Source organism: Anolis sagrei, chromosome 8 (genome assembly GCF_037176765.1).
Source record: "Anolis sagrei isolate rAnoSag1 chromosome 8, rAnoSag1.mat, whole genome shotgun sequence".
NCBI classification, from domain to species: domain Eukaryota; kingdom Metazoa; phylum Chordata; class Lepidosauria; order Squamata; family Dactyloidae; genus Anolis; species Anolis sagrei.
This window is the reverse complement of record NC_090028.1, coordinates 33,961,327-34,913,826: the sequence shown is the minus strand read 5'-3', so window position 1 is coordinate 34,913,826 and position 952,500 is coordinate 33,961,327. Positions and strand designations below refer to the sequence as shown.

The following is a 952,500-nucleotide window of genomic DNA, read 5'->3' as shown; positions in this document are numbered from 1 at the left end:
CCAGGAGGTGAAAAGATGACCACTTTAGCGAGATTTCTCTCAGAGAGCATCTAAACTAGCAGAAAATTAATGTTCAATGCTATGAGCTCAATGCTATATATATGGGATCCTATGGGAGCTGTAGTTTGGCAAGGCCTCAGCCCTCTTGAGCAGATGAGGCTCAAGATCTTGTCACTCTTTAACTTTCATGATTCCATAGCATTGAGAGGTGACAAACCGAATAGTGTGAAAGAAAGCAAGAATGAAAAAAAGGAAGGAAGGAAGGAAAGAGAGGAAGAAAGAAGGGAGAACAGAGAGAGAATGAAAGAGAAAGAAAGAAGATTAGTGAGAGAGGAGAGAGAAAGAGAAAAGGAAAGGAAAATCAGACAGAAAATTAAGGAAGAAAGGAGAGAGAGAAAAGAAATAAAAGAGAGCTGGAGGGAGAAGGAAAGAAAGAAAGAAAAAGAAAAAAGGAAATATGGAAAAGAAAGGAGGGGGGAAAGGAAAGAGAGAGGAAGGAAGGAAGGAAGGGAGGAAGGAAGGAAGGAAGAACAAGAGAGAGAAGAAAAGGAGAGAAAGGGAAAGGAAAAGGTAAAAAAGATAGAGAAGAAAGGAAGGGAGGAAGGAAGGAAGGAATGACGGAAAGGGAGAAGGAAAGAGTAAGGAACAACAAAGAGCAAGAGAGAGGAGAGGGAGATTGAGAGAGAAGGAAAAGAGGTAAGGAAGAGAAAGAAAAAGGAAAGACAGCCGGAAGGAGAGAGAGAAAAGACAGCTAGAGAGAAAAAAGGGAGAGAGGAGGAGAGAAAAAGAAAGAAAAGTCAGAAAAGGAAGGAAAAAGAAAGAAAGAAAAAAGAAAGAAAAGCTAGAGAGAAGGAAAGGAGGAGAGGAGGAGAGGAAGAGAAAGAAAAAAGGAAAGACGAGGAAGGGAGGAGAGAGATAAGCTAGGGGGAGAGAGAAGGAAAGGAGGAGAGAAAAGAAAAAGGAAAGATCGAAAGAAGGAAAGAGAGAGAAAGAAAAGACAGCTGGAGAGAGGGGGAAAGGAGGAGGGGGAGAGAAAGAAATGAAAGTCAGAAGGAAGGAAAAGAAAGAAAAGCTTGAGAGAGATAGAAGGAAAGGTGGAGAGAGAAAGGAAAAAGGAAAGACGAGGAAGGAAAGAGAGGGAGAGAAGGAAAGAAGGAGAGAAAGGGAAATGGAAAGGCGGAGAAGGAAGGAAGGAAAGAAAGAAAGGCTAGAGGAGAGAGAAGGAAAGGAGGAGAGAAAGAGAAAGGGAAAGGGAAAAAGGGGAAAGGCACAGAAGGAAGGAAGGAGAGAGAGAGAGAGAGAACAGCTAGAGAAAGAAGAAAAGAAGGAAAGGAGGAAAGAGAAGGAAAAAGGGAAAGACGGGGAAGAAAGAAAAGAGAGAGAGAGAAGAAAAGCTAGACGAGAGAGAAGGAAAGGAGGAAAGAGAAAGGAAAAAGGAAAGACGGGGAAGAAAGGAAAGAGAGAGAGAAAAGCCAGACAGAGAGAAGGAAAGAAGGAAAAGAGGAAAGAGGAAGAAAAAAAAAAGGAAAGACGGGGAAGGAGGGAAAGAGAGAGAGAGAGAAACTAGAAAGAGAGAAGGAATGGAGGAGAGAAAGGGAAAGGGAAAGACAGAGAAGGAAGGAAAGAGAGAGAAAAGCTAGAAGAGAGAGAGAGAGAGAAGGAAAAAGGAAAGGAGAGAAAGAGAAAGGAAAAAGGAAAGACGGGAAAGGAAAGGAAGAAAGAGAGAGAGAGAAGCTAGAGAGAGAAGGAAAGGAGGAAAGAGAAAGGAAAAAGAAAAGACGGGGAAAGAAGGAAAGCGAGAGAGAGAGAAGGAAAGGAGGAAAGGAGGAGAGAAAGGGAAAGGTAGAGAAGGAGGGAAAGAAAGAGAGGGAGAGAAAAGCTAGAGAGAGAAGGAGGAAAGGAGGAAAGAGAAAGGAAAAACTGAAAGACAGGAAAGGAAGGGAAGAAAGAGAGAGAAAAGCTAGAGAGAGAGAAGGAAAGGAGGAAAGAGAAGGGGGAAAAGGAAAGACGGGGAGGGAAGGAAAGCGAGAGAGAGAAGGAAAGAAGGAAAGGAGGAAAGAGAAAGGAAAAAAGGAAAGACGGGGAAGGAAGGAGAGAGAGAGAGGAGAGAGAAGCTAGAGAGAGAAGGAAAGGAGGAAAGGAGGAAAGAGAAAGGGGGGGAAAAAGGAAAGACAGGGAAGGAAAGAGAGAGGATAGAGAGAGAAGGAAAGGAGGAAAGGAGAAGAGAAAGGGAAAGGGAATGCCAGAGAAGGAGGGAAAGAACAAGAGTGTGCCCTGCCTGCCTTGGTCTGGGCCCGGCCTGTCTTTCTTCCTTTCGTTCCCTTTTGACGGCGCGCTCCTTCTTCTTCTTGTCTCTTGTCCCGTCTGGCAGGGCGCTCCGTACGAGCTGAAGGAGAGTCCCGGGGTGCCTTCGGCGTCCTTCTCGCACGCGGGGGCGGCGGGGGCGGCCTTCTTCCCTTACGGGCAGTTCCAGTTCGGGGACCCGTCTCGTCCCAAGAACGCCACCCGGGAGAGCACGGCCACGCTGAAGGCCTGGCTGGGCGAGCACCGCAAGAACCCTTACCCGACCAAGGGCGAGAAGATCATGCTGGCCATCATCACCAAGATGACCCTCACCCAGGTCTCCACGTGGTTCGCCAACGCCCGGAGGAGGCTCAAGAAGGAGAACAAGATGACCTGGGCCCCGAGGAGCCGCACCGACGAGGAGGAAGAGGAGGAGGAAGAAGAGGAGGAGGAAGAGGAGGAAATCGACTTGGAGAACATCGACGGGGAGAGCGCCAAAGCGGGGCCTTTGCTTTTGGGAGAGGAGGAGGAGGAAGAGGAGGAGGAGGAAGTCAGGCTCCACTTGGGGTCCAGCAAAAGCCCCGGGTCGGAGGTCTCCTCTTCGTTGTCCTCTTCCGACGGGGAGGACTTGCAGAACCACAACGGGGAGAGCTTCCTCCTCAAAGCTATGGAAGCAACCCAACCGGGGTCTTCTTCTTCTTCCTCCTCATCTTCTTCTCCTTCATCGCCTTCGGGGGTTTCTCAGCTTTCTCCTCCCCCGACAGCAGCTCCTCCGAAGCCGAAGATCTGGTCCTTAGCCGAGACAGCGACCAGTCCGGACAACCCTCGGAAATCTCCCCAAATTAACGGAGGAGGAGGAGGAAGGAGCGCTTCCCCGACAGCCTTGCAACTCGGGCACAGACTGGTCTCCTCTTCCTCTTCCTCCTCTTCTTCTTCTTCGTGCCCTTTGGGGAAGTTCGCCAACGCCGCGGCTTGGTGCGGGAGGCCCTTCTCTGCCCAGCACCACCACCATCATCCCCATCATCACTCCCACTCCCATCATCCCCATCCGCTGGCTTTGCTGAACGCGCCGCAGCTGCTAGGACTGGCCGCCCTGGGGAGGAGCGCCGAGCAGCAAGCCACAGCAGCACAGCAGCAGGACTCCGGAGGAGGAGGAGGAGAACGAGGAGAACGAGGGCAGGCAGGTAAAGAACCAACCCCCGAAGAGAAGAGGAAAGGAATAGGGAACTTTCCTCTTCACAAAAGGCTCAGACCGGAGGATAGGGCATTCTGACTGGACAGAGACAGAGATATGACATATGTATACTATATACATATAAACATACTCACATGCTACTCCTTCTTTGGATACATAGAATTCATAGAATTCTATTCACAGAACACACTCCACCATAGATACATACATATACAAGGCAGTCCTCACCTAATCTGTAGTTCTGTACGTAAATCGGAACTTGTACGTAAGTCGGAACTTATACTATACATATAAACATACTCACATGCTACTCCTTCTTTGGATACATAGAATTCATAGAATTCTATTCACAGAACACACTCCACCATAGATACATACATATACAGGCAGTCTTCACCTAATCTGTAGGTTTGTACGTAAGTCGGAACAGGAACCTATCTTAAGTGTAACCAGATGTGTGTGTGTCTTAAGGTACACTTAAATGTGTTCTTGACTTAAGAACAAACCCACTGAATATATCTCTATCTATCTATCTATCTATATCTGGAGTTACACTTATCTTTCTATCTATCTATATGGAGTAACACTTAAGAAATGTCCCTGTTGTGACTTCTTATCTATGCATTGGGTACATTTCTTAAGTGTAACTCCATAGATATATATAGATAGATATATAAAAATATAACTCCAGATATATATCTATATATCTGGAGTTATACTTATATGTAACTCCATATATATATATATATTCTGTGGGTTTGTTCTTAAGTCGAATTTGTAGGTAAGTCCAAAGAGGGACATTTCCTAAATGTAACTCCAGATATATATATATATATATATATAGATAGATAGAGAGAGAGAGAGAGAGAGAGAGAGAGAGAGATTCTGTAGGTTTGTTCTTAAGTCAAATTTGTAGGTAAGTACAAACAGGGATATTTCTTAAGTGTAACTCCAGATATGTATGTGTGTATGTAACTCCATATATATGGAGTTACACTTCAGAAATGTCTCTGTTCCGACTTCCATACTAATTCCAACTTCTGTACAAATATCTGGAGTTACACTATCGCTGTTCGGAGTTACATACATATTCGACTTAAGAACAAACCTACAGTATGTGTATATATATATATATATAGGGAGGGAGGGAGAGAGAGAGAGTTATACTTAAGAAATGTCCCTGTTCGGACTTACCTATGCATTCAGGTACATTTAAGTGTAACTCCAGCCATATCTCTACCTCTACCTCTACCTCTACCACCTCTACCCCACTTCTCTCTCTATACACACACACACACACACACACACACATATACATATATATATAGAGAGAGAGAGAGAGAGCTTTGGATCACACAGGGAAGAATGAACACCCCTGTGGTGTTTCTTTCACTGCCTGTGTCCCTCTTCAGAAAATTCCACCTCACTTCATGTCCCAGTGAGAATTAGATTTTGGAAAGTTTTGCTTGTTGTGGAAACAAAGATTGGAGAGAAAGCTTCAGTGGAGACCCCCTTTCCCCCTGATAATAACTCTTTCTGAAGTGGGTTTCCCTTCCAAGGAAAGATTTCTCTCACTTCCTGTTGTCCCAGCATGTTTCACTGGGCATCTGTTTGTAACTTGGGGACTGCCTGTGCATACACACACACACACACACACACACACATATATATACACACACATACACATCGATGATTTTGCTTCTCTAGTCTCATGTGCAACTTTCAAAGTAGAGTCTCAGATTAAGGGAATATATTCTATGTGCAATGTTTATATTTATTTATTTATTTATTTACTTTATTTGTATACCGCTCTTCTCAGCCCTTAGGCGACTCAGAGCGGTTTACAACAGTTTAGATATATTTGTGTTTGTGTATTTGAAAGAAGTCAAAGGACTAGGAAGACAAAATCATAGATGGGGGAGTGGCTATATGAATACATAGACACACATATACATACACACACATCAATATACTTGTGTGTGTACCCTGTTTCCCCCAAAATAAGACCTACCCTGAAAATAAGCCCTAGCTTGATTTTTCAGGATTTTTGAGGATGCTGAAAATATAACCCCTACTACAAATAATAAGCCCTAGGCCATAATTAATCTTTTTGGAAGAAAAAATATTATAAGACCCTGTCTTATTTTCAGGGATCTTGTATCCTGTGTGTGTGTGTGTGTGTGTGTGTGTGTGTACACACACACACACACATATATATATACATATATATATATATATATACATATATATACATACATACACATCCATACACATCCATACATGTGTACTCTCAAAAATTCATTATAAATGGCAGTTCCTAATTGGTTCTATCATAAAAAAATCACCAAAAATGAAATACTAATTAAATTTTGAAAGTTTTGTTAGAGTTCTGAAATTTTCACCACCAGAACTTTAGTTTTGTAAGTACTTACTTTAGAACCATTTAGAACCATGGATTGACCAGGCCTAATATACATATATATATATATATATATATATATATATATATTGTAATGTTCATTAACATAACTCAAAACCCACTGGACGAATTGATACCAAATTTGGACACAAGACACCTCTCAGGCCAACAAGTGACCATCACTCATAAAAACACTGAAAAACACAGCAGAAAAGACTTAAAAAGCAAAAAAACCCCACATGCACAAAACCACATATATACACACAAACACATATATTAATATATATACACACATATACACACATAAAACACATATGCACAGACTGAGCTACAGCAATGCTTGGCTTGGGACGGCTAGTCACTCATAAAAACACTGAAAAAGACAGCAGAAGAGACTTTAAAAATAAGAATACATTACAATGCATGTGCAAAATCACATATATACATGCAAACACACATATATACACATATACACAAATTTATGCACACACATATACACGTATACACACTCACAAAACACATATACACGTATACCCACTCACAAAACACATATACACAGGCTGGGCCACAGCAATGCGTGGCAGGGGACGGCTAGTATGTGTGTATGTATATTCCTATAGACATTCCCAAATTTATGATTTTGTCTTCCTAGCCCTTTGACTTCTTTCAAATAGGTATTTAAATTGGGAGAATGTCATCTGTTATCTATATATGATACACACACACAAGTATATGATTTTGTCTCATGCTCACATTTAAAGAGGGAGAGACTGAAAACATATGTATATCACATGTGCACATATGTATGGATATACATTACAAATACAAGTACAAATAAAAGTGTCTCCCCATTACCCCAAAGTCAATATATTTGTATCAGGGAAATGATGTTCCAATCATGATTTAACCAGAATTGACACTATAGAGTTTTAGGTCAAGGGTTTCAGAGGTGCTCTTTACTATAGGAATAATTAAGTCTGCTAATAATACATGGAGATATTTTGGAAAATAAAATTGAAATAATAATAATAATAATAATAATAATACCCCAGAATTATAAAGTGTTCAGGGTGTATGCATTTTGAATATCCACACAAGACATTTGGAGGCAGTGTATGTTAATACATATGTACATTGCATTTACATATATACATGGATAGATGATAGAAATGCACATGTGGTATCCCACATGTATATTGGTGTATATATACCTATGTAGCATCTCTCTCTGTTTGATGGGTTTGTGTACTACAGGTGTGTGCTTTTGCACATTTCCGAACATGGACTATGTGTGTGCGCGTGCAGTTATATGAAGGGAATATATCTATATGTATATCTATATCATCCATCTGTATGCACATATAGATGTGTCCCTTTGGAGAGAGAGGGCGGGTTATAAATAAAGTATTATTATAATATTATATTATATTATATTATTATATTATACTATACTATATTATATTATATTATATTATATTATATTATATGGAATTTAATGTACATATACAAGCACATACAAGTGCTTGTGTGTCTTTTCGACTACACATACATTTCTGTACATAGACTATGTGCATGTGCATGCAATTATATGGGTTGTGCACACATGCATACAAGTAGAGGGAATATATCTATATGTATATCTATATCATCCATCTGTATGCACATATAGATGTGTCCCTTTGGGGAGAGAGGGCAGGTTATAAATAAAGTTTTATTATTATTGTATTATATACTTATGGAATTTAATGTACATATACAGGCACATACAAGTGCTTGTGTGTCTTTTTGACTACACATACAGGTATATATTTATATGCACACACACACATTCAGATATATGCAGACATATATATTGTCACATTGTGTAGACATGCATGTGGTGTATGTGTGTATGCATTTTATATATGTATGTGTTTGTAGAGGTCAAATATGGCATCCACACTGTAGAATTAATGCAGTTTGGTACTGCTTTAACCGCCCAGTGCTATGGAATCCTGGGAGCTGCAGTTTGCACCCACAATATTTTGACAGTAAGGGCTAATAGTGTTGTAAAACTACAAATCCCAGAATTCCATCACATTGAGCTGTTGGCATTTCAAGCGGTGTCAAACTGCATTAATTATATGATGTAGATGCATCCCAAAATATGACTTGTGGAATTTTTAAAAAGACGTAAGAAAAAAAGGACAGATTGGGACAAATAAAAGGGAGAGAAAGGAAAGTTACAATTCCAGGGAGACACAGGTTGCAAGTTTTCTTGCTGTCAGTCCTTTGTGCCTATCTATCTGCAAAACTGTAGATAGGTAAGTATAGACTCTCAGTTAACCGGCACCCAGATAAATGCAGTTTCTGGTTGCTTGAGATTATCAGAAATAGACCTGATATTTTTGCCGGTTGCTTGAGAATTCTGGTTTCCCAAGTTCCGGTTGACTGAGAGTCTTGTCGAAGGCTTTCATGGCCGGAATCACTGGGTTGTTGTAGGTTTTTTCGGGCTATATGGCCATGTTCTAGAGGCATTCTCTCCTGACCTTTCGCCTGCATCTATGGCAAGCATCTTCAGAGGTACTGAGGATGCTTGCCATAGGTGCAGGCGAAAGGTCAGGAGAGAATGCTTCTAGACCATGGCCATATAGCCCGAAAAAACCTACAACCCAACTGCGAGTCTGCTGTACATTCGATCCCAACCCTCATCTAGCAAAAAACACATTTAATCCAATCTGTTCAGAATGATGAATTTTATGTTTGTTATGAGTTGATTTTACCACTATTTTGACACATTTCTCGATCCAAAAATTCTATAATTTTGTAATGCATGTTGGCTCAGAAGCAAGTCACAGTGGGTCTTACTCTTAGGTTGACTAGATCCCAAAATGGGATCTAGTAGATCCCACTCATAGCTAAGTTTTCTAGCTTGGCCCTTCTAGTTTGTTTATTTCCCTTTTCATACACTTAGCTGACGTTCTTATACCTTAAGAAGCAAACCCAAGGTGAGCGCTTGGTATAAAAAAAGGACTTTATTTTTATTTTGATTCTTTTGTTGCCTTTGTTTCGTTTTTTAGATCCACCTAGTGTCTTGGAAGTAGAGAAAAAGTTAATAAAGACAGCTTTCCAACCAGTTCAGAGGCGGTAAGAGCTTATCTATATCCTAAAAAATAGACAAAAGTGGGGGGAAAGGCACTCTTAGGATGAACCTAACCTTAAGTAGAGTAGACCCATTGATATCTATGTGACTCGCATGCATTGCTTTCCATGGGTCTGCTTTAGATAGGACTTGTCTTTGGCCCTAAAGTCATTGGGATTTATTATTGTTACTAGCATGTCGACTGCAAACCCCATAAGACTTATTTGGGAGCAAATGCCAAGGAAAGCCACTGGAATTGATTTCCAAGCAAATCTTGAAAGCATTGGATCGTGTGTATATTATTTTGCTCTGGAAGGGAGTTAAAAAAAGCCTAATGGTGTTACTTTGTGCTTTTCATTTAATATGAGCAGAAATCTTTTATTTTTTTTGATGTGGAATGGAAATGTCTTTATCTGTGTCCCTGACAATCTTACCCATTTTAATATTTCCAAAATAGACCATATTTGAAGGCTGGTGGCTTGTAGCCTATGTATCTATTGGAATGAGAGAGAAATATAGGATGGAGAGGCCAATGTAAACACCACCTGGTTTGCATACCTGTGACATATATTCATTATAATGTTTATTTTCACACACCTATATGAAAAGTCATACCATCTATAAGCCATGCATTTGTTAATTTTTTGTGTATATGCACACGTTTACATATACAATATATACATTATATGCACACCCATAGGACGCCTGGATGTTTTACCATCCTGTTGGAGGCTTTATTTGTGTGTATACATATACACAAACTTACATATCCAATATATACATTATGTGCACGCACATGTTATTGCTTTGATTTTTTTTCATGCCAGGAGCGACTTGGGAAACTGCAAGTTGCTTCTGGTGTGATAAAATTGGCCTTCTGCAAGGACGTTGCCCATAGGAAGCCCAGATGTTTTACCATCCTGTGGGAGGCTTTATGTGTGTGCGCGCACATGCACACACTTACATATCCAATATATAAATTATATGCACACAGATGTTATTGCTTCGATTTTTTTTCATGTCAGGAGCAACTTGAGAAACTGCAAGTTGCTTCTGGTGTGAGAGAATCGACTGTCTGCAAGGATGTTGCCCAGCGGACTCTCAGATATTTTTCCATCCTGTGCACACATTTATGCACACATTTACATATCCAACATATACATCATATACAAACACATGTTATTGCTTCGACATTTTGTTTCATGTCGGGAGTGACTTGGAAAACTGCAAGTTGCTACTGGGGTGAGAGAATTGGCCGTTTGCAAGGATGTTGCCCAGAGGACGCCTGGATGTTTTACCATCCTGTGGGAGGCTTCTCTCATGTCCCTGCAAGGGAAGCTGGAGCTGACACATGGGAGCTCACTCCACTCCCTGGATTAGAACTGCAGACCTTTCGGTCAGCAGTTCAGCCTAATGCGCTGCGTCACCGGGGGCTCCATTGCTTCGATACAACACATGATTAAGTATGTATACACTCAATGGGCTGTATGAATAGAAAGACTATGCTATGAATATATTGCTTATAGTCAAGCACACAAAGATCACATTTGACACAGTTTGAAACTGCATTATATGGTCAGTGTAGACCATAATGCAGTCTAACAGCCCAAAGGTATGGCCTTTATTTATCTATCTATTTACACATATAATTATCTAAATATAATATAATATAATATAAATCTATATAGATAAAAATGTAATGTTAATTTGTGGAATTAACATAACTCAAAAACCGCTGGATGGATTGACACCAAATTTGGGCACAATACACCTACCAGTCCAACAAGTGTTCTTCACCCATAAACACACACGTACACACACACACAAAACCCCAGCGGAGCAGACTTAAAACCCCCAAAATACACCATATACATACACTTATATACATATGCACATGCACACATTCATACACACACACACACACATACACACACATATGGAGCCCCCAGTGGCACAGTGGGTTAAACCCCTGTGCCGGCAGGACTGAAGACCGACAGGTCGCAGGTTCGAATCCGGGGAGAGGTGGATGAGCTCCCTCTATCAGCTCCAGCTCCTCATGCGGGGACATGAGAGAAGCCTCCCACAAGGATGATAAAAACATCAAATCATCCGGGCGTCCCCTGGGCAACGTCCTTGCAGACGGCCAATTCTCTCACACCAGAAGCGACTTGCAGTTTCTCAAGTCGCTCCTGACACGACAAAAAAACAAATACATATATATGCGCAAACACACAAATATACACATATACACTCATACATATACATACACACATATATACATATACACATGCACGCACATATACATATCCACATACATACAAATATACAGACAAGTATGCATATAGACATGAACACACATATACACAATATGCATGTACACATATAAACACACAAATACACACACACACATATATATATATATATATACACATATATATACACACACTGTGGGAGACATATGCACACATTTACATATCCAACATATACAAACACATGTTATTGCTTCGACATTTTGTTTCGTGTCGGGAGTGACTTGGAAAACTGCAAGTTGCTACTGGGGTGAGAGAATTGGCCGTTTGCAAGGATGTTGCCCAGAGGACGCCTGGATGTTTTACCATCCTGTGGGAGGCTTCTCTCATGTCCCTGCAAGGGAAGCTGGAGCTGACAGATGGGAGCTCAGCCCACTCCCTGGATTATATATATATACACTAGGGCTGGGTAACCACGGAAAAATTTGTTTCTAAACTCGATTCGTTTTTAGGGGGTTTTTGTGTTTCGTTTTTTAAAAGAACTCCAAAATTTTTCTTTAAAAAAGTTCGATATTTACAAAATTTCGTAAAATTACGAAACAATTACGAAACAATAACGAATCGTTTCGTTAATGGCGGACGCGATTGCGCAATATGCTAAAAAAACCCTCCAAATGGGACAGGGGGAACTTCTGAAGCTTCCCTCTCCCTCTGTTGTTGACTGTTGGTGTGATAATTTATTTTTTATCACTGATAAAACAAACAACAACCCTACAGACATACGGAAACAATTTCGAAACAATTTCAAAACAATTACAAAACAATTACGAAATAAATTGAAAAATTTGTTGCGATTTTTAATTGCTCCTGCATGGCTCAATATCGGATCGTAAGCTAATTTAAATATGAATTAATAACCAATTACGAAATTAACGAACGAAACCACCCAGCCCTAATATACACACATATATATGTGTATATATATGTGTGTGTATATATATATGGATTATTTATATATACACACACACAAAACAATATACTCAGACTGGGCCACAGCAACGTGTGGCAGGGGATGGCTAGTATAATATAAATGTTTCTATTTACACATATGGATTGTGTCCATAAGTGTTTGACCATCTGTAAAACTGCAGAGGAGAAAGCCCTATGTGTCTGCTGCAGCAAAAATCCCAAAGACGACTCTGACCCTTCCCAGGCAATTCTATTTACGGTGTCAGCCATTTTTCATGTAAACTCTCAGCTAGCGCTGACCCTTAAATCCACAAAAAACTTATGCCCCAATCCATATGTTAGCCTTTAAAGTTCCATAAAAACGTAATTGTGGCTGGTAACTATTAGGAATATTTTCAAAGGGTTTTGTTCCAAGTCCTCTTTGAAAAAAATATGAAACAAACCATAGTTCAATGCATATTTATTTATACGTTTTCCCTCCTGTCTTGTTTTTTCTCTCCTTCTTTTTCCAGGCCTCAGAACCAACTTGATGCAGCTATGGTTCTTTCTGCGTTGTCATCATCATAGTTGATTTTTAAATATATATATATATATATAAAGGGAAAAAACACTGTTCTAATGATTGTAAAATAAAATCCTCTGTATAGTTACAACTTGTACGCATGTCCGTGTATTAAAAAAGGGAAAAAAATGGCAAAAAGACAAGAAAAAAAATCCTGCTTCCGTACGATCATCTGGATTAGCTGAATTCGTGAGGTATTCTTTTTTGGAAGTCCAGTGAGAAATAGGTGTCTTCGGTTTTCTTTTTTTCTTTTTTTTGTATATATAGTAAAAACAAAAACAAAATGTACATATGTGTGAACCAAATTGTACAAGAAAGTATATATTTTTGGCTAATAAACTGTTGCCCCTTTTTGACTACAATTTTTCTGAGACCTGCTGGAATCATGGCGCTGTTCGTACATCAAAGTCGTGCAAAGAAAAACCTAGTTTGCAAAGTTTTCCAATGCTTTTGGAGGTTGCCAGTTCTAGATGTCTTAATTTTCTGTATTTTTTGAGAATGGAAATCAATATTGGCTCAGAGTAAAGAACAGAGCTGTGGGAAGGTAATTGCAGTTTGTATGAAAGACAGAGAAACCATCAGGAATAGGAGAGCAATTAAATAATAATAATAATAATATTATTAATAATAATAATAATAATAATAATAATAATAATAGGGAAGTGTCCAACGTGTGATCCAATACAACAGCCAGCGGAGTCATCTTGTTTGCTGTGGACTCATCTTGTTGTGTTTCTAATAATAATAATAATAATAATAATAATACTTGGGAAGTGTCCAATGTGTGATCCAATACAACAGCCAGCAGAGGCATCTTGTTTGCTGTGGATTCATCTTGTTGTGTTTCAAATAATAATAATAATTAATAATAATAATAGATTGAACTGCAAAGACTCTGGCACAAGCCAGTCAAGGAGGTCCCAGTGGTGATCGGCACACTGGGTGCAGTGCCTAAAGACCTTGGCCTGCACTTAAACACAATCGGCACTGACAAAATTACCATCTGCCAACTGCAAAAGGCCACCTTACTGGGATCTGCACACATTATTCGCCGATACATCACAGAGTCCTAGACGCTTGGGAAGTGTCTGATGTGTGATCCAATTCAACAGCCAGCAGAGTGTCTGCTGTGGAGTCATCTTCATGTGTTTCTAACAATAATAATAATAATAATAATAATAATAATAATAATAATAATAATCACAGACCTAGACTCTTCCAACATACCAAGATATGATATGTTGGATCATATGTTCCAACATATGATCCAATACAACAGCCAGCAGAGTGTTGTTTTGGATCAAATAATAATAATTGTGTTTCAAATAATAATAATAATAATAATAATAATTATTATTATTATTATTATTATTATTATTTGATGTGCATCTAATATATGGACAAAAGCTCAGCTCAGAATGCCTTCCTCGGTTCTGTTCAAAGATGTTTGACTTCAAATCCAAAGTCTTGCTGATATAAATCCCAATTTGCAAGTGCTTTCTTATTTTTCTTTACCATTTTTGTTTGCTTTCAGTTTATTTTGTGTTTCGTGGTTACAATAGCAACAGTGTGCAATTCCTTTTACATAAAAGAAAAAAAGTTATAGGTAAAGGTAAAGGCTTTCCCCTGACATTAAGTCTAGTCGTGTCCGACTCTGGGGGTTGGTGCTCATCTCCATTTCTAAGCAGAAGAGCCGGCGTTGTCCCTAGACACCTCCAAGGTCATGTGGCCAGCATGACTGCACCTTTGCACCAGATCGGTACCTATTGATCTGCTCACACTTGCATGTTTTCAAACTGCTTGGTTGGCAGAAACTGGGGCTAACAGGGGGAGCTCATCGCACTCCCCGGATTCAAACCACCGACCTTTCGGTCAGCAAGTTCAGCAGCTAAGCTGCTCCTGCATATGGATGTTTAGAACTGAGATTGCAAAGCAATGAGCTTTGGGTTTTCCTATTTTATTTCATTTTTCCAGGAAAGCTCAGGCTTGGAATGGCTGATTTGAGGCCGCTTTTGATAGATCCATGCATGCCATTTCCCCTCCTCCTCCTTTTTTTTCCCAAATCTTTGAGAGAGAAAAGGAGGAAAGAAGAAAGAAAGAAAGAAAGAAAGAAAGAAAGAAAGAAAGAAAGAAAGAAAGATAACAAAATGAACACATTCTCCACTTCTTTCTTCAGCTTTTTTTGAAAGGCAGACCAAAGTTTGGCTGGAAGTTGGCAGCTAACAGGAGGGATTTAGGGGATAGAGGGAAAACCAAGATCTACTTTGATTATGTTATATATTTCTGGTTTAAAAAGGAGAAAGGAGAGAGAAAAGAAGGAAAATCCAGCAGGTAGTTTGGTTTGAAGAGTTCAAGCCAATGCTGAGTCTTGAGCGCCCTCTACAGATGGAAAAGGCAGGCTCTCTTTCACTTTTTGGGAACTTTGCTTTTCAAACTCATTGGGAGTTTCAGTCTAAAAGCTCCTGGTGTTTTAAACCTGTAAGGACTTAATTCCAAAATGTAAGAAAGCGTATTTTCCTGTGTTTTTGTATGTGTCTCCAACTCCTCGGCCAACGTATGACCACTCCATGAACTTCAGAGGAATAAGAAGTGCTAATTCTTTCCTATGAAATATTGTATTCCTAGGCAGTCTCCCATCCTAGTACTAACCAAAGCTGTTCCTGTTGCATTCCCAAGATCCAGACAGGATCTGATCCTTTTGGTGGACTGATATTCCACAAATCCTGAGAATGAGGATCCAAAACAGCCTATTTCCCAAGTTTTGGCCTCTTTTCAGTAAGGATAGCCACTTTGGATGATCTCCATCTTTCTTGTCTTCATGCTTAATTGTAAACAATCTCATGCCGTGCACCATGAAGTCATTATTATGCCATTTTATAACTATGTGTTTTTGGTCCATTATAAGTGAAGGTTTGTGGCTGGAGTGTAGCTAAAAAGTGGGCATTGCCTCTTTCTTTATGTATGTGTCTGTGTCAGGATTGACTTGAGAAACTGCAAGTCGCTTCTGGTGTGAGAGAATTGGCCATCTGCAAGGACGTTGTCCAGGGGACACCTGGATGTTTTGATGTTTTACCATCCATGTGAGAGGCTTCTATTATGTCCCCACATGGAGAGCTGGAGCTGACAGAGGGAGCTCATCCATGCTTTCCCTGGATTTGAACCTCCTGTTGGTCTTCAGTCCTGACAGCACAGGAGTTTAATGTATTGCATCACTGGGTGCTCCCGGCATTATATTGTCGAAGGCTTTCATGACTGGAATCGCTGGGCTGTTGTAAGTTTTTTGGGCTATACGACCATTTTCTAGAAGCATTCTCTCCTGATATTTTGCCTGCATCTATGGCAAGCATCCTCAGAGGTTATGAGGTCCTCACAACCTCTGAGGATACTTGCCATAGATGCAGGAGAAATGTCAGGAGAGAATGCTTCTAGAACATGGTCATATAGCTTGAAAGAAACTACAACCCAGCTCCTGGCATTACCTCTGAAATAATAACACTATATAACAAAATCTGAAAACAATCTGTTCCTGATTTGAAAGTGTTATTTCCTGTTTAATTGTGCAATTGTTGTTATATTCCAGAAACTTTGTTTGTGTGGCTGCCACAAACTATGTTGAATTGGTTGGGACTGAATGGTACATTCATTGAAAAACTATAGCAAAATTTGCTGCAGGAGGCTTCGCAACAAAGTTTTGGCTGTTTAATAAACATTTTCCATGTTTTCATAATAGAACCAATTAGGAAATGACATTTATAACCCAGGAACAAAAAAACGGGTTACATAATGTAATCGTCCTCTCCATCTCCAATGAACTTTTCCTTCAGTTCCCCAATTTTCTAGCACTGCGGAGAGGGAGACATTGAAAGTGAACTCTTCTCTTTGCTGTGTTTGAATTTCCCGGGTCACTTTGCCTGCTGTTTTGCTTTGGATGCCTATGTTGTGTTTCTAAATATTCAAGTGCATTGTTAAGTTATGCTAGACTTTTAGAAAGTGACAGAAACATCCATACGGATGCACCATTCTTATTTGGAAAGGACAAGGCTCTTATTTTGTCATCTCCAAAGCTTCCCTGTTTTGTGGGTGAGTTGTCTGCCTGAATTTGGGGAGAAAAATGAAAATATTGGGTGCCTCAAGTTATAAATACAATATTTCAGTGTGTTGGGTCAGATGTAAGGACATGGAAGTGTTTCTGGACTTTGGTCACGAATGGGAGATGCCACTATTACATTGACCACTAGGATGATTGATACCCCAAGGACCTCATTACTTGGTGTTTTCAGCTATTGATTTTCCTTCTTTTTTTTCTTTACCTTCTCTCCCCTTCCCAGTGGCTTAATTGTCTAGCTGGGTAAAGAAATTAGGAAGAAAATGTATTTTTTAATAACTTTGGAAGAGACTGTCGGGTTGCAATAACATCCCTGTTTCCCTCCAAGAGGGAAAAATGTTGTTTACAAAGATATAAGATAGCAAGGCAACCATCGTCTGGAGTTTTGTTGGTGTCCGATGGGCAACATGAGTATTCTCTTCAAAGGTGCATTGCATGTGTGCATTGAGCAATGCGTATGGACATTGCACGTGGTACATTGGGTTGCACACTTGGTTGGGCAATGTCACCGTTCAGTAGTGCCCTTTGTAACTGTTTCATCGCTCTGAGAGTATAAATATAGATTTCCAAATGCGGTGTTTTTTGGCAATGTCTCATTCGGATGGAGAGCTATATAATCCTTTTTTATGAGATGATGCATTGAAAGAGATAAGGAGGCTGATCACACTACAGAGTTAAAGCACTACTGTTGGGATATAGAATCATAGAATCATGGAGTTGGAAGAGATCTCATGGGCCATCCAGTCCAACCCCATTCTGCCAAGAAGCAGGAAAATTGCATTCAAAGCACCTCCGACAGATGGTCATCCAGCCTCTGTTTAAAAGCTTCCAAAGACGAAGCCTCTACCACACTCCGGGGCAGAGAGTTCCACTGCTGAACAGCTCTCACAGTCAGGAAGTTCTTTCTAATGTTCAGACGGGATCTCCTTTCTTGTAGTTTGAAGCCATTGTTCTGTGTCCTAGTCTCCAGGGCAGCAGAAAACAAGCTTGCTTCCTCCTCCCTGTGACTTCCTCTCACATATTTAGCTATCATGTCTCCTCTCAGTCTTCTCTTCTGCAGGCTAAACATGCCTGGCTCTTTAAGCCGCTCCTCATAGGGCTTGTTCTCTAGACCCTTGATCATTTTAGTCGCCCGCCTCTGGACACATTCCAGCTTGTCAATATCTCTCTTCAATTGTAGTGCCCAGAATTGGACACAATATTCCAGATATGAATATGTCGTCTGGGGAAGTACTGCATTGCTCCCTGAACTACAAATCCCAGGATTTGATGGCATGTTGTCATGAATGTTAAAGTGTGTCATGTGAATTGGCCCAGTGATACATTTAATACAAGGAAACATGGTGTCTTTGGTTGGATTGCAGTTCCCATCATCCCTCTTCATTTGCTGGTGGCTCAGGAAAGTTGCTGTCAAACAACTTGTAGGGAGGCATTTCCAGCCAATGATTTAGTGTCATTTGTGAAGAGTTCTCCAATGAGTGTGTAATAAGTGTTTTTGTTGAAAGGGTTTGCAAATAACAGCACTATGTAACAAAATATGGAAAAAAATTCTATTCCTGCTTTGAAAGTGTTATTTCCTGCTTAATTGTGTGGTCCTTCTGGAGTAGTTGTTGTATTCCAGAAACTTCATCTTTGTGGGTGCCACAAATTATATTAAATTGGTTCACACTCTATGAGAGATTCACAGAAAAACTAAAGGAAAATGTGCTGCAGGATATTCTTCCCACAAAAACAGTTTAAAAAAAAAAACCCTTTCCCATGTTTTTATGAAAGAACCAATTTGGACATGACATGCATAACCCTGGAAGTATTATTGCACTGCAACTCCCAGCAGTCCTCCTGATCTATCTATCTATCTATCTATCTATCTATCTATCTATCTATCTCTATCTAATCTATCTATCTGAAGGATCGCTGGGAGTTGCAGTCCAGGAATAGGAAATTGGAAATATGCAGGGATTGGGATGCTCTCAAAGAAAACCAAGGAGAAGAAAGCTTGCAGTTTGGAAGCAGTGCATTTGGATCATCCTCATCTCCTAAAGGGCCTGGTCTAGGGGATGCTGGGAGCTGTAGTCTGAAAGAGACTGTGGATATGATATTGTATGTTTTGTTTGCTTGGGGAGTTATTTTTGGGCATGCGCTGAAGCAACTTTTTGTATTTTGGGGTTTTTAAGTCGCCTCCATTGTGTTTTCAGTGTTTTTATGAGTGATGGCCTGATAAGTGTATTGTGTCCAAATTTCATGTCAATTCATCCAGTGGTTTTTGAGTTGTGTTAATCCCACAAATGAACTTTATATTTTTATTTAGATAGACTAGCCTTCCCCTGTTATGCGTTGCTGTGGCCCACATGGGGGTTCTGTATGGGAGGTTTGGCCCAATTCTGTGATTGGTGGGTTTCAGAATGCTCTGTGATTGTAGGTGAACTATAAATGCCAGCAACTACAATTCCCAAATGTCAAGATTCTATTTTCCCCAAACTCCACCAGTGTTCACATTTGGGCATATTGAGTATTCGTGTAGAGTTTGGTCCAGATCATAGAATCATAGAATCAAAGAGTTGGAAGAGACGTCATGGGCCATCCAGTCCAACCCCCTGCCAAGAAGCAGGAATATTGCATTCAAATCACCCCTGACAGATGGCCATCCAGCCTCTGTTTAAAAGCTTCCATCATTGTTTGAGTCCACAGTGATCTCTGGATGTAGGTGAACTACAACTCCAATACCAAAGGACACTGCCACAAAACCCTTCCAGTATTTTCTGTTGGTCATGGGAGAACTGTGTGCCAAGTTTGGTTCAATTCCATCATTGGTGGAGTTCAGAATGGTCTTTGATTGTAGGTGAACTATAAATCACAGCAACCACAACTCCCGAATGACAAAATCATTTTTTTTTGAGTGAAGGACATACATTGGGTTGTTAGATGTCTTGTGTCCAAATTTGGTGTCAATTCGTCCAGTGGTTTTTGAGTTCTGTTAATCCCACAGACGAACATTACATTTTTAGTTATATAGATTAGTCTTCTTAAGAAAGTTTCAGATGAGATTTAAGGAGTGTTCCAGTCATGGGCATAATCAACACTGCAGGATGATGGGAGTTGTAGTCCAGCAACAACTGGAGTGACACCATTTGCCCACCGCTGCTTTAAGAAAGAAAGCACCCTGAGCTGTAATTTAATCTCCTTTCAGTCCCTCAGATCCTGGAGAATTGAGTTAAACTTCCAACATAGAGACTTAGAGAGAAAATTCCATTTGTTGAACACTGTGGACTAAAAGGTTAAGATAACACTGAATTTCCATTCACAAATGAACCCTATCACCTCCAGCGGCTTCCGTTTTGCTGGCTCAGGGGTTGGCTGTGTGTGTTTTAATTTGGGGAAAGTAATCTAGAATATTGCTCATAAATTGTATCTGAGAAGTTGGCTGTATTTATGGCAAAACGGCTATAGATTTATGCCCAGGGAATCTTTATTAGGGGTGCGAGTTTGCATTTCAGGAACTCCTTATGGAGGATGTTGGGAAGCAGTGGCATATAACCAATTCCAGTGGATAGTTATTCCAAAGTAATTCCCACTCTGAGACATACTAGGAGGGTTGAATGAAAAGTAATGCCTCCACCTTCATAACTCCTGAACAGATGGCAGTACTGGTATGCAACAGGTACTGGCCTTTTCAGTAGACTCTCCTCTACAGTTCCATTTTGGTGGGAAGCCTTAGCATTGAATGGTTGTGTTGTTAAAGTGCGAAATATAGAACCCTGCACAGACGGTCAGTCAATGCGACTTAAGCAACATGCAGCCATTGAATTCTTGACAGCAGAAGGTGTCACCCCAAAGGAGATTCATCAGAGAATCAAGCTGTTTATGCTGATTGTGTTGATGTGAGTACTTTGTGTCACTGGGCAAGAAAGTTTAAAGATGTTGAGGTGGGAACATCTGACTTGCATGACAAAGAGTTGGACGTCCTGTGACAGCAACCACTGAGTTTCACAAGCAAAAGGTTGACAGATTGATTCAGGATGATCGTCGTATCACTCGGAGAGAAATTTCAAGCATAATTGGCATTTCACAAGAACGTGTGGGTCACATTATTGCTTCGCTTGGCTATCGGAAGATCTGTGCGTGTCACTCAGTTTCCGCACGATAGGTTGTGGAAACAGTGTGTCGACTTCTTCCGTGATGGCTTCAGAAAACTTGTTGATCGTTGGCAAAAATGTATCCAATTGTCTGGTGATTATGTGGAAAAGTGAATAGTGGTAGTTAAAGAGCACATTCTAAGGATTATTTCTGCGTTTGATTTATTAAAATATTCCCATCCAAATCCAAGTAATGAAGGTGGAGGCATTACTTTTCATTCAACCCTCGTGGAGGTGGTGCAGATAGAAATATAGATCTAAATGGGGAATGCACATTCATTGGGATCTCGCTTGTTCTAAAAATTGGAATAATCAGCAGTTTGCTTATGAGCTTGGAGCCCAGGCAGCCCCCAAAACGTAAGAAACCAAATCAGCTCCATTTCCTTGGCAAAGTGTTGAAAACTGGCCGGCTTTGTCAGAGGTCAAACTACTTAGAGTCACTTCAGTTCTACTTGCCAGTTTGAGATGTCTGAAGAAGGAAAGAGAGAGATATTTTCTCTCTCCTAAACCTGAAAAGAATCATGGATTTAGACCAGGAAGCAGGGGAAGGGAGCAAAAATAATATTGTTTTAAGTTTGAAGGAGCTTTTTTTCTATTTCTCCTGGAGGCGTGTTTGCTCATTAAGAAAATTAAAACAGACACTTTACAGCTAAGCCTCGGATTCCTTCTAGGATGTTTTGCTCAGTTAAATGAAAACCATACCAGATTCCCTCCTCATTCCTTTTGGACTTTTCTGGCATTTCCGTGCCCTCTTCACCTTCCCATTTTTCCTACATCTTTGGTAGGTAACTTCAAGGGTCAGGAAAACAAGCCCTATGAGGAGCGGCTTAAAGAGCTGGGCATGTTTAGCCTGCAGAAGATAAGACTGAAATGAGGCATGATGAGGGCCAAGGATAAATATGTTAGGGAAAGTCATAGGAGGGAGCAAGCTTGTTTTCTGCTGCCCTGGAGACTAGGGCGTGGAGCAATAGCTTCAAATGACAGGAAAGGAGATTCCATCTGAACATTAGGAAGAACCTCCTGACTGTGAGAGCTGTTCAACAGTGGAACACTCTACCTCAAAGTGTGGTGGAGGCTCCTTCTATGGAGGCTAGATGGCCATCTGTTGGGGGTGCTTTGAACTATCTGTATATTGGAAGACGGCCACCATCATTTAATACTGGACTTGTCCAGTCCCATTACACCAGTGTTTCTCAACCTGGGGGTCGGGACCCCTGAGGGGGTCATGAGAGGGGTGTCAGAGGGGTCGCCAAAGACCATCAGAAAACAGAGGATTTTCTGTTGATCATAGGGGTGCGGGAAGTTTGTCCCAATTCTATCATTGGTGGGGTTCAGAATGCTCTTTGATTGTAGGTGAACTATAAATCCGAGCAACTACAACGTCCAAATGTCAAGGTCTATTTTCCCAAAACTTCACCAGTGTTCATATTTGGGCATATTGAGTATTTGTGCCACATTTGGTCTAGATCCATCATTGTTTGAGTCCACAGTGCTCTCTGGATGTAGTTGAACTACAACTCCCAAACTCAAGGTCAATGCCCACCAAACCCATCCTGTATTTTCTGTTGGGGGATCCTGTGTGGGAAATTTGGTTCAATTCCATCATTGTTGGAGTTCAGAATGCTCTTTGATTGTAGATGAACTATCAATCCCAGTAACTACCACTCCCAAATGACAAAATCAATTCCCTCTCCAACTCCACCCGTATTCAAATTTGGGTGTATTGGGTATTTGTGCCAATTTGGTCCAGTGAATGAAAATGCATCCTGTATATCAGATATTTACATTATGATCCAGTAGCAAAATTACAGTTATGAAGTAGCAACAAAAATAATTTTTTGGTTGGGGGTCACCACAACATGAGGAGATTTATTCAGGGGTTGTAGCATTAGGAAGGTTGAGAACCACTGCTTTACACTATGCAACACAATTTTTGTTCCTGGGTTATAAATGTCATTTCCGAAATTGGTTCTATCATAAAAGCATGAAAAAGGTTTATTAAACTGCAGAAATTTTGATGTTGCAGGAGGGACACCCTGCAGCACATTTTGCTATAATTTTTCCCATAGAGTCTCAACCAATTCAACTTAGTTTGTGGCAGCCACAAAAACAAAGTTTTGAGTGTATGACAACTACTTTCAAAGTAAGTGAAACACAGTTAAATAGCAAATAATGCTTCCAAACCAGGAACAGATTTCTTTTCGAATGTTGGGATTTCCATATTGCAAGGAGTTCAAGGATGCCTCTGAATATGGTATTCCCAGGCAGAACTGTACTCTTCTGTAAGGAGTATAAAATGAATTTGTGTCAAGAACAGTGTGGTAGAATACTTAAGAGTTTATTGTTTCCATGTACAGTCTTCAATTATATTGAGAAGAGGTCAGAGAAGTACAGTGTGCATTTGGAGAAGAAGATCTTTTCCTAATGCAGCGTTCCTCAACCTGGGGGTCGGGACCCCTGGAGGGATCGCGAGGGGGTGTCAGAGGGGTCACCAAATGCTATCAGAAAACACAGTATTTTCTGTTGGTCATAGGGGTTCTCTTTGGGAAGTTTGGCCCAATTCTATTATGCCGTCGCACTTGGGGCTATTAGTCTTAATGAAGAAGGGATGGACGTAGCACCTTTCCCCCAATAGATTGCTTCTTGCCCTCCTATAGGAAACTGGAACTCCCAAAAACCCAAAACACTGTAAATAGCTCAAGATAAGTTTTATTTATCACAAAGTCATTTCTTCAAAGCAATGAGCTGGAAAACTTTAGAGAGGTGAAGGAAAACATACGTTACAGTCTCAATTAGCCCTGGGTTCAAGGGGTTTGAAGCTGAGAAGCCTCATCAAGTTTCCTCTTTCCTCAATGGCTGTGAATGCCGGAGCAAACCACAACCCCAGTTCAGATGGCCTATGTTTTGAAGACTCAGGATCTTCCTCTGGTGCCAAAAGAATCAGCTTGAAGGTGCTTGGGAACTCCTCAATGTTATCCAGGACAATCTGGACAGAAAGCATGAGTCCCAAGGGTAAAAAACCTCAGAACTGGTGCTAAGAGGTAACTTAAATCAGGGTCCTTTAGAATCAAGTCTTTTACTCACATCCATATGGTAGGAACTCTGATGGCAGAATGAAAAGAAAAAGGAAGCTCTCCCCTCTTGCAGGAAGAGGTGGAGCCAAACAGTCCTGATTGACAGCTACAAGCAACCAATCCATACAACTATACATAAGTAGGTTAAAAAGGGGCAGGATTAAGCATGATACAACAGTTTAAATCTTACAACTAACAGTTCTATACATAGGTGGCGCCACCCGCACCATCACATCTATCATTGGTGGGGTTCAGAATGTTCTTTGATTGTAGATGAACTATAAATCCCAGCAACTACAACTCGCAAATGTCAAAGTCTTTTTTTTCCCCAAACCCGACCAGGGTTCACATTTGGGCATATTGAGTATTCGTGCCAAGTTTGGTCCAGATCCATCATTGTTTGAGTCCACAGTGCTCTCTGGAAGTAGGCAAACTACAAATCCAAAATTCAAGATCATTGCCCACCAAACCCTTGTAGTATTTTCTGTTAGTCATGGAAGTTCTGTGTGCCAGGACCAGTTCAGTTCCATTGTTGGTGGAATTCAGAATGCTCTTTGATTGTAGGTGAACTATAAATCCCAGCAACTACAACTCCAAAATGACTAAATCAATCCCCTCCCCCAACCCCACTTGTATTCAAATGTGGGAGTATTGGGTATTTGTGCCAAATTTGGTCCAGGGAATGAAAATGCATTCTGCATATCAAATATTTCACATTACGATTTGTAACAATAGGAAAACTACAGTTATGAAGTAGCATCTAAAATAATGTTATGGTTGGGGGTCACCACAACATGAGGAACTGTATTAAGGGGTCGCGGCATTAGGAAGGCTGAGAAATACTGTCCTAATGCATTTCTTACTCTCAGTTGCAGCAAAGTGGGAAACTATGGTCAGGCGGACCTGACATGTAACTCCTAACCTACCAAAACAATTACTCGTTCTTACCCAAAATTTGTGAAATCTTACATCCCTGTATGGGAGTTGTAGTCCATCCCATATATGAGGAATAGGACTGGGAGTTACGTTCTTTGGAGACGTGCCGAGGAACATTATTGGAAGAGCGCATGCATACAGAGACACCTTCGCACAGGGGTGCCGTTGCTTTCCTCCCGGAACGGTGAAGGCTGTCGAGTGCAAGGAGTTAACGCTGAGTTAAAAGTACCAAACACAGAGGAGCACCCAGGGTGACATGCTTCAAGTTTAGACAGTACAAGTTATGCAAATGCAGAAGGGTGTGCGGTATTGACATTTTGAGGTCATGGTGATAGGAATGTATTATTTATAGGCTCGGGTTGCAGGAGGCCGATAAACCACATTTGAAATCCTCAAGCTTTGCAAAGCTAGAAGGGCTTCCCTCCTCCCTTCTGTTTTCCTCTCCTTTAAAAAAAATGCACATTTGTGAGTGGGAAGTGAACATACCTGAAGATCTGTGTTTATGCAGAGACGTGGTCCCCTGCACCGATGAAGAATAGGCGATGATGATGTTGATGTATTTGGAGGGAAATAAGTAAGAGGATGCTTGTTGCACTTCTAGCCAGGTTCTTGTAAAAATTACTTTTGGAGAGCATTTTTATCCCTTTGCCCAAAATTAAATCCAGGGAGTCCAACATGAGCCAAATCAGTGTGATCTAGAGAATGCTAAATGTTAACCCCTAAAGTGGAAAACCCCAAATACCATATGATGTAGTCATAATAATAATAATAATAGTAATAATAATAATAATAATAATAATAATAATGTATTGTCGAAGGCTTTGAAATCCACAAGTTCTAAAATTACAACAGCAAAACAACAGAGAGGAAACAATCTCGGACATCTAATCACCTCTCAACAAAAGATTGCTCCAGGCACTGCCAGGCCATCAAATGCTAATCAAGGTGGTCAGCTGAAACATTCACACCTAGCTCCAGCAGACAAGTGTCCTTTGTCCCACTCTGGTCGTTCCACAGATATTAGACTTGGGCAATCCATGGTTCTAAATGGTTCTAAAGTACTTACAAAACTAAAGTTCTGGTGGTGAAAATTTCAGAACTCTAACAAAACTTTCAAAATTTTATTATTATTTCATTATTGGTGATTTTAATGACAGAACCAATTAGGAACTGCCATTTATTATGAAATTTTGAGAGTTTTGTTAGAGTTCTGAAATTTTCACCACCAGAACTTTAGTTTTGTAAGTACTTTAGAACCATTTAGAACCATGGATTGCCTGAGCCTAACAGATATATAAACTCTTTTTCCTAGTTCCAACAGACCTACCTCTGAGGATGCTTGCCATAGATGCAGGCGAAACGTCAGGAGAGAATGCCTCTAGAACATGGCCATATAGCCTGAAAAAACCTACAACAACCCAATAATAATAATAATAATAATAATAATAATAATAATAGCAGCAACAACAACAACAATAATCACACAGTCCTAGACACTTGGGAAGTGTTCGGCTTGTGATTTTGTGATACGAAATCCAGCATATATATCTCATTTGCTGTGACATGCTGTGTTTTTGTGTCAGAATAATAATAATAATAATAATAATAATAGAAGAAGAAGAAGAAGAAGAAGAAGAAGAAGAAGAAGAGGAAGAGGAAGAGGAAGAAGAGAACAACCTCAAAATCGAACTGCAAAGACTCTGGCATAAACCAGTACAGGTGGTCCGAAGGATCATCGGCACACTGGGTGCCATGCCAAAAGACTTCGGCCGACATTTGGAAACAATAAACATCAACAAAATCATGATCTGTCAACTGCAACAGGCCACCCTACTTGGATCTGCATGCATCATTTGAAAATACATCACCCAGTCCTAGATGCTTGGGAAATGTTTGATTTGTGATTTTGTGATACGAAATCCAGCATAGAAATCTCCTTTGCTGTGACATACTGTGGTTTTGTGTGTATTGTTATTTAATAATAATTAAATAAGAATTATTATTATTATTATTATTATTATTATTTAATAATAATTAAATTATTAAGACTGGCACAAGCCAGTCAAGGTGGTCCCAGTGGTGATTGGCACATTGGGTGCAGTGATTAAAGACCTTGGCCTGCACTTAAATACAATCGGCGCTGACAAAATTACCATCTGCCAGCTGCAAAAGGCCACCTTACTGGGATCTGCACGTATTATTCGCCGATACATCACACAGTCCTAGACACTTGGGAAGTGTCCGACTTGGGAAGTGTCCGACGTGTGATCCAATACAGTAGCCAGCAGAATGATCTTGTTTGCTGTGGACCCATCTTGCTGCGTTTCAAATAATAATCATCATCAGCAGCAGCACCAGCACACTGGGTGCAGTGCCTAAAGACCTTGGCCTGCACTTAAACACAATCGATGCTGACAAGATTACCATCTGCCAGCTGCAAAAGGCCACCCTACTCAGATCAGCCGATAAATCCCACAGTCCTAGACACTTGGGAAGTGTCCGACGTGTGATCCAATACAACAGCCAGCAGAGTGATCTTGTTTGGTCTAACCAAGGCAGAATAAAGCATGGGGAGCAGGTACAAGCTGAATTTGTCTGCATGAATATCTCCCTGCTTTCCAGGTACATGGAAGTAGCAGCTGCTAAAAATGTAGGTTGGGACTTGCCTTGCAATGTAAAAGTGGCAGACTTGTGACATCACACTCAACAGGATGCCAAACCAGACATTGCTTCCTTCCTTCATGCAACTGCAAGTCATATTGCTCAATCAGACTGCCAACTTAACGACTTTGAGTAGGGTTTAGGCTTTTGATGGTTTGGGTAGATGTGTGTTGGCCAAAGCTACACAATACTTCAGACGATACTTCAGCATGCTTCGTTCATGGATCATGGCCAATATTTGTCCTTAGCAAACAACATTGAGACTTATTCTGCATCTTGATTGGCTTTCCCACAACCCCACCCCCTCCACCCCATTTCTGTATTTGTGCCTTTTTATTATTATTGTCATATTATATCTGAGCTTAAGAAAAGGAGGAGTCTGAATCTGAGCTTTATTTCACCATTGCTTCTGGATTTCCTGGCTGGTCAGCTGAGCAACTGGAAGCTTGTAACTAAATAAGAGAGGAATCACATCCACAGGAAAATGACTCAACACCATTGATAGTAATCGTGTTGTTTACATTGTTGGAAATATTGTTTTGAAGTTGGTTTCAAAATCCTGCTACCAGAAGTGACTAGGCATGTGCATTCAGCCAAAGGGCATGCCGTTTTGGGGTCCCTTTTATCCAACCCCTCATTTCCTTTACTAGAAAGTTACCCAAAAGGGGAGGGGTGTTTTCTCTTTCATTTTGGCAGAGATTTGGGCCATTGGCTACAATGGGAAACTTAAAGGTTGAATCCTCAGTGATTTAAAGGCCTATCTGCATGAAATCTACCTCAAGTTATAGACTCCATTTGCAACTGCAGACCTGCCAAGTTTCAAAACAATTCAGAAATCTACTGATTTTTTAGTAGTAGTAGTAGTAGTAGTAGTGAAGTCGAACATGGTTCCCCCCCCCCCCCATAAGAGATAGTAATTTATAGTTTTGCTAAGGGCAAGGACGCCAGGCTGGATAATAAGGCTTATGCTCTATTTTCATATGTTTACAGCAGAAAGTAGCCAACTTATTACTGAAAATTATGCCACAAAAGTATTTGAAATTTTTCCATCTGAGGCACACCTGGGCTCCTGGTGGTCCCCCATCTCACAAACAAGGGACTCTCTTTCCCCCTCATGGATAAATTTCCCTTTATGGACCTTCCTATGAATAATATGAACTATGGACACTGGGGGAAGGTAGTTGGGTTTACTCTCTGTATTATGATTTCTATATTTTCATATTTTCTCCTGTATTTCCATATTTCCCTTCATGTATTTGACCTTGCCCTGACCCTTTTGCCCCTTCCCCTCTCCTTGGGGGAAATCTACAAGGAAGCTGCCCTGCCTCTGGAAAAGCAATCAGAAATCATGAAAAGACCCTTATCTTTGGACATTCCTTGCATGGAAAATAGCAAAGAAAATCTTTTTTGACTTCGGAGTTGGGCCATCAAAAGGGATTTTCACTTGGCAGACTTTTTAATCATATAACAATGGGGAGAATATGGCCTTAGGAAAGTCCTCTTTTCCTCCAAGCCATTTTTCTTTCAAATCTTTCCACTAAGGACATTCACAAAAGTTTCCCCTTTGTGCCCTATCTGATTGTAAGAGGAAAAGCCCTGTGATTGGCCCTGATGCATGGGAGATGGCCAAGCCTCCTCCCAGCTGTTTGTGCGTCAGCCAATCCCCTTCGAGCTGGGCGGGAGGGGGGGGGAGCGCGAATTTTGAAACTCACAACTCTGTATAAAAATGACCTTTATTTCTGTAACCACATGCTCTGCTTGGCGAATGATTGCCGCTCTGCATCTTTTTCAGCTGAATCGCTAATAAACCTCGGTGGCACTTCCTTCAACCTGGTGAGATCTTTTATTGGGAAAAATCAGGGATTGGGTGCTTCTCTCTGTCTCACCAGGGTAACAAACTCTTTAAAGAGTCTGATTGGTCTCTGCCTCCTGGCAAAGACCCCTAAATTCATGCTTTATAACAGTAGTAGTCGTAGTAATTTTATTGATTAGCCCTTAGGCCATATCAAACAAAACAACAAGGGTTGTTGTAGTTTTTTTCGGGCTATATGGTCATGTTCTAGAGCAGTGTTTCTCAACCTGGGGGTCGGGACCCCTAGAGGGGTCGCAAGGGGGTGTCAGAGGGGTCACCAAAGACCATCAGGAAAAACAGTAATTTTTGTTGGTCATGGGGTTTATGTGTGGGAAGTTTGGCCCAATTCTATTATTGGTAGGGTTCAGAATACTCTTTGATTGTAGGTGAACTATAAATCCCAGCAACTACAACTCCCAAATATCTATTTCCCCAAAACTTCACCAGTGTTCACTTTTGGGCATATTGAGTATTAAGTGCAAAGTTTTGTCCTGATCCATCATGGTTTGAGTCCACAGTGCTCTCTGGATTTGGTGAACTACAACTCCAAAACTCAAGGTCAATGCCCATCAAACCCTTCCAGTATTTTCTATTGGTCATGGGAGCAGGGGCAGCTCAACCCATTACGCAAAGTAAGCATTTGCAGTATAGTTGATTTTGCCCAGGGGCGCTCTTGAGGCGCTCTTGGGGGAAAATAGATCTTGACATATGCGAGTTGTAGTTACTGGGATGTATAGTTCACCTACAATCAAAGAGCATTTTGAACTCCACCAATGATGGAATTGAACCAAATATGGCACACAGAACTCCCCACGACGAACAGAAAATATATATCAGTGATTGGTTGGGGAGCGCACCAAAATACTGTTTGCTTACCGTTAAAAATTACCTAGGGTCGCCTCTGCATAGTTCTGTGTGCCAAGTTTGCTTCGATTCCATCATTGGTGGAGTTCAGAATGCTCCTTGATTGTAGGTGAACTATAAATCCCAGCAACTACAACTCCCAAATGACAAAATCACCCCCCCCCCAACCCCACCAGTATCCAAATTTGTGTCTATTTGATATTTGTGCCAAATTTGGTCCAGTGAATACATCAAATCTTTACATTACAATTGATAACAGTAGCAAAATTACTGTTATGAAGTAGCAATGAAAATGATTTTATGGTTGGGGGTCACCACAACATGAGGAACTGTATTAAGGGGTCATGCCATTAGGAAGGTTGAGAAACACTGTTCTAGAGGTATTCTCTCCTGACGTTTCGCCTGTATCTATGGCAAGCACCTCACAACCTCTGAGGATGCTTGCCATAGATGCAGGCGAAACGACAGGAGAGAATGCCTCTAGAACATGGCCATATAGCCCTAAAAAACCTACAACAACCCAGTGATTCCGGCCATGAAAGCCTTTGACAATACATAAAACAACAAGGCTTGATAAGACTTGATTACACTCTATGTAGTAAGTTAAAACAAGACATAACAATAAAGTAAATAAATATGATGATATGCTAAAACTGGTTATATACATCGTATTTCCTTATCACCCCTACAATTTACTCCAATTTTTAAAGAATTATTTTAAGTTTTAACCATAACATTTGGGAAATGTAGTCAGAGCATGGACATCACCAGGCTTTTTATTGGCTGAGAGACACACACAGAGAGAAACCTCACTGTGCTGTCGCACGCTGGGCCTGTGCATAAGACTGTAGACAGGACATAAATTCTGTGTGCCCAACGGGATGCCGGGGCTGCCTCAGATTAAAGGCCTCTGGATTTCCTTGAAACAGAGTCTTTAGATTGCTTAAAGGTTCAACAAAGTTCTTTATTAATGAAAACAAACAGGTACTTTAAGGCTTTCTTAACAGTCTATTGGTTCTCTCTCAATCTTGTCCACAGGGAACAGGCACTATCTTCATAACTGTAACTAATGGGAAAATCCTTAACTTCTAATCTGGGCAGTCTGTCTTTGCCTCTGTTGGCGTGGAGCCCCTGCACCCGGTACCAACTGCTTCTGGCTTCCGCGAGTGACCCTTACCAAGCAGAGCTTTGTAGACTTCAGAACTCAGGTTTCCGTAATGGCTGACTGAAGTCCTTCAGCGAAAGCTGTATAATCCTCGGCCAAGCTATGGGACCTTTCTCCCTGGCCAAGCTGTAGAAGACGAAGCTTTCTACAGGAGCTCTTGGTATTATGTCTTGCATGAAAGGCTTCTCTGTGTGGACTGAACTCAAAATGGCTCCTATTTCCTCTAAAACCCAAAAAAGGGGCAGGACCAGGGAACCTAACTATAATTGACAGGTGGCTTGCCCTATGATTGCAGCCAAAAGAAGCCACCTATCTGCAGAGTCCCTGAAACTTAGGACTATAACAAACATTAAATGCAAAGCAAACAAAATTGGAGCTCCTGGTGCAGTTGTACCTGCACACTCACCTCCCATCATGCTAAGACAGGAACTTTCAGTGGCCACCTTTCCCTGCTTACTGTGGTACCCAAGAACAAAAGTGATTGTCAACATAGATTGCCATGACACCTCCTTTTGGTAAAGCAAGGAATGGAGACCAGTTGGTATCCTTGATGTAAATCCCATGGCACTTCCGCGTGTGAATAAACCCTTGTGATTTATGCCTCCATTTCCCATGTGCAGCTCGCCCTTTGGACATTTTTCTTCTTCAGACGAGAGCTGGTTTCCCGATGCCCTAACTAGCCAGGGAAAGCTTTTAGCCTAACCCTCCCCGCGACCCCCTCCCCCTGCCGTTTTCTCGGCTGCTCTTTCCCTGTCTAATCAATTATCTTCCTGGCTAGTCCTTCTCAAAGGTGAGAACTCATTATGCATATTCATAAATCACAGCAGCCATGCCTGACACTGATTGATGTAATCATCTGCCTTCCTTCCCAAGGCTAGAAATTTAGGGAAGGTGGGGGGGTGCATAATGGGAAGACACTGGGTTCCGATGATGCATCTTTCTAGGTTCTTCATCAGGTATCTCTTCTCCTTCTCATCAATGGTAGAGTTTAGGTATCCTTTACAAGCTGATTGAAAAAGCAGAAGAAACAAAGAATTGGTTGGTTGGTTTTGGCTATTCCTTCATTCATTTGCCTTGGCAGCCACCTCTCCACAAAAGTCAACATTGACACTGAAATACAACACCACCCGGGCTCTACGAGTGCAACTTCTTTCCGAATGAAGCAGAGTGTTTGAGGACCGGGACATCCATAGGGATACCAAGGTGCTTGTTTATAAAGCTATTGTCTCCCCAACCCTGTTATACGCCCACGAAACATGGACTGTCTACAGATGTCACATGCAACTCCTGGAACGATTATATGAGCGCTGCCTCCGGAAAATTCTGCAAATCTCTTGGAAAGACAAGCGGACAAATGTCAGTGTGCTGGAAGAAGCAAAGACCACCAACATTGAAGCGATGGTCCTCTGCCATCAACTCCGCTGGACCAGCCATGTTATCTGGATGCCCGACCACTGTCTCCCAAAGCAGTTGCTCTACTCCAAACTCAAGAATGGAAAATGCAAAGTTGGTGGGCAGGAAAAGAGATTTAAAGATGGGCTCAAAGCCAACCTTAAAAACTCTGGCATAGACACTGAGAACTGGGAAGCCCTGGCCCTTGAGCACTCCAGTTGGAGGTCAGCTGTGACCAGCAGTGCTGCAGAATTTGAAGAGGCATGAATCGAGAGAAACGTGCCAAGAGGAAAGCACATCAAGGCAACTCCGACCGGGACTGCCTTCCACCTGGAAACCGATGCACTCACTGTAGGGGAAGATGCAGGTCAAGAATAGGGCTCCACAGTCACCTACGGACCCACTGCCAGAATAGTACAGTTGGAGGACCATCATCCTTGGACCATGAGGGATCACCTAAGTAAGTAAGTAAGTACGATTCTAAATATAATTTGGTTCTAAAATATAAGTATGGGTTGCTTACCTGTAACCATTTTTCTCCTAGTGGTCACCTGTGAATTCGCACACAAGGCAATCCTGTGCATGTGTAGACAGCCCTGGAATCCTCCGGAATATACTCCAGACCCTCCTAGGTGGCAGCCCCTAGTGATGGTGAATATTATTTTTGTTTCCTGTGCTTGTTGTTGTTGTTTATTGATTCAGTCACTTCTGACTCTTCGTGACCTCATGGATCAGCCCACGCTAAGGCTCCTTGTTGACCGTGGCCACCTCCAGCTCCTTCAAGGTCAAGCCAGTCAGGCGCTGAACAGACTGCGCTCTGGCACCATGAGATGCAGAGCCAGCCTTCAGAAATGGGGCCAAAAAGTGGAATCCACGGCATACAAGTGTGTAGGAGAGCAAACCACTGACCACCTGCTGCAATGCACCCTGAGCCCTGCCACATGCACAATGGAGGACCTTCTTACAGCAACACCAGAAGCACTCCAAGTGGGCAGATACTGGTCAAAGGACATTTAATCAATTACCAAACTTGCAAATTTTATGTTTTGTCTGTCTGTTTGTTTGTTTTGTTCTGTTAGAAATGTAATACAATTGACTGGTTGCCCTGACACGATAAATAAAATATTTATTTATTTATTTGCAGCATTTATATTCCGCCCTTCTCACCCCGCAGGGGACTCAGGGCGGATTACAGTGTACACATATATGGCAAACATTCAATGCCAATTTTGACATACAACATATACAGACATACACAGAGGCTATTTGGACTCCTGGACTGTTTCTGGCCGCCAGGGGAGCTGCTGCTTTCATCGTCCATCTGCGACACTGATGAAGTACTTCCGCATTCCCCGCATGCTTTTTTTGCTGGGGTGCTTTGCTGGAGTCTTTTTTATGGCCTCATAAATTAGTTAATTTAGCCTCCCCACACTTTAAGGTGGTACCTAATTTTCCTACTTGACAGATGCAACTGTCTTTTGGGTTGCAAAGGTCGACAGCAGGCTACACAATTGGTTGGAAACCCACTCCAACCCAGGCTGGCTTCGAACTCATGACATTTTGGTCAGAGTGATCTTAATGCAGTTGACACTCAGCCAGCTGCGCCACAATCCCGGTATTATTATTATTATTATTATTATTATTATTATTATTATTATTATATACTAGTGTGATGTCTCTACTCTTCACTATTTTCTCGAGATTGGTCATTGCTCTCCTCCCAAGAAGTAAACGTCTTCTGATTTCCTGTACAGATTTGGGTTAAATCATGTACATTCTGTACAAAATGTATTTGTTTTATTTCAGTGGAGGGTTTCTTTAGAAAGGAAAAAAAAGAAATCCGCTCTGATTTGGATCAGGGGTGTTATAGATGTTACAAAGGAACAATAATAAATCTAATAAAAGAACGCATGTACCTCCAACCGTACCGAGGATATGACTGAGGACGTAATGGGTAATCAAGCGGTTTTGAAAGCCTTATCTCCCCTGTTAACAAACAGCTATAAGAAAATTAAGGCTTATAGCCTGATTGCTTTTTAATCTAAGAAAAACCAATAAAGATATCAAAGGAGTTTTTTTTTTCTGGCATGCCAAATGCGATGCGTGCAAAGCAGAATAACAAGCCCCTTCCATCGTTTCAATCAGATTCGACACCCTTTAACTTACGGAGACGTTAACCCTTGAAAAATAAATTCCAGAAGTCACATTCCTGTGTGGGATGGAAGAAACATATTCAATATATTCATTTTTTTCCTTTTATTTTACGCTGAGCGGGCAACGGTGCGTACCATGGATTTCCAACAGGCCTCTTTAACTATGCAGCAATTGAAGGATATTAAACAACATTTTGCTTAAAGGTACGCGGAGGCCATTCCCATTAGGACACGGTGCTGTTCATTTATTCACATGTTAAGTGAATGTCCTTGTGGCTAATGACTTATAATCAACACTGTCTCTACTTCGTTCCTTTGCTCCCAGCAATGCTAAATACCCTGACACAGCTTGCCTTTGCTGGTGCGCATGCACTCGCATACACAAGAGAATATAGTTTCAGTACAGTGCTAAAGGACATTTATAGCAGCCGGGAAAGGAGGGGGAGAGAGGCGGCAAGGCACCTGGGCACCTCGAGAGGAAATAGCCTTTTATTACCACTTGCCCTTTCTGGTTGGTCTCAACGCCGAGGAATAAATCTTCCCTGTTCGGTTTCTGCCTTTTAACCATCAATGAACCCAAAGCTGTATCACATCATCTTCATTGTCATTCACAAGTCATGACAGAATGCTATTTTGGTACTGTACCTGAGCCTGAAATACAGAATGTTAGTGGGCAGGAAAAGAAATTTAAAGATGGGATCAAAGCCAACCTTAAAAACTCTGGCATAGACACTGTTCCATCTTAGAATCATAGAATCAAAGAGTTGGAAGAGACCTCATGGGCCATCCAGTCCAACCCCATTCTGCCAAGAAGCAGGAATATTGCATTCAAATCACCTCTGACAGATGGCCATCCAGCCTCTGTTTAAAAGCTTCCAAATAAGGAGCCCCCACCACACTCTGGGGCAGAGAGTTCCACTGCTGAATGGCTCTCACAGTCAGGAAGTTCTTCCTCATGTTCAGATGGAATCTCCTCTCTTGTAGATTGAAGCCTTTGTTTCGCGTCCTAGTCTCCAGGGAAGCAGAAAACAAGCTTGCTCCCTCCTCCCTGTGGCTTCCTCTCACATATTTATACATGGCTATCATACTCCTCTCAGCCTTCTCTTCTTCAGGCTAAACATGTCCAGCTCCTTAAGCCGCTCCTCATAGGGCTTGTTCTCCAGACCCTTGATCATTTTAGCCGCCCTCCTCTGGACACATTCCAGCTTGTCAATATCTCTCTTGAATTGTGGTGCCCAGAATTGGACACAATATTCCAGGTGTGGTCTAACCAAAGCAGTATAGAGGGGTAGCATTACACTATGCTCCTATTGATGCAGGCCAAAATCCCATTGGCTTTTTTTGCCGCCACATCACATTGTTGGCTCATGTTTAACTTGTTGTCCACAAGGACTCCAAGATCTTTTTCACACGTACTGCTCTCGAGCCAGGCATTGTCCCCCATTCTGTATCTTTGCATTTTGTTTTTTCTTGCCTAAGTGGAGTCTCTTGCATTTGTCCCTGTTGAACTTCATTTTGTTAGTTTTGGCCCATCATCTCTCTAATCTGTCAAGATCGTTTTGAATCCTGCTCCTGTCCTCTGGAGTATTGGCTATCCCTCCCAATTTGGTGTCGTCTGCAAACTTGATGATCCTGCCTTCTAACCCTTCGTCTAAGTCATTAATAAAGATGTTGAACAGGACCGGGCCCAGGACAGAACCCTGCGGCACTCCGCTCGTCACTTCTTTCCAGGATGAAGAGGAAGCATTAGTGAGCACTCTCTGTGTTCGTCCACTTAACCAATTACAGATCCACCTCACCGTAGTTCTGCCTAGCCCACATTGGACTAGTTTCCTTGCCAGAAGGTCATGGGGGACCTTGTCGAAGGCCTTACTGAAATCCAGGTACGCTACATCCACGGCATTCCACACATCTACCCAGCTTGTAACTCTATCGAAGAAAGAGATCAGATTAGTCTGGCATGACTTGTTTTTGATAAATCCATGTTGACTATTAGCGATGACCACATTTATTTCTAAGTGTTTGCAGACCACTTCCTTAACAATCTTTTCCAGAATCTTGCCTGGTATCGATGTGAGGCTGACCAGACGGTAATTGTATGGGTCATCCTTTTTTCCCTTCTTGAAGATTGGGACCACATTGGCCCTCCTCCAATCTGCTGGAACTTCTCCCATTCTCCAAGAACTCTAAAAGATGGTTGCCAATGGTTCCGAAATGACTTCCGCTAGTTCCTTCAATACTCTTGGGTGTAGTTGAACTGGCCCTGGGGACTTGAACTCATTTAGAGCGGCCAGGTATTCCTGTACAACTTGTTTCCCAATTTGGAGTTGGATGTCCTCAAATCCCTCATCCACTCCATCTTGCTGCCATTCACTGGTTGAATGCTTGGTCCCATAGCCAAGTGTTGAGTTTCCTTCTAAAGGACAGAAGGGAGGTTGTCAGTCTGATGTCCCTGGGAAGAGCTGTTGGAGAATAGGATTCAGTTGTGGTCTGAGTACAAGCATTGAGCTGGAGGACCTAGAGATATCTAGAAGGAACACCTCTCTAAAAATATCTAGATCTTCCAGAACAACTCTAAGATCAACTTCTTTCAGTCTTAGGGGAAGCCAAGACACACATTGTGTGAATTGTATTGTCGAAAGCTTTCATGGCTGGAATCATTGCGTTGTTGTAGATTTTTCAGGCTATGTGGCCATGTTCTAGAAGCATTCTCTCCTGACGTTTCACCTGCATCTCTTGCAAGCATCCTCGCAACCTCTGAGGATGCTTGCCATAGATGCAGGCAAAATGTCAGGAGAGAATGCTTCTAGAACATGGCCATATAGCCCAAAAAACCTATAACAACCCAGTTGTGTGAATTGTTTCCTTACTTTTCCAAAGACCCCCTGCATATACTACAATTTTGCATAAACTATAGCAAAGTGAGGTGATCAGAGCCATAGGACAACTCTTTGTTCCGTGTAAATCTGAGATGTTGAATAATCGATGTCTTTATTTTCCACTGTAAAATAATCCTTCAAGAAGGGTTGACATCACATCCTTTAGAACTGAGAATAACTTCCATGGCCACTTAATGAATCTCTTTTATTACATCCTCCCCAGTCTTTTCAGCAGGTCCATAAACTAAGTTAATATTATATATAATATATCCACATCCAGTTTTGCTCTGACAAGCGTTGCGTTGCTTAGTCAAGGAGCTCGCGGTTCCCGGTTGCCTTCCGTGTCAAGTTCCCACCGTCTGGAAGGTGTAAATGAATCATTTCTTTGCCACGATTAAGCTTAAAGTTAGAAATAAAAAATGTCAATCAATCGGGTGGGAAATGTTCCTGCTGTCTAAACTGGTTATGCAAAGCACTCGGAGGCACATCGCTACAATCAATTAGGTCAAGGAAAGTGATGGTACTTGGAGCCATCAAGGGGTGTCACTTGAATTCCTCATTATTTTTAGCACCGGTTGGAAATGCATGTCAGTAGGCCAGCTTGCTAAAATGGGAACACAATTACTTACCCCTGATGTACTCAGCCCAAGCTTCCGATGCATTAACATCTTGAAATTAAATTTTATTTCCAAGCAAAACAGTGAAGGTGTAGAGTGTTTTAACAGGAAAGGATTACAGGGGGAAGAAATCAGTTCCTTGCCAGATGGATGCTCCATTACTCGATGGGCAGAATTTGGGGATAATGATGAAGGCAGCCATTCCCAAACAGTGCAATAATTGCCATGCTTAATCTATGACTGCCTGCATAAATAATCCAAGCCACCTCCAAATGCTGCTGGAAAAGAAGACAAGGAAAGACACATGATGCCCAAACATACACCAAAAAAAAAAAAAAAAGGATACACAATAGGAGAGTAACCTCAAACAGGAGAGATGCGCGGACATTCATTTCTTCGTCACTTGTCTAATATTCGGACTCACCTTTTCTTTACCATGGACTCCTTTTCAATATCTTGAAAGACTTAACTCAAGATTGAAAACAGTTTGAGATATTGTAATGAACATTTGTACAAATGAGGTCTCTGTGCTGGTACGGCTGTACCAAGAGCTTCAACTTCCCTTTCTTTCTTTGAATATTTGCATGTATTCCAAAGTTCCATGCATTTTGCAATAAGGTGGCTTCCCTTGGTTTGTAGCCACCTGCCTATCATCGTTGGGTTTTTCAGTTCCGCCCCTTTCCCCAGGGTTCAGGAAGGAAAGGGAGCTATTTTGGCTCAGTCTTACAGTTGAAAGCTTAGCTATGGGACATGAATTAGCTCCACCTGTAGAGAAGCTTCATTTCTTATGAAGTTCCAGGGGAAAACAGTTCCAAAGGACACCAGCTGGAGACTCTACAAAGCCTTGACTGGTAGTTCTACTCAGGATCCAAGAAGCAGTTTGGAGCCGGGGGTAGAGCCCACACCAGCAAAGTTTAGAAAGTAGATTGCCCAAGGAGGGGTTAAAAAGGGTTTTCCTCTTAAAGAAAAGAAACAGTTCACGAAGCCAGTTGCCTGTCCCTTGTGGACAAGATTAAGAAAGCCACCAGTTGATTCAAAGCCTTGAAGTATTTGTTTGGCCTGTTGAAGATCTGAGAAGTATTTTATTGTTTTGTTGAAGACCTAAGCAATAATAAAGGACTTTGTTAAACTTTTCAAGCTTCTAAAGATGCTGTATAGGAAAACCCTTAGGGCCTCTCACTCGAGGCACCCCGGCATCCCGCTGGGCGCAAAGAGCACGTCCTGTTCAAAATCCAATTGCTATAGGCCCAGTGCACGACAGCACAGTCTCTCATCAAAGACTCCTTCTCTGTGAGATCATTGTAAGCACACAACTTCTCTGTTGCATCAACTCCACTGGCTGCCAGTCTACTACCGGGCTCAATTCAAAGTGCTGGCTTTAGCCTATAAATCCCTAAACCAGGGTTTCTCGACCTTCCTAATGCAGCGACCCCTTAATACAGTTACTCATGTTGTGCTGACCCCCAACCATAACATGATTTTCATTGCTACGTCATCACTGTAATTTTGCTACTATTATGAATCGTAATGTAAATACCTGATATGCAGGATGTATTTTCATTCATTGGACCAAATTTGACAGAAATATACAATATGTCCAAATTTGAATACTGGTGTGGTTGGAAAGGGGGATTAATTTTGTCATTTGGGGTTGAGGAAGATTGATTTTGGAGTTTGGGAGTTGTCATTGCTGGGATTTCTACATCACCTACAATCAAAGAGCATTCTGAACTCCACCAATGATGGAATTGAACCAAACTTGGCACACGGATCTCCCATGACCAACAGTAAATACTGGAAGGGTTTGGTGGGCATTGGCCTTGAGTTTTGAAGTTGTAGTTCACCAACATCCAGAGAGCACTGTGGACTCAAACAATGATGATTTATTGATTTTGTTGTGGTTTTATATAATATATTAATGTTTTTAAATTGTATTTCTGGTATTGTGAGCATTGAATTGTTGCCCTGTAAACCGCTTTGAGTCACCTGCAGGCTGAGAAAGGTGATATACAAATAGTGTAAATAAACAAACAAACAAACAATATTACACTTCTGACAATTTCATAGCTGTTAGTGGCATCAAACTGCATTAATTCTACAGTGTAGATCAGTGGTTTCCAACTTGTGATCCATGGACCACCAGTGGTCTAAAAGAACTAAAATATGATCCATGGCCTTACTGTTACTACACTGTTGCAACGAGAGGGACTGGTCTTGCAAAACCCTCTTATAGTGCTGAGGCTTATTAAATATGGTTTCTGTGGGTGAGCAGATGACTACTGGATGGCATATTTCTATATCAAAAACTAGAGCTGATGTGGTCTATCCAATGCAATTTTCTGAATCAGCACCACAAATAACCAAATCGAATCTAAAGTTGACCAAATGGATTCATAACCCTTTTGGTACTAATGTTGGAGAGTGGTCCCTGGTCAAGGTGGTCCCTGGTCTAATAAAAGTTGGTAATCACTGGTGTAATGCACTCTCTGCCAATGCATTCACACCAGAGCTTAAAAAGTGTAATTTTTTTGTACAATAGTTTCCAAACTTCCCAGCTACCAATACCAATCATTGAAACTATCATCTTAAAAAAGTTTTCAAGTTCTGCAGAAAATATATATTTCTCTGGCTGCCAAAGCTTTGCTGCGCTGATGGAATTAGCAAATGTAGCAAGATAAAGTACTTTGCTCTTTTGTACCTTGCACCTCAATAAAAAGTCAACAAAGTGGACCTTTCACATCTCCGTCCATTATTTAGCACCACCATTCAGAATCTCAGAGTTTCTGCTATGCAAAGAAGACATTCATTCTTTCTCTTTCTTTCTACATTAATGTTAAGGAAGGGACTTTGAATAGCCCAAAGGTAGAAAGTATGGAACAAGGCTTATTTTCATGTGGACTTTCAAAGCAATTATTCTGCAATTTGGGAGGGTGAGTGGGTGAACCACATTATTATTATTATTATTATTATTATTATTATTATTATTTGTTTTACTGACACAAAAACACAGTATGTTACAGAAAATGAGATCTATATGCTGGATTTCATATCACAAAATCACAAGTCGAACACTTCCCAAGCGTCTAGGACTGTGTGATGCATTTTCGAATGATGCGTGCAGATCCAAGTAAGATGGTCTTTTGCAGTTGACAGGTCATGATTTTGTCGATGTTTATTGTATCCAAATGCCGGTCAAAGTCTTTTGGCATGGCACCCAGTGTGCTGATGATCACTGGAACCACATGTACTGGTTTATGCCAGAGCCTTTGCAGTTCGATTTTGAGGTCTTCCTCCTCCTCCTCCTCCTCCTCCTCCTCCTCCTCTTCTATTATTATTATTATTATTATTATTATTATTATTATTATTATTATTATTTTTCTGACACAAAAACACAGCATGTCACAGCAAATGAGATATATATGCTGGATTTCGTATCACAAAATCACAAGCCGAACACTTCCCAAGTGTCTAGGACTGTGTGATTGTTGTTGTTGTTGTTGTTGTTGTTGTTATACACGTGAAAACTGTGGTCAACAAATAATACATTCAAAGGGACAGAAAAATTCTCAAAAGCAAGCTCAATGGAGGCAATACCATCAAGGCCATAAACTCCTGGGCCATACCTGTCCTAAGATATGCTGCTGTCATCATAAGCTGGATGCAGGCAGAACTGGACAATTTGGACAGAAAAACATTGGGCATATTTATGCCCTCACTTTCAATGATTTTTCCCTTCTTCAGTGCCACTGTCGAACATTTGTCCAAACCAAACTCCATGTTGATATCAGTGCTAAAGATTCAGACAGTGTATTCAGAGACTGGATTTCAGTTTCGGTTTTCCCGTACAGCTTCAGGTCATCCATGTACAGCAGATGTGAAATTTTGTGAGATTTCTTAGATGTTTGATAACCCAGGTTTGTTTTTTGTAAAGTTGTTGACAGAGGGATCATGGCAATGATGAAAACCAGTGGGGACAATGAGTGTCCTTGAAAGATTCCTCTCCTGATGTTGAAAAATCAGTCGTTTTCATTTCCAAAAAACAGTTCAGTTTCCAGTGCTTCATCATATTTTCAATAAAAGTGTCAACGTTTTTACAAATGCCGATGATGTCTAGGCACTTGATGATCGAACTGTGTGGGAGTGAATCTATTATTATTATTATTATTATTATTATTATTTACTTGTATCTTAGAAAGGTACTTAGAAAGAACCTAGAAAGGTACATGAAGTATTACTATTTCTTATCTGCCTCTCCTCAGGCTTGAGGTGGTACAACACAGTCAAAATACATAGATAAAAACATAGATATAAACATGAGTTGAAAACACATTAAATTATCCATACTAGTAAAATGGTGATTAAAAATTCATGGTATAAAGTTGACTCCCACAGAGCCATATAACCCAGAATATCAAGGCAGATAATCTACAATATCTGCTTTGAATTGGTTTATGACATTGAACCATGGCAGTTAAAGTAGAATCAAATTGCATTCATTCTACAGTTTGGATGCACCCTGACATGGTTGTTTGTTTTCAAGCAGACAATGGCCTGGAGATAATGATAATTACAAACACGGAGGGACTTTTGAAAGACATGTTCCAGGCTTTGTGCACTTCTAGTAGTATTTTCAAATCATCCAAAGGCCTCGAGAATTGTCTTGCTCCTGTTGTTCAAAGGGGAGCTCTTGCAGGTGGAAACCCCTGAGGACGGACTTTGCTTTTGCCTCTTTCCTCCTCCACCTCTCCCCAGTTGCAGGTGCCATCCCAAGACAAAACATTACAATAATCCAGCCCCCCAGGCCCAGGAAGATGGAGTTCTCTCTCGATAAGATCTATGCCTAGAAGTAAAGGTCTCACATGTTTGAATTCTTTGGAGAGACTTTAAAAGGGAGGGAGCAGGGAAGGGAAGGGAAGGAGCAAACAATCTTTTGATGGAGGCAAATGGTTACTGCCAGAAGGCTGGGTTTACATGCTTAGCTTTCTTAGGGCTACTGACTCCATCTCTGCCTCTTAGTAGGCATCAATTCCATCTGCAGCAGATAAGATAAATCAGGAAGGAAATGAGAGAGCCCTCTCCCTTAAGGAATTCTTTCATCTCCTTTTAGAGTTGACCAACTTTTCCATTCCATCCAAGAGGAAAAGATAACAGAGGAACTTTGGTCTCAAAGTGGTCCTCAACCTGTGGGTCCTTAGGTGTTTTGGCCTACAACTTCCAGAAATCCCAGCCAGTTTACCAGCTGTTAGGATTTCTGGGAATTGAAGACCCAAAAGTTGTGAGCCACTGATCTAAGAGCATAACCACACTGGAGAATGAATGTGGTTTCATGCTACATGACCTGTCGTGACTGAATGCTATAGAATCATTGGTGTTTTGTAGTTTAGTGAGACACTAGAGATCTTTGTCTTCATTTGCCGCCAAGTTGACATTGGTGACCCTATGAATGAGAGACCTTCAAGAGACTCAATGTAGCAAAATATGAAAAATGTTCTGTTCCTGGTTTGAAAGAGTTATTCCTGTTTAATTGTATGGTACTTACTTTGAAAGTAATTGTTATATTCCAGAAAAATCATATTTGTGGCTGCCACAAGTGATTTGAGTTGGTTGAGACTCCAAAGCCCCTTCTACACTGTCCTTATATCCCAGGATCTGATCCCAGGTTATCTTATTTGACTTGGATTATTTGAGTCCCAAATACCTGGGAGTCACTCTGAACCATGCTCTTACCTACAAGAAGCACTGCCTGAATATCAAGCAAAAAGTGGGTGCTAGAAACAATATCAAACGAAAGATGACTGGCACAACCTGGGGATCACAACCAGAAACAGTGAAGACATCTGCCCTTGCACTATGCTACTCTGCTGCTGAGTATGCATGCCCAGTGTGGAACACATCTCACCACACTAAAACAGTAGATGTGGCTCTTAATGAGACATGACGCATTATCACGGGGTGTCTGCGCCCTACACCACTGGAGAAATTACATTGTTTAGTCGGTATTGCACCACCTGACATCCGCCGGGAAGTAGCAGCCAATAGCGAAAGGACCAAGGCAGAGACATCTCCAGCTCATCCCCTGTTTGGGTATCAGCCAGCACGTCAACGACTTAAATCAAGAAATAGTTTTCTAAGAACTACAGAGACACTCGCTGGAACACCTCAGCAAGCGAGAGTCGAAAGTGGCAGGCTCAAACCCAGAACATCAACCAATGGCTGATATCAAATGAGAGACTCCCCCCTGGGCACACAGAAAACTGGGCAACATGGAAGGTGCTGAACAGACTGCGCTCCGGCACCACGAGATGCAGAGCCAACCTTAAGAAATGGGGCTACAAAGTGGAATCTATGACATGTGAGTGCGGAGAAGAGCAAACTACTGACCACCTGCTGCAATGCAACCTGAGCCCTGCCACATGCACAATGGAGGACCTCCTTGCGGCAACACCAGAGGCACTCCAAGTGGCCAGATACTGGTCAAAGGACATTTAACTCGCAAATTTTGTATTTTGTCTGTTTGTTTGTTTTGTTCTGTTAGAAATATAATACAATTGACTGGTTGCCCTGACACGACAAATAAAATAAATAAATTTGAGTCCCCACTTTCATGTAATCTGGAATAAGCAGAAAATCTGGGACTAGATCCTGGGATATAGGGCAGTGTAGAAGAAGTCTCAGATATTCACTGAAAAACTATAGCAAAATGTTTTGCAGGATGTCCTGCCAAAACAACGTTTTTGCAGTTTAATAAACTTCAGGATAGGCAAATATACCTCTGGGTATTAAGAAACAGTGTCAAAAGCAAAGTTTAAACCCAGTATTGAATAAGATAGCTAAAACGGTATTAAACATTTAGATGCTAAAATGACTATGGTAAAAACTGAAATAATTATTAAAACTTTCTAACATTGTAACAGCATCCTGTGATTATTTACCCTATTTATACCTTGCCTTTCTCCACCTCGAAGGGGACTCAAGGCGACTTACATATAGGCAATTATTCAATACCTTTAAACACATACAATTCCAATAACATTAAGATAGAATAAAATTCCATTAAAATTAATACATATTAAGCATTGGAGACTCAAGGCGGTTTACAACAAGTCAGTACACATAACAACAAAATACAAATTAAACATTAAAATAGTATAATAGAAGCAATAAAAACAATAAAACCCAACATCATTATCACCAGCGTCTCCTAGTTAAATAACATTGCCCAACTTCCATTGTCGAGTGATTCCATTTCCTATGTCAGTTACTCTGCATTTGTGAACGCTTGCTCATATAACCATGTCTTAACTTGTCTCTGAAAGGTTAAGAGTGAAGGAGCCGATCTAATCTCCTTAGGGAGGGCGTTCCATAGTCGAGGGGCCACCACAGAGAAGGCTCTGTCTCTTGTCCGTGCCAAATGTACTTGTGATGAGGGCGGGATTGAGAGCAGGGCCTCCCCAGATGTTCTTAAAGTCCTAGATAGTTCATAAGGGGAGATGCGTTCGGACAGGTTTAGAACCGTTTAGGGCTTTATAGGCTAAAGCCAGCACTTTGAATTGTGCCTGGTAGCAGACTGGCAGCCAGTGGAGCTGGCGCAGCAGAGGAGTTGTGTGCTCCCTGAGCACCGTTCCTGTTAACAATCTGGCTGCTGTCTGTTGGACCATTTGAAGCTTCCGGACAGTCTTCAAAGGCAACCCCATGTAGAGCGCGTTGCAGTAGTCTATACAGGATCTATAATAATAATAATAATAATAATAATAATAATAATAATACTTTATTTGTACCCCACTACCATCTCCCCAAGGGACTCGGTGCAGCTTACATGAGGCCGAGCCCACAATACATCAACAAGAAACAACAACAGTAATACAAAACAATAAAATAAAACTCATAAACAGGGAATAAGCAGTAAACATCAACAATAACACAACAACGTTTAAAAAACCTATGGCTCGGCCAAATGTAATAGTTAAAATTTTAAAAATAATGCTGAGCATGACCAGGTGAAATATAATTAGGATAGAATTTTGGGAGAAAAATGGGGCATGCAAACAATCCTAGATCACTAATAAAGTGCATTTAGGGACCTATTGCTGGGAGTTTCCTTATCTTCTACTGCAATGAGGGCATCGGTTTCCAGATGGAGGGCGGTCCCGGTCAGAGTTGGCTTGATGCGCCTTCCTCTTGGCACATTTCTCTCTTTTGCCCTCCATTCGTGCCTCTTCAAATTCTACAGCACTGCTGGTCACAGCTGACCTCCAGCTCAAGTGCATTTAGGGACATATTGCTGGGAGTTTCCTTATTCTGGGAAGGCACACTGGAACAACCACGTTTTCAGGCTCCTCCTAAACATTGCCAGAGTTGGGGCATGCCTGATGTCCTTGGGGAGTGAGTTCCAGAGTCGAGGGGCCACCACCGAGTCGAGGGGCCACCTTTCCCTCGTCCCCACCAATCGCGCTGCGATGGAGGTGGGAGCGTGAGCAGGGCCTCTCCAGATGATGGAAGAGATCGTGTGGGTTCATACACAGAAATGCAGTCCCGCAGGTAGGCGGGTCCCAAACCGTTTAGGGCTTTGTAGGTAAGAACCTGCACCTTGAATTGGGACCGGAAAATGAACAGAAACCAGTGGAGCTGCTTAATCAGGAGGGTTCACTGCTCTCTGTAAGGAGCCCCAGTTAACAACCTGGCTGTTGCTCGTTGGACCTTTTGAAATTTCCGGGCCGTTTTCAAGGGCAGCCCCACGTAGAGTGCATTACAGTAGTCCAATCTGGAGGTGACTAAGGCATGGACCACCCTGGCCAGATCCGTCTTCATGGGGTATGCATGCAGTTGGCACATGAGTCTTAATTGTGCAAAGGCCCTGCCGGCCACCGCTGACGCCTGAGCTTCAAGCGTAAGTGATGAGTCCAGGAGGACACCCAGGCTAGGACCTGTGACTTCAGGAGGAGTGCAACCCCATCCAACACAGGTTGCCACCCTATACCCTGATCCGGTTTATGATCAACCAGGAGGACCTCTGTCTTGGAGCTAAATGCTGGTCTAGTTGATCTTTGGATATGGAATGAGAGATGGTTTTCATTTTGGGCTATCTTGGGCCAGCCCTAAGGAAGCTTTACAAAACAGAAGTCTCTGCAGCCATTTTCTAATGGTCTTCCCTGTAATTCACATTCCATGCCATGCCTGGGAAAATCTTTTATTTCCAGTGAAAGAACTAACCAAGCAAGTTAATTTAGACAGCATTTCTTTTCAAAAACTTTGGCAAAGTCAAAAGCACTCGAAGGAGGGGTAAAGAAGAGCTCAAACGCACCTCTTTCTCAATTTACCTTTCTTCTGTCAAGGAATTATGTGCAGTAACCTTATCATTAGCCAGTTATGTTTGCAATATTAGCTACATATGATGGCAATTAGAGGCTGAACCTCGAAGGATCCCTCCAGAATATTCAAACATTGCAACGGTTATTTTTCAGTAGGTTTCTACTTAGCGGCATAAAAGGCAGCCAGGGGCGGGACAGGGAGACAGATGAAAATATGGGAACTGTTGCTTTAAATTATAGCTATCATTACTTCAAAGGAGATTCAATCAGGAACCATAGCAGGCTCAAACAATTTACTTTTGATTCTGAAAGGGGAGTCGACAGTTTCACCCAGTCATCTCTTTTATTTTATTTCTTGATAGAAGAAGAAGAAAGAAAGAACCATTTGGTCTGCAAGGAGAGGAAGAAAAGGAGATGTAGGAGGTGGAGAAAATGCACCAAAGTCTGTTTATAAGGGTTAGCCATTTCCTCAGCTCTAATCCTTGGTTGTGATGCACACGTTTCTTTATTTATTTACCATATTTATATACCGCCTCTCTCAGCCCGAAGGTGACTCGAGGCGGTTTACAACCGGCAATCAATGCCACCAACAACATAAAATATAATTAAAAACATTAACATATACTATAGACCATATAAAAGCAGTAGAAACAATAAAAGCCATAAAACCCAAGTCCTCAGCGTCTCACTACTAAAATCATTTCCCCGTCGTGTAGGAACTCAGAGCCAGACTCAGGAGTATGTCCAAAAGAACAGTTTATTAAAGCAAAGTAAACAAGACTCAGAGACACTTGCTTCAGTGCCTCTGGTCAAAACTCACAAGTTGTAGCAATTTCTAGCTTGAAAAACAAACTTGGTTAATAATCCGGATTATCCTGGCAAAAAACCCGGATTAAACAGGAGTTCTTCCAAAACACCCCCAAAATCACACAGTAAAAGGAAAACAATCAAACAAAGAGCCGTGAAGAAGAGCCGTCGTCCAAATGGAGTCCAAAGTCGAAGAAATCCAAGTCCAGAGTTGAAAGGTTCAAAACTCCACAAGGCAGCGTCGTCGTCAAAAGCAGTCCAAAGTCAAGGAGAGGGGAAATCCACACTTACGAAAATCCAAGCTGGTCGGTACACGAAGCAAAACAGCAACCTGCAGATCCAGGACCCAAGTCCAATAGGAAAGCGGCAGTGACAAGACCCAAGGCACAAAACCAACACTTTGCCTACTGCAAAGTTCTAACAATTCAGTGCCTACTTTTATCTTACAACTCATCATCCGATGATGAGCTGCCCTCCACTCCTTCATCATCACTCTCAGCTGGTTTAGCTTCCACAGATGAGCATCAACGCTCATCCCTCCAACTCTTCCATCTCTTGTCAAGACTTAGGTCTCCCCATGATTCTACAGTATCGCCCAATTACCAATCCCCACCACCAGAAACCTCCGCAAATGTGTCACTGGATGTTGGTTGAGTACACACATTCTGGACCTCTTGTACCTTGGTCCAATCTAGTGCTTCCTCCTTTTCCTCGTCACTCTCAGACCCATAATTCCCAGAAAAACCCATGAAATCTTCTTCCTCCGTGGGAGCAGTAAGCATGTCCAGGATCTTCTTTCTCTGATGCACTTTCGGAGAACCCCTCAAAGGACTCTTCATTACTGGGTGACATAAGTATCTCCCAGATCCTTTTCCTCTGCTGTTCATCATCAAGCTCTTGAATACCTCGTTTTCCTCCTCTGAAGCTCCTACAACCAGTTGCAGAATTGCCAACAGACTACAACACGTCGCATCGTCCAATCATTCCGTAGATCTAGATTAGTCTGTTACCCTGCATTTGCAAATGCTTGCCCAAAGAGCCGGGTTTTAACTCTTTTTTGAAATGTTAGGAGGGAGAGGGCTGATCTAGGGAGGGCATTCCATAGCTGAGGGGCCACCGCTGAGAAGGCCCTTTCTCGCGTTCCCGCCAATCATATCTCAGAAGGAGGTGGGACAGAGAGCAGGGCCTCCCCAGACGATCTTAAGCTCCTAGCTGGTTCATAGGGAGAGATATGTTCGGACAGGTAAGCTGGGCCGGAACCGTTTGGAGCTTTAAAGGCTAAAGCCAGCACTTTGAATTGTGCTCGGTAGCGAACTGGCAGCCAGCGGAGTTGGCACAACAGAGGAGTTGTGTGCTCCCTGAGCACCGCTCCTGTTAATAACCTGGCTGCCGCCCATGGGACCATTTGAAGCTTCTGAACAATCTTCAAAGGCAGCCCCACGTAGAGTGCATTGCAGTAGTCTATACGGGATGTTACTAGAGCCAGGCCAGACTTCCCAAGGTATGGCCGCAGTTGGCTCACAAGTTTTAACTGTGCAAATGCTCCCCTGGTCACATGTGAAACAAAGAATAAAATCTATAGCAAACCTACCTATAAATCGGGCATGGGAAAACTTCAGACCTCCAGGTGTTTTGGACTTCAACTCCCACAATTCCTAACAGTTGGTTGGCCATTAGGAATTGTGGGAGTTGAAGTCCAAAACAGCTGGAGGGCTGAAGTTTGCCCATGCATGTTATAGATCCAGATCAGGTTAGCAAAATCCAATGTGAGAGCCAGCTGGATGATTCTGGAGACCAGGTTATGATCCTCCGTGCAGCTATGGAGACCTATTGATGAATCTTAGGTCATCCCCACTCTCTCAGCCACAAAGTGATGTCAAACCTTTCCTGGAAAAAAATCCCGCTATCAAAACTGTTCTAGGATTTAGTCTGCGGTTTAGATAAACTGTCCAAAGAGCTGGACCTAATTTTGAGAGAAGGTTCAGGACTTTGGACAGCTCTTTTATAGCTGGATCAAAACCTGAAGTAGATTTACCATCCTGTTGGCATGAATTTCCAGCGACAGCTAGCTAGCTAGTTATTAGTTTACAGATAAAGCCACTTAATAACAAGCCCGCATTTTTATCAATACCTGTCTGGGACAAGACTCCACCGGCACACTCCAATATTTATATATATATTTTCCAATGCAGAGACTGCTTGTCCATTGCAATCGGCAAAACCAGTGACTGATTCCCAAGCTGGGCTGAGAGGTATTGATAACCAATCCATAATGTTCTACCGAAAGGGAATGGAAGACTTGAGCAAAACTTAATGTGGGGGGGGGGGGGGGGGGAGGAAGAAGTCATTAACAACAGAAATAAGATTTTTTTAAAAAGAATATCAGAATTAAATCTAAGGAAACACTTAGACCACAGTAAAAGGGGAAGGGATTGAAGAGAGGCGAGCAGGTGGGCTAAAATGGCCTTCCCTGGGGGAATAATGTACTCTGTACATCTCATAAACCAGCTCTTTTATGAGAAGATCAGTGCCAATTGGTCACAAAGACGCATCCAGAGTGTCGGTACTTTATCCGCCCGAGTCCTGAGACAATAAGTCATGCGGAATCGAAGACGGCTGCTGGCCATTTTTTTCCCTTTCAGTTATGTGTCTTTTCATTAAAGGTAACCGCCACTTTAAGCAAATTGTTTCAGGGATCGGAATGTTGCAATCGCTGATCTAATTAGTGTAGGCTGTAATTTAGGAGGGTTCGTTATGTCAGAGACATTATGACTCCAGGGTATTACTAAAGGACTCATTTGTAGTACTTGGAATGAATTTTCTCTTGAATGCCTGTGATGTCAAATGTGTACCTAGGATGCAGATTTAAGATGACTCGACATGTTTGAAAACCTCTCGGGTTTTTAGCGGGGATTAAATTTCCAGGCCATCGTAAACAGCTCTTCAAGCAGCATGGATTTATGTTTTGGGAAATATAATATATATTAAAGATGTCCGTACTGTATTCCTCACTTACCGAATACAAGGGAACTAAAGTTCACCTTCAGTAGTAAATGATCATATGCATAAAAGGGCTGGAAGTCTCTAAAGCCCAAATCCCCTTTCTTCTAGGACAGTGTTTCTCAACCTTCCTAATGCCGTGACCCCTTAATACAGTTGTTCATGTTGTGTTGACCCCAGCCATAAAATTATTTTTGTTGCTACTTCACAACTGTAATTTTGCTACTGTTATGAATCATCATATAAATATCTGATATGCAGGATGTATTTGATAGAAATACGCAATATGCCCAAATTTGAAAAACGGTGGGGTTGAGGGGGGGATAATTGATATTGTCATTTGGGTATTGTAGTTGCTGGGATTTGTAGTTAACCTAAAATCAAGGAGCATTCTGAACTCCACCAATGATGCAACTGAACCAAACTTGGCACACAGGACTCCCATGGCCAAGAGAAAATCCTGGAAGGGTTTGTTGGGCATTGACCTTGAGTTTTGGAGTTGTAGTTCACCTACATCCAGAGAGCACTGTGGACTCAAACAATGATGGATCTGGAGCAAACTTGGCACAGACACTCAATGTACCCAAATGTGAACACTGGTGGAGTTGGGGGGGGGGGATAGACCTGGACATTCAGGAGTTGTAGTTGCTGGGAGTTGTAGTTCACCAACATCCAGAGAGCACTGTAGATCCAAACAATGATGGATCTGGACCAAACTTGGTACAAATACTCAATATGCCCAATTGTGAACACTGGTGGAGTTGGGGAAAATAGACCTTGACATTCCGGAGTTGTAGTTGCTGGGATTTGGAGTTGACCTACAATCAAAGAGCATTCTGAACCCCGCCAATGATAGAATTGGGCCTTTTCAGCTGCTTTTAAAATGTCCCAACTACTCTCTCTTTCTCCTTCCTCCTTTGTCTTCAGCTTAACTCAATTGCAGCAAACAACGTTCAACGTGCAATGATTTCAGCCTTGGCAACGATAGTTGAATCTTCATGTTTCTGAAAGTGGTACTCTGTATGTAAAGTGCATATAGAAAAAAATAATATCTTCAAAATTTAGTGAATACATTGCGAGGTGTTTTGTTTCTTCTTAAAGTTGTCCTGTTAAATTCACATCATCCTGGTGTTAAATAATACCCAGCTCCACCTTCTTCTTGACTTAAAACGGTCACAGTGGGATGGGAAAATCCATTGTTAACTAGAATGAGAGATTATGCATGAACTCTTTGTAATGGGAGAAGCCTACCCTAAACACGGAGATGAATCAATAGCTGGACACAGCTTTGACATCTGGGGTCATTATTGATCCCTATGTTGTTTGACTGGCTTCCCCATAAGCTTTGTTACACATACAAAAGAAGCAATTAGATAAGCTGTTTTCATTTCATGTTATTTTTAATTAATGTCCTGGCAAGCGTTTGTCTGATCAGAACATCTGCTGAAGTTCCCTCTTCTATATATCTATTCAAGAGCCAAGAGGCCCACATCTCATTTTACTTGGTAACCTCTCCTCCACCAGTGTTACATGGCTGGTTAATTTGAGCAATAAAATCAATCCATGAACTAATACAACAAAGTAATGGAGGCCTTTTTACATTACACATGTCAACCTGATAGGTGATCCCTCATGTCTTCCAAGTGTAGGGTCTTGGTGATGGGTCTGTAGGTGACTGTAGAGACCTATTCTAGATCCACATGTAAGGACATTGGTTTCCAGATGGAAGGTGAGCTGGCTTGATGCATCTTCCTCTTGACATGTTTCTCTTTTTCACCCTCCAATCATGCCTCTTTCAATTCTACAGCACTGTTGGTTACAGCTGACCTCCAGTTAGAATGCCCAAGGTCCAAAGCTTATCATTTCTTGGTGTCTATGCCACAGTTTTTAAGATTATCTTTAAGCCCATATTTAAATCTCTTTTGTTGGCCCCGAACATTCTGTTTTCCATTCCTGAGTTGATAGTATAGTAACTGCTTTGGCTGATGGTAATCGGGCATTCAGACAATATGACCAGTGCAGCAAAGTTGATAGTGAAGGATCATCACGTCAATGTTGGTGATCTACTCCAATATGCTGATGACAACGTTGTCTGTGTGTATTCAGAAGAAGACCTACAAGCCACTCTAAACCCTTTGCAGTAGCATACGAGAAACTAGGCCTGTCATTCAACATAGAGAAAACCAAAGTGCTCTTCCAGCAGCCAATCCCTCTCCAATGCCAGAAATACAGCTTAATGGTGCAACATTAGAACTTGTTGACCATTTCCGCTACCTTGGCAGCCCCCTCTACACAAAAGTCAACATTGACACTGAAATACAACACTGCCTGAGCTCTGCGAGCGCAGCATTTATCCGAATGAAGCAGAGAGTGTTTGAGGACCAGGACATCTGTAGGGAGACCAAAGCACTTGTTTATAAAGCTTCTGTCCTCCCAACCCTGCTATACGCCTGTGAAACGTGGTCTACAGACATCACATGCAACTCTTAGAACTATTCCATCAGTGTTGCCTCCGAAAAATCCTGCAAATCTCTTGGGAAGACAAGCGGACAAATGTCAGCATGCTGGAAGAAGCAAAGACCACCAGCATTGAAGCGATGGTCCTCCGCCATCAATTCCACTTGACCAGCCATGTTGTCCGGATGCCCGACCACCGTCTCCCAAAGCAGTTGCTCTACTCCAAACTCATTAATGGAAACTGGAATGTTAATGGACAGGAAAAGAGATTTAAAGATGGGCTCAACCTCAACCTTAACTACTCTGGCATAGATACTGAGAAATGGGAAACCCTGGCCCTTGAGTGCTCCAGCTGGAGGTCAGCTGTGACCAGCAGTGCTGTGGAATATGAAGAGACACAAATTGAGGGCGAAAGAGAGAAACGTGCCAAGAGGAAGGCGCGTCAAGCCAACCCTGACTGGGACTCCCTTCCATTTGGAAACCAATGCCCTCAATGCAGGAGAACATGCAGATCAAGAATAGGGCTCCACAGTCACCTACGGACCCACCGCCAGTACACTGCTCTTGGAAGACAATCCTATCCGGACAACTAGGGATCGTCGAAGTAAAGTGGTCTTTGCTTCTTCTAGCACACTAACATTACACTGATATAGTGTCATGTTTCCACTGTAATGATCATGACGCCATCCACTTCAATGCTGGGGTTTGTAGTCTTGTAACACCTGAAAGCTGTCTAGTTCTCTGGCAGAAGTTGACCATAACATTGTGTTGGAGGACATAGGAAAAACACCTCTCTAAGAATCTCTAGTTTCCTGCAACACAATTCTGATGGAAGTTGACCATAGGCTACCTAGAGGCTCCTACTGAGATGTTCGCTCAGGTTAAAAAGCAGGGTTTTTATTTGTATTTTGTCTACTTTCCCAGGTGTTCTTGCACCTCTAACACCTGCAAAAATTGATGCCCTGCAACATAACTTTGTATGACCCTGGGGCATAGCACAATATGTAAAAGGCACTATGACTTATTCAGTTAATTCAGTTGATCAGCCAGCTAACAGGTATCTGTACAGACTTCAGTACTCAGTACGGAGTTGCTTTTCAAACAAAGTAAGCCATGTCATGGATTCCCATTCGTTAATTCCCTTTCCTTGAAGTGACTCCTTTGGGGCCCTGACCATGTTGACCTTGGCTGTCCACCTCCCTCTGGCCCCTTTGATCTTCCTTCACTGCTTTGAACTTTGATGTCTAGTTGACCTAGACTATGTATGCCAGACCTCACGCTCACATTACCCTTCCTAAATCCACTGATATTTAGACAAGAGGAGCTTGTGTGCTAAGGAACCATTGCATAGTCGAAGTTCCTTCTTTCTCCAAGACGAAAATCCCTCCCTTGTGCAAAGGGCTGTCCTAGATACCTGGCTACACTTGTACATCAGGAAGGTCAATCCTGGATTCCGTTAATTTTATTAAAAACCCTATTTGGGCTCCAATGGCAAGTCAAAACCTTACTCGGTATGCATGGAACGTAAACCAATCAATTGTCCATGGGATGTGGCCGATTTGCGAAAGTCCATTAAACTGATTAATAATTGGTTTGCTGACAAGTTAAGTGTCTCGTTGCCGTTAAAACTAAGTATATTTTTAACATATCTGACTGCCTCCTATTATCTGTCATCTCCTTTGGAAAGATGGTCAACTTAAAAAGGCTGATAATTGGAACCGTGTCAAAGCTTCTGTATCATTAACATACTCAAGTTATTACATTAGACTGGGTCTCCTCCACTTAAGAGTAATTTCACGTGGCCAAAATCTCAGTCCTTGACTATTGACATCTACATCTAGGAGAACAACTTCTTCTCCCCCTTTCTCCGTCTCTTCCTCCTCCTCTTTTGCAAAAAGGACAACTTTATAATTCATCCATGAGCCTTTTTTTTCTTTTAAGAGTCAAAAACTGTTGGAAAGATATGAAAAAATTAACTTTTGTTAAGAGTTTTAATCCTTACTTTTCAGCTGTAATTCTTTCCATTTGCAAGTATTTTGGACAGAAAAGTTAACCATTCTGTGCGACCATTTGTTGTTGCCAAAACAACAACAATAACAATAGTCCCTGTACCTTAGGAAGTCTAACCTGGCCACAGTAGTCCATGCTCTGGTTACATCCCGTATAGGTACTGCAATGCTCTCTATGTGGGGCTGCCTTTGAAGACTGTTTGGAAGCTTCAAATGGTCCAAATGGTCCATTCTTACAAATTTGTAACTAGGGCTACATCTACACTGTAGAATCAGTGCAGTTTGACATCATTTTAACAGCCATCACTCAATGCTATGGAATCATGGGAGTTGTATTTATTTATTATTTATTTACTGTATTTATATTCCGCTCTTCTCACCCCGCAGGGGACTCAGGGTAGATTACAATGTACATATACATGGCAAACATTCAATGCCATAGAAACACAACATATATAGACAGACACACAGAGGCTATTTAACATTCCAGCTTTTTCATGAGGGTATTCTGGCCACCAGGGGAGCTGTCGCTTCACCGTGCATTAGTGACACTGATGAAGTTCTTCCTCATTCTTTGCATGCTTGCTGGAGATTTTTAAGGCATCGTAAATTAGCCTCCCTGCCTCCCTAAATTTCCTACTTGACAGGTGCAACTGTCTTTCAGGCTGCAAAGGTTGACAGCAAGCTATACAAATTGGTCGGAAGCTCACTCCAACCTGGGCTGGCTTCAAACTCATGACCTTTTGGTCAGTAGTGATCTTAAGGCAGCTGATTCCCAGCCAGCTGCACCACAGTCCCAGTGTATTTTTGCTTTCTTTGTCTAAGAGTGCTGGTGCTTCACCAAACTACAACTCCCAGGATTCCATAACATTGAGCTGTGGCAGTAATGCAATAATTCTACTATATAGATGCACCTTAAGTCATTGTATATTTGCCCTACCCTAGGATCTGAGTCAATATGTTTTACTCAACAGTATGAACATAAAATGTATTGACTGTGCTTTAAGGGATGAGCTGATACACCGTAGATCAAACTTGTCGGATCATAGTTGGTGCCAATCTTCATTCAGATGTTTATCCTGAGTCAGGACTTTGAGACCAAAATGGTAACAATCACATCTGCAAAAGGCTGCAGGTCTAAAGACAAATCCGAAGGGAGAGAAGAGGGGAAAATCCATAAGCATTAAGTCAGTCATATAAAGAGACTAAGTTAAAAAGACAGTTGCCTTGTAATATCCAGCTGTTTCGTCTAAATATTTCCAAAGAACCCACATATGTACCGTTTCAGAAATAGACCAAAAGGGAATATCAATACTTATGTTTGAAAGAAAGTAAGAAAACTCCCCTCAGATTAGCTCATGTTCTTTGTCGGTTTTTTCCTTCCTCTCCTTTTTCTTCTTCCACACCTCATTGTACCGAGATCTGTCAGGATCGGACAGGTGTTATTTCAACACCGTCCTAAATAGCTTCCCTACTGCCTGGCTGAATTGATCCGTTTTCACCCTTCTTTGCTTTTTTCTGGAGTCCAACACAGATGTGAAAGAGATTAAAGCAGGATATGGAGAGAAGGGGAAGAAATATTCAAGGTTTTGCAGCGCCGTTCTACCATAAAACTCAGGGAAGGGGGAAGAAAAACCCACCAGAGACTGAAACAAAACGACTAATAGCTTCAAGGGATGACAGCTCAGCAAGTTTTGGTGTGTCATTGTGTGTTGTTCTTCTTTAACATCTACGGCATCCAACATCTCACATCTATTCGCAAGGCAAAAGGTATGTACTGTCAAGAAAAGCCACTGGCATGTTTATTGAAGCTCCCCTTCTTTCTTTGGACCACTTGAGGAAAGAGTCTTACCAGAACTTCTTAGAAAGGAACATTAGAAGGAAAAGGCAAAAAGGGTCATGCAACATCCATCTATATCAGCGTTTCTCAACCTGGGGGTCGGGACCCCTGGAGGGGTCACAAGGGGGTGTCAGAGGGGTCACCAAAGACCATCAGAAAAAACAGTGTTTTTTGTTTGTCATGGGGTTTCTGTGTGGGAAGTTTGGCCCAATTCTATCATTGATAGGGTTCAGAATGCTCTTTGATTGTAGGTGAACTATAGATCCCAGCAACTACAACTCCCAAGTATCTATTTCCCCCAAACTCCACCAGTGTTCACTTTTGGGCATATTGAGTATTAGTGCCAAGTGTGGTCCTGATCCATCATGGCTTGAGTCCATAGTGCTCTCTGGATGTAGGTGAACTACAACTCCAAAACTCAAGGTCAATGCCCACCAAACCCTTCCAGTATTTTCTATTGGTCATGGGAGTTCTGTGTGCCAAGTTTGCTTCAATTCCATCACTGGTGGAGTTCAGAATGCTCCTTGATTGTAGGTGAACTATAAATCCCAGCAACTACAACTCCCAAATGACAAAATCAACACACACCCCCCCCCCCCCCAAACCCCACCAGTATCCAAATTTGTGTCTATTGGATATTTGTGCCAAATTTGGTCCAGTGAATACATCAAATCTTTGCATTACAATTGATAACAGCAAAATTACAGTTATGAAGTAGCAACGAAAATGATTTTATGGTTGGGGGGTCACCACAACATGAGGAACTGTATTAAGGGGTCGTGGCATTAGGAAGGGTGAGAAACACTGATCTATATAAATAAAAATATAATGTTCATTTGTGGGATCAACATAACACAAAAACCACTTGACGAATTGCCACCAAATTTGGACACAAGCCACCTATTAACCCAAGGAGTGACCATCACTCAAAAAATATTTTTGTCATTTGGGAGTTGTAGTTGCTGGGATATATAGTTCACCTACAATCAAAGAGCACTCTGAACTCCACCAGTGAAGGAATTGAACCAAACGTGGCACACAGGACTCCCAACAGAAAACACTAGAAGGGTTTGGTGGGCATTGACCTTGAGTTTGGGAGCTGTAGTCCACCTATAATCCAGAGAGCACTTTGGACTCAAACTATGATGGATCTGGACCACCAATATTCCAATTTCCCAATATGAACACAGATAGAGTTTGGGGAAAATAAACCTTGACATTTGGGAGTTGTAGTTACTGGGATTTACAGGTCACCTACAATCAAGGAGAATTCTGAACCCCACGAATGACAGAATTGGGGCAAACTTCCCACACAGAACCCCCATGACCAACAGAAAATATGTAAGGCCATCCAGTCCAACTCCCTTCACCAGGGCAAGAAAACGTAATCAAAGCCCCCCTAACAAAAAGCCATCCAGCCATATAGATGGATATATATGATTCACACACACATAGTATTATAGATTTGAAAGGGACCCCTAAAGAAGGACAGTTATATGTTGCATGTTCCAGAGTAGGCAAATCAGACAATCTCCGCATCACCACTGACAAAGAAACATCAAGAAATACTGTTTACCCACAAGCATAAATAAATTACATATATTAAAAACCAACACTTTCTCATTACTTTATTTTCCAGATCACCAGACTGGGCCACAGCAATGCGTGTCAGGGGATGGCTAGTTGTGTTGATCATTTTATGAAACTAAATGCTAACATTGGGTCTGGATATTTTAAATTAAGGAAATTTGAGCCTAGGGTGGAAGGAAGAACACACCCTTTTGAAAAATAAGTTGTGTGCTGTATCAGAAGCTCCAACTTCATTTTCTTTCTATTGAGTGTTTGCATATATTGCAAGGTTCCATGCATTTGCAAAAGGTGACTTCCCTTGGTTTGCAGTCATAGGGCTAGCCACCTGTCTATCATTGTTAAGTTTTGGTTCCGCCCCTTTTTCCAGGGCTCTGGGAGGAAAAGGGAACCATTTTAGTCAGTCTTATAGTGAAAAGTTTAGCTATAGGACGTGGATCAGCTCCATCTGTAGACAAGCTTCGTTTCTCACAGCATCCAGGGGAAACAGCTCCACTTCTTTCATGGAAAAGAGCCAAAAGAACTCCAACTGGAGAATCTAAAAAGCCTTGGCTGGTAGGTCTACTCGGGTAACCAGAAGCAATTGGAGCCGGGAGTAGAGCCCACACCAGCAAGCATAGAAAGTAGATTGTCAGAGAGGAGTTAAAAAGAGGAGTTTTAAAGAAAAGAAACAGTTCACGAAGCCAGTCACCTGTCCATTTGGCCAAGTTAAGAAGCATTTGTTTGACTTGTTGAAGACCTGAGAAGTGTTTGTTTAAATTGTTGAAGACTTAAGCAATAATAAAGGACTTTGTTAAACTTTTCAAGCATCTAAAGACTTTTGTATAGGAAAATCCTTAGGCCTCTCACTCGAGGCACCCTGGCTTCCCGCTGGGCACAAAGAGCATGTCCTGTTCAAAAGACAATTATTATAGGCCCAGCGCATGACAGCACAAGTTGTATGAGCTTAATGCTCTCTAGGAACTGTTCAGGATATTTCTGTTTTTACCATATCTTCATTTCAGCAGATTAGCACACTGTATGCTTTTTTTTTTTTTGGATATGATGTCTCCATGAAATAATAATTACAAATGGCACCTTTCCATTTTCTAGGGATGGGAGGGATTATTGTACAAAACCTCAATATTTATTTATTTTAAGCTATTTTCACTAGAAAAATAAATAAATCCCATCTCTAATAACTCCCGAGGTAGTTAACAGGAGTCAAACAAACACAAACGCCAATAAAAATAACCTTCCGTGCCATTTTGTGTATGTGTCTTTTGGGTCAAATTTTTCAAATTGGTTTGCTTGTTTGAAAGTCTGCAATGTGGTTGCCGTTTTAACTGCCGACTTGGTGGAAGCGATTTTCATTCGCTTGAAGTATTATGACAAACGGCTTGGCTTAGCGTTGTAACCGAATTTGAACCTGAGATCTTCTGCACGCAACCTACCACTGAGCTGAATCCAGATGGTTGTGGGAACATGCCCAGATTCAATTCCAGGTCCACATATCACCAGAGGAGGAAAAGAAAAACCCAAGACATCCCTGCCAACTTAGTTGACAGGAAGTCAAAGGGAAAGGTTTACAATAGCCGACAGCTCGACTTAAACAGGATATTAATACCCTCTACTTAAGGAAATAATATTTTCATTCAATTCCCTTTTTATTAGCATCTTAGCACTGCAGGGAGAGAAAAACACCAGAGTATAATTCCAGGGGTCCATAAGGCTCTCTAAAATGTGAATCGCACTCCATCTAAGCAGCAACATTTTTTAAAAAGCAATATTTTCCAGCTGTTTCACAACCGAGAGCAGCTCACTCACTCCTTCCCTGTTCCATGCAACTCAGCTGGTTCCTGAAATGTGGAATATTAGCGGATTGGAGACTGGTTAGCATAATTCAAAGGATCTGCAGATATTAGCAGCTTCTTAAGCACACTGGGAAAATGTTTTATTTCTTTATTCTGGTTTGATCCTTCTTCCACTTGATGGGCATACAGATTTATTCATTCTCTCTCTCGCTCTCTCTGCTGCAAAGCAGAGACTTAAGAACTTCGTTCCCATTAGCATTAGCGGGAATTACCTGTGTAAATCCTTAATACATTGAATGAGGGGAAAATCAGGCTCCAGTGTTTTTTGTCCACAAACTCTCTCTTTTCCACTGGGGAGCAATGTTAATGCAACTGAGCCTCTTTTAGAGGAACAACTTACTGATAAGTTCTTTCAAAGTTCTTCCCGTAAATCTTCTCTAGTCTGCAAACAGACTTTTTCAAAGTTCTGCCTTTTTTTCCACATAAGAAACTTTTGAACTCTATTTCAGAGAACTGGGCAAGAAAGTAATACAAAGCAATATCTTTTTTTTTGTATAAATGTTTATTATGCACACAAGAAAAAAGGAAAAAGAAACATTTTATCTATATAAATAAAAATGTAATGTTCGTTTGTAGGATTAACATAACGCAAAAACCACTGGACGAATTGACACCAAATTTGGACACAAGACACCTATCAGACCAATGAGTGACCATCACTCATAAAAAACATTGAAACACACAGCAGAAGAGAACAAAAAACCCCATTACAATGCATGTGCAAAACCACATATATACACACACATACACACACACACACATATATATACACACACACACATACATATATGCATATATACACACATAAAACACATATACACAAAAAGGGGGAAGGAAGGAATGAAGGAAGGAAGGCAGGAAGGAAGGAAAGAAGGAAGGAGAGAAGGAGGGATAGAGAGATGGAAAGAAGGAGGGAAGGAGAGAAGGAAAGAAAGGTAATAAATGAAGGAAGGAGAGAAGGAAATAAAAAGTGAAGGAAGGAAATAGAGAGGGAGGAAAGGAGTGAAAGAACAAAAGAGAGAAAGAGGGAGGGAAGGAAGGAAGGATGCAACCAAAGAGCAAAAGAAGGGAGGAAAGTAACAGGTAGAGAAGGAAGAAAGAAAAGGGAAAAGAAGGAAAAGAAAAAGAGGGAAGGAAGGAGAGAAAGAAAGGAAAGAGAGAGAGGGAAGGTTTGGCCACAGTCACTCATAAAAGCACTGAAAAACACAGTGGAAGAGACTTTAAAAGCAAAAAAAAAAACATTACACATATACACAAATATATAAATGCACACATATACACATATATATACACACACAAAACATATACACAGACTAGGCCACAGCAACATGGGGCAGGGGACAACTGGTGTATACATAAAAAGTGGGAGAACCCTAAATTTTCAGGAAAAGAGATAGAAGAAGAAGAGGTCAAACTTAAAAATCATAAAAACTGGAAAAAGTCCAGGCATAGAAATAACTTTGAAAAAAAAGGAAAAACACCAAAAAAAAGCCCTCTTGACTTCCATTCTGTGCTTTCACTGTTGTCATTTATCGAGATATTTGTACTTATGTTTGAAATTATACTGGTGGAGTTTGGGGAAAATAGACCTTGACATTTGTGAGTTGTAGTTGCTGGGATTTATAGTTCACCTACAATCAAAGAGCATTCTGAACCCCACCAATGATAGAATTGGACCAAACTTCCCAGATATGACCAACAAAAAATACTGTGTTTTCTAATGGTCTTTGGCGACCCCTCTGACACCTGCTCACGACCCCTCCAGGGGTCCCGACCCCCAGGTTGAGAAACACTGCTCTAGGATATGCTTGACATAACTATGATTTGAGAGATGTTGCAGAAATAGAGATTCAACACCACCTTTTACAAAGGGCCTCCCCACAGTAAGCAGATTATGGTATCGGAACTTGACCCAATAGACCAGTGGTTCTCAACCTGGGGGTCGGGACCCCTGGAGGGGTCGCCAAGATGTGTCAAAGGGGTCATCAAAAACCATCAGAAAACACAATATTTTCTGTTGGCCATGAAGGTTCTGTGTGGGAAGTTTGGCCCAATTCAGCCGTTGGTGGGGTTCAGAATACTCTTTCATTGTAGGTGAACTATACATCCTAGCAAATACGACTCCCAAATGTCAAGTCTATTTTCCCCAAACTCCATCAGTGTTCACATTTGGGCATATTGAATGTTCGTGCCAAGTTTGGTCCAGCTCCAACATTCTTTGAGTCCACAGTGCTCTCTGGATGTAGGTGAACTACAACTCCAAAACTCAAGGTCAATGCCCACCAAACCCTTCCAGTATTTTCTGTTGGGCATGAGAGTTCTATGTGCCAAGTTTGGTTTAATTCCATCATTGATGGAGTTCAGAATGCTCTCTGATTGTCGGTGAACTATAAATCCCAGCAACTACAACTCTCAAATGACAAGTCTATTTCCCCAAACTCTACCAGTGTTCACAGTTGGGCACATTGAGTATTTGCGCCAAGTTTGGTCAACCTCCATCATTGTTTGAGTCCACAGTGCTCTCTGGATGTAGGGGAACTACAACTCCAAAACTTAAGGACAATACCCACCAAACCCTTCCAGTATTTTCTGGTAGTCATGGGAGTTCTGTGTGCCAACTTTGGTTCAATTCCATTGTTGGTGGATTTCAGAATGCTCTTTGATTGTAGGTTAACTATAAATTCCAGCAACTACAACTCCCAAATGACAAAATCCACCCACCAGTATTGAAATTTGGGTGTATCAGATACTTGTGCCAAATTTGGTCCAGTGAATGAAAATACATCCTGCATATCAAATATTTACATTACGATTCATAACAGTAGCAAAATGACAGTTATGGAGTAGCAACAAAAATAATGTTATGGTTGGGGGTCACCACAACATGAGGAACTGTATTAAGGGGTCACTGAATTAGGAAGGTTGAGAACCACTGCCATAGACATTTAGTATCTAGGAGAGGATTTGAGGCAAAATATATTTAGTTGGTCTCCCTTTCAGATGAAATTTAAGGATTTGATCTATAGCACATTCCTTTTGCATTTTTGCATCTGCTCATGTCTTTGAAGCGAAAAATCTGCCTGATTAGACAGGTGTGTGTGTGTGTGTTTTGCACATATTGCAACAATATGGGTAACAATTTAAAAACCAAAAGGAGAAACAATAATGGATGAAACTACAGCTCATTCAGTCCAAAATATGAAGAAGAGGAGGGAGGGAACATGATTACAAACACTTGTGGAAATCTAATGTCACAGAGCTCAAAAGATATATAAATACAAACATTTGCAAATGTCCAGCGCTCTGGCACTCAAAAGGCACATAAATATATCAATCTCTATTTTGTGTGTGTTTTACATCATTTTTTTGGACTCAATATAAATCACTCAGCTACATGGCAAAACCACACTCCACTGACAGTACACATGTAAAACCCCAGTTAGTGGTTGATGTGAAAATGAGAACATGCTGTTGGCATAACATCAGAATGCCAGCTTGTTAACCATAAGAACTGGCTTGCTGTTGCAAAGCCTCCGCTCTTCCCTCAAATTTCGTGTTTTGTTTTCGTGTTTTTGAGGCCTGAGATTCCATGGCCAAATTCTTCTGCAGCCAGGCATCACTCCTTGAGAAATAGAGATGTTGAGAACATGGTGTTCCATCTTTATGAAGAGATTATATTGTAGGCCAGTGAACGTTTTACTGGCATTTCTACCATAAACCCCAGCTTTGCCATTTACGACTTTGGCTTTTGGGGGGAAATCTACAAGAGCATATTTATGGAAATTCTGATTTTAAGGTGAAATGTAGGGCTTGGTTGTTCTTTCCTTTTCGCTCTCCTTTCTGTTCTTTGTCAACTTCACATGTTGTTTCAATAATTGCATTTTTATACACTTCCAGCCACGATAGTATCAATAGTTACAGAGGTTACACCCAACTGCGTATCCAGTTCCAAGCATCTTTAAGATGTGAGACTCAGTTGGTTTCTCCCTCAAATGCTCCACAAATCCATCAAGTTGACTCAAACTTCTCAAGATATCAGATCTGTAGCCAGATTTCTTCTTTTCTACTGTGTTGAGACCTATATTACTAGGTTGTGTATTAGGTATTATATTTCTATATAGTTTTTTCCCATTTTGTGTAACCGATTTTATTATTATTATGAGTGATAACCCAACACATTTAGAAAAACGTGTGCGCTAAAACTCTGCCCCAGAGTTGTTTAATGTGTCCATTTTCCGTAACTTTTTCAGACTTGTGATCCCACCAGTCCTTGGTCACAGGCAGATGGTATCTGTAGCACAAGTTCCAGTGGATCATCTGAGCAACTGTGTTGTGCCTCTGCTTGTAGTCCCTCTGCACAATCTTCTTGCAGCTGCTGAGTATGTGATCCATTTATTATTAATTATTGTTATTATTACTGACACAAAAGCACAGTATGTCACAGCAAACGAGATCTCTATGCTGGATTTCATATCACAAAATCACAAGTCAAACACTTCCCAAGCGTCTAGGACTGCGTGATGCATTTTTGAATGTTGCACCCAGATCCAAGTCAGGTGGCCTTTTGCAGTTGACAGATCGTGATTTTGTCGATGTTTATTGTTTCCAAATGCCAGCTGAGATCTTTTGGCACAGCACCCAGTGTGCCAATGACCACTTGGACCACCTGGACTGGTTTATGCCAGAGCCTTTGCAGTTCGATTATGAGGTCTTGATAGCGGCTGAGGTTTTCCTGTTGTTTTTCCTTAATGCGGCTGTGACCTGGTATGGTGACATCAATAATCAAGACTTTTCCGCAATCCTGATGTCTGCCGTGTTGTGTTCCAAAACTTTGTCAGTCTGGATTCAAAAGTCCCACAGTATTTTTGCATGTTCATTTTCCACAACCTTTACAGAATTATTATTATTATTATTATTATTATTATTATTATTATTATTATGTTTACAAAGCCTAGAAATGTTGTTGAGGTGGGATCCCAAGAACCCTTCCTTGAAAAGGAGAAACATGATTAAGAGGGTTTCTACATGACTTCCAGTTCTCAAAAAACGGTAGTCGCAATAGCACACTGTGTCTGCTGCAAAGAAGGCTACTATCCTGCCATTCTGCTTGCCACACTCAGGAACATTCACTATTCTGGGTTAAGCTCAGTGAAAAAGCCACATTGAATGGCATATGCTTAAGAGATGAGACACCAATAGCACTTACATTTATCCATTTCTAGTCCCTCTAGTTGGAGGATACAACTATGCTATACTCCAAGAGTTTCATCTTTACTGGAACAATACGTTGCTATCACACTTTGAAAGGGTCCTCATTTTTCTCTCCTCCTGTTTTTGTTCACAGCTTACTCATGTTGCTGCAAACTGAGTTAAAAATGCAATTGTCACTCAATTCACTCAATAGGGAGAGAAGATATGAGGGATGAAATTGTACTCTTCCCATTAGTCTCAGGCAAATGCAAACTGCTCCAGCTTTTCCTAGCTTTTCCATTCTCCTCAATAACTTGGGTCATCTGGACCAATGTATGATGTTCTTTGGGTATGTATCCCAGGTTTGTTGACATGTATCCCAGGTTTGTTGACCAAACCATTGCAGGTAAAGTGGGATTATAATGCTATAATTTTATTTATCGTGTCAGAAGCGAATTGAGAATACAGTTATAATGTATTTTTAAAACCACAAACAAAGTTAAAAACTTAGCACATTCTTTGACCAGAAACCGACCACTTGGAATGTCTCTGGTGTTGCTGTGAGAAGGTCCTCCATTGGGCATGTGGCATGGCTCAAGCTGCATTGTAGTAGGTGGTCTGTGGTTTGATCTCTTCCACTTTGTAGCCCCATTTCTTAAGGTTAGCTCTGCATCTCATGGTACCAAAGCGTAGACTGGTAAATGCCTTCCAAGTCACCCAGTCTCCTGTGTGCCATGGAGAGAGTTTCTCATCTAGTATCATCCACCGATTGAGGTTCCACTATAATGATAGCTAAGGATAGCAAAGCCTGTTGGTTTATTTGAAAATGAAGCACTGTTTCTGTTGGAAGAGAAATTGCTGACAGTTGATAATATCCAGGAAACATTTGCTGAGTTCACTTGAAAATGGGTTATGGCCAATACCCACTTAATGGCGGAGGCATTTATTAGCACAAGATTCCTTAAATGCGTTGCATTCCTCTTTTATCAGAGATTGGAGTAGCTCTTGACTGCCAACAATTGTGATGAGGTAGCTGGTGCTTAAACCAGCGAGCCCATGCATTCCTTCAGATGTTGTTAAACTGCACACCTTGACAGCCCAAGCTAGCACATTGTTGTTGCTGTGTGCCTTCAAGTCATTTCAGATGATGACCCTAAGGCAAACCTATCAAAAGGTTTTCCTGGCAAGATTTGTTCAGAGCAGATTCATCTGCCTTCCTCTGTGACTGAGAGAACTTGCCAAAGGTCATCCAGTGGGGTTCCATGGCCAAGTGAAAATTCAAAATCTGGCTCCCAGAGTCATAGCACTTGTGTACATTGACAATGAGTAAGAAGTCTCTCCTGGATGTCTACATATCTGAGGACTTCTAGTCCTTTTTGTGTAGGGAAAACCTGGTCAAGGAAAGTCATGGATACAAAAAAATCATGTTACATCCCTTTCAAACCAGAGATATTCCTACTAGGGATAATAGATCAAAACCTATTATTATTATTATTATTATTATTATTATTATTAAACAACTTTATTTGTACCCCGCTACCATCTCCCCAAGGGACTCGGTGCGGCTTACATGAGGCCGAGCCCACAATACAACAATAAAACATAGCAACAGTAATACAACAATAAATAAACTCATAAACAGAAAATAGCAATAAACATTAACAATAACACAACAACGTTTACAAACCTATGGTAGGGCCAGATGTACTAATTTTTTTTTTTAAATGCTGGGTGTGACCAGGTGACATGTAAACAGGATAGAAATTTTCGAGAGGGATGGGGCATGCAGACAATCCTAAATCACTACTAAAGTGCATTAAGGGACATATTGCTGGGAGTTTCCTTATTCTGGGAAGGCACACTGGAACAACCACGTTTTCAGGCTCCTCCTAAAGGCTGCCAACGTTGGAGCATGTCTGATGTCCTTGGGGAGTGAGCTCCAGAGTCGAGGGGCCACCACTGAGAAGGCCCTGTTCCTCGTCCCCGCCAATCATGCTTGCGATGGAGGTGGGAGCGCGAGCAGGGCCTCTCCAGATGATCGAAGAGATCGCATGGGGTTCATATACAGTGATGCGGTAGACAAAAACACCAATATACTCTTATTTTTACTGAATACAGCGGCAAGAATTTGCTATGCTAAAGTTTGGAAAAAGGAAGAGATCCCAGAAGAAGATGATTGGATAGGGAAAATTGCAGATATCAGAATTTTATTTATCATGTAAGAAGCAAATTGAGAATATAGTTATAATGTATTTTTTAAAACTACAAAGTTAAAAACTTAGCATTTCCTTTGACCAGAAGCTGACCATTTGGAATGTCTCTGGTGTTACTGTGAAAAGGTCCGCCATTGTGCATGTGGCATGGCTCAGACTGCATTGTAGTAGGTGGTCTGTGGTTTGATCTCTTCCACACTCACATGACACAGACTCCACTTTCAAGGACTTTAAGATCATCCAGGGAGGCTCTGCTCTCGATCCTGCCCTCATCACAAGTACGTTTGGCGGGGACGGGAGACAGGGCCTTCTCTGTGGTGGCCCCTCAGCTATGGAATGCCCTCCCTAAGGAGATTAGATTGGCTTCCTCACTCTTCATGTTTCTGAGACAAGTTAAGACATGATTATATGAGTAAGCATTTACAAATGCAGAGTAACTGACATAGGAAATGGAATCACTTGACAATGGAACTTGGACAACATCATTTAACTAGGAGACGCTGATGATAATGATATTGGTTTTTATTGTTTTTATTGCTTTCATTGTGGTTTTATACTGTTGTAATGTTTAATTTGTATCTTTTTGTTATGTGTACTGACTTCTAGTAAACCGCCTTGAGTCATCGATAAGGCTGCGAAAGGCGGTATAGTAAATAAATAGAGTGCTGCTCAACCTTGACTGCCCCCCTCGTTTTTGTGAATTCGGCATCCTAGTAGATGGGGTCTGACTCTACTAGCACATATACTCCAAGCTTGCACAAATATAAGCCAACTTTAACTCCCACGGTTGTGTGCAATAGAGTCATGGGATTTGTAGTTTGGGGTGGCACTAGAGTAGAGTTTCTCAACCCAGGGGTTGGGACCCCTGGGGGGGTCGCGAGGGGGTGTCAGAGGGGTTGCCAAAGACCATCAGAAAACTCTGTATTTTCTGTTGGTCATGGGAGCATTGTGTGGGAAGTTTAACCCAATTATATCGTTTGTGGGGAATTCTCTTTGATTGTAGGTGAACTATAAATCCCAGCAACTACAACTCCCAAATGTCAAGGTCTATTTTCCCCAAACGCCAGCATTGTTCACATTTGGGCATATTGCGTATTCATGCCAACTTTGGTCCAGATCCATCATTGTTTGAGTCCACGGTTCTCTCTGGTTGTAGGTGAACTACAACTCCAAAACTCAAGGCCAATGCCCACCAAACCCGTCTAGTGTTTTTTGTTGGTCAGGGGAGTCCTGTGTGCCAAGTTTGGTTCAATTCCATCATTGGTGGAGTTCAGAATGCTCTTTGATTGTAGGTGAACAATAAATCCCAGCAACTACAACTCCCAAATGACAAAATCATAATTTTTTGAGTGATGGCCACTCCTTGTGTTGTGAGACGTTTTGTTGCCAAATTTGGTGCGATTTCGTTCATTGGTTCTTTTGTTTTTAAGGTACTTATTATACACAGAACATTTTTATATATATAGATAACTCAGTTTCTCAATAGTATTTTCTATCTATAATATCTCAGTCTTCAATTTCTCAATCAGCTATAACTCAATCACTCAATCAAGCTTAGCTATCTATAGTATCTTAATAGTCTTAATAGTCTTAATAGTACTTACAATGATTTTCCCAGAGCTACCCTGACTAACCACCAGCACATCTGAAGTTCCTTCTCTAAACTAAAAAGGCAGGGGAGATTCCAAAATGGAGATCTCTTCCCTGGGAAAAAGGGCGGTCTCTAAACCCAGCTATTCGCTATTCTAAGCCAATAGCTGCAAAAGGCCTGCAGACTGGCTTTCCAGCCTCTGAAACTGTTAACTTTCAGGGCTCTGCAGAGCTGCAGCATTCCTGGGAAAAATGCAAGGGGAAGCAACTGTAAGGAATAGCAAACCAGGCTCCGGCGAGACGGAACACATGGTTGTGTGCAATAGGGTCATGGGATTTGTAGTTTGGGGTAGCACTACAGTCATCTGACTGGGGATTCAAGGCACTCATTCATAAAGTGCAAATGCCAAGATTCTCCAGTTGTAGCAGAACCAATCCTTCTTTTCCTAGTCCTCATTCACCACTGACTGAAAATCTGTTCTTTTTCTCTGACTCCCTCCTAAAGCCCGCATGCCCACTTAGTCCCGGAGAAAATGCGGTCCTCAGAGAGTTAATAGTTTGAATGCCATTTCTAATAAAAGCCACTTCCCTTTTAAAAGAAGCCTTTTGTGCAAGTTTAATAAAAAATAAATTTTGAATATCAATAAAGTACATTCTATTTTTCTTGGCATACCTTTGCCGCACTCTATCCTTCTGTTGCAGAAGTCATGCCATCGGCGGATGATTCCACCGCAGTCCATTGAAGTCCTGCCATAAAAGCTGGAGATGGTTTGCTAAAACGTTCCAAAGGTATTCAAATTTCTTTCAAGATGAAATTCAATTTATTGCATTTATATTACAATGGCTGTCAGGAAGAAAGGTTATAATCGCCAGCATATTTGCAATTTACATTTCCTTCTGTACATGAGGCAATGGTATTAGAAGTCAACTCTGAGATTTAAAGCTGAATTGGATGCATGGTCCTTTTCTCTCTCTCTCTCATTGCCATTGAAAGACTTGTCTGAAGTTCTCAAAGCAAAGCATGGGTTTCTACATGAGTTTCTACATGTTAAAAGAAATGCCAAGAGCAAAATTGAAGCCTTAAAGGGCCTGAGTCCTGAGTTTTGACAGCCTGTGTGCATCCTGTGCAAAGTTCCTCTTCAGAAGGCCTAGTTATCATCTCAGCATCAAGATCTCTTCAGTTCTTAGTTTAGATGTGATGTAAGCTGCCAGGAGAATATGGGATGTAAATGCAAACTATGAGTTGATTAATATGGGTTGGGCGATGGTGCATGGCAGCATGGTGCACACGTGTGGGTGAGGGAGTGTGTGTGAGGCTGGAGGGAGGCTCGCACCAGCAAGTCCCTTCAAAGCATGGGCGTTCTGTGTGGAAAATTTGACCCAATTCAATCGCTGGTGGAGTTCAGAATGCTCTTTGATTGCAGCTGAACTCCACCAAACCCTTCCTGTATTTTCTATTAGTCATGGGAGTTCTGTGTGCCAAGTTTGGTCCAATTCCATTATTGGTGGAGTTCAGAATGCTCTTTGATAGTAGGTGAACTAGAAATCCCAGGACTACAACTCCCAAATGTCAAGATTCTATTTTCCCCAAACTCCACCAGTGTTCACATTTGGGCACATTGAGTATTTGTGCCAAGTTTGGTCCAGATCTATCATTGTTTGAGTCCACAGTGATCTCTGGATGTAGGTGAACTACAACTCCAAAACTCAAAGTCAATGCCCATCAAATCCTTCCAGTATTTTCTGTTAGTCATGGAAGTTCTGTGTGCCAAATTCCATCATTGGTAGAGTTCAGAATGCTCTTTGATTGTAGGTAAACTAGAAATCCCAGCAACTACGACTCTCAAATGACAAAATCAATCCCCGCAACCCCGCCAGTATTCAAATTTGGGTGTATCGGGTATTTGTGCCAAATTTGGTCGAATGAATGAAAATACATCCTGCATATCAGATATTTACATTAAGATTAATAGTAGTAAATTACAGTTATGGAGTAACAACAAAAATAATTTTATGGTTGGGGGGTGACCACATGAGGAACTATATTAAGGGGTCATGGCATTAGGAAGGTTGAGAAACACTGCAATATGGGCAAGCTGGAATGTGTCCAGAGAAGAGTGACCAAAATGGGGAAAGATCTGGGAGCCATACATCACTATGAGGAGCTGACTATGTTTAGTCTGAAGACAAGAAGGTCAACCAGGGCCATAATAACTATGTTTAAATATTTGAAAGGTTGTCACCTTGAGGAGAGGGCCAACTTGTTTTCTGCTGCTCTGTAGACTTGAACATGGAGCATTGGGATCAAATTATAGAGAAAGAGATTTCTCTTGAAAATCAGGAAACATTTGATGGCTAGAGTGGTCTGACCATGACATATAGTGTCTTGGAATGATGGTTTCAGTGTCTTGGAGTGACTGGATGACTATCTGTCAGGAATGTGTTGATTCCTGCATGGCAGAATGAGGTTGGACTGGATGGACTCCATTGTCTCTTCCAGCTCTATGATTTCACAATCAACATAAGAAGCAATGAAAAGGGAGGTGAGACAGAATGTGTGCTTTTCCAATGCTCCTACCTGCTGGAATCAGCAGGATTCCTCCAGTTGCAGCAGGTGGTGGCACCGTCTGAACACTACATGAGTATTTTGGCCATTTTGAAATTAAGAACAACAGTGGCCTCCCTCCCATAAAGCAGACTTGAAAGGTAGCATTTCTAAATTATTGATCCCGTCTGCAGCATTTGACAATCTCGAAGCTGGCAGATGCTATGAATTTTCTAACAGCACATCCAAACAAACGGAAAGATTTTTTTGTTGAAGCTGACTTGGTACATAAGTAACACAGTTGGGATTCAAGATGTTACTGGGATTCTTGCTCAGGAAGTTGTCAAAGAGAAAAACAGCATGCCAGCCTGAAAGGAAAACCCTGTGGATGAGCACTACCAACACTTGCCCAGCTATGTACATGTGTACTATTGCGATCCAACATACGGCGTGCAGCTAAACAAGGCAGGAAAGTTTCCATAGCTTTTCCATGAAGAACCATTTGACTAGCATTTCTTTCTAACTGTGAACAGTTTTAGGGCAGATTCATTTAGAGAGATTAATCACAACTTGTGAGAATTAAAAAAATAGAACAAAAATAAGAAGGATGAAATCCTTTAATAAATAATAACAATAATAAACTTTATATCCCGTCACCACAATAATAATAATAATAATAATAATAATAATAATAATAATAATAGCAGCAGCAAAGAATTGGTGGGATCATAAACCTGCAAAGGTCGTGGAAAATGAACATGCAAAAATACTGTGTGACTTTCAAATCCAGACTGACAAAGTTTTGGAACACAACACGCCAGACATCACAATTGTGGAAAAGAAAAAAGTCTGGATTATTGATGTCGCCATTCCAGGTGACAATCGCATTGAGGAAAAACAGCAGGAAAAACCCAGCCATTATCAAGACCTCAAAATCGAACTGCAAAGGCTCTGGCATAAACCAGTACAGGTGGTCCCAGTGGTAATAATCGGCACACTGGGTGCCGTGCCAAAAGATCTCAGCTGGCATTTGGAAACAATAAACATCGACAAAATCACAATCTGTCAACTGCAAAAGGCCACCTGACTTGGATCTGCACACATTATTCGAAAATACATCACACAGTCCTAGACGCTTGAGAAGTGTTCGATTTGTGATTTTGTGATACGAAATCCAGCATAGAGATCTCATTTTCTGTGACATACTGTGCTTTTGTGTCAATAATAATAATAATAATAATAATAATAATAATAAATGCCATCAAAGCCAGAAGTGAAAAGTCGGTGACAGATCCCAAATGTATACTCTGCAAGGAAGCAGATGAAACAATAGATCCCATCCTCAGCTGCTGCAAGAAGATTGTGCAGACAGACTACAAGCAGAGGCATAACACCATTGCTCAGATGATTAATTGGAACTTGTGCTACAAATACTATCTGCCTGTGACAATGAACTGGTGAGATCACAAGCCGGAAAAAGTTACATAGAATGAACACGTCAAGCTACTCTGGGACTTCCGAATTCAGACAGACAGAGTTTTGGAGCACAAGACTCCTGACCTCACAATCGTGTTAAAAAACAAAGTATGGATCGTTGATGTCGCAATCCCAGGTGACAGCAGGATTGCAGAGATACAACTGGAAAAGCTGACATGATATGAGGATTTAAAGATTGAACTGCAAAAATTCTGGCACAAGCCAGTCAAGGTGGTCCCAGTGGTGATCAGCGCACTGGGTGCAGTGCCTAAAGACCTTGGCCTGCACTTAAGCACAATCAGTGCTGACAATCAGCCTGCACAATCACTGTTAAGAGCTTAGGTGTCATCCTGGATTTGCAGCTGACAATGGAAGCTCAGGTCACTGCTGCCAGCAAACAGGCCTTTTTCCATCTATGACAAGCGAGGCAACTGGCACCCTACCTATCTGACGAGGCTCTGGCAACAGTCATCCATGCCATGGTTATGTCTGGGCTGGACTATTGCAACGCCTTGTATGTTGGCCTTCTGATGTCTACAACCCAAAAGCTCCGTATTGTTCAGAATGTGGCAGCCAGGTAACTCACAAGAACGCCCATGAAATGCCATATAACACCAGCGCTGCAACATTTACATTATCTTCCAACTGAGTACCGTGGCCTGTATAAGATGTGAGTTCTGACCTTTAAAATTCTTTATGGCCAGGGTCCATCATTCCTTAGGGACCGCCTCTCCTTCTCCCACCATCGGAGGTCGCAACGACCAGCTCAAGGCAACTTACTCTATATACCGGGTCCTAGAGAAGTGCACTTGGAAAGGACCAGACGCAGGGCTTTTTCTATTTCTGCCCCTGCCTTATGGAATTCCTTGCCGCCCTACATGAGAGCCATGTGTGACTTAGGGCCTTTTACTCTAGCACTTAAGACCTGGCTTTTCACTAGAGCATTCGATCTCTGTTAATTTTTAAATTCTATATGTATGTATTTTATCTTTTACAATTTAGCTGTAAATCTCCTAGAGCATTCTCGGACGGAGGGCAATTAATAAGTAATTAAATATGATGATGATGGTGGTGGTGATCATAGAATCATAGAATCAAAGAGTTGGAAGAGACCTCATGGGCCATCCAGTCCGACCCCCTGCCAAGAAGCAGGAATATTGCATTCAAATCACCCCTGACAGATGGCCATCCAGCCTCTGTTTAAAAGCTTCCAAAAAAGGAGCCTCCACCACACTCCGGGCCAGAGAGTTCCACTGCTGAACGGCTCTCACAGTCAGGAAGTTCTTCCTCATGTTCAGATGGAATCTCCTCTCTTGTAGTTTGAAGCCATTGTTCCACGTCCTAGTCTCCAGGGAAGCAGAGAACAAGCTTGCTCCCTCCTCCCTGTGGCTTCCTCTCACATATTTATACATGGCCATCATATCTCCTCTCAGCCTTCTCTTCTTCAGGCTAAATATGCCCAGCTCCTTAAGCCGCTCCTCATAGGGCTTGTTCTCCAGACCCTTTATCATTTTAGTTGCTCTCCTCTGGACACATTCCAACTTGTCAATATCTCTCTTGAATTGTGGTGCCCAGAATTGGACACAATATTCCAGGTGTGATCTAACCAAAGCAGAATAGAGGGGTAGCATTACTTCCCTAGATCTAGACACTATGCTCCTATTGATGATGATGATGATGATGATGATGATGATGATGATAATGATGATTCATTCTATGTAGAGGCACCTTCAGCCGTCAACTGCCCTTCAAAATCAAGTCAACATTTTATGGAGTCAAAACATTTAAAATATCAAAAGACTACATGCAACCAAAACCACACAGCGGGAAAAGACTAACTTTAATCAGTTGTAAAAGCCCATTATTGGAACAAAGCATTTCAACAACCAACGACAGAACCATCCTGGCCTCTTTTAAGGAAGAAGTCTCAAACCCTGAGCACAACCACCAAGAAGGATGTTTTCCTTGTTCCCACCAAAAAAGCATGAGAACGTGACAGGTCTGAGAGAACCTTTCCAGATGATCTTAAGGTTCTGCTGCCTTCTGCTAAAGCAGCGGTTCTCAACCTGGGGGTTGCAACCCCTAGGGGGGTCGTTTGGCCATTTCGGAGGGGTCACGAGGCCGCCTCCTTAGACCCGGCCCCTAATGTCGCACCCAGCTGAGGGCTCTCCTCGTGAGAAGACTTCCTCGGCTGGGCCGCGGTCCTGCCTTCCGGCAAGGCCGCAACCCAGCCGAGGGCTCTCGTGAGGAGTTAGTCATGGGAGTTCTATGTGCCAAGGTTTGTTCCAATCCATCGTTGGTGGAGTTCAGAATGCTCTTTGATTTTAGCAACTACGACTCTCAAATATCTAGGTCTAATTTCCCCAAACTCCACCACATTTGGGTATATTATTTGTGCTAATTCTGGTCCAGATCTATCATTGTTTGAGTCCACCCTGCTCTCTGGATGTAGGTGAACTACAAATCCAAAACTCAAGGTCAGTGCTCACCAAACCCGTCCAGTATTTTCTATTGGTCATGGGAATTCTGTGTATTTTCTGTTGGTCATGGAAGTTTGGTCCAATTCCATCATTGGTGGAGTTCAGAATGCTCTTTGATTGTAGATGAACTATAAATCCCAGCAACTACAACCCTCAAATGACAAAATAAATCCTCCCCAACCCCACCAGTATTTAAATACGGGCATATTGGATATTCGTGTCAAGTTTAGTCCAGTGAATGAAAATACATCCTGCATATCAGATATTTACATTATGATTCATAACAGTAGAAAAACGACAGTTATGAAGTAGCAACGAAAATAATTTTATGGTTGAGGGTCACCACATGAGGAACTGGATTAAGGGGTCACAGCATTAGGAAGGTTGAGAACCACTGTGCTAAAGCATTATCATCTGTTGCACTGAGTTGTGTCCTCTTCCTTTGGATCCATCAATTAGAACATGCCACTCCTCTAACATCAAAAGCAAAGGGCAAACTTCAGAGTTTATTTTTAACATTGATCACTTACAAGCTTCCTGATGAGGCCTACCATCCAACACCTGGAATATCTCACTTTCCATCTAGTTTCCCCTGTAGGGATGGATTGTCGGTTACATATACGCATGATTTATGCAGTAAGGAATCTATTTCTGCAGATATTGATCAACACATCACAGTCTTTTTTAAAAAAAAATGCATGTTGTGTACAAGCTCGGAGCCCAGGGACAATCACAGCGAGCAATTATGACATATTTAAATTGAATCATAATGAAAAGGCTCCCTACTATGTGCTGTTCTATTTTCAAATAGTAGCCTCAAGATCTTTCCAATTTGTCTTGGATGTACTGCTTTCAATGGTAATCTTTGGCCTCACCGTTGTTTCTACAGAGCTATACATATTGCTAAGGAATAGGGTTGGGAGTCAGCTGCATTAAGATCATGAGTTTGAAGCAAGCCCGGGTCATGAGTTCGAAGCCAGTCCGGGTCGGAGTGAGCTTCAAACCAATTTTGTGTAGTTTGCTGTTGACCTTTGCAGCCTGAAAGACAGTTTCATCTGTCAAGAAAATTTAGATACCGCTTATGTGGGGAGGCAAATTTAACTAATTTATGAGGCCATTAAAATATCCAGCAAGCATACAAAGAATGAGGAAGTACTGAGTTGTTGTAGGTTTTTTTGGGCTATATGGCCGTGTTCTAGAGGCATTTTTTCCTGACGTTTCGCCTGCATCTGTGGCAAGCATCCTCAGAGGTAGTGAGGTCTGTTGGAACTAGGAAAATGGGTTTATATATCTGTGGAATGACCAGGGTGGGGCAAAGAACTCTTGTCTGTTGGACTTAGGTGTGAATGTTTCAACTGACCACCTTGATTAGCATTTGATGGCCTGGCAGTGCCTGGAGCAATCTTTTGTTGAGAGGTGATTAGCTGTCCCTGTTTGTTTCCTCTCTGTTGTTGTGCTGTTCTAAAGCCTTCGACAATACAATGAGGAAGTACTTCATCATTTTCACTAATGCATGGTGATGTGACAGCTCCCCTGGTGGCCAGAATACCCTCAAGAAAAGCTGGAATGTTAAATTGCCTCTGTTGTGTTGGGTGTCTATGGCATTGAATGTTTGCCATGTATATGTACATTGTAATCCACCCTGAGTCCCCTGCGCCCCCTGGGGTGAGAAGGGCAGAATATAAATAGTGTAAATAAATAAGTTCTGGCACTGAGTGACCAGTCCTTCGAAAAGGGCCTTGGAGGGTTGCTTTGAGTAATTCACCATCGGCTCATAGCCAAACATCTATTAGGTACGTTTACACTGTTGTGGGAGGGGGACAGAATGCAACAGGAACAGCTCCATTGTGCTGGTATGGCTGTACCAGGAACTCCAATTTTATTTGTTTTGTATTAAATGTTTGTTTGCAGTCCAAGATTTCAGGAACTCTACAGAAAGGTGGCTTCTTTTGGTTGCAGTCATAGGGCAGGCTTCCTGTCCATCATCATTAAGTTTTGGTTCCACCCCTTGCTCAGGGCAATTGGGAAGGGAAGGGAAAGGAGCCATTTTTTAGTTAGTCTCAGCAAGGAAAGCTAATGCACAGGACGTGTGCAAGCTTCCCCTGTACAAAAGCTTCAACCCTTAAGACTTTCCGAGGGAGAACAGTCTTAAGAGCACCCAAAGATTTCCATGGAAGCAGTCCTAAAGCTTTGAGGAATTTTGGAGTGTGAACAGTTTGAAAGACCAAAGAACTCCAGCTGGAGAATATCTAAGCCTTTACTGGTAGGTCCACTTGGTGCTTCGAGACGCAGTTCGACCTGGTAGCGGAGCCCACATCAGTAAGGGTTAGATTACAGTCAGCCTCGGAGAAGTTAAAAAGGGGATTTTCCTTTAAAGCAAAGAATTATTTATTGAAGACAATTGCCTGTCCTTTGTGGGCAAGTTTAGGAAGCCACGAGTTGCATAAAAGCCTGGAATAATTTGTTTAACTTTCTGAAGACAAGAGAAGTTTTTGTTTGATTGTTCATTAATAAAGGACTTTGTTATACTTCACAAGCCATCTAAAGAGTATTTGTGGTGGAAGATCCCTGAGAGCTTCTCCTTGGGCCCCTGGCTTCCTGCTGGGCAAAGGTTGAATGTTCTGTTCTAAAGGAAATTCTTTACAGACCCAGCACGTGACAGAACATCCATCTCTAAATCTTCAAAGGGCTATGGGAAGCTCTTTGATGTGGCTATATTGTTATTAATAATATAGCCCCACCCCCATAATGGTCTGATAGAAAATGGATCTTTCGGCACGCCAGAGCAATAGATATCTGCCCTCCCAATTTCAGGAGGCTCCCAAAAGATGGATAGAGCCCTCCACCAAAAGCCGGGACATGAAACGGGTCAAGGTTTACCCCAAATGCACAACCCTAACACATGCACACACACACATCACACCAGAGGGAAATAGGAATTCTTGTCTGCATAAAATATGTGTCACATATTCTCCTTTACAAATCTATTTTTCTATCAAAGAAGACAAAAAAGGAAAGAAAAATGGATGAACCTGTTCTAAAGGGATTTGCTTTCTAATGTTTTTTTTAAATACCCTGAACAACTACTCCAAATTTAGTCACCTAAACAAACAAATAACCTGTATATTATTTTTTCATAAAGGTTTTCTAACATCCTTCAGCACTTGTTCATTTTTTATTCTGTCTGGTTACTGAACAGTGAACTCACTGGGGACTTTTATTAAAATTCACTTCAGCTCCTCTTTCGAATCATTTTAATGCTGAATTTATGCTTCCACGGAGCGTCGTGGATAAAGAGGGTAATGATACTTGTTTAGCACTTCATCCACGTATGAAACTGTTGCCTCTTAAAATTCAAGAAGTCGGAGTGGGGGGGAAATGATTGAGTCATTTAAAAGAGAAGCATAAAGGGCGAGAGATTCATTGCACTTGGGGGAATTGTATATTTCATTGTTCGTTGTTCTTACCTTTGTTTAATTTGGGTTGTTTGCTTTGTCTTTTGGCTTAGAAGGTACTCAAGGCCACCAGGCTAGAAATGAGAGATTATGTAGATTTTTAGAAAGTGTTACATGTCAATTTGAGGGTGCTTGTAGATGTGATCTTTTTGAGCTCTTGGCCCCGTTCAGGAATTCGATAATGATGTGAAAATCATTTTTGAGAATATTGCATTTCTCCAAATTGTCCTTGCAGTTTCTTCCTGTTGTTGTTTGGTGAGACTCCTCATGGGGTTTTTACACAATAATTCATGAGCATTTTGAACACAATTTTCGAAAACATGCATTGATTTATGCATTTCACCTAAAGTATGGACCTCCCCTGTTTCCTGAAGACTCTCTGGTGTACTTCAAATGTATAACTTTAGTCCTCCATATTTTAAAATAGATGTGTTGCTTTAGGAACAGGTTATGGCTAGCATTGAATCAATGGCTTACACAAAGGTAAATCTTGTCCAAAGTCAACCAGTGTATTTCCTCAATCAAATACAGAATTGAACCCTGGTTCCCATAGTCGTAGCTCAGTGTTCAAACCACTACACCATGCCACAGAGGCGGCCCTAGGTAATTTTCAACGGCAAGCAAACAGTATTTTGCCCCCCCCCCCTGTCCTCCAACCAATCACTGATATATATTTTCTGTTCGTCGTGGGAGTTCTGTGTGCCATATTTGGTTCAATTCCATCATTGGTGGAGTTCAGAATGCTCTTTGATTGTAGGTGAACTATACATCCCAGTCGCATATGTCAAGGTCTATTTTCCCCAAATTTATTTATTTATTTATTTATTTATTTACAGCTTTTATATTTTGCCCTTCTCCTCACCCCGCAAGGGACTCATGGCGGATTACAGTGTACACATATGTGGCAAACATTCAATGCCAATTATGATATACAACATATACAGACATAGACAGAGGCTATTTAACTTTTTCTGGTCGCCAGGGGAGCTGTTGCTTTCATCGTCCATCTGCGATGCTGATGAAGTACTTCCGCATTCCCCGCATGCTTTTTGTTGGAGTGCTTGCTGGAGTCTTTTTTTATGGCCTCAAGAGCGGTGCCCCTGGGCAAAATCAACTATACTGCAAATGCTTACTTTGCGTAATGGGTTGAGCCACCCCTGCCATGCCATGACAACTTCTTTGAAAGGCCATTCTGTGGCTAGGGTAATTGACCATTAGGGATGTGCAATTCAGCAAAATCCCGTGCTGTTTATGGACCCATTTTTTATTTGGCGCATTGGTGCCAATGGGGAAACTTTAAAGCAGTGGTTCTCAACATGGGGTCCCCAGATGTTTTGGGCTTACAACTCCCAGAAATCCTAACAGCTGGTAAACTGGCTGGGATTTCTGGGAGTTGTAGGCCAAAAACATCTGGGGACCCCAGGTTGAGAACCACTGCTTTAGAGGCTCAATTCCCCATAATTTGTATCCCTAGCAGCAAGAAACCCACCTCACTTGAAGGCCAGATTTATGACTGCAAGCCTGCCAAGTTTCAGAATGTTTCACCAATTCACTAATATTTGGAAATCTTCTAAAGTTTTTACCATAACATTTTTTAAAAACCACAAGAGGGGGTTTTGGGAACAGAAGCCCCAAGCGCACACCACAAGAGAGGTGGAAACTGGACAAAGTCAACCAGGCCTCTGATTGGCTGAGAAAAAAAAAGAGAAACACACAGAGAGATAAACTGAAATTTCCATTATGCCCTGGGAGGGAGCACAGAAGCTCCTTCAATGCTTGCACCATGCAAAGTCTTGCTGGGAAAGTCAGTTTCCAGTAGGATTCTCTCTGTAGGAAAGTGAGCCTGCCAAGTTTCAGAATGTTTCAACAATTCACTAATATTTGGGAAATTTTTAAAGTTTTTACCATAACATTTAAAAAAAAACACAAGAGGGGGTTCTGGCAACTGAAGTCCCAAGTGAACACCACAAGAGGGGTGGAAATTGGACAAAGTCAACCAGGCCTCTGATTGGCTGAGAAAGAAAGTGAGAAATACACACAGAGAGGAACTGAAATTCCCATTATGCCCTGGGAGAGAGCACAGAGACTCCTTCAATGCTTGAGCCATGCAAAGTTTAACAGGGAAAGTGAGTTCCCAGTGGGACTCTCTCTGGAGGAAAGTGAGTTTCCATTTTCCTCAAGTGGGCATGGGGCTGTGGCTTTGGGAAGGGATGAAGGAAGCAGTCAGGGAAGAAAGTAAAGCTGGAGCCACAGCTTACCTGATTTATGAGGCTGCCCAGCCCACATGCCACCATCTCTATCTCAGGTAGAGTGCTGCTCAGCCCCATTTGCCCCCATGAGTGAAAAAGATCCAACTGTTGTGATCTGTATTAGCAAAGGCTGAGGCTGCCCACCACTAGGCACATTTCCAGTAATTTGATAGTCGAATCACCCAAATCACCCAAATCTGAAACATTAAAACAATATTGTTCAGACTCCTATTGACCACAGTGTCATCCCAGAGGAATTATAAATTCCCATTAATTAATTACTATATTAGAATATTTGTACCCTGCCTTTCTCTGCATGTGGACTCAAGGTGGCTTATAACATAAAAGCATACAAATTCCAAGAGTTAAAATTTGTAAACAACAATAAAAAAAACATGGGGAAAACATACATCAGTCAGAACAAAATAATTATAATCCATCTCTACCTAATCCACAAAAGTTAAACCTACAAATGTGGAAAGCTGACCGTAGGATTCTTGTTGCTTTAAAAATTCATAAATTGTTTGCAATGGCATCTCGTCTCCAAGCCATTCCTTCTGAGGACATTTAACTTTCTTGGGAGCCACGGATAATCCTTAATTCAACCTGCCTGCCTTTAGTGGTGGAAGTTATAATCCTGTTAAAAAGAAATCAGTTCTCATTGACCTACCTTTCCTTAAATATCTATAGCACTATTCCTCCTTTTTCAATGCCATGGAGGCATCCTAGGAATTCTGGAGTCTGTCCTTTGGTGAAGCACTAGATCCCTCAGGCTGGGATTTCTAAATGCCCTCCTGCTACTTCCAGGATCCCATGGTTAATATCAAGTCTTATTACCATACCCTCCAACATCTGGCATCTCTCCTGCAATGGAATGAAACTGAAATCATAAGAATCAGGAAGCCATCACAAGTCTTTGTGTCATTCTTATTTGTTGGTGGGAAGGGGTGGAAATGTCATCCATCTTGAACCCACTCAGAAGGTGAATGGATGTCTTTTGCCTCATCTGGTGGCTGGGGGAGATCCAAAAGACATTCATTACTTACATAGACTTGGTTATGTAGGCACACTAAGTTATGGAGACAGGAGAGTTGTGTAGATATAACTAAGGAGCCCATCTAAGGTTCTGACATACATCCCTAGTCCTGTTGTTGTTCATTCATTCAGTCATTTCCAACTCTTTATGGCCTCATGAACCAGCCCACGCCAGAGCTCCCTGTCGGCCGTCACCACCCCCAGCTCCTTCAAGGTCAAGCCAGTCATTACAAGGATACCATCCATCCATCTTGCCCTTGGTCAGCCCCTCTTCCTTTTTCCTTCCTTTCCCCCCAGCATCATTGTCTTCTCTAAGCTTTCCTGTCTTCTCACTATGCGGCCAAAATACTTCATCTTGGCCTCTAATATCCTTCCTTTCAATGAGCAGTCGGGCTTTATTTCCTGAAGTATGGACTGGTTGGATCTTCTTGCGGTCCAAGGCACTCTCAGAACTTTCCTCCAACACCCAATCCTAACCGGTATTTATCAGTCCAAAAGTCAATCTCCATCCTGCCTACTTTGACTTCAAGCTGGTCACTTCAACAAACAGGTCCTGTGAAATAGTTTCAGCCATCCCAAGATCAACAGGAAGTTGTGGACGTGGAGTGGAGGCATACAGGAAGAAACAAACTCTTATTTTCCTCTTACTTTTTTTGCATTAGAAACCTTGTTGTTCCATGGCTGGAAGCCTGTGGAGCAAATGACTCCTTCTCGCAACTCACATAACTGACATTTCCCTTTGAAATTAATATAGTGGGCTTGGAATGTACCATATCATTAAGAAGGGATTACATAGCTCTGAGACAGCATAATGTAACACTGGCTGAGGAGCCTCTAGTCGTTAAGCTAATTGGACAGCCAGTGCTCTGATAACTGGGAGCTGCCATAAATAAGCAAAGAGAGAAGCTTTGGGAGGCGCTCCTTGAGAGTCAGCCCCTCAGGGAAGTCATTAAAATTTCCATCGCCACCTCCCACCTTGGAAACAAACAAACAAAATTGACTGGACATCCCTAATACGGTTGGGATCTGAAAGACCTCGGCTCCAAATTTCCCACCGACACCTCACTAAGGCATCCTGAAAACATGGCTGGTTCGTACTAATGGCCCCAACTTTTCTCAAGAAGTGGATTCTTCTCTTTAAATAATTGCTGTGACTCCATGGTTCCACAGTCACAAAGTTTAAGAAGACAACGCCAGTCTCCTGACCTCCTCCTCGCATAAGACAAACATCTTGAAGGGTTGCTTTGGCATCTCTGCCCTAGGGAGCAACCTGAGCTCACTGGTTACATGCTCTGCATACACAAGTTTCCATGTCAGGTCTCCAGAATCTCCAGTAAAAGATCTCAGGTAACAAACTTGGGAAGAACTTCTACCAGAGTGGCTGCCAATCAGAGCAGAGAAAACTAGGTTACATGGACCAACAGCTCTGATTCAAGTATAAACCTCTTCAGGCGTCCAATGCAGGAATCTCAAAGATAATCAAGAGATGGAAGTTTTGACCACTGAATTTTAGAAACATTGGCAAAAGAAGAAGCAGGTATTAACATACTTATTGATGGCTGTAGATTAGTCTTCCAATGGGATTTCTTAGAATATCTTTCTCTGGCTACTATTACTCAATGGAAACGTGTACGTTTTAATATCATAGCAGCTACTAAGTAATATAGACACATTATTGATGTGCCTTCATGTTGCTTCTTGAGGCAAACCTATTGCAGGGGTTTTCTGGGGCTGAGAGTAGCAGGGAATCAAACTCTGATCTCTAGAGTCATACTTCAATATTCAAACCACTACACCAATGGTTCTCAAAGTGTGCTCCGGGGAGCCCTTGGTGCTCCACAAAGCATACTGAGGGGCTCTACGGTTTCCTCCTTCTACTTCCTCCTCCCCTTCAAAAGTTCCCTCCTCTTTCCTGCTCCTGCTCCTCCTCTGTCTCCCTTGCAACCAAAAGAAATTTTTCCTCACCTTCCTCACCACCCAGATATTTCCCCTCTCTCCTTCCTTGCTCCCAAAACCCTATTTCCCTCCCACCACTCAGGGAGAGCTTTCATTGTGCTTTTCCTGCATGGCAGAAGTGAGTTGGTCTAGATGGCCCCTGAAGTCTTCCACTGAAATACTGTGAAGGCTATGTTGGTCTAAAGGTTTGCTCATGTCTGATATATATATATATCTTGTTTGATCAAAAAAAATGGTTCAAAACCCATTTCTTATGTAGGGGGCGCTGGTGGTTCAATTCAGAAGTCAATTCCGATTTTCCCAGAAAAAAAATGTTCAAAACTTTTTAAAACTTCAGAGACTTCCGAATCCTTTCTTAAAGGTTTGAAAGTGTTATTTCCTGTTTCATTGGGTGGTCTTTACTTTGAAAGTAGTTGTTTTACTCCAGAAAGGAGGGGAGCAAAGGGAGGAAATTCATCCAATCTGGTTTAACACACTTCCCAGGCTCGAGACCAGAAGCAAGAGGAGAGGAACGGCAGGAAATTCATCCAGTTTGTTTTAAAACCCTTCCCAGGCTCCGCCCCATAAGCAAGAGGAGAGGAAAGGCAGGAAATTCATCCAGTTTGTTTTAAAATGCTTCCCAGGCTCGAGACCAGAAGTGAGGGAAAAGGTAGAAAATCCATCCAGTCTGGTTTAAAACGCTTTCCAGTCTTAAGACAAGAAGTGGGGAAAAGCTGAATAATTTCTGACTCACTTACTGCTTCATAACAGAAATGGTGGAAAAGGCTTCGGAAGGGCAAAGAGACTTCTGGTTTCCTTAAAAACTTCAAAATCGCTTCAAAAAGCAAATCTTTCCAAATTTATTCCAAATTACGAAGATTCTGACCTAACCTAACCATGCCCCATATATATATATATATATAATTTCTTGGGATTTCATGAGAAACTTTTGCTTGAAAAAGGGCTCAGTGGCTGGAAATGTTTGCTAGTTCTCTAGGTAATATAATAACACCACACCACACATACCTTTTCCATGGGATATATGTTCCAAGTCCCCAAGGATGTCTAAAACCTTATACTAATTATATTTTCAGACTGTGATAAACCCATGGAAAATTTATTTATTTATTAGGAGCATTTCCATCCTGTCCTTCTCACAGTCTTCAGAGGCAACCCCACGTAGAGTGCGTTGCAGTACTCTATATGGTATGTAACCAGAGCATGGACCACCGTGGTAAAAAAAAAAATGAGGGAAAAGGAGGGATAACATACTATTTTGGGACCACAGTTAATTGAAACCATAGAAAGCAAACTTCCAAAAAATTGGGAACCTATAATATTTTCAGAACACATTAATCAAGGGCAAGCAAACATGTGGATAAAGGACTACTGTACAGACATTAGAAAACTATTCAATTTATTTTCTGCGCAGTTAAGTCTATTTACATAAGTCCAATGCTGATATCTAGCCATTTTTTTGTCTCATTGTTTTAAAAATGAATTCAGAAGGTACAAATAAGGTAGGATAGAAAGAAGATTCCTCAGTCTTTGACATAGCTTGAATGCAGTCATGATTGACAGTGTGGAATAGGACAACCAACCATCAGTGTCGAAAGATGAACTGCCACCATCTTTCTGCAAAAGATTCTTGCTACACTGAGGGAACTCTCTGGATCTGACGTTTCATCTCATTGTGGAATAAATATACTTTTAAATAAACAGCACCAGAAGAACAGCGTGGGTTCATTTAAATTACATCCATCGAACACAATGACAAAAGGAGTTCCACTTGGGAGATCATGGCCTTTTGTCCAAACCAAGGTACTCCAACCAAAAAGAGAGAGGAAAAAGAAAAGAAGACAGCCTTCTCCATTAACTGGTTAGTTACGCAGCTTGCTGGTTGGCATTCCTCTATATGCGCATTATCATAAACCATTTCCAATCTGCGAAAAGGTAGCTCATAGTCAAAAGGCAAGCTATTGCAATGTCTTGCATATCAAATAGAAAATTGGGAGGGAGAGCTGATTTATTTGTTTGCAATATTAATCGAGGGAGAAAGGCATACACCAGCACTGCTTGTCCAGAACGTGAATGTTCATGAAATGCTGTTTAATGTTTTACAAATAAAATGGTCGCAATGAACGTTCAAAAGGTAGTTCTCACCCCACTCTCTCCATTACACACAGTATACAAAACAAGAGTGTAAACACATATTTTTCTTTCTCTTTTTCTCAAGTCAGCAGCCTGTAAAATGATCGCTAAGTCATTTTGATGGGGAAAACAATAATACAAAGATATCAGTGTGTATTGGTTTTGTCTGTTGGTGGATGAACAACATTGATTACTTGGAGATCAATTGGATCAAGAACACTTTATTTGCAATCTTTTACACTGTCATTTATTCATTGGGTTCACATTAAATGGAGGCTTCTGTTTAACTCGTTCGTTGTGGAGAATCTTCCAGTAGATATTCCCGCATACAAAGATAACACGTAACTGTCCTATCCCAAAGTGCATCTGCACCATCTCGTTATATTTATTTATTTATATTTATATTATTTATTTATTTATTTACTATTTTTTAAATAATTTTTATTAGGAAAAAATTTCAAAATACAGCAGTAGGGGGTTTTATTAGTTATACAAAATAGCTAAAAACAGTGTAGGGAGGGGTGGGGAAAGTGAGGTAAATAAGGGGAGGGGTTCCCTATCAGGTGTTTAACTAGGTTTTAGGGGATAGATGGGATCTGGAAAGGGAGGGGGGGAAAGGGGGAGGGGGGATGGGGGGGATGGGATCTTGGGGGATTGACTTCCAACTCTATCTTCTCCACGTTCACGGTTTCATTTCTTCTGTTCAGCTTTGATTTATGGCTTATCCCTTGTAGTTTTATTCTGACTCTTGTTTCTTGATCCACTCTTATTTTCCTGGAGTTGCATTTCTCTCCATGTATTCCTTCAATGGGTTCCAGTCTGTTCTTCTGAGTGGGCGTCCATATGTGTCTTTTAGTGCGTAGGTTAGCATATCCATTTCTTTTATTTCTAGGACTTTCTGTAACCATTCTTCTTCTGTTGGTGTTTCTTTTGTTTTCCATTTCCTCGCATACACTACTCTTGCTGCCGTCGTGAGATAGGTGAACAGTATATCGTCGTTTGTGCTTAAATCCCATTCTTCTTAGAATATTCCCAGTAGGTAGTATTCGGCTTTTTCTTGTATTTTATGTTTTAGGATTTTCCCACATATTTCATTCACTTTTTTCCAATATTTCTGAGCAGCGGGGCAGGGCCACCATTGATGGAAAAAGGTTCCGGTCTGGTTGTTGCTTTTTGAGCATTTAGTGTAGTTGTTTTTGTACATTTGTTACTGTTTCTGTGGCGTCATGTACCATCGGTACAGCATTTTGTACTAATTCTCTTTTAGTGCTGAGGAATATGTGTATTTGATCTTTCTTGACCATCCTTGCTCCCACTCTCTGAGCATTATAGTTCTACCAATGTTCTTTGCGCATTTTGTCATACAGTCTTAATTAGTTCTGATTCGGTTGCCCATTTTAATGTTGTGTTATATATTGATGTTATATTTTTCTTATCTTTTCTTATCTTTATCTTTATTTACTATATTTATATACCGCCCCTCTCAGCCCAGAGGCGACTCGGAGTGGTTCACGAATTGGCAACAATTCGATGCCTCAACAATTATGACAAGTAAAAACAATCAAGAAATTCTGTTAAAAACAACTGCATATCCAAATACACAATCTGATTCTAAAATTTGCATTGGAGTCATCTAAGCAAATAAAAGTGCCCAAATAATGTCCGTAACCACATAAACTCACCTGTGAGTCCATCATTAGAACTTTTGACAGGCAAGGGGAGAAAACTTAATTAAAGTCGAGAGAGGGGTGAGGATAAGAAGCAATTAAAGGCTATTTGGGGACATGAAACGTAAATAACTCCAGTCATAAAATATTCATTTTCTGATAGATAGCGAGGGGTGGGTTTTGAATATTTTATGGCTTTTCCTCGGTCCCTTGCGCCTTTTTGGAGAGAGCAACTCAACTTCAAAGGGTGTGAGGTCCTTCCTGGCGCATTGGACCAGAGGGTCTTGGGGTTTTCTGTGCATGTCTGTCAATGACTCATTCGATGTTAGCCTTTGATACTTGCCCTGTGAAACTCTGAACGGTGATTGGTTCAGGAGGGATTCACTCCCTTCTCAGAGTCTGCTGATTCTTCAGTGCTTCGCTGATCCAAACCACAAGCATCTTGAAAGTTTTGCTTAACTAGCAGGTTTGCTACAAGATTTAGAGATGATACAGATACAAATTCACCAAGTATCCAAAAGACGTTGGAAATGGGGTAGCAAATGCAGTGGACTTAGTCATAGTCATTCTTCTGTATCATAGTTTTACAGGTTATGTAGATTGGATTTCTCATTTGGGCCTGATTGCCCAGAATCCAATATTTGGACTGAATTCCTGATTGGTTGGATCCAATTGCCCAGCATCCACTATGTAGGTTGGATTCTTGGTTGGTTGGGCCTCATTGCCCAGCATCCATTATGTAGGTTGGATTCCATATTGGCTGGACCCAATTGTTCGGCATTCACTATGTAAGTTGGATTCCTGATTGGTTGGGCCTCATTGCACAGTATCCACTATCTCAGTGGTTCTCAACCTTCCTAATGCCGCAACCCCTTAATACACTTCCTCATGTTGTGGTGACCCCCAACCATAACATTATTTTAGTTGCTACTTCATAACTCTAATTTTCCTACTATTCTCAATCGTCATGTAAATATCTGGTATGCAGGATTTATTTTCGTTCACTGGTCCAAATTTGGCACAAATGCCCGATACACCCTAATTTGAATACTGCTGGGGTTTGGGGGGGGGGGATTGATTTTGTCATTTGGGAGTCATAGTTGCTGGGATTTATAGTTCACCTACAAGCAAAGAGCATTCTGAACTCCACCAAAAATGGAATTGAACCAGACTTGGCACACAGAACTCCCATGACCAAGAGGAAATATTGGAAGGGTTTAGTGGGCATTGACCTTGAGTTTGGGAGTTGTAGTTCACCTACATCCAGAGAGCATTGTGGACTCAAACAATGATGGATCTGGACCAAACTTGACATGAATACTCAATATACCCAAATGTGGACACTGGTGGAGTTTGGGGGAAATCGACCTTGACATTTGGGAGTTGGAGTTGCTGAGATTTATAGTTCACCTACAGTCAAAGAGAATTCTGAACCCCACCAATGATAGAATTGGGCCAAACTTCCCACACAGAACCCCATGACCAACAGAAACTACTGTGTTTTCTGATGGTCTTTGGCGACCCCTCTGACACTCCCATGTGACCCCCCCCAGGGGTCCCGACCCCCAGGTTGAGAAACACTGCACTATGTAGATTGGATTCCTGATTAGTTGGGCCTCATTGCCCAGCCTCCACTATTGGGCAAGGTTGCATACTTCCCATTAACTTCATGAGAACTTTGACATAGCTTCATTTTACAGTTCTCAAATATATCCACCATGTACAGATCCATAAAAAAGCAACTCATCTGCAAATGAGATGTTTGATAGTTTCTACACATTTTCTATTAGAATTCTGAATCAAAAGATTCAGATGAGAACTGATTTTGAAACTTATAGGCCAACCTCACAAGCTGTGAGGAACGAAGGAACTTGGGCTGTTTTAAGATTTTGCAGGATCTGGAAATCTCATCAGAAGTGATTTTGACACTGTTCCCATCTCCGGGTAACCTTGGAGCACCTCTTTAAAATTCCATAAAGCAAGGCTCAGGTTTTCTGTGTCTCTTTTATTCCCCTTATGATGAAAGTGGGGGAAAAATAAAGAGAAGGAGAAACGTATAATAGTGTGTTTTGTATCCCCTTTGTTCATTATGTGTCAACGGCTTAGAATGCAGCCGCAGGAAAACACATGCTTGGCGGATATTTCAAATACACATAGCTCTAGAGGGAGTTTGAAAAGTATCAAATTAGGAAGTGTCTGATAGGTTTTCTAGAATAAGGCAGATGTATAATCCATAAACGGGGTCGTCTTTTCAGCAATAATATGTCTTGCTGAAAAACAAAATTGGGTAGCAATTAATCAGGATCAAAGCTTTTTCTGAGCATCTCTTGGTATCATTGTGGGAAGAGAAAGACCCCAGGACTGGAAATCCACAATGGAAATGTAAGTCTTTCCTTCACCATGAAAACCGTGTCAAATGACCACCATGTTATGTCACTTTTTGTATCAAACTATGGTTAGTGTGAGATACAAGTCTCCAAATAACAGTTAGGGACACAGGACTGTGAATAAAGAAATTGCTATTATTTTACCAGAGAGAACACCTCTTTAGTAGGCTTGGGCGGTTTCGTTTGTTAATTTCGTAATTCGTTATTAATTCGTATTTAAATTAGCTTACGATCCAATATTGAGCCATGCAGGAATAGTGTGAGGAGTAAATTAGATTCGAAACAATTTTTTTCAATTTATTTCGTAATTATTTTGTAATTATTTCATAATTATTTCATAATTATTTTGTAATTATTTTGGCATGTCTGGTGCAAGTTTTACAGTTGTTGTTTCTTTTATCACACCAACAGTCAACAACAGAGGGAGAGGGCAGCTTCATTAGTTCCCCCTGTCCCATTTGGAGTTTTTTTTTTAGCATATTGCGCAATCGCGTCCGCCATTAATGAATCGATTCGTAATTATACGAAATTTCGTATATTTCGAAATTTTTAAAAGGATAATTTTGGAATTATTAAAAAAAACAAAACGCAAGGGCCCCTAAAAACAAAACGAGTTTAGAACCAAATTTTTCCGTGGTTACCCAAGCCTACTCTTTAGGAATTTCTTGGTCCTCCATTATGACACCATCTACTGGGATATAGAGCTATGTGGAAGGGCTCTTAGACTTCTCAGCTACAGAGCTCTATTGTCTCACCAATAGATTCCGTGAGATGTTGCCATGGTAGTTAAAGTGGAATCATTGTGTTATAATTGTGTCACATGAAGGGGTTCTCAACCTTCTCTTCCCGCCCTCATTAATTTGACTTTTTAGAATATATTGGCTCGACTTATTTCAAAAATCAGAAGAGCAACCAACAAACATACCACAAACATAATAATGGGACAATGTATGAGATCAAAGGTTACAAGAAGGTCCCATGTTTTCACAAAAGGAAGCATAGTTTGACATTAGGAGCAGGGATCAGCGTTGTCAAACTACCCAATGATCCACACCTGGAAAATTGTGTCCAATTCTGGGCAGCACAATTGAAGAGAGATATTGTCAAGCTGGAATGTGTCCAGAGGAGGGCGACTAAAATGATCAAGGGTCTGGAGAACAAGCCCTGTGAGGAGAAGCTTAAAGAGCTGGGTATGTTTAGCCTGAAGAAGAGAAGGCTGAGAGGAGACATGATAGCCATGTATACATATGTGAGAGGAAGTCATAGGGAGGAGGGAGCAAGCTTGTTTTCTGCTGCCCTGGAGACTAGGATGCGGAACAATGTCTTCAAACTACAAGAAAGGAGATTCCATCTGAACATGAGGAAGAACTTCTTGACTGGGAGAGCTGTTCAGCAGTGGAACTCTCTGCCCTGGAGTGTGGTGGAGGCTCCTTCTTTGAAAGCTTTTAAACAGAGGCCCGAATGGCCATCTGTTGGGGGTGCTTTGAATGCAATAGTCCTGCTTCTTGGCAGAATGGGGTCGGCCTGGATGCCCATGAGATCTCTTCCAACTCTATGATTCTATGAGTCTACTAGCTGTCCCCTGCCACACATAGCTGTGGCCCAGTCTGTGTATATGTGTTTTGTGTGTGTATATATTTGTGTAGGGTAAAGGTAAAGGTTTTCCCCTGACATTAAGTCCAGTCATGTCTGACCCTGAGAGTCTGGTGCTCATCTCCATTTCTAAGCCGAAGAGCCACCGTTGTCAATAGACACCTCCAAGGTCATGTGGCCGGTGTGACTGCATGGAGAGCCATTACCTTCCCATTGATCTACTCACATTTGCCTGTTCTCAAACTGCTAGTTTGGCAGAAGCTGGGGCTAATAGCGGGAGCTCACGCTGCTCCCCGGATTAAAACCTGTGACATATGTTTGTTTACGTAGATATATACGTGGTTTTGTGCATGTGTTGTAATGTAGTTTCTGTTTCTTGGCTTTTAAAGTATCTTCTACTGTGTGTTTCAGTGTTTTTATGAGTGATGGTAGCTAATTGGCCTGAGAGGTGTCTTGTGTCCAAATTTAGTGTCAATTCGTCCAGTGGTTTTTGAGTTATGTTAATCCCACAAACGAACATTACATTTTTATTTATATAGATGTGATTAAAGGTTACAAGAAGGTCCCATGTTTTCACAAAGAGAAGCCTAGTTTGACACTAGGAGCAAGGATCAGCGTTGTCAAACAACCCAACTGCTATCCTGCTGGATCACATTAGAAAGAAACAACTCAATCATGACATATTTGCCGATCTCCTTCCTTTAATTATAGCTTTAAAGAACTACCAGTTCAGTCCCAAAGTCATAAACGTTTGCATGTATCTGGAAATGTTTACGCGGGGGAATGTTGCTATCACTAAGACATCTCTTCATGTTCTCACAAAGATCTGGAATGTGTTTCAAAGAGCCTTTCCCAAATGTTACAGGCTTACATGACAAAGGTGGGAGGAACACAAGGCGGTGAAAAATTCAGGTTACAATCCTGCACGCACTTACCTCCGCATGGTAGCTTGATACTCTATGAAGGATTTTTGATAAGCTGTTAGCTTAAACCATCGCTTGTCATTTACACAGTGGTTCGTTTTATTTTAGATGGGGATTTTCCCCCCCTAAATGTCTACAATGACTGACAGTGAAGCCTTGCTTAAAATCATGACCAAGTTGTAACAGTTCATTTTCTTGAGAGAGAGAGAAAACCTTCTTCATTAAACTATAATGCGCTGCTTTTTCGAGCAAATCCAACTGTGTTTGCTTTCCTTTCAGTTCGGCTGTACTCACAGCAGGGCGGGCTCTCCCTCCCCGTCTCTTCTATTTTACTATTAAAGAAGTTCCCTTGATACAGCGTTCTGTCACAGATCTTAACTCAAAATCATTTATTTAACATCTGCTCCGCAATCATTTTCTTCAAGATTTACTTCCTTGAAAACACAACTGGGACACTTGATCCTCCCTTGTTTTCAATCTGCGATAGCCTTAAAAAAAATAATAGTAAAAGACATTATGAGCAGGGAGGGAGGAGGCGGGAGAGAAAGAGAGTCAAGCTGACACCAATAAATTGTAATGACTCATTTCTTTTGCATTATTCCTCTTTGAGTAATTTCTGGGAGGAGGCGAACTACAGAGACGCTCAGAGGCAGTCTGGTAGAATTACAGAGAACGGCATTGAATATTCACAGCAAAACCTCTTTCTCTGTGTGCCCGCCTATGTTACAATAATTCCAATAATGGAAATAATAGACATGTTGGCTGAAATCCGACCTTGGGGGTGTGCAGCATGGATCTCCACATTAATTGCGCTATGCAGTTCTCGTGAGAAGAGCTGGACAACTCTGCTATGATACCAAATGGATGCACTAACATAGGCATGGATACAGCTCCCTGGGCGATTATTTCAGGCCCTCCTCATTTTCCTTGTCCTCTTGGCAAAAGGACATGATGGCCAAAACCTTATGCCAGAAAGACAAGGGAGGAAGGCACATAAAAGCCGAGAGCCTCTTGAGTCTCATCCTCCTCCTGGCATGCAAATGTGAGTAAAACAATAGGTACTACTTCTGCGGGAAAAAACAGCACTCCATGCAGTCATGCTGGCCACTTGACCTTGTAGACGTCTACAAAAAACTCCAGTTCTTAGGCTTAGAAATGTAGATGAGCACCACCCCCCAGAATTGGACACAACTAAACTTTATGTCAGGGGAAAACTTTTCTATAATTCTAGAAATGCACTATAACTTGAAGTTGGAAATAATAGACATGTTGGCTGAAATCCAACCTTGGAGGTGTGCAGCATGGATCTCTGCATTAATTGCGCTATGCAGTTCTCATAAGAAGAGCTGGACAACTCTGCCGTGATACCAAATTGCTTCACTAACACAGGAATGGACAAACTGAGGTGGGGGGGGGGGTCATGCAGCCCCCTGGGCAATTATTTCCGGCCCTCCTCATTTTCCTTGTGCTCTTGGCAAAAGGACATGATGGCCAAAACCTTATGCCAAAAAGACAAGGGAGGAAGGCACATAAAAGCTGAGAGCCTCTTGAGCACTCTCAGCCACCACAAGTCTCATCCTCCTCCCAGCATGCAAATGTGAGTAAAACAATAGGTACTGTTTCTGCGGGAAGGTAACGACACTCCATGCAGTCATGCTGGCCACTTGACCTTGTAGGCGTCTACAAACAACTCCGGTTCTTAGGCTTAGAAATGTAGATGAGCACCACCCCCCAGAATCGGACACAACTAGACTTTATGTCAGAGGAAAACTTTACTATAAGTCTAGAAATGCACTCTAACTTGCAGATGGAAATAATAGATATGTTGGCTGAAATCCAACCTTGAGGGTGTGCAGCATGGATCTCCTCATTAATTGCGTTATGCAGTTCTCGTGAGAAGAGCTGGACAACTCTGCCATGATACCAAATGGATGCACTAACACAGGCATGGACAAACTGAGGCCGAGGGCGGGGGGATACAGCCCCCCTGGGCACTTATTTCAGGCCCTCCTCATTTTCCTTGCCCTCTTGGCAAAAGGACATGATGGCCAAAACCTTATGCCAAAAGGACAAGGGAGGAAGGCACATAAAAGCTGAGAGCCTCTTGAGCACTCTCAGCCATTGCATGTCTCATCCTCCTCCCAGCATGCAAATGTGAGTAAAACAATAGGTAACACTTCGGCGGGAAAAAAAACAGCACTCCATACAGTTATGCTGGCCACTTGACCTTGTAGACGTCTACAAAAAACTCCAGTTCTTAGGCTTAGAAATGTAGATGAGCACCACCCCCCAGAATTGGACACAACTAAACTTTATGTCAGGGGAAAACTTGTCTATAATTCTAGAAATGCACTATAACTTGAAGTTGGAAATAATAGATATGTTGGCTGAAATCCAACCTTGGAGGTGTGTAGCATGGATCTCCGCATTAATTGCGCTATGCAGTTCTCGTACAAATTACTGGACAACTCAGCCATGATACCAAATGGATGCACTAACACAGGCATGGACAAACTGAGGGCGGGGAGGGGGGTGGATGCAGCCCCTTGGCCGATTATTTCAGGCCCTCCTCATTTTCCTTGTCCTCTTGGCATGATGGCCAAAACCTTATGCCAAAAAGACAAGGGAGGAAGGCGCATAGCAGCTGAGAGCCCTCCTGAGCACTCTCAACCACCGCACGTCTCGTCCTCCTCCCAGCATAAGGATGATGTGAGTGGCTCAAGAATGGTTCGAGGAAGGTGCGCTGTGGCTGGGAGCTTTCTGGAGCACTCTCAGCCACCACCTGTCTCGCCCTCCTCCCAGCATATAGATGAGGGCAGTCGTCGCATGTCTTGCCTTTCTCCCACCATAACGATGAGGTGAGCAGCCCCGTCCTTATGCTAGAAGGACAACCTGAGAGTGACCCAGGCCCTTCCCGGCCCTGACTCTTCCAGACCATCCCTGTCCTGGACCCACCCCACCCAGCATGTTTCCAGCTCCCCACTCCTGGCGAGTGGCCCTATCCTTGTGCCAGGAGAATGGCTCGAAGAAGGTGCACTGTGGCTGAGAGCACTCTGGAGCACTCTCAGCCACCACCTGTCTTGCCATCCTCCCGGAATAAAGATCGGAGAGGTCGTTGCATGTTTTACCTTTCTCCCACCATAACGATGGGGTGAGCAGCCCTGTCCTTATGCCAGGAGAACAATCTGAGAGTGACCCAGGCCCTGCCCTGGCCCTACCAGGCCCTCCCTGTCCAGGACCCACCCCGCCCAGCATGTGTCCGGCCCCCCTCCCTCCTGACCCAGCCCTCCTGGACCGGCCTGCAATGTGACCCCAAAGCAAAAAGGTTTGCCCAAACCTGCACTAACAGATGGTCACACAAATCCGTGTGCAATGGTTCATGCACTTTGGTGCACAATGTTCAATGTTGCACCCACATGCAGTGGTACTGTCTATGCAATACTCTTTCTGCAACTGAATTACCTCTATATGTCTGTATGATTTGTATGTCTAAAAATGGCACTGAATGTTTGCCATGTATGCATGCATTGTGATCCTCCCTGAGTCCCTTTTGGGGTGAAATGGGCAGGATATAAATATTGTAAATAAATAAATGATAAATAAATAAATACGCTATATACTCATCTATAAGTCTGGTGATGCAGTGGGCTAAACCATTGAGCTGCTGAACTTGCTGATTGAAAGGTTGACAGTTCGAGTCGGGAAGTGGAGTGAGCTCCTGCTGTTAGCCTTAGCTTCTGCTAACCTAGTAGTTTAAAAACATGCAAATGTGAGTAAATCAATAGGTATTGCTTCTGCGGGAAGGTAATGGCACTCCATGCAGTCATGCTGGCCACTTGACCTTGTAGGCGTCTACAAACAACTCCGGTTCTTAGGCTTAGAAATGTAAATGAGCATCACCCCCCAGAATTGGACACAACTAGACTTTATGTCAGGGGAAACCTTTACCTTTACTATAAGTCTAGAAGTGCGCCCTAACTTGCAATTGGCAGTTATATGTGAGAAGGAACCTTGTGAGTAATAGTACCTGAGCAATGGAACTTCCTCGTGTGGTTTATATGGGCCTGGCACCTGCCATGTATACTTCTAATTTGCACAATAGCTAATTTCATGAATGGGGTCGCATTTAATTTTGACAAAATTATGAAAGTCCATAAAGGAAGTCATATATTCTGGTGGCCTTACAGTGCATGCAAATGATGAGGAGGAGGATTCTATTTACAGCCGATTCCTGCATTGTGTTTCCTTGCCTTTCCAGAACCTGCTGTCATCTAAAAGATGAGTCTGTTTGTCTCCTCCTGCTAAAAGAGAAGAATGGGTAACAAATAAAAATGCAACAACAATATAATTGACAATCAGTTCACTTGGCTTGAACATTTCCCCATAACAAGATGTGATAAATATTCATAGTGCAGTCCATTTCCTGGCGCGCAGGAGTATATTTTACAATTGCACGTAACTTAGGTTGGCTGGCTGGAACAGATCATAGCATGGTAATAAAGGCTTAGCAATCCTCTTGTACATTACGCTGGTATAATATTTTCGATAATGGGCTGCCATAATTTGGATAACGGATCTAATAAAGTATGGGAGATATACCTTACCTGATTGAGCAGCCTGTTTCATGCACAGGGGTTTGATGTGTTGGTAAAACCATTGTCTGCACAGTGCGCAATAGTATCACCATTTAATTTTAAAGCAGGAATTTAGGATACATTTGCATTGTGCAGTCCATTCATGGACACGGGCATAAGGGACCCATAGGGATGTGTGAGGATTCAGTAATTTCTGAATGATCTTCTTTTTTGTGCACCAGGACTGTGGCACAGCTGGCCGGGAGTCAGCTGCATTAAGATCACTACTGACCAAAAGGTCATGAGTTCGAAGCCAGCCCAGGTCAGAGTGAGCTTCCAACCAATTTGTGTAGCTTGTTGTCGACCTTTGCAAACCGAAAGACAGTTGCATTTGTCAAGTAAGAAATTTAGGTACCACTTACGCAGGGAGGCTAATTTACAATGCCATAAAAATCTCCAGCAAACATGCAAAGAATGAGGAAATACTTCATCAGTGTCATAAATGGACGATGAAGCAACAGCTCCCCTGGTGGTCAGAATACCCTCATGAAAAAGCTGAAATGTTAAATAGCCTCTGAGTGTCTATCTATATATGTTGTGTGTCTATGGCATTGAATGTTTGACATCAGGCATGTAGCCGGGGGGGGGGGGGCTTGAGGGGCTTCAGCTTCCCCCCCCCCCCCTGAAATTCTCATGGTGGTTCGCGAAAAGGCCTTACTGGTGCATTATTTAAACTGTTATGTTTATTCATATCATGATCTGATCACCATACTCAATATATTCCATATGCATGGGGGTATTGGGGTAATGATACAAAAGGTTTGCTAGGCTAGACCCTCTTTCACACAGACTCAGCCACCCCCCCAAAACTCAGCCCCCCGAAACTCAGCCCCCCAAAAACTCACCCCCCCCAACTCAGCCCCCCCTGAACCTCCCCCCCCTTTGAAAAAATTCAGGCCACCCCACCCGAAACGAAATCCTGGCTACGGGCCTGTTTGACATGTATATGTACATTGCAATCCACCCTGAGTTCCCTGCGGGGTGAGAATTCAGAATGCTCTTTGATTGTAGGTGAACTATAAATTCCATCAACTACACCTCCCAAATGACAAAATCAATTTTTTAGAGTGATGGTCACTCCTTGGGTTAGTAGGTGTCTTGTGGCCAAATTTGGCAGCAATTCGTCCATTGGTTTTGGAGTTCTGTTAATCCCACAAACGAACATTACATTTTTATTTATATAGATTTATGAAATGGGCATCTGTTCCAACCTAGATTTATTTCAGCTGGCAACATTTCCTGGCATACAATCAAGGGTCAGGGTTGTGTCATGTCAGAAGTGACCCCCTCAACCTCTGAAGTTGAGGATCTGCTCATCATCGCTCTGGCATGGACAGAAGTGAGAGGTCTAGATCATTTCCAGGTCTCCTCTGGAATTTGTAGGATCATGCTTGGGTGCTCCTAGGCCAGAAACCCAACTCCAGTTCCCATCTTTTGAGATGCTTTCAACAGTCAGATCTGGGGGAGATAAATATCTATCTTCTCCCCTCTCCTCCCATACATTTTCTTCCTCCTTCTGACTCATCTTGGCAGCTTTGGGCCATGGTCCAATAAATGCCAATGGATTTTAAAAGAGAGTATGAGAAAAAAGAGAGGAAAAGGGGAAGGGGGAAGGGGTTGAGAAAAGCCCAACGCAAGGCAGAAACTCCCCTCGAGCCAAAGTGGCTCTGCCAAGTTCAAAAGGTGAAATAAATGAATCTTTGCACATTATAAGAACAAAATCAACATTCTTCAGTGGCATAAAGTGCCTGGAAAAAGCAGCAAGTAAAAGCAGGTGTGAGGTGCTCCCTGTCAGCTAAGGACTGCTGATAAACTCCCCTCGCCTGGTTCTGCTTCATTTCAAACAGAAAAGAAAGGGAGGGAGCTCAAGGAAGGTGGAGGGGGGCAAGAAAGAGAAAAAGGGAAGGAGGAGAAGGCTGAGCAGAAATAATTGCTGGAGCTCCGAGTTAGCTGAGAAAGCCTGCGGGCTAAGATCGGCGCGCGAGATTTCATCCTCTTCCTTTTATTTCTATAACCTTAAACGTTCTGCTATTATAAAAGTCATCCTGTCAGCTTTCCCTCCAGCCACGGCAGCAGCCCCGTTTTTTAAATTGTATCATTTGGTAAAGTGCTGGGCTGAACTATTTTCATCTTGATGTTAAGGGTGGAAGCTTTCAAGATGAAGAGAGAGAAAAGAGAAAGAGAGGGAAACGGAGAGAGTCTCTAGTTCTGGTGAACCGATCTATCCAAATATGGCTCCACTGTGGCTTTCCCCAGATACGTATTTGAACAAAAGAAAGGTCTTGTGGAATCACCCCAAAGACCTGGCAGGTCTACCATTCTCTGGAGAAGTGAAGTATCCAAATAAGGATCCACTGTGGGCTGCCCCGGATGTCTGTTTCTATGAACATCTGAACATAATAGAGGTCTACATGAATCACACCCAACTAGCAGGTCCAACATTGCCTGGTGTCTGGATCTATCAAAATCAGAGGCGGCCCTAGGTAATTTTCAAATACGGTAAGCAAACAGTATTTTGGTGCCCCCCCCCCCCCCAACCAATCATTGATATATATTTTCTGTTTGTCGTGGGAGTTCTGTGTGCTATATTTGGTTCAATTCCATCATTGGAGGAGTTCAGAATGCTCTTTGATTGTAGGTGAACTATACATCCCAGTAACTACACTTGCCGCACTTGCTCCCTTGCCTGGCCCGCTTTGGGTCCGGAGGCGTGTCTGAAGACCCCGGTGTGTGCACCAAAAGTCACCTCTTCTCCTGACTTTCTCCTCAGCCATTGGGACCAAGAGAGAGAGAGAGAGAGAGAGAGAGAGAAGTGGAGATGCCCACCTTTCCTGAAGGTAGGCGCAAAAACAAAGGAGGGAGCAGAGGTGGGAGATACCTCCAGCCAGAGGGGCTCTCCCTCTCTCTCTCTCTCTCTCTTGGTCCCAATGGCTGAAGACAAAGTCAGGAGAAGAGGCGACTTTTGGTGCACATGCTGGTGTCTTCAGACACGCCTCCGGACCTGAAGTGGGCCAGGCGCAGCAGCTCTGCCCCTTGGCCCACTTGCGGATTGGGAAGAGGAGAGGAAGCGGGTGGAGCGCCGAGGGATCGGGAAAGGGAGCCGGTCATGGGGAAGGGATCGAACACAGATGACGATTGAGCGCCGGCTCTGCTCGCGCAGCCGGTGGCCGGGTGGAGCAGGAACGAGAGGGACGAGGCGAGGCTCAAGGGCCCAGCCCCTTTGGGAAGAGGATCGCCCAGCAGTGAGGCAAGAAAGCCAAGGCTCCCCCCGGACTGCTAGGGCTGTTGTGAACTGAGGGGGCGCTCCTCAAGTGGCGGTCGAGGGGCATTTACAGAGGCGCCTCTGCGCCCCTGGCAAAGAAAAAGTGTTCTGCAACCGCTTACTTCGCGTAATGGACGAGCCGCCCCTGATCAAAATATAGATCCATAGTGGCCTACCCCAGATGTATGTACTATAAGAACATCTGAAACTAAAGTTTTGCTGAATTGCACCAGAGATCTAACTATTTATTTATTTGTTTGTTTGTTTAGAGCTTTTATAACCCGATCTTCTCGACCTCCGAAGAGGGACTCAGGCCGGTTAACAGCAGAAAATTCAACACAAATATAGTAAACATCATAGCATCATAATACATTAATACAAAACACATTAAAATACAGATCATACAATATCATACAATTTCAAAAGCCAGGTCGTCAGAATAAAATCTCAAATTCATCACCATCCGCCGGTATGGTCAGCCGTTATTGACTCGATCATCATTCTACAAATGCTATATTCCAAAGCCAGGTTTTTACCAGCTTTCTGAAAGTCAGGAGGGAAGAGGCAGATCTAATCTCCAATGGGAGAGAGTTCCAGAGCCAAGGGCCCACCACCGAGAAGGCCCTGTCCCTTGTCCTCACCAGACGCGATTGCGAAGGTGGTGAGACCAAGAGCAGGGCCCCTCCAGAAGATCTTAATAACCTTGATGGTTCATCAACAACCTTGACTAGTACAGTATTCTACTCTTTCCAAAGGAATTACAATTTAGAAGACTGTTGGACGGATCTTCCTGTTTCCCAGGAAATGATATGGAGAGGCATACCAAATCTGATTTTGAACACGTGGCCAAGTTGTTGCATGGTGGATATGGAACGTAATGCAGCTGCCCATCTCTTGGGGCATTGTAACATATGATATAACTATACAGTTCCGGCCCAGCTTACCTGCCCGAACGTATCTCCCTCTACATCTTACCTTGGTGTTTAAGATTTTCTGGGGAGGCCCTGTTCTAGGCCCCATCTCTGAAGGAGAGGAGGGACGTAGTTGACCTGATTTTGCTGGGGAGCAAGTTCCACAAGTGGGGGACCACCACCAAGAAGGCTCTGTCCCTCATCCCCACCAAGTGTGCCATGCAGGGACATGAGAGAAGCCTCCCACAGGATGGTAAAACATCTGGGCATCCCTTGGGCAATGTCCTTGTAGACAGCCAATTCTCTCACACCAGAAGCAACTTGAAGTTTCTCAAGTTGCTCCTGACATTTAAAAAAAAATGAGAAAGCTGGCTTAGACAAGAATAGGTGAATTTTTTTCAAGCCAGCTCACCCAAAGTGGCTTGGCTCCATGGACTCTTGGATGCCAGTCGTTCAAGAAACCAACAACAACAACAACAACAACAACAATAATAATAATACTTTATTTGTACCCCGCTACCATCTCCCCAAGGGATCGGTGTGGCTTACATGAGGCCGAACCCGAACACAACAATACAAGCAATAATCACAACAATACAAGCAATTAAAATAAGAACATAGACAATAAAGATATAACATTATCAATAAGACAACACACAATTAAAAACAGTGGGAAGGCCAAATGTAGAGTTAAAATTGGAAATAATGCTGGGACATGGACGAAAGGTGATACTGGTGTTTGTGGAAGGGCATAGGAGCAGACCTAAAGAAATGTAAAGTGCTTTGGAGGACAAAGTGCTATGGGATCATTATTCCAGGAAGGCACACTAGAACAGCCACGTCTTCAAGCAAGTGCATGGAGCTGCCATCCTTCTAGTCCTATCACTGCTGGCACTACTCTGTGTGAGAAACAAGATGTGAATTTTGTATAAAATAATTCCCGAATTGTGAATATTCTCATCAATATAGAATGGCACTCACTAGGGTTTCTTGAGGTCCTGCAAAATATATTTTTCTATCATTTTTGAATATTCATCATGAATATGTACTTTTACAGTTGACTTATGGCAAACCCATGAATCTCATATGGTTTTATTGGACAAGGAATACCCATCGACCTAGTAAGATGTCAACCTCTGGAGCCAGTAGTATGTAGTGCAGTGTTTCTCACCCTGTGAGTCGGGACCCTTGGGTGGGTTGCAAGGGGGTGTTAGAGGGGTCACCAAAGACCATCAGAAAGCACAGTATTTTCTGTTGGTCATGAGGGTTATGTGTGGGAAGTTTGGCCCTATTCTATTTTTGGTGGGGTTCAGAATGCTCTTTGACTGTAAGTGAACTATAAATCCCAGCAACTACAACACCCAAATGCCAAGATCTGTTTTCCCCAAACTCCCCCAGTGTTCATATTTGGGCATATTGAGTAATCATGCCAAGTTTGATCCAGATCAATCATTGTTTGCGTCCACAGTGCTCTCTGGATGTAGGTGAATTACAACTCCAAAACTCCACCAGTTTTGAGGATTTGTGCCAAGTTTGGTGCAGATCCATCATTGTTTGAGTCCATAGTGCCCACCAAACACTTCCATTATTTTCTGTTGGTCCAAGTTTAGTTCAATTCCATCATTGGTGGAGTTAAGAATGCTCTTTTATTGTACGTGAACTATAAATCCCAGCAACTACAACTCCCAAATGTCAAGGTCTATTTTCCCCAAACTCCACCACGGTTCACATTTGGTCATATTGAGTATTTGTGCCGAATTTGATCCAGTGGATGAAAATACATCCTCCATATCAGATATTTACATTGTGATTCATAAAAGTAAGATTACAGTTATGAAGTAGCAACAAAAGTAATTTTATGGTTGGGGGTCACCACAACATGAGGAACTGTATTAAGGGGTCACAGCATTAGGAGGGTTGAGAACCACTGGTGTAGTGGTTCAAAGTTGGACCAAAATTCTAGAGAACAGGGTTTGAATCTTTATTTAGCCTATTGGGTGATCTTAAGTGAGTCACACCCTTTTAGCCTCAAAAAACCATATAGGTCTTAGATTCACCGTAAGTTTGAAACAACTTGAAGACACACAAGGCAATTAATTGGGTTGTTGTAGGTTTTTCGGGATATATGGCCATGTTCTAGAGGCATTTTCTCCTGACGTTTCGCCTGCATCTATGGCAAGCATCCTCAGAGGTAGTTAGTCACCTCTCTACCTCTGAGGATGCTTGCCATAGATGCAGGTGAAATGTCAGGAGAAAATGCCTCTAGAACAGTGGTTCTCAACCTTCCTATTGCCGCGACCCCTTAATACAGTTCCTCATGTTGTGGTGACCCCCAACCATAGCATTATTTTTGTTGCTACTTTAATTTTGCTACTTTATGGATCATAATGTAAATATCTGAAATGCAGGATGCATTTTCATTCACTGGACCAAATTTGGCACAAATACCCGATTCACCCAAATTTGAATACTGGTGCGGTTGCGGGATTGATTTTGTCATTTGGGAGTTGTAGTTGCTGGGATTTATAGTTCACCTACAATCAAAGAGCATTCTGAACTCCACCAATGATAGAATTGAACCAAACTTAGCACACAGAACTCCCATGACCAACAGAAAATACTGGAAGGGTTAGGTGGGCATTGACCTTGATCATGGGAGTTGTAGTTCACCTACATCTAGAGAGCACTGTGGACTCAAACAATGGAGGATCTGGACCAAACTTGGCATGGATACTCAATGTGCCAAAATGTGAACAGTGGTGGAGTTTGGGGAAAACAGACCTTGAGATTTGGGTAGTTGCTGGGATTTATAGTTCACCGACAATCAAAGAGCACTCTGAACCCCACCAACGATATAACTGGGCCAAACTTCCCACACAGAACCCCCATGACTAACAGAAAGTACTATGTTTCCTGATGGTCTTTGGTGACCCCTCCAACACCTCCTCACGACCCCCCTAGGGGTCCCCACCCCCAGGTTGAGAAACACTGCTCTAGAACATAGGCATATAGCCCGAAAAAACCTACAACAACCCAGTGATTCCAGCCATGAAAGCCTTCGACAATACAGACAATTAATTGTCCTTCTTGAGTTCTTTGGTGATGGACAAAGGCCTAAATGAGCACATTAGTGGTGGATGAGAGCCTAAATGTGGCGAAGACATTACAACAAAACGCGATACCACATAAGCTAACAATGGTACAAACTTAAACATGAATTCAAAACAGTGCGTTGGGAGAAAAATTGCCACATATGAGTGTGTTTCTGCTGTTCCGTCAAAGGCATAACTGCAACCTTGTTTTTTGGTGGGGAGAGGAGAGAAAAGGAAAAGGAGAGGGAAGGGTTGTGTTGCGAATGTCGACAGATTTGACAGAAACTGTCTTCATTGACACACCGCGTTTTGAAGTGCCTTTGGAAATAAATGGACTGAAGGAATAGGCCCAGCATTGACAGGAAGCATGGATTCGGGACTTCAAATGCAAACATTATGGCAAAAAATGAGAACGAAAGCAGGGGGAAAGAAACAAGCAACATCTGCAAACAGTAAGTACTTATTTATATTTTATGGAGTGTGTGCTTGGGAATTTTGACAGGTTTGGTTTCTTAAAAAGAGAAAGAGAGGGAGGGAGAGAAAGGCAGGAAAGGAAGGATGGAGGGAGAGAGAGGAGTGCTTACACTGGGCTCAGACAAAGGGGCAAATGTCCCTTTTTAAAAATGCATTATGCCACTGAAAAGCAGCTGAAGGCGGCCGACCGAGCCTCAGGTGAGACGGGTGACCCCCTCCTAACCTGGTCTAACAAAACACATATGCAGCGTTTGCAAGGGAACAGTTTACTGCCACTTTCTCAAGGTCAGGACAAGGCAGACACTGGAGGGTTAGCATTCAAAAAGCCCTTTTTTCCTCTCTCCTCCATCCTCAGCTGCCAGAAGCGCCTTTGAACTTTTCCCTTTTGAACAAATAGGAAACGAAAACGGCGAGGAAACAAGTGCTTGGAATCACATAGAGGAAGAACGGGCACAGAGAGGAGGAGAGGAATCGGGGAGGGGAGAAGAGAGAGGGAAAAACATCTAACCCAGCTTTAATTTGAAGCTTTAAAATGACTTCTTGTGTAGTTTGAAATGTGGCAAGCGGTCGCCTCCCCTTTCCATAGGCTTGCCTCTTATTTCTATTTTTTAATTCTATTTTTAAAAAAGGAATCTATCTATCTAACGAACGAGACAGACCAGTTGGCAGGTACGGAGCCCGGTGTGCTATGAAATATTTAGTGAGCCTATGGTGACTCCCCGGGTAGCCAAAGAAAAGCACAATTATAGTTGGAAAGAAAGCCGGGAACAAACAGAGGAGGTGCGTGTCTGTATATATACGTGTGTGTTGGCAGAAGGGGAGAATACAAAGAGAGATAAAGGCAGGCCTTTCATCGGATCTTCCTGTCCAATAATACAGTCAAGCTTGATCCATATGTTTGGTGAGAGGGAAAGGGGAGGGGGGAAAAAATCAAAGCGTCATGGCTACCTAAATGTCAATAGCTCCAGCAAGGAATATTGTCTAACATTTTCTGTTATGGTATTTCTCATACAGCATCATTCGGAAGACAAACATGATTCTGAAACAAGTCTTGTTTCCAGGCAAACCTGAAAAGTTTTGGTTTTGGTCCAACGGTTTCGGTCCAACGTACCTATCCGAACGTATCTCTCCTTATGAACCATCTAGGACAGGGGCCCTCAAACTAAGGCCTGGGGGCTGAATACGGCCCTCCAAGGTCATTTACCCGGCCCTCGCTCAGGGTCAACCTAAGTCTGAAATGACTTGAAAGAACACAACAACAACAACAACAACAACAACGTTCATCAGCCAAAAGCAGGCCCACACAACCCATTGAAATATTAAGAATTTCATATTTGTTAAAATTGTTCTTCATTTTAATTATGGTATTTTAAGTGTTTTTGCACTACAAATAAGATATGTGCAGTGTGCATAGGAATTCATTCATTTTTTTTCAAATTATAATCCGACCCTCCAACAGTTTTAGGGACTGTGACCTGGCCCTCTGATTAAAATGTTTGTGGACCCCTGATCTAGGACATTAAGATCTTCTGGGGAGACCCTGCTCTCAGTCCCACCTTCCTTGCAGATGCGTTTGGTGGGGACGAGAGACAGGGCCTTCTCAGCGGTGGCCCCTCAACTGTGGAATGCCCTTCTTAGAGATATAAGATTGGCTCCCTCCCTCCTGACTTTTCGAAAAAAAGGTGAAAACCTGGCTTTTTGAGCAGGCCTTCCCAAATATGGCATAGCTAAATGGAATTATGGAACTACTCGATAATACAATGGAATAATGATTTGACATGGAGATGTTCACAATAATGTTTTAAGGCTTTGTATGGTTTTTATATTTTTTTTATATCATATGCTATTGTTTTTAACAGAATTTCTTGATTGTTATAATTGTTGAGGCATCGAATTGTTGCCAATTTGTGAACCGCTCCGAGTTGCCTCTGGGGTGAGAGGAGTGGTATATAAATATAGTAAATGAATAATAAATAAATAAAAGTTTTGACAAAGACTTACCTGGGGCAGTTCAGCTTTCCCATCTTATTTTTATGGCTAATGAAAATGAGGAATCCTTAGTTAATATTCGGTACGTATGCTTAATGTGCAGATAATCAAATCCACAAAAGTAGAACCCACAAATGTTCGAGTAAGGCAATGGTAAGCCACCTGAACATTTCCGGTACCTTGGCAGCCGCCTCTCCACAAAAGTCAACATTGACACTGAAATACAACACTGCCTGAGCTCTACGAGTGCAGCTGTTTTTCTAATGATGCAGAGCGTGTTTGAGGACCAGAATATCTGTAAGGAGATCAGGGTGCTTGTTGATAAAGCTTTTGTCCTCCCAATCCTGCTATACGCCTGCAAAACATGGACTGTCTACACACTTGACTCCTGCAACAATTCCATTAGCATTGCCTCTGAAAAATCCTGCAAATCTCTTGGGAAGACAGGCAGACAAGTGTCTGCATGCTGGAAGAAACAAAGACCACTAGCATTGAAGCGATGCTCCTACACCATCAACTCCGTTGGACTGGACATGTTGTTCGAATGCCATTACACTACTTCCAACTCAAGAACAGAAAACATAATGTTGGTGGACAGGAAAAGATTTAAAGATGGGCTCAAAGCCAACCTTAAAAACTGTGGCATAGACACTGAGAACAGGGAAGCCCTGGCCCTTGAGCGCTCTAACTGGAGGGCAGCTGTGACCAGCAGTGCTACAGAATTTGAAGAGGCACGAATGGAGGGCGAAAGGACAAAACGTGCCAAGAGGAAGGCGTGTCAAGCCAAACCGTGACCTTCCACCTGGAAACTGATGTCCTCACTGTGGGAGAACATGCGAACCAAGAATAGGGCTCCACAGCCACCTACAGAACCACCACCAAGACAATACACTTGGAGGGCCATCATCCTCGGGCTACAAGGGATCGCCTAACAACATAACAACAAAACAATCCATCTGAGTATTCCTTGTGTAAGAGAACCCTATGTAATTAATATAGTCATCATAACAAGCAATTCGAATGCATAGGATGAATCAGGACAATCCTGACCAAGTCGGAACAGTTGGAGAGTATGGCACATGCATTATGGTTTGAAATAGTTGTAAACCGTTTTTGTTGATTTCAATTGAAGCCTTTTAACTTGTCCTATTGGCTTCTAGTCATTTTAACATATTTGCTCCTGTTTTATCTTGCTGGTTAAATTGATTCTGTTGTATGCTGCCCTGATGTCGGCAGGCAGAAGATAAGTATTGTATTAAAAGAATGTAATAACTATAAAACATGCACGCACCAAAGAACAAGAGATTCTTGTGCAGAGTCTGTAATATAGTAAGGCTGTGGTTCCCCTCTACTATCATGGAAGGAAATGGATACTTTGATGAAAACGAGTCCATCGCCATACTTCTCACATTTCCTTTTTCTACAGATAGTGCCATGAGCAACTTCCTGGTCAACTTGATATAAAGGCGCATTTGCCACCAAGGGCAGAAACCAGAGATGTCTTAGTTTATCATCACTGATTCCCCACCAATGAGGCCAGGATTGTCTCACAATTAAAAATGAAACAGATTAGGCTTGTGCATGGATTCGGTTTGGTTGGCTCCTCCTGTCCTATTCATCATCATGTGGCACGTGAAGAAGCTGCTGCGTATACACACAGGGTTTCCTTGTGAACTTTGCCTGGTGGACCAAACAGAATAGAAGAACTCCATGACGTGTCTTAGACAAGCTGTGTCTATTTAATGGGGTGAGTGCCTCCATTGCTCTTAGTGTCAACCTGACTCGAGACAGGTGTTTCGGTCCAATTGCAGTGCCGCTCGCTCTCAGCTTTATTTTTTGGCTTGGCTTGGCTTCTCTCTAGTAGGGTTGGATAGGTTCATTCGGAAGAGCCTGAAAGTCATAAAAAACTTCAAAATTTTGACTTTCAAAGCAGTTTTGAACCATGCAGGAAAGGTGGGGGGTGGGATCCGAATTTGAACTACTTACCTTTTTTTTTCCAGAAATATATCCTAATGTTCGGATGTCTCCAAAAGTTATTTTAATTTTCACAACCATTAAACAACTTTGGTAAAGCCTTAAAAAGTTTGAAAATCTCATGCTTTCCCTCCCCTGGTAATGCAAGGGAGGGATGAGGTGGGCGTGGCTAAGCACAGCCTGTGTATGAACCTGAACCTGATTCTCTGATTGTATTTCCTGATGCCAATGAAGATGTTGATTCTGAGGGCAATGTAGAAGATGACGGTTTGTGTAGTGAAACTCCTGCAGCCTTAACTCCTGGAGCCTTGGAAAGTGAAAGTCCAAATTCCCATGAGAATGTTTCAGAGCCAAGCGGTGAACTTTCACTCCCTTTTCCTCCCAGTCTTAGCTCTCCAGAGAATCTGACACCTGGTCTCTCTAATGAGGATAGGAGAGGGCAGATTTGGCAGAGCAGGGGAGAATCTCAAAGTTTACGAAGGTCAGCTAGACTGAGAGAAATGCAAACAAAGCCTGCAGGCGTGTCATGTAATAGATTTCTTGGCCTTAAGTACCTCGCGCCTGGATGTATCTTCAGACCAGGCATCGTTCCAGATTCAAGTATCATCCTTGGCAGGTCTCCTGATTCCAGTGGCCTTATTCCTAAGAGGCTACCTAGTTGCTTCAAGTACGGTTAGTAGATTGCTAACAGGTTCCAGGATTTAGCAGTGTTACTGTGGGTTTTTTATCTTGTTCATGGACATTTCTTGTTGCTGATTTTTACTGTGGCTTTTTACCTTGCATATTTCCTCTATTTTTGTTCGCATCTTTCTTCAATAAAAAAGGATTGTTTTTCCTGAAGTCAAGTGTGGTGAATTGTTGTCTGAGGGTCCAGTTTCCTGTTCTGGGGTGCAACACAGCCACTGTTGTAGTTTGTGAAGGCCAGGCCCTCAATGGTAGAGATTGCAAAAGGCCCTGCTGTTAAACTACATTTCCCACACTGGCTTGCTGCTCATTAGCCAAAATGGCTGAAGGACCCCTAAAGCTGTCTGTAGCATCTTCGTCTAAATGGCTGAAGGACTTCTAAAGCTGTCTGTAGCAATCTTCTGTATAAAATAAACTGATTGAATCTACAAAAGTGTCTAAAGAAGGCAGCAAAAAACTAAGCAATTTTTGCAAAGCCAAGAGAACATAAACTGCTTAAAAACCAATCATTTCACTTTGGCCTGATTGCTATGAACAAGGCACTGGGGTAGCCAGCTACAGCCAGCCCTTTATGTCAGTAATTAATGATAAAATAAAATGATTGATTGCATCTGCAAATAGGAAGAAATGGATGGATGTGTCTTGAGGATCCCCTCCAACTCAGTAGAGGAAGCAAATGTATGTCAGGAGAGTTTGAATGGTGCCTTTCTCATTAAGAGCCACATCCACTGTTTTAGCATGGTGAGATGTGTTCCACACTGGGCATGCATACTTAGCAGCAGAGTAGCACAGCGCAAGTGCAGATGTCTTCACTGTGTCTGGTTGTGATCCCCAGGTTGTGCCAGACAGCTTTCGTATGATATTGTTTCTAGCGCCCACTTTTTGCTTGATGTTCAGGCAGTGCTTCTTGTAGGTCAGAGCACTGTCGAGAGTGACTCCCAGGTATTTGGGTGTGCTGCAATGCTCAAGTGGGATTCCTTCCCAGGTCATCCTCAGAGCTCGGGATGCTTGTCTGTTCTTAAGGTGAAAGGCACATGTCTGTGTTTTAGATGGATTAGTGTGCTGCCGCACGCTGGGCCTGTGCATAAGACTGTAGACAAGACATAAATTCCGTGTGCCCAATGTGATGCCAGGGCTGCCTCAGATTAAAGGCCCTTGGAGTTCCTTGAAATAGAGTCTTTAGATTGCTTAAAGGTTCAACAAAGTTCTTTATTATTGATGAAAACAAACAGGTACTTTAAAGCTTTTTTAACAGTCTATTGGCTCTCTCTCAATCTTGTCCACAGGGAACAGGCACTATCTTCATAACTGTAACTAATGGGGAAATCCTTAACTTCTAACCTGGGCAGTCTGTCTTTGCCTCTGTTGGCGTGGAGCCCCTACACCCGGAACCAGCTGCTTCTGGCTTCCGCGAGTGACCCTTACCAAGCAGGGAAAAGGAGTTCAGGTTTCGGTGATGGCTGGCTGAAGTCCCTCGGCAAAGGAGCTGTAAGGCCGGTCAAGCTGTAGGCTGTATATCTCCCCAGCCAAGCCGTGGGGCTGTATCTCCCCGGCCAAGCCATAGAAGACTAAGCTTTCTACAAGAGCTCTTGGTATTATGTCCTGCATGGAAAGCTTCTCTGTGTGGTCTGAACCCAAAAAGGCTCCTATTCCCTCCAAAAACCCAAAAGGGGGTGGAACCAGGGAGCCTAACTATAATTGACAGGTGGCTTGCCCTATGATTGCAGCCAAAAGAAGCCACCTATCTGCAGAGTCCCTGAAACTTAGGACTACAACAAACAATAAATGCAAAGCAAACAAAATTGGAGCTCCTGGTGCAGTTGTACCTGCACAATTAGGGATCAGCTGGTTCTGTTGGGGTAAATTGCAGCAGTTGAAGGTTATATAATAAGATGCCCACTTTCCTTTTCTAGACAGAAAATACTTCCTATTGAATGACTACAATTTGCCTCCCACTTTTTAAAAAGGAAAAGACCAGACAACTAAAGAGCTCATGTGGAATGTTTAATGGAAAAAAATTGGCACCACTTCCCCTATAAAAGGGAGAATATGGTTCCCGAATGACCAAGAGCCCCGTTGAGTCACTAACAGTAAACAGCAACAAAAATCTGAAAGCCACAAGGCAGCAGTCATTAGTATGCAAATTTTTAAAAGCTCCGTCCAAACTATCAATATTTCCCACTTAATTTATTACTCTATGAAGACGGATGATAGGAAAGTGAAACATTGATTGTCAATGCTCTTTCTCTCTTTTTTTTCTGGAAAAAATGAAGATGAAGAAAATACTCAAGGACGGCCACCTCAAAATGCACCGTCTCAAAATTAATTATTGTATTTCAGTTCTTTCTCTGTATCTGTTTTTTTTTTTTACAAGTACAGCTGCTTGTTCAGTTCAATCCAATCTGATTGCTTTTTTCCCCCTTTTAATGAAGAAAGGGGATAGACCATTTATGTAAAGAGCCATTTTAACATTGATTAGATGTAAAGGCAGGTTAGCATTTTTACAGTATTGACAGAAAGCCATTAACAGAGCTGCCTCTGGACATGGTCACTGAAAGTTAATCGAAGGGAATAGTAATTCAGCAGTGCTTTGCATGACAATCATATTCACTGAATACATCTCCGTCGCGGGGCTAGACTAGTAAGTGATCCCCAGCACCCATGGAGCTCTCTCCTCTGAATGCATTGCATAATTCCATTTATGTTATCTCTATTAGGTGTAAGCAATTCAAATGCAGTGCTTGCAAAGTTGTCTCTGCTTGAAATTATAACACTAGGGACGATGGAAATCTTTGTTCACTGTCTTGTCAAAGGCTTCCATGGCTGGAATCACTGGGTTGCTGTGAGGTTTCCTGGCTGTATGGGCATGTTCCAGAAGCATTATCTCCTGACATTTCACCTGCATCTATGGCAGGCATCCTCAGAGGTTAGAATCATAGAGTTGGAAGAGACTTCATGGGCCATCCAGTCCAACCCCATTCTGCCAAGAAGCAGGAAAATTGCATTCAAAGCACCCTTGACAGATGGCCATCCTGTTAATGTAAGATTAGTGTAATGTGAATGTTTAAATGTAATGTTGTGCAATGCCTGTGAATGTAACCTGATTGCATTAGCAAAGAGTGTATGGACACTGAAAGGGTTAAACAGTCAAGCCTCTAATGAACTGTGAAGATGTGACTGTGCAGGTACAGCTGTACCAGGAGCTCCAATTTTGTTTGCTTTGCATTGAATGTTTGTTGTAGTCCTAAGGTTCAGGGACTCTGCAGATAGGTGGCTTCTTTTGGCTGCAATCATAGGGCAAGCCACCTGTTAATTATAGTTAGGTTCCCTGGTCCCGCCCCCTTTTTGTGTTTTGGAGGGAATAGGAGCCAGTTTGGGTTCAGTCCACATAGAGAAGCCTTTCGTGCAGGACATAATACCAAGAGCTCCTGTAGAAAGCTTCGTCTTCTACGGCTTGGCCGAGGGTCATACAGCCTTACAGCTCCTTTGCGGAGGGACTTCAGTCAGCCATCACTGAAACCTGAACTCCTTTTCCCCTGGAAGTCCACAAAGCTCTGCTTGGTAAGGGTCACTTGCGGAAGCCAGAAGCAGTTGGTACCGGGTGCAGGGGCTCCATGCCAACAGAGGCAAAGACAGACTGCCCAGATTAGAAGTTAAGGATTTCCCTATTAGTTACAGTTGTGAAGGTAGTGCCTGTTCCCTGTGGACAAGATTGAGAGAGAGCCAATAGACTGTTAAGAAAGCTTTAAAGTACCTGTTTGTTTTCATTAATAAAGAACATTGTTGAACTTTTAAGCAATCTAAAGACTCTGTTTTAAGGAAATCCAAGGGCCTTTAATCTGAGGCAGCCCCGGCGTCCCGTTGGGCACATGGAATTTATGTCCTGTCTACAGTCTTATGCACAGGCCCAGCGTGCGACAGCACAGTGACCCTGAGTGTGTCTGGAACACATAGGGAGGATCCAGAGCTAAGATTTCATTCGTCCTTCCTACTTCGGTATGTCTTTTGTCTTGTTCCCGTCTGTTTGGTTGGATGTAAATGCAAATGTGTGCTGTATATTTGCTCTACTCAGTAAAGCTAAATGTTTGCTTTTACTGAAGTCTCAAAGTGTCCATTCTTCTAAACTTCAAAGCTTCTGTTGCATTCTGACACATCCAACCTCTGTTTAAAAGCTTTCAAAGAAGGAGCCTCCACTACAATCCAGGGCAGAGAGTTCCAGTGCTGAACGGCTCTCACAGTCAGGAAGTTCTTCCTCATCTTCAGATGGAATCTCCTCTCTTGTGGTTTGAAGCCATTGTTCCATTGCATCCTAGTCTCCAGGGCAGCAGAAAACAAGCTTGCTCCCTCCTCCCTATGACTTCCTCTCATATATTTATACATGGCCTCATCATGTCTCCTCTCAGCCTTCAGGCTAAACATACCCAGCTCTTTAAGCCGCTCCTCATAGGGCTTGTTCTCCAGACCCTTGATCATTTTAGTTGCCCTCCTCTGGAGAAATTCCAGCTTGTCAACATCTCCCTTCCAAGTGTGATCTGACCAAGTCAGAATAGAGTGGTAGCATGACTTCCCTGGATCTAGACACTATGCTCCTATTGATGCAGGTCAAAATCCCATTGGCTTTTTTTTGCCACCACATCACATTGTTGCCTCATGTTTAACTTTTTCACACGTATTGATCTCGAGCCACGCGTCCCCCATTCTGTAACTTTAGCTTGTGAGTAGGTTGTAAGGTCTGTTGGAAACTAGGCAAGTGGGGTTTATATATCTGTGGAATGTCCAGGGTGGGAGAAAGAACTCTTGCTCTAGCCTTTAAAGCCCCAAATAGTTCTGGCCCAGCTTACCTGTCTGAACGTATCTCTCCCTATGAACCAGCTAGGAGCTTAAGATTGTCTGGGGAGGTCCTGCTCTTGGTGAGAACGAGAGACAAGGCCTTCTCAGTGGTGACCCCTCGGCTATGGACTGCCCTCTCTAAGGATATCAGATCGGCCCTCTCCCTCCTAACATTTTGAAAAAGAGATTTAAAACCTGGCTTTTTGAGCAAGCATTTGCAACAGACTAATTTAGATCCACAGAACGATTGCATGATGTGATGGGGAAATGATTTTAGTAATGAGATGCTGAGGAGTTGTGTTTTATTTTTTATTGTTTTTATATGGTCTATATTATATGTTAATGTTTTTAAATTATATTTTATGTTGTTGGGAGTATTGATTGCCAACTGTAAACCGCCTTGAGTCACCTTCAGGCTGAAAAAGGCGGTATATAAATATGGTAAACAAACAAACAAACAAATAAATAAATAAATCTTGTCTGTTTGAGGCATGCATGAATGTTGCAATTGGCCACCTTGATTGGCATTTAATAACCTTACAGCTTCAAGGTCTGGCTGCTTACTGCCTGGACAAGACAAGAGTTCTTTCTCCCACCCTGGACATTCCACAGATATATAAACCTCACTTGCCTAGTATGGAATGTCCCGGGTGGGAGAAAGAACTCTTGTCTGTTTGAGGTTGGTATGAATGTTGCAATTGGCTACCTTGATTTGCATTGAATGACCTTGCAGATTCAATGTCTGGCTGCTTACTGCCTGGACAAGACAAAAGTTCTTTCTTCCACCCTGGTCATTCCACAGATATATAAACCTCACTTGCCTAGTTTTCAACAGACCTCACAACCTCTGAGGATGCCTGCCTTGATGCAGGCAAAACATCAGGAGAGAATGCTTCTGGAACACACTACCTGGAAAACTCACAGCAACTCTTTTTTTAGTTTTTCCTATTTTTCATTCCATGTTTCTTCCACTTCATTTGTGAACAAAACCAATGGGATGTATCAACAACAGAGAATCAATGCAGTTTAGTACAGTTTGAAGTGTCATTAGCTATTGTTGGTTTATGGAAGGGCTCTCCCTCACCCCCTACTCATGGTTCTTAGGGGCCAGTCCTACATACCTACTTCTGCTTGCAAACAGTACTGTCAGCCTTCCAGATTTGTTTCTGATACCAATGCAGAACACGTCGACTGGCACATTTGCCTTGGTCCAGTATGATGAGCTTTTGCATTGTTTACGAGAAGAGTCAATTGCTCTGCTCTCTCGATGCAATTTCAACCATGAATGCTTTTCTTCTGAAAGCAAAGTGAAGAGGGAGAGGGAGAGAAGTGGCCTGGCAAACATCTCCATTGTGGAAGTGAGAAACCGTTCAATCTGAACTTTGAATATGGGATGCCTGCTAAAAGCCGGGTGTGAAGAAGGAAAAACAGTAACAGCCCTCCAATCCTCTTCTATTTAAAGGAAATCGAGACAAAAACAGCAAAGATGCTAAAAGCAGTTGAAAACAAGCCTGGAGATGCTTATCAAAGGTCAACCTAACCTGTGGATGCTCAATGAAACAAACTCTGAAGCAGTAGAATCCTGCAGGGAAAGTATTGGCTGGTTGGTTAAATCTGTACAAGGAATCCAGATTCTCCCCTGTTTAGTTTCTTAGTAGCTCTGTCTTGGGGTGCATCTACACTGTAGCATTAATGCAGTTTGACACCACTTAAGCAATAGTTCAATGCTATGGAATCTTGGGAATGGTAATTTGGTGAGGCACCAGCACCCTTGAGCATGGAAAACAAAAGACTGGCTACACATACAACTCTCATGATTCCATCACACTGAGCCATGGCAGTGGTGCCAAACTGCATCAATTCTATAATGTAGATTATATAACCCTAAGATACAGATGTTTTAGATGTTTTCACTTGCAATCGTGTATGTACAGTTTCCCTGACATTCCATTTTTCCTAACACACACACAAATCCTTTTGGCTTTGGCTACTTTTGGATATGGATACAAACACACAGAGAGTACAACACTCATATTTGTAGGGGATTAGTTCCCAGACTTTGTGTGGATGAGAGAAACCATAGATACAGGTTCCAAGGATACCAGAGTTTACTGTCTATGTGTGTAAATTGAGATATAGCAATAGAGCTACAGCTGGAGCTGGAGCTGGGGCTAGAGCTGAAGCTAGAGCTAGAGCTAAATCTAGAACTAGAGCTAGCTAGAGCTAAAGCTAGGGCTAGGGCGAGAGCGAGAGAGAGAGAGAGAGAGAGAGACAGAGAGAGACAGAGATAGAACTGGAGATGGAGCTGGAGATAGAGTTGGAGTTAGAGCTAAATCTAGAGCTAGCTAGAGCAAGGGCTAGGGTTAGAGATCGAGATGAGATAGATAATTCAGATATACTGTTGCACTCCAGGTCAGGAAGAAACTCTCTGACTTTAAAACACACAAAACGATGAGCAAAGAAACAAATCCTCTTTTATTGAAGCTTAGTAGAATAGCCAGTAGAAATAAATGCTTATAAGGAAAATAAGAAGGTTCCAAAAAGTAATAAGTCAATAAAATGCATCAACACAAAGCAATGTCCACACAAGATATAAAAGCTATCCAAGACAGTGCTTATCCAGACAGAAATCAACAGGATGCAAAGACAATCCAAAAGGCTAGAAATCTTCACAGGAACAAGACCCCTTGAACAGAATTTCCTTGGTACAAGAACTTGATTTCCAAACAATGCCTGATCTAACAGGTTTTCCCTTGAAGCAAACCTTATATCCCAAATCCCAGAAACTGGTTTTGCTTTCCCCCACACTTGCCCCTTATCAGATGAAGCCTTTCAGTATGATGTAAACAGTGATTTTGCTGTCAATCCTGGCTGATCTCCAGCTGCCTATTCTTCAACTCCCTATCTGGCTGCTCATTAAAATTTCCAGGTGTCAGATTGTTTTCCAAACCCAAATCTTAAGAGCTCACAGAAAGAGTGAGTAAACCATCATCCCTAGGCCCAGCAGGAATATTCTCATGAGAATCTGCCCTTTGCACTGGGGCCTCTCTGTCATTATCTGTATGAAATAGGGCTGGGCGGTTTCGTTCATTAATTTCGTAATTCGTTATTAATTCGTTATTTTTTTTGATAACGAAGCGATATTGAAACATTCAGGAGCAACTAAAAAACGAAACGAATTTTTCCAATTCGTTTTGTAATTGTTTCGAAATTGTTTCGTAATTGTTTCGAAATTGTTTCGTTATTATTTCGTTATTATTTCCGTATGTCTGGTGCAAGTTTTATAGTCGTTGTTTGTTTTATCAGTGATAAAAAAAATTATCACACCAACAGTCAACAACAGAGGGAGAGGGAAGCTTCAGAAGTTCCCCCTGTCCCATTTGGAGGGTTTTTTAGCGTATTGCGCAATTGCGTCCGCCATTAACGAATCGATTCGTTATTGTTTCAAAATTGTTTCATAATTTCTGAAATTTCGTAAATATCGAACTTTTTAAAAGAAAAATTTCGGCATTCTTTTAAATAACGAAACGCAAACACCCCCTAAAAACGAATCGAGTTTAGAAACAAATTTTTCTGTGGTTGGACAGCCCTAGTATGAAAATAATTGACCAAACCGTCTCCATCTTGCTCGGCCCCATCATTTCCCACATCAGAAGCAGCATGATCTTGGAACACAAACATAGGCTGATTCCCAACATATACCTTCCCACTTCTCTTTTATCTCATTTTTTCTGGATCTTGTTTTTCAATTAGGGATGTGCACAATGCCCAGAAATGGTACCAATTTCAGTTCCGTTTTTGGCTTCTCCCCCCAAATCTGTTTTCTGGGAAATTCCCAAAATCGGGAGAGGGTACCATTTTTGTTCCAGTAAGATTTAGTCCATTGGTGCCAACGAGAGCCAATTGACCTAATTTCAGAGGCTCATTTCTCTGTCATTTTTAGACCTATCTGAATTAAACTTGCCTTGCTTGTAGGCCATATTTATGACTGTAAGCCTGCAATATTTCAGAACATTTTACCAATTCACTGATTTCTGGGAAATTTTAATGTTTTACCATAACATTTTTTTAAAAAACCCACAAGAGTGGGTTCTGGGAATTGAAGTCCCAACTGGCACTGCAAGAGGGGGAAAGAATGGACACTATCAACTAGGCCTCTGATTGGCTGAGAAAGAAAATGAGAAACCCAAATCACCAAACAAAATTCTGCATACCCTTATTCTCAATTGATTAGTTATATTCCTCCATAGAGTCACTATCAATACATTCCAGGACTCAATGCCTGTCATCCCACAAAGGGGCACTTCCCTAGTAAACGTATATGTCATGCTTTGATTCCCATTCAAACTGGCAACTTGCCTGTCGTCCATTCTTTGTTGTCTCTCAGTAGATGCCATCTTCTATATATTCAACCCAACCCAACTTAACACCATAGAGTTGACTGCATGATCCAGTTTAGATCTTCTCTAATAAGCCTGTTTTTCCAGGAAAAAAAAGAAATTAATCTTTCCTTCTTCTGATCTGTATCTACACACACACACACACACACACACACACACACACACCTCTACACTTTTCCAAATATTCAAAAATATTTATTCAGCGTCCCTTATGGAATCAATGAGCCAGGCTTGAAGTTATTTGACATCTCAATTACTCTCAGGCCAATATAGAAAGCTATTTGGGGAATGTCAATCAAAAGATTGCCGGCGTTTCTGACACCCCGGTGGAGAATCACTTCAGGGGGGACTCAAGGGCCGTCACATCCTAATGTGAAATATCGCCGATTATGAAAACCATTTCCACGAAGCACCCCTTCCCTCCCGCACCTGTAAAAGCATTTCAAAGTTTATTAAAAATGATAACCATAAAGAGAAGGAACATGGTGTCAAAGCTCGCCTCTCTGCTAATTTAGGAGCATTGATTAAGTTATTTAGTGATGCTTCTAAATTGGATTGTCAGGTCTGGGCTCCAGGGTGCGAGTATTGAAATTGCAAGCTCCTGTTGACTGGGTTAGGCAGGTGAGCAATATTAGAAACCTCTCACTCATCCTTCGTTGGGGCTCCGTATTAATCCCCAAGAGTAAAAGAGAGGGAGAGAGAAAGAGAGAAGCCCTTGTAAAAAGATATTTCCCTAACGCTGTAGAACAACACGGATGATTATTATTTATTGATTAACCTGCAAAGATACACAGGCCTGAAGCTTGGAAGAGTTAGGATTTGGACTACAACTCCTAGCAATCTCCAAAAATATTGGGAACATTTCACAGAAGTAGAATATGTCGGATAGAGTTACACATTTGTAATTGGTTTCTATTAGGCTTGGTTGATCAAAAAAATGGTTCAAAACTTGTTTCGGATGTAGGGGGCACTGGTGGTTAGATTCAGAATTAAATTCCAAATTTTTCCAAAAAAACACAGAACTTTCCGAAATTTCCGAAATTTCCGAATCGCTTTGTTAATGGTGGACGCGATTGCGCAATACGTGAAAAACAGGAAATAAACTATGGGATTTCTAGTGTCTTCTTAGGCAACTCACAGCAAAGAAACAAAGAAAAAAAGAAACAGGCAGGCAGCCAAGCACGCCTGGCAACAGCCCTTCTTCCCAGCCCTTTTTCCTTTCTGCTTGCTTGTTTGCATTGCCCGCCATGCTCTTCTTCCAACCTCCCTTCCCTTGGTCTTTGTTTTTCTCTCTCTCTCTTTCTCTTTTTCTTTCTACATCTGCCTTGGAGTTTAAGATCTTCTGGGGAGGCCCTGTTCTCGGCCCCACCTCTATCACAAGTGAGAATGGCGGGGACGAGGAGCAGGGCCTTCTCAGTGGTGGCCCCTCACCTGTGGAATTCACTCCCTGGGGAAATTAGGTCATCGACATCCCTCCTTTCCTTTAGAAGGAAATTAAAAACATGGATTTGTGACCAGGCGTTTGGGTAACCTGGCAGACAGATAAAGGACAATGACGACTAGAACTGATAGGAATTGACAATGTGGAATGAATTTATGGATTCTGAGCTGGTGAACATTGAGCATGAGATTGGCTTTATTGATTGTGATATATAACTGATTGTTTTAACTGTTTATAACTGTTTTAATTGCTGTTTATATATGTTTATTTGTACCATTGTGTAGGCATTGAATTGTGCCTTTTGTAAGCCGCCCTGAGTCCCCCCCCCCCCTCGGGGGTGGAGAAGGGCGGGGTAGAAATACGCAAAATAAATAAATAAATTTCTCTTTCTCTTTCTCTTTCCCTTTCCCTTTCTCCTTTCCCCTTTCCCCCTTCTTCCTTCTCCTTTCCCTTCCTGGCTGCGAATGACCCTCTGAGCCATGTGCTCCCCTTTATATACAGCAATGGTGGCCAAAACTCTCCCCTCCTCAATACTTCTCCCCTGATTAGCTGCGAGGAGAGGCAAGGAACCTCCCAGCCTCCCAGCAGGCTAGAGGGCTGAAAATATGCTGAATCGTTTCCGACTCACTTCCTGAGTCGGAACAAAAATGGCGGAGAAAGCTTTGGAAGGGCAAAGGGACTTCTGGGTTTTTTAAATGCATCAAAATTGCTTCAAAAAGGTAACTTTAATGAAATTATTACGAGTAACAAGTAATCCAACATGGCTCTACCCATGCCTAGTTTTTATTAAGAATTTTTCCATACTATGGAATATGTAGGAACTGTGAAGGAACTATTTTGGCTTTTTAAGTCTCTTCTGCTGTGTTTTTCAGTGTTTTTATGAGTGATGGTTTTCTCTTCTGCTGTGTTTTTCAGTGTTTTTATGAGTGATTGTCACTTTTTGGCCTGATAGGTGTATTGTGTCCAAATTTGGTGTCCATTCGTCCAGTGGTTTTTGAGTTATATTAATCCTACAAACTAACATTACATTTTTAATTATGTAGATTTATATTCTGCCCTTCTTACCCTGAAGGGGACTCAGAGCAGATCACAGAACACATATACAGCAAACATTCAGTGCCATTATACAATGACAAGACAGGCAACTGTCCACAGATAGAGATATATAGGCTTTTCTCCCATCTTTGGCATCTTGGAGGCTGTGCTTGGATCTGGCCATGGTGCTGTTGCTCCATCTTCCCTGCCAAAGAGCTTTGTGTTGCACTCCAGAACAGAAACGATACCCTCTGACTTTAAAACACACCACACATTGAGTGAAAAACCAATCCTTTTTATTGAAGTTGAGTAAAATAGCCAGTAGAAAGAAATGTTTGTAAAAATAGAACAATTTCAAAATGAAAAAGATCAGTAAAACGCAGTAATTCAAAGCAATGTCCACAAAAAATATAAAAACAATACAAGGCAGTATTTATCCAGACAGGAATCAACAAATATATTGCAAATATAATCCAGAAGGTGATAGATCACAGCAAAATGCTAAAAATCTCTATAAGAACAAGACCCCTTGAACAGAATTTCCAAGGCACATGAACATGATTTCCAAATGATGCCTGATCTAACAGGCTTTCTCTTGAAGCAAACCTTATATCCCAAAGCCCAAAAATTGGTTTCGTTTCCCCCCACTCTTGCCTCTTATCTGACAAAGCCTTTCAGAGCGACGTAAACATTGAGTTTGTTGTCGATCCTGGCTGAACTATAGTAGCCTATTTTTCAACTCCCTTTCTGGCTGCTCATTAAAATTTCCAAGTGTCAGATTGTTTTCCAAACTCAAATCTTGAGAGCTCACAGAAAGAGGGAGTAAACCATCGTCCTTAAGCCCAGCAGGAATATTCTCATGAGAAACTGCCCTTTGCACTGGGGCCTCTCTGTCATTGTCTGCATGAAAATCATTGATCAAACCATCTCCATCTTGTACCTCGGCCTCAGCACCATCATATTCCTCATCATGTCCCACATCAAGAGCATCATGATCCTGATCATCATGAAACACAAACACAGGCTGATTCCCAACACTTTGTTCATAAGCTTCCTCCTTGATTGAATTGCCCAGCATTTTCTGGCATTTCCTTATGGAAACCTTAAATACCTCCCCGCTGTAAAATGGTACCTATTTATCTACTCACATTGCTGTTTTTGAACTGCTAGGTAGGCAGAAGCTGGGCTGAAGGCCAGGAGCTAAGGCTTTGAACTGTCAACCTTTCAGTTGGCAAGGTTTAATTAAGTTGGCGGTTAACCTGCTGTGCTAAAGCCCGGCCCTCAATGGACCCATCCTTTGTTTCATGTACCAAATTATTGTTATAATCCAGGACACTTCTGGTTTCAAGCATTCTAGATATCCTAAAGCAAGTTTGGCTACTGGGGTGAAAGAAACAGTATGAACTTCATAATGTTTTGGGATCCTGATGGGATGATCTCAACCCTCTTTCTGTCTTTTTGCTCTTAATTTAAGGACAGAGGAACTTCGTGCCTGTGCTACTGAAAACATTGATAAAGACCCAACATCAGAACTATTGCTGCTTGTTGGGAGCTGTCATTTTTCAATCTTCAGTTACAGAAATCCTAGAGTTCCTGGGGGCGTACAGAATCTCTCCTTTGTCACCAGCTCAGTCTCATCTTCTAGTCTTAAACATGCCTCCCAAGTCCTAAAGAAAAGGAGGGGGATTTGTCTATGAAGGAGCTTGCTCTTATTGACTCCATTTTTAATATTAAACAGGTGGGACTTGGTGGTCCCCATATTGACAATGCTAAGTCCATTAATGACCCCTCGTGACACGGCTTCAATTTACATCTTGAAAGGAAACCAGCTGCTTTATGAGTCAGGGGGCTGGAGAGAATATTGCTTATATTAAAGAGCCGTATTTAAAAAAAAGAACATCGTCCCTGACCCGCTGTGGCAAAGTTGATCGCTCCAAACAATATTTCCAACTCTTGCAGTAGAGAAGAAATAATATTTTGAAATGTCTGGGCTTTCTTCCAGCTGGAAAGGTTGCAAGATCCCTGTGTTTGTATAGGTAAGGCTAAGAAGTCCTTAATATTTAGCTAGGAGCCAACGGGACCAGAGTCCAATTCCAGACTAAGCTTTGGAGAAAGAAAGCATAGCATTACAATAGTCCCAGGCTACTTCTGGCACCTTAATGTGTTGTCAAACATTGGCTCACAGCTGGCTGCTCAGCAGTTGACTTGTCAGCAAGACAGGTCTTTAGATAGGAGAAGATTACTGCTCTGGCCTGCCATAGGTAATATTAATTGCATTCCGTCCAATTGTCCTGATTTTGCAGGGACAGTTCCTATTAGTTCTGTGCATTTGTATAGAATCATTATCCATTCCTGTTTGTTTCATTTGTAAGGTTCCGTTTTCATTTTTGAGCGCCTCTCCTGAAAACAGACGCCTGTCCGAATGAGAATTTTTTGAGATATTTTTGAGATTAGTGAAAAGAGACCATCTATAACGAAAGCAGGAATTTCTCTTATAATCTAACACCAAATATCAATGTATATCGCGCCGCTGGACATCAATATAAAGGATCAAGCGATATACTATAATATATCCCACAGCTGAACACCACTGTGAAGGATTATATGTGATAACACACTACTGGACAATAGTATGGAGGAATCAAGCCCCAGCTGATCTATATTATGGTAACGATATGGTGTTATATATTATATGTAATGGTAAGGTGAACACTGCTTCAGTCTTCTTTTGGTTTAATGCTGCCACCAACCCAAGATGTCTTAGGATTTTTAAAATGAGTTTCTGAGGTAAACTTTTCTCTTTTCTTCCAACACAGCTCTCCCCTTAGCTCCCAAAATGACTGTTTGGATAAGTGACCTTTCTGTGGTATTAGGATGTTAAAGAGGCTAGAATTATCACTAAGGATTACTGATAGATTGAGTAACGATAGAGACTTCTTAAAAGTCAAACAGATAAAAGGTTTATTAATATAAACAGACAACTGACTTCTTCTTTTGAGAGGCACAAATGCTTCACAATATCTTAATGGTTGCTTAGAAAAGAGTTTCTTGACTTGGTTACAAACAGAGCTAATCTCACAGATATAACTACTGGTTACAAACAAAATCCCTCACTCTACTTCAGCAAAATAGCAATGAGATCTTGACTAACCTATCCCAGGCTGTCTTCTGAGTAATTAGACAACTCTCCCCAGAGTCCTTACAGCTAACTTACTCAAACTAAAGAGCAAATCCCTTGTGTTATCTCACACAAGTAATCAGGAGGCTGCCTGACCTTTCTTGTCAACTAATCAGCCCTGCCTGACATACACACTCTCTTTCTCAGAAATACCCAGTCTCAAAACCCACTTCTTCTACCTCCAGTTCCCAAATCTCTTCTCTCCCTCAGAAGCTGAAATCTTTTCCCTCCCAAGACTTGGCTCCTCCTCCTCAGCTCTAGCCAATCCAAGGAGTCCTCCAATTCCTCCCATCTTCTATCTATTTTCCCTCAAGATGGCTGCTTTACTGGCAGACCCTCTCAAAATGGAGGTTTGCCCTACTGTCTTCCAAGGCTTCTATTCTGGCCTATTAGGTAAGAATCATGACACCATTCAACTACAGGACAGATATGGTGCCATGTGATAAGTCCAAGTCAATGCACTCTTATCCTGCCTGAATAATAATAATAATACTCCTGACCTCATGATCGTGTTAAAAACAAAGTATGGATTGTTGATGTTGCAATCTCAGGTGACAGCAAGATTGAAGAGAAACAACTGGAAAAGCTGACACAATATGAGGATTTAAAAATCGAACTGCAAAGACTCTGGCACAAACCAGTCAAGGTGGTCCCAGTGGTGATCGGCACACTGGGTGCAGTGCCTAAAGACCTTGGCCTGCACTTAAACTCAATTGGCGATGACAAAATTACTCTACTGGGATCTGCACGCATTATTTACCAATACATAACACAGTCCTAGACACTTGGGAAATGTCCGACGTGTGATCCAATACAACAGCCAGCCAAGCCGAGTGATCTTGTTTGCTGTGGACTCACCTTGTTGTGTTTCTAATAATAATAATAATAATAATAATAATAATAATAATACTTTATTTGTATTCTGCCCTATCTCCCCAAGGGGACTCGGGGCGGATTCCAACATAAAACGACAAACATTCAATGCTTACATAAAATCTCCGAAAAACCCCACATATGAAAATAACATTAAAACTTAACAAACAAATTAGCAAGAGGAAGGAGCATCAAGCCAACCCCGACTGTCACCGCCTTCCACCTGGAAACCCCTATGCCGGCAGGACTGAAGACCGGCAGGCCACAGGTTAAAATCCGGGGAGAGCGCGGATGAGCTCCCTCTATCAGCTCCAGCTCTTCATGCAGGGACATGAGAGAAGCCTCCCACAAGGATGATAAAAACATGAAAACATCCTGGCATCCCCTGGGCAACGTCTTTGCAGACGGCCAATTCTCTCACACCAAATGCGACTTGCAGTTTCTCAAGTCGCTCCTAACACAACAAAAAACAAACAAACTTGGAAACCAATGCCTTCACTGCATGAGAACATACAGATCAAGAATAGGGCTCCACAGTCACCTACGAACTCACCACCAGTACACCGATCTTGGAAGACGATCCTACTCGGACAACGAGGGATCACCTAAGTAAGTAAGTAAGTAAGTAGCTAACCATCTAAGAAACGGGGCAGCTAACTAATATGGAGGGACAACCATCCCCTCGCAATATGCCAGAGACCAGTGTCCTATTCATGCCCATTGGTTATAATTGATTCTTTCTTCTTGTACACTCCCCAGGGATTGGTAGCAGATGGCTTGAGGACAACAATAGTCCACAGACCCCCACTTTGGGCAACACTGGTCTAGACAACTTTTGAAAAAGTACAAATGTCCAGTCCTTCTTTGCATCTTTGATCACTTCCTACTCCGTGCAGCTGAAAACACATTTGATTTGGATCCACACATACACATACACCCCGCAAGGCATTAGCCTAGCCTGTTTGAGTAGCAGCTCCCGAACACACAGTGCAATTTAAAGATATTGGCAGTTGGCTTTCAATAATTCCCTGTTAGATTACTGTCTGCGGAAGAGCATATAACACAACAGCTACAAATGCTCGGAGCAACATTTTCAATAACAACTCCATACTTATGATAACTTTCCCAATTTCCGGCATCGACACCACCCCTCTCTCTTTGCTCCGTTCTGTAGCAGCTTGTTTCTATATTGAACATCTGCCTTGGGAACGTCTGTCACAAAAAGTAATAAACACATCAATCCAAGAGAAGGGGATATTGTGCTGCTCCCCTTCCTCCCTCCTTTCCGAACCCTCTTTCTGTCCTTTCCTGCAACCCCACAATGCCTCTGCCCACAACTCTTTAACCAATCACATTGGCAGCTGGCAGCATGAAAACTCAAGAGATAAAACACAGAGGTGTATTTTACTCCGGACGGTCCTAATGACCCTTCACACCTGCCAGCATCATCCTAAGAAGTTAATTACCATTCAAAGCACCAATTACAAATTTCAACCTTTGTTTGCCAGCATCAAGCAATGGGATTAATTTGTAAAGCTGTTGTCTAGCCAATATTTTGACAGCTCTTCCTTTGATTTCATGGAAAGCAAAGAGGAACCATCTTGGAGAAAAGGGGATGGGGGAGAGACCACCCTCTTTAGCAAAATATAATAGGAAAGAGCACTAAGCAAAGCCTTCTTAAACGGTTCTCGCCCAGATTATCTATCCAAATGCATCTATGAACCCTCTAGGAGGCTGAGATCATCTGAGGAGGTCCTGCTCTCGATCCCACCTGCCTCACAGGCACATCTGGCAGGGATGAGAGACAGGGCCTTCTCTGTGGTGGCCCCTCAGCTGTGGAACTCCCTGCCTAGGGATATTAGATCGGCCCCCTCACTTCTGACCTTTAAGAGAAGAGTGAAGACCTGGCTCTTGAGCAAGCGTTTGGAATTTCAGCATGACCAGATAAACTCAAATTGGAATATGAACAAGGAACGGCTAAGATGATGGAAACGGTTGAGGTATTGAACAGGAAGACATAGTTTTATAGTTTTTGTTTTTATAGCTTTTATGGCTTTTAAATGTATTATTGATAGGACAATAATTATGAAACTAGAGAAATTAAAGTAAAAAATGTACCCCCTCTGTATTTAGAAATGAGCTTCCACTTAGGGTCCGTCTTGTCTGGAACATTTGTGGTTAGCACCTAAGAAACATGTGCAATCAACAACTTTCACAAGACGGTTCGTGCAGAAGGCAAAAAGCTGACAAAGTGTCTATTGCCACATATGGGGGAAAGAGCTAAGTGGGTCTTGTACTTTTCATTGTCAAGAAATGATGTGATTTACAAGAAGGACTTAAGCCTAGGGGGTAGTTTGTAATTGTCTGAGAGACATTGGGCGCGGCAGCCTCTTGAAAGTACCAACCTGCGTGCTTGGTACGGCTGGCCCATCTGATCGTAATTATGACGAAATAAACCTTGCTTTTGTTTTTACTCCTGAGACTGGCTGTCATCTGTTTGCCTCCAGCGACCAGACATTAGGCTGGGACCAAGTTTGGGGGTCCCTAACATTATGATGTGATTTTTGTTTGCTTTTACCAATGTATGTATTTTTATATGGCATCAGCCTTCGGGCTGAAATGGGTGGTGTTCTGGTACGGTTGTACCAGGAGCTCCAGCTTCTTTTTCTTTCTTTGAGTGTTTGCATGTATTTCAAGGTTCCATGCATTTTGCAATAAGGTGGCTTCCCTTGGTTTGCAATTATAGTGCCAATGACCCATCAATCATCATTAGGTTCTTTAGTTCCGCCCCTTTTTCTGGGTTTAGGAGGGGAAAAGGGGACCTCCAGTTCTCACAGAGAAGCCTTTCGTACAGGGCGTGAGTCAGTTCCACCTGTAGAAAGCTTTGTCTTTTACAGCTTTTGCTGGGGGAATTTAGTCACACAGCTCTACAGAGAACTACAGCTTTTGCTGGGGGAATCCAGTCCTACAGCTCTAAAGAGAAGCATAGCTTTTGCTGGGGGCATCCAGTCCTACAGCTTTACAGCCAGCCTTCGCTGGGAATTGAAGATCTTCTTTCCTCTTGGAAATTTACAAAAGGACTCTGTTTGGTAAGGACCACTCGCGGCAGCCATAATGCAATTTGGACCAGGTGTAGGGGCCCATGCCAGCAGAGCCTAAGACAGATTGCCCAGGTAGAGGTCAAGGATTTCCCTGATAGAGAAGAAACAGTTCATGAAGATAGTTGCCTGTCCCTTGTGGACAAGATTAAGAAAGCCACCAGTTGATTCAAAGCCTTGAAGTATTTGTTTGATTTATTGAAGACCTAAGCACTAATAAAGAACTTTGTTAAACTTTCCAAGTTTCTAAAGACTTTGTTTAGGGAAATCTGTGGGGCTTCTAATCCGAGGCATCCCTGGCGTCCCATTGGGCATACAGAGCGCGTCCTGTATACGGACCTTTTCACAAGCCCAGTGCGTGACAGCACAGGTGGGATAAAAGTGATGTAAATAAATAAATAAATAAATTCTTCTTTATTACCAACAGACTCATGATATGTATAAGTGACAGTAATTACTCATTCTTCTCTGGGTTTTTCCTACTTGGACTTTCGCAAACATGGTGATGACTTCTGAAAGGAACAACAAAAGCAATTTACCCATTGCCACTTACCCTAAAATAAATATCCATAGATTACCTGTACACAGCAGAGATCAAATCTAATCTTGTCACGCTGCTTCTTGTAAGGTACAGATTACGTTTTCCTCTGGTGTACACCATTTGACAATCAACAAAAAAAATGGTGGCGCCTTAAATGAAATTGAAACTTGTTTTATTGGCTGATGTGTGAAACAAATCCAAAAGCAAAATGACCTGCTGGCATCTTTGAATGCAAACAAGCAACCATTTCCACTCCGCCTTGTTAGTCTATTAAGCAATTCAGAAATCTTTACACCTTTACAAGTATGGCCACAATCCTTTGGGTGACATGTACATATATAAATTGACTCTCATAGGCTAACTTTCCCCCGTTTTTACACATTTTAAAATCATTTTAAATACACAGAGACCACCAAATGACGAAAGAGTACTTTTGCTGGTTGCCCATGAGACTCCGTCTTCAAAATGTCTTTAAAGTGTGTAGAAACTGAAGTTTTTGGAGTCAGGGAGCAATCAACTCCAGAGGTCCCCTTTGCATGGAAATGGCTAAGGTGCTAATTTTAAGGTGGGGTGGGAACTGTCAGATTTCTCTATTTTAATTTTAGTGATGCAAAAGTGTGGCCATTCATGTGGGCACTTTACTGTGCTTATATTTTTCCCTTTTTTTGACCTAGAATGGTGGTTCTCAACCTTCCTAATGCTGCGACATATGCTCCAAAGACACCAGATTCCAACCAATCTTGGAGGATAAGAAGGGAAAACCCTGGTTAGTACTTGGATACGACACCACCAACCAAGTATTATAGGCTATATTTCAGACGAAGGAAATGGCAAAACCACCTCTGAGTATTCCTTGCATTAGGAAATCCATGGGGTCACCATAAGTCTAGCCCTAGCAAAAAATAGAGAGCCGGATGTACTTAGAGCTGGTGTGATTCTGACTTGCAAAACCCCAAATTTTAGATCCCAGCTCCCCACAATAAATTATTCTCTCAAAATCTGAAATTTGAAAATGACTGTTTACAGCTCAGTTCCTGTTTTGAACATGCCACTAGATCAAGGTTGAGGGATTTGCCACTTTCCACAACCAAGCTGCCAACGTCGCAGACATCAAAAGCAAAATTGCCTGCAAAATAAGTGTCTTCCTCGCAAGAGTGACACATAAGACATTCAGGCTGGAGACTTGGGAGACTATTTTCCCCTCCAAGTAGGAAGATATTTATGGGCTCCTTTAAAATATATATATACAAAAGCATGCCTTTTTCCCTGAGCAGGCATGGAATGAAAGAAGTGTGAGCTTCTGCAATGGCGATAGCAACAATAGCCAGAGGGCACTGGTGGGTCTGAGACTCACCTCCCCAATCGGAGCCGAAACGGCTACAATCCAGAGATGAATGAAAAATAAATAAAGTGCCAATTTCACCTGGAGCTTTTCCATATATTGCAAAGATTCTACTCCTGCCTGAATTGGATTCTGTCATGAAACATCAATTGAGTGAGACAACTAAATATTAATAGAAGGCTAGTCCCTGTTTTGGACTTTCCGCTTATGTTAAACCTTCAGGAGCAAGCTAAGGGGAAAGGGAAGAAGTAATGACCTTGCCAAGCTGTTGTGGACCCGTATTGGATAGAGACAAGGCATCGCATTGCAAGGAGTGGACAGACTGGTATTTTAAAGGCCAATGCGATTCTAGGCGGCACCAATAGAAGTATTTATCTATTTATTTATTTATTTAAAAGTTTTGTATACCGACCTTCTCACCTCTCTTGAGGGACTCAGACCGGTTTCCAACCATAATATCACATACAATCAATAAAACATCATAATACATATTACAGTAAAACATTAAAACAGCAATTAAAATCAATAACTATAATGGTCAGTCGTCACACTAAAATCGTTGCTCATCATCCTCCATCCATATTTCAGGGTGTTGGCTCACTCGTCGAATGCCTGTCTCCATAACCAAGTCTTCACCTGTTTCCTAAATGTCAGGATAGACGGGGTGGTTCTGATCGCCAGTGGGAGAGAGTCCCAGAGTTGAGGGGGCCACCACCGAGAAGGCCCTATCCCTCGTCCCCACCAGACGCGCTTGTGGGGCCGGTGGGACCGAGAGCAGGGCATCTCCAGACGATCTTAATAATCTTGATGGTTCATAGGGGAGAATACATTCGGAGAGGTAAACAGGGCCGGAGTCGTTTAGGGCTTTATATGTTAAGACCAGCACTTTGAATTGTGCTCGGAAGCTAATTGGCAGCCAGTGGAGCTGGTGTAACAGCGGAGTGGTGTGCTGCCTGTACCCAGCACCTGCTAGTAGTCTGGCTGCCGAGCGTTGGACTAGCTGCAGCTTCCGGGCAGGCTTCAGAGGCAACCCCACGTAGAGAGCGTTGCAGTAGTCTAAACGGTATGTAACCAGAGCGTGGACCACCATGGCCAAGTCAGACTTCCCAAGGTACGGGCACAGCTGGCGCACAAGTTTTAATTGTGCGAAAGTTCCCCTGACCACTGCCGAAACCTGGGGCTCAGGGCTCAGCGATGAATCTAGGAGAACTCCCAAACTGCGAACCTGCGCCTTCAGGGGGAGTGTGACCCTGTCCAGCACAGGCTGTAACCCTATGCCCTGTTCGGCCTTTCGACTGACCAGGAGTACCTCTGTCTTGTCTGGATTTAGTTTCAATCTGTTATCCCTCATCCAATCCGTCACAGCGGCCAAGCACCAGTTCAGGACTTGGACAGCCTCCTTAGTAGCAGGTGGAAAGGAGTGACAGAGTTGGACATCATCTGCGTACAGATGACACCATACCCCGAAACTCCGGATGATCTCTCCCAAGGGCTTCATGTATATGTTAAACAACATAGGGGACAGTACTGAGGTATAGTATCTAGATCAGTGGTTTTCAACCTTTCTAATTCCGTAATCCCTTAATATTTATTTATTTATTTAGAAGCAAACAGTTTATTGCAAAACCACACACAAAAGATATATAGTGGAGGGGAAAATAGGAATAATAAAATAAGGTGTAGAATCCAAAACGTCAGCAATCAATTGCCTCTTATAAATCCAAAAGCAATACAGTCCAAAGATAATTTAGACTTGTGTTTTATTGTTCTTATTGTTCCTATTGTTTTTATATGGTTTATATTATATGTTAATGTTTTTAATTATATTTTATGTTGTTGGAGGCATTGAATTATGCCGATTGCAAACCGTCTTGAGGCGCCTTCGGGCTGAGATAGGCGGTATATAAATATGGTAAATAATAATAATAATAATAATAATAATAATAATAATAATGATTCCAAAATACAAAAGCAGTTTACGTCCATAATCAAAACTTGAACAAGAATACAAGACATGGAGAACTCCAGAAAAACTAAATACAAAACCAAGTATTGAAATAAGAACTAGAGAAAACAGGCCTAGCTGTACTTCAAAGCCATGTTGCCTGAACTGAAAGCTGAGTGCCCGTTAGCTCCTAAATAACTGACAAGAAAACATTACGTCTGCCCTGGAATTTCTGCTTCCCACAAAGTTGTGTTGATCTATGAAGCTGACTATCTGCTCTAATCTGCAAGCGTGCCTCCTTGCTTAGGTCAGTATTGCTAGGTCAGAGTTTGCCATCAATTTAAACCATGTTGTCCATGTCTAAGTCCGAGTTCTACAATCAACAACTTACTCCGAAGCCTGTCCATAGTCCATTTTCCACAGCATTGATGTCATTTTTATTGTCAGCTTGCTATCCGAATGCCTGGTCCCATAGCCACGTCATCAACTTTTTCCTGAAGGAAAGGAGGGAAGCTGCTGACCTAATTTCTCTGGGGAGTGAGTTCCATAGGCGGGGGGCCGAGAAGGCTCTGTCTCTTGTCCCCACCAAGCACATTTGCGATGAAGGAGAGATCAAGAGCAAGGCCTCCCCTGATGATCGTAAGTTTCAAGGTGGGACGTAAGGTGAGATATGTTTGGACAAGTAAGCTGGGCCAGAACCATATAGTTTATGTTACAGTTTCTCATGCTGTGGTGACCCCTAACAATAACATTATTTTCGTGGCTACTTCATAACTGTAATGTTGGTACTATTATGCATCGCAATGTAAATATCTGATATGCAGGATGTATTTTCATTCACTGGACCAAATTTTGCACAGATACCCAAATTTGTATACTGGTGAAGTTGGGAAGGGGGATTGATTTTGGCATTTGGGAGTTGCAGTTGCTGGGATTTATAATTCACCTTCAGTCAAAGAGCATTCTGAACTCCACCAATGATGGAATTGAATCAATCTAGGCACACAGAACTCCCATGACCAACAGAAAACTTTGGAGTTTGAGAGTTGCAGTTCACCTACATCCAGAGAGCACTGTGGACTCAAACAATGATGGATTTGGACCAAACTAGGACCAAACTTGGCATAAATACTCAATATGCCCAAATGTGAACACTGGTGGAGTTTAGGGGAAACAAACCTTGCCATTTGGGAGTTGTAGTTGTTGGGATTTATAGTTCACCTACAATCAAAAAGCATACTGAACTTCACCAAGATAGAATAGGGCCAAACTTCCTACACAGAACTCCCATGAGCAACAGAAAATAATGTGTTTTCTGATGGTTTTTAGTAATTCCTCTGACACTCCCTCACAACTCCGCCAGGGATCCTGACCCCCAGGCTGAGAAACGCTGCAATAGGAAAAACATCATGACATTAAGAGCTGTTTGATAGTGAAATATGTTGCCTTGGAGTGTGGTGGAGTCTCCTTTTTGGAGGGTTTCAAAATAGAGGCTGTATGGCCATCTGTTGGGAGTGCTTGTATATTCCTAAATGGCAAACTTCCCCTTCTTTGCCTTTCCTTGCTATTCTCCTGTGTTCAGGGTCAGAGGTATGACTCTCGAGAGCAGTACTTAATTTCAGAGCACATTATCCCTGATTGGCAGCAAAAGTGACTTCACTGAGTGTTTCTATGGCCTCCTAATGCAGATGAGATCTAATATCTTCCCCCCATCTGCCTCTGATGCTTAAGTACATGAGATCCTGGTGCCAACGGCCGGCTTAGGCTTGAGTGCTATCGGCACAGCCAGGAAGATTTATGCTGCTCCACATGACCATCCCATCCATCCATCACTATTAGCTTCAATAAAATCTTTCTCCTTGTTTTTAAAAGCCCTTTGAGTTAGATTCCATTATGGAGTTAACATATCACAGATGGTCAAGTTGTCATTTGGGGCTTTAAAAATCAGGTGGTGGGAGGGAGAGAAGGGAAGGCAGAGCAACGCAGTGACTCTACTGCAGTCTTGAGGTGCAAAATAACCAGAAAGTGGGATGGCCAACTCACTCTCTGTGCCTTTTGATATAGCAGAACCCAAGCAGAACTCACTCCCAGGGGACATTAGGTCATCTTCATCCCTCTTCACCTTTAGAAAAAGGTTAAAATTGTGGATGTGGGACCAGGCCTTTGGGTAATTAAGCGGACAATGACAATAACAATAATGGAGAAAGGCAGGGAGTTTCAGAAAAAAACATCTATTCCTGGTTTATTGACTATTCTAAAGCCTTTGACTGTGTGGATCATAATAAATTGTGGCAAGCTCTTCTTGGTGTGGGCATCCCAAGCCACCTTGTCTCTCTCCTGAGGAATCTGTATAAGGACCAAGTAGAAACAGTAAGAACAGTCCATGGAACAACAGACTGGTTCAAGATTGGGGAAGGCATACGGCAGGGTTGTATACTCTCACCCAACCTATTCGACTTGTATGCAGAACACATCATGCGATGTGCAGGGCTTGACAAATGCAAGGCTGGGGTGAAAATTGCTGGAAGAAACATTAACAACCTTAGATATGCAGATGACACCACTTTGATGACCGAAAGTGAGAAGGAGCTGAGGAGCCTTCTAATCAAGGTGAAAGAAGAAAGCACAAAAGCTGGGTTGCAGTTAAACATAAAAAAAACAAGATTATGGCAACAAGAATTATTGACAACTGGAAAATAGAGGGAGAAAATGTGGAGGCAGTGACAGTCTTTGTATTTCTAGGAGTAAAGATGACTGCAGACGCAGACTGCAGCCAGGAAATCAGAAGACGTTTCCTTCTTGGGAGGAGAGCAAAGTCCAATCTCGATAAAATAGTGAAGAGTAGAGACATCACACTGGCAACAAAGATCCACATCGTCAAAGCAATGGGCAAACTTCAGACCTCCAGGTGTTTTGGACATCAACTCCCACAATTTGAAAACACCTGGAGGGTTGAAGTTTGCCCATGCCTGATCTAAACTATATGTATATTCACATACATTCAAGAGATAAGGAAGGGATTTCTGGAAGAAACATTAACAACCTTAGATATGCAGATGACACCACTTTGATGACCGAAGGTGAGAAGGAGCTGAGGAGCCTTCTAATCAAGGTGAAAGAAGAAAGCACAAAAGCTGGGTTGCAGTTAAACATAAAAAAACCAAGATTATGGCAACAAGAATGATTGACAACTGGGAAATAGAGGGAGAAAACGTGGAGGCTGTGACAGACTTTGTATTTCTAGGAGCAAAGATTAGTGCAGACGCAGACTGCAGCCAGGAAATCAGAAGACATTTCCTTCTTGGGAGGAGAGCAATGACCAATCTCGATAAAATAGTGAAGAGTAGAGACATCACACTGGCAATGAAGATCCACATCGTCAAAGCAGTGGTATTCCCCGTAGTCACCACCGAATGTGAGAGCTGGACCTTAGGGAAGGCTGAGTGAGGGAAGAGAGATGCTTTTGAACTGTGGTGTTGGAGGAAAGTTCTGAGAGTGCCTTGGACTGCGAGAAGATCCAACCAGTCCATAATTAAGGAAAGAAAGCCCGAGTGCTCATTGGAGGGAAGGATATTAGAGGCAAAGATGAAGTACTTTGGCCACATCATGAGAAGACTGGAAATCTTAAAGAAGACAATTATGCTGGGGGAAATGGAAAGAAAAAGGAAGAGGGGCCAATCAAGGGCAAGATGAATGGATGGCATCCTTGAAGTGACTGGCTTGACGCTGAAGGAGCTGGGGGTGGCCACGGCTGATAGGGAGTTCTGGCGTGGGCTGGTCCATGAGGTCACGAAGAATTGGAAATGACCGAATGAATGAACAACAACGACGACAGTAACAATGTTGACAATGTATTGTTGAAGGCTTTCATGGCCACAGTCACTGGGTTGTTGTAGGTTTTTTGGGGCTATATGGCCTCACTACCTCTGAGGATGCTTGCCATAGATGCAGGCAAAACGTCATTGGAAAATGCCTTTAGAGCATGGCCATATAGCTTGGAAATGGATTATGGATAAGTTTGATGGAGCATCCAGCCACAGTTTTTGGCTAATAATGGTAACCAGAGTGGTAATTCTTAGTAGATTTAAATTGTATTGTTTTTAATAGCAAAATATTGGGGAAAAATAATAAATTGTATTGTTTTAATGTTTTTAACTATTTATAATTATTGACTGTTTGTTTTTATTATATATACATTGAGGCATCAAATTGCTGCCGATTGGAAGCTGCCCTGAGTCGTCCCCCCCCCCCCAGGGGGTCGAGAAGGGCAGGGTACAAATATTTGAAATAAATAATAAATAAATATATTCAAGCAGGTACATATTCCCATACTGTATTTGAACTTGGCACCTCCTGCATGCAAAGCATGCGCTCTGCCACCGAGCTACAGCCCTTCCCCTAAATTGTTCGGCATCAGTGGGCTAATAGTCAAAGAAAACAATTGCCTTTTATGTCCACGAAAGCCAGGCCTACCACACAGGTGCCATGTTTTACAACCCTGCTCTATCTTGTCATTCAGGAGAGCTCCCTGAACAAATTGCCTGTCATATTTGAAGATAAAACCTGACAGTGGCAGAGCTGACAAGCTGTCCTCAACCCTGACATACAACACAGAAACTTGAATCTCGCTCTACTTGCAGAGGATGGATTTGTCTTCAGAGATTCGCAGCAGAGCTGGCAGAGAAAAATATATAGAGACACTGTTACCGAGTGTCAGCTTTTATTAAAAAGATAGCTTCTAAAGGGGTTCTAAACACAGGTTTAACCATTTTCCCCTTATTTATTTTTTCTCCCAAAGATGGTTTGGTTTCCTAAAAAGAAAATATATAGGACTTTATCACACCAGGCTGTTGTATCATTGCATCGCATTGTTTAAGCAAATGGAAACATATTGTTACACTGTTACCGGGTGTCAGCTTTTATTAAAAAGATAGCTTCTAAAGGGGTTCTAAACACAGGTTTAGCCATCTTAATAATAATAATAAATCTTTATTTATACCCCGCTACCATCTCCCGAAGGACTCGGTGCGGCTTACAAGAGGCCGAGCCCAAATACATCAGTAAAAACAACAACAACAATACAAACAATAAATAAAATCACAAACAAAGCAGTAAACATTAACAATAACACCACGGTGCATTAAAAACCTGTGGCAGGGCCAAATGTAGTAATTAAAAATTTAAAAATAATGCTGGGCATGACCAGGTGACTAGGTAACTAGGATAGGTATTTGGAGAGGGATGGAGCGAGCAGACAATCCTAGATCACTAGTAAAGTGCATTTAGGGACATATTGCTTAGGGTTTCCTTATTCTGGGAAGGCACACTGGAACAATCATGTTTTCAGGCTCCTCCTAAAGACTGCCAGAGTTGGGGCATGCCTGATGTCCTTGGAGAGTGAGTTCCAGAGTCGAGGGGCCACCACCGAGAAGGCCCTGTCCCTCATCCCCACCAATTGTGCTTGCGATGAAGGTGGGATCGTGAGCAGGGCCTCACCAGATGATCAAAGGGATCTTCCCCTTATTTATTCCCCCCCCCCCCCACAGCCAAAGATGGTTTGATTTTCAAAAATGAAAATGTATAGGACTTTATCACATCAGTCTATTGTATCATTCATTGCACTCAGTAAATGGAAACATATCGTTATTGAAATTTCGCACATCTACAATTGCGCTATGCTGGCATTGCATTGATGTGAATTTGCATAATCAGCCTTGCTTTTCACCCATATTTGCCTTGTGCAACATGTGTGCTAGGGTTTTTTTTTTTTACCATTTTGTCCCAACTGCACAGTCATACAATTTCAGCATTCTTGAGACACATTCCTCTGCTTTGCAATATCGAGATGGAAATTGTTGCACATGAAAAAATGGTAGAACAACAGCAGTGTTGGAGTCATGTGTGGGTTTTTTCTGTCAATAAAGAGACAATCCTATCATGGATCAAGCACAATGCAAATTGTGATGTAATGTAAAATAAATCACATGTATTTCATGTTTGATCAGCCCACACACTGCCTTACCAGAGAAAGAAAATATGCCACGCAAGTAAACAGAAAAGAAAAATTAGTTTACTCTTTTTAGTTCAGAACAACATATGTACGTTCCGCCTCATAATTTAAGATCCACCAGAGAGGCCCTGCTCTCAGTCCCACCAGTCTCACAAACACATCTTGTGGGGATGAGGGACAGGGCCTTCTTGGAGGTGACCCCCCCCCCTCAGCTTGTGGAACTTGCTCCCCAGCGAGATTAGATCAGCGTCCTCTCTCCTTTCCTTTAGGAAAGAACTGAAATCGTGGTTGTGGAACCAGGCTTTTGGCTAGCAGGCATAACAGCACTTTGGACATTGAACTGGACCATATGATTGTTATCATAATGGAAACGGTGTTGCAACTCAGAGTAAGCTTCACCTTGCTGCCAAACACCATCACACAAGAGCTGTAGTTTTATAGTTCATTGAGGAAAAAATCCAAGTCAAAATAAAGAATAAGCATTGCAAAATCCCAAAGATTAATGTTAAAAGAAGAATATAGTTCCAAAGATCTTCAGGTAAAAACAGGAGTCATAATCCTATTGGCAAAGTTCAAACCAGAGTCCCAGGTACAAGCAATGAAACATTTGCCCCAAGAATCACAATGCAAGAAATCCCAAGCGTAGTGCTTTCCAGGCTAAGGTTATTCCATGAAGCTTTCAGGCTAGTAAGCTACGTTGAACTGACGCTTTCACAGAGTTTGCAAGAGGCCTAAATACCTTTCCAACATGAAAACATTAGGCTCTCATCATCATAAAAGCATTGCGATGACCTTTCACCAAGCTGGCTTCTCGTCTGCTCACCAGACGAGAATTCCGCCTGACCCAGAGATCAAGGTGAGCCTGCCGGGTCAAGTCACTATCTACACTTTCAGTATCAGCATGGGAAGGCACCTGCTCGCTATCTCCTTCATTAAAATTCCTTTCTGGTGGAAACGGCTGTGTTGGCACTGCACTGTCTGTGGGAGCCTCAGAAGCAGGCTCGGAGATTTGAGGCACAGATAAAGAGCCAGGAAACTGAATCCCAGCAGGAATTTGAATCCCATCATCCTCATAATCAGAAAATAGCTCAGCCACAACAAATGACTATATGATTGTATAACTAATATTATTGTTTTTAATCTATTGTGTATTTATGGTTTTATATTGTTGTTATAATGTGATATTGTGGCATCAAATTGTTGCCAGTGTTAGCCATTCTGAGTCCCCCCTCAGGATAGAAGGACGGGATAGAAATGTTGTAAATAAATGTACAATGTGATCAGTTGCATCAACTCACATAATGAGAGGTTTAAAATGGTCTTTCTTTCTCCATTTGAATAAACTCCTTCAGCAGCTCATGAAGCAAGAGTATGCTCCAAACTCTATCTCTCTCTGCTTCTCTCTCCAAACTGTCTCTCTCTGTACCTGCGCAGCTCAAGCCTGAACAACAATGTAACCGTATCCAAAAGTCCCAGGCTCAGCCATCTGCTGGGCATTGCCAGACCAATCAGCTTCATGCATCTTACATTAGAGTTGACACACACACTCACTGATTCCTTGCATGCTCCAACACAAACAAGGGAGAAAGACAATGTCATGCAACAAGCCGACATCCAAAGGTGCTTTTATCCTTCCGTAATTTCACTTTATCACAAACGTGCAATAAAGTCAATAGTGTCACACGTCTATGTTAAAATAATGAAACAAGAGTCTTTTAAGCAACAACATTACTAAACCAGACCGTGAGAGATCTATTTTCATTACTCTTTCCTAGAGAAATGTATTTTCTTTTATAGGCCATTAAAGCCCTTAGGAATATATGCTGTAAATAAGCCCTAAACAGCAATTACCTAGCAGTTTCAGCAATTATAGATATCATGCTACTCCAGTGGCTCGTCTTAAGAAGTTATTGGATTCTGCCTTCGAATTACCATAAAGATTCTTCCTTAGATAAATAGATAAGGTTACATCTATTTGCGGTAGTCCTTCTAATTACTGCAGAGGATAACCGGGGAATGCTCACTTAATGATATTTAGCTATTGCACTTGATTGGCAAGCGGGAACTGCTGGAGAGTCGGCGTGCTGATTGATTCTGAAGTGGAGCTTTTGATTTTTTGAAAGGTCCTATATTCACCCTCTGCTGTCAATTTAAATTCTGTCCTGGAAGTGACCCTTTCTGGCCATTTAAGCTGTATTTAAGCTTCAGTCAGACTGTAAGGGTGCAAATAAACACTGCTACAGAGAGGGCAGGGTGTACCTCCTGGCATTTTATCTTCCCCAGCCCCAATGACCAAATGAATATGAGCATTGAAGCAGTGGTTCTCGACCTTCCTAATGCCACGACCCCTTAATACACTTCCTCATATTGTGGTGACCCCCAACCATAACATTATTTGTGTTGCTACTTCATAATTGTAATTTTGCTACTGTTATGAATCGTAATGTTCAGATTCCATCTGAACATTAGGAAGAACTTCCTGTGAGAGCTGTTCAGCAGTGGAACTCTCTGTCCCGGATTGTGGTGGAGGCTCCTTCTTTGGAAACTTTTAAACAGAGGCTGGATGGTCATCTGTCGAGGGTGCTTTGAATGCAATTTTCCTGCTTCTTGGCAGGGGTTGGACTGGACAGCCCATGAGGACTCTTCCAAATCTATGATTCTATGATTCTGATTCTAATATAAATATGTGGTATTTTCACTTACTGGATCAAATGACTGGCACAACCTGGGGATCACAACCAGACACAGTGAAGACATCTGCCCTTGCGCTATGCTTCTCTGCTGCTGAGTATACATGCCCAGTGTGGAACACATCTCACCACGCTAAAACAGTGGATGTGACTCTTAATGAGATATGCTGCATTATCACGGGGTGTCTGCGCCCTACACCACTGGAGAAATTATACTATCTAGCCAGTATCGCACCACCTGACATCCGCCGGGAAGTGGCAGCCAATAGTGAAAGAACCAAGGCAGTGACATCTCTAGCCCATCCCTTGTTTGTCTATCAGCCAGCTCGTCAACGACTTAAATCAAGAAATAGTTTTCTAAGATCTACAGAGACACTAGCTGGAACACCCCAGCAAGCGAGAGTCCAAAAGTGGCAGGCTCAAACCCAGAACCTAAATCAATGGCTGATACCAAATGAGAGACTCCCCCCTGGGCACACAGAAGAGTGGGCATCTTGGAAGGCGCTGAACAGACTGCGCTCTGGCACCACGAGATGCAGAGCCAACCTCAAGAAATGGGGCTACAAAGTGGAATCCACGACATGCGAGTGTGGAGAAGAGCAAGCCACTGACCACCTGCTGCAATGCAACCTGAGCCCTGCTACATGCACAATGGAGGACCTTCTTATAGTAACACCAGAGGCACTCCAAGTGGCCAGATACTGGTCAAAGGACATCTAATCAACGATCAAGCTTGCAAATTCAATGTTTTGTCTGTCTGTCTGTCTGTTTGTTTGTTTTGGTAAAAATGTAATACAAATGTCTGGTTGCTGATGACATGATAAAAAAAACTAGATCAAATTTGGCACAAATATCTGATACGCCCAAATTGGAATACTGGTGGGGTTGTAGGGTGGGGATGGATCTTGTCATTTGGGAGTTGTAGTTGCTGGGATTTATCAAATCAAATCCTTTATTTCGGTCATAGACCAGCACAGGAAATAAAAGTCACATTTTCATACAAACTTGGTACATTTAGTACATTTAAAATGTAAATATAAATGCTGGGATTTATAGTTCACCTATGATCAAAGAGGATTCTGAACTCCACCAATGATGAAATTGAACCAAACTTGGCACATGCAGAACTCCCATGACTAACAGAAAATACTGGAGGGGTTTGGTAGGCATTGACCTTGAGTTTCGGAGTTGTCCTTCACCTACATTCAGAGAGCCCTGTGAACTCAAACAACGATAGATCTGGACCAAACTTCGCATGGATACTTAATATGCTGAAATGTGAACACTGGTGGAGTTTGGGGGAAAATAGACTTTGAGATTTGGGAGTTGGAGTTCACCTACATCCAGAGAGCGCTTTGGACTCAAACAATGATGGATCTGGACAAAACTTGGCACGAATATTCCATATGCCCAAATATGAACACAGATGGAGTTTGGGGGAAATAGACCTTGACATTTGGGAATTGTAGTTACTGGGATTTATAGTTCACCTACAATTAAAGAGCATTCTGAAGCCCACCAATGATAGAATTGGGCCAACCTTCCCACACATAATCCCCATGACCAACAAAAAATACTATGTTTTCTGATGGCTTTTATACTATGTTTTCTGATGGTCTTTGGGGATCCCTCTGGCACCCACTTGTGACCCCCTCCCCCCAGGCGTTCCAACCCCTAGATTGAGAAACGTTACATTAAAGGATAATTCAATTGAAGAGTTTTTGAAAGATTGGGACCCATTAATGGGCTTTTGGGGCAATAAGAAATCAAATGATGCACTCAACAGTGGCTATGGAGCCAGTGTGGTGCAGTGGTTTGAGCATTGGACTGTGACTCCAAAGACTAGGGTTTGGATTCTCGCTTGACTATGGAAACCCATTGAATGACCTTAGTTGAAGCACATACTTTCAGCCCCAGAAAACCCCAATGATACGGCTGCCTTAGGTTTGACATAAGTCAGAAACAGCTTGAAGGTACACAACACTAATGGCTATCAGAAATATTTTGATCTGTAATGGTAGAATTTGTTCCTTCTAAAATTTTCTTTCTTTCAATAGAAATTAGATGATAGGTGGGAACCCATTTGTGTTTAGACCAGTGTTTTATTTTTTGTGCTCATATGTGTGTATTTCTTTCTTCTTGTTCCTTTGCTCTGATTTCTTGTGATCTGAATGTTTATTACTTTGTGAAATGTATTGTTTATATTGAAAATAAATCGTCATCAACATCGTCATCATCATCCCATTTCAAAGACTCTTGAGTCTTTGTTTACTTTTCATCCATGCAGATCTTATTAATCAATAAAGGCCTGACCAATGTTAGAAACCATGCTTGGAATTCCCCATGAGACTTGCATCTTTGTAAATGGACTTATGCATGAACGAAATAGGATTGAGTCATTTCTCAACCTCCATATTCCCCAGGGGCTGACATTACAGCATGCACCATGGCTCTTGATGAACAATGGGCATCAATGTGCATCAAAATGGTCTTGATGTGCATTTGGACACTCCTAATACCAGCCTGGACCTGGACTAGGAAATGTTGGAGTCCAAAAGGACTGTTCCATGGAAATGTTCAATGCACATCAGAAGTGCCCAATATGCACCAGAATGGTCCAATGGTTCTAAAACAGTTCTGGCCCAGCTTATCTATCTGAACGCATCTCCCCTTATGAACCCTCCAGGACTTTAAAATCATCTGAGGAGGCCTGCTCTCGATCCCGCCTGCCTCACAGGTGCATTTGGCGGGGATGAGAGATGGGGTCTTCTCAGTGGTGGCCCCTCGGCTGTGGAACTCCTTGCCCAAGGATATTAGATCAGCCCCCTCCCTCCTGACTTTTTGAGAAAGATTGAAGACCTGGCTTTTTGAGCAAGTGTTTAGAACTTCAGTGTGACCAGATAAACTCAAATAAGTATATCGACATGGAACAGCGAAGATGATGTAAACATATGAGGAATTTGAACCAGAATACATTGGTTTTATAGATTTATATAGTTTCTATGGTTTTTATATGTATTCTGGTGTAATTTAACTGAGGTATGTATGTATTTATATACAGCATCTAATTGTGCTGGTTCTGTACACTGGCCTGAGTCGCCTCCAGGCTGAAATGGGCAGGATAGACATGACATAAATAAATGAACGAATGAATGAATAAATAGGCATAGGAACTACCAAGTGCACAATCACTGGGGTTAGGGGCACAGGACTCTGCAAAAGTAAAAACAAAAGGAATTGCTGTATTTTTAGTTGGGAGAACACATATCTAGGAATTGCTAGGTCTTCCATGGTCCATGGTCAACTTTCACTGGAAGCAGATCACCAAATTACATTGAAGGACCTAGAGATTCTTAGAGAGGTGTTCTTTCTATAAATCCCTCAATCTTCCAACGTGACAGGAGGAAATTGACCCTAAAGTCATACTGGAGGACTTAAAAGAACATTTTAATCAAATCTGTGGGTAATCATATCTACAAAAGTGAAAACCTCAAATAGCTTTGTCTGATGGCATCAGAAATGTTGCGCAGCAAGCGGATCTTAGCCACGTCCCATGCACAAGACACACAGACAAGAGTAAACGTGTATAGAAAAATCTTTACTCTTAATAGCAGAGAAGGAACACAAACTTGCAATGTTGCATACAAAAAAACAAACAGTGCAAGAAACTTAGATAGTGTTTGTAAGTAACACAAAAAAGGCATCTTCATCTTAAGTTAAATGAAAAAACAAAACATAAACCATGAGTAAACAGCTATTCCACCATAGCCTCTTTTTGAGCAGCATAATGGCTTCTCTCCAACCTGCTCCTCAGAGCAAAGCCCTTGAGTATAGATCTCCTCACAGAAAAAGTTTTCCAGAACTGTATTCTAAAAACATACAGTTATACCCTATCGGGTGTGATCCAAGATTGCTGGTTGACCTACATTACCAGCTGCATGTAATAATTACCAGCTGCATGTAGCAAGGGGGGGGGGGTTAGGGGTTCAATAGCCCCCCCGAAATGTTTCAGATTTTTTTAAAAACCTGGTTTACTCATGAATTTTAACTGGTTAACCAAATCTCCATGCTAAGTCTATGAGATGCAAAACATTAAGAGCCCCTCCAGAACTGCAAGCACTATCTCAGGCAAATATTGACAATTTATTCACTGTTTGGGACCCACCTACCTGCGTGACCGCATCTCTGTGTACGAACCCACACGATCTCTTCGTTCATCTGGAGAGGCCCTACTCACGATCCCAACTGAATTGCAAGTACAATTGGCGGGGACGAGGGATAGGGCTTTCTCGGTGGTGGCCCCTCGACTCTGGAACTCTCTCCCTAAGGACATCAGGCAAGCCCCAGCCAGGATAACTGCATGCCCATCCCCCTCCAAACACCTACCCTTTTCACCTGGTCATGCCCAGCACTTTTTAATTTTAATTATTACATTTGGCCCTGCCACAGATTTTAATTGTGTCATGGTGTGTTATTGTTATTGCCTTGTTTTTGAGTTATTTTGCTGTATTGCTGTTGTTGTTTTTACTGTTATATTAGGGCTTGGCCTCTTGTAAGCCTCACCAAGTCCTCCGGGAGATGATAGCGGGGTACAAATAAAGGTTTATTATTATTATTATTATTATTATTATTATTATTATTATTACTGTCATTGTGGGGTGTGTGTGTTGAATGTTCTCATTAAGGAGGCCAGACTTGGTGGAGGTGGTTGATGGGCGGAGCTGCAGACTATTGAAGGTTGCTCTGCCCCCTGCTGTGCTCTTTGCTTCAGCGTGAGCTAGGAGGCAAGTTTCAACCCCCCTCCCCCTGCGAAATTTTTAACCCCCCCCCCCCCAAATTTCAACCCCTCCCGAATTTTTTTTCTGGCTATGGTCCTGATTACCATCATAAGGTTTTTCTTCAACACACACACACACACGGTCCTGCTACAACTTATTGTAACAATAAATGCCTGACATGCATTAAAAATGCCCAACATGCATCAGAAATGCCTGGTGCTCATCAGAATCACCCAATTGTGAACAATGAGGAAAAGGTCTATCCAGATGATAACATCAGAAGCAGAGTCAAAAACACATTGAGAGTATTGTGTGAATCCATATTGTGCCCAGCACACTGACTGTATGTTTTCTGCATTGTTCAGTAAGCTGATAGTCAAGTGCATTGAGTGATTCCTAAACTTTGCACCATGATGATATAGGAATAGAACAGGAACTGTGTAGCATAAATCTGTGTGGGTATCACCACTGAAATGATATAGGATCTTGGTCATATAAAAAGAGGCTCTTAATGTTGGAAATATTGCTCATCTTCTGTGTAAGTCTGGTGATGGGATGGTTCAAATTGAATAAAACTATGTCATGACAAAGGAAAAGGGCAGAATAAGATCTATACTCTGGTTGACAGTTCCCATCTCAGCACTGAAATGTACTCTATATATGTTGAGTTCTCAAATACAGTTTGACATATTTTCCTAGAAAAAGACAAAGAGAGCAAATACTCAATGATGGGATAGTTAACCAAGGAGACAGAGACTTATAAAGACATAAGTTGTTGCGAGAGAGAGAAAATTGTTGTGGGACTCGCCAGAGTAGAGGGTCATGATTGGTAAAGCAATATAGTCATCACCTTCTGGCACAACATTTCTCTTATCTGTTGAAATCTATCTACAGGTCAAAATATCTATCTTTGTAAGTGCTCACATTCAAACTGAGTTGTAGACAGAGAGGATGGAGAGAAGAAAATTTAGGGTCTGGAATTTTGTTAGTATTCAGAAGCACCAGCTATGGCAGAGAAGGCTAAAGACCTTGTAAAACTACAGCTCCCATGATTCCATAGCATTGTGTCATGGCATTTCAAATGGCATCAAACTCCATCATCAACTCCACTGGACCAGCCATGTTGTCCAGAACCAAAGAACCGAAAACAGAATGTTGGTGAGCAGGAAAAGAGATTGAAAGATGGGCTCAAAACCAACCTTAAAAACTCTGGCATAGACGCTGAGAACTGGGAAGCCCTGGCCCTTGAGCACTCCAGCTGGAGGTCAGCTGTGACCAGCAGTGCTGTAGAATTTGAAGAGGCACGAATGGAGGGTGAAAGAGAGAAATATGCCAAGAGGAAGGAGTGTCAAGCCAACCCCGACCAGGACCGCCTTCCACCTAGAAACCAATGCCCTCACTGCGGGAGAACATGCAGATCAGGAATAGGGCTCCATATTCACCTATGGACCCACCGACAGGACACTACACTTGGAGGACCATCATCCTTGGACTACGAGGGATTGCCTAAGTAAATAAGTAAGTAAGTAAGTAAGTAAGCTGAGAGTAAGCCTGACCTTGCTTCTCCTTGAAGCAATAGTGAGTTTGGCATCCATGAGCAGGACCTTATGATGCAGCATAGTGTAATTATTTTATTTATTTACAACATTCCTAGCCCGTCCTTCTCAACCCCCAAAGGGGGACTCAGGACAACTTATACTTGGCAATAGTTCAATGTCACTACAAATAACAAATGCAATAATAATAATATAACAATTTAAACAATAAATAGAACATTAATTAAAAATAATAACACAGTATTGTTAGCCGTATTACCAATCCAGTTGAATTCCACATCAAAGTGCTATTATGCCTGCTGTCCAAAAGCCTGGTCCCAGAACCACGATTTAATTTTCTTCCTAAAAGACAGGAGGGATGAAGCCGATCTTATCTCATTGGGAAGCAAGTTCCACAGTGGGGGGGGGGGGGGCACAGTCGAGAAGGCCCTGTCTCTCGTCCCCGCCAGATGCATTTGCGACGCTGGCAGGAATGAGACCAGGGCCTTCCTGGATGATCTTAAACTGCGAGGCGGGATGTAGGAGGAGATGCATTTGGACAAGTAAGCTGGGCCAGAACCGTATAGGGCTTTATAGGTCAATACCAGCACTTTGAATTGAGTTGTTGTAAGTTTTTTCAGGCTATATGGCCATGTTCTAGAAGCATTCAATCCTGACCTTTTGCCTGTATCTATGGCAAGCATCCTCAGAGTAGCCATCACCTCACTACCTCTGAGGATGCTTGCCATAGATGCAGGCAAAACGTCAGGAGAGAATACCTCTAGAACATGGCCATATAGCCTGAAAAAACCTACAACAACCCAGTGATTCCGGCCATGAAAGCCTTCGACAATACTTTGAATTGAGTTTGGAATTGGTGTAACTCATAAGGATTAAATTGTCTCCTGCTATTTTGGCCCCTCCTAAACATTAGGAAGGATTTCCTGATGGTAAGATCTGTCCTGCAGTGGATTACGCTGCCTTGGAGTGTGTTGGGGTCTCCTTCTCTAGAGGTATTTACCTGGAAGGCCCCCAATGCTTTAATTGTCTCTTCCTGCATAGCATAATAGGGTTGGACTAGATGGCCCTCAGAGTCTCTTCCAATGGTATGACTCTTTGATTCAATTCTATGAAAGCTTTTGTAACACAACCTTCCGGGTCTGGTCTTGGTTTATTGACTGAATCCTCCATCTGCTTAAGGTGGATCAGGGTCAGGTGGAGGAGACCGATGCTTTTGTTGAGTTACTCTCATTAGATTGCAAGAGGTTCCTTTGCAAAATGAAGTTCACGACTTTGCTCGCATTTACTTTTCATCATCGCTGAAAGAATTGCAGTGAAATTGGTCCCCTGCACATGTGTGTCAGGCTAAATGGATTACGGAAGATACAGATCTGTTTGCCTGTCTGCACTTGCCTTTAGACAATATTCATCAATTTTACAAAAAGCTCTCGACTAAACATGGAGCCAATACAAATGCGAATGCTCAAGGCGAGGGGGCTCTTCCCTCCCCCTCTGCCCCCGCCACCTTCTTCTATATAGAACAACACAAAAATCAGATCTAAAGTTGATTTTTACATTAGCGGAAGGAAATTGTTGGCAGAAAATGAAATCCTTTTATCATCTCCCTAGTTTGAAGATGGGAGTAGTAAAAGGGCATTCTTTAAAGTTTGCAGTAGAAAGCTTCTAGCTTTGAGCCATGTATTTTCTGTATTCGCGATTCCTATCTACGTTCCAAAAGCCAACGTTGGCCCCTAATCCATTGTTGGTGAAATGTAACAAAGCCTTCGTTCAGTTTCACGGGTTTTTGTGGGAGAATACTGTTTTGTTTGTTTTAGTGTAGCACCTCTGAACCAAAAAGTGTTCAGGACACCTTTCTACCATTCATATCTGACCTCTCTACCCATTATTGATTTGTATTTAAAAGTATAGTTGTTACTGGGGTGCTCAGAGCAGTTCAGGGAGATCAGAAATAAGCATCTCTGAAGATTGTCTTGCCTCATTATTTATTAGCTGACAATTTGGTAGATAAGGTGACTACTAGTCAAAATGGCTGCATATTTCTCCCAATATTAGAGGTGTTATACTACTCACTACAGCTCTTGAGAAACCTTAAGACAGTGTTTCACAACCTGGGGGTCGGGACCCCTGCAAGAATTGCAAGAGGGTTTCAGAGGGGTCGCCAAAGACCATTAGATACATATATTTCTGATGGACTTAAGCACTCCTTTGACAGAGAAAGCTGAAGTGTGAGGGATTCCTCATCTTCAGAGGAGGAACAGGAGCAGGGAAGTGCTCAAGAATTGGAGGGAGAAGAAGAATCAGACGATGAGGAAAGTGCCCACATTTCTAGAGAGACGAAAACAGACAGAGCACAGACACCGATCAGCCAGAATCGCTGCTAAAAACGCTGAGCTAATTGGGAGATGCCCTAGCACCTACTACGTGGGGAATTTAGGGCTATAAATGAGTAGCAGGAGGAGTCAGCTTTCGCTGGTAACAATGACCCTGATACTGCTGTTTTCACTCCTATGGAATCTGCTTTGTGTCTGCTGCTAAGAACTTCGTTCATCGTCCGTTGTCTGATGGAAGACTGGCGTTTCTTTTGGGACTTCATAAGAAACTTAAACTTGTGTCTGGATTAAGAGTTCCTTGTTTTCTTTTGCACTTTTCAATTGTATTTGCTTACATTTTGTGTTTGTTGGAGTAAAGCATTTTTCTTTTACTTTCAAAATTGCCTAAAGGCTGTTTTTTTGAAGGTGAACTCAGAACATGGATATATCTCCACCTGTCCTTCCCTTCCTTTTTGGAAACAGACAATGAATCATCCCACCAAAAGCCCTCCTATGCTGTGATTGGCCAGCCTCTCAACCAAGGGGGGGGGGGGGCTGTTACTGAGACTCTAAGTGGGGAGGGGAGAGCAGGCATGCTCAGCGCATGGCAGTGTGGTGCGCATGCATGGGTGAGGGAGAGTGTGCAAGGTTGGAGGGAGGCTTGAGCCAGCAAATCCCTTCAAGTCATGGAGGTTCCGTGTTGGAAGTTTGGCTCAATTGTATCATAGGTGGGGTTCAGAATGCTCTTTGATTATAGGTGAACTATAAATCGCAGCAACTACAACTCCCAAATGTCAAACTCTATTTTCCACAAGCTCCAATATGCCCTAAAATTTGGGCATATTGAGTATTTGTGTCAAGTTTGGTCCACATCTATCATTGTTTGAGTCAACAGTGACTCTCTGGATGTAGATGAACTACAACTCCAAAACTCAAGGTCAATGCCCACCAAACCCTTCCAGTATTTTCTGCTGGTCATGGGAGTTCGGTGTGCCAAGTTTGGTTCAGTTCCATTGTTGGTGGAGTTCAGAATGCTCTTTGATTATATGTGAACTGTAAATGACAGCAACTACAACTCCCAAATGACAAATTCAGTCCCCCCACAATCCCATCAGTATTCAGATTTGGGCATATTGAGTATTTGTGCCAAATTAAAATACATCCTGCTTATCAGCTATTTACATTATGATTCATAGCAGTAGCAAAATTACAGTTATGAAGTAGCAACGAGAATGATGTTATGGTTGAGGGTCCCCACAACACGAGGAACTGTATTAAGGGGTTGTGGCATTAGGAAAGTTGAGAAACACTGCCTTTAGAGAATGTATCTCTTACCTTCAAGTTCTACTGTTGGAATTTCCATGCAAGAAGACAATGCTAGATTACATAGGCTTTGAGTTTGACCAATCACAGTCCTTCTTGGGTTCTTAATTTAATAATTAGCATATTGTGAATTAGCCTTCACAATTGTAGGTAGGAATGGACTTACTCTAGTTGAGCCTCACAGTGAAATTTAGGCTTCTGTATTTGAGAGGGATACATCATAATCATTAGATAAGGGGGAGTTAAGATTTACATTCTGATTACAGTTAATTTATTCATGATTTTCAGTCTGTATCTTTGCTTCCATACATGATTTTGTATGGTTCATGCTAGGCTTCGGCTTCACCATAACATTTTTGTGGATTGTTCAAAGCTTGCTACCCAATCGGAGATATTGATCTGATTATTTCACTGAATAGGACAATGCTGCAAAGTTTTTTAAAATGCAAATAATCAGGATTCATTTACCTACTTATTTACTTAGGCAATCCCTCATTCAACGAGTAGGATTGCCTTCCAAGTTCGATGTACTGGCGGTGGGACGTAGGTGACTGTGGAGCCCTATTTTTGACCGACATGTTCTCCCGCAGTGAGGGCACCGGTTTCTGGGTGGAAGGCAGTCCTGGTTAGAGTAGGCATGATGCGCCTTCCTCTTGGCACGTTTCTCTCTTTTGCCCTCCATTCGTGCCTCTTCAAATTCTACAGCACTGCTGGTCACAGCTGAACTCCAGCTAGATGCTCAAGAGCTAGGGCTTCCCAATTCTCGGTGTCTATGCCACAGTTTTTAAGGTTAGCTTTGAGCCAAGTTTGGTTCAGTTCCATTGTTGGTGGAGTTCAGAATGCTCTTTGATTATAGGTGAACTGTAAATGACAGCAACTACAACTCCCAAATGACAAATTCAGTCCCCCCACAATCCCATCAGTATTCAGATTTGGGCATATTGAGTATTTGTGCCAAATTAAAATACATCCTGCTTATCAGCTATTTACATTATGATTCATAGCAGTAGCAAAATTACAGTTATGAAGTAGCAACGAAAATGATGTTATGGTTGAGGGTCCCCACAACACGAGGAACTGTATTAAGGGGTTGTGGCATTAGGAAAGTTGAGAAACACTGCCTTTAGAGAATGTGTCTCTTACCTTCAAGTTCTACTGTTGGAATTTCCATGCAAGAAGACAATGCTAGATTACATAGGCTTTGAGTTTGACCAATCACAGTCCTTCTTGGGTTCTTAATTTAATAATTAGCACATTGTGAATTAGCCTTCACAATTGTAGGTAGGAATCTCTTTTCCTGTCCTCTTTTCCTGTCCTCCAACATTTTGTTTTCTGTTCTTACTATTTATTTATTTAAAACATTTATATTCTGCCCTTCTCACCCCGAAGGGGACTCAGGGCAGAGCTCAGCATATATACAGCAAACATTCAATGCTGAGGCACAAATTCATACACACACACATACTATGCATCCTCCACTATGTTTTCTTCAATATCAGACCACAACTCAGTGCATGATGCCTTGCTCAATTGAACTTTTGCAAGAAGGAAGGAAGGAAGGAAGGAAGGAAGGAAGGAAGGAAGGAAGGAAGGAAGGAAGGAAGGAAGGAAGGAAGGAAAGCTCCATTAAACCTGAGTGAATTTGCAGCTTAAACTATCCTGGTACTTTAACGGCTGCAGTGATTGGCTTAATATATTGGCCCATTGATTTCTGTCTGCAAGTAATAACACAACTTTGAAACTAAGTGTGTCTGATGACTTGGGCTCCATTAACTCTCGTCAAAATGCCCAAAGGATATTTGATTGTGTTGAGCAGCATTTATGACAAATTAAAGATTGGCCTTTGTGTGGTGCTTCTCAGAAACATACTCATTTTGTTGTTCTGGATTTGTAGCAATAGCATTAATATGAATGTCTGACTTGGTTAAACATACTCAACTGGCTTGTATGAGATGAGTAAATTGATATAATTCACCAAATTTGTTGCTGTTGTTTTTGGACTGTTGAACTCTCTTTGATGAGAGGCCCAATTGGGCTGCTCTTTGTTCTCCATCTGTCTGCAGGACTCTGGAGAATCCTCCTAAAAAATGGTGCAGTTTTCAAGGATGTCCTCACAGGACAAAGAAAAATGGGGAAATTGTTCATTCTTACCTATGAGAACAACGTGGATGAAGATTTACATCCTTAAGACAAAAATTACAGGAGCACAGAAATGTTTTTGGAGGTAGCTCTGTCCCCAGAAGTATTCAACAGGTTTCATATCCTCCATGCAACCTGGTGACACTACTGTAATAATAATAATAATAATAATAATAATAATAATAATAATAATAATCTGGCACAAGCCAGTAAAGGTGGTCCCAGTGGTGACCGGCACACTGGGTGCAGTACCTAAAGACCTTGGCCTGCACTTAAACACAATCAGCTCTGACAAAATTACTGTCTGCCAGTTGCACGCATAATTCACAGATACATCACACAGTCCTAGACACTTGGGAAGTGTCCGACGTGTGATCCAATTCAACAGCCAGCAGAGTGTCTGCTGTGGACTCATCTTGTTGTGTTTCAAATAAATAAATAAATAAATAAATAATTTATTTATATCCCATTTTATAATAATAATAATATTTGTGCTAGTACGGCTGTACCAGGAGCTCCAACTTCCTTTTCTTTCTTTGAGTGTTTGCATGTATTCCAAAGTTCCATGCATTTTGCAATAAGGTGGCTTCCCTTGGTTTGCAGCCACCTGCCTATCATCGTTGGGTTTTTCAGTTCCGCCGCTTTCCACAGGGTTCAGGAAGGAAAAGGGAGCCATTTTGGCTCGGTCTTACAGATGAAAGCTTAGCTACAGGTCATGAATCAGCTCCACCTGTAGAGAAGCTTCATTTCTTACGAAATTCCGGGGGAAAACAGTTCCAAAGGACTCCAGCTGGAGAATCTACAAAGCCTTGACTGGTAGGTCTACTCGGGACCCAAGAAGCAGTTTTGAGCCGGGAGTAGAGCCCACACCAGCAAAGTTTAGAAAGTAGATTTCCCAAGGAGGGGTTAAAAAGGGTTTTTCTCTTAAAGAAAAGAAACAGTTCACGAAGCCAGTTGCCTGTCCCTTGTGGACAAGATTAAGAAAGCCACCAGTTGATTCAAAGCCTTGAAGTATTTGTTTGACCTGTTGAAGATCTGAGAAGTATATGATTGTTTGTAGAAGACTTAAGCAATAATAAAGGACTTTGTTAAACTTTTCAAGCTTTTAAAGACTCTGTATAGGAAAATCCTTAGGGCCTCTCACTTGAGACACCCCGGCTTCCCGCCGGGCACAAAGAGCAAGTCCTGTTCAAAAGCCAATTGCTATAGGCCCAGCGCATGACAGCAAAATATTACATATACAAAATTACGTATTACTACTACTACTACTACTACTACTACTACTACTTTTTTCTACTCTTAAAGGGATGGTCACCCATGCTTTCCCCTCTCAATGTGCTGAGGTAAATCTCATTTCCACATACTAACGGCTGGATGCAGTGTTTCTGGTGAGAATCCAACCATTCAACATGTTAACTACCTACAGTTGTAAGGTGAGTCTGTTTTATTTCGTCTGTGTAAGCTATTGGTCTATCCAACGTGCTTCTTTTTATTCTGGATGCAGCACCTGGGTTATTACGAGCATTTTACTTTCTCATGGCATTTATTTGACAGCACTAGTGGGGACTTTGGGCTGATCCAGCAAGGTTCTTCATAACTTTGTAAGCCCTAAGCCTCAACCCCATATCTTATCTTTACCTAGAGCAATTTATAAAGTATGTAACACCTGAGCTCAAAATTGGCTTTCCATTATTTAAGGGTTGCCTAATGTCAACGCCCTTCCCTTGGATGTCCCTGGTGGGTGAGGAGTTGCAAGCAGTTCTCTCCTGCCGCAGTGTCTGTAGTTCAAAGTTACTTCTGCCTCTCCGGCTAATGGGGTCAGAAAAGTTCCTTTTATAATAGATGGCCTGTCCCTTGGGTGAAGAGACTTTTGAGAGACATGCCACAATGAGAGGGCTGGCTGTTAAATAACATTTGATGTGGCCCCGGGGAATGATAATTACAGCATTTAGTTACTATGATTCACGGAGGTAAGGACCGCATTCCAGAAGACACGGCTCTTCCATGACCTTTTAAAGCACATAGGTCAAAACTCATCGATTGTCTGTGGAGTAGGTGTATCGGGTCGCATCTGTGTCGAGGGGAAAGGGGATTGGGAAGGGATGGAGGAGTCCTTTTCAGCCCATGAACCAGACTTAAACAATAGTGCCACAGAGAATCATAGACTGGTGAGTGACATCTGTCAGATAAGGGTACAAGACGTACTGCTGCCATCCGGTTCTGGCAAAATGAAAGGACTGCCAGGGGATCAATAATCCCAACAAGAAGCCTTTTTTTTTTTTTTACACTAAGAAGATGGAGTAAGTCAGGCGGTCGGCTGACTCCATCTTTTCTAGCTCAGACTTACTCAATGTTCTCAGCAACTAGGAGATGCAAACAATTCCTGGCTATGGATTTCGTTATCTTGCTACATATATTGTTGCTGCTGCTCTTGTTGTGTGGCTTCACTTACTTAGGTGATCCTTTCTTGTCAAAGTAGGATTGTCTTCCAAGATCGGTGTACTAGTGGTGGGTACGTAGGTGACTGTTGAGCTCTATTCTTGATGTGCATCTTCTCTTGCAGTGAGGCCATTGGTTTCCAGGTGGAAGGTGGTCCCGGTCGGGGATGGCTTGATGTGCCTTCCTCTTGGCACATTTCTCTCTTTCACCCTCCATTTGTGCCTCTTCAAATTCTACAGCACTGCTGGTCACAGCTGACCTCCAGCTGGAGTGCTCAAGGGCCAGGGCTTCCCAGTTCTCAGTGTCTATGCCAGAGTTTTTAAGGTTGGCTTTGAGCCCATCTTTCAATCTCTTTTCCTGCCCACCAACATTCCATTTTCAGTTCTTGAGTTCGGAGTAGAGCAACTACTTTGGGAGACGGTGGTCAGGCATCCGGACAACATGGCGAGTCCAGCAGAGTTGATGGCAGAGGACCATCGCTTCAATGCTGGTGGTCTTTGCTTCTTCCAGCACACTGACATTTAAGGAGAAGGAAGGTAAGGCTTACTCCCTGCATCTATGGCAAGCATCCTCAGAGGTTGTGAGGTCACAACCTCACAACCTCTGAGGATGCTTGCCATAGATGCAGGTGAAACGTCAAGAGAGAATGCTTCTAGAACATGGCCATATAGCCCAAAAAAACCTACAACAACCCACCAAGGATCTTCGTTTCAGTAAAAAGACCAATATACAGCCAAACAAAAAGTATCTTGGTTTTTAGGCCCGTTGTTGGGGTCCATTGGAGCACTGATTCAGAAAATTGCGTTGGAGACAAAAGAGACTAGAACACAGAGCAATGGCTTCAAACTACAGGAAAGGATATTCCCCCAGAACATTAGGAAGAACTTCCTAACAGTGAGAGCTGTTCAGCAGTGGAACTCTCTGCCCCAGAGTGTGGTGGAGGCTCCTTCTTTGGAGACTTTTAAGTAGAGGCTGGATGGCCATCTGTCTGGGGTGCTTTGAATGTGATTTTCCTGCTTCTTGGCAGAATGGAGTTGGACTGGATGGCCCATGAGGTCTCTTCCAACTCTATGATTCTATAGACTCTATCAGCTCTAGTTTCTTAGACATGGTTATCATGATTTTCTATGGGCAAGCAGATGGTGACTGCTAGATGGCATATGTTGTCTATCTCAAAATTTAGAAATGTTAAGGGGAAACTGGAACCAGCAGGTCAAATATACCCAGAAAGAGGTCTAATATTTGAGGCACGAAAAGTACTTTGGCCACATGATGAGAAGACGGGAAAGCTTGGAGAAGAGAATGATGCTGAGGGAAATGGAAGGAAAAAGGAAGAGAGGCCGACCAAGGGCAAGATGGATGGATAATATCCTTGAAGGGACTGGATTGACTTTGAAGGAGCTGGGAGTGGTGATGGCCAACAGGGAGCTCTGGCGTGGTCTAGTCCAGGAGGTCACGAAGAGTCAGAAGCGACTGAAAAAATGAACAACAACAACATTCCAACACAAAACAATGTGTGTTGGCCAGTGAATCAAATCCACAAATGTTAAAGCCCAACTCTAATGTTAACAAGGGATGTCTTTGTTTTGACAAAAACTCTATTATAATCCATGGCTGGTTTCCTAATGCAAGTGGATTCAAGTACTGTAGGGAAATAATAATCAATAGTGAGACCATTTTCCTTTCTTCCTTAGAGAAGGCTTTCTATTTTCATACACATGTCACTGATGTTGCGCTGGTCTCTTCCCTTTAAGGGTGACAAGTGGATTTTGCCACTGAGAAAACTGAACAGCTTCCAACAATGCCTAATTAAAACAGAAATTAATCATATATCAACAGTTAAAACAAAGACACAGAGCTGCTTTGTTCTTCATGTTGCCACTTCAGTTTCTTTCAAGTTGTAATGTTTTGTTTGAGTGGCAGTTGTTTTGTAAAGATTCTGCTTGCCATTGCAGGAGCTCTCTCATCCTTCTTGTGGGTTCTTCTTATGATCTCCAAAATGTAACCACAATATACTGCAAAATGATTTAAAGGCAAGCAGTAGCAACTGTGTTTTGAAAAATTATAGCCTCAAAAAACTGCTAAAGGATTAACAGTATGGAGATGCAGCAAGCCAGAGTCGTGCCGTGGTTTGAGTATTGTACCGGGACTTTGGAGACCGGGATTCCAATCCTTGCTTATCAGTTGAAATCCACTGAGTGACCTTGGTCAACACACCCTTTCTCAGGACCATTCCACACAGCCCTATATCCCAGAATATCAAGGCAGGAAATCCCACATTATCTGAGTGTGGACTCAGATAATCCGGTTCAAAGCAGCTATTGTGGAATTTTCTGCCTTGATATTCTGGGATGTAGGGCTGTGTGGAAGGGCCCTCACTTACTTACCTACTTAGGCAATCCCTCGTAGTCCAAAGATGATTGTCCTCCAAGTGTAGTGTCCTGTTGGTGGGTCCGTAGGTGGCTGTGGAGCCCTATTCTTGATCTGCATGTCCTCCCACAGTGAGGGCATTGCTTTCCAGGTAGTAGGTGGTCCTGGTCGGGGTTGGCTTGATGCACCTTACTCTTGGCACATTTCTCTTTTTTGCCCTCTGTTTGTGCCTCTTCAAATTCTACAGCACTGCTGGTCACAGCTGACCTCCAGCTGGAGCGCTCAAGGGCCAGGGCTTCCCAGTTCTCAGTGTCTATGCCAGAGTTTTTAAGGTTGGCTTTGAGCCCATTTTTCAATCTCTTTTCTTGCCCACCAACATTCCTTTCTTCATTCTTGAGTTCAGAGTAGAGCATCTGCTTTGGGCATCTGGACAACGTGGCCGGTCCAGCGGAGTTGATGGTGGAGGATTATCACTTCAATGCTGGTGGTCTTTGCTTCTTCCAACACGCTGACATTTGTCTGCTTGTCTTCCCAAAAGATTTGCAGGATTTTTCGGCAGCAGCGCTGATGTAATCGTTCCAGGAGTTGCATGTGACGTCTGTACATAGTCCACATCTCGCAGGCGTATATCAGGGTTGGGAGGACAATGGCTTTATAAACAAGCACCTTGGTATCCTGACGGATGTCCCGGTCCTGAAACACTATGTGCTTCATTTGGAAAAACGCTGCACTTGCAGAGCTCAGGCAGTGTTGTATTTCAGTGACAATGTTGACTTTCGTGGAGAGGGCCCTCAGCCTCATTTGAAGGCAAGGGCAAACCTCTATCAAACACATCTTTCCAAGAAACACTTGTGATAGGTTCACCTTAAGTTGAAGGCACACAATAACATAAGGGTTCAAAGGCTCCAGTCTCCAAAACCTTAAGTGCAACCTGACATATTAAATCCAACATCTTAAGCTTTCTGTTGGAATTTCCTAATGGGGTCCAGACAGCAAGCAAATTCCCCCATTGCTACTGTCCTGTTGGTTGTTTTCCCCCTGCTGCTAGTAGAGTGTTGAAATAATGACCTCTATAAGGATCCAATGGGAGAAGAGAAGGTAATGCCCACCCAAAGAGGACCTCCCCTCCATGACATTTGCCTTCACTTCCCACATTTCTTGCATTGTAGAGAGTAAGATATTGAAAATATCCATACTGAGAAATATTTGTTGTTGTTTTTGAGGGAGAGAAGAAACATTATGTATAGCTCTGTCATGCTTAGCAGGTAATGAAAGGCCCTTACTCCATTCCAACTGCAATTGACTTGACTTTGGAGGGACAAAAGAACAGGCAAGCATAGCTCTAAAATAACTTGGCCCAGGTAGCTGATAAGGGGCCTTTTCCCCTTTCTGACTGCCACTGCCTTGGCCTCGGAAGGAGAAAGGAACAGGCAACCATAGCTCTGTCACATTTTTGCTCCAACAGCTGAAGATGAGCCCTTTCTCCATCCCAACTGCCACTGTTCTGGGCTTGGAAGACGAATGCCGGATCAATGTATTGTCGAAGGCTTCCATGGCCGGAATCACTGGGTTGTTGTAGGTTTTTTCGGGCTATATGGCCATGGTCTAGAGGCATTCTCTCCTGACGTTTTGCCTGCATCTATGGCAAGCATCCTCAGAGGTAGTGAGGTCTGTTGGAAATAGGAAATTGGGTTTATATATCTGTGGAATGGCTGGGGTGGGGCACAGAGCTCTTCTCTGCTGAAGCTAGGTGTGAATGTTTCAGCTGACCACCTTCATTAGCATTTGAAGGCCTGGCTGAGCCTGGCAAAATGTCAGGAGAGAATGCCTCTAGACCATGGCCATACAGCCCAAAAAAAACCTACAACTAGCCAGAATGCTGGATCACCGTCTCCCAAAGCATTACTCTACGCAGAACTCAATTTATTTATTTTTTATTTCTCGCACTTCCACCCCGCCCTTCCCAACTCCCGAGGGGGGGGGGGGGGGACTCAGGGCAGCTTACAAAAGGCACAATTCGATGCCAGCACAACAAGATAAAAATAAAACATATATAAACAGTAATTAAAACAATTAAAACAACCCATTATACATCATAATCCATAAAATCAATCTAGTGCTCAACGTTTGCCAGCTCAGAGTCCGTAAATTCAGTTCCACATTGTCAAATCCATCAATTCTAGTCATCGCTTGTCCTTTGTCTATCTGCCAGATTACCCAAAAGCCTGGTCCCAAATCCATGTTTTTAATTTCCTTCTAAAAGAGAGGAGGGATGTCAATGACCTAATTTCCCCGGGGAGAGAATTTCATAGGTGAGGGGCCACCACCGAGAAGGCCCTGCTCCTTGTCCCCACCAACCTCACTTGTGATAGAGGTGGGGCCGAGAGCAGGGCCTCCCCAGAAGATCTTAAACTCCGAGGCGGGACATAGAAGGAGATGTGTTCGGACAGATACGCATCTCCTTTTCAAGAATGGAAAATGGAATGTTGGTGAACAGGAAGAGAGATTTAAACATGGGCTTAAAGCCAACCTCAAAAATTGTGGCATAGACACTAAAAAAGAACTGGGAAGCCCTGGCCCTAGAGCACTCTAACTGGTGGTCAGCTGTGACCAGCAGTGCTGCAGAACGAATGGAAGGTGAAAGGGAGAAACATGCTAAGAGCAAGGCACCTCAAGCCAACCCTGACCAAGACCACCTTCCATCTGGAAACTGGTGTCCTCACTGCGGGAGAACATGTGGATCAAAAATAGGGCTCCATAGCCACCAAGGACTCACCACCAAGACACCACATCTAGAAGACAATCATTGTTCTGGTATGGCCGTACCAGGAGCTCCAGCTTATCTTGCTATTTGTTGATTGTTACATATGTTTTAAAGTTCTATGCATTTGCAGTTAGATGGCTTTCCTTACTTTGCAGTTATTGGGTCAATGACCTGTCGATTATCATTAGGTTCCCTAGTTCTGCCCCCTTTTTGGGTTTTGGAAGGAATAGAAGCCATTCCTTACAGGACTTAAACCAGGGCCTCCTGTAAAAGGCTTCATCATTTACAGCTTGGCCGGGGAGAAATAGCCCCATAGCTTGGCCAGGGATATACAGATACAGCCTCACAGCTCTCTTGCTAGGGATCCAGTGCACAGCGCTTCAGCCAGCACTGGGAAGTGAACATCTTCCTCCTCCTGGAAGTTCTGCAAAGGTCTCTGTTCGGTAAGGGCCCTTCGCGGCAACCATAAAGCAGATTGGACCGGGTGTAGGGGTCCCACGCCAAAAGAAGAGAAGACAGATTGCCCAGGTAGAGGTCGGGGATTTTCCCAAGAGTGAAGGAACAGTTGCCTGCCTTTCGGGGCAAGATTGAGAAAGCCAATAGTTTATTAAGAAAACTTTGAAGCTAATCGTTGAAGATTTGTTATTTGTTCAGTAATAAAGATTTTGTTGCATCTTTAAAGACTTTGGAGCCCATCTTTTCAGGAAAATCCCAAAAAACCCTCTCTCTGAGGCAACCCCAGTGTCCCGTTGGGCTAACAGAATTTAAGTCCTGTTTACAGTCTTTTATAGGAGCCCAGCGTGCGACAGCATAATCATCCTTGAGCTACAAGGGATTGTCTAAATAAATAAGTAAGTAAACTCTGGGCTTGAAGAGAGAGAAGAACAGACAAGCACATCTTCATTGTGTCTTGGCCACAGCAGTTGATGAAAGACCCTTCCTCCATCCCGACTGTCACTGCTCTGGCCTTGGAGGGAGAGAAGAGCAGCCAGCAACTATTGAGCTTAATTCTCTTCCCAACTTCCACCCCATTGAGTGTGGTATTATTGAGATTGTAAGCTTCAAGGCAGGGAACTGTCAAAACAGCAATTTGTAAGCCATGTTGGGAGCCTTTTTGGCTGAAGACAAGCTTATAAATACTCTAAATAAATAAATATTGACTTCTGCGCGTCTGTGCCTTCAACTCACCTTTCAACTTATGGCAACCTCGTGAATTTCATGGGGTTTTCTCAGGCAAGGAATACTCAGAGGTAGTTTTGCCACTTCCTTCCTCTGAAATGTAGCCAGCAGCACCTGGTATTCATTGGTGGTCTCCCAGCTACATACTAATTATTTAATAATTTGATTCAGTGGTTTCTTTTTGAGTTGAGACCAACCAACAGGATCCCAGCCAAAGGCAACTTTGCTGCTTGCCCCGAGTAATACATAGCATTCTTCTGAAATTCAGGGCTCCTTTGTTCATTGTTAGGAAAAAAGTGAAAACATTCACAGTAGAACAGTTTGTACACGATCCTTTATTTTGCACAGACCATCTGAAACAGCGTGGCATTGTCTGCTTTCCCAACTTCAAAACAAACCACAAATAATGTTGCTTTCATGTTCTTTTACCTATGATGTGATTTTCTGGTTACATCCTTAATTATACCACCACAAATAGTTTATCGTGTCAGGAGCGAACCAAACAGTTGTTTTGTATTTTTTTAAAAACACAAAGTTTGCAAACTTGGCATTCTACCACAAATAGTTAATCTAACACTTTTGCTTTTGTAAAAAAGAAAAGAAAAGACAATGAAGCTGGCACTTTTCATAACACTAGAGTAGTAACTCCTCTCCAGATCTATGCTGTGATATCTGTACTGAATTCTAGTTCTCATATAGGTTTATCTTCTTTAATATTCAGACCAAAACTTAGAACAAATTCACGACTCCACTGGCTTGACTAGAGAGATCTACATTTGAGAAAACAATACAAGGGTTAAATGAAAAGTAATGCCTCCACCTTTGTAACTCCTCAACAGATGGCAGTACTGGTATTTGGCAGGTACTGGCTTATTCAGTAGACTCTCCTCTACAGTTCCATTTGAAATATCCGCCAAGCATGTGTTTTCCTGTGGCTGCATTCTAAGCCGTTGACACATAATGAACAAAGGGGGTACAAAACACACTATTATACATTTCTCCTTCTCTTTATCCCCCCCCCCCCCGCCCCACTTTCATCATAAGGGGAATAAAAGAGACACAGAAAACCTGAGCTTTGCTTTATGGAATTTTAAAGAAGTGCTCCAAGGTTACCCGGAGATGGGAATAGTGTCAAAATCACTTCTGATGAGATTTCCAGATCCTGCAAAATCTTAAAACAGCCCAAGTTCCTTCGTTCCTCACAGCTTGTGAGGTTGGCCTATAAGTTTCAAAATCAGTTCTCATCTGAATATTTTGGTTTAGAATTCTAATAGAAAATATGTAGAAACTATAAAACATCTCATTTGCAGATGAGATTTTTTTTTATGGATTTGTACATGGTTGATATATTTGAGAACTGTACCGGAAAATGAAGATATGTCAAAGTTCTCATGAAGTTAATGGGAAGAATGCATATTTGACTGGGCAACCTTGCCCAATAGTGGATGCTGGGCAATGAGGCCCAGCCAATCAGGAATCCAATCTACGAGGGTTGAATGACAAGTAATGCCTCCACCTTTGTAACTCCTCAACAGATGGCAGTACTGGTATGCAGCAGGTACTGGATTATTCAGTAGACTCTCCTCTACAGTTCCTTTTTGGCAGGAAGTCTTAGCATTGAACGATTGTATTGTTAAAGTCCGAAGTATGGAACGCTGCGCAGACGGTTGGTCAATGCGACTTAAGCAAAGTGAGGTGGGAACATCTGACTTGCATGACAAACAAAGAGTTGGACGTCCTGTGACAGCAACCACTGAGTTTCACAAACTACTAAAAAAATTGCTGGAGAGAATGCCAAGAATCAGGAACATATATACATATGTGGTGGCAATGTAAATATGTAAATAATTTTTGGGGGAAAGTATTTAGAGAAATAGAGGATACAATGAACATTAAAATAGAAAGAAGTTCTAGTATAACTGTATTATCATTATATAATAATAAACAATTGAAAAAAGAGGATAAAGATGCAATAACAAACTTATTCACAAGCCAAAGGTTGTCAGATTGATTCATGACGATCGTCGTATCACTCAGAGAGAAATTTCAAACATAATCGGCATTTCACAAGAACATGTAGGTCACATTATTGCTTTGTATGGCTATTGGAAGATCTGCGCACAATGGGTACCCAGGATGTTGATGCCTGAAATGAACGTGCACAGACATGAAATTTGCCAGGAACTCCTTTTGCGTTACGAGAATGAAGGTGGCGCCTTTCCCCATTCAATTCTGACAGGAGACGAAATGTGTGTACACCATTACGATCCGTAGACGAAGCGTCAGTCTATGGAATATCAACACAAAGACTCATCCCTGAAAAAGAAATTCAAGACACAACCTTCAGCTGGAAAAATCATGGTAACAGTGTTCTGGGATGCAGGTGGTATTATTCATGTTGATTTCCTTGAATGTGGAACAACAATACATTCAGAGCATTACATCACAACGCTGCAAACTTTGAAACAATAGCTAACAAGGGTCCAAAAAGAAAAGGAAAAAAAAATCCTGCAGCATAACAATGCCAGATCACACAGTTCACATGCCACCACAGCAGAACTTCAGAGACTGATCTCATCACCATACAGCATCCTCCATACAGTTCAGATTTAGCACTGTCTGTTCCCGACAATGAAAGAAGATCTGCGGGGACATCATTATGCTTCTGATGAAGACGTTGAGAGAACTGGGAGAAGCTAGTTGCAGAAACAGAGTGTCGACTTCTTCTTTGACGTCTTCAGAAAACTTGTTCATTGTTGGCAGAAATGTATCCAATTGTCTGGTGATTATGTGGGAAAGTGAATAGTGGTAGTTAAAGAGTACATTTTAAGGATTATTTCTGCGTTTGATTTATTAAAATATTCCCATCCAAACCCAAGTAACAAAGGTGGAGGCATTACTTTTCATTCAACCATCATACAAAAATCTGCCATTGAAAATTTGGCTAGTTTATGATGGAGGGAACGATATTAGAGGCAAAGATGAAGTACTTTGGCCACATAATGAGAAGTCTGGAAAGCTTGGAGAAGAGAATGATGCTGGGGAAAATGGAAGGAAAAAAGGAAGAGAGGCCAACCAAGGGCAAGATGGCTGGATGGTATCCTTGAAGTGACTGGCTTGACCTTGAAGGAGCTGGGGTGGACATGGCCAACAGGGAGCTTTGGCATGGGCTGGTCCATGCGGTCATGAAGAGTCGGAAGCACTGAACAAATAAACAACAACATGATGAACACAATTCTAGCTTTCCAACAGATTCTGGAGCTCAGCAATTATAACCTCTAAGTTGAATGGTAGCGGCATGCTAGCGTCATCGTCTTCCCAGTAGGGATGGCATTCTGGCTTCTCACCTTCTGGTAAACTGTCTGCAAGTTGTGAATGGCACCTGAAACAAGTAAGATTAGATATGTGTTACACAGGAAGCATTCATCAATCTAATGTCTCAGTAGCAATATGATTAGACTAATAAAAATAAAGATGCAGAAGTAAATCATTTTGGTATAACAATTTGAGCAATAACAGCAGTCACAATAAGAAGAATGAGCTAAGGTTTGCTCTCGTGCCAAGTTTGCTCTTGCTCAGTCATTGGTGTGGGTTGCAATGATCTCAGGAAGTGAGTGAAAGTACTGCAAGCCCCATCATCCATGGTCCACCCTCCTTCAAACAGTACCAGGATGTAGAGTGGGTCATGGGGGCTCGGTCATTGGATGAGGGTCGCAGTGGTCTCAGGATGTGAGTGAAGGTACTGGAAGTCCCCACATCCATGGTTTGTCCTCCTTCAAATTTCACCAAGAGTGAAGTGAGCCCTGTGGGATCTGTGTGCCAAGTTTAGTCTTGATCTGTCATTGGTGGGTGCCACAGTGGTCTGTGGGAACCAAAGCATTTGAAAGTACTGCAAATCCCATTATCCATTGTCCATCCTCCCTCAAACCGCATCAGGACGTACACATGACCTTGGAGGTGTCTACGGACAATGCAGGCTTTTCGGCACCAACCCCAAACCCGGACATGTCTGGACTTAATGTCATGTGAAAACCTTTACCTTTAACCTTCCTACTTTGATTTGTTTTTTAAAAAAATCTGTTAATCCTGTTCTTTAATTGTACATACACTGTTGAATTATAAGTTGTCTTGAAGTCTACTCAAGGAAGTAATGCAGGACATAAATGAAATTGATAGAAGGACGAAGGACCGCATCTCCATATATGAACCCACATGATTCCTTCGATCATCTGGAGAGGCCCTGCTCACAATCCCACCTGCATCGCAAACGCGTTTGGTGGGGACGAGGGACAGGGCCTTCTCTGTGGTGGCCCCCCGACTCTGGAACTCTCTCCCCAAGGACATCAGACAAGCCCCAACGTTGGCAGTCTTTAGGAAGAACCTGAAGACTTGGCTGTTCCGGTGCGCCTTTCCAGAATAGGAAACTCCTAGCATCATGTCCCAAATGCACTTTGTTAAGAGATTTAGGATTGTCTGCACATTGCACCTACCTCCAAAAACCTCTACATTTCACCTATCATGTCCAGCACATTTTAAATTTTGTCCATTACATTTGACCCAGCCTTAGGTTTTAAATGCATCATGGTGTCATTGTTTTTAGTGTTTTATTGTTTTGCTTGATGTTTTATTATTTGCTTTATGAGTTTTACTGTTGTATTTGTAGGCTGTTGTTGGTGGTGGCCTTGGCCTTTGTAAGCCGCATCGAGTCTTTCGGGAGATTTTAGCGGGGTATAAATAAAGATAATAATAATAATAATAATAATAATAATAATAATAATACCACCGAATTCAAAGGGTCTACTCTCAGCAAGATGACTTCTGGATCTAACCCACTGAGGATGCATTTAGTATGACGTCCTCGACATTTCCATCCTCTTTGGATGCTTCTGTTTCCTGGAAGAGTCTTTGAGAAAACCCATAGTAAAGCAAATTCCATCAGCACACCTTATGATGGTGACTTATTTTTTCATTACCGTAAGTCTTATTTGAAGTAGGCACTTTATGCCATTGTTAGCGAGGTTTTTGTGACATTACTAGATTATGGAAGGAGATTAAACCGAATTTCCTACATTAAGGTCACTGGGTAGATTAAACAATTTCTCAGGACGTGGTTTGTAAATCTGAGAGATTTACAAGTCCGTTGGCTTTGGAAAAAGTAACGCGAAGTAGGGGCACTGTTGAAAGACAGATGCAAATGAAGGTTAATAACAATTTCTGCTGATGAATAGATGGGCAAAACTTCAACAAAATTAAATTAAGAGGTTAGCATTTGCTAAGTCCCCAGGGAAACCCTTTGAATTACAGTGTTTCTTATTAAATGGATTCTTCATCAATAGTAGTGAAGTCTAATTATAATAAGCAGCGAAAACTGCCGTCCTGCACAGGAAGATTTTATGAGCAGTAAAGCAACACATCTCACAAGATTACTTTTCAATAAAGAATGCCATTTATCCGTCCTGCATTAAAAAATTTGTACCGATTTAGTGTTTTTTGCGTTTTGTCCACCTATGTGTTTTTTTTGAAAACAAATGCCAGCTGTTGGTTAATTAGCTAATGCTTATAAAGGAGCGTAATGCTGAAGACAGCTAAGTATTATTGTACTATGTTCAGCCAAACAAAAAAGTTGAAAGAAAATCAAGCGTTGGGAATGAATTATTTTTAATAGCCCATTTATGTTGGTTTAAAACAAAACGGTGGTTATGCAGTACTTTAATATGCATGTGCTTGGCACATATGAACAGATATGTTATGGTCTAGAGAGCTTTGACTGATTTGCATAGCTTAGCATAAGCAATCAACACATTATTAGATACATAAACCTTGCTATGACCAATGTAACCTATGCAAATACTTGCCATTGAAAATAACATTCCAATAGGAAGGCAACAATAGCCAAAAAGTTTTAGAATTTTCCTACTTCCACATAAAGGAGTGCCATGTATTCAGTTAGGACCTTTCCACACAGCCCTATATCCCAGAATATCAAGGCAGAAAATCGTGCCATTACTGCTCAAGCAGGGAGCTTTGAGACTGTAGAACAGAAGCTCTCCGAAGCTCTAGGTGCTCTTACTGCCTATTACAGGGAAAACCAGCTGATCCCTAATCCATCTAAAACACAGACATGTGCCTTTCACCTTAAGAACAGACAAGCATCCTGAGCTCTGAGGATTACCTGGGAAGGAATCCCACTGGAGCATTGCAACACACCCAAATACCTGGGAGTCACTTTGGACCGTGCTCTGACCTACAAGAAGCACTGCCTGAACATCAAGCAAAAAGTGGGCACTAGAAATAACATCATACAAAAGCTGACTGGCACAACCTGGGGATCACAACCAGACACAGTGAAGACATCTGCTTTGCACTATGCTACTCTGCTGCTGAGTATGCATGCCAAGTGTGGAACACATCTCACCACACTAAAACAGTGGATGTGGCTCTTAATGAGACATGCTGCATTATCACGGGGTGTCTGTGCCCCACACCACTGGAGAAATTACACTGCTTAGCCGGTATTGCACCACCTGACATCCGCCGGGAAGTAGCAGCCAAGAGTGAAAGCACCAAGGCAGAGACATCTCCAGCTCATCCCCTGTTTGGGTATCAGCCAGCACGTCAATGACTTAAATCAAGACATAGTTTTCTTAGATCTACAGAGACACTCACTGGAACACCTCAGCAAGCGAGAGTCCAAAAGTGGAAGGCCCAAACCCAGCACCTCAATCCATGGGTGATACCAGATGAGAAGTCCCCCCTGGGCACACAGAAGACTGGGCGACTTGGAAGGCGCTGAACAGACTGCTCTGGCACCACAAGATGCAGAGCCAATCTTAAGAAATGGGGCTACAGGGTGGAATCCTCGGCATGCGAGTGCGGAGAAGAGCAAACCACTGACCACCTGCTGCAATGCACCCTGAGCCCTGCCACATGCACAATGGAGGACCTTCTTGCGGCAACCCCAGAGGCACTTCAAGTGGCCAGATACTGGTCAAAGGACATTTAACCAACTACCAAGTTTGCAAAATCTGTGTGTTTCTTTTTCTTTTTAATCTGTGAGTTTGTTTTGTTCTGTTAGAATTGAAATAAAATGGTATGGTTGCTGATGACATGATAAATAAATAAATAAATAAATAAATAAATAAATAAATAAGGGAGAAAATTCCACAATATCCACATTGAACTGGGTTGTCTGAGTCCACACTCAGATGACACCCAACTCTACTACTGTATGCAGATGACACCTGTCGCACCTCAGAGAAGATTCACCTTGCTGAAAAACACCAAACTGCACACAGCCGGAAGTCTTTATAGTTTATTAAAAATAAAAGGTAAAACGTTTTTAAAAGCAAAGGTAATGTTTTAAAAGATCAATATAAAAAAACACTTTGAAGATTAATCCAAAAAGGCACCAGCAAAACAAAAATCCAAGAGAACATGACAAATTCCTAAAAACATGAACACAAGGACTGCAAGATAATCCATATAAGCAAAGGCAAGTTTCTTGGTAAAACGCAAAGTTGCTTTAACAATGATTTGGTCTCAAACACTCTGCTTAATACCCTTTGCAAAACATGAAGGCGTTTCTCTGGCCTCCTTCCTGTTAGCTATTCTCACACTCCTTCGAACTCAGAATTCCAAACGGTCAGCCCGATCTAAGGTTTCCATTTCATCAAGGTCAGTCTGTTTGTTAGTGTCAGCCTGTTTCCCTGCTTGGTCATTATCATTATCAGCCAGGCTGTGAACCTGAGTCCCATCATCCTCATCAGAGACACTCTGTGGTTCCAGCTGAGTCACAACAACACCCAACTCTACTCCTCATTTCCACCGAATTCCAAGGAAGCCTCCCAGACCTTGAACCAGTATCTGACAGCTGTAATGGACTGGATGAGGGCGATCAGGTTGAAGCTTAATCCAGACAAGACAGAGGTCCTCCTGGTCAGTCGCAGGGCTGACAGGTGTATTGGGTGCAGCCTGTGCTTGATGGGGTTACACTCCCCCTGAGGGCGCAGGTTCATAGCTTGGGGGTCCTCCTGGACTCAATGCTGTCGCTTGATGCTCAGGTGTCAGCAGTGGCTGGGAGGGCCTTTGCACAACTCAGACTTGTGCACCAGCTGTGACCATACCTTGTGAAGTCTGACTTGGCCACACCTTAGTTACATCCAGACTGGACTATTGCAATGCACTGTATGTGGGGCTGCCCTTGAAGACAGACTGGAAGTTTCAATTGGTAAAATGGGCAGCAGTCAGGCTCCTTACTGGAGCAAACTATAGGGAGCATACAACGCTTCATTGGCCGCCAATAAGTTGCAGAGCCAAATTCAAGGTGCAGGTTATGAACTATAAAGTCCTAAATGGTTCAGGCCCCACCTATCTTCACAATCGCATCTTGTTGTAGTTCAGCGTGTTGGTCGAGTTGCTACTCCTGGTAGCAGGGAGAACGGGTCTACTTTGGAGTCGGAGGGAGAACAGCAGCGTCAGCGCACTAGGGAAATCATTATGGCTCCAAGTGATACTGACACGTTTCCAGGCTTCTCTGATTGTGAGATGGGGGATGGGGAAGTAAGCAGAGGTGTAAAAAGGGCTGCTCGTGAGCCAGAGTCTGAGGGGGAATTACAAAGGAAGCGTATTCGGGAAATACTTTGTGCACCAACAGAGGATGAAGATTTCCTTGGGTTTGAAAGGAGTTCTGGGTCTGGGAGTGATATGGAAGAAGAGGAGGAATTAGATTGGACCCGTGTGCAACACATAAGGGACATCTGTAACCAACCCATCTCTAGTGAGGAGTTTGAGGGGTTCACTGGGGATTGGCAGCCAGGTGATTCTTGGCAGGATCTGAACCCTGACAATCGTTGGCAGAGGTGGAGGGATGGGCACTCAGCTGCAGGTTTGGGGGCAGCTGCCAACTGCAAAAGGCCACCCTACGCATTCTTTGTCAATATATCACACAGTCCTAGACACTTGGGAAGTGTCCGACATGTGATCAAATACAAAAGCTACCATAGTAATCCTGTTTGCTGCGCACTTATCTTGTTATGTATCAAATAATACACATTAAATTGCTATTTTTCAGCTTAAAAGATCATCTCTCTAGCAATCTTTTGATCTTCCAGCATGACTCCTTGGTTGACTTCCACTGACCACAGCTTCCACTGGAAGCTGACCACAGAATCGTAACTGGGTTCATTGTGAGAATTAACCCATGAATGCTTTCATTTCAGAAGATGAATACACCCAACTGTCTGCCGGCCACTTTCTTCACTCAACCCCTTTGAGGAGGAAAAAGTGAAACAAAAGCCAAGCTAAAGGAAGAGTCTTCCTCATGGGAATTATTGATGGGGGTGGAATACCCAGGAGAACACATACTTCAACTTTACACCCATGTCACTATGCGGCTAATTGCGGCTCCAGCCTCCCCGTGCACTCAATCCATCGTACATTACGGCAGTGGGACAGTATTAACACGTAACATTCCTATATATCTTCAGCTCCCCACATCAGGCTGTGATAATAGCATCTGTTAACATGCACTAAGCACTATTATGTAGCACATCACTTCATAAATAATAAGATTAACTGACCCTGGGCTCTCCGAGAAGAGTAATGTGTTCAAATGTTCTCATTATTTATTTAAAACAAGAACTGAAGGGATGCACGGCACTTTTGGACAACCCTCTGGGCATAAACTGTTTACATTGATCACAGAAGATTTTTTTAATTGTGTGATCCACCTCCAAATAGATTCTGAGCAAACACAGTCAAGCTTCAGAAATGTTCTTGGTGCTTAACTGACTATAGCAGTGGTTCTCAACCTTCCTAATGGTGCAACCTTTTAATACAGATCCTCATGTTGTGGTGATCTCCAACCATGAAATTATTTTCATTGCTACTTCATACTGTAATTTTGCTACAGTTATGAATCATCATGTAAACATCTGATATGCAGGAGGATGTATTTTCATTCACTGGACCAAATTTGGCACAAATACCCGATACACCCAAATTTGAATATGGTAGAGTTGGGGGAGTGATTGATTTTGTCATTTGGGAGTTGTAATTGCTGGGATTTATAGTTAACCTACAATCAAAGAGCATTCTGAACTCCATCAATGGTGGAATTGAACCAAACCCATGACCAAAAGAAAATACTGGAAGGGTTTGGTGGGCACTGACCTTGAGTTTTGGACTTGTAGTTCACCTACATCCATACAGCTTTAGCTGCTCTTACTGCCTACTACAGGGAAAACCAGCTGATTCCTAATCCAACTAAAACACAGATGTATGCTTTTCACCTTAAGAACAGACAAACATCTCAAACTCTAAGGATTACCTGGGAAGGAATCCCACTGGCGCACTGCAGCACACCCAAATACCTGGGAGTTACCCTGGACCGTGCTCTGATCTACAAGAAGCACCGTCTGAATATCATGAAAAAAGTGGGTGCTAGAAACAATATCATACGAAAACTGACTGGCACAACCTGGGGATCACAACCAGGTACAATGAAGACATCTGCTCCTGCGCTTTGCCACTCTGCTGCTGAGTATGCATGTCCAGTGTGGAACACATCTCACCATGCTAAAACAGTGGATGTGGCTCTTAATGAAACATGCCGCATTATCACAGCCTGTCTGCGCTTTACACCACTGGAGAGAAATTATATTGCACCACCTGACATCCTCTGGGAAGTATCAGCCAATAATGAAAGGACCAAGGCAGTGACATTACTAGCCCATCCCCTGTTCGGATATTAGCCAGTGCCTTAAATCAAGAAACAGTTTTCTAAGATCTACAGAGATACTTGCAGGAACACCCCAGCAAGCGAGAGTCCAAATGAGGCAGGCTAAAACTCAGCACCTCAATCCATGGCTGATACCAAATGAGAGACTCCCTCCTAGGCACACAGAAGAGTGGGTAATTTGGAAGGTGCTTAACAGACTGCGTTCTGGCACCACGAGATGCAGAGCCAACTTTTAGAAATGGGGTCACAAAGTAGAGTCCACGACATGCGCATGTGGAGAAGAGCAAACCACAGACCACGTACTACAATGCAGCCTGAGCCCTGCCACATGCACAATGGAGGACCTTGGTATAACAACAAAATAAACATTATTATTATTATTATTATTATTATTATTATTATTATTTACAGTTCTTATATTCCGCCCTTCTCACTCCGCAGGGGACTCAGGGCGGATTACAGTCAACACATATATGGCAAACATTCAATGCCAGTTTGACAAACAACGTTTAACACACAAATACACCGAGGCTATTTAACTTTTTTCTGGCCGCCAGGGGAGCTGCTGCTTTCCATCGTCCATCAGCGACACCGATGAAGTTCTTCCGCATTCCACATTCCCCGAGTCTTTTTTCTTTATGGCCTCATAAATTAGTTAAATTTAGCCTCCCACACAAGGTGGTACCTTATTTTCCTACTTGACAGATGCAACTGTCTTTCGGGTTGCAAAGGTCGACAACGGGCTACACAATGGCTGGACACCCACTCCAGCCCGGGCTGGCTTCGAACTCATGACCTTTTGGTCAGAGTGATCTTAATGCAGCTGACACTCAGCCAGCTGCGCCACAATCCCGGTTTTCCAGTTGAGTGAATCTTCTTCACTCAACTGGAAAAGTGCGGTCCCACATAGTTAGATTCTGGAGATATCCTTTGATGCCCTGGAGATGGGAGTTGGATTCCCTGCTTGGCCATGGAAACCTCATAGGTGACCTTGGGCAAGTCACATACGCTCCTCCCCTGAAAACTCCATGATACCATCACCGTAGGGTTTGGAAATGACTTGAGACAACAAGAAGCCTAGAAGAACCAAATGACCAAAGGGACAAGTCCTGGTTGGTTGCTGCTTATGATTCCCAGACCATGTCCACTATAATAATAATAATAATAATAATAATAATAATAATAATTATTTATTTGTACCCCGCTACCATCTCCCCAAGGGACTCGGTGTGGCTTACATGAGGCCGAGCCCACAATACATCAGCAAAAACAACAACAGTAATACAAAACAATGAAACAATCATAGGAAGACGGTAAATGGAACATAGGAATGGCACAAGGATTATGAGAACGGATCTGATTTCAACTGAGGCGTTATGTTATGTCTGTTTTGTTGATCTGTGTTGTTGATTGTTAACTGTTGTGGATTGATGCTGTTGATCCTGTTTGTTGCATTGTTATGTTTTAATTGCACTGACACTGTTTGATAATTGTACCATGTAAACCGCATTGAGTCGCTTGTTAAGGGCTGAAAAATGCGGTATAGAAATAAAGCAAATAAATAAATAAATAAATAAACAAAACTCATAAACAAAAATAGGAAGTAAACATCAACAATAACACAATAACATTTAAAAATATGGCTGGGCCAAATGTAATGATTAAAATTTTAAAAATAATGCTGAGCAAGACCAGGTGAAATATAACTAGGTTAGAATTTCGGAAAAGAATGGGGCGAGCAGACATTCCTAGATCACTAATAAAGTGCATTGAGGGACATATTGCTGGGAGTTTCCTTATTCTGGGAAGGCACACTGGAACAACCATGTTTTCAGGCTCCTCCTAAAGACTGCCAGAGTTGGGGCATGCCTGATGTCCTTGAGGAGTGAGTTCCAGAGTCGAGGGGCCACCACCAAGAAGGCCCTCTCCCTCGTCTCCACCAATCGCGCCTGCAATGGAGTTGGGAGCGTGAGCCTCTCCAGATGATTGAAGAGATTGTATGGGTTCGTACACAGAAATGTGGTCACGCAGGATCCACAGCGGGATATACATGGTTAACCTTAACCTTAATTGCCAGCCCAAATAGTCCCACTTCACAACATCAGGGTTCTACCATTTCCTTTCACTTTCCTGGGTTGACCTGGCATAAGATGGTTCCCCCTCTCGAATCTGGAAGCGACGAGTGCCTATTCCCCTCATGGTTTTACTTACATTTAGATGATTGGAGTGTCAACGGCATTAGGAGACACTGGTCACCATGCTAAAATTAACCACTTTAGCTAAAGTGTGTGTTAATTATGGGTATGCAAGCAGTCAATAAAAGGTTAATGCAAGAGTCAAAGGGATAAATTTATTTCAGGATTGCATCACTCAAGAGACTAAAAGACTAACATTACACTTGGTGTTTTTAATCAATAGGTTTTATACTAATGCGCTAACCATTTATTTTAAAACACGATTCTCCCTCCCCCCTGCACCTTCCCATTCTCTCGTTCTCTATGATTTCCTTTGGATAATGTCGAGAAGCATTTCGGGGGTATTTTTCCCCTTCCCATATTGACAAATAGTTCTCACAGTAGGTTTTGGATCACTGTCTCATCCCATACAGATGTGCTTAGTTAGCTTAGGTTTCCAACTAAATGACCCACAAAGAGCAGGGCAACTTTCCTATCCAGAAAAGTTGGCGAGGATTAGGGAATGAGGGGAACATGACAGATTTAGAAAATTTTGTAAAAATGAGGAGACAGAGGGGAAGAGACCTTTCTTCACCACGCTGGAAGTACAGGTCAGTCAAGAAAACTAAAAGGGTTTTGGTGAGACAGACTCTGATATCTATATAAATAAAAATGTAATGTTTGTTTGTGGAATTGACATAACTCAAAAACCACTGGATGTACTGACACCAAATTTGGACACAAGACACTTACTAACCCAAGGAGTGACCATCACTCAAAAAAATAATTTTTCATTTGGGAGTTGTAGTTGCTGGGATTTATAGTTAACCTACAATCAAAGAGCCTTCTGAACCCCACCAATGATGGAATTGAACCAAACGTGGCACACAGGACTCCCATGACCAACAGAAAACACTGGAAGGGTTTGGTGGGCAGTGACCTTGAGTTTTGGAAGTTGTAGTTCACTTACATCCGGAGAGCACTGTGGACTCAAACAATGATGGATCTGGACCAAAGTTGGCACAAATATTCCATATGCCCAAATATGAACACAGGTGGAGTTTGGGGAAAATAGAACTTGACATTGGGGAGTTGTAGTTACAGGGATTAATAGTTCACCTACAATCAAAGAGCCTTGTGAACCCCACCAACGACAGAACTGGGGCAAACCTTCCACACAGAACCCCCATGACCAAGAGAAAATACTTAAGGCCATCCAGTCCAACTCCCTTCACCAGGGCACGAAGACATAAACAAAGCCCTCCTGACAAAGAGCCATCCAGTCATAGATATAGATAGATAGATATGATTCACACACACACAGGTATAGTATCATAGATTTGAAAGGGACCCCTAAACAAGGACAATAATATGTTCCATGTTCCAGAGTAGGCAAAAAAATGTCTGCCTGAAATATACTTTGACCATTTTTATGGGATATGAAGAACTAAAATATATATAAAATGATGCTTCTGGAAGGAAGGCAGAAAGAAAAGGAAACTATTTTATAAAAGGAAAATTTGCCATTCAACTGGCAGGCTTTCACTTATTATAAAATCCAAAATCTACACAAAGTGTGACCTTTATTGTCCAACCAAAATGCACCAAACAGTATACAAGTGTTTTCAACCTGGGGGTCGGGACTCTTGGGGAGGGTCACGAGGGGGTGTCAGAGGGATCGCCAAAGACCATCAGAAAACTCAATATTTTCTGTTGGCCATACAGTACTTTCTGGATGTAGGTGAACTACAACTCCCAAATTCTAGGTAAATGCCCACCAAACCTTTCCAGTATCTTCTGTTGGACATGGGAGTTCTGTGTGTCAATTCCATCCTTGGTGGGGCTCAGAATGCTCTTTGATTGTAGGTGAACTATGAATCCCAGCAACTACAACTCCCAAAAGACAAAATCAACTCCCCACCCCTCACCCCACTAGTATTTAAATTTTGACATATTGGGTATTTGTGCCAAATTTGGTCCAGTTCATGAAAATACATCTTGCACATCGGATATTTACATTACAATTCATAACAGTAGCAAAATTCCAGTTATGAAGTAGCAATGAAAATGATGTTATGGTTGCGGGTCATCACAACATGAGGAACTGTGTTAAGGTGTTGCGGCATTAGGAATGTTGAGAAACACTGCAGTATAGCTTTAAAAGTTTGTCTTTTGTGCATTTGAGTTGGCCAATAAAAGTACCTGTCTCTCTTATGAGAATGATGGATTTTGTTGCATTGTGCTGAAAGGCCAGTACAGCGACCCCTGAATATTTTTCTTTCTGTCATCTATTATGATACTTACAATTTAAGAAATGATTAGGGGTCTAATTTTGATTCTTCCCTTTCTAACAGTCAGTTGTTTGGGCACACCAACCATTGACATGCACCAATTTCTGGCAACTAATTAAGGTCGAGAGCCTATAAAGCAGCAGACAGAGAAGTGTTTCATATCCCAGATCTATTTGTCCCCATGTCACCTACATAACCGTGGTGATGAATGAGCTACCTTGACAACCCAACAGTTAGGGACTTTCTGACCTTTGATCTCGGTCACATGATAGGGTCACCTGAAACTCACTTTGCTCTTACCTGACCGCAGGTAACAATATAGAGGTCAAACGGCTCAGGTGATTATATGTATCATGTCTGAGGTCGCCTAGTTATAAGCTGGAGGGTATGGCCGTGTTGAATTCCACAGCTCCATTGCACAAAAGCTGTAGAACAACTTCAGAAATGCACTCCACAAAAGGGATTCCATTTCAAAGGAGGATAAAGTAACTTTCCTCGCAGCTCGCTAGAATGGAGGCAGTGTTCTTTCCCGGGAACAATGAAAACAAAACGCACTGGCGTTTTGTGGCGACTCTACCGTGGAGATTTCATTTATGCCTCCCCTCTCATGCAATAAGAATTCTAATAAGGGACAAAGGGATCCAACGAGGTCTCTTCCAAGCTTCTCCCAAGGAGCTTGTATAAACCAGCTAAGGTTGGAGCTGCAGAGGGAACGTTTCCACACTTCATTCAGTTCCGTTCGGCCCACAGCTTGAAAAACGTTACATTTTTATAGCTCTCAGAGTCCCCCAATGAGTATTCTGCGAGTTGTAGTTCAGAAAGGGAACCTTTCCAAGCTCTGCTCTAGCTATGTTTGGAAAAATATACCAAACTAAACAATTGAGGGAAATTGTTCCTGGCTAGTGAAAGAGGCTTGCTATGGAATCAAACAATTGCAGAGCGTTGTTTAGGACAGTGGTTCTCAACCTTCCTAATGCCGCGACCCCTTAGTACAGGTCCTCATGTTGTGGTGACCCCCAACTATAACGTTATTTTCGTTGCTACTTCATAACTGTAATTTTGCTACTGTTATGAACTGTAATGTAAATATCTGATATGCAGGATATATTTTCAGTCCCTGGACCAAATTTGGCACAAATACCAGATACGCCCAAAATTTGAATACTGGTGGGGTTGGGGGTGATTGATTTTGTCATTTGGTAATGCTGGAGTTGCTGGGATTTATAGTTCACCTTAAATTAAAGAGCCTTCTGAACTCCATCAATGATGGAATTGAATCAAACATGGCATACAGAATTCCCATGACCAAGAGAAAATACTGGGAAGGTCTGGTGGACAATGACCTTGAGTTTTTGGAGTTGTAGTTCACCTACATCCAGAGAACACTGTGGACTCAAGCAATGATGGATTTGGGTCAAACTTGGCACACATACTCAATATGCCCAAATGTGAACACTGGTAGAGTTTGAAGAAAATAGACCTTGCCATTTGGGAGTTGTAGTTGTTGGGATTTATAGCTCACCCACAATGAAATAGTATTCTCAACCCCACCAACGATAGAATTGGACCAAACTTTCCACACAGAACTCCCATGACCAACAGGAAATACTAAGTTATCTGATGGTCTTTGGCGACCCCTCTGACACCCCCTCGCGACCCCCACAGGGGTCCCAACCCCCAGGTTGAGAAACACTGGTTTAGGAGAACCTGTTGTCCACTTCTTCTTTGTATTCTCATACTTATCCACCCGAGGAAGACCTGATATTGTGGAGAACTTGATGTCCACTTCATTGTACTCTTCATATTCTTTCACCTTGGTTAGAAGGCCATCAAAGTGGTATCATCTGCATGCCCAGCATTTTTAGAATTTTAACCATTACATTTGGCCCTGCCACAGGTTTTTTTAACAGTGTCGTGTTTTTGTTATTGTTCTATTGCTTTGTTATGAGTTATTTATTGTTGCATTGTATTGTTGTTGTTGTGTTTTTGCTAATGATGTACTTTGGGCTCGGCCTCTTGTAAGCCGCACCAAGTTCCATGGGAGATGGTAGCGGGGTACAAATAAATGATGATGATGATGATGATGATTATTATTATTATCTAAGGTTGTTAATGTTTCTACCAGCAATTTTAACTCCAGCCTTGGATTTGTCAAAATCCGCATGTCGAATGATGTATTCTGCATACAAGTTGAATAGGTAGAGTGAGAGTATGCAGCCCTGCCATACTCCTTGCCCAATCTTGAACCAGTCTGTTGTTCTGTTGGGGTAAATTGTACCAGTTGTACCACATCACATGATGTTTTCTGCATACAAGTTAAATCGGTTAGGTGAGAGTATACAGCCTTGTCATACTCCTTTCCCAATATTGAACCAGTTGGTTGTTCCGTGGTCTGTTCTTAGTGTCGCTACTTGATTGTTATACAGATTCCTCAGGAGACAGACAAGGTGACTTGGGATCCCCATACCACCAAGAAATTGCCATAATGTACTATGACCCACACAGTCAAAGGCCTGGCTTTGGGATCTGGCCTTTGATAACTGAGTCAGTGTGGGTTTAATGTGGAAGGAGCACGACTAACTGTGAACTACGACTAATGTTCTGACGACCTGGCTTATATGTATCTGTGATGTTGATGATGTATATTGTATATTGTTCATTGAAATATGTTTTTAATGTTTTTTGATAATGCACTGTGTGTTGTAAAATTGTATTTGACACATGTTGTGAACCGAATCTGAGTCCCTCTCGAGGTGAGAAGATCGGTATAAAAAACCCCTAAATAAATAAATAAATAAATATTCAACTTATGGTCAGCCTTAATTTCGTTATACTGGTGGCAGCGGTGGGATTCGTTGTTCCCCCCTGCCCAGATATCTTTAATTTCATTATAACTGCAACCCAGATTTTGTGCTTTCTTCTTCCACCTTGATTAGAAGGCTCCTCAGCTCTTCCTCGCTTTTGGCCATCAAAGTGGTGTCATCTGCATATCTAAGGTTGTTAATGTTTCTTCCAGAAATTCCTTCCTTACCTCTTGAATGTATGTGAATATACATATAGTTTAGATCAGGCATGGGCAAACTTCGACCCTCCAGGTGTTTTGGAGATCAACTCCCACAATTTGAATTCCAAAAGTCCAAAACACCTGGAGGTCTGAAGTTTGCCCGTGCCTGGTTTAGACTGTAGGCCACTATTTGAATAAGCAATAATCATCACCATCTTTCTTTCATCAAAACATTACAAAAGTCAAATATATTTTAATGGTGTGGTAAAGAAAGAGTTACGAGACCGAGATGCATGAAGGTATGAGTTCCCAATGATTTGCTCTGAGTAAAAACTTTCATAGCTCAAGAATCCCTTCATGACCTTGGCTTTCAGAGTTGCTTGCTTTTTCTCTCTCTGAATGTTGCAAAACACAAGAGAACAAAGACTAGGCCTGAGCTTTTGTAGGGCAGGAAGGTGGAATCCCCGTCAATGAACATTGCTAAATGCCACGGCATTTGCAGAAACATGAAGTTCCATTTGGTTGAAATTGCCAACTTTCTCCTGTAGACCACTGCAGGTCTTTGAGCTGTTTCTATTCACAGAGGTTTACAATTATTCCTGTCAAAAAACTAAGTTGAGAATGTATGAGGGAAGTGTGATACATATGCATGCACACACATCTCTCCGAACACAAATATACACTGGTATCATCTCTGCAAATCATTCCTCTGTTGTTGTATTCATCAAAAAAGTTGTGGATTTCCACAAAGAAGTTCTTGTGTCGAAAAAAGAGGACAGGTGACACATTCTTTTTCCACTCAGAAGAAATAAAGACATTAATTTCATACCAAATGTCCAAATATTCTTTAGTTCAGTGTGTTTATCCTCTCCATCCTTCCAGCCCTGAAGAAGCATTTTGTAGGCATGGACAGAGTTGCGTCGGATAACTCGTTGCTTGTAATAATTTCATTAAAATTACCTTTTTGAAATGATATCAAAGCTTTTTAAAAAAATCAGAAATTCCTTTGCCCTTCGAAAGCTTTTTCCACCATTTTTGTTACGACTCAGAAAGTAAGTCGGAATTGAGTCAGCTTTTTGATGCTTCTGGTCCCTGGCTTCAGCTCAAGCCAGAGAAGCCAGTTTTAAACCAGAGAAGGAAGGAATTTCCTCCGCTTGCTTTTCCCCGCTGCTGGTCCCTGGCCCTTGAGCACTACAGTTGGAGATCAGCTATGACCAGCAGTGCTGTATAATTTGAAGAGGCACAAATGGAGGGTGTAGAGAGAAACATGCCAAGAGGAAGGCACATCAAGCCAACCCCAACTGGGAACCAATGCCCTCACTGCAGGAGACGATGCAGATCAAGACTAGGGCTCCACAGTCACCTACGGACCCACCCTGGAGGATTATCCTACTAGGACAACGAGGGATCACCTAACTATTCCAAAATCCAAAGAAATCTGAAGTTCAAAACATTTCTGATCCCTGATAAGGTATATTCAGTCTGTACTGGTTTCGTGTGTTTGAGAAACAAGACTGTCCCTTCTTCTCATACAATTAACCTGGATTCTTCTTCCAGAGATGCAGATTAAATCAGGGTGGAAGGGGATGAGAGACTCCAGCCTCCAGGATGCATGTGCTTTGATATCACTACCAACATTGCTCTTCCTGCAGGTCATGGAGATAGCCTGGACAATGTTAAGATTTCTATTCTGAAGGCAGCAGCCAAAAGCACTGACGCAATAGCAGCAAGGGAGTGATGAACTTCCCCAAGTTATTTTACTAGGCTTGTATTTACATTGGTTCAGAGACCTTCCTTTGATGCACAATCTATTATGGGAAACTCAGGAGAAGAAAGAGAAATGGAAATGAAAACAGAGGAGAGGAAGCTGGAGAAGGTCATAGAAGCTGCCTTATATGGACTCTAACCATTGATCCATCTACTCTAGTATTCTTCAGGGTATTAATCAGCTATTTAACTGGAAATACTTGTAGTTGAATTTGGGATGTTCTATAGGCTGGAAATGTGATGCTCCAGAATAGTTTTGGAGATACTATTCTAGTCCTGCGTGAAGGTTTCAGATACAAGTACATCTGGTGGGGATGAGAGACAGGGCCTTCTCAGCGGTGGCCCCTCGGCTATGGAATGCCCTCCCTAGGGACATCAGATCAGCCCTCTCCCTTTCAACATTTCAGAAAAAAAGTCAAGACATGGCTTTTTGAGTAAGCGTTTGCAAACGCAGAGTAACTGACATCGGAATATGGAATGACTTGACAATGGGACTGGACAATGCTTTTAATAAGGAGACACTAATGACTTATGCTTTTATTGATGTTGTTATGGTTTTTATTATATGTTAATGTTTTTAATTGTATTTATGGTATTGTGGGCATTGAATTTTGCCCTGAAAACTGGCCTGAGTCGCCTGTGGGCTGAGAAAGGTGATATACAATAAATAAATAAATAAATAAATAAATACTTCCTGGTAGTCTTTCATCCAACTATTAACTGGTTTCATCACTGCTTAGCTTCTGAAACTAGCTGTGTTGTGGATGGCACGGTGACACCACCATATTGGTCTCATTCCTTTTATGGTGAACTTGGCTAATCTGGAGCAAACCTGCATTTTCATACCATACCATATAGCAGTGGTTGTTAACCTTCCTAATGTTGTGACCTCTTAATACAGTTCCTCATGTTGTGGTGACCCCCAACCATAAAATTATTTTCATTGCTGCTTCATAACTGTAATTTTGCTCCTGTTATGAATCGTAATGTAAATATTTGATATGCACGAAGTATTTTGCTGTGGCACAGCTGGCTGGGAGTCAGCTGCATTAAGATCACTACTGACCAAAAGGTCATGAGTTCGAAGCCAGCCCAGGTCGGAGTGAGCTTCTGACCAACTTGTGTTGCTTGCTGTCGACCTTTGCAGCCCAGAAGACAGTTGCAACTGACAAATAGGAAATTTAGGTACTGCTTATGCGGGGAGGCTAATTTACAACGCCATAAAAATCTCCAGCAAGCATGCAAAGAATGAGGAAGTACTTCATCAGTGTCACAAATGGACAGTAAAGCGACAGCTCCCCTGGTGGACAGAATACCCTCATGAAAAAGCTGGAATGTTAAATAGCCTCTGTGTGTTTGTATATCTATGCTGTGTGTCTATGGCAGTGGTTCTCAACCTGTGGGTCCCCAGATGTTTTTGGCCTTCAACTCCCAGAAATCCTAACAGCTGGTAAACTGGCTGGGATTTCTGGGAGTTGTAGGCCAAAAACATCTGGGGACCCCAGGTTGAGAACCACTGGTCTATGGCATTGAATGTTTGATATGCATATGTACATTGTAATCCACCCTGAGTCCCTGCGGGGTGAGAAGGGCGGAATATAAATACTGTAAATAAATAAATAAATAAATAAGTAAATAAATGTTTTCATTCACTAGACTAAATTTGGCACAAATACCCGATACACCAAAATTTGAATACTGATGGGCTTGGGGGGAGGGGGGATTGATTTTGTCATTTGGAAGTTGCAGTTGCTGGGATTTATAGTTCACCTACAATCAAAGAGCATTCTGAACTCCACCACTGATGGAATTGAACTAAACTTGGCACACAGAACTCCCATGACCAAGAGAAAATATGAGAATGTTTTGGTGGGCATTGAACTTGAGTTGTAGTTCACCTACTTCCAGAGAGCACTGTGGACTCGAACAAAGATGGATTTGGGCTAAACTTGGCACAAATACTCAATTTGCCCAAATGTGAATAGCAGTGAAGTTTGTGGAAAATAAACCTTGACATTTTGGTGTTACAGTTCACCTACAATCAAAGAGCATTCTGAACTCCACCACTGATGGAACTGAACCAAACTTGGCACACAGAACTCCCATGACCAAGAGAAAATACGGGAAAGTTTTGGTGGGCATTGACTTTGAGTTATGGAGTTATAGTTCACCTACTTCCAGAGAGCATGGTGGATTTGAACAATGATGGATTTGGACCAAACTTGGCACGAATACTCAATATGCCCAAATGTGAATACCGGTGAAGTTTGTGGAAAATAAACCTTGACATTTGGGAGTTGTAGTTGCTGAGATTTAGAGTTCACCTACAATCAAAGAGCATTCTGAATTCCACCAATGATAGAATTGAGCCAAACATCTCACACAGAACCCCCACAACCAACAGAAAATACTGTGTTTTCTAATGGTCTTTGGCAACCCGTCTGACACCGCCATGCAACCCCCAAGGTGTCCAACCCCCAGGTTGAGAAACACCGCCATATAGCCTCTCTGTGACTTCAAAAATGATCTCAGAATGCTCCTTGTCACTTCTATGTCAAAGCATCTGGGCATTTAAAAGCACACAGGGAAGCATGTGTTCCTGCAGAAGAAGAAGATGATGACTTGAACAAAAGCACTCTCCTTGCCTTTTCCAAAACAGCTTTGATCGAAAGGGTAGGAAAGAGGAAAGTTTTATATTGGTTGAACTTTTTACACCAATCAAATGCTGAAACAAAAAAAGTCAAGGGAATTTTAAATCCCACAAAATGTCCAGACCAACACTGTAAACGAATGTCCCTAACTACTTATCATCATACCTGAGATCTGAGGGAGTTGATGCCTGGTCATAAAACAGACCATGAATGAAATGAAAAAAAAAAAGATGAATGCTTACAAATATCCATCCCCTAGGAAGAGGGTAGTGAGGATAGGAGCTTTGGTGCAAAAGGACAAGGTTTGTATACAGAACATTTCAGGTTCCTTCTGCAACATTCGCAATGAGTGCATCTGACATTCTGTTGGCAGAGCATAAAGTTCGAGAAGTGTACTCACACAAAGGCTAAGAGGAGACAACCTCCAGATGGGCAGCAGATACAGAGAAAGATTTCCTAGCATCTCCTCATGAGAAATCAGGGGCCATTTGGGATGAGGAGAAGTGGGACCCGAGAGTTGCACAAGGAGGAATTTCACTCCTCCTTGAGCAATGTCATTAAAACAGTTTTCAGTAGGAGTGAGTCACCAAGAAGACTGTTCTGTTTCTGGCTTCACAGAGTCTCCACTCTTCACTAATTTATCAAGATTGGTCATTGCTCTCATCCCAAGAAGTGAACATCTTCTGATTTCCTGGCTGCAATCTGTGTCTGCAATAATCTTTGAGCCTAGGAATACAAAGTCTATCACAGCCTCCACGTTTCTCCTTCTATTTGCCAGTTATCAGTCAGTCTGGTTGCCATCATCTTGGTTTTTTTGATGTTTCACTGCAACCCAGCTTTTGCCCTTTCTTCTTTCAAATTGGTTAGAAGGCTCCTCAGCTCCTCCTCACTTTCAGCCATCAAAGTGGTATCATCTGCATGCCTAAGGTTGTAAATGTTTCTTCTAGCGATTTTAACTTCAGCCTTGGATTCATCAAGCCCTACACATCGCATGGTGTGTTCTGCATACAAGTTGAATAGCTAGAGTGAGAGTATACAGCCCTGTTGTTCTCCTTTCCCAATCTTGAACCAGTCTGTTGTTCTGTGGTCTGTTCTTACTGTTGCAACTTAGTTGTGATACAGATTCCTCAGGAGACAAAGTGACGGTATCTACTCCATGTTTTAGTCTATTCTGTAAAGCCAGGGGTGTCAAACTTATTTTCATCAAGGGCTACATCTGCCTTATGGTTGCATTCAAAGGGTTGTTGAATCTGTGAATACAGAGGATCAACTATATATATTTTTTATATCATGTTTGGTGCTTTTTAGTTTTTCCCATGGGCCTTGAGTTTGATAATTGTGCTTAAAACATCTCCAGAGGTTTCCCTCTCCTGCTTTAAAGGCAGGGCGTTGTTGTTGTTGTTCATTCATTCGCTTCCAACTCTTTGTGACCTCGTGGACCAGCCCACACCAGAGCTCCCTGTCGGCCGTCACCTTCCCCAGCTCCTTCAGAATCAAGCCAGTCACTTCCAGGATGCCCATCCACCCATCTTGCCCTTGGTCAGCCCCTCTTCCTTTTTCCTTCCATTTTCACCAGCAGCATGTCTTCTCTAGGCTTTCCTGTTTTCTCATGATGTGGCCAAAGTACTTCATCTTTGCCTCTAATATCCTTCCTTCCAATGAGAAGCTGGACATTATTTCCTGGAGTATGGACTGCTTTGATCTTCTTGCGGTCCAAGGCACTCTTAGAATTTTCCTCCATTCAAAAGCATCTATCTTCCTTCACTCAGTCTTCCTTATGGTCCAGCTCTCACATCCGTAGGTTACTACGGGGAATACCATTGCTTTGACTATGCAGATCTTTGTTTCCAGTGTGGCAACAAAGACGGTGTAACGCTCTAAACTCCAAATAACTTTAGCACTTTGGATTGTTCTTTTGAAGCTCAACCTGAAACCAAGAGTAGATGCACAGACTCACTGACATGGGAGCAACTATTCTTAAGATCTTTGAGGAAATGGCATTCTCTTGTTTCCACCACCATCACAAGTCCATCTGGTGAGGATTTAGTATTATTATTATTATTATTATTATTATTATTATACTTTATTTGTACCCCGCTAGCATCTCCCAGAGGATTCAATGCGGCTTACAACAGGCCGAGGCCACAACAATATAACATAACAATACAATCAAGCAAATCAAACAATTAAAACAAATTAAAGCAAAATAAACAACAAGCACAGTACATTAAAACACAATAAAACTGGGCCGGGCCAAAAGGTGAGTACAAGGATTAAAAGTGCTGATTTGACAGGAGGTGTATAGAGGGTTACTAGGGCAAGTGCGATGTGCGATGTGCAGCAATCATTGGTTCTGGTAAAGTGCTTGTGGGACTCGGTAGTGGAGATTTCCTAATTTGGGAAGGCGCATTGGAAAAGCCAGGTTTTTAAGTTCTTTCTGAAGATAGCCAATGAAGGGGCCTGTCTAAGGTCTTTGGGGAAGGTGTTCCAGAGTTGGGGGGCCACTATGGAGAAGGCCCTGTCCCGCATCCCCACCAAGCGTGCCTGTGACGCTGGTGGGATCACGAGCAGGGCCTCTCCAGATGACCGAAGAGAACGTGTGGGTTCGTAGATGGAAATGCGGTCACGCAGGTAGGCTGGTCCCAGACCGTTCAGGGCTTTGTAGGTAAGCACCTGCACCTTAAATTGGGCTCGGAATATAAACTGCAGCCAGTGGAGTTCCTTAAACAGGAGGGTTGACCTCTCTCTGTAAGGGCCCCCCGTTAGCATCCTGGCTGCTGATCGTTGGACCAGTTGGAGCTTCCGAGCCGTCTTCAAGGGCAGCCCCACGTAGAGCGCATTGCAGTAATCCAATATGGAGGTGACCAAGGCATGGACCACTCCGGCCAGTAAACAGCTTTTCAGTAGCTCTCTCTGCAGTAGGACTCTCTTCAGAGGAAGGCTCAGTTGACCTCACTCTGCTCTCTCTCTCTATTTTCTTTGACAGGAATAAACCTTCATATTTCACGGTTTTATATCTATACCATTTTCCTAGCATACACACCTGGGCAAAAACCTCACCTCCTCCATCTGGCACAAAGCTGCTTTTGTGGCTTTACATACAATAATATTTCATAAATCCTACTTAACATGGGTTCCGATACAACCAGCCTATTCAGCGAAACACAAAAGGATTCGACTTAACTTCCTTAGATGCCAGGACTGCTTTGGCAGAGGTTTAAAGCTAATCGCATGAAGGGAGGTGTTTTTCTAATTAGAAAAGGTTTTCACTATACTCTGAGTGGATAGGCTGGAAGGGGATCAATATTTTCTTCACATCTGTGTTCAAATCAACTCTTGCCACAGACTCCCATACTGGAGGATAAGGGATAAATGCATAGGTTACATTTTCCAGAAACAAGGATATATCACCAAGGCAAAGTTGTGTTTGCAAGTTTATCCGCTGAACTATTGGTTCCCAAGGGATCCTGCAAATAAAGAGATTGAGGATTAAATCTGCTTTAATTCTGCACTGGAAAGTAGAGAGAGGAATCCTGCTCTCTATTATTCATTTTCCACTTGAAAAAGGGGGTTTCCAGACAGTTGGGAAACCCTTTGGGAAGAATACTATAACAGCAAGTTTTTAATGCAGTTTTATCCCAGAATTTTGACTTTGGCAAATGGTAGATTTGCGTGAAGCCCAAAGGAGTTGTGCTATCATGCGCTGGGCCTATAGCAATTGGCTTTTGAACAGGACATGCTCTTTGTGCCCAGCGGGAAGCCAAGGTGACTCAGCTGAGAGGCCCTAAAGATTTTCCTATACAGAGTCTTTAGAAGCTTGAAAAGTTTAACAAAGTCCTTTATTATTGCTTAGGTCTTCAACAAAATAACCAAATACTTCTCAGATCTTCAACAGGTCAAACAAATACTTTAAGGCTTTGAATCAACTGGTGGCTTTCTTAATCTTGTCCACAAGGGACAGGCAACTGGCTTCATGAACTGTTTCTTTTCTTTAAGAGGAAAACTCTTTTTAACCCCTCCTTGGGCAATCTATTTTCTAAACTTTGCTGGTGTGGGCTCTACTCCCGTTTCCAAACTGCTTCTCGGGTCTCGAGTAGACCTACCAGTCAAGGCTTTGAAGATTCTCCAGCTGGAGTCCTTTTGAACTGCTTCCTCCCGGAATTTCGTAAGAAACGAAGCTTCTCTACAGGTGAAGCTGATTCACGTCCTGTAGCTAAGTTTTCAACTGTAAGACTGAGCTAAAATGGCTCCCTTTCCTTGTTCAACCCTGGGGAAAGGGGCAGAACTAAAAAACCCAACGATGATAGGCAGGTGGCAGGCCCCATAACTGCAGCCTAAAAGGAACCACCCAGCTGCAAAAGACATGGCCAAATCAAACACAAGCAATTGACCATACAAAGAAAGGAAATTTGAGCTTCTGGTACAGCCGTACCAGCACAGGAGTGGATTGATGACAAATTATAGGATAGGATAGGATTTATCCTAATATTTTCAAGTAAACCATGGATGCTCAAGTCCCATTTTATATAGGGCAGTATTTCTCAACAGTTCCTCATGTTGTGGTGACCCCCAACCATAAAATTATTTTCATTGCTACTTCATAACTGTAATTTCACTACTGTTATGAATTGTAATGTAAATAGCTGATAGGCAGGATGTATTTACATTCCCTGGACCAAATTTGGCACAAATACTCAAATTTGAATACTGGTGTGGGTGAAGAGGATTGGTTTTGTCATTTGGGACTTGTAGTTGCTGGGATTTATACTTCATTTACAATCAAAGAGCATTCTGAACTGCACCAACAATGGAATTGGGCCAAACTTCCCACACAAAACCCCCATGCCTTGAAGGGACTCACTGGTGTGAGCTTCACTCCAGCCTCACATGCACCCCTGCTCTCCCTTCCCTGCTTGGAATTTCAGAAACAGCCCTCCCCTTGGCTGAGAGGCCAGCCAATCACAGCAAGAGGAGGGCTTTTAGCTGAGAGGCCAGCCAATCACAGCAGAAAAGGCTCTTTTGGTGGGAGGATTCGCCCAGGAATAGAAGGACAGGCAGAGAGATCTTCAGCCTTCTGTGCCAAATCGGATTCCTAAGACAATCAGAAATATGTGTTTTCTGATGGTCTTTGGTGACCCCTCAATCAGTGTTTTTCAGGGGGTCAGGAACCCTTGTGACCCCCCCCCCCCCAGGGTTCCTGACCCCCTGGTTGAGAAACGCTGATTGATATAGGGCATAGGAAAAACGCTAATTGATATAGGGCATAGGAAAATGACACCCCTCATATATATATTATGATGAAGAACTCAAACAAGTGCTGGAGTTTGTTTTCTAAGTCTGACTTGGCCACTGTGGAAGTCTGATTTGGCCACAGTAGTCCATGCTCTGGTTACATCCCATATGGACTACTGCAATGCGCTCTACGTGGGGCTGCCTTTGAAGACTGTTCGGAAGCTTCAAGTGGTTCAATGGATAGCAACCAGGTTGTTAACAGGAACAGCGCTCAGGTAGCACACAATTCCTTTGTTGTGCCAAATCCACTGGCTGCCAGTTTGCTTCCGGGCACAATACAAAGTGCTGGCTTTAGCCTTTAAAGCCCTAAATGGTTACATCCCAGTTTACCTGTCTGAATGCATCTCTCCCTATAAACCAGTAGTTCTCAACCTGGGGTCCCCAGATGTTTTTGGCCTTCAACTCCCAGAAATCCTAACAGCTGGTAAACTGGCTGGGATTTCTGGGAGTTGTAGGCCAAAAACATCTGGGGACCCCAGGTTGAGAACCACTGCATAAACCATAGGTGCTTAAGATAGTTTGGATAGGCCCTGCTCTCGGTTCCACCCCCTTCACAGATGCGATTGGCAGGAACGAGAGACAGGGCCTTCTCAGCAGTGGCCCCTCGGCTATGGAATGCCCTCCCTAGGGATATTAGATCAGCCCCCTCCCTCTTAACATTTCGAAAGAGAGTTAAAACCTGGCTGTTTGGGCAGGCATTTGCAGACACAGTGTAACAGACTAACTGAGATCCACGGAACAATTGGACAATGCGACGGAAAAATGATTTTAGTGATGAGACGCTGAGGACGCTGTGTTTTATGGTTTTTATTGTTTTATTGCTTTTATATGGTTTATATTATAGGTAATGTTTTAAAGTGTATTTTATGTTGTTTGGTGGCATGGACTGCCAACTATAAACCGCCTCGAGTTGCCTCCGGGTTGAGAGGGGCGGTATACAAATATAGTAAATAAATAAATAACATATTTTTCAGTTGATGCACAATCCATGGATGCGGGATGGATATGGAGGGCCGACTAACCCTATATATACATTTGTGTATATGTGTGTGTGTGTGTGTGTGTGTGTGTGTATATATATATATATATATATATATATATATATATATATATATGCATGCTCTGTCTCTTTCTCCTTTGCCAAGTAGCTTTCTCAATTGCCTCTTAGGCTGCCTTGGAATAGTGTAAACGGAGAAGGTCATAGTAAATCAAAGGACATCATCTGCCTGTTCAAAACACTATTAACGGGGAAAGCAGTCTGAACAGTGCATTACGGCCCCAAGGTCACCTGGGAAACCACCGGGCCTCACTGGTTACCCCCGTAACAGCTTGCAAACAACTTGATTAGCTGCAATAACCCTTGTGCCCTTGCGACTGGACTTGATGGAAAGTCAGGTGTCTCAGTAGACTGCTAAGTTGAAACTTGCCCCTCCGTCTGCATGCGTATGTCTCTGTGTGTGTATTACTCCTTTCTTTCTCTTCATGAAACAAACAGCGTGGCAGCATAAAAAATACCAGGGAATTCAGATGTAATATCCAGAGCTAAATAGAGCTAGCAGGCAGGAAGGCTGAGCCGTGAACCCACAAAATGCCAGTTCAAACAATGCTTCTGTCCTGGACTTAGTCAAAAGCCCTAGGAATGCTGCAGTTCTCTGACATAAGATATTCCTAATGAAGACTACTGGATTCAAAAGTGCTTTCAATGAGGAAAATCTCATGATTAGGTTTCAAAAATTGTGAGCTGCACAGAAGACAGGTTTCAGCAGATACTGCTTGCTATGAAACCTATAACAGACAATGCTTACTTAAAGGTAAATGCAAACAGTAACAGGAAAGGCTTTCTTATAAGTACAAGAGTTCGCTTAAAAGTACACGCAGATATCTTGTTGACGGGAAACTTTCCATCATCTATCGGACAGATGTGTGTGTGTTCCACCTCAGCAGACTGAAAGCCAAAACCAAGGTTACAACAACATCTGTTATAGAACTCCAATATGCTGACGACAACGTTGTCTGTGCACATTCAGAAGAAGACCTACAAGCCACTCTAAACACCTTCGCAGAAGCATACAAGAACCTCGGCCTGTCATTGAACATTGAGAAAACCAAAGTGCTGTTCCAGCAGTCACCAGCCAATCCCTCTCCAATGCCAGAAATACAGCTTAATAGTGTAACATTAGAACATGTTGATCATTTCCGCTATCTTGGCAGCCACCTCTCCATTAAAGGCAACATTGACCCTGAAATACAATACCGCCTGAGCTCTGTGAGTGCAGCATTTTTCCGAATGAAGCAGAGAGTGTTTGAGGACCGGGACATCCGTAAGGAGGCCAAGGTGCTTGTTTATAAAGCTATTGTCCTCCCAACCCTGCTATATACCTGCAAGACGTGGACTGTCTACAGATGTCAAATGCAACTCCTAGAATGATTCCATTAGCGCTGCCTTCGGAAAATCCTGCAAATTTCTTAGGTAGACAAGCGGACAAATGTCAGCGTGCTGGAAGACGCAAAGACCACCAGCACTGAAGAGATGGTCCTCCGCCATCAACTACAAGAGCTAGTTTAAATGTACATGCAGCCAATAATAGGCCACACTTGCTCAAAGGTATATGGGCTTGCTTAAGGGTACATGCAGCCAATAACAGGAAACACTCTCTTAAAGGTACAAGAGCTAGTTTAAATCCGCATGCAGTCAATAATAGGCCACACTTGCTGAAAGGTATAAGGGCTTGCTTAAGGGTACATGCAGCCAATAACAGGAAACACTCTCTTAAAGGTACAAGAGCTAGTTTAAATCCGCATGCAGTCAATAATAGGCCACACTTACTCAAAGGTATAAGGGCTTGCTTATACCTTTGAGCAAGTAACAGGAAACACTCTCATAAAGGTACAGTAGCTTGCTTAAAGGTGCATGCAGCCAGTAACAGGAAACACTCCCTTAAAGGTACAAAAACTTGCTTAAAGGTATATGCACCAATAACAGGAGATACTTTCTTAAAGGTACAAGATCTAGTTTAAATGTACATGCAGCCAATAATAGGCCACACTTGCTCAAAGGTATAAGGGCTTGCTTAAAGGTACATGCAGCAAGTAACAGGAAACACTTTCTTAAAGGTACAGTAGCTTGCTTAAAGGTACATAGAGCCAATAACAGGAAATACTTTCTTAAAGGTACAAGATCTAGTTTAAATGTACATGCAGCCAATAATAGGTTACACTTGCTCAAAGGTGTAAGGGCTTGCTTAAAGGTGCATGCAGCCAGTAACAGGAAACACTCCCTTAAAGGTGCAAAAACTTGCTTAAAGGTATATGCACCAATAACAGGAAATACTTTCTTAAAGGTACAAGATCTAGTTTAAATGTACATGCAGCCAATAATAGGCCACACTTGCTCAAAGGTATAAGGGCTTGCTTAAAGGTGCATGCAGCCAGTAACAGGAAACACTCCCTTAAAGGTGCAAAAACTTGCTTAAAGGTATATGCACCAATAACAGGAAATACTTTCTTAAAGGTACAAGATCTAGTTTAAATGTACATGCAGCCAATAATAGGCCACACTTGCTCAAAGGTATAAGGGCTTGCTTAAAGGTACATGCAGCCAGTAACAGGAAACACTTTCTTAAAGATACAGTTGCTTGCTTAAAGGTACATACAGCCAATAATAGGAAATACTTTCTTAAAGGCACAAGATCTAGTTTAAATGTACATGCAGCCAATAATAGGCCACACTTGCTCAAAGGTATAAGGGCTTGCTTAAAGGTGCATGCAGCCAGTAACAGGAAACACTCCCTTAAAGGTGCAAAAACTTGCTTAAAGGTATATGCACCAATAACAGGAAATACTTTCTTAAAGGTACAAGATCTAGTTTAAATGTACATGCAGCCAATAATAGGCCACACTTGCTCAAAGGTATAAGGGCTTGCTTAAAGGTGCATGCAGCCAGTAACAGGAAACACTTTCTTAAAGATACAGTTGCTTGCTTAAAGGTACATACAGCCAATAATAGGAAATACTTTCTTAAAGGCACAAGAGCTAGTTTAAATGTATTTGCAGCCAATAATAGGCCACGCTTGCTCAAAGGTATAAGGGCTTGCTTAAAGGTAGATGCAGCCAGTAACAGGAAACACTTCCTTAAAGGTGCAAAAACTTGCTTAAAGGTATATGCACCAATAACAGGAAATACTTTCTTAAAGGTACAGTAGCTTGCCAATAACAGGAAATACTTTCTAAAAGTTACAAGAGCTGTCTTAAAGGTACATGCAGCCAATAACAGCTCACACTTGCTAAAGGGTACAAAGCTAGAGTGACAAGTTTTACCCAGTTTCTCAATCCCTGCCATATGTGGTCTTGACCACACATCCCTTTAATTGGGTGAGACCCATAAATGGTTTTTATTGTTGCAACCTCACATCATCTCAAAATGCTTTAAAAAGGCAAGGGCCAAATGCTTTGATGCACTTGAATGAAAGGCACTTGGTCCATGCGGGTCAGAAAACAGCTTGGATTATAATGCATACCAAGCGCAACCAGCTTCTTTCTTTCTTTCTTTCTTTCTTTCTTTCTTTCTTTCTCCTTCGCTCCCTCTCTGTCTCCTTCTCTTTGCCTTTAGGTATCTCCACCCCAAAAGAAATGTAACTTTAATTCCATTTGACTTCAATTGTGTTCAAATTACAGCAAAAAGGAAGCAGACAACAAGCTGTAAATATTTAAAGAGACAGAAAATCATTGGGAATCGCACCTTTATGAATATTTGATGAAGAAAGGTTAGATCTACTGCTGGCAAATTACAAGAAATTATGTCCATCATGTGACTCTGTCAGCAAAGGTTAATACAAATAGGTTTGGATTTAGTCGAGATGACAACAGGGATTAAAAAAGATTTGTCCTGTCTTCGCCGCAATTAGTTCCCTCCCTGCAATTCCTTCTATTATTAGTGTAACTGAGTTTATCGTTAGGATTATGGCAGCGGAGCTATACTTCTCAAAGAAATCGCTTTCCTTCTCATAATACGGTGGTAATTTTTTCCATCTCTCCTCTTGCTGTTAATTGTGCATTTCCGGAGCGAAGCCATTAACCCAATGAACACCACCAATTCTCAACAGGTATTTATTTATTCAAACATTGACATTCCATCCTTCCAAGCCAGAAAAAAGAGACCTTCAAGGCAATAATAATTCTCAATGAACACATGACCAATCAAACAACAAAAGACCAAAGAAAGAGAGAGAGAGAGAACAGTTAAAAACCACCATGGGATTATCTACTGCAATGCATGTCTAAAAATAATGCATTTATCGGAGGAATAAACTCACGCAGGGACGAGATCAATCGGCATACCTAGGACAGAGAATTTATTAATTTGGATGTTGCCAACCAAAAAGTCTGGAGGCTAATTCACCAGTTTTGGTGAATTGATGAGAATTTGCTAACCAAAACAAAGGCAATTTTCACTGACTGTGTGGATTTATTCTAGTTTGAGACTAACGTCTTTAGGCCCTAATCTCCTATTTTTGAGGTCTGGGGCTTCATCTACACCAGTGGTTCCCAACCTTTTTTTGAACAGGGACCATTTGACCAGGGACCACTTTGACCAGGGATCACTTGACCATGGACCACACTGACCAGGGATCACTTGGCCATGGACCACTCTGACCAGGGACCACTTGACCATAGAGCACTTTGACCAGGGATCACTTGACCACTGACAACTTTGACCAGGGATCACTTGACCACAGACTACTTTGACCAGGGACCACTTGACCATAGAGCACTTTGACCAGGGATCACTTGACCACAGACTACTTTGACCAGGAATCACTTGACCACTGACCACTTTGACCAGGGATCATGTGACCATGGACCACTTTGACTAGGGACCACTTGACCATAGAGCACCTTGACCAGGGATCACTTGACCACAGAGCATTTTGACTAGGGATCACTTGACCACAGACCACTTTGACCAGGGACCACTCAACCACGGGCCACTTTGACCAGGGATCACTTCATCAGGGACCACTCTCCAACATTAGTACCAAAATGGTTACGAATCAGTTCTTGGTCAACTTTAAATTCGGTTTGGTTATTTGGGATGCTGATTCAGAAAATTGCATTGGACAGACCACATCAACTCTAGTTGCTGATATAGAACATATGCCATCCAGTAGTTGCCATCTGCTCACCCACAGGAAACCATATTTAATAAGCCTTGGCACTATAAGAGGGTTTTGTGAGACCAGTCACTCCAGTTGCAACGGTGTAGTAATGGTGAGGCCATGGACCATAATTTATTCTTGCAGACCACTGGTGGTCCACGGACCACAGGTTGGGAACCACTTATCTACACTGCAGAATTAATGCAGTTTGACATCATTTTAACTGTTATCACTGAATATTATGGCTTCATGAGAGCTGTATAATGTCTTTAGTCTTCTCTGCCAAAAAGTGATGGTGCCTTACCAAACTACAACACCCAGGATTCCATCGTTTGGTAGGGTTCCACTACTATTTGGTAAAAACTAGACCTTGTGAAACTCCCAGAATTCCACAGCATTGAGCCATGATGATTCAAGTGATGTCAAACTGCATTAATTCAACATTGTGGATGCAGCCTGCAGCAATGATTCCCAAAACGTCTGTTAGAAGCGAAGTACTATGCCATTAGAGATAGTGATGGAAACCTCTCCTCACCTCCTTTCTCTTCTTGAATTACATAAACAATGACATCGCAACATAACAAATGGAAATGAGGGGAATTATGTATGTGTGTGTGTTTAAGTGCCTTCACTTGTCAACTTATGGCAACCTCATCGATTTTCTAGTGTTTTCTTAGACAAGGAATCCTTTGAGGTGGTTTGGCCACCTCTGAGTAATATGATTTACATGTTTTACTTGTACAGTACCTAACAGTTTTTCCAGATAGAACAGAACAAAGACTCCTTAATAAATTCAATGTTTTCCATCAAAGTAAGAAACAATTAACTTAGTATGGGACAAGGACAGCTGGATACCAAGATGAATTACTTTTCTGTTGCTAACAGGGTTGAAACTTTAATGCATCTCTTTATTATTATTATTATTATTATTATTATTATTATTATTTTATTTCTTACTTGCCTCTCCACAAAGCGGGTTACAACACTGCTAAAAACACACAATAATCTAAAAACATCCTACAAATACACATATTAAAACATAGTAAAACACACTAAAACAAATGGGTTGTTGTAGGGTTTTTGGGCTATATGGCATGTTCTAGAAGCATTCTCTTCTGACGTTTCACCTGCATCTATAGCAAGCATCCTCAGAAGTTATGAGGTCACAACTTCAGACCTCACAACCTCTGAGGATGCTTGCCATAGATGCAGGCAAAACGTCAGGAGAGAATGCTTCTGGAACATGGACATATAGCCTGACAAATCTACAACAACCTAGTGATTCCAGCCATGAAAGCCTTCAACAATACACTGAAACAAAGTTTAAATATAAAATGCAAGTTTAAAATTTGTGATTAAAACATTGGTCTTCCATCTTTGCCCTCACATGACCACGCTCTGGTTACATCCCGTTTAGACTACTGCAACGCTCTCTACGTGGGGTTGCCTTTGAAGACGGCTCGGAAGCTCCAATTAGTCCAACACTCGGCAGCCATGATGTTAACAGGAGCGGAGCGCAGGGAGCATACAACCCCCCTGTTGCGCCAACTCCACCGGCTACCGATTTGCTACCGGGCTCAATTCAAAGTGCTGGCGTTGGTCTTTAAAGCCCTAAACGGTTCCGGCCCAAGCTACCTATCCGACCGCATCTCTGCCTATGAACCCACCAGGACTTTGAGATCTTCCAGGGAGACCCTGCTCTCAATCCTGCCTGCTTCTCAAGCACGTCTGGCGGGGACGAGATATAGGGCCTTCTCGGTGGTGGCTCCTCGGCTGTGGAACGCCCTTCCTACTGACATTAGACTAGCACCATCTCTAATGGCATTCTGCAAAAAAGTGAAGACCTGGCTGTTTGAGCAGGCGTTCGAATAATGAGTGCAATGCCTGGTTAACGAACACTGGAATGGATCAATGGATGATGATTTTGGATCATGTTTTTGATGATGAGACGATGGTGAATGGTAGTAATTGTTAATTGTTTATTGTCATTAATTAACAATTAATGTGTTAAGTTGATAACTGTTTTTATATTGTAACATTGAATTCTGCTGCCTCTTATTATTGTGAACCGCTGTGAGTCACCTTCGGGCTGAGAACAGCGGTATATAAGTAAGGTAAATAAATAAATAAATAAATAAATAAATAAATAAATAAACACCATTTAAATGAAAACAGAGTAACTTCTGAGACAAAATGGGAGTGTACAAATCTAACATTGGCACCTTTTTCTCTCTCTCAAATCTCAACCTGATGAAGAAGTCAGAGAAGCATTGAAATCTTGTAAAATGTGTTCTGTGCTTTGGAGTAGGCCCAATATTGCTGCTTGTAGATTTTGGATTTTTGTTGCATTCCAACCCATGGAATGACACACAACCTGTTTTAACAGTTCGCCACACACTTTTTCAATTCTCACTGTTGGACATAAATCCCAATGAACATTTGAATGGCAAAAGCCTATAAAACCAAGTTGTCTTGGGTTGGGGAGCAGGGAAGCAAAAAAGGAAGAGGCGACTACAGACAAAAGGGGTTAATGTAGGGGCCAGCGAACGAATGTAAATAAATAAATAAGCTAACGCAGATGACGGATTGGAATTGGCATGCGTGGCACAGTCTGATTGCAAGCCGTGGTACTTTGGGGATCCCACTGAGATTTGTTCCTCCAGCCGCAGACCCCTTCCTTCCACACTTACAGCCACGCGGAGAGAGGACATTTAACACTTCGCAGAGCCTTGCCGGATGATCAGATCAACTGATCAATACCATTGACAATTCTTCTGCCTAAAAGCACCAAGGCCTTGCTGTCTGAAATGTACACAATCACGGACCTCTGCCAATACATTACCTTTGACCCACTACTTCCATGGCGGACCCAAGGGGCAACTGGCTTTTCCTTCCTGCGTTCTTCCACCTAACTGGTTTCCAGCTGCCTGCTTGAATCAAATGCACCTCTTCGTATCCAACTGTGACCCAGAGGATGGAGGAAGGGGGAGAAAGGAGGAAAACCTCAGACTCTCTGAAGCATTAAAGGGAAAAAATATATATACAGGAGATTCGGGTCATCCCATTGCCACTCAGAGGCAGCCATCTCGTCCTCTGCTTCCATCGGGGTTGTGTAAATCTCGACAACGCACTCAGCATTACAGGACTCAGTGGGATACAAATGGCTTCTCCATGTACTCTTCTTGCTCGCAGAGATTCGCGTTACCTGCAGAGTAACTTTCCCGCTCGGTGACATACACCTGGCGCTCCTGAATAGACATCATGACAAATTTCAACTTGCCGGATTTAACGCTCTAAAAAGCAACCCAGATTTTCATTACTCCCGTTGAAGTTAACTCTGAAAGACAGAAGGACAGGGCCTGGTAGAGCTGGGGCTGGGGGAAAGGAAAGCTTCACAATGCATTAGGGAGACAAAAACGAGGAGGGGAGGAAGAAGAATACATCCATTATATTCCGAGCATTCCATGCGATGTTATCCGGTTTGACCGTTGTCTCCATGCGTTGTTCTTATTGGCATCTCTCCGTCGGAAGGAGGACGGGAGCAACCTGCTCCACGAGGAAACATCACTCAGATCAAGTGTAGAACACGGGAAACATGAGTTAGGGAGGAAAGTTTTAAAACGGGGGCCTGGGTAGGAAAATCCCAAAGAACGGCAGCAACAAGCGTGACAACCGCTGTAGCTGTTCCTTCAAGTGTGCCAACAATCCTATGGAATATCAAAATTACCACAAAGCAGATGCAATGGGTGAATTGATTCACAACTAGGTTCTCAATGCACTTGAGGCATCAGAAGACAGTGGTGTGCTTTATGTGCAGAAAGCTTAGCATTGCACATAACTTACACTATGCTCAAAGTATGCATTTCAAAAAAAATGTTGTTGTTTATTCGTTCAGTCGCTTCCGACTCTTCCTGACCTCATGGACCAGCCCACACCAGACCTCCCTGTTGGCTGTCACCACCCCCATCTCCTTCAGGGTCAAGCCACTGACTTCAAGGATACCATCCATCCATCTTGCCCTTGGTCAGCCTCTCTTCCTTTTTCCTTCCATTTTCCCCAGCATCATTCTCTTCTCCAAGCTTTCCTGTCTTCTCATGATGTGGCCAAATCCTCTAATATCCTTCCTTCCAATGAGCAGTCGGTCATTATTCCTGAAGTATGGACTGTTTGGATCTTCTGTTTGAATTTTCCTCCAACACCACAGTTCAAAAGGGTATATCTTCCTTTGCTCAGCCTTCCTTATGATCCAACTCTCACATTCATAGGTTACTATAGGGAATACCATTGCTTTGACTATGTGGATCTTGGTTGCCAGTGTGATGTCTCTACTCTTCACTATTTTATCGAGATTGGTCATTGCTCTCCTCCCAAGAAGTAGACGTCTTCTGACTTCCTGGCTGAAGTCTGCGTCTGCAGTCATCTTTGCGTCTAGAAATACAAAGTCTGTCACGGCCTTCACGTTTTCTCCCTCTATTTGTCAGTTATCAATCAGTCTGGTTGCCATAATCTTGGTTTTTTTATGTTTAGTACAACCCAGCTTTTGCACTTTCTTCCTTGACCTTGGTTAGAAGGCTCCTCAGCTCCTTCTTGCTTTCAGCCATCAAAGTGGTATCATCTGTATATCTAAGGTGGTTAATGTTTTTTCTAGCAATTTTAACCTCAGCCTTGGATTTGTCAAGCCCCGCACATCACACAATGTGTTCTGAATACAAGTTGAATAGGTTAGGTGAGAGTATACAGCCCTGCAATACGCCTTTCCCAATCTTGAACCAGTCTGTTGTTCCATGGTCAGTTCTTACTGTTGCTACTTGGTCCTTATATAGATTCCTCAGGAGAGAGACAAGGTGGCTTGGGATGCCCATACCACCAAGAACTTGGCACAATTTATTATGATCCACATAATAAACTGTTGAAACAAATGCTCAGGATGCTATCAAACAAAGGAACTCCATCATGTTGCTAGTTTGACTCTCCTCTTCATACATCTTCCACACTTTGAACTGGGGTCTACTCTGTCGATTTATTTAATGCAGTTTGATATCTCTTTAACTGCCAACGAGTTGTAGTTTTACATAGTCTTCTATGTGATAGGATATTCTCATGGAAGATACCCGATTCCTTCCTACCTATTCATTACTTTTCTTGTTTACGGACAATAGGCCTGTTGCTTTAGGCTACTTTTTCATTACTTCAGCATGAGATAATTTTGCCTCAACTAAAAGAAGGAAAATGAAAAGAAAAAAGAAAAAGTGAAGGCCAGGCACCAGAGCTATGGCAGAAAAGGTAAAAGATCTTGTAAGACTACAAGTCATGTATTGAGTCATGGCCGTTCAAGTGGTGCCAAACTGCATTCATTCTACAGTGTAGATTCATCCTCAGATGTCTCAAACTAGGAGGATGGGCAGGGTCCCACTTCAAGGCAAATAGAAATAAAATCAATACATTGGATGTGCTTTCTCTGTTTGCATTTCTCTTTTTAGTATGTTTATCTGGTTCAACTCCAGAAAAGAAAAAGAGTAACATTCTGGTGGCTTCACTAAAACTGTTTTCTGAAGTGCATAACAGTTTGTCAGGGTAAGCGCCACGTGGTCTAAATTCAATTTTTATTACAGGTTTATTAAAGAACAGTTGTTTCACCAACAGTTAATTAAATCTGCTATCTAAATTGAACAGAAAATTACAGGGCGGGCAATTCTTGTAAAAGACTGTATTACAGATAAGGCCATATTTGGCCATCGGAAGAATTTGACATCGGCGTTGAAAGCGGCATTGTTCCCAAACTCCTTGGCAGAATTTTGGGAAGGTGAGGTGGGAGGGATATTCTCTTGGAAGATGCGCTATTCTTTCCTAACCATTGATTACCTTGTCTTGTTTGTGGGCAATGGGCCTGTTGTTTGAGGTGAGTTTTTCATTAATTAGGCATGAGGTAATTTCACCACAAAGGAAAGAAGAAAAAAGAAAGAAGGAAAAATAGAAAAGGGGACAAAAAAGGTTGATGTCATTATTTTCTCCCTCAAGCTGAACATTCTCAAGAAAAATTTGGTTTTGCTTTGATGGCAGCAATAGAACACATCATTTTTTAAATTTTTTTCCCAATAATGTTAATTTATTTCACGTTTTGGTGGTGCTCTGAAGCTTTAGTGGTTCAAGGCTATGGGATCACAACAGTTGAAGTTTTAAAACTGTCATGTATCATGTTCTGCAGTTGATGGTGGTTGGTGGTGGTAGGCCTTTCAGTTGGTGATGGAGGGGTTAATGTAAGTCTTAGTTCTAAAGGGTTTAGTAATCTGTAAGTAAGAGTTCATGGGTGAAAGCAATTAAGGGTGGAGGTTTGCAAGAGATGGGTTGCAGCTGAGTGTTTCTGGATATAAGGAGCTAGCCTTGGGACGGATCTTCAGGGGAAAAGTATATATCTTAATTTGGTGGTAGATGCTGCTGGTTTTCCCCCAGGTTTGTGGATTTTCAGTATCCTGGCCTGTCTCCTGTACTCTTGAAACCCTGGAACCTTGAATCTCTAGACTGGCTTTTGACTACGGAATAGACTTTTGATCCCTGGACTTTGCTCATTGAACTCTCGGCGTTTGACCATTGGACTGGACCTTTTGACTACGGTGTTATCTTGAACCTGCAACTCTGTTTGCTGACAGTTTTGTTTTATATTCTGTGGCTGAGTTTTATCTTTGTGTTTTATGTTTTGGACTATTAAAACAGCCAGAAAGTGAGTGCTGTTTTAATTAAATTGTTTAACACAAATTGGGAGTTTGGTTCATCTCTGCCTAAGTATCGGGCAGAGCCCTGGTAACGTGACAAAAACATCTTTAGCCATTTCATGCCTCTCCAAACTATAACTCCCAGGATGCCATGGCATTGAGCTATGGCAGTTAAAGGGGTGTCAAACTGCATTCATTCTACAGTGGAAATCTACTCTTGGTGAAAGCATCTCAAGTTTTATTCCACACTTTCAAAGAGCTTTCCAAGGTTCTGAAAGGAATTTCCACATAGGCTTGTCATCTTGGAGAACTCCCTTAAATTTCAGTCTAGAACTCAGGGCAGATTTCTTCTACTATTACTATTACTACTACTACTACTACTACTACTTTATACCCTACTTTTTCCCTCCGCAAAGGAGACTCAGTCATCAAAGCTTCCGCAGGAACACATTTTTGGAAAGCATCGTAACAGGTAACCATAAGGCAGGGAGAGCCAAGCATGTTGTACTGATTTGAATGCTGAACTAGCAGTGCATCTACAAAGTCAAATTAATGCAGTTTGATACCAGTTGAACTCCCATTGTTCAATGTTATAGAATCATGGGAGTTGTGGTTTTACAATGTCTTTAGGCCCTTCTGCTCAATTGTGCTGGAGCATCACCAAATTAAAGCTCCAATGCGGCTATTATCGTTGACCCGACCAGGTGTCAAGTTATCTTGCAAGCTCGGGCCAGGAGGAGAAGGGAGTGAATTCTCTTCTCTCGGTCTGACAGAAACGTTCTCATGAGAGCTTGACTTTTCCCTTGAAGCCTCTAAATCAGTGGTTCTCAACCTGGGGTCCCCAGATGTTTTTGGCCTTCAACTCCCAGAAATCCTAACAGCTGGTAAACTGGGTGGGATTTCTGGGAGTTGTAGGCCAGAAACATCTGGAGACCCCAGGTTGAGAACCACTGCTCTAAATCAAAGCCTGTAGGATTTTTACTGCCCAAAGTGTCTCCATCTTGAGCCTCATCCTCATTGATCATTTCAGCCTCACTATCCAAATTAGGCCCATCAACATTTGCATCAACATTAACATCAACAGGTTGTTGTAGGTTTTTTGGCTATATGGCCATGGTCTAGAGCAGTGGTTCTCAACCTTCCTAATGCCATGACCCCTTAATGCAGTTACTTATGTTGTGGTGACCCCCAACCATAACATTATTTTCATTGCTACTTCACAACTATAATTTTGCTCCTGTTATGAATCATCTTGTAAATATCCAATGTGCAGGATATATTTTCATTCATTTGGCACAAATACTCGATACGCCCAAATTTGAATACTGGTGGGGTTGAGGGGAGGATTAATTTTGTCATTTGGGAGTTGTAGTTGCTGGAATTTATAGTTCACCTACAATATCAAAGAGCATTCTGAACTCCACCAATGAGGCAATTGAACCAAACTTGGGACAAAGAGCTGCCATGACCAACAACAAATTCTGGAAGAGTGTGGTGGGCATTGACCTTGGGTTTTGGAATTATAGTTTACCTACATCCAGAGAGCACTGATGCATCTGGACCAAACTTGGCATGAATACTCATTGTGATGAAATGTGGACACTGGTGCAGTTTGGGGAAGATTTGGGAGTTGTAGTGGCTGGGATTTATAGTTCACCTATAATCAAAGAGCATCCTGAACTCCACCGATGATAGAATTGGGCCAAACTTCCCACATGGAACCTCCGCGACCAACAGAAAATACTGTGTTTTCTAATTGTCTTTGGTGACCCCTCTGACACCCCCTCGCGACACCCCTAGGGGTCCCGACCCCCCAGGTTGAGAAACACTGGTCTAGAGGCATTCTCTCACTACCTCACTACCTCTGAGGATGCTTGCCATAGATGCAGGTGAAACGTCAGGAGAGAATGCCTCTAGACCATGGCCGTATAGCCTGAAAAAACCTACAACTCAGTGATTCTGGCCATGAAAGCCTTCGACATTAACATCAACTTTGGCATCAACATTAGGCAATATAATCAGAGATTTAGGCTCAGGTTCACACACAGGCTAAGTCCCAACAAAAATTAATACAATTTGATGCTATTTGAACTGCAATGGATTCCTAAGGTTTGCAGTTGCATGCATCGCCAATACTCTTCGGCAGCGAAGGCCTTGTAAAACTACAGCTCTCTTGATTCCATAGCATCGAGCCATGGAAATTCAGGTAGTGTCAGACTCCATTCACTCTCAAGTAAGATGCACTAAAACTAACACAGCCATTCTTCTAAAATGACTCCACCTGTCCTAAAATGAAAAGGTTTTTTTTTAAAAAGTCATTGCCACATTAAGATGTCACGGCTTGTTAAACGGCTGAGAGAATATTTCTGTTTATTCTAATTAGTGAAACCATTTGCTGGTGGGAGACGTTTCAGATAAAAAAAGATCCGCTTTCAAAACAAACCTTTCCCCGCTGGGAAACTCATCCTTTGTCTGACAATCCAGGCAGTGTTATTTAGAGATTTTAATTGCTCAGTTGATCTGTGGGCAAATCTCAATAATCAAAACAATATAAAGCCAAGTCGGTGTGGGACTGTCTTCTCTTTTTTTTGTAATAATTGTAATAAAATGCTGGTAATACCTGGGGAAGGTTAACTTGGGTGAGATTGACAGTGTCAGGATTTATTTCCCAAACCCTTTGTATGTGTGTCTGCACAGAGAGAGAGAGAGAGAGAGAGAGAGAGAGATGGAGAAAGTATTTTAAACATTCTTGGTAGTTCCCAGAAAGAAAAATATGCCAAATGAAGGTTCATTAAGACAACTTTGGTTTGCTTAATTATAAATTAGCAGAGAAAACAGAATGCAATCAGTAGTAATATGCAATCAGTAATAATATGATATTATAATTATATATTTTATATTACATGTAATACTACTAATAATATTACAATATAATGGTATAATACAATATAGTAATATATAATACTGATATTGTACTATACTAATAATATTATTTGTGCCGTCACACCCAGACACTATAAAGTTAAAACTAAGATGTGCTTCTCTCTTTATCTGGGCGAACAGCGGGTGCCTTTCTTAGAAGCTCCAGATTCTCAGCAACTGAGGCCAGTCCAGATTTGAACATCAACAGAACATTTTTTTTCAAAGTCCTTGACAGACTTGGCACAGCTTGATGAAGTTACAAACACAGTCAATTTGGGAAACCATGAAGATGTTCTTTCTTTCCATTTTCCTTCAGTTACAGAGTTAACTTTTCCCCAACGGTAGAAAAATCCTGGGATCTTTTACCCTAACCCAGAGCTGTTATCTTTCAGAAAGAGCAGGTCTTCCCCTATCTAAACTCAAGATTAGTTTTGGAGATGAAGCAACGGAGCCTTTCTCAATGACAGAGAAATTCGGAGATATTCCCTGTCCCAGCACTGAGTTACTGTCCTTTAGAAAGAGCAGGTCTTTCTCTATCTGAGCTCAACACCTGTTTCTAAGGCAAGAGGGTAACTTTAACCTTAACCTCAACCCCCAATCTCAATCATACTCACAATGGCTTGTCCGAGCTGCCTAGCTTGGCCACCAGCATATCTGAGGCTTTTTCTATACTAAAGAAAACAGGAGAGCCTTTTCAAAATGGAGATCTCATCCCCAGGAAAAAGGGCGGTCTCTAGACCAAAAGGATACCTTTTTAAGCCAATAGATGCAAAAGGCTTGCAGGCTGGCTTCCAGCCTCTGTTAATAATTAATTTTAAGGGTGCTGCTAAAACTGCAGCAACCCTGGGGAAAAAGCAAAGAGGTGCTATCTCAAGCAACTAAAGGGCAAGGCAAAGCAAGCTCCTGGAAGCGGAATATTATTGTATGTATATATATTTTGTAAGCCGCTCTGAGTCCCCTTCGGGGCGAGAAGGGCAGCATATAAATGTCGTGCATAAATAAATAAATAAATATTTAAATTTTGTAAATTTTGCTTCTGAAAATATTTTAAAATATATCCCATTCTAAAGGTGCATCTACACTGTAGAACAGTGTTTCTCAACCTGCAGGTCGGGACCCCTGGGGGTGTCACGAGGGGGTGTCAGAAAAGTCACCAAAGATAGTCAGAAAACACAATATTTTCTGTTGGTCATGTGGGTTCTGTGTTGCCTAATTCTATCATTGGTGGGGTTCAGAAGGCACGTCAATTGTAGGTGAACTACTGTATAAATCCCAGCAACTACAATACCCAAATGTCAGGTTTCATGGGCCATCCAGTCTAACCCCCTGCCAAGACGCAGGAAAACTGCATTCAAAGCACCCCTGACAGATGGCCATCCAGCCTCTGTTTAAAAGCTTCCAAAGAAGGAGCCTCTACCACACTCCAGGGCAGAGAGTTCCACTGCTGAACAACTCTCACAGTCAGGAAGCTCTACTTAGTGTTCAAATGGAAACTCCTTTCTTTTGTTTGCATTTGCTTTTAATGACTATATTTCGATATTAACATCCAGTCAATACAGAGCTTAGATTATGGTAAAGAGCATAGTATGAGCATAGTATGAATTAGACCTATTTGTAATAGTAACTCTCAAGTAACTAGAAATGACATGTACCTGACATTAACCAATCCCATGGCTGATGGTTAACAGGGAGTCTACTGTAATAATAATAATAGTGGGTTGACGCTGTTGCCCAAAGCATGCAGCTTACGGCTTATTCAAGCAACACATGTATCAGCCTCTGATCAAAGCCCTTCTTAATGTGTACACACAAAAACCCTTTTAAAAATAGCAGGCTAATCTTATCTCGCAGAATGCAAAAATCACAAGACCATGTCCTACACCAAGAGGCTTTTCAAATGCGACACTCCAAAGCAGGTGTTTTTCTCTTCATGACCTCATTCTGGCATTGGCGCAACAAGAGGGAACAACTCCGGCGTTGCCACTGTAAACCCTTATGACTCATTCTCACCACGGAGCCTGGATCGTTCACAGTAAAGAGACACACATATCTTTCAGAGATCCTTGAAGTCTTCAACTCCCGCAAATCTAGTAAAGTCGATTTCTGTGCCAAAGTGGAGGTGACGGTTTGGGATTATAGCCGACAAGACGGAGCAACAGAAACATGAAACTTAACCAAACAAACCAGCCTGGGAGTAAGCTAGAATCACAATACTCCAAATGGCAATGTGTTCAATGTTAAAGCCTGATGAAAAGTCCTTGTGTTTGTTTTAGGGATGGGCCGTCCAGTATTCAACGAGAATGCTGTCAAGAACAATCACTACAGTTTGTAAATATTAGAGTTGAATGAAGAGTAATGTCTCCACCTTCGTAACTCCTCAACAGATGGCAGTACTGGTATGCGGCAGGTACTGGCTTGTTCAGTAGACTCTCCTCTACAGTTCCATTTTGGCACAACACCTTCGCATTGAATAGTTGTTTTGTTAAACTGCGCAGAAGGTCAGTCAATGCAACTTAAGCAACATGCAGTCATTGAATTCTTGACATCAGAAGGTGTCACCGCAAAGGAGATTCATCAGAGAATGCAAGCTGTTTATGGTGATTGTGTTGATGTGAGTACTGTGCGTTGTTGGGTGAGTAAGTTTAAAGATGTTCAGGTGGGAACATCAGACTTGGGTTTTTTATTTTTGTCATTTCAGGAGCGACTTGAGAAACTGCAAGTCGCTTCTGGTGAGAGAGAATTGGCCGTCTGGAAGGACGTTGCCAGGGGACACCTGGATGATTTGATGTTTTTTTTCATCATCCTTGTGGGAGGCTTCTCTCATGTCCCCACATGAGGAGCTGGAGCTGATAGAAGAAGCTCATCCGCCTCTTCCCAGATTCGAACCTGCAACCTGTTGGTCTTCAGTCCTGCCGGCACAGGAGTTTAACTCACTGCGCCACCGGGGGCTCTATCTGACTTGCATGACAAACAAAGAGTTCGACGTCCTGTTCAGCAACCACCAAGTTTCACAAGAAAAAGTTTGACAGATTGATTCAGGATGATCGTCATATCACTCAAAGAGAAATTTCAAGCATAACTGGCATTTCACAAGAACGCGTGGGTCACATTATTGCTTTGCTTGGCTATCAGAACATCTGTGCATGATGGGTACCCAGGATGAGAAAACTGTGAGACGCTGGTTGCGGAAACAGAGTGTTGACTTCTTCCGTGGTGGCTTTAGAAAATGTGTTCATCATTGGCAGAAATGTATCCAATTGTCTGGTGATTATGTGGAAAGGTAAATAGTGGTAGTTAAAGAGCACATTCTAAGGATTATTTCTGCTTTTGATTTATGAAAATATTCCCATCCAAACCCAAGTAACGACGACGGTGGAGGCATTACTTTTCATTCAACCCTCATAATAGTATGTAATTTGGCCCAATGTAAACTATTACTTCCCTCTGAAGAAATGTCTGCCATCTCCTTTTCCATCAGTCAATGGATGCGGTTAGTGTCCAGTGATTATTTTTCATGTCGAGGAGAATCTGCTCTAGCCATTAGTCTGAATGTTAAAAGAGCCAACCAAGATGTTGAATCAAAGCTTGAGGTAAAGGTTCAGTATCTTGGATAGCTAAAGGACTAAAGCCTAGAGGTGGTTCATTATGTTAAACATGAGCCAACAATGTGATGTGGCGGCAAAAAAAGCCAATGGGATTTTGGCTTGCATCAATAGGAGCATAGTGTCTAGATCTAGGGAAGTAATGCTACCCCTCTATTCCGCTTTGGTTAGACCACACCTGGAATATTGTGTCCAATTCTGGGAACCACAATTCAATAGAGATATTGACAAGCTGGAATGTGTCCAGAGGAGGGCGACTAAAATGATCAAGGGTCTGGAGAACAAGCTCTATGAGGAGCGGCTTAAGGAGCTGGGCATGTTTAGCCTGAAGAAGAGAAGGCTGAGAGGAGATATGATAACAATGTATAAATGGTAATGATGATGTTTTTATTGTACTGTATTGTACTATTTTAATATGTAATGATTTGCACTTGTTGTTCTTTTATATGATTGTACTTTATATATGCTGTAAACCGACCTGAGTCCCTCGTTGAGGTTGAGAAGGCCGGTATAGAAAACTTCTAAATAAATAAATAAAATAAAATAAATATGTGAGAGGAAGCCACAGGGAGGAGGGAGCAAGCTTGTTTACTGCTTCCATGGAGATTAGGACAAGGAACAATGGCTTCAAACTACAACAAAGGAGATTCCATCTGAACATGAGGAAGAACTTCCTGACTGTGAGAGCAGTTCAGCAGTGGAACTCTCTGCCCCGGAGTGTGGTGGAGGCTCCTTCTTTGGAAGCTTTTAAGCAGAGGTTGGATGGCCATCTGTCAGGGGTGATTTGAATGCGATATTCCTGCTTCTTGGCAAGGGGTTGGACTGGATGGCCCATGAGGTCAATTCCAACTCTTTGATTCTATGATTCTATGTCAACAACATGGTAGTCTGCCATTCATCTCATCAATATGGACTGAATTTTACCGTAGCAAAGGAAAAGGATAGTATCTTTGGTAAGTAGGGCTTTATGAATGACTGGAAACACTTTATGCTTGGTCATTCCATGGGCAGTTGGCAACTGGCTTCTCTTGCATAATGCCAAAGATGGCAACCCAGGCTTCCTTAAAACCAAACTGTTTTGGCAAGCATGGCTGCTGAGCACTGCTTACAGTTTGCATCTGCTGGTAATGACAGCAAGCTGCCTGATTCTCCCCACTAAAGACCAAGTACACGACCCAGTGCAGTTAATCAATAAGATAATGGAATGAATCAATAGCAAAGATTTTTAAAAGGTCTTAATTAAAGAAACACTTGCAGTTACAAACGACGTCTTCAATCTATTGATGGTACTAGGGTGAGGGGTTAAACACAAACAAAAAATACCCGCACCAACTCTATGTATTTTGCTGAACATCCCAATTACTTATTTTTTTGGTAAAAGCTGCTCAAGTTATCCAGTTGATTAATGTCATCGCCAGCAAACTGCCCTGCAAAAATCTACCCAAATGTGTTGATTTTAAAGGAAGATGGCATACCATCAGAGAGTAAAGACAACATCCATACATTATGTTGTGCCGTTCACTTGGACAGATTGCTCGATTATTTGGGTACTGGATAAAATGAGCAAACAGGGCCTTTTTGGCACTGCGATTGGAGATTTAGAACATCTAAATTGATGGGTCCTATTAATGCAACGGACGCCTCTAGTGAGTTCCCCAAGCAAATGTTATGCCAATATTTTTTTTATTGTCCCAGTGGTTATACTCTGGACACTGTCTTAAAGAGACATTCATCTGTGGTGTCAGCATTTATCTAATGAACCTTCACAAATCAATACCCCAAATGGCCCATTACATGAAAACACCCTATGTGTACATTTACCAAGAGTAGCCAAGCAATGCTGGAAGTTAACCTCATCATTACAAAAACAGGATGGGTAGGCGATAAAGGACTACTTGGTCTAGGACAATGGTTCTCAAACTATGGGTCCCCAGAGGCTTTGGCCTGCAACTCCCAGAAATCCTAACAGGTGGTAAACTGGCTGGGATTTCTGGGAGTTGTAGGCCAAAACACCTGGGGACCCACAAGTTGAGAACCATTGGTCCAGGACAGTGGTTCTCAACCTGGGGGTCGGGACCACTGGAGGGGTCATACGGAGTGTCAGAAGGGTCACAAAGGACCATCAGAAAACACAGTACAAAAGACCATCAGAAAACACAACCCTGTTTTCCTGTTATTCCCCCACCCATGTCCCCATTGTGGAAACAACCCTCGTTTATGATAAGAAAAATGGGGAGGGGAGTAACCAGCAGAAACGGGGGAAACAGTTTTCCTCCTTTAACTCCCCACTCCCATAAAATGGACTATTTTTCTCTATTTGGTGCCCCCTAGTAACTTCCACCTGGATAATTGAACAGTACCCAAAATAACATTGTAGATACACGGAACCCCTGGGATCTCTGCTTTATTGTTTGTTTATTTATTGAATTAGACATACATTTATGTTTGTTGTGTGCAGTGCAATATTTTCCAGCTATCGATGTTCCATAGTCATTTTTCAGGTAATACCTTTTCTTCAAGGGGTCCCAGTATTCTATTTGAATAGTGCATATAAAGGCATCATAGACTCTAAATTAGTATCCACTTCCTCCTCATCTACTGTTTTATAGGATCCCCTATGTACATTTTTAATTTAATTTTACATTGAGATGCTGTATCACTGGTTGCCATTCATTAACAATGTTCTCTAATAGTTCTCCTCTCAAGAGTACAGTTATTTTGTCCATGATTGGCAAATCTGTAATGTATTTTTCCCATTCTTCCTCCCATTCTGAGGTTTTCCAACATTTAGTATATATTTATGCTAGATTAATAATATTATTTTGTTGTTGTTCATTCCTTCAGTCGCTTCCCAATCTTCGTGACCTCATGGACTGGCCCACGGCAGAGCTCCCTGCCAGCTCTCACCACCCCCAGCTCCTTCAAGGTCAATCCAGTCACTTCAAGGATGCCATCCATCCATCTTGCCTTTGGTCAGCCCCTCTTCCTTTGTCCTTCCATTTTCCCAAGCATCATTGTCTTCTCCAAGCTTTCCTGTCTTCTCATGATGTGGCCAAAATACTTCATCTTTGCCTCCAATATCCTTCCCTCCAATGAGCAGTCAGGCTTTATTTCCTGAAGTATGGAGTGCTTGGACCTTCTCGTGGTCCAAGGCACTCTCAGAATTTTCCTCCAACACCGCAGTTCAAAAGCATCTCTCGTCCTTCGCTCAGCCTTCCGAATGGTCCAACTTACACATCTATAGGTTACTACACTGGAATGACATTGCTTTGACTATGCGGATCTTCGTTGCCAGTGTGATGTCTCTACTCTTCACTATTTTATCAAGATTGGACACTGCTCTCCTTCCAAGAAGTGTCTCCTGATTTCCTGGCTGCAGTCTGCATCTGCAGTGATCTTTGCACCTAGAAATACAAAGTCTGTCACGGCCTCCACGTTTTCTCCCTCTATTTCCCAGTTATCAATCATTCTGGTTGCCATAATCTTGGGGTTTTTTATGTTTAGCTGCAACCCAGCATTTGCTCTTTCTTCTTTCACCTTGATTAGAAGGCTTCTCAGCTCCTCCTCGCTTTTGGCCATCAAAGTGGCATCATCTGCATATCTGAGGTTGTGAATGTTTCTTCCAGCAATTTTAACTCCAGCCTTGCATTCGTCAAGCCCCGCACATCGCATGATGTGTTCTACATATAAGTTGAATATGTTGGGTGAGAGTATACAACCCTGCCGTACGCCTTTCCCAATTTTGAACCAGTCTGTTGTTCCATGGTCAGTTCTTACTGTTGCTACTTGGTTCTTATACAGATTCCTCAGGAGAGAGATAAGGTGATTATAATAATAATATTTCCGGTATTTCTACCCCGTTCCTTCTCAACCCCCAAAGGGAATTAATGAGACATGCCTCATTATCATGAGACATGCCGCATTATCATGGGGTGTCTGTGCCCTACACCACTGGAGAAATTACACTGTTTAGTCAGTATTGCACCACCTGACATCCTCTGGGAAGTAGCAGCCAATAGTGAAAGGACCAAGGCAGAGACATCTCCAGCTCATCCCTTGTTTTGGTATCAGCCAGTACGTCAACGACTTAAATCTAGAAATAGTTTTCTAAGATCTACAGAGACACTCGCTGGAACACCTCAGCAAGCAAGAGTCCAAAAGTGGCAGGCTCAAACCCAGAACCACAATCAGTGGCTGATACCAAATGAGAGATTCCCCCCTGGGCACACAGAAGACTGGGTGACTTGGAAGGCACTGAACAGATTGCACTCTGGCACCACGAGATGCAGAGCCAACTTCAAGAAATGGGGCTACAAAGTGGAATCCTCGACACGCGAGTGTGGAGAAGAGCAAACCACTGACCACCTGCTGCAATGCACCCTGAGCCCTGCCACATGCACAATGAAGGACCTTCTTATAGTAACACCAGAGGCACTCCAAGTGGCCAGATACTGCTCAAAGGACATTTAATCAACTACCAAGCTTGCAAACTCCGTTTTGTCTGTTTGTTAAAAATTCTTTAAAAATGTAATACAATTGTCTGGTTGCTCCTGGCACGTTAAATAAATAAATAAATCAGTAGAGAAGATTACAAATCGTTTAAATTTTTGCATTACAATTTGGCATTTCAAAATGTTTTCCCAATTTTGTAAACATTGTTCTGGCACACAAATGCACTGTATTTTGCTTTGTAACACTTTCACAAATAAGTTTGAAATATCTCTCAGTGGTTGGCATTTAAGAAAACAAAGCGCTTCAGCATATCAAGGCAGCCTTTCTTTTCAAGGACAAGAAAATGTGTGAATATATAATTTTTTACATCTCTAGTGTGCACTGCAGCATGAATGAGGCCACCACCTATATTTCGGACATTGAATTTCTCAAAATACTAGCTCACTACCACTGCAAATGAAAGATTAACAATTGCAGGAAACTAAGAGTTCCCCAATTATTTTATGGTGGTTTTTTTCCTCATCACGCTGGTAGACACACCAAGCCTGTTTCTTGACAGTGTTTCAGGAATACACTTGCCATTTGTATTCTCTCTTTTTTACCCTGGCTATTCATCAGGGAAGCCCATTTAGTTTCTCCAGACTTATGGAGACTTCTGAGTCCTCCGCCTCCTTCTCTTCTATTTCTTGTTAGCGCTTCCACTTGGCTCAGCCTCACTCTTCTGTCCACAAGACTCCTTGAAAATGATGTTTTTGACATCGTGTCAGACTAGAGGAAAAGGGTTGAGTTTGCTTCCTTTCCACTTTGGTAATAAACCGCCCTGTATGATTGTCATAAAGCCGGGATTCTCCCCGTTTCATAACTAGAGGTGACAGGTATTCCATTCAAAGCTTGAGCAGATGGGCTGTCTTGTAATCTGTCTTTATTCCCAATGACTTTCTCCCTCTCCGACTCCCTCTCGCCTCTTTTCTTCTGTCCAGAGTGTTTATAGTAGTTGCTAGCAAGCAGCGGACAGGCATACCTTAGACAGTTTTATTTTATTTTTAATATAAAGGTGACAGGTTGTTGAATTAGTTGGAGGCTTACTGGCTTGATTGGGGCAGCGACTTCCAAGCCGACCAATTGCCAGACATCTGTCCAATTAAATAAGGCTGCCTCAGTTTCTTGATAACTAGTGAACACCCCCTCCGTAACACACAATTATAATCAGTACAGTACTTTAGTCTTACACTCAAAAATTTATTTATTTACTTACTGTATTTGGATACTGCCTTTCTCACCTGCAAGCGACTCAAGGAGATTTACAAGGTAAAATTCAATGCTTACAATATCATAAATACAATATCAAAAATAACTATTTATTTATTTATTTATTTATTCACAGCTTTTATATTCCGCCCTTCTTACCCCACAGGGGACTCAGGGCGGATTACAGTGTACACATATATGGCCAATTTTTGACATACAAACATATACAGACATACACAGAGGCTATTTAACTTTTTCTGGCCACCAGGGGAGCTGTCGCTTTCATCATCCATCTGTGACGCTGATGAAGCACTTCCGCATTCCCCGCATGCTTCCCCACTGGAATACTTTGCTGGAGTCTTCTTTATGGCCTCATAAATCAGTTAACTTAGCCTCCCCACACTTTTAAGGTGGTACCTAATTTTCCTACTTGACAGATGCAACTGTCTTTCGGGTTGCAAAGGTTGACAACAGGCTACACACAATTGGTTGGAAACCCACTCCAACCTGGGCTGGCTTCAAACTCATGACCTTTTGGTCAGAGTGATCTCAATGCAGCTGACACTCAGCCAACTGCGCCACAATCCCGGTGCTAGTGAACACCCTCTCCATAACACACAATTATAATCAGTACAGTACTTTAGTCTTACACTCAAAAAATTATTTATTTACTTACTGTATTTGGATACTGCCTTTCTCAGCCCGCAGGTGACACAAGGAGATTTACAGGGTAAAATCCAGTACTTACAATATCATAAATACAATTAAAACATTATATATAATAAAAACTAAACAGACTCAATAAAATACAAATCCATAGTGTCTCCTTGTTAAAAGCGTTGTCTGGTCTCATTGTCTAGTCATTTTGTTGTCCTATGTCAATTACTCTGCATTTGCAAATGCTTGCTCAAAAAGCCACGTCTTGACTTTTTTTCAAAATGTTAAAAGGGAGGGGGCCGATCTAATATCTATAAGGGAGGGCATTCCATAGCCGAGGGGCCATCATCGCGAAGGCCCTATCACTTGTCTCCGCCAAACATACTTGTGACGAAGGTGGTAACGAGAGCAGCCCCCCCCCGACAATCTTAAGATCCTAGATGGTTCATAAGGGGAGATGTGTTCGGATAGGTAAGTTGGGCCAGAACCGTTTAGGGCTTTATAGGCTAAAGCCAGCACTTTGAATTGTGCCCGGTAGAAAACTGGCAACCAGTGAATTCTGGGAACCACAATTCAAGAGAGATACTGACAAGCTGGAATGTGTCCAGACGAGGGCAACTAAAATGATGAAGGGTCTGGAGAACAAGCCCTCGCTCAGGGTCAACCTAAGTCTGAAATGACTTGAAAGCACACAACAACAACAACAACAACAACAACAACAACAATCCTATCTCATCAGCCAAAAGCAGGCCCACGCTTCCCATTGAAATACTAATAAGTTTATATTTGTTAAAATTGTTCTTCATTCTAATTATTGTATTGTTTTAAAGTGTTTTTTGCACTACAAATAAGATATGTGCAGTGTGTATAGGAATTCATTCATTTTTTTCCAGCTTATAATCAGTTATAAACAGTTTGAGGGACTGTGGCCTGGCCCTCTGTTTAAAAAGTTTGAGGACCCCCGTTCTAAACAGTCATAAAAAGACGCAAAAGTAGGTTTTCAGGTGGACATGAATAACCACAGCTAACTTAAAATATGATGATGGAGACATTGAAATAGTTCCAGATTTTCTATACATTGGCTCACTGATTAATTTTAATGAAGCTTGCAGTCAGAAGAAGGCTAGGTCTTCAAAGGGAAGCTGTAAAGGAGTGAGACCAAGTCATGGAATGTAAAGATCTATCATTAAACACTAAAGCCATGACTGTTCGTGACATCACATTTCCAGTTTCTGTGTATGATTGTGAAAGTGGGACAGTGAAACAGTGACCAGAAAGTTGAGCTGAACAGAACAACTTGATGGCTTGGAGCTATCCAAGGTCCTGCAATTCCTATGATTACATGTTTTATCCGCTCTTGGGTATCTCTTGTGCTCCATGGCTCTGCCTCAGTGTTTCTAAACCTGGGGGTCGGGACCCTTGGGGGGGTCGTGAGAGGGTTTCAGAGGCGTCGCCAAAGACCATCATATTTCTGATGGTCTTAGGAAACCTTTTGGCAGAGAAGGCTGAAGATCTCTCTGCCTGTCCTCATCTTTGTTGGTGTTGGTGAATGACAACTCCCAGAATTCAAAAACAGCCCCTCCAACCCCACCAGTAGTTAATGTTGGCCATGTTGGTAGTGTGCCAAGTTTGGCGCAGATCCATTTTGGGCTGGGTTCAGAGTGCTATTTTATTATAGGATAACTATAAATCCCAGCAATTACAACTCCCAAATGTCAAGGCCTATTTTTCCCAAACTCCACCAGTGTTCACATTTGGGCATATTGAGTATTCATGCCAAGTTTGGTCCAGATCCATCACTGTTTGAGTCCACAGTGCTCTCTGGATGTAGGTGAACTACAACTCCCAAACTCAAGGTCAATGCCCAACAAACCCTTCCAGTACTTTCTCTTGGTCTTGGGAGTTCTATGTGCCAAATTTGGCTTCATTATTTTGTTGGTGGAGTTCAGAATGCTCTTTGATTATAGGTTAACTATAAATCCCAGCAACTACAACTCCCAAGTGACAAAATGAATCCCCCCTCCCCAACCCAACCAGTTTTCAAATTTGGGCATATTAGCTATTTGTGTCAAATTTGGTCCAGTGAATGAGAATACATCCTGCATATCAGACATTTACATTACGATTCTTAACAGTAGCAAAATTACAGTTACGAAGTACCAATGGAAATAATGTTATGGTTGGGGGTCACCAACCCATGAGGAACTGCATTAAGGGGTCACGGCATTAGGAAGGTTGAGAACCACTGCTCTGCCTGTTCCTGCTTATTTTAGGATACCTTTATGTCAAGGAGCTCACCCCTGCTCTTTATTTGTATCAGCCATGATACCAACAGGCGCGGGATGTAGGGAGCATACAACCCCCCTGCTGAACCAGCTCCACTGGCTGCCGATCTGCTACTGGGCTCAATTCAAGGTGCTGGCATTGGCCTATAAAGCCCTAAACAGTTCCAGCCCTAAATACCTAACTGACCGCCTCTCGGCCTATGAGCCCACAAAGACTTTGAGATCTTCCGGGGAGGCCCTGCTCTCGATCCCGCCCGCCTCACAGGCATGGCTGGTGGGGACGAGAGAAAGGTCCTTCTCGGTGGTGGCTCCTCGGCTGTGGAACACCCTTCCCGTGGACATCAGGCTAGCCCCCTCCCTGCTAATATTCCGCAGGAAGTTAAAGACCTGGCTATTTAAGAAGGCATTTGACCAAGAAGTGCAATGACTGGCAATTGACCATAGGAATGGAACAACGGAAATGATATCAGATTGGTGGCTTGACGATGAGACGATTCGGAATGTAGTAGTAATTTTGTAGTAATGTTGTTGTTTTGATAAGATGTTTTTTATGATTATGATGAATTGTAGACTGTTTTGCACTATGCTTTGTAGATTGCGCTTGTTTTTTCATGTTGTACACCGCAATGAGTCGCCCCTGGGCTGAGAATTGCGGTATATAAGTGCAGTAAATAAATAAATAAATAAATAAATTTATTTTCCTGCATGAGTTACTGGTGGGCTCATTCTTGAGCTGAGATGTAAGCAACATAGAGTTCTGACCCACCACAAAAAAACCAATGCGCTAGCCAGATTCAATTCATGAGCAGGGAAGTGTGCAATGAATACAATCCAAAATCAATAGCGGGAAACATGAGCGGCATCTGAATAATATTTGTTTGAAAGAGGCTGACAGCAGAGATAGCAAGAAAGAGACATACATCGATAGCTGTAACTGAGTTGTCTACAGCTTTTGTACAATAAGAATTTGAGTATATATCAATAGAGCAATTCTAAGGGTGAGCAATAATAATGATGAAAATCGATGTTATAAAACAAAAAGGTGGCATCGCAGACAGACTATTTCTACCATCTTGGCTGTTCTGTATTCTGAAGGAGAAGCAGACATTATAGCTTGCGGGGATTTTTGTTGTTATTTTTGGCAAAAATCAAAGAGCAGATATGGAGGTGTCAACAGAGCTGAAGGAAGAATGGGTTCAGCCTAACCAAAGATTATTATGTTGGGTTCTCTATGCCTCACCTTCGACTTGGAAGAGTTTGCATAAATTTATTTTATTTATTTATTTCAGTTACTTTTACCCCGCCCTTCTCAACCCCCAAGGGGGGACTCAGGGCGGCTTACAAAAAAGGCACAATTCGATGCCTACATAGAGTACATGTACATATAAGAAAAGCAATCAACATTTATCACAATTAAACAATCAATATATAACACGATCACTAAAAACTAATCACGAGCTCAGCATACGTCTTTCAGAGTTCCATAATTCCATTCCATTTGTCAATTCCAGTCTATCGCCACGTCCTTTTTCATCTGCCAGGTTGTCCAAATGCCTGATCCCAAATCCATGTTTTCAATTTTTTTCTGAAGGAAAGGAGGGATGTCGCCGATCTAATTTCCCCCGGGAATGAATTCCACAGGTGAGGGGCCACCACCGAGAAGGCCCTGCTTCTCGTCCCCACCAGTCTCACTTGTGATAGAGGCGGGGTCGAGAGCAAGGCATCCCCAGAAAATCTTAGATTCCGAGATGCGACGTAGAAGGAGATCCATTTGGACAGATACATTGGGCTGGAACCATATAAGGTTTTGTAGGTCAAAACCAGCACTTTGAATTGTGCTCAGAATTGGATTGGCAGCCAGTGGAGCTGACATAACAGGGGGGTGGTGTGCTCCCTGTATTTATTTATTTATTTATTTGGTACACTTGTATACCGCTAATATCTCAGCCTATACGGCGACTCATTGCGGTTTACAACATATTTAAAACTACAATATTCCAATTTAAAAATATAAAATAAAATATAAAATACATACATATACATACACAGTATTGGGCCACCAATACAGACCGGAAACATCTCATAATTAAAATCATAATCCAATTCGTTGTCCGTGATTGCTAGTCCATGATCAAAACATCATCACATCGGATTAGCCGAAAGTTTGCTCAAACATCCAAGTTTTCAGTTTTTTCCGAAATACCATTAGCGAGGTGGCTGATCTTATTTCAGTAGGGAGGGCATTCCAAAGCCGCGGAGCCACCACAGAAAAGGCCCTATCTCTCATTCCCGCGAGCCGCACCTGTGAAGCAGGCGGGATGGAGAGAAGGGCTCCTGTTAGTACTCTGGCTGCCTCCCGCTGGACTAGCTGGAGTTTCCGAACAGTCTTCAAAGGTAACCCCACATAGAGTGCGTTGCAGTAATCCAATCGCGATGTAACAAGAGCATGGACCACCGTGGCCAGATCTGACCTCCCAAGGTACGGGCGCAGCTGGCGCACAGGTACTAAACTAATAGAAATAAGTATAAATCTTACATTTTAGGGTATTTTTAATTTCCATCAAATCAGTACACACACACAGATCATTGTGAAGACATCTGGTGGGGAACATCAGCAGCACTCAACACACTATCTCCCTATCCATACCAGATCGTGTCCAAACAACAACCAGGCTATAGTAACCAAAATGCTCAGTCTTGATTAAGAAGGTAATTGTTGTTTCTAGAAGTTTCTAGGATAGTAAGCCCTCCTATTTTGAAGGGGAGAAGGAGATAAATTAATTTTATTTATTTACCATAATTGTATACCGTCCTTCTCAGCCCGAAGGCGACTCGGGGCGGTTCACAATTGGAAACATTTGATGCCTCAACAAATAAAACAATCATAAAATACTGTTAAAAACAATTGTATAAAATATAAAAATACTAGCTGTCCCTTGTCACATGTTGCTGTGGCCCACATGGGGGTTCCGTGTGGAAGGTTTGGCCCAATTTCTATCATTGGTGGTGTTCAAAATGCTCTGTGATTGTAGGTGAACTATAAATCCCAGCAACTACAACTCCCAAATGTCAAGGACTATTTTCCCCAAACTCCACCAGTGTTCACATTTGGGCATATTGAGAATTCGTGTAGAGTTTGGTGCAGATCCATCACTGTTTGAGTCCACAGTGATCTCTGAATGTAGGTGAACTACAACTCCAAAACCAAAGGACACTGCCAATTAAACCCTTCCAGTATTTTCTGTTGGTCATGGGAGAACTGTGTGCCAAGTTTGGTCCAATTTTATTGTCGGTGGGGTTCAGAATACTCTTTGATTGTAGGTGAACTATAAATCCCAGCAACTACAACTCCCAAATGTCAAGGTCTATTTCCCCCAAACTCCATCTGTGTTCATATTTAGGTGCATTGAGTGCTTGTGCCAAGTTTGGTCCAGCTCCATCATTGTTTGAGTCCACAGTGATCTCTGGATGTAGGTGAACTACAACTCCCAAACTCAAAGTCAATGTCCACCAAACCCTTCCAGTATTTTCTGTTGGTCATGGGAGTTCTGTGTGCCAAGTTTGGCTCAATTCTATCATTGGTGGGGTTCAGAATGCTCTTTGATTATAGGTGAACTATAAATCTCAGCAACTACACCTCCCAAATGACAAAATCATAATTTTTTGAGTGATAGTCACCCCCTTTTGTAGTGAGATGTTTTGTTGCCAAATTTGGTCTGATTTTGTCCATTGGTTCTTTTGTTTTTAAGGTACTCATTATGCACAGAGCATTTATATATATATAGATTAACCGTACACAACCATAAAAACTTTATCGTGAGCATCTCCTTGTTAAAATAGTTATTCAATTGCTTTGTCAGGTCATTCCATGATTTCGTATAATTATGCCGGATAAAAGCATCCTTGTGGAATGGAGGTTGGTGGCCACAAAACATAGGTGTCACGTGGACTGTATGTTATGACACCTAGTACAGACTGAAGACAACTCCAGAGTGGTCCCAATTTTTCATCCTTGAGATCCACACATGCTTTATGTGCCTTAGGATACCCATCCAAGGAATCACAAGATGATTGTGGCCATTGGTGACTTCCTCCTTGAGCGGAGATGGAAGCAACTTGGGTTCTGACTCACCACGAAACCTGCCCCATTTGTTCCATTCACCTCATGGTCTGCACCTTTAATGCTGATTGATATCCTATAAGGATGCACAGTTTTGACAAAAGATATTTAATACAGTTCCTCATGTTGTGGTGACCCCCAACCATAAAATTATTTTCGTGGCTACTTCATAATTGTAATTTTGTCATCTGGGAGTTGTACACGATCCCTTCAATCTTTTGGAGAGGCCCTTCTCTCGCTCTTGTCCCCATCGCAAGTGCGACTTGCGGGGACGAGAGAGAGGGCCTTCTCCGTGGTGGCCCCTCAGCTCTGGAACTCACTCCCTAGAGAAATTAGGCAAGCCCCCACCCTGGCAGTCTGTAGGAAGAGTCTGAAAACTTGGCTATTCCAGTGTGCCTTCAATGAATGAACAATAATCCCTGATCTTGACCAAACCCTGCATAAAACATCCTTGGAAGCACTTCACCCTGAGATATGGATGGAGAATGATGAGCAACTATTTTAGTGTGACGACTGACCATTGTAGTTATTGATTGTAATTGCTGTTTTAATGTTTTACTGTAATATGTATTATGATGTTTTATTGATTGTATGTGATATTATGGTTGGAAACCGGTCTGAGTCCCTCAAGAGAGGTGAGAAGGCCAGTATACAAAACTTTTAAATAAATAAATAAATAAATAAATAAATAAATTTATCTTCTAGTGCATTTAAACCTTACTTTTGTCCCTCTGATCCTCTGTTTTGATACACTACATGGCCTGCTTACCCAGTGTTTTAAACCTTTAATCCTTGCCATTCATCCTACCCCATTACTGTGATTTTATATTGTTTTGGTGTGTTCATTTATATTGTTTTTGTATTTATTTTCATTTTCATTTATTTTACTGTTTGTATTTTATGTTGTATATTTGCTGTACTGTTGGGCTTGGCCTCGTGTAAGCCGCCCTGAGTCCCCTTGGGGAGATGGTGGCAGGGTATAAAATGTTCTTGCCATACATCAAGGGAACCACTGACTGCAAAGGGAAGCTGATGAGGAAACACAACATACAAACTATCTACAGACCCACCAAGAGAAATCCAACAAATGCTATGTTCAGCAAAGGACAAGAGGGATCCTCTCATTTCTGCAGGAGTCTACCTTATACCATGCAGCTGTGGACAAGTCTACAGAGGGACCACCAAACACCCAAACACCAATCAAGGAACATGAAAGGCACTGCAGACGACTTCAACCAGAGAAGTCAGCCATAGAAGAGCACCTGATGAACCAACCTGGACACAGCACATTATTTGAGAACACAGAAATGCTGGAGCACTCTCACAACCACCATGTCAGACTACACAGAGAAGCCATTGAAATCCACAAGCATGTGGACAATTTCAACAGAAAGGAGGAAACCATGAAAATGAACCATATCTGGCTACCAGTATTAAAAAAACTCTAAAATTAAAACAGCAAAACAGCAGAGAGGAAACAATCAGGGACATCTAATCACTTCTCAACAAAATATTGCTCTAGGCACTTCCAGGCCATCAAATGCTAATCAAGGTGGTCAGTTGAAACATTCACACCTAGCTCCAGCAGACAAGAGTCCTTTGTCCCACCCTGGTCCTTCCACAGATATATAAACCCTTTTTCCTAGTTCCAACAGACCTCACTACCTCTGAGGATGCTTGCCATAGATGTAGGCGAAACGTCAGGAGGGAATGCCTCTAGAACATGGCCATATAGCCTGAAAAAACCTACAACAACCCAGTGATTCCGGCCATGAAAGCCTTCGACAATACAAAGTTTATTATTATCATAGAATCAAAGAGTTGGAAGAGACCTCATGGGTCATCCAGTCCAACCCCATTCTGCCAAGAAGCGGGAATATTGCATTCAAATCACCCCTGACAGATGGCCATCCAGCATCTGTTTAAAAGCTTCCAAAGAAAGAGCCTCCACCACACTCCAGGGCAGAGAGTTTCACTGCTGAATGGCTCTCACAGTCAAGAAGTTCTTCCTCATGTTCAGATGGAATCTCCTTTCAACTTTGTATTGTCGAAGGCTTTCATGGCCGGAATCACTGGGTTGTTGTAGGTTTTTTCGGGCTGTATGGCCATGTTCTAGAGGCTTTCTCTCCTGACGTTTTGCCTGCATCTATGGCAAGCATCCTCAGAGGTAGTGAGGTCTGTTGGAACTAGGACAATTATTATTATTATTATTATTATTATTATTATTATTATTGGGTTGTTTCCTCCTTCTTGTGCCATTTTGTATATAAGGATGTGAACCGATTCACTGTTAGTATATCAAACAAATAAATGAAGTTCTCCAAGTCTGGAGTTTGGGAATGACTCGGCTTAACTGGTAGAGTTATTGTGAAGAGAAATAGAATCATAGAATCATAGAATCAAAGAGTTGGAAGAGACCTCATGGGCCATCCAGTCCAACCCCTGCCAAGAAGCAGGAATATTGCATTCAAATCACCCCTGACAGATGGCCATCCAACCTCTGTTTAAAAGCTTCCAAAGAAGGAGCCTCCACCACACTCCAGGACAAAAAGTTCCACTGCTGAACGGCTCTCACAGTCAGGAAGTTCTTCCTCATGTTCAGATGAAATGTCCTTTCTTGTAGTTTGAAGCCATTGTTTCGTGTCCTAGTCTCCAGGGAAGCAGTAAACAAGCTTGCTCCCTCCTCCTCCCTGTGGCTTCCTCTCACATATTTATCCATGGCTATCATATCTCCTCTCAGCCTTCTCTTCTTCAGGCTAAACATGCCCAGCTCCTTAAGCCGCTCCTCATGGGGCTTGTTCTCCAGACCCTTGATCATTTTAGTCGCTCTCCTCTGGACACATTCCAGCTTGTCAATATCTCTCTTGAATTGTGGTGCCCAGAATTGGACACAATATTCCAGGTGTGGTCTAACCAAAGCAGAATAGAGCATGGGGAGCATGACTTCCCTGGATCTAGACACTATGCTCCTATTAATGCAGGCCAAAATCCCATTGGCTTTTTTTGCCGCCACATCACATTGTTGGCTCATGTTTAACTTGTTGTCCACGGACTCCAAGATCTTTTTGATTATCCATAGCAATGTGTGAGTGGGACACTCAAAAGAGCTGCAGAAGTTGAATAAATAATCATAGAAAGGTAAGTGGTGTTTTGTCTGTGGGATTCCATTTGGGTTGCTCTGACCTGCATTTAAAAGTACGGGTCGGGAGAGAGCTGCTTAGCCTTTTGAACACCTGAAGTTGTCTCCCTTGTTTGCATTTCACTGAAAGTACTATTGAAAGTAAACAAGGAGCTTTGGTGAATTATTTAGCATACAAATAAAGCAGGCTAAGTAGGCCACCATGAGCGAACTTGGATTGAAATATTCATCTGTAAATAACTCTTCAATCTGCTGCGTTCTCGTACAAATACTACATGGAACATTAGCCACAACTAGCTTCCAGGGATATTCAGGCTCGCTGGAGAGCAATTTTTATGTCTACTGGCATCTGTGGGTAGTGATATGGACTGAGTCTTAATATAACCAACATAAAATTTATGGGAACACTCAGAGCAATAGCAACACACCGTCAGACAGCTGGTGGCTGATGCGTAGCACATGCGGGTTTTATATGCGCTGTGTAAACTAACCTTTGCAATAAAGATTTAGCAGGTTTATTAGTTTAGGAAATCGCTATAATTAAGGATAATTCATAATGGGCGCTTATCCACTCTATAGCAATTGCGAGCTTAATTTGGGCTCCATTTCTTGGAGTCATAAATAAGTGCGCGACTATCTTCGGCACAGATGTGGCATTCAACCTGTTCGAGTCGGGTGGTTTTTGCTTGTGTTTTAATCAAAAGAATTAGGAGATAAGCCAATAAAATGCAGCGTGCTTGAAATGAATTAGCCAGAAAATGCAGAGTGGAAGTTTAGAAAACTCTACTAAAAAGAGAGAGAGAAAAAAAGAAAGAAAGAAACACATTTCGGAGATAGACTGCAAAACCGCATGGAAAAGGATCCTTTCTGTACACCTTCCAGTCTGGAGACTAAAGGCATATAAGGCTGGCCCAATGTAAGTAACAAAGGGAAAGAGATACGATGTGACCTTTGCATGCGATTTCTGTTCCACAGAGCTGGTAATTGGAGGTTTGACCTTTATGAGTACATGGCGACTCGGTTATATTCTTTTGCCTCCCAAATTCTCTGTGCACAATGAGCAGGCCCAGAAAGAATTCATGTGAGGGGCAAAGGAGGTGGAATTCGGAGCTCGCCTTCTTCTGAAATTCAAAGAATACTCAAAGCTTCTTCAAACAGGAACAAAACTGGGCAAGTTCAAAATGACCTTTGTAGCATCAGAAGCTCTGTGAACTGTGTGTCAGCACAACGCGAGTAAAAGTTGAGCATCCCTTCTCTGGAATTCTGACATTCTAAATGCCCCCAAGTCCAAAATTATCCACTGAGATAGTGACACCCTTGCTTTCTGATGAGTCGAAGTACAAAGACTTTGTTTCATCTATATATATATAAATACTCATGTCATAATGAGTGGCTTAAAAACAAAAGAACCAATGAACGAAATCACACCAAATTTGGCAACAAAACATCTCACAACACAAGGAGTGACCATCACTCAAAAAATTTGGGAGTTGTAGTTGCTGGGATTTATAGTTCACCTATAATCAAAAAGCATTCTGAACTCCACCAACAATGGAATTGAACCTAACTTGGCACACAGGACTCCCATGACCAACAGAAAATACTACCAGCGTTTGGTGGGCACTGACCTTGAGTTCTGGAGCTGTAGTTCACCTACATCCAGAGAGCACTGTGGACTCAAACAAGGATGGATCTGGACCAAACTTGGCATGAATATTCCATATGACCACCAAATGCAGCGCCCAGACACGCATCAAGGAACATGAAAGGCACTGCAGACTACTTCAACCAGAGAAGTCAGCAATAGCAGAGCACCTGATGAACCAGCCTGGACACAGCATATTATTTGAGAACACAGAAATGCTGGACCACACTAGCAACCACCATGTCAGACTATACAGAGAAGCCTTTGAAATACACAAGCATGTGGACAATTTCAACAGAAAGGAAGAGACCATGAAAATGAACAAAATCTGGCTGCCAGTATTAAAAAACTCTAAAATTACAACAGCAAAACAGCAGAGAGGAAACAACCGGGCACATCTTAACACCTCTCAACAAAAGATTTTCCCAGGCTCAGCCAGGCCTTCAAATGCTAATGAAGGTGATCAGTTGAAACATTCACACCTAGCTCCAGCAGAGAAGAGCTCTTTGCCCCACCCCAGCCATTCCACAGATATATAAACCCATTGTCCTAGTTCCAACAGACCTCACTACCTCTGAGGATGCTTGCCATAGATGCAGGCGAAACGTCAGGAGAAATGCCTCTAGAACATGGCCCTATAGCCCGAAAAAACCCACAAGAACCTAGTGAACCGGGATAAGTTCCTACACTTGTTAAACACCAGAACAGTTCAACTTGCTTCAGCAACCTTTTTATTGAAAACTAGCCATGTGGACATGTGGAATGAAACAAGTACATCTGATGAAGTAGCATTAAGTCTAACAAAGCTTATGCTACTGTCTTCTTTATCTCAGTACCAAAGATGCTATAAGATTCCTTTACATCAGTGGTTCTCAGCCTGTGGGTCCTCAGGTGTTTTGGCCTACAACTCCAGGAAATCCCAGCCAGTTTGCCATCTGTTATAATTTCTGGGAATTGAAGGCCAACACATCTGAAGACCCACAGGTTGAGAACCACTTCTTTACACAATGATCCAAGTGAACAAGGCTATGTCTTTGAATTCTGCAAGCGAGTCAGGTAAGTCATGCTGAAGTAGACAACATTTTGAAACTTCTAGAGACCATTTCAAAGCTCCTTCTAACTACATCCAGGTGTAGGTTCTTGCTTTCATCCAGGTGTAGGTTCTTGCTTTTCACCACTGCTTGTCCAAGTGAGTTAGTTGAGATGGAATGAGCTGCAGAAGCAAAACGCTATCAATGCCAGCCCATACTCTATTTGGACCATATGGCATCTTTGATGGGCACATCGACATGTGGTCCATGCCATTTTTGCAGGGGATCATTCAGATTTATCCTATTTGCATACTACTGTGCCCTTTTCAAAATATCTGCAAACATAATCATATTTAAATTGGCATTTTATAATATTATCTCCCTCTGGAAACACGCATTTCTAAATGTATTCCTCTCATCTATCCATGAGTATGTGTTTGTGCATGCATATATTTGATGGGCTGTAATACTCATTCAATTTTACATCCTTTTTAGTTAACAATGATCATCTGCTCTCATTAGATTTGCAGATGGGGACCTCTATTGGTCTAAATAAAATGGCTCAATTTTAAAAAATACAGTAAAACATTTGGAGAGGTATTTTTAGTTCAGAAAGGAAAACAGTGCATTTGGTGATATAAAATTGTGAATGATACAGAAAAGGGTAAAGTCATATTAGCTGGTGACAGACGAACCAATGAAGTGTAGTAGTTTGAATGTTGCATTATGACTTTGGAGACTTCGGGTTCAATTCGCGACTCACTGGGTGACTTTGGGTGAGTCACACACTCTCAGCCCCAGAAACCCCTGTGATAGTTTCATCTTAGGGTTACCATAAGATGATGGAGCTCCCAGTGGCACAATGGGTTAAACCCTTGTGCCAGCAGGACTGATGACTGACAGGCCAGTGGTTCTAATCTGGGGAAAGCACGGATGAGCTCCCTCTGTTAGCTCCATCTCCCCATGCAGGGTGTGAGAGAAGCCTCCCACAAGGATGGTAAAACATCAAAAACATTCAGGCATCCACTGGGCAACGTCCTTGCAGACAGCCAATTCTCTCACACCAGAAGCAACTTGCAGTTTCTCAAGTCGCTCCAGACATGAAAAAAAAACCAAAACCAAAAACTATAAATGAACTATGAATCCCAGCAACTACAACTCCCAAATGTCAAGATTCTATTTTCCCCAAATTCTACCAGTGTTCACATTTGGACATATTGCGTATTTGTGTAGAGTTTGGTCCAGATCCATCCTTGTTTGAGTCCACAGTGATCTCTGGTTGTAGGTGAACTACAACTCCAAAACCATAGGACAGTGCCCACCAAACCCTTCCAGTATTTTCTGATGGTCATGGGAGAACTGTGTGCCAAGTTTGGTTCAATTTCATCGTTGGTGAGGTTCAGAATGTTCTTTGATTGTAGGTGAACTATAAATCCCAGCAACTACAACTCCCAAATAACAAAATCCTTTTTTTTTTTTGAATGAAGGACATACATTGGGTTGTTAGGTGTGTTGTGTCCAAATTTGGTGCCAATTCGACCAATGGTTTTTGAGTTCTGTTAATCCCACAAACAAACATTACATTTTTATTTATATAGACTAGCTTAAGTACACGGTGACACCCGGGTTATTTGAAAAAGGCAATGTTTGTTTTGAGGTGTTAGGTAATAAATAGTGTTAATTAGTAACACTATTTATTAGGAAAAAGCCAGCATGTGATTTCCTTTTTTTATGAAGACTCACATTAGAAAATACATAATGCTGTGGGTGAACTACAATTCCCAGAATCGTTGGTCAATCCTCCCCAAACCAGGCCTGTGTGCACAGTTGGCCATGTTGAGTGTGTGTGCCAAATTTGGTCGAGATCTATCATCAGCTGGATTCAGTGCTCTCTGGATAAGGGTGAACTACAACTTCCATCACCCCCAAATCCTGCCAGTATTTATAGTTGACTTCAGTCCCCCAAAGCCCTCCAATCTGTTCAATTGCTGATCAATTCCTCTGTGTTTGCTGTGTGCCGTAGGAAAGGATAAGAAAGGGTTCAGGGAGAGGCAGTGCAAATTACACACAAGGAACCCTGGGATGCCTGCCTGAGGTGGAGGAAACACATCAAATCTAGAATGAAATTGTCCTGGAATGAAAGCATTCCTTGGGTGATGGGCTGTAGTGTTTGGGGAAGACATTGGAAGCGTTTGGGCTACATGTTCATGGCACTCTCTGTAACCTGCAACGTCAGTGGAGAGAGTGCCTTTGGAGGCTTCTCAGCACTTGGAACTATAGCCTGTCGGTGGGTGAGGGAGACTGTGTAAATGGATACCTCCACCACATACACACATACACATTTTCACTTTGATTATGTGTATAGATATTTAATATATCTTTTAATCATGCAATTCTCTTGCGTTCGAGAAGACTTCACAACAGTATCCTATCAGCACTGCTAAATAAAGGTGTATTGACTCATCAACTTGACTTGTGGAGTTGGAATACAGACAGAAGGTGTCTTTTTTTATTTGCTCTGATGTTTGCCATGATAGCTAGACAGAGCCCTTGTGTTCCAGCACAATATGTTCTTGTGTAACCAGAGGCTGAAAGCAACAAACATAAATAGTATAGAGACGGTTGATATCATGACTTGCTTTGGAACTTTATTAAAGTCCATCATCCAATGGAAAGGAATGGATTGCTGAACTTTCTCAGCACTTGTTGCAATCCTGCCAACTCCTTTTTACATGTTACACATGGATTCATTGGGTCAACTTCCACAGTCTCTAGTTACTGGGGATGATGGCAATTGAACTCCCCAAAAGCTGAAAGACACCAAGTTGGAAGGCAACAAGTATAAACAATAGGCTTGGTTGATAAAAAAATGTTCAAAACTCATTTCGGATGTAGGAGCGCTGGTGGTTTGATTCTAAAATCAATTCCGATTTTCACAGAAAAAAAATTCAAAACTTTTTGAAACTTCAGAGATTTCCAAATCCTTTCGTTAATGGTTTGAAAGTGTTATTTCCTGTTTCATTGGGTGGTCTTTACTTTGAAAGTAGTTGTTTTGCTCTAGAAGCGGGGAAAAGCAAGCGGAGGAAATTCCTTCCTTCTCTGGTTTAAAATGAGCTTCTCTGGCTTTAAAACTGGCTTCTCTGGCTTGAGCTGAGACCAGGAAATTCCTCCCTTCTCTGGTTTAAAATGGGCTTCTCTGGCTTTAAATCTGGCTTCTCTGGCTTGAGCTGAGGCCAGGAAAATTCCTTCCTTCTCTGTTTTAAAACTGGCTTCTCTGGCTTGAGCCGAGGCCAGGAAATTCCTCCCTTCTCTGGTTTAAAACTGGCTTCTCTGGCTTGAGCCGAGGCCAGGAAATTCCTCCCTTCTCTGGTTTAAAACTGGCTTCTCTGGCTTTAAATCTGGCTTCTCTGGCTTGAGCTGAGGCCAGGAAATTCCTCCCTTCTCTGGTTTAAAACTGGCTTCTCTGGCTTGAGCCGAGGCCAGGAAATTCCTCCCTTCTCTGGTTTAAAACTGGCTTCTCTGGCTTTAAATCTGGCTTCTCTGGCTTGAGCTGAGGCCAGGAAATTCCTCCCTTCTCTGGTTTAAAACTGGCTTCTCTGGCTTGAGCCGAGGCCAGTAAATTCCTCCCTTCTCTGGTTTAAAACGGGCTTCTCTGGCTTTAAATCTGGCTTCTCTGGCTTGAGCTGAGGCCAGGAAAATTCCTTCCTTCTCTGTTTTAAAACTGGCTTCTCTGGCTTGAGCAGAGGCCAGGGACCAGAAGTGGGGAAAACCTGAATCATTTCTGACTCACTTCCTGAGTCGTAACAAAAATGGCGGAAAAAGCTTTGGAAGGACAAAGGGACTTCTGGTTTCAATATCACTTCAAAAAGGTAATTTTAATGAAATTATTACGAGCAACGAGTTATCCGACGTGACTCTATCCATGCTTAGTAAACAACATTGTAAACCTGAACTCTCTTAATTTGGCTCAACTTCTACTTTAGTCTTTAGGCTTTGAAATTAAGAATGGCCTTGCCTAGAACTTAAAAGGTAACTTTCTTTGGACTAAAACTCCTTGAATATCCCAGCATGGCTAAACTTTGGGAGCTGGAACCCAGAAAATTATTTTTTCATTCTATGTTCTGCTGTTTTTTTCATTGTGTTTCAAGTACCAGAGCCTTCCAGCTGTGTTGAAAGCATGGATGATTTGTAATATAGATATATAGATATACATGTGCACCCCATAAATATATATAGCTAGCAAAAGAGAGCATGGGGAAGAGAGAGAGCAAGAGCAATAGTATACATTGAAGTTAACCTTTTCCCGCAGTCGCCTGGGGCCTCGTGCTCCAGCCTTCATGTAGCCACACCGTATTTTAGCTCCGGACTGACACATCTCTGTGTTGCTCGAGATTTTCAATCCTGCATGACTATCTATTTGTCACTTGCAGGTGAATGGTAGCACTCAGGTTGATCCCTAGCCACTTTCACAGTTACTTATCTGTCTTTATGGATTCATCCGCTGTGTCAACTTAGTGCATAACAGCATTACTGTCAGGGTGACAAAATTGTCCCCGGAGTGTCACAAACGATTCCCTCTCCAGATGGATGCAAGCAGGTAGGAGCTACACACAGGCTCAGTCTGGATGCTTTTCTCCCCCCGTCCCCCCTCTCCCCTCTGCATTTCTGTCTCTGGTCCTAATCGTTGCCTACAAGCAGGTCTGAATGGATCTAATTCAACTTAAACAGAGACCTCTCCGTTTAAGAGAGGGAAACAAAACATGGTCTCACAGATCAGTTTGCGGTTCCACTGAGGAGTTCCTATTCACATTATTATAATATAATTGCATGCAAACTTTTCAAGAGCAGTGTGTTGTGGTGGTTTCAGTGGTGGACTTCATTTCTGGGAAACTTGGCCACATAATCTAATGGGGTGACCTTAGACAGACCTCATTCTCTCAGCCTCTGAAGAAGGCAATGTCAAACCTGCTCTCCTACCTTGTGATCAGGTTTTCTTGGGTCATCATGAGCAGGATATGGTTGCATACAATGGAATAGTGAAATGGTGTCTCTTATGCAAAATAGCAAAATCAAGGTTGGCTTTTGGGATGTTCTTTTGGATGGGGAGAGATATTTTTAACCAAATGTTGGCTGAGCCTGTGGATGTAGAGAGTATAGTCTCACTTATCCAACATGGAGATGGTGGGCTGATTTTAACGATATATACATATATATATATATATATATATATATATATATATATATATATATATATTGTTTTTAATGTTTATGCATACTCATATGAATTCTTGTCCTGGCATTGAATGTTTGCCGTATATATGCTGTGCTCCGTCCTGAGTCCCCTTCGGGTTGAGAAGGGCTAAATATAAATGTTTTAAATAAATATTATATATATATATATATATATATATAGAGAGAGAGAGAGAGAGAGAGAGAGAGAGAGAGAGGAGCCCTTGGTGATGCAGTGGGCCAAACGGTTGACCTGCTGAACTTGCTGACCACAAAGCTGGCAGTTCAAATCCGGGGACCGTTGTGAGGTCACACTGTTAGCTCCAGCTTCTACTAACCAATCAGTTTGAAAACATGCAAATGTGAGGAGATCAATAGGTAACACTTAGGCGGGAAGGTAATGTTGGGGTGTCTATGGACAATGCCTGCTCTTCGGCTTAGAAATGGAGATGAGCACCATCACTCCCCTCCCCCAGAGTTGGACACGACTAGACTTAATGTCTGGGAAAACCTTTACCTTTACATATACATATACATATACATATACATACACACACACACACACACACACACACACACACACATATAGTAGAGTCTCACTTATCCAACATAAATGGGCCGGCGGAACATTGGATAAGTGAAAATGTTGGATAATAAGGAGGGATGAAGGAGAAGCCTATTAAACGTCAAATTACATTATGATTTTACAAATTAAGCACCAAAATATCATGTTTTACAACAAATTGACAGAAAAAGCAGTTCAATACACGGTAACGTTATGTAGTAATTATTGTATTTATGAATTTAGCACCAAAACATTGCAATGTATTGAAACAGCTGTGGATCCAGGCAGGACGCAGACTGTGTTGGTTAATACGCAGGATTGGATGAGCAAAGATTGGATAAGCAAGACTCTACTGTATATATATATATATATATATATATATATATATATATATATATAATCTTTTGGTGAGGTTTTGCTGTTTATTTTCCCACAAAAGGGAATATTTTCTTTTTATAAAGCAACGAAGAAAAGGGATGGGGATGGGGGGAAAACCCAAAGCACACGCCAAATAAAGCTCAAAGCAATTTAGAACAACACCTGCCCGTGAAGTCAAAAAGGCAAAAATATCTAAAGCTACTCATGAAATCTCTGACCTCAGAAGTTGACACGGTTTGATAGGAAATTCAGTGTAATAGCTGGAGAAAGCCAAAGGGTCTATTGTCAGCAATGAAGTCTGAAAGTTAGCGGAATTAATATAAGGATACAACAGAAGTGCCCTCCAGAGACGCGGCGGCAGAAAGAGGGCAGGCGTTCAGGGGAGGAATGACTCTAGGAGTCATTTTCACCACGACATCCTGTCATTGCTGCTAAACGGAAATAATAATCATGATAAAAGGAAAAATATATCCACCATATGCTTCTGTGTGCATTCTTTCCTTATCTAATATAAACTAATAACACTGCCCCACCAAAGCTGGGGAGAGATTCTCCGGGGGAACAGGGAGGGCTTCATTCAGAACAGCGAAATGCAATAAGAGCAAATGCAATGGATGGGGGGAGTCGGCTTGGTGGAGAAGGATGATTGGGCTCCAACCCCTAAAAACTCAATACTTTTCAATATTTCGAGAAAGAGATGAAAACCATTTCCTCATCATTATCATGCCAAGGCAGGGATCATCTCTAAAACAGCATCCTTATTTTTCCTTTTAGTGCATTTGATTCCCCTCCCCTTTCTTCCCCTCCTTCACAGATTAAATTTAGAGACTAACCAGAATTAGAAATTAATGTGTTGCAAGTAACCTATAATAAGTTACTTTTTTGGCAGCAAGGAAGAGCTGTTCTTAGCCATGCCCACCTCGTCCCTCTTTGCATCGCCAGGCGTGCAAAGCCACATCCGAAAATAATTCCGAATAATGGGGAAGTTGTTCCAGTTCGGAATCGCTCCTCCCACGATTCCTGCATGGCTCGAAATTGTATCAAAAGGTAATTTAATCCAAATTAATTACGATTTTAGAAACTAACGAACAAACTTACCCAAGCCTAATAGTTACTTTTAGAAGTTACTTTTAAAACTTGTCAGAATCAGGACTACTTTTTTGGGTATGGCTAAGCCACCCTGTACGTTAAACTGTGCAGCTGCTTAGACTGTTTGGGCAACAGATTTTTCAAATGGAATTCAAGTGCTTTGGGATTACAGACATAGAAAACACGACAAGGCACACAATCTGAATGCCCTGCAAGCCCTTTGAATCTATGCTATTATATTTAAGAGTGTGGCCTACAAGTCAGATTAATGACACTAGCTTTGTAATGTTTGCTTTCATCTTCCTCTTTTCCCACATTTCCTTGTTCTTTTGTGTTGCATTTTTTAAAGTTTGTAATCCTAAAAACAGGGTTACTTTTGGTCAAGTTTAAGCTGCTTGGGGAGTCCTTATATCTCGGGAGTGGGATTTAAAAATTCTCCAAATAAATAATTTTAAAACATTATGAATAAAGTTGTGTGTGTATGTGTGTGTAACTCTCTGCCTTAGCTCCATAAAAGCCACCAAACTTGGCTTGCATACTAAGGAGATGTTGGGATGTATATCCTCATATCTCTTTGTTTCAATGTAAATCTATCCATAGCTTCCAGTCCTAACTTCAGCCACTAGGTGGCATACACCCCAAACCACATACTTGAAAGCCACAAGAAGTGAACAAGACTATGTTAAAACCATTCACTGGGTCAGTGGTTCACAACCTGTAGGTCCCCAGGTGTTTCAGCCTACAACTCCCAGAAATCTCAGTCAGTTGACCAGCTGTTAGGATTTCTGGGAGTTGAAGGCCAAAACATCTGGGGACCCACAAGTTGAGATTGTTTGATAAAAAAAATAGTTCAAAGCTCATTTCAGATGTTGGGGGCGCTGGTGGTTCGGATCTAAAGTCAATTCCGATTTTCACAGAAAAAAAATGTTCAAAACTTTCTGAAACTTCAAATCCTTCATTGATGGTTTCAAAGTGTTATTTCCTGTTTCACTGGGTGGTCTTTACTTTGAAAGTAGTTGTTTTACTCCAGAAGGGGGGAAGCAAAGGGAAGAAATCTATCCACTCTGGTTAAAACCACTTCTCTCACTTAAGACTGAAGCGGGAGGGAAAGGAAAGGAAGGGAATCCATCCATACTGGTTTAAACTGACGCGGGGGAGAAAGGAAAAAAAGGGAATCCATCCACACTGGTTTAGAATGCTTCTCTGGCTTGGGAACAGAAGTGGGGGAAAAGCTGAATCATTTCCAATTCACTCACTGATTCGTAAGAGAAATGGCGGAAAAAGCTTCGGAAGGGCAAAGGACTTCCGGTTTCCTTGAAAACTTCAAAATCGCTTCAAAAATGAAATATTTCCGAATTTATTCCAAATTATGAAAATTCTGACCAAACCTAACCATGCCTATTGAGAACCACTGCATTAGGTGATGGGGGGAAAGAGCATTTGAACGTATAGGGGGAAAGAGTGACAAAATGGGAGTGCATCCATGGTTTTCTAATCCATTCAAAGCTGGATGCTTCGATTAATACAAAATAGATTCTGACTTATTTGGATCAATCAGTTTCTAAGTCTTATAGCCCAAGAGGTAGTGATAGCGGGGTAGAGCAGTCATCAAGGTGGTGTACCTTGTGTGGCTTAATCTTCCCCCCAAAGAGGGGAAAACTGCACAACACATGTGTAGTTACAATACCAATCAGTCACATGATAAATGCTAAAATTAGAGGTGCCACCATGTTCACTATTGCTCATTTCTAGGTAAGTGTACACAGGATTGCAACCCAAATTATGCTAAATAAATATACACCAGGATCCAAATAATTAAAAAAGCATTCTATGTGTAGGCTGAGACTGCAGACACCTATGTCCCTCCTCAAAAGCTAACTAAAATGAAATAACAAACAAAACAAACAATCTTCAGGCAGAGGGGCCTTTTATTTCATCATCCCACCGCTTGCCACCATATGAAACGAAAGCACAGAGGGATCTCTAACCGAGAAATTGAGAGAGCGAGGCTTTATTTATGATGAAACAGTAACTCAGTTTATTTGTAGCATGCTTGTGGTATAAGCGTAGTGGTTACATAAGATCAAATGCTTGCTGCTTGTGGTATAAGCGTAATGGTTACATAGGATCAAATGCTTGAACAACGTTTCAATATGAGTTTCACTCAATCTATTCCTGTTTCCCCAAAAGGACTTTTCTACTAATAATAAAAACAAACTTCACACTATCTTTATCCTAACTCACTGACCCAATCTCATAGACTGCCTCCAGCTGACTCACTAACTGACAGAGAATGTTCCGTTGGGCTTCTCCAACTATCATCCTTGCCTCTGCCCCTCTTTCAAATCTTGGCACCCGCTCATTTGCATACGGCCAATCAGGTCGTTCTCATGCAAATAGCTCTCCACTGGTTCTCTGGGCACCACAAAATGGCTGCTCATTAGGCTTGGGCAATCCATGGTTGTAAATGGTTCTAAAGTACTTACAAAACCAAAGTTCTGGTGGTGAAAATGTCAGAACTCTAACAAAACTTTCAAAATTTAATTATTATTTCAAAATTGGTGATTTTAATGACAGAACCAATTAGGAACTGCCATTTATTATGAAATTTTGAGAGTTTTGTTAGAGTTCTGAAATTTTAACCACCAGAACTTTAGTTTTGTAAGTACTTTAGAACCATGGATTGCCCAAGCCTACTGCTCATACATCATCCCTTTAAGGTAGGTCACTTCCTAACTTTCTAAGGCAAGCCAAATTCACTACACTAATCTTGAAATGAAAGAGGACCATCTGAAATAGCATCTCATGAGAAAACAGGCAGATTCACCTGCCACAAACGTAATGATATTTTGGTTCCTGACTATTTCCTCCTAATATATACATACCTAGCTTTTTCTGGGCAAAATGTAGGTGAAGTTAGTCCTGTGCATATTAATCACAGCCATCAAAAATATTTCATGCCTGCAGTGAGTTTGTGGATGGCAACGGGGAGGGCAATCTTTCTATTTTCCTCCAGATTAGGAAGACGGATGTAACTGAGTTCAAAATAAACAAGTGAGTGTTTGAATAAAAGATAAGATAATGGGGGGAAAACCAGCATCTGGATTCAAGCTGTCCTTATGTCTGAAAATGGGTTGAGACGGGGGGACACTTCCCCTATTTTTTGTTGATTACTCTGGCAGAGATTGTGTGAAGCCGACTTGTCCATATTTAATCCCACCAGACAAAATGAGGCTTACTCCTGAGTAAACATGTGCTGGAGCAGGTTCGTTCCTATTTTTCCCGGCTGTTGCTATGCATCATGACAGTGGAGGAAAGGAAGGAGGGGGCGGGATGGGGAAGCAGAATCTAATTATCGTTTTAAATGCCCAAAATACCATGTCCACCAAAAGCCCGCTGCTCATTAGTAGTAGTAATTAACTTTACAACTGTCAACACAGACATCGTGCAAGCTGACAGATAGATAGTAGCTCTGAGGGTGCTAATAAATCCGGAAATAACAACTTGACACGCAGATGCACAAAAGGATGCAGGTGATAAAGAAATGTTGACATCAAATCTAATTATCTTCGAAATGGCCAACTACGACTGAATCCCCCCAGTAATTCACTGTTATTGCTCGCGAACAGCCCCTCCGGAACGGCTCTTAACTGCGGCACACAGTCGAGCTTTTACAGCTCCTTGTCACATCAAGTGAGGACAATATCAAAAAAAAGGAAATTATGAGTGTCGTGACCTCTCCCGGAGTGGAATAAAATAAAATCACACACATATATATATATATTTGAAAGAAGGAGAAAAGGGAATCCAACGACGAGTACGGTCTCACAGCACGGCCTGGCAGATTACCCCCTTACGAGTTTTTAAAGCTGGGATGATATATGACATTTTCATCAGGCACTTCTGGAATGTCACCGAGAGGAGAAAATAAAGGGCCGGGAGAAGAGACGATGAGGTGAATTATGCAACTATAATTGCCGATCATAGCTTGATATGAGCCGACAATTGCTCTGTTTTCATATTGAGATTGCCGAAAATTGTCAGGAAATGCAATGGCTCCTTAATGCGGCCTAGATCAGGCTAATATTTTGATCATTTTTCACTTGGCTGCTAGGTAAATCTGCCTTCCTAAACGCTCCCCGCACTGGCCCAGGGCAATCGAGGGGCCCAATTTGACTCGGAAAGGAAGAAAATATGTGTAAGCTCCGATTTTTCATATTTCCCTGCATGCATAAGAAGATGAAACATCTTTATCATGTGTATTGTCTGGCTCAGCTGATACAAAATATTAGTTTATCTCCCTGACTTGGGTTGATTCCATAAGCAAAAGACATAGATCTAAGGGACAAGCAATATGCGATATACAAAACAGAGCCATCTTTTATGCAACCTTATTTCCAGCATTCTTATGGGACATTTTGAAAACTCTGCACCAATTATTTTTCCCTACCCACTCAGCACACCATATTCGTGGAAATATCTACAGAAATCAAGCTGAAGCTAATCACATGAAGGTGAATATATATGAGCTGAAAGAGCCTCAGAGTTCTTAAAAATCATCTAGGGAAGGAGAAGAATTATTTTTGTATAGCAAAAATAAATCCCCATTTGTGATGGTGGATATTGGTTTAGGGCAGGCATTTGCTTAAATCTGGCCAATGCAAATCATGCAAGTACACATTCACACACACACATACACACACACACAACTAAAATAATGGAATCGAAAGCTTGGTACGGCTAACCATGTGGCGATAATCATCAGCAATAATACCTGGGGCAAAAAGGTCAAACCCCATCCAATCCCGAAGACGAGTAATTCATTGTACATGTCTGTCTATGAGAATTAGTTTGATCAAGTAATTATCTAGACACTTCGGTGTTGTCTATCAATTTGACCTTCCTCCAAATATGAATCAGAAAACTTCCGCACGGACCAAAGATGACTTGATTACAGATTCAGTTTATTTAAGCATCCCTACGAAGCTTACAAACCTTTGAAGATGAAATAAGAGCAGAAGACTGTACACATTGTGCATGGAGTATAAAAACTACACTGGCTCATTGCTTAAATTTTACAGGAGAAGGAAAAGCAGAAGCAGAAACAGAAGGAGGAGAAGGAGAGGAAAAGGAAGAGAAAGAGAAAGAGGAAGAGAAAGAGGAGGAGGAGGAGGAGGAGGAGGAGGAAGAAGAAGAAGAAGAAGAAGAAGAAGAAGAAGAAGCAACAGCAACAACAACAACAACAGGCTCATTGCTTAAATTTTGCAGGAAAAGCAGAATGGAAAATCAGAAGGAGGAGAAATAGAAGGAGAGGAAGAGGAAGAGGAAGAGGAAGAAGAAGAAGAAGAAGAAGAAGAACAACAACAACAACAACTGACTCATTGCTTAAATTTTGCAGGAGAAGGAGAAGCAGAAGCAGAAGGAAGACTAGAAGGAGAAGGAGAGGAAGAGGAAGAGGAAGAGGAAGAAGAAGAACCACAACAACAACAACAACAACAACAACAACAGGCTCATTGCTTAAATTTTGCAGGAGAGGGAGAAGCAGACGCAGAAGGAAGACCAGAAGGAGAAGGAGAGGAAGAGGAAGAAGAAGAAGAAGAAGAACAACAACAACAACAACAACAACAACTGACTCATTGCTTAAATTTTGCAGGAGAAGGAGAAGCAGAAGCAGAAGGAAGACTAGAAGGAGAAGGAGAGGAAGAGGAAGAGGAAGAAGAAGAACCACAACAACAACAACAACAACAACAACAGGCTCATTGCTTAAATTTTGCAGGAGAGGGAGAAGCAGACGCAGAAGGAAGACCAGAAGGAGAAGGAGAGGGAGAGGGAGAGGAAGAGGAACAACAACAACAACAACAACAATAACAACAAGCTCATTGCTTAAATTTTGCAGGAGAGGGAGAAGCAGAAGCAGAAGGAAGACCAGAAGGAGAAGGAGAGGAAGAGGAAGAAGAAGAAGAAGAACAACAACAACAACAACAACTGGCTCATTGCTTAAATTTTGCAGGAGAGGGAGAAGCAGAAGCAGAAGGAAGACCAGAAGGAGAAGGAGAGGAAGAGGAAGAAGAAGAAGAAGAAGAAGAAGAAGAAGAAGAACAACAACAACAACAACAACAACAACAACAAATGTTTCCAGAGGAGGGTGATTAAAATGATCAAGGGTCTGGAGAACAAGCCCTATGAGGAGCGGCTTAAGGAGCTGGGCATGTTTAGCCTGAAGAAGAGAAGGCTGAAAGGAGATATGATAGCCATGTATAAATATGTAAGAGGAAGTCACAGGGAGGAGGGAGCAAGCTTGTTTTCTGCTTCCCTGGAGACTAGGACGTGAAACAATGGCTTCAAACTACGAGAAAGGAGATTCCATCTGAACATGAGGAAGATCTTCCTGACTGTGAGAGCCGTTCAGCAGTGGAACTCTCTGCCCCGGAGTGTGGTGGAGGCTCCTTCTTTGGAAGTTTTAAAACAGAGGCTGGATGGCCATCTGTCAGGGGTGATTTAAATGTAATATTCCTGCTTCTTGGCAGGGGGTTGGACTTGATGGCCCATGAGGTCTCTTCCAACTCTTTGATTCTATGATTCTATGATATAACTGGCTCATTGCTTAAATTTTGCAGGAGAGAGAGAAGCAGAAGCAGAAGGAAGACCAGAAGGAGAAGGAGAGGAAGAGGAAGAGGAAGAAGATGAAGAAGAAGAAGAAGAAGAAGAAGAAGAAGAAGAAGAAGAAGAAGAAGAACAACAACAACAACATCATCATCAACAACAACAACATGAACTGGCGTTAAATATTGATTGAAATGCACCCCGCTCACCTCTTTGTTTTAAATGTCAGGATTCAGATTGGAAGTAAACAAGAGAAGGGAAACTAACAAAGTCAAAGGGATTAGGTTTCTTTGTTAGCATTTACATTATCTGTGTTTAATTCCTTATATATTCCCACCTTATCTCAGGGCTTCACCGCTAATTGCTAAGCACCATCGCTGAGGGGTAATGATGATCCTACGCACTTTAGAAAAACCCAGCATATTGCTGGCTGCTGGCGATAAGAGCTCCCTTTGCTGAAGTTGAACATATATCGCGATCAACTTCTTTCAGGCTTCATTTTACATGCCTGGCTTCTCAGAGACGGAGATTTTTGCAACGAATTGTGTAATGCGGGGTGATACTTTGCTCTGCTGAAAAAGACTCTTAACCCAGCTGGTTTTCAAAGGTTTGGGAACCAGGGATATGCGATGTTATACAAAATAGGAGCTCTCTCTGAGGTCGCTAACATGAAACTGCTATAGTGATAGGAGGATTGCAGAATGAAAAGAAAATATTCTTAGAGCATGGGGAGTGGTATTGAACATTGTGATATTAAACACTGTGATCCCAATGCCATGAACTAAGATCCTGGATGCACACTTGATGTACGAGGGTTGAATGAAAAGTAATGCCTCCACCTTCAGATAGCAGTACTGAAATGAGGCAAGTACTGACTTGTTCAGTAGACTCTCCTCTACAGTTCCATTTTGGCAGGAAGTCTTAGCATTGAATGGTTGCGTTGTTGAAGTGCAAAGTATGGAACCCTGTGCAGGTGGGCGGTCAATGTGACTTAAGCAACGTGCAGTCATTGAATTCTTGACAGCAGAAGGTGTCACCTCAAAGGAGATTCATCAGGGAATGCAAGCTGTTTATGGTGATTGTGTTGATGTGAGTACTGTGCGTCATTGGGCAAGTAAGTTTAAAGATGTTGAGGTGACACCTTCTGCTGTGTAAGTTTATACCTTCTCCTCTACAGTTCCAAAATGAGAGTCTACTGAACAAGCCAGAACCTGCCACATACCAGTACTGCCATCTGTTGAGGAGTTACGAAGATGTAGGCATTACTTTTTATTCAACCCTTGTAATAGCAGATCAGTGAAAATACCTGGTGGTTTCTATAGGTCATGCACTTCCCTAGATACTGTACCTGTAGGTCCTCCACCATGATTATTCTATGGTCAACTTCCATTGGATGTAGACCACAAAGTCATGCTACCAGTCAAAATGAATGCCTATTGTAACAATCATGTTGCTGCATGAACAAGATGATGAGGGAAAAGAGATAAGGCACACAATACGAACTGAACATGGGACATTCCCTGAAATGCAATGAAGCCATTGGTTCATTTAGTACAGGGGTCCTCAAACTTTTTCAGCTGCAGAGCAGTTTTTGAAGCAAAAGTTTCGCATGGAGCCTCAATAAATGTTTATGTATTGTATTATATATTATACAATGTATTTATTTATTTATTTATTTGCGGCATTTATACACTGCCCTTCTCACCTCGAGTGGGGACTCAGAGCGGCTTAGAAGATATATATACATACAATATATTATATTACTAGCCTAGTACAATATCAGTATTATATATTACTATATTGCACAAAGATCCGCCTAGTCAAAGCCATGGTATTCCCTGTAGTAACCTACGGATGTGAGAGCTGGACCTTAGGGAAGGCTGAGTGAAGGAAGATCGATGCTTTTGAGCTGTGGTGTTGGAGGAAAGTTCTGAGAGTGCCTTGGACTGCGAGAAGATCCAACCAGTCCATCCTCCAGGAAATGAAGACTGACTGCTCATTGGAGGGAAGGATACTAGAGACAAAGTTGAAGTACTTTGGCCACATCATGAGGAGACAGCAAAGCCTAGAGAAGACAATTATGCTGGGGAAAGTGGAAGGCAAAAGGAAGAGGGGCCGACCAAGGGCAAGATGGATGGATGGCATCCTTGAAGTGACTGGACTGACCTTGAAGGAGCTGGGGGTGGTGACGGCCGACAGGGAGCTCTGGCGTGGGCTGGTCCATGAGGTCACAAAGAGTCGGAGACGAATGAACGAATGAACAACAACAACATATTGCACTATATCATTATATTTTAATATTATTAGTAATATTACATGTAATATAAAAATTAGGCCTGGGCGGTTTCGTTTCGTTAATTCGTAATTCGTTAATAATTCGTTAATTTTTCCAATTACAAAACAATAACGAACCATTCTGGAGCAATTATTTTAAAAAACGAATTTTTAAATACGTTTTGTAAATGCTTCGTATTTCGTTATTGTGTTCGTTTCATTATTGTTTTGAGGTCGTTTCGTTATTATTTCCGCATGTCTGGGCCAGTTTTATGGTTTAATTAGTGAAAAAAAATTATAATATCACACCAACAGTCAACAACAGAGGGAGAGGGAAGCTTCAGAAGTTTTTGAAGGTTTTTTAGCGTATTTCGCGGTCACGTCCGCCATTAACGAATCGATTCATTATTGTTTCGGAAATCGATTCGTTAATTTTTTACCATTTACGAAATTTCGTAAATATCGAACTTTTTAAAAGGAAAATTTTGTAATTATTTTAAATATCGAAACAAAAAAAACTCCCAAATACAAATCGATTTTAGAAACAAATTTTTGCGTTGTTACCCAGGCCTAATAAAAATATATAATTATAATATCATACTATTAGTAGTAGTAGTATTATATTGTATTACATTATAATATTATAAATATTATATGTATATTATATTATTAGCATAGCACAGAAGACAAGATGGAACTGTCCCCTGGCATACACACACACACACACACACACACAGAGAGAGAGAGAGAGAGAGAGATAAACCCCCTGATATATATATCAGGAATGGGCAAACTAGTTTAGTCCTCTCCGGAGTGAGAAAGCCAGGCTAGAAATGACATAAATAAATAAATGATAAACTTTTGGACACAGAAGCCATATTGCATTTTAAAATTTGACAGATGAGGAGCACAATGAGGGAAAGGAGAAGAAATACTGGTGCCAGTTCTCCATGTTCTCAATCACCTGACTGAAGGCCACCATGATCCCCCAGCCATGGAAGGCTACCTGGGGATGCGTCTCCAGGTCCCCCTCTGTGGGGACCATCTTGAAGTACTGTTTGCTGATGGGGTAGTTGGTGAAAAACCTTATGATCACCAGCTGTCCATTCTCTGGATGATCATAGGCTGCGGTCCAGACCTCTCAAACTCTTGAGGAGGAGCTTCACCCCAGAGAAGAGGATCTCCTGGGAGAAGTTCTTCCAGGTCCTCCAGGAGAAAGTGGAGGCAGCCTACGCCCAATAGAGAGCCTCCCCTCTCTTGACGAAGCAGGGAAAAAGGGGCTCTCCCAAAACATACCCTTCCCATTGTGTTTATATTAAATACTATGGCGTGATTGGAATGAAGTCCCTTATTTTCACTCACAAAAAAAGACAACCTGGCAAAATGGCACTACCTAAAAGAATCCCACACCTTGTGTGACTGTGGAGCAGAACAGACAACTCTGCATCTATATGCTTGTCCACTGTGCTCTGTCTCATGTACAGAGGAAGAATTGTTGGAGGCTACAGACAATGCTGTTGCTGTTGCCCGTTTTTGGTCAAAAGATATTTAGCTTTACCATGTACATCAGTTTTATACTAATTTATGCAATGCTTTTGATATGAAATTAACAATAACAATAATAATAATAATAATAATAATAATAATAATAATAATAATAATAATGGCATTTAGTCACATCCACAGTTTCAGGTAACCAAAGTCCAGGTGGGAACACATCCCTTCTTACTGTATAATATAAATTTGAGCTCACACACTTCAGAAGTTCATGTATTTCCATTCATGTATATGCACTGCTCCTTCTTATAACTAAAGAATGCCATGTGCTTTTTCTCCATCAAGCTTTAAGGATGCTTTCAGTGCTTATCATTTCCTAATCAAGTCAGATGCAAAGGAAGTGGGTTAATTTCATCTCCTGTCTCTGTATCCCCCTTCTGGAGACTTGGTGAAGAGGCTTATGGTGCTGATGCAGTTGCCCGGCAACTCTGGAGTAACTGCGCATTGTCAATTACTTTTTATTCCCAGAGTTTTCTGTGTGACAAATCAAGAGGTTGACAGGATAAATTGGAAGCAGCTGGGATGCCCAAGAGCATGAGCCACAGACTGAAAAGCTGGCAGAGTAGGGACCCAAGCAGGAAAAGCAACCCCTGGAAGACGACAACAGGGACAAGAATAACACTATAAGCAGATGCTGTCTTCCAGAAACTAGAATTATATCTACATTATCATGGTATTTTTGTTGTCCGACTCTGCCTGACCTCATGAACCAGTACACGCCAGAGCTCCCTGTTGGCCATTGCCACCCCCAGCTCCTTCAAGGTCAAGCCAGTCACTTCAAGGATAACATCGTGTTTGCACCTTTGAGAGCTTTGTGAGGTGCCCCGTGTTCCTTTGGGAGATGGTTGTGGGGTATATTGTTGTTTGTTGGTTCAGTTCTTTCTGATTCTTTGTGACCTCGTGGACCAGCCCATGCCAGAGCTCCCTGTCAACCATCACCACACCCAGCTCCTTGAAGGTCAAACCAGTCACTTCAAGCATAACACTTTGAAAGCTTTGTGAGCCAACCTGTGTCCTTCTGGGAGATGGTGGTGGGATATGTTGTTGTTTGTTGGTTCAGTCAGTTCTCATTCTTTGTGACCTCACAGACCAGCCCACGCCAGAGCTCCCTGTCAGCCATCACCACCCCCAGCTCCTTCAAGGTCAAGCCAGTCACTTCAAGAATAACACTTTGAAAGCTTTGTGAGCTGCCCCATGTCCTCCTGGGAGATGGTGGTGGGGTATGTTGTTGTTTGTTGGTTCAGTCATTTCTCATTCTTCGTGATCTCATGGACCAGCCCACGCCAGAGCTCCCTGTTGGCCATCACCACCCCCAGCTCCTTCAAGGTCAAGCCAGTCACTTCAAGGATAACACTAACACTTTGAAAGCTTTGTGAGCCGTCCCGTGTCCCTCTGGGAGATGATGGTGGGGTATGTTGTTGTTTGTTAGTTCAGTCATTTCTCATTCTTCATGAACTCACAGACCAGCCCACGACAGAGCTCCCTGTCGGCCATCACCACCCCCAGCTCCTTCAAGGTCAAGCCAGTCACTTCAAGGATAACACTTTGGGACATGGTGGTGGGGTATGTTGTTGTTCATTTGTTCAGTAATTTCTGATTCTTCGTGACCTCACGGACCAGCCCATGCCAGAGCTCCCTGTCAGTGGTTGCCACCCCCTACTCCTTCAAGGTCAAGCCAGTCACTTCAAGGATAACCTCCACCCATCTTGCCCTTGACTGGCCCCTCTTCCTTTTTCCTTCCATTTTTCCCGGCATCATTCTCTTCTCCAAGCTTTCCTGCCTTCTCATTATGTGGCCAAAGTACTTCATCTGTCTCTAATATTCTTCCCTCCAGTAAGCAGTCAGGCATTATTTCTTGGAGTATGGGCTGGTTTGATTTGCTCGTGGTCCAAGGCACTCTCAGAATTTTCCTCCAACACCACATTCAAAAGCATCTATCTTCCTTTGCTCAAACTTCCTTATGCTCCAGATCCATAGTTTACTATGGCAAATAGCATTGCTTTAACTACGCGGCTCTTTGTTGCCAGTGTGATGTCTCTACTCTTCACTATTTTATCAAGATTGGTCATTGGATGGAACTGAACCAAACTTGGCACGCAGAACTCCCATGACCAACAAAAAATACTGGATGGATTTGGTGGGCATTGACCTTGAGTTTTGGAGTTGTAGTTCACCTACATCCAGAGAGCACTGGGGACTCAAACAATGATGGATCTGGACAAAACTTGACACAAATACACAGTATGTGGAAATGTGAACATTGGTGGAGTATGGGGAAAATAGACATTTGGGAGTTATAGGTGCTGGGATTTATATTTCACCTACAAACAAAGCACATTCTGAACCCCACCAATGATGGAATTGGACCAAATTTCCCACACAGAACCCCCATGACCAAAAGAAAATATTGTGTTCTGATGGTCTTTGGTGGTCCCTCTAACACACCCTCACACACACACACACACACACACACACACACACCCCGCCCAGGGGTCCTAACCCCCAGGTTGAGAAATGCTAAGGTAGAGGAAATCTAACCAAACTCTGCCATTAAAATGCACATTGTATTCTCCTCTCCTTCTCCTTCCTCTAGAAAAGATGTTTTCTTTCCACTATTTTAGAAGTATTTTCTTCCCAGCAAAACTGTAAATCTTTGTTTATTACATTATTGCAAATGTTGGGGGGGGGGGGGGGGTCACGTCGGGTGAAGTTGCAAGTGTTCTGTACATTAAGTTATTTGGCACTTTGGGACATTTTGGTGCAATTTTCACAAAAGAGTATTCTGGCATGAAATATTGTACTTTGTGCAAAATGCTGTTTGTGGCACAATATCATTTTTCACAAGAAATCATTGTCTTAGTGGGGGGGGGGGTTCATGAAATTTTCATAACAAATTCTCAAAAGTAGAGAGACAGAGACAGACAGAGAGACAGAGACAGAGAGATTGCAGCAGCTGTCAGTCACAGAGGAGGAAATTTATGAATATTCTGTGAAACCACTGGTAGAAAGACAAGCTGCATCTGTATGCAGGTTGTTACTACTCAAGAAGTTTATTTCTATCTCACAGTGAGTTGAATAACATCTCAAAACTCAAACAAACAAAACCATAAATAAAATCATGATTAAAAACCATGTATTAATACTGGTGAGCTTTCATGTAGGTCATGTCTGGTGATGTGTATTGTATTTGCTATAATTGCAATGGCCACTGGCATGATGCAAAGAAGATTTGATTTAAGATCAATAACAAAAACATCAAGATTCTAGCCCTAAATCCCCTCTGTTCAATCTTAAACACAACACCGTATTACTCAAACAGTTTTATAAAAGGAAATGGCTACAGATATTGTATAAGTTTGGTTCTTAGTCCAAATCGTAGTCCAGGCTATTCCAAATATCACAACTATTGCACATCATTCTCAATCCTTTCTTGTACTGATTACTGCCCTTGGTCTCATAGCCAAGTTTTTACTTTACTTCTGAATGCCAAGAGTGAGGGTGCTGATCTAATTTTGTTGGGGAGGGAGTTCCATAGCTGAGGAGCCACCACTGAGAAGACCCTGTCTCTAGTCCCCACCAGTCACGCTTGCGAAGGAGGTGGGACCGAAAGAGGGGCCTCCCCAGATGTTCTTAATCTCTGAGATGATTCATAGAGGGAGATAAGTTCAGACAGGTAATTTTATTATTTATTTATTTACAGTATTTATATACCACCTTTCTCACCCCTGGGGAGACTCAAAGCGGTAAGCTGTATATGAAACATATACCGTATATACTCAAGTATAAGCCGACCCAAATATAAGCCGAGACACCTAATTTCACCATTAAAAAACTGGGAAAACATATAGATCCGAGTATAACCCGAGGGTGGGAAATGCAGCAGCTACTGGTAAATTTCAAAATAAAAATGGATAGCAATAAAATTACATTAATTGAGGCATCAGTAGCTTAAATGTTTTTGAATATTTACATAAAACTGTAGTTTAAGATAAGACTGCCCAACTCTGATTCAACCATTATTCTAACCTTCTTCAATGTAAATGTGCTTCCAATAATAAAAAAGAGTCTAAAATAATAGTAATAATAAGAAGAAGAACAGTAATAATAAAGTTAAATTATAAATGTAATAATAATAGAGTAAAATAATACATGTAACAACAACAACAACAACAACAACAGAGTAAATAATAAATTAACCTTGACTCGAGTATAAGCCAAGGGGGGCTTTCTCCGCCTAAACAAGGGCTGAAAAACTAGGCTTATACTTGAGTATATACAGTAAATAAAACTGTATATACACTGCTTAGCTGGTATTGCACCACCTGACATCCGTCGGGAAGTAGCAGCCAATAGTGAAAGGACCAAGGCAGAGACATCTCCAGCTCATCGTCTGTTTGGGTATCAACCAGCACATCAATGACTTAAATCTAGAAATAGTTTTCTTAGATCTACAGAGACACTCGTTGGAACACCTCAGCAAGCGAGAGTCCAAAAGTGGCAGGCTCAAACCCAGAACCTCAACCAATGGCTGATACCAAATGAAAGACTCCGCCCTGGGCACACAGAAGACTGGGCGACTTGGAAGGCGCTGAACAGACTGCGTTCTGGCACCACGAGATGTAGAGCCAACCTTAAGAAATGGGGCCACAAAGTGGAATCCTCGACATGCGAGTATGGAGAAGAGCAAACCACTGACCACCTGCTGCAATGCAACCTGAGCCCTGCCACATGCACAATGGAGGACCTTCTTGCAGCAACACCAGAAGCACTCCAAGTGGCCAGATACTGGTCAAAGGACATTTAATCAATTACCAAACTCACAAATGTTGTATTTTGTCTGTTTGTTTGCTTTGTTCTGTTAGAAATGTAATATAATTGACTGGTTGATCTGACACGACAAATAAATAGTAAATAAAACATAAATGAATTTTGTGTTAAGATTTGAGTTCCATCTCCAAGATATCTCATTATGTATAGACAAGTATTCCAAAACTTGAAATAAACCAAAATACAGGACACTTCTGGTCCCAAGAATTTGTACTCCACTAATCTAGGAACCCTAAGATTCTTCCGAACCGAATCAAGACAGTTAAATTGGTTTTTCAAATCCTAGAATAATATAGTGCCTTATGTATAGAAGACAGAATGGGGCCAGTTACTAAAACTCTTTGCAGTGTTGATACGGTCAAGACCTCTATTCTTCTGTTTAACATTCAGTCTTGACTTCAACAGAGATATTTGTTCCTTTCATCCTTTCCTTTGTTTCTTTGGATCTTCAGGGATGTTTCTCATTCAAACACAGACCAGAAGTCTTTTGAGCTGTTCAAAAGTTAATGCAAGATTCTACTCTTAATCAAATTTCATCCTGGATTTTCTGGTTGGTCTAACAGAGCTAATTCCCCTAATGTTCACGATTCACGGAAGATGTCTCTAGCGACCATTCCAACCTGGGATTCGGAGCAGCTGTCAGAAGGTACTCTGAGGGATTCCATATTAGCTGGGATGCATCCAGGCAGAAAACCCATTACATAGTGCTAAATATACTTAATCACATCTATTACAGACCAAAATGAACTAGATAATTACAACAAACAACCAAACTGTGGGGGTGGAGGGAGAGCCCATGGGGTGGGGAGAAAGGCAGACTGGGATGCATCATAAAAGAGGGTTTTGCAATGTGGAATTCGTGTCAACGGAATGTCTCAATAGGTGTAGCTACACTGTGGAATTAATGCAGTTTGGCACCACTTTAAACTGCCATAGCTCAATACTGTGGATTTGTGGAATTTGTCATTTGATGTGGCACCAGTATCCTTCGGCACAGATACCTTGAGAAACCACACCAGTAATGGACTGGATGGGGGCTAACAAGCTGAAAGTAAATCCAGACAAAACGGATATACTCCTGGTCAGTCGGAAAGCAGATCAGGATGTGGGGTTACAACCTGAGTTGGATGGGGTTACACTCCCTCTGAAGAAAAGGTTCACAGTCTGGGGCGATCCTGGGCTCATTATTGACCCTGGAACCCCAGGTGTCAGTGGTGTCCAGGACTGCCTTTGCACAATTAAAACTAGTGTGCCAGTTGCACCCATACCTTGAAATGCCATATCTTAACATGGTAGACATCCTGCCTTAGTTACATTCTGTCTGGACTATTGCGATGCTCTCTACGTGGGGCTGCCTTTGAAGATAGTTCAGAAGTTAAAACTGGTTCAGAGATCAGCAACCAGACTACTAACTAGAGTACCGTACAGGGAGCATACAACTCCTACGTTACGGCAGCTCCACTGGCTGTCGGCCTGCTTCTGGGCTAAATACAGAGAGCTAGTTATCTATATAAATAAAAATGTAATGTCCGTTTGTGGGATTCACATGACTCAAAAACCACTGGACAAATTGACACCAAATTTGGACACACGACACCTATCAGGCCAACAAGTGACCATCACTCCAAAAATTGATTTTACCATTTGGAGTTGTAGTTGCTGGGATTTATAGTTAACCTACAATCAAAAAGCATTCTGAACTCCACCAATGATGGAATTGAACCAAACATGGGACACAAAAATCCCATGACCAACAGAAAACACTAGAAGGGTTTGGTGAGCATTGAGCTTGAGTTTGGGAATTGTACTTCACCTACATCCAGAGAGCACTGTGGACTCAAACTATGATGGATCTGGACCAAACTTGTAATTTTCAAGAGTTTTAAGAGCTTGTCATGTTGTATATGGGGGCCAGGAGAGAGTTCCATCTTGTCTCCTGACATGTCATCGGCTGGGGACCCTTCCCCCAGCACCAACTGCTGCTCTGGGTCAGAGTGAAGGGTGGGGGCAGGGGACAGTTCCATCTTGTCTCCTGCGTATGTCATTGGTTGGGGACCCCTCCCCCAGCATCAACTGCCGCTCTGGGCCAGAGTGAAAAGAGGGGGGGCAGGGGACAGTTCCATCTTGACTCCTGCATATGTCATCAGTTGGGGACCCCGCCACTAGCACCAACTGCTGCTCTGGGTCAGAGCGAAGGGGGGGGGGGCAGGGGACAGTTCCATCTTGTCTCCTGCATATGTCATCAGTTGGGGACCCCTCCCCCAGTACCAACTGCTGCTCTGGGTCTGAGCGAAGGGGGCGCAGGGGACAGTTTCATCTTGTCTCCTGCATATGTAATCGGTTGGGGACCCCTCCCCCCAGCATCAACTGCCGCTCTAGGCCTGAGTGAAAAGAGGGGGCCAGGGGACAGTTCCATCTTGTCTGATGCATATGTCATCAGTTGGGGACCCCTCTCCCAGCACCAACTGCTGCTCTGGGTCAGAGCAAAGGGGGGGGCAGGGGACAGTTCCATCTTGTCTCCTGCATATGTCATCAGTTGGGGACTCCTCCCCCAGCACCAACTCCCGTTCTGAGCCAGAGTGAAGGGGGGGCAGGGGACAGTTCCATCTTGTCTCCTGCATATGTCATCAGTTGAGGACCCCTCCCCCAGCACCAACTCCCGTTCTGGGCCAGAGTGAAGGGGGGGCAGGGGACAGTTCCACCTTGTCTCCTGCATATGTCATCAGTTGAGGACCCCTCCCCCAGCACCAACTCCCGTTCTGGGCCAGAGTGAAGGGGGGGCAGGGGACAGTTCCACCTTGTCTCCTGCATATGTCATCAGTTGAGGACCCCTCTCCCAGCACCAACTGCTGCTCTGGGTCAGAGCGAAGGGGGGGCAGGGGACAGTTCCACCTTGTCTCCTGCATATGACATCAGTTGGGGACCCCTCCCCTAGCACCAACTCCCGTTCTGGGTCAGAGTGAAGGGGGGGGGGGAAGGGGACAGTTCCATCTTGGCTCCTGCATATGTCATCAGGTGGGGACTGCCCTGAGTTCCTTCAGAGAGATAAGGCAGGTTATAAAGGAAGTATTAATATTATCTCTCATGATTCCACATCATAGAACCATAGCACTAGAAGTGGTATCAAACTGCATTAATTTTGTAGTGCAGATCAAAGCAAAAACCAAGAACTTGTCATCAAAAAGCCATACCGGTGCAACCTGGTATCCATTCAAGTAAATGGAAAAAAATCATGACTCAAGACGTCCTTCCATATCTGTTTCCCCAAACCCATAAATAGAAGGAAACTTTTCATATTTGTTTCAAGAACATGTGTCCTGCATAACCTACCTCCTCTAGGCTTTCTAATCATAGGACTCTGGTCTGTAACCCGTTTTTTATTTGAAAATATATAATAGAGTGGAGACATGGATCCCGCATATATAAATGCCCATTAAAAAGGCTGCATTTTCTCCCTCCAGTCGTAAAACACCTCTTAAAAAGAATGTAATCCCTTTGTTTCCATGCCAAACAGATATAAATAAGACAGCCTGCCTCCTTTTAAGTAAATAAAAAAATGATTTGTATTGAATACAATGAAATATTGCATGTACGGTGTAATTTAACAATAAAGCACATCAAAGCGCATGTTCACTTGTGGGCTAACCCTTGCCTTTGAGGTGTCAAAAGTCAAATGTTTTCAATGATTCAGAAACTGCATAGTAATCAAGCCGGGAGGGGGGCAAAAACCCACGATATGGCACAAACTATTGGTCAGTTAGAATAGAAATCCAAGGCCCTTGACTATTGGAGATCGTTAAGGAATTCTGCCATGTTTGTGGAACAAAAACCAAGGAGAGTTGACTGAAACACAACCAAATTTGGCAAATTGTTTCCTATCTAATAAGAATCCAGTTTAACTTTTAAAAATGATAATTGGGATAATTCAGACAAAAACCCCACCTAAACATAGAGATGTCCAAAGTTTTTAAAAAGCATTTTTGTGTGGCCCTGTTGAGATTTGGGAATAGAAAAGTAAATAACGCATATAATAAAACAGTGGTAGCATAGCGGGTTAAACCGCTAGATGCAGAAAAACTTGCTGACTGGAAGGTTGGCACTTCGAAGTCGCGGGTCAGGGTGAGCTTCCGCTGTTAGACTTGCTTCTGCCAACCTAGCAGTTCGAAAACATGCAATATGTTTTCAAATTGGGACTGTGGTGCAGCTGGCTGGGAGTCCTTCCTACAGACATTAGGCTGGCACCATCTCTCATGGCATTCCGCAAAAAGGTGAAGACCTGGATGTTTGTGCAGGCGTTTGAGTAATTTAGTGCAATCTGGTAATTGAACATAGGAATGGAACAATGGACAACGAACTTGGATCATGCATGGATGATGAGGCGATTGGGGATGGGGTTTTTGTAATAACTGTGTATTGGGATTGCTTATTAGTTATTAATGGAAAATGTGTAAATTAATTGTCATTGTTGTATTGAACCATTGCTGTTTTTATTGTCTTTACTGTTTGTGAACCGCTGTGAGTCGCCCTTGGGCTTGAGATACAGCGGTATATAAGCATAGTAAATAAAATAAATAAATAAATAAATACTGACCAAAAGGTTATGAGTTCGAAGCCAGCACAGGTCGGAGTGAGCTTCTGACCAATTTTGTGTAGCTTGCTGTCAACCATTGCAGCCCGAAATACAGCTGCATCTGTCAAGTAGGAAATTTAGGTACCTTCTGAACCTACCAATGATGGAATTGAATCAAACTTGGCACACAGAATTCCCATGACCAAGAGAAAATACTGCGAAGGTCTGGTGGACCTTGACTTTGAGTTTTTGGAGTTGTAGTGCACCTACATTCAGAGAACACTGTGGACTCAAGCAATGATGGATCTGGATCAAACTTGGAAAAATACTCAATATGCTCAAATGTGAATACTGGTTTGGAGAAAATAGACCTTGCCATTTGGGAGTTGTAATTGTTGGGATTTATAGTTCACCCACAATGAAATGGCATTCTGAACCCCACCAACGATAGAATTGGACCAAACTTTCCACACAGAACCCCCATGATCAACAGAAAATACTATGTTTTCTGACGGTCTTTGGTGACCCCTCTGACACCCCCTCGTGACCCCCACAGGGGTCCCCATCCCCAGGTTGAGAAACACTGCTCTAGAGCCCCTTCTACACTGCCATATAAAATACAGCTTATTTGCTTTGAACTGGATTATGTGGCAGTGTAGACACATTTAGTCCAGTTCAAAGCAGATAATGTGGATTATCTGCTTTGATAATCTGGATTATATAGCTGCGTAGAAGGGGCCTAGGACTTTTCTAGATCTACCAGGCCATTCAATAGTAAGAAGAGAAATAAGGTTATCATGTACAATAGTGTCTCGATTATCCAACATAAATGGGCTGGCAGAACGTTGGCTAACAGGGAGGGATTAAGGAAATGCCTATTAAATGTCAAATTATGTTATGATTTTACAAATTAAGCTCCAAAACATCATGTTTTACAACAAATCGTCAGAAAAGCAGTTCAATACATGGTAACATTATGTAGTAATTACTGTATTTATGAATTTAGCACCAAAACAGACAAGAGTCCTTTCTTTCTACCACCCTGGACTGTGTTGGATAATACAGAACGTTGGATGAGCGAAGGTTGGATGAGCGAGACTCTACTGTGTATATATGTATATATGTACATACATATACATATGTGTTCTAAAGGTCCGATTTTATATTGTCTGATGCGTTTATTTATATTGGTTCTTGTGTTTTATTTTTATTTTCTTTATTTTCTGCTGTGTTCTTGTGTTATATTGTTTTAGGACCTTAAGATCATCCGGGGAAGCCCTGCTCTCGGCCCCGCCTTCGTCACAGGTACGTTTGGCGGGGACGAGAGACAGGGCCTTCTCAGTAGTGGCCCCCCGACTATGGAACGCCCTCCCTAGAGAGATTAGATCTGCTCCCTCTCTCTTAACATTTCGGAAACAAGTCAAAATGTGGCTATTTGAGCAAGCGTTCACAAATACAGAGTAACGGATACAGGCAAATGATATAGGAAAGTGACGATTGACAATGGAATTGGACAATGCTTGACAATATGGAGACGCCAATTATGTTGTTTTTATTGCTGTTGTGGTTTAGGTAATTTTAATGTTTTATACTGTATTATGATATCATGTATACTGTTTTGTTGGAAACCACCTTGAGTCGCCGATAGGCTGAGAAACGCGGTATACAAATACAGTAAATAAATAAACAAATTTTACTGTATTCCTGGGCTTGGCCTCATGTAAGCCACCCCGAGTTTCCTTGGGGAGATGATGGCGGGATATAAATAAAGATTATTATTATTATTATTATTATATATCCCATTATTATATAACCCATAATATATCTTCCAAATAGACCAGCACTTGTTGGGTGGGTGGGTGGAAGAGCAACCTCGCTGACAGATTTGCTAAATTACATGAGTAATTAAGTATGCAGAGCTACATCTGTTGAACAATGGCCGCTTCCAACAAAACGATACCCCCAAAAAGGGGGGAAAAAATAACTCGGCATCTGGTTTCTCTATCGAAATATCTTTCTTAGGGTCTGGATCTTAATTTTTTACAGTTGACAGCAGTATTATTTGCGCCAGTCGGTGGCATCTGGTTGCTAGATAAACACACACACACACACACAAAGCAACAACTCTAGGCACTTTAATTAATTGTGGGGAGATTACATGGTCTTCCAACCATGTAGTCTGTCATCAGCAGGCATTACAGATTTATATTAGATGTTTCTCTACGGTGTCAAGAATAATTAAAAGGGGGATGGAAATGATGCCAGCCAGTAATACTTTACATCGCTGGCAATTCGGAGAAGAAGGGGAAGCGGGGACGGGCCACTGCCAAACAATTTAAAAAAGAAGATGTCAATTTTGGTAGCCTGGCTGTGCGAGGAATAAATATGAGGATGGCAAAGGCAAGCCAAAATATTTAACCACCTTGAATAATGAGAGGCTCATGTTTAATCTGTCAGACCTACCAGGACTGGAGTGACATGTCAGAGTTATTAACGAAGCAGCCACCAAAATACAATAACCAACATATGTTTCCCTTTTTTTTCCCTTTATTTTTTCCCTGAAAGCATTTGTGGTCCAACTACTCCTTTTGAACCATTGGAAAAAAAACGCAAGTGACAAAAACACGCATGCACATAACTATTTTGAGTAGCTAACTTCAAATCCAGAAACATTTAAAAAAGTATACTACAAGAAACCAGGTCCAGTTGCATTCCCACCAAATGTTCCTATTTGGCAGAAATTGGCTCAAATCATTCTTTGTTGTCACACTTTTAATGCCCTGGTTTCTTTCTCCTTCTCCCATTGTCCTCAGCTTTTTTCGGTTGCTGCAAACTGAATTCAAAGTGCATTTTCTGGACCACAGAAAGCTTCTCAAGTTGCCACCAAATTTAGACAACAGCAACATGACTTCGGCCTTCTCTGCCAAAGATTGCTGGTGCTTTGATAAACTACAAATCCCATAATTAAATAGCATTGAGTCATGGCAGTGAAGGGTTCTGTGTGGGAAGTGTGGCCCAATTCTTTCTCCTTCTCCCATTGCCCTCAGCTTATTTCAGTTGCTGCAAACCGAGTTCAAAGTGCATTTTCTGGACCACAGAAATCTTCTCAAGTTGCCACCAAATTTAGGCAACAGCAACATTACTTCGGCCTTCTCGGCCAAAAACTGCTGGTACTTTGTTAAGCTACAAATCCCATAATTACGTAGCATTGAGTCATGGCAGTTAAGGGTTCTGTGTGGGAAGTGTGGCCCAATTCTTTCTCCTTCTCCCATTGTCTTCAGCTTTTTTCGGTTGCTGCAAACTGAATTCAAAGTGCATTTTCTGAACCACAGAAAGCTTCTTGAGTTGCCACCAAATTTAGGCAACAGCAACATGACTTCGGCCTTCTCTGCCAAAGATTGCTGGTGCTTTGATAAGCTACAAATCCCATAATTACATAGCATTGAGTCATGGCAGTTAAGGGTTCTGTGTGGGAAGTGTGGCCCAATTCTTTCTCCTTCTCCCATTGTCCTCAGCTTATTTCAGTTGCTGCAAACCGAGTTCAAAGTACATTTTCTGGACCACAGAAAGCTTCACGAGTTGCCTCCAAATTTAGGCAACAATCTTAGTTGAGAGCAACAGCAACCCTAAGAAAACCCCACGAAATTCCTAAGTCAACAGGGAAGCATTTATCTACACACATACATGCAAACACTAACCAATTGTTATATTTGTTGGGTTGGGACCCCGGGGGGGGGGGGGAGGGGCTTGCGAAGGGATGTCAATGGGGTCACCAAAGACCATCGGAAAAAACAGTATTTTCTGTTGGTCATGGGGATTCTGTGTGGGAAGTGTGGCCCAATTCTATCATTGGTGGGGTTCAAGGGGCTCTTTGATTGTAAGTGAACTATAAATCCCAGCAACTGCAACTCCCAAATGTCAAGGTCTATTTTCCTCAAAGTCCACCAGTTTGGGCATATTAAGTATTTGTGCCAAGTTTGGTCCATGTCTATCATTGTTTGAGTCCACAGTGCTCTTTGGATGGAGGTGAACTACAATTCCAAAACTCAAGGCCAATGCCCACCAAACCCTTCCAGTATTTTTTTGTTAGTCACGGGGGTTCTGTGTGCCAAGTTTGGTTCTATTCCATTGTTTTTGGAGTTCAGAATGCTCTTTGATTGCAAGTGAACTACAAATCCCAGCAACTACAACTCCCAGATCACAAAATCAATTCCCACCCAACCCCACCAGTATTCAAACTTGGGCATATCGGGTATTTGTGCCAAATTTTGTCCAGTGAATGAAAATACATCCTGCATATCAGATATTTACATTATGATTCATAACAGTAGCAAAATTACACTTATAAAGTAGCAACGAAAATAATGTTATGGTTGGGGGTCACCACTATATGAGGAACTGTATTAAGGGGTCACAGCATTAGGAAGGTTGAGGAACACTGTTCTAGGAGAAGGCAAAGGACACATTGTGGAGTCCTTGGTGGTGCAGTGGATTAAACCCTTGTGCCGACAGGACTGAAGACCAACAAGTTGCAGGTTCGAATCCGGGGAGAGCACGGATGAGCTCCTCTATCAGCTCCAGCTCCTCATGTCGACTTGATGGTTGAACGTTCCTTGTGCTCCCTTCAGGATGTATTGCACTCATTGAGCCTGAACCTCAGCTATGTTCCTTTTAACAGCCATATTGTTTTGATGTTGTTTACATTTGTGATTGTTTTTATATTTTATCTGATGTTTCTAATTGCTTGTGTTTTATTGTAACTTTTTGGGCTTGCCCCTTGTAAGCCGCTCCGAGTCCCCTTAGGGAGATGGTTGGCGGGGTATAAAAATAAAATTATTATTATTATTATTATTATTATTATTATTATTATTATTATGCGGGGACATAAGAGAAGCCTCCCACAAGGATGGTAACACATCAAAACATCTGTGTGTCCCCTGGGCAACGTCCTTGCAGATGGCCAATTCTCTCACACCAGAAGCGACTTGCAGTTTCTCAACACGACCAAAAAAAAAAGGACGAATTGTGATTAGAAGAATGGAAACAGCCCCCAAACTTTCTTCACTGTTTCTAGAACTGTGTACATTTTTTTAAAACCCACACACATTAGCCTATGGTATGAGGAATGACCTGGAAACTCAGATATCACGATTGTGCCTGGGAAAATGTCCTTTGGATCCAGTTACCTTGTTCCTTTTCTTCTACGGTGCAATGACAAGTAGAGCCATTAACAAAGCCGGGCGGCAGCAACTGAACCCACCCTGCTTTGATGATGGCTTTGATCGAAAGCGATGGATCATATTCATCCGTGCTACAGAACACCTTCGCCTCTCCCCATTCTCCGTCCAGGAAGGGAGTGGCTACCTGTCAGAGGTCTCGTCTCCGATTATCATTTCTGCGCCGAAGAACTTCTCCCGTGCAATGTAACTTTCGGGCCCGACATTGCCACGAAGTGAGCCACAATGGGACCTCTGTTCATGCTTCGTTTGTACAGAGGGACAAATGTGTCATGGTTCAAACAGCATACCAATTAGTCCTCTTCTTATCATCGAGTGGAAATGAAGCTGGGATGAGAAATATCCTGTCGCATGTCATTTGGTTCTACCTCTTTGTCTGACAAACGAATAGTTACGCTCAATATATTCAGATATTATGAGAGTAGGCTGCTGATTACCTTGCTGGGTAAGCCTGTCCCTAATTCAAGTACAGTAGAGTCTTGCTTATCCAACCTTCATTCATCTAACGTTCTGTATTATCCAATGCAGTCTGCCTCCCGCCCGGATCCACAGTTGTTTCAATACATTGCGATATTTTGGTGATATATTAGTAAATATAGTAATTACTACATAATGTTACCATGTATTGAGCTGCTTTTTTCTCTTGATTTGTTGTAAAACATGGTGTTTTGGTGCTTAATTTATAAAACCGTGGGCTAACAGTCAGGGGCGGCTCGTACATTATGCAAAGTAAGCGGTCGCAGTACACTTTTTTTGCCAGGGGCGCAGAGGCGCCTCTGTAAATGCCCCTCGACCGCCACTTGAGGAGCGCCCCCTCGGCTCACAACAGCCCTAGCAGTCCGGGGGAAGCCTCGGCAACCCATTACGCAAAGTAAGCATTTGCAGTATAGTTGATTTTGCCCAGGGGTGCTCTTGAGGCGCTCTTGGGGGAAAGTAGACCTTGACATATGCGAGTTGTAGTTACTGGGATGTATAGTTCACCTACAATCAAAGAGCATTCTGAACTCCACCAATGATGGAATTGAACCAAATATGGCACACAGAACTCCCATGACAAACAGAAAATATATATCAATGATTGGTTGGGGAAGGGTGCCAAAATACTGTTTGCTTACCGTTGAAAATTACATAGGGCCGCCTCTGCTAACAGTGGTAAAGATGTTCTATAATGGTAGCAAGTTTCAAGCCAATAGCAATAACAATGAGGGAGAAAGGTACAATTTCTCCACTGCTACGATTACTTAACAAAAAGTAACGAAAAAGTAGTTCACTCATTATATTTACTGAAGGGGATATATGGACTCTGTCCAATTTTGGAAACACTTTAGAAACTATTTCCCCCTCCCATCCTCTAATTTCATAATGAATATTGAAATATTTTTTCACTGATCGCACTGACCTACTGTTTATCTATATTAGTATCCATTGTCAAAGCAATGGATATCTTTTTCTTCCTACATATGCAAAAGACAAAATAATAATGGTGTGTGAACCAAAGATAAAACTGGTTGCAAGGTTAACTGAATGTTGTAATACAAGCAGAGGCGTCCCTAGGTAATTTTCAACGGTAAACAAACAGTATTTTGCCCCCCCCCCCCCAAACCAATCACTGAATTATATTTTCTGTTTGTTGTGGGAGTTCTGTGTGCCACATCTGGTTCAGTTCCATCGTTGGTGGAGTTCAGAATGTTCTTTGATTGTAGGTGAACTATAAATCCCAGTTACTACAACTCGCATATGTCAAGGTCTATTTTCCCCCAAGAGCGCCTCAAGAGTGCCCCTGGGCAAAATCAACTATACTGCAAATGCTTACTTTGCGTAATGGGTTGAGCCGCCCCTGAATACAAGAGCAGGACTGAAGACCAACAGGTTCAAATCCAAGGACAGCGTGAATGAGCTCCCTTTGTCAGCTCCAGCTCCCCTTTGGGGGACATGAGAGAGGCCTCCCACAAGGATTTTTTTTCTGTGTCAGGACTGCATTGTACATGTTTCACCTTTATGCAACAAGAGTGTATTGTTTAAACTTGCTTTTTCTTTATGTCAGGACTGACTTGAGAAACTGCAAGCAGCTTCTGGTGTGAGAGAATTGGCCGTCTGCAAGGACGTTGCCCAGGGGATGCCAGGATGTTTTGATGTTTTACCATCCTTTGTGGGAGGCTTCTCTCATGTCCCCGCATGGGGAGCCGGAGCTGACAGAGGGAGCTCATCCGCATTCTTCCCGGATTCATACCTGCAACCTGTCAGTCTTCAGTCCTGCCGGCACAAGGGTTTAACCCACTGCACCATCGAGGGCTACATCAAAACATCTGGGCGACCCCTGGGCAACTTCCTTGCAGACAGTCAAATTCTCTCACCAGAAGCAACTTGCAGTTTCTCAAGTTGCTCCTGACATGAAAAAAATACAAGGGCTGTGTTGAAGAAACACCAAACAATTAGCACATTAGCTAATCTGGTTAGTTCTGTTCTTCCTAATGTTTTTATTCCATTTCCACCCCACCCTGCAAAGACACTTCAAGTACAACAATAAATCACAGGAAGGGATCAAGAAGCTCGCAGTCTTTTCATATTTCAAAAGGGGAGAGGTTGGGGCAGGGTGTTTGAAAAGAAAAAAATGGAAGAAGACAGCCCAACCAAATGCTTTCATTGCAAAAGAGATTGGATGATAATGCAAACAAGATTTTCCAGACTGTAGTATATTGTCCATCAGCAATATTTTGTGTCACACACATACACCTTTTGCAGCACCCCCAGGTCATGAGAGAGTCACCTCTTCCATCTGGTAACCAAGCCCTATGGGGAACAATTTTGGGAGTTGGTTATGGGTAGATTGGAGAAGAGTGAGGCTAGATCTACACTGTCATATAATCTGGGTTATCAAACCTGATAATCCACATTATCTGCTTTGAACTGGATTATATGAAGCCCCTTCTACACTGCCATATAAAATCCAGGTTATCTGCTTTGAACTGGATTATATGGCAGGATGAGAATGTATCCTCCATGGGAAATTATTCAATACACAATACTAATATTGTGCTGTGCTAATAATATAATATATTTATATACATATAATATTGATAATAATATTATAATGAAATACAATATAATACTAATAAAAATAAAAATATAATAATTGTATATTATACATTACATGTACTATTACTAATAATATTGCAGTATAGTGGCATTGTACAATATAGTTATATATAATACTAATATTGTGCTATGCTAATAATTATATATATTGTATGTATATTATTATTATTATTATTATTAAACTTTATTTGTACCCCGCTAGCATCTCCCGAAGGACTCAATGTGGCTTACAAAGGCCAAGGCCTCAACACAACAACAGCAAACAATAACAATACAATACAAAGCAAAAATTAAAACATAAGCAATGACAAAAACATTACACATTATATGTAATATTGATCATAATAATGTAATACAATATGATACTATTAATACGATATAATAATATAATAATTATATATTTTATATTACATGTACTATTACTAATAATATTGCAGTATAGTGGCATTGTACAATATAGTTATATATACTAATATTGTGCTATGCTAATAATTATATATATTGTATGTATATGTAATATTGATCGAAATAATGTAATACAATATAATAGTAATAATAATATGATATAATAATATAATAATTATATATTTTATATTGCATGTAATATTACTAATAACATTACAGAATAGTGGTATAGTACAATATAGTTATATATAATACTAATATTGTGCTATGCTAGTAATTATATATATTGTATGTATACGTAATATTGATCATAATAATGTAATACAATATAATACTAATAATAATACGATATAATAATATAATAATTATATATTTTATATTACATGTAATATTACTAACTAGCTGTCCCCTGCCACACATTGCTGTGGCCCATATGGGGGTTCTGTGTGGGAGGTTTGGCCCACTTCTATCGTTGGTGAGGTTCAGAATGCTCTCTGATTGTAGGTGAAGTATAAATCCCAGCAACTACAACTCCCAAATGTCAAGATTCTATTTTCCCCAAACTCCACCAGTGTTCACATTTGGGCATCTTGAGTATTCGTGTAGAGTTTGGTCCAGATCCATCATTGTTTGAGTCCACAGTGATCTCTGGATGTAGGTGAACTACAACTCCAAAACCAAAGGACACTGCCCACCAAACTGTTCCAGTATTATCTGTTGGTCATGGGAGAACTGTGTGCCAAGTTTGGTCCAATTTGGTGGGGTTCAGAATGCTCTTTGATTGTAGGTGAACTATAAATCCCAGCAACTACAACTCCCAAATGACAAAATCAATGTTTTTGAGTGAAGGACATACATTGGATTGTTAGGTGTCATGTGTCCAACTTTGGTGGCAATTCACCCAATGGTTTTTGAGTTCGGTTAATCCCACAAACATTACATTTTTATTTATATAGATAACATTGCAGTATAGTGGTACAATACTATATAGTTATATATAATACTAATATTGTGGGATGCTAATAATTATAATATGTTGTTTGTATATGTAATATTGATCATAATATTGTAATATTATTGTAAATTATTATTATTTTTATTTTATATCGAGCGTATTAGAAGACTCACGACTTTTCATAAGTATTTCCATGGTTAAAAAGTCATCTAATACGCTGGAAAATACGGCAATAATATAATAATTACATGATGATAAACAACAATTTACCTTTTTGGGTTGTTGTAGGTTTTTTCGGGCTATATGGCCATGGTCTAGAGGCATTCTCTCCTGATGTTTCGCCTGCATCTATGGCAAGCATCCTCAGAGGTAGTGACCTCACTACCTCTGAGGATGCTTGCCATACATGCAGGCGAAACATCAGGAGAGAATGCCTCTAGACCATGGCCATATAGCCCGAAAAAACCTACAACAACCCAGTGATTCCGGCCAGGAAAGCCTTCGACAATTTACTTTTTTTTTTCTTTTTTACAAAAAATAATATTAAAATGTGTGAGCATTCATAGGAAACATTTGAAATTTGGAAAGTCGTGGAGACTTGCATGGATTGAAAATACACTGTTATCTAATCAGGTCTTGAATAGGTAATAAAACTTTATTGTGACTCTCCCTTCTCAATGAAACCCATCACTAACCAATTTTAGGAAACTTCTTGACCCATTTCAAAAACAAAACGTATGCCTTAAGAAAACTCTGCTTTGGATTCAGATGACAGAACATCGAAATCCATGGCCCTTGAAGAATTTATTGGTCAGATCTGTTCATCCTCAGGAAAGCAAATCTGTACAAAATCGTTTGGATTTCCTGCATTCTTGCAGCAACTAAATCCCTAACCTGCAAATGGTTTCATCACTGAGCTGAAGGGAAAAAATACCAGCTGTCTAGAAGTGTAAGAGAGAATCGACTCTTATAGTTGCGTCTTACAAAATGATTGAGATCGAGCCAATCCCGTCCAATTGATGCATGGTAAAATGAATACCACCACCATCCCTCAAGCCACGCATATCTCTTTCGCTTAGGCACCAGGACATGGGATGAGTGTAACATTATCCAGGATGAAAGAATGAATGGTTCACTAACCCTGAGCAACAATTTTAAGGCGGGTATTGTGTGACTCTCCCTAGGTTGTTGATCGGCAACTCTCCATGTATTTCACTATTGACTATGATGAGTCGAGGTGCTGGAAGCTCTATCCCTAGTGGAACCACGCGACTTTCACCTCTGCTTGAAGGAAATGTGTCATACTGTGACACATACAACTCTATCCCCTAAAAAAAGGAGTGTCTTGGAAGAAAGGAGAAGAAGAAAACTTTATTTATACCCCGCCACCATCTCCCTGAGGGGACTCGGAGTAGCTTACATGAGGCCAAGCCCAACAACACATCAACAGAACAAAAAACAATAAGCAAAAACAATACAATTAATATAACTCACATGTAAACAGTAACACACAAGGATTTAAAAAAAACTATGGTTGGGCCAAATGTAATAATTTAAAAATTTTAAAAATAAACTCTGGGCATGAACAGAGAAGGATGTATCTGATAGGAGAGTTTTGAAAGAAATGTTCTCAGGAAGAACAGTTAAAATTCATGTTGCTTGGTGCCTTCAAGACAAATCCAAATTATAGTGACCCTAAAGCAGTGTTTCTCAACCTAGGGGTTGGGATCCTTGGTGGGGTTGCAAGGGGACTTCAGAGGGGTCGGCAAAGACCATCAGAAAATATATATTTCTGATAGTCTTAGGAACCCCTTTGGCAGAAGAAGAAGGCTGAAGATCTCTCCGCCTGTCCTTCTCTTCCCTCCTACACCAAAGGCCCTCCTACACTGTGATTGGCTGCATTTCAGCCAAGGGAGGGGAGAGCAGGTGTGCTGGGCACATCGCAGTATGGTGAGCATGTGCAGGTGAGGGAGAGCATGTGAGGCTGGAGGGAGGGTCACACCAGCGAGTGACTTAAAGGTATGGGGGTTTTGAATAGGAAGTTTGTCCCAATTCTATCATTGGAGGCATTCAGAATGTGATTTGATTGCAGGTGAACTATAAATCACAGCAACTACAACCCTCAAATGTCAAGGCCTATTTTCCCCAAACTCCACCAGTGTTCACGTTTGGCCATATTGAGTATTCATGCCTAATTTGGCCCAGTGAATGAAAATGCATCCTGCATATCCGATATTTACATTATGATTCATAACAGTAGCAAAATTATAGTTATGAGGTAGCAACAAAAATAATGTCATGGTCAGGGGTCACCACAACATGAGGAACTGTATTAAGGGGTTGCGGCATTAGGAAGGTTGAGAACTACTGCCCTACAATGATCCTATCACATGGATTTCTGGGGCTCTAATAGTATCATTTGCCCAAGGTCAACCAGTTGGTTTCCATGGATGAGCATGAAATTGAACCCTGGTCTCCAACATTGCAGTTCAGTGCTTAAACCACAACACCACGTTAACTCTCGCTAGATGGTTACCCATCAACGGGTGGCGGCCACGTTGTTAACTGGGGCTCCTTACAGGGAGCGGTCAACCCTCCTGTTCAAGGTACTCCACTGGTTGCCATTCATTTTCCGGACCCAGTTCAAGGTGCAGGTTCTTACCTACAAAGCCCTGAACGGTTTGGGACCCACCTACCTGTGTGACTGCGTGACCGCATCTCTATATACGAACCCACACGATCTCTTTGATCATCTGGAGAGGCCCTGCTCATGATCCCACCTGCATCGCAGGCGCGATTGGTGGAGACGAGAGAGGGGGCCTTTTTGGTGGTGGCCCCTCGACTTTGGAACTCACTCGCTAAGGACAAAGCACTTTACATATTAGGTCTGCTTCCACAAATGCCACTTTCACCTTTTCGCCCATGTCCCGGCATTATTTCCAATTTTTAACTTTACATTTGGCCTTCCCACAGTTTTTAATTGTGTGTTGTCTTACTGTTAATTGTTGCATATTTTGTTGTCTATGTTTTTTTTATTTTAATTGCTTGTATTGTTGTTATTATTGCTTGTATTGTTGTATTTGGGCTTGGCCTCATGTAAGCCGCACCGAGTCTCTTGGGGAGATGGTAGCGGGGTACAAATAAAGTATTATTATTATTATTATTATTATTATTATTATTATCCATCCTGACCAGTACAAAATGTGATATATGTGTGTTCTTTTATTAATGTAGTATATTGAGCCATGACAGAGTGGTGTCAAACCACAATACACAGTGTTCACAATACACAATACCCTAAGGTCACTTTCCATTACTGTGGCTATCAGTGATTGGGAGATGACCCTTGGAAGAGCTGCTCCTATCAATTGTAAGCATACAGTCAAATAAACAAGGACTTGCTATCTTTTTAATACTCCCGTAATGATCAGCCTGACCTATGAAATGAGAGGCCCTGATCCGGTGAAGGAAGGGGAAAGAGAACAACCCTTGTGCTGTTATAAATTCATCAACCTGTGTGGGAAGGGAGGTCTCTCTCTCTCTAAATACACACACCCACCCATTTATGGATTCACAAATTAATTCCGATCCAGGTTTAAAATGGAAAATTTGACCGCCCGAGCCCTATCTCAACTTTCTGCATGCAATTTAGCATTTATTAACACTCAGAGGCAGGTAAAAGTTGGTTACAGAACCTCTTTAGAGGCCTAAGTGTATGCTGGAATAAAACCGCATAGTATAAAAATTGCATTTAGCAGTTAGGAAATAAACACCTTGACTTTTATTCGCTCGTTTAAAGCAGCCCCCAAACTTTCGCCTTGATGTGCTTTTATGCCCGAGGCCCTCGCGACACACCTTTTAACCTTTCAGCACTCAGAAGTACAGCCGGGAGAGCTAAAATGTGGGTGCACATACGTGGGGAGGGAGGAGAAAGGTCATAAAACGCAGGACACGTAATAAATTGACTTGCAGATTGGTGGCAATAAGAAGACTGAGCTACGCTTCTATGGAAAAGGGGCAGCAGTGTTTCTCCCTCATATAACATCGCTGCTATTTTTTAATACCCAAGCGGAGCGAGGAATGGCACCAAGTTGTTAAAAGCAGGGAGTAGCATTCCTCGAAAGAATATTAAAATGTTTTCATTTTAATCCCTTAGTGAATTAGGGAGCCAAGTACAAATATCCGCGTAGGCCTGGGAGGTCAGATGCCATTCACTATAGTCTTGAGTTCCCTGATTTACTTGAACTGCAGCAAGTCAAAACAGCAAGTGCGCCAGCTGCGCCCGTACCTTGGGAAGTCTGACTTGGCCACAGTAGTCCACGCTCTGGTCACATCCCGCCTAGACTACTCCAATGCTCTCTACGTGGGGTTGCCCTTGAAGACAGCCCGGAAGCTTCAATTAGTCCAACGTGCGGCAGCCATGATTCTAACAGGAGCAGAGCGCAGGGAGCATACGACCCCCCTGTTACGCCAGCTCCATTGACTGCCGATCTGCTACCGGGCTCAATTCAAGGTGTTGGCGCTGGCCTATAAATTTATTTATTTATTACTGCGCTTATATACCGCAATTCTCAGCCCCAAGGGCGGCTCATTGCGGTGTACAACATGAAGAAAAACAAGTACAATCTACAAAGCATAGTGCAAAACAGTGTACAATTCGTCATAATCATAAAAACTTCTTATCAAACAACAACATTACTACAAAATTACTACTACATTCCGAAACGTCTCATCGTCAAGCCACAATCCGATATCATTTCCGCTGTTCCATTCCTATGGTCAATTGCCAGTCATTGCACTATTGATCAAATGCCTTCTTGAATAGCCAGGTCTTTAACTTCCTGCAGAATATTAGCAGGAAGCCCTAAACGGTTCCAGCCCAAGATACCTATCTGACCGCATCTCTGCCTATGAACCCACCAGGACTTTGAGATCTTCCGGGGAGGCCGGCTTCTCAAGCACGGTTGGCGGGGGCGAGAGATAGGGCCTTCTCTATGGTGGCTCCTTGGCTGTGGAACGCCCTTCCTACGGACATTAGGCTGGCACCATCTCTCATGGCATTCCGAAAAAAGTTGAAGACCTGGATGTTTGTGCAGGCATTCGAGTAATCTAGTGCAATATTGGTAATTGAACATAGGAATGGAACAATGGATGACGAACCTGGACTACGCTTTGATGATGAGACGATTGGGTTGGTTATTGTAATAATTGTTTAGTGTAATTGCCTGTTGTTTATTAAGTGGATAATGTGTTAAGTGGTCAATTGTTATATGTGCATTGAATTATTGCTGTTTTTGTTGGGTGTAAACCGCTGTGAGTCGCCTTCGAGCTGAGAACAGCGGTATATAAGCAAAGTAAGTAAGTAAATAAATAAATAAATAAATAAAAACAGGTATCTGTCCTCCCGATTTCGTGAGGTTCCCAAAAAATGGATTGGAACCCCCACCAAAAGCTAGGACATGAAACAGGTCAGGGTTTACCCCAAATGCACAACCCTAATAGAAACCCACTGCATGATCTTGGGTAAGTCCCACGTTCTCGACCTCAGAATGGCGCATGCTGCAATTCAAGCACCCTGTCTGGCCAACGGTCAGAAGGAAGGAAAGGATGGGAAAAGGCAGGGTCAATGTTAGGGATATTCTTTTACAAATTCGAGTGCATTCTCGGACTTCACATGGATACATGAAATTGCAGATAATCATGAATCCTATTGAAACAAAGGATTTTTGACACCCCCAAATAACAATTCTGTCTCCTGACATTTTTCTCCAGTTCCAAAGGGTCTAACATAGCAAAGAGTGAAACACCGAAAGACATTCACAACTATTTGCTGTGTCCCCATTCTCTTGGTCATTTGTCAGCTCTATTTTCTTTGAAAGAACCGTCTTTCTGAGTGCTCCGTCAAATATTGGGGAATGAAGGAAAACTTCATGGGGGGGGGGGGGACGACAAAGAAATGTAATTGGGGACAATACTCTAGAGTTGTGTGTGAAATTAGTTTCTCCTGTTTCCTTTGTTTTTTCAGTACTTTGGGAGCATATAACAGGAAGGCTCCTCCCTGTACGAAAATCAGCTCGACATCAAAGCAATTGGGAGCCAATCCTGGCTCCTCGTCTGCTTTTTGTGAGCAGCCTCCTTGTTTTGGAAAGAGTGCGTGTGCAGGCCCAGAAAGTGCACGCGTCTGCCTGCAGCCAAGCCCTCCTGTGCTGGCACGGCTGTACCAGGAGCTCCAACTTCTTTTCCTTTCTATTGAGTGTTTGCATGTATTCCAAAGTTCCATGCATTTTGCAATAAGGTGGCTTCCCTTGGTTTGCAAGAATAGGGCCAATGACCCATCAATTATCATTATGTTCTTTAGTTCCGCCCCTTTTTCTGGGTTAAGGAGGGAAAAAGGGGACCTCTAGTTCAGTTTACACAGAGAAGTCTTTTGTACAGGACGTGAATCAGTTCCATCTGTAGAAAGCTTAGTCTTTTACAGCTTTGCTGGGGGGATCCAGTCCCACAGCTCTACAGAAAACTACAGCATAGCCTTTGTTGGGGAATTCAGTTCCACAACTCTACAGCCAGCCTTCGCTGGGAATTGAAAGCCTTCTTTCCTCTTGGAAATCTACTAAAGGACTCTGTTTGGTAAGGACCACTCGAGGCAGCCATAACGCAATTTGGACCGGGTGTAGGGGCCCACGCCAGCAGAGCTTAAGTTAGATTGCCCAAGGAGGGGTCAAGGATTTCCCTTGTAGAAGGAAGAAACAGTTTATGAAGAAAGTTGCCATCCCTTGTGGACAAGATTTAAGCAAGCCACCAGTTGATTCAAAGCCTTGAAGTATTTGTTTAGATTACTGCAACGCTCTCTACGTGGGGTTGCCTCTGAAGACTGCCCGGAAGCTGCAGCAAGTACAACGCGCGGCAGCCAGATTACTAACGGGTGCGGGATACAGGGAGCACACCACTCCGCTGTTACTCGAACTCCACTGGCTGCCGATTAGCTTCCGAGCACAATTCAAAGTGCTGGTGTTAACCTATAAAGCCCTAAACGACTCCGGCCCTGTTTACCTCTCCGAACGTATTCTCCCCTACGAACCATCAAGACCACTAAGATCGTCTGGAGGGGCCCTGCTCTCGGTCCCTCCGCCTGCACAAGCACGGCTGGTGGGGACGAGGGACAGGGCCTTCTCGATGGTGGCCCCTCGACTTTGGAACTCCCTGCCATTAGAGATTAGAACTGCCCCCTCCCTCATGACGTTCAGGAAACTAACAAAGACCTGGTTGTGGAACGTGGCATTTGACAACTGATTTAATTCTTTGCCCACATGAAAGGAGGATGATGAATGTGATTGTGATGGTGTTGGACGATTTGGCTCTTTTAACTAGGATGTTAATATTTTAATGTGTATGGTGCTGATATTTTAATCGTGTAATGAAGTGGCATTGTGTTGTTATTGTATATTTTTTGTATGTTAACACATGTTGTGAACCGGTCCGAATCCCTCTTTGAAGGTGAGAGGGTCGGTATATAAAACCTCGAAATAAATAAATAAATAATAAATAAATAAATAATTGTTTGACTTATTGAAGATTTAAGCAACAATAAAAACTTTGTTGAATTTTCTAAGTATTTAAAAGAACTTTGTGTGGGGAAATCCGAAAGGTCTCTCAGCCAAGGCACCCCCAGCGTCCCGTTGGGCATTCAGAAGACACGTCCTGTCTACAGACTCTTTCACAGGGCCAGCGTGTGACAGCACACCTCCTCTGGAGTAATCTTGCCTCCTTGCCTTGAAAAGTGTGTGTGGCATGCAGGCCCACAGATGTGCCTGCCAGTGCCTGCAACAAAGTGCCTCTTCTGAAGTAAACTTGTCTACTTGCCTAGAAACTGACGTGTAGGCCCAGAAAGCGTGTGCGCCCCTGCAGCCGTGCACCTCCTCTAGAATAAGAAGCAGGTAAGTACCCTCTTTAAAAGGCACACCTGCCTGCATCTGAGCACCGCTCCTCTAGAGTAGAGATTAAATGCCTAAAATGACAGGAAGTGGAGCCTGAAAGCCCCCCCCCCCCTTTAATGGTCCAATAGAAAATGGATCTTTCAGCACCCCAGAGTGAAAACAGGTATCTTTCCTTCCGATTTCAGGAGATTGCCGGGAAAAAAACCAGATTGGGACCTCCACCGAAAGCCAGAACATGAAACGGGTCAAGGTTTACCCCGAATGCACAACCCTAATGGAAACTGACTGCATGATCTTGGGTAAGTCCCACTTTCTCAACCTCTGAATAAGACAAAGGAAAACCATTTATGACAAATTTTGCCAAGAATTTTGCCTATGACAAGTTTGGCATCAGTTTAGAATAGCTTGAATCCAGAACTTGCTATGACCTGGGGAGCTTACTGGGGGTACCATAGGTGAACTGAACTTGAAGTCCCCAAAGCTGCATGCAATATGTATGACCCCCACTCCTGAATCAGACACTACAAGTTACAAACAAGAAAGGTTCGTAGGTTTGTTCTTAAGTTGAAATTATATGTAAGTTGGAACAGGTACATTTTATTTTCAACGGTAAGCAAACAGTATTTTGCCCCCCCCCCCCCCAACAAATCACTGATATATATTTTCTGTTCGTCGTGGGAGTTCTGTGTGCCATATTTGGTTCAATTCCATCATTGGTGGAGTTCAGAATGCTCTTTGATTGTAGGTGAACTATACATCCCAGTAACTACAACTTGCATATGTCAAGGTCAATTTTCCCCCAAGAGCACCTCAAGAGCGGCCCTGGGCAAAATCAACTATACTGCAAATGCTTACTTTGCGTAATGGGTTGAGCCACCCCTGTATGTATGTGTGTTTGTGTGTGTGTGTGTGTGTGTATGCTGTGGATTGCATAGTTAACTACTCTATGGAGTCGTAGCCCCCGGTGGCACAGTGGGTTAAACCCCTGTGCCGGCAGGACTGAAGACCAACAGGTCGCAGGTTCGAATCCGGGGAGAGGCGGGTGAGCTCCCTCTATCAGCTCCAGCTCCTCATACAGGGACATGAGAGAAGCCTCCCACAAGGATGATAAAAACATCAAATCATCCGGGCGTCCCCTGGGCAATGTCCTTGCAGACGGCCAATTCTCTCACACCAGAAGCGACTTGCAGTTTCTCAAGTCACTCCTGACACGACAAAAAAAAAAAACTCTATGGAGTTTGTGGCCTGTTGTGGAAACAAGGATTGGTGAGAAAGCTTCAGTGGAAACCCCTTTTCCCTGTGATAATAACTCTTTCAGGCGTGAATTTCCCTTCTAAGGGGTATCTCTCACTTCCTGTTGTCTCACCCTTGTTCTTACCTACCAGTCATTTGTAAGTCAGATGTTTGTAACTCGGGGACTACCTGTATTGAGTTAGATGGACCAAAGGCCTGAATCCATGGACAGTTGCTCGATGATTTTAATCTGAATAGCCTTTGGCCATGATGTTCTCTATTTCATCTTTGGTTGCTTCATCACATTTTCTTATTTTTCCCCTCCACGCGAGAGACCAGCCAGACCCTTGCAGTCTAAGTCCTTTAAATTAAATCAGAAAGACTGCTCCTTTGCAGTACATTGCCCATATGATCGCGTTTCCACAACTCCGGGGCCGCCTTGCTCCAGGGCAAAAGCCACTGCTTACACGCAATGTCAGATAAAATGCCTTATCTGTCGGCAGCACTCTGGCAAATTAATCATAATTCAATAGGGTTTGCTAATCAAGATTGGAGATGAATGTTCTGATAAAGCAATCAGATTGGTCTCATCTGTCATTAGTTGACAGCCACTTTCGGGCGGCGGGCTCACTTGGCATCCCTCTCCTGGTTCGGGTTGTGGCGGTACGGTCCAACGAACTGGCAAGTAACGCTTGCGATTGTAGCCATACGAGCCTCTGGGCAAATTCTAATTAATTCTTTTTCCCCCTCATCTCCCCTCACCCTTCCTCCTAAGTACACACCGAGCTGTGTGGGCAGAGTACAGTAATGCCCTGTCGTGGATCCCAACCAAATTTCCGAACAAGGAGTTCACTTAGTAATTTTCCTGAAATAACAAGAGATAGCTGGAACCTGTTGAGCAAACCCAGCCTTGATTTATGGGAAAGGTAGGCGAGACTTGCCTCGGAGCAAGAAGAGTATAGTCTTGGGGAGGAACGAGGTTGCGGAGGGGGTCACCGGGACAGAAAAGAGGCAGAACTTAATATATTGTTAAATGTGACTAATTACGAAGCCAGTCACGTCCCCGATGTCACTAAAATTGTTCTCTCTTTTTGCCCGCTTCTGCATTCTTTGGGGGTAATTTACAGCCCCGCTCCGAGCGGTTTGCTCAAGTTGAAAGCATAAAAATGAAAGCCTTCATTGTCTATTGACATATTTTTCTTGTTAAGCAACATTTAAAGTATCCAGACAAGATGCCGTAATGGTGGGTTAGACTACCAGTGCAAGTTCAGCCTGTCACAGTCAATAATACATTAGCGTGAGAAAAAAAGGAACACGAGCAGGAAGCATCGAGAAGGGTATATGTTCATTGTTCATAGGAGTGCAATTGTTCATAAAAGGGTTCCAAATCTGGGTATCTAGAAATGCCATCTCTGACCTATTTTTCAAACATTATCTATTTATTAAATTTATATACTTCCTTTCTCACAATCCTTACACCAAACACATTATTCCGAGCCAGCAATGCTTTTATATTGCAAGTCATGAGCATGGGAAGGGTATTTTTTTGTAGCAGTACCATGACTTTTTCTGCCAACCTAGCAGTTCGAAAACATGCAAATGTGAGTAGATCAATAGATACCGCTCCGGCGGGAAGGTAACGGCGCTCCATGCAGTCATGCCGGCCACATGACCTTGGAGGTGTCTATGGACAACGCTGGCTCTTTGGCTTAGAAATGGAGATGAGAACCCCACCCCAGAGTCAGACATGACTGGATTTAATGTCAGAGGACTACCTTTACCTTTACCATGACTTTGTAATATTATCATTTTTCTTTATTTACTATGTTTATATACCTCACCTCTCAGCCCAAAGCAACAATTCGATGCCTCAAAAATTATAACAAGTAAAAACAATCAAGATTTTCTGACTTTGTCATCTATATAAATAAAAATGTAATGTTCGTTTGTGGGATGAACCTAACTCAAAAACCACTGGACAAATTGACACCAAATTTGGACACAAGACACCTAACTACCCAATGTATGTCCTTCACTCATAAAAACACTGAAAAACACAGCAGAAGGGACTGAAAAAGCCCCAAAAAGCTAAATGATAATACAGAAAAAAGGAAGAAAGAAGGAGGGAAGGGGAGAAAAAAAAGGAAGGAAGGAAGGAAGGAAGGAAGGAAGGAAGGAAGGAAGGAAGGAAGGAAGAAGAAAGGAAAGGAAAGGAAGCATGGAAGCTAAGAGAGAAGGAAGGAAAGAGCTAGAGAAGGAAGGAGAGAAAGAGGGAGGGAAAGAAAAAGGGGGAAGGAAGGAAAGTTAGGGAAGGAAGGAAGGAGAGAAGGAAAGAAAAAAGGGAAAGAACGAAGGGGGAAGATGAATAGAAAGAGGGAGGGAAGGAAAGAAGGAAACAGACAGCAGAAGAGAAAGAAAAAGGGGGAAGGAAGGAAATAGATAGAGAAGGAAGGAAGAAGAGAAGGAAAGATGGGAAGGAAGGAGGGAAAGAAGGAGAGAAAGAGGGAAGGTTGGCCACAGCAACGCGTGGCGGGTACAGCTAGTCTTCTATATAATTAAAAATGTAATGTTCGTTTGTGGCATTAACATAACTCAAAAACCGCTGGATGAACTGCCACCAAATTTGGCCAGAAGACACCTACTAACCCAAGGAGTGACCAACACTCAAAAATTGATTTTGTCATTGGGAGTTGTAGTAACTGGGGTTTATAGTTCACCTACAATCAAAGAGCATTCTGAACTCCACCAATGATGAAATTGAACCAAACGTGGCACACAGGACTCAGAAAACACAAAACAGAAAACACTAAAAGGCTTTGATGGGCATTGACCTTGTGTTTGGGAGTTGTAGTTCACCTACATCCAGAGAGCACTGTGGGCTCAAACAATGATGGATCTGGACCAAACTTGGCACAAATATTCCATATGCCTAAACATGAACACAGATGGAGTTTGGGGAAAATAGACATTCACATTTGGGAGTTGTAGTTACTGGGATTTATAGTTCACCTACAATCAAAGAGCATTCTGAACCACACGAATGTTTATTAAGGGATTCTAAACATGGCCAAAGGCTTGTCAAAATAGCTATGTCTTCAATTGTATAAAGATGGTGTGGAGAATGGGGGTTAGCCTAATCTCCCTCAGGAGGTCATTCCAAAGTCGGGGGGCCACCACCAAGAAGGCCTTCTCTCTTGTCCCCATCAACCACAATTGAGATGGAGGTGGGACTGAGAGGAGGGCCTCCCCAGTAGATCTTAGTGCCCATGCCAGTTCATAAAAGGAGATGCAGTCTCGAAGATAGGTTGGATCATATAGAGCTTTATAGGTAATAACCTCCACTTTGAATTGGGTCCGGAAATGTATCGGCAGTCAGTGGAGCTGCTTTAATAGGGGCATGACATGCTTCCTGTAACCAGCTCCAGTTAGTAATCTACTGGTTTGAGGGTTTTAAAGTTGTTGTCGAAGAAAATTAACAACATAACATTCAATTTTTTAAGAAACAAAATCCCAGGAGAAAGGTGAGCTCCAAATTCAGTAAGTAAGTAGATTAAATAAAGCTTCCCAAGATCTTCAGTTACATATTTATTTTCAGTCTATGGGTGCCTCTGCACTGTAGAATTAATGCAATTCGACACCACTTCAATAGCCATAGCTGAATGCTATGGATCCTGGGAGTTGTCATTTTTGTAAGGTTTAAGTTGTCGACCAAAAAGTGTTGGTGCTTCACCAAACTTCAAATCCCAGATTCCATAGCATTAGAGCCATGGCAATTAAAGTTGTGTCACTGCATATATTCTACAGTGTAGATGATATGTGATCTTAGGCAGAGATGAGAAACTTAATAGAAAAACATTCAATTGACTGAGCTCAGCATCTGTTTCAGGGGTTTTACGGAACCAAAAAATCAAGCCAAATACTTATACAGTGATCTCAATCTGGGGGGGATTGCGAGGGGGTGTAACAGGGGTTGCCAAAGACTATCAGAAAACACAATATTTTCTGTATTGTTGAACCTCACTACCTCTGAGGATGCTTGCCATAGATACAGGCGAAACGTCAGGAGAGAATGCCTCTAGACCATGGCCATACAGCCCGAAAAAAACCTACAACAACTCACAGTATTTTCTGTTGGTCATGGGAGTTCTATATGCCAAGTTTGGTTCAATTCCATGGTTGGTGGGATTCAGAATGCTCTTTGATTGTAGGTAAACTATAAATCTGAGCAACTACAACTCCAAAATGTCAAGGTCTATTTTCCCCAAACTCAACCAGTGTCCACATTTCGGCATATTAAGTATCCGTGCCAGGTTTGGTCCAGATCCATCATTTGAGTCCACAGTGCTCTCTGGATGAAGGTGAACTACAACTCTCAAACTCAAGGTCAATGTCAACTACACCCTTCCCGTATTTTCTGTTGGTTATGGGAGTTCTGTGTGCCATGTTTGGTTCAATACCATCATTGGTGGGGTTCAGAATGCTCTTTGATTGTAGGTGAACAATAAATCCCAGCAACTACAACTCCCAAATGACAAAATCAATCCCCCCAAACTCCACCAGTATTCAAATTTGGGAATATTGAATATTCATGCCAAGTTTGGTCCAAATTCTGTTTGAATACACAGTGCTCTCTGGATGTAGGTGAACTAAAACTTCAAAACTCAAAGTCAATGCCCACCAAACCCTTCCCGTATTTTCTGTTGGTCATGGGAGTTCTGTGTGCCAAGTTTGGTGGAGTTCTGAAGGCTCTTTGATGGTAGGTGAACTATAAATCCCAGCAACTATAACTCCCAAATGACAAAATCAATCCCCTGAACCCACCAATATCCAGATTTCAGTGTATTGGGTATTTGTGCCAAATTTGGTCCAGCGAATGAAAATACATCCTACATATTGGATATTTACATGACAATTCGTAACAGGAGCAATATTACAATTATTAATTTGCTATGAAAATAATGTTATGGTTGGGGGTCACCACAACATGAGGAACTGGATTAAGGGGTTGAGAAACACTACACTAATATGACACCAGCATGATGTTAACCTTTCTGTGACTCTATTTTTTTATCCTTTTCCTCCTATTATCCTCTTCCTCCTTTTCTCCTCTTTCCTTCTTCATTTCCAAAACACTGTTTTTCTTAATCAATTGTGAGCCACACACGGGGTCACGAGAACCAACTTCCTTACCAATAACCTCCTGTGCTCCCACTCCTGGGGATAAAAATGTTTTAAATGGACTTCTATTCGAGGAAAATCAATAAGTGATTACTGCAAAGATTTGTATTGATTCGCCTATTGCATTGCAAAAAAAAAAAGCCCAAAAAGCTCAAATAAAATAAAAAGAAAGATATATATATATATACACACATACATACATGGCCTCCTTTCCTTCCATTTTCTACTTCACAGAACTTATGGCAAATAGAGGGATGAGCTGGAAAAGGAGCTGATTTAATAAGCTATGCTGTTGTTTATTCATTCAGTCATTTCCGACTCTTCGTGACCTCATGGACCAGCCCACGCCACAGCTCCCTGTCAGCCATGGCCACCCCCAGCTCCTTCAAGGTCAATCCAGTCACTTCAAGGATCCCATCCATCCATCTTGCCCTTGGTTGGCCCCTCTTCCTTTTTCCTTCTGTTTTCCCCAGCATCATTCTCTTCTCCAAGCTTTCCTTTCTTCTCATGATGTGACCAAAGTACTTCATCTTGGCCTCTTAATATCCTTCCCTCCAGTTAGCAGTTGGGCTTTATTTCCTGAAGTATGGACTAGTTGGATCTTCTGGTGGTCCAAGTCACTCTCAGCACTTTCCTCCAACACCACAATTCAAAAGCATCTCTCTTCCTTCGCTCAGCCTTCCCTAAGGTCCAGCTCTCACATCCTTATGTTACTACAGGGAATACCATTGCTTTAACTATGCGGATCTTCAATGCCAGTGTGATGTCTCTACTCTTTACTATTTTATCAAGATTGGTCATTGCTCTTCTTCCAAGAAATAAACATCTTCTGATTTCCTGGCTGCAGTCTGCATCTGCAGTGATCTTTGCACCTAGAAATACAAAGTCTATCTCTGCCTCCATGTTTTCTCCCTCTATTTGTCAGTTATCAATCTGGTTGCAATAATCTTGATATTTTTATGCTTAACTGCAACCCAGCTTTTGCCCTTTCTTCTTTCACCCTGGTCATAAGGCTCCTCAGCTCTTCCTCGCTTTTGGCCATCAAAGTGGTATCATCTGCATATCTGAGGTTGTTAATGTTTCTTCCAGTAATTTTAACTCCAGCTTTGGATTCGTCAAGCCCTGCACATCGCATGATGTGTTCTGCACACAAGTTGAATAGGTTGGGTGAGAGGATACAACCTTGCCGTACTCCTTTCCCAATCTTGAAATCCTTACCCAACATGTCCTCAAATGCACTTTAATATTGACTTAGGATTGTCTGCGTGCCCTCATCTTTTTTTGCAAATCCTATCCTAATTTGCCTTACCTTGTTCATGCCCAGCATTTTTAATTTTAAACTTGAATTATTACATTTGGCCCGGCCATAGGTTTTTAAACGCTGTATGTTTTGATATTGTTATTGCTTATTGTATATTTTCTGTTCTGAGTTTATTTTAATTGTTTTGTATTGATTATTGTTATTGCTTTTGTTTATTGATGTGTTGTGGCTTGGCCTCATGTAAGCCGCACCGAGTCCCTTGGGGACATGGTAGCGGGGTACAAATAAATTATTATTATTATTATTATTATTATTATTATTATTATTATTGAACCAGTCCGTTGTTCCATGGTCAGTTCTTACTGTTGCTACTTGATGTCCTGAGACGGTTTATAAGCAACTTTTAATGTGGATATAAGTAATTTTAATGTTTGTATATATTTATGGTTTTATGCCCCGGGAGCAACGTCAATTCCAGACAATTTCACCCTATGTTTGGAAGCTCTGTCGAACTGGCTACGTGCTAGCAGCCTGAAGGTGAACCCGGCGAAGACTGAGATTCTCTGGCATGGCCGCCCGGCAGGTCTGACACGTCCATTACCCACCTTCGATGGTGCCGCCCTATCTCCATCGACCACTGTTAAGAGCTTAGGTGTCATCCTGGATTCGCAGCTGACAATGGAAGCTCAGGTCGCTGCTGCCAGCAAACAGGCCTTTTTCCATCTATGACAAGCGAGGCAACTGGCACCCTACCTATCTGACGAGGCTCTGGCAACGGTCATCCATGCCACGGTCACGTCTAGGCTGGACTATTGCAACGCCCTGTATGTGGGTCTTCCGATGTCTACGACCTGAAAGCTCTGTATTGTTCAGAATGGGAAGTCTGACTTGGCCACGGTAGTCCACGCTCTGGTTACATCCCGCCTAGACTACTGCAACGCTCTCTACGTGGGGTTGCCCTTGAAGACGGCCCGGAAGCTTCAACTAGTCCAACGTGCGGCAGTCATGATTCTAACAGGAGCGGAACGCAGGGAGCATACAACCCCCCTGTTGCGCCAACTCCACTGGCTGCCGATCTGCTACCGGGCTCAATTCAAGGTGCTGGCGTTGGCCTATAAAGCCTTAAATGGTTCCGGCCCAAGATACCTATCTGATCGCATCTCTGCCTATGAACCCACCAGGACTTTGAGATCTTCCGGGGAGGCCCTGCTCTCAATCCCGCCTGCTTCTCAGGCACAGCTGGCGGGGACGAGAGATAGGGCCTTCTCGGTGGTGGCTCCTCGGCTGTGGAATGCCCTTCCCGCAGACATTAGGCTAGCACCATCTTTAATGGTATTCCTCAAAAAACTGAAGACCTGGCTGTTTGTGCAGGCGTTCGAATAACTAGTGCAATGATTGGCAATGAACATAGGAATGGAACAATGGATGATGAATTCAGTGCTCCAACATTTACATTGGCTTCCAACTGAGTACTGTGGCCCGTATAAGATGCGAGTTCTGACCTTTCAAATTCTTTACGGCTAGGGTCCTTTGTACCTTAGGGACCGCCTCTCCTTCTCCCATCATCGGAGGCCGCAACGACCAGCCCAATGCAACTTACTCTCTATACCGGGTCCTAGAGAAGTGCACTTGGAAAGGACCAGACGCAGGGCTTTTTCTATTTCTGCCCCTGCCTTGTGGAATTCCTTGCCACCCTATATGAGAGCCATGCGTGACTGAGGGCCTTTTACTCTCACACTTAAGACCTGGCTTTTCACTAGGCATTCGATCTCTGTTAATTTTTAATTTCTGTATGTATGTATTTTATCTTTTACAATTTAGCTGTAAATCGCCTAGAGCATTCTTGGATGGAGGGCGATTAATAAGTAATTAAATATGATATGATATGATGATATGATTGAATGTTTGCTGTATATATGTTGTGATCCGCCCTGAGTCCTCGGCGGTGTGAGAAGGGTGAAATAGAAATGTTTTAAATAAATAAACATATTTTGGCACATCTTTTATTCCGACTATGGCAATAGTGTTTTGCACCAGAAAGAAAGCCCTCCTCTTTCTGTTCCAATCTCATCAGATTATTTTGAAATGCAATTTTAAATGTCAGGAATTCCAATCAAAGCTGCATCCACCCTGTTTTCACATTCCGTTCATCAAAAAAAAAAAGCCGATACCATTACATTAGGCACATAATACAGAAGCAATAAGTCGTAATCTCATTTTTACACGGGAGGCATTAGAGCCGTCTGTGTCTGATCTGTGAATCAAAAGAGGCCATCATTCCATTCCCATTCAGGGACACTGCATTCCTCGACGTGCAAAGTGTATATATTTTATTAAATAAACACAAACTAGGATATAATGGCATGCATTTGTTTTCATTACAAGTCGTAATGCAATATTTCTCCAAGGCTTACTGCATTAGCATGTCTCTCCATGTTCCCGGTGCCTTTGAACTTCCTGAAAAGCTACATCTGTTCGCTCCCTTGTATACAACAGAAAGTTACCCAGTGAATTAAGTTTTAATACAAATTGCTTTGTTCCCTATTAAGATTGATGTCGGACACTGTGTACTGTAAGTTGCAAAACTTGCAATTACAGTTCACTGCAATTATCTCCGGTTGTTAATAGCACAAGATAGCATGTCACTTTCCACCCAGTGTATAATTTATCATTTGCTTTTCTTTTTTCTTTCTTCCAGCCCGCCCCCCCCCCTCCTCGTCGTTCACCCCTCCCTCCTTTTCCCCATGAACTCTTGTGGTATTTCCAAATGTATAATCTTGTTGTATTTATTTCCCAACGGCCCAACAAAATGAACACAAGTGCTGACTAGAACAAACTAAAAAGCAGTGCTATTGACAAGACGTCAGCCGGGTAGTAATGAACACCCTGCCTCGACTTTCACCTCGCCGAGCTAGCAGCTTTAATTTATGAATAAAGCAAACGAGAGACAACCTCCAGTTTTATTATACCCTCAGTGCTGTTTCAAATAAAGTAATTAGAAGGTCAAGATACAGGGCCAGGGAGCCAAATATAAATGCAACCTTTCTGCACAGGCTCCCCTTTACACACTCTCCAAGAATAAAACAAAAATAAAACCTTGAGCGTCCAAGAGAACATTTTCTCCATCGTTCGTCTTCTGAGAAATGTGCCAGCGCTCCTTATCCTACTGTGTCCAATCCAAAACAGCGACATTTCAATTGCTTTGTTTACTAATGGGCTTCATGAGGAATATAGCTAGGGATTTTAACACAACATAGTGTTTCTCTGCCCGTGGTGTGATATATACGAAGGCATACTGTGCGTCTGTCTCTTCAAGTCACTTGTCAACTTAGGATGACCCCATAATTTCAAGGAGTTTTCTTAAGCAAGGAATACTCCAAAGTGGTTTTGCCAGTTCATTTCTCCAAAATTTAGGCTACAGAACCTTAATGAACATTAATGTACACATCTGGTTATACTGTGGGCACTTGGCATCTATTTTTTAGACCATGTGTGGATACCAAAATCCATGGATGCTCAAGTTCTACTATATATAATCTATATAAATAAAAATGTAATGTTCGTTTGTGGGATTAACAGAACTCAAAAACCACTGGGGGAATTGACACCAAATTTGGACAGCATACACCTAACAACCCAATGTATGCCCTTCACTCATAAAAACACTGAAAAACACAGCAGAAGGGACTTCAAAAGCCCCCAAAAGCTAAATGAAAATACAGAAAAAAGGGAAGAAAGAGGGAGTGAAGGGGAGAAAAGAAAGAAAAGAAAAGAAAAGAAAAGAAAAGAAAAGAAAGAGGGAGGGAAAGAAAGAAAGAAAGAAAGAAAGAAAGAAAGAAAGAAAGAAAGAGGAAAGGGAGAAGGAAGCATGGAAGCAAAGAGAGAAGGAAGGAAGGAAGGAAGGAAGGAAGGAAGGAAAGAGGTAGAGAAGGAAGGAGAGAAAGAAGGAGGGAAAGAAAAAGGGGAAGGAAGGAAAGTTAGAGAAGGAAAGAAAAAGGGAAAGTAGGAAGGAAAGAGGGAGTGAAGGAAGGGGGAAGATGTAGAGAAAGAGGGAAGGAAGGAAAAAAGGAAAGAAAGGGAAGAAAAGAGACAGCAGAAGAGAAAGAAAAGGGGAAGGAAGGAAAGAGATAGAGAAGGAAGGAAGAAGAGAATGAAAGACGGGAAGGAAGGAATGAGGGAGGGAAAGAAGGAGAGAAAGAGGGAAGGTTGACCACAGCAAAGCGTGGCAGGTACAGCTAGTGGCAAAATAAAATAATGTCCCTGGTACAAAATGGTAAAATCAAAATTGGTTTTTTGAAAATAAATATTTTCAAGCCATGGATGATTTTGTGTGCCAGGAGTGACTTGAGAAACTGCAAGTCGCTTCTGGTGTGAGATAATTGCAAGGACGTTGCCCAGGGTATGCCCAGATGTTTTGATGTTTTATCATTCTTGTGGGAGGCTTCTCTCATGTCGCTGCATGGGGAGCTGGAGCTGACCAAGGGAGCTCATCCGTGCTGTCCTCAGATTTGAACCTCTGACCTGTTGGTCTTCAGTTCTGCTGGCACAAGGGTTTAACCCGTTGCACCACCGATCCATAGAATCTGTGTATATGGGGGACGGGCTGTATTTTCCTTGTTTGGCTGTTATGAAATGGGAGTAGTCAGTTCACTGGTTGGACAAGCTGAGTTCCACAAGTACGACTTCTTCACAAGTTTGTATGAAACTGTGACTTTTATTTCCTGTGCTGGTCTATGACCGAAATAAATGATTTGATTTGACTTCATCACATGGGTAAAAATCCTATTTCAGTCTTGACCAAGGATTATTTTTTTGTGTGTGTCAGGAGTGACTTGAGAAACTGCAAGTTGCTTCTGGTGTGAGGGAATTGGTCATCTGCAAGGATGTTGCCCAGGGGATGCCAGGATGTTTTGATGTTTCACCATCCTTGTGGGAGGCTTCTCTCATGTCCCTGCATGGGGAGCTGGAGCTGACAAAGGGAGCTCATTTGTGCTGTCCCCAGATTCGACCCTCCGACCTGTCGGTCTTCAATTCTGCCGGCACAAATGTTTAACCCATTGCGGCACAGATCCATAAAATCTGTGTATATGGGGGACTGGCTGTATTTTTCTTGTTTTGTTGTTATGAAATGGGAGTAGTCAGTTCACTGGCTGGACAAGCTGAGTTCCACAAGTACGACTTCTTCAAATGGGTAAAAATCCTATTTCAGTTTTGACCAAGGATTATTTTTGTGTGTGTCAGGAGCGACTTGAGAAACAGCAAGTGGCTTCTGGTGTGACCATGTACAAGGACGTTGTCCAGGGGACGCCCAGATATTTTGATGTTTTACCATCCTTGTGGGAGGCTTCTCTCATGTCCCCACATGGGGAGCTGGAGCTGACAGAGGGAGCTCATCTGCACTGTCCCCAGATTTGACCCTCCAATCTGTCGATCCTCAGTTCTGCCGGCACAAGGGTTTAACCCCCTACACCATTGGGGGCTCCAAGGATGACCAAGGACGTAAACATTGAATTTTGTGGAACTACCTAAATGCATTGCCTATAGGTTGACTCAACAATTTATTCAATGCTCCTACTTGGGTTGAGCAATGGCTCCTCCAAGATTTTGGAACTCCCTTCCTAACCATGATAGTCTGATGCTCTTCTTTTTAAAATATGAAGAAAATGGTGCTGGTTCAAAACTCTCTAATTTGTAGACTGCTAAAGGAAATATATTCTGAGTAATGCAACTTGACTCATATCACAACGGGAAATGTTGGTGGTGAATCTTCTCAAAACTATCATGAATAATTGAAAGAGGAAACTTTTCAAAAGTGTCTCAAAAACTTTCCAAACTATGTACAGGACCTACTTTCTCCGAGAAAGGGTTAAAGCTATGCTTGCAAGGACACTTAGTTGAAGAGTGGTTGAATATGATTTCTAGAGTGGGGTTTGAATTAGGAAATTCCAATTATAGAGAAGCCACTTCCTTCTTCCTTGGCTTCCTAGGCTCCACTTCATATTTTCTGTAATTTCAAGATTCAAACCCTCTTCTTTCCTTATTTTGACAGACATTCCGAGGGTGGCAGTCTGATGTCAAAACTTAGCCAAACCCTTCATCCGCTTTATTTTTTTAGTTCTGAAAACCTAAGTTAGAATTCTGTTTCTGAGAATAAACGGATGTGGATCAGAAAGATTTTTCTACCAGCTAGCCTCCCTTTCTGGATGTGAGTTCACAAGCAATGCCTTTAATCATATTTTTGTTGATTATTTATTAGTTTCTGAGGGAAATCAAAGGATGGACAACCTAAAATATGTCTTCCATAAAATATTTCCTGAATCACAAGCTGTAGTAAAGAATTTATAGGAAGTGTCTTTCATGTGCCGATATGACCTGATTGAGGGATAAAATATATGTCTTTGGCATGCAGGCAACATGCAAATGAAGAATGGTCCCAAAATGGAACACTATATCATGAATATCTGACTGGGTAGATGTTAGCCTAACACTACCTGAGTAGGGAAATCTATTGGGGTTAGCTAGCAAGTCTCGGCAGAAAGCATTTCCATCTTTCCAGAGGAAGTCGGGACACAGAATACTAATGTTGAGTCAAAAAGAAAAGGGAGGCAGAGAGAAAGAAGGAGTGGTCCTCCAATACATAAAGAAGAAACAATTGAGAATATGGATATTTCTCATGATCTATACTTCCAGAAGAAGGCTTCATTCATTACACACTGACTTTACCAGTGGTTCTCAACCTGGGGGTCGGGACCACTGGAGGGGTCACAAGGAAGTGTCAAAGGGGTCACTAAAGACCATCCGAAAACACAGAATTTTCTGTTGGGTATGGGGGTTCTATGTGGGAAGTTTGGCCCAATTCTATCCTTGGAGGGGTTCAGAATGTTCTTTGATTGTAGGTGAACTATAAATTCCGGCAACTACAACTCCCAAAATGTCAAGGACCATTTTCCCCAAACTCCACCAGTGTTCACATTTGGGCATATTTATTTATTTATTTATTTACTATACTTGTATATTGCCCCCCTCAGCCTGGAGGTGACTCGAGGCGGTATTCATGCCAAGTTTAGTCCAGATCCATCATTGTTTGAGTCTGCAGTGGTCTCTGGATGTAGGTGAACTACAACTCTAAAACTCAAGGTCAATGCCCACCAAATCCCTCCAGTATTTTCTGTTGGTCATGGGAGTTCTGTGTGCCAAGCTTGGCCCAATTCTATCCTTGGTGGGGTTCAGAATGCTCTTTGATTGTAGGTGAACTATAAATCCCAGCAACTACAACTCCCAAAATGTCAAGGACTATTTCCCCCAAACTCCACCAGTGTTCACATTTGAGAATAAACGGATGTGGATCAGAAAGTTTTTTTCTGTGCCAAGTATTTGTGCCAAGTTTAGTCCAGATCCATCATTGTTTGAGTCCACAGTACTCTCTGGGTGTAGGCCAACTACAACTCCAAAACTCAAAGTCAATGCCCACCAAACCCCTCTAGTATTTTCTGTTGGTCATGGGAGTTCTGTGTGCCAAGTTTGGCCCAATTCTATTGTTGGTGGAGTTCGGAATGCTCTTTGATTATAGGTGAACTATAAACCCCAGCAACTCCAACTCCCTAATGACAAAATCACTCCCCTGCAACCCACCAGTATTCAAATTTGGGCGTATCAGGTATTTGTGCCAAATGTGGTCCAGTGAATGAAAATACATCCTGCAAATCAGATATTTACATTACAATTCATAACAGTAGCAAAATGACAGTTATGAAGTAGCAACAAAAATAATTTTATGGTTGGGGGTCAGCCACAACATGAGGAACTGTATTAAGGGGTCGCAGCATGAGGAAGGTAGGACTATGCCAATAAAATCACTAATAACTAGCTCCATTTCCTGGTAAAACATTGATAACTGGACAAAACATTGCAACTACAACTTTCAGGAGCCACCAACCAGCACCTTTTTGGACTACAGTGCTCAGAACCTCCCAGCCAGCATCGCACTCCAAAGACTCAATTTAAGCTCTGGAGAAAATCCATGCCTTGTTCCAAGACACTTTGTGATAGTTTAGTTTCATAAAATTGCCTTTGTCATATAGAAACTGGCAGGTGAAGATGGAGAGAACCTGACCTATCATGTATGGTAGAACATACATGATGCGTGAAGGTCCAACCACCACCAACTGGATGAATTGGCACCAAATTTGGACACTACCCCCCCCCCCCCCCCCCAAAATGCAGCTAAATGATAATACAGATGTAGATGCACATCTTACTAATCATGGAGCCCTTGCTCTGCAGAAAGCAGGGACTAACTTCTCTCAAGCACTGCTTTTGAGCTCAACTCTTTTCTGGCCTGTGTCTAGAGGGAAGGAAGGAAAATGAAGAAAGGGGAGAAGGAAGGAAGGAGAGAAGGAGAGAGGGAAAGAAGGAAGGAGGGAAGAAACAAAGGAATGAAGGGAAAAAGCAGAGAAGGAAGGAAGGAGGTAGAAAAGGAAGGAGAGAATGAAGGAGGGAAAGAAAAGGGGGGTATGCAGGAAAGAGGTAAAGAAGGAAGGAGAGAAGGAAAGAAAAAAGAGAAGGAAGGAAGAAAGGAGGGAGGGAGGTAGAGTAGGAAGGAATGAGAGAATGTGGGAGGGAAAGAAAAAGGGGAGTATGTAGGAAGGAGGTAGAGAAGGAAGGAAGGAAGGAAGGAAGGGAGGAAGGAAGGAAGGAAGGAAGGAAGGAAGGAGAAAAGGAAAGAAAAAAAGAGAAGGAAGGAAAAAGAGAGGGAAGGAAGAAGGAGTGAAAGAGGAAGGGAAGAAAGGAGAGGAAGAGAGAAGTAAAGATGGAATCAGAGAGAAAGGAAGGAAAGAAGAAGGAAAAGGAAGGAAAAAAGGAAGGAGGTAGAAAAGGAAGGGAGAGAATGAGGGAGGGAAAGAAAAGGGGATGTGCAGGAAAGAGGTAGATAAGGAAGGAAGGAGAGAAGGAAAGAAAAAAGAAGAAAGGAAGGAAAAAGAGAGGAAAGGAAGGAGAGAAGGAGGGAAGGAGGGAGGGAGGGAGGGAGGGAAGGAAGGAAGGAAGGAAGGAAGGAAAGAAGGAAGGAAGGAAAGAAGGAAGGAAAGGAAAGGAAAGGAAAGGAAAGGAAAGGAAAGGAAAAGAAGAGAGAAGGAAGGATGTAATCAAAGAGAAAGGAAGGAAGGAAGGAAGGAAGGAAGGAAGGAAGGAAGGAAGGAAGGAAGGAAGGAGAGAAGGAAAGAAAAAAGGAAGGAAGGAAAAAAGAGTGGGAAGGAAGAAGAGAAGGCAAGAAGGAGAGAAAGAGGGGGGAAGGAAGGAAAGAAAGAGAAGGAAGGATGGATGGAAGGAAGGAAGGAAAGAGCTAGAGAAGGAAAAAAGGAGAGAAAGGAGAAGAGAAAGAGAAGGGAAAGAAAAAGAGGTGAAGGAAGAAAAGAGGGAGGGAAAGAAAGAAAGAAAGAGAGAAGGTTGGCCACAGCAATGCGTTGCGGGTACAGCTAGCCTAACAGTAAATACCTCTCTTCCCACAAAAAAAAAAAAAAAATCCAGAAAGCAAACCTTGCTTTAGCCGATTTATGCAAGTGCACCATTTTATTATGCCATCATATATGGGACTTGAGCACCCACAGATTTTGGTATTCATTGAAGGAAATGGAATCACAACCTGGTAGGACACCAAGGAGACATCACTTTCCTGCCATGGAAAACCCATTGCCGCCTGCTGCTGCGCCAAGCTCTCTTGCCACTTTTCAAAGACACATATACAAAAAATGCTGAACTTCAGTAGCTGGGAATGCACACACATACATACATTAGGAGAGGCAATAACAATTCTTATAAAATAACTTATGGAAGAGTGAATGATTTACAGCTTTGAGTCACACCATTATGAGGTTTGGGTTGGGTTTCCTCCCCCCTTCTGTACATTTTTTTTTTAGAAAAGGGCTGGTTATTACTTAATTCCTAGGTGTGTTTGGGAAGGAAACAAAGATAAATTTGTTCATGAATGAATCGGCGCCTCAGGTAAAAGCCCAGGTGTTCTTTCAACTGCGCAGTGAGACTAATTTCTTCCTGGGCCTCCAGGAACCAGCTGAAGATGGATATCAGCTGGCCTATCTTCAAATCTCACATACCAACGTCTTTCCCTCATTTGCCGATTTCCTTCTGTCCCCAAAAGTTCCATCAATACTTTAAAATCCTTTGAAGACAATGGCTATTTAAGAAGTCTCCCATTCGAGGTAGCAGCAAGGAGGGAGGATAAGAGAGATGTCTCCTTAAAACTAGATGAAAAAACAATAACAACATGGTCTTGGTTTCCTTTCTTTTGTTGCTTACTTCCAAAATGAATTGGATTAACAGCAATGCTGTTTCCCGAGGAAATCTTGAAAAAGGAAGTGGAATCTCCAAGAGTGCATCTACACTATAGAATTAATGCAGTTTGACAATGCTTTAATTGCCAGTGCTTAGTTCTATGGCGTCATAGGAGTGTGTAGTTTAGAAGGTCTTGAGCCATCACTGTCAAAGAGTGTTGGTGCCTCACCAAACAATAATGCCATATTTTCGTTGCATTTAGCCAACTATTTCTCCAGTCAAATGGAAATGTAATTGTAGTTGGCATCGCATTTAGCCACTGCAATTAACCAGTACCAAACTGCATTAATTCTACAGTCTAGCTGCAATACAATAGAATACTACTGTAATCTAAATATATAAAAATGCTCTGTGCATAATGAGTACATTAAAACAAAAGAACCAATGAACGAAATCACACCAAATTTGGAAACAAAACATCTCACTACACAAGGAGTGACCATCACTCAAAACATTATGATTTTGTCATTTGAGAGTTGTAGTTGCTGGTATTTATAGTTCACCTACAACCAAAGAGCATTCTGAACTCCACCAATGATGGAATTGAACCAAACTTGGCACACAGAACTCCCATGACCAACAGAAAATACTAGAAGGGTTTGGTGGGCATTGACCTTGAGTTTGGGAGTTGTAGTTCACCTACATCCAGAGAGCACTGTGGACTCAAACAATGATGGATCTGGACCACACTTGGCAAAAGAACTCAATACACCCAAATATGAACACAGATGGAGTTTGGGGGAAATAGACCTTGACATTTGAGAGTTGTAGTCACTGGGATTCACAGTTCACCTACAATCAAAGAGCATTCTGAACTCCACTAATGACAGAATCGGGGCAAGCTTCCCACACAGAACCCCCCATGACCACCAGAGTCGGCCACCAACACGTGGCAGGGGACGGCTAGTACAATATAATCTATATAAATAAAAATGTAATGTTCGTTTGTGGGATTAACATAACTCAACAACCATTGGACGAATTGTCGCCAAATTTGGCCACAAGACACCTACTAATCCAAGGAGTGACCATCACTAAAAAAATTGATTTTGTCATTTGGGAGTTGTAGTTGCTGGGATTTATAGTTCACCTACAATCAAAGAGCATTCTGAACTCCACCAATTATGAATTTGAACCAAGGGTGACACAGGACTCCCATGACCAACAGAAAACACCTGAAAGGTTTGGTGGGCATTGGCTTTGAGTTTGGGAGTTGTAGTTCATGTACAGCCAGAGAGCACTGTGGACTCAAACTATGATGGATCTGGACCAAACTTGGCATGTATATCCCATCTGCCCAAATATGCACACAAATGAAGTTTGGAGAAAATAGACCGTGACACTTGGGATTTGTAGTTACTGGGATTTATAGTTCACCTACAATCAAAGAGCATTCTGAACTCCACCAACAACAGAATTGGGCCAAACTTCCCACACAGAAGACCGCCATGACCAACAGAAAATACTTAAGGCCATCCAGTCCAACTCCCTTCACCAGGGCAAGAAAACATAATGAAAGCCTTCCTGACAAAGAGTCATCCAGCCATACATATAGATAGATAGATATGATTCACACAAACACAGATATAATATCATAGATTTGAAAGGGACCCCTAAAGAAGGGCAATTCTATGTTGCATGCTCCAGAGTAGGCAAACCAGACAATCTCTACATTAACACTGACAAAGAAATACTGTTTACCCATAAGCATAAAGAAATTACATATATTAGAAACCAACACTTTCTCATTACTTTATTTTCCAGATCAGCAGACTGGGCCACAGCAATACGTGGCAGGGGAAAGCTAGTTATTATTATTTTACTGACACAAAACACAGTGAGACGCAGAAAAAAAGAGATATATGCTGGATTTCTTATCCCAAAATCATAAGACACTTCCCAAGCATTTAGAACTGTGTGATCTATTTTCGAATGATACATGCAGACAGATCGATGCCAACTACAGATGCAGGCAAAATGTTAGGAGAGAATGCTACTGGAACATGGCCATACAGACTGAAAAACTCACAGCAACCCAATAATAATAATAATAATAATAATAATAATAATAATAATAATGTGCTACCCGCCTCTCCTTATAGCTTGAGGCAGAGCACACCACAGTCAAAACTCATCATCATAAAAGACATATATTAAAACACATTACTATAATATACATAAATTAAAATACATGGTATCAAGATTAAATTACAGCAGTAATAAGTTTGCAGTCTAGTTCTGGCTGGCTTGCGGTCCGAAGATTGAGAACTCCTTTTGCAGAGATATATTGGATCCAAGCCTTGTAAGGCATTGTTAGTCATATCAGCAGCACCTTCCATTTTGCTTGGGAGAGAAAACGAAACCAGTGCAGATGTTGGAGGGCTGATGTCATTTTTTTACCATCTTGCAAAAGGGGAAAGGGATTAAGAGGGCTACGAAGCCCTGGACCCATGGGCCCGAGCAAAGTAGATTTGAATACTAAAAATTTAATTGAATAGCTGGTTCTTTCCTGTGCAGCCATATGGGCTTAAGTCTTTGCAAACATACCGGGTGGAAATTATCTCACTCCACAAATGTCTAAAAGAAAGGAAAATCTAAGAAATTAGATAGAGGCAGTTCCCCCCCCCCCCCCCCTGGAAACCAAGGTCCAAAGTTTGAAGCACAATGGTATTCCAGGACAAAAGTGAAATAGCTCAATGATATGGAATCACGGGGTTTGTAGTTTGGAGAGACACCAGCCCTCTTTGGCAGAGAAGGCTAAATACCTTGTAAGACTACAACTCATTGTTTCCATAGCATTGAGCCACGGCAGTTCGAATGGTGCCAAACTGCATTAATCCCACAGTGTAGATCAGGTATGGAGAAACCCAGGTCCAAGGGCCAGATGCAGCCCCTTTGGCTCTTTTTTCAGGCCCTCCTCTCTCATACCATGCTATCCTTCCTTCTCTCTTTCCTTCCTTCCCTCCCTCTTTCTTCCTCCCTTCTTCTGTTCCTCTCATCCACCTTCCTTCCCTCTTTCCTCCCTCTTTCCCCCCTCTTACTCCTTCATTCCTTCCTTTCCTTACCTCCTTCCCTTTTGCCTTTCCTTCCTTCTCTCTTTTCTCCGTCCTTCCCTCTCTTTCTCCTTCTTTCCTTCCCTTTTGTCTTTCCTTCCTTTTCTCTTTCCTCCCTCTTTTCCCTCCCTCCATTCCCTTTCATCCTCCCTTTTTCCACCCTTCTCTTCCTCCATCTCTTCCTTACCTCCTTCCTTCCTTCCCTTCCACCCTTTCATCCTTCTTTCCAATGAATCATCTGAGCAACGGTGTTGTGCCTCTGCTTGTAGTCTGTCTGCATGATTGTCTTGCAGCAGCTGAGGATGTGATCTATTGTTTCATCTGCTTCCTTGCAGAGTCGACATTTGGGATCTGTCGTCGACTTTTCAATTCTGGCTTTGATGGCATTGGTTCTAATAGCTTGTTCTTGGGCTGCCAGAATCAGGCCCTCCTTTGTCTCCTTTTTCAGAGTTCCATTTGTGAACCACAGCCATGTATTTTCTTTGTCAATTTGACTCTCAATTTTTCCCAGGAACTGTCCAAAAGGAGAGCCTTCTTTTGCCAGTTTTCTCTTCTGCTCTGGATTGTGTTTTTACCGTATTCCCTCTTTGTCTTTTGCACTTTAAGCAGTTTACTTCTATTGACTTCCCTCAATGTTGGTTCTTGACTGCCTTTCACATAATCTGCCAGGTCATGTTTCTCTTCTTCTGCCATTTGTTTCCCTTGCAGAAGCCCTCTCTCTGCCTCCTGATTTTCTGGGCAGGTCAAGTCTGTCGACATCACTACACGGGTGTAATGCATAGTGGATTGTCATCAGTTTTCTTGTTTTTCTGTCCAGATCATCCAGCTCTGCTTGTGTCCAGTTCACAATCCCACCAGTGTATCTAATGACAGGGATGGCCCAGGTGTTGAGAGCCTTGATCGTATTTCCACCATTTAATTCCACCATCTGACCCTTTGGATATATTCTTTGCTGACCTTATTATTATTATTATTATTATTATTATTATTATTATTACTTATTAATGTATTTTTATTTTTATTTTATTTAAATTATTATTTATTATTTTTCAAAGATAATAACAAAATAATAATAACACTTTATTTGTACCCAGCTACCATCTCCCCAAGGGACTCGGTGCAGCTTACATGAGGCCGAGCCCACAACACAGCAATAACAAAGCAAAACAACAACAATACAAGCAGTAGATAAAACTCATAACAGCAAACAAACAATAAACATTAACAATAGCACGACGACATTTAAAAACTTATGGCTGGGCCAAATGTAATAATTAAAATTTTAAAATATGCTGGACATGGCAGGTTAAATATGATTAGGGTCGATTTCCGGGAAGTGATGAGCGTGCAAAAACAATCCTAGGTCATTAATAAAGTGTATTTAGGGACAGATTGCTAGGAGTTCCTTATTCTGGGAAGGCACATTGGAATAACCACGTTTTCAGACTCCTCCTAAAGACTGCCAAGGTTGGGGCATGCCTAATGTCCTTAGGGAGTGAATTCCAGAGACGAGGGGCCACCACCGAGAAGGCCCTTTTATTATTATTATTATTATTATTATTATTATTATTATTATTATTTATATCCCCCTTTATCTCTCCTGAAGGAGACTCATACAAATATGCGAATATTAAAACAGAATTAAATAAAAACAGTTTTTTTAAAATTTCCCATTTAAAGACCATTAAAACATACTCATAGTTAATGGTTGGTGTCTTTACATTTCTGAACAGCTTCCGCTTTTAAAACCAATATTCTGCCCCCATTCAAAATGGAATTTGCATGCACAAAAAGAAAACCACACATATAAAATGATATATCAAGCAATGTGCATGCACGCGCAGACATATTTTCACCCCTCGCAGCTATGAAATGTACCACTTTGGAAGGTGTGTCTGCCGTATTTAATAGACTTCCAATTAAAGTGTTAGTATATAATTTTGCATGCGTTTACCATGGTGTTTTAGCCTAGTAAGAGTAATTGTGTGTAATGACATAAGTAATATGAATCCATGTAATCACATAATTGGAACACAGACCTGTGTGTTTTCTCACTTATGTAAAACAAAAAAAGTTTTCTGGAAGTAGAAACAGTGGCGCATATATTGGAAAGAAATATACCTAGCTTTACTAACAGCGGATGAGATGCTACCACTTCAAAGTACAGGTAAGCATTCTCATGATTTAGCTTTTTATAAGTTTGGAAAGTTTAACTCTAGCCCTAAACCTCAATAACATGGGATTTTTTGTGTGTGGGAATTCCCACACCTCAATGCAAGTTTAGAGGAGCTCCCAGTAGCGCAATGGGTTAAACCTCTGCGCTGGCAGGACTGCTGACTGACAGGTTAGCAGTTCAAATCCGGGAAGACCGGGTTGAGCTCCTTCTGTCAGTGTGCTGTCGCATGCTGGGCCTGTGCATAAGACTGTAGACAGGACATAACTTCTGTATACCCAACGGGACGCCGGGGCTGCCTCAGATTAAAGGCCTTTGGATTTCCTTAAAACAGAGTCTTTAGATTGCTTAAAGGTTCAACAAAGTTCTTTATTAATGAAAACAAACAGGTACTTTAAGGATTTCTTAACAGTCTATTGGCTCTCTCTCAATCTTGTCCACAGGGAACAGGCACTATCTTCATAACTGTAACTAAGGGGGAAATCCTTAACTTCTAATCAGGGCAGTCTGTCTTTGCCTTTGCTGGCGTGGAGACCCTGCACCCGGTACCAACTGCTTCTGGCTTCCGCGAGTGACCCTTACCAAGCAGAGCTTTGTAGACTTCCAGGGGGGAAAGAACTCAGGTTTCCGTGATGGCTGACTGAAGTCCTTCAGCAAAGGAACTGTAGGGCTGTATAACCCCGGCCAAGCTGTGGGCTGTATATCTCCCCAGCCAAGCCGTAGAAGATGAAGCTTTCTACAGGAGCTCTTGGTATTATGTCCTGCATGAAAGGCTTCTCTGTGTGGACTGAACTCAAAATGGCCCCTATTCCCTCTAAAACCCAAAAAGGGGGCGGGACCAGGGAACCTAACTATAATTGACAGGTGGCTTGCCCTATGATTGCAGGCAAAAGAAGCCACCTATCTGCAGAGTCCCTGAAACTTAGGACTACAGAAAACATTAAATGCAAAGCAAACAAAATTGGAGCTCCTGGTGCAGTTGTACCTGCACAGTCAGCTCTAGCCTCCCACCAGGATGGTAAAATATCAAACATCTGGGCATCCCCTGGGCAACATCCAATTTTCTCACACCAGAAGCGACTTGCAGTTTCTCAAGTTGCTCCTGACATGCAGAAGAAGCAAGTTTAAACAAACATAATAGACACGTGTGACACAAACAGTCAAGCAACTCAAGGACTCCTTGTATCCATCTAATCTGCTTTTTTATAGCCTCCATTCCACTATCAGTTCTTATAATTTATTACACTTTCATTAAACATCCTTAGCTGATTGAGGTTCAGAGGTGAGAATCTGTTTTAGGGCAATAATAATAATAACTTAATGGAGACCCTTGTTAATGAGATATTAACAAGGAGGCCTCCAATACTTATATCTACTGGTTTTAATTCAACCCCTTGCTACTGTTATTGGCCTGTCAAACTGAGTCCATGTGCGGAGGGGGGAAAGGATGCTTTTCGACCATATTTTATTAGAGTTATCCAAAGATTTATTGAGACAACTTATTAAAATAATCAATTAATGCAACCGTAATGCCAAGAAGTAGGCTAACCTTGCAGGTCAATGTCTAGTCAATAGGTGGTTAGCTGATCTCAATAGGAAAAATAACGTCTGGCACAGAAAGGGGTGTCAGAGCAGTCGTTCGCAATCTTCTTAATGCTGTGACCCCTTAACATAGTTTCTCATGTTGTGGTGACCCCCAACCACACAATTTTTTCATTGCTACTTCATAACTGTATTTTTGTTACTGTTACGAATGTATGTCATGTAAATATCTGTTATGAAGGATGTATTTTTGTTAACAGGACCAAATTTTGCACAAATACCCGATATGTCCAAATCTGAATACTGGTGCAGTTGGGGAGGGGGGGTGATTTTGTCATTTGGGAGTTATAGTCAGGGGCGGCTCAACCCATTACGCAAAATAAGCATTTGCAGAATAGTTGATTTTGCCCAAGGGCACTCTCGAGGCGCTCTTGGGAGAAAATAGTCCTTGATATATGCGAGTTATAGTTACAGGGATGTGTAGTTCACCTACCATCAAAGAGCATTCTGAACTCCACCAATGATGGAATTGAACCAAATATGGCACACAGAACTCCCATGACCAACAGAAAATATATATCAGTGATTGGTTGGGGGGGGGGGGGGGGGGGCGCCAAAATACTGTTTGCTTACAATTGAAAATGACCTAGGGCCGCCTCTGGTTATAGTTGCTGGGATTTATAGTTAATCTACAATCAAAGAGCATTCTGAACTCCACCAATGATGGAATTGAACCAAATATGGCACACAGAACTCCCACGATGAACAGAAAATATACATCAGTGATTGGTTGGGGGGGGGGGCAAAATACTGTTTGCTTACCATTGAAAATTACCTAGGGCCGCCTCTGATAGTTGCTGGGTTTTATAGTTAACCTACAATCAAAGAGCATTCTGAACTCCACCAATGATTGAATTGAACCAAACTTGGCACACAGAATTCCCATGACCAACAGAAAATACTGGAAGGGTTTGGTGGGCATTGACCTTGAGTTTTGGGTTTGTAGATAATAATAATAATAATAATAATAATAATAATACTTTATTTATACCCCGCTACCATCTCCCAAGGGACTCGAGGCAGCTTACATGAGGCCAGGCCACAATACATCAATACAAGCAATAACGATTACAATACAAAGCAAAATACAAATACTAATACGAAGCAATTCCATGAATTACAAAGTGAGGAAAATCACAGTCCCATTTCTGGGCCCTTTAGAAAAGACTCATTAAACTAGAGTAGACTCATTAACCTTAGTTTACTTTATGGTCAAATCTCTTCTGATTTCAGAGGATCTGTTCTAAGTATGACTATTCTGATCCAAAACTCAAAGTTTTCCTTCTTCTAATCCCACTTTTTAAAAAAACACATAAAGCAATCCTACAGCTTCTGGCAACAAACCGTATGCCAACATTTGGTAGCCCATCTGAACTGTGCTTTGGAATTAAAAACTTTCTCCGTCTCCGCGCCTGAATCGCTGGAGCTAAATCGGAGGATTTACCTATTGAACGCTCAAGCGGGCTCCCTTTCAACTCTGAAAGAAGGAAGAATTATGAGACTGGAGTTATTCATTGAGAGCTATCTGTCCTGGCACTTAATCAAAGGGATTTGGACTTGGAAAGAAAAAAAGAGCCCACAGGTGAACCTCCAGGAAGAATACCAAGCAGTTATCAAAAACATACAAGTTCAAAGCAGCTCAATTTTCATATGTTAAAAGTATGTGGATGATGCCCGGGGCTTGTTTCTAGGTAAAGAGCCGCGTTAAAGCTGTTTGTACTTGCATATTTAACAGACAAGGGGAGTGAAAGCAGCAAGCCGGTAGAACGGTATTTAGGGTCTACCTCGCCCTTCTTGTATCGCAATAAATCAAACTCCTTCTGTTGGTGAAACATGAACTGTTGCCGCATCCAAGTTTCGCATGCCCTCTCCCCGACTTTGGCAGTCACAACAGATATTCATTTACTCCATCAACGATGAGAGCTGTCATAACACATGCAGGCAAAGATGTTATGTGTTGGAAAGGAGGGAAGGAGGAGGGAAAGAACCCACCGCTTTCCATAATTGTTATTAATCGTGTCGCGGGGGCTGGGTTTGTTTTGAAAACGCTATCTTTTATTTGCAGATGTGTCTAACAGCTTTATTTAAATTCCCAAAGTAAAAGGAAGCACGCAAGACAACTGCGAATCGATAGATAAATTAGGATGGTAATGGTGAATGGGCCTAGTTGTGTTGAGGTTCCATCTAAGCCTGGACTGATGAGGGGTTTAGTCCCCCAATGATATGTTGCCAAAGCCAGGGCTCAGTTTTGAACATATAATCACAGAATCATAGAATCAAAGAGTTGGAAGAGACCTCATGGGCCATCCAGTCCAACCCCCTGCCAAGAAGCAGGAATATTGCATTCAAATCACCCCTGACAGATGGCCATCCAGCCTCTGTTTAAAAGCTTCACCACACTCCAGGGCAGAGAGTTCCACTGCCGAACGGCTCTCACAGTCAGGAAGTTCTTCCTCCTGTTCAGATGGAATCTCCTCTCTTGTAGTTTGAAGCTATTGTTCCGTGTTCTAGTCTCCAAGGAAGCAGAAAACAAGCTTGCTCCCTCCTCCCTATGGCTTCCTCTCACATATTTATACATGGCTATCATATCTCCTCTCAGCCTTATCTTCTTCAATGTTCAACCTCAGGAATTATTTGGCTGAAATTCTAGTTTGCCCAGTTTTCTCTAGCTGGACCTTCCCAAATTGGGATTTTGGAATTGGATGGAGAACCTCTTCCAAAATATGTATATGTACTTTACTTACTTAGGCGATCCCTCGTTGTCCAAATTGGATAGTCTTCCAAGGTCAATGTGCTGGTGGGTCCGTAGGTGACTGTGGAGCCCTATTCTTGATCTGCATCTTCTTCCGCAGTGAGGGCGTTGGTTTCCAGACGCAAGATGGTCTCGGTCGGGGATGGCTTGACACACCTTCCTCTTCGCACCGTCCATTCATCCCTCTTCTAATTCTACAGCACTGCTGGTCACAGCTGACCTCCAGCTGGAGCACTCAAGGGCCAGGGCTTCCATCCTTCCTTCTCTTTCCTTCCCTTCCTCTTTCTCTCCTTCTTTCCTTCCTTCTCCAGGCATGTAGCCAGAGGGGGGGGGGGGCTTGAGGGGCTTCAGCCCCCCCCCCCAAAATTCGCATGGTGGTTTGCGAAAAGGCCTTACTGGTGCATTATTTAAACTGTTATGTTTATTCATATCATGATCTGATCACCATACTCAATATATCCCATATGCATGGGGCTATTGGGGTAATGATACAAAAGGTTTGCTAAGCTAGACCCTCTTTCACTCAGACTCAGCTTCTCCCCTCCCCCCCCCGAAATTCCCCCCTGAAAATTTTTTACCCCCCCCCCCCCCGAAACTAAATCCTGGCTACGGGCTTGTCCTTCTCTATCTCTTTCCTTTCTTCCCCCCTTTTTCTTTATCTTCCTCTTTCTCTCCTTTCTTCCTTCTCTACCTCTTTTCTTCCTTCCTTCGCTCTTTGCTTCCATGCTTCTTTCTTTACTTCTTTCTTTCCTTCCCTCCATCTTGCTCACTCTTTCTTTCTTTCTTTCTTTCTTTTTTTCCTTTTCTTTCTTTCTTTCTTTCTTTCTTTCTTTCTTTTTTTCCCTTTCTTTCTTTCTTTCTTTCTCCCCTTCCTCTTCATTCCCCTTTTTCTGTATTGTCATTTAGCTTTTTTGGGTTTTAAGTCCTTTCTGCTGTTTTTGTGGGGGGTTTTATGAGTGATGGTCTCTTCTTGGTCTGTTAGGGGTATTGTGTCCAAATTTCATGTCAATTCGTCCAGTGGCTTTTGAGTTATGTTAATCCCACAAACAAACCTTACATTCAGTTCTTGTGGGTTTTTTCGGGCTATATGGCCATGTTCTAGAGGCATTTCTCCTCTAGAGAAATGCCTCTAGAACATGGCCATATAGCCCGAAAAAACCCACAAGAACTGAGTGATTCCGGCCATGAAAGCCTTCGACAATACATTAAACCTTACATTTTTATTTATACAGATTTCTTCCCTTCCGCATTTCTTCCTTGAACATTTCTCTTTCCAAATCTTTCATCCTTTAATTCCTACGACATGTGTTTGAGTAGGAAGGAGGGGCAGTGCTTCTTTTCTTTCTTGTTGTGTCATTTCTTGTTCATTTTGTTTCCTTCCTTGCTTTCAAAGGGTTTGGGCCCATGTTATATTTTTAGCTTTTTGGTTTTACAGTTGCGCTTTTAGATCTCCGGACCATATTAGTGTTTTATTCTTCAAACTGTAGTGAGCCCCGAAGACCTGTTTTACAGGTGTCTTATAAATTCAAATGATAAAATACATGACGAATCAAGCCTCCAAAGTTCTGCTTGGAATGCAAAAGAGGAATGTGCGAAATTCTCATGCAAGCAAGCACAGTTGGTGTTCGGCACACCAGGTGGCCAGAGCTGGCTGCTTTGTTTGCACATGCACAAAAGTTCTTTAACGTTAAACCCACTTGATTAAACAAGATGTATATACACATGAAAAGTTTTGAGTAGCTTCAACATGTTTCTACCCTAAGGTCTTCCTCAGCAGGGGAAATATAGAGCCCATTCGGGGAGAAAACAAACTCAATCAGAAACTCCAAAAGGATAAGCAAAAAATCCCGTTTTTCTGGAAGGTACCTGAAAACAACAGCAACAGCAACAACTGGAGAATGTTGTTTGTCTCCAACTATAAAACACATCCAAAGCTTGAAAAAGTTCCTTTTTTTTGGATCCCAGTTAACAGAGGTCCATAGCTAGCATGGCTGGGGAACTGCGTAAATCAGGAGCCTCCAGTGGCGCAGTGGGTTAAACCCCTGTGCTGGCAGGAGTGAAGACCGACAGGTCGCAGGTTCAAATCCGGGGGAGATGGATGAGCTCCCTCTGTCATCTCCAGCTCCTCATGCGGGGACATGAGAGAAGCCTCCCACAAGGATGTTAAAACATCACAACATCCGGGTGTCCTCTGGGCAACGTCCTTCCAGGCGGCCAATTCTCTCACACCAGAAGTGGCTTGCAGTTTCTCAAGTCGCTCCTGACACAACCAAAAAAAAAGTGGTTCCCAACCTCTTTTTGACCAGGGACCACTTGACCAGGGACCACTTTGACCAGGGATCACTTGATCCCTGGTCAAAGTTAAGTGGTCCCTAGTTAAGTGGACCCTGGTCAAGTGGTCGCTGGTCAAAGTGGTCCCTGGTCAAAGTGGACCCTGGTCAAAGTGGACCCTGGTCAAAGTGGACCCTGGTCAAAGTGGTCCCTGGTCAAAGTGGACCCTAGTCAAAGTGGTCCCTGGTCAAGTGGACCCTAGTCAAAGTGGTCCCTGGTCAAAGTGGTCCCTGGTCAAAGTGGACCCAGGTCAAAGTGGTCCCTGGTCAAAGTGGACCCTGGTCAAAGTGGTCCCTGGTCAAAGTGGACCCTGGTCAAAGTGGTCCCTGGTCAAAGTGGTCCCTGGCCAAAGTGGATCCTAGTCAAAGTGGTCCCCAATCAAGTGGTCCATGGTTAAGCGTTCCCTGGTCAAAGTGGTCTCTGGTCAAAGAGGACCCTGGTTAAGTGGACCCTGGGTCAAAGTGGTCCCCAATCAAGTGGTCCCTGTTAAAGTGTTCCTTGGTCAAAGTGATCCCTGGTTAAGTGGACCCTAGTCAAAGTGGTCCTGGTCAAAATGGTCCCTGGTCAAAGTGGACCCTGGTTTTTTTAAAAAAAGGTTGGGAACCACTGCATTACGCAGAAAAAGAGGAATATAAACCCAAAACCAATCAGCTGACTTACGGTGCATGTACACTGTTGAATTAATGCAGTTTGATACAACTTTAACTGCCATGGTTCAACGCTATGCAGTCATAGGAATTGCAGCTTTACAAGGTCTAGCCTTCTCTACCAAAGAGTAATGGTGCCTCATCAAACTATAATTCTCTTCATTCTATAGCATTGAGCCATGGCAATTAAAGTGGTGCCAAACTCTAACTGACCTACTGTCAAGCCAAACTCAACCCAAGGAGCGTCTAGTCTGTCTTTTAATTCAGAATATTCTCACTCTAAAACCAATAATCCACCCATTGGTTTTTTAATTTCCAGTTTTTCCCTCTTGCTCCTTTGCCTCTTAACTTCACATGCCATTTAAATGAATTAACATATGAAAATAAAGATTGACAGGACTTTCCTCTCCCAGTCCCCCCATAAGAGAAAAAGGGGAAAAAGTAGGCATGCTCCTTAATTACTCAAAAACTGTGTCTTCCATTTGATGCTATGCTCATAAATAAAAGAATTAGCATATCATTTATTTTGTCATATCTGCTCTCTACGAGGAATACATAGCTTTGTTTCCTTCAGATTTAAATAAGTTGTGTGTATATATTACAGCTTTCTTTTTTTTTTTTCTAAAAGAAGAAATATTTGTTTCTTGATTGGGAAAATTTGGGGAGAGGAGGGAGAGGGCAAAAAGAAAAGGGAGGGGGTAAGTTTGCCTGAAAGGAAATATGGCTTTAATAGAAGTTTACATCTGCGTGGCATTACGTGCATGTAAAACAGATGTAACCTAATTACATTTTCATTTAAATTGCTAAATAGCTACTTCAGATTTTTCTTCTTTTTTGAAAAAAAAAGAAGAAGAAGAAGCTAAAATAACATACAAACAACAGTTACTATAATAACAAGTGTACTTAGAACTAAATGGAATGGATCAAAGAGACAGCAGACAAAATTTGAGCTGGTCTTTGAAAAAGATACAGTGACATAACAATGCCGTATTGATTTACTCAGTAATTTAATGTCTCTACAGCTCAGCCAGAAGACACGGCTCCGTTTAGGAGAGACACATGGAGGTAAATCCGCCGAGTTTATATAAAGACTTTGGGTTGCACATGAAGATTAGATGTACTCGGCTGGAGATTATGTTAGCAAAACCCCAAATTGGAAATTAGAATGCTAATGCAGTACAATCAACATGATTACAGTTTGAGTAATGTTACAAATCGGACAGCAGCTACGGTCTTCCTATTTCACGTTGTTGTTTTTTTTGCTTTCCTCCCATGCGTCTCCAGCAAACGCTAAGCACATTCTCCTGGCGCAGGTTAAAGGAGGTCATCGGTTTGACTCCGTTGACCATAATGGAGCTCCCACTGCCAAGAACGTTTATCTCTTTCGGCTAAAGAGCGGTAAGAAAAGTCTCCGCTGGATCAGACAAAAAATAATAATAAATAATAAAACTTTATTTGTACCCCGCTACCATCTCCCCAAGAAACTTGGTGCGGCTTATAGGGCTGGGCAACCACGGAAAAATTTGTTTCTAAACTCGATTCGTTTTTAGGGGGTTTTTGCGTTTCGTTTTTTAAAAGAATTCCGAAATTTTTCTTTAAAAAAGTTCGATATTTACGAAATTTCAGAAATTACTAAACAATTTCGAAACAATAACAAATCGATTCGTTAACGGCAGACGCGATTGCGCAATACGCTAAAAAAACCTCCAAATGGGACAGGGGGAACTTCTGAAGCTTCCCTCTCCCTCTGTTGTTGACTGTTGGTGTGATAATTTATTTTTTTATCACTGATAAAACAAACAACAACCATAAAACTAGCACCAGACATACGGAAATAATAACGAAACACTTACGAAACAATTACGAAATAAATTTTAAAAATTCGTTTCTAATTTTAGTTGCTCCTGAATGGTTCAATATCACTTCATTATCAAAAAAAATAACGAATTAATAACGAATTACGAAATTAACGAACGAAACCGCCCAGCCCTAGCGGCTTATATGAGGCCGAGCCCACAATACATTAGCAAACAACAACAACAACAACCACAATACAAACAATAAATAAACTCATAAAATAGCAAATAGGTAAAATACATTTACCTCTCCGAACGTATTCTCCCCTATGAACCATCAAGATTATTAATATCGTCTGGAGAGGTCCTGCTCTCGGTCCCACCAGCCTCGCAAGCGCGTCTGGTGGGGACGAGGGACAGGGCCTTCTCGGTGGTGGCCCCTCGACTCTGGAACTCTCTCCCACTGGAGATCAGAACCGCCCCTTCTATCCTGACATTTAGGAAACAGGTGAAGACTTGGTTATGGAGACAGGCATTCGACGAGTGAGCCAACACCCTGAGATATGGACGGAGGATGATGAGCAACTATTTTAGTGTGACGACTGACCATTATAGTTATTGATTGTAATTGCTGTTTTAATGTTTTACTGTAATATGTATTATGATGTTTTATTGATTGTATCTGATATTATGGTTGGAAACCGGTCTGAGTCCCTCAAGAGAGGTGAGAAGGTTGGTATACAAAACTTTCAAATAAATAAATAAATAAATAAATAAATAAACATTAATAATAACACAACCGTGTTTAAAAACCTATGGCAGGGCCAAATGTAATTATTAATATTTAAAAAAAATAATGCTGGGCGTGACCAGGTGACATATAAACAGGATAGAAATTTTGGAGAGGGATAGAGCATGTAGACAATCCTAGACCACTAAAAAGTGCATTTAGGGACATATTGCTGGGAGTTTCCTTATTCTAGGAAGACACACTGGAACAACCATGTTTTCAGGCTCCTCCTAAAGACTGCCAGCGTTGGGGCATGTCTGATGTCCCTGGGGAGTGAGTTCCAGAGTCGAGGGGCCACCACCGAGAAGGCCCTGTCCCTTGTCCCCACCAATCGCGCTTGCGATGGAGGCGGGAGTGTGAGCAGGGCCTCTCCAGATGATCAAAGAGATCGTGTGGGTTTATACACAGTGATGCAGTCACGCAGGTAGGTGGGTCCCAAACTGTTTAGGGCTTTGTAGGTAAGCACCTGCATCTTGAATTGGGACCGGAAAATGAACCGCAGCCAACGGAGCTCCTTAAACAGGAGGGTTGACTGCTCCCTCTAAGGAGCACCAGTTAACAACCTGGCCGCTGCTCATTGAACCAATTGAAATTTCCAGGCTGTTTTCAAGGGTAGCCCCACGTAGAGTGCATTACAGTAATCCAATCTGGAGGTGACTAAGGCAGAGGTTGGGAGGAACAAGTTGCAAGTAATGCTGCAACCTGTAACGTATTATTGCTGGATATATTTCTTTTTCGGCAACAAGGGCAGGATGGAGTGGCATTCCAGAAGAAACAGGAGTCAGAACAAAGTCACCTTATCGGTGAAATGGGTGACTTGAATCAAAGCCACCTTTCAAAAGGAAATTTTAGCAAAGTATTAATTGGATAGTCTAGGTTTTTAAGACAGTCTCGTATCGAGCCTAAAAGTACACAGACCATTAAGAGAAAATAACAAGCAATACAAGAGCTTCAACACCTTGTCGTTTTACTTCTCAGCATTGCAACAGATCATGTTTTGAACAAATGAATAACAGGCATGGATCATTTCGAAAAAGTAACTTTCCAGGCTCCGACTCTGATTCAGAGCGTGTTCTCTAACATGGTCAACCAGATCCCACTGTTGAGCTCACAAAATTGAACTTGAAGGTAACACACTCTCTGGATGTTGCCTCAATGTTATTGTATTCAGTGATAGGTAAAGTTTTTTCCCTGACATTAAGTTCAGTCATGTCCGCTGCAGCTGCATTGGTTGCCAATTGAGCACCGGATCACTTTCAAAGTGATGGTAGTCACCTTTAAGGCCTTGCATGGTCTGAGGCCGATGTACCTGAGGGACTGCCTCTCCCCCTACCAACCCCAGAGATCCCTCCGTTCTGAGGACCAAGATTTGTTGGAAATTCCCAGTGTCAAGACCTTGCGTCTAACAGCAACCAGATGCAGAGCCTTTACAGCAGTGGCACCATCACTCTGGAATACTCTGCCACCTGAAGTCCGTGCCTTGCCGGGACTTATCAGCTTTCTGCAGGGCATGTAAGACATATCTGTTTTGACAGGCCTTTGACTTTTAATATTGCAGTTTTTAAATTATTTTAAATTGTTTTTAAATTGTGTTAGATTTTAGCCTGTTCTTGTAAGCCGCTCCGAGCCCCAGGGGAGTGGCGGCATATAAGTTCGAATAATAAATAAATAAATAAATAAATAAATAAATAAATTTGATTGTCACTGCTCCATTCTAAAGAATCCTGGGATTTGTGTGGCATATTGAAGAGGACTATGCACAATTGCATATGTCTCTAAACTACAGTCTCCAAAGTACATATGAAAGGGAAAAACTGGTAATTAAATCAGGGGATTTTGGAAATTATATTTTGGCGAAGATCTTTAGATTAGTGCTACTCAAATTGGTACTTTGTATACAAATGCTGATTGGCACACTATGGGCAGCAGTCCGTGGCAAGCTTCCAGTTGCCATCAATAAGCACAAATATGGTCCATTAGGATAATAACCCCGATGGTCTCCTACAGAAAGCTAGGGACTAGTCACCTCCACGTAAGAAGCACTGCGCTACAGCACTATAGTTAGAGGATCTTAAGTACTTCTGTAAACTACAAATCCGAATGTTTCTTATGAGGAGTCCTGACAATTAGAACAGTTTCAAGCTGATGTAACATTTTGTGCTGATATAGTAAAGAGTCAGTGTGGTGCAGTAATTCATGTGTTAGACTAGCAACTTCATCACATGGGTCGCCATGAGCGGCCAACCATCAGCCCTGCTCACTGTTTACCTAAGCAGTTCGAAAACAGCTTTAGCTGCAATTAGAGAAATTAGGGGCCGCTAATTAAGAAAAAGAAGATCAGAAAATGCTGGAATGAGGAAGTGCTGACGGCTCTTCGTCATAGAGGATGGAGCAACAGCACCCCCTGTGGCCCAACCGTCCATGGCATCGAAACAACACCTCCTTCTGTGCTGTCTGTCTGTGTACTATCTATACAAATGGCATTGAATGTCTGCCGTGTATGTGTACTTGTGATCCGCTTGAGTCCCCTTCGGGGTGAGAAGGGCAGAATATAAATAAATTTATTATTATTATTATTATTATTATTATTATTATTATTATTATCTAAGCCACTTCAGATAGTTCTCACCTCTTGCTCCTAGGCCAGTGATGGCTCAGGATTACCAAATTAGGGAGATCATAGAATCATAGAATCATAGAATCCTAGAGTTGGAAGAGACCTTATGGACCATCCAGTCCAACCCCCTGCCAAGAAGCAGGAATATTGCATTCAAATCACCCCTGACAGATGGCCATCTAGCCTCTGTTTAAAAGCTTCCAAAGAAGGAGCCTCCACCACACTCCGGGGCAGAGAGTTCCACTGCTGAACGGCTCTCACAGTCAGGAAGTTCTTCCTCATGTTCAGATAGAATATCCTTTCTTGTAGTTTGAAGCCATTGTTCCGCGTCCTAGTCTCCAGGGAAGCAAAAAACAAGCTTGCTCCCTCCTCCCTGTGACTTCCTCTCACATAAGGCTCTCATATCTCCTCTCAGCCTTCTCTTCTTCAGGCTAAACATGCCCAGCTCTTTAAGCGGCTCCTCATAGGGCTTGTTCTCCAGATCCTTGATCATTTTAGTCGCCCTCCTCTGGACACATTCCAGCTTGTCAATATCTCTCTTCAATTGTGGTGCCCAGAATTGGACACAATATTCCAGTTGTGGTCTAACCAAAGCAGAATAGAGGGGTAGCATTACTTCCCTAGATCTAGACACTAGGCTCCTATTGATTTACTCCTATACCCCAATTTTCAAAATCTATCTCCCCCTTTTTTTAGTATCCATCCAGCCAAGGCCCAAGGAAGTTCTGCTGCTATTTTGGCCATGCATTGTGACTGAAAGCATCTCCTTGTCTTTGCTCATCTCAATGAAATTATCTTTATTAAAAGGAGCAGAAGTTAACTTGTCTGGGAGCGGCTTTTCCGGTGGTCTTTCCCATGTGGTTCCAGATAGAATAACCCGTCTTTTCTTTAAGAACTTCCATCTTCGTTTTGAAGAAGTCTCCTAGACCGCTATTTATAGACCCAGAAATCTTGTGATCTTTTGAAACAAAAAGGAACTCAGTGTGTGGAAGAGGGAATGTGCCTGTGTGTGTTTTCCCAAATTGGCAAAAGCAACAGAGCTGTTACTTTATCATGAAAGGCTCACTGTTTGCCGTGATATACATTAAAACACCAACACTTCTGAAAGACGAACAAATCCTCTGACCCTGTTTTGAAGTGCCAACACACTCCAGTGTTTGCATCTTAAAATATTTATTTCCCTTCATGAAATATCTATGCATGGATCTTAGTCCCTTGACAGTAAATATTCTCTACACACACACACACACACTAACAGAAGCCTGCAACCGAAATGTCTTTTTTAAAATATATATATAATTAAAAAATAAGAAATATATTTCTCCTCTATCTTTTTTAAAGTTTGTTGGTTTCTAGTTAGTACCTTTGGCATTGAAAAGCCTACTCTATGTTCAAAGGATGCAAGGTGTGCCATTCAGTTAGATTACAGGTTATCTGTTCAGTTGCTTCCAGTCACAAAGAGTCGGAAGCGACTGAACAAGTAAACAATGAAACATAGGTTGCAAAGCTGTAGATGTTATTACACTTCATCTCCCACAATCCCTTGGCCGTATTGAGTAAATCAGGTGTCAAACAGGGATGTGTTATTGCCCTAACTTTATTCTCCATCTTCATCGCTATGATACTTCACCTTGTTGATGGGAAGCTTCCCACCTGAGTGGAAATCATCTATCGGACAGATGGCAAGCTGTTTAACCTCAGCAGACTGAAAGCCAAAATCAAGCTTACAACGACATCTGTTCTAGAACTCCAGTGTGCTGATGACAACGTCGTGTGTGCACATTCAGAAGAAGATCTACAAGCCACTCTAAGCACCTTCGCAGAAGCATGCGAGAAGCTCGGCCTGTCATTGAACATTGAGAAAACCAAAGTGCTCTTCCAGCAGTCACCAGCCAATCCCTATCCAATGCCAGAAATACAGCTTAATGGTGTAACATTAGAAAATGTGGACCATTCTTGGCAGCCACCTTTCCACCAAAGTCAACATCGATACCAAAATACAACACCACCTGGGCTCTGCGAGTGCAGCATTTTTCCGAATGAAGCAGAGAGTGTTTGAGGGCCAGGACATCCGTAGGGAGACCAAGGTGCTTGTCTATAAAACTATTGTCTTCCCAACCCTGCTATATGCCTGCAAAACGTGGACTGTCTACAGACGTCACATGCAACTCCTGGAACGATTTCATCAGCGCTGCCTCCAGAAAATCCTGCAAATCTCTTGGGAAGACAAGCGGACAAACGTCAGCGTGCTGAAAGAAGCAAAGACCACCAGCATTGAAGCGATGGTCCTCTGCCATCAACTCCGCTTGCCCAGTCACATTGTCCGAATGCCCGATCAACATCTCTCAAAGCAGTTGCTCTACTCCAAACTCAAGAACAGAAAACGGAATGTTGGGGGACAGGAAAAGAGATTTAAAGATGGGCTCAAAGCCAACCTTAAAAACTCTGGCATAGACACTGAGAACTGGGAAGCCCTGGCCCTTGAGCACTCCAGCTGGAAGTCAGCTGTGACCAGCAGTGCTGCAGAATTTGAAGAGGCATGAATGGAGGGTGAAAGAGAGAAATGTGCCAGGAGGAAGGGATGTTAAGCCAACCCCAACCAAGACCGCCTTCCACCTGGGAACCAATGCCTTCACTGTGGGAGAAGATGCAGGTCAAGAATAGGTCTCCACAGCCTCCTACGGATCCACAAGAATACTGATCATGGAAGACTATCCTACTCGTCCAACGAGGGATCGCCTAAGTAAGTAAGTAAGTAATTGGGTGATGCTTCTGGAACAGAAATCCAGACCATCTGAAAAGTTGAAGCTTCCCTACAGTTGCAAGAGTTCAGAAGCCAAAGCACAAAATCTCCAGTAACAAATACACAGAAGTCAAAAACCACAAATCAGAGCAACGTCCAAGTAGAATAGTAAGTTAGGAGTTAGAAGGTTGTAACTCCTGGGAGAGGTCATCCGGTGTTTTGGAGTTTGGTGCCATGAGTCTCCTTGGGGAGATGGTAACGGGGTATTAAAAAAGTATTTATTATTATTATTATTATTATTATTACAGCCAGTGCCGTAGCCAGGATTTTGATTTGGGGGGGGGGGGGGGCTGAGTTTGATTGGTGGTGGGGGGGGGGGCTGAGTCTGACTGAAAGAGGGTCTACCCTAGCAAACCTTTTGTATCGTTATCCCAATACCCCTATACATATGGGATATATTGAGCATGGTGATCAGGTCATGATATGAATAAACATAACAGTTTAAATAATGTATCAGTAAGGCCTTCTCATGGACCACCCTGGGAATTTCGGGGGGGGGGGGCTGAAGCTCCTCAACCCCCCCCCCCCCCCCAGCTACGGGCCTGATTACAGCGGTAGGGATCAATGGTCATGAGGTGGTCTGAAATTGCTTTCAGTAGCCAGTCAGGAGACATCAGTCTACCTTTAAGAAGACTTGTCTCAGCCCATGTCTAGATACCCAGCAGTATTGAGAGAGTGCACCTCACAGTTCTGGGCATGTAGACTTTCATTAAATTGAGGTTTATTTGTCTTCACCTACTAGGACTTGAACGTCTTTCCTCCAACTTCCCTTCTTGCTGAACAGGAGAAGGACTAAGTTCCATTTTGGTGGGAAGCCTTAGCATTGAACAGTTGTGTTGTTAAAGTACGAAGTATGGAACCCTGCACAGTTGGTCAATGCGACTTAAGCAACGTGCAGTTATTGAATTCTTGAGAGCAGAAGGTGTCACCCCAAAGAAGATTCAGCAGAGAATGCAAGCTGTTTATGGTGATTGTGTTGATGTGAATACTGTGCGTCGTTGGGCGAGTAATTTTAAAGATGTTGAGGTGGGAACATCTGACCTATGTGACAAGCAAAGAGTTGGACGTCCTGTGACAGCAACCACCGAGTTTCACAAGCAAAAAGTTGACAGATTGATTCAGGACGATTGTCGTATCACTCAGAGAGAAATTTCAAGCATAATCGGGATTTCACAAGAACATGTGGGTTACATTATTGCTTTGCTTGGCTATTGGAAAATCTGTGCACGATGGGTTGTGGAAACAGAGTGTCGACTTCTTCTGTGACGGCTTCAGAAAACTTGTTCACTGTTGGCAGAAATGTATCCAATTGTTTGGTGATTATGTGGAAAAGTGAATAGTGGTAGTTAAAGAGCACATTCTAAAGATTGTATTGTCGAAGGCTTTCATGGCTGGAATCACTAGGTTCTTGTGGGTTTTTTCGGGCTATATGGCCATGTTCTAGAGGCATTTTTCCTGACGTTTCGCCTGCATCTATGGCAAGCATCCTCAGAGGTAGTGAGGTCTGTTGGAAATAGGAAAATGGGTTTATATATCTGTGGAATGACTGGGGTGGGGCACAGAGCTCTTCTCTGCTGAAGCTAGGTGTGAATGTTTCAGCTAACCACCTTCATTAGCATTTGAAGGCCTGGCTGAGCCTGGGAAAATGTTTTGTTGAGAGGTGTTAAGATGTGCCTGGTTGTTTCCTCTCTGCTGTTTTGCTGTTGTAATTTTAGAGTTTCTAAAGATTATGTACTCTACTCTATGTACTCTAAAAAACTCTAATAATTCTAAAGATTATTTCTGCATTTGGTTTATTAAAATATTCCCATCCAAACCCAAGTAATGAAGGCGGTTGAGAAGAGCGGGGTACAAATATTCAAAATAAATAAATAAATAAAAATAAGGTGGAGGCATTACTTTTCATTCAACCCTCAAACATTAATTCTAAGGCCTGCTTTTAAGTATAGACCGTTCTGACACAATGGCCTACCTCTGTTTAGTCCAACTAAAATAAACCTACTGAATCACTAGGTCTTAATTTTCCCAACTTGCCATTTCTCCATCAATTCATTTCATGGCACTACTCTCAAACTGGATTTAGGTCTCCATGTGACACTTCCACCTATAGTATTGCCTTTCCAGGAAAGCAAGATTCGAGTGAAGAAAGAATGTGGACACTCATTATCCACACTAGACTTGGGGATCCTGAAGGCTACAGAACAGCCTCAGGGTAAACAACTGAGCTTCCATTAAGCCTGGACTGTACCTCCGGCAAATTTCCTCTAGCAGTATAACCAGGGTCGCGCGTGCCAAGCATTGTGAGCAGCAAGAGGTTGGAGGGGGAGTCACCTGATGGAACACAGCACTGGAGTTTTTCATCATTCTTAGAGGTGACATTTTGGAAACGTCTGTCTCTCCAGCCAGCTGATCAATGAGCTAACAAACGTTTCCCTCCTACAAGCTTTACTTGCCAGGGCTGGCGGCCGAAAGGACATCAGGGCATGACTACCTTGTTCAAACTTCCTCGGTGCTCAATTCCAATTTTGTCTCTCAGCAGCTCAATCTGAGATATAGATGTATGTGTGTGACTAGTTAGGCAGACAGCCTGTGATGACTTCACAGGTTTTTTGGAACATAACCAAGGAAAACCAGGAAAACCAGGTCAAAGTGGTTCCAGTGGTGATGGCACACAGTGCAGTGCCTCAATGAATATTATTATTATTATTATTATTATTATTATTATTATTATTATTATTAGAAACACAACAAGATGAGTCCAGAGCAGACAAGATCACTCTGTTGGCTGTTGTATTGGATCACACCTCGGGCACTTACCAAGTATGTAGAACTGTATGATGTATTGGCGAATAAAGCCTGCAGATCCCAGTTCGGTGGCCTTTTGCAGCTGGTAGATGGAAATTTTGTCATCACTAATTGTGTTCAAGTGCAGGCCAAGGTCTTTAGGCACTACACCCAGTGTGCTGATCACCACCGGGACCACCTTGACTGGTTTGTGCCAGAGTCTTTGCAGTTCAATCTTTAAATCCTCATATCATGTCAGCTTCTCCAATTGTTTCTCTTCAATCCTGCTGTCACCTGGGATTGCAACATCAACAATCCATACTTTGTTTTTTAACACGATCGTGAGGTCAGGAGTATTGTCAGCACTGACAAAATTACTATCTGTCCGCTGCAAAAGGCCACCCTTCTGGGATCTGCAAGCATTATATATCACACAGTCCTAGACACTTGGGAAGTGTCCGACGTGTGATCCAATACAACAACCAGTGATCTTGTTTGCAGTGTACTAATCTTGTTGTGTTTCAAATAATAATAATAATAATAATAATAATAATAATAATAATAAGAAGAAGAAGAAGAAGAAGAAGAAGAAGTCCTAGACACTTGGGAAGTGTCCGACGTGTGATCCAATACAACAGCCAGCAGATTGATCTTGTTTGCTATGGACTCATTTTGTTGTGTTTCAAATAATAACAATAACAACTTCATTTCTGTATTCCGCCACCATCTCCCAAAGGAACCCGGGGCAGCTTACATGGGGACAAGCCCAGTCAAACATAGGTTATTTATTTACTTTATTTGTATACCGCACTATCTCAGCCCGTAGGCGATTCAGTGCGGTTTAAACATAGTACAATAAAATTTATAATGCATCATAAAATAACATCAACAAACAACCAGTGGCCTGACATAGTAGCCAAATACTAAGCTCAGGCGGGCAGTGCCTGTGCAATACAGTTTCAAGGACAGGGCTAATGGAAAAAGTGCAAGAGCCAGATGATAAGTTAGGGCTAGAAGGGCAATGTCAATTAGGACACTATATCTATTAGGCTTGTTTGATCAAGAAAAAATTTGGTTCTAAACTTGCTTCATTTCCAGGGGGCACCAGCGTTTCGAATTTCAGAGAACTTCCGAAATTTAAGATTTCAAAATTTTGAAATTTCCGAAATTTCGTTAATTACGAATCGATTCGTTAATGGCGGACGCGATTGCGCAATGCGCAAAAAACACCTCCAAACGGGACAGGGGGAACTTCTGAAGCATCCCTCTCCCTCTGTTGCTGACTGTTGGTGATAAAACTTACAACTAACAGAAACAAAATTAAAATAAATTCAGGATGAAATTAAAATACATTAAGTTAGTAAAAATACAAATTAAAATCACTTAAAATTAATAAAATAATAAAATAATAAAATAAAATAAATAATAAAATAAAATAAAATAAATAATAAGATAATAAGATAATAAAATATCTCCAGGAGGAGGAGGAGGAGGAGGATGGGGAGGAAAGGCAACGCTGGCACCTTTTCTCTCCTTCTTTCCCGTCTTAATGATTATGAAATAATTACGAAATAATTACGAAAATTTGGAAAAATTGTTTCGATTCTTAATTACTCTTCACACTATTCCTGCATGGCTCGATATTAGATCGTAAGCTAATTTAAATACGAATTAATAACGACTTTAGAAACTAACGAACACGATCAAACAAGCCTAATATCTATAGGAGGAGCCAGATATAGAGTTGTGGCTGGTGGTAGCAAAATTATATCCTCAGAAGATCTTAGAGCTCGCAAAGGTTCATAGGGGAAGATGAACTAACTAAAGTGGATGCACACTAGAATGCTCAAAAAGTATATTCGCAGAAAGTTTTAGTCTTATAGATATACTAGCCATCTCCTGCCACATGTTGCTGTGGCCCAGTCTATGTATATGTGTTTTGTGTGTGTGTGTATGTGTAAATGTGTATATAAATGTGTATATATGTGGTTTTGCACATGCATTTTAATGTACTTCTTTAATATTTTGGCTTTTTAAGTCTCTTCTTTTCAGTAGTTTTATGAATGATAGTCACTTGTTGGCCTGATATGTGTATTGTGTACAAATTTGGTGTCAATTCGTCCAGTGGTTTTTGACTTATTTTAATCCCATAAACGAGCATTACATTTTTATTTTTCTAGATACCTACAAAAGTTGCTTACAAAAATGTTTTTGTAGTTCTAAGTATGAGGATATTTTAATTAAAAATACAAAAAAACTTCTGCTTGATCGACACTCAGTGTGATTTTTGCACACACACATCCCACTCACACAACTCTCTAGTGACACCACAGTGCTGGAAACAACAGATCTTATTTAATTTGTTGGTTTGTTAAAACTGTATTCTGCCTTCATACCATATGGTGCTCAAGGGCAACTAGTAGCAAGCTGACTCAAATCCAGTAAAATTATTAAGCAGCAATAAAATAATTTTATATATAAAAAAAGGAATAAACCCTCAATCGCAATGTAAAAATAAGACAAGAAAATTCATAATGAAAGGATTATTAAAATTAATTGCATCTTCTTTTTACAGTAGGAAGCCGGCTAAATGATTTGTGGTAGGCTCCAAAGGATATAGTATTTTCAAAAACTCTTATTTTCTCCCATTGTTCCCACACCGGCAGGACAAATTCCTTGAACCTGTTTTGGAGTCCGACATTCCAGAAGAAGCTTGTTTTGCCCGAGAGTCTGCACAAATCGTTTCGACTTATGAAACGCATTATGTTATTTCCCACAACGGCAGATGCCAGCTCAGCATCCTACTTATTTGTACCATCTATGATTACCGGGACTGGGAGAAACAGCCTCGAGCAATGAACTCATCTTCCCAAAAAGGCTTATTGTCCCATTTCTACTCAGTACATGCAACATGTCATTGGGACAGGGTTGAGCTGCCCCTGTTTCTTGCATGGGTTCCAAACGATACAAAATTCTGCTGTTTACATGCATTCCTCTCTAATTACAGTAAATTATCCCCCCCAAACACACACACAAATGTAAACAATCAGTCTAACAACAGCAGCATTGGGATCTGAAATGGCCCCTTATGAAGTTGAATTTCGTTTGAATTCTGAGAACCAAACAAAAAAATATACACATTCTTCCTGCAGACACATTTCAAGAACACGTCTTAAGCAACAAATGCATGTGATCTCTGTGTTGCTGAGAACATTGAAGACTTAGATATTTAAGATTTCATAGCAAGTTACTAAATGCAGAACCTAGGAGGCAAATAGAGGGAGAAAACATGAAGGCAGTGACCAGGCGAAATTCCCCCCGAAATTCTCATGGTGGTTCACAAAAAGGCCTTACTGGTGCATTATTTAAACTGTTATGTTTATTCATATCATGATCTGATCACCATACTCAATATATCCCATATGCATGGGGGTATTGGGGTAATGATACAAAAAGTTTGCTAGGGTAGACCCTCTTTCTCTCAGACTCAGCCCCCCCCCAAACTCAGCCCCCCCGAAACCCCCCCTGAAAAAAACTCAGCCCCCCCCCCCCCAAATCGAAATCCTGGCTACGGGGCTGGCAATGACAGACTTTGTATTTCTAGGTGCAAAGATCACTGCAAATGCAGTCTGCAGCCAGGAAATCAGGAGACACTTACTTCTTGGGAGAAGAGCAATGACCAATCTCGATAAGATAGTGAAGAGTAGAGACATCACACTGACAACAAAGATCCACATAGGTTTTTGTTTTTGTTTTGGTCGTGTCAGGAGCGACTTGAGAAACTGCAAGTCGCTTCTGGTGTGAGAGAATTGGCCGTCTGCAAGGACGACGCCCGGATGAATTGATGTTTTTATCATCCTTGTGGGAGGCTTCTCTCATGTCCCCACATATGGAGCTGGAGCTGATAGAGGGAGCTCATCCGTCTCTCCCCGGATTCGAACCTGCAACCTGTCGGTCTTCAGTCCTGCCGGCACAGGGGTTTAACCCCCTGCGCCACCGGGGGCTCATCCACATAGGTAAAGCAATGATATTCCCGTAGTCACCTACGGATGTGAGAACTGGTCCATAAGGAAGACTGAGCAAAGGAAGAGAGATGCTTTTGAACTGTGGTGCTGGAAGAAAGTTCTGAGAGTGCCTTGGACCGTGAGAAGATCCAACCAGTCCATACTTCAGAAAATAAAGCCCGACTGCTCACTGGAGGGAAGGATATCAGAGGCAAAGATGAAATACTTTGGCCACATCATGAGAAGACAGGAAAGCTTAGAGAAGACAATGATGCTGGGGAAAATAGAAGAAAACAGGAAGAGGGGCCGACCAAGGGCAAGATGGATGGATGGTATCCTTGAAGTGACTGGCTTGACTCTGAAGGAGCTGGGGGTGGTGACGGTCGACAGGGAGCTCTGGCGTGGGTTAGTCCAGGAGGCCACAAAGAGTTGGAAATGACTGAACGAAAAAACAACAACAGGAGGGGAACATGTGGCCTTCGAAGTGGACTCCAACAATTATCTGTCCCAGGAAATACAGCTGACGGAGGTGGTAACTCCACTCCACATTTTTTGTTGTTATGTGCCTTCAAGTTGTTTCTGACTTATGGTAACTTTATGGCAAGCCTATCACTGAGTTTTCTTAGACATGTTTTTTCAGAAGGGGATTGCTTTCCCTTCTTGTGCAATCGAAAGAGTGTGATTTGCCAAAGGTAACCCAATGGATTTCATGGCTGAGTGGGGATTCAAAAACCCTGGTCTCCAGAACTGTAGTCCATGATGGTCATTACACCATGATGGTCGCTATCCCCACACATATACATTAAGAGCTATAAAATTCATTCCATGGAAATGTCACCTTTAATGTACCAATGGAGAATTATAGCCCAACGGCCAAAGCACATCATGCTGACTCTCCACCCCACCTTATGTTAACCCAAAACTTCAAATCATTTTAAACTATCTATATCTGTATATATAATAAAAGTGAATGTTTGTATGTATGTATGTGTCAGCTTTCTGATTGGTTGCCACTTTCACAGGCCACTGTGACCAGCACGGGTGACGGACCTGGACCAAACTTGGCACACATAACCCCCATGGCCCCCTTTACATCCTGATGAGGTTTGGTGAACAACGGACAATGGATGATAGGATTTGTAGTACTTTCAAACGCTTTGGTTCCCACAGACCACTGTGGCCCCCAACAATGACAGAACAAGACCAAACTTGGCACACAGACCCCCCCCCCCTATGACCCAATCTACATCCTGGTGTTGTTTGGAGGAGGATGGTCCATGGATGATGGGACTTGCAGTACCTTCACTCACTTCATGAGACCACGTCAACCCTCATCCAATGACTGATCAAGACCAAACTTGGCGCAGAGAGCCACCCTGCGCTCATTCGTAGAAGGAGATGTGGTCTGGAAGATAGGCTTGGACCCTTAGGGCTTTATAGGTAATCACCTGCACTTCGAATTGGGCCTGGAAACTTATCAAGAGACAGTGGAGCTGCTTTAAAAGGAGGGTGGTATGCTCCCTAAAGCTCACCCCAGTTAATAATCTGGTTTATTTACCATATTTATATATTTATTTACCATATTTATATACCACCCCTCTCAGCCATTTGCACAATCTGCAGTTTCCGAGATGTCTTCAAAGGCAGCCCCTTGTAGAGTGCATTGCAGTAATCCAATATGGATGTAACTAAGGCGTGGACCACCGTGGCCAAGTCAGAAATTATCCCCTGCACCTTTTCCTCAAGCTTGCTTCTAAAGACACGTGCAATGTGCTAACGCTTCTCCCAACTTAACTTAATGGGATCTAGAATAATATATCTCTGAGAATGTATCCGAGAGTATATTCTGTGTTGAACTAGGTTTTCAAAAAGAAAAAAAAAGCCATTGGATTAGAAACCGAGTAACTCTCCACATCCTTTGGTATTTAACTCACATTCACATCCTTTCCCTTCACCTATTGCCAGCGTAGTTTAAAGTCAGCAAACTAAGGAAATTTGTTTTGCATGAAGTACAAACCCTGAATAATTAAATCGAACATCCCCTTCCCTAAGTTTATACACACACAAACACATATGCTACGAAGGCAGAGGCGCACGCCGCTCAGCCATCCAAACACGGCTCGCCCCTTGCCCAAATTAATCCAATTATTCAAATGTCAGTTAACACTGTCAGAAAGTGGTTCCTTGGGCCGGACCAAAACTGTTAAAAATTAAAACTGTTTTACTTCGTTTAGTCTCTCTGCCTTTTTAATGTAAAACCCATAGTCCTGACAAAAAGATGTGGGATTTTTCCACCCAGCGCAAGGCAACCCTGCCTCTGTCATACATGCATAATTCACTTTGGAAATCCACGCTCGCTTTTAAAATATTACTAAAATATACATGTAACATATGCTAATCCGGCCTCGTTGGCCCGCCAGCCAGAGCCAATAGGTTAGATGTAAACTTTGCCAAGTGCATCCGCTGTACATAAAGGGATTATAAATGAAAGGGAAGCAAGTCCACTTGTCCCTGGCTCTCGGTCTTCAGCGTTGGCCAAACTGACAGCCCCAAATCCCTGAAACATCTAACATGCCCTTCCTGTGGTGAAGACAGGCTGTTCTCCGAGTCTTAATTACATCCCAGCTGACTGGCCGGCCTTGCCAGAACCACGCAACAAACGATGTACCTTCCCTGGCAATATGGTCGGCTAAACAGGCTTCCCAGTCACATGGAAATAAACTTTCCGCAGCAAGAGGAGGGGATGCGGCAAAGAGCGAAGACTAAGGCAGGAGGGTCTCAAGGGGATGGGAGTGGAATATATATATATATATAGGAGGGTGCAAAAGACGATGGAGCAGAAGAAAAGACGTTCCCTCCCGTGATCCTCCGGGGTTGGCAAGGGCCGGCCGAGTGCGAGCGAAAGAGGCAATCCCTCGCTCGCCGAGGAGGCCTCTTGCGCCAAAGACCGCTGTTCTCCAAGATGGGCCGCTGTTACGAGGACTCGGTAGATTAATGATTGTTAAGGAAGGCTAACCAACCCCTCGCTGCTTAGGCCATTATAATTACAGAAGAACAGCAGGCCACATTCTGCAATGGCAAATGGTATCATATGTTTCCCTGGCTGGTTTGCAAAAGAAGCCTCCGGTTGGGTCAGGCACTTCGAGGTTTAAGCTGGAAACAAAGCAGGGAAATAAAAGCAAGGGAGGCGTCAAAGAGAATCGTAGAAGGAAGATTCTTCGCTTCCATAAGGTGCCTTCAGGTCGAGATTTTGCATTCTGGTTATTATTTATTTTTTATTTATTAACAGTATTTATATTCCGTGCTCCTCACTCCACAGGGGACTCAGGGCGGATTACAATGTACATATACATGGCAAACATTCAATGCCATCGACACACAACATATATATTTTCCCCTATGAACCATCAAGATTATTAAGATCGTCTAGAGAGGCCCTGCTCTTGGTCCCACCGGCCTCGCAAGCGCGTCTGGTGGGGACGAGGGACAGAGCCTTCTTGGTGGTGGCCCCGCGACTCTGGAACTCTCTCCTACTGGAGATCAGAACTGCCCCTTCTACCCTGACATTCAGGAAACAGGTGAAGACGTGGTTATGGAGACAGGCATTCGATGAGTGAGCCAACACCCTGAGATATGGATGGAGGATGATGAACAATGCTTTTAGTAGGACGACTTACCATTGCAGTTATTGAATGTAATTGCTGTTTTAATGTTTTATTGTAATATGAATTATGATGTTTTATTGACTGTATGTGATTTTATGGTTGGAAACCGGTCTGAGTCCCTCAAGAGAGGTGAGAAGGTCGGTATACAAAACTTTTAAATAAATAAATAAATAAAACATATAGACAGACACACAGAGGCAATTTAACATTCCAGCTTTTTCATGAGGGTATTCTGGCCACCAGGGGAGCTGTCGCTTCACCGTCCATTTGTGACACTGATGAAGTACTTCCTCATTCTTTGCATGCTTGCTGGAGATTTTTATGGTGTCGTAAATTAGACTCCCCACATCAGCGGTACCTAAATTTCCTACTTGACACATGCAACTGTCTTTCAGGATGCAAAGGTCGACAGCAACCTACACAAATTGGTCAGAAGCTCACTCTGACCTGGGCTGGCTTCGAACTCATGACCTTTTGGTCAGTAGTAATCTTAATGCAGCTGACTCCCAGCCAGCTGTGCCATAGTCACAGTTACTTGAGCCCCCGGTGGCGCAGTGGGTTAAACCCCTGTGCCGGCAGGACTGAAGACCGACAGGTCACACGTTCAAATCTGGGGAGAGGCGGATGAGCTTCCTCTATCAACTCCAGCTCCTCATGCAGGGACATGAGAGAAGCCTCCCACAAGGATGATAAAAACATCAAATCATCTGGGCGTCCCCTGGGCAACGTCCTTGCAGACGGCCAATTCTCTCACACCAGAAGCGACTTGCAGTTTCTCAAGTTGCTCCTGACACGACCAAAAAAGAGTTACTTGAGCGCTTTGGTTCATTTAACCATCCCAACAGCTGTACGTCTAAAAGTATTTACAATTTAAGATAATGCACATTTCTTCATTTCTATATCACCATACTGGGGGGAACAGAGCATGAAAGACTTCTATTTGTTATCACATCAGTTTGTTTAAGGAACTATGCCAGGGATCCTCAAACTTTTTAAACCGAGGGCCAGGTCGCAGCCCCCCAAACTGTTGGAGGGTCGGATTATAATTTGAAAAAAAATATGAATTAATTCTTATGCACACTGCACATATCTTATTTGTAATGCAAAAAAAAAAAAAACCACTTTAAAACAATACAATAATTAAAATGAAGAACAATTTTATTTATTTATTTATTTATTTATATAGCTCCAATATTTCTATCTCGCCCTTCTCAACCCCTGGGGGGAGACTCAGGGTGGCTTAGAAACCGGCCACAATTTGAAGCCGCAATATAATACAATATGCACAAATATAGCAAGAGTTTAAAACAGTAAATAAAGCATTAAGTTAAAACATGTTAAAAACATTGTCATCAACCATATAGCTAATTTCAGTCCGGTTTAACATCCAAGGTGCCGTCATGCTTGCTATCCAAAAGCCTGGTTCCAGAGCCATGTTTTAAAAGAAAGGAGGGAAGAAGCCGACCTGATCTTCCTGGGGTGAGAATTCCACAGGCATAGGGCCACTGCCAAGAAGGCCCTGTCCCTCGTCCCCACCAAGTGCACTTGCGAGGCTGGTGGGACTGAGAGCAGGGCCTCCCCGGACGATCTTAAGCTATGAGGCAGGACGAAGAGGGAGATTCATTCGGACAGGTAAGCTGGGCTGGAACCGTACAGGGCTTTATAGGCCAAGACCAGCGCTCGGAAATGGGCTGGCAGCCAGTGGAGTTGGCACAACAGGGTGTGGTGTGCTCCCTGTATGTTGCTTCAGTTAGTAACCTGGCCACTGCCTGTTGGACTACTTAAAACCCCACATAGAGTGCATTGCAGTAGTCTATTCGGGATGTAACCAGAGTGTGGACCACTGTGGCCAGATCAGGCTTTCCAAGCTACGGGCCAGTATTATTAGTATTTCAATGGGAAGTGTTGGCCTGCTTTTGGCTGATGAGATAGGATTGTTGTTGTTGTTGTGTGCTTTCAAGTCGTTTCAGACTTAGATTGACCCTGAGTGAGGGCCGGGTAAATGACCTTGGAGGGCCGTATCCGGCCCCTTGGTCTTCGTTTGGTGACCCCTGAACTATGCAATTAATTATTTTAATAATATTTCTAAAACTTAGGTGAATTCCTATTTGCAGGAGCACAGGAACTATTCAAATTTCATGCAGTCTGCAGAGTTGGAAATAAACAAATGCACACAACCCCCTCCATCTATTCATTCCGCACACAAAGCAGGCCATGTAAGGAATATCAATCTTACTTTATTCTTGCAAACAAGAATACATTTTAAACATTTCCTTCTGGCGTTGCACCTTTTATTAATGGTTTTCACATTTCTGGCCTTTTTTCATGAAATTTTCATTTTTGCACAAAATTATGAAAATTTCCAACCAAAAGTTACTAGGATTAAAGATTAGTTATGGATTGCTTTTTCCAATAGGCTTTCCTAATGTGCCGAGACACTTTTTCTCAACACATGAGAAAATTTGTGAATATTCATCACATCCATAACCTATGCACAGTACCAACAGGCATAGTTTTTCAAGCTAACTTTCCTATCAGTTTTTTTTTCCCAAGATAACAAAAGAGGAGTTGTGAATACATATGGCTTTCAGCTCTTCAGAGTAAAGGTTAGATAAAGAGGGACTTTTTGCTCTTTGTTGCTGCTAAAGGGAGCGAGGAAGAAGAAAAAATTGTAAGGTGACAAAAAAGAAGGGAAGGTGTAACAAATACTGATTCATTCCCTCCAGCTATCTTAGGGACAGATTTGGCAGAGACAATGCCAATGCATTCTCTGTCATCCCACCTTTTTCAACTGCTTTGTGTCCATTTTTTTCTCTCCTCCTCCTCCTATTTTCTCACAGCTCCCTCCAATTCCTGTAAATTGAGTTTGAAGTACAAAATTAGTTTGAGCTTCTTTCTTTCGTGTCAAGAGCTACTTGAGAAACTGCAAGTTGTTTCTGGTGTGAGAGAACTGGCCATCTGCGGGGATGCCCAGATATTTTGATGTTTTACCATCCTTGTAGGAGGCTTCTCTCATGTCACCACATGGGGAGCTGGAGCTGACAGAGGGAGCTCATTTGTGCTCACCCCCTACCAACCCCTGAGATCACTCCGTTCAGATGATCAAAATCTCCTTGAAGTTCCCAATGTTAGGACCTTTCACCTGATGTCTACTAGGCGTAGAGCATTCACGGTGGTGGCTCCTTACCTGTGGAATGCCTTGCCAGCGGAAACACGAGCTCTCCGAGATTTACTATCTTTTCGTAGAGCTTGTAAAACTTATTCATTTAGGCTGGCATTTGAATCTGGTTGATTGAAATTTTTCTTTGTTTTTAAATGTAATGTATTGCATATGTATGTTGTAAACCGCTCCGAGTCTTCGGGGAGTGGCGATATATAAATTTGATTAATAAATAAATTTGAATCTCCAACCTGTCGGTCTTCAGTCTTGCCAGCACAAGGGTTCAACCCATTGCTCCACCGTAGGCCGCTAACTTTTAACTCAGTAGAGGAGAGGTGGGAGCAGGCTTTAGTCATTTTCAGTAGATTCAAGCAAAAACAAAGTGCTGCAGCCTCTCATATATTATGATGTTGGGTTGTTGTTGTTTTTTGTCATGTCAGGAGCGACTTGAGAAACTGCAACTCGCTTCTGGTGTGAGAGAATTGGCTGTCTGCAAGGACGTTGCTCAGGGGACGCCCGGATGTTTTTTGAATTTTTATCATCCTCATGGGAGGCTTTTCTCATGTCCCCGGAGTTGGAGCTGATAGAGGGAGCTCATCCACGCTCTCCCCGGATTTGAACCCCGGATTTGAACCTGCAACCTGTCGGTCTTCAGTCCTGCTGGCACAGGGGTTTAACCCACTGCGCCACCGCGGCGTCCTATATATTATATGACTTTTCTCTTTGCATTGGCCAACATACATTTAGCTTTGTTTATGGGTATAGTTCACCTGCTGATTCCAAAACATGGCACCGGTTTCCCCCGATCAACTCTAGTTTTTGAGATACAGAACATAGACCATATTCCTGCCTTCATTTGCTCACCCATAGAAAATCATGATAACCATAGCCGTGTGATCTATCCAATGCAATTTTCTGAATCAGCACCCCAAACAACCCCAAGAAGAGGCCTAAAAACAAGTCTGCAAAGTTGGAAATATCGAATTCAGAATGCTTTTTGATTGTAGGTGAACTATACATCCCAGTAACTACAACTTGCATATGTCAAGGTCTATTCCCCCCCAAGAGTGCCTCAAGAGCGCCCCTGGGCAATATCAACTATACTGCAAATGCTTACTTTGCGTAATGGGTTGAGCCTAGGCCTGGGTAACAACGGAAAAATTTGTTTCTAAACTCGTTTTGTTTTTAGGGGTCTATCGCGTTTCGTTTTTTTAAAGAATTCTGAAATTTTCCTTTTAAAATTTTCGAAATTTTCGAAATTTTGTATAATTACGAATCGATTCATTAATGGCGGACGCGATTGCGCAATATGCTAAAAAAGCCTCCAAATGGGAAAGGGGGAACTTCTGAAATTTCCCTCTCCCTCTGTTGTTGACTGTTGGTGTGATAAAACAAACAACAACTATAAAACTTGCACCAGACATGCGAAAATAATTACGAAATAATTACGAAATAATTTTGAAAAAATTTCAAAATAATAACAAAATAATTACGAAATAAATTGAAAAAAATGTTTCGAATTTAATTTACTCCTCACACTATTCCTGCATGGCTCAATATTGGATCGTAAGCTAATTTAAATACGAATTAATAACGAATTACGAAATTAACGAACGAAACCGCCCAAGCCTAGTTGAGCAGCCCCTGAAAACAAAGATACCAAGACTTATTTTTGTCGAGTTGTGTAATCTTTGCCATTTTCCATTGCTTGGCCACATGAATACTGTTTTTGTTTTGTTTTTATCAGTGCAATGTTGGAGGATATGTTGCCGTTACCTGGAGCACCAAAAGAACACTAAGAACAATTGAGAAGCATACCGTAAGTTGGAGTAATTTCATCAACACAGACAATGCCATATTTGAGAGAGATTAAAAATCACACTTGTTTTACTATTTGTATTCTCTGAAGAAGTCCAGGTTTCTTGGATGCTGGGACGGCGGAATACAGTGCAGGAAGTTAACTCTCTATTTAGTTTGAAAGTGTTATTCTTGGAGCCAACACACAGGAAAATGAACTATTTCCCCTGTGGATTTTGGCAGGATATTGTTCCTCATTGCATTGGCAAGGAAGTGTTTCCTCCTGGGCTGGCCATCAGATGTGGCACTCTTAGCAGAGCTGCTGCTTCGCCTTTATGTGCCTCGCCAGGAAGCGAGGTACTGTGCGGAGGAAGAAAAATAGAAGAAAACCCCAATCCATACCTATGGATTCCGACATGGAGGGGAGCCTGTGGGTTCCTTCATTTTATTCTCGGATTCAAGGGTGACTGCCCATGGTTAGGCAAGCCACAGGCACCATGTAAATCAGGGACACACCTGTTGCACATGACCAAATGTAACCCTGTACTGGTTTTCAAATTATTACACTTGGTTTAGGTCTGATAAATGACATTTTCTTTGGAACAGCTTTTTAAAGTATCAGAACTTGTCATCGTCGACTAAAACAGACTGGCACACAGCCTAAGATAAAGAAAAAGAGGTATTTCTTCCCACGGTGCCGAGTTAACTGGTGAAATTCAGTATTGCTGGATACTGTGATAATGGCAGGAGCGCGCCAGGTCTACGACAGGGCGCCTGCAGCTTTGTGTACAATTGTGCAGTGTCGCCAGCATTGCTGGTGGAAACAATTTCCTATGGTGTCTTCTGGATTCCTGAAACTACAACTACATTAACCTCCAACTTGCATGGAAAACAGTCAGAAGTGATAAGAATCGTAGTAAAAAAAAAAAACAGGGAGATACAAGGCTTTCTGCCTATAGCTAGTGGTGTGACTCAGACCCTCCAAGCAGGTCATGGGTCTCCTCCTAAAGAAGACTAATTCTAGAGGTTGAGATGTTACCCAAATAACAGTGGCCTTCATGGCTGTTGGCGCCTTCTCCCCTACTTCAGCTTGGCTAATTTAGCTCTGGCGGAATAGAAATCAACACTTTAGCATAGACAATGTCCAGGGGAGGTTCAACCCATTACGCAAAGTAAGCATTTGCAGTATAGTTGATTTTGCCCTGGGGCGCTCTTGAGGCGCTCTTGGGGGAAAATAGACCTTGACATATGCGAGTTGTAGTTACTGGGATGTATAGTTCACCTACAACCAAAGAGCATTCTGAACTCCACCAATGATGGAATTGAACCAAATATGGCACACAGAACGCCCACGACGAACAGAATATATATATCAGTGATTGGTTGGGGGGGGGGGGGGCAAAATACTGTTTGTTTACCATTGAAAATTATCTAGGGCCGCCTCTGACAATGTCTGACAAAGGTTTTCGAAAAAGATTCAACAAAGAATAAGCCTCCCAGCCCTCCAGAACTCTGTGCATTCAGAAACAATGAAATATATGAATTGCTTCGGCCCACAGTCCCCCCACTTTGGAGGTGGATGGCCATATTTCTGTCTCTCTTATAGTCAACTTGGTGCCACCTAGCACATTTGCAAGCCAAATAAATAAATCCTGGCTACCACTTTTCAACCAATTTCATTTTCTATTTATTTATTTGTTTGTTTGTTTGTTTACGATATTTTTATTTCACCTTTCTCAAATCCAAATGTGACTCAAGGTGGCTTACAACAATTCAATGCCATAGCAATCCATAATATACAATTAAAAATATTTAAAACAAAAATTATCAAATCCATACAAACATCTCCCAGACCCCCCCCCCCTCTTTCTCTCTCTCTCTCTATATATATATATACTAGCTGTGCCCTGCCACGCGTTGCTGTGGCTTTTAGTAAGAGTTTTGAAGTCTGTGCCTGGCCTCTCTTCCTTCCTTCACTCGCCCTCTTTCCCTCTTTCTCTCTCTCACACTCCTTCCTTTCCCCTCTTTCTCTCTCTCTCTCTCTCTCTCTCCCTCTCTCTCTCTCTCTGGCATCCCTCCGTCCTCCCCCTTCTTTATGCTTCTGTGTAAACTTGAGTATCTTCTGTTGGTCATGGGGGTTCAGTGTGGCATGTTTGCCCCAATTCTGTCGTTGGTGGGGTTCAGGATGCTCTTTGAGTCTTGGTAAACTCTGAATCCCAGTTACTACAACTCCCAAATGTCAAGGTCTATTTCCCTCAAACTCCATCTGTGTGGATATTAGGGCGTATTGAATGCTTTGGTCCGGATCCATCATTGTTGTCTTCCAAGTCGCCCCCTCCCTTCTCCCCACCCCTTCCCTCCCTGAGTCACTCCTTCCCTCCTCCCACCCCCTCCGGAAAGACACGCCCCCTCCCTTCGCCCCACCTCTTCTCTTCCTGATTGACTCCTGGAAGGAAAGGGGTGGGGCGAAGGGAGGGGGCGTGTCTTTCCGGAGGGCGTCGTACGGAGCCGTATAACTCCACAACCCCCCAACGAAACTGAACCAGAATTGCCATGCCCCTAGGACAACCCACTCGGTACAAACTAATGTACTCCAAATTAAAAAAAAAACACCACAACAACGACAAAAACACCGCAAAACAACTGAACATGCGCACTGGCGCAAACTCCCCGGCACGCGCGCACGCACGGCCCCTCCCCCCCTCCCCCCGCGCGGCACACACACACGTGCGCGGTGCAAACTCCCCGCCACGCGCGCACGCGCCGCCCCTCACCCCCCCCCGCGTGGCACACACAAAGGGGTGGGGTGAAGGGAGGGGGCGTGTCTAACCGGAGAGGGAGGGAGGAGGGAAGGAGTGAGTCACGGAGGAAAGGGGTGGGGCGAAGGGAGGAGGCGTGTCTTCAAATTCGCCCCCTCCCTTCTCCCCACCCCTTCCCTCCCTGAGTCACTCCTTCCCTCCTCCCCCCCTCCGGAAAGACACGCCCCCTCCCTTCGCCCCACCCCTTCCCTCCCTGATTGACTCCTGGAAGGAAAGGGGTGGGGCGAAGGGAGGGGGCGTGTCTTTCCGGAGGGGGTGGGAGGAGGGAAGGAGTGACTCAGGGAGGGAAGGGGTGGGGCGAAGGGAGGGGGCGAATTTGAAGACACGCCTCCTCCCTTCTCCCCACCCCTTCCCTCCTCCCACCCCCTCCGGAAAGACACGCCCCCTCCCTTCGCCCCACCCCTTCCGCGTGGCGCGCGTGGCGGGGAGTTTGCACCGCGCACGTGTGTGTGTGCCGCGCGGGGGGAGGGGGGGAGGGGCCGTGCGTGCGCGCGTGCCGGGGAGTTTGCGCCAGTGCGCATGTTCAGTTGTTTTGCGGTGTTTTTGTCGTTGTTGTGGTGTTTTTTTTTTAATTTGGAGTACATTAGTTTGTACCGAGTGGGTTGTCCTAGGGGCATGGCAATTCTGGTTCAGTTTCGTTGGGGGGTTGTGGAGTTATACGGCTCCGTACGACGCCCCTTACAGATTTATATTATAGATATTCTAGCATAGGTCCAGTCCCTAACCCTGTACAGATATTCATTAATATATACAGGATTCCTTCTGACAATAACCAAATGCAGAATCGCCTGGCTTTGTATGTGTCTGTGTTCACAACATTGTCCCAACACTTAACAATAAATTCTATTTAAAACTAAGAACTCTGAAAGAACTGGATTCCATTTAAAGAGGGCACTGTATGTTTTGAGTCAGAAATGGATCTCAGAAAATTGGTAAGAGAGATGGCACATACAATACAGATGCAAATCCATCCAAGAATGTCTGGAATTGGCCAACGTTTTGGAGGAAATGCATTCACTGAAAAATTAAGTTTGAGATCAGGAAGAAGTACTAAGAACATCAACACTAGAAGTGTAAAGAATTTGGGATATGAAAAGCAACTTGTCCAAGGGTGTTTGGGTCAACTAATACAAGGGTTATCCGTAAAGTAAGGTTACAACATTGTTTTGAAATACAAAGAACGAATATATTTTAATAAAATGTACATAGATTGTTGCATAGGTATTCCATTATTTTTCCACATAATGACCATTCAGTTCAGTACATTTTGTCATCCATGGGATGAGTTTTTGATGCTTGTGTCATAGAAGTTTCCCTCCACCTATTCAGCCAGTTCGTCACTTTGATTTATAACTCGTTGCTGTAAGAAAAGTGTTTTCCACCAAGGTATTTCTTCAATTTAGTGAATAGATGATAATCACTGGGTGTGAGATCAAGGTTATGAAAGGGGTGACTTAAAACTTCCCAACCAAATGAAGTCAACAACTCTTGTGTTGCATAAATGGTGTGCGGACGCGCATTGTCATGAAGGAGCCAGACTCCTGCCGTCAGCATCCCATGATGTTTGTTTTGGATGACTCTGCAAAGTTTCTTCATGGTCTCACAAAATATTCCGTACTCATTTTGTCACATGCTGTCTTGACACTATGTCCTCTCCATAAACTGAAATGATTTCAGCAAAGTTCATGAACTTAGCAGTTAGTACAGCATAAACTTCACACTTGGAGGGAAACGGAATGAGGATGCTCACCTCTAACCTTCACCACAATGCCAGTTGATGAACTACTGACGACTGGCACTGCTCGTTCGCTTTCGCTGGCTTCCCACTACACAGCAGTGATACCAACTTCCCCTGTGAAAACTTGTCACGAGAGTTACATGCCTTGTAACTTTGCTTTCCGGATAACCCCTGGATATCACTTTTAGCACTAAAGCATCCTTAGACACACTGTTTTCTTTAGGAAATGATTTAGATTTCCATTTTAAGAAGTGAGTTAGAAGAAATGGGAGAGAGGAACTCCATGAAACTGGGTGCAGTGAGTTGCAATAAGTTGCAATGAGTAGTTTTTAATGGTAATATGCCAAGGCTGCTTCGCTTCTCGAAAAATAACAGCCTTTGGTAATATGGCATGGCCAAAAAAACCCTTTCTTTACATGCATGGAGTCTCTATGTCCACCCTTGCTCAAGTCACGTCTAAACACTTCTATTACACAAATTATATAGTACTCTTTCTTCCACTGGAAATGTATTTATTTATTTTTGGTTTCTCACTCTGTTTTATTTAAAGCCTTGGTTTCAGCATCTTGAATAGATTCTTTCATTGCAAATACAGATTTGGGGATTGGACCTGACTCTGATATAATGGAAGTATGGTTATTTTTATAACATCTTCCCTTTTCATTGCTTGCAATGTAAACATTTTTCTTTTTGGAGGATGGCAAAATGTGACTCCCAGCTAACCATGGAAAAAGGATGTGATGAAAAAAGAGGAAGAGGTGATAGACAGGAAAAGCTAAAAACAAGGTAAGAAAAACATCTACTATAAGATGACTCTTATAAGATGACCCTATAAGATGTGTAGACTAGTGTTTCTCAACCTAGGATCAGGACCCCTGGGGGGGTCACTAGGGGATGTCAAGGGGTTGCCAGAGATAATGAGAAAACATATATTACTGATGGTCTTAGCAACCCCTTTGGCAGAGAAGGTTGAAGATTTCTCCCCGTCCTTCTCTTCCTTTTCGGAAATAGATGGCAAATCCTCCCACCAAAACCCCTCCTCTGCTATGATTGACAGGCCTCTCAGTTCATCTCTCAGCCAAGAAGAGGGCTACTTCTGAAACTTCAAGCGGGGAGGGGAGAGCAGGCGTGTTTGGCACATGGCAGCATGCTGCACATATGTGGGTGTGGGAGAGCGTGCAAAGGTGGAGGGAAGCTTGCGTCAGTGAGTCCCTTCAAGGGATAGGGGTTCTGCAAGGGAAGTTTGGCCCAATTCTATTGTTGGTGGGGTTCAGAATGCTCTTTGGTTGTAGGTGAACTATAAATCCCAGCAACAACAACTCCCAAATGTCAAGGTCTATTTTCCCTAGACTCCAGCAGTGTTCACATTTGGGCATATTGAGTATTTGTGCCGAGTTTGGTAAAGATATATCAATGTTTGAGTCAACAGTGCTCCCTGGTGTGGGTGAACTAAAACTCCAAAATTCAAGGTCAATGCCCACCAAACCCTTCCAGTACTTTTTCTTGGTCATGGGAGTTCTGTGTGCCAAGTTTGGTTCAATTCTATCATTGGTGGAGTTCAGAATGCTCTTTGATTGTAGGTAAACTATAAATCTCAGCAACTACAACTACCAAATGACAAAATCAACCCCCCCCCCCCAACCCCACCAGTATTAAAATGTGGGCGTATCAGGTATTTGTGCCAAATTTGGTCCAGTGAATGAAAATACATCCTGCATATCAGATATTTACATTACGATTTATAACTAGCAAAATTACAGTGACGAAGTAGCAACGAAAATGATGTTATGGTTGGTGGTCAGCACAACATGAGGAACTGTGTTAAGAGGCTGCAGCATTAGGAAGGTTGAGAAACACTGGTGTAGAGTGACCCATACGTGCAGCAAACATACATTCACATACATTATTTATTTATTTATTTACCATATTTATATACCGCTTTTCTCAGCCCGAAGGGGACTCAAGGTGGTTACACACATGGCTAGATGTTATTGTCACTTAACACGTGACAATAAGATCCAGTTGGAGGATACAGTTCTTAAGTTGTGTAAACCCACCAAAAATATCTTGGAAAACAGACATTAACTAGGACTATGAAGCCAAAGCAACACCACTTTTCAAAGCTGGTTCTTTCAAGGAAAGGAGATCACTTATACAATGAGGATTCAGCTTTTCGAGAAAATGTTATGCTCAGCAACCCGTGCTTCTTTGGACATAGTATTTAAATATCTATTACATTTAAATTCAAAGCTGTCACATTTAAAATCAGTATATGCTGACAAGGACCAGAGTGTTGTTGACGACAAAGGTTTGCATTTTTTTTTAAACTGATAAAGAACCAAAGGAAAGGGAGGGAAAGATGAAGGAGAAGTGAAGTTATTATTCCTATATGAAAGAAACGCAGCCTGCAGTTATTGCATATTTGGTCTCATAAACAAATAACAATCCCATATTGAGGTCCCAATCTATATCGAGGTTCTTGAAGGAGGCGCAAGATGAATAATGCAACTTGCTGGGCACTCATAAATCGCAATGAAGAATGCAATCCCTGTTGCGCTTTTCTCCAGTTGGTGAATGGAAATAACTAAACACAGGAAGCAATTATGATGGTGCCAATGAGATAGAGGAACAACAGTGGTCCATGCCTTAGTTACCTCTAGACTGGACTACTGCAATGCACTCTATGTGGGGCTACCATTGAAGACGGCCTGAAAACTTCAATTGGTCCAACGCTCACCAGCCAAATTAATAACAGGGGTGAATTACAGGGAGTGGTCAACCCCCGTTTAAGGAGCTCCATTGGCTGCCGTTTATTTTTCGGTTCCAATTCAAGGTGCTCTGGATTGTGTTTTTACAGTATTCCCTCTTTGTCTTTTCCACTTTACGCAGTTTTCTGCTATTGACTTCCCTCAATGTTGATTCTTGACTGCCTTTCACATAATCTGCCAGTGCGCGTTTCTCTTCTTCTACCATTTGTTTCACTTGCAGATGCCCTTTCTCTGCCTCCTGATTTTCTGGGCAGGTAAAGTCTGTTGACATCACTACACGGGTGTAATGCACAGTGGATTGTCATCTGTGTTCTTGTTTTTCTATCCAGATTATCCAGCTCTGCTTGTGTCCAGTTCACAATCCCAGCAGTGTATCTAATGACGGGTATGGCCCAGGTGTTGATCGCCTTGATCATATTTCCACCATTTAATTTGCTCTTCAAAACCTTTCTGATTCTTTGGATATATTCTTTGCTGACCACATTTTTCACTTGCCCATGCTTGGTATTGTCCAATTCACAGAATCATAGAATCAAAGAGTTGGAAGAGACCTCATGGGCCATCCAGTCCAACCCCATTCTGCCAAGAAGCAGGAATGCTGCATTCAAATCACCCCTGACAGATGGCCATCCAGCCTCTGTTTAAAAGCTTCCAAAGAAGGAGCCTCCACCACACTCCGGGGCAGAGAGTTCCACTGCTGAACAGCTCTCACAGTCAGGAAGTTCTTCCTCATGTTCAGATGGAATCTCCTTTCTTGTAGTTTGAAGCCATTGTTCCGTGTCCTAGTCTCCAAGGAAGCAGAAAACAACCTTGCTCCTTCCTCCCTGTGGCTTCCTCTCACATATTTATACATGGCTATCATATCTCCTCTCAGCCTTCTCTTCTTCAGGCTAAACATGCCCAGCTCCTTAAGCCACTCCTCATAGGGCTTGTTCTCCAGACCCTTGATCATTTTAGTCGCCCTCCTCTGGACACATTCCAGCTTGTCAATATCTCTCTTGAATTGTAGTATGCCCAGATATTTATAGGCTTCAGGCTGATTGCACTTTATGGTTTGTCTGTTTGGCATCTCTATGCCCACGCTGTGTGTAATTTTCCCTTCCTTTAATGCCACTGTGGCACATTTGTCTAGGCCAAACTCCATACTGATGTCAGTGCTGAAGATTCTGACTGTGGCAGTGACTCAATTTCAGTTTCCAATTTTCCATTATTATTATTATTATTATTATTATTATTAGGTTTTGGGTTTGTTTGTTTTTGTCGTGTCAGGAGCAACTTGAGAAACTGCAAGTCGCTTCTGGTGTGAGAGAATTGGCCGTCTGCAAGGACGTTGCCCAGGGGACGCCTGGATGATTTTGATGTTTTTACCATCCTTGTGGGAGGCTTCTCTCATGTCCCCGCATGAGGAGCTGGAGCTGATAGAGGGAGCTCATCCGCCTCTCCCGGATTAGGTGTTAATGGCATTAGCTCAAGAACTGGGATTAAGTGTCGTGAAATGTTCACAAATTTGATTTGTTTTTATCGTCGGCAACGGACACACATCACAACCTGCTTTAAGAGTGAGGAATGCCAGTTAGTGAAATGAGTTTGTAAAAGCAGTCAAGAGAAGGCAGACAGCGACAGTTTAATTAGGGCATTTGCTAAAACCCTATCTGGGAGCTGGAAGGCAGCAGTCTTCAGAACAAGCGCAAAACCCCCTCTCTGTCCCAAGTAAGAAAAAAAGAAGAAGAGAGAAGATACTTTTGATGGCAGGTCTTTTCATTCCCTCTGGCGTCAGGTTGGCTACAGGTGAACCGGAGCAATGTAACCACTACACGAAGAAGAAAGGTGAGGTTAAAAGACCAATCACTTATCTTGTATTGATTTCGGGACACTATGTTCCAGATATTTTTACGAGATAGAATAACAGCTCTTGGGCTCGACTTCGTGTCGGGACGAGAGAGAGAGAGAAAAATACTCCCAGTTTCACGTGGAAGTCATTTTATAGCTGTGTTTCTTTGAAGAAATATTTGGCAAAAAATTAGGAAAGCAAAACACACTTGCCACAGTATAGAGTTGGAAAGCACCGTTAATCCACTCTCTTTGTCTTTGCTCGTGAGTTGAAAGGTCAAAAATCAAGTGCAATTGGTCCTTTTTGTCTACCTTTCTTTCTTTCTTTTTTAATCTCAGGTAACCCCACATTTCGGGTAATTGAACCCACTCTACCCAGTCAGAGGTCCTGTCAACTCATATTCAGTGTCGGTCATTACCGAGAAATGTTTCATGACATGTTACACTGAGGGAAGCAACGCGGCACTGCTAGAAAGATTCCCCTTGGCACCAGCGTCAGAAGACAATGGAAGCTCTTTTCAAGACCAGTGATGTCTAACATTTTTATTTGCCATCACCGTGACTATCCATCAAAATACCTAGATCTCCCTGAATGGCAGAATAATATACCTATACATAAATGCACATATATCCACCATACACACAACTTAACTGTATTAGCTCTGTTTTGAGAAAGCGCTAGACCAAATCAGGGATAATAAAGGCAAAGCTTTATAGGCACCAGTTTAAAACCCAATCAAGTTTAGCAACTTCATTTATTTTTTTAAGTGTTCATTATATTTTCATCCTACCTTTCTATCAAAAAGGGGAGAAAAAATTAAATTGAATTAATAAGGTGACACCGGAAGAGGGCGAATATATATGACACTTTTTTCTCTTTATTTATTAAAATGGATATATTAAAAAATGGCCCAGATTGGGTTGTTGTAGGTTTTTACGGGCTATATGGCCATGGTCTAGAAGCATTCTCTCCTGACGTTTCGCTTGCATCTATGGCAAGCATCCTCAGAGGTAGTGAGGTCTGTTGGAACTAGAAAAGTGGGTTTATATATCTGTGGAATGACCAGGGTGGGACAAAGGGCTCCTGTATGCTGGAGCTAGGTGTGAATGTTTCAACTGACTACCTTGATTAGCATATAATGGTCTGACAGAGCCTGGGGCAAACTTTTTTTTTGCCTTCGACAATATGGCCCAGATTACCTGTCTGAACATAGCTCCTGTTACGAACTATCATGAAGTTTAAGATCTTCAAGAGAGGCCCTGCTCTCGATCCCACCACCATCGCAAATGTGGTTGGTGGAGATGAGAGACAGGGCCTTCTCGGCAGTGGCCCCTGTCTGTGGAACTCACTTCTCAGGGACATTAGGCTGGCCACTTCCCTCCTGTTCTTCAGAAGAAGATTGAAGACAGCTTTGGGACCAGGTGTTCGATTAGTGGACAATGGCAACTGGAAAGAAGATAGGATATCAGCAACATTGATTTAACCCAGACTTGGATTTGGTTTTAACTGGCGTGTTTAATCTATTGTTTTATTGAATTATTTTAATGTATTTTTTGACTGTTTATATGGTGATAGCATTGCATGGTGCTTATGTGAGTCCCCCCCTTGGGGGGGAGAAGGGCAGGGTATTAGCATTTGAAATAAATATATTTTATTTGTTTGTTATAAATAGGGAGATGCAATTCACTGTGAAAGAGCAGAGTCAAAAATGTAAGCTCAAAAAGGCTCAGAAGAGGCCTTCTTGTTTTTACAACAAAAAGCTGGGTCATCAGTGTGAAACTTGCCACAGAGACTTCATCTTTCACGGTTGTGAAGAAGCAGTCAGGCAACAAGTAATAGCTGCAAAACCTGCTTTTACACAACTATTAGAGGTACAAGATCCTACTTCTTGTTCATTTCTTCTACTTTAAAGCCATTCTCTTTAAAATGACTATGAAATCTCCCAAATAGAAGGCATTTGAGTCTATCCTTTGAACTCTGGGGAATCCTGTAGTTCATAAAATGGCCCTAGACATTGCATGAAGCTTCTTTAGGGGTCCCTTTCAAATCTATGATACTATATCTGTCATATACATATGTGTGTGTGTTTGTCAATCACATATATCATTATCTATCCATATGGCTGGATGGCTCTTTGTCAGGAGGGCTTTGATTATGTTTTCTTGTCCTGGTGAAGGGAGTTGGACTCGATGACCTTAAGGAAGCATTTCTCAACCTGGGAGTTGGGACTCCTGGGGGGAGGTCACAAGGGAGGTGTCAGAAGGGTCGCCAAAGACCACCAGAAAACACAGTATTTTCTGTTGGTCATGTGGGTTCCGTGTGGGAAGCCTGGCCCAATTCTATCATTGGTCAGAATGCTCTTTTTATTGTAGGTGAACTATAAATCTCAATAACTACAACTCCCAAATGTCAAGGTCTATTTCCCCCAAACTCCATCTGTGTTCATATCTCGGCATATAGAGTATTCATGCCAAGTTTGGTCTAGATCCTTCATTGTTTGAGTCCACAGTGCTCTCTGGATGTAGATGAACTACAACTCCAGAACTCAAGGTCAGTACCCACCAAACCCTTCTAGTGTTTTCTGTTAGTGATGGGAGTTCTGCATGCCAAGTATGATTCAATTCTGTCATTGGTGGAGTTCAGAATGCTCTGATTGTAGGTGAACTATAAATCCCAGTAACTACAACTCCCAAATGACAAAATCAATTTTTTTAGTGATGGTCACTCCTTGGGTTAGTAGGTGTCTTGTAGCCAAATTTGAAGGCAATTCGTCCAGTGGTTTTTGAGTTATGTTAATCCCACAAACGAACATTACATTTTTATTTAAATAGATATAAGTTTGGCTTCTGTCAAAGAGGAAGAAAAAAAGACTTCAACAAGAACCATCATTCATGGTATTCAAGCCTTATAGCCTAGCAGGGGGGAAAATGTGTTGCAACAATTTTTCTAATGCTGAAATACCACATCGCCAAATGTTCCTGTCAGAGAGCTGGTTTAATTACTTTGGCACCCGCACCACTTATAATCACCTGTCATTAGCAACAACGCTTGCATCTGTTTACACGTCTGTCAGAGACGATGGCCCAGCTGAAGACAAGGGATGTAAAACAACACTTGCGAGGACACAGCCCCAGATGTGCAAAGGTCACCTTAAGGTTATCCATCCTCAACATGGAACACGGAGAACTTCCAAGGAGTCAAAGCACAGAGCAGATAGTTTGTCTGACATCCATCAATATGAGCAAAGAAACCTATTCTTATATTCCAACTTACCACTTGTGCAATTATTTAATATGGGCAAGGAGTGGGGAGGAGAGGATATGTCTTAAAGAGACATTTCTTCACTGGAGGTATGCAACTCACATGCTACCTTATCTGGAACGTGAAAGTAAACACAGTTGACCCTCCACATTTGTGGATTTGGCTTTTGATGAGTCAGGGATTTGATTAAAATGGAAACTCCTAGTCCTCCAGTGTGACTGTATGTTCAACGTAAATAAAAGGGATTTATCTATGTGTTGACGCACCATTTAAGAATTGATTCAATATGTCAACTCATGTTGGGACTAATCAGTAGGATGTAGGACATTGTTATGGTAAAAATAAATATTCAAGCAACAATGGAATCTTGTAGCACCTGAAAGACGTATAGTTTTAACCTGGCAAAGACTCAGCTTTTGAGATAAGTGATTCACCAACAATGTTCTTGAGAAGTGGCCACAAAATGTATGTCCCCTTAGGGTCCACTTCTCAAGAACATTGTTGGTGAATCACATATCTCAAAAGCTGAGTCCTTTTTTTTTTTTTTTTTGATAAATGAGTAAGTAGTATGTCTGTACTTAGGCGATCCCTCGCTTTCTGAGGATGATTGTCTTCCAGTGTTTTTGTGGGTCCGTATGTGGATAGTCTTCCAAGATCAGTGTACTGGTGGGTCCGTATGTGGCTGTGGAGCCCTATTATTGCTCTGCATCTTCTTCCGCAGTGAGGGCATTGGTTTCCAGGTGGAAGGCGGTCTCGGTCGGGGTTGGCTTGACGCGTCTTCCTCTTGGCACGCTTCTCCCTTTCACCCTCCATTCGTACCTCTTCAAATTCTGCAGCACTGCTGGTCACAGCTTACCTCCAGCAGGAGCGGTCAAGGGCCAGAGCTTCCCAGTTCTCAGTGTCTATGCCAGAGTTTTTAAGGTTGGCTTTGAGGCCATCTTTAAATTTCTTTTCCTGTCCACCAACATCCCGTTTTCCATTCTTGAGTTCGGAGTAGAGCAACTGCTTTGGGAGACAGTGGTCGGGCATCCGGACATTGTGGCCGGTCCAGTGGAGTTGATGGTGGAGGACCATCACTTCAATGCTGGTGGTCTTTGCTTCTTCCAGCACGCTGACGTTTGTCTGCCTGTCTTCCCAAGAGATTTGCAGGATTTTCTGGAGGCAGCGCTGATGGAATCGTTCCAGGAGTTGCATGTGATGTCTGTAGACAGTCCACGTCTCACAGGCATATAGAAGGGTTGGGAGGGCAATAGCTCTATAAACAAGCACCTTGGTATCCCTACGGATGTACCGGTCCTCAAACACTCTCTGCTTCATTCTGCTTCATATATATGTCTGTATATATATTTACAAACTTGATGTCACGAGTTATTCAGCTGTATTTGTGTATTAATGATAGATGTTATTTGTAGACCCAACCACCTGATGAAGGCTCTTGTGAGTCGAAACCGGTTGCAGGTTGGAGTCAACTCGTGTGTAACGAAGAGAATAGAACACCCACTGTGACTGCTGGAGTCTACTCTTACACAATAAAAATAGGACATTTACTGACATTCAAGGACTATTCTTACTTACAAGAAGATTTTGTTTCATTCTTCAAGAGAAGAACCAACTGCTTCTGCTTAATGTGAATGTGGCAGCCTTCACATTGTGTTTTGTTGATATATGTATTAATTTAGATACATTTGCACATATTAGTGGATTTTGGTCTGCCCAGATGTTTTGGCCTTCAACTCACAGAAAGCCTAACATCTGGTAAACTGACTGAGATTTCTGGGAGTTGTAGGCCAAAACACCTGGGGACCTACAGGTTGAGAACCATTGCTCTAAGTCAGTGTTTCTCAACCTTCCTAATGCCGCGACCCCTTAATACAGTTCCTGATGTTGTGGTGACCCCCAACCATAAAATTATTTTTGTTGCTTCTGCATAACTAATGTTTCTACTGTTATGAATTGTCACATAAATATCTGATATGCAGGATGTATTTTCATACACTGGACCAAATTTGACACAAATACTCAATACACCCAAATTTGAATACTGATGGGGTTGCGGGGAGGATTGATTTTGTCATTTGGGAATTGCAGTTTTTGGAATTTATAGTTTACCTACAATGAAAGAGCATCTGAACTCCACCAACAATGGAATCGAACCAATCTTGGCACACATAACTCCCATGATCAACAGAAAATACCGGAAGGGTTTGGTGGCCATTGACCTTGAGTTTGGGAGTTGTAGTTCACCTACATCCACAGAGCACTGTGAACTCAAATAATGATGGATCTGGACCACACTTGACACAAATCCTCAATATGCCCAAATGTAAACACTAGTGGTGTTTGGGGAAAATAGACCTTGACATTTGGAAACTATAGTTGCTGGGATTTATAGTTCACATACAATCAAAGAGTACTCTGAACCTCACCAATGATAGAATTGGGCCAGACTTCCCACACAGGAGCCCCATGATCAATAGAAAATACTGTGTTTTGTGATGGTCTTTGGTGACCCCTCTTACACTCCCTCATGACCCCTCCAGGGGTCCCGACCCCCAGGTTGAGAAACACTGCTCTAAGTGGACACTCAGGAATGTCCCCAAAGACATCAAGACTTGTCACCAACATGGATACAAAGTGGTAGAGGTTGACCATGATAGTCAATGATCATTCTCATTGTCCTTACTTACATTCCATACTAAGATTTTTGGGGCTCTTTATACAGTGGGAGATATGATCAAACACAGACAAAAGAAGGTTGACACTCTGGTTAATCCTCACAGTTCTTTCCAACACAGTTCCCACCATGAAATGCCTGAGGAGATACATCTCTGGATTTCATTTGGGGGGATTATGTGTCATTATCAAGGGCCAACATGTTTGCACCCTCACAGTCAGCCTAAGCTCCCTGCTACTTGCTTTGAATTTGTCTAGAGCTGTGGTTGTTCTCGGAGTTAAGGATAAATCGCCTTCTTAATCGGTTGCGATATTTCCTCTAAGCTGCCTCTTTATTTGGGTAAATTAACCGCTCGCTGGGAATCCCCTAATGATGGGCCCGGACCTTCAAGGAGGGGAGACGCTGGCACACCGACATGAAAGCCTGCATTCTAGATATGTCTGTAATAGTTAAAAGAACATGTGGCAACATTTGATGCTAAATTTGAAATGCATTTTCTGCCCCGGCTACACACCTGAAACCGAGCCAAGATATCTCTTTGCTTTGCATTATAGTGAAATCCAAACTAGTCTGGATGACTATAAATGGTTACTGTTTGTCTTGGCTCCTACCTGTATCAGATTCAGACGAAGGAATCTTAGCAAAGAAATTACATGGGATAAAATGGATATTTCTAAATTACAAGGCTGCAATTCCAGGGGCTCGGGATATCGGTTTTCTGTTTCATCTAATCCCGCTGGAGAGAAAATTGTGTGGATCTGACAACAAAGGATCGAAAAGCATTTGCTTTCACGGGCCAAATGCTTCTTGTTTTGATTATATTGGAGATTCAGAAACAAAATAAAGATCAAGATCAGTTACAGCTTGCTAACAAATCAAACGGTTGTAGGCTGGAAACAGTGGAAAACTTGGGGAAATCTTAGGCACTGTGGCTTTCTATTTCTCAGAAGCCAAATGGGAAATTATAAGGGAGTTCAGTTCCCCACTCACTCCACTACATGGGACAATTAGACTTGCACCCCAACTGTATTACCATTGAACATCTCCATGTCTCTGCCTGCAGCTACTAATGCTACAGAGGAGAAGACAGTTTATTATTATTATTATTATTATTATTATTATTATTTATTTCGAGGTTTTATATACCGACCCTCTCACCTTCAACGAGGGATTTGGACCCTCTTAACACAACATGTGTTAACATACAAAGAATATACAATAACAACACAATGCCACTTCATATCAGCACTATACACATTAAAACATTATCATCACAGTTAAAAGAGCCAAATCGTCCGACACCATCACAATCCCATTCATCATCCTCCTTTCATGTGAGCAAAGAATTAAATCAGTTGTCAAATGCCGCATTCCACAACCAGGTCTTTGTTAGTTTCCTGAATGTCATGAGGGAGGAGGCAGTTCTGATCTCTAATGGCAGGGAGTTCCAAACTCGAGGGGCCACCATCGAGAAGGCCCTGTCCCTCGTCCCCACCAGCCGTGCTTGTGCAGGCGGTGGGACCGAGAGCAGGGCCCCTCCAGACGATCTTAGTGGTCTTGATGGTTCGTAGGGGAGAATATGTTCGGAGAGGTAAACAGGGCCGGAGTCGTTTAGGGCTTTATAGGTTAAGGCAGAACAATTTTTAATACTTCCATAGGATCCACTGAGGTTTGGCCCAATAGATACTAAAATCCATGATGCTAAAGTCCTGTCATATACAATGATGTAGTAAAATGATGACATGCCCCTTATATTTTGGCCACATAATGAGAAGAGAGGAAAGCTTAGAGAAGACAATTATGCTGGGGAAAATGGAAGGAAAAAGGAAGAGGGGCCGACCAAGGGCAAGATGGATGGATGGCATCCTTGAAGTGACTGGATTGACCTTGAAGGAGCTGGGGGTGGTGATGGCTGACAGGGAGCTCTGGCGTGGGCTGGTTCATGAGGTCATGAAGAGTTGGAAGTGACTGAACGAATGAACAACAACAAAGCCCCTTATATCAAATTGCAAAATCAAGGTTAGCACTTTAAATGGTTAAACTCAATTTGTTACACCATTGTATGGATTTTGGTATCCATAAGTGGTCCTAGGACAGTGGTTCTCAACCTGGGGTCCCCAGATGTTTTTGGCCTACAACTCCCAGAAATCCCAGCCAGTTTACCAGCTGTTAGGATTTCTGGGAGTTGAAGGCCAAAAACATCTGGGGACCCCAGGTTGAGAACCACTGTCCTAGGGCCAAACCCCAAAAGATCTTTTCCAATGTGATTCTATGTTCAGCTTCCAGTGGCTGTGGACTATAGAGCAGGCATGGGCAAACTTTCTATCTTGGAGGCCACATGGAGGGCTGCCTTGAAGTGGGTGGGCCAGGAGGGAGAGGGTTTCCCCCCAAGTCCCCTCCCTGTCCTTTCGTCCCCTTCCTCTTCACTTTTGGAGTCAAAAAGTGAAGGAAAGATGGGAAACATTTGGATCCCAAAAGGATTGGCCTTGGTCAAGATGAGATGGTGGACGGGAGTGAAAACAAATGTATCCATGAGACCCCATATTGCCTACTCCTGATAAAGAATCCTAGAATCCCACAGCTGGAAGAGACTCCCAAGGGCCACCCAGTCCCACCCCTACCATGCAGAAAGACACAACCAAAGCACTCCTGATAGATAGCTTCTGCGGAAACGCCTCCAGAGAAGGAGACTCCACCACACTCCAAGGCAGCCTAGGCCACTCTCTAACAGTTCTTACACTCAGGAAGTTCTTCTGAATCTTTTCAGTTGAATCCCTTTCCCTGCCATTTGAACCCATTGCTCCCTTGTGCCCTGGTCTCTAGAGCAGCAGAAAGTCAGTCCCCACCCCTCCTCAATGAGACAGAGTTTTAAATCTTGAAACATGGTTCTAATGTTCCCTCTCAATCTTCTCTTCTCCCAGCTAAACCTCCTCCAGGAAGAAAAGAGGAAGGAAAAAGAGAAGAAAGGAAGTGAAGGGAGGGAAGGAGGGAAGGGAAGAGAGAAGGAAGGAAAGACAAAAGGGAAGGAAAGAAGGAAGGAAGGAAGGAAGAAGGAGAAGGAGAGAGGGAAGGAGGAAAATCTTTTTTAAAAACTGGTGCTTTAACCCAAATTATATTGAATGTCATTGTTATAAAAAATTCTACTTTTTGAGATTTTTTGCATCTGTGTAGTCCTGTATTTTTTTTACTATTGTGTCAATTCATTGGTAAAAATTCAGTGTATTCAGGGAAGGAGGGAAGAGGAAGGGAAGGAAGGACAAAAAGGTGGAAGGAGGGAGGGAGAAAGGGAGGGAGGGAATGGATGGAAGGAATGGAGGGGAGGGGAAGGAAGGCAAGACAAAAGGGAATGAAGGAAGAAAGGAGAAAGAGAGAGGGAAGGTTGGAGGAAAGAGGAAGGAAAGGAAGGACAAAAGGGTGGAAGGAAGGAAGGAGGGAGAAAGAGGGAGGTAAGGGAGGGAGGAAGGGTGGAAGGGAATGGAGGGAAGGAGGGAAGGAACGGAGGGAAGGGAGAAGGAAGGAAAGACAAAAGGGAATGAAGGAAGAAAGGAGAAAGAGAGAGGGAAGGAGGAAGGAAAGACGGAGGGAAGGAAGGACAAAAGGGCGGAAGGAAGGAGGGAGGGAGGGAGAAAGAGGGAGGGAGGGAGGAAACATAGGATGATGAGAAAGAGAAATGGGCCTGAGAAAAGAGCCCAAGGGGCCGCATCTGGCCCCAGCGCCTGGGTTTGCCCATACCTGCTATAGAGTCATATTAGAAGATCTAGAAATTCTTTGATTTTTTTAAAAAAGTGATTTCTTTAGTCATGGTTTCTCACTTTCATGGTGGTCCTGTGTCCCTAATCCTGACTATAAAATCAAATATTTATCAGATAAACAAATAAAGCATGTATACGGATGCTCAATTACTTGGATGACATTTGGTGTTGGATTGGCACTGATGCCATACACTCGATCAAGAATAAAAGACGAAACTTAGAAATATTAGAAAACGCAATCAGAAAACCAACCCTCCCTTATTCCACTGTGATATTGTTTACCAACTTAATTAAAACATTTTTAGGAGAGCAAGAAAAGGCACAGGATGATTTAAATGAGCTGTGATTAAAATAATGAACCCTGCAGTCAAAGCGTTTTAGGGAAAAGATACATTTGGCGCTGGGAGAGATAAATTGCTTATGGAAGCTAAGTGAACGTGTCTACAGCAAATATATCACCGCATCCGGGTGCCGGGGTTGGGGGGGGGGTGGACACACAACGTACAAGTTTCCCCTTGCATCATTAGCTTCCTCTATAATAAACGAGATGCTGCGTGTGATGTATTGTACAGCAAAGAAAACACAGCTGTTTTCCTTCGGCAGGGAAAAGTGCATAGGTGTGCTGCACCTGAGTCTCCCCGCATTTAATAAGCCCTCCATCGCGATGCTGGCGATCTTGTAGCAGCTACTGCTGAAAACCATTATCTATGGATAATTAACTATGGCAGGACACTGAGGTCCTAACATGAGGCCCTCATAATTCCCCACGATGGGAAAGACAGGGTAACATTACTGTAATATATGGCTAATTCTGAACAATAAGGACCCCGCCGTTGTGGTCTTCTTCTGCGGAATGCTCCAAAAATTGCCACTCAAGTTTATTTTTTTTCCTCCATTTATAATTTGCCAGATTTCCCATTTGTGGCTGCTCATTTATTAATTAATTGCAATACTTTTCATTGTATACTTCAAATAACAACAGGCTAAACGTACAGTAGACTCTCCGTTAACTGGAACTTTAGCAATCAGAACCCTCAAGGAACCGATACAAAAATTAAATAAATACTTTAAATAAAAATTACATTAAAATCAATTTTATTCCAGAAATGTTGCATTAAGTTATGATTGTTTTCATTTGCTTTTATTTCCTGTATTTTGACATTAATATCAAGTCAATACAGAGTTTATGTTATGGTTTGTATGTAGTATAATATGATAAATGAAATTTTGTATGTAGTATAATATGATAAATGAAATTTCTGGTTGCTTGAGAGATACTATTTTTAATACAAGGGTTATCCCGAAAGTAAGGTTACAAGGCACATATGTTGGGACACAGATGCCTTAAAGGGCCAGACTCGGAATTAGTTCCAAAATAGAGTTTATTAAACAAAAGAAAAGGACTCAGAAATACTTAACTCAGTGTCTCTGGTCAAAACATAAAGGCAGAAACCAGTCCTGGTTCAAAAAGGGAACTGAAGCAATATTCCGGATTATCCGGAGAAAAGAAACGGATTAAAACAAAGCGCTCCGAAAGTCCCCCAAAATAGCACAGCAAGTAACCAGTTAACAAACGAAAGAGCCGCAGGGAAGAAAGCACAGTCAAATGAAGTCCGAGGTCATAGCAAGCCAAATCCAAGGTAGCGAAGTTCCAAAGTCCACGTAGGCAACGTCACAGTCAAACTGGTCCAAAGTCAAGGAAAGGGGAAATCAGCACTCACGAGAATCCAAGCCTAGTCGAATGCACACATGAACGGAAGCAGTAACCTTTAGATCCAGAACCCAATGTCAACACAAAACAGGCAGCAACAAAGACCCAATGCACGAACATAAACCAACACTTTGCCTTCTGCAAAGATTCCTGATTTCAGAGCCTACTTTTATCTTACATATCATCATCAGAAGATGAGCTGACCTCCGCCCCGTCGTTATCCCTTGCAGCTGTCCTTGATTCCACACAAGAACTCCTACTCCCATCCCTCCAACTTCTCCATCTTCTGTCAAGACTTAGGTTCCCCCAAGACTCAGCCGTATCACTGGACGTTGGCTCCGCACATACAGCCTGTACCTCTTTTACCTTAGTCCTGTCCAATGTGTCCTCTTCATCTTTATCACTCTCTCAACCTCAGAGAAACCCAAGAATGATTCCTCATCTGTGGGAGCATTGAGTATATCCCGGATCTTCTTCCTCTGTTGCTCCTCATCAGACTCCTGCTCCCGAGTAGCCCTTTTCCTTCCCTTAGACCAATCTTCACTTGTTGACCCATCATCCCCAGAGAAACCCAAGAATGATTCCTCATCTGTGGGAGTAGTAAGTATATCCCAGATCCTCATCAGACACCTGCTCCTGAGTAACCCATTTTCCCCTTCTAGTACCCAAGCTACTGTTAGCATTGCAACTCACAGGCTCTACTACAACAACATGGCTCTTGTGGGGAATATTTGCAGCAGAAGTTGGTATCACTGCCATGTAGTGGGAAATCAGCGGAAGCAAACGAGCAGTGCTAGTCGTTAGTAGCTCATCAACAGGCATTGTGGTGAAGGTTAGAGATGAGCATCCTCATTCCGTTTCCCTTCTGTCTGTCTCCTTGATGATAATGCACATCTGCACACCACTCATGCAGCACAAAAGTTGTTGACTTCATTTGGTTGGGATGTTTTAAGCCACCTCTCTCACAGCCCTGATCTCTCAGCCAGTGACTATCATCTGTTCACTAAATTGAAGGAACACCTGGGTGGAAAACACTTTTCCGATGACAACGAGGTGAAAATCGAAGTGATGAACTGGCTGAAAAAGGCGGCGGGAGACTTCTATGACACAAGCATCAAAAACCTCATCACAAGGATGACAAAATGTATTGAATGGTGATTATGTTGAAAAATAATGTAATACCTATGCTATAATCCATGTTTTATTAAAATATATTCATTTTTGTATTTTTTTTAAAAAATCTTTTAATCTTACTTTCTGGATAACTCTCATAGTAACTCTCAAGCAACCAGAAACTTCATTTATCTGGCATTTACCAATCCCCATGGATACTGGTTAACCAGTTACAAACATACAATAGCCTCTCAGTTAACCAGTATCTGTAAAAGAAATACACACAATGCAAAATGATTCAATTACGGCGACTTTTCCATAATTGTTTTACTTAATCAAACATTTTAAAAATCCTCTACAAAGTTAATTGTTCAATTTCTCATAATTCACATTGAATTCTCCTTGGTAAGGCTCCAAGTGGAGTATAAGATGAAAGAATAATAAGGTATAGCAACTTGCAGCCTTATTATTCCCAAAGCGTTATGAAGATATAGCGCATCTCGGGAAATTGATTATCTGCCTGCCTGCCTTCTTTTAATTTTGATAATGTTTGTTAATTTAATTATATATACCATGTCCCAAATTCTTAACAACCCATCTGCTTGCTTTTCCCCCCATTCATGCCTCTCTGGGCTTGCCTTGGATTACTGGTAACATCCAAAAAGAAAAGAAAAGAAACAGAAAAGGAAATCACCAATCTATCAAATTATGTGCGTTCTGATTCCATACTTTACAATGATACTTTGATATTTTTTAAAGTATCTTTACATAGATAATTAGTTTTAATTACTATATTTTTTTCTTGTTTACAAAGAGGTGAGATCTTTCCATCGATTCCAAAATCCTACTGAATTAATTCCAAAATTTCATTTTCCCTCCATATCAGAAACAATAACTATCATTTCACATTGACGGATCGTGACTTTTTAACCCACTTTAGCTTCTCAAAGCTTCGAGTGATTTTTTTTTCCTGAGGAGGAGGAAAAAGAAGAGGGAAGAAAACTAATAAAAGGGCGAAATGTTTTAATTACTCAATCAAAAAAAGGCCTTTCTGAGACAAAAGCTTGAGGATGCTTATTAAGGGGACTGCCTATGGTGTTGGGCTTTGCGCGACTTCATAATTAAAATTGCACCTGAGCAGAGCCATCTGTGAGTGCGGATGGAGTTTCTGATATGCCACGAAACCTTTTTTTCCCATTCTACAAAGAAATGAACATTTATGCACAACGTTCAGAGGACGTTTCAAAAACAAATAGAAGACAATTTACACAAATCATAAACATCCTTTTTTTTAAGCACGTTGCAAACAACGACAAAGATTGTCCCTCCCAACTAAAAATAACAGAGAGTTATATCTTGGAGTTCAGCCTATTTCCCCAAGTTGCACAGATGGACTCTGTCAAAGGCTGCTTTGCACATGGTATTCCCCAAAGACAGAATAGGAAAAATGGGCAGCTCTGTTATTAAGTAAAGATCACCTATGTAAAACAATAATAAGAGTAACCAAAAACACATCCCAACACTTGGGGGGAGAGCATCTGCACTGTAGAATTAATGCAGTTTGGTAGCACCTGAACTGCCAAAGCTCAATGTTATGGAATCCTGGGATTTGTAGACACACACACAATTTATTGTCGAAGGCTTTCATGGCTGGAATCACTGGGTTGTTGTAGGTTTTTTGGGCTATATGGCCATGTTCTAGAAGCATTCTCTCCTTTTTTTAATTAATTTTTTTATTAACCACAAAAGAAATGCTATATACATAAAAAGAGGTGGAACAATATAGTGAAAGAAAAGTAGGAAATAAAGATGTATAAGTCTTAACAAAAACTACTTCATTCTTTTCTTTCAGGCAGATTCTTTACAGCAATTCAACTTGTTCTCCTCTTTTTTTTCTAAACACCTAATAATTTTATTACATTTATATTCTCTTCATTACAAAAACAATCTCTATAATTCACATAATTACTTTTTTCCCTTTCCCCAGTTGTGCTACCCTTTGTGCTCCCCATCTCCGAAGTTCTTCTTTTCTTTATACTCCCACCAGAACCTCATTTCTTCTGATGGGGGTTGGTTCCTGTCTTCTTTCCTTAATGTTTCCTCAATAAATATTTTCCATATATTTTCAAAATCATTATCCTTCCTTAGGCCTTTTTTAACCTTTAAATTGCATGTTAATTTGTCATTTATTGCTAATTTCCAAATTTCCTTGTACCATTCTTCTATCCTAATTTCCACCTCTCCTTTCCAATATTTTGCTATTAGTAGCCTTGCAGACGTTAACAACATTGTTATCAGATTCTTTCCATTTTCCTTCATTCATCTATATTGTAAATAGATAACGTTTCCCCTGCATCTATGGCAAGCATCCTCAGAGGTTGTGAGGTCCTCATAACCTTTGAGGATGTATTGTCGAAGGCTTTCATGGCAGGAATCACTGGGTTGTTTTAGGTATTTTCGGGCTATATGGCCATGTTCTAGAGGCATTCTCTCCTGACGTTTCGCCTGTATCTATGGCAAGCATCCTCAGAGGTTGCGAGTTTGCCATGTGGCATACAGGCCCAGAGAATTCTATTGAATGGAGGAGAAACTAATTTTCTCAGGACCTAAATGAACCCAAACTGGACCAAAGCCAAAATATTCTAAAACAATTGTTTTTCCATTGTCGTTTTTGTTTAATTTCCTTTTCTTACACACGATGACCTTGTTCAACCAAAACAGGTTTGTAGATCAAAAGGCAAAATAAATTAATACACCCTACCAAATAATATACAGTAATGGAATGGATCATTTGAACAACATTTGAACAGCAGATGTTTATATCAGGGGGAATCCACTGGAGAAATATTCTTAGCTGTGTGCATTTATTTAGCAATGGTGGGGTTTAGGAATTTGCTTTATTTGGCCATGTTGTAAATAACCCCCCTTCTTCTTCTTTTGCTAACAGGAGTAGAGATGGGAAAGGGATGAAGCAAATGTCAAGAAAGATCTCCATTTCACAATCTGCAAATTCATTAATAAGATCCTATAAAAGAAAACCTAGATGGTAGTGAAATCAATGGAAGTCCTCTCAGGGCCAGGGTTTCTCTCGATAAAGGCAATTTCCCAAATGTATTTTTGACCTGATACTGACCTTTCCTTGAAAATGCAGTTTTCTTTCTGGATTGTTGATGCAACAGAATACAACAGGGCTTTGGCAACTATTCCCTTTCTGGGCTATAATTTCTTTCCACTACATTTACTCCCTTCCTCCTTCTCCTCCACTTCCTGCTTTGTCTTACTTGTATATAAATTACAATATTTCACAAAAAGGAGGCTCCAATTAGCCATTAAAAATTAAAAATTCAGTATTTCCCTCTCCTTCCTGAGATAGTATTGCAGGAGGACAAGAAATTGATGGGTTCTTCTTTAGGACACAATTCCAAGAAGGTGTAAAATGGGCAGAAATGGTTAAGATGTTACTTTTAAGATCCAAAGTGGTATAGTGTTTCGGCTTTGGGTGATGACTCTGGAAACCAAGATTCAAATTGTTGCTCGGCCATGGAAACCCACTGGGTGACCTTGGCCAAGTCACCATCTCTTATCTTCAAAGGCAAACCCTCTCTAAACACATCTTGCCAAGAAAACTCCATGATGGTGTCAACGTAATTCAGAAAAGACTTGGAAGTCACACAATGTAATTTTCATTTGTGTTGCCTTTTGATGAATCCTGTTTTCAAACTCACAGATGAAAAATCATATATTGATGTTAGAAAGTCTTCCTAACAAAGTAAACATTTGGTAGATATAGCTGAGATCAAAGTAACAAAGAACAACAACAGAGAAATAAGATATATGGTGGCGGAGGCTCCTTCTTTGGAAGCTTTTAAACAGAGGCTGGATGGCCATCTGTCAGGGGTGCTTTGAATGCAATATTCCTGCTTTTTGGCAGGGGATTGGACTGGATGGCCCATGAGGTCTCTTACAACTCTATGATACTATGATTCTATATACTCAACACAGTTTCAACAAGCACTGGTGTAGGATGGGGTAGAAACATGTCCTCTCCAGTAGTTGAACTGCAGTTCCTAGCATTCTTTGGCTATGCTGGCTGGGAATGTTGGAATGTGCAGTCAAAAACACATTTGAAGAGTCACTCAACTATATGGAAATATGTTATTGAAGGCTTTAATGTCCAGAATCACTGGGTTGCTGTGAGTTTTTTGGGCTGTATACCCATGTTCCAGTAGCATTCTCTCTGAGTCAGGAGAAAATGCAACTGGAACATGTCCATACAGCCTGAAAAACTCACAGCAACCTATGGGGAAATATGGTAAGTTTTAGATTTCACAGAACTTTGAAATGCAGTCATTGACCAGTGACCACACTTTAAATCAATCTAGCAGCAATCTACTTTGGCATAACATACACTGTAACAGATCATCTATCTATCTGTTTAGATATCTATCTAGAAATCTATCTATTTAGCTATATGATCTGTTATGGTGAAATGGGAGCTCACAGTGGCGCGGTGGGTTAAAGTGCTGAGCTGCTGAACTTGCTGACCAAAAGGTCGCAGGTTTTAATCCGGAGAGCGGCATGAGCTCCCACTGTTAGCCCCAGCTTCTGTCAACCTAGCAGTTCGAAAACATGCAAATGTGAGTGGATCAATAAGTACCGCTCCAGCGGGAAGGTAACAGCGCTCCATGCAGTCATGCCGGCCACATGACCTTGGAGATGTCTATGGACAACACCGGCTCTTCAGCTTAGAAATGTAGATGAACGACAACCCTTAGTCCAACACGACTGGACTTAATGTCAGGGGGAAACCTTTACCTATGATGAAATGTGTGTGTGTGCGTGTATATATTTCATTTCCTTAAAAATGGGTCAATTTGCACTTCCCGACTTAGACAAATAAAGGCACCAGGAAGACAAATCTTGTTGAGGTCCGTGATATAATAATAATTATAATAATTATAATAATTATAATAATAATAACAACAACAACAACAACAACAACAACAACTTTATTTATACCCCGCCACGATCTCCCCAAGGAGACTAGGGTGGCTTACAAGAGGCCGAGGCCAACATTACAAAACAACAGCCAAGCTCAACAATACAAAACAACAGCATAACCAAAGTAAAACAAAAAATAAAATATAATACAAAAACCATTCTAAAACATATCAGCAATAAAACAACATTTAAAAACACAAAAACTCAAAACCAAAATTGGGTAAAACTTTTGGCATGAAGTTCCTTTGCTCTAATAAGTGACTTGAATAAGTGATTTTTGAGAATCAAAAAGTGGAAAATAAATAAAAAGGTTAATGCCTCATAGTAATTGATTCATGTTTTAACGAATTTCATGTTATACATCCATCTTTTTATTCTGATACACATTCTGAGACGCAACTTCTGAAGTTAGCTTTATATGCAAATACCTGGAATATTAAAAAAGGAAGACTGAGAAAATGAAGAGGAACAAAAGAAATCTTTTCCACCTGGGAAGACAGGCTTTAATTTCTTCCAACATGCAACGGAGGGATGTTGAGCGATACATAACCAAGGAATGTATAAAATGTCATTTAAGGAATATTTACTTTTGGAATAATGTATACTGAAATAAGTCCTGTATGGCAAAATTTTGTTGATAGTTGGGATGTATCAAATAAAATAATAATAATAATAATAATAATAATAATAATAATATGCAACGGAGGGGGTGGAAAGCCTTTCCTTGACCAGCTAAACCCATGGTAAATTTATTTAACACAAAATGTTTACTTCAAACTACCTTGCATTGAAATCTCACCTCCTGTCCAATGGTGTACATGAAAATAAAGGCAAACAGATGTGTGTGTCCTCCACATATACCCCTATACTGACACCTCCCCCCCCCCCAATTAAACCAACAATGATTTTACAGACCAATGACTGTGTGCACATCTGTGTTTGTGTTTAGGGGCTAATCATTCGTGTCTTCAAACCCCCCCCCCCTTCCAATTCTGATTCTCTCTCCGAACACAACCACAGCCATCCGACAACCCTCGAGTTAATTTTCTCCTCTCCTCCACTTTGCAGATGATGCCTCGAACCATTATGACAACGCTGAAGAGGAACGGGGGAAAAGGTCTCCGTACCTGCCTACCTAAAACAAGTTTCTGTAAAGTAATGAATAGAGACAGCTTGGGGACTCTCCACCTGCACCGGGCTGCCTTTTACTGCTCGAAAAGCCAAACCACAAGGGATTGGCAGAAGGTAGTTGTCTGACAGGGCCAGGACAGGTTTCCTCCTCGGTGACAGCCCGGGCCTTGCCTCTTAAACCTGACCCGCCATAATTCCTTCACAATGCAACAGCAAGGCAGCTGACAGTAGCAGCTGCATCTCCTAAGCGAGATGGATGGAATTTTCATAACTAGTTCCCCAAGTTGCATTTTACCTTCAAGATAATTTATGAGCCGCTCCGAAGCCTTGAAGAGACAATATGCTTGCCATAAAATTAACTGTAACCGTCTTGTAGGTTATAATTAACACTGGGAGGGTAGCACCAACTGGGTGAAACACATGGCATAATTGATAGCAAAACTGGAAATTGGAGAGGGGGTGGAGAGTGCAAGAGAAAGGCCGCTAACAATATCACTACCTGTTCAGGTTGGTGGAGCAAAATAAACCAGTGCTTTCTGGGGGGTCATTACTATTCCTCTTCCAATGTCCACTACAAATTTTGGAGAGGGACCAGGTGCAGGTTCCGGGATGGGGGTTCATGTGTTTCCGCAGAAGAGGCACATGTATCAAACATGGCAGCATGGAAACATGCTGGGAAGAGGCACATGTATCAAATATGGCAGCATGGGAACATCTGGTGGCAAGGACAACACTGATGAATGGCACAACCCCCTAAATCTCTCTGTCTCTACAAATGGGGATTGGGAGTGACTCTCTTTAAAGGGTTATTCTCTCATTGTTGCAGAACATTGTTTACCACGACCCACACCTTGAAGTGGTAGGTCAGAACTTGACTACGGGTGCAGCTAGACTGTAGAATAGTAGAATAGAAAGTAGTTTGATACAACTTTAACTGCCATGGCTCCATGTTATGGAATCAGGGGTGTTGCAGTTGCAGTTTAGCCTTCTCTGCCAGATATTGCCACTGTGTCACCATATTACAGTCATTGTGGTCTTCTTCGAGGATGTCAAAGAAGAGGACCGAGGAAGAGCTTTCTTCTTCGCTGGTGGTTGGGCTGGAACTGGCCAGGAGACTTCCCAGGAGTCGGCGGGACTGGAGATGATGTAGACGCTCTCTTTGCTTGGTGAGATTCCTCATGCACCCTCTTAAAAGCAATCCGCATCACCGTAAAAAATGGCGGCATGGAGTGAGTGGAGTGAGCCGACGCTACTGAACTCCAAGTCGAAGACTGTTGAGGCTGCATCGTCTTTGTCATCAGAGTGCACAGCTGCTCCGATTGCCCTGTCTGCCTCGAGGATTTCGATATTCCCAAAGTCATTGACCAAGGCTTTTCTGGCACCGAGGTCAAAGGCTCAGAGGACGAAGGCCCCGCCGAAGTCGAAGGAGCCAAAGTCTGTTGGTAGAGAAGATATTTAAGGCAAGCAGCCCTATTCTTCCAGGTTTGAGCCATCAACGATTGATAATGATGTCAGAAAAATGTGATGTGGGCTTCGCTGAGACAAAGAAGGCACTTTGAGTGCTTGTCAGAGTCAGGAATCTTCTGGGAACACTGCGTTCAGTGTTTAAACCATGTTGTCGACATAGCAAGGAAGTTCCGAAGCAAGCTTTGTGGCGGAAAAAGAGGAACTGCGGAGCATGCGTGTGGGGTGCCTTTTATGCCTGCAAGGGGACTGGGTGGGGTTCCCGCCAAAACTTGCAGTTTTAAACTTGAGAAGTTTCCATTGGGGCCTGCGCAGTGCAGACACTCCACATGTGTGCATTCACAGAGTCCACAAAGAAAAAAGATTGGGCAGGTGACAGCAGGAGATCACATGAATTCCCGCTCCCCAACTGAGGTTTTTATAGTCAGTAGCCCTATGAGCCTACTCACCCTGATGAGCCAGACCCTTCCACATCAGTGGTGCCAAATAGACATCTAAGAAGACTCAGATCCTTAGTTCACTCAGTCTGTAATGCCAACTCTGATTAATTATAACTTTTCAAGCATGACACCTTGGTAGTCCTACCTGGACAGCAACTTATGATTGTTTCATGGTTTTCTACTACCCACCATATCTAGTTTGCAAAATCAGATCCAACTGGACATTATGGTGGCACACATTCCAGAGCTTGGATCCCACCTCCTAGAGTCTCCTAACAACCATGGCAACTGATTATGCTGGCTAGGAGAGCCAGGAAATTACTTTTAAATAGCATCCTAAAGTTTAACTTTTCCAAGTTCTGGCATGTCCTTATTCCAATCTCTATGTTCTTCTGCCTTCCTATCAAGACTAAAAACTAACAAAGAGGAAACAATCAGAGAATAGAGGAGTGCTAGGTTCTAGACCTGGGGACTGTACTTAGAAGACCGTCTGATTCATGGAGGGAAAAAAACCCAGAATTTGGGTTTATTAAGATAGGAGACCTGAATTAAGCCTCAATATAGGAAGTGGCTCAGTAGAAACTCTCCAAGGTTCTGAAACTTTGGCCTACTCTGATACTACAAACTTCTACTTGAGATCATTACTTGACAGCAGCAATCTATTGATCATCAAGGTATCCAAAGGAATTCTGGGTTTTAGTCTGAAATGTTGTGACTGGATTCCTGTTGGCTAATTCCAAATAGAATTGAACCATTCACTTAATTGTTCAATGATGAGTCAACAGTTAGGCAAATTCAATTAACTGAATGGGTTTACTCTAGAATCATAGAATCCTTGAGTTGGAAGAGACCTCATGGGCCATCCAGTCCAACCCCCTGCCAAGAAGCACAAAAATCGCATTCAGAGCACCCCCGACAGATGGCCATCCGGCTTCTGTTTAAAAACCTCCAAAGAAGGAGCCTCCACCACACTCCAAAGCAGAGAGTTCCACTGTTGAACAGCTCTCATAATCAGGACATTCTTCCTAATGTTCAGGTGGAATCTCCTTTCTTGTAGTTTGAACCCATTGTTCCGCGTTCTAGTTTCCAGGGCAGCAGAAAACAAGCTTGCTCCCTCCTCCCTATGACTTCCCCTCACATATTTATACATGACCAAAGACTCTAGTCAAAGACTCTACCTTTTCAATGGTTTAGGTTAAAAGAGAAGCAACTGAATCCACAAATCTAAGGAACACAACATCTGGAAGTGAATAAGCATGCTTTTAAATGGCACACAAGACTATGTATGGAGCCATTGATAAGATATGCAACTGTGATATTCCCTCCATCTTTTCAACAGTTGCCTTAAGAAATACTGAAGAGGGATTTTGTTAATATCTAATTAATCAAAGGAGGAAATATTGTGACTCCATAAGTGATGATCAGAAATAGTTTTAAGAAAATGGCATCTAAAAGACAATCTAACTCATTCTTCATTCCCTCATCAAAGACCAGAAGGTGAAGGCATTTATTTGGATCTTTCAAAATCCTTCCCTTCCCACATACCAATATTTTTTTGTCCCCAGACAAGATATTGGAAAACAATTTGATAAATGATGGAACAGTGTCACCTACAGGCAAGATAAGCAGTTAATAAACCACCTCCGCCCTCAGCCGCTTCCCCAGCTGACAGCTGAATTTAGACTTTATCTATAATGTGGAAAATACATGGCAAAGGAAATGACCAAGATACACCGGGGACACCCCTAGTATAAAATAAAATTACTACTCTTCATGTGTGGTAAATTGTCTTCTTAAGATAAACACACTGTACAGCTAGCGATTAATCCATTATGGGGAGGACAAATTGCTAACCTTTCCTCTCTAGGGTATTTCTTCAAATCAACCTTGACCATGATGGTCAAAAATCATTCTGATTAAAGGACTAACACGGCAGCGAAAGACAAATTTGGGGGCGTTGGAAGTACACTTATCTCTCCTTAACATCCAGCAGGATGCTCACATAACTCAAATGCTTTGTGAAAATGTTCTCTGCGAATCTACCAGGCTAGGAATTAAATATATATATATGAATATATATGTACATGTTTACAGCCCAGGCTTATTTTAAGTGGAAAATCAAGTTTTTGAAATGATACAAAACCAGCATCAAAACATTCAGCTAGGTAATATTTGACCACTGTTAATATTAATTAATATTAATGGAGGTCTTCACAGAATGAATATAAGTATAAGAGTAAATAGAGGGAGAAAACGTGGAGGCAGTGACAGACTTTGTATATCTAAGAGTGAAGATTACTGCAGATATAGACTGCAGCCAGGAAATCAGAAGACGTTTCCTTCTTGGGAGGAGAGGAATGACCAATCTTGATAAAATAGTGAAGAGTAAAGACATCACACTAGCCATGAAGATCTGCATCGTTAAAACAATTGTATACCCCATAGTGACCTATTGATGCGAGAGCTGGACCATAAGGAAGGATGACCAAAGGAAGACAGACACTTTTGAACTGTGGTCCTGGAGGAAAATTCTGAGAGTGCCTTGGACTACAAGAAGATCCAACTAGTCCATACTCCAGGAAATAATGCCCAACTTTTCACTGGAAGGAAGGATATTAGAGGCAAAGATTAAGTCCTTTGGCCACATAATGAGAAGACAGGAAAGCTTGGAGAAGATAATGACGCTTGGGAAAATGAAAGGAAAAAGGAAGAGGGGCCAACCAAGAGCAAGATGGATGGATGGTATCCTTGAAGTGACTGGATTGACCTTGAAGGAGCTGGAGGTGGCCATGGCCAACAGGGAGCTCTGGCGTGGGCTGGTCTATGAGGTCATGAAGAGTCAGAAGTGACTGAACGAATAAACAACTTAACAGTAAACACAGCCAGTGTTGTGTATACTAGTTTGAGTGTTGGACTAAGACTATGGAGACCACAGTTTGTTTCTCCACTGGACCATGGAAATCCACTGGCCAACCTTGGGTGAGTCTGAGCCCCCAAAACCCTGTGATAGGGTCACATTACAGTTTCCATAAGATGAAAATATCTTGAAGGTGCTCAAGAACAATGAGACCTACCTTCAGACTAACTGAAATTTTTAGAACCCTTCTGATGCATGCACAGCTTTCAATGTATACTTTTAATTATCTTGAGATGCTGGAAAAGTCTGCAGCAATAATAGGCAGGTTTCAGTAATGGCCAGTGGCTTCCATGGCAGTTGGAAGGTGAACTTAGTGCAATCTTTAAACCAAACCTAGATGTTTCTAGAGAGGTGTTAAGTTTTTTTTAAAAAAAATGCAGTTATTTCCACTTTACTGAAGTACTTTGGCGACATAATCAGAAGACAGGAAAGCTTGGAAAAGATAATGATACTGGGGAAAATGGAAGGAAAAAGGAAGAGGGGCCGACCAAGAGAATGAAGGATGGATGGTATCCTTGAAGTGACTGGCTTGACCTTGAAGGAACTGGGGGTGGCAATGGCCAACAGGGAGTTCTGGTGTGGGCTGGTCCATAGGTCATGAAGACTTAGAAGTGACTGAACGAATAAACAACTTAAGAGTAAACACAGCCAGTGTTGTGTATACTAGTTTGAGTGTTGGACTAAGACTATGGAGACCACAGTTTGTTTCTCCACTGGACCATGGAAATCCACTGGCCAACCTTGGGTGAGTCTGAGCCCACAAAACCCTGTGATAGGGTCACATTACAGTTTCCATAAGATGAAAATATCTTGAAGGTGCTCAAGAACAATGAGACCTACCTTCAGACTAACTGAAATTTCTAGAACCCTTCTGATGCATGCACAGCTTTCAATGTATACTTTTAATTATCTTGAGATGCTGGAAAAGTCTGCAGCAATAATAGGCAGGTTTCAGTAATGGCCAGTGGCTTCCACGGCAGTTGGAAGGTGAACTTAGTGCAATCTTTAAACCAAACCTAGATGTTTCTGGAGAGGTGTTATGTTAAGTTTTTTTAAAAAAAATGCAGTTATTTCCACTTTACTGAAGTACTTTGGCGACATAATCAGAAGACAGGAAAGCTTGGAAAAGATAATGATACTGGGGAAAATGGAAGGAAAAAGGAAGAGGGGCCGACCAAGAGAATGATGGATGGATGGTATCCTTGAAGTGACTGGCTTGACCTTGAAGGAACTGGGGGTGGCAATGGCCAACAGGGAGCTCTGGTGTGGGCTGGTCCATAGGTCATGAAGAGTCAGAAGTGACTGAACAAATAAACAACAACATAAGAGTAAACACAGCCAGTGTTGTATACTAGTTTGAGTGTTGGACTAAGACTTTGGAGACCACGGTTTGTTTCTCCAATGGACCATGGTAATCCACTGGCCAACCTTGGGTGAGTCTGAGCCCCCAAAACCCTGTGGTAGGGTCACATTACAGTTCATAAGATGAAAACATCTTGAAGGCGCTTAAGAACAATGAGGCCTACCTTCAGACTAGCTGAAATTTCTAGAACCCTTCTGATGCATACACTTTTACTAATCCCAGGGGCAATATCCATTCTCCCCCTCTATTTCCAACTACATTGCTATCTTTTTCTTCTACCATTTCTGAATATCACTGCATAAATTCATTAAAGATTTTTCTCCCCAATTTTTCATACTATCCTAATTGTCTTCAAGAATGTGAAATTCTTTGGAGGAGGAAAACATTAAACACTTTAACTATTACTGCTGAACGTCCTCCTTAGTCCTCATCATTGGCCTAGACATCTTCTATCATACTTAATAAAGCCATATTTGAAACGAAAGTCAAATCAAAAGAACCGGAGCAATATGGGGACGCTAAGTCTCATTAGTACTATTAAAGGAAAGTGTCATTTCTTTAAAAGGTCCTTTCTCTCTAGTCATGGCTCTCCAGAAATTCCAGCGGGTTATAAAAATGCTCACCTTCCAATGTCACCTTCTGTCTCCTCCTCCACCTCCCTCCCACAGTTCTCATCTGTTGCTATAAATAATTTTTCAGGGGTCATTGAGATCGTTGCTGTAAAAGTATCATCTTAACAGAAAGAAGAACCATTACTCCTTACCAGCATATCCTGTCAACTGGGTCTACACCAGAGATTTCTTGGTCAATGCTTCCCCTCTCTCTTTTTTGTCACAACAAAGATGCCTCTTTCTCCTTCTTTATCTATAGGGAATAAGCTGTATGGAACTTCAGAGAGGGAACTATGCTACAGGCCAAAATGCATTGCAATTTTAAAAGGTCTTACTATAGAAAAAATAGTACAATGATAAGCAACGTCTTGTCCTCCAGATGTTGTTCAATAGCAACTTTCATGATTCTTCAGCACTGGTTGCCATAGCTAGGGCTGATAGAGTTGCATGAGAGCAACATCTGAAAAGCCTCAAGTTGCTCTTGAGCTAAAACAGTGGTTCTCAACTTGGGGGTCTCCAGATGTTTTTGGCCTACAACTCTCAGAAATCCCAGCCAGTTTACCAGCTGTTAGGATTTCTGGGAATTGAAGGCCAAATATCTGGGGACCCACAGGTTGAGAACCACAGGTTGAGCTAAAATAAGGTTTGGCAACTGTGGAGGAAGTGGGAGGAACTACTTTGTTTGGGCTTATTGGAATTGATATACCATATATACTTGAGTATAAGCTGACCCGAATATAAGCCGAGGCACCTAATTTTATCACCAAAAAGTGGGAAAGCGTATTGACTCGAGTATAAGCCGAGGGTGGGAAATGCATCCACTATGGGTCAATTTCAAAATAAAAATAGATACCAATAAAATTACATTAATTGAGCCATCAATAGGCTAAATGTTTCTGAATATTTACATAAAACTGTATTTTAAGATAAGACTGTCCAACTCTTATTAAACCTTTATTCTAACTTCCTTCAATGTAAATGTACTTATTATTAAAATAATAAAAATAATAGAGTAAAATAATGAAAATGCAATAAAACAGTAATAATAGAGTAAAATAATAAATGCAGTAATAATAGGGTAAAATACTGTAAATGTAATAATAATAATATCAACAATAATTATAATTATAATTATTATTATTAGATTAAATTAATAAATGCAATAGATGTAATAATAATAACAAATGTAAATAATAAATGTAATAAATGTAATAATAATAATAGGGTAAAATACTGTAAATGTAATAATAATAATAGAGCAAAATAATAAATAGAATAATAATAGAGCAAAATAATGTAAATATAATAATAGAGTAAAATAATAAATGTAATACAATAATGCTAATAACAGAGTAAAAGAATAAATAACCTTGACTCGAGTATAAGCCGAGGGGAGCTTTTTCAGTCTAAAAAAGGGGCTGAAAAACTAGGCTTATACTCGAGTATATACAGTAATTTGATATGAGCAACAGTTGATGAAGTTCTGTAAGGTAAGAGTCTAAATGTCAGGAAGAACTATGGTAAGAAATGTTTGATTGTGGTGGACTCCCATCTGTTAGATGTTCTCAAACAGATGTTGGATGGCCAACACTTGAATGAATTTGGACTAGAGGGACTAGAGTCCTTGTTTAATGTGTTATTGGATTTCACTTGCCAATTTAATTTGTTTTAACCATTTTCACATTTTATAATGGTTTAATTGCCTTTTAATGTACGCATGCTGTTAATATTTAAGCATTTATTTTAACTGTTGTAAGAGTCTTGCAATTCGAAAACAGCAGGACATAAATAAATATAATAATTACAGGATGGGTTGAGTATTTATTATCCAGAATTCCTAAATACTCTAAAATCCAAAATTATCAGCATGGGTTGCCAAGATAATGACACTGAAAAACCTTTGTTTTCTAGTGGTTCAATGTACACACATTTTGTTTTGTGCACACAATTATTAAATATATATTTTTATTTATTTACCTTATTTATATACCGCCTTTCTCAGCCTGAAAGCGACTCAGGGTGGTTAAAAACATTGCATATAAAATGACCTTAATTTTATGTGTATAATATGTATATATAAGATAAACAAGTGTTATGTTTAAACTTGGGTCCCATCTCCAAGATATCTCATTTTAATTTTTTAATTTTTTTTATTTGAGACATGTATATGCCACCCTTCTCACCATGAAGGGGACTCATATGTAAAGATGGGCATTCCAAAATCCAAAAAACATACTTATCAGCATGGGTTGCTGAGATAAAGATACTGAAAAACCTTTTTTTTAGTGGTTCAATGTACACACGTTTTGCTTTGTGCACACAATTATTAAATATTTTATTTATTTATTTATTTATTTATTTACCTTATTTATATACCACCTTTCTCAGCCCAAAGGCGACTCAGGGCAGTTAAAAACATTGCCTATAAAATGACCTTAATTTTATGTGTTATATATATATATATATATATATATATGACAAATGAATGTTATGTTTAGATTTGGGTCCCATCTCCAAGATATCTAATTTTATTTATTTTTTTATTTTTTTATTTTTTTATTTATGACATGTATATGCCGCCCTTCTCATCCCAGAGAAGGGGACTCATATGTAATAGGCTTGGGCGGTTTCGTTCGTTAATTTTGTAATTCGTTATTAATTCGTATTTAAATTAGCTTACGATCCAATATTGAGCCATGCAGGAATAGTGTGAGGAATAATTAAAAATCGAAACAATTTTTCCAATTTATTTCGTAATTATTTCATAATTATTTCGTAATTATTTTCACAAGTTTTATAGTTGTTGTTTGTTTTATCACACCAACAGTCAACAACAGAGGGAGAGGGAAGATTGAAGTTCCCCCTGTCCCATTTGGAGGTTTTTTTAGCATATTGTGCAATCGCGTCCGCCATTAACTAATCGATTCGTAATTTTACGAAATTTCGTATATTTCAAAATTTTTAAAAGGAAAATTTCGGAATTCTTTTAAAAAATGAAACGCAAGGGCCCCCTAAAAACAAAACGAGTTTAGAACCAAATTTTTCCGTGGTTACCCAAGCCTAATATGTAAATATGAGCATTCCAAAATCCAAAAACATAATTCAAAATACTCCTGGTCCCAATATTCCTGATGTTACAAGATCTCTTGGACAAGATGAGAAATTTCGAGAAAAACGTGGCCATTGTAGCCCACTTAGTCCACTCTGGTTGTTAATGACAGCAAATCAAAGGCAAATTCAGCTCTGAACTTCATCAAAATAATGGGACCATTTCTTGGGAAGGAATGAGGTTCATTTATTCTCAAGGGCTGTATTCATGCTCAATGACCATTTCTGTGTAAAGTTGCACTCTTTAGCAATATGTTTGTGATCAGATTTTATGGAGATATCAGGTTATGAGCCACAATGGATGCTCTTCTAAGGGACAGAAGAAAGCACAGATTGATGTCATAGAAACAAGTATCCTCAAAAATGGATTAAAAGTAAATCTAAGGTATTTCGTCAGTCCCCAGGCAGCCGTTCCTTGTTTCCAGTTGCAACACCGATTCAGTCATTGAAAACAGAGAGGAACCAAGCAATAAACAAACTGCCTGCATTGCTTCCAGCTCCTTCTCCTACTGCCCTGTTGCTTCTGGCAGACACCATTGTTCTTAACAGGCCCGATGACAGCTGATACTAATACCACTTTGTGGTTCAGCTGTCAGATGATGGAACTAACGCTGTGTCTCCACAGATTATAAATTTGTCAGCCCTGTGATGTACTGGGTTTCCGCCATCCTACGCTGCTGGGAAGCTCAATAATTTCAGTTCCTTGCACTTGGAAGTTCCCAGTGGTGGAGGGGGAAAGCGCCATCAAGATACAAGGAAGCCAATCCCTCTGTAAACATTTTTCATGAACTACAACAACCTAAGGGGGAAAAAAACTAAATTCACAGGAGGAACAATACAGGACTTAGCATGACAGAATTTGGGAAGTACAAGATGCATTCTGGAAAAAAAAAGATCTTCTATCCAATGAGAAGCAAAGAAGATCATCCTAACTGCAGTGCATTTGAATGTAATTGCTGGATTGTCATTTATTTATTGCTTGGTAGGGAGTGGCATAAGAATTGCATACTAGAAACCCAAAGCCAAATCTGAAGTTCTGGGACACCCCGGTTGTCTCTCAATTTTGAGCAGTGGTTCTCAACCTGTGGGTCTCCAGATGTTTTGACCTTCAACTCCCAGAATTCTTAACAGCTGGTAAACTGAATGGGATTTCTTTGAGTTGTATTCCAAAACATCTGAGGACCCACAGGTTGAGAACCACTGATTTAGAGAAATGAGTGGTGAAAGAAGTATCTGTAGCAATGATGTTTCCTTTTGAAGAAGATAGATTAACAGGAGATGGGATCTCTGAAAGACTGAAGGAGATGGAAAATAGATAAGCAGGAACAAATTAGTCCATAAAAGCAAAGTCCACACCTCTCCAATACAATCCAAAAAATCAGGAATACATTGATCCAATGTATTCCTGTTCTCTATCATTCCAGAGGGCAAACCTACAACCCAGTGGAAGAAATTGTAGGGAAACAGATGGGTGTTGGAGTTCTGCCTGTGATTGTGTTTCAGGATCAGGGTGCTTTGGATGTGGGGAATGATGTTAATGAGGTTCAAGATGAGATTCAAGATGGCAATGATTTGGTCAGTGATATTGACACAGAGAATGACCAGGAGATCCCTGTAGTTTCCCATGAGAATGTCCCTGATGACGAGCCAAGAGAACAAATAAATAACGAGCCAAGAGATAGACGAGAAGAGTTCGGTCAAAACAGGAGGGCTGTGCAAAGGCTTAGGTGATCTGCCAGACTTCGGCAGAAAACAATAACAAAGCCTCAACTTAAGAGAAACCAATTTTGGACCACTAGTGACGTAGCTAACGAGGGGATAAAAGTCTCAAGTTTGGGATGTGTAGTCAGATGAAGCATTGTTTAGAATCACGCCAAGTTCTCATCCTTGTTTTATGGAAACTTTGCTTTTATGAACTTTGCTGAACTCTACCTTGGACTAATTTGTCCCTGCTTATCTTCTTACCTAATTGGATTTACCTATTTCTTTAAAGTGCTTTTTACTTTGCTGCTTTTTACTTATCTTCAATAAAAGGATTGTTTTTTCCTATTCAACGTGTGGTGTTTACTGTCAGAGGGTTATTTCTGTTCTGAAGTGCAGCAATGTTGGCCAATTGCTAGGAGAAGCTTCCTAATGGTCACAGCTGTTTGGGTATGGACACAGTTTCCAGCTGAGGGGTTGGGTTGTTCATTATTGGAGATATTTCAGCAGAGGACGCATAGTGCTGGTATGGAATGCTGTAATTGCATATAGTATTGTAGAACCTGCATTAAGTAGGGAGTGGACTACGCTATTTCCAATGTAGGGATATAAAGAATATTCACAAATATTGTATATCAATACACAAAAGAGTATGTTGATACACAAGAGAGATCCTGTGGGAGAAAATGATTGACCCTCTGAAATATTTTAAACTTTTGCACACACACACACACACACACACACTTATATATACAAAATATTGTTTGTACAGAAAACACATTTATACAAAATGGGCTGTTTCTGTATAGAATGTTGTTTTATGCCTGTTCTGTTGCGCGCTGGGCCTTTAAAGAATTTCCTTTGGAACAGGACGTGCAACCTTTGCCCAGCGGGAAGCCAGGGGGCCCAAGGAGAAGTTCTCAGAGGTTTTCCACCACAAATGACCTTTAGATGGCTTGTGAAGTATAACAAAGTATTTTTTGAATGAACAATCAAACAGAAACTTCTCCTATATTCAGTAAAGTTAAGCAAACGAATCCAAGCCTTTAGGCAACTGGTGAATTCCTAATCTTGCCCACGAAGGACAGGCAATTGTCTTCAATAACTAATTCTTTGCTTTAAAGGAAAATCCCCTTTTTAACTTCTCCCAGGCTGACTGTAATCTAACCCTTACTGATGTGGACTCCGCTATCGGGTTAAACTGCATCTCGAACACCGAGTGGACCTACCAGTAAGGCAGTAGACTCTCCAGCTGGAGTTCTTTGGTCTTTAGGACTGTTTTCCTGGAAATTCTTAAGGGTTGAAGCTTTTGTACAGGGGAAGCTTGCACACGTCCTATACATTAGTTTTCCTTGCTGAGAGTAAGTAAAAAATGGTTCCCTTCCCTTCCCAATTGCCCTGAGCAAGGGGTGGAACCAAAACTTAACGATGATGGACAGGTGACTTTCCCTATGAGTGCAACCAAAGGAAGCCACCTATCTGCAGAGTCCCTGAAACCCAGGGCTGCAAGCAAACATTCAATGAAAAGCAAACAAAATTGGAGCTCCTGGTACAGCTGTAACATCACAATGCCAAACCAAAGAGGGTTTTTGTGTGCGCAAACATTTTATTTTTCACAAAGAATCTCAAAATGTGAGAATTCCTCAAAAAATCAAAATATGTTTGTTTTTACCAGTTGTATTTTGGAATAACCACTCCCCCCAACATTAACATACATCAACCAGATCCTCTATGCCAGTGTTTCTCAACCTTCCTAGTGCTGTGACCCCTTAATCCAGTTCCTCATGTTGTGGTGACCCCGAACCATAACATTATTTTCATTGCTACTTTATACCTGTAATTTGGCTACTGTTATGTATTGTAATGTAAATATCCGACACGCAGAATGTTTTTTCATTCACTGGACCAAACTGGGCACAAATACTCGATACGTGGGGTTCGGGAGATTGATTTTGTCACTTGGGAGTTGTAGTTGCTGGGATTTATAGTTTGCCTACAATCAAAGAGCATTCTGAACTCCACCAATGATGGAATTGAACCACACATGACCTACAGAAAATACTGGAAGGGTTCAGTGGGTATTGACCTTGAGTTTGGGAGTTATAGTTCACCAATCTCCAGAGAGCACTGGGCTCAAACAATTGTGGATCTGGAGCAAATATTGGCACAAATACTCAATATGACCAAATGTGGACAGTGGTGGAATTTGAGGAAAATAGAGCTTGATATTTGGGAGTTGTAGTTGCTGGGATTTATAGTTCACCTACAATCACAGAGCATTCTGAACCCCACCAATGATAAAATTGGGCCAAGCTTCCCACGCAGAACCCCCATAAACAACAGATAAATACTGTGTTTTCTGATGGTCTTTGGTGACCCCTCTGACACCCCCTCGCGACCCCCCCAGGGGTCCCGACCCCCAGGTTGAGAAACACTGCTCTATGCTAAAGCATATGGTGAAACTATTTTCAACCATTTCAATAAACAACAACCACTTGCAACACGATGGTTGTACTCCCGACAATACCATCCTGGAACTGAATCCTATGGAAATCATGGGACCTGCTTTTCAGTAACCTAACCAAGCACAGTAAAATAAATACATTTCACAATTTATTTATTTTTCACCACCCAATAAACATTACTTTGCCATCCTCTCTTTTGTCTTCTTTGCCATGTGATCATTTCTTCCACGTTTACCATTAAATCTTAATCTATTCCAGCTCTCTTTCTGGGTCGCCGATTCTATATGTACCGTGGTTATTTTTAAAGGCTTCTCTTTGGTCAAAGGGGAAAAGAAAGAGCGAGAGAGAGCGAGAGAGAGAGAGCTGTCCTTAGCCAGATGGGCTGCTTCACACTTCATTTATCAAACCCAATAGACGAGGCCCAGCCTTCCAGTACTTGCTTATTGCAGTTCAACGTCCATACAATTTGGTAATAATTTTCATTATCAGACAGTGACCCTAAAAGCCAACAACCTAACAAGTGATCCCTCCCTCCGCTGTCTTTTTCCCCTTTGCATGACTAGTTTGAAATTCACAACCACACTCTTTAGCTTTTGACTCTACAGTACAATCTACGATGGTTGCTTTTACTTTATTAAGAGAAAGATGACCCTTGGCAAGCGAAGGTTAAGAAGAGGTCAACTTGAAGGGCTCGAGAACCTCTTTAACAGCTATAACAATCTGTCCATCAGACCCTATCTGGCAAAATAAACAAACGGCAACCTTTAAGAAGCTTTCGGCTGATTTTGTTACACTAAGAGCATATTCACATACTTCTTCCCTATCGTCCCATCATTTTTCATATAGCGTTTCTCTCTCTACTTACCAGGACACTAAGACACTATGATGGCTCCAGTGTTTCTCAACCTTCCCAATGCCGCAACCCCTTAATACAGTTCCTCATATTGTGGTGACCCCCAACCATAACATTTTTTTCGTTCCTACATCCTAACTGTAATATTGCAACTATTATGAATCATAATGTAAATATCTGGTATGCAAGATGCATTTTCATTCACTGGACCAAATTTGGCACAAATACCCAATATGCCCAAATTTGAATACTTGTGGGGTTGGGAGGCGGTTTGTTGATTTTGCCATTTGGGAGTTGTCTTTGTTGGGATTTAAAGTTAACCTAGAATTAAAGAGCATTCTGAACTCCACCAATGATGGAATTGAACCAAACTTGGCACACAGAACTCCCATGACCAACAGAAAATACTGGAAGGTTTTGGTGAGCATTGACCTTAAGTTTTGGAGTTGTAGGTCACCTACATCAAGAGAGCACTGTGGACTCAAGGAATGATGGATCTGGACCAAACTTGGCATGACTATTCAATATGCCCAAATGTTTGAGGAAAATAGTATTGACATTTGGGAGTTGTAGTTGCTGGGATTTATAGTTCACCTCCAATCAAAGAGAATTCTGAACTCCACCAATGATGGAATTGAACCAAACTTGGCACACAGAACTCCCATGACCAACAAAAAATACTGGAAGGTTTTGGTGGGTATTGACCTTGAGTTTTGGAGTTGTAGTTCACCTACATCCAGAGAGCACTATGAACTCAAACAACAGTAGATCTTAGCCAAGCTTGGCATGGATACTCAATATCAGGGGTCCTCAAACTTTTTAAACAGAGGGTCAGGTTAAAGTCCCTCAAACTGTTGGAGGGCCAGATTGTAATTTGAAAAAAAAAACTTGAATGAATTCCTATGCACATTGCACATATATTATCTGTTGTGCAAAAACACTTTAAAAGAATATAGTAATTAAAATGAAGAACAATTTTAACAAATATAAACTTACCAGTATTTCAATGAGAAGTGTGAGCCTGTTTTTGGCTGATGAGAATTGTTGTTGTTGTGTGCTTTCAAGTTGTTTCAGACTTAGGTTGACCCTGAGTGAGGGCCGGGTAAATGACCTTGGAGGGCCGTATCCGGCCCCTGGCCCTTAGTTTGAGGACCCCTGCTCAATATGCTCAAATATGAACATTAGAGTTTGGGGAAAATATACCTTGACATTTGGGAGTTGTTGCTGCTGGGATTTATAGTTCACCTACAATCAAAGGGCATTCTGAAACCCACCAACAATAGAATTAGGCCAAACTTCCCACACAGAACTCCCATGACCAACAGAAAATACTGGAAGGTTTTGGTGGGCATTGACCTTGAGTTTGGAGTTGTAGTTCACCTACATCCAGAGAGCATTATGGACTCAAACAACAGTGGATCTTAGCCAAACTTGGCATGGATACTCAATATGAGGAGTCCTCAAACTTTTTAAACAGAGGGCCAGGTCACAGTCCCTCAAACTGGGGAAAATATACCTTGACATTTGGGAGTTGTTGCTGCTGGGATTTATAGTTCACCTACATTCAAAGGGCATTCTGAACCCCACCAACAATAGAATTAGGCCAAACTTCCCACACAGAACTCCCATGACCAACAGAAAATACTGTGTTTTCTGATTGTCTTTGATGACCCCTCTGACACCCCCTCGTAACCCCCCGCCCAAGAGGTCCCAACCCCCAAGTTAAGAAACACTGCTCTATACACTTTCCAGACTGATTTCATCCGGTGTCTTAAAAGACAAGTCCTTGGAATAGTTCTTATTCCCATTTCCCCAGATACTCTCCACTGTTGATGAAAAAAATAAGAACTGGATGAGCCTCTGGATCAGGAAAAACCTTTTGGATTCAACACCTGTGGCTGTAACTTGCAAGACTACAAAAAACAAGATGGTCTTTCTACTTGTTTAAATGTAACACACACACGATTCGAACTTATCAGGAATCAAAATGATAAAAGACATTGCAGTTTAGCAAATCAAGACCACATTGCGTTCAAGCCTACGGGAGTTGAGAAACTAGCTTTGATCTCGTGAAGACGTCACATTCAGTCAGGTCACTGACCAATCCAGCCTAGTGTTGCCAGCTCAAACTAACAGGGGCTCAAAGGCAGAAGTTATTATCAGTCTTTTTTTGTTGGAGATCTTTTAAGTTGAAATGCCAGGAATTGAACTGGGGACCTTCCGTATGTAAAACATGCCTTCTATCAGGAAGCTATGGTAGGCTAAATGAGCAACAGACAGGGAGTTGCCCGGATCCGGGACTGTTCCATCATTGCTATGGAATCATCGCAAAAAATATCATGTATCCACAAAAAGTCGGATGTCTTCAATCGATATCCTTAGCTCTTAAAACAGTGAATATCTCTCTGGTCTGGGACATAATTTGCTCAGCCACACCAAAAAAAAGCTACTTTTGGTTTACTCTGTTTTAAACATTAAATTTCCATCACATTCCCTATGATTACCAGTATGTTTCTACTAGTGGTAGCATAAATCACCCAGATCAAAGGGTGATTTATTGAGGTTCCAATTGTTCCTTCTGAGGTTCTCCACATGGACACAATTCCATTAGGCCATCATTTGGTGGATCTACAGTATTTGTTTAGACATGAAAATGTCTCAACTAATGCTTAGCAAGACTCTAAGATACAATACACTGGTATTTTAGGCCTACTTCTTTGTTTGTAGCCTTGCTTGTCAAAGGATTGTGTTCTTTCCGAAAACCCCAATTTAATTTGGCAATTAGGCTGAAAGGGATTCTTTGTCCTGGACTCTATCTGGAGCTCCGCCAGGTGCTGTTTGGACCAAAACTAGTTATTCTTACTAACTCTTTGCAGAAATCACCATTTGGGTCAGATATACCATCTTGCTGCTGCCACTGGAACAAAACAGCCATTCAAACGCTAAAACCATTGTTGGGACAAAAAGATAGGAGAATACAAAGAGATTCTGATTTATGCGGGTCTACATCCCAAATACAGCTTAACAGTGTAACATTAGAAAATGTTGACCATTTCCGCTATCTTGGCAGTCATCTCTCCACAAAAGTCAACATTGACACTGAAATACAACACCGCCTGAGCTCTGCGAGTGTAGCCTTTTTCGAATGAAGCAGAGAGTGTTTGAGGACCGGGACATCTGTAGGGAGACCAAGGTGCTTGTTTATAAAGCTATTGTCCTCCCAACCCTGCTATACACCTGCGAGATGAGGACTGTCTATAGATGTAACATGCAACTCCTGAAACGATTCCATCAGCGCTGCCTCCAAAAAAATCTGCAAATCTCTTGGGAAGACAAGCAGACAAATGTCAGCATGCTCGAAGAAGCAAAGACCACCAAAATTAAGTTACTGTGGAGCCCTATTCTTGATCTGCATATTTTCCCGCAGTGAGATGGTCCTTCACCATCAACTCCGCTGGACCGGCCACGTTGTCCGGATGCCCGACCACCGTCTCCCAAAGCAGTTGCTCTACTCCGAACTCAAGAATGGAAAACGTATTAGCACAGGAGATGAAGAAATTTGTCAGTATTGTTTTGTTGCTGAGAGACTAATAATAGCTAAATCGTGGAAGGGGAAAAAAAGAGTTAATTATTAAGGATTGGAGAGATAAATTAGTAGACTATATCCAAATGGCCAAACTGACAAATAGCAGCAGAGGTGGAAATAATGAAGAATTTGTTTAAAAATGCCGGTTGGCAATTGGATATCTTGAAAAGAAGACAAAAGTAGATTTGAAGATCGCCATAAAGGGGATTCAGTGAAAGAAGACACGTGGGTAATTGTGGGTTAGTTATGTGATCCATACAGAGTGGTGTCGGAGGTCACAGGGGTTGGGTTCACGGGTGTGGGGTTAGAGGGACAATAAATGTTAATGTATTATAACTGTACAGTCAAAGTTGTTTTTTTATATTTTTAAAGAGCGCTGACTGTATACCATTCTGTAAACTTGCATACTCTTTTGTTTATATTTTTTTCTTTTTTCTGTTTTTTTTCTCTTTCTTTTTTGTTTTTTACTTATTTCGGTTTTCCTTTGGTGTCGGTTTTGTTTATTTTTTTAAAAAAGAATGGAAAACGGAATGTTGGTGGGCAGGAAAAGAGATTTAAAGATGGACTCAAACCCAACCTTAAAAACTGTGGCATACACTCTAAGAACTGGGAAGCCCTAGCCCTTGAGCACTCCAGCTGGAGGTCAGCTGTGACCAGCAGTGCTGTAGAATTTGAAGAGGCACGAATGGAGGGCGAAAGAGAGAAATGTGCCAAGAGGAAGGCGCGTCAAGCCAACCCCAACTGGGACCGCCTCTCACCTGGAAACCAACGCCCTCACTGTGGGAAAATATGCAGATCAAGAATAGGGCTCCACAGTAACTTACGGACTCACCACCAGGACACCGATCTTGGAAGACAATCCTACCCGGACTATGAGGGATCACCTAAATAAGGAAGTATACCCCAAATTTCTGTTTTAAAATAAGGTTTAAAACTGTAGGACCTGCGTATAGTAGGGATGGGAAGAATATTTGAAACTATTCAAAAATGGGGGAAACACATGTTTCTTGAATGTCAGAAATCCCTGATGAGGAAAGACCTGGACTTCTGAGAATTTTTGCAAGTTAAGGACTAAATCTGTGCAAAATTCACACCTGGTTGTTTTTAGGGGGTTTAAAAAATCTTTTTAGTGTTTTGCATAGAAAGGTTACATGTGTCTACACACATCCAATTCCCAACTACTGCTTTGGGAGCAAAAAAACCGCACTTTCCCATGTCCTGTACACAAAATACAATTTTCTGTTGCGAAAACCTAGATGCGAATTTTGTGCAGAATGGGGACTGAACAGAGAACAGTCTTTGAACGCTACAAACATTTGAAGGTTTGCTTGCTGCAGAAAGAAAATGGCCATAATTTCTCATTGCTCACATCCAAAATGAAATCAGTGAAGAATTATGTCCCTCGTATTCAGCCCTTAAATGCGCATAAAGCCTTACATAAGCTATCCCCACTCCACCAAAGCGATGGCTGCAACTCTCTCTCTCTCTCATCTACTTGACCTAAATTTCTCAAAATTGCATTGTTCATAATATATATCTCTCCAATGTGCAGTGTTAAGGTAATTAGAGTCATCTGTATTTAACTTCCAGAGAAGGGGAGCGGGAGGGGGAAAATCTATTATCTAATCTAGCTGATCCCCTGATAGCTTGCTGAAAGTAAAATACTATAACCTATTGCCTGGCCTTTGACAAGCGCTAATTATTTCCTGTCGAAGCACATTTTTCTCGTGTAATTCCAAAGTACACAATAGGCTGATCTCTAAAACACAGGGCTGCTTTGCCAAAGCTGCGCCGGGTGTTTTATAACTTTCACCACACTATGTGCCACTCAGCGGCTACTATCGCAAAGCCTTCATTCCAGACATCTCTCCAAACCTTTGATGAGGTTTTTTAAAAAATTGGTATATGGCAACAGTCTGTTTTCGTGGATCACATGGATGAGGCTCTTTAAGACAGGTCAACATGATGGGAAACATCAAATAAAGTTGGGGGGCAAAAGGGGAGAGAGAAGGGGTGATTACAGTTATTTAATACTCTGGAGGCACAGTCTTTCTCAGGCTTTCAAGACCCAGGGCTCTTGACATTCTCTTTCAGGTGTTTAGCTTTAATGAGGCCTGCATTTTGTCCACTCCTATGTCCCCCTCCATTCACCCCCCCTCCCAATTCCTCCCCTTCTCTCCCCTTCTCTCCCTTGACTCCCATGCCTGCAAAGTACTTAAAATTTTTGTTCTACAGGCTAAATTATGTCTACTGGCTCCAGCTCCTGAGTAAATTGGTAGTTGTTAAAAGAAAAGACCAGAAAACGGTGTAACTAGAGTCTTTCATTTTCCCCTTGTCCTCCTCCTCCTCCGTGTTCATTATTTGTTCTACTAAACTGGCCAACTCACAGTTACACTTTTTATACTCTCCTCCCTCCCGCTTTTTTCTTCTTTTCCCTAAACAGGGACACAGATACATCTATATAAATAAAAATGTAATGTTCGTTTGAGGGATTAACAGAACTGTTGCACCTCAGAGAAGATTCACCTAGCTGAAGAACACCAAGGTTAATGTTCCCAAAGATCAATATGACATAACACTTGAAGCTTAATCCAAAAAGACATCAGCAAAGCAAAACCCAAGAGAACATGACAGAGTCCTGGAACCATGAACAACAAAAACTGCAAGGTAATCCAGCCTAGCTTAGGCAAGCTCCTTAGGTAAATGCGAAGTTGCTTTGACAAAGCTCTGGTCTCAAACACACCGTTTAATACCCTTTGCAAAACATGAAGGCATTTCTCTGGCCTCTGGCCTCCCTCTTGTTAGCTATTCTCTCACTCCTTCGAATTCGGAATTCCAACCAGTCAGCCCGATCTAAAGTTCCCATATCGCCAAGGTCAGTCTGTTCGTTAGTGTTAGCCTGTTTCCCTACTTGCGCTTTATCAGGCTGAGAGCCAGGCTGAGAGCTGTCCTCCTTCTCTGAGTCAAACTGCACCTGCCTATTTTCAGTATCAACACTCTCATGCCTTACTGTGGGAAACTGCATTTTTTCAATGTCTATAACAGGCATTTCTTCACTGTCTATAACAGGAACATTTTGAACCAAACCTGAGTCCCATCATCCTCATCAGAAACACTCTCAGATTCCAGCTGAGTCACAACAATAACTCAAACACCACTGGATGAATTGCCACCAAATTTGGACACAAGACACCTACCACGCCAAGGAGTGACCATCAATGAAAAAAAATTATTTTGTCATTTGGGAGTTGTAGTTGCTGGGATTTATAGTTAACCTAAAATCAAAGAGCATTCTGAACTCCACCAACAATGGAATTGAACCAAACATGGCACACAAGACTCCCATGACCAATAGAAAACACTAGAAGGGTTTGGTGAGCATTGACCTTGAGTTTGGGAGATGCAGTTCACCTACATCTAGAGATCGCTGTGGACTCAAACAGTGATGGATCTGGACCAAACCTGGCATGAATATTCCATATGCCAAAATGTGAACACAGATGGAGTATGGGGAAAATAGACCTTGACATTTGGGAGTTGAAGTTACTGAGATTTATAGTTCACCTACAATCAAAGAGCATTCTGAACCCCACCAACGACAGAATTGGGCCAAACTTCCCACACAGAACCCACATGACTAACAAAAAATATGTAAGGCCATCCAGTCCAACTCCCTTCACTAGGGCAAGAAAATATAATCAAAGCCCTCCTGACAAAGAGCCATCAAGCCATAGATATAGATAGATATATATGATTCACACACACAGAGATATAGTATCATAGATTTGAAAGGGACCCCTAAAGAAGGACAATGATATGTTGCCTGTTCCAGAGTAGGCCAACCAGACAATCTCTATATCAAGACTGACAAAGAAATAGCAAGAAATACTGTTTATCCACAAGCATAAAGACATTTCATATATTAGAAACCAACACTTTCTCATTACTTTAGTTTTGAGATCACCAGACTGGGCCACAGCAACGCATGGCAGGGGATGGCTAGTAGACTCATAAATAGACTCAAAACCCTCCACTAAGCTATTTATATTATTTACTCTACCCACTCAATTCCCCAATTGCAAGACTTACAGGGGACCCATGATGGCTCATGGGGATGGGAATGCCTGGATACGAAAGTTTCCTACATGATGTACTGAACAAAAAAACAAACAAACATCAGAGACAAGCTTTTGAGTTTCTGATAACGTCACATCAAGGTACATGGTATAAAAATAGACAGAGTTGGTATTGGCAGAGTTATCGGAAAGTTTCAAAATTTACCCAGATATAGCATTCCATTGATTTCAGACTGAGAAGTGGTAAATGACTACAGCAGCTACCTGTATCTTTAATGGCAATGTAATGAAATTGACTTGACCTGTCTTGAGACACAGCCTTTCATGACAAAAACATTGTTTTTATAAGTACTCTCCCTTGTTGTATGTGTCAAATGGGTCTTCTTCATGGTGTTATGGAAATCTGTGCAGCCCCATTACACTGAGATGTTGTGTCACCTTTGATAGCTGTGACGGCTATTTGAAAGAACCAGGGACAATTGTGTATCATGGCTGCTTGAAGGGCTAAATCAGACATGGCACACCTGGTATATCCCCACACAAGCCAAGTCAGGCTCATAGGAATCCAACCATTGGGCTAAATGATGCTAGCTGTATGACTCACGTTAATTTTTATCAGCATCTGCTTTCATATATCCAAATCTGGAACTGGGCCAGCCAAGCAGCTGATACTTACCACTGTTTATACAGAAGGCAAACCCTTTGAGAACCTTCAAAATAGTAGTGATGCTGATCATACATGTTTTACGAAGGGGAGTGATGAAAGGCAAAGCCTAAAACAATGCTATTTCTTTCCTAACCACTAAAGTAAAAGAGGAGTAGCGAGAATCAAGCTGTGTTGTACGTCCTACATCCAAGGGAATGCATGGTCATATATGGCATTAGTAGGAAATAAATATTCTGCGGAACCCATCCAGGAGAAAGACAGGACATTAAATAAATAACTAAATAATACTTCCAATATCTATGCATCATTGTAATAGCTGGACAGTAAAGAAGTTGACCGAAAGAAGCAGGATTCATTCATTTGAAATATGGTGCCATAGAAGAGTTATATGAATACAATGGACTTCCAAAAACAAATATATTCTAGAATAAATCAAAACCGATCTCTCATTTGAAGTGAAAATAACTATACTTCAGCCATACCATGTTCTACTCCATGTGAACAACCAGTTCTAGCAGTCTTCATCTCTTCCAGAAGCAAGTCTGTTGTGAATCTAATGGATCTTGATGGCTCTTCCAAGACCAAGTTTCCATAAAATAATTTACATCACAACAGTGACAGATTACAAAAACATATAGGCAAATCTTTCCTACACCTGGAAGTATGATGATTATGATGATTCCAGGTTGTCTTAAAGGATCCAGAGAGGATAGCAATGAAGAGTAACATTTTCCTACCAAAACATCTCCAGCACTTTGGCCCTGGTTCCAATATATTATTGGTGAGCTTACAATTTCAATTTGAAGTGGACTAAATGTTAGCAAACCATATCTGTAGCTCTGCAGAAATGTAATTGAAGCTGTTTGCAGTCATGTTCTATTTCCTTTTCTACATAACATGTTTGCATGGTTTAGAAAAGTTACTACAGTAGAGTCTCACTTATCCAACATAAACGAGCCGGCAGAAAGTTGGGAAAGGGAAAATGTTGTATAATAGGGAGGAATTAAGGAAAAGCCTATTAAATGTCAAATTACGTAATGATTTTACATATTAAGCACCCAAAATATCATGTATTGTCGAAGGCTTTCATGGTTGGAATCACTGAGTTGTAGGTTTTTCGGGCGATATGGCCATGTTCTAGAAGCACTCTCTCCTGAAGTTTCACCTGCATCTATGGGAAGCATCCTCAGAGGTTGTGAGGACCACACAAACTCTGAGGATGCTTGCCATAGATGCAGGCGAAACGTCAGGAGAGAATGTTTCTAGAATATGGCCTTATAGCCTGAAAAATCTAAAGGTAAAGGTTTTCTCCTGACATTAAGTCCAGTCATGTCTGACTCTGGGGTTGGTGCTCATCTTCATGTCTAAGCCGAAGAGCTAGCGTTGTCCATAGACACCTCCAAGGTCATGTGGCTAAGATGACTGCATGGAGCACCATTATCTTCCTGCCGGAGCGGTACCTATTGATCTACTCACATTTGCATGTTTTCAAACTGCTACGTTGGCAGAAGCTAGGGCTGACAGTGGATGCTCACGCCGCTTCCTGGGATCGAACTGTGACCTTTTGGTCAACAAGCTCAGCAGCTCAACGCTTTAACCCACTGCGCCACCGCAGGCCAAGTAAGAAATGTAAATCTTACTTTATTCTTACAAACCAGAAGAACACATTTGAAACATTTCTTCCTGGTGTTGTACCTTTTAATTGATGATTTTCACATTTCTGGCCTTTTTCCATGAAATTTTCATTTTTGCACAAAATTATGAAGATTTCCAACCAAACATGTCCATATAGCCTGCATGGAGCACCATTATCTTCCCGTCGGAGCAGTACCAATTGATCTACTCACATTTGCATGTAAAGGTTTTCCCCTGACATTAAGTCCAGTCATGTTGGTCTAGGGGTTGGTGCTCATATCCATTTCTAAGCTGAATAGCCAGTGTTGTTCATAGACCCCTCTAAGGTCATGTGGCCAGCATGAATGCATGGAGCGCTGTTACCTTCCCACTGGAGCGGCACCTATTGATCCACTCACATTTGCATGTTTTCGAACTACTAGGTTGACAGAAGCTGGGGCTGACAGCGGAAGCTCACACCACTCCCCACATTCAAACCTGCAACCTTTTGGTCAACAAGCTCAGCAAGTCAGTGCTTTAACCCACTGTGCCACTGGGGACTCCTGAAAAACCTACAACAACCCAAAATATCATGTTTTACAAAAGATTGACGGAGAAAGCAATTCAATACACAGTGACGTTATGTAGTAATTACTGTATTTACGAATTTAGCACCAAAACATTGCAATGTATTGAAACAGATGTGGATCCAGGTGGGAGGCAGACTGCGTTGGATAATACAGAACATTGGATGAGTGAAGGTTGGATAAGCGAGACTCTACTGTATATAGAACTAGGATTCTCAGAATCTTCCAGCCAAGCTAGTAGGGAATTTGGAGAGTCATAATCAAACATTAACGCTTTCAAGATCTTTATAAAAAATATGGAAAGATGGAACTTTTAAATGTTTTGTTTTCATCACATTCTCACCTTGTGAGCCATTCCTGGCGCAGCTCCTGACGTTCTATAAGGAGGGGCAAGAGGCAACCGATTTGTTCCTTTCTTTGTTCTTCCATCTGTTCTTCCTTTCGAAATTCACAGAGCAGGAGACTTGTCTTGGGAGGAGGGCAGGAAGGTAGACGGGAGAGGGGAGGGGTAGAACAGAAAAGACCATAAACATAATAAAACAAAAAGAGGAAACAAAGCATAAAATTAATTAAAAAGCCCCTAAGCAAATAGGGACAGCAAATCAATGGCCCTTTTTATTACAGTTCTACTGCTTTCCAGATCAATACAGTAAATGATGGTCAAAAATGGCCACCATCTATTTGGTATTTAATCAAAGAACATGGAGTGTAAGTAATACCTTAAAGCTTCATTGCCCTAAGTAACATGACAGACTGGCCATTCCAGCTCTCATTTTCACAGTACTGTTTTTCTTTTGCCCGATTGGCCGGACTATTATTAGAAATTATAGAAATTATGTATATAATTTGCTTATTTCTACAACTACCTTCCACAAACCTTTGTAAATAATGCATTTTGGTATTTTTATTTTTTGGGGGGAGGCTCTTTTCATGAGTTGCTTCTGAGACAGGTTGGGATTATCTATAATATAGAAGGTTGGGATTATTTTGAAGTTTCTTGTCCTTTCTTGTTTTGAAGTTTCTTATTTTCCCATCACACACCAGGTTTTTAAAAAACACGAATTGTTCAACAGCATTAACATTGAGAAATATCTGTTCTAAATTACAGCTCTCTCATCTTGCAGTGATAATCTGTGAAATCTTTTGTTGTTCATTCGTTCAGTCGTCTCCGACTCTTCATGACCTCATGGACCAGCCCACGCCAGAGCTCCCTGATGGCCGTCACCACCCCCAGCTCCTTCAAGGTCAGTCCAGTCACTTCAAGGATGCCATCCATCCATCTTGCCCTTGGTCGGCCCCTCTTCCTTTTGCCTTCCACATTCCCCAGCATAATTGTCTTCTCTAGGCTTTGCTGTCTCCTCATAATGTGGCCAAAGTACTTCAACTTTGTCTCTAGTATCCTTCCCTCCAATGAGCAGTCGGGCTTTATTTCCTGGAGAATGGACTGGTTGGATCTTCTCGCAGTCCAAAGCACTCTCAGAACTTTCCTCCAACACCACAGCTCAAAAGCATCGATCTTCCTTTGCTCCGCCTTCCTTATGGTCCAGCTCTCACATCCGTAGGTTACTACAGGGAATACCATGGCTTTGACTAGGTGGATCTTTGTTGCCAGTGTGGTGTCTACTCTTCACTATTTTATCGAGATTGGACATTGCTCTCCTCCCAAGAAGGAAGCGTCTTCTGATTTCCTGGCCACAGTCTGCATCTGCAGTGATCTTTGCACCTAGAAATACAAAGTCTGTCACGGCCTCCACATTTTCTCCCTCTATTTCCCAATTGTCAATCATTCTTGTTGCCATAATCTTGGGTTTTTTTGATGTTTAGCTGCAACCCAGCTTCTGCGCTTTCTTCTTTCACCTTGATTAGAAGGCTCCTCAGCTCCTCCTCGCTTTCGGCCATCAGCGTGGTGTCATCCGCATATCTGAGGTTGTTGATATTTCTTCCAGTGAAGTCTTAGCTCTGCCTTTTTCTCTACTCAGCTTCCGTTCCCCCTGTTTATAGGTTTCCCCAATAGTGTAGATCAGGGGTCCTCAAACTAAGGCCCTGGGGCCAGATGTGGCCCTCCAAGGTCATTTACCCGGCCCTCACACAGGGTCAACCTAAGTCTGAAACGACTTGAAAGCACACAACAACAATCCTATCTCATCAGCCAAAAGCAGGTCCACACTTCCCACTGAAATACTAATAACTTTATAATTGTTAAAATTGTTCTTCATTTTAATTATTGTATTGTTTAAAGTATTTTTGCACTACAGATAAGTTATGTGCAGTGTGCATAGGAATTCATGGCTTTTTCAAATTATAATCAGGCCCTCCAACAGTTTGAAAGACTGTGACATGGCCCTCTGTTTAAAAAGTTTGAGAACCACTGGTGTAGATTATACCTTCCTTTATATTAGTTTTGGGTGGTGCATAACACTCCCCAGAGGCCAGCCTTAGTTGGTCTGGTTACATCCCGTATAGACTACTGCAACGCTCTCTACGTGGGGTTGCCTCTGAAGACTGCCCGGAAACTGCAATTAGTCCAACGAGCGGCAGCCAGATTACTAACAGGAGCAGGGTACAGGGAGCATACTACTCCTCTGTTGCGCCAGCTCCACTGGCTGCGAATTAGCTTCCGAGCACAATTCAAAGTGCTGGAGTTGACCTATAAATCCCTAAACAACTCCAGCCCAGTTTACCTGTCCTAACGGATTCTCCCCTATGAACCATCAAGGTTGTTAAGATCTTCTGGAGGGGCCCTGCTCTCAGTCCAACCATCCTCGCAATCGTGTCTGGTGGGGACGAGGGACAGGGCCTTCTGTGTGGTGGCCCCTCGGCTCTGGAACTCTCTCCCATTGGAGATTAGAACTGCCCCTTCCCTCCTGACCTTTAGAAAGTTGGAGGAAACCTGGCTTTGGAATCTGGCATTTGATGAATGAGGCAATGACTTTTGACCACACGGACGGATGGGGATGAATAGTGATTTTTATGCTAACGACTTGCTTTATATAATTATATGATAGTACTTTAATGTGTTTATATTAGTGTATTATTAATGTGATGTTTTTAAACTATTGTGTATGAACTCCCTTGTTGTAAAACAGCCTGAGTCCCTTGTTGGAGGTGAGAAGACCGGTATATAAAAGTTCTAAATAAATAAATAAATAAATATTCCATTTGCCTGTATAGAGCTCTCTTGCTGGACTCCTCCCTTTTTTCTACAGTCACTAGAGGCTTGGGGCATTATCTGGTATCCTAGGCCCAAGCAATCCAAAAACAGGTATCCTTAGCACCTGCATTCAGCAGTATTTTTATCCCAGCAGTCCAAAGGACAACGGAAGCTTATGACCAGCTTATGCTTCACAAGACAAAAGATTGAGACAGTTTATAATCATCGCTTTGCATCAGAGGAAGAAGACTCCAGAGAGATGACTGCAGCCAGTAAAGCCTCCTTTTGTAATGTATTGTTTTAAGTTATCTTATGATAGTCCCAGGTGGAGTTAACCCTTTATTCATCTTGTTTGCAGTAAACTCATTTTGGTTATCTTTTCACCTTGCCCAAAATGCCTCTGTTTGCTAAGGGTCTTAACAGAAGGTATACAAATAGCCCCTAAGTAAAACCAGACACTATCATTTTCCCAAAGGCTCGGGTGTGCCATCACACAATCCAAGACGTTTTGTGTCCTGGGATACCCCATACTTTCATGGACAGAGGTAGAATGGGCTACCAGTTCCATTTTAGCTCAACAATCACAGTTTCTCCTCCAAACATTTCCTAGCTTCTACTGGCTGAGGATGCTGCTTTGCCCAGTCCTACCCAATGATTTTAAAGTGCAAAGATATATCACTGAAAACTAAAGTTAGCACGGTCCATACTATCATATACCCTATTTCTATGTAAACTATAACTTCCAAACTCAAGGTCAATGCCCAACAAACCCTTCCAGTATTTTCTGTTGGTCATGCGGGTCCTGTGTGCCAAGTTTGGTTCAATTCCATCATTGGTGGAGTTCAGAATGTTCTTTGATTGTAGGTGAACTATAAATCCCAAAAACTACAACTCCCAAATGACAAAATCACACACACACACTCCCAAACCCACCAGTATTCAAATTTGGGTGAATCGGGTATTTGTGCCAAATTTGGTCCAGTGAAGGAAAATACATCCTGCATATATTTACATTACAATTCATAATGGTAGAAAAGTTACAATTATGAAGTAGCAACGAAAATAATTTTATGGTTGGGGGTCACCACAACATGTGGAATTGTGCTAAGGGGTCGCGGCATTAGGAAGGTTGAGAAACACTGAACTAAGTTAAGAAATTGCATCATGAAAGGGTTTCTGGTGTTTGCCCCATTTGAATAACCCAAGTTAAAAATATATGTTAGAAGGAGAAAAGAGGTGTTCTGATTGTCAGAGGTTAAGAGTTCAAAAAATTCAACCTAAGATGTTATCAAATGGGAAGGCCATTTCCTCAAATCAACACCGATTTCAAAAAATCAGTCAAAAACCTCCTGAAAAGATGGAAGAGATCTTCTTTTGAAAGCTGTGTGTCCTATCACGTAAGGTCAACTTGGAGCTCTTCATTCATCTAATGAACTTTAATGACAGATAATTGTCTACAGAGGCCCTATTTTACTCAACGGTGAGTGATGTCTTCAAGCTTTGGATTCAACTTTGGTTTGAGCATTCTTGCTTCCTGCTTGGGACCCAAGGTCGGCAGAATAAACAAACAAGGCCTGCAAGTCTCCCTTATCTTCCCGGCCTCTCAGCATAGAATTTTTGGAGAGTGGGAATGTTTAAGATCTGTTGAAGTTATCTTTCTTCTGGCCCCTGTGTTGGCAAGAGCACATCCTGAACAGGCCCTGGAAAGAGATAACACACCAGGGCTTGGAAGATACTGGAAAGACAAGAGTTGGTCTTCCTGGGTTAATTATTGCCATCAATAACCCTCAAAGACGCTTTGGGCATTTGCAAAAACCACTCCATCACCTTTTCTTTCCCTTGGAGACCCTTTTATTTTCTCCATAGACACATTTTACACAAATAGTTGCCATCCCCGGAATGAAACAGGCCAATGTTTGCAGAGTCCTGTTTTATTTTGTCAACAAATTAGGGTTTGTTTTGTTTTTTGCCAGGAGATCTAATGTACTCGTTAGTCTTTCCAAAGAGATTAGGAGGATAAATCTCTGAGCTTTTGCTAAGCTGTTCCCACTTCAAGGTAAGTAGTCTTAACAGCTAATAATCTATAGCAAACAAAAGTGGCGTGGGAGGGAAGGAACTTGTGTTGGCAAGCCGTGAGGTCCTCATAATCCATTCCCTCTAATTATCCAGACTGTGACAGCAGCAGCATTCATAATAACACACACATTGTTGTGAAGATTAGATGGGGTAAAGGAGATCCATGGACTCTCCTACAATCCTGTTGGTAGAAAGATAACATGTGTGTCACATTTATTAGTTATACTGATGTGTTATCTTTCCACTAGGCTTGGGCGGTTTCGTTCGTTAATTTTGTAATTCGTTATTAATTCGTATTTAAATTAGCTTACGATCCGATATTGAGCCATTTTGGAATAGTGTGAGGAGTAATTAAGAATCGAAACAATTTTTCCAATTTTCGTAATTATTTCGTAATTATTTTCGTAATATAATATAATAATATATAATATATAATACAATATATTATAATAATATTATAATATAATATAATAATATATAATATAATAATATTATAATATAATAATATTATAATATAATAATATTATAATAATATAATATTATAATAATATAATATAATATATAATATAATAATATATAATATAATATAATATAATAATATATAATATAATATATATAATATAATATATTATAATAATATAATATACAATAATATAATATAATAATATATATAATATAATATAATAATATATAATATAATAATATTATAATATAATATATAATAATATAATATAGTTGTTGTTTGTTTTATCACACCAACAGTCAACAACAGAGGGAGAGGGAAGCTTCAGAAGTTCCCCCTGTCCCATTTGGAGGTTTTTTTAGCATACTGCGCAATCGCGTCCGCCATTAACGAATCAATTCAAAATTTATGAAATTTCGTAAATTTCGAACTTTTTTAAAGAAAAAATTCGGAATTCGTTAAAAAAACGAAACACAATGGACCCCCTAAAAACGAAACAAGTTTAGAAACAAATTTTTCCGTTGTTACCCAAGCCTACTTTCCACCAACAGGATTGTAGGAGAGTCCATGGATCTCCTTTACCCCATCTAATATTCACAACAATCCTTTGAGGAACATCAAGAGTTTAAGATCCTCTGGGGAGGCCCTGCTCTTGGCCCCACCTCTATCACAAGTGAGATTGGTGGGGATGAGGAGCAGGGCCTTCTCGGTGGTGGCCCCTCGCCTGTGGAATTCACTTCCTGGGGAAATTAGGTCATCGACATCCCTCCTCTCTTTTAGAAGGAAATTAAAAACATGGATATGGGACCAGACCTTTGGGTAATCTGGCAGACAGACAAAGGACATTGACGACTAGAATTGGATAGGATTATGACAATGCAGAATGAACTTACGGACTTTGAGCTTGGCAAACGTTGATCATTAGATTGCTTTTTATTAGTTATGGTGTATAACTGGATTGTTTTAAATTGTTTTTAATTGTTGCTGATATATATTTTATCTTATTATCTGTATTGTTGGCATCGAATTGTGCCTTTTGTAAGCCGCCCTAGGGTTGAGAAGGGCGGGGTAGAAATGCGTGAAATAAATAAATAAATAAATAAATAAGATGAAATACAATCACTGGCTATTTAGTTATTTATTTGCTACATTTGTATACCGCCCCTCTCAGCCTGCAGAAGATTCAGGGCAGTTTAAAGTCAATATCAAAACATAAGAATACAATAAAAACAATTAAGATAATATAAAATCATGATAAAATCCATAAAATATGTGCCATTCAAGTCTCCTTATTGAAACATTATCCAATTACATTCGTCCAGTCAGTCCATTTTCCTATGTCCATTATGCTGTGTTTGCAAACGCTTGCTCGAAAAGCCATGTCTTAACTTTCTTCTGAAATGTTAAAAGGGAGGGGGCCAATCTAATATCCCTAAGGAGGTGATTCCATAGCTGAGGGGCCACCACTGAGAAGGTCCTGTCTCTCGTCCCTGCCAGCCATGCTTGCGACAAAAGCGAGATCGAGAGCAGGTCCCACACAGATGATCTTAAAATCCTAGAAGGTTCATAAGGGGAAATGCATTCGGACAGATAAGTTGGGCCAGAACCATTTAGGTCAGGGGTCCTCAAACGTTTTAAACAGAGGGCCAGGTCATAGTCCCTCAAACTGCTGGAGGGCCGGATTATAATTTGAAAAAAAAAACATGAATGAATTCCTATGCACACTGCACATATCTTAGTTGTAGTGCAAAGAACATTTAAAAGCAATACAATAAGTAAAATGAAGAATAATTTTAACAAATGTAAGTTTATTAGTATCTCAATGGGAAGTGTGGTGCCTGCTTTTGGCTGATGAGATAGCATTGTTGTTGTTGTTGTTGTTGTTGTTATTGCTGTGTGTTTTCAAGTTGTTTCAGGCTTAGGTTGACCCTGAGCAAGGGCCGGGTAAATGACCTTGGAGGGCCGTATTCAGCCCCCAGGCCTTAGTTTGAGGACCCCTGGTTTAGGTCTTTATAGGCTAAAGCCAGCACTTAGAATTGTGCCCAGTAGCAAACTGGCAGCCAGTGGAGCTGGCGCAACAAAGGGGTTGTGTGCTCCCTGAGTGCCACTCCTGTTAGCAATCTGGCTGCTGTCCATTGGACCAATTGAAGCTTCTGGACAGTCTTCAAAGGCAACCCCACATAGAGAGCGTTGCAGTAGTCTATATGGGATGTAACCAGAGCGTGGACTACCGTGGCCAAGTCAGACTTCCCAAGGTACGGGTGCAGCTGGTGCACAAGTTTTAACTGTACAAATGCTCCCCTGGTCACCACTGAAACCTGAGGTTCCAGGCTCAGCAATGAATCCAAGATCACACCCAAGCTGCGAAACTGTGTTTTCAGGGGGAGTGTAACCCCATCCAACACAGGCTGTAAGCCTATGTCCTGTTCGGCCTTGCGACTGACCAGAAGGACCTCTGTCTTGTCTGGATTCAGTATAAAAGTTTAGAAAACAAATCAACCAGACAATCTATATAAATAAAAATGTAATGTTCGTTACATTTTGCCATCATCCAGACCGTCACAGTGGCCAAGCACCGGTTCAACCAAAAGTCAACCACTGGGATTCATGGCATAATGAGGATCTGATTTCAGACCTCTCTAGAAGGGATGTGCGAAATGGCACAGAATCCATTCTGTTTCCGTTCTGTTTTTGGGAAAATTCTTCCCACCAAACCCTTTCAGTATTTTCTGTTGGTCATGGAAGAACTGTGGGACAAGTTTGGTTCAATTGCATCGTTGGTGGGGTTCAGAATGCTCTTTGATTGTAGGTGAAATATAAATCAAAGCAACTACAACTCCCAAATGACAAAATCAATTTTTTTATTGAAGGACATAGATTGGGTTGTTAGGTGTCTTGTGTCCAAATGTGGTGTCAATTCGTCCAGTGGTTTTTGACTTCTGTTAATCCCACAAACGAACATTACATTTTTATTTATATAGATTGTCTGGTTGATTGGTTTTCTAAACTTTTATACTTTCCTTTCTTCCAACTTAGCTTTGTTTTAACTCACATTGGGTCCCATATCAGGACAAAAGTGGGATATAAATTCAATTAATGAAGTAAATAAACAAAACATTGACTAAGACTGGCCCGTCGTGCTACAATTTAGCTTGAATGGTTCGTCCATTCAGATCATATGTTTCCCATCCTACCTCCCAATGCACTTACTTGGCGCAAACTCATTGGTAACACTCTGGTGCAAATCTTGGGTATGTTTTCAGTTATCACCTACCAATTGCGACACATTACTCTCAAACGTTGGACTATTTTTGTTTATTAGCATGCCATGCTTGATATCAGGGTTTCACTCAACAACTTCTGCAGGAGGGGTTTGATTTGGGGGGGGGGGTAATGATTTCTTCTCTTTTTTTTTCCTCCCAATGAAAAATGGCCCCATGTTTCTGGAAGAAAAGCAAAGGGAGGGACGAGGGGAACGAAGTGACGAGGAAAAGGGGGAGGTTGTTTATAGAAGCCAGCTGTTCAGGCATTGGCGCCAGCAACTTCTCATCCTGCTATTTTACGCCTGCGACCCCCTCTTCCCCCCCCCCCCCTTAGTCTTTCTTAGCCCAGCCCAGGTATAACTAAAACCCTGGACTTCAATGCTTCGGAGAGCGAGCGCTCAACTGATTCTGTAGCATGATTAATTGCCAAAGACATGGCCGGCCATATGGAACAGAGAAAGCATCAAGTAATTCATACTTCTGTATATGATCATTTTGGCCCCTGTTGTTTTAATGTACAGGAAAGAGCGAGCCGAGCACAGACCTGGTGTCTTGCCCTTGACAGCCCATTAAGAAATCTCAAAGCACCTAGTTGAAGTTGTGCTGTTGGCTTTTCAATAGCAGCCCAATAAAACAGGAGCAAAGCTTTTCCAGTGAGTCTTAAATCTTTCACATACAGTACATTAACCGCTGCTGCTAAAAACAACTGGTTTCTTATGATAGGAAATGGGATTTGATTTCTGGCCTCTGCATACGTACCAAAAAAGCCTTTTTCTGACCTTTGCAAGGTTTACAAAAAACGTTGCTTTCTCTGTCTCTTCCCATGCAACTGCCCCCCACTTCCACCCCTTCATTTCGGCTTTCCTCCCCACGATTTTCTAAGTTTGTTGCTGCGGTAGCTCCTAATAGACTTGTTTAAGGCTCAATATATGCTGTGCTTACTAGGTAGAGAAAGACAGACTTGGGGAAGCGGAGGGGAAAAGATATTATTATTAAGTGCTCTCTGCTTACAAAAATCACAGCCGCTTACAACATGCACTGTCTTTAAATAACCCACGCAACATACAAAAAGTAGCAGTGGAGTGCAAAACTGGGGTGAGAAACACCATAAATGTGTTTGCTTTTATTAGAGAAGGAGACAAATCATTAGGGTTCATAGAATCATAGAGTTGGAAGAGACCTCATGGGCCATCCAGTCCAACCCCCTGCCAAGAAGCAGGAAAATTGCATTCAAAGAACTCCTGACAGATGACCATCCGGCCTCTATTTAAAAGCTTCCAAAGAAGGAGCCTCCATCACACTCTAGGGCAGAGAGTTCCACTGGTGAACGGCTCTCACAGTCAGGAAGTTCTTCCTAATGTTCAGATGGAATCTCCTTTCTTGTAGTTTGAAGCCATTGTTCCATTGCGTCCTAGTCTCCAGGGAAGCAGAAGACAAGCTTGCTCCCTCCTCCCTGTGACTTCCTCTCACATATTAATACATGGCTCTCATCATGTCTCCTCTCAGCCTTCTCTTCTTCAGGCTAAACATGCCCAGCTCTTTAAGCTGCTCCTAGAATCATAGAATCATAGAATCAAAGAGTTGGAAGAGACCTCATGGGCCATCCAGTCCAACCCCATTCTGCCAAGAAGCAGGAATATTGCATTCAAATCACCCCTGACAGATGGCCATCCAGCCTCTGTTTAAAAGCTTCCAAAGAAGGAGCCTCCACCATACTCCGGGGCAGAGAGTTCCACTGATGAACAGCTCTCACAGTCAGGAAGTTCTTCCTAATGTTCAGATGGAATCTCCTTTCTTGTAGTTTGAAGCCATTGTTCCATTGCATGCTAGACTCCAGGGCAGCAGAAAACAAGCTTGCTCCCTTCATCCCTGTGACTTCTTCTCACATCTTTATACATGGCTATCATATCTCCTCTCAGCCTTCTCTTCTTCAGGCAAAACACGCCCAGCTCTTTAAGCCGCTCCTCATAGGGCTTGTTCTCCAGACCCTTTTTTGTTTTGTTAAACAAAAAAGAGAGCTTGGCTTGTTTTTAAGGTAGTCTCCTTTGGAATTATCCTGAATTGCCCTTGGGTGGAAAATACTCTTCTGATGTGACACTGGGGTCAAATAGAACCCAGCTGTCATCCTTTTTAAAGAGAAACCAAACATGTCTATTTGATATCTCAATTTTTTCCTCAAAAAAATAAAAATATTTAACGGTTTTTCCATTTTTTAATATATTTCGTAGGCAACATTCAAGATGACAGTTGTCTCATGGTACTGTTGTCTTCTGGGAACCTATAGTTTGGAGAGGCACTACAACTCTCACCACACTGTAGAATTAATGCAATTTGTTTGTTGATGATGATAATGGTTCAGTCGCTTCCGACTCTTCGTGACCTCATGGACCAGCCCACGCCAGAACTCCCTATCAGCCGTGGCCACCCCCAGCTCCTTCAAGGTCAAGTCAGTCACTTCAAGGCTACCATCCATCCATCTTGCCCTTGGTCAGCCCCTCTTCCTTTTTCCTTCCATTTTCCCCAGCATCATTCTCTTCTCCAAGCTTTCATGCTTTCTCATTATGTCGCCAAAGTACTTCATCTTTGCTTCTAAGATCCTTCCCTCCAGTGAGTAGCCGTGCATTATTTCATGGAGTATGGATTGGTTTGATCTTCTCGCGGTCCAAGGCACTCTCAGAATTTTCTTTCAACACATCAGTTCAAAAGTATGGACTATTTTGATCTTCTTGTGGTACAAAGGCACTCAAGCTTATTTCCTGGAGGATGGACTGGTTTGCTCTTCTCATGGTCCAAGGCACTCTCAGCACTTTCCTCCAGCACCAAAGTTCAAAAGCATCTATCTTCCTTTGCTCAGCCTTCCTTGTGGTCCAGCTCTCACATCCATAGGTTACCATAGGGAATACCATTGCTTTAACTATGTGGATCATCGTTGCCAATGTGATGTCGCTACTCTTCACTATCTTATTGAGATTGGTCATTGCTCTCCTCCCAAGAAGTAAACATCTTCTGATTTCCTGGCTGCAGTCTGCATCTGCAGTCATCTTCACACCTAGAAATATAAAGTCTGTCACTGTCTCCATGCTTTCTCCCTCTATTTGCCAGTTATCAAACTGTCTTGCCATCATCTTGGTTTCTTTTATGTTTAAGTGCAACTCAGCTTTTGCACTTTCGTCTTTCACAATGGTTATAAGGCTCCTCAGCTCTTCTTCACTTTCATCCATCAAAGTGGTATCATCTGCATATCTAAGGTTTTTAATGTTTCATCCAGCAATGCAGTTTGACGTCACTTCAATTGCTGTGGCTCAGTGCTATGGGACTGTGGGATATAAGGGCTTTGGCCTTTTCTGCCAAAGAGTGCTGATGCCCCACTGAACTACACATCCCAGGATTCCATAGAATTGAGATAGGGTAGTTAAAGTGGTGTCAAACTGCATCAATTCTACAATCTGGCTGAAGCTTGACTGAGATTCTGGTATCCACAGGGACTCCTGGAACTAAACCACTGCAGATATACCCACAGTACTACCAAAAAATGTCATATTGTGGAATGAAAAGACTCGCTTAAAAAGTTAAAATATCTTCAAATATCTTGTACAGTTAAAAACCAGTACAGAAAAAAATCCACTCCTTCCTTTTCAAGGCTCTTAAAATCAGTGTTAAAAAGTTTTATGTCTGCTGCAAGGTTCTTCTGACAGCGTTTGACATATGTTAGCAGAAACATTATTGCTGGCACTTTCCTTTACTCAAAATATTTACTTAGGAAGGCTTTTGTAGAAGCTTCCTTCTTCTTTTTGTGAAAAAAAATTGATGTTCATATTACTCCTGTTCCCTATGGAAGTCTTTGGTGGGGAATCTCAGCCTCTGGAAGTAGGAGTTCCTTATGCCAAAGAAAATGACCCAACCATTATAGTCATCCAGGCAAATGGGAAAATGCATAAATATTCTCTTCTCTAACTACCTCATTGGAAAACTTGGCCCACATTTTTGAGAAGGTGGGGAAGATCTGCAGAGAGGCTGTGCTGCTTAGAAAAACACCTGATTTAATTCTGTTGCTCAACTCTTTAAAAACAGAGGTCTGCAAAAGGCACTCTATGAAAGCAATGGCTACCCATTGGAGGATGTTATGACGGAACTCCCCAGTATACATACATACATACATACATACATACATACATACATACGAGTGACCATTTTCACTGAAGGGACACAGTTATACCTCCTGGGAAGAAAGTGTTGGACAAGTAGGCACTGGATAGCTTCTTTTGCACTGGCCAAAGAAGCATTCATAGGTTTCTATTATGTTTGCATAAGTTTATTTATTTATTGTGTCAAGAGCAACCAGACATTTGTATTACATTTTTAACAAAACAAACAAACAGACAGACAAAACACAGAGTTTGCAAGCTTGGTAATTGATTAAATGTCCTTTGACCAGTATCTGGCAACTTGGAGTGCTTCCAGTGTTGCTGCAAGAAGGTCCTCCATTGTGCATGTGGCAGGGCTCAGGTTGCATTGCAGAAGGTGGTCAGTGGTTTACTCTTCTCCACACTCGCATGTCATGGATTCCACTTTGTGGCACCATTTCTGAAGGTTGGCTCTGCATCTCGTGGTGCCAGAGCGCAGTCTGTTCAGCGCCTTCCAAGTCGCCCAGTCTTCTGTGTGCCCAGGGGGGAGTCTCTCATTTGGTATCAGCCATTGATTGAGGTTCTGGGTTTGAGCCTGCCACTTTTGGACTCTCGCTTGCTGGGGGGTTCCAGCCAGTGTCACTGTAGATCTTAGAAAACTATTTCTTGATTTAAGTCGTTGACATGCTGGCTGACATCCAAACAGGGGAAGAGTTGGAGATGTCTCTGCCTTGATCCTTTCACTATTGGCTGCTACTTCCCGGCGGATGTCAGGTGGTGTGATACTGGCTAGACAGTATAATTTCTCCAGTGGTGAATAAGTCATAAGTCATCAAGGGGATTCCAGACATGAAAGCAAGTAAACAAGGACTTCCTAAACATAATACAAGGTTTACTTCCATTGGGCACTGTTTGAAATGGCACTTAAAACTATGGGCACCTTTTGGGGATGTTCTGGGGCTGCTAGCAGACAGATCGGCAATTGGAATGTCAATGTGAACTCCATTAGAATCCTCTTCCCATAGGTCCAATGTCTCCTTTTTGGTTAGAAAAAAACAATCAAACATGTACATAGGATTTCTGTTACTCTTATTTTCAGAGATGTATACCTGGGTTCTCTCTGTTTAGAAATAGGTAAACAAAGACGAGTAACAGGAAAAAGAGATTTAGTTTTGTTTTCAACCTGATTAATGCACTTTGGAGGGTGGATGGTGGAGAAAAAACTCAGAAACTATTATTGCTTCTGGCATGAATCTTTACTGAAGTATAACTTGCAGTTTTTCTGAGCCGTGTTCTGCTTTGATAAGCATATATTATTGGCTCATCTTCTAGAGATAATAGCTTCCTTTGCCTTCCTCGGTATATTTATACGTTCCATTTACACAGAGGAACAAGTGCAAAATGAAGCTTTCATATAAATACAGAGGGCATATTCCTCAGCTGGGTTTGCTAAGGATGAGCGGGTATGAGCTTTAGAAAAACACACTTGAAACACATCAAGGAGTACGATGGTTCTAAAAGAAAAGCCCCAAACTCCTCAATTCATATTTATACCGTTCACATAAGCAACTTGAAGAGAAGGAGGGGGAAAAGAAAACCAACAGGGGGGAAATATGATGATGACCTCGGAAGAGGGCTTAGAAAAGTCAGGTTTCAGACTATGGTTCTCCAAATTTATTTATTTATTATTTATTTACAGTATTTATATTCTGCCCTCCTCACCCCGCAGAGGACTCAGGGTGGATTACAATGTACATATACATGGCAAACATTCAATGCTATAGACACACAACATATATAGACAGACACACAGAGGTTATTTAAAATCCCAGCTTTTTCATGAGGGTATTCTGGCCACCAGGGGAGCTGTCGCTTCACCGTCCATTTGTGACACGGATGAAGTACTTCCTCATTCTTTGCATGCTTGCTGGAGATTTTTATGGCATTGTAAATTAGCCTCCCCACATAAGTAGTACCTAAATTTTCTACTTGACAGATGCAACTGTCTTTCGGGCTTCAAAGGCCGACAGCAAGCTACACAATTTGGTTGGAAGCTCACTCTGACCTGGGCTGGCTTTGAACTCATGACCTTTTGGTCAGTAGTGATCTTAATGCAGCTGACTCCCAGCCAGCTGTGCCACAGTCCCATATGATCACAATGTATGTCACCTGATCCTACAACCCTTATATGAAACTATGGAAAGGAGAGAATAGCATTGGATGGCCTAATGTAGTGGCTCAACTTAAAACAAAGTCATACCACTTTTGCTAAGCATCAGACTAAATGAGTAATCCATGTTTTGTTTGCTTGTTTTGGTTGGCATCTAGATTTGGCCAGATACAGTATAGTACTTGCATTGTTATAGAAGAAAAAGAGATCACATAGACCAATTATTTGTGTCAGTTTCATAGTTAGTCGTCCAATGCCATCTATATAAATCAAAATATAATGTCCTTTTGTGGGATTAACATAACTCAAAAACCACTGGACTAATTGACATGAAATTTGGACACAATACACCTATCATGACATCGATAGGTTGTCCTGATAGGTTGGGAAACACTAAAGATTCTAAGGCCCATGTTTTTAATCTGCAGACTGCATCCATTTCTAACCAGACAGTAAGTGTCCATTTCACATAGGAGACATGCTTTAGTTTCTTCTGAGTTTATAAGTGAAGTATTCTAACTGAGACCTCACATGAGTTGGAGAGCTGATGCCAATAAAGCAACACCCAAAGCAATTGGAGATCCGTGACCATGTGAAAACATTTATTCCACCAACAACATCCTCTTAACACTCCCAGGGACAAGGATAGGGTTTCTTTGGTGAACCCATTCCCCTTCTGCATGTCTCCAGGGCAAACTTTAACACCTGATGAATCATCAAATAAAATGATGGTAAGAGGATAGAAGGAAGGGAAAGTGTGTTGCTGAAAGTCAGCCAACTAGCTAGCCTTTCTGATTTGTAAAATAAAAGACAGAAGGAGAGAAGAAAGAAAGAAAGAAAGAAAGAAAGAAAGAAAGAAAGAATCTGTAAGGTCACTAAAATATATTCCAGGTCAAGAGATCAACATGACACACAAAAACCCTCCGCCACTGGAAAATCAATCAACTCGCTTGTGGTCAGACACATAGAACGCTAACCAACAAAAGGATGGATACAAAAATATGCTCTCCTTTGTGGCTTTAAAAAAAACCCACCACAACAAGAAGTTATTTAAACCTTGCAAACGCTCTTCACTCTCATCTTGCCCGTACAATACTACTTTGGATAGAAATAAAAGGGGGCCCACTGATATTGTCGCCATGCCATGGGGTTAAGCATGTGACCTCCGAGGATGGTGAACTCGCATTGGGAAAACAGGAGACAGCGCTTGACAATATATACAAGAATTACTGCTGTTGGGGAAAAGGGAAGACAATTAAAAACACTCCAGAATGTTTGTCAGACAGCTGTTCCAGTTTCAGCCCCATCTGACCTCTAAAGATGGTACGTGTTTCAGCCCGACCACTTCAACATTTTAAGTGTTTATTAAAGTGGGGGGAGAGACAAAACAAAGGAAACAGGGAGGAGCAGATTGCTCGATTTATGCCCGGCGGTTTTCTTGTAAAAATATGCTTCGCCACATTACTGGGTATCACCATCTGGGCATCCACTCCTCCCCAGCTTCTGCACAATGACTGTTAAAGATCTGGGAGGAAAGATGAAGGACAGAAACAAAAGAGTAATACAGAGGACAGGGAGCATGCTTGAAAAGAAAAGAAAAATGTGTTTCTTCAGGTTAGGATAGTAAACAAGAAGCAGGGCTGGATGAACGGATTTTCATTTCTTTTCCTACAACACAACTCCAAGAATTCCATCATCTATCTATATAAATAAAAATGTAATGTTAGTTTGTGGGATTAACAGAACTCAAAAACCACTGGATGAATTGACACCAAATTTGGACACAAGACACCTAACAACCCAAATGTATGTCCTTCACTCAAAAAAATGATTTTGTCATTTGGGAGTTGTAGTTGCTGGGATTTATAGTTAACTACAATCGAAGAACTCCAAAACTCTGAACTCCACCAACGAGGGAATTGAACCAAACTTGGCACAGTTTTCCCATATTTATTTATCGTGTCATCCGCAACCAGAACATTGTATTACATTTCTACCAGAACAAAACAAACAAACAGATAAAACAAAAAAACAAAAAACAAAAAACCCACAAATTTTGCAAACTTGGTAGCTGATTAAATGTCCTTTGATCAGTATCTGGCCACTTGGAGTGCCTCTGGTGTTGCCGCAAGAAGGTCCTCCATCGTGCATGTTGCAGGGCTCAGGTTGCATTGCAGCATGTGGTCTGTGGTTTGCTCTTCTCCGCACTCGCATGTCGTGGATTCAACTTTGTAGCCCTATTTCTTAAGATTGGCTCTGCATCTCGTGGTGCCAGAGCGCAGACTGTTCAGTGCCTTCCAAGTTTTCCCGTGACCAACAGAAAAAACTGGAAGGGTTCAGTGGGCAGTGCCCTTTGGTTTTGGAGTTGTAGTTCACCTACATCCAGAGATCACTGTGGACTCAAACAATGATGGATCTGGACCAAACTCTACACGGATACTCAATATGCCCAAATGTGAACAATGGTAGAGTTTGGGGAAAATAGAATCTTGACATTTGGGAGTTGTAGTTGCTGGGATTTATAGTTCACCTACAATCCAAGAGCATTCTGAATCCAACCAACAATAGAATTGGGCCAAACCTCCCACACACAACCCCCATGTGGCCCACAGCAACGCGTGGCAGGGGATGGCTATTCTATATAAATAAAAATGTAATGTTGGTTTGTGGGATTAACATAACTCAAAAACCACTGGACAAATTGACACCAAATTTGGACACAAGACACCTCTCAGGCCAACAAGTGACCACCACTCATAAAAACATTGAAAATAAAAAATACATTTCATCGCGTACACAAAACCACCGGAATTGTGGCATAGCTGGCTGAGTGTCAGCTGCATTAAGATCACTCTGACCAAAAGGTCATGAGTTCGAAGCCAGCCCAGGTTGGAGTGGGTTTCCAACCAATTGTGTAGCCTGTTATCAACCACTGCAACCCGAAAGACAGTTGCATCTGTCAAGTAGGAAAATTAGGTACCACATTAAAGTGTGGGGAGGCTAAATTAACTAATTTATGGGGCCATAAAAAAATACTTCAGCAAGCACTCCAGCAAAAAGCATGCGGGGAATGCGGAAGTACTTCATCAGTGTCGCAGATGGACGATGAAAGCGACAGCTCCCCTAGCGGCCGGGAAAAGTTAAATAGCCTCTGTCTATGTCTGTATATGTTGTATGTCAAAATTGGCATTGAATGTCTGCCATATATGTGTACACTGCAATCCGCCCTGAGTCCCCTGCGGGGTGAGAAGGGCGGAATATAAAAGCTGTAAATAAATAAATAAATAAATAAGTATATACACACATATACACATACATACACATACAAAACACATATACACAGACTGGGCCACAGCAACGTGTGGCAGGGGATGTCTAGTAAATAAATAAATACATGCAAAAGGTAGAGGAGCACCATCTTGTCCATATTTTGTCCACATCACAAAATATCTCGGACAGATTGTGCTATTTAAGAAGAAAATGTATCGGTGGATCATGCCAGTACATCCAAGCTTAACAGAAAAGGCAACATCACACAGGTGGTGTGACGCGAATCACAAAGACGATGCAACACAACCCAAGACCCATTGCTTCTCTTCCTCTCGGTCTCCTGTGCCAAAGCCCCTGAGGAAAATCATACAAGACTAAGCAGAGGTTCTAAGGAAACAACACAAGACACTGGCGACGTGTCTCAAGCCCCACCATTCCCTTGCCTGTTTGATCCTCCCACAGCCAGCTGAACCCACAGATACGCCTCCATAAATGAGAAGCATTCATGGGAAGCCACTGGAAAGCAAGCGTTTCCCTTGGGGAGGGAGCACAATAAAAGGAAAGTTTGTCTCTGCCACGTGGACCTACAATTGGGCTTAAAAAACGAACAAACCGCCATGCTATCTTTTGGCTTTGTGAAAGTGATACTTCCTTCGTCTCTTCTGCAGGAAGAAAGGAAGCCGTGTATAAACAGAACAAAGGCAAAGAAGCAACACAATGAAGCCACTCATAATAAATATTGCAGTGAAAGTTTTGCTCATCAAACTAAGATTAGAAACATATTCTAATCTCCCGGGCCACCTCACTTTGATGTATGCTGAAACAGAAAACGTATGTATTTTGTAAGATTTACAGCCTCCCCAGTGGGAATTGTCTCACATTTCATTTTTCTTCCTAGTTGAGATTAAGAATATATTAGGTGAATTCGACCTCCTGAAGTTTATTGTGTCAGATTGAGAATTTGCTTACAGAAGAGGATTCTGGACTTCTTTGCACTCAACCACGCCAGCGGTCTTATAACCAAACTGATAAAAGTCTTTCAATATTACAGACAAGCCTCAACCCAATGTTCATTCCCACTCCTCAGGTCAACAAAAATTTGAAAAACACTAACATAATTTATAATGGGAATAACCAAGATTATTGTGATACTTGAAAAAGCTAATCAAGTTAAGGCTTAATGTGCTGGTACGGCTGTACCAGGAGCTCCAACTTTATTTTCTTTCTGTTACCTTTTTGCAGTCATAGGGCAGGCCTCCTGTCCATCATAATTAAGCTTTGGTTCCGCCCCTTGTTCTGGGCTCTGGGAGGGAAAGGAGCCATTTTTTGGGCAATCTCACATAAGGAAGCTAAACTATAGGACGTAGACCACCTCGTCCCGTAAAAAAGCTTCTTTTCTCAAGAACATCCGGGGAAACAGAAACAGAAATTCCAGGGAAAAGGTCCCAAGGCTCTGACTGAGAGCTCACAGCCTCTCAGCCTCACAGCAATCAGAGGAAAACAGCCCTAAAGTTTTCAAAGAATTCTCCGAGGGAGGACAGCACTACAGATCAACGGAACTCCATCTAAAATATCTACAAGCCTCGGCTGGTAGGTCTACTCAATACCCAGACGCATTTGGAATCGGTAGTAGGACCCACACTAATGAGGCACCAATGAACCTGGGAGAGGTTAAAAGGGGGGTTTTGCTACAGAGAAAGTACAGTTAATTGAAGTCAGATACCAGTCCATTGAGGACTAGACTAAAAAAGTCTTGAAGTGTTGTTTGAACCATTGAAGATTTGTTGTTTGTTCCATAATAAAGACTTTGTTGTATCATTAAAGACTCTAAAGACCATCACTTCAGAAAAATCCCTGAGAACCTCTCTTTGAGGCGCCCCGGCTTCCCGCTGGGCTTAAAGTATACGTCCTATAGAAAATACAGCTATTACAAGCCCAGCACACGACAGAACACTTAAACTTTCATGGATGATGATAATAATAATAATAATAATAATAAAAGTCCTAGACTCTTGAGAAGTGTCCGACGTGTGATCTAATACAACAGCCAGAAGAGTTTCTGCTGTGAACTCATCTGGTTGTGTTTCAAATAATAATAATAATAATAATAATAATAACCGGAAAACATTACAGAGAATGAACATGTCAAGCTACTCAGAGACCTGATTCTGGCAGTCCAAGAACAAGCCATTAGAACAAATGCCATCAAAGCCAGAATTGAAAAGTCGACAACAGATCCCAAATGTAGACTCTGCAAGGAAGCAGATGAAGCAATGGATCACATCCCCAGCTGCTGCAAGAAGATCGCGCAGACAGATTACAAGCAGAGGCACAACACCATTGCTCAGATGATTCACTGGAACTTGTGCCACAAATACCATCTGCCTGCAACAAAGAACTGGTGGGATCACAAGCCGGAAAAAGTTACAGAGAATGAACACGTCAAACTACTCTGGGACTTCCGAATTCAGACAGACAGAGTTTTGGAGCACAATACTCCTGACTTCATAATCGTGTTAAAAAAACAAAGTATGGATTGTCGATGTTGCAATCCCAGATGACAGCAAGATTGAAGAGAAACAACTGGAAAAGCTGACACGATATGAGGATTTAAAGATCAAACCGCAAAGACTCTGGCACACTAAAGGTGGTCCCAGTGGTGATCGGCACACTGGGTGCAGTGCCTAAAGACCTTGGCCTGCACTTAAACACAATTGCCGCTGACAAGATTACCATCTGCCAGCTGCAACAGGACACCTTACTGGGATCTGCATGCATTATTCGCCGATACATCACACAGTCCTAGACACTTGGAAAGTGTCCGATGTGTGATGCAATACAACAGCCAGAAGAGAGATCTTGTCTGTTGTGGACGCATCTTGTTGTGTTTCAAATAATAACAACAACAATAATAACACTTTATTTATATTCTGCCCTATCTCCCCAAGGTGACTCAGGGCAGATCACAGTACACATATATGGCAAATATTCAATGCTGTTTGGGCAGATAGGACAGAGACAGACAGAAAGGTGGTATGTTGTGTCAATGTCCAGCTTTTTGGCGCCTTGGAAGTTGTGCTCAAATCCAGCCACGGGGATGCTGTCACTCCATCCTCTATGACTGTGATTCTCAACCTGGGGTCCCCAGATGTTTTTGTCCTTCAACTCCCAGAAAGCCTAACAGCTGGTAAACTGGCTGGGATTTCTGGGAGTTGTAGGCCAAAAACATCTGGGGACCCCAGGTTGAGAACCACTGCTCTGTGATGAAGAGTCATCAGGACTTCCTTCTTCCTTTTGGTTGCCAGGCATTTTCTGATCTTTTTCTCTTTTTTATGGTGTCGCAAAATACCTCCCCCACTTTTCAGTGGTACCCAATTTCTCTGCTTACAGCTCTAAGCTGTTTTTGAACTGCTTAGGTAAACAGTGAGCTGGGCTGACAGTCGGGTGCTCACACTGACCCAGGGCTTCGACCTGGCAACCTTTCGGTTGGTAGATCTTACCACTGTTGGTGATTTACCAGCTGTGCTCAAGCCCGGCTCATCAAATGAATGAGTGGAAGCATATGACAAGAATTTCGGTTTAGTCCAGAAAAATACATGTCATACAAAGTCATAAGCCTTCAAGGCATCTTGGGGATCTGCTCTTTTTAATGCAACTGACTATCCAAAGCTAACACTCTTATGAGGATATGTAGTACATGAAATTCATGGCCACAACATATAGCAATGGCTGCCAATCTAGAATTTAACAGAGGTAAGGGCCATCAGTGGCTACTAGTCAAAGTGGTGATGTATCAATAGCTCAAGCATGTGACTAAATTAGATGTTGTGCTTATGTTCTCTGTGGTTTGAGGGAAATCATCTTCTCCCTCTTTCTCTTTTCCCTGACTTATTGGGAAAACAATAGAGGCATAGATCACTTTTTTATGACTATGAGCGCAACTAATGAAATCTGACTGAAAGTTAAAGGGAAAGGAGGAAGGGAAGGGGGAACAAAAACCCAGAAAGAATGTCTCGTATTTGTACAAGAAAAATACAACTAACCACAAGCCAACGGCTGACTGGCAGGCAGCAGTAAAATATCCTTAAGCAGAAAGTCATGCTCAAAGCCACAGTCCCATATGCAAGTGCAGCGAGGTAAAAAAAGCAAGGCAAACCCAACCCCAAATATGTCAGCATTTCTGCGTTTTGTCCTCCAAAGTGGAGCTAATTGCCTAAAGTGTCTGAACACTTTATTTGAAGCCTGCTAGATGTGGAATGGACCACTTCCCCTTTCTTTGCAGATCCAAACACTTGAAAGAGTGGTGGAAAAGTGGAAGCAAAGACATAACAATTGGGAAATGTTCTGGTGATGCTATGGGTGGCTCAGAGATTTCCCATAATTCCTAGAAGAAGGGGGCATTGCAACATTTTCCCAAGCCAACTAAAAGCATTGGGTGGGGTGTATCACATTAAGGAAAGTGTGGGTGCATTTGGGACTAATGATACGTTTCTGGCTTGGGAGGAAAATCGGGGATTTTTCTCTGGTTTGGACTAAAATTAAGATCCATATCAAAGAAAAAAATAGGAATTTGTGGAGTTGCCCTCTCATTTCAAGTCATCTTTAAAAACCCATTACATTTGTTTCAGATCCTGACTTGGAAAAGCATTGCAAGCATTATAATATAGATCAAGGGTCTTCAAACTTTAAATGGAGGGCCAGGTCACAGTCCCTCAAACTGTTGGAGGGTTGGATTATAATTTGAAAAAAGCATGAATGAATCCCTATGCACACTGCACATATTTTATTTTTTGTACAAAAAACAATTAAAAACAATACAATAATTAAAAGGGAGAACAATTTTAACAAATATAAACTTATTAGTATTTCAATGGGAAGTGTGGGCCTGCTTTTGACTGAAGAGATAGGATTGTTGCTGTTGTTGTTGTTGTTGTGTGCTTTCAAGTCATTTCAGACTTAGTTTGATCCTGAGTAAGGGCTGGATAAATGACCTTGAAGGGGATTGGGGATTCTTCATCTTCAGAGGAAGAAAGGGACCAGGGAAGTGCCCAGGATTTGGAGGGAGAAGAAGAATCAGACGATGAGGGTTTAAAAGCGCCCACATTTCTAGAGAGACAAAAAGAGACAGAGCACAGACACTGTTCAGCCAGAATAGCTGCTTAAAACGCTGAGCTAATTGGGAGACTCCCTAGCACCTCCTATGTGGGGAATTCAGTCGGTTTTCACAGGTAACAACAACGCTGATACTGCTGTTTTCACTCCAATGGAACCTGCTTTGTGTCTGCTGCTAAGAACTTAGTTCATCGTCTGTTGTCTGATGGAAGACTAATGTTTCTTTTGAGGACCTTGTAAGAGACTTGAATTTGTGTCTGGATTAAGACTTCCTTGCTTTATTTTGCACTTTTCAATTGCATTCGGTTATCCTCTGTGTTTGCTGAATTAAAACATTTTTCTTTTACTTTCAATATTGTCTAAAGGCTGTATTTGAAGGTCAATTCAGGACAGAGGGCCATATCTGGGCCCCGGGGCCTTAGTTTGAGGACCCTTGATATGGATAGTTCGATTGTGTTTTAACAACAACCTGGAATGGAAGACTATTTTGCAATTTCACAGTTTGAAAAATGGGGATGAGACAAGAAAATGAATGATGACTTGGAAACTCAGTTTCAGCAAAGAGAGAATAGTGCTTGCATTCCCAATGCTATGCAACTTTTTTTTTTACCAAACCAACTATTTTCATTTTGCTTTGTAAAATATGCCTGCTTGCTTTAAAGCTTTAGTTCTGCCTACGAAAAATTCCGCCTAGACTTGGTTACAAACACACATGCATACACACATACACACACACTGGGCAAGTGAATCACCTATATATGGCTGTTCAGCACATTAGAAATGGACATTAATCATAACTTGAAGGGCAATTGGATGGTTCCAGGTTTGTGCCAACAGCTGGCAAGATCAGAGTTTCAAGAGGAGGCTATTTGGAACAGTTGGTGGCAAATGAGCCATTTTTTGAGTTCTTCACATCCTTTAACTTGGGAGAAATATTTGCAGGCGGAGTCTCCAGTTACTCCTGAACTATGTTGTAAATCTGGAACTGATTTGCTGCCATGCCAAGCTTCCTAGCCCTGGGAGCAGTCTTGGTTTCATCTCTAAGGTGTTCTGTTTCCTTAACTAGGTTAATTAACCTAAATAAATCATTCATATGATTTTACTCAAATAAATACCAGCTTCACTAATGATGAACTGAAAGGTGGTAACTAAAGAAAACGGAATCCTCATGTGTTCAGATGACTTAAAATAACTGTAAATTGTCGGACGGTGAGTTCAGGATGGCTGGAATGAGCAGCCACATTTTTTGAGATCTCCTGTACACTTTTAGCCCTGTTCAGCATAATTTATTGGACTGGGATCAATATACAAAAACAGGAATCCATAGTCTTGCCCCTTCTTTCTCCTTTCCTCATGTGGAAAGCAACCTTACAGATTAGAGAGATGGTTGGCCAAAACAGTGACAAATGGAAGATACTAAGGGCAAGATGGATGGATGGTATCCTTGGAGTGACTGGCTTGACCTTGAAGGAGCTGGGGGTGGTGACAACCAACAGGGAGCTCTGGCGTGGATTGGTCCATGAGATCATGAAGAGTCGGAAACGACTGAACGAATAAACAACAACAACAACAATAACCTATGGATGTGAGAGCTGGACCATAAGGAAGGCTGTGTGAAGGAAGATAGATGCTTTTGAACTGTGGTGCTGGAGGAAAATCCTGAGAGTGCCTTGGACCGTGAGAAGATCTAACCAGTCCATACTCCAGGAAATAAAGCCCGACTGCTCATTGGAGGGAAGGATATTAGAGGCAAAGATGAAGTACCTTGGCCACATAATGAGAAGACCAGAAAGCTTGGAGAAGACAATGATGCTGGGGAAAATGGAAGGAAAAAGGAAGAGTGGCCGACCAAGGGCAAGATGGCGGTGGTGATGGCCGAGAGGGAGCTCTTTCGTTGGCTGGTCCATTAGGTCACAAAAAGTCGGAAGCAACTGAATGAATAAACAGCACCAAAAAGGCATAATTGTGTCCAATATCCCCGAAACATTTTTGTTTTGTTGAGCCTAATAAAATTTTATATTGAAAAAAATGTCTTGGGTTTCTCTTCAAATAGTTAGTATAAGTCTTACACCATTTACTACTGTAGTCTTTACTGCCAAATAAGTTACTCAAAAGAAAACATCATTATAAGCAGTTGGTTGAGGACGCAACCCTTTCCCCCAATAATAAGATAATAATAAGTTAACAGCATTTTGCAAATCAAGAGTTAACTGCTAAGCTTGAGAAAGAAGAAGGGCAAACATGAGCCAAGAAGGAATACAATCCAACACAAAACCCCCCCAAAAAAAGAAGGAAGGGAAATCTTTGACCATCACCACCACACCGTTGAGTCAAATTGGGTGTTAATTGCTGCAGGATTAGCACCCTTTGGATCATAAATAATATAGCCAGTCATCAGGAAATTGTAACACCTCATATAAGCAAGGCTCCAGCTTTGCTTAATGGCACAAACAGTGGGAGACACCAGGAAAGGAGACTCTTGAACATGCCGCACCACTTGGAGGGGACTTGGACCTTTCACATCATTACAAAGGACAGCTTGATTTTTAAATCCATGCACATTTATTTCTAGCTGCCTCACTTCTCCCCCAAGCATATGCCTTATTTGAATGTACTCAATCCCATTGCAAGAAAGACAGCTACAGAAATTACCCAGCAATATCTAGATTGCATTTAAATCTATTATATTTCACTGCCCCTTAAAATCAAATGTCCTTCATCTCCTGGGCTAAAATAGTAAAGGTTATGGCATTTAGAGTAATGTTACCTCCTTTGTTTAGTCCTATTCCGTCTTCCAGGAGCATGGTTTACGTTGCCTTTTAGCTGCATGGGATAGCATTCCTTTGCATTTCCCCAGGGTTGCTACAGACCCAGCAGCACCCTGGAAGTTAAATAGTATCAGAGCCTGGAAAGCCAGACTGCAGGCCCTCTGCAGCTATTGGTTTAGAAAGTATCTCTTTGGGTTTGGAGTCCGCCCTTTTTCCTGGGGTTGAGATCTCCATTTGGAATCTCCCCTGCCTCCTTCAGTAGAGAAAAGAACCTCAGATGTGCTGTTGGTCAGGCAGGGAGCTCTGAAAAACCCATTGTGAGTACTATTGAGTAATGGAACAATTGAGATATTGAGATAGATAGATAGAATAGTTATTGAGTTATAGAGAGAGATATATTAAGATATTGAGATAGTAATTGAGTAATTGAGAAATAGAGAGAAATAGTTATTGAGTACTATTGAGCAATACTTCATCTCCAAAGCTAACCTTGAGCTTAGATAGGGAAAGGCCTGTTCTTTCTAACCATAGCAGCTCAGGGTTAGGGTGAAAGATCCCAGGATTTTTTCTACCTTTTGGAGAAAGGTTACCTCAGTAATTGAAGAAAGGGGAAAGAAAGAACATCTCTATGGTTTCCCAAACTGACTGTTTGTGTTGCAACTTTATCAAGCTGTGCCAAGTCTGCCAAGGACTTTGGAAATAAATATTTTGTTGATGTTCATATCTTGACTGGCATCAGTTGCTGAAAGTATTGAGTTATTGCTTCAAAGAAAGACCCCCAGCAGTTTGCCCAGATAAAGAGAGAAGCACATCTTAGTTTTAACGTTATAGCATCTGGGTGTGACGGCACAAGTCCCATCTAGGCACAAAGGTGTGATCCACAAATTAATGAAACAAAAGTATTTGAACTTGGACTAGTTTTGACCTGCTAGAATCCAGGTCTCAGCAGAATTGGGAAACTTTACAAAAGGTCTACAAAGCATGAAGCTTCCAAGTGATTGTAGTAGCTCGAGGTCTTTCCAACTTCTAGCAACATCCACACTATGAATTTCCTCACAATTTGAGAAGTTAAAGGAGTCCCTGCTGGCACAGTGGGTTAAACCACTGAGCTGTTGAACTTAACTGACTGAAATGTTGCAGGTTCAAATCCGGGGAGCGGCGTGAGCTACCGCTGTTAGTCCCAACTTCTGCCAACCTAGCAGTTCGAAAATATGTAAATGTGAGATCAATAGGCACAGCTTTGGTGGGAAGGTAATGGTGCTCCATGCAGTCATGCTGGCCACATGACCTTGGAGGTGTCTATGGACAATGCCGGCTCTTCAGTTTAGAAAAAGAGATGAGCACCAAGCCCCACCAAGCCCGAGAGTCAGACACGACTGGACTTAATGTCATGGGAAAACCTTTACCTTCAGATGTTAATAGACCTCAATTACCATTATTTCCTCAACCTGATCCAACCAAGAAGGTCCACACTTGGAAGGCTGAAAAAAATGGTCTCTGAAGCTGGTTTATCCCTGTTATGGACAACTGGAGGCTTGAATAATTTTTGCCAGGGTTACTTTCACACTTTATTTATTTATTTATTTATTTATTATTTACAGCTTTTATATTCCGCCCTTCTCACCCCGCAGGGGACTCAGGCCGGATTACAATGTACACATATATGGCAAACATTCAATGCCAATGTGACATACAATGTATACAGACATACACAGAGGCTATTTAACTTTTTCTGCCACCAGGGGAGCTGTCGCTTTCATCGTCCATCTGCGACACTGATGAAGTACTTCCGCATTCCCCGCATGCTTTTTGCTGGAGTGCTTTTGCTGGAGTCTTTTATTTATGGCCTCATAAATTAGTTAATTTAGCCTCCCCACACAAAGTGGTACCTAATTTTCCTACTTGACAGATGCAACTGTCTTTCGGGTTGCAAAGGTCGACAACAGGCTACACAATTGGTTGGAAGCCCACTCCAACCCGGGTTGGCTTTGAACTCATGACCTTTTGGTCAGAGTGATCTTAATGCAGCTGACACTCAGCCAGCTGCGCCACAATCCCGGTGCATGATTTCCTCAGCGCAGTGGGTTAAACCACTGAGCTGTTGAACTTAACTGACTGAAATGTTGCAGGTTCAAATCCGGGGAGCGGCGTAAGCTACCGCTGTTAGTCCCAACTTCTGCCAACCTAGCAGTTCGAAAATATGTAAATGTGAGTAGATCAATAGGCACAGCTTAGGTGGGAAAGTAATGGTGCTCCATGCAGTCATGCTGGCCACATGACCTTGGAGGTGTCTATGGACAATGCCGGCTCTTCAGGTTAGAAAAAGAGATGAGCACCAAGTCCCACCAAGCCCAAGAGTCAGACACGACTGGACTTAATGTCAGGGGAAAACCTTTACCTTCAGATGTTAATAGACCCCAGTTACCATTATTTCCTCAACCTGATTCAACCAAGGAGGTCCACACTTGGAAGGCTGAAAAAATGGTCTTTGGAGCTGGATTATCCCTGTTATGGACAACTGGAGGCCTGAATCATTTTTGCCAGGGTTACTTTCACACTTTATGCAGTTAGAACTTGTAAATGTAGACAGCCCAGCAATTGTACTTCTATGACAAAGATGTTTTGTTACAATTTTGGGTCAAAAATTGTGTATATCCTCAATATACACAAGCAGTGCTTAACAATGAAAGAGGGAAGAGCATCGATCAAGTGAATATGCACATACCCAAGAACCAATATATTTAGAGCAGATCTTTTGCCTCATCTGGCAACTATTTTTATCTTTGCGTCGTTCTTTGACACAACATTTCTAGATGAACAAGGATCATTTGGTTTATTTATTTTTAATTACCTTTTCAAGCCATTGAATCACAAGATTGACCAGGAAAGGGGCAAAATTTTGTTTCTTTTACTCCACTTTTCAAAGTAACACGGAGAGGAAGTGAAAAGTATACGCAGAGACAAAAAAAAAATGAAGTGTGCGAATGTATAATCCCAATGGAATAAACTGCCTCTTGCTAGACAAGCTGAAAGCTGATTAAAATATTTCTCATCCTTTGGGTATGCAACAGCTTTTGATGATGGAGAGTGTATTAATATTCAGGCGAGCCGCTTGTCAACACTTCAGACAGGTCCCAAGAAAGAATCTGAAATTGACCAGGTTTTCTCACTGTGCCAGAAATCTTTATGAGACACAGAGCAGCACCCTTTGCACCGGCAGAAGCAAAGATAACATTTGGACTTGGCTTTTAGACCTTTCTATAAAGAAAGTACCAAAAGGAGAGAGAGAGAGAGGAAGGGAGGGACCCACAGCCACTCCGGCTTCTTTCTCCCTCATTGGATGCGGCGCATTTAACGAACAGTTTTAAAAGCCATGTTTACGTGTGGAAAAGAAAGGAGCGCATAAAGTCATCTTGATTTTGGCTGACATCAATGATGCTGTTATTGCCGATTCGATTTAAGCTCAGCTCCTTGAGCCGCTTGCAGACACTGAGACTCCAAAGTTAATATCACAGAGAGAAATCTCTAACAATAATTGCTCGGAGCTGAGATGGCAAGGTTTGGTTCTTCTCTTTGTTTAACCATTTCCTCAACTGTGTCTTTCCTTGGTGCAAGGAAGGAGAAAAGTCTGCAGATCAACTCGTTTCCTTCCAATGGGTTCTGTATTCACCAATCCTCCCCCTGCCTCCCCGGCACCACTTTATCCAAAATGTCTTAGTAATTGGAAACACAACAGAGAACTATCAGCCTTTAAGGACGATTCCTGGACTAATTTCTCTTACAAATATAGTAGAGTCTCACTTATTTGGAATCCCAGGTTGCAGCGGTGGCCGCACAATTAAAACTTGTGCGCCAGCTGCGCACGTACCTTGAGAAGTCAGAATTGGCCATGGTGGTCCATGCTCTATTTACATCTAGGATAGACTACTACAATGCACTCTACGTGGGGTTGCCTTTGAAGACTGCTCGGAAGCTTCAAATAGTCCAACGAGAGGCAGCCAGGTTAATAACTGGGGCGGCATCAGAGAGCATACAACTCCCATGTTACGCCAGCTCCACTGGCTGCCAGTTTGCTACTGGGCACAATTTAGAAGTGCTGGCTTTGGCCTATAAAGCCCTAAACAGTCCCGGCCCAAATTACCTGTCCGAACGCATCTCTCCCTATGAACCATCGCTGAGATTAAGATCCTCCGGGGAGGCCCTGCTTTCCGTCCCTTCATTGTCACAGGCACAACTGGTGGGGACAAGAGACAGGGCCTTCTCAGTGATTGCTCCCTGGCTATGGAACTCCCTTCCTGGTGAGATCAGATCAGCTTTCTCCCTCCTGTCCTTCAGAAGGATGGTAAAAACCTGGCTGTGGGACCAAGCTTTCAGGACAGGGCAATAAAGCAGCAATAGGAAACATTACCAGTCCAATTAGATTTGACATGGATGACTAGGACTGTTTTAAATGGTGAATTTTAATATTTTGAGAAATGTTTATAATGTTTATAAGAATTTGTGTCCCGGCATTGAATGTTTGCCGTATATATGCTGTGCTCCGCCCTGAGTCCCCTTCAGGGTGAGAAGGGTGGAATATAAATGTTTTAAATAAATAAATAAATAAATAATGTTCATTTGTGGGATTAACATAACTCAAAAACCACTGGTCGAATTGACACCAAATTTGGACAAAAGACACCTATCAGGCCAGTGTATGACCATCACTCATAAAAACACTGAAAAACATAGCAGAAGGGACTTAAAAAGCCAAAAAAGCAAAAAGATGCTACAGCGCATGCGCAAAAATTACTCCCTGGCCAAAAAAACCCATACAATAGCATATCCACACTCTTCTGGACTATAGCTCGCACCATCCCCTAGACCAGGCCCTTTAGGAGAGGAGGATGATCCAAATGCACTGCTTCCAAGCTGCAAGCTTTCTTCTCCTTGGATTTCTTTGAGAGCATCCCAATCCCTGCAGATTTCCAATATCCTATTCCGGAACTGCAACTCCCAGCAATCATCCAGATAGATAGATTAGATCAGTGTTTCTCAACCTGGGGGTCAGGACCCCTGAGGGGGTCGTGAGGGTGTGTCGCCAAAGACTATCAGAAAACAGGATTTTCTATTGGTCATAGGGGTTCTGTGTGGGAAGTTTGGTCCAATCCTATCATTGTGGGGTTCAAAATGTTCTTGATTGTAGGTGAACTATAAATCCCAGCAACTACAACTCCCAAATGTCAAGGTCTATTTTCCCCAAACTCTACCAGTGTTCACATTTGGGCATATTGAGGATTCATGCCAAGTTTGGTCCAGATCCATCATTGTTTGAGTCCACAGTGCTCTCCGGATATAGGTGAACTACAACTCCAAAACTCAAGGTCAATGCCCACCAAACCTTTCCAGTATTTTCTGTTGGTCACAGGAGTTCTGTGTGCCATGTTTAGTTCAATTCCATCATTGCTAGAGTTCAGAATGCTCTTTGATTGTAGGTGAACTATAAATCCCAGCAACTACAACTCCCAAATGAGAAAATCAATTCCTCCCCCCCTCCCCAACCCCACCAGTATTAAAATTGGATATTTGTGTTGGATATTTGTGCCAAATTTGATCCAGTGAATGAAAATACATCCTGCATATCAAATATTTACATTACGATTCATAACAGTAGCAAAATTGCAGATATGAAGTAGCAATGGAAATAACTTTATGGCTGGAGGTCACCACACCATGAGGAACTGTGTTAAGAGGTCACGGCATTCGGAAGGTTGAGAAACACTGGATTGGATAGAGATAGAGGTAAAAGGACTGCTCAGAGTTGCAGTCCAAGAATAGGTAGAGAAGGAAGAAAGGGGAGAAAGAAGAAGGGAAAGAAAAGGTGGGGGGAAGGAAGGGAAGAGGAAGAGAAGGAAGGAGAGAATGAAAGAAAAAAGGGGAAGGAAGGAAGGAAGGAAGGAGAGAAAGAAAGGAGGAGTGAAAGAGGGAGGGAAGGTTGGCTACAGCGATGCGTGGCGGGTACAGCTAGTAAATAATAAATATGTGAAAAAGAAGTCAAATTGAGTAGTACCTAGATTGGAGAGGAAATGCTTTTGTGCTCTCTACTCCAATGAATGAAAGAAAGAGAGAGAGAAAGGCCTGCAAAGGCCTCCCCTTCCATCTCTTTCGTGACTTCGAAATTGAATAAATAGCACAACTTTAACACCGTCTGAACACATTTAATTACAAGTTAATTCAGAAGACTGGCATATAACTTTGATATATAAGACTAGCTGTCCCCTGCCAGGTGTTGCTGTGGCCCAGTCTGGTGATCTGGAAAATAAAGTAACAAGAAAGTGTTGATTTCTAATATATGCAATGTCTTTCTGCTTGTGGGTAAACAGTATTTCTTGCTGTTTCTTTGCCAGTGTTGTGGAGATTGTCTGGTTTGCCTACTCTGGAATATGCAACATATCATTGTCCTTCTTTAGGGATCCCTTTCAAATCTATGATACTGCATCTGTCATATACATATGTGTGTGTGTGTGTGAATGGCTGGATGGCCCTTTGTCAGGAAGGCTTTGATTATGTTTTCTTGCTCTGGTGAAGGTATTGGACTGGATGGCCTTAAGGCAGCCTTTCTCAACCTGGGGTTTGGGACCCCTGGGGAGGTTGTGAGGGGTTGTCAGAAGGGTCATCAAAGACCACAAGAAAACACAGTAGTTTCTGTTGGTCATGTGGGTTCTGTGTGGGAAGTTTGCCCGATTCCGTTGTTTGTGGGGTTCAGAATGCTCTTTGATTGTAGGTGAATTATAAATCCCAGTAACTACAACTCCCAAATGTCAAGGTCTATTTCCTCCAAACTCCATCTGTGTTTATATTTGGGCATATTGAGTATTTGTGCCAAGTTTGGTCCAGATCCATCATTGTTTGAGTCCACAGTGCTCTCTAGATGTAGGTGAACTACAACTCCCAAACTCAAGGTCAATGCCCACCAAACTCTTCCAGTATTTTCAGTTGGTCATGGGAGTTCTGTGTGCCAAGTTTGGTTCAATTCCATCATTGGTGGAGTTCAGAATGCTCTTTGATTGTAGGTGAACTATAAATACCAGCAACTATAACTCCCAAATGACAAACTCATAATTTTTGAGTGATGGTCACTCCTTGGGTTGTGAGACATTTTGTTGCCAAATTTGGTGTGATTTTGTTCATTGGTTCTTTGGTTTTTAAGGTACTCATTATGCACAGAGCATTTATATATATATATATATAGATTAGAAGAGCCAGCAAAATGCAATGTCCAGGAATTCATGAAATGAAAAGAACCAAAGTTTGAACTCGAGTCGCAGCGTTTTATCTTCTGCTTTTCCTCTTTGGCAGCCCGACGCAAAACACATTATATACAAGGAACAAGCCCAGCTGATTCCAGCCGATTTCCTAATAAATATGTTTTTTAAGGACCGAGGCGAGTGACGTTGCCCGATCTCCATAAACAGGGAAGGAAATTCGGCGCTCTCCCCGGTTGCTGAGCGTCTATCACATCTCCCTCGTATAGATATATTTACAATTCTGAGCGATTTCAAAGCTAAGCTTCCAAAACAAAATGTGTGCTCAAAGCACAAAGGGCTGTGTTTACGATTCTCTTTGAAGTGGTTTCTACCCCCCTTCTTCTCCAGACCCCCCCCCCCCCTTCTTCTTCTTCTTTTTTTTGCAATAGGATAAGGAAAATTTTAGAAACTGTCTGATAGTGTTCAGGGTAAATACTTAAACCCCTTTAGAGAATTTCACACACAGATACTGTGCAGTAAAAAAAGGATACTTATGTTTCCTAAAGCTGCTACAGCCTACAGCTTTGTACTTAAAGACAGAGGTGTTGAATAGAATTCTTCCGAGGATACATCCAGTGACAATATCTACAGGAACATCAGAGCAAACCAATGGATAGCACTTACTTTCTTTTTTTCTCTCCTCTTTCTGTTTTTTTTTTCTCCCCTTCTTTTTTTTAACCCTTTTGTGAACTACTGGAGATTGGCATGTCGGCAGGAAAGATTATTATTTTTTTGGTGTTCTTTTTCTCAAGCTGGAATTGATCAAGAAAAGACCTTCCCCCATCCCCTTGTATTGAAATGAATGGGAACAGAACATCATATATATAGGTAATATCGGGTGCACACAAAAACATAAGGGTCCATCTATTCTCTCACTGTAGAATTAATGCAATTTGGCGCTAATTGAACTGCTATGACTCAATGTTATGGAATTGTTTACCTCTCCGAACGTATTCTCCCCTATGAAGCATCAAGATTATTAAGATCGTCTGGAGAGGCCCTGCTCTCGGTCCCACCGGCCTCACAAGCACGTCTGGTGGGGACGAGGGACAGGGCCTTCTCGGTGGTGGCCCCGCGACTCTCGAACTCTCTCCCACCAGAGATCAGAACTGCCCCTTCTATCCTGACTTTTAGGAAACAGGTGAAGACATGGTTATGGAGACAGGCTTTTGATGAGTGAGACAACACCCTAAGACAGTGTTTCTCAACCTGGGGGTCGGGACTCCTGGAGAGGTCGCGAGGGGGTGTCAGAGGGGTTGCCAAAGACCATCAGAAAACACAGTATTTTCTGTTGGTCATGGGGTTTCTGTGTGGGAAGTTTGGCCCAGTTCTGTCACTGGTGGGGTTCAGAATGCTCTTTGATTGTAGGTGAACTAGAAATCCCAGTAACTACAACTCACAAGTGTCAATGTCTATCTTCCCCAAACTCCACCACTGTTCACATTTGGGCATGTTGAGTATCCATGCCAAGTTTGGTTCAGATCCATTATTGTTTAAGTTCACAGTGGTCTACTTGGATGTAGGTGAACTACAACTCCCAAACTCAAGGTCCCACCAAAGTGTTTTCTGTTGGTCATGGGAGTTCTGTGTGCCAAGTTTGGTTCAATTCCATCATTGGTGGAGTTCAGAAGGCTCTTTGATTGTAGGTGAACTATAAATCCCAGCTACTACAACTCCCCAATGATAAAATCAACCCCCCCCCCAAACCCCACAAGCATTAAAACTTGGGTGTATTGAGTATTTGTGCCAAATTTGGTCCAGTAAATGAAAATACATCAGATATTTACATTACAATTGATATCAGTAGCAAAATGACAGTTATGAAGTAGTAATAAAAATGATTTTATGTTTGGGGGGTCACCACAACAGGAGGAACTCTATTAAGGGGTCGTGGCAATAGGAAGGTTGAGAACCACTGCCCTAAGACATGGATGGAAGATGATGTATAATTGTTTTTTTAGTATGACGACTAACCACTGTAGTTTTGGATATATTTGTTGTTTTAATGTGTTATTGTAATATGAACTATGATGTTTTTACCGATTGTATGTGTTTTTATGGTCTGAGTCCCTCAAAAGAGGTGAGAAGGTCGATATATAAAACTCTGAAATAAATAAATAAATAATAATTATGGAAGTAGGAGCTCCCGGTGGCGCAGTGTGCTAGCAGGACTGCTGACTGACAGGTCAGGGGTTCGAATTCAGGGAGATGTCGCACCTCAGAGTAGAATCTCCTTACGAACCCTCTAGGAATTTAAGATCTTCTGGGGAGGCCCTGCTCTTGGCCGTGCCATCTTCACAGGCTCGATTGGCGGGGACGAAGGATAGGGCCTTCTTGGCGGTGGCCCCTTGGTTGTGGAATGCCCTCCCCAGGGACATTAGATCAGTCCCCACCCTCTTAATGTTTCGCAAAAAAGCTAAAACCTGGCTATATGAGCAGGCCTTCCCAAATGCAGTGTAGCTATGAAACTCTGATCTCGGAACAGTTGGACAACGTGACTGGATAATGACTGGTAATGAAATGCGGAGGACTTATGGTTTTTATTGTGTTACTGATGTTAATTGTAATGAATTTTTACCTGTGTTAAATGTTTTTAATGTTTAAATTATTTTTGTACTGTTGTGGGCATCAAATTGTGCCATTTTGTAAACCGCCATGAGTCGCCCTTGGGCTGAGAATGGCGGTATAGAAGGGGACTCAGAGAAAGGCAAACATTCAATGTTGACATGAATGCAAATACATCAAAGCAATACAACATAATACAGAATAATAATACTATTGCTTGTTACTTCGTTACATGACAAGTATCTGAACGACCAGTGGCACAGTGGGTTAAACTCTTGTGCCAGCAGGACTGAAGACCGACAGGTTGTAGGTTCGAATCTGGGGAGAGCACGGATGAGCTCCCTCTGTCAGCTCCAGCTCGCCTGCAGGGACATGAGAGAAGCCTCTCACAAGGAGGCCCCGGTGGCACAGTGGGTTAAACTATTGTACCAGCAGGACTGATGACTGACAGGTTGTAGGTTTGAATCTGGGGAGAGAGTGGATGAGCTCCCTCTGTCAGCTCCAGCTCCCCTGCAGGGACATGAGAGAAGCCTCCCACAAGGAGGCCCCGGTGGCACAGTGGGTTAAACTATTGTACCAGCAGGACTGAAGATTGACAGGTCGTAGGTTCGAATCTGGGGAGAGCATGGATGAGCTCCCCCTGTCAGCTCCAGTTCCCCTACAGGAACATGAGAGAAGCCTCCCACAAGGAGGCCCCGGTGGTGCAGTGGGTTAAACTCTTGTGCCAGCAGGACTGAAGACCGACAAGTTGTAGGTTCGAATCTGGGGAGAGCGTGGATGAGCTCCCTCTGTCAGCTCCAGCTTCCCATGTGGGGGCATCAGAGAAGCCACCCACAAGGATGGTAAAACATAAAACATCCGGGCGTCCCCATGGTAATGTCCTTGCAGATGACCAATTCTCTCACAACAGAAGCGAATTGCAGTTTCTCAAGTCGCTTCTGACACCAAAAAAATGACAAGTAACACATGCCGAATGCCCTTCTTCTGTACCATAACTAAAGTATAACCTAGAAAGAACTCCTATACTTTTAAGAACGGTAAACGAGGGGATTTGAGTGTGTTGTTTATGACTCATTTGTATGAGAAGCAACACCTGCTGAAACTCCTTCTTCACTACAACTAAAAGTACAGAAGTCCCCTCCAGTTTTCAACATGACAATCCTATCCTTATCCCATATGAGGAATGGAAGTATACTCTCTGCTTTAGCACATCCTTCATGATATACCCATTATCTTCACAAGTTAACTGGGGAGGCTTAAAATTGGCAAGCAACTCTATATATGACGACTCCCTAAACAATTTAGGACCCTGAGCAATTGTCCTCCCAACCCAATCCGTAAATTGGGATGAAGAAAGAAGATATAAGAAATTAGAACTTGTAAGAGGTTTCCTCTCAAAAATCCATCCTAAGTTATTCCAGTCTCCCGCCTCCTTGCAATGTGAACCATCACTTTTCGGAACTAGTTTACTATGGAGGATGAGGGTTTTTCACTAGTGCTGCAAAACCTTGACATAAATCTCCTATTGAAAAGTTGGAAAAACAAATTTCGAACTGCCTAAAAGCACACGTACACATGAATAGGTCGCCTGCTACCACCACCAATGTGATCCATTCTTCTTCCACACCATCTGGGACAACAGGAGCGATGTAGTTTGCACAATGATTGTGCCGGAAGTTTGAATGAATGACCCTAACCCATGGCCTGAATCAGGGGAATGTTTTGAGGGTGGCCATTGACAAGTTTGGAAGCGCACATGTCATTTCGGCCTCGAACAGATGGCATAAAAGGAAGCGACAGTCTTAATAAGAAAGGACTAAGGGTCTCCGCTTGCTTCTTGCTCTCTGATTATTGCAATATTTATTTCCCCAAAGGTTACCATTCAGTCAAACATCCTGGCGGGTTGTTTTATCAGCACCACGAACCGCACAGTAAATTCCTCTACATATGGTCTTAATTGGACCTTTTGGCAATAATAATAATAATAATAATAATAATAATAATAATAATAATATAGTGCTCGACTTGTGATTTTGTGATATGAAATCCAGCATATATATCTGGAATATATATCGTGCATATATATCGTGTGAATGTTTCAACTGACCATCTTCATTAGCATTTGAAGGCCTGGCTGAGCCTGGGGGAAATCTTTTGTTGAGAGGTGTGAATGCTAATGAAGGTGGTCAGTTGAAGCATTCACACCCAGCTCCAGCAGACAAGAGCTCTTTGCCCCACCCCAGTCATTCCACAGATATATAAACCCATTTTCCTAATTCCAACAGACCTCACTACCTCTGAGGATGCTTGCCATAGATGCAGGTGAAACGTCAGGAGAAAATGCCTCTAGAACATGGCCATATAGCCCGGAAAAACCCACAAGAACCTAAAGAATGGATCATCGATGTTCCAATCCCAGGTGACAGCAGGACTGAAGAGAAACAACTGAAAAAGCAGACATATGAGGATTTAAAAATTGAACTGCAAAAGACTATGACACAAGTCAGTCAAGGGGGTCCCAGTGGTGATCAGCACACTGGGTGCAGTGCCTAAAGACCTTGGCCTGCACTTAAACACAATCGGTGCTGACAAGATTACCACCTGCCAGATGCAGAAGGCCACCTTACTGGGATCTGCATGTATTATTCGCTGATCCAATACAACAGCCAGCAGAGTGATCTTGTCTGCTGTGGACTCATCTTGTTGTGTTTCAAATAATAATAATAATAATAATAATAATAATAATAATAATAATAATAATAAAAACAGCCAACAGAGTGATCTTGTCTGCTGTGGACTCATCTTGTTGTGTTTAGTAGTAGTAGTAGTAGTAGTGATAATACAACAGCCAGCAGAATGATCTTGTCTGCTGTGGACTCATCTTGTTGTGTTTCAAATAATAATAATAATAATAATAATAATAATAATAATAATAATAATGCCAACAGAGTGATCTTGTCTGCTGTGGACTCATCTTGTTGTGTTTCTAATAATAATAATAATAATAATAATAATAATAATAGTATTCAACTTGTGATTTTGTGATACAAAATCCAGCATATATATCTTGTTTGCTCTGTCATACTCTGTTTTTGTGTCAGTAAAATAATAATCATAGCAACGATATTGAGGTTTTAAGATATTACAAGGAAATTGGTATGCTTTACTACTAATTGGTGATGCTCTGCTGTGCATAAAGGGCAAATATGCTCCAAGTATACAACTAAATCTATATAAATAAAAATATAATATTCATTTGTGAGATTAACAAAACTCAAAAACCACTGAACGAATTGACACCAAATTTGGACACAACACACCTATCAGGGCAAAGAGTGACCATCACTCATAAAAACATGGAAAAACACAACAGAAGAGACTTAAAAAGCCAAAAAACAAAAATCACATTACAATGCATGCACAAAACCACACACATATATGCAAAAACACATAGACACATATACGCAAATATAAACAAACACACAAACCCCAAAAATCACATTGCAACGCATGCGCAAAACCACACACATATATATGCAAACACACATAGACACATATATGCAAATATATATACACACATATATATACACACAAAGCACATATATTTATATTTATATCCTGCCCTTCTCACCTCCGGTGTCATCATCATAAAACAATCAACAGTACATTAAAATATATATAAAAATACTACCTGTCCCCTGCCACGGGTTGCTGTGGCCCAGTCTGTGTATATATGCTTTGTGTGTGTATATGTGTGTATACATGTATATATGTGTGGTTTTGTGCATGCATTGTAATGTATGTTTTATTTTTTTGCTTTTTAAGTCCCTTCCATTGTGTTTTTCAGTGCTTTTATAAGTGAAGGACACTCATTGGCCTGCTAGGTGTATTGTGTCCAAATTTGGTGTCAATTCATCCAGTGGTTTTTGAGTTATGTTAATCCCACAAATGAACATTACATTTTTATTTATATAGATTTTAAAAAACAATAGTTAAAACAATTAACTATTAAAAATCAGAATCCAAAATCTAGTCTGGGTCAAATCATTGCCATAAGTGTTAAAATCTTCTTTTACTTGCTGCTCACTAATCGAACGCTCGGTCCCATAGCCAGGTCTTGATTTTCCTTCTAAGATACATAACTAAATCTGTTCTAAATACATAACTTGGTCATTAAATGGATTATCAAATAAGGTGATATCTCATACCATACAAAATTATTTGCATTTTCAAAGAATGCATTTAAGGGACTGTGTTAAATAGGAATCAGTAGTAATGTGTCATTCACTGACCACTTGAGATATGTATCATTTGCAAATAAAACAGTGTATTGTCGAAGGCTTTCATGGCTGGAATCACTAGGCTCTTGTGGGTTTTTTTGGGCTATAGGACCATGTTCTAGAGGCATTTCTCCTGACGTTTCGCCTGCATCTATGGCAAGCAACCTCTGAGGATGCTTGCCATAGATGCAGGCGAAACGTCAGGAGAAATGCCTCTAGAACATGGCCCTATAGCCCGAAAAAACCCACAAGAACCTAAATAAAACAGTGTCATTATTCTGTGCATTAAGACAAAATAATAATGGTGATGGTGGTGATGCATGATAGAGATGCTTCTCAGATTTTCTCTCTCCTTCGCTGTTTTATTTTCCTCCTTCCCTTCTTTCAAAAGCATCTTTCCTCGCACCCCCTCGGCCAATCTTTCGCACGACGTTAAACATTTTTATAGGTAAAATAAATGTCAATTTTGCAAGGTTTTGCATGAGACTAGACCCTGGGAGACAAATTGTCTCTGTGCAGAATCTCAGAACAGCTTCGGCGGAGTCTCTTTGGCATCACATGAGATTTGAGCCTTTCAAAACAGATTCTACCCAGAAAGCAAAGCTTCCGCGACCCCTTTCAAATGGTAACTCTGCCTTTGAATTCGCCCGGAACTTTATCTTGATGTGGAGCACGATAACGTACTTATCTCGGGTGACTAAAATTAAAAAAAAAATTTATGTACAAATATTTGAATTACTTTCGTTATTATTATTGCAACAAAAAAAAAAGGATGCAGGAAGAAGGAGGGAAAAATGGAGTATAGCCAAAGTTTAAACCGCTTTGGCTTTAGCTGTTCATAAATTCATGAAGTAATAATGGAGAGGAGGAGGAGGAGGGAGAAAGAGAGAGAGAGAGAGAGAGCAGAAGAGAATGTGGTTTTATCAGAATGTCATTCAAATGAAAGGTTTAACATTTACATCACAAGAGTGAGGCTTTGAGCGGGGAAAAAAAACATCCTTTGGGAAAGAAATGCCAAGAATAAACATATTTTTTTAAAAAAAATCATCTGCACACTTACTGTAATATGCAAAAAAAAAAATCTAGTTTTAAACAAAACCATGCTATAAAAGCAGGGAGGGGTAACCTGAAATATTATCTTAATTTTTGAGGTATTTGAAATGATACGGAAAATAAGTCTGGCTTCGTTTTGGACTCTGTACAGGAAAGGTATGCCTAATAATAATAATAATAATAATAATAATAATAATAATAATAATAATAATGGATTAACGAGAAACAACTGGAAAGGCTGACACGATATGAGGATTTAAAGATCGAACTGCAAAGAAATTAAGTTTATTATTAAAAATATTTTGGATGAGGATGCATTCCAAGAGCGTCTGTGAAACCTGAATCCATGGATCATAGGAAACTATCTGACTAATTGGACTAGAAACACACCATAGAATTGCACTGGAGGACCTAATAATAATAATAATAATAATAATAATAATAATAACAATAATAACAATAACAATAATAATATATTATTATATTATAATATATATAACAATATAATATAATATAATAATTAATAATATAATATGTTAATATGTTATTAAGACACAATATGAGGATTTAAAGATTGAATTGCAAAGACTGGCACAAGCCAGTCAAGGTGGTCCCAGTGGTGATCGGCACACTGGGTGCAGTGCCTAAAGACCTTGGCCTGGACTTAAACACAATCAGCACTGACAAATTACCATCTGCCAGCTACAAAAGGCCACCTTACTGGGATCTGCACACATTATTCGCTGATACATCACACTGTCCTAGACACTTGGGAAGTGTCCGACATGTGATCCAATACAACAGCCAGCAGAGTGTCTGCTGTGGAGTCATCTTGTTGTGTTTCAAATAATAATAATAATAATAATAATAATAATAATAATAATAATGGATTAACGAGAAAGAACTAGAAAGGCTGACACGATATGAGGATTTAAAGATCGAACTTCAAAGACTATGACACAAGTCAGTCAAGGGGGTCCCAGTGGTGATAGGCACACTGGGTGCAGTGCCTAAAGACCTTGGCCTGGACTTAAACACAATCGGCTCTGACAAAATTACCACCTGCCAGCTGCAAAAGGCCACCTTACTGGGATCTGCATGCATTATTCACCGATACATCGCACAGTCCTAGACACTTGGGAAGTGCCCGACATGTGATCCCATACAACAGCCAGCAGAGTGATCTTGTTTGCTGTAGAGTGTCTGTTGTGGAGTCATCTTGTTGTGTTTCTAATAATAATAATAATAATAATAATAATAATAATAATAATAATGGATTAACGAGAAACAACTGGAAAGGCTGACACGATATGAGGATTTAAAGATCGAACTGCAAAGACTCTGGCACAAGCCAGTCAAGGTGGTCCCAGTGGTGATGGGCACACTGGGTGCAGTGCCTAAAGCCCTTGGTCTGCACTTAAACACAATCAGCTCTGACAAGATTGCCATCTGCCAGCTGCAGAAGGCCACCTTACTGGGATCTGCACGCATTATTCGCCGATACAGCACACAGTCCTAAACGCTTGGGAAGTGTCTGACGTGTGATCAAACACAACAGCCAGCAGAGTGATCTTGTTTGCTGTGGACTCATCTTGTTGTGTTTCAAATCATCATCATCATCATCATCATCTTTATTTATATCCTGCCACCATCTTCCCGAAGAAACTTGGGGCGACTCATTAGGCACTCCGGGGTGCACATATAACATACAACAGTTAAAATTGGTACAAAAGTATAAAACAATCCAATACAACAGCCATCAGAGTGTCTGCTGTGGACTCATCTTGTTGTGTTTCAAATAATAATAATAATAATAATAATAATAATAATAATTTATTTATACCCCCTCCACCATCTCCCCAAGGGGACTCGGGGCAGCTTACATTAGTCCAATTATTATTATTATTATTATTATTATTATTATTATTATTATTATTTGAAACACAACAAGATGAGTCCACAGCATACACTCTGCTGTGTAATAATAATAATAATAATAATAATAATTTATTTATACCCTACCACCATCTCCCCAAGGGGACTCCGGGCGGCTTACATGAGTCCAATTATTATTATTATCATTATTATTATTATTATTATTATTATTATTTATTTACACCATGTCTATCCTGCCCTTCTCACCCCCGAGGAGGGACTCTGGGCGGCTAACACAGGCAACAATTCAATGCCAACGGTATCAATAACAACAATATAAACCAACAATATAAAATCCTATTACATAACAATTAAACAGTGATATTAATTAAAATTACATAATCACATAGAACACATTTTATTTATTTATTTATTTAGCAGTTTTGTATACCGGTCTTCTCACCTCCATCAAGGGACTCAGGCCAGTTTCTAACAACAATATTACAAACAATCATTACAACATCATAATCCAAATTGCACTAAAACATTAAAATAGCAAAGTACAGTCATAATTACAGTTGTCAGTCGTCATCCTAAAATCATTGTTCGTCGTCATCCATCCATATCACAGGATCTTGACTCACATAATCACAAGCACAACAATACAGCAATGCAAAATTATATAGGATTGGTGTTATGATGTTACTGTTTTTTACTGTGTACTGTATTTTGCTGTTTGTTGTTAACCGCTGTGAGTTGCCTACGGGCTGAGAACAGCGGTATACAAATAAAGTAAACAAACAAATAAATAAATAAATAAATAAACAACATACGATGACAATAAAATATAAAAATAAAATATAATTTATTTATTTATCATGTCAGGAGCGAACCAAAACAGTTGTATTGCATTAAAAAGAAAGAAAGAAAGAAAACAAACCAAAACAAATAAAATACAAATAAATATAAAATAATAAATAAATATAATAATGTAATAAATATAAAATAATAAATAAATAAATAAATATAAAATATAAAATAATAAATAAATATATAAATAAATATAAAATACATATAAAATAATAAATAAATATAATAATATAATAAATATAAAATAATAAATAAATAAATAAATAAAAATAAAATACAAGAAACAATATAAATAAGAACATCAAAATATAAAATAATAAATTAATAAATTAATAAAAATAAAATACAAGAAACAATATAAATAAGAACATCAAAATATAAAATAATAAATTAATAAAAATAAAATACAAGAAACAATATAAATAAGCACATCAAACAATATCAAATTGCAATAATTTAAACACAGAAAATAAATCACAGTGGGCAGTGAGCCTAGAACAAAGTCTGCTTCCAAATATGTGTAAAGACACAACAACAATTGTTTGCTTCAGACCCACATCACAATCTCAATGGTTTTGCTTTCCATAGTTTTAACTAAAGAGTTTGCTTTGCTTCCAAGCGGGATTAAAATTTTGGAGAGAAGTAGGCAAAGCCACGATGTGTATGTCTGAATATACATATATATTTTTGAAAAAGAACAGCTCAGCTTTTATAATTTAAACATTATCTTTATGCGGAGCACAGGTTTATTTATTTTTTAATCACTTAATTCCATAGAAACGAGATCTGTTCCAACACACTGCACTTTTTTATGTTAAATTGCTGTTGAATTTGTTAGCCCACAATTGATTTCCTGTATTACGGCATCTTAGAGATTATGGTTAACTTGAAGAAACAGGGCTAAATTTTTTGATACTTATACCAACATGTCGAGGCAGGATTTTTCCTTTTTCTTTCCTTTCAAATGAGGCTCTGCAAAAGCGCTACTTGAATAGAGTAGCTCAACAGTGCCCCCTGCTGACCAAAGGTGCAAGAGTTTGAAATTTTTCACAAACGGGAAAGGAACACATGAAAAATTGTATCACTGGGTTGGAGTAACACCTTCCAAATGCTGCAACCCTTTAGTAAAGTTCCTCATGTTGTAGTGACCCCCCAACCATAAAATTATTTTCGTTGCTACTTCATAACATAACTTTGCTACTGTTATGAACTCTAATGTAAATATATGATATGCAGGATGTATTTTCATTCCCTGGACTAAATTTGGCACAAATACCCGATATGCTCAAATTTGAATACTGGTGGGGTTGCGGGGATTGCTTTTGTCATTTAGGAGTTGTAGTTGCTGGGATTTATAGTTCACCTACCATCAAAGAACATTCTGAACTCCAGCAACGATGGAATTGAACCAAACTTGGCATACAGAAATCCCATGACCAACAGAAAATACTGGAAGAGTTTGGTAGGCATTGACCTTGAGTTTTGGAGTTGTAGTTCACCTACATCCAGAGTCTAAACCATGGTAGATCTGGACCAAACTTGGCATGAATACTCAATATGCCCAAGTTTTGGAGTTGTAGTTCACCTACAGTTGACCTGCCCAAGTTTTGGAGTTGTACATCACCTACATCCAGAGTCCAAACAATGGTATATCTGGACCAAACGTGGCACTAATACTCAATATGCCCAAATGTGAACACTGGTGGAGTTTGGGGAAAACAGACCTCGACATTTGGGAGTTGTAGTTGCTGGGATTTATAGTTCACCTACAATCAAAGAGCATTCTGAACTCCAACAATGATGGAATTGAACCAAACTTGGTATACAGAACTCCCATGACCAACAGAAAATATGGGAAGGGTTTGGTGGGCATTGACCTTGAGTTTGGGAGTTGTAGTTCACCTACATCCAGAGTCCAAACAATGGTAGATCTGGACCAAACTTGGCACGAATCCTCAATATGCCCAAATGTGAACACTGGTGGAATTTGGGGAAAATAGACCTTGGGGAAAATAGAATTTGGGAATTGCAGTTGCTGGGATTTATAGTTCACCTACAATCAAAGAGCATTCTGAACTCCACCAAAGATGGAATTGAGCCAAACTTCCCACACAGAACCTCCATGACCAACAGAAAATACTGTGTTTTCTCATGGTCTTTGGTGACCCCTCTGACACCCCCCCCCCTCGTGACCCACCCAGGGATCCTGACCCCCAGGTTTTGAAACGCTGATCTATATTTATTTTAATTGCCTTGTATTGTGTCTGTTATTGCTTGTATTGATGTATTGTGGGCTCGGTCTCATGTAAGCCGCTCCGAGTCCCATGGGGAGATGGTAGCGTGGTATAAATAAAGTATTATTATTATTATTATTATTGTTATTATTAGATCAAACTACAGCTGGTTCTATAATGCCATATAATGCAGATTGAACAACATTATTATTTATTTATTTATTTATTTCAAAGTTTTCTATACCGACCTTCTCACCTCTTTGAGGGACTCAGCCCGGTTTCCAACCATAAAAACACATACAATCAGTAAAAATATCATAGTTCACAATTACAGTAACACATTAAAATAGCAAATATATTTAAAACTACGGTGGTCAGTCGTCATAATAAAATCGAATATACATCATCTTCCATCCAAATCTTAGGGTGTTATCTCATTCATCGAAAGCCTGTCCCCATAACCATGTCTTCACCTGTTTCCTGAATGTCAGGATAGACGGGGCGGTTCTGACCTCTGGTGGGAGAGAGTTCCAGAGTAGCGGGGCCACCACCGAGAAGGCCCTGTCCCTCATCCCCACCAGACGCATTTGTGAAGCCGGTGGGACCGAGAGCAGGGCCTCTCCAGACGATCTTAATAATCTTGATGGTTCATAGGGGAGAATACGTTCGGAGAGGTAAACAGGGCCGGAGTCGTTTAGGGCTTTATAGGTTAACACTTGCACTTTGAATTGTGCTCGGAAGCTAATTGGCAGCCAGTGGTGAATTAGTAGAATCAAATAATGGAGTTCAAACTACATTATATAGCACTAGAGTTCAAGATGTGATGAGACAACATTCCAAGGAAATTCACAAACAATTATTAATGGATAGGATGAAGAAGGCAATGCAGGTGCTCTGTATGTCCCAATGGAGCTGCCCTAAATCCTGAACCCACCAACAATAGAATTGGACCAAACTTCCCACACAGAACCCCCAATGCCTTGAAGGGAATTGCTGGTGTGACCCTCCTTCCAGCCTCGCATGCTCTCTCTCACCCACACGTGCGCTCCACACTGCTGTGCACCAAGCACGCCTGCTCTCCCCTCTATACTTCTATCACAACAGAGGAGGGCTTTTGGTGGCAGGATTCGCTGTCTGTTTCCAAAAAAGAAGAGAAGGATGGGCAGAGAGATCTTCAGCCTTCTCTGTCAAAGGGGTTCCTAGGACCATCAGAAATATATGTTTTCTGATGGTCTTTGGTGACTCCACTGAAACTCCCTTACTACCCTCCCCCCAGGGGTCCCAACCCCCAGGTTGAGAAATGCAAGAGTAAAGGGATAAGGAAATGACTTATCCTCTACTAGAACACTACTAGAACAAGCTGTCAAATGTACTCACAGACTCAACAAAAACAACAGACATTCCCAATTAACATTCCCTTCTGTCTCCCTCAATCGGGCAAATTAATGGAGATTAATGTGTTAGAAGTCATAAACTTTTAAAGTTGTCCTTTTAAGATTTTAAATTGGAAGCAGCTCCTGTCTTGGCTCCTCCCCCCCCCCCCCAAAAAAAAGCACACTGATAAATATCATCCCAAGTCCCGTTGAAAAGAGATACACTTGACAGCGCCATGTTTCTAATTAGGGGCACATGGAAACCTCACACCAGTCACGGACAACTCAACCCTTGAGATTTCTCCGGGTATGGAAGATTTCCCTCCTCCCACCCATAGTCTCAGTGCAAGTAACAACCAAACAACTTTTGGGGTTGCTGAGCACCATGGTTACAAAATTAGAGGGGGTCATGATTGCCCAACAAAGAAAGGTTTTGTGGTGGGATTGTGGCGCAGCTGGCTGAGTGTCAGTTGCATTAAGATCACTCTGACCAAAAGGTCATGAGTTTGAAGCCAGCCCGGGTTGGCGTGGGTTTCCAACCAATTGTGTAGCCTGTTGTCGACCTTTGCAACCCGAAAGACAGTTGCATCTGTCAAGTAGGAAAATTAGGTACCACCTCAAAGTGTGTGTGTGGGGGGGGCTAAATTAACTGATTTATGAGGCCATAAAGAAGACTCCAGCAAAGCATTCCAGCGGGGAAGCATGCGGGGAATGCGGAAAGTACTTCATCAGCGTCACAGATGGACGATGAAAGTGACAGTTCCCCTGGCGGCCAGAAAAAGTTAAATAGCCTCTATGTTTGTCTGTATATGTTTGTATGTCAAAAATTGGCATTGAATGTTTGCCATATATGTGTACACTGTAATCTGCCCTGAGTCCCCTGCGGGGTGAGAAGGGCGGAATATAAAAGCTGCAAATAAATAAATAAATAAATAAATTAATTAATTTTCCAAATTATGTGCGATAAGAAGAATTGGCATTTTCCCAATTCCTGAATAGATGCAACATTCCCACCCTTGTAATCACATTCTAATTAAACCTGCAATTTGTACTTATCTCTAGAGTATTCACCACTTTCACAAGAAGTATGAACTGATAAAAAAATTGCAACCCAGAAGATAGTTTCCCTCAAGGTTCTTGTCAAGAGCCCGTCACACTACACAACAATGCTAAGATTCACTTTAAATTCCAACTGGATTACAGTAGAAACACAATTTTACTATACCATTATACGAGGGTTGAATGAAAAGTAATGCCTCCACCTTCGTTACTTGGGTTTGGATGGGAATATTTTAATGACAGGTAATTAAACAGGCAATGTGCTCTTTAATTACCACTATTCACTTTTCTACATAATCACCAGACAATTGGATACATTTCTGCCAATGATGAACAAGTTTTCTGAAGCAGTCATGAAAGAAGTTTGTGCACTTTCATTTCAGGTGTCAGCATCCTGGGTACCAATCATGCACAGATCTTCTGATAGCCAAGCAAAGCAATAATGTGACCCACACGTTCTTGTGAAATGCTGATTATGTTTGAAATTTCTCTCTGAGTGATACGACGATCATCCTGAATCAATCAGTCAACCTTTTGCTTGTGAAACTTGGTGGTTGCTGTCACTGGACGTCCAACTCTTTGTTTGTCACACAAGTCAGATGTTCCCACCTCAACATCTTTAAACTTACTCACCCAACAACACACAGCACTCACATCCACACAATCACCATAAACAGCTTGCATTCTCTGATTAATCTCCTTTGGGGTGACACCTTCTGCTGTCAAGAATTCAATGACTGTACGTTGCTTAAGTCGCATTGACCGACCATCTGCGCAGGGTTCCATTCTTTGCACTTTCAAAACACAGCCATTCAATGCTAAGGCTTTCCGCCAAAGTGGAACTGTAGGGGAGAGTCTACTGAACAAGCCAGTACCTATCACATAACAGTACTGCCATTTGTTGAGGAGTTACGAAGGTGGAGGCATTACTTTTCATTCAACCCTCGTATATAATGGAATTTGAGCACCAAGGATTTTGGAACTCCTAGAACTAAACGTAGGGATACTGAAAGTCCACCATACATCCCAAGGAATCCTGGGATTTGTAGTTTAGGGAGGGACATTTCAAATTCTTAGCCACTATCACCTCCTCAAACACGATTTCCTAAGAATGCAACCATGGCAGTTGAAATAGCATTATGGTACTCTTAAATATGTAGGGTCAAAGGGACCCTTCCGAGAAGATCATTGATGAAACATTACACATTAAAATAAAGGTAGAGATATCTGATGTTTTATTTCAATGAGTTCCTTAGGCCCCAAAAATATGAGATTTTGGGACTTGTGCCAAGAGTATCGGTTGCATTATGAAGCTGGAGAAAGCAATGCAAAGAGGAAAGAGGAGAGATATTATATGATCCATGGGGAATATATTGCTAGATCCCTTGTGGATAATAGTGTGTGTGTGTGTGTGTGTGTATTCACTATACTTGGGCCTACCACAGAATTGCACTAGAGGACCTAGAGAAGACCACAAATAGTTCCTGGAGAGAGGGGTTATTTTGTAGCATGGGAATCATGGATATCAAATCCATGGAAAACAAGGTTGTACCATTTCTTTTTTGTACAATTACACTCTTTCCCTACCACGCTTTCACCCATCTATTAGTATCTAAAATAGTGTTCCTCTGAGCAGGAACCACATGGACCAGGAACCACAACTTGCTGGTTATAGGTTAGACATTTGATGTAGCAATTATTTAGTTTCCTGATGCAGTGATTCCCAAACTTTGGTTCCCCCAGGTGTTTTGGATTTCAACCTCCCAAAGTCCCAACCACCTTAGACAACTGTCAGGACTTCTGGAAAATGAGGTCCAGAACATCTGTAGGACCAAAGTTTGGGAACCATTGTTCTAATTGTTACATTTCACTAACAAACTCTATCAACTCAGCAAAATGAACAATGGGAAGTTGCACGAAGTGTTGAGACACCATAAGGTCAGAAGATGCTAAGATACTTACCTTTAACTCCATCTTCCTCCATCTTTCTTCCAGAGCTGCCATCGGCTCATCCCACCAGTCGGTGCACTTTCGGTAACGTTTACCCTGGAACCAAAATTGCCGTAGCCATTCGAACTCAACCTGCAAAAACACAAAAATAATCTTTTCTAAATGTCTGGTGAGTCAAACCCTGTATACACATTCTGACAAATGATGCCAATTTTATTGTATGAGATCAATATTTGTGATATGGTGGTATTGCAACATTTGCAAGAGATGAATTCTTGAGAGTTACTAGCTACTAGTTACTCTCAAGAAAAGTCTTCACCTCTCAAACTCCATTCGTAATTTTTTGAATTTATTTCTCTTCTCTACAAAAAAAAATTAGATCTCAGGCTCATTCAACAGCAAGTTCAATGCGAGAACATGGAGGAAATGCATAATTAAACAGCAGAATGGATGATTTAAGATTAGCCATATTAATATCATTTTATAATAAGATTTATATCCCACTTCTTAGTCGCATGATCCTGAAAAGCCACTTGGAACAGATTGTAATTATATACTCGTATGCACACCTTCAAGACTCCTGTTGATGTATGACAACACTATGAATTTCAGAGATGGTTTGTCATTGCCTTCCAATAAAATATAGCCTCCTTTGCCTGGTATTTCTTGGTGGTTCCCAATCCAACTATTAATTAGACCGATTCTGTTTAGTTTCCAAGAACATGTGGAATTCAGTACCTTCAAGGTCCTTAGATCTATGCATACATAGAACCAGAACTTGGGACAACCATGGTCTCCAGGGGTCCTATCCAATGCTAAAACGTCTACAATACATTGTTGAAGGCTTTTTGCCTGCATCTATGGCACGCATCCTCAGAGATTGTGAGGTATCCTTGCCATAGATGTAGGTGAAAGGTCAGGAGAGAATGCTTCTAGAACAGTGGTTCTCAACCTGGGATCCCAAGATGTTTTTGGCCTACAACTCCCAGAAATCCCAGCTAGTTTACCAGCTGTTAGGATTTCTGGGAGTTGGAGGCCAAAAACATCTGGGGACCCCTGGTTGAGAACCACTGTTCTAGAACATGGCCATATAGCCTGAAAAACCTACAACAACCCAGTGATTCCAGCCATGAAAGCCTTCAACAATGTATTGTAGAAGTTTGAGCATTGGATAGGATCCCTGGAAACCAAGGTTGTCCCAAGTTCTGGTTCTGGGTCTGTGTATGCAACCCAGTCTACAATACACTTTTCTAGACATTTGTAGGTCCTCTGGTGTGACAATGGTCATTTTCTGCCAGAAGTTGACTATAGAGTAGATCTGGAGGACCAAGGGAGTCCTCTCAGGTGAACTACTAGTTCTCTTATCTACTCAGCTGTATGGAGAACCGATACACAAAACCCTTATTCAACGTCGCATTTTGCCACTACTGTTGTTGGGAAGGAACAACAAAGCTTAAGACAGTTGACTTCTTAAATCACCAAGTTCAATTCTATTTCTTTGACATAACTTCTTCCCACGCCTTTTTCTTCCTATATATATATATATATATATATATATATATATGCAATGATTTGCAGTTCTGGTCAATTAGAACTGTGTATTTATCTTTGTTTTGGTCATTGTGTTTCTCCTACACATGGGCTCAAATCTCTTCTCAGTCTTCACCTGCAACTACAAAGGCATGTCTTCTGTTTACTCTTGTATAAACTGTGATGGACAAAACAAAGAGAAACTTGTGGGTAGACCAAGCTTGACCAAAAAGGGAAAAAAACCCAAAGCCTAAATTCTCACCTGAGAATATTCTCTCTGCCTCCGCTCCCCACCACTTCCTCCTCCCCCAGGCAAAACAGAACAGATACAACAGTCTGAAAGTGATTTTAGTTGACAGTGGCTAAATGGTTGTTTGATGTGTGTAACTGCTTTCAATAGAAGCTCTTTAAACAAAAGAGCTATAGATACCAAAAAAAGAAAAACCCACATCAAAATAAAATAAAAACGACAACTATGTTGACAAAACAGATTGGCAGGATTAGTGGACACCATCTAACAGAGCTAGAACTTTGATGCTTTGAAAGAAAGGTTACACAAACAGTTTTAACTTCTCTTGGTACACAGGCTTAATAATATATGTCCTTTCCTAGTGGAGTTCATCTAAAGCCTATCAATTGTCTACTATTAGTCTAATACGAGAGCCAGTGGAGTGATTTGTGTTTTGGACCAATGCTCCGGAGACCAGGGTTGGAATCAGTGTCCACTAGCTGATCTTGGGAAAGTCAAATTGGGTTGTTGTAGGGTTTTTTCGGGCTATATGGCCATGTTCTAGAGGCATTCTCTAGAAAAAACCTACAACAACCCAGTGATTCCGGCCATGAAAGCCTTCGACAATATAAAGTCTCATTCTCTAAGCTTCAGAGAATGGTAATGGCAAACGTCTCCTAACAAATCATGCCAAGGAAAGACTGCGACAAAGTTGACAATGTAATTGCAACTAGAAGACTTAGAGGTTCCTAAAAAGATGTTGTCTCTAGAAAACTCTAGGTTCTCAAGTATGACCCTAGATCTAGGGAAGTAATGCTACCCCTCTATTCCGTTTTGGTTAGACCACACCTGGAATATTGTGTCCAATTCTGGGCACCACAATTCAAGAGAGATATTGACAAGCTGGAATGTGTCCAGAGGAGGGCGACTAAAATGATCAAGGGTCTGGAGAACAAGCCCTATGATGAGCAGCTTAAGGAGCTGGGCATGTTTAGCCTGAAGAAGAGAAGGCTGAGAGGAGATATGATGATAGCCATGTATAAATATGTGAGAGGAAGCCACAGGGAGGAGGGAGCAAGCTTGTTTTCTGCTTCCTTGGAGACTAGGATGCGGAACAATGGCTTCAACTACAAGAGAGGAGATTCCATCTGAACATGAGGAAGAACTTCCTGACTGTGAGAGCCGTTCAGCAGTGGAACTCTCTGCCCTGGAGTGTGGTGGAGGCTCCTTCTTTGGAAGCTTTTAAACAGAGGCTGGATGGCCATCTGTCAGGGGTGATTTGAATGCAATACAACTGCTGCTTGGCAGGGGGTTGGACTGGATGGCCCATGAGGTCTCTTCCAACTCTTTGGTTCTATGATTCTATGACCCTATGGTCAACCTCTGGAGGACGTTTACCATTGAACTGCACTAAAGGATCTAGAGATTCCTAAATCAAATCTGTACATAATCAGATGTAGAGAAGTCAATCCTACAAATACAGAGGGCCAACTGTACATATAGTTGTCCATCTCCATTTCAGTCATGTATTTGATTGTCGATGGATTTCTGCATTTGCTGTCACTTTTGCTGCTGCCCAACAGATGGCCATCCAGCCTCTGTTTAAAAGCTTCCAAAGAAGGAGTCTTCACCACACTCTGGGGCAGAGAGTTCCACTGCCAAACAGCTATCACAGTCAAGAAGTTTTTCCTAATGTTCAGATGGAATTTCCTTTCTTGTAGTTTGAAGCCATTGTTCTGTGTCCTAGTCTCCAAGGCAGCAGAAAACAAGTTCGCTCCCTCCTCCCTGTGGCTTCCTCTCACATATTTATACATGGCTATCATATCTCCTCTCATCCTTCTCTTCTTCAGGCTAAACATCCCCAGCTCTTTACGCCACTCCTCATAGGGCTTGTTCTCCAGACCCTTGATTATTTCAGTCGCCCTCCTCTGGACACATTCCAGCTTGTCAATATCTCTCTTCAATTGTGGTGCCCAGAATTGGACACAATATTCCAGGTGTGGTCTAACCAAGGCAGAATAGAGCATGGGGAACATGACTTCCCTGGATCTAGACGCTAAACTCCTATTGATGCAGGCCAAAATCTCATTGGCTTTTTTTTTGCCACCACATCACATTGTTGGCTCATGTTTAACTTGTTGTCCATGGCTTCTCCTGAGGGAAAGCTTTCTCTTCTCGCCTAGAATGATAGTTCCGTAACAGTGATGACAAGAACAGCATTAACATGAGGAGATGGGCAAGCAGGACCATAGGGAGAGGAACGTAACTTCTGAACAGTGCCAAATTTTGAATGTTCATTTATTATTTCCTCATTCTAAACAAAAGGTATTTTTATTTCTTTGTTCCTAAAAAAGGAGTACGTGTGTCTGTTTGTTTACCAGTGTTCCTTGCACACACAGAGGAATATCATATTTTTTAACCAAAGCACAAGACGTACAAGCCTTCCTCAGCCTGATGAACCAGATCAAGACACAGCGGTCAGCTGAATGGCACTACCCCAGAGTGCATTGTAAAAGCAAGCGAATGCTGCACACTTTTTTTTTTTGTCTTGATCTTCTTCTGTTTGTCGCACTGATTTGCCCTGGCATCACAGCAACCCCTTTCCCCTCACCCTTTAAGCTATTATTAAAGGCACACTTTGGAGAGGAACAGTCAATAAGGCACGGGAGGGGGGAAAGGCCAACGCCCGCGCCGACTGACATTTGGCAAGCCAAGGGTGGCGGTAGTCCTCCGTCAATTATTGAAAGGCACTGGGCTGCTGAAATGCCACCTAGGCAGGGGAGCTCTATTTCGTCTCTTCAGTGCCAGCTGGGCCACTAACCGGGCTGCCATTTCAGCACGATGCGCTAAACCAGTGTTTCTCAACCTTCCTAATGCCACCACCCCTTAATACAGTTACTCATGTGGTGGTGACCCCCAACCATAACATTATTTTAGTTGCGACTTCCTAACTGTCATTTTGCTACTGTTATGAATTCTAATGTAAATATCTGATCTGCAGGATGTATTTTCATGCATTGGACCAAATTTGGCACAAATACCCAATACACATATAACTGAATCCAGACAAGACAGAGGTCCTACTGGTCAGTCGGAAGGCCGAACAGGGTATAGGGTTACAGCCTGTGTTAGACGGGGTTACACTCCCCCTGAAGACGCAGGTTCGCAGCTTGGGAGTGATCCTGGACTCACCGCTGAGCCTGGAACCTCAGGTCTCGGCGGTGGCCGGGAGAGCTTTCGCACAATTAAAACTTGTGCGCCAGCTGCGCCCGTACCTTGGGAAGTCGGATCTGGCCACGGTGGTCCACGCTCTTGTCACATCCCGGCTGGATTACTGCAACGCACTCTACGTGGGGTTGCCATTAAAGACTGCTCGGAAACTACAACTAGTCCAGCGAGAAGCAGCCAGATTGCTCACCGGAGCGACGTACAGGGAGCACACCACCCCCCTGTTGCGTCAGCTCCACTGGCTGCCGATCCAATTCCGAGCGGAATTTAAAGTGCTGGTCTTGACCTATAAAACCCTATACGGTTCCGGCCCAGTGTATTTGTCCGAACGGATCTCCCTCTACATCCCACCTCGAAGTTTAAGATCTTCTGGGGAGGCCCTGCTCTCGACCCCGCCGGTCTCACAAGTGAGGCTGACGGGGACGAGGAGCAGGGCCTTCTCAGTGGCGGCCCCCCGCCTGTGGAATTCACTCCCCGGGGAGATTAGATTGGCTTCTTCCCTCCTAGCATTTAGGAAAAAACTAAAGACCTGGATGTGGGACCAAGCTTTTGGTCACTCTGATAATTAACTCAAGGACCTGGCGATAGACAAAGATAATTGGAATAGAACGGATGTACGGCTCTGATATATGGACTCTGACATGAGATGGTTTTAGGTATTATGTTTTTATGATGTATTGATGTTTTAATCTGATTGTTGAATTGTGATAGTGTTTGGATTACTTGTTGTGTTTTGGGCATCTAATTGTGCCCTCCCTGTGAGCCGCCCTGAGTCCCCCTCGGGGTGAGAAGGGCGGGGTATAAGTGAATGAAATAAATAAATAATAAATACACCCAAATGTGAATACTGTGATTGATTTTATCATTTAGGGGTTGTAGTTGCTGGGATATATTAGGGTTCACCTACAATCAAAGAGCATTCTGAACTCCGCCAATGATGGAATTGAACCCAACATGGCACACAGAACTCCCATGACCAACAAAAAAATACTGGAAGGGTTTGGTGGGCATTGACCTTGAGTTTTGGAGTTGTAGTTCACCCACCTACATATATATATATATATTGTCGTGTCAGGAGAAAATCACTTCTGGTGTGAGAGAATTGGCCGTCTGCAAAGACGTTGCCCAGGGGATGCCCGGATGATTTGATGTTTTTATCATCCTTGTAGGAGGCTTCTCTCATGTCCCCGCATGAGGAGCTGGAGCTGATAGAAGGAGCTCATCCACCTCTTCCCAGATTCGAACCTGCAACCTGTCGGTCTTCAGTCCTGACGGCACAGGGGTTTAACCCACTGCGCCACCTCCAGATAATGTGGACTCAAACGATGGATCTGGACTAAACTTAGCATGAGTACTCAGTATGCCCAGATGTGAACACTGGTGGAGATTGGGGGAAATAGACCTTGACATTTGGGAGTTGTATTGTTGGAATTTATAGTTCACCTACAATCATAGAGCCACCAACGATATAACTGGTCAAACTTTCCACACAGAACCCCCCTGACCAACAGAAAATACTGTGTTTTCTGATGGTCTTTGGCGACCCCTCTGACACCCACTCGCAACCCCCCCCCCAGGGGTCCCGACCCCCAGGTTGAGAACCACTGTGCTAAACGGTTACCTGAGTTTTGTCTCAATGGTGGCCTAGCCATGCCATCAACAAAGTACTTTTCAGTACATGTTGACAATCCAGATTGCCATGGATGATTCAAACTCTCCTAGTAGGAGAAACCTCCAGTATTCCCCTTTCCAAACAACCACCATTGCAGTAAGAGTTGCTGGTGTTTAGCAAGAGCTGGGAAGATTCATCCACATCCAAAGAATCGCTTATTTATTTATTTATTTATTTATTTAGAACACTTTTGCCCCACCCTTGTCAACCCCTGGGAAGGGGGGGGACTCAGTGCGGCTTCCAATTGGCAACAATTTGACGCCGCATCTATATAAATAAAAATGTAATGTTCGTTTGTGGGATTAACATAACTCAAAAAATACTGGACAGATTGCCACCAAATTTGGCCACAAGACACCTACTAACACAATGAGTGACCATCACTCAAAAAAAATATTTTGTCACTTGGGAGGTGTCGTTGCTGGGATTTATAGTACACCTACAATCAAAGAGCATTCTGAACTCCACCAATGATGGAATTGAACCAAATGTGGCACACAGGACTTCCATGACTAACAGAAACCACTAGAAGGGTTTGGTGGGAATTGCCCTTGTGTTTGGGTGTTGTAGTTCATCAACATCCAGAGAGCACTGTGGACTCAAACAATGAAGGATATAGACCAAACTTGGCACATATACTCCATATGCCCAAATATGGAAACAGATGGAGTTTGGGGAAAATAGACCTTGACATCTGGGAGTTGTAGTTAACCTACAATCAAAGAGCATTCTGGCCCCCACCAATGATAGAACTGGGCCTAACTTCCCACACAGAACCTCCATGACCAACAGAAAATACTAAAGGCCATCCAGTCCAACTCGCTTCACTGGGGCAAGAAAACATAATCAAAGCCCTCCTGACAAAGAACCATTCAGCCATAGATATAGATAGATATATATGATTCACACACAGAGAGATATAGTATCATAGATTTGAAAAGGACTCCTAAAGAAGGACAATTATATGTTTCATGTTCCAGAGTGGGCAAACCAGACAATCTCTACATCAACACTGACAAAGAAATAGCAAGAAATACTGTTTACCCACAAGCATCAAGACATTACATATATTAGAAATCAACCACCTTCTCATTATTTTCCACATCACCAGACTGGGCCACAGCAACGCGTGGCCGGGATGGCTAGTAATAAAATACAAACACCAATAATATAGTAGTAAAAGCATAAAAACATTAAAATATTAAACATTAAACCAATATACTTACAGTACACTGAGCTATTACCAGTTCGGTGGTCATTTATCTAGCCATACACCATGATTGAATACTCCATTTAACTTATCCATAATCCATTTCCAAGCCATTGTCAACATTGTAAAATGTGATTTTATCTTGTCGATTTGGCTTTATGTATTTATTCTGTTTGTATTTTACTGTATTATGATGTTATGATGTTATTAGTTTACTTGTGTATGCATTTTCTGTTGTTAGTTGGCCTGAGTCCCTCTGCGGAGGTTGAGAAGAACGGGATATAAAAGTTCTGAATAAATAAATCAATAATAAATAAATTGTCAATTGTCATTGCCGTCTAATTACCCGAAGGCCTGGTCCCACATCCACGTTTTTACCTTATTTCTAAAGGTGAGGAGGGATGATGATGACCTAATTTCCCTGAGGAGTGAGTTCTACAGGTGGGGGGCCACCACCAAGAAGGCCCTGCCCCTCGTCCCCGCCAAATGTCTTTGAGACAGAGGTGGGGCTGAGAGAAAGGGTCCCCCAAAAAAGATCTTAAACTCCGAGGTAAGATGTAGAAGAACATACCTTCGGACAGTTACGCTGGACCGGAGCTGTATAGGGTTTTATAGGTCAAAACCAGTAGATTACCACTATGGCAAATGCTATCAATCATTGGTCTGAGCCCAGCAATCCCAAAACACTGTTTCTCTAAAGTGACCATTGATAGCTGATCCTGATGCTGGAGAACATCAAACAATAGCTGCTCACTTCAAAGTCACTGGGGTAGCAAACCTGTTCCAGTTTAACTCTGGACTGTAAAAGAGTTATGCAAAGATTAGGATACTGGCTATCTAATGTTCCAGTCAGCAAGTGACCCAGGAACCAGGAGATTGGAGTACAAAAACTCTTGAGGAGTTAATGCAATTCAGGCCAGTCACATTAAAACCAGCAGAATGAAGGAAGAAGCAATAGAGTGGTTGTCAGACAGTCCAGAAGTCATTCCGCAAGTCAGTAGTCCAGATAAACAAAGCCAGTAAAATAGAGTCGTAAATCATAGTCAGTCCAAGGTCAGAATAGCTAGTCGCCAAGAAGCAGGGTTAAAAGCAACAAAGCTGCCAAGCAGTGGTTAGGAAATTTATGGGCAACTGTTTCAAGACACCAGGGTTGTTATTGCAGAGAATGAGAGACCTGTACACTACTGGAAGTAAAGCAGGACACACACACACACACACACACACACACATCCATAATGGTTTAAAAATCAAAATTATTAGTAAGTGCCAGCCATTCTGCTACCCATCTCATTCAGAAAGCATTTTGTTGCTATGTGCCTTCAAGTTTGGTTGTTATAGGTTTTTTTGGGGGTATATGGCCATGTTCTAGAGGCATTCTCTCCTGACGTTTCACCTGCATCTATGGCAAGCATCCTCAGAGGTTGTGAGGTCTCAAGCATCCTCAGAGGTGTCACAACCTCTGAGGATGCTTGCCATAGATGCAGGTGGAACATCAGGAGAGAATGCCTCTACAACATGGCCATATACCCCCCAAAAAACCTATAACAACCCAGTGATTCCAGCCATGAAAGCCTTCAACAATGCCTTCAAGTTGTTTCTGATTTATGGTGAACTTAATGTGAATGTATCATGTGGTCTCCTTGGCAAGATTTGTGGGAGGAGAGTTGTATTTGCCTCCTGGTGACTTGCTGAGGGCCATTAAATGGGTTTCCATGGAAGAGCATGGATTCAAACTCTGGTTTCTGGAGTCATAGGCCAGTGCCCAGACTACTGCACCATACTTAGTCACAGAAAGCAGACCCACATTCAATATTGCTTCTTCCATAGGATGGATGCAAAGAAGGCAGCAGCATCAGTTGACTGTGGTTTGGACGATGTGCTCTGCTTTCACTTCACCAGCACACTATTCCCAACAACTTCAGCTGAAGACAGTGGCATTCCCTTCAAATGGATTGGGACAGAGTGGAATGCCAAAAAGAAGCAATCGATGACACATGCCAAAACATTTCCTCAAAGACAGAACTTGGGCCTTGAGCTTAATGGAAGACAGAAAGGATAGGATTGTAACCACAGCAATCAATAACGAACACAATGCTCAAGTTTGCTTCTGTGCCAAAAAGATTTTTGTATTCTCCTTGACCTACCCATCTAGCTTGGCAGATGTGTTTTCTTTTCCCCATTTCAAGGCATTCACCCATGAGTGCTTTTTCTCCAACTGTCTAGGAGAACCATTCTAGACAAATTCCATCAGCTGAATAAATCTGCTTCAAGTATTTGGCCACATCAACCACTCAGCCTTTATTCTGCAGTGCCAGATCACATATTTCAAGGTGAATTACCAGTGACCACACAATCCCCCGATTGCTTGAAGGGGTAAACTTAATTCATTCTGTAACCACAGTGTGGGCTATTGCTTCTTCTTCTTGGTTGTTGCATAGAACGCACTAACTCAACCAAGTCACCCGGCGGTTACAAGAATAACCTTATTCCGCTCTTTGATGACAACACATAATGTCGACCAAATATTTCAAGCAGCTTTTTCAACCCTAGAACAGGAGTAGGAGACAGGTCTGCTCATCTATGATTTTTTTGATTATGTTCTCCATGAAACAGTCCACCCATATATGATCTTTCCCCTCTACAGTTCAATCAAGTTCAAATCAAGAGTATATTATTGTGTTCGAGTCAAAGGGTATCAAGTAGCAGGATCCAAGTACAGCCAAATGCAATTTGCAGATGGACTGGCCAATCCTTCAGTGTCAATGGAAAGTTGGGAGGGGGGACGTGGAAACAAGGACTGACATGCTAGGCACAAAGATGCATGCACAGAAGAGTAGCAATTTCTATTATATGGGTCCAATTTCTGCAAGGAAGACTGTACACAGAGTTCTGTGCTTCATAGACACCCATACAGAGAGAGTTAGAAATACTTCACTTTTCTGCTAACAGCAATAGCCTGAATCTGGCAAATCTATTATTCAATATTTATTTGTAGGAAGGGGTACACACTTTGGGGAAGAGCACTCATTTCATGTCATTGTTTTCTCATAGACCAGTGGTTGTTGTCACATTGCCAAGGCTCTGGCTTATTCAGGTAGAGATGAATCAAACAATCACTCTGTTTGTATAAAACAACTTAATTAAAACAGCACTTACTTTCTGGCTGTTTTAATAGTCCAAAATATAAAACATAAAGACTTCACTCAGCCACAGAATATAAAAACAAAAACAGCAAACACTGATACAGGTTCAAGATAACTCCGTAGTCAAAAGGTCCATTCCCGTTGTCAAACGCCGAGAGTTCAATAAAAAAAATCCAGAGATCAGAAATCTATACCCCAGTCAAAAGCCAGTCCAAGATTCAAGGTTCTAGGATTCCAAAGGTTCAGGAGACAAGTCAGGACACTGAAAATCCAGAAACCTGGGGGGAAACCAGCAGCATCTACCACCAAGATAAAACAAACACTTTTCTCCCAAAGATCAGTCCCAAGACTAGCTCCTTATATCCAGAAGCACCCAGCTGCAACCTATCTCTTGCATACCTCCACCCTTAATTGCTTTCACCCATGAACTCTTACTTACAGATTACTCAACCCTTTAGAACTAAGACTTACATTAACCCTTCCATCACCAACTGCTAGGCCTACCACCACCAACCACCATCAACTGCAGAACATGATACATGATAGTTCTCTACCTGTGAGTCCCCACGTGTTTTGGCCTACAACTCCCTGAAATCCTAGTCAGTTTACCAGCTGTTAGGATTTTCTGAAAGTTGAAGGCCAAAACATCTGAGGACACACAGGTTGAGAACCACTATCATAGACGACACCTATGGTGGTTGGCAGCTCAAGAGTCAGCAGGACACTGAATCTATTTTGAAAGCTATATCCAAGGTGCTGAGCTTATTTTGTGAATTGGGTTGAGAAGGGCGAGGTACAAATATTTGAAAATAATAATAATAATAATAATAATAATAATAACTTAGATTTCCAGATAAGGCCAGACTGGTTGTGTTTGGGATGGCATTCAGAGGTTGGACCTGTACAACTGTATAACAAGACTGGAGAAGAAAACAAAGACTCATTTTATTTCTAAGTATGTCTATGTGTATGAGACAGAGACAAACAGCTTACTTTTACATTATTTCTTTTGTTCTTAGCTGCAAAATTTCCCATACCCTTGAAAATCTTGTTAAAGCACTGCAATATCTCTAGGATTCGGGATGTAAAACTGAGATTTTCTTCAAACATATGCCTTGCAGATTAACAACATACCAGTCGTATTAGGCCATGAACCTTCCAAACGTTACCCTATAATTAGTGTACAAAAGGCATGCGGTCTTTTTCTTTTCTTCTTTTCTTTTCCTTTTTTTTTAAAGGAAGAATCAAAGATCTGTATTAACACTGCAGATGTCTAGGCTTCCCGTTTACACCCATCACTGAGAAAGGAAACGTGTCTCTGCAGCAACGTAAACCACAGAGAAGTGGGCCACATGTGTGGCAAAGATGAGATTTATCATGGGGAGGGGCATCTCATATCAAATGGAATTAACCCTCATACTGACAAAACCTTAGAATAGATAGAGAGGGTGACTGAAAGTCCCTAAATGGACAAGTTGCTGTCCATGTGCAGAAGAGAGCCAATTGTTTTGATTCAGAGGTACAAATGGAAGGCCATAAAAATAATGCACAAAGATGGAGTAGGAAAGAGTTGGGATGAGCTTCTTACTGACTCTATAAATGCTATGAAGGAACTTGAGACATTTAGCATTCAATGTAGCATCCTCTACTGCAGTGGTTCCCAACCTTTTTTTTTTTCTACCAAGGACCACCTGACCAGGGACAACTTTGACCAGGGACCACTTGATTAGGAACCACTTTGACCAGGGACCACTTGACCAGTGACTACTTTGACCAGGGACTACTTTGAACAGGGAACACTTTGACCAGGGACCACTTTGACCGGGGCCATTTGACCAGGGATCACTTGACCAGGGTCCACATTGATCAAGGACTACTTTGACCAGGGACCACTTTGAGCAGGTACCACTTTGACCGGGACCACTTGACCAGGGACCACTTTGTTCAGGGACCATTGACCAGGGACTACTTTGACCAGGGACTACTTTGACCAGGGACCACTTGACCAGGAACCACTTTGTCCAGGGACCACTTTGACCAGGGACCACTTGACCAGGGACCACTTTGACCAGGGACCACTTTGACCAGGAACCACTTACCAGGAACCACTTTGACCGGGGCCATTTGACCAGGGATCACTTGACCAGGGTCCACTTTGACCAGGGACCACTTTGACCAGGGACTACTTTGACCAGGGACCACTTGACCAGGAACCACTTTGTCCAGGGACCACTTGACCAGGGACCACTTACCAGGAACCACTTTGACCAGGGTTCACTTGATTAGGGACCACTTTGACCAGGGCCAACTTTGACCAGGGACTACTTTGACCAGGGACCACTTTGACCAGGGACCACTCTCCAACATTAGTACCAAAAGGGTTTTTGGTCAACTTTAGATTTAGTTTGGTTATTTGGGGTGCTGATTCAGAAAACTGCATTGGATAGACCACATCAGCTCTAGTTTCTGATACAGAACATATAACATCAAGTAGTCACCATCTGCTTTCCTACAGAAAACCATATTTAGAAAGCCTCGGCACTAAAAGAGGGTTTCATGAGACCAGTTGCTCTCGTTGCAAGAGAGTAGTAACAGTGAGGCCGAAGATCATAATTTAGTTCTTGCCGACCACTGGTGGTCCACAGACCACAGGTTGGGAACCACTGTTCTATTGAGTTATGGTTGTCCTATGTTTTAGCTACAACCTTCTCCAAGTGAATGAAGCACCACAAATGCAAGCTCCTCTTACCTCATTATGTGTTTCTCCCGTTCTCTTTATATCTCTGACATCCAGCGATTTCAAAGATGGGCATCTCGACTCAGCATCAGTATGCAAGTTCTCAAGTGCTGCATTGCATCGTTCCATAATATATGTCAGAGTCCCTTGAGAGCACTGCCACAATTTGTGGAGACAGAAAGAAGAGGTAACTTAAAACAAAATTGAATGGGCATGTGAAACCAACCCAAAGCCCTTTGACCCTAGTTAGGTAGAATTAATATGGTTATATTAATTGTATATCACATATAATATTACTAATAATATTAAATATAATGGTATAGTACAATATAGTAATATATAATACTGATATTGTACAATGCTAATAATATAAAACATTGTATGTATATCTTGTAAGCCGCTCTGAGAAGGGTGAGAAGGGCGGCATTTAAATGTCGTAAATAAATACATAAATAAATAAATAATACTGAGTGTTTGTGTCTACTGTATAGGGTACATAAATAGAGATATCTATGTATGGGGGGCCCTTGATGGCACAGCGGGTTAAACCACTGAGTTGCTGAACTTGCTGACCAAAAGGTTGTTGGTTTGAATCCGGGGAGTGGGGTGAGCTCCCACTGTTAGCCCCAGCTTCTGCCAAACTATCAGTTCGAAAACATGCAAATATGAGTAGATCAATAGGTACTAATTCTGCAGGAAAGTAACGGTGCTCCATGCAGTCATGCTGGCCACATGGCTTTGGAGGTGTCTACAAACAACGCCAGCTCTTTGGCTTAGAAATGGAGATGAGCACAAACCTCCAGAGTCAGACACGACGAGACTTAATGTCAGTGGAAACCATTACCTTTACCTTATGTATGGTGATATATATTTGTATATGTCTGCATGTATTCGATATGGATGGATGAATATTCATTCCTCCATAAAGCAACTCTTATCCCCACACTGGACTGACCACTGTTCTTGAAGGCTATATCAACAGACCAAGGATGCCTCTACAATGTACAGTTAATGGAGTTTGACACCACTTTAACTGCCATGGAATCAACTTCAATATATACCTTTGGATTTTGCTTTACATTTATTTATTTGTTCAATTTATACCCTGCCTTTCTACCACCAAGAGACTCAATGTGGCTTAGAAAGCATTTTTTAATTTATTGTCGAAGGCTTTCATGGCTGGAATCACTGGGTTGTGGTAGGTTTTTTCGGGCTATATGGCCATGGTCTAGAGGCATTCTCTCCTGATGTTTCGCCTGCATCTATGGCAAGCATTCTCAGAAGTAGTGAGGTCTGTTGAAACTGGGAAAAAAGGTTTATATATCTGTGGAATGACCAGGGTGAGACAAAGGACTCTTGTCTGCTGGAGCTAGGTGTGAATGTTCCAACTGACCACCTTGACTAGCATATAGTCTACCCTGTGCCATGCAGCTGTGGACAAGTCTACAGAACATGAAAGGCACTGCAGATTACTTCAACCAGAGAAGTCGGCCATAGCAGAGCACCTGATGAACCAACCTGGACACAACATATTATTTGAGAACACAGAAATGCTGGAACACTCTCACAACCACCATGTCAGACTACACAGAGAAGCCATTGAAATACACAAGCATGTGGACAATTTCAACAGAAAGGAGGAAACCATGAAAATGAACAAAATCTGGCTACCAGTATTAAAAAACTCTAAAATTACAACAGCACAACAACAGAGAGGAAACAAACAAGGACATCTAATCACCTCTCAACAAAAGTCTGCTCAGGCCATTATATGCTAATCAAGGTGGTCAGTTGAAACATTCACACCTAGCTCCAGCAGACAAGAGTCCTTTGTCCCACCCTGGTCATTCCACAGATATATAAACCCCTTTTCCCAGTTCCAACAGACCACACTACCTCTGAGGATGCTTGCCATAGATGCAGGCAAAACGTCAGGAGAGAATGCCTCTAGACCATGGCCATATAGCCTGAAAAAACCTACAACAACCCATTTTTTAATTGAAGAGTTAAAATTTGGAAACATTAGTCTATTGAAGTATAATTGGTTTCAATGTGAGGACTGTGGATTAAAATGTCTTGTTCATCTTTATTCATTACGGCGTGTTAGAATATTCTGCCTAATGAAGTGGGGTCAAGATATATCACTCGGGGGTGGAAGATGTAGAAAAATGCTCAAAACAAAAAAAAAAATGTGTCGCAGGCTGTAATTACTGGACAGCCGATCCTCCCCTTACACACAACTTCCTTCTGTATCAGAAGAACACACACAACATAAAATCAGACTTTCCTTTCAAGAAGCACAAGGAAGAGCCTGTATCAAAACGTTTCAGTTTAAATATTTATAAGGGCAGCCAAATCTCCAGGAATAACCTTGAGAAAAGGACCCCTTGGTGTTCTAATTCTTTGTATTTAACATTTCCATACTATATTATGTGAGGTCACAAAGGTTTATAAAAACAAAGGAAGAGCTTCTAAAAAGGAAGAACTTTTCTTTTCCTTTCCTTTTTTCTCGTCTGCATAAGTACATGTGCATTTTAATATCAGGATAACACACTGGCAAAAGGTCAGAGAGTCCCGTCTTCACGGCAAAGTACAAATAACGTGCCTTTTAAGAGACATTTAAACCGCTCTTAAGCTAATATAAGCATGAGGATATTCTAATTATACTATTACTATTATTACAGCGTGCTGGAAGAAGCAAAGACCGCCAGCACTGAAGTGATGATCCTATGCCATCAACTCTGCTGAACTGGCCATGTTGTCCGAATGTCCAGTCACCACCTCCCAAAGCAGTTACTTTGGGAGTAACTACTTTGGGAGTTACTCCCAACTCAAGAACAGGAAACGTAATGCTGGTAGACAGGAAATGAGATTTAAAGATGGGCTTAAAGCCAGCATTAAAAACTGTGGCATAGATATCGAGAACTGGTAGCCCTGGCACACTAAGTGGAGGTCAGCTGTGACCAACAGTGCTGCAGAATTCGAAGAAGCTAATATAAGCATGAGAATATTCTAATTATACTATTACTATTATTACAGCGTGCTGGAAGAAGCAAAGACCACCAGCACTGAAGCGATGCTCCTACAACATCAACTCCGCTGAACTGGCCACGTTGTCCGAATGCCCAATCACCGCCTCCCAAACCAGTTACTATACTCCCAACTTAAGAACAGGAAATGTAATGTTGGTAGACAGGAAAAGAGATTTAAAGATAGACTTAAAGCCAATCTTAAAAACTGTGGCATAGATATTGAGAACTGGCAGCCCTGGCACGCTAAGTGGAGGTCAGCTGTGACCAACAGTGCTGCAGAATTCGAAGAGGCACAAAAGGAGAAATGTGCAAAAAGGAAGGTACATCAATCCAAACCTGACTGGGACCACCTTCCACCTGGAAACCAATGTCCTCACTGCAGGGAACATGTGGATCAAGAATAGGGCTCCATGGCCACCTATGACACTACACTTGGAGGACCATCATCCTCTGGCTATGAGGGATCGCCTAAGTAAGTACACTAACATAAGTACACTAACTTTAAGACCGTCCAGGAGGCCCTGCTCTCGATCCTGCCTTCATCAAAAGCACGTTTGGCGGGGACGAGAGACAGGACCTTCTCTGTGGTGCCCCCTTGGCTATGGAACGCCCTCCCTAAGTAGATTAGATCGGCTCCTTCACTCCTAATATTTCAGAGACAAGTCAAGATATGGTTATATGAGCAAGCATTCACAAATTCAGAGCAACAGAAATAGGAAATGGAATCACTTGACAATGCTATTTAACTAGAAGACGCTGATGATAATGATGTTGTTTTTTATTGCCCTAAAAGAAGGACAACCGTTATGCAGATTGGGTGGGTTGGACTACCTTTGAAAGTAGAGCAGAAAAGTAGGTGGAGAAAAGGGAAGAGAAGGATGATGGTGGTGACAATCACAATCATTGCAATGGCAACCCAACCCTCTCATACTCACCTCTGCCACTCTATGGGTAGAGCTGAATCGGGGCTGCTGGCCAGCCAGGACACAGTGCTGGTGGGTCATATTCAAATCATCTGGGAATACACAATGAGGAATTATGGTCAATCATGGAGAAGGGCAAAAAGTGGCAAAAAGTGGAGATGCAGTTTCTCAATCAGGACATCTAAGTTCAATCTTTATTCGTCTGTTTTTATCTCAACTTTTCCCCAATACAGTGACTCTAGGACATTAACAACATACATGTGCCATAAGCTTTATTAGGTTTCCCTGTTCCATTCCCTATCGCTTATCCTAAGCTAACTGAAGGTCATTTCTGGCTTCACAGGTGCGGTTGGCGGGAACGAGAGATAGGGCCTTTTCTGTGGTGGCCCCTCGGCTTTGGAATGCCCTCCCTATAGAGATAAGATCAGCCTCTTCACTGATGGTATTTCGTAAAAAACTGAAAACATGGATGTTTGAGCAAGCATTCGGTTAACCCGATGCAAGGAATTTTCGACCTAGGACCGGCAATTACTGACAACGAAATAGGATCATGATTAAATTAAGAGATGCATTGGTCTGTATTGGTGGCCCAATACTGTGGAATGTATATGTTTGTGTTTTATTTTTAATTGGAATATTGTTGTTTTAATGTTGTTGTAAACCGCAATGAGTCGCCGTTAGGCTGAGATATTGGCGGTATACAAGCGTACTAAATAAATAAATAAATAAATAAATAAACACAATGAGGGCACATCACACAACCACAGAAATGTATGAGATAGACATTCACCTGTGACACTGTACATGTTCTCCATGTTCTCCATGCAGATGTTTATGCCTACAACTCTCATAATCCATGAACATTGATCATGCTAGGTGTGGCCAATGAGCTCTGTAAGCAAAAGCATCTGGAAGGCCAAAGCTTTCAGATTTGTCTTATGCTATATGAGCTAAATCAGTGTTTCTCAACCTGGGGGTCAGGACCCTTGAGGGGCTCGCGAGAGGGTTTCAGAGGGGTCACCAAAGACCATCAGAACATAAATATTTCTGATGGTCTTAGGAACCCTTTTGGCAGAGAACGCTGGATATGTCTCTGCCTGTCCTTCTCTTTCTTTTTGGTGTTGGTTAACTACAACTCCCAAAATTCAAAAACAGCCCCCCCGCCAACCCCACTAGTAATCAGTTGGCCATGTAGGTAGCATGTTGAGTTTGGTGCAGATCCCTTATGGGCTGGGTTCAGAGTGCTCTTTGATTTTAGATTAATTATAAATTCCAGCAACTTCAACTCCAAATGTCAAGGTCTATTTTCCCCCAAACTCCACAGTGTTCACATTTGGGCATATGGAGTATTTGTGCCAAGTTTGGTCCAGAACCATTATTATTTGAGTCCACAGTGCTCTCTGGAGGTAGGTGAACTACAACTCCAAAACTGAACATCAGTGCCCACCAATTGTTGTTTATTTGTTCAGTTTCTCTTGGTCACAGGAGTTCTGTTCCATAGTTGGTGGAGTTGAGAATGCTCTTTGATTGTAGGTTAACTATAAATCCCAGCAACTACAACTCCCAAATGAGAAAATCAATCCTCCCCGCCCCCACCGGTATTCAAATTTGGGTGTCTCGGGTATTTGTGCCAAATGTGGTCCAGTGAATGAAAAAACATTCTGCATATCAGATATTTACATACCGATTCATAACAGTAGCAAAATTACAGTTCTGAAGTAGCAACGAAAATGTTATCGTTGGGGGTCACCACAACATGAGGAACTGTATTAAGGGGTTGTGGCATTAGGAAGGTTGAGAAACACTACACTAGATAGTAATGCATCTCCAAAGAGCAGATTCTGCAAAAGAAGAATCATAGGGTACTATTGCCTTCGTGGTCTTTCTCTAAATCAGGCTTGAGGAACCTCTCATGCTCCAGATGTTTGGGTATAATTTACAGATATTTTGGCCAGTACAGTCAATTGTATGAGGCTGTAGAAACTTCTTGATGGCCAAAAATAATGTTATTTTTGCTTAAATCTCTTCCTGCTAGCAATCAAATTTTAGAAGAGGCCAGTCAACTTTTCAATATGGCTAAAATTCAGTTAAAAGTCTGAGAAACCACCAAAACAAGACTGTAATGGAACCACCTCCAAAATCCACAAAGCATTGGTATCTTTATTGGACCAATGAAAAAATACACACAAAATCATAGATAGAATCATCGAATCAAAGAATTGGAAGAGACCTCATGGGCCATCCAGTCCAACCCCCTGCCAAGAAGCAGGAATATTGCATTCAGATCAGCCCTGACAGATGGCCATCCAGCCTCTGTTTAAAAGCTTCCAAAGAAGGAGCCTCCACCACACTCTGGGGCAGAGAGTTCCACTGCTAAACGGCTCTCACAGTCAGGAAGTTCTTCCTCATGTTCAGATTGAATCTCCTTTCTTGTAGTTTGAAGCCACTGTTTCGTGTCCTAGTCTCCAGGGAAGCAGAAAACAAGCTTGCTCCCTCCTCCCTGTGGCTTCCTCTCACATATTTATACATCGCTATCATATCTCCTCTTAACCTTCTCTTCTTCAGGCTAAACATGCCCAGCTCCTTAAGCCGCTCCTCATTAAAGCTTTGAAGGTTCCACACTGTAATGAGGAAGGGAATGTGGGACTCTGGAGGACCCCAAAAGGACACATTGGTATATTTGGCCCCAGCACTTGAGGTTCTCCAGGCTTTCAACAAGACATCTGGTTTGCCACTGTTGGAAACAGAAAGCAGGGGTTGGGCAAACTTTCCTCTCACTTGGCAGATGTAAAACAAAAATATGAGCCACCGTAGAGTGCGAATAAGCATAATAAGGCATCATTCTGTAAGAACCAGAAGAAGAATGCACAAAGCAGGGAGAGAAAGGAGGAGGAGAGAAGCCCCTTATGATTAATTAGCAGACAATTGAACAAGATGTAGCAGATTTACCAAACTTCACATGATCAAAGTTTGGCAACAACAAATAATTTTCAGAGGCTCAGGGTCTTAGCAAATAAAGATACAGCAAGTACAGAGATCAAATGGAGGGGTCAAATTTCAGAGGGAAATGAACTGGAAGGAAATAGGAATGAACCAGACTATACATATGGAAGGTTTTTATTTATTTATTTAATGTTACCGTTCCCTCAACCATAGCCCATCCATACTAAATGTGTGCTCCCAATTTCTGGTTAATAAAAAAAAGTCCCGATGCTCCTTGAACTATAATTTGTTCAATCCCTTGCCCAAGCCGACCTCCCTTCCCTGCCTGTAAAAAAAAGGGCTGCTGAAGTCATCTCCAAACCAAGTGTAAACCCCCTAACCTTTCAAGCAACTTTTGATGTATAGGAAACAGCTGTGGTGAACTTCAGACTTCTCTCTTTGAACAGCCCCAGAGTGTGTTTTGCTTCATTGTGTTCTGAAGTCACGGTCAGAAAAATTAGTGATCATTGTAAATCTGTTAGCAAAACCTAGTCATGGCTACTTCTAGAAGAGTGGGAGGATGGAGGGTCTATGGGAGGAGAAAGGAGAGGATTTCAATTTAGTGCCAAGACCATGACAACTTGACTTAGCCATGCTGCGAAAGTACAACAGGCGGGATCAACTAAGACATGTCCACGTGCTTCAGATATATTGCATCCTACTCCTCTGTCATTTTTGCAGCAGAAGTTCCATAATATAGTATAGCATGGTGGATGGGGCTCCTGGGCAAGACATCCAAATCAGCCTGATAAGCCTGATCACTGTCATGCCAAGAATCAGGGGAAACTAGGTTTCAGAAGGAGGTACTCAATGGCCAAAGGACAGTGTCTTCCTGTTCCAATAAAGTTCTTACTTATTTATTTATTTACTATAGTTATATACCGTCCTTCTCAGCCCCTGGGAGACTCTGGGCGGTTTACAATTGGTGCCAAGACCATAAAATACAATTTCAATACAATAAAAACAATCGGATAATAAAACCATAACAAAATCAATAGAAACATGAACATTAAGGTCTCCTATCAAAACCATTGTCTAATCACATCGTCCAACCATTCCATTTTCCTATGTCTATTACACTGTATTTGGAAATATTTTATTTATTTATTTATTTGGAGTGCTTCTACCCCGCCCTTCTCAACCCCCGAGGGGGGGACTCAGGGCGGCTTACAAAAGGCACAATTCGATGCCCAACAGTTCACTTAATACAATATACAAAATACAATATAACATCAACAGTTATAACTACTTAAAACAATCAAATTAATACAATAGCAGCAATAAAATCATCTTGTGGTCAAGGTTCGCCAATTCATAAATCCATAATCCATCCAGCATTGTCATTGTCCTTTCCTACTCTGGTCGTCATTGTCTTTTATCCATCCGCCAGCTTACCCAAAGGCCTGGTCCCATATCCAGGTTTTTAACTTCCTTCTGAAAGAGAGGAGGGATGTTGATGACCTAATTTCCCCGGGGAGTGCATTCCACAGGTGAGGGGCCACCACCAAGAAGGCCCTGTCCCTCATCCCCACCAGTCTCACTTGTGATAAAGGTGGGACCGAGAGCAGGGCCTCCCCAGAAGATCTTAAACTCCGAGGTGGGACGTAGAAGGAGATACGTTCAGACAGGTACGCTGGACCGGAGCCATATAGGGTTTTGTAGGTCAAAACCAGCACTTTGAATTGCACTCGAAACTGGATCGGCAGCTAGTGGAGCTGACATAACAGGGGGGTAGTATGCTCCCTGTATGATGCCTGCTCAAAGAGCCAAGTCTTGACTCTCTTCCGAAATGTTAGAAGGGAGGGGGCCGATCTGATATCTTTAGGGAAGGCGTTCCATAGCCAAGGGGTCACCACTGAGAAGGCCCTGTCTCTCGTCCCCGCCAGCCATAATTGTGATGAAGACAGGACCAAGAGCAAGGCCTTTCCAGACGATCTGGAGGGTTCTTAGCATCTCAGGGCTAGTCCTTTCTTTTCCAGTCAACAGCAAATGAAAGAATCTCAGTTTGAGAGGACTGCATTGAAAATGTGCATTTATGTGTGTGTATATATAAACACACACACACAGAGATATAAACACACAGAGATATATATATATTCGGTTTCCCTTATTCAAAATGCTTGGGACCAGAAGTTTTGCAGATCTCAGATTTTTCCACTTTTTGGATAACTTGTATTTGCTTACACATAATGAATGATAGAAAGGGGAAGGGGGCTAGTCACACATCCATCATCCAAAGAGTTTTTCCTCAAATGTTCCTGATAGTGGGAAAAGAAGATGGGAAAGATGATAAGACTTTGCTCACACAAAACTCCTGTTAAAAAAAAAGATGTCTCAAATGCTTCTCGGCTGATAACAAACTTTCTGTCCTTTTAACGAAGTAACCAGGACTCTGCTAAAATCGCTCCTTGGAAAGGTAAAAAGGGACATAAAACAATTCCTGGTGTCTCATTTTTATAAGAATGTTGTGTAAGTAGAGTCCTCTCCACTTTCTCATTATTCTATTTTCCCCATCAGAGCTCCCTAAGGAAAAACTCAGCATTGGATGTGTGACTAGTCCCCCTTCCCCAAAATGGGCAGGTGGTAAATAAAACTTCTCAAGTCTCTCAGATGTTAGATTTCAAGATAAGGGAGACTTAAACCTGTATTCTTCTCATGTGTATGTGCATGCCGTTTTTAGTTTGAATTATGTATTTTAAAGGACGAATGCTCATTCTTGTTAGAGTTCGGCCTGTGATTGTGTTTCAGGATCAGAGTGCTTTGGATGTGGGGAATTATGTAAATGAGATTCAAGATGGCAATGGTTTGGTCAGTGATATCGATGCAGAGAATGACAGAGAGACACCTGTTCCAAGTGTAGTTTCCCATGAGAATGTTCCTACAGGGTATAGGGATGATGGTTTACTCCCTGAATTGCTTCCAGAGAGTTCCCAGGATTTGGGGCTTGAAAACAACTCGGCACCTGTGGAGACTAATGAGCATATAGATAGGTGGGCAGAAATTAGTCAAAACAGACAGGCCGAGCAAGGCGTTCGGCATTCTGCCAGCTTCAAAACAAAAAGATAAGGGCCGCTAAAGGAAAGCAAAACCAGTTTCTGAGTGCTTGGAAAGGTTTAAAGTTCCAAGCATGGAAAATATTACCAGATGAAGCATCATTTAGAATGCTGCTAAGTCCTTGTCCTTGTCTCATAGAAGCCTTGTTTGGAAGAGTCACGCTTAAAGATTTCTTGTTTCCTGTTTGGTTTCCTGTCTCTTGTGATTACCTACTCAGGCCTTGGATCAATGTTTTCTGGTTCTTTGGATTTTGTTAGAGACTTGTGGGCTTTGCTTTTGGACATTGCTGAACTCTACCTTGGCTAATTTGTTCCTGCTTATCTTCGTACCTAATTGGATTTACCTATTCCTTTACAGTGCTTTTTTACTTTGCTGTTTTTACTTATCTTCAATAAAAGGATTGTTTTCCCTACTCAACAGAGGGTTATTCCTGTTCTGTTGTTGTTCATTCGTTCAGTCGTCTCCGACTCTTCGTGACCTCATGGACCAGCCCACGCCAGAGCTCCCTGTCGGCTGTCACCACCCCCAGCTCCCCCAGCTCCTTCAAGGTCAGTCCAGTCACTTCAAGGATGCCATCCATCCATCTTGCTCTTGCTCTTGGTCGGCCCCTCTTCCTTTTACTTTCCACTTTCCCCAGCATAATTGTCTTCTCTAGGCTTTGCTGTCTCCCGTTCTGGAGTGCAACAATTCTGAGGCTTACTGTATTCTTCTTAATGATAGTATCAGGCACCTCTTTATGCAACATCACACTCATAGCATCACCAAGGTCCATCTAGTATGATATTACAAATCCCTACGTTCCAAGTTTTGGCATAGAAATCTCAGCACATAATCAGACCAGACCTGGCAATCCTATTATACTTCAGTGGTAGCTATGCCATTGCTTTTGGTGAAATACTGAAAATCAGTGTTGAAGCTAAGTTACCTATTCATACAAGTATATTTTCATAAATCAGACTAAAGTGTTTCTCTTTCACCTAAGCTGTAAAGATCAGGTTTCACACATGGAGAAAAAGCTTCTGTACAAATACAAGGAAAGGAACAAGATCTCTTCCAATTAACCCTTTGGAAAAACAAATAGAGAGAAGTGATTATCCATTCTCACCATAAACTGAACAATTCCAGGTGTTGTTTGATATTCACCAGGAAAAAAAACTCTTAAAGGAAGAAGCTTAAAAGCAGGTGTTTGAACTAACTGTTACAATTTCATCTTTAACACCTCTTCACATCCACCCTTTCCCCCTGCAACAAAAGGTCTGATTATATTCTCTAGCACTTGAGCTCAAAAGATTTTGGGAATTCTTTGAGGGGCAAAAGAGCAAAAAAAAAATTAATACTAAAAGCACACTCATTCTTCTGAGTTTTTTTTTTGAAATATATAGATTTCAAAAAAGGGCAGTATCCTCTCCCCCTTATCCACAGATTCAATATCCATGGGCTCACTTGCCTGCACTCCAAAAAACATTCCCTTCCCCAGAAAAGTTTGTGGGCCTCTCTAGGTTTGTGGCCCTATACGCTTTGGGTCCAACCTATCTTCAAGGCTAAATCTCTTTGAACCAGCACAGGCTCTGAGATTGACAGGGGAGGCCCTTCTCTCGGTCCCACCACCATCTCAAGCATGGCTGGTGGGGACGAGGGAGAGGGCCTTCTCTGTGGTGGTCCCCGGCTCTAGAATACCCTCCCAAAAAGATCTCTAATCTCTTTTTGGGAAGGTATTCTAGAGCCAGTGGCCACCACAGAGAAGGCCTTCTCTCTCATCCCCACCAACCATGTTTGAGACGGTGATGGCACCACGAGAAGGGCCTTCTCTGTGATGGCCCCCGGCTCTAGAATACCCTACCAAAAAGAGATTAGATTAGCCCCCTTCCTTCAATCCTTCCATTCCTACCCGAAAACACGGATGTTCAGACAGGCCTTTGCCTTGAGTAGGCTGAATGGGCCCATATGAAACTGACACTTGGTACCTTGTGAATAGTTAGTTTTCTCTTCTGTTGTTTTAAAATTGTATTGTTTTGATTTTATGCTACATACGTTGACCGGAGGGGGGCCGCGGTTGTTGTTATAATTTTATGTTAATTGTTTTATACTTTTGTACCATTTTTACCTGTTGTATGTTATATGTTCACCCTGGGGTGCCTTATGAGTCGTCCCAAGTCCCTTCGAGGAGATGGTGGCAGGATATAAATAATGATGGTGATGATGATGATGATGATGATGATGATGATGATGATGATTTGAAACACCACAAGATGAGTCCACAACAGACAAGATCACTCTTCTGGCCGTTGCATTTGATCACACGTCAGACACTTCCCAAGTGTCTAGGACTGTGTGATGTATCGATGAATAATGCGTGCAGATCTCAGTACAGTGGCCTTCTACACCTGGCAGATGGTAATTTTGTCAGCACCAATTGTGTTTAAGTGCAGGCCAAGATCTTTAGGCACTGCACCCAGTGTGCCGATCACCACTGGGACCACTTTGACTGGCTTGTGCCAGTCTTTGCAATTCAATCTTTAAATCCTCATATTGTGTCTTAATTATATATATATATATATATATATATATATATGGTCCTCCAGTGCAATTCTATGGTGTGTCTCTAGCCCAATTAGTCAGATAGTTTCCTATGATCCATGGTTTCAGGTTCCACAGAGGGTCTTGGAATATATCCTCATCCAAAATATTTTCAATAATAAACTTCATTTCACACAACCTTGAGATGTGTCTCTTTATTTGTAGGTATAATTGGAAGTTTTCTGGTTTTCTGATCTATTCCCAGAATGCCACCTACCTTTTCTAAAGCCAATTGCTTGAAGAACTTTGCTTATTACTGAATCCAGGTTTCTAGATCCTCATTCCTAAGCTAGAACCTATTCCTTGTCTATCTTCACAGTACATAGTACTTTGACTATGCCTATGTACCACAGTCACAACTACTCTCCTTCATTAGTTTTGGATTATACTTGCTTTTATAGCCTCTTCCCAGTAACTTTCGGGGTACCGTAGGAGTGAGGAGGGTTGAATGGAAGGAAGAGAATGGATGGCGTTTCTGGATCTGAATCTTACCGAGCATAAAGTAGCAGTCTCCCTGGCGAAGCGGCATTGCCAATCCTGGAGTCTTTATATCCCAAGCAACTTTCAAGGCAACGTGCCAGATGGCTGGGTCTCTGCCATTTGAAGCTTCTTTCTCGAGATTATGAGCTGTGGATTCTGACAAGGGAAAAAAAAGAGACAAAATATAGTCTAGCTTTTGGAAGTCTATAAAGCTTTGCATATGTCCTAGTATCAGGGTGGGCACAATCAAGAATATTACTAACAGTCGTAATTTAGAAAGTCCAAATTCTGGTTTTGTTCCAGGAAACATTCCCTGCGGCCATGTTCTGTGGTTATTCGCTGTGATTATGTTCTTTAGATAAACTAAAGGTCAGAAATGCATTCAGATCAGATTCTGAAAATATATAATGGAGCCACACCGATGAAGCTAAGCCAGTTGGTGCCTGTGAAATTTATTTATTTATTAGCTGTCCCCTGCCACGCGTTGCTGTGGCCCAGTCTGGAAAATAAAGTAATGAGAAAGTGTTGGTTTCTAATATATGTAGTTTCTTTCTGCTTGTGGGTAAACAGTATTTCTTGCTGTTTCTTTGTCAGTGTTGATGTGGAGAGTGTCTGGTCTGCCCACCCTGGAACATGCAACATATCATTGTCCTTCTTTAAGGGTCCATTTCAAATCTATGTCTGTCTGAATCATATCTCTATCTATCTATCTATCTATCTCTATGGCTGGATGGCTCTTTATCAGGAGGACTTTATGTTTTCTTGCCCTGATGAGGGGAGTTGGATTGGATGGCCTTGAGTATTTTCTGTTGGTCATTTGGGTTCTGTGGGAAGTTTGCCTCGATTCTGTCGTTCGTGGAGTTCAGAATGCTCTTTGATTGTAGGTGAACCGTGAATCCCAGTGACTACAACTACCAAACGTCAAGGTATATTTTCCCCAAACTCCATCTGTGTTCATATTTAGGCGTATTGAGTGCTTGTGCCAAGTTTGGTTCAGATCCATCATTGTTTGAGTCCACAGTGCTCTCTGGATGTGAACTGCAACTCCCAAACTCAAGGTCAATACCCACCAAATCCTTCCAGTATTTTCTGTTGGTCATGGGAGTTCTGTGTGCCAAGTTTGGTTCAATTCGATCATTGATAGAGTTCAGAATGCTCTTTGATTATAGGTGTACTATAAATCCCAGCAACTGAAGTGATGGTTCCACCATTAACTCCACTGGACTGGTCATGTTGTCCAGATGCCCGACCACCGTCTCCCAAAGCAGTTGCTCTACTCCAAACTCAAGAATGGAAAACGGAATGTTGGTGGGCAGGAAAAGAGATTGAAAGATGGGCCCAAAGCCAAGCTTAAAAACTCTGGCATAGACACTGAGAGCTGGGAAGCCCTGGCCCTTGAGTGCTCGAGTTGGAGGTCAGCTGTGACCAGCACTGCTGTAGAATTTGAAGAGGCATGAATGGAGGGTGAAAGAGAGAAATGTGCCAAGAGGAAGACACATCAAGTCAACCCCAACCAGGACCGCCTTCCACCTGGAAACCAATGCCCTCACTGTGGGAGAAGATGCAGGTCAGGAATAGGGCTGCACAGTCACCTACGGACCCACTGCCAGGACACCGAACTTGAAGGACCATCATCCTTGGACTACGAGGGATCGCCTAAGTAAGTAAGCAAGCTATATATAAATTTGCAACATGAATAAATTAAAGTGTTTCTTTCATGAAGTTTCATATGAACACATCTATCGTACAACACCCTTATCCACAGATTCTATATCCATGGTTTTGCTTATCCGTATGTCAAAATAATATTTATCTCGTAAGTATTTGTGGGCCTTTCTAGGTCCTCCAGTGTGATTCTATTGTATTTTCCTGACCTGCATATAGTTAAAATATAGGGTTTGCTATGATAGCAGTGGTTCTCAACCTGTGGGTCCCTAGGTATCTTGGCCTACAACTCCCAGTAATCCCAGCCAGTTAGGATTTCTGGGAGTCGAAGGCCAACCATCTGGGGACCCACAAGTTTAAAACCACTGATCTACCGTGGTTGTAAAGTATTTATGGAGGTTCTCAGAACTAAGAATCTCTTGGAGGTTTCAAGTATTCATGGAGGTTCTTAGACTGTATACAGCTTAATGGTGTAACGTTAGAAAATGTTGATCATTTCCGTTACCTTGGCAGTCACCTCTCCACCAAAGTCAACATTGACACTGAAATACAACACCGCCTGAGCTCTGCAAGCGCAGCATTTTTCCGAATGAAGCAGAGAGTGTTTGAGGACCGGGACATCCGTAGGGATACCAAGGTGCTTGTTTATAGAGCTATTGTCCTCCCAACAATGCTATATGCCTGTGAGACGTGGACTGTCTACAGACGTCACATGCAACTCCTGGAACGATTCCATCAGCGCTGCCTCCGGAAAATCCTACAAATCTCTTGGGAAGACAAGCGGACAAATGTCAGCATGCTGGAAGAAGCTAAGACCACCAGCATTGAAGCGATGTTCCTCCGCCATTAACTCCGCTGGACCGGCCACGTTGTCCGGATGCCCGACCACCGTTTCCCAAAGCAGCTGCTGTACTCCGAACTCAAGAACGGAAAACAAAATGTTGGTGACCAGGAAAGGAGATTTAAAGATGGGCTCAAAGCCAACCTTAAAATCTCTGGCATAGACACTGGGAACTGGGAAGACCTGGCCCTTGACCGCTCCAGCTGGAGGTCAGCTGTGACCAGCAGTGCTACAGAATTTGAGGAGGCACGAATGGAGGGTGAAAGGGAGAAGCGTGCCAAGAGGAAAGTGCGTTAAGCCAACCCCGACCGAGATCGCCTTCCACCTGGAAACCAATGTCCTCACTGCGGAAGAAGATGCAGAGCAAGAATAGGGCTCCACAGCCACATACGGACCCATAAGAATATTGGAAGACAATCATCCTTGGAAAACGAGGGATCACCTAATGAATGAATGAATGAATGGTAGACTATATATTCCGTGGATACAGGGGTTGTGCTATAGTTCTAAAGCTGAACTATGCTAGAAGGCATTTGTATTTCACACAGGACTATCTTTGAAAAACTGTGGATGCCTTTTTGCATCAAGATTATTGTTTTTAGCTCTGTACTACATTAATAAAATCAATGAAAACTCATAGAGTCAGTCAACAAAGATTTATTTAACCAGGGATCTGTCTTGTTTTTGATGTTATTATTGGAAGGGCATTTAATAAGAAAGCGATCTCTGCATATGCACAAGATGCCATCAATAAGCAATAAGTGTGGTATACACTGCCCTAGTCACCTAAAAATCAAGTTATAATTGGATCGAGGGGAATATTTGTTGCCCATGCAAACAGGTGTCAGTGCAATATTTTTTCCATAGGAAAAAAAAACAATTATTCATTTTCAAATCCCAAAACTTAAGAGGGAGGCAAGAGAACCCACACTCTCCCCAAAGATTTATAACTTTCATTATTTCACACACAGACAGACAGACCAATATTGACCTCCTGGCTTCTCAGTATTCAAGTCATCCATCACGTGTGCCAGTTTGTGGTGTTTATTTAGATTGGGGCTTTACAAGCCAGTCGTAAAATATGAAAATTATTTCCCAGCTGATTTTAAGAAAAATAAAAAAGGTACCCAACTATATGTGACCTTTCCTTTCCTTCAGCCCCCTCCTTCTTTTGTTCGGGTTTGGAGTGGGGGACCTTATTCCTGGAGTTGTTTCTTCCTTCCAGGAAAACATAGTTTCTTGGTAGTTGTATGCTTTTTGACACATGAAGATAACAATAAGATAAACAGCACTAGCCAGCAGCTTAAAAAACATTAACACTACTGCCACCAACAAAATCGATACTAACAGCTTTTGGGGGGTTTCAATGTATTCTGTCTCCTTTCTGTAACTCGATATTAGAAAGGAGAAATGTTTTGTGAAAATTGCCAATATGGTGGCCTTCTTCCATCCTTGATCTTGCTGAATAATACAATCTGACCTGGCTATTATAAGGAAAAGGTAATTGTGCTGGTACGGCTGTACTAGGAGCTTCAGCTTCATTTTCTTTCTATTGAGTGTTTGCATATATTCCAAGGTTCCATGCATTTTGCAGTAAGGTGGCTTCCCTTGGTTTGCAATTATAGGGCCAACGACCTGTCTATCATTGTTAAGTTTTGGTTCCGCCCCTTTTTCCAGGCTCTGGGAGGGAAAAGGAACCATTTTAAGTCTTATAGTGGAAAGCTTAGCTACAGGACGTGGACCAGATCCATCTGTAGACAGGCTTTGTTTCTCACAGCATCCGGGGGAAACAAAAGAACTCCAGCTGGAGAATCTACAAAGCCTTGGCTGGTAGGTCTACTCGGGTAACCAGAAGCAATTGGAGCCGGGGGTAGAGCCCACACCACCAAGCATAGAAAGTAGATTGCCTGGGAGGGGTTACAAAGGGTTTTCCTTTTAAAGAAAAGAAACAGTTCATGAAGCCAGTTACCTGTCCATTTGGGCAAGTTAAGAAGCATTTGTTTGACTTGTTGAAGATCTGAGAAATGTTTGTTTAAATTGTTGAAGATCTAAACAATAATAAAGGACTTTGTTAAAACTTTCAAGCATCTAAAGACTTTTGTATAGGAAAATCCTTAGGGCCTCTCAGCCAAGGCAACCCGGGTTAAGAGCACGTCCTGTTCAAAAGACAATTATTATAGGTCCAGAGCGTGACAGCACAGTAATTTTTGGCTAGAATTGAATTCTGTCTGTTGAATTGCTTTCTGGCTCTGCATTGGCACTACCAACACTTTCTAATATTGAACGACAATTGGAGACAGTCTTTTCAGTTCATGGTTTTACAGTTGGAAAATTTCAAACTCCCTGTTTTTATCACTAAAGCACAAAGTTCAAGTGTCCTCCATGCAACGCCGTCCCCATCATTCCCATTGAACATGCTCTACAGGTATCCTCAAAATTGAAACGGATGATTCCCAGTTCCCATGTGTACAGTGAGCCCTCAGCATGCAATGGGTTTTGGTTCCAGGATCCTCCCACCCCCCCGCCTCCACCTCCATAGATACCAAAATAGGTGGATGTTCAAATCCCATTATATATAATGTCTTAGTAAATTGTGTCATCTAGTCTAGATCAGAGTCTAAATCTGACACATAAGACGCATCTTAATAACAAAGGCAGAAGTGCATTCCAGCAAAATGAAATCCATCTGGGGTAAAAGGTTGATCCTCATTATAGTATAATGTCTACCTACATGAAAGTACAATTAGTGAACTTAAAAATCACAAAGATTTTGGTAAGTGGAGACAGTGATAATTGTGATTTGGTTAGAGCAATTTCGGTTATCTTGGGGCATATAACATCCAGAGAGCATGGTGGATTCAAACAATGATGGATCTGATTAAACTTGGCATGAATGTACTGTCACGCGCTGGGCCTGTAATAATTGTCTTGAACAGGATGTGCACTTTGTGCTTAGCAGGAAGCTAGAGTGCCTTGATAGAGAGGTCCTAAGGATTTTCCTCTGGAAGAGTCTTTAGAGGCTTGAAAGTTTTAACAAAGTCCTTTATTATTGAACAAATTAAACAAATACTTCTTCAATCTTCAATGACAGTCATACAAATGACTGGTGGCTTTCTTTATCTTGTCCACAAGGGACAGGCAACTGGCTTAGAGAACGATTTCTTTTCTATTAAAAGGAAAACCCTTTTTTAACTTCTCCCAGGCAATCTACTATCTAGGCTTTGCTGATGTGGGTCCTACTACCAGTTCCAAACTACTTCTTGGGTCCCGAGTAGACCTACCAGTCAAGGCTTTGTAGATTCTCCAGCTGGAGTTCTTTGGTCTGCAAAACTGTTTCTCCCGAATGCTGTAAGGCTGAGGGGCTGTGTGTTCCCAGCCAGAGCTTTGGGACTATTTCTCCCTGGAAGCTCTTTCCCCCGAAGCTGTAGGATATGAAGCTTTTCTGCAGGTGGAGGTGGTCCACGTCCTGTAGCTTAATTTCCTTCTGTAAGACTGAACTAAAAATGGCTCCCTCTCCTCCCTGGAGAAAGGGAGAAAGGGGCGGAACCAAAGCTTAACAATGATTGATGGGTCATTGGCCCTATAAATGCAAACCAAGAGAAGTCACCTTTGCAGAATGCCTGAAACCTTGGAATGCATGCAGACATTTAAAAGAAAGAAAATGAAGTTGGAGCTCCTGGTACAGCCATACCAGCATACTCAATATGCCCAAATGTGAACACTGGTGGAGTTTGGGGGAAATAGACCTTGACATTGGGGAGTTGTAGTTGCTGGGATTTATAGTTCACCTACAATCAAAGAACAGTCTGTGCCCCACCAACGATAGAATTGGGCCAAACCTCCCACACAGAACCCTCATGACCAACAGACAATACTGTGTTTTCTGATGGTCTTTGGTGACCCCTCTGACACCCCCTTGCGACCCCCCCCCCAAGGGGTCCCAACCCCCAGGTTGAGAAATGCTGCTCTACAAACTGCTCGGTTTGCCAGGGTGATTAAATCAGCCCCGTTCATAAAGACCATCTCCTGGTCTTTTTAGAGGTGGCATCCTTGAACCTTACTATACTTGAGGTGGCAATGATGGAAATCATCCAGAAACAACAACCGCCAAAAGTTCTTTGCAGGCCGTCCAGATTTACTGTTAGCTGACCTTGCATCTATTAAGCTGCAAATGGAGAGGATTACTGGTCAATTATCAATCCGACTGAACATTCCAATTGGTTTATAACATCATTAGAAAAGGAAAGAGGTGTCAATTTTTCACCACCAGTCACAGCAATGGTGAAAATTGAGCTGCCGTTGCTCAACTGAGCCATCGTTTGTAAATGTGCAAAACAATAACAACAAGGTTAATAACGATAATGAAAATCAAGTGCGTTTTGTGGGAAAGAAAACAGAAGTTGCGTGTCATAAAAAAGTGTAATGCAATAGGCCTTTCACAACTGGGAATCATTGCAGTCAATCACTAGTTTGTTAGCCTGTTAAACATTAACTTGTCAACTAACAGATCCAGTTGTTTATTACTCAAGGATTTACACTCTCAAGTAAGTCTTGGGAGGGAGCCACAAGCTGAGAACCCGACAGCCAGAGAATATACTGGGAAAAATGCCTCCTTAAAGAGGAAACCAGTTGTCTGTCCTACAAGATGCTGAAAGGGAGATCCATACAAAATAGAATGCCCCCATGTTTGTCTGTAACTATTAGTCTTAACTTAGATAGGCATATCTTAATATTTATTTATTTATTTATTTACAAAATTCCTACCCTGCCCTTCTCAACCCCCGAGGGCGGAACTCAGAGTGGCTATCACTGGCAACAATTCGATGCCACAATATCACAATGTAACACATATATAAAACCATAAATACACAATAGATTAAAAACAATAACATTATTTATACAGTCATAGCTGTTTTCATTATCATAACAATCATATGGTCCAGTTCAATGTCCAAAGTGCTGTTGTGCCTGCTAGCCAAAAGCCTGGTTCCAAAACCACAATTTCAGTTTTTTCCCCACAAGTGGGGGGTAACCACCAAGAAGGTACTGTCCCTCATCCCCATCAGACGCGTTTGCGAGGCCAGTGGGACCGAGAGCAGGGCCTCCCCGGTGGATCTTAAACTACGAGGCGGAACATAGAGGGAGATACGTTCGGACAAGTAAGCTGGGCCAGAACCGTATAGGGCTTTATAGGCCAAGACCAGCACAAGAGGGGAGAGGAAAGGAAAGGAAGGAAAAAGGGAGGGAGGGAAGTTTGGCTACAGTAATGCATGGTGGGTACAGCTAGTAGTAATATAACAATGATATATCTGCTAAGGACACGTTCCTGAACGTATTGTGGAAACAGGACACCATGGTTAATAGTGAACCCTACTGAAATGAATAACTTCTAGTAGTGGTTGCCCTGGATAACCTAGTAAATTTCTAGGGAGCAATCCTCTCCAGAAATATACTAGGTCCTTCAGCAAGAGTCTATCTTAACATTGGCTAGAAGCAAACCATAGAATCATCTGGAGGATCTACAGAATTCCCAGAGATTACATATTTTGTAACATGCAAATGGGCAAAACTCTAGATCCCTGTCCCATGTATACACAAAATCATATTGTACATACAAAATTTGTTGCAAGGGTTTCTAAGGTCTGGTCATCCAGATGCATATGGAACTTAGCTCTGATCTTAGGCCATGCTGGCCAGGACTGAAAGCCCAACACATTTGGAGAACCACTGATCAAGGAACGAGCAACTACACCAACACAAAATATCCATCTTCAAGCAGACGTTTGATGGTTTTGGAGAAGGGTAACAGAAATTTCCCCTGAATAAACATTGCCAAGAAAATATGACAATAGATCGGCCATACGTTGAAGCTGACCTGAAGGCACACAACAACAACAAAGTGGAAACCAAGAAGAGAGGTTGAAAGGAAGTTAACCCATACAGAAAATAAAGGACTGAGAATAGCTGTGACCTGTTGGTAGAAAGGAAGGTATAAGGAATCAAAACTCACTTATTGGTTCAAAATCTGATCTTTGTTTACAAGTTCCTAGTCGGTACACAAATTCAGTGCACCCAGTGATGAAAGAAGGACCAAAAGGTATGGTCACTCTGCCCTCTACAGTACTAAGGCACCAGCCTTAGACTGTCAAGACTAACGGTGATGGGTGAATATTAAATTCACGGCTCTTGGTCCCAGTTCCCAAAAGATTTACAACCTTAAAAGCTATTAGCTTAAGCAGACTAGTGAATTCCACCTGTCATGAGAGTACATGAAATAGGAGGCAGGCTCCAACTGCTAAGACTCAAGTTATAAGGAACTACATAGATCAATGTCAACAAGTTTAATTGTAGACCCAAATGGAAACAGGAAGTCGAAGCAGCTGTTGGGAAATAAACTGGTCTGATGTGTTTTCACCACCAGTATTAAAAACCAAAGTGACTCCAGAAATGTTGGGGAAAGAATGTGTTTACCACAGAGGAAGGACTGACATGCTCACCCAGCATCCATTTCAGACTTGGTACAATAGAAATCCTGATACTTTGGGTTTCCATGGTTCAAAACTGCCTCTCATCAGTCAGTGTGGCTAAGAAGTGAGCGGAACTTGGGATATTTGTACGACCGTACTCCTCACTTTTCTGCTGCAATAACTTTCTGAGCTTAGTCAAGCTAAAAGACAATGGCTAGTACGAGATCAGTCAAAGTTTCATGATGGGACTAAATTCTCTATCAGGGTTCCTCAAACTAAGGCCCGAGGGCCGGATACGGCCCTCCAAGGTCATTTACCCGGCCCTCGCTCAGGGTCAACCTAAGTCTGAAAAGACTTGAAAGCACACAACAACAACAACAACAACAACAACAACAACAACAAGCCTATCTCAATAGGCCAAAAGCAGGCCCACATTTCCCACTGAAATACTAATAAGTTTATATTCATTTTAATTGTTGTATTATTTTAAGTGTTTTTTGCACTACAAATAAGATATGTGCAGTGTGCATAGGAATTCATTCATTTTTTTTTCAAATTATAAGCCAGCCGTCCAACAGTTGAAGGGACTGTGACCTGACCCTCTGTTTAAAAAGTTTGAGGATCCCTATTCTATATGTTCTGAAGTCTCAGACTAAAGCTCTAACCATTGCATCACATTGACTATCCACACTTCTCTACTAACCCCAAGTCCAACTTGGTATTTTATTCTCACAGTCATAATTCTTCATGACTGTCAAACAATATATACATTACAGGAAGTCATTCACAAAAAACCTCCCTATAATAGTCCTTATAGAATAGTATTACTCAAAATTGTGGTGTGTCAGCAAATGCCAGTCTACAGCTTGTTGGCTCTTGGTGCACATGTGTTTCCAAAGAAAGAAAGAAAGAAAGAAAGAAAGAAAGAAAGAAAGAAAGAAAGAAAGAGGGAGGGAGGGAGGGAAGGAAGGAAGGAAGGAAGGAGGGAAGAGAGGAAGGAAGGAAGGAAGGAAGGAAAGGAGGAAGGGAGGGAGGAAGGAAGGAAGGAAGGAAGGAAGGAAGGAAGGAAGGAAGGAAGGAAAGAAGGAAGGAAAGAAGCACCGAGACTGTGGCACAGCTGGCTGGAAATCAGCTGCATTAAGATCACTACTGACCAAAAGGTCATGAGTTCGAAGCCAGCCCAGGTCCGACAAATTTGTCTAGCTTGCTGTCAACTTTGCAGCCCAAAAGACAGTTGCATCTGTCAAATAGGAAATTTAGGTACTGCTTATGCGGGGAGGTTAATTTGCGAGGCCATAGAAATCTCCAGCAAGCATGCAAAGAATGAGGAATTACTTCATCAGTGTCACAAATGGATGGTTAAGTGACAGCTCCCCTGGTGGCTGGGATACGCTCATGAAAAAGCTGGCATGTTAAATAGCCTCTGTGTATCTGTCTATATATGTTGTGTGTCTATGGCATTGAATGTTTGCCATGTATATGTACATTGTAATCTGCCTTGAGCCCCCTGTGGGATGAGATGGGCAGAGTATAAATACTGTAAATAAAGAAGGATGGAAAGACAGATGGATGGACGAAAGGAAGGAAGGAAGGAAGGAAAGAGGGGAGGGAAGGGAAGGAGCAATGGTGGTCAATGGGTTCAAATATGGTACACAGGTAGGGAATTGCCCTTACCCAACATCAGATTGCTTAAAAAGCTTCATTAGTGAGTACAAAAGGATGTACATAATTATCATACTCTATTGGTACTACCCTGCCTCTGCTACCATGTATCCAGAAGTTTTTTACATTGTAAATTTTAAACTGTGTAGCGATTGTTTTATAGATTATGGACATACTGGGTTATTAGTTTTATGTGTTGGTTCATGATGTACTCGAATATTTTGCTGGAGAGATTGAGAAGAAATTATTATTAGCTCTGGCAGTATTTGGTTCAATACTCAGTTCTGCTTTGATGCTTCAAAATTCCAATACATTTCCCAGTTAATTCTATTTGCCTCACATTTCAGTTCTTACCATTTTTATCACTGGATGCAGTAATGGACCTTTTAGCTACTTTTACCACTTCAGGACAAATTAGCATTTTTAGGAGGGAACAGACAATGGTGGATGATGGTCCCTGTGCCAACAGGCTGACAGATCTGCTTGGGGTTGAGTTCAAACTTTACAACACCTATGCCTTTTGCTGATCCAGAATGTTTAGAGCTTGATCTATAAGCTGGAGTGGATTCATGACCCAACTGAAATGGAATTTACTAGTAGCTACACAGATGGCAAGCTGTTTAACCTCAGCAGACAGCAAGCCAAAACCAAGGTGACATCAACATCTGGTACAGAACTCCAGTATGCTGATGACAACATCGTCTGTGCACATTCAGAAGAAGATCTACAAGCCACTATAAACACCTTCGCAAAAGCATACGAGAAGCTCGGCCTGTCATTGAACATCGAGAAAACCAAAGTGCTCTTCCAGCAGTCACCAGCCAATCCCTCTCCAATGCCAGAAATACATCTTAATGGTGTAACATTAGAAAATGTTGACCATTTCCACTACTTTGGCAGCCAAAGTCAACATTGACACCGAAATACACCGCCTGAGCTCTGCAAGTGCAGCATTTTCCCGAATGAAGCACAGATTGTTTGAGGACAGGGACATCCGTAGGGATACCAAGGTGCTTGTTTATAAAGCCATTGTGCTCCCAACCATGCTATACGCCTGCAAAACGTGGACTGTCTACAGATGTCACATGCCACTTCTGTAACGATTCCATCAGCGCTGCCTCCTGAAAATCCTGCAAATCTCTTGGGAAGACAGGCAAACAAACGTCAGCGTGCTGGAACCAGCGAAGACCACCAGCATTGAAGTGATGGTCCTCCGCCATAAACTCCGTTGGACCAGCCACGTTGTCTGGATGCCCGACCACCGTCTCCCAAAGCAGTTGCTCTACTCCGAACTCAAGAACGGAAAACGAAATGCTGGTGGACAGGAAAAGAGATTTAAAGATGGGTTCAAAGCCAACCTTAAAAACTCTGGCCTAGACACTGAGGATTGGGAAGCCCTGACCCTTGAGCGATCCAGCTGGAGGTCAGCTGTGACCAGCAGTGCTGCAGAATTTGAAGAGGTAGGAATGGAGTGTGAAAGAGAGAAACATACCAAGAGGAAGGCACGTCAAGCCAACCCCAACCGAGACTGCCTTCCACCTTGAAACCAATGCCCTCACTGGGGAAGAAGATGCAGCTCAAGAATAGGACTCCACAGCCACCTACGAACCTACAAGAATTCAGATCTTGGAAGACTCAGCTGACGAGTCCTCGGCCAACGAGGAATTGCCTAAGTAAGTAGACAGGTTACAATGAAAACTAAAGTATGCAATTCAATTGTACATTTCCAATTAGCTCCATTGCTTCTTCTTGAAAAGATGACAAGAAAGAAAGAAAGAAAGAAAGAAAGAAAGAAAGAAAGAAAGAAAGAAAGAAAGAAAGAAAGGACAGATAGATATGGAAGGCCTCCAACTACTCACAATTGCTGTGAGGGGTCACAAAGAAAGGCCTCTGCATTTATTGATACAAGGATCATTATGACATTCTATTCAATAGCGCTAATCGCCTCCGCTTAATCAACCTATTAGCGAGGAGCAACAGTTTTGAAAAGTTCCCTTGCATTTGCAAAATGAATAGCTTTCCGCCACGTTCAGCCTAGCAGAGACGCACAAGGAGACTATTGATCAAACTGTGCTGAGTAAATTGGGAAACAAAGGAACTTTTGTAAAGGTTAATACTATCATATAACAGGACACCAAGTACATATTCTGCCAGGTGCGCTCCCCCGCTAGGGAGATCCTGAGATCCTGGAGCTCCCAATAAGGCTCAGAGAAATGGGAAAGCGATCAGCATTTCTCGGGAAGTACTCAGCACCTTGAAAAACAACGTCCCGATTTAGCCAAAGTCACCTTTCTAAAGAGGGTGAGTGGAGAAATCCTCCGGCAAAGTGAAGTCTCCAATTACAGACTTCATAAAGGATCACAATTTACATAGGCACTGAAGTTCAAGCTTTCACAATCATTAGGATGATATAGAAACCGTTTACTTCTCGGTCTCTCTCTCTCGCTCTCTTTTTGAAGTGTAATTTCATACCATCCACAGCTTTCTCATCCACATGAACTCACCAGGAATCTATCTGCCCATACCCCCTTGTCCACTTTCAGTTCTCCCACTCCATCATCTCAAGACTGATTTGGGGCCGAAGAGCACCCAATGCCAATGTTTAATGTGAAAGGCAGCTCACATGAACTTCTCTCCTTGGGAAAATCATGCAAGTGGGAACTAGAAGATGTGAAGCATGGGCCATCACACAGTAATGAAAAAGCACAGGATGGTAATATAGGGTTATCACTTCATGACACTTTAGAGCAGTGGTTCTCAACCTTGCTAATGCTGTGACCCCTTAATGCAGTTCCATATGTTGTGGTGACCCCCAACCATATTATTGTTTTCGTTGCTACTTGATACCTGTCATTTTACGACTGTTATAAATCGTAATGTAAATAATATCCAATATGCAGGATGTATTTTCATTCACTGGACTAAATTGAGCACAAATACCCAATATGCCCAAATGTGGATGCTAGTGGGGTTGGGGGGAGGATTGATTTTGTAATTTGGGACTTGTAGTTGCTGGGATTTATAGATCACCTAAATCAAAGAGCATTCTAAACCCCACCAGCGATTGATTTAAACTGAACTTGGCACACAGAACTCCCATGACCAACAGAAAACACTGGAAGGGTTTGGTGGGCATTGACCTTGAGTTTGGGAGTTGTAGTTCACCTATATCCAGAGGAGTGCTGTGGATTCATGCAATGATTGATCTGGACCAAACTTGGCACAAATACTCAGTATGCCCAAATTGTGAGCACTGGTGGAGTCTGGGGAAAATAGACCTTGACATTTATGAGTTGTAGTTGTTGGGATTTATAGTTCACCTACAATTAAAGAGCATTCTGAACTCCACCAACAATAGAATTGGGTCAAATTCCCACACAGAATCCCAATGACCAACAGAAAATACTACCCCTTTGACACCTCCTCTCGACCCCCTCAGGGGTCCCGACCCCCAGGTTGAGAAACACTGCTTTAGATGGACTATTTGTCCATCTAACTTTCCTCAGATCTATTCCCAGAATCTTTCAACACCATGTTGAACCATGGCTAATATCATGGCCAGCAACTTATATCTATAGCAGTCGTTCTCAACCTGTAAGTCCCCAGATGATTTGGCCTTCAACTCCCATAAACCCTAACAGCTGGTAAACTGGCTGGGATTTCTGGGAGTTGTAGGCCAAAACACCCGGGGACCCACATCTATAGTGTCTATGATTACTGGGGCATTTCAGGAGTTTTAATTCAAAAAAGTAACTTTTTTGAACCATGCTCATACGAGGGTTGAATGAAAAGTAATGCCTCCACCTTCGTAATTCCTCAACAGATGGCAGTACTGGTATGCGGCGGGCTTGTTCAGTAGACTCTCCTCTACTGTTCCATTTTGGCAGGAAGCCTTAGCATTGAATGGTTCTGTTTTTAAAGTGCGAAGTATGGAACCCTGAGCAGACGGTCAGTCAATGCAGTCAATGAATTCTTGACAGCAGAATGTGTCACCCCAAAGGAGATTCATCAGAGAATGCAAGCTGTTTATGGTGAATGTGTTGATGTGAGTGCAGTGCATCTTTGGGCGAGTAAGTTTAAAGATGCTATTGTAATTTTAGAGTTTTTAATACTGGTAGCTAGATTTTGTTCATTTTCATGGTTTCCTCCTTTCTGTTCACACCTAGCTCCAACAGACAATAGTTCTTTGTCCCACCCTGGTCATTCCACAGATATATAGACCCATTTTCCTTGTTCCAACAGACCTCACTACCTCTAAGGATGCTTGCCATAGATGCAGGCGAAACGTCAGGCCTCTAGACCATGGCCATATAGCCCGAAAAAAATCTACAACAACCCAGTGATTCCGGCCATGAAAGCCTTCGACAATACAAAGATGATAATGATGATGATGATGATGATGATGATGATGATGATGATGATTATTATTATTGTTATTATTAAAACCACTAGGGAGAGCCAGAACTAGATTGTATTTGACAGACCACACCAATAAAGAGAGATGTCAAGCACATACACAACCCTCAAATGAAGCATCGAGATTTTGATAGATTTTGTTTTCCTGGCTCCTGATCAGCAAGTTAATTATAGCAACTTTTCAAACTACTTAAAGTGCTCCAGATAAGACAAACAGCAGAATACATAGCTTGACTTGTTCTGTCTCATAGGCTCTTTTCTCTCTCCTTTTCCCCACTCCCTTGATTTTCGGAAAGATAGAAAGGGACAATAAGTGCTTACAGAGAGCAGGGAAGAAGGGGGAATAGTTTTGCGCATGACATGGTAAAGCTGCTAACACATTACATATGGAGATGCAAGGAAAAGGTTGACAGGTTCGGATACTTCTTTGTAGAAACATAGTGAGATGCCGGACAGCTGCGGGCGGGGGAGTTATGCAACTCTTCCAGCAAAATCTGGTTAATTTTCTGTTTTTTTCTCATCTACTTGCCTTACTCACCTTCACAGCAATAGCTGTAGACAGCCACCGTTGACCTTTCCACCAGATTTTCATCGTGATGCCAGCTCACGGCCATTTTCCCCATTCCGTAATAAGGCTCCTGTTTCAAGAACGGCATTTGTTGTGGATCCATATAATTTAATAACGTCAGGTTGTAAGACGTTCTCCCTTTCAGATTGGCGCAGTCATTCTTTGGGACATGAGAAGGGCTTTGATCTTGCAAAAAGGGCCCTGTCCCTGTAATGGGAGGCACATAATCCCGATGGCTATCGGTGACAGGAGAATCTTCCCTTTCTTTTGTCTCGGCCAAACTCTGCTCTCGCAAAGCCAGGACAGTTTCTCCATGCAAATAGTCATTAAGTTTGATTAATGCCTTACAAGCCTTGGATATTTCTGGATGGGAATAATTTATTTCATAACCTTCCACAGGCCACGGGACCGTAAATAACCTTGTGTTCAAATATTTGTAAGTACATCCAGGGTTTCCAATTAATATACGAGATACTGGGGTAACAAAATCTTTTCCTTTGATCCTTATGAGATCTCGGAAGAAGCAAGCACGCTCTCGGAGAGTCAAAAAGGCCTCTTGAACTCCTTTATGGACCTCTTTGGGGATCATCTCAGCATTTTTGAGGATGAGTTTGGAGTATTTTGTCTTCCACTAAAAAGAAGAAGAAAAAACACTTGTTTCTATTTTAAACATGAGACAGAGGCATAGTGGAAAGCTACAGTTAAGTTATTTATCATACGAACAGAATTAATGCATGTCTAAATAAAGAAATGTTATTGGCTTATAAAATATAAAAGATAAAAGCAATTTGTCATCTGAGAGCCCCCTTCCCTTTTTTGCCCATTGTGACAATTGGCTGACTTAATAGAAGGTTACACATTGTTCTCTGTCTCTAACTGCTCAGGATGAATTTGTCACCAAAGTTGACAGGACAAAAACTATTTCTAACAGCAAGCTTTGGGATATAAAGGCAAATCATTTGTGCCAATTATTGTTGTATGAGTTGCTATAAGTTTTCCAAGCTGTATGCCTTCAAATTGGAGCGGGTTTTGGCGACGCGTAAAGGACAGCCCGCTGCTTCTGCCAGGACCATCAAACTGACCCAGAAGGTGGTTCTCTCCCAGGTGAAGGTCACCAGCCTCAGTGGCGTCCGGAAGCTCAATTGCTGGAGCAGCCACATTGCCAATATTTCGGTCTGCCAGGAGCTTCCCAACGTTGAGATGATGACACTGAGTGCAAATAACATCGCTGATCTGGAGCCCATGAACCAGTGTCTGAAATTAATTGAGCTTTATCTCAGGAGGAACAATATTACCAGCCGACATGAACTGTTCCACTTGAAAAAAAACTGCCCCATCTAAGAATCCTCTAGCTCTCTGAGAGCCCCTGTTGTGGCTCTGACCCTTTTCACTATTGGATAACAGTGCTGTGCAATCTCCCCCATCTCCAGAAGCTTCATAACCATAGTGGGTACTGCAATAAACCGCTTAGTTTGTGTTGGGATTTTTGTGTTTTTGAATTAACTCCTCTTATGTTTTGACTCTATATAAATTGGAATGAGATGATAAAAACCTGAGGCAGTAGATGAATCTTCTGTACATCAATTGATGCAATTTGTTAAAATGTATTTTCTCTGGCATTAAATGTTTACCATAAGTTTTGGAAACCGCCCTGGGTCCTTTCGGAGTGATAGGGCGGTCTATAAATAAAGGGGTATTATTATTATTATTATTATTATTATTATTATTATCTTATGGCAACCTCCTAGGCAAACCTATGATGATGTTTCCTAGGGTCATGTGACTCATCAAAGGTCATTCAGTGGGTTTCCATGGTCAAGTGGAGAATCCAACCCTGGTTTCCAGAGTTGTAGTCCAATGCTGAAACCATTACAAGGCCCATGCCTTGTAATGGATAGGCTTAAAGCAGTGGTTCTCAACCTGTAGGTCCCCAGTTGTTTTGGCCTAAAACTCCCAGAAATCCCAGCCAGTTTACCATCTGTTAAGATTTCTGGGAGTTGAAGGCCCAAACTTCTGGAGATCCACAGGTTGAGAACCACTGGCTTAGAGCATTGGTCTTCAACTAGGAGTCCAAATCCACAACCGATCCATAACATAACTTTGGTTTTCACCAGTGCTAGTACTGCAAAATATTTCTTCTGTTTTGACAGTACTGAAGGAACCACCAAAGCAGATAATTTGAGAAAGAAAAGACTGAATATCTAAGAGCTTCTGATTTCAGGTCAGACTTTGGCAAAACTGATCTTCTGTGGAGCTCTTTGCACATAAAGGGATGAACCAAATTCATGAGTGATACACAACCAATGATTATCAGCCATGATGATGTATGAAACCAATTTGTCCAAAAGCAGTAGGTCATTAAAGGCTAGCTACTAAAGGAATTAGAAGGCTTATGCATTTGTAGCCCACTGTTAGGCTTCCTTGAAACATCTGTATGGTCACTATGGGATTACGTACAGTATCCTTCCACAAAGTCATGCAATCCAGAATATCAAGGCAGATAATCGACAATATCTGCTTTGAACTGGGTTATCTGAGTCCACACTGCCATTTAATCCAGTTCAATGTGAATTTTATACAGCCATGTGGAAGGGGCCACAGTGAACTAGATGGACCTTTGGTTAGATCAGCATTTCTCAACCTGGGGGTCAGGACCCTGGGGGGTCACGAGGGGTTGTGTGAGGGGTTGCCAAAGACCACCAGAAAACACAGAATTTCCTATTGGTCCTAGGGCTTCTGTGTGGGAAATTTGGCCCAATACTATCATTGGTGGGTTCGGAATGCTCTTTGATTGTAGGTGAACTATAAATCCAAGCAACTGCAACTCCCAAATGTCAGCTCTATTTTCCCCAAACTCCACCAGTGTTCACATTTGGGCATATTGAGTATCCGTGCAAAGTTTGGTCCAGCTCCATCATTGTTTGAGTCCACAGTGCTCTCTGGATGTAGGTGAACTACAACTCCCAAACTCAAGGTGAATGCCCACCAAACCCTTCCAATATTCTCTTTTGCTCATGAGAGTTATCTGTGTTAAGTTTGGTTTGATTCCCTTGTTGGTGGAGTTCAGAATGCTCTTTGATTGTAGGTGAACTATAAATCCCAGCAACTACAACTCCCAAATGACAAAACCAATCTCCTCAACCCCACCAGTATTCAAATATGAGTATCGGGCATTTGTGCCAAATTTGATCCAGTAAATGAAAATACATCCTGCATATCAGACATTTACATTGTGATTGATAGCAGGAGCAAAATTACAGTTCTGAAGTAGCAACAAAAATAATGTTATGGTTGGAGGTCATCACAACATGAGGAACTGCATTAAGGGGTTGCAGCATTAGGAAGATTGATAATCGCTGGGTTAGATCTATTAGGACTCTTACTACGATAACAATTCTAGCAGCACAGATATTAAAAAATGGGTCTGTTGTTGTACGTTGGGGTTTTAATGTAGGTACCAGAGATAGATTGGAAAAATTCTGGCAACTCCCAACATGGCCATTGTGGCTGTGGGAGTTGTTAAAGAAACTTGTACAAATCAGATCTAAGATCTGAAAAGACTGGTTCCAGATGTATATGGATGAATACTGGTCGAAAATGTGACTTGGGAGACAGTTCCAAAATATTCATTGGCCTGCAGTTCCAACGCGTGCTAGCCCTGTCTGAGCAACTCCAGGCGGCCATCTGGACCTCCACAAAGAAGAGAAAGATTGTGTGAAACTGTCCCAGAGAAATGGAAGAATGGCAGGAGACACCATAAAAACCAAAGAAAGCCCTGAACTATGCATCTAATGGGAAATACACCACACTTGTAACATTTGACTCCCCCGTTAAAACGGGAAGCCAATGAAGTCCACATTTTAATGCCAGCTTTATGAAAAGGCATGTTACCTTTTGGCTTAAGAACTAAAGATTACATGCTCCGAAAGCATTTTATCAATATATCTTAAATGGTGACTGTGGGGTTCCTGCTCTTTAAAAGAACCCAATGTGTGTGTGTCTTACATTGCAATCTCAGAAGTTAAAAGGAAAAGGGCGGGGGGGGGGGGTCTTTGCAGGAAATGGGAACACGTTTCCAACACACCATCTGAGAATATCGGTCAGTCTTCTCTAATTCTCCAGCCAGTCATCCCTGCTATGTTCTACATCAGGAAAGCATTAAGAGATCAGAAGACAAAGGCGGGGGGAGAGAGAGAAGAAGCAAAAACACACCGGCACCATGAAGTTCACGCTGGACACTTTTACTGATTGAAGAAGCAAAAATCATGTCGTTTCTGCTGTATCTCTGACAGCTAATATTAAAGGTCACCTCACTCCTGGTGCAGATAAAAGCAGCCACGTGACTGGACTCGGCCCAAAAGTGTACAAAACATTTCAGGCTTAATTTTTTAACATGTCCATTTCCCCAAGAAGAACATTTAAACACATCCGCAGCAACTGGAGGCCATGCTAGGTATATTCAGCCATCTACAAGTCGTTTCAAAGAGCTCAAATGGCCAAAGCAAAATGGCAAGATAATCACTGTCTACTCTGATGAGCAAAGATTCCCCATAGTCCTAGGATGACGTTTACCCCTTTACTTACACATTCCTGGGGGGAGCATTCTTCTGGGCTCTGAAGTTTCTAGTAAACAACAAACTCCGTCCGACAAACTGACCGCTGTTCTAAACAGATTGGCATGAGCTCTCCAAGTGAAAATCCTTGGAGAAACAACTTGGTACCTTCTACATATCGATAAGAGCAGAAGTTGTTGTTTTTCAAAAGTAATTCATTATCATTACAGTTATTGACCTGCTCAACTTAAAATACTTAGACGCCATTAGTGTATCAATTTTTAAAAGCAACTCTCTCCCTTATTGTTGCTCGCCTGAGTGGCGTACAGGGAGCATACAACTCATCTGTTACACCAGCTCCACTGGTTGCCGATTTGCTACCAAATTTTGGATAAAAGAGACTCGACCAACAACATAAATTTTTAATACTTACTAGCTATACCCACTACTACACGATGCTGTGGCCAACCTTCCTTCCTTCCCTCCCTCCCTCTCTCTTTCTTTCTCTCCTTCCTTCCCTCCCTCTTTACTTCCTTCCTTCCCTCTTTTTCTTTCCCTTCTTCTTTCTTCCTTCTCTACCTGTTTCTTTTCTCACTTCCTTCGCTCTTTGATTTCATCATTCCTTGTCTCTTTCCTTCCTTTCCTCCTTTCCTCTTTCTCTCTTTTGTTCCTTCTCTCCTTCCTTCCCTCTTTCACTTTTATATTTCCTCTCCTTCCTTCCTTCTCTACCTTTCTTTCTTTCATTCTCTCCTTCCCTCCTTTCCCTCTTTCTTTCCCTCTTTCTCTCCCTCCTTATCGCCTTCCTTCTTTCTTTTCCCCTTTCTATGTATATGTTTTGTGTGTGCATATGTGTGTATATATTTCTGTATATATTTGTGTATATATGTGTGTTTAACCTTTGAAGGCAAAAGAAGTTCCTGTTTGATTGTTCATCAATAAAGACTTTGTTGTATTTAAGCTCAAGCCCTCTAAAGACAGTTTATGGGGGGGAGGGGGGGAAATCTCTAAAAGCTTCTCTTCAGGCCCCCTGGCTTCCCATTGGGCTCAAGTTGCACATCCTGTTTTAAAAGCAGCACTTCATTTTAAGCCCAGCGGCGACAGAACACCCATTCCTGCCTCCTTCCTCTTTCTTTCCTTCTACCTTTCCTTTCATAATCTTCTCTTCACCAATCATTTTCTTCCTTTCTTCTCTCCTTTCCCTTTCTTTCCTCTCCTTCCTCCGGGACACTTTGTAAGGGTTTTTTAAAGGGTTTTTTGGGGGGAGTGAAAGGGGGGATGTGGAGCCCAAATGGGAGAGTTTCTGGCCTTCTCATGGTTCACATCCTCCCTTCACCCAACCAGGGGGGCAGGGGGTGTGCGCAGCCGCTCCTGCAGTCAGGCTTGTCTTGGGGGAAGAGTTGCCTGGTAGCCACGTGGGCCTTATGGAGCCGCTGCGGTGGCTCCAGCTGTTGCCAGGGCTTGCCTCGCCAAGCCCCCACCCCTCCGTTGGGCCAGGCCTTCTCCTTCCTTCCCTCTTTTGTTTCCTCAATCCCTTCCCTCCCCAAAAGAAAAAGGACTCTGCCTTCCTGCATGGAAAGGGACTCCATGGCGAGGCTTCTCTTCCCTCACAACGGTTGAGCTTCATTCTTACGCAATGGGAAGAGGGCTTTTGCGGATGCTCTGTAAGGCATTCTTCTTTTTGGGGAGTTTTAAGTTATTTCCCCTTCATTTTTGCAGTTTTTTTGTTTGAAAGACATAGATCGGATTAGAATGTGTTTCGGTGCCACATTTGGTATCAATTCGTCCAGTGGCTTTTGAGTTCTCTTAATCCCACAAACAAACATTACATTTTTATTTATATAGATAGATAGTTGCAGTCCAAATCCAGCAAGCCACTTTGCTGTGGTAGAAAACACCCTATAGCTGGATTCAATGTATTTTCTCAAAAATATACACAAGGGAGGAGGAGACAACAGCCAAAGACTCCATATGACAATCCTTATTTTTCAGTGAGGTCACAGTCCTTGACCTATAGATGTATCTTTGAGAGGTACAATTACACTACAAAAGAAGTGAGGTTGTTCCTTGGCATGTTATTCTATAATTAATGCAAGGATCTTATACATTTTTTCTTGTTGGAAGAAGACCTGATGAGAAATAACCCATTACACGTTACTTCCAAAGTGTACCATAGAGCTATCTTTCTTCTCTTGACACACATCTTGAAAGTTTAGTGCTTTCACTTGGACAGAATTCAGAGTTTCAATCTATTTTTAAAAATCAATAGAAGGGGGTGAGTTCTTCCCTTCCTGTGGCACAGGCATTATTTAAGGGGACAGAGAGAAAGAGAGAGTTTTTTTTAAAAAAAATGAAGCTATTTCGTATGCATCTTTCGGCCACATGTCAATACAAGAAAGTTGACATGCTTATAATATAGAAACTCCTGCTGTAGCTGTTCAAACTTAAGTAAGAGATTCCTTTTTATGTCTTTCATCTCACTCAATATGTTCCAACTTAGTTTAACCGAACTCGCCCAAGTCTCTCCATGTGTTTCACATTTGGCCAGAGAGTTGTCAAAGAGAGGCTTAACATATTCTTCCGTTTCTTCCATAACACTTCTTCTCTCTACCAGATTTGGATAGTATTTGTGTGCATTGCAATCAGGCGTCATTTTCTTTTCCTAATAACCGCTATGGAATGGCATGGCTGAGAAGACCAAAGGTCATCAAATCCAAGCCAAATCAAATTCCTCAACCCTCTCATAATATTTATTTATTTATTTATTTATCGTGTCAGGAGCAAACCAAACAGCTGTATTGCATTTTTGTTTACAAACAAACAGACAAACATACAAAACACAAAGTTTGCAAGCCTGGTAGTTGATTAAATGTCCTTTGACCAGTATCTGGCCACTTGGATTGCATCTGGTGTTACTATAAGAAGAAGATCCTCCATCGTGCATGTGGCAGGTTGCATTGCAGCAGATGGTTTATAGTTTGCTCTTCTCCACACTCGCATGTCATCGATTCCACTTTGTGGCCCCATTTCTGAAGGTTGGCTCTGCATCTGGTGGTGCCAGAGCGCAGTCTGTTCAGCACCTTCCAAGTCGCCCAGTCTTCTGTGTGCCCAGGGGGGAGTCTCTCATTTGGTATTAGCCATTGATTGAGGTTCTGGGTTTGAGCCTGCCACTTTTGGACTCTCGCTTGCTGAGGTGTTCCAGCGAGTGTCTCTGTAGATCTTAGATAACGATTTCTTGATTTAAGTCACTGACGTGCTGGCTGATACCAAAACAGAGGATGGGCTGGAGATGTCACTGCCTTAGTCCTTTCACTATTGGTTGCTACTTCCCGGCGGATGTCAGGTGGTGTAATACTGGCTAAATAGTGTAATTTCTCCAGTGGTGTAGGGCACAGACACCCTGTGATAATGTGGCATGTCTCATTAAGAGCCACATCTACTGTTTTATCATGATGAGATGTGTTCCACACTGGGCATGCATACTCAGCAGCAGAATAGCATAGCGCAAGGGAAGATGTCTCCACTGTGTCTGGTTGTGATCCCCAGGTTGTACCAGTCAGTTTTCGTATGATATTGTTTCTAGCGCCCACTTTTTGCTTGATAGTGAGGCAGTGCTTCTTTAAGGTCAGAGCACGGTCCAGAGTGACTCCCAGATATTTGGGTGCGCTGCAATGCTCCAGTGCGATTCCTTCCCAGATCATCCTCAGAGCTCAGGATGCTTGTCTGTTCTTGAGGTGAAAAGCACATGTCTGTGTTTTAGATGGATTAGGGATCTGCTGGTTTTCCCTGTAATAGGCAGTAAGAGCATCTAGAGCTTTGGAGAACTTCTGTTCAACCATCTCAAAGCTCCCTGCTTGAGTGGTAATGGCACGATCATCAGCATAGATGAAACTCTCTGTCCCTTCTGGCAGTGTCTGGTCATTTGTGTAAATGTTGAACATGGATGGAGCAAGCACACTCCCCTGAGGCAGGCCGTTTTTCTGTTTTCGCCATCTGCTTCTCTGGCCCTGGAACTCAACAAAAAAGCTCCTGTTTTGTAGCAGGTTTCTTATGAGACAGGTAAGGTGGTAGTCCCATAATAATCCAGGGCATAACCCACAGAAAAGTTTCCCCTTGACATTAAGTCTAGTCGTGTCTGACTGGGGGGTAGGGGCTCATCTCCATTTCTAAGCCAATGAACCATAGATGCCTCCATGTGGCTGGCATGACTGCATGGAGCACCATTTACCTTCCTGCCGAGACGGTACCTATTGATCTACTCACATTTGCATGTTTTTGAACTGTTAGGTTGGCAGAAGAAGGGGCTGACAGCAGGAGCTTACACCACTCCCCAGATTTGAACTGCCGACCTTTCAGTCAATAAGTTCAATAGCTCAGCAGTTTAACCCGCTTCACTACTGGGGAGCCATATTATCTTTGCCGTAATCAAAGGGGGAAAAAGATAAATAATATATCCAATTAAAAGACAAGTAAAATGAAACAAGCACACTTTTAAAGTTTTAAAGCATCAGATCAGAGATTGTGGGCGCACATTTGGAATGAATTTACTCATATTTCTGGGTGTGCGGTTATCTAAGATATAATGATGCAACACCTAACCCATGTCTGCACCCCATATGTTTCTCCTCACTCTTCTCTTGACCTCTTCTTTTTTCCTTTTCTCTTTCCACCTATATATATATATATATATATATATATATATATATATATAAATTTATTTTAAAGGGCAACAGAATATAAATATTCAACTGTGAACATGCACAGACAGACTGGTGCAGACAATATATAGGCAAATAACTAAAACCGGATATTAAGAGAAGGGAATTAGTCAAGTTTTATAAAGGACATGACCCGAATCTTTGGACAAATTAATCTGCGTGTGCAAAACCCAAAGTTTCTGAAAGCTCTAAATTTCAGAGGCAGACAATATCATGTATTGTCGACGGCTTTCATGGCTGGAATCACTGGGTTGTTGTAGGTTTTTTGGGCGATATGGCCATGTTCTAGAAGCACTCTCTCCTGACGTTTTGCCTGCATCTATGGCAAGCATCCTCAGAGGTTGTGAGGACCACACAAACTCTGAGGATGCTTGCCATAGATGCAGGCGAAACGTCAGGGGAGAATGTTTCTAGAACATGGCCATATAGCCTGAAAAACCTAAAGGTAAAGGTTTTCTCTTGATATTAAGTCCAGTCGTGTCCGACTCTGGGGTGTGGTGCTCATCTCCATGTCTAAGCCGAAGAGCCAGCGTTGTCCGTAGACACCTCCAAGGTCATGCAGCCAGCATAACCAATATTTTCATTTGCAGAAGCTCTAGTAAGGTAAGGTAAAGATTCTCCCCTGACATTAAGTCCAGTTGTGTCCGACTCTGGGGGTTATTGCTCATCTCAGTTTCTAAGCTGATGAGCCAGGGTTGTCCATAGACACCTCCAAGGTCATGTGGCCACCATAACCAATATTTTCATTCGCAGAAGCTCTAGTAAGGTAAATTAAAGGTTCTCCCCTAACATTAAGTCCAGTCGTGTCGGATTTTGGGGATTGGTGTTCATCTCAATTTCTAAGCTGAAGAGCCAGCATTGTCCGTAGACATCTCCAAGGTCATGTGGCCAGCATAACCATTATTTTCATTTGCAGAAGCTCTAGTAAGGTAAGGTAAAGGTTCTGCTCTGACATTAAGTCCAGTCGTGTCCGACTCTGGGGATTGGTGCTCATCTCACTTTCTAAGCTAATGAGTCAGTGTTGTCCGTAGACACCTCCAAGGTCATGTGGCCAGCATAACCAATATTTTCATTTGCAGAAGCTCTAGTAAGGTAAGGTAAAGGTTCTCCCCTGACATTAAGTCCAGTCGTGTCCGAATGTGGCGCTTGGTGGTCATTTCCATTTCTAAGTCGAAGAGCCAGCATTGTCCATACACACCTGCAAGGTCATGTGGCCTCCGGTGGCGCAGTGGGTTAAACCCCTGTGCCAGCAGGACTGAAGACTGACAGGTTGCAGGTGCAAATCCGGGGAGAGGCGGATGAGCTCCCTCTATCAGCTCCAGCTCCTCATGCGGGGACATGAGAGAAGCCTCCCACAAGGATAATAAAAACATCAATTCATCCGGGCGTCCCCTGGGCAACGTCCTTGCAGATGGCCAATTCTCTCACACCAGAAGCGACTTGCAGTTTCTCAGGTCACTCCTGACACGACAAAAAAAAAATGTGGCCAGTATGACTTCATGGAGTGCTGTTACCTTCCTGCCAGAGCAGTACCTATTGATCTACTCACATTTGCATGCTTTTGAACTGCTACGATGGCAGAAGCTAGGGCTAACAGTGGGAGCTCACACTTCTCCCCAGTTTTGAACCTGTGACCTTTCGGTCAGCAAGTAGCTCTAGTAAGTCCTAAGGTTATTCCATGACGCTGTTTGTGGAAAACAATATAGTTTGCAGTAGGTTTTCCACAGCAACGTCTCCTCTCCAGTTTAAGCAGCGAACCAAGGAACTCAACCCAAGCAAGAAAATAAACAGTCAGGTTGTTAGAGCATGTTTTCCAACACATGTTGCATTAATCTTTTGAAGCATTACCAGTTGATGGAAGCCATCATCTTCAGGCGTCAAATATGGAAGCCGGCTTTCTCCAAGTTCATCAAGGAGCTTCCGTTTCTAAAGATACAAAAACAAACATTGTACGTTGAGTTATTCAAGAGCCTTAGCAGACCTGGAAGTCATTTGAACTGCTGTACATTCTCATCTACGGCAGCTTCTGTGTTTTCAACACTTCCCTTTCTTCCTTTAAAAACACATACACACACACACACACAAACTCCAAGTAAATGTGTACTTTGAGTGTACTTTGAGGTTGTTTTTTTAAAGTCAGATTTTTGTTGTGTAAACGAAAGCTAAAACAAAATTTCCCATTTCTGATACAGTTCTGTCACAACCCTGCCCTCTTTTTCCATCTCTGGTTTTGTTTCACGTTCTTTTACTTATCTTTAATTTTTGTGTCGTGTTACAAGACTAATGGATTTTCAAACTTTTCTTTTTCTTTCACACAGCCCCTGCCAGCTCAGAAACCACCAGAGAGAAAGAAAAAATGCTACCCCGAAAGCACTCATTCCTCCATACCAATCAACATGGCCTTTGCCTTGTGCAGACTGAGAATTACACACTAAAAGAAAGCCTATCTGCCGTCATTTACATACCAACCAGACGTTCTCTTCAATGAAAGAAATCAATATATTGTTCCAATTGAACCGGAACAATGCAAATAGTTGTATAAGGGAATGGGGAAAATGGAATAAGGTGATAACAAGGTAATTAGTAAAAACTAGTAGCACAGACAGGAGGAACTGGAGGTCAGAGTGGATAATAAATGACATCCAATAAGCTGCCATCTACCTACTAACTTAGGTGATCCCTCATTGTCCGAGTAGGATAGTCTTCCAAGATCGGTGTCCTGGTGGTGGGTCCGTAGGTGACTGTGGAGCCCTATTCTTGACCTGCAGGTTCTCCCGCAGTGAGGGCATTGGTTTCCAGGTGGAAGGCGGTCTTGGTCGGGGTTGGCTTGATGCACCTTCCTCTTGACACATTTCTCTCTTTCGCCCTTCATTCACGTCTCTTCAAATTCTACAGCACTGCTGGTCACAGCAGACTTCCAGCTAGAGTGCTTAAGGGCCAGCACTTCCCAGTTCTCAGTGTCTATGCCAGTGAAGATGGCAAGCAACTGTGTTGTGGGGGGGGGGGTTGTTTGTTTGTTTGTTAATTGCAATGCACTCTATGTGGGGCTTCCCTTGAAGACGGCCCAGAAACTCCAATTGGTCCAATGTTCAGCAGCCAGACTACTAACTGGGGCAAATTACAGGGAGCGGTCAATCCCCCTGTTTAAGGAGCAACATTGGCTGCCGTTCATTTTCCAGTCCCTATTCAAGGGGCAGATCATCACCTATAAAGCCCTGAACGGTTTGGGACCTGCCTCCCTGTGTGACCACATCTCCTAACATAAACCTGAACGATCTTATGAAGAGGCCCTCCTTTCACCCCTTCCTCTATCTCAGGCATGGCTTGTGGGAACGAGGGAGAGAGCCTTCTCCGCTGTGGCCCCCCGGCTTTGGAACTCACTACCAGGTGAGATTAGGCAAGCCTCCACCCTAGTAGCTTTAAAGAAAAATCTTAAAACTTGGCTTTTCCGATGTGCCTTCAGAGAGTAACCATCCAATCCATTTTTGTTAGTGTCCATCTATAGTTGTGTACATGATGCACTTTCCTCTACCCTTAATGGAGACCAAACCCCATTGCTCTCCTTCTCAGGCTCCTCCATTACAAATATATTTTTCTATTCCCTATCTCATCCAGGATTTTTTATCATTTTATCTTGCACATTTGGCCTGCCCTGTGCAATTTGATTTTATTGTGTTATTCTGCATTGTCTATGTTATTTTGTTGCATTATGTATTTTGTTGTGTTTAACTTTCTGTTGTTTTGTATTTTATTTTGTTGTATTGTTTTTGGCCTCGGCCTCATGTTAGTCACCCCGAGTCCCCATTGGGGAGATGATGGTGGGGTATAAATAAAGATTATTATTATTATTAGTAGTAGTAGTATTAGTATTATTAGAAACACAACAAGATGAGTACACAGCAGACACTCTGCTGGCTGTTGAATTGGATCACACGTCGGACACTTCCCAAGTGTCTAGGACTGTGTGATGTATCGGCAAATAATGCGTGCAGATCCCAGTAAGGTGGTCTTTTGCAGCTGGCAGATGGTAATCTTGTCAGCACCCATTGTGTTTAAGTGCAGGCCAAGGTCTTAAGGCATTGCACCCAGTGTGCTGATCACCACTGGTACCACCTTAACTGGTTTGTGCCAGAGTCTTTGCAGTTCTATCTTTAAATCCTCATATCATGTCAGCTTTTCCAGTTGTTTCTCTGCAATCTTGCTGTCACCTGGGATTACGACATCGACGATCCATACTTTGTTTTTTAACATGATTGTGAAGTCAGGAGTATTGTGCTCCAGAACTCTGTCTGTCTGAATTCGGAAGTCCCAGAGGAGTTTGGTGTGTTCATTCTCTGTAACTTTTTCCGGCTTATGATCCTACCAGTTCTTTGTTGCAGGCAGATGATATTTGCGGCACAAGTTCCAATGAATCATCTGAGCGACGGTGTTATGCCTCTGCTTGTAGTCTGTCTGCACGGTCTTCTTGTAGCAGCTGAGGATGTGATCTATTGTTTCATCTGCTTCCTTGCAGAGTCTACACTTGGGATCTGTTGTTAACTTTTCAATTCTGGCTTTGATTTATTTATTTTATTTATTTACTCTATTTGTATACCGCCTTTCTCAGCCTATCGGCGACTCAAGGCAGTTTCCAACAAAACAGTATACATAGTATCATAATACAATTTTAAAACATTAAAATTACATAAATCACAACAGCAATAAAAACAACATCATTGATGGCATTGGTTCAAATGGCTTGTTCTTGGGCTGCCAGAATCAGGCCCTCTGTCTCCTTTTTCAGAGTTCCAGAGTTGTTGTTGTTGTTGTTGTTGTTGTTGTTGGAGCTTAGTGGAGTTTGGAAGTTCAAGGTCAGAGGTGGATCGAGACCAAGTTATTTCCCTCCTGTTTTGTTTCCCTTCCCTCTGTTTTTCCAAAAGCGCTTTGGACCAACTCCTTCAACAGCTCAGTTTTTGAACATGGACCAAGTCGCACTGACTAATCCATCCCACACTTCCTTACTCGCTGATCCTAACCGGACTGACAACCCACGCATTAAAATTTATAAAATAGACATGTAGCCCGATCTCTTTGAGTTTACAGTTTATACAGCCTTCCTTGGAGACGCATTATAAAACTGACGTGGAGTCGCTGGTGAAGCCAAGTGGAATGTAACTTTAGATTAAGTTGGCAGGCAACCCATTAGTCTACTGTGTGATTTCCAAGCTGCTCCAATGGTTTTTATATATGTATACATATAAAGAGAGAGAAGCTGTATGAGTATTATTTATGGCACTAAACACCCTGAAACGATTAGTCTGGGTTTTGCTAAGCTTGAAATGGAGCTGAGCAAAACTCATTTTTTAAAAGGCTATGTTCTTGTTTATACACTAAAAAGATGTTGAGCTGATGGAGAAAATATTTCAAACGCACAGGGGTAGCTATATATATATATATATATATATATATATATATATGCTGACAATTTCGATGTCAAATGTTAAGCTCTTGGCAAAAGCACGCAGCATTAAAATGCACTCTGGAGTGGAGGTAGTATCAGCTCACGTTTGATTGTCAGATCTGACTAAGCGGACGCTCCCTTGCTTGATGTGCAGACAAATACACACACAGCTGGGGGGGAAACACACACAGCTCCTCTCATATACAGCGAGCTGTCACACACATGTCAAATGCATCAAGCTCCTTGCAAATTCCTCCAAAACAAAACAAAAAAGGGGGAAATAAGAAAAGAGGAGGAGGAGGAGGAAGAGGCAAGGAAAAAAGAAAGTCAGTTTCACCCAACTAGCTGCTATGAGGGAGTTAGAATTGTTTGGTATTTCCAGAAATCACAACAGGTAAAGAGACCAAATTGCAACAGGTCAAAGACAAGGGTGTATCTATGGGACTGTGCTGAGGGGCAAGAATGTCCATTTCCCTAGTTAGCGAGAAGCTCAGCTGGCATATCAATGTTTCCTTTCATTTTTGTCATTTTTGTCAAGGCTAAACAGCATGGATGTGAAATATACCACACCAGTTTCTAAAATGGGTGAAGATATTCCCTCCTCACCTGTGTAAATAGGACCATTAATGGGAAAGCCAAGAAAAGACATGTGCTGTTGTATCCCAGAGCAGGAACACCTCTGTCCTTAAACACCACACCAATATAGTAAAATCAGCAAGCAGTTTATTGAAGGATATATGAAGGCAAAACAATAAAAAATTATAGAAACAGTGTAGTCCAAAACAGTATTTTCCAAAGATGACAGATAGTCCATGAACTTCAGGGTACAAAAGTAAAAACACTAGATCCAAAGATGCAAAACCCAAAGGAACAAGACAGCATGGAGATCCAATGCCTAGAACAGAAACCTAGCCAAACGTGAACCACGAAAATAGAAATCCACTTGGAAACAAGACCATCATGAAGCTCCTACATTGACGACACTAAGCTAAAATCCTTTCCTTGTATCATATAAAGCTTCTCCTGTCCCACAAACCAAAAGGAAAGCATTCAGCTTGCCGTTACAATAACATAAGGATTTCTTATCTCTCTTTTCTAGCAGATGGACTGACCTTCACCAATCTTGAAAACTTGGTCTTGGTTTATAAAAGTTTTGTTTTCTGTCTTCAAATTCATTAAATTCTGCACCTGTCACGATGCCAGGTCTCTGCCTTATTCAGGTAGAGATGAACCAAACAAACACCCAGTTTGTATAAAACAGTTTAATTAAACAGCACTAACTTTCTGGCTATTTTAATAGTCCAAAATATAAAACATAAAGATAGCACTCAGCCACAGAATAAACACAAACTGATAGCAAAAGCTACACTGTAGTCAAAGGGTCCAGTCCAGTGGTCAAATGCTGAGAGTTCAAAGTCCAGGGATCAAGAGTCTATACCGTAGTCAAAAGCCAGTCCAGAGATTCAAGATTCCAGGGTTCCAAGAGTATAGGAGACAGGCCAGGATACCAAAAATCCACAAACCTGGGGGAAAACCAGCAGCATCTACCACCAAAATAAGACAAATACTTTTATCCCAAAGATCAGTTCCAAGGCTAGCTCCTTATATCCAGAAACACCCAGCTGCAACCTCCACCCTTAATTGCTTTCACCCATGAACTCTTTCTTACAGATTACTCAACCCTTTAGAACTAAGACATACATTAACCCTTCCATCATCAACTGCTAGGCCTACAACCACCAACCACCATCAACTGCAGAACATGATACACGACAGCACCTAGAATCATAGAATCATAGAATCAAAGAGTTGGAAGAGACCTCATGGGCCATCCAGTCCAACCCCCTGCCAAGAAGCAGGAATATTGCATTCAAATCACCCCTGACAAATGGCCATCCAGCCTCTGCTTAAAAGGTTCCAAAGAAGGAGCCTCCACCACACTCCGGGGCAGAGAGTTCCACTGCTGATCGGCTCTCACAGTCAGGAAGTTCTTCCTAATGTTCAGATGGAATCTCCTCTCTTGTAGTTTGAAGCCATTGTTCCGCGTCCTAGTCTCCAAGGAAACAGAAAACAAGCTTGCTCCCTCCTCCCTGTGGCTCCCTCTCACATATTTATACATGGCTATCATATCTCCTCTCAGCCTTCTCTTCTTCAGGCTAAACATGCCCAGTTCCCTAAGCCGCTCCTCATAGGGCTTGTTCTCCAGACCCTTGATCATTTTAGTCGCCCTCCTCTGGACACATTCCAGCTTGTTAATATCTCTCTTGAATTGTGGTGCCCAGAATTGGACACAATATTCCAGGTGTGGTCTAACCAAAGCAGAATAGAGGGGTAGCATTACTTCCTTAGATCTAGACACTATGCTCCTATTGATGCAGGCCAAAATCCCATTGGCTTTTTTTGCCGCCACATCACATTGTTGGCTCATGTTTAACTTGTTGTCCACGAGGACTCCAAGATCTTTTTCACACGTACTGCGAAAAAGATCTTGGAGTCCTCGTGGACAACAAGTTAAACATGAGCCAACAACCTGACAAATCATCTCCAGAAGACAGTTTCTCAGAGAAAGACTTCTGTGGGCCCCTCTCAGGAATTTGAACTTGGGAATCTACAGGAGAAGCACTCCATTAATGAGAGACCTCGGGCCTCTCAGCAAACCTGGGCTTGATTCAGACCCAGAAAAACTCTCATCCCCGTTGACATCAGACACAATCACAGGCTGGACTACAACATGTGCCAGAATTGCTCAAAATGGTCTTTCTCAATCTCAGTTCGAAATATTATTTTTAGAAAGAGATTATTGGAAGCTATTGCATCAAAGCAGAAGGAAGAATAGAGGTACAATTTGTAAAGCGCTTCAAATTCAAAAGTTTATGGAGAAAAGTTTTTTTAAAAAAAATCTCTCTCTATTTACTTGTTTATTGTCTCAACACCCAGACATGAGGAACATTTGGATCATGTTAAACTCTTCCAAGACTGTTTGGCGATGCCACTTAGATCTCTATGAAACTGGTTTTAAAGTTGCAATGATTCTGCAAAATTAAACAAAAGTATCCCCTCTTAAATTATGATAACAATGTAATTCATGTATCCTTTTGTTAATGCAAAGACTGAACTGCAAGAAACTCATTACGTTATTTTGACTAGTTAGTGTTACTTCTAAGCTCTATACAGGGATTAATAATAACAAATAGTGGCCTCAATCCAACAGGACCATAAGTGGAAAGAAAATTACTGAGTGCTTGGAGATATTGCTGTTGTGTGTTTTTGTGTTATTCTCGACTTATGGCACCCCTAAGGCAAGGATTTCTGGGTCTGAGAGTGTGTTTCCATGGCCAAGCAGAGAATCAAACCCTGGTCCCCAGGGTCATAATCTGACACTCAAACTACTACACCATACTTTCCCCCACTTCAATTACTTATGGGTTAGATATCTCTTTGCACAATAACCCAGAAAATACTTACACAGGTATAACTATGTATCACCCAAAGGATTCTGGCCAATGTTTTAAGTCATCCAGAGTCCTTCTTCAGAAGGTGGGCACACACTGCTGTCAGATATCTATGAAATCATTTGACATCAGTCAACTTTCTATCTGATTCAGTGTCATCTCCACTTAGATGCAATTTCCAAGATTATCTACCTTAGATGGTATTTCTACATGTAGTCTTAAACAAAGTATGTCTGTGACACTAAATCAGGAATGGAGAAACCCAGGCCCTTGGGATCAGGTCCAAGGCAGAGAGAAGCAGCTTTCGAGAACTCTCCGGAGCTCTTAGCCTGGGAACGTGGCAGGCCACCGCATTCCCAGACAGAGAGGAGGGCTGGGGCATTCGCATGTGGCTTCCCAAAACCCTGGGCATCTGTGTGTGAAACCCTCTGCCCGCACCAAACACCCCACGGCTTCCCCCCCCCCACACACACACACACCAACTGTCCCCGGCCTCCCCCCACCCCATCCAGCCTGGCTCAGCCTGCCTGTCCCGCCCTAGCCCCCACCACAAAAAGTATATCCATGCCTGCTTTAATTCATTAAATGTATTTGCCTGCCTTTGCAAAACTTCATACAGGTATACTGTTGCCATCAGGGGCGGCTCAACCCATTATGCAAAGTAAGCATTTGCAGTATAGTTGATTTGCCCAGGGGTGCTCTTGAGGTGCTCTTGGGGGAAAATAGACCTTGACATATGCAAGTTGTAGTTACTGGGATGTATAGTTCACCTACAATCAAAGACCATTCTGAACTCCACCAATGATGGAATTGAACCAAATATGGCACTCAGAACTCCCACGACGAACAGAAAATATATATCAATGATTGGTTGGGGGGAGGGGGCACCAAAATACTGTTTGCTTACTGTTGAAAATTACCTAGGGCCGCCTCTGGTTGCCATATCACATTCTACAAAGGTTGACTAGAGATGAAGCATCTCAACAATTCAAAAAAAATATTAAGCAAATATTTCAGGTAGGGGACATTGCACTCATGTGTTATTTACCTTTACACCGGAGAGGTCCCATATGTTAACAAGCTTGTATTCTGCCCCAATCGCTTCTTGGCACGACAAGCAATTACTATAATGAACTTCGAGTGTAATTTTGTCAGTTGGTGTTTGCTATTATTGCAGCGTGTGTATTTTGTGTCCTCCTAGTTTACCCTCTCTGTTCTGTAACTATTGAAAATGTACTTGCACTGGCTTGTCTGATGGAAAGTCAATCATGCTAATAGCAGCATAACTAGTCTGCATATTCAGATGCACCGAAGCTTGCAGGCTAAGTACATCATCAATTGAGTCTTCTTACAATGGTCTATAAGTGTCAGGCTAAATACTAATGTGCCTTTAGTTCACTCTGTTTTTAGAAATAACAACGCCATAAATCAGCTATGACTTCTGGCCTTGAGTTCTACCAAATCTGGTGTCAACTCTCACATTAGAAAATAGAAACAACCATACTAGAGCAGACCAAATGCCAACATACTATTTACAGAGACAGCACCCATTGTCTGTTGGAACTCCTCTGGTAGGACATCTCATGTAACTTTCATCTCATCTTCTTCAACAACTGTTAGAATAGGTAAGGCCTATTCTGGATTCACATGATCTTTCACATTGAGGACATAGAGGTCCAGATGGAAGGTGGTTATGACAAACCCAAGATCAAAGTGGGTTTGACACATTTATGCCAAGTCCGAAGAACATATCCCCTACAGATTCTCACTAGAAGCAAAGATGACAACCGAGGCTGTTGAACTTTGGATATATGAGATTATATGACTCCATGGTAAGGATGATATTGTTCGGTAAAGTGGAAGGCAGTAGAAAAAGAGGGAGGCCACACAACAAGTGGATTGACTAATGCAAGGAAGCTACAGTCTGGGTCTGCTAAGGCATTCTTGAACCAGACTTCCTCCATTTCAATTGCTGTTGTTTATTTATTCAGTTGCTTCCAACTCTTCTTGACCTCATGGACCAGCCCACGCCAGAACTCCCTGTCGGCTGTCACCACCCCCAGCTCCTTCAGTCAAGCCAGTCACTTTAAAGATACCATCCATCCATCTTGCCCTTGGTTGGCCCCACTTCCCTTTTCCTTCCACTTTCCCCAGAATCATTCTCTTCTCCAAGCTTTCCTGTCTTCTCATGATGAGGCCAAAGTACTTCATCTTTGCCTCTAATATCCTTCCCTCCAGTGAGCAGTCGAGCTTTATTCCTGAAGTATGGACTGGGTGGATCTTCTTGCTGTCCAAGGCACTCTCAGAACTTTCCTCCACCACCACAGTTCAAAAGCGTCTCTCTTCCTTCGCTCAGCCTTCCTTATGGTCCAGCTCTCACATCCATAGGTTACTACGGGGAATACCATTATTTTAAATATGCGGATCTTCGTTGCCAATGTGATGTCTCTACTCTTCACTATATAATCGAGATTGGTCATTGCTCTCCTCCCAAGAACGTCTTCTGATTTCCTGGCTGCAGTCTGCATCTGCAATAATCTTTGCACCTAGAAATACAAAGTCACTGTCTCCATTTCAATAGGGTTACTATTATGTTTGGTTCCGTGTATCCAAGTGAAGTCTGAGAACATATTCCTAATGGATACAGGAGTCCTACAGAATATCAGATATTCAGGACTGGATGAGACACTCCTATGCCTATCAAAAGAAATGGTTTAGAATGAATGTACAAGATGATGAAATGAGACAAAACTGTCAAAGGCATTCCAAAACATACTCTCATTATTTGGCAGACATGTTGCTAGGAAGCCTACAAACATCAGTATTAGCAGCCCTTTCACATCACACTTTCCTTCTATGGGTACAACTTGGCTCTGAGTAGTAAATTTCAATTTCCCTCCTATCATAACACAAGTGGTTCACTTTTCTGGTTTCCATCAAGCCACACAGAGTAAGAGAGCAGCTAATCATGCATATGAACAATTTGCTTGGCCAACGCAACTGAGCCAAGAGTTAATGTATGCATTACAGCACCTCCGCTACAAGTGAAAAATGTCTTCATTAGCGCCATCCTTTCACAGAACCGTATCCCCATAATGCTAAAGGTCTCCTAATTGCTGGTTTTAACGAAAGGGGGAACGTCGTTTTAACACACGTCCTATACGCATTCACAACATTAGTCCCTAATGAAATGAGATGGCCAATCGTATAGCCGAGCAAATCAAACGATCTGTTATATCTGATTTAGCTCATGAAATAATTACAACAGGAAGCTTAAAATGATAAATCATTCAAACATGGCCTCTCTTTGCTGGGTACAGGGTCTCCTGTCCTAGCAAAGAAGATCCAATCAAATTAACTTCTAGTATAACTATGGACGTCTCTGAACTGGTATCTACTTATTTTCAGGATGAGCACTTGATGCCCACACTAAATGTCTTCTTAACACCACTTGATAGTCAATGATGCAATAGAAAAAATGCTCCAGAGTTTCCAGTGACCATGGGGAGGCCATGTTCCTGCACCATACTGTTGGGAGTTCAGTCTGTGATTGTGTTTCAGGATCAGGGTGCTTTGGATGTGGGGGATGATGTAAATGAGGTTTAAGATGGCAATGGTTTGGTCAGTGATATTGATGCAGAGAATGACATAGAGACACCTATTCAAAGTGTAGTTTCCCATGAGAATATTCCTACAGGGTATAAGGAGCATGGTTTACTCCCTGAATTGTTCCCAGAGAGTTCCCAGGATTTGGGGCTTGAAAACAACTCGGCACCTGCAGAAACTAATGAGCATATAGATAGGAAATTAGTCAAAACAGACAGGTTGAGCAATGGCTTCGGCGTTCTGCCAGGCTCTAACAGAAAAAGATAAGGGCCGCTCAAGGAAAGCGAAACCAGTTCCTGAGTGCTTGGAAAGGCTTAAAAGTTCCAAGCATGGAAAATATAGCCAGATGAAGCATCATTTAGACTCCTGCTAAGTTCTTGTCCTTGTCTGAAGGATTCATGCTTAAGGATTTCTTGTTTTCTGGTTTGGCTTTTTGTCTCTTGTGATGCTCATGCCTTGGATCAACGTTTTCTGGTTCTTTGGATTTTGTTAGAGAAGTGTGGAGTTTATTTTTGAATCACAACTCCCAAACTCAAGGTCAATGCCCACCAAGCCGTTCTAGCATTTTCTGTTAGTCATGGGAGTTCTGCGAGGCCAGGTCTGATTCAATTTCATCGTTGGTGGAGTTCAAAAAGGTATTTGATTGTAGGCAAACTATAAATCCCAGCAACTGCAACTCCCAAATAACAACATCAATCTCCTCCAACCCCACCAGTATTCAAATTTGGGTGTATTGGGTATTTGTGCCAAATTTGGTCCAGTGAATGAAAATCCATCCTGTATATCAGATTTTTACATTACGATTCATAACAGTAGCGAAATTACAGTTATGAAGTAGCAACAAAAATAATATTATGCTTGGGGGTCAGCACAACATAAGGAACTGTATTAAGGGGTCACGGCATTAGGAAGGTTGAGAACCACTGTTCTAGGTCCCCCAGTGCAACTCTACAGTATTCAACTGGAATTCCTTCACTTCAATAGAGTTCACTATGATGCACGGTTTCATGTATCCATGCAAAGACCATGACAGTATCCCCTGCAGATACGGGGATTGTACTGTATCGCAAAACGAGACACTCTTCTCTCTTCTCCAAATGCTCATATTTAATACAAAAAGGCAGAGGTCACCCAAAAAGAATCCCCTTCATCTATCATCATAAATCACCCAACAAGTTCACAAATTCTAATCGGCACACTGGTATGCCTGGCGCACGGAGGAGACCGTTTATCCTTTGAAATAATTCCGCTCTTAAGCTTCGAGGGGGAACAGAAGCGGGTGGGGACCGAAGAGTATGTGCCGATTGCATTCTGTCAAGTGAATCCTGACATATTGAAATTATTAAAGCGATTGAGCCCGGGCTCAAAGATTAATGCTCAAAAGAAAGTTGACTTTTGGCAACAACAAAAAAGTGTGATGAGCCCTTTCACTAATGTAAAACTATTCTAAACAGTGCCTCCACTGACAGTCAGAGTTCAGGGGTAGAGACGATTGAAAACAGGAGCCGGCTTCAAATCCCTGACTGATGTTATTTGAATTTGTCTTCCACTGACAGGGAAACAAGAAACCCTTGTAGGAAAAAAAAATACCAAGAAAAGAAACCAAAACTATTGAAAGACAGATTTTTTTGGCTGTCACCCCATTATTATAACCAAGTAGCTTATGTACCGAGACTTTCACACTGCACAATTGCAGCACTATAATTCCACTTTACATACCAAGGTTGCTCAGGATTGTTGATTGGAGAGAAACTAGAGCTCTCTGGGTTTCAAAAAGGCAGAGGAACGAGACACCAAATTGCCAATATCCGCTGGATAATGGTGGAAGGTAGAGAGTTTCAGAAAAACATCTATTTCTGGGTTGTTGTAGCTTTTTTGGGGCTTCTTCTTTTCTTTCTTCTTCTTTTCTTTCTTTAGGCGATCCCTCGTTGGACGAGTAAGATGGTCTTCCATGATGGGTTTCCTTGTGGATTCGTAGGTGGTTGTGGATACCTATTCTTGATCTGCATCTTCTCCCACAGTGAAGGCATTGGTTTCCAGGTGGAAGGCGGTCCCGGTCAGGGTTGGCTTGACGCGCCTTCCTCCTGGCACGTTTCTCTCTTTCACCCTCCACTCGTGCCTCTTCGAATTCTGCAGCACTGCTGGTCACAGCTGACCTCCAGCTGGAGCACTCAAGGGCCAGGCTTCCCAGTTCTCAGTGTCTATGCCAGAGATTTTAAGGTTGGCTTTGAGGCCATCTTTAAATCTCTTTTCCTGTCCACCAACGTTCTGTTTTCCGTTCTCAAGTTCAGAGTAGAGCAACTGCTTTGGGAGACGGTGGTCAGGCATCCAGACAACATGGCCGGCCCAGCGGAGTTGATGGCAGAGGACCATGGCTTCAATGCTGGTGGTCTTTGCTTCTTCCAGCATGCTGACGTTTGTCCGTTTGCCTTCCCAAGAGATTTGCAGGATTTTCCGGAGGCAGCGCTGATGGAATCGTTCCAGGAGTTGCATGTGACGTCTGTAGACAGTCCACGTTTCGCAGGCATATAGCAGGGTTGGGAGGACAATAGCTTTATAGACAAGCACCTTGGTATCCCTACGGATGTCCCGGTCCTCAAACACTCTCTGCTTCATTTGGGCTATATGGCCATGGTCTAGAGGCATTCTCTCCTGAAGTTTCGCCAGCATCTATGGCAAGCATCCTCAGAGGTAGTGAGGTCTGTTGGAACTAGGCAAAAGGGTTTATATATCTGTGGAATGACCAGGTGGGACAAAGGACTCTTGTCTTCTGGAGCTAGGTGTGAATGTTTCAACTGACCACCTTGATTAGCATACAATGGCCTGATTGTCACAGAGAAGCCATTGAAATTCACAAGCATGTGGACAATTTCAACAGAAAGGAGGAAACCATGAAAATGAACAAAATCTGGCTACCAGTATTTAAAAAAAACTCTAAAATTAAAACAGCACAACAACAGAGAGGAAACAAACAAGGACATCTAATCACCTCTCAACAAAAGATTGCTCCAGGCACTGCCAGGCCATTGTATGCTAATCAAGATGGTCAGTTGAAACATTCACATCTAGCTCCAGCGGACAGGAGTCCTTTGTCCCACCCTGGTCATTCCACAGATATATAAACCCTTTTGCTTAGTTCCTTGATCATTTCTGACTCACGAAGAGTCGGAAGCGACTGAATGATAAACAACAACAAAAAAGAGCTCTCTGCCCAATAATTCGAAGCTCCTCTCCCTAAACTTCATATTCTATGATTCTGTATGAAGTTACTACAAATCCTATGATTCCATATGAAGTTAACATTACAGTGAAAGGGGCTCACTGTGCGACAGTTGTGTGAAAGAGCCTCTTGTGCAGCAACCATAATCCCCAAAATGAAACAAGCATGAATGTTGTGTTTAGAATTGTGTCCCATCTCCAAGATGAGTGAGTCTACACTGCAGAATCAATGCAGTCAAACCGCATCAATTTTACAGCATAGATCAGTGTTTCTCAACCTGGGGGTCGGGACCCCTGCAGGGGTCGCCAGGGAGTCTCAGAGGGGTCGCCAAAGACCATCAGAAAACACAGTATTTTCTGTTGGTCATGGGGGTTCTGTGTGGGAAGTTTGGCCCAATTCAATTGTTAGTGGGGTTCAGAATGCTCTTTGAGTGTAGGTGAACTATAAATCCCAGCAACTACAACTCAAATGTCAAGGTCTATTTTCCCCAAACTCCACAAGTGTTCACATTTGGGCATATTGAGTATTCATGTCAAGTTTGGTCCAGATCCATCATTGTTTGAGTCCACAGTGCTCTCTGGATGTAGACAAACTACAACTCCCAAACTCAAGGTCAATGCCCACCAAAGCCTTCCTGTGTTTTCTGTTGGCCGTGGTAGATTTGTGTGCCAAGTTTGGTTCAATTCCGTCGTTGCTGGAGTTCAGAATGCTCCTTGATTGTAGGTGAACTATAAATCCCAGCAACTACAACTCCCAAATGACAAAATCAATCAACCCCAACCCCCAACCCCACCCCAATCCAATTTTGGGCATATTGGGTATTTGTGCCAAATTTGGTCCAGTGAATGGAAATACATCCTGCTTATCAGATAATCACATTACAATTAATAACAGGAGCAAAATTACAGTTATGAAGTAGCAATGAAAACAATGTTATGGTTGGGGGTCACCACAACATGAGAAAATGTATTAAGGGGTCGCGTCATTAGGGAGGTTGAGAAACACTGGCATAGATGAACCTGGCGTCTCATTATGCATATGCAAATATTTCAAAATCAGGAGAGGAGGATCCAAAATAGGGAATAGTTCTGGTCCTAAGTGTTTTGGATAAGGGATGCTCAATTTGTACTGAGCTTTTTTAAAAAAAACGAATCTTAAAAAAATCGCACAATCCTTAAGGAAATAAATCATGCGCTATAAATTCCTTGAGCATTTTTAAAAGCCGCCTAATTGTTGCCGAGAGCGGTTTTGCAAAGCTGTCCTTGATGACCGCTCTAAAGATCATGCATTAGCACTAAGACCAGGTGCTAAGTGCTTACGCTGGTACCCACACCATCGGCTAAAAAGAAGATCAATAAATAGCCAGAGCATTAAATTCCACATACTGTAGCTGTCATGCCCATTACATAGGAGCTGAACATCTTCACAGGCGGTTACAAAATGGCTGCCTCTTGACATTTTATGCTGTGAAGCCAAATGTGAAATATTCCCCCGTTTTCGCTTTCACTGGAAGGAAAGACTGTGGGATGCCGCAAATCTCGCTGTGTGTGGATAAATTCACAGTTTATAAAGTGGGGTGGGAAAATGCCATTTATTATTGATTCTTCTCTACTTTCTTTTTTAATCGTATCATCAAACATTCGGTCCAAGTTGAACATCCCTTATCTCAAATGCTTGGAATCAGAAGCACTTCATATTTTGGGTTTTGGAATATTAGCATATACGTTATGGCATATCTTGAAAATGGGACTCAGGTCTAAATACAAAATTCATTGAAGTTTCATATTCCCTTTATACACAGCAATTAATGGCAGTTTTATACCCTTCCACCCTTTCTTCCTTCCTTCTCTCTTTCCTTCCTCTTTTCTTCCCTCTCTCCCTCTCTTCCTTCCCTTCCTCTTACCCCCTACCTCCTTCTTTCTCTTCCACCCTTTCATCCTTCCTTCCTTTCCTCTCTCCCCTTTTCTCCTTCCTTCCTTCATTTTTATTTCCTTCCTTCTCTCTCTCTTTCCTTCCTCCTTCCCTCCCTCCCTTTCTTCTTTCCTTTCTTCCTTCTCCCTATCTCCTTCTTTCCCTTCTATCCTTTCATTCTTCCTTCCTTCCCCCAGCGTCTTTCTTTCCCTTCCACCCTTTCATCCTTTCTCCTTCCTTCTCTCCTTCCTTCCTTCCTTCCTTCCTTCCTTCCTTCCTTCCTTTTTCTTTCCTTCCTTCTCTCTTTCCTTCCCTCTCTCTCCTTCTTTCCCTTCTATCCTTTCATCCTTCCTTCCTTCCCTCTCCTTCTTTCTCCTTCCTTCCTTCCTTCCTTCCTTCCTTCCTTCCTTTTTCTTTCCTTCCTTCTCTCTTTCCTTCCCTCTTTCTCCCTATCTCCTTCTTTCCCTTCTATCCTTTCATCCTTCCTTCCTTCCCTCTCCTTCTTTCTCCTTCCTTCCTTCCTTCCTTCCTTCCTTCCTTCCTTCCTCCCTTCCTTCCTTCCTTCCTTCCCTGTTCTTTCCTTCCTTTTCTCTTTCAATCCTCCCTCCCTCCATTCTCCCTCTTTCTCCTTCCCTCCATTCCTTTCCACCCTTCCTTCCTTCCCTCTCTCTTTCCTTCCTCCTTCCCTTCCACACTTTCGTCCTTCCATCCTTCCCTCCCTTTCATCTTTCCTTCCTCCTTTTATACAAATAAAATAATGGCGGTGTCACAGCCAAGCTGTTTAAACAGCTTCCTATTGGACCTAATTGAAGCCTTTACTTTGAAAGACCAACAGAACTAAGTCCCTGCTACCTTCAATATATCATTGGTTGTTTTCACCAAAATGCAAGAAACTGTATGTGGATTTACCGGAAGGAGATGACCCTTACTGGAGAAAACCTGGTAGTTCTCCCATTCCCTTCCAAGCTGTGCCATAGCCCGCAAATGGACTTATTCTGGTAAGCTTGAGCACTTGCTTCTGAAATAAGATGGTTAAAGATGCCCCAAGTCTCCTTCCTTCTTCTTTTTTCTTCTAATGCCAGGAAACTGTGGTTGGTTCAAAACAGAAAACTGAAGATTTCTATCTCCTCTGGTTGAACATGAAAGCGGTCAAAAGGCAGAAGAACGAAGTTACCAATCCAAAGCACACCATGGTGCTTTCTCATAATAGGAAACCATAATTGTGCCGTATTTATTTGAAGAAATTCATATCCTTTATCATCAAAAAGAAAACAAAGTGGCTAACAATAAAAAATGATAGAAAACCAATAACACATACAAAAATCAAGCCAATAGAGACAGCAGAAGTATTAAAAACAGTGGCTAGCAAATAAAACAGTATAACCCCACGTTACATGTTTGAACCAGCCACCACATACGGAAAAACGTTGGAAATCATACTGCTGAAGACTATTCAAGGACTTCCAACCCATAAAAAGAGACAGGAGAAATAGGTGGCAAGCTAAACAGGACCCCTATCTCAGTGTTTCTCAACCTGGGGGTCGGGACCCCTGAGGGGTCACGAAGGGGTGTCAGAGGGGTCACCAAAGACCATCAGAAAACACAGTATTATCTGATAGTCATGGGGATTCCATGTGGGAAGTTTGAGCCAATTCTATCGTTGAAGTTCAGAATGTTCTTTGATTGTAATGAACTACAAATCCCAGCAACTCCGACTCCCAAAAGTCAAGGTCTATTTTCCCCAAGCTCGACCAGTGTTCACATTTGCGCATATTGAGTATTTGTGCCAAGTTTGGTCCAGATCCACCATTGCGTGAGTCCACAGTGCTCTCTGGATATAGGTGAACTGCAACTCCCAAACTCAAGATCAATACCCACCAAACCCTTCCAGTGTTTTCCGTTGATCATGGGAGTTCTGTGTGGCAAATTAGGTTAAAATCCATCACTAGTGGAGTTCAGAATGCTCTTTGATTATAGGTGAACTATAAATCCCAGCAACGACAATTCCCAAATTACAAAATCAATCCTCCCCCAACTCCACTAGCATTTACATGTGGTTGAATTGGGTATTTGTGCCCGGTTTGGTCCAGTGAATGAAAATACATCTTGCATATCTGATATTTACATTATGATTTATAACAGTAGTAAAATGACTATTATGAAGTAGCAACGAAAACAATATTATGGTTGGGGGTCACCACAACATGAGGGACTGTATTAAGGGGTCACGGCATTAGGAAGGTTGAGAACCACTGCCCTATCTGGTCGATATCACTAACTACTTAGATGTATTTTTTTTCCTAGTCCAGGATTTGAATCCCTGCTTCCTGACTTCTCACCTAACATTCAAACCACTACACCACACCACCTCACAATGAACATTGTACTATCACAGAAATATCTCTTTGTGGTTCACGGTATCCACCTGCTCTTATGGAAAACACACTTTGAGAGGGGAAAGTTTTCCCTTAGTTCCTTGAGTCAGATAACCCCAAAAGCAAAATAATGAAGAGCTCCAGGAGCACAAAAGACAATGAAGCATTGATCTATTACGCAATTGGTAGAAAATTGCAAAGCCGTGAGCTGCAGAGGCCAAACCAAGACACATTCCACAACACAAAGGAATCACTCTTCTTCATCAACAGTAACTTGTTCGAAGAATACCTTTGTTGTTACACAACAACTTAGACATTATTGCTTGCTTTGGCCCATCCATCACGGTAAAGGATTAAAGGGACAGGAAACGAAGACATAATCCTGAAAATCAAATGGATAGCCCATGAGGTCTCTTCCAACTCTATGAGTCTATGAAAATACTTTCATTTTCAACCATTTTATTCCACGCTTGAGACTCTGTTTGCCCAATTCACAGACTCTTCCATCCTAACAACAGATAGTAAACTGAACATTAACTACTTCCCAGTATCACATAAAGTTCTAAAAAAATTGTACATTAAGATTTTGTTGGAAAAGCAACTGCCATTCACAGAATTCAAAACGAGATACAGACTTAATAAAACTGAAAGTCAACTTTATGGAAAATCACAACTTTTTAAAACACTTCTAGCCTTACAGCTAAGGTGGTTTTTTTTGGATTGTTGTAGATTTTTTCGGGCTATATGGCCATGTTCTAGAGGCATTCTCTCCTGACGTTTCGCCTGCATCTGTGGCAAGCATCCTCAGAGATAGTGAGGTCTGTTGGAACTAGGAAAATTGGGTTTATATATTTGTGGAATGTCCACGGTGGGACAAAGAACTCTTGTCTGTTGGAGCTAGATGTGGACATTACAACTGGCCACCTTGATTAGCATTTGATGGCCTGGCAGGTTTTTGTTTTTATTTTATTTTATTTTATTTTGCTGTGGCTTTTTACTGCCTGGGAGAATCTTTTGTTGAGAGGTGATTAGCTGTCCATGATCAACTCCAGTTGTGACTAGCAAGTGGAGTTAGTTTTTGAATGAACCAAAGGTTGAGAACTACTACTTTAAAGTTGGGGTATTATTATTATTTATTATTATTAACTTTATTTGTACCCCGCTAGCATCTCCCGAAGGACTCGATGCGGCTTACAAAGGCCAAGGCCACAAAACACAACACAAACAATATAACACCAAAAGCAAAATTAAAAACAGTTAAAGCAATATTAACGACATGCAATAGACAGCTAGTGGCTGGGGAAAATGGAAGGAAAAAAGAAGAGGGGCCGACCAAGGGCAAGATGGATGGATGGTATCCTTGAAGTGACTGGATTGACCTTGAAGGATCTGGGGGTGGTGACGACCGACAGGGAGCTCTGGTGTGGGCTGGTCCATGAAGTCACGAAGAGTCGGAAAAGACTGAACGAATGAACAACAACAAGGCAGCTAGTGGTCTCCCCAGATGTTGTTGGCTTCCAGCAGCCATTGTCCCCAATATTCTGGTTCAGCCATATCTGTCGAACATTTTTTGGAAGTTCACAGACTTCTTATCTACCCTTCCAAGAAAAGGGATACTTTAGGAAACAAGGAGTTTTGTCTTATACTTGTCAATCTCTTTTCTTGAAAATGCTGGGAATTTAACCTGGGACCTTTTGCATGCAAAGTATATGCTCCTTCACGGACCAAAAGTTAACAATTGTTATCTTTGAGTTTACATTGGATGTCTCTTGCATTTTTAGGTTTGGACCTCAGCAATAATATTTCACCAGATACAGAAAGATCAGTAGCGATTGTGGTCTTATTACTGTGTCAGGGCACTTTTCATCATGGACATGTCTTCAGAGTGCAGGAGATGTTTAAATCAAGGTTGATTTTCTCTGAACTTATAGTAAATAATTGATACTCTAGTAGTTAATGTTTGTTTTCTTCTCCAAAGTCATTCACAAAGTGGTTTGTGCATTCTAGAAAATAGATAATAGGAAACCCTAATAAAAATGAACAACTTCCACTGGAAGTTTCTGTTGGGTTATTTTGGGGATCCTAAAAGAAATCCTAGAAAGGCATCTTATAGAAAAACTAGCTGTCCCCTGCCAGGCATTGCTATGGCCCTGTCTGGTGATTTGGAAAATAAAGTAATGAGAAAGTGTTGGTTTCTCATATATGTAATTTCTTTATGCTTGTGGGTAAACAGTATTTCTTGTTGCTTCTTCGTCAGTGTTGATGTGGAGATTGTCTGGTTTGCCTACTCTGGAATATGCAACATATCATTGTCCTTCTTTAGGGGTCCCTTTCAAATCTATAATGCTATATCTGTGTGTGTGTGAATCATATCTATCTATATCTATGGCTGGATGGCTCTCTGTTAGGAGGGCTTTGATTACGTTTTCTTGCTCTGGTGAAGGGAGTTCGACTGGGTGGCCTTAAGTATTTTCTGTTGGTCATGGGGGTTCTGTGTGGGAAGTTTGCCCCAGCTCCGTCATTCGTGGGGTTCATTCAGAATGGTCTTTGATTGTAGATGAACTATAAATCCCAATAACTACAATTTCCAAATGTCAAGGTCTATTTTTCCCAAACTCCATCTGTGTTCACATTTGGGCATATGGAATATTCATGCCAAGTTTGGTCCAGATCCATCATTGTTTGAGTCCACAGTGCTCTCCGGATGTAGGTGAACTACAACTCCCAAACTCAAGGTCAATGCCCACCAAACCCTTCTAGTGTTTTCTGTTGGTCCTGTGTGCCACGTTTGGTTCAATTCCATCGTTGGTGGAGTTCAGAATGCTCTTTGATTGTAGGTGAACTATAAATCCCAGCAACTACAACTCCCAAATGACAAAATCAATTTTTTGAGTAATGGTCATTCCTTGGATTAGTAGGTGTCTTGTGGCCAAATTTGGCGGCAATTCATCCAGTGGTTTTTGAGTTAGATTAATCCCACAAACAAACAAACATTATTTTTTTATTTATATAAATGTTAATTCCATCGATGATGATGATGATTATTATGATGATTATTATTATCTTTATTTGTACCCTGCTAGCATCTCCCGAAGGACACGATGCGGCTTACAAAGGCCAAGGCCACAATGAAACAACAATATAACAATTACATATAAACCAAAGCAAATCAAAAACATTAAAGCAATAACAGTAAACAATAAAACAACAAGGTATCACTTTTAACTGGAATTAGTAAGGAGATTTTTAGCCCCATGTTTTTGGCCTTTGACTCCCAGATTCATCCACCAATATAGTCAGGAGCGGCTCAACCCATTACGCAAAGTAAGCATTTGCAGTATAGTTGATTTTGCCCAGGGGCGCTCTTGGGGGAAAATAGACCTTGACATATGTGAGTTGTAGTTACTGGGATGTATAGTTCACCTACAACCAAAGAGCATTCTGAACTCCACCAATGATGGAATTGAACCAAATATGGCACACAGAACTCCCATGATGAACAGAAAATATATATCAGCGATTGGTTGGGGGGGACACGCCAAAATACTGCTTGCTTACCGTTGAAAATTACCTAGGGCCACCTCTGAATATAGTCAATGGCTAGGTATTGTGACAGATGATGTCCAAACAAATGCTGGGCCAAACTGTATTAACTCTTTCTCCAGCATACCAAAGGAAAGATCGTTTATGTGGTGGTGGTCTTTTCTGTTTGCTTGTTAGCCTACCTGATGCTAAAAGTAGAAGAACTTAAATGAGAACCCGCATGGAACTTTCATTATTAATAAACCCAAAGGTCAGCCGATAATGCAAAAAAAAAAAAAGAAAGAAAGAAAGAAAGAAATCCATCGCATACCCCAGTGATTTTCTTCTAAATTAAACTGCCATCCATTTGCCTTTTTACAGCCCTTCCTCTCTCTTACACACACACACACAACACTGACCCATTGCTATTCATTTCGTTTCCCATCCTTCCCACCCAAGTTGAAAAATTAACAGCATTGTGTTTGCAAACCTTTGCCAACCTCTTGCACCAAAGCTCAAAACTTGTTTGCATTAGACGCTGCAAGGATTCAGTTAATGTACACCTGCTCGAAAACAATTGTGTGGAAAATAGCAGTGTCGTACAGGGCTTAGGTTTTGACCTGCTTAACTTTATTCACAGAATGCGCAATCCGTCACGTACAAAAACACAGAGGAAAAATGTGAGGCGTTGGTAAGTGCCCCTGTTAGAGAGAAATTCTGCTAATTATTACACCAAATAAGCATAGTTAACAGGCCAGAGCTGTGAGAAGGCCATGTTTCAGGGCATTAAATGGCTGCCTTGGATGGAGATGAATATATTACACTATGCCCTTTAACAATAAAACAATTTCCCTGACACCTAGAAACCAAAGCAGCCGGAACAGTGGAGAGAAAGGGATGAGGATTTCGCTCACTATGGCGAAGTTTTAGTGCCACCTAGCGATACGCAGACAAATTTCATCCTCTTCTAACCCAAAATGGCTAATTTAGTCTAAATATTCAGCCAAGTGTGCCATTTGAGAAGCATCTCCACCATTTCAAAAGCAATGTAGGGGAAAACAGAGTGCAATGTGACATTGGGGGGAAGTCACAGGGAGGAGAGAGCAAGCTTGTTTTCTGCTGCCCTGGAGAGTAGGACGCAATGGAACAATGGCTTCAAACTACAAGGAACGAGATTCCACCTGAACATTAGGAAAAACTTCCTGACTATGGGAGCTGTTCAGCAGTGGAACTCTCTGCCCCGGAGTGTGGTGGAGGCTTCTTCTTTGGAAGCTTTGAAACAGAGGCTGGATGGCCATCTGTCAGGGGTGCTTTGAATGCAGTTTTCCTGCTCCTTGGCAGAATGGGGTTGGACTGGATGGCCCATGAGGTCTCTTCCAACTCTTTGATTCTATGATTTGAGTCACCATATGGTTGAGAAAGGTGGGCTATAAATGTCGTAAATAAATCTATATAAATAAAAATGTAATGTTCGTTTGTGGGGGGTTTTGTGCTATGTCATTTTTTTGTCTGTTTTCATGTCCATTTTAAAAAGTTTTGCATTCATGTCCTTCCATTATTTTGTTGTTGTTGTTGTACATCATACACTGTCCAACTTACCTACCCGAACATATCTCTCTGTACGAACCAATGCTAAGATCTTTTGGGGATGCCTTGCTCTCGCTCCTGCCTCACAGATGCATCTGGCGGGGACGAGAGACAGGGCCTTCTCAGTGGTGGTCCCTCGACCACCGCTGGAATGCCCTGCCTAGAGAGATAAGATCGGCCCCCTCCCTCCTGTCCTTCCGAAAAATGGTGAAAACCTGGCTTTTTGAACAGGCCTTCCTGAATATGGCTTAGATATATAATATTATGGACAACTGACAACGCAACTGGATAATGATTTGAGACGGAGACGCCTTGATAATGTTTTAAATGTTGTGTATGACTTTTATGTTTTTATAGTGTTGTTAGTATTTTATTTATTTATTTACGGCATTTATATGCCGCCCTTCTCACCTCGAAGGGGACTCAAAGCGGCTTACAATATATATTTTCATACAATATATTATATTATTAGCATAGTACAATATCAGTATATATTACTATATTGCACTATACCATTATATTGTAATATTATTAGTAATATTACATGTAATGTAAATATATAATTATAATTATAATATTGAATTATTATTACTAGTATTACTAGTATATACTAATTTATATTATTAATAACTGTTTTATTTTGTTGTATCTGCTCTGGCATCAAATTGTTGCCTATTGTTAACCGCTCCGAGTCGCCCTTGGGCTGAGAGGGGCAGTATACGAGGGGTATTTTTTAAGTAAGGTCTGTTTTGTTGTAGACACTAGTAGTTCGTGTGCATACCGCAACGAGCGCATGCGTCGTGTACCGGCATGCCTCGGGAACAACTGTGCTCAGTTTCCGCTCTGTAGCTCACCTGTACAGTTCTGTTCTGTGCTTTAAAAATGTTTAAGACTATCAACTCACCTGCCACATGTGAAGTTTGCTCAGTGATACGGTTTTTGTCAGCAAGGAACCTGCCTGCTGCAGAAATTCATCAACAGATTTGTGAAGTGTATGGAGATACTGTTATGAGTGAAAGCAAAGTGCGTAAGTGGGTACGACAATTCAAAGATGGCCGTGACAACATCCATGATGAGGACCGCTCCGGTCGTCCTTCTTTGATTACAGACGATTTGGTTATCGGAGCAGGCGGCAAGTTTTTATGAAGAGGGTATTTTAAAATTGGTTCAGAGGTATGATAAGTGTTTGAACAAACTTGGCAACTATGTCAAAAAATAGAGTGAAGTATATACTTTCTGAAAATAAATTTACTTTTTCGAAATAAACTTTCGTTGTGTACTTATGTTCCAACAGACCTTACTTAAAAAAATACCCCTCGTATAAATGTAGCAAATAAATATAGCAAATAAATCTCTCAGGGGTCCGAGGTGACATAAATGCTTCAAACAAACAAAAATATCAGCCCAAAGATGGCAGCATATAAACTGAGAAAAAGAACTGGATAACTCGTGCCTATAATTCTTGCCTATTAGAAAGATACGAGGTTAATATTGAGATACGCCACAAAATATTTGCAATTTAATAACAACATGCATAGCAATTAGTGTCAGAAAGACCAAATAGATCGTGTAGCATCACCACTCTACATCAAAAGGCCAACACAATCTTTAGGGAGATAACTACTGCTTGTTATAGAAACAAACAATCTGCACATCAGAAAGTTCGAAAACAGCAAACCCTATATTAAATAGCTAAGATTTTTCCCCTTTTGATGTCAGTCAGTAGCAAAATACATTAAGAAAGGGGAAAAAACCCCAGCTATATGTCATTTTATTTGCGTATTAATAATTTGCTTTTAATTGCTTGACATGACAGATCATTAAATCCAAACAGGTTTATCACAGTAAGAAAACTTTATGCCTTGCAGGGGGGAAAAATAAATAAATAAATAGTAAGTCTCCTTTACCTATTTCTTTGGTACTTGTTTTTGATCAGTCGAAACTGTGTGGCATATTTACATGATAAACTTCCAAGATCATTTATTCTTCCTAGAGATCTACATCAAATTGGCTCATTAGGTGATATATCTAATCATTTCCATTCCTCATAAAATAATTTCTGTAACTAACAATGGCATGTATCAAAGGGAGCAGTTTAAGCTAAATTCCCATGTGAAAGGATTAACAATTGATTCATTCATGTTAACAGGTTGCAAGGAAGGAAAGCATATGGTTTTCTGCACTAAGAGAACTGAGCAAAGAAGGTTTGCTTTGCAGCAAAAACTCTTACCATTAGTAGTGGGAATGAGTAGCCGATATAATATACTGGTACAAAACAGTCATTCTTGTATCATTCACTTCCTTGCCATACTTCAACCGTTACCTCACTTGTTTTCATCACGGAGCACATGGCTCTCCATTACAAACTTCTTTTCCCTCTCTAGGGATGGATGAATCAGTATGTTTTGCTTTATGTAACATTTGCCATTTTTCATCTACAAGTTCTTTCCGACCCTTCTGTTCGCAAATGTTTTTTATAATCTCTATGAAAGTCAGTTATGCACTCTTATAGACGTTTGTGCACAGAGAAACTTACACAAATATTTGTCTATAACAGTTTTTCTCAACCTTCCTAATGCCGCGGCCCCTTAATACAGTTCCTGATATTGTGGTGAACCCCAACCATAAAATTATTTTCATTGCTACTTCACAACTGTGCTAGTACGGCTGTACCAGGAGCTCCAACTTTATTTCTTTCTGTTAAAATTTGCAGTTATAGGGCAGGCCTCCTGTCCATCTTAGTTAAGCTTTGGTTCCACCCCTTGTTCAGGCTTCTGGGAGGGAAAGGAGCCATTTTGGGCAGTCTCACACAAGGTATGCTGAGCTATAGGATGTAGACCACCTCGTCCCGTAGAAAAGCTTCCTTTTTTGAGAGCATCCACGGAAAAGGAGCATCCAGGGAAAAGGAACATCCGGGGATAAAGAAACAGAAATTCCAGGGGAAAGGTCCCAAAAAGCTCTGGCTGAGAGCTCACAGCCTCACAGCATCAGAGGGAAACAGCCCTGAAGTTCTCAAAGAATTCTCAGAGAGAGAACAGCATTACAGATCCACTGAACTCCAGCTAAAATATCTTCAAGCCTCGGCTGGTAGGTCTACTCGATACCCAGATGCATTTGGATTCGGTAGTAGCACCCACACTGATGAGGCATAGATAGAAAGCAGCCTGGGAGAGGTTAAAAAGGGTTTTTCCTACAGAGAAGGTTCAGTTGATCAAAATCAGGTGCCAGTCCATTGAAAACTAGACTAAGAAAGACTTAAAGTGTTGTTTGAACCATTGAAGATTTGTTATTTGTTCCATAATAAAGACTTTGTTGTATCATTAAAGACTCTAAAGACCATCACTTCAGAAAAATCCCTGAGAACCTCTCTTTGAGGTGCCCCTGGCTTCCCGCTGGGCTTAAAGTATACGTTCTATAGAAAAGACAGCTGTTTACAGGTCCAGCGCGCGACAGAACAACAACTGTAGTTTTGCTACCGTTGTGCTGTCACGTGCTGGGCCTATAGCAGTTGGCTTTTGAACAGGACGTGCTCTTTGTGCCCAGTGGGAAGCCGGAGTGCCTCGAGTGAGAGGCCCTAAGGATTTTCTTATACAGAGTCTTTAGAAGCTTGTAAGGATTAACAAAGTCCTATTATGGCTTAAGTCTTCAACAAACAATCAAATACTTCTTAGATCTTCAACAAATTAAACAAATGCTTCTTAACTTGTCTACAAAGGACAGGCACCTTTCTTGGTGAACTAGTTCTTTCTTTAACAAGGAAAATCCTTTTTGATCCTCCCGGGCAATCTGTTTCCTAAACTTTGCTGGTGTGGGCCCTACTCCTGGCTCCAAACTGCTTCTTGGGTCCCGAGTAGACCTACCAGCCAAGGCTTTGTAGATTTTCCAGCTGGAGTCCTTTTGGATTTTCTCCACGAATGGTGTGGATCTGTATCTTTAACCCCAACAAAGGTTGTGCTGTAAAACTGTTTTCCTTAGAAGCTTTAGGGCTGTTTCTCCCAGATGTTATGAGAAACGAAGCTTCTCTACAGGTGGGGAAAGCTCACGTGCTGTAACTGGGCTTCCAAACTGAAAGACTGCCTGAAATGGCTCCCTCTCCTCCCAGAGCCCTGGGGAAAAGGGCGGAACCAAATCTTAACAATGATTGATGGGTCATTGGCCCTATGATTGCAAACCAAGGGAAGCCACCTTGTTGCAAAATGCATGGAACTTTGGAATACATGCAAACACTCAATAGAAAGAAAATGAAGTAGGGTTGTAGTTCACCTACATCCAGAGATCACTGTGGACTCAAACAATGGTGGATCTGGACCAAACTCTACACAAATACTCAATATGGCCAAATGTGAACACTGGTGGAGTTTGGGGAAAATAGACCTTGATCTTTGAGAGTTGTAGTTACTGGGATTTATAATTGACCTACACCGTACCGGCACAACCATTATGTGTCATAAAGTAAATATCTGATATGCAGGATGTATTTTTATTAACTGGACCAAAGTTAGCATAAATACCAAATTTGAATATTGGTGGGGTTGGATGATTGATTTTGTCATTTGGGAGTTTTGGAGTTGTAGTTCGCCTACATCCATAGAGCACTGAGGACTCAAGCAATGATAGATCGAGACTAAACTTGGCATGGATACTAAATATGCCCAAATGTGAATACTGGAGGAGTTTGGGAGAAATAGACCTTGACATTTGGGAGATGTAGTTGCTGGGATTTATAGTTCACCTATAATCAGAGTATTCTGAACTCCACCAATGATGGAATTGAACCAAATTTGGCACACAGAACTCCCATGACCAACAGAAAGTACTAGAAGGGTTTGATGGGCATTGACCTTGAGTTTTGTAGTTGTAGTTCACCTACATCCAGAGATCACTGTGGACTCAAACAATGGTGGATCTGGACCAAACTCTACACAAATACTCAATATGGCCAAATGTGAACACTGGTGGAGTTTGGGGAAAATAGACCTTGATCTTTGAGAGTTGTAGTTACTGGGATTTATAATTGACCTACAATCAAAGAGAATTCTAAACCCCACCAATGATAGAATTGGGCCAAAATTCCCACACAGAAACCCCATAACCAACAGAAAATACTGTGTTTTCTTATGGTCTTTGGAGACCCCTCTGACACCCTTCACAACCCCTCCAGGGATTCCGACCCCCAGGTTGACAAACACTGGTTTATAATGTGATGTACACATTGTAAAAGAGCTGCCTTTCCAAAAATTCCTTTTCTATATAAAATTTCCTCCCTAAATGTATCCATTTTCATTGGAAAACTGCAATGAAAAACTTTCAGAAGAGGAGAAATAACCATAAAAGATGGTGTAAGGCAACACATGTTAGTGCAAACCAACACAAAAATGTTCAACAAATAATATGGCAGTTTTCCTGAGAGTTCCCCTACAAATGGACCTTGAGCTTGTTTGGAGGTTCTAGCAGGGGACTTCTATACCTGGGACTTTGTCCTTTTCCACCGAGTGGCATAGACACAGAGAATTGGGAAGCCCTGGCCCTTGAGCGCTCTAACTGGAGGGCAGCTGTGACCAGCAGTGCTGCAGAATTCAAAGAGGCATGAATGGAGGGCAAAAGGGAGAAACGTGCCAAAAGGAAGGAACGTCAAGCCAACCCTGACCAGGACTGTTTTCCACCGTGATACCGATGAGGTCCTCACTCCAGGAGAGCATGTGGATCAAGAATAGGGCTCCACAGCCACCTACGGATCCACCGCTAAGACTATTCTTGGAAGAACATCATTCTTGGACTACGAGGCACCACTTAAATAAGTAAATACACTGAAATTGAAATATGTGCAACAACATGCCCAACTTCCTTATACAATATTTCATGCTGGAAGAAGTAAAGACCACCAGCATTGAAGCGATGGTCCTCTGCCATCAACTCCGCTGGACTGGCCACGTTGTCCGGATTCCTGACCACCATCTCCCAAAGCAGTTGCTCTACTCCAAACTCAAGAACAGAAAACGAAATGTTGGTGGGCAGGAAAAGATATTGAAAGATGGACTCAAAGCCAACCTTAAAAACTCTGGCATAGACATTGAGAACTGGGAAGCCCTGACCCTTGAGCGCTCCAGCTGGAGGTCAGCAGTGACCAGCAGTGCTGCAGAATTTGAAGAGGCACGAATGGAGGGTGAAAGAGAGAAACGTGCCAAGAGGAAGGCATGTCAAGCCAACCCTGACCAAGACCGCCTTCCACCTGGAAACCAATGGCCTCACTGTGGGAGAAGATGCAGATCAAGAATAGGGTTCCACAGTCACCTACGGACCCACCAGAATACTGATCCTGGAAGACTATCCTACTCAGACAGTGAGGGATCACCTAAGTAAGTAAGTAAGCTCAGGATGAATTATCCACCAAAGTTGACAGGACAAATTCTATTTCTAACAGCAAGCTTTGGGATCTGAAGGCAAATAATTTGTGCTAATTATTGTTGTATGGGTTGCTATGAGTTTTCCTCGGCCAACGAGGGATCGCCTAAGTAAGTAAGTAAGTAAGTAATTTCAAGGATATCGGAAGGGAGACAGCCGAGAAACTTGATCTTTGTCTCAATGTGCATACAATCTGATTTATTCATGTCCTTTTCATTTCCCTTTTTTTCATATAGGACTTAAAATAGCATTTACAAATACAATACAGCAATTCCATTAGGACTTTTTTGATGATTAAGAAGTTATACCTCGTGTCATTTCCTTCCACTGTGCAAAGCAAACATTGTTCTTTTTCTAAGCTGTATTTCCCATCTTGCTTCCTTTTCAACTTGAAATGTGTGAATGTAAGGACCCTTCTTCTCTTCCACATACAGAGAATAAATGAGCAATCTGCCTCGACATCTGAGGGTTCTTTCTTAATGCCATCTTATGTATTTCTATCGCCAATCAGTCCTCCGTGCGTTTACACCACAGTTTCAATGTGATTATTAACTTATCTCCTATCTTCAAGCTTTCCCAACACCAAAGGACTCCTTTTAAGAGGCATTCTTTCTTCTAACACACACAGTTCCTTGGTTTTTCAAGAAAGGAAACCTTACAGTCGCAGCCAACAGCACTACGTTGGGCTCTATTCAACTTGACAATAAGCACACCGATTCTTTTCTCCTGTCAGGATGCTCCCAACACATGTAAATATTTAATGTTAATACCATCCTTCACTCAGTGTTCATATTGTCTGATCAAGCATCTATTTCTGTCTTTTAAATACACTGGAGAATAGAGCACATTTTTCATGTCTCCTGCTCAGTCACACAAAGCCCAGGAAACTCCAAAGTTCTTCAAAGTTCAATAATTTATTAAACGCCGTGCGCAAGGGCTCATCTTGTTCGCTGGAAAACATAACTGTAGACTAAGGGAAACAATGAAAAGATACCCTGCTGGCTAGAGATGTGGTTGTGTGTGTGTCTCAAAAAGCAATGTTCTGGTATTGTCCACAAAAAGTGTCCAAGCAAATGTCATGCGCATCTTTAGCAAATCCATTGATTGAATTACAATTGGTCAATGCTAAGGTTGTGTTTGGTTCACAGGAAAGAAAAAGGGCAGGATTGACCTAGGAATAAGACGCGATGCTCCAGAAATCCCACATCCCTCATAATAAATGACCAAAATTGTGTCTTGCTTAAAACACTGATACAATGGACCTAACCCCACTGCTCCTCCTTCTTGGGTTCCTCCCTCACAAATACACTTTTTCTACTCATATCTCATCCAGGGTTTTATCATTTTATCTTGTGCATTTGGACCGCCCTTTGTGTTCGACTTTTATTATGTTACTTCTGAAGAGACTGTACACAACTTCTAAAAGGCACCAAATAGGCAAAATGGGCCCTGGCACACACTAAAGAAGCCCTAAATAACTTCTAAAAGGCACGAAATAGGGAAAATGAGCCCTGGCACACACTAAACTGGCCCTAAATAACTTTAAAAAAGGCATTTGGCCCGCCCTTTGTGTTCGACTTTTATTATGTTACAAGCCGTCCCCTGCCATGCGTTGCTATGGCCCAGTCTGTGTATATGTATTTTGTGTGTGCATATGTGTGTGTATATATTTGTGTATATGTGTATATATGTGGTTGCATACACACACACATATACAACAACAATTTTTATTGAATAGCCAGGTGGCCTTATCAAAAACAGACAGTGCAAACACAACATACAACATACGTCTGGTCCTCTTAAAATAGAATGAGAAGTTTCCGATTACTGACTTCAATTAAAGCAGGTTCTTGGCTAAAATAATAACTAAAATAAATAGCTAAATGCTATTATTATTATTATTATTATTATTATTATTATCATTATCACAAAAGCACAGTATGTCACAGCAAATGAGATCTATATGCTGGATTTCGTATCACAAAATCACAAGTCGAACACTTCCCAAGCGTCTAGGACTGTGTGATGTATTTTCGAATGATGTGCGCAGATCCACCTACTACCTTTGCGGGTTTATGATCCCACCAATTCTTTACTGCTGGCAGGTGGTACTTGTGACATATGTTCCAATGAAACATTTGGGCCACAGAGTTGTACCTCTGTTTGTAGTCCGTTTAGCGATTTTCTTGCAGCAGCTGAGGATATGGTTTCATCAGCTTCCTTGCACTGTCTGAATTTTGGGTCATCAGCTGATTTTTCAATCCTGGCCTTAATGGCATTCGTTCGGATGGCTTGCTCCTGGGCTGCAAAATCAGGCCTTCTGTCTCCTTCTTCAGTGTTCCATTCGTGAGCCATAAACAAGTCTTCTCCTTATCAACTTTTCCTTCAATTTTGTCAAGGATCTGCCCATGCAATGCTTTGTTGTGCCAGCTGTCAGCTCTGGTTTGGAGTGCAGTTTTCTTGTACTGATTCTTTGTCTGTTGTGCTTTGAGAAGTTTCCGATTACTGACTTCAATTAAAGCAGGTTCTTGGCTAAAATAATAACTAAAATAATAGCTAAATGCTGTTGTTATTATTGTTATTATTATTATTGACACAAAAGCACAGTATGTCACAGCAAACGAGATCTCTATGCTGGATTTCGTATCACAAAATCACAAGCCGAACACTTCCCAAGGGTCTAAGACTGTGTGATGTATTTTTGAATGATGCACACATGCAAGTAAGGTGGCCTTTTACAGTTGACAGATCGTGATTTTGTCGATGTTTATTGTTTCCAAATGCCGGCTGAGATCTTTTGGCATGGCATCTAGTGCGCCCATGACCACTGAGACCACCTGTACTGGTTTATGCCAGAGCTTTTGCAGATCAATTTTGAGGTCTTGATAGCGGCTGAGTTTTTCCTGTTTTTTTCCCTCAATGCGACTGTCACCCGGTATGGTGACATGAATAATCCAGACTTTTTTCTTTTCCACAATCGTGATGTCTGGCGTATTGTGCTCCAAAACTTTGTCAGTCTGGATTTGAAAGTCCCACAGTATTTTTGCATGTTCATTTTCCACGACTTGTATTATTATTGTTGTTGTTGTTGTTGTTGTTATTGTTATACAGTGCATTGCAGAACATGCTGCCATCTTGACTTCTTGAATGTACTACTATCAAACGTATACACCATATGGCTACCATCCAAATATACACCCATTGGATGTACAAAACAAGGATCCTTCGAACCATTGTTTCCACCATGTATGTGGCAAATTGTTGTTACTTCTTCTGCCTCACTGATACATCTTCCATTGAGATGTTTTATTGACTGCTTTCCGCCAATGTAAGATTTTTTTTACACCTACACAGCAATCATGGTTGCCCCTCATTAAATACTGACCCTTCATCTCCTATGTAGCCATACTAAACATAAATTACATTTTGTTGTAGCCCAAAGGTGAGAGAGATGAGAGGAGTATAAACAAGGAATAATGCAAGAGCCAGTTGGGTCAGCCCATCATTATAGTCCTTTCAGAAGCTATTAATCTTGTGCGTAGTCAGTGGACTGAAAATAATTACTTCTCCTAACCTATGTTGTACACAAGGCTGGCAATGAGGAGAGGTCAAGAAAGATGCATAGAATGTTTGTTTCTCATTTAATGGCTTTAAATGATCTTTCCTGGGCATCTGCTTCATCTACCAGCTCAGGGGAGAAGGAGGTGTCAACAGAAGCTTGGGACCATAATCTGTCTTAAAATCCTGATTATTTTGCATCATGCTAAAATATCTTAAGTATTTAATCATTCAAATATGTCCATGCAAATGCCATGACCAGATTTCAAAGAATTGTTTCAAATGCTGCTATTGTGTGCCTTCAAGTTATTTCTGACTCTGGGCGACCCTGACACAAAGTTTTCTTGGCCTAATTTCTTCAGAAGAGCTTTGCTAAGGCTGAGAGTCACTCAGTGGGTTTCCATGGCTGAGTGGGGGTCCCATTCTTCAGAGTCATAGTCCAATGCTCAAACCACTACAGTATGTTGGCTCTAAATGTTTGACTTCTTGATCAAAGTCTAACTGTTAAATGGGTACAGTCAACCTTCCATATTTATTTATTTATCTAGTTACTAGCCGTCCCCTGCCACACGTTGCTGTGGCCCAATCTCTATCTCTGTGTGTGTGTGTGTGTGTATGGTCCAGATCCATCATTGTTTGAGTCCACAGTGTGCTCTGTGTGTAGGTGAACTAGAACTCCAAAACTCAAGGTCAATGCCCACCAAACCCTTCCAGTATTTTCTGGGAATTTTGTGTTCCAAAATTGGTTCAATTTCATCATTGGTGGAATTTAGAATGCTCTTTGATTGTAAGTCAACTATAAATCCCAGCAACTACAACTTCCAAATGTCAAGGTCAGTCATTGTTTGAGTCCACAGTGCGCTCTGTGTGTAGGTGAACTACAACTCCAAAACTCATGGTCAATGCTGCCCTTCCAGTATTTTCTGGGAATTTTGTGTTCCAAAATTGGTTCAATTCCATCGTTGGTGGAATTTAGAATGCTCTTTGATTGTAAGTCAACTATAAATCCCAGCAACTACAACTTCCAAATGTCAAGGTCAGTCATTGTTTGAGTCCACAGTGCGCTCTGTGTGTAGGTGAACTACAACTTCAAAACTCAAGTTCAATGCCCACCAAACCCTTCCAGTATTTTCTGTTCGTCATGGGGGTTCTGTGTGCCATGTTTGGTTCAATAACATTGTTGGTGGAGTTCAGATTATGCTCTTTGATTACAGGTGAACTATACATTCCAGCAGGCCCGTAGCCAGGATTTTGATGGGGGGGGGGGGCTGAGTCTGAGTGAAAGAGGGTCTACCCTAGCAAACCTTTTGTATCGTTACCCCAATACCCCCATGCATATGAGATATATTGAGCACGGTAGTCAGATCATGATATGAATAAACACAACAGTTTAAATAATGTACCAGTAAGGCCTTTTCACAGACCACCATGAGAATTTGGGGGGGGGGGGCTCCCACCCCACCCCGGCTACATGCCTGCATTCCAGCAACTACAACTCCCAAATGACAAAATCAATCACCGCCCAATCCCATCAGTATTCAAATTTGGGCGTATCGGGTATTTGTGCCAAATTTGGTTTAGTGAATGAAAACACATCCTGCATATCAGATGTTTACATTATGATTCATAATAATAGAAAAATTACAGTTAGGAAGTAGCAACAAAAATTATGTTATGGTTGGGGGTCACCACACCATGAGGAACTGTATTAAGGGGTCCCAGCATCAGGAAGGTTGAGAAACACTGATCTATAGCAAGCCAAGCCAAAAGCATTTCACTGAGATTATCATTGAAGGGAAAAGCACTTTGCTAAGACGACACTGACCCAAGCGCTGCAGAAAGCATGAAAGAATTGCCTTCCTGGGTCGTTTCCAAACTCCATCTCACCTACCATTCTGTTTACAACCATCCCCAGCCGACTGCTTCTGGAAGCTTACACGCCGCGTGCGCCATGACAGCAGGTCTTGACAAGACTCAAATAACCGGTAAGAATCGCGGAAAGGTAACCGTCTCCCCGCGCTCAGCCTTTCTTTGGGTGCCTTGGGGGCCCATTAGGGTAAAAGTTGCGCAGCGGGAGGCATATGTAAGGAAGCGCCTGTCACCGTCCAGATGCAAATTTAATTACTTCAAGTTAAAACCTTCCATCTTGTCTAAGGGTCCTTCAAAAAAAAAAAAAGAGCGAGAGAGAAAAGAAAGAAACCCCTGCAACTGTAAACAAGCACTACATTGCAATCAGGTGTCAGGGGCTTATTTGATCTCTTGCAAAATATGTCACAAATCGCTGGCAGAAAGTGGGTCGAGCGAGAGAACAAAGGGAAAAATCTGTCAATGGACTAGGTCGCTCATGTGAGTTTGCCTATTAGTGCGCCAGATCTTTCTGCTCCTGTCTAATGCTGTCCATATAAAACAATCCCAGCCTGACAGTATTTTGTTATCTCACATTTGATGTGATTTTGCTACAGTAAGCAGAAACCGGGGGGAGAACAACCAGGAGACTAGCTGCAAGGGAAGCTAAAAGGCACTGGAAATACGGGACTAAAAGCATCAAATGCACTTTATTTGCTCATTTCACCGCTCACAGCACTTCACTGCAGAGCATGCTACAAAAAGTTGTCTTAGACAGTGCCTGAGAAGCTTCAGTAAAACAGAATTTTGTGCTTTCAACCCACCTTTTTCTGTTTATACTCTCGCTCCTTTGGCGTTGGTTTCAGAGAATGGCAATCCTAGGATTAAAGAGCAATGTTGTGGTTTTCATTCATTCCTAACATGGCTGTGACAATAAAGCCTAGTGCACCACAACAGGAGAATCAGAAAAACACAACTGGACAATAATGTCCAGGTGGATATCCACATGGTGCCTGTCATCCAGGATGGAAAGGTTACATTAAGGAGTCTGCACACCTGAACTATCCTCACTTTCAAAATCCCCAAAAGATACTATTGACATTAAAAATGATTACTTTTGCATTGCGTTTCACTAGGAACTGTCTCTAGGAACTTTGGGATTTAATGGCTGATATGCTCTCTTCTTAAACTGTCAGGCTAAGGAGATTCGTACAACTGCATTTGGCAACATGGGATGCAGAAGATGTGACTGGAATCATAGAGTCCTCATGGGCCATCCAGTCCAACCCCATTCTGCCAAGAAGGAAAATTGTATTAAAAGCACCCCCGACAGATGGCCATCCAGCCTGGAGTCTCCACCACACTTCAGGTTAGAGAGTTCCACTGCTGAACAGCTCTCACAGTCAGGAAGTTCTTCCTCATGTTCAGGTGGAATCTCCTTTCTTGTAATTTGAAGCCATTGTTCTGCGTCCTAGTTTCCAGAGCAGCAGAAAACAAGCTTTCTCCATCCTCCCTATGACTTTCTCTCACATATTTATACATGGCTATCATGTCTCCACTCAGCCTTCTCTTCTTCAGGCTAAACATGCCCAGCTCTTTAAGCTGCTCCTCATAGGGCTTATTCTCCAGACTCTTCATAATTTCAGTTGCCTTCCTCTGGACACATTCCAGCTTGTCAATATCTCTCTTCAATTCTGGTGCCCAGAATTGGACAAAATATTCCAGGTGTAGTCTAACCAAGGCAGAATAGAGCATGGGTAGCATGACTTCCCTGGATGTAGACACTAGACTCCTATTGATGCAGGTCAAAATCCCATTGGCTTTTTTTGCCGTCGCATCACATTGTTGGCTCATGTTTAAGTTGTTATCCATGAGGACTCCAAGATCTTTTTCACACGTACTGTCACCAAAGATTATCAGAAAAAAATAGTATTTCCTCTTGGTCATGGGGGTTCGGTGTGGGAAGTTTGGCCCAATTCTATCATTGGTGGGTTTCGGAATGCTCTTTGATTGTAGGTGAACTATAAATCCCAAACTCCCAAATGTCAAGGTCAATCATTGTTTGGGTCCACAGTGCTCTCTGGTTGTAGGTGAAATACAACTCCAAAACTCAAGGTAAATGCCCACCAAACCCTTCCAGTATTTTCTGGGAATTCTGTGTTCCAAACCTGGTTTAATTCCATCATTGGTAGAGTTCAGAATGCCCTTTGAACTCCATCAACTATAAATCCCAGCAACTACGACTCCTAAATGTCAAAGTCAATCATTGTTTGAATCCACAGTGCTCTCTGGATGTAGGTGAACTACGACTCCAAAACTCAAAGTAAATGGCCACCGAACCCTTCCAGTATTTTCTGGGAATTCTGTGTTCCAAAATTGGTTTAATTCCATCGTTGGTGGAGTTCAGAATGTTCTTTGATTGTAAGTCAACTATAAATCCCAGCAACTACAACTCCTAAATGTCAAGGTCAATCATTGTTTGAGTCCAGAATCCTCTCTGGATGTAGTTGAACTACAACTCCAAAACTTAAAGTCAATTCCCACCAAACCCTTTCAGTATTTTCTATTGGTCATGGGAGTTCTGTGTGTCAAGTTTGGTTCAATTCCATTGTTGGTGGAGTTCAGAATGCCCTTTGATTGTAAGTCAACTATAAATCCCAGCAACCAAAACTCCCAAATAAAAAAATAATTTGTGCCAAATTCGGTCCAGTAAATGAAAATACATCCTTCGTATCAGATATTTACATGACGATTCATAACAGTAGCAAAATTACAGTTATGAAGTAGCAACAAAAATAATTTTATGGTTGGGGGACACCACAACATGAGGATCTGTATCAAGGGGTCGCGGCATTAGGAAGGTTGAGAACCACTGCTGTAACAGGACCCATTCTTTATTTTGTACTATAAGGGAAGTAAAACATGGAAATATCCTATCAGTTATTCCAATGTGCTTATCAGCTCTAATGTTTATGCATATTTCAACCTTCTCAAGCACCATATAATCCCCTCTCTCCATCTCTTTATCCACTTAACAGTTATTGCAGTGGACTGGTTTTTATTATGTTGATCAAATGGATGCTTGCACTTCTTTGTTTCCGTAACCAAAGTTTCCGTAACAGGAGAGGAAATAGATCGCTTGACTATGTGACTTTGGATGAGTTTGATTTATTCATATACAGCAATACCACTATGGGGACAGTATGGTTCCTTGGTCTGGAACAGTGTTCTTTTCATTCTCCAGCTGCTTCCTAAACCGCATTCATTATGAGAAGAGCGCCACTTCCATTTATCCCATTCCGCGGAAATTTAAACATTACATAAAATGTTACCATTTGCTGTATTATAAAACCCGCATATGCGAACTGCATGATGATATTAACATTAATGTTTTCATAGCCTCTCAAGCAAAGCAAATGGGGGATGAAGTCGTTTCATCTATTACCCAATAACGGTTGCAAATGAGAAAATTGCACGAGGCATATTGAGTAATACTAAAGAGCCGGGGTGACAACTGTAACAATACATCTGCTTTGTAATGGCGTTGTTTATATATTTAAGAAATGCTAATCGGTGATTTTTTTTCCACCACCAATACATATTAGCGCCCCTTTTAACTTTCAGCCTATTAAATCCCACCCGGTATATATTTACACACTTCCTGGGAAGGCGGGGGGAGCAAAATAACAATGAAATGAAAGCTAGATAATGCCCTACTTCTATGCATTCCATCTGTCGTTCTGCAATTATGGGAGGAATAATTGTGATTTGTTGCAGTGCTATATAAAGTGTCACATGGATTAAACTATACATGTTTCAAGCCACTGCTAGAAGGCATATGCCCTATAACCTTCCATGATGTATAACTACAGGTGTGTTATATGCAGTTTATGAGCTCAATAGCAGAAACTCATACTAGCTGTCAGCCAATGTTCCAAGAGGATTCTTGCTAACCTTTCTAGCAACTGTGCAAGCCAAAGTTTTGGGGTTAAGCGCTGAATACGTTCCTTGAAACAGAAAGTGAAAGCTCTGGTTTATTTATTTTAAAGAAACATATATCGTTGAAGGCTTTCATGGCTGGAATCACTATGTTCTTGTGGGTTTTTTCGGGCTATATTCCAGACCTCACTACCTCTGAGGATGCTTGCCATAGATGCAGGCGAAACGTCAGGAGAAATGCCTCTAGAACATGGCCATATAGCCCGAAAAAACCCACAAGAACTTAGAAACATATATCGTTTCCACTTTAAAACCTATCAAAGCTGCTATGAATTCTAACCCAAGTAATGCTTATTGACAGGACAATCCATAGTTCCAATAGTACCCTCAGTCTGAGGTAGTCCTCAGTGTTAGCAGACCTCAGTGAGAGAGGCCTCTGTATGAGAAGTCTCTCTGTGTTAGTAGTCTTCGGTGTTAGTTCACCCTCAGTCTGTGAGAGGTCTCTGTGGGAGAAAGACCTCAGTAAGTAGGCCTCAGTAGGAGAAAGCCTCAGTGTTAGTTCACCTCAGTGTGAGAAAGGTGTCAGTCTGAGACAGCCCTCAGTGTGAGAAGGTGGGAGAAATGGGAGAAATGTCTTCAGTGGGAGAAATGTCTCAATGTGAGGTAGGCCTCAGTCCCGGGACATCCGTAGGGATACCAAGGTGCTTGTCTATAAAGCTATTGTCCTCCCAACCCTGCGAAACATGGACTGTCTACAGACGTCACATGCAACTCCTGGAATGATTCCATCAGCGCTGCCTCCGGAAAATCCTGCAAATCTCTTGGGAAGACAGGCGGACAAATGTCAGCATGCTGGAAGAAGCAAAGACCACCAGCACTGAAGTGATGCTCCTATGTCATCAACTCTGCTGGACTGGCGACGTTGTCCAAATGCCCAATCACTGTCTCCCAAAGCAGTTACTATACTCCCAACTCAAGAATGGAATACATAACATTGGTGGACAGGAAAAGAGATTTAAAGATGGCCTCAAAGCCAACCTTAAAATCAATGGCAGAGACACTGAGAACTGGGAAGCCCTGGCCCTTGAGCGCTCCAGCTGGAGGTCAGCTGTGACCAGCAGTGCTGCAGAATTCGAGGAGGCACGAGTGGAGGGTGAAAGAGAGAAACGTGCCAGGAGGAAGGCGTGTCAAGTGACCGGGACCGCCTTCCACCTGGAAACCAATGCGTTCACTGTGGGAGAAGATGCGGGTCAAGAATAGGGATCCGCAGCCACCTACAAGTCCACAAGGAAACCCATCATGGAAGATCATCTGACTCGTCCAACAAGGGATCGCCTAAGTAAGGCCTCAGTGTTAGTGGGCCTCAGTGTGAGAAGCTTCAGTGAGAGAAGCCCCAGATTGAAGACCATTGTGTGTGAAGACCCCAGTGTGTGAAGGCTGCTGTGTGTAAAGCTCCTATCTAGGTTTGGTGTGAGAAGAAGCTCTGTGAGAGCAAAGAAGCTCCATGGGAGCGAAGCTGTTTATCTGCATAAGAAAGAAGCCCAGCGTGGAAGCAAAGAAGGAAGTATAAAGAACTTTGTTTGTGTATGGAAACTTTGTTCTTGTAAATAGTGCAACCATATTATTTTACTACAAAGAAAAGCCTCCTATGGAAGAGATAACATTGGTCTCTATGTTTTTGTTTTGTTATCATTTCATAGAATCATAGAATCAAAGAGTTGCCATATACATGGCAAACATTCAATGCCGGGACACAAATTCACATACACATACAAAAACATTTAAAAATATGTATCAAAACATTAAAATACACAATTTAAAACCGTCCTAGCCATCTGCGTCAAATCTAATTGGCCTGGACATCTTTCCTATTGCCACTTTATTGCCCTGTCCCGAAAGCTTGGTCCACAGCCAAGTTTTACCATCCTAAAGGACAGGAGGGAGGGAGCCAACCTGATCATAGAATCATAGAATCAAAGAGTTGGAAGAGACCTCATGGGCCATCCAGTCCAACCCCATTCTGCCAAGAAGCAGGAATATTGCATTCAAATCACCCCTGACAGATGGCCATCCAACCTCTGTTTAAAAGCCTCCAAAGAAGGAGCCTCCACCATACTCCAGGGCAGAGAGTTCCACTGCTGAACAGCTCTCACAGTAAGGAAGTTCTTCCTCATGTTCAGATGGAATCTCCTCTCTTGTAGTTTGAAGCCATTGTTCCGCGTCCTAGTCTCCAGGGAAGCAGTAAACAAGCTTGCTCCCTCCTCCGTGTGGCTTCCTCTCACATATTTATACATGGCTATCATATCTCCTCTCAGCCTTCTCTTCTTCAGGCTAAACATGCCCAGCTCCTTAAGCCACTCCTCATAGGGCTTGTTCTCCAGACCCTTGATCATTTTAGTCATCCTCCTCTGGACACATCCTAGCTTGTCAAAGGAGGGCGACTGATCTCACCAGGAAGGGAGTTCCATAGCCGGGGAGCAATCACCGAGAAGGCCCTGTCTCTCGTCCCCACCAATCGAGCCTGTGACAATGGTGGGACGGAAAGCAGGGTCTCCCTGGATGATCTTAATCTCCACCATGGTACATAGGGGGAGATGCGTTTGGCCAAGTAATTTGGCCCGGGGCCATTTAGGGCTTTATATTTCTACTTCAACGGCAAAATGTATGGATCTATGCTTTTTCAACATGCATAATATGGGAGGCAAATCTATTTTCCTCCTGCCTCCTGTTTCGTTTATGTATACTCAAGTAAAACCTCTTTATAGAACAAGTCTATGTTCCCAGTCGATTCATGAGTATCCACTCTTTTCTCAAGTGATATCAGAGACCTTGTTCAAAACAGCCCCAAATACAAGGTTAAATTGAGAAGTTGAACTTGTACTTCCACGGTCAAGAGATGGAATCTCTCTAAGCTTACACTGCATTTGGTAGCAAAGAGTTTACACAATGAAAAAGAGTGGATTTTTTCTCCTTTTTCTTTCTTCAAAGTACCTTTCAGCATGGCAATGCTTCTACCCTGGAGTATATTTTATCTGCAGGCGGAAATGTGAAAAACTTCTCTATTAAACAGAAACATTCTGGTCTTTTGATTTTATTTTACATACACACAACAATACATTTTTTAAAAAGTGACAAGAGAATCTGCCTTGGGCTATTCAATCATGATTCACAGTAGACAGGTCATTTTATTTATTTATTTTATGAAAAAAGAGAATAGATTATCTCTGCTTGATACATGTTGACATCTCAACTACTTGAAAAGGAAAATGACGATAAGAGTGGAGGGTCCTTAAGGTGTCTTATGCGGTGTTTTACCTAATGCAGACACTTCATTGTCATCCCAGTAAATCCAGAGGCGAAGCAAGGATGGGTGCCCTTGGAAATTGGCACTACAAAGGCCTTAACCCAGTGGTTCTCAACCTGGGGTCCCCAGATGTTTTTTGCCTTCAACTCCCAGAAATCCCAGCCAGTTTACCCCGGCTATGGAACTCCCTTCCTTTCTTGTAGTTTGAAGCCATTGTTCCATTGCGTCCTAGTCTCCAGGGCAGCAGAAAACAAGTTTGCTCCCTCCTCCCTGTGATTTCCCCCCACATATTTATAAATGGCTATCATGTCTCCTTTCAGCCTTCTCTTCTTCAGGCTAAACATGCCCAGCTCTTTAAGCCACTCCTCATAGGGCTTGTTCTCCAGACTCTTGATCATTTTAGTCGCCTTCCTCTGGACACATTCCAGCTTGTCAATATCTACCTTCAATTGTGGTGCCCAGAACTGGACACAATATTCCAGGTGTGGTCTAACCAAGGCAGAATAGAGCATGGGTAGCATGACTTCCCTGGATCTAGACACTAGGCTCCTATTGATGCAGGTCAAAATCCCATTGGCTTTTTTTGCCGCCGCATCACATTGTTGGCTCATGTTTAACTTCTTGTCCACAAGGACTCCAAGATCCTTTTCACACGTACTATCACCAAAGATTATCAGAAAAAAACAGTATTTCCTCTTGGTCATGGGGGTTCGGTGTTGGAAGTTTGGCCCAATTCTATCGTTGGTGGGTTTCGGAATGCTCTTTGATTGTAGGTGAACTATAAATTCCAAGCTCCCAAATGTCAAGGTCAATCATTGTTTGAGTCCACAATACTCTCTGGTTGTAGGTGGACTACAACTCCAAAATTCAAGATCAATGCCCACCAAACCCTTCCAGTATTTTCTGGGAATTCTGTGTTACAAAATTGGTTCTATTCCATCGTTGGTGGAATTCAGAATGCTCTTTGATTGTAAGTCAACTATAAATCCCAGCAACTACAACTCCCAAATGTCAAGGTCAATCATTGTTTGAGTCCACAGTGCTCTCTGGATGTAGGTGAACTCCAAATCCAAAACTCAAAGTCAATTCCCACCAAACCCTTTCGATATTTTCTGTTGGTTATGGAAGTTCCGTGTGTCAAGTTTGGTTCAATTCCATTGTTGGTGGAGTTGTTGAGTCAACTATAAATCCCCGCAGCTAAAGCTCCCAAATCAAACTGGCTGGGATTTCTGGGAGTTGTAGGCCAAAAACATCTAGGGACCCCAGGTTGAGAACCACTGCCTTAACCTTTTTAACATGCCAACATCTGTAGAGAAGTGACTGTGCAGTTGACAAAAGGCTGCTTCCTCTAAAAGTCATCACCTATGGTTTGACTGGATGGCCCACGAGGTCTCTTCCAACTCTATGATTCTGTGATGCTTGAGGCACCAGAATATTGTATGTCTTTGAGCTCTTAGAAATGGTTGGGTGGTGCTGATGGCTTCCTTAAGAGAGAGGCAAATGAAAGAATGGGCAATGCCTGATGGAAATGGGCAGATGACATGACTGAAGCAACACGGTTATACCTTTGTTATACAGAGTTTTCAAAATTGGACACTCTTAAAAATGTGCTTTACTAATCTATATAAATAAAAATGTTATGTTAGTTTGTGGGATTAACAGAACTCAAAAACTACTGGACGAATTGACACCATATTTGGACACAAGACACCTAACAACCCAATGTATGTCCTTCACTAAAAAAAAATGATTTTGTCATTTGGGAGTTGTAGTTGCTGGGATTTATAGTTCACCCACAATCAAAGAGAATTCTGAACTCCGCCAACGATGGAATTGAACCAAACGTGGCACACAGGACTCCCCTGACCAACAGAAAATACTAGAAGGGTTTGGTGGGCATTGAGTTTGGGAGTTGTAGTTCACCTACATCCAGAGAGCACTGTGGACTCAAACAATGATGGGTCTGGACCAAAGTTGGCACGAATATTCCATATGCCCAAATATGAACACAGATGAAGTTTGGGGGAAATAGTCCTTGACATTTGGGAGTTGTAGTTACTGGGATTTATAGTTCACCTACAATCAATGTAATGTAATTTTTGGGTTTTTTTGGCTTTTTAAGTCTCTTCTGCTGTGTTTTTCAGTGTTTCTTTGAGTGATCGTCACTTGTTGGCCTGAGAGGTGTAATGTGTCCAAATTTGGTGTCAATTTGTCCAGTGGTTTTTGAGTTATGTTAATCCCACAAACGAACATTACATTTTTATTTACATATATCAGGGGTCCTCAAACTTTTTAAACAGAGGGCCAGGTCACAGTCCCTCAAACTGTTGGAGAGCCGGATTATAATTTGAGAAAAACATGAATGAATTCCTATGCACACTGCATATATCTTATTTGTAATGCAAAAAAACACTTTAAAACAGAGGTCCTCAAACTTTTTAAAGAAAGGGCCAAGTCAGAGTCCCTCAAACTGTTGGAGGACCTGGTTATATTTTTTTTAAAAATGAATGAATTCCTATGCACACTGCACATATTTGTAGTGCAAAAAACACTTTCAAACAATACAATAATTGAAAGGAAGAACAATTTTAACAAATATAAACTTATTAGTATTTCAGTGGGAAGTGTGGGCCTGCTTTTGGCTGATGAGATAGGGTTGTTGTTGTTGTGTGCTTTCAAGTAGTTTCAGACTTAGGTTGACCCTGTGCAAGGGCCAGGTAAATGACCTTGGAGGGCCGTATCCGCCCCCTGGGCCATAGTTTGAGAACCCCTGATATAGATAATGTAATACAATATAAATCTAATAATAATACAATATTATAATTTTATATTTTATATTGTTGTTGTTCATTCGTTCAGTCGTCTCCGACTCTTCGTGACCTCATGGACCAACCCACGCCAGAGCTCCCTGTCGGCCGTCACCACCCCCAGCTCCTTCAAGGTCAGTCCAGTCACTTCAAGGATGCCATCCATCCATCTTGCCCTTGGTCGGCCCCTCTTCCTTTTGCCTTCCACTTTCCCCAGCATCATTGTCTTCTCTAGGCTTTCCTGTCTCCTCATGATGTGGCCAAAGTACTTCAACTTTGTCTCTAGTCTCCTTCCCTCCAATGAGCAGTCGGGCTTTATTTCCTGGAGGATGGACTGGTTGGATCTTCTCGCAGTCCAAGGCACTCTCAGAACTTTCCTCCAACACCACAGCTCAAAAGCATCTATCTTCCTTCGCTCAGCCTTCCCTAAGGTCCAGCTCTCACATCCGTAGGTGACTACAGAGAATACCATGGCTTTGACTATGCGGATCTTTATTACAGTATAATGGTATAGTACAAATATAGTAATATATAATACTGATATTGTAATATGCTAATAATATAATATATTGTATGCATATATATATATCTTGTAAGCCACTCTGAGTTCCCTTCGGGGTGAGAACGGAAGCATATAAATGCCATAAATAAATAAGCAAATAAATAAATAAAGTTGACGGCTTGTCAACACAATTCTGTGTATCCCAAAGGACTTCATTCATGATATTGCAATAATTGCCCTCCACATATATAAAAGCAAGGAGATGAGGATGATAATCGATAGAAGCCTCCAGTGTTTTTAAAGTCATCTGGAAGGCCTGATGTTCCTCATCCCTGTTGTATATCTCCTTGAGTTTTATGATGGAAGAAAGATAAGATGGACATTTTTGATGCTGCTCACGGCCATCAACTTCAACTTATGGTTCAAGTTCACTTTATTACTGTCAATGACCAGTTTGAGAAGAGGGACATAGTCCCGCACAAGTATATCAGAGTTAAAGCCACTTATGGTGACCCTATGAATGAAGGACTTTCAAGTCCTCCTATCCTCAGCAGCCTTAGTCTTACAAACTCAGAGCTTCCTTGATAGGAGGCTCTCTCGATGGAATGTGGTCTTGCTCTTTTCCTATTACTTTCTATTATCTTTTCTAGAGAGTCACGATATGGTCAAAATACAACAGTTTAGGGAGAGTTTAGAATTTAATGATTTCACAATACAACCAAAAAAAATCTTATTGTCTTGGTTTTTAGGCCTTTTACAGTTTAGCAAGACAGTACAGTTCTCTGGCTGATAACACAGCCCAACAACAACAAAAAATCCTTGGTTTCTTGGTTTTCAAGCCTGTTCCTGGGGTTATTTGGGGCACTCATTTAAAAAATGGCATTGGATAAACCATATCAGCTCTAGTTTCTTAGATATGGTTATCATGACTTTCTGTGGGCAAGTAGATGGTGACTGGAAGATGGCATATGTCCTGTATCTCAAAAACTAGAGCTGATGGGGGGAAACTGATGCTATTTTTGGAATCGGCAGATCAAATGTACCCAGTTTGTGGTATTTGTAGACCTCTCATCCAGAACATTTGGTATTAAGACACAAAACTTAAAATATGAATAACCAATAAAAAAATGTTGTGGAAAGGGTTGCACTGCTTACTGGGCTCCACAAGTGTGACCTTAGTGATGGATGCTGGTTTGGACTGACTGTTGAGCAACTGCTCGTCTGATACTATAATTCAGCATAGTTATGTCAATGTATTATTCCATGTAGCCAACGAACAGGTGTTTGATCCACAGCTTAAAATCAGATTCAGCATCAGACCGTACATAAGCCAGTAAGGAGCAGACTTTTACAAATTGTGGTGGAACGGAGGAAATGTTTAAAAAAAAAAACTAAAAACACCAACATGTACTATCCAATTTATCTCGGAGTGCTTCTTTCTTGTATGCTTCTCTTTCTCTCTACATTTCTAATGAGAACAAAATTATACTGCTTTGCCAAATCAACACAGACTAGAACAGTGTTTCTCAGCCTGGGGGTCGGGACCCCTGGGTGGCTCGTGAGGGGTGTCAGAGGGGTCACCAAAGACCATCAGAAAACACAGTATTTTCTCTTGGTCATGGGGCTTCTGTGTTGGAAGTTTGGCCCAATTCTACCATTGGTGCGATTCAAGGGTCTCTTTGATCATAGGTGAACTGTAAATCCCAGCAATGATAACTCCCAAATATCAAGGTCTATTTTCCCCAAACTCCACCAGTGTTCACATTTCGGCATATTGAGTATTCGTGCCAAGTTTGGTCCAGATCCATCATTGTTTGACTCCACAGTGTTTTCTGGGTGCAGGTGAACTACAACTCCCAAACTCAAGGTCAATGCTCACCAACATCTTCTAGTGTTTTCTGTTGGTCATGGGAGTTCGGTGTACCAAGGTTGGTTCATTTCCATCATTGGTGGAGTTCAGAATGCTCTTTGATTGTAGGTGAACTATAAATCCCAGCAACTACAACTCCCAAATGATAAAATAATTCTCTCCCAACCCCACCAGTATTCAAATTTGGGCATATTGGGTATTTGTGCCAAATGTGAATGAAAATACATCCTGCATATTGGATATTTACATTAGAATTCATAACACTAGCAAATTTACAGTTATGATGTAGCAACTAAAATAATTTGATGGTTGGGGGTCACCACGACATGAGGAACAGTATCAAGGGGTCGCGGCATTAGGAAGGTTGAGAAACACTGGACTAGAAAGGCACTAAGTCAATCATGCTTAGATGCATGTTCTCAAAGCAAGATTCATTTCTGCATTTGTTTGTGTGTGTGTTTTTCCTGATTGTTCAGGACCATTCACTTGACAACACATGGCACTGATACACAGTCCTGAGGTTGAGTTCTGAAGTCTAACAGAAATTTTCTTTTTCTTTTCAATTTTATGGTGTGAACATGCTCCAAGAGACCCTACTTTAAGATAAAGGTACACTGACTACTAACAATCACAAAATTATTTTCCAAATTTTGCTACTAGTATTCTCCACTGCAGATGGGACCTGAGGCTCTCCAGACGTTGATGAGCTATACTTGCATCATCATCCCTCACTATCAGTCAGGCTGGCAGGTGATGGGCATTGGAGTCTGATACCATCTGTGTGTTTTCATGGTAAGAAAGATCAGGATTCAAATTCCATCTCATCCATGAGCAGCCTTGGGCCAACGGCTCTGTCTCCCTCAGCCTACGCTTCCTCTGACAACTGCAGTGGAGAGAGAAAAATGAGATATAAACCACTCTGAAATCCTAGAGGAACAACAGGATATAAACAGAGAAGAGTCACACCAGCTTACTATACTGTACTTGTTCTCTGGGATGGGTGAAACCAGCAAGTACCTTCAAACTATTCCCAAATCAAATCATTTACAAAAGTGGTTCCCAACCTGTGGACCACGGCCCACTGGTGGACTGCGAGACCTAAAATAAGGTCTGTGGCTATAGATGATTAAATATGGTTTTCTGTGAGCGAGCAGATGGTAACTACTGAATGGCATATGTTCAATATCACAAACAAGTGTTGGTGTGGTCGATCCAATGCAATGTTCTGAATCAGTACCCCAAATAACCAAACTGAATCGGAAGTTGACCAAAAACTGATTCATAACCCTTTTGGTACTAATGTTGGAGAGTGGTCCCTGGTCAAAGAGGTCCCTTGTCAAGTGATCCCTGGTCAAAGTGGTCCATGGTCAAGTAGTCCCTTGTCAAAAGAAGGTTGGAAACCAGATTCACTGTCCTGATTTGGGTTTGGTGAGATGACAAGGAAATTCACTGCTGTGTGGGTGGTTTTGAGCTATTTTGCACGTTTGAGGACCTTTTTTTGACCACCTAAAATTGGGGGTCAGTCATCAGGGGCCGGGTGTCTGGAAAAAGCATGTTGAAGCTGCTAATTTATTCAGATTAAACCTTAACAAATCTGCATGTGTCTGAAGTAGGGCCTCCTCGGGGAGACAGTGTGGATTACGGTAACAGGAACCCTATTATTCTGAGAATAATCATGATCAAAAAGAAAAAAAATATTTCTAGCACGCAATATTTATTTATTTATTTATTTACTTACTTACTTACTATATTTATATACCGTCCCTCTCAGCCCGCAGGCGACTTGGGGCGGTTCAGTCGGTACCAAGATCATTTTTTTTTGTCGTGTCAGGAGCGACTTGAGAAACTGCAAGTTGCTTCTGGTGTGATAGAATTGGCCGTCTGCAAGGATGTTGGCCAGGGGACACCTGGATGATTTGATGTTTTTATCATCCTTGTGGGAGGCTTCTCTCATGTCCCTGCATGAGGAGCTGGAGCTGATAGAGGGAGCTCACCCGCCTCTCCCCGGATTCAAACTTGCGACCTGTCGGTCTTCAGTTCTGCTGGCACAGGGGTTAACCCACTGCGCCACCGGGGACTCCGGTACCAAGATAATAAAATACAATTAAAAACATTAAAATAATATAAAACCATAGCAAAGTCAATTAAAAACATATATTATTAGCATCTCCTTGCTGAAGAGACATGTGTATAGAGACGTGTGTGTCTGTTTGTGTGGTGTAGTGTTTTGGTTGTTGGACTACACCTCTGGAGACTAGGGTTCAATTCCCATGAATTTTAGTATCCCCTCTCCCTTCCTTTCTCTTCCCTTCTTTCTCTTTCTTTTCCTCTTTCCTCCTTCCCTTGCTTTCATACACGTCACTTAGCAGCAACCAATCTGCTTCACTACCTTTGTTTCCCATTCACATGACAGAGGGCCACTTCACCTAACAACAGTCAATCCACTTTGTTCCTTTTCTTTCCTTCTGCTCTGGGGTGGGTTTTTTTTAGTTCAAATTCTTCAATTATTTTAAGTTGGATAATGATGGGTATGTATGCCAAGTTTGGTCCAGATCCATCACTCCATGTAGGAGCCCTTGTGGTACAAACCAACCAACTTATACAGTTGGCTTTTATATATATAGATGAACTTCACTCTAAGGCAGGGGTCCACAAACTTTTTAAACAGAGGGCCAGGTCACAGTCCCTCAAACTGTTGGAGGGCCGGATTGCAATTTTAAAAAATATGAATGAATTCCTATGCCCAATGCAGATATCTTATTTGTAATGCAAAAAAACCCCACTTAAAAACAATACAATAATTAAAATGAAGAACAATGTCAACAAATATAAACTTATTAGTATTTCAACAGGAAGTGTGTACCTGCTTTTGGCTGATGAGATAGGATTGTTGTTGTTGTTGTTGTTGCTGTGTGCTTTCAACTCATTTCAGACTTAGGTTGACCATGAGTGAGGGCTGGGCACATGACCTTGGAGGGCCGTATCCGGCCCCCGGGCCTTAGTTTGAGGACCCCTGCTCTAAGGTGTGTATATATAAAAAATAAATTAATCTCAAGTTTAGGCTTGGTTCCCATCTCCAAGATATTTCATTATGTACCTATATGCAACTTCAGTGAGTCCAAACTATGAAATCCAAAATGCTTCTGGTCCCAAGCATTTTGGATAAGGGATACTCAACCTAATTCCATGGTTCTGAATGCGTACAAAGTAAATTACACACAGACCGTATCAGCTCTTTCATTCTAATTGTTTAATCATTATAACTATCACATTCTGCTCCTGGATTCCTTTTTTCAAAGCCTGCTTGGACCAATTTGAGCCTATTTCAGTGCAATCAGTCCTGAAAATAATCTAAACAGAGAGGAGATGAAAAGAAAGTCATGAAAGATGCCGTACATGAAACAAAACTATCCTTCTACTGTTTAAATTCTTTTCCCTGCAAGCCTTACAAATCGCAGGCGCTTGACCCCTTTCTCTCTCTGCCTCTAATATCACATTACAAAAGCACTCCAAAATGAACATTCCTCTTTGACAGCTAACCTCAGGCACCATCGGTCTGGTATCTCACTACTTATACAGAGGGGTTGGAAAGCTGATAGGACACAGCAAGTCAAGCTGAGAATTTCACTGGCAAGAAGAGCGCTTCAAATCTCAATCTCGGCGCTATTTGAAACTGAGACCACAAGAGAAAAACAGTTCGCTGCGCCTTCCACCGCTTCTTTAAAGAAAAGAAAATACTGCCCTGGCAACCCATTTATCCTATTGGCCTGGAGAAAGTCATCTGAATACGTTTAACAAGCCCAGCCGCAAAGAAGAGAGAGAGAGAGAAGGGCTGCCCAGACGATATGGTTGAAGATGTATTCAATATGCCTCCTTTTCTATGCAAGTTTGGTCATCCCGTTGACAGCCTTAGGAGTTAAGTACTATGGGCCGCTGCACAGAGGTTTCAAAGCCTTGACGGAGGCCCAATGGCAAGCTACTTTTGACAGTCAAATGATGACAAGCACGCCGCAGGCTGATGCCCGTCAATTCGGCAACATCTCGGGCCGCTCCAACCGCGGCGCGGCGACTAAGCGGCGGGTCAGAGGTTAAGCTCGGAGAAGACAGCGATGAAGGGCAACTGTCATGCTCCACTGGATACCGCCGGCGAAGCAGCAAGGAGAGGATGTCTCGGGAAGAGCAGGCGAAGGAGCGCTCTCGTTCTGTCCAGGCAGACACATCTCCAAAGGTCCTAAATGAGACCGCTGCCAATTCACTGACAGTATGCCATTCAAGCTGTCTGTCTCAAGTATATTCAACCCCCACATTTCAGATTATAAATGCATGCAAAGTATACGGTTAAGCAGAGCCCTTTGGCAGCTGTCTTTTCTAACCAGGGGCGTGTTATTTAAGCCTCTGGTTTTTTAATATCATGAAACGAACAGAAAACTTTAGATTTCAGCATTACCACTTGTTTGCAAAACAATAATCAACCACAGCTATTAGTAAGAATACTGCATTTCTGGTAATCAACGGCTGATAGGTAAATATGCTCAAGTGAGGGAAGTTGTTTGTTTTTGTTTTTTGTCATGTCAGGAGCAACTTGAGAAACCGCAAGTGAGAGAAGTGAGGAACATGAAAAAAGAGAGGGAGGTAGAGAACGGGAAATCACGGTGACTGACCCAAGGCCACCCAATAAGTTAGATATCAAAATGGAGACTTGAAATTAGGAGTCTTAAACCCCATCCCAGTAGTAAACATTATTTATTTATTTATCATGTCAGGAGCGAACCAAACAGTTGTATTGCATTAAAAACAAACAAACAAAATAGAAAGTTTTCAGACTTGGTAGTTGATTGAATGTCCTTTGACCAGTAACTGCCCACTTAGGAGTGCCTCTGGTGTTACTATAAGAAGGTCCTCCATTGTGCATATGGCAGGGCTCAGGTTGCATTGCACCAGGTGGTCTGTGGTTTGCTCTTCTCCACACTCACATATTATGAATTCCACTTTGTAGCCCCATTTCTTAAGGTTGGCTCTGTATCTCATGGTGCCAGAGCGCAGTCTGTTCAACACCTTCCAAGTCACCCAGTTTTCTGTGTGCCCAGGACGGAGTCTCTCATTTGGTACCAGCCACTGATTGAGGTTCTGGGTTTTAGCCTGCCACTTTTGGACTCTCGCTTGCTGAGGTATTCCAGCGAGTGTCTCTGTAGATCTTAGAAAAAGTATTTCTTAATTTAAGTCATTGGCGTACTGGCTGATACCCGAACGGGGGTGGGCCGGAGATGTCACTGCCTTGGTCCTTTCACTATTGGTTGCTATACATTTAAGCATTCCCGGCGGATGTCAGGTGGTGCAATATTGGCTAAATGGTATAATTTCTCCACTGGTGTAGGGCACAGACACCACGTGATAATGCGGCATGTCTCATTAAGAGCCACATCCACTGCTTTAGCGTGGTGAGATGTGTTCCACACTGGGCATGCATACTCAGCAGCAGAGTAGCATAGCGCAAGGGCAGATGTCTTCACTGTATCTGGTTGTGATCCTCAGATTTTGCCAGTCAGCTTTCATATGATATTGTTTCTAGCGCCCACTTTTTGCTTGATATTCAGGCAGTGCTTCTTGTAGGTCAGAACATGGTCCAGAGTGACTCCCAGGTATTAAACAATTATACAAAATAGGCTCTCCAATATTATAACTTGTAGGACCTACTGCAGTGGTTCCCAACCTGTGGTCCGTGGACCACCAGTGGTCCACGAAAATGAAAATATGGTCCACAGCCTCACCATTACTACACCGTTGCCTTGAAACTACACGTCAACGAGACCAACTGGTCCCATGAAACCCTCTCATAGTGCCAAGGCAACAGGGATGTTGGGAGGGGAGAGGCTTACTACCCATGAGAAATTACCGCTACACCATCAGCTCTAGATTATTAAATATGGTTTTCTGTGGGCAAGCAGATGGAGACTACTGGATGTCATATGTTCTGTGTCAAAAACTAGAGGTGATGTGGTCTATCCAATGCAATTTTCTGAATCAGCACCCCAAATAACCAAACCAAATCTCAAGTTGACCAAAAACTGATTCGTAACCTTTTTGGTACTAATGTTGGAAAGTGATCCCTCATCAAATGATCCCTGGTCAAAAAAGGTTGAGAGCCACTGTCCTACAGTAATCCATATTCTGTTGACATTAATTTCTGGCTTCAATTTTTGGTTAATACAAGTCATCCACATTTGCTGGGTTAAAGGGCAGAGGACCTCTGTAAAAATGAAAACTGTGAATAAAAAATTGCCAACTGCAAGGAACACTCTTGAAATTTCTACAGTATGATACTATGGTCAATTTCCAATAGATTTCCAGCATAGGTTGACCACAGAATCATAGCCTAGAGATTGCTAGACAGAAAATTTTAATCAAATCTCCAAAGCTAAAACATACAAATATGGTCAAGTGTATTACTTGAATCCCATTTTGTTACATACATGTAATCCAATTTTTGAGAGAAAATCACAGTATAAGCCCATAAAGCATTTATCTAAACTTTTTTTGTGCAAGGTTCTGAAAGAAGGATGCAAAACCGTAAAGCCTTCCTCCCTTCTCCCTCCCTCCCTCCCTCCCTCCCTCCCTCCCTCCCTTCCTTCCTTCCTTCCTTCTCTCTTCTCTATAAACCCAGCCAATATGCATATTTGGTACCCTGAGCGTGCACATTACAATCAGAAGACAACCTTATTTGTTACAGAACTAGAACAATGTTTTTCACTGAGCCGTTACAAAAAAAAAAATTCATTTAAATTAGCTATTTGGTCGTTGGCAATATTTAACTATTTATTTCAAAATACGTCTTCAAAAGAGTTACAATGATCAAACGCAAAGATATGTTATTTGGCAAATACATGCCTACATTATTTTAAAATCAGTTGCAACTCATGAGCTGTAGGTTTGTTATTTACCTTTAAGTGATGTGAACTCATTTAGTTTTGCCTGCATTTACATATAAAATACTTCAAGGCGGGTGGGGAGAGCATCTTGTTTATTAGATGAACGTCAACATTTGCAGCACTTTAGCGCAATCCAAGGTACGCCAGGCACTACATTTGGGAAAGCACACAAAACCTCGCCCTTTATGAACTTTCAAATAAATAGCATACCGACCGTTCCTATAAGTTAAATATGGAAATGAACAGAGGAGTGAATATCTTAACAGAGTTGCGTGACAAGTGCATGAGCTTTCTCCCTCTGTTGCTGATATTTTTCTCTCTTCTGACACTACACATCAGTTGGAGATTCAATACGCAAAGTCATATGTAGCTATAACAGTATCATATAGAAAGAAAAGGGAGACATCAGGTCTTGTAATGGGAAACCTTGGGTGCATCCATTCTGCCTTATAGAATACAGACAACTGTAATGGCCCAACACTATGGAGTTCTAGTAGGAGAAGGTCTTTAGCCTTCTCTACCAAAAAGTGCTAGTTAATGCCTCACTAAACTACATATCCTAGGAATCAATAGCATTAAGCAACAGCAGTAAAATAGTGTCAAACTGCATTAATTCCACAGTGTAGATGCAGTCCTCAAGATATCGAGGAACACAGAATCTACTGGGTGGAAGGATTCCAAGGAGAATCAAAGAAATGGGCAACCAAAATTATCAAAGGAACACAAAACATTATAATGGAAGTTTGGGGGCTGTTTAACTTTTAAATAAATGGCATGATGGAAGTGTGTGGAATGAGATATAATGTGAAAATTCTGAACAGGGAGAAGTTTATTTCCTTCTCGCAAAATACCAGAATATTGTTGGCTCACCCTTGAAGCTGGGAAATGGGATATTCAGGAGAGATAAGAGATCCATCATCACAGGTTGAGTATCACTTATCTGAAATGCTCAAGATGAGAAGTACTGTATATTGATTTTTTTTTCACAGTGGAAGACCTACTTGTGCACAGATAATGAGATATCTTGGAGATGGGACCAAGTTTAAACATTGAACTCAACTGAACAACTTTCACCCAGTTTCCAATCTCCCCTTTTTGGGCAAAGTCATGGAATGTGTGGTGGCCTTGCAATGCCAGGTGTTCATGGAGGAAACTGATTATCTGGATCCGGTGCAGTCTGGCTGTAGACTAGGACAGAGAACTGAAGCAGCCTTGGTCACCTTAGTGGATGATCTGCACAGGGAACTGGACAGAGGGAATGTTGGTTCTCCTGGATCTCTCAGCAGCCTTCGGTACTGTAGACCACAATATTCTGGGAAGCTTTGTGGGAATGGAGCTTGGAGGCACTGTTTTACAGTGGCTCCAGTCCTGTCTGGAGGGCCATTCTCAGAAGGTGTTGAGGGACACCTGCTCAGGCCCACAGTCTTTGTCCTGTGGGATCCCACAGGGTTCAGTATTGTCCCCCACATTGTTTAACATCTACATGAAGCTGCTGGGAGAGATCATCCAGAGTTTTAGTGTTCGATATCACCTGTATGCCAATGAAGTTCAGCTCTATCAATCCTTTCCACCTACTGCTAAGGAGGCTGTTCACACCCTAAACCAGTGCTTGGCAGCTGTGACAGTCAGGATGAGGGCAAACAAATTGAAATTGAATCCAGTCATGACAGAGGTACTCCTAGTCAGCTGTAAGGCTGAACAGGGTATAGGGTTACAGCCTGTGTTGGATGGGGTTACACTCCCTCTGAAGTCATAGGTTCGTAGGTTGGGAGTGATCCTGGATTCATCACTGAGCCTGGAACCCCAGGCTTCGGCGGTGGTCAGGGGGGCTTTTGCACAATTAAAAATTTGTGCACTGCTTGCACCCCTACCTTGGGAAGTCAGGCTTAGCCACGGTGGTTCAAACCCTTGGTACATCCTGAATAGACAACTGCAACATGCTGTACATGAGGTTGCCTTTGAAAACTGTTCAGAAGCTTCACGTGGCCCAATGGGTGGCAGCCTCACTGGAGCAGCGTACAGAGAGAGGACATCCCTCCTGTTACATCAGCTCCACTGGCTGCCGAGAACAATTCAAAGTGCTGGATTTAGCCTATAAAGCCCTAAACGGTTCTGGCCCAGCTTATCTGTCCAAACATATTTCCCCCTATGAACCCTCTCCGAGGTTAAGATCGTCTGAGGAGGCCCTGCTCTCAGTTCCATCTCCCTTACAGGCGCAAGTGGTGGGGATGAGAGACAGGGCCATGTCAGTGGTGGCCCCTTGTCTATGAAACACCCTCCCCAATGAAATCAGATCAGCTCCTTATCTCCTGTCCTTCAGGAAAAAACTGAAGATGTGGCTTTGGGACCAAGCTTTTGACAAATAATTGGAGAAGCACAATAAGTGACCATGAATAAATGTGATTGACAAATGGAACGTCCCTGGATCATGATTTGAACTGCTGTTTTAATAATTCATGTTTTAACTGTTTTAATTGAAACAGTTTATTTTATATAGATGTGTATGGCATCAAATTGCTGCCTGTTGTAAGGCTGCTTTGAGTCCCCTCCAGGGTCAGAAGGGGGAGTTACTAATATTGTAAATAAATAATATAAATAATATAAATACATTTATGCTTCTTATATGCATAGCCTGATGGTTATTTTGTACAATGTTTTAAATAATTCTGGGCACAGAACAAAGTTTGTGTGCATTAAACCACCAACTATCACAACCATCGATAGGGACCATTTCAGATTTAGAACCAAACTCTACCCCAACCTTCCTCCTTGGCATGTTGATTAAAATGCATAAGATTATAAAGAGAGGGGTGTTAAGACAATCAAAGTTCATCTCTATGCAGAATGTGGCTCAGATGAAAACTAGATGAAGCTCTTCCAAAAAACAGCAGCATCTACTTTATCACGCGAGGCATCATTTCAAGTATTCAGTGCATGGAGCACCGATTGCCTCGAGGTCATGAAATAATACTCAAAACTTTATAATCATTCATTGATTTAGTTTTCAGCATAGTATATCATTTGAATCCAATGGGAACATAAAGAGCTATTTGTGAGGTCAACCACAGTACAGTCAGAGCCTGACACGATATCGATGGCAAGGTGGAAAGAAATTGCCAAATACAGCCGATCAATACCTCGTTTCACTGTTACAGCCTCCTCCTGACAAATATATATCTTTACAGCTACGAAAATAATAATAATGAAAGTGGGAGATAAATGCTTCCCTCCAGCAAAAGTATTTGATTAGCTGAGGGCAGAGGTGATGATAGCAGTTGCACGGAGGTAACTTCATCACCTTAAATAAAAATGGTGGGATGAACCATGGATAAAAGGGAAAATGAAGCTGAGAGAACAAAACACAGAATTCTTTAAGGAAAGATTACGGGGTCACGCATTCATGGAAGAAATCCCGTTAGAACTAACAAGGTGGATTTAACCCCAATGTTTAGTTTCTACCACTACAGAGACTGAATCAATGGATGCTTGGAAGCCAACACTCATGTAATTCCCATAATTCACTGGGTCTACTGAAAACCAGGATGGTCAAGTGACTTGAGTATTGGACTATGGCTCAATATATGGCATTTACACTGCCATATAATAGTCAGTGTGGACCTATATAAAGAAGTTAAACTGCAATGAATTTCATTATACTGGTCTACACTTACCGTATAATGAAGTTTCAAACTGTTTTAAAGTGTAGATAGGGCCTATGACTCTGCAGACCAGGGTTTGATTCCCTGCTCAACCATGTAAACCCATTGGATGACTTTAGGTAAGTCTCTCTCTCTCAGCCCCAGAAAGGCCTATGACAGAGTCATCATAGGCCAGTTGCTAGGACAAAGTGGCCATCTGATGGTTCAATGCACACAAGCTTTGTTCCATGCACAACATCACTTACCATCTATCTATATCTTCTATATACATAAAAAGTGATAATATGTACGTGTGTATGTGGCTGGGGTGCCCACTTCCACAGACAGGCTCCCACTTCCACAAATGGCTTTAACCCACAGTGCTGAGAAATCACCAAAAGCCCTCCCTCCAGTGATATTTTAGGTGATAGCGAGCGCCATGAACATGTAGCCCAACCCCTGCCAATGTCCTCCCCAAACACCATACTGCCCACTACCCAAGGAATGTTTTCATTTGGGGACTATTTCATCCTAGATTTTACCTGTTTCCTCCACCACAGACATCCCGGTGTCTCTTATTCTCTCCATTAGTGTGGAATTTGCATGATCCCGCCCACTGCCACTCCCTTAACCCTTCCCTACTCTTTTCAACTCTAGCTGCACAGCAAACAGAGCAGAACTAAACATACTGGAGGAGTTTTGGAGATTGACTCCACATGATGGAAGTTATAGTCCAACCTGCATGGAGTCAGAGCACTGTGACCACCACTGACAATGGAGCTGGACCACATTTGGTACATAGAACCCACCTAATCAAAGAAAAATACTGGAGATGTTTGGGAGGGGGGGAGAGAATTCACTTTCATTTATAGCAATTGTAGATAGTGGGATTTATAGTTCACCTGCAATCAGAGAGCACCAATGATGGCCCTGGACATAACTTGGCACACAGAACTACCATGACCAACTGAAAATACTAGAGGGCTTTGGGGGGAACTGATCTTCATTTCTGGGAGCCGTAGTTCACTTACATCCAGAGACACTATGACCACCACTGATGATGCATCTGGACCAAATTTGCCACATAAAATCCCTATGACCAACTGAACATACTGAAAGGATTTGAAGGGAATGACCCACCATAGTGGGGATTGTCATTCATCCCGCAGCTGGAGAGGATAATGAACTCCACCAATCCTTCATCTAGAGCAAACTTGCCCAACATGACAAACTTTAACTACTGATGGAGTTTCAGAGGGTTAACCTGGCATGATGTCAGTTGTGGTCCATCCATTTGGATAAAGCTATTGTTATTTTTGAACAGTTCTCTGGGGATTTCTAGGTCTTCCAGCCTTGCTCTATAGTTGGAAGCTGAATGCAGAATCACATTGGAAGACTGTTCTCTCTAGAAATCTCTGTGTCTTCCAGAGTGATGACTGTATGTATGAAACACAAATGCATTTCTGATGAAGACTTGGGCCTCATCTCCAAGATGGAGCCATTGGTGGTGCAATGGGTTAAACTCTTGTGCTGGCATGACTGAAGACCAACAGGTCAGAGGTTTGAATCTGGGGAGAGTGTGGATGAGCTCTGTCTGTCAGCTTCAGCTCCCCCATGCGGGAACATGAGAGAAGCTTTCCACAAAGATGGTAAAACGTCAAACATCCGGGTGTCCCCTGGGCAACGTCCTTGCAGAAGGCCAATTCTCTCACACTAGAAGCAACTTGCAGTTTCTCAAGTTGCTCCTGACATGAAAACAAAACCTCCAAAATATCTATTTATGCATGCATGTGTAAATATGGGTATTCCAAAATCCCCCAAAATCCAATATTCTAAGTATTTCTGGTCGCGGATAAGGGATCCTCTACCTTTATCATGGGAGACATGTTGGCAAGGCATAAGAGAAGCCTGCAATAAACAAAAGACGAGAGCAAGCACCTTACATTGTCTGAACTTGCTGATAAGCCTTGTACCTGCCGACACTTAAATATATATGTAGGTACCATCCCAGCCTCATTTACAGCACACCAAGCCATAAACACAAACACGTATACACAGACAGTTTTACGTCCGGCTTTACACTATAAGCCTCTTAATAAATCTGAGCAACCTAATGCACCGACATAATTCAAGGCAGGAGGAGACAGCCATTGCTCCTTAATTAAGTGCCTGATGTTCGGTTTAAAACCAGAAGACATCCTTGGGCTATAAGAGAAGATTAAGCGCCTGCTCGCGCTAAAGAAGATCCAACTGTTATCAATGGTTAAAGGCTTTAAATCATGAAAAATAAACCATCTAATGGCCGGGTATTCAATAGCCAGCAGAAAGTCAGGACGCAGGCTGATTTGGATTAACACATTTTCAGCTATAACAAGTAATTTTACAGAGGATTAGTATCTTGATGGGCTGATCAATACGAGGGCTCCGCTGCTATTACAGATGAAGAGAAAATTACCCCTCTGGTAATAAAGTGTGTGTGTGTGTTAGTTCTCCTTCATTTGCAGAAGGCCATTACTGTAATGGTCCCAGCGTTAACAGCTGGGGCAATTTGAACCAACATTTGGCGTGATGAATTTTAAAGAAGAGAACATTTGCCACGCTCTCCATCTTGCGTTTCATCCCCCCCAACTACCATGCGGGCCTGCCGTTTCCAACCCGGAGATGATGCATTGCATCAAACGCACACTATTTCTCAATAAAGCGTCTCATTAATAGCACTGGGGCCCAATAAGGTGGCATCAGGCCCTTCCCACCGGAGGATTTCCATTGACAGAAGTGTCTCCGCAAATTATTTCCTTGGCGAAAAATGGCAACACAGGAGCTATTTGTGCACAAGATGTTAGAAAGGGATCGCCGTTTCAAAGACGATTAGTTGGATTACACATGGGTACATGGTATCTTATGATGATCATGCCATTGGTCCATCAAAATGGTGGATCGTCTATTCCAGGGATGGACACTGTGCAGCCTTCCAGATGTAGGACTAACTGTATAACCTGAAGATAATTTTATATAGTTCAAGCTTGGGTACCTGGCGTTGCCTGTGGTTGAATTGCAACACCTAGTATTCATTTCCATTGCCTATAATAGCTAGGACTGGTGGGAGTTGCAAACTGAGCATCATCTGGAGAGCTCCATAACTTCCATAACACCTGCTTTGATAGCTCTCCAAAATCTCCTAAATCAGTGGCCCTACTGATGGTTAATCTTCCATTCCTAGAAACCCCATCCAACATCACTAAGGAGAGGTACAGTGAGTCCTTGGTGTCTGCTGAAGTTTGATATCCCCTTTTGGTCATGTCAGGAGCGACCTGAGAAACTATAAAGCTCTAAACGGTTCAGGACCTGCCTATCTGCATGACTGTATCCTCCCCTACGAGCCCACATGGACCCTAAGATCTTCCGGGGAGGGTCTTCTCTCGCTCCCACCCTTGTCGCAAGTGCGATTGGTGGGGACGAGAGAGAGGGCGTTCTCGGTGATGGCCCCTCGTTTCTGGAACTCCCTCCCCAGACCCCCTCCTTATCCACTTTACGTAAGGAACTAAAGACTGGGATGTTTCATTGTGCTTTTTCTGACTGACGACTCCTATGACAAATGATCTGCATCAAGACCTGAATCATGACCTGAATCTGTATTCCTATATTACATCACTATATATATTCTTAAGTTTAAGTTGATCTGATCCTGTTAAACTGCTCTGTTTGCCATGCCATTTCCTATGCTATCATACGTTTTTATCCACCTTATTGAACCCCTATCTTTAATCAGTTTGCTTAGTGGTACCTTTCCCTCCTCCCAAAATTAGTTAGTTGTTGAACAGACTTGATTTGTTGTTGTCCATTTGTTCAGTCGTTTCTGACTCTTCATGACTTCATGGACCAGCCCATGCCAGAGCTCCCTGTCGGTTGTCACCACTCCCAGCTCCTTCAAGGTCAATCCTGTCACTTCAAGGATGCCATCCATCCATCTTGCTCTTGGTCGGCCCCTCTTCTTTTTTCCTTCCATTTTCCCCAGCATCATTGTCTTCTCCAAGCTTTCCTTTCTTCTCATTATGTGGCCAAAGTACTTCATCTTGGCCTCTACTATCCTTCCCTCCAATGAGCAGTCAGGCTTTATTTCTTGAAGTATGGACTGGTTGGATCTTCTCGCTGTCCAAGGCACTCTCAGCACTTTCCTCCAGTACCACAGTTCAAAAGCATCTATCTTCCTTTGCACAGCCTTGCCTATGGTCCAGCTCTCTTATTATTATTGTTATGCTGTCTTCTGCTACTTTAATTTGCTATTGTTTTTGCTTTTGATTGTATTTTGCCTGGGCTTGGCCCCATGTAAGCCACCCCGTGTCTCTTCGGGGAGATGGAGGTGGGGTAGAAAAATAAAGTTCTTCTTCTTGGATACCAAAATTCATGGATGCCCAAGTCAGAGTGCATACAGCTAGCATATATGACCAAGTGTTGTTGGGACCGCTGCTTTCCCTTCCTTTCTTCTTCCTCTTTCTCTTTCTGCCCTTCCCTCATACCTTTTCCCCTTTCATTTCTTATCCTTCATTCTTTCCTTCCCTCCTTTTTTTCTTCCCTCTCCTTTCTTTTATCCCTCTTCTTTTTCTCTTTCTGACCTTCCTTCCTTCTTTCCTCTCATACAGATCACCTTTTTAACCAGTGACACGGGTGGACAACTTCATCTAGCAACAGGCAATCAGTGACATCACAAAGGGCCACTTCACCTAACAATCTTCATGGTACAAACTGACATACATACTTTTATAAAGAGAGATGATGTCTCTTATATAAAATAACAAAATCAAGTATTTTTAAAATTTCTTTAAAACTGTGTTAATTATACATTGTAGATATATCCTTAGATGAAGCTTCGGACTTGGAGCATTGGAAAGCATATGCTTGAACAGGAAAGAAAAGACCTTCCATTCAAATAAAGAAGAAGGCAGGAAGGAAAATAAGCTCACTTGAATTTTTAAGACAGCGATCCCAAAAGTTAATTGTCCCTATTAAAAGTATCCTCTTTACAAAACAAAAACAAACCAAGCATTATTGCTAGTAAATATGCATCAATTCAAAGTATATTGCTACAGTGAAACCACGAATATAGGAATCCGGGCCAAGGAAGTTTCGCTCTTATGTATCCTTCCTTGGAAATGTTTCGCTCTTATGTATCCTTCCATGGAACTGCAGAATGAATGCACTTTGATACCACATTAAGTGCTATGGGTCAAGGATATGGAATCCTGGGAGTTGCAGTTTGGTGAAGCATCAGCACCTTTTTGCATGGAAAGCAAAAGACCTTGCGAAACTACAGCTCCCAGGATTGCATCGCAGTGAAACAGAGCAGTGCTGTCAAATTGTATTTATTCTACAGTGTAAATGCCCTCTGTGTATCTTTCTACTGGAGATACTGAAAAGTGGTCTCTTGCTTCTTGTAGTGTACTGGAACATAACTGGATGGTAATTACAGATTATGGGAGTTGTAGTCCAACAGCATCTGAAAACAGCATCCCGAGCTCTGAGGATTACCTGGGAAGGAATCCCATTGGAGCATTGCAGCACACCCAAATACCTGGAAGTAACTCTGGACCATGCTCTTACCTACAAGAAGCACTGCCTGAATATCAAACAAAATGTGGGCGCTAGAAACAGTATCATACGAAAGCTGACTGGCACAACCTGGGGATCACAACCAGATACAGTGAAGACATCTGCCCTTACGCTATGCTACTCTGCTGCTGAGTACGCATGCCTAGCGTGGAACACATCTCACCATGCTAAAACAGTAGATGTGGCTCTTAATGAGACATGCCGCATTATCACAGGGTGTCTGCACCCTACACCATGGGAGAAATTACACTGCTTAGCCGGTATTGCACCACCTGACATCCGCTGGGAAGTAGCAGCCAATAGTGAAAGGACCAAGGCAGAGACATCCCCAGCTCATCCCCTGTTTGGGTATCAGCCAGCACGTCAACGACTTAAATCTAGACATAGTTTTCTAAGATCTACAGAGACACTCGCTGGAACACCTCAGCAAGCGAGAGTCCAAAAGTGGCAGGCTCAAACCCAGAACCTCAATCTATGGCTGATACCAAATGAGAGACTCCCCCCTGGGAACACAGAAAACTGGGCGACTTGGAAGGCGCTGAACAGACTGCGCTCTGGCACCACAAGATGCAGAGCCAACCTCAAGAAATGGGGACACAAAGTGGAATCCATGACATGCGAGTGCGGAGAAGAGCAAACCACTGACCACCTGCTGCAATGCAACCTGAGCCCTGCCATATGCACAAGGGAGGACCTTCTTGTGGCAACACCAGAGACACTCCAAGGGGCCAGATACTGGTCAAAGGACATTTAATCAACCACCAAACTCACAAATTTTGCATTTTGTCTGTTTGTTCACTTTGTTTCTGTTAGAAATGTAATATAATTGACTGGTTGCTCTGACACGACAAATAAATAAATATAGCATCTGAAAAGCTGTATGTCCTTGATTCTTGTATTATATGTGTACTTCAAATGAACCCAAACACTTCTGGATAAAGGATTCGGGTTGCATGCCTTCCAGTCATTTCTAATATATGGTGAGTCTCCGTTGAAACTATCATGGGGTTTTCTAGGGTTGAGAGTGTCAACTCCCTGAAAGTTGCCAGAATTAAACCCTGATCTCCAGACTTGTAGTTCAACTCAACCTCTAGTGTGCAAAGATATGACTGTGTTAATCTGGACTGCTCCTAGGCACCTGAGAAGCAGACCAGGGATGTCTCTACCCTTTGGATGAATGCAGTGTGACACTACTTTAACTGCCATGGCTCAAATGCTACAGAACCCTGGGAGTTGTAGTTTTGATGGCTTCGCTGCCTCCTCACCAAGATTCCTCAAATGGTACAGAATGGCAGTTTTCAGAGATACTTCCTCTTCTCTGTCAGAGATGTGCTGATCCTGCAGCAAAGTACAAATCCTAGGTTTCTATTAGCATGGAGTGAAAATATGTCAAACTGTGATAATTCTGCAGTGCAGATGGTCTCAAAGTCTGTGGAAGATACAAGATCTCCAGTTATCTGAAGGAGGTTTTGTATGCACATGTGTGTGTGTGTGTATGTATGTGTGTATGTATATATGTATGTGTGTGTGTATGTATGTATGTATGTGTCTGCTTCTCAACCTGTGGGTCCCCAGATGGTTTGGCCTTCAACTTCCAGAAATCTTAACAGCTGGTAAACTGGCTGAGATTTCTGGGAGTTGTAGGCCAAAACACCTGGGGGGACCCACAGGTTGAGACCCACTGATATATATGGATATGGGGGCAGGGGTGTAAAAGAAAAATAAATCTCAGAATTATAAATTGCTATGAATGCATATATTGTCGGGGGGGGGGGGGGGGGTTATACATACAAAATTATAAACTTTATACATTTTTATACCGCTATAATTTTATACCTTTTATACCTTTTTAATTTGTATGCAGAACACATCATGCGATGTGCGGGGCTTGAGGAATGCAAAGCTGGGGTAAAAATTGCTGGAAGGAACATTAACAACCTCAGATATGCAGATGACACCACTCTGATGGCCGAAAGCGAGGAGGAGCTGAGGAGCCTTCTAATCAAGGTGAAAGAAGAAAGCGCAAAAGCCGGGTTGCAGCTAAACGTCAAAAAAACCAAGATTATGGCAACAAGAATTATTGACAATTGGAAAATAGAGGGAGAAAATGTGGAGGCCGTGACAGGCTTTGTATTTCTAGGCGCAAAGATTACTGCAGATGCAGACTGTGGCCAGGAAATCAGAAGATGCTTCCTTCTTGGGAGGAGTCTGAAATGCAAAGATACAGAATGGGTGACGCCTGGCTCGAGAGCAGTACGTGTGAAAAAGATCTTGGAGTCCTCGTGGACAACAAGTTAAACATGAGCCAACAATGTGATGTGGCGGCAAAAAAAGCCAATGGGATTTTGGCCTGCATCAATAGGAGCATAGTGTCTAGATCTAGGGAAGTAATGCTACCCCTCTATTCTGCTTTGGTTAGACCACACCTGGAATATTGCGTCCAATTCTGGGCACCACAATTCAAGAGAGATATTGACAAGCTGGAATGTGTCCAGAGGAGGGCGACTAAAACAATCAAGGGTCTGGAGAACAAGCCCTATGAGGAGCGGCTTAGGGAACTGGGCATGTTTAGCCTGAAGAAGAGAAGGCTGAGAGGAGATATGATAGCCATGTATAAATATGTGACAGGAAGCCACAGGGAGGAGGGAGCAAGCTTCCTTTCTGCTTCCTTGGAGACTAGGACGCGGAACAATGGCTTCAAACTACAAGAGAGGAGATTCCATCTGAACATTAGGAAGAAATTCCTGACTGTGAGAGCCGTTCAGCAGTGGAACTCTCTGCCCCGGAGTGTGGTGGAGGCTCCTTCTTTGGAAGCTTTTAAGCAGAGGCTGGATGGCCATCTGTCAGGGGTGATTTGAATGTAATTCCTGCTTCTTGGCAGAGGGTTGGACTGGATGGCCCATGAGGTCTCTTCCAACTCTTTGATTCTATGATTCTATTATTCTAGAGCAATGTCCAGTCTCGATAAAATAGTAAAGAGTAGAGACATCAGACTGGCAACAAAGATCCGCCTAGTCAAAGCCATGGTATTCCCTGTAGTAACCTACGGATGTGAGAGCTGGACCTTAGGGAAGGCTGAGCGAAGGAAGAGAGATGCTTTTGAGCTGTGGTGTTGGAGGAAAGTTCTGAGAGTGCCTTGGACTGCGAGAAGATCCAACCAGTCCATCCTCCATGAAATAAATCCCGGCTGCTCACTGGAGGGAAGGATACTAGAGACAAAGTTGAAGTACTTTGGCCACATCATGAGGAGACAGCAAAGCCTAGAGAAGGGAATGATGCTGGGGAAAGTGGAAGGCAAAAGGAAGAGGGGCCGACCAAGGGCAAGATGGATGGATGGCATCCTTGAAGTGACTGGACTGACCTTAAAGGAGCTGGGGGTGGTGACGGCCGACAGGGAGCTCTGGCGTGGGCTGGTCCGTGAGGTCACGAAGAGTCGGAGATGACTGAACGAATGAACAACAACATATATATATATAATTTTAAAATAATAAATAAATAAAGACATGTGCATAGGACATATGTGTGTGTAGTACATATGCAGGCGAGCGTGTGTACATACACACCTAGATATAGAGATATATGTATTTATTTTTATTATTTTTATTTTAAAATTATATATATATATATATATATATATATATATATAATATTAAAATAATAAATAAATAAAGACATGTGCATAGTACACGTGTGTGTAGTACCTATGCAGGCAAGCGTGTGTATACACACACCTAGATATAGAGATATATGTATGTATGTATTCATTATTTTATTTACAGTATTTATATACCGCTATATGCAGAATTATAAACTGTTATTCATCTATTTATTATTTATTTGCAGTTTTTATATTCCGCCCTTCTCACCCCGCAGGGGACTCAGGGCGGATTACAATGTACACATAGATGGCAAACATTCAATGCCAAGTTTTGACGTACAAACATATACAGACATACACAGAGGCTATTTTAACTTTTTCTGGCCGCCAGGGGAGCTGTCGCTTTCATCGTCCATCTGCGACGCTGAGGAAGCACTTCCGCATTCCCCGCATGCTTCCCCGCTGGAATGCTTTGCCTGTCGCTTTCATCGTCCATCTGTGACGCTATTGAAGCACTTCCGCATTCCCCGCAAGCTTCCCCGCTGGAATGCTTCTTTATGGCCTCATAAATCAGTTAATTTAGCCTCCCCACACTTTTTAAAGTGGTACCTAATTTTCCTCCTTGACAGATGCAACTGTCTTTCGGGTTGCAAAGGTCGACAACAGGCTACACACAATTGGTTGGAAACCCACTCCAACCCGGGCTGGCTTCGAACTCATGACCTTTTGCTTAGGTTTACATTTAGGAGAAAAGTTGCAAAAATACACTCTGTGTGTGTGTGTGTTGTGTTTACCTTGTCCTCCTTGTTCCTTTCCTCTCTTCCTCTCCTCTTCATCTTCCTGCTGCTCCTTGAAAGCCAAAGCCTTCTTCCTTCCTTTCCTTTCCTTCCTTCTTTCCTTCCTCTTTCTCCTTCCTCGCCGGTTCAACCAATTCAAGACTCCCGGGAAGCAGGACCAGCCTCAAACAAGCCTGCCTTCTCCTCTCAGGACTACGACTCCCGACAGGCACTGCGACCGCGCGCATGCGCCCGCCGCCGGGATGTCAGCTTTGAAGGACTGCGGCTCCCAGAAGGCATTGCGTGGGGAAGACCGGCTTCCGGAAGGAAGTGAGCTCTTGCTGTGTCTGTGGATGGGTAGCAACGGAGGCGGTTGCTAAGGGAGGATGCGGAGAGGCCCGGGCCCTTGTGAGTGAGGAAGGAAAGGAGGGATGGGAACCAGTGTGTGGCTTGCTCTGTCGTGAGGATAAGGGTGGGAGACAATGTGTGGCTTCGTTGGGGGATCAATTTGTTTGTTTATTTATTTACACCCTTCTCAGCCCTGCCCTAGAAGCCCCCGGTGGCGCAGTGGGTTAAACCCCTGTGCTGGCAGGACTGAAGACCGACAGGTCGCAGGTTCGAATCCGGGGAGAGGCGGATGAGCTCCCTCTATCAGCTCCAGCTCCTCATGCGGGGCATGAGAGAAGCCTCCCACAAGGCTGATGTTGTTGTTGTTGTTCATTCGTTCAGTCGTCTCCGACTCTTCGTGACCTCATGGACCAGCCCACGCCAGAGCTCCCTGTCGGCCGTCACCACCCCCAGCTCCTTCAAGGTCAGTCCAGTCACTTCAAGGATGCCATCCATCCATCTTGCCCTTGGTCGGCCCCTCTTCCTTTTGCCTTCCACTTTCCCCAGCATCATTGCCTTCTCTAGGCTTTGCTGTCTCCTCATGATGTGGCCAAAGGACTTCAACTTTGTCTCTCGTCTCCTTCCCTCCAATGAGCAGTCGGGCTTTATTTCCTGGAGGATGGACTGGTTGGATCTTCTCGCAGTCCAAGGCACTCTCAGAACTTTCCTCCAACACCACAGCTCAAAAGCATCTCTCTTCCTTCGCTCAGCCTTCCCTAAGGTCCAGCTCTCACATCCGTAGGTGACTACAGGGAATACCATGGCTTTGACTAGGCAATGGATCTTTGTTGCCAGTCTGATGTCTCTACTCTTTACAAGGATGATAAAAACATCAAATCATCCAGGCGTCCCCTGGGCAACGTCCTTGCAGACGGCCAATTCTCTCACACCAGAAGCGACTTGCAGTTTCTCAGGTCATTCCTGACATGACAAAAAAAAACCACCCTTGAAGCTGGGAGATGGGATATTCAGGAGAGATAAGAGAGATCCATCATCACATGTTGAGTATCACTTATCTAAAATGCTCAGGATGAGAACTATAGTGATTTTTTTTCACAGTGGAAGATCTACATGTGCACAGATAATGAGATATCTTGGAGATGAGACCAAGTTTAAACATTAAACTCAACTGAACTCAATTGAACAACTTTCACCCAGTTTCCAATCTCCCCTTTTTGGGCAGAGTCATGGAATGTGTGGTGGCCTCACAACTCCAGGTGTTCGTGAAGGAAATTGATTATCTGGATCCAGTGCATTCTGGCTTTATACTGGGACAGGGTACGGAAACAGTCTTGGTCACCTTAGTGCAGTGGTTCTCAACCTGTAGGTCCCCAGATGTTTTGGCCTTCAACTCGCAGAAATCCTAACAGTTGGTAAATCGGCTGGGATTTCAGGGAGTTATAGGCCAAAACACCTGGGGACCTTTAGGGCCATGACATGAGAGAAGCCTCCCACAAGGATGATAAAAACATCAAATCATCCAGGTGTCCCCTGGGCAACGTCCTTGCAGACGGCCAATTCTCTCACACCAGAAGCGACTTGCAGTTTCTCAGGTCGTTCCTGACATGACAAAAAAAAAACCACCCTTGAAGCTGGGAGATGGGATATTCAGGAGAGATAAGAGAGATCCATCATCACATGTTGAGTATCACTTATCTAAAATGCTCAGGATGAGAACTATAGTGATTTTTTTTTACAGTGGAAGATCTACAATTGCACTGATAATGAGATATCTTGGAGATGAGACCAAGTTTAAACATTAGAATCATAGAATCAAAGACTTGGAAGAGACCTCATGGGCCATCCAGTCCAACCCCCTGCCAAGAAGCAGGAATATTGCATTCAAATCACCCCTGACAAATGGCCATCCAGCCTCTGCTTAAAAGCTTCCAAAGAAGGAGCCTCCACCACACTCCGGGGCAGAGAGTTCCACTGCTGAACGGCTCTCACAGTCAGGAAGTTCTTCCTCATGTTCAGATGGAATCTCCTCTCTTGTAGTTTGAAGCCATTGTTCCGCGTCCTAGTCTCCAGGGAAGCAGAAAACAAGCTTCCTCCCTCCTCCCTGTGTCTTCCTCTCACATATTTATACATGGCTATCATATCTCCTCTCAGCCTTCTCTTCTTCAGGCTAAACATGCCCAGCTCCCCAAGCCGCTCCTCATAGGGCTTGTTCTCCAGACCCTTGATCATTTTAGTCGCCCTCCTCTGGACACATTCCAGCTTGTCAATATCTCTCTTGAATTGTGGTGCCCAGAATTGGACACAATATTCCAGGTGTGTTCTGACTAAGGCGGAATAGAGCATGGGGAGCATGACTTCCCTGGACCTAGACACTATGCTCCTATTGATGCAGGCCAAAATCCCATTGGCTTTTTTTGCCGCCACATCACATTGTTGGCTCATGTTGGCTCATTAAACTCAACTGAACTCAATTGAACAACTTTCACCCAGTTTCCAATCTGCCCTTTTTGGACAGAGTCATGGAATGTGTGGTGGCCTCGCAACTCCAGGTGTTCGTGAAGGAAACTGATTATCTGGATCCGATGCATTCTGGCTTTAGACTGGGACAGGGTACGGAAACAGCCTTGGTCATCTTAGTGCAGTGGTTCTCAACCTGTAGGTCCCCAGATGTTTTGGACTTCAACTCGCAGAAATCCTAACAGTTGGTAAATTGGCTGGGATTTCTGGGAGTTATAGGCCAAAACACCTGAGGACCTTTAGGGCCATGACATGAGAGAAGCCTCCCACAAGGATGATAAAAAAACATCCAATCATCCGGGCGTCCCCTGGGCAACGTCCTGGCAGACAGCCAATTCACTCACACTAAAAGCGACTTGAAGTTTCTCAAGTCGCTCCTGACACGACAAAAGAAACCCCTGCTCTGTTTGGTATAGGTCTGCCCATGCAAAGCAGATGAACATAGCATTGAATGAAACATGCAGAATAATCACAGGATGTCTTAAACCTACTTACTTACTTAGTGTAGTCTCCTGGTGGTGGGCCCATAGGTGACTTTGGAGCCCTATTCTGGATGAGGGCATTGGTTTCCAGGTGGAACGTGGTCCCGGTCGGGATTGGCTTAGTATGTTTCTCTCTTTCACCTTCCATTCTTCAAATTCTGCAGCCCTGTTGGTCACAGCTGACCTCCAGCTGGAGTGCTCAAGGGTCAGGGCTTCCCAGTTCTCAGTGTCTATGCCAGAGTTTTTAAGGTTGGCTTTGAGCCCATCTTTCAATCTCTTTTCCTGCCCAACAACATTACATTTTCTGTTCTTGAGAGTACAGCAACTGCTTTGGGAGACGGTGGTTGGGCATCCGGACAATGTGACTGGTCCAGCGGAGTTGGTGGTGGAGGACCATGGCTTCAATGCTGGTGGTCTTTGCTTCTTCCAGCATGCTGGCATTTGTCCGCTTGTCTTCCCAAGAGATTTGCAGGATTTTTCAGAGGCAGCGCTGATTGAATCGTTCCAGGAGTTCCATGTGACATCTGTAGACAGTCCACATCTCGCAAAGACAGCATGATGCTTCAGATAAGATTAGAAAAGCTGGTAGTGATGCCTTTATCTAGATCAGTGGTTCTAACCAGAGTTTTTAAGTTGGCTTTGAGCCCATCTTTAAATCTCTTTTCCTCTCCTTCAACATTCCGCTTTCCATTACTGAGTTCGGAGTAGAGCAACTGCTTTGGAAGACAGTGGTCGGGCATTTGGACAAAGTGGCTGGTCCAGTGGAATTGATGGCAGAGGACCATTACTTTGATGCTGGTGGTCTTTGCTTCTTCCAGCACACTGACATTTGTCTGCTTGGCTTCCCAAGAGATTTGCAGGATTTTTCAGAGGCAGCGCTGATGGAATCATTCCAGGAGTTGCATGTGATATCTGTAGACAGTCCATGTCTCACAGGCATATAGCAGGGTTGGGAGGACAATAGCTTTATAGACAAGCACCTTGGTATCCCTACGGATGTCCTGGTCCTCAAACACACTCTGCTTCATTCGGAAAAATGCTGCACTCGCAGAGCTCAGGCGGTGTTGTATTTTGGTGTCGATGTTGACTCTGGTGGAGAGGTGGCTGTCAAGGAAGCGGAAATGATGCTGGTGGTCTTTGCTCCTTCCAGCATGCTGACATTTGTCTGCTTGTCTTCCCATGAGATTTGCAGGATTTTTCGGAGGCAGCGCTGATGGAATCATTCCAGGAGTTGCATGTGACATCTGTAGACAGTCCACGTTTTGCAGGCATATAGCAGGGTTGTGAAGACAATAGCTTTATAAACAAGCACCTTGGTATCCCTACAGATGTCCTGGTCCTCAAACACTCTCTGCTTCATTTGGAAAAATGCTGCACTCACAGAGCTCAGGCGGTGTTGAATTTCAATGTCAATGCTGACTTTTGTGGAGAAGTGGCTGCCAAGGTAGTCAACATTTTCTAATGTTACATCATTAATCTGTATTTCTGGCATTGGAGAAGGATTGGCCGGTGACTGCTGGAAGAGCACTTTGGCTTTCTCTTAAACCTACCCCTGTTGATAAACTCTACAAGGTAGCTGACATTTGCCCCCCCCCCCCCCCCAAACCATGTGCGACGGGAAGTTGCTGCTAAATGTGAGAGACATAAGGTTGAACACTCTGAAAGCCACCCACTACATGGCTACCAGCCTCCCAGCAGACTCAAATCAAGGAAAAGCTTTATGAGAACTACCACTCCTCTTGGCATCCTCCCAGTGACAGCAAGGATATCCCTCTGGGCAGCTAAACCAGGAAACCCCAACTGGATGGCCCCCCACGAGAGAGGGTCTTCCTCCAGGGGCAAACCAAGAGTGGGCAACTTGGAAGTCCCTGAACAGACTCAGAAGTGTAGTGGGCAGATCAAAAGACAACCTGGCAAAATGGCATGACCTAAAAGAATCCCACACCTTGAGTGACTGTGGAGCAGAACAGACAACTCTGCAACTGTATGCTTGTCTACTGTGCCCTGCCTCATGTACAGAAGAGGAATTGTTGGAGGCTACAGACAGTGCCGTTGCTGTTGCCTGTTTTTGGTCAAAAGATATTTAGCCGCCTGCACTCCTTCTATTTTTTATCAGTTTTATACTAATTTATGCAATGCTTTCGATACGAAATAAATAACCCTGAAGGGGACTCAGAGCAGCTTCCAAGATATGTCTACATACAATATATTATATTATCAGCATAGTACAATATCAGTATTATATATAACTATAGTGTACTATAACGTTATATTGTAACCCTATATAAATAAATAACAGCTCTCCATGCAGTCATGCCAGCCACATGACCTTGGAGGTGTCTACGAACAATGCTGGCTCTTCGGCTTAGAAATGGAGATGAGCACCACACCCCAGTGTCGGACACAACTGGATTCCATGTCAGGAGAAAACCTTTACCTATATACTGTAAATAAAAATGTAATGTCCATTTGTGGGATTAACATAACTCAAAAACCACTGGGAAAGTCTACTTGCTGAACTGTGCTACAGATGGACAAGTGTATTTGGATGGAAAACTTTATAGTCAGCATTTAAATAAATCATAGGGCAGGATCTTAAGGTAGGCACATCCTGAGATGAAGTCACGTTTTGGACAAAAGTCCCTATGGCCTGGATGCTGTAATCTGTGTGTGGTGTTGGGGAATGAGAGTTCTTTAAACAGCTATCATTACCTTTCTCTTTCATTTGCTCTCATATAATTTATAATGTACTTTAACTTGCTTTTCTCTCCAATTTGCTCATAGACAAAAGAAAAAAATGATCTGGACTTAGACATGCAGAGCTCAGCCATGTCTGCTGCGGCAGATGAAACATCAGAGGACCTCCCAGTGAGAGATGTAGGTCTAGCGCAAGGAGGGTTTCAAGGTTTGTACTGCCTTCTACAGTTTTCCTCTATCTGCTCCAGAACACCTATGTTTATAGATTCCTTCTCTCAGTAAATTCACAGTGAGGGCCAGGTTAATGGGAACTGTGAAACATAGTGTCAGAAAGGAGTACTCTAATGAAAGCACCCTTATCCACAACAAAGTCAAGTATAAGAAGTATTTCTGGTGTGAACGAGAACATACTTCCATGCTATTCCTTATTGGGTCATGAGACTCCTATGGATAATAGCAATATGTTGTTGTTCATTCGTTCAGTCGTCTCCGACTCTTTGTGACCTCATGGACCAGCCCACGCCAGAGCTCCCTGTCGGCCGTCACCACCCCCAGCTCCTTCAAGGTCAGTCCAGTCACTTCAAGGATGCCATCCATCCATCTTGCCCTTGGTCGGACCCTCTTCCTTTTACCTTCCACTTTCCCCAGCATCATTCCCTTCTCTAAGCTTTGCTGTCTCCTCATGATGTGGCCAAAGTACTTCAACTTTGTCTCTAGTATCCTTCCCTCCAATGAGCAGTCAGGCTTTATTTCCTGGAGGATGAACTGGTTGGATCTTCTTGCAGTCCAAGGCACTCTCAGAACTTTCCTCCAACACCACAGTTCAAAAGCATCTATCTTCCTTCACTCAGCCTTCCCTAAGGTCCAGCTCTCACATCCGTAGGTGACTACAGGGAATACCATGGCTTTGACTAGGCAGATCTTTGTTGCCAGTGTGATGTCTCTACTCTTTACTGTTTTATCGAGATTGGACATTGCTCTCCTCCCAAGAAGTAAGCGTCTTCTAATTTCCTGGCAGTATAAACAATATAAATATAAATATAAATAGCAATATAAACACTATAAACACTAGATATAAACACTATAAACAATATAATAAACAATATAAACAATGTAAACACTAGAAAATGAGCTTTTAACACCGTCCTAATACACCCCATAGGCCAGTATCACACTAGAGCTTAAAGAGTAGGCAAAGAGTATCCATCCCATCTGAAATATTTTTTTTTTGAGTTTTCAAACTTTATTGAATGGGAAAAAAACATGTTTAACAGAAAATATGTTAATGTTTGAATTAAGAGACATTCATATTAATATTGTCATACCCTTTATAAAGCAAAACAAAACTACAGTAAGTTATAGTTTCCACTTGGACATATCATGACCCATTAGATATAGCTGTGTAAATTTAGAAGAGACTAATACAATGGTGAAAGATGGAAAATTATATGAAATGTAATAATTTCAAGGGTTCAGGACTAAGTTTCATTACAATTAGAGCATATATATTGGTTAGTACAGATGACTGGCCCAAGGCATTTTTTTTCAGTCACATTATTTTGTCACATTGATCAAAATATCCAAAAAATATCCCTCACCCTTTCAGGCAGTAAAAATGACATGAAATTAAAGGTCGATAAGATTCCATCTGAAATCTTGTGGCTGCCTTCTGCAGAATTCTGGGGCTTGTAGTTTTGGAGCTGTTAAAATAATCAGCTGGAGAGATCCTGGGTATCACTAAACTAGATTTCTGCAGGAGGCAGCCACAGGATTCAGATGGGGTGCATACTGTTTGCCTTCTCTTTAAGCTCGTGTGATAAGGCACCAAGTAACTACTCAGACATCTGGCAGGCCATTATGTGAGAATGCTAGACTAGTGAAGTGGTGGTCTTATCCAGCTATGCTTTTATGTTTTTAACTATCCTATACCAGAATATTTGCTCTTCATTCAGCTTCACCCCAAATGATAGCTCCTTTTACATTTTCTTCAGCACAAGGCTGGGAATTGTTTGGGTTTGTTGAACTGCAACTCCCACCAGACCAAGCCAGTGTAGCCAATGGTCAGGATGCAAGTCAGTAACATCTGAAGGACCACATAGTTCCCATCAGTGCCTTAGATTTATATTCCCCTAGTTTCTCACTTGGCTGTTTGCCTACCTTTTTGTGATTCCTTTGGAACCCTTTTTCCATGCCAGATGTGCAGCCTTCCTATCCCTGTTGGTTTTTAGGGGATTCTAGAATATGATGTTGCTGTCAATCACTCAAGTGTTGACCAACCCAACACTTGAGTGATCCAGAAGAGCCAAGGGAGGCAAGCAAATTTCATAGAGCTTTCCATATTATTTTAACATCCAACAAGAGCCTTCTCTTTCCTTGCGATGGAAGGAAAATGTATCCATTAATTAAATAAATAAGTAAAATTAAGAATTTGCTACCCCCAGAGTCAGACACAACTAGGCTTAATGTCAAGGGGAAACCTTTTCATAACAGCCCAAATATCCAGCCCAAGGTTAAAGAAGGTCGAACTTGGAGATAGAGGAAAAAGGAACAACTGGATTTTAGATATGGCTCATTGTAGGGAAAAATAAGTTGTACTATTTATTTGCTTTTGGAAGCTGTGTGCACACAGATTGTAGATCAATTTTTGATTGCCTTCAAAGCACAAATATTTAAAAATATTAGAATGTCAGAATCATGTTAAGAAAACCCATACCACTTTGATGTTTGAAAGTGAGGAGGAGCTGATGAGCCTGATAACCAAAGTGAAAGAAGAAAGTTCAAAAACTGAGTTGCCATTAAACATAAAAAATCAAACTATGGCAACCAGACAGATTGATACATGGCAAATAGAGGGAGGAAAACATGGGCAGTGACAGACTTCGTATTTCTAGGTGCAAAGGTTACTGCAGACACAGACTGCAGCCCGGAAATCAGAAGATGTTTGCTTCTTGGGAGGATAGCAATGACCAATCTCAATAAAATAGTTAAGACTGGAGACATCACACTGGCAATGAAGATCTGCGTAGTTAAAGCAATAGTATTCCTCGTAGTAACCTATGGATGCAATAACTGGACTATAAGGAAGGCTGAGCAATGCTTTTGAACAGTGGTGTTGGAGGAAAATTCTGAGAATGCCTTGGACCGCAAGAGAATCAAACCAGTCCATACTCCGAGAAATAAAGCCTGACTCCTCACTAGAGGGAAGGATATTAGAGGCAAAGATGAAGTTCTTTGGCCACATACTTTCCATACAGTCAAAGGCTTTAGAATAGTCAACAAAGCAGAAATAGATGTTTTTTTGAAACCCCCCTGCAGTGGATATTGGCAATTTGGTCTCTCATTCCACTGCCTTTTCTGAACCCAGCTTGTACATCTGGCAACTCTTGCTCCATGTATTGCAGGATCTTGAGCATTAACCTACTGGCATGTGAAATAAGTACCACTGTTAGAAAGTTTGAGCATTCTTTCGCATTCCCCTTTTTTGGTATGGGGATATAAGTGGATTTTTTCCTCCAATCTGATGCCCATTCTTGTGTTTTCCATATTTGCTGGCATATGGCATGTAGCACCTTGACAGTATCCTCTTTCTGCTTTGTTATTACCTGCTGCTTTTGTTATTACCAATGCTTCTTAAGGCCCATTCAACCTCACTCCTCAGGATGTCTAGTTCTAATTCACTCACCACTCCGTCAAAACTATCATCAATATTATCCTTTCTATACAGATCTTCTGCATAGTCTCACCACCTTCTCTTGATCTCTTCAGCTTCTGTTGGGTTCTTGCCATCTTAGTATATAAGTATATAAGTTAGACTTTCCCAAGAACATATTTTAAGCTTTTTGGCCCCAGAAGTATATGAACTTAATCTACCCCTTCTTCCTTGTAGGACTCTTGCCAAACATTTAAGAGCATATTTGTGATTTCAAAAGCCAGATCTGAAAGAATAACTTTGAAATATAACTTTGAGTAACTATATAACACCCTCATCCAAATTGTCTCTCTTTCCTCATGTTTTAGAACCATCAACAGCTCAGAATGCAAAAGCTCGGCAAACAGTTTCACGCATCAGCAGAGAGGAGCTGGAAGATCGCTACCTTCGCTTACATGAAGAGAACCTCTTACTTAAGCAACATGCTCATAAGCAAGAAGATAAAATCAAAAGGTCTTGTTTGGGGGTTATAATTCCTAGCATTCCTAGCCAGCACAAGGAGGCTGATTTTGGGACCAGATTTCCGTCTACAGATCTGTTTACAGTCTCTCACTTTTTGAGAACTGGAAGCAGTGTGATATCAGAAGCAGTTTGGTTGGTGCTTAAACAACTTTGCCTACTACAACCATTGACTTTTAGTGAGGACTTTCTTTTTAATTCGGCAGAATATTTGAGAGCCAGAAAAAAATTCGGGGTGGGGGGGTGGGGTGGTGGTGTTGAAACAGTTTTTTACCGAATCATGAAGGTAGTTCCATAACACAAAATAATTAAAATAGTATGGTTCATTCTATGTTTTATATAGACTTAATTAAAACAATTTTCTATTTTAGTTACAAAGTCTTAAAAATTTAAATGTTTTCAATTCTGAAATGTTTGAAAAAATACATAAGAAGCACAATGGGGCAAGGAAGACTGACTGGACTTGCACACTCGATGGAGCCTGATTTCTGTCAAAGTGCATTGACACAGTTTTCAAGTATTTCCAACAGATGTTGTGGTATTCTTTTGTAACTATAAATTACCAATTAACAGTCATGTTCAGTTATTTAAGACTTGAAACTTTGTAACTAAAATAGAAAATTGATTTAATTAAGTATATATATATATATATATATATATATATATATATATATGAACAGTACTATTTAAATTATTTTGTGTTATAGAATTACTCTTCATGATTGGCTAAAAAAAGTTTCAAACCCCTCCCCCTCCCCATTTTTTTTTTTTTTTTTGCTATGGCCTTGCCCATGACTTAAGCTTTGTCTACCAGTTATTTATTTATTTCTATGCCACCCTTCTGTTTTTGGCCCCCTCTCTCTTCACTCTGGCCCAGAGCAGTTATGTGTGAGCTATATCAGCTATAGCTGCATGTAATGAATGACAGTGTGAATAAATTGTCAAAATTTGCTTAAGAGAGTTCTTACAGTTCAATGGAGGGGGGGGGGGGGGCTCGTTTAATTTTTGCTTCTCATAGAATTAACATGGGGATTTGGTTAACCAGTTAAAATTAACCAGTTAAAATTTAACCTGAAATATTTCATGGGGGGTTTGAACCCCTACCCCCCTCCCTCTTGGCTGCAGCCCTGTTTGAGACCATAGCTTACAGACAAGTAGACTTGTTCTCAAATAGCTACAAGTTATTAATGCCCCCCCCTCCCCCACGTGGTGTATGTGAGCATACTGTACCAAAATAAAGGAAGCCCTTTTACACAAATGTTTCTGTTTCCAGCCTCCTGTCTGGACCCCAGCGAGAAATTGATTCCCTAAAAAGTAAATTCGGTGCTTGAAGATGTGCGACCAATTTTGTAAAGTCTTGAACTCCTCTCCTCCATCAAAGCCACCTTTTCTTTCTTTGTCTGCCAAGTCCCTCCCTCTTGATTCCCACCCCCTCTAAAAAGAAAAGGGAAAAAAAGAAAGAGAAAACCATTGCTGGAAGTGTTTTTCTGTTCTTGTATATTACCTCACCCCCGCCTGCCCCCTCTGCCTTTTGTTCTGGCTTCCCCATGTTTATCAAAACTAAGAGAAATCAAAGGTACAACTCTGGAGATGCCAAAAGCGAAATTTGTATCCTTTTAAAGTTAGATGAAAACCATGCCTTCTGCATCCAATTATGTCCCACGGCTAACTGTTAAACCTCTCTTAAGCATGTTGGTATTATTTGCTAAGCATAAGATGTAGCGAGGCGACATGTGCTATTAAGGGCCTGCCTTTGAGCCTGCCCACCTACTCGTTTTGAGAACGAAGAGGTGACCTCCCCCTTCCTTCCATTCAGACTGGAAGCGCTGCATCAAGAGAATGTGTTACATATTGTAAGCATGCGTAGGATGGCTTAATATCGTATGGGACCCGCTGCTTTTTATACGTCGCTCCACCACATCCCCAATCTGTAACTAGACTTAACAGCGTGCAGGGTTCCTTGGGAAGGTCATGCGTTCCACATTTGAGCAGCATATGGAGTAAATATGCATCCCTCCCTCTTGACTAAACTTTAAATGATAAGCCTTAGGAAACTGTTATTTGTCAGTGCTATAAAGCAGATTGCTACCCAGTGGTTTCAATTATCTTCAAAGACAACTTCACAGGCCGTAATAGTTATATCAAAACCTGAAATTTATTATTCAGGTTCTGGACTGAAGTCTTCACAGTGATTATGTTCCTTTCAACAGAAATGCTATATATATATGTGTGTGTGTGTGTGTGTGTGTGTGTGCACACTTTTTTCTTTTCTTTTCCATCTTATGTGTGTTATCCCCCCCTGCCCCCCCACCCCATAGGATGGCCACCAAGTTAATTCGGCTCGTGAATGACAAGAAAAAAGCAGAACGGGCTGGTGGCGGCCCCAAGCGGCGAGGCCAGGATGTCGAGATGGAGGAAGTGATTGAGCAACTCCAGGAGAAAGTTCGGGATTTGGAAAGACAAAATGAAAGCATCCGCAACAGGCTGATTTCCACCAAGCAGCAGTTGCAGCTTCAAGGGCACAGGCACATGCCTTACCGTTATGTCCAGGCACGCATTAACACAGGCCTCAGAAAAGCAGCAGAAAGCGTGGGGATTCAGGAGCGCGCCAAAAAAGGTACATGATATCAGTGACCCATTTCAGATATCATTCAGATTCCACATATAGATTGGCTTGCCAAAAAAAAAGTTGCATAAGGAGCTAACCTGTACAGACTTTTGTATTGGCCCGCCTGTCCTGGTAGCAATGACTCTCCAGGGTTTTAGTTAGGATTCATAACAAGCTCTACCTGGAAATCTCAAGTTATTCATCAAATAATTAATCAAACTCATGTTAATACCCTGCCCATCACCCAGATTTTAACTCAAGGTGATTTGTAAATGTTTATAAGTAAAATTAAGGTTAAAGATCTTATTATGCAAAACAGAATTAAAACCATTTACAATAAAGATTAAAATAGTGTGTGTATGTATGAAGGCAAATCATCTGCCAATGTATGGGGACTCCATGAATGTCATCAGGCTTGTGAGGCAAGGAGTTGCACAGAGTTGCTGTGAGTTTTCTAGGCTGTATGGCCATGTTCCAAAAGCATTCTCTCCTGAGGTTTCATCCACATCTATGGCAGGCATCCTCAGAGGTTGAGGGGTCTGTTGGAAACTAGCCAAAAGTGGAATGTCCTGGATGGGAGAAAGAGCTACTGTCTGCTTGAGGCAAGTGTGAATGTTGCAATTGACCATCTTGATTAGCCTTGATTGGCCTTGCAACTTAAAGCCTGTCTGATTGCTGCCTGGAGGAATCCTTTGTTTGGATGTATTATTTGTTTGTTTGTTTGGGTGTGTTAGCTGGCCCTGATTGATTCTTGTCTGGAATTTCCCTGCTTTTTGAGTGTTGCTCTTTATTCACTGTCCTGATTTTAGTGCTTTTTTTCATACTGGTAGCCAGATTTTGTTCATTTTCATAGTTTTCTCCTTTCTGTTGAAATTGTCCACCTGCTTGTGGATTTAAGTGGCTTCTCTGTGTAGTCTGACATAGTGGTTGTGAGAGTGGTCCAGCATTTCTGTGTTCTCAAATAATATGTTGTGTCGAGGTTGGTTCATCAGGTGCTCTGCTATAGCTGACTCAGGTTGAACTACTCTGCAGTGCCTTTCATATTCCTTGATTCGTGTTTGAGCAATGCTGCATTTTGTGGTTCCTATGTAGACTTGTCCACAGCTGCAAAATATACAGTAGACTCCTGCAGAGGTGAGAGGTTCCCTTTTGTTCTTTGCTGAACGTAGCATTTGTTGGATTTTCTTAATGGATCTGTAGATAGTTTGTAGGTTGTGTTTCTTCATCAGCTTCCCAATACGGTCAGTGTTTCCCTTGATGTATGGAAGGAACAACTTTCCTCTGGGTGGATCTTTGTCTTTACTCTTGTGGCTTGTTCTTGACCTTGCAGCTCTTCTGATGTCTGAGGTGGAGTCTCCATTGGCCTGTAGAGCCCAGTTGAGGTGGTTCAGTTGATCTTGGAGGAAGTGGGGTTCGCAGATTCTTTTTGCATGGTCTGCCAAGGCTTTAATTGTTCTTCTTTTTTTACTTTGGTGATGGTATGTAGGTGTCTATCCATGCGTGTAGATTTTCTGTAAACCGTGTGGCCCAGTTGATTGGGCCACACAGAACATCCAACAAATGCTACATTCAGCAAAGGACAAGAGGGATTCTCTCACCTCTGCAGGAGTCTACCATATACCATGCAGCTGTGGACAAGTCTACATAGGGACCACCAAGTGCAGCATTGCCCAAACACAATTCAAGGAACACGAAATTCACTGAAGACTAATTCAACCAGATAATAATAATAATAATAATAATTATTATTATTATTATTAACTTTATTTGTATCCCGCTAACATCTCCCGAAGGACTTGATGCAGCTTACAAAGGCCAAGGCCTCAATAAAACAACAATATAACAAATACACATAAACCAAAAGCAAATCAAAACATTAAAGCAATAACAGTAAGCAGTAAAAACAATACACCATAACACAATAAAAACTAGGCCGGGCCAAATGTAATGGGTACAGATTAAAAAATGCTGAGTATGCTGAGTGAGATAAGTCAGCCATAGCAGTGCACTTGATGAACCAACCTGGACACAGAGTATTATTTGAGAACATAGAAATGCTGGACCATTCTAACAACCACCATGTCAGACTACACAGAGAAGTCATTGAAATCAACAAGCATGTGGACAATTTCAACAGAAAGGAGGAAACCATGAAAATGAACAATATCTGGCTATCAGTATTAAAAAAAAAACTGTAAAATCAGAACAGTAAATAAATAAAGAACCACTCTCTGAAAACAGGGGAATTCCAGACATGAGATAATCAGGGCCAGTTAACACCTCCCAACAACGGATTCCCCCATGCAGGAATCCAAGCCTTGAAACTGCAAGGCTATTCAATGCTAATCAAGGTGATCAATTGCAGCATTCACACTTGTCTCAAACAGACAAAAGTTATTTCTCCCACCCTGGACAGATAGATAAACTCCACTTGCCTAGTTTCCAACAGACCTCACAACCTCTGAGGATGTCTGCCATAGATGTGGGTGAAACGTCAGAAGAGAATACTTCTGGAATATGGTCATACAGCCTGGAAAAATTACAGCAGCCCAGTGCGTATATGTATGAAGGCAAATTATCTGTTAGTTTATGAGGACTCCATGAATGTCATCAGGCCTGTGAAGCAAGGAGTTCTTTTGCCGGATCCTTCATTCATTCATTCTGGAGGATGTAGAAAATGCCTACAGAGAACATTTTTGGTCTGTGTTTAGTGAAGGAAGAATTTTTTTCCTGACAATATGTGGGTGGGGTTGTCTTCTCCCATACTAACCCACTGAGCCCCTTATAGTATTCAAAGGCACATTATAAATACAGCAAGCAGTGATCATGTTTAGCCTTCCTGTTTACAGTATTGCCTATTTTTTCTTTCTCTTGTGGTCAGCTACCTTTCACACAATATGCTTCTGTCTTTTTATCAACTGCTCACCACCTTTTAGGAATGAGATTGCAGGACATCGACATCCAGCCTTTGAAATCTCCACAAGCCTTGCCGCCAAAATACGGGCAGAACTTACTTGAAGAAGCAAAAGCGGAGATAAGAAACTTGTACGGCTTTGTTGATCTTTCTTTGTTGTTGTTGTTCTCCTGTCAAGTATTGCTAGAACAGTTACAATTGACTAAACATACAAAATATTTTTCAGTCTCCTACTATTTGCATTTTCACAAAAAACTTTCAGACTTTACTTCTTACAGAGAAGAATGAAGCCTGGAGGACATCAATTTCCTATTGGCTCCTCAACGAAATGCCAAGCTAGTTGAAAACAACTCCATTGTGCCCAAGGCAGGCCCTGACTCATATCCTCTCAGTCACCCAATTATTTGTTGTATCTTGAATATGAACTGGATTTTATATTCTTAACTTCCTACAAACAGTGAAACTGACCATCTGAGCCATGAAAAGGATGGAAAGATCATGTGATTGGACCTACCTTTATGAGACATTTTGTGTTCTCAAGTCACTATTTTTGCTGGAAATCTGATGTAGCCATGAAGTGCCCTCATTTCCAGTCACAGCGTCCTTATTAACCCATATTTTCATTCCAACTAGTGAATGTTTGTTTATTTATTTACAACATTTATATGCTGCCTTTCTCACCCCGGAGGGGACTCAGAGCGGCTTACAAGATATATATATACATATAATATATTATTAGCATAGTACAATATCAGTATTAAATATTACTATATTGTACTATACTATTATATTGTAATATTATTAGTAATATTACATGTAATATAAATGTATAATATATTATTATTAGTATTATATTGCATTCCAATATAATATTATAAATATTATATGTATATACGTTATATTATATTATATTATATTTATAATATTATAATGGAATGCAATATAATACTAATAATAATATATATGTATATGTATATGTAATATATAATAATAATAATATATGTATATAGGTAAAGGTAAAGGTAGTCCCCTGACATTAAGTCCAGTCATGTCTGACTCTGGGGTGTGGTGCTCATCTCCATTTCTAAGCCGAAGAGCCGGCGTTGTCCGTAGACACCTCCAAGGTCATGTGGCCAGCATGACTGCATGGAGTGCTGTTACCTTCCCGCCGGAGCTTTACCTATTGATCTACTCACATTTGCATGTTTTCGAACTGCTAGGTTGGCAGAAGCTAGGACTGACAGCGGAAGCTCACACCACTCCCCGGAATCGAACCTGCGACCTTTCGATCAACAAGCTCAGCAGCTAGGTGCTTTAACCCACTGCGCCACTGGGGGCTCCAATATATGTATGCCCCCAGTGGCGCAGTGGGTTAAAGCCCTGTGCTGGCAGGATTGAAGACCAACAGGTTGCAGGTTCGAATCCGGGAGAGGCGGATGAGCTCCCCCTTTCAGCTCCTCATGCGGGGACATGATAGAAGCCTCCTACAAGGATGATAAAAACATCAAATCATCCGGGCGTCACCTGGGCAATGTCCTTGCAGACGGCCAATTCTCTCACAACAGGAACAACTCTTGACACGACAAAAAAATATATATTATATTATATTATATTATATTATTAGCATAAGCACAGGAGACAAGGTGGAACTGTCCCCTGCCCCCCCCCCCCCCCTTCACTCTGGCCCAGAACAGCAGTTAACATGTTAACATGTTTCAAGGAATATTTTCTTACAACCTCATAATACCTGGGCCCAGGACAGGTCAGGTGATCCTCTCCAGTTCTTACAAAACCATTGCAAAGCTATAAACTCTTAGTTTGTTTGATCTCACTGTTAAATAGCTCTGTTGGTCTCCTTCAATAGCAAATAGTCACATAAAGCCATGAGGCGATATATGCTGTTGTATAGCTAATAGGTGCCAACTGTACTCAGTTCAACAATAGATATATTTTATAGTTACCGGAGGAATGTAGTAAAGATAGACAACAAGATGCTGTCACCATAAATGGTTGGAATGCATTGATTGCCTCAAGAATCTTTTAAAAGAAAGAGATGTGTGCTCAGGATGTTTTAGGAAATAAAGACTTCACATAAGATCCTCTAAATAGACTGCTATTTTCATTTTTCACTTCCATTCTGTAATCCCTGTCTACCATATTGAAGAGGCTCTGATCTTGATAATTTTTGGCCCTTCCACACAGCCCTATATCCCAGAATACCAAGACAGAAAATCCCACAATATCTGCTTTGAACTAGGTTACCTGAGTCCACACTCAGATAATGTGGGATTTCCTGCCTTGATATTCTGGGATAGAGGGCTGTGTGGAAGGGCCCCTTCTATCCTCTGAAACCATTTGGCCTGTTCTTCAATTTACCATATATACTTGAGTATAAGCCGACCTGAATATAAGTTGAGGCAAATAATTTTACCACATAAAAACTGGGAAAACATATTGAGTTGAGTATACACCGAGGGTGGGAAATGCAGCAGCTACTGGTAAATTTCAAAATAAATATAGATACCAATAAAATTACATTATTTGAGGCCTCGTTAGGTTAAATGTATTTGAATAGTTACATAAAACTGTAATTTAAGATAATACTGTACAATTCCAATTAAACCATTATTCCAGCCTTTTTCAATGTATGATGCATGTGCTTACACATCCTTCCAATAATAATAAAGCTAGTTAAATAATAAATGTAATAATAATAATAATAATAATAAATAGAATAAAATAATAAATAGAATAATAATAATATATAGAGTAAAATAATGTAAATGTAATTATATTTTAATAGGTGTGTTTTAATCTATTGTTTTGATTATTGTTTTAATATTTTTAATGTATGCTTTATGATGCTGGCAACATATGGTGCTTCTGTTTGTCCACCCTGAGAAAATAAATAAATAACAATAATAATAACAGAGTAAATAATAAATGTAATAATAATAGAGTAAAATAATAAATATAATATAATAATAATAACAATATAGTAAAATAATGTAAATGTAATAATAATAATACTGTAAAATAATGTAATAAACCTTGAAGGAGCTGGGGGTGGTGATGGCCGACAGGGAGCTCTGGTGTGGGCTGGTCCATGAGGTCACGAAGTGTCGGAGACGACTAAACAAATGAACAATAAAAATAATGATAATAACAGCGTAAAATAATAAATAACCTTGACTTGAGTAAAAGCCATGGGGGGCTTTATCAGCCTAAAAAGGGCTGAAAAACCCGGCTTATACTCAAGTATATATGGCATATATTTTTTCTGAGGACCTAATTGTCAAGATTTGAAGACATAGCAGGTTTTGAACTCCTTGTGTGAGAGGAATCAGATTTATGAATACAGATCTGTCCAGTTCTAACTACAGGGAGGGGGGTGCAAAACATTTAATCCAACATTCCTCATAACAGTCTATCAGGAGGTAGCCAAAAATGGCAATAAAAGCTTTGCTTAACTGGGAAATCTTTCAAGTTCCAGTCCCTCTCCTTTTTTCTTAACTTCAGATTTGATATCAAGGAATATGAAGCTTTCCGTTTCATCTATCACCTTCTTGTCCATAAGATGGGCTGTACATTATGCAGTTGCTATACAAGTTAATAACAACATTTGTATAATCAAATTTACATTTACTTCTAAAACACATCTCTAAAATATGCAGGTATTTTTCTCCAGCCATTTATTTGTGGTTTTTATAAGCTACCTTTCTGAAAAGAACATGTATATACAATATAATCAAATGTTGAAAGGTCTTTATGCTTTCTTTCAAAATATATCTCTACGATATGCAAGTATTTTACACTCCATGCATATTTCTCAATCCAAAATAACCATGTCTGATGGAAATCTTAATAACCTATAATGTACACGAAAACAAGTGAATCATGGTATGCTTCCAGTGAATTTAACATTTCATATTTCATATTCAGAAGCATTACAATGTCTTAAATATCTCAGAGAGCTTAATATCCTAATTATTTATTTGAAACTCCCATTAAGTTGACTTTTCAAGGCCTTACAAAGGTAGTAGTACCAAGTTTAAAATCTGATCAAATGTCTTCTACAATTTTTAAAAGCTGTTGTTAACAATGTCTGTAAAATCTTTAAAAATTCTCCAAGCAACCTATCCCCATTCTTTCCATGATTTCCGAAGTCTACCTGTCTTCTGCCTTCCAGCTGGTGAAACCCAAAAACATTGTTGTTTTCTTGCTTTGCAGAGAGAATGTTATTGAATCACTAAAAACACACAATGAGGAGTTAGAACATGCCGTGGAAATGCTCAGGAATGAAATTCAGAGGAAGGAAAGTGAATTTGAAGAAGCCCTCCTACAACTAAAAGAGCAGCAAGCCACAGGCCAACGGTAGGCTAAAACAGCATGAAAAAGCCATAACAGTATCAGACCATATTGTTAGGGAAATATTACCCTAAAATATAGCAGAGCATCCAAAAACAAACAAGATACAAATGTTGAGCATTAGCTCATTAGTGAGCAGAGTGTGAAGTGTTGTGTGATGTGGCTGTAAAGAATTAAGAGTTTAGGAGGCAAGCATGCAGAGTCCAATCTTTAGTTAACATCCAAGTTTGGGAAATTATGGTTACCCTCAACCATTGGTTCTCAACCTGGGGGTCGGGACCCCTGGGGGGGTTGCGAGGGGGTGTCAGAGAGGTCATCAAAGACCATCAGAAAACACAGTATTTTCTGTTGGTCAGGGGGGTTCTGTGTGGAAAGTTTTGACCAATTATATCGTTGGTGGGATTCAGAATGCTCTTTGATTGTAAGTGAACAATGAATTCCAGCAACTACAACTCCCAAATGTCAAGGTCTATTTCCCCCAATCTCCACCAATGTTCACATCTGGGCATATTGAGTGTTCATGCTAAGTTTGGTCCAGATCCATCATTGTTTGAGTCCACAATGTCTGGAAGTGGGTGAACTACAACTCCAGAACTCAAGGTCAATGCCCACCAAACCCTTCCAGTATTTTCTGTTGGTCATGGGAGTTCTGTGTACCACATTGGGTTCAATTCCATCGTTGGCGGAGTTCAGAATGCTCTTTGATTGTAGGTGACCCATAATATATCCCAGCAACTACAACTCCTAAATGATAAAATCAATCTCCCTCAACCCCACCAGTGTTCAAATTGGGTGTATTGGGTATTTGTGCCAAATTTGGTCCAGTGCATGAAAATACATCCTGCATATCAGATATTTACATTAGAATTCATAACAGTAGCAAAATGACAGTTATGAAGTAGCAACGAAAATAATGTTATGGTTGGGGGTCACCACAACATGAGTAACTGTATTAAGGGGTCATGGCATTAGGAAGGTTGAGAAACACTGCCTAAACTATGGTTAGTATCAACAAACCTAGGCCTAAACCATAGTTTGTTGATCCTGGCTAGTTTTCACAAAGTGGGTCAAACCGCTGAGCTGCTGAACTTCCTGATTGAAAGGTTGCAGGTGTTGGAGCCCAGCGTGTGATTGTGTTTCAGGATCAGGGTGCTTTGGATGTGTAGTTTCAAGATGGCAATGGTTTGGTCAATGATATTGATGCAGAGAATGAACAGGAGATACCTGTTCAAAGTGTAGTTTCCCATGACAATGTCCCTGAAGGGTGTGGGGATGATGTTGTACTCCCTGAATTTCTACCAGAGAGTCCCCAGGATTTGGGGCTTGAAAACAATTTGGCAACTGCAGAAGTTAATGAGCAAATAGATAGACGGCAGGAGATTAGTCAAAACAGACAAGCCGAGCAGTGGCTTCGGCGCTCTGCCAGGCTCCAACAGAAAAAAAGATAAGGGAATCTCAATTAAAGCGAAACCAATTTCTGAGTGCTTGAGATAGCTTAATGAGGGAATAAAAGTCCCAAGTACGGGAAATGTAGCTAGATGAAACATTGTTTGGAATCAAGTTCTTGTCCTTGATTCATGGAACCCTTGCTTGGAAGATTCATGCTTAAGTATTTCTTGTTTCATGGTTTTGATTCTTGGATTGTATGACTACATACACATACCTTGAATTAATATTTCCTGGTTTTCTGGATTATATTAGAAAAGTGTGGACTTTGTTTTTATGGACTTTGCTGAGTTTTACCCTGGACTATTTTGTTCCTACTTATTTTCTTACCTAATTGGATTTACCTATTTCTTTAACATGCTTTTTACTTTGCTGCTTTTTAATTACCTCCAATAAAAGGATTGTTTTGCTATTCAACATGTGGTGTTTAAAGTCAGAGGGCTTTTCCTGTTCTGGAGTGCGACAGCAGGTTCGAATCTGGGGAGCGGCGTGAGCTCCCACTGTTAGCCCCAACTTCTGCCAACCTAGCAGTTCAGAAACTTGCAATTGTGAGTAGATCAATAGGTATTGCTCCAGTGGGAAGGTAACGGCGCTCCATGCAGTCATGCTGGCCACATGTCCTTGGAGGTGTCTATGGACAATGACGGCTTTTCGGTTTAGTAAAAAAGATGAGCACCAACTCCCAGAGTCAGACACGACTGGACTTAATGTCAGGAGAAAACCTTTACCTTTACTTATTGTTAGACCAAATTGTGCCAGACATTGTGAGAGAGTCTATTTGGTTTAAAATAAAAAGTGAGAGCTGTTTGTGTATTTGCGTACTTGTCACATCTAGCACGGAAAGGGGAAATGCATGATTTCTAGTCTCAATGTATTTGGTAAGTCATGGTTTTCTGCTACATCTGGACACAACTGACTGAGTTGGCATGATGGAAAGTACTAGTTAATGTTGATTAGCTGGACTCCTTAAGCTTACATCTGCACATCATAAATATCATTCAGCCCCACTCCTTTTATTTGAAAATAAGGGAGAAGTAAACCTCTTGTAAAACTCTAAGCACATTCCTACTATTTGTTTGATGTGAGGAGCAAAATTAATAAAAGCATGTTTTTGCATTAGAGCTTTTGGTGCTTAGGACGAAGCAACAGCAGCTATGTGTTTCCGCGCTACCGCTCTTTATTTGAAAGGTGCAATAAACCAGTTCGTCAGGCAAGAAAATGTTTGAAAGTGCTTTTTAATCTTCTCCAAAAGGACAGTTGACCGGGTGATGCCAAAACACAATGGATTCTGAGAGTCTAAAGAATTAAAAAACAAAGAAAAAGCATTTCAAGTCCTCAGCTGGTTTACAGATGTGTGCGCTTTGTAGTTTAATTTCTGGTTCCAGCATGGCAGTGGGACAATTTTTTCCAGTCTGTCTGTAACAGATAAGTATTGGAGAAGAAACAATGTGTTTCAAGATGTGAGATTCTGTTCTGATGTTTATCATGCTTTATTTGGTATTCGCAGTTAAAATCAATTCAGGGGTTTCCTTTTAAACGTTCCTTGCTCCGAATACATGCAAAAATAATAATAATGAGGTCACCCGGCTCTGTTCAAGGGATACAGTTTGGAAAACATATCTGTACTTAGCTGTGTGATGACTTTTAACAAGATTAAATAGTGAAATTTCAATTGAATCTCAGCAGGAGAAATATATAACAGAACCTTGGCCATCTAGAATTTCGGTCAAGATGGTCAGCGTTAACATACATCTGCAGCTTATTTGAATGCCAATCTAAATGAATTATCTGTGTAAAATGCTAAGTCACTTTTCTTGAAAATACTTGAGGAAAGTTTTGAAGTTCCAGGAAATAGTGATTCCCTGACAGTGAGCGTTTGGAAGAAAGTGGCTAGAGAGCGAAAACAAATTATCTGCCTGTTGCAAGGATAAGGTTGCTCCTTTCACCTCAGGATCTTCCAAAGTTTCATAGCATAAACCAGTATATCCAAACAATGACAGAAATCCAAATCTAGTTGAGTAAAACCTGGATATATTTAACAATCTGTAACACTGTTGTCGAAGGCTTTCATGGCCGTAATCACTGGGTTGCTCTGAGTTTTTTGGGCTGTATGGCCATGTGCCAGAAGCATTTTCTCCTGACGTTTTGCCCACATCTATGACAGGCATCTTCAGAGGTTGTGAGGTTTGTTGGAAGCAAGGCAAGTTGAGTTTATATATCTGTGGAATGTCCAGGGTGGGAGAAAGAACACTTGTCTGTTTGAGGCAAGAGTGAATGCTTCAATTGCGCACAGACAATGTTGTCATCAGTATATTGGAGTTCTATAACAGATGTTGTTGTAACCTTGGTTTTGGCTTTCAGTCTGCTGAAGTTAAATAGCTTGCCATCTGTCCGATAGATGATTTCCACTCCGGTGGGAAGCTTCCCATCAACAAGATGAAGTATCATAGCGCAGTCCCTCTCCAATGCCAGAAATAAGGCTTAATGGTATATCATTAGAAAACGTTAACAATTTCCGCTATCTTGACAGCCACCGCTCCACAAAAGTCAACATTGACACTGAAATACAACACTACCTGAGCTCTGCAAGTGCAGCATTTTTCCAAATGAAGCAGAGAGTGTTTGAGGACCAGGGATACTAAGGTGCTTGTTTATAAAGCTATTGTCCTCCCAACCCTGCTATACGCCTGTGAGACGTGGACTATCTACAGATGTCACATGCAACTCCTGGGACGATTCCATCAGCGTTGCCTCCAGAAAATCCTGCAACTCTCTTGGGAAGACAAGCAGACAATGTCACCATGCTGGAAGAAGCAAAGACCACCAGCATTGAAGCCATGATCCTCTACTACCAACTACACTGGACCAGCCACATTGTCCGGATGACCGACCACCATCTCCCAAAGCAGTTACTCTACTCTGAACTCAAGAATGGAAAATGGAATGTTGGTGGGCAGGAAAAGAGATTTAAAGGTGGCTCAAAGCCAGCCTTAAAATCTCTGGCATAGACACTGAGAACTGGGAAGCCCTGGCCTTGAGCACTCCAGCTGGAGGTCAGCTGTGACCAGCAGTGCTTTAGAATTTGAAGAGGCACAAATGGAGGGCGAAAGAGAAACATGCCAAGAGGAAGGCATATCAAGCCAACCCCAACCGAGACCGCCTTCCACCTGGAAACCGATGCCCTCACTGTGGAAGAAGATGCAGATCAAGAATAGGGCACCACAGTCACCTACGGACCCACCCTGGAGGATTATCCTACTTGGACAACAAGGGATCGCATTAGTAAGTAAGAATGCTTCAGTCGATTAACTCCACTTGCCTCGTTTCCAACAAACCTCACAACCTCTGAGGATGCTTGCCATAGATGTGGGCAAAACGTCAGGAGAGAATGCTTCTGGAACATGACCATAAAGCCCATAAAACTCAGAGCAACCCAGGGATCACAGCAACCCAATCTGTAATGCTAATTTTAATAGAAAATATTTAAGTTAACTATTTAGAAACTTTCCTCTTCCCAGCTATGTTTAGGAATTAATGAGCCATAAAAGAACTAATTGAAAAGGTTTTTAAAAAATTTCATAGTAAAACAATAGTCAGTGGCTGTTGCACTGTACATTTTACCAATACTTTTCCTATCTCTTGTGTTTGAAAGGTTAACAATTCGCGACAACGTCACACTGATCAAGCTGCACAAGCAGTTGGCGGAGAAAAGCAATGAGGTTGCGGCAATGGAATCCAAAATGTTGCAGCTCGACGAGGTATGAAAAGACTTCTGCTAAGTATTTTCACTAGAGAGCCAATCCCCGTTATGCTCCAGTCAGCTTATGATTGAATAAACTTAAAAGCCTGAGACAAACACTTCCTTCTTATATTTGCCAAGGTGTAATGCAGATCTACCCGCTTACCTGGGAATGCACCTCCTCAGAACTCAGTGGGACTCGCCTCTGAATAAACAGGGTTAGAATTATGCTGCTGCTAAAATTCAGATATATATGTATGTAGTTGCACTGAGGAATAAGTGGGGATTTATGCTAACTCTGCAGCCCTGTTGATTTCTGTTTCGATTCAAGTCCCATTAAAGTCAAGTAAAGGTAAAGGTTTCCCCTTGACATTAAGTCTAGTTGTGTCCAACTCCGGGGGGTGGGCTCATCTCCATTTCTAGGCCAAAGAGCAGGCGTTGTCCGAAGATGCCTCCAAGGTCATGTGGCCAGCATGACTGCATTGAGCACCATTACCTTCCCGCCAGAGCGGTACCTATTGATCTACTCACATTTGCATGTTTTCTTTTTATTTACTTAGTAGCTGTCCCCTGCCACGCCTTGCTGTGGCCCACTCTGGTGGTCATGGGGGTTCTGTGTGGGAGGTTTGGCCCAATTCTATTGGTGGTGGGGTTCAGAATGCTCTTTGATTGTAGGTGAACTATAAATCCCAGCAACTACAACTCCCAAATGTCAAGATTCTATTTTCCCCAAACTCCACCAGTGTTTACATTTGGGCATCTTGAGTATTCGTGTAGAGTTTGGTCCAGATTCATCATTGTTTGAGTACACAGTGCTCTCTGGAAGTAGGTGAACTACAACTCCAAAACCAAAGGACACTGCCCACCAAACCCTTCCAGTATTTTCTATTGGTCATGGGAGAACTGTGTGCCAAGTTTGGTTCAATTCCATCGTTGGTGCGGTTCAGAATGCTCTTTGATTGTAGGTGAACTATAAATCCCAGCAACTACAACTCCAAAAAGTCTTTTCATTTGTATTTTTATAACATTTTAAAATTTTGTCCAGGGTTATGTAAAAAAAACCATGTTTTTTCAGTGGTACATTTGTATGTTTTTGAACTGCTAGGTTGACAGAAGCTGGGGCTAACATCACGGAGTTCACCCCGCTCCCCGGATTTGAACTGCCGACCTTTTGTTCAGCAAGTTCAGCATCTCAGTGGTTTAACCCGCTGCGCCACCAGGGGAACCTAAGTTCAATCAAACTTATAGTTAAATATGTATATGGAAAGAAAGACTCACAGCAAGGCATGACTGCATCCACCCCGCCAGCCCTACATCTCACCACCCCTTATTTATTTTTTTTACTGTGAAAGATAATTGTTGCTGAAAGAATGCTTACCTTCAACTGCCTTCTCTCCACCATTGCCACAGAACCAAAGGCATCTTAAAGTCAGCCATGATGCACTTATGGCAAAAGGAGATGAACTGAATCTGCAGCTCAAGGAAGAGCGTTCAAAATGCCTCCATCTGGAGAGACAATTGCAAGCCAACACTTTTTCAAAGCGACGATTCGATGAGGTGAGGCTAAATCTTGTCTGACTGATAATTTGCTTATCCTTCCTAGGAAATGGAGAGATGCACAACCATACAGTGTTTATCCCCTGATATTGATACGACTCATTTCCCATGCTCTTTAGATTATTCCCATCATTGTTTCTACTGCTATTACCTTAGAGTGGTTATTCATATGAAGCTGAGCAGTCTAAATAGGTCAAACAATGAATCATCAACCCTTGTCTTGTTGACATATTGGAGTTCATAATAGACAGTGAACTTTTTTAAGGTGCTGTATTTGTCCTAAGTCGTGATGATCAACAATGTCATTTCACGGTGCCAACATGTGGCTCTCCAGATGTGGATGGAGTCCGTTCCCATATGCCCTAGTGAGCATAGCAAATAGCAAAGAAGGATGGAATTCAGAGGGATCTAAGTGACCCCCATTTCAGGTACAATGGGTTAAGAGTGATATTTTGAATCACCACCATAGAGCAGGTAAAATGGTAAATTTAATGGGAATAACATGAGTCAAACACACTGATGTTAATAAAATGGCTGGAATTTATTTTTCTAATTTGGCAGCACATTTAACTTTCAATAAGATTTTCATTTTATTTATTATTTATTATTTAAAGTTTTTGTATAACATTCTTCTGTAACCTTCATGGAGGGTCTCAGGATGGTTCACAGCAAGGATTCAATGCTAACAATAAAACCATTTAAACATAGTACATAACAATAAGTAAAATACAATAAGATAAAATACATTTAAAACCAGTTCGCCAAGATAAAACAAGGTCCAACTCGGTCAATACTTTAGTCATTTAGCGGTGTCAGCCATCATTCTGTGAATGCCTCGTTCCATAGCCAAGATTTGACTTGCTTCCTAAAGGTCAGGAGAGAGGGGGCAGATCTAACTTCATTTGGGAGAGAGTTCCATAGTCAGAGGGGCACCACAGAGAAGGCCCTGTCTCTCGTCCCAATCAGACACGCCTGCGAAGGTGGCGGGACTGAGAGCAGGGCCTTTCCGCCCTTAATGGTTTGTAACGCCCTTGAGGGTTTGTAGGGAAAATATTTTCGGACAGGTAAACATTTTATTCATCATTGCTGTATCGCAGGACAGGAAGCACCTCTTTGCTTAACCACCACACTTCAGTCCAAGTCAAATCAGCAAAGCAGTTTATTGAGGTATATACAAAACGTAGTTCAGCAAAAATAGTAAAAATGTCAAAGTCCAAAGGAATGAAATACTTCACAAGATTTAAGGTACAAGACTAGCATGAAAAACCAGGAATATAAAGAAACCTAGATACACAAGGTATCATAAATTCAATACACGAAAGACAGGAATAAACCTTTAAACTTGGAAACATGGAACAAGAGCAAACGGAAACATGGAACTAGAAATCCCTTAGTAGGCTTGACTTGGCAAGAGATTTATCATCAATCACCAAAGTTGACCAGACTGCGGGAAAATCTCTCTGGTCTCTCTAATAAAGCCATGAAAGCATTCAATCTTTCCTGACTATCTGATAACGGCTTTTTCCTCTAACAAGCGCTGTGACTTTCATCAAGTCTGTGAAGCAACTCGGAGTTTGCAAAAACTAATCCTCCTATCTATCAGCTCATTAACCTCTCCACCCGCCATTTCATCTTCTGAACTAGCTTCCCTAGAGAAAGACTTCTCTGGGCCCCTCTCTGGAATGTGGCCTTCTCTTTTTCTAACTGTGGATACACAGAGTGCTCAGTTTCAGGACTTAAAATCTCATGCAGGCTCGCAGGCCCAGAAATCCCATGATCCACTTCCTCATTAACATTAGGAGCAGGCACAATCATGGGCTGAATTACAACAATCATCCCAGACTGCCTTACTCTTCTGTTGCATCATAGCTGTTATTATGTGGTATGAGGACCAATCTACTATTCTTTGACAGCTAAAACAGTTCTGCCCGATTGTGTTTCTGTCAGTAATGGTTGATTTTTCATTTTCAGTTGCATCACTGCTAACAATTTTCTTCATTTCAGCTACAAGATACAATCAATGATTTGGAGAAAGAGCGGGACCTCCTAAAAGAAAATTATGATAAGTTATACAACAGGTAAATTATAACCAATTACAGAATCCTTATCAGATTCCCATTATTGATTTATAGATTAGTTAAAATAATTATTGATGAAATAAGGACAAGTAGACTTGAAATGAGAACTGTCTGATGGTAATTTAACAGTGAAATATACTGCCTCAAAGTGTGATTGAGTCTTCTTGGAGGTTTTTAACAGAGGCTGGATGTCTATCTGTCAGGAGTATTTTAATTGTGTATTCCTTCGTGGCAGAATAGGGTTGGACTAGATGACCCTTGTGGTCCCTTGCAAATCTGTGGTTTTATTCTCCTACTAGCCATCCCCTGCCATGCATTTCTGTGGCCCAGTGTGTATATATGTGTTTTGTGTGTGTATATATGTGTATATACGTGGTTTTGCATATGCATTATAAGGTTTTTCTTTTGCTTTTAAAGTCTCTTCCAATGTGTTTTTCAGTGTTTTATGAGTGATGGTCCTTTGTTGGCCTGAGAGGTATATTGTGTCCAAATTTGGTGTCAATTCGTCCAGTGGTTTTTGAGTTAAGTTAATCCCACAAACGAACATTACATTTTTATTTATATAGATTATTTTATTATTCTATTATTATTTTATTATTGTATTATTTATATTATTATATATTTATTATTCTATTATTCTATGTTATTATTATTATATTTCTATGACCCTCTGCACATGCTCATGAAGCCTTGCTTTGCAGTGCTGGATTTCTTACTCTTCTTCTTCTTCTTATTTTATTTATATTATTATTAATTTTAATGCATTTTTTTGGCTTTTTAAGTCCCTTTTGTGTTTTCCAGTATTTTTATGAGTGATGGTCATTCATTGGCCTGAGAGGTGTGTTGTGTCCAAATTTGGTGTCAAGTCGCCCAACAGTTTTTGAGTTATGTTAATCCCAGAAACGAGCATTACATTTTTATTTATATAGAGCATTTATAGCCAAAAAAATAGTTCCTAGAGCAGCTTACAAGTTGTTAATTTGACAATTCCTTGCCTTTAGGCTTACAATCTAAAAAGACATGAAACACAAGGGAAAGGAGAAGAAGGGGGTTAGTCCAGCAAATGCTGGCTGCTCTTCTCTCCTTCGGACCAATTGCACTTGGTATGAAGAGCCTTTCCACAGCCATTGAAATTCCATCCTTTCTAGGACTTCTTATTTCCATTTACACTATTACTACCAGGTTGTCTGTTTCACAAAGAAGACCGCATCAAAGCATTGGACGCTATATCTTTGCCTTCAGTTTCAACCTCAGTCTCCTTAAAAAAAGAGAGAGGAGGGAAAAAAAGTAAAATGGACTCCAGTCTGGAACTGCACTGGGTGTCATTTTGACTTTTGAGGTGCCAAATTGCCTAAGGCCAGAGCTGTGGCTACACTTGATATTTATGTAAAGTCGCTCCGAGGTAATAGCCTGTGTAAATTCTGTCAGCAGTGCTTAATATCACATAAATAAAAAATTAGGAGGCTAAACCTACTGAACATGAAACGAGATCGGGCGCTGAATTCATTTTCTGGTGCCGAACAGAAAATTGAAGCAATTACAGTCAATTTGCAGAGGCTTTAATGAGGAAACACCTGATAATGAAGCAGAAGGGGATGGGAGGAGACCCCCTCCAGTTATAGGAGATACAAATTGAGCTCTTCTTCAAAAGAGAAGAAGACTTAAACTTTTCATTTTATGGCAGGCTTGACATATTTTGAATGCTAAAGTTTTAGGGGAGCGTGTTTGAAGGAATTCAAAAAACTACAATTCAAGTAGTAACTATGTATTGTCGAAGGCTTTCATGGCTGGAATCACTGGTTTGTTGTAGGTTTTTTAGGCTATATGGCCATGTTCTAGAAGCATTCTCTCCTGACATTTCGCCTGCATCTATGGCAAGCATCCTCAGAGGTTGTGAGGTCACAACCTCTGAGGATGCTTGCCGTAGATGCAGGTGAAACATCAGGAGGGAATGCTTCTAGATCATGGTCATATAACCCAAAAAACCTACAACAACCCAAGCAGTAACTTCTACAAACTCCAAAGGGTTACTTGAGAATCAGGCCCAGACTGAACCCATTTGCAAGGAACAAAAGGGTGACAATATTCTTCCTTAGAGCAGTGGATCTCAACCTTTTTTTGACCAGGGATCACTTGACAGGGACCACTTGAACAGGGATCACTTTGACCAGGGACCACTCTCCAACAGTAGTACCAAAAGGGTTACAAATCAGTTTTTGGTCAACTTTAGATTCAGTTTGGTTATTTGAGGTGCCGATTCAAAAATTGCATTGGATATACCACATCAGCTCTAGTTTTTGATAAAGAACATATGCCATATAACATTCACAACCTTAGCTATGCAGATGATACCACTTTGATGGCTGAAAGTGAGGAGGAGCTGAGGAGCCTTCTAATCAAGGTGAAAGAAGAAAGTACAAAAGCTGAGTTGCAGTTAAACATAAAAAAAAACAGGTTTCTGGCAACCGGACCAATTGACAACTGGCAAATAGAGGGAGAAAATCTGGAGGCAGTGACAGACTTTGTATTAGTAGGTGCAAAGATTAATGCAGATGCAGACAGCAGCCAGGAAATCAGAAGACGTTTGCTTCTTGGGAGGAGAGCAATGAACAATCTCAATAAAATAGTGAAGAGTAGACATCACACTGGCAATGAAGATCCACATAGTTAAAGCAATGGTATTTCCCCGTAGTAACCTATGGATGTGAGAGCTAGGGAAGACTGAGCAAAGGAATATAGATGTTTTTGAACTGTGGTGTTGGAGGAAAATTTTGAGAGTGCCTTGGACCGCAAGAAGATCCAACCAGTCTATACTTCAGGAAATAAAGCCCAACTGCTCATTGGAGGGGAGGATATGAGAGGCAAAGATGAAGCACTTTGGCCACATCATGAGAAGAAAGGAAAGCTTAGAGAAGACAATGATGCTGGGGAAAATGGAAGGAAAAAGAAAGAGGGGCCGACCAAGGGCAAGCTGGATGGATGGTATCCTTGAAGTGACTGGCTTGACTCTGAAAGAGCTGGGGTTGGTGACGGCCGACAGGAAGCTCTGGCCTGGGCTGGTCCATGACGTCAAGAAGAGTTGGGAGCGACTGAACAAATAAACAACAAATATGCCATCTAGTAGCTGCCATCTGCTCACCCACAGAAGCCCATATTTAATAATATAGTGCTGATGTTGTAGTAGTAATCTTTCATGGGTAGTCAGCATCTCCCCTCCGACATCCAAATTGCCTCGCACTATAAGAGTGTTTTGCAAGACCAGTCACTCTCATTGCTACGTGGTTTCGAGGCAACCGTGTAGTAATGATGAGGCCATGGACCGTATTTTCATTCTTGCAGACCACTGGTGGTCCACGGACCACATGTTGGAAACCACTGCCTTAGAGGTATAGAAAGCTTACCGTTGGTTTATCTGAAATCTAAGTTGAATATAGAGATCCTATGGAGTTTCATAAGGGTGTCATTCCCATTCCTTGCTACTCTCTTTATCAGTGAGCTAGTCTTTCCTTCTGACTTTTGCCAATCCCCCCCCCCCCCAAATTCCATTCTGTCCTGTTGCTGCATGAGCCTGCCATCTTGAGCCATTCAACATCAGTATTTAAATTCCCATTTTCTCTGCAAAATATTTAAATGAACATTTATCTATCTTTAAATTGACAAGAATATTGAGAGGGGAAGTGAAATCTATCAGATACCTTTGTTCAATCCACCCATTCGTTTCAGGGCCCTTCCACACAGATATAACCCAGAATATCAAGACAGAATATACTATCTCTGCTTTGAATTGGGTTATCTGAGTCCACACTGCCATATATTCCAGTTCAAAGCAGAAAATGCGGGATTTTATTCAGCGGTGTGGAAAGGGCCTAAGAGCTGCAGATCCAGACGTTTTGTGTAAGAGTTCACAAAAATCAAATTGCTGTAGTATTTGCAGCAGGAACCACGCCAACATATTATTGTGCGCTCCTGGAAAAAAGCTTAATTTTCACACAGGGTTGCCAATATGGTGATGGAAAGGGCTTGTGCTACATATTGTAAAGGACAACACAATATAATGGAATTGTATTTTTATTTATTAGTGTAATCCCCAAAGAAGATCAGCTTTGATAGAGGCCAAGACACATTAAGCTTATTTAATTTTTAAATAAGTAAACAAATGACCATATATGCACATTTTTTGCTATTGGTGGTCATCAGTTCCCTCCTTCAGGTATCGTCAAACAAAAACAAAACCCCAAAATAATAAATTCTTATCCAAACATCAACAGTATGTCTAGCTCAACTAGTATTTCATAATCAATAATAATTTTGGTGTTCTGATCAGATGACTGTGGAAATCCAAGAGGCCAGTTTTCCTTAGGAATGCGAGTTGCAAGCCTTTGCTTTCCTTTGACCCTCTAATACTGATCCAGTCCTCCTGCGTACCATCTGCTGCATAACCAGCCCTTCTGTAAACCCAGATGGTTTTCAAAATGTAGCAGGATATTTTTTTTCTAAATGAACTCCAAAGACATTCCAGAGGAATCCAGTCCTAAATGTAAAGGAGATGATAACTGCATATTGATTTTTGGAATGATCTTGTATTCCTTTAAAGTTAGCATTATGTGGATTTGGAGAAAGTGGAGTTGTAGGCTCTTCCGAGTTTTAACGAAGGACAGATTCCAAGGTTGGAAATGTATACAGGGCTGTTAAAACTGAACTCAATGAACTTATTCAGCAACTGAAAAGAATGTGTAAGTTAATTTAGGAGCCAGTGTGGTGTATTGGTTTGAGCACTGGACTTTGACTTTGGAAACTAGAGTTTGATTTTTCACTTGGCCGTGGAAACCCACTGGATGACTGTAGGCAAGTCGTGCCCTTTGGCTTCCAAAGGTCCCATAAATCAGTAAGGACTTGAAAGCATACAACAGCAACAGACATAAAATACACACCATAGATGTGATCATACTGTTGCACTCCTGAACAGGAGTATCCCTCTGACTTCAAAACACCACACATTGAGTAGGAAAACAATCCTTTTTTTATTGAAGATAAATAAAAGCAGTAAAGTAGAAAAAGCACTTTAAGGGAATAGGTAAATCCAATTAGGTAAGAAGATAAGCAGGAACAAATTAGTCCAAGGTATAGTTCAGCAAAGTTCAGAATCAAAGTCCAGGCTTCTCTAATAAAATCCAAAGAAACGGGGAAATGTTGATCCAAGGCATGAATAGGTAATCACCAGAGACAATGGGTCAAACCATTCAGCAAGAAATCCTTAAACATGATTTTTCAAGTAGGGCTACCATGAAAAGAGCAAGAACTTAGCAGGATTCTAAAATGATGCTTCATCTGACTATATTTCCTATGCATGGAACTATATATCCTCACATTAAGCCATTACAAGCACTCAGAAATTAGTTTCATTTTCCCTGAATGCCTCTCATCCTTATCTGTCAAAGCCTGGCAGAACACCGAGGGCCTTGGTCGAACTGTCTGTTTTGACTAATTTCGACCCGCCTGTCTATACGCTCATTAGTCCCTGCAAGTGCCAAGTTGTTTTCAGGCCCCAAATCCTGGGAACTCTCTGGGAGCAATTCAGGGAGTAAACCATCATCCCTATACCCTGTGTAGGAACATTCTCATTGGAAACTACTCTTGAAACAGGTGCCTCTCTGTCATTCTCTGCATCAATATCACTGACCAAACCATTGCCATCTTGAACCTCATTTACATCATTCCTCACATCCAAAGCACTCTGATCCTGAAACACAATCATAGGCTGAACTCCAACACTTACCACACAACTCTGCACCTCAAGAAGTTGAAACTTATCTTCCTACCCATTTTGAGACTCATCCCAGTTGCAGCTTTTTCAAATCATTCTTACAAAAGCTATTTCCAGGTGTTTGTTGTTACTCCCATTTAATAGATCTGGGAAACGGGAAATGAGAAAGAACATGTTGTCTGTCCAGATCATGGCTGGAATGTCCCATGCTTTCCAGGTCATGAGTATTAATGCGGTTTTGCCGATACGATGCCAAAAGGCAGAGCATGGTCAGTTCTTCAAGGATAAGATCACAGGCCAAGCAGTTAAGGATGATCTATAAGCAATTGCATAAGAACAGGCAGGGAATTACGGCATGGCATTGAACCAGATATGTACTTGGCCACTCACTTGATCACCTGTGGTCAGTAAAAATCACCTTCAAAGGCCTTGTTATGGAAGTTTCACAAAAACTGTGTGTGTTTTTAATTGACTTTACAAATAACTGAGAAGCTTTCGGCAAACAAACCAATGCCTTCACAAAATATACCTGTGATGGAGTTGGGAGTGAGACAAAGTGTTTTCCAAGAAACTTAAGACAAGAGCAAGTTCACACAAGGAGATGTGGGCTTAGGCTATATATAATCAACTCAAAGGCTTTGTAGCAATGAACTAACATCTAAAAATCTGATTTCTTTATTTGTTCTATAGCTTCCGACATCTGCATTCAATAATAGTATGGACTCTTATATAACTTCTGAAATTCATTGTGGAGGTTTTTTTTCCGTGTCAGGAGCAGCTTGAGAAACTGCAAGTCGCTTCTGGTGTGTGAGAATTGGCCATCTGCAAGGACGTTGCCCAGGGGACGGCAGGATGTTTTTTTGATGTTTTACCGTCCTTGTGGGAGGCTTCTCTCATGTTCTCACATGGGGAGCCAGAGCTGACAGAGGGAGCTCACACACACAGAAACTCATAACACACAAGACATTTGGATGCAAAAAAGTGTAGTTTTAAACATCCATGCTGGTTTTCAAGTTCTGAATCTTGTATTTTCTGGGCCATATTTTCCTCTCCTCCTTTTCGTGGTCTTCAAGAACCGTGCTGTTGCCTTCTTGGCCATGTTAACAACACAGATCTTTTGGTTTAAGGCTATAAAGTTGGCTTAAGAGTACAAAGGCTTTTTAATACATTACAGAAGACCCATTTTGTGATGGGAGAATGGCCGTTCCTTTGTGGCCGATGTTCCTTTGGACAGGCAACTGGCCTCGGGCATCCTCCCTTCCCTCCCACTTTAAAAACCAGATCAGGTGGGAAATCAAATCTCTTGTACATGGAGACGGTCCTCTGTGGAAAAGATGGTTCTGTCAGTAGTCTGTTGCTGAGGTTTTGAGTGGCGGATTCCTCTGGAATCGAGCTCTGAATTCCTCCCCGAGCCCCCACCAGTGTTTGGAGTCTGCCAGCTCCTCTGGCTCTAAATTGAGGCCAGCCCTGTTGCTCATCCCACAAACCCTTTCATCTTCCATGACCGCAGCCTCAGAAAGGCGCCTCCGTTTCAACAGCAGCAGACCAGCATGTGTTTGCTTAATTCCTAAGACATGATGACAATGATCTCGGCCGCTAAAATGACTTTCCTCCTTCTAACCCACCTCCCTTTCTCATTATTTGCTGTTGGGGTCGATTGCTGAGCGTTCTTCACACGCCATTTGTGGATCTCTTTCTTTTGTCTTTGATGCTTGGCTTATTTTCCTTCTTTTTATCCCTCAGTGCCTTCGGTGTGACCCATGACCAGAAATGGAAGCTGAAGGAGCAGCAGCTGAAGGTGGAGATTGCTCAGCTCGAGGCTGCCTTAAAGTCCGATTTGGTAGATAAAAATAACATCCTGGACAGAATAAAAGTGGAACGAGGTATATTGCAGGAAAGGAAGCTTAGGGTGTGATGTGCACATGAATGGTTATTTTTCCCCCAACTTGGTAAGGTTGTATATCCAACAACATAGGAATCTCCCTTGTACCAGGTTAGATTTTCTGTCCTATTTATGGAAGTATTATGTGCCTTGTTGGGTGAGTTGGCTTATTAACAAAGACCCTCCTCATATATGCACAGCACAGTAACTTATCAGCAGCATCACCAGTAGCCTAAAGTGATAAAAAGAACAACAACACACAGAGCAATGTTATGTCTTCCTTAGGAGGCATTTCATTATAACAAAATAATATGGCTGCAATATTTACAAGAACAAGGTTTCCATCGCACAAATAAAGTTCAACCTTCACACTGGAGCTCCACACACGAGGCGTTCTCATACCAAGGCATAGCACACAAACTAAGGCCTACCTCACACAGAGGCTTCTCTCACAGACTGAGGCCTTCCTCACGAGGCGAGTCCTCACAGACTGAGACCTTTCTCCCACTAAGGCAAACTAACAGAGAGGCCTACTAAGCTACAGGCACATCTGCTTATATAGAACTGGCCTACCTCACACAGAGGCTTCTCTCACAGACTGAGGCCTACCTGATGCTGCGAGGCCTTCTCACAGACTGAGACCTTTCTCCTACTAAGCCAAACTAACAGAGAGGCCTGCTAAGCTACAGGCACGCCTGCTTATATAGAACTGGCCTACCTCACACAGAGGCTTCTCTCACAGACTGAGGCCTACCTGATGCTGCGAGGCCTTCTCACAGACTGAGACCTTTCTCCTACTAAGCCAAACTAACACCAAGGCCTACTAAGCTACAGGCACACCTGCTTATATAGAACTGGCCTATCTCACACAGAGGCTTTTCTCACAGACTGAGGCCTAGCTCAAACAGAGGCTTCTCTCACAGACTGAGGCCTACCTGACATTGCGATGCCTTCTCACAGACGGAGACCTTTCTCCTACTGAGGCAAATTTACACAAAGGCCTACTAAGCTACAGGCAAACCTGCTTATATAGAACTGCAGCTTTTGATGAGTTGTTGCATCCATTTAAACTTTCAGTGCTTGACTCACATTTTTGTAACTAAAAATAGCTAGTTAATATTTAATATTTCTGACATACCTGGCCGTCAGCAGATTTCCAGAGACACAAGGTGCATCTACGCTGGAAAAGTAATGTTTTGACATCACTTAAACTGCCATTGCTCAGTACTATGGAATGGTGGGAGTTGTAGCTTGGAGAGACATCAGCACTCTTTAGCAGAGAAGGCTAAAGATTTTATAAAAATCACAGCTCCTATGATTTTGAAATATTGAGCCATGTCAGTTAAAATGGTGTCAAACTGCATTATTTTTATTGTATAGATGCACCCTTAGTCAGAATGTCCAATTTTGACTAGGAGACCTCTTCCTTCCTATTTTGTCTATCCCTATGGAACCATGTTGGCCTATGGACATTGTGATACGGCAGCACCTGGCATGCCTCACCATAAACTATGCTGCCTTGGGCTTCTTAGAGTTTTACAGGGTCCTTCCTCTCACCCTTTGTGGTTTAGACAAGCAGGGGAATGATATGGAGCTTAAGTTTAGTTGGTTGCCGTGTCCAAAACCAATTAAGGTAGACCCATAGTCGCAGAACTTGGATATTTTTCCAAACTGAAAAGCAAGTGAAAAATATACTACTTTATGTGGGAGCTGCCATGATTAAAAGATTCTCTATACCCAGCAAACAAATAAACTAAGAAACCCTTTCACAGTATTGTCAGCGGTAAGGGTTACCTTTCTCTCTGGCACAGTGGTATTTCAAGATTCAAAGAAGTGGACTAGTCTTCTAATTGAGCTGGTTGACAAATCAGGAGAATTTCTCCTTTCTCTTTTCTATCCTGTCAGTTTAGCCATTTGAAAATGTCATATGTTCGTTTAGATCAGTGGTTCTCAACCTTCATAATGCCATGACCCCTTCCTCAGTTCCTCATGTTGTGCTGACCCCCAACCATAAAATTATTTTTGTTGTTACTTCATAACTGTAATTTTTCTACTGTTATGAATCGTCGTGTAAATATCTGATATGCAGGATGTATTTTCATTCACTGAACCAAATTTGGCACTCCCAATTTGGATATTGGTGGGGTTATTGGTTTTTTTTCATTTGGGAGTTGTAGTTGCTGAGATTTATAGTTCACCTACAACCAAAGAGCATTCTGAACTCCACTAATGATGGAATTGAACTAAACTTGGCACACAGAACTCCCATGACCAATGGAAAATACTGGAAGGGTTTGGTGGCATTGACCTTGATTTTTGGAGTTGTAGTTCACCTATATCTAGAGAGCACTGTGGACTCAAATAATGATGGATTTGGACCAAACTCAATATGCCCAATTGTGAACACTGGTAGAGTTTGGGGAAAATAGACCTTCATATTTGGGGTTGCTGGGATTTATAGTTCACCTACAATCAAAGAGCATTCCTAACCTGACCAACGACAGAAGTGGGCCAAACCTCCCACAGAGAACCCCAATGACCAACAAAAATACTGTGTTTTTTGGTGATCTTGGCGACCCCTCTGACACCCCTCACAACCCCCCTAGGGGTTGTGAAACACTGGTTTAGATAATGCCAAACCACTTTGGCTCTTTGCTTTGCTCCCCTTCGCCCTCTCTCCATCCCTTGCCTTCCACTCCCAGCTCAATGAGCAGATTAGTTTCAGGTTTTGTCATTCTTTTGGTTAGGAAGGTTTAAATGCAGTTTAATGTTTAAATTAATTGCAGGTTTAAGAATCTTTATTTTGTTTGTCTTTTTAGCATGAGTGCGTAGGTCAGCACCCTATGCATATTGATTACAGATGATGGGACTAGCATGAGCGGGTTTTGACAGCTGTTTGTTTTAGCAAGCGATTATCATAATCTTTGTTTTCTTAAGTTCCCTGTTTGTGTATAGTAGCAGGAGAAGATTGCTGCATGCTCACAATGCACAATCTTGATCAAGTTACACAAGTAGCTGTATAGATCCATTAGTCTAGTTTCACACAAGACTTCTGAAATACGTTGCTAGTTCGAGCAGGAATAAACCCATTAAATAATTGAGAGCTTGGTAAATGAACATCTAGGATCTGTTAATTCCACTGGTCTACTCTAGTTGGCACTAACAATGGGATTTGGGTCTATATGTCTAAGATTGTTTCTATGAAGGATCCAAAAACTTTCTTTCTGCATCTTACCTTATTTGTGATGGAGTGTAAATCCTTTGTTTTTCACCCAAAAAGAATGGATCAGCCCAAAGGTTTGTGCCGTAATTGATATGGACAAAGAGTCATCTTAAAGCTTTCATGGTCCTTGCTTAAATTAAATTGTAGACCATGGCCCAAATTATATGCAAACCAAAAAAATTCATAATCTTTACAGAATTCCATACATACATAGAGATACACATTATATCTATGATAACATTGAACAATATGGCTCTGAAACATTAAAATATTTATGTCTAGGGCACCAAGCTTCTTTCTGTGTCCAATTACTCTAGAAAAAGTGGGAGACAAGGGAGGAAAAGGAACTGCAACCTATGCCCTAAAGACAGACAGAAGAAGCCCTAAAAGATCCTATAGGCATCAATGTTATTGTCTCCTAAATGCTAAAATAAACCCTTGTATTTTATGCTAGTGCAAAGGCTAGTGGCTTAAACTAATATATGCAGACTGAATTGACAGTGTATGTATAAAGATGTCTCTTGCCTGGAAAATTGATCTCTCTATCCTCAAGGCAGCCTTTATGCATCCCCCAAACTGGCTCTGAAGGGCTGAATTTTGAGACATCCCCATGATGAAGAATAATGAAAGCCAACAGCGAGGTGTTGATTATTAGAATATCATTATTGTTAGTAGTAGTAGTAGTAGTAGTAGTAGCAGCAGCAGTAGCAGTGCCCCCCCCCCCCCCGGTGGTGCAGTGGGTTAAACCACTGAGCTGCTGAACCTGCTGACCAAATGGTCAGCAGTTCAAATCTCGGGAGCAGGGTGAGCTCCCATTGTTAGGTCCAGCTTCTGCCAAACTAGTAGTTCGAAAACATGCAAATGTGAGTAGATCAATAGGTACCGCTTCTGCAGGAAGGTAACGGCACTCCATGCAGCCATGCTGGCCACATGACCTTGGAGGTGTCTATGAACAACGTTGGCTCTTCAGCTTAGAAATGGAGATGAGCACCATCTCCCAGAATTGGACACAACTAGACTTAATATCAAGGGAAACCTTTACCTTTACTTTAGTAGTAGTAATATTAACTTTATTTATCACCCACCTTTGTCCTTGTTAGGACTCAAGGCAGCCAACAAACACACAATTTAATGACAATTTAAAACAAAGCAATTTAAAAAAAACAAGTAAATATTAGTGTGTGGATATACATTTAAAATTAAATTAAAAAACAGTAAATATTGAGACGTCTTATTTGGATCTGAAAACACATTAGATAAGTGGTGTTGAGCATATTCGAGAAAAATTTGAAAACTTGACTCTTCTGATGTGCCTTTGGAGAGTGACCATTTATCCCATTTCTGTTTGTTCTATCTACCGTGCTGCCCCTATGATTCACTTTCCCCCTTCCTAAACAGAAAGCCTAGCCCCACTGATCATCCTTTTTGGGGCTCCTCTCAATTACATTTTTTAATTATTATTCCTATCTCATACAGAGTTTCATCATTTTACCTCGTCCATTTGGCCTGCCCATTGTGTCCGATTTCATGCTATGTCAATTTGCTTTATTTATTTTACTTTGCTATTGTATGTATTTTAATCTGATGTAGTTTTTGTTGTCTGTTTTTTGCATTTTATTTTGTTGTATTGTATCTTTGGGCGTGGCCTCATGTTAGCCTCCCTGAGTCCCCTTTGGGGAGATGGTGGCGGGGTATAAAAACGATGCTGATGATGATGCTGATTATTATTATTATTATTTTGCTTTGATGTGATGTTGACCAAGCTAATTGAGGGTCATTCCTACCACCTTTCTTATAGATAGGAAATACAATGCTCATTTTCCACCCACGTGGCATTTCCCCCGGGCTGTTTATCTTGGGAAATAGGCTAGCAAGAAATGGGCTCCACCATTCAGCATTTTCTTGAAGAGTTTTGGAGGAATAATGTCTTCTCCAGGGGCTTTCTTAGATTTCAAAATGCAATTAATGACTTTGCCTCATTGCAGAGATTGGTTCCCACTCAGGTAGAATAGCGAAATCTTGTGCAGTCCTACCACTTCCAAGGGGCTTCATAAGTACATTTGCGGTAAATGTGTGTAGGAATGGTACAATGGAAGAGTAGAGTAGGGTTTACTTGGGCTTTGTCTCAAGTTGGGCTTAGTCTCACCGGGTCTGTGGCGCAGCTGGCTGGGAGTCAGCTGTATTAAGATCACTACTGACCGAAAGGTCATGAGTTCAAAGCCAGCTTGGGTTGGAGTGAGCTTCCAACCAATTCTGTATAGCTTGTTGTCAACCTTTGCAACCTGATAGACAGTTGCATCTGTCAAGTAGGAAATTTAGGTACCACTTATGTGGGGAGGCTAATTTAACTAATTTATGAGGCCATAAAAAATCTCCAGCAAGCATGCGGGGAATGAAGAAGTACTTCATCAGTGTCGCAGATGGATAGTGAAGCGACAGCTCCCCTGGTGGCCAGAAAAAGTTGGAATGTTAAATAGCCTCTGACTGTTTGTCTATATGTGTTGTGTGTCTATGGCATTGAATGTTGCCATGTATATGTACCCGTCTACCTTCGTGACCGTATCTCTCTCCATGAACCAGGCCAAACTCTTCGATCTTTGGGGAAGGCCCTCCTTTCGTCCTTGCCAATTTCTCAGACTCGCCTTGTGGGTACGAGAGAGAGAGCCTTTTCCTCTGTGGCCCCCCGACTCTGGAATTCATTGCCCGGAGAGATTAGGAAAGCCCCTACTTTAGAAACCTTTAAAAAGAGTCTCAAGACCTGGCTCTGCCATTGTGCTTTTGGAGAGTAGTCACATAATTTTATGCTATTGCTCCCTCAACATTCTTGTCCCAGGAGCCCCCCCCCCCCCCACCTTGTACAAAGGTTTGTTTATTTCCCTGTGTCTCTATGAGTTCTCCCTTACAAATAGTTCTGCCCCTTTATCTCACCCTGAGTTTTTAAATCATTTTATGTACATGCGGCCCCCTCTTTGTCATTATGTTTGGTTTCTATGTCCTGTGTATATTGTTTATCTGCTTTGATGTTTTATACTTTAATGTTATATTGTTTATTTTATTGCAATTTGTATTTTTTTGTTTTGTGATTTGTTGTTCTGGCTTATTATTATTACATTGTAATTTGCCCTGAGTCCCCTGCGCGGTGAGAAGGGTGGAATATAAATACTGTAAATAAATAATTAATAAATAAGTTCCTGTTGGTTTCTACTAAGACCTGTCTTTTTGTCTTTCCTTCTGGAGACCAAAATGAAAAACTGGCCCAGGAGAACCAAGATCTGCGTTTGCAGTACCTGGAGCAGAAGCAACAGCTGGACGAAATGAAGAACCGCATGAAGTTCTTCACCAAGGTGAACTTTCTATTCTTCTTTGTCTTCTCCTTCGAAAAAGGACAGAGGCAGAGATTGTTGGGGGAGGTTTCCATATTGTATGCAAATACTCCTTTCTTAAAAGCAAAGGCTAAAGGATGCAGGGATATGACAGAGTTTACTTATTCATGATAATCCAGCGAAATGTCATGTTCGGGTGTGAATGCATGGTGTAGTCTCACTGCCTCGCTCCATAATTCATTCTTTCCCCTTGAACAATGCCTTCCTGTTGATTGTCTCCGTTTCAGGAGAGCGACGTCGACGTGGCTGAACTCAGCGAGGCTCTCATGCTGATAAAGGTAACTTAGCAGAAACTGTTGCCTGCCGCCTTTTCAAACTCTCTGGTCCTCATAAAATGTTATACTCACAAGGCCTGGCTTTTCGACAAAGCCTTCCCTCGTGCTCCTTTCACCAGCTAATGCTTCTTGCTTGTACCTACCCGTTAACGTTGCTCTTCCATTTCAGTAGGAAATGGAAAAATGCAAACTGAAAGAGGACAGGGCAGAACTTTTTCAGTTTCCTTGCATATTTCATTGCAACATTGAAAGTGAATTAACCTTAAGTTTACATGGTTTTGCTTGATATTTTCCTTCCTTCCGTCTTTGGCTTAGAGCACTAACAGTTGCCTTTCCTGTTCTCACATTGTCCCGCTGCAGGTCGGATCAAAACAAAATTTTGTTTACAGATCCTGAAGGATATAACAATAATTCTGTAGGATGTCAAAGCCAATGCCAAACTAAAGTGTTACACTCTGGAAACATAAGCATTTTCTCTCCTCCCTGTACCCTAACATTGGCTACTTGTTTATTTATAAAAGCACCATGTGGGGAAATGCATTTCCACCTTCCTCCTTGTTTGTAATTCTGCTGTTTACAACGGAATTGCAATGATGTGAAAGAAAAAAAGAAGGAATAGAAAAGGCTATGCTGCTTATATACTTAAATAGATTCCCATCCACCCCTTACTGATAACATTGCTACTTCTATTCAGAAAGTATAGATAAATCTCAATTTTGTATAGTACTTTTTTTCATGGCTTCCATTAACATAGCACACTCAAATACTCTATGAATACTCCTAATAATATATAAATAATATTTAGTTATAGTGGTTAGAATATCCAAAGCAGTCTACACATAGTATCTATGTGTAGACTGCTTAATAACAAAAGACTCTCCTCATAAAGGTACAGAAGAGTAATTTATCAGTAGCAGCATGACCCAGCACCAGTAGCCCAAAGTGAAAAAAAGAACAAAAACACACAGACCAATGTTATCTCTTCCTTAGGAGGCTTTTCTTTGCAGTAAAATAATATGGTTGGACTATTTACAAGAACAAGGCTTCCATAAGACAAGTAAAGTCCTTTATACTTCCTTCTGTGCTTCCATGCTGGACTTCTTTCTCATGCAGATAAACAGCTTCACTCTCACAGAGCCTCTTCTTACACCGAACTTACACGGGAGCTTCACACAGTAGCTTTTTACACACAACAGCCTTCACACACTGGAGCTTTCTCTCACCAAAGCTTCTGACACCAGGCCTTCTCAAACTGAGGCCTACTAACACTGAGGCCTATCTCACACTGAGGCCTTTCTCTCACAGAGACTTCTCACAGACTGAGGTGAACTAATACTGAGGTCTTCTTATACTGAGGCCTACTAACACTCTGAGACCCTTCTCCCAAAGAAACCTCTCAGAGACTAAAACTGAGACCTTCTCACACCGAGGCTTCTCTCACAGGCAAAGGCCTACCTTACATTGTGAGATCTTCTCACAGACTGAGACCTTTCTCCCACTGAGGTTTACCTCAGACTGATGGCTATTAAGCTACAGACATACCTGCTTATATAGGACTGCAGCTTTTGCTGAGTCATTGCATCCATTTAACCCTTTCAGTGCTTAGTTAATTTTTAATATTTCTCACAGTATCTTGTAGTTACTGCAACATCCTTCTAAGATATCATTGTACCAAGTTATTATTATGTCAATGTTGCAAATGGCAAATGGAAACCCAGGCTGAGAAAGTTCACTAAAGACACAATTTTATACATGCTTGCCTAAGAAGTAAGTCCTACTAAACACAGCAGTATTTAATTCTGAGTAAATATACACAAATTTACAATGTACATTTTGTGTCTATGTGTGTTCAAGTTTCCTGTGGACCACTGACTTCCATAGGACTTTCCCAAAGAATTTGCATTTAAAGCCAGGGATCTCCTCCATTTGAGTTCAGGTTGCAGTGTACGTTAACCATGATATATGGAACCATAACCTGGGAGTAGGTTATAATAACAATAATAATAATAATAATAATAATTTTTATGTGTTACCTGCTTCTCTTCATGGCTCAAGGTAAAGCACAACACTGTCAAAACATAAAACACATATAATACAATACATATATTAAAACAGTGCAGTAAAATACATATAACACAAAGATTAAAATACCGTAGTAATAGAAGGTAAATTTAAAATTTATGGTTTAAAGTTGACTGAGTAGTAGGCATGCAGACGACTACTGCTTCCAGCCCTTAGTTACTAGTGATATGCCGGCTCTTCTTGAAATGACCAAATCCTGTTAAACTCATTTGGACATATTTCTGAATAAAGATGTATTGCATCAACCAGCAAAATCCAATTATTAAGTAGTTCTTAGTTGCTTTCATTGTCTCCCGTGAAGCATTGAGAAATTGGCAGGATTGGGGTCCAAGCACAGATTTATTTCAGTGCTAGGAAGCGAGAAGTCCATCTGTTTCAATTAAACATGAAACTTTCAAGACAAAAAAATCTAATTAGTCCACTGTCAACTTTTGCGGTTTAGGTTCGTAGGCAGCAGACAAACGGAGACCTCACGTTTTTGGAGAAAGTAGAAGACGACATCCAGAAGGACTTGGAGCGTTCCATGCGTGAGCTCCAAGCAACCCACGCAGAAACCGTTCAAGAGCTTGAAAAGACACGCAATATGTTAATTGTACAGCATAAAATTAACAAAGATTATCAGGTAGCTAATTCGTTTACTGTGCAGTTGACTGCTAGTATTGTTTTTTTGTGGGGATGGGGTACAATCTGATTATTAAGATGGATGAATATAAGATTTCATGCAGTAACTAATCTTCATTAACTGATGTCCAACCAATTTTGAATTTTGCAGTAAGTTCTTTTTTAAAAAGAAATATGACTCAACTCTTAATACTTTATCACTGAGAAATATTTTTCAAGCCAGTCAGGAGAGAGAGACCTGAAAATTGTGCTTAGATGACCATATAATTTGTAACAAGGTGTGATGTATGGAATAGATTCATTTGCATCTATTGGTTCAAATCTTGCCAGTTAGAGCAAAGGCGGGGGGGGGGGGGGGGATAAACTTCCATGTGGCAGCCCTTTGAAAATTTGATGATGACCACCCTTCTTTACATTTTTCAGGTCGAGGTTGAATCTGTGACACATAAAATGGAGGCATTGCAGCAAGATTATGAATTAAAACTGGAACAGTATGTCCATCTTCTTGACGTTAGAGCCATGCGTATCCGAAAATTGGAAGGTAAGGTGATCAGCCATCTAGTTTCAGTGGAGGAAGAAAGATTTGTCTTATACAAATATATATAAAAGGGGATGAAACAATTAGTTTCCAAATATTTATTTGTTTATTTATTTATTTACTACATTTCTATCCTGCCTTTCTCGCCCCGGAGAGGATTCAAAGCAGCTTTACCTACAGGCAACAATTTGATTACCTAAAACACAATGTACACTTAAATAAATATTAAAATAGAATTAAAAAAAACAATTAAAACATTTAAAAACAATAAAATAAGAGTTAAATACGTAATCCATGAGTGTAATATGGGCTGTTCCAATGGTCATTGCACATTGTTCCAAGTCTAGCTAACGCACAAGTTCTCTAAAGGCTTGGTCACAAAGCCACATTTTCACTTTCTTGCGGAAGGTCAGAAGAAAGGGGGCTGATCTAACATCGCTGGGAAGGGAGTTCCACAGCTCAGGGGCCACCACTGAGAAGGCCCTGTCTCTCGTCTCCGCCAGTCGCACCTGCGAAGGAGGTGTGACCGAGAGTAGGGCCTCCCCAGATGATCTTAAACTCCATGATGCTTAGAGGGAGATACATTCTGACAGATAAGATGGGCCAGAACCATTTAGAGCTTTTTAGACTAAAGCCAGCACTTTGAATTGTGCTCGATAGCAGATTGGCAGCCAGTGGAGCTGACCTAACAGGTAGGTTGTATGCTCCCTGTATGCCACTCTGGTGAGCCATTTGGCTGCCACCCTTTGGACCATTTGTAGATTCTGAACAGTCTTCAAAGGCAGCCCCAATTTTGAATACTGGTGGGTTTTGAGGAGAATTGGCCTGGACATTTTGGAGTTGTAGGTACTGGAATTTATAGTTCACCTGCAAACAGTGAGCACTCTGAACTCCATTAAAGATGGAATTGGACCAAACTTGGCACACAGAGCCCCCATGACCAGCAAAAAATACTGGAGGCCTTTCAGGGAAAATTCACCTTGAATTGGGGGAGTTGTAGTTCACCTACATCCAGAAAGCACTGTGAACCCAAACACTGATGGAACTGGGCCAAACTTGGCACCCATACCTGATATGCTGAAATTGGATTGATGAAGGGGTTTGGGGGGAACTGATCTTCATTTCTGGGAGTTGTAGTTCACCCACAGCCAGGGAAACTAACTCAGCCTACTGGAGGGGTTTGAGGGGACTGACTTACCATTGTGGGAGTTGTAGTTTACCCTACAGCCAGAGAGCACACTGAACCCTTAGATGAATGCATCTAGAGCAAACTTGCCCAACATAAGTACGGATGGGAGTTTCTTGGGATTAACTTGGCATGATGTGAGCTGTAGTTCACCCACAACCTTATGCATTATGTACAATTAAAAATTGACTTTTTCAAATAACCAAGGTAATGCCGTGTGCTCAAGCTAGTTGTATTGAAAAATAAGTTGCTAGGGAAGGGTAGAAAGTTGAAGTTTTGTTCCCAGAGTCTTGTATACAACATGGCCACTGGACAAGATGATGAGGAGCTGTGGGAAATGAATAATTTCCTCAATCCCACTGGAATAGTTATAGCCACAAGGGAGAGCATACCAGCTTTCTATGCAAAAGGTCAAGATCCAATATCTGAGGCCTAGTACTTTTTCTAGTGTCTTGTAATCAACTAAATGTCCGAGGTTCCTTCAGATTTATGAAACAGGAGCCATCTTTGTTGTTTTGTATTCTATCTATATAAATAAAAATGTAATGTTCGTTTGTGGGATTAACAGAACTCAAAAACCACTGGGGGAGTTGACACCAAATTTGTACACAATACAGCTATCAGGCCAATGTATGTCCTTCACTCAAAAAACAACGAAAACAAAAAGCAGAAAGGACTTCTAAACTGCATGTCCACAAAGGAGAAACTGCATGCCCAGAAAGAGACCCATGCCCATGCCCTCTTCTCCTCGCAGGGAAACAGCCGGCCGTTAAAGCATAAGGAGCCAGCTGCTCGTGTATGGCCACACACACACAAGCGAGAGTGGGCACCATGGGAGTGGAGGTGGAGGCTTGCCGCATGGAGCCCCTTCTCTTTCTCTGCTATGTCAGGAGGGCAGTCTCCTCCTCCTTTCCCTGTTGGAAGAGGAAAGGGTGGATGAGTGGCAGGGAAGGAAGAAGGGGAGGAGGAGGAGGAGGCGAGGAAGGTCGATGGTGCTTGATTGAAGGACCTTCCTTCTCTCCCTCACTCCCTTCCCTTCTTTCCTCTCTCTACTTCCTCCCTTTCTTTCCTTTTCTTCCTTCCTTCTCCTTCCTTTCCTTCTTTCCCTCCTTCCCTTCCTTCCTGTCCCTCCTTCTTTCTTCCTTTCCTTCCTTTTCTTCTTTTCCTTCCTTCCTCCCTCCCTTTCTTTCCTCCTTCTTTCTCTTTCTTCATTTCCTTCCCCTTCATTTCCTTCCCTCCCTCCTTTCTTCATCCTCCTCCTTCCTTTCCTCCCTTCCTTCCTTCTTCCTTCCTTCTCCTTCCTTCCTTCCTTCCTTCCTTCCTTCCTTCCTTCCTTCCTTCCTTCCTTCCTGTCCCTCCTTTCTTTTCCTTCCTTCACTTCTTTCCCTCCTCCTTCCCTCCCTCCCTTTCTTTTTCCTTCCTTCCTGTCCCTCCTTCCTTCCTTCCTCCTTTTCCTTCTTTCTATGTAAGATATAAATACAATATTAAATGGGACAGTCAAGAAGTAACGAGTGAAGGAGAGAAAGAGGGAAGGAATGAAGAGGGGGAGGAAGGAAGGAGAGAAGGAGGGAAAGAAGGAAGGAAAGAAAGAAAGGTAGAGAAACAAGGAAGGAGAGAAGGAAATAAAAAAGTGAAAGGAAAAAGAGAGGGAAGGAAGGAGAGAAGGAAGGATGTAACCAAAGAGCAAAGAAAGGGAGGAAAGAAACAGGTAGAGATGGAAGAAAGAAGAGAAATAGGGAAAGAAAAAGAGGAAAGGAAGGAAAGAGGGAAGGAAGGAGAGAATGAGGGAGAGAAAGAGGGAGGGAAGGTTGGCCACAGCAACGCGTGGCAGGTACAGCTAGTATCATATAACGTCTAGAATTATCAGATTTGTGGGAGTTTGCAATGAGTTAAATCCCATGCACATCTTTTTTTTTTTTTACTTTGTAGCCCAGCTGAAGGATATTGCTTATGGTACCAAGCAATACAAGTTCAGACCAGAAATCCTGCCTGATGATCCTGTCGATGAGTTCAATGAAACCACCCACTTAGAGCGAGGAGAGAACTTGTTTGAAATCCACATCGGCAGAGTGATCTTTTCTGCCGAAGCAGCCAAGTCCTTTGGGGACCAGGAGCCTGCAACGTTCTGTACCTATGCCTTCTATGATTTCGAACTTCAGACAACCCCCATCATCCGCGGCCTTAACCCAACCTACAACTTTACCTCCCAGTATCTTGTACGGATGGATGATTTCTTTTTGCAGTATCTGCAGAAAAACACTGCGACGTTGGAGATCCACCACGCCTATGGCATGGACTTTGAGACAACCGCTGCCTGTCAGCTGAGATTCCATGAGATGTTGGAACAGAATGGGAGAATCTACGGTTCCGCCATTTTAGTGGGTGAGTTTTGGTCATGTCTGTTGCAATACTGTTTATAAGTACGAGAACCTAAAAAATTATAGCACCAAGCATCAATCTAGGACTTTTGATGAACTGGAATTTCTTCATGTTGAGACAAGGAAGATGTATTAGAAATTAATGAGCATGCCTACTCAGTGCTTTAAACTAGTCCATGGATTAGAATAGTTTGCCTCATATAATGTAATGCAACATATGGGGTTCATGTACCCCATAGAGTTCAAATTTGCAGCCTCTGAAACCCACCCACTCCTCCAACCCCCCAATTCTTAAAATATAAATTGATTTTCAATTAAGTTTTTCCCCAGACCATGCAGAAATATCACCATATGCTTGAAAACATGGGGGAAATGCCCATCTCCATCCCTACCTGCACTCTCATTCTACTACCCTCTGTTTTCCTCTGCAGTCTTTCTCAAAATGGTGACAAGATGTGACATGACATCACTTCCTGCTGCCATTTTGAGAAGGAATTACAAAAACAGTAATTTGGGCTTGCATTAGAGGTAGGAAGTTGTCCTTTGGTCCCTATGTATTATTGATGACTATGCCTTTAATTTGTATTTGTTTATTGATTAGCTGTGCTGTGTCTTTATTTAGATATTTTATTTTATTTTATTAGTATAATATAGTAAATAAATGAATAAATAAAAATAGGCCTCAGTCTGAGAGAGCCCTCAGTGTGAGAAGGCCTCTGTGGGAGAAAGACCTCAGTGTGAGGTAGTCCTCATTATATTACTAGATCTCAGTTTGATCTACTGCTGTAATATTTTGCTATATGCTGGGCATTGAATATTTGTCTCTGTATGTGTAAACCATCCTGAGTCCCTCTGGGGAGATAGGGCGGTCTAAAAATAAATTATTATTATTATTATTATTATTATTATTATTATGCCTACCTTTGGTATCATGGCAAGTGAAGGCACTACCATCTTCCATGCTCTTTGTTTTGGTGTTACTTTAGAAAGTTATCTGTTATTATTGGCCCGAACCAAATAGATACATTCCTTACAGTTGTCATTCAGATTGGTAGATCTAGGGCCAGCAGACTGTAAAATACTACTGAGTCATCTAAAAAACAGATGAACAGATGCCTCTGCTTATTATATTTGCCAATATTTGTGTTGGAACATTCCATGCACAGGCAAAGTTTTCTTTCAGTAAATCTTATGAAAATATCAAATGTCCATTATAGTCATCATTTCCCAGTTATAGATATCTTATGCAACTACAGCTACAGTTTAAAAAAAGAATAACATAATATGCAACCTAATTGAAAACATCAATCCAATTAACAGTCCAAACTTACATCGCTGAACCATTTCCTATTGGTATTGGTAAGAGAAGTGTATAGACTTGACCTTGCATTCCCAATAGAATGAATTTGCAGGTAGAAATTGCTGGAAGAGTGTGCTTATTAACAAAAGACCCACTCCCCCCTCATAAATGTACAGCAGATTAATTTATTAGCAGCAGCATGACCCAGCACCAGTAGCCAAAAGTGATAAGAAGAACAAAAACACAGAGACCAGTGTTATATCTCCAGTAGGAGGCTTTTCTTTATAGCAAAATAATATGGTTGAACTATCTACAAGAACAAGATTTCCATGACACAAATAAAGTTTAATCTTCACACTGCAGCTTCACTCACGAGGCCTTCTCATACCAAGGCTTCTCTCACAGATTAAGGCCTACATCACACTGAGGCCTTCTCACAGACTGAGATGTTTCTCCCTCTGAGGCAAACTAACACAGAGGCTTACTAAGCTACAGGCTCACCTGCTTATATAGAACTGCAGCTTCTGCTGAGTCATGGCATCCATTCAACATCTTCAGTGCTTGACTAATATTTTTGTAATTAAAAATACCTACTTATTTTTTAATATTGTATCTTTAATTTTATATCTTCTTTTGGAGGCTTTTCTTTATAGTAAAATAATATGGTTGCACTATTTATACAAAAAGAAAAGGTTTCCATAACACACACAAAGTTCTTTAAACTTCCTGCTTTGCTTCCATGCTAGGCTTCTTTCTCATACAGATAAATAGCTTCGCTGTCACAAAGCCTCTTCTCATACTGAAGTTACACAAGAGCTTCACGCAGTAGTTTTTTTTTACACACAACAACCTTCACATTGGGGCTTCTCTCACCGAAGTTTCTCACATCAAACTGAGATCTACTAATACAATGAGGACTACCTCACACTGAGGTCTTTCTCCCACAGAGGCCTCCTCACACTGAGGGCTCTCTCAGACTGAGGCCTATTTTTATTTATTCATTTATTTCCTATATTTATACTCCGCCTTTCTCCCCCTGAAGAGGGACTCAGGGCGGCCTAACAAAAGCATCATATGATGCTAGCATCATAAAAACAACCACAGTACAATCAAAATATTTAAAATTAAAACAACAATTAAAACAATTAATTAAGACGCATCCATTAAAATTAAAATCCAACAGCCAGTCCGGGTCTATTCATTGCCATAAGTTGTGTGATCTTCTTCCACTTGCTGCTCACTGATCAAACTCTTGGTCCCATAACCAGGTCTTGATTTTCCTTCTAAAAGACAAGAGGGAGGTGGCCAATCTGATATCTCTAGGTAGGACGTTCTATAGGCGGGGGGCTACTGCTGAGAAGGCACCGTCTCTCGTCCCCATCAACCGTGTTTGCGATAGTGATGGGATCGAAAGCAGGGCTTCTCCTGAGGATCTTAAACTTCGTGACGGTACATGGCAGGAGATACGTTCGGACAAGTAGTCTGGGCCAGAACCGTTTAGGGCTTTAAAGTTTAAAACTAGCACTTTGAATTGTGCTTGGAAGCTGATTGGTAGCCAGTGGAGTTGGCGTAACAAAGGAGTTGTATGTTCCCTGTACGTCGCTCGGGTGAGCAACCTGGCTGCTGACCGTTGAACTAGTTGAAGCTTCTGGGCAGTCTTCAAACTAAGCCCCACGTAGAGTGCGTTGCAGTAGTCTATTCGGGATGTAACACGAGCATGTTAAGAAGACTTCTCTCCTACTTGCCCATAAGTCTCTTCATCAATCACTGAAAGCATTCCCATAACAATGCTGAGAGCCTGTGCAGACATCACATTACGTCTAAGGCGTGCCCTTAGGTCTCCAGTTGGCTTATGGTGATGACTTCAATTTCATTGGGGGTTTTTTAGGCAGGGAATATTCAGATGTTGTTTTGAATTACACATTTCTAAACCATCATTAAGAAGGAGGCAGGACTGCTTTCTAATACTGGAGTAAAGACTGATCCAACTTTTTTCCTTGCTTTTTGAGGAACAGAGCCTAAGGCCCGAGATGAAATAAAGATCATAAATCTCATTCAACCTCCCCATTAATAGTGCAGTCCAATTCCAGAGGATCTGTTCCTATTCCTTTTGTGCCAAAATCGTGATCTTTTTAGACAATCTGTTCAAAGCTCCAGCTCCCCTCCCCTTCGATGTCTTCCATTTTTATTAAGCATCTCTCTCAATAAAATAGTATGCTGTCAGCTCTCCTTCTGCAGAGGTTACTTCACAGTTCATCTGGGTTTCCAAAGTTGAGTGTAGTTGCCAGACTTTACTAGGGAGGGTTGGATTTTCTGTACTTTAATGGAGTGTCTTGTTACCAAAAAACAGTGGAAATTACATTGAGCACCTTTGGATTGTTGAGTGAATTGAGACTGGGATCTCTCAGAACTGGATCAAGAGTTGACTCCCTTTTTTTTTTGTACAATGTATTTGTCTTTTCAGGCGTTGGAAGAGAGATCCAAAACTATGGCACAGTGGAATACTGGGCCAGGTTAAAAGTCCCCATGGACCAAGCAATCCGATTGTATAAAGAACGAGCCAAAGCCCTGGGATACATAACAATGAACACAAAGGACCAGGCAAGCCAAATAATTCTAATTGTGCTTAATTAAGTTTATGGACATTAGAGGTAAAGGTTTTCCCCTGACATTAAGTCCAGTTGTGTCCAACTCTGAGGGTTGATGCTCTCAGCCAAGGGCTGAGAAAAGCGATATATAAATGAAGTAAATAGTAATAATCTCAATTTCTAAGCCGAAGAACCGGCGTTGTCTGTAGACACCTCCAAGGTCATGTGGCCAGCATGACTCCATGGAGCGCCGTTACCTTCTCATAGGAGCAGTACCTATTGATCTGCTCACATTTGCATGTTTTCAAACTGCTAGCTTGGCAGAAGCTGGGGCTAACAGCGGGAACTCACGGGTATAAATAAAGATCGTTGTTGTTGTTGTTGTTGTTGTTATTGTTGTTGTCTGACATGGTCATTGTTAGAGTGGTCCAGCACTTCTGTGTTCTCAAATAATATGTTGTGTCATTGGCTTGTTCATCAAGTGCACTTCTATGGCTGACTTCTCTGGATGAATTAGTCTACAGTGCCTTTCATGTTCCTTGATTCGTGTCTGGGCAATGCTGCATTTTGTGGTTCTTATGTAGACTTGTCCACAGCTGCATGGCATACGGTAGACATCTGCTAAGGTGAGAGGATCCCTCTTGTCCTTTGCTGAACGTAGCATTTGTTGGATTTTCTTCGTAGGTCTGTAGATTGTTTGTAGGTTGTGTTTCTTCATCAGCTTCCCTATGTGGTCAGTGGTTCCCTTGATGTATGGTAAGAATACTTTTTCTCTGAATGGATCTTTGTCTTTACTCTCGTGGCTTGTTATTGGTCTTGCACTCTTCTGATGTTTTTCCTTCTCCTGTTGAAACAGCCAGTGCTCAATCCGGTTCAGTCCAGCCCTTCCACAGATGGAAACTTAAATGAGCTCCACATAACAATAAAATGCTGCAGCAGTCTGAAGTGCCGAATGAGTGGCCTCCAGCCAAGTCCTTATGTTGTCTACAAGTTCTTTGATTTCGCCGACCACGATACCGCCATCATTCCTAGCAGCAACCAACCGCAATTTGCCGATCACGCGTGCTTCCCGGTGTCAATGAATGTGGACCTTGACCGCTATCTGAAAGCTGAATCCTTGAGTCTGTACGTTTTTGATGATAATGAAACTGAAGACGGGGTTTATATAGGAAAAGCCAACGTGCCTTTAATTTCATTAGCACATGATAGATACATTTCAGGTAAGGAGCTATCCTGTTTTCTTTTTGGTACAAATTATATAATAAAATAGCACTTGGAGGCTCAACTGTAACTTAATTGAGATCCTGGGCATATAGTAGCAGCATTGATGTTAACACCAGCTTTCCAAGTACAGATATGATGTTTTTATTTATTTATTAAATACATTTCTTTATCCTCAGCCAGGCCAGTAGCCAGGATTTCGATTCAGGGGGGGTTGAGTTTGTTTGGGGGGGGGGGCTAAGTCTGAGTGAAAGTGGGTCTACCCTAGCAAACCTTTTGTATCGTTACCCCAATACCCCCATGCATATGGGATATATTGAGTATGGTGATCAGATCATGATATGAATAAACATAACAGTTTAAATAATGCACCAGTAAGGCCTTTTCGCGAACCACCATGAGAATTTCGGGGGGGGGGGGGCTTGAGGGGCTTCAGCTACATGCCTGTCCTCAGCCTACAAGTCCAGCTATCTTGAGGTCAATTTCTGGCCCTAGACCAGCATTTCTCAACCTGAGGGACATCATGTGGGGGTGTCAGAGGACCATAAGAAAACACAGTATTTTTTGTTGGTCATGGAGATTCTGTGTGGGAAGTTTGGCCCAATTCTATCGTTGGTGGGGTTCAGATTGTGGGTGAACTATAAATCCCAGCAACTACAACTCCCAAATGTCAAGGTGTATTTTCCACAAACTCCACCAGTGTTCACATTTGGGCATATTGAGGATTCATGCCAAGTTTGGTCCAGATCCATCATTCTTTAAGTCTACAGTGTGTTCTCTGGATGGAGGTGAACTACAACTCCAAAACTCAAGGTCAATAACCACCAAACCCTTCCAGTATTTTCTGTTGGTCATGGGAGTTCTGTGTGCCAAGTTTGGTTCAATTCTATCGTTGGTGGAGTTCAGAATGCTCTTTGATTATAGGTGAACTATAAATGCCAGCAACTACAACTCCCAAATGTCAAAATCAATCCCCAACCCCACCAGTATGCAAATTTAGGCGTATTGGGTATATATGCCAAATTTAGCCCAGTGAATGAAAATACATCCTGCATACCAGATGTTTACATTACAATTCATAAAAGTAGCAAAATTACAATTATGAAGTAGCAACGAAAATCATTTTATGGTTTGGGGTCACCACCACATGGGGAACTATATTAAGGCATTGTGGCAAGGTTGAGAAACATTGCCGTATAGGGCCATACCTTCTCGTGACACCGTTGTTTGATTGTTCCCCAATTTTTGCATATTTTAAAGCAAATCAGAAATGTGTCTCCTAAGACTTACTTTATTGGCAGGATGGATCGTAAAGCTAAAATAAACTGACTTTTGATCCCATCCTTTTTTCTTTGGGTTGTTTATTGTTTATTCACTTGTTGTATTTTGTGCGTTTTCATCTCTGAGTGCTTTGTGAGCCACCCCAAATCCCTTGGGGGATGTTGGCCGGTATAAATAAAGTTTTATTTAATTATCATTACTAGTATGTAGTGTCCCAAGAACATCTCTGAAATTGAATTTGACCCTTGGGCTGAAAGAGCCTCCACAAAAATGAATGGCAGATGATCCAACCATTTGTGATCCAGTGCTGACCTCTGGGTCTTTGACCTTTGATCCATGTTGGGTTCCAAGGAAAGAAGAAAACAGTTGAGGTCAATGGACACAAATATGGTTCTAGTCCATGGCACATTTGGAATAAATTATTGTTGGTGCTTCACATCAGATAGTCTGAGAAGCAGTGCTCAAAGATATTTCCAAGACGCCATTTATGTTTATGTAGCTTGGGCAATAGAATAACTGAATGTGCCATCCAACTGCTATCTTAAGCTCATTTACATGGACTAAAAAATGCAATGAAGAGACAATGAGGCTTACTTCGAAGTACATAGATAATGGTCAAAATGGTAACACTTCAGATGAAACTACAGAGTGATGGTGGCTATAGACTTATAGCAGTGTTTCTCAACCTTCCCAGTGCCGCGACCCTGTTGTGGTGACCCTCCCACCAACCATAACATTATGTTTGTTGCTACTTCATAACTGTAATTGTGCTACTGTTATGAATCGTAATGTAAATATCTGATATGGGGGGTGTATTTTCATTCACTGGACCAAATTTGGCACAAATACCCAATACGCCCAAATTATAATACTGGTGGGGTTAGGGGGATTGATTTTGTCATTTGGGAATTGTAGTTGCTAGGATTTATAGTTCATCTGTAATCAAAGCGCATTCTGAACTCTACCAATGATGGAATTGAACCACACTTGGCACACAGAGCTCTCATGACTAACAGAAAATGCTGGAAGGGTTTGGTCGGCATTGACCTTGAGTTCTGGAGTTGTAGTTCACCTACATCCAGAGAGCACTGTGGACTCAAACAATGATGGATCTGGACCAAACTTGGCAAGATTACTCAATATGGCCAAATGTGAACACTGGTGGAATTTGGGGGAAATAGACCTTGACATTTGGGAGTTCTAGTTGCTGGAATTTATAGTTCACCTACTATCAAATTGCATTCTGAACCCCAGCAATGATAGAATTTGGCCAAACTTTCCACACATAGCCCCAATGACCAACAGAAAAGACTGTGTTATCTGATGGTCTTCGGCGACCCCTCTGACACCCCCTCTCGACTCCCCCAGGGGTCTCGACCCCCAGGTTGAGAAATGCTGCTCTAGGATGATTCTAAGCTAGGGTCTGAGAGGCCAGCCAATCACAGCAGAGGAGGACTTTTGGTGTGAGGATTCGCCAACTGTTTTCAAAAAGGAAAAGATGGACAGGCAGAAAGATCTTCAGCCTTCTGTGCCAACAGGGTTCCTAAGACCATCAGAAATATGTGTTTTCCGATTGTCTTTAGCGGCCCATCTGAAACCCTCTCGCGACCCCCTCCCCAGGGGTCCCGACCCCCAGGTTGTGAAACACTGACATATAGGTTCAGATTATAAAATCACAATGGGTGACTTTCAGTTGTCACATGTTTATTTTGTCCACTGTGTAGCATGAACATACTCTGTTTGAAAGACTGTTTCAGGCTTGGTGCACAAGCTATAGAATTCCCTTGACCCAAGTGAAATGTCAAAGATATCCTTTGAAATTACAAAGCCACCCTCAGAAACGTAAACATAATTATTCCGTCTGGTGCAGAACCACGTCTGCCTTCCAGTTTGCTTTCTTCTTATATCTTTGAACTTATTTGAAAACCCGTCTTATAATTTTCCATAGAAGATCTGAAGCTATAGAATCTATATGTCTACACTGATCTATTGATTTATTGTCTATGGCTGTGCTTCATTGAGTGCTGTGTGAGGGTGCTGGTTTGTCGTTTTGAAAGCCCATATTTGGGTAACAGAAAGACAGAGGTAAATGATGAAAGTACCAAATACTTAGCGGCCCTGCTTCATATCCTATGTGAGCATTGGATGAAAAAATGTTTTAGCTGCTTGAAAATATTGTAGAGGGATCTGTTTAGTCAATATGTTGAACCTTAAGAAGATGAAGTCATTGATTTGCTCTCGTGCTTGGGTTTTCAGGTACCTTTGAACTAACAGATTCCGAAGGCCTCTCCACCGGTACAATTAGCATTGAGCTGAAATGGAAATTTTCCTATCTACAACCACCTGGTTCGATTGTAGCAGCAGACCTGTCGCATTATATCCAGAATGAGAAACCAGTGAAGGGACAAGGGGAAGGCCCTCTTCTGACACCTCTGTTCACTTCAACGGCAGTGGTATATTATTTTATTTATTCATTTATTTCGGGTATTTTTACCCCGCCCTTCTCAACCCCCTAGGGGGGGACTTAGGGCAGCTTCCAGCCGGCACATATTCAATGCCTACAATTCAACACAGTAAAATACACAACAACAGTAATTATAAATAATTAAAATGTTAAGTTAATACCATAAAATGTAATAGAAAAAAGCCAACCTGGTGGCCATCGTTTCACCAAATTCTGTAATTAGTGAATCGATTCAGCTTATCATAGTCTGTTCCAAAGCTCTTGTTGTCATTCTCCTTGTCAGTCTGCCAGATTACCCAAAGGCCTGGTCCCATATCCATGTTTTTAATTCCTTCTAAAAGAGAAGAGGGATGACGATGATCTAATTTCCCCGGGGAGTGAATTCCACAGGCGGGGGGCCACCACTGAGAAGGCCCTGTCCGTCGTTCCCACCAGTCTCGTTTGTGACAAGGGCAGGGCCGAGAGCAGGGCCTCTCCAGAAGATCTTAAATTCCTAGGTGAGACATAGAAGGAGATACGTTCAGACAGGTACACTGGGCCAGAGCCGGATTATCATCATGATCATTATCCTTATTTACATCCTGCCTTTTCTCCAGATTACGGTATAGTTAAAAACAAAGTCAACATTGAAATAGAATTAAATGACTAGCAATGCAGGCTGAGCATCTCTTACTGGAGATTGTAGAATCCCAAATTGTCCACTTGGGTAGCTGGGAGAGCAAGACCTTTGTTTCTTAGGGTTTAATGCACACCAACTTTGATTCACACACAGGATGATTAAAATATTGTATATTCAGCTACCTTAAGGCTATGTGACATGGTGTATATGAAACATAAATGAATTTTGGATTTAGACTGAGGTGCCATCTCCAAAACACTATGTACCTATTGACAAGGTGCTCCAAGATCTGGGGGGGGGGGGGGGGACCCAAACTCTTGGGAGTACCAAGCATTTCAAATAATGGATACTCCATCTGTATTAATCTGTGATTTAAACAGATAGGAAGCGGCATTTAAAACAATACTACATCCTCATAAAAGTTCTTTACTTACAAACCTTCAGTTCTGAAAGCCTATTGGAGTAATCTGCCAATAGGATAGCAAATGTTCTGCAGGATGTTTACTGGGGTTTACATTAAGATGTTTGAGAATGGAGCTTCCCAAATTCAGTAGTCTGGAACAGAAGGCATTGTGAATACCATATTCCAGGCTGTTTTGGATTTGAGATCAATTTTAGGGGGAGGAGAGAGCCAGTTATTCCCATGTGTCTAAATTGGTCGTCCATATGTAAACCTACTCATCATGTAAATGAACAGAGGGAATACCCATATAAATTCTAGTATAATCCGACCCAAATATAAGCCAAGACACCTAATTTTACCACAGAAAACTGGGAAAACGTATTGACTCGAGTATAAGCTGAGGGTGGGAAATACAGCAGCTACTGGAAAATTTCAAAATAATATAGATACCAATAAATTACATTAGTTGAGGCATCAGTGGGTTATTATTTAAACAGAGTAAAATAATAAATGTAATAACAGCAATAGAGTAAATATAAATATAGAGTAAAATAAATGTAATAATAATAAATAGAGTAAAATAATAAATGTAATAATAACAATAATAAATAGAATGAAATAATAAATGTAATAAAAATAATAATAGAGTAAAATAATAAATGTAATAATAATAATAATGAATAGAGTAAAATTATAAATGTAATAAAATAATAATAATAATAATAATAATAATAGAGTAAAATAATGTAAATGTAATCTATATAAATAAAAATGTAATGTTTGTTTGTGGGATAAGCATAACTCAAAAACCACTGGACAAATTGACACCAAATTTGGACACAATACACCTATCAGGCCAACAGTCGACCATCACTCATAAAACACTGAAAAAGACAGCATAAGAGATTTAAAAGGCCCAAAAAACAAAAAATACATTATAACGCATGCGCAAAACCACATATATGCACAAACACACCATATATACACATACACACAAATATATACACACATATATGCATATATACACACACAAAACACATATACACAGACTGGGCCACAGCAACGCATGACAGGGGACGGCTAGTAATAATAATAAAAATAGAGTAAACTAATAAATGTAATAATAATAATAACAGAGTAAAATAATAAATAACTTTGACTTGAATAAGGGAGGCCTTTTCAGCCTAGAAGAGGGCTGAAAACTAGGCTTATAGTCATGTATCTTCAGTACTTTGGTGAACATTACTGATTTTGATGTATTTCTCTTGTTCCTTAGAGGCCACAGCCTAAACCTAGACATCGTACAGCTGCAGTGGATAAGAAGGTGTCATTTGTAGATCTGATTGCTTTGTCAAATACGGTAAATATGGATTTTTTTTCTGAATTGTTGTGTTTGCTGAGCTCATTTTTTTCCCACAACGTGAAGTAACATCTTAGCCTTCCTTTTCTACCAAGTTACCCTGTGATAGTTACCATCCTCAAGATTTCACTATATAAAATAGGGGCTGATGATAACAGATCAAAGCACACTGTCCCAAAGACTGTTACCAAATCCTTTTGCCCAGAATCTAAATAATATTCAACAAGAAGCTACATCCCACAATCCAGGATTAATAGCCTGTGTTCTACGATGGACAATGTTATTATCTTAGCTGCTGTTCTTCTTCTAGTCTTGGCTCTAATATTGAAGGAAGTCTAAATCAATTGATGTTTTATTTATTTGGAAAGAAGAAAAGCAAAGTCATATATAAGATATGAAGTCACTGCATGGTCAAAAAAATAAGATGACAATAGATTAACATGACAAGATAGTGAAGATATTTTTGTCTTATTTTGAAAGCGATGTTAGAACAATATAGGCCTCCTGGGGGCCACTATTTGAAGGATTTCCTCTGATTACTTTGCCTTACCTTGAACAATACTTGGCTTGTTCTTGGGTGTGTTGATATCATGATATGCCTAATATCTAGTCAGGGGAGGCAGTATGTTGGGAATGGAGGAAGGTGTATTTATTTATTATTTATTTACAGTATTCGTATACTGCTTTTCTCACCCCGAGGGGGACTCAAAGCGGTTTACACATAAGTAATGGCAAAATTCAATGCCAGTACAAACAATTGCAATTTTACAATACAATTAGACATAAATCAAGTTAAAAACAGTACATCCATAAGCAATAAAACAATCATTAAAACAATAAAACAGTCTAGTCGGTCAAATCGCCATTCCAGTCCTTGTCTTTCTGAGATGCTGCTTACATTTACTTCTACTGCCCTAAGGCCTAGTCCCAAAACCATGATTTTATTTTTTTTTCTTAAAGCCAGGAGGGAGGGAGCAGATCTTACCTCATTTGGGAGTGTGTTCCATAGGCGGGGGGCCACAGCCGAGAAGGCCCTGTCTCTCGTCCCTGCCAGATGCATCTGTGCTGTTGACGGGAGTGAGAGCAGGGCCTCCCCGGATTATCTTAGATTACGAGGTGGGACGTAGGGGTGGATGCGTTTGGACAAATAAGCTGGGCCAGAACTGTATAGAGCTTTATAGGTCAAAACCAGCACTTTGAATTGGGCTCGGAGATGAACCGGCAGCCAGTGGAGCTGGCATAGCAGAGGGGTGGTATGCTCCCTTTATGCTGCCCCAGTTAGTAATCTGTCTGCCGCCCGTTGAACTAGCTGAAGTTTCCGAACCATCTTCAAAGGCAGCCCCACGTAGAGCGTGTTACAGTAATCTATTCGGGATGTAACCAGAGCGTATGCTCATGTAAGTGTTTACCCAAATGTTTCCATGATCTATTGAATCTACATGTAGAACTCAAGGTTACTGTATGTTGTATGGAATGTTTTTCATATTGCAAAGGGTAATAAACTATTTTCTATGTTTTAATCCTAATGATTTAGAATCCTGATAAAGACACTGAGGAGAAAGCTAAAGATGAAAAGCCCATTGTGTCAGACATTCCTCAGGTATGCTGTCATCTAAAGTCCACCTGCCTTCAAACCAATTCTATTTGTATTTCTCTTTCTATGTGAAATGGAAAAAGATCAATTGATTGGGCAGTCTGTTCATTTATTTGGGATTTCAAACATTGATTTTTTAAAAATCTGGTCCCAGGACTATAGCTTGTGAGCAACTGAAAGTGTTGTTAGAAACTTCATTCTTGTCTGTCTGGATTTGGAGAATATGAGTTAGTTTTTCTTCAGAAGGCTGCACTGCATGCCTACAGTATTTGATAAAAGTGACTTAGTGTCTCAGCACTAGCATGATAAAGTGGTCTGAGCATTGGGCTATGAAATAATAATAATAATAACAACAACAACAACAACAACAACAACAACAATAAATGACTTGAAAGCACTCAACAAATCTAGTATTTTCTGTCAATTTTATCAGGTTAGTTATAGCTGAATATCATCTTGAATCCAGGATGTCAAAGGGAATCTTAACAGATAAATATAATATAATACAATAATGTAATATAATATAGTGTATATACATATAGCATTTATAATATTATAATGTAATACAATATAATACTAATAATAATACATTATAATTGTATATTTTCTATTACATGTAATATTACTAATAATATACCAATAATAATAATAATATGATATTATAATTACATATATTATATTACATATAATATTACAATATCATGGTATAATACGATATAGTAATATATAATACTGATATTGTACCATGCTAATAATATAATATATTGTATGTATATATATCTCGTAAGCCGCTCTTCGAGTAAATAATTTACCAGGATAGGGCTAGGAAGTTAGAACTGTACCAAACCACCCCTCTCCTCTTTCCTGGCAGACTTGACCCTTCACAAAGAAAGTGATTTGACAGGTTGTGCTTAGTTACAGGAAAGTCATTTTCTCCTTCCCCTCAATGGAGTCTCCGTTTCACGGGCGGCTCAGAAATGCAAAGCGAAAACTCGGCATTGCAAATTGAATGCTTTAGTGGATATTTTTATGCAGGTTTACAAGCCATGTCATGTTACATATTAAAGAACCGAGAGTGCAGTGCCAAGATAGATTAGGGTTCATGGAGTCGGCCTCTATAGCACTTCCAGTATGGGCTACTATCCAAGTTGGGAGTTGCATCTGCAGCAGAAAACATTCCTAATGCAGGAATATCTAATACAATTTATAGAGTTAGAAATTCTGTTGTGTTGCTTTTTTGCTAGCAAAGAGTCATGTACAGCGATGGTGGTGCTATATAAATGGATGAAGATGACGATGATGAACAATTGATCGTAATAATAATATGCCATCATCAGTTCTCTGACTTGGAGGCCCAGTTTTACAAAGACGGCACTTCCATACTATGCATGTGGTCTTTCCGCCATTAAGATAATTCCCGGAACTTAGTAGTTTCTGTTGCTTATCCCTGTGTGTTTCTTATCACATTTCTTATCACAGCACAGTTCATAAAGCAACTGTTCTTTGACCACTGGCATGCCTTCGATGTTAATTGAGACTATAGTCATAGCTCAGCATTTCTCGACCTGGGGGTTGAGACCCCTGTGAGAGGGTTCGCCAAAGACCATCAGAAAACGCACTATTTTTTGTAGGTCACGGAGGTTCTGTGTGGGAAGTTTGGCCCAATTCCATCATTGGTGGGGTTCAAAATGCTCTTTGATTGTAGGGGAACTATAAATCCCAGCAACTACAACTCCCAAATGTCAAAGTCCATTTTCCCCCAAACTCCACCAGTGTTTTCTTTTGAGCATAATGAATATTCATGCCAAGTTTGGTTCAGATCTATCACTGTTTGAGTGCACAGTACTCTCTGGATGTAAGTGAACTACAACTCCAAAACTCAAGGTCAGTGCACACCAAACCCTTCCAACATTTTCTGTTGGTCATGGGAGTTCTGTGTGCCAAATTTGGTTCAAGTCCATCGTTGGTGGAGTTCAGAATGCTCTTTGATTATAGGTGAACTATAAATCCCAGCAACTACAAATCCAAAATGACAAAATCAATCCCCCCAACCCCACCAGTATTCAAATGTTGCTCACAAATAGAAGGTCTGGGTTGTATCGGGTATTTGTGCCAAATTTGGTCCAGTGAATGAAAATACGCTCTGCATATCACATATTTACATTATGATTCATAACAGTAGCAAAATTAGTTATGAAGTAGTAACGAAAATAATTTTATGGTTGGGGGTCACCACAATATGAGGAACTGGATTAAGGGATCATGGCATTAGGCAGGTTGAGAAACACTGTCATAGCTGGTCCTGAAAAGGTCTGGTTGGTTGCTTAGTTGGCTGGTTGGTTGCATACTTCAATTCGCTTCTTGTGTGTTTACCTCTATGTACAACCCCCCAAATAAAGTTTTGTTTCTCCTCTCCTGAGAACTTTTGATAGGAACCAAAGGACAGTAGTAATTGGTGATTGTAATAGCCATAGCCACGTATGGGGCTATGCCCAGGAGGATAAAAATGGAGAGGCTGCCCTTTCCTGGGCTGAATTGCATAAACTATCTCTTGTTCATGATAGTAAGCTCCCACCATCCAACAACAGTTGGAGATGGCTCCGAGGATATAACCCAGACCTTCTTTTTGTGAGCAACAGTATTGTGCAGCAATGCACTAAATCAGTAGGACTACCAGTACCAAACACACAGCATTGGCTGATAATATGCCAGTTGTTTCCAACTGCTCAGGAAGTCCGATTTAAATGAAGATTCAACTTCAGAAAAGCAAATTAGTCTAAATTCTCATATATGTTAAATTACAAGATTACATCAGTCACCCCAATCTCTGAAGAATACGAGCTCATCAGTCCTCTGAGATTAGATGCATTTATATATGTCAGTGGTTCCCAACCTTTGGGCCTCCAGGTGTTTTGGACTTCAGCTCCCACAGTTCCTACCAGCTGTTAAACTGGCTGGGATTTCTGGGAGTTGGAGTCCAAAACACCTGGAGGGCCAAAGGTTGGAAACCACTGATATATGTAAAACTTAATGATAATTGTAACCCTCACCCACCCCAAAACAAAAAAAGAAATTACTACAAATGTGCAAAGCTTTGCTTGTATAATCCTTATATTTCTCAAGGCCAAACCAGAAACTGAAGCAGGTATTGGAACATGTAAATCTGCAAGCAAGACTCAACCAGAACAAGAGGAATCTTCTCAGCTCTCCGAAGACCAGTTTGCTGACCAGAGCTCAGCTTATTCGGGGGATGAAACTGAAATTACTGAGGATTTGGAACCAGAAGGTAATTATCAGCCTGCACAATGTGCCGCATACATTCTTGACTAGTTTCAGCACTTTTGATCTCCTTCCTGACTAGAGCTAACTTGGGGTTGGTGGCATCTATCTAAAAGAGTAACTCGTAGCTTAGTAATAATTGACTAAGAAGGGAAGAAGGGAATCTCATCTCAAAACTTGTTCCATAAAATGTTAAAGCTGGCTTCTGTTTTAAAATATCTTTATATTCTTCCTTCATGTGAGATCCATGTGAGAAAGATTAAATATTAACTAGGTATTTTTAATTACAAAAATGTGAGTTAAGCACTGAAAGGGTTAAATGGATGCAATGACTCAGAAAAAGCAGTTGTGCCTGTAGCTTCGTGGCTGTCAGTCTGAGGGAGACCTCAGTGTTATCAGATCTCAACCTGTGAGAGCCCTCGGTGTTAGTTCGCCCCCAGTCTGTGAGAGGCCTCAGTGTGAGAAGGCTTCAATGTTAGTTCGCCTCAGTGGGAGAAAGGCCTCAGTGTGAGGTAGGCTTCAGTGTTAGTTGGCCTCAGTGTGTGAAGGCCTGGGATGAGAAGCTTCTGTGAGAGAAGTCCCAGGTTAAAGGCCATCGTGTGTGAAGCTCCAGTGTGAAGGCTGCTGTGTGTAAAAGGCCACTGTGAGAAACTCCTGTGTAAGTTTAGTGTGAGAAGAGGCTCCGAGAGAGAAAAGCTTTTTATCTGCATGACAAATAAGCCCAGCGTGGAAGCAAAGAAGGAAGTGTAAAGAACTATTTGTGTTACAGCAACCTTGTTCTTGTAAATAGTGCAACCATATTATTTTGCTGTAAAGAAAAGCCTCCTAAGATAGAGATAACATTGGTCTATGTGTTCTTTGTTCTTTGTATCACTTTGTCTCCTGGTGCTGGGTCATGCTGCCGCTAATAAGTTACTCTGCTGTGCATTTATGGGGAGGGTCATTTCTTAATAAGCCCACTCGCCCAACAATCCATACTTCAGAAGAGAGCTTTCTGGGGAATATTTTAAAACAGGAGCTTTGGTCTGCAGGTAGCAGCCACTCGTGATGCAAAAGAAAGAAAGAAAGACAGAAAGACAGAAGGAAAGAGTCTGAAGTAGAAAGGGGCTAGTGCAGGCATTATCACATCTCTATATGAAAGGTTTTACAAGAACTTCAATGCAATGAATGTAAAAAATATATATCTCTTTTTGTGAAAGCTTACTCTACAAGAAATGAGCTCAGAGACTTTCTGACATCCTAGATGTTTGACTATCTTTGAAAGCAGTTTGAAAATTTCAGCTGGTGGCTAAAAAGTCTGATTTTTTGCCATGATTGCATTTGTTGCCCATACATTTTTGGTCCATATTCAAAGTGTCAGTGTTACCCCTTTTAACCCTAACTGAGGTTTCTTAATAGCCTCCAAACCATCACCCTAATCATAAACCCATAACTCTTCTGATGAAACTGTTTAGAACAGCAAACCTAAGAAGTCAGGGCCTTCTCAATGGTGACACCATAGTTCTGAATTTCTCTTGAAGCTCTTCATCTTATTCTTATAACCATAATTTGTTTCAGGGAGTCACAGGAGTTTTTCTTTTCGATAATCATTGAATAGAAAGTGTCACCAAAGCTTTGATCCCAGTTTGCCTCCTTAATGTCTCAGCACAGTTCTGTGTGATTTAGGAATTTGTTCTATACCTCTGTTGTTATTTAATGATCATCTCTTGTGGTAACCAAGCTGGTAACATCACATCTCTCCAATGCTGAGCCCAAGTGAAACGAGGCCTGAAAGAGGAATTGAGTAACCCTGCAAACCATTTAATTATCATCGATTACCCAGTGTCATGTTTTGTCTGCAAGGAAAAGAAATCATATATCATTACTTAAAGCTGCTTCCACTTCTTGCTGAGCGGTTATGCCATTTTACAGTTTTCTTTAATAACCTCAACTGCACATAATACTAGAGTATTTGTTTGTTTGTTCATTTTTTTCAACAGAGCAAGATGAGCAATGCATGGCTGATGGTGTTGAAACAGTGACTGACAGCGACGACTGTATTGTTTCGAGTCCAGTGTCCACAAGCCTGAATCAGGTTAGTTGATATTTCAGAAGGAAAATGAATGCATCTTTCCTTATAAGTATCCAAAGCAGATTTAATATATTTTCCTTTTGGATATCTTCAAACGTTTTATTAAGAGCGGCCGCGAGCATCCAAACAGTGACATTGCTGTAAAGCAGTAGGGGGAAATGAGGCAGATCAGCAGAAGGAGGTCACACAAACCAGTAATAATAATAAAATTAATAATAATACTTGTAATAATCCCCTTCGGAGAGCCCCCTTCTGATTTTGGAAAATTGGTATTAACAAGAGGCAAATAACATGAATAGTAATGCAGACCCATGCTTGTATTTATTTAATGTATATCCTGTCTTTTTTTTTTTTTCTTATATGGGATCCAAGACAGCTTGGGAGTAATCGGGACTCACCCCCGGGTGAGAAAAGCAGTATATAAATGAAGTAATTAAATAAATAACCTCAGATTTTGGCAGTGGCCAGGGGAGTTTTTGCACAATTAAAACTTGTGCACCAGTTGCGCCCGTACCTTGGGAAGTCGGACTTAGCCATGGTAGTCCACGCTGTAGTTATGTCCCAAATAGATTACTGCAACACACTCTACATGGGGTTGCCTTTGAAGACTGTTTGGAAGCTTCAGTTGGTCCAATGGGTGGCAGCCAGAATGGTCATTGGAGCTGGGTACAGGGAGTAAACAAACCCCCCTGTTACACCAGCTCCAATGGCTGCCTGTCTCCTACCGAGCACAAATCAAAGTGCTGACTTTGGCCTATGAAGCCCCAAACAGTTCAGGCCCAACTAACCTGTCCAAATGTATCTCCTTCTATGAACCATCTCGAAGGTTAAGATTATCTGGGGAGACCCTGCTCTCAGTCCCACTTCCTTTGCAAATGCGATTGGTGGAGATGAGAGACATGGCCTTCTCAGTGGTGTCTCCTCAACTATGGAAATCCCTCCCCAATGCAATTAGATCAGCGCCCTCCCTCTTGGCCTTCAGGAAAAAAGTAAAAACTTGGCTGTGGGACCAAGCCTTTGGGCAATAAGGAATGAACAGGAATTATGTGCAGTTGATATTTGATATTAGAACGGCCTTGGATTATTATTTTCGGATTATGTGATTTTACTGTTTATATTAATATGTTTTTATTAACCTTATGTTTTAATGTCTAAATGTTATTAAGTTTTTATAATGTCAAGAGTATGGTCAAAAAATAGGGAGAAAGAATCAAATGGGAACTGAAATATCCAGATATTGAAAGAAATAGACAGAGTAGAACAATTATATGATAATAAGGGAAAAGTAAGGGAGAACAGAATTAAACAATAGCTTGGACAGAAAAAAATGGCTACAGATAAGAGCAATTTGTGCATATCTCAATACTAAAGAAAATATTAATATGATAAAAAGAGACCACACTACCTTTGAAAAGACAATTTATTTACTATTATTTATTTATTAACCATATTTATATACCGCCTTTCTCAGCCCAAGGGCGACTCAGGGTGGTTTACAAACGGCACAATTCAATGCCTACAATAACATAAAAACAATTAAAACATAAATAACATTTGATAAAATAAAATAAAACCGATAAAAGTATAAATCCTCGGCGTCTCATTACTAAAATCATTACCCAATCGCATTGTTCAGTGAGAGAAAAAGTGGAAGGAAATAAGGCACATGCCAGTAAAATATATACGATACTAATAGAAATAGGTGTAAAATACAGGACTTGAAAAGTGTGGGAAACGGAATTACAAACTACAGAACAAGATAGGAGACAAGTGGTAAATGTTATTGCATTTTTATGATTTAATTGATAGTTATTTGTTATTGTTGTTTCATGTTAGGGTTTTCGTATGTGTGTTAGGCATTGAATTTTGCCGTGAATATGTCAGAAACCGTCAGAAGCCCCCCCCCCCCCCCCCCCGGGTGAGAAAAGCGGTATATAAATGAAGTAAATAAATAAATACAAGAAACAAGGGACAATTTTTTAAAGGTCATATGAAGATCCTATTAAAGTCATATACAACAACAGGTCAGTTTGAAAAACACAAGGTTAAAATAATATCAGTACACAATTAAAACACAGTGGCAAAAATAGATAAAACGCCTCTCATTAACACCTCGTTTTCTAAATAAATTTTAAGCGAAAGGCTCGCTTAAAATTTGTGAAAGGCTTGCTTGAATAAAAAGGGAAGCAAAGGGGGATGATTCTTGTCCTGGTGTGTGTGTTTTAAGTTTTTATTTATTTATTTAAAACACTTCTATTCTGCCCTTCTCACTCCGCCCTTCTCGCCTCGAAGGGGACTCAGAGCGGAGCACAACATATACATGGCAAACATTCAATGCCTGGATACAATACATAAACATTAAAAACATTTATCTAAATATTAAAATACACCATTTAAAATAGCAGCTGTTTTATGTCCCATTCTGGGGTGATAGCTAGATAGAAATGAATATAATAAAAATGGCAACAATAATAACAAAACTACTATAGCCTGGAAATGCTTACTGCCACTACTCATTCGAGATGTAGTTCTGGAGAAGAATTCTCTGGATGCTGTGGTTGGCTCATGAGACAAATAAATGGATGGGTTGCTGTGAGTTTTCTGGGGTTGTATGGCCATGTTCCAGAATCGGTGCTGACAAGATTACCATCTGCCAGCTGCAAAAGGCCACCCTACTGGGATTTGCACGCATTATTCGCTGATACGTCACACAGCCATAGACACAGCCAGCAGAGTGATCCTGTTTGCTGTGGACTCATCTTGTTGTGTTTCTAAGAAGGAGAAGGAGAAAACAGATCACAAATGTAGACTCTGCAAGGAAGCAGATGGAACAATAGATCACATCCTCAGCTGCTGCAAGAAGATCGTGCTGACAGACTACAAGCAGAGGCACAACACCGTTGCTCAGATGATTCATTAGAACTTATGCCACAAATACCATCTGCCTGCAACAAAGAACTGGTGGGATCGCAAGCCGGAAAAAGTTACAGAGAATGAACACACCAAACTCCTCTGGGACTTCCGGATTCAGACAGACAGAGTTCTGGAGCACAACACTCCTGACCTCACAATCGTGTTAAAAAACAAAGTATGTATTGTCGATGAAACAATCCCAGGTGACAGCAGGATTGCAGAGAAACAACAGGAAAAGCTGATAGGATATGAGGATTCAAAGATCGAATGCAAAGACTCTGGTACAAGCCAGTCAAGGTGGTCCCAGTGGTGATCGGCACACAGGGTGCAGTGCCTAAAGACCTTGGCCTGCACTTAAACACAATCGGCGCTGACAAAATTACCATCTACCAGCTGCAAAAGGCCACCTCTTACTGGGATCTGCATGAATTATTCGCCAATACATCACACACTCCTAGACACTTGGGAAGTGTCCGACGTGTGATCCATTACAACAGCCAGCAGAGTGTCTTCTGTGGACTCATCTTGTTGTGTTTCAAATAATAATAATAATAATAATAATAATAATAATAATAATAATAGGTTGCTATGAGTTTTCCAGGCTGTATGGTGATGTTCCAGAAGCATTTTCTCCTGACATTTCGCACACATCTATGGCAGGCATCCTCAAACTCTGAGAATGCCTGCCATAGATGTGGGCGAAACGTCAGGAGAGAATGCTTCTGGAACATGGCCATACAGCCTGGAAAACTCACAGCAAGCAACCCAGTGATTCCGAGCATGAAAGCCTTCAACAACACATGATGATGATGATGATGATTATGATGATGATGATGATGATGATAATAATAATAATAATATTGCAGAGTGTGCCTGCCGTGATTGATACCTGACCAATGATAGTCGTCAGGCGCCAGCTTAGGAGAAAGTAATGCATGCGCGACATCGTAGAGTGTAACCAGCTACATTAAGCAATATTTTGTGCTTGATTGGCTTCTTGTCTATTCATCATCCCTCGCAAGGATTTTGAAATGCTGCCACCTATCCAAACTAGAGAGGGAGAGAAATTGTTTTAATCGGTGGAACTGTATGATGATTAACTGCTTATTCAGTGCCATCAGATTCTTTTAAGCTGGAACAATGTGAGCCAAATAGGAAAATTACTCATTGCCAATGAGCCCTGCAAAAATACAGCTGGGACTACAAATCTCTGGCTTTGTTGCGCTCGATTATAACCAGAATGATTTAAGAAGACTTAAAATATCTTAGCACCTCCGGAAAAGGATGTGGGTGAGAGTGCAGATCCTTCCTTACTTCTTTTCTTCCGTTCTATCTGCACTCATCTCTCTTGGAGAAGTGCAATACATGAGTCAGGAGAAGAGAGAAAAAAACTTAGGATAATGCAATCATCATCTGAAATCCCATAAACACTTCCAGAGAGGCTCTCACTTTAGTTTCAAGGACAAACCAGGAGTCAGGGATGGTGTACACTCTGTTGGAACTGCCTCTATTAAGTTTTAATAGGTAACTAGCTGTACCCACCATGCGTTGCTGTGGCCAACCTTCCCTCCCTCTTTCTCTCCTTCTTTCCCTCCTTCCTTTGCCCCCTCTTTCCTTCTTCTCTTTTCTTCTTTCCTTCTCTCCTTCCTTCCTTCTCTAACTCTTTCCTTCCTTCCCCCTTTTTCTTTTCCTCCCTCTCTCTCTCCTTCCCTCCTTCCCTCCCTTTCTCTCCTTCCTTCGTTCCCTCTTTCTTTCCTTCCCTTTTTTCTTTCTTTCTCTCCTTCCTTCCTCTTCTATCTCTTTCCTTCCCTCCCCCCTTTTTCTTTTCCTACTTCTTTCTCTCCTTCCTTTACTCTTTCCTTCCATTCTTCCTTCTCTCTTTCCTTCTTTCTTGCCCTCCCTCTTTCTCTCCTTTCTTTCTTTCTCTCCTTTCTTCCTTCTCTACCTCTTTCCTTTTTTCCTTTGCTCTTTGTTTCCATCCTTCCTTCTCTCTTTCCTTCTTTCCTTCTTTCCCTCCCTCTTTCTCTCCTTGTTTCTTTCTTTCTACCCTTCCTTCCTTCCTTCCCTCACTCTTCCTTTCCTTTTTTCTGCATCGTCATTTAGCTTTTTGGGGCTTTTAAGTCCTTTCTGCTATTTTTTGGGTGGGTGGGGGTGGGGGGTTATGAGTGATGGTCACTCATTGGTCTGTTAGGGGTATAGTGTCAAAATTTGGTGTCAATTCATCCGGTGGTTTTTACGTTATGTTAATCCCACAAACGAACATTACATTTTTATTTATATAGATAATTAAAATTCAGTATGACTTCCTTCTGTTTTTACTGGTATGTTTATTTCACATTAGACAATCACATTAGTGCTCTCTTGCAGAGCTTCCAAAAGTTATTTTGTTGACTGTAATCCTCAGCAATTCAACTAGTAGCCATGCTGAATGATGGATTCTGTGCTATATAGTCCAAAAATTAATGTTTCCATGCCTTCATTTTGAGCACCTGGCAACTTAGGACCATTACATGGAAGTAAACTCCCCTGAGTTCACGGGAGACTTTCGGTTAATGGGGATAATTCAGTCAAGGTTAACCATTTCTTTAAGTCTCATTGATTTCAATAAGTCACTACTAAAGATGTACCTCATCTCTCTCTTTGAAATCAATAGGAACTCCAGCACATTTAATATTGACTCAGTATGGAGGTAAACCCCCCGAGGCCTCTTAAAATGAAAGACAGGATATGCTTCCACCTAACAGTTCAACAGTTCATGATATACACAGAAGTTTCTAACATTCATGATGCAGTTATTGTCCTGATCCTTAGTATGTTTTAGTGATATTTTACTTATTTATTTCAAAAACCTAAATGTGTTTCCAAGATTGCATGCAATCAATATCAAAAGCATTGCAATACAAAATGTGAAAACCAAAAAGGCATATTAAAAACAACTTTCCGCCCACTTTTCGTATCTAAAATGTGAAAACCAAAAAAGCATATTAAAAACACTTTCTGCCCAACGATCTCAGCAACAGATACAGGAAATACAATTCCTATTTTGGCCTAATGTAAGTTAAAATTAACCAAGAAGTCAGCTGCATTAAGATCACTACTGACCGAAAAGTCATGAGTTCGAAGCCAGCCCAGGTCGGATTGAGCTTTCGACCAATTTGTGTAGCTTGCTGTCAACTTTTGCAGCCCGAAAGACAGTTGCATCTGTCAAGTAGGAAATTTAGATACCACTTATGTGGGGAGGCTAATTTAACTAATTTACAAGGCCATAAAAATTTCCAGCAAGCATGCAAAGAATGAGGAAGTACTTCATCAGTGTCACAAATGGACGGTGAAGTGACAGCTCCCCTGTTGGCCAGAATACCCTCAAGAAAAGCTGGAATGTTAATTTTCTTCTGTGTCTCTCTATATATGTTGTGTGCCTATGGCATTGAATGTTTGCCATGTATATGTACATTGTAATCTGCCCTGTGTCCCCTGTGGGGTGAGAAGGGTGGAATATAAATACGGTAAACAAACGAATAAATAAATTTTAAGGCTCACCGTGAAGTAACTGGGAGCCTCCGGTGAGGCTGCGGCTTAAACTACTGAGCTGCTGAACTTGCTGACTGAAAGATCGGCAGATCGAATCTGGGGAGTGGGCTGAGCACCCGCTGTTAGCCCCAGCTTCTGCCAGTATAGCAGTTCAAAAACATACAAATGTTAGTAGATCAATAGGTACTGCCCTGGCAGGAAGGTAACAGCGCTCCATGCAGTCATGCCGACCACATGACTTTGGAGGTGTCTACGGACAACGTCAGCTCTTTGGTTTAGAAATGGAGATGAGCACCACCACCACCACCACCCCCCCCCATAGTCACACATGACTAGACTTGATGTCAAGGGGAAACCTTTACATTTACCTTACTTGAGTAACTAGGAATGAAGTCAATTCAGTGGCCGTTCAGGGCTTTGTAGGTCAAAACCTGCACCTTGAATTGGGCCCGGAAAATAAATGGCAGCCAGTGGAGCTCCTTAAACAGGAGGGTTGACCGCTTTCTGTAATTCGCTCCAGTTAACAATCTGGCTGGAGCGTTTGGAATTTCCGAGCCGTCTTCACGGGCAGCCCCACGTAGAGCGCATTGCAATAGTTCATTCTAGAGGTAACTAAGGCCTGGACCACCGTGGCCAAATCCGACTTCACGAGGTACAGTTGCAACTGGTGCATGAGCTTTAATTGTACAAAGGCCCTCCCAGCCACCGCAGATGCCTGAGCTTCAAACGTCAGCGCTGAGTCTAGGAGAACACCCAAGCTGCGGACCTGTGATTTCAAGGGGAGTACAACCCCATCCAGCACAGGTTGCCACCCTATACCTATACAATACAATAATTAAAATGATGAACAATTTTAACAAATATAAACTTATTAGTATTTCAATGGGAAGTGTGGGCCTGCTTTTGGCTGATGAGATAGGCTTGTTGTTATTGTGTGTTTTCATGTCATTTCAGACTTAGGTTGCCCCTGAGCGAGGGCCAGGTAAATGACCTTAGAGGGCTGTATCCGGTCATCAGGCCTTAATTAGAGAGAACATTTTTCATCCAATCTGTGAATAATCAAATCCACAAAAGCTTAGGGGTGATTATAGTAGCAGATTTCCAAGGTGTTACCCCACTAACGGAGAACTTTTGTATGTCTGTCTTAAAGGTGAAATACCAGAGCTTATTCTGCTGTGGCATCCCTAGTTCAACCCTTCCTTCGATGTTGTCGCTGCTGTGACCATGTGTATATGTGCTTTCAACATCCAGGCTTTGGTTTTTCAAGTCCAGGGCGGCAAAGAGTTATGCGCTTACATCTAGAATCCCAGTCTCTGCATAAAGCCATTTCTCAAGGAATACCTGGTTGCCTTTTCAGAGGAAAATTAAAGCAAACATCTGCTTAAGATCCAGTTTCTTATTTTCTTTTTGTATCAGTAACACAAATATCCCTGCAGCGGTTCAGACTCAGTAAACACAGCTTCTGATTGTATCAGGAGATTGCCTCGCTAATTATCCGATGAATCCCAAACCGTATTGTTTAAGCCATTTAAGATTAGGCTCTTCCTTTTTTTTTTTTTTTTTTTTTGCAGGTGACAAATTAAAACAGTTCATATTTTTGTCTTAGATGGGGTGATCATAAAAGGAATATCAGCCTCCCCACCTCCCAAAAATTGGCCCAAGATTTAGCAATGCAACGTGCCTTTCCCTTTCTCTTTTTCCTCTAGTCTGTTATGTATAATTAATCATAGATTACTTCATTTTGTTTCATTGCATTTACAACATTTATGAGCTTCGCTTTGTCGGTAGGAAATGCTTGTCCCCTTCTTTTCCCTTTCCAAAGTGGCATAATTAGTGTTAGCATCTTTTTTAACAGGCTACATAAAGTTTAGTGGCTGGATTAAATCATGTCATTAACATAATGTGCTATACAATTTGCCCCTATCTCTCTTCGTTTCCACTACATCAAAGTGCCACAGAGTGCCAACGTAATTGGGCCTTGCTAGCTTGTCAAGTTGAGTCAAGATGATGACTGGTGCTCTTTTTTTTGCTAAAATAAAAAAAAGCTTCTAGGCATGATAATTAATGGAAGGGGGAGGGAAAAAATCAGGGAAATGTAAAACTTTGGACAGTTCTTTATGAATATTTCATCCCGTTTGAATAATCAGAAGTTAACATTATCAATTTGATGTATAATACATTGATTAAAAGCCTTGTTCCAGGCCTTCGAAATAGACATCAGGAGCTGGAAATTTGCATTTGCGCTCTGCAAAAGTCAACAACAGAAATAAAATAAAATTAGCAACTGCTTGTTCGCATCCCTCCACCTCTGCACTTGATCGTTTTTGAGTAATAATTTAGCTTTCAATTATCACAATAAGTTTTTTTTTACCGCTGTCAGCTCCCAAGTTATCTTCAAATGTGCCCACAAGGCAAATCGTCGCAAAACCAATTTATTCCATGGTGGTCTCGTTTTCCTCTAGGTGTGTTTACATCTTTTCTCTCTCCTTTCATTATAGATAGCCTTTATGTGCTTTTTTTGCACTAATAGCAGTTTAGTGAAAACTGTCATAATCACTTTTCTTAAATTAAGATCTTAGGACCCTTAATTAATTTTGACATTTGGCGTTCTTGAAAGAGCACAAGCCGGGCTTTCCAGGTGGCTGTATTTATCCTGGAGAGAACCATATGTTGTTTAAAGAGACAACAAAGATGTCAAAATAGCAAAAATCGGACAGAAAAAGAATGGCTCCCTTTTCCATGTAGGTTTTTGTCTCTTTTCTTTTCTTCCGGAAAGGTGGTAGTGTTAAAATCTCCTTGATCCAAGTACATTGAAAGCAGATGAATGAACAAGATCACAACACAAGCCAGTGGTGTGTTGGTGTAAATTACAATGTACAGATTCTAGAGGGAGAAACGGGTAGCATTTGGTGAACCCAGCAGAGTCCTTACCACCTGCTCCCTAGTTTGTCCTGTGAATGCTCCACTGTTATTCCATTGCAGCCCAAGTTGAATCTAATATATATTATAGTTTTATCAGCTTGTTCTTTACTACTCAAAGGCTCCAGAATACCAGCCTGAACAAAATGTCTAACCAACATATGAGAACAAATGCAGGTGTAATATTGTGACACTAAAACCTTGCAATCCGTTGCAGTTTTTAAAGAACTCCCATAGCGCTTCATCAGACATCTATATAAATAAAAATGTAATGTTCGTTTGTGGGATTAGCATAACTCAAAAACCACTGGACAATTGACACCAAATTTGGACACAATAACACCTATCAGGCCGAGTGACCATCACTCCTAAAAAAACTGAAAAACACAGCATAGGGGACTTTAAAAGGCAAAAAAAAAAGCAACAAGATGCTACAGCGCATGCACAAAAAATGACTCCCCCAGTAATCAAAACACACAAGAGCAAATCCAATCGCTCTTCTGGACTACAGCTCCCAGAATCCCCTAGACCAGGCTCTTTAGGAGAGGAGGATGATCCAAATGTACTGCTTCCAAGCTGAAAGCTTTCTTTTCTTTGGATTTCTTTGAGAGCATCCCAATCCTTGCATATTTCCAATTTCCTATTCCTGGACTGCAACTCCCAGATTAGATAGATTTAGATAGATAGGTCGATAGATTGATCAGGAGGACTGCTGAGAGTTGCAGTTTAAGAATAGGTAGAGAAGGAAAAAAGGGGAGATAGAGGAAGGGAAAGAAAAAGGAGGAAGGGAAGAAGATGAGAAGGAAGGAAAGAAGGAAAGAAAACATTGAAGGAAGAAGAGAAAGAATTGAGAGAAAAAGGAAGGAAAGGTTGGCTACAGCAACGCGTGGTGGATACAGCTGGTTGTACATAAACGGAGACCTGGACATCATGGTCCAGCTTTATTTCGTAAATATATTGGGGGGTGGGGGGCATGCCATCTAATCCTACACAATCTTTGTATTTGCCTGCCTTGCCCACTTCTGTAAGTTCTCCTCTTCTTTGCTTAATGCCAAAACAAACATATCTATTTTCCTCTGCCAAAGTCTCACTATATATACTTTCCACATTTGGACTTCATTTGTAAACTGCCATCTAGGCACGCACTGGTTTTGACAGCCCAGTTAAATATTTGGAACAATATTACTCTGAATATCACTTAAAAACGCTTCTAATATATCTGTACGACGGCAGGAGGAAAGGAGTTGTTTCGAAAGTAAAATTAGACAATAGAGGCAATTTCATTTTTTATGCATGTGAATGTAGAGTGCTTGAGGTTATTAGTTGAAACTGAGTAACCTTTCCAGGCTTTCATCTCTTTCTTTCAAATTTGAATATGAAAAGCATATTCAAGTCAAAGACCATCACTTTAATGACATTTGGCAGTCATTTGATTTATTAGGTTTTTAGAAAAAAAATTCCTTTAAATATTTCATCATACTATGCTAATCCTAGTAATATTGCCTGCTGAAGCCGTGTACCTGTATTAGCGGAGACAGAATGGTGTGGAATTTTCTCTGTCATCCTAGTAAAATTTCCATGAATCTACTGAATAATAAAACAACCTTATTGAAATATTCAGATTTGGGGTTTTAGTTAAGGTGTCTTAGGCTACATAATAAAGGGAAATGCCTTTTGAAGGGGGTGTGGGGAAAGTTACTTCATCAAATATTGAAGGAGGTTGACAGCAATGAGTATTGTTCCATAGGAAGGATAGAGAGAAAGATATACATTATTACATTATACTGGGATGGTCGGGGCTTTTCAATTGATTAATTATAGAACATATGTCTGAAAACACACAAATTGCCGTGTTGAACTTTAATATTGTATCGATTTACAGTTTTGCCACCCTCTAGAAACCGGATCCCCTCCTCATTTTTGCCATTTTAATTCTATAATTATCACTGCAAAGTTAGTAATTTAAATTTACAACCAGAAAGCCTTCAGATTCCACACCAGAGAAATAGTCCTTTAATGTAGAAGAGGAGCCATAAAAAGGAAAGTTAAGGAGAACTTGACAGTCGAGAATGGCAAGGTGCTCCATTTGCTCTTTGAAGAGCAGAATCTCATATTTTGAATGTTCTCCTCTGTAGACTAATTTAGACATCACAGTGGTTATGCCTTCTTTGAAACCATTGACTTATTCAGGAGAACGTTTGAGTGCCACTGTGTTAATACTTAATATGCACACATTTCTAAAGAAGAGTCTGCCTTTCAAGCCACAAATATCATTGGGTGTTGTTCAGTTTATATACCTATTTTTGACAGAAGTCCATCACACAACCTTCATAAATCTTGTAAATAGTTTTCCATAGAGTAGTTTCCTGTAGGGTAAAGTAGATTTTTTACTAAATGGAGAATCTCAAAGCCAGATCCATGCTCCATTGAGAGTACTGTGATATATTCAAGAGAGAGAGAAAATCATCGAACAGAAAGATCAAATGTATAGTAGGCATGGTTAGGTTCGGTCGAAATTTTCGTAATTTGGAATAAATTCGGACAGATTTGCTTCTTTAAGCAATTTCGTAGTTTTTAAGGAAACCGGAAGTCCCTTTGCTTTTCCGAAGTTTTTTCCGCCATTTCTGTTACAAAGCAGTAAGTGAATTGGAAATGATTCAGCCTGGAAAACCGTTTTAAACCAGAGTGGATGAATTTCCTCCCTTTGCTTCCCCTCCCCCCCCCCCCCTTGCTGCTGGAGTAAAACTAAGTGAAGACCTCCCAGTGAAACAGGAAATAACAGTTTCAAACCATTAAGGAAGGATTCAAAAATTTCTGAAGTTTCGAAAAGTTTTGAACATTTTTTCTGTGAAAATCAAAATTGACTTTAGAATTGAACCACCACCCGAATTGAACCTACATCCGAAACGAGTTTTTAACCATTTTTTTTTATCAAACAAGCCTAATGTATAGCCTGAAATGTTTTGGACATAGTCAATATGTCATGTGATCCCATGACTGACTGGATCCCTAAAACAATTGATCCCATGTCCAGGTTTTCTGCCTTCTCTGGGGCATTTTATTTATCTACAATTATACTCAAGTTCCATGAAAATTGTAAAAGAAAGACATAATGCTCTGAATTTTCAATACCGTGATCATATTGAAACCAAACCCTACACCATTATTTGTTGCTGCATGATTGAATCCTGGCCAATGAGCTTTTCTACCTCCGGCTTCTCTGTTACAACCACAAGGAGACTGGAAGCAACCATTTCCAGTGACTTTATTTTAGTTTACTCCCATAAGATAAACTGTTTCATTTAAATTATGGTTTGTCCAAAGGTTTAAATTATGGTTTGTCCAACCCAAATCAAAACATGGTTTGTTACCTTTGCTTACTTGGATAAACCATAGCAGTATTCCCTTTGGACAAAGTGGTGATAATGTTGTACTTTGAAAGCACAAACTGATACTTCCAGTCCTTGGAACTCATAGGAGATGAAGAGAGAATAGCAAGCTAATACAAACTTTTTTGGCTAAATTGCATTGCCAAAACTGAGGTGTGCATTAGATTTGATGGCTCATTAGAATTACACACATAAGCCTAGGGTAAAGGTAAAGATTTTCCCCTCTGACATTAAGTCTAGTCATGTCCGACTCTGGAGGTTGGTGCTCATCTCCATTTCTGAGCCAAAGAGCCAGCATTGCCCGTAGACACCTCCAAGGTCATGTGGCACATAAGCCTACCTGCATGAAAAGGCTCAGAGGAATCTGGATCACCAGGGAGGCATGGGATGCAGAAAGGATATTCCTGGTGGAGGCAGCAGCCTCAGGGCTCCGTGTTGCCCATAGAAGGAGAAAGGGCATCTGGCTGCTGACCCACTAGTTCCAGTTTGCTTACCCACAGATCTTACCTTCCAGGTGGCCCTCAAGGTCCCATACCCACCCACCCCTCAGATTCAGTCCCACGTGGTTCCCAACTGACCTCGGTTTTGAATGTCTGGAGTCATACAAGGCTAGTCTGGAGTCATACAAGGCTAGCGAGTTTGCCAGCTATGGTCAGATGGAGGAACGTGGCTTATCAAATAGCCTCATTCATGCTGCCTGTTTCCTTGACATGCTATGCCTGTGCTACTGAGCACATTACCTTCAAGGGCAAATCCATATTTTGTAATGTGCACCTTCAAAATTCAGGCACATTCAGTGGCATATTATACTCAAGTAAATACAGTCATACTGAACTGCAATTTAGGACAATTCGTGAACAAAAAGGATTGTTACAAAAGGGATTCTATATGCATGGTCCCATTTGAAACCTAAAAATCTGCAGGAGAAAGTTCATTTTTTTAATAATAATAATTTTTTTAATGTAACTGATATACCGTATATAAAAATAGGGGTATGCGAAACAGCAGAAATCAGTTCTGTTTTTGGGAAGGTTTTGGGAGATTAGGAGGGGGGTCATTTGGATTTGTAATCCGAGATCCAGAATTCCTTTTCCATTTTGGAAGAATCTTCCCAAAAACAGAACCCGGGAAGGAGGAGGGGACACCTGAAATTCGGCACGAAACCAGAATGGATTTCTGCCGTTTCACACACCCCTAAAAATTGCCATATGTTCAAGACCACAGTTCAGAAGGGGTGACGGAAAGTATCAATATTAAATAATGTATTTGACTGAAAACTAGGGGATGTGGCATCATTTAGTGGATTAAGAACTGATGTCATTAAGTGGAGAAAAATATGCGTGGGAAGGCAGATCTCCTTAAGAAATAAATATATACGGCCCAGAAGTCTCCTTAAGATGAGAAAGTACAACCTTCACACCTGTGTATTATTTGTGGGGCTATAGATTAATGCTTCAGTAGAGCAATGAACAATCTCAATAAAATAAAGAGTAGAAACATCACACTGGCAATGAAGATCCACATAGTTAAAGTGATGGTATTCCATGTAGTAACCTATGGATGTGAGAGCTGGACCATAAGGAAGGCTGAGCAAAAGAAGATAGATGCTTTTGAGCTGTGGTGTTGGAGGAAAATTCGGAGACTGCCTTGGACCACAAGAAGATCCAACCAGTCCATACTCCAGGAAATAATGCCTGACTACTCACTGGAGGGAAGGATATTAGAGGCAAAGATGAAGTTCTTTGGCCACATCATGAGAAGACAGGAAAGCTTGGGAAAGAGAATGATGCTGGGGAGTGTGATGGAGGCTCCTTCTTTGGAGGCTTTTGAACAGAGGCTGGATGGCCATCTGTCAGGGGTGATTTGAATGCAATATTCCTGCTTCTTGGCAGGGGGTTGGACTAGATGGCCCATGAGGTCTCTTCCAACTCTTTAATTCTATGATTCTATGAAAGTGGAAGGAAAAGGGAAGAGGGGCCGTCCAAGGGCAAGGTGGGTTGATGATATCCTTGAAGTGACTGGCTTGACCTTGAAGGAGCTGGGGGTGGCAACAGCCAACAGGGTACTCTGGTATGGGCTGGTCCATGAGGTCACAAAGAGTCAGTAGCAACTGGACAAATAAACAACACAAAAGTACTTACTTATGCAAGGCCCCAGCGTCAGTCTTTAGCAGTTCTGGTTAAAAGGCTCTCAGGTAGCAGGGCTAAAAACTGTATTTTCAGCACAAATAATATATCTGTAGCCCATTGCAATGTTAGTGTTAACTACAAACCCTAGGGCACCGGGACATCTATGATTGCTCTGTCATAAATTATCAGTCTTCTTTTTTTTTAATCCAAGACATCTTGTTTGATTTGTGTGTTTGTGGTGACACTTTAGTACAACAAGGCACGTATATGCACAAGGTCACTTTTTTTTTTTGCTTACGCGATCTTTTTGTTTTAATAGCCTGCTGAAAAAATCCGGATTGAAATCATATCGCTCAGTCTCACTGACAACCAGATTACAAGGGATAACACGATACAACGGCTGTTTGTAGAATGCAAGTTCTCTACTTTCCCAGCAGAGGAAACTCCAGTATCGCTTCCAAAACCCCAAAGTGGACAGTGGGTCTGTTACAATTACAGCCATGGTACGTTTTCATTACGTATGCATTTACTTATGTTTCTTTATCCCTGGTTCCATGCCTCTCTGTTGTTGTATTTTAAAAGGATCCCTAATTAAAATATCAAATATGTATTTTGGAAATAATACTCTGAAATAAATAGGAGCCCTTTTAGATTCAACCAAAGTTTGAAGTCCTACTTAGTAGCCAGTCGGTTACTGTCTGGAAGCCTTCAAGAAAGGTAAGTTGTGGATGAGTTTGCCACAATGAAAACGTGAGAGCTCTCCTTAATGCAGTGGTTCTCAACCTTCCTAATGCCACGACCCCTTAATACAGTTCCTCATGTTGTGGTGACACCCAACCATAAAATTATTTTCATTGCTACTTCTTAACTGTAATTTTGCTACTGTTATGAATTGTAATGTAAATTTCTGATATGCATGGTGTCTTTTCATTCACTGGACCAAATTTGGCACAAATACCCAATAGGCCCAAATTTGGATACTTGTGATGTTGGGGGGAGGATTGTGTTTGTTATTTGGGAGTTGTAGTTGCTGGGATTTATAGTTACCCTACAATAAAAGGGCATTCTGAACTTCACAAATGATGGAATTGAACCAAACTTGGGACACAGAACTCCCATGACCAACAGAAAATACTGGAAGAGTTTGGTGGGCATTGACCTTGAGTTTGGGAGTTGTAGTTCGTCTACATCCAGAGAGCACTGTGGACCCAAACAATGATAAATCTGGACCAAACTTGACATGACTACTCAATATGCCCAAATGTGAACACTGGTGGTTTTTGGGGAAAATAGACCTTGACATTTTGGGAGTTGTAGTTCCTGGGATTTATAGTTCACCTACAATCGAAGTGCTTTCTAAACTCCACCAATGATATTTATTTATGTATTTATTTAATTACAGCTTTTATATTCCGCCCTTCTCACCCCACAGGGGACTCAGGGCGGATTACAGTGTACACATATATGGCAAACATTCAGTGCCAAATTTTGACATGCAAACATGTACAGACATACAGAGGCTATTTTACTTTTTCTGTCCGCCAGGGGAGCTGTCGCTTTCATCGTCCATCTGCTACGCTGATGAAGCACTTCCGTATTTTCCGCATGCTTCCCCACTGGAATGCTTTGCTGGAGTCTTCTTTATGGCCTCATACGTCAATTAATTTAGCCTCCCCACACTTTAAGGTGGTACCTAATTTTCCTACTTGACAGATGCAACTGTCTTTCGGGTTGCAAAGGTCGACAACAGGCTACACACAATTGGTTGGAAACCCACTCTAACCTGGACTGGCTTCAAACTCATGACCTTTTGGTCAGAGTGATCTTAATGCAGCTGACACTCAGCCAGCTGCGCCACAATCCCGGTGCCCGGTGATAGAACTGGGCCAAACTTCCCACACAAAACCCCCATGACCAAGAGAAAATACTGTGTTTTCTGATGGTTTGGCGACCCCTCTGAAACCCCCTCGTGAACCTCCCCCCCCCCCCACCCAATCCCCAGGTTGAGAAATGCTGCTTTCATGGTTGTGTTGGGTTTTTTTCCCCTCCATAATCATCATGATGCAACCAGGTAACAAGCAACTCCCTGGTGAAATTTCCTTTTCGATACAATCATTAATGAGAAAAAATCCCCTCCATCTTTTGCTTTGGCAACTCTTTTTAATGACATTATTTCTCACTTTAATTGTGATTTTAAAAATAATCCTACCAGTTTTCATAGGGAAGCAAGGTTGCCAAGTGAAAGCAAACAAAGTAACAGCTCTTCCAACGTTTGGCAAACCATACTTCCAAATCATTTATTTTTTGTATGTAACGCTAGAGAGTTGTGTATGAGCAGATAAGTGCTATTCCTTATGCCAGGCCATAATAAATTTTGACGGCACATTGTCATATGGTGAAATATATAAAACATCTGTGGTTTAATGAATCTGCAAGATTTCACAAAGCCAAATATTCTGAGGGTTTCTTTCCCCCCATAAGCATTATTGAAGTTAGATGTGTCCTTGGAACACAGAGCAAAGCAAGATGGTCTATATTGCCAATCGGGAACTCATCCAACAGTCAGTGTCAGTAACTTTGCTATTTATGTGATTGTGCTCGACCCATTCTATATGGATAGAGCAGGGGTGACACTGTGCGTCCAACTTCTTTTATTATATTGTGATCCATTTTTAAGCATTATTTGAACAATCTCCTCATGACTTTATTTATTTATAAAAACCCAAGTCCTAAATTTATTACCTCGTAGTTTGAGCTTGAAGGCTGTGCTTCTCCAGCTCCATAAAAAAAATTATTTCCCCCCTTAAAATAACTCCAACATTTTATTACTCAATTCTGGAGCCTTAAAAACTTGAAGAAAACCAGTGTGGTGTAGTGGTTTGTGTATTGGATTAGGGCTGTGGGAGACTAGAGTGCAAATCCCCACTCAGCTGTGGAAACCCACTGGGTAACCTTGGGCAAGTCATATTCTGAGCCAAGCAGGAAAGCAATGGCAAACCTCCTTGAATAAATCTTGTCAAGAAAACCCCATGATAGATTTGGATTGTTGTACCGCTCTCTGTGTGGGGCTGCCTTTGAAAAGTGCTCAGAAGCTTCAGTTGGCCAAAGAGCTGCGGCCATGTTGTTAACTGGCCCTGGTTATATGGAGCACACAACTTCCTCATTGCAGCAGATCTATTGGCTTCCAGCAGATCTGTTGGTTTGAAGCATAATTCAGAGTATTTATTTCGACCTATACACCTCTATGTGACTTTGATTCAGGTTATTAGAAGGACCATATTCATGAGCCTACTGGAACTCTTAAGATCGCTTAGACGATTCAGTGTAGTCGTTTGGACTTATGAAGCCTGTACAGCTTGAATCCTGTTTTGTTTTTGTTTTTTTGGGGGGGGGGGGGTTATATTTCTCTTGTTGAGCATATTATAGCTCTAAGATCGCCTAGGTCAGTGTTTCTCAACTTTCCTAAATCCGCAACCCCTTAATACATTTCCTCATGTTGTGGTGACACCCAACCACAACATTATTTTCATTGCCACTTCATAACTGTAATTTTTCTACTGTTATGAATCATAATGTAAATATCTGATATGCAGGATGTATTTTCATTTACTGGACCAAATTTGGTACAAATACCTGATACGTCCAAATTTGAATACTGGTGGGGTTGCAGGGGGTTGATTTTGTCATTTGGGAGTTGTAGTTACTAGGATTTAAAGGTAACCTACAATCAAAGAGCATTCTGAACCCCACCAACGATGGAATTGAACTAAATTTGGCACACAGAACTCCCACAACCAACAGAATATACTGGAAGGGTTTGGTGAGCATTGACCTTGAGTTTTGGAGTTGTAGTGCACCTACATCCAGAGATCACTGTGGACTCAAACAATGATGGATCTGGACCAAACTTTGTGCGAATACTGTCCACACAGAACCCCCATGACCAACAGAAAATACTGTTTTTTCTGATGGTCTTTGGCGACCCCTCTGATTCCCCTTGGTGGCCTCCCCATGGGTCCTGACCCCCAGGTTGAGAAATTCTGGCCTAGGCCATTCAGCGTAATGGTTTCGACCTATAAAGCCCTATGCAACTTGGATCCAGGTGATTTGAAGGGTCCATATTTCCCTTTTTAAGCCCATTGGAGCTCTAAGATCTTGTAGACAATTCAGAGGACTGCTTTGACTTACAAAACTCTATACAGCTTGGATCTGGATTATTTGAAGGTCCATATTTCCCTTTATGAGCCCATTAGAGCTCCAAGATCACTTAGGTCATTCAGTGTAATGGTTTTGACTGATAAAGATCTTTACAACTTGGATCCAGATGATTTGAAGATCCATTTTTGAGCCCATTGTAGCTCTAAGATCACATAGACAATTCAGATGATTGTTTTGACTTACAAAGTCCTATGCAGCTTGGATCTAGGTTAATTGAAAGTATCTGTTTCCTGTTTTGAGCCCATTGGAGCTCTAAGGTCTTGTAGACAATTCAGATGACTGTTTTGACTTACAAAGCCCTATACAGCTTGGATTCAAAGTTATTTGAAAGTTCGTATTTTCCCATTTGAACCCATTAGATCTCTGAGATCTCCTGGAGAGACTTGTATCTCTGTCCCACCATTTCCCCAGTTCATTTGATTAGAACAAGGGAGAGAACAAAAAGGGCTCCAACTGCAGCAATATATCTCTCCCCACATACACACAACAACACACACACACAGAGCTCAGCAGAGAGATGGGAGGATGAAAGCCAATAGTTTCGAAAGAAGAAACTATTCGTTGCATGGCAGGGGGTTGTACTGGATGGGACCGGTGGTCCAACTCTTCCAACTCTGTGTTTCTGTGATTCTAAGAAAGGAATGATCTCATTCTTTTATGTACTGGAGCACCGTGCCAGAATGAAGAGTTCAGTGGGGTCGTTGTATCATTGCCACTGTTCCCTATGCAAAATAACTCGTCTTTTAGACTATGTAGTAGACTTGGGCCCAAATCGCTGTTAATGACAAGATTTGTAGTTTTTGGAAAGCAATTTTCGGATAATTTCCAAAAACAGAAAGGAGAAAAGAGAGACAAAAAGACCAGTGAAAGGAATTTTTGAGAGACAATATTTTCGGAAAGTGTCAGATCCACAAACTACCTGAGGCAGGGTGTCGTCTTTTTCTTTCCCCGTCAGAAGAAGCCTCCTCCCATTTTTTCCTGGAAAAGTTACTTCCTCCTCCAGAGAGGGCCCTGGTGTTTCACTTTCCTAGTAGCACTTGCATAGCGTGTCTCTCAGCCAATTAAAAGCCTGGTGATGTCCATGCTCTGATTGGCACAGAATGGGCACAACCAGCAACTACAATTCCAAAATGTACAGTTAAAACTTAAAATAATTGTAAAAAAACAGAAGGTTGGTGAATTATTTTGAAACAAGGCAGGTCTGCAGTTGTAAATGGGGGCTACAACTGAGATAGGCAGATAGGCCTTAAATGGCTGAGGATTGAGCCTTTAAATTTTCCCTTTGTAGCCAATGGGCCAAATCTCTGCCAAATGAAAGAGAAAACACCCCTCCCCTTTTGGGTAACTTTCTGGGAAACGAAATGAGGAACCAGATGGAAACAGATTTGAAAATGACATTCCTTTTGGGTTGAATACACGTGCTTACTGTGTAGTAATACGTGGGGCTGCCTTTGAAGACTGCCCGGAAGGTTCAATTAGTCCAACGATCGACAGCCAGGTTGCTCACCGGAGCGACGTACAGGAAACATACAACTCCTTTGTTATGCCAACTCCACTGGCTACCGATCGGCTTCTGAGCAGAATTCAAAGTGCTTGTTTTAACCTTTAAAGCCCTAAATGGTTCTGGCCCAGACTACCTGTCCGAACGTATCTTCTGCCACGAACCATCACGAAGTTTAAGATCTTCAGGAGAGGCCCTGCTCTCAATCCCACCATTATCGCAAATGTGGTTGATGGGGACGAGACACAGAGCCTTCTCAGCAGTGGCTCCCCACCTATGGTACGCCCTCCCTAGAGATATCAGATTAGCCACCTCCCTCTTGTCTTCTAGAAGGAAAATCAAGACTTGGTTATGGGACCAAGCATTTGATCCGTGAGCAGCAAGTGGAAGAAGATCACACAACTTATGGCAATGAATTGACCCGGACTGGTTTTTGGATTTTGATTTTAATGGATGTGTCTTAATTAATTGTTTTAATTGTTGTTTTAATTTTTAATATTGTGATTGTACTGTTGTTGTTTTTATGATGCTAGCATCGTATGATGCTTTTGTTAGGCCGCCCTGAGTCCCCTTTTCGGGGGGAGAAGGGTGGGGTATAAATACAGGATAATAAATAAATAATATTTTCTGCCCCATGAGAAGTCCACCTGTCGATAAGTGTCAGACTCATCACATAATATCCGATCTCTATATTAGTGGTGATATTTTGTTTTCCAAAAAAATGCGATTTAATTGCAGTTGGATCATTATGGAATAGTTCCAGCATTTGATTGCTTAATTAATTTTATATAGAGTATGCAGTACTTAGCTCTGAAATAGGAACATAAAAAACATCAAATAGGAACATAAAAAAATGATTATCCAAAAATCGTATTTATTTCGATATCTTGACTTTGCAAAGCCCATTAGTTTCTTTTTCAATTGTCCGGTGTGCCATCTTGTTTTTTATCCTTCACCTTTGCTTCATAGCAATCTAGGATTTAGACTAATCCGTCTTCTAACTAGCAATACAATATAATCTCTCTCTTGAGATAATTAGTTTTGGCAATAATTGCCACAACGTTGTAAATCAGAATGTGTTCCCAACACAATGGCTTTGTCTTTGCTAAAATGTTATTTAAATAACTTGTCGGCTAATTTCTCCTTGGTGCCAGTTTTGCTTGGAAAGGAACACCGTTTCAGGCAAATGTCCTAATGAATTTGCTGTTTGATAATGTCAGCGAGGAAGCCAATAATCTAATAGTAATGAAGTGGGAATGTGTGTGTTTACTATAGCTTTACTCCATCTCTTATTCATGCCTAATTAGATTTGGGCATGTCGAATATTTGGGGTTAATTGAATATTTCCTTTAATAAAACTGAGATTTACATGATTGGGAAAGAAAGTGTACTTTGAGCTTAAAGGGAAACTAGTAGTCCCCAGGATTTTGTATGAAGAAATCACAATAAATCCAGATGTAATTTAAGAAATCATTATTTCTCGGTAAATAATACCTTTTTTATTGAGTTCTCTTATTATATTTACCTCCACACACTGTGAATGGCTTTTTTCAAAATCTGCTTTACATCTTTTGGAATTCTGGCTTATTAAGCAACACTTATTGTAAAGCTGGAGTGCTCTCAGTCTCCCGAGACTTTGAGTTTTCTTTTTTAATCTTAAGAAAGAAGGCAATTCTACAATTAATAAATTTAATCTCATTTTTATATTAAAATGGAGGCAGATCATCTTTTAATGGCTTGTTTTTAATGTAAAATCTCTTCGCTTAGAAGAAACATTTCTAAGAAGTAAGGTCTTCAATGTTCCCTTCAAGATTACTCTTTGTTCAAATTCTGTATTAAGTAAATTTCAAGCAAATTTGAGAGAAACACAATGACTGTAATTATGGGAAAAGCCATCATTCTGCACCTCATGCAAATATTATTGAAAGTAATGTAAAGCCATTCAAGTTTTCTGAGGATGCTAAATGAGAAGAGAAGAGATGCAGTATATAAAAAAGAAGAGCCAAGTTGAATTAGTCCAGAGGCCCACACAAGTTATGGGTTCAACTATGTTTTCTGTACCTTGTTTCCCAGACCCCAGAAACTGATATCCAAAACCATATACTAATCAAATATTAAAGGTAGCATTATGGAATCATACAGTAATGGAGTTCGAGGAGACCACAAGGTCCAACCAGGCTGCCATGCAAGAATACACATTTCTGATAGTTGGCCATCCAGTTCCTATTTACAGTTCTCCAAAGAAGAAAAATCCACCAGTGTGCTCCACTGTTGAACAGCTCTTATCATCAAGAAGTTCTTCCTAATATTCAGGTGGAATCTCCTTTCCTGCAGTTTGGATCCATTTCTCCATGTCTCTGAAGCAGCAAAAAACTTGCCTGCTTCATTCTTTCAAATATTTAACTATTACTGTCAGGTCTCCTCTTCATCTTCACTTCTCCAAGCTAAACATACTCATCTCCTTTAGCTGTTCCTCATAGGTCTTGGCTCTGATCATTTTAGTTGCCCTCCATCGGACACGTTGCAGCTTGTCAACATATTTCCTGAACTGGGGTAATGTATAGACAATGGCATCCTGTCTTGTAGACTCTGATGTTCCTATGAACATAGACAAGAGCAAGGGGGAAAATGAACATTTTAATAATCCCACCTGTGTGTTAGTTGCCTTTGGGATCTCTCTCTCTCTCCGATTGGCTCTGTAGCTTCAACTCAAGTCTAGAAACTGCTATCAGATCTTCTCTGTTGCTAAACTGTCCCCTGCTCTACACCCCACCTCTATCACCTCCATAAGTTTAAGCAGCAACATTTTATTGTGGTCCAAAAAACCCTGTTCCCCATAGGTATACAAGGTTAATAATGTTAACAACAGCCAACTGATTAAACACATAGTTGGATAAAATTTACAAAAGTTAAAACTGCCTAGAATATGGGGTTAAAACTTCTCGATGACTAAAAACATAAGTTACAAGCTACAAAGTTGTCGGCATGTTTCAGCCTGTGTCTAAAATTGGGAATTGTCTAATCCTGGCTGCCATGAAAAAAAACTTGGCAGCTTCCAAGGTCATGAGGGGAAGATCATCACCAAGTAGAAACCTCACATAAAGTTTCACTGAACTAGCCAGTAAGTTTCTCAGTAGGGGATTGATTATGTGTGTTCGGGCCTCTCCACACAACAAACAACCACTATGAAACTTCACGACAGTAGAATATGGTGGATGCCTTCTACGTCCTGTTTGTTACATGGACAGAGTCTTTCTTTATATGGGATACCTGCAAATCTCCCACACAGCAGTTCAGACGGGAGCACATTACATCTTGCTTTGGAAAATAGTGGTATTTGGTCACAGTCAAGTTCTTTAAGTAGTTTTCTGTGTGGAAAGGCCTGAAATAGTGTATGGACAGAGCACTTGGGGAGCAAGACACATATGAATGTAGCTCACAAAAGGCAGTGTCCCACAATCTCTGTTTGATTGATTTGAGAACTATATCAAAGCTAAGATGAGTTAAGAGGGAAAGGCCGATGGAGAAGGCCAATGGAGAATTGATCTTACATCAACTGCTTAGGTACTCATCCTGAGCTAAATGAGGAATCAGATTGGAAGCTAGATTGAAAACTCTAGTCTTCAGCCAATATTTAAGTGCTACCCACCAGGCTCTTTATGACAAGGATACTTCCTCAGATTCAAGTAGCAAAACACAGGATAGAACACATCTGGGGAGCTGGAAGAGGGACCTCAAAAACTGTATTTGCTGTTGGTCTATTTTGGATGTTAAGGCACCAATCCAGATGCTGGAAACATACAGTAGCTGGGAAGCTATCTTAGCGTTAAAAGCTTTGATTGCAGAAGATGTGAATTGCCCTCTGTTGGTATTGCTAAAATGCAACATGACTGAACTTCTTACTTGAGCTTTGGGGATAATAGAGGCAATATGAGTGGACCAAGACAGTCTGTGGTGAAAAAATAGCTCCAGGTATTGAAAACTTCTGACCTGTTCTAGAGTATGCCCATCAAAAGACCAACTGGGTGAGAGAAAAAAATTCTCAAATTTCAGAACTTTAGATTTCTCATAATTGATTTTTAGGTCATTCTGGGCACAGTAATTAAGGAATTTCCTTAATAAGTAATTTAGGCCTGCCCTGGAGCATGAAATGATAGTATCATCTGTATAAAGCAGTATGGGGGTTCTTCTACTTCCAAGCTTGGGCAAGTGCCCAGTGGGGTCTAAAAGGGTATCCTCCATGGCATTTATAAATATGTTGAATAGGGTGGGGGCAAGGATGCATCCTTGTCAAGCTCCTCTGAACATGTATATCTCATTCAAGAGTTGACTCAGGTCGCCACATCTAATCTGAAGCTTGCTGTCACTGTAGAGCACCTTAAAAAGGCCTGGAAGTCTTTTGTCTTTCAATGTCTTATTCAGCTTTACCCAAAGTTTGTTTCTTGAGATGGAGTCGAAAGCTGATTTCAGATCCATGAAGGCCACAAACAACTTGATTTGTAGTAGTTTGACATGCTTCTCAGCAAGATGGGAGAGCACTAAGCAGTGGTCAGTAGTTGAGTAATTCTGTCTTTCTTTTCCATTAAATTTTTATTGAAAGGATATACAATTACAAGGAAAGTGTGAGAACATTGTGTAGAGGATAGGAAAGTAGGAAATGAGAAAAAAACAAAAGAAAAAAGGGGTAAAAAAAGAAAAACCGAAAAAAAGAGAAAGAAAATCACAAAAAATCACTAAACAGTCTTTATTTGAAGTTTGACTTCCATCTTTTTCTTGGTGGTGGTATTAGAGGGTAGGATTGTATTAAATTCTCATTGTTATCAAGGATCCCACCTTTCTCCTTTTTCTACTATGTCCTTTATAGTTAATTTTTTTCTATATATGTTTAGATACTTAATAAAGTCTTTATATCATTATTTTTATGTTTTCTTTTCTTAGGTAATCTTTTACTATTGTCCAGTCTATCTGGAGTTTCCTTCTCTGTTGAGATGTTGCCATTAGGTTAGTCAATCTGTCCATGTTCATGATCTCCATCAATTTCAATAGCCATTGGTCCATCAAGGGTGTTTCTTCATTTTTCCAGTTTTTTGCATAAATTATTCTGGCAGCTGTTGATAAATAATTGAACAGGGGTTCTTTCTCTTTGTCCTTTTGGAAATTTATCATTCCCAGTAAATAAAATTTTGGGTCTAATTTAAAGTTAGTTTGTAATATTTTCCGCGTTCTTTCATGTATTTCCCTACAAAATTCCTTAGCTTTATCACAAGTCCACCATAAATGATAAAAAGTGCCCAGTTGTTTTCCACATTTCCAACATTTATTTATCATAATTTTGTAACTTCTGGCTAAGATCAAGTGTAGTATCTGTGCTTATCTGTTTAATATCTGATACATCCTCTAGTTGAGAAGTTCTTTCTAAAAGCTGCTTGTGCATCGGAAATTGTGTTGTCTCCAGAAAGGAAGTAAGCCTCATGCACAAATATCATGCGTAGAGTTTTCCTGTGATTGGGAGCAGACTGGTTGGGAGCAGTTCCCAGGTTCACTGGTCGGTTCATAGGTTTAAGCCAATTCCATAGTCTTAAAATTAGTTTTTCAGTTGTTTGCCTTTTTGAGGGAACTTGGAAGTGTGTTTCTATAAGAAATGGCTATCTATTAATATCCCGCACGTGAATTCAGTGGTGGAAGAGAAAAGGCATAGTCCTTATTCTATTTTCTGTGTACTGATATTAAACCTGTCGCTTGAAATTCATAGCATCTAAATAGGACCTGAGCCTGAGGAAGATTGAGAAGAACCTAACTTGTCAGCTATAAAGATGGCAAGCAAGGGTCATACTCATGTTTTCGAACTAAAGCTAGTGATCATTCTAAGTTGAAAATACTGTGGATGTAAGCAAACTGGCTTTATACTTCCTCTGACTCAAAATGGATAGTTACACAGAAGGGGTCGACTCTTAATTTCACCTTGACAAAATGATATTTCTCTTTTTTTTTTCTCCTCCTGGACAAGACCACCATAATTGAAATAACAAAGATTAAGTTCAATTGATAGACACTGATAACAAGGAAATAGCATTTATTTTTCATCGGGCCTGGAGAATATTGCCACAGGAATGCTGAGAAGGCAGGAAAAACGGGCCTGGAAATAAGATTAATGATCGCGGAGCTAAAGAATGTTATCTTGGCTCTATATAAACCTGCTTGGGAATTGACAATAGAAAGGGGAAAGATTAATGAAATCTTCCAAAGTTTTTTTTTTCTTATGAGACTTATATAGATCAGAAGCCTTTGGCTCTGAGGAGTGAGTGGTTGATTATTTGGACAAATTGGAGGGACCTCAGGCAAGCGAAATGAAAAAGAGAGAGAGAATGAATAGTTGGGTACCTTTTGGATTCAGGATAATATGATAAAGGGATCTTCTATTTGCACACTGCTGAAGATGCTTTGACACTATTTTTCCCCATGTTCGATATTTACATCAGAATAGAGGGCAGACGGGGAAGCCCTGTGTGAGTAGACTTTGACACAATGGCAAAACTCAAAAGTAAGCCAGCTTTAGGTTTGGCAAGGATAGTTCTAAGACAAAAATACTATTTTCGGCCAATTGGACACTGCATTTAAATCAGCCAGACAACACATAAAAAACTAGAACAGCAGCACCAAGACCATTATTGTTACACATGAAAATATGGAAGAACACACAATGTTTGTACATGTGTGTGAGATGTACCTTCAAATCAACTCCAACATTATCCTGGCCCTCTGCTAGAATTTTCTCAATGTGATATATTCCAGGGAGACTTGTCATTGCCTTCCTCTTGGGTTAAGAGAGCATGAGTTCACCACCATGTCTTGCAGGTTTCCATTGCTGAGGGAGGTTCTAAACCCTGTCACCTGGAGTCCTAGACCAACACACAAACTTCTGTCTCACAATATTTGTCTTGTTGTGTATCCTTCCTTCTGATTTATGTCATATCCCTACATTCATGCCATTGCACCATGCTGCCTCTCAGTATTTGTATAGAATGTCAAATATTCAGTAATTATTAACTCATCCTTTGAAAAACACCTTATAAAGTAAATCAGAATGACTGTCCTAATATTCCATACCAGGAGAATGAGACTTAGTTAGATCAACCAGATCAGTTCTTGACAGAGGCAGGATTCACACTGGAAATATTATTATTGTTATCCTCATATTTATTTATATCCTGCTGTTATCTCTTAGAGCAGCGTTTTTCAACCTGGGGGTTGGGACCCCTGGGGGGGGGGGTTGCGAGAGGGTGTCAAAGGGGTCACCATAGACCATCAGGAAAACACAGTATTTTCTATTGGTCATGGGAGTTCTGTGTGGGAAGTTGGACCCAATTCTGTCGTTGGTGGGGATCAGAATACCCTTTGATTGTAGGTGAACTATAAATTCAAGCAACTACAATCCCCAAATGTCAAGGTCTATTTTCCCCAAACTACACCAGTGTTCTGAGTATTCGTGCCAAGTTTGGTCCAGATCCATCACAATGCTCTCTGGATGTAGGTGAACTACAACTCCAAAACTCAAGGTGAATGTCCACCAAACCCTCCAGTATTTTCTATTGGTTATGGAAGTTCTGTGTGCCAATTTGGTTCAATTCCATCATTGGTGAAGTTCGGAATGTTCTTTGATTGTAGGTTAACTATAAATCCCAGCAACTACAACTCCCAAATGACAAAATCAATACCCCCAACTCCACCAGTATTGAAATTTGGGCTTATCCCAAATTTGGTCCAGTGAATGAAAATACATCCTGCATATCAGGTATTTATATTACGATTCATAACAGTAGCAAAATTACAGTTAAGAATGAAAATAATTTTATGGTTGGGGGTCACCATAACATGAGGAACTGTATTAAAGGGTCACGACATTAGAAAGGTTGAGAATCACTGTCTTAGATTGAGACCAAAGTGGCTTGCAAGCTCCTTATAGATCAATATGTATTATTTTTTTAACTGATGGTTCATGTTGTATGGTAAAATGTTGCTGTTCCCCATCTCGATCCATAGGGAGAGGCGGGTAGGGACTAAAAAGAATAACAGCAATAACAACAACAGTAGCCTGAAGTGATTGTGTCATTGATCCCCACTGCAATATATTTGTGTTGAGTCCAGCTGACAGTGATAATGCAATACTTTGGTTGGTGTAGGGTTTTTTGGGCTATATGGCCATGTTCTAAAGGCATTCTTACCTGATGTTTCACCTGCATCTATGGCAAGCATCCTCAGAAGTTGTGAGGTCTCACAACCTCTGAGGATGCTTGCCATAGATGCAGACAAAATGTCAGGAGAGAATGCCTCAAGAACATGGCCATATAGCCAGAAAAAATCTACAACAACCCAGTGATTCCAACCATGAAAGCCTTCGACAATGCAATACTTTCATTGTGACTCTTATGTATGTGGTTGTAACACTGGGTGGAAAAGGCTCCAGCATGATGGCATCCACACTGTAACATGAAATGGGGTTCATTTCCAAATTACGTAACCATCTTAGTCTGTTGCACTGCAGAGAATGTGAAATCCTGTGGTTTCTGAACGACAAATACAGCTATTACGGTGTCAGCTTCCATGGGGCTCTGGCCCTCTTCATCAGATGCACGACGCATGTGTGTTTAAATACAGATGGATAAATGTCAGGCTGTAGCCTTCGCAACACGGCTGCTCTCAAAGTCTCTCTTATTGCCTGTTGTGGCAGGAGAGGAGGATTAAATTACAGGGGCTGTCAGAAAGGACAAGCGCTCTGCCATACATTATCGCTATCACGGGCTTTCACCAGGGTGAAAGAAACCACCGTAAATCCCTTCCATTGCAAAGCAATAAAAGCCACTGGCTTTTACAGGCCTGACTGCCAGGGCCATTAACAGGAAATGACAGCTGTGTGGCATTCGGAGATGCTGCCCGTATCTTTTCCGACAGTGTGCGGCATAAAGCTGCCAGCAATATGACAATTGGATCACGGTTCCCACTTCAGTTCTGGTGTTTGATATCCTTTTAGGAAATACTGAAAGAGACCATTCCTCCATCCCCATCCTCCCATTACCTTCTTTTCTCCTCCCCCTGCCTAAATATGGTATGTTTAGGCTTAAATAATGAACAGGTCCTTTTAAAAGTAGGCCTGTTCACACACTTTAGAGGCAAAACTTAAAAAAATGAGCTGGGAATATGTCCATAATCAGAAGAACACAATGTCCTAAGTGCCCCAATGATCAAACTTTTAACAACCTTCAACTTTATTATTATTATTATTATTACTATTATTATTACTATTACTATTACTATTTTGAACTGTGGTATTGGAGGAAAGTTCTGAGAGTGTCTTAGACTGTTTTTCAGTGTTTTTAGGAGTGATGGTCACTCGTTGACCTGATAGGTATATTGTGTCCAAATTTGGTCTCGATTCATCCAGTGGTTTTTGAGTTATGCTAATCCCACAAATCCCATTACATATTTATTTATATAGATTGTGTGAGTGTTCGTAGCCCATTGCATTAAAAACATTACATTTTTATTTATATTGATATACACAAATATATACACACACAAAACACAAATACACAGACTGGGCCACAGCAATGCATGGCAGGGGACAGCAAGTAATAAATAAGATTTAAATTGACTCTTTATTGCTTTTGCTGCAACAGACTACCACAGCTCCCTCTTGGAAATGAGAAGCTAATATTTACCCCTGACTCAAATCCAAACACAAGGAAGTCGCTTTGAAAATCAGTGATTCACAAAGCAAATGTCTTCACGGTATTTGCTTGTGGCCAGTTGGAACCAGCCATTTCTTATAGACTTCTCTTTGCAGTCATGCACCTGGATCAAGCAAACAACAAAGCAAGGCGAGATGTCCTCAAAACCATGCTTCGGGGAACTGAGCCCAGCCCTGGAAGGTACGTTTAGAAGCTAAGTACGTCAGGACACTTTGACTGACGCTCCTTACCATGCAAATTAATTTATAATTGGATCTGAAGGGGGAGGATAATGAATAAATGAATGCATAAATAATTGAAAGCTTGCCAGTTCTTTCGCAAAAGTAAGTAGATCCAACAGTAGGTATCAGCATTATCAATTTGTATTTCCATATGCAAACATCCTCCCTATAGAAGGGAGTTTGTTTTGTATTCTCCCATGTTTGTTTGAAGATCACATGACTTTAATGATTTTTTTTTTACAGCAACAGATATTTCCTATTTTGTTTTACCTAAGTAGAACAAGGTTGTGCAAGCACTTTCCAAAAATGCAGGCGGGATGAAATAGCATTGAACCTCTGGAAGCTTCTGCATGTTTGTCTGTTTTTAGAATTTATTATTTATTTATTTTATTTACGGCATTTATATGCCTCCATTCTCACCCGAAGGGGACTCAGAGCAGCTTACAAGATATATACACACACACACACACACACATATATATATACACATACAATATATGATATTATTAGCTTAGTACAATATCAGTATTAAATATTACTATATTGTACTATATCATTATATTATAATATTAGTAATATTACATGTAATATAAATATATAATTATAATATCATATTATTAGTAATATTATATTGCATTACATTATAATATTATAAATATTATATCTATATACAATATATTATATTACATTGTGTTATATTATTAGAATAGCACAGGAGACAAGGTGGAACTGTCTTCTGCCCCCCTCTGTCTTCACTCTGGCCCAGAGCGGCAGTTGGTGCTGTGGGGAGGGGTCCCCAATTGATGACATATGCAGGAGACAAGATGGAACTGTCCCCTAGCCCCCTCTCTCTTCACTCTGGCCCAAAGCAGCAATTGGTGCTGGGGAGAGGGGTCCCCAATTGATGACATATGCAGGAGACAAGATGGAACTGTCCCCTGGCCCCCTCTCTCTTCACTCTGGCCCAAAGCAGCAATTGGTGCTGGGGAGAGGGGTCCCCAATCGATGACACATGCAGGAGACAAGATGGAACTGTCTTCCTGACCCCCTCTCTCTTCACTCTGGCCCAAAGCAGCAATTGGTGCTGGGGAGAGGGGTCCCCAATTGATGACATATGCAGGAGACAAGATGAAACTGTCCCCTGGCCCCCTCTCTCTTCACTCTGGCCCAAAGCAGCAATTGGTGCTGGGGAGAGGGGTCCCCAATTGATGACACATGCAGGAGACAAGATGGAACTGTCCCCTGACCCCCTCTCTCTTCACTCTGGCCCAGAGCGGCCCAGAGCGGCAGTTGGTGCTGAGGAGAGAGGTCCCCAACTGATGACATGTGCAGGAGACAAGATGGAACTGTCCCCTGGCCTCCTCTCTCTTCACTCTGGCCCAGAGCGTCAGTTGGTGCAGAATGGGCAGATCAATAAATACTTTTGACAATGAAGGGACTTTGGATAAGCTGCATAACTCTTCCCCCAAATTCATGGAGAGTACTTTTTGATTTTAAGATCCATGCCCTTTTAATCTCAACTCGAATGGCTGCTGATTCAATGAAAAGTGTAAAAGCTGCCAATCAGCTTTTCACACTCTTCAGTTAGCCACATATTTACAAATAAGCTTTGCAGACCTGAGGGTAGTTCTTGGCAATAAGACCGTAATCTCTGTTTCCTCCATTTTCCTTTAAAATTGAGCTTCATGCGTTGGCCGGTTTCACAATTTTTAATGGAATCCGACAGGAAGTTCCATAAAGTGATCCCTTAAGAGCAGGCACGTATCACATCTAAAGCACTTTGATGTTCAGAAACATTTTTTTCCTTTTCTCATTTCAGCAAACAAGCAAAAGACTTCCAGATTTACTGCATACATTAGTAAGATGGATAACATGCTGGTGCTAGCAAAGCCACAAATAAAGTTACATATTTCCCAACGGTGCTATATTCTGTGGCACAGGCCATTGTTTTGTAGGACGTACCAAAGGCTAGTGACTTAGGCAAAGTTGAAATTCCTTGCAGGTTCACACACTGTAGTGCTATAGAGCATAGATTTAGCAACGACACAACATTTTGGAGTTCTAATTCCATAGGTTAAAGAGCTGAAAACATTATATCATTCTCTTTGAATTCAGTGGGCCCTGACGACTTCATCTTACATAGTCCACTTTCCATCTCCTCTCCGTTTTAACACTCTGGCAAAATGGAAATCCTAAGGAAGCTATTTCATGACGCATGGCCACTTTCAGTGGCTGCCCAGGGGAATCCATGTTGTCAGTGTGTTAAAATGGACAGAAGACTCTGTTTTCAGGAGTGTTACCCGACTTGTGACTCAAATAAAATGCGGAGGAAGCAGGGGAAACACGGAGAAGGACGAGGAATGGCTGGCTATCTAGAACAGTGGTTCCCTACCTTTTTTGACTAGAGACGCTTGACCATGGACCGCTTCGTACAGGGAGCCCTTTGACCATGGACCACTCTCCAGCATTAGTACCAAAAGGTTTACCGGGGACCACTTTGACCAGGGACCACTCTCCAGCATTAATACCAAAAGGATTATGAATCAGTTTTTGGTCAACTTTAGATTCAGTTTGGTTATTTGGGGTGCTGATTCAGAAAATTGCATTGGACAGATGACATCAACTCTAGTTTCTGATACAGAACATATACCATCCAGTAGTCACCATCTGCTCTCCCACAGAAAACCATATTTAATAATCAAGAGCTGACGTGGTCTATCCAATGCTATTTTCTGAATCAGCACCCCAAGTAACCCCAGGAACAGGCCTAAAAATGAAGACACCAAAGCACCACCGCTTTCAGGCGTGACATGCAATGGCTCCGCTCAGGGGGAGGGAGGTGGAGAAGCAGCAGTCAGAGGCTTGTTGTTGTGCCTTTTGTGGGAAGTCAGCCTCTCCCCTCCTGACATCCCTGTTGCTTTGGCAATATAACAGGGTTTTGCGAGACCAGTTGTTCTTGTTGCCACAGTGTAGTAACGGAGAGGCCATGGACCATATTTTAGTTCTTGGGGACCACTGGAGGTCTGCGGACCACAGGTTGAGAACCACTGATCTAGAAGATGGGGAAAAATGGTAGGGAACAAATTAAGACTGTTCCCTCCACTTTCCCCTGCATTCTAGTTGTTAATGTGACAAAGTCCTGAGTCTCACACATGTAGCAAGTGTCAAAATCATAAAGAAGAATGAGCCATCATTTCCGACACCCTTCTTGATGCAGGATCTCCAGCAGGTAGCTATCCAACATCTTTTTGAAGACATCCATGGGAGGAAAAACTCACCACTTCTCTGAGCAGTTGGTTCCATTGCCAAACTGCTCTCTCTTGTCAAGAAGTACCTTCCAATATTCAATCAAAATCTCCCCTTTGCGGAGTCCATCAAGTCAAAGCCCATGCATGAAAACAAACATCCATTTTCTAGCATTCTACTATTAATTTGTCTCCATCACCCATCTGAAAATGTCCAAGAGAAGTCTATATCTTTATTGGGTAGCGGATTCCCTTCCCTCCCAGCCCAAAATAGTTAGTTGTGCTTAAATCTCATGTTTTTTAATGGAACATAATTTTAGGCATGTGTCAGAGGCATTTCCTACATATGCTCATGATTATATCCCCTTCTCCCAGATCCATTTGAAAGGCAGTGTATAATCAGAAAAATAAATAAATGATCAATTTAATATACCAACTGGAGTAAAAAAAAATCACTGTACTTAATTTGCTGAGAGTGGGTTTCACTTCTTATGACTGACATCTGAAATATGTGACAATAGTTTACATTTTCTGTCACTTCCACTTGTTTCTCTTAAGGGTGAACTCATCTAGTTCCTTCAACTAATCTTGATGAGATTTGATGGCTAGACGCTCATGATCACTCTTACTTCTTCTATGTCCTTGCCAACATGCATTGGAGATATGTCAGCTACATGTTGAGCGCATGTTTCCATTCAAGTTCAATTCCTAACACTTCCAGTTAAAAACATACGTTTAACTGGATAGGGAATAAATCTGGAGAGCCCAAACAGTCAGAATAGATAGTCCTGGGATGGATTGATCAATGATCTATTCACTTTAAACCATCCTAATATCCTACTGTATTATGGTGAACATATCAGTACTTCAAGTGAGAGCTCTTAAATGCTAAGTTGGCCCTATCCCAAATCAAGACAAGTTGCTGTATTATTTACTAGATCAACGGAAGCCGTTGTTTATTTCAGGAAGACTATAAATGCTGAAACCAATCTGGGTCTTCCCAGTGGTTGATCCTAATGCTTTACTATTAACAATAGACATTTTAAATCTTATTATGGTTGTATTTTGTCTCTCATCTTTCTGCCACCACCATTGTTGGTGGCCCCACAAGCTTCCTTGAAATTGAAAGACATCTGAAAGAAGTTCAGAATTGAACAAAAAACATTCTATGTCACTTCTAACTTAATGATTCTCTGAAGCTTCCTCTGCAGCATCACACTGTGGAATTCTCTTTGACATTGATATTTTTATAGTCTTTATTTTACTTTATTTTTTTTGTCAAGCAAAACATACTTGACAACCTGCTAAAGCCAACATTCCATGGTCTGGCGAGACCTTCCCAATTGTGGAGTTGGCTCAGGTGCCAAGGAAAGTAATCACTTGCATGTGTCTCCATCTTTTGGGCCCTTCCCTCTTTTCAAGTAAACACATACAGGCCAACATGTCAGGGCATAGTAGTGGGAAGTGGGTTATTTGTCTGCTCATTAAAGGATAATGTACATTTAAATTTTACCCTTCCATGCTGTATTTTAGCACAAGAGGGAACCACAACTTTCAAAAGCATACTTCATTCTAGTTCTTTGTACTTAAACAAATAGCTTTATTGGCAAAACTTGAGCAATGCCTTTTAGCATTATTACTAAGCTGCTTTCTGAATAAGCTTTGAGGAATGCGTACAACTCATTTTATATATTTTATGTACATGTTTGAAACATCTGCTTCAGGATAATATATATTCATGGAAAGTTGGAGAGATTCCCATATTCAATGGCACAATGAACCTCCATTGATCAAATCTAACCTTTTTTTACACCCAAGAATTGGACACAATATTCCAAGGCAGCTCTGACCAAAGCAGAATAGAGTGCCATTACTATTTCTCTTGATTTGGATATTATACTGTTGTTGATGCAGCCCAACATTGCATTGGTTTCTTTGGCCACAACATCACACTGTTGACTCGTGTTGAACTTGTGGTCTACTAAGAGAATAAAGGATATAATATGAAGTTGCTTTTTTTTTTTTTAAGTGTAAGCAACATAATCTTTGGTTTCACTCTGAGATCGATGTATGCTATGTTTCTCCCCATGGCCACCTCAAACCACATCTCAGCTTATGATTCACTATGGTCAGTGACCCTCCAGTGAAGTGACCCTCACTATGGTCAGTGACCTTCCTGAAGATGCAACCAACATTGCATTGGTTTCTTTGGTCACAACGTCACACTGTTGACTCATGTTGAACTTGTGGTCTACTAAGAGAATAAAGGATATAATATGAAGTTGCTTTTTTTTTTAAAGTGTAAGCAACATAATCTTTGGTTTCATTCTGAGATCGATGTATGCTATGTTTCTCCCCATGGCCACCTCAAACCATATCTCAGCTTACGATTCACTATGGTCAGTGACCCTCCAGTGAAGTGACCCTCACTATGATCAGTGACCCTCCTGAAGATACAACCAGCATTGCATTAGTTTCTTTGGTCACAACGTCACACTGTTGACTCATGTTGAACTTGTGGTCTACTAAGAGAATAAAGGATATAATATGAAGTTGCTTTTTTTTAAAAAAAAGTGTAAGCAACGTAATCTTTGGTTTCACTATAAGATCGATGTATGCTATGTGTCTCCCCATGGTCACCTCAAACCACATCTCAGCTTATGATTCACTATGGTCAGTGACCCTCCAGTGAAGTGACCTTCACTATGGCCAGTGACCCTCCTGAAGATGCAATCAACATTGCATTGGTTTCTTTGGTCACAACATCGCACTGTTGACTCATGTTGAACTTGTAGTCTACTAAGAGGAAGAACTTCCTGACTCTGAGAGCCGTTCAGCAGTAGAACTCTCTGCCCCTGAGTATGGTGGAGGCTCCTTCTTTGGAAGCTTTTAAGCAGAGGCTGGATGGCCATTTGTCAGGGGTGATTTGAATGCAATATTCCTGCTTCTTGGCAGGGGGTTGGACTGGATGGCCCATGAGGTCTCTTCCAACTCTTTGATTCTATGATTCTAAGAGGATAAAGGATATAATATGAAGTTGCTTTTTTAAGTGTAAGCAACATAATATTTGGTTTCACTCTGAGATCGATGTATGCTATGTTTCTCCCCATGGCCACCTCAAACCACATCTCAGCTTACGATTCACTGTGGTCAGTGACCCTCCTGAAGATGAACAAGACCTTGAGTGTGAAGATATTGGCTTTGCATACGTTCGTCTGAGTGAGATATTTCAGAACAGGCAAGACATGATTGAACAAGACATCAAAGGTGGGTTCAGGATGGTTTTTCCATCCCATATATTTTGCTGCCAGCTGTCATTCCTTTCTTAAGGCAAGGGTAGCACTGCAGTGTCTCGACACAGTAGTATCCAAGGGTGTCAACATAGATTGATGGAGATCAGCACAAGGTCTCCAGATCAAAGCCAACTGCCACTATCAGGTGTAATCAGACCTCACACCCAGGAAATGCAGATAGTTCTGTGACTCTTCCCACTTCTTTTTATGAGTGTTGGAAGGCCTTTCCCTATCAGTTGAGGTTGACTCAAAGGTTTGGGGAGCCACTGATGTTGCTTCCCCCACCGCCACCACTTCCCTTGTGTTTCTTTTCTAGTTTTCGATTCGCCAGAAGATGGAACGGTAATTGGAAAGCTCAAAGTAACAGTGGAGGCCCTCAATGCTCTGCGCTCCATCCACAAGGAACTAAGAAACAGCCCGGAGGCCTGAAAAATGAGCAGTTGTACCTACAGATGTGCCTTTTCCTAATGTAACCGGTGCTGGGTCGCTACTGCAAGGCAGAGGGATGCTACAGTCTATTTAATGTATAATTTATATGTAAAAGATGCACAATTTACAGCTTTAAAGTTTATATATTTTCCCTTCTCTCTCTCTTTGTGTGTGTGTGTATGTGTGTGTGTGTATATATATATATGTTTTCTCTCTCCTTCCCTTAGGCTACAGCCCCACCCACAGTGGATGCCAGCTTGTAAATAATTAATACCTACATGATTGAATGATGTGCTTTATTTGCATTTTCAACAATTTTTTTCTGCCTTACATAAAATATAATAAAAATGCAAGTCAAATTTTTAATTTTTAATAAAAAAAATAAATCTTAAGCCTTAGAAAACTGATTAAAAATACTTTTATGTTATCCCTAATCACCCCGCTAAATGGAATGCCTGCGATTAGCCTCATTAAGAATTTTATACTGTGAAGCTTTTATTAGAAGCAATATATGAAAATTACTTGGATTAATGTGTTAATCTGCCTCTTTAAAATGCTAATATCCATTTTATGCACATTAAATCTCAGTATGCGTTTTCTTTGATGCATGCCGTTTCTATCAATTAAATATAAAGAACGAGACTGGTCCCAAGACTTATTAAATTACGGCAAGCTTTTATAAAAAAAGAAACACACAACTTTTGCCCTTCTGTGAACATTATAATCAGTTGTTTGTGATTATCAAGTTGGAAGGGAGGGTGTGGGCTTAAACCGCCTTTTTGTTTTGATGGTAAGAGTGCTTGTGTTGTTATCATCTGTAAGAAAAAAGAGATTTACATATTTCAAATCATAACTATCAAAGTGTGAGATGAAACTGAAAAGATCGATCAGCTTATCTTACACTTAAGGCTCGGCCACGGGGTTCCCCCCCCCCCAGCTCCCCCCTCCCTTAAATAATGTTTAAAACTTAAATCAAATCTAAACAATGAATATTTGTATCCTGATAATCAGTGATTGAAAACAGCCTGGAAACTCAATTTTCCATCCTTCCGCCAATGGTAGCGAAGGATTTAATTGATTTTTTTTTCTAATGGAGCCGTGGATCGGCACTACAAAAAGAAATACGTCTGTAGATGAGATTCATAAGAAGGAGCTAACATTTTATTTTTGAATATACACTTCATTGTTGCCTTTTTAGTTTCTTTGAACAGCGTGGCATAAGCAGAGGTATCTCCCTACTGTTTGCAAAACAGGCGATATTTCTTTCGCAAGCATATGTAAAGTATTCAGAAAGATAAGTAATTTATTAAAATCTACCTAATTTGCCGTGATATATTAAATCTCCACTTCAGTGCTCACAGACCATTTCATTTAGAGAATTAGGCATTCCTTCTTTGTGTGATTAAAGCTCTGGAAAATGAGTTCTTTGCTCCTATTTGTGAACATTCAGAGCCTGCTAATGGCAAGAAGATGGAATAGATTATGAGACAATTCATTACAGTTCAACAGAAAGAACAGAGGGGGGAAAACAGACCAAACGCAAAAAAAAGTGCCGAAGTATGAATATCTGCATATAGTTTGAACCATCTGTGCTCGAATGGCTTTAGATACGTCTCTTTGCCGTGAGCAGGCTTTGAAATGGCAGCCATACAATATTAATTTGTTGATGTACATCAAGAGGCCAACAGAATATATATTTAACCACAGAAATCTCTGGATTCTGCCATTAAATTCCCACTCCTTCATTCCGAACCTTAAGGGACCAGGATCTCCGAGGAGCGAACTCGGCAAGTTCTCACAACAATTTATTCCTATGGAACGTTCTAGAAACCGCAGACAGCAACGTTCCAAATCCCTTTCCATTCATTCCCTAGTAAAAGGGGGCAACATGTTTGTGTTCTCACTTGCGCTTGTTCCTTCGCTCATCGTTCTTTTTGGCCCATACTTCCTCGTGTTCTTTGGCTCCCCACCACTGTATTGTCATTAAACCTTGTTATTATACATTACAGTAATTTAAAACAGCTAGATTCAACACCAAGATTAACAAAGTGGCTTTTCAGAAATGGGGTTGCGGTATCGGAGCAGGAGGTTTGTATTATTCACCTAATATTTTGCAACCCAAAACAAAATCTCTTCCTTATAAAGAAGCAAGCCCGGAGCTTGTTTTCTCAACGTTTCTTTTGTTGAACTCTGTTGCGGAACTTCGTCACGGAAGCCCTGGAGGACACATCGACCAGGAAGCCAGATAAGAAGTATATTGTCTATTCAAACAGGAACAGAACAGTAACTGGAAACTGGACTTTACCCAGTTAAATAGTTTTCTTAGATCTACAGAGACACTCGCTGGAACACCTCAGCAAGCGAGAGTTCAAAAGTGGCAGGCTCAAACCCAGCACCTCAATCCGTGGGTGGGTGATACCAGATGAGAGACTCCCCTCTGGGCACACAGAAGACTGGGCGACTTGGAAAGCGCTGAACAGACTGCGCTCTGGCACCACGAGATGCAGAGCCAATCTTAAGAAATGGGGCTACAAAGTGGAATCCACGACCTGCGAGTGCGGAGAAGAGCAAACCACTGACCACCTGCTGCAATGCAACCTGAGCCCTGCCACATGCACTATGGAGGACCTTCTTGCGGCAACACCAGAGGCACTCCAAGTGGCCAGATACTGGTCAAAGGACATTTAATCAGCTACCAAGCTTGCAAAATTTGTGTGTTTTTTCTTTTATCTGTTTGTTTGTTTTGTTCTGTTAGAAATGTAATACAATGTTCTGGTTGCAGATGACACGATAAATAAATACCCAGATACAGCTAAATCCAGTGCCATCTTTAGTAATTAATGATACCAACGCCAGATTACAGAAGCTGGAGCAGATCTTGGAATAGCAGATCTTTCAAGGGTCACCTCCACATTGGGCAGAATACTCTGGGGTGTTACTGCCCCAGATTCAGCTCATACTTCCTAAAACTGGGGACAGTGACCAAATGGTTTGACCCATCACCATGTTAACACTTCCATTAACTCTGCATTACCTTTGTGGCTCTCCACCAGCCATGGAGCTTCCTATGCCAGACCGTCATCTGTCATGTTTGTTGATGTTAGACTCCACATGGTCAGGAAATTTGGGGAAGAGCAACTCCCTTGTTTTTTCTGGTTGTGCAAATGACCCATTCTGACATCAATAAATATGATTGAAAAGAAAAAAGATTGTGACTTCAGAAGGGACATATTGAGTCCCGGAGTGCATGGTTCCTCACTCCCTGCTTTCCACTGAATGGAAGCAGACTTTACTTACTAGATGTACGAGGGTTGAATGAAAAGTACCTACGTAACTCTACCTACGTAACTCCTCAAAGGATGTGGCAGGTACTGGCTTGTTCAGTAGACTCTCCTCTACACTTCCATTTTGGCGGGAAGCCTTAGCATTGAACGGTTGTGTTGTTAAAGTGCAAAGTATGGAACCCTGTGCAGATGGTCGGTCAATGTGACTTAAGCAACGTGCAATCATTGAATTCTTGACAGCAGAAGGTGTCATCCCAAAGGAGATTAATCAGAAAATGCAAGCTGCTTATGGTGATTGTGTTGATGTGAGTACTGTGTGTCGTTGGGCGAGTAAGTAAAGATGTTGAGGTGGGAACATCTGACTTGCGTGACAAACAAAGAATTGGACATCCTGTGACTGCAACCGCCGAGTTTCACAAGCGAAAGTTTGATAGATTGATTCAGGATGATCGTCGTATCACTGAGAGAAATTTCAAGCATAATTGGCATTTCACAAGAATGTGTGAGTCACATTATTGCTTTGCTTTGCTAATGGAAGATCTGTGCATGATGGGTTGCGGAAACAAAGTGTTGACTTCTTCTGTGATGGCTTCAGAAAACTTGTTTATTGTTGGCAGAAATGTATCCAATTGTCTGGTGCTTATGCGGAAAAAGTGAATAGTGGTAGTTAAAGAGCACATTCTAAGGATTATTTCTGCATTTGATTTATTAAAATATTCCCATCCAAACCCAAGTAATGAAAGTGGAGGCATTACTTTTCATTCAACCATCATATATAAATATGCCAGGAATTTGAAGATAGAACCATCTGCATTATGTCCAAACTGAGCTTCTACACTAAATCTAATCTAAGAAGACATCAATCCTGAACTTTCCTAAGAAGCCAAAATGGCTAAACTCAGGCTATCATACTTTGGACATATTGTGCGATTATTCCCTGGAAAGGATGGTAATATTGGGGAAAGCAGAAGGCAATCGGAAAAGAGGAAGAGTCTGTTACAAATGGATTGATTCAACTGAGGAAGCCATAGCTTTGAATTGCAAAACCTGAGCAGGAATACTAATAGCAGAGTCTTTTGGAGGTCTCTCTTCACCGGGTCACTATAAATCAAAGTTGACTTGATGGCACATAACAACAACACCCAGCCAAGAAAATTGCATGGCCAGAACTCACTTGATGGGTGTGAGAAACATTCTCCTGTTAAATCCCAAAGCTCGGCGTCTGCAGTCAATAATCGTTCCCAGGCACTTCCATGAAAACTGAGAGGGGTGAGGGAAATCTAGCAGCTACAATGGTTAATAAATGTGGTTTAGCCAGATTATTTTTCTTTAGAGTCTGAGAAAAACTCCCACCTTCTATAAGATGATTTGCTGCTTCTTCTGTTGCTTCCCATGTATTCATTTATTAAAGGATTACCAACTGGATAGAATAAAATGCCATGATTACTACCCAGATTCAACTGTGTGGTAGCCACTTACTGCTGTGTTGAGAAAATATGGCAAAAAAGGGTCCAGCCTATATCAAATTTGAGACATTGTCTTAATTGCAATTTGACCCATAAACCCATTCCAAACTAACTTTATAGGGGAAACCAGATCTTAAAACTGGTAAGGAATAGATTTATGGATTGGGTTGTTGTAGGTTTTTTCGGGCTATATGGCCATGTTCTAGAGGCATTTCTCCTGATGTTTCGCCTGCATCTATGGCAAGCATCCTCAGAGGTTGTGAGGTCAATGCCTCTAGAACATGGCCATATAGCCCGAAAAAACCTACAACAACCCAGTGATTCTGGCCATGAAAGCCTTTGACAGATTTATGGATTGTTTACGGATTGTTACCTTACATAAGAAACTTAATGTTGATGGTCAGTTTTGCTTTTTTCAATTTTTCAGGAGCAGTTTAGACTACCTCTATACACCAAATCTGTTGCACCTCAGTAGGAGTTCACCTTGCTCACAGCACTCACCAGGAAACCAGACGTGGTAATAAACAGTTTATTGATTGAAACACATAGAAGAAAGGCACCTTAAGCAAGTAATAGGATGAAAATCCAAATGTTAATATAGAAAGCAAGTCCCATAGGCAAAAGATAAATCCAAAAACAAGAGTTAAAACTTGAACATTAATCCAGAAAACAAGGAACAAAACAAGAGCACGAACCCATAGGTAAATCCATAAAGCAGGAAGCAAAACTTGACTTGGGTTTAAAACCTAAACCAGGAACAAAACAGGAATTTCCAACTCCAGTAGTGACATTGCTTGATCTGAAATCCTAACAGCTCTCTCTCTCTCATTTAAGGGCTGCAAAACATGAACGCATTCCTTTGACCTTGAGAAGCCTGCTCTTGCCTCTCTTTCCCATGGCTTCACTTGTACCTGAATTTCCTCCTGCTCAGGAGCAGCCTGGTATCTCTGTCTAATTTTATTTATTTATTTAGCAGCTTTGTATACTGGTCTTCTCACCTCCGTTCGAGGTACTCAGGCCGGTTTCCAACATCAATATTACAGACAGTCATTAAAACATCACATTCTAAATCACACTAAAACATTAAAATAGCAAAATACAATCATATAATTACAGTGGTCAGTCGTCATCAAAAAACATTATTCGTCATCATCCATCCATATCACAGGATCATGGCTCATTTGTCGAATGCCAATCCCCAAAGCCAAGTTTTCACCTGTTTCCTGAACGTTAAGATAGAAGGGGCAGTTCTGATCTCCAGTGGAAGGGAGTTCCAGAGTCGAGGGGCCACCACCGAGAAGGCCCTGTCTCTCGTCCCCACCAGCCGCGCCAGTGAGGCCGGTGGGATCGAAAGCAGGGCCCCTCCAGATGATCTTAGCAATCTTGATGGTTCATAGGGGAGGATACGTTCGTACAGGTAAATTGGGCTGGAGTCGTTTAGGGCTTTATAGGTTAAGACCAGCACTTTGAATTGTGTTCGGAAGCTGACTGGCAGCCAGTGGAGCTGGCGCAACAGAGGAGTAGTATGCTCCCTGTGCCCCACTCCCGTTAGTAGTCTGGCTGCCGCACGTTGGACTAATTGAAGCTTCCGGGCAGTCTTCAGAGGCCAAGCTTCTTCTTTGGATGAACTAATGTCATCCTCCCCTCCCTGCCTGTTGGCTTCCAAAGCAGTTTAATTCGCACACTCAGAAACAACATTTTGCTCCAAAACCCCTTTGTTCTCCCAACTGGAGAACCATGTTGCTCCAAAAACCCCTCTGTCTGGGCACCCACAGAACCATCAGGCCTCCCACCCCCACCCCCAAACCTCTCAACATCATCAGCTGGCTGAACTACAACAATATGGCAATATTTACAACTGAAACATCTGTTACAATCTAGATTTGGAGTTGTAGCTTTTAGTGCATCTGAGGTTCCCTTAATAGTAGAGATATAAATTGCAGCTAACCAAGTATCCAAACAAACCATTTATATATACACATTTCTGTTAATTATAAATCAATATGCCATCAAGGTTTACAGCAAGAATGGAATAAAGAATGGGAATATCCAGTTTTGAGTAATTAATGCCACTAGATTTTTACATCTACAGTATAAGTTGTATGATTACACCATGTAACAAAATTTGAAAAATTGGGCGTATCAGTATATGTGCCAAATTTGGTCCAGTGAATGAAAATATAACCTGCATGTCAGACATTTACATTATGATTGATAACAACTGCAAAATTACAGTTATGTAGCAGCAACAAAAAGAATGTTATGGTTGAGTGTCACCACAACATGAGGAACAGTACTAAGGAGTCACGGCATTAGAAAGGTTGAGAACCACTACTCTATGAGATATTCATTGAAAACTCTAGCAAAATGGACAGCAAGATGTCCCGCAAAAACAAAGTTTTTGCAGCTTAATAAAGACATCACACTGGCAACGAAGATCCACATAGTTAAAGCAATGGTATTCCCCGTAGTCACCTACGGATGTGAGAGCTGGACTGTAGGGAAGGCTGAGTGAGGGAAGATAGATGCTTTTGAACTGTGGTGCTAGAGGAAAGTTCTGAGAGTGCCTTGGACTGCGAGAAGATCCAACCAGTCCATACTTCAGGAAATAAGGCCCGACTGCTCATTGGAGGGAAGGATAGTAGAGGCAAAGATGAAGTACAGGAAAGCTTAGAGAAGACAATGATGCTGGGGGAACCCTATAAGGTTCTGGTCCAGTGTATCTGTCCGAACGTATCTCCCTCTACGTCCCACCTCGGAGTTTGAGATCATCTGGGGAGGCCCTGCTCTCGACCCCACCACTCTCACAAGTGAGGCTGGTGGGGACGAGAAGCAGAGCCTTCTCAGTGGTGGCCCCCCACCTGTGGAATTCACTCCCGGGGGAAATCAGAACAGCACCAACCCTCCTCTCCTTCAGGAGGAGGGTGAAGACATGGCTGTGGAACCAGGCCTTTGGGCAACCAGGCAATTAGACAATGACAACCAAATAAGACAATCAGATGTGTAAGATCGGCAGGATTGTCGAAATGGAACCAAAAACAGATCTTTGAGTTAATGTACACTGATGGGTAGGAGGAAGATCCAGGTTTGTATTGTTTTACTGATTTTATCATTTTACTGATTTTATTGGATAATGTTGAATTGTGGGAATTTGTACTGTTATATTTTTGTGATGATTGTTTGTGTAGCAGGCGTCTAAGTGCGCCTTGCAGCTGTAAGCCGCCCTGGGTCCCCTTCGGGGTGAGAAGGGCGGGGTACAAGAACCCCAAATAAATAAATAAATAAATAAATGGAAAGAAAAAGGAAGAGGGGTCAACCAAGGGCAAGATGTATGGATGGGATCCTTGAAGTAACTGGATTGACCTTGAAGGAGCTGGGGGTGGTGACGGCTGACAGGGAGCTCTGGCGTGGGCTGGTCCATGAGGTCATGAAGAGTCGGAAACGACTGAACAAATGAACAACAACTAACTTTTTCCATGTTTTATTGATAGAACCAATTAGGAAATGACACCCATAACCCAGGAACAAAAAATGTGTTACATATTGTTGTAGACTTCTGACTTTGCCTACACAGCAGAAATTGCTTTTTTAGGTATACAGTATTGGTGGTCATAAGAGTTATTGAAGAAAGTGCTTTCTTAAAAAGTAAATTTTGGGAATCATAATACTGCTAATACCTCCTTAATGCATGTGTTTTGGAGTTGTCCCATAGTAACTAAATTTTGCAAGGACGTAATCACACAGCTAAATGTGGTTTTGAAAAGTCCCTTGATATTCAGGGGCATCCACAGTCTTTTGGATTATTTACCAATTTCTTGGAAATTAACAACTGGCCAATGGAAGTGGATCTTAGATGTTGACATCTAAAAGATTAATACTGCTAAAACGTTCCCCACTTTTGATATAGAAACCATCCAACCTCATCTACATATTCTCACGTCTCTTTATAACAAAATGACAATATGGTTAGCTGTCCCACATCTGTGGTTTCGAATGCAAAACATCACTTACACATGTTTGAATAACAATCTGCCCAGGATTTTTTGTATGTGGATTTGGTCAAGTACAGGGCTTTCTCCCCTTAATATATTCAATCAAATTGGCATTGTATGATAGAACGGAGAATTATTTCCTTATGTATGAAGAGAACGAAAAAGAAAGAGGGAAGTTCCCTCCCTCCTTGGCTGGATTCTTACCCAAAGAGAAACTTGACTGTTGAGAGAAATGCTACTCTGAATTTAACAAAGGAAAGCCTTTGGTTTCTGGATGACCGTGGCCAATCGATAGAAGGCCAAGAAGTCATTTTTCTGCATTATAACTGTATCATTCCTGCATGTCATTGGCCATTGAGATTGAAAGAATTGCAATGCATGATTGATTATGAGTAGCCCATTTCCTGGAGAGATCCAAGCAAAATATTACTGAACACTTCAATGATGTGCACCAGCAAGACAACATCTACATTGAAGCCAGATGATAAGGATAGTAAGGATTGTAATCCTAAATCGGTCTACTCAAAAGGAAATCCTGTTGCATTCAGTGAGAGTTACTCCCAAATAAGTATATAGAGTAAGACCCCATAGCCATGTGGGAAACATTCCAGAACATCTGGAAACGGGGATAATAGCAAACCTTATTGAAAGGAATGACTTCTGCTGGAAGTTGCCACAAGGTCATTTAGAAAACACAAAAGTGGAGGAACAGTGTTGTGGTTGTTGTTGTTGTTTATTCATTCAGTAGTTTCCGACACTTTGTGACTTCATGGACCAGCCCATGCCAGAGCTCCCTGTCGACCGTCACCACCCCCAGATCCTTCAGAGTCAACCCAGTCACTTCAAGGATACCATCCATCCATGTTGCCCTTGGTCGGCCCCTTTTCCTTTTTCCTTCCATTTTCCCCCAGAATCATTGTCTTCTCTAAGCTTTCTTGTCTTCTCATGATGTGGCCAAAGTACTTCATCTTTGCCTCTAATATCCTTCCCTCCAATGAGCAGTCGGGCTTTATTCCCTGAAGTATGGACTGGTTGTATCTTGCAGTCCAAAGCTCTCTCAGAATTTTCTTCCAACACCACAGTTCAAAAGCATCTATCTTCCTTCACTCAGTTTTCCTTAGGATCCAGCTCCCACATCCGTAGGTTGCTACGGGGAATACCATTGCTTTATCTTCACTGAACCTTTATCTTCATTGCAACCTTACAGATTGATCTGACATAAATATACTTTAGAGTAGTGGTTCTCAAGGTGTGCTCCACAGAGCCCTTGGGGTTCCATGAAACATACTGAAGGGCTCCACGCTTACTGCCTCCTCCTCCTCCTCCCCATGCCATAGATATATATGTGCAAAAAAAAAGAAGAAAGTGCAAAGATGGATTGCAGTTAAACATAAAAAATCAAGATTATTGCAACCAGACTGACTGTTAACTGGCATGTAGAGGGAGAAAACATGGAGGCCATTACAGACTTTCTATTTCTAAGAGCAAAGATTACTGCAGATGTAGACTGCAGCCAGGAAATTAGAAGATTCTATTTCTTGGGAGGAGAGAATGACCAATCTTGATAAAACAGTAAAGAGTAGAGACATCACACTGGCAAGGAAGGTCTGCATAGTTAAAGCAATGGTATTCCTTGTAGTAATCTATGGATGTGAGAGCTGGACCATAAGGAAGGCAGAGTGAAAGGAAGATAGACGCTTTCGAACTGTGGTGCTGGAGGAAAGTTCTGAGAGTGCCTTGGACTGCAAGAAGATCCAACCAGTCCATACTTCAGGAAATAAAGCCTGACTGCTCATTGGAGGGAAGGATAGTAGAGGCCAAGATGAAGTACTTTGGCCACATCATGAGAAGAAAGGAGAGCTTGGAGGAGACAATGATGCTGGGGAAAATGGAAGGAAAAAGGAAGAGGGGCCGACCAAGGGCAAGATGGATGGATGGTATCCTTGAAGCGACTGGATTGATCTTGAAGGAGCTGGGGGTGGTGACGACTGACAGGGAGCTCTGGTGTGGGCTGGTCCATGAAGTCACAAAGAGTTGGAAACAACTGAATGAATGAACAACAACAACAAATGTAAACAGAGCCCTAAAACCATGGGATGAAGTCCTTAGTGAGCTGTCTGGGATGGATGCTCATGCGGAAGTTATAGCATATCATAGTAGTATATTATAGTATAGGGAGCTCTGGCATAGTCTGGTCCATGAGGTCACAAAGAGTCAGGAGTGACTGAACAAATCAACAACAACAACATACACACACATTTTTGGAGGCTCTACCCAAAACGTTTGCTTCAAAAAGGGCTCTGCGGCTGATAACATTTGAGAAGTTTAATTCTGTAGCAGATATATACAAGATTGACCTGGAAGTAATTCAAATTGCAGACAGTAGTGAGATGTTGTTCTCCATTTTCCAACTATTACGTTGTGGTGAGTGTTTGTATGCACACATCAGGAGAGGCATCATTTGGAAGCTATTTCAGATGGGTTTGGCCATGATTACACCCCTCAATTCAATGGAGTTTGTTCTTTCAAAATACCCACAAGTGTTTGTCTAATTAAACAGAAGCTTATTAGCGGGATTTATTAGCTTACACTAAGCATAGATTAAATGAAACCATACAGTCTTGATAGTTTGTAACCAAGACTGCGGGTATTTAATCCTAACCAGGCACCTTAAATATATGCTAATCTTTTTCTTAACATATAAATAGGAAGTCTGCCCAGATACAGTGTATTGTTTTCTATGCAGTGCAGACACAGAATCCCTTCATATTTGCTGGGATAAATAACCATGGATCTTTATTCACATATACACTAAAGAAACAGTTTTTAATTCCTTCCTTGATTTATTTATACAAACATCTGATGCACATCATATGAAAGTCAATTGGTGTTACTTCTAAGCAGACAAGAGAGATATTGACAGAGGAGGGCAACTAAAATGATCAAGGGTCTGGAGAACAAGCCCTATGAGGAGCGGCTTAAGGAGCTGGGCACGTTTAGCCTGAAGAAGAGAAGGCTGAGAGGAGATATGATAGCCATGTATAAATATGTGAGAGGAAGCCACAGGGAGGAGGGAGCAAGCTTGTTTTCTGCTGCCCTGGAGACTAGGACAAAAAACAATGGCTTCAAACTACAAGAAAGGAGATTCCATCGGAACATGAGGAAGAACTTCCTGACGGTGAGAGCCGTTCAGCAGTGGAACTCTCTGCCCTGGAGTGTGGTGGAGGCTCCTCCTTTGGAAGCTTTTAAACAGAGGCTGGATGGCCATCTGTTAGGGGTGATTTGAATGCAATATTCCTGCTTCTTGGCAGGGGATTGGACTGGATGGCCCATGAGGTCTCTTCCAACTCTTTGATTCTTTGATTCTATGAGTCTATGATTCTAAGTAAAGGATTGTAATGTATGAGTTTTAACAGTACACAATTATATACCACTTCGGATGCATTTACACTGTAGAATTAATGCAGTTCGACCCTACTTGACATGCCATGGCTTATTGTTATGAAATGAGAGTTGTAGTTTGATGAAACGCCAGCTCCCTTTGGCAGAGAAGGCTTGTAAAACTGTAACTCTCGTGATTTAATAGCATTAAGCTTTGACAAACTGCATTAATTCTACATTGTACGTGCATCCTATGATCCCACTCCAATGACCATAACTGCATTTTATGATCCCACTCCAATGACCATAACTGCATCCTATGGCGTATTGGGACTGGAAGTTTTTTCAAAAGAGTTACAGAGAATTCAAGTGCTTCACCAAACAACATAGCTCATGATTCCATCGGAATTCCATAGGGATGGCAATTAAAGTGAAATATAATTGTGTAGCATAAAAAAGCTCTTACGCAGCAGTTTTGGGGGGCCTGAAAAGTTATCCATAGGTTCATAGAATAGATAATGATAGCCAACACACATATTGGTGCTGTCACGATACCAGGGCTCTGCCAATATGTAGGCAGAGGTGAACCAAACTCCCAGTTTGTGTTAAACAGTTTAATTAAAACAGCACTTACTTTCTGGCTGTTTTAATATTCCAAAATATAAAACATAAAGATTGCACTCAGCCGCAGAATATAAAACAAAAACAGCAAACACTGTTGCAGGTTCAAGATAACTCCGTAGTCAAAAGGTCCAGTCCAGTGGTCAAATGCCGAGAGTTCAATAAGCAAAGTCCAAGGATCAAGAGTCTATCCCGTAGTCAAAAGCCAGTCCAAAGATTCAAGGTTCTAGGATTCCAAACGTTCAGGAGACAGGTCAGAACACCGAAAATCCACAGGGGGAAAACCAGCAGCATCTACCACCAAAATAAGACAAATACTTTCCCCCAAAAAATCAGTTCTAAGTCTAGTTCCTTATATCCAGAAACACCCAGCTGCAACCCATCTTTTGCATACCTCCACCCTTAATTGCTTTCACCCATGAACTTTTACTTACATATTACTCAACTCTTTAGAACTAAGATTTACATTAGCCTACCACCACCAACCACCATCAACTGCAGAATATGATACATGACAGGTGCCTCAAATGTTAGCCCTGTTTCTAGTATATATACTAGAAACAGGGCTAGTTGACCTGCTGATTCAAAAAATGGCACCAGTTTTCCTCTATCAGGTCTAGTTTTTGAAATACAGAACATAAGCCATATAGCGATCTTCATCTGCTCGCCCATAATCGTGATAACCATATCTAAGAAGGTAAAGTGAATGTATGAGGGTTGTCTGGAAAGTAAGGTTATGAGGCACATAGCTCTCGTGGGGATTTTTCTCGTAGAAAGTTAGTATCACTGCCATGTAGCAGGAAGCCAGCAGAAGTGAACGAGCAGTGCCAGTCGTCAGTAGCACATCAACTGGCATTGTGATGAAGGTTAGAGATGAGCATCCTCATTCCATTTCCCTCCAAGTGCAAAGTTCACACTGTAATACGCTACCTAAATGTGAAGTGCATAAATGACGCTGCGATTCATCACAATATCATTTCAGTTTATGGAGAGGACATCATGTCAAGACAGCATGTGATAAAATGGGTACGGAATATATTGTGAAATCATGAAGAAACTTTGCAGAGCCATCCAAAACAAACGTTGTGGGATGCTGATGGCAGGAGTCTGCCTCCTTCATGACAATGTGTGTCCGCACACTGCTCATGCAATACAAGAGATGTTGACTTCATTTGGTTGGGATGTTTTCAGCCACCCCTCTCACAGCCCCGACCTTGCACCCAGTGACTATAATCTGTTCACACCTGCGTGGAAGACACTTTTCCGACGAGAAGGTGAAAATCGAAGTGACGAACTGGCTGAAAAAAGCAGAGGGAAACTTCTATGACACAGGCATCAAAAACTCATCCCATGGATGCCAAAATATATTGAACTGAATGGTGATTATATGTGGAAATAATGTATGCTACAATCCATGTAAGTTTTATGAAATTATATTCATTCTTTGTATTTTTTAAAAGGCTTGTAATCTTGGTCCACGCTCTCGTTACATCCCAAATAGATTACTGCAACGCACTCTACGTGGGGTTGCCTTTGAAGACTGTTCAGAAACTTCAATTAGTCCAGCGGGCAGCAGCTAGATTACTCACCGGAGCATCATACAGGGAGCATATCACCCCTCTGTTATGTCAGCTCCACTGGCTGCCGATCCAATTCCGAGCACAATTCAAAGTGCTGGTTTCGACCTACAAAACCCTATATGGTTCCGGCCCAGCGTATCTGTCCAAACGCATCTCCTTCTACGTCCCGCCTCGGAGTTTAAGATCTTCTAGGGAGGCACTGCTCTCGCCCCCACCTCTATCACAAGTGAGATTGGTGGGGACGAGGAGCAGGGCCTTCTCGGTGGTGGCCCCTCACCTGTGGAACTCACTCCCCGGGGAAATTAGGTCATTGACATCCCTCCTCTCCTTTAGAAGGAAATTAAAAACATGGATTTGGGACCAGGCCTTCAGGTAATCTGGCGGATAGATAAGGGACAAATGACGACTAGAATTGATGGATTGGACAATGTGGAATTTGAATTTACGGACTATGAGCTGGTAAACGTTGAGCACTAGATTGTTTTTAGGGATTGTGATGTATAATGGACTGTTTTAATTGTTTTAATTACTGTTTATATGTTTTATTTTTTACCTTGTTGTTGTGCCGGCATCGAATTATGCCTTTTTGTAAGCCGCCCTGAGTCCCCCCTCGGGGGTTGAGAAGGGCGGGGTAGAAGTGTGAGAAATAATAAATAAATAAATACTTTCCAGATAACCCTCGTAGTATATACAATGCAATTTTCTGAATCAGAACGCCAAATACCCCATGGAACAAGCCTAAAAACCTGTTGGACTGTATAATGAGAAATACAAATCTGGAGACTATCATCTATGGTCATTTGTGGTGTGTATGCTCGACCTTTGAGTCTCATGAGCTGCCTTGAGTCTCGTTTAAGAGAGGAAAGTGGGGAATAATAATGACAACAGTATCAATAATAATATACTGGGTTGGTTTTAACACCTCTTTTCCTAAGCTTTTACACAGGTCCTTGCAAGCTTAATGTGACACCCTTCCTATTTTTCCTGTAGTAACACATCTGGGATATTTCCATTTCCCATAAGAAAGAAGGTTGGACCCATGAATTATCCAGAGAGTTATTCGTTTCCTCCAGAACTGATTCCCACCAGAGGCTGGGAGAACAGAAGCCCTACAGAATTTTCCCAACAATTCCCCTTCCATGGGATTTAGACATTTCCCTTAATAGATGTTGCCTTTCTTTCGGCTGGTGTCTATATTTAATCCGCTTGTAACGACATCCAGAAGGCTTGGTGCTTTTAGGAATTTCCCACCAGTCGTAGAAAACAAACAAACAAATCCTGGGTTTGAATTAATCTGTTTTGTTGTAAAGAACCACATAAAGAAACAGACAAACTCTGTGGCAATCTTGAATTTTGATTTTCCATGTCATGTATCTTTGCTATGCTCTGTGTCCTGACTATGGATGAAATGGAGAAATGTGATTTTTTTTTTTAAAAAAAAATCACTATATTTTTGAACCCCGTTAGAAATGTCTAGATCTTTCAGCATGTCTCTCAGGCCAGTGTAAGATGGAAGTTGACTCTAGCTTAGAATCATCCAAGAGCAGCATTTCTCAACCTGGGGGTCGGGAACCTGGGAGGGGGGGGTCGTGAGGGGGTGTCAGGGGGTCGCCAAAGACCATCAGATAACACAGTCTTTTCTGTTGGTCATGGGGTTATGTGTGGGAAGTTTGGCCCAATTCTATCGTTGGTGGGGTTCAGAATGCAATTTGATTGTAGGTGAACTATAAATTCCAACAACTACAACTCCCAAATGTCAAGGTCTATTTTCCCCAAACTCCACCAGTGTTCACATTTGGATATATTGAGTATTTGTGCCAAGTTTGGTTAAGATCCATCATTGTTGCTCTCTCGATGTTTGGTCCTGACCTAACTGTTGGAATCCACAGTGCTTTCTGGATGTAGGTGAACTACAACTCCCAAACTCAAGGTTAGTGATTGTAGGTCAACTATAAATCCCAGCAACTACAACTCCTGAATGTCAAGATTCTATTTTCCCCAAACTCTACCAGTGTTCACATTTGGACATACTGAGTATTCATGTAGAGTTTGGTCCAGATCCATCATTGTTTGAGTCCACAGTGATCTTTGGATGTAGGTGAACTACAACTCCAAAACCAAAGGACACTACCCACCAAACCCTTCCAGTATTTTCTGTTCGTCATGGGAGTTCTGTGTACCCAGTTTGGTTCAATTCCATTGTTGGTAGAGCTCAGAATGCTCTTTGATTGTAGGTGAACTATAAATCCCAGCAACTACAACTCCCAAATTACAAAATCAATCCATCCTTCCAACCCCACCAGTATTCAAATTGGGGCATATTTCATATTTGTGCCAAATTTGGTCCAGTGAATGAAAATATATCCTGCATATCAGATATTTACATTACGATTCATAGCAGTAGCAAAATTACAGCCATGAAGTAGCAATGAAAATAATGTTATGGTTGGGGGTCATCACAACATGAGGAACTGTAGTAAGGGGTCGTGGCATTAGGAAGGCTGAGAAATACTGTCCTAGAGGACCTAGAGGGAATATATTTAATCCAATCCGCGGAGGTTAAATCTGCAAATATGGAGGGCCGAGTTTGTTTAACTAACTGGATCTACATTGCCGTATAATGCAGTTTGGAACTGAATTGTCGCATTTTGTCATGAAACCGATGAGCTGGAAGATGGCTTCACTCACCGAAGTTTCCATCTGATTTCTGCATGGAATCCTTCATAAAGGGAGGGATCCATGTGTACAGACTGATAAGCCTATTATTGCCCCACCGTCTGCCACGTTGGAGCAATAATAGGAGAGCGGCTGATTAATTATGAAAATGCTTATTAAGTCCGATCCCCATTTTCCCCTCCTTTTCAAAAAAATATCCCATTTCCTTAATACCTGGCTTTCAAATAATAGGCAGCGACAAGTCCAAATCCATAAATGGATTGTTACAGGGCTTGTAGTATTAGTCTCGATTAGGCATTACAGGACTTAAGCCAGAAATAAATGTGACCTGATAAATTTGCAACATTGTTCTTCCTTAAAAATATGGCGGAGAAGAAAATATATTTCTATAGAGTTGCCAAGGAAAGATTGCTGAGAACGTTTCGGGTCCAGAGCCAGATGGCACACATCTATGAGATGCAACAGGGTTATACATCTGCAAGGATGAATCAAAACAATCCATATTACAATATACTATAATATGCTACTATGATATGCTTTCAGCATATCGCATATAACTTCCGCATGAGCACCCATCCCAGACAGCTCACTAAGGACTTCATCCCATGGCTTTAGGGCTCTGTTTACATTTGTTGTTGTTGTTGTTGTTCATTCGTTCAGTCATTTCCGACCCTTCGTGACTTCATGGACCAGCCCACGCCAGCGCTCGTCAGTCGTTACCACCTCCAGCTCCTTCAAGGTCAATCCAGTCACTTCAAGGATACCATCCATCCATCTTGCCCTTGTCGGCCCCTCTTCCTTTTTCCTTCCATTTTCCCCAGCATCATTCTCTTCTCTAAGCTTTCCTTTCTTCTCATGATGTGGCCAAAGTACTTCATCTTGGCCTCTAATACTCTTCCCTCCAGTGAGCAGTCAGCCTTTATTTCTTGAAGTATGGACTGGTTGGATCTTCTTGCAGTCCAAGGCACTCTCAGCACTTTCCTCCAACACCAAAGTTCAAAAGCATCTGCTTACGTGCGCTTCGGAAACAGAGCCACAAGGAGGCCAACACATGATGTAAGGAAATGGAGCCCTAAAGCCATCTTCAGGGCTACTACTTTACTTAGGCCCATGATGGTGAACCTATGACACATGTATCAGCACTGACACGCATAGCCATTTTTGATGACACACAGCCGCATGCGGCCGCATACAGAGAAGATGCGGCCGCATCCCAAGAAGGACATTTCATCCTAGGCTCCTACACCAGCATTTTTCTATAATGCCGAGATATATGGCATTATAGAAAAAGCAGGTAACTTAAATAATTAGTTTTTGGTTTATTAAATACAGTTTTATATTACAATAATATATTTTTGTTATTAAACTATAAATATCATGAAATTATGGGTTTTTCTCGAAGTGACACCCCACTCGAGTTATGCTCGGTTTTTTTGGTGAGTATTGACACACCAAGCTCAAAAGGTTGCCCATCATTGACTTAGGCGATCCCTCGTTGTCTGAGTAGGATAGTCTTCCAATATCAGCATGCTGGCGGTGGGCCATAGGTGACTGTGGAGCCCTATTCTTGACCTGCATCTTCTCCCACAGTGAAGGCATTGTTTTCCAGGTGGAAGGCGGTCCCGGTTGGGGTTGGATTGACGCACCTTCCTCTTGGCACATTTCTCTCTTTCACCCTCCATTCGTGCCTCTTCAAATTCTATAGCACTGCTGGTCACAGCTGACCTCCAACTGGAGTGCTCAAGGGCCAGGGCTTCCCAGTTCTCAGTGTCTATGCTGGAGTTTTTAGAGTTGGCTTTGAGCCCATCTTTAAATCTCTTTTCCTGCCCACCAACATTCCGTTTTCCGTTCTTGAGTTTGGAGTAGAGCAACTGCTTTGGGAGACAGTGGTCGGGCATCCGGACAATGTGGCTGGTCCAGCGGAGTTGATGGCGGAGGACCATCGCTTCAATGCTGGTGGTCTTTGCTTCTTCCAGCATGCTGACATTTGTCCGCCTGTCTTCCCAAGAGATTTGCAGGATTTTCTGGAGGCAGCGCTGATGGAATTGTTCCAGGAGTTGCATGTGACGTCTGTAGACAGTCCACGTTTCGCAGGCATATAGCAGGGTTGGGAGGACAATAGCTTTATAAACAAGCACCTTGGTATCTCTATGGATGTCCTGGTCCTCAAACACTCTCTGCTTCATTTGGATAAATGTTGCGCTCGCAGAGCTCAGGCGGTGTTGTATTTTGGTGTCGATGTTGACTTTGGCGGAGAGGTGGCTGCCAAGGAAGCGGAAATGATCAACATTTTCTAATGTTACACCATTAAGCTGTATCTCTCGCATTGGAAAGGGGTTGGCTGGTGACTGCTGGAACAGCACTTTGCCTTGTCCCCTATCTTAAAATGACACATATCCCCATGCAAGCCATACTTATATATAGATTCATGCCCTGCCACACCTAAAAACACCTAAAAACAAATAGAAGTGTAGCAGGAGTGGCTCTTATTTTCAGACTCCACAAATAAGCAAGATGTCTTGAAGTTATTCCTTCTCCGTCATATGGCAGAAGCGGAACAGATGGGCCCTGGGGTCAAGAATGAGTTCATTTCATCATTCACGACTGTGTGTGTGGTATCAGGGAGGCATGCGGATCGCCGTCCAAATCCACATCAAGGCGGCGATCGATTCAGCATGATACGGAGCCTCTTTGCAAGGCTCTGGTGGGCATTAAGAGCAAAAGCGTGAGGTTATGTTCTGGAGTGCGAAGTTGGCTGCCTTAAGTCCTGCTGGGTGCGGTGGAGTCCAAAGACCTTCTCCAAGCCAAACAACACATAATCTATGCCGGAGTCAGAGAAAAACTCCTGAAAGATGTATTAATGACTTTGAAAATGCATTACTTTTTTTCTAGCAAAACCAAGAGTTGTGCCATAATCCTGTACCGCGGAAGAAAGCCCCATGGAGTTCACTAGGATTTGTGGCCTCAATATTATAAATATTCTTCCTATTGCACAGCCCAACCAAAAAACTTCTCTGTGCCTTGTTTTTTAGGCCTGTTCTTGGGGTTATTTGATTCTGGATATTTCACTGGATCGATCACATCAGCCATAGTTTCTTAGATATAGTTATCATGGTTTTATATGGATAAGCAGATGGCAATTGGTTGAATCATAGAATCAGAGAGTTGGAAGAGACCTCATGGGCCATCCAGTCCAACCTCCTGCCAAGAAGCAGGAAAATTGCATTCAAAGCACCCCTGACAGATGGCCATCCAGCCTCTTTTTAAAAGCCTCCAAAGAAGGAGCCTCTACCACACTCCGGGGCAGAGAGTTCCACTGCTGAACAGCTCTCACAGTTAGGAAGTTCTTCCTAATGTTCAGATGGAATCTCCTTTCTTGTAGTTTGAAGCCATTGTTCCGTGTCCTAGTCTCCAGGGCAGCAGAAAACAAGCTTGCTCCCTCATCCCTGTGACTTCCCCTCACATACTTATACATGGCTATAACCCTAACCCTAACCCAGCCGTGTGGCAGCTGGTGGCCTCCTTTTAGGGCTCCTCATAGGGCTTGTTCTCCAGACTCTGGATCATTTTAGTTGCCCTCCTCTGGACACAATCCAGCTTGTCAATATCTCTCTTCAATTGTGGTGCCCAGAATTGGACACTGTATTCCAAATGTGGTCTAACCAAGGCAGAATAGAGAATGGGAAGCATGACTTCCCTAGATCTCGACACTATGCTCCTATTGATGCAGGCCAAAATCCCATTGGCTTTTTTTGCCGCCGCATCACATTGTTGGCTCATGTTTAACTTGTTGTCCACAAGGACCCCAAAATCTTTTTCACACGTACTGCTCTCGAGCCATGCGTCCCCCATTCTGTAACTTGCTAACCAAAAGGTTGCAGATTTGAATTTGGGGAGTGAGGTGAGCTCCCACTGTTAGTCCCAGCTTCTGCCAACCTAGCAGTTTGAAAACATGGAAATGTGAATAGATCAGTAGGTACCACTCTAGTGAGAAGGTAATGGCACTCCACGCAGCCATGCCTGCCACATGACCTTGGAGGTGTCTACCCCAAGATCTTTTTCACACGTACTTCTCTCTAGCCAGGCATCATTCCCCATTCTGTATCTTTGTATTTCACTTTTTCTGCCTTAGTGGAGTATCTTGCATTTGTCACTGTTGAACTTCATTTTGTTAGTTTTGGCCAATCATCTCTCTAATCTGTTAAGATCATTTTGAATTCTGCTTCTGTCTTCTGGAGATGGCATATGTTCAGATTAGTGTCATTCCACTATTTTGGCTACTTTTTCTCTCATCCTCCCAGTTTATCTCTTTGTTATCAGTTTAGTTCAGTTATGGCAAACTCAGTTCCTATTGCAAAAAGAAGGAAGTGGAATCTCGTTTTCCCCAGTGGACCCAGGGTGTGTATACACTGCAGCATTAATGCAGTTTGGCACCACTTGAACTGCTGTGGCTCAGTGCTATGCAAACTTAAGAGTTGTAGTTTGGTGAGGCACCAACACTCTTTGGCAGGAAAAATAAAATGCTTTTAAGAACTCCAGTTCCCATGATTCCATTGCACTGAACCATGGCTTTTTAACTGCTATCAAACTGCTGACATTCTACAGTGTAGATGCACTCTTGGGCAAAAGCCAACTAGTGAGAAACCTCTAGTCCAGTGATTCTCAACTTGTGGGTCCCCAGATGTTTTGGCCTTCAACTCCCAGAAATCCTAACAGTTGGTAAACTGGCTGGGATTTATGGGAGTTGTAGGCCAAAACACCTGTTGTTGTTCATTCATTCAGTCGTTTCCAACTCTTCGTGACTTCATGGACCAGTCCACGCCAGAGCTCCCTGTCGACCGTCACCACCCCCAGCTCCTTCAAGGTCAATCTAGTCACTTCAAGGATACCATCCATCCATCTTGCCCTTGGTCGGCCCCTCTTCCTTTTTCCTTCCATTTTCCCAGCATCATTGTCTTCTCCAAGCTTTCCTGTCTTCTCATGATGTGGCCAAAGGACTTCATCTTGGCCCCTATGCTCACTTACCTGGGAGTAAATCCCATTGAACGCAATGAAACTTATTTCCGAGTTGATCTATGTAGACTACACTTCAATGAACATTTTTTTTTAAAAAATGTAGAAATTGAACTCCAGTCATTTCCCACCCTTTTGAGCATTGGATATCTGCTTGAAATATTTCCATCACAAAGTATAATATTGCCGTTGTAAAGATTGTGTTATGGCTCCACCTACAGCCTATATACAATAAATGACTCGCATGTTATTTCTTCAGTCCATAGCTTCTTAACTTGCAACTGTGAACATCAATACACTTTAATATTTTGAAGCCCCCTGAACTGAATAGGATTTATTGTGTGTAAACATGGACAGAATCCTGCTATCAACTGTCCATAAACAGGAACTACATTGACTCAGTGTCTTATTTACACAACACTTTCCTCCACAATTTTTACAGAAAGTTGCAAAAGTCCTTTCACCTACAACAGTGGTTCTCAACCTTCCTAATGCCGTGACTCCTTTATACAGTTCCTCATGTTGTGGTGACCCCCAACCATAACATTATTTTTGTTGCTGCTTTCATAACTGTAATTTTGCTACTATTATTAATCTTAATGTAAATATCTGTTACATAGGATGCATTTTCATTCACTGGACCAAATTTGGCACAAATACCTGATATGCCCAAATTTGAATACTGGTGGGGTTGGGGGGGGGGGCGGGGATTGATTTTGTCATCTGGGAGTTGCAGTTGCTGGGATTTATATAATCAAAGAACATTCTGCACCCCACCAGCATTGGAACTGAACCAACCTTGGCACACAGAACTCCCATGACCAACAGAAAATACTGGAAGAGTTTGTTGGGCATTGACCTTGAGTTTGGGAGTTGTGGTTCACCTACATCCAGAGAGCACTGTGGACTCAAACAATGGTGGATCTGGACCAAACTTGGCACAAATACTCAATATTACCAAATGTGAACACTGGTGGAGTGTGGGGGAAATGGACCTTAACATTTGGGAGTTGTAGTTGCTGGGATTTATAGTTCACTTACAATCCAAGAGCATTCTGAACTCCACCATTGATGGAATTGGGACAAACTTCCCACATGGAACCCTCATGACCAACAGAAAGAACTGTGTTTTCTGATGGTTCTTTGTGACCCCTCTGACACTCCCTTGTGACCCCTCATATTGTGACCAAATGTGAATACTAGTGGGATTGGTTGGGGGGGGGGGTGATTTTGCCATTTGGGAGTTGTAGTTGCTGGGATTTATAGTTCACCTACAATCCAAGAGCATTCTGAATTCCACCAATGATGGAATTGAACCAAATTTGACACACAGAACTCCCATGACAAACAGAAAATACTGGAAGGGTTTGGTGGGCATTGACCTTGAGTTTTGGAGTTGTAGTTCACTTACATCCAGAGAACACTGTGGACTCAAACAATGATGGATCTGGACCAAACTTTGCACAAATGTCCAATATACCCAAATATGAACACTGGTGGTGTTTTGGGAAAACAGACCTTGACATTTGGGAGTTGTAGCTGCTGGGATTTATAGTTCATCTACAATCAAAAAGCATTCTAAACCCCACCAACCACAGAATACAGCCAAACTTCCCACACAGAACCCCCATGACCAACAGAAAATACTGATGGACTTTGATGACCCCCATGATGACCCCTTACCACTCCCCCCAGGGGTCCTGACCCCCAGGTTGAGAAATGCTGAAGTAGAATATACATTATATATATAGGGGGGGGGGGGGAGAGGAGGAGAGAGAGAGTTTTCATGATGTTACAGACCTGTGTAAACAATAGAAATATATTTAGTATGGATACCAGTGAAGGTGCATATGCCTTAGAAAGAGATTGTACAATGCTTACTTTTGAGATAGGGATAGGAAAATATTCAAAAACAATTCATAAAATAGTTCAAAAACATGTTTCTTGAGTGTTGAGGAACTCTAAGCAGAAGACTCCTAGATTGGTTCAAATCTTTATCGCTTGGGACTTATTTGGAGCAAAATGCACACATTGCTATTTTGCGCAGAAAACAGCATCATCATTATAATTGTTGCTATTGTGATCATTGTAACCATTATTATTGCAATTATTGTTATTGTTATTTTTCTGTTGTTTGCAGAGGGCAACATTTCATGTCCAGAAAATGCTCTTTCTGGTGGAGAATACGGTGTTTTCTGTGTAAAACAACAATGTCTGAATTTTGTACAGAATCAGCTCCAATTTGTGAAATTTTCTCATATTTGGAAGAAAATGTCTAAAATCGGTTCCTGTTCTGTCGCGTGCTGGGCCTGTAACAGCTGTCTTTTCTATAGGACGTATACTTTAAGCCCAGCGGGAAGCCAGGGGGCCTCAAAGAGAGGTTCTCAGGGATTTTTCGGAAGTGATGGTCTTTAGAGTCTTTAATGATACAACAAAGTTTTTATTATGGAACAAACAACAAATCTTCAATGGTTCAAACAACACTTCAAGGCTTTCTTAGTCTAGTCCTCAATGGGCTGATACCTGACTTTGATTAACTGTACTTTCTCTATAAGAAAAAACCCTATTTAACCTCTCCCAGACTGTTTACTACCTATGCCTCATCGGTGTGGGTCCTACTACCGATTCCAAATGCGTCTGGGTATTGAGTAGACCTACCAGCCGAGGCTTGTAGATATTTCAGCTGGAGTTCAGTGGATCTGTAATGCTGTCCTCCCTCCGAGAATTCTTTGAAAACTTCAGGGCTGTTTTCCCTCTGATTGCTGTGAGGCTGAGAGGCTGTGAGCTCTCAGCCAGAGCCTTGGGACCTTTTCCCCGGAATTTCTGTTTCTGTTTCCCCGGATGTTCTTGAGGAAAGAAGCTTTTCTATGGGACGAGCTGGTCTACGTCCTATAGTTTAGCTTCCTTATGTGAGACTGCCCAAAAAATGGCTCCTTTCCCTCCCAGAGCCCTGAACAAGGGGCGAAACCAAAACTTAATTATGAGGGACAGGTGACTTGCCCTATGACTGCAACTAAAGGAAGCCACCTTCCTGCAGAATCCCTGAAACCTTGGACTGCAAGCAAACATTTAATACAAAGCAAATAAAGTTGGAGCTCCTGGTACAGCCGTACCAGCACATTTCCTGTGAGAGAAAAATTAGGAAGCATCACATCCCTCTTTGGAGATGCTACATAAATGCTCAAAGAGGATGCTCTTGAGGTTCATATTGATATCCAATATGAAGCTCTTTCTTTAGAAACAGTATAAAGTAAATATGGCTGGGAGATAATCAGGTCCACATTCGAAATACACAGAATCACAAATCCTATTTTTTCCCATTGAATCAGGACAAATATTGGTTTTGTGTTGGTGTTAACCATAAAAAGTACATCTCAGTCATTTGAGGTGGAAGATGTAATATTAATTATCACAATTGAGAAGATATGCAGGACCGTCAACTTGGAAGTCCCTCATTCATAAGTCACAAGAAGTCAAAACTGAGTTGATGCCAGTTAACAACAACAGTTAAAGTATTACTGTACTATGGCTTTTTTCATTTAATTTTTTTGTGATACAACATTCCAGAGTGCTTCAAATACAGTTCCTATTCGCTGATTTTGAATTTAATATGTGTGCATGTTTCCCCTGTGAAGCAACTTTAAAGCAAATATGATAGAGATTTAAAGGTGGTGTTAATTTTTAAGGTATATAAAATGTTGTCTTTTGGTCATATTTATTTCTTTATTTTTATTATTTATTTCAGATATTTGTACCCGCCCTTCTCAAACCCCGGGGGGGGGGGGGCTCAGAGCGGGCAACAATTCGATACCTCCAATGTACACATAATAAAATACATAATAAAACCCAATAATTACATACATTTAAAACATTAAATCACATTAATTAATTGTGATTTAATAGATAAGTGATGAGCATATGAGGGATATATATTTAGGGATATGGAATGAAACTTCGGACTTGTTTGTATTGAATGTAGATCCTATTCACTTGCTCAGGTGCCTTTGTCTGTTTTATTAGCCTATTATATTAAATGCTAATGTGAGTGTTTTGATTACTTTTCCTATTTTAAAAAATACAACGTGCTTAACTTTACCTTTCTGACTATATATACCAGTGTGTGTGTGTGTATGTGTGTATATATATATATATATATATATATATATACACATACATACATACATACATGCATACACACCGTATTTACTCAAGTCTAATGCACAATTGAGTTTGATTCACACCTCACATACACACACATACACATACATACATATATATATATACATACATACACACCGTATTTACTCAAGTCTAATGCACAATTGAGTTTGATTCACACCTCACATACACACACATACACATACATATATATATATACATACATACACACCGTATTTACTCAAGTCTAATGCACAATTGAGTTTGATTCACACCTCACATACACACACATACACATACATACATATATATATATACATACATACACACCGTATTTACTCAAGTCTAATGCACAATTGAGTTTGATTCACACCATATATATATATATATATATATATATATATATATATATATATCTCCCTAGTGCATCAGAGGAAAAGTTCTATAGGCAATGTATGGTTTAGTTTGAAAAAAATAATGCATCTATTGCCCTTCAACTGTGTTTCTAGGTTGGCTTACATAACAATATGATGGCAGTATCATTCTGTTTTATTAGAATTTACCTGTTGTAATGCTAAAATCCCAATCCCTGTCGAGGATTATTGCCTTATTCTGATCTGCTTCAAGAATAATACCATGTTGTTATTCGTGATGCCTTCTTATTAAACAATATTTGCTTTTGATATCTATATCTATCTATCTATCTATCTATCTGGAGAATATTGTTTAATAAGAAATTGTGTGTGTGTATACATATGTACATAAAAATATAATGTTAATCTACATATAAACTATATATATATGAGGATTTTTTAAAAAATATTTTTAATTGTTTTATCATAGTTATTACATTTGTTATGTGTTTGGTTATAGCAGTTACATATTATTCAACAGACTCTTTAACATATTTAGGATATATGAAGAATATTGTTGAATAAATAATTGTGACTGCATGTATACATATGTACATAAAATATAGTGTCTATCTACATATAAACTGTGTGTGTGTGTGTATATGTGTGTGTGTATGGAGAATATTGTTGAATAAGAAATTGTGTGAGTGCATACATATGTACATAAAAATAGTGTCAATCTACATATAAACCGTGTGTGTGTGTATGGAGAATATTGTTGAATAAGAAATTTTGTGAGTGCATAAATATGTACATAAAAATATAATGTCAATCTACATATGAACTATGTGTATATCTATGTGTGTGTGTGTATAAATAAAATATGGAGAATATTGTTGAATAAGAAATTGTGTGAGTGCATCCATATATACACAATATAATGTCAATCTACATATAAACTGTGTATGTGTATATATGGAAAATATTGTTAAGAAATTGCGTGTGAGTGTATACATATGTACAAAAATATAATATTAATCTACATATAAACTGTTTGTGTGGATATGAGTGTGTCTGTGTATGTATATATATATATATATATATATATATATATATGGATAATATTGTTTAATAAGAAATGGTGTGTGCATGTATACATATGTACATAAAAATATAATGTCAGTCTACATATAAACTCTCTACATATATCTAAAGTGTGTGTATGTATGTGTGTGTATATATATGCAGAATATTGTTTAATAAGAAATTGTGCGTGTGTGTATACATACTTACCTAAAATATAATGTCAATTAATATATAAACTGTGTTTATGTGTGTGTGTATATATAATGTGTATGTATGTGTATATACATATATATATATAATAGTGTTTAATAAGAAATTGTGTGTGTGTATATACATATGTACCTGAAATATAATGTCAATCTACATATAAACTGTTTTTGTGTGTGTGTGTAAATATATAATGTGTATGTATGTGTAGAATATTGTTTAATAAGAAATTGTGTGTGTATATATACATATTTACCTAAAATATAATGTCAATCTACATATAAACTGTGTTTATGTGTGTGTGTGTGTGTGTGTGTATACATATAATGTAAATTAACCTATAAACTAGATTTTTAAAAATGTTCTATCTCATAGTTTACAATATTTATTTTAATGCAAGATATGTACATTTATTTCCATAAAAAATATGAATAGTTGGTAACATTTATTTTCAAAACGATTATATTATTTAAAGCATTTAATTCAATGGAGGATAATTTCAGATATTTGAAATCAAACTAAAGTATGAAATGGAAGGCGAGCGTTTACGGTGACGTTTAAATGGAAACGAAATCTCTCTCCATACATTTGGAAGGACAATAGTACAGATTTGTAGCATTGTCTCTGATTAATTTCAGACACTGATTTTATGCGAGGCTATTTGATTATAATTTGATTACCTGACCTTGTAATTAAAGTTTACCATCACTTCCCAAGTCGGCATGGATGTAATCGCTCCCCTTTAGCTCAATATGCAATTGACTCCCCGCTTTTGCATTTCAATTGGGGGAGAAAGGGGGGAATACGGCGTAATAACATGACAAACAGGTTTGGGCTCTTTCTGTCATTAATCCTGCTAAGCAATATTCATAAATTCAATTTCAAAGAAGTTGGATACTTCCCACACCCTTTTATTAGTTTCAGTGTTATTAAATGAGATTGTTTCTGACTAATATATTTCTCGACTCAAACGGTAGCTCCAAGCTGTTATTCAAATCAAATAACATGCCCCTTACTTGTGCCTAGGACTAATAAATGCCAAGTTGTGATACATTTCCCAGGGACGACCACGAATATTAAAGGAGGCAATAATGCTTCTAATTTCTCATAAGTAAGCTAAAAAACCAGCCATTCTGGGAAAAGAGAGGGGAAGAAACTTGCCGTCAGAGCCTCAAGCTTTTCTTTTTAAATGACAACTTAGCTTAGCGTTATTACCAACGAGCTAAACGACTGCAGCGTTATAACCGGAGAGAATAAGCATGATGATGTCTAATTCCAGCAGCCAGAACAGGTGAAAGGTTGATAGTAGAGAAGGAAATTAGTGGTCAAGGATACCTGCGTATTTCTAGGAATGCTATCTTTAATTTGAGCAAAATCATGCTGCGGACTTGCATTGAAATAAATACCCGTTCCACAGAAGTATGTGCAAGAATGAAATCTTAATTGGTATGTTCGAAGTAATAGAGGTGCGCAATTAGGTCCAAAGTCATCCCGTTTCGGGCTCCCTTGTTGGCTGACTCCTCATTCTGTTTATTGGGAAATTACTCGAATGGGGAGGTATTTCTTCTTCTTCTTGTTCTTCTTCTTGTTCTTCTTCTTCTTCTTAATTATTATTATTAATTATTATTATTATTATTATTATTATATTATTATAATTATAACCTGGGGATCACAACCAGACACAGTGAAGACATCTGCCCTTGCGCTATGCTACTCTGCTGCTGAGTACGCATGCCCAGTGTGGAACACATCTCACCACACTAAAACAGTGGATGTGGCTCTTAATGAGACATATCGCATTATCATGGGGTGTCTGCGCCCTACACCACTGGAGAAATTACACTGTTTAGCCGGTATTGCACCACCTGACATCCGCCGGGAAGTAGCAGCCAATAGTGAAAGGACCAAGGCAGAGACATCTCCAGCCAGGCCCGTAGCCAGGATTTCATTTCGGGGGGGGGGGGGGCTGAATTTTTTTCGGGGGGGGGGGGTTCAGGGGGGCTGTGTTTTGGGGGGGATGAGTCTGAGTGAAAGAGGGTCTAGCCTAGCAAACCTTTTGTATCATTACCCCAATACCCCCATGCATATGGGATATATTGAGTATGGTGATCAGATCATGATATGAATAAACATAACAGTTTAATTAATGCACCAGTAAGGCCTTTTCGCGAACCACCATGAGAATTTCGGGGGGGGGGGGGCTGAAGGCCCCCAAGCCCCCCCCCCCCCCCCCCCCCCCCCGGCTACATGCCTATCTCCAGCTCATCCCTTGTTTGGGTATCACCCAGCACGTCAAGGACTTAAATCAAGAAATAGTTTTCTTAGATCTACAGAGACACTCGCTGGAACACCTCAGCAAACAAGAGTCCAAAAGTGGCAGGCTCAAACCCAGCACCTCAATCCGTGGGTGGATCACTGAATCACTGAAAAATGGCTCACTGAATACTACAAATCATTTTTGCTCAAACTGATTTGAGCCCAAGGCTAGTAGTAGTATAATTAGTGGAATATATGTTTCCACAGGAGATAATTTCCTGGCTGGGTCACAGTTACCCGAAACTATGGATGCAACTGAACACCATTAAATAGCATCATTTTCCGGTCTAAGAATATTATAAAGTCATGTTGGAGGACTTAGAGATTGCTTGAGAAAATTTTCTCGAAGAAGTTGTAGGCTCTTCAGAGGGATTCTATGGTCAACCTCAGGTAGAAGTTGACTTCAGGATTCTGCTGGAGAACCTAGAGATTCTTAGCACTTTATCATATTGGGATATAATCCGTTTATATCAGTATGCATCTCAACTGATTTTTGTTTCTGCTTTTAATTGTATCTTGCCCTGGGCTTGGCCCTATGTAAGCTGCCCCGAGTCCCTTTGGGGAGATGGAGGCGGGGTAGAAAAATAAATTTCTTCTTCTTCTCCATCTTCTTCTAGCTTATTTCATTCTCCATTCATTGATGGCCCAATAAAAGTAGCCCATTTGGATGTGTTTGACTACATGGTGGATAAGTTGGATTCGTTGTGAAAATTTAAGAAACTGGGTTGCTATGAGTTTTCTGGGCTGTATGGCTATGTTCCAGAACCATTCTCTCCTGATGTTTTGCCCACATTTATGACATGCATCCTCAGAGGTTGAGGGGTCTGTTGGAAACAGGCACATGAGGTTTATATATCTCTGGAATGTGGAGTTTATATATCTGTGGAATTTAAGAAACTTATTTCACTTGGGTATCAACAGTTCCTGATGTCGGGAATGTTATGGGTGGTGGAATGTAATGAAATATCCGTTTGCAAAATGCATTTCTAAATGTGTGACCTCTGATTGATTGAGGCTAGAAGGATAAACCAACTATTGATCAATCTAGTGTCAGATGTTTAGGAAATGAATGGCGTCAAACTACAAGAAAGGAGATTCCATCTGAACATGAGGAAGAACTTCCTGACTGTGAGAGCTGTTCAGCAGTGGAACTCTCTGCCCCAAAGTGTGGTGGAGGCTCCTTCTTTGGAGGCTTTTAAACAGAGTGTTGTGACTCAGCTGGAACCACAGAGTGTCTCTGATGAGGATGGTGTCTCTGATGGGGATGATGGGACTCAGGTTCACAATCTGGTTCAAAATGTCCCTGTTATAGAGAGTGAAGAACAGGGTGTGTAAATGCAGTTTCCCACAGCAAGGAATGAGATTGTTGATACTGAAAATAGCCAGGTGCAGGTGCAGATTGACTCAGAGAAGGAGGACAGTTCTCAGCCTGATAATGATCAGGAAGGGAAACAGGCTGACACTAACGAACAGACTGATCTTGACGAAACGGGAACCTTAGATCGGGCTGACCGTTTGGAATTCAAAGTTCAAAGGAGTGTGAGAATAGTTAACAAGAAGGAGGTCAAGGGCCAAAGAAATGTCTTCATGTTTTGCAAAGGGTATTAAGCAGTGTGTTTGGGGCCAAACCTTTGCCAGAGCAACTTTTTGTTTAACCAAGAAGCTTTCCTTTGCTTGTCTGGATTATCTTGCAGTTCTTGTGTTCATGGTTTCAGGACTTAGTCGTGTTCTCATGGGACTTTGCTTTGCTGGTGCCTTTTTGGATTAAACTTCAAAGTGCTATTTTGTATTGATCTTTTGGAACATTACCTTTGCTGTTAAGAAATTTTTACCTTTTATTTTTAATAAACTATAAAGACTTCTGGCTGTGTGTAGTTTGGTGTTGTCAGCAAGGTGAATCTACTCATAGAATCAAAGAGTTGGAAGAGACCTCATGGGCCATCCAGTCCAACCCCATTCTGCCAAGAAGCAGGAATATTGCATTCAAATCACCCCTGACAGATGGACATCCAGCCTCTGTTTAAAAGCTTCTAAAGAAGGAGCCTCCACCACACTCCAGGGCAGAGAGTTCCACTGCTGAACGGCTCTCACAGTCAGGAAGTTCTTCCTTGTGTTCAGATGGAATCTCCTCTCTTGTAGTTTGAAGCCATTGTTCCGCGTCCTAGTCTCTAAGGAAGCAGAAAACAAGCTTGCTCCCTCCTCCCTGTGGCTTCCTCTCACATATTTATACATGGCTATCATATCTCCTCCCATCCTTCTCTTCTTCAGGCTAAACATGCCCAGCTCCTTAAGCTGCTCCTCATAGGGCTTGTTCTCCTCTGGACACATTCCAGCTTGTCAATATCTCTCTTGAATTGTGGTGCCCAGAATTGGACACAATATTCCAGGTGTGGTCTAACCAAAGCGGAATAGAGGGGTAGCATTACTTCCTTAGATCTAGACACTATGCTCCTCTTGATGCAGGCCAAAATCCCATTGGCTTTTTTTGCCGCCACATCACATTCCTGGCTCATGTTTAACTTGTTGTCCACGAGGACTCCAAGATATTTTTCACACGTCCTGCTCTCGAGCCAGGCATTGTCCCCCATTCTGTATCTTTGCATTTCGTTTTTCCTGCCAAAGTGGAGTATCTTGCATGAGGTGCGACACAGAGGCTGGATGGCCATCTGTCGGGGGTGCTTTGAATGTGATTTTCCTGCTTCTTGGCAGAATGGGGTTGGACTGGATGGCCCATGAGGTCTCTTCCAACTCTATGGTTCTATGATCCTTTCATTTGGGTCTATAGATAAAGCATCCCAACTTCATAGTACGTTCCATGAAAGTAACACTTCCTTCCCTCCACCCGTCCTTTTATTCCGATCACTCGCTCTTGTTTTCTCTCCCACCTTCCCCCACAGGCCTGTTACTGATGGAAAGGTTGAGGCTCAGGCAGCTTAACCGTTATGGGGAATGACCTTTACTTTTAATATTAATATATTATTGTAAAGTCTATGTGACTCATGAATGCAATTTTGGAATTCAGATGAAATGCCAATGTGCCGAACCTTTGCTGGTGTTCCTTCCACCTTCTCAATCCATCCCACGCCGGGTAGCCGACGACGCAAATTAATATGCATCGCATTTTCCTTTTCCCTTTTATTTACTCAGCAAGGTTTGCCGAAGCAACTTTATCAAGAGTAACATTATCAAGAGCTTTCCGGCGAGCTTCTTCATCATCTTCGGCGTCCGCGTCGGCGCGACACTTGTCACTGTCAATCAAACCGCAATAAGACGCCGATGATTTGCTCATTTGGTTTAATAAAATCTCCCTGCTTATTTGCAGCGGAGTCATTATGCCACATAATTGCTGCACTGCCGAGGTGAAAGGCAGCCAGTTGCCCGGGGGATAAGATGAGAGTTTGGCGATATGAAGGGGTGGCTTCCTTGCCTGCGTCTCTCCCTAGTCACTCATATCCCGAAAAATTAATATTGCATTTGAATCTAGTCCTGCAATTCCTATCCAGGCTAACATTGTTATTACTTATTATTTGGATGCAAAGTCATTTATTTTTAGTCTTGACGGCATGGCTGTCAAGCTCAATTGCGTTGGGAAGCACCGCGTGCCATTTTTTTAACTGTCATTTAAGACTCTCGTTTTTTCAGGAGGCTGGATTATGAAAAGGCCCCATTCGAAAGTTAAGTGGCAAAAAGAGAGAGCGAAGCTGAGCCAAAATGTTCGTTTTCCAACCCAGCAATCAAAGCATCTTGTGTCTGTTATTGTCGCTTCGAAGATGAAGCTTTCGTAACAACCGTTGATGGATAGTCATGGAGGAAATCAAGAGAGAATGATTTACGTTGGAGATCAATGTTTGATTTTTGTTGCGTTCAAAACAGATTCTTGAAGGATGAGAGTAGGAGAGGTGTTTCAGATATAAAGCCATGGTTTGTTGCAGCCCCATAGCCGGGATTTTGGGGGGGGGGTTGGGGGGGGTCTGAGTTTGGTTCGGGGGGGGGCTGAGTCTGAGTGAAAGAGGGTCTACCCTAGCAAACCTTTTGTATCGTTACCCCAATACCCCCATGCATATGGGATATATTGAGTATGGGGCTGAGTCTGAGTGAAAGAGGGTCTACCCTAGCAAACCTTTTGTATCGTTACCCCAATACCCCCATGCATATGGGATATATTGAGCATGGTGATCAGATCATGATATGAATAAACATAACAGTTTAAATAATGTACCAGTAAGGCCTTCTCGCGGACCACCATCAGAATTTCGGGGGGGGGGGGATGAAACCCCAAGCCCCCCCCCCCCCCCCCGGCTACATGCCTGTTGTTGTTGTTGTTCATTCGTTCAGTCGTCTCCGACTCTTCGTGACCTCATGGACCAGCCCACGCCAGAGCTCCCTGTCGGCCGTCACCACCCCCAGCTCCTTCAAGGTCAGTCCAGTCACTCCAGCAAAGGATCACCGCCTTGTTGTGGCGCTGGAGCTTGAGCACCTCAATGATGTCATGAGCGAAACCGTGAAGGGCCACCCAAGACGGGACGGTCGTGGCAGAGAGGTCAGACCAAACGTGATCCCTGGGGAAGGCAATGGCAAAACACTCCAGTATCCTTGTCAAGAAAACTAAATGGACCAGTACAACCAGAGATATGTCGGTATGCCATTGGAAGATGGGACTCCCAGGTCGGAAGATGGCCAAAATGTTACTGGGGAGGAGCAGAGGATAAGTTCAACTACATGCCTGGTTTGTTGTTATTCTTAAACTAACATCATATGGCTAATTATGTTTGCAACTGGCTGCTCAATCAGTATCCAATACTGTTGTTTGGAGGTGGTTTGCAAACTAATGTGGGCAAACTGGTTATGCTGTTATATCTGAACTGTTGATTCCCAAAATCTGGTCTTCCAGGTGTTTTGGATTTCAAATCCCAGAATCTCTTACCATTGATCAAAGTGATTGAGGCCTCTGGGAACTGAAGATACTGATGATACTGATGATGATGATGATAATGATGATGATGATAATAATAATAATAATAATAATAATAATAATAATGTATTGTCGAAGACTTTCATGGCCGGAATCACTGGGTTGTTGTAGGTTTTTTCGGGCTATATGGCCATGGTCTTTTGAGCTTGGTGTGTCAATACTCGCCAAAAAAACCGAGCATAACTCAGGTGGGGTGTCACTTTGAGAAAAAAACACACATAATTGCATGATATTTATAGTTTAATAACAAAAATATATTATTGTAATATATAACTGTATTTAATAAACCAAAAACTAATTAATTAACTTACCTGCTTTTTCTATAATGCCATATATCTCGGCATTATAGAAAAATGCTGGTGTAGGAGCCGAGGATGAAATGTCTTTCTTGGGATGCGGCCCCATCTTCTCTGTACACGGCTGCATGTGGCTGTGTGTCATCGAAAATGGCTATGAGTGTCAGTGCTGACACACGTGTCATAGGTTCGCTATCATGGGTCTAGAGGCATTCTCTCCTGACGTTTCGCCTGCATCTATGGCAAACATCCTCGGAGGTAGTGAGGTCTGTTGGAACTAGAAAAAAGGGGTTTATATATCTGTGGAATGACCAGGGTGGGACAAAGGACTCTTGTCTGCTGGATCTAGGTGTGAATGTTTCAACTGACCACCTTGATTAGCATACAATGGCCTGACTGTGCCTGGAGCAAACTTTTGTTGAGAGGTGATTAGATGTCCTTGTTTGTTTCCTCTCTGTTGTTGTGCTGTTGTAAGTTTAGAGTTTTTTTTAATACTGGTAGCCAGATTTTGTTCATTTTCATGGTTTCTTCCTTTCTGTTGAAATTGTCCACATGCTTCTTGTGGATTTCAATGACTTCTCTGTGTAGTCTGACATGGTGGTTGTGATAGTGGTCCAGCATTTCTGTGTTCTCAAATAATACGCTGTGTCCAGGTTGGTTCATCAGGTACTCTGCTCTGGCTGATTTCTCTGGTTGAAGTAGTCTGCAGTGCCTTTCATGTTCCTTGATTCGTGTTTGGGCAATGCTGCGTTTGGTGGTCCCTATGTAGACTTCTCCACAGCTGCATACTTACTTAGGCGATCCCTCGCTTTCCGAGGATGATTGTCTTCCAATATTCTTGTGGGTTCGTATGTGGCTGTGGAGCCCTATTCTTGCTCTGCATCTTCTTCTGCAGTGAGGGCATTGGTTTCCAGGTGGAAGGCGGTCTCGGCCGGGGTTGGCTTGACTCTGTGCCTTCCTCTTGGCACGTTTCTCTTTTTCACCCTCCACTCGTGCCTCCTCAAATTCTGCAGCACTGCTGGTCACAGCTGACCTCCAGCTGGAGCGGTCAAGGGCTAGGGCTTCCTAGTTCTCAGTGTCTATGCCAGAGTTTTTAAGGTTGGCTTTGAGCCCATCTTTAAATCTCTTTTCCTGTCCACCAACATTCCGTTTTCCTGCATGGTACACGGTAGACTCCTGTGTAAACATTGGGCCTCTACATTGTGTTCTACATTGGGTAGAACAAAATCTGTCTACCAGTATTAAAAAACTCTAAAATTGCAACAGCACAACAACAGATATTTGAAAGGAACGAGATCTCTGGAACGACATGGTTTGTTTTGTATCTCTTTTGCTTCTTTCAAGGAGACTCTTCGGCTTGTTCATCAAATCTTTATGCAGCACTTCTGCATTACACCGGTCGCCTTAGGCAAGATAACCTCCTTTGCCTATTCTGATTAACAATAGGATGTCTGCCAAGGGGGGAAATGAATATTAAAGGACCCACAAGAAAAAGTTTAGAGCGGGTTCATGGTTTTTACACAGTGGCTGTTATGGTACAATTGTTGCATTCTCTGCTTGTTTGTAAAAGGACTGGTGATGGCTTCAGAATCTCTTTGTCAACCCATTGCAGGGGAAATGAGCAATTAATTGGCAAACATTTGGACAGATACACAAAATACTTACTATGGAGGAAAACATTCGCTGTTGAGAAGTATGTTTGCCAAGTTAAAACCATCCCAAGCCCTGAGATTTCAGTGTCAAAATCCGAGACTAAGATTGTCATATAAAATCCAAATTATCTGCTTTGAACTGGATTATATGGCAGTATAGACTTATATCACATCATGAGGAGACAGCAAAGCCTAGCTACATGCCTGGCTTAGTGCAGTGGTTCTCAACCTTCCTAATGCTACGACCCCTTAATATGCTTCCTCCTGTTATGGTGACCCCCAACTATAAAATTAGTTTCATTGCTACTTCATCACTGTAATTTTGTTACTGCTATGAATTGTAATGTAAATATTTGATATGCAGGGTTTATTTTCATTCACTGGAACAAATTTGGCACATATACCCAATACATCCAAATTTGAATTTTGGTAGAGTTGGAGTGATTGATTTTGTCATTTGGGAGTTGTAGTTGCTGAGATTGATTAGTTAATCTACAATCAAAGAGCATTCTGAGCTTCACCAGCGATGGCATCGAACCAAACTTGGCACACAGAACTCCCTTGATCAACAGAAAATACTGAAAGGGTTTGGTGGGCACTGACCTTGAGTTTTGGAGTTGTAGTTCACCTACATCCAGAGAGTACTGTGGACTCAAACAATGATGGATATGGACCAAACTTGGCATGAATACTCAATATGCCCAAATGTAAACACTAGTGGAGTTTGGGGAAAACAGACCTTGTCATTTGGGAGTTGTTGTTGGGATATATAGTTCACCTACAATCAAAGAGCATTCTGGTGAGGATTTGCCGTCTGTTTCCAAAAAGGAAGAGAAGGACAGGAGAAGATATCTTCAGCCTTCTCTGCCAAAGGGCTTCCTATGATCATCAGAAATATATGTTTTCTGATGGTCTTTGGCGACCCTCTGCAACCCTTCTCACGACCCCCCAGGGTTCCGGCCCCCAGGTTGAGAAAAACTGGCACAGATCCAGTGTGAGAGTCTACCATATATCATATTTTCCCCCTTTATGCATTTCTCCAAAGTCCACTGTGTTAGCATTACAATATCTAACACTTTGATCAGATAATACAATTATTATTTATTATCCTTTTAATAATCTCCTTTCCCCGATCCATCAGGCACTTAGAAACCTATTTAATATGTCACTACGCTGCGGAGGTAATAACAAAGAGATGAAAGCCGGCAAGTGACTTTTGTGCAACTTAAAATAACACAAGCAATTCCATATGCCAGCAAAGGCAAAGTTTCGAAAGGAGATCTGGAGGGAAAAAAAAGTTGCATTATGTCTGATCTCTCAAATTACAGTCGTTTTCAGGCAAACAAATTAATTTTCTCTTGCAACACCCTTTTTAAATTGGCTTCCAGGCTGGCAAGGACCCATCAGGCTGCTCTAAATGCAAAGGCGGTAATTATATTATAGGAAGCGCTTGATCAAAGGTTGTTTACGAGGACTGTGTTCTCTGATTTGCAAAGCTTGTACACTTTAATGCAGATTCTTCGTTTTTTTTTGGGGGGGGGGTATGCATTCTACAGGCTTAGCCAATTAATCTAGGATAACACTGAGGGTTCCTCTACACCTGCGGGTCAGGACCCATGGGGGGGGGGGCGTCACGAGGGGGTGTCAGAGGGGTCTCCAAAGACCATCAGAAAACACAGTATTTTCTGTTGGTCATGGGGGTTCTGGGCAAGGGCAAGATGGATAGATGGTATCCTTGAAGTGACTGGCTCGACTCTGAAGGAGCTGGGGGTGGTGACGGCCAACAGGGAGCTCTGGCGTGGGCTGGTTCATGAGGTCACGAAGTGTTGGAAGTGACTGAACAAATAAACAACATCATGCCAAACACAATCAGAAAACACAGTATTTTCGGTTGGTCATGGTGATTCTGTGTGGGAAGTTTGGTCCAATTCTATCGTTGGTGGGATTCAGAATGCTCTTTGATTGTAGGTGAACTATAAATCCCAGTAACATTCATGCGTCTGGGAGATTCATATGGATACCTTGTCTCTCTTTCCACCAGCAGGCAAGATCCTGGCCCAAACCTCTCGTTGGTGGGGTTCAGAATGCTTTTTGATTGTAGATGAACTACAAATCCCAGTAACTACAACTCCCAAATGTCAAGGTCTATTTTCCTCAAACTCCACAAATGTTCACATTTGGGCATATTGAATATTTGTGCCAAGTTTAGTCCAGACCCGTCATTGTTTGAGTCCACAGTTCTCTCTGGATATAGGTGAACTACAACTCCCAAAGTCAAGGTCAGTGTCCACCAAACCCCTCTAGTATTTTCTGTTGGTCATGGGAGTTCTGTGTGCCAAGTTTGGCCCAATTCCATCATTGACAGAGTTCAGAATGTTCTCTGATTGTAGGTGAACTATAAATCCCATCAACTACAACTTCCAAATGACTAAATCAACCCTCCCCCAACCCCACCAGTATTCAAATGTGGGTGTATCAGGTATTTGTGCCAAATTTGGTCCAGTGAATGAAAATATATCCTGTATATCAGATATTTACATTATGATTTATAAGAGTAGCAAAATGACAGTTATGAAGTAGCAATGAAAATAATGTTATGGTTGGGGGTCACCACAACATGAGGAACTGTATTAAGGGATTGTGGTATTAGGATGTTGAGAATCACTGGTGTAGATACACCTTTGGACTCACGTAGCCATACCAATATTTTTGGACCGCATGTCCCAGCATTCTTATCCATCAGAGGCAGTGGAGATGTGATTCCAAGGAAGTGTCCCATGATTTACCTCCCTTGTCTAAAGTCTCCGTCTCCATGGCCATATAACCCAGTTTCTTAATCCAGTTTATCTGCTTTGAACTGAATTATACTGTAGTGTTGTCTCATACAGGATTCCATTGCATAGAGCCCAGGCATTTCAAATGGGGTCACATTGCATTAATTCTACAGTGTGGATGCATCCTTAGACACACAAGAGAGAGTCAGCATACTGTAATGGTTTCAGCATTGCATTATAACTTTGGAGACTAGAGTTCGAATCCCTGGAGTGACTTTGGATGGGCCACACTCTCTCAGCCCCAAAGCAAAGGCAAAGTTGCCATGAACTGGAAATGATTTGAAGTCAGTTCACAACAAACACAAAAATCCTAGATGCCCTAAGGTTCGGACAGAGGAATTAAAGGAATTAAATTGCTATCAGAGGAATTAAATTGCTATCAAAGTGCTATTGTCATGTGGTGCGACTCTCTCCTATGAGATATTTCTCTTTCTCTCTCTTTGCAAAGAATATTTCTATATTTTCTAAACAGAGGACAGATGTTGCCCGCCATCTAGTGGTGCCTTCCATTTTCCTGGCATCGAGCGAATAGATTGCAAGGTATATTCATGCGTATTCATTGCAGAGCTTGGAAAGCAACTTATAGGAAGGTGAACAAGGTGCTAGCGTCATCTGTAACCATTTATCCAAGATATGTAGTCTCTTTCTAAGGATGCATCTACACGGTGAAATGAATACCGCTTCAACTGCCATGACTCCATGCTATGGAATAATGGGAGTTGTAGTTTCATGACACACCAGCATTCTTTGGCAGAGTAGGGTGAAGGTCTTGCAAAACTGCAACTCCCAGGATTCCATAGTATTGAGTTGAAGTGCAGTCAAACTGCATCAATTCTATTTACTTATTTCCTATCAAAAGCATTGCATAAATTAGTATAAAACTGGTAAAAATTGAAGGCACGCAGGCAGCTAAATATCTTTTGACCAAAAACGGGCAACAGCAACAGCATTGTCTGTAGCCTCCAACAATTCTTCCTCTGTACATGAGGCAGGGCATAGTGGACAAGCATACAGATGCGGAGTTGTCTGTTCTGCTCCACAGTCACACAAGGTGTGGGATTCTTTTAGGTCGTGCCATTTTGCCAGGTTGTCTTTTGATCTGCCCACTCCACTTCTGAGTCTGTTCAGGGACTTCCAAGTTACCCATTCATGGTTTGCCCCTGGAGGAAGACCCTCATGGGAGGCCATCCAGTTGGGATTTCCTGGTCTAGCTGCCCAGAGGGATACCCTTGCTGTTGCTGAAGGGATGCCAAGAGGAGTGGTGGTTCTCATGAAGCTTTTCCTTGATTTGAGTCTGCTGGGAGGAGGCTGGTAGCCATGTAGTGGGTGGTTTTCACAGTGTTCAACCTTATTTCTCTCACACTTAGCAGCAAAGTCCAACAGCAAGGTAGACAAATGGCCGGAAGCTTACTCTGACCCGGGCTGGCTTCAAACTCATGACCTCTCGGTCAGTAGTGATTTTAATGCAGTTGACTCCCAAGCTGCTGCACCACAACCCAGTCCAGTAGTAGATCAATAGGTACTGCTTCGGTGGGAAGGTAATGGCGCTCCATGTAGTCATGCTGGCCACATGACCTTGGAAGTGTCTACAGACAACGCCGGCTCTTCAGCTTAGAAATGGAGATGAGCACGATCCCATAGATTTGGACACAACTAGACTCAATGTCAAGGGGAAACCTTTACTTTTTATTCAAGTGCATCTACACTATAGAATTAATCCAGTTTGAGACCACTTGAACTTCCATGGCTCAATACTATGGAATCCTGGAAGTCGCAGTTTGGAAACTTGGGAAACTACGTCTCCCAGGACTCCATTGTAGGCAAAATGGTGTCAAACCACATAAGTTATACAGTGTAGATGCATCCTTAGGGACACTTTAGCTCCTGATTCAGATTAATAGAGCCAATGCCTTTGAATTCCAAATTCTAAAAGGTAAATATGACACATTGCAGCTAATTAAGCATGACCGACACATTAAATTAAATAATTAAATCGGTATTAAATGTGCGCCATTCGTGTTAATTAATGAATCTGTCATTCATAATTAATTAACATCACGGCACATTTGATCCCGATCTAATTATTTAATTTAGCAATCAATTTAATAATTACCTATTAATAATTATTTAATTTAATAATCAAAGAAACAAACAAACAAGTTAATTTAACGAACTAATGGTTATTTCAATAATTATTTCATTTAACAAATTAATAATTGTTGAATATTTTTTAGTTTAACAAATTAATAATTATTTAATGTCATAAATTAATAATTATTTAATGTCATAATTGGCATAAAGTCACATGTAATGCCAATTTAGGGTGCTGTTTAATTAAAAGTTCAATAAAATCCTTAATTTTGTTTTAGATTAAATAATTATTTCATTTAACGAATTAATAATTGTTGAATATTTTTTTAGTTCAACGAATTAATAATTATAATAATTAATTATAATAATTAATTATAATTAATTATTTATTTATTATAATTAATTAATTATAACAATTAATTTAATAAGTAATAATTATTTAATAATTATTAAATGTCATTAATTAATAATGTCATAATTTGCATAACGATACATGTATAACCAATTTAGGATGTTTTTAAATCAAAAGTTCAATAAAAATCCCTAATTTTGGCCCTCTAGCTGCTTTGGACTTCAGTTCCCAGAATCCTTCATCGTTTGCCATAGTAGCTAAGGCTTCTGGGAACTGAAGTCCCAAATGAAATCTCTTTCTCATTAACTAGGCTTTTCTATTGAGCGGGTTCTCTATTTTTATTGGTAGCTTTGGACCAACTCCTATTACAGATTGGCTGCTTCTCCTGTCACTCCCAGAGCATTCCCCACCCCGTTCAAGAATAGGCAGGCGCATGGTCCAATCAGAATCCAGGCACAGGGCGTTCCCTTAGCAACAGGTGCCCACCTGCCGTGGTAGCTAAGGCTTCTGGGAACTGAAGTCCCAAATAAAATCTCTTTCTCACCAACTGGTAGCCTTGAACCACCTTCTATTACCGATTGACTGAGTCTCCTGTCACTCCCAGAGCATTCCCCATCCCGTTCAGGAATAGGCAGGCGCATGGTCCAATCAGAATCCAGGCACAGGGCGTTCCCTTAGCAACAGGTGCCCGCCTGCCGTGGTAGCTAAGGCTTCTGGGAACTGAAGTCCCAAATAAAATCTCTTTCTCACCAACTCGGCTTTTCTATTGAGCGGATTCTCGATTTTTATTGGTAGCCTTGAACCATCTCCTGTTACAGATTGGCTATATCTCCTGTCACTCCCAGAGCATTCTCCACCCCGTTCAGGAATAGGCAGGTGCATGGTCCAATCAGAATCCAGGCACAGGGCGTTCCCTTAGCAACAGGTGCCGGCCTCGTTTAGAACCTCACAAGAGTTACTGCGGGAATCACAAAGCGCTGATAGGACGGAGGAAGGCGAGGAGGCGGGCTCCTGCGCGTGATTGGCCGCGGCGCGGACCAATCCAACGGCGGCGTCTTTCCTTCACCGGATATCCGCCGTGGTGGGGCCGGGAGCGGAGCAGATGGGGGTAAACAAGGAGGAGAAGCGGCAGCAGCAGCGCGGAGTGAGGTAAATCGAGGCAGGCTTGGGCTGAAGGGACGGGGAAGGGCCAGGCCGAGGCCTTGGAGGCAGCTGCAGCCCAACAGGCAGCCATTCCTCAGGTGAAGCTCCTCTGTGGGAGGAAAGGAGAGCCTTTCCCATTGAAGTCGGGCTTCTCTGGAGGGAATGGGCTGAGGGAATGGCCCGCTGGAGGCCTACCTGTCCCACCTTTAACAGGCGGGAATCCCTCAGGTGAAGCTGCTCCACTTACAGGCTAGGCTTGACTTTTGAACTCGTCTCCTTTGTTTCCTCTCTGTCTTGTGTATTTCAATATGTATTGTTGCTCATTCGGCCTCTTCTTGTTTGAGGGAAAAGAGCCAGTTGAAGCTTTATCCGTGCCAGGTAATCTATATAAATAAAAATGTAATGCTTCTCAAGCTCGGCTGGCGGGGACAAGAGATAGGGCCTTCTCGGTGGTGGCTCCTCGGCTGTGGAACGCCCTTCCCGCGGACGTTAGACGAGCACCATCTCTAATGGTATTCCGCAAAAAAGTGAAGACCTGGCTGTTTGAGCAGGCGTTCGAATAATTAGTGCAATGATTGGTTAATGAACACTGGGATGGAACAATGGATGACGAATCTGGAACATGTTTTTGATGACGAGACGACAGTGAATGGGTATTGTAGTAACTGCTTATTAATTGTGTAATGTCTTAGGTTGTTAACTGTTTCTATACTGTAGCACTGAATTTTTGCTGTTCATATTTGTTGTGAACCGCTGTGAGTCGCCTTCAGGCTGAGAACAGCGGTATATAAGTAAGGTAAATAAATAAATAAATAATGTTTGTTTGTGGGATTGACAGAACTCAAAAACCACTGGGGGAATTGACACCAAATTTGGACACAAGACACCTAACAATCCAGTGTATGTCCTTCACTCAAAAAAATTGAGTGAAGGGAGTTGTAGTTACTGGGATTTATAGTTCACCTACAATCAAAGAGCATTCTGAACTCCATCAATGATGGAATTGAACCAAACTTGGCACACTGGACTCCCCAAATCAACAGAAAACACTAGAAGGGTTTGGTGGGCATGTTTTGGAGTTGTATTTCACCTACATCCAGAGAGCACTTTGTACTCAAACAGTGATGGATCTGGACCAAACTTGGCACAACCGCTCACTATGCCCAAATATGATCACATGGAGTTTGGGGGAAATAGTCCTTGACATTTGGGAGTTGTAGTCACTGGGATTCACAGTTCATCTACAAAGAGTGTTCTGAACCCCACGAACGACAGAATCAGGGCAAACTTCCCACACAGAACCCCCATGCCCAACAGAAAATACTCAAGCCTCAAGGCCATCCAATCCAACTCCCTTCACCAGGGCAAGAAAACGTTATCAAAGCCCTCCTGACAAAGAGCCATCCAGCCATAGATAGATTGATATGATTCACGCACACAGAGATATAGTATCATATATTTGAAAGGGAACCCTAAAGAAGTACAATGATATGTTGCATGTTCCAGAGAAGGCAAACCAGACACTCTCACATCAACACTGACAAAGAAACAGCAAGAAATACTGTTTACCCACAAGCACAAAGAAATTACATATATTAGAAACCAACAGTTTCACATGACTTTATTTTTCAGATCAACAGACTGGGCCACAGCAACGCGTGGCAGGGGACAGCTAGTCTGTAATATCTTTATGCTTGTGGGTAAACAGTATTTCTTGCTGTTTCTTTGTCAGTGTTGATGTGGAGAGTGTCTGGTTTGCCTACTCTGGAACATGCAACATATCATTGTCCTTCTTTAGGGGTCCCTTTCAAATCTATGATACTATGTGTGTGTGTGAATCATACCCATCTATACCTATGGCTGGATGGCTCTCTGTCAGGAGGGCTTTGATTACATTTTCTTGCCCTGGCGAAGGGAGTTGGCCTTGAGTATTTTTTGTTGGTCATGGGGGTTCTGTGTGGGAAGTTTGCCCCCGATTCTGTCCTTGATGGGGTTCAGAACGCTCTTTGATTGTAGGTGAATTATAAATCCCAGTAACCAGAACTCCCAAATGTCAAGGTCTACTTCTCCCAAACTCCATCTATGTTCATATTTGGGCATATGGAATATCCGTGCCAGTTTTGGTCCAGATCCATCATTGTTTGAGTCCACAGTGCTCTCTGGATGAAGGTGAACTACTACTCCCAAACTCAAAGTCAGTGCCCACCAAACCCAGTATTTTCTGTTGGTCAAGGGAGTTCCATGTGCCAAGTTTGGTTCAAGACCATCGTTACATACGCACACATCTACATACACACACATATATACATGTACACACACAAATATACACATGCACACATATATAAACATATATAAACACAAATATGCATATAGACAAGCACACACATATAAACACACAAATATATACACACATATGCACACACATATATACACCCACACACACGTGTGTGTGTGTGTATATATATATATATATATATGCAAAAACACATATATACAGACTGGGCCACAGCAACGCATGGCAGGGGATGGCTAGTAAATAATAATTACTTAGCTTCTTGTTTGAGGGAATAAGTGGTTCTTTAGGAAATGCTATTCTGTCTGTGCCAGGTAATCAATAATAATAATAAACTTTATTTATACCCCACCACCATCTCCCCAAGGGGACTCAGTGCGGCTTACATTAGGCCAAGCTCAACAATACGGCAATACAAATATACAACATAGAACATATAACATATAAATAAAAAATAAAATACAAGAAACGATATAAATAAGCACAACAAACAATATAAAATCGCAGTAATTGAACACACAAAATAAGCACAACAAACAATATAAATTCGCAAAAATTGAACACACAGTGGGCAGGGCCAGTTGCAAAGATTAAAAGTTTAAAAACACTGGATGAGAGAGCAATGTAATATATCTGGACAATAATAATAAGTTGTTTGGTTTCTTCTTGTTTGAGGGAATAGCATTTTCTGAAGGGCCTCTTGAAGCTCTCTCTGTGCTAGGTAATTATTGTTAATAATAATATATTTATTTTGTATCAAAAGCATCGCTTAAATAAGTTATAAAACTGATTTTAAAAAAGGAGCACAAGCGGCTAAATATTTTTTGACCAAAAACAAGCAACAGCAATTGCATTGTCTGTCACTTTAAACAATTATTTCCTCTGTACATGAGGCAGGACATTGCGGACAAGCATAGAGATGACTTATTTGGTTTCTTCTTGTTTGAGGGAATAGCATTTTCTCAAGGGCCACTTGAAGCTCTCCCTGTGCCAGTAATTAATAATACTAATATATTTATTTTGTATCAAAAGCATTGCATAAACAAGCTCTCTCTGTGCCAGGTTAACAACAACAACAACTCATTCCTTGTTTGCGAGAATAGCATTTTCTAAAGGGCCACTTGAAGTTGTGTCTGTGCAAGGTTAATAATAATAACTTATTCAGTGTCTTGTTTGAGGGAATAGCATTTCCTAAAGAACAATTTGAAGCTCTCTCTGTGCCAGGCAATTCATGATGATGATGATGATGATAACTTATTCAGCTTCTTGTTTGAGGGAATAACATTTTCTAAAGGGCTACTTGAAATTCTACCCATGCCAGGTAATAAATAATTATTATTCTTACCTATTCGGCAGCTTCTTGTTTGAGGGAATAGCATTTCCTAAAGGGCCACTAGAAGCTCTATTCGTGCCAGGTAATGAATAATAATTACTTATTCAGCTTCTTCTTGTTTGAGGGAATAGCATTTTCTGAAAGGCTACTTAAAGCTCTCTCAGTGCCAAGTGATAAATAAATAAATAATAATGCTATTCCCTCAAACAAAAAAAGCACCAAGTTAAGGTCTTCTTTTTTAAAAAAAAGGATGAAAGGAAAGCTTCACCTATTAAACTCCCAATTATTTGCAGAAACATGTTTTTTAAAGGGCTCACCTGAAGCTGTACCTGTGCCAGTGCCGCCTGTGCCTTCAGTGAACAGAAAGCCATCAGGATAAATTATTATTTATTGTTTTTAGAATAAGAAAGGAGTTTCATCTCTTGAACTCCTGCCTTTTCAAGAATGCTTATTAGACTGGATCTACACTGCCATATAATTCAGTTTTGGAATGCAAATTAACTGCTTTGGATTAGATTATATGAGTCTACCCTGTGCAATCAATCTGCACTCCGAAATCTGAATATATGACAGTGTAGATGGGGCCCAAAAAATGTCTCTTGAAGTTATGTCTGTGCCAGTTGTATTTTTTTTTCTTGTTGGTATCGTTCACTGCTTTGAGTCTCTTTTAAGAGAGAAAAAGGAATAAGTAAATGTTATAATAATAATTTTAACAACAATAACACCTGTACCTTTGGACCAAGTGACATGGCAAGCAGTTCATTAAGTTAAATTATTTATTATATTTCTACCCCGCCTTTCTCTACCCTAGAGAAGACTCAAGGCAGCTTTGAAATTTAATGCCACACGGGTAAACAATAAACACATCTCATCAAAATATAAAAATATAAATTATGTGGGGGTTTTTTCCAACAAAGAAGATAGGACTGTAAATGAAATCTTCATATATAAGTCTGTCTTCTGTGCTTTGGAGTCAGCAGCAGTGCAACCGGCAGACATTCATTGGGTTAAGCTTCTTTGTTCAAGAGAGGCTCACCTGATGAACTTTTGCTTCTTTGAGAGACTATAGTAGGTTCAAGAGCATTTCTTGAAAGGGGCCCTTGCAGCTTTGCTTGTATCTTTGATGCCTTTGGACCAAGCAACACAATGAGAAGCAGTTCAGCAGGTCAAGTTTTGTGTTTATTTATTTATTATTTATTACTTGCACTTATTTACCGCCACTCTCAGCCCAGGGGGTGTTTGGGGTCAGGACAGTAAAATGTCATTTTCCTTTATTGAGTGACTGCTTTGTCATGGTTTTAAGATTTGGGTATATTCCTCCCTCTCCTTAAATACATGAGTTGACAAACCAAAGTTTCATTTAAGTGGAGGCCTCTTGTTTATCCACATTAAAGGGAGACACGTCACCTCCCAAATATCTGCTTCGAACAGTAATGACATAAAGATGCCTAGCTGAGATATTTTAAGAAGGTGAACTTAGCTGTACTTCGACCTGTCAGGATCTGGGGTAAAAGCCATTGTATTTTAACTTGCAGATCTGTCAATGCATCTCCCTCTTACTTCTTTACATAAAAATGTAGGACATTTCAGTAGATGAAGCTTGGGTTTCTCAAAACGCTGACTCTTTTGTTTCCTAAGATGCTGACACACCTTGAAATAAAACATTAATTAGACTGAAAGCCTTTTCACTGGATTTGGGGGTCTATGTGTACTGCAGAAGTCAAACAATTTTTTTTGAAAAAACCCTGAAGAAATTGTTCCCAAATGTCCACTAGGCATTTCTTACACAGTTTATAACCTCACTTGACCCCTTTTGGTCCAGGAAAGAGGTCTTTTATGAAACCCAAAATGATGTAAATGCCTCATACAAGTATTCCAAGATATTTGTTTTTTTGTACGTGCAGGAGTGGTCCTTGAAGGTCTCCTCGGGGGCTAATGCATCTCCCATAGCCTTCCACAGTTGCCCTTCTTTAATCTATACCAGAAAGCTGTTATTACAAGGCTGCTGTTGCTCATAAAGTTATTTTGGAATGAATAACTTTCAGAGTAGTAGAAGATATAGAGATATTACATCTTCACCCTGTGCAAAATGTATTTGCTTCTTCATCACAATTCAAACACTTCTAAATACACTTTTTTTCTACACAGCTTTTCTTTCTCCTTTTTTACTCCTTTGCTTATGAACTCTTCAACTTTTCTGTCCCCACTCCTGGCCTCTCAACCCTTTTGGGAAATGCCTTCCTTTGAAACAGTTGCATGACATACCAAGGCAGACTCTCTGCCTCTGACCCAGTTCTGGTGATCCTTTGCTCAGCTGTCAGGGAGTCCTTTTGACAGAGGGTATACCCTTTGCGTTTCATAGACGAAGGTTTTAACGATGGAGGAGCAATGGCATCCAGAGTCTTGTTTCTGGAAGCCATTCAGAGGCGTGCAGGGAAAAGGTGTGCCAGGTCTTCTAATGAAGTTGGCAGACGAGTCTGACCTGTTGCTGTTTCTCAAGCAGCCTATTTTTAAGTGACATTCTCGCTAGGTGAGCTCATGGCTTCTTGAAGATAATATAGTGATCCTGAAGGAGGCCTCAAGGGTCTCTGAGTAAGGGGCTTTTGGGTGAAAAAGCTAACAAAAATCAGCAAAAGAGAGATACCCTTTCTCTGACTTAAAAAGAGCAATATGGAAGAAAGTGTTTTTTTTTTTTAGAAATGAGATGTGACATTTAGAATGTACTTCTCACACAGGATGTTTGTGGTGAGCTTCAAATATTGTTTTTGAAGTGCAGAGGCCACGTGCACAAAAAGGTACTTTCCATCAAAAAAGGTCAAGAGAGGGGGATGGAAAGAGAGTACTTTTCCATGTTTACTTCAGGGTATATATTGGGTTGTCAAAAGCCAAGACGGGACGGCAGCAACTTGTAGGATAGCATCTGCGTAATGCTATCATGCTGTTCGTCTCTCTTCATGAAGAGACTAAAATAAAATTAATCTTTAAATGGGACTGTCTCTTTCCTTCCGCGCTCCCGCGACTGGGACCTGGAAAGACCCAATCAAGGGTCTCTAACAATCCCTGCAAAGCAGATGACTCTGGACAGAGGAAAATAAGGTAGCAGTTGACAAAACTTTCTAAAGGTGATGCCTACAAGGTTTAAAGGGTGTGGTGGGAATGGATTTTATTGATCCTAACATTACTCGTCCTGCTAGGAGTCTAGCTTAAGCCTGTAGCATCAATAGAAAGGGGAAGAAAAGAAGCAAAATTCAATTCTAGCTCTCATAGATGCTGATTATATTACAGTGTATGTATCAGTTGATTCCATTACAAACTTTGATGAGGCTTATTTCAACTTCTTCTGTTCTGCTACCTCAGGGGTCCTCAAAATAAGGCCCAGGGGCTGGATACGGCCCTCCAAGGTCATTTACCTGGCCCTTGCTCAGGGTCAACCTAAGTCTGAAACTACTTGAAGGCACACAACAACAACAGCAATCCTATCTCATCAGCCAAAAGCAGGTCCACACTTCTTATTGAAATACTAATAAGTTTATATTGGTTAAAATTGTTCTTCATTGTAATTATTGTATTGTTTTTAAGTGTATTTTGCACTAGAAATAAGATATGTGCAGTGTGCTTAGGAATTCGTTCATTTTTTCCCCAAATTATAATCTTGCCCTCCCACATTTTGAGAGACTGTGACCTGGCCCTCTTTATAGTCTCTCAAAGAAGCAAAAGTTCATCAGGTGAGCCTCTCTTGAACAAAGAAGCTTAACCCAATGAATGTGCTACCTGTTAGCCAACAAGTACTCTATGTGATCTGAATGGAGAAAGGCCTAGATAGCAATGGATAGAAGAGAACCAGATGCATCTACAGTAGAGTCTCACTTATCCAACCTAAACGGGCCAGCAGAACGTCGGATAAACAAAAATAATACAGAGTCTCCTACTGTTACCCGTCTGATGTGGTGATAGACACCTAGAATACTAACAACAGGGACTCAAAGGAGTAAGGCCAAGCAATGCCTCGAGGTTAGAGTGGCCCAGCAGGAAGTGCCCAGATGCGGAAGAGGGAGTGTGGAAAGGAGGGAAGGAGAGAGGATCCTTCCGTTTCCAGTCCTGCCTCTTTTACCCCTTTCCTCCTTCCTCCTCCTTGTCTTGCCTTTTTCACTTATTGGGAATGGAGAGAGAATTGGGGAGCGCTCCTTTAACAGAAGAGGAATTGCTGGAGGAAAAAAGGGGGGGGGGGTTGTCGGATAAGAGCGCTGGATAAGACGGAATGTCAGATAAGTGAAGGTTGGATAAACAAGACTCTATTGTACTTAAGGGCTGCTACATCAGTTTCACAATCTATATAAATAAAAATGTAATGTTCGTTTGTGGGATTAACATAACTTAAAAAACACTGGGCAAATTGACACCAAATTTGGACACAATACACCTATCAGGCCAGTGGGTGACCATCATTCATAAAACACTGAAAAACACAGTGGAAGTGATTTAAAAAGCGAAAAAATTTTAAAAATACATTACAATGTATGCACAAAACCACATATATACACATATACACAAACACAGACCGGTCCACAGCAACGCATGGCAAGGGACGGCTAGTAAAATATAAAATAGTGTTTAGGGGAAGCGGCTATCTGGTATCCTTTCAGGCTGGGCCTTTGACTTCTAGATCTGCAATTTGCATCAGTATTTTCAGTAGTGGAGGACTGTAGTAGATTTATTTTATTTATTGTGTCATCAGCAACCATACCATTGTATTACATTTCTAACAGAACAAAACAAACAGACAGATAAAAAAACACAAATTTTGCAAACTTGGTAGTTGATTAAAAGTCCTTTGACCAGTATCTGGCCATTTGGAGTGCCTCTGGTGTTGCTGCAAGAAGGTCCTCCATTGTGCATGTAGCAGGGCTCAGGTTGCATTGCAGCAGGTGGTCAGTGGTTTGCTCTTCTCCACACTCGCATGTCGTGGATTCAACTTTGTAGCCCGATTTCTTCAAATTGGCTCTGCATCTCGTGGTGCCAGAGCGCAGTCTGTTCAGCGCCTTCCAAGTCGCCCAGTCTTCTGTGTGCCCAGGAGGGAGTCTCTTATCTGGTATCACACACGGATTGAGGTGCTGGGTTTGAGCCTGCCACTTTTGCACTCTCGCTTGCTGAGGTGTTCCAGCGAGTGTCTCTGTAGATCTAAGAAAACTATTTCTTGATTTAAGTCGTTGACGTGCTGGCTGATACCCAAACAAGGGATTAGCTGGAGATGTCACTGCCTTGGTCCTTTCACTATTGGCTGCTACTTCCTGACGGATGTCAGGTGGTAGTAGATGAAATCCCAAAAGACCTGAATAACCCAGGGGGTTGGTTTGAGGTTTGGCTTTCTGGTTTCGATAGACCTAGGGATGACTATTTGGAGTGCAGTGGCATGGGGTACAGTCCCCACAGTACCATCAGCCCTATCAAATCCACAAGAGTAGAAGACCGACTATAATAGAAAATCAAAATACACAGTTGAGGGTGATGATCCTGCTGGCATGCACATTGGTGTTGCTTATATTGCCTTTCTCCATGGTAAAGCACCCAAATAAGGCTTAAACCCAATTGCTGGTGCTAATTAAAGAAGTCCGATTTCAATTAATTGGATTTAAACTAGTGTTGATTTACTGTTCAGGAGGTCTACCTCTTGACCTCAGCCTTGAGGGTAATGTACTTAAGTGATGTAGAACTTTAAAAATAGACCTGAGAGGCCTTTCTGAACCCTGTTACCCTGGAGGGCCCCTTGAAGTGATTTTTCAGGTCTCATAAAAATGCATAAAAATCATCATATTTACATCTCAATCGCTTGTCTTGCTGAATCCTAGTTTCAGAGGCTCCTAGTTGAGAAACTGTAGACTCTAGGGGATTGTTTTGTGAAATACTGATTAAATAGGGAGAAATCCATAACTCGAAAGCAACATATATGTCAGAAGATGGATAAGCGTCCCTTGTAAATACTGAATGTTTTCTTTGCAGCCTTGGGAGAAGGACGAAAAAAAATCAGTGCCTGTTTTATACCCAGTTTATAGGCACACTCTTCTATACATACAAAGAATTGCTGAAGTCAGTTACATAATCCAGTACATTGATACTTAGGAATGGGCTACATATAACACTTGAATTCATTCTGCAGTGATAGAAGTTCTTTCTCCCAGCTTTGCTACAATTATCTTAGTGTAGTTACTGTGAATAGTCCTGTTTTCTGTCCTTCATTTACTTCTGTGGGGTGTCTCTATATATACACTGGGAACTATTTGCACTTGGTACTGGTTCCCTTGAGATATAGGGAACATCAATGGCGGGTCTATTCGCTGTTCAGGTCAGATGTATGTTGGAGAAATGCACTTTTTCATGATAAAAGCACACTTTGTTTGTGCCAAGGACTCTGAGAAAGGTTTTTATGCAGAAGCAAACTCCTTGAATATTAAGGATAAGCGCCTTTTGATTGCTTGAGTTTTAAGGTTTTAAGTGAAACTAGCATTATTGTTTGTCTTTCGAAGAGATATGTGTTAATCTTTTTCATTTTCCAAAGGATAGAACTAGGAGACTTATGGCCCCTTTATGTCCATCTAATTTATTTTAGTATGGACTTTTGTGGATTTCTATAGGCACTTATAGGGGCTGCAGTGGCACAGTGGGTTAAATCACTAAGCTGCTGAACCGGTTGGCGGTTCGAAACCACAGATAGGATGAGCTCCTGTTGTTATCCCCAGCTTCTGTCTACCTAGCAGTTTGAAAACATGCAAATGTGAGTAGATCAATACATACTGCTTTGGCGGGAAGGTAACGGTACTCCATGCAGTTATACCAGCCATATGACCTTGAAGGTGTCTATGGACAACGCCGGCTCTTTGGCTTAGAAATGGAGATGATTACCACCCTCCAGAGTCGGACTTGACTAGACTTACCTTTATTTTATAGGTACATATATGGAATACTGTCTTGAAACCTTTGGCTTGGAGTTTGTATTGCAACTATATCTCAGAAGTGCATTGAAATCCATGTCAAAAGAGGACAGTTAGCTTTAAAGATGTCATTCATTTTCTTTACCTCTGCCTTATTTATTGCCCAGTGTAAGTATTGAAGCAAGATGTAAATCATTGATTGCCTTCAAATTTAGTTCCTTATGGTGGATATAGAGGTGTATATATTATGGTGTAATTGTTTGAACTTTGTATTGTGACTCTGGAGATCAGTTTTGAAACCTCTTTCAGCTGTGGAAACACATTGGATGACCTTGGCCAAATCACAATCTCTCAGCCTCAAGAAGGCAAACACAAACCAAGAAAGCCCCATGGTAGGTTTGCTTTAGGTCAGTTATTTATTCATCATGTCAGAATCAAATTGAGAATACAGTTATAATGTATTAAAAACCACAAACAGAGTTAAGAACTTAGCATTATGCTGAATTTCCTTTGACCAGATGCTGGTCACTTGGAATGCCTCTGGTGTTGCTGTAAGAAGGTCCTCCATTGTGCCTGTGGCAGGGCTCATACTGGATTGTAGTAAGTGGCCTGTGGTTTGCTCTTCTGCACACTTGTATGTTGTGGGTTCCACTTTGTAGCGTCATTTCTTAAGCTTGGCTCTGCATCTCATGGTGCCAGAGCACAGTCTGTTGAGCACCTTCCAAGTTGCCCAGTGTTTTGTGTGTCCAGGAGGGAGTTTTTCATCCGGTCTCAGCCTGCCACTTTTGGGCTCTTGCTTGCTGAAGTGTTCCTGTGAGTATCTTTGTATATCTTAGGAAGGTGTTTCTTGATTTAAGTCATTGTTATGCTGGCTGATATCCAAACAGAGGCTGGGCTGGAAATGTCCATGCCTTGGTCCTTTCATTGCTGGCTGCTACTTCCCAGTGGATATCAGGTGGTACAATACTGGCAATGTTGGGTGTAGACATCCTATGATAATGCAGCATGTCTCATTAAGAGCCACATCCACTATAGTCAGGTCAACTACAAGCCAGAAATTAATTGAAGGCATACAGCAGTATGCCAATCATAGAAAATGGCGGTGAGCCAATTTTGTAAATAACAAAAATATTATTGATTATGTAGTTTTGGCTGCTTTTTAGAGGCTGAAATGTACTCTGGACAGTGTGGAATAGGAAGTTTTACCTTAAAGGATGTATGTAATAGTTTTTTTAAATTAATTTTTATTTAAAGGTAATATGGTTACATGGAAAGTGGGGGAATATTATGAAGAAGATAGAAAAGTAGGAAATAAGTTTTTTTTTTTGTCGTGTCAGGAGTGACTTGTGAAACTGCAAGTTGCTTCTAGTGTGAGAGTATTGGCTGTCTGCAAGGACGTTGCCCAGGGGACACCCGGATGATTTGATGTTTTTATCATCCTTGTGGGAAGCTTCTCTCATGTCCCTGCATGAGGAGCTGGAGCTGATAGAGGGAGCTCATCCGCTTCTCCCCGGATTCAAACCTGCGATCTGTTTGTCACAGGGGTTTAACTCACTTCGCCACTGGGAAATAAGATAGAACAAGGGTATAGAGGGGGAAAAAGAAAAAAGGAAATGAAAAAAAAAGGAATAAAGGAATTATAAAGCTTGTCTCTACAATGTGAAGGACCCCTCCAATAAAAAATAAGAGGGGAAGAAAAAAAAGTTTGGTAGGACTTCCATCTGTTCTCTGAAAATCTTTTGTAATTTTTTTCATCAGTATTGTTGAAATTTGATTTATGTAAAGGTTTATCTCCCAAGTATAGTAGTGAATTGAAGGTATTGAAGATATACTACAATGGTAATGGCAGGAATCTCTGTATTTCACTACTGAAATCCCATGTCTCAGATACTAAGTTCAAAGGATGATACTTCACTGCAGTATTTGTATTTTTCTGTTGGATTTTTCTTAAATATAAAAGTCACAATGGCTTTATAAGAAGGGGGTAGGAAGCCTCTTGTATCATATTTTTGTGTTCACACCATTCATCGGAAGCCCGGGTTGCAGTGAAGTCAGATCAACAAAGGGGTGGATGAGTTATGGAAATACCTTGCTACGTGGCTGCTCTTGCTCCTTAAGCTGCAATCTTAATGCCAGACTGTGCGTTGCGCTTGAAACCCGGGAATCCGAAGTCCACGTTGTAATGCTTAGGCAGGACTTTTGTAGGGGAAGTCAGGAGTTCTTTGGAATATATCTTGCCCGGGGTAAGGTGAAGCGTTCTGGGGGGAAAAACAAACAAACTGCAGTTTCTAAAACTGACTGCTTGTCTTTGTGTAACTCTTAAACTGTTTCATTGTGCAAGAAGACAATGAGAGAATGCAAACACTGCACTGAAAGAGCTTTTGGTGGCAATTTGGCTGCAGACAGCAGCGAAAAGCTCCCAGCCTTACAGGTTGTCTTTGAATGCCTCAGGAAGGACAATTATGTGATTTTAATCTGGTGTATTAAGTTATACCTGTTTTGAACAAACTGTTCTAGCCATCTATGAAAAAACAAGCTGGCATCTTGTTTGGCTTCATAACAAAACGTAGAAGTACATGGCTATGAGGAAATGTTCATGCCATTGGAGATGGCATCCTAAGACTATTCACAAATGCAGGTGGTGGAAGTGGAATCTCTCTCTCTCTCTCTCTGATACTAAGGTGGAATATGGCTGGCCAGGTACTAAATTTATCATTTCATTTTTATGTTTCTAGGACAAAAACTAACCCCAGAAAGCTGGACCACCGGGAGGCATAGCCTATTTACCACCATCTACCTGGAATACACGTTATGAACCCTTTCTGGAGCATGTCTACAAATTCAACACGCAAGGTGGAGTACAGTGCTTTCAGCCAGGCAAATAATTCAAATGAGGCTTGTCCTATCCTGTGTCTCACTGGGGCTTTCATGCTTTTTGTATTATGTCTACATTGAAAGGTTGTTGGAGACTGTAATGTGTAGGACCCCTGCAAAAAGTGGGAGAAACCACTTTTAACTTAAGAGTGGCCATTTGTCTAGATGAGATGTCAGGTTTTTCAGGTTGCTGCAACAAACATGAGAACAAAAACACTAGGATATACTGTTAACCATGAAATACAACTGGGATGAACTGTTGTTTTTCACATTTTGTCATCTTTAACAGAGACCCGAAACCGAAGAAAAGGCTCTGGTTGGTGAGCTGAAGAACAGTCCTCCCCGTACTGCTCCGAAAAAGCAGCTGCCTTCAATTCCCAAAAATGCTGTGCCGATGACCAAGCCTGCTTCTCCAGCCCTTTCAGCTCAGTCTACGAATGGAACACATGCCTCCTATGGACCTTTCTATTTAGAGTACTCCCTCCTGGCAGAATTGTATGTCATCATTCAACCTAGAAACAATGTGCTTTGTATAGGCTTGCTACTTCTTGTTCTTTGAATGGCATGGCCTATCCTTCTGAATATTGGTTAGCATAAGTTGCATGCAGTTTGTTGGTGCTGTTTCCTTCGGATGGATTGCCAGATGCAATTATTTGAAATAGTTATATAAAATTATTCAGGAGTGCTCCTTGAAACATCTTTGCAGGGACTACAGTCGATTCTCAGTTAACCGAAACTCAAGCAACAATAACTCTCAAGCAACCAGCAAAAAAAGCCAAGACACCCTGTATTTCTTCAATTCTAAGACACACTCCCCCCTATATAAACATCTCTAAAAATGGGGTGCATCTCAGAACTAGAGGTGTATCATATATATTTTTGTTGTTGTTGGAACTGAAATTAGGGTGTGTCTTATAATCAAAGAAATACCGGTAATGCTTTAAATTAAAATTAAAATCAATGTTTACTGAGAATGTAAGCTAATTTTTCTTTATTTCTCTTAATTTTCTTTTAATCACTATGTTTTGACATGAATATCAAGTGAGTACAAAGTGTATGGTATGGTATAATACGAGGCAGAGGATGAGTTAGGCTTATTTTTAATAGTAACTCAAGCAACCAAAATTGACATTCACCCAGCATCTACCAACCTCCATTGAGTGCCGGTTAACTGAGAGTCTCTGTTATTATTTTTATCAATTTTTCTTCAGGGCTTATGGGTTGGGAGAAATCTCCTTTCATCTTGGACAAAGTACAGCACTTCTAAAAAGGCATTAGGATTGATCTCATAGTGACATTGTACCATGACTAACAAATTGGGACTAAAATATAGTTCAAGGCTCAGTTAAATCAGTTCTGTAGGGGAAAGCAACAAGTTGCAATCAAAAATTCATATCAGTTCTCCTATGCGATCCTTTCAAAACTTGCCTGCATTGTTATTAACGGGCATCAAGTTGACTTCCACTTATGGTGACCCCAAGAATGCAAGACATCCAAGGCATTTTTGTCATCAACAGCCCTGTTTAGATCTTGCAAATTGAAGGCTGACGCTTCCTTAGTTGAGTCTATCCATCTGTAATACAGATGAATAGACTCCTCTTTTTCTATTTCATTTTACCTAAGCATGGTTGTCTTTTCTAGCAAGTCATGTCTTCTCATGATGTGCCCAAAGTATGCCAGCCTCAGTTTAGTCTTCCTGCTTTAGGGAGAGTTTAGGCTTGATTTGCTCTATGTCAGTGGTTCCCAACCTTTTTTTTTTAAATCAAAGACCACTTGACCAGGGACCACTCTCCAACATTAGTACCAAAAGGGTTACGAATCAATTTTTGGTCAACTTTAGATTCGGTTTAGTTATTTAGGGTGCTAATTCAGAAAATTGCATTGGAACGACCATCTCAGTTCTAGTTTCTGATACAGAACATATGCCAGTGGTTGCCATTGGCTTCCCCACAGAAATCCATATTTAATAAGCCTCGGCACTATATGAGGGTTTTGTGAGACCAGTTTTATTTATTTATTTATTTCTGTTACTTATACCCCGCCCTTCTCACCCCCGAGGGGGGACTCAGGGCGGCTTACAAAAAAAGGCAGAAATTCGATGCCCATATCAAATACATACATATAAAAACAATTAGAATAATTAACAATTAACAGATTAAAACATCAGAATAAACACAAGGCACAATAGTAACAGTCTCATGGTCAGTGTTTCGAGTTCCATAGGTCCATTACGTTTCGTCATTATTTGCCCATCATTGTGGTCTTTCTTCTAGCTGCCAGAGTTTCCAAACGCCTGGTCCCACATCCAAGTTTTCAGCTTTTTCCTGAATGAGAGAAGGGAAGTCGCTGATCTGATCTCCCCGGGGAGTGAGTTCCACAGGTGGGGGGCCACTACCGAGAAGGCCCTGCTCCTCGTCCCCGCCAGTCTCACTTGTGATAAAGGCGGGGTCGAGAGCAGGGCCTCCCCAGAAGATCTTAGGTTCCGAGGTGGGACGTAGAGGGAGATCCGTTCGGACAGATACACTGGGCCGGAACCGTATAGGGCTTTATAGGTCAAAACCAGCACCTTGAATTGTGCTCGGAATTGGATCGGCAGCCAGTGGAGCTGGCATAACAGGGGGGTGGTATGCTCCCTGTATGCCGCTCCGGTGAGCAATCTGGCTGCCTCCCGCTGGACTAGTTGAAGTTTCCGAGCAGTCTTCAAGGGCAACCCCACGTAGAGTGCGTTGCAGTAATCCAGTCGGGATGTGACAAGAGCATGGACCACCGTGGCCAGATCCGACTTCCCAAGGTACGGGCGCAACTGGCGCACAAGTTTTAGTTGTGCAAAAGCTCTCCCGGCCACCGCTGAGACCTGGGGATCCAGTTGCGCTGATTGCAACTGTGTGGTAACACTGAGGCTGCGGACCTCAATGTGATGCAGCGGCAAAAAAAGCCAGTGGGATTTTGGCCTACATCAATAGTCACTTCAAGGATGCCATCCATCCATCCATCTTGCCCTTGGTCGGCCCCTCTTCCTTTTTCCTTCCATTTTCCCCAGCATCATTGTCTTCTTTAACCTTTCCTTTCTTCTCATGATGTGGCCAAAGTACTTCATCTTGGCTTCTACTATTCTTCCCTCCAATGAGCAATCAGGTTTATTCGAGAGGAGGGCGACTAAAATTATCAAAAGTCTGGAAAACAAGCCCTATGAGGAGTGGCTTAAAGAGCTGGGCATGTTTAGCCTAAAGAAGAGAAGGCTGAGAGGAGACATGATAGCCATGTAGAAAGGAGTGAGAGGAAGTCATAGGGAGGAGGGAGCGAACTTGTTTTCTGCTGCCCTGGAGACTAGAACACGGAACAATTGCTTCAAACTACAAGAAAGGAAATTCCATCTGAACCTTAGGAAGAACTTCCTAACTGTGAGAGCCGTTCAGCAGTGGAACTCTCTGCCCCTGAATGTGGTAGAGGCTCTTTCTTTGGAGGCTTTTAAGCAGAGGCTGGATGGCCATCTGTCGGGGGTGCTTTGAATGCAATTTTCCAGCTTCTCAGCAAGGGGTTGGACTGGATGGCCCATGAGGTCTCTTCCAACTCTAGGATTCCATCACCTTATTTTAGTTCTTGCAGAACACTGCTTGTCCCCAGACCACAGATGGGGAACCAGTGCTCTATGTAGATTACAGCAGTCTCTCTACCATTAGAAATTCCTCTTGTCATAAAATGTTGACAAATTGTCAAATAAGTATGTTACAGAGTTGTGTATCGGACCAAGGCTGTCCTAAAGCTTGAGCTTTTTCAAACACTCAGCATTTTTGTGTGTCTCTCCTTTATAGTTGCCAAATTATTAGGGGCTGTTGTCATTTTGAGTTGTCTTTAAAAGAGGCGAGTGCAGCTCAGTAATTGTTAATCTATTCATCAAATTTTGCTTGGAAGTCAACACTTCCAGCCACTCTTTTGTGATGTGAGTTTTGCTGCGGTCATTCGGTTGCTGGGCTTTGCACTGTTCTTGTTGACTGGCTTTGTTCTCGCATGTTTCAGCTGATCGAAAGTTGATTTATGGAGGCTGATTTGAGGCTCACTGCTTTGGCAGAATGCCCCCTCATGCGCTTTTGTCCCACTGTCATAGGAAGGCTGGGTAAAATTCCATTCAGTAACGCTTCTGTGTCCAGAACAGTATTTCCTCTTGTTCTCGCTGCTATCTCTCATCAGAGGCCGAGGCTTTGGGTGTCCTTTGATAGCCTTGCAATCTGGTCGTGTTACGTCACGTGTCCCGAAAAACAAAACAACCCCACAAAAAAGCTCAGAAATAATTTAAGACGTCTTCCAAACAGACTTTGTAATACATTCTGTGAGACAATGGAGAACACAAATGGGCGAACTATTAATATATTTATTGAATACATTAATTACACAATGTAACACAATTTGTAACATCCTTGAAGTGACTGGACTGACCTTGAAGGAGCTGGGGGTGGTGATGGCCGACAGGGAGCTCTGGCGTGGGCTGGTCCATGAGGTCACGAAGAGTCGGAGACGACTGAACGAATAACACAATTTGTGTGTGTGTGTGTGTGTGTGTGTGTGTGTGTATATATATATATATATATATTCCTGCTTTGAAAGCGTTATTTCTTGTTTAATTGTGCAGAACTTACTTTGAAAGTAGTTCTACTCCAGAAACTTTGTTTTTGTGGCTGCCACAAACTACCGTATATACTCGAAAAGCTACCGTATATACGCGAATATAAGCCGACCCGAATATAAGCCGAGGCACCTAATTTTACCATAAATAAACTGGGAAAACGTATTGACTCGAGTATAATGCAGCAGCTACTGGTCAATTTCAAAATAAACATAGATACCAATACAATTACATTAATTGAGGCATCAGTAGGTTAACCCACTGCACAACTGGGGGCTCCTAATATCAGGGAAAACCTTTACCTTTATATATGGGAAGGGGAAAGACTTCTGCACTGAACAACTAGTCTGAGTACTCTCATAATGAGGCAAGACTTTCTCAGCTGTGAAACCAAAACAGATACTTTCAGCGTAGAGTGCCTTGATGCTGGTGAGTTTTCTGTATTCCATTTTAATCCTAATTTAGTTGTGTCTTCTTTTCTTCTAGTACTTTGGTTGTGAAGCAGAAACTGCCTGGTGTCTATGTCCAACCCTCTTACCAATCTGCGTTAAGTACGTCTTGAGATTTCTGATTCTATTTCTCTTTCTGAAAGTCATTTCTCTTGAATCTGATTGTAATTTCTATTTTTTTTCCTCCACCATAGTGTGGTTTGGAGTAATATTTATAAGACACGGGCTGTACCAGGACGGCGTTTTTAAATTTACGGTTTACATCCCCGACAACTATCCAGATGGCGATTGCCCAGTAAGTAACAGTGGACTCTGTTTCTATTCCGGTTTGTTGACTTTCCCTTCAGAAAGTTTACATCAGACCAGTGGAAACAACTGGACTTGAGTTTAAAGTGTAAATGACTTGGGAAAAGGCAATGGTGTGGGAAGAAATGGGAAAGGGGAATATCTAGATATCAGTTCTTAAAAAGCAGGTGGATGATAGAGTGCATGATATTTCTGTTCATGTGAAAGAGTCTGGCAGGGTAAAGTAGGGGTTAAATAACAAAACTTTGCACCTGTAAAGCTCAGAACATTCAGAAGAGGCTTTTCTTTGTAGTAAAATAATATGGTTGCACTATTTACAAGAACTAGGTTTCCATACCACAAATAAACAAATACCTAGTAGCGTTACACGCAGTAGCCGGGATTGTGGCGCAGCTGGCTGAGTGTCAGCTGCATTAAGATCACTCTGACCAAAAGGTCATGAGTTCGAAGCCAGCCCGGGTTGGAGTGCGTTTCCAACCAATTGTGTGTAGCCTGTTGTCGACCTTTGCAACCCAAAAGATAGTTGCATCTGTCAAGTAGGAAAATTAGGTACCACCTTAAAGTGTGGGGAGGCTAAATTAATTTATGAGGCCATAAAGAAGACTCCAGCAGAGCATTCCAGCGGGGAAGCATGCGGGGAATGCGGAAAGTACTTCATCAGCGTCGCAGATGGACGATGAAAGCGACAGCTCCCCTGGCGGCCAGAAAAAGTTAAATAGCCTCTGTGTATGTCTGTATATGTTGGTATGTCAAAAATTGGCATTGAATGTTTGCCATATATTTGTACACTGTAATCCGCCCTGAGTCCCCTGCGGGGTGAGAAGGGCAGAATATAAATGCTGTAAATAAATAAATAAATAAATAAATAATAGCCTTCACACTGGAGCTTTCTCACACAAGGCTTTTCTCACACTCCTCAGAATGATACTATAATAATATAATAAAATTTTATTTATATACTGCTCTATCTCCCCGAGGGGACTCAGAGTGGTTTCCAAGTAACATCATCAATACATACAGAGTAAACAACATAACCATAAGATTAACAAGACAACATAAGCATAAAAATTGCTGTCATAACACATAAATATTAAAAGTAATCCTGCCTGTTCAAGGCAGTTTAAAAGGCCGGGCCTAGATTAGTGCAAGCTCAAAAATTCTAGGGGGCCCGGGAATTCAGTGCTATAGTAGGTAACAACAATAATAGGTACAGGTCAATGACTGTTCATTTCTGGGACCTATTAGAGGAGGTGACCTGGGTAATTGGTAGGAAGAATACGGCCATATTCAACAATGTTTAGGGCTGAGCTAGAACTAGTCATTCTCATGGGCTTGTTGAAACCACCAGTCAAGCTCTTACAAAAGGAGGGGAGGGATGGGGTCTGTCTAATTTCCTTGGGGAGGGTGGTGTTCCAGAGACGGGGGGCACCATCAAGAAGGCCCTTTCATCCCCACCAACCGTACTTGTGACAGTAGTGGGAGCGAAAGGAGGGCCTCCCCAGAAAATCTTAGAGTTCACGCCGGTTCATAGAAGGAGATGAACCGGCGCGAACTCTAAGATCTAGCTTTGGCCCACTGACTCTAACAGGCTTTGGCCTACTAACTCTTTCAGTGCTTGACTCACACTTTTGTAATCAAAATACCCACTTAATCTTTAATACTTCTGACAGGTTTTGCCATGCTTACCATTCGCTTCTTGAACTCTGCTCTTAAAAGCCAATGCCTAGCTCGAGTAACAGGAGATTCTTTTTCTGTAAGCTCTGGCAGATCTCAAGAGATCCAGCCAGATTCTGACACTTTTATGGCAATTGTCAGAGGAACCTTAGGCAGGCCAATCTGTGAATAACAGGCCTCTTTACATTAAAGAGCTTACTTGGAAAGGGAACTCAATTTGGAAGATATTTAGATGCTTAAATTTAAGAGTGTGTTGGTCTTAAATATTTGAATGCCACATGTTGTAGAAAATCTAGTTACCAAACGGTGTGCACCTCGTTTTCCTTCATTCCCTTCTGTTCTTATATCTGGCGGTGCAGATATAGAAATGGCCTGTATGTCTACAGATAGAAACGTAATAGCTGGTCTCTTTAGTAACTAAATAATTTACTACTTTGACACTGTATAAGTCAGGTGTTTGGAGGGGTAAGTGACTTTATGTAGGTTGCCAACGAATTGGAATCTCCCTGCGCTCCTTTTCTGTGGAGGGAAGAGCCTAAAGCCTGAATGTAAACTCTGTTCCCAGCAAAGTTGCCCTCCAACCTTAATTATGTTGTTATCTTTGTATTTTGTTTTTGTTCACAACTAACTTTTATTGAAACGTACAAACCAAGAACTCTTTGCAGCTCATTAGGTACACACACAAAGGGACTTTTCCCCATTTGCCAAATTTTCCCAGACTTCATAACCTACAAGTTGGACTCTCTTCTTCTTCATCTTCTTGCAAAGTGCCCCCAAAAATTCAACAAATATGAAGGAGTGCGAACAATACTGTTTTCCTCTTGGACCGGATCTGTATTCCCATATCATGGAGTGACACAGCCCTCAAACTTAAGATGTGGTGTGGTGGGTTTTGGAAAGTGTCTCCCAAAAACCTCAAAAGTCTCCAAAACTTAGGATTCTAACATACATGGCGGTTGTGTATCTGGTTTTGGAAGATGTCAGTCCAAAACCTTGTTAAGTCTCCAAAACTTAATATCTTTGTATGTATTTTAAGATGTTTTGGGAGTGTGTGATGCAAATACCTGTAATGTTGGTCTTGTTGTGAAATGTAACACAGGCACCTTCCACACAGCTGAATAAAATCTCACAATATCTGCTTTGAACTGGGATATATGACAGTATGGAGTCATATACCCCAGTTCAAAGCAGATATTGTGGGTTATTCTGCCTTGATATTCTGGGCTGTGTGGGAGAGCCACAATGTTTCCATCAAGAAATGCATGTTTTTGCAGGACTTGTTTGCTTTAAAGATACCCAAAAGCAAAATTCCCGGTTTACAAAATGGTTTTCAAGCGCCCTCTCTGTCCTGAGATGCCCTTCAAAAACAGCTTTTAGACAACGTTGAAAGTAAAAGAAAAAATGCTTTACTTCAGCAAACACAAAGCATAAGCAAATGCAATTGAAAAGTGCAAAAGAAAACAAGGAAGTCTTAATCCAGACACAAATTCAAGTCTCTTACAATATCCCAAAAGAAACACCAGTCTTCCATCAGACAACGACAATGAACTAAGTCCTTAGCAGCAGACACAAAGCAGATTCCATTGGAGTGAAAACAACAGTATCAGGGTCGTTGTTACCAGTGAAAGCTGACTGCTCCTGCTTCTGATTTATAGCCCTGAATTCCCCACTCAGGAGTCTCCCAATTAGCTCAGTGTTTTTAGCAGCTATCCTAGCTGAACGCCGTCTGTGCTCTGTCCCTTTTCGTCTCTCTAAAATATGTGGGCACTTTCAAACCCTCATTGTCTGATTCTTCTTCTCCCTCCAATTCCTGGGCACTTCCCTGCTCCCCTTCCTCTTCCGAAGATGAGGAATCCCTAACACTCTCCTTCAACATGCAAATACAATTGAAATATCCTAAGAGCTCAAATACAATAATAATGAGAATCTCTTCTGAATGTTCTGAGCTTTATAGATGGCAAAGTTTTGTTATTTCACCCGGACTCTAACCTTCCAAACTGTTTCACTAGAACAGATGTATTGTATTCTGTATCATCCACCTATTTTTTTTGGGAGCTGAGCTCCATCAAGCCTTTCCCCCTCTCGTTATCTCCTAATAACACCATTTGGAAGCTAACCATGAAGCCATTTAGTGGACTGTTGCTATAAATAACTGTGCCACGTAACTGTCCTTCAGACCAGCAAAGGATGGCATTTGAACTTTGGAGCAGCACCCATTGTATCTGTATCAATAGACATTATGTTGTAGTTACACATGGTTTCAAGGCCTGCTTCCTCTTCCCTCAGCGCTTGGTGTTCGACCTGCCCATCTTCCACCCGCTAGTAGATCCCGTCTCCGGTGAACTGGATGTGAAACGGGCCTTTGCCAAGTGGAGGTCAGTGCCATGTTCTCGGCAATGTTGAATTTGGAGAAGGGTGGTTCAGTTGGGTCGCTCCTCTCAATACACTCGCCGGGCTCTCTTGTGCTTCTTCCAAAGGCGAAACCACAACCACATATGGCAGATACTTATGTATGCTCGCCGGGTCTTCTACAAGATCGATACCACGAGCCCCCTGAATCCTGAAGCTGCTGTTCTGTAAGTTTTTGTATGAGTTGTGTGCCGGAAGCAGAACAGTGTCTCTAGAGCAGTGTTCTCCCATTTGGCTAGTCTGCATCCCATTCTTGTATTTATTTATTACTGGCTGTACCTGCCACGCGTTGCTGTGACCAACCTTCCTCTTTCTCTCTTCCCTTCCCTCTTTCCTTCCTTCCCTCTTTCCTTCCTTCCTTCTATCTGCCTACCTACCTACCTATCTAATCTACCTATCTATAGGATTGTTGGGAGTTGTAGTCCAGGAATAGAAAATTGGAAATATGCAGGGATTGGGATGCTCTAAAAAAAATCCAAGGAGAAGAAACCTTCCTCCCTCCCTCCCCTTTTTCTTTCCTTCTCTCCTTCCTTCCTTCTCTCTCTTTCCTTCCTTCTCTTCCTCTTCCTGTCTTCTCCTCCCTTTTCTTTCTCTTCCTCTTTCTCCCCGTTCTTCCTTCTCTACCTATTCTTGGGCTGCAACTCCCATCAGTCCTTCTGATCAATCAATCTATCTGCCTGCCTACCTACCTACCTACCTATCTAATATATCTATCTGGAGGATTGCTGGGAATTGCAGTCTAGGAATAGGAAATTGGAAATATGCAGGGATTGGGATGCTCTCAAAGAAATCCAAGGAGAAGAAAGCTTGTATCTTGGAAGCAGTGCATTTGAGCCATCCTCTTCTCCTAAAGGGCCTGGTCTAGGGGATGCTGGGAGCTGTAGACCGGAAGAGAGTGGATATGCTGTTGTGTGTTTTGTTTGTCCGGGGGTGTTGTTTTGCGCATGTGCTGTAGCATCTCTTTGCTTTTTTGGCTTTTTCAGTCCCTTCTGCTGTGTTTTTCAGTGTTTTTATGAGTGATGGTCACTCGTTGGCCTGAGAGGTGGATTGTGTCCAAATTTGGTGTCAATTCACGCAGTGGTTTTTGAGTTATGTTAATCCCACAAATGAACATTACATTTTTCTTTATATAGATATACATATACAGCAATCATTCTGTGCCGATTAGACAATCATAGAATCACAGAGTTGGAAGAGACCTCATGGGTCATGCAGTCCAACCCCCTGCCAAGAAGCAGGAATATTGCATTCAAATCACCCCTGACAGATGGCCATACAGCCTCTGTTTAAATGACAAGACAGACAACAGATAGAGGTATATATTTATAGGCTTCTTTCGCCATCTTTGGAGGCTGTATTCTGCTCTGACCACAGGAGGGTGCTGTCACCTTATCTCTTTTTTGAAGAGCTTTTTTTTGTTTGTAAACTTCCTCCTTTTCTGATCCAAACACTGTGCCTAAAATACCTCCTTGCTTTAATGCGGTTACTATTTATCTACTCATATTGCTATTCGATCTGCTAGGTGGGTGGGAAGCTGGGCTGAAGGTCAGGAGCTCACCCTGACCCGGTCTTCGAAGTGTCAACTTTTCGGTTGGTAAGATTTACTGCAGCTGCAGCTGGTGATTAACCTGCTGTGCTAATAGATTTTTGTGTGCCAGAATTACCTTTCAGTAACAAATTTTTCAGATGCATATTATAATATGCCCTAGTGTAGGCATGTGCAAACTTTGCCCTTCTGGGTGTTTTGGACTTCAACTCCCACAACTTACCGGCTGTTAGGAATTCTGGGAGTTGAAGTTCAAAACCCAGAAGGTCCAAGTTTGCCCATGCCTACACTAGGGCATATTATAATATAATATATATTGAACAATCGTGACGACCGTCTTGTGAGAATACTCACCATCACTGCTTCTTTGGATAAAAGTCTCGAGGTGTATTTTTTGTTCTTGATTTCTCTTTTCTCCTTCGTAGATATGAAAAAGATATTCAACTTTTCAAAAGCAAAGTAGTCGACAGCGTCAGATTATGCAGTAGTCGTTTATTTGATCCGCCGAAAATAGAGGATCCTTATGCAATTAGGTAAGTAATTAGTGCCGTTTAACACGCTGCATATTGGAATACGGCAGAGGATGTGCCTCATGGATTAGAGCTCCTTTTAAATTAGAATCCTAGAGTTGGAAGGGACCTCATGGGCCATCCAGTCCAACCCCATTCTGCCAAGAAGCAGGAACATTGCATTCAAAGCACCCCCGACAGATGGCCATCCAGCCTCTCTTTAAAAGCTTCCAAAGAAGGAGCCTCTACCACACTCCAGGGCAGAGATTTCCACTGCTGAACAGCTCTCGCAGTCAGAAAGTTCTTGAATGTTTTAAGACAAATTCAGATACACCAGAAATGGTGCTTGTGCCCTCCTTTATTTCTGTGCCGCGTCAGAAACTAATGCACAATTCAGTCTTGTATTTATTTATTATATCAACCGTGTACTACTTGGGGAGTTGCTTCATCTCAGGCTTCATATTCTGCTCATCTTACAGCTTTTCTCCCTGGAATCCCGCTATACATGATGAAGCTAGAGAGAAGATGTTGACTCAAAAGGTATGGGGGAAGGGTCTCTTTTGCCTGCTGTGGCAACTAATTTGAGCAATCACAAGCACAAAAACAAACAATGTGATTTAACACATCCTGAATGTGAGGGAAGCCCTGCTGTATAAAAGCAAGAGCTGCATTTTTTGCTCATCTGGGTATTTTTGTCCTAGAACTCCAAACAAAGAGGACGAATCAGTTTAGCTGATGATAACTGATAACTTTTCAGGTCAAATAATTCCTGGAAGGGCGCATTTATCTACCCTGTCCTAAAATTGAATTGAATTGGTTGTACTGTAAGCCACCTCGAGCCTCTTCTTAAGAAAGTGGGGTATAAATAATAGATACCAAATAAGTTGCAGAGCCCCCAGAAAGAAGATATATGTGGGAAATTCCATATTCAGCTATGCCCTGAAGCATTTAAAAGACCTAGAGTTATGTTTAATTGATTGTTTATTATGTCATTGTTTTAATTGTTTCTTTAAATGTTTTTATGATGTTGAGCATTGAATTTTGCTATTGTTAACCGCTTTGAGTCGCCCAAGGGCTGAGAAAAGCGTTATACAAATGAAGTAAATTAATAAATATAATTGGGTGCCTCGGCTTATATTCGAGTATATACGGTATTTATATTACATGTAATATTTCTAATAATATTACAATGTAATGGTATAGTACATTATAGTAATATTTAATACTGATGTTGTACTATGCTAATAATATAATATATTGTACGTACATATACCTTGTAAGCTGCTCTGAGTTCCCTTTGGGGTGAGAAGGGCGGCATATAAATGTCGTAAATAAATAAAGCAAGCAAGGGTCTGTCTTTAGCAAAGTGTCCTTTTAATGGGCTTCCTTTCCCGACCTTTGTAGAAAAAGGAAGAGGATCAACAGAGTAAAAGCATGCAGGTGTCTGGCCTGTCGTGGGTGAAGCCCGGCTCCGTCCAGCCGTTTAGCAAAGAGGAGAAGACGCTGCCCACTTAGCTCCCGCGAAGGAGGACGCACTCAACACTTTTTCTGCAGGAAGAGGGAATGTAACGGGAGCCAAGCAAGCCCAGCGGCGGACTTTGGATTAGTTAAGAGTAAACGCTAGCGGCGATTCAAGTAAACCTGCTCCGTGGCATTGCTTGGACTCTTCTTGGGGTTTTACACGTATGTTTTAACTGCAGGTTGGAAACGTAGTTTTTAACAAGGCTGGACTCTTGCTGGCGAAGGGGGTGGGAAGGAGGCCTCACGGGATTCGAAGGCCGCCTTTGAGGCTCCTCTTGGGTTTACTTTTAAAGCTTTTCCTTTTAACATGTCAAGAACAGGCAGGAGAAACTTGTTCCAGAGGTAATCTGTGTTTATGTAAACTAATATAGCAGAGTAAAAATACTATATTTAAAAACTTTTAAATGCATCGGTTTCTATTGTAAATAATGTTAGGATATGGAATTTGTAAATAGTCGGATAGGATTCCTTCCAGCCCTTTTAGGGGCAGAAAGGCTGAAGATGGGCATGTATGATGAATGATGATGATGATGTATATCGGACGTTTCCCCCCTTTCCCCCCAGTTTGCATTGTCACTCCAGGCTGCTCCTAATCTCTCGGTCGGCAATCTTTTGACCCAATTTTGGACTCCCGTTGCCTACAGGAAAGAATAAACGGACATTTCCTTCCCTAAATTACGCACAATGATGAAATCTCTCAAAGGATTGCCCAGCGGAAACGTACTTGGCCCGCTCTTCTCAATGTTTGCATGCATCTTAAAACTTAGCGGCCTTAAGATGTGTCAGAAGTAGTATTAGAAGCAGCCTGAAATCACACATTTGCTGAGGACAGAAATCCAGGGCTCTTAATAGTAGGCGATGTATTGGTTGCATTAAAACCTTTTAGAGAAATCTAGAGAGGCTGCCTCAGAACATGGTAAGACTAATGTGTGCATAGTGGCATCTTAAAAAAATAAAACTGCAATCATGGTGAACACGTTCTGTCTTTCTCGTTCTTCCTTGAAGGCTTTCTTTTGTTTCAGGAGTCTCCTAGCGTCGTTCGTAAGTCCCAAGTTGGCTAACAGGTTTTTTTAATGGCCGAAATAAGCATTTATGAGGATTTCTGGCTAGTTGTGTGAAGATGCTCAGAACCCCCTCTGTCCCTTTAATTACAGGACTGTGAATAAGCAATTACAAGTGGGTTGTTGTGTGTTTTCTGGGCTGTATGGCCATGTCCCAGAAGCATTCTCTCCTGACGCTTCGTCAGGAACTATCAGGGCCAGCTAATCACCTCCCAGACTAACTCAACCAGAGAAGTCAGTCAGAGTAGAGCATTGATGAACCAACCTGGACACGGCATATTATTTGAGAACACATAAATGCTGGACCACTCTCACAACCACCATGTCAGACTACACAGAGAAGCCACTCAAATCCACAAGCATGTAGATAAGGAGGAACCCATGAAAACGAATGAAATCTGGGTACCAATATTTAAAAAAATCTAAAATCAGGACAGTAAATAAAAAACAACACTCAAAACAGGGGAATTCCAGACAAACTATCAGGGCCAGCTAATCACTTCCCAACAAAGGATTCCCACAGGCAGGAAGCATCCAAGCCTTGAAGCTGCAAAGCCGTTTAATGCTAATCAAGGTGATCAATTGCAGCATTCACACTTTCCTCAAACAGAGTTCTTTCTCCCACAGATATATAAATTCCACTTGACTTGTTTCCAACAAACCTCACAACCTCTGAAGATGCCTGCCATAGATGTGGGCAAAAGGTCAGGAGAGATTGCTTCTGGAACATGGCCATACAGCCCGGAAAACTGGCAGCAACTCAGAAAACACATTCCCCACAATAGATGGCTCTCAATGGGTGGTTATTTGCAACGTTCACACTTGCCTCAAATAGACAAGAGTTCTTTCTCCCACCCTGGACATTTGTTTCAGAAGTCTCCAGTTTGAAATCCTAGCATCATTTTTAAGTCCCAAGTTGGCTAACTGGTCTTTTTGAATGGCCGAAATAAGCATTTACGAGGATTTCTGTGTAGTTGTGTGAAGATGCTCAGAAACTCCTCTGTCCCTTTAATTACAGAACTGTGAATAAGCATGCTTCTGGAACATGGTCAGACAGACCGGAAAACTCATAGCAACCCAGTGATTCTGATCATGAAAGCCTTCAACAACGTGTCTATCTATCTATCTTTGAAGCTGCAAGGCTATTCAGTGCTAATCAAGGTAGACAATTGCAACTTTCACACTAGCCTCAAATAAACAAGAGTTATTTCTCTAACCCTGGACATTCCACAGGTATATAAACCCCACCTGCCTAGTTTTCAAACAAACTTCACAACCTCTGAGGAGGCCTGCCATTGATGTGGGCAAAATGTCAGGAGAGAATGCTTCTGGAGCATGGCCATACAGCCCGGAAAACTCACAGCAATCCAGCTTAGAAGATGTCTTTGGAGACCACAAATAATGGCTGCACATTGGAACCAAACAACTTGCAGCTTTGGATTTTACCAAAAACTTATTATATTAGGCAGCGGACTGGAAGAGAGCCTCCATGTTCCATCTGAACATCCCAACCCATGGCTTTCAAGGGTGAAAGAGGTACATCCATGAGAACCTCCATGTTCCATCTGAACATCCCAACCCATGGCTTTCAAGGGTGAAAGAGATAAGACCATGATTCCAAGAGAGCCTCCATGTTCCATCTGAACATCCAAACCCATGGCTTTCAAGAGTGAAAGAGATAAGACCATGATACCATTAGAAGAAAGGTTTGGATTTCAGTAACAAGGAGCAAATGATGTTTGCTGCGTGGATGAATAGCAAAGCTTGACCTGGTTCAGCTAAAATGGCCAACTTGTCTCCCCATGGACCAGGAATAGACAATTGGGAAACTGGAAAAGACAATTCTCTCGCTACAATATCAATAGCTTGCTGCAGGAAGTAGAACATAAATGCTGGTTCTAGCTTTTAGAAAAGTGAACTAAAAATCTCGTGAAACATCTGAAGGCTCATAAAACAGGGAGAGGCAAGGTGCAGGAGCCAACTTCCTCCCCCAGAGAACCATAAAGGTGCCACCGCCCCTCAAAAAAATCCAGGAGTGGCTGCAAGTCTGGTAAGAATGCTTTTTTTACGTTTCTTTTTTCAAGGACGATGCAAGTACAAAGGTTTAAAAAGCAGGAGAAACTGATCCCAATGCCTAGAAATGAACGTACACGAGTTCAACATCACCACTGTGTACTCTTGGACAATAAATACGATTCAGGCCGTTCAACACAAACGCGGATCTGACTATTTAAAAATATATACATGTATATACGTAAAAAGTGCTATTACAGAGTAGCCAAACTCTAACACACATTTTAGAATTGTCGAATTGCTACTCTCTGCATAAGAGTGGGTTTAAAACATTGCACAGCTAAAACAACAGAGATCAGAAAGAGATACTGAAGATATCCCCGTAACTTTACCATAATTGTGTGGCAGGCACATGAAATTAAAGATTAGAAACAATATCATAGCTATTTCAAATGTAGCCTTATCTATTTTGCTGTTCCAATTGTGCCTTTAGGTTTTCCCAGCTTAAACGTGGGCACAGGACCCACTTCCTGCAACGTCACAACATTCAATTATTACGTAACTCCGCCCCACAAAGGCTGCCAATTCCAAGCATTACACTGATAATAGCTTTTAAAAACATTATTTTGGAGAGTATTAATGCAAGGATACTCGTCGTCGGTTCTTTGCGGGATGAAATGTTTATCGGTTATTTCTGCCCAATAAATTAAACGCTGTAGTAAGAAACTACGGCGGCCGACACTCCCCTCTCCAAGGAGGAGCGAGGGAAATAGCTGATACTTCGGAAGGCGTCTCTGTGATCCGAGCTCAAGGGCTTCCATCAGCCACGGAAAGTGCCTCAAAGGATTACTGTCCGTTCGTAACTCCTGGCCGAACATCAGATAGAACTCGGATTTGTCTACATTTACAAGCGTGATCAAACTTCGGCCCTCCGGGTGTTTTGGACTTCAACTCCCACAATTCCTAACAGCCTACCGGCTGTTAGGAATTGTGGGAGTTGAAGTCCAAAACACCCGGAGGGCCGAAGTTTGCCCACGCCTCGTCCACAAGGTCAGTGGGAGCCTCTGTCGTTGGCCACATCTTGCAGTCGTCGCAGGAGGGCTGTGTGATTTTCGGGGCACATCCGCTTGGCCGGCGACTCGTCGGCCCCTTCTTCCAGAACAATCCCTCTCTTCTTCGGCGAAGTTTCTCCCGTTCTAATCATACTATTAATCTCTTGAAGCCTCTGCAACATACGAGTGAGAAAAACAGTGGTCACCACTGTGCTCTCCTCAAACTGACCCTCAACCTCCAATACAAAAATGCTCATTGACCTGACTTACAGCACAGCCCTAGGTTAATAATAATAATCATCATCATCATCATCATCATCATCATCATTATTTATACCCCACTACCATCTCCTCAATGGGGACTCGGAGCGGCTTATATGGGGCCAAGCCCAAACAACATATTACATCAAAATAAAACCAAAACATAAACAAACAACATCATCAACATTGCATGGAAAAAAATACAATAACAAAACAGCATTACAATAAACAAAAAAGCTGTCTTTAGTTTCAGTTTTTCTCTCATTTCTTTACCTACTTTCCTATCAATTTAATGTTCCCCCACTTTTTATGTAAAAATAACAAAATGTTCTTTTGTGAACAATAAAAACCTATTTTTAAAAAATCATGATTTTAAAAAATCATGAGGCTATACCTCTGGAAGACAGAGAGAAATTAAGATACTACATCCCAGTAGTTGGCTCTCTTCCGTCACCTCAGAGATTTCAAAACCACTCTTAGCAGAAGACTTCAGCCCCCAGCTCTTCTTACCTTTGAGGGGCTGCTGCTGAAATAGTAGAATATTTTCTCCCGCGGAGACAGCGCCGACTCGTTTTTGTGAGGCGAGATGTAGATTTTGTGGTTCTGCGACAGTTGTATCCTGCGCGGGGATCCGCTTCTGACAAAAGGATAGGGAGACAAGGGAGGAACTTCACCCTGTCGAAGAACAAAGGCAACGCACTGTTAATCCACGTCAACAGAAGGAAGTGTCTGGAAAACTACTGTAAAATTAGTCAGAGAAATAAGTTGAGGAAACCTAATTGAACATTCTGGTGTGGTTGGTCAGTGAGAGAAAGCGAAGAAGGACATTAGCTGAGAAGCAGCTGGAAAATTAGATAGAGGAACAAGTTAAAGTTAGCTTGAAACCTGTTTTTATGAATTAGTATAACAGTCCTTTTTGAGAAAAGGAAAAGTTGAATGAAACTCATACTGAAACATTGTTCTGTAATCAGGAAGCATTTGAACCTCTGTAACCATTACGCTTTTGCAATGCTACAAATAAACTGAGTTACTGTTTCATTTCAAACAAAGCCTCTCTCTCCATATATCACTTCCAACTTGAGAAGTCATGAAAGGAGGAAGAAGAAGTAAACCATCTTTTATTCCTTGGTGTCATATTTGCTCAGGCTGGCAGCCTGCCCCTTTCCTGCCCCTTTTGCATTACTGGTTAGATAAACAAATAAGAGGTCCCTTCCACCACACAACAGGTTAGAGTGCCTCACATTGCTTTACCAACCACAGATGCAGGCAAAAGGTCAGGAGAAAATGCTGCTAGAACACAGCAATAAAAGCCTGGAAACCACACAACACCTCAATTATTCTGGCTACGAAAGCCTTCGACAATACGTCACTACTCACTGCGTTGCTTGAGGAGTACTTCAGGGCAAAGTCTTTGATTCGGTCGGTGTAGACGTTGTTGTAGAACCTGATCAGGTCCCCGCGCTCTTCCTCTTCCTCCTCCTCGCTTTTGGCCCCAATGAGGCGTGTCGGAGTCGGGGGAGCACTGCTGGGCTGTGGCACCGGGAGGGTGCTGCTGGATCGCATCATCACGGGGCTGGAATCTCTGCTTGCTACGGAAGCGCAATCAAGAGACTTGTTAATCCTACTGAGCAAACCTATCACGCGTTTTGTTGGCAGAACAGTCCAATATCGCTCCCCATTAACCTGCAATTCTTTCCCATTTTTCTCTCTTCCTACTTGTACCTCTTTAACGATCTTCATCCAGTGCTCTTTCTCTTCCCTCCTCCACCCCTTATGTGGTAAAATAATATAGTTGCACTATTTACAAGAACAAGGTTTCCAAAACATAAATAACATTCTCTACTCTTCCTTCTTTGCTTCCACGCTGGGCTTCTTTATGCAGATAAACAGCTTCACTCTCACAGAGCCTCCTCTCACACCATAATTACACAGGAGCTTCACATTATAGTTTTACACACAGCTTTACACACAAGGCCTTCAACCTGGGGTTTCTTTCACCAAAGATTCTCTCACACACAGAAGTTCCAGGGAAGTCATGCTCCCCATGCTCTATTCTGCCTTGGTTAGACCTCACCTGGAATATTGTGTCCAATTCTGGGCACCACAATTGAAGACAGATGTTGACAAGCTGGAATGTGTCCAGAGGCGGGTGACTAAAATTATCAAGGGCCTGGAGAACAAGCCCTATGAGGAGCTGCTTCAAGAACTGGGCATGTTTAGCCTGAAGAAGAGAAGGCTGAGGGGAGACATGATGAGGGCCATGTATAAATATGTGAGAGGAAGGCATAGGGAGGAGGGAGCAAGCTTGTTTTCTGCTGCCCTGGAGACTAGGACACAGTGGAACAATGACTTCAAACTACAAGAAAGGAGATTCCATCTGAACATGAGGAAGTACTTCCTAACTGTGAGAGCCATTCAGCAGTGGGACTCTCTGCCCCAGAGTGTGGTGGAGGCTCCTTCTTTGGAAGCTTTTAAACAGAGGCTGGATGGCCATCTGTCAGGGGTGATTTGAATGCAATATTCCTGCTTCTTGGCAGAATGGGGTCGGACTGGATGGCCCATGACATCTTTTCCAACTCTATGATCCTGTAACTCTTTCAGTGACTCACACTTTTATAATCAAACCCAGTTAATTTTTAATATTTCTGACACAAAACACCTGGAAAGAGGGCCAAAGATTGCCCATATCTGCCTTACACATTCAACCTTTCCAACTCTCCTCCTTATCCCTTACTAAGCCTAAGGTGTTGGTCAACCAGTTAGATCGCTGTCACTCAGGGTTGCCATATTCTAATTTCCAAAATACAGGAAGCTGTACTTCCACATTGAGCAAACTATTTGCTCAATACACAAGTGTTATAGTCATAAAAAGGACTCACCAGGACACATGAAAAGGCCTTCCAAACTGGCAATAATAATACCGTAACAAACTTACTTCTATCCTTATTTTTCTCCGTGGGGGAATTTTGCTGGTTGTTGCTTTCAGCGTTGCCTGAATTCCTTCGTCTTCTGCCTTTTATCAAGACGCTGCGATATACCTTCAATAAGACAAAAATTAATATATTACTGAAAAATTACTCTCTGCTCCAAGATCAACTAACGCAGTGTTTCTCAACTGTCCTAATGTCACGACCCCTTCATATAGTTCCTCATATAGTTCATATAGTTCCCTCAACCATAAAATTATTTTTGTTGCTACTTCATAATTGTAATTTTGCTCCTGTTATGAATTAGTATGTAAATATCTAATATGCAGGATGTATTTCCATTCACAGAACCAAATTTGGCACAAATTCCTGATACACCCACATTTGAATACTGGTGGGGTCGGAGGGGGGTTGATTTTATCATTTGGGGGTTGTACTTGTTGATATTTATAGTTCACCTACAATCAAAGAGCATTCTGAACTCCATCAACAATGGAATTGAATCAAACTCGGCACACAGAACTTCCATGACCAACAGAAAATCCTGGAAGGGTTTGGTGGGCATTGACCTTGAGTTTTGGAGTTGTAGTTCACCTACATCCAGAGAGCACAGTGATGGATCTGGACCAAACTTGGCACGAATCCTCAATATGCCCAAATGTGAACACTGGTGGAGTTTGGGAAAAATAGACCTTGACATTTGGGAGTTGTAGTTACTGGGATTTATAGTTCACTTACAATCAAAGAGCACTCTGAACCCAGCCTGTAATGGATCTACACCAAACTTGTCACACTACCTACATGGCCACCAACATTGAATACTGGTGGGGTTGGGGGGGGGGTGTTGTTTTTGAATTCTGGAAGCTGTGGTTCACCAACACCAAAAATCCTTTTCTGCAAATAGGTTCCTAAAACCATCAAAAATATGTTTTCTGATCTTTGGCGACCCCTCTGAAACCCCCCTCGCGACCCTCCCCCAGGGGTCCTGGCCCAGGTTGAGAAATATTGAACGAATGTTTTCATTGTTTAATTGTTGCTATTGATTACTTTGGAATTAAGGGGCTTTGAATAACACCCATTGAGTGAAATGACTCTAAATGACAAGGGACAGGGCCTTCTTGGTGGTGGCCCCCCCCCACCTGTGGAATTTGCTCCCCGGGGAAATTAGGTCATCTACATCTCTCCTCTCATTCAGAAAAAAATTTGAAAACATGGATGCGGGGTCAAGCCTCCGGGTGACTATGCTGACAAGGATAATGACAATGAGGACAAATTACTATGGCAATGGACTATGGACAAGCTTGATGGAATCTCCGATCTGAGAATGTTGGCTAGATAAGTCCATATGGCTGTTATATTTTAGTATATTTTAATTGAATGGATTTAATGCTTTAATTGTATGCAATTATTGGTTTCATTATGTATTGTTATGTGCTCATGTAGGCATCGAATCGTGCCAGCTGGAAGCCGCCCTGAGTCCCCCCTCCGGGGGTTGAGAAGGGTGGGGTACAAATACTTGAAATAAATAAATAAATCATAAAATTGCCTCTATAAATGAATAGGCCACTGCTATTTAAAATAAAACATTCAATATTCAAAGCACATGAAATAATCCATTTTCAACTCATTTCCCTTACATGGCTCTTAGCTTGGGGCTGGGTCCGATAGAAACGCATGATATTCTGAAATGACGTGTCTTCTTTTGTAACCTGGAATGCAGGAGAAGAATCCATTTGATGGTAAATGAAACCTTTCCATTGAACGATTACATTTCGTATCTTTCAAGCTATGTAGCCAGCCCTGTGAAGCTTTACCTTCGATATTATGTATATGGCACACATCAAGAGCTGGTCTAAATGCCGGTCCATCATGAGGTCGGAACACTGTACCAATGAGAACTCAAAACAGGTCCAGATTTTCTTTCTCAGCTCGTCAGAAATATCTAGCTTGAGACAAAGGTCTCGCAGCCGGACGCTCGCTAAGTGGAACACCTATGAGAAGAAAAAGACAGGATTAAAACTAGCCTATGACAAGGTGTTTTTTAAACTGTGCTATTATGTCAAATATACTTCATCACATAGTAAGCATTGACAGAAATATTAAAAATTAACTAGGTATTGTAATTACAAAGATGTGAGTCAAGCACTGAAAGGGTTAAATGGATGCAATGACTCAGCAAAAGCTGCAGTTGAATGTAAGCAGATGTGCCTGTAGCTTAGGACGCCTCAGTGTTAGTTGCCCTCAGTATAAAGAGGCTTCAGTCTGAGAGAGGCCTCAGTCTGAGAGAAGCCTCAGTGTGTTAATAGGCCTCAGTGTGGGAAGGCCTGGTGTGAGAAACTTCAGAGTGAAGGCTGTTGTGTGTAACAAGCTACTGTGTGAAGCGCCTGTGTAAGTTCAGTGTGAGAGCAAAGCTGTTTATCTGCATGAGTGTCACGTTGCCAGGGCTCTGCCTTATTTAGGTAGAGATGAATCAAACTCCCAGTTTTAACAAACAGTTAAATTAAAACAGCACTTACTTGCTGGCTGTTTTTATAGTCCAAAATATAAAACACAAAGATAGCACGCAGCTACAGAATAAACAAAAACTGATAGCAAAAATAATTTCGTAGTCAAAAGGGTCCAGTTAACCTACAATATAGTTAACCTACAATCAAAGAGCATTCTGAACTCCACCAATGATGGAACTGAACCAAATGTGACACACAAGACTCCCATGACCAACAGAAAATACTAGAAGGGTTTGGTGGGCATTGAGGTTGAGTTTGGGAGTTGTAGTACACCTACATCCAGAGAGCACTGTGGACTCAAACAATGATGGATCTGGACCAAACTTGACACAAATATTCCATATGCCCAACTAGGAACACAGATAGAGCTTGGGGAAAAGACCTTGACATTTGGGAGTTGTAGCTACTGGGATTTATAGTTCACCTACAATCAAAGAGCATTCTGAACCCCACAAACGATAGAATTGGGGCAAACTTCCCACACAGAACCCCTATGACCAATTCCATCCAGTCCAACTCCCTTCACCAGGGCAAGAAAACGTAATCAAATACTGTTGACCCACAAGCATACAGAGATTACATATATTAGAAACCAACACTTTCTCATTATTTTATTTTCCAGATCAACAGACTGGGCCACAGCAACGCGTAGCAAGGGATGGCTAGTACAATGATAAATATGTGATGATGATGATAATGATTAAAACTGATCCTGATAATCTAGTTGGGCTATTCTCACATAGGGCGCCAGGCTGAGGAAGCCTGACTTGAGAGGATAGGATGTTTACAAAAATATATATTTCAAGCATATCGTTTGCATCTTGTTGACTATCTCCTGATCATAAAAGCCAAGGGTGTGTTTGAACTTTAAACTAGTGGTGCCCATGGCCTTCCACGTTGATTTACCTTTCTAAAGAAGAGCATGAGTGAGCCGGTTTTTCGGGATTTGATGCCTTGCTGTTTCTGCCGCTGTTCTCCAGGAACAGGAATCTGCTGGAACTGGCCTTGTAAGTGAAGGGATGTGTTGGTCATCTGTTGAGGGCTCAGGGTCCCAGCAAGTGTCTGGGCGCTGAGAGGAGGGATGGAGCTGGGAAGTGACTGTGCCTGACCGCTCACGTTCACCTGGACTGGGATGAACGTAATCCCTCCATTTTCATTGGCAATCCCTGTCAGAATGAATGGAAAGGATCAAAGATATTTCCAAAGGCGTTTCAGTGTCACACGTGCACATTTAACTCCAATAAGGAAAAAGAAAGAAATTACTTGTTTCAGGCTGCTTTGCATATGGAAAGCCTTGATATGTGTGACAGAACTGCAGTACTTAGTAACTTACAGTCCATTGATTTGATTAAAAATTGGTTTTAAAGGGAGGTCTAGATTGTCCAGTTTGGCTCTTCAGCTATGCTGAGGGACTGAGAGATTTCTTGTCTCCTGTAAATGTCATCAGTTGGGGACCCCTCCCCCAGCACCAATTGCCGCTCTGGGCCAGAGTGAAGGGGGGGGGGCAGGGGACAGTTCCATCTTGTCTCCTGCATATGTCATCAGTTGGGGACCCCTTCCCCCAGCACCAACTGCCACTCTGGGCCAAAGTGAAGACCTAAATAACTCTAAAAAAGCAAGACAACATGAATTCTTGTTGGACTGTGATGCCCATCTCCCTTACCCTGCACTGGTATCGTAACCGTCTGCCCGTTATTTGCAGTGACGGTTGCCGTGGCGACTGTCACCAAGGTCTGCCCAGGCACAGGAGTGACAGGTATGGACTCTGGGGAGACCGTCTGGACCGGCATCGCGCTGATCACCGGCTGCTGGGAGACCCTGATGGGAGTCCGATTGCCCTCCGTGGGAGTGTCGTTGTCCACAAAGAGCCTTCTCCTGGTCGGGTTACTTGTTGGAGAGCCGTATCTCTCGTAGAGGGTGGTTGGAGAAGATGGGACGCCTGCAATGAAAGAGAAACTTGTTTATAAAACTACTAGCCGTCCCCTGCCACGTGTTGCTGTGGCCCAGTTTGTGTATATGTGTTTTGTGTGTGTATATATTTGTGTATATATGTTTATATTTGTGTTCGCGTGTTTGTGTATATATATTATTCTACGTACATTCTTATTCCTGCCTCACCCAAGGTTTTATCATTTTATTTCTGTTCATTTAAAATCAGTTAGATTTTAAACTGTTTGAATTTGCTTTATCATATAGCTTTGTTATTGTAATTTATTTTCTGATGCATTCTGTTTTGTATTCTGTATTTTACAGTGTTGTATTGTATTTTAAAAGGGCTTGGTCTCATGTTAGCCGCCCCGAGTCTCCACTGGAGAGATGGTGGCAGGGTATAAATAAAGATGATGATGATGATTATTATTATTAATGTGTGTATATATATGTGTGTGTGGTTTTGCCCATGCGTTGCAATATATTTTTATTTTATTTTATTGCTTTGTTTTTCAGTGTTTTTAAGAGTGATGGTCACTTGTTGCCTGATACGTATATTGTGTCCAAATTTGGTGTCAATTCGTCCAGTGGTTTTTGAGTTATGTTAATCCCACAAACAAACACTACATATTTATTTATACAGACTGTCCTCCCAACCCCGCTATACGCCTGCGAAACGTGGACTGTCTATAGATGTCACACACAACTCCTGGAACGATTCCATCAGCTTTGCCTCTGAAAAATCCTGCAAATCTCTTGGGAAGACAAGTAGACAAATGTCAGCATGCTGAAAGAAGCAAAGACCACCAGCACTGAAGTGATGCTCCTACGCCATCAACTCCGCTGGACTGGCCACATTGTCCAAATGCCCAATCACTGTCTCCCAAAGCAGTTACTCTACTCCCAACCCAAGAACGGAAAACAGGAAAAGAGATTTAAAGAGGGGCTCAAAGCCAACCTTAAAAACTGTGGCATAGACACTGAGAAATGGGAAGCCCCAGCCCTCGATCGCTCTAACTGGAAGTCAGCTGTGACCAGCATTGTTGCAGGATTCGAAGAGGCACGAATGGAGGGCGAAAGGGAGAAACATGCCAAGAGGAAGGTGCGTCAAGCCAACGCTGACCAGATTCACCTTCCACCTGATGTCATCACTGTGGGTCAAGAATAAGTCGCCATGCATCCACCACCAAGACACTATACTTGGAGGGTCATCAACCTTGGACTACAAGGGATCGCCTAAGTAAGTAAGTAAGTAAGGACTTGTATGTTTCATATTAAAGGCTAATCCCACCCAGGAGTCCAAATAATCAGATTAGTTACAGAGAAGATGCAATGTACTGTATTTCTTCAATTATCAGATGAACCCCTTCACTCCCCCCCCCCCCCCACCCCCAGGACCTCTGCATAAACATTTCAGAATTGCAGGTGTATCTTATGTATTCTTGTTGTTGGTACTGCAATTGATGGCATCTTATAATTGAAAAAAATGTGGTAATTTTTAAAAAACCCAGATATCCTTTCCTGTTGTAACAACTGTTATTCATGCCAGAGAATCCATCCCTTTATTTTCTTTAGTATTTTAGTATTTTCTTTAGTTGAAGTACTTTGGCCACATCATGAGGAGACAGCAAAGCCTAGAGAAGACAATTATGCTTGGGAAAGTGGAAGGCAAAAGGAAGAGGGGCCGACCAAGGGCAAGATGGATGGATGGCATCCTTGAAGTGAATGGACTGACCTTGAAGGAGCTGGGGGTGGTGACGGCTGACAGGGAGCTCTGGCGTGGGCTGGTCCATGAGGTCACGAAGAGTCGGAGACGACTGAATGAATGAACAACAACAATGGTAAATACCATATGCTACCACAAAGGGGTAGTGAAGGGTTTTAACTGTTTATTTTTCGATCCTGTTAATGCTTAATTCTGTTTTAATGTTTGTATATGTTTAGGTTTTAAATTACCACATATACTCGAGTATAAACTGACCCAAATAAAAGACGAGGCACCTAATTTTACCACAAAAAACTGGGAAAACCTATTGACTATAAGCCAAGGGTGGGAAATGCAACTGCTACTAGCAAAATTCAAAATAAAAATAGATACCAATAAAATTACATTAATTGAGGCTTTATTAGGTTAAATGTTTTTGAATATTTACATCAAACTGTAATTTAAGATAAGGCTGTCCAACTCTGATTAAACTATTATTCTGACCTTCAATGTAAATGTGCTTACGTATCCTTCCAATAATAATAAAGGAAGTAAAATTATAAATGTAATAAAAATAACAATAGAGTAACATAATTGAAATGCAATAATAACTAATAATAGAGTAAAATAATGTTTTTATTATAGAATAAAATAATAATTGTAATAACAATAATAGTAGAGTAAAATAATAAATGTTATAATAATAAGAGTAAAAGAATAAATGTAATAAAATAATAATAGTTAAATAATATAAATGTAATAATAATAGAGAATAATAATAATAATAACAGAAACAGCCAGATCTTGTCTGCTGTGGACTCAACTTGTTGTGTTTCTAATAATAATAATAATAATATAAATGTAATAAAAATAATAATTGTAATAATAATAATAATAACAGAATAAAATAATAAATAACTGACTTGAATATAAGCCAAGGGGGGCTTTTTTAGCCTAAAAAACTCGGCTTATACTTGAGTATATACAGTATATTGTATTGGTTTCATTATAGGCCAGTTTGTGTCTTTTTAGAGATTTAAATCAGGATAGAAATAATAATAATAACCATATGAAAATACTGAGACAAGGCACCCCTTGTGTTCTGTTGTAAAGTTACATACTACTAAAAAAATTAATACACAACATGTGACACACAAAATCAATAGGAACTTCTTACACAACATTTGCTCCTTGTTAAAATTGTCTCCAGATTCAGAATTTCAATTTAGAAAAAGAAGTGATGGTTCTTATTAACGTGTAGACAACTCAAAGCCGGAGGACTTTTAAAAAACCCCAAGAATTTAAGGAACTATTATATTTTCAAGCTTTTTCTAGGCTTCTCTATTTTGGAATTACATATTCAGTTTAACATGTCCTCCAAACAAACAACCCTTCATCCTCTCTAGATCTGTTCATTCTTACCCTTTCCTAGTGCGCCAGATTCAGCCCGAACTTCATTCAGCCTCCGTGGGGTTAACGGGGAGCCTGCCATGCTGTTTCCATTGGACCTCTCAAAATACTGACACGGCATTACCTAGAAACATGACAAAATTTACAATTTTTTAATGACAGCAATGCTTAGTTATTCTCTGGATCAGATGTTAAAATGGGCCTGTTTTGAGCTTGTTCATTCTTTCTGACCCAATGCTCTTTAGATTCATCATAATGCCCCACTTATTGTGGTTATGACCCAATCAGAACAGCTACTGATTAAATGTGACCCCCGAACTATGGCTTTAATCTAGTACTAACTATGGTTAAAAGATAGTAAGACCTATCTATATGCAAATCATGATCTAATCTTGGTTAACCTCAAACCTTTTAATGAAATAGTAGCTGGCCATGGAAGGAGGTATTTTAGGTGCAAACTACTTTAAGGCCTTCAAATGCTAATGAAGGTGGTCAGTTGAAACATTCACACCTAGCTCCAGCAGAGAAGAGCTCTTTGCCCCACCCCAGCCATTCCACAGATATATAAACCCATTGTCCTAATTCCAACAGACCTCACTACCTCTGAGGATGCTTGCCATAGATGGAGGCGAAACGTCAGGAGAAATGCCTCTGGAACATGGCCCTATAGCCCGAAAAAACCCACAAGAACCTACTTTAAGGTCCCTTTTATATTGCTTCTACATATAATTTTTTTCGTGTCAGGAGCAACTTGAGAAACTGCAAGTCGCTTCTGGTGTGAGAGAATTGGCCGTCTGCAAGGATGTTGCCCAGGGGATTTTGATGTTTTTACCATCCTTATGGGAGGCTTTTTTCAGGTCCCAGCATGGGAAGCTGGAGTTGACAGAGGGAGCTCATCTGTGCTCTCCCCGGATTCGAACCTCCAACCTTGCGGTCTTCAGTCCTGCCAGTACAAGGGTTTAACCTACTATGCCACCAGGGGCTCCTATTGATATCATTAAATATCAACAGGAATATCCTATTGATATCTTGATATCATTGAAACATCATAAATACAGGGCCACAGTTTCCATAATTTCACACATTTACATATAAGATATGTTAGCAAGGTTGGGACTCAGCCTAATGTATGTAGTAGTAGTAGTAGTAGTAGTAGTAGTAATAATAATAATAATAATAATAATCAACTTTATTTCTAGACCACCTTCTCTCCCTGAAGGGACTCAGGGCAGTTTACAGGCACAAAATAGAAACTTAAACATTCAATGTCTCAAATGAATACAAACACATGGAAAAAATCCAAAATAAAGCAGAGAAGCTCTTTGTTTTACTTGAAAACCCCTTAAAACTATCTATATAAATAAAAATGTAATGTTCGTTTGTGGGATTAACGTAACTCAAAAACCACTGGACGAATTGACACCAAATTTGGACACAATACACCTATCAGGCCAACGAGTGAGCACCACACATAAAAACACCGAAAAACACAGCAGAAGAGACTTATAAAGCCAAAAAGTAAAAACATACATTATGACACATGCACAAAACCACGCACACACATATGCAAACACACATATATACACATATAGACAAATATATACACACAAAGCACATATACACAGACTGGGCCACAGCAACGTGTGGCAGGGGATGGCTAGTCACTCATAAAAACACTGAAAAACAATACGGAAGAGACTTAAAAAGCAAAAAAAAAAAAAAACCCAACATTACAACACATGCGCAAAACCACATATATACACATATAAACACACACAAAACACATATACACAGACTGGGCCACAGCAATGCATGGCAGGGGACTGCTAGTCCAGAATAAATTACTAATGACTGAAAAAGCAACTAGATAAGTTTACCTCCTCGCAGGTGGGAACTTTATTATCATTTTCTCTGATTTTGTCCCACAGCGGAGACTCTTCTTTCCATGCCAAACTCTCTAGAATTTGCTCCTCGATGTGATTGAGGTGTTTCACTACTTCTCGGCAAAGGCCATCTTCGGCTCTGATAAGAATCTCTATCACCTGCAATAACACTGCAAGTTTTAATTTTGAGCACACATGGCTTTAATGGATATGTTAATAAATATGCTCAATATCAACACAATAATAATAATAATAATAATAATAATAATAATAATAATAATATCACGATCTGTCAACTGCAAAAGGCCACCTTACTTTGATCTGCGCGTATCATTCAAAAATACATCACACAGTCCTAGACGCTTGGGAAGTGTTTGACTTGTGATTTTGTGATACGAAATCCAGCATATAGATCTCGTTTGCTGTGACATACTGTGCTTTTGTGTCAGGAAAATAATAATAATAATAACAAAAACAGCCAGCAGAGTAATCTTGTCTGCTGTGGACTCATCTTGTTGTGTTTCTAATAATAATAATAATAATAATAATAATAATAATAATAATATCTTTATTTACATCCTGCTTTTCTCCCTCATGGGACCCAAAGCAGCTTACAACATATTAAAATCATGTAAACAACAATCCATATACATCGATAATAAGTATAAAATATCATAAAACAAGCAGCTTTAAGCAACAATAATATACATTCACATTCTTGCAGCATCATGTCAAAGAAGGCTGCGAAAAAGAACTGACCTTATAAAAGTGAAAGGCAGGGACATCGAATATGTCAGTGGTGAAGGGGAAACTATCAGCCGCCTTGTAAGAGTAAATGATGATCTCAAGGCAACACGCCACGAGAGACCGGTGAAACACGTCATGCTCCAGGATTGCCTAAGATAGAAAAAGATAGTAATCACTAGCATAATTCATCTGAAATAATCTTCTTGATAAATTAATAATAATAATAATAATAATAATAATAACAACAACAACAACAACCCCGAAGGGGACTCGGGGGATCACAGCACATATACACAGCAAACATTCAATGTCGCTTTGTATAGACAATACAGACAGAACAGAACAGAACAGGAGATGCCATGGAAGGTTGGGCTTGAGTCCAGGGGATGTTGTTGCTCTATCCTCTATGACAAAGAGCCATCAGGACTTCCTCCTTCCTTTTGGGTGCCCAGCATTTTCTGATCTTCTTTCTTTATGGCGTCGTAAAACACCTCCCCCACTTTTAGCGGTACTTAATTTCTCTAATCACAGCTATAGCTGTTTTTGAATTGCTTAGGTAAACAATGAGCTAGGCTGACAGTTGGCAGCTCATGCCAACCCGGGGTTTCAAACTTGCAACCTTTTGGTTGATAGATTTTATAATTGCTGATGATTTACCAGGTGTGCTAAACCTCCGGCCTAAATCATCCAAGCAGTCTGAAACTAGGAACAGAAAATTAGCATCCCACACTCAAGATTATTCTGTGTTGCCCTTAATTTTAAAAGCACAACCCGCCTCAAAGACTTAGGTCCTCTGGGAGGTGGTTACTCCAGCCTGCCAGAACCTGACTAGCGACCATCACCCAGAGGTCCTTTTCATTGGCCAGCCCACAACTGTGGAACGACCTGCCAGAAGAGCTCTGGCAGCTAAATGAGCTGCAAGGCCAAGAACAAGCCACGAGAGTAAAGACAAAGTGTTTTTACCATACATCAAGGGAACAACTAATCAAATAGGGAAGGTGATGAAGAAACACAACATACAAACTATCTCCAGACCCACCAAGAAAATCCAACAAATGCTACATTCAGCAAAGCACAAGAGGGATCCTCTCACTTCTGCAGGAGTCTACCGTATACCATGCAGCTGCGGACAAGTCTACATAAAGGTAAAGGTAGTCCCCTGACATTAAGTCCAGTCATGTCCGACTCTCGGGTGTGGTGCTCATCTCCATTTCTAAGCCGAAGAGCCAGCGTTGTCCGTAGACACCTCCAAGGTCATGTGGCCGGCATGACTGCATGGAGCGCCGTTACCTTCCTGCCGGAGTGGTACCTATTGATCTACTCACATTTGCATGTTTTCGAACTGCTAGGTTGGCAGAAGCTAGGGCTGACAGCGGAAGCTCACGCCGCTCCCCGGAATCGAACCTGCGACCTTTCGATCAACAAGCTCAGCAGCTCAGTGCTTTAACCCACTGCGCCACCAGGGGCTCCATAGGGACCACCAAATGCAACAATGCCCAAACACAAATCAAGGAACATATATGAGATCAAAACTTTCCCCATCCAAGGTATCCTGTACTTATACAAATTCTAAAAACTTCACCCATATTTTCCATGTTAGATTTGCATAATTATTCACTTAGCACTGAACTGAAGCAAAAGGGGAAGCTGCACCCGGAGCTTCTCACCTTTAATGTAATGGCCTTGGCTCAATGCATTTGCAGTCCGGCGAGGCACCAGCACTCCTTGGCAGAGAAGGCTTTGCAAAACTACATCTCCCATAACTTCACAGCATCGAACCAAGATAGTTACAGTGGAATAATTTTAAACATGAATTTTAAGCATGTGTCCTTTGTTGAATCTACATTATGTGTATTTTAATATGTACAAAATCATAGAGTTGGAAGTGACCTGGTGGGCCATTCAGTCCAACCCCCTACCAAGAAGCAGGAAAATTGCATTCAAATCACCCCTGACAGATGGCCATCCAGCCTCTGTTTAAAAGCTTCCAAACAAGGAGCCTCCACCATGCTCTGGGGCAGAGAGTTCCACTGCTGAATGGCCCTCACAGTCAGGAAGTTCTTCCTAACGTTCAGATGGAATCTCCCTTCTTGTATTTTATAGAAATACACTTCAATATGTGTATTTGTGGTATTTCAACAGTGTTTATGTGCTTTAATTATTCTGTAACTCACCTCGAGCCACAAGAAGAGGCGGGTAAGAAATATTATTATTATTATTATTATTATTATTATTATTATTAACAACAACTATTTGGAATACTTATGATGAATTTACTTACAGACAAGTCAACGTCCCCTAGTCTCTTCTTTTCTTGCTCAATGACAGATTCCAATACTTTGTAGTAAAGTACTTCAGCAAGATGGAAGTGTTTCCCAACAATATCTGCAATGATTATAATACAACAAAGTAAACATGAATTGTCCACATTAAGGATAGAAGTATCAATTTCACTCACTGCAATTAAAATGAGAGAAAAATTGAGGAGGGCAGGTTATACTAAACTCACAAAGTTTGCTTTCTCTGATTTCAGCTATTACTGATAAGCCCTCTGAAACTGCTGCTTGAACATACAATGACAAACTAAATTGCATTGTGTATTTATAGAGTTATCAATTTCTGTCACAGCACTCAGTATCCAACACCCTAATTATTCGAGCTTAGTTCCCAACCTAAGGATTGGACAAAATCTAGTTTTACCTTTGGAAAAACTATCAGGATCTCCTTGGGACTGGGTCTTCTGACAATAAATTTCATACATTTCTTTCACTCTCTTGGAAATGGACAGAGTAGGGTCCTTGGAGCATGATCTGACAAGGAATAGATGAATAATAAAAGAATAAACATATGCAAATGAAAGAAAAAATAATACCACACTGCAGGCATGTAGCCGGGGGCGGGGGGGGGGGCTTGAGGGGCTTCAGCCCCCCCCCCCCCCGAAATTCTCATGGTAGTTCGCGAAAAGGCCTTACTGGTGCATTACTTAAACTGTTATGTTTATTCATATCATGATCTGATCACCATACTCAATATATCCCATATGCATGGGGGTATTGGGGTAATGATACAAAAGGTTTGCTACGGTAGACCCTCTTTCACTCAGACTCAGCCCCTCCCCCCGAAACTCAGCCCCCCCGAACCCTCCCCCTGAAAAAAAATCACACACACACCCCCCCCCCCCCCCCCCCCCCGGAAACGAAATCCTGGCTATGGGCCTGCCACACTGATTTTTAACCTAAGCCTCTTTTCTGGAAATACTGAGAAGGGAGATTGAAACCTTCATGTCAGGTTTCACAAGCTGACCTCATATTATAATTTCACTGTTTCCATGTAAAATTATTTGACCAAATCACACAATGTATTAAATGCAAAAACTATTCCATGTGCATTTTTAATCCTAGAAATATTTCTCATAAAGTATCCCCTTGCAAACAGAGCTTATATTTCACCGTGCAACCCATATGTAACCCAAATTTTTAGTATTTTCTATTACAACCCTGAATGACTCCCTACTGACCTGAAAATTTGCTCCAGGTTTTCACTGGGCGCATTCTTCAAACCGGTCAGCATCGTATGAAGCCGGGTCAAGTTGTAGGTGGCTATAGAAATGGGGCTCACACAAGCTTCCCTCTCTTTTATGTACTTCCGTCCAGTAAGAGGCGTAGATATTCTGAAGGATTTCGCCTAACCAAAAAGCAATGTGAAAGAGGTTCCAAAAACTGGAAATAGTACTATTTGTTACTGTAGCATAACAACTATTCTTTAGCATTAACACTTCTTGTCTACAGATTGGTCGCTTGAGGATAACAGTTGCCTACTTGAGGGGAAAAGATATTAAGAGATGATCAATACACTGAGCTTTGTCACTGAGGCTTCAAACCAATGTATTAACACAGTAAAGACTTTCCATATATATTTCATAATTCAATATTAATGTCAAAAATACGTAGTAAGATTTCACATAGGATTTGTGCTACATGAGAACAGTAAAGACAAATATCACTTAAGTAAAATAAACACTAAATAACCAGAAAATTAAAATAAGGTGTAAACACTAAACTAAAGAAAATACTCTCCCATCTTTAGTTGCCAGATTAAAAAAAAAAGAAACCACTCTCCATTGACATTATGAAGGTAAGGATTAATCTGCAATTAGCTAAGACAGGTATGGGCAAACTTGGGCCCTCCAGGTGTTTTGGACTTCAGCTCCCACAATTCTTACCAGCTGTTAGGAATTGTGGGTGTTGGAATCCAAAACACCTGGAAGGCCCAAGTTTGCCCATGCTTGACCTACGTAAACTGAAATGATACAATTCTGGCAACCTCTGACTTCTGGCACTCAAACTACTGCTACAAAGGAGGCAGAATAATTCAAGTGCTCGACGACGTAACAAACCACACACTGTACTCACTCGTTCAAAATGCTCCTGCAGGTTGTGTTTCACCTGAACCCTTTCGGCTGTTTCCACTCCGGAGGTTGTGTTCAAACACCTCCGCAAGGTTCCTATTTCCTCATCTGCATCCTCCCCAAGAAATATTCGCTCGTCTAGGTTTCCAACAGACAAAATGTACTCCTCGTAGGCCTTATTGATGTTCTTTCTTCAGGGTGAGTGGTTTGGGGGGGGGGGGGGGTGTTGAGGAGGGGGGGTAGACAGAAGAGGCACATCTTGAACACACTTGAATAAGATTACTGTTTAATGTAATTTCTTTTAAAAAAACATGGTTAAACTTGGATCTGGAATTGGGCTTCAAAGCAGAACAGAAGACTCATTCCCCACATCTTCACACAATAGATGGCTCTCAATGGGTAAGCACTAAGGAAGCCATGCTACCCATGCTCTATTCTGCCTTGGTTAGACCACACCTGGAATATTGTGTCGAATTCTGGGTACCACAGTTGAAGAGAGATATTGATAAGCTGGAATGTGTCCAGAGGAGAGTGACTAAAACGATCAAAGGTCTGGAGAACAAGCCCTATGAGGAGCGGCTTAAAGAGCTGGGCATGTTTAGTCTGAAGAAGAGAAGGCTGAGAGGAGATATGATAGCCATGTATAAATACGTGAGAGGAGGAGGGAGCAAGCTTGTTTTTTGCTGCCCTGGAGAGTAGGACGCGGAACAATGGCTTCAAACTACAAGAAAGGAGATCCCATCTGAAGATGAGGAAGAACTTCCTAACTGTGCGAGACGTTCAGTAGTGGAACTCTCTGCTCCAGACTGTAGTGGAGGCTCCTTCTTTGAAAGCTTTTAAACAGAGACTGGATGGCCATCAGTCGGGGGTGCTTTGAATGCAATTTTCCTGCTTCTTGGCAGGGGGTTGGACTGGATGGCCCATGAGGTCTCTTCCAACTCTGTGATTCTATGAAGCCTCTCTGTCCTTTTAAATAACAACAGGTACTCCTTCTGTATCACTCCCAAGCTGTTTAGTGCTTGAAATGTTGTCACAAACACTCTGCATTCAAAGTGAAAGTGTAGCCAATGAAATTCCTTTAAGACCAGTATTATATTTTGTCTATTTCCCCAGCTGCTGCCTTTTCCTCAGTTATGACATTCCTGTAAGATGCCATGAATTATGGGTCCCCTGGTGACACAGCGGGTTAAACTGCTGAGCTGCTGAACTTGCTGACCAAAATGTTAGTGATTCAAATCTGGGAGCAGGATGGTTCCCACTGTCAGACCCAGCTTCTGCCAACCCAGCAATTCGGAAACATGCAAATGTGAGTAGATCAATAGGTACCACTTCTACAGGAAGGTAAGGGCGCTCCATGCAGTCATGCTAGCTACATGACCTTGGAGGTGTCTACGGACAATGGCGGCTCTTCAGCTTAGAAATGGAGATGAGCACCACCCCCCAGAGCCGGACTCGACTAGACTTAATGTCAAGAGGAAATCTTTACCTTTATTAGCCTTTTGCTCACTTATGACATTCCTGTAAGATGCCATGAAATGTACCAATTTAACAAGATAGAAAATTTGAAATTGAGGATCTCAAGTAATATTGGTGCTAGTTTTCTTTTCTCAGCTGTTAAAAATTGAACATGGATTCATTGTACATACAGGCCACAGATGGGACCACTAACAGAGTAGTACATATGTAACAGTTTGAAGAATCCAACGGTTTGCAAAAGGCATGGGTTTGTATCAGAAGAAATGAATGCCAGCACTAAGTGAAGCAATTTCTTAATATATTATTATTATTATTATTATTTAGAACTTTTAAATCCCGTTCTTCTCTACCTCCGTGGAGGGACTCAGATTGGCTAACAACAGCAAAAAATCAATGCTACACAATAAATAACATTTTAAAAACAACATACATAATAAATGAGTTATAAAATACATATAAAAGACAGTTCGCCGAGTTAAAAACATCATCAAAATAGAGAGAAAGAGCTCTGGGGGAGGGGGGTCTAAAACCATTACATTTTAATATAATATATTTGCAACTGTTCTGCAATACTTACAAACTTTCTCCAAAATTTCCAGGATCCAGAAAACCGGACAGGTTTTCTTCTTTTCCTTTTAGAATCTAGAAGGAAGAATCAACATTAAGTATAATGGAACACTCTCAGATTAGTTGTGAAATGTGTCTTTAAACATTAGTTTTCATACCTTTTTCTCAAAAAGTCTTTTGACATAAGGCTTCCAGAAATGCTCTTTGATCCCCTTTGCCTCCAAGAGCAAACCATCATGTAAGGAGCAAAGCTTTTCTATGATGCAGGGTGGTTCAGACAACAGCTTAAAATCCTTGCTCTGAAAATCCTCAGGCAGCCCTAGCAAGTTGAAAGAAGGAGAGAAGTCTAAATTTAACAGGTAAAAGGTAAAATCTATGTATTTCTCAATTTAAAAGAGAAATACAAGCAATCACCTTTTTGCCTTGTTTTTTTTACTCATGTTCTATTTTGAAATGGTGATATGACTGGTCAAATAAATAAATAAATAAATAAATAAATAATAATAATAATAATTATTACTATTTTCAACATACCTTTGAAAGTAGGATTCAGAAGGTCCTTATGATTTGGGCACTGCAGGGAATTTCCATAGACTAAATCCAGGACACACAGCAAGAGATGGTAGGAATTGACCAAGTCATCGCTGATCATGGGGAAATTGCCTGTGAGATTATAATCAGGGTTTGGATTACATTTAAAAAACTGAAAGAAACACCAGAGAGTCAAAAGATGAATGCAATTCTGAAGAAACATGTCCCATAGACTGTTATTTCATTTGTGTAAATTTGCAACACTGAAAGCTGCTTTGGAGAAATGTGTATAGATTTAAGACATGATGATCTTCGGACTCCAACTGCCAATAAAGTTATATAACACGTAAACTGGACATGATAACATAAAGAACCTTTTTTCCTCTATGGTAGTATCGTGGTTATGGAAGGAAAAGTCATGCTGGCTCTGCCCTTACTGAGTTTGCAAACGCCGTATCTGTATTATTGTGTTTTAAGTTTGATCCAATGTATTTTAAAATGTGTAGAAATGTTTTGACATGTACTTCTATGGAATATATTTTAGTATTATGTTCTTTAACTAAGTTTTGCTGCAGCTTGAGTTGCAAGGAGAGGGAAGCAATAAATAATAATAACAACAACAACAATAATGCCAGCCCTTATCTTTTGCATTAGCTTTTTAAAGACATTTTTTCTTGTTGCATTTGCATCCTCTCTCTCTCTCTCTCTCTCTCTCTCTCTATATATATATATATATATATATATATATCGTATCAAAAGCATTGCATACATTAGTAAAAAGCTGATAAAAATAGAAGGAGTGCAGGCAGCTAAATATCTTTTGACCAAAAACGGGCAACAGCAATGGCATTGTCTGTAGCCTCCAACAATTCTTCCTCTGTACATGAGGCAGGGCATAGTGGACAAGCATACAGGTGCAGAGTTGTCTGTTCTGCTCCATAGTCACACTAGGTGTGGGATTCTTTTAGGTTGTGCCATTTTTTCCAGGTTGTCTTTTGATCTGCCCACTCCTATGATTTTATTTTACATCGCTGCAAGCCTGGGTGCCACTCTGGACTGTGCTCTGACTTACAAGAAGCACTGCCTGAATATCAAGCAAAAAGTGGGCACTAGAAATAATATCATATGAAAGCTGACTGGCACAACCTGGGGATCACAACCAGACACAGTGATGACATCTGCCCTTGTGCCTATCTACTCTACTGCTGAATACGCATGCCCAATGTGGAACACATCTCACCATGTTGAAACAGTGGATGTGGCTTTTTATGAGACATGCTGTATTATCACAGGAAGCCTACACCCCACACCACTGGAGAAACTGTACTGTTTAGCCAGTACTGCACCACCTGACATCCGCTGGGAAGTAGCAGCCAATAATGAAAGCACCAAGGCATGGACATCTCTGGTCCATCCTCTGTTTGGATATCAGTCAGCACGCCAACGCCTTAAATCAAGAAATTTCCTAAGATGTACAGAGATACTAGCAGTAGCACCTCAGCAAGCAAGAGTCCAAAAGTGGCAGGCTAGAACCTGGAACCTCAATCCATGGCTGATACCAAATGAGAAACTCCCCCATATTTGGAAGGTTCTGAACAGGCTGGAGTCCACGACATGAAAGTGTGGAGAAGAGCAAAGCACGGACCACCTATTAAAATGCAGTCTGAGCCCTGCCACATGCACAATGGAGGACCTTCTCACAGCAACACCAGAGGCACTCCAAGTGGGCAGATACTGGTCAAAAGACATTTAGAATAATGCCAAGTTTTAAACTTTGTGTTTTGAAATACATTACAACTGTACTCTGAATTTGCTTATGATGCAATAAATAAATAACAGTTTACATCGCTGTGAGGATCATGACAGCGATACTTTTAAAGAAATAAACATTGTAAGTAATTTTGTATTAACAAAAAATAAGGTTTTGGATACATATAAGGAAACACTTAAGGAAAACAAACAATACACAACCAATACAACATACAACAAAAACACCAAACTAAACTATAATACAACTAAAGAAACAGGGGGAACATGGAGACTTATAAATATATCTTCACAATTTCTGGTTATAATTAACTATTTAATGAACTTCCTCGAAGTAAGAGGTTTAGCCCTCCTTTTAGATCAAACATATCCATGAGGTCACGAAGAGTTGGAGACGACTGAACAAATGAACAACAACAATGCCTACTATCTCTCAAAAGTTAGTACATATTGTATCTCCATGTATTGCCTCAAAAAATTAATAGCCATATCCCAATCAAGTTTAACATTGATTTATCCTTCATAGACACTATCAATTGATCAGTTTCTTCCAAATCATGTATGTCACTATTCAGTCTTCTTGTGTTGATATCAGGCCTGTAGCCCGGGTGGGGTGGGGGGAGGGGGTTAGGGGTTCAACCCCCCCCCTAAATTTTTCAGGTTAAAAAAAAACAAACCCTGGTTTACTCATGAATTTTAACTGGTTAACCAAATCCCCATGCTAAGTCTATGAGATGCAAAAAATTAAGAGTCCCTCCAGAACTGCAAGCACTATCTCAAGCAAATATTGACAATTTATTCGCACTGTCATTACTTGCAGCAATAGCCGATGTAGCAAAGCAATCAAGTTGGGGAGGGGGGGGGGGTTAATGCTCTCATTAAGGAGGCCAGACTTGGTAGAGGTGGTTGACAGGGGCAGAGCTGCAGGCTATTGAAGGCTGCTTTGCCCCTTGCTGTGCTCTTTGCTTCAGTGTGACCCTAACCCCACGCCCCCGGAAATTTTCAACCCTCCCCGAATTTTTTTTCTAGCTACGGCCCTGGTTCATATTACTCTTGCCGTCTCTAAGCATACAATAGAATTACTAGTAATAGGTTAAAACAGAGTTTATTAATGAGCCACAAGTATTTTCAACTTCTGACTGACTGTTATTTCATTCCAAATTAATTATTTGTTCTCCAGACACATAAACAGTAAAAAGAAAGCTACTGCAACTGCTACAAATACAGAGCTCCTCAAATCTAGAGTCCGGACCCACAAAAAGATATGCCTATATTTATTTATTTATTATTTACTGTATTTGTAAACCGCCCTTCTCAGCCCTCAGGCGACTCAGGGCGGTTTACAATGGCAATGATTCAATGCCCAAAAACACCATAAAATATTTAAAAACATTGACACAGAATATAAAACCATAAGAAGAACACTAAAATAGATCATTTGCATCTCTTAATAAAAAACATTGTTCCATCTCGTCCAACTGTTCCAATTCCTATTTCTTTTACCTTGCATTTTCAAATGCTTGCTCAAACAACCAAGTCTTGACCATTTAAAAAACAAGACAAACAGTTAACCAGCACTCACACTGCTAGCCTTGTGCTATTTATGCTGCACTTGCCTTACCATCCACATTAGGAAGCAACCTCATTCATCTGAACCACAAGGAGGAAGCAATACATCTCCAAAACAGAAGTCGCTATTACTTAAGCTGGGAGGCCTGTCATATAGACAAGTCCAGACTTGTCACTGAATTGTGGTTGCCATGATAAATCCAGCGTAAAACCCAAGCAGCAAAGCAAACAAAGTCTTGCTTCCTCTCATTCTCAATAAAAGAAATGAAGTCCCTGCATGTGACAAGAGCACAAACCACCTCCCTCCTTTTGAAGTCCTGCATATTACATGGTCAGAGGATCATGAATGCCATTAACGATAATATGCAAAACCACTCTAGTGTTGCCAATACTTCATGCTGAGGCAAATACAGAAAGTAACAGCTTTCTAACATGACCTAACAAATACTTATAGAAAGTTACTGAAGACAGGCTTCCGCCCTACTAACTGGTTGCCTGCATTTTTCTCCTTTGTTGTCATTTTAAAGGTTTAAAACTCTTAAGATAGTATTAGGGTTTAATGTGACAACTTACTCATTTTTAATTCTTTTTTTTTACTTTTAACTAATAGGGCTTTAGCTGTATTTTGTTTTTTAAGTTATTGGGTCCTATGCTAAGAGGAAAAAGGGATCTAAACGAAATAAAATCTATATAAATAAAAATGTAATGTTCGTTTGTGAGATTAACATAACTCAAAAACCACTGGACGAATTGCTTCCAAATTTGGCCACAAGACACCTACTAACCCAAGGAGTGATCATCACTCAAAAATTGATTTTGTCATTTGGGAGTTGTAGTTACTGGGATTTATAGTTTGCTTATAATCAAAGAGCGTTCTCAACTCCACCAATGATGGAATTGAACCAAACGTGGCACACAGGACTCCCATGACCAACAGAAAATACTAGAAGGGTTTGGTGGGCATTGACCTTGAGTTTGGGAGTTGTAGTTCACCTACATACAGAGAGCACTGTGGACTCAAACAATGATGGATCTGGACCAAACTTGGCAAGCATATTCCATATGCCCAAATATGAACACAGATGCAGTTTGGGGGAAATAGACCTTGGCATTTGGGAGTTGTAGTTACTGGGATTTATAGTTCACCTACAATCAAAGAGCATTCTGAACTCCACCAACAACAGAATTGGGGCAAACTTCCCACACATAATCCCCATACTTAAGGCCATCCAGTCCAACTCCCTTCACCAGGGCAAGAAAATGTAATCAAAGCCCTCCTGACAAAGAGCTATCCAGATATAGATATATATGATTCACACACACAGATATAGTGTCATAGATTTGAAAGGGACCCCTAAAGAAGGACAATGATATGTTGCATGTTCCAGAGTAGGCAAACCAGACAATCTCCACATCAACGCTGACAAAGAAACAGCAAGAAATACTGTTTACCCACAAGCATAAAGGAATTACATATATTAGAAACCAACACTTTCTCATTACTTTATTTTCCAGATCACCAGACTGGGCCACAGCAACGCCTGGCAGGGGACCGCTAGTACTTAATAAATCTACACTGCAAACAAATGGGAGGTATCAACTTTGCGGTGAAATCCATCTTTTGGAGGAAGTGCATAATCATATTCTTAAACTTATAATTCTAGCTAAACTTGCTTTCATCTAACTTACACCATACACATACAGTGCATGAGTGTTGCAGTTAAGCCTTTGAACTTCAGCACCTGGTCTCTCTCATGATTCTGGGCCTGTTAGTCATTCTGATGATACTGGGGATTCTGGGTCTGCAAGTCAGCAAGAGAGCCAGAAAGAGATTTTAAGACCTGAAAATGAGCAGTCTGTATCTGAAGGCCACATTCCTGAAAGGCAGTTAACTAGGGGAGCAATGTAAAAAACAGATCGGAGTTCAGAGGATGAAAATGAAAGTTCAGGTGGACAGACTAATGAGCAGATAGATAGGAGATTTACGCTCCATCAACATAAAGCTTCTCAAGAAAGTTTACAAAAGTCAAAATGCCTATTAACCAAGAAGTCCTTATCAGTCTCCCAGGGGAGAAGGCATGATTTCCTCTCTATTTTGGCTATCTCAGCAGATAGGTCCATAAGTCCAGGCAACTTTGGTGTTTGAATAAAGAACTATTGTCAAGTCAAGGGATTTCTAGTTTCATGTTTTCTTTTGTTCATGTCTCATGATTCCAGCTGTTAAGGACTGTTCCTGAATATCATGTTTTGGATTTATTCTGCTTTTGTATTCCTGGTTTTTGATGCTACTCCTGTACTATGATTTCTGTGGATTATTGATATTTGGACTTTGGTTTTTTATACTTTTTGCTGAATTGCTTTCCATATATATTCTGCTTTGCTATTTTACCTTGGACTGGAGCGTGTGTTAAGTACAGAGGTGGTTCCCAGCCTTGGAGTGCAACAATGAGTATTTATTCATTAAAAATACTTATATTTTGCCATAAATGAAAACATTTCAATAAAATCACTTGGAGCAGTTTCAAACAATTAAAAGCAACAAGGATAATTAATGCTTGTGTGTGTATCTCATATAAATAGTTGGTTTAACCTTTGGTTTTCTAGTAAAACTGAACTACTTTGTTGCAAAATGATGCATAATCGAAAAGTGTGTCAGCAACATGAAATGTTTGGAAAGCTCTGTTATAGATGAACACTACAAAAGATGAATAAACTAAACAGCAATTCTTACCTTTCGCATAAACAAACAGCACCCAGCAAAACTGGAAAACTTCGGAGACTGTGCAAGGCTGCCTCCTTTTTGGAAAAGAAGCCATACAAAGAGATAAATGCAATATATTTTTATTAATACAGAGAAACACATCAAAATACATTCCAATTCCCATACGAAATTCATTCAGATACACTGAGAACTGTGTTATGGAGGCCACACACATTGTTCTCCTTATTCTTTCCATTCTATCCTAGGAAACCTCTGACTCAAGAGAAAAAATGAGCTGCTCCTTGTATCTATTACAGTTCCTCCTTTGTGAAACAGGACAAGGACACTGGGAACAAGCAATGGATGTCCTTTTTTTGGGGTTACATTTAATTTAAAATAATAATAATTTGTATTCAATGAAACAAATATACCATCATATAAACAAAGACACCTGGAAATGAATTAATTACATCAAACATACAAAACAAGCTTTTTTCCTTGATATAAAACACTAATCTACAGCAGCTGACAAAACTACAAAGTCAAACCAATGCACAAAAGGTACAAAATAATGCAAAGCTAACATACAAATGTAAAAACCAATCTTCTAATATATCTAATCTCACTGTCTGATGATTTTTTAGTTCGGAGTAGTCTAGTCCTTTTACGGAATGTTATATAACCACATTTCTATCTTTAATTGTACATTAATAAGTCATAAATCCCACAATTAGTAAATCCTCCCAATATTAGATTAATTAATTAATCCCTAATTACTCTTGAATTTGACAGATACTTCTCCTCGATCAGCCTAATCAATTTAACTAGCAATTTAACGCGTTGCTGTGGCCCAGTCTGTGTATATGTGTTGTGTGTGTGTGTGTGTATATATATATATATATATATATATATTTGTGTATATGTGTATTTATATTGGTTATGTGCATATGTTGTAATGTAATGTATATTTTATTTTTTGGCTTTTAAAGTCTCTTCCGCTGTGTTTTTCAGTGTTTTTATGAGTGATGGTCACTTGTTGGCCTGATAGGTGTATTGTGTCCAAATTTGGTGTCAAATCCTCCAGTGGTTTTTGAGTTATGTTAATCCCACAAATGAATATTACATTTTTATTTATATAGATTTATTTCACAAATCTTTATTAACCAGTGTGATAGACAACCAATTGATAGCTTAGAGAAATATTTGGAAGTTGAAGGGATAAACAAGGGATTAATGGGCAAAGCAAAAAACAAAACAAAACAAAAAGCACAGTTATTACCTATCACTGCTGACAAAAAGCTTCAAAATATGTTTTCTTTTAATAGATCTCAATGAAGCCAGCATGTGATTAACTTCTACGTGATTACAATAGAAAACAGATAGTTGGAAAAATACAACAAAACCCATCTTACTATGGAGTAATATACCTTAAAGTCTTAATGTAATGTATCCATACCTTTGTTTCCTTCCTCTCTGCTGGCGGGGAGGGTCGTCCTGAGGGTGCTTGAAAATATCCTGAAAAATGGGTTCATACTTCTTAAAAATTACAGCAGAAACGGTAAAGTTCCTTTCTAATCTTGTGGTACGTTCTCTGAACTGGGAGGGTAGGTTTGCCATATCTTCCCACTTCTTCATCTTGTTAAAAAAGTCTATCAAACTGAAGACATTTAGAGGGGTCAGAAGTTGTGCCGCCATAGGAAATGTCAATATCCTAAACAGATTAGTAATGTATGCCAGAACGAAAAATGTATCAGAAATCTTACTACTTGTGATGTCTAGCTAGAGCAGATCCACCAAATAATTGTCTGAATGGCAAGTCAACACTTATATAAACCCTATTGAAGAAACATATAAGAAATCTAACTACTTGTTACGTCTAATAGAGCAGATTCACCAAAATAAATTTCTGAATGGCATGCCGAGACATATATAAACCCTGATTCAATTGGTTTACTCTAGTTGGGACTAGAAATTAGATTTAGGCCAATGTCAAGATTTGCTAAATAAGAAATCCTATAGAATGTAATGCTCCTTCTATATCAAGCTTCATGCACTTATGACTATTATTCATTCACCGAACCTTTTGTCCTGTTTAGTCATTTGACACTGCTTTCCCTTGCTGTGTGTTACTTTTGCTTCCTATCCATCAGATAATGTTATAGGATGTTTTTCTGTATGCAACTGCTACACTGACAAGGCAATGGATACATTATATCATGTGAACTTAGGAATCAAATTTACTTTAAAAAGCAGTAATACATATTACAGTGTTCTTGCTACTTTAGAGAAGATGAAACTGTTTCTGCCTTGAGACAAAATAGTAAACTGCCACTATGCTGGTCGACTTTTGGTTTGGATTTGCACAACAAAAATATATACAGTATTAGCAAGTTTGTGGAATTATAGTTAGGATTTAAATATAAAGAAATGATAATAAATCTATCAAATAATAAACCGTTCATATTTTTAAACAGCATAATCCAATCCTAGAATTGGCAGTAAGTGTAAAGGTTCAGAAGGCATGTACGGTCTATATTTCACCTATGGATTCATTCCCAGGATTTCATAATATTAAAGTGGTATCAAATTGCATTAAATCTACAGTGTTGATACAGGGAATTGGTCTCTATATTAACTCACTATTTGATCCAATTGGTGTACTTTGGTTTTGATTAACCAACATGATTCCTGCCGAGGTGCGTTTCATTGAAAGGTTAACAAAAGGAAGCCACCTTTCATTACAAACCCTATCACTGTCCACAATTAAGGAAGTTGGTGTGTTTATTATTGCTTGGTACACTGCACATAAAGAGTAACTGATTAAATCTATCTGTCAGGAGAGAAAAACATATCCAAGTTACATGTGATTTAAATTGAAAAAAGAGCTTGCAATTTAAAAAAACCCCAAAGCAATTTCAAATATTATGATTAGCAATTTATTGCCAGTTGTTAAAGAATGAATGTAGAATTCATGTAGTGGTTTCATCAGCTACTATGCACATTCACACATCTATATCAAAACACAACATTACTGCAATCAAGGAGGCAATCTTTTTCATTTTTTTCAATTCTGGTACTTATAGAGAGAAATTACCTTTGTCCTGAGCAGCGCAGTATCCTTATTAAAGATACATAGTTCCCTTCAACAGTTCCTCTGCTAACTGTTGGGACAGCTTTTCGGCAAGCCACATATAAGGCACATGCTAGCCAATGGAGGTCATTTCCCTATATTTTTTTACAAAAAGAAAAAGAAGGAAAAGCTAACACATCTTTTAGGTCATCTGAGGAAGTGCAGGGACATGAGAGAAGCCTCTCACAAGGATGGTAAAAAACATCAAAACATCCGGGCATGCCTTGGGCAACGTCCTTGCAGACGGCCAATTCTCTGACACCAGAAGCGACTTGCAGTTTCTCAAGTCACTTTTGAAATGAAAAAAAGTAACAACAAGGTCCTGTTTAATTTTTGTATAAAGGAGGGGATTTAATAACAATTAGCAACAAGGTCTTGTTCCTTTAAGGTTTGTATAGGAAACCGAATTTAATAAAAGCATCAATAACAGTAACAACTACAACAGAGCTTCTGTTCCTTCAAGGTTTGCATAGAAGAGGGGAACAAAAAACAATAACAACAGGGCTCTTGTTCCATTAAGGTTTGTATGGAAGTGGAGAGTTAATAATAATAACAACAGGGCTCCTATTCTTTTAAGGTCTGTATAGAAGAGGGGACTCAAAATAATCAACAACGATCTGGCTGCTGTTCCTTTCAGGTTTATATAGAAGAGAGGACTTAATAAAAATATCACTACTAATAGGGCCCCGTTCCTTTAAGGTTTGTATAGAAGAGGGGATCCAATAACAACAACAGCAGGGCACCTTTTCCTTTAAGGTTCTATAGAAGAGAGAATTTAATAATAACAGTTAACAACAAGAGGGCTGCTGTTCCTTTATGGCTTGTGTAGAAGAGGGGAATTAACAATAATAACAATAACAACAGGACTCCTGCTCCTTTAAGGTTTATATAGAAGAGGGGATCCAATAACAACAACAGGGCCCCTGTTCCTTTAAGGTCTGCATAGAAATGCGAATTTAAAATTAATAATAACAATAACAATAAGACTCCTGTTCCTTTAAAGTTTGTATAGAAGAGAGTATTCCATAATAACAACAGAGATCCTGTTCCTTTAAGGTTTGTATAGAAGAGGGGAGTTAATAATAACAATAATAACAACAGGGCCATGTTCCTTACAGGTTTGTATAGAAGAGGGGATCCAATATCCACAACGAAAGGGCTTCTATTCCTTTAAGGTTTGTATGGATGAGGGAATTTAATAATAACTAGCCATCCCCTGCCATGCATTGCTGTGGCCCGGTCTGTGTATATGTGTATATGTGTGTGTATATATTTTTGTATATATGTGTGTTTGCGTATATATATATATATATATATGTGTGTGTGTGTGTGTGTGTGTGTATTTGTGTGTTTATATGTGTGCATGTATATGTGCATGTGTGTATATGTGTATATTTGTGCATATATATACATGTGTGTGTATGAATGTATACATGTATATATGTATATGAGTGTATGTGTATATGTATATATGGTGTATTTTGGGGGTTTTTAAGTCTGTTCGCTGGGGTTTTGTGCGCGCGCGTGTGTTTATGGGTGATGGACACTCATTGGACTGTTAGGTGTATTGTGTCCAAATTTCGTGTCAATTCATCCAGTGGTTTTTGAGTTCTGTTAACCCCACAAATGAACATTACATTTTTATTAATATAGATAATAATAATAACAATAATAACAGGACTCCTGTTCCTTAAAGGTTTGTACAGAAGAAGGGATCCAATATGATCAACAACAGTGCTTTTGCTCCTTTAAGGTTTGTATAGAAAAAGGGATCCAATATCAACACCACCACCACCAAGTCTGTATGGAAGAGGGAATTTAATAATAAAAAATAACAACAGGACTACTGTTTTTTAAGGTTTGTATAAAAGAGGAGATCCAATATCAACAATAACAGGCACCCGTTCCTTACAGGTTTGTATAGAAGAGGGGAGATAATAATTATAATAACAATAATAACAGGACTCCTATTCCTTTAAGTCAGTGTTTCTCAAGCTTCCTAATGCTGTGACCCCTTAATACACTTCCTCATGTTGTGTTGACCCCCAACCATAACATTATTTTCGTTGCTACTTCATAACTGTGATGTTGCTCCTGTTATGAACCGCAATGTAAATATCTGATATGCAGGATGCATTTTCATTCCCTGGACCCAATTTGGAACAAATACCTGATACATCCACATTTGAATACTGGTGGGATGGGGGGTGGATGGGTTAATTTGTTATTTTGGAGTTGTAGTTGCTGGGATTTATAGTTCACCTACAATCACAGAGTATTCTGAACTCCACCAAAGATGGAATTGAACCAGACTTGGCACACAGAACTCCCCTGACCCAATTTTGAATACTGGTGGGGTTGTGAGGGTGATTGATTTTGTCATTTGGGAGTTGTAGTTGCTGGGATTTTTTCACCTACAATCAAAGAGCATTTTGAACTCCACCAACAATGGAACTGCACACAGAACTCTCATGGCCAACAGAAAATACTGGGTTTGTTGGGCATTGACCTTGAGTTTTGGGAGTTGCAGTTCACCTACATCCAGAGAGCACTGTGGACTCAAACAATGATGGATCTGGACCAAACTTGGTACAAATACTCAATATGCCCAAATGTGAATAGTGGTGAGGTTTGGGGAAAATAATATATTGTCGAAGGCTTTCATGGCTGGAATCACTAGGTTCTTGTGGGTTTTTTCGGGCTATAGAGCCATGTTCTAGAGGCATTTCTTCTGACGTTTCGCCTGCGCCCAGACGCGCATCAAGGAACATGAAAGTCACTGCAGACTACTTCAACCAGAGAAGTCAGCCATAGCAGAGCACCTGATGAATCAGCCTGGACACAGCATATTATTTGAGAACACAGAAATGCTGGACCACCCTCACAACCACCATGTCAGACTACACAGAGAAGCCACTGAAATACACAAGCATGTGGACAATTTCAACAGAAAGGAAGAGACCATGAAAATGAACAAAATCTGGCTACCACTATTATAAAAAACTCTAAAATTACAACAGCAAAACAACAGAGAGGAAACAACCAGGCACATCTTAACACCTCCCAGCAAGAGATTTTCCCAGGCTCAGGCAGGCCTTCAAATGCTAATGAAGGTGATCAGCTGAAACATTCACACCTAACTGCAGCAGGGAAGAGCTCTTTGCCCCACCCCAGCCGTTCCACAGATATATAAACCCATTGTCCTAATTCCAACAGACCTCACTACCTCTGAGGATGCTTGCCATAGATGCAGGCGAAACGTCAGGAGAAATGCCTCTAGAACATGGCCATATAGCCCGAAAAAACCCACAAGAACCTAATAGGACGACTGTTCTTTAAAGGTTTGTATAAAAGAGGAGATCCAATATCAACAATAACAGGCTTACAGGTACTGTATACAGGTTTGTATAGAAGAGGGGAGATAATAATAACAATAATAACAAGAATGAGATAACACCTTAGGACCCTGGATGGAAGTTGATGTAGACCCATCTTAATAGGACGACTGACCACTATAGTGTTTACATATAGTGTTTTTGTAATCTGTGATATATGGTATTTTAATGAGTGTTTGTTTTTATGGCTGGAAACCGGGCTGAGTCCCTCAACGAGGTTGAGAAGCTCGGTATAGAAAACTGTGAAATAAATAAACAAACAATAATAATAATAATAATGACTTAAAGGACTCCTATTCCTTTAAGTTTTGTATGGAAGAGAGGGTCTAATGTCAATCACAACAGACCTCCCTCAACCAGTCTGGCCCCGCCCCCTGGCACAAGCCCCGCCCCATTAAGGAAGGCCCCGCCCTTCTGTCACAAGCCCCGCCCCATTAAGGAAGGCCCCGCCCCTCTGGCACAAGCCCCGCCCCCTCTCCGAGAAGCCCCTCCCACCTCGAGAGTGTAGTTCCTCCTCATGCCCTGGAAGCTGAGCCAGGCCTCGGCCCGGGCCCTCTCGTCCATGTTGAGGCTGCAGCAGAGCTCCTCGTAGCGCTGCCGGGTGTCTCCGTCGTCGTCCTCCGCCTCTTCCTCCTCCTCATCCTCCTCCGGGCTGCCTTTCCCTTCCTCCTCCTCCTCGGGCGCCTCCGCCGCTCCCTCGCCGCCTCCCCCTCCGTCGTCTCCGCCGCCCAACATGGTGTTGACTGAGGGGCGTCGTGAGGGGATGGCGCTCGCGCACTGCCGCTCACCACGCATGCGCCGCTGGAAGGGAGGGATTGTTTTTTTCCTTCTTCCTCCGCGTTCGAATCTAAACACCTCACCCCTCCCGTCCTCTGCGCTGATTGGGTGCCAGGGGTAGAACTCCCGCCAATCAGCGCGCTGCTTGTGCGCAGGCGCGCCTGTGGGGGCTTTTAAAAAATAAATGCCGTCACTTTTGCTGCGGACTACATTTCCCACAAAGCTTCGCGCTCCCGGATGAAAACAGTAGTGCAGTGATTCTCAACCTGGGGGTCGGGACCCCTGTGGGGGTCACGAGAGGGTGTCAGAGGGATCGCCAAAGACCATCAGAAAACATAGTATTTTTTGTTGGTCATGGGGGTTCTGTGTGGGAATTTTGGTCCAATTCTATCACTGGTGAGGTTCAGAATGCTATTTCATTGTGGGTGAACTATACATCCCAGCAACTACAACTCCCAAATGCTGAGGTCTATTTTCCCCAAACTCCACTAGTGTTCACATTTGGGGATATTGAGTATTTGTGCCAAGTTTAGTCCAGATCCATCATTGTTTTTGGCCACAGTACTCTCTGGATGTAGGTGAACTACAACTCCAAAAATTCAAGGTCAATGTCCACCAGACCCTTCCAGTATTTCCTCTTGGTCATGGGAGTTCAGTGTGCGAAGTTTGGTTCAATTCCATCGTTGGTGAACTTCAGAATACTCTTTGATTGTAGGTGAACTATACATCCCAGCAACTACAACTACCAAATGACAAAATCATTCCCCCCAACCCCACCAGTATTCAAATTTGGGCGTATTGGGTATTTGGGCCATATTTGGTCCAGTGAATGAAAATCCATCCTGCATATCTGATATTTACATAACGATTCATAACAGTAGCAAAATTACAGTTATGAAGTAGCAATGAAAATAATGTTATGGTTGGGGGTCACCACAACATGAGGAACTATACTAAGGGGTCGCGGCATTAGGAAGGTTGAGAACCACTGCAGTAGTGGGAGGTTGTTGTAGGTTTTCCAGGCTATATGGCCATGTTCTAGAGCAGTGGTTCTCAACTTTCCTAATGCCGCGACCCCTTAGTACAGGTCCTCATGTTGTGGTGACCCCCCAACCATAACGTTATTTTCGTTGCTATTTCATAACTGTAATTTTGCTACTGTTATGAATTGTAATGTAAATATCTGATATGCAGAAAGGATGTATTTTTAGTCACTGGACCAAATTTGGCACAAATACCCGATACGCCCAAAATTTGAATACTGATGGGGTTGGGGGTGATTGATTTTGTCATTTGGTAATGCTGGAGTTGCTGGGATTTATAGTTCACCATAAATCAAAGAGCCTTCTGAACTCCATCAATGATGGAATTGAATCAAACATGGCACACAGAATTCCCATGACCAAGAGAAAACACTGGGAAGGTCTGGTGGACATTGACCTTGAGTTTTTGGAGTTGTAGTTCACCTACATCCAGTGAACACTGTGGACTCAAGCAATGATGGATCTGGATCAAACTTGGCACAAATACGCAATATGCCCAAATGTGAACACTGGTAGAGTTTGGAGAAAATAGACCTTGCCATTTGGGAGTTGTAGTTGTTGGAATTTATAGTTCACCAACAATGAAATAGCATTCTGAACCCCACCAATGATAGAATTGGACCAAACTTTCCACACAGAACCCCCATGCCCAACAGAAAATACTATGTTTTCTGATGGTCTTTGGTGACCCCTCTGACACCCCCTTGCGACCCCCACAGGGGTCCCGACCCCCAGGTTGAGAAACACTGTTCTAGAGGCATTTTCTCCTGACGTTTCGCCTGCATCTATGGCAAGCATCCTCAGAGGTAGTGAGGTCTGTTGGAAGTAGGAAAATGGGTTCATATATCTGTGGAATGACCAGGGTGGGACAAAGGACTCTTGTCTGTTGGAGCTAGGTGGGAATGTTTCAACTGGCCACCTTGATTACCATTTAATGGCTTGGAAGTGCCTGGGGGAATCTTTCTTTGAGAGGTGATTTGATGTTTAGAGTGTTTAGAGTGGCTTGTAGGTCTTCTGAATGCACACAGACAACGTCATCAGCATACTGTAGTTCTATAAGAGATGTTGTTGTAACCTTGTTTTTGGCTTTCAGTCTGCTGAGGTTAAATAGCTTGCCATCTGTTTGATAGATAATTTCCACAGTAACAGTCAGAACTTATCATGGAACAACAGACTGGTACAAGATTGGGAAAGGAGTACGGCAGGGTTGTATACTCCCACCCAACCTATTCAACTTGTATGCAGAACACATCATGCAATGTGCGGGGCTTGACGAATGCAAGGCTGGGGTGAAAATTGCTGGAAGAAACATTAACAACCTCAGATATGCAGATGACACCACTCTGATGGCCGAAAGCGAGGAGGAGCTGAGGAGCCTTCTAATCAAGGTGAAAGAAGAAAGCGCAAAAGCCGGGTTGCAGCTAAACATCAAAAAAACCAAGATTATGGCAACAAGAATGATTGACAACTGGAAAATAGAGGGAGAAAATGTGGAGGCCGTGACAGACTTTATAGTTCTAGGTGCAAAAAAAATCAAAAGATGTTTATATCTTGGGAGGAGAGCAATGACCAATCTCGATAAAATAGTGAAGAGTAGAGTAGAGACATCACACTGGCAACCAAGATCCGCATAGTTAAAAGCAATGGTATTCCATGTAGTAACCTACGGATGTGAGAGCTGGACCATAAGGAAGGCTGAGCGAAGGAAGATAAGACACTTTTGAACTGTGGTGCTGGAGGAAAGTTCTGAGAGTGCCTTGGACCACGAGAAGATCCAACCAGTCCAGGAAATAAAGCCCGGCTGCTCATTGGAGGGAAGGAGATTAGAGGCAAAGATGAAGTACTATGGCCACATCATGAGAAGACAGGAAAGCTTGAAGATAATGATGCTGGGGAAAATGGAAGGAAAAAGAAAGAGGGGCCGGCCAAAGACAAGATGGATGGATGGATGGTATCCTTGAAGTGACCGACTTGACTTTGTAGGAGTTGGGGGTGATGGCGGCTGACGGAGCTCTAGCGTGGGCTGGTCCACGAGGTCACAAAGAGTCGGAAGTGATTCAATGAATAAACAACAACAGGCCCAGAAGGATGGGGCTTCTGGGAGTTGAAGTCCAAAAACACCAATCAGGCCTTAAATCTCTCTATAAAAAGCCAAAGTGTCTTGGTGTTGCTTGGTTTGTACCACAAAGGCTCCTCCAGGGCTTGATGCATCAGGACCAAACTTGGCACACATTGCCTTCATGATCCAACCTAAAAATACTTGAGAGGTTTGAACTGAAAGAACCACTCTTTTCAGATCCAGAGCAGAGAAAGAAAGGAACAAAGCAGATTGGCTGTGGCTCTGTGAAGTGGTTCTCTATCAGGTGACTGGGGAATAAAGGAAGTGAAGGAGACTGGCTTTTGCTAGATGATGTGAATGCGGGAGAAGGAAAAGGAAAAGAGGAAGGGAAGAAATAAGTCACAGGAAGAGAAAAGGAAAGGATGAAGACAGGAAAAGATTGAAGAAAGAAAAGGGAAGAGGAAGAAAGTGAAGAAAGTAAAAGAAAGGAAGGAAAGGGACACAGGAAGGGAGTGAAGAAAGAAAAAGAAGGAAAGAGGAAGGAAGGAAAGAAACAGGAAGGGAGTGAAGAAGGAAAAAAGGGAAGAGAAAGGAAGAAAATTGACACAGGAAGGGAGTGAAGAAAAAAAAAGAAGAGGAAGGAAAGAAAAAAGGGACACAGGAAGAGTGTGTATAGAAAAAAGAAGGGAAGCAGAAGAAAGGAAGAAAAGAAAAGGGACACAGGAAGGGAGCGAAGAAGAAAAAAGGAAGAAAAGAAAAGGGACATAGGAAGGGAGTGAAGAAGGAAAAAGGGAAGCAGAAGGAAGATCATGACAGGGAGTGCAGAAAGAATGAAGGGAAGAGGAAGGAAGGAAAGACGGATATAGGAAGGGAGCAGAAAGGAGACAGGAAAAGATTGAAGAGAGAGAAAAAGGAAGAGAAGAAATAAGGAAGAGAAGAAATAAGGAAGAGAAAAAAAGGAAGAGAAGAAATAAGAGAAGAAATAATAAGTTGTATGAGGGATATCAAGGGAAGAAGGAAAGAAAAGAGGGAAGTCTATGAACAAATCGAGGAAGGAAAGAAACATTGAAAATGCATACTGGGAAGGTTAAGTGACATAGTCCTCACACACTTGGAGGTTGCAATAGACTGGAACACTACTGTTATTTTCGGTAATAAACTTTTGGCACTCAAGCATTGTAAGGGCTTGGACTGGATGGCCCTTGAGGTCTCCTCCAACTCTTCGATTCCATGAATAAATTCCCCAAATAGTGAATGGCTTCAGGAATCAACTGCTTTGCAAATCCGTACAACTGAACTTTGTAATGTACTGAGGCCAACATCATGGGTTGTCAAAGAATATGTTTAATAAAAAATAATTAAACTTCCATTTGCTCTATAGAACATCATAGAAAGTAATTCAATAAATTACAAAGGACTCTTAAGACGCTTGTTCAACTACAAGAAAGCAAAATCCGGACTACACAGAACACAACTGGCAAATATTGCAAAACGTTCAAAAGAAAAGAAACGGGACCAGGACAGACCATGAAGCCTGAAACGAGGGAGAGAAATACAAGGCAATAACAGCTAAGGTTCTTTAGTCACTACCCACATACACTTCTCCACCATACTGGATATCTTTTGCACTGAAATTTCAGCACGAATGTATTTCTAATGAAGGCTCCTTGACGTTATGCAGCCGCACTTTGCATATCGGTTTGCTGAGAGAGCTACATGTTTCAAACAGAGACTGATAAAACCTTTGACTTCATATTCAAAATCTGTATCAACCACACACTGCGACTGTAAAATTGCCTCAATACAGAGAAAGATCATCACTAGAATGGTAAGCAAATCCACTTGACCATAATTAGGAAAATACTTTATTTCATAAATTTATTAAAAATTATGTTTAGGGCTTTATTTTGGGGCGGGGAGAGATTATGTGGGAAGGGTGCAAAAGTGATGGTATTGTTGAGATACTCCATTGACTAAGTCAACAACCGTGTCTGGAAAACTTTGGCTATATCATGGATACATACAAGATCAAACAAAAGTGCTATATATTACAAAGGGCAAAAATATTAAATATGGAATACATCCTTTCATGATGAAGAATTGCTATCCCTTTTTTGTCTCTTTGTGGCATGTTTTGACTATTGCTAAGACATTGTTATGATGGGCCGAACAAGTCATACATACGATTCTGGGGAATGGGAGAGAAAATACAATAACCAGCACAATCCAAATGATATGTCTGAATAACTGTGTAATTACATGTAATACTGCTTTCCTAGTCAAGGGGGTTAATTATTTTGCATGTACAAACTTTATTTTCTTTTTTTTAAATATTGGTAAAGATCTCGGTAAAAAAAACAACACAGTCTTGTTTACTGTACAAGCAAGCAACAGAACCATATCAAAATACAGATTTTATTAAACTATTCCCTTTTGAAAAGGTTTGTTATCGACTATCATCAGTACTTTTTTGATCCATTTCTTAAGCATCAGCCTATTCTTTCATGGACCGCAAAGCAAGATCAATACGATCTCACTCCGAATCTCAGTCACTCTGTGATTCTCCCATATCGGACCAAATAGCAGCTTCAGCGGAATAAAGAATTTATCATATCGCACAGCAAATATTAAGACTGATTTTATGTAGTAAGGATTCTGAGGATTTGTATCTCGACAGATGCTTTTGAAGCACTGTAACAACCATGGTTTCACGGTATATGTTTTCTCATCATTCTTGAAAGTGCTTTACGTTACTGGGCAACTCAGCATTACAATTCACTGATGATACCCTCAATCTTGATTTTGGGTAACACTTTTTTTCCTATATAGTCAGAGTCAAACCTGTAGGGAAATATGACTGTTGTTTATAAACACGTCCACATTTCCCCTTACCATTATTAACTGGTAACTACAGGAGGCTACATGGAAAACAAACGTAAAATAGAAATAGGAACAAACAGAGCAAACAGGCCATTCTTACAAGGATTTAATCCTCATACATGAAGTATGCAGTGTTGAAAGTGGCACTTTTAAGTTATTTCAACTTGTGGATGCAGCTCCTCGACAACATGAATGAAGGCTGTAGAAGGAGCCTGCTTTTGAAACAAAATACCTATCCATGGTGTCAAAAGTTAACAGGAAAGGGATTTTTTTTTTGCATTGTATCAAAATCTCCCTTTACTAGTCAAGAGTGCAACTGGTAATGGTCACTTCCCTTGCCAAATTAGCACACGCAAGATGCCTTTTAAAAGTCAAGCAAAATATGAAAACAAGTAGAGAAACTAATGTAAACTTCCTAAACTAACTCAGCTGAGGTAACAAGTAGCCAAAGTAATTGGCTGAATGGGAAACTTTTCTTTTTTTAGAACACAGTTGTACCTGAATTGGAAACGTCAGCAGTGCATCACAACACTAGAGCATTCTCATGTAATTAAAGCAATGGATGGTGATGTAGATTCTACAGCTTTCATGACATTCATTAGCTGCCCAAATTATTGCTGAGTTTTGATCTGTAAAGTATAAGTGTCAAGGAGGCTGTAAAACTATATTCAGATTAAATCAAGAACGAGCGTAAAGAATTGTTCACTGCAAATATATTAAATATACAGCTCTTACGAAGCTTTCTTAAAAATTAACCCCTCAACTAAAAATTATAATGCTTTTTGCTGTAATTCCTTTTCTTTTTACACGGTCGTGTATCCGATAGTACATACATGTGGAGACATTGATGTACTTTCAAAGAAATATTACATGCAAAACGTCTCTGAAAGCAGTCTTAAACAAATACTGAAATGTTCGGTCAGTAAATTATCGATGCACTCACTCAACGTTGGGTTATTTACAACAAAATAATTAAAGAATAATTTCAAAAGCAGTTTATAATTTAAGTGCAAGAGCCTGGGATCAGTCTTCGTCGCTGGAATCTGAATCCTCGGAGGAGGAAGACGTACTGTCCGATCCCGAGGAAGCGTCGGCTTTCTCCGAACCCTCGTCTGTGCTGTTTTCATTGCGAGAACCTGCCTCTGTCCCCCTCTGGACTTCTTGTTCTTGAACCCTAGCATTCCCCTCCTTTTCTTCCGCAGGCTTCGTCAAGCCGGTGCTGTTGCTTTCACTGTTCTGTACTTCAAAAATGTTTGACTGGGACAAAGCTGGGATATGAAGATTAAGGCCTGGAGTGAGAAGCATCCCTGGATAAAGTATATTGGACAACAGTAAGGGGTTAAGAGCTAAGGGGGTGGCGGCAGCTGCGGCAGCGGTTGACGTGGAAGGTGAACCTGACACAGAATTTTCTCCGCCGTTATGTGCATTTTGGCTCTCTGTCCTCTCTTTCTTTCCATCAGGTTCCCTGGAGTCACTTCCCTTTTTTTCCTCAGAAACGGATTCTGCAGACTTCGTTAGCAGCCCTCCCATCCCTAGCAAATTGGGCAAGCCCGTCATTCCTGAAAGCAACATGGGAAAGACGGCTGCCATGTTCTTGGCCTCTCCGGCGGCATTGAGGCCAGCAGGCATTCCCATTAAACCTGCGGTCACTTGCAATGACTGGAAACTCTGCAAGTTTTGCTGTAAGGCCTGGAGAGTAGACAGATCCACTCCTTGGAGGAGCCCATTGGCCAGCAAAGGGCTGACCGGGATGTTGGTGGCCGTCGTCACAGCCGCTGCCTTGGCCATCTCGCTTTTCGGCCTTCTCCCTCTCCGGCTCACCTCTTCACGAACAACGGGCCCCGTGAGAATACGGTCAAACATGCTCTCAGGAAGGAATCCCTGGATGGGGAGAGGGAAAAAAACAACTCTTAGTACACACCCATATCTTAAGCTGCAGTTCAGACAAAAATTATTTATTTATTTTATTTATTTACTATATTTGTATAACCTTAGCCTTCAGGCAACTCAGTATTTAAATCACTCACAATAAAGGATTCCACTAACAACTTGGCACAGTTGCGAAATGGCTATACTGGGCCCATAACCCTGTTGGGTGAGTGGACTTGTTAATGAAAGACCTTCCTCATAAATGTACAGCAGAGCAACTTATTAGCAGCAGCATGACGCAGCACCAGTAGCCAAATGTGATAAAAAGAACAAAAACACACAGACCAATGTAATAATAATAATAATAATAATAATAATAATAATCTCATTTGCTGTGGCATACTGTGCTTTTGTGTCAGTAAAATAATACAGTAAAATAATGCTTCTAGGCAGGGGGTTGGACTGGATGGCCAACTCTATGATTCTATAATAATAATAATCATCATCATCATCTTTATTTATACCCTGCCACCATCTCCCCAAAGGAGACTCGGAGCTAGTGGTGTATGGCGTATGTTCTGCATTTCTGTATCTCAAAACCTACAGCTGATAGGTGAAAAACAGGAATCAACAGGCCAGATATACCCAGAAACAGGACTAACATTTGAGGCGTCAAAATGTATGTTGGCCAGTATTATTTATGTGCATATATATGTCAAGTTACTTGCAAAGGTTTGTTGTCATGGGTTTCCAACTCTTTCAGGACATACCATTTGATTCTGTAAATATACTTCCATTTTATTTTAATATATTTATTAAATTATGAGACCATGCAGCACACACAAGAACAAAATGCAAGGTTTTGTTATCCAAAACCTGGCTAAACCTTGTCAGTTCTCAGAATTCAAAGTTTCTATATTGAGAGCCAGGTCTCCTTCTTTGGAAAGGGAAACATCTATTAATTCATCCATCTGATTTTTGGTTTTACTGGCACTCTAATATTATTGTTAAATGAATTTATTGGCTGATTTGTATGATGTTTTTAAGATGTTTTTACTGTTTTACTGTTTTAATTGTATTTTTATGATGTATACATTGCAAGCATCGTTGATGAGTCCCCCTTGTGGGGAGAAGGGCGGGATAGACGAATATAAAATAATAATAATAATAATAATAATAATAATAATAATAATAATAATTTCCTACTGCGTTAAAGAAACTCACCGACTGTTTCACAACATCACCCCACTCAGGAGCCACTCCGTATTCAGAATTCTCTTTCAGGAATCGGCACAAATCTTTCAGCGGGGGAGCAAAAGCACCTCCTACCTAAAATGTGAGGCATCGGCAAACATTTCTCAGACTGTTTCACAGATCAACATTTAGTTTATGTTCATTATTTAATAAATAAGCTATTGGTTGTTTTTGGATAGGAGGTAAAATAGTTATAATGGCAAACTAAGATCACATCCAGCAACTCTGGCAGGGAGACAGTTGAGAAGCAGGGTGGAAGATGTACCAACAAGATCCTCATCCAGTTATTTTACTGTTTCTGGTATAAACCTACCTATCTATCTATCTATCTATCTATCTACTTAATAAAAGTGAAAATGTGTATGTGGTGAAGGTCTCCACTTACACAGACAGCCTCGTGCCTCCACAAACAGCTTTAACCCAGAGTACTGAGGAGCCACCAAAAGCCCTCCCTTCAATCACATTTCAGGTTATAGTGAACATGTCTCCCAACCTCTGCAAGTGTCTTCCCTAAATGCCACATTGCCCCCCCCCCCTCAAGTGAAGGCTTTCATTTGGGGACAATTTCATTCTAGATGTTCTGTTTTTTCCTCCAGAATGGACAACCCAGCGTTCCTTTCTCTCTCTATGGGTGTGGAATTTGCATGACTCCACCCACTGCCTCTGTCTTAACCCTTTTCTACAGCAAACAGGAATTGATCTGCAACTGAACAAGAGGTTTGGGAAGAATTCACTATGGTTTATAGTTGTAGTTCAGCTACATCCAGAGAGCACTGTGAACCCAACCAACGATGGGTCTGCACCAAATTTGCCACAGATGATGCTATTTGCAGTACCTTCACTCACTTCCAAAGACCACTGTGGCCCCCACGAATGACGGACCTGGACCAAACTTGCTACACAGACCCCCACCCCCCATGACCCACTATACATCCCGGTGTGGTTTCAGGGAGGACAGACCATGGACTATGGGATTTGCAGTACCTTCACCTGATTTGCCTCCCACAGACTGCTGCGACCTCCACGAATGATAGACCTGGACCAAACTTGGCACATAGACTCCACATGACTATCATACTGGAGACACTGGGGGGAAATTGACCTTGATGGGAGTTATAGAGAGCATGCAACACAGCCAACGTCAGATCTGGACCAAACTTGGAACACAGACCCAACATGGTGAACTTTGAATATTGGTGGGGTTTGGGGTGATGGGCTCATGATGTTGGGAACTAAAGTTCACTCACATCCTTTTGTATTTTTTAATGGGAGCATTCATAAAAAACAAGCAAGATTGACTTTTTTCTAAGAAATAGAGCTACAAATTACCAAACTGATATGACCTAACACGCCAAAACAAACAATGCCTTTTTCTTACAACCCAGACATTGCCGGGTCCCCAAGCTAGTATTAATATAAATTTGAAATCAAAAATGGTGCTGGTCACTAGCATGTTTGGGGAAAACATGCCAGTACTCCTCATTAAACAGTTTAAGAAGAACTGCCTTAAACAACACAAATGAAATATTACCTTTCGAGCATTCCGCCTATTGATCAGCTGCACACGTTCTTCCCCAGTGAGGCTATTAACATCCAACTTATTAGGATTGCGACAACGGTGCCTTTTTTGTTTGGGTCTCCCCTCATGAAGCTGCATTTTCTGTTTTTGCAGAATTAAAAACACACACAACAATGTTATAGAACTATTAAAACTATTTATTCAACAGAACTCATCTCTTGGGAAGACAAGTGGACAAATGTCAGCGTGCTGGAAGAAGCAAAGACCACCAGCATTGAAGCAATGGTCCTCCACCATCAACTCTGCTGGACTGGCCATGTTGTCCGGATGCCAGACCACTGTCTCCCGAAGCAGTGGCTCTACTCCAAACTCAAGAATGGAATGTTGATGGGCAGGAAAAGAGATTTAAAGATGGGCTCAAAGCCAACCTTAAAAACTCTGGCATAGACACTGAGAACTGGGAAGCCCTGGCCCTTGAGCGCTCCAGCTGGAGGTCAGCTGTGACCAGCAGTGCTGTAGAATTTGAAGAGGCATGAATGGAGGGAGAAAGAGAGAAATGTGCCAAGAGGAAGGCACGTCAAGCCAACCCTGACCGAGACCACCTTCAACCTGGAAACCAATGCCCTCACTGTGGGAGAAGATGCAGATCAAGAATAGGGCTCCACAGTCACCTACGGACCCACTACAAGAACACCGACCTTGGAGGAACATCATCCTCGGACTACGGACTATGAGGGATCGCCTAAGTAAGTAAGTACTTCTGAGTAATTTGCTACTCTAATATATTGAGTAGCAACATAACGTAACACTCACCGGGATAAAAGCTCCTAAATCTTCAACGTAGCCAGGATGCTCACTCAGCCATTTCTCCAAGTCTTTTCTCTTGGGAGCATCATCCCCTGCAAGCCTTGTTCCATCTTTCAAGTTAATAACTGGAACGGGACTTTCTGCATCACGGAGGCCTTGGGTTTGTATAAACGGAAGGACAGGGGTTAACCTTGGAGCAATCTGAGGAGCGTTAATGCCATGGCAAACCTGCAAAAATAAGAAGCATGTAAAGCCATGTAAGTGTTTATGGGAAAGCAGGCACTATACTCAATCCCTGTTCTGGGATCAGAACTGAACTAGGCAAGAGAGTAACATCTAGCTTTCTTGGTTAGTCCTAAAGGACTAAGTCCTTTGACATTATAAACATTTAGACCAGCACATCCATTGAGGGTTGATGTGTATTCACTCACATGATTAGGTGCTTTGTTTTGATTTATAAACAAGATGTCAACCCCTTCGACGTTCTTCCTCCTTCCTCTCCTCTTTTTCAGCACAGGCTGGTCATCGCTTATTACACCGTTTGCATTTGTTGTCAATTGGCTTGAAGTTCCTAATCAAATAAATCATTGGCATATGAGTCCTTGCCTTGGGATTAACTGACATGTTCAACTTGAAAGAGCAATAATACCATAAAGTAAAACTGCTGGACACAGAATCAAAGAAAAACATATATTAGTGCACATAATTCAAAGGCTCTTATGTTCCCTTCTGTCTGCAAACACCATGTTATAATGGGCATTAGGAAGTCCTGACTAGCATCTCATGGCAAGCCCAATGCCTAAGACCAGAGGGAAAAAAAGTCACAAAAAACAAATCTTTCCTTCCTGTCCACTCACTAATGCTACTGTTTCATAAAGCATAAAATGCCTACCCGATTCTGGCAAAGACTTTGGGAAATTGACAAGACTTGTTTCCGAAGCGCTCTGGAGTTCATGGAGCCTGGCAAGGTATTGCTGCTGTCCCAATGCGCCATCTTCGCTTTCAAATGGTCTTTTCTGAGAAAGTGCCTGCTTCTGAAAGATCAATTTCAAACCACCTTCCTGTTAAACAAACACAAGTGTTAGCATATCTTCAGGGAAGGATAAATCAATTTCATCATTCAGGATTTTCATATGTGATTTTGTTCGGTTCTAACTCACTCTCACTGCCCTCAAACAAGGATGTTAGTAACTGCATTGATCCAGAATTGATATCAACTTTATTTAGTACTTTTATAAACATAAACTTATATCAACATTATTTACTATGGAACTCCTTATAACTCATTAGTATGTGTTGCCATGTATCTTCAATGTACTATTCTAAAGAATTCTGGAAATGAGAAAAAAAATCAAAATCAAAATCAAATAATCATTGTAATTCCTACTCTCCTCTCCTTGTGGCTTGAGTCAGGTTGCAACACAGCAAAAACCACATAATCATAAACATTATATAAAATACACACATTAAAACATATTTCTATGAAATTCTAGTAATTTGAAAATCCCTATTTACAGGCATTTGTTTCCAACTCTAAGAACATTCAAATCACACACTCTGGAAAGTAACAGCAACAATAAAAGTAGCATAACAAAGGCCGCTGGAGAAAGCATCTCACCAGCAGGATTTCAAAGACCAAGAAAAGATATTATTTTGTTGGTGGTTCCTGAAAACAAGCACTTAAAAGGGGGTGGCAATGCCCCTAAACCCCCCTCACACGAGTGCAAAGGAAGTAAAATGGAGAGCAGGCAGCCACTTGTAGGCAGAGCATGCTGCACACCGCATTCGCAACCAGGTCCTAGGGCAATAAAAATAAACATACGTCATTGATTTTCACTGTAAACTCCTTTTCCCGTACATGCGTCTTCACCTTTGACAATTGTGATGACTGATCGCTTTCTTCTTTCCCATCCACATTTGGGGGAGTCTGTACACTGTGTTCGGTGCAATCAACGGCAGCGGCAGCAGCGGCGGGGCTATCGAGAAGTTTGGTGGTATAGAAGGAAGCAATGGTAGCACCCTCGTAACCTCGCCGCATGGAAGGCCATTTGCCTTTCAAGACAGTTTGACAGATACTATCCAGACGGTTAATCATAACCCGATCCTAGAATGAACAAAAGGCAGTTAAGACATCTCCCCTTGTCCTGCCTCATCACTAAAACTGGTCACCACTAATAAGGATCCTGCCAGATTGAACTAGGGAAGTGTGTGTCCTTTAGCTCCTTAGTTTAATAAGCTTTAGCTGGTTACCGTCACTTCCAATGATCACCCATATATTTTTTATGTGCTGTTTGTTGCCATATCTTGGGTCTCTAGTAGGGTCTCTTTGAGTTTAAAAACTAAGGACGTTTTGTTGATGTGATGTGGTTTGAAGGGCTAATTTCCTTTTTTTTTTAAATTACAGATGGAATTATACTGCAAAAACTGTCAATTCAGTGATGCACTATAGCACTTCCACCTGGAAACCGATGCCGTCACTGCAGAAGAACATGAGGATCAAGAATAGAATCCTAGAGTTGGAAGAGACCTCATGGGCCATCCAGTCCAACCCCCTGCCAAGAAGCAGGAAAATTGCATTCAAAGCACCCCCAACAGATGGCCATCCAGCCTATGTTTAAAAGCTTCCAAAGAAGCGAGCCTCTACCACACTCTGAAGCAGAGAGTTCCACTGCTGAACAGCTCTCACAGCCAGGAAGTTCTTCCTAATGTTCAGGTGGAATCTCCTTTCTTGTAGTTTGAAGCCATTGTTCTGCCTCCTAGTCTCCAGAGTAGCAGGAAACAAGTTTGCTCCCTCCTCCCTATGACTTCCCCTCACATATTTATACATGTCTATCATGTCTCCTCTCAGCCTTCTCTTCTTCAGACTAAACATGCCCAGCTCCTTAAGCCGCTCCTCATAGGGCTTGTTCTCCAGACCCTTGATCATTTTAATTGCCCTCCTCTGGACACATTCCAGCTTTTCAATATCTCTCTTCAATTGTGGTGCCCAGAATTAGACACAATATTCCAGGTGTGGTCTAACCAAGGCAGAATAGAGGGATAGCATGACTTCCCTGGATCTAGACACTAGACTCCTATTGATGCAGGCCAAAATCCCATTGGCTTTTTTGTCACCACATCACATTGTTGGCTCATGTTTAACTTGTTGTCCACGAGGACTCCAAGATCTTTTTCACATGCATTGCTCTCGAGCAGTACCTACGTATCACCTACGTATCCACCACCAAGACACTACACTTAGAAGGCCATCATACTTGGAGAACGAGGGATCGCCTAATAACATAGTAATTTAACTCTTAAAAAAAGAGAAGAACAGAAGGAAACATACTATCCCAGCATCAAAAAGAAACACCACTGAGATGGTGGGAATCAAATGTTGAAGCTCGAGTGAAGAATGGCCAAAAACTGGACATGGGAAACAAACATGGAATCCCTGTTGAAGGTTGAAAACAAGACTGATCTAGCACAAACCATATTTTGCCATATCTATAGCATCCCATGACATATGATATAAGAAGGATATCCTTGTATTTCCTTGTCTATCTTAGAGCAGGATATTGGTGAAACAATACAAAGAAATACTAGTTGTGTCCACTGTTGAAAAAAAAAATCAGTGGGCTCATTTAAGGCTGAGTGAAGACAATAACTTGTGCAAGAATCACCAGGCCAAAGACTTCAGTATTTTCGGTGTGAAGTCATGCTGTGACAGTAAGCCACTGAAATGCAAACCTTTATATACTAATCATATTTACGAGTAGGACAAAATGGACATGACATTAAGGAATGCACTTGACATCCTAGCTTACCTTGGGCCAGTAGGAAGCTGCCAACATATATCCCCCATGTAAGATACAGTTAGAATTTGGTGTGCCATTATTCATTTGGAAACTGTCCTGGGTTTCATCCTGTACTGTGCTTAGAGAAGCAACGCTCTCTTCATCAAATGCTTTCAAGTGAGGGGCTCCTTCTGCTGAAGGAAACAATTTTTGGCTATTAGAATTTAGAGCCCAAGGTACAATGAGCTCTATTTCAGTAGCATTAGAGATGTGACACATGCCCCATGAATGTCTGAACTTAGGAAAATAATAATCACCGACACCGCTGGGTGGCAAGAATCACGTAAAACAGGTAGATGTTTCTTAAACACTATCAACAAAATATTATACACCTGGAGCATTTATTTTTTGTACTAGAACTTGCAAAACCAGTGAGAACACACCTCCTACACCACTGACACAATATATGTTTTTCACAAACACATGATTAGGGAGGTCACAGTAGGACAAATGGGCCTAAGATACAGGAGCTGCTATTTACAAGCTGCATGACGAATCATAATTTCCCGAAGTCTAGCTTGCTCCACAACTGTGACTCCAGAACAGTCTTCAAGCAGTGAGTCATTGGGATCGTGACAATGACTGAGATACTTTAAGTACAAAGCATAAAAACCAGAAAGCTAGTCAACAATTTACCCACGTCCCTAAGAATTGTATAAACCAAGCAACTTCCAATGATTTAAGGAACTCATATGCCCTAAACAGTTCTGTTCCGGCTTACCTATCCGAACATATCTCTCGTTATGACTTTAAGATTGTCTGGGGAGGCCCTGCTCTCAATCCCACCTTCCTCGCAGATGTGTTTGGCGGGGACGAGAGACAGAGCTTCTCAGTGGTGGCCCCTCGGCTATGGAACGCCCTCCCCAGGGATGTAAGATTGGCTCCCTCCCTTCTAATATTCCGCAAAATGGTTAAGACCTGGCTCTTCAAGCAAGCTTTTTCTACTGGAACATATTTATTTATTATTTATTTATTTCAAGTGCTTCTACCCCGCCCTTCTCAACCCCCGGGGGGGGGGGGGACTCAGGGCAGCTTACAAAAGGCACAATTCGATGCCCAACAGTTACAAAATACAATAGACAAAATACAGTATAACAACAACAATTAAACTAGTTAAAACAATCAAATTAATACAATAGCAGCAATAAAATTATCTTGTAAACGATGTAAAATCATCTTGTAATTAGATGTAAACGAATATATGTAATGACTGACGATGCAACTGGACAACGATTTTAGTAAGGAGACACCGAGGATCTTGTTATTACAGATATATTTGCTTTTTATATTATATTTTAAATGTTGAATTGTTTTTATAATTGTTTTTAACTGTATTTTGATATTTGTTATGGCATCGACTTGCTGCCAACTGTGAATTGCCTTGAGTTGCCTCTGGCTGAGAAAGGCGGTATACAAATGCGGTAAATAAAAAAAAATATCCCTAAGCAACCAAAAGAAACAAACTTTATTAATAACTTCTAGATCACAAAATAGGCTCCCATTGTTACAACTGCCTTGTGTAAACTTCCAGGTCCAATCTCTCCACGGAGACAATAACAGGAGGAAACAAAGTCTGAATAGGCCTATAGTTTCTCAAGAATATCAGTGTTTCACTTTTGTTCACTGTCAACACTAAATTATGGCAGGAAACACTATATGCACTATATTGGTGAACAATCCTGATAAAGAGCACAGTGAATCCAGCTATGAGCTTTCAGGGTCTTTACCCTCTTTACAAGAAATTTGGACAAAAGAGATGCATGGAGAGTAGGAAACGACTGAATGAATAAACAAAAAAAAACTGTACTGAAAAGGTGCGAAGCATGCATGGCTCAACATGCTTAAAATTATACGATTTGACATAATAATAATAATAATAATAATAATAATAATAATAATAATAATAATCTTTATTTATATGCCGCCCTATCTGCCCTAGGGGACTCAGAGCAGTTTCCACATATGCAAAATACAAAAATAAACAATTTAAAACAAAAACACAACATATACATTAGAATCAATTTAAAACCAGTTCCGCTCTCTTCTTCATGCAAGGTAAGGTAAGGTAAGCTGGTTTCAGGTCTTTATGATATTATAAGCCAGACTCAAGACATCACGAACATTTATGATTTTTGGCACCACTGCAGTGACCACAAGTGTCCTCCCAAAACCGGATGGGTTTGGGGAGTCGGATCAGGATATTTTCTGCCATCATAGCTATGTCTGATGATGCAAAATCTTACCTCATGCTAAAATAAACACAACTAACAGCACCTTCAGCCACTTTTGAGATTTAAACAGAACGAGGATTTGTATATAATGATGAAACGGTACTTACGCCTCTTCTGTGCCTCCTCCTCATCACTGTCGCTCTCTTCTGATGAAGAGGATGACGACGACGATGAGGAAGAGGAGGATGACGACGATGAGGAAGACGCTGAAGAGCATGAAGACGAGGAAGAAGAGCTACATCCTGATCTGGACCGTGAACAAGAGGAAGAAGATGACGAGGAAGACGAGGACGACCTGGAAGAACAGGATGATCTGTCAGAATCAGAATCTGAATCGGAGCTTGATTCTGATCCTCTTTTGCTGGGCCTCTGTTTTTTGGAAGCGGCATTTGGAGTTAGAGGCTCTGTCCTTGCTGCAACCATACGCCTGTCATTGTCTGCCTTCATAGCAGTTTTGTTGTCCATAGGATGTGCTGTTGTGCTATTCTTTGGGCTCAATGGTTCAGCCTTTACTCCTGTTTGTATATCATCAATAGACATAGACTCCTCTCCGGAAGAATGGGTTTCCTCTTTATGGTTTTCAAGTTTAGCCTTTGTGTCCTCAGGAGTGCTCCCTTTAACGTCGAGGAGCCTCGGTTGTGGGGCAAGAGGAGACGCTGACAGTGCCATTTGATACTGGTGCAAAAGTGGGGTCGGGGTCCTTGAAAGTGCTACTTTATTCTGACTGTAGTTCCTCTGAGCGGACATAAATGAAAGTTCGGGATCGCGAAGGATGTGGTAATCTGTCCGGCTCACTCCATGTTTCGCAGCTCCAACCAGTAAATCCCAGTCATGAGTCCCACATTCCCACCAGACCGGCAAGTCTGGGTTGGGCTGACAAAGTTTTAACCGCTCAAAAACCTGCGGATGGCGAACAGCTTGCTCTCGTACTTTCCTGAGAAGCTCAATACGATACAAGGTCCGGGACGCACGTTCTTCAGTGATTGGTTGGATGAAAATATTTGGATCCACAAGTTCTGCACGGGAAACATAAGAAGGCATCAACAAGCCTGAGAGGAGGAGATTCTAAGCCAATTAGTGGCTTAGAAAAGATAAAAATCGCTTATTTTGAAGGATTTTGGGAACTAAGCTGCTGTTTGAGAAAATTGTCAGAAATATTAAACATTAACTAGTTATTTTTAATTACAAAATTGTGACTCAAGCACTGAAAGAGTTAAATGGATGCAATGACTCAGCAAAAGTGGCAGTTCTATATATGCAAGTGTGCCTGTAGCTTAGTAGCCGTCAGTCTGAGGTAAACCTCAGTGGGAGAAAGGCCTTATTCTGTGAGGTAGGCCTCACAGTGTGAGGTAGGCCTTAGTGTATGAGAAGGCTTAATGTGAGAAGGCCTGCTGAAAGAAGCCCCAGGTTGAAGGCCTTGTGTGAGAAAGCTCCAGTGTGAAGGCTGCTGTCTGTAAAGTTATTATGTATTTGTTTATTTGTTTTATGGAAACTTAGTTCTTGTAAATAGTGCAACCATATTATTTTACTACAAAAAAAAGCCTTCTATGGAAGATATTTCATTGGTCTCGGTGTTTTTGTGTTTTTTATCACTTTGGGCTATTGGTGCTGGGTCACACTGCAGCTGATAAGTTACTCTGCTGAGTAGGGTCTTTTGTTAGTAAGACCACTTGCCCAACAAGGGTTACGGGCCCAGTATAAACCACTATAACCCAGTCTAGACCAGTTCAGACCATACTGAGACTGAACAAATATGGCAATAGCATTTCAATCAAGCAGATTGCTTTTTGAAAGGTTGAATACAATTAATTATGCCACATGGTTATTTAAAATGATTTTTTTTGTTAAGAGACATCTGGTTTTATATATATATATATATTTTGTCGTGTCAGGAGCAACCGCTCCTGTTGTGAGAGAATTGGCAGTCTGCAAAGACGTTGCCCAGGGGACGACTGGATGATTTTTGATGTTTTATCATCCTTCTGGGAGGCTTCTCTCATGTTCCCGCATGAGGAGCTGGAGCTAATAGAGGGAGCTCATCCGCCTCTCCCTGGATTCAAACCTGCGAATCTGGTTATAATTATTAAACATATTGTTTTGAACATATTAAACATTATTAAACATTAAACTTATTATTATTATTATTATTATTATTATTATTACTACTACTACTACTACTACTAGCCGTCCCCTGCCACGCGTTGCTGTGGCCCAGTCTGTGCATATGTGTTTTGTGTGTCTATATATGTGTATATGTTCGTATATATATGTGTGTTTGTGTATATATGTGGTTTTGTGCATGCGTTGTAATGTACCGTGTATATGTATTTTGTATGTGTATATGTGTATGTATATGTTTGTGTATATGTGTATATATGTGGTTTTGTGCATGCGATGTAATGTATTTTTTGGTTTTTTTGGCTTTTTAAGTCCCACTGTGTTTTTCGGTGTTTTTATGAGTGATGGTCACTCGTTGGCCTGATAGGTGTATTGTGTACAAATTTGATCTCAATTTGTCCAGTGGTTTTTGAGTTATGTTAATCCCACAAACGAACATTACATTTTTATTTATATAGGTTATTATTATTATTATTATTATTATTATTATTATTATTAATACCCCACTTTTTCTCTCCACGAAGGAGACATAAAACAGCTCAAATCCTAACTAGTTGGGACAGTTTTTCTAAATTATGTTGTCTACCACATTCAAAGAACAATATAATACAGCACTTTACAGCTATAGGTGTATTATAACTTCTGTCATCTCTACATTTCCTCTTTGGCATGAATTTTTTAAAAAGCCATTTATACAAATGACCTACCATCTTTTGAAGGCAGGCGACAAACCCTTCTGCACATGGCCATAAATGCATATAAGTATTTCTCTAAACTCTCGTCTGTTTTCTTATGCAGCCTAGCCATGGCTCTAAACTTTGTCCAGTCAAACTGGGCTCTGTCAGGATCAAACACTACGCCAAAGGTGGAAACAACTCTGTAGAAATCAGCTTCTTCTCTCCTTGTCCATCTAAATCGAACATCAAGAAGGGAGACAGACACAATTCAGTGAGTTCTCCCAAACAATCCCAAATTATTATTTGCTAGAAAGAAGTAAAAGGGATTTTTGTAAATAATGGCAAGTATTTAACCTCATACTGAGAGCCTAAACAGACCTTTGCTGTCTTTCAATTTTGGCAACCATTTTGGGATTCAGAGCAGCTTCTTCGTATGGAGTTTGTATCACACAGGCCTGAATGGGGAAAGATGGTTGGATCTGCTGGATTTGCCTGTTCTTACTGGTACGCTGATATGCAGTTATTAAGCGACGCAAGCGAGTTGTCAAAGCAGACTGAGTTGGCCAGTAAAGCTTGTCCCCTTCAATCATCTGACCATCTACAATTAAGCAAGAATCAAAATGGATTTTGTTCCATACTAAATGCAAACTTGTTCGAATCTAGAATAACATTCACAAAGCAACAACTTAAATTGTGGGGCTTTACCTCCATCCGTAATGATAAGATCCCCTGGTGATGAGACATCATCCTAAGAAAGAAAACAAAGGAAACTAAAATGAACCAAGACATGATCCAGAAGCAGCTTACGTCACACATCTAGCAGTTGAGCATATACTCTAAAAATAGTAACAACACATCTTTAAATACAGATTACTGAAAACTCCCCTTTTCAATTAAGAGCAGTGTTTCTCAACCTGGGGGTCGGGACCCCTGGAGGGGTCGTGAGGGGGTGTCAGAGTGGTCGCCAAAGACCACCAGAAAACACAGTATTTTCTGTTGGTTGTGGGGGTTCTGTGTGGGAAGTTTGGCCCAATTCTAACCTTGGTGGGGTTCAGAATGTTCTTTGAACGATAAATCCCAGCAACTACAACTTCCAAATGTCAAGTCTATTTTGCCTAAACTCCACCGGAGTCCACATTTGGACATATTGATTTTCATGCCAAGTTTGGTCCAGACTCATTATTGCTTTGAGTCCACAGTGTTCTCTGGATGTAGGTGAACTACAACTTCAAAACTCAAGGTCAATGCCCACCAAACCTTTCCAGTATTTTCTGTTGGTCATGGGAGTTCGTTGTACCAAGTTTGGTTCAATTTTATCATTGGTGGAGTTCAGAATGCTCTTTGATTGTTTGTGAACTATAAATCCCAGCAACTACAACTCCCAAATGATGGAATCAATCCCGCCCCAATCCCACCAGTATTCGAATTTGGGTGTATTGGGGTTTTGTGCCAAATTTGGTCCAGTGAATGAAAATACATAATAATAATAATAATAATAATAATAATAATAATAATACCTTTATTTGTACCCCGCTACCATCTCCCGAAGGACTCGGTGCGGCTTACAAGAGGCCGAGCCCAAATACAATAGTAAAAACAACAGCAACAACAAACAGCAAAATAACTCAAAAAACAAAGCAATAACATTGACAACACACAATGACACAATTAAAATCAATGGATCTGCATGTCCATATCAGATATTTACATTACATTGCAATTCATAACAGTAGCAAAATTACTGTTGTGAAGTAGCAATGAAAATAATTTTATGGTTGGGGGTCACCACAACATGAGGAACTGTATTAAGGGGTCGCAGCATTAGGAAGGTTGAGAAACACTGGTTAAGAGACTCTTAAAACAAAATATGTCAGTTAAGAATTAAAGTTTCTAAGAAATGATTCCAAAAGCTACTGTGTTAACCACAGAAATAAAATGTTCCATGCCACGGGACAGTACAATAAAATACATCTGTAAGGTTTGTTCTTAACTATAAAGAAGCAAATTAATGACAAGGTTTACAAAACAAAACAAAATTAGATTACCTCTGTATCATCTTTAAACAATGCTGGAGCTGGCTTATACTCTGGGTCTTCAACATCACTGCAAAACACACATTAATCATTTGTCAATCAAGTATGTCTCATTTTTATCTTCCCAATGAAAAGTAACAACATAATTTCATGGCTGGCGAAACAACTGACACAAGGAATACACATTTGGGTTTTAACCACTTCATGATTTAATGTGTCATCGAAGGCTTTTATGACCGGAATCACTGGCTTGCTGTGAGTTTTCCCGGCTATATGGCCATGTTTCAGAAGCATTCTCTCCTGACGTTTTGCCCACATCTATGGCAGGCATCCTCAGAGGTTGTGAGGTATATTGGAAAGTAAGCAAGGGAGGTTTACATATCTACAGAAGATCCAGGGTGGGAGAAAAAACTCTTGTCTGTTGGAGACAAGTGTGAATGTTGCAATTAATCACCTTGATTAGCATTGCAAAGCCTTGCAGCTTCAGGCCTGGTTTGAGGTTTTGATTTTTTCTATGAAGTGGGTTGAAAATGAACAAAATCTGGCAACCAGTATTAAAAAACTATAAAATTTGGACAATAAAGAAGAACACTCTGAAAACTGGGGAAATCCAGGTGTGAAACAATCAGGGCCAGCTAACACCTCTCAACAAAGGATTCCCCCAAGCAGGAATAAGCCAGGCCTTGAAGCTGCAAGGCTTTGCAATGCTAATCAAGGAGATTAATTTCAACATCCACACTTGCCTCCAACAGAAAAGACCTCCCAACCTGGACCTTCTACAGATATATAAATAACCCTTGCCTAGTTTCCAAAAGACTTCACAACCTCTGAGGATGCCTGCCATATATGTGGGTGAAATGTCAGGAGAGAATGCTTCTGGAACATGGCCATACAGCCTGGAAAACTCCCAGAAACCCACTTGATGATTCTCTAAATCCTGATTTATTTCACACTGTCATCTTTGTAGCTCATGATATATTATACATAAGTAATTTAAAGGATTATAACTATGACCAATCAATTGTGTTTACAACAGCTTTGTTTATTGACTAGGGCTTACTGGATATACTCTTGGGACTGATATGGAGTCTTCGTATACCGCCCAACAGTATCTATATTATACGTTTACATGCATATTTATTTATTATTTTATTATTTATTTTATATTATTATTATTATTATTATTATTATTTCATTTCATTATTTATTATTATTATTTATTATTTTATTATTATTTTATTATTTATTATCACATGTATTATTTATTTATTTTATTATTTATTTACTATATTTATATACCATCTCACTCAGCCTGCAGTCGACTCGGGGCGGTTTACAATTGGTGCCAAGACCCTAAAATACAATTTCAATACAATAAAAACAATCAAGTAACAAAAATATTAAAATTGTCAACTGTCAAATACTATCATATTATCATTGTCATCATCATGTAGATGGTCAGACCTTGTCTATGCCTGATGGACTGCACTTTCTTTGACTGGTTAACATCATTTATCTCATTTAAGAAAGATAATTGGCTTTGAACAGTGATTTTTTAAAAAAACCTACCCATCCATGTAATCATTTGCTCTTTGTTCAGCTGCAACTGCTTTGTCATCAGGTTTCCCAACTCTTTCCAAAAAGCAAAGAGCTGCATCTGCTCTGATGGTGTTGTACTTTTCATAACCTGCAAAAGCGAACATCCTGTTAGTACGATCTCTGAAGACAATTCAGTTGTTACTTGAAAAGCAAAGTTGTGTACTTACCATGTTTAAAAACTCCAATGAGCAAAGACTTGTCTGCTTCTGTATCCCACCACTCTGCTGGCACCTCCGAATGGTCTGGCTCTGGGATCCAGATATCAATTTCACTGAAATGTTGACCCAAAGAACAGACATTAAAGTCGCCCATTACAAGGCCCATTTATCTTTTGCATTTCCCATTCTCATCAAAAGAATCGGGAAAGAGTTGTCTCAGTGAATAGAGAATGACGTCTGGATTTAAATGGTCACAAATCCAATTCAAAATGAACCAAGTGCAATAATGTTGAAACATAGTTTTACTTAATATCCAATAAAGGTGAAGAGAAACAAACCCTAGTATGATTTACCTGGCATCAACTCCTTCAAAAACCTTCTGGCATTCACTACCAATGACTTCTTGCTTCAAGTAATACAGCATTCGAACTCGAAGTAAAACTCTAAATGTGAAGACATAGAAGAGGATTAATTCTTCAATCCAAAATTTAATTCAGGCCTCTCACACACTGAAGCCGATTAACTCTGAGGCATAAAGCAAGGCCTAAAGCAAGGGCCGAAACCGGTCGTGGGAGGCTGATTCATGAACATACAACGACATCACTAAAAGACTATACAGAACTTATTTCATATTGCTTAATTTTGTGACTACTGTGAATTGAACAGTCTAAGTTTCACAATTTACCTATTTGTTGGACTTATTCATTATGTTATCTTTATAAGTGGATTATTGGTGTTTAACCTAACTCTGAGGCATACCTCACACTGAGGCCTACTAACACTGAGACTTAACTCACACTGAGGCCTCTCTCAAACTGAATCTTCTTCATACTGAGAGCAACTAACACTGAGGTGTACTAAGCTACAGGCACATCTGCTTATATTGAACTGCAGCTTCTGCCAAGTCATTGCATCCATTTAACCCTTTCAAGGCTATGCTCACATTTTTGTAATTAAAAATACCGATTTTTTAATATTTATGACATAAAATTATGGGGTAACGACATCTTGTACAAAGTTTATGTTGTGCTGACTTTAATGGATCTTAAGAAACTGTCTTAACAATTTTTGTATTTCTATGTTAAGATTGTGGTGCAGCTCCTGATGAGAATTGACTTCTTCATAGATATGATAACATCTGGAATAGATTAAATGGATGTGATACTGCTGGGCTGGGAAATTATTACTAGCCAATTCATCTGGGAAACAAATTATTTTCAGCATCAGTTATAGTATTTGAACCAATTCTGGATATCAGATGAGCATTTATGGCTGGGCTTCCCATGTTCTTAAATCCAGCAGGAGAGGCTCTTCTTGGGATCTCATGACTCTCAAAGTTACAGTTATGAAAGATTTTTGACTGTTCATTCTTTGCTTTTGCTATGATCTTTTGAAGATTGTTTCCTTTTTGTTACAAGACCTTTGCCTTGCCCTGTGTTACCTTTTCATTTCCTTCCTGTAGAAAATGCTTTTGAAATACATTGGAGAAGGGGAAAAGAAGATGCTGCTGTTAAGAAAAGCACATCTGAACACACTTTTGGTACTGGGAGCTAGTCAGCCATTATTTTGGATTCTGGCTTAATATTATTTATATAGCAAAATCAGACCATGAGCTTAATGTGGCAGCCATTTACTATTCCTTTCCATTCACATCTCCCTTTTAGAGAGTAAATACAAGTGAAAAAAATGGGCTACAGCTATGGATGTTTAGTATTAATCCCAAGTATACTTGTCAGTATTCTCTTTCAGGCCAACCTCTTAATCCTTTGAACTGTGAAGATCCTGAAAATAGTGCACTTTAAAGATACATTCCTCTGTACCCCATTTGCCACATTCTTGAAGCCCCAGCTTGCTAAGAATGTGTGTTTAAAGGCTGCTCAATATCTCCTGTAAGAATAAGAAAAGTGTGCAAGGGTATATGTCCCCTCCACACTAGTTTTTGGGGCTTTGAAGAAGACAGGTGGGGATGCCATTCTGAGGTTCCTGCCAGATGCAGTTTTTTCCTAAATGAATAGCAGACATTTAAAAAGCCACAGATCCATCCCGCTCTCTCCCCACTCTCTTGAGAATATATATCCACAAGATATGACCACCAAGAGACAAGCCCTATGAGGAGTGACTTAAAGAGCTGGGCATGTTTAGCCTGAAGAAGAGAAGGCTGAGAGGAGACATGATTGCCATGTATAAATACGTGAGAGGAAGTCATAGGAAGGAGGGAGCAAGCTTGTTTTCTGCTTCCCTGGAGACTAGGTCACGGAACAATGGCTTAAAACTACAAGAAAGGAGATTCCATCTGAACATTAGAAAGAACTTCCTGACAGTGAGAGTGGTTCAGCAGTGGAACTCTCTGCCACGGAGTGTGGTGGAGGCTCCTTCTTTGGAAGCTTTTAAACAGAGGCTGGATGGCCATCTGTCAGAGGTGATTTGAATGCAATATTCCTGCTTCTTGGCAGAATGGGGTTGGACTGGATGGCCCATGAGGTCTCTTCCAACTCTATGATTCTACCATAGGCAGTCCCCGAGTTACAAACATCTGACTTACAAATGACCCATAATTAAGAATGGGATGGAGACAACAGGAAGTGAGGGAAATCTACTCCTCGGAAGGGAAATTCACTCCTGAAAGAGTTATTATCATGGGGAAAAGATATTTCCACTGAAGCTTTATCTCTAATCCTTGTTTCCACAACAAGCCAAATTTTTCAAAATTAAATTATCATAGGAACAGAAAGTGAGGGGAAATTTCCTGAAATGGGGCACAGACAGCAAAGGAAGCATTGCAAGAGTTTTATCCCTTCCCTAAGCTATCCAAAGCTTATATGCTTCTATCTATCTATGGCTGGAGTTGCACTTAAAAATGTACCTGTTCTGGCTTACATACAAATTCAGCTTAATAACGAACCTACAGAAGGGGTATAGAGGAGCATGAAAATTTGAAAGGAATAACTAGTAAAGTATATAAGATAATAATTGAAATAAAGAAAGGAAAAACAAAAAACAACATCCTCAAGGAGATCTGGGAAGAAGATTTAGGAATAAAAATAAATGAAACAGAGTGGCAACAATTATGGAGACAAAGACATCTAAAAAAATTATCAATATGGGTTAAAGAAAATTACTATAAGTTAATATGGAAATGGTACCTAACACCAGTAAGAATAGCAAATATAAATAAAAACTACTGCTGGAGAGGATGCCAAGAATCAGGAACATATATGCATATGTGGTGGCAATGCAAATATGTGAACAATTTTGGGGGGGGAAGTATTTAGAGAAATAGAGGATATCATGAACATTAAAATAGAAAGAAGTCCTAGTATAGCTTTATTAGCATTATATAATAGTAAACAATTGAAAAAAGGAGTTAAAGATGCGATAACAAACTTATTAGCAATAGAAAGACTGCTTATAGCAAGGAATTGGAAAAGGGAAATAAATATACAAATAGAAGAGTGATGCAAGGAAGTATGGAACTTGGCAATAAATGATAAGCTGACATGCATATTAAAAGTTAAAAGAGGTATATGGAAACAAAGTGATTTTGATGATGTATGGAGAAAAATTATTGGAAAAGAATTTAAAAAGAAAGAAGGAAAGTTACCTCCACAAAAAGAATTGAAATTTTGGACAGATGATATGTAAAAGCTGTGGCTTGAGAGAGGGAAGGGGAGTGCAGTGGTGAGGGATAGATAGTAAGTATAAGTATAATAAGTATAAGCAGAAAAATAACAGTAAATACCAAAAGTTAAAGTATGGTAGGTTGTATTGAATAATATGTATCTGCTGTAAAATAAACAATGTATAACAAAAAAAATAACAAACCTACAGAACCTTTCTTGTTTGTTACTTGGAGACTCCCTGTTTATAAATACCAAGTACAGAATGAGATTTGTAGTGCACTGCATCTTATTTAGGTCAATGTTGCCGAAGCCTATTAGCTTTTAGTAAGGTAATTTATTTGTACTTCTTGCAGGCGTATTCTGAAACCACACTCCCAACAGATTTTCACAAGCTTCTGCTAAACCAAGTTATTTATACAGCTACTTACTTATTGCAGTGGTGTTTTATGTGTTTTTTATAGCCGTCATCTTGCAACAAATGCTCTGGATTATATTTCCGAAGCCATTCTGCTTTATGTATGTCAAAAGTGCTGGCCTGAGTCTTAACTTTCTTTCCTTTACGACCCCGGGGGACAGGGGCTGACAAGCCTGTGCAAAATAAATATCCAATGTTTAAGCATTTTTGATTAAAGCCTTGTTTCAAAATATGATTCTTGCATTTTGAAGAGATTGCTTCCCCCTAGAACTTGGAAGTAGTAAAGAATTCAAGCAATAAAATTAAACGACTATAGATGCATGATTCTCTTCCCTTTCTCAAACACAAGACATATACAGCTTCGAACTGAGTAGAGACTACATAAGCTTTTCTTTTTGCTCTGTCATTGAACTCAAGGCCTGCCTTCACTGATTTTCTTCTCAAAACTTTGATCAAAAATTGGTCACTAAACAGAATAAGAATGGAAAATATAAAGAATTCTATTTTATCCCTTTCAGAAGCCAATTTGTCTTCTGAAGCTCACAAGTCTAAAGAATGATTTCTTAATACTGTCAACAATGAAGTTTTTGCCTAAAATATCACTTACATTACAGAAGTTTCTGAAACTGGGATATGCAGGCGAGTATGATTCAAATTATTATTATTATTATTATTATTATTATTATTATTATTATTATTTCGAATATTTCTAACCCGCCTTTCTCAACCCCCGAGGGGGGACTCAGGGTGGCTTACACTGGCAACAATTCAATGCCACAAGATAAAACACTATAACAAATAAAACATTGATTTTAAATAGTGAATAAAACATCAACAGATTAAAATCCCATTGAAACATTGTCAACAATTCATATAGCCAATTCCCATCTGATCAAAAGTGCTGTCATGCTTGCTGTCCAAAGGCCTGGCTCCAGAACCATGATTTAACTTTCTTCCTAAAAGAAAGGAGGGAAGATGCTGACTTCATCTCACTGAGGAGTGAGTTCCATAGGCGTGGGGCCACCGCCGAGAAGACCCTGTCCCTCGTCCCCGCTACTTGCGAGGCTACCAGAACCGAGAGCAGGGCCTCCCCGGATGATCTTAAACTGCGAGGTGGGATGTAGAGGGAGATGTGTTCGGACAAGTACGCTGGGCCGGAACCATATAGGTCTTTATAGGTCAAGACCAGCACTTTGAATTTTGAGTCACAAAGGCCACAAACAAATACGTATGTTATGATCTTTGGCCTCAATCTATCTCATCGGGCATAGTCTTAGTAATTTTCAAGACTGCCTTTACCCTAACATTAATTCGCTTTAAGTCAACTTTAGCTAAGATTATTGGCTTGGATGCTTACCTAGGTGGTTCTGTAGCTCTCGTGTTTGCCCGTCCTCAGTTGGTGTAATTAGATCCCATATAAAACTTTTGATTTTTTCATCTCCTCGGTAGTGAACAAGGCAATACGCTAGAAGGGCTCGGCAGATTATTTCCACATCCTGTTCGTTCAGTTGCCTCTTGAAGCGTCCGTGGGACAAAATCTCCCTCCAACGACCCCACCTGGTTTAAATTCAACACTTTGCCTCAACATTTTGAACAAAACTGCCATAATCCTTACAAAGACTGGTGCACTGGTTTGATCCCAAGCCGTGATAGCACAATACACAATTAAGAGACTTGGGGTCCTTCTACACAGCCCTATATCCCAGAATATCAAGGCAGAAAATCCCACAATATCTACTTTGAACTGGGCTATCTGAGTCCACACTCACACAATGTGGGATTTTCTGCCTTGATATTCTGGGATATAGGTCTGCGTGAGGTATAGTCCAACAAAATCTGAAATATCGTAGGTTCCCTACCCCAGATTTCTTAAGTGTACATATATTTTTTGTCACTATGATAACTAGTTAGTGTATTTCACTCAAAAATTAGGAGGGGTTGTTGTCATATTGTGTGCGTATCACGTTTTACACACAAGTATAAGAAATAAAACCACAATTTATGCAAATAGACATTAGTTTGATATCTGATAAGTTTATTTAGCTATAAATTATCTAAGGACTGCCAAAATCTGACTGCTGTTTTAATTACTTATACTTACTATGACATATTTTGCAACTTTATAACTAAAATTCTAAATATTATCTTCTATCTATCTATTCAAAATATGTATTTAACTAGTCACCATGACCAACTTAAAATACTGGTGGAGTTTGGGGGGATTGACCCTGAATGATGGGAGCTGTAGTTCACTCATATCCAGAGAGGGCTGTGACCCACACCAACAATGGATCAGGACCAAACTCAGAACACAGACCCAACATAACCACCTTTAATTTCTGGCGGAATTTGGGAGGGGGGAAATGGGACCCAGGATGATGGGAGTCGTAGTTCACCCATATCCTTATACATTTTCTAATGGGATCATTCATAAAGTAAAATGACTCCCTATTCTGCAATTTTTCTCAAATATTTTGAGAGAAATTTCATATTTTCATATATAATCTGATTGTAAAATCTGCTAATTATACAGTACTTTTCCCATTTTGCTCTATCATCACAAAGCAATGCATTGTAACAACAATCATTAACACTATATCAGAGCCCCCGGTGGCACAATGGGTTAAAGCCTTGTGCTGGCAGGACTGCTGATTGACAGGTCAGCGTTTCAAATCCAGGGAGAGCGGGTTGAGCTCCCTCTGTCAGCTCCAGCTCCCCATGTGGGGACATGAAAGAAGCCTCTCACAAGGATGGCAAAACATCCGGGCGTCCCCTGGGCAACATCCTTGCAGATGGCCAATTCTCTCACACTAGAAACGACTTGCAGTTTCTCAAGTTGCTCCTGACACAGAAAAAACCAAACCAAAACAACAACACTATATCACTCTCAGAAATCAGTACAAAATGAGGCATGAGCCATAGAGAAAAGGTAATTTTTTTCTAACTTAACTTAGAAGGTAAAGGCATTTTTACCCATAAACTAGTAGATTTTTCTCCACTCGAAAGCATTCTGTTCTTCCGTATCCGTTGGAGCGGTCACAAGGCCTCCGAAGTTTGGGCTTTTCATCCCCTTCACTTTCAATGTCGGACAACTCTGCAAGCTCATCCTTTGTGGCGCTAAAAGGTCTTGTCTGCTTTCTAATCCTGGGAGTGTCGATAACCAGGCTGTTCTATATAAATATAACCAATATTTGGGAGAACAGAATTAAATATTTTCAAAGTAGAAAGCAAGCATTAAGCTATCAAAAGTAGCAATGTCAGTGAAGATACTGATATCTGGAGAACTTTATTTTATTGCAATGAATATTTGGTCAACACAGCTTTACTTACTAAATAATCAACTAAGACTCCTAAAGGGATGAACATTAACTTGCAGGTTCAATACTACAAACACATAAACACATACTTACTCTACCACTGATGGTATCAAGGTCTATTTCTGCTTTTTTGGCCCATTTCTGCCAGAAGTTTGGATCATCTAAAGAAATGTCTGTCCTGTTTCCAGAAGCAACAAAACTAGCCTGTAACAACATAGAGTGCGCCGGTAAGACTTAAATTCAGTTTAAAGAAAGGTAAGATATCTAGATTTCTGTCCAAACGCTACATAAATAAACATGACATATTCAAGGTAAAGAGGTTGGAATGCAGAACACATCTAAGTAAAACCATCTTCAATATTCTGTATTAATGTGGTATAAATAAAAAACAAACTACCGTATATACTCAAGTATAAGCCGACCCGAATATGAGCCGAGGCACCTAATTTTACCACAAAAAACTGGGAAAACATATTGACTCGAGTATAAGCTGAGGGTGGGAAATGCAGCCACTACAGGTAAATTTCAAAATTAAATAGATACCAATAAAATTAAATTAATTGAGGCATCAGGAGGTGAAATATTTTTGAATATTTACATAAAACTGTAATTTGAGATAAGACTGCCCAACTCTGATTAAATCATTATTCTAACCTTCTTCAATGTAAATGTACTTACGTATCCTTCCAACAATAATAGAGTAAAATAATAAATGTAATAATAATAATAATAAAGTAAAATAATGGAAATGCAATAATAATAAAGTAAAATAATAAATGTAATAATAATAATAGGGTAAAATACTATAAATGTAATAATACTAAAGAGAGTAAAATAATACATGAAATAAAAATAATACTAATAACAGAGTAAAATAATAAATAACCTTGACTCGAGTATAAGCCGAGGGGAGCTTTTTCAGCCTAAAAAAAGGGGCTGAAAAACTAGGCTTATATTCGAGTATATACAGTAGTCACAAACTGTAAATACCTTCGCAAAGGTGGAACCCCTCCCCTCTGATTCAATCGTGATAGTTTTTGTGCGACGCTGTAAGATCTGATCAATATCTTCTTCGCAGAATTTAGAGCCCTCGTCCTCTTCATCCATGATGGCACCGTATGCCCCTCTTCGAAGCAAGTCCTCTATTTCTTTTTTGGATAGCTGTTGGATCTGCAGATAATAAGAGTTTGAAAAAGGATGCTCATGAAATGGTCTTGTTGACTGTCTTAAGGCCCTTCCACACAGCCATATAACCCAGAATATCAAGGCAGAAAATCCCACAATATCTGCTTTGAACTGGATTATCTGAATCCACACTATCATATATTCCAGTTCAAAGCAGAAAATGTGAGATTTTATTCAGTTGAGTAGAAGGGGCCTGAGGGCCCTTACACACTGCAATATAACCCAGAATATCAAGGCAGAACATTCCACAATATCTACTTTGAACTGGGTTATCTGCAGACACCTCCACACAGCTATATAACCCAGAATATCAAGGCAGAAAATCCCACAATATCTACTTTGAACTGGGTTATCTGCGGACACACCGCCATATATTACAGTTCAAAGCAGAAAATGTGGGATTTTATTCAGCTGTGTGGAAGGGGCCCTAGTCACACAAGGGCTACCGTTTATTGATCAATTATATGCACCATTTGCCATAAAACATAAAAAATAGACTTGCATTGTTCCATTTTTAACATATAGAATTTGTCAAATTAGCAATTCTATAAGTACTGACATCAGTGTTTTTCCCCCTGTAATCAGGTATCACATACATCTCTTTTTAGAGAAAAAAAGCAAAGTACAAATAATAACATTAATAATCTGATTGTAATCAAGTATTCCCAAGCTGTATTTTGAAGACTTGCCTTCAATCATACACCCAGAAGCAGAATTCAGAGTCCCAAATGTACATATACTGTAAGGGTGTTCACGACTAAAAAAAAACCTGCTTTGTTTGTCTTAATGAAATTTGTGCGACCCCCATTAAATTCTAATGTGTTTTGGGAAAAATGTTCAAGGGGACTGTGTCAGATCTATTACAGAGTTCCAAAAATTCCGTTACCTTTTCGTTAAGTTAGTTGCCCATTTGTGCCAATGGGTACACTAACAGGGCTCCCCCCCCCGCCTCAGTTTTAGGGCTTTTGCAATGGAACTTGCTACAATTGTAGCACACATTTACCACTCTAAGCCTCCCAAGTTTCAGAATATTTCGCTCATTCACTGTTTTTTACGATTTTTTAAAAAGTTTTGCAAATAAAAATAATAATAAAATTAAACAATATAAAAGGGAAACCCCCGAAATGAATCATAGATGGACCTCCACCTCGTAAACACAAACACACATGCACGTGAAAAGAAAATGAACATTAAAAATCCTAAGCCTGGCTGTAGCAATCCTAAAAGGAATCCCTTGCAAGAAAAACCTTCCTGAGCAGACATATTCAGCTGCTAGTCACGTGCTATGCTCGCTAACGCTAAGCTTAAGCTTAAAGCTATTCGTTCACTGCTTTGCTTCCTTCCTTCCTGCCTGCCTACTAGCTGCCCTCCTCTCTCCCACCACACTCACCTTGCAATGGCAAGCAAACCCTCGTGGCTGCTATATTCATTGGAAAACCCAGGAACAACTCCTCCCTTTTCCTTAGCCCTCGGTCCTGTTAGGCTGAGGATAGGTGACCTAACATGTTTGCCTGCACTGCCCAATAGAGTTTGTTGCACTGAAAGAATAAGCTGACCTATTGAGGTATACAACAGTTACGGAGTTCATTCATTTGTATGGCAGGGACAGTGCTGCGTGGTCTTCATAATGCGGGTCGTAAGTATGGATCTTACAAAGTTATTATGACTTAAGACCCTCTTACAATTTTTTGCACAAATCTAATATTCTATTTCTAACACAACCAACATTCCTATTCAAATAACTTCGCTTCAATTGGAACAAGATGGTAGGGGCCTGATGGGGAAACAGAGAGTTGGGTAAACTCTATCATGTTCTTCAGGCTAAGGTTTTAAGATGTCCTCTTTTTCTCAGGAATTATGTCTGCAAATTTACATAGTTATAACAATCTGGGCCCTATTTCTCAAAATAAATTGTGGAGGGAGGGGGTAAAGAAGGTACATACGCCACCAACACTATTGTCTCTTCCACTCATGCTCTGCAAAACGGCCTTATCCAAGCCAAGCTTCAGACTTGCTCTGTCAAACATTTCTCTTTCGTAAGAGTTCCGGGTAATCAGCCTGTAGACTTTGACGGCTTTGTTTTGACCAATCCTATGACATCGAGCTTGAGCCTAAGAAAAAGAGATGCAAATCAGCCACATTCAATACAAATATCATAGCTGTAGATTCGCTCTAAAAAACCTCCTATTGCACTCTTGAAATTGACATTTTATAAATGAATCGAGCTAAATCCGTTCCACTAGAATAAACCTAATGTTGCACTCCAAGGCTGAGAATCACCTCTGTACTTAACATACAATCCAGTCTAAGGTAAAATAGCAAAGCGGTTTACTTGAAGAATATATATAAAAAAGCAATCCAGCAAAATAGTGTTAAAAATCAATGTCCAAAAAACAAGAATAATCCTCAGAGTTCAGAGTACATGAAATGCATCAAAAACCAGGAATACAAAAGCAAGATAAATCCAAACATGCAATACAGGAACAGGCCTTAGGTATTTGAAACATGAACACAAGAAATATAAACACAAAAAAACCTGAAACTAGAGATCCCTTGGAAGACTTGACTTGGCAAGAGTTCTGTACTCCAAAATCAACATTGCCTGGACTGAGGAAATGATCTGCTGCTGTCTCTAATATAGATAGAAAGCTGTGCCATTTCCCTTCAAAAGTTGATAAGGTCTTCTTGACTAATACACAACTTGACCTTTGAACTGCCTCATGAGAAATTCTATGTTGATGGAACATCAATCTCTTATCTAACTGCTGCTCATTAGCCTTCCACCTGGAGTTGCATCTTCCTCCCTTGCATCATCAACCCCTGAGCTCATTTCTGGCTCTGACCTTGCATCTCTAGGAAACTACCTTTCTGGAATGCGGCCTCCCTGGGACAGAAAGCTCTCATCCTCAGGGCTTAAAATGTCCTGATTCTCTTGCTGGTCTGCAGGCCCAGAACCCCCATTGTAATAATCTACCTAATAGGCTCAGAATCCCCAATAGGATCAGATACAGGCACAACCAAAGACTGGACTACAACACCTAATGAAATGTGGAGAATTGATTTCTATTGTTCTAAACTAATTTTGAACAGCCCATAATAACTACACATCTGTTATAAAGGTAAAAATATAAATTAAGCTTTTTCTGAAAAGCAGAATATAAGAAAATTGAAATTTATCCACAGACTATAATTATATGCATTTTATAAACACGTCCATGACAAATGATAGGAATCCATACTTTTGTTTGGTGTAACAAGCGCTAAGTGAGCTTTTGGCAAAATTGAAAAGCTTCAGGCTTCCTCCCAACCCTGCAGAGAAAAGCTCCAACAAATCAAGCTAAAGAAAGCCTGTGATTATTTCTTCTCTGAGTTGACAGAAACCCAGAGTATCTAGTTACCACATCCTTACAACCGTGCTTTCTCCCTTTAGTTTGTTGGATAAAGGAACCAGGCAATATATGCTATATCAGGCATCTTCAAACTGCAGCCCTCCAGCTGTTTGGGCCTCCAACTCCCAGAAGCCCTAACGAGCTTGTTCAATTGTCAGGAATTCTGGGAGTTGAAGTCCCAAACAGCTGGAGAATGCCTGTCCTATATCCTGCTCGATCATTGGAAGTTAAGTTAGGTCAGTCCTAGTTAGTATTTGGATGGGATAAGAAACTGCTAAAGAACTGGCAGGTGCTGCAGGCTACATATTTCAGAGGAAGGAACTGGCAAAACCCTCTTTGAGCATTATTTGCCTAAGAAAAATGTGTGGGGTCACCATAAGTTGAAAGGCAACTCAAAGGCAGACACACGTTCAGACTGCAAAAGCAAATCTATTATTTCAGCAGTGGAGAAAGTGCAGTCAAAAGGATATATTCAAAAAAAATATTTTAGTGATACTTTAAACCAGGGATCCTCACACTTTTTAAAAAGAGGGCCAGGTCACAGTCCCTCAAACTGTTGGAGGGCCAGATTATAATTTGAAAAAAAATATGAATGAATTCCTGTGCACACTGTACATATCTTATTTGTAGTGCAAAAAAACCCCCACTTAAAAACAATACAATAATTAAAATATAGAACAATTTTAACAAATATAAATTTGTTAGTATTTCAATGGGAAGTGTGGGCCTGCTTTTGGCTGATGAGATAGGATTGTTCTTGTTGTTGTGTGCTTTCAAGTCGTTTCAGACTTAGGTTGACCCAGAGCGAGGGCCGGTTAAATGACCTCGGAGGGCCGTATCCGGCCTTCAGGCCTTAGTTTAAGAACCCCTGCTTTAAACTGATGTATTTTTAGTTATGCTGCTTTTAACAGAAGTAAACCAGCTTTACTCCCAGGCTGGCAAAAAGGTTGCATATATATAAGTATAAATAGAATATCATTATGCTCCCCCATCGCCATTTTCCACCCTTAGAATGCCCCCACTTCATTTCAACAGCTTTCTTTTCTTTTTTAAAAAGCCCCTCATGGCCTAAAACAGCCTAGGGAAGTCCCAAAAGGGTCCTAATTCCCCCAGAACGGTGTTTATGTTAGAATCCAGAGGGAACAAAACATATATTTTGGGGAAAACAATAAACAAACAAACAAAAAGCTGTTGGGAATATGCATGGCCTTCCAATATCCCTGTGCCTCTTTGGTCAGTGATAGCTACCAGCCTGACTTACTCATTACCTGCAGTAACTTGTTTATTCATAAAGCCTGAAATGGCCTGCATACAATTTAGCTTGAGAGCGTGTGTCCTTGCATGAACCATTTAGCTTGCAATCCCGCTTGTTCATACCTGCTTACTGTAAATAATCTCATCTACAGATCTCTCGTATGTATTTCTGCCCTACAGCAGAAAGTGTATTTGATCAAGCCGATTTACCTGCAAATCATTCTGAGGATTCCAATCAGAATCAAAAATTATACAAGTATCAGCCGCAGTCAAATTAATGCCCAATCCACCAGCTCTGGTGCAAAGAAGGAAGACAAAGCGATCAGAGTCTGGCTTGCTGAATCGATCGATGGCAGCTTGCCGCAGGTTTCCTCTCACTCTTCCATCAATGCGCTCATACAGGTACCTTTGGATTGTAGAAGGAAACTATTAAGGCAAATCCTTGGCATTTAACTCATGTTTGAGAATTACGTTGTTAATGGAAGCAAGATATAGGCAAACCGATCACTTCTTTGGATGTTAGAAGTTTGGATACATAACAATATCCTTCTGATATTGTTGTGTAAGAGATCAAATCTGAACTCTCCCAACACTAAATGTTGAAACCTGCACTTTGAGATTCATAGGCCAGATAATTGTGATTTTAAAATGGCATCTGTCACAGACTACTATAGCTAGTGACTACCAGGTGATTTTTTTGCCATTCAAAAGACAATAAATGGAATTGTACACAAAGCATTGCACCATAAGTTCTCACAAAAAAAGTTCAGATACAGTCATAAGCAGATAAGAATAAGTAATTGTTTCTTGTCTGACCAAGAAGCTATGAGTTGGTTCCCACAGTGCATTTTAGGAAGAGATGCATCTTCCTTCCATTTATAATTACAATTATGAAAAACAGTCATAATTACTCAGGCTGTAATCCTATATGTTTGGATGCAAATCCCATTGTGTTGAAGGCTTTCTTCTTAATAATTATGCACTGTAAAACTAGTCACATCCTACTAAGCTCAATTCCTTCCAAAATGTGTATATAATATTGTTCAATGTGCGTTGTCCCAGGTGAATTAAAATTAGGTGTCCTTTTTGTATAAGGGGTCTTGTATCAGCCTGATTAGTTCATGTATAAACTAGAGGTGTGCAAAAAATTCTGATGAGTTGGAGTTTGTAAGAAAATCAGAAGTTTTCTAAGTTGGAAACCACATCTGAAAAGTTTGGGTGGCCCACACCAAAAACTTAAGAATCGAAATTCATCCAATACTTTTTTGTTTTACATTTGTAAAGCTCAGAAGGCTCCCAAAGTCAGTTTCATCCAGTCAATTTCATGCAGTGTAAGGCAAGAAAGCAAGCTAAGCAAGTGAAAGGAAGCATAAGAAAAGCTACCTGCCTCCTTTGCCATTCCTCTCGCTGCAAATTAATAGCTTCTCAGCATAAAGACAGGGAGCATTGCATTTTGGGAACAGCACAGAATTTGGGAAATTTATTTTGGGAAGGGGAGGAGCCCTATGCCAAAAAATTCAAAAGGCTCTGCCCTAAACTACATTTCATATTATGCATCAGAATCAGAAAGCATCAATCAGGAGAGGGAAGAGAGATTCATCCCTCCCTAAATAGTTTATTAAATCAAAACTTTAAAAATATTCCTTAAAATCAGTAGATGTGTGAGTATTTATGAATGTTGGGGAGAGTGATCCCCTGTTATCTTGTGTCATTGAATAGAAAATTCAAGGAGCTACCTCTTGTATTTTTTTAAAAAATGTTAATAAAAAGTTTGAACATTCCCCCAAAATCCGCGGACAAGTGAAATGTTCTGAAATTTGGCAGGCTAACCACTGTAGCAAGTTTCACTCCAATAGCTTTAAAAACGAGGGAGAAATGAGCCCCTGAAGTTTCCCCAATTATAGTAATTTAATTATGCTCAATTAGTGTAACAAAATAGTAACAAAATTTCATTACTGTCATTATAGTAACAGATTTTTCCCTAAGTATACTTTAGAAACACTTTAGAAATGAAGCACCAGCGCTCCCAGCTATGTAAGTACTTTTGAACCATTTTTTATGAATCACATATGCTTAGTATATACACATAAGCATATATATACACACATATGTGTGTGAGTACAATACTTTTCCTAGAATGTTAATAGTCGTGTGTCTCTGTGTGATAAGCAGGTTACAAAGTAGTGCTGCCATTTGTTCGAGAGCTAAACTTGTCAAACATTTTCTTCCTTGCTAATCAGCCATAAAACTGCACAGTAGATATAATCCAGTAGCCCTCAGGCATTTGGCAGGCAGCCATGCTCCCGGAGTCATGCATTTTGTAACATATGCAATACATCAGCATTAACAATCCAAATCAAAGGGCAGCGTCGAGCCAGTTCACTTTCAGGGCTCAAGAAAGAAACTCCATCTGTCTTTGCGTTACATGAGCGCTCAGGAAGAACCATGCTCTTCTGAACCACCTCTATTATATTAGGCATGCTGACTATAAGCATCAATTCTGAAATGAATAGCAACGCACTTCACAGTCACTAAACCTCAAAATAGTTACTTCAAGAAACAAATCTGTAATATAATACCTAATGTGTTAATAATACATAGCAAACCACATTTGTTCGTCATGTTAATGCTCAGAAATGTATATTCTTGTAGTTTTCCTTTACCCGGTGTATGACGGTAACTGTATTCTTACAGTCCACTAGAATATCTATTTAAAAATTAATTCTGCATTGTTACCCAAACCTTGAGCTTAAGGGTCTGGCTGCGTGAGGAACAAAATGCCAGCTGTGCTGAACTAAAGTGCAAAATTGATTATTAAAGGCTAGTTTGCACATGCTTGAATTTTTAGTGCTTGGTCAACAGATGAATCACAAAAGATGCCATTACCACTGCTATTTGTAATACGAATAACATAATACCTTTTGTGTATAAGGTAATCTTCAAGGATATCAAGGCAGCGCACCATCTGGGAGAAGATCAGCACCTTATGGCCTCCTGCTTTCATTTTTGGAAGAAGTTTATCAATGAGGACCAGTTTCCCAGCAGACTGGATCATTGCTTGTAAATGGAAGTCAGGAGCGGAGGGATTATAGGTCTCCCTAAACTCTCCTAAGATTTTTTCCTCAGCACCTGTCAGAGAAAGCATATCAGATAAAATGAGTGCTCTTTGCTTTCTCTTTTTCAAATACACTCATATTTTATACCAATTGTTCTCAACCCTTCTAATGCAGCGACCTCTTAATACAGTTCTTCATGTTGTGGTGATCCCCAACCATAAAATTATTTTTGCTGCTACTTCATAACTGTAATTTTGCTTCAGTAATGAATCATAATGTAAATATCTTATATGTTGGATGTATTCTCATTCACTGGACCAAATTTGGTACGAAGGAGGAGGAGGAGGAGGAGGGGGAGGAGGGGGAGGAGGAGGAGGAGGAGGGGGGATGAGGAGGGGGGGAGGAGGAGGAGGAGAGGAGGAGGAGGAAGAGGAGGGAGAGGAGAAGAAGAAGAAGAACTTTATTTTTCTACCCCACCTCCATCTCCCCAAAGGGACTCGGGGTGGCTTACATGGGGTCAAGCCCAAAGCAACATACAATTAAAAACAGAACAATAACATATTAAAATAGCATAAAACAGCATAAACAATAATAAACAAGCATCAAAAGCAACAACAGTCTCATTTTTGGAGGGGGGGGGGTGTCACTATGCAAAACTGGTTAAAGAATACGCCCAAATTTGAATACTGGTGGGGTTGGGGAGGATTGATTTTGTCATTTGGGAGTTGTAGTTGCTGGGATTTATAGTTAAGTTACAATCAAAGGGTGCTTTCCCCACTGCCTTGAAGGGATGTGAGCCTGCCTCCAGCCTTGCGCGCTCTCCCTCACCTGCACGTGTGCACCACACTGCCATGTGACAAGCATGCCTGCTCTCCCCTCATTGCTTGCAATTTCAGAAACAGCCCTCCCCTTGGCTGGGAGGTCAGCCAATCACAGCAGGAAGAGAGCTTTCGGTGAGAGGATTTCCAATATGTTTCCAAAAAGGTAGAGAAGGACAGGTGGAGAGATCTTGAGCCTTCTCTGCCAAAGGGGTTCCTAAGACCATCAGAAATATGTTTTCTGATGGTATTTGGCAACCTCTCTGAAACCCCCTTGCGACCCCCCCAGGGGTCCTGACCCCCACAATGAGAAATGCTGTTTTATACCCTAAGTTGCACAGCTTCCTACTCCAGAAATTGCATTAGGATATAATTATAGCCAGATTCTCATCTGCTTTCAGCTCAACACTTTTCATACTAATACATCCCACTTTAGCTATTTATGGACAGTATAAAATTTTAACATGTTGACAAAAAAGTTTCCCGCTAAAACTTAATGAAACACTTGAAGTCCTAGATCAGGGGTCCTCAAACTAAGGCCCGGGGTCATTTACCCGGCCCTCGCTCAGGGTCCACCTAAGTCTGTAATTACTCGAAAGCACACAACAACAACAACAACAACAACAATCCTATCCCATCAGCCAAAAGCAGGCCCACACTTCCCATTGAAATACTAATAAATTTATATTTGTTAAAATTGTTCTACATTTTAATTATTGTATTGGGTTTTTTTTTTCCACTACAAATAAGATATGCGCAGTGTGAATAGGAATTAATTCAAGTTTTTTTCAAATTATAATCGGGCCCTCCAACAGTTTGAGGGACTGTGACCTGGCCTCGGTTTAAAAAGTTTGAGGACCCCTGTCTTAGATTGTAAGAGCTATCTTTTTAATGGTTATCTTGACTGAATTAATGCAATTATGACTCCACCAAAGCCAGAAATGTTTTATGACACATTAACAAAGCTTCAAGTAGCTAATATATTAATGACTTAATTTGAATCCCAACTAGAGAAATTTACTGAAATCTACAGGACTTACATACTAACAAGTCCTCTTCATTTCTAGTTAAAAACGAAATTGGATTTACTCCAATGGTTCGACATTTACCTTTGATAAGATATGGATGATTGCAGCATTTCCTGAGTTCCATCATAGTGTTAACTAAGTTCGGAACATTGGCTTGCCCGGCTCCTTTTGACAAGAATGCAAAGTTTTTCTCTAAAATCGCACGATAATACTTTTTCTGAATGTTTGTTAACTCCACTTCGATTATGGTTTCTTGTTTTGGAGCCAACTTCTTCTCTACATCTTCTTTGAGTCTTCTTAGCATCATTGGTTTCAGGATAGCTTGAAGCTTTTGCACCTGTATGTAACAAAAGAAACCAACAACTAATGAGAACCCTATATAACAAGAACTGTTCACAAGCTAGTGAACCGCTTCCATATGACGGCACCCAAGTTAGCTTGACTCTAAATAAGACAAAGAGACTGACCTATTTAAGTGATGGTATTTATTAAAGCTTGGGAAAAAAATAAATGCAGAGTGTTCATGACGAACAAGGTGGTAATTTGTGTTGGCAAAGGCTTTCATGGCTGGAATCACTGGGTTGATGTGAGTTTTCTGGACTGTGTGGCCATGTTCCAGAAGCATTCTCTCCTGACATTTCACCTGCATCTGTGGCAGACATCGTCAGAGGTTGTGGGTTATATTGGAAACTAGGCAAGTGAGGTTTATATATCTCTGGAATGTTCAGGGTGGCAGAAAGAAATTATTATGTTAATAATATAATATAATGTAATATAATATACTACATATACATATAATATTTAAAATACTATAATGTAATGCAATATAATATCAATAATAATATATTATACCTATATATTTATATTACATGCAATATTACTAATAATATTACAATATAATGGTATAATACAATATAGTAATATTTAATACTGATATTGTACTATGCTAATAATATATATTGTATATATATTTATCTTGTAAGCTGCTCTGAGTCCCCTTCGGGATGAGAAGGGCGGCATATAAATGTCATAAATAAATAAATAACTCTTGTCTGTTGGAGGCAAATGTGAATGTTGCAATTAACCACTTTGATTATATTGCAAAGTCTTGCCGCTTCAAAACGGGGAAATAAGAGAATTCCAGACATGAAACAATCAGGGCCAGTTAATACCTCCCAACAAAAAATTTCCCCAGGCAGGAATCCGTCAGTTGCAAGGCTTTGCAATGCTAATCAAGGTGATTAATTACAATATTCATGCTTGCCTACAACAGACAAGAGTTCTTTCTCCCACCCTGGACCTTCTGCAGATAGATAAACCTCCTTTGCTTAGATTCCAATATATCTCACAACCTCTGAGGATGTCTGCCATAGATGTGGACAAACCATCAGGAGACAATGCTTCTGAAACCTAGTCATACACTCTGGAAAATTCACAGCAACCCAAGATGGTGGTAATAATAATAATAATAATAATAATAATAATAATAATTATTATTATTATTATTATTATAATATTTATTTACCGCTCTATCTCCCTGAGGGGGACTCAGGGCGGTTTTCAAGTAACATCACTAGAACATACAAAGTAAACAGCATGACATAAAATTAACAAAACAACATAAGCACAAAATCATCACAATAACACATATATATTAAAAATTATCCTGCCTGTTCAGAACAATTAAAAGGGCCGAGCTGAGGCTAGTGCAAACTCAAAATATGAGGGAACCGGGAATTAAGTACAGTGCTATAACAGGCTAACAACAACTGCAGGTGGTAATTAATCATTTGTTGATATAACATGACTTTAGCATATGTTATCCTACAGAGATGGAAGGAGGTCTCAAATACTTTATTTCAAAACTCTTTCACCCATAGGAACACAATATTTCTAATGGAGGTCATATACCATACGCATATAGTGGTTCTCAGAGATCAATAACCATGGTCTAAAGGCCAAGCAGAGGCCAGCTACAGTTTTGGAGCCTGGCAATGCAAAAGGCCATCAGTTTCCCAGCTCTTCAGAGAGTATGTTACAGTTTTACAGCTATATAATGAAAGGGATATCACTCTTTCTAGATTGTCACTAAATATGCACTCGTTTTAGCAAGTGACATATTTTCATTACTCAGCTGCCTGCAGCTTCAGTACACAACTCCTGCTACGGAGGTGTGCTCTTCCACTAGGTCTGCTGCCTTCTACAAAACTGTAAGACATCTCAATGGAATTTGTGTGGGCAGAGACTTAAACCCCATACATGCAATGCAGTATCTTGACCATAAATAATGTCATGTTGTTACAGAGCTATTTCACTTTTTTGTTGACTCTGTTATGCTCTTAGTAAAATGTAAGAAGCAGCACGCGAAAGCTGGAACTGAAAGCTGAGAAACGCAGAAAGTTCTTTTTCACAGAAAGGCGAGAGCAAAAGATCCACCATGCAAATATTGCAAACTATTTACCGTACATACTCGAGTATAAGCTGACCCGAATATAAGCCGAGGCTACCTAATTTTGCCACAAAGAAACTGGGAAAACATAATGACTCAAGTACAAGCCAAGGGTGGGAAGTGCAGCAGCTACTGGGAAATTTCAAAATAAAAATAGCTACCAATAAAATTACATCAATAGTTTAAATATTTTTGAATATTTACATAAAACTGTAATTTAAGATAAGACTGTGTGACTCAGATTAAACCATTATTCTAACCTTCTTCAATGTAAATATGATTGTGTATCCTTCCAATAATAATAAAGTAAAACAATAAATGTAATAATAATAATAATAATAATAATAATAATGGGTTGTTGTAGGTTTTTCGGGCTATATGGCCATGTTCTAGAAGCATCCTCTCCTGACACTTCGCCTGCATCTATGACAGGTTGTGAGGTGAGGATGCTTGCCATAGATGCAGGCGAAACATCAGGAGAGAATGCTTCTAGAACATGGCCATCTAGCCCGAAAAACCTACAACAACCCAGTGACTCCAGCCATGAAGGCCTTCGACAATAATAATAGTAGAGTAAAATAATGAAAATGAAATAACAGTAAAAATAGAGTAAAATAATAAATGTAATAATAATAATATAGTAAAATAATGTAAATGTAATAACAAAAATAGAGTAAAATAATAAATACAATAATAAATAAAGTAAAATAATAAATGTAGTAGTAATAATAGAATAAAATAATAAATAACCTTGATTTGAGTATAAGCCGAGGGGGAGGGGGGCTATTTCAGTCTAAAAAAGGGGGGTGAAAAACTTGGCTTATACATGAGTATTATGGTAGTCTTGCCTTCCTCGAGCAGTAGCAGAAAGCTTTAAAACTTCTATAACATCAATAACAGTTTTTTGACATTCAAAATTTCAGAAGTTGCTTCTGATGTTATAGAGGTTTGGCATCCAAAGCAGCAGTATTAAACACACACACACACAGGCACACAATCCTGCCCACTTTCATGTCTTGCTGAAATTCTTTGTGCAATTAAGTAGCTCTTTGGACCATATCCAACACAGTTATCTTCCTGAATTAGCTATGATTCTTCACAAGTTCAAATGCATATCAAGTACATGATTTACATACTTCCCCACAAAGGATTTTCTACATTATTCCATTGGAATTACAGGGAATTCTAGCACTATGTTATTTTACAAAAAACAAAACATAGCAGCAAAAAGGGTAAATAAAAATCGATTTGCCTTGGGCATGACTTCAAAGGGAGATACTTAATTGACTATTATACACTCACAAGTTTATCTTGCCATGATAAACTGTTCTAATTTTTGACGCACTTCCGGAAACATATTGAGAAAAGTTCCAATACCTGCTCCTCTGTTTTAAGGTCCCCAAATTCCTGCATGAATGTAGACTCTGCTGGGAAGCGTAATGGTTCGAGGAAGTGAAGAAGGCTGAAAAGTTCTTCAACGGTATTTTGCAGCGGAGTGCCTGTCAGAAGTACTTTGTGCTCCTATGGAAAATGCACATTGCACGTCAGTAGAATTCAGGTTTTGTTATTGTTTTCAATGGATTGAATTAGAATTGTAACGTTAAGAGAAACGATATTACAACATATGTTTGGAATGCAAACCACAGAATAAATGATATGCTGTGGACACAAAGACGCTGATTTTCTATTTCAGAAGAAGCTAACCAACCCTTTGGCAAACTATGAATACATCTAAAGCATTGTTACATAATTAGTGGCCAAAAAAAGAGAGGCAGGAACACCCCCTCTCCCTGAATTGCAAGTGATATTTACATTTAATCAGAAATCATTCAATAAGTTACGCAAATTTAGGTAGAAGGGAGGAACTGTTGGGTGAGTGGGCTTAATAACAAAAGACTCTCCTCATAAAGGTACAGAAGAGTAATTTAACAGCAGCAGCATGACTCTGCAACAGTAGTCAAAAGTGATAAAAAGAACAAAAACACACAAACTGATGTTATTTCTTCCACATGAGGCTTTTCTTTGTACCAAAATAATATAATATGGTTGCACTATTTACAAAAATGAGATTCCTATAAGATGAACAAAGTTCTTTATACTTCATTCTATGCTTCCACGCAGAAAAACAGCTTCTCTCTCACAGAGCATCTTCTCACACCGAACTTACACAGGAGCTTCACACAGTAGCTTTACACACATGAAGCTTCTTCATACACAATGGCCTTCAACCAAGGACTTGTCACACTGAAGCTTCTCACAACAGGCCTTCTCATACTGAGGCCTACTAACACTGAGGTCTACCTCACACTGGGACCATGAAGGCAGTTCCATTTTGTCTCCTGCACTGTGCTTATAATATAATATAATACAATACAATATATATACATATAATATTGATAATATAATTTCCATCCCAGTTATATCCTACTTTGCTCATGCCCAGCATTATTTTTTAAATATTTTTAAATTTTAATTTTACATTTGGCCCAGCCATAGGATTTAAATACTTGTCGTGTTACTGTACTGCTTATATTTTATTTTATTTTTGTTTATGAGATGTATTTTAACTGTTTCGTATTGTTGGTTTGCTATTGTTTTATTATTGATGTGTTGTGGGCTCGGCCTCATGTAAGCCGCACCAAGTCCCTTGGGGAGATGGTAGCGGGATATAAATAAAGATTATTATTATTATTATTATTATTATTATTATTATGTAATACAATACAATACTACTACTACTAATAATATGCGGCTGGCGGGGACGAGAGACAGGGCCTTTTCTGTGGTGGCCCCCCGGCTGTGGAACGCCCTTCCTATGGAGGTAAGATCAGCCCCCTCGCTAATGGTGTTCTAAAGAAGATTAAAAACTTGGATGTTTGAACGGGCATTCGGTTAAACAGTGCAATGAATGTGATGATTACAGGAATGGAAATTTGGACGACGGATTGGATCACGACTAGTTATGAGATGCATTGTGTTGTCTATTGTTGTGTCAATATTGTATATTATGCTTTTATGGTTTTAAATTGTATATCGTTGATTGATTCTTATCCTTGTTGTAAACCGCGTTGAGTCGCCTGTTGGGCTGAGAAACTGCGGTATACAAGTAAAGTAAATAAATAAATAATATGATATTATAAGTATATATTTTATATTAAATGTAATATTACTGATATTACAGTATAATGTTATAGTACAATGTAATATATAATATTAATATTGTGCTATGGTAATAATATAATATATTGTATTTACTTTGTACTTGTAAGCTGCTCTGAGTCCCCTTCGGGTTGAGAAGGGCGGCATATAAATGTCGTAAATAAATAAATAAATAAATTCTTACACAGAGGGCTATCTCAGACTGATGCCTCTCATATACTGAGGTGAACTAACACTGAGGCCTACTCATACTGAGGCCCTTCTTTCACAGAGACCTCTCACAGACTGAGGGCTACTAAGCTACAGGGACACCTGCTTATATTGAACTGCAGCTTTGGCTAAGTCATTGCATCCATTTAACCCTTTCAGTGCTTGACTCACATTTTTGTAATTAAAAATACCTAGTTAATTTTTAATATTTATTTATTTATTTGATGCATTTATTAACCGCCATTCTCAGCCCTTTAGGGCGACTCATGGCGGTGTACAACACATATAAAAGACAATATACAAAGAGGCAATTACAACAACATATAAACGATACAACAATTACAAAGTTACACTAAAAATCCGCTTCGTCTCATAGTGGAATCATAACCAATCTCATATTCCTTGTTCCATTCCAGTCATCTTTACCACATTGTTATAGCACTTAATTAAATGCCTTCTCGAACAGCCATGTCTTGAGGCTTTTTCGGAAGGACATAAGGGAGGGCGCCTGTCTGATGTCTGCAGGGAGAGTGTTCCACAGCCGGGGGGCCACCACCGAGAAGGCCCTCTCCCTCGTCCCCGCCAGACGTGCCTGTGAGGCAGGCGGGATCGAGAGAAGGGCCTCCCCAGATGATCTCAAGGTCCTTGTGGGCTCGTAGGCCAAGATGCGGTCCGAAAGGTATTTTGGGCCGGAACCGTTTAGGGCTTTGTAGGCCAAAACCAGCACCTTAAATTGGGTCCGGTAGCAAATCGGCAGCCAATGGAGCTGGGACAACAAGGGTGTTGTGTGCTCCCTGCCACCCGCTCCAGTTAGTAACATGGCTGCCGCGCGCTGAACCAGCTGAAGCTTCCGGGCCGTCTTCAAGGGCAGCCCCACGTAGAGAGCGTTGCAGTAGTCAAGGCGGGATGTGACCAGAGCGTGTACCACCGTGGCCAAGTCAGATATTTCTGATAGGAACTACATGAGAATAAATAAACAAGCCACTCAAGGCAAAAAACAAATGTTTTCTCAAATATTGTCACCTTAACAAGCTAATTTTCTGTAATTTGTTAAAGTTATTTAGATGGCAAGAAAGAGAATCATTCTCTCATTATTTCAGAAAACTCACAAGATTCATAAGTTTGAGTCCTTCTAAAAGTTTGCAGTTTTTGTTCTTCAATCGATGTGCTTCATCAATGATAATACACCGCCATTCGATTGCATTGAGTTCTGGACAGCCACCAAGAATCATTTCAAAAGTGGTGATTATGGCCTGGAACTTGTATGTGCCTCTAATGATTCGGCCCTAGAAGAGAGCAAAATGAATATAAACCTGTTTGTCCTAATATGGTAAAACCAACAATTCTGGATTAATATCAATAGGTGATGCAAGGATAACTGCATTGCTCCTTCAACCGTGTAAACAGGGCATTGATAAATAATTAATAATTAATAAATTAAATAATATATTGATCAACTCCTGAAAAATCATACACATATAGGAGCAACATTCAATCAACAATTAAGTGGAACATAAAAATCCATAAACAGGATACAAAACCTAACAATATTCACATATAAACATTCACCTTGATGGGAAAGTCTGAGAGCTGCCAAATTGTAATCTGCAGATTTTCTTAGCATAGTAATGGTTGATTTTGAGATTTAAAAAATCAAGTTAAAAATGCCATAAAGAAATGACAAGCCACTATGCATATAAATCAATTTGCCCTGTTTGTAATGGTCTGTTGCTTAAAATCTAATGCAGAATGTTACCTGTGAATCCCTGAAATACATCTCATATTGCTGTATCATCTGCCTGCTGATCATGCTCCCATGATACACCACAACATTAAGGTCGGTCCAAGTACGAAACTCTCTTTCCCAGTTAGCAATGGTGGAAAGCGGGGCGATGATCAGGAAGGGCCCTTTGATACCAGTCAGAAGGATTTCAAAGAGGAAGGTTATGGATTGGATAGTTTTTCCGAGGCCCATTTCATCAGCTAAAATGCAGTTTTGCCTACAAACAGGAAATCATTTGTTAGCAGGCCTATAAGAAGACATAAACTCAGGATGCTCATTTTGTTAGCAAGTGGGCTTATTAACAAAAGACCCTCCTCATAAATGTACAGCAGAGTAACATATTACCAGCAGCGTGACCCAGCACTAGCAGCCCAAAAGTGATAAAAGAACCAAAAAACACAGACCAATGTTATCTCTTCCATAGGAGGCTTTTCTTTAAAGAGAAATACGGTTGTACTATTTACAAGAACAAGGTTTCCATAACACAAATAAAGTTCTTTATACTTCCTTCTTTGCTTCCACACTAGGCTTCTTTCACATGCAGATAAACAGCTTCACTCTCACAGAGCCTCTTCTCACATCGAAATTACACAGGAGATTCACACAGTAGCTTTTTACACACAGCAACCTTCACACACGATGGCCTTCAACCTGGGGCTTCTCTCACCAAAGTTTCTCTCATCAGGCCTTCTCATACTAAGGCCTACTAACACTGAGGCTGTCTCACACTGAAGGCTTTTTCACAATGAGGCGAACTAACCCTGAGACCTTCTTACACTGAGCTGCCTTGAGTCACCTTTAGGTTTGAGCAAGGCAGTGTAGAAATATCGTAAATAAATAAATACTAACAGACCGAGGCCCTTCTCTCACAGAAATCTCGCACACACTGAGACTCCAAAGCAACAAGCACCTGCTTATATTGAATTGCAGCTTTTACTACATCATTGCATCCATTTAACCCTTTCAGTGCTTGACTCACATTTTTGTAATTAAAAATACCTAGTTCATATTTAATTTCTGACACATTTAGCATAAGAAAAATACAAGGAGGATAAACACATTCACCGTGACTAACATTACCAAAAGGCCCATCATCCAAAAACCGAGCACGTACCTATTATACCAGTTGAAGAGGAGCCAGTTGAGTCCTTCCATTTGGTATTCCCTGAGTTGATTGCCGTTTTTATACTCCCTGGACTGTTCTATTTTCTTCCATGAATTAGGGGGAGGTCGTTCCTTAGAAATCAAAGAAAAATGTTTAAAAATGAGATTTTTGACCCTTTTTCTATGCGAAGAGATGATGATGATGATGATGATTGTTATATTTATTTATACTCCACTTTATCTCCCCATATTGGCTTGACATAAAAATATGTGCAATTTCAGAGGGAGGGGGAATTAGAACAGTCAGTGCATGCCAGAAAAACCATTACTTAGTTTGTCACTTATTAAAAATAAACAGTTTGTTATTTCATTGAGCCCCAGGTGGCGCAGTGGGTTAAAGCGCTGAGCTGCTGAGCTTGTTGACCGAAAAGTTACAGGTTCGATTCCGGGGAGTGGCGTGAGCTCCTGCTGTTAGCCCCAGCTTCTGCCAACCTAGCTGTTCGAAAACATGCAAATGTGAGTAAATCAATAGGTACCGCTCCGGCGGGAAGGTAACGGTGCTCCATGCAGTCATGCCGGACACATGACCTTGGAGGTGTCTATGGACAACGCTGGCTCTTCGGCTTAAAAATGGAGATGTGTACCACACCCCAGAGTCAGACATGACTGGACTTAAAGTCAGGGGACAACCTTTACCTTTACCTATTTCATAATATTTTAACTGTTATTGATATGTGTGTGTGTGTGTACGTGTGTGTGTGTTTGTGTGAGAGAGAGTAAGTATATATTCAGTTGTCTTAAACTGTCTGATACTGCAGTTTTTGAACATCCTTACCAATCGCCTTGTATCAGGCCTTTTTGCTTGCAATTGTTCAAACTCCTCTATTTTCCCTTGATCTACATCTTCTTTCAGCTCCCAGGTGCTATCTTCATAGGGTAGTGAGCACCACTTTACTAAATAGTAAGTAACAGGCTGTGGAGGGGAAAATAGAATAAGTTACCACACTTACATTTAACTTGAGGAATTCTAAGATGCCATTATGTTGAACGGATGGGTCACGCTTTCTCAATCCCCACAATAGCTAAAATTAATGAGAGCAATTCATCCTGGTAGGCCAAACATATCAATAGTGCCCTCTAAACACTTAAATTATGCTGAGTTAGTTTTAACTGCATTGCTCTGAACCTGACATTCCTTTTCAGAATTTCTCTGTTCTTTCTTTCTTTCCTCTGATTCATCTGTGACTGGCCTTTCCCCCTCCTTTTACTTTGGCCTTTTAATAAATACAGAGATTATATACTAAAGATGCAAATTATTGATTTAAAATTTAAAAGTTCTGCTCTACTTTGACAGCTAATGGTTTGAACAGATTGACACAGACATGGAGTACTTTAAAGATACTTTCTTGATCTTGACAAGTTTTGTGAGATTTGCGACTTACTCGTTTTAGACAAATCCATACCTCTCCAGTATCCTTATCTTCACAGAAGGAGACTTCTAACACTCGGTCTACTTCTATATAATCAGGATTAAAAAGTTCTTCCTCCATCTGAAATTGAATATGTGTTTATATTATGTTAATAATGACTTAACTGGCTTAAAGTTGACTTCTAGAATATAAATATATATATTTTAAAAAGATTTACTAGCAATATCAAGGTAGAAAGAATAAAAATGGTCAAAATTGCAAGAATACATATTAATATATAACTACTTTTAAAGTTAAGATTTCATTGATACAATCTGAGCGCAAAAATAAAAAAGGTTGCACAACATGAGACGTGGAATAGGGTAATACGCTGAAATATATATCATTTTTCATACTGGAAATTTATATTACCATAAGGTTTAATATAAGGTTTTGGTTTGGTTTCTTATAGATACTCACATCTGCAAAGAAATGCGCCCTCTGTGCTTGCCTCAGCTTGAAACGTTTGATTTTCTGCTGGATTCTTTTGTCCTTTAGGAGCTGTTGCTCTGTCGCCCATTCGCAGTGAAGGTAGGAGCTAAAAGAGTAGAGCATGTTCACATACTGCATCTCACGTAAGTGGTAAAAAGTCATATATTGTTGATTTCACAGTTCCCTACATTCAGGCTTACAACTATACAGTTTGACACCACTTCGACAGTAGTGGTTCAATGCTATGGAGTCACGAAAGCTAGAGTATTTATTTATTTATTTACTTTATTTGTATTCCGCCTTTCTCTATTCCGAAGGGGACTCAAGGCGGCTTTACATATGGACAACAAACAGGATACACTGAAATTAAAAATTAAAATTAAATGCACATTAAAACATATAAAATACGGTATTCACTATTAAAATCATGGCATCCTCGGTCATAATCCAGGGCCATACCAAAGATCAATTGTGCATATTTCGAGGCTATTATTGCACTAAAGATTAATGTCCAAAGGCTTTCACTTTCCTTTTGGAGCCAGAAGGGAGAGAGCTGCTCTAATATCACTGGGGAGGGAGTTCCACAGCCAAGGGACCGCCACTGGGAAGGCCCTGTCTCTCGTTCCCACCAGATGCACTTGTGACGGAAGCGGGACCAAGAGCAGGGCCTCCCCAGATGATCTTAATCTCTGCAATGGTTCATAGGAGGACATACGTTTGGACAGGAAAGCTGGACAAGAACTGTTAAGGGCTTTATAGGCTAAAGCCAGCACTTTGAACAGTGCTCAGTAGCGGACTGGCAGCCAGTGGAGCTGATGTACGCCTCTATGGTGAGCAACCAGGCTGCTGTCTATTGAACCATTTGAAGGTTCTGAACAATCTTCAAAGGCAATCTCACATAGAGTGCATTGCAGTAATCTATTTGGGATGCAACCAGAGCGTAGAGTACCATGGCCAAGTCTAATTCCCAAGGTACAGGCGCAGCTGGCGCACAAGTTTTAATTGTGCAAATGATCCTCTCTATACCCTGTTCAACCTTGCGACTGACCAGGAGTACCTCTGTCTTGTCTGGATTCAATTTCAATTTGTTCGCCCCCATCCAGACCATCACAGCTGCCAAGCACGGGTTCAGGACCTGAACAGCTTACTTATTAGCAGGTGGAAATGAGTGACAGAGTTGAACGTCATCTGTGTACAGATGACACTGAACTCCAAAACTCCGAATGATCTCTCCTGGCGGCTTTGTGTAGATGTTAAACAAGATGGGGGACAATACTAACCCTTGCGAGACCCCACAGGACAATGGCTGTGAGACCGAGTAGGAATCCCCCAACAACACCTTCAGGGAATGGCCCTCCAGGAATGTCATCAGCCTTCTCTGCCAAAGAACACTGATCTGTCCTCGCCAAACAACAATTCCCTTAATTCCACAGCATTGAGCCATGGCAGTTAAAGCAGTGCCTTTACACGTTACTGAAGGAGAGTGTACAATATAACAGCAGTTTTATTTGGAACAATTCTTTTCCGAGTCCTGAACTTGAGAACAAAAGCAAAAAAGTCCAAAATAGTAACAGGACACTCTCATTCTAGCACTGGTTGCTTCACTGAGGGCACATCTACACTGACATTTAATGCAGTTTCAAACTGGCATTGAAGAAAGTGTATTTATTGCGTAGGTCAGGGGTCCTCAAACTTTTAATTCCTATGCACACTACACATATCTTATTTGTAATGCAAAAACACTTTAAAACAATACAGTAATTATATTTATTAAAATGAAGAACAATTTTAATAAATATAAACTTATTAGTATTTCAATGGGAAGTGTGGACCTGCTTTTGGGTGATGAGATAGGATTATTATTGTTGTGTGTTTTCAAGTAATTTCAGACTTAGGTTGACCCTGAGCGAGGGCTGAGTAAATTACCTTGGAGAGCCATATCCGGCCCCCAGGCCTTAGTTTGAGGACCACTGGCGTAGGTGATTACATAGGCAATTCTGTTTAAGACCCAGATGATGATAATGATAATAATCATAAACAACTTTATTTATACCCTGCCACCATCTCCCCCAACCGGGACTTGGGGCGGCTTATATGAGGCCAAGCCCAAACAACGAACTACAATGAAATAAAATACAATAAAATAAAAAAATAAAAAAACCACAGGACACAGATGCACATTACAGGCTCCCTTCTACATGCTTTTTGGGAGTTTGTTATCTTATGCTTATATATGTATGCCCCATCTACCCGGATACTTTTATTTATAAGAATAAAAGCCCAGTTTTGGTCCTGATGAACAAGCAGAATCTCAACTTCCTATTTTCTATTTGCTAATCACTCTTCCTGTGCTATAGCAATTTGTGGACAGAAGAGACCCAGCCTACTAGCTTTGAAACCTTAGTAATGAAGCCTTGATGGCACTACAAAAGAGTTTAATCAAAACTCAAACAGGCTGCTTCCATGCAGCTCTTGGAATTGTGCTTAAAAACATTAAACTGGATGACATTCTGCAATTTACATAGAAACTCAACAGAATACTTACTAGTTTTTGTATTTAACAAAAAATTCCTCTGCTTCCACTGCCACTCCCCCAGGAATCTGAAAAAAAGGAACACAGTATTTTATATTTTTAGAGGATTTCTTTCTTTCTTTATCATTTTGAACCAACCTCCCCCGGCTCCCCCAGTTACCATATTTACTCACTTCTTTCTTTACAGGTCTGGAAGATAAAATTTTATCTACAATGGCTGCATCTTCTTCACTTGGATTCTCCTGTAGAAGCAGCAGGAAACAACAGTTCCATTAATTCTTATAACCTTGGAAAAGAAAATTCTTTTGCCTATAGGACTTTCCAACACGATCCAGTTTCGTTACTGTTGCCAACAGTGTTAAATCAAGTATAAACACTGAAAACATTCAACACGTCAGCAGACCTTATTTAGATTTACTGATTTTGCATGTGTTGTCAAGCTGGCTTCAAATGATGTCAATCCTGGGAAAACCACCCTTAAGTATTCCCTACCTAGAAAAAACCTATGAAATCCCTGGGTTGCCATAAATCAACCGGTGACCTGAAGACACATAAACATTTGAATGGGAGACTTCCAACTGATTCTTATTAACAGTTATGTTCAGATCTTGCAAACTCAGGTTCATTGACTGAATCTATCCTCTCTCTTTTCCAATTGCCTTCCACTATGCCAAGCATTATCGTCTTTTCCAATAAATCACATCACTGTATATCCTGTCCAAAGTACATGCCATGTACCATGCCATGTTTATTCATCCTAGCTTGTAGTAGAAGTCCAGGTTTGATTGACTCTGGGAACATTTCTTTGTATTTCTGGAAGTCTGGCATATCCATAGAATTCTCCTCCATCAGCCCATTTTAATGAGTCATTTATTTCTATTAGCTCTTGTCACTGTTAGGTTGTCATATCCAAACACAGAAGCCTTCATATCGTACCATAGAAGATTCTAACTTTGGCATTCAATCCATGTTTACACTTGAGGATCTTATTTACTTCCTTAACAGCTGCCCTTCCAAGTCTTATTATTTTTCTGATTTCTTGACTACAGCTTCTATTCTGATTTATGACAAGAGAAAAGGTAAATAACAACCTTTCCCTATGATTTATTTCTTTTTATTTACAGTATTTATATCTCGCACTTCTCACCCCGCAGGGGACTCAGGGCGGATTACAATGTACATATACATGGCAAACATTTAATGCCATCAATACACAACATATATAGACAGACACACAAAAGCTATTTAACATTCCAGCTTTTTCATGAGAGTATTCTGGCCACCAGGGGAGCTGTTGCTTCACCGTCCATTTGTGACATTGATGAAGTACTTCCGCATTCTTTGCATGCTTGCTGGAGATTTTTATGGCCTCGTAAATGAGCCTCCTCACATAAGCAGTACCTTAATTTCCTACTTGACAGGTACAACTGTCTTTCGGGCTGCAAAGGTCAACAGCAAGCTATACAAACTGGTCAGAAGCTCATTCCAACCTGGGCTGTCTTCGAACTCATGACGTTTTGGTCAGTAGTGACCTTAATGCAGCTGACTCCCAGCCAGCTGCGCCACAGTCCCGGTCTTCATTATCGACTTCTATGTTATGGAAATCTTCTGAAGACATTATTGCATTTTCCTAAAATTCAATAGTAACTCTGCTTTTCCATTCTATTGCTTCAATATCAGATACTTCAAATCTTTGATATTTTACTAGTATTGTGATTGTTCTCTATGTATCTTAAACCACCGATATTTCTTTCTCCTATTTTCACATCTCCTCCCTGCAAGTCTAATCCTTCTTTCCTTATGATACATCCTGCATATAAATTAAACAGCTAGAATAATAAAATATACCCTCATCTCAGCTCCTTGCCAACTGAAAACAACCCTGTTTCATCATATTCAGTACTGACTGTGGCAGCTTGTCTGGAGTACAGATTACACAACAGCACAATTAAATCCTCTAGCATTCTATTTTCTTTTAGCACAAATCCTAATTGTTTCATGACCAACGCAGTCAGGGCCATATAAATAAAAGTGAAAATGTGTATGTACATATGCTTGTTTGTACCTCAAAGGCTCCTACGTGGCTTGATGGTTCTGGACCACATTTGTTACACAGTCTCTTCATTATCTAAATTGAAATGCCGCAATTTCAATGACAACATTTCAAAAATCTATCCCTTTTGGTTCAGGGTCCAAATCAGACAGGAAGCCCCCCAAATCTTGCGAGAGAAAGGCTTCTTGCAAGCTTCTGCTAAACCTATCTTTACTTTGCTGAAGGAGAAAGCTCTACACAGATGCTGTTCTGAGGATACAAGTGGGAACTGCTCCACTGAATTCCTACATGAGAAAGAGCTTCCATGTGTACAATGTGCCAAATATACATAGCTATTATCTCTTTGAGTGAGGCTTAAATTTGATGGATTTCCCCACAGATCTCTACATTTCTGGCTCTTGGAAGATGAGTAGGTTAGGCTACTGAATCAAGGTATAGAAGCCATGCATCGACCCCATAAGTACATTGGAGATGGTGATGTTGGGCGAGTGGGCTTATTAATAAAATACCCTCCCCATGGATGCAGAGCAGAGTAACTGATTAGAAGCAGGGTGACCCAGCACCAGTAGCCAAAAGTGATAAAAAGAACAAAAACACACAGATTGATGTTATTTCTTCCATATGAGGCTTTTCTTTGTAGTAAAATAATATAGTTGCACTATTTACAACAACAAGGTTTCCGTAACACAAATAAAGTTCTTTACACTTCCTTCTTTGCTTCCATCTGGGATTCTTTCTCATGCAGATAAACAGCTTTGCTTTCACAGAGCCTCCTCTCACACAGAAGTTACATAGGAGCTTTACACAGTAGCTTTTTACGCACAGTAGCCTTCACACTGGAGCTTCATACACAATGGTCTTCAACCTGGGGCTTCTCTCACCAAAGCTTCTCACACCAGGCCTACTCACACCAAGGCCTACTTCACACTGAGGCCTCCTCATACTGAGGGCTCTCTCAGACTGACACCTCTCTCACACTGAGGCCTTCTCATACTGAGGCCTACTAACACACAGAGGCCCTTCTCCCACAGAAACCTCTCACAGACTGGAGCTACTAAGCTACAGGCACATCTGCTTACATTCAACTGCAGCTTTTGCCGAGTCATTGCATCCGTTTAACCCTTTCAGTGCTTGACTCACATTTTTGTAATTAAAAATACCTAGTTAATTTTTAATATTTCTGACAGATGATTCAGGCAGACAACAAAGTAGTGCAACATGGAGGTGCTGCTTCAACCAAAGCCACACAGCGTAAATGGCTGTTTAATTGCAAATGGTCTATAATTGTGTACCAATATTGCCTTTTAGTAAATGCAGGTGCATATGTGCAACTTTTAAAATTAAGCATATACAGCAGCCAGACAAAACATCTATAAAATCAGCAGTGCTTACCACAAATAATTGTAAAGGTTGTTCAGCAGGTAGAACAGTGGAAGTCTTTTTGATTTTCACAGAGACTTTGGCTTCTTCTTCTGACTGCTTTCCTTCACCTTCTTCTGCGTACTTCTTCCTTTTAACTTGTCGATTTGATCTTCTTTTCTGAAACGGAATGGCATACAGCTGAAATAATCTTCTAACCAGCATTTACAAAGCTTTGTTGTGTGATAGGTATAGGTTGTGGTGAAGGACCAATGCTTTAAGGGACATATTCTCAAAGTGGAGATTCTAAATACCTGAGAAGTCTCATCTTTGAATGATTGCTGTGGAGGCTGTTTAGCGTCAGACATTTCATCCGAAGACTCATTTTTTCGTTTTTGCTTTTTACCCAGAGTAATAATAAGTTTGCTGTTTGGAAACAAAAGACAATGGTAAACCTACACATAAAAGGCTGATGCTTTCGCTTCCCTCCATTTTAATATCAGTATTACAGTAATTCAGCATTTCCTCTGAATCCTGCAGTGAAGTTTGAATAAATATTAAAATTGCATTTCCTCTTCTGGAAATATAATTTATTATAGTTGCACTTTAATAAAGAATAGACAGCAATAGGAAAAAAAATCTACATATATGCCTAGAAGTATCTGACCCATGTAATACTCGGTATCTATATATATAAAAATGCTCTGTGCATAATTAGTACCTTAAAAACAAAAGAACTAATGAATGAAATCACACCAAATTTGCGAACAAAACATCTCACAACGCAAGGAGTGACCATCACTCAAAAAATTATGATTTTTTTTCATTTGGGAGGTGTAGTTGCTGGGATTTATAGTTCACCTATAATCAAACAGCATTCTGAACTCCACCAACGATGGAATTGAACCAAACTTGGCACACAGGACTTCCCTGACCAACAGAAAACACTAGAAGGGTTTGGTGGGCATTGACCTTGAGTTTTGGAGTTGTAGATCACCTATATCTAGAGAGCACTGTGGACTCAAACAATGATGGATCTGGACCAAACTTGGCACAAATACTCAATATGCCCAAATATAAACACAGATGGAGTTTGGGGGAAATTGACCTTGCCATTTGGGAGTTGTAGTTACTAGGATGTATAGTTCATCTACAATCCGAACCCCACCAACGATGGAATTGGGCCAAACATTCCACACAGAACCCCCATGACCAGCAGAAAATACTGTGTTTTCTGGTGGTCTAGGGTGACCTTTCTGATACCCCCCTGGTGACCCCCCCCCCCCCCGGGGCCTTGACTTTCCAGGTTAAGAAATGCTGCCTTAAGGCCATCCAGTCCAACTCTCTTCACCGCGGCAAGAAAACATAATCAAAGCCCTCCTGACAAAGGGCCATCCAGCCATTCACACACACACATATATGTATATGACAGATGCAGTATCAAAGATTTGAAAGGGATCCCTAAAGAAGGACATTGATATGTTGCATGTTCCAGAGTAGGCAAACCAGACAATGTCTACATCAACACTGGCAAAGAAACAGCAAGAAATACTGTTTACTTACAAGCATAAAGACATTGCATATATTAGAAACCAACACTTTCTCATTACTTTATTTTCCAGATCACCAGACTGGGCCACAGCAATGCATGGCAGGGGACTGCTAGTAAATATATAAAATTGGTATATACACACTATTTTCATGTATGGTCCAGATCAAGTACACCCATACAATTTTAATACAATTCAAAAAAAGAAATACAGAAATAATTTCATCAGTAAGCACTAATGACTGTCGAATTGTAAAGAAAATTATATTCTTAATGCAAGAGTGCTAATTATTTCTGAGTTTATGTTCAAAGGGTTACTGAAAAAGGAGCAATATTAATATCATTCCATCTGGTTTTAATCAGAATGCTACAAATACATATAATTTTCCATATTTAAAATCTGACAAGGGCTGCTTTGCAAGGCAATCTGACAATAATCGCAATGCGATTACAATCAAACCAAATTCAGATAAAGAGATGTCCTCAGATGCACACTTTACATAATGCAGATTTGATAATTATATACCATGCAGCAGTGAGAGAATTGCTTTAGAATAGAATCTGCTGTAATTTCACAACCTCCTCTCCCTAAGCTTTGGCCTTATTCATTTACTGCAATTATTACATGTCAAAAAAACTAGTAAACATGGCTGGGCACCGAAAGATAATTATGAGTAGCGACAGGGGCTGACTGAACCAATTCTAGCTTTATCATATATAAGAAATAACTAGATAAAATTCTATTAAAGGTGATGTACCCATTCAACAAATAAAGAATAATACTACAATTAAATAGCAATTCATTGAGCTTACAGAATTTACCAGCAAACAGCATCAAATCTTATTTGCAGATATAACATGCACAGAAATGATATTATTTTGTAACTTGGCAGATTGTGATTATGGAAAATTTAAAAATATAGCCTTATGTTGACTATGACAGAGTGAGACTACATGTTTGTGTGAAAATTGGTTGTCACAGCTAATGTGGGAGGAATGAACACAATCTACATACAGGTGCATTGATGAGGTCTTGGCACTGAGAATTAATGCAGTTTGAAATAATAATAATAATAATAATAATAATAATAATACTTTATTTATACCCCGGCACCATCTCCCCAAGGGACTCGGAGCGGCTTACATGAGGCCAAGCCCAACAACACATCAATAAAAACAAAAAGCAATAAACAAAACAATAAATACAATACAATTAATATAAATCACAAATAAACAATAACCAATTAACAGTAACATACAAGAATTTAAAACCTATGGCCAGGCCAAATGTAATAGTTTAAAATTTAAAAATAAACGCTGGCATGAACAAGGTAGGATATATCTGGTATAGGTTTTTAAAAGAAATGAGGGAGCGCAGTCCATCCTAAACCAATACTAAAGTGCATTGTGAGGACATATTGCTGGGAATTTTTCTTATTCTGGGAAGGCACACTGGAACAAGCATGTTTTCAGGCTCCTCCTAAAGACTGCCAATGTTGGGGCATGCCTGATGTCCTTGGGGAGCAAGTTCCAGAGTTAGGGGGCTACCACCAAGAAGGCCCTCTCCTTCGTCCCAACCAATCGCGCCTGCGATGGAGGTGGGAGCACGAGCAGGGCCTCTCCAGATGGTCAAAGAGATCATGTGGGTTTGTACACAAAAATGCGGTCACGCAGGTAGGTGGGTCCCAAACCATTCAGGGCTTTGTAGGTAAGAACCTGCACCTTGAATTGGGACCGGAAAATGAATGGCAGCCAATGGAGCTCCTTAAACAGGGGGGTTGACTGCTCCCTGTAAGTCGCACCAGTTAGTAACCTGGCTGCCGCCCGTTGGACCGATTGAAATTTCTGGGCCATTTTCAAGGGCAGCCCCACGTAGAGTTCATTACAGTAGTCCAATCTGGAGGTGACTAAGGCATGGACCACTCTGGCCAGATCCGACTTCACGAGATATGGTCGCAGCTGGCGCACGAGTCTTAATTGTGCGAAGGTCCTCCCGGCCACCGCCGACGCCTGAGCTTCAAGCGTAAGGGATGAGTCCAGGAGGACACCCAGACTGCGGACCTGCGATTTCAGGGGGAGTGCAACCCCATCCAACACAGGTTGCCACCCTATACCCCAATCCGGCTTACGATCGACCAGGAGGACCTCTGTCTTGTCGGCATTGATTCTCAGCTTATTCATCCTCATGAATAAATCACTTTAACTGTCATGGATCAATGCTATGGAATAATACAAGTTGCAGTTTTGTGAGGAACAAGCATTATTTGGCAGAGAAGACCCATAATTCCATAGCATTGAGTCATGTCAGCTAAAATGGTGTCAAACTGCATTAATTCTTCAGTGTAGATGCACCCTGCACTTTATATATAGATGGGCTATTGAAATCCATAACATATGAAGTGGTCCATGTAATTGCAAGTACAGAGAAAATGTCATATTTTAATATGTTGCTCTACCAGTGGAAATGTGCACTTCAATTACTTCATTTTACATGTATAAAACAGAAGCCAAACTCATGTGTACATTGGAATTTTCAACCAAAGCTTGTGCACTTTTAGTACCCATCTTTGGGCATTTCATCCAAATGGTTTTTACAGAAAGGATAAATATCTTCCAAATCAACTGTCAACATTTCGGGGCAGAGATTGCACTTAAATAATAGTAGGGTAAATCTTCAAAAGCATTTTCTCCTTCTTTCCCCTTTTATGATATCTATACCAGATATATGTTCCATAGCGTAATATTCTCAATTAAAAGATGGTTTTGCTCTTGAAGATTTGGGACCTTTTAGAACACTAAGAGATAAAAGAATGTATAATTTTGAACATGGCCTGCACAACTGAACAAATTTTCAATCCTTTTCTGTGATACATAAACAGGTTTTTAAATTAAGCTCTATTAAAATGGCCAACACAGTCTCTCTGCAGAGACTTATACAATTAAGCATCAGTAAAATGGCCACCACCTCAAATGCCCCAGATGTTGCATTCTTCAGACTTCCTTATGTTGCTACTGAACACCACTCAGACGAGGGGGAAAGGGTGAGGAAAAATGGAAGGAAAGAGGATTCGTTTCTTTCACACTCCCAGTTTGGCCTCTATCTCACGTTATCACCTTCACTCTGGATCCATGTTCTAGCACTGACTCATGTATAAGTCTTAGCGGACAAGTCGAAGATGAGCCAATAATGTAATTCAGCAGCTTTAAAAGTCAATAGGACTTGGAGCTGCATCAAAAGGAGTATAGTGTCTAGATCAGTGGTTTCCAACTTTTTTTGACCAGATACCACTTGACCAGGGACCACTTTGACCAGGGACCACTCTCCAACATTAGTACCAAAGGGGTTTTTGGTCAACTTTAGATTTGGTTTGGTTACTTGGGGTGCTGATTCAAAAAATTCCATTGCACAGACCACATCAGCTTTAGTTTCTGATACAGAACACATGCCATCCAGTAGTTGCCATCTGTTCGCTCACAGAAAATCTTATTTAATAATCTAGAATTGATGTGGTAGTAATAATCTTTCATGGGTAGTCAGCCTCTCCCCTCCCAAAATCCCCATTGCCTCGGCACTATAAGAGGGTTTCGTGAGACCAGTCGCTCTCGTTGTTACATGGTTTTGAGGCAACGGTGTAGTAATGGTGAGGCCATATTTTTATTCTTGCGGACCACTGGTGGTCCATGGACCACAGGTTGGGAACCACTGGTCTAGAACAAAGGAAGTTATGGTGCCTCTCTATTCTGATTTGGCTAGACCTCACTTGAAAAGTTCTGGGCACCACAATTTACAAGAGAGATTGACTCTAAGATAGAAGGGCAACTTAAATGATCAAAGGTCTGAAGATCATGAATTCCTATGAGGAGCGGAGGAGAAGGATGAGAGAAGACATGATCGCCATATTTAAATATTTGAAAGGATATCACAAAGAAGAAGGAGCAGGCTTGTTTTCTACTGACTTGGAGACTAGGACTCAATGGAGCAATGGGTTCAAATGACAGGAAACGGCGTGAACATTCCTGACCATGATAGCAATGTTTTTGGGTCAATTTATTATAAAAAAAAATTCAACCCACTCAGAAATATATACAGTGCCCTACTCTTTATTACAAAGAATTTCTTTAAAGATTCAGGATGCCTTGAAAACTTATAGTCCAGTGTTTCTCAGCCTTCCTAATGCTGTGACTCCTTAATACAGTTCCTCATGTTGTGGTGACTCCCAACCATAACATTATTTTCCTTGCTACTTCATAACTGTAATTTTGCTATTGTTATGAATCGTAACGTAAATATCTGATATACAGGTTGTATTTTCATTCACTGGACCAAATTTGGCATAAATACCCAATACGCCCAAATTGGAATACTGATGGGGTTGGGGGAGATTGATTTTGTCATTTGGGAGTAGGAGTTGCTGGGATTTATAGTTAATCTATAATCAAAGAGCACTCTGAACTTCACCAACAATGGAATTGAACCGAACGTGGCACACAAAACTCCCATGATCAACAGAAAATACTGAAAGTGTGCATTGAGTTTTGGAGTTGTAGTTCACCTAGACTGAAAAAAAGATGAATCTGGACCAAACTTGGCACGAATACTCAGTATGCCCAAATATGAACACTGGTGGAGTTTGGGGGAAATAGACCTTGACATTTGTGAGTTGTATTTGCTGGGATTTATAGTTCAACTAGAATCAAAGAGCACTTTGAACCCCACCAACGATAGAATTGGGCCACATAGTACCCCCATGACCTACGGAAAATACTATGTTTTCTGATGGTCTTTGGCGACCCCTCTGACACCCTCTCATGACCCCCCCCCCCAGCGGTCCCGACCCCCAGGTTGAGAACCACTGTTATAGTCTGTCCTTCAATAACAAATATCATGATCGTACACATAATTAATTACAATTAAACGTAATTAATTTTACAATCAAAATGCAAATACACTAATCAACAGCAAGACAAAGAATTGTACTAATCTGAGTATTAAGATGTGCAAATGTACAATTAGACAACTTAAGTTTTTAATACATGTAAAAATACCAATAAGGTGGGTGCCTGTTCGGTGAGATGGCTCCCTTTTCTTTTTTGCATCACCAGAGCAACACCACTGAAATGCTGCTTTCTATTACATCTCTATATTAAACCGTGTCATATGTGGGTGGCTGTATTAAAGAATCGTCATTTTTGAATGTCAAATCATCTTTTAAAAAAATTAATGACAAGCCAGGAAATTCAGCACAATAGTCCCAAAAGCCTAGCCTTTGTTAGCAGTGAACCTTAAGGCTGACTATAGTAAAAGATTTGTTCTATATATTATTAGTCAATGAAACCCATGGCATCGCACACAGTTGTCACCTCTGGGCAAAACCAGCAGGAAATCTAATTAGATCCCTGATGAGCACCATCATGAAAGCCTTGAAGAAAATTGTTTCTTAACGCTACCAACTTATGCCTGTAAAATCAAGGCTTCCCCTTGATATTAGCAAAATTAAGGTGATTTTGTAGCTGCTGAAGCTTAGATATCAGAAGCAGTAAGTAGCAAGTCAAGTAGCAAGTTAACAACAGCTAGTTTGTACATATACAATGATGGTAATATGAGTGGAAAATTCTGCGCATTTGAGCATCCTTTATCTCAAGCATGGGCAAACTTGGGCCTTCCGGGTGTTTTCGACTCCAAATCCCACAATTCCTAACAGCCTACTGGCTTTTAGGAATTATGGGAGTTGAAGTCCAAAACATCTAGAGGGCCCAAGTTTGTCCATGCCTTCCTTATCTGATAGGGGGAAGAAATGTTTTTGGTATTTTTTCTGATATTGGAATATTTGCATATGAATAACTAGCCGCCCCCTGCCACGCGTTGCTGCGACTGAGTCTGTGTATGTGTTTGTGTGTGTATATATGAGTACATGTGTGTATATATTTGTGTCAAATGTGTATATATGTGTGTTTGTGTATAAATGTGGTTTTGAGCATGCGTGCTGTGGCCCAGTCTGTATATATGTGTTTTGTGTGTATATGTGTATATATTTGTGTATATATGTGTGTTTGTGTATATATGTGGTTTTGCGCATGTGTTGTAATGTTTGTTTTGTTTTGTTTGTTTGCTTGTTTTGCTTTGTTTGTTTCTGCTGTGTTTTTCAGTGTTTTTATGAGTGATGGTCACTCGTTGGCCTGGTAGGTGAATTGTGTCCAAATTTGGTGTCAATTCGCCCAGTGGTTTTTGAGTTATGTCAATCCCATAAACGAACATTATATTTTTATTTATATAGATAAGTTATCTTATGAGGTGGGGTCCAAGTCTAAACACATCGTTCATTTGTGCTTCACAGACACCTAGCCTGAAGATTATTTCTCCAAAGATTTTAAAAACAATTGTGGGAATGAAACGATGTTCGTGTATATTGAATCTTCAAGATAGCAAAGATTTCACCATTTCAGTCACCCATGTTGACTATTTGGAGTATTTCAGATTTTGGAATTCCAAAGATGGAATGCTCAACCTGTACTTTTCACTGGCAGTTAATCTCAAATATGCATGAATATGACTTCACCCATGCAGCACAATCCTATGCATAGTCAGTCAGATGTTGTCCCAGTTGCATTCAATTGAGCTTTCACTCTATAACAAGGGTCCTCAAACTATGGCCCAGGGGCCGGATACTGCCCTCCAAGGTCATTTACCCGGCCCTCACTCGGGGTCACCCAAAGTCTGAAATGACTTGAAAGCACACAACAACAACAACAACAATCCTATCTCATCAACCCACTGAAATACTAATTAGTTTATATTTGTTAAAATTGTTCTTCACTTTAATTATTGTATTGTTTTATGTGGTTTTTGAACTACAAATAAGATATGTTCAGTGTGCATAGGAATTCATTCATGTTTTTTTTTTCCAAATTATAATCCAGCCCTCCAACAGTTTGAGGGACTGTGACCTGGTCCTCTGTTTAAAAAGTTTGAGGTCCCCTGTGTTATGCCATCAAAAGAAACAGACTAATGTAGTATATCAATGAAGGATCCATTGAAATATGACCAAATAAATGCTTGTAGATATCAATTCACATACACGTCAAAAGGTCTATCCATCAAGCACACATACACAACATTGGTTCCATAATATGCATGTAATACAACTGCAGAAAGGAACCCACACAATGATACATTAAAATGCTTCAGTGAGCATTCTGACACTCATCTCAAAATACCCTATGAGTAACTGATATCCCTAGATCTTCTGTATCTTCTTTTCTTTGACGAAGAAAGAATGAAAGAATGAAAGACAGAGAAAATTGCCCCTTACTCATCAAACTACAGCTGCTGCAGCCGGACCATTCTGGCAAGCCTCCATAATGCACATGATTCATCTTGCCAACTGTATGACTCACAATTCTGAAATGCACCTGAAGGTCATATAGTCCAAAGCCATGAATGCCTCACACAGGCAACCCTTGCGTATGTGGTGACTTAAAAGAACAAGCGAGCACAGTGCGCTGAATATGGCAAACACATTCATATACCCATCTCTTTGCTTGTTTAGTTTACTTGAGTCACAACACAGCAAATATTTTTTCTGGTGATTACGAAAATGTTGATGTTAAAAGTCTAGGTGTGCATTATAAGGCATGGAAGTGCAGTTGTTAAAATCTCTCTTATAAAATAGATTCCGTATGTTGTCTTAGGGAAACCAGTAATAAAGATCACATTAGGCTATTACAGTATTGGTTTTCAGGCATATACAAAGGGATATTATAGCAACTCAGAGGATAACTGAAAGAACAAAATTAGTAGCTTAAGAGCCCTTCCAGATAGGCCCTATATCCCAGGATCTGATTTCAGGTTTTCGGCTTTAAACTGAATTATATGAGACCACACTATCAGATAATCTGGGATAAACAAAAAACTGGGGATCAGATCCTGGGATATAGGGCCTGTTTGGAAGGGCCCTGAGACTACTCCCTTCTTTTATTTTCAAAAGTGTTCATGACATAAAACATGTGCAGAATTTTTAATTTGATAAATTGCTGATATGTTTATCACCCTCAAAAAAGAGAATGCAATTTCTTTTACCAGATTAAATTGCTTTACAGCTGATTCAAGGAACAGACAATGTCAGCCACTGATTTCAATAAGCTTACTAATCTCACTTTGCCTATGTTGAAGTTACTTTTGGGTTCAAAACCTTATTTTGATATAAACAGTTATTCGTTCCCATTTTGAACGCTAGCAATAATGGAACAGAACTCTAAAGCATTACTAAGAAGTTCTACAGAGATGTCAAAAGCTCCTCATTTCACTCTGAAAAGGCTTTGCACCAGTAACTCCAAGTTTACTGCTGGTGCAAAGCCTTTTCAGAATGAAATGAGTTACTCCAAGTACTGTATATACTCAAGTATAAGCCTAGTTTTTCAGCCCTTTTTTTCAGGCTGAAAAAGTTCCCTCGGTTTATACTCGAGTGAAGGTTATTTATTATTTTACTCTGTTGTTATTATTATTATTACATTTATTATTTTACTCTATTATTATTACATTTATTTTTTTACTTTATAATTGTTATTGCTACATTCATTATTTTATTTTTATTACTATTATTATTATATTTCCATTATTTTACTCTATTATTATTATTACATTTATTATTTTACTCTCTTTATTATTATTGGAAGGATACGTAAGGACATTTACATTGAAGAAGGTTAGAATAATGGTTTGATCAGAGTTGGCCAGTCTTATCTTAAATTACAGTTTTATGTAAATATCCAAAACATTTCACGTACTGATTCCTCAATTAATGTAATTTTATTAATCTCTATTTTTATTCAGAAATTGACCAGTAGTGGCTGCATTTCCCACCCTCAGCTTATACTCTGCTTCAGCTTATATTCGGGTCACCTTATACTTGAATATATACGGCAACTCAGAATGCTATTAAACACAAAACCAAAAACAAATACAATAACCAACTCCATATAGATGGAACATCCCTTATCTGGAATTCTAAAATCCAGAATATTCCAAAATCTAAAATTTGTCCACATGTATGGTTGAGAAAGTGATACTTTTGCTTTCCAATGCTTCAATGCACACAAATTTTGTTTTGTATTCAAAATTATGAAAAATAATGAAGTACCACCTCCAAGCTACCTCATTATGTATGTACATGCAAATATAGGTATTCCAAAATACACAAAAAAAATCCAAAACTGGTTGCAACATTTTGGATAAAGGATAATCTTTACACACAACAGCATGAAAAATCTGTCGCAAAAGACAGTATGTATCTGGTATACCTTTGCATGGTTTAGAACAGCCTCTTTCAATGTTTTTGCCCTAAAGGAGGCCTTGAAATAAACTTCAAGTCTTAGGAAATCCCTGAATACAGATTATTATACCTACAGCTCATATCTTTGTTGAAATCTCTTATAGAATCTCTAGCAACCTTTAATGGAACCCTAGTATCCCAAGGAGTCCTGCTTAAGAATTCCTGATCCTGAAGGCGCAGATTTACACCAGATGGCAATACTGCTCTAATGAAAACAGTAGGAAACATAGCGAGCAGAACCTATTAAAAATACTTGGAAAATTATACATTGGCAAAAAGCTTTAATGCTCGAGCCAATAATCCATCATTACATATTGGCTTTAACAAGTGAAACTTAGTTCATAGAGTTACACGCTCAGAGATATACTCCACTTTATATACAGCCTCAGCCACCTCCTAGAACACCTACTGGTTAAACCCTTGTGCTGGCTGAACTGCTGACCGAAAGGTCGGCGGTTCGAATCCATGCAATGGGGTGAGCTCCCATCTATCAGCTCCAGCTCCAGCTCCTCATGCGAGGATATGAGAGAAACCTCCCACAGGATGGTAACATATCCGCGCATCCCCTGGGCAACGTCCTTGCAAAGCCAATTCTCTCACACCAGAAGTGACTTACAGTTTCTCAAGTTGCTCCTGACACAAAAATAATAATAAAGCCAGCTCTCAATTAGTTTTAATTGAACAGGGGATATTGTATGAAAAAAGTAATTATCTTTTAGTAGCCAGCCATATCCCTTAGGCAGTACAGTCTTTTTGAGCTATGATTTGTTTTCTTTTCTAATTGTTACTATATATCCCATGATTACTAAACATGCTCAGTCCCCACTAGGCTTGAGGAAGCAGGGAGATGTCTTCTTGGGTGTTCTCTTTTCTTTTCTTAAAAATACTTTTGAAAACTTCAGGATTCCCACAAACATATTCTCTGGTTTCTCAGCGGCTCCATTTTGGCAACTATCCTAGAAGTATGCATCAACTCAACTGAAAAAGGAAGACTTATGTATCAAAAATGCTATTCTGCTTTGCAATTCTCCACAACTTCTAAAAGGTACTGGAAAAGCAGGAGCAATATTAGAAGTCTTTAAAAACACTCCAGTTTTGAAGCGAGACATAGATATGCAGTCTTACAAAAAACCTTTTATCAAATACAATGCAAACCAAGTATTAATGCCAAATATTATTATTTAGGCTCTCTTGGGGTGCAGTGGGTTAAAACCGTTGAACTGCTCAATTTGCTGACTGAAAGGTTGGCAGTTCAAATCCGGGGAGCGTGGTGAGCTCCCCAGTTTCTGCCAACCTAGCAGTTTGAAAACATGCAAATGTGAGTACATAAATAGGTACCACTTCTGTGGGAAGGTAACGGTGCTCCATCCAGTCATGCTGGCCACATGACCTTGGAGGTGTCTATGGACAACGCCAGCTCTTCGGCTTAGAAATAGAGATGAGACCCATACCCCCAGAGTCGGACATGACTAGACTTAATGCAAGGGGACCTTTACCTTTACCTATTATTATTTAGAAGCTGTAGAAAGCTGTAAGGAACAAAGATGCCAACGTTTTTCAAAAAGAGCTATTGACTAAAAAATATCATTGTGTCTGGGATTTTGTTTTATCCATGCATTGCAGATTTAGGAATGAAGATCATTATATTATCTTTAATAATGTTGACAATTTGATTAATATTCAAATTTCAAAAACTATGGTGCTGTTATTTTAGTGATTTAAGCACTTTGATGGCAATTTGTCTCTGAAAATTTTGGCATTCAGTACCAGCCATATAAAGCCACAGTGAAGGCTGGACTGCCGGGTTAAACACAATATTCTTCCAGTCATCTAGTAACTTGTCTAACCTTTTGCTAACTCTTGATTGCTCTTCTGATTGATTTGGAACAGGAATCTTTTGCATATTATCTTGGGTGGACGCAAGACTGAAACCAGAGTGTTGAACCACCTTGAAATGCCATTTTAGACTACTTACCCAATTTTTCCCCGCTCTTTAGATTTGGAAGATGAGCTGGTTTTGGGCTTTTTGCTTTCTTTGTCTTTCGGTTTGGATTTTCCTTTCCTGCCCTTTTTTTCTTCTCTCCCTTCTGCTGAGACACTTGGGAAGTTTTCCGGACTCATTACTCGTGGGATGTTCCTCTCCCCTCTTTCTTTTGCTTTAGCTATTGCTTCAGATATGATGCGGTTTGCTTTCTCCTGCTTACTCTCAGATTCTGCTTTTTTCTTCTGTTTCTTCTCAGACATGGATTTCACCTGGGTATTCTGTAACTTAGTATATGTCCCAGAACCATCTGTCTTCTTGGTGGAAGGAGGCTGAAAGGAAACAGATTGTTTGTCACAGCTTCAGATTGGAGATTTACGGTGTACATCTATGCAGGTTTTACCAAGACCTAAGTCCAAATATATTCACTGGCAGTTAATGTCAGATATGCATAAATATGACTTCACCCATGCAGCACAATCCTATGCATAGTCAGTCAGATGTTGTCCCAATTGCATTCAATGGAGTTTTCACTCTGTAACAGGGGTCCTCAAAGTAAGGCCCAGGGGCCGGATACGGCCTTCCAGGGTCATTTACCCGGCCCTCACTCAGGGTCACCCTAAGTCTGAAATGACTTGAAAGCACACAACAACAACAACAATCCTATCTCATCAGCCAAAAGCAGGCCCACACTTCCCATTGAAATACTAATAAGTTTATATTTGTTAAAACTGTTCTTCATTTTAATTATTGCATTGTTTTTAAGTGTTTTTCCACTACAACTAAGTTATGTGCAGTGTGCATAGGAATTCATTCATATATTTTTTTTCAAATTATAATCCGGCCCTCCAACAGTTTGAGGGACTGTGATCTGCGCTTCTATTTAAATAGTTTGAGGACCCCTGCACTAACTCTTTATATAAGATTTCCTTTCCTAGAACATAACCCGATGGTGTTGGAAAAGTCAATTAGTGATGAAGGGGTTAGGAAAATACGTCTAAGCATTACTTCTGGGGAGCTGAGGAAAAGGTCCATCACCTTCCAGGATGGGAACACAGCAAACAATGTTGTGCAGACAGAGAGGATGGGCGGCCAATTGATAGAAATGTATGCTCTGCCAGCATACCCCTGCTCTACAAGTTTAACACTGCAGCTAGCAAGACCAGAAACAAGGTGAGTTGTCTGCCGTTTCCAAAACTCTGCAAATTCATATCAGATAAGGTGTGGGTGGCATCTTTCCATATTTCTTTTCTGGCTCTCTCTTTCAATTTCCTTCCCATTAGTTAGAATAGGAAGAAAGGTATTCCAGCCTAGGGTGATATGTTGTTGTTCATAGGTTCAGTCGTTTTCGACTCTTCGTGACCTCATGGACCTCATGATATAGAAGGGAATAATAATAATAATAATAATAATAATAATAATAATAATAATCTTTATTCCCCAAAGGGGACTCAGGGTGGCTAACATGAGGCCAAGCCCAAAATAATTAGACACAAAACAGCAAAAATATATCATAACAAAATATATAAAATAACAGATAAAATAGACAGTATAAAATAGCATAGTAAAATCAAGCATAAAGGGTGGGCCAGATGTATGAGATAAAATATTAAAAGGTTAAAACCCTGGGTGAGATAGGAATAAAAAGTGTAATTGTAAGGGAGGAACACAAGGGGTGGGTCTTTATAAAGGACGGGGGGGGGGGTACTTTATCATGAGGGCAATAAGGTCTTAGAATCAAAGAATCAGAGAGTTGGAAGAGACCTTGTGGGCTATCCAGTCCAACCCCCTGCCAAGAAGCAAGGAAATCACATTCAAAGCAGTCCCAACAGATGGCCATCCAGCCTCTGTTTAAAAACCACCAAAGAAAGAGGCTCTACCACACTCCGGGGCAGAGAGTTCCACTGCTGAATGGCTCTCACAGTCAGAAAGTTCTTCCTAATGTTCCAGGCCTTGTAGAAAAAATGAAAGGGAAAGGGATCCAAGCTTGCTTCAAGTCTTTCTCCTTGAGTACTAGTAGAGGCACCAGTCAAATCAGAACTACATCCCCACAACTTCCTATTGTTGTACTGGAGCTTCCAAGACAGACATTGCCTTCTATCACAGCTCCAATAGAGAAAGGCATCCCCATCCCATCGTGACCCATTCCAATTAGCAGATTTGGGCAACAGAACTCCTTAGTCACACAGAGAAGAATTACATGCATATATACAAAGGCAGTGAAATAAAAAGTTGACATGCAATCATAAATTTAAACATAAGGGAATAGAAAAAATAGTGGGTAACACTATATTATTGAAGAAAACAGTACTTCAAAGTTTACTTAACAGGGGGAAAATGGAGGAAAGCTATAATAACAGCCTTTACATAACCAAAGTTACTTCATCTAAAGTGAAGTCTTTACTTGCGCAATGAAAAGGCAGAAAGGGAAAGTAATCGAAATGGGTTTTTCTTTAAAGCTGATTTACCTTTTCTAATATTAATAACAGAGGCTGTAGCTGCCCTTTTGTATTGATAAAGTAGTGGAAGCAAAAATGTGTAATTTGAAGTTATACATTTAATCATAACACTGCAGTAAATTGTAAATTTCAAACGTTTGTTGTAAAGGTTCTCTGCTGTAAGATATTCATGGTTTGAATGTTTAATGTCTCATATAAAGGAGAGGGTGGATACACACCGCCCACTGAATTAATAGGGTCCAGTTTCCAGGCTTCAAATACTGATATGGGTGGCTCACAATACAATTCCCGGTGCAAAAAATCACTATCTCCATTTTACTTTTTGCCCTTATTCATCCTTGTAGTTTCTATTTTGCTCTTGTTGTAAACAATTTCAAATTCACAGGCCCACTCATCCTTTACCAGTATGTGTGTGTGTGTATAATATAATATAATATAATATAATATAATATAATATAATATAATATAATATAATACACACACATAAAATAGATTTTCCTACGGTTAGTCTCATGATCCCATTCTCCACAATTTCAAATGTAATCCAATGTTATGATCCATTTGCATTTTTTAAAATATCAAGGGAAAACCCAACCATTACAAATAAACAGTTACACACACACTGAAAAGATATAAATTTAAATTCATTTATCAGCCTTGAAAATCAAAGGTACAGGTTTTATGTGCCGGTGTAGCAACAGCAAATTATACCAACTTACATAACATCAAAGTTTACGTCATAACATAATCTGCACATAAATCATTGTTTTAATGTCCGACGCATTTAAGTAGAATTGCCTTTCAGAGGAAAACAAAGCCTCCCTTGCTAAACTAATCTCGGTGCGTTACCAAACATTTCTTCTGCTCAGTATTTCATCTACAACCGATCGCAGGAAACAGTTAAACAGTTCCTTTGTTTGGTTGTTATTTGTAAACGCAGACTCAAATTCCTGATTCTAACATAAGCAATTATAGCAGCCCCTCTGAGATCTCATGGAAGGCAGTTTAAGGAAAACACAATGTAAGGAATGGGAAGAATTTCCTATCCAAACAGACCAGAAAAAGAAAAGGGGGAGGGAGGGGGGAACAGATAATAATTCTGTAATGTTCTCACCCATAAATGTGCCTCTGACTACGGCATGGGGAAAAGCCAAGGATTTCCAAGCACATTTTCAGGCCAAATCCAGTTCGCTTCACTAGGTACATTTTCCTATCTGTGCCTCATCAAAGCTTAACAGCAACACTGCAGCACTGAGAAGAAAGCAGGGCTTGCGATAGCAAAGGAAAATGCCACCTCAAGGCCTGCGGGCTACAACAAATCGCCAAGACTCGAGAAAACAGCAACAAGCTCAAGATGGCGATACAGCACGACTCCCGTAGCAGCAGCCAGTAATAAGGAAGGTTATTCAATCCCATTAGCCTTTTAGCCCAAAGAACCCCTCCTCCTCCTACTCATTCAAGCTTTCACTTACCCTTCCTCTTGGCCTCTTCACTGAAGACATTTTTGGCATCAGACAAAGGCTCGCCCTCTGATTTTTTTTTCCAGCACCCGAGGTAGGAGAGCTCAAGAGACAACCTTTGAAAGAAGATTGCTAAATGGCCTGTTTAGCAAGCTCAAAGCGGAGGAGATCGGCACAGCCTTCCACAAATACACATTGTGATTTACCAACATATTCCTTCCTTGACAAGCATGAGCCTCTTGTTTATCTACTGCCCGGCAAAAAAAGGAAAATGTCAACCTCCACAGGACGGTGAAATTTCAACCACAGCCGTAAACAGATAGCCAGATTCCAAGGAAACACAGAAAGAAATGAATGCACAAAGCATCAAAATGCATCAGCATGAATATTAGAGATGTCGTTAAAAATACTGACTCCTTCTGCGGAAGTAGGCCAGCAGATGGTGCTACCAGTTATTATTCCATTAGACTCTGCAATTTAACCCTCAATGGACTGTTCTCCCCTATATGTGGTATGGGACTTAACTCTTACCCTTCCATCTCCTACAGCTGAATGCTCAAGTCCAAGAAACCTCCATTGAAATACATCTCTGTATTACTGCTCTGATGCACAAAACAGGAGTCTCTTCATGCCAAGAGGATCAAAGACTGCCCAAGATTCCATGCTTAGATATTTGCCTTCACAAAATACAACCTTACTTTTCTGAAAGTGAATAAAACCAATATTTTAGGGCAGAACTACATACAGTGCTTCATTCAGAAACTATTTTGCACCAATTTTTTTAAAAAACAATTTCTGAAAGTGAATAAAACCAATATTTTAGGGCAGAGCTACATACAGCGCTTCATTCAGAAACTATTTTGCACCAGTATTTTTTTAAAAAAACAAAAACAAAACAATTTCATCATATTCTGTCCTACATAAGGCCTTCTTCACCAAAAATCCAGACTATTTGCCCTAGAAAATGTAACTGCTACGATAATGTAATAAAAGGTTAATTTAAATTATTATAAAAGGGGGAAGATTCAGCCAAAACTCTCAAAACTAATCACAGCTTCCAAGTTGTTGATATCCCACTTTTCTTCTCTTAAGAATCATAGAGTTGGAAGAGACCTCATGGGCCATCCAGTCCAACCCCCTGCCAAGAAGCGGGAACATTGCATTCAAAGCACCCCCGACAGATGACCATCCAGCCTCTGTTTAAAAGCCTCCAAAGAAGGCGCCTCCACCACACTCCGGGGCAGAGAGTTCCACTGCTGAACGGATCTCACTGTCAGGAATTCTTCCTAATGTATTGTCGAAGGCTTTCATGGCCGGAATCACTGGGTTGTTTTAGGTTTTTTGGGCTATCTGACCATGTTCTAGAGGCATTCTCTCCTGACATCAGCCCAAAAAAACCCTACAACAACCCAATTCTTCCTAATGTTCAGATGGAATCTCCTTTCTTGTAGTTTGAAGCTATTGTTCCACGTCCTAGTCTCCAGGGCAGCAGAAAACAAGCTTGCTCCCTCCTCCTATGACTTCCTCTCACATATTTATAAATGGCTATCATGTCTCCTCTCAGCCTTCTCTTCTTCAGGCTAAACATGCCCAGCTCTCTAAGCTGCTCCTCATAGGGCTTGTTCTCCAGATCCTTGATCATTTTAGTCACCCTCCTCTGGACACATTCCAGCTTGTAAAGATCTCTCTTTAATTGTGGTGCCCAGAATTGGACACAATATTCCAGGTGTGGTCTAACCAAGTCAGAATAGAGCATGGGTAACATGACTTCCCTGGATTTAGACACTATACTCCTATTGATGCAGGCCAAAATCCCATTGGCTTTTTTTTGCCACCGTATCACATTGTTGGCTCATGTTTAACTTGTTGTCCACGAGGACTCCAAGATCTTTTTCGAGCCATGCGTCCCCCATTCTTTATTTTTGCATTTAATTTATTCTGCCTAAGTGGAAAAGATGCAAAGCACATTTTAGTGTGTTTAGCAACCTACATAAAGCCCAAGTTATTCGTACATTATTCATTCAGTCATATGTTTTGAAAATGCATATATGATAGCATAAAATTGGGTTGCCAGTACACTTCTGGGCTAAATACAAAGCACTAGTCATCACCTTTAAAGCCCTAAATGGTTTGGGTCCAGGCTATTTGTCCAATCACATCTCCCTAAATAGACCATCTCATGCACTGTGGTCAGTGGAGGAGGCCCAGCTCTCAGTCCCACCCTCGCCTTAAGCTTGGCTGTGGGAATGAGAGAGGGGGCCTTCTTTGTGATTGCTCCCTGTCTTTCGAACTCCTTCCCTAAAGAAATAAAAATGGCCCCTACTTTCCTCCCCATAAAAAAAAAGTTTGAAGATGCACTTATGCACTTTAGCATATAGAAAGGAGGAATACTAAGATACTATTCTCACCAGAACACTGGAGAACCCATTTGCACTATATGATGGCTATGATACTTTTAAATAAACACCTGTGTTAGCCATTTCATACGCAATTCATGTTTAACTGCTTTTAATGATAAAATGATAGTTTATTGTCTAATTGGTTTATTCTCAATTTCAACATTTAATTCTTTCATTATAAGGTTATTGTTATTATTGTGTATTATTTTGTATTATTCCTGATGTTTGTTACTTTGTAAGACACTGAACATTTGCCTGTTTTGGTGCTGTAAACCACCCTGAGTCCCTTTTGGGAGGGAGGTGAAGTCTAGAAATAAAGTTTTATCATTGTTGTTTTTGCATTGCAGGCTTGTAGCAAATTAATGGATACCAGTGCCAGTGGTGGACATTTGGTGGAAAACCAGTTAGGTAACTCTATAAATCTAGGCATCTAATTGTTTTCCAAATTGAATAGCCCACTCTGTTAATGGCCTGGAATAAGGAAGGTTGATCCTCAGTTTAAATGCAGCACCACCATGTGTCTTGTCTCCATGTTAGAGTAAGGCTGTCTTCTTTATTCTCTGGGAGACAGGAGACAAGGCAATAGGAGGTGGATTATTAATTGTGTGGGGAAAATATATGTGACAAATCAGAGGTAATTTTGAAAGATTATATCACAACACTAAAGCAGCATGTTCCGTAAAATTATTCCATTAGTAAATAGATGAGTACATCTTTACCCACAAACCAAACACCTAAGAACACCTTGTTTCCAGGTCAATAGCCACAAGAGATCTGTGTGGGCCTGTTTTTTTTCTGCTTCTAGCTAATACATTTTAATATAATATACTCACTTTTTTTCAGTTTCAAAAAAAGTGTCTAGACAGGCAGGCTAGTTCTAGTTAACTCTTTAGCACAAAGCATACTGCCTCCCCTTTTCAATATTCTATCAAAAGCACTGGGAAAATTGGCAAACAGTGAGCCATATGCCCCAAACTAGCTCATGACAGCAATCCACATTCATATCACTGCCAGTTTAGACACAGGATGTGGCGATCCACGAGCATTTGAAGTCACTGATTAAAGGTAAAGGTTTTCACCGGACACTAAGTCCAGTCGTGTCCAACTCTGGAGGTTGGCGCTCATCTCCATTTCTAAGCCAAAGAGCTGGCGTTGTCCGTAGACACCTCCAAGGTCATGTGGCCAGCATGACTGCATGGAGCGCCGTTAGTTACTTGCAAGTCAGAAGAGCTTAAGCAACTCGTTAAATGGGATCCCTTTCACACATCTGAATAAAATCCCACATTTTATTTATTTATTTATTATTCGAACTTATATGCCGCCACTCCCCTGGGGCTCGGAGCGGCTTACAAGAATGACTAAAATCTAACACAATTTTAAAACAATTTAAAACAATTTAAAAACAGCAATATCAACAATCAAAGGCCTGTCGAAACAGGTATGTCTTACATGCCCTGCAGAAAGCTGATAAGTCCTGCAAGGCACGGACTTCAGGTGGCAGAGTATTCCAGAGTGATGGTGCCACTGCTGTAAAGGCTCTGCGTCTGGTTGCTGTTAGACGCACGGTCTTGACACTGGGAATTTCCAATAGATCTTGGTCCTCAGACTGGAGGGATCTCTGGGGTTGGGAGGGGGTGAGGCGGTCCCTCAGGTACATTGGCCCCAGACCATGCAAGGCCTTAAAGGTGAGTACCATCCCTTTGAAAGTGATCCGGTGCTCAATTGGTAACCAATGCAGCTGTAGTAAGATTGGTGTTATGTGGCATCTCATTGGAATTCCCGCAAGAAGCTGAGCAGCTGCATTTTGTACCAACTCGGAATATATTGCAGTGTGGATTCAGATAACCCAGTTCAAAGCAGATATTGTGGAATTATCCGCCTCAATATTCTGGATTACAGAGCTGTGTGGAAGGGCCCTGGGTCTATCTTAGTTGGAACGAGCCACTGGATTTAGACCCAATGCTATTAATACTGAGCACACCTTGTTTACGTATTTATGTGTATAGTGATATCATGTTTATTTAACACTAAATAATTTTAGATACTAAGGCATTCATCTTCTGGCTGTTCTGCAGCAATTCCCTGATCACTAAGCCGCTTCACCATAACCCTTCTTTTGCTTTGTTTTTCACCTCCAATTAAAAAAGAGGCGCAATACAGCCTTCGACATTTTTAGCAGATGCAACTTTAAAATAGATTCCACTGCAGTTATGGGGCAGAGGGTGCTTCAGTAGCGCTGGCCGAGGATCTTAATTTGGAGATTAACCCCTCTCTGAAAATCCATCTAGACTAGAAGCCTTCTAGTAAAAGGCAACTTTGTGATGTCTATGGTATTCTTTCCAACCTCCAGGACCTCCCAAACAAGATTTTTTTAAAAAAATTAAGAAAGCCTTCTTTAGTGTTTCATTTTGTTTTATTTGCTTGTTTGAGAACACACTCTGATTTGCCTCCATGCAGAACAACTGCTCCTGGAGTCTTTCAGGAACAGGAAAAATAACTTTTTGGTCTCAATTGTTTCCTTAGTGGGGTCAGAAGGGCCCAGAACTTATAAAAACAGCCTTCGGCTCTTCACTTTGCCAAAATTTGTCCCACAACAGTCAATGGCTTTTGATACAGAAAATCATGTGGGTTCAACAATTGGATCAGAGAGTAGTTTCTCAGGCTCCACATTCTTCTGTTACCATTTCGCATCTAAATTAAGAAACAAGATCTATTGTTTGTAATGTGCTGTGTCTGTAATTTACAGTTGTCACGCAATGCACAACTTTTATATGTATTTTAATAAGCTTTTTGGATTATAAACGGCTTGAAGGTTAATTGTGTAGCTCTACTATTTTTCAGTGTAATATTTCTGTTTCCATTGTTAATTGTTGGAATACATCCTCATTTCAAGCAGAGTGGGTTTTAATTAAATAAACAGACTCAATTGATTTTTCCTCATTTTATCCACTTAGCTCATTATTAATAATTCTAATTTGTATCTCCACCAACTGCTTGTCTCAAACGTTGTTTAACTTTTTCCCTCCTATATGGTAGTCAATCTTATTCTGTACCTGCATTAAAGCTAAATGACTCTAAAATAACTTTACTAAATAGTTGCAAGAATTACTCAGCATACTCTTATCATTATTAAATCACTGTGCTGAAAATGTATGTACAAAAATACCCATTAAGTAGTTGGTGGTCTATTAGTAATACTACCAGCATATACCAATCTAATCAAGCCACAGTGGCACAATGAGTTAAACCCTTGTGCTGGCTGAACTGCTGACTTGAAGATCTGAAGGTCAGCAGTTCGAATCCGTGATGAGCTCCTGTCTTGTCAGCCTCAGCTTTCCATGCGGGGCCATGAGAGAAGCCTCACACAGGATGGTAACACATCCGGGCGTCCCCTGGACAACGTCCTTGCAGACAACCAATTCTCTCACACCAGAAGCGACTTGCAGTATATTCCCAAGTCGCTTTTGACATGATAAAAAATGCCAATCTAATAAATTCTACTTTTTCCAAATAATTCTGCAGAAATATTTTTCTAAATACTGAATTGTATTCTAATATGCTATAGAACAGCGATACAAAGATGAGATGAATGTATTGTTTCATTCTAAAACAATGTAGTGCTTTATTATCCACATAGTGCTCAAAATAAGTAAGCATTTCCTCATGTTTTTATTTTACAATTGGAAACTGCACACAGTGCATTACTGGAATACTGAAGCAAACAGTAAAGTCTCCAACAATGTAAAACAGAAGCCACCAAAGTGATCCCAGAATAATACTAGGATAACCATATCCTTGCTTACAATATGAAGAGGATTTCCACATTGCTTGTTATCTCTAGGCATACAGAGAAAAACTCAGTCACATTTCATACCAAAAATCAACTTCACAATATTTTCCAATAGCAAAATCACTTATACTACATAGAAAACCTTGGAAGCGGTACATGAAGAACGCTGGACAATGAGCTGCAGTCCTAATTTTGGTACAAAGATTAGAAGATCAAAAACAGATCCGAGAGACATGAATGAACTGTTGCAAAAACTATTGAGGAATTTGCTCAAACAGCTTATCCATCTAATAACAGAATTACTGAAGTCACAGTTCATTTCTGCTAACAGACTTAAGGGACCATAAATGACACTCAGGAAATGAAAACTCAAAGAGTGAGTTTGATGAATCAAGACCTAGTGTTAGTTTATTATGATAACTGACAGTTACTTTAGAAGTCACAAGGAATCATGGTTTAAAGTTACACTAAACTATGCTTTACTATTACGATTGTGGCCCACGTTGAATATCCAGTTCACATTCTCCTTCTCCTTTCCTCCTCCATTAAAAACACAGCTTGTCATTTCACATGGACCTAAGAAACGAATTCTTTAAGCTTAACACCAAACTACAATTTTTGAAAATGGAGTGTTTCAGCAAACCCTGGCTTTAAAATTACCAAAGTTTGCCTTTTAAAGGCAATGCAAAACAGGTACAAGGAAAAACAGAAGTGAAAACTCCCTGACTTCTCACTGTGTCCACATTGACGGGGTTGGGATGCATTGGAGCAGAAGACTTACTTTTATCATAACTCACAGTGTATCAAGTTTCAAATATAATTCCTTCAACTGAATTAACAGTTCAGTTTTAAACTCTGTCAAACGTACCTTTCTAGTTATTTAGCAACCAAACTTTCAGTTCTATTTAGTCTATCTGCGTTTCCACCACACAGTCCTTATACATTGCAATGACCCATGAATTCCACACTATCTCCCTTCACCCTCCGCTTCCTGGAATCCACTTCCTGTTTATCTTTTGGTCGAAATAAGCACACAGAAAGCCAATAGCGCAAAAGCTACTGTTAACAACTCTGCTTTCTGTTATTTAGTTTCCTGGCAAAGCGTTAGGCAGACTCTGCAGTACAGTACACCAAGCAACAGCTAGGATCATATTTCACTGTTAGCTGCCATTCTGTGGAAATCCAGGACACAAGAAGCTTTTCGCTAACAAAGAACTGACAAGGCAGACAACTGACCACCTCTGAGGACTTTCTTGAGATTTTAGAAGCATTATGTGAATAAAAAAAAATGCAGATCAACAATCTAGCTGATTTGCAGGATCATATTGTTTTGTAAGGTATTCATGGCCCATGCACCAGAAAAGTTTGATCAACATTACTGGGGGAGATGGCATTTATTTCCTTTTACATCTGTCACATTAATAGGAATGCAAGATTCAGTTTGTGCAGATCAAAACATAAGGCAGTAATAAATAAATAATTATTATTTTATTATTATATAGATTCAGGCTAGACATTCAGTCTAGTCGTGTCCGACTCTGGGGGGTGGTGCTCATCTCCATTTCTAAGCTTAAAAGTCAGTGTTGTCCATAGACAACTTCAAGGTCATGTGGCCAGCATGACTGCATAGAGCTCTGTTGCCTTCCCACTGGAGCTGTACCTATTGATCTACTCACATTTGCATGTTTTCGAACTGCTAGGTTGGCAGAAGCTGGGGCTAACAGCAGGAGCTCACCTCACTCCCTGGATTCAAACCGCTGACCTTTCAGTCAGCAAGTTCAGCAGATTAATCTGCTGCACCACAGGGCGCTCCATTATATAGTGCTATGGAAATATTTCACTCCGAATAACATAACAAAGGGCAAACTGAGTGGCATTAGCCTTCTGACATGTTTAGCAAATGTTATCCCTCTTTCCTCCACCACTATGTTAATACAAAAATATTGCTGGTATTTTAAGGGCAGTTTACAAAAAAAGGAAGGCTTTTTTGAAACTTGCACCTGTGCTTCTGTAACTTTGAAAATAATGTTAGTACTTTCAAATTTTAACAGATGTCTATGAATCATCACAGCCCCCATCAACTGAAAGGTTGTATTCTGTCCTTTATGATGGGGGCTGTCAGAAAGAGGGGAATCTCTCAGCATCCAGATTATGGAATGCATTCCCAAAAATGAGTAACATAGCACTCACCTTGTAATTCTTTCAACACCAGTTACAATGTCACTTGCTTCACATTTCTGGAGTTTTAATATTTATGAAAATCTTGTGCTACTCTTGAGTCTCTCTATGCATTATTTTAGACTCTTTTGCTGTTTTTATGCAACACTAAATTTATGGTTGCCTTTAACTGCTGGAATTCTTACTGTAAATCACTCTGAGAACTTGTGCTTTTCAGTTAAGTACTGCAAACAGGCAAACATTTAAAATATAATTTTGGCTAGCACATAATTAAAATATTTATCATGATTGAGTAGTTGGGATACTAAAAAAATTAAACATGGGTTTAAACAAAAAACTTGGATGGTTGATATTTGCAGTTTATGTTTATATGTGACTTAAGATGTTTCAAATGATTTCCTTGCCACCTATAGCACAGACTTTCAAATCTTAAATCATCTAGTAATTAGGCATCACGATTGTTATTGGAGCACTTTTTGGTATTTAATCAGTCGTTTTACATACTTAAATACTTTGCAGTTCAAGCTAACCAGAGTCCCCCTGTCAAGTCTAAATACAGTACAGTAAACTCCTGTCAAGCAATTGGAAGTACTGCTTAGCATCTAACTTGTCCTCTAAGATATGGTAAATATCTTTCTAGGATCATGTTTTCAAGATTTCATCTCTCCCCTTGCCCCTCTCCCTATATGTTTATGTACGTATGTGTGCGTGTGTGTGTATATATACACAACACACACACACAAACAAACACACACACACACCAGCAGTCCCCTGCTACCTGTTGCTGTGGCTCAGTCTGTGTATATGTGTTTTGTGTGTATATATATGTGTGTATATGTGTGTGTATATATTTGTGTATATGTATATATTCGGTTTTGCGCATGCATTGTAATGTATTTTTTAGTTTGGGTGTTTTTCAGTATTTTTATGAGTGATGGTCACTCGTTGGCCTGATAGGTGTATTGTGTCCAAATTTGGTGTTAATTCGCCCAGTGGTTTTTGAGTTATGTTAATCCCACAAACAAACATTACACACACATATATATGTGTGTGTGTGTGTGTGTGTGTGGGGTAAAGGTCTTCCCCTGACATGAAGTCCAGTCATGTCTGACTCTGGGGTGTGGCGCTCATCTCCATTTCTAAGCCGAAGAGCCTGCGTTGTACGGAGACACCTCCAAGGTCATGTGGCCAGCATGACTACATGGAGCACCGTTACCTTCCCACTGGAGCGATAGCTATTGATCTACTCACATTTGCATGTTTTCAAACTGCTAGGTTGCCAGAAGCTGGGGCTGACAGCGGAAGCTCACGCTGCTCCCCGGATTCGAAACTGTGACCTTTCGGTCAACAAGCTCAGCAGCTCATCACTTTAACCCACTGCACCACCGGGGGCTCCTATATATATACATATACATACATACATACATACATATATATATGTATATGTGTGTGTGTGTATGTATATGTATATCATATAAAGAACATAAAACAGTTATAATCTGATCACATCACCATACATCCTCTCTTAGAAAGTTCATGCTCAAATTGCAATCATTATTGACAACTGATTTCAAAATCAAAGAACCATTTCTCAGCTACTGAAACAAATCATCCTACAATTCAAAAAGCATTTTCTAAATAACTGTTAGCTTTTCACTACAACTACAAAAAAATGCTACAGTAACTGAATATGCTACAATTTCATCAACATTTAAGAACCTTTGTTGCTTTGTTATGTTTTATGTAGCTGAATTACCACATATACTTGGTAATACATTGAGTTTAAAGTTGAGGGGCTAAAAATACAGATTTTGATGGGACCCATGGATAAGTCGACAGTCATTCTGTGGAAAGGGGAAAGTGCCAGTGCTATCTTAACCAAAGGATGCACCATTTTCATCTCCAAGCATTGAAAAGGACAGTAGTAGTAATAGTAAGGTACAGTGCTTCTTTTAAGTTCTCTTTGAACAGATTAAGTGCTTCCCTTTTACCACTATTCAAGGGAATGGTTCTTTTTTACAAGATATAGTATTTACATTAACCCACTGAGAAGTCAATTTCTGACTAAAACATGAGTATATAAAGTAATTCAGCTTATTAAAGACACGTACACACACACAATAAGGATCGTCATGGTAACATTTCAACGAACTAGTGTAAAACTGTTGGGAGATCTTTTCATGAGACTGAGAAGAAACCTGAATCAAGCAGCACTGGAAGTCTCAATTTTGTTTGTTTGTATTCCTTCAGTTCACAGCACAAAGCTCAACAGTTGGCATAACTGAAAGCACAAATATAGACAGCAGTCTGCCAAGACAATCTAGATCAAAGTGACAATGTATCACACCAATATTTGCAAAATGTGTCAGAATGATGTATATAGTTCAGTGTTTCTCAACTTTCCTAATGCCACGACCCCTTAATACAGTTCCTCATGCTGTGGTGACTCCAAACATAAAATTATTTTTGTTGCTAATACATAATTTTGCTACTGTTACAAATCATAATGTAAATATCTGAAATGCAGGACGTATTTTTATTCACTGGACCAAATTTGGTACAAATACCCAATACGCCCAAATTTGAATACTGGTAGAGTTGGATGGGGGAGACTGATTTTGTCATTATGGAGTTATAGTTGCTGGGATTTAAAGTTCACCTACAATCAAAGAGCATTATGAACTACACCAATGATGGAATTGAACCAAACTTGGCACACAGAACTCCCATAACCAACAGAAATTACTGGAAGGGTTTGTGGGCCTTGACCTTGAGTTTTGGAGTTGTAGTTCACCTACATTCAGAGAGCACTATGGACTCAAACAATGATAGATCTGGACCAAACTTGGCACAAATACTCAATATGCACAAATATGATTACTGGTGGAGTTTGGGGAAAATAGCTCTTGAAATTTGGGAGTTGTAGTTGCTGGGATTTATAGTTCACCCATAATCAAAGAGCATTCTGAACTCCACCGACAGAATTGAGCCGAACTTCTCAAACAGAAGCCCCATGCCTTGAATGGACTCACTCCAGCCTCGCACGTACTCCTTCGCCCGGACATGCGCAGCACACTGCCCTGTGCCGAGCACACCTGCCCTCCCTTCTCCGCATGGAGTCTCAGAAACAGCCCTCCCCTTGGCTGAGAGTGGAGGAAGGCTTTTGGTGGGAGGATTCACCGTCTGTTTCCAAAAAGGAAGAGAAAGGCACATGGAGAGATCGTCAGCCTTCTCTGCCAAAGGAGTTCCTAAGACCATTAGAAATATGTTTTCTGATGGTTTTTGTCAACCCCTCGGAAACCTTCTCGCAACACCTCCCCCAGGGGTCCCGACTCCTAGGTTAAGGTACGCTGATATAATGGAACAAAGCAAGCTGCTCTGGGAGTCTTTTTGGATGAAGAGTGGTATATAAATGCTCTCAATAAAATAAGTAATTCAAAAGATATTGAAGATGCATGATGCTATCATTAGGATCCTACTGGTGACATACACTGACATTGCCCTACTCTACAACAACTTTGATGAACATTGAGCACTAAGTATCCACTAACTCAGGGGTCCTCAAACTAAGGCCCAGGGACCAGATATCGCCCTCCAATGTCATTTACCCAGCCATCACTCAGGGTCAATCTAAGTCTGAAATGGCTTGAAAGCACACAACAGCAACAACTATTTTATCTCATTAGCCAAAAGCAGACCCACACTTCCCATTGAAATACTAATAAGTTTATATTTGTTAAAATTGTTCTTCATTTTAATTATTGTATTGTTTTTAAGTGTTTTTTGCACTACAAATAAGATATGTAGTGCAAAAAATCCGGTCCTCCAACAGGACTCCTGCACTAACTCTTTATATAAGATTTCCTTTTCTAGCACAACATAACCTGATGGTGTTGGAAGAGTCAATTAGTGATGAAGGGGTTAGGAAAATACATCTAAGCATTACTTCTGGGGAGCTGAGGAAAAGATCCATCCCCTTCCAGGATGGGAACACAGCAAACAGTGTTGTGCAGACAGAGAGGATGGGAGCCCAGTTGATAGAAATGAATGCTCCGCCAGCATCATGACTGGATTTTGGCCAGTATTCCAATCCATAGTTTAGAACAGGGGTCCTCGAACTAAGGCCCAAGGGCCGGATACGGCCCTCCAAGATCATTTACCTGGTCCTTGCTCAGGGTCAACCTAAGTCTGAAATGACTTGAAAGCACACAACAACAACCACAACAAAAACAACCGTATCTCATCAGCCAAAAGCAGGCCCACACTTCCCATTGAAATACTAATAAGTTTACATTTGTTAAAATTGTTCTTTATTTTAATTATTGTATTAAGTGTTTTTTGCACTACAAATAAGTTGTGTGCAGTGTGCATAGGAATTCATTCATGCTTTTTCAAATTATAACCCAGTCCTCCAACAGTTTGAGGGACTGTGACCTGGCCCTCTGTTTAAGAAGTTTGAGAACCCCTGGTTTATAATATGACCGTATATACATTACAAAAAAGTTACCAAAATACGTCACTATTTATTTATTTATTTACGTCACTTCCATCCCGCCCATATCAGCCCAAAGGCGACTCAGTACCTTTTTAAGAACCACAATTTGACATTACCCTCCCTCAAATCCCATTGGGGAGAGGAGGCTCCCCACTGAGGAAGATGGTTTTGCCCCACTGTGGTAGATGAGCCACTAATTACTTTTGGCCAACAACAAACTAAAGAATGAACTGATCACAGTAACGCAAAATCCTGCCCCAAAAGCGTTACTTACCTGGCCTTGCGCATTTGCACGCTTTCGCTCTTGATGACGCTGATTAGAACCGGGAGGACACCAGGGCTGACTGCAGTTTTGGGACTGACTCCGTGCAAAGTGGGAGGGCTGTGCTGCTTTTGGAACAACGCGGCGTTCCAGGGGATGTTCTCTCTCATTACTGGAGTTGTCCTGAACAAATGCAGATTCATCAAACTGAGGAAGAAGATCTCCCTGAAGGAGAGCTTCTGAATCTAGTTCTGTAAATGATTCAGCTTGAGACTCAACTTGTTGAAGCAAGTTCTCATCTATAGATGAAAATCCGTTGCTTTCTATAGGATCACTGAAATGGCTCAGCTGAGAACCAGAGCCAGAAGGGGTAGGGAAATTGATGTTCACAACCGATGGTTTTGAACTACTGAAGTTGCCCTGAGAATGTGCTGACTGCAACACTTGGCAATTATTTGAATTCAATGATGGACTTGAATTAAGGACGCTCTCTGCATTCCCTTGCTTGGTCCGTCTTTGAGGTGCAAAGGTATCATTCTCAGAAAAATCAACAAGAGGATGTGTTTGCTGACCAGCAGAAAGAACTGTGGAAGACTGCAGAAGACTGGTAGGAGAGATGCGGTTTCCAGAGTAGGAAAAAGGAGCAGAAAACTGTGTGTTGACAACAGAGCATGGTGTTATGGTTGGAGAGTGTCCATCGAAGTTTCCTTCTTGATTCCCACAGAAGTGGGGTGAGTCATTCACAGTCTGAGAAAACGGTTGAACAGAGATAGACTGTTGGGAGTTTGACAGTCTGGCAGCTTGAGGTGGATGGGGAACACTGGTTCTATGTGGAACAGATGCATTCATTTCCATGAAATTTTCTGGTTGATTCCGGCTGCCATCTCCTGTACTCATGCCATTTCGGTTCTGCTGTGACTGCAACGAGGCACACGGATGGTGCTGTTCGCTGGCCTGGTATAAGGCAAAATCGTGATGTGCTACAAAGCTTTTGTTTTGCTGCATAGACTGTGAATGTCCTTGGTGAAAAGGTGACCCATTCTGATTAGAAGTGCTGCTAGAAGTCTGGTGCCCCCACATCGGGCTTCCATCTGCCACATCAGGAAACAGCCCATTGGTATGGGTTTGGGAATGAATGGGTGAACAATTGAACTCAGAATGAGGCGACAGAACATTTTCGGTTGGACTGCTAAAAGACTGGTTCACTTGTAGTTTCAGAGAATCATACTGATTTAGTTGTTCAAATTCATTCATTTTTTGCTGCGTTTGTGTTTCCTGAACATGGTTTAATGAGTCAATGTGCAAAGGCTCGAACTCTGCACCCAGGTTCAATTCGTCAACGAGTGAAACGGGTCCAGTCTGTACAAAGGCATCCTCTGACAAACCTTCTAGGGTATCGCTAAAGAGGTTGGCATCATCAAAAAAGTCCATCATAGGATCTGTCATCTTGATATATCTGCACTACTTTGACACTACCAGTTGCCTCTTGCCAGCATACAGCAACAGATCATTTGCAGTGATCAAACACTTAACTAAGCCATGATGACATCATCCATTAGCACTTTTGAGCAAATAATGTCTTGAAGTATTAAAAATATCCTAGGCAAGAAGGGGAAAAAAGCAATTAAGTAGATACTTTACAATAAGAATGTATGGAATTTGTTTATAATTGTGTTGCCACCCATACCCCATTTTGGTCAGCCATCATGTGACAATCAAAAAACAGAAAAGCAGAACAGTTCAAATCAAGGGTTGGCAGCATATGGCCCTATAGATATTCCAGCCCAGTTTACCTGTCTGAACACATCTCCCTCTATGAACCATCTAGAAGGTTAAGATTGTCCAGGGAGGCCTGCTCTCAGTTCCACCTTCTTTGCAGGCACAACTGCTGGTGACGAGAGACAGGGCCTTCTCAGTGGTGGCCCCTCGTCTGTGGAACACCCTCCCTAATGAAATTAGATCAGTGCCCTTCCTTTTGGTCTTCAGGGAGAAAGTAAATACAAGGATGTGGGCCCAAGCCTTTGGGCAGTAAACACTGCAAGAAATGAACAGGATTATATGCAATTAACACTTGGAAAGGCCTCGGACTTTGGTTTCTGGATTATGTGATTTTAATGTGGCATTGAATTCTTGCCTTGTAAACTGCCTCAAGTCGCCGGAAGGCTGAGAAGGGCGGTATAGAAATGTACTAAATGAATAAATAAATGTTTATATTAATATGCATTTAATTCCATGTTTAAATGTCCAGATGTTGTTTCTCTGTTTAACATGGTTTAATATTTTAATTTATAGTTATATGTTACAGTTGCTCTTATGCTAGGTTTTTTAAAATATATTTTTGTCAGGCATTAAATTTTTGTCGTGAATATGTTGGAAACCACTGAAAAGTAGTATACAAATGAAGTAAATAAAAATAAATAGCTATTGTACACCAGCTTCCATCATTGGCTATAATGGCTTGGCCAGCTAGTAGTTACAGTTCAACACAGTGTCTGGATGATGAAGTTCTACCTTCCTTTGACGGAACCAAGACTATTTCAACTTGCTAACTGACCTATTTCCTAAGTAAGCATGCATACTAACAGCTACAACAATGTACATGCATCTGCTTGTGTGTGTGTACATTTTTATTATAAAGAAAAAGAATCTATTATTTCAAGTCATTTTTTTCTGCCTGCCGTGTATATTATACAATCTATATCTGCTTAAAGAAGAGATTGTAAAAATTAGATTTTCTATATAAGCGATCCTACACTAAGTAAAATCATGTACTTGGAAAGAAAGGTCTCCTTAACTGTTCAGAAAAACAAACTGTCAGCAGTTTGACAGCACAGTGGTTCTTCATCACATGAAGATAATTAATTGAAAATAATGTCTCTACCTGCAATTGAAATTTTATTAGTATTTGTAGCCTGAATATTAGAGAAAATTAATAACCAATTGTGTCATATTTATAACTCTGCTTCTCTGTTTAGCCCTGGTTTATTATTTCACATAAAGGAGTAGACTTTAATTCAATGGATGTATTTCCACAACAAAATAAGTCAGAGATCTGTGGGAATCATGTTTGTTTGTTTTTTTTTAAAAAAAGATTAAGTAGCTTGTAGCACATACAACTTGAGCCTTCCTGCTTGCAATGAGAACAAATTGAATTGTTCTGCACAATCAACAACAGATTAAAAATGTTTGAAAACAAACCAACACATTTGGTCCCAAAGGACACTCTTGGTTTTGAGGACCAAAGGCCATGCAGAAAAGTGCAATCTAAGTTGACTACTAGATGCTCAAAAGTGATGCAATTAGTAGTTTTTTTCTGTCATACTGCAAAGTGGACAGATTCCTTTCCCACAAATATTCTGGAGAAACTGGCTTTTTCTGGTTTCTTGGAAATGAACATTGGAAGCAAATTGCCTGCTGCCAGATAACACAATATATTGACCACAGATAAATTCTATGGTTTGCTTAAACCACAAATGGTCAAGTGTTTGTGGGGTCAGGGGAGGTGTGGGGATTTGCTTAAAGCCAACATCTTCCAAACCCCTCCAGAAGAAATCTAGGTTCTCTTCATGGATAATTCAGAGGGACTTCAAGACAGCCAGTACCTACTCAAAAGTGACAGATTACCTCTGAATCACTTAATGAAAGTAAAATGGTATGGAAGGGAGATGTAGTACAGTTAATTCCAAGTTCCAACTTGATAACAAGGAATTTTTAAACCAATGTTTTGCTTTTATGTTTTCAGTCACAGTGTTTCGAAAAGGAATTCAGAAGTAGCTCATTACATTTATTAGTTGAGGTAACATTTGCTACTGCTTTCTTCTAAGGTTCTGAGAGTGTGATTTACTCAAGATCATGAAGTGTTTTTATGGCTTAGCAGGGTTTCAAACCCTGTCTTCCAGAGAATTTAGTCCAACACAAAAACTATGTTAAGCTTTCTTACAATAATACGTATCTGCAGTATAGTTTCATATGCCCCCAGCCCCGCCCCCCGCCAAAAAAGAAAAAAGCAGAGTAGATAAAGATGGATGATCCACTGTCCATTACCATTCAACACATTGGCTATATCTGATGGAAGCTGTAGGCCAAAAGTCAACAGAAGAACCACTGCTGTTCACCACAGCAACAAAGTTGGAAGAAAGAAACAAAGTTTCTGAAAAGTAGCACTGCCACAAAGAACTAGACCCAGACTAAAAACACCATTCAAAAGATAAATCATGCTCAACAAACTAATCCACAAAATCCAATTAACTGGAAAAATATCAATGTCACCTATTTGAATAACCTACTCCAGAACTTTGTGTTGTTTAACGTTTTAGCCTACAAAAGTACATGTTATGATCTTTCCTGGGATTTCAAATACAAAGCATATTCAGAAAACAGAACCAAGTTAAGTGAAATTAATGTTACATGGAAATAAATGGTATTTACCTCACCTGAAACTCCAACTGGTGGAATTTCGAAGGCTCACTGGAGTCCAGGGGCCATTTCTTCCCATTACAGCGCTCACATCCTGACACTTTTTGTTTGGGGAAGTTATATTTATCTATAGCAGTGGTTCTCAACCCGTGGGTCCCCAGATGTTTTGGCCTTCAAAACCCAGAAATTCTAACAGCTGATAAACTGGATAGGATTTCTGGGAATTGTAGGCCAAAACACCTGGGGATCCACAGGTTAAGAACCACTGATCTATAGCGTACAACCCCTTTATCTGCGGTCTCAATATCTATGTTTCACTTATCCTTCCCCCCCCCCCCCCCCGCCCCAAAATGTTCTGGAAGTGTTTGTGGACCTGTGTCATTCTTCCAGTACAATTCTATGCTATACTTCCATAGTCAAAGTCAAAATATAGTGTTTACTATTATCGGTTTGATTGATATGGGGTTATACTATATGGACGTTAATTCTATCACAAATACTTTAAATTAATGACAAAGTCAGACAGAAGTACTACTTAAAAAAGCTATTTGAGTCACCTCTATAACTCTCCCTGCAAATGATGCAAAATAAAAGTTCTGTAATGAATTCCCAATGACCAAAACCACATTGCATTTAAAAGGTTCAAATTCAGAACTGACTATTGGTCCATAAGTGGAAAAGTATCACTTCACTGAAGGAGCTTCCGGGGTCAAGAATGAAGATTATCTCATTTCCAAGGAAGTTTATGTTGCTAAGTTAATCACATGAAGAAAAATTCTTGATCAAATCCATAAAGGTTTAGTGATAAAATTACATGGTAGTTCCACTAAAAATTAAATTTCACTTGTATACAATAATTAATTGTTTGGAAACAGTAGAATTGTATTATACGTCATTTGATTAACAGGAAAAATAAAAGTATGCTTACCCATTAATAAATAGCACATTTTCAACTGCAAGCATTTCATATAATCCTTGGAAATAGTTGTTCCCTGATAAATAGCTCATTAGCATTAGGGATCTGAAAGACAAATCACAGTATTGGAGACAACCAGAAAATCTCAAAATAGTTGCTTACTGTGCAGATTTAACTTTAGTTGTTTGACAAGTACCATTAAATTAACTCAGGAATGTTTTATGAAATATGTCACAATCTAGAAGTACAAAACTTGGATGCCTAAGCCAGACACTGCGCGTTTCTGAAAGTAATTGACAGTGAACTGACATTTTGATCCAAAATATTTGTACCAGCATATCATTATGTTTTATCATGGGGCACGGAGGGAACAGCTACACTTCAGTCTCATTCAAAGCATGTGTGATATCACCACAGATCTTAAATAACCCCTAATACTTATTGTAAATGTCAATTAAAGAAAGAAAATGTTGCCTCCTACAAAATCTATGTAGAATTACCATGGTTTGGAGCAGATTTAATCATGATTTTAATTTTAAGCCAAGCAAAGCAAGAAAGAATATGAAACTGGAAGTCTCTTGGGGCTCCTTCATGCAAGAGCTTTACAACTAGGATCTGAGTTGGTTTGTATATACTGGTTAACAATAAGAGTACCATTGAACTCAGAATACATATATTATTATAACACTGTTAATGCAAAAAAGGGGATGAGGGAATGGCAATCTAAGAAAAAAGAAAATGATGGGAAGGAAGCCCACAAGCTCCTTAAGCTGTCTGAACCAGAGGACATTATCTTCACATATCTTTCTCAAAGCTTTCTTTTGCAGCATAGTTTTTCCTATTTTCATTCTGAACACATGAAGTTTGATGCTAATATGACTCCAGGCTGCAGATTCCACTCCCCACTCTCTCCTATAAAGTTTTGAAGGGCTTCTCAAATCCTCAGGTACAAGTAAGTTCTCACAGTTGCAGATTGTAGCTAGTATAAGGAAGGAAAATTCTGAAAAATCTATTGTGAGATCACAACGGCACTTCCTTTTATTTTCCAGGGCCCATTGATTTGGTGACATTGAATAGAATTTATACACTTAAATACGTACTTAATACTGTGCATCAGAGTTATAAAGTAGAAATATCACCTTTAGACTTGCTGTTTCTGTAAGAATATTGGCAAAAATTCAAAGTGTGCCCCAGGCTCCCTTCTGTCATGAGATAAGCCCCGCTGCTATTTTTAGGTGTAACATTTATTTATTTATTTATTTATCATTTACGACATTTATATCCTGCCCTTCTCACCCCGATGGGGACTCAGGGAGGCTTACATAACTGGCATTATTCCATTCCCAAACAACAACAATTAAAAGTAATTAAACAACACATGTAAACATTAGACAATTATTGTGCATAGATCCAAAACCAGATGATCAAATAATCATATTCGTCAATTCCAACAGTATTGCACAGATAATTATGCTAGGCCAAATGCTTGCTCCCAAAGCCAAGTTTTCCCTTGTTAGCGAAATGACACATATGCATAAGCCTTGATATACCGAACATCAAATATAAAATATGACTGGCATCCTGTTGGGAAGATACATCATTGCAAATCAATTTATGATTGTGTAAAGCTGAACTGTGCCATTGCACAGCTTCTGTCTTCTAGAGAGGGCAGTGGAGATGTGGCTACACCATGAGGACCACTGTGGATGTAAAGCCAGTGGAACAGCTGTTGAGCAACAGAATGGATGTGCATCATCCTCCACTGTGAAAGAAGGGCTGTTGGAGCAAACAAGAATATATTGTGCCCTCATGTGCAATGGGAGCCTTCACTGCACAACAGAGACTGTGAAAAGTGCCCCGATGCACCTTATTGCAATTCACTAGTAGGATTATGTCCTTGTAAGTTAAACATTATATGTAGGATCTCAGCCTATCTTCAAAGTGGCTTGTGTGTCTATTTTTATGAAATACTGTGTGGCTACCTGCTTAGAGAAAGGTAACATGCAAACACAAAGCAAGCAATTTAAAATAAACCAAATGTCATTCTACAATAAAGAAAATCTAGGTAAAGTGTATACCATTGGTGTTATCAAAGGTACAATATAGATTATTTGCAGTGTCATAAGTCCCTTCTGTAATCACAACACCACTGTTCAATTTCTCTAGGACCACAAAAATCTGATCTGATGCCCAAAACAGAAACACATTCTATTTTCAAAATAATTATCTAACAAAAACCCTTACCATTTGGTGCAAAAAATGGTTCCCTTATGTGGGTTGAACTCTGTCACATAGCTATCAATCAAAAATACTTCCTCGCAGCAATATTGTCAGTACAGTAGAAAAACTGGGAGAGAAAAGGGGGAAAACATTATTAAAGCTAAGACAGAGCTATCACATGAACAGCCTCTTAACACAAAAAGAACTAAGGAGTGCTAACAACTTCGCAGATTATTTTTAGTTAACATCAGATTACAACACATGCAAAACACACAAAATGTTAGCCAGATAATTTTCTATGTATGCATAATTTGAAGAAGTAATAACAATGCATAAAAGTATCAGTTCATACTTGTTTATCTCTCTGAACTAAATCCATTTGTTAGTTCTAACTAGACTAAATTTAACAAATCACTTGCTGAATGATTTGTTAAGATACATGAAAATCCCATCAATGCAATGTCAATTGGTTCAATGAGCAAATGGATTTAAGCCTATACTCTTCTACATGTATACCTTAATTACACCTAATATATATATAAGCAAACTGTCTGGCAATTCAAAACAGATAAAATGGGGTGCTCCTTTATAAAAAAAACAACATAATTTGGATGTAGAAACTCATAATGCAACTTTAAGGGGATTGTTTAAGTTAATGGAGGATAACATTACAGAGGGAAAATGATAGTAAAATATCGTTCATATAACTCAGTGGTCCCAACCTGTGGTCCGTGGACCACCAGTGGTCCGCAAAAACTAAAATATGGTCTGTGGCCTCACCATTACTACATCGTTGCAAGGACTAGGCTCGCAAAACCCTCTTATAGTGCTGAGGCTTATTAAATATGGTTTTCTTTGGGTGACCAAATAGCGACTACTGGATAATATATGTTCTGTATCAGATACTAGAGCTGATGTGGTTTGTTCAATACAATTTGCTCAATCAGCACCCCAATTAACCAAACCATATCTAAAGTTGACCAAAAATCGATTCGTAACCCTTTTGGTACTAATGTTGGAAAGTGGTCCCTGGTTGATGTGGTCTCTGGCCAAGTGATCCATGGTCAAAAAAAGATTGGGAACTACTGCTGTAACTGCTGGAAACCTAACCTAAAAGTATAAATGTGAAAACTGGAATCCAATCAAACAATGACCTGATCCAGTAAGGGATTTATTTTCAAGACTCTAACTAGCCCTCGAGAAACTAAAATAACACTACTGATCCAGAAATTACCAGACCTGAGCTAGGAAAGTCAGTAACTTTACTGAAATATAGTGATCAAGAATATGCCAAGCCAGCTTTCTCCCCTTCTTCTTTCAATTTGTAACTCAAGCCTTCATGTGAATGTTAGTATTGTCAGAAGTATGCTCACTTACAAAGGAGCAACCTACACAGAAGGACTTCAAGTGAAATATTCAGAAACTATTTTAAGACAGCTTCAACAAAAATGTTAGTACAGTAATGAAGTTGTGTTCAAAGGTGACCTATACAGTTGCGCTACATGACATTTTCTTTGGACTGCCAGCATATCTACAAAATCTTAGACAGAGTCATTTTCCAACCCTGTCAGCAAACACCCTTTAGCTGGAGATGTCAAGAAAAGAGTTTGGTACTTTTGTATGCATAGTATGTGCTGTAACACTGAGCTAAAGAGCTTCTTTTAAAAATCCCATTATATAGATTAGTTTCTACACATAACCTCTTACTAAATGTTACTCACAGATCAAATGCATATTGAGTCACATCCCATCATGACTATAGACTCTGTGACAATTAAATAGTAAAGGTTATGACAACATTTAATTTGTTTATTTGTTGTATACTCAATTCTTTTTTCTGGTGCTGGGAAGCTATATAGCTTTATTATTATATAAAACTATGCGTAACATCTGTAATTTTATGCATGGCACAGAGAAACCAGTACTAACTGAGCCATTTACCTGTTTGATGCATACTACTATCAATTACTATTGCAACTCACCCTTCTGCAAACACCTCAGAACTCTGTGCAGAACTAATTGAGTGTGAAAGCAAAAGCAGAACCATCTAGAGATCTTTATAAGGGTAGAGTAGCTTTTAATCTAGATTTTTCAGGTTTAAAACATCATCTAAAATGCCAGTGTTAACTTACAGAACAAGGACAGATGTTAAAGAATGCTAAATAACATTATAAAGACTTTCCAGTCAGACCTCGTCTGCCAATTAAGCTTATGAAATGGGCAATATATGAGAAATTGCTTGGTTATAGTTCCAAAATATATACTGCAGCAAAAGCATTAAAAACTAAATATGTCTGAGAATAATAGCATGTCCTGTCATTCTGGATAAGAGATGCTCAACCTGTAACATTCTGAAAATTTCTATACTTTCCACATATCAGATGAAAAAGAATGTCAGCACTGTAGTGGATAACATTGGAAGCATATATATCATATGTTGACCAGAAGCAATATTGCAGTCATCCTTTTAAAGACAGATGGTACAAATATTACTTCTGGAGTTCTAATTTTCAACTACATAAAGAATATATCTAAGATGTTTTGCTAATTCTTGCTGTTTATCTTGGCATGATACAGGTTAAGATATTAGGAAAAGGGGGACACAAGGCAACAGGTAGCAAAAATATAAAATCATGAAAGCCGTACACATCTGGAAAACTTCACTAATATCTGTTGCCCTCCTCAGTGCCCGGGCTAACAATATTGATATGTCTGGTCATAACATATAGGCATATATAAAGTAACTGGTGTAAATTTCAAAAACTCTGAAACTATAGTATTCAATGTGCTTTACAATAGCCATCTAACCTTCCTAAGCATTAGCATTCTACAGATCATTTGACTGGAGTAAAGTTTCAGTTCATTTACAATAACCAATGAAGAAATAGACACAATTCAAATGCTCTGAGGTCTACTCTCACTGGCATATGGGGAAGACTGCCTAGAATCCCTTCATCATTTCAAACTGCTCAGCTGTACCCACATATATTTTCAAATACTTAGAGGAGTGTTTTCTGTCTGCAGAGAAGACCTTCATCAAAGTACACCAGCCTACTAATCTGACAATAAGTCTCCCCAATATTTCCAAGCCAGCAGCACATATGTTTCCACCTTTTCAGTCTCTCTCATCATATCCTGTTATTAATTTCTCTGTACAAATGCAAGGAACATGTTCATTTTGCAAACATGTTGTATCCTGCTATGACCTCTCATGTGCTCTTCACCTCTTATTTAAATGGTACACTGAACTAGTAAACGTCATTTAAACCTGAATTCATGTCAGGGATGCTATATAGCATTTAAAGGCACCAGATCCTGTCTGATCTTGATGGCAAGCAGTGGGGACTGCCAAAGAATACTAGGCACTTGTGTCTAGGCTGTTAGAGGATTTCTGGGAGTTGAAGGCCAAACATCTGGGGACCCACGGGTTGAGAACCACTAGACCATTGCTTTTCAGTATGATGTGGAAAACAATGTTTTCCAGTGTGACAAGAACTTGCTCTAGATGTGTGTCCATTGGGAACAAATGCTTCATTCTGACAGCCCCTTGCTAAAGGAGAGCACCAGTCTAGGGACCATCACCACTTCTGCACACTATATTTAGGAGGAAGGCAACAGAAAACCACCTCTGTGTACTCTGTGACTAGGAAAACCCTAGGAAATTTGTGGGACTGCCATAACCAACAATTTGAAGGCTTTTACACACACCCTTCTACAATTAATGATGATTCCAATTGGGGGGGGGGGGGCTCCAAACTCTGCATAAAGCGTCCTCAGAAGCACTTTATTTTCTGGTTAGTGCAATTAAATCCTACCTTATCCCCTGACCCCCTTCCTGATATTTTACACTGCCCTATCTCCCAGTGTTTCAAAATTTTAATCTTTGGATTTGGCCCTGCCCACTGTGATCATTTTTAGTGTTTTAATGTTTTGATTGTATATTGTTGTGTTGCTTATTTACATTGGTTTTGTATTTTATGTTATTTTATTTTCTGATTTTCTGTTGTATTTTTGTGTTATATTGTGTTTACTGTATTGATGGGTATGGCCTCATGTAAGCCGCCCTGAGTCCCCAAGTAGGGCAGAGATATATAGTAATTAAAACTAAGACTTTATCTTCTGCCATGTAATGTGTCGAATCAATTCCTACACCACAATTCCTCAAGTCTGATTGAACTGTTGATCCCACACACCTATTACCATCATTTCTGAAGAGAAGTTGGCATCAATATCTCCAGAGCCTGATTCAAGATGATTCTGTTTTACTCTCCTAAGCACCAGGAGTGAGGACCAGTCTTATTTGCCTCTGCTAATCTGACTGCAACTTGAATTTATCCCAATTTTCCATTTATCCTAACTTTCCAGTAAGACAGTACATAGTACTTTCCCCCTCTTCTCAACTATTTGTTACAACACTGATTTCCGTAGTCTGGATATTCTATTTCGTTATTGTAGGCAAGTACACTGGGACCCATGGCTTAATTTTAGGTGAGAAATGGCATCCTTCCATTGCTATTTTTTCTCTGTTGTATTTTAATAGGAAAGACTACAGAACTGGATATACAGTTGCACTTTTTTCTCTTCTCCTCTTGGCATGGTGATATCAGTTGAAGCAGGACACATGCAGGAGAAGAGACACATGAGGTAGCAATCCTTTCTTGGTCAAAATGGACCTCTGTGTGAATGACTGAGAGCTGAACATCAGTTGCATTTATTTCACCCAGCTTTGGTCTTCCTTCATAAAGGCTAGACCCTGGCTGCAGGACATAATGTGGCATGCTACTCGTACCCAGAAGCACTCATCCACACACTGTTCCTGACAGAGCTTGGAAAATTAAAAGCTCTATCTCCAGACCCCTGCCCTTTATTTCAAGTCATGCAGTGGTGATGAGGAAAGGTGGTAGTGGCAGCAAAGTGCTCCAGGACTAAGCAAAAAGGAACATCACAGGTTCATCTATCCAGTATCCATAATTTCACAGGTCTGGGTAGGCAATGAGACAAACAGATAAGAGTACGAGTAATGTGGGATCAATTCATTTGATTGTTTAGTGGCAATGTACTTGAGTATGAGGAAAAACAGTATGCCTTACCATAGCATTTCCCTTAACATTTCATTCTCCCCATAGTTGTGTGAGTAGTTGGAACTGCAGGCTGTATAGCAGCCTCTGTCGTGGACTTTAGATGAAGATTTCTAATCTAGTGGATGAGATATAATTATGATGGAGAAGGAATTGCTAATTTGCTGATTATCAGAAATGTAACGGTGCGTAAAATGCATCTGCAACTTTCGCAATCCCAAAGGAGGGCGGGTCTACAATGTTTGCCATGAATTACGGCAGGCAGCCCAATATATCTATCATCACTAAAAATGCAACACACCTTGCTTCAGGGTCAGATGAGAGATTCCACTAGATCACCACCCTGGGTTTCACAGTGGCCAATGAGAGGCATCAGGAATCCCCATAATCAAGTTCCTCCCCTGAAACAACAAGCATTTGGTGGCATAAGGCCTCTGAACCATGAGGCTCCAGAAAGCCATATATATCACCAGCACTGGAGGAAGAAAACACTTTACCACATAATCTTAAGTGAAGCACACTGGACATCCCCCTACATCACTGTTTGCCTTATAGGAGATCTCATAGGCACCTGCAGGATGGCATGAGACACAAGAATAATGGAGATATGGGGAGGAGGAATAGCTAATTTAGCTTATTAAAAGCCATTCCCTTTTTTTCCTGCATGTTGTGTCTTATTTAGATTGTAAGCCTGGGGGCAAGGAACTACCAAATTAATAATTTGTAAGCCGCTCTGAGATTCTTTATGGCTGAAGAGTGAGGTATAATACCCTAAAATAAATAAACCTTCACCTTATGATTCACCTTTGGAAAGAATATCGTAAAAGAGAATAGACAGGGGCAGGGGAAGGGCTGCTGTGGGGGCGTATGGGAATCATTTGGGGGGTGCAGCAAGAAGGAAAACCCGAAGTTTTATCCCAATCAGACAATTAGAGGTGGGTGAAACCAGACTTAGGAAAGAGATAGAAAAAGAATGGAGAAAGAGCTGAAGAGAAGGAAAGAACTAAAAAAGAATGAGTGGAGAAAGGAGATGTAGAGAGAAAGAGAAAGAAGACAGCCCAGAGTGAAGCTACACTCATTCCTTCCTTCCCCTGATGGGAACCTGAAAGCAATTGAGTGGGGGAAAACAGCAGTTTATTCTGATTTTGTCTTCCCACAACCTGTAGCAAAGGGGGGAGCATCCATTTTTAAACACCTTCCGAAAAACAGAGGTGGGTGAGACCAGGAAAAACTTTTTATAAGGATGGAAAAACAGGGAGGGGGAAAAAAGAGCTCTGAGATGGGGAAAAGAATAAGACAGCCAAGAGAAAAGGTGTGACGGGGAAGCAACAGGAGGCCGCCTAAAGCTGAACACCTTTCTTCCTTCCCTACATGGGAACCTGAAGGCAGCAGATGGCAATTATTGTTTTTCTGGGGGGAGGAAGATGGCAATCGCTTCTCATTTATCCTACCCACTATGTGAAGCAAGGGAGGAAAACGCCCCACTTGCAATCCTTTCAGGCACATGGAGGTGGGCGAGACCAGGGAGGGCTTGGGTCAGGGGCAAGGAGAGAGGGAGAAAGAGCCAAAAGAAAGAACAGGGTGAATGGCATGATAGGGACAGCACCAGGAGAAGGAGGTCTCGAGCCGAATACCTTCCTTCCTTCTCCTGGTAGGACCCTGAAGCCAGCAGAAGGCAGCCCTTGATTTTGGGGGAGGAGGGGATATAAATCTCTTATCGAGGGTGGAGAAATCCCTGGTTTGGGTTATTTGGGGCAGGGGGGTGATGGCAATAGCAATCACTTCTCACTGACCCACCACCACAAGTAACAAGGGATCAAAATCCTTCATGCAAATGTAGAGAGAACCTAGGAAAGGGATGGGAAAATTGTGAAAGAGCGAGGGAAAGGAAAAAAAGGGGGAGTGAAAGGAGAAGGCGTGACAGGGACAGCACCAGAAGGCCTCAAAATGCACTCCATCCTTCTATCCTTACCCTCCTATGAACCTGAAAACTGCAGAAGACAACCCCTGCTTTTGGGGCAACGGGGTTAAGCGATGGAGGACAGGGAGAGAGATTACATAGCAATAACTATTTGGAGGAACTGGCAATCACTGGTTTTTTCTTTTCTTTTTGGGAGGGGGGTGAGTGCCATGTCCTTCACTCCAAAAACCAGTAATGGGTGAGGGAAGATGCCAATCCCTTCTCATTTATCCTTCCCACCCTCTGCAAGAACAGAAGAACCCCCCTCCGCAGTTTCCAACCCCTTTGAGCAAATGACAGTGAGTAAGCCCAGAAAAAACTTGGGATTGTGGGGAGGAAAGAACCAAAGGCCAAGAAGAGAGAAGGCGTGAGAGCGGCAGCACCAGGAAAAAGGAAAAACCTGGACACACCTCCTTTCTTTCCTCTTTTCAAGATCTGATGGAAGCAAATAGCAATACCTGCTTGTTTAGAGGGAGCGGGGTGGGGGGTGGGATAGAGATGGCCATCATTATTTAGGAGAAAGATGCCAACCCCCATTTAAGGTGGGGGGGGGGGCAATATTGAAAGGGAAGGCAGCAATCATTTCTTGCTTAAGAGCCACTTTCAACAAGGAGTAAAAGAAAATCATTTAAATCCCTTCAGCAGAAAGGAAGTAGATAAGACCAGAGAGGACTTATTTAGGAAGAGGAAGAGCCATAATAAAAAGATAAGACAGCCTTTAAGCAAATGGAGAAGAGACCAGCTGTGGATGAAGATGTGACAAGGAGGAAGAGATGGCATGACGGCGAGGAAGAGGAAGCATGACAGGGAGGAAGAGAAGGCATGATGGGGAGGAAGGGAAGGTGTGATGGGGAGGAAGAGAAGGCATGACAGGCAGGAAGAAGAGGTGTAACAGAGAGGAAGAGAGGCTGTGATGGGAAGAGAAGGCATGATGGAGAGGAAGATGAGGTGTGACAGGGAGGAAGAGATGACATGATGGCACAATGAGAAGAGGTGTGATGGAGAGGAAGAGAAGGCATGACGGGGAGGAAGAGATGCCATGAAGTGGGGGAAGAGGAGGCATGACTGGGAGGAAGAGATGGCGTGATGGGGAGGAAGAGAAGGTGTGAGGGGAAGGAAGCGTGACGGGGAGGAAGAGATGCCATGAAGTGGGGGAAGAGGAGGCATGACGGGGAGGAAGAGAAGGCGTGATGGGGAGGAAGAGAAGGCATGACGGGCAGGAAGATGAGGTGTAATAGGGAGGAAGAGAGGCCGTGATGGGAAGGGAAGGCATAACAGGGAGGAAGGGAAGGTGTGACAGGGAGGAAGAGATACCAAGATGAGTAGGAAGAGAAGGTGTGATGGGGAGGAAGAGGAGGTGTGACAGGGAGGAAGGGGAGGTGCGATAGGGAGAAAGAGATGCCATGCAGAGGAGGAAGAGAAGGTGTGACGGGAAGAGAAGGCATGATGGTAAGAGGTGTGACGGAGAGATGATTGGAAGGGGAGGAAGAGGTGTGACAGGGAGGAAAAGAAGGCATGATGGCAGGAAGAGAAGGCATGACAGGGAAGAAGAGATGCCATGAAGGGAAGAGAATTTGTGGTGGGAAGAGGAGGCGTGACGAGGAGGAAGAGATGCCATGCAGGGGAGGAAGAGAAGGTGTAATGAGAAGAGAAGACATGATGGGAAGAGGTGTGACGGGGAGGAACAGATGCTTGGAAGGGGAGGAAGAGGAGGTGTGACAGGAAGAGGAGATGTGACGAGGAGGAAAAGATGGCATGACGGGCAGGAAAAGAAGGTATGACGGGGAGGAAGATGTGCCATGAAGGGAAGGAAGTGAAGGTGTGGCAGGAAGAGGAGGCGTGACGGGGAGGAAAAGAAGGCATGATGGGCAGGAAGACAAGGTATGACGGGGAGGAAGAGAAGCCATGGCAGGGAGGAAGAGATGCCATGTAGGGGAGGAAGAGAAGGTGTGATGGGAAGAGAAGACATAATGGGAAGAGGTGTGATGGGGAGGAAGAGATGCTTGGAAGGGGAGGAAGAGGAGGTGTGACAAGAAGAGGAGGTATGATGGGAAGGAAGAGAAGGCATGATGGGGAGGAAGAAAAGGCATGACAGGGAGGAAGAGATGCCATGAAGGGGAGGAAGAGAAGGTGTGATGGGAAGAGAAGACATGATGGAAAGAGGAGGAAGAGAAGGTATGACAGGGAGGAAGAGATGCCATGAAGGGAAGGAAGAGGATGTGTGACGGGAAGAGGAGGCGTGACGGGGAAGAAGAGAAGGTGTGACAGGGAGGAAGAGATGCCATGAAGGGGAGGAAGAGAAGGTGTGACAGGGAAGAAGAGAAGGTGTGACTGGAAGAGAAGGCACGAAGAGAAGAGGTGTGATGGAGAGGAAGAGAAGGCATGACGGGGAGGAAGAGATGCCATGAAAGGAAGGAAGAGAAGGTGTGATGGGAAGAGAAGACATGATGGGAAGAGGTGTGACGGGGAGGAAGAGAAGGTATGACAGGGAGGAAGAGATGCCATTAAGGAGAGGAAGAGAAGAGGTGTGACGGGGAGGAAGAGATGCCATGAAGGGGAGGAAGAGAAGGTGTGATGGGAAGAGGAGGTGTGACAGGGAAGAAGAGAAGGTGTGACTGGAAGAGAAGGTGTGATGGGAAGAGGAGGTGTGACAGGGAAGAAGAGAAGGTGTGACTGGAAGAGAAGGCACGATGAGAAGAGGTGTGATGGAGAGGAAGAGAAGGCATGACGGGGAGGAAGAGATGCCATGAAGGGAAGGAAGAGAAGGTGTGATGGGAAGAGAAGACATGATGGGAAGAGGTGTGACGGGGAGGAAGAGAAGGTATGACAGGGAGGAAGAGATGCCATTAAGGAGAGGAAGAGAAGAGGTGTGACGGGGAGGAAGAGATGCCATGTAGGGGAGGAAGAGAATGTGTGATGGGAAGAGGAGGTGTGATGGGGAGGAAAAGATGCTTGGAAGGGGAGGAAGAGAAGGTGTGATGGGAAGAGGAGGCGTGACGGGGAGGAAGAGAAGGTGTGACTGGGAGAGAAGTGACGGGGAGGAAGAGATACCGGGAAGTGGGGGAAGAAGAGGTGTGACGGGCAGAAAAAGATGCTGTGAAGGGGAGGAAGAGAAGGTGTGATGGGAAGAGGAGGCGTGACGGGGAGGAAGAGAAGGCATGAAAGGGAGGAAGAGATGCCATGAAGGGAAGGAAGGGAAGGTGTGAAGGGGAGGAAGAGAAAGACTGCCTTTTATCCATCCATCCTTCTTTCCATCCTTTCATCCCTCCTTCCTTCCATCCTTCCCTCCTTCTTTCCATCCTTCCCTCAATCATTTCTTCCTTCCTTCCTTCCACCCTTCTCTCCTCCTTTCCATCCTTCCTTCCTTCCATCTTTACTTCTCCTGCCAATCCTTCCTGAGAGGAGAGGCAAGCCCTCTTTTTTTGGGTGGGGGGAGGGGATTGTGGGGTGAAGAAGAGCCTGTCCGTGAGGGAGGCAGCCATGGCTTCTCAGGGGGTCAGGGAGCCCTGCCATCCCTCCAGGGAGAGAGGTGGAGATGGAGAAAGTGGGGCGGGGAGGCGTGACAGTGGCACCCTCGCCTCCCTCCCTTCCCCTCGTGGCTCTCCTCACTCGAGGGACGTCTGAGGGGAGCGCCTGACACGGCGAGGGCAGGCCATGGCGGCCACTCCTCCCTCATCCCCGCTTCTCCCCAGAAAAGCCTCCTTCCCTGGACTTCCCCGCCCACCCGGCTGCTCTTCCTGCTGCTTCCTCTTCCTCCAGGAAGCGGGGCTGACTTACCGGGAAGGAAGCCGAGGAGGAGGAAGGAGGAGGAAGGCCCGGCCTGAGGGGAAGAGGAGAGGCGGCGCGGCGGCGGCTGAGGGAGGAAAAGGGGGCGGGGCGCCGCGCGGCGTGAGTCTCCGCTTGGCCCCGCCCCTTTCTTCCTCCTCCGCTCCTGATTGGAGGAGGCCTCTCTCCCCCTCAGAGAGAGAGAGAGAGAGAGAGAGAAGGCGGACCTTCCTCCCGCTGCCCTCTTCGTTTTCCGCGCATGCGTCAGAGCGCGAGAGGGCGCACGCCCTCTCGCGCTCTGACGCATGCGCGGAAAACGAAGAGGGCAGCGGGAGGAAGGTCCGCCTTCTCTCTCTCTCTCTCTCTCTCTCTCTCTCTCTCTATTCCTCCCTCCCAACCCATCTCCGCCCCCGCAGCCAATCAGGCCACGCGACACATACATAGAGCTGTTATTTGCATATTTGTCCCCCGCGCGCTGATTGGGCGCGGAGTCAAGCTAACTCCTAGCCGGTTGGCGCGTCACGTGGCAATTATAGGGAAACTCAGAGGCTTAGGGATTGTATACAAAACTAGCTGTTCTCCCTGCCAGGCGTTGCTGTGGCCCAGTCTGTTGATCTGGGAAATAAAGGGAATGAGAAAGTTTTGGTTTCTAATATATGTAATGTAATGTCTTGATGCTTGTGGGTAAACAGTATTTGTTGTTTGTTTCTTTGTCAGTGTTGATGTGGAGAGTGTCTGGTTTGCCTACTCTGGAACAAACAACATATCATAGTCCTTCTTTTGGGTCCCTTTCAAATCTATGATACTATATCTCTCTCTGTGTGTGAATCATATCTATCTATCTATATCTATAGCTGTTGTTCATTCGTTCAGTCGTCTCCGACTTCGTGACCTCATGGACCAGCCCACGCCAGAGCTCCCTGTCGGCCGTCACCACCCTCAGCTCCTTCAAGGTCAGTCCAGTCACTTCAAGGATGCCATCCATCCATCTTGCCCTTGGTCGGCCCCTCTTCCTTTTGCCTTCCACTTTCCCCAGCATCATTGTCTTCTCTAGGCTTTGCTGTCTCCTCATGATGTGGCCAAAGTACTTAAACTTTGTCTCTAGTCTCCTTCCCTCCAGTGAGCAGCCGGGCTTTATTTCCTGGAGGATGGACTGGTTGGATCTTCTCGCAGTCCAAGGGACTCTCAGGACTTTCCTCCAACACCACAGCTCAAAAGCATCGATCTTCCTTCGCTCAGCCTTCCCTAAGGTCCAGCTCTCACATCCGTAGGTGACTACAGGGAATACCATGGCTTTGACTAGGCGGATCTTTGTTGCCAGTCTGATGTCTCTACTCTTAACTATTTTATCGAGATTGGACATTGCTCTCCTCCCAAGAAGTAAGCGTCTTCTGATTTCCTGGCCACAGTCTGCATCTGCCGTAATCTTTGTGCCTAGAAATACAAAGTCTGTCACGGCCTCCACGGTTTCTCCCTCTATTTCCCAGTTGTCAATCATTCTTGTTGCCATAATCTTGGTTTTTTTGACGTTTAGCTGCAACCCGGCTTTTGCGCTTTCTTCTTTCGCCTTGATTAGAAGGCTCCTCAGCTCCTCCTCGCTTTCGGCCATCAGAGTGGTGTCATCTGCATATCTGAGGTTGTTAATGTTTCACCCCAGCTTTGCATTCATCCAGCCCCACACATCGCATGATGTGTTCTGCATACAAGTTAAAAAGGTTGGGTGAGAGGATGCAGCCTTGCCGGACGCCTTTCCCAATCTTGAACCAGTCTGTTGTTCCGTGGTCAGTTCTGACTGTTGCTACTTGGTCCTTGTACAGATTCCTCAGGAGAGAGACAAGGGGGCTTGGTATGCCCATCCCTCCAAGAACTTGCCACAATTTATTATGATCCACACAGTCAAAGGCTTTAGAATAGTCAATGAAGTAGAAGTAGATGTTTTTCTGAAACTCCCTGCCTTTCTCCATTATCCAGCAGATATTGGCAATCTGGTCTCTCGAGGGATTGTATACAAAATGATATTGGAGGCAACAGTTTAAAAGACTGGGTTGTTGTAAGTTTTTCGGACCGTCTGGCCATGTTCCAGAAGCATTCTCTCCTGACATTTCACCTGCATTTATGGCAGGTATCCTCAGAGGGTGCGAGGTCTTTTGGGAACTAAGAAAATGGGGTTGATATATCTGTGCAAGGCCCAGGGTGGGAGAAAGAATTCTTGTCTGCTTGAGGCAGGTGTGAATGTTACAAATGGCCACCTTGATTCGCATTTAATGGCCTTGCAGCTTCAATGGCTGTCTGGTTGCTGCCTGGAGCAATACCCAAAAAGCAGGGGAATTCTTGACAAGAATCAATCAGAGCCAGCTAGCACCTCCCAGCAAAGGATTCCCTCAGGCAGTAACCATCCAGGCATTGAAGGTGCAAGGCCATTAAATGCTAATCAAGCTGGCCATTTGCAACATTCACACTTGCCTCAAGGAGACAAGAGTTCTTTCTGCTAACCTGGACCTTCCACGGCTATATAAACCCAAATTTCCTAGTTTTCAACATACCTCATCACCTCTGAGGATGCCTACCATAGATGAGGGTGAAAAATATCAGGAGAGAATGCTTCTGGAACATGGCCATACAGCACAGAAAACCCACAACAACCCAGTGATTCAGGCCATGAAAACCTTCGGCAAGACGCCTTCCAAACACGAAAACCTCACCGAGGGCCCTTCCAGACAGGCCTTATATCCCTGGGTATGACCCCAGGTTTTCTGCTTTAAACTGCAATATATGAATCCTCACTGCAGGATAATGTGGGATAAACAGAAAACCTGGGATATAGGGCCAGTCTGGAAGGGCCCAAAGACACTTTATATTCTCCCACTGCTTTAATTCAATAATAATAATAATAATAATAATAATAATAATAATAATAACAACTTTATTTATATCCCACCCCATCTCCCTAAAGTAGTGGGGGGGAGGTTGTGAGGGGGTTTCAGAGGGGTCACCAAAGACCATACGAAAACATATATTTCTGGTGGTCTTAGGAATCCCTTTCGTAGAGAAGGCTGAAGATCTCATCTGTCCTCTTCCTTTTTGGTGTTGGTGAACTACATCTCCCAGAATTCAAAAACAGCCTCCCCCAACCCCACCAGTATTCAGTGTTGACCATGTAGGTAGTGTGCCAAGTTTGGAGCAGACCTATTGTGAGCTGGATTCAAGTGCTCTTTGATTGTAGGTGAACTATAAATCCCAGCAACTACAACTCCCAAATGTCAAGGTCTATTTCCCTCAAACTCCACCAGTGTTCACATTTGTAGACACCTCCAAGGTCACGTGGCCAGCATGACTGCATGGAGCACTGTTATCTTCCAGCCGGAGCAGTACTTACTGATCTACTCACATTTGCATGTTTTCGAACTGCTAGGTTGGCAGAAGCTGGAGCTCACAGCAGGAGCTCACCCCACTCCCTGGATTTGAAACGTGGACCTTTCAGTCAGCAAGTTCTGCTGCTCAGCGGTTTAACCCACGGTGCTACCACGGGCCCAGTGCACTATATTATTATCCCACAATATAAATAATGCATTTTCCTGCCGTTGCTCATCGCTGCAAATAGACCTCTGTGTTTACTACCTATTTATACTATTTATGGCCTGCTTTGCAAACTCTTGGGGAGTTTTATCATCTCAAAAGGAGCCTTGGAGCTTCAACCAGCCAGGCATTGAAGTTCCAAGGTCATTAAGTGCTAATCAAGGGGGCCATTTGCAACATTCACATTTGCCTCAAGCAGACAAGAGTTCTTTCTCCCATCCTGGACATTTGACAGATATATAAACCTCATTTGTCTAGTTTCCAACACCCCTCAACCTCTGAGGATGCCTGCCAAAGGTGTGGGTGTAACATCAGGAGAGAAACATGGCCATGCAGCCCGGAAAACTCACAGCAACCAATATCATCCTCTCTTTTGTCCCAACCATGGCTATCTACACCTTTGAATTAATTCAGTTTGCTCGCACTTTGACTGCCCTGGCTCAATCGTATGAAATCCCGGGTGTTGTAGTTTTATAAGGTCTTTAGACCTCTCTGCCCTTGATTAGCATTTAATGGCCTTGCAGCTTCAATGTCTGGCAGCTTGCTGCTTGGGGGAATCCTTTGTTGGTAGTGCTAGCTGGCCCTGATTGATTTTTGTCAAGAATTCCCCTGCTTTTTGGGTATTGCTCCAGGCAGCAACCAACCATTGAAGCTGCAAGGCCATTAAATGCTAATCAAGGTGGCCATTTCCAACATTCACACCTGCCTCAAGCAGACAAGAGTTTTTTTTCTCCCACCCTGGACATTCCACAGAAATATAAACCTAATTTGTCTAGTTTTCAACAAATCCCTCAACCTCTGAGGATGCTCCCTTGCTTAGTCTCCAATACACCTCACAACCTTTGAGGATGCCTGTCATAGATGTAGGTGAAACGTCAGGAGAGAATGCTTCTGGAACATAGCCATACAGCCCAGAAAACTCACAGCAACCGAGTGATTCTGGCTGTGAAAGCCTTCGACAACAAGGATCATATGGCACTGACACTAGATGGAAAGGCTTTTGCTCCATTGCTTGAGTCGCACACTCACATCCCTTCAAACACAACCTCATTCCTCCTTTCTCTCACGCTGACATCAACCACGGTCCCTGCTGCCTTATTAGCAATGATGGATGCTCTTTCCTCTCAAAGGATGAATTTCCAGCTGTGGCGGCGAGTCCAAAGATCACTTTCCAAGTTGTCTTTGGGGCATTGATGCTGGAGTGTGTGTGGCACATGGGTTGTGCGTTCAATCAAGTGGGCGAATTCTCTTTTAAAAAAGAATCTAAACCATCTTTTGATTCTGTTGCTCTTGTTGCCACTTTGCATGCTTATCTAAACTCCCAAGTCTCGTCTTCCTTAATGATTTATTAAAAAGTAGAAATATGCCATTTCTAAGGTGCTTTGGGTTTTTTTAAATTAATGTTTATTCTGGAATAAAAGGAAAAAATACACAAAAAAACCCATAAACACAGAAAAGCAGATATGAATAATATATAACACTTAAACTATGTTATGTAACAAAACTTAATCTAAAATAAACACACTAATCTAAGACCTAACTCATACTAGACACACACATAAGATGCTTTACATAAAATATTTGTTGTCAAATATACTGCGAGGTAGCGGTGATATAGAACGTGCTGTATTTACTCGAGACCGAGATCTAGAACACGCCATATAGTCAAGTCCAAGATATAGAATGTTTTCCGTATTTATTCGAGTCCAAGATAGAGAAAATACTTTACTCAAGTGCAAGCTATAGAACGTACCGTATTGACTTATGTCCAAAATATAGAATATTCCCTATTTGCTTGACCCCCAAGACCTAGAACGTGCCATATTGACTCAAGCCCAAGATATAGAATGTACTGTTATTTACTTGAACCCAAAATATACAATGAACCATTATTTACTTGAGTCCAAGATATAGAACGTGCCACACTGACTTGAGTGCAAAATATACAACAGACCATATTGACTCAAGTCCAAGATAAAGAACGTACCATATTGACTCAAGTACAAAATATAGATCGGACCGTATTGACTCGAATCCAAAATTTGAAACCTACCGTATTGACTCGAGTCCAAAATATAGAATGGACTGTATTGACTCGAATCCAATAAATAGAATCTACTTTATTGAATTGAGTCCAAAATATAGACTCAATTCAATAAAGTAGTGGACTTGAGTCATCATAGTGACTCAAGTCCAGAATATAGAACAGACTGTATTGACTCTAGTACAAAATATAGAACCAACTGTATTGACTTGAGTCCAAAATATAGAACGGACTGTCCAAGAATAGAACCTTGACTGTATTGACTCGAGTCCAAAATATAGAACTGACTGTATTGACTCGAGTCCAAAATATAGAATGAACTGTATTGACTTGAGTCCCAGATATAGAACCTACTTTGTTGAATCCAGTCCGAAATATATCACATACCATATTGACTCGAGTCCAAAATATAGATCGACTGTGTTGACTCAAATCCAAAATATTTATTTATTTATTTATTTATTTCGATTACTTCTACCCCGCCCTTCTCACCCCCGAGGGGGGACTCGGGGCGGCTTACAAAGAAGGCACAATTCGATGCCTATGTCAAATATACATGCATACAAAACAGCAATTAAACAATTAACAGGTTAAAATCATCAGTACATAACACAATCAGTAAACTAATCTCATGCTCAGTGTTCAGAGTTCCATAAATCCATTCCGTTCAGTCAGTTCCTGTCCATCGTCAAGGTCCTTCCTCTAGCTGCCAGAACGTCCAAATGCCTGGTCCCACATACAAGTTTTCAATTTTTTTCTAAATGACAAGAGGGAAGTTGCCAATCTAATCTCCCTGGGGAGTGAATTCCACAGGTGAGGGGCCACCACCGAGAAGGCCCTGCTCCTCGTCCCCACCAGCCTCACTTGTGATAGAGGCGGAGTCGAGAGCAGGGCCTCCCCAGAAGATCTTAAACTCCGAGGTGGAACGTAGAGGGAGATCTGTTTGGACAGAGACACTGGGCCGGAGCCGTATAGGGTTTTATAGGTCAAAACCAACACTTTGAATTGTGCTCGGAATTGGATCGGCAGCCAGTGGAGCTGACATAACAGGGGGGTGGTATGCTCCCTGTATGACGCTCCGGTGAGCAATCTGGCTGCCTCCCGCTGGACTAGTTGGAGTTTCCGAGCAGTCTTCAAAGGCAACCCCACGTAGAGTGGGGTTACAGTATAGTAACAGTATAGCATCAACTGTATTGACTCAAGTCCAAGATATATAATAATAATAATAATAATAATAATAATAATAATAATAATAATAATAATAATCTTTATTTATACCCTGCCACCATCTCCCCAACGGGGACTCGGGGTGGCTTACATGAGGTCAAGCCTGTACAACATATTACAGCAAGATAAAAACAAAACATAAGCAACAAGCAACAGCATTAAAATTACATTTAAAAAAACATATGAATACAGTAACAAAATAACATTACAATAAACACAATCACAGTGAGCATATTGTATTGACTCGAGTCCAAGAAACAGAAGAGACTGTATTGACTCAAGTCAAAGATACAGAATGTCTGTATTGACTTGAGTCCAAAATATAGAATGGATTGTATTGACTCGTGTCCAAAATATAGAATAGGCCGTATTTACTCATGTCCAAAATATAGAATGTACCATATTAACTTGAGTTCTAACAATTGAGTGAACTGTATCGACTCAAGTCCAAGATATAGAACATATTGTATTGATTCGAGTCCGAGATAGAGAATGTACTGTATTGACCTGAGTCCAAGATATAGAACATACCGTATTTACTTGAGTCTGAAGCTCACCTTTTTTGCTGAATCACATAGCCAAAATTGAGGTGTTCATTAGACTCGAGTCAATACGGTATGTTCTATAATTTGGAGATTGGACCCAATGTAAACATAAACATTATTAGTATTTCATAGACACAAGTTCTGCACACAACTTGAAAATTATTCTATACAATATTTGTAATACTTTGGTCCATGAAGCAAAGTTTGTGTACATCTAATAATCAGAAAGCAAAGGTATCACTATCTCAACCATCCATGTGGACAACTTTGGATTTTGGAATTCCAGATAAGAGACACTTAATCTGTACTTGTCCTGTACTATTTTTTGATAGCTGACTGAAGGCTGTCTGCCTTGAGAGGTTTCATTTTCTGGAATATTTTGAATTGTCCCATCATGGGACAATCAAACTAGAAAAAAATCAGATGTGATTTGCCTATGGTACTCTCAGCTTCAGCAAAACATTTTTTTCTATTGGGAACATAAAGTCCTGCCTCAAAACAAAGCTAGCACCATGGTGGGATGCTAGGTAATAAATCCCACCTAATTTAACAAGAATGACTTTACATTGCATACTGCATGTTTACTTGAGAGTAAGGTCAATTGGATTTCATGGGGCTTTCAAAAAAATCACATGTATGATGGAGTTGCAAATCCATAACAAGCTTGGCACCGAACACTGGCACCTCCCAATCCTACATTAATTTATTTGGGCGTGAAGCTCAATTAGCTTAATTAGATCTTATTTCCACATAATGGTGCTGCCAGAATGAAATAAAGGGTTGATTAGCGTATGGGAAACTGTTATCTCTTGTGAGATTGAAGGACTGGTCTGGGAAGAGAAATGGATGTGACGCTCTCACTGGAACAGGATCTTAATGCAGATGGAGGGTTTGAATGCAGATGAACATGCAACTGTAGACTATGGGCTCATTTTAGTCCCAAATAAAGTAGATCAGTTGAAACTAATATCAGATAGGAGGCACTCAATGGAATACTTACCCTATCTGAATGATAGAGAGATACCATAAATTTCAGAGAGGTGGTTTTGTCAGTTCCTTCCTCTGAAATAGAGCCTGTAGCACCTAGTTTTCATTGGTGGCCTCCCATCCAAATAATAACCAGAAATGAACCTCCTTAGCCTCCAAGCTCAAATGGGATCTAGTGCCTTTAGGGCAGTATTTCTCAACCTGGTCATGAGGGGGTGTCAGAGGAGTGCCAAAGACAATCAGAAAACATAGTATTTTCTGGTTGATCATAGGGATTCTGTGTGGGAAGTCTGGCCAGATTCTATCGTTGGTGGGGTTCAGAATGCACTTTGGTTGTAGGTGAACTGTAAATCCCAACAACTACAGGTCCCAAATGTCAAGGACTATTTTCCCTAAACTCCACCAGTGCTCACATTAGGGCATATTGAGTATTTGTGCCAAGTTTGGTCAGATCCATCATTGTTTTGAGTCTACAATTCTCTCTGGATGTAGGTGAACTACAACTCCAAAACTCAAGGTCAATTCCCACCAAACCCTTCCAGTATTTGGTTGTTGTAGGTTTTTTTGGGCTATATGGCCATGTTCTAGAGGCATTCTCTCCTGGCGTTTCGCCTGCATCTATGGCAAGCATCCTCAGAGGTTGCGAGGTCTGTTGGAACTAGGAAAAAGGGTTTATATATCTGTGGAAGGACCAGGGTGGGACAAAGAATCCTTGTCTTCTGGAGACAGGTGTGAATGTTTCAACTGACCACCTTGATTAGTATTTGATGGCCTGGCAGTTTTTTGGGGTGGCTTGCTAGTGCCTGGGGGAATCTTTTGTTGAGAGGTGATTAGCTGTCCCAGATTGTTTCCTCTCTGTTTTTTTGCTGTTGTAATTTTAGAGTTTTTTTTTAATACTAGCCAGATTTTGTTCATTTGTTCATTTCTATGGTCTCCTCCTTTCTGTTGAAATTATCCACATGCTTATGGATTTCAATGGCTTCTCTGTGTAGTCTGACATGGTGGTTGTGAGAGTTGTCCAGCATTTCTGTGTTCTCAAATAATATGCTGTGTCCAGGTTGGTTCATCAGGTTGCTCTGCTATGGCTGACTTCTCTTCCAGTATTTTCTGTTGGTCATGGGAGTTCTGTATGCCAAGTTTGGTTCAGTTCCATTGTTGGTGGAGTTCTCAATGCTCTTTGATTGTAGGTTAACTATACATCTCAACTTCCAAATGACAAAATCAATTCCCCTAACCCCACCAGTATTCAAATTTGGGCGTATCGGGTATTAGTACCAAATTTGGTCCAGTGAATGGAAATACATCCTGCGTATCATATATTACATTATAATTCATAACAGTTATAAAGTAGCAACGAAAATAATGTTATGGTTGGGCGTCACCACAACAAGAGGAACTGCATTAGGAAGATTGAGACCCATTTGTGCTGGTACGGCTGTACCAGGAGCTCCAACTTTATTTCCTTTCTGTTATCTGTTTTGCAGTCATAGGACAGGCTTCCTGTCCGTCATAATTAAGCTTTGGTTCCACCCCTTGATCTGGGATCTGGGAGGGAAAGGAGCCATTTTTGGGCAGTCTCACACAAGGTAGCTAAGCTATAGGACGCAGACCAGCTCGTCCTGTAGAAAAGCTTCCTTTCTCAATAACCATCCAGGGAAAAATAACCATCCAGGGAAAAAGAAGCATCCAGGGAAACAGAAACAGAAATTCCAGGAGAAAGGTCCCAAAAGCTCTGTCTGAGAGCTTACAGCCTCTCAGCCTCACAGCAACAGAGGGAACAACCCTGAAGTTTTCTGAGAATTCTCTAAGAACAGCCTTACAGATCCACAGAACTCCAACTGAAATATCTTCAAGCCTTGGCTGGTAGGTCTACTCGATACCCAGACGCACTTGGATTCGGTAGTAGGACCCACACCGATGAGGCATAGATAGAAAGCAGCCTGGGAGAGGTTAAAAAGGGTTTTTCCTACAGAGAAAGTTTAGTTAAAGTCAGGTACCAGTCCATTGAGGACTAGACTAAGAAAGCCTTAAAGTGTTGTTTGAACCATTGAAGATTTGTTGTTTGTTCCATAATAAATGTTGCATCATTAAAGACTCTAAAGACCATCACTTCAGAAAAATCCCTGAGAACCTCTCTTTGAGGCTTCCCGCTGGGCTTAAAATATACGTCCTATAGAAAAGTACAGCTGTTACAGGCCCAGCGCGCGACAGAACACCATTGCTTTAGGGTGTTTGGGCTGATATCTGAATTGTAACTAAGTTAGATTCAAGGCATCAATGCACTAGATTGTTTGGACTTCAACTCCCAAAAGCCTCAGCTGACATGGCTACAAATGGAGCATTGTGGGAACTGTTGTCCAAAACATCAGGCAAGACAAAGATTCCTCCACCCCTGCATTAAGGCCATCTTAAATCCAGCACATTTCTGTTTTGTATTTACTGCATCCAGCAAACAAGATGGAAAGCTTCTCTCTTTCCTCCATCAACAAGGTCTGTGGAGACTGCAGCACAGATCAGATCTGCTCCACATTTCCGCTGCAGTGATCCTGCCACCATGTCCTAAAGGAAACCAAAGCCAATTTGTTACTAAACCTCCCAGCTCTGAGTTCTGGACGCCCTCATGTGGTCTGAAGCATGTATTTGAAAATCATGCTTCAGACCACATCATTCTCTCTTCCGGCCATTCAATATGTCGGCTGGAAATCATATGAATGTATGTGCCGTCGTGTCTCCTGTCGAATGATGGTGACTCTATGAATTTCATATGGGTTTCTTAGGCAAGGGATTCCCAGAGGTCATTTTTGCCAAATCTTTCCTCTGAAATATAACCTACAGCCCCTGCTATTTGTTGGCGGTCTCCTATTTAAGTACTAACCAAGACTGACACTGCTTAACTTCCAGGATTAGATGGGCTTTGATCCCGAAAGTTTCAAAACAAAACACATGTGTGCTTCCAAGTGATTCTATGAATTTCATAGGGTTTTCTTAGGCAAAGAATACTCAGGGGTAGTTTTGCCAGTTCTTTCCTCGGAAATATAGCCGACAGCACTTGGCATTTGTTTGTAGTTTCCCGTACCTTGGGAAGTCTGACGGCCACAGTGGTCCACACTCTTGTTACATCCCAAATAGATTACTGCAATGTGCTCTACATTGGATTGCCTTTGAAGACTGTTTGGAAGCTTCATATGGTTCAATGGGCGGCAGTCAGGTTACTAACAGGAGCGGCGCTCAGGGAACATACTACTCCTCTGTTGCGTCAGCTCCACTGGCTGCCAATTTGCTACCGAGCACAATTCAAAGTCCTGGCTTTAGCCTATAAAGCCCAAACCGATTCCGGCCCAGCTTACCTGTCCGAACGTATCTCCTCCTATGAACCATCTAGGAGCTTAAGATTGTCTGAGGAGGCCCTGCTCTCGATCCCACCTGCCTCACAAGTGTGACTGGCCGAGACGAAGGACAGGGTCTTCTCAGTGGTGGCCCTGCTGGCTATGGAACTCCCTCCCCAGAGATATTAGATCGGCCCCCTCCCTCCTGACTTACTGAAAAAAAGTAAAGACCTGGCTCTTTGAGCAACATTTTGAGAATGCAGCGGAATAGATAACACAGAACTATGAATGATGGAATGGCCAGACGGTGTTACTGGATAACATTTTTAACAGGATGACACCGATGATTTAATGTTTTTTATATATGTTTTATATTGTAATGTTGATTTTTAATGCCACTTTTATGAATGTCTGACACCAAACTGTGCCAATCTGTAACCTGCCTTGAGTTGCCGTATGGCTGAGAAAGGCAGGCTATAAATTTCGTAAATAAATAAATAAACAAATAAACAAATAAATAATTTTCATGGCAGGTGGTTGGATAGGATGGTCCTTATGGTCTCTTCCAACTCCATTATTCTATCCAAGCACTAATCAGGGCTGGCCCTGCTTAGCTTCCAAGATCAGATGCCTATTTAGGCAGATCTTCATAGAATTAGAAAGGACTGCAGTGCTATGTAGTAATAAAACCATTACCATTGTTAAATAAACTCAACAGCCACCCTTACTCTCTTTAAAGTCCTCCAAGGAAAGTGAATCCATCACTTTCTGGGGCAATCAGACAGTTGATATAGGTACTTTTGTAAGTTTAGGTGAAATCTCTTTTCTTGCCATTTAAATTCATGGTGTCATTTCCAGAGCAGAAGGAACAAGCTCACTCCAACCTGTAGGAGATGTCTTTTCAGATATATAGACATATCTTGTGTGTCACCTCTTCGCCTTCTCTTCTACATGCTAAACTTTCCCAGATCCTTGAACTGTACTTCACAGTTTGGTTTCCAGAACATTGACCATCTTGTTCACCTTGCACGGAGCAAATTCCTGCTTCTCAACTTGTGGTGTCCAGAACCAAACATAAGTATTTGTTGTGCAGTTTGACCCAATCCGAATCCAAAAATTTCAATAATCCAAAGACTATTGAAAGTTTGCCTATCAGAACATTACATCAAATCATTGTTGGAAGAGACCTCCAGGGCCATCCATTCCAACCCTCCTGCCATGCAGGAAACCCCATCAAAGATGTCCATCCAGCCTTTGCTTTAAAACCTCCAGAGAAGGAGAGTGCACCACACTCTAAAGTGGCATATTTCATGGCTGAACAGCTCTAATCATGAGGAAGTTCTCCTTAAAGTTTTGGTGGAACCTTTCCTTGCAATTTGAATCCATTGCTCCATTGTGTCCTAATCTCAGAGAAGCAGAAAACAAGCTTTCCATCTCCTCTGTGGGACATCCTTTCAACTACTTAAACATGGTTGTGATTCCCCTCTCAGCCTGTTTGTTTATTTTTCTCCACCCAAGCCAATTTACCGCTATGTTTTCAATGGGACAGCCAAAAGACTGTAGAGTTCTGAACCTGCTTGTGGGTCTTATCTGAAATTTAAAGGAGCTATCCGTGGTGCTGAAAAATATCTTCGCAAGACAAGGGTGAGGACCTGGGATGGCCTCTAAAAATTCAGAATAAAATACAGAGTGAATCAATTTGTCCTGTCAACTTCCTGGCCAAAAACATTATGCTGGGGGACATGAGAGAAGCCTCCTCGCAGGATTGCAAGACATCCAGGCATCCCCTGGGCAACGTCTTCGTAGACGGCTGATTCTCTCGATCCAGAAGCAACCAGAGACGACTTGCGGCATTTATATGCCACCCTTCTCACCCAGAAGGGAATTCAGAGCAGCTTACAAGAAATATATACATACAATATATTACATTATTAGCATAGTACAATATCAGTATTATATATTACTATATTGTACTATACCAGGGGTCCTCTAACTAAGGCCCAGGGGCCAGATATGGCCCTCCCAGGTCATTTACCCGGCCCTCGCTCATGGTCAATCTAAATCTGAAATGACTTGAAAGTCCACAACAACAATAACAATCCTATCTCATCAGCCAAAAGCAGGCCCACACTTCCCATTGAAATACTAATAAGTCTCTATTTGTTAAAATTGTTCTTCGTTTTAATTATTGTATTGTTTTTAAGTGTTTTTTCCCCCACTACAAATATGATATATGCAGTGTGCATAGGAATTCATTCATTTTTTCCCCCAAATTATAATCTGGCCCTCCAACAGTTTGTGACCTGGGCCTCTGTTTAAAAAGTTTGAGGACCCCCGTACTATACCATTATGTTGTAATATTATTAGTAATATTTCATGTAATATAAAATATGTAATTATAATATCATATTACTATTAGTATTATATTGTATTACATTATAATAACTTAAATATTATATGTATATACAATACATTATATTACATTACATTGCATTATATTATATTATTAGCATAGCACAGGAGACAAGTTTTTGTTTTTGTGTTTTTGTTCCTGTGTCATAAATGTCATTTTTGAATTGGTTCTATCATAATAACATGGAAAAAAAATTAAAATGCAAAAACTTTGTTTTTGTAGGACTTCCTGCAGCACATGTTGCTCTAGTTTTTCAATGAATATCTCAAGTCTCATCCAATTCAACATAGTTTGCAGCAGACACAAAAACATGTTGGGCAAGTGAGTTTATTAACAAAACACTCTCCCCATAAATGCACAGCAGAGTAACTTATTAGCAGCAGCGTGACCCAGCACCAGTAGCCCAAAGTGCTATGAACCATCTCGCAGCTTAAGATCGTCAGGAGAGGCCCTGCTCTTGATCCTGCCACTCTCGCAAATGCAGTTGGTGGGGACGAGAGACAGGGCCTTCTCAGCAGTGGCCCCCCATCTGTGGAACTCCCTCCCTAAGGACATCAGGCTGGCCACCTCCCTCCTGTCCTCCTGAAAAACCTGGCCGTGGGACCAGCCGTTTGACTAGAGGCATTGACCAGAGGACAATGGCAGCTTGGAAAGGAAACTTGAACATTACAACATTACGACATTGGATTTGTTTGGCTAAATCTTGGTTTTAGCAATGTTAGTTGAATGTTAAATGAATTTTTGATGATTTTATAATGTTTTAATCAAGCTTTACTGTTTTTAATTGAATGTATATATGTTGACAGCATCACTGATTCTTATGTAAAGCTGCCTTGAGTCCCCGTGTGGGAGAAGGGCGGGGTAGAACTGAAGGAAATAAATAAATAAAGTGATAAAAAGAAGAAAAACATGCAGACCAATGTAATCTCTTCCATAGGAGGCTTTTCTTTACAGCAAAATAATATGGTTGCACTATTTATAAGAACAAGGTTTCCATAACACAAATAAAGTTATTTATACGAGGGTTATTTTTTAAGTAAGGTCCGTTTGAACATAAGTACACAACGAAAGTTTATTTCAAAAAAGTAAATTTATTTTCAGAAAGTATATACTTCACTCTATTTTTTGACATAGTTGCCAAGTTTGTTCAAACACTTATCATACCTCTGAACCAATTTTAAAATACTCTCTTCATAAAAACTTGCTCCGATAACCAAGAGTTCACTGTAATCAAAGAAGGGCAACCAGAGCGGTCCTCATCATGGACGTTGTCACGGCCATCTTTGAATTGTCGTACCCACTTACGCACTTTGCTTTCACTCATAACAGTATCACCGTACACTTCACAAAGCACAGAACAGAACCGTACAGGTTAGCTACAGAGCGGAAACTGAGCACAGTTGTTCCCGAGGCATGCCGGTACACGACGCATGCACTCGTTGTGGTATGCGCGCGAACTACTAGTGTCTACAACAAAATGGACCTTACTTTAAATTATCCCTCATACTTCTTTCTTTGCTTCCATTCTGGGCTTCTTTCTCATGCAGATAAAAAGCTTCACTCTCATAGAGCCTCTTCTCATGCTAAACTTACACAGTAGCTTCACACAGTAGCCTTTTACACACAACAGCCTTCATACTGGAGCTTTATATATGAGGCCTTCAACGGGGCTTCTCTCACTGAAGCCTTCTCACAGCAGGCCTTTCACACACTGAAGCCTACTCATACTGAGGCCCACTAACAATGGAGCCTTCTCATACTGAGGCCTACTAACACTGGAGCCTCTCACACTAAGGTCTCTCTCAGACTGAGGCCTTTCTCTCACTGAGGCCTCTCTAACACTGAGGCATACTAAGCTACAGGCACTCCTGCTTATATTGAACTGCTGCTTTTGCTGAGTCATTGGATCCATTTAACCCTTTCAGTGCTTGACTCACATTTTTGTAATTTAAAATACCTAGTTAATTTTTAACCTTTCTGACAAAACAAAGTTTCTGGAGTATAACAACTACTTTCAAAATAAATACCACACAATTAAACAGGAAATAACACCTTCAAAACAGGAATAGAACTTTAAAAAATTTGTTTAATAGTGGAATGCTTGGAAATACTGTGAGTTATGCATTCATGATGGGTTTTGTAGTCATGACTGTGCTGTCACACCCAAATGCTACAACGTGAAAACTAAGATGTGCTTCTCTCTTTATCTGGGTGAACTGCTGGGGGTCTTTCTTTGAAGCAATAACTCAATACTTTCAGCAACTGATGCCAGTCAAGATATGAATATCAACAGAATGTTTATTTCCAAAGTCCTTGGCAGACTTGGCACAGCTTGATAAAGTTACAACACAAACAGTCAATTTGGGAAACCATAGAGATGTTCTTTCTTTCCCTTTTTCTTCAATTCCTGAGGTAACCTTTCTCCAAATGGTAGAAAGAATCCTGAGATATTTCACCCTAACCCTGAGCTGCTATGGTTAGAAACAGGTCTTCCCCTATTTAAGCACCAAGTCAGTTTTGGAGATAAGGTAATTCTCAATAGTACTCAATAATTATTTCTCTCTATTTCCCAATAACTCAATTACTACCTCATTATCTTAATATCTTTCTCTCAATAACTCAATATTACTCAATTCTTATTCTATCTATCTATCTATCTATCAGTATCTATCTATCTATCTATCTATCTATCTCAATATCTCAATTGCTATTCTATCTATCTGTCTGTCTGTCTATCTATCTATCTATCTATCTATCTATCTCAATTGTACTCAATTGCTCAATTGTACTCACAATGGGTTTTTCAGAGCTCCCTGCCTGACCCACAGCACATCTGAGGCTCTTTTCTCTACTAAAGGAGGCAGGGGAGATTCCAAAATGGAGATCTCAACCCCAGGAAAAAGGGCAGACTCCAAACCCAAAGAGATACTTTCTAAACCAATAACTGCAGAGGGCCTGCAGTCTGGCTTTCCAGACTCTGATACTGTTTAACTTCCAGGGTGCTGCTGGGTCTGTAGCAACCCTGGGGAAATGCAAAGGAATGCTATCCCGTGCAGCTAAAAGACAATGTAAACCATGCTCCTGGAAGACGGAACAATGACTCCTATGCATTCAATAGAGGAGAAAATTTTCTTTTTCTGATGCTGAAAAGATATTACATCTACAAATAGAGAATAACATCGAATTGCATTGTTTTGTTGCAGTACATGAAATGTATGTGTTGGAATGTATTGCAAGCATTCGTTGGTCTATGTCATTGTTGAACACTAGAGAGAGCACTTGCATTACCTCCTTTCTATTGGTCACTCACTGTCATGCTGTCGTACTTCACAACTTCAATTCTGTCGAATTCATATTGTACCAAAGGAGAAGAAAAATGCCAGAAGCATTTAAGAGGAAAAATATATTTTATATAGATTGGGAGGAAAGCCATAAAACAGTGCTGCGGGAGGGCGTGGGGGTAAGAAATAAAAAAAGTTTTAGAACACAAAATGTCAAAAACAATTAAGCAATCTAAAATATCCAACGAGAAACATTAAACTATGAATGACTAACATTACTCAAAGTTATTTTAAATATATGGGGAAAGGAGAAAAATGGACCTCTGAGAGACTGGATTTAATCATGGAAATGTATATATATAGATGTAGAGATTGTAATATTTTGCCATTAAAAGGCCCAACAGAGGTAAAATGGCATACAATGGGAACTATGTATCCAACAGAGTAAAGAAGGTGGGTAATAACTGGTTATAATAAGGACAACGTGTATTTATCCCAAGTATATATAAATAGTACTTTTGGATAGGCAAACTTCTCCAGAGCAGTTCGCACCGTTTCTAAAGCAATATGTATGTGGGTTGCTGTGATTTTTTGTGCTGTATGACATGTTTTAGTAGCATTCTTCCTGGTGTTTCGCCTGCATCTGTGGCTGGCATCTTCAGAGGTTCTTTTGGAGATGAGGCAAGTGGGGTGTGTGTGTATGCATATGTATGTATGTGTGTGAGTCTCTCTCTATCTATCTATCTATCTATCTCTCTATCTTTACTTACTTAATTAGGCGATCCCTTGTAGCACGAAGATGATGGTCCTCCAAGTGTAGTGTCCTGGTGGTGCGTCCATAAGTGAATATGGAGCGCTATTCTTGATCTGCATCTTCTCCTACAGTGAAGGCATTGGTTTCCAGGTGGAAGGCGGTCCCGGTCAGGATTGGCTTGATGCGCCTTCCTCTTGGCACATTTCTCTCTTTTGCCCTCCATTCGTGCCTCTTCAAATTCTACAGCACTGCTGGTCACAGTTGACCTCCAGCAGGAGCGCTCAAGGGCCAGGACTTCCCAGTTCTCAGTGTCTATGCCAAAGTTTTAAGGTTGGCTTTGAGCCCTAAATTTCTTTTCCTGTCCTTCAACATTCCATTTTCTGTTCTTGAGTTCAATTGACTGTCACCTTGTTATGGCGAGGGAGCTTGCATGTTCCAATGAACCTGTGGGCACAGCGACTGGAGTCGTGCACTCCCAGGAGTGGCTGCAGGGGAGGTTCCAGACCAAGCACAGTCCGAAGACCCGAAGACCTCAACGTCGGAGCAGGTGGAGGATAACATGGTACGTGTTACAATGGCTGTGAAGGTGGAACAAGGCTGCAACAGACTGAGAAGCCACGGTCATCTTGGTAAACTATGTCACCGTGGAACCTCACTCTGTGAAGACTGTGTGTTGACCTCCACACCAGGCCCGTAGCCAGGATTTCATTTCAGGGGGGGCTGAATTTTTTTCAGGGGGGGTTTCGGGGGGGCTGAGTTTCGGGGGGGGGGGCTGAGTCTGAGTGAAAGAAGGTCTACCCTAGCAAACTTTTTGTATCATTACCCCAATACCCCCATGCATATGGGATATATTGAGTATGGTGATCAGATCATGATATGAATAAACGTAACAGTTTAAATAATGCACCAGTAAGGCCTTTTCGCGAACCACCATGAGAATTTCGGGGGGGTGGGGGTGGGCTGAAGCCCCTCAAGACCCCCCCCCCCGGCTACATGCCTGCTCCACACATTAAAAAAATTCACACACAGGCATCTTCCAAGGTATCTATCTATCTATGGAATGTCCAGGGTGGGAGAAAGAACCCTTGTCTGTTTAAAGAAAGTGTGAATGTTGCAATTAGCAAGCTTGATTAGCATTGAGTAGCCTTGCAGCTGCCAAGTCAATCAGTGAGGATATTTGCATAGAGGTAGCTTGGCTGTTGTGCCAGGAGGCACCCTCTGTTTGGGAGGTGTTGACTAACACTTGGCTGTTTGCTGTCCAGAATAGTTGCTATTTCCCGGCGGATGTCAGGTGGTGTAATACTGGCTAATAGTATCATTTCTCCGGTGGTGTATAATGTGGCATAATGTCATAATCATAATGTGGCATGTCTCATTAAGAGCCACATTCACTGTTTTAACATGATGAGATGTGTTCCACATTGGGTATGCGTATTTAGCAGCAGAGTAGCATAGCGCAAGGGCAGATGTCTTCACTGTGCCTGGTTGTGATCCCCAGGTTGTACCAGTCATCTTTCATATGATATTGTTTCTAGTGCCCACTTTTTTCGTGATAGTCAAGCAGCAGTGTTATATATTTTAATGTGCTGTGTTTTAATCATGTTGTTTGGACTTGTCTCCATGTAAGCCGCCCCGAGTCCCTTTGGGGAGATGGAGGCAGGGTACAAAAATAAAGTTATTATTATGAGAGTTGAATGATAAGTTATGCCTCCACCTTCGTTACAATAGGTTTGGATGGGAATATTTTAATAAATCAAACGCAGAAATAATCCTTAGAATGTGCTCTTTAACTACCACTATTCACTTTTCCACACAATCACCAGACAATTGGATACATTTCTGCCAACGATGAACAAGTTTTCTGAAGCCGTCACGGAAGAAGTTGACACTCTGTTTCTGCAACCCATCATGCACAGATCTTCCAATTGCCAAGCAAAGTAATAATGTGACCCACACGTTCTTGTGAAATGCTGATTATGCTTGAAATTTCTCTCTGAGTGATACGAGAATTGTCCTGAATCAATCTGTCAACCTTTTGCTTATGAAACTTGGTGGTTACTGTCAGGATGTCCAACTTTTTATTTGTCACGCAAGTCAGATGTTTCCACCTCAACTTACTCGCCCAACGACGCACAATACTCACATCAACACAATCACCATAAACAGCTTGCATTCTCTGATGAATCTCCTTTGGGGTGACACTTTCTGCTGTCAATAATTCAATGACTGCACGTTACTTAAGTCGCATTGGCCAACCGTCTGCGCAGGGTTCCATACTTTGCACTTTAACAACACAACCATTCAATGCTAAGGCTTCCCACCAAAATGGAACTGTAGAGGAGAGTCTACTGAACAAGCCAGTACCTGCCGCATACCAGTACTGCCATCTGTTGAGGAGTTACGACGGTGGAGGCATTACTTTTCATTCGACCCTCATATTATAAGTCAGAGCATGGTCCAGGGTTACTCCCAGGTATTTGAGTATGCTGCAATGCTCTAGAAGAATTCTGTCCCAGGTAATCCTCAGAGTTTGAGATGGTTGTCTGTTCTGAAGATGAATTTATTATTTATTTATTTACTTTACTTTACTTTATTTTACTTATATACCGCTGTTCTCAGCCCGAAGGCGACTCACAGCGGTTCACAACAAATAAGAACAGCAAAAATTCAATGCTACAGTGTAAAAACAGTTAACAACCTAACATATTACATAATTAATAAACAATTACTACAATAACCATTCATTATTCACTATCGTCTCATCATCAAAAACATGATCCAGATTCATCATCCATTATTCCGTTCCAATGTTCATTAACCAATCATTGCACTAATTATTCGAACGCCAGCTCAAACAGCCAGGTCTTCACTTTCCTGCGGAATACCATTAGAGATGGTCCTAGTCTAATGTCCGTAGGAAGGGCGTTCCACAGCCGAGGAGCCACCACCGAGAAGGCCCTATCTCTCTTCCCCACCAGCTCACACCTGCATTTTAGATGGATTAGGAATCAGCTGGTTTTCCCTGTAATAGGCAGTAGGAGCACCTAAAGCTTCAGAGAGCTTCTGTTCAAGCACTTCAAACCTCCCTGATTGGGCAGTGATGGCATGATCATCAGCATAGATGAAACTTGTTGTCCCTTCTGGCAGTGGCTGTTCATTTGTGTAAATGTTAAACATTGATGGAGGAAGCACGCTCCCTTCGCCATCTGCTTCTCTGGCCGTGGAACTCAACAAAAAAGCTCATGTTGGGCAATCTAGTGTGAATAGGCATAGGAGAGGGTCCTTTTGACTCTAAAATACTCTCTCCTTGGAAGTGTGACCTTTTATTAAACCATTTGGAGCTTAATTTACTTTCAGTGTCCATGTGCATGATTTTAATGACTAACATTTTTGGCAGTTTTCACATTTAATACGTTTCTCTCCTTACATTATTTAGTGTATTAATCTGAGTGTTTTTAATGACTTCTTGGTTTACCTCAAATCCCACCGTATAAATATTTCAATAAATAAATAAATACACATCAATAATTCTCCAGTGCAAACCTACGAGATTATTACCAGAGTTCACCAATATCATTTCAACTTAAAGGCACACATATGGTGTTTGTAGACGTTGTAGGCATGATTTATCATCTTGAAAAGCCAGCACCAAGACGCAAGGAGTTCATTTGACTTATTAGCTCTATTCCAACTCACTCCTTTCCCTTCTTTCTTTCTTTTTTCCTTGCCAAAGTTGACCACTATTCATCCTCATTGGGCAGGCAATTATGCACCTCTCCTTTGAGAACTGGAAAAAAAAGAAGGATGGATGGAAAGAAGGAGGGGGGGAAGAGTTGTGTTGCTATGGAAATGTGTTTTCTCTCTCCCGCTGGATCGAGTTTGAGCCGGCTATTGCTAAGTGAAGAGTTTGCAACACATTGGTACACAAAAGACGGCTTCTTGGGTGTAAACATAAATAATATACAACAAAAGCAGTGCAAAGCATGGAGGAGCAGGCAGAAGGCGATCAAGAGGCTGTACCCCAAATCTTTCATTGATACCAAACTGGGGGGCTACCTATAACAGAATTGGGGCTGGTGGGTTGCCATTTTGTGGGTGATGATTATTGCTGATGCTAGGAACCATAGGGAGGGCAGACAAAGATATTTTATTAACACATTCCAGCATCTGCTGATTAAGAAGACTGCTGCCTTCAACTAATGTTAGAGTACCTGTCCGAGTGTATCTCTTTCTATGTCCCACCTCAGAGTTTAAGATCATCTGGGAAGGCCCTGCTCTCAGCCTGCCTCTGTCACAAACTCGCTTGGCTGGGACGAGGGACAGGGCCTTCTTGATGGTGCCCCCCACCAGGGTATACATTTCTAACTTTACGTAGGTGATCCCTTGTAGCTCGAGGATGATGGTCCTCCAGATGTAGTGTCTTGTAGTGAAATTGCTACTCTATGTTAAATTTCTGGTGTATAGCTCTATGTTTACATATGGCAGTTAGGGCAGAATAGGCACAGACAGGGTAGCAACAGCAGAGATAGGATTCATTTTCATATGGAAGCCAATTGGTCATATGCAGATTAGCGTAGGCCCAGGATTTGAAAAGGTTGCTAGGTCAAAATGACAGTTGGGAAGATCAGGGCCGAACATTCCAAAGGGGTGGAGCCAAAGTTTAAAAATAGGCAGTTAGAGAGACAAAAGAGTGAGTTTGGAATTGCTGTTTGTGAGATGAGTTAGGGATTCTTGTTTGTGAGAGACAGTTAGGAACTTCTGTGAGAGAAAAGAGTTAGGAACTCCTGTTAGAAATAAGCAGTTATGAAGATGTGTTAAAGACTTCTGATATATAGAAGCAGTTAGTTAAATACAGCTCAAGTTTTAGGAACATAGAGAAAGCCAGTGGTGCTTTAGTCAGAATATAACTTCAATCAAGAGTGTGTAAAGCAAGTAACATGTTTGTGAATGTGAAACATTGAAAGTCTATTTCAGAAAAGTAAACCAAGTATATTATACTGACTGTAAGCCTCAAGATTGCAACAAAACTCAAATGTAACCACACGCGTTGGAGCCAGAAGTTATAAATAAACTGTGTTACTTAGTTATACAGAAGTGTGTCTCAGTGCCTGTACAAAGATTAAACAGTACACAGAAAGTCCCAGCTAATATAAAAGAAGAAACTGAATCATTATAAGAGTAAAGAGGTTTTTTTCTTAAATAAAGAAATAGTCTCCCTCCCTCGCTACAGTCTGTAGGTGGCTGTGGAGCCCTATTTTTGATCCACATGTTCTCCCGCAGTAAAGACATTGGTTTCCAGATGGAAGGTGGTCCCGGTCACGGTTGGCTTGACGTGCCTTCCTCTTGGCACATTTCTACCTTTTGCCCTCCATCCGTGCCTCTTCGAATTCTGTAGCACTGCTGGTCACAGCTGACCTCCAGTTAGAACACCATCAAGGGCCAGGGCTTCCCAGTTTTCAGTGTCCATGCCACAGTTTTCGAGGTTGGCTTTAAGCCCATCTTTAAACCTCTTTTCCTGTTTACCAACATTCATTTTCAGTTCTTGAGTTCAGAGTAGAATAACTGCTTTGGGAGACGGTGATCGGGCATTTGGACAACATGGCCAGTCCAGCGGAGTTAATGGTAGAGGACCATCACTTCAGTGCTGGTGGTCTTTGCTTCTTTCAGCATGCTGACATTTTCCCGCCTGTCTTCCCAAGAGATTTGCAGGATTTTTGGAGGCAATGCTGATAGCATATATTTCTTAGAAGCACTGGAGGACATAGTAAATTCCTACAGAGAATACATATTTAAGAATATCCAGGTCAAGCCATCAGGAGAGGCAGGTAATAAGTAAAATGTATTGTTTTTATTCTTATTATTCTTCCAAGGATGTGGGTTCCACAGTTATGGAGTAAATAAGTACCAGCCACAGTTAACAAGACAAAACCCTAAAGATGGACCAGGTGTCTTTAGGGTTTTAAATACATCGGTATTTTAAAATACACCTTTTTGTAGAGTCAGTAATCTTTTAACCGAGCTCTTTCCATTTTGAAGGCTTTATTCCAAGCTCGGAGTTTAGCTTGTCGTGGATGATTCATCTACTTAGGCTGTAAACAGATCCGATGACATGCCTGATCAAAGCTCTGTGGGCTGTGTGAAACCATCGCAGGCACTTTATTATTAGAATTATTTGCTTCTTGGAGACTTTGGTAATCTTTCCAAAATATCTCTCATTCTTGCAGCCTTTGACTCCTCCACCTCTCCATATCATCCAAGGCCCAAACATGTGAATAGTTGCCCCTAAAAGCATTGCAACTGTGCTATTTTATATCAAAAACACCATTCCCCCCAGTAACTATCAGAGGTAGATATCTAGCCACTTTTCTTAGAGTTAACTTACAGCCTTTGGATGCTCTTTCTCATCAACAATATATGTATACATTTCCTATTTGTTTGTTTTCACACACTGGCTTTTTTCTTGCATTGCTGACCTGTTGCTATTTATTCCCTTTTCCTCCTCTCTTTTGCATTGGACAAGTATAATAAACTAAGCAAGTGTTGTGTGTTTTGCAAAGAAGACAAACTTTACTGTATGTAATTGGAGAGTCCAGAGTTGTAGTCCAACCACACTGCCCTTCTAAAGCGGCTATATCAATGCTATACCAATGCTGGGGTTCAGAACCTCGGATAGCTCCTTCAATATTCAGATTTAAATCTGGAATGGACCTTCCAGCCTGTCAACCCAGCAATGGAAGCCTGAAATATGGTCCCTTCTACACAGTGGTAGAAAATCCACATTATCTGCTTTGAGCTGGAATATATATATATATATATATATATATATATATGGAGCCCCCGGTGGCACAGTGGTTAAACCCCTGAGCTGCTAAGCTTGTTGACCGAAAGGTTGCAGGTTCGAATCTGAGGAGTGGCGTGAGCTGCCGCTATCAGCCCCAGCTTCTTCCAACCTAGCAGTTTGAAAACATGCAAATGTGAGTAGATCAATAGGTACCACTCCAGCGGGAAGATAACAGTGCTCCATGCAGTCATGCTAGCCACATGACCGTGGAGGTGTCTACAGACAACGCTGTTTCTTTGGATGCGAAACAGAGAAGAGCACCACACTCCAGAGTCGGACATGACTGGACTTAATGTCAGGGGAAACCTTTACCTTTTATATTATTACCTTTTCTATTATTTACCTTTTATATATATTACTAGCCGTCCCCTGCCACGTGTTGTTGTGGCCCAGTCTGGTGAACTGGAAAATAAAAAAAATGAGAAAGTGTTGGTTTCTAATATATGTAATTTCTCTATGCTTGTGGGTAAACAGTATTTCTTGTTGTTTCTTTGTCTGTGTTGATGTGGAGAGTGTCTGGTTTACCTACTCTGGAGCATCCAGCATATCATTGTCCTTCATTGGGGGTTCCTTTCAAATCTACGATACTATATCTGTATGTTTGTGTGAATCATATCTATCTATCTATCTATCTATCTATCTATCTATATTTATGACTGGATGGCTATCAGGAGGGCTTTGATTAGATTTTCTTGCCCTGGTGAAGAGAGTTTGACTGGATGGCCTTAAGTATTTTCTCTTGGTCATGGGGGTTCTGTGTGGGAAATTTGCCCCAATTCTGTCATTTATGGGGTTCAGAATGCTCTTTGATTGTAGTGAGCTATAAATCCCAGTAACTACAACTCCCAAATGTCAAGGTCTATTTCCCCCAAACTCCATCTGTGCTCATATTTGGGCATATGGAATATGTGTGCCAAGTTTGGTCCAGATCCATCATTGTTTGAGTCCACAGTGCTCTCTGGATGTAGGTGAACTACAACTCCCAAACTCAAGGTCAATGCCCACCAAACCCTTCCAGTATTTTCTGTTGGCCATGGTAGTCCTGTGTGCCAAGTTTGGTTCAATTCCATTGTTGATGGAGGTCAGAATGCTCTTTGATTGTAGGTGAACTATAAATCCCAGCAACTACAATTTCCAAATGACAAAATCATAATTTTTTGAGTGATGGTCACTCCTTGTGTTGTGAGACGTTTTGTTGCCAAATTTGGTGTGATTTTGTTCATTGGTTCTTTTGTTTTTAAGGTACTCATTATGCACAGAGCATTTATAGATAGATTTAAGGGGACTCGGAGCAGCTTACAAGATATATATATATACAATATATTACAATATTAGCATAGTACAATGTCAGTTTTATATATTACTATATTGTACTATACCATTACATTGTAATATTATTAGTAATATTACATGTAATATAAAATATGTGGCAGTGTAGACAAAGGGAATACAGTTCAAAGCGGATAATGTGGAATTTATTAATGTTTTTATTTACAGTACTTATATTCCGCCCTTCTCACCCTGAAGAACTGATCATAGAACACATATATGGCAAACATTCCAATGCTGATTGTACAATGTCAAGATAGACAACAGATAGAGGTATGTTTTAGGCTTTTTCTCATCATTTGGTATCTTTTGGAGGCTGTGCTCAGTTCTGGCCACAGGAGGGTGCTGTTACTCCATCTCCTTGCCAAAGAGCTTTCTTTGTTTGTAAACTTTCCTCCAAAATGCTGTGCCTAAAATACCTCCCCGCTTAATGCAGTTCCTATTCATCTACTCACATTGCTGTTTTCGATCCACTAGGTGGGCAAGGGAGCTGGGCTGAAGGACAGGAGCTCATCCTGACTCAGTTTTGAATTGTCATCCTTTCAGTTGGCAAGATTTTCCGCAGCAGCAGCTGGTGATTAACCTGCTGTGCTAAGGCCGGCCTTTTGATAACTCATCTTAAATCATGTAATGTTCCTTCCTTCTGTTTAGGACAATGGAGTACATTGCCATTGATATCTGTGAGGTTTGTGGGGGGGGGGGGGGGGGGAGAGAAGAAGAGGAAAAAGAAAGGAAAGAAAGATCTTAGATCCCTCATGTAAACTCAAGCCCCCTTCAAACGATTTAGTTATACTGCTAAGATTCCAACTTAACTGCTATGGTATAACTGAATTTGCAGTTCAGGGAGAGACATTTTCAGCCAGAGATAAACAATATTTATTTGTAATTTACCATATTTTCTGGCGTACTAGATGGCTTTTTAACCCTGGAAAATCCTTGCTGAACTTAGGGGTCTAGTACTCAGGGTATAAAAAAATGATTTCCTGATTTGAGTCAAGGTGAGGGAGGCGGGCAGCTGCCCTGCACTGGACCAGGGTACCTGAAGCAGCAGCAGCTGCTGCATTCCTCCAGCGCCTCTTCTCTCCTGTTGCTGGGCTTCAGCCTCACCGAGGGGCTCTTCCACTCTCTGCCCACCTTAGCTGTCAGTGCAGTGGAGGAGGAGGAGGCTATATATTCACTGGATGGCTGCGTCACCTCCTCCTCCGCCGCTCTCGCCGCACTGATACCAAGGCGTGGAAGAGCCCCTCGGTGAAACTGAAGCTCAGCAGCAGGAGACAAGTGCCACTAGAGGTTAGCCCTTGGGTTCAGTTTGCCTCCCACTGCTGGGCTTCAACTTTATCGAGGGGCTCTTCCACTCCAGGCCTGCCTTGGCTGTCAGTGCGGTGGCAGCAGAGTGTTAGGGATTCCTCATCTTCGGAAGAGGAGGGTGAGCAGTGAAGTGTTCAGGAATTGGAGGGAGAAGAAATATCAGATGATGAGGTTGTGCAAGTGCCCACAACTCCCAAATGTCAAGGTCTATTTCCCTTAAACTCCATCTGTGTTCATATTTGGGCATATGGAATATTCGTGCCAAGTTTGGTCCAGATCCATCATTGTTTGAGTCCACAGTGCTCTCTGGATGTGGGTGAACTATAATTCCCAAACTCAAGGTCAATGTCCACCAAACCCTTCCAGTTTTTTTCTGTTGCTCATGCGAGCTCTGTGTGCTAAGTTTGGCCCAATTCCATCTTTGGTGGAGTACAGAATGCTCTTTGATTGTAGGTAAACTATAAATCCCAGCAACGACAATTCCCAAATGACAAAATCATTTTTTTAGTGGAGGACATAAATTGGACTGTTAGGTGTCTTGTGTCCAAATTTGGTGTCAATTCCCCCAGTGGTTTTTGAGTTCTGATGGTAGCACGAACTAACATTACATTTATATATGTGTGTGTGTAATTTATATCAGTTTTCTTTCTTTGTGGGAGCCAAAGCAGCTTACACATTGAAAGGTTGAAACATATAGCCAAACTAATCTATACAAATAAAAATATAATGTTTGTTTGTGGGATTAACATAACTCAAAAACCACTGGACGAATTGACACAAAATTTGGACACAAAATATGTATCAGGCCAACAAGTTACCATCACTCATAAAAACACAGCAGAAGAGATTTAACAAGCCAAAAATAAAATTACAAAGCATGCACAAAACCACGTAAATATACACAAACACACATATACACAAAAATACACACACACACATATATATACACAGACAAAACACATACACATGGTGACTGGGCCACAGCAACGCATGGCAGGAGATGGCTAGTCTTTAATATATAAGTTATAAAAAGAATTTAACAGCCCTTGCCAAATGACAAACCTTGGCATTCCATAGGTGGCAGCCATGGCAATGAATGTGGAATCAAAGTGCTATAATTGTGTAGTGTGAAACACTCCCAAGTTAGCCTAACATTCAAGCATGAAGGGAAAAGTCCCCCATTTTTGCTTCAGTCAAAGGTAACCCTCCGTCATTCTTTTTAGGGTCAAATGGACTGATGAGAGACGTGTGCAACTTTCTAAGGGAAATGGCAGGATAAAAACGTAATAATCTATAAGTGCAAACTGCAACATTGGCATATTGGTCACCCCCCGCAGGGCACTAATCCTACGCAACTCTCAACGCTGGTGCTTTCACACCACAAATATTTGTGCCACGCAGCAGATTGTATCAAGATAACAGCAAGCAACTGCAGCAAATATTGACAAAAGTGGACAAAAGTGTTGCTTTGGCAACCGGAGTTCCTTAACAGTAACCACCAGCAGTGGTGTTTGTCAGAGTAGCTAGGCTTCAGGGCTTTTCGAGAAGTTAAAATTAAACAGAATTCTTTTGGATACAGCCATTGAGAATCGCTGGGCCAGAACATATGTACCATTGAAAAAAGCAAGCTCCCTTTCTTAACTTGTGACACTGCTTTGTGGGAGAGGTATTGAAAGGTTCGCCTCTCGAAGGGAGGATTCGACTGGCAGGTCCTGTCACCGGTTGTCAAAGAAACCCAAACAGATCTCCGCTCTTGTAGCTCCCATTTGGAAGGGCTATTTAGCTCTGAGCAAGAAGGACAATAGCTCAGGTGCTCTCCGCCGGCACATTCATCCATTACAAGTCTGCAGAAGACAGCATTTTGGCCGCAGGGAAGACCAAGATGGGTTGCACCACCAGCAAGAGCGCCACTGTTGTAGAAGTGAGTGAAAAGCCTGGAGACCAACCCCAAGGAGACAAGAATAACCAGAACAGAGACTCGGAGGCAAAGAATGACACCAACCAAAATGCTTCCCATAAAGATGGCACCAGTGAAAGCTAAGCTGAAATGGGGGTGAAGTCCCCATCCAAAAATAGATCTGGACAGATGAACTTTTTTATTTTGTGAGATGACCAACAGATCCTTTGACTTTTCTGTCCAAAAGAAAGCAGAAATTCTGGTAAGAATGACACTTTCTTCAGAACCCAATTCTGGACTCTGGCCTTGTTCCTATAATCCTGTTCTGGACTCTATTGTACCTTGACTTTAAATTCTGGAATTACTACTTGGCTTGATTTATAGACTTGGACTTCAGTTTGCATCCCTGCCTCTCTGGCTTGACTTTGGAATGCAACCCCTTGGTTGCATTATATTATCAAACTGAAGAACAGTTGGAAGAGGAGTACATGGATATGACAGTTTTAAGAAATTATATTGCTTATGCTCATACCTATGTCAATCCATAACTGAGTGAAGAAGCAAGTCAAGCTCTTATTGAAGCATATGTTGATATGTGAAAGATTGGAAGTGGTAAAGGAATGGTTTCCGCCTATCCACAGCAGCTGGTCATTGATTTGTCTTGCAGAAGCTCATGCTAAAGTCGATTTCTCTGCCAAGTTGGAAACAATAGATGTAGAGGAAGCAAAACATCTTCATTGTGAGGCTCTTAGACAGTCTGCAACTGATCCAAGACCTGGGATTGTGGATATATCTATCCTGACTACAGGAATGAGTGCCACTGCTCGAAAACGTAAGGAAGAGCTCGCTCAAGCTTTGAAGACGCTTATTCAGTCTAAGGGTAAAACACCAGCTCTAAAATATCAACAGCTCTTTGGAGATCTTTGTGCACAATCTGAAACTACTGTCACCAAAGAAATGTTTGGAGAAGCACTTCATGCACTGCTGATGACGACTTCTTGACTGTCACAGGGAAGATTGTTAGACTGCTCTAAATTTCTACCTTTATAATCCTAGAGTTGTAAAATTATACTTGAGATAATGTCCCTCAACATTTGTGGACTCTCTGTATCTACTGATTTTTGGATATAAGAGACGCCATATTGCTACGGCACTGCATATAATGGGAATGGAACATCAATGGATTTCGGTATCCACAGGAGTTCCTGGAACCAAAACCCAGCTGATACCAAAGACCATATCAGTGTTGTCTTCCATTTGGTTGGGTTATGCTGAGATGAGGATCTGATAATGTCCAAAGGAGATTCTGCTACCTCGAGAAATGAATTGATTTTGTTGTTTGGATGGTCATCTACTCTTCTCTTCCTGAAATGAAATTCAAATTTTGAGGACTTTCAAAAAACCCTCCAGCTGTGATATCACCATAGTTCCAGATATCTCCCAAGAGCCATAGTGCATCATCTCAAATGAAATTTAAAATTAAGATTCATCCTTGAACAAAAGACTCAACGAACTTCAAGGGAAGCCCAAGAAATGTTGATAAACTCAGTGAACATGTCTGGAGGACATTTCTCTATTTGTTTGTGTCTGGAGGGCATGATGTCACTCACCAGTAAAAGTTATCTTTCCAGGCATTTGGGGCTAACATGGAAGCAAAATTACTCCAGATGGAAGAAATGGAATCTCCCACTATCTTTGATCAAAGGCAGCCAATATTCTGATATCAATTCTCCATTCTGTTTAGCTGTACGCGACTGCCGAAGGTTAAGTTGCAGTTTAATGTGTTTAAAGAAAGTCTTGAAAAGTCTGATTGAATTTCTTTTTTTTTCCAAGCCAGTCTAATGTCATGGTTCGGTTATGTTGTTAATGAAGTGTTAATGTTAATGAAAACGCTACTAATCTTTAACATCATGTTATACAGGGGGTTAAATGCTGACACTGTATTCTGAGGAACTGCGTGAATCATAGACAGATGTGCAAATTATGGCTGGATTTTATTGCCCAACTCCATAGGATCTAAATGGCAAATGTTTCAATGGCTTTTTAAAAAATGAGATGTGATCAAAGAGTTGAAACCTCATCACTCTTTCTCTTTTTTTCCTCTGTCTTCCTTAATAAAATTTCATCAATATCAGGTACTTTAATGCATTTTCATATGACTTCATGGGAATCAATTGCATGACGAAGATACGGTGGGCTAGGCTGATCTCCAAATACCTTGATGGGCTGTGTTTGGTATCCACCTGAATGGGAGCCATACAAGTTTGGGTATATGCTTGGGTTCCTATGGCTATGAAGGGGTCTTTTCTATGAAATACCTTTCAGACATCAAGTCTGGAGAATGTAGTGGCCTCTTTGTAGAGGAGGAGCTGGTGGTTCCCATGTCTGTTAGGCAGTTAATCCATTTCAGGTTTGAGCTAGCTTTCAAGCAGCTATTCATAGTGATGAATCTATTTAGGAATAGATTAAAACAGTGGTTCCCCCTAGTAGACCTAAAATAAAGTTCACAGCTCTAGATTATTAAATACTAGCTTGGGTACCCGGTGGTGCCCCAGTTCTTTGAAAAAGGCATTGTTTGTTTTGGGGTGTTAGGTCATATCATTAAGTTAATTAGTAACACTATTTATTAGGAAAAAGCCAGTTCGTTTTTGATGAATGCTCCCATTAGAAAATACATAACGATGAGGGTGAACTACAATTTCCAGAATCATGGGTCAATTCTCCCCAAACTAGGCCTGTATGCAGAGTTAGCAAGTTGGGTATGTGTGCCAAGTTTGGTCCAGATCTGTCACCCGCTGGATTCAGTGCTCTCTGGATAAGGGTGAACTACAACTCCCATATGCCAAGGGCAGTCACCCCCAAACCCTACCAGTATTTACAGTTAGGCTCAGTCCCACAAATCCTTCCAATCTGTTCAGTTGCTGATCAATTCCTCTTTGTTTGCTGTGTGCCATAGGAAAGGGTTAAAGGAAAGGCAGCGGGGTGGGGTCATGCAAATTCCACACAAGGAACCCTGGGATGCCTGCCTGTGGTGGAAGAAACACGTTAAATCTAGAATGAAATTCTCCCCAAATGAAAACATTCCTTGGATGATGGGCCTTAATATTTGGGGAGGACATTGGCAGGAGTTGGGCTATATGTTCATGGCACTCACTATAACCTGCAGTGGCAGTTGAGGGAGACTTCTTTGGAGACTTCTTTGGAGACTTCTCAGCACTTGGAACTATAGCCTGTTTGTGGAGGCAGGAGGCTGTCTTGTGTTAGCGAACACCTCCGCCACATACACACATACACATTTTCATTTTTATTATGTGTATAGATGTTTCTCTGTTGACTAGCAGATGGTGACTACTGGATGACATATGTTCTGTATGAGAAACTAGAGTTGATGTGGTCTATCCAGTACAAATTTCTGAATCACCACCCCAAATAACCAAACAAAATCTAAAGTTGACCAAAAACCGATTCATAACCCCTTTGGTACCAATGTTGGAGAGTGGTCCCTGGTCAAAGTGGTCCCTGGTTAAAAAAAAAAAAGGTTAGGAACCACTGGTTTCCTAGGATTGGTAGGGGGAGGTAAAATAATCAAGTTTGATTCTCAGTTTCAAAACACTAATGTTTGTTTTTTTTGTCGTGTCAGGAGTGACTTGAGAAACTGCAAGTTGCTTCTGGTGTGAGAGAATTGGCCGTCTGCAAGGACGTTGCCCAGGGGACGCCTGGATGATTTTGATGTTTTATCATCCTTGTGGGAGGCTTCTCTCATGTCCCCGCATGAGGAGCTGGAGCTGATAGAGGGAGCTCATCCGCCTCTCCCTGGATTCGAACCTGCAACCTGTCGGTCTTCAGTCCTGCCGGCCCATTATTGTTACAACTAATGTTACAACTACACCATGAATCCCAAGTTCCCTCCATCCAGCCTATTTAGTGCTAAGATTCCTTCTTGCATGTGCTGCCATCCTAAGGGTTAATGCTTCCCTGTGGGCTCTGCATGAGTCACTGTTCACTGTTTTACTAAAAATACAGTGGGTGGATGCACAATAAAAGCTACAGTCACAAGCATGTTGAAGCATGCCCAGCTGGTGCAAGCGGGAGCTGGACTAAAAAGGCCAAATTGAAAGCTCGGGAAGCCTCTTCAAATTCCCATGCATTTTAATTAACCATATAGCCAACCCCCTTGGGAGGCACATTGTTCGGAAGCAAAGCTGGTGTCGGGGATAGGCTCAGGGCAGGGCTCCACGAGATGAGCTCAGCCTTGTTTACGGCTCATGTGCAAAGCAAGCCACTGGGAAGGGCTTCCATTGCTGCAAACCGAGCTGGAAGTGCAAAAGTTGTTTGCACTCAATTAACTCAGCAGCAGGGAGAGGAGAGGGTGTGTGTGCAATTTGTAGCAACCCCATACAACTAGGGTTTTTTAAGGCAAGGAATATTCATTTGCCAGTCTCTTCATCCAAAATACAATGGCTTATTGGCCTATGCATTTTGACTAACCCTGTATAATCTGATAGTCTCCTGTCCAACTAACCAAGGCCCCATCTACAGTCTTATAAAACCCATCTTATCTGCTTTGAACTGGATTATGTGGCAGTGTAGACTGATAATCTAGTTCAGTGTTTCTCAACCTGGGGGTCGGGACCCCTGGAAGGGCCGCAAAGGGGTGTCAGAGGGGTCACCAAAGACCATCAGAAAACTCGGCATTTTCTGTTGCTCATGGGGGTTCTGTGTGGGAAGTTTGGCCCAATTCTATCATTGGTGCGGTTCAGAAGGTGTTTTAATTGTAGGTGAACTATACATCCCAGCCACTACAACTCCCAAATGTCAAGGTCTATTTTCCCCAAACTCCACTAGTGTTTACATTTGGGCATATTGAGCATTTGTGCCAAGTTAGGTCCAGATCCAACATTGTTTGACTCCACAGTGCTCTCTGGATGAAGGTGAACTACAGCTCCCAAACTCAAGGTCAATGCCCACCAAACCCTTCCAGTATGAGTTATGTGTGCCAAATCTGGTTCAATTGCATCTTTGGTGGAGTTCAGAATGCTCTTTTAAATTAAATGAACCATAAATCCCAGCAACTCCAACTCCCAAATGACAAAATCCAGCCCCCCCCCCCCAACCCCACCAGTATTCAAATTTGGGCGTATGGGGTATTTGTGCCAAATTTGGTCCAGTGAATGAACATACATCCTACATATCAGATATTTACATTATAATTCATAACATTAGCAAAATTACAGTTATGAAGGAGCAACAAAAATAATGTTGTGGTTGGGGGTCAACACAACATCAGGAACTGCATTAAGGAGTCACAGCATTAGCAAGGTTGAGAACCACTGATCTAGTTCAAAGCATATAACATGGATTATCTGCTTTGATAATCCCAATTATATGGCAGTGTAGAAGGGTTGACCCTTCTTAGCTTCTAAGATCAGATGTTGTTGAAAATCCCAAGGAAAACCATAAATTAAAAATCAAGATAGGAAAAACCATAAACAGGATTCTGTTACTTGTAAATAAGAGATACAAAAGGAAAGATCTATCCCCACTTCTAGCAACTGATGGTTCCCAACTCATTGGGTGGTGGCAAAGATGCTGGCCTCCTTCTTTCTCTTCTTCTCCCTCTCCTTCTCTCTCACTTTCCTTCAACAGCACAAGGGAAGTCACGAGAGGGAGAGAGGGTGATGGCAATGGCACTGGCCTCCTTCCTTCTCTTCTTCTCCTTCTCTCTTTCACTCTTCTCCAACAGCGGCATGCACCCCCAGCCACGGACCTTCTTTTAGGTCTCATGGCCCACCAGTGGGCAGTGGCCCCCAAGGTGGGAACCATTGATCTACACTGTGGAATTAATACAGATTGATACTTCTTTTTTTGGTCGTGTCAGGATCGACTTGAGAAACTGCAAGTCGCTTCTGGTGTGAGAGAATTGGCCGTCTGCAAGAATGTTGCCCAGGGGACGCCCGGATGATTTGATGTTTTTATCATCCTTGTGGGAGGCTTCTCTCATGTCCCCGCATGAGGAGCTGGAGCTGATAGAGGGAGCTCATCCACCTCTCCCCGGATTCGAACCTGCGACCTGTACAGCGCAGAGGTTTAACCCACTGCGCCACTGGGGGCTCCGATTGATACCTTTAACTATCACGACTCAGTGTAATTGAATTGTTGGGGTTGGAGGTTTACAAGCCCTTGTGCCTTCTCTGCCAAGAAGTGCTGGCGTCTCACCAAACTACAACTCCCAGGATTCCATACCATTGAGCCATGGAAGTGAAAGTGAAAGTGATATCAAAATGCTTTAATTCCACAGTCTTGACAAAATATATCTTAAGTATCTATTCTGTCTGTGGATGCATCTGTAGCATCAAATGAATACATTTTGACACCTCTTTGAAGTGTCGTGGCTCAGTTCTTTGGAATCCAGGGAATTTTTGGAGATACCAGAACACTTTGGCTAAGAAGGCTAAAGACCTTGTCAAACTACATAGCATTTTTTTTCATGTCAGGAGCGACTTGAGAAACTGCAAGTCACTTCTGGTGTGAGAGAATTGGCCGTCTGCAAGGACGTTGCCCAGGGGACACCCGGATATTTTTTGATGTTTTTACCATCCTTGTGGGAAACTTCTCTTATGTTCCAAAATGGAGCTGGAGCTGATAAAGGGTTGGATTTGAACCGGCAACCTTCAGGTCATCCACCCAACCTTCAAGTCATCAGTCCTGCTGGCACAAGGGTTTAACCCACTGCACCACTGGGACGACACATAGCAATGATCTGTGGCAATTCAAGTGAATTCAAACTGCGTTTTCAATAGCGTAGATGCACCCTACACCACTGTTTCTCAACCTTCCTAATGCTGTGACCCCTTAATATAGTTCCTCACGTTGTGGTGACCCCGAAACATACAATTATTTTTCTTGCTGCTTCATAATTCTAATTTTGCTACTGTTATGAATCATCATGTAAATATCTGATATGCAGGATGTATTTTCATTCACTGGACCAAATTTGGCACAAATACTCGATATGCCCAAATTTGAATATTGGTGGGGTTGGGGGTGATTGATTTTGTCATTTGGGAGTTGTAGTTGCTGGGATTTATAGTTCACCCACAATCAAAGAGCATTCTGAACTCCACCAACGATGGAACTGAACTTGGCACACAGAACTTCCACGACCAACAGAAAATACTGGAAGGCTTTGGTGGGCATTGACTTTGAGTTGTAGTTCACCTACATCCAGAGAGCATTGTGGACTCAAACAATGATGGATCTGGAGCAAACTTGCCATAAATACTCAATATGCCCAAACGTGATCACCAGTGGAATTTGGGGATAATAGATCTTGTTTCGTCTTCCAGGAGCATGGTTTACATTGCCTTTTAGCTGCATGGGATAGCATCCCTTTGCATTTCCCCAGGGTTGCTACAGACCCAGCAGCACCCTGGAAGTTAAACAGTATCAGAGTCTGGAAAGCCAGCCTGCAGGCCCCCTGCAATTATTGGTTTAGAAAGTATCTCTTAGGGTTTGGAGTCCGTCCTTTTTCCAAGGGTTGAGATCTCAATTTTGGAATCTCCCCTGCCTCCTTTATTAGAGAAAAGAATCTCAGATGTGCTGTGGGTCAGGCAGGGAGCTCTGAAAATCCCATTGTGAGTACTATTGAGTTATAGATAGATATAGAGATAAAGTGAAGCTTATTGAGTTATAGAGAGAGAGATAGATATTAAGATATTGAGATAGTAATTGAGTTATTGAGAAATAGAGAGAAATAGTTATTGAGTACTACTGAGCATTACTTCATCTCCAAAACTGGCCTTGTGCTTAGATAGGAGAAGATCTGTTCTTTCTAACCCTAGCAGTTCAGGGTTAGGGTGAAATATCTCAGGATTTTTTTCTACCTTTTGGAGAAAGGTTACCTCAGTAATTGAAGAAAAGGGGAAAGAAAGAACATCTCTATGGTTTCTCAAATTGACTGTTTGTGTTGTAACTTTATCAAACTGTGCCAAGTCTGCCAAGGACTTTGGAAATAATTTTTTTGTTGATGTTCATATCTTGACGGGCATCAATTCCTGAAAGTATTGAGTTATTGCTTCAAAGAAAGACCCCCAGCAGTTCACCCAGATAAAGAAAGAAGCACATCTTAGTTTTAATGTTATAGCATCTGGGTGTGACGGCACAGACCTTGACATTTGGGAGTTGTAGTTGCTGGGTAACGGCGCTCCATGCAGTCATGCCGGCCACATGACCTTGGAGGTGTCTACAGACAACACTGGCTCTTTGGCTTAGAAATGGAGATGAGCACCACACCCCAGAGTCAGACATGACTGGACTTAATGTCAGGGGACTACCTTTACCTTTACCTTAGTTGCTGGGATTCTGAACTCCACCAACAATAGAATTGGGCCAAACTTCTCACAAAAAACCCCCATGACCAAAAGAAAATACTGTGTTTTCTGATGGCCTTTGGTGATCCCTCTGACACCTCCTTGTGACCCCAATAGGGGTCCCAAACCCCAGGTTGAGAAACACTGCCTTACACCTTTCAACCCACCATTATGGAGCTGGGAATCCAAGGTGGAATCTCAATCCGAAAGGAGTCGGAGTAATGTAAGGTCAAAGAAGAATGCCCTGTTTGACTTAATGTGTCTGGAGGCAAGCAAGGAATGAATAAAATCAATCAGCCTAATAATGCATGGATTATTGTTGTCACCGCGTCAGTATGGCACATCTCAACAATGTGTTCCATTTTCAGACATAATTAGCAAACCTGCCAAGTCAAACAGGTTGTCATGGGCATGTGGCGAACCATCTGAACATCTCCCCCCCCTTCCCCCCCCCCCCTCCATCCATGGGATATATCTGTCGAAGGCATCAAATCTATTAGAAAACGTGCATCTCCATTGGTAATGTTCTAACTCAATGAAGCAAAACAATGCACCTTCTGCTCCAGAACTCTCTTCCTCGCATATTTGGGAAAGAGACGCTAGATGGCAGTGAAGGAAAAGGAATCCTGGCTTCTCAGCCAGATTTCTATGTTCTGTTCTGCGAAAGAGGGAGAAGTTCTCCACCAACTCCCTCTTACCACTTGAAAGGTTTCTGCTCCTCTCAGATTTGCATCTTCTCTCTCACTTAACATGAATTCGTTAAGATACATATGGAGCAAAGTCTCAGTTGAGGTCGTCCTAATATTTCACAGACTGGGGTGGGGGTGAGGGGGGTGTTCACATTTACACTGTAGAATGAATGCACTTTTAACTGCTACAGTTCAATTCTATAGTATCTTTGGAGTTGGTATTTGGGGACTCTTGGGAAGTATGTGAAACTACAACTCTCAGGATCCCAAAGCATTGGCAGTGAAAGTGGTGTGAAACTGTATTCATTCTATGGTGTAGATAGGTAATTCTCAACCTGTGGGTGCCCAGGTGTTTTGGCCTACAACTCCCAAAAATCCCAGCCAGTTTACCAGCTATTGTCGAAGGCTTTTATGGCTGGAATCACTGGGTTGTTTTAGGTTTTTTGGGCTATATGGCCATGTTCTAGAAGCATTCTCTCCTGACATTTTGCCTGCATCTATGGCAAGCATCCTCAGAGGTTCTGAGGTTTACCAGCTGTTAGGATTTCTGGGACTTGAAGGTCAAAACATCTGGGGATCCACAAGTTGATAACCACTGGTTACAACAACATCTGTTAAAGAACTCCAATATGCTGATGACAATGTTGTTTGTACACATTCAGAAGAAGACCTATAAGCCACACTAAATACCTCAGCAAAAGCATACGAGAAGCTCGGCCTGTCATTGAACATCGAGAAAACAAAAGTGCTCTTCCAGCAGTCACCAGCCAATCCCTCTCCAATGCCAGAAATACAGCTTAATGGTGTAACATTAGAAAATGCTGACCACTTTTGCTACCTTGGTAGCAACCTCTCCACAAAAGTCAACATTGACACTGAAATACAACACCGCCTGAGCTCTGCGAGTGCAGCATTTTTCCAAATGAAGCAGAGAGCGTTTGAGGACCAGGACATCCGTAGGGATACCAAGGTGCTTGTTTATAAAGCTATTGTCCATCCAACCCTGCTATATGCCTGCAAAACGTGCACAGTCTACAGATTTCACATGCAACTCCTGGAACGATTCCATCAGCGTTGCCTCCGGAAAATCCTGCAAATCTCTTGGGAAGACAGACGGACAAACGTCAGCATGCTGGAAGAAGCAAAGACAACCAGCATTGAAGTGATGGTCCTCCGCCATCAACTCCACTGGACCGGCCATGTTGTCTGGATGCCCGACCACTGTCTCCCAAAGCAATTGCTCTACTCCGAACTCAAGAATAGAAAATGGAATGTTGGTGGACAGGAAAAGAGATTGAAAGATGGGCTCAAAGCCAACAATAAAAACTCTGGCATAGACACTGAGAACTGGGAAGCCCTGGCCCTTGAGTGCTCCAGCTGAAGGTCAGCTGTGACCAGCAATGCTGTAGAATTCGAAGAGGTACGAATGGAGGGCGAAAGAGAGAAACGTGCAAAGAGGAAGGTACGTCAAGCCAACCCCAACTGGGACCGCCTTCCACATGGAAACCGATGCCCTCACTGCGGGAGAAGATGCAGATCAAGAATAGGGCTCCACAGTCACCTATGGACCCACCGCCAGTACACTGATCCTGGAAGACAATCCTACTCGGACAACGAGAGATCACCTAAGGAAGGAAAGGTATCATTTATTTATTTATTTACAGCTTTTATATTACGCCCTTCTCACCCCGCAGGGGACTCAGTGTACACATATATGGCAAACATTCAATGCCAATTTTGACATACAAACATATACAGACATACACAGAGGCTATTTAACTTTTTCTGGCCACCAGGGGAGCTGTCACTTTCATCGTCCATCTGCGATGCTGATGAAGCACTTCCACATTCCCCACATGCTTCCCCGCTGGAATGCTTTGCTGGAGTCTTCCTTATGGCCTCATAAATCAGTTAATTTAGCCTCCCCACACTTTAAGGTGGTACCTTATTTTCCTACTTAGAATCATAGAATCATAGAATCAAAGAGCTGGAAGAGACCTCATGGGCCATCCAGTCCAACCCCCTGCCAAGAAGCAGGAATATTGCATTCAAATCACCTCTGACAGATGGCCAGATGCAACGTGACAGATGCAACTGTCTTTTGGGTTGCAAAGGTCAACAACAGGCTACACACAATTGATTGGAAACCCACTCCAACCCAGGCTCCCCCCCCCCCACACACACACTTTCATAGGGATTCAAAGAAATATTTCAGGAAAATCAGAGCTGAGGGGATATTGATAACAACATCATTAAATTCAAATCAGTTTGTGAATCTCCACGCACTTGATTTTTGGGAAGGGAAAATGACTACTTTTTTCGTTCGCTAGCATTAAAATATAGCACGGAAGAACCTGTTTCTCCCCATTTTTTGAAATGAAAAGACAACTTTTTTCATCTTTTAAAAGAAAGCTCTATTCCCTCTCCACCATTATCGACAGAGTAAGGTTCTTTTAAAAAGAGGGGGGGGGGGGGGGGAGAATCAATTTTAATTTAAATGCATCACTTTCTTCTCCTGTAGTTGGAAAACTAATTACTTCTAAATGTGCAATAATATGGTATGGCTAGACTATATCATTAAGCAGCTAAAAATTCCCCCTATGAAATAGATTTATGCCACGGAAGATGAATATATATATATATATATGCGCCAATGACTTATTCATAAGTATTTTTAAAGCACAGTTAGAGATCTCTCTCAAAGTCACTAACCTTCAAAGGTAAAGCGGTAGCTTTTTGGGCAGAAGAGAGGAATCTTTCATAGTTTTTTTTTTGAGCCTAATAAATGGAAGCAGAAAATACTGAGGTGGAAAGATGTTGGAAGAAGTCTAATGTTAAGAAAAGGATTGAAACTCAATGGGTGGAGAACGACCTTTTCAGGCAAAAAGCTCCAAATACCTTTCATGTTCGAAGTTTCTAATACTGTGTTTTCAAATGACACTTTGATCCGACAGCCCTTCAAATGGAAGACAATATATCCTCCAAAAACAGTCCTGATTAATCCTCTGCTGTCCCAGTTTTCAGCTTGTTTCAATTGTCCCGGCTTCATTCTCCTCCTTTGTCCCCAGTTTACTTCCATTGCTGCAAACTGGGTTCAAAATGGAAAAGCAGCTTATTTTCAATTGAGTCAGGAGAAGCGGGAGGAGGAAGTCAAATCTTGCCTTTCCCAGTAGACTCAGGTTCAATTGTCCCGGCTTCATTCTCCTCCTTTGTCCCCAGCTTACTTCCATTGCTGCAAACTGGGTTCAAAATGGAAAAGCAGCTTGTTTTCAATTGAGTCAGGAGAAGCGAAAGGAGGCAGTCAAATCTTGCCTTTCCCAGTAGACTCAGGTTCCTTTTACACTGCCATATAATCCAGATTATCAAAGTATATAATCTGGATTTTTTTTATGGCAGCGAAGAAGGGGCCATAGGCAAAAGCCTGTTTTCTTTTGACATTTCAGGTTTTATTGTTCATGAAAGCATTTCTGGGTTGTTGTAGGTTTTTCGGGCTATATGGCCATCTTCTAGAAGCATTCTCTCCTGACGTTTCGCCTGCATCTATAGCAGGCATCCTCAGAGGTTGCGACCTCACAACCTCTGAGGATGCTTGCCATAGATACAGGTGAAATATCAGGAGAGAATGCTTCTAGAAGATGGCCATATAGCCCAAAAAACCTACAACAACACAGTGATTCCAGCTATCAAAGCCTTCGGAAAAAAAAAAAACAACATTTCTCATTTACCTTTCAGAGCAAAACACACCCAAAATGGCATTTGAGGTCCCATTTACGCTGCCATACAATCCAGTTTCTGAATTCAGATTATCTGCTTTGAACTGGATTATATGGCAGTGTGGACTCTCATGATCCAGTTCAAAGCAGATAATCTGGATTCAGAAACTGGATTACGTGGCAGTGTATATCCAGTTTACACTGTCAAAGAATGCAGTGTTGAACTGCATTGTTAGGTCAGTATAGACTCATAAAGTGCAGTTCATTGTTGCACTGTATCATTCTATACTGACTAACCCTATAATGTGGTTTTGATGGGGCCTTATCAAATAGATTTTTTGTATCAGGAGTGACTTGAGAAAGTGCAAGTCACTTCTGGTGTGAGAGAATTGGCTGTCTGCAAGGACATAGCCCAGGGGATGCCTGGATGTTTTGGTGTTGTACCATCCTTGTGGGAGGCTTCTCTCATGTCCTCCCATGGGGAGCTGGAGCTGACAGAGGGAGCTCATCTATGCTCTCCCTGGATTCGAACCTCTGACCTGTTGGTCTTCAGTCCTGCCGGCACAAGGGTTTAACCCACTGTGCCACCCCATCCCAAAATAAACTCAAGATCCACTCCCAGTTGACCAAGTATGCTTCTACTAAAAACACACACAGGAAATGCTTGTTTTTAGTAAAGGATAGTTGGTGGAAGTTTCAAATTGCATTATTTAGCAGTGTAAATGGGGCCTTAGGCTGGATCTACACTGCCATATAGCCCAGTTTCTGAATCCAAATCATCTGATTTCAACTGGATCATATTTATTTATTTATTTATTTATTTACGACATTTATATGCCACCCTTCTCACCCTCAAAGGGGATTCAGAGCGGCTTACAAGATATATATATATATATATATATATATATATATATATATAATATTATTAGAATAGTAACATATCAGTATTAATTATTACTATATTGTATTATACCATTATATTGTAATATTGTTAGTAATATTGAGTCTACACTGCCATATAATCCAGTTCAAAGCAGATAATCTGGATTCAGAAACTGGATTATATGGCAATGTAGATGGAGCCTTGGGCTGGATCTATACGGCCATATAAAATCCAGATTATCTGTTTTGAACTGGATTATATGGCCATGTAGACATATAATCCAGTTCAAAGCAGAAAATGTGGATTATCTGCTTTGATAATCCGGATTATATGGCAGCGTAGATCAAGCCTTAGATAGCCCCAGAATCCCTTTCCTTTGGACCAATGGGAGCTACAGTCCAACCGAATCTGGAGGTTCACCGAATTCCCACCCCAATCACGGTCAACAGTCAATAGAAAGTGAAGCACTGTGCTGATGATGAACTCTATACCAGGAAAGACATTCTTTCAAAATAGTGTCTGAGCCTATTACTTATCTGTTGAATCAATCTGCTGATCATGTCTTTTAAAGTTTATTAAATGTAAAGACTTTTTGATGAGCTTTACAAAAAAAAAAAAGAGTCACTATTCCAGAGCCCATAATCAACTGGAGGCCAACAAAAAAAGGTACTGGAAAATAATTCTTAAAGAGGCGCAAATGGAACCATGCATTTTCAGACAGGGATCAATGAAAAGCACTTTATTAGAAAATATAAATCACTTTTTAATTTCACATGCAATAAGAGGTAAAAATCACTCCCTTTCCCTTCTCCTGACGTTCCCTACTTTTACTAAAATTGATTGGCGCACCTGCGGAGAAAAGCAGCTTTATCTTCTCATTATCAGACAATTAATATTCAGGTCTAAGTGGGAGTACAATTTTGGTTAACCATGAATGGATGGTTTTATTGAAGTCTTAATAGACCAGGAAAAGTTGACTTCCACCTTCCTAAATGAGGTCAACGGAGGGAAGATAACATGTAAATCTGTAACTATGGGAAGAATTCAAAACATGCATGCTGAGATATAGAAGAAATAATTTCAAAGCATTTTGGCTCGTCGCAAATTGAACAGAGCGAGTGGTAAAGTTCTCAACTGGCAGCCTGGATTTGGGGTTGAATTGATGAGGAGATATGAGGAAAAATAGGTATTGATTTATGTATAAATTGTATGTACTTTACAAGCATTGAAATGTATAGAAAAATCAGACTCTCTCTGTATCAGAAACCCAAGCTGACAGGACAAGCAAGCTACGTCCGGGCACAGCAAGAGGGAGGGGAACATTCCAGGGGAGATAAGCCCATCCTAGTAGCAACAGAGACTGGTACAACTAGGCTCCAAAAGATGAGCCTATATCTCCCTCATGACAGGTCAAAGTAGGCCCCTTGATTGATGAATGTAAGCTGTATGCTGTTGCCAGAAAGAAATACACAGAGACATCCCTTTTGTATGTTGGAAGATAGAATTTGATATTCCTGTGATGCTAAAGTGATGTAGAGAATTACATCAATGTATGTAGAAGCATGTTCTTCGTTTGCCTGCAATTGGAGGGTATAAAAATGCCGTCAACACCTATATCGGGGTTCTGGATGCTTTTGGACATAGCTCCACTCCAGAGCCCCAGCTGGAAATAAAAGCCATACTTTTCTGATCTCCTGAAAGGATCTCTCTTGATATAATCCTTCCTATAATATGCTGCAACAGAATGAATGAAGGTTGATACCACTTTAACTGCCTTGGCTGAATGTGATGGACTTATGGGAGTTGTAGTCTTATAAGTACTTTGCTTACGTCAGTAGGAAAAAAAGAACAAGGAGGTGATAGGGCCTTTGTGAGGAGAAGATGGGACAATGCTGACAGGAGTTGCACTCTAGGACAGGAAAAGCCCTCTGACTTTAAACACCACACCATTGGATGGAAAACAATCCTTTTATTGAAGATAATTAAAAAGCAGTAACATAAAAAAAACATTTTAAAGAAATAGGTAAATCCAATTAGGTAGGAAGATAAGCAGGATCAAAGTTGTCCAGGGTAATAGTCCAGCAAAGTCCATAAAAACAAAGTCAAAACTTCCCAAATAAAATGCAAGAAATCAGGAAACATGAATCCAAGGCATGAATATAGAAGCCTAAAATCCAAGAATCAAAACCATGAAACAAAGGCACTTAAAGCATGAATTTTCCAAGCAAAGCTTCCATGAACAAGGACAAGAACTTGACTTGATTCCAAAAGATGCTTCATCTGACTACATATCCTGTACTTGGGACTTTTATCTCCTCGTTAGCTATGTCTCTAGCACTCAGAAAGTGGTTTTACTCTAGCTGAGAATTTCTTATCTTTTTCTCTCAGAGCCCGGCAGACTGCCGAAGCCACTGTTCAGCTCTCCTGTTTTGACTGATCTCCTCCTGTCTATCTATTTGCTCATTAATTTCTGCAGCTGGGCCAGGTGCCAAGCTGTTTTCCTGTTCCCTATCATGGGAACTCTTTGAACAGGGATCTTCTGGTCATTCTCTGCATCAAGATCACTGACCAAACCCTCGCCATCCTGAAACTCATTGACATCATTCCCCATATCCAAAGCACCCTATAAAGGAGTTAAAGGAATATCCAGGCAGGGCGGACACAACAATCACACCTCTGCCCTTCAATGTAGCGTTGATCAAAGGCTGACCCTATGTTAGATTACAAGTGACCGAATGTTCTTGGTAGTATTTGCCGCCACCACCTCAGAAATTATGGGCCTGAGGAACCAAAAGGGTGTGAATGTATTATAGGTAATGTGGGTTTGAGTTCTTGGTCGTCTATGGCTTCCTCCCTAGCTGACTGGACTTTAAAAATGTGTGGAGAGAATGAGTTCTGAGGGAAACATATGGATTGAGGCATACACCAGTTAACAGTAAACTAAGAAAGAGTTTATTTTAAACTTGATATTAACAACAACTCGTTGGAAATGAGTGGTACATAAGCGTAAATCAGTTACAGAGGCTTAGCTGTTTAGACAGTTTTCCCTAAGAATGTAGCTTTGGCTTACTGTGAGTCTCTTTTAACTATACTGTTCAACTTCCTTTTGAAACAGTATTTCACTGAGAACAGTCTCTACTGTCTCACAGAGCAATTAGTCTTTAACTAATACTCTCCTCAGAGCAATAAGCATCAAGTGAACAAGTCTTCTTTACTGACCCTCTGTACAGTAAACTTCAAGCCCTTGTCCCTATCTTATTCTCTCTGACTAAAAGCCTCACTCCCAAAAGCTCACTTTCTTCTGTCTAAATTCTCCTCAGCTCCCCAGCCTAAAAATCCATCTACCCTCTTCGATGTTCAAATCCCTTCTCTCCCTTTCTGTCAAAACAGGCAGCTTATTTCCCTCTCTCTAAACTGACTCCTCCCCTACTGGCTATACCCAATCAGGAGTCAGCTTGACTCCTCCTCCTGCTCTGCTTGACTACCAAGATGCCAGCCACTGCCATGCAGGCTTCGGCCTAGCCGACTGAAAGGTAGATCTATCACACACCCTGATCCTGAAACACAATCACAGACTGAGCTCCAACAACAGAGGACAGAAAAGAAGCAGAACTACTTAATGCCTTCTTTGCCTCAGTCTTCTCACAAAAAGAAAGTCGTCCTCAACCTCTGCAAGATGGGGTGGACAAAAGATTAGGGGAAATCCAACCCCAAATTGGAAAACAAGTTGTTCAGGAATACATAGCCACTCTAAACAAATTCAAGTCCCCAGGGCCAGATCAACTACATCCAAGAGTATTGAAGGAACTAGCAGAAGTCATTTTGGAACCACAGGCAATCATCTTTGAGAGTTTATGGAGAATGAAAGAAGTCCCAGCAGATTGGAGGAGGGCAAATGTGGTCCCTGTCTTCAAGAAGGGGAAAAAGGGCGACTCATCTGGTCAACCTCACGTAGATACCAGGCAAGATTCTGGGAAAGATAATTAAGCAGCACAATAAGCAAGCCATTGGGAAAATACTTCTCCAAATTACTTTGTACTTTGCTACATCATTGGCCCGTGTAGCTCATCGCAGTGTTGATGGATTGCTGTAGGCCCTCCATATTGTGTAAAGAGGAATCTTTCCTTGTCCTTCCAGATGTTGTTGTTGTTGTTATGGGCTGAACCTGGTTGTTTTGGTAGGCAGCTCATTGCTAAGTTGTTGTGCTGTGTTATGTGTGGGAAACCCATGAACATATAAAATAAGGGAATGGAGAAGCTTTTATGGGAATGGAGAGGCCATGGAAGTTAAAGGGGAGCCAGTAGGCATGGGCAATCCATTGTTCTAAATGGTTCTAAAATACTTACAAAACTAGAGGGCACTGATGCTTTGCTTCTACAATGTTGCTACAGTTTGGTGATGAAAATTTCAGAACTCTAATCAAACTTTCAAACCCCTGATCTTATTGAATGGGGGGTGGGGGCGGGAATAGACCATCAATGCTTCAAACACAGCTCATGAGCTTCTGAAGGGCAGAAGGGACAGCCTTCTTCAACAATAATTTATCATCTGCATATTCTTCCCTCTTTGTCCCTCCCTTGTGAGAATGCCCTTTATTTGGTGCTCTAAAGAGCAGAGATGAATGCTTAATTTAGCAGTGCTTCAGATCAGCGAGCTTCGGGAACACAAGTGGCTGTATAACAATCCGTATAATGATTTATTAGGCATCATGACAATTGTAGTGAGCAAGAAAAATAAGTAGATCATGGCTGCCAGGAGTTTTAAAAGTGGTTTAATTGAGGGATATGTCAACTTTCCTTCCTCCTGAAGTCCAATATGGTATGGTAAACATTCAGTTGGCTAATCTAATGACAGTGGTAGCAGTGGTTCAGATCTGGGGTTCAGTCTAAACTTGGGATTTTAATCCCTGAGATAGGTTTGGCACCTTGGATAGGTCCTTTAAAGTTCTAACTAAACCCACTACTTATTAGGAATAACTGATACAGACCTAATATTAGATTCAAACGAAGACATTCTATTTCATCATCACCATCATCATCATCATCATCATCATATTTAATTACTTATTGTTCTATCACGCGCTGGGCCTGTAACAGCTGTACTTTTCCATAGGACATATACTTTAAGCTCAGCGGGAAGCCAGGGGGCCTCGAAGAGAGGTTCTCAGGGATTTTTCTGAAGTGATGGTCTTTAGAGTCTTTAATGATACAACAAAGTCTTTATTATGGAACAAACAACAACACAGTAATAATAATAATAATAATAATAATAATAATCCTTTATTTGTACCCCGCTACCATCTCCCGAAGGACTCGGTGTGGCTTACAAGAGGCCGAGCCCAGATACAACAATAAAACAACAACAACAACAACAATATAGCAAAATAAATCAAAACAAAGCAATAACATTAACAACAGACAATGACGCAATTAAAAACTATGGCAGGGGCAAATGTAATAATTAAAATTAAAATTAAAATTAAAAAGTGCTGGGCATGACCAGGAGAAAAGGGTAGGTGTTTGGAGAGGGATGGGTTTGCAGATATCCTGAATCTCTGATAAAGTGCGTTGGGGGCAAAATGCTTGGAGTTTCCTTATTCTGGGAAGGCACACTGGAACACCCACGTTTTCAAGCTCCTCCTAAACATTTCCAGCGATGGGGCTTGCCTGATATCTTTAGGGAGAGAGTTCCAGAATCGAGGGGCCACCACTGAGAAAGCCCTATCCCTTGTCCCCACCAATCGCGCTTGCGATGCAGGTGGGATTGTAAGTAGGGAGTCTCCAGATGAACGAAGAGTTTTACACACACAGCATCCTTCACACACAATGGCCTTTGATCTAGGGCTTCTCTCACAGAAGCTTCTTACACCAGACCTACTAACACTGGGGCCTATCTCACACTGAGGCCTTTCTCCCACTGAAGTGAAGTAACACTGAGGGTTCTCTCAGACTGAGGTAACTAAGCTACAGGCACATCTGCTTATATAGAACTAATAATAATAATCATCTTAAAGGAAAAACGTGGATGTGGCTCACAAATGGAACTGTGAAAAAGGAGCCAAGAACAAGCCGTTAGAACCAATGCCATCAAAGCCAGAATTGAAAAGTCGATGACAGATCCCAAGTGTAGACTCTGCAAGGAAGCAGATGAAACAATAGATCACATCCTGAGCTGCTGCAAGAAGATCACGCAGACAGACTACAAGCAGAGGCATAACACTGTTGCTCAGATGATTCATTGGAACTAGCACCACAAACACCATCTGCCTGCGACAAAGAACTGGTGGGACCACAAGCCAGAAAAAGTTACAGAGAATGAACACGCTAAACTCCTCTGGGACTTCCGAATTCAGACTGATAGAATTTTGGAGCATAATACTCCTGACCTCACGATCATGTCAAAAAACAGAGTGTGGATCATCGATGTTGCAATCCCAGGTGACAGCAGGATTGCAGAGAAACAACTGGAAAAGCTGACACAATATGAGGATTTAAAGATGGAACTGCAAAGACTGACACAAGCCAGTCAAGGTGGTCCCAGTGGTGATCGGCACACTGACTGCAGTGCCTAAAGACCTTGGCCTGCACTTAAACACAATCGACGCTGACAAAATTACCATCTGCACGCATTATTTGCCGATACATCACACAGTCCTAGAAATTTGGGAATTGTCTGAAGTGTGATCCAATACAACAGCCAGTAGAGTGGTCTTGTTTGCTGTGCCCTCATTTTGTTGTGTTAATAATAATAATAATAATAATAATAATAATAATAATAATCTTTATTTATTTGTAAGCTTAGAGAAGACAATGATGCTGGGGAAAATGGAAGGGAAAAGGAAGAGGGACCGACCAAGGGCAAGATGGATGGATGGTATCCTTGAAGTGACTGGCTTGACCTTGAAGGAGCTGGGGGTGGTGCTGGCCAACAGGGAGCTCTGACATGGGCTGGTTCATGAGGTCACGAAGATTCGGAAGTGACTGAAGGAATGAACAACAAATATGAATTCTGCCTCCATCTCGCAAAAAGGGACTCGAGGTGACTAACAAGGCATTGCAAGTGTAATATAAACATCAACAGTACGAGTATAAAACAATATCACATAAAAGTTACAAACAACCACTGTCAACACATAAAATGAAATACGTAACTACTGCTTTTGCTGAGTCATTTCTTCCATTTAATCCTTTCAGTGCCTGACTCATATTTTTGTAATTAAAAATACCTTGTTGTTGTTGTTGTTCATTCGTTCAGTCGTTTCCGACTCTTCGTGACCTCATGGACCAGCCCACGCCAGAGCTCCCTGTTGGCCGTCACCACCCCCAGCTCCTTCAAGGTCAGTCCAGTCACTTCAAGGATGCCATCCATCCATCTTGTCCTTGGTCGGCCCCTCTTCCTTTTGCCTTCCACTTTCCCCAGCATCATTGTCTTCTCTAGGCTTTGCTGTCTCCTTATGATGTGGCCAAAGTACTTCAACTTTGTCTCTAGTATCCTTCCCTCCAATGAGCAGTCGGGCTTTGTTTCCTGGAGGATGGACTGGTTGGATCTTCTCGCAGTCCAAGGCACTCTCAGAACTTTCCTCCAACACCACAGCTCAAAAGCATCGATCTTCCTTCGCTCAGCCTTCCCTAAGGTCCAGCTCTCACATCCGTAGGTGACTACAGGGAATACCATGGCTTTGACTAGGCAATGGATCTTTGTTGCCAGTCTGATGTCTCTACTCTTTACGATTTTATCGAGACTGGACATTGCTCTCCTCCCAAGAAGGAAGCGTCTTCTGATTTCCTGGCCACAGTCTGCAGCTGCAGTCATCTTTGCGCTTAGAAATATAAAGTCTGTCACGGCCTTCACATTTTCTCCCTCTATTTTCCAGTTGTCAATCATTTTTTTTGCCATAATCTTGGTTTTTTTGACGTTTAGCTGCAACCCGGCTTTTGCGCTTTCTTCTTTCACCTTGATTAGAAGGCTCCTCAGCTCCTCCTCGCTTTCGGCCATCAGAGTGGTGTCATCTGCATATCTGAGGTTGTTAATGTTTCTTCCAGCAATTTTCACCCCAGCTTTGCATTCATCAAGCCCCGCACATCGTATGATGTGTTCTGCATACAAGTTAAATACCTAGTTAATTTTTAATATTTCTGACCTTTCCTTCCTTCCTTCCTTCCTTCCTTCCTTCCTTCCTTCCTTCTCTCCCTCCTACAATCCAGATACCAGGATTATATGTAACAGAGAAGCTTCCACTCACAAACTTTAATAATTTATTTTTTAAAAAATAGCTTTAGGTCCTTGGGACTGGGACGGAGTTGTAGTCGATGGAGGTATTGAATTTCTCTACTTGCCATGACTTTAAAAAAAAAATCACATCCACAGGTGTAATTTTTAATAATGCTTACATATGTCACTAACAGGATGCGGGCCAATAGAGTGCTCAAAGCAAGGATGTGACAGAGCAATAACCTTCCTTCATCTAGAACACGGTCCAAGGTTGTCCAGAGGCATATGTCTGTGTTTGTGTCTTCTGTCACTCGGTGAAGGGAGAGAAATGATCATGTTTTGAAAGACAAAAGCAGCTTAATTTTTTTTCAGTGCCTGCTTGAATTATTCTATTGATAACAGGTGGCTACCTATTTGAACACAAGAGTAATAATTCATTCTAGGAGATAAGGCATAAAAGGGATGTACAGCTTGGATATGTCTATAATATGCTGCCCCTCGAGCCATAATAACATTTATCTCCAATATGCATATGGACAACGTCTGTCGGGGTTTGTGTTCTGCCAAAGAGGCTTATTTGATTTAAGGAACGTGCACAAAGATCAGATCTAATCAGACTTCGTTGCAACAGATTTCAGATGTGTATCTCTGTATGTGAAATATGGCTGACAAATACAGTTAGCTATTAGCAGAAGGAGTGGAGCTAAGTTGTTATGAAGTCTATATTTTGCATGCAAAGAGTCCCAGGTTGACACACTGGTATTTCAAGCTTGGATAAGGAAATAACAACAGTAATAATTGAGTAAAATAATAAATGCAATAATATCAATAATAAATAGAGTAATAATAATAAACAGAGTATAATAATACATGTAATAATAATAAAAATAGAGTAAAATAATACATGTAATAATAATAGAGGAAAATCATGTTAATGTAATGATGATGACGACAACAACAACAACAACAACAACTACAAGCACCGGGATTGTGGCGCAGCTGGCTGAGTGTCAACTGCATTAAGATCACTCTGACCAAAAGGTCATGACTTCGAAGCCAGCCCGGGTTGGAGTGGGTTTCCAACCAATTGTGTGTAGCCTGTTGTCGACCTTTGCAACCCGAAAGACAGTTGCATCTGTCAAGTAGGAAAATAAGGTACCACCTTAAAGTGTGGGGAGGCTAAATTAACTGATTTATGAGGCCATAAAGAAGACTCCAGCAAAGCATTCCAGTGGGGAAGCATGCGGGGAATGCAGAAGTGCTTCATCAGCGTCGCAGATGGACGATGAAAGCGACAGCTTCCCTGGCGGCCAGAAAAAGTTAAATAGCCTCTGTGTATGTCTGTATATGTTTGTATGGAAAAAATTGACATTGAATGTTTGCCATATATGTGTACACTGTAATCCGCCCTGAGTCCCCTGCGGGGTGAGAAGGGTGGAATATAAAAGCTGTAAATAAATAAATAAATAACAAGCCAGTCAAGGTGGTCCCAGTGGTGATTGGCACGCTTGGATAAGGAAAGTCATTATATAAAATCCTGCATAATTTATATATATATTTCTTTATTTATTTCATTCCTGGAGCGGGACCCAAGGCAGCTCTCAGAGAGGATCAATGAATAAATCACGGGAGTTGTAGTTTAACAAGGTCAGTAAAATTATCTGCCAAAGAGTGCTGGTGTCTCACCAAACTACAGATCCTAAGATTCCACAGCACTGAGGCATGGCAGTTAAAGTGGTGTCAAACCAAATTAATTCTACAGTGTCTCCCACCTGTCAGCTGCAGAAGGCCACCTTACTTGGATATGCACGCATTATTTGCCGATACATTACACAGTCATAGAATCATAGAATCATAGAATCAAAGAGTTGGAAGAGACCTCATGGGCCATCCAGTCCAACCCCCTGCCAAGAAGCAGGAATATTGCATTCAAATCACCCCTGACAAATGGCCGTCCAGCCTCTGCTTAAAAGCTTCCAAAGAAGGAGCCTCCACCACACTCCGGGGCAGAGAGTTCCACTGCTGAACGGCTCTCACAGTCAGGAAGTTCTTCCTAATGTTCAGATGGAATCTCCTCTCTTGTAGTTTGAAGCCATTGTTCCACGTCCTAGTCTCCAAGGAAGCAGAAAACAAGCTTGCTCCCTCCTCCCTGTGGCTTCCTTTCACATATTTATACATGGCTATCATATCTCCTCTCAGCCTTCTCTTCTTCAGGCTAAACATGCCCAGTTCCCTAAGCCGCTCCTCATAGGGCTTGTTCTCCAGACCCTTGATCATTTTAGTCGCCCTCCTCTGGACACATTCCAGCTTGTCAATATCTCTCTTGAATTGTGGTGCCCAGAATTGGACACAATATTCCAGATGTGGTCTAACCAAGGCAGAATAGAGGGGTAGCATTACTTCCTTAGATCTAGACACTATGCTCCTATTGATGCAGGCCAAAATCCCATTGGCTTTTTTTGCCGCCACATCACATTGTTGGCTCATGTTTAACTTGTTGTCCACGAGGACTCCAAGATCTTTTTCACACGTACTGCTCTCGAGCCAGGCGTCCCCCATTCTGTATCTTTGCATTGTCCTAGACACTTGGGAAGTGTCCGACGTGTGATCCAATATAACAGCCAGCAGAGTGTCTGCTGTCGAGTCATCTTGTTGTGTTTCAAATAATAATAATAATTAGAGTAAAATAATAAATATGGTAATAATAATAACCCACTAAAATATTAAATAACTTTGACTCGAGTATAACCCGAGGGGGGCTTTTCCAGCCAAAAAAGGAGCTGAAAACTCAGCTTATACAGTACAAATTTTTCAGTCTTTTCTGGCAAATAATGGCCCAGGGACTGACACCGGTGATGAAATGGATTCTCATTTTCTTTTCTGCTGGCATATACTGCAAAGCCAGAAAGTGTTAACATACGGTGAGCCGGACTAAGGCTCTCTGTAAAAGTAATTTATTTTTTTAAAACAATCCTCTTGAATGTACCACGCAGGCCAGCCCTGTTATAATATTGACATAAGTGAATAGGTATCCCTGCTGTTAAATGGATCCGATTCAACAACTGTTTCGTTTTGTGCAAACGCAGGTGCTGTGAATCTTCCCTTTGATCTTCCCTTTGACTAATCGTGTGAAATGAATCTTAACGCTTGAGTTAATTGGGATGAATTGAGAAAGAAAGGGGGGGGGGGAGGGAGGTGGAGGAAAAAGTCACATCTCAACCAGAAGGAAAGTCCTAATGAAGCTCATTAAAATAATTTAATAAATGAATACACTTATTTAATCAAGACTTAGAGAATGGCTTTTCCCCTATTCCTCCTCCTGCCCACCTTGTAAATTAATTTCACCATCTTCAAAAGATGAAGACCACGTTTACTTGAGCGGAGTGATGATTCTCGTGTTTTAGCAGTGGGTCCTCTCGCTTGAGTTTGGCAACAAATGTTGTGTGTTCATGGGGCAAACATGTTTCAGGACATGTGTGTTTCACAAGATGATCCTGGACATGTCTTCTCATGTTGGAAACCATAGATAAAATGAGACATCTGAAGAATTATTACTTTTCGCAGGTTGAGGGTCTTTCCCCTACCTACCAAAGCTGGATACTTTATTTTTCATGGACTACAACTCCCAGAATCCTTACCCATGTGGAGACCTTTGAAAGCTGTCTTTCATGGACTTCTCAGTGGCTTTTGATACCATTGACCATCGTATCCTCCTGGGTCATCTTGGTGGGATGGGTCTAAGAGAAACTGTTCCTGGAGGGTCATACCCAAAAGGTATCTATCTATCAGTAAGTCAAGGCTTTAGCCCTTCAGAAGTTGATGAACTGCAGGATATTGGGAATTGGAGTGCAACATCAGCTTAATGCAGTCATGGCTGGTGGCTCCCAAGACTCTGCACCATGTTTTGGTCTGTCGGTTTTAATGGATCTGTCCAAGGTGCTGAAGCTACTTTGGGAATTGGGCTCACCATCTTGGGCAGCTCTGTTAAACCATGGAAAGGATCCTTGAAGAGGTGAGAGCTACTACATGTATTCTAGATCCTTGCCCTTCCTGGCTGATCAAACAGGCCAGAGGGGGAGTGGCAGAGTGAGTGAAGGTCCATGCCTCCATGGAATAAGGCAAAGTTCTAACTTGCCTGAAGGAGGCGGTTGTGTGACCTATATTTAAAAAGTCATCCTTGACCCTTTCTACAATGGACAACTATTGACCAGTATCCAACCTCCCCTTTCTGAGCAAGGTCTTGGAGTGTGTGGTGGCCCCCCAATTCCAGGGATTTCTGGATTAAACAGATTATCTAGAGCCATTTCAATCTGGTTTCAGATCTGGCTATGGAACAGAGACAGCTTTGGTAGCCTTGGTGGATGACCTACAAAATGAACAGGACATGGGGAATGTGTCCCTGTTGGTCCTCCTGGACTTCTCAGTGGGTTTTGATACCATTGACCATGGTATCCTCCTGGGTCATCTTGTTGGGATGGTTTGAGATGAACTGTTCCTGGAGGGTCATACCCAAAAGGTGGTGCTGGGAGACTCCTGCTTGAACTCCTTGCAGTTGTCCTGTGGGGTTCTTCAGGGTTCAATTTTGTCCTCCATGCAGTTTGACACATACATGAAACCACTGGGAGAGGTCATCCAGAGTTTTGGAGTATGGTGCCATCTATATGCAGATGACACCTAGCTCTACTACTCCTTTCTGGATTAATTTTCCATTTCTTTGCTCTCATCCAGTCCATTACTGATGACAGGCACTGGTTTATGGACAGGACAGAAATTCCACCTAATGCCAAGGAAGCTGTCTTGACCCTAAACCGGTGTCGGCGGTGGCCAGGAGGGCCTTTGCATAATTAAAACTTGTATGCCAACTGCGCGGGTTCCTTGAGAAGCCAGATCTGGCCATGGTCATCCATGCCTTAGTTACGTCCCATCTGGATTACTCTAATGTGCTCTACGTGGGGCTGCCTCTGAGGAGTGCTTAGAAACTACAGCTGGTCCAAAGAGCTGCAGCCAGGTTGCTCACGAGGGCTGGCTGCAGTGCCCCCCCCCCCACCTCCCATTGCAGCAGCTCCACTGGCTGCCAGTCTGTTGCCAGACACAATTCAAAGTGCTAGTTATTACCTTTAAAGCCCTAGATGGTTCAGGTCAAGGCTATTTGGCCAACTGCACCCCCTTGTACAAACCTGCCCAGCCTCTGAGATCTTCAGGAGAAGCCCTTCTCTCAGTCCCACCTCAATCCCAAGCTCAATTGGTGGGAACGAGAGGTTGGCTCTGCATCTTGTAGTGCCAGAGTAGTCTGTTCAGCATCTTCCAAGTCACCCAGTTTTCTGTGTGCCCAGGAGGGAGTCATTTGGTACCAGCCATTGATTGAGGTTCTGAGTTTTAACCTGCCACTTTTGGACTCTAGCTTGCTGAGGTGTTCCTGTGAGTATCTCTGTAGAGCTTAGAAAACTATTTCTTGATTTATGTCATTGGTGTATAAAGAAATATAACAACAACAACAACAACAACCCTGTGGGTTTTTGAGCAAACAAAGATCATGATTGATATTGCATAACTTGATGTTACTTAGCTACATAGCAAAACAGGATAGGGCTGGAAGGAAAATTGGCAGAAGGAGCATCCACAATTTAAGATATGTAGCATACACTGTGATACAAGCAGAAAATAGCAAATAGAAAGTGCAAAGGCAAAGAATGGCCATATAGATGATTCACCTAACTTTAAAGTAGTTGTTGATGAAGACGATATTGAAATAGTTCATGGTTGTCAATGCCTTGGTTCAGTCAAGAATCAGAAAGGTGATTGCAGTCAACAAGCCAGAAGAAGTCGAGGACTTGGAGGGGCAGCTCCAAGAACTAGACAAGATCTCGAACTGTCAAGATATTTCACTCAATATTAAAATTAAAATGCTGGGTATATTTTGGTGTTATAATTCATGGATTTGTGTTTTTGTTTTCCTAGGGACGTTTTCCTCCCACCTTCTAGGCTCCATGCCCTGAGATGTCTCTTCGGTGTGAAATTCTCATTGCTGAAGAATTTCAGCGCAGGATTATGGAGAATATTATATGTTCCAATTACTTTGCATTTAGGGTATAATATCACAATGCCAAAACAATTTCAGCGACATGGTGGGCAGCGCGGAATCCATTGAATTATCATTTGGAAGACATTACAGCCTGAATTAGCAAATGCCAAAATGATTTTAATGTTCATTTATGATCTCCTCATTAGAATGCTATTAACATACCATTATTGTTTGAGGTTACAGTGACCTCTCCATTTTAATTCCACTCTTTAGGAGAGGCTGTTCTAAAAGCATCTTCGGAGCAAGCCTTGTGTGTTGCTTGCTACACTTTAAAGAGATAGCGGAGACCAATCTAGATGTATTCATAGCATGATCTTATATATGGAACCGTATAAGCCTTCCTTTTAAATACATAGGCTGGCTTTTTCAAGGCCTTGCATTGAAATGATGGCTTCTAACTCAGGTGTTGTTGGATTATAACATCCATCATCACTGACCATTGGTCATGCTGGCTAGGACTGTATTTTCGCTACTGTTATGAATTGTAATGTAAATATCTGATATGCAAGATGCATTTTCATTCACTAGACCAAATTTGGCACAAATACCTGATACAGCCAAATTTGAATACTGGTAGGGTTGAGGGGGTGGAATGATTTCGTCATTTGGGATTGTAGTTGCTGGGATTTATAGTTCATCGGCAATCAAAGAGCATTCTGAACTCCACCAATGATGGAATTGAATCAAACTTGGTACACAGAACTCCCATGACCAACAGAAAACACTGGAAGGGTTTGATGGGCATTGATCTTGAGTTTGGGAGTTGCAGTTCACCTCCATCCAGAGAGCACTGTGGACTAAACAATGATGGATCTGGACCAAACATGGCACTAATACTCAATATGCCCAAAAGTGAACATTGGCAGAGTTTGGGGAAAATAGAATTTGACATTTGAGAGTTGTAGTTGCTGGGATTTATAGTTTACCTACAAACAAAGAACATTCTGATCTTCACCACCACCACCACCAACAACAATTATTATTATTATTAATTCACCTACAAACAAAGAACATACACTGGAATTAAACCAAACTTGGCACACAGAACTCCCATGACCAACAAAGAATATTGGAAGGGTTTGGTGGGCATTGACCTTGAGTTTTGGAGTTGTAGTTCACCTTCATCCAGAGAGCACTGTGGACTCAAACAATGATGGATCTGGACTAAACTTGTCATGAATACTCAGTATGCCCAAATGTAAACACTGGTGGAGTTTGGGGAAATAGACTTGGCATTTGGGAGTTGTAGTTGCTGAGATTTATAGTTCACCTACAAACAAAGAACATTTTGATCTCCATCACCACCACCACCACCAACAACAATTATTATTATTATTAGTTCACCTACAAACAAAGAACAAACACTGGAATCAAACCAAACTTGGCACACAGAACTCCCACGACCAACAAAGAATATTGGAAGGGTTTGGTGGGCATTGACCTTGAGTTTTGGAGTTGTAGTTCACTTTCATCCAGAGAGCACTGTGGACTCAAACAATGATGGATCTGGACTAAACTTGTCATGAATACTCAGTATGCCCAAATGTAAACACTGGTGGAGTTTGGGGAAATAGACTTGGCATTTGGGAGTTGTAGTTGCTGGGAATTTTAGTTCACCTACAATTAAAGAGTATTCTGAACCTCACCGATGATAGAATTGGGCCAAACTTCTCACACAGAACCCCCATCACCAACAGAAAATATTATGTTTTCTGATCATCTTTGGAAACCCTTCTGATACCCCTTGTGACCCCCCAGGGCTCCCGACCCCCAGGTTGAGAAACATGGGTCTAAATTGAACCACTCTGTCCTATTTTCTTATTTATTTATTTATCGTGTCAGTATCAACCAGACAATTGTATTACATTTTTAACAAATTTTTAACAAACAGACAAAACACAACATTTGCAAGCTTGGCAGTTGATTAAATGTCCTTGGACCAGTATCTGGCCACTTGGAGTGCCTCTGGTGTTGCTGCAAGAAGGTCCTCCCTTGTGCATGTGGCAGGGCTCAGGTTGCATTGCAGCAGGTGGTCAGTGGTTTGCTCCTCTCCACACTCACATGTCGAGGATTCCACTTTGTAGCCCCATTTCTTGAGGTTGGCTCTGCATCTCGTGGTGCCAGAGTGCAGTTTGTTCAGCGCCTTCCAAGTCCCCCAGTTTTCTGTGTGCCCAGGAGAGTGTCTCATTTAGTATCAGCCATTGGTTGAGGTTCTGGGTTTGAGCCTGCCACTTTTGGACTCTTGCTTGCTGGGGTGTTCCAGCGAGTGTCTCTTTAGATCTTAGAAAACTATGTCTTGATTTAAGTCATTGACCTGCTGGCTGATACCCAAACAAGGGATGAGCTGGAGATGTCACTACCTTGGTCCTTTCACTATTGGCTGCTACTTCCCAGCGGATGTCAAGTGGTGCAATACCGGCTAAAAAGTGTAATTTCTCCCTATTTTCACCCTATTTTCTTATTTCACCCTATTTTCTTATTTCACCCTATTTTCTTATGAATCATGGTGTATTCAATACAAGAGTAATTCAACATCCCATAATATCTTCAATGTAAGGTTGGGGTAAAACACGTGGTTTCACAACGGCCTTTTCAGGTGGGCAGAAACAGAGCTAAAGCCAGTGCTGGCATTTAAAAGAACAAATGAAAACAATGCATCTCTCCCAATAAGCAGATTCCAAATGCCTGCATAATGACATTGCCGGCACATTGCCCATTAAAGTAACTCAGTGAGCATAAATAATAGAATAAAACCCAGATCAAGCCGGGATCTTATTTTAAAGGGAGTTATATATTTTTTTTAAAAACCCGATGACAACAAGATTAAGTCAAATCAGGCCGGGCTTTCGGAATGAAATTGGTAGTGCATTTAAATATTTTCCCCCAAACATTCTTTCAAATCAGTATAAATTACTGTATGTGACATGCGTTTTCTTGATCTTCGGCTGCCATGACAACAGCATACAGAGAAATGGATTTCCATAACAATCATGGCCAATGTTTAGCATCACTACTACTTGGTGTATATGTGTGCGTGTATCAGCTGCCAGCTCCAAAAAAAGATAATAGCATCATTTTCTATAGCTTGAAAGGTGGTTTTTGTTGTAATAATTGGAGGAGAAATGTGTCTAAAAATGATCACAGAAAGAGGAGGAGAAAAAGGGGGGTCCATGCAAAAGTGAGTGAAATGCTTGCAAGCAGAAGGAAGCCAAGGTTTGTTTGTTGCTATTTGCTTAATGTAAGGTTTTGGATTACACAAAGTTTGTCTTCAGCTACAGTTGGGTTCCTCTTGAAGGTTTGCAAGGAGAATTTCCATAGAATCTGCGAAGCCCACCTCCTCCAAGATGAACTGAACCACCTCAACTGGGCTCGCCAGGCCAATGGATACTCTACCTCAGACATCAGAAGAGCTGCAAGACCAAGAACAAGCCACGAGAGTAAAGATGAAGATCCACCCAGAGGAAAAGTGTTCCTGCCATACATCAAGGGAACCACTGATCGCATAGGGAAGCTGATGAGGAAACACAACATACAAACAATCTACAAACCCACCAAGAAAATCCAACAAATGCTACGTTCAGCAAAGGACAAGAGGGATCCTCTCACCTCTGCAGGAGTCTACCGTGTCCCATGCAGCTGTGGACAAGTCTACATAGGGACCACCAAACGCAGCGCCCAGACACGCATCAAGGAACATGAAAGGCACTGCAGACTACTTCAACCAGAGAAGTCAGCCATAGCAGAGCACCTGATGAACCAGCCTGGACACAGCATATTATTTGAGAACACAGAAATGCTGGACCACACCAACAACCACCATGTCAGACTACACAGAGAAGCCATTGAAATCCACAAGCATGTGGACAATTTCAACAGAAAGGAAGAGACCATGAAAATGAACAAAATCTGGCTACCAGTATTAAAAAACTCTAAAATTACAACAGCAAAACAGCAGAGAGGAAACAACCAAGCACAGATTAACACCTCCCAGCAACAGATTTTCCCAGGCTCAGGCAGGCCTTCAAATGCTAATGAAGGTGATCAGCTAAACATTAACACCTAACTGCAGCAGGGAAGAGCTCCTTGCCCCACCCCAGCCATTCCACAGATATATAAACCCATTTTTCCTACTTCCAACAGACCTCACACCTCTGAGGATGCTTGCCATAGATGCGGGCGAAACGTCAGGAGAAATGCCTCTAGAACATGGCTCTATAGCCCGAAAAAACCCACAAGAACCTAATTTCCATAGAGCCGATCATGGATGTCAATGTAATACTCTTCAACATAGCATAGGAATGTCTGCCATTCACAGAGGAGGAAAGAGAAAAAAGGAGACTTCTAGTAGTACAGACACTCTAGAGTTAATGCAGGTTGATACTACTTTAACTGCCATGGCTCAATGCTATGGAAGATCTTGAGTCTTCTTTGCCCAAGAGTTAGAAATCCATTTGCTGGGATTTATAGTTAACCTACAATCAAACTCCACTAATGATGGAAATGAACCAACTTGGTGCACAGAACTCCCATGGCCAATGGAAAATACTGGAAGGGTTTGGTAGGCATAGTCCTTGGGTTTTGGAGTTGTAGTTCACCTACATCCAGAGAGCACTGTGGACTCAAACAATGATGGATCTGGATCAAACTTGGCACGGTAACTCAATATCCCCATTTTTTTTGGTGGCCATTGACCTTGAGTTTTGGAGTTGTCATTCATCTATACCCAGAGAGTAGGAGGAGTTGTCGGTCACCTACATCCAGAGAGCACTGTGGCCTCAAACAATGATTTATCTGGACCAAACTTGGCACGGTTACTCAATATGCCCAAATGTGAACACTGGGAGAGTTTGGGGAAAATAGACTTGGCATTTGGGAGTTGTAGTTGCTGGGATTTATAGTTCACCTACAATCAAAGAGCACTCTGAACTCCGCCAATGATAGAATTGGGCTAAACTTCCCAAACAGAGCCCCCATGAACAAGAGAAAATACTGGAAATTTTTTGTGGCCATTGACCTTGACTTTTGGAGTTGTCGTTCATCTATACCCAGAGAGTAAGAGGAGTTGTAGTTCACCTACATCCAGAGAGCACTGTGGCCTCAAACAATGATGGATCTGGACCAAACTTGGCATGGTTACTTGGCATGTGACAAGTGGTGGAGTTTGGGGAAAATAGACTGGACATTTGGGAGTTGTAGTTGCTGGGATTTATAGTCCACCTACAATCAAAAAGCATTCTGAACTCCACCAATGATAGAATTGGCCAAACGTCCCACACAGAACCCCCATGACCAACAGAAAATACTGTTCTCTTTGGTCCTTGGTGACTCCTCTGACCCCCTCGTGACCCTCCCTCCCAGGGGTCCTGACCCCCAAGTTGAGAAACGCTGATTTAGATGGCCTTAGGCAAGTCCATCTCTCTCGGCCTCATAGGAAAGCCGTAGAAAGCCTCCTCTGAAGAAATCTTGCCTAAAACACACAGTGATAATTTCACCTTAGGATCTCAATTGATTGGAAACAACTTCAAAGCACGCAACAACAAACAATATTCACCAAACTGGAGAAGCACAAAAGTGGAGGAAAGTATTCTTGAAATACACAACTGAAGTTGAACTAAAGTTACATTTCAGCCACATTTTTTTTGCTCTCATCACTACCTTTTATGAAATAAACTGAAAGGATATAAAGCCTCCCATGATAATATGAAGCTATCTTTTTTTCAGCACCACAGGCAAAACATTGACCATGTTTTCCAAAAAGCTGTTCCAGATCCATTTCCCATTTTACAATGAAAAGCAAATGCATGTAGCATTTTTCCTTTCTTTTTTTAAAAGAAAGGGTCTTTAAAACTTAATGAAAGAACAGGCAGAAACTTAAAATAGCATTTCAGGAGAACTGTCAGTCCTAACATAAGAGGAAAATGAACTTTTCACATTCCCAACTGAAGCCTTGTTAGATTGCAAAAATTAAAAATCGTAAAAGTAGAAATTAGAGAAAAGGGATAATACCATAAAGGGCTACGTTGACATTTAAAAGCGGGGGCAGAATGTCTGCTGTGTGATGAGAAGGCACATGGATAATTAGTAAAGGTAAAGGTAGTCCCCGGACATTAAGTCCAGTCATATCTGACTCTGGGGTGTGGTGCTCATCTCCATTTCTAAGCCGAAGAGCCAGCGTTGTCCGTAGACACCTCCAAGGTCATGTGGCTGGCATGACTGCATGGAGCGCTGTTACCTTCCCGCCGGAGCGGTACCTATTGATTTACTCACATTTGCATGTTTTCGAACTGCTAGGTTGGCAGAAGCTAGGGCTGACAGCGGAAGCTCACGCCGCTCCCCGGAATCGAATCTGCGACCTTTCGATCAACAAGCTCAGCAGCTCAGTGCTTTAACCCACTGCGCCACCGGGGGCTCCTCATGGATAATTAGGTAATAATAATAATAATAATAATAATAATAATAATAATAATTTATTTGTATTCTGCCCTATCTCCCCAAGAGGACTCGGGGGATTCCAGCATATACAAACACAAAGTCAAACATTCAGTGCCTAGAAACAATGAAACACTGATACACAGACAAAGGTAAAGGCTTCCTCTTTCAGCTCTGGGGGTTGGTGCTCATCTCCATTTCTAAGCCAAAGAGCCTGCGTTGTCCGTAGACACCTCCTGGTTATGTGGCCAGCATGACTGCACAAAAAAAAAATAGGGATGAAGTAAAAAAAATATGGACAAAAAATGTTGGAAATGTAAATTACATCAAAGCTCATATTATCATATGTGGTGGACTTGCGAGAGAACAAAAGAATATTAGAAAATGGTACATATTGAGTGTAAAAAATCCTAAAAAATTGAATTTGTGATGAAACCAGAGTTTTAATCTTTTAGGAATGCTGGAATGGGAGACCTTTAAGGACATTAACATGGACATAGATATCTACATAAAAACTCCAACCATCACCCAAATCAAAAAAGAAGCACCATTAAAGCCTTGGCAGACCGTGCAAAAAGAATCTGCGAAGCCCACCTCCTCCAAGATGAACTGAACCACCTCAACTGGGCTCTCCAGGCCAATGGATACTCCACCTCAGACATCAGAAGAGCTGCAAGACAACCAAGAACAAGCCACGAGAGTCAAGACAAAGATCCACCCAGAGGAAAAGTGTTCCTGCCATACATCAAGGGAATGACAGTAATACAACACACATTTAAAATCTATGGCTGGACCAAATGTAATTAAAGTTAAAAAATAATGCTAGGCATGAACAAGATAGGAGAGACAATCCTAAATCAGTGTAAAGTGCATTTAGAGGGCACAATGCTGAGAGTTCATTATTCTGGGAAGGCACACTGGAACAACCACGTTTTCAGGCTCCTCCTAAAGACTGCATAGGAAGACTGGAACTAGGAAAAAGGGTTTATATATCTGTGGAAAGACCAGGGTGGGACAAAGAACTCTTGTCTGCTGGAGCTAGGTGTGACTGTTTCAACTGACCACCTTGATTAGCATTGGTCAGTTGAAACATTCAGTTGAAACATTCACACCTAGCTCCAGCAGACAAGAGTTCTTTGTCCCACCCATGTCTTTCCACAGATATATAAACCCATTTTCTTAGTTCCTACAGACCTCACAACCTCTGAGGATGCTTGACATAGATGCAGGCGAAACATCAGGAGAGGATGCCTCTAGAACATGGCCATATAGCCCGAAAAAACCTACAACAACCCAGTGATTCCGGCCATGAAAGCCTTTGACAATACATTGTATAGAAACAGTTTTCTCTCTCTTCTATTTTGGGTTTTTAGTAAAAAGACTGGAAGTCCAAAACTTTTCATTTTTTTAAAATTTAATTTTTTTATATAATTTTCCCCCTTTCTCTATATATATCTCTTTTCCCCCACTTTCCTATAATTATATTGTTCTCACACTTTCATTGTATTTTTATCCTTAAAACAAAAACTTTCTTTATTGCTTTTTCTTTTTGGAGCAATTACTTTCTCTAATAAAAATTATTTTTTAAAAATTCCATGCTAATAAAAAAGGAAAAAAAAACTCAGCTAGAATGGTAAACGTTAGAAATAAATCCAGCGACGGAGTTAACTCTCTCATTCCAAGTCTCATTCCCAACAGAATCAGTTCTCTCCCCTTTCCTCCCTCCTTTTGCATGGTCTTCAGTTCGTTTGGTGTAAATCCAGGGTAACTTTTATTGCAAAGACGATTGTGAGAGAGTGTCTGTGTGTGCGTGTGTGAATTTGGGCCTCTTTTCTATTGGCTTTTTCCACTCCAGCAGGCTTAATTAAATCCGAGAAAGATAGAGAAGAATTCTGCCTCTCTCCAAGCGTCTTGGGAACGAAACCTTTTGTGATTGGTTATGCTTCCAGCATGGCAAGTCGGAGAGACCTATGGAGAGTTACACTTCTTTCCCCCTCCACTTTCTTATTTTTAAAGAAGCAAGCTTTGCAGTGGAAACGGCCCTTAAATAGCAGCCACAGTTTTGAAAAGGGAAGAAAAGAAAGAAAAGAGCAAAAAAGGAAAGAAAAGCTGCGCTCCTGTGAATGCTTCTGGTGGGGCATAAAGAGCAAATGTCGTGGTAAGGTGTCCAGTGCACAATGCATTTCTCAAAACATTGTTTTGGCCAGGTATCACCATTGGAAAATGATTGGCCTCTCACCTCTCAGAGCGAAATCACCTAAGTCAATGTTTCAATGTGCCGTTGCTCCCTGTTCCTTGCAAACTAGAAGCAAATCTTAAGAGACTGGCTGTGAAAAGAATCGTTCGACAAGCTTTGTGTTAAATATTTATTTGAAAAATGTTGACATCACATAGCCTTTCTATATGTGTCAGGCCCGTAGCCAGGATTTTGATTCGGGGGGGGGGGGGGGGGCTGAGTTTTTTTCAGGGGGGGTTTCAGTGGGGCTGAGTTTCGGGGGGGGGAGGGCTGAGTCTGAGTGAAAGAGGGTCTACCCTAGCATTGGCATTGGCCTTTAAAGCCCTAAACGGTTCTGGCCCAACTTATCTATCCGAACGTATCTCAGCCTATCAGCCCGCCAGGATCCTAAGCTCTTCTGGGGAGGCCCTGCTCTCTATCCCGCCGGCTTCACAGGTGCGGCTGGCGGGAACAAGAGATAGGGCCTTTTCTGTGGTGGCCCCCCGGCTTTGGAACACCCTCCCTATAGAGATAAGGTCAGCCCCTTCGCTGATGGCGTTTCGGAAAAAACTTAAGACATGGATGTTTGAACAAGCATTCGGATAATCCGACGAAACGAACCTTGACGATTAAAGACTGGTAATTACGGACGACGAATTTGGATTGTGATCCCAGTTACGAGATGCACTTGGATTGTTATTGGTGGCCCAATAATTCTGTATTTTATATGTGTTTTTATGCTTTTAAATTGAATATTGTTGTTTTTAGATGTTGTAAACCGCAATGAGTCGCCGACTTAGGCTGAGATATTAGCGGTATACAAGTGTAATAATAAATAAATAAATAAATAATAAACCATTTGTATCGTTACTCCAATACCCCCATGCATATGGGATATATTGAGTATGGTGATCAGATCATGATATGAATAAACATAACAGTTTAAATAATGCACCAGTAAGGCCTTTTTGCGAACCACCGTGAGAATTTGGGGGGGGGGGGGGAGGGCTGAAGCCCCTCAAGCCCCCCCCCCCCCGGCTACATGCCTGATATGTGTGCAGATATGTATAGTTTTGTGTGTGTCAGGAGTGACTTGAGAAACTGCAAGTTGCTTCTAATGTGACAGAACTGACCATCTGCAAAGACATTGCCCAGGGGACACCTGGATGTTTGATATTTTACCATCCTGTGGGAGGCTTCTCCCACAATCAGGGGCGGCTCAACCCATTATGCAAAATAAGCATTCGCAGTATAGTTGATTTTGCCCAGGGGCGCTCTTGAGGTGCTCTTGGGGGAAAATAGACCTTGACATATGCGAGTTGTAGTTACTGGGATGTATAGTTCACCTACAATCAAAGAGCATTCTGAACTCCACCAATGATGGAATTGAACCAAATATGCACACAGAACTCCCACGACGAACAGAAAATATATATCAGTGATTGGTTGGGGGGGGGGGGCACCAAAATACTGTTTGCTTACCGTTGAAAATTACCTAGGGCCGCCTCTGCCCACAATTCAAAGTGCTGGCTTTGGCCTATAAAGCCCTTAACGGTTCTGGCCCAGTTTACTTGTCTGAACGTATCTCTCGCTATGATCCACCCAGGGCCCTAAGATCATTTGAGGAGACCCTGCTCATTGTCCCCCCATTGTCACAATCGCGTCTGACGTGGACAAGGGACAGGGCCTTTTCTGTGGTGGCGCCGCAGCTATGGAACTCCCTCCCGAGTGAAATTAGATCTGCTGCATCCCTCTTGACCTTCCGGAAACAAGTAAAATCCTGGCTATGGGATCAGGCCTTTGGAGAATAGGCTGACCTACTGACGTGTTGACTTATTTAGAACTGATGGACTGCCCTTGGATAATCATTTATATCGGTGACCACTGACTATTTGTTGTCTGTTTTTATATTGTTTATATGGTTTTATACTGTTTATACTGTTTTATATTGTTGTTATTATTACATTGCTGTTAATTGTATATTTATGTTTTGATGTGGGCGCCATGGGGTGCCACTTTGTTAGCCGTCCTGAGTCTCTCTGCGGAGGTTGAGAAAGGACGGGATATAAAAGCCGTAAATAATAATAATAATAATAATAATAATAATAATAATGTCCTTGCATAGGGAGCTGGAGCTGACAGAGGGAGCTCATCCTGTTCTCCCCAGATTCGAACTGGTGACCTATCAGTCAGTAGTCCTGCCAGCACAAGGGTTTAACTCATTGCACCACCAAAGGCTTCGGTATGTATAATGTATAAATAAAGGTAAAGGTTTCCCCTGAAACTGAGACTAGTTGCGTCCAACTCTGGAGCTCATCTCCATTTCTAAGCCGAAGAGCCGGCGTTGTCCATAGACACTTCTTAGGTCATGTGGCCAGCATGGAGTGCCATTTACCTTTCCGCAGAAGCGGTACCTATTGAACTAATCACATTTGCATGTTTTCAAGCTGCTAGGTTTGCAGAAGTTGGGGCTAACAGCAGGAGCTCTCTCCACTCCCCAGATTCGAACCACCAACCTTTCGGTCAGCAAGTTCAGCAGTTCAGCGGTTTAACCTGCTATGCCATCAGAGGTCCTGCAGGTATGTATAGGCATATGTAAATATAGATTTGCTTGTCCTTTTCTATCATCTGCCTGTCTGTCTGTCTGTCTGTCTGTCTATCCATCTATCTATCTATCTATCTATCTATCTATCTATCTATCTATCTATCTATCTATCTATCTAACCATCTGGTTTCATAGCTAGGAAAACCACCTACCCCAACTCTATTTCCCATAATCCCCAAACCAAGGTCCATCCAGACTACCCAGTTATAGTATTCTACTTCCCATTAACTGCCATGGCAATATTCTATGGCATTTTGGAGATAATTATTTAAAAATTTCAATCCTTTTTCAGAGAGTAGGCTTTTAAAGAAAATCTCTTTTAAAGAAGAACATTTTTCAGACTGAGAAAAAGCAGGATGTGTGATTGGTGTTTATATATTTTAATAGATTAAAATTATTTAAACTATTTTTCAAATTCCTATATTTAACTATATTTCAATGTTTATATTTTTTGGTTTTAAATGGTACTTTTTTTAATGTTAGCTGCTTTGAGTCTTTTTAAAGAGAAATAGGGGAAAATTATTATTATTATTATTATTATTATTATCATTATTATTTTCAGCCAGTGGTTCACCAATCTTAGTTTTCATTCTGGCAGAACACAGCTTACTGGGTGTTCCAGCAGACAGATATATTTCATGGTATTTTTAAACATACCAAAGGCATTCAAATGCATGCTTAATAAGCGTGATGATAAATGATGGTTTAACATTACATGTATGCTTTGAAAATTCTAAAGGAAAGGTGTGGTGATAGAACTAGCAACCAAAATAATAGAGAGAAGAGAAACTGGATTTACCCCCTTTCTTACAGTTTATATATATATATGGAGCCCCTGCACCCGGTACCAACTGCGTCTGGCTTCTGCGAGCGGCCCTTACCAAACAGAGCTTTGTAGACTTCCAGGGAAAAAGGAGTTCAGGTTTCAGTGATGGCTGACTGAAGTCTCTCAGCGAAGGAGCTGTAAGGCTGTATATCAGTGGTTCTCAACCTTCCTAATGCCACAACCCCTTAATACAGTTCCTCATGTTGTGGTGACCCCCAACCATAACATTATTTTCGGTGCTATTTCAAAACTGTAATTTTGCTACTGTTGTGAATTGTAATGTAAATATCTGATATGCAGGACGTATCTTCATTCACTGGACCAAGTTTGGCACAAATACCCAATATGCCCACATTTGAATACTGGTGGGGTTGAAAGGGGGATTGATTTTGTCATTTGGGAGTTATAGTTGCTGGGATTTATAGTTCACCAACACTCAAAGAGCATTCTGAACTCCACCAATAATGGAATTGAACCAAACTTGGCACACAGAACTCCCATGACCAACGGATATATACTGGAATGATTTGATGGGCATTGACTTTGAGTTTGGGAGTTGTAGTTCACCTACATTCAGAGAGCACTGTGGATTCAAACAATGATGGATCTGGACCAAATTTAGCATGAATATTCCATATGCCCAAATGTGTACACTGGTGGAGTTTGGGGAAAATAGACTTGACATTTAGGAGTTGTCCTTACTGGGATTTATAGTTCACCTATAATCAAAGAGCATTCTGAACCCTACCAACAACAGAATTGGGCCAAACTTCCCACACAGAACTCCCATGACCAACAGAAAATCCTGTTTTTTCTGATGGTCTTTGGTGACCCCTCTGACACCCCCTTGCGATCCCCCCAGGGGTCCCGACCACCAGGTTGAGAAACTCTGCTGTATATCTTCCGGCCAAGCTGTGGGGCTGTATCTCCCCGGCCAAGCCATAGAAGACGAAGCTTTCTACAGGAGTTTTTGGTATTATGTCCTGCACGAAAGGCTTCTCTGTGTGGACTGAACCCAAACTGGCTCCTATTCCCTCCAAAACCCAAAAAAGGGGCGGGACCAGGGAACCTAACTATAATTGACAGGTGGCTTGCCCTATGATTGCAGCCAAAAGGAGCCACCTATCTGCAGAGTCCCTGAAACTTAGGACTACAACAAACGTTCAATGCAAAGCAAACAAAATTGGAGCTCCTGGTACAGTTGTACCTGCACAGTCACATCTACCTGGGCTTCCATTCATTTCCTGCCTTTCTCCTAGAATCATAGAATCAAAGAGTCGGAAGAGACCTCCTGGGCCATCCAGTCCAACCCCATTCTGCCAAGAAGCAGGAATATTGCATTCAAATCACCCCTGACAGATGGCCATCCAGCCTCTGTTTAAAAGCTTCCAAAGAAGGAGCCTCCACCACACTCCGGGGCAGAGAGTTCCACTGCTGAACGCCTCTCACAGTCAGGAAGTTCTTCCTCATGTTCAGATGGTATCTCCTCTCTTGTAGTTTGAAGCCATTGTTCCATTGTGTCCTAGTCTCCAGGGAAGCAGAAAACAAGCTTGCTCCCTCCTCCCTGTGGCTTCCTCTCACATATTTATACATGGCTATCATATCCCCTCTTAGCCTTCTCTTCTTCAGGCTAAGCATGCCCAACTCCTTAAGCCGCTCCTCATAGGGCTTGTTCTCCAGACCCTAGATCATTTTAGTCGCCCTCCTCTGGACACATTCCAGCTTGTCAATATCTCTCTTGAATTATGGTGCCCAGAATTGGACACAATATTCCAGATGTGGTCTAACCAAAACAGAATAGAGGGGTAGCATTACTTCCCTAGATCTAGACACAATGCTCCTATTGATGCAGGCCAAAATCTCATTGGCTTTTTTTGCCGCCAATCCTAATTCTGTTTCTCAAGGAAGAGTACTAAGTATTAAGACCAATACCAATTAAAATAACCCCAAGATATATAACTATCCATGCTGAAGTCAACAAACCAACCTAATGCAGCCTCCTTCGTGGTTTTGTGTCTGCAGTGATGGTGGATGGGAGCGGCTTCCTAAGTCACATTTGACATTTCTGTAGATAACATTTGAAATGTTGTGTTCAGGTCATCCTTCTTTTTCTTCTTCTTAACTCTTCTTCATATATATATAGTTATATATATATGAAACCAGGCTTTACAAAGCTGCAAGATGATGAATCTTTTTCAAGCCAAATCCATCACTGGTCACCAGAGGGAGGGAATGTCAGGAAAATTTATGGTTTGTTAGCTTTTACCTCCTGACATTATACAAAGGCGGTAATTGAAGTACAACAAATGCCATGTATCACCTTACCTGCTTTGTGCCTCTCGTGTTGCTTTGCCTCCCCGTCTATTTATTCAGTGATACGACAAGATGAAAATGTGTTACAGCACTTTGGGAATATATTGACACAACTGATATCTTCCTTGCTTAGAAACTTGATCAACGACACCCAACATTTTGTGATCTGGATGAGATGCACAGCAATAGACTCTTGTAATTATACTTGCAACTGAGAGCGATGAAGGGGTGAATCAACACCAAAACTCATGGGATATGTAATTATCATCTGAAACTGATTACCTACTTATATATAGTACTTACATACTACTCTGTATATTTTTGAGATGGTAGAACAGAAGCTTTCCAAAGCTCTAGGTGTTCTTACTGCCTATTACAGGGAAAACCAGCTGATCCCCAACCCATCTAAAACACAGACATTTGCCTTTCATCTCAAGAACAGACAAGCATCCCGAGCTCTGAGGATTACCTGAGAAGGAATCCCACGGGAGCATTGCAGCACACCCAAATACCTGGGAGTCACTCTGGACCGTGCTCTGACCTACAAGAAGCACTGCCTGAACATCAAGCAAAAAGTGGGCGCTAGAAACAATATCATACGAAAGCTGACTGGCACAACCTGGAGATCACAACCAGATACAGTGAAGACATCTGCCCTTGTACTGTGCTACTCTGCTGCTGAATATGCATGCCCGGCATGGAACACATCTCACCACACTAAAACAGTGGGTGTGGCTCTTAATGAGACATGCCGCATTATCACGGGGTGTCTGAGCCCTACACCACTGGAGAAATTACACTGCTTAGCCGATATTGCACCACCTGACATCTGCCGGGAAGTAGCAGACAATAGTGAAAGGACCAAGGCAGAGACATCTCCAGCTCATCCTCTGTTTGGGTATCAGCCAGCATGTCAACGACTTAAATCTAGAAATAGTTTTCTAAGATCTACAGAGACACTCGCTGGAACACCTCAGCAAGCGAGAGTCCAAAAGTGGCAGGCTCAAACCCAGAACCTCAACCAATGGCTGATACCAAATGAGAGACTCCCCCCTGGGCACACAGAGGACTGGGCGACTTGGAAGGCGCTGAACAGACTGCGTTCTGGCACCACAAGATGCAGAGCCAACCTTCAGAAATGGGGCTACCAATTGGAATCCTTGATATGCGAATGTGGAGAGGAGCAAACCACTGACCACCTGCTGCAATGCAACCTGAGCCCTGTAACATGCACAATGGAGGACCTTCTTGCAGCAACAGCAGAGGCACTCCAAGTGGCCAGATACTGGTCAAAGGACATTTAACCAACTACCAAACTCACAAATGCTGTATTTTATCTCTTTGTTTGCTTTGTTCTGTTAGAAACGTAATATAATTGACTGGTTGATCTGACACGACAAATAAAGTAAATACTCTGTATATTAATTTATTTATTCATTTATAACATTTCTACCCCGCCCTTCTCAACCTCCGAGGGGGGACTCAGAGCGGCTAACACTGGCAACAATTTGATTCCACAATATCACAATATAACAACAATATAAAACCATAAATACACAATAGATTAAAAACAATAGCATTTGTTATACAATCATATAGCTGTTTCCATTATTATAACAATCATATGGTCCAGTTCAATGTCCAAAGTGCCATTATGCAAAGGGCCTGGTTCCACAACCATGATTTCAGTTCTTTCCTAAAGGAAAGGAGGGAGGATACTGATCTAATCTCGCTGGGGAATGAGTTCCACAAGTGGGGGGTCACCACTGAGAAGGCCCTGTCCTTCATCCCCACCAGATGCATTTGTGAGGCTTGTGGGACTGAGAGCAGGACCTCCTCGGTGGATCTGAAACTACAAGGCGGAACATAGAGGGAGATATGTTCAGACAAGTAAGCTTGGCTGGAGCCATATAGGGCTTTATAGGCCAAGAATCACAGAATTATAGCATTGGAAAAGACCTCATGGGCCATCCATTCTGCCAAAAAGTGGGAATATAGCATTCAAAGCACCCCTGACAGATGGCTATCCAGCCTCTGTTTAAAAGCTTCCAAAGAAGGAGCCTCCACCACACTCTGAGGCAGAGAGTTCCACTGCTGAACGGCTCTCACAGTCAGGAAGTTCTTCCTCATGTTCAGATGGAATCTCCTTTCTTGTAGTTTGAAGCCATTGCTCCATTGCGTCCTAGTCTCCAGGGCAGCAGGAAACAAGCTTGCTCCCTCCTCCCTGTGACTTTCTGTCACATATTTATACGTGGCTATCATATCTCCTCTCAGCCTTCTCTTCTTCAGGCTAAACATGCCCAGCTCCTTAAGCCGCTCCTCATAGGGCTTGTTCTCCAGACCCTTGATCATTTTAGTTGCCCTCCGCGAGACACATTCCAGCTTGTCAATATCTCTCTTCAAGGAGCGACTTGAGAAACTGCAAGTCACTTCTGGTGTGAGAGAATTGGCCATCTGCAAGGACATTGCCCAGGGGACGGCAGGATGTTTTCGATGTTTTACCATCCTTGTGCAAGGCTTCTCTCATGTTCCCGCATGAGGAGCTGGAGCTGACAGAGGGAGCTCATCCTCACTCTCCCTGGATTCGAACCTGCGATTGTTGGTCTTCAGTCCTGCCGGCACAGGGGGCTAATTCAAATTATCTGCTTTGAATTGGATTATATGGCAGTTTAGACATATAATTCAGTTCAAACCAGATAATGTGGATTATCTGCTTTGATCATCTGGATTATATGGCAGTGTAGAAGGGGCCTTTGGGCTCTTCCAGACAGGTCATATATCCCAAGATCTGATCTCACATTTTCTGTTTATCTCAGTTGTCTGGTAGTGTGGCCTCATAATCCAGATTAAAGCAGGAAACCTGGGATCATATCCGGGGATATGGGGTCTGTCTGGAAGGGACTCCCACAATTACTTCTACTGCCATGGATGACTCAACTCTAAAGCACCATCATGCAAGTGTTTCATAAATCTATGTGGCTATGTTGAGCTAATGCTCAACTCTGTCCTATGATATATGGTTGAGGTTCTGCGCACTCTTTCCATTGAACTAGCTCTTTTCTCTTTTCCAAGTTACAATCTGAGCCTTTCTTTCCCCTTTCCAGCCGTTCGCCATAAATTTAATGGCCCCATGCTGGTGGACCAAAATGGCTGTAGGTTTTGTGAGCATCTGTCAGAACTTGATTATGCTGTATAGTTCTTTAAAGAGTCCTGAATGTGCAGTTTTGGATAGATAGATGTGGCAGCACTAGCGAGGAATCCACAGCTGAGAAAAATCTTACAATCTGGCTCTTTGGCTTCCAATACTCTTGATGGTAGTAAAAATGGAGAAGGCTGTTTTTTTTCCGCTTGTTTATTAGGCTCGCTTGTTTTTTTAAAAGTGGAATTCCATAGCATTTAGCCATTGCTATTAAAGTGGTATCAAACTGCATTACTTCTACAGTGTAGACCAGCAGTTCAATGCCTCGCTGGTTGCTGCCTGGAGCAATCCCTGAAAAGCAGGGGAATTCTTGACAAGAATCAATGAGGGCCAGCTAGCACCTCCCAACAAAGGATTCCCCCCAGGCAGCAACCAGCCAGGCATTGGAGCTGCAAGGACATTACATGCTAATCAAGCTGGCTGTTTGCAACATCCACACTTGCCTCAAGCAGACAAGAGCTCTTTCTCCCACCCTGGACCTTCCACAGATATATAAACCCAAATTTCCTAGTTTTCAACAGACCTCATCACCTCTGAGGATGCCTGCCATAGATGCAGATGAAACACCGAGAGAGAGAGAGTGCTTCTGGAACATGGCCAGACAGCATGGAAAACTCACAACAACCCAGTGATTCTGGCCATGAAAGCCTTTGACAAGACGCCTTCCTAACCTCATGAAATCCTCACTGAGGGCCCTTCCAGATAGGCCTTATATCCCTGGGTCTGACCCCAGGTTTTCTGCTTATATATGAATCCTCATTGCAGGATAATCTGGGATAAACAGAAAACCTGGGATGAGATACTGGGATATAATAATAATAATAATAATAATAATAATAATAATAATAATAGCTTTATTTGTATCCCACCCTATCTCCCCAAAGCAGCAGGGTGTGTGTGTGTCGCGAGGGGAATTCAAAGGGGTTACCAAAAAGAAGAGAAAATATATATATATTTTTCTGATGGTCTTAGGAACCCCTTTGGCAGAGAAGGCTGAAGATCTTTCCATCTGTCCTTCTCTTCCTTTTTGGAAAAAGACCACAAATCTTCCCACCAAAAGCCCTCCTCTGCTGTAATTGGCCAGCCTCTCAGCCAAGGAGAGAGCTGTTTATGAGATTCCAAGTTGGGAGGGAAGAGCAGGCGTGCTCACTGCATGGCAATGTGGTGCATATATGTGGGTGAGAGAGAGTGTGTGAGGCCGGAGGGAGGCTCGCACCAGCATGTCCCTTCAAGGCATCAGGTTCTGTGTGGGAAGTTTGGCCCAATTGGCCCATCAAACCCTTCCAGTATTTTCTGTTGGACATGGGAGTTTTGTGTGCCAAGTTTGGTTCAATTCCATCGTTGGTGGAGTTTGGAATGCTCTTTGATTGTAGATGAACTATAAATCCCAGCAACCAGAACACCCAAATGTCAAGGTCTATTCCCCCCAAACACCACCAGTGTTCACATTTTGGCATATTGGGAATTCATGGCAAATTTAGTTGAGATCTATCAGTGTTTCAGTCCACAGTGCTCTCCGGATGTAGGTGAACAACTCCAAAACACAAGGTCAATGCCCATCAAATATTTCCAGTTTTCTTCTGTTGGTCATGGGAGTTCTGTGTGCCAAGTTTGGTTCAATTCCATCGTTGGTGGAGTTTGGAATGCTCTTTGATTGCACGTGAACTGTAAAACCCAGCAACTACAACTCCCAAACGACAAAATCAATCTCCCCCAACACCACCAGTATTCAAATTTGGGTGTATCGGGTATTTGTGCCAAATTTGGTCCAGTGAATAAAAATACATCCTACATATCAGATATGTACATGACGATTCATAACAGTATCAAAATCATGCTTATGAAGTAGCAACGAAAATAATTATATATTTGGGGGACACCACAACATGAGGAACTGTATTAAAGGGTCATAGCATTAGGAAGGTTGAGAAACACTGGTGTAGATTTAATCTAAGTCGAAAGGTTTTTTAACCTTTGGAGGAACAGGCTCTTTTGGAAATCTTTTCCTACTGTGGGCTGCTTAGCTGTTCTGATTAGCTCTCCTATTTGATATTTTATTCTCAATTTTGTCGATGATTATATTTATAATTGGTCTTTATTGTTAGCTACTCTGGGAATCTAAGGAACTGTCTTTGATATTTACTCCATGTAGATATTCTCATTGTATCGACATCAGACATGGGGGAAAAATAAATTATAATTTTATTTTATTAAAACTAATTGTTGGCTTAAATAACTTTATTATAAAGCCAATATTCTTGTTTCGCTTTGTAGTTATGCATTGGGCCCTAGGTGAAAATACTTCTAAGTGGACTGGTAAAGAAGATCTTCATAAAGCCCTTTAGTAGGAAAGAAAGAAAGAAAGAAAGAAAGAAAGAAAGAAAATACAGGTTCAATTTAATTTGAACATTGAGTAGCTTTATCTCCTTTTTGTTTTACAGACAGCGATATAGATTTCAAGTTAAAAAAGAATCTATTCCAGGCAACGACTTTTGAAGATGTACCGGATCGAAAAATTGAACAAGATAGGAAAGGTCTGGGTCAGGGAAATTGTTAGGGTCTTTTCAGAATATCGTTTTCTAACTTTATAACTCAGCTCACATACAAGTGGAAATGGGAAGATATGATCACAGAACCCTCCAGTGGGTTGGTCTCCTAGCAAGCCAAAAAGGAGAAGAGCCAGAAGACCTTTGGAAACATTACTCAAAATGGTTAGTGCATTAGACTTATCGGAGGTGGCATGACATAGCA

The 952,500-nt window shown here is 41.5% G+C and overlaps 6 protein-coding genes, 1 long non-coding RNA gene and 1 pseudogene across 22 annotated transcripts in view; 5 read left to right on the top strand and 3 right to left on the bottom strand.

The window, feature by feature from the left end:
* IRX3 (iroquois homeobox 3) overlaps nt 1-13,160 on the top strand; it is a 21,851-nt gene extending 8,691 nt beyond the window's left edge. Inside the window, exons 2-4 of one of the 2 annotated variants that reach the window (XM_060788331.2) lie at nt 2,372-3,467; nt 8,957-9,023; nt 12,749-13,160. In XM_060788331.2, coding sequence (XP_060644314.2) covers nt 2,372-3,467; nt 8,957-9,023; nt 12,749-12,803 — 1,218 coding nt within the window. In that variant the 3' untranslated portion in view covers nt 12,804-13,160. The remainder of the gene's footprint in view (nt 1-2,371; nt 3,468-8,956; nt 9,024-12,748) is intronic. The other variant, XM_067471118.1, reaches the window with a different exon arrangement.
* A 72,016-nt stretch (nt 13,161-85,176) lies between these two features.
* Nucleotides 85,177-98,982, top strand: LOC137097548 (uncharacterized). The gene is made up of 3 exons (XR_010910259.1): nt 85,177-85,260; nt 87,381-87,537; nt 98,638-98,982. It is a non-coding gene; the product is annotated as an uncharacterized lncRNA (long non-coding RNA).
* A 65,689-nt stretch (nt 98,983-164,671) lies between these two features.
* On the bottom strand, nt 164,672-554,253 carry FTO (FTO alpha-ketoglutarate dependent dioxygenase). The gene is made up of 9 exons (XM_060787826.2): nt 554,015-554,253; nt 485,960-486,037; nt 474,814-475,474; nt 459,237-459,380; nt 450,144-450,223; nt 446,189-446,332; nt 432,440-432,559; nt 381,829-381,953; nt 164,672-167,021 (listed from the first exon to the last, which is right to left on the bottom strand). Exons 1-9 carry the CDS (start codon nt 554,054-554,056, stop codon nt 166,877-166,879), a joined length of 1,539 nt encoding a protein of 512 aa, XP_060643809.2. The 5' UTR covers nt 554,057-554,253; the 3' UTR covers nt 164,672-166,876.
* Nucleotides 554,254-554,302: 49 nt separating this feature from the next.
* Nucleotides 554,303-660,662, top strand: RPGRIP1L (RPGRIP1 like). Of its 3 annotated transcripts, XM_067471117.1 has the most exons (26): nt 554,303-554,404; nt 560,128-560,248; nt 564,058-564,202; nt 566,527-566,825; nt 569,753-569,861; nt 573,961-574,104; nt 579,197-579,302; nt 580,694-580,840; nt 582,845-582,918; nt 590,426-590,565; nt 597,025-597,131; nt 597,398-597,448; nt 599,970-600,149; nt 600,572-600,689; nt 603,802-604,254; nt 608,015-608,151; nt 608,995-609,358; nt 612,897-613,093; nt 615,403-615,486; nt 617,021-617,086; nt 620,204-620,366; nt 622,339-622,433; nt 637,631-637,814; nt 652,872-652,956; nt 659,376-659,509; nt 659,852-660,662. In XM_067471117.1, the coding sequence occupies exons 2-26, from the start codon at nt 560,158-560,160 to the stop codon at nt 659,962-659,964; spliced, it is 3,786 nt and encodes a 1,261-aa protein (XP_067327218.1). In that variant the 5' UTR covers nt 554,303-554,404; nt 560,128-560,157; the 3' UTR covers nt 659,965-660,662. The 3 variants fall into 3 exon arrangements, with proteins under 3 accessions (XP_067327218.1, XP_067327216.1, XP_067327217.1); XM_067471115.1 differs by lacking the exons at nt 659,376-659,509; nt 659,852-660,662 and adding an exon at nt 658,626-658,680 and having other exon boundaries at nt 554,323-554,404; XM_067471116.1 differs by lacking the exons at nt 637,631-637,814; nt 652,872-652,956; nt 659,376-659,509; nt 659,852-660,662 and adding an exon at nt 630,025-630,259 and having other exon boundaries at nt 554,323-554,404.
* On the top strand, nt 648,365-648,474 carry LOC132783360 (U2 spliceosomal RNA; annotated as a pseudogene).
* Nucleotides 660,663-703,341: 42,679 nt separating the features above from the next.
* On the top strand, nt 703,342-730,872 carry AKTIP (AKT interacting protein). The gene is made up of 10 exons (XM_060787983.2): nt 703,342-703,443; nt 716,725-716,842; nt 717,153-717,358; nt 721,971-722,035; nt 722,128-722,228; nt 726,200-726,288; nt 726,391-726,489; nt 728,294-728,401; nt 728,857-728,917; nt 729,782-730,872. Exons 2-10 carry the CDS (start codon nt 716,801-716,803, stop codon nt 729,890-729,892), a joined length of 882 nt encoding a protein of 293 aa, XP_060643966.1. The 5' UTR covers nt 703,342-703,443; nt 716,725-716,800; the 3' UTR covers nt 729,893-730,872.
* A 2,133-nt stretch (nt 730,873-733,005) lies between these two features.
* On the bottom strand, nt 733,006-767,750 carry RBL2 (RB transcriptional corepressor like 2). Of its 2 annotated transcripts, XM_060787937.2 has the most exons (22): nt 767,433-767,750; nt 763,507-763,637; nt 761,869-762,069; nt 760,443-760,507; nt 754,379-754,507; nt 754,003-754,163; nt 753,855-753,919; nt 751,806-751,992; nt 750,911-751,077; nt 750,094-750,203; nt 749,675-749,778; nt 747,406-747,543; nt 746,641-746,805; nt 744,776-744,887; nt 741,383-741,658; nt 740,626-740,885; nt 739,027-739,203; nt 738,850-738,921; nt 737,221-737,323; nt 735,663-735,874; nt 734,796-734,960; nt 733,006-734,197 (listed from the first exon to the last, which is right to left on the bottom strand). In XM_060787937.2, the coding sequence occupies exons 1-22, from the start codon at nt 767,730-767,732 to the stop codon at nt 734,024-734,026; spliced, it is 3,474 nt and encodes a 1,157-aa protein (XP_060643920.2). In that variant the 5' UTR covers nt 767,733-767,750; the 3' UTR covers nt 733,006-734,023. The 2 variants fall into 2 exon arrangements, with proteins under 2 accessions (XP_060643920.2, XP_067327215.1); XM_067471114.1 differs by lacking the exons at nt 760,443-760,507; nt 761,869-762,069; nt 763,507-763,637; nt 767,433-767,750 and adding an exon at nt 757,764-757,825.
* Nucleotides 767,751-772,144: 4,394 nt separating this feature from the next.
* Nucleotides 772,145-874,814, bottom strand: CHD9 (chromodomain helicase DNA binding protein 9). 12 transcript variants are annotated; one of them, XM_060787996.2, is made up of 42 exons: nt 874,700-874,814; nt 869,264-869,363; nt 863,909-864,011; nt 861,677-861,769; nt 856,345-857,931; nt 839,284-839,621; nt 826,745-826,856; nt 826,464-826,610; nt 823,192-823,260; nt 823,031-823,086; nt 820,474-820,591; nt 820,048-820,134; nt 819,420-819,557; nt 818,595-818,716; nt 817,454-817,697; nt 816,807-816,983; nt 813,706-813,849; nt 809,961-810,216; nt 807,896-808,106; nt 805,188-805,383; nt 802,287-802,445; nt 800,140-800,319; nt 799,243-799,353; nt 798,806-799,002; nt 797,190-797,389; nt 795,846-796,005; nt 792,151-792,240; nt 791,807-791,910; nt 791,610-791,727; nt 790,053-790,110; nt 788,713-788,755; nt 788,386-788,605; nt 788,038-788,240; nt 785,320-786,228; nt 782,952-783,115; nt 780,968-781,249; nt 780,038-780,206; nt 779,577-779,716; nt 779,152-779,373; nt 778,351-778,479; nt 776,790-776,894; nt 772,145-775,577 (listed from the first exon to the last, which is right to left on the bottom strand). In XM_060787996.2, the coding sequence occupies exons 5-42, from the start codon at nt 857,776-857,778 to the stop codon at nt 774,720-774,722; spliced, it is 8,670 nt and encodes a 2,889-aa protein (XP_060643979.2). In that variant the 5' UTR covers nt 857,779-857,931; nt 861,677-861,769; nt 863,909-864,011; nt 869,264-869,363; nt 874,700-874,814; the 3' UTR covers nt 772,145-774,719. The 12 variants fall into 12 exon arrangements, with proteins under 12 accessions (XP_060643979.2, XP_060643976.2, XP_060643981.2 ...); XM_060787993.2 differs by having other exon boundaries at nt 802,278-802,445; nt 874,700-874,813; XM_060787998.2 differs by having other exon boundaries at nt 781,016-781,249; nt 802,278-802,445; nt 874,700-874,813.
* Between the last annotated feature and the right edge of the window lie 77,686 nt (nt 874,815-952,500).

Bases quoted from the DNA above. Each gene is read 5' to 3' on its own strand.
- FTO (XM_060787826.2), bottom strand. From the start codon at position 554,056: ATGAAGAGGAGAGGAAGAGAGGAAAGGAACAAGGAGGACAAG. The intron at 459,381-474,813 runs GTGAGTAAGGCA...TTCCCTTGTCAG, and splicing joins CTACAGCTATTGCTGTGAAG to AATCCACAGCTCATAATCTC. The intron at 381,954-432,439 runs GTAAGTATCTTA...CCTCCTCCCAAG, and splicing joins GGAGGAAGATGGAGTTAAAG to ACAAGTCTCCTGCTCTGTGA.
- RPGRIP1L (XM_067471117.1), top strand. From the start codon at position 560,158: ATGCAGAGCTCAGCCATGTCTGCTGCGGCAGATGAAACATCAGAGGAC. The intron at 604,255-608,014 runs GTGAGTTTTGGT...TTGTCTTTTCAG, and splicing joins CGGTTCCGCCATTTTAGTGG to GCGTTGGAAGAGAGATCCAA. The intron at 608,152-608,994 runs GCAAGCCAAATA...CTGTTGAAACAG, and splicing joins CAATGAACACAAAGGACCAG to CCAGTGCTCAATCCGGTTCA.
- AKTIP (XM_060787983.2), top strand. From the start codon at position 716,801: ATGAACCCTTTCTGGAGCATGTCTACAAATTCAACACGCAAG. The intron at 722,036-722,127 runs GTACGTCTTGAG...CCTCCACCATAG, and splicing joins CTCTTACCAATCTGCGTTAA to TGTGGTTTGGAGTAATATTT. The intron at 722,229-726,199 runs GTAAGTAACAGT...CTCTTCCCTCAG, and splicing joins ATCCAGATGGCGATTGCCCA to CGCTTGGTGTTCGACCTGCC.
- RBL2 (XM_060787937.2), bottom strand. From the start codon at position 767,732: ATGCGTGGTGAGCGGCAGTGCGCGAGCGCCATCCCCTCACGACGCCCC. The intron at 751,078-751,805 runs GTGAGTACAGTG...CTTTTTGGTTAG, and splicing joins TGCAGGAGCATTTTGAACGA to GCGAAATCCTTCAGAATATC. The intron at 741,659-744,775 runs GTAAGAATGAAC...CTTTCATTGCAG, and splicing joins ATCTGGCGCACTAGGAAAGG to GCGTCCCATCTTCTCCAACC.
- CHD9 (XM_060787993.2), bottom strand. From the start codon at position 857,778: ATGACAGATCCTATGATGGACTTTTTTGATGATGCCAACCTCTTTAGC. The intron at 791,728-791,806 runs GTAAGTACACAA...TCGCTTTTGCAG, and splicing joins CATTGGAGTTTTTAAACATG to GTTATGAAAAGTACAACACC. The intron at 783,116-785,319 runs GTAAGTACCGTT...TGTTTCCTTCAG, and splicing joins GGAGGAGGCACAGAAGAGGC to CAGAAGGAGCCCCTCACTTG.